The sequence below is a fragment of the Halichoerus grypus genome, chromosome 9 (genome assembly GCF_964656455.1).
Source record: "Halichoerus grypus chromosome 9, mHalGry1.hap1.1, whole genome shotgun sequence".
NCBI lineage: Eukaryota > Metazoa > Chordata > Mammalia > Carnivora > Phocidae > Halichoerus > Halichoerus grypus.
This window is the reverse complement of record NC_135720.1, coordinates 119,442,883-120,596,315: the sequence shown is the minus strand read 5'-3', so window position 1 is coordinate 120,596,315 and position 1,153,433 is coordinate 119,442,883. Positions and strand designations below refer to the sequence as shown.

At 40.3% G+C, this 1,153,433-nt stretch overlaps 3 protein-coding genes, 1 long non-coding RNA gene and 5 pseudogenes across 5 annotated transcripts; 2 read left to right on the top strand and 7 right to left on the bottom strand.

Annotated features, from left to right (window-relative positions):
• Nucleotides 1-145,071: 145,071 nt before the first annotated feature.
• On the bottom strand, nucleotides 145,072-151,618 carry LOC118549622 (protein ZAR1-like pseudogene; annotated as a pseudogene).
• A 35,685-nt stretch (nucleotides 151,619-187,303) lies between these two features.
• Nucleotides 187,304-188,232, bottom strand: LOC118544278 (proteasome subunit alpha type-6 pseudogene; annotated as a pseudogene).
• Nucleotides 188,233-217,291: 29,059 nt separating this feature from the next.
• On the top strand, nucleotides 217,292-858,798 carry GMDS (GDP-mannose 4,6-dehydratase). Of its 2 annotated transcripts, XM_036106055.2 has the most exons (11): nucleotides 217,307-217,632; nucleotides 374,583-374,627; nucleotides 383,083-383,170; nucleotides 384,909-385,018; nucleotides 524,348-524,540; nucleotides 525,388-525,492; nucleotides 555,296-555,423; nucleotides 734,818-734,936; nucleotides 763,977-764,073; nucleotides 858,003-858,071; nucleotides 858,356-858,798. In XM_036106055.2, exons 1-11 carry the CDS (start codon nucleotides 217,531-217,533, stop codon nucleotides 858,416-858,418), a joined length of 1,119 nt encoding a protein of 372 aa, XP_035961948.1. In that variant the 5' UTR covers nucleotides 217,307-217,530; the 3' UTR covers nucleotides 858,419-858,798. The 2 variants fall into 2 exon arrangements, with proteins under 2 accessions (XP_077911746.1, XP_035961948.1); XM_078055620.1 differs by lacking the exon at nucleotides 763,977-764,073 and having other exon boundaries at nucleotides 217,292-217,632.
• On the bottom strand, nucleotides 304,047-304,255 carry LOC144379000 (large ribosomal subunit protein eL38 pseudogene; annotated as a pseudogene).
• Nucleotides 858,799-869,155: 10,357 nt separating the features above from the next.
• On the bottom strand, nucleotides 869,156-873,203 carry FOXC1 (forkhead box C1). Its single transcript, XM_036106052.2, has one exon. The coding sequence runs from the start codon at nucleotides 872,650-872,652 to the stop codon at nucleotides 870,979-870,981; it is 1,674 nt and encodes a 557-aa protein (XP_035961945.2). The 5' UTR covers nucleotides 872,653-873,203; the 3' UTR covers nucleotides 869,156-870,978.
• Nucleotides 873,204-876,284: 3,081 nt separating this feature from the next.
• LOC144378999 (uncharacterized) lies at nucleotides 876,285-879,022 on the bottom strand. The gene is made up of 2 exons (XR_013440965.1): nucleotides 878,856-879,022; nucleotides 876,285-876,600 (listed from the first exon to the last, which is right to left on the bottom strand). It is a non-coding gene; the product is annotated as an uncharacterized LOC144378999 (long non-coding RNA).
• A 194,743-nt stretch (nucleotides 879,023-1,073,765) lies between these two features.
• Nucleotides 1,073,766-1,075,263, bottom strand: LOC118544272 (aspartate--tRNA ligase, cytoplasmic pseudogene; annotated as a pseudogene).
• A 13,386-nt stretch (nucleotides 1,075,264-1,088,649) lies between these two features.
• LOC118544280 (U2 spliceosomal RNA) lies at nucleotides 1,088,650-1,088,750 on the top strand (annotated as a pseudogene).
• Nucleotides 1,088,751-1,139,559: 50,809 nt separating this feature from the next.
• On the bottom strand, nucleotides 1,139,560-1,145,535 carry FOXF2 (forkhead box F2). The gene is made up of 2 exons (XM_036106051.2): nucleotides 1,143,979-1,145,535; nucleotides 1,139,560-1,140,446 (listed from the first exon to the last, which is right to left on the bottom strand). The coding sequence occupies exons 1-2, from the start codon at nucleotides 1,145,156-1,145,158 to the stop codon at nucleotides 1,140,280-1,140,282; spliced, it is 1,347 nt and encodes a 448-aa protein (XP_035961944.1). The 5' UTR covers nucleotides 1,145,159-1,145,535; the 3' UTR covers nucleotides 1,139,560-1,140,279.
• Between the last annotated feature and the right edge of the window lie 7,898 nt (nucleotides 1,145,536-1,153,433).

Below are 1,153,433 nucleotides of genomic sequence, written 5' to 3'. Positions count from 1 at the left end.
GCAAAATCAAAGAGGACATAGTGCAGGCCTTCTTGATGGGGGTGGGGGATCACTAGTCTGAGCTCCCATTATTCCCTGCCAGGGTTCCCAAATAGCTTGCCTTGATGGCTGACCTTCCCTTAGGGACATGACCCAGAATGGTATTCCTCCAAAAGGATTGCCCATGCATTTCAATGTGTCACTATGATCTGTTGTCTCAACGTTCTCCCTGCTTTTCAATAAAAATGAAAGCTACTTCACGGCTACAGAGTTTCATCTGGGAAGATGAGAAAGTTCTTGAGATGGTTGCACAACAATATAAATGTACTTAATGCTACTGAACTGTACACTTAAAAATGGTTAGAATAGTAAATTTTATGTTACATGTGTTTTACCATGAAAGAAAGAAAGAGGGGCACCTGGGTGGTTCAGTCGTTGGGCGTCTGCTTCGGTTCCGGTCATGATCCCAGGGTCCTGGGATCGAGCCCCACATCAGGCTCCCTGCTCTGCGGGAAGCCTGCTTCTCCCTCTCCCACTCCCCCTGCTTGTGTTTCCTCTCTCGCTGTGTCTCTCTCTGTCAAATAAATAAATAAAATCTTTAAAAAAAAGAAAGGAAGGAAGGAAAGAAGAAGAAAGAAAGAAAGAAGAAAGGAAGGAAGACGAAAGAAGGAAGGAAGGAAGGAAGGAAGGAAGGAAGGAAGGAAGGAAGGAAAGAGAAACAAAGAAAGAAGGAAGGAAGGAAGGCAGGCAGAAAAACTTGTTTGATTATGGTTGTCCATACGCCATTGATGTAGAACCCAAAATATCTTAGTATCAGGAAAAAAAATTAAATGACAGTCTTTCAGATCCCCCCTGTGGTACCTCTGCTACAATTTACTGGACAGTCTAGTTTAATATCAAGTGTTTTCTCTGCCATATATGCATCCATGAACATCGATCTCTCTATGGATTTCTCTCTATCTTGTTCCTATGCACGGAAACACTCACATGACTGCAGTGGACATTGTGAAATGAGAATAAGAATCATCCAAGGAGATGAAAGAAATGCGACAATAGGCATACATGTGAAGGAATGGCGGGAGCATTTTGCAGACGGATGTGAGTATCAGAGCCCAGTGAGGAATGCTGTGCTCCTGGAGATGGTAGACATACTGCTCTCGGGCGCTTTAGCACCACGTACGTCATTCAAACTTCTCAGGAGGCTGCTTAAACTTATTATATGCTGCTCAAAATCCTCCAGAAACCATTAGCTTATATTAAATGTAAAGCCACTAAATTCTTTCCTAATGACAGAGTCATTCAGAGTGGCTAGTTTGAAAGACGTACAGCTAACTTTCCACCAGGGACGTTTTATGGAGAAACTCGACCTGGGCGCTGCCTTCTTTAAGTACCCCTCTCAATCACCCCAACAGGAGTTGTCTTGGGGCCGTTGGGAGAGAAAATCACACCAGTGAAAGGCAATGCTGTGCATTTTCCCTTGGCTCTGGAACTCTTAATGGCACGCCCAGAACTCGCTGTCTTGCTTTTGAATTGTGGCCGATTGAGACTGTCAATCACCACAGACAACAACAGTCATATATTTTATTTACAAACCCCCTCACACCCCCAAGTGTTTGGCAGTCACAGAGAAACTTTATCAACAGCTTTTCCTTCGTGTGGCTTAAGAAATTCCTGAAGAAATGTTTGCTTCCTAACAGAATAGCACCAAGTGGGCAGGGAATGCAAGCCTCAGTTTTACCTATGCAATGGATCACACGTTCACAGGCAATTTTATTTAGGCTTTCCCATCTGAACTGCAGAAATAACAAGAGCAGAGCAAATTATACCTATTTGAACAATGAAAAAAATGAAGGCCCTGAAGGATGAGGATTATAACCCAAATCTTCATCTTTTAACTCAATGCTTGCTCAGATACATGCATTGAAAGGCACCCAGGGGGCTTTATTAACCTGCAATTTCTCAGGGCCGGTTGAGCTTTCCCGGACAACTCTTGATTCAGCCTCTTACACAAGAAACCATCCAACTTTGAGGTTCTGCATACGGTGAGAGGAGAAGCAGAAGGAAGAGGGCTTTGCTCTTTGAGCCAGAGACAGATGCTCACTGCCTCTCGCCTCTCTGCGAGAGTGGAAATTAGAACTGTTTCGCCAAACCACCTCCCTTCGCAAAAATAGTAACAATCACTGATTTTAACTGAGCAATCGGTATGTACCCAGTGCTGTGCTAACATGCTTCACATGCATTGACTCATTCATCCTCACGACCATCTTATGTGATGGATGTGATCAGATGGGTACTTTTGGGAACAGAAAATAGGAGCCACGGAGAGGTGAGGTGGTCCACATTGCTTGAACTTGACAGAGTCAACACTTCCAACACAGACGATGACAGAGTGTGTGTTGACCACTACTGTACCCAAGTTTCTATTCAGAGAGTTATTTCATAAGCAGTAAAAATCTCCCACACATGTAATTATCAGAGTATCTTCTACTCATCCTCCCCACTCTATCCTCATTCTTTGCACACCAAGGAAGCAAGATAAGTGTCACACACACACACACACACACACACCTATCACTGGAGTTTCCTACCCCTGGGAGGATGAAGAATGTTTTGTGCAATTCTGGGCGTGTGTGCCTGCATGCATATGAATCTCTTTAAGGAGCTGAAAATGTAAAGACCTGGTATCCACATCATTGTGTAGATTATTCTACTTTATAGGACACCTCAACTCTGATCTAGTCACAACAGAGGTAGACCTCAGCAGAGCTGAGGCAACTTTTGGAATGCTTGTTACTCATCAAACCAGTGTCCACTCCTGTCCTTTCTTTGCCTGGCTGACACCAAGTCATCCTTTAGGTCTCAACTCAAGCGTCCTTTCCTCTAGATAAGCTTCCAGACTCCCAAGGCCAAGTCAGCTGACCAGTCACAAGGAGACAGAATAACAAACTGTCTGTTACAAAGATAGTGAGAAGTATGTAGGGAGTTCGTCCAATGTGAGAAATCAAATGAGGAGACTAGAACCCATGCATCTTTGTATTCCTGGTGCCTGGCAGTCTCTAGCATTATAAATACTAAGGATGGGATGAATAATACATGCATAAATGTGAATAGAGGTGCTTGTCACATCTATAGTATGTGCATCTACAGTGAAAGTAAGGTTTGGTGGGTTTCTTTATCCTTTGTGTCAACTTTTGGCCAGAAGAATGAAGGGTGGAGATTGTGTAATTTAGGAGTCAGTTGGGCTCACCAGGTCCTCTAGGATTCAAATAGAATTGGCTAAGCCTCCTTCCCACATCCTGTGGGAAGTCCAGGGCCCTACTCAAGATTCCTACAAATTCCATGGGAGTAACATTCCCATGGTCACCTCTTGTTCCAATTTCTTGTCCTGCTGACCTCTCGACCTCATTCAGAGCTCACCTCCACTGACTGCTTCCTTCTCCCTGCCTTATGTGAACCCAAACCTGGCCACAGGTTTCACCTGTGATTTCATGGAGCACCACTCCCACAAGTCAGGGGGTACAGGGAAAGTTTTACTCAAAATTAAAGAATAGGAGGATGATAGCAAATGATTTCAGATGGAGGGTTAGGTGTCCCTCTTCCATATACCTGCTCCAGTGAACGTCTCATTGGCTGACTTTCCCCCATCGTCTGTGGTCTTCCAACCTGGTGGAAATACTCTTTCAACATTTCCCTACCTTGTCTTTGTGTAGTCTTCTTGTTGCTGTTGTTCTGCACCCATCACACTCCTGTTCTTTTTTAATTCCATGACGTTCCTCCATCTCTTTGTCATTTCTTGGCCCTTATCAGCTGTGCCTTCATCTCTATAAAAAAACATGCCCATTTCAATGTTTTCCTACATAAGTTCAGTTCTCTCCAGGAGGGGAAGTCTGAGGTCAGTTCTTAAAGTAACAATTTTCCCCCAACCTTTCCCAGTAGGAGTTATAATGACCCTGGTACCAAGAGAGAGGAAGAGGAGTAAGGAGGGGAAGGGTGGGTGTAGGGTGACATATGGCTGGCTATTTGGCTGTGGACCAACAGTAGCTTAAATGGATAGATGGCAAGACCAGACAGGGACACAGCCACCTTCAGCTGGTTCTCAAAATACCAAAAGCACTTACTGTGTAATGATCAAGGATAAGAGCTGAACCTATGACAGAACAAAGATTCTGCTCACCTCCCTGCCTGGGAGGAAGGTAGACAGGAAACACAGCCCTCTTCCACAAGTCTGAGATACCAGCTTCTCATCTGATCACTGGGAAAACATGGATGACAAAATATCAGGGCCAGCAGAGCTATGGTTTTACCCCTTTGCACTGGCCTCTTCTGTTGTACATTCTAAAAATGTACAGAGATCTCAAGATCCTAACCTCTACACTAGTATTCACCTCCATTTCCTATCTCTGCCCCACAAGCAGTCGGGCCACACTCTACCAGACTCTCAACATGCTAGACACTGTTAATTGTTTAAGTTGCATCCAAAATCCCCCCTTTCCTTCCCCATTTTATTCAGGCATCTGCCCTCTCACAATGACTTCATCTCCTGCCCTGGGGTACATCCTAACCTATCTTAACCAATCACGATTGCCCCATTCCTACCCCCAAGAGGTATTCCCCCCACCCCGAGGGAATCCTGCAGAGGGGGCATCTCTGAGTCATTTCCTTCTCCTCCGGTGGTACCTGCGTCTGCACAGGTGCCTGGACTGTGCAGCCATCCTGCAGCCAGGCCAGAGGATGGAGGGACAAGCAGGAGCAAGAACCTGGGTCCCCTGAGCCATCATTGAGCTGCTGTTCCGTGAAATAACAAATTATTGGGTTATCCAAGCCAGTTTGTGTGGGGGCAGGGGGCTTTATGTTATTTACGACCGAAAGCAGATTGACTAATACACCCAGAGCATAAGAATTCTTTCTGCAAAATATGTATTAGATGATAACAGTGTTCTTGGCAGGAGTAGAGAGAGTATTCAGGGTTTGTCACAATAATCGGAGGGGAGCACCCTGAGCATTTACTGGGCAGGAGCAGGGATGTTAGGTGTCCTGCGATGCATAGGACAGGTGCACAGAATCATCATCTCACATTCCACAAGACTGGAGGATGTTCTGTTGTACAGCCATGATCACATTGAATATGCCTAGAGTCTCACTCCACTTCTTATATAAACACAAAGTATTTTTGCACAGACTTAATATGCAGCTATTGTATAAATCTGAGAGCTTCTTTTTCTTTTGTTTGGAGCTGTAAAGATATTTGTGTGTTATTTTGGAAAATCATCTCACAGACCACAAAGCTGCTCATTGGCTCTGACACTCATATTTGTTTGCATGTATGCTGTGGCATTCCTGACGATTCCCTATATAAATATACCCATATGACTTCCTCACTATGTTTCCTGATGCAGAACTAGCTGAGCACTTAGTAATTGATCATTATATTGATTTTAAAAAATATGTTTGTAGGTGGGTTATATTTATCTATGAATTTCTTTCATAGGGTATTACAGAATAATTTACTTTTAAAAAAGGAAATGATGGTGGTGATGGTTTCACAGGTATACATATACAATCCTGATCAAAGCGTGCACTCAAAGTCTGTATCATCTAGTGTACTTCCATTATACCCCATAGAGTTGGGAAAAGAGGGGTTCTTGGGTCTGATAGAGGTGAAAGCAGCTAGATTAGATAATCTATCATGTCTTTTCCAAATTCTAAAATTTCACAAAACCACTTCATTATTGTATAAAGAATATCAAGTCATAAGTTCTTTTAAAAATTTTTTTATTGTTATGTTAATCACCATACATTACATCATTAGTTTTTGATGTAGTGTTCCATGATTCATTGTTTGTGCATAACACCCAGTGCTCCATGCAGAACGTGCCCTCTTTAATACCCATCACCAGGCTAACCCATCCTCCCACCCCCCTCCCCTCTAGAACCCTCAGTTTGTTTTTCAGAGTCCATCATCTCTCATGGTTCGTCTCCCCCTCCAATTTCCCCCCTTCATTCTTCCCCTCCTGCTATCTTCTTCTTTTTTTTTTTTTTTCTTAACATATAATGCATTATTTGTTTCAGAGGTACAGATCTGTGATTCAACAGTCTTGCACAATTCACAGCGTTCACCATAGCACATACCCTCTCAATTGTCTATCACCCAGCCGCCCCATCCCTCCCACCCACCCCTCCCAACTCCAGCAACCCTCAGTTTGTTTCCTGAGATTAAGAATTCCTCATATCAGTGAGGTCATATGATACATGTCTTTCTCTGATTGCAAGTCATAAGTTCTAAACAGGTGAGCTACTTCCAGAGTTCTATAGATTCGTAGATGGCACAGGTTGGCCCCTTTCCATTTGCTCTTTTCCTTAAATGTATCACATGAGAAGACACTCAATGGCAATTATTTGATCAGGAGACTCATTATTCTGGTGTGTGTCTCTGCTACCAGACGATCCTCTTACTTTGCCAAAGAAAATTTAGGAGAAATCTGAAGGTAAAATATCACTTTCAGATCCTCCTCACCCAGTCCCCAAATCTGATCCCAATTACTTCATAAACTCTGTTACTCTTTTGTCTCATTGATTGATACTTAGAGTCATAGTAGACTCAGAGACACCAAGTTTTGAGAGACATGTGCATCTCTTCACAACTCCATGTTGGGTACCCTTATGTTTATAGCTTGAAATCAGCCGTGGAGGGTATATTTACACTGCAGGTGTAGACAAATGCTACAGACCAGAACTTTTTAATACTGGAGAAGAAGTTATTAAATATACACCAGCATGCCACTGGCCAGAGGGTGAGCAGACACCCTCTTCACATAGATGTGCCCAAAGTTTGCATATTAAAGCATATACAGTAGAAGATTCTTGTTGTTAAAACTTCACATAAATTGTAGCTTTGTTTTGAATATTAGATTCTTCTTCTCTGTTATCAGAAGACTGAGGATATACATTAGGACTTTCACCTTTTCTAGGTGTAGGTAAAAGATCTTTAGATGGTTGGTAAAAAGGTGGGTTCGTGAATAGATGGGTAGCAGGAAAGTGAAGATGGTGCAAAATATGTGTGTGCCTGTGTGTGTGTTATGTATGAAAACTGGCTAGAAATTAAAGCTAACAAACTTTGGCTCCAACTAACAGATCTGACATAAATGGCATGAATGCTGGAAGTTCATTAGTATTCTCTTACTGAATGGGGTTTGGCAGTGGGCTTGTTTTCCATTGGCATGAGGGAGTTAAGAAAGAAACTGCCAACAAGTTTTTAGCCAACCAGATTGTAATCAGCATGCTCCACCTGAACTTGGTGCCTACACAGCCATTTCAATTAACACCTGGAAGTCTCCAGTATGTGGTGGGAAGCAGATGAAAAGATTCAGAGTTGGGAAAAATGTGTTAAGGGGCTGGACCTTGAGCTCACAGAGACCCAAACTGCAGCCTGGGGAGATGAGGCAAACCCATGTGCAATGAGATTAGAATCATGCATCCTGGGGCAGTTATTACACTGACAAATATTGACACTATATATGCTATATATTCTCTCAACCTAAGAAGAAGACTTGAGGACATTCCAAGCATCTGGGCTGTGGCCTGGGTCCCAGGGAATTGTGCTCTGTGGCTACCCTCAGGCTCCTCTCTGCACTCTTCTTTCCTTTTAGCTTGCTGTCTCTTTACCTCCCATGGGCACACATTTATTTGGGACAAATATTTCCTGCCAATCCCAAAATGCCCTCTGCTCTCTCCCAGCTCTACATTAAAACCCACTCCCAGAAGAAGGATCTAATGTCAGCCATTCCCTCCTTATCCATCTCAACCCAGCCATACCAGATCAGAGGAGTTGTATATCTAATATACCTATGCTGCAGGAACCATGACTCTGGTGAATCTCATCTCCTGAAGAGTCTAAGTTACTGTACATCAGCATGGCTGAGTTTTGCTTCCTCTGCCTAGCTGTGGAGTGGACATATTGTGAGGGATTTTCTGGTTATTTTGTGGATACAATCAATTGGCTCCAGACAAAACCAAACACTCCTGAGTCTGATTTCTGTAAATTTTGAGTTTGTTGTCTTTTTTCTGAATGGTTAGGGTTGGCAGCAAGGGGGATGGGATGGAGATGATTACTGGGGAAGTGTTTCACTCAAAAAAATATTAGAAGGTTAAAAATATAAAAATAAAATAAGAGGTATAGAATAAAAGGTATGATTTGGACCATTTCTGTTCAGAAAAATTCCTTGGTAAGAGGCTATCAGAAAGTGCCATCTTCAGACATCATGATTATGGGGACATTAAATCATGGCTCAGGGAGATCTTGGGTGGATCCACTGCTCAATACTAAAAAACTCACTTATGTTTACATTTAACCCAAAATAGTAATGGAGAGTGACAACTGGGTGGTTCTGAGAGTGTCTTCATATACCTCCAGTGTCATAGACACCTTCTCAGGCGACTTTTAGAAACATGTTTTCATCCACACAGCCATTAAGATTGAAGTTATTTAATCAGGATTTTAAGAAAAAATTTGAAGTAACGCATAATGTTATTCACCCTGGATCTTAGAGGGAAATACCATGTTATGATGGAAAAATCATAACCTCCAAACTGGCCATTTACTAGGCAAAAATAAAATCTCAATAAATTCCAAAGTAGAAATCATACAAGTAAGGTATTTTTGTCATAATATAATTACATACCAAACTTTTTAAAAGGTAAAAATCATCATGACTCTCATGCAAATATAAAATGAACACATGAGAGATTTTATTTTTATATATTGCTAACCAATGAGGGAACCAGTAAGGTTTTAATTACAACGAGTTCAAAGTACAACTCAACACACACACACACACACACACACACTTAGAGATGTTGAAATGAATTTACAAATAAATGCCATATCCACAGGACAATAATTAATCCACTAGACACAAGAATCATTTGCATTAGCATGCAACTTCCCCAACTTAGAGTTCTACAATAGCTGAAACACAGGGAAGTCCGAGATAATCTAGAACAGTAGGCTACAAAGGATACCCAGTAATTTCTGTCCATTTCACACTTTTCAAAATGTTCATGTATGTGTATATACGTAATTTTTCATTGGATTTATGTATCTATAGATGTAAACAAGTTATTGTTAGAATAAGAGTACTTCTCTTATCTTAAAAGTACTTCTTTTATTAAATGTGGTTTTAATTTTTTAAATAATTAATTTATTTATTTGAGAGAGAGAGCACTCGTGTGCACGAGAGAGAGAGAGAGTACAAACAAGAGGAGGGGCAGAGGGAGAGGGAGAGGGAGAAGCAGACTCCCCACCGAGCAGGGAGCCCGATGCAGGGCTCAATCCCAGGCTCAATCCCAGGACCTGAGCCAAAGGCAGACGCTTAACCGACTGAACACTCAGGCACCCCAATTGTGGTTTTATACATGTAGAAAAAACAGCATGTTCACATAAATAAGTAGATGTAGGCTTTGTTGAGGTGATGGCATTGAATTCTTTGAACTTCTTCTGAGTTCTATGTCATAATGATCAATAATCAAAATTCTTTTCAATGATCCATCAGCTAATAATTTAATTAGTTTTTCCTTTAACTTCCTTTAACTTCATTGAAAGCAAAGGATTAGTGATAATCTGACTTGCTACCATCATTAGAGTCATTCATGTTCTCAACACAAATATTTTGAAGGTTTCTTTGTTGCCCACGATGACTTTTACATCCTTGAGCAATGCATCATAACAAAGAATAAGAAGTATGCCTTTTGCAAAGTGGGGATGGGCAATTGAGAATTGAGAAGGCAAAAAAGGAGAAAAAGAACAGACATTACTCACTCACAGTGTTAGATTTCTCTTGATACTTCCCAATGTCTGGCACATAGTAGTTTTTTTTTTTAATTAACCAAAAAAAATGAGTGAATAAATAGATGTCAAGGCAGATTTACTATAAAACTAACAAAGCTCAAGCTTCAGAACACTTCACTGCATGGGCCCCTTCCAAGGGAAGTTGTCTAAATGAGCATGTTTCTTGAGCGGGACCCTAACAGTGTATTTACATGTTCATATATAATAAAATTTACAAGAGTAAGATACTTCAACCACAATGAATTAATGTCTTTTCCATGCTTACTTCCTGTAAATCACACTTTCCCCTCTGTAGGGTGAATTGGAGTGGCTGCAGGCCACTTGGGATCCAGTTAAGGGATAGTTGGGTTGGGGATATAATTAGTTTGGATTTAATGAGATACATTTATGTGATTTCTAGGAACTCTTCCATACTGCTATTGCTAATTATTCTAATGTAGTATGGCTTCTAAGAATATCCCTATTGCACACTCTCTGCTCACTCAGCAACAAGAGTTAAAGATGTAGGACAAGAGGTAAGACTATGTTCTACAGCATCTGGTTGTGGGTAGGGGAGGAGAAAAAAATTTGTTGTATGTAGAAAAAGAGGCTACTCTGTGGAAAATTCCTCCAATCATCATCATATAAAATTATATGCACAGGATCATAAATATCTGTCAAAACAAAAATTCACTATGCTTTCTTTTTCCTTTTTTGATGGGAGTGGAATATTTGATAAAATACGAATGCATTTTTATTGCATTTGAAAGATGAAGCATTTTAATAAAATAAATGGGAATGATGAAGCCTTGATTTGGATGTATGTGAAAGGTATCTTCTTTTGGAGTGTTTAAATTTATTAAAAAACTAAGAAAAGTTTAGATTAAGTTCAATAGAATACAAACAAAATTTAAAAAGACATGCAATGGAATCAGTAAGAATTATTCCAATATAGAGAACTGAATTTTAACAAAAAACAAAAATTCAGGTCATTCAAAAGACAGTAATTCACTAAAAGGAAGAGTAAATTCTGAGTAAAACTTATGAATAGGATTGGATCATAGGAAAAATCTAATCAACAAAGACGCAAGAACCATATAAAACACACAGGAATAAGATTTATTTTTTTAATTTATTTTTTAGAGGGTGGGGGCAGAGGGAGAGGGAAAGAGAAAGAATCCCAGGCAGGCTCCATACTCAGCAAAGAGCCAGACACGGGGCTCGATCTCACAACCCTGAGTTCATGACCTGAGCCGAAATCAAGAGTTGGATGCCTAACCAACTGAACCACCCAGATGCCCCCAGAGCGATAAGATTTAAATGTTTTCTTGATTTGAAACAAAATAGTTATATAGATGAAGATAGCATAAAACTCACAGGTTGCTATTACTAGCCATTGATGAAACTAATGAATGTATATCATCAATTCAAAAAGTATTTATGATTAGTCAGTGTAGAAGGAAGTCTGAAATGCCCTGAAATCCTACAGTTCACATATGATAATAGTTTTCCCAAATTTTGACAAAAATCCTAAACTTTACTGAATACAACCAAAAGTGAGTGGAAAATTAAAAGAAAATTTTCTAAATCTTCAATAACAAAAACTAAAATTTAATGAACCATGCTAAAATAAAGTGTGGATTATCTTTCTGTTCTCTCTTAGAAAATGGTACTACAAAACTGCCTTTTGAAGAGGTCATCAAAGAAGGTATAGCTAAAACAGGGAAAAAGTTTTTTAGAGGTATGTTGGCATGTTGTTTATAAGTAATACATGTTATTCTTCTAGATTTTGTGAGGTTTAAGGTATGTTCCAGAATTTTTACATTTGTAATTTGTTTGGAAAGATTTCAGTCATATCACTTCCAAAATTTCTTTTGTATGTTCTCTCTCCTCTTCTGCTAATTTAAACCTGATTACTCTGTCCTCTGTCTCTTACCAACCCTCTTGTATTTTTCCAGTCTGTGTCTCACCATGCTTTATTCTGAATATTATTTTCTGATCTAACTTCCAGTTTACTATATCTCTCCTCAGTTGTGATTAATCTACTATTAATTCCATCCATGAGTTCTTAATTTTGGTGACTGAATTTTTCAGTTTTGGAATTTGCTTTTCATTTTGTGGCATAATCTGGTTTCTGCCAAAATTCTTAATATTGTCTCCTATCTCCTTGAATATAGTAAGAATAGGTACGGTAAAGTGTGTATTTCTATCTAATTTTTATCTTTCTATTTTTATTAAATTTAGTTTTCCGTTGCTATTAAAATTTGTAATTCTGCTATCTGGAGTTTCTGGGGCTCTGTTGCTACTATTAGTTGTTTCAGCAGTTATTTGTACCTGCTGTCTTGTCTCCTAAGAAGCCTGGTTATTTTTTATTGTATGCCAGATACAGCAACCCAAAATTATTTGTAGAAATAATTTGTGTCTCAGGTGCTTTTCCCTGAAGGCACCTGCATGTTCCTGTCAGAAGAGCTGAGAGGCTGAGTGATGGCACTGACTGCCTCATGGGGCCAGAAGACAGCCCCATAGTACAGGCTGCCAGGGTGTGTGTGTGTGTGTGTGTGTGTGTGTGTGTGTGTGTACAACACAGCCCTTCAGGACCCCAAATCAAAGTCAGTGGGGGGTAGGGGTACCCTTAGTTTGGGTCTAATGGGTTGTATTTAAGGGGTTCACAATCACTTATTTCAAGGAACAGTTAGATTGTTGCTGCATCCTGATCTAGACATGGCTTCCAGGAATGCTCAGAGCCCATTTGGCTGATACACGCAATTGGGTGACCTGAAGGTCCAGGGTCAGAGGTCATCTGACAATCTAAATGTATCTTATAATGCCTGGCACTGGAATACATGAGGAGGGGAGGAGAAACAAGGTTTGAAAAATAGGGAGTCAGAAGCCAGTCTGTGGAAAGATTTTTCAAACCTTACAGCTCACATATGAAAAAAAGTTGATAAAAGTTACTCAAAATTTGACACCACCACCGAAATTTACATGATGATATCAATAGTGAGCTGCAAACCTGAAAGACAAATTTCTGAACTATCCATAAGAAACACATTTCAATCACTTGTGCTAGAATAAAGACTGAAATAGATCACTTGTCTCTCTACAGAACTGATACTACAAAATTGATGTCAGGGAAATGGTAGTTATATGCCAAAAATATAAGGAAAGAAGAATTACAGAAGTGGATTGGACAGTTCAAGTCATAAAGATATTATTTTCCTGGATTTTATGCTGTTGGTATTATTTTGCAAGTTTTGAAAATTTGTAAACCATTGTGATTTCTTTTCTTTCTAAATGATAACACTTTTACATTTGATTTTGTATTTATTCTTTCTGAAAGAGGACTCTCAAATTGCTTAAACTTCAGGTCCCTCTCAACCTGGGTTTGTACCACTGTGTGTGTTATAAAAGCTTCTTCCTGTGGTCATTTGAGAAGATATTCTTGGCTCTCATTGTGCCACTTAAATTCTGTGGATTTCTGCTTAGTCATCTGTAAAATGAAGAAATCTGCCCAAAACGTCTAAGGTCTTTCATAGCTCTGCAGGCAGGGGCCCTGTGATGCTGTGAATTGTAGAGGCAAGAGCTTTAGTGACAATTTGCTCACTTTGTGATCTGGTAAGATTTACATGTCCTCGTTTGACAGTTGGAGAAAAAAATGACCCAGAAAAAACAAAGCACACAGACAACCTCAGAACTCCTGGAAAGAACAACAGAGAAAAACAGGAGGGTGAGGACAGTGCCGCAGTGGCCAGTGTGTCCACATGCCAGGCAAGGTCCTGGGACACCTGGGCAGGACCTGAAGGGGACACGGCCAAGGCCAGCTTTGCAAATTTCATCCCCGCACCAGTGGTTAGCACTGAAGAAAACAGAAGGGAGAATTTATTTGGACAGAGCTTTGAAAGTCCTGCTGCGTTTTCTTTCCCCACAAACCAGAAGTTTGGCGTTACTATTTTTGCATTAATGTAAATCTTTTAATTATTAAAATTAAACTGTTTGACCAGAAATGACCAAAGGAGAATTTTTTTTTAACATAGTGTGATTAGAAAAATCACGGGATTTATCCCAGATCTTATCTGGGGTAAAGGAGAAGCCAACGTAGCTGGTTTGCAGGGGCAGTCATGAAAAAGCGTAAAATTATTATATGGTTGTCATTAAGTTCTGCTCTTTTAACTTAATGCTTTAAAAACATTAGATAGAGAAATGTTATATAAACTATACCGTGTTTTCTAAATTTTAGTTTGGGTTACATTTGGAGATAAAAAGGTCATCAGATCCTTAGATTTCACAGATAAGTAAAATTTGGAAAATTTTAAGAGACTGATATTGGGCTGCCAAATCCTTATTTTGCCAAGTAAAAACATTTTTTTAAATCCCACAATCTACCACCATGAACATTTCATGAGAGAAAGAAAAACTTTATACCGAGAAAGTATGAAAAGATATAATGATATATATTATTGGAATAAAAAACAGTACTTGAAATTTATTAATTTAACTTTATGAATATTTACCTCATAATTGTTTTTCCCAGAGATAAGTAAAGATTCTGTGACAGGCATGGGTCTAGAACCTGTGAATGCAGTGCTTATGGAGACATCGCTTTGATTCTGGCATTTGAGAAACCAGAAAAAAAAACCCAAAAAACCATGATGGTCATATCAGTATTTCAAACCTATGTAAATTGACAGGACCCACAGGCCAAAGCACAGATCCTGTCAAATCTCTCTGATTTTCTCACGTGGTAAATCAAAACATGAAATTTTAACATTGCTCTCTTAAGCATCCCCTTCCTGGAAATGCCTATAAGCTTCAAAAATGTAGGGGGTCCAAGATGGAGGGAAGACGTGAGGACTCCTCTTGCAACCGCAGCTAGAGAGAAACCCCAAGGAATCACCGCTACAGTTGTTTCCACTGCCACATGGTGGTGCTGTTGAAGCTTGGTCTTGCACAACCTGATCCCACCAGGAGCGGCCTGCCCCGGCCACAAGAGGTCTTCAAGGGAGGAAAGGCCCCTTCCTAAGTGTTACTTGCTCTAAAGTATTCTATATTTGAGCCCCAGAGTTGCAGCTCTTAAAGATAGAATCTTGCCATTCACATAGACAGGTACTTTCCAGAACACCAGCCAGCCCAGGCCCAGTTCTAATACACAGCAATTCATAGAGATCGGGCATCCTCTTTCTCCATACTGGCCAGCTTAGAAGAGGTGGGGCAGATTTTCTTTAATACCTTCCCAACACAGAGATCCTCCCTGACACCCAGATCTCCATGTTGAAGAACCTCTGAGGGCCCCAGGGTCCTCCACACCTCCCGTCACACGGAGCACAACCTCGGTGATGGCAAGGTGATTCTCCACTGAAGCTTCTACTACAGAAAGGCTGGCATCTCTCTGGCTAAAGAGAGAACTCAGATTTAATCTCTACTCAGGCAACCCTCTGCCAAACATCCCCCTTACACGTTGCCATGGAACCTCCGTGCAAACCTTAAGAACTGTGAGTGAGCCACGTGGCCATGAGCCTCCACAGAACACGGAGGGCATGAGCAATGCAAGGCTGCAGGCTGCACCGATGACCAATGAGGCAGGCAGGGGAACAGCGGCCTGAAGGACCAACCTCATCTCTGCTCAGTACTACCTGCAAAAGTCATCCTAGCCTCGGTCACTGGTGGGGAGGGGGGCAGCCTGGAGCTTCTGAAACTGCAACAGCCCAACTTCCCTCTCCACCCACCCCAGCCCCTCCCCACCACAAAAGGGATACTCTTGAGAGGATGCCCCAGTAAACACTCGGCATGCTAATCTCAAGGTCCACTTCCAAGGATGCCAAACTATGACACTGGGCCATTGCCCATAAGTTCTAGTCCTGCCAGTTGGATTCCTCAAGATCACAACAAATGACGTGAATAACTAACTTACTGCAGTGAACAGTGATTGCAAAGGAACGTGCGAATATGCAGGGGGGGTAAATGGTCCCAGCAGCCGATTCAGTGTCCTGTCCAAATTTCAGTGATTGGCAGGACAGCTGGGGTGGTAGCATTGCTATAGACAGCAAACTCACCCATCCTGTTGTTCTCCTGGGATTTAATACTTACTAAACAGAGGGATCTGGTTGCACCACTTGGCATCCTTGAGTATGGTGCGTCTCCACTCTACACCCCTTGATCATGGCCCCTCCGTAGTTACATGGAGCATGAGCAGTGGTTTATTTTGAAGACAGGTCTGATAAGCCTGATCCCTGATAAGCTTGCTGCCTGAGCCACAACACTCAACTGGGAAAAGGTCAGTGGGGACACTTTCTCCAAAGGTGGCTATATACTGGGCATCACTAAGGACTTCCTGAGTCCTTTTACATCCCATCCAGTGACCCTGCGCGGGCAGCACAGCATGGTGGTGAATTCTCCTAGAAATGCAAGTTCTCCAGCCCTGCACAGACCCACTGAATGAGCAACTTGGGTGGGGCCCAGCAATCTGCATCTTCACAAGCCCTCCAGGAGATTCTGATGCACGCTGACCTTGGAGAACCACTGGTTTGGAGCAGAGTCTGGTCAACTTTTCCTGTACAGGGTCAGGTAATAAATATTTTAGGCTTGTGGGCTATGTGGTCTCTGTCACAGATGCTCGGGTCCCCCATTAGAGCACAAAGGCTGCCACAGGCAGGACCTAATAGAATGAGTGTGGCCGTGTGCTGATAAAACTGTATTTGTGAACACCAAAAATTGAATTTCATGTAATATTCATGTGCCATGAAATCAGCCTCTTAATTTTTGACAAATAAGAACCATTCCTAGCCCACTGGTGTAGTGTAGAGTTTGGACTGGAATTGGAATCCTGGGTCTTCCCTAAACGGTGGGCAGCTTTGGGCAAATCGCTTTGTCCCCGTGCCTCAGTGTCCTCAAATGTGAAATGGGGCAATGGTGGTCCTGTCTCCTAGGGCTCCTGTTAACATTCAGGAGCTAACACATTGAAAGCACTTAGCATGGCCCTGGATAGATGGTTTCAATTATTTTTATGTCTGTGCAGAACTTAGTTCCTTCTTACTGGCAGATGTCCCTTTTGTGAGAGGTTCAACCCTCTGGCAGAGAGTCTTTTCCCAAAGCGACCCTGAGGCTCCCAGCAGTCTTGTTTCCCATGCTTCCCCACAGCACTGCACCCCAAGAAGAGGTTCACTGCTGTTCCTGCTCCCAAGGAGAAGACTTCCCGGGGCTCTAGCAGAGTTGGTAGTTATGGGAACAGACTCCTTCTTGGACCTCAGTTCTGATTCTCGGCCAGCGCTCTGCTCTGGAGGCCCTGGTTCTTCCGTGGTGTCCTCGGCGATACATGATAGCTCCAATTTAACGGTTTATCCAATCAGTCAGCCCTTTCTTCATAGCTTGGCCCGGAATGTGCCAAAAACAATGTTTTAAGCACTGTGAGGGTGGGGTGGCTTCGTGTGTAAGGGAGAGCACCACAAATGAAAAAGTGACAGGAGCAAGAAATGTCCATTCTTGTGCTAGAGAGCCAACAGGCCATCCTTGAACGACACTGCGGGGAGGGAAGACGAGCAGTATGAACAGGAACAGCGTGAGGGTGGCCTCAGCTGGGCGTCTCCATGATTCAGACCTGGAACCAGGGCTAAGTCCCAGGCACGTGAAAAGGCAGTGATGCTACAGGGTTAGGACTCAGGGCACTGGTGACCCTCACACTGTGTCCATTGTGGTCTGGGTTTTCTTTCTTCCACAGCAGTGTCTTTCCAATCTTTCCTGTTCTCTTGTGTCACCTCATGTGTCCTCTGTCCCCTGTCCCAGGCTTCTCCCCCTCCAGTTATGCTCTTTGGACAGTAGAACCGTGTTGCTTGCTTCCACCAAATAGCTTAACATTTGTGGCTGTCCATGATATAAGATATTGAAATATGCTACTGGGGAAAATGTGGAGTGTTGGCTTCTAAAAATTAAGAGTAAGAGAAAAAGAAGCACAAAATGGCCTTTCTGGGCCAGCACTTTCCTGTTTCCCTAAATAGAAAAGTAAGAGTCTGATGCAAAATGCAAAATTCAATTGTGCGTATTTTATCTAGATATCATTGCATTTATTTATTATAGGAATTCCAAGAGGTAATTAATATTCCTCTCACTCACAGATGAATCAACAGAGACTCACTGAGGCTAAATAGCTCTCCCACGGCCCCCAACCAGGCAACCAAAGAGCAAATAGTCTATTTGCAAATGACTCTGAGCCAGTGAGAAATGGCTCCAAAATGATCGGATGAGAGAGAAAATGTGGAAAGGTGCCCTGAAATAAAGGAAGCCCCAGAAGTCGGCCAGAAAGCAACTCCATGTGGGTGACATGTACATTGTCACTTCTATGTGATTTTTTTTAAAACAAAATTAATTTTTCCTTATTAAGACCAGCTTTCCAGAATAAGGCTTTCCCTACCTTTCAGTTCTCACTGTTAAGATCCCTGCTGGCGTTTTCTTCCATGGAGATAAGTATATGGGTTGAAATCTCTAACCATGTTATCATGTGAGTGCCTAAGAGGGATCCTTCAGTTCCAGTCCTCAGAGATAAACACTCCAAGCTAACACTTTTTCTTCCCCTCTTCCTCTTCCAGTGCCTGTCTCAGCTATCCCTCTAGGTTGATTCTAACTCTTGCTTAGGCCATGCTCAAGCCAAGCTCTCCAGCTAGACACCATAGACATGAGGGGTTCACAGCGGGCAGTACCCAAGGAACACCACCTTGGTTAGATTCTTTGAAAGTTGTCCAAAGGCTCTCTCTTAGTCTGGATGATGTTTAAGTGAATATGTGGTCAAATATGGAAACCTTAAGTAAACATTGATGAAGAAACCAAACTGGGAGCGATTAGCAAACATTTCTTGAAGACTAGTGCCAGACACAGACCATGAGCCAGAGAAATATGGCAGTCAATCTTGGGTGAAGTAGGTTTATCATTCGTGTTTCCCTCAGCAGAGGGAGAATCCTGTCTGACATTTAACTCTAACCCATTATGCAAATGTAACCATCTTTCTGTACTCTATGTTCTGTCTTTCAGGCTCTATAATCCGATATTCAATTTTATCCCTAATTCAAGGAAATTTCCACGATAAAGCTGTGCTTCTCCTTGCCCGTTCTTCTTCCCTTCGGCATGGGATAGTGTTCATCAATTTTGATGAGCCTTGAAATCTGAACTTATGAAAAGGTTTGCATGGGCTAATGCTCCCAACCCTCTTGAGCGAGTACAAGTATAAAACACACCACCTCCCACACAGGCACTTTCCATGTTATGAATGCTGTGAAAAGTACTTCCTCATAGAAGAGATGCCCAGCATGGCAGGTATCTGCCCTGCTTCTCCTCCTCTCTTGACCCCATTACTCTCTGCTGACTCAACCCTACCAATTCTCCTCATATATTTTGCTTCAAAGTTTGTCCAAAAGGTTGTGAGTGAAATCTTTGCCTCAGCATTTTCCTCACAGCTCAGGGAGGGAGAAAGAGACAGATGGAGGACACTGGCCCTCTGGCCCTGCCCTGGGCCTCAGACGGGCGTCCTGCTGGCTGGCAGAGGGATGATAGATGGCGCCCCTTCCCGTGTGTGTAGGGGAGGCTGCCTTTGCCTGATTCCGTCCAGTTAGCAAAACAGGGGGAGTTGCCAAGACAAACAGCCGAGGTATGAAAGTTAACAGCTAACGATCACTGCGGTGTGAAACGGACCCATGAAACGAGACATCAAGGATGCTGCTTGGAATAGCTTGAATGTCGAACATTCTTTCCCAGAGAAAGGATGGACAGCGGCACACCAGCAGTATGGGAGACCCAGGCCAGGCGGACAAACGCGCGCCCCGGGGACTGGGGAGGGTGACAGGCTTCCGATGCCATGGCCTGCTCAGGGAGGGCGGGTGGCAGTGCCCACTTCTTGGACATCCCGTGCCAACACCCCTGCCCCCTCCCCGCCCCCATCAAAAAAATAGCGTGCCTATTAATAGGTCATAGCAAAAGAGCCCTTGTAGTTGATAATCATTTTCATCTGGCTTAGGGAAAAGCAGCCATAAAATGTCTGTTGGGTGACTGTGTGGGCCGGCGAGGCAGGTTTGCTTTAGCCGGTGCTCAGAGCGTGGTAGCAACTGACAGACGAGGCAGAGCATGGTTTATGGCCTTTAATGCCTGTGCTGACATGGAGGATTGGGACAAGATTTATTCTAGGCTTGGGCCATCACCGAACACTGAAAACCAGTCATTACAAGCCAGATGACAACTGGAATGCAGCAATCACTTGGAGGAATATTTATTTGGTTTTTAAGTTTTTGGATGAATCTGGTTTTCAGAAAGTGAAGGCCCACTAGGAAGTCAGACCATGCCATTATGACATCCAAACCATTATGCATTCACTAGCCAATTATGTAATCCTATATGGAAAACATAACCAGAAGGTAGGATAAGCCCAAGACACGGAGGCTCATTATTACGGTCCTTACCACCATAACTTCATTTGTGGTTACCACACACCCTAAATATTATTAATGGACTAAAAGAATCCAATACTTGTAAAGTCTGGTCAGTATCATTAAGTCCCTGGCCCACTGCGACAGTGAATTCGATGGAGTGGCAATATATATTAGGGTACTTTTCTTCTGACTCATTGTACCAAACTTCAGGCGATAAAGTAACAAAAATAGAGCTAGACATTTTTATTAAGCCCATTGTCGGCCTCAAGATTTCAATGAAGTTTCTATAAACACATCTTCTTTTTACACTAAAGCTATCCCAAATGTTAACATCTCTGCTCTCAAGCAAGTCATGCCTTGGGATTAACAACGTTTACTCATGACATTTTTAATGGTTCTTGCTTCTTTCAGATAAGTAAAGGAAGTTGGACACAAATAACTGATACGCCGCTCTTTCTATAAAATACGGTGTGACGCTTCCTGTATAATCTTCAATTCATTCCATCCCGCTTAACTATCTTGTTTTTCTTTCCTATCCAGAACTCTAAGCACGCATCTTCCTCTGATAATTTTTCTCCTCAGGAAAATCCATAATTTTCTGAGAACACCAGAAACAAGGAGCCTGGTCTGATTTATGGCACACTCACCCTCATGGTAGCTATCATGGACCACCTCGCGCGTCCCTCAGCCTGACGTGTCAGCCGACGTTCACAAGCCTGATGTCTGCGCAGCAATGACCGTGGTATGAAAATTCAGTGAGGGATTTGCTTACATGGGCACCTCTGTAAGTAGATGTCATACCTCAGCAAAATAACTCAAGTTTTAAAGGTACATAAACCATGACCGTGGAAGGGTCCTCCCTGATGCTTCTATATTATCAAGCCTAAGGTAAGTGAAAAGCAAATAAATGAAAAGCCCTCTGGGGTGCACCACGACTCTGGAACTGTGGGTTGGGCATGTTGGGTTTGAGAGAAAGCAGCGGGTACCCTTCAGTATTTGTTCTCCCACCACCCTTCCTGAGGAGTTGCTTCTGACATGCAAAGTCTCTTGAACTAAAGTGATAGCTCTTCTCAAGGTGGCCCTCTGCACAGGACCCTATACTCACCAGCTGCCCTCACTGCTTCTGGCTGAGGAATGATGATAGTCCTAACTGTTACTATTGCCTGTCATTTCCCTGGACTCCGATTTAACATTGCAGATAGTCCCTTCATAAAATCCTCATTAAAATCTTGTAATGTGAAGATGCCATACGTTTCCCATAAAGCCCCTGACTTGATATGGGATCTAAAGGGAGCCTATGGTCAAGCACAGAAGGAGTCACCACTACATATTGTGCTGTCAGAGGCTGTTTATGGCTGCAGAAAAGCAAGAACATGCGCTCCCCACAGTGTGGTCCTCTGGAGTCCACACACCTGAGGGATTTTCCTGGGAAGTTCTTGTCAGAGTCTCTGGTGGTCTATCTCCTTGTTCTTGGTGGTCTCCACTCTACTGCTGAGCACTGCTGGCCTCCTCACTGGAAGACTGGAAGAAGGAGGGCTGACATATGATGAGTCCCCAACAAATATTGTCGAATATGCACCACTCAAAAGTGAACAGATTGATGAATTCTTAAAAAAGGAACGCACCAATATCAAGAGCACCCAGATCAAGAAACAGATGTCGCCAGCACCCTCCAGGCTCCCTCATGTTCCCGGTCACCCCACCTGCAATGGCAGCCTTCACACTGACTTTTAACACCAGAGTTCCAGCTTTTCTGTTTTTGAACTTTATGTAAATACGATCTTACAGCATATTTTTTGTGTCTAATTTTTTTTGCTTTACATTATGTTTGTGAGATTCATCTGTTTTTGCATATGGCATTCTCATTGCTGTGTAGTTTTCCATTTTATGAACACATCACAGTATATTTATCTGTTCTATTTGAGAAGAATATTTGGGTTGTTTCTGCTTTGGGGGCTATTAAAACTAGTGCCGCTATGAACATACATACACATGCCTTTTATGAACACATCACAATATATTTATCTGTTCTATTTGAGAAGAATATTTGGGTCGTTTCTGCTTTGTGGGCTATTAAAACTAGTGCCACTATGAACATACATACACATGCCATGAACATACTGCACACGTGTGTTCAGGGTCTGAGTGCTAGGATTTGTACTAGCTTCTCACCACATTTTCAACCCATGTCCTGTCCTAATTAGCGCCACTCAGGGCAGACAGAAAAAGAGGAAACTGAGGTTTGGGAAGAGAATGGGAGACAAAGCATATAGCGAAGCTGTGGTGTAAATTTCCAAGAGTGAGTCTGAGATTGATCAAAGATGCAGGGGCAGTTAATCCACACCTTAAAACTGTCCTGTTCCTCACGTGTACAGCTTTGTACGCCATGTGTGTGGGGACAGGGGGATGGGTGGGTGAGCGTTCTCCTTATCAAGTAGACCCAGAAGAAAATGCCTCTTACTTTGCATTATCTGATACAAAGAAAAATAAAGTCACAGGTATCTTATTGAAACAGCTGGAGAGGGAAATCCTGAAAAGTCTCTATCCAACAAGGAATGGTAAGCGTCAAACAATCACAAAGTTCCCAAGACTACCAATTTTGGATGCATTAAAATGCTACTGATAATCTCCCTAGCTGATGTTGTATCTCTATTTTTTCATCTGAGAGTACAGACAACCTAATAAGGGCTATTAACGATGCACTCCCAGTCCTAACTCCCTGTGTTGTGTCCTAGGGCCGCCATAACAAATGCCCTCGAGTTGAGGGGCTTAAAACCACACTGACTTATTCTCTCACAGCTCTGGAGGCTGCAAGTCTGAAATCCAGGTGTCAGCATGGTTGGTTCCTTCTGGGAACTCTGAGGCAGAATCTGTCCCATGCCTCCCCTCTGGTCTCCGGTGTTGCCGGGAATCCTTGGCAGTCCTTGGCTTCTTGACGTGTCACTCAAAGACTGCCTCCATCTTCACGTGGCCTTCTGCTTGTGCATGTCTGTGTCCAAATTTGCCCTGTCATAAGAACACTAGTCACATTGGATGTAGGGAATACCCTTCTCTTGTGTGACCTCATCTTTACTTGATTACATCTGCAAAGATCCTATGTCTAAATCAGGTCACATTCGCAGGTTCCAAGTGGACATGAATTTTGAGGGAACACTTTTCAATCCAGTACACCCCTACATGCCTACATGATTTTTTTCCCATAACCTTAAGTATGAATTTCCCTCCCACATAGACTGTTCAGGAGCATAATTCTTGCTATTGTGGAGGGAACCCAGATGTATATAATGAGCCTTGAGTTGGAGCAAGAATGTGAATTGGGAGGAGAGAAGAACCTCTTGACCCTTCTGTGATACATGAAGCTCTTTTGTCATAACTGAGGAGACAGGAGAATTGGGGGAGGAGGCACAGAGGACAGCTTCTGCTAATGTTGGCCAAGGTTTTCCAGCACAGCAAACTAGCTTATAAACAAGGAATGAGAAATGCCCAGAAAAAGGGAAAAGCAACCTACTCATAACCAGGAAGGAACAGGGATTTTCTATGTTTTAGGAGAAACAAAGAAAATATTAATTGATTAATGCTTGCCAATGGCCTAGTTCCAGACAGCCCAGAGCACCCAGCTTCCAGGAGAGTAGAGCTCCCGTGAAGATACACAGACACATATTGATTGAAATTGTGTAAGACTTTTGGCTTTAATCTGTGATGCCAAGTTTCTGTCTGTTGTGCATTTCCTCTATAAATTTCTCTTTGTTGTAGAATGCATACAGCATGGCCTCTCCTGACACAATGGCAGGGCAGCCTGTGGATGGAAAGTGGGGGAAGGCTGTCCTCTTCCATAGCATGGTGCTCCCAATGGTGCTGAGCAGGAACAGGCCAGGCCAAGGTGGCTGTGGGGAAACCTCTGGAGAGCTGGGGAGGGATCTGGCTACCATGAGGACCTCTGCCACTGTCTCTGCTCCTCCTCTGGCCTCCCTGTCAGCATGACCCTAGTACACCTGAATCGGAAAGGCCAAGTGACATTTGTGTTACTCTTCCAGTCAGCCATGAAGCAAGTGGGCCTTCCATTTTCAGGTGACTGCTGAATAATTGCCAAAAAAGAAAACACTGGTAGTCTCAAGCTATCACATATATTTGTAGTCCATAAACAGGCAACTCAGATCATTCAGCCCAAAAGAAATGCATTATCATGTGTGCTCAGAAATGCCCAAATTCACCCTATAATTTTGAATGCTCTATTTTTAACATTTAGTTCATGACTAATAAGCTGAAGAAATGCTGCAGGCAGAAAGCTCGACGGCATCACGGCTACAGCTAATGGTGACATTCACAGCCCAGCGCACTTTAGAACAGGGTGCATTTTCACGAAATAGTTCCTTTGAAAGCAGAAACAGAAAAGCGGCAGTCAGGTTAGGCAGGATGTCTGAGTAGAATGTGGCTACTCCTCAGAAACTCTTAGAATGGGGACCTTCAGGGCGCCTGGGTGGCTCAGCCAGCTAAGTGTCTGACTCTTGGTGTCGGCTCAGGTCATGATCTTCTGGTCCTCTGATCAAGCCCAACGGGCTCCGTGTTCAGCGGAGAGTCTGCTGGTCTCCCTCTCTCTCTGCCCCTCCTGCCTTCTCTCTCAAATAAATAAATAAATCTTAAATAAATCTTAAAAAAAAAAAAAAAAGGAACAGGGACCTTCCAGACAGAAGTTTCTGTGACAATTGCACACGTAAGAGAACTGAAGTATTTTTTTTTTCAAGAACAGCTTTCACTGAGGTGCTGCCCTAGAACTGTCGCGTTCTGCTGACTTCTGTTCTTTTTAACACACTAATCTCTTCACCTTGGGGTTTCTCAGCTGGTGAGGGGCACATGCTGAGTGCAAGCTGAAGTTCAGAAAAGGATCACAGGAACATCATGGAAGAAACCGTGAGAAAGAAACTAAGGAGGAAATTCAAATTGTGCTTAAAATACCGTCCATCTGTCAATGATTCTGTAGTAGAGCTGCATCTCACCCGCTGTTCACTTCTAAAATCAATACTCAAGAGAGAAACAGGTTATCACCTTGAAGGATCCTCAGAAAGTCCCACACGGGGCATCTCTTCGGGCATCTTTCCTTGTTGGACAGAGATGTTGTGCGTAGGTTTGCAGGGCATTTCCCTAGAAGTCGCACTCCGCTAGTGGGATGATGATCCCGTGAGAGACACACGTGGTCTGTCACAACTGAGGGCACGGGCACCCAGACTCGCCCACAGCATCTCACTCTGGGGTACACACGCAGTCGTGGGGGTAACTGAGCCATGGTCAATGTTTTTTTCTTTTGCTAAACTCATACTTGAATTCACTGAAGTGAGATGGAATTTTGATGCGGTATTTCAAACAGACATTCACTTCTGAGTGGTGATACAGAAAGGCCTATGTGCTTCCCGCACCCACATACGCTGAATCTGGAGGTTTCATCAAAAATGAATAAACCGATCCATTTATGGTTATTGGTTTAATAAGCTTCTTAGTGGCAGACACACGTTCAGAGTTAAAATTAACGAACTTAAATAAATCATTGATTTTGTGAGGCTCTAAATCTACAGGCTATAAACTATAAACTTTTTAAAATATGTTTTATGAAATATTACGTTACTGCAAGTTGAAGACAAGCAAGAACTAAATAAATAAGTGTCATCAGCTTAAAATAATGTAACTAAGCAAGTAATAGGGAGAGAAAGAATGAGAGGGGAGAGGTACATATTAATTTTTATTACTGGATACTGGGCTATATAATAAGCTCAGATATAATTTATTTTAACGAAGATTATTTTCATTTACCAAATAAATAATAATAAATTATAGTCAATGGAGGAAGTACAGCAAAGTTTCCTAGCACATAAAAATAAAATTAAAAGAACAGAAGGCATAGTGATAACTACATTTATTTTAAAATACTGCCATCTTAAAGCAAAATATTGTTAAATTATGTATGATTTTTAAACAAATTCCTCATGGAAGCAGTTGGAAAGATTTTAAACAAATTCCTCATGGAAACAGTTGGAAAGCCTAATGCTCTTTATAGAATTCTCTGCCCCCAAATGGCCACGGGAGAACCAAACACTTGGATGGACATTTTCTTAACCAGTTTTAGCAATCCTCACTTCCTTCTCCCAGCCAAACTCTCCCCTCACCCCTTTGTCTCCTGCAAGAGACAACAAAATAAACCTCATCAGAATTGACAGAATTTGTCTCAAAATCCAGTCAAAAAAGCTTGTGAGATCCAGTTGACCTACATGGAGAGAAAAAAAAAAAACAAATAATTAAAACTCTTCCTTGACTTTATGAGTTTTGTTCTAGAGAGAGAAAAGAAAACAAGCTTCGAATTCTAGGGAAATAATGAGCCAGCTGTCGGCAACGGCCTCACCTCTTCCCAGGGGCACCCCACTGCAAGAAGACACGAGACCTCATCTTCGGGCTGATCCATCCATGTCCAACATGGCCACAACAGGAGTCAGGTATGGGCATTTGGGCTGGGGCCGGCCTTGAAGCTGGATGCATGCAAATCTGTGGTCACTGTATTCTTTGTCCAAAGACAAAGAAATGAAATGCATTTCCCCAGGAATCGAACATTTCAGAGCGAATCTGATTTGTCATAGAAAGATTGGTGCAAGGATTCTTAGCTTGTCAGAGATACTCAACCAGCTTTTTGTGATTCATCATGAAGTCAATAATCCCTCTAAAATCAGGAGTGCCTGGGTGGCTCAGATGGTTAAGCATCTGCCTTCAGCTCGGGTCATGATCCCAGGGTCCTGTGATCGAGCCCTGCATTGGGCTCCCTGCTCAGCGGGGTGCCTGCTTCTCCCTCTCCCACTCCTCCCAACCCCTGCTCTCACTCTCTCTGTCTCTCTCTCAAATAGATAAAATAAAATCTTTAAAAAAAAAAAAATCCCTCTAAAATCACCACAGTCACATCACACACACACACACACACACACACACTTATAGGCACATATACACTCACCCATGCACACACTCATGTGCACACGCACGCACACACACATTGGCTCCTAGGCACTTAAATTGCTCTGCTTCCTCTCCATTGCCTGGATGTGGTGCTGTATATGCAGCTCACACATCCTACAGCATTTATTCTTGCCAATGTACTCGGTGTGTTTGGTTGAGGCATGGTGCTCATCAAACACAAAGGACTGATTTCTGGCTAGAGGCAAACGTGATGAAAGGATCTCCCACATAGCACTTCTCCCATTTCTGTTCTGGGACTTTCCTAGGGATGTCCACCAACTCAACAGAGTGGAATGTGTGTGTGCGTGTGTGTGTATAAGGGTTATGTGGACAGATGCCCACAGGAGTCTGGGTCAAGACCACCGGTCTTTTTTCCCTTCTGAACCAAGCCAGAACTTGAATACGGGTCTCCAGAGGGGAGAGCTTGCCAAGACATCTACTGTGATAATTGGTGCCACATCTACTACAGGCAGAAGTTCTGGGAACAGGGGAAAAAAAGCTTGGAGAAGAGAACTGGCCTTCAACATTCCCCACAATCCAAACCAGCATGGCCCCAAAACCCCAAAATAGTTCCCTTGAGGGACACTTGTTTATCCGTCTGTTTGCATCCCTTGGTTTCCTTTTACCCCAAACCAGAAAAGGGGACAAAAGATCCTAAAAGCAATGGTACATTCTTGCCATATTTCTCATCCATTCAGAACTAAGAAGCATCAGAAATCTTGTGGGAAAGCCACTTCTCAGGAGATTTCTAACTCAGTTTCTCAACTATAGTGGTCTGGAGTTTGTGCCTAAATTTTAGATAAGGTCCTAATTCCTGGCTGCTTGGCTCCTCAAATTTCAAATTCTCAGGTTCACATCAATCATTCCAAGAAACAAGCAAAACATTTCACATACAAAATTTGTTGGTTTTTAACATATCTTTGGTCTGAATTTATAAGACTTCTATGTCTTTGAGGAAAAACACATATCTCCTGACAAAGGCCTCCCTCTCTCGTAATCTGAAGCCTGCCCTCACCAGCACCGCAGACCCCAACATTGAGCTACCAAACCAAGTGTGCTCTAAACAAAATGTACAAGGAAACCACAGAAATGAAGACAATTAGGGTAAATAAGATCCAGTGATCAAATACAGCTAATTTGTATCCATAATATTTGGGAGTTACACAGTCTGCTTTAATTTGAAAGATATCTTCCAGACCACACTGTTTTTTTTTCCAAGGGGACTGCCTTTTGCTTTTAATTATTGAACCTTAAGAATTCTTGCTATAATTTGGGGTTAACTTGTAATTCTTGAAGAAGAAAAAAAAATCCAGCCCATAAATCCTTCTGTATTCCATCACTTCCAATAATAGGCTTCTGTGGCCTAATTCACCATCAATTAACTGCGTTTTTCAGAGGAGAGCGGGTAAAGCGGGAGAGGAATTGAAAAAAAAAAACAAAAAACACTAAGCTCATGGCGATCATGGCCTCAAATAGCAGTAGAGTGAATGGACACTCCTTGGCAAAGAGCCGGGGCTAAATAGAATGTAAAAGAAATGACTCGAAAATAGAATATGTAGTGAGGAAAAAATGAACTCTAAATAACGGGACTTCACCCTCCTGTTTTTTAAGAGATTTTGAGCATTCCCATGGTAAATAATAGTTAGGAGTTCAATACCATTGCTCACATTTTAAGAAATGGATTCTGAGGCTCCGTCTCATTATCACTGGTGATCCCTGTGACAGGAGGTAGGGCATTTCCCCGGTTCCACCCAGGTGCACAGTGGTGCCCAGGGGATCCTGACAAGTCGCCATTCATTCTCCAACCTGGGTCTGTAGCAGTGATGGAAACAGACCTTGCCGTCCCCGTACAGTAAAGGAGGGGGTTACAGCCTAAGCCATCCCACTTGATTCCAGATTGTTTTATACATTCAGGCAATCTGCCAACACACACTTTCTATGAATCAGTGACAGGCTATATTAGCCATGCCTTTTATTGTCTGTATGCTGATACTTTAACATCTTGGGGCCTTGCTGACTCTGGAAGGACTGGCCCTCTCAGGGTTAGCCAGTTCCTAGAGATAGGAAAGGCATGAGCCGCGCATTGCAAGCCAACCAATCCAGAACTCCCACCCTTCTCTGTGGGACTCACACTCTGGGCCACTCTCCACCCACCTAATCACTCCAGGGCCAGGTACCAGACAACAAGGGACAGTCCCCAGAACCCACTGAAATTTTTCAGCCTGGTCAATCCTGAGTCTGCTTTACCCTGTCTCATCCACTCCTTCCCCCAGAAAGCACATAAATTCTCTTGCCATGTTCCCCTCTGCCTCTTGACTGACCCTGGTGCTTTCTGGTGTGGCTCTGGGCAGTGCAGGATGACCCCCACCCCTTGGGGGACTGTGAGCAACAAACTATCTTTTCATTTTTTTTATTATGTTATGTTAGTCACCATAAAGTACCTCATTAGTTTTTGATGTAGTGTTTGGCAGTTGTCATCTAATCTGTTGACCTTGCCATACTTGAATATGAATAAAACCTATATTTTAAAGTAGCATTTCCAGCCGGAGACATCAAAGACTCAGGAATTCCTTCTTAAGAAGAGCAGGTTCATTTTTTAGCAAACCAACCATGAAAAAAGTAACAAGGAACAATAGCATTCTTAATTTTTTTAAATTTTATTTTATTATGTTGTTAATCACCATACATTACATCATTAATTTTTGATGTAGTGTTCCATGATTCATTGTTTGCGTATAACACCCAGTGCTCCATTCAATACGTGCCCTCGTTAATATTTCTTAATTTTTTAAATAAAATAATTTCTATCAAATTGGGAATTTAAAATATATATATTTGCTGGAACGTGTTATAGAAAAACAGGAAATCTCATAAATTGTGGGACTGTTAGTAAGAACAACTTTTCTGTGAGGCTATTGGCAAAAGTATTTAAAGCCTTAGAAATGTGCTTACTCTTTGACCCAGAAATTCTATTTTGATGACTATATCTTAGGGGAAAAAAAAAACACTAAAGATTTAATGAAATGATTTTCCTAGAAACATTGTTCATAATTGCAAAGAGTATGGTGGGGTTGGGGGGGTGAATCTACAACTAAATACCCAGTAACAGATGACTGATTAAATAAAGTAATAGTACATTCTACCATTCTACCATTTAAAATGATGGTGTAGGTTATCATGTATTCAAACAGAAAAATGTTCACAACAAAGGGGCACTTTGGAGGTGCAGTTGGTTAATTGTCTGACTCTTGGTTTTGGCTCAGGTCATGATCTCAGGATCGTGAGGTCCAGCCCCATGTAGGAGTACATGCTCAACGAGGAGTCTGCTTGAGATTCTCTCTCCCTCTCCTCTGCCCCTCACGCTTGTGCACTAAATAAATAAATAAATAAATCTTTTAAAGAAAATGTTCACATGATTTTAAGTAAAAAAAGAAAAGATATTACATAGTAGTATGTATAAACTGCTAAAAAATTTAAATAACTACATCTAAATACAGAATACCTCAATTAAAGATATGAAGAATTTATCAGCTTATGCATAACAAGTAGATAAACAGATATTATCCAATATTTGCTCTATTTTTTTTGCCCCTTTATGTTTTTTGTTTTTTTTATGTTCAATTAGCCAGCACATAGTACATCATTGGTTTTTGATGAGCACTGGGTGTTATATGCTCTGAATATTTTAAAATTACAAATCACCCATGTGTTATGGAAAGAAAGGTCAGTTCTATGGTATTGAAATGCTAGGGACATATCAAAGGACTGGAAGAGTATGCTCAAGGTATAAATAATAGTTGTCCCTGGATGATGAAATCATGGGTGCTTTTAAATTCTTTTCATTTTGCTTATCTGTGTATCTAATGCTTCTAAAATGAACATATCTCATTTGTACTAAGAAAAAATGTGCTTTTTAAACATTTTTAAAACCTTTCTTAGGGTATGGACAAAAGGATCAAGTTTAAAGAAGTATTGACATACCTCACTCAGCAAAATAAATTGTACCATATTTAGGACTATCAGGATTTCTTCGGGTCAGTTGGGTACAAATCAGACCACAAGTACTGACAACCTGATTTGCAGAGTGATTATATTTTCCAAGCCAAAGAACAGGGCATATAGTTTGGCAAACGTGCTTGCTTTTGGAAGACCATCCCAGAGCATGGCAATCATGTAGTTGCTAGACTAGTTCAGCCTTTGAAAACAGCAAAGACCCACAAGTTCAAGGCTTCAAGGAAAATCAAGCCAAAAACAAACAAACAAACAAACCCAAACAAAGAAGAAAAAATGAATAAGCAAACTGCCTTAAATTTTCACTCAAATCATTCCAACTCAGCAACATTATGGAGGATCTCATCTGTGCCAGGGAGGGGGTGGGTGCCGAAGGCAGAGAAGTGACTGGGACACAGACTCTGTCTGTCCAGTGCAGGACAGTTGAGCATCTTCTCGCCTGGTGAGCTGCTCTTCCCAAAACCATCTGGCAAATGCAGACACCAGGTCAGAGGGGGCGATTACAAAGGTCCCTGGTGGTGTGAATGCAGAGAGGTGGAGGCAAAACAGCCATGGAGTCAAATTCTACCCTTGTGTGTAAGTTAACTACCCTGAGCTCCAGTTTTCATATACACATAATGGGGATAATAATAAATGCTTCACAGAGATGCTGTGAAAAATCACACCTATGAGGTGGCAGGTGAGTTCTCCTCTTCCCATTCCTATGAACCATTCCTCACCATATTGAACAAATGGTTAGCACCTGTTCGAACAGTCCAACGCTCTTCTCAGCTGACTCAGCCTTCTCATCATATAACCTAAAATCATTATTTTAATCAATAACAGTTCCAAGAACACCTAGTGGATGTCCAGCAGTAGCATCTGTGCAGAGTTCTAGATGGTCTTCATGTGATCACCTGAATTTCCTAAGAATTACCCCACAATGATTTATAAAGTAGAATTGCTTGAGCTGGCTGAAAGAAAATTTTGTGACATGCTTTTCATATGTCTTCACCTGTTTTCTATTCCATTTTCTGGTGCACATTTAAAGAATTTTTAATCGTCTTATAAACTTGGTTTATCTTGTAGCTCTACAGACATTGGCCACCCATTTAAGTTCCTGTCCAAGGGTAGGATTTGCAAAGACTTTGTAGGGGAAACACCTATAAAAATGGGGAGAGCAAGATAAGTCTGGGAGCACCCTAAGAGTGTGATGCAAGACAATGCTCTCCTTGACTGAGGAAGGAGGAAGCAGAAGTTGGCGGCGGTGTCCTGGACTGCTCCTCAGTCTGAGGATGCTTCCACAAGGTCATCAAGGAGTCCTCTGGCTAATGCTGCCCATCAGAGCAGTCCTGGGTCTCCCAGGGACAGACCTGCCGCAGTCTCCCCACGGCTTAGTTTTTGGCTGGGAGGAGCCTGTGGAAGCATAGGCTTAGAGCAAAGGTATTTCAGAGCCAGCAGCTGGGCCCTGGAGCTGGAGGCCTGTGAGGCACATTCTCATGGCCACCACACCTACATTGAGGGCAACCCATCATTCTGCAAATGTTCACAAATTTGTAACTTCACCCTCGTATGTCACTAGAGTACCAGGAGATACCACAAGATTTTAACATTACTTTATCATGGCACTTCATACTATTCAATGCAAGCCCTTGTTTTCTCCTTGGCTAATTTCAGCAAATACCGGCTGGGATCCAGGCACTACACTGGTCAATCCAAAAAGTTGATGAAATGCAGCCTGAAGTGGGTCTGGTCAGCACAGCGAGGCACACGAGGCCATCTAGGAAGGGGAGAAGAGGTCAAAAGCAGCAAATGGAGAAGGAAAAACAGAGTGTTCAGAGTGTGGGCAAAATTAAACTAGGGTACGTCCATGGATGCCAAAGGGAAAGAGAATGTTGAAGGAAAAGGGGTCAACCCAACAGACAGATTGAGAGGACCTAAGAACTGTATTTCCATAATTATGTATTTCCATAATCTTGATGCTACTTGGAGACACTGTGTCTTTGTTTAAGTCATCCAGGGTCAGGACCAGCTCTCGGCTCTAGGGCCATTTAAGTATTCTTATGTGACTCTTCCCTTTCATCTGGCCAGGGCTGTAATTGCCACAGCAATTCTGTGCTCTCCTGGGGTCTCCTCACATCTCTCTCCCTTGGATTCCTCACTATGGGAGAGGAGCTACTAAGGCTCCATCCTGCTAACTACTTTGCTCCCACGAGGGAAGATGAGACACTGTTGCGCAGGTTGGGATCCTGTCTGAGTCTCCACTGGTCATGCATGGAGCTTCAGGGAAAGTACACAAGTTACACAATATAAGATAAGGAATAGGCTTTACTAGAAAACATTATTTAGCCAAGGGTCAAAAAGAGAAGAGAAGGCAGAGGTCCCCCCTGAACTTCTTTTTTATTTTAAATATTTTTATTTACTTATTTGAGAGAGAGAATGAGAGAGAGAGACCATGAGAGGGGGGAGGGTCAGAGGGAGAAGCAGACTCCCTGCCGAGCAGGGAGCCCGATGTGGGACTCGATCCCGGGACTCCAGGATCATGACCTGAGCCGAAGGCAGTTGCTTAACCAACTGAGCCACCCAGGCGTCCCTGAACTTCTGACATTTCACAGAAAGATGTGCCAGAACCAGGGCACAGCCAGATGTGCAGCATAGGTCTATAGTGGAGGACCCCTCCATGGCATGAGCCTCCCTTTTTAAAGGTCCACCATGGCAAAGCTTTCCTGTCAATGCGGGAACAGGCAGGCTGTTCAGTGCCAGAAAGTCTGGGTTTGGGTATCAGCTATTTACAGAATTAAACACCTGTTGCAGAATATCAGCCACCCAGAACCTGGAGACTTTAGGGGTCTGCAGGCAATTGAAGTCTCCCCTGCAAGGGGAAACATCACCGGTCCCAAGGGTACAAAGTTGGGGAAGATCCTCCTGCAGAAATATGGGGTTCTCCTGGTACCAGAGTTTATCAATCAGACAGCACAAAGTTAGCCTCATGAGCACTTTAAGACCAATCTGCTCTTCGCTCCACAGATCTGTTGTCAAAATAACTATATTATACAAGTGGTAGGTGGCATTAAAACTAGGCACAGGGCAAAAGTGATGGCTGTTCAAAACAAGGAAAGAGAGCTTCAGCAAGTGAGATTATGAGGCAAGACTCCATGCAAGAGAGAGACCTCAATGAGGGCCTGAAGTGATCGGTAAGGTTTGGGCACGCAGGGTGGTGGACAAGGGCAACTAAGATGTAAACGAGAACTCAGTCACAGAGAGGAGCATCTTATCAGAACACAGGTGGCTATCCACACCTGAAAGCCCCCACATTTGGACAGGAGTGAACTGAAATATCAGAAACCATATTCTGTATCTTTTTGAAAATTTATTTCAAAACAGGGGCGCCCGGGTGGCTCCGTTGGTTAAGCATCTGACTCTTGATTTCAGCTCAGGTCATGATCTCAGGGTTGTGAGATCAAATCCCGCATTGGGCTCCACATTCAGCGTGGATCCTGCTTGGGATTCTCTCTCTCCCTCTCCCTCTGCCCCTCCACCCCCCCACCCCTGCTCACATGCACTCTCTCTCTCTCTCTCTCTATATATATATATAATTAATTAATATAACAAATAAAAAATTATTTCAAAACAGTAAAATGGTGGTTCTGAAGGAATTGAGGTGTTCAAGGTACCAACTTACAACAAGTAGTCAATAAGCAATAGAGATCTCATGCACAGTATAACGAATAAAGACAATGATATTTTACTATAATTCTTAATGTGACAAGTATCATTATATCTGCAATTGCATCTGCAATCATATTATCTATAAATATATCAAAGTAACACCCTGTACACCTTAAACTTAAACAATGTTACATGTCAAATTTATTAAAAAAAATTCAGAACAGAATTCGGGAATATCATTTCAATCAGGCAGATTATAATACTGGCAATTTATACTCAGTGAGTGTTTGTTGGTGTGGGCTTTGCTTTTCTCATAGTTCGGTCTGTTGTTCTATTAGAATCCAATTTTGGTTTTTTTTTTTTATTTTTCTAGACCTCAAATTTTGCTACTTAGGGTAGAAAACCCCACAATGGAATGCTTTCTTCTTCCCAAATACGCAATACTTTTCAGTTCAATTCAGATGTTGGAGTTCTGAATGTTTTTTGACATTTTGAGGCAAACTACCTAGTCTGGAGATATTGCAGGATAAAGAACTTCTAGAACAAAACCTCAGTCTCTAAATCCTGACAAGGAATATGTAGCAAGAGCACTTTTGCACCAGGGAGAGAGCCCTGGAGGCCATGGCTGAGCAGGCCCAGCGCCCAGGTCCCTCTCCTGGCTCGGGTGCTCCTTTCTGCCTTTGTCATTCGAGCTGTGACGTATTTCCAAATGACCCCAAAATGTTTTCTCTCTTTTATATTGTTTGTCTTGAGGTAGACTGGGTGTTAAAGATAAGCCAGGTCTGGAACCGGGTTGGAACCAAGTGTGACTAATCACCAGTCACTCGTGCAAGGAATACTTTCACCCCTGCCATATGCCAGGGCACATCCCTCCCCTCATTCTCCACACTTCAGGTCAAGTTCTGCTCTCCCTGACTCTGTTCACCTCCAAGATGATACCTCCAACAGGCGGTACATTCAACTGGAGCCAGGACACCTCTCTTCGAGTCCACCATGGGCCTCTGCACAGCTGGGGCTGATTGATGATCATGCCAACAGCTGGGGCCTCTATCTGGCCCTTCCTTTCAGGTGAAAATAAGTTTTACTCCAAGCTCTGCAACTAGCTCACACTGGGACTTTTTGTAAGTCAATGAATTCTAGGAGTACGTTTCCTGATCCATAACAAAAGGAAATGGACAAATATGAGACCTTGCCACCCTTCCCCATGTCCATGACCGTGGCAGACATCAGAAATCAAAGTTGACACTAAGTTCCAACATGAACTCTGAATCCTTCTCAATCCAGGATTCCAAGCAGCCGCTACCAACCAACTAGTGTTGGCTTTGGAAATAAAAAATGATTTACCATCTTAGAGTTAAGCTTTCTTGTGATCTAGCAGTCTATTACTGCATTAATTAATGTAACAGCAATATAGCATTAAGAACAATGGGCTAGACCAACTAATTCTGACGAAAATACATCTTTCTGTAGTTGACATTTAATAAAGGCTGATCTAACTTTTTAAAACAGCACATGCCTTCACCTGAAGTAAATTATCTCTAAATTCAGTAATGAAACTTGATGCTTGTTGGGTAGGACAACAGAATTTCTTTGGTATATTTTAACCCATTCCAATCAAGAACTAGCTTTTTTAAAAAATCATTCCATAGGTCAGATGACTGATATCCAGTTATATTATCTAAATTATTTTCTTCTGCCCACTTGTACATTTTACAAAATTTAGAGCAGTCCGATAACGACAATTGACTAATGACAAATCTTTCTTCAATGAAATGAATTAAGTTGATCTCGTAGTCCACGTACATACAAGAAAGGAGAATGAAATCCCAGGTGTCAGAAAGCATCAAACCTAATGATAGGAACTTCAGGCTGAGGATCTGGGGTCCTTAGGAAGATAATGCCCTAATTGTGCTTCTGGAATGCGTCTTTTTCAGTTTACGTACATCTCTACGTGCTCGTAAGCTCCTCAAGGACAGACACCCTGCTCTATTAATCGCTAAAGCCTGGGACATCAACCAGCCAGTCATGGATGAATGGTTTTTGAGTGAATCTTCCCATTGATCAGGACTTCAGGGAGCAGACTTGAAAATGTATGTGGAGATTTTAGAAGGCAGCTAGTGCTCTCCCTGCACACATGTCCATCACCGTTAGGCAGTGGAAGGACTCCAAGAATCCTTTTTTTCTTGGAACACTGTTCCTGGAAAAGTGAGCAGGAATACTGCTTCCAGGCTTGACTATAGTTTCTATCAGGCTGATCCAATTTGCAGCCTCCCCAGCAGGCACTCAATGTCCAGAGGTGAGAAGGGGGCTTCTTTGAAGAATCAATAGCAGATGCTGAAAATGTCCCAGTCTTTGGCCCTCAGGCAAAACACATAAACTTGAAATGACAAAACCCTCTAGAAAGTTCATTAGAACATCTGGGCACCTTATCAGGGATTTATCAAGCTTTCCAGAGTTGATCCAAGTCTTGTTTTAATAAAAATTGCCTGCCCATAAACAATTTATGCCAAGCATTTTTTCCTTTTCTTCTCCTCCTTCTGCTTCTCTTTCTTCTTCTCTCCCTCCCTCACTGGCTTTTATCGCTGCAAAATGTTAATTCTGAGATAGTGAACAAGCCTCATATATTTCCAGGCCTGCTATATACACTGCTATTATCAAACATTTGTGCTTAGGTTAACCACTCTATGTCAAAATAAAATAAGTGCAGTGGACATCCATCATCACAGCTTGAACTGGGGAATTACACAAGGTTGAATTACCCTCTACTTTTGCAACTGGGTCCTTGGCCAAGACAACATAACCTTTCAATCCTAATTTGTATAAATAAGAAAGATCTTCATATGTTTTACTGATTTTTAAACTGGTAATTTTATACCAGTCACATATTTCAATTAACTAATTGTTATTCCTCTGTACTTGTGCCTTCAGATGACTTAACCCAAGACGCTGCAATCATAAAATTAAAATAAATAACAATATTCCAACAGTGTACTGCCCATCTATACAAATCATTAGTCTTTGTTCATAGCCTTGGGGGAAAAATAATGTTCTTTGAACAATCAAAATGATATTACTATAACATTATCATAAACTCCCCCTTTATTTCTCTGCTCTGATGATTTAGTTGGCATGTATTTCTTTTGAGATTCTTTTATTTACATGAACAAATTAACTGACAATGGCAATTAATGAGACAAAGGAAGGGGGTACAGTGGCAGGCTCAGAAAGGGACAACAATGGGACCTGTGGACCTGGAAATTCTCAAGGGTCTAAAGATGGAAACTCAAGAGCCCCTGTGGTCTGGAAGACATGAAAGACGCCAAACAGTGAAAAACCAAGGACCTGAAGAGCCAACTGATTGAGTAAATAAAAATGTCCATTGAATTTAGAAGATGAGAAGGGGAGTGAGGCCCAGTAGACAACTACATCTTATAAAGTCCTTCAGGGTGATAAAGAAATGTCCAGTGAAGAGAAATGGTTAGGTTCAATCTAATCCACCTTCAAGCCTGTAACAGATTCAAGGGTTAAGAGACACAGGTATGAATGAACAGATATACATATATATATTTTGGATTTGTTTTAAATTGTATTTGAAATATTATGAAGTATAGTTTTAACACTTTGAAAAATGTTGAAAATCATAGTGAATGGGATTCTTCATTTCAATTTCTGACTGATCACCACTCATACTTGATTTGAAGAAAGGTATGGTATGCTCCTCAGCTGCAACCATGTGACCAGACTGTATTTTCCTCATCTAAAAATTGAGCACCTGGAGTCCTGATGAGATGACATAATACACCAGCAGGTCCTCTGGGCGCCCCTAATTCTCAGGCTTAGAGTCCTCATCCCCCACAACCTAGAGTAGACATGTTGGGAAGCTTCACCTTAGGGAGTTACTGACCAGAATGTGCAATGGGAAGTATGTAGATCTAGATCACACAGCTGTAGATTTAATATCTCATTGTCCAGATGCAACAGAACAGTACTGGGTCTTCCATTCGAAGATGACTTGCCTTAGAAATAAGGCATTTGAATCAGATCAGAACATCCAGATTCGGGGTTTTCTACTAGCTTCCAGTGAACTTCTTTAGTACATCATTATTGATGTGCACACAAGTTCTCGTATACATTTATGTTATTCACCTTGAGGTCCCCTACCAGATCTCAATACCCGAAGGGCAGCGTTTGAACATGGCATAGACCATACACTTCTGAGTTACCCCCAAGTAACCATACGGTAGTGTAGTGTGGAGTGGAGTGTGGTGGTTGAGAGGAGGCATTTAAAAGACTTTGTTTCTCCTTTGAGTCATAGGAGAGGAGAAGACATTTCCAGTTAATCAAATGAAGTATAGAAGCTACATTTGAGGGGAACATGTATTCTTGACTCCTTAGGTTTTCCAAGCAGGAATGGAATTTCCACACATTTCACAAGAGAGTAAAATATGGGAAGACTCTCTCGGTTTCCCTCCATCTCTCACTCTCTTCTCCCCAAAGAATGGGTCTATTATGGGGATATTCGTATAATTGGTTCATTTGGGAGAAGGACAAGGGGCAAGCCAACCTCTGTCTCTTCTGGGTTCTCTAGGTTCAGATCAGGTTGGTGATGTCCTGCTCTGCAGTCTCCATCCAGGGACAGGTGGAGAGCTGTGCTTGAGGCTGGTGGGGAAATTTGGTCATTTCAAGGGTTATTTATTTTAAAAGTCCTGTGGCTCCTGGTCCAAGCTGCACTTTCCAACAGAGCTGATGATTTTTCACCTCTATGTCACTCCTATGTCTTATCTTTACAATTGCATCTAATCTCTGGTGAGAGATGGGCGCACTGGATCCTATGAAAGCACAACAGAGTGAGGTAGAGATTAAAATACATGCTCGGGGAATGGCACACCCACAGATCTGGCCAGAGGGGATGGAACAAAGAATGCCCAGGTCCTCCTCCCTGGTCCCTCTAACCCAAGGAAGAAGTGGAGGCTAATGGGGAAAACTTCTGTTTTTTTCCATTGCTTAGGGCCTCTCCATTTCTCTTATTGTGTCTTATGTTCAAATCCCTGTCTCCAACCCATGTACATCTAGTGTTTGCCAAGCTGTCTGATAGACTGTCTTCGTTTTTACCCCTTATTTATTTTTATACTCATTTTTGTGCTTCACAAATAATGTTTAAATATATTCTCATTATAAAAATTTCAAATGCTACAAAGTGGATGTCCCATCTGATTTCTCCCATCCTCCTAATTCCAACATTCTTCTCTGAGAACCATCACTCTCAAGGCCAACTTCCAAAGCCTCCACTGCAATGAGGCACACCTTTCCAGAACACTCCACATGCTGCTTCTTCCACAGAACCAAACTTGGCTTATTTGAAACCCAGCGTATCTACACCTCTGGGTTTGAGCTTCCAGATATCTTTCTACTTACAAAAGCACTGGCTGATTCAGTCACCAGTTTAACAGAGAAATATGTTAACTTTTACGATGCAATTAACAAAATTGAGGTAATGGGAAACTCTATAGGACAGTTTGGAGAAACTCAGTTTCTTCAACAAATACATTTCTAGAGGGGGAAAAAAGAGAGAGAGAGAGAGATGGGGTGGGGAAATCCACAGATTAAAAAATAAATCTTTTTTTTTTAAAAGATTTTATTTATTTATTTGACAGAGAGAGACACAGCGAGAGAGGGAACACAAGCAGGGGGAGTGGGAGAAGGAGAAGCAGGCTTCCCGCGGAGCAGGGAGCCCTGATGCAGGGCTCGATCCCAGGACCCTGGGATCATGACCTGAGCCGAAGGCAGACACTTAACGACTGAGCCACCCAGGTGCCCTTAAAAAAACATCTTGACAAAACACAATGTGTGAACTTCTTTGGATCCATGATTCAAACAAACTAATAGCAGAATAATTTAAAAACATTGATGACACAAGTGGAAATGTGACCAAGGACTGGTTATCAGATGATAATACGGATCACTATTAACATTGTTGACATGTGATAGTAGATTTTTATGAGTTCTTATCTTTTAGAAGTATCATCTGAAACCTTTATGAATGAAATTATATGAAGCCCGGAATTTGCTTCAGAATGGTGCTGGGCAGGGAACGGTGGGTGGGAGTAAAATTGAAAGAAGACTAGCCACACTTTGATAATTACTAAAGTTGGGTGATGGGTACCTGGAGGTTTTCTTTTGCATGTGCTTAGAATTTTCCATAATACAAATTTTTTTTTATAAAAGCAGAAAATCTCGCCCAAATTTCATTGGCACAGTCTTGAAGGAACCAATCTTTTCTTGCCACCCTCTGAACCAATTGAGTTGGGTATTGCTGATGGAAAGGGCTGGTGGCAGGTGTGGGCACAGACCAGGCTGAGAAAGGGCTCTCAGGGAGTTGGAGTGGCCCTGACCCTGTTCATGAAATTTGACTACTCTTTGCAGATTCCAAGTTCAGTCTTGGACTCAGATGGAAAACATGAACGGCCTCCTTCTCAATGACCCCAGCTTTGAGGTTCCTGTCATTTTATTGCAGGACTAGGTTCCCACACCCTGACTTAATTCAAAACACTCACGCACATCTCTTACCCATTATGAAGAAGTACAGAGATGAAGGTTTTAAAAGCAGCCTTCCTCTGTGATTGCATGGGTGGTGGTTTTGCCCTGGAATGTGGGCAGCCTGACACATGTGATGCTGAAAGCAGATGCTACTAAGCAGGGCTTAGGACTTTGCCCAGGAGTGAGGACATGATTGGAATATTTACTTTGAAAAGTGGCCTCCGTAAATGGGAAATGATTAATTCACCATGAGGAATGTTTTATCCTACAGGGTGATACCCTCTGGAAAGAAAGGGCCTCTTTGAGAAAACCAGATTGAGGAGGTCTCCGTTGGTGCCTTCCCCTATGACACTGGCTTGACTGTGGACCTTCACAGAGCCAAGAGGCATCACAGAGAGAGGGTGGGAAGAAGGGACAGAGTCCCTTTTACCTGCTTTGAAACAGTGAAAATCATCAAAGGACATTATTAAGAAGGTGAAAAGACAACCTACAGAATGCGAGAAAATATCTGGAAATCACCTATCTGGCAAGAGTTTAATGTCCAGAATATATAAAGAACTCCTACAACTTAACATCAAAAAGACAAACAATTCAACTTGAAACAGTTATTTCTCTAAAGAAGATATACAAATGGCCAAAAAGCACATGAAAGGATGCTTGACCTCATCAGCTATTAGGGAAATACAAACCAAAACCACAACGAGATACCACTTCACACCCCTCAGGATGACTTTAATAATAATTTCTTAAAAAACAGAAAATAAGTATTGGCAAGGGTGTGGAGGAGTTAGGACTCCCTTACATTGCTGGTGGGATTGGAAAACAGTTATGGAAAACATTTTGGTGGTTCCTCAAAAAGCTAACCATAAATTACCACATGGCCCAGCAATTCCACTGTTGGGGTATACCCCAAGGAACTGAAAGCAGAGACTCGAACAAGTACTTACACATCAATATTCATACAGCGTTCTTTACAAGAGCCCCCAAAGTGCAAACAACCCAAGTGTCTGTCGACAGGTGAATGAATAAACAGAATGTGGCATATAGGTACAATAGAATATTATTCCGCCACAAAAAAGGAAGGAAATGCTCACACTCCCTACAACATGGGTAAACCTTGAAAACATTAAGCTAAGTGAAACAAGCCAGGCATGAAAGAACAAGTATTGTATGATCCCACTGACACGAAATATCTAACATGGGCAAATTCAAAGACACAGAAATAAATTAGAGGTTACCAGGGCCTGGGGGAGGGGGCCTGCAGAGTGATTGCTTTAATAACTTCCGTGGAAGTTTCTGTTTTTCAGTGGCGCTTCTGCTTGAGGTGATGAAAAAGTTTTGGAAATAGATATGGTGATGGCTGCACGACAGTGTGAGTGTCGCCAACGTTATTGAATCGTACACTTAAAAATGGTTAACATGGCAAATTTCATGTTATATCTATCTTACCACAATTTTTAAAAATTAGTAATATACCAAAAAGCATTGAATTGTATACTTAAATGGGTGAGTAGAATGGTATATGAATTTTATCTAAATAAAAGTGCAAAAAAATAAATCGTGCACACACACACACCAAAAAATGTTGCAACTCCCCATCAGTGCCGACGTCCGCCGAAGATGTGGGTGCTGTAGAAGACAGAGCCCCCAGTGCCGTGTTAAAGCGACATGACCTCAGCCTCAAGGGTCTGTCTGCAGATGCCCTCCGCGCTCACGGCACCTCCTCACAGTCTGTGTGAGCTAGGCTTGGCCCGTGCTCATACTGCTGTTGCTAGCAGAACCTGACTGGAGGGGCAGCCTTGTGTCTTCACGTCTTCCAGGATCCCATCCAGGGGAACGTGCTCTGCCAAGGACCCGGACCAGCATGTAGAAAAGTCAGTTTGTGACCCTCCCGGTGAACTTGGACAATTAGGTCACTCGCTTGTCCTTAAACAAGATTCAGCAACTGTGGGGGACAGCGGACACCACCACGAGAAAGTGATTTTGGAGAAGGGCAAGGCCCTGGTCCTCCTCGGGCAATGCAGGCTGAGCAGGGAACACACCAGAAGCCCCCCTTCGAAAGAGAATGCCACCTCACCCTGATCAAGCAGGGCCACGCCACGTCCAAACCTCCAGCCACACCACCCTGGCTGCTTCTCTCTCATGTGGCACTGAGCCTCCTCTGCCTCAGGACTGTTTAAGAGCTTTTTTTTTTTTTTTTTAAAGATTTTATTTATTTATCTGACAGAGAGAGAGAGAACAAGTAGGCAGAGAGACAGGCAGAGGGAGAGGGAGAAGCAGGCTGCCCGCTGAGCAGGGAGCCCGATGCGGGGCTCGATCCTAGGACCCTGGGATCATGACCTGAGCCGAAGGCAGCCACTTAACCGGCTGAGCCACCCAGGCGCCCCTGTTCAAGAGCTTTTTCAGCCTGGAATCATCCTCCGCTTCCTTCTCCCATGGCTAACTCCGACTTTGTGTCTGGACCTTAGTTCACTGTTGCCTCATCTTTGAACCCTTTCAAGACCCTCCAAATCTGGGTTGGTCGGCCTTGCTCTGTGTTCCCACCTGTACCAAGAACTTAAACCATGCCTCCTTGCCTCTCTTTGAACCATGACGTCCTTGCCCACTGCCTGGCATGGTGGCTGGCACATAATAAGCTCTCACGTGCTTTCTGAATGAATAAACGAATGGCGTGGAATTGCCACAGCAATGGGCAACCCAGGGGACAACACCCACATTGAGGCGGCAGAGCGGGTGATCGAAATCCCACAGAATAAGATGTGAGTGGGCTCTGGAGCGGGGCAACAGCTTGAATGACTACCATTCCATATTCCTGGAAAGTTAGCATCTCCCCAAGTAGGCTCAAACCCCCTCAGACAGTATAGGGTGTGAGTGCCCCCAATTTTCAGACGAAGAAAGCGTTTTGCCCAAGCCCCTCAGAAATGATTGTTCATAAGTAACCACTGACCACTCTTGATCATACTGTTCCCATGTCCTACTTTGGAGACTACAGCCTGGACTCTGGGCTCCAAGATTCTCAGAAAGGACTCCCTCCCTCACTCCATGGGTGTTGAGAGGCCGGGAGGGCTGCCGGCGGGCAATGGCAGCAACATTGAGGTACTGAGGTAGAGAGTTTTTCATTCACACTTCACCTTTAATGCACTAGCCTCTTCAAATGTTGTAGTTTGTGATTTTAGTCAACACCACAAAAATAGAGGCACCTGGGTGGCTCAGTCAGCTATTCATCCAACTCTTGATCTTGGCTCAGGTCATGTTCTCAGGGTTGGTGAGATGGAGTCCCACATCGGGCTCTACGCTCAGCAGGGAGTCTGCTGGAGATTCTCTCTCTCTCCCTCTGCCCCTCCCACCGCTCACACTCCAAATAAATAAATAAATAAAATCTAAAAAAGAGACCCACAAAAATAAACTCCATCTTCTAATTTTCCACTTTCTGGAAATTATATTTTTATATGGAAAGCAATATCAGATGTTGTACTCTCATTTTTCCCCGAAATATCTAGCTGTCAGTTTAGTATGGTGTATGACGTCTATATCAAAGATTCTCCCACACATCAAAGAAGCTTAACCATAGTGGATTGTCAATGCTAATTCCTCCTGCATATTTCTACTCAAACCTGAATTTTTCCCTAAGATTTCCAAATGCACCCCAGAGTCTTTGGCTAACTCCCATGTGTCTCCCTTCAGGCTAATATGGAAACTACAATCAACGGAACATTTATTGTTTTCTTTTTAGTAAATGAGTATGTGTTGGAGATTTTTTACTGCATAATAAAACCAACATAAAATGAATTTGCTCCAGTGCTTCCTCACTCTTTAAAACTACCATGCTCCCCCCTGCTCGTGCTAGTCTTTGGTTGGCATCTTGCCCAGACCTTAACTAGGTTATCAGCCGGGTGATGGCAGGCAGCCTCAAGTCGCAGAGCTGGTGCTGAGCCTGGGTGTCCTGCTGTCTGCCCATTTGAAGGTCCCCACGGCACAGGCAGACGGTGATCCGTTTGCACCCCCGCAGGGGCTTGGCCACTGTGGATATCGCTTTTATAGACTCTAGTTGTTTCTGACCCTATGTTTTTTATTACATTCCTTTGCAATTCTAGCAGCTGTTTTTGTCAAGAGTCTTAATAAAGTTTGAACTGCTAAACGGACTTTATGGAAATTGGTCACAGAAGAAGTCTATGCGGCACCTTTTAGAAAACCAGAGGCTAAATTGCCCCGAGGATACGCTTCACAGTAACAATAGCGACAAAATAAACCCAACAATCTGGGTGAAAAAGGATGGTTTTGCAACAAATTTCTAACTAGATTTCCCGACTAGATTTCTGAGAGACTATCCTCCATACGCGATTAGTTTCTTTACCTCTATTTACCATAATTTATTTAAAATGTTTGACAGCGTGGCTGAAATTATGAAGATGCCTTAAGGACCCTTCACCTTTTAAAGAGAGTCAACTCAAGTTTGTTTTTTGTTTTGGGGGGGTTTTTTGGGCGGGTATTTTTTTCACGTTCTTCAATTTTATACACTTAAGACTCAAAAGAATGAAATTTACAGGTTTAGTAGAATTCTCTGGTCTATGAAAGAAAAATAAAGTATCTGAGATACTATTAGCTTATCTCTCCTATTGTTTAATTACACTAAAACATTGTTCCATTTTATTAAGCATGTTAATTTGGCCATGAAGTCACTTTGATTCAGTAGTACCTATACAAGCCAGTAAAGACCTCTAAACTTGTTCTAGACCCTCCTTGAGTATAATGGTTTACCTCCCACTTCACATACCAGTGTTATGGAAGAATAATTCACCAACAGACCAAAACTAACCGTTCATCTGTTTGGGCTGCAACCTCATGCATTTCCATGAATAAAGCAGACCCTGAAAGCATAATGCCAAGTGTCTCAGTAGCCTTAGCGAGGTACCTGAGTAACCACCTCCTAAGTGCCTCCACAACAATCGGTCCTTTGTTTCACATCTCTTTGAGAATTAATTTTGCCTCCAAAACCGAGAAGTTTAAAGTCAGAATAAGTTATTAGCAACACAGCAACACTACAGCTAGTTGAAATAAAATATTTAAATATAGATGACTCAGTGGCTTTAGACAGGTCACCTCAGACCTACAAAGTATAAAACAAAGAGGTGAACTAGATGCCCTTGAAAGGCATACCTTTCCTCATACCTCTAACACCGGGACATCTAAGACAAGGTGGGAATTCTAGGCTGAGAGGAGAGATGGGCCAAAGCGGTAGTGATGTGTCTAGAAGGCATTGCTCACAGGGTGCTTTCACTGGAGAACAGACGCTTCCACCTTTCCAGGTGGGCTGCGACAAGAAGCACTTGACATTAAGGTGCTGGGTCTGTCCCTCGGCTCCAAAGCAAACTGAAATTCACAAAGCCTGTGGTTACAGGGTCAGCACACAAATCCAGCTTCCTCTTTAGTCTTCTGAGAACCGCATCTGATTTTAATTTTCTTTTGTCTGTCAAAATCTATTCCAATGCAAAGGAAGGCAGCTATGCTAACCACTATACCAGCAACGCTATTCCGATGCAAAGGAGAGGGAAAACATAATCACAGTAAAGGGCTTTGCATGCTTTGTTTGCAAAGATGTCAGAGTGAAATACTCACTGTAGATGACTTAGAGTTCTGTTCTTATTTACACCTAGAGTCAGTGGACACTTCTTTATGCCGTTCTTGCTATTTCAAAACAAAAAACAAACGGCCCAATGCCCATCACTTACTTATATAAGTTCTGATACCCTAATGCCTGTGCTTCAAACAGTGACAGACTGCCTCTAATTAGAAAGACTTCCTTAGGCTTCCTGTCAACGTCACTAAAGCACACATTTCCCCGTAATCACCAGTGGAGGGCGCTGTTGTATTTGATGTGTTTCCACATACTCAGGAAATTTTTCCTTTCTGAGGGAAAAGGCCTCTTTCCCATCGTAATATGAACATGATGTACGATAATGAAAACAATAATAACCAACATATTTTCCCCAGAAGTTGAGGACTTTTTTTCAGAGTGTGAACGTAGCACTCTCAGTTATAAGATACTAAGACAAATGAATTGACTTTAGAAAAGGGTGGGAGGTATTGAAACATATTTTCAAGATGAACGTGGGCTTCCCAGACCTTGTAATTTGACGATTTTGACTACTGTATATTAGGAGTTTCATTATATGTCATTGTTCAGCATATAAAGATAATATAACGACAATAAAATGGAGCGAACAGCAAGATTAACATTTGGCCACAATCAGCCTGGTGTCATAGAATATACTCCCTGCCCAAGTTTCACGGGGCATGAGCCTGGCAAGAATGATAGAAGGACACACTTTTCAACCAAGTTGTGACAGCTGAATATTATTTTCAACCACTACACTTAAGATCTGGGCAAGGCACTTCTCCATTTCCCTCCCTGAAGCCTGAATGCCAAAGACCCTTTTTCTTTCCCACAGTAAACTTCTGCTTCTACATGGCAATATTTTTGTGTAGTTTCTCACTAATCAGATACTGCTCCGTGTCACATAAGTAACTCAATAAATCAATTTAAGAAGCATAAGCATGCTTACAGCATGCTCAAAAGACTCTAGAACCACAAGCAAGGAGATCTGACTTTTTTTTTTAAAGATTTTATTTATTTGACAGAGTGAGACACAGCGAGAGAGGGAACACAAGCAGGGGGAGTGGGAGAGGGAGAAGCAGGCTTCCCACGGAGCAGGGAGCCCGATGCGGGGCTCGATCCCAGAACCCTGGGATCATGACCTAAGCTGAAGGCAGACGCTTAACGACTGAGCCACCCAGGCGCCCCAGAAATCTGACTTTTAGTTCAAGCACATTTTCATGAACCCCCAGAAGGGTTGCCAGATAAAATATAGGACACTCGGTTAAATTTGAATTTTGGATAAACAACAGATAATTCTTTGGTATAAGTATACCCCCATGCTATATTTGGGATCTACTTATACTAAAGAAATTATTCATTGTTTATCTGAAATTCTAATTTAACTGTGCTTCCTCTACTTTTATTTGCTAAATCTGGCAACCCTTACCCTTAGATAACCAGGGCGCCTAAGCTGAGAACGACCATACTATATAGTCACTATGGAACCTCAAATTTAAAATCCTGTTTGTCTATGCTGCATGAAAACATGAATTTACAAACACTTAAAAACATGCCAGTTCTACAGCTTTTGGAGAAGATAGGAGACAGGTTTCTTTCCTCTCCTAACCTAGTGTGCTGCCAAAAGCCAGATGGAGATAACTTGGCTTGATTTAATATTCTGTTTGACAGAAAACTCAGCTTAGGAAATAATGTTTTCGTGAAACCAGGCTGACAGCTAACGACAGGATCCCGCCCAAGACACACCGAATGAGAATGGAAGGTTTAACTGCTCTTCCGCCAAACCCAGGTATAAACCTGAGGATCAGAGCGACCAGCCCACCACAGTGTAATCCCTGACTTGGCACCTGTTACTCACTAACTTTGCTTCCATCTTGGTCATCTGAGCAGCGTAGCTAGCTTGAGCTGCTTCCTGTTTTGTTTTGTTTTTTTTCCAGGGACAAAACTAAGCAGGTGTTGTGGAATACTGAGCCAACAGGGGTGCCTGCAATGGAAAGGGACAATGAGGCAGGCTGTCGTCCCCAGCAGCCAAGTGAGTTAGGCATTTCAGGATGCTCCGTAAGTAAGGCTTTCAGACAAAGGGAAACAAACAAGAGGCAATTTAAAATGCATTACACTCCCTAAGCTTCTGGCTATCTCTCCTGCCTTAGAAACCCAACTTAATGCCAGAGGAGTCGCTAAGGGAGCGGAATAAAGCCTACCTCTGAGCAATGACTCATCAGCACAAGTGAAGCAGAAGCCGAAGAAATCAAAACCCATTATGTAACGATGATTGTTGAAGTCCCTGAAATCTCACCAGGCACTAAACTGTTAATTAAGCACCAGTGAGCTGATCTGAGCCCACTGCAGTAAGAGTGCCACCACAACAGGGACAGGTCGTCTCAGAAGGCGAGGTCGGAGGGGAACTTACATAGGGCTCTGGGCCCTTTGAAGCCGGTCTTCGAGGCGGGGACCTGCAACCTGTGTGCCATACGAGTTTAGGATCGGTGGATGCAGTGAAATGAGTGTCTTGAAGCGAGTCTCGATAAGTAAACTGTTGCTTTAATAAGCGAGTTCTTTGCCCAGGTGAGCAGACTATTTGCGAGAAATCGATCACAAACAGTGAACTTAATTTTTGATTTACAGCCTATTCTTTCCTGGGTAAATTTCCCTGGAACAACCAGCCAAATAATGTTGATAAGAGCAGTCTCCGGTCTGTCCTCCCACGACAACCTTCGGTTTCAGGTGAGCCCTGAGACAGAATGACTGCGTAATGAACACCTACTAAATGCCAAGTACTTCCTACCTGCTTTTGTATGTAAACGTAGATATTGGTATCCCCATTTATCGACAAGGAAACAAGTCTAAAAGATACAAATTTGCAAAATCCTTCTGGATCAATCATTATCTGAAGAAAAAGATAGCAAAGCATTTCTTATCTGACAGAAACAGCAACTGAGGCAAGTTTAAAGGTTTTGGCCAAAGTCTACAGCCCTCTGGAATGACTCTTGGATCCTGCTGAAAATGTGAAGTTCCTTTCCTCCGACCTCTATTTAGAATCTTTTCTTCCTTTCTGATAACCCTTCCGATTAAGAAAAATGCAGTCCCCCCCCCCCCCGAGAGAAGTTCACGGTGTGATTTATTATTTTAACAAGCTAGCTCAGTGTCTACTCTCTACCTACTTCTAAGATGAATGCTACTGACTCCTTAAAACCCACCACCTCACACCCAGCTTTGTGCTCAAGAACATTTCCTTTCCCCATCGAGCACTGCATGTGAGGCGTGAGAAACAATCACGTTACTTTCCTAAGGAATTAAATGGGCTAAGCACTGTAGCAACTTTTCTTTCCAGCATAATCCATCAAAAACATGGTCTAAATCATGATAACACTAAGTCCCAAATTTTCAAAGTAGGACATGAAATTATATCTCAGTGACTTCCTTGACCCAAAAGAAAAATGCAAAGCTGGCCTTAGTTGGTTTATCTTCTTGTTAATCATGACGGAGGAGTGTGTTTAAAACACTGAGCAGAATGCCATTTTTCAACTTTTCCTCACAACGTTAGATGTCTCTTGAACTACAGTATTTATTTAAATCATCAACTCCACTGACCTTGCTCCCTATATTTATTATGCTTTGGATGAAATAATATTGTAGGAGTTCCTATTTTTCAAATTCCATGCTACTATAAAATATACACTGGATCTATCACTATTTTATCAATCCTTTCATGACTTTGAGATCATAAATGGGTTCACTTTCAAACCTTCCCTTTCTGAGAAAAATAAGATAAACTCTTTTTCATTTACCTTGGAAAGTGCTATTTTCTTTGTCTTAAATATACAGCTCAGATTCATGTTTCTTTTTAATAGAATTTTCTGTTTTCCTTATGCCTCGCCTGGACAATCCTCTCTCAAAAACAGAACTGCTTTTGGACAAATGTTGATACCACGGATTAAAAGTGGATATAATTCTCTAACCATGAAAGGGAAGATTACCCTTAATTCTTAACAATAACAGCAATAAAACCAGAAGCTTTAATAATATATTTCACCATGATATTTTTATAATAAAGATGACAACATCATTTTTAACTGATAACAAATTATATACCTATTACTGTGTTAGACCAAATATTGCCTAAAATAAATGGGGCAGGATTTACCTTTCTTTCTTTTTACAAAGATTATATTGACTGAATTCATTTTAGTGGGGCTAAACTTTATTTACATAGCTGATATATTAATGTGAACACAGGAGTGATATATATTTGTAAACTACGAATGACACTGAAGCTAGTTGAAATAAAAAGAGTTATATTTTGCCCATCAAGATTGGCAAATAATTACAACAGTTGATACACCTATAATTTCTACTGTGTCTAGCCTAGAGGATCTTTTAAAGATTTTTTATGTACTTATTTGTTTATTTGAAAGAGAGAGAGAACGCGTGCATGTGCACAAGCAGGGGGAGGGGCAGAAGGAGAGGGAGAGAGAGTCTCCAGCGCACTCCATCCGAGCCAAGTGTCAAGCCGAGGGCAGAGCCCCACTTGGGGCCCAATGTGGAGCTCCATCTCACGACCCCAAGATCATGACCTGAGCTGAAACCAAGAGTCCGACGCTTAACCGACTGAGCCACTCAGGCTCCCTATCCTAGAGGATCTCTTTAGGACTAAATGGAGTCCTAGATTTTGAGCTATGATTAGTGTTATGAATAGCAAGTTATCAAAAATGTGATGTCTTAGAACAGTGTTTCTCAAAATTTTTTCATTGTCACCCCTCTAAGGAGCCTTTGTAGACCTTTTTTCCTAATCAATACCCATGAAATTTCATACCGCAGATATAGTGTTTATGGACTAAATGTATACATCTTTGACTTATACATAAAAAGAGGAAGATTTTTTTCACAATCTCCCTCCACCCCAACTAAAGAACCAATTTTCACTCCCTTGAGGGCAATATTACTTCTGCCAATTTTGAAATTTTTTTTAAGATTTTTTTTTTTAAGTAATCTCTACACCCAATGTGGGGCTCGAACTCACGACCTGGGGATCAAGTGTCCACATGCTCTACCAACTGAGCCAGCCAGGAATTTTTTAAAGTGTAGAGAAAGATAGCAACCGCCAAATTCGCACTTGGAATGAGGTTTGTCCTACTTTTCTTGAATCAGAGCCTGAAAAATGGACCTAAAGTAGACGAAATCCAAAATCATTTTTGCGGGTGTTGGTGGGGAAAGAGAAATCTTCAATTTTAAGCTGATTATTTTCCCTGAAGAAAAAAAGTTTTTAATCTACTCAGTGAGTTTATTACTGCCTGAAAGAAATGTTGACTTTGGTGCTTAGCAGTAAATACGATCACTCCACCCATTTGCTCATTATCATTCATTAATTCACTTACTGACTTGTTTGCCCAGCAAGCTCTATCTTAGCAGTAAAAGAGGCAAAAATAAATAACACTCAGCTTGAATTTATTCACCCCACTGATGAGACCACAAGTTTTGGAAGTAGTAATTTAAAAAGTAAATAAATCTACATAGTCTGAAACACCTAGAATGTCTAAAGAAAGTGTATTACTATTTATAAGGAAGAGACAATGATTATGAATCACAGCTCAATTACACTGTGTGTATAGACAATTCCATTCTCTTGAATAAGCATGCAGAAAGCAAACCAACAACCTAATTTTGGCAATCCACAAGTGTGTTAATAAATCTGCCTTAAAACCAATTTGCCAAAGTTTAAATTACAACTTTAAAGTGCCCATAAAGGGGAAGGAGAGATGGCGTCTTGTGGTGGTCAGCTTCTGCTTTGAATTTAATTAGTTCAATCATTTTAAGTTCAAACATTGGCTTCCCAAAGAGGGACAGGCATATTTTTAGTTTTTTAAACCAGTTGCCTCCTTCATTCATTTTTCTCTGCAGCCAGCCTTAAACCTCAGACCATTTGCTTTCAGAGTTCACTTTCACATCCATGATGTAGTGGGAGTCCTTGCAGCTTTGGCAAGCATACGGTTCACTGAAAATCAACTTTGCACTAGTACACCATTTATTTCTGAAATGCTGGCAAAATTGAAAGAGGCTCTAACTCCACAAGGGGCAACATTTTTCTTCAGGAAAATTGTCAACACAGGTGAAACAGCTGTGTGCAAATTAAGAGAAATTAGCTATTGAGTCAAATTCCTCTAGTTCAGGGATGATATTCATTGACATAAACATATTCCAAAGTAATAAAAAGTAGTGTTTCCTAAATGAGATCCAGGGACACCGATGATAGTGTATCTGTGATCTATTGTCCATCTGAGAATGAAGGGGGGAAATCACATCATTTCCAACTATTTGGCTCTTCCCACTCTTGTTAACATGGGTATGGGGCTCTAGCAATTAAATGGTGGGAGGGAAGTCAACACAGATGGAGACTGGAGGCCACCAAATAGGGAACTGATGTCTAACATTTTCCCAGAAGTTTGTGTTGCCAAGCTTACAAGATAGTCTTCATCTTTTCTGTGATTTAATAGCTGCGAAGAGTATGGATATTGTGAGAGATGATTTTGAGGGTGTCCGTGTAAGTATTGTTAAATCTGGGGGAAAGCAATGGGAAAAGCCTCTTTCAGCTGACTAAGGAAGAAAGTACAGCCTTTCCAAGATTTTTACCCAGTAAGTTGAGATTTTAAACTTGGCTACTGTCTATGAAAAAGAAAAAGTAACAAGGGCTTGCTTTATGCCAAGAGAAGAGAGGTACAGGAAGAGGGCAAAGACAACAAAAAGATTAAAGGCCTAGAATTAAAGTGGATGTTAGCAGAAGGGTAGCAAGAAATTAGAATGTGATCCAAACAATAAGAGCATCTTGGGGGTAAACTGTTTAGACCAGCAGTTCCCAAAGTATATCCCTTGGACCACAAGTCAACTATGGGTAGAAATGCATATCCATCTCTCACTTGGTGTTTACAATACCTACTTCTAGAAGAAATTCTCAGCACAGGGTATTTTGCTGCTCACTGAAACAGACTGTTCATAGTAGATGTCAGTGGTGACATCTCCGGAGAGCTGATTGTTAATTTTTAAGAATTTGCAAACGGATTTTTTAAGAGAGCCATTGTTTAAAAAAATAAATTATATGCATTTACAATTAAATAAATTATCTTTAAAACAAAGGTAAAAGCCCATTTGGTGATTTTTTAAAAATTTTAGTTATATTTTTCTGTTCTAGCTTTCCATTTCAAGCACATGCACAATTTCCTTTTGGAAATTTTCATAATAGTTTCTGATACCTTTGTCATATAATTCCAACATTTGTGTCATCTCATTAGTGTCTGTTGATCGTCTTTTGCCACAAAAGTGGAGATTTTTCTTTTTTTTTAGGTTTTTTTTTTTATTTTAAGGCAAATTTTATTGGTTTATTTCTAAATAAGGCAAGTGAAATGTAGATTCAGAATTAAACATGATTTTCAGTAACTTCTGGTCATTGTATGGTGAGAGAATATGAACATCAAATTTTTGAGTATTATTGTACAAAACTGAAAACATTTATTTATTTGACAGAGAGAGAGAGCACAAGCAAGGGAAGGGGCAGGCAGAGGGAGAGGGAGAAGCGGGCTCCCCGCTGAGCAGGGAGCCTGACTTAAGGCGTGATCTCAGGACCCCGGGATCATGATCTGAGCCAAAGGCAGATGCCTAACCGACTGAGCCTCCCAGGCGCCCCAAAAGTTGAGATTTTTCAAATCCCTGTTATGCCAAGTAATTCTGAATTGTATCCTAGACATTTTGACTATTATGTTATAAGACTCTGGGTCTTGTTTCAATATATAGAGACTTGACATTTATGTTTAGCAGATAGTTAGCCTCTGTAGGTTCAGGCTGCAAGTTCCCACCTGCCGTCTTGGCTTCGTGGTTTCCATTTTCAAAGCCTTCGCAGTGTTATTTGGATCTGCCCTGCATACATACTGCAGTGACTAGTGTGCGACCTGGATGGTGGCCTATCTGCTCATTCAGTTCTCAAAGTCCTTTATGTGCTGATTAGAATCAGATTCATCCATGTGTAACTTCGAGGTGAGCCCAGGATTTCATAAGCAACTTTACAAGGGCTGCTTTCCCAAACCCCTCTCTCTTTGTGCCCTTGTGAGTACTTCCCAGTTTCCTGGCGCCTCCCTCTTTGTCCTCCATCTAGAAAGCTGGGACTTCAGTTACCCTCCCGTAGCTACACCCACATCCTGCACCAAATGGTGAGAGACCTGGAGGGAATGGGAGGGAATCTTGCTGCCAGTTCAGTGGTACTTTGAATTCTGGGCTCCGGCAACCCACCTTCTCTTACTCTTCAGAGTCCCAGAGTCGCTATTCCGCACATTCTCTCCAGGTTCTGTAGCTACACACAGTGGGAGACCCAGGCAGGAGTGAGTATCCTCCATTATATCAGAAACCTCCCCACAGCTTCTGCCAACCCACCTGCATTCTGCCCTCCACGAGAATCTTCCATCGATTCCCCTGTTTCTCTTTGGGAGAAATACCCCTGTTTTCTTTCATGAGTTCTTATAATTTATCATTGCTGGACTCTTTACCTCTCACTCACATGCTGCTGGAGTTTCCCAAAGTTGTTAATATCACTCTTAAGATGTGGTGCCCATAATATGAAACTATTACCTCCCTCGATCTGGATACTGTAAATATAATCATGCACTTTAAAGTGTGTTAGCTTTTTCAGTAACGGCATCTCATTATTGGCTTAGACTACATTTTTTTTTTTTTAAAATCCCAGGACTTATGCCTATGCATAATGTCAGGTCTTTACTATCTACTGCCATTGTTCCTTTTCAGCCAAATGCAGGAATTTAGGGCTATTAAGGTTGTATTTTACCTTATTGGGTCTAGTCAGCGGTTCTTGCCTATTGAAGTAATCTGGAATTCGGATATTATTCTATATCTATTATTTTATTAATTATTTATCCTAGTCTGGTGTAAAGAGAACAGAAGGGGGATTTTATTATGTTCTGAGGAAGCTGGTCAAGTGGAAAGACTTTCCGAAGTTACCGTCCATCTCTGCATTCTGACTTCAGGTGCTAGTTCCCCCCCTCCACCCCGACATACCCCGTCGGTTTTGTCTGAACATATCTAATCCCCAATTTTAGACAGAGATCAGATTTTTTTCCCTTGGAGTTCCTCTGCCCCATGTCAAACGGGGGCCATCTCTAGACACCTGTTTCAACGTGTTAAGCGTTTGAGTAGATCCTTAGAGCGGAGCAGGTGGACACCCCGCAGAAGCGGGTACTCTAAAGCACCTGCCCGGAAGAGCTCGGATCTGAGCAAAGCAATAGGATGGCTTTTCCACACAGGATATCGGACATAGAGTTGACCTGGTACTGAAAGAAAGGAGAAAAGAGAAAGGATGGGAAGAAGTAATAGTGAAGGGAGACAAAGAGAAGGGGAAAAGAGGGAAGAGAAGGAAGCAAAACTGGACCCGACAGGAGAAAGCTTTGGGTTCCACAGAGCCCACGCTTGCTCACCTCAGCCTGTGCTCTGGGTGCGGCTACCCTCTGCTACACCTGCTGGTAGAAGTTACAATAAGAACACACAGACACAGAGGGAGATAAACAGTGTCCTTGCAGGTTGAGATATCTTCAGACAGAGCTCCAAAAATGCCATTGTCAGAGATGCTGAACTGAGCAGAAGGACGTCCTTTCCAGAATAAACGTTCAGGGTCTAGAAGAAAAAAAAAATGTGGATCGACAAGCCAGAGTGCAGTGAAAGAGAAAAGTGAATCCTGGAGAGAACTGAGGAAAACATTTTTTTTTACAGAAAATTTCAAACGTATTCTAAATCAGAATAATGTCATAAACCTCCCTGTGCCCAACAAACAGCTTCAATAATGATTAGCTCACACCCCAGCTGGCTTCACCTAGACCCTCACCCATTTCCCTCCATCACCTCACCCCACTGGATTGTTTCGAAGCAAATCCCAGACCTCATACCGTTTCCTTAATAATACTTCAATATGTAGGGAGAAGGATTTTAAACTAGGATAAATTCGGCACAGAGAAGGTATGTATAAATTCCACGGGAAAGTAAAACCTGAACACAAACAAAAGTAAAGCCATTGAAGAAAAATTTGAAAAGCCAAGTGGGGAAGGGGAAAAAGGAATTCGTTCTTTAAAACTGTACTTAAATTTTGATAACATTTTACTTTTTAAATAAGACATAAGATTCCATTACCACTCCTTTTTTCCTAACCAAACACTACAGCAGAAACCGGACACTTAGTAGAGAAACAAGACTTATAGTGGGGAAAAAGATCTATCCATGCCATACGATCAAACATGAAAGAAACATAGCTGAGCTGCGTTGGTCCGTGGTGACAACACTTTTTAAAATATATGGGCCGTGACCATATTTTTAAAGTTTTTATTTATTTTTCTTCGTTCCACGAGAGGTAAACTGGGATATTCAGTTATAAAACAGCATTTTATTGCTTCTGGGTAATTCCCCAAGAGAGAAAAATAGAGTTTCTGCCCTCCCCCCAAAAAAGTGATAAATATTTAATGAAACATCTAGACCTTTCCCCTTAAAGGTTAGACATGGCTTTTCAGAATATTTTTATAAGCATCTGATTTCTTCCACCTGAATTTAGCTGATGAATCAGAGTCCAGGTATGAGTTTGGAAAAAGGAGAAGAAATACTTGCGGCTCTAAAAACAGGATTTACTCTTCAGTACGAGGAACTGTTCTGTCAGATGAGAGATCTGTCACTAAGAAGGACCACGGGCTGCCAAAAAACGATGCCTACTCGGAAACTATAGACAAGGGTTCAGAATGTCAGATTTCGCTCAGATTGCCAGCTACTGGAAAGAAAAAAGTATGAACATTTTCTATTTCACACACACTCTCCATAAAGTGTTTGCGGTCGCCAGTAATTTTTAATCCACTAGTTCCAGAGAAATATAAAACAAACCAGAAACAGAGGTATGAAACAAAGATTTCCAAGGGGCCCCTGGGTGGCTCAGTCGGGTGAGCGTCTGCCTTCAGCTCAGGTCGTGATCCCAGGGTCCTGAGATCAAGCTCCCTCTCCCTCGGCTGCTCCCCCTGCTTGTGCTCTCTGTCTCTTTCTCTCTGTCAAATAAATAAATAAAATCTTCAAAAAAAGATTTCCAGCCCGTTGAGGATTTCAGCAAAGGTGAAACTTTTCCCCGGGAGTTCTAGACACGGTGACCCCTGAGCACCCACCGCGCTCAAGGTTGTCACATCACCTGAATAGAGTGGGGCTGATAAAAATTGTACTTGCGAGTACCTGTGTCACAAATGTGCACTCCTTTCAAAGTGCGGCCTTTCCTCCCCCTTCTCCCCTTTTTATTTCCTGTTATGGTGTTATTTGCTGCCTCGTTTTTATACCTCTGGTTTCCATTAAATAAAAGTCAGGAGTAGAAGGTTGTAAATCTCTTCGTGTTCTCTACGTGGCTGTGGGGCAGCCAGTCCTCATCCCCTACCTAAGGACCTCTCCTGCCAAAGCCCGTGATCCCAGCCCCGAGGGACCGGGGCCCACCAGGAAGGGGAGGGAAAGGAGGCTTTCTTGCCTCGAGCCCGTTAACCCGAGTATACTTTCTCTTTCTCGGGTTTGTTTTCTCAGCTGGTGGCACATGCTCTGCTCCAGCACCACTAGGTCCTAGTGGAAAACAGCTTCCTCCAAAATCTAACGGTCCATTTTAAAGAAGTGGTTTGGAGCTGAGAAGAAGGGAGCTCAGTTATAGCTCCGTGCCCAGCTTTCTCTGTTTTTCTTAGTACATGGAAATATGAGCTGTGTAAACAGTTCATATTTCACATTCCACCTGTAGCAAAATCAGCCAAAGCAGACAAGGGAGGCTCTTTAGACCTTTCTCCACCTCAATTATTAGTGTCTTCCCATCATGCTTTTTATTCCCCGTCACCCCGCTTTTCACCAAACACACACGCACATCTTCACCACTGTCCGTATCCCAAGGGAAAATATCTTTTCCCAGAATATTTCATCCTTACAATGTCCTATGACTCACTGAATTCTCCCCCCGGGGGGCCCCAGCTCTACAGGGCAATTAGAATGCTCTTACCAAGCGACAATTTGACTCACCCTTCTTCTCTCTAACCAAACATCAGTGAAAGTTGAACCTCAAGTACCTAGCTAGCACTTTTTGGTTGGGAGCTGAGGAGGAGAGCTCCCTGAGAAGTCACCCACCTCCTTTCTATGGGTGTCCTACCGCCGGCCTTTTTCCTTTTATCTCAGCCTGAATGGTTCTAGAGCTTTGGTTGGCAAAGAGCTCCCTACCTGTCACACGGTAGACGCGCACCCCCGTCCCTCTCCTTGACTAGAGGAAGGTCAGCGTGGCGGGGAAATAAATGACACCCACAGCAGCATTCGCAAAGCCCCTCGTCACGGAAGGGACCGACCAGTCAGTTCCATCTGGCTTCAGAGTCTCCAAGCTGTAACTTATTCCCACCCAGAGGTAAGAGCTCAGGGTCCTTCCGGGATCTCTAGTAGTGAGGTCAACGCTGGCCGATTAACCAGCAGCCCTGGCCTGAGGCTAAGCCCGAAGGAAAGGTAGTTGGTATCAGCAATGCTGCATTCTCATTCCAGGTGTCCTCTTTCTGGCTGGAAATGGGAGAGAAGAGGGAAGCTTCTTGTGCCTTGTATTCTCGAGGTTCAGTGAGACATCGCAAGGAAAGACCTAAGAAGAGACAAGAATGAAGGGAGAAGGGGAAAAACAGGGAGAAAGGAAGACTGAAGACCCCTTGGGACAGTTAGACTGGTCTCACATGTGGCTGTAACACCAGCTTCTAATTTCGAGTTGTCAAGATTCATCTCCCAGAAAAGTAAGAGCCGAAAAAGAACGTGCAGTCTTCTTGAAAGAGACCCCACAGTATCTCCAGATGTTTTGGGTTATTCTGTGGGGAGGGGAAAGGCCTAGGTTGAGAGAAGCAAATGTGTTCATTCCCTGAAAGAAGGAAGGTCACCAAGTGGGAACAGTTTATTCGCCTTTGGAAGTATTACATTTCAGCAGAAGGAGCCAGGAATAAGATATCATTTGTTAACTTTGCTAATCCATTAAGTATACATTGGACAACTGAGCTATTATTTGGAACTCTGTGCTATGTGTCCTCTAACAAGGAAACAATGTCCTGCTGAGTTTAGGTGTGGTGTGTGCTAAGACTACATAAAACTTTCAGCAGCTTTATATGAAGTTGATTTTTATTTTAAGGAACAGCACATATTGAATCAGTAGGAGAGATAGAAACCACGGCCTTCCATCCCCTCGTCAGGAAATGCATTACTAGTAAATTACTGGATACTTTAAATGGTTTATGGTGATTTTTATCAAATCAACTCCAGAATATAGGATTTGTATTTGTGTGTGTGTGTGGTGGGTTTTCTCGTAAATTAAATATCCCAGAATCATAGAAACATTTTGAGTTAAAATGGGGGTTTGTGTCCCAGATTCTCGTTCTACTGATAGAAAGTTGAGGGTGAGGGAGGGGTCAATGAATGCATGAGAACACAAGTTAATTTAGTGACAGAGCCAGGACTAGAAACATGGATGAGACTCAGTGAGACCAAGCACCAACCAGTGAGAACACAGAGGCACACAGAGCCAATGTGGTCATCCCAGTGCACACTGGTCAAATACCCCAGTTACCCAGCCACACCAGTGCTCTGTAAAGGTCAGCAACTTCTCTTCGCTTTGGGTTTAGGGCAGTAGCTCTTTCTTTCCTCCAATCAGACCTTCAATTTATAGTCTGAGCAATGTTTGAGGGGTGGGTGAGCAGCAGAGGGATGGAAGCCAGAAGTCCTATGTCAGGTACTGTGGAATAAGAAAGATGCATGAGGTGCAGTTCCTGGAAATCTGACCCCTCAATATCATTGTTCTGCATGACTTACAGATGATTCACACAGACCAGCTAGAACTGGCTGGTTGCATCACCCTTCTTCATTCCCATGACCCAGGACAGGGCACGGCAGGTAGAGACAGAGGGTGAATTGAAAATACAGACTAAAAGGCTCCCTTTCTTTGATTCCTGTTCCCCTGACAGTGACCTGTCCTAGGAAGTGTGTGACTGACAGGAGAGACAAGCTGACAGATGGAGTGAATCAGAGGCTAAACCACAATCAAGAAAGAAGGGCTGGCCCAGGGGATCACAGTGTTGTTGCCAACTTAGAGCCCTCCCCTGAGCCTGCAGGGTCACCAACTCCTCCTCACAGACAAGTATTCTTTTCTTTTTTCTTTTCTTTCTTTCTTTTTTGGCCTGGCCAGCTTTTATGCCTTCTTCTGGTAACAGCACCTCCATTTTCCTATGAGGTCCCACCCTACCCCAGTCTCAACACCCAACTCCTGAGGCAGGCACGGGGCTCAGGCCTGGATCACTGGGGCATTCATCCCACACCCCGCCACCCCCAGCCTCAGTGATCAGCTCTGGGCTGAGCTCATGAGTCAAGTCAGGCCAAGGAGACTCTGTCTGGGGAAGTTTGTTGGAAAGACACAGAGAAAAGCATTCTGTTTCTGCTGGAATTGCCAATCGTCAGGGTCATGTAACTCCACAGCTTTCAATGACCCACCTGAGAGCTGAGCCAATAGGTATAAAAGCAGATCTGAGAGCCAGAGAGGAGGGGGAAGGGGAGAGACCAAATCTAAATGACACCATCGGAGCCCCTGGATGCAGTGATGTCCAAGGTCAAATCCCAGGATTTTCAGTGCATTCTCTTTTTGCTTGTCAGCAGTTGCAGTTCTGTCGCTTGATGAAGTGAATACAGGGTTCATCACACCAGCGTTCACACAGAGCTGTGGGGAAGAGCAGGCACATTGTGAAGCAACTGCAAGTCCTGTCGAAAGAATAAGGAATGTAGGCTTCATCATTTCCACTAACCATCAGTTCAGATGGGCTTCTTGGAGGTAAAAATATACCACCACAATGGCGCCTTTTTGTTTACTACTTTGACCTGAGAGTCAACCATGCTATGGTGGGAGTATATGCAAAGTATGATGGAAGCATAGAGAAAGATAATCTAACTGAGCCTGGGAGAAAAGACAAGACTGCATTCAAGGGCCATTTGCTAGATGAGGGAAAATAATAGGAGACACAGGCTGGGGAGGAGAGGGAAATGAAGAGCTCAGTTTTAGGAATATTAAATTTTGAACTGTCTGCAGGACAGCTGAGTGGTGGTGTCCAGTTGACATTCATATATGATTCTTGAGGCAAGGATGGAAATGTAGGTTGGAGACACCAAGTTTGGAGTCAACACCATGGGTGGGGAGGTAGCTAAAACCATGAGCTCAGATTAATGAGATTGCTGAGAGACAGGTATGAGAAGAGAAACATGACCATGGACAGACCTTGCAGGATGATAGCATTTAAAAGGCAAGACTAGGGAGAAGGAACCAGGAAGGAAAAGAAAAAGAATGGCCTAGAAGGAGAAAGGAAATCAGTAGGAAACATTGTCACCAAAGCTAAGCAAGAAAATGAAAGCAACTGGCAAAACCAAATGCCATAGAAAGGCCAAAAAATAGGAAAGCTGGGAAATACATGCTGGATTTGGTGATCTTGGGGGCGGTCTCCCCTAGATGTGCTTGTGCTATCCCTCTCCTGAAATGTCCCTCTGCCTTTGTCCAAGAGAACCAGTTTGTGTCTCTATCTTCTCTCCTTCCCCATGCCTCTACCCATCTTTTTCTCACTCCTCTTCCTGCACACTTCCATGGTAGCACTCAGAGGGAAATGAAGAGCTCAGTTTTAGGTAGCACATGCAAAGAAATAGCTCCTTTTTATACTTTCCTCTCTCACTAGACTATTCGCTCCTTGAGGCCAGGGATTCTGTATTAGTCATCATTTTCTTTTAAGATATTTAGTTAAGCACAATTTATATATATCAAAATATAAGCATCTTAAGTATACAACTCAACCACCAATTTTTACAATGTGTATATACTGTGTACCCCCAGCCAGATCCCACTGTACACATTTCTGGTACCCCAGACGCCTACCCCGTGGCCTTTCCCAGTCAATACCCCCAAATTAAGCACTGTTTTGACCTCTGTCACCATAGATTAGTTTTGCCTATTTTGAACTTAATATGAATGGAACTATGGAGTATGTGGTCTTGGAAGATGTCTACTTTTGCTCAGCATGTTTGCTCACCCAGCTTGTTACATACAACTGTAATCTGCTCCTTTACAGTGCTGTATATTGAATGGATATACCACAATGTATGTATTTACTCTTCTGTTATGGGACATTTGAATCGTTTCCAGGTTGTGGCTGTTAAGGACAATGCTGCTGGGAGTCCTGGGTAGCTCAGTCAGTTAAGGTTAAGCATCTGACTCTTGATCTGGGCTCAGGTCATGATCTCAGGGTTGTGAGATTGAGCCCCAGGTCAGGCTCCGCACTGGGCTTGGAGCCTGCTTAAGATTCTCTCTCCCCCTCTGCCCCTCCCTCCCCTCGCTACCACTCTTAAAAAAAAAAAAAAAAGGAACAATGTTGCTATGGACATTCTGGCACATGTCTTTGTGGACATAGTATTCATTTTTTTTTTTATTTTAAATTTTTTATTGTTATGTTAATCCCCATACATTACATCATTAGTTTTAGATATAGTGTTCCATGATTCATTGTTTGTGCATAACACCCAGTGCTCCATGCAGAACGTGCCCTCCTCAATACCCATCACCAGGCTAACCCATCCTCCCAACCCCCTCCCCTCTAGAACCCTCAGTTTGTTTTTCAGAGTCCATTGTCTCTCGTGGTTCTTCTCCCCCTCCGATTTCCCCCCCTTCATTCTTCCCCTCCTGCTACATTCTTCTTCTTCTTTTTTTCTTTCTTAACATATATTGCATTATTTGTTTCAGAGGTACAGATCTGAGATTCAACAGTCTTGCACAATTCACAGCGCTTACCAGAGCACATACCCTCCCCAGTGTCCATCACCCAGTCACCCCATCCCTCCCACCCCACCCCCCACTCCAGCAACCCTCAGTTTGTTTCCTGAGATTAAGAATTCCTCATATCAGTGAGGTCATATGATACATGTCTTTCTCTGTTTGACTTATTTCGCTCAGCATAATACCCTCCAGTTCCATCCACGTCGTTGCAAATGGCAAGATCTTATTCCTTTTGATGGCTGCATAATATTCCATTGTATATATACATAGTATTCATTTTTTGAGGCATTTGCCCAGAAGTGGAAATCCTGGGTCTGTCCTTTGATCTTTTCTCCTCAGCACCTATCGCTTCATCCTATGTGATAGGTCAATAGAGTAGACACCAAATAAGTACAAAATGCTCTTGAAATCATAAACAATTTTTCTTTTTTTTTTTTAAAGATTTTTTATTTATTTATTTGAGAGAGACAGAATGCGAGAGAGCAAGCACATGAGAGGGGGGAGGGTCAGAGGGAGAAGCAGACTCCCTGCCGAGCAGGGAGCCCGATGCGGGACTCGATCCAGGGACTCCAGGATCATGACCTGAGCCGAAGGCAGTCGCTTAACCAACTGAGCCACCCAGGCGCCCCATAAACAATTTTTCAACAAATCTCTTGTAAGAAGTTAAATTTAATGCCATTTACTATTATCTTTGTGGTATTATCACCAGATATTCTTCGATGAATTTCCGAAGAAGTGTATCAAAATCTAAAGAACTGGCCAAAAGTTCAATTAGCAGAAGACATAAGCCCCTCTCCTTAAAGAACTCATAACATAACCTCAATTTTTTAAAAACTATATCATTTCAATAAATAAATAGCCTTTGAAATAATTAAGACACTGTATGAAAAATTGGTTTCAGGAGGACTCAGGAAGATCTGCTGTTTTGCCAAGGGAAGGAATGAGATATATTCTAACTCTAGGTTGGAAGGAGCTCTAGGTCAATGCAACTGTTTTTGCACAAGAAATACGTTCAGGCAGGAACAGGGTCTCAGCGGGTGCCTCAACAAATACCCCAGGAATAACATGACAAGAGAAGAACCTCACCAATCAAGGAACCAAATTGGTGGAGTTTTTTTGCAAGTATCTGCTTCAGTTTTTACTGGTTACAAGAAGTAAATACCATGGGAAAGCCAACGAGGCATAAGAAATGGACTTTACTCACATGAGAACCATGCCCTGACAATGCCAGGAGACTGCCTGCCCCCTCCTTCTCCTCCTACTCTCTTTGATGGGCAGAATCCGACCACAAGCTTGGCCTGAGTTTGCATGAGAAGAAGTGAAGTTTTACCTTAAAGAAAAGATGAAAGGAACTGCAAGATAATGTGACTGCTGGTTTGGACTCAAGCCTTTGTCTTCATTGCATCTCACTCCCTCCTCACGGGCCCCCTGCCCAACCCACTGCCCTAAGGCATGACTCAAGTGCAAACATGAAGTCAATAGAATTTATTGGTGTTTTTCTGGGTCTCCTTCCATCCCCTTGGAAATCTTTCCAAGAGGGGGAAAAATGACCTCCTGCCTATCCAGCTTCGACTATCAATACAAAATGATTAAATAAATAATATAGGCAGAGGGTGATGATGAGGGTGAATTCAAGGTCATTAATCTTCTGTGGCTAGAAGGCACTGATAAGAAATGCAGGAAAAGTTGAAAAGGAATGAACACAAAGAGAGGATAGGCCTTTTCTGGCTGGGTCTGCCCCAGAGGTAGCAAATGAGAGTCTCCTCTCAACACCCAACTCCATTCATTCAGTCGTTGGGTTAAACACAATGATATATTCATTTGCTCTGTGGTCTCACACATTTATAATATATGAGGGCTTGAGTAGAAAAGAGCCTGAAAATAAAAACTTTATGGGAAACAATGACGTTGTTTTCACCTGTGGCACAAGGCTATGCAGAACTGGTGATACTGGAACAGACAAGGGGAGTGAGCAGTCTGCTCGCCTGTGTTGGGGATGCTAGCTCCCTGTGATGCCTGCCCCTGGACAGTTCAGAAATGCTGGTCAGTACTTCTGAGGAGCCACAGGGCCACTGTGTTTACAACTCCGGGGAAACCATTTATATTGGATGTCACTAGGGAACACAATGGAAATGAATGTTGCCACGGGGATTTATTTCTTTATTAAACACTGGCCACGTGTCATGAAATATCCAGGACACTGCTGAATTTTAAATTAGATATTTTGTTGTCTTGGCAAATTTACTCGAAAGTGCCAAGATCACAAGTCCCGTGTTCTGCAGTTTGAATATACAGTTGATCCTTGAACAACTGGGTTTGAACTTCATGGGACCTCTTATACATGGATTTTTTTTTTCAGTAAATACACATACAGTACTATAAATGTATTTTCCTTATAATTTTCTTAGCATTTTCTTTTCTCTAGCTTACTTTATTGTAAGAGTACAGAATATAATATATATAACATACAAAATATGTGTTAATCAACTGTTTATTAGTAAGGCTTCTGGTCAACAGTAGGCTATTAGTAGTTAAGCTTTTGGGAAGTCAAAAGTCATAAATGGATTTTCAACTGTGCAGGGGTTCAGCACCCCAAAGCCCCATGTTGTTCAAGAGTCACACACACACAAAATATGGACATACCAGATGGAGGGAAGGGGAAGGAGGTGGCCACAAAAGCCATGAGAACTAACCCCAAAGAAACATAACTCATAGAAGAATCACCACTAATACATTCCTTTTGCCAATGCCATCCTCCCTTCTCTATACACTGGAAATTCTAATGGTCAATACACTATGGTTTAGTTCTTGACTAGAAATTTTAGAAAATGTACATCTAACTAAATTAGACGTTTCCCAAAGGCAAGCACACAACAGCATATAAAGTAAATGATGAATAAATAATTTCATGTTTGACTTGACAGTGCCCCCCTTTCTTTTTTATTATCTCCAGTTAGATATGCCAAATGTTTGTTTTTCTGAAGAATTTGCCTATTCTTAAAGAAAACATCCTTTCTAATAGCATTAAGAACTTTGATCTCTAACCACCATCTTCTCTTTCTTGTTCAATTCCTCTAACTCAAAGCGACAATAATGCTTTCATCTCACTGGTACATTGAATCTGTTGATCCAGCCTCTTCATGGGCTTCACACTCAAGTGAGACCCTTTACGTTTATTCAGTTTAAATTCAGTAGTGAATATGCACATATACCCAACTCCTTTGCTTCTTTCTGGCTTGCTCATGCTTCCTTAAAACATAATCTCAATTATGTCCAACTCTCAAGAAATTTAATTCTACTTCACTTACTTCATATTCTGACTATGACATTCAGCAGTCATGGTTCTTGGTATTTACCTAAAGGAGATGAAAACTTATATCCACACAAATACCTACACATGGAAGTTTATAGCAGCTTTATTCGTAAGTGCCAAAACTTGGAAGCGACCAAGATGTCCTTCAGTAGGTGAATGGATAAATAAGCTGTAGTCGATCCAGACAATGGAATATTTTCAATGCTAAAATCAAATGAGTTATCAAGTCACAAAAAGAGATGGAGGAACTTAAGTGCATATTACTAAGTGAAAGCCACTCTGAAAAGGCAACATACTGTATTTTCCATCTATAGGACCTTCTGGCAAAAGTAAAACTGAAGAGATTGTAAAAAGATCAGTGGTTGCCAAGGGATGACCAAGGGAAGGATGAAAAACTGGAACAAGAGGATTTTTAAAGCAGCAAAACTACTCTGTATGATACAATAATGGTGGCTACATGCCATTATACATTTGTCCAAATGTATAGAATGTACAACACCAAGAATGAACCATAATGTAAACTGTGAACTCTGGGTGATTGTGATGTGACAATATAGGGTCATCAGTTGTAACCAAATGTACCACTGTGGTGATGGATATTGATAATGCAGTAAGCTGACATGTGTGGGAATAGGGGCATATGGGAAATCTCTGTAGCTTCCTTTCAATTTTGCTATGAACCTAAAACTGATCTTAAGAAATGTGAAGTCTTTAAATATATGTATGTATATACAGGTTTCTGAGGCCCACCAGAACCAGGAAATCAGACACTCCAGCAGTAAGAATGGGGAATCTGCACTTTTAAACAGCTCTCCAGGTAATTTATATCCACACATATCCATGACAACCATGCTCTAAATCTTTTAGTGGTTTTCAAATGTTTTAACTTTTGAACTTTTCTTCAAATATCAGCCTTCAATTTCCTAATAGATGAGACAGATGAACCCAAAGAAACTCAGACTTAAGCAGACAGAGGTGAGTCCTTGGGAACCCTGTCTCCTTGCAGGGGCCTCTGACAGGGCCAGGCGGACCTCCCCAGTTCTTCATAAAGGATGGAAAGGTCTCTGGTGTAAAGGTATAACTCAAGACCTATTTCTTCTAGGAAATTGTTATTAACGTTAACCTTATACTAACTCAACCACTTCTCATTAAACTAGACTCCACTAACGTTCAAAATGACTCTACCTTGAAGATGATAAAGTGTAGAATTTTCTCCTCTGTGAACACAACCTCCCTTCACCCGAGCAGAACTTCAGTCCCTCCTTCCCTCTCTCCTGAAGCCAACCTCTCACCACACTGACTTTCTGCTTCACTGGCCTTTGCTAATTCCAACCCTGGATTATCCTGATGATCTCTTTTCGCCATTCCTCTTCCTCAATTGCTCAAAAACTTTCTCCAAATACTGCTAAAGAAGTATTTGACTGGTTCCACTGCAAATTCATGTTTTTCAATCTCACCTGGAACCACAGTCTTGCCCAGAAATGCTCTCACTCATCTCCGGTCAGTCCCACTTCCCTTCCCTTCTCCCAGCTCTGCCTACAGTCTTCAAAATGACAACTCCTTTGCACTTCTTAGTAGATATTTGCTTCTGAGTTGACAGAGAAAACAGATGCCTTCCTGCAATTTCCCTCCACTCTTTTATTAACATTATTAATATCTTTACAGTCAGTGTTTCAGAAGAGATGTTTTCACTTCCTTTTAAGATAATACCCTCCCATCTGCTTAGTCTATCTCCACCCTTCTCCTCTGGAATGTCCATCTATTGTAACTTCTACCTCTGTCTTTCTTCTCTTTCTACTCTTTTAGCCTGAAAAAAGAAAATACACGCAAAAAAATACCGTCTTGGAGTACTTGGCTGGCTCAGTCACTGGAGTGTGTGACTCTTGATCTTGGGGTTGTGAGTTCAGCATCCATGATGGGTGTAGAGATTACTTAAAAATAAAATCTTAAAGAAAATAATTGATAGTTTTCTTTGTTGACCACTTATCCTCTCCCAAATATCCATGGAAATTCTATGTAACTGCAGCCCTTTGGCCATGAGGAGATTCCTGGCCCTTTGGTTGGACCAGGAATTCTCTCCCGGGAATTTGAAATACTCCAGTAACAAAACATGATATTAACTTTGGGCTAGGATTGTGGTGCCATTTAACTGAGATGGAGGAGGAATGGGTTGGGGGAACAAAATCAAGAATTCTGCTGTGGTCACATTTAGCTGTAGACACCTATATGGTTCCCAAGTGGAGTTGTCCCCTACAGAGTTGGAGCTTATTGGAATGGCAGAAATGATGAATGGTAGGTAGATGATAGATAAATAGATAGATAGATAGATAGATAGATAGATAGATAGATAGATAGATAAATAATTGGCCTACAGGTAGCATCTAAAACCATAAAACTGGATGAAATCACCTACATAGAAAGTAAATCTAGAGACATGGAGGACCCAGGATCAAGACCCTAGTATACTGCACCATTAGAGGACAGAATAGCAGCCAGCAAAGACTTCAGATGAGCGATCAGTAAGGGGGAAGGAAAACCAGGGAGGTATGATAGCATAATAAACAAATAAGTAAATAGAAATCATTCATGGGTAAAATATCCATCCAAAAGTACAAAATATACCAGTATATTCCAATGTAACATGATACCAAAAGTTCACTGGGAATACTTTCAGATTCTACATTACAACTAGCTTCTAAAAGTTATCATTTAATTTTATGAAGACACAGGAAGAATATTTATAACTACCCCAAAGGCTATTAAAACATTACTCCTTTTGCAACAACCTATCTATGTGAGCCCAATTTTATTCATACATTTCAACCAAAACAACATATTACAACACATCGAAAGCAAAGCACATAAGAGAAGCCAACTACCTTCCATCAAGATAGAAAGGAAAGAGATTTGCAGACACGGAAAACATGTAAAGCACTTAGGATAGTGCCTAGAATGTAGTAAACACTGTATTATTATATGACTAGGGTTAACAGAAATTGGGTATGGCTTAGGGATTAGATCACTGGAATTGGGATTGCTCCCATTATATGATTGATACTGATGAAGTACCTGTTAGCGCACAGACCACTGGGACCTGCACACCCCAACAAGGCATCACTTTGCATTTCCATACTACACACCATACGTGATTTTTTTCTGAGGTTTCCATGGCCTCTTAGTCGTGCCCTGCCCACCCCGAGGACATCCACCCGCCACCAGGGATCTTCTCTTTACAGTCTCCAAAGTCAGGAGACACTGTGAAGTTGTGTGTGTGTGTGTGTGTGTGTGTGTTTCCTTCAGCTTTAGGCATAGCTTCTTCTGAAAACGAATAGCATATATTTATGGAGGAAAAATGACAGAATGTTTTCTGTGAATAGCTGCATCATTTTTATTCCACTTCCTGTTTCCACCATTTGAAGTATTTATAAAGTTTTCCATTTGATCCTCTTTTGGGACAGACTGCTTGTCTGGAGGGGGAGAAATGGAGGGACACCGGTGAATACCGAGGCGACCGGCACGGGAGAGATGACCAGCGTCCCCGGCACCGCCCCGGCCCCCGGGCGCGAGGAGTTGGGTCTCGGGCAGCACTGGGGTGCCAGGCTCGGAAGGGGCGTGGAGGGTGGCGCGGGCGGGCCGAACCCGTACCAGGCCCGCGTGGGGCTGACGGCACGGCCAGCGGGTGGCTGCTCTGGCCTGGAACTCATTTCCAGTCATTACGTGCGTGTGCACAGAGCAAAGGCAATGGCCCAGAAAACGGAGGATGGAAAATGCGGGTTATCACGGACTGTATTAAATAGCTCCTTGGTTTCTGTCCCACAGGAATCCGGAAAGGGGAGGCTCTTGAAAAGCTGTCTCCAGAAGGTCTCTAAAGAGAACCTATTAGCTGCAATCAAGCCCTGCATAACCTGAGTAGTGACGTGCTGCAGGAGAAGGAAAGCCTGGAAAGAAGGGGGCACGGCAGATCTGGGGCGCTGTCTGGGGACTCTGCCGCCAGCCCGCTTCTCAGGGCGCAGTGGCTTGTCTGTGCCTGGAACAAATGATTCAGTGCATTTCCCAGAAGCTGACTTCTTTGCTGGATCCGGGACCCAACCCGTCTGTTTATAACATGTTAATTTCAGGGCAGAGCGAAAGCCACTGAGCCAAAGCTAGCCCAGAACCAAAATAGAATCCACTGCTCAGGGACCTGCTGGAGCTTTCCCCCAGCAAACCCCTTCTGGCTCGAAGGCATTCCCAAAAGCTTGACTCCTCAAAGGAAAATGCCTGCTTGTGTCGAAGTCCCTGTGTGTTACATCATGGGACGCAGCGTGGTTCCTTTCTTTGTTGTTGACTTGTAATCTGTCTGACCTTTAAGGAGAAAAAATACCTCTAGACTTGGCTCCCAACCCTGTCACCGCAGAAGAACCAGTGTTGGGAGCGGCCAAGCTAAGTTAGGCAACGCCGAAGCACTTGTTCATTGTCCTGTTGTTTCGTCTTAAAAAAATATATCTTCGTGGTGGAGCGTCGCACTGAGGCAGCTGCTGGAGATCCCACTGACCTGCCCAGCCAGCTCGGCCAAGGGAGTGAGTCCACCGCAGACTCACACGGGGTCAGACGGGGTTGGAGCCAGAATCGCAATGGGGTGGGGGTGGGGGGTGGGTACAGGATCAGCATCCTTATGGCTCTCCAAGAAGATCAGGAACTGTCGCAGAAAATCACCACCAGGATGCATAACTAGCAAAGATGGCTTTAGAGAGAGGACTTCCAAGTCCCCTAAGAAACAGGTATTTTGCTCAGGCTCAGGTACGCAACCAGAAAGTACATTAAAAGCACACAAATGCTCTTCTTTTTAAGATTTTATTCAAATGAGTATTATAAAAGTCATAGCAAAGTATTTAGCCCTATTAAGTAACTAGACCATTTATCATAGGAAAGGAAAGGGAATTGGGGGTTAACATACTTCTAAGCTTTTCATTCAAGGGAGAAAGATGAGGGAAAACACATAATATATCTTAGAAACAGTAATGTCCTGTTATTGTTAAAAACTGCTGGGACCTCATTAGAGCCTATGAAAACATCATCTGTAAGTACTGAAAGGCAATAAATCTTCAATAGCCAAAAAAGAAAGTGGGTAAATGAAGAGAAAGGCAAGAGGCAAGAAAAAGGAGAGGAGAAAGAGGAAAATAAAACAGAAGAAAATTACCATCTATCTGTTGGTTTTCTCACCATGCTGTGAGCCAGCAATTTCCACATTTGCCTGCCAACTGGCTTCCCAGAATGAGTGTGTGAATTCAGTGACTTGATACAGGTTGATAAGGTAGGAGACTATATTACATATTTTAAAATAATAATCGACGATTAATAAAATCTGTTTTAACATAGAATTTTTTTTTCCTTTTCAGTTTTTATACTGTGAACCTTTTAGTGCTCATAGTTCCTTTCTTGGACATGGAAATTCCTTTTCATAAACTTCATCCTGTGACTAAAGTTGAGCCAATTTTGAATAATTGAGCAGAAATTAAACAGTAAAGGTTCCAGTCGCTCATTTTGGACTGAAAGTTGTCCCTATAATCCATTGTTATTGGCACACAGCCAAGGAGCATCTTCCAGGCCAAATGCCTTTACAAGTTTCCAGGGACCATGCAGCTCATTTATTCTCTTATGGAATTGAAAAATGCTCACAGGTAATAAGTAATAATGCCCTTTTGCAAAAAGAAAAGAATTACAAATTCAGCAGTGAGCTATATCAAAAGCATAAAGGCAGAATCTGCAGAGTAATCCCAGCAATAAAACTTTGTCAAGAGAGAAAGAAATCTCTTGATAAATAAAAAGCATACTATATTCTTTATTCAATAAATAACACCCTTTTCTCTATAGAAGAAATTAATTGGCTCCTCAACTGGCCCATCTGTTCGATGCTGAAAATTCTCCTGTATCTCAGTGGCTCTTATATGTGGAAAGGAATATACTCTCATCACTGCTTGTACTTTTTTATTGTCTATCAATTATTTTTTAAACAACACTGCTCTAACTATTTTACGTACTATTTCCATAAACTAAACTACTAAATAAAAAACTGAATTATCAAATATTAAATATAAAGTTACAAATTTAACAAATTTGACTCCTCTGAACATGAACATTTAAATAAATGATTGATATCAAAAATTAATCAGAGTCTTCCAAAGATTTCATGAGTATAAGTCTTTTCAACCCTTTAAGCACATAAAAAGGGACACATTATTACAATGAATATAAAACAGATCAATGCTTTTACACCCAAAATAGTTTATCAAAGACTTAATTCCATGCAGTTATTTGCCTCTCTATTTTTATTCTTATTTGTATTCTAATTTCTTTCTAGAATACATATTTCACTCACTTAGCAAAAAAAGCTAGGGTCACCTTCTTAGAATACGTGTGATTACAAACGTGAGTTTTGAGACCAAAGACAAAATGTAGGCAGTTCCAAGGAACCCGTAGCCAAATTACCTGCCTAGATACCTTGTTATAGTTGTGCTTAGTCTATTACTTCAGAAATTCTCTGCATCATTGGCTTTGGAAATTTTTATGTGTTTTGATTTTTTGTGATCTTAATCATTTTACTGTCAATATCAAAATGGCCCTTATTTGACATGTCTTTGGCTGATTTGGGTCACTAAGATATTGTAACATTTATTTTCTTCAAACATTAAAATCCATAATATTGACAAAGAGATGCCAGCAAAAATGCATTAGCCATTCTTCATCTACCTTTGTGTGCAGGAGGCTGGGTTGGCACAATTCTGAGAGCATCCTTCACACATTTAGGGTCCCAGATCCCCTTGTTTCCGCCTTCGTTCTTTTCTTATAGACTTAAATAAATAAGTGCAACATATAAATGAGTGAGCAGAATACTTCTTCAAGAAATTGAAGGATCCAGAAAAGTGACCTTCTTTGGATAAAGTTCCTTTTTTAAACTTGCCTTTGAGGGGCACCTGGGTGGCTCGGTCAGTTAAGCATCTGACTTAGGCTCAGGTCATGATCTCAGGGTCCTGGGACTGAGCCCCAAGTCGGGCTCCCTACTCAACAGGGAGTCTACTTCTCCCTCTGCCCCTCCCCCAGCTCATGCGCTCTCTCTCAAATAAATAAATGAAATCTTAAAAAAATAAAAAATAAGCTTGCCTTTGAGTACCTGTGCTTAGGTCAAAGACAAGTACTACCTGATTATTATTGTGAAGATTTATTATCACCTGTCTCATTATTTCCCACAGTATGATCCCCAGACTAACAGCACCACCTGGAAACTTGGGAGAAATTCATATTCTCTGGCTCTGTCCCAGATCAACTGAGTAAGAAACTCTAAGAACAGGATCCAGCAGTCTGGGTTCTCATAAATCCATGCTACAGTATTATCATCGAGCATTTAGTCTTTTTGTTTCCTTACATCTGTAGTCAACAAATAGAAGGTTATTGTGGGATGTTCCCTGAATTTTAAGATTACTAATTCTTTGAGGATGAAATTAGCAGGAATGATTACTTACTGGAACAGTTTTGTCACTCAGAAATCACGCATTCTAAGAAGTGTTATGTATACGTGTTAGAGAGAAAGACTGAGAAACATGCTCCATCAAGTCACAGTACTGGAATGTAATTAAGAAAAACAAATATCTGATTGAAATAAAACTTAAATCAGAAGAATGAGTCTCAAAATCAAGAAATTGTGTAAGGAAAGAGGGAAGGGGGGGTGTGAAATAATAGAAAATATATACATTGGTCTCTGTCCCTGGTTCCTGACACAGAGTTTCTAAATCCCTTGGCATTTCCTGGGTGATAGGAGCATCTTTTGTTTTAATGAGGCAACTACTGGCAGGCTCCTGAGTAGTTTCAGGATGGGGGCTGGTCACCAGAAAGACCCAAACATGACTAGAAGCTTTCAGCCCTACCCCCTATTCTCTGGGAAAGGAAGAGGGGCTAGATACTAAGTTAACAACGGATCATGCCTACATAATGAAGCCTCCATAGAAATTCCAAAAGTACAAGGTTCTGAGAGCTTCCAGGCTGCTGAACACGCAGAGGTACTGGGAAGGTGGCATGCCTGGAGAGGGCACACCTACCCTTCCCTCTTCCCCCATACTTTGCCCTACACATCTCTTCCATCTGCGTCCTTTATCATACTTTTTATAATATGCCAGTAAATATGTGTTTTCTTGGGTTCTGTGAACCACTCTAGCAAATTATCAAACCCAATGAAGGGGTTCTGGGAGCCCCAGTTTATAGCCGGTTGGTCAGAAGTACAGGGGCCTTGAGATTGGCACCTGAAATGCTGGGGGCAGGGGGCAGTTCTATGGGACTGAGCCCTTAACCACTTGTGAGATGCAATGCTAACTCCAGGTGGATAGTGTCAGAATTAAATTGTGAGACACCCCGCTGGTATCAGGAATTGCATGATGTGTGGAAAATCCACACATTTGGTGTCGGAGGTAAAGTGTGAAAGTCATGTAATATTGTGAGTGTAGAGAAACACAAGAGTGCTTTCCTTATACAGGGAGAAAGAGCGTCTATGCTAAAGACTGAGCATTCTGGACCCTAGAAAGGGACTGTTCAGTTGCACCCTTCCTGCCCTGCATCCATGCTGGTTATGCTGTTGGAGGATATCGGGCCACGGCACAGATGAATTCCACTATAAATTCGTGATTTCCAGGCTTCATTGGGCCAGGAGTGGATTCTACCATCCTAGTTGTCCTTTCTCACACTTGCCTAAAACTCATCACCCCTTCATTCACTCTCAAAAAGCATCCCTGCCCCCACTTCAGAGAGAAAAGAAGTCATCAAATTAGAAATCCCTCAAATTTCTGCCATGGAACATACAGATTCAACTTACAAGCATATTCATCCCTCCTCTTCCTTCCTTAAAAAATTAGAAGATGACCCTCTTCTTCATCAAAGGTTAATATCTTCACCTGTGCTGTAGATCTGATCCCCATCCCTCATAATTTTCCCCCCTCCCTGCTTTCTCTTCAATACCTCCTTCTATATTGGCTCAATCCCAACAACATATATGTGCATTCAGACCCCTCTTACCTAAACAACAACAACACCTTAACCCCACTTTCCTTCCAACTACTTGGTATTCTAGGATGAATTTTAGGTAGTTTCTATTTTAAAAGAGCAGACTTACCAGGTTCTGCCAGAAAATAGCTTTATTCTCCACCCCCTTCAGTCCAACCTGTTCTGTGGAGTTTGTTCTTGTCCTTGCTTGGGTGGAATATTGGGCAAACACCATAGTTTATCTGCTCACATTGAATTGTAAGAAATAAACAAGAATAGTCACCTTTTAACAATTGTGTTTTATTTGTTCCTGTAATAATCATGGGTTTCATTTAAACTTGCCCCCCTCTCCCAGCTGTGTCCTGAGGCCTTGGGGTGAGGGGTCTCTTTTCTCTATTTCCAAGCTTAATGCTTCCACTTCTGCTCCCTCATCAAATAAACCATAGGGGGAATAGGAAAGGCAGAGCTGGGGGAGATCTTATTTAACAGATGGTGCCTTCATCTTCTCATACTACCACTGGTCTTTGGGTACATTCAAAACTATATTTCTAGAAAGCCATTTGTGGATTCTTCGGAGACATTCTTCATGACTGTGGATCTCTTGCAAATAACCTCCTACTTCCTCTGTTTAGCCACTTACAACTTCCCTTTGTTTCTGATGATCCAGTCAATGCAAACTCTCTCTGGTGGGGTCTCATTGACCCTACTGGCAGCCCTCTTATGTAAGGTCCTTTTAGAACATGACTCCAGACATTTATTTCCATCAGTATGGTGGACTAGAAATCCTAAATGACTCAGCCTCCCTGTTCAGAAAAGGAAATAAGTGAAGTCTGGGTAAATATGAAACAAAAGAAAATAACAATTTAATGAATCAGCCTCCTGGCAGTAAAGTGAGGAGTCTATCTTACTTTGAAACTTGGAACTATGAGTTTCCAGTTCCAAAGTGAAACACTGAGCCTGGAACCATGGAAAGTAAGCAAGATCCAAACCAGCCTTCACCCTGAAACTATGTACTGAACTCTGATGACCTTTCATTTCCACTGGTGAGCTACACAGTGGCATGAGAAACAGGAAATTAAGACTTCAGCCCACCCAAGGTGGAGAAATACTACATAAGGTGGGGCCTATAATGTCTACTTAGTATATGAGTAAATGGGAAACAAACCCAGCATGGAAAGAGAAAGTAAGAAACATGCCCATTTTGAACAGGCCTATTATTTAATTCATAACTGTCATTTCCACTCACATGGGTTAGCAAACAATACACACTATATTTGTGGTTTAAAAAAAACACAGACAGACAATTTAACTTAAACTGTCCCACGTTGGTCATGCCCTCGGGCAACTGATAGAAGAAATCGCATATATTCGCAAAAGGAACTTAACCTCAAAACAAATCTCAAAGAATTCCAACCGATAAAGTTTCAAGAAACATAAACACAGACGGAGACAAGGTACCATGAGTAAGAAGCAGCAGAACACACACACACACACACACACACACACACACACACACACGCACGCATTGTAGTTTGGGTTTTGTGAAAGCAGATGCCAGGTCAGAACTTCAGATACAAAATGTTTATGAAAAAGAGAGAAAGAACCCAAGATTAAGCAGAAGGAGAAAGTTGAACTGCTGTGTAGCTCTGACAAAACCTGGTCCAACCTCAGCAGAGAGCACTGGTGAGAATATTGTCCATCAGAGTCGTCCTATACTGGGCCAAAATGGCCAAACCTCGATACCCTCAGTCAGTCTCCAGACATAGGCTACTTTGGGGTAGGGCATGACCATCGGTGAGATAACTCTCTACAAATAGAGGCTGCCTACTGACCTCATTTCTTCCCACCGTGGGGCATCAACTCTTTCCTTGAAGACCAATATAAGTGGCACATCTCTGCATCAGATAGATATCAGAATAGGTCAGGTAAAGGTTTTAAATATGGAAATTATCAAACAAAATTTAGAACAGGCATTTTAATGTTTTGATAAGTGCTATATTCTTTTAGAGTTTCTAAAACGACCAAGCACATTTGTAAAGAAAATCAAATTTTAAAGTAGAACTTCTAAAAATGAAAATTCTAATAACTCAGTTTAAGAATTCAGTCAGCATGTTAAACAGCAGATTAAGCAGAACAAAACAAAAAATTACTAAATGAGGGAAAGGTATGAAGAAATTATTCAAAATGGAACTCAGAGAAACAAAGAGATGGAAGAGAGAATGAAAAGCTGTCACTTCTGGGCGCCTGGGTGACTCAGACGTCAAGCGTCTGCCTTCGGCTCAGGTCATGATCCCAGGGTCCTGAGATCGAGCCCCACATCGGGCTCCCTGTTCGGTGGGAAGCCTGCTTCTCCCTCTCCCACTCTCCCTGCTTGTGTTCCCTCTCTTGCTGTGTCTCTCTCTGTCAAATAAATAAATAAAATCTTTAAAAAAAAAAAAAAAGAAAAGCTGTCACTTCTGTTTTATTGGAGTTCTGTAGGAGATAAAAGAGAAGGAAGAAGAGATAATATCCAAAAGACAATGAATGAGAAATTTCCAGACTTGTTGAAAAACCAAACCCTCAGATTAAGGGAGCCCAATCGATTGTGGGATAAACAAAAAGAAATCCAAAGATAGACATGTCGTGGTAAAACTATGAAACAGCAGACAAAGAGAAGATTTTACATGTAAGCCAGGGAAAAAAGAAACTTTTGAAGGAAGGGGATATTGAAGCCTGACTTCTTATCAGCAATAATAAAAGCAAAAAAAGAGTGAAAATTGTTTTCACTATACTAAAAGGAAATTGCTATCATACTAAAATTCTTTACCTAGTCAAATTATTTTCTCAGGAATAAAGAGAAAATAATTACCTTTTCAGAAAAAAACCTCAGAGTTTAGCTCAACAGACCCTTAAATGAGCAGAATTTCTTAAAATTACAAAAAGTTCCAGCAATGAAAAGAAATGTAAAATATTTGATAACCTCAAATCCAAAAATTTATTTTCATCAAAGACACCTTGACAAGAGTGAGAAAATAAGGCAAAGAATGCAAAAAAATACTTGCAACACATTTAACCCACAAACTCTACTGTCCATCATATAAAAAATGATCCTACTAACAATTAATAAAAATAAGACAACCCAATAGAAAAATAGGCAACCAACTTGAACTGGCATTGCACACAGCAGGAAATCCAAATGGCCAATAAACATATTTTTAAATGCCTAAATTTACAACGAGATACCATTACAGCACATTGTCAAAAATTTTGAAGTTTGATAATATCAAGGGTTGGCTCGGATGTGAAGCAAATGGGACTTTCATACACTGCTGTTGGGAGTGTCAACCAAGAACCAGATGTTAGGGAAGAGAAAAAATCGAGGGATATTTTCAAATTGGAAGATTTGAGATGGCCTTTTTACAAACCTTTAGCTGAGATTATAGAATAAAAAGTTGGTCGGACCAACTAATTCCAGGCAAAAAGAACACTTTGTCCAAAGTCCTGAATTGGTAAAGGGCTTGGCACGGTTGAGGAACAGAAAGTCAGGCGGTGTGGCCAGGGCAGACGGAGCAAGGAGCACAGGGCCAGAAAAGCTCCAGGATTTGGCTAAACAGACAAGGCAAGACTCCTCCATGCCTTTGTGGGCCACTGTAAGGATTTTGATGGTAATCCCGAGTGATGGGAGGCCATTAAAGGGTTTAGGCAGAGGAATGATGTTCTAAGAACAGCATTTCTCAAAGGTCATGCTGCTCGATCGAGGAAATGGGTTGAGTGTATGTGTGTGCATGAGTGGAAGCAAGGAAACCACTCAGCAGCCTTTGGCAATAATCCAAGCGATTAAGAATGATAAAAGGGGCCAAGGAGAAGTAGACAGACTGGGACATTGGTGATGGCCTGGAGATGGCGATGAGGTGGTGCCACACACTCAGATAGCAAACCCTGGAAGAAGACAAGGCTGAGTGTGGGCCAGAGAGAGAGATTATTGGTTCCATTTTGCACATGTCAGTTTTGACATACTCCTTTTGCCTCCAAGTAAGTACATAAAGGATGCATTTGCTGTGTATCTTTGGATCCAGAGGAGTCCTGGAGCCACCAGCTCACACAAGCTCTCCATCGTTCAGTGATACCAAATCAGTAGCTTGGGATTGGCCCTGGTTAGAATATTTACACCATGGAAATGGGTAAATGCTATACTTCAAGGTCGGTTCCCCACCCCCCTTTGGAGAATTGGTTGTTAAACCTTTCCCAGCACACCACTCTTTGGATTACAGGGGAGTAGTCTGGTATCGAGATACAAAATGTGGGAGTCCTTGGAAGGCAGCTGGAGGTTCTCAGCTGTGCTTCACTAAGCAGCAACTTGTTTTTCACACATAGCTGAGAAGCTTAGCAGGGAATTCGTTCATGCCATCCCCATAAAACTGCGTGCTGTTGACACATGAATGGCTGCCAGACTCTTCGGACAGGTTGGGGATAATTTTATAAGAAAAGGGGTAAAAAAGGAATGTTTGTCAAAGAAACCCACTTCTCTTCCTGTTTTGGCCTTGGTAATGTGGCAAAGAATGTGAAAACGGTGTCAGAGGTTTATGTGCATGTTCCACTTGGAAGCGTCTGTCCTTGCTTCCTTAGGGGTCTCTGTGGCCCAGTGCCAGCCATGTGCACGCCGGCACTCGGTGGCGGGCCTCGGGCACACCTCGCTTCACCTGCCCTGACATCCAGGCGTGAGGAAGCAGACATGAGGACGGAGCCCCGCCCACAGCCTGGCTTCCTCCACAGAACCGTGTGCCCTTCCAGGCAGCACATGGAAGCAGAGCTTAAGAAAACACAGTGGCTAAGGTGTCTGGCAACTGGAGCAAGACGTGTGGCCAATGCTCCTCAAAGAAGGGCTCCCAGGGGCTGCAAAGCAGCAGTCGTGCGTGGTTCTGGGAGCGCCGACCCTGCCCTGTGGGGGGTCTTGGCACACTTCCAGAGATAACAGCTCAAATGTTGGTGACGGTAAGCACCTTCCCTGGTTTCTCATGTTTGTGTTCTACAACAGCTCTATGGAGTTGAAAGCACAAGGGCTGCTATCTTCCTCTGTTTTACAAATGAAGTAACTAAGGTTCTAAAAGTATGGGTTTCCAGCCCCTTTAAATTAATACAGACCACCCAGCAGCACTGTGCTGGGACTGGGCAAAATTTGCTCCAAGTATTCCCCATGTACCTGCCATCCAGCATTGTTGTTGGCATCCCTGGGCTCTTGGCTTCCTACCTTCCCCACCGCTTCCCTGATTTGAATTCCAGGTAATGGTATATATATTTGTAATTACCCTGGAATATATAAATTCTATATAAAATTGTGTCTATTAGTGACAGACTAAAAAATATTTAGTGTAATGGAAACATCATTAGGATAAATATTTAGCCTTCTAAGGTGCTGATTATCTTGAAAGTACACTCATTCGAGTATAGAAATAATGGTATTTATATATATATATATAATGAATGTTTGTGCATGTGTGTATGTGTGTGCGTGTGCGTATAGGTATACATTTTCAGGGTCTCATCCTACAGACTCCTCTCAAATGTCCACATTAGGTGGAGGCAGCTGTGGAAATATGAAACACACACTGGCTATGATAGCCAGCTTCTACGATGCCCTAGGTCCTCACCTTCTGTGTGGTCCCTGCCATACTCGGCGGGGCTGACCTGTAAAACTAATAGGATCTTCCAGAAATGAGAGTACATGATTCCAAAGGCAAGGCAACAAAAGGCATTGTGGCTTCTTCCTTTCTCTCTTTGGGTGACTCATATTGAGGGAAACCAACTACCATGTCATGAAGACACTCAAGCCACCCGACAGCAGAGCCACATGGAGAGAAACCAAGGTCTCCTGCCAGCAGTCATGTGAGGGAGCCAGCTTGGAAGCAGGCCTTCCCGCTCCAGTTAAGCTTTCAGATCATTCAGCCCCTGCTGACATCTGGACTGCAGCCTCATGGAAGACCCTGCGCCAGAAGCATCCAGCTAAGATGCTCTTGAATTTCTGATGCAGAGAAACTATGAATTAACAACCCTTTAGTGTTGACTCAAGCCAGCAAGCTTTGGAATGATTTCTTATGCAGCAATAGATAACTAAAGTACTGGCTTTAAAGCAGGCAATCTAAATTAAATCCTAGCTCTATCACTAGATAAGTAGCCTTGGGAAACTCGCTTCATCTCTTATTTACAAATTCTTTAAAATTGAAATAATAGCATCTACCTAAAAGCATTGCTTTAGAGAGTAAATGTGATCACATGACACACAAGATCTTGGCACAAAGTCAGCATTCTTGGCGGGACTAATTCATTCTGGCTTCCTCAGAACTTTCTTGATTTTAGCAGTGAACATCTGGCACCTGGAGAACTCCCTCAACCCCAGGCAAATTGAGATAGTTGGTCACCCTAGCATTCACTGAAAATTGGTTGAAGGTAAAAGGTGTCAGTGGTATATAGCAAGCAAGAAAATCTAGAAGCATCAGGTAGACTAGCCCACTCCCTATTCACATAAAGACAGATTCCAGCGATGAGATTGCATCACTCTGTAAGACCAGGACAGGGCTATAAAATCAGGCTTCATTTCTTAGAAGTTCTGCAGTGACCCCAGAGATGTCTGGTCTGCTGGGAGCTCGGCTGTCTCCATAACTCTGGTCTTACCAGGGAGCCTCTGGGTCTTCTATGGAGAAGACGACTCTTTCTGAAGAATGGAACAGGGCTGAATCCACACATCAAAAGACTAATCTAGAACATCTCACTGCTTCAGACCCTTTTGAAGTTTGGGCATAATGACAGGGAAATGCAACTCCACCAATGCTAGAAATGGTGGCTCTAGAGCCCAGGGTCAAATCTGACCACAGAGGTTCTTACCAGACAGAGTCCATATCCTGCCCTGAGTTAGCCTCTACAGAAGCCTCAAGCATCTCCCAGGCTCCTCAGAGTCTCTGTTCTGTCTGGAGTTCTCGCCTGTAAACCCCCTTGCACTATGCACATCCCCCCTCCATCCACCCCTTAGACAACCAGCTTCCTGTCATCCTTCAGGTCTATGCCAAAGTACTCCTTTTTCTTGGGAAGTTCCCCCAAATCCCAGGGAGCTATTATGGCACCCAGTGCTTACCCTGACATACTGTACTACAAGTTCTACCATAGCTTCTTCTTTGTCTATCCCTGCCCACCATCCTCACGCCCCAGTAAGGACTGTGTCTTATTCACCCTTCTCTCCTTACTGCCCACAGTATCTGGCACATAATAGATGCTCAGCAAATAATGGTTAATTAAATGCATCAATGCATGAATATATGCCCTTCATTCCACTTGGCTCAATTTTATGAAGACCAATACCTGGGACACAAAGTAAAATGCTCCTTTTGCTCCCTGAGGAGTCACAGTTTTCTCCAGCTAATCAGCCAACGAAGGGAGGAGAAGCAAACATTGCAGGGCTCATCACTTACACAGGATGCCCACAGGTGGATGTCTACTGATAACACTTTACAACAGAGAGCGCCTGTCCGAAGACAAGTCCAGGTTTGGTAATGACTCTTGAAGAACATCCTGATCTCTCTCTACACCGATCACTTAAGAAGTCAAGAATAAAAGTAAAGAGTCTTCAATGAGTTTTCTTCTTTAAAATTTTATTTAAATTCAAGTTGGTTAACATATAGCATATTATTAGTATCAGGGGTAGAGTTTAGTTATTCATCAGTTATGTATAACACCCAGTGTTCATCACATCACGTGCCCTCCTTAATGTCCATCACACAGTTACTCCATCCCCCACCCACCTCCCTTCCAGCAAGCCTCAGTTTGTTCTCTGCAGTTAAGAGTCTCTTATGGTTTGCCTCCCTCTCTGTTTTTATCTTATTTTATTTTTCTTTCCCTTCCCAAATGACACAGACCCGGGCTGGACCATTTGACAAACTCCAGTGCTTGGTAGATTCCCTATAATCAGGAACTTCTGCCCTCAGCTACTGAATTACCCACCCACAGACACAACCAAGAGAAGCCAGGTTAGTCCGGGTAGCAAGCAAAAGAATGATCAGCAGGCAGATCCTGAAGTAGCTGGCCCTCTGCACAAAGATGGGAAACGTGAGGTCAATGATGTGAATGAGCATGTGTGCCGCAGTAGGGCCTGTGGCTTCCTGCCAGAGGCCCCTACCTCATGCATCACGTGTCTCATCAGAGAAAAGAATGTCTTCCAGAAATCCCAGTCACCTCAACATCTGGTTTAGTGCTCTTTCCAGCAGCCCAAATAAAATGACTTGCTGCTTTCAAAATCAGGTCAAAGTAAATAGAGGGGCAGGATGTTTTGACAAACAGACTTCATTCCATCGGGTAAACAAGAGAAAAAAAAAAGTCAAGGCAAAACCTTGTAAAGAGAAGGAGTAATGAGTGGGAAGCCCACAATACATTTGAGGTGAGTAAGAACATTGAAATTCGGGCTCTAAGACAGCCCATCTGCTACGATGCTAAACAACTCATAAGCTTGTTTTACTAGAAATTTGCTATTATGTGGCTGCTATTTAGAAGCCAAGGGTTAGGCACACGGAGTGTCTCAGACTGAGCAGTGGCTGCCGCCCCTGGTATTAAAGGAAGGGAGCTAGCACTAATTGAACATCTTTATGCTTTTATGTTTATCCTTTAATGTAATCCTCGCAACCAAGCTGAAAGGATAGTTACCATCCTTGTTTTATAAATTAAATTAAGCAACTGAATCAGGTACATGCAACTAAGTAAATTTCAGAGCCAGGATCTGAACCCACAGCTCCAAGTCTGCTGTTCCCATGTTCTAGAGTGTACAGTAGCCCCTCTAGGCTAAGACCACTGCATTGGCATCTTCGATCACTTGCAACACAAGGGAGCTGAGTGACTTCATTTTCTGGTTAGAGGAGATTTCAGCAGATCCATAGCCAATCATAGCAGGCAATTGATCAGAGCATTCTCAGAAAGCACAAACTTCAGGCTAAGCACTGCTTGACTTTTGCAGTCCTGCCTTCTACCATATTGGGACTTAGTATATTTTCCACAAATGGAGTATCAAGGTAACTGCATACAACTCACACTGACTTGTGCTTTTTTTTTTTTTTTTCAAATTTGAAAATCCAAATTCCCCATCTGCTCACAGAGCCATGTCTGGAATTAACCAGACAGAGTGATATCCTTACATTATAGAGTGGGTGCACAGTTAAAGAAGTGAATTGAATTTACAGTGGTTACCCTTTTTTGCCAAGAAACTCATCCAACTGGGGTTGGAAAACCAATCCTCAAATGTTGGGTATTAATTGGACCCTTGGCCAAAGCAATCACACTATCAGCCAATTAAAGGCCTTGGAGCAAGAGTATACTGTCATCCAGAGCCAACACAGATGGCTTAAGTCCTGGTCACACACCATTTCTTTCCCTCTGCCGCCAAACCCGTGGCTTTGCCCCTTTGTCTCCAGTGACTTGAGTTTCCCTTCTTCAGTCTGCTGGCAAAATTAGGGGGCTTTTAAAGCACTCCAGGACCTGCCTACCCATGAGTATTAAAAAAGAAGCCACAGCTAGTTATTGAAACTTGTGGAAAGTTTGTGAATTTTCAGTAGGGGTCCTGGAGGAGTTTGTGTTCTTCTGGAAAGAGACAAAGAGAATTGGGGAGTCAAGAGGAGAGAAAATTATGGAGGCCAGTGAATGGGTCAAAATAGAATCGAAGACATGCCAGTCCCTCAGCATCTTTCTTTCCAACATGAAAAGGAATACATAGTCAGGACCTATAATTTTTCTATTGTTTCCAGCATCATATTTACTACTAATAAGCATGTTGCTCATTACTTATAGGTAAGGCAAATAGACCAGAAGCTCTAGCATCCACTGGACTTAGACCTTAGAATCCTGACTCTGTTGCTTTCTAGTTAAGAAACCCAGGGCAGGGAAGGTAAATTCTCAAACCTCCATGTTGTTCACCTTAGATCACCAAAGGTTTAAGTGAAAACTATTTCACACACTTAACACATAGTATGTACTCAGTAAGTGTGAGTAACCCTTGCTATTAGTCTCTGACCACTTTTCCAAATCTTCCATATCCTCTCCATTAAAAAAAAAAGAAGAAGAAGAAGTATGAAATTAATACCCAGCTGGATAATTGTTTTCTAACTTAGACTCATGGCATTCTTATATTAGGACACAGGTAGACCAGGTTAAGCCCTGGGAGATTTTCCCAGTGAATTGCATAGCATGTGGATGCTCAAGCCCATGTATAAGGAACACTAAGTCTCTTTGGATATGTGACCTGAAAAAGGGGAACTGAAATACAACTTTGGCCGAAGAGAGCATGTTCGTTTGAAATATTCCAATCAGTGAGGAAAAAGTGAAGGCTTTTTATGGGTTGAATTATCTGGAAAAATGCTTCAGGCTCCCAGAGTCTCCAGACAGTGGAGTGACTTTCCTACAGCATACAATCCATACGGGAGCGCACAGATGCAATCACAACCAGTTTATGAAAGACTGAACTGGTAAGACAGGAGGGAAACGTTCCCGAGTTGGCAGTTACCAGCTCACAGGGCTCACTGGAGAAAGCAGCGGTCATTTGACTGCATGGTGATGCCACAGGACAGTGCTGGTGTGGCCTGACTGGTTGGAACAAAGCCAACCGTGATGTTCAAAAACACATAAAGATATCATTTTGACCTTTCTGATATTATTCCTAATAGTTATCCAAGATGTGTGACAGTTGCCTTTGTCCAAGAAAAATTTAGTGGGCTACCACAATGAGAATTCATGGAGTAGCCTTAGAATTCTTCATTTTCAAGCCATTTTTTTTGTGTGAAAAAAAAAATCATCCCTATCCATTCACCTGTGCCCCTTGACTTCCTGCCTCCTTCATTAAATATCCTTGTTATATTCACATTTCTTGACTTTGTTCCCTTCCCTACATCTGCCCTGACCATGAAACCAATAACAAGGATCCAGGCATTTGTCCAACATGTATTTTTATTGAACTCCCTCAATATAAGTGACATAAGTGGGCCCAGGGGGACTGGATTAGGACTGCATATTGAGAAAATACATCTGTCCTGATAAGTGTCAAGGGTTTACCAGTAGGTCAGAGCCATGTGCCAAAGACTTTGAAGATCCTAACAGAAAAGATGGAAAATTTTCTTCAAGGCAAAGAGACCCATGAAAACAAGCTGCAAGTTATAAAACGAACCCCGGGGGATTTGTGGATGAACAAACATTATGCCCCCTGGGCTAAGGTGCTCCCAGTCCTCCCCATCACGTTCAGCCTGCCAGTTCCCAGTTCTGCTGTCAGACCAGCGTCTTGCCAACACCTGCTGTGCCCAGGGGGACAGTTGTGCCCTCCAGTCCTACTCTGCCCAACCATGAGATACAGCCTTTGTGGCACCTGTGGTCTACTACCCAGATACCTAGGGCAAGAGGGACTTTGGCTCCAGGCAATACTAATCTAGAGGACCTAAAACTTACAACCATAACTTCTAAACACTGTGTTTTAAAAATTTTGCTGCATTTATGGGTTAAAAACTCAGGAATTCTTTTAATGGCATGGAAACAGCAGTATTAATAAAAATATCTATTGATATAATAGAGCAGATATTACTCAGTTGTACCCACTGCTGTCAGCATCCATGAGTGAGGTGCTTCAAACACAAAATCGATAAGAAGGCCTGCTTAGTGCTACCTGTCCTGAGCACCAAGAGCTCAGGCCAAAGCTCTTCAATCCCTCCTGCTAAGATCACTGGCCTGGGTCCTAGGTGCCAGGATGGCAAAGGAGGGCAAAGGAGAATGATTATCATCTTCATAGCTACCATTACCAAACACTGGGTGCTAAGAGCTTTATATCTAGTCACTGGTTTATCCCAGCACCAACCGTATAGAGTAGATACTTCTGTGCACATTTTACAAGTGAGGATTCCAAGGCTTAAAGAGACACAGAGTAACTTACCCCAGTTAACCCAGTTACTATGTTGCAGGATTTGGGATCAAAATCAGAGCCAGGACTGTCTGACATACATTATTTTGCATATATCATAAAGCTCCCATCTTAACTACTCTATCAATGCATCTCCAACTTGAATGTGCATTCAAGTCATGTGGAGAATGTTATCAAAATGCAGATTTTGATTCTAGAGGTCAGGGGCAAACCTGAGATGCGACATTTCTAACAGGCACCCGGGTAGCGCGGGTACTGGCCCTCTCGAACACCACTTCGAGAACTGAGATTCTACACGCTACTCCCTCCTGTATGTCTGAAAGGGGTACCCACAAGTGGAAGAGGGAGAGGAAGGAAGAAGGAAGGGAGCAGAGAAGGAAGAGAGAGGAAGGGAGCAAGCTTTCCTTTTGCAAAATGTTGTCCTGTCCCATATGACAATTAAGACGCCCACAGAGTCAGTAAGTTTATTCCATGAAATCTCTTAACTAGGAACTAAATGCAGTCCCCGTGTATCTATTTCACAGATCTTTTCTGCAACACTTGGGCCCCAATTTCACATTTAAAAAAATCAGCCTGTGGGAATAACTGATGAAACTCCTTCCCCCAGGAAGAAACCTGAGGACTAGGTCCAGTTACACTTGAGTCAGCCTGAAAGCTTGCAAGTGTCCTTCCACTTGCACTGTGGGAAAGTGAAAGCTGGTTCCCTTCAGGGACACCTCAAAGTCATGCAAGTTCATAGAGACTCGCCTCTCAGCTAGAAGTGGTGCCAAGGACACTTCTCAATGACACTTCCTTCCTCATGGAGCTTTCTGGGGACACTTCATGGAAGAGAGTTTTATTTTCACTCAGAGCATCAGGGGTGATTCTTGAGAGCAAGTTGAGGACATGGAGGAACACTCCAGAGACATTGGCGAGCATCTGAAACGCCAGGCCTGCACACAGCACTGGAAGTAGCTTGGGAGCACAGGGATGTGCCCGGGCCAGACTAGGGCAAACATTGCCCCTCTGGGCTTCTGTTGTCCCATTTGTCTCCCTCTCTCACTTGTGGGCAGCCTCTGTCCTCCCCACACCCTGAGCGCAGAATCGGAAAGTGCCCAGCACAGACCTACGGCCTCATTCTTGGCAGAGCTCATCCTTCCTGGAGAAAACACGCAGTGCTGTGACCACCCCTAAAGAGTGTGGTGAGGGTTGGGCAAGAAACATGATGTGTTTCCATCCCAACTTTCATAAGTCTGTGGCTGGAAATTTCAGGGAGTGATTCTTCCATGAAATTGTCGTCCATTGATCCATTCATTCAACAACTACCCACTGAGCGTCTACTATGCACTAGGCCCTGGGGCTCCATCCCTGAGTGCAACACAGTCCCTGGGCTTGAAGAATTTAGCGTCTAGAAGGAGAGCAGACATGCAAACAAATCCTGATGATAAAGCACGAGCCCCTGACTTACTTCCCGTTCTGTGCGGGGCTGGGCTTTCAGATGCTGAAATAGAGGTTTGCTCACAAGTGGGAGGGAACAAGGGGAAAGAACACCTATACTTGTTGAGCACCTACTATGTGCCTGGTACTTGACAACATCCTTTCACTCCTTCCCAATCTTTCTACATCATCGTTCATCTGAAAAATGAGAATAGCCGGGTAACACACTCGGGTAAACTAGCAGACTACTCCTCTCTGGAGGCCATCTGTCCAGGCTCCGGCCCATGAGAGGCCGCGGGGAGCCACATCTCAGCACCACCTAGCCCTTTCTTGGGGGCCTCACAGTGCTGGAGAGCCAGGCAGGAATGCATCCAATGCATCATTGAAACCTCACAACTCTACAAGTGGGGAAAATATGGATGCATGAATTTAAGAAATTTGTTCAAAGTGTCACAGCTCATAAGAGGTGAGATTGAGATTCAGACCTAGGCCTGTTTTGTTTCAAATTCATGAGAGTTTCCCTTTGGTATGACATTGCCCCCAGCTCCGCCTTCACTGAGGGAAATACTTCACTGAGGAGTGGGCCCCAAGAAAGGGATCTTGACAAATGAGCAGCGGCTTGGGACAGAGGGGAAGAGAAGAGATTTCCAAGCAGAGCAAACAGCAGGTGCAGACACACAGGGATGTGAAATAGATTTTTCCATCCCAAGTTAAGAACCATATAACAGCATTCATTCATAAGTGATGAGAATAGAAGGAAACTAGTTATTACAGCAAGTTACTTGTAATCATTTCCCGCCTCATCTTTTAAGGAGAAAGGATACTGCTCAGGCAGGTTAGGTTTCCAGTTTTGTGCTGCCAGCTGAGTTAGGAGATGGAGGGGAGCTGTCAGATGTGGAGTGGGCTCACTCAGGCAGCTGGGAAAGATGAGGTGCGGGGCGGTGAGGTGAGCCTGCGCTGGGAGAAGGGGACAGAGACCAGAGGCAGAGTGAGAGTGGGAGCGGGTCCGGTAATGGAGAGAAAGGGAGAAGGAGCCAGAGACTTTAGAGATGACGGCGGGAGTCTTGCTGTGTGATAGGCAATCCACAGATCTTCAGCCAAAGCCTAACAAAATTCCTAGGTTTCTCTGAGCAAAGCGACCAGGTCAGGAATGGCCTGGGGCAACTCGGTACATTTGGGTTGTACAGTTCATCCACAAACTTGCTCGAGAGACCCTACCTTGTCCAGGTGCTGTGCTGAGCTATGAGAATCCGTGACGAAGAGCCCGCTGTCGGCATGTGCCCAGTGAATCGGAGCAGATGGACCGGCCCGCAGATAGATGGCGTTAGGACAGGGACGAGGCCCCGCCGAGATTCCAGCACCTGAAATCACCCTTGTCCGTCTTGTGCCTGCCTTCTGGCCATTACAAATCATGCTGCTGTGAATATTCGTGCATGAGATTTTTTTAGGCACATGTTTTTATTTCTCATGGGTATCTACCTAAGAGTAGAATTGCTGGGACACAAAGTATGATTCTGTGATTAAGTCTTTGCACATACCCGGTATCTTACTTATTAATTTTAATTATACTATTTCCTGACTTATTACTTATTAATTTTTTTTAAAGATTTTATTTATTTAATTGACAGAGAGAGAGAGAGAGACACAGCGAGAGAGGGAACACAAATAGGGGGAGTGGGAGAGGGAGAAGCAGGCTTCCGGCTGAGCAGGGAGCCCGATGCGGGACTCGATCCCAGGACCCTGGGATCATGACCTGAGCCGAAGGCAGTCCCTTAACCAACTGAGCCACCCAGGCGCCCCATTACTTATTAATTTTAATTATACTCTCCCAGGAGAACCGGGACTTGGCTGGTCTAAGTCAGGGAGGGGCCTCCAGGATCCCGTGAATGGGTGGGTAGGTGTGCACGTGTGTGCTCACATGTGGGCTGTACTTCTGTGCACATGTATGTATGTGTGCATGGGTGTGCGCGTGTGCTGACAGAAGAATGGAAAGAGCAGGAAGGCAAAAGGGGAGGCATCAGAGATGGACAAAATGATGACTTGGCCTGACCTGGCTCGGTGCACGGAAGGTGCAGAGCATATGGGTGGGGGATGTGAGAGGGGTTGGGAAGCACCTAGTGAGAGGTAGGATAAGAAACTCTTGGGGTGCTGGCCTGGGAGACTTGATGTGTCCCCATGTCATTGATTGAAAAAAGAATAATGGAACAGAAGCAGGTTTCGTGGGATGGCTTTGGTTTCCTGGTTTTGTTACTCTCTAAACACACATTCAGACTTATTTTTTTTAATTTAAATTCAATTAATTATTAGTGTATTATTAGTTTCAGAGGTCGAGTTCAGTGATTCATCAGTCTTATATAACATCCAGTGCTCATTCCATCACATGCCTTCCTTAATGCCCATCACCCAGTTACCCCATCCCTGCCCCCCACCAGCAACCCGCAGATTAAAGTCAAAAAGACATGCCTGAAAATTGTAACCAATAACAGACACTGTCATCAGGGCTGCTATAAAGGATTCTAAGGTGTATCGTTTCCTTTTCTTTGAGGCTTGAGATCTAATACAGACAACATTAAAGAACAGCCTGAGATGGCATAGACACATACAAAGTTCATTTTTAACATAGATGTATATATTTTAATACAGATGTGTATGTATGTAATAAATGTGAGTACAGAAATCAAATATTGCCTCAAATGGAGAAGAGTTAGAATGTATGATTTCATTCAGCTAATGGGTAAGCTATTTTTGGAGTTCATGGGATAACTAAATACATACCACTAAAGAAGTAAGACTAACTTGGCAAAACCAGGAATACAGTGAGGATATTAAGAGGATACCGACAGACAGACAATTAGTTTCCTGTAGCTACCATAACAAATCATCCCAGCCTGTGTGGCTTAAAATAACAAACACATTCACTCACAGTTCTGGAGGCCAAAAGTCCAAAATCAAGGTTTCAACAGGGCCAAGCTCCCCCTAGAGGCTCCAGGGGCGAATCTGTTCCTTGTCCTTTCTAGCTCCTGGTGGCTCCTGGTGTTCCTGGGCTTGTGGTTGCATCCCTCTAATCTCTCCACAGCCTTATGGCTTCTTCTTCTTCCATCTGTGTCTCCTCTAGGTATCTCTTATAAGACTAGATTTAGGATTTACCAGATAATCCAGGATTATCTCCACATCTCGAGATCCTTAACTCAAATTACATCTGCAAAGACCCTTTTCCCAACTAAGTTCACATTCCCAGGTTCTGGGAATTAAGTGGTAGACAATATATGGGGCTTCCATTTTAGAATACATTTTATTAAATTCCATCCAGGGTTCAGGCTTCTTTATCCTCTTCTCTTAGTTGCATAACTATTGCAACTTAAGCCACTGTGAGTCTCCAGCATTAGTTTTACTGTATCATTTTGGGTCACGAGCTCACAAAAGACTACATTTTTAAAAAAGATGATTGTCAAACCAGATGCCAGAAGTTCTCCTGAGACACTCTATAATTCAAACCACAGGCTCCTCAGGCTATGTTTTAAGAAGGACAGTCCTATAATAAAAATACTGTGTGTACTTCCTCTTGGCCTTCCAGAAGTTAGTGGCACAAAATCCCCATCACCTGTGAGCAGGCAAGATTCTGGAACCTGTCGGGTGAATACAGAGCAAGTACTTGCTTGAAATCTGTCTTTTAGCCAAGAAATAGTCACCATGCCCACAGCCCCAAGACCAACAGGTTCCAGGGACGGAGCCTGTTGTATAAGGCATGTCTATGGAAAAAAGATTTTTTAAAAAGAGTATCCCATTTCTTTAATCTTTCATTCGTCAGTGCTGAAAGAACTCCAAAAAAAAAAAAAAAAAAAGGTAATTTGTTTGGGCCATTGGAAGAGGAAGACTGGGGCTTATTTCTGTTTAATTTGCAAAATGCAAACAACTGAAAGAAAACTTTGATTCTCTCTGCATCCTAGATCGGTCGGGGCTGAAGTTTGTTGCACAGCTGTCAATGAAAACATATTGGCTAGTGACCCAGGTGGCATAAGGCAGCATGCCCAGAAGAGAGGGGGACTTGTAAAAAGGATTAGAAAGGCCAAAAGAAAGAAAAGAAGTGGGTTTTTTTGTTTTAAAGATTTATTTTTTTTATTTGAGAGAGAGAGTGCGTGCACCTGCACACACGTGGGAGTGGGGACAGGGACAGAGGAAGAGGGAGAGAGAGAGAATCTCAAGCAGGCTCCCCACAGAGCGTGGGCCCAACACAGAGCTCGATCCAGAACCCTGACATCATGACCTGAACTGAAATCAAGAGTCAGCCACTTAATGGACTGAGCCGCCCAGGCGCCCCAAGAAGAGAAGTTTTTAGCAAGAAAATATTTAAATATACAGTAGCTAGGTATAGTAAGTGTATTTTCTCATTTTAATGGATCAAACATCTCTGTTCATTTGTAAAGGTTTGTTTTTCTTCATTTCAGTGAAAATTCTGTGACTCAGACTATAAAAGAGCTAATAGTGTTTTTTAATGCCATAAATTAGCCATATTTCCATCAACGTGCCACAGTAAAACATAGGGGAACTATCGCTATTGTTGTTTAAAGAACTAATTGAAGCCATTGTATAACATCTCCTTAGCAAACATTAGCACAGGTTTGACCCCAAGCCCTCAGTGACAATTCTCATGTGTAGGACTAGCATCTGCTTTACATCTGTTTGGTCGGGGAGAGCTTCTGTGTCACTTTATTTTTCACGTTATGCAAATATTTTTTGGTTTTTCAAACATATTCTTCGGTATATATATACATACATATATACATGCCTCAAGTAGTCGAAGAAATAAGGAAATGTTCCAATCAAGTGAAAACCACCTTTACTTCTCTGTTTTGTTTTTTTTTTTTCCTGGATATTTCAAGCAATTTAGTCATATATGTATTCATATAAATATCTCCATATCCATATAAGTATCTCAACATTTATCTTTATTTTTTCCTTTGTGTTTCGGTTGAAAACTTCTTTACTTAATAAAAAAAATCTCGCAATACAGCACTCCCTTGGATAAAAATTCCATTAGGCCAGAATTATGTAGGAAGTAAAGTAAGCGAGGACTAGTATTATTCACTTATACTTACAGATTAATACCATATTATTAAATTTTCAGTTCCTATTATTAAAATGACATTTATATCCTGTTCAACTGGCCAGGTTTAAAAAAATATCAGCTCTTGAGAAGCATAATGCCCAAATGCAGAATAAACTATAATGTTTAGAATGAATTTCCTCCATTACTCAACAAAAATAAAACGTACAATGTAAATGGTAAAGGTTGCAGGTAAGAGCTGGAAAATACTGCCCTCTTGATAGAAGTTACCCTCATTGTGAAATCACTCCCAAGCCAGGATGCCACCATTTAAATGTGCTTTTCTGTCCCCTGGGCAATATTTCACTATTTTGTGTCTAACTAGTAAAGTTTATCTCAGTTGTCTATTGACAGTTATTGATGTCAGTTGCCAAACCAATAAAATACATAAGCTCTATTATTTATCACAAGAAACATGTGTGTTTTATAGACATTTATGGTAAAATTTTTGTGCCTTTTATAGGTTCTGTAGCCAATACTAAGTCTCTAAACATCTAAGACGGCTTCTGCCCTAAGGGCACCGTTTCCCAGCTGTTACATTAAATATAAGTACCTGTTTTGTGAGGTTTCTAAATCAATACATGGTATAACTCCACATTTAACTAGAACTCCACTCACCCAATTGGGCACCTACTAGGTGCCAGGTGCCATGTCAGGTCTGTGGGATAAATAAGATCTTACCAGTGCAGGCGGGCTCAAGTTCCCTGATCTTCTAGACGGTGTGGTCTATCAGACACTGAAACGCTGAGAAAGGGCAACGAGGATGTACCTTCCAGCTTTTTCTGAAATCATAATTTTAAACAGAACTTCTTTACCGGGGAGTTTACAAGACAATTATCAAGCAAAAAGAAGGTAATCGTTAGAAAAAAAAATAATAATATTTTAATAACATCATGGATAACCGTCCAATCTGAGGAACAGAATCAGGTGATGTCTACAATGGACCAAGTAAATAGGAGGTGGGAGGGACCATTAGGGGCCTAATCTGCATACAAAGCCAAACATCTCAGAGTGGTTTTCTTTTTTTTTTATTTTTTCTTCTTTCTTTCTTTCTTTCTTTCTTTCTTTCTTTCTTTCTTTCTTTCTTTCTTTCTTTCTTTCTTCCTTCCTTTCTTTCATTCTTCCTTCCTTCCTTTCTTTCCTTCCTTCCTTCCTTTTTTTTTTTTTTGAGAGAGAGCACATGCACGGAAGGGGCAGAAGGTGGAGAGACGCTTAAGCAGGCGCCACACCCAACACAGAGCTGACCCCGGGCTCAATCTCTCAACTCTGAGATCATGACCTGAGCAGAAAACAAGAGTCAGATGCTTAACCAACTGAGCCACGCAGGTGCCCCTCAGAGTGGTTTCCTAGGCTAAATGACAGAATCAGCTCTTTCCAGTACTACTTAGATGCAGATGGGTTATATTTATGTGCAAATATAATTGAGTTTCTTTATTGGAAGTGCCCTGAATTAGCCAATGCTAAACCAATGCTTCCAGGGGAAATCCAGGCTCTGGTTCCTTTCAAGCCTCTGGTCACCTTTTTATCAACAGATCAACACATGATCTTTTATATGCATTGCTGTTTAAAGATAGCTTCTTTAATATGTAGTGTTGGTTCATTACCACTGAACTCATCATGAAGAGCATTATAATTCTCGCCTGAATGAAGTGCATCTAAAACATGTATTTTCTCCTTGAGGCACATCACAGGCTTCTTACACTTAGGAAGACTAGACAGTAAACACTTCAGCATCTGCTTCGGGATCACTTTAAACAGAAAAATCACCAATACAAAGCACAAAAATGCAGAAACTGGGGCACTAAATAGACCGTGAAAATGACACTTGTTTACAGAGTGAGAGCTGAACCAAGGAGGCAGAGAGTCATCTTGCTCAACGTCACCTGGGACCATGTCCATTAGTTGACTCAAATTTTTTGATGCTCTGTGCATGTCCATGAATGACCACAAAAGTCCTGCATGTATTGATTTGGGGGTTACAAATAAATTTTACCAAGTAGGGGCACCTGGGTGGCTCAGTCTGTTAAGTGTCTGCCTTGGGCTCAGGTCATGATCCCGGGGTCCTGGGATCAAGCCAGGCGTTGGGCTCCTTGCCAAGCAGGGAGTCTGCTTCTGCCTCTGCCCCTCCCCTCTGGCTTGTGCTCTTTTGCATGCGCCCTCACTCTCTTTCTCTCTCAAATAAATAAATAAAATCTTAAATTTTTTTTTTTTAACCAAATAGGTGAATTCACAAGTATAGAGTAGCAAATAATGAGGATCAATTACATATGAGACTGTCGGACATTTTTAAACTTTTTAATGTGAAAACGTTCAAACATACACAAAAGTGGAGAGAACATTAACACTTATTTCTATCTGAATCTCTTTTCAACATTGCCTCTATGACTTACATATTTCAGAAGATGAAATTTGTGCTTGCCCTCTTCAGATAGCAGAAAGATTAGCGCATAACCTGTTTGGCTGATAAGTCAAAGCACGGTTGAGTTCTTTGAGAATCAGGAATGAACAGAAACCATACTGAACATACCATTACAAACAAACAGGAGTCATACTGAAGAACTGGTTGTGATATAAATACATGTAAAAAAAATAAGCCTTTTGTTTGGAAAAAAAATAGGGATTCGTGGGTGAAAAGAGAATTTATTCATCAAGGATATATAAATTATATTTATTATATTTCATGTCAGAGTCCTGCATGAGCCTGGAGTTGATGGCATCCAGCAAATGATAATGAAGCAGCAACCATCCGTATTTGAAAAGCATTTTGAGGGACTTTGGACAACTTAACATACTATGGAAAACTGATCCCAAAAAGCTGGCCCAAGCAAGTGTCCTGGTTGGAAATAGAAGATGAACCAAGTGTGGGCTACATGGGTGTGAAATTGCTACTCTGAGATATTTTATAATTTTAAACTGAAACATCTTTACCCAGGAGCTCGCAATGCCAACTGCCAAAACTACAAGAAAATTATAATAATGATGATAAAAGCCAAAGTCGTAAGAGAGAAAGAAAAAGAAATCGTTCTTCTGGGGCAAAAGAAGTTAAGGATTCTTTTTCTCTAAGTTCCACTTTCACGTATTTTTAAAAATTTCTTCCCATAAAATGTCACATTTTATGTGAAGTAAGTACTTCTACCATAAAATCGCAAAGATAATTTTTAAGCAGTTTTGTTTTCAATCTTGCATTCCTGAAATGAATACAGAAATTGAAACATCTGCCGTGTGCATGTGAATTTCAGACCCTGAGCGCATACCTTCGCAGACTTGCAGAGCCTAACACATTCTTAACCAAAGACCACTTGGATTACCTTTCCCTCCTCTGTTCGTGCCATTCTCCATAGCAGGAAAATGTATCATGTATCATATCATTTGCCCCAAACCAATTTTTCCAAGTTTCATGGTCATCATCTCCCTATTCCTGGAACAGAACAGTTTTGCAAAGTTTGCCAAAAGTAATTCAGACTTGGGCTGCTAGTCACTTCCTAGACAAGGCTGTCTTGACGACCAGTACCTGGTTTCCCGACATTCCACTCTATGTAATGAGATGTTGCTGCCCTGTCGTGTGGATAGATGTTTGAGTAGGATGCAAGAGAGAAAGGTTTCTATGCAGCCTCAATTATCTACCCCTGACTAGTCAGGACAGACAGAAGTAATTGGGATAATGGTTTTGTGGGGAAAAAAAAAAAACAACAAAATTTAAGGAAGCCAGGAACTAAATAGGAGACTGGCCACATGTTAAAATATGTCTCTCTCTTAAGGCACCAGGATGGGGGAAGGGTGGGGGGGATGTTAGGGAGAAGTAGGCCAGGATCAAATTAGGGTGGCTAGCTTTGTCCTTCATCAGCCCTCTGCTGGCTCACTTCCTGGACCGTTCAATCTATCTTCATTTTTCCGGCACTTGACATTTGCCTGCAACAAGGCATTCCCAATATGATCCAAGAATGTCTTTTATTTACGTTATGATATTCAACACAGCCCTCATTTCTTAATTCACATAAGTAAAGACATCTTAAACTTCTCATTTTAGCATAAAGCAATATTTTGCGCTCTGATCAAAGACAGTAACTCTTGGGTTCTTTATGCCTGCTTAATTTCAATACAGTATACTCCTTCAGAGAATTAGTGCTTTTATTTCTAAAAGAAAGCATAGTAGGGAACAACAGGCAATAAGCCTATACTTCAGCAAGGAATCAGATGTCAAATTTAGAATAATCATCTAAAGATTAAATGTGCCTTCTGAAAGGATCGGTAATAATTAGGTAGTGGCCACTTTACTCATCCAATTGGATTACTTTCCTTAGTGACATTTTTATCTTGGTTTTGGAAAGTGCAGAGTGTCCAAAGAATGAGTTCCTTATTCAAAACATTTTAATATCAACTTCTCCTTCAATTTGGGGAAATGTTTCCTACCAAAATTAGATAGACATATCTATTTATGTATAATTACTCAATATTGTTGATGCTGAAAAAATTTAGTGAAATTAGGAGCTTTTTCTTACCCAGAGAGAAATATCATCATGATATTACCTCCCCCGGCTCATCTCCTTCACATTTCATATTCATAATTTCCTAAATCAAGGATGATGTGTAATTCATGCATTAATCATACATGTGGGAGATCCAGTCACCACTTTTTGACTCTGTGTGTGTGTGAGTGTGAGTGTGTGTGAACCCTATTTACTCCATCAGCTATGCCCTTATTGATTCCTTAATACAACTCAACCGTTCACAGATGGAAACATACGTATGTGCAGGATATGTATATCCTCATGTATTTTTGCCATGTAGACAAAATCTAGGCTTTATCTGTTTGATTTGCCTGTCCTGAAGGTTCGTGGGCCACAGGCTGGGTTACTTTGCTCAGTCTTTCCACTGACTAAAGCTATCGGGAAAGCCATTCATATTGGCTCTGTGTTTGGAGAGGGGAACAAAATACTATAATTTGAGTTCAACAGAGCATGGCCAGAACATATGTACATTACCCAGAGTGCAGGAAGGGCACTTGGCCAGGAGAAGCATATGCATAGAGACAGGGAGCTCTTTCTACTTGCCCGGGCACTTTTTTGGGCCTATCCCTCCCTCCCTTTGGCCATAGTTTTTCCTTGATGGAGCCTGCTTGCCTTACTCCAGCTTAGCTAATTAAGAAGCATGAGAGGGTGGATTCACATGGTCACTCCATTTATTCCTTTATTCAAGTGGCATGCTTAGGGGCATACTATGTGCCAGACACAGGAGGCTCTAGGGACACCACAGTGAGCCAAACAGACATAAACCCTGCCTTCATGACTCCCATATTTCAATGGGGGAGACAAACATGAAGCAAATATTACAATCAACTCATTAATAAACTATCATTGTAAAGGCACAAGGTAAAGGTGAATAACATGTTGGGCATTCTGTGGCTCTCCCCCAGGCTAAATCCTAAAACCCTCCTGGCACCTAAGAAGCAAACTATTCAACTGGAAGTTGCTGGAGTACTGGAGAAATGACTGAGACGGTGAGCAGGACTGGGAACTGCTTCTAACTGTGTTTTCTCCTCCCCCAGTGGCTAAGTTCTATGTATTAACTTCTAGTCTTGTTGAGAATTCTGTCCTTTCCCTGGCTTGATCGGTAATAATGTTTACTGTATCTGCAGTGAGCTAGTTTCCAAGCACTCCCACATACTGAGTCAGTTGCTTTACATCCCTGTTTGTATTTTTGGCAACAAAGCAGGATATTAACCAACTAATAAATTATTCATTTGGTCTTCATAACCATCCAGTGAGGTAGATAGGGCCTTAGAGTGTCTTATAGATTATTTCATTTATATTTGATTGATTGAGAGATTGATTATTGTATAGATAAGGAAATGGAAATTTCTAGATGAGGTGACTGGCTCAGGTCTATACAGCCAGGAGGTTGGGACAAGGGGTCTTCCCACCATGGCAGTCACATTTCTACTTGATTCGTACGTTAGGCTTTAGTAGAGTGACCGACTACATGTTAGCATACTTGACCAGTAAGTGACAATCATTCTTTCTTCTTCCCTTGTTTTTAATGAGGTTGTGCAAGAAAAGACTGCCGAATAAACAAGTTGCAAACATTTAAACACAAATTTTTTACATCACCTGATGGGGCTGGGTGGGGGTGAGGTGGGGTGGAGATCGACACCTTGTCCCTTCCATGAATATACGTTCTTTATATCTATAACACTATAAGCAAGTTCACATCAATCCATTTCCCCCCACAACTCATAATAATTTAGTTAGGAGTTTAGCTGCATGAGGCAGCTTTTTGTTTTGTTACAGGGAGCACTATGGGACATGCAATTGAGTCCCCAAGATGTCTTCCTGCCTTAATTCCTAAATTCCATCTCCAATGCATGTCCTGAGGCAAAAAGTGAGATTGATATTGAATGCAATTATCTCAAATAACCCAGTCAAATTAGTGTCAGTACAATGATGTATGTCAACGAAGAGGAATAAGATGGGCTTGGACATTTGGACCCATTGGGCTCTAGTTACATGTACCTACACATCACATGTCAAAACACAGTTCAGTGTTGAGAAAATGTAGTCGGAAAAGCTATAAATCTCCTACACACACAGATTGTATAAACTGATTTTGCAATGCTCCTTTAACATACTACAGGTTCTATCCTACGTGCTTCTCATTGGAAATAACTTTGTAATGGGTCACTTGTCAAATGAGTTTACTACCTGTCCTACCTCAGAAGGTGACTGGGGAAATGAAATTACATATTTATATCTATCATTTGTCTTTAGTTATCATCATCATCATCAATAATTAAATAAGCAATGACACTTTTATCGTGGATCATTTAATGTTTTTATATGAAATTTTGTATGTCTTGGTGATACCAATTCTTTTTAGGTTGACAAAGATTTATAGTTTATTAAATTGCTGGTTAATTTGCACCCCTGTTTACAAAAATCCACTAAGACCCAGAACGCCTTTATATTTCTTTTTCGTAACTTTGCCCACTTTTCAGCACCTCCACACCCCCAAAAACTTTAGTAAGGCATATCTTCCCCAAAGCTAAGTGTTTCTTTTAGCATATGGCAGTGCTCAATAAATATTACAAGAAGGAGTGGACAATTTTACAGAACCGTCTTAGGTAGCACTGTTGTAAAGCAAAATATTCGAGGAACTAGTTACTTCAAATGTGTTAAGGCCTCTAGGATTATATGCATGTAAAAGAGGCCTTCCTGGGGCTCCCTGGTGGCTGAGTCGGTTAAGTATCTGCCTTGGGCTGGGGTCATGATCCCGGGGTCCTAGGATCCAGCCCCCCATTCAGCTCCCTGCTCAATGGGGAGTCTGCTTCTCCCTCTGCCCCTCCCCACCCTGCTCATGTGCCCTCTCCCTCTCACTCTCTCTCAAATAAATAAAATCTTAAAAATAAATAAACAAATAAAAATAAAAGAGGCCTTCCTCATGAGGGCATTGTTGAAAACCTTTGGGGACAACTCTAATATAGGACTGACAAGACCTGTTCTGGAAATAACAGATCTGGTGTCAAGTTTGGGAAATGTTGCATATGCCGAGCTCCTCTGAGAAACAGTAAGGGCTCTGAGAAGTTCCCAGTCACAACCCCGGGCAACAGCCCGGAAACCTGGAGCTGTGGGCCTTCTCTTTCTTCCTCCTTTCCTCTGTCCTCTCTCTCTCCCTCCCTCCTTCCTTCTTTCTTATCTTTATTCCCTCCCCCTTTCACTCTTTCCTTTCTTCTTTCCTTACTTTCTTCCCTCCTTCCTTTCTTCCCTCCTATTTTTCAGAGCACCTCATGAGACTAGTTGAACTCTTTATAGATCTCTGGTCTCACCGAACGACTTACAACACAAAAAGAAGAGGGCCCTCTGTCAAATGGACAGGGGCCAAGCATCTCTCAGAAAGATCATCGTGCAGGTGACTGCTTTCTCTTCCTTGAAACAGGACAGAGTTATGAGGATTCGCTGAGTTAGTACACGTACGATGCTTAGAGCAGAAGGGCCACACACCATAAATAATAAATATGAGCTATGACTATTACTATTAATTTCTGAGGTTAACCATTGGGCCAGCCCTGAGTGCACCTTCTTTGAATTAACTGAGGTATATGTTCAGAACACTCTTCTTGGTGGCAAACATTTTTGAATCAACAAATGAACTGGCTGCTCCCAGGGCTTGCTATTTTTAACCATTTTAAAAATGACCTCTCTTACTGTTACTTGGTGGGTGGGCAGCTGTTTGCAATTATAGCCGCGTATGTGGTCCACAGGTAAGCCAGGGTTGGGGAATCTGGCTTTTCGTGAAATGTTTTCAAGGAACTTTCTGCCACGTTGCACTTGGCAGCCAAACCACACCCAGTGGAAATGTGCTAAAAGAGATGGCAGAGTGAGAGCTCCCTGAAAAACAGAAAAGGGACTCACGCTCATAAATGATCATTACCCTGGTAATTCTTTAAACCTACTGCCCAACGTGGGCAGGGAGGGCAGGCGGTGGGGAGGAGCTCGGGAGGGTGGAGAACGTTGCTTTTCTCACTTGAGCTTCTTCATTCTTTATCAGTGTGGCCAGAAGACACGTTGGTCCTAGAAAGAAAGGCATTCTGAGCTGGGGAGGAAAGAAGTTCTCCTTCCTTCATTGCTACAAAGCCTGAAGCCTAAGTCTGTGCCCCACCATGGCCGTCGATAGCAGCCATCGAGCTGTGTGTGCATGGACTGGGGGGGTGGAGAGGGAGTGTGTTTTGCTTTGTTTAAAATTATGAGATCTTGAAACCAAGGAAATAGCTAAATAAAAGATTTCGGGCAAATACGCCCCTTTTCATCAGTGTAAAAGCTACCAAGCTTTAGAATATGGAAAAGGCGGATTGGGAAAACTCCATTTGGAGGGAGCTTTCCGCTCCTTAAGCCTGTGTCCCTTCCCGCTGCCCTGTCACCTCACTGTTCTTCAGCTTCTCATCCTGTCCCTGGCTGTGTCCGGCTGCAGATGCCTGGTTTCCTCCATCCAGCTCTGGGCGTGCTCACAGGGTGTATGTGTATGCGGTGTATGTGTGTGTGTGTGTGTGTTGGCTCTGGGGTGGGTGAGCACAATGTGTATGGTGTGTGTGTGTGCATTGGGTGTGAAGAGAATGTGTGTGGCGTGTGCACATGTGTACGTGCATATGGTGTGTCCGCTGGGTGCGGGGATGTGTTGTGATACGTTGGGGGGTGTAGTGTGCGTGAGGTGCGTGTGTGTGGTGGCCGGGTGAGTGTGTGCAGGTGTGTACCTGTGTGTATGTGCGTGGTATATGTGTGCAAGTGTGGGGTGTGTGTATAACAAGGGCAGATGCTCCCGGCACAAACAGGAGGGATTTCTACCCCAAACAAAGAACTGGTAACTCGTTCTTACGCCATCCTCCATGGTCACCGCCAGGGCCAAAGCCTTACACTTCTCACAGAACGTGGGCAGAAGATCCCCACCAGCCTGCGGGCACACACTTGGGACAGCAGTACAAGTATACAGATCAACTGACAGTTGCCAACTGGCTTTTCTGCATTTTATAGGATGCTGGCTACGTCAGTGACTACCAAATATTAAATGAGTACATCTTTTTTTTACTAATCTTTCTCATTTGCCCGTGTTTGTTGCCTTGGAACAAAAGAGAAAGAAGATGAGATGAAAGGAAAAGTAGGAAGTAAGGGAGACAAAATGGAAAGGTTATAAAAAAGAGACAGAAAGATTTAAGACACGCAACCAGGAGTGAGCAAAGGAGACACTTTTTGGCTGGCATTGTCCGCACGTGCCATGGAGGAGGGCCGCACTCCAAGCACCGGAAAATCCGAACAATCGCCCGAGTGTCTCTGAGGATAAACGAATTAATGGCTCCAGCCCTGTGGACACCCCCTCACTAGCACGTTCTCCCCTGGGGCATGTTGGCCAGCCCGCATTTACGGGTTCGAAGCTGGCTTTGTGTACCCATTCCCTTGTGAAATGTGCTGAATTTTCCCCACATGCACACTTTTACATAACTGTGCATGTTCTTGCACTTGAGAATAATGTGATGCTCGTGTAAAGAAGCCCCAGGTGGTCTTTCAGATAAGAGCTTTTGGGGGTGGAGAGGACACACCCGTGGGATGTCATCTGTTAGACACTGCACCCAAATTCATAAATTTCCCTCGATCCCAATTTTCCTAGAGATGAAACCAAATCAGATTATTAGTATTGCCAAACCTGTTGATTGGCATAGATGACAGTCGCAAGCAATGCAAGGGCTTTTGTGATTATGCTAGTTTCCCCATAAAATGTTGTACTAAATAAACTTCTAACCTCCATTTCCATCTATCTAGGGATTTTAAACATGTTCAATAGATTCATTCACACAATGTTCCAGCTAGAGGGGACTTCAGCAGTCATCTGGTGCGACCACCTCATTTTCAGATGAGAAACTGAGGTCCAAATGTATAAAATGACTTGCCCAAGGGGCCTTAGCAACTTTGCAGAGAGAACCAGGTTGGGAACCGAAATCATGCTCACTGCACCCAGCTCCCACATACACCCATCAAGAATATGAGTGCACATGCGATGGAGAGCAAGCTGGCTTGGGACCGTTTTTTCAAGGGAGCAGAGGCCTTTACCACAGACTTCATTTAAAGAGGTGCTTTTAAGCGAATCTGTTTGCAAACTACCCCCCACCCCCTAGCACCTTGTCATGCCAGCTCCAGGAAAGAGGTTGGGCATGGTTTGTCATGAGTGAGGACACACAGACATCAAGTAGGGTCTGTCCAAGCAGACCTCACTCATACTGCGTTTCCTTTAAAATAAATCTTTTGCAGTAGAAGATTCCCTTCCTACACTCATTTGAGGACATCTGTTATCTAATTGACCTGAATGAGGAAAGCAGAGAAAGTATCATGAAGGAACATTCTCGAAAGTGAAATGAGGCATTTTTAAACTCCTGTGAAATGTGTGTGTATGCATTTGTCTTGCTCATAGAAAGAAATATGAGAGCAAAGTTTCCTTCTTTGAGGGAAGGAGAAAGAGGCCAATATATTACAAGCTCAGAGCATAAGAGAGTTTGGCAAATAGAGACTGGTCTGTCTGTTTTATTACTTTTGAGACTATGTGGAAACTAGGTGGGTGGGAAAGTATAACTTCTTCCTGTGCTGACTTAAAAAAAAAAAAAAAAAGATGTAGAATTGAATGTCAATCGACCTCAAGCAATGAGCTATCACAAAGACAATGTCTAAATTTGACGTGGACCCCAGGCCAAAAAAGAAAAAAGCTGAAAGGCAGAGTTTGCAAATATCTCAGTGACATATGATCGTCATATCCATAGACATCTTCGTTTTTTCATTCCTCAAAAGTTTCCAATAACATACCTGGCCACAGGCTCTCTATCCTGCCTGCAAATTTCCTATCCTCTTGGCTTATCTAACTCCTACATACTTCAAGTCTCAGCTCAAGTCTGATTTCTTTCAAGATGCTTTTCCTGCCTCCTGATTTAACCTACTTTCCCCCTCCTGCAGGATCCCATGGTGCTTGGGTGTATCTCCCCACACTTGCATAAAGCTGTGTACTGTGCTAGGCTGGAAGTTATCTGAGGATAGGAAGCGTGTCTTCCTGTTCACAACTGTCTCCTCGGTGCTTAGCAGAATGCTTGGCTATAGAAAAGCTCAGCGGGTATTTGTTGGTTGGAAAGATGGATCGATACATGCCCTTTCTAGGTTCAAATGCTATATACAAAATACCTCTTTTCAAACTACAGAAGGAAAACACCTTCTTTTTCTTGATCCCTATTTTCTTGACCACTTTCCTCCAGTGAAATATGACTGACTCATGGATAATGTGGGGGCTAGGGGCACCAACCCCCAACACAGTCAAAAATCCACATATAACTTTGACTCCCCCAAAACTTAATTACTAATAATCTATTGTTGACCAGAAATCTTACCAATAACATGAACAGTCAATAAGCACATATTTTGCATGTTATATGTATTATATGCTGTGCATTTACAGTACTGTATTTATCGAAAAAAAATATACCTATAAATGAACCCACGTGGTTCAATGTTATTCAAGGATCAACTGTAGTTTTAAATAGGAACATAGGAGTGTGGAAGATAAGCCAAACTAACTGTCATTTACACTGGCCAAAAATCAAAGATTCCCACGAAAAGTTAGTTCATGGAGAGTTAGGGACACTGAATTCCAAGTGTTGAAATAAAGTAGACCTCTGAATTCTAGCTCCTCACAACTTTGAGTCAAGAATGCATCTGATTCATTTTTGGTTTCCTAGTAGATTTTCAATATAAGTTTGAATAATGAATAATGAATAATGCCCGTTTTTCACATAGACCAAGAAAACACCTTTAAGTAGCAGAGTATATTAAATAAATTGTAAATGAGTTTGCCTTAGCCGATAAATTGTTGCCTCTAATTTTATGCCAGCGCTAAACACCTAGCATCTGGTAGTGTGAAGTGGTCTAAGTTACCCCAGAAACAATAATCTGTGCATATATTCTGAATTATCTAAATACCCACCTACATAACTCAGCTTTGCCTCTTGATACAAGGCCCACTTCTGCACTGGGCTTTATGAGGGCATTATTGCCAAAAAATATTACCTTAATTTCAATGAGCTCTTAAAGTAACAGATTTATCATATAAATAAGGGGCATGCAAACTCTTTCTGTAAAGGGCCAGGGAGAAAACATGTCAGGTCTTACAGGTCTTTCCATTTCTATTGCATTTGCTCAGTTTGGTCGATGTAGTATGAAAGCAGCCATAAACAATGCATAAATACATGGGCCTGGCTGGGTTCCAATAAAACTTTATTTACAAAAACAGTTTGCAGGTTTTGTTTGTCCCACCCCGATCTAGAGCATGTTTGGAGCCAAGTGAAGGCCAGACAACATAGCAGAGTGTTACAGGGAAACTTGCCAGTGGTTTGAGCAGAGAGAAATGATGCGAGAGTAGAAGGTGATGCGGTGGTCATACCAGATTAAAAATGGAAAAAAACCTAAACCTTAGCTGTCAATACCGTATTCACATTGAAAGCCATGATTTGGTATAGAATCACTTAAAGAATTGATTAATATATAAATCATTATAAATAGAAACTTATAAAATGTTATAAGGTGTAGAATTTATAAAGTTTATACATAGTTTTACGACTGTACATACTTAAGTGTTAAAAGCAAAGATAATTTATACACTAGGAAATCCTGTGAGAAATTCTTTTTTCTCTAAAAGAAGTTTGGACATCTACCAAGGTTAAGAACCACTGGTCTAGATGAAAGTTAAACTCTTATCAACCCACAACAACAGCTTCACAATACACAGAGAGTCTCGATCCCATGTCTGGTGTCTTTTTGGCCCCATCGCTTTTGTTTCATCAGGTTTGAACACTTCAAACAGTCAACATGGAAGTGAGAAAGCACTCAGGCTTTAGGGTCTTTCTGGAGAGAAAGTGTTAAAAGTTTATGAAGCTGGTGTATACGTGGGTGTCCACCCACGTGCACGCGCACACGTGCTCAAGCACACCAGCCTTTGTGGGGACTCTGGCGCGTGTGGGCAGCCGGTTTGTTCAGGGCCTCAGCTTCCCCACAATGCTCCGTGTTTCACCGTCGAGTATGAATTTTGCTGATGTGAGGTTTTTGTAAATATTCTTAATCAGATTAGGAAAGTTTCCATTCCTAGCTTGCTGGGAGTTTTTATCGTGAAGGAGTGTTGAATTTAGTCCAGTTTTTTTTTTTTCCTTCATCCATCAAGATGGTCATATGGTTTCCCCTTTTTTCTAGTAATCTGATGAATTACATTGATTGAGTCTCAAATGTTAAAGCACTCTGATTCCTGGAATAAACCACCCTTGAACATGATGTATTATCCTTTTTATATATCGCTGGATTCAGTTTGCTAATCTTTTGTTAGAAAACTTAACATCTTATAATTTTCCGTTCTTGTGATGTCCTTTGCAGGTATTGATATTCACAGTGGACTGGCATCATAAAAAGAGAAAGTATTCCCTTTTTCCTAAGTTCTGGAAAAGTTACTGAAACATCATTATTGTTTCATCCTAAAATGTTTGGAAGAATTGACCAGTGAAACATCTGGCCCTAATTTTATCTCATATAAAAGATCCTACAAATCCTTACTTCATTTTTTCATAATAGGAAAAAGTCTATATAGAAATCGGATTATGAACCTTGGAGTACCTCCCGCGCTGTACCTCCCAACACCCACTACTCTCCCCCTCGCTCTTGTCCCCGGGATGTGTAGAATCATGGGACCCAACACCCCCACAGCTTCATTGTTGTAAATCCTCCAGCACACCTCCACTCCACAATGAGGAACCATAGGCCAGTGGGACAGTTAACCAAAATACTGTTTGACATGCTTCACTCTCAGCTTTGTACTCTAGGGATCCAAACCTTGTAAAACTAAAAGTTCCAAGGGCCCTTGAATCTGTCAAAATGAATCATATTATGCTAGGATAACAAATAACCCCAGAATCTCAGGGACTCATTCCATTGGAGATTTTTTTCACTTGATCACAGCACATGACCATTTCAGGTCACTCTAGCTGTGCTCTGGAGCCCTCGGGGAGCCAGGCTAATGGAGTAGGTTCTACCTGGAGCATGCTCTCATTGGAGCCAAGGGAAAGAGCGAGAAAACCCCGTGCCGGCTGCCAAAGCTACCCTCCAAAGTAGCAGGTGTCACTCCCAATTACATTCATTCCACTAACCAAAACAGGGCCCATCCAAACAGAGCCCAGCAGGGTAGGGATACATTTGTGAAAAAACAACAGTGCTCCGACCAGATTTAGAGCACTCATTCTCCATGGCTCTCCTGCCCCCATACTCTCCCCCTGCCCTTAGTCTCAGACAAGTTGTCTAACCTCTTGAACCAATTTCTTCTTCTTCTAAAGAAATAAATATGTTTCCCATGGGCACTCTTGACGATGTGTATTTAAGATGCACTGTACTAGGCCCATAGTAAGCACTCAACACTGTTAATATTATTTCTCCTTGTGTGCAATAATTCTTGATGAGGGTGGAGAAGGTAGGAAATGGAAAAATACTATTCTGAAGGTTTTGGAGTTTTAAGTGAAACAACACTTCCCACAATCACCAGCCCAACATATATGCACGCACACACACATGTGCAAACACATACACATGCAGAACTTGGGTGCCGCAGAAGGATTCTTCAGGCCGGATTGCCCTTCTGAATCCACCTGGTTCCAATGGGGAAACGGTTTAGGCCCAGAATTGCCTGAGGCCCCAGATCCCCCTTGTCTCAGGCTGTTTATCAGAGAACCATATTTCGGAGGTGCTAGAACAATCTGATTCCAGTGGGGAAGCATGGCTTTGACTTTCTTTAGCCATATTTCATTGCTTATGGAAAGAAAACACCCAAAATACACTTTACTGAGTACTGCATCTAAGTCCTGGTCTTTAGTCAGTAGAATCAGTAGAAGGGACATCTCACTCCCCTATTCCTACTACTATCTGTACATTCAATTTTCTTTTGATGAAACGATATGTCAGTCTCCTTCTGGGGACCTCCACCCCCGGCCAAGCTCCAGCGTCAGGCCCTGACTGAGTTAACCTGTCCACATGCCCTACTCTGCGGTTTGGCGACGGAGAGCACAACCCCCTGGGGCGGTAAAGATGGGGTGCCTGTTTCTGGGACTTGTGGGAAACAAGAACATTCTCTCCCTTCAGAGGGGCTACCAGAAGTGAATTCCTTTCTCCATCTGAAGGGTAGGCGGTGAGGGTGTGAATCCTGGAGATGCCACTGTCATTTACATCAGGGACTCTCAACCTTGGGTCTTACTGACATTTGGACTACATGATTCTTTGCGGTGGGGACCATCCTGTGCAATGAAGGGTGTTGAGCAGCATCCCTGACCTCTACTCACTAGGTACACATTCTCAGTTATGACAACCCAAAATGTCTCTAGATGTTGCCAGATGTCTCCTGTGGGGCTAAATCAGCCAAGTTGAGAACCACTGTTTTATGTTAAAGCCAGTTCCAGCAATGTTTTCTGTCATTTGCAACAAACAGAAAGCTGTTACAGCACATGTGAATGATATCCTTTGATCATCTCTTAAAAATACTTTAAATCAGGATAGTATAAATTCGATTCCACCAGTAAACCTCATGTTTGCTTGTTTTTAAACCATTTACTTAAAATTTTTTTTTATTTGTCAGAGAGAGAGAGAGAGAGAGCAGGCAGAGGGAGAAGCAGGCTCCCCTCGGAGCAAGGAGCCCGATGCGGGACTCGATCCCAGGACCCTGGGATTATGACCTGAGCCAAAGGCAGATGCTTAACCGACTGAGCCACCCAAGTATCCCTTGAACGATTTACTTTAAATAAACTTAAGGCTTACTTTCATTTATAAGGTTCTAAATGCAAGAAAAGTTTCTAGTTTGGAAGACCACCTTTAAAATACTGGCCTGGTTTAAGTATCAAATATGGTTGGAAAAAGAGCTGCCAAGTTTGAAAAATTAGTCTAAAAGCATATTTGTAATTGGGCCACAAATTGCAAGGAAATAAGTCATCCATACAGAAGGAAGAGTAAGATTAAGAAATGAGCAAAGTTATTATGTCCTCATTCTTAGCAAAAGAATTAGGTCATTTGAAGGAAAAGGACAAAAACAAACATCAGTCCCAGGAGCCAGAAGGAGGACTATGTGCCCATCCTGGACAACTAGTGATGGGATGCAGATCCCTCCCAGAGGGGGATGAGACCTTGGACCTAAGCCATTGTCCTCTGCCAAGAGCAGGACTCAAAGGGGCTCAGCTGAGGGCTGGCAGCTATCAGTACTAGTGAGTCTGCAAGTATCTGCCAGCCCCATGGGAAGCTGAGTGGCATGGGTCCACTGGTCTGAGGGGCTGATCCAAGTAGGACAGCATCCACTCCAAGGCTCAGCTGAATGTTTAACGTGAAATAGAAATCTTACATCACTAGATTATTGGCTTCAGGAGGGCCTGGATCTTGTCTTTCTACTTATCATCATATCCCTAGCACCCAGAACAGAGCCTTGCACTTGGGAAGGGCTCAGCAAAAATTTATTGGTCACTTAGCACTGAGACAAGCAAGCCTTGCCTCACAAATGCTGAGACACTGATTATAGTGAGTGTCCGTATCATTCCAGGGTTCTCTGTCGGGTTATCTGTGTAGAAATTCTCCACTACTAAAGTGTGTGTGTTCCTTATTTCTTTTAAGAGTTGTAAAATTTTACAAATGTGTGTATGAAGTCCATTTTAAGCAGCATAACCACCACTTGCAAAGGCATCTCAATGCTGGGGCCAGGCTCCTCTTAAGAGCGTGTGGGGAGGGGCAGTGGACAGCAATCCTCAACGATGGAATGAGACAGAAAACACTTCCAACATCACCCCCTCCTTGAGGGACGAGGGGCCTCCTGGCACCCAGCACAGGCCTTCCAGTCGGGCCAGCTGGGTGAGAGAAGCACACACTGAGATGGCTGGGGTTCCTCTGTGGAAAGGGGGTGGGGAGCAGTTTGGACAGCTCTTTGGAAAGCTGTAAAATAAAATGCAGTTCAGAACACATGGTATTTGATCAAACAGAGCCTCCTCCCAAGCTCCAAGACTCAGCCAAGGGACCTAACACTACTACGTAAGCATCCGTGTGTTATTTCCTTCTACTTGGGAAGAGAACCAAGTTGCCAAGATAGGAGTGTGTGTGTGTGTGTGTGTGTTTGTTTGTTTGTTTTTTGTATTTGTATTTTGTATTTATTTCCCATTTAGAGCACGAGTCAATACTTTCTCATTTTTATTGTTTTTCTTAGTTCAAGTATATGTTCTCCACAGAATTATGGTCCTTTATAATTATAATTACAATTACAAACCAAGATCAGGGGTTGCTAATTTCTTTTTTATTTGAAAGATTACTATTTTTTAAATGAGTCTTTTTTTTTTTATTTCAAAAGAGGAGTCATCAGCAGGCTGTCCGTTGGCTGACAGGAGACAAGTCATGTGCTCTGCTTGAACATAGAGTGTGGTGGCTGCCAGACCTTGTTTTTTCATTTTTAACTTAAATTTGTGTTTGAATTGTTAGTGCTTGGAAATGATACGTAATTCAAAAGCATATATAGAGGAAAAGTGAATTTCTCTCCTCTGTCCTTATCCCTGAGCTACCAAGTTTCTTCCTGCAGAGGCCTCTAGGCACTCACTGTTAGCAAATTTTTTTTGTTTTTTCCTCTTTTTATATATGTGGGAGCTTATACTATTACACGGTTCTGCACCTTGCATTTCACTTCCCAATACACCTTGGAGATCACTCCATATCAGGCAATTTCCTCCTTTTTTTTCCCACACCTACAAAGTATTAGCGTTTAAGTTATTTCCAATCATTGGCTATTATAATTTATAACTTGGTAGACATGTCATTTTGCACATGGGTGAGTAGAGTTGCATAAAAAATTGGTGGGTCAAAGTGTTTACTGTTTTTATGGATAAAAACAAATTCAGCCCTCCCCCCCAATCCTAGAGATTATAAAAGACTTATATTCCTTCCAACAATATAGGAGACTTCTTTTTCTTTTCTTACTTTTTTTCTGACAAGATCTGTTGATTGTTTTTTAAATCTCTGTCTTTCTGATAAGTAGAAAATGGTATTTCTGAGGGAAATGGATGGAGGACAAAATAAGCCTGGTCATCACAAATGTTGAAGCTTGGTGTTGGGTACAGACAGGGGGAGCTTTGTACTATTCTACCTATTTTAGCATAGGTTTGAAGTCTTCCAGTAAAAAGTTTGGTAAAAGACACACCCACTGGTATTTACTTTTTCAAGACTTACCTATTTATATCCTTTTCCCATTTTTCTATTAAATTGTTGAAAGTGCTTTTAATTGATTCATAAGGAGTATTTTCAATACTAGAAAAATTAGCCCTTGGCTTATGAAATGGTTTCTAAAGATTTTTCCTACTCTCTCCTTTTACTTTTGAACTTTCAGAATGTTTATATATGTATTTGCAATTAACAATCTTTGTTTTATGACTTCTGAGTGTTGTATCATAACTAGAAAGACCTTTCCCCTTCAGAGATTATTTTTTAAATTCATGTTCTCTTATAGTATTTTCATTGCTCCATTTGTTTAACATTTAAAGCATCAGTGGGTCTAGAATTTATAGGGAGCTAATATTTAAGACAGGGATCCAGATTTATTCAGATGTTTGTTCTGTTGTCCTAACATCATTTATTATGTGACCCATTTATTCTATGTGGATTTTATGTCCCATTTATCAAATACTGAGACCTGAAATCTCTGAAGGTTTTAGGGCCTGCCTCTTCATGGGCCTGCCTCCTGTAATTTTTCTGGTAGAGCTAAAACCTGTGATTTCTTTCTCTTATCTAATTGAATTGACTAGTACCACCAGAACAATGCTAACAAATAACGGTGATTGTGGACATCCTTGTCTTGTTCCTAACTTTAGTGAGAATATTTGTACTTCCCCATAAAGCATGATGCTGGTTTGAGATTGAAATAGGTATCTTTTATTTTAAGGAAATACCCAATTATTGCTCATTTCAAACTAAAGTATCCAACTATTACCAACTCCAACTCTAAAGTCTCAGTGGCTCAAACAAATAAAGATGGTTTTGGTTTGCTTGTTTATCACTCAAATCACAAGTCACAGTCCACCTTGGATCATGGGACATTGAGTCTGAGAGTTCTGCTCTCTGCCGTCACTTAGGAACCCATGCTCCTTCCATCTGCTGCTGCCACCATTTCTCAGAGCCTCACAGGCCTCCTTGAATTCCCTGCATCTGGATGGCAGAAAACAGGAGAGAACATGTAGGAAACTGTATGGGAGATGTCCTCTGGGTCAGGCCTAGAAATGGCTGACAGCTCTTCTTTCCACATTTCATTGACAAGAACTCCTACCTGCAAGAGAAGCTGAACAATGCTGCCTATCTTTGTGCCCACTTCACAAAGAAGGAAAGGAAACAATTTGGTGACTGCATTGCTATGTCTATTATTCCTGTTATTTACTGTTTACTTCTGCATGTTTGCCCATATATGTACTTCTATGTGTATAAATCTGTAGTTTTCTATATCAGTCAGGCCTGGCTAGGTTATGCTGCAGTAATAGACAACCTAAATATCTCAGCTTATGTCTCACTAAAAATCCATATGCCCAGCACAGGTCAGCGGAGTGGTTCTGTTCATCCCAGGTATTCAGGGACCCAGACTGATGGAGAGACCAAGTGAAACATGCTCGTATGATACTAGTGGTAGGCGAACAAAAGGCTAGAAAATCAGGCACCACATTTTGTTGACCAAAGCTAGTCACATGCCATGACTAAATGCTGGGACAAGGAAATGAAGTTCTCCTACGTACTTGGATGTAAGAGGTAAACCATATATATGTCACTTGCGGAAATGCCTGCCCCACTCAGTGTGTAGGAAACTACGGATAAGTGTTCCAAAGCCTATCTCACATATAATCTGTAAGTGTTTTCATGTGTTACCAATAGTTGGAAAACACTGAAATGCACCTCACTCCAAAGACAGGATAAAGTATTTAAGAAATCGCCAAAACCTTGGTCTACTTGGGTCTATATCAATACCATTAGCCACTAAACTCAACAGAGCCTATCTAAAAAGAGTGTATATTCATTTGTTTTGTAAAATGGGTAAATCAACTTTAATGGATTGGACTAACCCATTCCACAGTCTCCATTCCAGGGACTAACATTTTCTGTGACTAAAGCCTTTAGTTCAGTTGGAAACTGTCAAATACCATAGAAAGGCCAAAACTAAACCCTGTCAGCAAAGATTTGTGGAATTTAAATACAAAACAAAATATCTCTTAAGCTTTAAATTTTCAATTAGTTCTTCTCCTCCAAGTTTTAGAAACAAATTACACCTCTTTTCTTTATGGACAGCCAGGCAAAAAGGATAACAAGAAAGCATATATATTCCAGGGAAAGAAGTCAACCGAGAAATGTGAATTAAATTCCTACTATGTGTAAAAGCTCTTGGAATGTGAGTGATTTGCTTTTCCATTTCCAATTATTTTTCAAGTTTCTAACCTAAGCTGTACTGGTGGTTGGATAGATCAGAATAGGTCACTATGAAACCTGAGTTAAAAGTGCAATTTGGAATAGATAATCTTCCAAGGTTTTTTAAAAAGTAAGCATAGTGGGTACCTTATTGAATAATTATCACCTGTTAATCAATATCCATTCCCCACATTTTGGTTCTTTAGGAATGATATTTAGAAACAGTGACTCTACCCTGACCAAGTGTTTGAGCAAATGATCTGGGCTAAGCTGTAGGCCCTTCTGTTAAAGAGAAAGAGCAAAGGGGATAGGGAGAAATTTGGGGAACTCCCCTGAATGCCTGGGACTCCATTTGCTCCCCTCTTAGTCTGGCCTCCAGAAGGTCCTCCTGTGTTTGCAGTCTGCCTTGTCCCCTTATTTTCCCCTTCAGCTAACATATACAGAGACCCACTGTGTCCCAGATTCTGTGCCAAGTCATGGAGACACAATGCAGAATAAAAGTTGGGCTCTACTTTTGAGAAAGTCAGAATCTAATTTTTAAAATGGATATTTATTTATATTTTTTTTAAATTTCAGAAGCATTTTCCTATTTTTATGCTGGCAATATCCATTCCTATTACAAGTTGGCTTCTACAAAAATGAGTTTATTTTGATGCATCCTTTTTTAAAAATTTAATTCCAGTGTAGTTAACATACAGCTACTATATTAGTTTCAGGCATACAATATAGTGATTCAACAATTCCATATATGTGCTCATCAAGATAAGTATATTCCTGGGGTGCATGGCTGGCTCAGATCTTACTCTTGATCTCAGGGTTGTATTTTTTTTTAAAAAGTGTACTTTTAATCTCCTTCACCTATATTCATCCATCCCTCACCCACCTTCCCTCTGGTAACCATCAGTTTGTTCTCTATAGTTAAGAGTCTGTTTCTTGGTTTGTCACTCTCTTTTTTTTTTTTTTCATTTGTTCATTTATTTTGTTTCTTAAATTCCACATGTGAGTAAAATCATATGGTGTTTGTCTTTTGCTGGCTGGCTTACTTCACTTAGCATTATACTCTCTAGTTGATCCATGTTGTTGCAAATGGCAAGATTTCATTCCTTTTTATGGCTGAATAATATTCCATTATATACCACCTCTTTTTTATTCATTCATCAATTGATGGACACCTGGGCTGCTTCCATACTTTGGCTATTGTAAATAATGCTGCAATAAACATAGCGGTGCATATATCCCTTCAATTTAGTGTTTTTGTATTCTTTGGGTAAATACCCAGTAGTGCAATTACTGGATCATAGCGTAGTTCTATTTTTAATTTTTTAAGGAACCTCCATAATGTCTTCCACAGTGGCTGCACCAGTTAGCATTCCCACCAACAGTGCACAAGGGTTCCTTTTTCTCCACATTCTCACCAATACTTGTTGTTTCTTCTATTTTTTTATTTTAGCCATTCTGACAGGTGTGAGGTGGTATCTCATTGTGGTTCTGATGTGCATTTCCCTGATGATGAGTGATGTTGAGCACCTTTTCATGTGTGTTGGCCATCTGGATGTCTTCTTTGGAGAATGTCTGGTTATGTCTTCTGCCCATTTTTAATTGGATTATTTGTGGGGTTTTTGGTGTTGTATAGGTTCTTTATATATTTTGGATACTAACCCTTTATCAGATATGTCATTTGTAAATATCTTCTCCAATTCAGTAGGTTGTCTTTTAGTTTTCTTGGTTGTTTCCTTCACTGTGTAGAAGCTTCTTATTTTTATGTAGTCCCAATAATTTAATTTTGTTTTTGTTTCCCTTGCCTCAATCAAGACATATTCTAGAAAGATGCTGTTACAGCCGACGTCAGAGACATTCCAGCCTGTGCTCTCTGCTAGGATTTTTATAGTTTTGGGTCTCATGTTTAGGTCCTTAATCCATTTTGAGTGTATTTTTGTGTGTGGTGTAAGAGAGTGGTCCAGTTTCATTCTTTCGCATGTTGCTGTCCAGTAAGAAAATGGATTTTTACATGAGGGCAGCACATAGGAACTGCTCCACAACATTTGGAGGACTGCAAATACTGCCTCATTTACTTTACTTTTTCCAGATTTCATCAGAACCAGCTCAAGCCTCCACCTACAGACTGGCAGGAATTCCAGAATCACAAACATGCACTTTCCTGTCCTCTTCTGGATTATCTGGGCATCCTGGAAGGCTCCACCACAGTCTTCTTCCAAGTAAGGGAAAGCCCCGTCATCACCCAGCCCACCGCCTCCACTTCTAGCCTGGTTCTCACTGCCCTTCTGCACTGCCTCGGAGCCGGCTCCTCACTTGTCAATACTGCTGACCCCTGCTGCAGCCACCAGGTCCTTCCAGGGGAGATGCTCTGCAGCATCCTACACTCCCTCTCAGCTAAGTCCACATGGGAACCCATCATCCAGTCTCCCAGGGTTGAGGCTCCAAGTCTTCAGTCCCTCCACACATCCTTCCTGCATTCTCTTCCCAAGTCTCATGTCCAAGAGGCACAGCTTCAGGCCCTTCTAGAGTCCACAGTGACTTGAGGGTTCCCCCAGTGGCAGGGCTGCTTTCCTTTTCAGTCCTGCAAATACACTGGTTTTGTGTCTTCTCTTTTTCAGGCACCGTTGCTGGGACAGACTTAGATCTTTGGTCTACCTGGCAAGCAGGAGGACCTATTCCCAGATATTCCGGCAGCTCATTTTGTGGTCTTGAATCAGGGCCACAGCTTACGGTTGTGAAAGCGGCACATTGCACAACGCCAAGAGTGGGCTTGCTGGGTCAGAGGACAGATGCACGCTTAATTTCACAAAGGAACTGACAGTGTTCCAGAATGACTGTACCAGTTTGCACTGCTGTTAGCAACGCCCTGTCTCCCCACATCCCTGTCAAGCCTTGAGTCATCCATCCTTCTAATTGTTGCCATTCTGATGGGTCTGAAGTGGTTTCCATTACTACTATTTCTAGAGCTGGACTGTTGGTGACACTGGGCTCTCGTCATTTATCATCTGTCTTGGTCATGAACCTATGCCTTAGTAAGGAATTTGGAAATACGCTTATTCTATATGTTATACTTTAAAGATGACAAATAATAGGTTGTCAACACCCTCCCCCCCACCAATTAGTTCTTCCAAAGCGTTCTAAGTGCATCATCTCTTTGGGTCCCTAGAGCCCTAGGGAGTCCAGAGCGTTCCCACGCATGCCGTGCTGTGGGCTCCTGGAAGCATTGCAGAGAGAGGCACTGTGGAGGGATGGGACCGGGCAGGACATAAACATAAGGCTTGCACTGAAGTTCTGGAAATGGATGGAGGCAATGTTTGCACAGTAAAGTGAATGTCCATAATGCCACTGAACTGTACAGTTAAAAATGATTAAAATAACGAATCTTATGTATATTTTATTACAATTTTTAAAAATCACCCTGGTTGCCTTGTGGAGCAGACACTGGGAAGGCAGGAGTGGAAGCAGAAAGACCAGATAGGAGGTGACTGTAGTTGAGGTGAGAACCAGTGGCTTAGATCAGAATGGAGGTGGTGCAAGTGGGGGTACAGGGGTGCATTCGGGATATCCCAGCATTCCCACTTGCTCCTGAAAATCAGAAGTTCTGTGCAAAAACACTAAGAGCCTTTTTCCCACTGCTTGTAAATGGAAAAAAAGTTATACTACACTGCATGGCAACCCAAAACCCCAACCAATTTCCTAAAACATAACTGCAACAAGGTGAAATGGCTCTATAGAAGTAATCTATAATGTTAGGATGTAAAATGTTTAACACATTGTGTTCTGGTTTCCAAATGATGTGATTATTTTATGTCCTATGTTAATTTGGTTTGTAGGCAACAACATGAACAGCTTGCATGCCGTAGCATAAACATTTGTTTACTGTGAGCCATGGCCAATAACACACAGCAACGAATATATTTGCTTAAAAAAAAAAAAGCAGAGAAAAATTTGTAATAGAAAATAAGGCTATTTTTTTAAGGCTATTTCTTTTTTTTTTTTTTTAAGGGAGAGCACACACGTATGCAAGTGGAGGGGTGGGGTGGGGTGAGGGGTAAAGGAAGGGAGAGAGAGAGAATCTTAAGCAGGTTCCATGCCCAGTGCAGAGCCCTATGTGGGACTTGATCTCACAACCCTGAGATCGTGACCTGAGCCAAAATCAAGAGTGGGACGTGTAACGGACTGAGCCACCTGGGTGCCCCCTTTTTAAGGTTATTTCTTATAATGAGTGTTACTTGCCATGTTCACAAGTTCCAGGGATTAGGGTATAGATCTCTTTGGTGAGTCCAAAAGTTTAATGTCTACTACATTTCAGAAGCAGAAAAAATGGAAAGAACTCGAGTTCTTTGTGATGGCACTCAGCTGCTGAACCTGAAATCTCTTACCTCTGGATTTCTTTTTTTTTTTTTTTTTAAGATTTTCTTTATTTATTTGAGAGACAGAGAGAGATTGAAAGAGAGAGCATGAGAGGGGAGAGGGTCAGAGGGAGAAGTAGACTCCCTGCTGAGCTGGGAGCCAGATACGGGACTGGATCCCAGGACCCTGGGATCATGACCTGAGCCCAAGGCAGACGCTTAAACAACTGAGCCATCCAGGCGCCCCTCTGGATTTCTTACTATATGAAATCACACATTTCCAAATTGTTTAAGCAAAAACAAAATTTTTAAGCATTATATTAGTTTACATTGTTGTTTTCCAACTGATATTGACAACATCATCATGATACATGGTTTTATCCAGTTGATACTTCTCAACCAAATTTATACTTGTGAACGCCAAAGTAACCAGACTAAAAATTCAAGTGGGCTACAGTAAAGATTCCAGATAAACAAGGGGGAAAACACTTGCGTGTAGATAATCTACCAAATTAAAATCACTACTTGGAGCATTTTAAATTAATCTTCATTATTGAAGGATATTTTTGAGAAGGAAGAAAAATTTGCTGTATATATTTAAAAGGTTGAAGTAAAAATGCAGCTGGTCATACATGGGCTAATCCATATTAATTTAACCTGAAAATATAGTGTGCCAGCTTTTTCTAAATATGCATCTAAACTAGATATCTCAGGAGTTCTTACTAATAAAACATTATGTTGCTTCTAAACAGAAAGGAGCCCTGGGGAATGGGGCTAAAAAGAAGAAAAAGGCAAGGAAACTTAGAGTCTGGTCTGTTTGAAAAGGAGATTAAAAATATCTGCAAGAAGAAAAATGGGAAGCAGGAAAAATACAATAGCACCTTTAAAAAAATCTCTCCTTTTTTCTCATATTATTTAACACGGAGGTTGCATAATTGGCTCTCTATAAAGACAGCATATACAGGATGGATGGATGGATGGATGAATGGATGGATGGATGGATGAACAGTTGACTAGGAAGTCTCATCATTTGTGACCATTTCTATGGAGGGTAGAAAAGACAGTATGAACATGATTATTCAGGAGCATGATCATTTTCAATAATTTACCCCCTCTTCCTCAGTTAGCAGCAGCCATACATCCTCCTTATCCTTCAGTAGATCTGATGGTTGTAAGGAGTGCTAAAGTCTGTGGACTCAGCTTTTAACATAAGACTGTAATTTTGAAATTACATGGACTCTATTGGGTTTTTATGTTGTACATTTCACGCATCAACACAAAATATAAATAAAAAATATTTATAAATCCAAAAGATGGTTTTAAAATATGACGGAAACAGAGTGGACTAATTAATGTGTGAACAACAGTCAAAAAAAAAAAAAAAAAAGGTTCAGTTAGTGCTACGTAATTTCACTCATTCGATTAGGAAGTGGGGTGCAAACACCCACTCCTTATTTAAACCTACATCCTAGTCCTGACTGGGTTAGAAACATGTTTTGATACTTTAGGTGACTTAACTTGGCCATTTAAGAGCTCCATTTCCCTGACAAGAGGGTTGGATCGGGTACTGTTACTGAACCTCTCAGTTCAAAAACTGAGTTGGAAAACCATCTTTTAGTGAGTAGTAGTTTGAACTAATGTGTAAAGAAGTACAAATGCCAAGTACTCCAACTAGATTTTAACCACTAAATAAGAAACTCTGGGCTGTTCTCCAAGAATCTTAAAACTTCCTTAGAGTCCAAGGAGACAGAATTGCTGAAAACAGTTGTGTTGCCGTGTGGATACAAACCAAAATATGTTTTCAACCAAAATATTTTATTTATGTGCTCATTCAGACATACTTTAGTTATCTATGCCCAGCTTCCAATATCATAAAAGGTATTTTAAAGTCTAAACCTATAATTAATAGTTTTCCAGGTTTTATTTGTTTGTTTTTTAGCTTGCAATGCGAAAATCTTGCCTAGGAATAAAGACTTCCCTATTTGGTGCATGTGATCTGCTCTCCAATTTACATACATTGGAACACTTAAGTGTGGTATTACCATTTTGTGCAGATTTCAGTATTTTAGCTGATACGAGCTTTTATGGAGATTTCCCTAAACCAACACTGCTCCCTCCTCCTTTGTAATGTATTTGGCTCATTTTAACTGCACAAATGCTGCTTATTTGTGTTTCTCCCATGCAGCTCCTGTTGTTTGCAAGTACTCTATTCAAAAACTAACAAAAATAATGTCAAATACAGCCATATTTCAGAGATAGTAGCAAAAATGTTTGGCTAAGTTAGTTTCCAAAATCAAATCTGTGGTGTCCAACATATTTATTGGTAAGTAAATGTTTGCAGTAAAAGGGTGATACGGATATAAACATCAGGACCATTATGACAAAATCAGTGGAAAGTCATTAAAATGATAGCATTCTGTATCTGTGAAGAATGGATTTTTTTAAAGTATTTATTTATTTGAGAGAGAGAGAGAGAGAAAGCAGGACTCGGGGGCAGAGGCAGAGGGAGAGGGAGAAGCAGACTCCCTGCTGAGCAGGGAGCCAGATGTGGGGCTGGATCTCAGACCCTGAGAACATAACCTGAGCCACCCTGGGATCATGACCTGAGCCAACGGCAGACGCTTAACCTACTGAGCCACCCAGTCGCCTCTGAAGAATGGATTTAAAGTACAATGATCTAGTAACCACAGACCATCACTTTAACCAGCAATTTTAAACTTCTCCTCTACCAAATATTTAATAAATGCTGCCAACATGAGACACAACTCACTGATGTAAGTTTCACCCTCTTTTGCTTAATTTGTCTCCACTATGGATATATTTTATAAATGAAAAGACAAAATTTGGAATCAGGGATATTTACAAAAGGAATTAATAACACCACAAAGATGTATAATACCCCTGTAACTTTTATAAGTATGTTGAAAATGATTTGTAGCCAAATGTGATTCCAATACATATCCACTAAGATAAAAAAACTTGCATATAAAGGCACATTTCTGTTAAAACCATTGTCAAAGAGAAGGAAAGGGACTGAATTTTAAAATAATAGAGCTTTTCACCACGATTTATTTTTATCACATACTTTGCGAAAGAAATGCTCACACAAACAGCCTTCCTCAGTTAGGCCAGCAGGTGGCGGTATTGACCGTATGCCAGAAGAGCCTAAACCTGGCTGGAACTTGTCATTGTTTCAAAAGAGTAATTCCCAAGAAATACAAATGAGTTAATCTTATCTGTGTTTTGAAACGTTCAAAGATATTATTCCCTCCTATCAGAGACTACTGTGAACTCCCTTTGTAAAGCCTGATGATCCATCTATTTCTCTTGGCTCGGTGTTTAGCATTAAAAGAGATGGCCTTTCATTTTCCAAGTCTTAGTTAACCAATGGATATACACTTTATCTATTTCATGGTTAGAAAAGCACCGCTGTTTACCTTGCCCAGCACGGAGCTTTGGAACTACATGGGAATTTTCCTATAAACATAAAGAGCAACAATGTGCATGAGAGAAAAACAAGTTTATAATTGGAGTTAGAAACATTAAAATAGTCCAGGCTGTTTTTGGAATAATTTATATACCTACTGCACTCATTCAGACAGGATCTTCTGACAAACTTCTCTTTGATTGTATTTTTATTGTATTTTTATTTGATCTAACCTTATCTGTGTGTGTTGGGGGGGGTTATTATTTGTCTGCTAAATGCAACAATCTCTGACATCAGGACTCTGAATCACATTAACGAAATAACACTAACTGGGCATATCATCAAAGACACACTTATAAATTTAAGTACTAGTGCATTGCGTGAATAAAACGTTCTCATTGTTTTTTTACCAAAGCTTTCAGGTTTATGCTACACGCATACACCTTTCAGTGGACATTACTGAAACGCTAAATGAGTTATTTATCCCTTTCAATTAGAGCAGAGGTTGACAAACTTCTCTTAAGGGGCCAGAGAGTAAATATTTTAGTCTTTGAGGGCCAAGAGGCAAAATTGAGGATACTATGTGGGTACTTACACAACCACTTAAGAATGGAAAAGAATGCTCTTAACTCAAGAACAGTACAATACCCAGCAGCAGGCCAGATTTGCCTGCAGGCTGTAGTTTGCCAACGAGTTTCTAGGCAATAAACCCTATCAAGGGGTGTATGTATATTTTTCAAGCAAAGCCCAGAAATACTCCCAGAAAGATAGACGCTGGCCTTGCCTATTATGTTGATTTTTTTTCTATTTAAAAATGTTGCCTGCTTAGAGTTATGTAGTAGACTTTGACACTGATCTTTAACATTTTTAAGATATATTTATTTTCACTAGGAAATAGAAAATCCTGAACCTGAGATCAGAAAATTTGGCCCAAATGATGCCCGTGATGCTGCCCAGTGGGCTGGTTGTGGTGAGGGGAGTGAGTGAGGAACAGAAGTGCTGGAGGGAAAACAGGCAGAAACCATAAGTCTGTACACAAACACACACACACACACACACACACAACCACAGGGTATGCTCTGCAGTGAGGACCTTAGTTAGAATGTCTTTAAGCACTGTGTTAATGAGTTTTCATTTAAATTAAAAAAAGACTTTATGTTTAAATTTAAAAAAAATTTTTTATTGTTATGTTAATCACCATACATTACATCATTAGTGTAATGTTCCATGATTCATTGTTTGTGTATAACACCCAGTGCTCCATGCAGAACGTGCCTTCTTTAATACCCATCACCAGGCTAACCCATTATATTTAAATTTAAAATGTCTAATTTTTAAAAATCATTAGCACTGTTGGCTTTTTTAATTTAAATTCAATTAACTAGCATATAATGCATTATTGGTTTAGGGCTACAGGTCTGTGATTCATCAGTCTTATATAACACCCAGTGCTCATTATAACACATAGCACTGTTGGCTTTTAAAGAAAAGATTCCCCTTCTTGCAGACTGATCTGCACAGTGAGCTCTCCTGCAGCCAAGACCGAAGAGCATTAGGAGGTGGGCTGGTATTGGTGCTTATCCTCCGTGGAGATTTGAGGGCTAATGAACTAATCTGTAGAACTAACTTAGAATGAAACGTGAGTTTCAGATTCCAAGTTTCTCTTTCTTCCCTTTCACCAGGATCATAGGCTGTTTTGCAAAGTGGATTAGCTAGTAGGAAAGGAATAACATAAAATAACAGACTCGTTCAATAATTATTTTATCTTTGAACTTGCAGTAGAGTCAGAGGTAGTCTCAGAAGCTTGCTTTTTAGAAATTAAAAAAAAGAAACTTTAGTAAGTGTGCCTGTTTACTGGGCCGACTTAGAGCTGGGAGGGGACTTCAATTATCATTCAACCCCACCTTCTTTTTTTAGCTGAGTAAACAATGGCCAACGATGGCCCAGAGAAATTGTGCGGCTTATCCAAAGTTACAGAGCAAGGAACTGGCTGGGCATGTTATATATAGTCTGCTTAAGACAAATGGTAGAGTTCAAGGGTAGAGCTAAAAGCAAGTTATTTTTCTTTCAATTAATAGGTCTTAGACTCACAAGATAAGGGGGAAATGCAAGTTAAATTTGAATGCCTCCTAGCATTGTCCAGAGACCCAGTAAAAATGGGAAATTAAAGGGTACAACTTGACTGCTCCAGGCTGGTTCTGGTGCAAATTGTAGGGAGTTGTGGGAGCAGTAGACTTGCGTGGCCAGCCTGGACATGCCCAGGAATTGAAGTCGGCCTCCTCCAGGCGGGGACCAGCGCTACTATGCTGGAAAGTCTCCGATCATGGTACAGACCAGCAGAACGTATCATTTGCTCAGACAACTCCAGACAGAAAGGTACCGGACCCTACATTTTCTGGAATCAAAGGAAAACATCCAAAGAGACCAGGCATTTCAAGGCTGGGCTTTCTAAACACAAACAACACACCAACTCCTGAAACATAAAATAAAAAAAGACTCTCACACCTTTCCATATAAACACATCAAACTGCTCTATTATAATAAATTCACATCAGCGAGTGTTGTTTTTAGATTTAAGGCTTCTACTTTATGGGATACTCTGTGACCCATAAAATAAGTTTTTATCACAAACTAGTATTTGCTCAGGGCGGATTCCTAGTGTCTAAAGTGGATTACCATTGGGCCCCCTAACAAGATGGTCTAAACGTCTGGATTCCACATCGACTAGCACATTTTCATTCCACTAAGTCATGCCGCCTTTTAACCCATAACCTTGTTACCATTCAGCCTCTCTACTCATCTTCCCATCTATTCCAGAAAGAAATAGGAGGACAATTTTTTTTTAGGTTTTTATTTTAATTCCAGTTAGTTGACATACAGTGTTATATTAATTTCAGGTGTACAATATAGTGATTCAACACTTCCATACATCACCCGGTGCTCATCACAACAAGTACCCTCCTTAATCCCCTTCACCTGTTTCACCCATCCCCCCATCCACCTCCCCTCTGGTAACCATCACTTTGTTCTCTAGAGTTTCCCTTTCTCTCTTTTTTTCCTCTTGGCTCATATGTTTTGTTTCTTAAATTCCACATATGAGTGAAATCATATGGTATTTGCCTTTCTCTGACTAACTTTTTTCCCTTAGCATAATACTCTCTAGCTCTATCCATGTCAGTGCAAATGGAAAGATCTCATTCTTTTTTATGGCTGAATAATACTCCATGAGATATACACACACACACACACACACACATATATAAATCACATCTTCTTTATTCATTAATCAATGGACACTTGGACTGCTTTCTAATCTTGGCTATTGTAAATTATGTTGTTATAAATGTAGGGGTTCGTGTATCCTTTGAATTAGTGTTTTTTGTATTCTTTCAGTAAATACTCAGTAGTGTGATTGCTGAATGGTAAGGTAGTTCTATTTTTAGCTTTTTGAGGAAACTTCACACTGTTTCCCGGAGTTGAACACAAATTGGATGCACCAATTTGTGTTCCCACCAACAGTGCAAGAGGGTTCCTTTTCCTCACATCCTCGCCAACACTTGTAGTTTCTTGTGTTGTTGATTTCAGGCATTCTGACAGGTATGAGGTGATATCTCATAGTTTTGGTTTGCATTTCTCTGATGATGAATAATGTTGAGTATTTTTCATGTGTCTGTTGGCCATCTGGTTGTCTTCTTTGGAGAAGTGTCTGTTCCTGTCTTCTTCCCATTTTTAAATTTGATTAGTTGTGGGTTTTTAGTGTTGAATTGTACAAGTTCTTTATATATTTTGGGTACTAGCCCTTTCCAGGACATGTCATTTGCAAATATCTTCTCTCATTCAGTAGGTTGCCTTTTAGTTTTGTTGATTATTTCCTTCACTGTGCATAAGCTTTAATTTTGATGTAGTCCCAAGAGTTTATTTTTGTTTTCATTTCCCTTGCCTTGGGAAACATACCTAGAAAAAAAAGTTGCTATGCCCAATGTCAGAGACATTCCTGCTCTCTTCCAGGATTTTTATGGTTTCATGTCTCACATTAGGTCCTTAATCCATTTTGAGAGTATTATTGGGTATGGTGTAAAAAAGTGGTCCAGTTTGATTCTTCTGCATATTGCTGTCCAGTTTTCCCAACATCATTTGTTGAAGAGACTGTCTTTTTCCCATTGGATGTTCTTTCCTGCTTTGTCAAAGATTAATTGACCATATAGTTGTGGGTTTATTTCTGGGGTTTCTATTCTGTTCTATTGTTCTATGTGTCTATTTTTGTGCCAGTACCACACAGTTTTGATATCTACAGCTTTGTAATATAACTTGAAGTCTGGAATTGTGATGTCTCCAGCTTTGCTTTTCTTTTTCAAGATTGCTTTGGCTAGGGGCACCTGGGTGGCTCTGTCAGTTAAGCATCTGCCTTTGGCTCAGGCCATGATCCCAGGGTCCTGGGACCAAGCCCCACATCAGGCTCCCTGCTCAGTGGGGAGTCTGCCTCTCTCTCTCCATCTGCTGCTCCCCCAGTTCATGCTCTCTCTCTCAAATAAATAAATAAAATCTTAAAAAAAAAAAGATTGCCTTGGCTATTCAGGGTATTTGAGGTTCCATACAAATTTTAGGATGGTTTGTACTAGTTCTGTGAAAAATCCTCTTGGTATTTTGATAGGGATTACATTAAATGTGTAAATTGTTCTGGGTAGTATAGATATTTTAACAATATTTTTTTTTACAATCCATGAGCATGAAATATCTTTCCATTTCTATGTATCATCTTCAATTACTTTCTGATATGTTTTATACTTTTTTCAGAGTATAAGTCTTTCACCTTTTTGGTTAAGTTTATTCCTAGGTATCTTATTATTTGGGGTGCAATTGTAATTGGGATAGTTTTCTTAATTTCTCTTTCTGCTGCTCCAATATTGGTGTAAAGAAATGCAACAGATTTCTGTACATTGATTTTGTATCCTACGACTTTACTGAAGTTATCAGTTTAGCAGGTTTTTTTTTTTTTTTTTGAGAGAGAGAGAGAGAAAAAAAAGAGAAAGAGAGAGGGAGAACGAGAGCAGGGAAGGGGCAGAGGGAGAGGGAGAGAGAGAATCCCAAGCAGGCTCCATGCTCAGCAGCATGGAGCCCCACCCAGGGCTCAATCTCATAATCCTGAGATAATGACCTGAGCCAAAACCAAGAGTCAGATGCTTAACTGACTGAGCCACCCAGGCGCCCCAATTCTAGCAGTTTTTTGATGAAGTCTTTCAGGTTTTCCATACAGAGTATCATGTCATCTGCAAATAATGACAGTTTTACTTCTTCCTTACCAATTTGGATGCCTTTTATTTCTTTTTGTTGTCTGATTGCTGTGGCTAGGACTTCCAGTAGTATGTTGAATAAAACTAGTGAAAGGTAACATCCTTATCTTGTTCCTGTCCTTAGACTGAGAGCTTTTCCCCCTAAAGGATGATGTTAGCTGTGGGTTTTTCATGTAAGATCTTTATTATGTTGAGGTCTGTCCCCTCTAAACCCACTTAGTTGAGAGTTTTTATCTGAATGGATGTTATACGTTGTCAAATCCTTTTTTTGTGTCTATTGAAATGATCCTATAGTTTTTATCCTTTCTCTTATTGATGTGATGTATCACGTTGATTGATTTGTGAATATTGAGCCATCCTTGCATCCAAGGAATAAATTCCACTTGATTGTGGTAAATGACTTTTTAAATGTATTGTTGGATTTGGTTTGTTAGTATTTTGTTTAGGATTTTTGCATCTCTGTTAATCAGAGATATTGGCCTGTGTTCTCTTTTTTTGTGGTGTCTTTATCCGGTTTTGGTACAGGGTAATGCTGTCCTCATAGAATGAATTTGGAAGTTTTACTTCCTTTGGTTTTTTTTTGGAATAGTTTGAGAATATTCTCCTATAACTGTTTGTATTTCTGCAGTGCTGTTTGTTATTTCTCCTCTCTCATTGTGATTTTATTTGAGTCCTTTCTCTTTTTTTCTTGATAAGTCTGGTTAAAGGTTTATCAATTTTATTGATTTTTCCAAAGAATGAGCTCCTGGTTTCATTGATCTGTTCTATTGCTTTTTTGGTTTCTGAATCATTTATTTCTGCTCTAGTCTTTATTATTTCCTCCCTTCTGCTGGCTTTAGGTTTAATTTTTTGTTCTTTTTCTAACTTCTTTAGGACTAAGTTTAGGTTGTTTATTTGGGATTTTTCTTGCTTCCTGAAGTAGGTCTGTGTTGCTATAAACTTCCCTCTTAGAACCGCTTTTGTTGCATCCCAAAGGTTTTGGGCCATTGTGTTTTCATTTTCAGTTCTTTCCATATGCTTTTTTATTCCATCTTTGATTTCTTGGTTGACCCTTTCATTGTTTAATAGCATATTATTTAACTTCCATGTATTTGTATTCTTGCCAGCTTTTTTATTGTGGTTGACCTCACATTTCATAGTGTCATGTTCTGAAAAGATGTATGGTATGACTTTGATCTTTTTTAATTTGTCAGGGCTTGTTTTGTGGCCTAATATGTGATCTGTTGTGGAGAATGTTCCATATACACTTGAAAAGAATGCATATTCCGCTGTTTTAGGATGGAATGCTCTGAATATATCTCTTAAATCCATCTTTTCCAGTATGTCATTCAAAGCCATTTTTTCCTTGTTGATTTTCTGTTTAGATGATCTGTCCATTGATATAAGTGGGGTGCTAAAGCACCCTACTGTTATTGTATTATTATCAATGAGTTTCTTTATGTTTGTTATTAACTATTTTATGTATTTGGGTGCTCCCATATTGGGTGCATCAATATTTACAATTGTTCCCTTCTTGTTGGATTGTCCCCTTTGTTATTATATAGTGTCCTTCTGTATCTCTTGTTACAGTCTTTGTTTTAAAATCTATTTTGTCCAGGGGCACCTGGGTGGCTCAGATGGTTAAGCATCTGCCTTTGGCTCAGGTCATGATCCCAGGGCCCCACATCAGGCTCCTGGCTCAGCGGGGAGTCTGCTTCTCCCTCTCCCTCTGCCTCTCCCACTGCTCATGCTCTCCCTCTCTCTGTATCTCTGTGTCTCAAATGAATAAATAAAATCTTTAAAAAAATAAAATAAAATAAAATCTATTTTGTCCAATATAAATATTGCTACTCCAGCTTTCTTTTGACATCCATTTGCATGATAAATATTTCTACATTCCCTCACTTTCAAACTGCAGGTGCCTTTGGGTCTAAAATGAGTCTCTTGGAGGCAGCATATAGACGGATCTTATTTTTTTAATCTATCTGACACCCTATGTGTTGATTGGAGCATTTAGTCCATTCACATTCATAATTATACATAATTATCAATAGATATGTATTTATTATCTTTTTTTTACCTGTCTTGTGATTGTTTCTGAAGATTTTCTCAGATCCTTTCTTGTCTTTCTCTCTTTCATGATTTGCTGATTTTCTTTAGTGATATATTTGGATTTCTTTCTCTTTATTCTTTGTGTATCTATTAGTGGTTTTTGACATGATTACCTTTAGGTTTGTATATAACATCTTGTGCATATAGCAGTCTATAATAAGTTGATGGCTGTTTACATTCAAACCCATTCTTTACTCTTCTCCTACCCATGTTTTAGGTATATGGTGCCATATTTTACATCCTTTCATTTTGTGAGTTCTCTGACTGATATTTTATAAAAATGCTCATTTTCATTGCTTTTATGTTTCTTATCTTCATACTGTCACTTTTGGTCTCTCTCCACTCAAAGAGTCCCCTTTAATATTTCTTGCAGGGCTGGTTTAGTGATCACAAACTCCTTTAGCTTTTCTTTGCCTGGGAAACTCTTTATCTCTCCCTCTATTCTGAATAAAGCTTTGCTGGATAGAGTATCCTTGGCTGCAGATTTTTCCCATTCAGCACTTTGAATATATCATGCCACTGTCTTCTGGCTTGCCAAGTTTCTGCTGAAAAAATCCTTTGATAGCTTTATGGGGTTTCCCTTGCATATAACTATCTTCTTTTGTCTTGCTGCTTTTAATTTTTTTTTCTTTGTCACTATATTTTGCCATTTTAATTATAAGATGCCTTGGTGTTGATCTGCTTTTGTTGATTTTCTTGGGAGTTCTCTGTGCCTCCTGGATCTGGATATCTGTTTACTTCCCCAGATTTGGGAAATTTTCAGCCATTATTTCTTCAAATAAATTTTCTGCCCCCTTTTCTTCTTCTTCTGGGATGCCTACAATGTGAATGTTATTACATTGGTGAAGTCACTGAGTTTCTTAAGTCTATTCCCCTTTTTGCATAATTCTTTTTTCTCTCTCCTGTTCAGCTTGATTACTTTCCAATACTGTCCTCTAGGTCATTAATTCGTTCCTCTGCTTCTACCAGCCTGCTGTCAATCCATCAAGCATTTTTCTAATTTCATGCATTCAGCCCTTTATCTCTGCTATGTTATTCTTTAATCTGTGTTAAGGGTCTCACTCATGTCTTCTACATTTTTCTCAAGCCCAGTGAGTATCCTTATGATCATTGCTTTAAATACTCCATCAGGCATGTTACTTATATCTGTTTTGCTTAGATCTCTGGCCGTGGCCTTGTCCTGTTCTTTCATTTGGGATACATGTCTCTGTCCTCTCATTTTGTCTAACTCTTTGTGCCTGTTTCTATGTATTAGGAAAGTCAGCTACTTCTCTTGTTCTTGAGGGTAATGGCCTATGAAGAGGAGGTCCTGTAGTGCCCTGCAGTGTAGTGTCCCCTGTTTCCCAGGGCCTGGCACTGTAGGGGATGTCCCCAATGTGTGCTGTGTGTGCTCTTCTCTTGTGTCCTAGCTGCCTTCAGACCAGTCATCTGCAGAGGTTCTTGCCTATTGTGGGCAGTGTTTGGTCCCTGACCTGAATGTGGAGAGTTTTTACTAGCTGTTGTCTGGTCTGCTTGTGAAATGAGACATGTTGCTACTGTTGCCAGAACTGAGGCCCTGCAGAAGATGCAGTGTGAATAGGGGTTTGGGCTGGACTTCTGGGGAATGGTATTCTCTGTGCTGGGACTGAGGCAGGTATGACCGGGAGGAGCAGTACCACTGGAACATGGCGGGGGTGCGGGGGTGTGTGTAAGCAAGTTAGGTAGCAAGAGCTGATGCTGTGCTGGTTCCCCCAGGTGGCTCTATGTTTATGCTGAGGGGGCAGGGGAGGGAAATGGCCCTGCCAGTTCCTTTGTTCCCGGTGGGATTTCTCTATGTATGCTGCCTCTGTGATGCACTCCAAGATGAGCAAGTAACCCCCCAATGTGGGCCCCAGGTGCTGTTCAGATCACTGTTTCCATGTTATATGTCTGAGGGTTGTTTGCCCTGCCTTCTCTCCCAAAGCAGCCCCAATACCTCTGGGTTGTCCCTAAGCAAAGTCCACTGACCTTTAGAACTCCAGGCTTTAAGCCTGCTGGTTGCCAGAAGTCATGAAATTCAGCCTCTCTTGCTTTCCAAGCCAATTGCTATGACGATTCATCTCCCCCATGGACTCCCTTGTGTGTTATTCTGTCTCTGGCCCTTTTACTCAACCACGACTCCCTCCCCACTGCAGCAACCATGATCTGTTTCTTTCCCAAACCAAGTCTCCATACTTCCTACCTTCTTCGATGTAGCCTCTTCTCTACCATTAGTTGTGGAGATTGTTCTGCCAGGTCTCAAGTTGATTTCTGGGGTATTTAGGGTGATTTGATAGCTATCTAGTTGTATTTGTGGGACGAGGCAAGCCTAGGATCCTTCTACTCTGCCACCATCTTCCCTTCCTAGGAGGATGATATTTTAAAATTTTACCTTACTTAAAAATGTTTTTTTCCAATATAAAACAGACAAATGCCAAAATAATGCCAAATGCAATGTGCAAACTGCACAAATGCCAAATGCAATTTGCAGAATTCAAACATGGAAACCTTCCCTGGTCCTGGCCCCAGGTGATGTCCCTCCTCTCTTTTATAGGCAAGAGAAACTACTGCAGACACCATATGTGGACTGTCAGTGGTGCCCCCTAATGTGAATTTCCATTATCCTGTATGCCCAGAAAATGTCAGCTCAAAGCATATGGCCTCGAGGGGGTGCCATCACAGTACCCCAATGTACCCCTAGACATTGGCTGTCCCAGCCCATCCTAGAATTTTTTTTAGCTGTACCTGGCCTGAAAGAGCTTTTTCTTCTTTGGTCACGAAGTCTTAAAGAAGTGAGACTGAATCCCCTGTGGCCCTGGCCCTGGCTCTGTGATAAAGCCTATCTGGAGTAGAAGAGACATGTACAATCAGAGAGAAGCTGGGGGAGAGGGGAGAGTCAGGGCTAACAGCTCAACATCCCTGATTCTTTTTTTTTTTAAAGATTTATTTATTTATTTGACAGAGAGACACAGCTAAAGAGGGAACACAAGCAGGGGAAGTGGGAGAGGGAGAAGCAGGCTTCCCACTGAGCAGGGAGCCCAATGCGGGGCTCGATCTCAAGACCCTGGGATCTTGACCTGAGCCGAAGGCAGACGTTTAATGACTGAGCCACCCAGGCACCTCAACATCCCTGATTCTGATCACCTCTGGCTTTGCCTTATCCTACCCAGCTAAGTAAAATGATGAATCTCTTATTTTGCTTTAGTGAATGTGAGTTCAAATTCAGTCACTTGCAGCCAAAGAATCCTGACTGAAATAGAAACCACTACAGGAGCCAGTCCACCTACTGCTGTGATGCAGGCACGTGTTATCACGTAGTTTAAAAGACAGGAGTATTACTCTCAAACCAAATAAGAGAATGTACTTTATCTCTTTATACTTTCTATCTTAAAAAGTCATCTCAGCTACTGGCATTGGAAGGAGAGACAGGTTTGGTCACTTGCTGGTTTTTCCTTGTGGATCACTATATTGATCCACTTGGGCTGCTATTAAAAAAAAAAAAAAAAAAAAGGATAATGTAGATTGAGTGGTTTAAACACAGAAATTTATTTCACACAGATCTGGATGATGGAATGTACCAGATGAAAGTTCTGGCAGGGTTCAGTTCCTGGTGAGAGCGCTCTTCCTGGTTTGTAGATGGCCGTCCTCCTTCTTGCTGTGTCTTCACATGTGGACAAAGAGAGAGAGAGACTCCAAGCTCCCTGGTCTGTCAGAATTATACTAATCCTATTGGATCAGGGTACCACCTTTATGACCTTTATTTAACCTTAATTACCCCCATTAAGGCTTCATCTCCAAATACAGTCACATTGGGGGTTAAGTCTTCAACATATGAATTTTGGAGGGACATAAACACTCAGTCCATAACATTCCCTATCTGAGGGAAGGACACTTTCAGAAGCACATAGGCCAGAATGGTAGCAGCTGCTGGGGAAGGGGAAGCACAGAGATCAGATCAACCATTCTTGACCAGTTTTATTCAACAAACTTTCACCAGTTCGTTGCTATATACCAGGACCAGTGCTAGCACCAGGAAGTAAAAATGAGTAAGCTACATAGGCCCTGGCATGGGCAGAGTACTCCCTCTTCACAGAGGTGGAGACTGAGGGCTGTGTGGTCACCGCTGGGAAGTCACAGAGCTGGCTCGTGGATCACTGTCTGTCTAGCACCAACCATGGGACTTGGTCTCTGTCACATTGCCCTAGGTGTTTTTTGTGCTTTAAATAAAAAAAGTGAATTTCAAGATATACAAAATGCTAACAATAAGTGATGGGGAAAAAATGGATAAGTTATATTCCCTGCCCTCAAGGAGATTTCTGACGAAGGAGTAATCAGCCAGCAAATAGATAGATTTGATGTAATACAACAAATAGATTGATGAGTGTTCAAAGGTGCTACAGAACACAGGGGAGGGCCCTTTACACTTCAGGATGCACAGGTGAGATAGGCAAAGAGATGGAAATGACACTTTAGGTAGAGGGATGACATGTGATACATGGGTACCTGGGGAGCTTGCCACATAAAAATGTTAGTTAGGAAGAGGAGGTGGCCAGGAGGCAAGGTTTGGTGAGAAAGGTAGGAGGCCTATCATGAACTTGCTCCTGTTGTCATTCCAGAGGTTTTATATGGGGGAGAGATTGGTCAGGTTTATGTGTCAGTTACATCATTATGGACCCGTGTGGAGGATAAACTTACATGGGACAAGAGCAGGTGTGGGAAGACCAATGCAGAAGATGTCTGCAATTGGTCAGACAAATGATAAGCGTCCTCCCTTGAACTAAAACAGTGGTCCTAGGGATGCAGGACAGATTTGAAAAAATATTTAGGCTATAAAATGGGTAAGACTTGGTGACTGATGGTATCACGGGGAAGATGGAGGAGACTCAGAGTACTGCACAGTTTCCCCACCCCAAGGGACTGGGGAGAAGGTGGTGCTGTGAACTGGGAGCTGGTGTGGGCAGAAAGCAGATCTGGAGAGTACAGAGCAGGTCTGCGACAGAATGTTAACACAGGAAGCATGGTTATCGATAGAATGCTAACTTACATGACATGAACAGTAAGAGCAATAGGTGCCCGAACTGCAACAGGGAAGAAGAAGGAAAGGGCACCTGGGAAGATTTCCATGGTCTCCAAAAGCTTTAAATGAAGTCTAGGAAGTACCATTGCCCTATGCACAGGGTAATACACTGGAAGCCTATGGCTTGAATATTGCCTGCCCGCATTTTTTATGTTGCCTGCACAGTGTCAGTTTTTTGTTTCAATGAATCAGTTACCAGCATTTACAAATCAACCTTTTATATGTCAAACCTGGATCCTGGTCTCTCAGTGAGTGTGTGGAGGGCACAGAACTGGACCTGCCTTCTTCACTGGCAGCAAACAACTGGGCTGGGGAGTCAGTACTGAACCCATCAGATGAGGCAGGCCCAATGCTCTACCTGAATGTTTCCTGTATGTGTTAGATGTGGCCATCTTGCCCCACAGCATCATAAAGACAGGAGAAAAACCAACCTTGCTGTAATCAATCCTGGAAAAAACAAAAAACAAACAAACAAAAAAGATTGTTTTTGTAATGATCATCTAATGGAAATATAAATCTCTTTCTCAAAATTCAGGGTTAGGACATTTTCTTAAATGACTTCCCAAAGTGTTTTTGTTTTAAACTAATGATGCCAAATATTTAGAAATATTTATATTGGGAACATATACTATACTGTTGTTTAAATAACTATTATAAGTAACTTTTCTCCAGAAAGTTCAAAGTGTTCTATTAAATCCTAAAGCAAAGTTAACCCCAAGCCTACATTGTTTGTGATCTGGAGTCCACATCAAATATAATGCAAAGGACAAAGTTAGAACAGACACAACTTGATTATAATACAGGAGTCCTCTGGGAACTCAAGAAATAGTCACTCTGGTGTTCATTTAATATCAAATTTCCATCAGCGAGTAAGTCTCTAATAAATTTGCAGAGGTGGTATCATAGGGCAGAAAGGATTGTTTCAGGGCTGGGAGATAGATAGGGAAAATTCTGGGCTATTTGAAATTCCTACCACCTGTGTGGTCTGTTTACTCCAAGAAAGACATTGATCAAAGGTGGCCAGGTTTAATGTAGTAAGAGTATCTACCCACAATTGATGAGGATGACTATCTATATTTATGGATAATTCACCTTGACTGTTGAAGAGTATGTCAGGATATTTGTCCCTATTTCCTTCTTTGGAGCACCCTCATTGATCTGAATTGAGGGATTTTTCTTTGCCTTCAGTGATTGTGTGTGTGTGTGCAAGCATGTGTACATATGTGTGTGTGTGTGTGTGTGTAAGATGGGATGATTTTTCTTCCAGTCTAGGAGATCTACAAGCATCCTCATCAGTGGGTGGTTGGGGAATGGGTCAACTAGCTGTTTGATCTGCTAGGCTGCACTTTACCTTGGATCCTGTCTCACTTTTGTTCTACAGCCCTTTTCAAAATGTTCTGCCAGATAATGTAGTCTGGATAAAGGGGCTAGTTCCCACTCCAATTTCTATTTTCAAAATAGGTCTCCACTTTTAGACTCAACTTCATAAACAAAATGAGATGATGTTCCATCAGCATTTTCTTTACCTCCCAAATTTGTCCAAAGATATTTTCTAATCTATTCTGAAAATCTCCTGTAATTCTACCTCTTTTGTTTTGGGTTTTTTCTTGTTGAGGTATAATTGACATGTAGCATTATATTAGTTTCAGGCGTACAACATCATGATTCAATATTTGTATACATTGCAAAATTATCACCACATAAGTCTAGTTAACATCCGTCACCATATACATAGGTACAAAAGTTTTTTTCCTTGTGGTGAGAATTTATAAGATATACTCTCTTAGCAACTTTCAAATATGCAATACAGTGTTATTAACTGCAGTCACCATGCTGTACATTACATTCCCATAACTTAATTACTTTTTTATAACTGGAAGGTTGTACTTTTGACTCCCTTTGTCCATTTTACCCACCTCTCAACCCCCCATCTCTGGTAAACACCAATCTGTTCTCTGTATCTATGAGCTTGGTGTGTGTTTGTTTGCTTTTTAAATTCCATATACAAGTGAGATCATACAGTATTTATCTTCCTTGGTCTGACTTATTTCACTTAGCATAATGCCCGCAAGGTCAATCCATGTTGTCACAAATGACAAGATTCCATTTTTTTACGGTTGAATAATATTCCATTGTGTGTACGTGTGTGTGTGTGTATGTGTGTGTGTGTATCACATCTTCTTATTCATTCATTCACTGATGGACATTTAGGATATTTCCATGTCTTGGTTATTGTAAATAATGCTGCAATGAACATAGGGGAACATATATCTTTTCGAGTTAGTATTTTTTATTTTCTTCAAATAAATACCCAGAAGTAAAATTGCTCAATCATTTGGTTGTTCTATTTCTCATTTGTTCAGGAACTTCCATACTGTTTTCAATAGTGGTTGCACCAATTTACATTCCCACCAACAGTGCACAAGGGTTCACTTTCCTGCACATTTTTTGCTAATACTATTTCTTCTTTTTTAATAATAGGCATTCCAACATGTATAGGTGATACCTCATTTCCCCGACGATTAATGATAATGAGCACCTTCTCATGTACTTGTTGGCCATCTGTATGTCTTCTTTGGAAAGATGTTTATTCAGATCTTCTGCCCATTTTTTCATCGAACTGTGTGGGTTTTTGCTTTGTTTTTCTATTGAGTTGTCTGAGTTCTTTATATATTTTGGATATTAACTGCTTATGAAATAAATGATTTACAAATATTTTTTCCCATTCAATAAGTTCCCTTTTCATTTTGTCAGTTTCCTTTGCTGGTGTAGAAGCTTTTTAGTTTGATGTAATCCCACATGTTCATTTAGCTCTTATTGCCTTTATTTTTGGTGTCAGATTTTAAAAATCATTACCAAGACCAAGTCAAGGAGCTTACCACCTGCTTTCTTCTAGGAGTTTTATGGTTTTGGGTCTTACATTCAAGTCTTTTGACTCAATGTGTTTTGAGTTGATTTTTATATTTGGTGTAAGATAGTCCAGTTTCATTCTTTTGCATATAACTGTCCACTTTGTCCAATGCCATTTACTGGGGAGACTGTCCTTTCCCCACTATATATTCTTGTCTCTTTTGTCATAAATTAATTGATCATATTTCATGGGTTTATTTCTTGGCTTTCTATTGTTTTCTTTTTTTTCTTTTAAAGATTTTATTAATTTATTTGACACAGAGAGAGCATAAGCGGGGGGAGCTGGAGGCAGAGGGAGAGGGAGAAGCAGGCTCCCCGCCAAGCAAGGAGCCTGATGTGGGGCTCAATCCCAGGACCCTGGAATCATGACCTGAGCTGAAGGCAGACGTTTAATGACTAAGCCACCCAGGCACCCCGGCTTTCTATTGTTTTCTTGATCTATGTGTCTGTTTTTATGCCAATACCATACTGTTTTAACTACTATGGCATTGGAATATAGCTTGATATCAGGCAGTGTGATACCTCCTGCTTTGTTCTTCTTTCTCAAAATTGCTTTGGCCATGCAGGATCTCCTGTGGTTCCATACAAATTTTAGGATTTTTTTTGTTTTATTTCTGTAAAAAATTCCATTGGGATTTTGGTAGGCATTACATTGAATCTGTATATTGCTTTGGGTAGTATAGAAACTTTTTTTTTTTTTTTAAGATTTTATTTATTTATTTGAGAGAGAGAGAGAGAGAGCATGAGCATGGAGGGGGGCAGAAGGAGAGGGAGAGGGAAAAACAGACTCGCCGTTGAGCGCAGAGCCTGAGGCAGGGCTCAATCCCAGGACCCTGGGATCATGGCCTGAGCTGAAGTCAGCCACTTAACTGACTGAGCCACCCAGGCACCCCCATAGTATGGACACTTTAACAATATTAATTCTTCCAATCCAAGAGCATGGTATATCTTTCCATTTATTTGTGGCTTCTTCAATTTCTTTCATCAATGTCAGTTTTCAGTATGCAGATCTTTCACCTCCTTGGTGAAATTCAAATTAGGTATCTTATTCCTTTTGATGCAATTATAAATGGGTTTTTTTCTTAATTTCTCTTTCTGATAGTTCATTATTCATGTATAAAAACACAACAGATTTTTGTATATTGATTTTGTATCCTGCAACATTGCTGAATTTATTAGTTATAACAGTGTTATGGTGGAGTCTTCAGGGCTTGCTATATATAATATGTTATCAGCAAATAGTGAAAATTTTACTTTTTTTTTCAATTTGGATGCCCTTTATTTCTTTTTCTTGCCTAATTGTTCTGGTTAGGACTTTTAGCACTATATCGAATAAGTGGTGAAAGTGGGCATCCTTGTCCTGTTCCTGATCTTAGAGGAAATGTTTTCAGCTTTTCACCATTGAGTATGATGTTAGCTAGGGATTGTGGTCATAAAGGGTGGCCTTTATTATATTGAGGTACATCCCCTCCACACTCACTTTATTAAGAGTTTTTATCATAAATTGATGCTGACTTTTGTCAAATGCTTTTTCTGCATATATTGAGGTGATCATATGATTTTTATCCTTCATTTTGTTAATGTAGTATGTCACATTGATTGATTTGTGGATGTTGATGTTGAGTCATCCTCGAGTCTCTGAAATAAATTCCACTTGATCATAGTATATGATTCCTTTAATGCATTGATAAATTTGATTTGCTAATACTCTGTTGAGGATTTTTGCATTTATGTTCATCAAGATATTGGCTTGTAACTTTCTTTTCTTGTGACATCTTTTTCTGGTTTTGGTATCAGGGTAATGCTGGCCTCATAAAATGAGTTTGGAAACACTCTTTACACTTCTATTTTTTGGAATAATTTGAAAAGAATTGGTATTAAATCTTTGTTGCATGCTTAGTAAAATCTACCATTGAAGCCATCTGGTTGGACATTTGTTTGTTGGGAAGCTGATTCAATCTTCTTACTAGCAATCAGTCTATCAGATTTTCTATTTCTTCATAATTCAGTTTTGGTAGGTTGTATGTTTCCAGGAATTTCTCCACTTCTTCTAGTTTGTCCAAGTTGTTGGCATGTAATTGCTCATAGTAATCTCTTATGATCCTTCATATTTTTGTGGTATCAGTTGTAATGTCTCTTCTTTCATTTCTGATGTTATTTATTTGAGCCCTCTTTCTTTCTTGGTGATTCTATCTAAAGGTTTGTCAGTAACGTTTATCTTTTCAAAGAACCAGCTTAGTTTCAATATTTTCTATTCATCTTTTAGTCTCTATTTCATTTTTTCCACTCTGATCTTTGTTATTTCCTTTCTTCTACTAACTTTGGGCTTGTGTGTTGTTTTTCTAATTACTTAAGGTATATCCTTAAGTTGCTTATTTGAGATTTTTCTGGACTTCCCTTTTAGAACTGCTTTTGCTGCATCTCATAAGTTTCAGTATGTTGTATTTCCATTTCAATTTGTCTCAAGGTATTATTTTATTTCTCTTTTGATTTCTTTTTTGATCCATTAGTTGTTCAGTAGCATGGTTTTTAATCTCCACAAATTTGGAATTTCATCTTTTTTTGTTTGTTGGCATGATTAAATTATGGTCCAATAGATTTTTACTGGAAATGTTTTGGATATGACTTTTCAGAGACTTAGGCCTACATTTTTGGCCTTTTTCGACCTTCAGGTTTATTGAGAAAGGAGGGATCCTGTAGGTCCTTTTCCAGGATAATCAGCTTTTCTCATCCAAAATTCAACATCTGAGATTCTGATCAACATATGTACAAGTTGATATAGGTCAGGTCATTTTGTCATATGCCCCCAAAAGAATTCTAAATTCTTACATGGATATTTGCTGGTCTTGTTTGGGTTTAAGGAAATCTTTCATGGTAGTTCTTTTTTTTTAATTTTTATTTATTTATTTGAGAGGGGGTGCAGAGGGAGAGGGAAAGAGGAAAAAAATCTCAAGCAGACTTCCCGCTGAGTGTGGAGCCTGACATGGGGCTTGATCTCACGACCCTGAGATCATGACCTTGGCCAAAATCAAGAGTTGGAAGCTTAACCGACTGAGCCACCCAGGTGCTCCCATTATAGTTCTTAATTCAGCTCAAGTCCATGGTTTAAATTCTACAGTTGTCTGCATATCCAACTCATGGGAGGGATGGATATTTAAAGGCAACTGAAATTTTGGATGTTAGGAGAGTTGCTTGGAAAAGGTAGGGTGTTTGGACAAGGGAAAGATGAGAGAGGATTTGATAGAGGCATAAAAGGGGACATCAGAAAGGTAAAGGGAAAAAGGCAAAGCTGGATATCAAAATTAGTCTAGTTCACTCTTGCTTAAGTTTGCTGAATTGCTCATTAGCTTTGATCAAAGAATCTTTTAGTGAAGACACTTTTTACTAAGAATTTTGTTTGGAGACCTCTGCATACCAGTCGAAAAATGCTGCCCGTAGGCCAATAGGCCCTTTCTTCTTCTCAAATAAATAACTGTGCTCAAATCCAATGTTCCCCCAGAGTGGCTACTAAAGGCCCAAATCATCCTTGGTGACGTTATGTCATTTAGAAAGATAGGCACAAGAATTAGGGTTGTAAAGAGAGTACATATAAGAAGCAGGAGTTTTTCCAGGTAAAAGAGAGGATTTAGACTTAAGTGACCCTATGAGAGCTGGCAACAGTCATTGGAATGTACTGCTTATGCACCCATATCTCAGGTCCCCTGCCAGAGTTAGTCATCTCCAAAAGCAAACTCCCCAGTCTGCCCCCAGAAGGCAGAAGAAAAAAAAAAAAACATGGAGAACACTCTCTCTGGACCAAAGCTAAACTCTCATGAGGGAGTCAGCCACCATCACTGTGTTTAGCAGAGACTCAAAGGGAGGCAGAAGAGTGGGAAGGCCTTATAGTGGAATAAATGGAAGACTTCAGATGTGCTCTGTTTGGAGGTTGTTGGAATGCGAAAGCTATAGGTGGACTAACTAGGCCCAAGGCATACATGTCATTGGTTAGGGGTGCATATTTGGATTTCTCCAGTTGGTCCAAAGTTGGAAACAGGGGCGAAAATTAGGGAATCTATCAGTTATTAATTAAGTCCTGGCTGCTTTTGGCCAATTAATAGAGACGTTATTGTTTGACTTCCTGAACTGGTTGCTGCAGATAATTGTTTGACTTTCTAGACTGATTACAACAGATAATGAGTTGGTTTCCTGAGCTGGTTGCTACAGGTTATGGGTCAGAACTCTATTTTTATACAGGCAATGGTCTGGCCATTGTCCATTGGTATGTTTAGTCTCTCAGCACAGAGTCTTCAACCCAGCAATTTGTCTTACATCGATGAAATGAGCTGCGTACAAGGTTATACATGGTAACGTTGTTTTGATAGAAAAAAGAAAAGAATGAAAACAAACAAAATGTCTATCATCAGGGCACAGGACAAATTAGTGAGGGTGTAACCCTGTAACAGAATACTAAATAAGTGTCCTTTTGTGTTCCCAAAGTCCATTGTACAGGCTTTGATCACAGAGCTCATATGGTATCCATTCACATGTCAGACCACTCTAATGCATTCTTAAGGACTCAAGGCAAAATTTAACTTTATTAACCTTTGTGTCCTCTCAGTAAATATTTGTCAATTGAGAGTGAAATACAGGGTCCTATTCCTTTCCAACAAGAGGGTAGGCAGTGATAAAAAACAGTGCAGAGTTTAAATTTCACTAATAGGAAAACACAGTTCTAAATATTAAAGCATTGTTTAACAAGTTTGTTCTACCCTGACTTTGGATGTCAGAACATATTTGCAGAAGCAATTTGACTGTTTAATTCAAAGTAAATAAGATTTTGGAGAAATCTAAAAGAAGGGGTCAGCAAACCTTTTTCTCTAAAGGGTCAGATAGTAAATATTTTAGGCTTTGAGGGCCATATTGCATCTGTCACCTATTCTTGTTTTCTTTGTTTATTTATTTATATATATATTTATTTATTTAGAGAGTGCATGGTGGTGGAGGGGCAGAGGGAGAGAGAGAGAGAATCTCAAGCAGACTCCGTGCAGAGCACAGAGCTGACGCAGGGCTTGATCCCATCACCCGGAGACCATGACCTGAACTGAAATCAAGAGTTGGATGTTCAACTGACTGAGCCACCCAGATGCCCCTCTTTTTAACAATGTTTTAAAAATGTAAAACCTTCCTTATTTCAACAGCTGCATATATAAGACATAAACTGGATTTGAGGTCCACAGATCCCTGTCTAAAAACCAACGTTTACTAATTTCTTTCTATTTTTAAGAGAGCATTTTGGAGAAAGATCTAAGTATGACTATCCAAATATCAGTGGAAAGGTATAAAATGGACTTCTTCAGGCAAAGAAACAATACAAAGAAAGAGATTGAAATGACTTCTGGAACTTTAGAATCAGAATCACATGGAGGACTTGTTAAAACCCAGATTGCAGGGGTGCCTGGGTGGCTCAGTCGTTAAGTGTCTGCCTTCGGCTCAGGTCACAATCCCAGGGTCCTGGGATCAAGCCCCGCATCAGGCTCCCTGCTCCTCGGGAAGACTGCTTCTCCCTCTCCTGCTCCCCCTGCTCTTGTTCCTTCTCTCGCTGTGTCTCTCTTGGTCAAATAAGTAAATAAAATCTTAAAAAAAAAATCTAGATTGCTGTGGGCCCAAGTTGCCAAGTGACATTAATGTTTCTTGTGCAAGGCCACAATGAGAACCACTGCTACAGAGGTAGAATCACTAAATGAAAGCCTCCAAGATCCTTATTTTGTGCAATCTTTCCTTGGCTCTGTCAGTAATCTCTGCTTGTGACCGCAAATTCTTTAGGCATCGATTCTCTTAGCTGCCAGTGTATCTGGCAATTTGTAGATGTCACACTGAAATTTCAGTCCACCCAACACGGAGGACAAAAGGAAGAAAATGTTGTCAAACCAGTAACGTGCCCTAAGGAGCAGGTCCGGAACAAGAATACAGCAGGAATCCAAGAGTGTGATCCCCTTTTGAACTGAGACCCACTGTGCCCCTCCCTGAGGTGAGCCCTGGTCCCCAAGGCTGCTGACCTGCCATGGACCACAATGGAATACGGTGACAGCCTGCATAACCTGTGGGACCAGTTCAGTCAATCTTTAGGGGCCATAGGCTCCAAGACAGTTTGAGATGCAATCCTTTTTTTTTTCCCCTATTTTTCTATGCATTTATTTTATTCTGTTCACACTGTACAGCTGTTACACAACCTACAAAAAGCGCTAAAGCCTAACCATTTTCCAGTGCCAGTTCAGAGTTAAGTGGCAAGAAAGGGAAACGGTGTAGTAAGTCACAAGAAGAGTTTGGGTGCCCTGTACAAGTCACACCGTCTGTCACACGATGTATTTGGAGCTGTGAATGTTGCCACAGGAGAATCTGTTGTCTTTGCAGGGACCACGCAGCTTCTGTCAAGGGGCTTCCTTAGTTCGATGTGCCTTTTCTTTCAAGGACAGGAGCAATGAGACTTTGAATAGGTCTGATATGGATTGTTTCTACTCAATAAATGTCAAAATTCATTTGGCATTTGCAACAGAGTTGTTTGAAATAAACTTTGTTCCAGAAATGCACCACAAGTAAGCACTCTCCCATGTGGTTTTACAAATTTTACAGTGAAAATACCATATTTTGGTTTCAAAACCCAGACGTTGAGCTTTCTGAGCGGACTGGTGGCATCTCTTTGTGCGTCCTTTCCCGAGGACTTGCATCATCTGTCTACTCCCGCTCGTCGTGCTGCCGGAGCTCCTCCTGCGCGTCACCCTCGGGCTCGGATGTTGGTGGCAGTTGCTGTTGGCTGGCCTCTGCACCGTCTGAAAGAGACTTCCTTTCCTCGTCTTCTCCGTCCTTCCACAGCTGGATCAAGCCCCTGCAACCCACCGCCGTGAATAGACCACCGAAGCTGGCAAGGGGTGCCTTGTGGCCGGTGCCGCCCCAGGAGGAACGGCTCTACCAGGTGTGAGGCCCACCCACGGGCTCACCGGCTCGTCCATCTATTGGCCTTGGCCTTGCAAAGCCGCAGGCTCCTGCTGGGGTTCCTCTAGGAGAGAATGGCCTTGAGCTGGGCCCTCTTGCAAAGGTCTATGTAGGAGTTGGAGGCATTCGTGGATACCGGAAAGCCTGAAGTCTTCAAGTTCTCCCGATACTTATACCCAATCTGACTAAAAGAATGGGACTTGCCAACCGAAGAAAAACTTTGAAAACACTGGGAGCAGGGGCACCTGGGTGGCTCAGATGGTTAAGCATCTGCCTTCGGCTCAGGTCATGATCCCAGGGTCCTGGGATCGAGCCCCATTTCAGGCTCCTGGCTCAGCGGGGAGCCCTCTTCTCCCTCTCCCTCTGCCTCTCTCCCTACTCATGCTCTCTCTCTCTCTCTCTCTCTGAATCTCTGCGTCTCAAATGAATAAATAAAATCTTTAAAAAAAAAAAAACACGGGGAGCAAAAACCATTTTAAGTTATTTCATTTCTAATTTTTTAAATAATATTTTCTTGTTAATTAAAAAAAGTATATGTCCAAGACCACTGTGAGGAACTACAATAATAAGCATAGCCAAAATTCCGACTCTCAAAAACCTGAGGTAAATTTTGTTTCCTCAGGGAGCCAAAAAACTATTGAGTGTGTATATGGGTGGTACATTCAATCAAAAATAGACTCTTCTGGGGGCACCTGGGTAGCTCAGTCGTTAACTTCCTGCCTTTGGTTCAGGTCATGATCTCAGGGTCCTGGGATAGAGCCCTGCATCCTGCTCCCTGCTCAGCGGGGACTCTGCTTCTCTGCCCCTCCCTACCTGCTCACACATTCTCTCTCTCTGTCTCAAATAAAATCTTAAAAAAAAGAAAGAAAGATAAAGAAAAGAAAGAGAGAAAGAAAGGAATTAGAGGGGTGCTTAGGTGGCTCAGTCAGTTAAGCATCCAACTCTTGATTTCAGCTCAGGTCATCTCAGGGTCCTGAGATCAAACCCTGCATCGGGCTTGGTGCTGGGTATGAAGCCTGCTTAAGATTCTCTCACTTCCTCTCCCTCTGCCCCTCCCCCCACTCACACTCTCACTCCCACTCTCTGTCTCTCTCACTAAAAAAAAAAAAAAGTTTAAGAAATTAGAAAGATTCAAATGAACATTCTAACTTTATACCTCAAGAAACTAGGGGGGAAAAATTAGCCGAAAGTTAGCAGGAAGAAGAAAATAATAAAGATCAGAGCAGAGATAAATGAACTGGAGACCAGAAAAATAACAGAAAGGATAAACAAAACTAAGAGCTGATTTTTTTAAAAGATAAACACAAAATTAACAAACTTTTAGCTAGACTAAGAAAGAAAAAGAAGACTCAAACAAATTAAAAATGAAAGAAAAGACATTACAACTGATACTACAAAAATACATAGGATTGTGAGACTACTAGGAAAATTATATGCCAACACATTAGATAGCCTGGAAGGTATGGATAAATTCCTAAAGACACACAACCTACCAACACTGAATTAGAAGAAATAGAAAATCTGAACAGACCAATAATGAGTAAAGAGACCGAATCAGTAGTCAAAAACCTCCCAACATGGAAAACCCTAGGACCAGATGGTTTCACTGGTGATTTCCACCAAACATTTAAAGAAAAACTAACACCAATCCTTTGCAAACATTTCCAAAAAATTGAAGAATTGGGAAAACTTCCAAACTCATCCTACAAGGCCAGCATTACCTGATACCAAAGGCAGATAAGGCCACTACAAGAAAACTATAGACCAATATCCCTGAAGAAAATGTACGCAAACATTCTCTACAAAATATTAGCAAACCAAATTCAAAAACACGTTAAAAAGATTACACACCATGACCAAGCAGGATTGATCCCTGGGATGCAAGTACTGTTCAACATGTGCAAATCAATAAATGTAATGCATCACATTAATAGGATAAAAGATAAAAATCACATAAATATCACAAAAAATGCAGGAAAAGCATTTGACAAAATAAAACATCCTTTCATGATAAAAACCCTCAATAGTTTGGATACAGAAAGAACATACCTCAACATAATAAAGGCCATTTATGACAAACCCACAGCTAACATTATACTCAAAATTCAAAGGGTTTCCTCTAAGATCAAGAATAAGATAGAATGCCCACTCTCACCATTCTTATTCAGTATAGTGCTGGAAGTCCTAGCTAGAGAAATTAGGCAAGACAAAGAAATAAAAGGCATATAAATCAAAAAAGAAGAAAATTATTGCTATTTACAAATGATATGATTTTGTATATAGAAAACCCCAAAGACTCAGCCACAAAGCTGTTGGAACTAATCAACAATTTCAGTAAAGTTGCAGAATATAAATCAACATACAGAAATTAGTTACATTTCTGTATGCTAATAATTTAACATCTGAAAAAAATCTTGAGGACATGATGCTAAGTGAAGTGAGTCAGAGAAAGACAAATGCTATATGATACCACTTATTTGCAGAATCTAAAAAGGCCAAACTCATAAAAACAGAGTATAATAGTCATTACCAGGATGTGGGGGTAGAGATGTTCGTCAGATGTTGTTTAAAGGTATAAACTTGCAACAACTAGTAAATAAGTCCAAGAGATCTAATGCACAGTGTAGTAACTATAGACAACAATACCGTATTGTAATCACCAAACTTGCTAAGAGACTAGAACTTAATTATTCCAACCACTAGAAAGAAATAATTACGTAATGTAATTGAGGTACTAATTATTGCTACAATGGTGATCATATAATATATAAATGTACCAAATTAACATGTTGTACATCTTAATTCTACACAGTTATATCTCAAATATATTTCAATTTGAAAATGAGATGCACAATATTAATAATAGCTAACAAGAAAAAATGTCCACCAACGGATAAATGTATAAATGTAATGTGTATATACCCACAATGGAATATTATTCAACAGGAAGGAAAACCCAGTGCATTTTGCAATATGGATGAACCTTGGAAATATTATGCTAAGCAAACCAGATTAAAAGAACAAATATTGTACAATTCCACTTATATGATGTACTTAGAGTTGGCAAATTCAATATAGAAAGATCTATTAAATGTTTTTTGTTTTTGTCCTCTTAGAAATTTTTTATCACTCCATTTGCTTTCTTCTTGATTTATGTTATTGTTGTATTAACTCTATCTTGTTTTTCCAATCCCACAAGACATTGTCATTATTTGTTTATTGGTTATTTAGGCTTAACAGATGTTTACCACTGTCTTTATTCTTTCTTGCACATCAGATCTTCCATTAAGATTATTTTCTTTTGCTTGAAATGTATTCATTAAAATATTTTAGTTTTATTTCAGTGAGGACCTGTTTTCATCATCAGAAAATGCCTTTTTTTACAAACTCATTTTTGAAAAGCTATCTTTTGTTCATTACAGAGTGCGAGAAGGACAACTATAGTTTTTCAGCACTTAGTCTTCTGATTTCCACATTGCTTTTGTTGAGAAATCTGCTTTCACTCTGTATTTTGAATATATTTGCTTTTACAATTTTCCTTTTGTCTTTGTCTTTCATCAATTTAGTTAAGATTTTGTTATTTTATTGTTATTTATATGAAGCTAGATGAGGATTTCTTTTTACTTGGTAGACTTCTTGATTTGTGAATTGATCTTTTATTAGTTCTAGAAAAGCTTCAGCCATTATCTCAAATATTACCTTTCTCATTCACTCTCTGGTTTTTTGTTTTTTTTTTTCTTTTTTGAAACTCCAGTTAGACATCTGAGAGCTCACTTTCTAACTCTTCTTTCATCTTTTGTACCTTTTTGTTTCTTCATTCTACATTCTGAATCATTTATTCTGATCTATCTTTCAGTTTACTAATTTTCTCTTCAATAGAGTTGAGTCTTCTGTTAAACATATTCAACAAATTTTTAAAGTTCAGTTTTTCTGATTTCCATTTCTATTTTCTATTTGGTTCTTCTTTATATTCACCAGGTCACTTTTCGTCGTGTTCTATTCCCCACATATTTTTTTTTCTTTAAACATAGTGAACATGACTATTTTATAAGCTATGATAACCTCACTACCTAAAGTCTTTGCAAGTTTGTTTCTACAAACTTACAATTCTGCCCATGATATAGTTTATCTGTGACACTTTTTTTTTATTGTGTGCTAGGTGCTGTCCATGAAAAATTATTTGTGGTCATCTCTTTGAGGCCTAAGATGAAGATATTTCTACCCAGTACCTAGTGTCAGGTACTTAGTGTCTCTCAGTCCAGCATCACATTTAAAAAATAATTTTTTAGGGATGCCTAGGTGGCTCAGTCAGTTAAGCGTCTGCCTTAGGCTCAGGTCCCAGGGTCCTGGGATTGAGCCCTGCCCCTCCCCCTGCTTGTGCTCTCTCTCTCTCACTGTCTCTCTCTCAAGTAAATAAATAAATTAAATGGTTTTTTTAAAATAAATAAATAAATCATTTTTTAACATTTAAACAATGTTGTTGAGATATAAACTACATAAAATAAAACTTGAATAATTATATACATATCAGTGACTTTTGACAAATGTTTACAACTATGTGACCACTACCAACATCAAGATATAGAACATTTTTCCACAAAAAATTTTCCTGTGTCCCTTTGCAGTCTATCTTTCCCACTATTAACCCCAAGGAACCACTAATCTGCTTTCTGTCATTATATATTAGTTTAGCCTGTTTTAGAATTTCATATAAATAGTATATAATATGCACTCTTTTGTATCTGCCTACTCCTGTTCCACATAATATTTCTGAGACTCATCCATGTGTATCACTATTTTTTTTTAGTTTCTGACTAGTAATTCATGATATAAATTTATCATAATTTCTTTATCCATTCTCCAGTTCATGGCTATTTGAAGTGTTTCCAGATTTGAGTCATTATAAATAAGGTTGCTATGAACAGTTATTTACAAATATTTTTGTGAATACATTTTTGTTTTTCTTGGGGGTAGAGTTTCTGGATGGTATGGTAGGTACAAGAGTAACTTTCTAAGAAACTACCAAAGAGGGGCACCTCAATGGCCCAGTCAGTTAAGTGTCTGACTCTTATTTCCACCCAGGTCATCATCTCAGGTCCTGGGATCAAGCCCCAGGTCAGGCCCTGTGCTCAGCAGGGAGTCTGCTTGAAGATTTCTCTCCCTTTCCCTCTGCCCCTCCCCCTGCTTGTGCACATGTACTTGCACTCTCTATCTCAAATAAATAAATAAATCTTAAAAAAAAATAAGAAGAGGAGTGCCTGGGGGGCTCAGTCATTAAACATCTGCCTCTGGCTCAGGTCATGATCCCAGGGTCCTGGAATCGAGCCCCACATCAGGCTCCCTGCTCGGCGGGAAGCCCACTTCTCCCTCTCCCACTCCCCCTGCTTGTGTTCCTGCTCTCACTATCTCTCTCTCTGTCAAATAAATAAATATTTTTAAAAATAAAATAAATTTAAAAATAAATAAAAAGAAACTACCAAAGAGTCTTCCAAAGTGATTGTACATAATAACTTTTAAATAAACTCAAGGTTTGAATAATTTTGACCATGCAAGAGAAATGAATTTATGCTGCAAATCCATCACCATTTCTGGGATATATTTCCCTGCCCTTTATGCCCCTCTGTTCAGCTTTGGGACAACTTTTATGACAGATACTTGGTGAAAGTTCACTTCTGATTCACTTTACCTCATGATCTAGCCCTTTTCATCCCCATCATAACCTGAGGACAGTTTTCCTTTCTCAGGCTGACCACAGGATTTGCTTTTTGTTGCCTTCTGAGGCCATCAAAGCCAAAGATCCAAGTTTACCAGCCTCAGTGAATGCCCTGAGAACCCAAGAGGCCTCTGTGCTCTGCTTACCTTCCTGGGCTCCCATTTTCCTTTAGATTTTGGATAGCCAATTCCTGACATCTTGGCAAATTTTGATGATGTCAATGAAGAATCTTTTAGATTTTATCCAAAATTTTAGGTGTTTTCAGGAGAGGTTTGGTTCTGATAACCTAGTCCACATCAACAATTTTTTCTTTCTTTTTATCTCCTCTGTTATATCAGAAGACAAATCTGTTTTATATTCTACTGTTGTTTCTAAATTGAATTTTTATAATGATTATGTGTTCCATTTACAATCATAAAAATAATAAATATATTTTCAGTTTGAAAAAAAATCTAGTAGTCGTTACTATAAATTTTTCTGAAAATAAGCTATGCTTTATTTTCCTGCATGCTCATAATGGAAAATGAGAAGTATTTTCCTTATTTCTTTAGAAAAGCAAGCAAAGATTTGTGTCTTGAAATTGGAGGTGGGTGAGGGCAGAGATGGGTTACTTAGGGTAGCATACACAATACCAGACTAGTTGTTATGGGTTGAGTTGTATCCTCCAAAAGATAGGTTGATCCTAAGTCTTCATACCTCAGAATGTGAACCTATTTGGAAATAGGGTCTTGCAGATGTAATTAAGCTAAGATGAAGTCATCCTGGAGTAGGGTGGGCCCTAATTCATTACTATTGATGTCCTTATAAGAAGAGGAAATGGAGACAGAGACACACGGGGAGAGCACCATGTGAAGATGGAGGCAAAGATTGGAGTGATGCATCTACAAGCCAAGAGACACCAGATATTGCCAGCAACCACCAGAAGCTAGGTAAGATCCCACACTAGATACTCCCTTAGGTCTCTCAGAAAGAACCAATGAATCTTGATCTTGGACTTCTCACCTCCAGAACTGTCAGAGAATAAATTTCTGCTGTTTTTTTTTAAAGATTTATTTAATAATTTGAGAGAGAGCTCACAAGCGTTGGGGGGGAGAGGCAAAGGGAGAGAGCGAGAGTCCTAAGCAGACTCTGCACTGAACACGGAGCCCAATACAGGGCTCAATCTCAAGACCCTGAGATCACAACCTGAGCTAAAGCCAAGAGTCGGATGCTTAGCCTATTGCGCCACCCAGGCACCCTAAATTTCTGCTATTTTAAGCCACCTAGTTTGTGGTACTTTGTTATAGCATCCCCAGAAAGCTAACACACTAATAGGAGAAAAAGTACTTCATTGTTCTATGCAGGAATTCATTAGTTTGAAAGAATGCGGGGGAAAGCCCAAATCCCAGTGAAAGAATGTTAATTTAAGGCTAGTACAAACTGTGAGGGATAAAGATGAAAACACTGCTTCTCACAGTGCCTCCAGGAAGTATTGGGACCTCTGATGGTGTTGACACATGGGACCACTCTAAAAGTGTAACTCACAAAGCAGGTGGACACCCTGAGGAGCAGAGTTGCTGATGTTCCAACAGACAACATGGGCTTAGACAATAAACATCTTGGTTGCATCCCTGTGATAGGATTTAATGTGTTTCTCTATCACCTGTACTTGAGGTGTGATATAGATGACAATAGACCCCAGAAGACAGATTCAGAGGCCAAAGATGACAATGGAATATGGAAAATGGTGTGGCGTTTCTTCAAAAAATTAAGAATAGAACTATCATATGATCCAACACTCCCACTTCCAGTTACTTGTCCAAAAGAATTGAAAACAGGATCTCAAAAAGATACTTGCACTCCCAGGTTCATTACAGCATTATTCACAATAGCCAAGATGAGGAAACAATCTAAATGTCCATCAGTTGATGAAAGGATAAAGAAATGTGATATGGGGGGGCGGAGCAAGATGGCGGAGGAGTAGGAGACCTGGATTTCGTCTCCTCTCAGGAATTCAGCTGGATAGGGATCAAACCATTCTGAACACCTACGAACTCAACAGGAGATCGAAGAAAAGAATAGCAACAACTCTCTGAACAGAAAAACGACCACTTTCTGGAAGGTAGGACGTGCGGAGAAGTGAATCCGAGGCGATATTCGGGAGGATAGACGGCGGGGGAGGGGCCTCCATCGGCCGCTTCTGGCAAGTGATAGAGCCACGGAGCACAAAATCGGAACTTTTAGAGTTTGCTCCGCTGAGGGACGTCACTCTGGTGGCTAAGTGGGGGGTGGAACCCTCGTGGGACAGTGTGGTTTCAGGACCCTCGGGGTCACAGAAAGACCGGGGGTGCCTGAGTGCGGCAGAGCTTCCAGGTATCGGAGCAGGGAAGCCGGCTGCAGAGACGGAGCCCAGGCGCGGGCTCTCAGCTCGGGGTTGCCATAAACCGTGATCCGCGGCACAGTCGGGCCACTGCTCCTTCAGCAGGGACCCAACAAGCGGCAGATCCGGGGAAACTCACTTTCTTCCCCCGGGAGGAGAGGCGCGGAAGTGCACCGCGGGGATCTGCTGGGTTTGGAGACTCCACCCGGGGTCGGGTGCCAGATAGAAAGGCGCGGTCACAGGCTGGGTGAGCACAGAGTGCGGCCGGAGACCGGGGAGACGGTGGTGACTGACTGCTTTTCTCTGAGGGCTCACTGAGGAGCGGGGCCCCGAGTTCTCAGCTCCTCCGGGGCGGAGACTGGGAGGCCGCCATTTTCACTCTCCGCCTCCAAAGCTGTACGGAAAGCTTGCAGGGAACAAAAGCTCTGGAGAGCAAACCCGAGCAGATTACTTAGCCCGGACCAGCAAGGGCGGGGCAATTTTGCCTTCGGCAAAGACATTTGGGAACCACGGCAACAGGCCCCTCCCCCAGAAGATCGGCGAGAACAGCCAGCCAAGACCACGTTTACCGATCAGTGAGAACGGCAGAACTCCAGCGCTAGGGGAATACTGCACATAGAATTCATGGCTTTTTTACCATGATTCTTTAGTCTTTCAAAGTAAATTATTTTTTTTAACTGTCTTTTTTTCTTTTTTTTTTTTTTTTTGAATTTTTCTTTTCCCTTTTTCAACCAACATCTTATCAATCCCTTTTTTAAAAAAAAACATTTTTATTTTTCATTTTTAGAGCCATATTCTATCCCTTCATAGTAGTTACCTGTATTTTTGGCATATATATATAAGTTGTTCTCTCTTTAAAATTTTGAGATAGTTTCTTCAACAGATCAAAATATACTCTAAATCTCTAGTGTATGGTTTTTTTCTACTCCCCTGCCTGATCACATTCTCTCCCTTTTTTCTTTTTTTTTTTTAAATCCTCTTCTTTCTTTTTTCAAACAACTTATCAAATCCTTTTATAAAATTTTTTATAATTTCCATCTTTACAGTCATATTCCATCCCTTCATCATATCAACCCTTATTTTTGTACATATATAAGTTTTCCTTTCTTTAAAATTTTGGGAGGCACTTTCTTTTAACAGACCAAAATACACCCAAAATCTAGTGTGTGGCACTGATCTATGCACCGGCCTGATCATATTTGATCACATTCTGTTTTTGTTTTGTTTTGTTTTGTTCTGTTTTTGTTTGTTTTTATCTTTATCTTTATCTTTTTCTTTTTTCTTTTTTTCTTTCTTTTTCTTTTTTCTCTCTTTCCCTTTCTTTTCCCACTGCTTCAGGTCTTTTCTGATTTGTTTAGAGTATATTTTCTGGGGACGTTGTTACCCTTTTAGCATTTTGTTCTCTCATTAATCTATTCTCCTCTGGGCAAAATGACAAGACGGAAGAAATCACCTCAACAAAAAGAACAAGAGGTAGTACCGACTGCCAGGGACCTACTCAATATGGACATTAGTACGATGTCAGATCTAGAGTTCAGAATCATCACTTTAAAGATACTAGCTGGGCTTGAAAAAAGCATGGAAGTTATTAGAGAAACCCTTTCGGGAGAAGTAAAAGAACTAAAATCTAACCAGCTAGAAATCAAAAAGGCTATTAATGAGGTGCAATCAAATATGGGGGCGCTAACTGCTAGGATAAATGAGGCAGAAGAAAGAATCAGTGAGATAGAAGACCAAATGATGGAAAATAAAGAAGCTAAGAAAAAGAGAGATCAACAACTACTGGATCACGAGGGCAGAATTCGAGAGATAAATGATACCATAAGACGAAACAACATTAGAATAATTGGGATCCCAGAAGAAGAAGAAAGAGAGAGAGGGGCAGAAGGTATAATGGAGCAAATTATAGCAGAGAACTTCCCTAATTTGGGGAAGGAAACAGGCATCAAAATCCAGGAAGCACAGAGAACCCCTCTCAAAATCAATAAAAATAGGTCAACACCCCGACATCTAATAGTAAAACTTACGAGTCTCAGAGACAAAGAGAAAATCCTGAAAGCAACTCGGGAGAAGAGATATGTAACCTACAATGGTAGAAACATTAGATTGGCAACAGACTTATGCACAGAGACCTGGCAGGCCAGAAAGGACTGGCAGGACATATTCAGAGCACTAAATGAGAAAAATATGCAGCCAAGAATACTATATCCAGCTAGGCTGTCATTGAAAATTGAAGGAGAGATAAAAAGCTTCCAGGACAAACAAAAACTAAAGGAATTTGCAAACACGAAACCAGCCCTACAGGAAATCTTGAAAGGGGTCCTCTAAGCAAAGAGAGAGACTAAAAGAAACATAGACCAGAAAGGAACACAAACAATATACAGTAACAGTCACTTTACAGGCAATACAATGGCACTAAATTCCTATCTTTCAATAGTTACCCTGAATGTAAATGGGCTAAATGCCCTAATCAAAAGACACAGGCTATCACATTGGATTAAAAAACAAGACCCATCGATATGCTGTCTGCAAGAGACTCATTTTAGACCCAAAGACACCCCCAGATTGAAAGTGAGGGGGTGGAAAACCATTTACCATGCTAATGGACACCAAAAGAAAGCTGGGGGGGGGGCAATCCTTATATCAGACAAATTAGATTTTAAACCAAAGACTGTAATAAGAGATGAGGAAGGACACTATATCCTACTTAAAGGGTCTATCCAACAAGAAGATCTAACAATTGTAAATATCTATGCCCCTAACATGGGAGCAGCCAATTATATAAGCCAATTAATAACAAAAGCAAAGAAACACATCAACAACAATACAATAATAGTGGGGGACTTTAACACCCCCCTCACTGAAATGGACAGATCGTCTAAGCAAAAGATCAACAAGGAAATAAAGACTTTAAATGACACACTGGACCAAATGGACTTCACAGACATATTCAGAACATTCCATCCCAAAGCAACGGAATACACATTCTTCTCTAGTGCCCATGGAACATTCTCCAGAATAGATCACATCCTAGGTCACAAATCAGGTCTCAACCGGTACCAAAAGATTGGGATCATTCCCTGCCTATTTTCAGACCACAATGCTTTGAAACTAGAACTCAATCACAAGAGGAAAGTCGGAAAGAACTCAAATACATGGAGGCTAAAGAGCATCCTACTGAAGAATGAATGGGTCAACCAGGAAATTAAAGAAGAATTAAAAAAATTCATGGAAACCAATGAAAATGAAAACACAACTATTCAAAATCTTTGGGATACAGCAAAGGCAGTCCTAAGAGGAAAGTATAGAGCAATACAAGGCTTTCTCAAGAAACAAGAAAGGTCTCAAGTACACAACCTAACCCTACACCTAAAGGAGCTGGAGAAAGAACAGCAAATAAAGCCTAAGCCCATCAGGAGAAGAGAAATAATAAAGATCAGAGCAGAGATCAATGAAATAGAAACCAAAAGAACAGTAGAACAGATCAACGAAACTAGGAGCTGGTTCTTTGAAAGAATTAACAAGATTGATAAATCCCTGGCCAGACTTATCAAAAAGAAAAGAGAAATGACCCAAATCAACAAAATCATGAATGAAAGAGGGGAAATCACAACCAACACCAAAGAAATACAAACAATTATAAGAACATATTATGAGCAACTCTATGCCAGCAAATTAGATAACCTGGAAGAAATGGATGCATTCCTAGAGATGTATCAACTACCAAAACTGAACCAGGAAGAAATAGAAAACCTGAACAGACCTATAACCACTAAGGAAATAGAAGCAGTCATCAAAAATCTCCCAAAACACAAAAGCCCAGGGCCAGATGGCTTCCCAGGGGAATTCTACCAAACATTTCAAGAAGAATTAATACCTATCCTTCTGAAACTGTTCCAAAAAATAGAAATGGAAGGAAAACTTCCAAACTCATTTTATGAGGCCAGCATTACCTTGATCCCAAAACCAGACAAAGACCCCATCAAAAAGGAGAATTACAGACCAATATCCCTGATGAACATGGATGCAAAAATTCTCACCAAAATACTAGCCAATAGGATCCAACAGTACATTAAAAGGATTATTCACCACGACCAAGTGGGATTTATCCCTGGGCTGCGAGGTTGGTTCAACATCCGCAAATCAATCAACGTGATACAATACATTAACAAAAGAAAGAACAAGAATCATATGATCCTCTCAATAGATGCAGAAAAAGCATTTGACAAAGTACAGCATCCTTTCTTGATCAAAACTCTTCAGAGTATAGGGATAGAGGGTACATACCTCAATATCATAAAAGCCATCTATGAAAAACCTACAGCGAATATCATTCTCAATGGAGAAAAACTGAGAGCTTTCCCCCTAAGGTCAGGAACGCAGCAGGGATGTCCACTATCACCACTGCTATTCAACATAGTATTGGAAGTCCTAGCCACAGCAATCAGACAACAAAAAGAAATCAAAGGCATCCAAATTGGCAAGGAAGAAGTCAAACTCTCACTCTTTGCAGATGATATGATACTTTATGTGGAAAATCCCAAAGACTCCACCCCAAAACTGCTAGAACTCATACAGGAATTCAGTCAAGTGGCAGGATATAAAATCAATGCACAGAAGTCAGTGGCATTCCTATACACCAACAACAAGTCAGAAGAAAGAGAAATTAAGGAGTCGATCCCATTTACAATTGCACCCAAAACCATAAGATACCTAGGAATAAATCTAAACAAAGAGGCAAAGGATCTGTACTCAGAAAACTATAAAATACTCATGAAAGAAATTGAGGAAGACACAAAGAAATGGAAAAACGTTCCATGCTCATGGATTGGAAGACAAATATTGTGAAGATGTCAATGCTACCTAGAGCAATCTACACATTCAATGCAATCCCCATCAAAATGCCATCCACTTTTTTCAAAGAAATGGAACAAATAATCCTAAAATTTGTATGGAACCAGAAAAGACCCCGCATAGCCAGAGGAATGTTGAAAAAGAAAAGCAAAGCTGGCGGCATCACAATTCCGGACTTCCAGCTCTACTACAAAGCTGTCATCATCAAGACAGTATGGTACTGGCACAAAAACAGACACATAGATCAGTGGAACAGAATAGAGAGCCCAGAAATGGACCCTCAACTCTATGGTCAACTAATCTTTGACAAGCAGGAAAGAATGTCCAATGGAAAAAAGACAGTCTTTTCAACAAATGGTGTTGGGAAAATTGGACAGCCACATGCAGAAGAATGAAACTGGACCATTTCCTTACACCACACACAAAAATAGACTCCAAATGGTTGAAAGACCTCAATGTGAGACAGGAGTCCATCAAAATCCTAAAGGAGAACACAGGCAGCAACCTCTTCGACCTCAGCCGCAGCAACTTCTTCCTAGAAACATCGCCAAAGCCAAGGGAAGCAAGGGCAAAAATGAACTATTGGGACTTCATCAAGATAAAAAGCTTTTGCAAAGCAAAGGAAACAGTCAATAAAACCAAAAGACAACTGACAGAATGGGAGAAGATATTTGCAAATGACATATCAGATAAAGGGCTAGTATCCAAAATCTATAAAGAACTCACCAAACTCAACACCAAAAGAACAAAGAATCCAATCAAGAAATGGGCAGAAGACATGAACAGACATTTTTCCAAAGAAGACATCCAAACGGCCAACAGACACATGAAAAAGTGTTCAATATCGCTCGGCATCAGGGAAATCCAAATCAAAACCTCAATGAGATACCACCTCACACCAGTCAGAATGGCTAAAATTAACAAGTCAGGAAATGACAGTTGTTGGCGGGGATGCGGAGAAAGGGGAAGCCTCCTCCACTGTTGGTGGGAATGCAAGCTGGTGCAGCCACTCTGGAAAACAGTATGGAGCTTCCTCAAAAAGTTGAAAATAGAGCTACCATACGATCCAGCAATTGCACTACTGGGTATTTACCCCAAAGATACAAAAGTAGGGACCCGAAAGGGTACGTGCACCCCGATGTTTATAGCAGCAATGTCCACAATAGCCAAACTGTGGAAAGAGCCAAGATGTCCATCAACAGATGAATGGATAAAGAAGATGTGGTATATATATACAATGGAATATTATGCAGTCATCAAAAGGAATGAGATCTTGCCATTTGCAACGACGTGGATGGAACTGGAGGGTGTTATGCTGAGCGAAATAAGTCAAACAGAGAAAGACATGTATCATATGACCTCACTGATATGAGGAATTCTTAATCTCAGGAAACAAACTGAGGGTTGCTGGAGTGGGGGGTGGGGTGGGAGGGATGGGGTGACTGGGTGATGGACACTGGGGAGGGTATGGGCTCTGGTAAGCGCTGTGAATTGTGCAAGACTTTTGAATCTCAGATCTGTACCTCTGAAACAAATAATGCAATATATGTTAAGAAAGAAAAAAAGAAGAAGAAGAAGGTAGCAGGAGGGGAAGAATGAAGGGGGGGAAATCGGAGGGGGAGAAGAACCATGAGAGACAATGGACTCTGAAAAACAAACTGAGGGTTCTAGAGGGGAGGGTGGTGGGAGGATGGGTTAGCCTGGTGATGGGTATTGAGGAGGGCACGTTCTGCATGGAGCACTGGGTGTTATGCACAAACAATGAATCATGGAACACTATATCTAAAACTAATGATGTAATGTATGGGAATTAACATAGCAATAAAAAAATTAAAAAAAAAAAACAAATAAATAAATGCCCCCTAAATTAAAAAAAAAAAAAAAAATGTGATATATACTTTTAATAGAATATTATCCAGCCCTACAAAAGAAGGAAATTCTGTCATATAACATGGGTGAACGAAGAGGACATTATACTAAGAGATAAACCATTATAGCAGGACAAATACTGCATGATTTCACTTAAATAAAGTATCTAAAATAGTCACATTCATAGAAGCAGAAAGAAGAATGGGGCTGCCAGTGGGGGAAACAGGGAGGTGCTGTTCAATGGCTATTGAGTTTCAGCAGTGCAAGATGAAAAAGCTCTAGAGATCTGCTGTTACAATGTGCATATGGTTAATAATAACGTACTATACACTTAAAAATTTGTTAAGAGGGTAGATCTCGTGTGTCTTTTTACCACAATAAAAAATAATGTAGGGGTACCTGGCTGGCTCAGTCAGTAGAGCATGTGACTCTTATCTCAGGGTCGTGAGTTCAAGCCCCACAGTGGGCATGGAGCCTACTTAAAAAATATAAAGAAATAAATAAATTAATTAATTAATTAATAATTTAACTATTATAATGGCAAACATTCAAAACTACAACAACAAACTGTTGACAAGGCTATGGGGAAATAAATACTCTCATACATTGCTGATAGGAATGCAAAATTAAACAACCTTTATGGAGCTTGGCGTTATTTGACAATATTACACCTGAATGTCCTCCAGAAATCCTTTGACCTGGCAATCCTAATTCTAAGAATCTGTCCCACAGATACACTGGCAAAGATATAATAAGATAAATGCACAAAACTATTCTGTGCAAGGACACCTGGTGGCTCAGTAGTTAACCATCTGCCTTTGGCTCAGGTCATGATCCCAGGGTCCTGGGATCCAGTCCAGCATCTGGATCCCTGCTCTGCGGGAAGCCTGCTTCTCCCTCTCCCACTCCCCCCTGCTTGTGTTCCCTCTCTCGCTGTCTCTCTGTCAAATAAATGAATAAAATCTTTAAAAAAAAACTATTCTGTGTAAGGCTATTTGTAATACTAATATCAAAAACATAATAGAGTACCATGCAGCATTAAAAAGGAGTGAGAAATATCTCCATTGTTATGGACTGAATATAGACTGAATATTTGTGCCCCCCGGAATTCATAGTTGCAACAGTAAACCTCAGTATGGTATCTCTTTTGGGAGATAATTAGGTTTAGATAAGGTCAGGAGGGTGGGACCCCATGATGGGATTTACCATCCTTATAAAAAGAGGATATCTAGAGATACATACTAAAACATTTATGGAAGCAATAATAGAATATCTTGGGTTTTCCTCAAAAAATACAGAGGGGAAGGAATAAGTAAGGGTACAGATGATACAAGGTTAGCCATGGGTGATCATTGAAACTGAGTTCATTATACTAATCTACTTATCTTTGTACATAATAAGATTACCTAGCACAGTCTTCCAAAGAATAAGCAAATTCATGTATCTTGGTTCCCTGATGCTTTGGCAGAGGAAAAAAACCATTTTCTTCTACCCTTTCAAATTCAGTGGCTGGGGTTTGTGAACCAAACTGACAAAGACAGATTAGTAGAAGAAATAGGTTTATTATATATGCTTATGGGGACCCTCACAGAAATGAAATGAAAATCCCAAACAGGTGGTCAGACCCAGAGGCTTATATAGTATTTAATTTAATTTATTTTTTATTTTTTTTATTTTATGCTTATGTTAATCACCATACATTACATAATTAGTTTTTGATGCAGTGTTCCATGATTCATTGTTTGCGTATAACACCCAGTGCTCCATGCAGAACCTGCCCTCTTTAATACCCATCATCAGGCTAACCCATCCCCCCACCCTCTTCCCTCTAGAACCCTCAGTTTGTTTCTCAGAGTCCATAGTCTCTCATGGTTCGTCTCGCCCTCCGATTTCCCCCCCTTCATTTTTCCCTTCCTGTTACCTTCTTCTTTTTTTTTTTTTTTTTTAACATATAATGTATTATTTGTTTCAGAGGTACAGGTCTGTGATTCAATAGTCTTACACAATTCACAGAGCTCACCATAGCACATACCCTCCCTAATGTCTATCACCCAGCCACCCCATCCCTCTCACCCCCCACCACTCCAGCAACCCTCAGTTTGTTTCCTGAGATTAAGAATTCCTCATATCAGTGAGATCATATGATACATGTCTTTCTCTGATTGACTCATTTTGCTCAGCATAATACCCTCCAGTTCCATCCATGTCGTTGCAAATGGCAAGATCTCATTCCTTTTGATGGCTGCATAATATTCCATTGTATATATATACCACATCTTCTTTATCCATTCATCTGTCGATGGACATCTTGGCTCTTTCCACAGTTTGGCTATTGTGGACATCGCTGCTATAAACATCGGGGTGCACGTACCCCTTTGGACCCCTACATTTGTATCTTTGGGGTAAATACCCAGTAGTGCAATTGCTGGGTCGTATGGTAGCTCTATTTTCAACTTTTTGAGGAAGCTCCATACTGTTTTCCAGAGTGGCTGCACCAGCTTGCATTCCCACTAACAGTGTAGGAGGGTTCCCCTTTCTCCGCATCCCCGCCAACATCTGTCGCTTCCTGACTTGTTAATTTTAGCCAATTTAACAAAGGGTAATAAATTTTTACAGAAGGTAGAGTGTATTATGCTAAGCGAAATAAGTCAGTCAGAGAAAGACAAATACCATATGATTTCACTCCTATGTGGAATTGAACAAACAAAACAGATGAACATAGGAGAAGGGGGGAAAAAACGAGGGAGACAAACTGTAAACGACTAACTATAGAGAACAAACTGCGGGTTGCTGGAGGGGAAGTGGGCAGGGGGATGGGCTATATGGGTGATGGGTATTAAGGAGGGCATTTGTGATGAGCACTGGGTGTTATATGTAAGTGATGAATTACTAAATTCTACTCCTGAGACCAGTATTACACTGTATGTTAACTAACTAGAATTTAAATAAGAACTTGAAACAAACAAAAAAATTTGCACAGAAGTTATAAGACAAAGGAAAAGGGTTTGAGGCTTTTAGGGACAGTACATTAGGGAAGGTAAATATATGGGAGAAACTAATGGAATATAAAGATTAGTTAGTAAGGTTTGTTTATGCAGATGCAACTCAATCCTATCTCCATCTTCTGTGATAAAGACTGCTCTTCTCTTCCTGAAAAAAGAGAGAATACCTTCACAGGGGAAATGCATGTCCTGCTTTTAGGCAGACAAGGAGAGAGAGATGTGTCTGCATTTTCTCAATTGCTTTCACTTCAAAATAGTCCTTATGTCAAAATGGCATATTTTCAGGTCACATATTCTGATCCTCTTCAATGTCTTCCTCAGTATAAGAGCCACCTGGTTTAAAAAAATTGATGGGTATTAAGGAGGGCACGTACTGCATGGAGCACTGGGTGTTATATGAAAACAATGAATCATGAACCACCACATCAAAAACTAATGATGTATTGTATGGTGACTAACATAACATAATAAAAAAAAAAATTAGAAATTTCTTTCTTTCCCTCTCACTTAGTCCTGGGCTGGATTGACAGAACCGTGACCATTAAGGATCCAGAGTCCTTCCACCTTTTCACTCTGCTATCTTCAACACATGATTTTCCACCTCATCATTCCTGCTTGCTCCTTGAGTCCAGCCATGATAGCCATATTCCAGCCAACAGAGAGGAGGAAAGGATGAACAGCATACCTCTCTCTTGTCATGATAGTAACTAGCTAAATGATTTTCTGTATTAGGTGTAAAGTTCTAAAAATTCATCACGCATTTCAATAGAGCCCAGAGTCCTGGTACAAAGGATTCCTCTTACAAAGTGGGAGACTCCTCACATTTCCACCTTATGGCTACTATTTTCTGGTAGCAATAAAATAAAATATCACACTTTTTTTTTTCCAACTGTCTTTGCCAGTACACAAACAGAAATACACCATGGTATTCAAATAAAGTGACTTCTGGTATGGAAAATGGCAAGCCTTATGCCATAAAACTTCAAAACCAATATAATACTGGTATAAGAACCCCGAAGGAGCCCTTACATCATTAAAAATGGAATGGAAATATGAAAATTGAATTTTCAAAGACCAAAGATATATGATATTTTGCATAAATGTCAGTAAGATGTTTCAGTGGTACCAGCTTGGGACTGAAATAAAAGAGGGCTGATGTTTGTATGTATACTCATGTATACTTTTTCTTGAATTCTCATCATCCCTAATTTTCTGGATCCTGGGAAAGGCTTACTCAACCCTGAGGCTCTTTTTGTAATAGACCTTTCCAGAGGTCTCTGCTTCGATGGCACTCAATAAATCTTTAAAACAGTAAAATTGAAAGAAACATTTTTTAGATGCCCCAGGATGATATCCTATCTCACAAGCATTATGATTAGTACTCAAGGAAAAGAATTTCTCACAATAGTCTGGAGATCTCTAAGAGCTCACTCCCTAGTGAGTAAAACTAAAACTTTTTAAACAGGCTGATGATTAGATTATTATGGATAATCTGGTCCCTGATCCAGTAGTGATTCTCAACCATCAACAACTTGATGATGGGTAGGCTACAAGGAATTATAAAGAAAGAAGTAAAAGACATTCCAATCCTGTCTGGTGATGCATACCTCATTATTCGAGGCAAAAATGAGATATCCAGCTGTTAAAAGCTTTTATCTGAATTTCAGACAAGTAATAAAATGTATGCTTATAAAGAATGGAATATTATACTTACTTGTGGAGAATATATCCTGTTTTACTTTTTAGAGAGACATGAAATAAAATCATTTTCTTTCCTCAATAATTTGAATGTGTAGGTTGTAAGATGTGACTAAGCCACACTTACCTTACTATTGTAGGGACTCATTAAGACCCCAAAAGTTGGTATAAAGATTATTTTAAAGTGAAAATATTTGAGTTACAGAAGATGCAGAAAGAAATCTTATCTGAACTTCCCATATCTGGCTAAAGCAGAGCCTCCAAAAAATACAACTCTCACGAATCTTCCTTTGAGGGAGTTCCTGCAAATTCAGCTTTCCATGGAGACAGACTCCCCATTTCTGTGAGCATCGAAAAGCCCAACAGAACTTTCTCTACTTTGCCACCAAAGCCTTCAATGCCCTCTTGTTACGTTGGTATATAAACCTTTATTCTGGCTATTCAGTGAGTTACTCATTACTAAAAAACTATAAAATGCATGTGTACCTGAACTTTGTCTTTTTTTAATCTTCTTATTATCACCACCCCAGCCATTCAAATCTAAGATGGTAGAAGAAAAGATTTCCTCCCAACACCACCCAAGGCTCTGAGGTTATTCTACTTACAAAGACACATGTTGACCAAAAAAATGGGGACAAAAAAATGTAGACTTGCAAGTATAAAATGGATTTGTTCATGCTTACAGAGTAAGTTACATATCTGGCTAACAGCTTTGGCCTGATGTGGAAAATTTTTCCATTTTGTCCTGTGCTCCTTACCTCCCCTGCAGTGACTTGATGGGCTGGTGATCAAGGCAACTGCTGTGTAATAGTCACAAAGAGAGCTTCATCTCATCGTAAGCATTTTACGGGAAGGAGAGGAACGTGTCCACTGGAAAAAAAAAAAAAAAGCCAACTTCAAAACAGGTTAGTAAATGCTTTATCTGTTGTCTTACTGAGGACTATAGCCTGAGAGATAGTAGTTCAGATTGCTCTGAAAGAACTGCTCTAAAGCTTGTCAGTATGCAGGGGATTATATACAAAAAGGGGAAGGGGTACCCGCGTGCTAGCAAGCAGCTCTCCAAGGTATAATTGCATGCCCCAGGTAGGATTTGTTCAGTTATAAGAATCAATGTTTACTGATTTCCACATAGGCATATGAAAGATCCTTAGACCATCTTAATATGTCACGTCTCTATCCTATCTGATTGTTTAAAACTATTGCTTGCATGCTTCCACTTACCTGCTTTTTCCCATTCTTCTTATTTTTGGTTTCTCCTTGAGGTCACTTGAGACAGTCACAGGAGGCTGCCATCAGTCATCTACTGCAGTTTCAGTGCACAAATTGTCACCATGGGGGGGCCCTACCAGCATGGTTGACTCTAAGTCCTGGTGGGTGGCTACTCTCCCCAGGAGCAGCCTTGGCAGCATTCAGAGCAGTGGACTAGAGTTGTGGTGTCGCCCTTCATTCAGCCTCCCTACTACTACCTTCTGCTTAAATTTCCACTCTGTCCTAAACCGTTATCCCCATGCCCTCTGCTCTTCCCTCACAGGTAGAAATGCATTACTGTAGGGGCAGAGACTCATATTAGGGGAAACCAACCAACCATGAAAGCTTGAGCATAGGCAATGCAGTGTAAGGTCCCTGGAGAAATTTTAAGGAAAAAGGAAACAGAACTTGGTGTGAGAACTGGGCTGGGAAGAGGAGGATGTGTCCTACATTAATGAGTTCAGTTTGGGATTTTAAAGAATTCTCTTTAAGCTTGCCCCAGAAGACTCTCCTTTGCCTGGGAAAACACTTCAGTGGAGTTTGACAGACAAGCCCCAGGGTATGATTGGAGGGGCAGAGGAGTGACACAGGAAGAGCTAAATGGTCTAGTCTACATCATAAAGAATCTGGAGTTTCTGAGAAAACCTTCAGAGAAAACCTAGGATCTTGCAGCCCAGGAGGCTGGAACCCTCCTGGAGAAAGGGGGCTGGGGAGACAAGAGTCAAGTAACTGAAGAATGAGGAGTTTGAGTAACATTGACTGCAATTCCCCTCATTACCTCCACCACCCATCACCCAGAAAAGACCTGTGGTAAGAGGCTGCTCTACCCATCTGCCCTGCATCCATCATAGTTTGTGAACAGTGACAACAGCACCCAAATCGGCTGTGTTCCACATTCATGGGGAAGAAGTCTGGACACAGGAGGGAAGACGGGTGAGGTGGAGAGTTTAGGAGAGGCGCAGGGAACAAAGGGCAATGACCAGGAGACTTCCCGCAAGTGTGGAGATGGAGCTCCATCCAATCTCATGTCACATTAATGTACAGTGGGCCCACATAGACCAGGCCAGCTGGAGTCATTTGAGAGGCTTGATGTGGGAAACAAAGGCAGAAGAAAAATTATTAAATTTCCTTACTACCTACAGCCCGTTGACAAGTCCTTGAAACCGGCAGAGGGACCTTCCTCTAGGGACTCAGCTCCCTTCATGTTAATACTTTGCTAAGGGCAAAAGGCAATCTTAGCCCGACCCCCAGGACCCTGTAAGTCTACTTTCACATATAAAAATTCCTTTGGAAACTTCCTTTATCTCTGCTTCCCAAGATACATTGGCAAACATCCCCCAAGCATATGACCCACTGATATACATCTGAAGAGTCTCATGACTGAGTTTTTACTTAACAGTAATAAATGACCTTTCCTAACAATAGCTAGCCCCCTCAGGATTCTGGAAACCTTGTTTCCAAAATACCTGGCAGGCTTACATTATCCCTAACCCCCTCCCAACTTGAAAGTCTATAATGGGCCACTCCTCATGATCCTGGTGCAGCTCTTTCTGCCCATGGGTCCTGTCCCTGTGCTTTAATAAAACCACCTTTTGGCACCAAAGACGTCTCAAGAATTCTTTCTTGGCTGTCGGCTTCGAACCCTAACGTCTTTCCTACATCAAGCCTGACACTTGATTACACTAAATTGAAGTTCCTCTTCCAACCAGCTCCAAATACTGAACAGATTCCCTGAAGTAAATGACTCCTCCATTCTCACTGGTGCCCCAGGGACTCTTTCCAGGCTTCTCATCAGCTCCTCTGTTCTCTATGGTCCCAGGCCCTTGGCTGTGTTAACAAATGATTCAAGAAGATAATTTTGGTGATACAAGCAAACTTTATTTAATACTTCATGAAGTGGACAGTCTCTTTTTGGAGAATTGCAAAATGGGGCAAAGGCAATAAGTTTTTAAAGGATAAGGAATTATTGAAAAACAAAATTTGACCGAATCAATTTGAAGTTCTAATTGGCTTTGTTAGGCAGGAAGCTAGGCATGAACAACAGAAAGATGGACCTTAGACATCCTAATGGAGAGGCCCAACAGAGGACCACCTGGGGACAACCCCATGCCACCCATCTAGCAGGTGGTTTGGTTTATGGTTACAACAGAGGAAGAGTGAAGTTTATTGTGCTTGTTGTGCTCTTGCCGAAAGCAGCCCCTTGTCCTTCTTTAACCTATGTCTCTAGGATAGAAATAATATTGCAGTTTCCTACCCCAAGCCGCATTTTGAAAACATCTTGGGAAAGGATGTGCGTCGTAGGCTAATTATTGTATAAATCTAGGCTTCTCATTCAAATGTTGCCACCTTAGGACTCATGCAAAAGAAAAAATTGATATAAACCCAACCCGAGAGTTTCCAGGGCCTTTGTCTCTCGTGATTGGCCCACTCCTCCCTCAGAGCGTACTTTAATAACACTTTGCTCACTTTTCTTTCATTTTCCAATTTCTTTTTATTGTATCTATATAAATGATGGATGTTAGCTAAAACTTATTGTAATTCTTTACCGTGGCAGTGAAAAGAACCGAGGCTTCTTTCCCTTTCCATCTAATAATGAAGATGACTTGGTATTATTAAACGACTCATGAAAGGGGCGGCACCCCAGCTAGCAAGTAGAGGGACACTCTGAGGCATTCTACAAAATGGAAGGTTTTTATAGGTGGGAGGGTGGCAAGAAAGTTATTAGCAAAGAAAAGGAGTGTTCCAGAAGGGGCTGTTTGCTAGGGGGAAGAGCAGGATATCTCCTCACACAGCTTACCTCATCTTTCTTCAGTGGATGGAGAGGACCAGGTAACAGATTCATTGGTGCTGATGGATAGAAACATTTCCTGACTGATTGGTTAAGGGCAGGTTTCTGGGGGATGTTGAAACTGCACTTAGGTTAGGTATTAAACCTCAGTTTGGAAACTCAATCTAAGTGATGCCATTTGGGGCTTGTGGCTTTCTTTTTAACAGAATAAAGAACAAGGAAGAGACAAAGAAAATATCTGATTGGCTGGGGCCACGTTGTCAACCTTGTTTAGGGTGAGAATGCCCAGAGCTGTCTTGGCTTTGGGGAATGGCTGACTAAATAGACTACATTTCTAGTCAAGGGGAGCATTTTCAGGGACATGAAAATTATCTAAATTTTAGTTTGTTGACGTAGCACCCCAAGCAGAAGTAGCTCCATCTAGAGCTTTCAACAAATTTATTTCAACAGCTTTCAAAATCAGTTTTGCCCTCAGCTTTCATTTGGACTTTTCATTACATTACCTTATTGATTTTATGAATCTTTATAGCTCTTACAGTTTACAAGTCCGTTGCCAGGTATATACTCTGCAAATACCTACATCAAGTCTGTGTCTTGCCTTTCACTCTTGTATTGGTATCTTCTGAGAGACTGCAGCTCGTGCTTTTAATATAGCCCAACTTATCAATGTATCACTTTTTTCCTTTATGGTTAGTGCTTTTTTATGAAGTCTTTGCCAACCTCAATGTCAGGAAGATATTCTCACATGCTTTCTTCTAGAAGCTTTGTTAGGAAACAAAAAACACTAACTCAGGGAGATATCTGCACCGCCTTGTTTATAACAGCATTATTTACAATAGCCAAGATGCGCAAACAACCAAAGTGTGCATTGATGGATAAATGGACAGAGTAGTTTGTGATATAGGTAATATATATATTATGAATATTATTCATATTATTCAGCCATAAAAAATGAGGAAATCCAACCATTTGTGATAACATGGATGGGTTTTGAGAGCACTATGCTAAGTGAAATAAGTCAGACAGGAAAAGACAAATACCATATGACCTTACCTAGATGTGGAATATTAAAACAACAAAAAACAGAAAAAGAGGTCAGACTTTGGTTACCAGTGGCAGGAGATAAGGGGAAGTAGAATCCCAGAGGAAGGTGGTCAAAAGGTACAAACTTCCAGTTATAAATAGTAGGGGTACAGGGGTGCCTGGGTGGCTCAGTCGGTTAAGCGGCTGCCTTCGGCTCAGGTCATGATCCTGGAGTCCCGGGATCGAGTTCCGCATCGGGCTCCCTGCTCAGTGGGGAGTCTGCTTCTCCCTCTGACCCTCCCCTCTCTCATGCTCTCTGTTTCATTCTCTCTCTCAAATAAATAAATTAAAAAAAAATTTAAAAAAAAATAGTAGGGGTACAACATGATGACTATAGCAAACACTGCTATGTGAGGTATAAGAGAGTAAATCCTGAGTTCTCATTACAAGGAGAAATTTTTTTTTCCAATTTCTTTTTATTGTATCTATGTAAATGATGGATGTTAACTAAGCTTATTATGGTAGTTATTTCACAATATACATAAGCCAAACCTTTATGCTATACACCTGAAATTCATAGTGATGTATGTCAATTATATCTCAATATAAACCAGGAGGGCAAAAGCTTTGTTACTTTAAATTTTTACATTTAGATCTATAATCTTTCCTGAATTGATTTTTGCACAGAACATGAATAGGGGTTCTAGACATATTTATTTTATTTACAGATATCCAGTTGACACAGCAACATTTATTAAAAAGGCCATCTAAACCCCATTATACCATCTTTATAGTAAATCAAAGGTAGTCTGTTTCTGGACTTTCTATTCTGTTCAGTTGGTCCATTTGTCTATCCTTGTACTAATACCACATCTTAATTGCTATTACTCTAAGTCTTGGTGTCTAGTAGCAATATCCACCAACTTTGTTCTTCTTAAAGAACACCTTTGTTCTACCTTGGTCCATTTGTTCTCATATATTTTTTAGAATTAGCTTAACTATTTCTCTACCATAAACCTGGTGGGATTTTGATTGGGGTGAAGTTAAATCTATTTATCAATTTAGGGAGAACTCAAGTTATTACAATATTGAGTCTTCCAATCCATTACATGGTAAAATCACCCCCCCCCACCATTTGTTCAGAGCCACTTTAATTTCCCTCAGTAATATTTTGTAGTTTTTGATGTATAGTTCTTAGACATTTTTTGTTAGATTTATTACAAGGGTTTTTTTCCCATTTTTTTTTTGAAGTTGTGAGCCATCATCTTTTAAAATTCATTTTTTTTGTTTTGTTGCTACCATAAAAAAGTACAATTGATTTTTGTTGGCCTAATTTCAAGAACTTGTTAAATTTATTTATGAATTCTAATAGTTTTTCTTTGGAGTCTTTTGCATATTATAAGTACAACATCTTGTTGAGTGAAGATTTCTTTCACCTTTTCTCTGTTAATGTGGCAAATTATGTTGATTGATATTCAAGTGGTGAACTAACCTTGCATTCCTGAAATCAACCCCACTTGTTTATGGTATATTTGTCTTTTCTATTTGCTAAAATTTTTTAGAATTTTTTTGTAGAAATTGGCCTGTAATTTTCTTTTCTTGTATGTTTTGGAATTAGGATCATACTGACCTTAAGAAAGAGTTGGGAAGTATTCTCTCTTTCTCTATTCTTTGAAAGGGTTTGTAAAAGATTGCTGCTATTTCTTTATTAGATGATTAGAATTCATCAGTGAAACCACTGAGTTTCAATGTGATAGATTCAGATTTTAGAATAGATATATGAATTTTTAATTTCTCCTTGTATCCAATTTGGTAAACTATGCTTTCCTAGGGATTTTTAAATTTCACCAAAATTTTTAATAACATATAATTATTCACTATGCTCCTTATCGTCTTTTCAATATCTGCAGAATTTCAGGGATGTCCCATTTTTTTCTCTTCATATTGGCAATTCATGAGAGCATGCAAAAGGCTCTACCAATTATATCATTATTTTCAAATAATACTTTTTATTTTGCTTATTTTCTCTATCAAACATTTGTTTTCTGTTTTATAAATCTCTGCTCTTTGGGATGCCTGGGTGGCTCAGTCAGTTAAGCATCTGCCTTCGGCTCAGGTCATGATCCCAGGGTCCTGGGATCGAATCCCACATAGGGCTCCTTGCTCAGCAGGGAGCCTACTTCTCCCTCTGCCTGCCGCTCCCCATGCTTGTGCTCTCTCTCTCTGATAAATAAACAAATAAAAATTTAAAAATAAATAAATAAATAAATAAATAAATCTCTGCTCTTTTATTTATTTCAGCATTTTTAATTCTGCATATATTTTAATCTTTATAGGATAATAAATTATTGCTTTATATGTCCAATATTTAATTACATTTACCCTCATATTATCCTTCTCCATTTTCTTTAATTACTGTCCTGCGTTTCCATGCTTCTATATGAGCCTATTTTTCTTCTTTCTGCAGAATTCCCTTTAGTATTTCTTTTAGTGCACATCTGCTAGTGATAAATGTTTTCAGTTTTGTTTGAAAATATACTCAATTTGCCTTCATTTTTGAAGAATATTTTTGTTTGGTGAGGTTCTAGATGAGCAATTATTTTCTTTCAGGACTTTTAAATTTTTTTTTTCTTTTAGGGAGAGAGAGAGAGAGAGATTATGAGCAGGGCAGAGGGTGCAAGGGAGAAGAAGAGAAAGAATCTTAAGCAGGCTCCATTCCCAGCACAGAGCCTGATGCCTAAATCAAGAGTTGGATACTCAACTGACTGAGACACCCCAGTGCCCTGATTTCTTTCAGTACTTTTAAATGTCATCCCACAAGTCTTCCAACTTCTATCATTTCAACTGAGAAATCAGCTATCAGTCTTTTTGTTGCTCTTGCCATTATAATGCTTTTTTTTTTCATCTAGTTGCTTTAAAGATTTTCATTTGGTCTTTGGTTTTAGCAGTTTGACTATAACACGGTTAGGTGTATTTTAATTAATATTCTGCCTTGTGTTTGTAAACTTGCGTCTGAGGTTTCTTTGTTGTCTTTATCTTTCATTAATTTCAGATAATTTGCAGCCATTGTTTATTAAAATATTCTTTCTGACCCATTCTTGTACTTTTCTCTTTTGAATACTTCAAGTTCAAGAATACATAATACTCTTTTCTGTATTACCCATCCTTTGTTATTCACTATGCACATCTGCATATTTTGTTGACTTTTCTTCTAGTTCACTAAACTTTTGATCTTGTGTAGCTTATCTGCTTTAAACCTGTTTATTGAGTTCTTAATTGCAGATATTGTATGTTTTTGTTCTGGTATTTCTATTTGCTTTCTTTTTTATGAATTCAAATTTTCTTGTCAAATTCTCTATTTTTTCTTCAGTATCTTGACATATTAACTATAGCTATCTTAAATTCCCTTTCCAATAATTCCAATATCTGAGTTTCCTTGGGATTGTTTTTATTGTCCTTTTTTCCTCTTGTTTTTAATCATACGGTATGCCATACCTAGTTATTTTTTATCAAATGTTGGGCATTGTGTATGAAAATTTTTTAAAGGTTTGAAAATATGTTATCTTTCTTCAAAGAATATTTAGTCTTTCCTTTGCTGGCAAATAAAATGGGCAATTAATATTCTGTTCTAACTAGGCTCAATCTACCCAGAGTCAACAAATGCCCTGAAGAAAAAAGTGTACTGTCAGCTCAATTCTCTACACAGTTCCTCCTTCCCCAGATTTTGTCCTTTTAATTCCTATTTTCCTCAGCAGCACTTTCATGCTTTCAAATGTATTTCTAAACTACATATTTAATTGATTTTTCTAACTATTCTTAGAGGAAGTATTGTTTGATCTAATCTATTCTGTCATCCTGGAAGCTGGTTATCTTTTTTAAACACAAGTTTTATTATATTCTCCTCAGCTTGAGTTCCTTATTGCCTATAGCATAAAATCCAAACTTCTTACCAGGCTGGACAAGTTTCTTTTCACCATCTGGTGCTAGTGTATCATTCTAGCCTCATATCCTGGTGTTCCCTTTTATCCACCCTATAACTCAGTCAAATTGAGCTATTCATCAATCATCACATACATGATGCTCTTCCACCTTTTTAAACCTTTTCACGTGCTATATCTCTTGCTATAAATTTAGTTTCCCTTCATAACTCTTCCCAAGTTACTACTGATAATTAAGGCTCATCTTAAATGCCACTTCCTCTGTGAAGCCTTTGTCAGTGCTCCAAGACAAAGTTAGATGTTCCTTCCTTTATATATTCATGTTGACGCTCCCATTTAAATACTCTTTTTTAAAATAATATCTGTTAATGTATCTATCTTTTCTATCTTATCCAACGCACTTAAGAAACTTGAAGGCAAATGTGTGATATTATGATTGCTTGAATCTTCATTGACCAGAGTAGTGGTTGGCATTATAATAAACTCAGGTTTAGGAGACTTTGTTTAATATTTTTTCACCAAAAGCCCTTGATCTTTTTAATATCTATCATCCTAACCATTCTATTTACCCTCTTGCCTGTCACAGCTATACTTTCGCCACAATGGCCTACAACTCCATATTAATTACCTTAATTTCTCCATCATCCAATATTTCCTCTTCTACCAAAATCTGGAATGCTTTCACTAATTTACAGAAATAACACTCTTGAAACCCCCAATAATTTTCCCTCTTATTACATATCTTGTTTTAAAATAATTTGTGTGAGAGATATACAAATGGCTAACAGGTACCCAAAAAGTTGTCCAACGTCACTAATCATTGGAGAAATGCAAATCAAAATCACAATGAGATATCACTTCTCACCTGTAAGAATGACTATTATCAAAGAGAGAAAAATATAACAAGTGTTGACAAGGAAGGGAACACTTAGACACAGTTGGTGGGAATGTAAATTGATGCAGCCAATATGGAAAACAGTATGAAGTTTCCTCAAAAAAATTAAAAATATAACTACCATATTATCCAGCTATTCTACTTCTGGGTATTTATCCAAAGGAAAATGAAATCACTAACTCAAAAAGATATCTGTACCCCTCTCTTCATTGCAGCATCATTTACAATAGTCAAGACATATAAACAAACAAGTGTCTGTTGGTGGATGAATGGATAAAGAAGTTGTGTGTATGTGTGTGTGTGTATATTTCAAGCATATGGAAATTCTGCCATTTGTAAGAACATGGATGGACCTTGAAGGTGTTATGCTAAGTGAGATAAGTCAAACAATTAAAGACAAGTACTGTATGATCTCACTTAAATGGAAAATTTTTTTAAAAATCAAACTCATAGATACAGAGAACAGATTGATGGTTGCTAGAAGCAGGTGGGCAAAATGAGTGAAGGTGGTCAAAAGGAACACACATGGGGGTGTAATGTACAACATGGTGACTATAGTTAACAATACTGTCTTATATATTTTAAAGCTGCCAAGAGAGTAAATTTTAAAAGTTCTCATTACAAGAAAAAATTTGTAACTATGTGTAGTGACAGATGTTAGCTAAACATTGTGGTAATCATCTCATAATATATACATATATCAAATCATTATGTGATATATGTCAATGTGATATGTCAACTATATCTCAATTAAAATCAATTAATTAAAAAATCATTTGTATATAATTTCTTTCTCTGATAGACTGTTAAAAACTGCTAGTTGAAATTTTGTAGATATTTATATCGGAAGGTCTTACACTTAGTAAGACAACAAATAAAGGCCATCTTTAAAGGTCTTACTTCAGTACCGTCCTTCTATGGCTCCTTTGTATGAGCTTAGACTGCTGATCTTCATATTCTTTAAATCTCTTCCCTCTACTTGTGACAATACACCATTCTGGCACTCTTTTACCTCCACTTCCTTCACATTAAATTGTGTGGGAATGAAAGAGAATTCAAAGGGTAAATGGTCAAAATATACCTGGATGTGATCTGCTGAATGATGAGCAATGCCACTACAATTTTGACCATGAGACAGCAATGGGGATTGCATCATAGCCTAAACACAAAGATTTGCAGCTAGCTTACTTGTGGTCACAGGCAATTCTTCCCTTCCTGATGTGCACAGGCATGAGTAGGGGCTGAGGATAAGAGTACCTCAAGTTACTGAGCAAGGATCCCTGGTGTCTATTTTGGAACCCAAGTTATCAAGAAATGGGGCTAGAGAGGGAAAAAAAAAAAAAGAATGAGGGGAAGCTTCATTAGGTTATAAGCTAAAAGGTTGTTTGGTCACAAATCTGAACTGTACATTGGTCGCAATGATTTCGCATGTGTCTGGAAGGAATAGGAGGAACTGTTCAATCTCATAGTGGCCAGGCATGAAATTGCCAAATGGAGCTCCTAGTCCTACCCAATTTTTATTCCCACACCAGGATGCGTACTAGGAAAGACTTTGCCACCATGTAAACTTCTCTAGTTCCCCTTTTTTCTCCTATTCCAGCTCTGGTCATCCTCCCAAGTTCTCTATTTTTATCCCTCTCCTCACAGTTTCATTTGCCTACCCCCTTTCAGTGATCTCTCTGCAGACATCTCTGCAGGCTTCTAAGAATCTTTGAGTCTAGGAGATCTCCAAATGTATATCTCTAACATCATCCTTTCCACAAAAGCCACATATTTGTAACTTTCTACTAGATAGTACCACTTTCATGTCTTTTCATCTCACAATCAAACTCATCATCTTCCTCCTTAAACTTTTCCTGACTTCCCTATTTCTTGTATTTAACCAGACTGAGCTTTTGTTTTATCACCGCAAAATGAATACAATATTTTCCATATAGAGTTGTGAGGACAAGAAACAGACTGTGTGAAACGCCACCCTTGCTGGCATATAGTTAGGGCTCAATAAATGGTTCTTATTCATAAAAGTAGTACATTTATTCTCCTGGTATCCTGATCTTTTAAGTTCATTGTAACTCCTGATTCTCTGCATCCTCATTTCCTACCTTCAGTTATACTAAGCTCTATCATATCAAATTTTAAAATATCTGGCCTTATTCTCTGCTTCAGACCCTTTTTTCTCCCACATTTTATTATGAAAAATTTTAAACTTATAGCAAAGTTGAAAGAATTTTATAGCAAACATCCTTATGTCTACCATCTATCTTCTACTGTGAACATGTTACTATACCTGCTTTATTACATATCTCTCCATCCATCAATTTATATTAATTTTTGATACATGTCCAAATAAGTTACAGATATCAGTACACTTTCCTCTAAGTACTTCAAGTATGCATGTCATTAACCAGTTTTATATTTGTTGACAGTTTTTCTTCTGAGATAAAACTTACATATGATGTAATGTACAAATCTTATGTGTACATTCACTGAGTTTTACAAATGAATATACCTTTTTAACCCAAATCTCTATCAAGATAGAGAATACTACTATCACCCTGAAGAGTTTCCTCATGCCCCTTCCTAATCATCCCCCATTTTTCCTCCCCAAAGCAACTTTGTCATGCCACCACAGCACCCACTCATTTCATAAATTCCCCATTGCCTGTGACGTGCAAGCTGCCAATATAACACCTTCCCCGGGATGGCCCCAGCCTATTTTCAGCTTCTTCTCCACCATTCCTGAAGTATAAAACTTTTGAAACTCTCTCAAGGCATTATACATTGTCTTAGGTTTAGTTAATTGTGGAAAGTCAGACCAAAAGCATCTTGAAGATGACAGCAATGTCCCAAGCATTTTTTTTTATCACACAATATGTGAGAATATTTCCTTGCACATAATCGGCAGTTAATAGATATTCATGGGATGAACTGATGACAAATTTGAAAAAAGGAATGAATTGAATTGGAAAAAGGAATGTCTTTAACTTTCTGACACTACCCTGGTATTAATTTAGGTTAGTTATATTTACTACGTCTATCTTGTAAAAATGTGGTGAGGGAGGCATGCAAAAAAGTCCCCACGGAACCCTACAAGATTTAGAGCTGAGGAGAAAGAAACAGTGGGCAAGAAGGGGGAGCCTTTGAAAAATTTTAATTAGGATTCTAGAGTATAATCTCATGCCACTGATGTGGAGATTGAAATTTTGATTTTTCTAAGTTAGGTCCCATATTGTCAACTAAAGGACTAATTTTCTAATTTCAAACGTAGAGCTTAGAACCATGGATCTCACCGTTGGCTGTATATTAGAAGTATCAGGAGAGCTTTTAAAAAATCTCCTGATGCCCAGGCTCCACCCTGAGATATTCTAATACCGTTTGTCTGGGGTTCAGCCCAGGCACTGGTATGTTTTTAAAGTTCCCCAGGTGATTTTAGTGTGTAGTCATCACTGCTAGATGAATGGTCTTTACACAGAGAATCAGCCTCACAGCCAATGATAAATACACAAGCGAATTTACTGCCACCTCCTCTCCCTCCAGAGACTCAGTGGGAAAGGAAAGAGGAAATTCCTAAGCAAAGAGGAGAATTAGGGGTATTAGTTTTTCACCACTCCTGGCAGAGTAGGGCATGTGTGCACCATGAAGAAGAGTAGGTTTTCTCCAAGACCTACAGGTTTCCAGAAAGCCAGGCCTTTACTCTTAGAACTAGAAAAGTAGGTCAGCAGCTGCCAGGCAGGAATCACATCAATAGTAAGATTCATGCAAGCCCAATTGCTTCAGGTTGTCCCCAGGGAGAAGCCATGAGGCTGGGCAGCTCAATCACATGAGAAGTGACCAGAAGGGTAGGGACTCTATTTTGCTTACAGGCAAAAATAACCATTATGCCTTTAAAAATATGTAACCAGAAGACCTCCATATATTGTATTTCCAATTTAGAGTTGGGGCCTGGCTTTTGGAAGTGTTGGGAGCAGAATGTGCCCGTCAAGTTTCTATCTAACAACCAAAGGTCATCAGTGCTCCTCAACCCTTTCACTTCATGGCGGTAATGGAAAGTAGTATAATTATCCATACTCTGGGTAAACTGGAGGGGATGGATGAGAAGGCATTTGTGTTGGACTTAATGAAAAAATTGCTACATTTTCTTTGTATCATATGACTAAAAGAAAAATAAAATGCTAAGTATGCAAAAAATATTGAATATTCAATTTATTTAAAATTTCCAAATAAAAATCTCATTAAAGTTTTAATGAGAGAATTGAACTGGTTTCTTCAGCACAATTCATTTCTCTTTGAACCCCAGTGGGTTTTATATACCCTTCAGCTATATGATTGGCCCCCTGCAAGGCTTGTTTTTCCCTTATGCCACTCTTATACACTCTGCCCTGCTCCTCCCCTATCATAACTTTATTCTGTTTGAAGAATATTTTTCTGTGTGCTCTTATAAAATATGCTTTGTTGCTTTGTATGATGTACTTTAACTTCTGTAAATGGCATTATATTATATATAAAATGTTATTTCCTTTCTTTGTTTTCAGTAAGCACTCTTTTCTAAGCCCTATCCATATTGTTCTGTATATTTTTAACCCATTGCTTCTAATTGCTGTGCAGTGCTCCGTGGAGTGCATATACCCCTTTCACTCACCCACTTTCTCAAGGATGGATATATTGGGTTGCTTTCAACACCCTGTCACCATGGAAGAGTATTCTGTAAGAGAAGGAAATCCCTTTTCTGTCATCATCTAGAATTCAGATAATTCAGTCCCTTTAAATCATACACTTCTTCAGTCTAGCTTCTCTTCTTTTGAGTTTAAATCTATTATTAAAAATTCAAATGTTAAATCATAATGTAGTGAGTTTCCATTCCACTTAAACCTTTTTATATCAAGTTTTACAAAATAATAATGACTTTTCCTGAAGCATACTCTCTATTATATTTGCCACTGTATTACTTTCAATATTTTTCTTGAAGGATTGAAATTATAACATCACTAAGCATCATCAGTGAACTTCATTGTACTTTATTTTTTGAAGGTTGAAATTTTGCTTTGATTCCTTAAATTATATCAGTATATGGTAATATATATTTTCACACAGCCCTTATAATTTTTCTGTCTTTATAAGCCACAACTTTAAACTCCTTTTGCATCTGAATGCTTCCCATCCTTTTCTCACCTGTGACAGTCAGGCCTGTTGTAGATGGGAAGTCCACCTGGGAAAGGCAAGAGGTAGCTGGTTTCTTCTCTTCCTTTGCAGTTTGGCTTCTATTCTTCCTCTCTCATCTTGCCAACTCTGGTTTCTGAACCCTCTCTGAAATGAAGGTAGAAGAAAGAAAAGTAAGGACAGGAAAATGATACCTTGCATGCTACTGTCCAAGTTGCATTACTCTCTGGATCTGGCAGATATTTAAAGCTGGGGTTTTCTCAACTATAGTTCCCTTGTTGTGGGACATTAAGATATTACCTCAAGCCCTGAGCCTTTGGTGGTTCACTTCCAGGCTCCTTCTGCTGAGTTCCTTTTGTCCCTCTGGCAATCTTTGGGTATTACATCAGGTTCTCTATTTCACTCTTGCACAAGACCCAGACCTGGTCTGTGGAGTCCATACATGCATGCTTTGTCCTGACCAAATCTGGGAGTGCAGGCACATCCCATTGCAGTAGAAATCTTTCTTTGACTTCCTTTCCCTAAGGAGCAGCTCCCATCTCTCACATTGTCCAGACAAGAGGCAGACGCCAGTTCTCTGTGTCTTCCAAGCATCTCTTGTCCCAATGAAACCCCTTTCTGGGTTTCAGGATAATTTAAACAATATCACCACCCTGGGAATGAGATTTCCACTCAGAGAAAGGATAAGACTTTAAGACACCAGCAATTCTCTCTCAAAAATACCTCAAATTCTCTTTCAGTCTCCACTCTTAGTCCCTTTGTGCCCTTGGTATAGGGTGAGGGATTGAGAAGTCATTTAACTGGCTTTCTGTCCCCTCTTTTCTGCATGTCTTCTGCATCTGTGTGTCTCATGATCCACTCTGGGATTTAGTGTCCAGAGTCTTCGGGTCTTAGCTGAAAATGGTCTTGTCACATTCCATTGCATGGGTTATGCCACAGCCACTGATGCAGGCTGAAAAATTTTGAGGAAAATTATAGAAGCAGCAGGAAAACAAAAACACATGTACTATTTAAGACTTGTTCAGCTAGTCTGTGATTTTGCTGCTAGCATAAACTTCATCTGAGATCTTTCTCATAACAGCAAACTTAATCTCTTTGATACCAACATTAAAAATTGGGTAAATCACAGCTTCTCTTAGTAGTCATGTGTAGCTCTGTTTATTCTAAACTTAACTCATCCTTTTGGGGTCAAATTCTATTTTTTTGCCAATTTTTAGGAAGGAAGGAAGGGGCAGGGTAAGGCTCTCTGGAGCACCAGTCTGGAGCTTTACCATAACTGAGGGCAGTAGAGGCAAATATCAAAGTAGGGAAACAGGCAAAGACAAGATCCAGGCAGGAACCATGAGGTCCTAAATGTTGGGAAAAGACTTGGTCAGATTATTGGGAAATAACTGCCAGATTTGGGAGACCCTGAAGTTGACATATGAAACAAAGCAGAGAATTTGCAACCAAGAGCTTGAAATTAAGAAGAAAGAAGGAGGAAGAAGAAGAAGAAGAAAGAAGAAAAGAAGAAGAAGAAGAAGAAGAAGAAGAAGAAGAAGAAGAAGAAGAAGAAGAAGAAGAAGAAGAAGAAGGGGAAGGAGAAGAAAGAAGAAGAAGGAGAAGGAGAAGAAGGAGAAGAAGAGAAGAAGAAGAATGTATTTTCATTTGTGTGAATTATCTGTGCATAAAAATAATATAAGCAAAATATCTTGGCATAGATCTTGGTATATTTTCACACATTTTGATCAGTTTCTTAGCTATAACTGTTTCTAATACTACTGGCCAGTGATATTTCTGTGAAGAGTTTTATTTGGTATTACTATTTTTTTTTTCCACAAAAGTTGCTTGTACCCTTCTTCAAAGTGACATTTTGTGGTTAACACCTTTGAGAGCCTTTTGACTCCTTCAGTTGACCTTCTCAGTCAATCATACTACTTCTAATTGAGAAAGTGCTCTCTCCATGGGACCTAAGGTACATGGTAAGCTCCAAGCAAATTCTGCAAACGGTGGCTATTCTTAAATTCTAGTTATTTTGGTATTGAAATATCTAAGTATTTGGTGTTGAAATGTGTAACTATTTCTAGTTATTTTGGTATTAAAATGTGTACACGTTCCTAGGCATTGCCTTGTGTCTCTGCCCCCAGCTTTACAGCCTTCACCCCACCATGAGCCTTGAGATCAAGTCTAATGTCACCAGGCCCAGAACTCCCTTGGAATCTGATCTCCATCCTTCCCTACACATCTTTTCATCTGACTGCAATTCTCATTCCTTCCAGCTCCTCCAACTTTTCCCATGTTCTTTCTAGAGCAGTACTGTGCAAGAGAAAGATATTGGAGTCATATAAGTAACTTCAAATTTTCCAGTCTCCACATTAAAAAAGTAAAAAGAAACAGGTAAAATTACTTTTAATATATTTTAATTTGAGGGGCACCTGGGTGGCTTAGTCATTAAGTGTCCGCCTTCAGCTCAGGTTATGATCCCAGGGTCCTGGGATCAAGCCCCGCATCGGGCTCCCCTCTCTGCTCAGTGGGGAGCCTGCTTCTCCCTCTCTCACTCCCCCTCCTTGTGTTCCCTCTCTCACTGTCTCTCTCTATCTCTGTCAAATAAATAAATTTAAAATATATATATTTTTTAATTTGATATATCCATAATTTCATCATTTTAGTATGTAATCAACATAGAAATTCTTGAGATGTTTTATATTCTTTTTTTAATACTAAGTCCTCAAAATTTTATGTTTATTTTACTCTTACAGCACATCTCAAGTGCTCAATAGCCATATATGGTTAGTGACTACCCTAATGGACAGAACAGATTAGCCCCAAAACCTCTGTACTCAAAGTGTGGTCCACAGACCAGCAGTGGCAGTGTCACCTGAGACCTTGCTAGAAATAGAGAATCTCTGAGTCTGTTCAAGGCTTATTGAATTGAAAGCTGCATTTTAACAAGACCCCAGATGATATAGTTGCACATGAAAGTTTGAGAAACTCTGGTTTGGAAGACACAGTAAGTCCTCAGTAAAATCCCCCATACCTTCCATCTACCTAGCCTTCCTGAAAGTTAGCCTTGACCTGTGGGCACTGCTTCCCCTGTAGCTCTCTCAGGTGGTGCCTGTTTTCTCTGCCACATCCTTGTACCATGGGCCTTTAGGTGGGATGGATGTCCTCTCTCTTCCTCTTTGCCCCTTGTGGCCATTCTTCTTCCCACCTCACTAAGCTCTCATAGCTTTTGATCTCATGTCAGCAGATTCTACCATACACTTGCTCTCATTGTTGCTGTCATTGACTAAACCCCCAGGTCACTCAGATTCATTCCTGTCTATCATTCCAACATGACTTGGTGATTTCAGAATCATCTCAAACCTCTACTAGGACTAAAGGATCCACTTCCAAGGCCACTCATGTAACTATTGACAGGTTACAGTTCCTTACAAGATGCTGGACTAAGGGCCTCAGCTCCCAATCATGCCATGTGGTTCTCTCCATAGGGACCACTCCCAGCATGGAAGTTGGTTTCCTAGAGTACAAATGATTCAAGATACACACACACACACACACACACACACACACACACACACAGAATGTACAAGATGGAAGCTACAGTCTCAGAAGTCACATCCCATCACTTGTACCATTTCCTATTTGGTAGAAGCAAGTTAGTAAGTGTAGCCACTCTCAAAGGGAGCAATCACACAAAAAAGGGAACCCCAGGAGTTGGGGATTTTTGAGGCCACCTTGGAGACTGCCCACCACAGTAATATTCATGCTCCCTTTCCCCTCACCAGCTCACAGTGCTCCAGTCTCTCTGGCTTCTTTTCTGTTCTCTAGGAATCCAAGCATGTGCTCAGCTCAGAGCTTTTGCCTTTGCTTTTCCTCTGCCTTGAGCACTTCCCCTCCAGATATTCTCATGACTTACTCCCTCACTTGCTTAAGATTTCTGTTGAAATGTCACCTTCACAATGAGATCTTCCTTAGCCATACAATTTAGAATCACAGCCCTCGACCACTTTCTCTATTTTTCTGTTTTTCTTATTGTTATCTAACATGTTTTATTTATTTATTTATTTTGCTTGTTTTCTAACTCCTCTCACCACAGCAACATTTTCTTAACTGGCATTTTGGCTTTAATCATGAATTTCTTCTATAATCAAATGAGTATTCCAGTAAAAAGGCAAATCTGATAATTACTGCTTCATAGGCTAAAATTCTTCAGTGACACTTGATAGCCTGAGGCAGTTATCTTGTTGGGATAAGATTAAGCTAGGTTTGATACTGACCTCCAGAAAGACATTTAGAAATCAATGGGTTGTAGCAGATTATGTTGGTTCTCTGCCCATATATCCTTTGGGACTTAACACTTCAGTATGCCCCAGCCCTCCCAAGTCCATCTATTTTTGGATATTTTGAAGAAATATTCTACACACCCCAAATATAGCAGTAGATTTCAAACTGACAGACAGAAGTTGGAGTATAATTACCTCTGCTCCCTTGCCTGAGGAGATACTACAAAGTGCATTCTATCCTACTTCCAAGTTATCTTACATGATGATGCTCAGTCATCCACAGCAGTAGCTAGTTTAATAACACACCCTTTCTGGTTGTCCTCCATTGTTTATATCATTTTCTCATTCCCCTACTAGTATTTCCTGCACTTCCCAAATAATACTTACATTCAAATCCTGTGTCAATATTTGCTTACAAAAGAATCCTAACCCAAACAGGGTATCGGTGTCACAGCAACCAGGGATCAGGAAGCCAGGTATGCTTCATGTCTTACAATGCATGGACAGTACAACGCAATGATGAATTGTCCCTCCCAAAAATGTCAATAACACAGTCTGTTTCCTTATTATGGGAAATAAGACATATCGCTGTCTATTTTCAAATTTTCTCTCTGCTCTTATTCCCAACTTGCCTTGTTTGGTTTAATCCCTTGTTTTACTTTTGGATGTCATTTTTGTTTGTTTTTAGCTCTTAATTGTGCCATTCCAATTCAGAATGGCAGAAAGGATAAAGAATATTTATACCTACCTAGTATAATTCCTAAATCCATTCCTGAGAATGGTCCTTTATGTTCACTCTGGTGATCTACATGGGGTCTCTGAAAGAATCTAAACATCTAGAGATCCTTAAAGAAACCACTGGGTCTAGCAATGTCTCTCAATCAGACTGTCATAGTTGCTCTACAATGGATTGCACTTAATCTACATCACAGGTTTTTAAGTGGCAGAAAAGTTTCACCATTAAGTTCATTATGATTGTGGAGTTACAGCTAATTGCTGGTTCACTAAACCAAATTATGTTATTCTTCACTAAATGCTTGGTTTTATTTCACTTAATTACATTATTGGAAGGTTAGGTAACAGAATGGTTCCCATAGCTTTATTTGGCCCTATCAAATTTTATGATCTTTTAATAGCTTATAAATCAGAACTGGGGCGCCTGGGTAGCTCAGTCCATTAAGCATCCGAGTCTTGATTTCGGCTCAGGTCATGATCTCAGGGTCGTGAGATCGAGCCCAGGTGGGGATCTGCATTGGGCGTGGAGCCTCTTTTTTTTTTTTTTTAAGATTTTATTTATTTATTCATGAGAGACAGAGAGAGAGAGAGAGAGAGAAGCAGGCTCCCAAGGAGCAGGGAGCCCGATGTGGGACTCGATCCCAGGACACTGGGATCATGACCTGAGCCGAAGGCGGACGCTTAACCATCTGAGCCACCCAGGTGCCCGGGCGTGGAGCCTCTTAAGATTCTCTCTCTCCCTCTCCCTCTGCCCTTCCCTTACCTCAAAAAAAAAAAAAAAAAAAGAGAGAGAGAGAGAGAGAGATGGGGGCACCTTGAGTTTTACCTAGCTCCATTTCCTGTTTTCCTGTTAATCTTCTAGGATAGAGAGTGTATCATTTCTCATCAAAGATCTGCAATGATTCATATTATGTTACTTCCTTTACTAGCTCACTCCAGCAGCTAAGCCAGCATTAACAACTAGTTATCACAGTGCCTGGTATGCTGCATGCACTTATAAATATTTTCTGAGTGAATATTGAATAAATAAGAGGTTTAATCAAAGTTTAAATTTAGGTCTTGGACTTTAGCAAAAAGAAAACAGCTCAACATTTTTCTCAAAGCCCTTTATTGGACTTGAAGAGAACACTAAAAAAGCCTTTCCTCTTGACAAAAGGAGTTTTTAAAACTTTTAATAGGAGCACTTGTTTTTGCTTTTAATTTTTTATGATAGTTCTGGTTGCTAGTCTCTGTATTTTGTGCAGAGTGGAATACTGAATACAGTAAGCTGAAAAGGCTTCCACAAATAGGGTGAGAAAGAAGGAAGGAGAACATTCTTGACCTGGAATGTCATAATCTAAATGGATTAATTTTTAAGCTACCCCCATAAAATAGAACTAATAGTTAAAAGAACAGCATTGTCTGTTTCTCATCAAGATTCAATTCAGTAAGCATTTATTGAATATCCATTCAGTGTGTTTTGGGTGTGTTCAAAAAAGTAGAATGTGCAGTCACGCTTTTGAAGAGCTCGTAACTTCAGAGGTGCTCTACTTTCTCAACAGTTTCTTAGTTCATTAAGAACTCTGTTTTGATTTGGTATAATCCAAGAAGGCTTTTGCAGGAAACACTAATTTCTAGTGTTTACATGCCTTAGAGCTTTGAATCAAGAGGCAGAAGAAGACAGGGAGGTGTGAAATTTTTTAACTGACCAAGAGTTTCCATTCACTTTGATTCTCTCCATTTCGCTATTTCGTGTTTTTTTCCCCTCTCTTCTTTTCTAAACACTATCAAAGGTTTATGTTGGATTCCAAAGTTCATATGAACTTTGCATACAAGGAATTCCCAACATAACAGAGTGGAATGTATGCTAGTGAGAGTAAATGTTTTATAACTTTTTCCTTTTACTTATTCTCATTGCCCTTTACACCCATGAATTAGCCCTTTATGTGAATTTTTTTGCAGGGATTTTTAAAAAGACAGGCAGCAGCTTTTTACAAGTTGTAATAACCATTCTTAGATGATACTTTATTTATTTATTTATTTATTTATTTATTTATTTATTTATTTATTTCCAAAAGCACTGTTTTTATTTATACAGAGTCCTAGCCACTTCGGTGGCAGGGCAGGAGTGGGAAAGGTTCCTTTTTCAATCCAGGGGCCTCCATAATGTTGGTCTGTTGCTACCAAACACACAGGCAAGTGGCGTCATGGATTTGGTAAACTAACTACAATGTTTAGCCTCTCTCTGCTAGAGCAACAAGGTGAGCATCAATCTCTGCTTCTGAAAGAATCCTGAATTTAGGATTTTCAGCTGTAACTACTCCAACTTCTGTTTCTGAAGGTTTGAAATCAATTGATAGAACAGTAGATAGGCATGTAATTGCAGTTTCCACTGTTTGTTCAAATGTCCAATCAAATTTCTTCTTCACTTTTTTTCAAGGAAGCTGGTTGAGTCCGTTTGTTTAACTCCTGCCGCAGTGGCTTTAAACCCACAGTAGTAACCTGCAGGATCACACTTGTACACCTGAGGGCCTTGTTCTTCATCTATACCAATTAAAATCATACAACAACCAAGAGGCCTCATTTCAGCATTCTGTGTGTAGACCTGAGATCAGCAATTCTTTTGCACAGGATGCCCACAGGAATCTCATAGCCATACTTGTATTTCCAATTAGCTGCCTCATAGCGTGCCCTCTGTACCTGGGATCTGCTGTCAGCTGTCATTCCTGTCATCACACAGCCAATTTTTTCAGTTATCTTGAATAAGTGAGTCACTGTGCTGGAATCCAATAATTTGTCAGGTACTTTCTTCTGTGTGACAATTACTACACAGTCTTTCCCTCTGACAGCTACCAATGTAAGGCCACCCTGGTTAATAGCCTTAAAAGCATATTCTACTTGGTAGAGCCGGCCCTCGGGTGAAAAAATGGTAATGTGGCGGTCAAAACCAGCGCTGGAACCACGGGACATGTTGGCATACCCACTACTTCAAGCACTGTCTCTCTTAGATGATACTTTAAAAGGTCTGGACCCAATTTCAATGTGTGTGAGGTGGGCATGGGGGTGTTGGGGGGTTTCCCACACCTTTATGGAGCAACTCTTTGACACCAACTGGTGGTCCTGCAATTCAATTCAATTCTGACACTAATAACCCAGAGATAGCATCAGATTCCACAGCCTAAGGGCTCAGTCCCACAAGACTGCCCTCCACTTCAGATGCCAAATGTAACCCTTGCTTCTGACTGACTGGCTACAGATTGGAGGTTACCATGATCCCTTCCTTGGGTTTGATTAATTTGCTAGAATGGCTCACAGAACTCAGGAAACCTGTTTACTCACTGGATTAGTAAGCAATAGCAGCAGTTTTTATACCATGGGTGTTCATACCATAGGGTAACCATCCAGGGATCAAAGGTTCCTCATCCCACCACATTTTATCTTTTCTCTCAACAAACCACATGTTTCTGTGAACCAGGGCTGTTTTAGCAAATCCCATTTCTCTGACACCAACTAAAGGTTCTGGTCACCAATTCCAAAGTGTGGACATAGAGGGTTTTTCCCACACCACCAAGCAACTTGGGCACACTCTCTAAGGACTTCAGATACCAGTCACTAGTCCAAGCTGTCACTTATGCTTTTGACCAACCTGCTTTAGACTGAAGGTTCCTGCGATCCCCACCTTGGGTTTGATCAATTTGCTAGAGCAGCTCACAGAACTCAGGAAAACATTTTATTTATTAGATTACTGGTTTGTTATAAAAGGGTATACCTCAGGAACAGCCTGATGGAAGAGATGCATAGGGCAAGGTATGGGGACCTTTCATGCTCTCTTCAAGTGCATCACTCTCCGAAGTTCCATGTATTCACTAACCTGGAAGGTCTCCAGATTTGTCCTTTTGGGTTTTTATGGAGGCTTCATTACATAGGCACAATTGATTCACCATTGGTGACTGATTTAATCTCCAGCCCTGCTCCTCTCCCTGGAAATCAAGGGGTGGGACTCAAAGTTCCAACTTCTATTCAGGTTGGTTCTGCTGGCCCAGCCTTCATCCATAGGCGATTTCCAAAGTCACCTCATTAATATAAGCTCTGTTGTGGTTATGAATAACAAGACACCCATTTCATTTTTATGGCTCTGAAGTGGATTTCAACAGGTACTCCCATTGCTCTTGTTGCTCAAAAAATTCCAATGGTTTTGGGAGCTCTGTGCCAGGAAACCATGGAACCAAGACCAAATACATATGAGAAATATATTTTGGTCAATGACCAAATATGTATTTATTATTAATCACAAAATTGACACATTTAACCAGAAACATAAAGACGTTATTAAAGTATCCATTTTTCATATTTTAGATCAGATTTATTACTAGCTACTGTTATTCATTCAATAATATTGTTTATTTGAGATCCTGTTGTTTAAATACAGGATTGAGCACTGACTTGGAAGATATATAATTATCAACAAATAGTAGTAATGTTTGGTCCAATTTATGCCTTGGTTGATTTAAATTCATGCTAATGTAGGGACCACTTTGACATAAAGATTATTTTGAATTAAAAAAACATCAAAACCCAGCAGATTCAGGAAAAGCTTTTTATGTCCTCCACAACTCCCTAAAAAGAATTTAGATAGAGGACCAGCTCCAGGAAGAGAGCTATCACCAGAGATAACTAGATTATACTATATACTACATATGGTAGACAGGGAGGAACCTAGCATGGCCTGTTTGAACCAAGTCTTCTATGTCCTATTGTTTCTGCGTGGCCCTGCAAACATTTGTTTACCAAACATTTACTCTTTTACATTTCCCTGTGATTTGCATTTCTTGCCTTGGAAGTCCCAGACCCCTACCCCCTTCTCCTTAATTCAGGATGATGGATATACCTCATTTTGCCAGACTGTCTATGGAATTTCCAAGTGTGGATTCCCTCTATGTATGAAATTACATTTGATTTTCTCTGATTCACCTGTCTCATGTCAATTTGGTTCTTATTTAGACTAGAAGGACCTTGAAGGGGCCAGGAAATTCTTCCTCCCCAACACTAATTATAACTGAAAGGGAAAGCTGGCTTTATCAGGAGGTAGATCATATTTTTTAATAATCACAGATTTCAGATTTTAGAACAGACCAAAAACAGTGATTTTTCCCCAGCCCCCTAAGACTTTAGCTCCTTGAGGGAAAGGCCTGTGTCTTAGTCTCTATGTGCTTGCAAAATAAAGAGGAAGGAGTGGAAGGGGAAAGGAACTCTATTTAATTGTAAAACAATTGAGGACCAGGAAATTTCCTCAGATTCTATAACCAGGCAGGGTTGCAATCTCAGATTTTCTGCATCCTCATAAAATACATTTTGCTCTGTTAAGCTGCTTGCTACTAGGACCATGCTTTTTTCTAATAGTATTTCTTCTTAGGCAAACTAATTGTCCCATGTTTCTGCCTCTGTCCAAGGGATGAACAGAGATTTAGTCCAAGCCTCCGTCTTCTTCCTTCTTCTTCCTTGGGGAAATATTTGAAGGAACCTTTTGACTTATACCTCTACCTTTTTCTTCAGTCCATGCTAAGGGAGGAAGTGTAAGTCTGATCGTGATAGGTGATGGGTTGTTGGGTTATTGTGCCGAAAAGCAGGAACGAGGCTTCTTACTTCTTTCACTCCATGCTTGGGCTCTTCAGGGTCTTGCCTGTTTCCAGCTCCCATATGATGAGCTCACCTGGCAAAAAAGGTGATAAACCTAACTTCTCAGGGCAGCAGAGGGCTCCACCATCATTTCTTCATTCCAGCTTTGCCGCCAATCCCTGGCTGCATAAGTCGGACAGGTCTCCATTTTAGGCCAGGTGTCTCCAAATAAGGAGGAAGGCAGTAGGAAACCACTAGGTTTCAGAACTGAGCCAAGTTCTCTCACAGTTAACTGTGCTGTGCACCAATACAAATGTGATGCATGGCATTGGACTTTCAGTCAGTCGTTATCTTTGTTTGAGTGCTCTGTCAGTAGCAAAGCCTGGAAGCTCGGAGGGCAGAGATGCGCCACTCCAACATAAAAGTTCTCACCATGTCAGCAGAGTTGTTTATTGTTGTTGTTGTTTTTAACTATGTAGTGTGGAGAATTTCACCGTCTACAAAAGCAGACAGAATCGTTTTAATAAATTCCCATGTACTCATTCACCAACCGCAACAACTATGCACTCACGGTCAATAACTTCTACCTCTGTTAATCCATTGAAATCTTTTTCCTAAATGACAAGTGCTCCCTGCATGTAGCTTTTACTTTCTTAGGCCACACAGCCAGGGATGGATGGTAATTAACACTTGGGGTTAACAATAACAAGACAATAATAACATCAGTGTGACTCTTGTTCCCCTTGGCTCCCATCCAATAGCAGCAAAGAGATCCCAAGCTTTCCTTGTCACTCTCCTTGCTCTGAGAGGGTTCTGGGTGATTCATGCATTGTTTTTGGCATTCTCTATATTTTTCTTACCATGGTCAGAGATGTTCTTCTGCCACTTAGAGACCTTGAAGGATAGTTGCCATCTCTGCTGCTATTTGTATTAGTATAGGCTTTTTGTTAAAGACAATTTTTTAGGTTCACAGCGAAATTGAGAGAAAGGTATAGATTTCCCATATACTTCCTGCCCTCACATGCATAGCTTACCACATTACTAATATCCCCCACCAGAGTGGTATAGTTGTTATAATCGATGAGAACCTACATTGACATATCATAATCACCCAAGTCTGTAATTTACATTAGGGTTCACTCTTAGTGTTGTATATTCTATGGGGTTAGACAAATGTATAATGACATGTATCCACCATTACAGTATCATATAGAGTGGTTTCACTGCCCCCAAAATCTGTGTTCTGTCTATTCACCCTTTTCTTTACAACCCTTGGCAACCCTGATCTTTTTACTATCACCATAGTTTTGCTTTTCCCAGAATGTCATATGGTTGGAATGATACAAGATTATATTTTCTGTATATGCCACAGTTTATTTACCCATTCACCTACCACAGGACATTTCGGTCGCTTCTAAGCTTTGGCAATTGTGAATAAAGTTGCTGTAAACATCCATGTACAGTTTTTGTGTGGACATAAGTTTTCAACTCATTTGGGTAAACAGCAAGGAGTGTGAATTGTGGATTATACAGTAGGAGTACATATATTTTTGTAAGAAACTGCCAAACGGTCTTCCGAAGTGGTTGTACTTTTGCATTCCCATCAGCAATGAATGAGAGTTCCTGTTGCTCCACATCCTCATCAGCATTTGGTGTTGTCAGTGTTCTGAATTTGGGCTATTCTAACAGATGTGTAGTGGTACCTCACTGTTTTAATTTGCATTTCCCTAATGACCTATAATGTGGAACATATTTTCATATGTTTATTTGTGATTTGTATGTCCTTTTTGGTGACCTTTCTGTTAAGATCTTTGGCTTATTCTTTAAGTGGGTTGTTTGTTTACTTATTGCTGAAGTCTAAAGCATTCTTTGTATATTTTGGAAAACATTCCTCAATTAGATATGTCTTTTGTAAATATTTTCTACCAGTCTGTGGCTTGTCTTCTCATTCTCTTGACATTATCTTTCACAGAGCAGAAGTTTTTTTTAATATTAATGAAGTCCAGCTTATCAATTATTTCTTTCATGGATTGTGCCTTTAGTATTGTATGTAAAAAGTCATCACCATGCCCAGGGCTATCTAGGTTTTCCCTATCATCTAGGAGTTTTATAGTTTTGTATTTTAGATTTAGGGGTCTATGATCCATTCTGAGTTAATTTGGGGGAAGGGTATAAGGACTGTGTTTAGATTTAAACTGTTTTTTTTTTTTTTTTGCATGTGACTATTCCAGCACTATTTGTTGAAAAGGCAAATAGTCTTTGCTTCATTGAATTGTCTTGTCTTTGCTCCTTTGTGAAAGATGAGTTGACTCTATTAATGTCGTTGATTTCTGGGCTTTCTATTCTGTTCCATTGATCTGTTTCTTCTTTTGCCAATACCACACTGTCTTGATTACTGTAGCTTTATAGTATGTCTTGAAGTTAGGTAGTGTTAGTCTTCCAACTTTGTTTTTCTTTTTCAATATTTTGTGGGCAATTTGGGGTATTTTACCTCTCCATATAAACTTTAGGATTGATTTGTCAATATCAACAATGTAACTTGCTGGGATTTTGATTGGGATTGCATTGAATCTATGGACCAAGTTAGGGAGAACAGACATCTTGGCAATATTGAGTCTTCCAATCCATGATTATGGGATATATCTCATTTATTTAGTTCTTCCTTGACTTCTTTCATCAGAGTTATATAGTTTTCCTGTATAGTTCTTATATACATTTGGATAGATTTGTACCTAAGTATTTTATTTTAGGGGGTGCTAATGTAAATGGTATCATGTTTTAACTTCAAATTCCACTCATTCATAGATGGTATTTAGGAAAGATATTTCTATTTCCTACTATTTTGTGTATTAGTTTTGTGTTCTGTAATCTTGCTATAATTGCCTTTTTGTTTTTGCTTTTGTTTTTTTGCTTTTTGTCAATTTTTTTTTTTGGATTTTCTACGTAGTCATGTCATCTATGAATGAGGACAGTTTTATGTCTTCTTTCTCAATCTGTATACATTTTATTTCTTTTCCTTCTCCTATTGCATTAGCTTACTTTATTGCAAATGTTTTTTCTGTACCTATTGATATAATCATGTGATTTTTCTTTTTTAGCCTGCTGAGGTGATGGATTACGTTAATTGATCATGTGATTTTTCTTTTTTAGCCTGCTGAGGTGATGGATTATGTTAATTGATTTACATTAATTGAGCCAGCCTTGCATACCTAAGATAAATCATACTTGGTTGTGGCATATAATTCTTTTTATACTATTGTTAGAATAATGTTGTCCTCATAGAATGAGTTAAGAAGTATTCCTTCTGCTTCTATCCTCTGAAAGAGATTGTAGAGAATCAGTATAATTTCTTCCTTAAATGTTTGGTAGAATTCACCAACGAACCCACCTGGGCTTGGTGCTATCTGTTTTGGAAGATTATTGATTATTGATTCAATTTCTTTAATAGATAAGAAGCTATCTATCTTTTATTGTGTAACTTTTGGCAGATTTTAACTTACAAGGTATTGATCCATTTCATCTAGGTTATAGAATCTGTTGAAATAGAGTTGTATATAGTACTCCTTTATTATGCTTTTAATATCTATGGAATCTGTAGTGATGTTCTTTCTTTCATTTCCGATATTAGTAATTTGTGTCCTTTCTTTTTTTTTCTTAGTTAACCTGGCTACAGGCTTATCAATTTTATTCACCTTTTTATTTTTTTATTTTTTTATTGCTTTTTGAGGTCTTTTTTTTTTATTATGTTATGTTAATCACCATACATTACATCATTAGTTTTTGATGTAGTGTTCCATGATTCATTGTTTGCGTATAACACCCAGTGCTCCATGCAGAACGTGCCCTCTTTAATACCCATCACCAGGCTAACCCATCCTCCCACCCCCCTTCCCCCCTAGAACCCTCAGTTTGTTTTTCAGAGTCCATCATCTCTCATGGTTCGTCTACCCCTCCGATTTCCCCCCCTTCATTCTTCCCCTCCTGCTACCTTCTTCTTCTTCTTTTTTTTTTCTTAACATATATTGCATTATTTGTTTCAGAGGTACAGATCTGTGATTCAACAGTCTTACACAATTCACAGCGCTTACCAGAGCACATACCCTCCCCAGTGTCCATCACCCAGTCACCCCATCCCTCCCACCCCACCCCCACTCCAGCAACCCTCAGTTTGTTTCCTAAGATTAAGAATTCCTCATATCAGTGAGGTCATATGATACATGTCTTTCCCTGTTTGACTTATTTCGCTCAGCATAATACCCTCCAGTTCCATCCATGTCGTTGCAAATGGCAAGATCTCATTCCTTTTGATGGCTGCATAATATTCCATTGTATATATAGACCACATCTTCTTTATCCATTCATCTGTCGATGGACATCTTGGCTCTTTCCACAGTTTGGCTATTGTGGACATTGCTGCTATAAACATTGGGGTGCACGTACCCTTTCGGGTCCCTACTTTTGTATCTTTGGGGTAAATACCCAGTAGTGCAATTGCTGGATCATATGGTAGCTCTATTTTCAACTTTTTGAGGAACCTGCATACTGTTTTCCAGAGTGGCTGCACCAGCTTGCATTCCCACTAGCAGTGTAGGAGGGTTCCCCTTTCTCCGCATCCCCACCAACAACTGTCATTTCCTGACTTGTTAATTTTAGCCATTCTGGTGTGAGGTGGTATCTCATTGAGGTTTTGATTTGATTTGGATTTCCCTGATGCCAAGCGATATTGAGCACTTTTTCATGTGTCTGTTGGCCATTTGGATGTCTTCTTTGGAAAAATGTCTGTTCATGTCTTCTGCCCATTTCTTGATTGGATTCTTTGTTCTTTGGGTGTTGAGTTTGATGAGTTCTTTATAGATTTTGGATACTAGCCCTTTATCTGATATGTCATTTGCAAATATCTTCTCCCATTCTGTCAGTTGTCTTTTGGTTTTGTTGACTGTTTCCTTTGCTTTGCAAAAGCTTTTTATCTTGATGAAGTCCCAATAGTTCATTTTTGCCCTTGCTTCCCTTGCCTTTGGCGATGTTTCTAGGAAGAAGTTGCTGCGGCTGAGGTCGAAGAGGTTGCTGCCTGTGTTCTCCTTTAGGATTTTGATGGACTCCTGTCTCACATTGAGGTCTTTCAACCATTTGGAGTCTATTTTTGTGTGTGGTGTAAGGAAATGGTCCAGTTTCATTCTTCTGCATGTGGCTATCCAATTTTCCCAACACCATTTGTTGAAGAGACTGTCTTTTTTCCATTGGACATTCTTTCCTGCTTTGTCAAAGATTAGTTGGCCATAGAGTTGAGGGTCCATTTCTGGGCTCTCTATTCTGTTCCATTGATCTATGGTTCTGTTTTTGTGCCAGTACCATACTGTCTTGATGATGACAGCTTTGTAACAGAGCTGGAAGTCCGGAATTGTGATGCCGCCAGCTTTGCTTTTCTTCTTCAACATTCTTCTGGCTATTCGGGATCTTTTCTGGTTCCATACAAATTTTAGGATTATTTGTTCCATTTCTTTGAAAAAAGTGGATGGTATTTTGATGGGGATTGCATTGAATGTGTAGATTGCTCTAGGTAGCATTGACATCTTCACAATATTTGTTCTTCCAATCCATGAGCATGGAACGTTTTTCCATTTCTTTGTGTCTTCCTCAGTTTCTTTCATGAGTATTTTATAGTTTTCTGAGTACAGATCCTTTGCCTCTTTGGTTAGATTTATTCCTAGGTATCTTATGGTTTTAGGTGCAATTGTAAATGGGATCGACTCCTTAATTTCTCTTTCTTCTGTCTTGTTGTTGGTGTATAGGAATGCCACTGACTTCTGTGCATTGATTTTATATCCTGCCACTTGACTGAATTCCTGTATGAGTTCTAGCAGTTTTGGGGTGGAGTATTTGGGGTTTTCCACATAAAGTATCATATCATCTGCAAAGAGTGAGAGTTTGACTTCTTCTTTGCTGATTTGGATGCCTTTTATTTCTTTTTGTTGTCTGATTGCTGTGGCTAGGACTTCTAACACTATGTTGAATAGCAGTGGTGATAGTGGACATCCCTGCCGCGTTCCTGACCTTAGGGGGAAAGCTCTCAGTTTTTACCCATTGAGAATGATATTCGTTGTAGGTTTTTCATAGATGGCTTTTATGATATTGAGTTATGTACCCTCTATGCCTATACTCTGAAGAGTTTTGATCAAGAAAGGATGCTGTACTTTGTCAAATGCTTTTTCTGCATCTATTGAGAGGATCATATGGTTCTTGTTCTTTCTTTTATTAATGTATCACGTTGATTTGTGGATGTTAAACCAAACTTGCAGCCCAGGGATAAATCCCACTTGGTCGTGGTGAATAATCCTTTTAATGTACTGTTGGATCCTAGTGGCTAGTATTTTGGTGAGAATTTTTGCATCCATGTTCATCAGGGATATTGGTCTGTAATTCTCCTTTTTGATGGGGTCTTTGTCTGGTTTTGGGATCAAGGTAATGGTGGCCTCATAAAATGAGTTTGGAAGTTTTCCTTCCATTTCTATTTTTTTGGAACAGTTTCAGAAGAATAAGTATTAATTCTTCTTGAAATATTTGGTAGAATTCCCCTGGGAAGCCATCTGGCCCTGGGCTCTTGTTTGTTGGGAGATTTTTGATGACTGCTTCAATTTCCTTAGTGGTTATAGGTCTGTTCAGGTTTTCTATTTCTTCCTGGTTCAGTTTTGGTAGTTGATACATCTCTAGGAATGCATCCATTTCTTCCAGGTTATCTAATTTGCTGGCATAGAGTTGCTCATAATATGTTCTTATAATTGTTTGTATTTCTTTGGTGTTGGTTGTGATCTCTCCTCTTTCATTCATGATTTTGTTGATTTGGGTCATTTCTCTTTTCTTTTTGATAAGTCTGGCCAGGGGTTTATCAATCTTGTTAATTCTTTCGAAGAACCAGCTCCTACTTTCGTTGATCTGTTCTACTGTTCTCTTAGTTTCTATTTCATTGATTTCTACTCTGATCTTTATTATTTCTCTTCTCCTGCTGGGTTTAGGCTTTATTTGCTGTTCTTTCTCCAGCTCCTTTAGGTGTAGGGTTAGGTTGTGTACTTGAGACCTTTCTTGTTTCTTGAGAAAGCCTTGTATTGTTATATACTTTCCTCTTAGGACTGCCTTTGCTGCATCCCAAAGATTTTGAATAGTTGTGTTTTCATTTTCATTGGTTTCCATGAATTTTTTTAATTCTTCTTTAATTTCCTGGTTGACCCATTCGTTCTTTAGAAGGATGCTCTTTAGCCTCCATGTATTTGAGTTCTTTCCGACTTTCCTCTTGTGATTGAGTTCTAGTTTCAAAGCATTGTGGTCTGAAAATAGGCAGGGGATGATCCCAATCTTTTGGTACCAGTTGAGACCTGATTTATGACCTAGGACGTGATCGATTCTGGAGAATGTTCCATGGGCACTAGAGAAGAATGTGTATTCTGTTGCTTTGGAATGGAACGTTCTGAATATGTCTGTGAAGTCCATTTGGTCTAGTGTGTCACTTAAAGTCTTTATTTCCTTGTTGATCTTTTGCTTAGACGATCTGTCCATTTCAGTGAGGGGGGTGTTAAAGTCCCCCACTATTATTGTATTGTTGTCGATGTGTTTCTTTGCTTTTGTTATTAATTGGCTTATATAATTGGCTGCTCCCATGTTAGGGGCATAGATATTTACAATTGTTAGATCTTCTTGTTGGAGAGACCCTTTAGGTAGGATATAGTGTCCTTCCTCATCTCTTATTACAGTCTTTGGTTTAAAATCTAATTTGTCTGATATAAGGATTGCCCCCCCAGCTTTCTTTTGGTGTCCATTAGCATGGTAAATGGTTTTCCACCCCCTCACTTTAAATCTGGGGGTGTCTTTGGGTCTAAAATGAGTCTCTTGCAGACAGCATATCGATGGGTCCTGTTTTTTTATCCATTCTGATAGCCTGTGTCTTTTGATTGGGGCATTGAGCTCATTTACATTCAGGGTAACTATTGAAAGATAGGAATTTAGTGCCATTGTATTGCCTGTAAGGTGACTGTTACTGTATATTGTTTGTGTTCCTTTCTGGTCTATGCTGCTTTTAGGCTCTCTCTTTGCTTAGAGGACCCCTTTCAATATTTCTTGTAGGGCTGGTTTCATGTTTGCAAATGCCTTTAGTTTTTGTTTGTCCTGGAAGCTTTTTATCTCTCCTTCAATTTTCAATGACAGCCTAGCTGGATATAGTATTCTTGGCTGGATATTTTTCTCATTTAGTGCTCTGAATATATCCTGCCAGTCCTTTCTGGCCTGCCAGGTCTCTGTGGATAGGTCTGTTGCCAATCTAATGTTTCTACCATTGTACATTACATATCTCTCCCAAGCTGCTTTCAGGATTTTCTCTTTGTCTCTGAGACTCGTAAGTTTTACTAATAGATGTCGGGGTGTTGACCTATTTTTATTGATTTTGAGAGGCGTTCTCTGTGCCTCCTGGATTTTGATGCCTGTTTCCTTCCCCAAATTAGGGAAGTTCTCTGCTATAATTTGCTCCATTATACCTTCTGCCCCTCTCTCTCTTTCTTCTTCTTCTGGGATCCCAATTATTCTAATGTTGTTTTGTCTTATGGTATCGCTTATCTCTCGAATTCTGCCCTTGTGATCCAGTAGTTGTTTATCTCTCTTTTTCTCAGCTTCTTTATTTTCCATCATTTGGTCTTCTATCTCACTGATTCTTTCTTCTGCCTCATTTATCCTAGCAGTTAGCGCCCCCATATTTGATTGCACCTCATTAATAGCCTTTTTGATTTCTACTTGGTTAGATTTTAGTTCTTTTACTTCTCCAGAAAGGGTTTCTCTAATAACTTCCATGCTTTTTTCAAGCCCAGCTAGTATCTTTAAAGTGATGATTCTGAACTCTAGATCTGACATCGTACTAATGTCCATATTGAGTAGGTCCCTGGCAGTCGGTACTACCTCTTGTTCTTTCTGTTGAGGTGATTTTTCGGTCTTGTCATTTTGTCCAGAGGAGAATAGATTAATGAGACAACAAAATGTTAACAGGGTAACAACGTCCCCAGAAAATATACTCTAAACAAATCAGAAAAGACCTGAAGCAGTGGGAAAAGAAAGGGAAAGAGAGAAAAAAGAAAAAGAAAAAAAAAAAAGAAAAAGAAAAAGAAAAAGATAAAGATAAAAACAGACAAAAACAGAACAAAACAAAACAAAAAAATCAGAATGTGATCAAATATGATCAGGCCGGTGCATAGATCAGTGCCACACACTAGATTTTGGGTGTATTTTGGTCTGTTAGAAGAACGTGCCTCCCAAAATTTTAAAGAAAGAAAAACTTATATATGTACAAAAATAAGGGTTAATATGATGAAGGGATGGAATATGACTGTAAAGATGGAAAGTATAAAAAATTTTATAAAAGGAATTGATAAGAAGTTGTTTGAAAAAAGAAGAGGATTTAAAAAAAAAAGAAAAAAAAAGGGAGAGAATGTGATCAGGCAGGGAAGTAGAAAAAAACCATACACTAGAGATTTAGGGTATATTTTGATCTGTTAGAAGAAACTATCTCAAAATTTTAAAGAGAGAACAACTTATATATATATGCCAAAAATATGGGTAACTACTATGAAGGGATAGAATATGACTCTAAAAATGAAAAATAAAAATTTTTTTAAAAAAGGGATTGATAAGATGTTGGTTGAAAAAGGGAAAAAGAAAAATTCAAAAAAAAAAAAAGACAGTTAAAAAAAATTAACTTTGAAAGACTAAAGAATCATGGTAAAAAAGCCATGAATTCTATGTGCATTATTCCCCTAGCGCTGGAGTTCTGCCGTTCTCATTGATCGGTAAACTTGGTCTTGGCTGGCTGTTCTCACTGATCTTCTGGGGGAGGGGCCTGTTGCCGTGGTTCCCAAATGTCTTTGCCAGAGGCGGAATTGCCCCGCCCTTGCCCGGTCCGGGCTAAGTAATCTGCTCGGGTTTCCTCTCGAGAGCTTATGTTCCCTGCAAGCTTTCCGTACAGCTTTGGAGGCGGAGAGTGAAAATGGCGGCCTCCCAATCTCCGCCTCGGAGGAGCCGAGAACTCGGGCCCCGCTCCTCAGTGCGCCCCCAGAGAAAAGCAGTCAGTCACTCCCGTCTCCCCGGTCTCCGGCTGCACTCCATGCTCACCCGGCCTGTGACCGCGCGTTTCTATCTCTGGCACCCGATCCCATTTGGAGTCTCCAAAGCCAGCAGATCCCTGCGGTGAGCTCCCGTGCTGCTCCTCCCAGGGGAGGAAGGGGAGTCTCCCCGGATCTGCCACTTGTTGGGTCCCTGCTGGAGGAGCAGTGGCCCGACTGTGCCGCAGATCACGGTTTATGGCAACCCCGAGCTGAGAGCCCGCGCCTTGGCTCCGTCTCTGCAGCCGGCTTTCCCACTCCGATACCTGGGAGCTCTGCCACACTCAGGCACCCCCGGTCTTTCTGTGACCCCGAGGGTCCTGAGACCACACTGTCCCACGAGGGTTCCAGCCCCCACTTAGCCACCAGAGTGACGTCCCTCAGCGGAGCCGACTTCTAAAAGTTCCGATTTTGTGCTCCGCGGCTCTATCACTTGCCAGAAGCAGCCGATGGAGGCCCCCTCCCCCGCCATCTATCCTCCCAAATATTGCCTCAGATTCACTTCTCCGCACGTCCTACCTTCCAGAAAGTGGTCGCTTTTCTGTTCAGAGAGTTGTTGCTCTTCTTTTCTTCGACCTCCTGTTGAGTTTGTATATGTTCAGAATGGTTTGATCCCTATCCAGCTGAATTCCTGAGAGGAGACGAAATCCAGGTCTCCTACTCCTCCACCATCTTGCTCCACACCCCCTTTATTCATCTTTTAAAGAATCAGCTTTTAGTTTCATTGATTTTCTCTACTGATTTCCTGTTTCAATTTCATTCATTTCTTCTCTAATTCTCATTACTTTTTCCTCTGCTTACTTTGGATTTAATTTCTTATTCTTTTTCTAGTTTCCTAAGGAAGAAATTTAGATTTTTGATTTTTAAATCTCTTTCCTAATATATGCATTCAATGCTCTACCTTTCCTTCTAAGCACTGCTTTTGCCTCGTCTTACAAATTTTGATAAGTTGTGCTTTCATTTTCATTTAGTTGAAAATATTTAAAAATTTCCTTTAAGATTTTGTCTGTGACTCACTTGTTATTTAGAAGTGTGTTGTTTAATCTCTACATGTTTTGGGATTTTCCAGATATTTTTCTGCTTTTGATTTCTTGTTTAATTCTTTTGTGGTCTGAGAGCCCGTATTGTATAATTTCTACTCTCTCACATTTGTTAAGGTGTATTTTATGACACATGATATAGTCTATATTGGTGAATGTTTCAAGTGAACTGGAAAAGAATGTGCATTCTGCTGTTGTTGGATAAAGTAGTCTATAGATGTCAATTATATCCAGTTAATTGATGGTGTTGGTGAGGTCAACTATGTCCTTACTGATTTTCTGCCTGCTGGATCTGTCATTTCTGATAGAGGTTACCAATAATGACTTTTTGTCATTATTGTTGCTGTAATTGATGTTGCTATTGCTAATCTCACTGTGGTCACTGCTGTTCTTGTGAATGCACTATTCTAGCTTCAGTATGAGGTTCCTTTTTTAACTTGTTATTTTTATTTATTTATTTATTATTATTTTTTAGATTTATGAGGTATCTCTTTTTTTTAAGATTTTATTTATTTGGCTCTCTGGGCCTTAGCGCCATCTTCTTGGAAACCTCTGTGCCATGACAGCGCAGTGGAGGAAGACGCAAATGCACAGGCTGAAGCGTAAAAGAAGAAAGATGTGGCAGAGGTCCAAGTAAACAGATAGCTTGTGCACCCATGGAGCTACAGGAGCAGAAATAAGGAAAGCCAGAGGCCAGGGATGCTGGTACCAATTGTTGGACTGCATGCCTACTTTCTAGAGCTTGATTCAATGGATCTAGAACATCCATTGCCATCTGATCACAGCAGCCATCTTTGATAGACCCACTTTGTTCATACCAAAACAGTCCCTTTTGGTCCTTTGCCCTGGACCTGTGACTTTCAGGACTAATTCTGTTTTCATTTGTGGCTGAATGTAACATGTGTACAATAAATCATCTCTTCTGCTGCCTTAAAAAAAAAGATTTTATTTATTTATTTGAGAGAGAGAGCATGAGCAGGGGACAGGGGCAGAGGAGAGGGAGAAGCAGACCCCCCACTGAGCAGGGAGCCCCATGTGGGGCTCAATCCCAGGACCCTGAGATCCTGATCTGAGCTGAAGGCAGTTGCTTAACCAACTGAGCCACCCAGGCACCCCTATGAGGTTTTTTTTTTTTTTTTGGATCCCTTGGATTGGTATTGTCCTTTGAATTCTTATTGCCCCCTTTTTCTTTGAACCTGGGAGAGAACTGATGGGGAGGGTGGGTGAGGACGTATTTGAATAGCTTCACCAACTCTCACACTTAGAAGTGTTCCTCCTTGCCAATGATGAGCCAGTGCCAAGATGAGTAGTGGATATCTCTGCTTTTTCCCATATCACACCTCATTCACCCTACCACCTGAGGCACTTCCCTCAGAGGTAGGGGTAGTGACTGCCTTTGTGTCCCCTCTTATTTCAAGTATCTTACTTCTGATGTCCTAAATCAAACATGATCTACAATCCTAAAGCAAATCAATGTCCTATTCTTGGGGCAGACACAAGATCCTTCTGTATGTAGCCCTTGCTATGTCAGCACCCTTATCCCAATTATGGCAACGTATTAAGTCTGCAAAAGAAGAACCCAGTATCTCCTAAGACTTGGAAGAAATAGGTCCAAAATTGTGACTGTATGTGTATCTTATATTTCCTCCAGAAAAAGATATAATATATTTCACTGAGTTATGAGATAGATTTCTTTTTTTCCATTTTGGAGACATGATTTCTAGTACTACCTTCCTCCCACCTCCATATTCCACCCACCTCAATCCACCTCCCACCTCTGTACTCTTCCCATGTCTGCCCACTCCCTTCACCATCTTGAGATTCTTTTCCCTCTGGTTACTGAGCCTAGCTAAAGTTACCTCTAACAACATAGGGGGTGTTAAAAAAGAGAAAGTACAGGACTTTTGTCATCCTCCTAAAGGCTCCACTCTTATACTGCCTTGGGGGAGAGAAGTTGGCTTGAAGATTCATGAGCTAGATAAATGGTCCTACCTCCAGAGTCTTTACCATGCCTCCTCGGGTGTGGTTTTGTTCACCATTAGTTTGGCACACAGTGAGTAAGTGTTTGGCTCAGAAATATCTTGACTGACTGATAGTTTCCATCAATCCCAGTTTCAGTTCAGTGGGGACGGTTTTCTTCCTGGACCTTCTCAGGATGGTCTTATCCAAGCTCTAACCATGTTCAGACAGGTGTGAAGGGTAGGCCCTACTAGCAGATAAAGACTCTATACTTCATATTCTCTTATGCATAGATCCCATGCATGAGTGGGGGCTCTAACCTTTTCATTTGGACTCCATTTATTTATTTATTTGTTTTTATTTTATTTTAAGATTTTATTTATTCATTTGAGAGAGAGGAGAGAGAAAGAGAGCAAGCACAAGCAGGGGTAGAGGCAGAGAGAGAGGGAGAAATGGACTCCTCGCTGAGCTAAGTGTCTGATGCAGGGCTCAATCCCAGGACCTGGAGATCATGACCTGAGCCAAAGGTAGACGCTTAATCATCTGAGCCACCCAGGCGCCCTGGACTCCAATCATTTACATAAGGATTTCCAGAATCCCAAGATTCAAGCTCTTCCACCACCTTCATATCTCCCTAAAGCACACTGGTTCCTTAATCACTAGTGGGGAACCTGTCTCTTTGTTCTACCTACATATAGTCAGCTTCTTATAAGAGTGAGAACATGGCAGATATATGTACCTTACAGGCTTCATCACATGGCTGGCATGCCCCCTTTACCAAAGCTCTTAATCATAAAACTGCTTTAATATGGTAGATGTTTGTCTACATTAGCATTCAAGGCCTAATGGGGCTATTAGAGCCCAGTCCAGATAATTTGGACTTCTTCCCTTTCATGATCCCTTGACATTTGCATTTGCTCTTCTTTTTTTTTTTTTTAAAGATTTTATTTATTTATTTATTAGAGAGAGAGAGAGAAACAGTATGAGAGGGGAGAGGGTCAGAGGGAGAAAGAGGCTCCCCGATGAGCCAGGAGCCCGATGCGGGACTCGATCCCAGGACTCTGGGTTCATGACCTGAGCCGAAGGCAGTTGCTTAACCAACTGAGCCACCCAGGCACCCCGCATTTGCTCTTCTTATTTCATATAAATGTATGACTATGCAGATTATGGTGAAACCTTAAAGTATGAAGGAAAAAAATCAAGATTCAGAAATTGGTGTTGGTTTTCTATTTTCTAGCAGTATCCAATTAGGAAATATAGGGAAAAATAAACTCCCACTCCCAATATAAAGTATAAAATCTTGGTATAAATCTAACAAGAGAAGTATCTAAACTACGTGACAAAAACCATAAAACTTTAAATTTAAAGTCCTAAATTAAAGGGTGGTAAAAATTTTTATAAAGATATAAATATTTTATATTAATCTATAAATTTAATGTTATTCCCCCCAGAAGTCTCAGTGGAAAGAATCTGACAAGATAATTCTGATATTTTTCAGGAAGAGAAAATATATAGGAATAAGAAATAAATTTTGTAAATAAGGACTCATAAAGAGAAAAATATTATGTCAAATATAAAGCTATTATATTAAAAGAGTTTGGCATTGACAAAGTAATTGATGATTAAATCAATGAAACAAATGAGATTCTAGTATAAGATTCATATATAAATTGTAATTTAAGATACAATAAAGGAAAAACAGAATAATCAATAGATGGCTTTGAGATAGTTGGCTATTTGAGAAAAAATGTATTTTATTACATTTTACATAACAGTATAAACACAGAAAAAAATAGGGGAACAGGTCCATAATCTTACTGTGAAGAATACGTTTGTAAATAACTCACTGAAAACAAAGGGAAATGAAAAGCAACGTCATGAAAGTAATATATTTGTAACATGTAAAATAACAGAGTGTTAAAATCTATCATACATCAAAATCTTTCATAAATCTGTAAGAACATAAACCCAACAGAAAATGGATGGACAAGGGGCACCTGAGTGGCTTAGTCAGTTAAGCATCAGACTCTTGATTTCAGCTCAGGTCATGGTCTCAGGGTTGTGAGATTGACCTCCCGCATAGGGCTCCGTGAGCTGGGTGCGGAGCCTGCTTAAGATTCTCTCTCTCCCTCTCCCTCTGCCCTTCCTCACCCCTTGCATGCTCTCTCTCTCTCCCTCTTTCTTAAAAAAAAGGTGGGGGGGGGGGAGAAAAACAAAGAAAAAAATTTAAAAAAAGAAAATGGATGGGCAAAAGACAAAATGTGTGACAAGACAATTTAGAGAAAAATGAATAAAAATGGTAAAACAATCATTTGAAGAGATGTTCAACTTCACTAATACTCAATAACATGCCAATTAAAATAAGGTACCACTTATACTATCAAATTTTGAAGAACTCCAGATTGAATATTCCATTTGGGGAATGAACTGGAGAATCAGGTACTTTATGCACTGTGAGTGGAAATGTAAACTATGATTACTTTCATTGAAGGCAGTTTGGCAGCATTTGTTGACACGTACTCTCTGGTCCAGTATGTGGCATATGGTAGGCATGCAATAAGTATTTGTTGACTTAATGCAGGATGACTTTTGTGAATGGAAAGAGCATGGACTTGGCTGTCAAACAAAATTGAATTTTATTCCTGGCCCTGCCACTTATTTACTAAGTAAACTTTAAGCAATTTATTTAACTTCCTTATGTTCCAACTTCCTTTTCTAGAAAATGGAGATACTTCTTACTCTTTAGAGTTGTGAGAAATAATGAAACAATACATGCAGTGTTTCAGCCATGGCTTCCAAGTTGTAAGTGCTAGATAAATGAAAGACTTTATTCTCTCCCACAAAATTTTTCTGGCTACCCAAGAGAATTCTATTTCTAGAGATAACTTTATCCAGGCTCTTCTACATTCTCCTTCCTTACCATCCAATCACCTCTCTATTTAAATTCAGCCTGTCCAAATCTGCTCTTATGCTCTTATCTTTTTTGCTGCCAAGAGTTCATTAGAATCTTCCAATTAAGGATGATATTCAGTATCACATGAGTCCTTTAATACACTCATCACCAGTGCCTTTTGTGGATTGAATTGTCCCCCCCCAAAAAGACATATTCAAGGGGTCCTGTGAATGTGACCTTATTTGGAATAGGGTCTTTGCAGATATAATTGAGTTAAGAGGAGGTCGAACTGGAATAGAATGGGCCTTAAATCTGATATAACTGGTGTCCTTATAAAAAGAAGGAAATTTGGACACAGACACACATGGGAAGAACATCATGTGATCATGGAGGCGGATACTGGGGTAATGCATCTTCAAGCCAAGGACCCCCAAGGACTGCTGGTGACTACCAGAAGCTAGGGAGAAGCAAGGAAATATCCTCTTCTAGAGCCTTCAGAGTGAGCGTGGCCCTGATGACATCTTAGGTTCAGACTTCTAGCCTCTAGAACTGTGAGAAAATAAATTTGTATTAAGTCACTAAGTTTGTGGTACTTGGTTAAGGCACTAGGAGACTGATATACTGCCCCACAAAAGGTCATTTGACTTTAATTCTGGGTTTAGTAATAATCTGTGGAACAGATGGAGGCAACACCAGGTTTTTTTATAATTATGGATAAATTCCATAAAATAGAATCTTGGTTTTCCAACATGAAACCAGCCTTAGAAAAGGGGGAAGATATTTAAGGATTAGAAAGGGTTTAAAACAATCTCTAAGGAAACAAAACAACCAACTTGTTCTCTCAAGACACCTGGCCTCAGAAAGAATAGTTAAGGGGGCGATTCCCAGCCAGTAAGTCCCAAAGACCTCAACTTTCCTTGGCAGTATGCCAGATGATTATATGTTCCTAGTGGCCATTAAAGTCCCTCTGTGCCACGTTCCTTTTCTTTCCACAGCTTGGTGGTCTGGAGATATGTATCAATGAGAATACATTAAGTTGTAAGTAACAGAACACTCAGTTAAAGCAGTTTACAAAATAAGGAACTTACTATCTCACATAATAAATTTGGAGGTAAGAAGTTTCAGGATTGGTTACTATAGCTGCTCAGCAGTTTTCAGTTGCTTCTCTACAATTTTTTAAAAGATTTTATTTATTTATTTATTTATTCATTTATTCATTCATTTATTCATTTATTTGAGAGAAAGAGAGAACAGAGGGAGAGGGACAAGCAGACTCCACGCTGAGCTTGGAGCCTGACACACGGCTCAATCTTACAACCCTGAGATCATGACCTGAGCTGAAATCAAGAATTGGATGCTTAACTGGCTGAGCCACCCAGGCACCCACTTCTCTACAATTTTTGACATCCCCTCATCGTCACAAGATGATTACTGCAACTCCAGGCCTCATACCTTCACATAACAACACCAAGAAATAGAAAGATGAGTTTTTCCTTGCCTATTTGTTTCAGGGAGGAAAACCCTTTCCAGAAGTTCTCAGCAGACCGTCCTGACTTCATAGTCTTGTGTAAGGCCCTGTCAAGCTATCCGAGATAGTGGATGATGCATGCGCGTGGCTTGCCATAGTTATACAGTTTCAGGGTGACTAAGTGTGTTTGATGCCTGGTTATTAAATAACTGGTGGATAATGCACCAACATAGCATTATTTGCTTAGTCAAAATTACATCTGGAATCTGGATATGGATCTAGGTGATATGACTGTGAAATAAAGTTTTTGAAACACTATAATGTAATTATGCTGATTTTCCGGGTTGCCATATTTTAGATTTTAATAGTTAGTCTCCACAAATGGCTCCCCCACCGAGCCATGATTCTGAGTATTCATGCTCTGGTGTAATCCCTACGCCTTGAATCTGGACTGGCCTTATAACTCTTATAACTTGCTTTTCATCAATAAAATGTGACGAAAGTCACACTGCGTGACTCCTGCATGAGCCTAGGTCATACAAAACCTTGAAGCTTCTAACTGGGACTTTTGAAATGTTGATTTTTGTGAAGCCAGCTGCCATGCAATAAGTCTGACTATTCTGAGACTCCCACACTCAGAGGAAGCTCAAGCTAGCCACATAGAGAGGCTGCATGGAGAGACAGAAATGCCCAGCCAGGCTCTAGCATGCTAGTTACCCCAATGCAGGCATGAAACATGAGCGAAGAAGCATCTTGGACTTCTAGACCAGTTAGGCCTTCAGATGATTCCAGCCCCAGGTCCCATTTGACTACAACAAGAAAAGTGATCTTAAGTAAAAACTTTCCATCTGAGCCCAGTCATTTCACAAAAATATAAGCAATATAATAACTTTTTTTTGTTTAAGCCATCAAATTTGGAGACCTCCAGAGAAGAAGGGTTGTGGATAGCCCCTAGGGTCAATAATTTCTATCCCCTGATATTTATGCCTTCACGGGATTTCCTCCCCTTGAGTGAGGATGGGATCTGTGACTTGCTTCTAATCAACAGAATATGGCAAAGGTGATGAGATGTCACTACCTTGTTTAGATTATATTTAAATAAGACTCCATCTTGGCATATTGGAGTGAGAGATTTCTTCTTGCTGGCTTAATGAAGTGAGCAGTCCACACTGAGGAAGCCCACAAAGCAAGGAACTGCAGCACATCTCTAGGGCTGACAGACAGCAAAATGCCAGGGTGATGTCAGTCATTCATCCACAAGTAAATGAATTCTGCTACCCACCCAATACACTTGGAAGCAGATTCTTCCCCTCTTCTCCAGATGAGAACACAGTCCAGCTGGACTCTGCTAAAGGGGAGCAGAGGACCCCAGTCAAGCTGTCCCCAGACTCCTATGCACAGAAGCTGTGAGATGGTAAATATGTGTTGTTTTCAGCTGCTACATTTGTGGTAATTTGCTACACAGCATTAGAAAACTAACATACAGGGTGAGTATATTTTGCATGAGGAAGGGATGTGAATTGAATGGCTCAGGGATGGCCTGAGGTAGACAGTCTCCAAAGAGGGCCACCATGAATTCCTCTTTCCACATTCATGCTGCTCCTCACATCAAGAGGTGGAATCCAACTCCCTCCCCTTGACTCTGGGCTGGTCTTACTCAGTTTTTTGCTTTGACCAATAGAATGTGATGGAAGTGATGTTCTGAGACTTCAAGGCTATCATAATGAGTCTTGAGGTTTCTTCCTAGGTCTTTAGTGCCCTTATACTTGGTAGTCCTGACCCACTGTGAGGGTTGTTTACCATGCTGGAAGGACCATGTATAGAGATCACATAGAGAGACCAGATGGAGAGAGAGGGATGACCATCTGAACTCTCAGCTGAGCTCAGCCTTCCAACCTTCCCTGCTAAGGCACCAGACTGTTGGTGAAGACTTTTTGGACCCTTTAGCCCATACTAGCCATCATCTGAACACTAGAGAGTAATCCCAGATGATGTCATGAAAAGCAGAAGGACTGCCCAGAAGAGCCCTGCTCAAATTACTGACCCACAGAACCATGAGCAGTTTGTTGCACAGAGTAATCAGGCAGGATTAGGTTGGGTCTCTTCCAGGAAAGGCAGAATACCATCAATACTAAGTTGAGGATATCTCCCATGGAGGATGGGGGGAGGGGGACTCAACAGCAGAACAATTTCACCCATCACATCTCGTTGGATGGAGTTTTATCACTTGTCTGTGTCAGTCCTTCACTAACAAGGAGAATGGGATTTAGATAAGTTCAGATTAGTCAACATGCACTCCCTGGTGCTCCTTTCCCTGAACACTTGTTGGATACCTCTTGTGTTTGAAGTCAAGCCATAGTATCTGCCATGATGATAATCTGCTGTCACTGTCATCATCATGCCAGGAGCTCAGCTGATCCTGATTTTGCCTCAACTATCTCACCGCTTGCTGGCAGCTGAAGGCTCTGTCCCCACCAGTGCTTACTGATCTTCAGTGAGGTTCCTGGAGGAGCAGCTGACTTTTGGGGAGCTTAAGAACTTGGGACAAATTACCCCTGAGTTGCATCTGAGGATTATTTAATGGTTTCAGCTACTGTAACATCAAAATGAGTCTTCTCAATAATTACTAGGACACAGTGTGGGACAGAGTCCAGATATTCTTCAGCCCTCCTTCTATCCTAGAGTGAGGTATCCTTAAGGCTTGCCTCCCAGAGGTTGAAGGAATTTCTCTCTTGGTGGGAAAGAGAAGGCCATTTAAAAAATTCATTAGGATCAAAATTCTCTTTGCCATTTCTCTAAGGAGGTATAGCAAATTCTCTAATGCACAGGATTTGTGGTGCTTGCCTTTATAATCCTAGCATTCCTCTGTTACCTATATATATTAGGCATATAGCCAGGAACTTTACTAGGCATACAGGTAGTAGAAGGAAGATGAGAAGTCATTACTAGTTGAAGTGGGCTCTGCCTGAAGGAGTTTGACATTTGTAACAGCATCTTGAATATGTTAAACATGTTAGTACAAAACGGTAAAGTTTCTCTGGAATTAGAATGTTTAGAATTAAAAATCAGACCTATATCTTAACCTTGAAGTAATTTTGACATAAGGATCAGATTAGTAGCCAGGAACTAGAAATTTTCCATAGGCCAGCAAAGGTGTTTTATTAACTCATCTAATTTAAAGAATAATGTATTATTTCATCTTTAGTGTTTTGAGATTCACTTTTTATTGAGCAAGTCTTTAGGAAATATCACAAAGAGAGGAGTGAACATGTTTGCATTCTCAAATCCAGAACGGAGAATGCTGAAAATAGGAGCCAAAGAAGACTTAAAGCTTCACGTACTTTCCTCCCTGGGGTTTGATACCACTAATGGAAAAACAATGTTGTAGGCATCAAGTGGAGATTCTAATTAGACAGCACAGCAATGATCCCAACGCTCTGATCCCTGGGGTTTTGTGAATTAGGAAACTCAGATTACCAGAGTGGAAAACTTTCTCAATAAAATAGCTCTTCTAGCTTGAAAACTATTAGTCCGACTAAAAAAATTGGAAATTAAAAATCAGAGCATGGAGAGGCAACATGACTTTAGGCACACATGATCTACTAGAGATAGAGGTATATATGGGGCCCAGAACTCATACTTCTAATGCTCATTTGCCTGAAGACAGAGAACTGTCTGACGGAAAATTTCATGAATGAGGATATGAGAAATACACATCTTCAATTATTTTTAATACTTTTTCTCTTTCCTAAGAACATAGTCTAAAAACTTGCCATGGTGTGATCTCATTAGTAGAATGGGATAGCCCAAAGCTGAGGTGACAGATTTCAGGAAGTCCTTACAAGTTTCAGAGTTATCTTGTCACCTTCCAATTTTGTTTCTAAAACTCTGCTGCTTTTGCCATGAATTCTAAGAAAGGAGACTCACCCAATTTAGTATTATTCCAAAGAGAAACGTAGTAGAAAACAGGGATCTAAGTTATCCTATCTTCAATAGAGTTGGATTTTATAAGATTTGACTCACAAAGTCACTTCTTCTATCCTGCTTATTTCCTGAACTGGAAAACTGGTATAAATCCTGAAGTGAAGGTAAAGTAAAAACGAAATGGTGTCTTCTTCCCCCTTGTATGTTTTCCCTAATACAATGCTTCCTCTCAATCATACTCACACACACAAGTAACCATTTCCTTGGTCTTTCAGTTATGGTTAAAAACCCCAAGCCTGGAGTTCGTGTCTTGTCTGTACTGCTGTGTCAGCCAGAGTGTAGAGTGGGACATGGAAACTACCATAGACATTCTGAGCAGAAAAAGATTTAGTGCAAGAAATTCTGTTTACAAACTCTGCAAAAAAACAGTTTGACATCTTTTAGAAAAAGTAAACATGCAATTATCATACAGCCCAGCAATTGCACTCTTAGGCAAAATGGAAACTATATTCACACAGAAACCTGTACGTGAATGTTCACAGCAGCTTTATATGTAGCAGCCCCAAACTGGAAACAGCCCAGATATCCTTCAATAGGTAAATGGCTAAACAAGCTATGGTACACCCACACCATGAAATAACACTCCACACCATGAGATAATAAAACACTGAACCAACTATTGATCCACACAGCTCGGATGCACCTCCAGGAGACTTAAACTGAGTGAAAAAAGCCAATCCCTAATGATTACAAGATGTATGATTCCACTTATAATGTTTCTTGAAATGACAAAATTTTGGAAGTGAAGGACAGAGTAGTTTTCAGGGGTTAGGGGTGCTGTTGTAAAAGGGTAACATGAGGCATCCATGTCAGAACTACTCAGTATTTTTACTTTGGTGGTAGATGAATGAACCCTCATGTATGATAAAAGGCATTGTATAAACACACACACACTAACACACACACACACACACACACACACACAAATGAGTAGAAGTGAAATGGGGGAAATCTGAATAAGATCAGTGAATTGTCTGTCAATATCCTGCTTGTAATACTGCACTGTAATTTCTGAGGATGTGACCAAGGGGGAAATTGGGTAAAGGGTACATGGGATATCACTGTACTATTTCTTACAAATACATCTGAATTCTACAATTATCTCCATAGAAACTTCAGTTAAACATTTTTTTTAAAGGATGGAAGAAGAGAAGCCAGAGGGCCATCGCTGGGCCAGCATAGCTCTAACCCAGAATTTAGGAAATTGCTGCTGCCCCCACCCCAACTGGCTGTTGTACTCATGAAACTTGGGTGACTAGACCCAAACTTGGAGTCTAGTTGCCAAAACTCTCGGGTTAGTCTGACCAGGAGTAGAAAGGTGGCTTTTGTTTCACTTCTACCTACCAGAAGGAGGAGGGACACATCTGACTGGCAGAACTCAATTTGCTTCCAAAACATTAGCTGCAAAATGATCTGGAAAATGTGGGTTTTAGCACTTCAATTTTTACAAATAGAATATGGAATGGGAATTGAAAGAGCCAGTCATGATATCTACCATAAGTAGCCACTAGCTATGTGACCTTAGGCAAGTTTATTAACCTTTCTGGTCCCCAGTTTCTACTAAATAGAGATCATCATTATAATTACCTCATAGAATTAAATGCGATATGGCATAGTGCTTGGCACACCTTACTTGCTCACTTAATACATGCTAGTCATTATTGTTGTTTTCTTAAACTGATGTACAGTGAAAGAGTATTACAAATGTTCCATATTAAAAGCAAAGGAAAGAAAGATTAAAAAGGAAGAGAAGAGAAAATTTGGAGGGGAAAACAGAGGCATTACTCTTGAATACTTGGTATCTAATCAATGTCAAGAAATAAGGATGTGAAAAAACTTATTCAACATATTGAGTATTGTATAGAATGGTTGATGCTGTGAACTGAATTGTATCCTCCCAAAATTCATATGTTGAAGCCCTAGCCCATCATATGATGGTATGTGAAGATGGGGGCCTTTGGGAGGTAATGAGATCATGAGGGCAGAGATTATTACCCTTATTATTTTTTTAAGATTTTATTTATTTATTTGACACAGAGAGAGAGAAAGAGAGAGAGAGAGCACAAGCAGGGGGAGGAGCAGGCAGAGGGAGAGGGAGAAGCAGGCTCCCTACTGAGCAGGGAGCTCGACTTGGGGGTCTATCCCAGGACCCTGGGACCATGACCTGAGCTGAAGGCAGACACTTAACCGACTGAGCCACCCAGGTACCCAGATTATTACTCTTATGAGAAGAGATGTCTTCTCTCTTCACCATGTAAGGACACACAAGATGGCCCTTTGTGATCCAGATAGAGAGCTCTCACCAGGAACCAAATAAGCCAATGGACACTTCCTCTGAATTCAGGGATATTAGCATTGGCCAAGTAACACATCCTTCTCAGCAGCTTGTTTTGAGTTTACTGGACCTGTTATGGGTTGAATTGTGTCCCCACCCCCCAAATTCATATGTTGAAGTCAACTCCCCCACCAGTAATTTAGCATATGACTTTATTTAGAAGTAGAGTCATAGCAGAGGTAGTTAAGCCAACATGAGGTCATACTGAGTGGGCCCTAATCCAATATGAGTGGTGTCTTTATAAGAAGAGGAAATTCAGACTGAGATACAGGTAGAGGGAGAATGCTATGTGAACATGAAGATGGCCATTATAAGTCAAAAAGAGAGCCTACAGAGGAAACTAACCCTGACAACACCTTGATTTTGGATTTTCAGAACTGTGAGGAAATAAATTTCTATTGTTTGAGCCACCCAGTCTGTGGTACTTTGTTGTGGCAGCCCTAGCAAACCAATATATGGCCCTATCGCCTTTCTTCAGAGAAGTTTTCTAGAAAAATAGCCTTCCTTTTTTCTCAAACTTCCACTGTGTTTCAGAACTACCATTTCCCTCAACATTTTGTAATTATTTTATTTACAGGCCCTACAATATCATCAGTTTTCTTTTTTTTTTTTTAAACATTTTATTTATTTATTTGACAGAGCAATAGAGAGCACAAGTAGGCAGAGCAGCAGGTAGAGGGAGAGGGAGAAGCAGGCTCTCCGCTGAGCAGGGAGCCCAATACGGGGCTCAATCCCAGGACCCTGGGATCATGACCTGAGCTGAAGGCAGACGCTTAACTGACTGAGCCACCCAGGCGCCCCTCATCAATTTGCTTTCTATGGGTCTTCTACTGTCATATTTCTTACTAGGAAAGGCAAATGTCCAGTATTCAGTAGTGTGATAGGAGGTCTTACAGCTGCAGGATAAACTTGGTATGTCCTCTCTCAGTAATCAGTTTTCCCAGAATTTTTGGGAAAATGTTAAATAATGTATTTGAAATTAATTCAAGTCATATTTATGTTAAAACAAACATAAGTTTTTAATATAATCTAGTAGATTTCAAAGACATTTCTTGCTTAGAGTGAGTTCCCCTAAATAAAAGTGTTCCCACCATCCTCTGCATTAGGGCCTCTTCATTTACCATTCAGAGGCAGCCTTCTGCTACTTTAAAAAATTTTTATTTATTTATTTAAATATTATTTATTTATTTGAGAGAGAGAGAGCATGAGAGCATGAGTTGCGGGGGTGGGGGTTGGGGAGAGGAGCAGAGGCAGAGGGAGAAGCAAACTCCCCACTGAGCTGAGAGCCTGATGCCTGGCTCCATCCCAGGAAGCTGAGATCATGACCTGAGCTGAAGGCAGATGCTTCACAGACTGAGCCACCCAAGGTGCCCACAGCCTTCTGTTACTGCATGTAATACACATTTATTCAGTCATTCTCTGTATAGAATGGACAATGAGAGCCAAGGTGTGAAACCAAAGACAAGTCTATATATATATAAAGCTAAGGAGTATTCCTGAGAAGCTTAGGGGACAAAAAGATTTTTAACTTAATCCTGAGTTTTTCTGATTCGGGGATTTGAGGTCTCTAACAACTTGCATGATAGGTTGGGCACTCTCCTAGTCACTCAATTTGTGACTTGAAGTGATGATCTGAGGTGATCTACTGCAGAGAGGAAAATGTACAGATTCATAGAGCAGTGGAAATAGGGATGTTTTTGTCTCTTGCATGGATTCCGGCCAACTCCTTAGGTACACACACCTGTCATCCTCCCAGTGAGTCACCCCTGGCCTTCTCTCTGCCCAATGTGCAGCTGCCACATGGAAGCCAGCTCAGGAGACATCAGTTTAGGACCCCACCTTGCATTTGATTTACTTTTTTTGAAATTGGCCATGTCCAGGTTTATCCGACCCTGCAGTCTTTTCAACATTTCCTTAAGCTGCACGTGGGTGGGGCCAGGCTTTCTTGTACTCTGCCACTCCTCTGAACTAGGATACTTTGAATCTAGTTACTTGGAACCTTGTGCCTGGTTCCAAGCTTCAGGGAAATGTGAGAAGAGCCAGAAAGCCAGGCTGCAGGTGAGGTTAGTGATTCCCCACATCTGTGACCCCATTTAGGGGCCTTGTAACGCTAGTGCCCCTCAGGAAACATAAAACCAAACTCATCAAAAGGCACTGCGATAGGTTTCCAGGAATTATTTATCAAAGCTGATGACCCAGGCCCCGTGACGCCTAGATTTGGCATTCAAAGCTTTCTCCTAATGAAGAGGTCAGGCCATACTTCCTCTCACCATCTTCAGGTACTATTAGCAATCCTGGGAAATCCAGAAGGGCGGAGGACAGGAGACAGGGGTCCCAAGGAGGGTAAGATGGTGAAGTCCAGGCCGCCGACGGCCCGCCCCCTCCACACCAGGCCTTGCCTAAAGGACAGGCCGGGCGTAAAGACCGGGTAACATTTCCTTTCCTGAAGCTGCCTAACAGCCCGGGCCAGAGGCGGTAGAACTCGGCGACAAGCCCGCCCCTCCGGCGCTCCGCCCTACCCGCGCGGCCCGCGGCGGAGGAGGCGTGGCGTGGCGCGGCGGCCGTCGGCGGGGGGCGGGGCCTGCCGCGGGCGCCACGGGAGCGTCGCGGGCTGACGCGAATGACGCGGCGCTCGCCAGGCCGCAGCCCCGCCGCCCCGCAGTAGGGCCCGCCTCGGCCCGCCCCCGGCCCTCCCCGCCCGGCCTCCCGAGCGCCCCTGTCAGATTGTGGCGGCTGGCCGCGCGGTGCGCTCCTTCCCTGCTGCCTGGGCGAGGAGGCTTGTGTGCAGGCACACCCCCACGTCCCTTCGGCGCCGCTGCCTCTGCTCCACTGGCCTCAGCTCCGCCCAGCTCTCCGCCACACGCCGGTAGCGACATGGCACACGCGGCGGTACGCTGCCCCAGCGCTCGGGGCTCCGGGGACGGAGAGATGGGCAAGCCCAGAAAAGTGGCGCTCATCACTGGCATCACGGGCCAGGTGAGTGCCGAGGCGGGAGTTCGAGCCGGGCCTGCTGCTGCTGGGGCACGTGTGCGCCCCGCGCTGGGGGCTGCCTGCGTTACCAGGAACAGCCTTCTGGGCATCCCGGAAGGTTTCCGATGTGGCTTGTTGTATGACAAGATGTGCCTTGTGGGGAGTGTGCTGAATGCATGGAATGCTTCTAGGCTTCCCTTGGGGCGTGGGAGCGTGTGTTCTACTTGGGATGTGGTCCTCACACCTGAGTAAGACTCTCTCACCTGTCCAGCCGGCGACTGCAGTGCTTGTTTCTCCAAGCCCTCTAGGGTGCACTTCCAATTTAGTTCTTTGCAGATCCTAGTGCTGGGGGAGGGAAAAATGACTGGTTTTCTGTGAGTGAGTGAGTGTGTGTGTGTGTGTGTGTGGAGTCAACTTGCTGTATTTCCGTGTAAGGGCCAAGGCCACTTACCTGCTAATGCTTGGGAAGCAGGGGAGTTTTTGCTGTTTTGGTTCCCCTTCACCAGATTTCCAGACAGAAAAAACAAAAGAAAGTAGTGCCGAGGAGTCATAGACCAGGAAATATTTTTTTGTTTAAAAAGCACACCTCACAAAAACTTTTTAAACACACAAACTCCTGAAATTCATGTTAATACATTTGAAGTGTATCTGACAGACTGGTCCGAAGTTAGGCTAGGGTTCTATTTCCAAACAAAAGGAGTTCCTTAAGTGATATAATCATGAGGAGCTGTCCTGCATGTTGGAACCCCATGTGCAGACTGAGCATGGCTCTTTCCTGACAGTCATCTCTTAGAGACATTGCAACAGGTAGGACCTCACCACTGGATCCAACCAAGCTGTGCTGCTTTAGATTCATTGGTGATGGAATGATTTTGCTCATTATTTTTGTAGACAAAGTGTTATATGTGTGCTTCTGGAGATCTCTTGATTGTGGCTAATATTACTCTAATGGAGATGATAGCTAATAAATGTTGTGCTTATTATGTATTGGTCACTTGACTAATATTAACTCATTTAGTTTTTAGAAGTACTCTTTGAAAGGGTACTTTTTTTTTTTTTTACCTCCACTTTACAGATGTGGAAAGTGAGGCATGGGAGTTTGATTTGTCTGAAGTCAAACAACTAGAAGTGTCCAGCTGGGATTCAAACTCTGCTCTCATAGCACTCTAGCGTAAGAAAAGAAATTGGAATTGGCCAGATGTAGAGTGCAAGAATATTAGATGGTTTTAACTACTGGATATCAAATTAGTTTCTGGTTATTCATCTTACTTTGTTTAAGGTTGTTACAATAAAAAACTGTTTGAAAACTGGTGGAAGAGGTGGATAGGACAAGGATTTGAGATTGAAGAAGTGGACCATTAAATTTAGGCAAGGGCCTATATGCTTTCAGGTCATGGCCTACATACTTTTTTTTTTTTTTTCCTAATGCTGAGGACTCTTCTGTAGATGGTTTCCCTTTTTCCAGTTTCTTAGACTGGATCTGAAGCTCAGACGTTTACTAAGCTTATATGAACTCTTGAAGAGAGAGATTTTTTTAAGTAAACATTAAGAAATTAGTTAAGCTGTTAATGTAACTCTGTTGGTATGGCTTATACCAATTTAAGCGACTAGCACTATCAGTTAGCACAGATTAGACATGGGACCTTGTTTAGGGCTTTGAACACAGTCATCTGTTTGGTACTGAGTGGCAAGGAAGGTGCGGAAGTGGCCCCCATTGTAGTTTGTGCAATAGGCTGCTGCAGGGGAGTCTTCTTTAAGCACATGTTCAGCGTGCTATGCCCTAACCAGACATTTTTGGCTCACCACTTCATTTTGGCTCACCACTTCACTTCCAACTTTAAACTCCTTGAGTTTCAGTCTCCTTTTACCTTCAGCACCAATATTTTCCTCTTTCCTCCCACATTCACCCTTTGCATTGTCCCTTTCCATGTTGGGTTTTTGTGTTGGCTTCTGTACCCCTGGCAGAGTGCTAAACTCTGTAGCTGCACATAAATCCTTGCTAATGGAATTTACTGCTCTGCTATGCTTTGCATTTATCTTCTAGGACAGTGACTCCTAACCTGAGTATCAAGGATCTTCAGAGGACTGTGGAGTTAATACAAGAGATCTGAAAATCCATACATTCTTGTCCATTTTAAAAATAATATTTGGTGAGAGCTTACTGAACTACTCACTCTGCTAAACACTTTATATATCCCTACCTTAGAGGCAGGTACAATTTTTATTCCCAATTTTTACCTGGCTAAGTAAGGTTAAGTATGTTCCCTGGGAGTGCACATCCAGTGGGTGTCAGAGCTGAGATTTGAACCAAGGAGTTGCTTAGAGCAATTTTGTTAATGCTGCTTCTGTGGTAAGCTATACACATTACAGTACAGCTTTGTGTGTCTGTGTGTGTGTGTGTGTGTGAGAGAGAGAGAGTGAGAGAGAAAGAAAAAGAGAGAGCCTGTTTTACTCTAAGAAGAGACCTCAGATTCAAGAAGGTGAGGTAGACACCATTGCCCTTAGGGTATTCATGGCAATTGTGCTATGATGGGCTCTTAAATGGGTTTTCCCTAATTCCCACTTGAGAATGAGTGCAGATAGCCATGGTGCCCTGTCTGCTATGCATCTCTAGTACTTACTGTCAGGTTTCATATACTAGCTTTCTCCCTCCTGTCTATTCTTTTTTTTTTTTTTTAAGATTTTTATTTATTTGTCAGAGAGAGAGAGAGAGAGAGAGCACAAGCAGGGGGAGAAGCAGAGGGAGAGGGAGAAGCAGGCTCCTCACTGAGCAAGGAGCCCGATGTGGGACTCGATCTCAGGACCCTGGGATCATGACCTGAGCCGAAGGCAGACGCTTAACGACTGAGCCACCCAGGCGTCCCTCCCTCCTGTCTCTTCTTGATACAGTAATTGTGAATCATTTTCTAAAGTTTTTACCTTATTAAATCACCTTAAAGAAAACCACGCTCAGGCTTGGCTTTGCTGCCTCTAGGCCCTCTACCAGCCATCCCCAGAGCTCACCTCCACTGTCTTAATGTGCTTGTGGTTCTTTACTACACATATGGAACTGTTCTTGCTTTTCTTTGAATACTATCTCTTTGTACCCCCATTGGAGTCATTTTGTGGCTGGAGCCCTCACAGGTCTTAGTCCTTTTCACTCAACTAAAGCCTCTGTATACTCCAACTAATCCTGCCAAATGCAGCCATTCCAGGAACTTTCTTTGTATTTACATATATGCAGTCTCTGTTGGCTATATAGGTAATTTGCACGTCTTAGTTCTTTGGTTTGTAAACTACTTTAAGATAGAAACCTTTCAGCGTATTATCTCCCACATAGTTTTGCTTAGTGGGCTTTCAAAAATGTTGACTTTTCTCATTAACAACACAGCTTTACTCTGTTTCTGCAGGGTACAAGGCTGTTTTGATGCTGGTGGGAATATAACGATATGTAAGATGTACTCATCGCCCACTAGGATCTTACAGTCTTTGAGGAACTTAAGACCATGCACATGGAAAAAGTAGTACTGTTCAAGTATGGTAGTGAAGTAGTGAAGTAGGAAACTTGTATTGTACAAGTGATGTAGTATTGTAGTCTTGTACAAGTAGTGAAGTAGTAGTATAGTACTGTATAAGTAGTGAAGTAGTATTGTAAAAGTATGTTAGAGGCCAAATGAATGGTTTATCCAATGTCCAGGACTCTTGGATAAGTCATTGAATGCTAGAAATAGCAGGGACTATGTTGGGTTGAACAGCATGCACAAGAGTGAAGAGAGGGGACAGTTTTGGGGACAGTGAGGACACTGTAATAATAATGGAGGGAATTTAATTTATTAAATTATTTATACCTCTTGCTCATTTCCAAAAAGTTTCTGAAGTGGCATCAATAAAAAACACATCATTGGACCATCTTAAAAAGAATGAAAAACAACAACAACAACAAACCAGCCAACAACTCCAAACCAAAAAAACAGGGGTCTGCAGTGAAGGCAATAGAAAGGTGGAGGTAGTGTACCAAAACCCAAAGTTAAGGATAGCTACTGTCAAGGTGGACATAAAATTCAGCTTTGACTTTCCTGTGAGTCAAGACAAAGTGGAAAGGTGAGTCAGACTTTTTATTAGTATTACACTCTTAGAGAAATAACTTTAAACAATAAAACAACATGATGCACAATATGCTTGATAGTAGTTTTTTAAAGAAGACAGTCATCTCCTTAGGACACTTTTATTACTCCCTAATGGATGGCAAAAGCACACTTTTTGGTAGATAGAGACAGATAATTGAATGGTTAGTGTTTGTGGATTTTTTTCCTTTGTTAAACAGATATTTTTCTAATATCTGTTATTTCAGGCTGGTCACTGCCAAGAGAGTAGGCAGGTTTGAACTGTAGATTACTTTGTCAGATGTGTTGATTGTAAGGTTAATATTGGTGTTTTAAAAGTGGAAGTGTTTGACAGGGTGTGGTCCTTCTTATCTGTAAGTTGGCCTAGATTTTCCTTGGGAAGTGGTTTAGATCTGGCCAAACATTTAAGCAAGTATCAATTCAGTGCTCCAGATTTCTGCTTCATGACACATGGGAGACAAAGCATTTATCTTTAAATAGTTACAGTCAAGAAGAGTTAACTTGTCTGTGGTTGGAAGACAACAAACTTTTGGTAAGTCTTGCAAAGATGAAAGAGATGGACACTTTGGGTTATCAAGGTCAGATTCTTTAAGTCATATTATTTTGTTTCAGAATTTTGTTTTTATGGCCTTATTTTTAATTTTCACTACTTTTATTAGTTTCTGGTCTTTAAAGAAAACATGTAAAATGGATGACCTAATTCCCTAGACTCAGGTGGCTCTTGCAGGCTTCATGTTCTTCATTTAAGAGTTAATTTAGCATATTAGAAAATGGTAATTGAGAATTGGCAGGAAGTACCATTCTTCCCACAGTTTTCCTTATCCCCTTTTAAATAATGCTTCAATTGAATTATAATAGATAACTGGGACATTACCTCTTTTGGTTTTACTTTCTAATCCATATTCAGTTTCCCACAAACTTCTACATTCCAATATAGGTATAAGAATCATCACTTATGTAGATGGAGATTTAGTGAAATGTGATGTGGTCTCTTAAAACTAGCCCATTTGATTGGTAATGGCTACATGGAATCCTGGAGCCAAGGCTTTTTCCAGGTCAAGGGAGAGGCCCATGATTGGTTAGTGATGTCTGCCTGGGAAAGGGAGTGATGGCACATGTGTTATGTCTTTACAGGATTGTGACTCCATGAGGATAGGAAAAAGTGTCTTAATCATTATCTCCTATGTCTAGTATAACTGGTACAGGTTAGGTACTCAAAATGTTTGCTAAGCAAATTAATCTTCAGTTACTAATGTTTATTGTCTTGCAGCTGACTGTAGAAATGAGAATAAAATGTTATGATGCGTTCCTTTTTGGTTGGGTAGAAGTAAGACATTATCAGCAGGGTACTGGGCAGAATTGGATAGTATATACTTGACAGACAAATTGAAGTTTAAGAGATGAAATGATTTGTTATAACTTAAGATTTAAAGGATATGAATATATTCATTTCAGGGAAAAAAGGTAACATGTCCAGTTTTGTGTGATAGATTTCCTACTGTTTTTGTATTCATATTTACCACTAAATTTGAAACATATTCCTTTGGCATACATGTTGGGATTTTAGAACTGGAATTAAATTAACATTATAATGTAGAGGAGGAAAGAAGATTGAGAAAGTGTGATTTCCCCAGATCACACAGCAAATTGATGGTAGTGTTAGGAATAGAACCCCAGACTCTTCTCTTTCCATCATTGTCTTAGGACTTGTCAACACTCTTTTCCCTTAACAAGAAAGAGAGACTGCTTTAAGACAGGACAATTGGAGTAAAAACTACATGTAGTAATGTATATTGTAGTGTTCTAGAAAGTTTAATAATAATAAACATAATAAGTAATCAAATCTGTTTCAATATGTAAGGTTAAAAGTAATTTTGTGTAACATTTAACATCTTATTTTAACAAAATATTTGCACTCTGCAAAGATTGAGAGGCTTAGGGTAATTAAATAGGAATCTTTAGTATTGGATCTATAAAGGAAAATTAACAAGATTGTAGGGACTAAAGAAAGAGGTTAACTTTAGACAACACATTCTTTCAATTTTTTTATTTGAGTGTAATTGACACACAGTGTTACATTAGTTTCAGGTGTACAACTTAGTGATTAAACTTCTCTCTACTTTATGCTGTGTTCACCACAAGGGTAGCTGCCATCTGTCACTACAGAACACTGTTACAGTCCCTTTGACTATATTCCCTATGCTGTGCCTTTTATTCCTGTGACTTACTCATTTCATAACTGGAAGCCTGTATCTCCCACTCCCCTTCAACCATTTTGCTCATCCTCCCACCTCCTTCCCTCTAGCAACTATCATTTTGTTCCCTATATTTATAGGTCTGATTCTACTTTTTGTTTGTTTATTCATTTGTTCTGTTTTTCAGATTCCACATATGAGTGAAGTCATATGGAATTTGTCTTTCTCTGACTTACTTCACTTAGCATTATACCCTCTAGGTTCATTCATGTTGTCGTAAATGGTAAGCTCTCATCCTTTTTAATAGCTGCATAATATTCCTGTGTGTGTGTGTGTGTGTGTGTGTGTGTGTGTGTGTGTGTACACTACATCTTCCTTATCCATTTGTCTACTTATGGATACTAGGTTGCTTCCATATCTTGGCTATTGTAAATAATGCTGCAATAAATATAGGGTGCATATATCTTTTCAAATTAGTGTCTTTGTTTTCTTTGGTAAATACCCAGTAGTGGAATTATTGGATCATATGGTATTTCTCTTTTGAAGAACCTCCACACTGTTTTTCACAGTGGCTGTACCAATTTACATTTGCACCAACAGTGCATAAGAGTTCTTTTTTCTCCACATCCTTGCCAACACTTGCTATTTCTTGTCTTTTGATTTTAGGCATTCTCACAGGTATGAGTTGATATCTCATTGTGGTTTTGATTTGCATTTCCCCTATGATGAGAGATGCTGAGCATCTTTTCATGTTAGACAACACATTCTTTAGAGACCTTAGACATTCACTGTTCATTCAGGGTCGTATACTGTCCGGAGTTGGTAGTTTGCCTCCAGTGCCCCCAGACTTGAGTGCTACCTTATCTACTCACAACATGGGAAAAGCCAGTGCTGCATGTCTCTATGTTTGGCTTCAGGACCCCAAGGCTGAAATTGAGAGTGACTTTTGTTAGTTACTGACTTGATTTCTAGATGAACTGAAAGTACTCTTAATTGTTCTTGTGATCCTGAATGGCTCTTGGAGGTATAGAGTTCTCAATTTGCCTGTCCTTTGAAGCAGCCTCTCCTGAACTTTTGTTAAGTAAAAGTTACCACTAAACGAGAATTATTTGGCTATGAATCAGGTTTAAGGAGTGAGGCAAAATGTTTGCCTTCTGGATACTTAGTAGATAATTATATGGGGCGAGGGTACAGAAAAAAATTACTGACATTGATAGAATGATTACTGTGTGCCATGCAGTGTATCAAGCACCTTCTACAAATTATCTCATTTCGGGGCTCCTAAGTGGTACAGTTGGTTAAGTGTCTGACTGTTGGTTTTGGCTCAGGTGGTGATCTCAGGGTCAAGAGATCCAGCCCCATATTGGGCTCTGTGCTCAGCGTGAGTCTGCTTAAATTTCTCTCTCCCTCTCCCTCTGCCCCTTCCCACCTCTAAAATAAATAAATACATCTTTAAAAAAAAAAAAACACCAAATTATCTCATTTCACCCCAGGTGGTACAAATTTTTACTGTCCACCTTATATCAAACAAGGAAACTGAGACTTGGAGAATTTCAAACTTGCCTAAGAACTCTTAATGCACTAGTTTTTTTCTCAGGACCTTCTCTCCTGTCTCGTCAGACTAGCTTACTTGGGCAGTTTGTCAACAAACTGCAGAAGTTCACAGCTCTCAAGAAGTTGTTTTTAAAGGCTGTTACATATTTTGATTGGTACCTTACCATGCCCGTTAGGTGATGTTAACATGTAGGTGTGTGTGTCTTAGTAGAAGTCTGGAATAGTGGTGGGGAATGGAGGTAGAGCACTACGTTCTCTGAGACCTTTTGAAAGCTTCTGGTGGCTCCTTTCCCCACTGTTCTTTTCAGTTCTCCAAGGGATTTTTCAGTAAGAGATGAAAAGGGTTAGAGCAAAATGCTTCTCCCTGCCCATAAAGCTGCTTCTTCCAGTGGAGGGCCAAGAGCCAGTAGCCAGTTAATAGGATCCTCAGAAGTGGGTAGGTCCCTGGGCCTGCAGCTTGGGTGATGGGTTGTCTAGATGAAAATTGTGCCCGGAGAGGTTGCCCATAAGCTCTAGTCAGCACATGGATAGTCCGAGTTTTCAATGTGTTAGAGAGAGGCAGGTGAGAGGCCGAGTTGCTTGCTTGTATGGCTGTTTGTAAGGATCCTTGTTCCCAGGATCCTTCTACCTGCATGTGGATCTGAGAGTTACAGCTCCCAGTTTGCCTATTGTGCCCTTAGGTACATTTTTTTATCTTTCTCTGATGCTACTTTTCCTTTCTATATGGTGGGGTTTGTCCTTGCTATCAAGGTCCAATTAGATTTTCCTTAGGAGACTCAGAAGTCCTCTATTCTAGATTCTTGTACCCTGTAATGAACAGGGAAGCCTGGTCTAAGCCTGAAAATGTTTTGGCCTGCAAAATGATCTTACCAAGTACTTTTGACTTGACTTTTATTCTGGTGGGTTAGTTTAATCTGAGTAGATGCCTCCTTGACTTGAGAGTAGCCTCCCCTCTTCTCTCTTCTAATAGCATTGTATTTGGGCTACTAGCAATTCTCTATTTCATACCTCTTCTAAATTTCCAGGTAGCAACTTTTTTCATGCTTAATTTATCTTTTCTCCCAGAGGCAATTATATTTTGGTTGAGTCATCCTCTACTTAGTAATAGAAGTACTAGTAATCATAATGCACTTAAGAAATGTTTGAGTGCCAGTTATGTGTCAGGCACTGGGGATACAACAGTGAACATAATGACAAAAATGACCATCCTTATAATATTGATGTTCTGGTAACATCATGTTCTGGTAACATTATAACATTAATGTTCTAGGTGGTGACGATGGTGATGATAATTATGGTAGTTACAATAATTAACATGTAGTGAGCATTTACTTTGTGCTGGGCACTGTTCAAAGGGTTTATGTTCATTAATGAAGCAAAAGAGCCTCCTGTGATGCAGTTTTCTTATTATCCCCAAGGAATATGGAGGTTAAATATATTGTCATCCAAAGGTCACTCCAGTCATTGTTTGCAAAGTCAGATCTGAAATGTAAATCCCATTAATTTTATTTTCTGTAAGTTTGTAATTAGTACCAACAAATAAATTCTAAGGAGAGATAAATATATTGTTTACTAAGTTTCAAAAACAAAGCATATTCAAGAGTTTTTTGCAGTTGTGGAGAGATGGATTATAGTAGTGAAATAAGCTTGTACTAATCACTACATTAGATGCCTCTCATTTTATTAGCTGTGTTATGTGGGTCATATCTTTAATTAGTTCATTGGCGGGCCTATATTGACGACTAATCTTGCAAACTCTGAAGGCTGGGGCTCTGCGTTAGCACAAGTGGAGGAGAATGAGTTAGATTTTTAGCCCGATTTAGGTTTGAATTACTGATTAGTTACTTAGGAGCTGCATGAGCTGCATGATTTTGGGCAAGTTATTTACCTTTGCTGTCAGGTTGGAAGAGTAATTTTACCAAGTAGAAAATAATTCTGGCACATAATAGGGATGTTTGTCCCATTACTAGAATGGTCCTTCTCTTCAGTGTTAAGAAGATAATAAAAGAGTACTTGAATTCTAGGAAAGAAAGTTGAATGAGGAGGGTATTAATATTTAGCCTTGTGTTTTGCACGGAGAGTCTATTATCCAGGGGCAGAAAGTTCCATAGTACTTGGAATCAACCACAAGGCTATAAAGTACTGGGAGGCAAACAGATTTGACATCAGTAAGTCTTACAGACTGATAGTGTAAGCAGATCTGGGAGCCAGGCTTATCTTCCTGTGTAAGAGGATTGCAGACAGTGGACTGCACTCTGAATCTTCCTTACTGTGATTGCGATCCTGGTAGGAAGGGTTTGGCAAAGTTGGAAATGAGAAAGATGTTTTGAGTACTGTCCTACTTTGATCAAAGATTATTATGTGGTAGAAAGGTTTTTTATGCCTTTACATTACAGGTAACTAATTGATTAACTGAGGAAAGAGCATGGAACTGAGAATCAGAGGCTGGGTTTTAACACTAGTTAATTTTATAGCCTTAATTTTTTCTGAGTCTGTTTCATAATCCTTATTGTGAAGGGATTACTTGGTCATCTCTTAAGTCGGTTCAGAGTGTAAAGTGCTATGACTTTAGGATTGAACACATAATTACAGTTTGATTATATGTAAAGAAAATCTTATTTTTAAGCAGTTTAAAGATAAGGCCAATAGGAGAATTTTTTAAAAAACAAAATGAACTATTAACTTCAGTGAATTTATAATTGTGTAAACTAAGAAGAAATTCATATATTACTTGTATTTTGTCAGAATTTGTAAGGTTAAAGTGAAAAATCTGAACTGTCTGTCCTTTTAGGTTATACAAAATGAAGTGGTTTTTTTGATGAGGAAGGATTTTTAAATTCCCATTATTTATTATCTATATTTTGAGCTTAGGGTTTAATAGTTGAGGTTTTATTCATCCAGTAGATATTTGCTGAGATTTCTTCTGTGTTGAGGTAGGTTTTGGAGATACAGGCCCCAGGAAGATGGACACGATTTTCTTGTCAAGAGTAGATAGTCTGGTGAGCAACAAGCAATTTTACAGCATGTTAAGTGCTATGATAGTAATAAGTCACAGAATCACAAGAAGATCTTTCCTTAAAAATGCTCTGAAGTATCATTAATTCAATAGATTTATTGAGCATCGATTACCTTGGAAGTTTCTGGCTATAAATGCTGTTGTATTAACAGGGTTGGTTATGAGGCCTTCTTGTAGAAAGCAGAGCTACTTAAGGACCACCTATATACTACTTTTTCTTCTTTTTGACATAGAACTCTTTTGTATAATCTTGTATTCAGTGAAGGATGGTTAAAGATGTTACTATTTTCATGCTCATTTTTCTATCTTAGAAGCTATATTTCCAGTTTTTAACAAAAGCAGAGGTGTTTGGATTTGATGGAATAAAGCAGTGGGGAGGCAGAGACACTGTGATGTGACAGAAAGAGCTCAGCCTTGGGTAAGTCTGAAACCTGGGCTCAAATCCTGCTTTAAAAAAAGTTAATTAAAAAAAAAAGAAAAAAGTACATTTAGAAATGTCTGCCATTTACTGGCTGAGTGTCCCTAAGTGAGTTACTTAATAAACTTGAACCTTAGTTTCCTCTTTAAAATCCAATTAATTGTAGTCACATTACAAATTGATATGTGGATTACATATTATGATTATAATAATACCTCACACAATGCCCAACAAACATTTTCTGAAATGATAATGCTATTTATTATGTATAATAAATAATTCACTATATATAGTAAATTATTATGTGTAATAAGTTCTCAAGATTGGGAGGTGTGAGAGAAGGATAGAGAAGTGTTTTGAGAATGCAGTTTGGTGTAGGTAATACAGAATGAATTTGAGTAGCAAAACAACAGAGGCAGGAAGACCTGCTAGGAGCCTCTTGTAATTATGAAGACACAGATGCAAATAGTATTGGTTGTGGAGAAGGAAAGGTAATCAAAGGGACAACAGGACTTTGTGATCAGTTAGGTGTAGGGAATGTGACAAGGGCAGGAGTTAGAGATCTCAAGGCTATTTTAATTTTGGAGACTGGATGGATGGAATTACCATGGCCAGAAATGCAGTCACTGGGAAAGAAAGCCAGTTTTCTGGGGAAGATACTAAATTCAGTTTTCCTACTTTTGAATTTGAGGTGAGAGCATGACATTCAAATTCAAATAATCTGTAATCTATTTAAAATATCAGCTTGGGATGCAGGTGAAAGATCATGGCCACATAGTCTCTTGTAACAACCTGGACAGCAGCTGTGGAGTGGGAAAGCCCTAGGTGTGTCCATGCTGCTGTACGGTGCTTGTCACCAGTCCTCTTGCTCATCCCCCAGAATTTTCTGTGGCTCCTACTTATCTGGCATCAAAACTAACATTTGTCCTTTTAGTTTCATGATTGAAGTTAAGTAGGTTATCCCAGTATACTTCAGCTCTCCCTCCCTCTTTTTCTTACTATTTAAATTTTACTAATGTCATGTTATTTTTTGTTATTGTTCATTTTTTGTTTCAAGTTTTTATTTAAATTCCAGTTAGTTAACACACAGTATAATATTAGTTTCAGGAGTAGAATTTAGTGATTTATCACTTATGTACAACACCCAGTGCTCATCACAACAAGTGCTCTCCTTAATACCCATCACCTATTTAACCTGTCCCCCCACCAACCTCCCCTCCAGCAGCCCTCAGTCTGTTCTCAGTCCATTTATGGTTTGCATCTCTCTTTTATTCCCCCTATGTTCACCTGTTTCATTTCTCAAATTCTGCATGAGTGAAACTGTATGGTATTTTTCTTTCTTTGACTCATTTTGCCTAGCATAATACACTCTAGCTCTATCCATGTTGTTGAAAATGGCAAGATATCATTCTTTCTGATGGCTAAGTAATATTGCACTGTGTATATATACACCACATCTTCTTTACCCATTTATCAGTTGATGGACATTTGGGCCCTCTCCATAGTTTGGCTGTTATTGATAATGCTGCTATAAACATCAAGGTGCATGTATCTCTTCGAATCAGTATTTTTGTGTCCTTTCAGTAAATACCTAGTAGTGTAATTGCTGGATCATAGTGTAGTTCTATTTTTAACTTTTTGAGGAACCTCCACACTGTTTTCCACAGTGGCTGCACCAGTTTGCTTTCCCACCAACTGTGCATGAGGGTCCCTCTCTCCAAATCCTTGCCAACATCAGTTGTTTCTTGTGTTGTTAATTTGAGCCATTCTGACAGGTGTGAGGTGGTATCTTACCACGGTTTTGATTTGTGTTTCCCTGATGATGCGTGATGTTGAGCATCTTTTCATGTGTCTGTTGGCCATCTGTATGTCTTCTTTAGAAAAATGTCTATTTATGTCTTCTGCCCATTTCTTAGCTGGATTTTTTATTTTTTGGGTGTTGAGTTTGGTAAGTTTCTTATAGATTTTGGATACTAACCCTTTTCAGATATGACTTTTGCAAAAATCTCCTCCCACTCTGTAGGTTACCTTTTAGTTTTGTCGATTGTTTCCTTCACTGTGCAGAGCTTTTTATCTTTTTTTTTTTTTAATATATAATCTATTATTTGTTTCAGGGGTACAGGTCTGATTCATCAGTCTTATACAATTCACAGCGCTCACCATAGTACATACCCTCCCCAGTGTCATGTTCTTTTGCAAAATTCCTCCAATTTTCAGCTTGTCCCTTTATTCCTTCCATAAAGAATTTTGGGAATCCCATGCTTCCAGATGAATTGGAAACAAGGTGCTCAGTTCCATTCACCATTTCCATAGGAGCTTAGTACATGGGGAGTGACTGAGTGAAGCATACTTGGAAGATAATTATGTGGGATAGAAAGCCAGTTATCGGTAGCGTTCTTGGCAGTGGGGCACCAGTGCCAAACTTAGCTTTTGGCAAGCCAGTAAGTGGTTTTCCTGCCAAATCTTGTGACTTACCATGAGTAGTAACACAATTGTGTATAGAAATCCATTCACTGAAATGACTGCTTTTAGGATGTTGTTTTGGAGCTCAGTTCCATAGAACCGTGTTACATGGAATTGAAGTTAGATAATTTTTATATGAAGGGATTTTGCTGAAGGGTGTGTTTGCCTTTATCAGACTGTTCATGCTGTGCCTTTTAAGATTTTCACTACATGTAAATTTTAGAGGATCCTTTCTCTGACTTTCATATGACTTATTTTTAACTTCAAGGATGAAGAAAATAAAGATTTATTAAGTATTTATAGAAAGTGTTTATACTTCATAATTACACTTGAAAATTGTGCCATGAGAGCTTAGTTATATGTTATATGCTTGAATATTGGATTTGATTATAATGCTGAAGTGAATTGCTCAGTCACATATAATGGAAGCATGTTCCTCAATGCAGAGTGAAAAAGCATTGAATTTGCACCTCTAGCAGTCTTTTCTTTTTAATTATTATTTTTAAATTAACATATAATGTATTATTTGTTTCAGGGGTACAGGTCTGTGATTCATCAGTTTTATATAATATCCAGTGCTCATTACAACACATACCCTCCCCAGTGTTCATCACCCCATCTTCCTACCCCTCTCCCCTCCAGCAACCCTCAGTTTGTTTCCTAAGATTAAGAGTCTCTTATGGTTTGTTTCCTCTCTGGTTTCTTTTTGTTTCATTTATTCCTCTTACCTATGATCCTCTGCCTTGTGTCTAAGATTCCACATATCAGTGAGATCATTGTCACTTTTTAGACAATTATCAGTGAGATAATTGTCTTCCTCTGATTGAGTTATTTTGCCTAGCATAATACCCTCTAGTTCTATCCGCATTGTTGCAAATGGCAAGATTTCATTTTCTGATGGCTGTGTAATATTCCATTGTGTGTGTGTGTGTGTGTGTGTGTGTGTGTGTGTGTGTGTATACCACATCTTCTTTATCCATTAATCTGTCAGTGGACATCTGGGCTCTTTTCCATAGTTTGGCTATTGTGGTCATTGCTCTATAAGCATTGGGGTGCAGGTGCCCCTTCTGATCACTACATTTGTGTCTTTGGGGTAAATACCCAGTAGTGCATTTGCTGGGTCGTAGGATAGCTCTATTTTCAACTTTTTGAGGAACCTCCATACTGTTATCCAGAGTGGCTGCACCAGCTTACATTCCTACCAACAGTGTAGGAGGGTTCTGCTTTCTCTGCATCTTTGCTAATATCTGTCATTTCCTGACTTGTTAATTTTAGCCATTCTGACTGGTGTGAGGTGGTATCTCATTGTGTTTTTTTTTTTTTAAAGATTTTATTTATTTATTTGTCAGAGAGAGAGCACATAAGCCAGGGGAGCGTCAGGCAGAGGGAGAAACAGGCTTCCCACTGAGCAGGGAGCCTGACACGGGGCTCCATCCCAGGACCCCAGAATCATGACCTGAGCTGAAGGCAGTTGCTTAATCGACTGAGCCACCCAGGCGCCCCTCACTGTGGTTTTGATTTGTATTTCCCTGATGCTAAGTGATGTGGGGCATTTTTATTCACATCTCAGCCATTTGTATGTCTTCTTTGCAGAAATGTCTGTTCATGTCTTCTGTCCATTTCTTGATTGGATTATTTGTTCTTTGGGTGTTGAGTTTGATAAGTTCTTTATAGATTTTGGATACTAACCCTTTATCTGGTAAGTCATTTGCAAATATCTTCTCCCATTCTGTTGGTTGTCTTTTGGTTTTGTTGACTGTTTCCTTTGCTGTGCAAAAGCTTTTTATCTTGATGAAGTCCCAGTACTTCATTTTTGCCTTTGTTTCCCTTGCCTTTGGAGACATGTCTAGCAAGAAGTTGCTGCGGCTGAGGTCAAAGAGGTTGCTGTCTGTGTTCTCCTCAAGGATTTTGATGGGTTCTTGTCTTACATTTAGGTCGTTCATCCATTTTGAATCTATTTTTGTGTGTGGTATAAGGAAATGGTCCAGTTTCATTCTTCTGCATGTAGCTGTCCAATTTTCCAAACACCATTTGTTGAAGAGACTGTCTTTGTTCCATTGGATATTCTTTCCTGCTTTGTCAAAGAGTAGTAGAGGGTCCATTTCTGGGTTCTCTATTCCGTTCCATTGGACAATATGTCTGTTTTTGTGCCAGTACCATATAGTCTTGATGATCACAGCTTTGTAATAGAGCTTGAAGTCTGGAATTGTGATGCCACTGCTTTGGTTTTCTTTTTCAACTTTCCTTTGGCTATTCAGGGTCCTTGTGGTTCCATACAAATTTTAGGATTATTTGTTCCAGTTCTGTGAAAAAAGTTGATGGTATTTTGATAGGGATTGCATTGAATGTGTAGATTGCTCTAGGTAGCATGGACAATTTAACAATATTTGTTTTTCCATTCAATGAGCATGGAACGTTTTTCCATTTCTTTATGCCTTCCTCAATTTCTTTTTTTTTAATTTTATTTTATTATGTCATGTTAATCACCATACATTACATCATTAGTTTTTGATGTAGTGTTCCATGATTCATTGTTTGTGTATAACACCCAGTGCTCTATTCAATACGTGCCCTTTTTAATACCCATCACCAGGCTAACCCATTCCCCCGCCCCCCTCCCCTCTAGAACCCTCAGTTTGTTTCTCAGAGTCCATACTCTCCCATGGTTCGTCTCCCCCTCGAATTTCCCACCCTTCATTTTTTCCCTTCCTGCTATCTTCTTTTTTTTTAAATAAACATATAATGTATTATTTGTTTCAGAGGTACAGGGCTGTAATTCATTAGTCCTACACAATTCACAACGCTCACCATAGCACATACCCTCCCCAATGTCCATCACGCAGCCACCCCATCCCTCCCACCCCCCACCACTCCAGCAACCCTCAGTTTGTTTCCTGAGATTAAGAATTCCTCATATCAGTGAGATCATATGATACATGTCTTTCTCTGATTGACTTATTTCGCTTAGCATAATACCCTCTAGTTCCATCCAAGTTGTTGCAAATGGCAAGATTTCTTTTTTTTTTTTTTGATGGCTGCATAATATTCCATTGTATATATATATACCACATCTTCTTTATCCATTCATCTGTCGATGGACATCTTGGCTATTTCCATAGTTTGGCTATTGTGGACATTGCTGCTATAAACATCAGGGTGCACATACCCCTTCGGATCACTACATTTGTATCTTTCGGGTAAATACCCAGTAGTGCAATTGCTGGGTCGTATGGTAGCTCTATTTTCAACTTTTTGAGGAACCTCCGTTTTCCAGAGTGGCTGCACCAGCTTGCATTCCCACCAGCAGTGTAGGAGGGTTCCCCTTTCTCCGCATCCTCACCAATATCTGTCATTTCCTGACTTGTTAATTTTAGCCATTCTGACTGGCGTGAGGTGGTATCTCATTGATGTTTTGATTTGGATTTCCCTGATGCCGAGTGATGTTGAGCACTTTTTCGTGTGTCTGTTGGCCATTTGGATGTCTTCTTTGGAAAAATGTCTGTTCATGTCTTCTGCCCATTTCTTGATTGGATCATTTGTTCCTTGGGTGTTGAGTTTGATAAATTCTTTATAGGTTTTGGATACTAGCCCTTTATCTGATATGTCATTTGCAAATATTTTCTCCCATTCTGTCAGTTGTCTTTTGGTTTTGTTGACTGTTTCCTTTGCTTTGCAAAAGCTTTTTATCTTGATGAAGTCCCAATAGTTCATTTTTGTCTTTATTTCCCTTGCCTTTGGCGATGTTTCTAGGAAGAAGTTGCTGTGGCTGTGGTCAAAGAGGTTGCTGCCTGTGATCTCCTTTAGGATTTTGATGGACTCCTGTCTCACATTTAAGACTTTCATCCATTTGGAGTCTATTTTTGTGTGTGGTGTAAGGAAATGGTCCAGTTTCATTCTTCTGCATGTAGCTGTCCAATTTTCTGAACACCATTTGTTGAGGAGACTTTTTTCCATTGGACATTCTTTCCTGCTTTGTCGAAGATGAGTTGACCATAGAGTTGAGGGTCCATTTCTGGGCTGTCTATTCTGTTCCATTGATCTATGTGTCTGTTTTTGTGCCAGTACCATACTGTCTTGATGATGACAGCTTTGTAACAGAGATTGAAATCTGGAATTGTGATGCACCAGCTTTCCTTTTCTTTTTCAACATTCCTCTGGCTATGCGGGGTCTTTTCTGGTTCCATACAAATTTTAGGATTATTTGTTCCATTTCTTTGAAAAAAGTGGATGGTCTTTTGATAGGGATTGCATTAAATGTGTATATTGCTCTAGGTAGCATTGACATCTTCACAATATTTGTTCTTCCAATCCATGAGCATGGAACGTTTTCCATTTCTTTGTGTCTTCCTCAATTTCTTTCATGAGTATTTTATAGTTTTCTGAGTACAGATTCTTTGCCTCTTTGATTAGATTTATACCTAGGTATCTTATGGTTTTGGGTGCAATTGTAAATGGTATCAACTCCTTAATTTCTCTTTCTTCTATGTTGTTGGTGTATAGGAATGCCACTGATTTCTGTGCATTGATTTTATATCCTGCCACTTTACTGAATTCCTGTGTGAGTTCTAGCAGTTTTGGGGTGGAGTCTTTGGGGTTTTCCACATAAAGTATCATATCATCTGCAGAATGAGAGTTTGACTTCTTCTTTGCCGATTTGGATGCCTTTTATTTCTTTTTGTTGTCTGATTGCTGTGGCTAGGACTTCTAGTACTTCATTGAATAGCAGTGGTGATAGTGGACATCCCTGCTGTGTTCCTGACCTTAGGGGGGAAGCTCTCAGTTTTTCCCCATTGAGAATGATATTTGCTGTGGGTTTTTCATAGATGGCTTTTATGATACTGAGGTATGTACCCTCTATCCCTACACTCTGAAGAGTTTTAATCAAGAAAGGATGCTGTACTTTGTCAAATGCTTTTTCTGCATCTATTGAGAGGATCATATGGTTCTTGTTCTTTCTTTTATTAATGTATTGTATCACATTGATTGATTTGCAGATGTTGAACCAACCTTGCAGCCCAAGAATAAATTCCACTTTGTCGTGGTGAATAATCCTTTTAATGTACTGTTGGATCCTGTTGGCTAGTATTTTGGTGAGAATTTTTGCATCCATGTTCATCAGGGATATTTGTGTGTAATTCTCCTTTTTGATGGGGTCTTTGATTTTTGGGCTCAAGGTCATGCTGGCCTCATAAAATGAGTTTGGAAGTTTTCCTTCCATTTTGATTTTTTGGAACAGTTTCAGAAGAATAGTTGTTAATTCTTCTTTAAAATTCCCCTGGAAAGCTATCTGGCCCTGGGCTTTTGTTGGGAGATTTTTGATTACTGCTTCAGTTTCCTTAGTGGTTATAGGTCTGTTCAGGTTTTCTGTTTCTTCCTGGTTCAGTTTTGGTAGTTGATACATCTCTAGGAATACATCCATTTCTTCCAGATTATCTAATTTGCTGGCATACAGTTGCTCATAATATGTTCTTATAATTGTTTGTATTTCATTGGTGTTGGTTGTGATCTCTCCTCTTTCATTCATGATTTTATTTATTTGGGTCATTTCTCTTTTCTTTTTGATAAGTCTGGCTAGCAGTTTATTAATCTTATTCTTTCCAAGAATCAGCTCCTAGTTTTGTTGATCTGTTCTACTGTTCTTTTGGTTTCTGTTTCATTGATTTCTGCTCTGATCTTTATTATTTCTCTTCTCCTGCTGGGTTTAGGCTTTATTTGCTGTTCTTTCTCCAGCTCGTTAGGTGTAGGGTTAGGTTGTGTACTTGAGACCTTTCTTGTTTCTTGAGAAAGGCTTGTGTTGCTATATACTTTGCTCTTAGGACCTCCTTTGCGGCATCCCAAAAATTTTGAACAGTTGTGTTTTCATTTTCATTTGTTTCCATGAATTTTTTTACTTCTTTAATTTCCTGGTTGACCCATTCATTCTTTAGTAGGATGCTCTTTATCCTCCATGTATTTGAGTTCTTTCCAAAATTCCTCTTGTGATTGAGTTCTAGTTTCAAAGCACTGTAGTCCGAAAATATGCAGGGATTGATCCCAATCTTTTGGTACTGGTTGAGACCTGATTTGTGACTCAGGATGTGATCTGTTCGGGAGAATGTTCCATAGGTACTAGAGAAGAATGTGTAGTCTGTTGCTTTGGAATGGAATGTTCTGACTATATCTGTGAAGTCCATTTGGTCCAGTGTGTCATTTAAAGTCTTTATTTCCTTGTTGGTCTTTTGCTTAGATGATCTGTCCATTTCAGTGAGGGGGGTGTTAAAGTCCCCCACTATTATTGTATTGTTGTCAATGTGTTTCTTTGCTTTTGTTATTAATTGGCTTATATAATTGGCTGCTCCCATGTTAGGGGCATAGATATTTACAATTGTTAGATCTTCTTGTTGGATAGACCCTTTAAGTATGATATAGTGTCCATCCTCATCTCTTATTATAGTCTTTGGTTTAAAATCTAATTTGTCTGATATAAGGATTGCCCCCCCCCAGCTTTCTTTTGGTGTCCATTAGCATGGTAAATGGTTTTCCACCCCCTCACTTTCAATGTGGAGGTGTCTTTGGGTCTAAAATGAGTCTCTTGCAGATAGCATATCGATGGGTCCTGTTTTTTTATCCAGTCTGATACCCTGTGTCTTTTGATTGGGGCATTTAGCCCATTTACATTCAGGGTAACTATTGAAAGATATGAATTTAGTGCCATTGTATTGCCTGTAAGGTGATTGTTACTGTATATTGTCTGTGTTCCTTTCTGATCTATGTTACTTTTAGGCTCTCTCTTTGCTTAGAGGACCCCTTTCAATTTTTCTTGTAAGGCTGGTTTCGTGTTCTTCGTGTGAACTAAATTCTTTTAGTTTTTGTTTGTCCTGGAAGCTTTTTCTCTCTCCTTCTATTTTCAATGACAGCCTAGCTGGATAGATTATTCTTGGCTGCATATTTTTCTCGTTTAGTGCTCTGAATATATCCTGCCAGTCCTTTCTGGCCTGCCAGGTCTCTGTGGATAGGTCTGTTGCCAATCTACCATTGTAGGTTACATATCTCTTCTCCCGGGCTGCTTTCAGGATTTTCTCTTTATCTTTGAGACTCGTAAGTTTTACTATTAGATGTCGGGGTGTTGACTTATTTTTATTGATTTTGAGGGGGATTCTCTGTGCCTCCTGGATTTTGATGCCTGTTTCCTTCCCCAAATTAGGGAAGTTCTCTGCTATAATTGGCTCCAATATACCTTTTCTCTCTCTCTCTCTTTCTTCTTCTTCTGGGATCCCAGTTATTCTAATATTGTTTCATCTTATGGTATCACTTATCTCTCAGATTCTGCCCTTGTGATCCAGTTATTGTTTATCTCTCTTTTTCTCAGCTTTTTTATTTTCCATCTTTTGGTGTTCTATATCACTAATTCTCTCTTCTGCCTCATTTATCCTAGCAGTTAGAGCCTCCATTTTTGATTGCACCTCATTAATAGTCTTTTTGATTTCATCTTGGTCAGATTTTAGTTCTTTTATTTCTCCAGAAAGGGTTTCTCTAGTATCTTCCATGCTTTTTTCAAGCCCAGCTAGTATCTTTATAATTGTCATTCTGAACTCTAGTTCCGGCATCTTACTAAATCCTTATTGATTAGGTCCCTGGCAGTTGGTACTGCCTCTTGTTCTTTTTTTTGAGGTGAGTTTTTCCGTCTTGTCATTTTGTCCAGAGGAGAATAGATGAATGAGAGAACAAAATGCTAACAGGGTAACCACAACTCCAGAAAAATATACACTAAAGAAATCAGAAGAGACCTGAAACCAGGGGATAAGAAAGGGAAAGAAAGGAAAAAGAAAAAAAAAAAAAAGAGAGAAAAAAAAAGAAAAAAGAATATGATCAAATATGATCAGGCTTGTGCATAGATCAGTGCCACACACTAGATTTTGGGCTTATTTTGGTTTGTTAGAAGAATGTGCCTCCCAAAATTTTAAAGCAAGAAAAACTTATATATGTACAAAAATAAGGGTAAATATGAAGGGATGGAATATGAATGTAAAGATGAAAATTATAAAAGATTTTATAAAAGGAATTGATAAGAAGTTGGTTGAAAAAAAAAAGAGAAATTAAAAAAAAAAGGGAGAGAATGTGATCAGGCAGGAGACTAGAACAAAGCCATACCCTAGAGATGTAGGGTATATTTTGGTCTGTTAGAATTAACTGTATCCCAACATTTTCAAGATAGAACAACTTATATATATATACCAAAAATAAGGTTAACTACAATGAAGGGTTAGAATATGACTCTAAAAATGAAAAATAAGAAAGATTTTTAAAAAGGGGATTGATAAGATGTTGGTTTAAAAAGGGGGAAAAAAAATTCAAGAAAAAAAAGAGGAAAAAGTAAAAAAAGAAAATTAAAAAAATTAACTTTGAAAGACTAAACAATCATGGGAAAAAAAAGCAATGAATTCTATGTGCTGTATTCCCCTAGTGCTGGCGTTCTGCACTTCTCATTGATCGGTAAACTTGGTCTTGACTGGCTGTTCTAGTGGATCTTCCGGGGGAGGGGTCTGTTGCCGTGGTTCCCAAATGTCTTTGCTGGAGGCGGAATTGCCCCACCCTTGCCATCAGGGCTAAGTAATCTGCTGGAGTTTGCTTTCTGGAGCTTTTGTTCCCTGCAAGCTTTCCGTACAGCTTCGGAGGACGAGAGTGAGAATTGCGGCCTCCCAATCTCTGCCCTGGAAGAGCTGAAAACTCGGGGCCCCACTCCTCAGTTAGCCCCCAGAGAAAAGCAGTCAACCACTTCTGTTTCCCCGTCTCCGGCCGCACTCAGTGCTCACCCGGCCTGTGACCGACTGTTTCTGTCTCTGGCACCCGATCCCGTTTGGAGTCTCCAAAACCAGCAGATTTCTGTGGTGCGCTCCCGTGCCGCTCCTCCTGGGGGAGTAAGGGGAGTCTCCCCGGATCTGCCGCTTGTTGGGTCCCTGCTGGAAGAGCAGTGGCCCGACTGTGCCGCGGATCATGGTTTATGGCAACCCCGAACTGAGAGCCCACTCCTTGACTTCCTCTTTGCAGCTGGCTTCCCTGTTTTGATACCTGGGAGCTCTGCTGCACTCAGGCACCCCCAGTCTTTCTGTGACCCCAAGGGTCCTGAGACCACACTGTCCCAGCGAGGGTTCCACCCCCTGCTTAGCCACTGGAGCAATGTCCCTCAGAAGAGCAGACTTCTAAAAGTTCTGATTTTGTGCTCTGCTGGTCTATCACTTGCTGGTAGCCGGCTGATGGAAGCTCCCTCCCCCTGCAGTCTGTCTTCTCGAATATCCCCTCAGATTCGCTTCTCCACACATCCTACCTTCCAGAAAGTGGTCGCTTTTCTGTTCAGAGAGTTGCTGCTATTCTTTTCTTCAATCTCCTGTTGAGTTCAATGGGGGTTCAGAATGGTTTGATACCTATCTAGCCGAATTCCTGGGACCAGACAAAATTTAGGTCTCCTACTCCTCTGCCATCTTGCTCCTTCCTCCCTCTTCCTCAATTTCTTTCATGAGTATTGTATAGTTTCCTGAATACAGATCATTTGCCTCTTTGGTTAGGTTTATTCCTAGGTATCTTATGATTTTGGGTACAATTGTAAATGGGATTGACTCCTTGATTTCTCTTTCTTCTGTCTCATTGTTGGTGTATAGAAATGCAACTGATTTCTGTGCATTGATTTTATATCCTGCCACATTACTGAATTCCTGTATGAGTTCTAGCAATTTTTTGGCAGAGTCTTTTGTGTTTTCCACATAGAGTATCATGTCATCTGCAAAGAGTGAGAGTTTAACTTCTTCTTTGCCGATTTGGATGCCTTTTATTTCTTTTTATTGTCTGATTGCTGTGGCTAGCACTTCTAATACTATGTTGAACAGCAGTGGTGATAGTGGACATCCTGCTGTGTTCCTGACCTTAGGGGAAAAGCTCTCATTTTTTCCCCATTGAGAATGATATTCGCTGTGGGTTTTTCATAAAGGGCTTTTATGATATTGAGGTATGTACCCTCTATCCCTACACTGTGGAGAGTTTTAATCAAAAAGGATGCTGTACTTTGTCAAATGCTCTTTCTGCATCTATTGAGAGGATCATATGGTTCTTGTCCTTTTATTTATGTATTGTATCACATTGATTGATTTGCAGATATTGAACCAACCTTGCAGCCCAGGAATAAATTCCACTTTGTCGTGGTGAATAATCCTTTTAATGTACTGTTGAATCCTATTGGCTAGTATTTTGGTGAGAATTTTTGCATCCATGTTCATCAGGGATATTTGTGTGTAATTCTCCTTTTTGGTGGGATCTTTGGTTTTGGGCTCAAAGTAATGCTGGACTCATAAAGAAGATTTTGGACGTTTTCCTTCCATTTCGAGTTTTTGAAATAGCTTCAGAAGAATAGGTATTAATTCTTTTTTAAATGTTTCGTAGAATTCCCCTTGGAGCCTATCTGGGTCTGGGCTTTTGTTGGGAGATTTTCGATTACTGCTTCAATTTCCTTGCTGTTTATGGGTTTGTTCAGGTTTTCTATTTCTTCCTGGTTCAGTTTTGGTAGTTGATACATCTCTAGGAATACATCCATTTCTTCCAGATTGTCTAATTTATTGGCATATAGTTGCTCATAATATGTTCTTATAATTGTTTGTATTTCATTGGTGTTGGTTGTGATCTCTCCTCTTTTATTCATGATTTTATTTATTTGGGTCCTTTCTCTTTTCTTTTTGATAAGTCTGGCTAGGGGTTTATCAATCTTATTAATTCTTTCCAAGAACCAGCTCCTAGTTTTGTTGATCTGTTCTACTGTTCTTTGGTTTCTGTTTTATTGATTTCTGCTCTGATCTTTATTATTTCTCTTCTTCTTTTCGGTTTAGGCTTTATTTGCTTGCTGTTCTTTCTCCAGCTCCTTTAGATATAGGGTTAAGCACCTCTCTCAATCTTTAAAAAAATTTATTATAATATGATTTCCTATGCTTTTTAGAAGAGCATTGTATTTTTATAACTTTTCACAGAAATAGTTGGTTTTTCAGTATTCCTTTTCTTAAACTGTATTTTTTCATTTGTTCTTTAAAAATGATGAATTAGAATTTTACAGACATGTGTAGGCCATCATAATATTTCTTGGTGACCAATGTCAAAAAACTAAGCGTATTTATTTTAGCTTAAAGTGAAATCTCTCAAAATGTAATCTTTGATTGCAAGAGATCTGCAAGGTTGGCATATATTCCTGTTGCAGTGAACTGGGTACAGGAGAAAGAATGGGAACCACAGTTTGTCAGGAATTGAGAGAGGCCTGAGATTCACCCTGGTAATGGGCAAGCAAGTGAGCCTTCTACAGTTCCCCGGATGAGTGCCTAAAACATGATGCTCCTCAGTTGGAGACAAAGGACTTTATTGTTCATAGCATAGGAGGCAGCATGAAATTCATGTTTGCAGCAGTTCTGTTTGCATCAGATCCTCTTGCCCTCCCAAGGCCCCTGGGGGCAAAAAGGTGGTAGGTTTAGGTAGATGTTCCAAATGCAGTGGGTATGCATCACAGTTGAGAAATCCTATGGTTGCGGAACCTAATCTTTTATAAGGTGGCTGCTGGCAAATCTGCCCAACCTTTGCTTGGGAGGGAGACTTTATTTTTCTGGATAGCAAGCAAATCTTCCTTTTGCTTAAGAGAGAGAGAGAGAGATGAATGACTATGTTCATCTTAAAAGGTTGTCTTCCTTACAAATATCCTTGAAAATATAGTACTGAACAAACACTGTCAGTGGACCTGCTCATAAGACTTGCAGAAACGGGTGAGACCCATGGAGAACTGCCTCCCAAGTATTGTTTACTCTGTTAACTGAAACTCACCAGTTTGACAACTTACAGACGTTTTCTCCTTATTTCTCCATACATCTCTATGGGAACTTTGGGATCCCCACTTTCTTTTAGTGTTTTTACCTGAAGAATAAAATGATAACCTGGACTTAGGTGCTTAGCATAGAGTGGGTGAGTGCACCTTGCCCCTGAGGAATGCATTTTATATTTTGTTTTATGTATAGTAGTGGGGAGTATGGTGAAACATTGAATAAATTTAATCTGATAGTTTTGTCTCAGTTGGCCTGAAGAACCCCACCTCAGAAGAACATTTTTCCGGGGCTCCTGGCTGGCTCAGTTGAAAGAGCATGCAACTCTTGATATGGTGTCATGAGTTTGAGCCCCACATTGGGTGTTGCGATTACTTAAATAAATTAAAAAAAAAAGAAGAACATTTTTCCAACCTTGGGGAAGAGCCCACATCCATACTTCCACTGACTATGATCCCAACTGGATAATTCTAACTCTTGTTAGCTTAGAACCTTCTTTTCCTAATTGCACCCCAATGTGAACACATGCCTTTGCTCATTTTTATTTACTCACAAGTGACAGTAAACGTCTTTCATTATTTTTAATGTTTTTTCCTACTTCATTTTAAAATCATACCTAATTTAAATTTTCAGCTTCACTTCGAGATTACTCCTATCATTTATGAGAATGTTTATCTAGTGCCTATTGTGTGATAATAGGCCCTGTACTCAGGGTCAGAAATCATATGTCTTTTCAGATTTTCTTAAAGGTTCCCTAAGTCTTGTTTTGATTTTTGTGAATTTTGATGTTATCATCGGAATGTATTCTAGCAACTTGCATATTTTGTTAAAGAATCTGATTTTTGCACTCAAGGAATCCATTTTTCTATGTAAGTCAGGCCTCATATGATTGCCCAGCAAGATCAAAGGGCTTTTCGAATGAAGCAATGCAGTTTACTGTTCCAAACTGCTGATGTGTAACTTTGCTTCACTCCTATATTAGTTATAAAAACCTACATTTGTATATTAATTTGTTGTTTTCAAAGCATTTAAAAATTGTTTCCATTGTTCTTAATAGTATTCTGTGATGCAGGCAGGGCAGGTATTACTGTCATTTTACAGATGTGATGACCAAGACTAAGAGTGATCAAATGACTTGCCAGTGTCTTGGGGCTAGTGATTGTCAACCACAAGAACTCCAGGCTTTTTTTTTTTTTCTTAATTTTTTAAAAGATTTTATTTATTTACTTGAGAGTGAGAGCGAGTGAGAGAGGGCATGTGTGCATGAGCAGGGAGGAGGGGCAGAGGGAGAGGGAGAAGCAGACTCCCCACTGAGCAGGGAGCCTGACCTAGGACTCAATCTCAGGACCCTGGTATCATGACCTGTGCTGAAGGCAGACACTTAACTGAGTGAGCCACCCAGGTGCCCCTAACTGTAGGCTTTTTGGCTCTGTCTTCTGGATTTTTACAATCTACTAGATTTAATTTAATTTAACTTAATTTTCTTCCACTTACTGTCACCAGTGTTTTACTGTAGGCTGGCATTTTTCTTTAGTGTTCCATAAACAGACTATGATAGGTAGGGTACCACCCCCCACCCCCAACTGAAGATGTCCATGTCTTAATCCCTGGATCCTGTAAATATGTTACTTCTCCTGCCAAAAGGGACTTTGCAGATGTGGTTAAATTAAGGGTCTTGAGATGGGGAGATTATCCTGGGTTATCTATGTGGATCAGACATAATCATGAGGGTCCTTAAATGGGATGGAGGGGGACAGAAGTGTCAGAAACAGAAAGATGGCATTGTGAGAAATACTTGGCTGGCCACTGCTGCCTTTGAATGGGCCATAAGCCAAGAAATGTGTGTAGCCTCTGGAAACTGAGAGAAAAGAGGGAATGGATTCTCCCTAGAGCCTCCAGAAAGGAACTGAGCCTTGTTGGCATCTGGATTTTAGCCCTTTAAGATCCATGTCAGACTTCCAACTTACTGAATTGTAAGATAATGAATGTGTGTTAAGCCACTAGCTCTACAGTAATTTGTTACACCAGCAATAAGAAACGAATACACAGATCATGTATTTGTGCATCCTTTTTATTACTTGGAATTCTCTTTTCTCTCTTGCTTTTGCCTATTTATATTTGTTCTCAATTCTACCCTCCCTTCACGTTCTAGCCCTTATTCATATACATCACCTTGGATATCTTTGCATATTTTTAGCTATCTAACAAATATTTTTTTTGTTTCAAGTTTTTATTTAAATTCTAGTTAGTTAACAAATAGTATAGTATTAGTTTCAGAAGTAGACACCCAGTGCTCATCACAGGTGCCCTCCTTAATACCCATTTAGCACATCTTCCCGCCCACCTCCCTCCATCAACCCTGTTTGTTTCCTATAATTAAGAGTCTGTTTTATGGTTTCCCTCTTTCTCTCTCTCTCCCCCCCCAATGTTCATCTGTTTTGTTTCTTAGAATCCACATATGAATAAAATCATATGATATTTGTCTTTCTCTGACTGACTCATTTCACTTAGCATAATATATCCTAGCTCCATCATTGTAAATGGCAAGATTTCATTCTTTTTTATGGCTGAGTAATATTCCATTGTGTGTGTGTGTGTGTGTGTGTGTGTGTGTACACCACATCTTCTTTATCCATTCATCAACTAATGGACACTTGGGCTGTTTCCATATCTTGGGTATTGTAAATAATGCTGCTATAAACATAGGGGTGCATGTATCCCTTTGAATTAGTGTTTCTGTATTCTTTGGGTAAATACCCAGTAGTATGATTACTGGATCCTAGGATAGTTCTATTTTTACTTCTTGAAGAACATCCATACTGTTTGCCAGAGTGACACACAAGTTTGCATTCCCACCAACAGTGCAAGAGGGTTCCCGTTTCTCTACATCCTCACCAACACCTGTTGTTTCCTCTGTTGATTTTAGCCATTCTGACAGGTGTGAGGTGGTATCTCATTGTGGTTTTGATTTGTATTTCCCTGATGATGTGTGACATTGACCATCTTTTCATGTGTCTGTTAGCCATCTGTATGTCTTCTTTGGAAAAATGCCTATTCATGTCTTCTGTCCATTCCTTAACTGGATTATTTGTTTTTTGGGTGTTGAGTCTGATAAGTTCTTTATAGGTTTTGGATTCTAACCCTGTATCAGATATGTCATTTGCAAATATCTTCTCCCATTCTGTCGGTTGTCTTTTGATTTTGTCGACTGTTTCCTTTGCTGTGCAGAAGCTTTTTATCTTGATGAAGTCCCAAAAGTTCATTTTTGCTTTTGTTTCCCTTGCCTCTGGAGACATGTCTAGTTAGAAGTTGCTGTAGCTAAGGTCAAAGAGGTTGCCGCCTGTGTTCTCTAGGATTTTGATGGTTTCCTGTCTCACATCTAGGTCTTTCATCCATTTTGAATTTATTTTTGTGTATGGTATAAGAAAGTGGTCCAGTTTCATTCTTCTGCATGTAGCTGTCCAGTTTTCCCAATACCATTTGTTGAAGAGACTGTGTTTTTCCCATTGGGTATTCTTTCCTGCTTTGTCAAAGATTAGTTGACCATAGAGTTAAGGGGCTGTTTCTGGGTTCTCTATTCTGTTCCATTGGACTATGTGTCTGTTTTTGTGCCAGTACCATGCTGTCTTGATGACTACAGCTTTGTAATATAGCTTGAAGTCTGGAATTGTGATGCTTCCAGCTTTGCTTTTCTTTTTCAAGATTGCTTTGGCTGTTTGGGGTCCTTTGTGGTTCCATACAAATTTTAGGAGTGTTTGTTCTAGCTCTGCAAAAAATGCTGGTGGTATTTTGGTAGGGCTTGCATTAAATGCGTAGATTGCTTTGGGTAGTATAGGCATTTTAACAATGTTTATTCTTCCAATCCATGAGCGTGAAATATTTTTCCATTTCTTTGTGTCATCTTCAGTTTCTTTCATAAGTGTTTTATAGTTTTCAGATCACAGATCTTTTACCTCTTTGATTAGGTTTATTCCTTAGGTATCTTATGGTTTTTGGTGCAATTATAAATGGGATGGATTTCTTGATTTCTCTTTCTGCTGCTTCATTATTGGTGTATAACAATGCAACGGATTGCTGTAGGTTGATTTTGTATCCTGCCACTTTACTGAATGCGTGTATCAGTTCTAGCAATGTTTTGGTGGAGTCTTTCAGGTTTTCTACATAGATTATAATGTCTGTGAATAGTGAAAGTTTGACTTCATCCTTGCTGATTTGGATGCCTTTTATTTATTTTTGTTGTCTGATTGCTGAGGTGTTAGGACTTCCAGTACTATGTTAAATAACAATGGTGAGAGTGGATGTCCCTGTTTTGTTCCTCCAGCAAATATATTTGAGTGTCTTCTGCTGGTAAGTAAGATATTCCTTCCTTTGGTATTATGGAAAATATAAAATGTCCCTGTTTTCAAGGAACTTAATCTAACAAGGAGCATTAATGTATCATTTCAGCAAATATTTGAGCACTGCGCTTTGTGGTAAGGATGTGTATGAAATTTATACCAATATGTTCCTGATGATAAAGCTGTTCTGTCATCATCATTATTGTTATATAAAAACAGAATTGTCCTTTGTTGGCTTTGAGGATGCAAGTAGCCATGTCGTCAGGGAACTGTGGGTGACATCTAGATGAGGGGAGCCTCTGGGTGATAGCCAGCAAGAAATCTAAAGCCTTTGATCCTAGAATTCTGCCCATAATTGAATTCTGCCAGAGATGGAGCAGATCCTTAGATCCACTCAGGCTTTAGATGGGACTGAGACCTGGCTTGTAGCCTTGCAGAGGACCCAGCTAAATGTGCCAGGCTTTTTTTTTTTTTTTTTTTTAAAGATTTTATATATTTATTTGACAGAGAGAGACTCAGCGAGAGAGGGAACACAAGCAGGGGGAGTGAGAGAGGGAGAAGCAGGCTTCCCGCGGAGCAGAGAGCCCGATGTGGGGCTTGATCCCAGGACCCTGGGATCATGACCTGAGCCGAAGGCAGACGCTTAACGACTGAGCCACCCAGGCGCCCCAATGTGCCAGGCTTTAGACCCATAGAAAATGTCAGCTAATATGTGGTGCTTTAAGGCACTGAATTTTTGATAATATTGTCAAGCGGCATTAGATAACTAATATGAGAAGAACTAACATATTGGCACAGCACATGCTGAAATAGCTATAAGACAGGGTAGCGTAGGGGTACCTGGGTGGCTCAGTTGGGTAAGCGTCTGCCTTCAGCTTGGGTCATGATCCCAGAGTGCTGGGATTGAGCCCCACATCAGGCTCCCTGCTCAGTGGAGAGCCTGCTTCTCCCTCTCCTGCTGCTCGCCCTGCTTGTGTGTTCTCTCTCTCTCTCTTGAATAAATAAATAAAATCTTAAAAAAAAAAAAAGTGTAGCATAAAAGCCACATGAGCAGTGTAAATATGTGTTATGCTTATCCAGGGGGCATGACTATGGTTGGGGAAATAAAGGAGAATCTCATTGAGGAGGTGCTTCTGAACCTCTACAATATGGCAAGACTTTGAGATGATAGACTTTTCTGGGCAGAGGGGCATGGCCAAAGGTTGGGAGGAAGGCATAAACTTGTCCTAGGTATGTTGATCACATTATTTGACTGACATATAGAGGTCATGTGAAAATAGTGGATGATAGTCTACCAAGATTGGATGGACGAGATTATGGTGAACCTTGTAGGTTAAACCCTAGGGTTTGATCTTCATCCATTAAGTAGTAAGAAGCCATAAAAAGTTTTTGAATAGAGAAGTGATATTACAGAATTTGTTTTAGGATATTGATTGGGGTAGGAGGCGGTAGACAAAACAGTTGGAAAGGTAGCTAGAGGAAGAAGGACCACTTATTTCTTAGTACAGGTGTGGGAAGATAAGAATCTAAACTAAAGTAATAGTTATTCATTCACTCAAGAAATATTAACTGAGCACTTAACATGAAGCCAGCATGCAATAGTTAGGAAGGAGACAGTAAGAAAGATTGTCAGAAGAGAATCAGAGACTTAGCTACTGATTGGGTTGTTGGATTGGGGGGACCGGGGGAGAAGCAATTGTTTCTGGGGTTGGTGCCAGTGACATTCAATTAGTCTGTGTCCATAAGGAGGACTATATTTCACTGCCGTGTCCCTAGCACAGTGCCTGGAACATGATGGGCTCTCAGTAAATATTTATTAAGTGATGTCTGGAGTTAATATCTCTTTTGTAAATATGAAATATTTGGGTATGTGGGGGTTCAGTATGTCATACTATAGAGTGAGGGTTGACAAAGGACAGTCTGTGGGCCAAGGGCAGGTGCTGCCTGTTTTTGTAAATAAAGTTTCACTGGAACACAACCACATCTATTTCTTTACTTTCTGTCTGTGGCTGCTTCCACACAGAGTTGAATAGCTGCAACAGAGACTGTGCGGCTTGCAGAGCCTAAGATGTTTACTGTCTGGCTTTATTCTGAAAAAGTTTGCCAACCTTGCTGTCGTTATTTTCTTAGAGTAGACAGTTGAATTGCTATGGCTGTAGATATGGTCTCCCAAATGGGAAAATGTGGAGACAGAAGGAATGAGGGTATGGTGGAGAAATGTTTACACCTCAGGATTAGAAGAGGGGGAAGAGGCACTGAGGGAGAGAGAACAGAGAGCAGGTACAGAGTAATAGGATGAAACTGGGGGAAGGACAGAGGTGTTTGTTGGTGGTGGTAAAACATAGATATCATGAAATTTACCATTAGTGACATTCAGTACATTCACAGTGCTGTGCAACCATTACCACTGGTTCCAGAACATTTTTATCACCCCAGAAGGAAACCCAGTACCCTTTAAATATTTTCTCTCTTTCTCCAGCCCTGCATTCTGTCTCTGTGGGTTTCCTACTCTGGATATTGCATATTAATGGATCATACAACATGTGTCCTTTTGTATTTGGCTTCTTTGACTTGGCATAGTGTTTTTACAGTTCATCCATGTTGTAGCATGAATCAGAATGCCATTCCTTTTTATGGTTGGGTAATATTCCATTATATGGATACACTATATATTGTTTATCCGCTCATCTATTCTAGGACATTTGGACTGTTTTCACCTTTTGTTTTTTTTATTTTTTTTATTTTTTTATTTTTTTTATTTTTTTATTTTTTAAAGATTTTATTTATTTATTTGACAGAGAGAGACACAGCGAGAGAGGGAACACAAGCAGGGGGAGTGGGAGAGAGAGAAGCAGGCTTCCCGCAGAGCAGGGAGCCCGATGTGGGGCTCGATCCCAGGACCCTGGGATCATGACCTGAGCCGAAGGCAGACGCTTAACGACTGAGCCACCCAGGCGTCCCTGTTTTCACCTTTTGAAAACAGGTGGCTTCTGCAAATAATGCTGCACTGAACATTCATGGACAAGATCTGTTTGGACACCTGTTGTTAATTCTCTTGGGTGTATTTCGTGGAGTGAGCTTGCAGAGCTGAATTTTGAATAAGGAGGCTTAGTATTGCAAATACTTCAAGGGAGGTCAGGAAGAATTAGGGCTGAGAAAGGGCTTTTTGATTTTAGTAACAAGAAGTCATTTAGCAATTTTCAGTAGAGTTAAGAAGCCAGCAGCAATCACATTACGGGAGTTACTGCAAGGTGGGGTCGGAGGTGGGGGACTGCAGGTGTAGGTTACAAGTTTGTTAGATTTGGTTGAGAAGAACTAGACATAGTTTCTTATCTATTGAGGGCATCCAGGTCAGTGAAGGCTTTTGTTTTTTTTCTGATAGAAGGGAAACAGGTTCTTTTCAGTTAGAGTGGAGCCAGTGGAGTAAAAGAGAGTGTGGTTATGGAATAAGCTAGAGCTGCGAGGGTGACAGGCACAGACAGGCCTGAGTGGTAAGAGCAGGCGGTCATCCTGCACAGGGTGCTAGTGGCCGAGGCTGCCCTCTCTGCCTGCAGCAGTGCTGTCCTTGTGGGACCCGTTCTGCAATGTGATTTTCGGTGGTGTTTGGGTTGTGAAGCTTCTCAGCAACTTTAGTCTGTGTAGTAGCCTTAGTAAATTTCTGATTGGGTTGGCTGCCAAATGGTTTATTTGTATAGTGTCCAGTAAGATCCATAAATGATTCCGGGGTGGAAAGTGATAGTATATGATGGTGGGTGAGGGTGTGGACTGGAAAAGAACAACCAGGTTTTGAAGTCTTCTAAGAACACAAGAGTGCATGTGAGTAGATCACACCAATGAGGTCGCTGTGGTTTGATTAGGGTGGTGTAAGTACATTTCTTTGTGAGAAGTGCTGAGAAGCAGAGAGAATGTTGTGATTTGTTTCAGAAGTGGCATCAGGAATCAAGGATAAGGTGTTTTATCCTCTTTTGCATCTAGAGGAACGAGTGACTAGAGCCCTGAATGTCAGCAGCTTCCAGATTTTAAGATTTTATAGACTGATAAAAACTTGAGATTGCTATATGGTGGCCAGGTTTTTATTTTGAAGGTAAGAACCTCAAGAATAGCAAATTCCTACCTGCCACCAGTCATTTACACACTAAAATGTAAGAAGGATATGCTGTCAGAATAAAGAACAGTCATCAAATTATAGGTTATTGGCTATGTGACCTACTTTAGTATGATCATCTTGCTCATTTTGTCAAAGAAAGGGTTAAAAATGTGCCATGGATTAGCATTAGTCTATTCACTGCATTTGGGAACTACCATTGAATACTGTTTTTTTTTTCTTTTAAAGTTTTTTATTTATTTATTTGACAGAGAAACAGTGAGAGAGGGAACACAAGCAGGGGGAGGGAGAAACAGGCTTCCCGACAAGCAGAGAGCCCGATGTGGGACTCAATCCCAGGACCCTGGGCCATGACCTGAGCTGAAGGCAGACGCTTAGCGAGTGAGCCACCCAGGCGCCCTGAATACTGTTTTATTAAAAAAAAAAATTCACTTGTCTGATTCTCAACTCAAATATAAATTTCCTGGCTTGCAGTGATCATTCTTTTCTGGACTCCAGAGTAGGACACATGATCTCATGACTATATGATTTAGAGTGGGGCTGAATATTGGAAATTAGGGCTGTCTGGGAGAATATGGAGTTACTGTACTTTAATACTTTTCCTTCCTGGTACCCATTTGATATTGAGCACCATAAGAGGTGCTTGGTAAGCATTAGTTAGTTGGTTGATTGAGATTTCATTTTTTAACATTTCCTTTGGCATTCTGGGCAGACTCCTTAGGCAATTTTCCTACTTCATAAAGAATTCCAGCAGCAGCTGGCAGAGTCAGGATCCCCAGTTAACCCTCACAGCTGTTTCTGTGGCTGTCTCTAGTCTCTTTGTGCTTGGGAAGAATATTCAAATTATTGTTGTGTTGTTTCTACTTTAACTTGGGGACCTGAAACTGAAATCAAGTTTTGGGGAGCTTCTGAGTCCTTTCGACTTTGTTTTTGAGGTTGGTCAACCCCAGGTATATTGGGGAAAAAAAGTATTGAGTGAAGTTCTCAAGCGTGAATGGAAAGATTTTAGGGGTTGTTTTTGAGGGAAAATGATAATACATAATACATAATGGATTTTTCAGAGAGTTTTACTTTTCTCCATTTAAATGTAAACCTTGAAACAGAGGCATAGAAATTGGAATAAATATTGAACTGTCTCTATTGTTTCTTTTTTCTTTCAGCTTTTTGTGGCCTATTGTGGCTTTTTATTTCACCCCCATCCATTTTTCTATTTTGACTAGTTTAGAACGTTTTGAGTTATTTTAACATTTATAGTATTTTCTTTCTGTTGTCTTTTTGTTTACTGATGTTTGAACGTATACATTTTATTTTTTATTTTTTGAACATATAGATTTTTAAATATTTAAGCATAATTAAAAGTTTATACTATTGCCATACTGTTACTGTGGGAATTTTGATTTTAATTGCTAAAAACAAGGGAGTGTTTTAAAAGGAATTCTTTTGAAAGGAATTCTTTTAAAAGGCAAATCATTGGGATCCCAACAGGAAATCTTAGAAGATTCTCTGTGTAAGGCACAGAACTGCTGTGGAGGGCTTAGGGTAGGGTCCAGGAAACCTGAAATTACTACTTAGCTCTTTGAACAGTGCAGATCACTTAACCTTTATGGGCTTTGGCTTTTCTTCTCTTTAAATATACATTTCAGGAAATAGATGTAAGTATACATATAAGGACATCTAAATTTACTTTTTGCTTTTCTAAGTTAACATTTACAGCATATATAATGGAAACTAGAACTTAGTAGGACATTAATGTGGATAATTTTAATGTTTGAGTTTGGGAAGAAATTTAGGTATTAGCCCACTGCAGGACCCTATAGAGGAAGTCAGCTTTGGCTCTTCAGAGGCGTCTTGCAGTGTCACAGAGGCTGTCATGGAAGAGGCAGCCTTGGAACTTGGCCACAGTAAATGTAGTGGCAGAGGCTGTTCCTCGGGACTCTGGGAAGGAATGAGCCCTCGAGGTTTACGAGGTAGAGACATATGTAGGACCCACTGGGTTGCAGTTTTGCCTTCTTCAGATAGAACAACGAAGTATGCTTTGAAAATTTAATTTCTTTTTGTAACTCGGCAGGTGTTTTTTTTTCCCCCCCTATTTAGTTGCAGTAAGATTGTGTTAATATGCAAATATTTTTGTCAGGAATGATTTTGGCAAAGTTCCCATTTCTGGCCTTGGAATTGAGAGAAATCTGTTCCTAAAGGAAGAGGAGAGCCAGATGAGCATGGGTTTGAATCCTGACCTCAGTATTTACCGGGTGCCATGGGCAAATTTCCACATCTCTCTGTTTATCATCCTTACCTGTGCTAAGAAGTAATACACCTACCTCTGAGTGCTATGAGGATTGAATTGTAAGAAAGTGCTTTGCACAGTGGCATTCAGGAGATGGGAGCATTGTTATCCTAGAGGATCATTTTGGTTTTCCCTGTATGCCAGACAGGATTCAGGTAGTCCCTTATCTCCGGACTCTGGATTGACACTTCTCCATGCCTCCCCAGCCCCCTTCTGCTTCCCCACACCCTCTGCAGCGGAGCCCTGGGTGGGGGTGGAGCCACCCGAAGGAGAGGGGGATTGGCAGTCGGCTTCAGAGAGTCCTGCCACTGTTCTCCTTGCCTCCTCCTCCCCTAACGCACAGAGCTGTAGACTTTTCCTCAGGAGCCTCAGGTTGTTGCTGCCAAGAGCCTGGCTGCCCCCATCCAGTCCTCATTGTTGCCTGGAGCCTCATTTTTACCCCATTTCTCAGACATCATACCTGGAACCCCACATGATGAAGATGTCAACAGAGAGTGTGGGGCAGAGAGGGAGCTCTGCAACACTATCCAGTTGGAACCAAGAAAGCCATTCTGTGTAGAAAAAGCATTATTAAGGGTTACTCAATGCTATGTATTATGAGCTTGAGGAACTAAATTTGTGTTCAGCTTAGTGTTCTTCCTTTTTTTCTTTTTTTAAAAATAATTTTTAAAAAAGATTTTATTTATATGCCAGAGAGAGAGAGAGAGAGAGCAAGTGAGCACAAGCAGGGCAAGAAGCAGGCTCCCCGCTGAGCAAGGAGCCCGATGCGGGGCTTGATCCCAGGGTCATGGGATCATGACCTGAGCTGAACGATGGCAGACTGAGCCACCCAGGCGTCCCAGCTTAGTGCTCTTCCTATGGAGAACTGGGTTTTATGTTTCACATAGTAAGTGTATTTTTGTAAGGAATTGTTAAAGCACACCCTTTTGGCCAGTTAGTACTACCAGTCTAAAAGCCCACCAAACAGGTTGAAACATGACAGCTGTGGGGATGGGAAAGGCTACTTTCCTGATTGCACTCTGCAACAAGTGGTTCCTTTCTCTGTTCAAAATGGCTTTGTTTTTTCTGCTCAAGGCACACCATTTAACATGGGGGGTGGAGAGGGGTTGGACCGGACAGTGAAGAAACAGGGAGAGCTTATAAAGTAGAAGAGGAGAAGGGGAGAAGGCAGAGGGCCATAGAATTGCTGAGAAGCAAAGGAGGGTAGTAGTGGCTTTTCGCTCTGAGCCTCTCGACTTTTAAGTCATTTCCCACTGTGAGTAGATCATTTAAATCAGTGACGAGATATCATAAACATTTAATGCTGAGGGACATTCACAGTGATAAAGCCTTGCTGTTTATATCCAAGAAAAGCCAAGTATATTCCGACAGGTATCTGCTCTTGTTTCTTTTTCTTTTCATTTAAGTAAGCAAAGGTCTATTCCCACATGCTTCTACCCATACATTTACAAAAACATATATATCAGTGAAAGAATATTACTTGAACAACGGTTTGTACATAACTGTCGTTTCAATGAGTTAAGCATACAGCTATTCCCACACGCTTCTACACATATATGTGGAAACTCTTACATCTTAATGAAGGAAGATGTTATTTGAAGGATGCAACGTACATAGTGTAGTTTCTTTTTTTTTTTGCATTTATACTTATGTTTATTTTTATTTTACTTTTTTTTTTAATTTCATCTAGTGAACATACAGTGCAATATTAATTTCAGGTGTAGAATTTAGTGACTCATCACTTATAACACCCAGTGCTCATCACAAGTGCCCTCCTTAATACCCATCACCTGTTTAACCCATTCTTCCCTGCCCACCTCCCCTCCAGTAGCTATCAGTTTGTAGTTAAGAGTCTGTTTCTTGGTTTGCCTCTCTTTTTCCCCCCTCCTATGTTCATCTGTTTTGTTTCTTAAGTTCCACATATGAGTGAAATCATATAGTATGTCTTTCTCTGACTTATTTTGCTTAGTATAATACCCTCTAGTTCCATCCATATTGTTGCCAGTGGCAAGATTTCAGTCTTTTTTATTTGCCCTTGTTTCTTTAGGGAAAGTTGTTAAAGGTGAATTGTGCCTCTGCTGCTAAGTGGGGTACATTTATCCAAGTTCAGCTCTGGCAGGTTTAAGTTGCTGCTCGCTTTCCTTTTATGTTGTGCTACCCAGTGTGGGCACTGCACAAACCTAGCCCATGTGCTGGAGAGAAGGGTTTGCATGGCAATGCCTTGGCTATAGGAGTGTGTTGATTTCCCAAGTTGCCTGGAAATGCTGCCCAGAACTGAGAAGATGGAAACAGGCCCGTGTTTGGGGAGCTGCGGGCAAATTCTGAGCATCCATATACATACGGCCATGTCCAGAGGGATCAGGCCCTGCCTTTTTCTTGCTTGTGTGGCCACTGAAATCCAGCTGCCATTGTGACCCACGGTTCACCTGTGCAGAGCAGATCTTTATTATGGAATCCCAAAGAAACAAGCCCTGCGCTGTTGACTCAGTTCTTTAGCTCCAGCCATGATTAATCTATTATCTCATTCACTGTATCCATCTTGGTATTTCCTGCTGAGGTTTCGTTTTTCCCCATTCACTCTCTAGGAATTACTGAAATTCCCCCTAGAATCAGCTGTGTCTCTAGATTTGGAATTCATTCCAGAAGAATAATTTTTCTTTTTGGTGTTTTGATCCTCAATTTCAATCCTCTCCAAAGAAATTCACCTTTTGTAGATGAAGTAGGAACCATCTATAAAGCATAGTTGTTGGTGGCACAGTCGAATCACTACATAACCTTGAAAAATCTTGGCTCTTCCCCTCTTCAGTTTGGTGGGGTTAGGGTGGGACTAGAACTTGGCTATTTTAAAAGACATTCCCAGTGATTCAAAAGTGACCTTGGGCAGAGAAGCCCTCATCTAAGGTGATTATGATAGTGACTTGAAGATTAACTGATTTTTTTCTTTAACGTTTTCCCAATTATTAAAAAATGCATTTTAGTATAGAAAATTGGAAAAGTATAGGAGGGTATAAAGTGTCAGAAAAAAACCAACACCAACCAACTCCTATAATCATACTGGCCAGAAGTAATCATTGGTAGTATTATTATTATCTTTTTTTCACTGTTTTGACTAAACTGTTTCTGATTTATTTCAGTGCTTTTCAGCAAATGCTATTGACCTAGAATAGAATATGGATCTTATAGTGGATGTGGAGTCTTTCCTGAATGCTTCTTTAGGAGTCAGCAAGTACTGATTGAGTATAAGGGCCTGTAGCAGACTGTGGAGCACACCTTGGGGTTCAGGGATGAGAAAAATGCCATCTTCAGGATTTCTCATGTAATCCACATCGTACTTCCTTGGCCTCTATTACAGTTGTCACAGATATCTGCTTGTGTATTTTAGCTCAAATGTTAGTTGTTTTTATTGGTTTTATATTTTGAGTGAGATGATGTGATTTAGGGGAATAAATGCAAATAGAATCAGAGTTCATTAATTTTTGACATGGTATATGCAACAATATAAAAAAAAACCCTGCTCTGTTTATTGAAGATTACAATTGCAGATATTCATATTCCATTACTGTTGATGCTTGATAGGATGGTTATGATACCTTTGTTGTTTGGGAATATTGCTCTTGGTGTATTTTTTAGTTAATTTTTGTTAATGACATACTGTGTGAAAGCACTTTAATAATGTGACTTATTAATGTTTAAATTTATTATAACATGCAGGAATGCTACAATTTGGTTACACTTTTATTCTCATGGACAGTTATCATATATAAATCCTCCTCTTAGATCCAGATAATGATCACCATCCCATAGGCCTCCTAACTGCTCTGACATTTTCTTTCTAAGTTTGTGGACTGTGTTCTTGGCCACTACTGCAGAGGAGACTCTAACTTCACAGATTTTATATCATTTCTACCCAAGAAGCAGGATTCTGCATCCAAGGCTAGTTTTGAGAAAAGTCAAGTATGTCTTTGGTGAGTGTCCAGAACAGGGTGGGCACTGGGATGGCTCCTTATCCTAGGTCAATGGAGACAGAGTCCTCACCTGGCTAGAGGGCAAGGTACTTTTTTTTTTTCTTTAAGATTTTATTTATTTATTTGTCAGAGAGAGAGAGAGTATGAGCACAAGCAGGGGGAGCGGTGGGCAGAGGGAGAAGCAGGCGGTTCCTCATCTAAGGTGATTGTGATAGTGACTGGAGCAAGGAGCTCCATGCGGGACTGGATCCCGGGGATCATGACCTGAGCTGAAGGCAGATGCTTAACCGATTGAGCCACCCAGGCGTCCCAGAGGGCGAGGTTCTATCTGGATTTCTTAGTTGGTTTTCTTCTTGACAGTTGGTCTTGTGTTACGTAGGCATGGTGAAATGTTGTAAAATACCAGTTAAAAGCACAGTGTGTAAATCTTGACTGCTAACCTGGTGGAGTGTCATCTTTTAGAAACTGCCCTCTTGCATAATTATTTGTTTTTTCTCCTCCTATTTCTTCCTGTTTACAGTTGTTTTTTTTTCCTCTATTCTGCCCCACTCCCCCTACTTTTCCTCCCTTCTTCACATTAGGCCTTCTGGTGATAGTTTATCATGTGGGGACAGAGTTCACATGGCAGGAAGTAAAAATGGCAGGAGAGCTGTAATGGCAGCCTTTGTCCTCCTGTGGACTCAACTGATTGCCTTGTGCTTGGTAATTGTGCTCTAGGAGAGTTTTGGAAACAAACAGTAGACTCTTACTTAAATAGTTCTGGTAGGAGCATTAATGATGTTTGCAAGTCATGGTCCAGATGGAAGCTGGCACTTTTCTGAATCTACCCCTCTTGTTTTACCCTTGGAGCATTTCCTTATTCTATTCTATGTTGGGGGTTTTGCAATCACTCTCTTCTGATCCCTAGCTTGATATGAAATTACAGGTGCTTTTCTGCTTCCTTTTTGCTGTGATATTGATCATCAGTGTTGATTTATAGCAAACACAGTGATCCGGATGCCAGGCTGGAAAATCTAAGGGTTAGCAAATGAGTCATTATTCACACAGAGTGACGTGGGACAAATCAGAATGAACTGCAGAAGAGAGCGGTGGTATAGGAGCAGGACCTTCAGGAATAGGAGAAAGTATAAGTTAGAGGGGCGGTTTGCTCTACCCCTCTGTCTTTCATAAAGTCAATAGGATAAAGACTCATTGTTAACCTCAGCCAGTATCTGAAATTGTGCAGACACACCTGTGTGCAGATGGCCTCTTTCCTAATTTTTAGTTCTGTGGCTTTGAGGTAGTTATTCATTCTCTCTGCGCCTCCGTTTTCTCTTTTGTAAAATGGGGATAATAACACCACCTCCGGTGAGGGGTAGATGAGATAATGCGTGTTAAGGACACAGTGCCTGGCACATAATAAGTAGGCATGAATTTTTTACTATTAACCATCCTGAACAATAGTCTACCTTGCCCCAGAATTCTTTTCGTGAAGATAATGACAGGAATACTCCACCAACTCTTCATGACCAAATAGACATTTTTTTTTTAAGATTTTATTTATTTTATTTGAGAGACAGATTGAGAGAGAGAGTGAGAGAGTGAGAGCAAGCACACAAGCAGGGGGAGTGGGGGAGGGAGAAGTAGACTCTCCACTGAGCAGGGAGCCCAATCTGGGTCTTGATCCCAAGACCCTGGGATCATGATCTGAGCCGAAGGCAGACGTTTAACCAGCTGAGCCACCCAGGTGCCCCCAAATAAACATGTTTTTGTAAAGGTACTAGATATTAGTCAACAAATGCTGTACTCATGATTTTGTCTTTATCAGTATCATTCTGAGACATGATACCAAACTTGTACACAAAATATTTCTGTTCACTGATCACTTTTACTAAATGTATTTCTTCTATAAGAAGCATCATTGAGATCTTTGTATCAGGAAGCAATTGGTTGGAGCGCCTGGGTGGCTTAGTCGGTTAAGCATCTGTCTTCTGCTCAGGTCATGATCCCAGGGCCCTGGGATCGAGCCCACGTCAGGCTCCCTGCTCAGTGTGGAGCCTGCTTCTCCTTCTCCCTTTCCCTCTGCCTGCTTGTGCTCTCTCTGTCAAATAAATAAATAAAATTAAAAAAAAAAAAGCACAATTGGTTGCAAATTGAAAATAGTTTCCAACTTTTTGGCATTTTGCCAGGGTTTCCAACATCATACCTCAGCTGAAAATGCCTGGTTGTCTAATGGCCAGAGGTTGTTGTTGCCCTGTGGTCAGTGGTCTGCCTCAGAGACCCCTGCAGTGAGAGCTGCACGAGGATGAAATACATAATCCAGCACCTGTGTCGGCAGGAACAGACAATTTCTAGGGTTACGCAAGGGGCTGTCAGGAAAGCTACCCCTGTGATTATTCCCATAGCTCTTGTTTCATAGCTAAGTATCTTCTGTCACCTAGGTTCACTTTTGTCTCTTGTAAGTACTGTTCAACTCTCCGTATTTGGTCACTTTCCCATCATACCCCCAAACATTATTATTATGATCTAAGGTCATCAAAGACCTTTTCATTGCTAAACCAGTGTAACTTCATTCCTTGTCTTACTTGTTTTCATGGCACCTGCTGTGATTTTGAGACTCTTTCTCTTGACCTTTTCCCTTCTCCTGGCTTTCCTTTTATCTCACTTTTGGTGCCCCCTCCTCCTCCTCCTTCTCGTCTTCCCCCCACTTTTGAAGGTTGGTGCATTTTAAGATCCCATTTCTGGGTTTTCTGATCTGCCCACTTTCTGTGCCCACTTTCTTGAACTCAGATTGATTTCCTGAGTTCTAGACCCTTAATTTCAGATGCCTCAACATTTCCATGTAGGTATTTCATGGAGATACTCCATATGTCCAAAGATGAATTCATCCCCTTACTTCCTCCTACTCATTTCTCTGTTTGTTCCTATCCTAATCCAGAGCAGCACCACAGTTCATTTAGGAGTCAGTCAGAAATTGTGCATTCATCCTATTCTTTTCCTTCACTGCTCCTGTCTTTACCAGCAGGTCCTGTTGGTTTTATCCCATTAACATAACTTTTGTAGTTACTTCCTCTTACTGCCCAGGTAGGTCACCTTATCCTGCCTGGGCTATTGTCACCTCCTACCTGGTCTTTTGACCTCTGGTCTATCCCTTTTCTATTCATTGGCTGGCCGAAATGACCATCTGATCATGTCACTCCTCTGCCTAAAACCTTCTGTGGCTCTCTCTTGCCCCAAGGGGTAGTATGAACTCCCAGTGTCCAGGATTTTTGTGACCAGGACTTTCCTGCCTTTGTAACAACGCCCCTCCTCTCTGTCTGTTCACCTTGTAATCCATTTTGTATGCTGACATATGGGAACTCACTCTATCTGTATTAGTCAGGATATCCAGAAAAACAGAACTGTTTACCTGCACGTATACAGAAAGAGAGATGTATTTTAAGGAATTGGCTGGCTCATGTGATTGTGGAGTCTGGTAAATCTGAACTTTGCAGGGCAGGCAGGCTGGAGACCTAAGGGAACAGTTGTTGCAATTTGAGTCTAAAGGTTGTTTGGAAGCAGAATCCCTTCTTCCTCTTTGAGTGGATGGAGCCTGTCCACATTATGGAGGATAATTTACTTTAATAAAGTCTACTGATTTGAATGTTGATCTCATTAAAAAAATACCTTCATGGCAATATGTAGACTGGTGTTTGACTATATCTGAGTACCCTCGCCTAGCTAAGTTGACACAAAGAATTAACCATTACAGTATCTTTCTCAACTTCTCTCATGTTCTTATCTCTGTCCAGATTGCTCTCTACACCCACCGTGGTGCCCACTGACCAGCAAGAAAACTTATACTACTCATGTACTCAACTTTCTGCCTGCCCTGACTTTCCCAAGCAATACAGCATTTCCTCTTTTTGTTCCTGATTGGCTGGTAATCACCTCTATTACAGTATCATTCCCTTGCAGTGTGTCCTCTTTACTTGCTTGTCTTCCCTAACACAATGAAAATGCCTCAAGGACTAAGCCTCTGTTCTCTTCACACACTCCATGGTTTAAACTGCTGGTGTGTGTGCCTAGTAATGGTGTAATGAATCAGTGAATAAATGGAGGAAGTTTGGGCCAAAGGATCTGAGATAAGCAGTGATAATGGAAGCACTTGTCATTGGTTTTGGAACCATCTTGAAATTCAGGAATCATTAGTCACAACATTAGGGTGAGATCCATAACCCCCAGGGAGCTGTTAAAGGTGCCAAGGGAAATTAGGTCTGCAGTCAAATTAAAAGAGGATTAGAGTGAAACTCTGAGAAACTGCAAAACTCAATACCAGAGCATTACTTCAGTAATACAGACCGGACTTCAGTCAGTGCTGGTCGGATGATTTCCCGAGAATCTACAGCTCCCATACTAGGACTCTGTGACAACAGGCAAGAGCCATCCCTTATCAAACTTGAGCATATTATATGCTTCTTGCTCATCAACTCCCAGCAAGTGAGCCCCATCGGAAAAATGCCTTTGTTTTTCATTGTCTTGGAGAATAATTTAAGTGGAATTACTGTATAATGTTTTATTTTTTATATAAGAAAGCCTATCCTTTTATAGCCTTTAACTTTCATTTTCTTCTTTTTTTTCCTTCATAATGACCTGGCTGCCTCTTAAAGGGGCAGAACCAAGTTTCCTGCTTGCCCTGTTGGCAGTAGCCACTGATTGTGGTTTCTTTTTTTTTCTCTTATACTCTATGGCACATACTGATGTAATTTTTTGTTTTGTTTTTGTTTGGGACTATAATGTTGAGTACGAGTTTCCAACATTATTTTACTTGTGTTGTAAAATTCACTAAGGTCATTTTGTTAAAATAACATTTTAGGTGATGCTTTTTGAAATAATGTAATACTGTATTTAAGTGAGCCTGATGAATGTAACACGATATAATGCAATTGAAGTCAAATGGTTGGGTAATTGTGACATTAAAAGTGGGAACCGGAATTCTAAAGTGAAGCCAGACATAAAGCTGGGAGATTAACTGTGTGCCACAATTCTGTACATCTTTTCTCAGAAAGAAGGCCATGGTTTTGTCTTGAAGCATTACTGTAACCAAAACACAGAAGGAAATACAATTACTTCCATAACTTATGTTAACATATCTGAAAAAAAAAAAAAAAGAAAAGAAAGCAACTGGGCTGCTTAGGAGCAGTATTCATTGTTCAGAAATCAGACTGAATTTTTTTATAGTTTCCTGGTTAAGTCCGTGTCCAGAGGGTGTGGTCTGCCCACAGGTGTGGTCCTTGAGCTGTTAATGTGTGTGACTAAGATAAATACAGAAGATGATAGTAACTTTAGAAGCTTTTATAGCAAGTTGACATTCCTTTGACATTCACATGTATCGTCATTTTCCTCTTAATTCTCTTTGAATTGTATTTACAAAAGAACCAGTTTATGATGTACTAGAAATTTAAAACGATGGCTGGATGACAGTGTTCACTGCAGCTAGTTGAGAGGCACGGGTTCACGGGAGCCCGTGTCAGGGCTTTGCAACGCCGCCTCCTCACAGGACATACTATGCTGTTGGCATGGTTCGCATGCTCTGTAGTTGAAGCAGTTCTGTAGGGACTCAAGTTTGCAGCTCTCTGATAGTCTGGCTTTTAGTGAAATTTTGCTTTATTAAGAGTTTTTACTTTTTTTTTTCTTTGAGTAGGTAATAATTCATCTAATTTAAAATACAAAAAATGCAAATGGATTTTCAAGTGAGTCTCCTTCCACCCCTGCCCCTCACCTGGCCATTTCCTCTTCTCAGAGGAGCCACCTGTAGCCTGTGTCTCCTGTTAATTGTCTTTCAGTGTCAGAGTGGATTACTCCACTTCCTTCAGATAATCCTGTGTGAGAATTTTTAAGTTTTGGATAAATATGGCAGCAGTATAGACCCAGAGTCAGCTTTTCTATTTTGTTGATTAGGTGCAGAGCATTTTCTTTTGCTTTTAATAAACAGCTGTCTTTTAAGTAAATGATGAGAAGAAAGAAAGTACAGTCTTTTATGTTTACTGACTTACCCTTGAGGTGAGAATGGAGACCCTTAAAGATGCCAGGCTGCCAGGGGCAAGCAACAGAGTAGGAGGGCATCTCCCCTCTGCATGGAGTTGGTTTTAAGGTCAGTCCAAGGTTCTCAGGGAGGCTCCACTGTGGCAAGGGGAAAAACTGGTCTCAAAAGCCCTAAGTTTTACCTCATATAGCTATAGTAATTTTAGTCTAGAGGAGTATTAAAGTGGACGTTACATAATCTTGGCTATAAGATAATCTCAGCAAACACCCAAAGAGCATTTAATTCTGAGCAATTTAAATTTTTGTTCATCTTCTGAGATGTGTCCCAGAATGTCCCAGTATGTAGCCTGTGTACCTAAGGGCATGGACTTGTTATATAGGGGAGTTAAACCTTCTTTTAAAACAAAGTAGTTATTCTAAGAACTGTGGTGATTGGTTAACAGAAAATCTGTGCAAATGAAGAGTGTACAGATGTAGAAAATGGAATGGAAGGCAGCATGGTATGGTATAAACAGCACAGGCTTTAGATCCAAGTTTGGGACCTTGTGACCTTCAATAAACTTTACCGTCTGTGAACCTCAGTTTCTCAATCTATTGAATGAGGATAGTTAACACTTTATTGCAGGGTTATTGGCACATAGTAATAAATGGTAGGACAGTTGTAATCTGAAACACTTTAAGATATACACACATTAAAATATATAAAAGATTCAAAATTATAAATGTACATATTTAAATATACTGAAGATTATCATGTGGGAAGGATAAAAATTAAGGTAATGTTAATATCCTGTACTCTCTGAGGTGGATTAAAAAAGCCCCTATTTTTCATTCCAGGATGTGAAAGTATGGTGCGAAAGTGAATCATTAATTTCTGGCAAAGACGGACTCTTAATCTAAGAAACAGTGTATAAACTTGAATATCTTGTAATTCCTGAATGTCTGACCTAACTAGTTTGCCCTTATCCTGCACTTCCTGTGGGTGAAGACTTTTCCATCCCCTGTTTTTCCTCATTATATCTATGAGGAGAGGGAACTTATATCGATTTACAGAAAGGTGGGATTTGTTTTTTGTCATGTAACCTCCAAATTTCCTGAGGATGGGTTCTGGATATCTTGCTATTCAGATAAATTCCTTATAACCCTGTAACTTTCTCTTCTTGTTTTTCCTTGAGGGTTTTATTCCAACTCTGCAGATGTTTTTTTTTAAAAGACAAGGGGTAAGTGAGAAAATGGCTTATCAGGCTTGGGATGGTGTGATTGTAGGGCCAGTGAGAAGGGTGTTCTAGGAAAAGGTTGGTGAGGAGACTTAGGGGCATGCCCACAGGCTACATGTAAGTAAATACTGTTTTACAAACCATTTCTCAGGTCCTTTGGAACCTGAGAGCATTTGCTTTCAGTCCGCTTGTCTTTCAGATACAGCTAGACTAATTGCAGAGTCTAAATGAACTTGGTGAATATATTGCTTGGCTCTTTATTTTCTGGAATAAAGCTAATTATGTCTTCCCTCTTTTCAAAGAAGGACATGCAGAGCTCTTGTTTCTTGGTAGACTTTGGCTCCAGGTGACTCCATTCATGAAGTAAATGTTCCCCAGCAGCCTAGGTGTCCAGGCCCTGGTGGGGCTGGGGAGTTCTGAGAAGAGTTAAGAGCTACTTTGCCCTGCAGGAGCTTACTTATTTGTATTAAAATGCCCTGAAATGTCAGTTATTAACACCGAAAGCCATTTTGCTTATAATCTAACTATCATTAGGAATAATAACAGCAGCTAAAACATACTGAGTGCTTCTATGTGCCAGATCCTGCATGTGCCAGGATCCTCACATGTTTAATCCTCACTAGGGTACCATCACTGTATAAGCCGTTCGCAAAATTATTATGAGCATAGTTTGATGTTTACTATTTAAAACAGGATTGGGAGACCTTTCTCCTACCTTACCCCAGTAAAAAGGCTTAGTTCAAAAGCAAGTCAGTGAAATTATATATAGCCCCTTTAAAATTAAGAAACCACAAATACAAACCTTCACTTAATATTAAAATATTATATTACATACAATACACTATTATGTTTTATTATATGAATATTATGTTATACTATAAAAACATTACAGTATATTAGAAATGTACCACAGACCTATATTATGGGATGGCACAAGTAACAACACTTCACAGCTCTTGGTGCAGTAGAGTTTAAGGTGAGGGGGGAAAAAACCCAAAGAGGGGAAAAAGCAGGGGGGCTGGTTAAGGGCATGTTTCCTAACGGGATTGGGGTAGTTGGCAGAATGGAAGAGAAATGGGATGGAAGCAAAGGGTAGAGTCAGGTGGGAGGGGGGTGAAGCAGAGAGACTTAGAAGCCTTTTAAGCCGATTAAGAGGTGTCACAGTTTGGGCTTCAGAGAAACTGCCTTTCTAATGATCTTTAATCCCTCTCTCTGGTTGAGCTGCTTACCTACTTACTACTTACTCAGAGGTGCCCTCCAAGTGGGATAAGAGTGACAGCTCTAATCCACATCCCTCTGCAGTGGGTGGGGCACTGCCTGGCTCTCAGGACCCAGTGAACAACCAAAGACAGGTGTGTCCTTTGGGTACCCCAGTCTCGTAGGGGAGACATACTGTGTAGGTCCTTGTGCACAGTAAGATTGGTGGTGAATACCGAACTTGGGCCTTGGGCACAGTGGTAGGAAGGGCAGGCATTCTGGAGCAGGTAATAGCTGAGTTCAGTTTCTTTAAAGAGGAGTAGGAATTAGATGACCAGGAGGAGGGAATGGTTGGGGGTCATGCCAGATAGACACACCTGTATGAGGAAAGGACAGGCGAGCTAAGAAACAGCTGTGGTTTGTTCAACCAACTTAAAGCACTTTTAGTGTATTTGGAGTATGTGTTAAATACAGTGTGAAAAGGCCTCTTGTGGGAGGATATCTGTGATTTTAGTGATTCTGTTTTATTTTTAGAAATAAAATTTTTATGTATGAGCATTGACAGCAATTCTAAGTGAGCCAATTTTTTTTTTTTTAAACTCTTCTTGAGTTACAGACCTTTTTGACTGAAGCCTGGATCTTTACTCACAGAAAAGCATGAGTGTAATATGTCCATGCAGGTGCACACTTATACATAAACACGTTCAAACAAAGACGTACACACTCACATACACACATACTCATGTACCCCTTCATATAATCCTTGAGGTTCACAGTTCTCTTACTAGAGTATATGCATACTCCTCCGATTAAGTTAGAACCTGTTTTATGCTAACTTGAGCCAATGGAGATTGTTTTTCTTAAAATGTTCAAAGTAATTTATCATAAATTTAGGAATTATGAAAAGAGATTGGCTATTATTTTCTTTACAGACTTTAAAAACATTACCCACAAAAAAATTACCCACATATTTCTGAACCTTAAATCCTATAAAATTAGAAATTAAAATTATTTCATGATATGAATTCTCTAAAGTAGCATATATCGTCTTTAAAAAAGCATTTTAATAATCCTAAGTCTTTAAAATTTTTATTTATATTCTGTCTTATCCCAAAAATAATTCAAGGCAGTTTTGTATATTAGTTTAAACTTTTTATAAAGGAAGTTTTCAAATATATAGAAATCATTGTATAAGGAGTTTCTACATACTATCAGGTGCTACAATTATTAAATTGTAGCAAAATTTATTTCATGTGTAGCTCTATACTTTTCCATGATCCCCTCTCCCCAAGTTTTTTACCGTAGATTGTGGGCATCATATCATTACATATATATGTATTATATGTCTCTAAATGATTCTCTTAAATAACTGTACTGCCATTATTGTACTTAATAAGTTAATAATTAATATAATCAGATATCTACCTGTATTTAAGTTTCCTCAATTGTCTCATAATTGTTTTTGTTTGTTTGTTTGAATCAGGGTCCAAATACAATTGGCTGATGTCCCTTAAGTCTTTTAATTTCCTCTTTCCCCCACTTTTCCCTCTTCCCCCCTTCCTCCCTCCTTGTTTCCTTTCTGCCCTTTCTTCTCCTTTTCTTCCTCTCTCTCTCTTTCTCTGTTTCCCTCTTTTCCCCTCCCCCCTTCCTCTGTCCTTTTCCCATCCCTGCTCTCTCTTCTCTCTCTCTCTCTTTCTCTGCCTCTTTCTGTTTCTCTATTATAATGTATTTGTTGAAGACACTGGGCCATTTGCAGTCTTGTTTCCATAGTTTGACTCAGGCTAATTTTATTCCTGAAGTGTTTTTTCATCCCTTGTATTTCCTGTAAATTGGTATTTAGGTTTAAGGCTTGATCATGTTCAGTCTTGGTTTTTTTGAGGGGGGTGGTGAGGGTAAGAGTACCACATAATTGATCTTGTGTACTTCCACTAGGAGGCATATAATGTCTTGTAATAGCGGCCATTGAATATCGGTGGTTAGGATCCATTATTTCATTAGCTGTTGCAAAGGGGTGATAACTGAATTCTGTAATTCCTTCTGCATTGATTAGCTGAAACACTTCTAAAAGGAGAACCTTGTATTTGGTTACCTTGGGGTATAGGAAAAGCAAAATAAATGATGTCTTTTCTTTACCCATATTTGAGTTGGTCTTTACCATCCTACAATGGTGACCATTTTTTTTTTCCTTTTGGTGTCATTATAAACTCATGGAATTATATTTTGTGTTTCAGTCCATTGAAACTTGTTGATCCTCATAATTGCCTCATCCATGGCTGTGGAAACCTTTTCATTTGGCCTCTGCATCCTTTCAGTGCAGCCTTGGTAGTCTTTGCCTCATTGCTTTTTGGTTGAAGAAGTGATCCATATATTTTTCCTGCTTCAAATCTGGAATCAGTATTTTTTCAAGGACCTCAGGAGCAAGTTTATTTTAATTTTGAAAGTCTTTAAATAAAAAATAACAATACTTTGTTTATCATGCTACAGCTGATAAAGCACTAATTTTGGTTGAAGCTTTGCAGTGTAGGGAACATTATCTGTTCACCTCTTTGTCAGGACATTTAGAGCAGTGTTTTAGACGTAGTAGGAGCTTAATAAATATTTGCCAAATCATTGTATGGATTGTTTTATTTGACCAAAAATTGAGTAGTAGTAGTTTAGTCTTTCTTCCCCTTTAAGCTTGAGTTTTAGTCTCTCCCATCTTTATTCTCAGTGATGACCCACATGCCTTATCTGAGATTGCTGAGCCTATTAGAGCTCCCACATCTAGCGGCTTCTCCTTGATCTCAAAATGCTTTCATGTCTGCATTTTGTACAGCTTTTAAAACTATCCCTGATCCTGGCCTAATACTCCTTACTCCCTGTCCCAGCTGATGGGATTGCTCCCATATGTATGAAAACAAACTAGGAGATAGCCCCTTGCATTTAGTCCTCTTGTGGCCTCCAGGAAGCCTCATTCCTCTTTCCCAACACTCTCTGACCAGTAAGTAGTCTTCTGAGGTGCAGCTTCTTAGGGTTGCTTATTAAATGGTGCTTTTTCCCCTGCACTGTGACCCTGCTTGAGTGTGGCCCAGCAATCTCTGCTAGGCCTGTCATTGTTTTGCTTTGTTATTTTACTCTGCATGAGCCCCAGCCCCTGTGCTTTCAGTCAACATAATAGAACATTTTTTTGTACCTTAATGACAAAATTAATTTGTATTTTATTTGCTTTCTTTTTTCAAAGTGAGTTCACATTAAGTATCTCATTTAATTCCTACAACTGCCCTGTTAGGACTACTGAGTCTGTATTATTTTCATTTTATGAGTGAAAAAATGGAAGCCCAAATCTTGTCGGGTCTAAGATCCCACCATTAGTAAATGACAGATTAATGGGCAGCTGGAATTAGAATTTAGAGCTATAGAGGTTTTTCACTATGCTTCATGGGCTACCATAAATCAAGGGATTCCTTGCAAAATCCTTTGAGGCACTCTTGAGTTAAGATGGTCTAAAATGGCTTTCCTGAGTGATATTTGCCCCATTATGATGAACTTTTACTTTGCATTATGGTTTTATGATTTCTAAAGTAGTGAACAGAACTTTGCAGTGAAAGATCATGTTCCCTTTATTGAGTTCAAAAATGTTGAGAAATAATGGACAGTAAGGAGTATTTTTTACTTCCCTGTCCCTTAAGTCACCTGGAGAGAGAATAAACTTTGGGAAGAGACGTTAAGTAAAAAATGCCGTGAGCATACAGAAGAAATTATAAGAAGTGATACTTAAAAAAACCCTTTTAAACAGTGATTTTTTTAAAAAACAACAATTCAGAAAATAACTGCCCTTTTTTACTTTTCAAGAAGAGGACAGTGTGCTCTTATGATCTGAGATTAGAGTCCATGTCAGGCTGTATGAATACAAGATTATTTTAAGATTATTCTCAAGTGGTAAACTGCGTGTTATTTAGTTTTTCAAAAGGTTAATATAACTTCGGTATGATGAAAAAGGTGACAACTAAACAGGTAAGCAGACCCTTTCTAATGCAAAGACTACCAGCGATGTTTTTCTCTAGTGACTGTAATCTTTATAGCAATTTTATCCTTTTTATTCCCTTGCCAAGCATGAGTTTGGGGCTGTGCAATTTTCACAGACTATTATGTTTAAGTGTAAATTTTAAGTGTAATAGGGAGTATCCTATGACCTGTATTATTATCTAAAAATTGTAATGTTTTTGAAATTTTGTTCCCTTGATTTTCATTTCTTTTTCTGTTAGGCAAAACTCTTCGAAATGGTAGTCCTGCAAATACTTGGTGCTAAAGCAATATTTTGCCTAAGTTTGGGAATATTACAAATTGTGAACATGTTTATATGCTGTCCTACTAAGTCATTGAGAAAGACATTTTATTTTCAACAGTTTTTTTTAAGATTATTTATTTGAGAGAGAGGGAGAGATTGAGAGAACAAACAGGGGGAATGGAGGGAGAGGGAGAGGGAGAAGCAGGCTCCCCACAGAGCAGGGAGCCCATTGTGGGGCTGGAACCCGATGTGGGGCTCAATCCCAGGCCCCCAAGATCACGACCAGAGCCGAAGGCAGATGCCCAACCAGCTGAGCCACCCAGGCACCCCTCAGAAAGACATTCTTTTTTTTTTTTAAATTTTTTTATTGTTATGTTAATCACCATACATTACATCATTAGTTTTTGATATAGTGTTCCATGATTCATTGTTTGTGCATAACACCCAGTGCTCCATGCAGAACGTGCCCTCTTTAATACCCATCACCAGGCTAACCCATCCTCCCACCCCCCTCCCCTCTAGAACCCTCAGTTTGTTTTTCAGAGTCCACTGTCTCTCATGGTTCGTCTCCCCCTCCGATTTCCCTCCCTTCATTCTTCCCCCCCGCTATCTTTTTTTTTCTTAACATATATTACATTATTTGTTTCAGAGGTACAGATCTGTGATTCAACAGTCTTGCACAATTTACAGTGCTCACCATAGCACATACCCTCCCCAGTGTCTATCACCCAGCCACCCCATCCCTCCCACCCCACCCCCCACTCCAGCAACCCTCAGTTTGTTTCCTAAGATTAAGAATTCCTCATATCAGTGAGGTCATATGATACATGTCTTTCTCTGATTGACTTATTTCGCTCAGCATAACACCCTCCAGTTCCATCCACGTCGTTGCAAATGGCAAGATCTCATTCCTTTTGATGGCTGCATAATATTCCATTGTATATATATACCACATCTTCTTTATCCATTTATCTGTCGATGGACATCTTGGCTCTTTCCACAGTTTGGCGGTTGTGGACATTGCTGCTATAAACATCGGGGTGCACATACCCCTTCGGATCCCTACATTTGTATCTTTGGGGTAAATACCCAGTAGTGCAATTGCTGGGTCGTATGGTAGCTCTATTTTCAACTTTTTGAGGAACCTCCATACTGTTTTCCAGAGTGGTTGTACCAGCTTGCATTCCCACCAACAGTGTAGGAGGGTTCCCTGAGAAAGACATTCTTGAACTCTAACTTTCCCAAGTAGAAAATAACATTTGAACCACTTAAGGAGTTAGTTGAGGTATTGCTATTTTGTAATTGAATCCAAATGCTAAAAAAAGTTCATGTCAGAGGTAGTATAACTTTTCTTTATCACATCACAAAATGTCACATCTAGTTGGCTTTTTAATCAGTTGGATTACAGAGAAATGAAATAGGTTCTAAATGAAAACCAACATTAAAATTCCCTACACAATTCTATATTTGTTTAATTGCACAAAATATAATTCAAAAGGGATGGGTTAAATGATCAATTGTTGGAAGTTTAATTAAATTTTTAGATGATTAACCTGGAAAAAATGATAGGAAAGTTGTACTTTCAGAATGCTTCTGTATTCTATCTTATAAGAGTACTTGATTTTAGTTCCTACTTGGGCTTACTGAAAAAATTAGAAGTCAACTTGGTAGTCTTATTTTCAAAGGGAATAACTATTTAATGGGAATTTAGAATTCTGTAGCAATTTTCTGGACTCTCTTCTCATTACTGCTGATCCTGATCCTATAGGACAGATGATTTTAAGAATATTAACGTGAAACTTTTTTTGTGTGTGTGCACCTTACACGTCCTTTGGGAATTTTTTTTAATTGCCTACTGCTTTTTTGAGGAGAGGGGTTTCACTAAAAAAGCATCTTGGGACATAAGCCCTATTTAAAAAACATGTAGGACAGGTATTGCTACTGAATTGGTCTTGTCTGAAGTTTAAAATGCAAATTAGGGAATTGTAGGAGAAAGAATAATAAACAATCAGATGTTATTTGAAAAACACATACTTTGTCAAAGATACCTTGCCATGGAATAAGATTATTTTAATTACTTCTTCAACAAATATTTGTTGAACAGTCCCCACGTTCAGGGCCAGTGCTAAGGACTGGAGGTGGGAGCCAGTGGGAGACTGCTGGCTTTAATAAGTAAGTACTCTAGCAAGGGGCATTACATATGCATCCCAAAAGACAGCTTTCCTTTCACTTCTGGGATGGTGCAGGGAGGGTAGACATATAATAAACAAGTAAACAGAACTATTTTAGGTAGTCATTAAGTACCATGAAAGTGATTAACCCCATGTGGTATGAGAGGGTGCAAAGTGGTTAAAGCATTTCCAGGTGCTGTGTCTAGCGATGAAGGTTTAGAAGAAGGAGATTCCTTTGTCCCTGTCACTTTCTGTCTCTTTCTCTCTTAGGAATAAGAAGACCTTTCCCCGAAGCCCCCAGCTGACTTCCTTTTCTGTCTCATTGGTATCTACTGAACCGCACGTGTACTCCTAACCCATCCGTTCATCCGTCGGCTCACTTCTGGAGCTGAGTTGAACTGGGAAGGGATGACTAAATACTTTTGGGATTTCATTAGAAAACTTGGTAGTTAATAAACACCAACCACTACAATTTTGCTTAATAATAGTTAAAATGTATTGAGCAATTACTGTGTGCCAGGCTATATGTCCTCAATACTTTATATACATTATTTCATTTAGTTCTTTTACCAGTATGCTAAAGTAGGTGCAGAAACTGAGGTGTATGAGATAAACTTGGGCAGTGTTGCATTGTAGAACTGGGATACTAACCCAGCACCCCAGTCCCAGACCCAGCATTCTCAAAATGCCATCTGTGGAAAGTAGGAAGTATGTTTTTGAAATATTCTACACACATCTGTTAACTATAATAAAAAATAATTGGGGATCTGAATTGGTTAACCTTAAGCAGCTAGAAAACTCATTTATTTGAAGCTTTTTGTTTCTCTGCAATGTGGAACAATTACTGTTTTTTTTTTCTTCACTAACTGTGTATATAACATAATATGTCACCTTTGTGTATGTTCAGGCTATTATATTCAGGAACCCTTTCACGTACATCAGCTAGATTTTTGGGTCCTGATGGGTGAGGAGCATATATTCTGTCTGTCTGTGTGTGACTCACAGCCATAGTGCTGAGCTAGGCACTTAGCTCAGTGAGCCCTTGTTTTATTGAAACAGCTTTAGAATCTGCCTTAAGCCTCATGTTAAACATTACGATAAGTCATGTGTTAAAATTCCCAAGAGAGAGTTTGCCCTTAGTTTTAAAATTATTTTATCTTACCTTGTCTTTTTTTTTTGGACCACTTATCTGATTTCTAGAGGTTTTGGTAAATGCACATGTTTGATAATGCTAAATATAAGCAGTATAAGTTTTTTTCCACTTCTGTTCTTTGAGAGAAAGAGAGAGAGAGAAAGTGTGTGTGTGTGTGTGTGTGTGTGTGTGTGTGTGTGTGTTTGTGTGTGTTAGAGATACAGTGTACTTTAGGATTTGAGTATGGCTTTTATCTTTTTAGTTGGCAGTTGTAAAATCTCAGGCTACAGGTGTGAGGGTGCCTGCCTGTTACTGAATAGGTGTTGGCTAAGGGGAATTACACAAGTAATTGCTCCCTCTAGAGGAGGAAGAAATTCAGTAATTAGTCATTGAGCTGAGGAAATGTGAAACATTACATCTGGAAGGGAATGGTTAGCAGCATCCACCCTGCAATAAATATTATTCTGGGTTTAATATGGATCAGCCAGTGCTCTTATTTTGTCACCCAGGATATTTAAAATAAAAGCAAAAACAAAAACCCTCCCATTTACTAATACTAAATATTGACATCATTTAAAATGAAGGATATTTTGGGGCACCTGGGTGGCTCAGTCGGTTAAGCATCTGCCTTTGGCTCAGGTCATGATCCCAGGGTCCTGGGATCAAGCCCCGCATCAGGCCCCCTACTCAGCGGGGAGTCTGCTTCTCCCTCTGACCCTCCCCCCTCTCATGCTCTCTCACTCTCTCAAATAAATAAAATCTTAAAAAAAAAATAAAATAAAGGATATTTTAACATTGGAATAGTTAGGAAGTAATCTCAAGAACAGAAGATTTTATAAGAAGTTTGGATATTGAGCTGTGGGCTTGTCTGACATTATCTCATTTCTTTCTTTTCTTTCTTTCTTTCTTTCTTGCTTGCTTGCTTGCTTGCTTGCTTTGCTTTGTGATAGCTTGGTGAATCCTCAGTCAGGGATCGGCACGGTAAAGAAGGAGGTCCAAAAGTGATGGTGATCTTGAAATGATGGAAGGGTTGGTTATTACCAGTGCTATTGAGGAAGTTAGGTCACTTTGACCCAAGACACCATTATTTTTCCTTAAATGAGGATGGTGATAGTGTTCAGATGGATGTTTCACAGCTTTCTTAATGTATTTCACTCGGCAGGCCTTATAATTCAGTTAGTGATGGTTATTTAACAAACATGTACAGATATTATTTGAAGAAAATAGTAAAAGAATGGTCTTTCTAAAATTATGGGTTTTCAAATTACCATATTTTGGGCATGCTATTTTCTACAGTACTTTTACTTCCCATTAGGTATTTCAGCTACACTGAGCTCTTCTACAGTCTGGCTGCCATCAGCCTATGGGAAAATGTTTTTTTTTTAAAGATTTTATTTATTTATTTGACAGAGAGAGAGACAGCGAGAGAGGGAACACAAGCAGGGGGAGTGGGAGAGGGAGAAGCAGGCTTCCCCGCGGAGCAGGGAGCCCAATGCGGGGCTCGATCCCAGGACCCTGGGATCATGACCTGAGCTGAAGGCAGACGCTTAATGACTGAGCCACCCAGGCGCCCCTATGGGAAAATGTTTTGAATAATCATGTAGACAGTTTCCTATAAGCATCTAAGATATGTGGACTGCGATCGGTACTGCCTCTTTGTGGCCCTGTAACTCAGTGGGAAGGTAGTATGTATATCCTCTGTATGACACTCTAGGTAGTTATTCTGTGCCTGCAAGGTATATGGACTGGGGATCAGGAATAGTAGCTTCCCTTTTCAGCTTTGCTGTGAGTTTAATATTTATCCCTGGGTGAGTTGCTCAGCCTTTCTTTGTGGCAAGTTTGTCATCCGTAAAGCTGGGAATAGTGAATGCTGATAAATTAGCCACACTGGTCAGTTGTGATACAGCTGGACACAGAACAGGCCATATTTTTAAGATGATGGATGGATTTTTTCTAATCTGGGAAAGGGAATACTTGTCCACCTTTATCAGCTCATCTCCCCCTCCCTTTCCCCCAGGCTTGGAAAAATGCTACTAAATTGGTAAATATATATGTGCTTCTTGGTTCTCAAGATCTTATTTAGAGAAATGTTCTCAATTTTTTTTTTTTTTTTTTGCTACTCAGAGGAATTTACTTGTGTAATTCCCCTTAGTACTTAAGAAAATTGCTTCTGGCAATGTTAATATTGCAGTCTTCCCAGGAGAATCTTCAAAGGGGAAGGCCTTTCATCACAGAAGAGAAGGAAGGATCTAATATGAGAACCACTTTTTATTTAATTATGGGATATAAATTGCTCTTATAGATAATACTCATTCCTTCAACAAATATTTATTGTACATCTGCTAGGAGTGAAACAGTTCTAGGAACAATGCAGATAAGCTAATAGGCAACTTGAATCTGATACAAATTTTGTAACTCTGTAATTCCAAACTGTCATTATAAGTTCGATATTTCATTCTCATTGTGGCATAGGCAACCAGTTAGTTGTTTACCATTCTTTTCTTCTTCCTTATAGACACATCACTGTATTATTTGGATTCAGCTCTCTACTTAGTTAAAGGATGACATTTTCCAGCTTCCTTAGCTTCCTTAGCAGTCACTGATTCTTTGACTGAGTTCTGGCCAATGAATATAAGAGGAAGTCCTATGGGTCTTCTGGAATGGCTAATTAAAGAGAGTTGGGCCCCCTTAGCATTTACCTTCCTCTTTCCTGCTACCTGGTATGTGGATGTAATGTATGGAGCTCCGACAGCAATTTTTGGATGATGAGGTAAACTTGAGGAAAGATAGAAGGAGCCTAGGTCCCTCTTTATTGTTGACCTGATAATCAGTAGACACATCAACCCTGGACTGACAACCACCAGGCTTCTTTTAGCTGATACACATGTGTTAGGTTTAAACTTATATGCAGGTGTACCTAATCCTTATTGAGTAACTCATGTTTTCATGGTCATTTTCTACTTTAGCAGCATGATTATAATTACAACACCATCACTGAGCAGACTTCTGGGGGTTCACCAGTGTGCTTATCCTCCCTTCATGGCTGCTGCTGACAGTCATTCCGGGTTGCAAGTAAGGAAATCCTCAGATTAAGGAATATCAACTGCACTGTTCCTGAACAGATATGCCTGGAAAAATAAACAGAAGTTCTTAAAGTATGCTCTTCAGATCAGCAACACTGGTAGCAACCTGGGACTTTGTAATCTCAAGGCCACACCCTAGACTTCTGAATAGAACTCCGGGGGGTGAGACCCAACAGTCTGTATTTTAATGGGTGACTGGTGTAGGCTAAACTTTGAGAACCATTGCTTTATGATTTTATGCACCTTGTCGCTCAGACATTTCCAGATGAGGTTGGCCAGGCAACAGTGGGCTAGTTGGGTTTGAAATTGATTAAAATGACCATTTGGACTCCGCTCAAATTTGTTTTCCCTTATTAACTGTGGAACTGACAAAAGAGCACTTAAAAAGATGCATGAATTAATGCAAGAGATACGTATACTCTTTGAAGGAGTCAGCACAGCTCTAGTGCTTTCAGGTGCTTCCAGAGTCACCCCTAGAGTTTGCCAGTCAGTGTAGCCCACCTGAGGTAAGAACGTAGAGCCATCCAATAGCAGAGAGAAAGATACTTTCTTTGAGTGAGAAATCTGGTTTCAGATTTGGATATCTGTGCTTTTTATGTTCCCTATTACACCATCAAACTATTCAGTGAAAAATGGACAAATTACTTAAAAAAGACAACCTACCAAAACTGACTCAGAGGAAACCGAGACGTGCATAGTAGTATGTTTATTAAGGAAATTGGTATCATTACCAAAATCCTTCTCTCTCACACATAATGCAAAAGCCCTCCCAAACCAGAACCCTGAAAGCTTAGGCTGAATGGTGAAAAGGAGCAAGCCATGAAGTGTTCTGGGGGTGCAGTCCACAGGAGGAAGGAACAGCAAGAGCAGAGGCACCAATGTAAGAACTTCTTAGGTGAGGTTTCTGGTGTGTACAAGGACCACATCATTCAGGACCTGTAAGAACTTGACAGAGTGTTTGGGTTTTCTTCTAATTGAAATTGGGAATAAATGGAAGGTATTACCTAAAAGACTTACTATGATCTGATTTGAGATTTGATAAGTTTGTTCTGGCTGCTGCATGGAAGATAGGCTATAGAGGGCCACAGTGGAAGAAGGGAGAGCAGTTAGCATGCCGTTAGAATAACGTGGACACAAGAAAATTGTGACTTAAACTAGGGGGCATGGTGGGAAGAGGTCAGATTTGGAATACAGTCATGGTTCAGAGATATTGTAGGTTTAGTTCCAGACCACTGCAATAGAGGTATATTGTAATAAGAGTCAGATAAATTTTTTGTTTTCCCAGTGAATATAAAAGTTATGTTTATGCTGTACTATAGTCTATTAAGTACTGTACATACTTAATTTAAAAGTGCTTTATTACTGAAAAATGCTAACTATCATCTGAGCTTTCAGTGAGTTGTAATCTGGTGGAGGGTCTTGCCTTGATGTTAGTGGCCGCTGACTGATCAGGGCGGTGGCTGCTGAAGGTGGGTGGCTGTGGCAGTTTCTTAAAATAAGACAACAATGAAGTTTGCCACTTTGAGTCCTCCTTTCACAAGCAATTTTACTGTAGCATGCAATGCTGTTTGCTAGCATTTTACCCACAGTAGAACTTCTTTCAAAACTGGAGTCAGTCCTCTCCAGGCCTACTGCTGCTTTATCATCTAAGTTTATGTAACATTCTAAATCCTGTCGTGTCAATGGCATCTTCACCAGGAGTAGATTCTATCTTTAGCAAACCACTTTGCTCATCCATAAGAAACAATTGATCTATTCAGGTTTTATTATGATATTGCAGCAATTCAGTCACATCTTCAGGCTCCACTTCTAATCCTAGTTCTTTTGCTGTTTCTGCTACATCTGCAGTTACTTCCTCCACTGAAGTCTTGAACCCTTCAAAGTCATCTATGAGGGTTGGAATCAACTTTTTGCAAAGTCTGATTCATGTTGATATTTTGACTTTTCCCATGAATCATGAATGTTCTTAATGACGTCTAGATTGGTGAATCCTTTACAGAGTATTTTCAGTTTACTTTGCCCAGCTCCATCAGAAGAATCACTATGGCAGTTATAGCCTTACGAAATGTGTTTCTTAAATAGTAAGACTTGACAGTCAAAATGACTCCTGATCCATGGGCTATAGAATAGATGTTGTGTTAGCAGGCATGAAAACAACATTAATCACATTGTACCTCTCCATCAGAGCTCTTGGGTGCCCAGGTGCACTGTCAGTGAGCAGGAATATTTTGAAAGAAATCTTTTTTGCTGAGCAGTAGTTCTCAATAGTGGGCTTAAAATACTCAGTAAACCATGTTGTCAACAGATGTGCTGTCATGCAGGCCTTGTTCTATTTATAGAGTATAGGCAGAATAGATTTAGCATAATTTTTAAGGGCTCTAGGATTTTAGGAATAGTAAGTGAGCATTGGCTCCAATTTTAAGTTACCAGCAGTATTAGCCCCTGACAAGAGAGTCAGCCTGTCCTTTGAAGCTTTGAGGTCAGGCATTGACTTCTCCTCTCTAGCTGTGAGAGTCTGAGATGGCATCTTCTTCCAACAGAAGCCTGTTTCATCTACACTGAAAATCTGTTCTTTAGTGTAGCCACCTTCATTAACAATCTTTGCTAGTTCTTTTAGATAACTTGTTGCAGCTTCTACATCAGCACTTGCTTCTTCACCTTGCACTTTTGTGGCTTCTTAAACCTTATGAACCAGCATCTGCTAGCTTCACATTTTTCTTCTGCAGCATCCACACCTCTCTCAGCCATCATAGAAATAGAGAGAGTTAGGGCCTTCCCTGGATTAGGCTTTGTCTTAAGGGAATATTGTATCTGGTTTGATCTTCTATCCAATTAGAACTTTCTCCATATCAGCAGTATAAGGCTCTTTTGCTTTCTTATCATTTGTGTGATCACTGGAGTAGCACTTTTAATTTCCTTCAAGAACTTTTCCTTTGTTTTCACAGCTTGGCTCTTTGGTGCAAGAGGCCTAGCTTTTGGCCTATCTCAGCTTTTGACATGCCTTCCTCACTAAGCTTAATCATTTCTAGCTTTTGATTTAAAGTGAGAGACATGTGACTCTTCCTTTCACTTGAATTCAATATTTAGAGGCCATGTAGGGTTATTAATTGGCCTAATTTCAATATAGTTGTGTCTCAGGGAATTGGCAGGCCTGAGGAGGAGAGTAATGGGGGAATGGCTGGTCAATGGAGCAGCCAGGACTTATATAACATTTATTTATTAAGTTCACCATCTTATATGGGCATGGTTCATGGTGCCCCAAAACAATTACAATATAACATCAAAGATCACTGATCACCATAATAAATATAACAATATTGAAAAAATTTGAAATATTGCGAGAATTACCAAAATGTGACCCAGAGACAGGAAGTGAGTAAATGCTGTTGGAAAAATGGTGCTGATAGACTTGCTCAATGCAGAGTTGCCACAAACCTTCAATTTGTAAAAAACTCAATGTCTTTGAAGGCAATAAAGTGAAACACAGTAAAACAAGGTAGATCTGTATATTTTAGAGGCAGGATATATGGAATTTGCTACAGGATTGGACATTAGGAGATAAACTTTTCAATGAGGGCATTTTATATGCAACTAATGGTGACTTAGGCAGAGGATGAACAATACAGTGTTTTAGACCATCAAATATACAACTCTGAGGGCGCCTGGGTGGCTCAGTTGGTTAAGCGACTGCCTTCGGCTCAGGTCATGATCCTGGAGTCCCTGGATCGAGTCCCGCATCAGGCTCCCTGCTCGGCAAGGAGCCTGCTTCTCCCTCTGACCCTCCCCCCTCTCATGTGCTCTCTCTCTCTCTCATTCTCTCTGTCTCAAATAAATAAATAAAATCTTTATAAAAAAAAAAAAAAAAAAAAAAAAATATACAACTCTGAGTTGGTAGCTTCAGCTCTGTCACTTTTTATCAGAGTGAATTTGGTCAAGGTATGCTGTATCTTCAACTTCCTCACTTACAAAATGGAGATCCTTGGAGATCTTTGGGAGAAAAAGTATGTTAGAATATTTAGAACAATACCTGTCTCATAATAAATGGTCAATATGTAATAGTCATTATTGTTTTCCTTTGTAAAACTTTACACACAAAAATGTCAATATTAGAAAAAGCTCTTTGTCAAAACACACATACTGTAGATTGTTTTTTGTCATCAAAACAAATGGTCATGATAGTTTTAGGTCTTGTAATAACTATGTAGGAGATAACAGACAGCCCCTGACATGAGCATGAGCTAAAGAAGAGTGCTGCAGTCAAGTTGTAGAATGATCCAAGTAGTTCATCACATTTTGGCAGTAGTATAATGAGATGGATTATATGATGAACCCTGGTTTTCTAACTTGATCCCAAACCATCAATACAGAAGTTACCTGCACTTGCAGAAAGGCTAACATAAAGACAACAGGGAAATGACCTTTGTTATAGGCGAATCCACAGCTATAGTGATAGGAACTTAATACATGAAGTATGCTGGGCACTTAGAGAAAATGCTAGGAAGGATAAGCCTATTGAAAGAAAGGCAACCTAAAGTACTAATTTTGTTGCTTCCTGAAAAAACTTTAAGAATGCATGTCACCCAAATTAAGGAAGTTTGAAAGGCAAGTTGTTCAGCGATATCTCTTCACTTCAAGGGAGATTACACCACCCTCACCCTCCTCCCTTAAGAAAAATATTAAATGCTGATATGTGTTGGTCCACACTAATTTTATCTTACTGATAATTTTTATTCTTACAAAATGAATTTGTTTTCCTAAGATATTATGTAACCGTTTAAGAGTTCCATTTCTTCTACTATTGTGAAGATGTTTCCCCACCCTCCCTCTCAACCTTCCACACTTCCTCCTTCTACCTAAAAGGGCCACTACAGTGTTTTCTATCAAAATGCACCACCTAGGATGAAAAACATGGCAGAATCATTGGGATCAACCTAAACTACTTATATTTCTTTGGTATACCATTTAGATGCTATTTTAAAGACACAAAAAATTCATTCTAGAGTCCAACACTTTCTCCAAATCATTACCGAAAACATTGTAAGAGTGTTTTTAAAGTCATTAAAAAAAATATTGACACATAAAACAAAAATTGCAGCCTAAATGTCACAATAGCATTACCCAGGGCTTCCACAGTGGGCCTACTGTAGTATGTCTGAAGAAACTTGGCATTTTGTCTAAGAACAAGTCAATAACAGGAACTCAATCATAAATGCGCCGGTTTCCTGCTAATATAGGACGCTCTGCTGCTGACTTGCACTGGGCAGGAGCACACAAGTTTAAATAAGAGCTGGCAGCAAAGCCTGACAGGGAAGGCAGTATTATTTTTAAATTGGGGAATTGTTTTTCATAAATTTCTTTTCTTACATATTCTTTTCCAATTTTACCATCATTATTCATTTCAAAATTGAATAAATGTTCTCAAAGTGACAGGAAAGACTACATTGAATCAATAGACGTAACTCCCTCCAGCCCCCCAGTGGCCTCAAATAACTTCAGTACATAAGCATCAGCCTTTTATTAATTGGACAAGCCTTCAGAAATGAGGAAAAGTAATTCATGTTGGCAGTTTGATTAACAGGCTTCCTATGAACACACATTCCTATAAAGTTAACAAGTATGAACCATTCAAGACACACCAAGAAAAGTTCTTAGAAACCTTTCAAATGAAAATACAGCGGAATACTCATGGCAAAAGGGGGTGCACAGCTTCTATCAATGAGGTGCCTTTGCTACTTGACTCATGCTGACTTTCTGCAGAACTTGTCAAGTGTAAAAAGGCTTTAGGACCATGCACATGATCTGGGGGACCTTCTTTATTTCCTCCTCTGCTGCAACCATTCTATATACTGTGGTCCAGAACCAAGGGCACAGTTCATCTTTATTAGAGTAAGAGGAATTTCATGTTAGAAGTCATATACGCTCTTGAGATAAACTTGGCGCCGTGTTCAATTCAATAGCTCCTTCTGGGCCTCCCTTTCTTTGCCAGGATGTGGGTCCCAAGTCTAGTCTCTGAGCCTGTAGGCTATCACAACTGTTCCTGCCTTACCTGGTTTTCATCAGTTAACTCCATTCCCGTGCATACAACCAGGCCCCTCCTTCCAGCCAAAGGACACAGAATTAGGAGGTAGTCAAACAAACATTTGAGTTGAAACCAGACATTTAAGCACACCAGTGTCAGAGAAAATTGTATCTGTCAAAGAGAGAGAAACTGAGATTATGGCAGTAGTCTTACATGTGTGTGAAGTCCACATTTAAGTTACCCACAGCCAGCTAGGTACAACTCCCATTTTGCCATATTGTGATTATCCACTATAGGTTATATTAGTTAACAACAATAATAATGGGTGACATAAATGGCACTGGAAAATACTCCGTAATAGCTACTGAGTGAGTGCAAACAAATACTGCTATTTTTAAAAGTTTTTTTCCCTCCAAAATACTCTATAAAGCTTAATAGTTTAAAAAAATTACATCTTTTTCATACTCAGAATACTTAAGTATTTTCTGCACTAGTCTAACATTTTTTTAAAGGTTTTATTTATTTATTCATTTGAGAGAGAGAGCACGAGTGGTCAGGAGGGGCAGAGGGAGAGGGAGAAGCAGATTCCCTGCTAAGCAGGGAGCCTGACCCAGGGCTTGATCCCATGACCCCAAGATCATGACCTGAGCTGAAGGCAGACGCTTAACCGACTGAGCCACCCAGGCACCCCTGCACTAGTCTGATGTTTTTCTAGTTACAACAATGAACATCTACACAAAACCTGAAACTTAAAGAATACACAAAAAGAGCTTGGGCCCCATGTACAGACCACATGAAGCTAAGGACATCTCCTGAGAAATAGTTTTTTTTTTTTAAAGACTTTATTTATTTGACAGAGTGAGAGAGCCCACAAGCAGGGGGAGTGGCAGGCAGAGGGAGAGGGAGAGGCAGGCTCCCTGTGGAGCAGGGAGCCTGATGTGGGGCTCCCCGATGTGGGGCTTGATCCCAGGACCCTGGGATCATGACCTGAGCCGAAGGCAGACGCTTAACCGACAGAGTCACTCAGGTGCCCCTCTCCTGAGGAATAGTTATGTGAGATCAGTACTGCTAAATTGTTACACCAAACGTTAGGCTGAGTATTTGCAGGTAAAAATGAAGTCGTGACCATTGAGATGATTTATGTTGTTCTTTTCAACAAACTGGGTTAAGCCATACAAAATCACCAACATTCAACCATTCTGACCCAAAAAACAACAGTTTTGTATGGCTCAAGATAAAATTTAGTTTCAGGATTTCAGGTGGTTGCTCTTATGTTCAGTCATTTAAGAATTTGCCCAGCCTTTAATTCAGTATGCTGAGGTGTGCCATGGCCAGGCCTGCCACTGGCCTGAGAACAAGCTAAACACATAGAACACAGAAGTATTTAACTGCAGAGCCTCATGGAATCTGAATAGGGCAGCAGACCTGTGAATCTTGAAGTGGTCCCTTCCCAGCTTAGAATATAACAAGCAATAGCCTGTGCCTCTGGGTTCCTCCAAATCTGGGGTTCTTACCCCAAATAGGCTACATTGACAGACATACTCCAGGGGTGCCTTTGAGAGGAATGTTCCTATTCCCACATTGATATATCTTGCATGAATTCATGCAATTTTTTTTCTTAGTGTTTTTGAAGCCCTGTCATTGGGTTCATACTCAAAGCTTTATGAAAGATTGCTATGTTTTTTTGATGAAGTCCCTGCTTGTCATTTTGAAATATCCATCTTTATCCCTGGTAATATTCCTCGTTTTGAAGTCTACTTTGTCTAATATTAATTAGCCACTCAGTTTTCTTATGGTTAGTTAGTGTTTGTATTGTGTATCTAAGAATGTTTATTGTTGAGATTAATACACACTAATAACCTACTCTGTTTATTTAGAGGTTATACTCCTGGAAATCTTAGTTATTTGGAAAATAGCTTTTGTTTTTAAAAAAAACAAAACTTTTTGAGTCATTAAAATAAATGTCGTATGTCCCAAGCACTTGTCCACGGCAAAGACCCTTACTTCTTCTGAAGTGATTTGTTACTGGCCCCCCTGCTCCCACCCTTGCTCTCTGTAATCTGTCTTCAGTGTAGGGGTCAGTGACCCTTTAAGTCAGGCCATGTCATCCTCTCCCCAAAACCCTCCAGTGTCTTCTCATCTTACTCAGAAGAAGCCAAAGGCCTTGGTGTGGTCTGTTAAAGCTTTTTAGGAAATACTTCCTGCTACTTCTTTGACCTTATTTTCTACCACTTTTCCCCTGCAGGCCTCAGCCACACTGGCCTCCTTGCTGTTCTTTGTGTACATTAAGCACACCTCCAGCTCAGGGCCTTTGCACTTGCTGTTTGCACTCCCTCGATCATTCTACCACAGATATCCATATGGTTTGTTCTCTCTCTTTCTTAGTGCCATCTTCTCGTGAAGACGTTCCTAAATTCTATTTTAATTATCAGTCCCCCCTCCTTCCTTACTCCTTTACTTTACTTTATTTTGCTCTCTACTACTTTCCATCACCTGATGTGTGCATTTGTTGATCGTCCATCTCCCTTGTTTAGATTGTAAACTTTCTAAGTTTAGGCACTTTGATTATATTTCCTGCTGGAATCCCTACTGCCTAGAATACTGTCTGATGCATGGTAGGTGTGCAATAAATATTTGCTTAATAAATTTGAATGTATTCTAGTGCTATTTATACCTGGAGTAAGGTTTCCCAATGACAACATTCATATGTATAGGATTCAAGTGCATAATATTTCTAATCTGCTATTGAGCTGGAATAGCCTTTACTATATTGTTTGGGATTTTTTTTACCCTTTATCTTTTGGAACTCCTTAATTCTCAGACTTTCCACTTTTTTTTTTTTTCTTCCACAAATATTTCCTGAATCTGCTCTGTACTGTGTCTAGGTACTGCTGAAAAGTAGTTAACAGGCAGATAAGAGTCCTGTTGTTAAGGAGTTTATGCTTGAATGAAGCAGACTGAAATAAATGAAGATAATTTCCCCAAATGATAAATACCATGAAAACTATTTTAGGAATAGAAAATAAATTGGGCTGTGGCTGAGGTACTGCATTAGATTGTTGTAAGAAGACCTTTTGAAGAGGTATCACAGGAGCTGAAAATGGAGAGAAGGAGCCAGCAGCTTGGAGGAGGTGTTGGGGGGGGGACAGGGAGTAGGACAGGTGGAAGGGGGAGAGAGAAGGGAGCCCTGTGGAGGCAGGAAGTAAGTAGGGGATGGATTGGGTTGGATACAGTTTGTAGGCCATAGTGTCAAGTTTACATTATATTCCAGTTGAAATGGGAAGGCCAGTGGAATGATATCTGATTTACATTTTATAAAGATTTCTGGCTGCTGGTGAGTTATGTCAGGGAGTTAACTTTTTTTGGGTTCCCAGTGAGCTTTCAGTATAATTCTTTTATTTTTTTTTGCATTCATAGAACTAGAATTTTTTTTAAAGTTTTACTTATTTATTTGAGAGAGAGATAGCAAGAGAGAGAGTGAGAGAGAGCAAGAGAGAGAGTGAGAGAGAGCATGAGAGAGGAGCAGGCTCCCCGCTGAGCAGGGAGTCCGACGTGGGGCTCAATCCCAGGACCGTGGGATCACGACCTGAGCCGAAGGCAGACACTTAACCAACTGAGCAACCCGGGCACCCCTAGAACTAGAATTTTTTTATTCAATGAGTTTTAGGAAAATCTCAATTATTAAACAACCATGTATTGTGGATATGAAAGCTAAAAACACAAACTAAATTAGATTAAATATTTATACCATTACCACCAGGTAAGAAATAAACAATATTGGATTATGAAGTCTTTTATATATTATAGGAAGTTACGTTTTGAAATTGCATTTCTGAATATTTAAAATATTCAAATTAGCTTCCAAATGAGTAGATTGTTAGAAATTAGAGACTTAACTTTATGAAATAGGATACTATATTCTCACCCTAAAGTAACAGTGGCAAACGTTCGCCTCACCTGAATTATCAGCTTCATAAACAGTTCTAATCTTTGCTACTTTCACAAGGTCAATCATAATTTTCTGATTCTGTAAAATACCTTGTATCAGTAAAATAAAATTATTTTTTGTAGCTCCACTTGTTTTCATGCTCGCTTCCCTCATTCTTTGTTTCTAATCCAGTGATTTCTGGGACCTGATTAACAATTGATATAACCTTGGACCTTCTAGTCATTGAAGAGTCCTAGCATGCTTTCACATTGTAGAAAAGAAAAATAAACAGATGGAAAGCTGTGTCACCAAAGGAGAAACAAAGTGTGTTAGTTAATAGCAGGGCCCTCAAAGCCTCTCTTAGTATTTTAGACATATTTCATTTTCTAACAACTGAGTTTTCCTGTTATTAGGCAGTGATGAGACACCTGTTAACAAGACCTTTTTCAGGAAACACATAATCCCTTAGGAATTACATATATATGTGTATATGTATATTATATATGTATATTACATATACGTGTACAAATACATGTACAGATCCGGATTTCTCATCATGATGAAGGAAATTAACCCTCTCGCTCTTGGTGCAAGTTCTGCATTCTTTGTTCCTTCTTTTATCAGCCAGTTTTATTCTCAGCTTCCAGTGGCTGCTTAATTTAACAGATTCCACACACTTGCTATGGGGTGATGAGCTTGTGGGATGATGTGCATTATTTCCTTGGTGTAGATGGGGACAAGAATAATTGTGTAGCATCCCTCCGATGGTAGATGACAGCTGGGATTTGAGCCCAGGCCTTCTGACTCTAAAGCTCATGTCTTTCCACTGATACTCTTGTTGTTTCTTAATAATGATTTCTTGAGGGCGCCTGGGTGGCTCAGTTGGTTAAGCGACTGCCTTCGGCTCAGGTCATGATCCTGGAGACCCAGGATCGAGTCCCGCATCGGGCTCCCTGCTCAGCAGGGAGTCTGCTTCTCCCTCTGACCCTCCCCCCTCTCATGTGCTCTCTCTCTCTCATTCTCTCTCTCAAATAAATAAATAAAATCTTTAAAAAAAAAAATAATGATTTCTTGAAGAAATGAAAGACTGAAACAAATTTGCCTTTTGGCCCTGCAGATGGAGAAGAGACTAAGAGTAGGATTGCTGCTTCTTTTTTTTTTTTTGAAGATTTTATTTATTTATTTGCCAGAGAGATAGCACAAGCAGGCAGAGAGGCAGGCAGAGGGAGAGGGAGAAGCAGGCTCCCTGCTGAGCAGGGAGCCTGATGCGGGACTCGATCCCAGGACCCTGGGATCATGACCCGAGCTGAAGGCAGCTGCCCAACCGACTGAGCCACCCAGGTGCCCCGAGTACGATTGCTTCTTTAAGGAATATTTTTCCTTTGTCATCCCTGCTTTGCTGCAAACCTTACATCAAAGGTGCCATTTGTTTTTTGCACAATGCTGTTTATTTCATAGTAGCACCTAGAATTAGGAAGTTTTGAAAATTAAAGCCATATTATCGTGTTAGAGCATTTCAAGGAAATGAGACCCTTTGATTGGCACTGAGGAAAGTGTCCCATGACAATGTCCTGAGCGTGTGTCTCACTTTTTGATGTGCTCACAGCAGAGCCAGAGCTTCTCAAGCTGTGGTGCTCGCCCATGAAGGCGAATGGTACAGAACCAGGGAGGCCTTTTTATGGGAACCATGGTCATTTTTGTAGACCTGGCATTGACGTGGTCAGGTTTAGCAACTTAGCTCAAGACCACACAGAGAGCTGGAGAAACAGCTGGCCAAGGAGCATCTGCCTTGCAGCCAAGTGGTCTTTTCCTAAAACTATCTGCCTTCCTCAGGAAACTAGTCTTTCAATAGCAGCCTAACCTCCACCAAGAACCTGGGCTGGAAGATGAATAGAGCCATCCTTTGAGAGCTTCCTATCCAGTCAGTGTTTCCACTGGGCAAGTTGTGCGGCCTTGAATCACTGAGATGAGTCAGGAGCACAGAGCACTTTGACGAGAGGGTGCAGCTGTGCCTAGTAACCTCCCAATAAAATCAGTAATGGAGAGTAATGGTTATAATGTATGTGTGAGTTTGCTAATAGCTCTTCTTTACTGCTGAGTTTTATTGGTTCTCCATTTAAGAGATCACTGAAACTTAGAGTGGGGAAGTTGCCTCTCCAAGGAAGGGTGTGGGACTGTTGCTGTACCCAGTTCACCTCACTGACCTAATTAAAAGACTCAAATTGTCACTGTTTCCCCCTCCCCACCCTCCCACGTATCCATTTAGAGTCAAGTTTTATGTAATTCTCATCATTAGGATTGTCATGGCTATTGTCTTATGCACTCTAGCTGCTAGGCTATTATATTTTAAGATAAAGGGATACTTGGACATACTCTGCTTTTAAAAAAATTGAGCAACAGAAGAATCTCTTTGGGAATTCTTTTGGTTGACATAACTTGATGTCAAACAGAGAGCCGTAAAGATTGGCATTCTGCAACTTACCTCTTGTTGACAGAGTATACCTTGTTTAAATTTTTTCTCTGTTTTTTAAATGATGTCTCTGAGCACCTATTGCCACCTTGCTGATAGTTAAGACAGTGCCCTGTTAGAAGTTAAATTTGCTATGTTCTGAACTGCCCAGACCTGGGCAAGAGGTAAATAAACCACAGCAAGCCTGCTGTGTGATCTACAGTTACTTTGAATTTATTTTGGATTCAACACTTAGTGTAGGCGTCAAGCACTGTTGAAAAGACAAAAACAATTATAGACGCCTGCTATGGTAAATTTTTAGGTGTGGATTCTCTGCTTAGCCTTGTGAATTTTTTTAAGTGCTTCTGAGTGGAATTGTGCCTTGTGACCTACACTGTTACTAAATTTTGGTAAATGTAAATTCTTTTTGGTCTTGGCACGAAAAGTAAAACAATGTAGTATGCAATTCAAGGTTGTGTGCATAGCACAAGATGTTTATTCATGCAGTGAAGGAAATAAACCACCAGGTGGCTCAAGTAGATAGCATCTTCACTTCTTAGTCCCTGATCGTTATACTTAAGTTTTGCAGTTGCTTTGCACTTCAGAGACTGCATTTAATAAAAAACCATTGTGAGAATTGATTTTTTTTCACGCAATCTTAGAATGTTGAAGCAGAACTTTGCCTTTTTGAATTGTGTCACTGACTAGGATTTATAAGTTTTTGGACCCAAACATTATATTTTGCTTAGATTTATGGAAAAGCTTGAACGTTATTTCTTTTTGGCTCCCAAAGTAAGTGCTCCCATATTGTCATCTTAGAATGGTATGATAATTTGTTTATCTATTTATTTTTACATATACTTTCCAGAGTTGCAAATAAAATTAGTAGATATATAATTTCACTTTTGAAATTTAAACTGTTAGCAGTTTCTATTGTCTTATTTTATGCTTCCATTCTTTAGAAAATGAAGAGACACAATACCTAAGAAATCAACACTTAATTTTTGTGGATTTATTGCACAAGAAGAATTAAAGAAACCAATTTTATTACATGAGAAGTTGCTTTATAGGTTCCCACTAATATAGATGAAAAGGATTTAAAATGCCAAAATATTTGCTTAATTTTAGAATATATATACAATAAAGTTAAAGTGAAATTAACCCTTGAGATTCTGCCTTTTTTTAGCAGTCCAAGACACAGCATCTTAATTTTGGTTCTTACTACTTTTTAGATACATATTTTTAAAGATTTTATTTATTTATTTGACAGAGAGCATGCACAAGCAGGCAGAGCAGCAGGCAGAGGGAGAGGGAGAAGCAGGCTCTCCACTGAGCAGGGAGCCGGACGTGGGGCTCGATCCCAGGACCCTGGGATCATGACCTGAGCTGAAGGCAGACGCTTAACCGACTGAGCCACCCAGGCACCCCTACTTTTTATTTTTCAATCACAGATTTCCTGGAATTAGGTTTTTTTTTCTGATAAGTTTAAGGCATATTAGAAAATAAAACACTTCTTTAAAGATTTAATGTCCAGTTTCCTGTTTTATCTAGGTCTTTTACTTCAGAATTTTTGGGCAGTCATTAGACTATTACTTTATTATAAAATAGGAAAAGGGAAAAGAAGGTGAAATTCAGATCAGGTTTTTTTTTTCTTTGTACTAATTCTGGTTACAACTTTTTTTTTAAGATTTTATTTATTTGTCAGAGAGAGAGCGCGCACAAGCAGGGGGAGAAGCAGAGGGAGAGGGAGAAGCAGGCTCCCACTGAGCAAGGAGCCCGATGTGAGGCTCGACCCCAGGACCCCGGGATCATGACCTGAGCTGACGCTTAACCGACTGAGCCACCAAGGTGTCCCTCGTTACAGCTTTTGCTGGAGAAAAGATGAAATAAGTTTTTAAAAATGTGTTATAAAATTGCCATGATTTTATTTACTTTTGTTAACTCCATGTAAGTATAATTATTTCAGAAAAGAAACCAAAATTTTTATTGATATTAATAAACATAATGTTTTCGTGTCCTATTTAGTGAAGGCCAGTAATTCCAAGGATAGTTGAAGAGGTGAATGTGACTAACAAAATAGCATTTATTGGACATTGCTCTACTGTAGCTGCTCAGAGGCAGTGTTACTGTGTCTGAAACTCTTGATTTATGTTCTATTGACTATACTAATTTTCCCCTTTTATACACACTTAGCCATGTGGTAATCAAGAATCAAGAATCTTAAACAGTGCATCTTTGTTAAGGTATTAATTTGTGTCAAAGAAATTGATGTGTGTGTGTGTTTTTTTTAAAGATTTTAATTTTTTATTAGAGCGCATGTGCGCGCATGGGGTCGCTGGAGCACAAATGGGGGGCAGGGGCAGGGGGAGAGGGACTAGCAGGCTCCCTGCTGAGCAGGGACTGGGGAGGGCTGGATCCCAGGACCCTGAGATCACTACCTGAGCTGAAGGCAAACACTTAAGCGACTGAGCCAGCAGACACCCCTGATGTGGTTTTTAAAAACTGTCACTGTATGGCAACAGTGTAGAGGAAGCTGTTTGCATGTTTCCTCCTCCCCCATGATTAGGAAAATAAAACAACAAAAAAGTGTGTGTGTGTGGCACTTTTTAATCCTACTTATCTCTTATTTATGCTGGTGGCTTGGTATAAAAATGGAATCTTTTTTGTCATAATGATAAAGGAATTAGAGATGTAAAGCAAGTTGATTGATAAGGAAGTAAAATTGGTAGAAAATGCTTAAATATATAGTGTTATAATACTTCTAGACGTAATATTTATTGGGTTTAAGCAACTATATATGTGTATCCCGTGAGGAATTGATCTTTAAGAATAGTGAAGCATAATGAATGGGTGTTATATGCAACTGATGAATCACTGAACACTAGAGTTCACAGTTCATATTAAATTATGAAATAATAATAGTTTCATTATTAGTGAAACTAATAATATACTATATGTTAATTAATTGAATTTAAATAAAAATAAAAAACACAGGCAAAAAAAAAAGAATAGTGAAGCATATTTCTCGTAACTTTATTTTTCATATTTCTTTACAAGGCTTTAAAAAATTTTTGCATTTTGAATATTTTAATGCCATTCCCTCCTGGCTTAAAATTCTTTTAGTTTTACTTGTATGTTGCTTCAGAAATGACAATAAATTTAAAAATTAAGCTTCGATATGAAAGGAACTTAAGTATACAATACAAAATTGCCTTGATCAGTTGGTGCCTCTCCTCATATATACATAGTCCAAACTGCTGACAAAGCTGAGATTAAGTCAGGATTTCCTGAGGCTTGGGAACTACCTTGCTTGACTTCCATCATGTTGAATTGAGAAAGACAGGTAATATTTATATGCCATTTTTTAAATAGCACTTTTACTAAGCTTCCACTATTTCAGGGGTCCATGGGGCCATTTCATGTGTATTTGGTGCCTTTACAATCTTAAATTCATGGATAACATAACTACACACATTAAAAAAAATCTATATAATGTTTTTACTACAACTAAAAAGAGAAATGAAAGTAGTGTGTAAGGAGAATTTGTGTTTCTGTATATAAATGTGTAGATGCCGTTGCATTAGAACATTTGATGACGTGCTCAGATGTACGTACCTAGCATAGAATCCCAGATGCGATGGCTATAAATCCGAACTGTGGCACTTGTGAATGGCACTGGCAGCTCTACAAGCACTAGTGGCCGTGGCGTGATGTCCTCGTTTTTAAAAATAGTCCAATTTGGGTAAATTTGGAATAAAATAGTACTTTTCCTTTACCCATACTCTGTGTGCCCACGTAAAAACCTAGTTAGGATCTATGCTCAGATAATTAGAAAACAGTTTTTTTTTTTTTTTAAATGCACAGGACTTTTGAAAACTGTGAGGGACATAGCACGATCTTTGGCTGTGCAGGACTGTTCCAGGCATTGCAGTACCGCTAACATTCCTGGTCTCCATCCCCTAAACCAGTAGCATCCCCCAATGATTTCCAGCCCCTTCTTTCCTTTTTTTCCACACTTGAGGACAAGTTTTATTTGGGGAGAGTTTCTCATTGTTAAAGCCATAAGCAAGTTCCATTTTCTTTTTTTTTTTTTTTTAAAGATTTTATTTATTTATTTGAGAGAGAGAAAATGAGAGAGAGCACATGAGAGGGGGGAGGGTCAGAGGGAGAAGCAGACTCCCTGCCGAGCAGGGAGCCCGATGCGGGACTCGATCCAGGGACTCCAGGATCATGACCTGAGCTGAAGGCAGTCACTTAACCAACTGAGCCACCCAGGTGCCCAGCAAGTTCCATTTTCAATAACAGTTCTAGAGACCTAGTAGTTTCAGAGATCCCAGTGTTCAAAAGTGTATTTCAAAATTAATAACAAAACCCAACTCTCACCAAAAGGAAAGAGCTTTTAGATTGGTTTGGAATATACAGTCACTGATTTCAGTCCTTTAGGGCTATGGGAATGTGGGCTGTGAGAGCCAGTGGTAAAGCCCTAGCAAAGTACTTGGTCATGTTCATTCAACAACACTGTTAAGAATCTTCTTTGTCAGGCAGTGATACATGCTGGAGAGTCCAAGGTGAATGACACTTGTTTTCCTTCCTGAGAGAGCCCAGTCTTGTGTGTGAGAAAACACACATATATGTCGTGTAAGGGAAAGTGAGGTAATTTGATCACAGGTGGGATCCAGAAAAAAATCATGAATGGAGCATTTCAAAGATAAGCTGTTTTCCTCCCACTTTACATTCTCTCCTGTATTGTGGTAGGCCCTTAGGATCATAGCCAAGAGGACACTGCCATTAGGAAGCACTGGGTGGGAATTCTAGCTGAGCCCCTTAAAAGAAGTGAGACCTTGAACAGAAACAACTCGCCCAAGTGTGGCTTTCTTCTCAGAATGAGGATAATGAGATTATCTACATGAGACAACTAAGAATTATAGAAGAAATGTTGTGTAAAGGTAGCACAGTTATCGGTAATGAGTGTGTAAAAAAGATTCTCTTACTATTTTTTTAAAAAGATTTTATTTATATATTTGAGAGAGAGAGGGAGAGAGAGAGAGAGTGCAAGTGGTGGGGAGGAGCAGAGGGAGAGGGACAAGCAGACTCCATGCTGAGTGCGGAGCCAGACACAGGGCTCGATCTCACAACCCTGAGATCATGACCTGAGCCGAAATCAAGAGTCAGATGCTTAATCGACTGAGCCACCCAGGCGCCCCTTTTACTATTTTTTTTTTTTAACAAAAGGGAGAAAACAGGCAATAAATTGGGTTAGGGTTATTCTATTACTAAACTATGTTTGCTCTTTTATTACAAACATTAAAAAAAATTCCCGTGGTTGGTAATATCAGATTTTCATTCCATACTTGATCTTTTTTCCCCCTCCCTGATTATTTTTTTAGAAACAAAATATAACAAAACATTTTCTACTTTTGGTAAAAGTGGTAGGTTGAATGTTTTCAGTTGGCTGAGTTGCCTTCTTGAGCTTAGTGACCTCACTTCTGTCTTGAACCTGAGGAGAAAAGGAGATAGGAGTATTGAGAGGATTCAGAATGAGAAAGAAATCTGTTGAAATATGAAGGAAAGTTATTGAAATCTATGAACGATTTATGTTGGATTATGCAAGTTATCCTTTCGTCCATCATTTAAAGAGAGAACTGCTTGCTGTATGTGTCATTAATCTAGTGGTCATGGAATCATTAGTTATCTTGGTCACAGAAAGTTTGAGCAGAATTGATCTTTGTGTTGTAGTGGTTGGTACTTGTAGACCTAAACCATCAGTTATGTAGTAGAATATCAAAGCCATTCCCCATAACCAGTGGGATACAGATTGAGAAATAATTATTTTCAGATGTGAAAGTATGTTTCCAATCCTCCAGAGAGGTGTACTAGTTTCACATTCTGCAAATGCCATCCAAGTGAGTGTGTTCTGGACGTATATTCAGAACCATAAAGCAGGAGATTATGAACGGCAGAGTGAGCAGAGTCATGTGGAGCAATGGCTCCATTCTTGGCTTCTGAACACTGTGTATTCCTGGGCCCCATGGAGATCTGTTTAGTCAGGATTTTTTAAGGTGGGGCCTGGGGTCTTTGCTTTGAATAGGCTCCCCAGGTGATTCTGACAGATCATATAGATTTGGGAATCATCATTATGGATTGGAAAATTAACCCTCCAAAGATTAAATCAGCCTGCGTTTCTTGTCCATTTGATATCTCTACCTGGATGTTCTCCCTAAATCTCAAAGTCAACACAGGTTAAAAAAACATCTACACTTCTGACCTCCGTACCCCTCCCTTCCCCCATTCACTTCAACTCCTAGTTGTTACTAGCTTGATTTGTCTCCCCGTTACCCAGGCTCAAAATACCAGTTCCCTTTGAATGGTTTTCTGCTACTTTTTTCCCTCTCATACCACGTTATCACCATGTGTTCTCTTTTATTTTTTTCTGATCTATCCTTGTCCCTTCTCATTACCACTGTCCCTGTCTGTGTTTTCATTAACTCTCATCTGGGATTTTGCAGTCTCATTGATTGTGCTGTGTTCAGTCTTCCCTACCAGTTGTATAAATATGAGGTCCATTTTCTTCTGTACTGATACTGTGAATTAACTTAAATGCTTTAGACTAGCTTTCTAGCCTTTCCACAAATCATCACAATTTTATCTCTTATGTGTATCACAAGTTTGGCCATAATGAATGATTGACTGTTTTTTTACCCTCCCTCACCTTTCGCATGTACCCACATTATTGCTTCTGTGAATGGCATCCTCCTGTGTGGGGTCTTGCTCTGTTGCTTTCCTGCTGTTCATCATGACCCAGCTCAAGTGTCAGGTACTTGAAGAAAGCTTTCTGGTCCCTCCTTTACCAGATGTGCCCTCAGCTGCCTCTGAATCCTCTGCAGCATGTTACAGTTCATTGATTATTGGCTTATCCTTATTATTAGACATTAAGCTGCCTGAGAACTGAGGCTTACTTATCTTGATACCCCTCCAGCACTTAGTAAAGAACCTCAGTCACTGTAGATGAGGCAATAACTATTTGTTGAATTCTTTAGAATTGAAGTTACCTGGAAAATACCTCATTGCTGCAAAGAATAAGAATTAAAACCTCTTACTACCTTTTCCTACCTCAATAATGAACCCAATCTGTAACCAAATAGAGCATTTTATTTTGGAATTCAAGGGGGAGGTTGGTTATGTGACCATTACAGAGTAGTTTCAGACATTTCAGTGAGGCAGCTGGAGAGAGTAAAAGAAGGTTCTTGATACTGTTTTTATAGGCAGCTTTAAATTACCTTTGAATATGGAAGTATTAAATATGGAAAAGCTAAAATTACTTCTATTTGACCATTGATGAATTTAGCTAAGTTGGACTTTATGTCTAAGAGAATTCTGAGCATTTAGGGAAGGTAATAAAATCCATATTCCCATTGTGTGCAGTGTAGGAGCCCTTGTGCACCCTAATTACCCCCTTATTTTAAGTCCTCCCGCCTCTGTGGAAGTGGGTGTGTTTCCTCTAAGAATGTGGCCAGCTGTCAGCCTGAAGAGAAACCAGCTTGAGTGTATAGGTAGTTAATTTGTCAGTTATTAATGGGTCTGGACTAGAAGTGCTGATTGTGTCGATACTAAGCTGGAAGCTCTGCAAGGAGCCTGCTCTGCTTTCCTGGGCAAGTTACTTGTGAGTGTTGTTTTCTATGTTTTAGTGGCAAAAATTGAATTCGCTGATTCTGAAATGAGAGTGCTGTTTTAAATCTGTAATTTTGTGCTCTTTAGTAATTGACTATATTGAAAACATTTTTAAGTGACAATACCTTCGAATAAAGCAATTTCAGCTTGAAAACCATTACTTGTTCCCTCCTAATATGGATGCCATTTTATATTATCTATTATAGTGAAAGAAAGATAGACAAAAGTCACAGCTCAGCATTCACATCTTCACTGTTTTACTTGCTTGACATGTTATTTTAGGCAAAACTTCTTAACTTCGTTTTAAACCTTAATGTTCTCTTCTGAAAAATGGAAATAGTGATGGTACTGTTCTCCTAGGCTTGTGGGTGGATTAAATGAAATGATGGATCATAAGCACTTAGCACTGTGTCTCTCATGATATGAATATTTTCATCGTGAAAGACTGTGAGGCATTTTTGTGCTCCTTCCATTTTGTATTTTGTCTAAGAGCTTGGTACCTCTCCAAGGAGTAGCTTAGGTCTGCTTGGATGAAAGTCAGTCTTGTGGTTGTGACTAATGGGGCCACAGGTAAATCAAATCCAGAGAACTGTGAATGCTTGTTTGGTGATGAATAAAAGAATGAAATTTTTTCCCAGCATGTTATAGGTCTTGCTGGTCTCTGTGACTTTGTCCCAGACCAATAGGGTGGGAGCTGAAGCAGAATCTGAAGGTCCATGTACAGGTCTGTCCTTGGCCTGTGTCAGGAGTGCTTTACCAACTGGTGGCACCTTCTCTCCTGCCCCAGTGCAGAAAGGACCGGTGAAACCAACTTACTTGTTTGTTTTGTGAACTTGACTTGTGAATGAAGAACATCTCAGGTCTTAAATGATGCTGTTACAAAATCAATAAAGCAGACATGATATGTAGTAAGATATAAAGTGTGATTACCTAAAGAGCAAGAATACTTTAGGATACTCTAATCATCTGGCATGTTTTTACACATAGAGTATCAGTAATGGTTAATAGTAGACTTCACTTTTAGTTGAAAATATCAAATTTATCACAAATATAACGTTATATATATAATAAATATATACAGGTATATATATATTTATTTGTGAAATGTGGCAGATACCTAAGTAAAGACTTTTTTTAGGTGCCCATTTTCTTTAGAACACCAGCAGCTAGTGAATATCAGTACATAGCCACTAGTGATTTAAGTCCTACACCTTGATTAGTCAGATCTTGATAAGTGAATGTATGTAGGTGGTTGTGTGGTTTCTAGTCCTTGCTTGATTGAATGGATTTTTTTTTCCTTTAAATTAGTGAACAAAATTAAACAATGGTCTTCAGTGTGTAGACTGGTCTTAGAGTAAATGCTTGAAGGCAGCTGGAGGGGACACCAAATATAGAGCAGAAGTTTTTCTAGAATGTTTATTATAGGCAGGCTAGCTAGCACATTGTTTCTGCAGAAGTAACTGTTAGGGTCTGTTACAGATCCCCTCCATCCAGGTTGTTCTAGATATTCAGATGCTTTAATGGAAATCTTTAAATAGTGCCCTTGGCTTTATTTTGGAAATCAACTAAACTGAATAGGTAGACTTATGCCAGGATCCATTACTTGGCACTTTTGGTATTTTTAGGGATAAGCTCAGTCCTACATTGCAACAACATAAACAAGTGATTTTTGAATTGCTACGCAAATAATATTCTAATAACATGGTACATGAAAACATTACAACAGTCCCTTAAATATCAAGAATGAACACTTTTCATTTTCCTATATTCTTTTAAAGTTTTTGTCCCTAGGCTCTTGGTTTTTCATGGTGAAGTACATTGGTTCTCAGTGCTAATTTGGCTGTATTAGAACCACACTGGCAGCTTTGATAATGGTAGCTTTGGTGATTTGAAGCCTATGCAAGTTTGAGAATTATTTGTAAGGATATAACATTGTATTTAATAGAATAAAGTTTTAACAAATGTACAGTAATTATTTTTTGACAGATTTACTGAATATATCTAGTTCTCAGTTTTCTCATCTGAAAATTGGGAATAATAACAATATAGAGAGTTTTGGGGAGATGGTAGGTTGGTTGAACAGGAGTGGCAAGAATGTGAGCATAGGAGATACTCTTCCGTGTTTCAGGATCTGCTCATTGTATAGATATTGGCCTATGTGTTTTGGATGGACTTTATTTTTAATCGCAAGCCAATGAAGTCTAAGAAAATTGAGTTATATATTTAATAGGTATAACATCATTATGGCCCCAGTTCTCTAAAAATGGCCCTAGGGTGGCAGCTGGAATTTTCTGCTGAGGCACTGATTATGTCTTGCGAGAAATCCTAAATATCATTACTACTGATCTGGGAAGTGGGTGAAGAAACTTGCATGTAGGGTGGAAGAACACTAGCAGGACAGATAGTACAAATCTTTATAGTTAAGTCATGGAAATGACTAAAGTGATTGTTAGAGTATCATTATTGTCTCCAGACACTGATTGAAGATGTAGTTAATTCTTCTACATTGATGGGTCCTAAAGTTGATATCTGAATGGACACTTATTTAGAAGTAATGTGAAGAATATACAATTATAAGTGTAATATTTTCAAGAACAGATGATGATGCATATGAACTTGCACACTTCACTGATTAGCTGCGTGCTGAGCATTTTTCAGAATCCAGGAAAAACCTTGGAGGCAGGCCTGAGTTCAAATCAGGTTTTTGCCTTGTGGTCTTGACCAATAACCCTCCCTGGGCCTCCGCATAGAACATAAGGTCTGAGAAAGCAGGGATCTTGTCTCTTTCTTTCATTGCTGCAACTCCAGTGCTGAGAATAGTGGCCCATACAGACAGACACACAAGTAAATGGTTCTCGAGTGTGCTAAGTGGTGGGGAAGCATCATAGTCTAATCTGCTCACAGTTGTGCCAGTTCACAATGGGATAAGCACAGAAAGTGAGAGAGAGACTCATAGTAATGTGATAGAGAAAATTTTTGACCATTGACACTATTAATAATTGAAATTTTAAACTGTTTTATATGACTTTTTAAAATCACTTTTAAGAAGAAAATAATTTTTCTGTATTTTACAAAAGAATAGTTACATGATAGGGTTGCCTGGGTGGCTCAGTCGGTTAAGCCGACTGCCTTTGGCTGGGCTGCCTTCAGTTCGGGTCATGATCCCAGGGTCCTGGGATCGAGCCCTACATCTGGCTCTCTGCTCAGTGGGAGTCTGCTTCACCCTCTCCCTTTGCCTGCTGCTCCCCCTGCTTGTGCTCTCTCTCTATCTCAAATAAATAAAATCTTAAAAAAAAAAAAAAAAGAATAGTTACATGATAGATCAGAAATTTAAAAAAAAAAAGAAAGAAAGCCTCCTTTCCTCATAGTTAGTTTGAGAAGCACTGTGCTGGAGAGTTAACAAGATGGTTTAGGTCAGGGATGGTCTCTCTGAAAATGAGAATTGTGTTGAATTCTAAAGATATTGGAGAATATCCTTCTAGACAGAACAAACAGAAATGCAAAGGCCCCAAGGTGCAACAAGCCTGGTTAATATGTTTTAGGAACATAAAGAGGCCAGGAGCATAATGAGTTAGAGAGTGATGAGAGGGTAGTTAGGAGGTGGGCAAGGGTCAGATCCTCTCAGGGCTTCTTGACCTTGATAATAAGGTTGGGTTTTATTCTGAGTGCCAGTTGTCGGATGGTTTTTGTCAAGAAAGTGGTGTGAACTCATTTATGGTTCATTATCACTTTTGCAACATGGATTACAGTGGTTAAGCATGGAAAAGAATGTACCAGTTAGAAGTCTGGTATGGTAGTCTAGGCAAGAGGTGCTGGTGGGTTGGATAGGAGTACTGGCAGGGGAGATGGAGAAAAGTAGGCTCATCTGTGTGGTATTTTGAAGTTGAACTGATAGGATTTACTGATGGATTAGATTTGGGGAGTGAAAAGAAGGGGAAGAGTCAAGGATGAATCCAAAGTGTTTTTCTTGATCATTTGGATGAATAGAGAGATTCCACTTATTCAATTGAAAGACACTATTTTGAAGAGAAGTGAGGTGGGAATTAAGAACTGAGAAGTGATAGTTATCTTCCTTGTTGATATGTACCTTTTTTATGAATCCTTTTAGAAGCGGAATTTCAGAGCACCTGGGTGGCTCATTTGGTTAAGCATCTGCCTTCGGCTCAGGTCATGATCCCAGAGTCCTGGGATCGAGTCCCGCATCGGGCTCCTTGCTTAGTGGGGAGTCTGCTTCTCCCCTCTCCTCCCCCCTCCCTGCTCATGCATGCGTGCTCTCTATCTCACAGAAATAAATAAATTAAAAAAATAAAAAAAATTAAGTGGAATTTCATAGATCTGTCTTACATAGTATTGTTACACATGTCTTGGAGAGGAAATACCTAATGAAGTATGCCTGTTGGAGTCTCTAGTGGTTCTAATGGTCTAAAAACATTGGAGAAAGAAATCTTTTTGTTTATCAAATATTTTGGAAATCTCAGAAAAATTCTTAGGAATTACTGGGAGGATTTGTCCACACTGGCTTTTATTTATTCCAAAGTGGCATCCTGCTCTGTATTTATTTAATTGGCATTTGTTTATGTTTATGTTTATAAGGAACAAGTTACTCAGGTAGTGAAGTAAAGACACTGTGGACAGTCATATAGCTTTATCGCACAGTTGCCTTCTTTTAAGGCAATGAGAAAAAGGCGAAAAAATTAGACTTTCACGTTAGCTTTTGAGTCCTGAACTTTGCCAAGCCATTTTTGTGTTTGCTGATACATTTTTCTTCTTTGAAAATTTAAATGATGAAAAGATCAAGATTTATTACCAAATTTGGGTTACTGTACTGGACCTAGCCCCTGGCCAGAAGAACAACTGAGAAAACAGATTAGTTCTGCTATATACCTTTCTCTGCAGCATTAGAGTCTCGCCAGAAAGATCCAGGTGTTTTTTATTTGGTCTGGGTTCTGTAAGGTGAGATTCTGACATTATTCTTCTTTTATTTCCCTGAGAGAGTTTCTTTGATATTTTGAAATATGCCTTGACATTGCCCAACCTCTGGCATCTCTGCTTCTGCTGGTCACCAGTTTTGCCAATTCTCTGGCTTTCATTGATTCAGTCCTGCACCTTTCAGCAGTCCTGGAGTGCCATGGTTGCTGTCATTCAGACTGCAGAATGAGAAGACTTGCTTAATCTACCTGCATTTAACCCATACTTCATGACTGGCCCTTGTCAAGAAATTGTGCCACTCTTGTATTGCATCTTTCAGTATGATCAGATGGGTGTATCACCTTAAACTTCATTTTTGTTTTTAAGTAAGAATTTAATTTATTTACTTTGGTATTTAATCAATTTCAAAATAGAGAACCTTAAAATAAAAAAGAAATATATATGTCTTTTTTTTTTTTTTTCTTGGTGTAAACCTTTTATACTGTCTGTGGACTTTGATACTGCAATTTCTTGAAATCACGTTTTAAAGATACCTTTAAATTTCTTATGAAGACCGACTGCCTCTTTTTACAAATGAGTTATCTTGGACTTAAGTTCGAGTTGTTCAGTTTTCTATGTGTACTGTGGTGGTTTGCATTTCTCATCTCTGGGATTAGATGGTAGTGTTCTTGAACTCAATTTTAATCATTGTTATATTTTAAAGAGTAAATTGTCTGTTGTACAAAGTAGTTATTCAGGGAAAGAATTTGGAGATATTTCAAATTATGCTGTTATGATAATGGCATCTCTGTTTTTCTATATGTAGTCATGGTATAGATTTTTAACAAAGATTATATTTCTAAGGATACGTTTTGCCACAAAACATCATTGTCTGTCAGCGGGGTGGGGGGGATGTCAGGGCATATGGATGTTCAGACATTGGAAAGGGGAATTATAGGAAAATTCTATTAAATCTTGACTTACAGAGCCAGCTGTGCTTTTGCCCCTATCATTGTCCAGAGTTATTCTTCATAGCCAGTACTCCAAACCCATTTCCTGATCTCTCCAGGTTTTACCACAGACCCATCCCTTTTAGCAAAGTATCTTTTTCCTGCTTTATTGAGATCAAGCCCATCCTTAGGCAAATCACACTTCATCCCTTTAAAATCTTATTGTAGTTTGATGGTCCTGCTCTTCTCTGGTCTCAGAAGAGGAAGACATTCCTCTTCTTTACCAAGGCTGGTCCTACTAGCTGTCTTATTTCTACCAAATACTGTTCTCTCTGAGTCTGGCTCCACTTATTTTGTACTCTTTCCTGTTGCTCTTTTCCCCACCTGTCTACAAGCTTTCTGAGATTGTTCATCTTCTAAAATAAAATCTCTTCTTATGTTGCTTTTCTGCTCTTCTGCTTACCTTGATGGCCATACCTTTTTAAGATATCCCCTCTGTGGTTGGCCTTTCTCCTGGCCATCCCTTACTCCTGAACCCTGTATGTACTATAGCCTGTGCACAGAGCTGCATGAAGCCCTAGTGCTGGGTGGTACCAGTCCTGGGGAAGGGACTTTGGCAATTGCTTCCAGGCCATCTCCCACTTTACTCCCTGGGTTGCAGGAGGTGAACTTCTGAGGAGGGAGGGTAAGAGAAGAAGGATTTCCTTAGGATAATTCTCTTCCATCTGTCTTGCCTCCATTGGCACTCTTAATGTCCCCTCTCCCCGTCCTAAACCAGGCAGATCAGGGTTGTCTCTACACCTGGCCCTAAGGTAAGCCATTATATGGTTTCTGTGAATGTTCCCCTATTTCCTCCCTGGTCTGTTCCCTGCCACACCACACCCTCATTTCCTCTAAACTAAGTTGTTCTACCTGACACTCTTTAGGGAACTTCATGCTTTAATTTTGGCCCCACCTTCATGAAGGCCTGTACCCATTTCACAGATGAAGTATAGAAAAGTGAGATGACTTAGCTTAAGTCACACAGCTAGTAAGAGCCCAAACTTCTGACTAAAGTGTGTGTTTTTAACCATTGTTGCATTACCTTATTGTAGCTTTCTAGTGTTTAAAATTCTTTTTTATTTTTTAATTTTTAAAATTTTAATACAGTTCAAATGAGTGTGCCAGGTTCATTTCACCTCCTTTACTGCCAAACCTGGGGCAGGGACTGCTTTCAGTGTCTCTGCCTTCTCTTTGTCTGTGAAGCCCAGGGTATAAAGGTATCTGCTGCGTCGAACTTACTTCACATTATCCTTCTTTTTCTTGATCTTGATGGATTTGCATCCTTTCACCTGGCCGAGAGCAGGAAGTCCTTGATTTTGTTCATTTTGCAAGGCATGGCTACGGAGGGGCACTGGGGAGCATGTGGCTGGAAGAAGGGAGGATGGAAAAGCTAAAATTCTAGCTAACAGCTAAAATTCTTTTGATGTGAGATAAAATTGTAACCAAAAATTTGGATAATATGCTTAGGAAAACTGTCAATATGTAATTTGTGAACAAATATAGTGAATCAGAATCTACTCTGTTTTGATACTTTTTGTTAATTAGCAGAAATAGAATTTTATCCTGGGTGGCTGATGTGGGGAGGTAGTTGCTGGGGAGGCCTGTGACACTGGACTCAAAAGTTGCTAATGTCACATTCTGCCTGGAGTCCTATCTATTGCCTTCAGCTGCTTAAGGACAAATGGAAGCCTCTTTGCTTGTAAAGACACTTTTGTATGATCGTTGTGTAATCGTTATGTACACAGGCATCTTGGTGGAAACATGGCTGTTGCCTCTGTTTCCTCATCTATAAAATGGGGCAAAAACGGGACTACCCTGTTAGATGGAGAGAATAGTACTACAAACCTTGCAGGGTTGTTCATATGGACTTGTGAGCTAGTAAGTATAAAGTGCTTAGAACACATTTTAAGGACTCTGTAAGTTTTAGATAAAATGTAATCATTACTATTATTGTTAATAGAGACTGTTACTGGATATTTTGTTTATGGCCTTTTGAGGGCAGGGTGCCTGACTGTGTGTGTTAAAACAAAAGTAGGTTCAGGGTGCCTGGGTGGCTCAGTTGGTTAAGCAACTGCCTTCGGCTCAGGTCATGATCCTGGAGTCCCAGGATCGAGTCCCGCATCGGGCTCCCTGCTCAGCAGGGAGTCTGCTTCTCCCTCTGACCCTCCTCCCTCTCATGCTCTCTGTCTCTCATTCTCTCTCTCTCAAATAAATAAATAAAATCTTTAAAAAAAAAAAAAAAAAAAGTAGGTTCAATTCTCAGGAGCATCTGTTTCATTGCTCAGGAGCTCTATTCTCCAGGGTTGGGTAATTACTGTGTGAGTGTGATAGGGAGGTTGCTTTGAGTGGGCAGTTCATTGAGGGAAATGATGCAGCCGCTGTCTTCAGTTTTTCATGGAGCTGTTGCATGGTAATGCTTCCCTCTTTTTTTTCTATCCATGCTGATTCCTTCAGGAATATTTGCAGAGGAGTGGATCTTATGTCTCTTGCTTAACATTCTTTACATGGAAACCGATCTTCTTCGTCAAGGCCAAGGTGGCATGTCTCTGTGGCAAAGAATTTTCTCTTTGTGTTCAACAGTGCTTTGATTTAGTTCTCCCAAGCTCAGAAACCATGTTTTTGTTATTCTTAAATTGCTTAAATTTGCTGAGCCTTTCTAAAGGTTAATAATATTTTAGTCACCCTAAACGTGCTATACTAATACTACTTAAGATGTGATGTTCTCTTTTTGAGTTCACGCTTTTTAAATTAACTTATGTTAATAAGTAATACATCTTTTTTAAGAAGCAAAAATGCAGTTATTTTTCAGGTTCCTAAATCCGGGGGAATGCTGGGGGAGGTCTTTGAAATGATTGTATTGTGTTGTTTTTCACATTACTAGCCCCCAGGTGACTGTGATAATGAATCAGATGCTTGGGTGTGGTATGGTTGAATGGAGAGAAACTTCTCTATTTACAAAAAAGGACTTTTATGAGGTGGATAGTATATTTGTTCACAGTTTTTGAGATTTGAGAACTTTGAGCCTTCATATCTAAACACAGAAACTTGTACACAGAAGATGCCCAGTAAATATTTATTGAATAAGTGAGAGTGTCCAAGGCCACATGACTAATTAGTGTTAGCTGGGAGCCTATAATTTGTCTATAACCTGATACTAAGCCACATAGTTCTATTTAATAATTATAATGTATTGAGCTCCGGGGTTGGATTCCCGACTTGCACCTTTGCTAGTTATATGGTCTTTGGCCCTTATGGAACTCGGTTGGCTCCGAGGTAAATTGGTGATGCCAACCTGTCCCTTTTGGTGTTTAGGTTGACAGGAAGTGTTACACAGTTCCTCACACACTCAGGTGCTTGAGGAATGTAGCTATTCCTAAAAGTAATCTAATGAAATGTTAGCCTAATACTCAGCAGATGTGGAAACTGTCCATTTTATAATCAGAATACAGGGTTTATTTCCCTAATGAAAACTGTTACTGCAGTAGTTCACAAACCTAGATATTTTCCTTTATTCTTGATTATTGGAACTATTTGCAACCGCAACCTTTATAGGCAATCATGTCAGTTCATTTTCCCAACATAACTGATGTAAAATAGAACTTCCTGCTTGCACTACTTGTCTGTGTAGATTCAATTTATGTTAGAATTAAAGCACTTACATTAAGAAAAATGGATACATATTAAACTCTTTTCTGTGTCCTCAGTGTCTACTTTTTGAACCCTTCTAAACTTGTGACTCTCTCTGCCTTCCAGCTCTCTTTACCTCTATGCCCTATAAAAACATGGAAGCATCTGGTATTAGTTATATTTTATCAACCCATCAGCTGGGTGCAGGTGGCCTTAAACTGGTTCATTTTGAAGTGTGTTATCTTAAACTATGGACTTTAATTTCTTACTGTAAATGAAAAATTTCCATTCCTTCCCCCTCCCCCCCACTTTTTTGGGAAGAAACTGTAGGTATCAGTAAGTGAACAGGAAGATTTTTGTTTGTTTGTCTAATATTGAAAGGCTTTAAGGCTATACATGTTCTTTGGAGTATACCTGATTTTATTTCCTAAGTATTTATAAGTGGTAGTCCTGTTATTTTTAAACTTAACCTGTAATGGCAGATTTTTTTTTTTTTGTCCTATGTATTACTTAGTATAGTATTTTAAAATTTCTAGTATTTTTTATTGTTTAAAATTTTATTGCTTTGGAAACCGAGACTATGGCTTTGTGTCATTTATACTTAGGAATTTTCTGAGGTTTTCTTTGTGCCCTGATGCATTATCATTTTTATTTTTATTATTTTTTATTTTTTTGTTTCTTTTTTAAATTGTATTATGTTATGTTAGTCACCATACAGTACATCATTAGTTGCATTATCATTTTTTTTTTAAGATTTTATTTATTTATTTGACAGAGAGAGACACAGCGAGAGAGGGAACACAAGCAGGGGGAGCGGGAGAGGGAGAAGCAGGCTCCCCGCTGAGCAGGGAGCCTGATGTGGGGCTCAATCCCAGGACCCTGGGATCATGACCTGAGCCGAAGGCAGACGCTTAATGACTGAGCCACCCAGGCGCCCCTGCATTATCATTTTTAATAAAAGTTCCATTGATGCTTAAAAGGAAGATATATTTTTTATAGGTGAGTTACAAAGTCTGATACAAACCCATTAACTTTATCAATTACGTTATTCCAGTCCTCTGTGCTTTATAATTTTTTTCTACAGAATACATCAGATTGAGAGGCGTGTGCTCTTTTAATGGTGTTAGATTTTGTAGGCTCAACTTCCCTTGCACTTGTAATAACTTTTGCTTCTTATTCTTTTCATTCTTTCTATTTTTTTCAATGCAGTGATATTTTACACATAGAAATTCATGACTGTTGGATCTTTTTTTAAATTTTTTATTGTTATGTTAATCCCCATACATTACATCATTAGTTTTAGATATAGTGTTCCATGATTCATTGTTTGTGCATAACACCCAGTGCTCCATGCAGAACGTGCCCTCCTCAATACCCATCACCAGGCTAACCCATCCTCCCACCCCCCTCCCCTCTAGAACCCTCAGTTTGTTTTTCAGAGTCCATCGTCTCTCATGGTTCTTCTCCCCCTCCGATTTCCCCCCCTTCATTCTTCCCCTCCTGCTACATTCTTCTTCTTCTTTTTTTCTTTCTTAACATATATTGCATTATTTGTTTCAGAGGTACAGATCTGAGATTCAACAGTCTTGCACAATTCACAGTGCTTACCAGAGCACGTACCCTCCCCAGTGTCCATCACCCAGTCACCCCATCCTTCCCACCCCACCCCCCACTCCAGAAACCCGCAGTTTGTTTCCTGAGATTAAGAATTCCTCATATCAGTGAGGTCATATGATACATGTCTTTCTCTGTTTGACTTATTTCTCTCAGCATAATACCCTCCAGTTCTATCCATGTCGTTGCAAATGGCAAGATCTCATTCCTTTTGATGGCTGCATAATATTCCATTGTGTATATAGACCACATCTTCTTTATCCATTCATCTGTTGATGGACATCTTGGCTCTTTCCACAGTTTGGCTATTGTGGACATTGCTGCTATAAACATCGGGGTGCACGTACCCTTTCGGATCCCTACTTTTGTATCTTTGGGGTAAATACCCAGTAGTGCAATTGCTGGATCATATGGTAGCTCTATTTTCAACTTTATGAGGAACCTCCACACTGTTTTCCAGAGTGGCTGCACCAGCTTGCATTCCCACCAACAGTGTAGGAGGGTTCCCCTTTCTCCGCATCCCCGCCAACATCTGTCATTTCCTGACTTGTTAATTTTAGCCATTCTGACTGGTGTGAGGTGGTATCTCACTGAGGTTTTGATTTGGATTTCCCTGGTGCCGAGCGATATTGAACACTTTTTCCTGTGTCTGTTGGCCATTTGGATGTCTTCTTTGGAAAAATGTCTGTTCATGTCTTCTGCCCATTTCTTGATTGGATTCTTTGTTCTTTTGGTGTTGAGTTTGATGAGTTCTTTATAGATTTTGGATACTAGCCCTTTATCTGATATGTCATTTGCAAATATCTTCTCCCATTCTGTCGGTTGTCTTTTGGTTTTGTTGACTGTTTCCTTTGCTGTGCAAAAGTTTTTTATCTTTTATCAGTCCCAATAGTTCATTTTTGCCCTTGCTTCCCTTGGCTTTGGCGATGTTTCTAGGAAGACGTTGCTGCGGCTGAGGTCGAAGAGGTTGCTGCCTGTGTTCTCCTTTAGGATTTTGATGGACTCCTGTCTCACATTGAGGTCTTTCAACCATTTGGAGTCTATTTTTGTGTGTGGTGTAAGGAAATGGTCCAGTTTCATTCTTCTGCATGTGGCTGTCCAATTTTCCCAACACCATTTGTTGAAGAGACTTTTTTCCATTGGACATTCTTTCCTGCTTTGTCAAAAATTAGTTGACCATATAGTTGAGGGTCCATTTCTGGGCTCTCTATTCTGTTCCATTGATCTATGTGCCTGTTTTTTCATGACTGTTGGATCTTTATCACTGTTCTGCTTAGTGCTGTTGCCTTGAAATCTACTTTGTCTTATGTTAATATTGCCATTTCCTTTTTCTTCTATTTATTTTTATTTATTAAATTTTTTTTTTCTTATGTAATCTCTGCACCCAATGTGGAGCCGGAACTCATGACCCTGAGATCAAGAGTCGCATGCTCTCCTGACTGAGCCAGCCAGCTGCCCTTTTTCTTTTATTTTTATCTGCTTGATATATACCTGATCTGGTTATTTTGACAGGTAGTATCCTATTTTTTTCTCTTAATCTGAGAGACTTTATCTTTAATAGAGGGGAGTTAAATTCATTTATAATGATCATCATAACAGATAAGTTTGGACATGCTTCTGCCTTCTTGTTTTTTATTTTTAATGTATTCTTGCCTTGCATGGAGTTGGAAGACTTGTTTTTGTTATATATACCATCTTTTCTTTGGTGTCTTCTACAGTTTGGAATCTATTTTTACTTCACTTTTGCCCTTCACTGCTTTTAGTGGGGATTTAAATTCTCTTTTTGCAATTTTAGTTTCCCTCCTTATTTCATTCACCTTCCTTTTTACTTTATCCCATTTTTCACTTAGGTGCTTCTTTCATTATGGCCTTTTGTACCTTTTTCATGAAAGTCTTGTTGCATTCTAATGAGAATATTAAAGAGTTTTTCAGTACTTTCTGCTGACTCCTCTGGTAGGTTGTTTTAGATGCTATATTTCTAAGTCTTTAGGATGATGATCATATTTTCCTTTCCTGTGGTAGTCATATCCCTCCCCCCACCCATTGTGGGAGCACTGTTTCATTAGTTTTATTAATTTTTTTCATTAACCCAATGCATTTTTCGAGTGCCTGCTGGAGATGCAGAGATAAATTAGACTCTTTTAGTTAAAGCCTGGATTTTGGTTTTTCTCAATCCAGCTACTTCCATCTGTTTTCTTACATGTCTGCCATTTTCTGGCATTTGCTTGTCTGTCTGAGTAGTTGTAAGTTTTTGTCATTTTCTGTTATCTTCAGAGATCATGGAAAGCTGGGGGACTGTGTCTCTGGGACCACATTTTGTCCTTGAAGGGATGAGACACCCCTGAAAAGACAGTAGACATGTGTGGTGTGTTGTGAAAGAAAACTGGATTAATCCTTTCAGGCTAATTTCAGTGGGTTGTTGGTCAATCCAATCCTTGGTCCTTTTCCTGGAGAGGACAAAATGGATCAGTGTTGGCTGTTGTAGACTATCCTCATTGCTGTTGGGGGCCAAGGAGCCTGTGTGTGCTTTTGGTGTAAGCATTTCCTAGTACCTAGAGCCTTCTTGCTCTCAAGTGTGTAAACCTCTAGGCTGGTGTTTCTTCCACACCTGTGTTAAAATGACTAGATAAGATGGTTATCATCCACATAACTAGGCCTAAACCCACAATAAGAATCTTGGGAAGTGGGAGGGCCTATACTATGTATTCTTAACAAACACCCCAGATCTTTTTATCTTTTCATAATGGAAGTTATGGATATATAAAAGTAGAGAGAACAGCATTATGAACTCCTCATATCCATTATCTATGTAGCTTCATTAATTATCAGTATATGGCTAATCTTACTTCATCTCTATGTACTCCTGTTTCTTTATCCTGATAATTTTGAAAATAATCTCAGGCATCATGTCATTTTTTTCATTTGTAAACACTACAATATATATCTCTAAAAGATAATGGCTCTGAAAAAAAAAAACCAATATCATTTGTCATGCCTAAAAAATGAAAAGCTAAAAATTAAAAAATTAAAAAGAATAAAAATTCCTTAATATTATCAAATATCCAGTCAGTGTTTGCATTTTTCCAATTATCTCTGTCTCTGCGACAGCTTGTTTGAATTTTGTGTCTAAATAAGGTCTGTGCACTGAGATTGGTTTTCCCTCCATTTCTTTTTGTTTGTTGTTTCATTTCTTGAGGATTTTTTTGTTGTTGCAGAAATCAAATCTATTGTCTTAGAGGGTTTTCTACATCTGGATTTCACTGATTGTGGACCTACAGTGCCATCTAACATGTTCCTGTATTTCCTATACATTGGTAGTTAAATCTAGAGGCTCGATCAGATTTGGGTTCTTCCCCCCCACCCAAGAAACTTCAAAAGTAGTGTTTTATACTTCTATCAGAAAGGTACGTAATGTTTAGTCTTTTCTCTTTGTGTCATTTTTTCAGCCATTGATGTTCATTGTCTAAATCTATTCATGAAGTGTTACAAATGGTGATATTCTAGTTCTGTTATTCCATCTTGCTTGATTAGCTATAATTCTTTTATAAAAACAAAAAGGAACTTACCCTTATCAACTGTTTGGTTACTCTAAATCACAGATCATATAGGAAAGATAGAATAATGGCTTGATTCTTTACTTACCAGCTTTCAAATTAAGGAGGTGGTTTCCTAGTGCATTAGTTTGCTAGAGCTGTCATAACAAATAACACAGATTAAGATTTATTGTCTCACAGTTCTGGTGACTAGAAGTCTGAGATCAAGGTGTTGGCAGGGTTAATTTCATTCTGAGGATTCTCTCCTTGGCTTTTAGATGGCTGTCTTTGCATAGTTGTCCTTTGGTCTGTGTTTATTCCCTAATGCCTTCTTATAAGGACACAAGTCATATTGGGTTAAGACTCACCCATATGACCCCATTTAACCTTAATTACCTTTCTAAAGACGCTGTCTCCAAATACAGACACAATCCTGGGATACTGGGCTTCAACGTATGAATGCTGAGGTCTGATAAGTTTATCAGGTCTGATAAACTGATAATGCAGTTCATCCCTTTAAACCTAGCATCCTGAAAATGTGGAATTTTTTTTAAAGTATCATAATGAATATATTTTTAAAGTATTATAATGAACACATTTCATATGTTTCAATCCATTGCAGTTACCTTCAGTAATGCTCAAATTTGGCCTCTTGGAAGCCTGAGCAAGACACAGGTTGCTCCTTAGATATAATCCCAGTATTCTTGGTTAGCTTTCTGGCTTTTTTGCATTCTTCTAGAACAAAATGTGCTAGGCCTTTTTTACTGCTCCAGACTTGCAAGGATATTTCTTCTGGGAGTCCTGGTTTCTTTTAGTGGGATATAGTGCCAGATAATTCTAAGTACAGTAATCTTTGGAATCTCATGACTAGGCCTTTTTATCACCACAGTGTGGGAGGCATTATAGTATAGTGGTTAAGAGTTCAGGCTCAGAGAGTCCTATTGCTCAGATGCAACCTGGCTCCATTACTTACAAGTATTACTTACTTGACCCTAGGCAAGGTACATACTTCTCTGGGTCTTAATTTCATCATCATACTCATTTCATCATCTGTAAAGCTCCACAAAGACAATGATACTCTCTGTTTTTCACAGCTCTATCTTTAGTACCTCAAATAGTACCTGGCACATAATTGGCACTTGATCAACATTTGTTCAATGAATATATCTATGAAATGAAAATGGTAGGAATACTCTCCTTATAGGATAATGGGATACTTAGGGGATAATATTTATAAAATGCTTATGGTTGTCAAGAACTGTGAAAGGTCCTATTTGCCAGCCAACAAGTTACCCTGCCAGTTTCATGGGTACTGACAGAAGATATAAGACTCTTGGGTTGGAGACAGAGGGCTTTATTACTCATGGCAATAGCGGTAACCAAAATGTCACATTTTCTTGCTCTCATTTACTGGGCCCTAGTTTTTATGGGATGATATGAAGATGGCAAGGTGAGATCTGTATATGCAATGGGCTATGTTACAGGAGAGAAACCCTGATTTTAGGGAACCCAAATCTTTTATGATGGACAGTAAGCAAACATGTTCTGGAAGAAGACACTTTATTTTTTTAAGCTGTTCACTATACAGACATCCTTGAATTTTGTCCGCAAATTTCAGTTTGGGACAAGAGGACTTTCAAATACCTCTGCTTATAAGATGCAGAAACATGAGAGACCCATGGACAGTTGTTTTTCAACAAATAGCATTGATAGATGTAGTCAGTATAATTGATCATGATAATATTGGTGATGATTACCTTCTCTCATTTCCCAACCTGAAGATAAGGTTTTTTTCTTGCCTCCTTAACCTGATCCTTATTTAATCTTTGTTTCCCAACAAATAGCATTGCTATATGTAGTCAGTAAATACCGGTCATGATGATATTGTTGATGATTTCCTTATGCTCATTTCCCAACCTGAATATAAGGTTTCTCCTTACTACCTTAATCTAATCCTTATTTAATCTGTGTTTCCCAACAAATAGCTTTGATATAGGTAGTCAGTATATACTGACCATGATGGTATTGCTGATGATTGCCTTATGTTCATTTCCCAACCTGAACATACGGTTTCTTCTTGCTGCCTTAATCTAATCCTTACTTAATCCTTGTCTTTCATCTTTCATTGCAAGACTCCGGGAAGGGTATTGTGTGATTTCTGATACATTCACCATAATTTTATTTGTTAATTTTGATTGCTTATTTTAAGCTGTTTTTGTTTTTGTTTCTGTTTTGTTTTGTTGTTGTTGTGTTTTTAAAAATCATGGCCCTTTATAGTAATCCTCTCTTTATTATATTTTTGGTCTTGTTTGGGTATGGCTGAGCATGTCATCTTCTTTCTACATACCTACCTTTCTTTCTTACAAGGTTGTAGTGGAATTTATCTGATTGGTAGATTGTATTAGAAATGTAATTTTATCTTGCCAGAGGGGCTCCATATTGAACAAATTACTTAAGTTCTTTCTCCATCCCCTCTTTCCCTTTTGTTGTTATTATCTTTTGAATATGTATAAGAGCTCATCAGTCTTTTATTTTTTATTTAATTTAATTTTTATTGCAGTATGGTTGATACACATTGTTACATTAGTTTCAGGTTTACAACATAGTGATTTTGATAAGGAAAATCTGTGTCCTAAGATGGCTGAACGAGCCAGCGAGAGAGTCCCAGTCCTTGCCCCGGGGCTCATCCAGGTTCTCCCTGCCCTGCTTCATGCCAAAAGTGCCAAGTATGCAGAAGTAGAAGTGTATAAATTGCCCCCTTTGTGCTCAGGGCTCAGGCCTTTGGAGACCACTCTCCTCTGAGCCCACCGGTGTTAAATAAACCTCCTATCCTCCAAAATCTCCAAGTGCTGCTTGGTTCTTCGGGCGATCCAGTCCAGGTTCCGTAACATTTGGTTCCCTGACCGGGAAACCCAACCGCGCTGGCCCCATTGTTGCCACCGGTTTGGGGGCAATGGTGGAGCAGTGATGGAACGAGGGATCGTAAGGGAGAAGGTGCGCCCTGCCTAATTTTCGGCAGTCTCCTGCCCCGGTCACCTCAGGCTGGGCCCCTCTCTGCTGTTCCCTCCAGACTCGAGGAGACTTGGCAGGTGAAGACCTGGTCCCGATGTCGGATTCCGGTAAGGCCTTGGGCCCCAGGACCCAGACAGGCCCACCCCCACTGGGGTGGAAGGGGAGCCTGATCACCTTCCAGAGATCTCTTAGAGGTCTCACAGGTAGGGATTCCCAGGAAGGGAATGTAATAACTTCTGGAGTGTGAATGTGTGAGTGAATGTGCAGTCTGACTTGGCTTGCTCAAGTGGACTGATTCTGTGACTCCACGGGCGGATACCCTTAAGGTCCCCAGAAGCCTACGGAGTCTAACTGGGCCCATCTCTGATTCCATGGTGAGCGGCATACAGTCTATGGCGGCATCGGAATAGTTTCCAATCGTAAGTCACAACGCTGAGACCGCTATGGCTAAGCCTCACCTAAGCTCCTTCGGGACACGGCCAGATGGGCATCTGATTGGTCTCCTCACCTCAGGAGGCATCCCCCCTTTGTCTGTCTCTGCGCCACCACACATGGGAACATCACGACGGGGTCAGGGCAGAGTAAACCTACGGTTCTAGAGACCATGATCAAAAATTTCAGGAAGGGGTTTTCGGGAGACTATGGAGTCAGGACGAACCCAGGCAAGTTGAGAACCCTATGTGAATTGGAATGGCCCACCTTTGATGTCGGGTGGCCTTCAGAAGGGACATTGGATGTCCCAACGATTCGTCGAGTATGGTGAGTTGTAACAGGAGAACCAGGACACCCTGACCAGTTTCCGTACATTGAGTCCTGGCTAGGAATTGCTCAGACCCTCCTTCCTTGTGTGCGATTTGCTTGCAATAGGCAGGGACAGGCCAGGGTCTTAATCGCCTCATCCAAGTGACCTAAAGAAAATCAGCAAACGCCCCAGTCTCCACAAATCCTAGCTGGAGATCCCGAGGACGAACTGATCCTGCCCCCACCTACATATCCCCAAGACCACCTACACCTGGCCCTTCAGCTCCAGACATTACGCCGCCATCAGTTTCACTGGCGTCCCCAGGCCCAGAGGATCCACCAGCGCCCCCAGGCCCAAAGGGTTCACTTTCTCCAGGACCAGCAGCCAGGCTGGGCCCCAGGCCGGGCTCAAGCGCCCTCCAAATGCCGGTATGAGAGACGCGGGAACCCGAGAGGCACGATGAAGACGGGACGGTCCAACCCGGCCTTCCATGATGTATTATCAGCCCTTCTACACCACCGACCTCCTCAACTGGAAACATAACACCCCATCCTACTCTGAGAAACCACAGGCCATGGTAGACCTCATAGAATCCCTCTTCCAGACTCATTGGCCAACCTGGGAAGACTGCCAACAGTTACTCCTGTTTAACACAAGAGGAAAGGAGGAGAATAATGAAAAGTATATGGCAGTACCTGGAAGAGCGCGCACCAGCGGGAGTCATTGACCCTGCTGCCTGGGCTAATACGGCCACACCCAAAGAGCGCCCATCACCACAACTGAGGGAAAGGCCCACATCCGCTGGTACCAGGAGGCCCTCCAGGGAATCCGGGAAGGAGCTAAGAAACCCATGAACATGACTAAGGTATCTTTGGTCACTCAACAACCAGGGGAGTCCCCCGGGGACTACTACAAAAGACTATGTGAAGCCTACAGGATGTATATCTCCATTTGACCCCGAGGCACAGGAAAGCCAACAGATTGCAAACACCTCCTTAGTGGGTCAGGGCGCCCCAGACATCAGAAAAAAAACTTCAGAAACTAGAGGGTTTCGCTGGATGAACATCACCCAGCTAATAGAGATTGCCAGTAAGGTATATATGAACAGGGAGGTCGCAGCCCCAATGGGAAGCCAACAAAAAGATGAAAACGAAAGTCAGCCTCCTCGCCACCGCCCTGAAAGAAAAGGACAACACAAAGACGGGGAGACCCCAACCACCAAAAGGGGGGAAGCCCAGAACCCCCTTGGCAAGGGATCAATGTGCATACTGTAAAGAGAAAGGGCATCGGAAAAACAAATGTCCCAACCGGGGAAAGGCTCAAAAGCCCGGCCACTACAAGGAAGAACCTTGAGAGGAGACCTCATAGACCTTGCAGAAATGGACTCAGACCTGGGGGGACCAGGCTCTTTCCTCTTTGGCCCCCATGAGCTCACGGTCAGAATGAAGGTGGGGGGGCCAACTACTGACTTTTATGATTGATACTGGGGCCGAGCACGCTGTTGTTACCTCCCCAGTGGCCCCTTTCAGCAAAAGGACTGCGACCATCCTTGGGGCCACCGGGACGTGGGTGATACAACAGCCCTTTTTGCCAGGCTTGCCAGTGCGAACTCGGGGGCCACAAGGTCCTACATGAATTCCTTTATCTGCCTGATTGCCCCATCCCTCTCCTGGGCCGAAACATACTCTCCAAGCTTAGGGCTCAGATAACCTTTGAGCCCAGTGGACACACTAGCCTCTGATTGAACCCAAAGCAAGAGGAGACGGGGTCTCTAAGACTAGCAATTACCACGCCAAGGGAAGAAGAATCAAGGCTATCCTGTGCCCAGGCCCAACCGAGCAGCCCGCCAGAGTTCAGACTCACCTTCCCTTCAGTATGGGCTGAAAACAACCGACCTGGACTAGCCCAGAATCAGGCCCCTATCATTGTTGAACTGATCCCAGGAGCCCAACCTCAGAGGCAAAGGCAATACCCCCTTCCACAAGAAGCTAAGATCGGCATCCGAGAACATCTGACCAAACTGAAAGAAGCAGGTATGCTAGTCGAGTGCCAGTCGGCCTGGAATACCCGACCCCTGCCAGTCAAGAAGCCAGGAGGGGGATACCGACCAGTTCAAGACCTGTGGGCCATCAACAAGGTGACCATCTCTCTGCACCCAGTGGTCCTGAATCCATACACCCTACTCGGCCAAATCCCAGGGTCAGCCAGGTGGTTCATTTGCCTAGATTTGAAAGATGCCTTCTTCTGCCTCCACTTAGCTCCCCAGAGCCCGCCACTGTTTGCCTTTCAATGGACTGAACCTGATACAGGGCGCCAGATGCAACTGACTTGGACGTGCCTCCTGCAGGGGTTTAAAAACTCACCGACCTTCTTTGGGGAAGCGCTGGCCGCGGACCTCACCAGCTTCCCAAGAGAGGCCACACGATGTACCCTCCTCCAGTATGTGGATGACCTCCTCCTCGCCAGTGACACACAAGAAGACTGCACAAAAGGCACAAAGGCCCTCCTACAGCTCCTGTCAGACTCGGGATACCGAGCCTTATGGAAAAAGGCACAGATCTGCCAACAACAGGTCCGATACCTTGGTTTCCTCCTCACCCAAGGGAAAAGAGAACTAGGGCGGGAGAGGAATAAAGAATCCAGAGCTCACACTGTTCAGTGATGGCAGCGGTTACCTACAGGAAGATGCCCGGAAAGTGGGTTATGCAGTAACCACAACCACGAAGTCCTAGAAGCTAAGACATTACCAGCTGGATGGTCAGCTCAATGGGCTGAATTATATGCCTTAGTCCGAGCCCTCACCCTCAGTGAAGGCAAGCGAGTCAACATCTATACTGACTCTCCATACGCCTTTGCTACTGTACATATACATGGAGCCATCTACAAGGAAAGGGGCCTCCTAACCGCCACAGGAAAAGCTATCAAGAACAAAGAGGAGATGCTGAGAACAAAGAGGAGATGCAAAGGAAGTAGCAATCCTGCACTGTAAGGGACACCAGAAAGGAGACGACCCCATAGCGCAGGGAAATCATCTGGCAGATGAGGCCCAGTGAGGACATAGACAGAGCCCCTTCCCTCACCATGGCCCTAACACTCCTGGAAGAAATCCCTCCGCACAGTTACACTAAAAAGGAAAAGGAATGGGCCATGGCTGAGGGGGCCACCCTGACTGAAAAGGGATGGTGGATGATGCCAGATGGGTGCATCTTTGTTCCAGCAGCAACTGGAGGGCATCTAGTCAAGGAATACCACCAACTCACTCATCTGGGAAAACATCAGTCAGCTGCCAGCACGATGCCGAGCAAAAAATAATGCTCGGACAGCACTGCAGCCCCCACCAGGTGTCCAGAAAGTGGGAGCAACCCCCTTCGAGGATCTAGAGGTAGACTTCTCAGATGTGCAGCCGAGCAGGGGGTTCAGATATCTCCTAGTAATAGTATGCACATACTCTGGGTGGGTCGAAGCCTTCCTGACCAGGACGGAGCAAAGCTGGGAAGTAGCTAAAGTCCTCTTGCGGGAGATCGTGCCCAGGTTTGGCCTGCCATTAACAATCCATAGTGACAATGGACCCGCATTTGCGGCAGACATTGTACAGGTCTTGACTAAATCTCTCAACATCACCGGAAAACCCCACACCGCTTACCTGCCCCAAAGTTCAGGGAAAGTAGAGCGAATGAATCCCACCCTCAAAGGAACCTCAGCAAAGTTTTATCAGGAGACTAACCTCCCATGGCTGGATCTGCTACCCCTAGCTCTCCTGCGTGCTCGCTGTATGCCTGGGACATCAGGTTTCTCCCCATTTGAATTAATATATGGACGGCCACCCCCGTGTTTGGGAAGGAAACTTGCATCAGGTTGGAGATAAATGGATAAAGGAGCAGCTTCAGGCTGCTGGGGGCCACCCTAAATAAATTACAAAAGTACACCATTGAGAGGGCCCCACTCTCCTTAGGGTCTCAGGTACACTCCTTCCAGACAGGGGACTCAGTTTGGGTGAAAGATTGGAAGAAAGACCCCCTCAAACCACAGTGGACAGGGCCCAACACTGTTCTAACTGCACCTACTGCCCTCAAGGTCTCAGGTGTCACCCCGTGGGTCCACCACTCCAGAGTGAAGAAAGCTCATCATTCGGACGAGGAGCCGCGCCAGTGGAGAGTCCAGCCAGACTTCATGAACCCACTCTGGCTTCACCTTCAACGAGACCCCACCAACTGATAGACACCTGCTCACCGTGGTCCCTGGCTCTCATCGGTGTGATTTCCCTCATCTTGGGAGTCAGACTGTACACTGTTGCCCCTCCTGACTGGACTTTCCCCCAGAGGCTTACTATTGTCATTGCTTATTGGTGTCCCTAGGGTGTATTACTGCACTTACTTGTCCATGGGTTTCATCTGCTGTCGGGTTAGCCACGATGGCTCCCTCTACCTAAGATCATAGATCCCACTTTTACTGGCCCTCTGCTGTCTACTCCTGAGCGCATTTCACCATGGTTTTCCTGGCCCCAGTCAGTCCCGGTTTTCTGCTACCTGGTGTGCTGTTCCTCCGCACTGCCTCTAGCTGCCCAGCCAGGCAAGGGGGGCAAACTCTCGTATCACCGTTACTGACAAATGGACTTTCCAGCTTATCCCTCCTCAATCCTGCACCGGCACCCCCACTGACTTCTTCCACCTGGGATAGACACACACCAAAGGTTGACCTCTGTTTTGATGGATGCCAGCTTCTTGATACCTCCTGGGAACCTCATAGATGGTGTTCCTACCATGGCCCTCACTCAAGTTACCGGCTGGTAGATATCTACATCTGTGGGGGCCCTACGCCTCAACAGCCAAACACCTGCCCCCAGTTCTGCTCACAAGCCTGGGGATGCGAGTCCTGGGTGGCAGCTTGGCCGGGAATGAAACAATGGTCTAATTGGTGGTGGAGCCTCAGACAGCGCAGTGGCATCCGGATTTCCTTGTCACGCAGCACCACCCCATCCTCTTGCCCTAACAATCACTGTATACATTGCCAGTGGGAATCACTCCAGCAGACAACTTGGTAGGATACCCTTTCACAATGGTTCCCTTGGTTCGCCCCCCTCATCAGCCCCCTCCTATTGCTTAGAAGATGAAAATGATGCCCTCTATACTAGGTGTTTAAAGGAGCATCAAAGGGGGGGATGATAAGGAAAATCTGTGTCCTAAGATGGCTAACCAAGCCAGCGAGAGAGTCCCAGTCCTTGCCCCGGGGCTCATCCGGGTTCTTCTCCCTGCCCCGCTTCGCTCACACGCCTAAAGTGCCAAGTATGCAGAAGTAGAAGTGTATAAATTGCCCTCTTTGTTTGTGCTTGGGGCTCAGACCTTTGGAGACCACTCTCCTCTGAGCCCGCTGGCGTTAAATAAACCTCATATCCTCCAAGATCTCCGAGTGCTGCTTGGTTCTTCCGTCAGGAGATCTAGTCCAGGTTCCGTAACAATTTGACAGGATTATACCGTCCTTTCCACAAATGTGGCTACCATCTGTTACCATATAATGCTATTATAATACCACTGACTGTATTACCTATGCTGTCTGTGCCTTTTTTTTTTTTTAAAGATTTTATTTATTTATTTGACAGGGAGAGAGACAGCGAGAGAGGGAACACAAGCAGGGGGAGTGGGAGAAGGAGAAGCAAGCTTCCCGAGGAGCAGGGAGCCCCATGCGGGGCTTGATCCCAGGACCCTGGGCCATGACCTGAGCCGCATGCAGACGCTTAACGACTGAGCCACCCAGGCGCCCCCTGTCTGTACCTTTTATTCCTATGATTTATTTATTCCATAACTGGAAGCCTATATTTTCCACTCCCCTTCACCTATTTTGCCCAGCCCCCACTCCTGCATCTCCGTGCCCCCCCCCCAGCAATCATCAATTTATTCTCTGTATTTATGGGTCTTTTTCTGTTCTTTGTTTTGTTTTTTAGATTACACATATAAGTGAAATCACATGGTATTTGTCTTTCTCTGACCTATTTCATTTAGCATTATACCCTCTAGGTCCATTCATGTTATTGCAAATGGCAAGAGCTCATTCTTTTTTTATGGCTGAGTAATATTCCATTGTACATATGTACCACATCTTCTTTATCCATTCATCTATCCATGAACACTTGTTTTGCTTCCATATCTTGGCTATTGTAATACTGCAGTAAACATAGGGGTGCATATACATATATCTTTTTGAATTAGTGTTTTTTTTTTTTCCCCTTTGGGTAAATACCCAGTAGTGGAATTACTGGATCCTATGGTATTTCTATTTTTAACTTTTTGAGGAACCTCCATACTGTTTTCTACAGTGGCTATACCAATTTACATTCCCATCAACAGTGCACAAGGGCCCCTTTTTCGTTATATCCTTGCCAATACGTGTTATTTCTTTTTTAAAAAAAAGATGTTATTTATTTGAGAGAGAGAGAGCAGAGTGAGAGAGCCTGAGTGGTGGGGGGAGGGGCAGAGGGAGAGGGAGAAGCAGACTCCCCTCTGAGCAGGGAGCCATATGCTGGGCTCTATCCCAGGACCCTGGGATCATGACCTGAGCTGAAGGCAGACGCTTAACCCACTGAGCCACCCAGGTGTCCCAATATTCGTTATTTCTTGTTTTTTTTTTTTCTTTTTTTAAAACTCTAGCCATTCTATAAGTGTAAGGTGATATCTCATTGTGATTTTGATTTGCATTTCCCTGATGATTAGTGATATTGAGCATTTTTTCATGTGTCTGCCATCCGTATGTCTTCTTAAAAAATGGCAATTCAGGTAACTCTGCCCATGCTTTTTAAAAAAAGATTGATTGCAAGAGTGTGAGTAGGGGGAGGGGCAGAGGGAGCAGGAGACAGAAAATCCCCAGCCAACTCCACGCTGAGCACAGGGTCTGATGTGGGGCTTGATCTCACTACCGTGAGATCATGACTTGAGCCAAAATCAAGAGTGAGGCACTTAATTGACTGAGCCAACCAGGTGCCCCTACTCTGACCATTTTTTAATGATTGTTTTTTTGGTGTTGTATAAGTTTTTTTTTAAATATATTTTTGATATTAACTCCTTATTGGGTATGTCATTTGCAAATATCTTCTCCCATTCAGTAGGTTGCCTTTTTATTTTGTTGATGATTTCTTTTGCTGTGCAAAAGCTTTTTATTTTGGTGAAGTCCCAATAGTTAATATTTGCTTACCTTGCCTTAGTAGATATATAACATTAGAAAAATATTGCTATGACTTTTGTCAAATAAATTTCTGGCTATATTTTCTTCTATGAATTTTATGGATTCAGATCTCACATTTAGGTCTTTAATTTATTTTGAGTTCATTTTTGTACAAGGTGTAACAAAGTGGTTCAGCATGTGGCTGTCCAATTTCCCCAGAACCATTTATTTAAGAGACTGTCCTTTCCCTATTGTATATTGTATATTGGCTCCTTTGTTATAGATTAATTGACCATATATTTATGGGTTTATTTCTGGGTTCTCTCTTCTGTTGTATTGATCTATGTGTCTGTTTTTGTGCCCATACCATACTGTTTTGATTACTACAGCTTTGTAGTACATCTTGAAATTCGGAGTTGTGATACCTCCAGCTTTATTCTTCTTAGATTGCTTTGGCCATTTTGGGGTCTTTTGTGGTTCCATACAAATTTTAGTATTATTCTAGTTCTGTGAAAAATGCTGTTGGTATTTTGATAGGGATTGCATTGAATCTGTACATTGCTTTGGGTAACATGGACATTCTAATAATACTTGTTCCCCAGTCCATGAGCATGGAATATTTTTCTGCTTATTTGTGTCATGTTCAATTTCTTTCATCAGTGTTTTATAGTTTCCAGAGTACAGGTCTTTCACCTCCTTTGTTAAGTTTATTCCTAGGTATTTTATTCTTTTTGGTGCAATTGTAAATGGAGTTGATTTCTTTCTTTTTATTTAGTTTGTTGTTGTTTTTTTTGTTTTAGAGTGAGTGTGGGGTGAGGGAGAGGAGGGACTGAGGGAGAGGGAGAGAGAGAATGTTAAGCAGGCTCCACACCCAGCTCAGAGCCCGACACAGGGCTCTATTTCACCACCCTGAGATCATGACCTGAGCTGAAATCAAGAGTTGGATGCTTAAGGACTGAGCCACCCAGGTGCCCCTAAATGAAATTGTGTTCTTAATTTCTCTTTCTGCTACTTTGTTATTAGTGTATGGAAAAGCAAGCAGTTTCTGCAATTAATCTTGTATCCTGCAACTTCATCGCATTCATTTATTACTTCTAATAGTTTTTTGGTAGAGTCTTTAGGGTTTTCTTTTTCTTTACTTTTCTTTTATTGTTATATTAATCACCATACATTACATCATTAATTTTGGATGTAGTGTTCCATGATTCATTGTTTGCGAATAACACCCAGTGCTCCGTTCAACATGTGCCCTCTTTAATACCCATCACCAGGCTAACGCATCCTCCCAGCCCCATCCCCTCTAGAACCCTCAGTTTGTTTCTCAGAGTCCATACTCTCCCATGGTTCGTCTCCCCCCTCTGATTCCCGCCCCCCCTTCATTTTTACCTTCCTGCTCTCTACTTCTTTTTTTTAACATATAATGTATTATTTGCTTCAGAGGTACAGTTTTGTGATTCATCAGTCTTACACAATTCACAGCGCTCACCATAGCACATACCCTCCCCAGTGTCTATCACCCAACCACCCCATCCCTCCTGCCCCCCACCACTCCAGCAACCCTCAGTTTGTTTCCTGAGATTAAGAATTCCTCATATCAGTGAGATCATATGATACATGTCTTTCTCTGATTGACTTATTTCGCTCAGTATAATACCCTCCAGTTCCATCCACATCGTTGCAAATGGCAAGATTTCATTGCTTTTGATTGCTGCATAATACTCCATTGTATATATATACCACATCTTCTTTATCCATTTATCTGTCGATGGACATCTTGGCTCTTTCCATAGTTTGGCTCTTGTGGACATTGCTGCTATAAACATCAGGGTGGACGTACCCCTTCCGATCACTACATTTGAGGTTTGGATTTGGATTTCCCTGATGCCAAGCGATGTTGAGCACTTTTTCATGTGTCTGTTGGCCATTTGGATGTCTTCTTTGGAAAAATGTCTGTTCATGTCTTCTGCCCATTTCTTGATTGGATCATTTGTTCTCTGGGTGTTGAGTTTGAGAAGTTCTTTATAGATTTTGGATACTAGCCCTTTATCTGATATGTCATTTGCAAATATCTTCTCCCATTGTGTTGGTTGTCTTTTGGTTTTGTTGACTGTTTCTTTTGCTGTGCAAAAGCTTTTTATCTTGATGCAGTCCCAATAGTTCATTTTTGCCCTTGCTTCCCTTGCCTTTGGCGATGTTTCTAGGAAGAAGTTGCTGCGGCTGAGGTTGAAGAGGTTGCTGCCTGTGTTTTCCTCAAGGATTTTGAAGGATTCCTGTCTCACATTTAGGTCTTTCATCAATTTTGAGTCTATTTTTGTGTGTGGTGTAAGGAAATGGTCCAGCTTCATTCTTCTGCATGTGGCTGTCCAGTTTTCCCAACACCATTTGTTGAAGAGACTGTCTTTTTTCCATTGGACATTCCTGCTTTGTCGAAGATTAGTTGACCATAGAGTTGAGGGTCCATTTCTGGGCTCTCTATTCTGTTCCATTGATCTGTGTGTCTGTTTTTGTGCCAGTACCAGACTGTCTTGATGATGACAGCTTTGTAATAGAGCTGGAAGTCTGGAATTGTGATGCCACCAGCTTTGCTTTTCTTTTTCAACATTCCTCTGGCTATGCGGGGTCTTTTCTGGTTCCATACAAATTTTAGGATTATTTGTTCCATTTCTTTGAAAAAAGTGGATGGTATTTTGATGGGGATTGCTTTGAATGTGTAGATTGCTCTAGGTAGCATTGACATCTTCACAATATTTGTTCTTCCAATCCATGAGCATGGAACGTTTTTCCATTTCTTTGTGTCTTCCTCAATTTCTTTCATGAGTATTTTATAGTTTTCTGAGTACAGATTCTTTGCCTCTTTGGTTAGATTTATTCCTAGGTATCTTTTGGTTTTGGGTGCGATTGTAAATGGGATCGACTCCTTAATTTCTCTTTCTTCTGTCTTGTTTGTGTATAGGAATGCCACTGACTTCTGTGCATTGATTTTATATCCTGCCACTTTACTGAATTCCTGTATGAGTTCTAGCAGTTTTGGGGTGGAGTCTTTTGGGTTTTCCACATAAAGTATCATATCATCTGTAGAATGAGAGTATGATGTCTTCTTTGCCGATTTGGATGCATTTCATTCTTTCTGTTGTCTGATTGCTGTGGCTAGGACTTCTAATACTATGTGGAATAGCAGTGGTGATAGTGGACATCCCTGCCATGTTCCTGACCTTAGGGGGAAAGCTCCCAGTTTTTCCCTATTGAGAATGATATTTGCTGTGAGTTTTTCATAGATGGCTTTTATGATATTGAGGTATGTACCGTCTATCCCTATACTCTGAAGAGTTTTGATCAAGAAAGGATGCTGTACTTTGACAGAGCTTTTTCTGCATCTTTTGAGAGGATCATATGGTTCTTGTTCTTTCTTTTATTAATGTATTGTATCACATTGATTGATTTGCGGATTATGAACCAATCTTGCAGCCCAGGGATAAATCCCACTTTTTTGTGGTGAATAATCCTTTTAATGTACTGTTGGATCCTAGTGGCTAGTATTTTGGTGAGAGTATTTGCATCCATGTTCATCAAGGATATTGGTCTGTAATTCTCCTTTTTGATGGGGTCTTTGTCTGGTTTGGGGATCAAGGTAATGCTGGCCTCATAAAATGAGTTTGGAAGTTTTCCTTCCATTTCTATTTTTTGGAACAGTTTCAGAAGAATAGGTATTAATTCTTCTTTTAATGTTTGGTAGAATTCTCCTGGGAAGCCATCTGGCCCTGGGCTTTTGTGTTTTGGGAGATTTTTGATGACTGCTTCAATTTCCTTAGTGGTTATAGGTCTGTTCAGGTTTTCTATTTCTTCCTGGTTCAGTTTTGGTAGTTGATACATCTCTAGGAATGCATCCATTTCTTCCAGATTATCTAATTTGCTGGCATATAGTTGCTCATAATATGTTCTTATAATTGTTTCTATTTCTTTGGTGTTGGTTGTGATCTCTCCTCTTTCATTCATGTTTTTATTTATTTGGGTCTTCTCTTTTCTTTTTGATAAGTCTGGCCAGGGGTTTATCAATCTTATTAATTCTTTCCAAGAACCAGCTCCTAGTTTCGTTGATCTGTTCTACTGTTCTTTTGGTTTCTGTTTCATTGATTTCTGCTCTGATCTTTATTATTTCTCTTCTCCTGCTGGGTTTAGGCTTTATTTGCTGTTCTTTCTCCAGCTCCTTTAGGTGTAGGGTTAGGTTGTGTATTTGAGACCTTTCTTGTTTCTTGAGGAAGGCTTGTATTGCTATATACTTTCCTCTTAGGACCGCCTTTGTTGCATCCCAAAGATTTTGAACAGTTGTGTTTTCATTTTCATTGGTTTCCATGAATTTTTTAAATTCTTCTTTAATTTCCTGGTTGACCCATTCATTCTTTAGTAGGATGCTCTTTAGCCTCCATGTATTTGAGTTCTTTCCGACTTTCCTCTTGTGATTGAGTTCTAGTTTCAGAGCATTGTGGTCCAAAAATATGCAGGGAATGATCCCAGTCTTTTGGTACTGGTTGAGACCTGATTTGTGACCTAGGATGTGATCTATTCTGGAGAATGTTCTATGGGCCCTAGAGAAGAGTGTGTATTCTGTTGCTTTGGGATGAAATGTTCTGACTATATCTGTGAAGTCCATTTGGTCCAGTGTGTCATTTAAAGTCTTTATTTCCTTGTTGATCTATTGCTTAGATGATCTGTCCATTTCATTGGGGGGGGTCTATTATTGTATTGTTGTCGATGTGTTTCTTTGCTTTTGTTATTAATTGGCTTTTATAATTGGCTGCCCCCATGTTAGGGATATAGATATTTCCAATGTTAGATCGTCTTGTTGGATAGAACCTTTAATATATATAGTGTCCTTCCTCATCTCTTATTATAGTCTTTGGTTTAAAATCTAATTTGTCTGATATAAGGATTGCCCCCCCCCCCCAGCTTTCTTTTGTTGTCCATTAGCATGGTAAATGGTTTTCCTCCCCCTCATTTTCAATCTGGAGGTGTCTTTGGGTCTAAAATGAGTCTCTTGCAGACAGTGTATCGATGGGTCTTGTTTTTTTTATCTAGTCTGATACGCTTTGTCTTTTGATTGGGGCATTTAGCCCATTTACATTCAGGGTAACTATTGAAAGATATGAATTTAGTGCCACTTTATTGCCCGTAAGGTGACTGTTACTGTATCTTGTCTGTGTTCCTTTCTGGTCTATGTTACTTTTAGGCTCTCTCTTTGCTTAGAGGACCCCTTTCAATATTTCTTGTAGGGCTGGTTTCATGTTTGCACATTCCTTTAGTTTTTGTTTGTCCTGGAAGCGACAATTCTATTTTCAGTGAAAGCCTAGTTGGATATAGTATTCTTGGCTGCATATTTTTCTCATTTAGTGCTCTGAATATATCCTGCCAGTCCTTTCTGGCCTGCCAGGTCTCTGTGGATAGGTCTGTTGCCAATGTAATGTTTCTACCATTGTAGGTTACAGATCTCTTGTCCCGAGGTGCTTTCAGGACTTTCTCTTTGTCTCTGAGAGTCGTAAGTTTTACTATTAGATGCCGGGGTGTTGATCTATTTGTATTGATTTTGAGGGGGGTTCTCTGTGCCTCCTGGATTTTGATGCCTGTTTTCTTCCCCAAATTAGGGACATTCTATGCTATATTTTGCTCCAATATACCTTCTGCCCCTCTCTCTCTTTCTTCTTCTGTGATCCCAATTTTTCTAATATTGTTTCATCTCATGGTATCCCTTATGTCGCGAATTCTGCCCTCGTGATCCAGTAGTTGTTTATCTCTCTTTTTCTCAGCTTCTTCATTTTCCATTATTTGGTCTTCTATATCACTGATTCTTTCTTCTGCCTCATTTATCCTAGCAGTTAGAGCCTCCATTTTTGATTGCACCTCATTAATAGCCTTTTTGATTTCTACTTGGTTAGATTTTAGTTCTTTTATTTCTCCAGAAAAGGTTTCTCTAGTATCTTCCGTGTTTTTTTCAAGCCCAGTTAGTATCTTTATAATCATCATTCTGAACTCCAGTTCCGACATCTTACTAATGTCCATATTGATTAGGTCCCTGGCAGTTGGTACTGCCTCTTGTTCTTTTTTTTTTGACGTGATTTTTTCCATCTTGTCTTTAGGTCCAGAGGAGAATAGATGAATGAGGGAACAAAATACTAATAGGGTAACAACGACCCCAGAAAAATATGCACTAAACAAATCAGAAGAGACCTGAAACCGGGGGGAAAGAATGAAAAGAAAAAGAAAGAAAGAAAAAAGAAAAAGATAAAAAAAAAATGATTAAATATGATCAGGTTGGTGAGTAGATCAGTGCCACACACTAGATTTTGGGCGTATTATGGTCTGTTAGAAGAAACTGCCTTCCAAAGTTTTAATGAAAGAGATGCTTATATATGTACAAAAATAAGGGTAAATACGATGAAGGGATGGAATATGAGTATAAAGATGAAAATTATAAAAGATTTTATAAAAGGAATTGATAAGAAGTTGGTTGAAGAAAGAAAGAGAAATTAATAAAAAAAAAAAAGAGAGAATGTGATCAGGCAGGAGACTAGAACAAAGCCATACACTAGAGATTTAGGGTATATTTTGGTCTGTTTGAAGAAACTGTATCCTAAAATTTTAAAGAGAGAACAATTTTTATATATACCAAAAATAATGTTAACTACCATGAAGGGAGAGACTATGACTCTAAAAATGAAAAATAAGAAAGATTTTTTAAAAAGGGATTGATAAGATGGTGTTTGAAAAAGGGAAAAAGAAAAATTTATTTAAAAAAAAGAAAATTAAAAAAAATTAACTTTGAAAGACTAAAGAATCAGGGGGAAAAAAGCCATGAATTCTATGTGCTGTATTCCCCTTGTGCTGGCGTTCTGCCATTCTCATTGATCAGTAAACGTGGCCTTGGCTGGCTGTTATTGCTGATCTTCTGGGGGAGGGGCCTGTTGCCATGGTTCCCAAATATCTTTGCCGGAGGTGGAATTACACCCCCCTTGCCAGGGCCGGGCTAAGTAATCTGCTCGGGTTTGCTCTTGGGAGCTTTTGTTCCCTGCAAGCTTTCCATACAGCTTTGGAGGACAAGAGTGAGAATGGCGGCCTCCCAATCTCCATCCCGGAGGAGCTGAGAACTCGGGGCCCCGCTCCTCAGTGAGCCCCCAGAGAAAAGCCGTCAGTCACTCCCGTCTCCCCAGTCTCCGGTCGCACTCCATGCTCACCTGGCCTGTGACCCAGCATTTCTCTCTCTGGCACCCGATCCCATTTGGAGTCTCCAATCCTAGCAGATTCCTGCGGTGCACTCCTGTGCCACTCCTCCCAGGGGTGGAAGGGGAATCTCCCCGGATCTGCTGCTTGTTGGGTCCCTGCTGGAAGCACAGTGGCCTGACTGTGCTATGGATCATGGTTTGTGGCAACCCCGAGCTGAGAGCCCACTCCTCAGCTTCGTCTTTGCAGCCGGCTTCCTTGCTCCATTTCCTGAGAGCTCTGCTGCACTCAGGCACCCCGGGAGTCACATTCCTGTGACCCCGAGGGTCCCGAGACCACACTGTCCCCACAAGGGTTCCACCCCCCGCTTAGCCACTGGAGCAACATCCCTCAGTGGAGCCGACTTCTAAAATTTCCGATTTTGTGCTCTGCTGCTCTATCACTTGCCAGAAGCGGCCAACGGAGGCCCCCTCCCCCCACCGTCTATCCTCCTGAATATCGCCTGGGATTCACTTCTCCTCACATTCTACCTTCCAGAAAGTGGTCACTTTTTTATTCAGAGCGTTGCTGCTATTCTTTTCTTCGATCTCCTATTGAGTTCGTAGGTGTTCAGAATGGTTTGATTCCTATCTAGCTGAATTCCTGGGACCAGACGAAATTTAGGTCGCCTACTCCTCCGCCATCTTGCTCTCCCTCTCTTTATGGGTTTCTCTGTATAGTATCTTGTCACCTGCAAATAGTGACTGCTTAAATTCTTCCTTACCAAATGGGTGCCTTTTATTTCCTTTTGTTGTCTTATTACTGTGGCTGGAACTTCCAGTACTGTGTCGAATAAAAGTGGTGAGAGTGGATATCTTTGAGGAAACGCTCTCAATTTTTCCCCAATGAGTATGGTGTGAGTTATGGGTTTTTCATATAAGACCTTTGTTATATTGAGGTATGTTCCCTCTACACCTACTGTGTTGAGAGTTTTTATCATGAATGGATGTTGAATTTTGTCAAATGCTTTTTCTGGATCTATTGAGGTGGTCATGTGACTTTTATCCTTTGTTTTGTTAAAATGGTGTATCACTTCGATCGATTTGCAAGTATTGAATCATCCATGCATCCCTGAAAAAAATTCCACTTGATTGTGGTGAATGATCCTTTTAATGTATTGTTAAATGCAGCTTGCTAGTATTTTGTTGAGGATTTTTGCACCTGTGCTCATTAGAGATATTGGTCTGTGGTTCTTGTAGAACGTATTTGGAATTTTCCTTCTATTTTTTGGAATAGTTTGAAGAGAACAGGTATTAACTCTTCTTTAAATGTTTGGTAGAATTCACCTGCTCATCGCCCCTTTTTATGAAGCTCATGAGACCCTTGAAAGTTATATGACAGTTATATACTTTACTCCTCAGATTGAAAAGATAGGCTCCTTAACGCAGGTTCATGAGTTTCTGAATTTCCTTACCAATGTGTATTTGTAATTTTTAATGTTGTCATTTTGATTGATAGATACTTAATAGTAGTAATTTTTGTCAGTCTGATATGTATTGGTTTTTAGAGTTTTAAGTCTTCCCAAAAAGGTAACTGGACAAATGGTGTTTTTTTAACTTAGTTTAGAATATACAGTAACAGGATAAAGGACTTGTAGCAGGATAAAGGACTTAAAGCAGTCTAGAAATGACAAGATTTTCTTACAATTACATTGAGAAATGGGTTTTTCTATTATTCCACTAGAGAGCACATTCTAAACTAGCCGAGGACTATCCAGGCTGTAGTTGGGAGACTGTGTTGCTGACCCAAGGGCTCATGACTCAGCTCTCTCTGAGTCTGTTTCCCAAGTCTGTATTTGAGGATGATGTTCTGCTTCAGGATGGTGTAAGTTAAGAACCACAGGTCTTGGCAACTATTTCATGAAAGTAAAGGGAAAAATAAGTTACTCTTAATAGCCTCATTGAATTGCAGTTGTGATCATTACTTGGTGCCTCTGTTTTCCCAGAAGATTTAAAACTATACTGACTTTTTTTTGGCTGCCTGGTTGCTTTAAATTTTTACGTGTACTGTTATTTAATGAGCTATTTCTTGTGAGGATTTTTAAGCTGTTTTTTATATCAACTGGACTTTTGGTTAACTATTTTTATCATAATGGTAACTTCAGTTTCACTCTTCAGTTTCCTAAAGTGCCTTCCAGTTTCTTGTAGCTGATTTATGTCTGGTGATTACCTATGTTTGGCGTTGCCCCTGATATTAAGAAAGTGAATGATTTTTAGTTTTTTCTCCCTGGAAAGTTGATTGTGGAGTCTAAAATGTTATCTGCAAATTCTCTGTGAATCTTAGTATCTTTTTCAAATACTATTTCTATCTATGACTTAAAAATTAAGTATTCACATGGTATAGTCCCATTATGTCTTGCCAACATAGTATATTCATATAGAATTAAAAATTTCAATTATTATTTTTGTTCCTTTGTTGACCATAAATCCATGAAAATCAAGATTGAACATTATTCCTCTACATATTCAGCAGAGTTTCTTTCATAATTTTGATCTTGCTTACAGTGGTTACGTTACATTTATATTTAGAAATAAAGTTCTTATTTGGCATCAACTTTGTCCCATTATTTTACTTTAAAATAAGTAGTTGATGTGTTCTGGCTAATATTTGAAGAATATAACTGATAACATTCAATTTCAGAAAATACAGCAAAGAAAAAAAAAGACAAGGTGTAGTAGAAATCTAAATTTGTGATACATGAAATGAAAGCAGGGTTACGGCTTTTTCTACAGAGAATCCTCTCTGAACAACATACAAATACAACATGCTAGTTATTGAACATTTATTTGTATTTTCACAGGCTAAAAGCTGACAGCAGATGAAACATTCAAATTATGTAAAATGTTCTGGCTCCACATTCTGAGGCTCACATTTTGTTAACTAGTGAAGTGAGCCTTTGCCTCTCTCCCAATTTCTTCTACTCAGGAACCTTAGGACTTGAAATGGTACAAGTGAAGCTATCAAGTAAGAAGGTAGTTTTGATCTTAGATACTGTTATGGTAAATAACAACTTTGGTACTCTCCCATCTCTATAGTTTGCAGAACCTCAGAGAGCTGAAGTGGGGAAATGGAAAGAATTGGGTCATCAATATTGCTAATATGTCTGACCTTCTGAGGAAGGAAAGAAAGGAGGAAAAATGTAGAAAAAAAAAAGATGAAAGAGACACCTTAGAAAAGTTTGTACTTGCTCAGTGCAGAGGTGTGAAATGATGCCCAGGAAGTATAATCATGCTATAGACTTACTTCCTACATCACCATTGGCTAATATTTACCAGTTCTCAGAGGGAGAATGCCTTGGACTTAGTCATTCCAGGCTGGCTAGCTGGGAGTGGACATAGTAGGTAGAGGATCATGTAAAGATATGAAAGTGCATATTATATGTGTGTGGAGAGTACCGGAGGGAGGGTATAGCAAGAGATTAGGTGGAATAGTAAGGGTCTTGAATATCTTCCCATAGAATTACAGTTTTCTTTTGGTATAGTTGGACTGTAAATTTGAAGAGGGATTGATTCTGACTGGTTTTGAATTTTAAAAGATCATTGTAGTAGGTCACATTCTGGTGAACAATGAATCAGAGTAGGGAATGAGACTATAGGTGGAAAGATCAGTAAGAAAACTAATATTTTATTATATATATATATGTATATTTTATTATATATAATAAAATAATATATTTTATTATATATATGTATAGTTTATTTATATATATTTAGTTATAATATAGTGTTTCTTCATCTGTAAAATGAGAATATGAGTTATCTCACAGGCTGTTTTCAAGGTTAAAACTAAAAAAAATAATAATAATTGTAATTTTTTTTAGAGGGCGTGGCACAGAGTAAGAGCATAGAAATTGGCAGCTGAAACAATAATAATGTTGCTATTATTTTTACTGTTATTATTTTACTGGGAACTGTTCGGACTTTCTTTCCCTGAGAATTTGTGTATTACTTTATGGAGTTTCAGTAAGATATGTATAGGAATGGACTTGTCCTTATTTATTCTGCTTGATACGTGATCTGCGTTTTCAGTCTGAGGACTGTCTGTCTTCAATTCTGGATAATGTTATGCCAGTGTTTATTTGAATATTCATTTCCTTCTTTTCTTTACTTCTATTTCTCAGTATGCCTATTGAGTGTTTATTGGGGTTGCCCAGTCTATCATTAATGTTTCTTAATTTGTCTTACATATTTTCAGTCTATCTCTTTATAAATCATTGTGGATGCCTTCTTCCAGTTTGCTAATTATCATTATTATATTTTTACCTTTGTCAGGTCTACTGTTCTACCCATCTTTGAGTTTTTAACCTTTATGAGTATATATTTTTATTTCTGGAATTTCTGTGTTTTCCAGAGCTGTTTTTATTTCATAATGTCCTGTTCCTGCATTATAAATTTGGTTTCTTTATCTCTTAAAACATACTTATATTAAGTCTGCATTTAATGTTGTAGCCTTGGAAGTTCTAACCATTTGTTTATTTGGTTGGCTGAAATATAGATGGAAAAGTGGCCTGCAGTGAGTGAGTTCGAAATGCTGGATTGGGTTTTGTTTAGTGTAGAGGAAAGGATTAAAAAGCTTAGGGAGATTGAAATAGTAGAACAGATATTTCATTTAAGACCTGCTCACCCACCCTGGGAGGGTCCAGAAGACATACCTTTCACCATTACTGTGAGAAATAAATTTGTGAAGGGAGCCCCAGAAACCATGAAGAACTTTGCGATCTCCCTTCTCTTGTAGGCCAGACCTTATAGTGGGAACTGTGTTCATTGAACAGGGGAACCTAAGTGCAGTGGGAGTAACTGGATCCTGGGATAACAGGGGCCAAGTGGCAGCACTCAGCCACTAAAGGCAAGGTGGGCATGACTGCTGTCATGGACAGCAGAGTTAAAGCAGACCTGTGGCATTGGCTAGTTGATTGTGGTTTTCCTAGAAGTGAAATAGATAAGAAGCCTACTAAATTCTTACTTGGTCTGTATAAGCAGAAATGTTCTAGGTCAAGTGAACAGAAGTCTAACCTGAATCATAGTAATAGAGAGTCACATCCCCTTAATCAGTTACCAGACCTGAACCAGTTTACACACCCTGAACCCCTCAGATGAAAGAGAGGCTAAGTCCCCTTAAGGAAGAACCCATGTACACTGCCAAAAATTTATACTGTTAATTTTTCTCCCAGTCTTCCCCAAAGGGATCTATGGCCTTTTACTAGGGTAACTGTGTATTGGGGAAAAGAAAATAATCAGATTTTCAGGCTCTGAACTGACACTAATTCTAGGAGACCCAAAATGTCACTGTGGTCCTTTAGTCAGAGTAGGGTCTTATAGAAGTCAGATGATCAATGGAATTTTATCTTTGGTCCATCTCATAGTGGGCCCATTGGATCCCTTAACCCATCCTGTGGCTGTTTCCCCAGTTTCAGAATGCATACTTAGAGTAGATATATTCACCAGCTGGCAAAATCCCCACGTTGGTTCTTTGACCTGTGGAGTGAGGGCTATTGTGGGAAAAATCTAGTGGAAGCCACTAGAACTGTTTCTACCTAGGAAAATGGTAAGCCAAAACAAATAATGCATTCCTGGAGGGATTATATAGATTAGTGCCACTATCAAGAACTTGAAAGATGCAGAGCTAGTGATTCCAATCATATCCCCATTCAGTTTGCCTCTTTGTCATGTGCAGAAGACAGATGGATTTTGGAGAATGAAGTGGATTATTATAGGCTTAACCAGGTGGTGAGTCTAACTGCAGCTACTGTATAAGGTGTAGTTTCATTGTTTGAGCAAATCAACACATTCCCTGGTATTCTGCTATTAGTCTGGCAAATGCTTTTTCTTCAGACCTGTGAATAAGGATCACCAGAAGCATTTTGCTTTCAGCTGGCAAGGCCAGCAATACACCTTCACTGTCCTATCTCAGGGGTATATCAGCTCTCCAGTCCTATGTCACATTTTAGTTGGCAGGGATCTTGATCACCTTTCCCTTCCACAGTATATCACACTGCCCATTATGTTGAGATATTATGCTGATTGGACCTAGTGAGTAAGGAGTAGCAACTGCTTTGGACTTACTGGTACAATATTTGCTTGCCAGAGGGTAGGAATTAAATCCAATTAAAATTCAGAGGCCTTTATTACCTCAGTGAAATTTCAGAGGTGGTGTGGGGCATGTCAAGATATTCCTTCTATGGTGAAGGGTAAGTTGTTGCATCTGGTCCCTCTTACAACCTATTGGACCTCTTTGAATTTTGTAGGTAACATATTCTTCATTTGGGTGTGTTACTCTGGCCCATTTACTGAGTGAGTGGAAAAGTTGCTAGTTTTGAGTGGGGCCCAGAAAAAGAGAAGGCTCTGAAACAGGTCCAGGCTTTCATGCAGGCTGCTCTGCCAGTTGGGCCATATGATCCAGTGGATCCAATGGCACTTGAAGTATCAGTGAAATAGGGATGCTGCTTGGAGCCTTTGGCTGACATGTATAGGTAAATTGCAACATAGGCCCTTAGGATTTTGGAGCAAAGCCCTGCCATCTGATTATCCACTGATAAATACCATCCTCTTGAGAAACATGAGAAACAGCTTTTTTGGTCTGTAGAGACCATGAACACTTAACCATAAACCTTGCAGTCTGAGCTTGATATTATCTGACCCACCAAGCCATAAAGTTGGGTGTACTCAACAAAACCCTATCATCAGATGGAAGCAGCATGTATAAGATCAGCTTGAGAAGACCCAGAGGGCACAAAGAAGTTACAAGAAGAAGTAACCCTAGTGCCCATGGCCCTACTTTCATTATACTCCTTTCTCTCTCCTAGCCTGTATCTATGGTTTTGAAAGGAGTTCTCTATGATTAGTTCATAGAGGAAGAGAAGATGTGGGCCTGGTTTACAGAGAGTTCTGTAAGTCCACCTGAAAGTGGACAGCTGCAGCACTATAACCCCTTTTTGGGATATACCTGAAAGACATTGGTGAAGGGAAATCAGCCCAATGGGCAGAACTTTGAGCAGTATATCTGGTTGTTCACTTTGCTTGGAAGGAGAAATGGCCAGATGTGCGATTCATTGGGCCAGTGGTTTGGCTGGATGGTCAGGGAGTTGGAGGGAACATGATAGGAAAATTGGTGACGAAGGAATTTCAGGAAGAGCTGTGTGAGTAGATCAAAAAACGTGAAGATATTTGTGTCCCATGTGAATGGTCACCAAAGGTGACCTCAGCAGAGGAAGATTTTAATATCAAGTGGATAGGATGACCCATTCTGTGGATACCAGTCAGCCTCTTTCCCAACCACCCCTGTCATCACCCAGTGGGCTCATGAACAAAGTGGCCATGGTGGCAGCAGTGGGGTTATACATGTTCTTAGTAACATGGATTTGTATTCACCAAGACTGATCCAGGAATGGGCACTGTTGACCGCCCAAATTTGCCAGCAACAGAGACTAACATTGAGCCCTTTTATGTGGCACCACTCCTTAGGGTCATTAGCCAGCTACCAGAGACTGAGGTTGATTGAAGTTATTTACATTGGACTGCTTCCCTCTTGGTAGGGGCAGGCAGTATTTACTGGAATAGACACTCTGGATATAGATTTGCATTTCCTCTATGCAATGTTTCTTCCAAAGCTGCCCTCCATGGAGTTATAGAATGTCTTATCTACTGTCATAGTATTCCACACAACATTGCATCTGATCAAGGAACTCTCTTCACAGCAAATGAAGTGTATCATTGGGTCAATGGAATTCACCTATTTTATCATGTTTCCCAACACCCTGAAGCAGCTGGCTTGATTGAACAGTGGAATGGTCTTTTGAAAACTCAGTTACAGTGCCAGCTAGGTGCCATTACCTTGTGGGGCTGGAGCTGGGTTCCCTAGAAGGCTGTATATGTTCTGAATCAGCTGTTTCTCCCATAGCCAGGATTCATAGGTCCAGGAATCAAGACATGGAAATGGGAGTGGCACCACTCACTATTACCCCTAGTGACCTACTAGGAAAACTTTTAATTCCTCTTCCCATGATTTTATGCTCTGCAGCCTAGAAATCTTAGTTCCAGAAGGAAGAGTGTTTCCACCAGGAGACACAACAATGATCCCATTGAACTGGAAGTTAAGATTGCCACCTGCCACTTCAAGCTCTTCATGCCTCTGATTCAGCAGGCAAAGAAAGGTGTTACAGTGTTACTGGAGTGATTGATCCTGACTACCAAGAGGAAATCACACTATTGCTCCACAGTGGAGGCAAGGAAGTTTCTCTTGAATACAGGAGATCCCTCAGGGTGTTTCTTAGTATTACTATGCCCTGTATTAAGGTCATTGGAAAACTACAACAACCCAATCCAGGCAAGACTATAAATAGCCTGGACCTGCAGGAATGAAGGTTTGGGTTACCCCACCTGGTAAAAAAAAAACCATGATGAGCTAAGATGCTTGCTGAAGGCAAAAGAATACAGAATGGATAATGAAAGAAGGTAGTTATAAATACTAGCTATAGTGACATGACCCTTACAGAAACAAGGACTGTAATTGTCACAAGTAATTTCCTCTTTATTTTGTTATGCATATACATGTGTTTGTGTGCATGTGTGTATACACACACAGTATGTATATATATATATACACACACATACAGTATATATATATATAATATTGTATATACAGCAAATATCTGTTTTCTTCCCTCTTTTATTCCCTTATCATGTAACTCAAGATGTATTGACTTTATATCATAATGTTTATTTAAATATTATTTATTTTATATAACAGTAAATAACTTAAGTGGGTTATTAAGGAGAACAAACGTCATTCAAGGAGTTTACCTCCTCTTCTGGGGAAGGAGTTAATGCATTTTCAGTTGTACATAGGATAGTTGTATCATGTTAGGCTGAATTATGTATTTGTTATTATTTATTTGGAGATTTAAGGAGATATGATGAATATGGGTACCACCTTGAGAAGGAGTGCACTTGTGATGGTAAATTTTATGTGTTAAACTCACCTGGGCCACAGGAAGCTCAGACATGTGGTCAAACATTCTAGGTGCATCTGTGAGGGTATTTCTGGATGAGATTTGAATCTGTAGACTGAGTAATGTGGCCCTCCTTTATGAGGTTGGGTGGAAGTCCTGAATAGAACAAAAAGTTGACCCTCCTGTAAGTATCCTCCTGCCTGAATGCCTTGAGCTGGAGCAGCAATCTTTCCCTAACTTTGGACTCAAACTGAAACATCAGCTCTTCTTGAGTCTTAAACCTACAGGCTGTTAGACTAGAACTACACCATTGACTCTCCTGTTTCCAGCTTTCTGATTACAGATCTTGGAACTTCTCAGCCTCCATAATTATGTGAGCCAGTTTTTTTTTTTTTTTAATAAGTCTACATGTACATACACATATATCCAGTTGGTTCTGTTTCTCTGAAGAACTCGGATACAAGCTATTTAGTGTTTGCCTCTCTGGGGCTTAAGAATTCTACATTACTTGGTTAGGTTTAGAAATCTGACTTTGCACTTGTGATTCTTTTTCTACCTGAGAATCAGGGCAGAGGATATGATTTCATACCCTTCTCCTGGTGGTTTTTCTAGTTCCTGTTAATTGTTAGGATAGTTTCCTATTGTCATCTAGGCCACACACTCACCAGCATTCATTATTATAAACCTAGCCTGAATCATTCTGATTGGACATCTTAAGAACTTGCCCATACTTTCCTTCCGACAGTTTCACATCAGCATTGTAGTGTTGTGATCAGTGAGAAAGTTACAGAGTTGACTAAATCGATGGGCTTTTGTTTCTCTAATTCTTTATTCCTAGATATAGGAATTCCTAGAGAAAGATGGCTGCAGTCACACAGGATGGCAGCAGGGACCCTGGACATCAAGAGGGAACTCCATACCCCTGGAAAGCAGTGCACGTGAGGAGGACATATGCATCACCTCACTTCACATTACATATATGTTCTCCTCTCAATCCAGGGCTACTTTTTAGATGTTACTAATCTAGTGAGTCTCAAATCTGGTCACTAGCAAAGCACCAGGAAGGTGTGTGTGTGTGTGTGTGTGTGTGTGTGTTGGAACATGAAAACTTTGTGTCTTTGATTCTATCATTTGTATCAGGAATACTTTTATTAGCAATAGATATAACTGTTTTAAGTATGAAGTTCAAAATTCCAACCCCTAACACATGAGACTGGAAAACAAAAACAAATGTACTCTTTTCTGTTAGTAATCAATTTCTGCTTGCTCATAACTGACCAGTAGTTTCAAACCCCAGAAGTATAAGAAAACAATCATGAGAAAGAATGTTGCAGACAGATGCCTATTATTTTATTTTAGCTACAGAAAAACCACACTCTGAAATTGTGGAATACTGGTGTTCCATGGGAGGAAAATTTGAGAACCACTAAACTTGTCTAATCGGTTCTTTTTACCAGTGCAAAAACTGGCCTCTAAACACTGTGACTTAGTCAAGATTTCAAGGGCACATAGCTGCAGGCAGAATCATGACTAGAGCCCAGGCACCCACATTGTTAGTCAGGTGTGCTCTCCACCCTTGGAAAATGGGCCTCATTTATTATTATTATTTTTTTAATCGACACTATATATCCTGGTGTGGCTCTGGGGCCAACTTAGTCTCAAGAGATTTTGCCTCTGAGGGCAGTGACCTTATCAGGCATAGACAGTTTCCTGTGTCATTAAGATGTTCCTTGGCAGAATATTATTTTTCTTGGTGAATATATTGTGGTGTAAAACATGCTTACAGAGCCAGGTCTCTATTTTTCCTGAATGAATTAGCTGTATCATAGCTTATCTGTGGCAAATCTTGCTTTTAAGTTTATTGACAGTGACTCCTGTCATTAGTGACTTGCTTGGTTGAGGTCTTGGCTTTCTTCTTATTCTGACTTTTAGCAGCCTGAGTCACAGCCAGGAAGTTCTTTGAAACCAAACCCTTAGCCCTTCTTTGTGTTTCAGGGAGAGTTTGGGAAGTGCTAACTCTGCTTTAAAGGATACTTTGGTTTCTTCACTGAGGTCCTTCCTCTGTTTACCAGCCTGAGGTGGGTTCCTGTTCTGTCCTAGAAAAATCGGTGCTCGAGGGTCATGGTGGGGAGCAGGGGTCTTCCCGGTTGCCTCTGGCTCAGCACTTCATAGCACAACTTTGTTGATGTTGAAAATGAATTTCCAGATCCTTAGGTACACCCAAATGGAAACAAAATCCTCAAAGAAACACGTTAGTTCCCTGAGGATACTATTCCAGCCTCTGCTTTACTCATAAATTTTGTCCCAGAACTCATAATGTGCAGGATAGTGGATACAGTATGTGCTCTGTGAGCATCTGTTATCAGTCATTCATTACTATTTAAATAGCTTGTTTCAGTCCGTAAGTGAAATGAACATATACATAGAATTAAAGATTAATTATACTCTAAAATTAGCATAATACTTTTTTTTAAACGATTCGCTTTTTAAAAAGATTATTTATTTACTTATTTGAGAGGGAGAGAGAGAGAGCACGAGCAGGGGGAGGAGCAGAGGGAGAGGAAGAAGCCGACTCCCAGCTGAACAGGGAGCCCGATGTGGGACTCAATCCAAGGACCTCAAGCTCATGACCTGAGCTGAAGGCAGATGCTTAACCAACTGAGCCGCCCAGGTGCCCCTAAAATTAACATAATACTTTTAACAAAGTTTATTAAAAATGTTTCAAAGAGCATAAGGTGTAGTCTTTGTTTATTCAGGTTGTAAGAATAACTAGCAGTATATATTTAGGGAAATGATATTTATTAGAAAATTTGTAATCTGTGTTGGTTTGGTAAACTGAATTATTTTTAAAGAATTAGTCTCAAAAATATGTAAAAGAATTAATAAATTTGGAGTTTGGCATCAGACCTGGATTGAGTTCTTTCTCTCTGGCATGGTTTTCACCTCTTTAAAAGGGATCATAATAGTGCTCACTCATCTCATCTTAATTAAGATTAAATGAAAGAAGTTGTGCTTATTACATGCTCACACAGTAACTGGACAATGTCCATAAATGTCAGCTGCCATTGTCATTTTTCTTCTGGTTTAGAGTCAGTGTCCTAAATTTACTCAGAGTTCAGATGCAGCATTTTGGCATAAGTTGCAAATTATAAAGATAAAAACTACCATAAAAATCTCTTGGAAAATATACAACTACTTGTTTTTTATTGGTGGAGAGGTTTACATTTGTCTTTTAAATTTTATTTAAATATATGTTAATATTTAGGCTTAACTAGTTCATAGTTGTCTCCTAAAAGGATTTAATTATATTTGTAGTCAAAGAATTTTTTGTTGGCTTCCTTGTTCGTTTATACACTCCTATGCACAATACTAATACATCTGTGACCATAAAAGTGCATATTTGTGCATATTACTTAACAAAGATTTTTAAAATAACTTTTTGCCCTACATTTAATATGTATTCCCAAAGTTGGGCTTGGTTTAACTTAACAGGTGGTAGAGAGATTTTGTAAAGTTCTAAAATATTGAGGGAAAACTCAATCCATTTAAAAAATTTTATGGCCAAGTTACCTATGTTTGTTATTGCTTACCCAAAGCACATAATATTTGATCTTGTCCCATATGCTTATTTTTGATGATTTCTTTTCCTGCAGAGTTAGCTTTGAAGTTTCTTGATATAAGCAGCTAGAATTTTCACAAACAACTAAGGACTTGGGAAGGACCACCTCACTACCTCTGGAAGTATAGGGAATTAATTAAGATGGACACAGTGAGGAAAAGAAGCACCCATTAATGCCAGTTGGAGAAGGAAAAGCCATAGTAACCATATCTGGGTCTACTGGTTTGAATGAAAGTTAGGAGGAGTAATCAGAAGGGATTTTGCTAAGCCCTCATCCCTGCCTTTTTCCCCCAGCAGTGAAGGGAAGTCAGAACAGTGATCTTAGTACCAAATGGTCACCTGGTATCCAATGGGGATTTTTACTAAGGAGCGACCAGCTGTGATCTGTGATTCTTACCAAGGTTGGAAGTTCCTTTGTTAGGGGCCTCTGAAGTGTAATTATGTGGGAAGCACCATTTTGTTTTGGCATCTAGGTATTATATATTTGAGGTTGCTTTACACTCCTTCATTTTTCAGGAGACAAACAAACATCATAGGACATATTGATGCTTTACTTTTATATTCTGGTCTCACCATACTTTAGACAGTGTTTTCTTACTGTAAGTTGACTACCTATCGGAGGAGTTACTTGAATGTGAATGAGACAATCTTTTGGTCTGTATTTCCATTCTGTGTACATATAAGCCTTGTGTGTGTGTGTGTATGTGTGTGTGTTTTAACATTACTAGTACTATGGAGAAAAATAAAATTTGGAACCAGCAAGGTGATGAAAAGGCCACTGTGGAAGTTGAACATGAAAGAATGGTGCTTTCAAGAGGAGGGAGGGATTGATGTGGTTTGGGGGCTCAGGTTTGTTTTTGTTTCAGCTACCATCTTAGAGACAATAGTGAATCAAAACTGTATCAGGCAGGCAGGTTTTAATGCCTATTTCCAAACAGAGATGTCTCTCTTAGATACACTGGGAAAAGCTAACATAGACAGTCTATTTGTTCTGCTTCTCATTTTACCCTTGTGGAATGAAAGAATCCTGCTGAACAGTGCCAACATTAGTTTAGGCTGAAACACATAATTGTATTGGGTAATAAAGGAATTTAAAAATTCCTGTTCCCTCCACCCCTGTGGTTCTTTTTCACAGAACAGGCTAATGGTGAAATACTTTTCCAAGTGTGCCCATTCATCTCCGACTGATGCAAGATGTGTAGTGGCTTGTGGTTTGCTAATTACTGAAGCCCTAATTTCTTTGGCAAGTCTGTCCTCTGTCTGTAGATTTCCTTTTGGCAGTGAAAATATTTACTACATGACAAGATGAGCACTGGCATCTTTGGTTGAAACAACATCAGTGTGCTGAGATTCTCCATAGGATGTGTTCTTTTTTATTCAAAGCAGCAGATTAGCCGTCCTTGGTCAGTTGGGTTGAGACATACAAAGAGCTCTTACCACTTGCTTGTTTCCTAGCTCAACTTAAAATGTATCTGAGACTGGTAGCTCCCATTCCACCACAAAAATTACCATATCATAATGTCCACATTCAAAAAGAAGACAACAAATTTGAATGCACTTGACCACTTGAACAATTGTCTTAGGGGAGGTCTTTCTAGAACCTTGCTGCCCAAAGTGTGGTTCACAGATGAGCAGTTTCCCTGAGAGCCTGTTAGACATGCAGTCTCTGGCCCTGCCCCAGTTAGATGGAATCAGACCTTGCATTTTAACAAGATGTCACATTTTTTGGATGCACAGTAAAGTTTGAGAAGCTCTACTCTGGAATGTACTGAGTCTATAAAGATAATCTGTGCTGTACTGCTGTTACAAATGGAGTTGTGAGTAGTTTTATCACTCATTTTTGCACTTTCCACAAAAGTTAAATTTCTCTGAAATACAAAGAAATAAAAGTTTAATGTGTGCACAGATAGAGAAAAAATCTGAGTAAGTTCTGTTTTTTCTTTAATAATAACAACTTGGTTATAGTTTTACGTTCTCTTCTACAAGGTTAACAGCATGCTCAAAGCTGTGGTACTTGGCCCTCTTACTTAAAACCCTGGGTGCTTTTTGCTCTCTTCTCCTTTTAATAAGGACATTGAACAAAGTTTGGGGTTGATATTTGGTGTGTGCAAAGAAAATAGAAGCATATTCAAAGTAGAAATTAGAAAGCTCTCATGCACAGAGACAAAACTAGTATCTATCCTCAAACATGTTTATCTTTTTATAACAATGATGTTTTGGATCATTCTCTGTTTCTTACCTGACACTAGGCTTATAGGAAGAAAGTTATTTACTTTGTTGGTCACATTATGAAATTAAAGATTTTTTGATGAAAAAAAACCCCTAAAGTATCAGTACAATCTTATTTGAATAGTTATCAAAGGCATGTTCTAAGGCTATATTTTACTTTTTTATTTTTACTTTTTTGAGAGAGAGTGAGAAAGCGAGGGGAAGGGCAGAGGAAGAGAGAGAGAATCTTAGGCAGGCTCCATACTCAGTGCAGAGCCCGACTCAGGGCTTGATCTCAGGACCCTGAGATCATGACCTGAGCCGAGATCAAGGTCGGATGTTTGACCAACTGAGCCACCCAGGTGTTCCTCTAAGACTATATTTAAAAAAAACAAAACAAAACACACACACACACACACACACACACACACACAAACAAACCTTTTTAGTTTGTTGTGAATGTCAGTCTTTGGTTGTGTGCCTAATTCTCATTTTATTCATTTATTTCATTTATTTAATGAGCATATGCTATGGACACTACAAAGCATGGCCCTTTCCCTTCTAGGATTTAGAAGTTTTCATTAAGTTTTCTTAATTAAAAAAAAATAATTTTTTTTAGTAGGACTCTTTTTTTCTTCAGATTTATAGTAATAGGAAAATGTGTGGTGATGAGCACTGGGTGTTAGACACAACTAATGAATCGTTGAACACTACATCAAAAACTAATGATGTATTATATGTTGGCTAGTTGAACATAATAAAAAAATTAATCACAAAAAAAGGAACAGACGTCTAATTGAATTGCTTCAGAAAGATGTTTTTCAAGTGATTGAAAATTTCTCTGCCCCTAGTATTTATCCTTCATACTTTTGCCTAGAAATTATGACACACAACTTACAAATATGAGGGAACCAGTTTTTAAGGTACTAAATAATATATTTAATTTTCTAAGCCCTGGGGCTGAAAGTGGTATTGACTGAAAAGATTTAAAGGAAGAAAACACTATACCATCTATTTAGATTCTTAATCTTTAACAACTTGTAAGTATCCTATCTTCCTTGAATCTTTAAAAAAAAAAAGTAATCCTACTACTCACTTCTTTTTTTTTTTACTCCTCATAGATGCCAAAAATAATTTTAATTTTTCCTTTGTGTTTCATTTATTTCTTTATAGCTTAGTTTGATTTTGTAAGTTGGTTGGTTTAAAATATCTTTTCAGAACTTTTCTAATTATGGCCATTGTGTTTGGTTTTATATACATAAATTTCAACTCACATTTGTAAAATCTTCACAACCTGATTAAAAAACACCTTTCAGCAGAAACACTGGTTCTCACTCTCCACTACAAGAAAGAGAAAACAACTGATGGAGCTGTTGCTAAAGAGGAAATTGGCATTATGGCTTTTCTTCTCGCACTTCATTTTTCTTAAAGATATGGTATCCCTCAATGCTCCATTAATAGGGAGCTCCTATGAACATGGTGCCTGAATTTGAAAAATTTAAAACAATTATGTTCTTTTTATCTCCTGCTTGGGACACACTAATCATCTCCTGTCAGTCAGATGCAATTAGGTTGAAATGTTAAGCTGTCATATATTGGTGGTAAGGAAGTCAAATGTTTTCTTTTAAATGGGGGAAACATTTATGAGAGAGGTCCAAAATAAATTTTGAGCATTTGGTCACAAGGGTTTTGCCACAAAGACATCCACCCAAATGATAATTACCTTTCAAATCAGTCTATGAATTGGCTTAATTTTGGGGAACTGTCCAATTTTCTGATTTCTTTATTAATTTTCAAATTAGGAGAAAAAAATCATTGTCCTTTTTGTACTTTCTCATCTGTTTTTATGTTTTGTCCGTTAAATACAATTACTGGGAAATAGTAAAGATAAACTTGGTTACATGTAAACTTTTTTTTTTAAGTTTTATTTATTTATTTTGGAGAGAGAGACTGCAAGCAGGAGAGGGAGAGGGAAAGAATCTCAGACTTCCTGCTGAACACGGAGCCCAAAGTGGGCCTCAATCTCACAACCCTGAGGCCATGACCTGAGCTGAAATCAAGAGTCGGATTCCTAACCGACTGAGCCATCCAGGTGCCCTGGTTGTATGTAAACTTTTAATTGGTAATAACAAATATCCTTATGATTTGAATCATCTGCATTGTATCATATTGGACAAATAAAGTCTCAAGTAAAGATTTTTTTTTTTTAAGCTTTCAGCATTTATGAACTCATGCCAGTATTGTGGAAAGACTTAAGACTAAGCATCCCACAAGGAAGAGCCTCACTTCTGGTTTGGGAAACATATTTCAAAAATAAAGTATGCTATGTGTATTACGAGTTGAAAAAAGTAAATAAAAGCTATTAAAGAATCAGTGAAAGTAATCAGCCTCTTTAAGATTTAGTATTAGATTGAACCATATGAAATAGGTAAAAAGCTGTAGGTAATAAACTGTTGAATACATTTTATATGGTTCAACCTATTACAGTACTCTTTTAGAATTGACTGGTTTGGGCTAGCTAAAGTGTTTTTGTTTTTTGTTTTTTTTTTTAATCTCCTCAGTAAGAGGCTTTTACTGAATTTGCCTTTAGCCAGATAAAATTCAACACAGCGTTGGGTCTGGCCAGAAGTTCAGGTTCAGGTTCTTAGTGATAAGTAGTTTGAAAAATTCAGCTTTTTATTCTGATCATTCATATAATGGCATTTCAGTGCCTACATTTATTGATATGTTATAATTATTAGTCTAATACTATAAACTCAGAATTAGTCAAGAGAACAAGTTTTGGGTGGCACCAGACAATGAATGTCTAGAAGTTGAGTGGCCTATGTTTAGGTGGAAAAAATCTTTTACTGAATTTGAGTTGGAAAAAGAGTTGGTGCATACTTGTGGTCACTGACTTTCTTTCCTATTTTATGTGCCAAAATCAGAATTATAGATTCTAACCACTTCCCAGTATCTTAATTTAATTCTGAGTATGAGTGCTTTTACGTATTATTTTTGTGTATTAGTTAATGAAAATTATTAACAATCTGAACAGAAAAGAAAATTTATTTAATGTGCCATTTTGATGTTGAACAGAATTTCTGAAATAGAGGTAAAGATTTTCCAAATAGGATCATTGTATGTATTCATAAGCCATTTTTCTTTTAAGTCCAGAAAAATGTGGACTCGGCCAACTGTTCAAGAAGAAAGACTAAATATACTTCATGGCTTTTTCCATTTTTGTGTCTAAAATCTACCTTGAAATATCGAATATTTTCATTTAAATTTTCAGTAACTGGGATTGTGATGTGGGGTTGTCTGCGTCACTGGGAAGAATAGTTAGAGAATACTTACATTATAAAAACATAATAAAAGCAGCCTTAATAAATGCTTTCTTACTTTTTATACAAAAATGTTTTATGGACAAGGCGAAAAACTGTATAGAAAGTCTCTGTCATCACATTTATCCTTACTGTTCTATTCTCCCCTCAGAGAAGAGTTTTTTGTTGCATCTTTTCAGAAATATTTTTATGTACATGTCAATACGTATTCTTTTAAAATTTGCATAAATGTTATATTCTGCCTACAATTCTGCCCTTTGCTGGAATACACATTCTTATTTATGCACATAAATGTAACATAAATGTTAATATCTCATTTTGATTTATATTTATTTCATTTTAAGTAGGGGTCAATATCTTTGTATATATATATTGTCAATTTATACATACAGTATCTGCTGATTATCTGTTCATAACTATGTCTTTTTCCTACTGGACTGTTTGTTTTTCTTCTTAGGCATCTTTGTATATGCAGACATTAACTTTTTGCCGTATTGAAGATAATTTTCCCTCCAGTTTCTCATTTGCTTTTTAATTATTTGGTAGTTTTTGGTGCTACAGAAATTTTTAATCAGTCAAGTTATCAATCTGTAGTCAGTTATCAGTCTTTTTCTTCATGATCTTGAGTTTGTGTCCTGCTTTAGTATAATACCCTGGTCAAAGATTATAAATATATTTACCCATACTTTTTCTAGTACTTTTAAGATTTCATTTTTAACTTCTGTTTATTGTGTCTAAAATTTATTTTGGTCTAAGGAATGAGATAGGGCTTAACTTTATTTTTTATAAAATGCTGTTTCCCAACACCATTTATTTAATAATCCACCTTTTTTCTATTGGTTGAAATATGCTGTGTTTATCCTGTGTTACATTTCTGTATGTATTTGGGACTGTGTCTAGGTTTTGGTTGCATCTTTGCTGTCTCTCTGCTTTATCATGTTTTCATAATACATAATTTTAATGGCTAACAGGATTCCATGCCTCTGACTAGTCTTTTGCAGGATTTCTAGGTTATTCTTACATATTTATTTGACTAGCATATAACTTTGTCACCTTCTGTCTAAAACCCTGTCACTTGGCATTGAATCAAATTTAAGGTTAATTAGGGTACAATGGATTGTCTTCATAATGTTGAATCTTCTAATCCAAGAGCAAGGATTGTCTTTTAGTATTTTAAAATACTTCTGTTTTTACAGCTTTGAAGAGCTTAAAGTTTTCTTTATGTGATTTCTATTAATATTCTGTTAATCCTGTTTTTAGGTATTTAAATTTTGTTGCTAGTGTAAATAGGATTTATTCCCCTAGTGTAATTTTCTTACATACTATTATTTTTAAATTGGAAAACTCTTGATTTTGAACAATAATTTTGTAACCAGGTAGCTTAATAAATCCTTGTTTTTTAGTTATATAATTATATCATCTGCAAAATGATAATTTTTATCTTCTTTTTTCTCATTTAGTTGCATTCACTAGTAGCAGGAAGCAAATTGACCAATAAATCCCGTAATGCATTTAATTTGATTAAAAACAGCATTTTTAGGAAGGTACTCTTAAATATAGTTTTCTGTTTAATAAAGGGACTTTTAAATACCATTCTTAAAGAAATAAGGACAAATTGTAAGGAGGTAAAAATAGGAACTTAGGTATTTGTTTACAACATTAATATTTTCGTGTTAGAGAACCATCTATGTTTATGACATTGATCTGTCAGCTTGTGTATGACCCTTAAGAATGGTGGAGTTCCTATCAGAATATGTGAACTTTAATTTGGAAATCTAGCATAGATAAATGACAGTTTAGATCCGTGTTTCTCAAAACTGTTGGTAAGATAACACGAAATATTTTAAGGAGTACATTTGAAATCAATAGTTTTATATTTATCTTAGGAAAAAATTATTTACCCCATTTCTAATGTGTGATTCCATTGTTGACATTTGCTTATATCGAGGTTAAAGACATGGCAAAAAGCACAAAACAGAAAACAAAAAAGACATATCAAATGATTTACAGAAAAAAGTAAAGAACAGTACATAAATGTCATGAAGCTTTTAAAGAATTGAGAGATTGAAATTTGGAAAATTCAGTTTTAGATTAATAATATACATATATTTTCATAGATCACAAGTGGTTTTCTATGTATTTTGTTATTAGCAATTCTTATTAATAATACAGGTAATAATACTGAAGATTATTGTAAGCAAGAGATTACAATAAGAGCTTTACATATTATCTTATATATTGTTTGTAAGAATTCATCCTCCCAGTTTTATAGTCTCAAACAAATGCAGCTTACTTGCACAAGATTATATAGCCAACAAAAGGTTATCCTGCACATTTACTATAAACTCTGTTTACTCAGAATTCACTCTGACTCATTCATATTTACATGACAGAACTATTTTTGAAAGTTACACTTCTCTTTGGGGATCTTCAATAAAAATAAAATTAAATATTTTTAAGCTAAATACTCCTTATAGACAAAAACATAAAAATAAATTGTCTCAATACATCATAATGTATCACTAATAATTCAGGCATCTCTAAGGGGAATTTGCCAGTGTAAAGGTAGTCCAATTATATTCATATTCAAAACTGCTAAGTATTCAAACTAGTTGGAAGCTGTGAACTTTAACTGTGGTCTGTATAATTGTGGAGTGGAAGGAGATAACTTATATTAGGTATCACATAATAATTAAAGGCGTATTGATATACTTAGAAGTATCAGCTAAATATAGCACTTGTAAACTTACTGAGTGATTAGAACTCAAGATAATAATTGGTAGAGGCAGTTGCATGCTGGAATCCATGTCTAGAATTCTGTGGAGATCGTTTGTGTTGTTGGGAGAAGTAGACTTTAGAGCTAGAGGGATCCAACTCAGTGAAATTATTAATTTACTTCACCTTTGTGGGAAGTTTTGATTTTGTTGTCATCCTAGTACTTCCTAATACTGTTAATCTTTATATACCTGTTTCTAAAAGAAAATCATTTGAGAAGTATTTACTCTTCCTAGTGATAGTGATATGTACTAGATGGAATGGGCTTTTCTGGCAGAAATAATAAAATGCAAACTTTTAATGAGGAATACTGTGTTGCGACAGCGTGTGCCTTGAGCATCTTGTTCTTATTACTAAAAAATAAATTTCAGGGCTGAGTCTACATAGCAAACCAAGAAGAGGGTCTTCTAAGTATTTCTTCTTGTTTCCAGGATATAAGGTAATTTTAAGACACTTTAAAAAAAAAAAAGAAAAAGAAAAAGAAAACTCCCAAACCAAAAAACCTTGGGACCTAGTTAATGCACACAGCTCCAGTTGGGACCTGCCTTGTGTACTCAATCTCCCCACAGCTTGTAAAGTCAGTTAAATATAGTCACAGTTGGGTTCTGTGGAACGGCAAATAGGAAAAGAAGGGAAAGCTGGAGGCGTGTTGGTGAAAAACACTTCAAAGTAATTTATTTTGACGCTTTTTAAAGGCTTCTTTGTAAATGTACTCTTAAATAGTAGTTCTGTTTCCTTGAATCCACGCAAGAGCATAAAATAGACTGGATTCAGGAGAACTGGCGTGGGAATATTTTCAGCTCCATTTCTGCTTGTGTTGGGACAGCTGCTGTACTCTGCACTGCCTATTTTCTTTAATGGACCTAAATTCAGGTGACTGAAAAAGCCATTTTGTGGTACACACGTTACATAATCCTTATGTGCATTCATTGTGCATGCCTCTTCATCGGAGTTTTGTGGTGATTATGTCGTCCACCTATTAGATTTCCAAACAGAAGGAAACGCGTAAGTGACCCAAAACTTGGGAGCAGTTTCTTGTTCTTAATCCATTTTAATGAAGTCACCTAAACTGATTATCTCTTCAAACCAAACCACTGGCTGGCTCTTCCGTGATTTTTCCCAATTAATAAGAAAATAATTACCTCCCCTTTCTCTGTTAATTACTCCAAGATAAAATCAGGTTACCTCCTTAAACTGCCTGAGACAACCTTGGGCAACAAAAAGAACAGTATTGTTTTCTTGTTTTTTAAAGCTTTCTGTATTTTATATTATTTAGGTCCTCACTGGTGTGAAGTATTTAGATTTAATTGATCTGTAAGGCCCTCTCCAAGTCTAATTTCATGATTTGATGTTGTTTTGATGATACCGTGGGAGCCAGTGTGCCCGCAGTACCTTCCGTGTTGGATCTGTGGATTTCGGTGTAACCCACAAGAGTAATTCTTACCTTCTTTTCCACTGTATTTCTACACACCCGCTAATGTCGCTCCCAAGGATTTAGTCAGCTTTGGGTTTTTTGTGTGAAGCACAGCTCCCTAAACTCTTCCTCTTTCACAAAACTGATGCAGCATGCCAAAGTGTGACAGCAGGTCTTTGAGAAACCCTGCTTTCAACCACCAGCTCCTTAGATGTGAACACAGACCCAGAGGATGCTTTTAAGTCTTGTATTTATACTCTGCTGCCCTACTTATGACTTCGAAGTGTGTGTTGAGTCACTGAATAGATCTATTAACTGGAGGTTTTCACACTACAAATCAGAATTTACCACACTCGGCTTAGTCACACCAGCATTTAATTTATTTTGGATCAGCCCCTTTAGCAAGGAACTTAAGGTTTTATTGCTCTAAAAATGCTTTGAAACGTTATTTACCCTGTTGCTCACTCAACATCTGACAAAAATGTGCAAGTGCTTCCAGGAATAGTAAAAATGTGTTTCAAAACACTGGACCAAAACAGGGAGCTTCGTTCTATGGTATGGGTGCCCCACTTTGAGAATGTCTAATTTACAACAACCTTTACAGAGGCTTTTACACAGGATTCTTTTAAATAGGGAATACTACTAACATATTTCAAATGTGAGTCAATACATAAATATTTTGTTAAGACGTCTTGTCAGCAACACATCTATTTCATTATGCATGAAATGCAACTACTTTTAGTTTCTAAGTTGCTGAATTATCTAGTATGCTTAGGGGAATTTCTCTGAAGATTTACTAGGCTTGGATATGTCTTTATAGTTTTTGAAAATCTTAGAGGAAAGTTCTGTGTTTTGTAGCATGATCTTCTTTGTAAGCATCTCATTAGGAACTGAATGTCTGTGAAGAGTACCAGATCATTGATATTCTTCACTAGGTAGATGGTGAAAGCATGCATCTATGTGGAGAGGGGAAGGATAACTTAGAAATGTAGGTGACTCCAGAGTGATTACCTGAGAATGATGCAGAGGTTTTCACGGTTTTACCGTAAGACTAAGATAATTAATTCTAGGGTTTTACAGTTACAGCAATCTGATGTCTAGGTCTTTCCTCCTCGCTTTGGAATATTATCAAAATATCCTAATACTTTTGGACCAAGTCATTGGAAACTTTAGGTTCAGTATCTCATGCATCTCTTCTGTGCTAGCAACCAGTGTCACGTGCCACTGGAATTAGGGGATCTGAATGTGTGTGTGTGAGAGATTGGTTTTCTAATCTTGGCAGAGTCTGCTGTATCAGAGGTTAAAGGATTACTCTTTTGATTATCTTCATGATTTGTTTCAGAGCATCACTTTTGCAGTTTGGCCAACTGGTAACTTTTATTAGGTTTCATCAAATCTAAAGAATTTTTTGAGTGTCTTATTTTTCTCCTTATTCTAAAATACTGCCTTTGACTCTTTTTTAGTTCCTGAAAGATCTTTCTCTTTCCAGTACTAAATTATCTCCATCTGCACCCCATCCTTCTGCACCCAAGGAGCCATTGTCCTTCCTGTTTAGACCAGACCTTCTCTATTTGCTCTTGAGCCTGTTCCCTTCCTGGGCATGCCAGTTATTCTTCCATTCTGTTCATTCATCCGTCTCTTTCCATTAGCTCCCTGCCTTAGCCTGTTTACATGTTCTAAGCCCTTCCATCTTAAGGAATAATCTTTATAATTTCTTAAGGGCCTGTTCTATGCCATGTACTTTATTGTTATTTATTTTTAATTAGGAAATACTTATATTATGCAAAATAATATGTAATATCTCAGTAATTTATAAAGCATAGTAAGGAAATGAATCTACCACTTAACTTAGAAAAATAGTGGAATCCTAATGAAAGCTCCCTGTCTGTTCTTTTCTGTTAAGCCACAGAGGTAACCAGGATCATGACAGTTGCCTAATCTCTTGCTTTTCTTTAGGGTTTTATCATACATGAATAGTTACTAAATATTATATTGCTTAGTTTTGTGTATTTTTTAATTTATAAAGAGTATATCATGCTATATATTGTATATATTTTTCATTCAACATTGTTTATAAGATTTATCAACTTTGAGGTGAATAAATACACTTGATTCATTTCCACTACTGTGTAACATTCATTTTTCTGAGTATGCCACAATTATCAGTGTTCCTGTTACTGGTCATCTGAATTATTTCCGTATCTTGCTTTTACAAATAATGCTTCTGTGAAGATTTTTTATGTGTCATGAACAGGATTCTCTCTAGGGTGTATCCTACATCTTAGAGTATGAGCAATTTCAACATTGGAATATAATTGACTGCTCTCTTGTAAAGGGTTTTACTGATATTTATTCCCACTAGCAATGTATACAAATATGTCTTGCTAACATATCTTTGCTAATAATTGATTTTGGTAAATTTTTAAATTTTGGCTAATCTAGTAGGTGTAGAATATTATCTCATTGTGGTTTTTTTAATTTGCTTTTCCCTGATTACTAATGAAGAGTGAGCATCTTTCATGTGATTACTGGCAATTTGTGTTTCTTCTAGAATATACCAGTTCATGCATTTGCCAGTATTTTTATTGGGTTGTCTTTTCTAATATGATATTTAGGACTTATTGATATATTCTGGGCATTAAAATTTTCTGTTATATATGTGCTTAGACTATAATTGTACTTAATAAACTTTTGAGAAGTTGAACTAAAATTCAAATCTCATATTTCTTATCATTATACCCCTAATTGAAAATTGAGGATTCTTGCCCTGGTGCTAGTGGCCCTTTCAGACAGGGTCCTTGCCCTCATCTCTACCCTCTGCCTGCTGGGCTCTTCCCAGGACCCTGCTCTAGCAACAAACAGCCAGGCACTTTTAGCTGACTGGATTGGCCAGCTTGCGTTTTCATGGGTTAGTCCCTTTTATTAGAAAGCCTGTCTTCCATTTTTATCCTTTTGCAAGTTCCTTCTCCTGCTTTACTACCCACTTTAAGCACTGCCTTCTCTGTGGAGCTTTTTCTAACCTTCTAGGTATGTCATCATGTTCCTTACTAGGACCTATACTTTGTCCCTGGTCTTAGTGTCACACCATTGCTGCATTGGGAATGCAGCAGGCACAGGGGTTGGAAGTTTTGAAGTCACATAATTTGGTTAATTGTTCATGTTTGAAATTTTCTGTATGTTATAATGTTTCAGTATCTTAAAAATCTTTCTGGCTTGGGACAAGCTGCCTCTCCTGGGGCCAGCCAATAGAGATAGCAAAGGGCCCAGCTGGGAGCATGCCTTAATATCAAACTAACCAATCCAGAGCCATACCTCCTCTATCTGGGCCCTTACACCACAGGAGACAATATTCCTCTGCCTTTGTCATCCCAGGGCTAGGTGTCAGACATCTAGGGACCACTCCTATAGCTTAGAGCCTGCCCAAATTATTCAGACTACCAAATTGAAACTGCCCCGCCCTGCTGCCTTGCCTTTCCCTTGGAAACCCCAATAAAGGCTCTGACCTTGTCTTTTCCCTTGCTTTTGGTTTCTGCCTCCTTAACACCCTGAGGTTTCCGCATTATGGCTTTACATGGTATGCTGTGCCTCCTTGTTTCTAGGACTTGTGAATATAATAAACTTTTTTTTTTCTGAGCCTCTCCCATGGTTGCACCTAACTGACCATCACATAAAAGATTACAAAACATCTGATTTTTTCCCATTTTATTGAGATATAATTCATATACAGCACTGTATAAGTTTAAAGTGTACAACATAATGATTTGAGTTATATTGTGAAGTAATTACTGCAATAAGTTTAGTTAACATCCATCATCGCATATATATACAAAAATGTTTTTTTTTTTCTTTGTGATGAGAAGCCTTAGGATTTATTTTCTTAACAACTTTTATATATACCATGTGGCAGTGTTAACTATAGTCATTATATTGTACATTACATTCCTAGTACCTATTTATCTCATAACTGGAAGTTTCTACCTTTTGACCACCTTCCTCTAATCATTTCCCCTCCCCTGCCTTTGGGAACCATAAATCTCATCTCCTTCCTTCCTCCCTTTCCTTTCCTCTTTCCTCTTTCCTCTTTCCTCTTTCCTCTTTCCTCTTTCCTTTCCTTTCCTTTCCTTTCCTTTCCTTTCCTTTCCTTTCCTCTTTCCTTTCCTTTTCTTCTTTCTTTCTTTCCCTTTCTTTCTTTCTTTCTTTCTTTCTTTTATTTATTTATTTTTCAGAGAGAGAATGCAAGCAGGGGGAGTGGCAGGCAGAGGGAGAAGCAGGCTCCTCGATGAGCAAGGAGCCTGATGTGGGACTTGATCCCAGGACCCCAGGATCATGACCTGAACTAAAAGCAGATGCTTAACTGACTGAGCCACCCAGGTGTCCCTCTCATCTCTTTCTTGATGAGCCTTTTTTTTTTTTTTAAATTCCATAGATGACTGAAATCATACAGTATTTATATTTCTGTTTGAGTTATTTCACTTAGCCTGTACCCTCAAGGTCCATTCATGTTGTCACAATGGCAGGATTTCCTTCTTTTCTATGAATAATATTCATATATGTATATCACAACTTTTTATCCATTCATCTGTCCGTGGACACTTAGGTTGTTTACATGTCATGGCTGTGATAAATAATGTTGCCATGAACATGGGGGTACAGATATCCCTCTTCAACATAGTCAAAAATATCTGATTTTTAATCTACACTTTGTTTCTTTCTAGCTGTAGGACCTGACCTCACCTCCTCAAGACTCAGTTTCCTCATTCTTAAAACTGGGGTAATAATCAGACCCTACCAATAGGGTTGCTCAGAAGGCTGATGCTTATAGAATATTTCTACCAATTCTGCCCCCATGATAAATATCACATTATTTTTATTATTACTGTTACTATTATGACATGCATTGATAGACCCAACTCTCTCATATACCATATTTTCATGTCTTGAAAGGTAAGGCTGGTCTCTGTAACCTTCCTTTTGGAACATCAGTATATACTTGACGAATGAATGAATGAATGAATGAAAAAATACATATGACAAGGAAGATTGAAGCCAGGATATGAAATGCCCACATTAAAAGTGTATACTTCTATTTGGTTAGGCTTTTGGGAATGGAGGTGATAGTTAATTGAGAGCTTTGACTTCTTTATTAGAAAATTTAAGTTTAATCAGATGGACTAGTGGCTTCTAAACTGTGTTTTGAAGAGACTCAGGTTGCCTGGAGGTGCCTCAAGTTTATCTGGAGGTAGGGGGTGTGACACAGAGAGGAGTGGGAGGCAAAGTATATGGGAGGGACTCTCCTTTTCCACATCCCTCCATAACTCCCCTGATCTTGAAACCAGATAGTTTTGTGGTAATCCATTTCATGTTATGTATTGGATTTCTGCTTAGGTTTCATTGGAAAAGTTTAGTTGTGGGAGTAGCACAGCCTCTTTACCTTGGTGTGCTGGGTGTATGATGGCTTAGGTATTGGGGGCAGGAAGACCACAGCAGTGCCCAATGTGCTGGGGAGAAGTGGATGGCAGCTGAGAATCTGAGAGGTACCCTGAGGGAGGGCTCATGCAGCACTGTAGAAATAGAGTCAGTAGGGAGCTGAGAATGTATTTGTATTTCGTGTTTTAAGACAAGAAGTCCAAGCTGATGGGTAAGACAACTTTTGATATGTAAGTTGCAGACAGGGCATTGGCATTCCCTGTGAGATTAGAAACCCAAGGACATTGAATTTTACTTTATTGAGCAAATAGGTGTGTTCCAATTACCTATCAGTATCCTGGGTCATGATGAGCAAAGTGGTTGTGGTCCTGTCTTCATGGATCCTGCAGTCCAGTGGGGAAGGCACATAATCTGTTGTCACTGACATATAATGAGACATGCGACAGGAGCTATGAAGGAAAGAGCTGTGGGCTTTGAGTGTTTCTAACAGGTAGAGGTTCTGATTCAGTCAGGGTGGAGCGCATCAGGAAGGATTTTCTGAAGAAACAATGGTCAAACCAACATCTAGAATTATGGGAGTCCTAATCGGTGGACAAAGAGCAACAGGGTAGTCAGGGGAGTTGAGGAAGAGGGAGCAGTCTGTGAAGCTCAGGAAGTACAGCTTATGGAGCCCAAGGAAGTTCAGTGTGGGTGGCAGGCAGAGCACTGGGAGGGAGGACTGGGTTGGCTTCGAACCTGGTAGTTCCTGACAGTCAGCTAGAAGCACAAAGAGCAGAAACTTTCCTCTGACCTTTTCTCCCAGCCCTGCCTGACCTTTTGTGTGCACTCCTTAATACTTTTGAGTGCTGGATTAGTTTCCTAGAGCTGTTATAACAAAGTACCATAGGTCAGATGATTTAAACAACAGAAATTTATTTTTTCATAGTTCTGGAAGTTAGCCGTCCAAGATTGAGGTGTCAGCAAGGTAGTTAGTTCCTTCTGAGAGCCGTGAGGGAGAATCTATTCCAGGCCTCTCCCCTTACTTTTGGTGGTTTCTTGGTATATTTGGTATCCTTTGGCTTGTGTGAGCATCACCCCGATCCTCTGCCGTCATCTTCACATGATGTTTTCCTTGTGTGCATCTCTGTCTAAAATTCTCCTTTTTATAAAGAACACCAGTCAGATTAGGGCCCACCCTCCTCTGGTGTGACCCCGTCTTAACTAATTTCATCTGTAATGACCCTGTTTCCAAATAAAGTCACATTCTGAAGTACTGGGGGTTGAGGACTTTCATATGTGAATTTTTAGGGGGACACAATTCAACCTGTAACAAGTCCTGTTTTTATCCTGACATTGTTGTATATTTAGAAAATAATTCCTTCAAATATGAAAATGAACTTTCTCTCCCCTTTGTCATAGGGCCTAGAGACGAAAACATAAAATTGAAACTGGTTTGTAGTAAACATGCAGTAAAATTTAGATAATAAGGTCTTTGTTCAAGTGCCATAATTTACCTCCACCTTATAAGAAAATACAAGTGCCCATTGTTGGGCGTTAACCTATTAGACAGTTGCTGCTGAGTGGATATTATTAGCCTGAACCCAGTGGGACCCACATTTGTGCTGGGGGGGGTAGAGGAAAAGAAGGGAGAGGGAGACAGAGACAGAGAATGGAACCAAAACTAAACCCAGACTTCCTGGCATGGGAGGGGTGTTTGCAGAAGGTGCCAAGAGGACCCTTGAGGCTGTGGTGCCAAGAGTGTGGCCTCCGGGCCCTGAGTGCAGCTGCCGGGAGCTTGTGGCCAGGTGTCCAGGGGATAGAGAGCGGCTTCCAGCCTACCTGGTCACCTTTCCACTCCATCCTGTGGTTTGCTAAGCCTGGGCACCTATTGTCAATTCAAATTAACAGTTTTTAAGTGGTGTTAATTTTTTCCTCTTCCCTCTGTAATCCTCCCTGTTCAAAATCCATATTCAACTCTAGGGCATTTGTCAAAGTTTTATGAAGGCTAAAATTCATCTGGTGGGTACTCACTTATAGGCACATAAGCTAGCAACCATTCTGGTGGGTTAGTGCCTGTGCTGCAAGTTATGAAATATTTTGAATTTCACCCCAAGCTTAACACAGTATTTTTTTTATTCACTTATTATTCCAGCTATACATGTGGGTGTGACAAACAGGTCTTTGGCCAGTTTGGGGCATAGAATCTTAGAGTTGGAGGAAGCTTATTGACTCTGTGGGCCAACTTCCTACCCCTGTGGAATAGGGGTCCTCCTACAGCAGTCAAATAACCAGCCATCCAGTCTCTGCAAGAGTATCCAGATCAACCAGGAGCTTTTTAATGCCAGCATCCATGGAGGGCTTCGTGCTGAGCCTGATCTCACTCCTCTTGGGTATATTTGATTTTTGGCTTTTACTGACCCCTTTGTAGTTCATTTTTTTCTCGTTCATTTTAGCCCTTTAGTTACTTGAAGTTACTGCTATTTTGCTTCTCCTTTGACTGTTGTTTTCTGGGAACAACACTTCTTTTGTTCTTTAATGCCATTTCTCATTTATCACCCTCTGAAGCTACTTTAGCTTATCGGTGTCCCTCGTAAGACTTGAAACACTTCCTAGAGGTGGTGGTTTCATCTAGAGTGCAATACAGCTTACTGTATTGTTAACTGAGCTGGTTAGCTCAACTGGGTTACCTGTTCTATCTCCCAAAGCCATGTTTTCTGCCACTTTGAAGTCACCTGTAACCCAGGTTCATAATGTGCTAGATTTCCTCACCCTAAATGGTTGGCTTTTTGCAACATTTCTCAAAAACCTTTAAATTTTTGTATTGTTGCTTGACTATAGTTCATACTTACTTGCCTAGATTACATGCCTTCTAGAATGTGTCTTGGCTCAGGATTTCCTAGACCTTGTTAGTAGAATGCTAGGCCTGCCAAATGTTAACAGGTTCTCTCTTTTACCACAGTCCTCCTCTCAGAGGGAGTGGGGATTCTGTCATGAAAAAATTGGGAAACACTGCTCCTAGATTCCCTTCTTGCTGATTCATAAGGTACCTTTGCATGCTCAAGGTTTTGAGAAATCCTGAAGTAACTTCCTAGTGATTGCTGTAGCATATTGCAAACTGCGTGGCTTAAAACAACAGATTTATCCTCTCATAGTTTTGGAGGCCACAATTCCAAAATCAGGTGTGGGTAGGGCTGTGTTCTCTCCAGAGGCTACAGAGGAGAATCCATTCCTTGCTGCTATAGCTTCTGGCGGCTGCTGGCATCCCTTGACTTGTGGCTGCATCACTTCAATCCGTTCCTCTGGTCACAGGGCCTCCTCCTCTTCTGTCTGTGTAACATCTTTCTGTGCCTGCCTCTTACAGGGATGCTTGTGACTGGATTTAGGGCCCACCCAGATAATCCAAAATAATCTTCCCACCTCGAGATCCTTAATCACATTTGACATGACTTTTTTGATAGAGGGTAACTAACATTCCTAGATTGCAGTGATTAGGACAGGGCTATGCCTTTGGGAGTCATTGTTGATCTACCGCAGTTGCTCATCTTTTCTCCACTCAGGACAAGTAGCCTTATGCTCACGCTTCTCAGCCACTCCTCCTACACCAAATTGCTTTTCCTTTTTGTCAGTATGTATCTTTAAGCTCAGGTCTTTCTCCTGTTCACAATGCCTTCCTATCTGTCTTGGCTCCCTACTTCTAATTGCTAAATAGTTTCGTTTGTATTTTTAAAACACCTTGCACCTCTTGTGTCATCTCTCGTTAAATTCTGTGCCTCTGTTGGACTTTGGACAGTGTGGGATAGTGGGCAAAAGTCTCTGGAGTCTGACTGTCTGGGTCTAAATCTCAGGCTCCCTGGTTAATAGCTGTGTGACTTCGGGTAAGTTACTTAATTGCTTCTGCCTGAGTTTCATTGTCTGTAATGGGGGATAATTAGAGTAAATACTTTAGAGAGTTGTTGTGGGAATTACATAAGTTAATAAATGTAAACTGCTGAAAACACAACCTATCACTATACTGTCCAAAATTGTAGCCATAAGCCATCTGTGGCTATTGAACAATTAAGGTGTGGATAACAGGACTGAGGAAATGAATTTTTAAAACGGAAGCAATCTAAAACATATTTCTATTAAACACAACTCTCTTGTTTTGGTAGGATTACATTTCAGTTTAACTGGTGTATTTCTCACTTAAAACACATCACCGATTTTGTTGTTGTCAACTATTTTTTCACTCAGAATGATTTTTTTCCTGTGCTCTATCTAACATTGTAGTGCATTTATTGGAGTATTTTATGCAGACAACAGGACTTACAGGGATACATGTACCTCATCATTGGTAATTAAATTGAAATGTTTATAATTTTTAACTAAAATAAAATTTTTTTCCAGTTAAATTAAGTATAGGCCAATTTTAGAATTCAAAGGCACATTATTGCCACAGAATTGAATGCAGACACAGAAACTAGTACTATGATCAGAGCAATGAAGACATAAAGAGACTGGAAATTCCGTGATTAATTTGCAATATGCTCTGCTGGAGCAAAACAGAAAAACTGTTTGTTGTGTAAAAAAATTTAAAGAAAATAAGGTGGGTAATATAAAGAGATATTTAAAATAAATCCATAGAAGATTTGAAGTTTCCTCTCAAAGATCAAAAAAGAATTAATGTTGTCTGAAATCTGAATTAAATATCCAATACATTTAAAATTTTAACAGGCTGTAAACTTGTCACTTTGGATGCTTATAAAATGGCTGGGTTAATTCACAAAAAAGGAAACCAATTTTAGATGGAGAGATGACAAAATAAATTATTATGGAAGTTTTATTAGAAAATTATGAGAAAAGACAAAAAACATATATAAAACTTTAATGATATTTAATTAAATCACCAGTTGCCTATAGAGTACAAGGTCTTTCTAATAGTATGAAAGATCAATTGATTTGAAATTTGAAAAATTTCAAGTGCTTTTATCTTTAGACAAGTTGTATGATATATGAGTTACTGCCTAGTTACTACTTTAGATATCCTTTTTCTCAAAGGACTTAAAAATTTACAAAGAAATGATGTAAATTTGTGGTGAGAAATACCAAATTTGTAGCATAGATACATAGATATTTTTGAGTGTTCTGTATATCAAAGATGAATTTCAGACGGGTATGAAAAAATTTTAATTTCTATCACAATAGTTAGGACTCCAGCTATGGTAGGTGAAATATTTGCATTTATTAGAATTTTAAAATAAAAGACTGATGTTTCTTTTATTGCTTCATTCCCCTATATTCTGAAGCAGACTTAAAAGGTGTCCTACCATAGTTAAAATTTTTCAGTCTATACATTCAAATGTATGAATCATTGCCAGTTTTATAGACCTGTTGAAGGAAGTAGAAGACAATGAAGGCAGTGATCTTGTGCTTTTTGCAAGCACTTGTCGTGGAATCATGGATGAGTTTTACAAAGATTTCTATAATATTTACTCCAATATAAGTTTTTTTTTTCTTTCTTGAAACAAAAGGGATGCTTGCCAAATATTCAGTAATTATAAAGAAAACATAGTGTGATTTATGTTTTCTCAGTCTTATCACACTGCTTATAAATGAGCTAAATTTGAAGCTCTAAGGAGAGGAAAAGTTTATTTGTGACCTAGCTAGGGAGGTGTGAGAATTCACTTATACTTAAGCCAATAATAATGACTTTATACATGTATTAACATGAATCAATATGAAGCAGGTTTTAATTTTTAATAGCATTACGTAAACTGGCTATAAAAACTAGGAAAAAAATTTGAAGAACACTAGTAGAGTTGCTTTCCAGTGTATGCAAATACTCATTTGGATTCACTATTAATACTTGACGTAAGAGTGAGTTAACTTGAACATATATGGATTTTAACCTGATAACTTTTTGCTCCAAAGTCAAATCAGTTTTTCTTGAGGAAAAAAAAAAAAAAAAAGTGAACCAGTTGTGCCAATGTATATGATGAATATATTTTATTTTATTTTTTAAAAGATTTGTTTATTTATTTGAGAGAGAGAGAATGTGAGCAGGGAGAGGGGCAGAGGAAGAGGGAGAGGGAGAGAGAGTCCTCAAGCAGACTTCCCACTGAGCGAGGAGCCCAATCTGGGGCTTGATCCCAGGACCCCGAGAGATCATGACCTGAGCTGAAATCAGGAGTCAGATGCTCACCTGAGCCATCCAGGTGCCCCTATGTATGTAATGAATATTAAAGGGAAATGATTTTTTTTTTTTTTTTGGTATTCAGTTCTTGGAAGCCTTTTAAGTATATTTGATACAACCTAGATATGTAAATCTCCTTTTTTAGTTATCAATTTTATGAAATCTAAATACAGATCAAATGCTTCTGAAGAAAATTTAGGTCTGAATTGAGATGTGTTGTAAGTGTAAAATAACAGATTTTGAAGACTCTAATACAAAAAAAAATGTGCAACATCTCATAATTTTTATTAACATATTGATATAACATTTTGGATAATTCGGTTAAATAAATTTATTAAAATTAACTTTTGCCTATTTCTTTTTAACTTTTTAAAACTTGGCTACTAAAATATTTAAAATTACACATATGGCTCAAATACATTTCTATTGGCACTGGCTTAACACATCATAGGTGTACAGTGAATGAATGTTAACATTAATATGATCACTAATATGATGATGATGTATTGATTCCTTGTCCTCTCACTAGATTATAAATTCCTTAAGAGTAGGAAATACATCTTATCCTTATTTTTATTTGCCATATCACATTTTGTAGTCCTTTATATTTTAGAGGTTATCAGTGGATTGATTGTCCCAGGATCTGCTTTTAACATTCCAAGTGCAGAGCTGTGTTGTTGTTGTTGTTGTTGTTTTTAATCCTCAGGATAATGGCATAGATATCCCTTTGAGTCTGTGCACATATGTGCATGTACACACACACACACACACACACACACACGAGCATTTTGTTTAGTGTACTAGAAGGGGGGGTTATTTAAGCATTCATAATAGTGGATTATGCAAAAGTAATTGGTACTTATTTTAAAAATTATTTTTCAGTAAACTTTGAGTTTTTATATATATGTTTTTTAGGTAATTGAAAAGTTTTTTTTTTTTTTTTTTTTTAAAGATTTTATTTATTTATTTGAGACAGAGAGAATGAGAGAGAGAGAGCACATGAGAGGGGGGAGGGTCAGAGGGAGAAGCAGGCTCCTTGCTGAGCAGGGAGCCCGATGCGGGACTCGATCCAGGGACTCCAGGATCATGACCTGAGCCGAAGGCAGTCGCTTAACCAACTGAGCCACCCAGGTGCCCAGGTAATTGAAAAGTTTTAAAAACTGTGGCACTGGCATCTTGTTTTAGTTGAAACACTTTTGTTTTGATTGAAGGAGAATTATTATGGAAATAATACTACAGTTAGGATTAGATAAATTGGTTTCATACACTGCCAAGTTCTCTAACTAGCTCTATGACCTTGAACAAGGGATTTAAGCTTTCTGAACTTCAGTTTTCTAATCTGGAAAAATGGGGATAATATCAGTTACCTCACCAGGATGTTGTGAGAGATAAAAATGGGAAAAATATCTTAGAGTACATAGCAACCATAGGAATTATAGACATGTAGACTATTATTATTTTGATCAAATAGTAATATATATTTTGAAGAAAATAAGGTTGAGTTAACCATATCTATTAAAATGTGATAGCTTATGTGAATTTTAAGCATAGTGCTGTGGTATATAAAAAATGCTCTCAGTTTTTCCAAATGTATGACCTAAATCTACAAAATGTAGTCAAATATCCCAAATAAGTCATAAATATTAGTAGAGAGACTAGCTGGGAATGAAAGCAGTAGTTAGATATTTCAGTATTATAAGATTAGATTAAAAGGTACCTATGATCAGGTTAGACTGAACTAGAGACACCTGGTTTTCAGTCTAGACTCTGGAAAAATTGGGAATTTAGACTTTGGTGCTGCTATGACTAAGATGGGGAGTTGTATCCAATCCCTGTTAGGGCGGACATTATTTTCATTTGGAGAATCTCTACCCCTCCTCATCCTCGCCCCTGTGTGCCCTTACAAAACTCCGGTCTTCAGTGGAGTGCGATCTTGATAGTTTTTTGTCCTATAAGTCAAGATTTTTAAAACTGTAGGGTTGAATAAGAGCTAAGCTCCTTTGCTGTGGTGAGAGAAAACACAATGACAAGAAGTTCGAATTGTCATCTAAGTATCTCACAAATAACTCCTTTTACCCCCTCTGTTTCTATGTTAGGGCTGAGCTATCTAGAAACATACCTGGATTGTGTGGCCTAAAAAGCAGTGACACTGGAAAGAGAGTTGCTAGTATGATGGAGACACCTATTTTTAAATATGTGATTTCCCCCCACTCCAAAATGGTTTTTGAAAACTTCTCTGAGTGGTAAAACCCAAATGTACAATATAACACAGTAAGTAACTGGAGAGATTTCCTAGCCCACAAACTGAGTTTTATCAGTTGAACCTACCCACGGACAGGACACTCCAGGGGAATCAACATTGTTTGCGTTAGGGCCTCTGTGATGTACAGTCATTCCTACAACACTTTGTTCTCTGGCTCTAAAAGTTAGTTAGCTTTATTAGTTTTATGATAAGCAGCTTTCTGGGTAGATGCTTACAAATTTCTCCATTTGCACTTGTGCATATATGTTTGAGTTTTATCTGTTTCAGTGATTTCAAGTTATGTAAATCACTGTTCTTACTTTGTTTCATTCTTCAGTGATGTACAGTGTCTCCAGGGTGATGGATATTCCACATTGCAGAGCAGATTTGAAATGCATCAGGGAGTCTGTAAGTGACATTTCTGTCATAGTATGCACATATTTTAGAAACAATCTTAACTGGATTGTACCAATTACTTATCCCTGAGAGAAACTGGGTTAAAAGAACATTTGTAATAGTTAAACTCTGTTTGTTACCAACAGTGACATTTTAGTGGCAACCTGTTAAATGAATGTGGATGGGAAAAGATAGAGTCATCAATATATGTGTATTCTTTTGTTATTTATGACCTTTTTAAAGGTGTAAACAAAAGGACATTTGTTTTGTCTTCCTCCCTTAGCCAGGACACAAGTTATAAAAGAAATGTACAAGGAAGAGTTAATAAATCAGGTAAATACTAAAATTTCATAATTCTTCTCTTTTCAGTACAAAGGTTTTTTTTTTTCCTTCTAAATTTGAAGTTTTTCATTAAACATGGCCTTGAACACTGGACAAAGTGTAGCACTGTTTCAGTTTTGCGTACCTGTAAAAAATCATTTCCTGCATAAATCACTTGGATGAATAGAACTACGTAAGCATATACTTTGCAAAGAAACAGCCTTTAATTGTATGGACTATCACTTTGAGAGATAATGAGAAAGGGAAAAGGAAAGAGAGAAGAACTCTATTTTCAAAATTTGTATATATATGTATTTACCACAAAGTAATTATTATTTAAGCATGAAGTTTACTGGTAATTTATTATTAACTTCCCTACAGATCTATACAAGTCTTTATCAATGTGTCTGGAACCCTGAGTTATAAAAACTTTGAGGTAGTATATTGTTCTAAACTTGAAAGGAGTTATTCACACCAGCACTGAACTAGCCAGTTAGGCAGATATTTAAAAGGATTTTGACAGGGATATGTTTCTTGTATTTCCTCTGTTTTTTTCCACCTTGATTTCATGCTCAAGTGCGGTGATTTATTTCTCCAGGGCACTGTGCCATCCAGTATAGAAGAGGTCAATATGGTAGTATTTCATAGCTTTTCTTTTATCTACACAGCCTTGCCACCCTCTGTCCATGACTCATGCATCTACTGGTGTTCCTGATAGCAGAACATTTTGATTAGCTGGACAGGTTACCTGGTTACTATTCTCAATCTGTCCACGTGTGGGTTTGCTGATGTGTATGAAATGTGGAGGTCTGAGCCAGTGCTGGAGCATAATCCTATCTAGGCCAGGAAATGCCTGGCTTCCCAGATACTCCTCAGAGCAATAGGGCAGGGACTAAATCTCTTATTTCCTTCCTGTCCTTTATTCCATAACACCTATGGCCCAAGTGGATGTTTGATATTCACTAATCTGGGACACTTTGTATTGTTAATGAATTCTACAGAGACCAAACTTTATGTTAAAACATTGGTAGGCCCATCATTACAGAATGATTGATCCTATTAGTAAAGCAAATTGTCATATAAATAATTCGTTACAAATATATATACATAAATTGTGTGTGTGTGTGTGTGTGTGTGTGTGTGTGTGTGTGTGTGTGTGTATTTCAAATCCTTGCTCTGTTTACCATACCAACATCTTGGGCAGATTACTTGGTCTCAGTTCACGTCAGTTTGCTCATTTGTAAAATGGAGATAATAGTGTCTACTACACAGGGTTATTATGAAGATTTACAGTTAATGAATGTGAAGCATTTAGTACATGCCTGGTATACCGTAAGTGCTATATATATGCTTATTATTGTTATTAATACTATTATCATTTGTAGTAATAGTAGGTCAGATGAAGACTTTTTTTTTTTTTTTTTTAATCTCAGAAGGATAAAAGCTTCAGCCTGAGTGAAGAATGGGAGAGCGGGAGAGATAAAAACACAGACGTTCAAACTAAAGGACCTTACACGTTAAAAAAAGGAAAGCAAATCAGTGTGATACAGTATTCTTTGGGCATACTTATATTCATGAAGAAGTGAAAGGTTAGCTCACCCTTGATGTGTCTATGTAGTATGTACGCCCAGCACACTTGTAGGCTGTTAATAAATGCCTTTGGATTTCCTTTTGAGGCTTTTTAAGCATTTCTGGGGCTGTGTTGGAGTTATGTGTGTGTGTTGCCTTTCTAATTACATAATTAAAAATTGTCTCTCTATACCTTACTAATAACTGTTTCCTTTCTACCCCCTTATGTTAGCCCTTTAATCCTGTTTTCCTTAAAGCATTTGTCTAATTACAGAAATTTATTTTACTGTGTTGAGATTAACAATATTACAAATGCTGGGTTGTGCAAATGTAGCTCGAATTCAAATTTTGGTGTTTGCATTCTTCCTTGCTCATTAAACTAAGAGTGTACAATAATCATTTGCAATTTGAAAGGAACATGTATTTTAAACCAACTAATTATGGGAGTTCTGCCACTGAAAATCTGCTAAACTGTTTCAAAATATTTTTTGAGTAGCTTATATTAGAGAGAAAAATTATTCAGTTTTATTTATGTTCTAGATACTTACAAGAACAAACCAATTGGCAAAATACAGCCTACTAGAAAAATGGACAAAAAATAGAAAAGATAAAAATAAATAATTCCTAGAAGAAATAGTATATATGATCACAAACAAAAAACTCTCCAGTCTTAATACTAGCCACAAAATGAAAAAAAAAAAAACACATCATTTTTTAACCTGTAAAATTGGAAAAAAAATGTTTTTTAAAATTAACCTTTTAGGTCATTGTTTCTCTCTGATATTTTTTCATAAGTAAATCTTTTAAAAAAAATTTACCATGGACACAAAACTCAACATTATAATCATATGTAGGATGACTGGAAGTATCTGGCTTCTTTTTAAATATTTCTTTCAACCTTCCAGCTCATGATGATTTACTGGAAAGTCTTATGTTTGGGTGCGCCTGGGTGGCTCAGTCGTTAAGCGTCTGCCTTCGGCTCGGGTCATGATCCCAGGGTCCTGGGATCGAACCCTGCATCGGGCTCCCTGCTCGGCGGGAAGCCTGCTTCTCCCTCTCCCACTCCTCCTGCTTGTGTTCCCTCTGTCGTTGTGTTTCTCTCTGTCAAATAAATAAATGAAATCTTAAAAAAAAAAAAAAAAAAGAAAGTCTTATGTTTGGTGACAGAGCCCCTGTCACTTCTCGATGTATGTGTATGAGGCATATATGCAATGGCTTCCACCTGTTTGAAGGGCTTGTTCCCTGGCAAATAGAGGGAAGGGGTGGTTACAGAAAGAATATCTTAGCTGCTGGGCACAATTAATTCTTTATTATTCAGAGTTTCTTGATAACATTTCTGGATTACAGTGCTCCTCTCTACCAGGAAGTAAATCAAAGTAAGTGAAAGTCTGTTTTTCCGTGAGAGCAGCTTTTATGGGGAAATAATTGTTAACTTTAAAAGACTACAGGAATTGGAAATTATTTATGTTTTAAATATTGATGATATCTTGGTTTCCTGTCTACCACTTGGTCAGCTAGTTTTCACTCCACTGATAATTGTTGGCTGTATTCTTGTTCTTCACTTGGTATAATGCATTAGTGTGTCAACTGTAGACATTAGTCCAGTCTCTTCATCTTGGATTTTTTTTTTGCAGTATTTTATAGTGAAAAATTCTGAGGTCTGGGAGTCTGAAGACTTTTTTTGAGGGGGAGAGCAGATTCTGCTACTTCCAAACTGTGTGACTGTACACTAAACATTTAACTGTTTTGAATCTCAATTTCCTGATCTGTAAAATGAGAGGGTTGGATTAATTAATCCCTATGGTCTTTTGAATTCTGTGAGTTTAAAAAAGATTTTATGTAGTGTTTTGTGTTACAAACATGAGCCAGGTGAAAATACTTTTCAAATATATTCTGCTTCTGTATTCTTCACACTACATTGCCAGTCTTCCCATTGGAAGTTTTCATTCTAATTCAAAACTGCATTCTCTGTTAGTCATTGAGGTGTTTGCATTTCTCTCATGGGGAGGTACAGATTACTTTGATACTGTAATTGCTATTAGGTGAAAAGATGCTTATTTTAGAGTAATTAGAATTCGTAGAGTTATAGAACATAAAGGGCAGTGTAAATTGGTGCTTTCTCTCCTTACAGGAGGGACATTCTATTTCCTGATGCTTGAGATGATCTAAACAAAGAAACTCATTTATTAGTGGCATGATTTCTTTAGCCCAATACTACTTATCTTATACGGTGTTCAAAGAAGCTGCCAAATGGTGCTTAGGCAGAAACACACAGTATAATTTAGCATGCATTTCAGAGGAGCCGGGTTCTCAAATTGCATATAAGAAAGTGTCCTTTTCATTTGTCCTTCTGGGCTGTAAGTGCATCCATGTTTGAAGGGAGAAGAGAAATGCTAGTCTCCTCTGCAGGAAGGTAGACTGCCTGGCACATACGTATTTGGATGTGGGATAGAGGATCAGTCAGTGCTTAATATAGCCTTCTGTGGTCATCAGGAGAGGGGTAAACTTTCTGTACTTCCTTCAGCTTTTTATAGATGTGTAATTTTAAGTAATTTTAATACTATAGTCAAGATATGATTGAACTAATTTTTGGAATTATTCTTTATTTTTATGGGTGTTGATCTAGAACATTTCTGAGTATTCCATGGAAGGTGAAAAATAGAGATACCCAAATATAGGGACTGTAGGCATCGGCATACCTAAATTTGGCACTTTTGGTCCTTGGGTAGTGCCCTCCTTGGCTCTAGAGCCCCCAAATAATACATCCACAGTCAGTCCAAGTCTACCTTCAGACAATACTGTACTGCTTCCTGAGTAGGGCCCAAACACGACCTGAGGAATCTCAGGTGCTGTGTACTGTCTCCTTCCTCTGAGCTCTGGAGTGTTCTAAAATTACATGATGTCACTTAATTAAAACTAGAAGCACTGATTAATCCACAAAACACTCCGTAATGGGAAATGACTAAGTCAATTTGGTTTAAAAATGAAATCTGTTATGGTCTTTTATTATTTTGTTGGGTTTTGACATGTTTTGGTAGGTCCCAGGTGGAGAAGAGTGAGGAAGGAGGTTGTTTTCTAGGTCAGAATAATGTGCAACTTGGATTCCAGTTCTGGCTTTGCCCCTGTAGTGTGATACTATGCAAATTGGCGCCTGTCATGTGCCTTGTTGACCTCAGATGCCAGGGGCTCCTTGTCTTCTGGGCCGAGTTCTTGCAAGAATAAGATAGAAAATGTTACAGCCATGGTGATTCCTTAAATCTGCACAGCATTTAATATGAAATGGATACCCTTAATAACCATGTACAAGATTAAATTGAAGAGTCACAATTGGGACATTATCTCCTCAGTTAAAAGTTTTCTGTAACAAGGATTGAACCCAGGCTGGAATTTGTACCAGATTAATTGTGTTCATAGCAAATGAGTTGGAAATTTAAGTTCATTTAGTTCCTTGTTTTCCGAGGAATTAGGTATCAGAATTTTTAATGTCAGTTGTAGGTTCTCAGTTGCCATGACATTTCAGTTATTAGTCTGATTGAAGCTTTCTCCAACAACCCTGTTCTTCTAGAGGAGGCAGAAACAATGATCTTGTTGGCTTGGCTGACGCCTGTCTGCTTAGATACTGTGTCTCCCTGTGGGGTCCACTCAGGGGCTCAGGGAGAGGACAAGGGGAGGCCAGCTGGGCTCCCTAGGCCAGAGACCAGGAGCCTTCGCTCTGCTCCATTTCCCACTCATTGTGCAGCTCAGGCCCTATCACTTGAGAGACCTGGCAAGGAAGTCAGGAGGAAGTGAGTGCCCTGCTGGTTCAGAATGTTCCAGTGCGGTTGGAAAGTTTGAGAAGGGCCCTGGGTGAGAAGAACAAGACCTTATTGACAGGGTTCAGGCCTGGTCAGGTCTGTTTCACATCAGCTTTCTGAATAATCACAGCTTTCCCTGCCCCCATGGATCTCTAGCACTTTCACCTCTGCCTTTTTTTTTTTTTTTTTTTTAAACATTGTGTGCAGCCATGGTAGAACATAAAGCATTTTAACTTTTTATTCCAAGAGAAATTATGAAACATGAAAAGTATGGTGTTGCCTGCTTCAAAATGACAACACTAATACCAACAATAAAACAAAACTTGATACATTCTAGGGCTTTCCAAACTACTGTAAAATTATTCTTCTGATTGTAAATACTTTTTCTATTAAGCTGCTTTCTCACTGATTGATTTATAAGACTACCCATTATTCTCACATTTCCGATGGTCATGTAGGCTGACCTGCCCTGTCCTAGTCTGAATTGCTCAGCCCTCTTATCTGATTTAGTTTGCATGTTGGGTATTTTAAAACCTTGCAATTGTGTGTATATCATAAGATGGAGAGGAAAAGGAATATGCCAAACCATTTCTCTTCTTCTCTACATGAGTCTATAAACCAGAATATTTATGTCAAGAAGTCAGAAGAAAATCTGTTGGAGGTTTTAATGAACCACAAAATGTGTCCCTTGTATACCTTGCCTTGTCATCCTGCCTGAATTTATGTGTGACTTCTGCATTAATGTAGTAAACACTCTCTTGGCAGCCCTGTCATTTTTAGGACCCATAGGGTGTCTCCATTTCCAGCTTTAAGTAACTAGTGACAATAATAAGGCTTGTTTCATTTTTCTTTTTCCTGGAATATCTGGTAGGATCTTTTGAAACTCAGAGGGATATTTTAAACTTTTTCAAACTGAGGAAACCAAAGAAAACCCAAATACTCCCAAATAGTCCCAGCTACTTTTGAATATACAAATTTCCAGTAGTTGGAGCCTCCCATTTTTATGTTTAAGTCTGGATGGGATGGAGGGGACCGACCCGGGCTAAAAACAGGTGGGCAGTTAACAGGATTGATTGCAAAATGTCTACCCGATTCATATTTTGAGCAAGGCTGATAGCTTTTATAGTACCTCTAGAACAGTGATTTCTCACCTTTTGGCCTCTTAATAGTTTTATTAGATGACTCTCATACTTTCTTTCCGTAAAAGTGGCACATGAAATATTTTAGTTTAAATAGCATTCCCCCTTATGTAGAATTTTTTTTTTAAGATTTTATTTATTTATTTGATAGAGAGACATCGAGAGCGGGAACACAAGCAGGCTTGGGAGAGGGAGAAGCAGGCTTCCCACTGAGCAGGGAGCCCGATGTGGGGCTTGATCCCTGGACGCTGGGATCATGACCTGAACTGAAGGCAGACGCTTAACGACTGAGCCACCCAGGCACCTTAGAAATTTTTATGAGAGTTATTAAAAGCCAGTTGAGAATCTGTGTTTAGTCAGATACCTTCATCTTAATGTAGGGAATAACTGCGCGATTTAAGATGCATCCTCCTGGGGCACCTGGGTGGCTCAGTTGGTTAAGCGTCTGCCTTCGGCTCAGGTCATGATTCCGGAGTCCCATGATCGAGTCCCACATCAGGCTCCCTGCTCAGCAGGGAGTCTGCTTCTCTCTCTGCCCTTCACCCTGCTTGTGCTCTCTCTTGCTTTCAAATAAATAAAATATTTGAAAAAAAGATGCATCCTTCCTACTTTACAAAAAATAAATAACCTTCTTTTATTTAAAGTTTATGAGTGTGTGTGTGTTATGCATATATATTCAGTGATAATAATACAAATCTGATCGTGTTTAGCACCCAACCCCCAAAACTTTTTTCAGTGACTTTCCAGAACCCTTGAGTTAGAAGCCAACTCCCACCAGTGCCTAGAAGGTCTTCCCCCACAAAGGCGCTCACCTACCTCCTCTCTGCCATAGTGTCTTTTTTTTAGCAATGTTAATAACGCTCTGGTGTTCCCTGCCTCCTCCTTACACTCACCTGTGTTCTCCCCAAGTCCTCACAGCTCCCATCTCATTTCTTCACCCGCAATTCCTCTTTCACAACCACCCAGAATTAGTCTGATTCCTGTGTTTTGTTCCTGTAGTACCAGGGCCTTCTGCTTTGCTACACATATTTTGCGTATTTCACACAGCTAGTAAGTGGCCAAACCTAACTAAACCCACATCCGTCAAAATGTCATGTTCTCTCTCTTGCCCCATATTATGTCCCTGGATTTTGTTTCTTACCCAGTAAATTAATCAATGATAACACTTTGCCATGCTTCTGTGGTGCTCAAGTGAAATAGTGTCTATGAAAATGCTTAGTGAACAGTGGAAAGAGGAATACTATTCTGTTTTTACCATCATTAGCTGTATTATTTTTATTCTGGTTGCCATGATCCTTAATTTAAGTTCATGTAGCCCCTTCAGTGCATTTCTCAAAGCTCTCAGCCTTGGCTGCCTTCTACGCTAGCCGTGATGGGTCTGACAATTGTCAATTTTCCTTCTCTTCCCAGGATGGTTCATACTTGGCTGAGTTCCTGCTGGAGAAAGGCTACGAGGTGAGTGACTCAGTGAGCAAGCACAGGCTGGTGGAATCACTTGGACACAGTGGCCTCCTGCTTCCTCTGCCGCCGTCCTCCTGTGTGTGTTTTCCACTGAAACTCCGATAACAAATCAAAATCAGGGGAAGAATGTGCCGCTTGGCTTGTAACCATGCCAGCTCATTGTGCTATTTATCTGCTGGTGAGCATTGGTGGCTTCCCCCTGTTCCTTAGTGTTTAACTGCTTTGCACGCTTCCCACATTCTCAGATAAAGCAGCCTGGGTAAGCTAAAAGCTATAACATTATTAGGGTTAATTTATGATGTAATGTGTTACATAAAAAAGTCCCACTCACAGTGAAGTCACTTAATTCGGAAATTGCACAGAGCAATAAAAACTAAGCTGATCTTTGGCAAGCTTGAATGAAACATTTACACTCAGAGGTTTTTTTCATTCTAATAGGCAGCCATATATTTTATGGAAGCTGAAACTTCTGGGTTTGCTGCTGGCGTCATCATCATTGTCGTCTTCTTTTTCTCCTCTTTTGTCCTCTCCTCCAACATTTTCTGCTTTCCTTAAAGGAAATGGGTTTTACATATTAAGTTTGATGTAACTTCATGTGTACATGTTACCTTTTTTAAGAACAGTTTTCTGTATATAAGTTCATGCTGTACAAAAAACAAAAACCTATACAGTGACCCATATGCTCTGGCCTGATTTGGGAGTGTTTACATTAATAAATTTGGATTCTCTGGATTATTCTGTTTGCAGGTGTACTGTTTAAAAAAAAATGTGCACTGTGGGCAGATGGAAAAACAACAGCAAGGAATTTGGCATCTAAACGCCAACAGGATTTGAAGAAAAGGAAATAAATTTTCTTACTATAACTCATAATCTTTTCTGAGAGCCTTGACTTTTAGACTTTAAGAAGTAATAGGAGATATGTTTAGCACCTTCTGTTCCCTTACCTAACCAGCTAGTTTTATATCTTGCAAAAATATGAAAATAAGACAAATTAATTATGAAAGTATACATGTACACTTATGTTCATATACAGATTCCTATAATTGAGTGATACATTCATATTCTGCAGAGCAGAGAATTTTAGAGTAGATCATATATAGTACAGAAGAGTTGGTTTTAGATAAAGACTGATAATTTATTCAGACTACATTAATTTAGTGCTTCAATAAATCTAAAAGGGAAGGATTGGCAGATAAATTACTTTGTTTCAGGTGTTGGCACTGGCTGAGAGGTGTTTGGTAGCTAGAGAGGAGTTAGTGATTTGGCTGTGTATCAAGTGAACCTGGAGAAGGAACTTAGTAAGAACTGATGGGGTTCAGGATGTGCCACCCCAAGATGTGGTACTTTAGCATATTGGATATTTTAAGCTGAAGGAGTTTGAGAAAATAGAAGGAGTTTGAGAAAACGATAGACATTTCTCCTGTTAATCTTTGTTGGTTTAATGTGGAGGAGGAAAATAGTTTTCCTCAACCCTCTTAGGGTCCCCGGCTGGGTCTGAAAATTAAACTGAAAAGCATACAAGTTTATTTAATATAAGTTTTATGTGACTGGGAACCTTTATAAGGAAATGAAGATCCAAAGAAACCGTTAAGGCTAAGTATTTTTATGTTAGGTTCGATGGAGAATTGATGGTCTTGGAGAAATATGACAGGTCAAGGAGTATGAGGTAAGTATGGGAAACTTAACAAGATCTGTTTGTTTGGATTCTTTTTGACATCCCCTTGGCTTCAGAGATAAGGATGTTCCTTTTTTCCAGTTATGGTGGAGGGTACTTCTCACTGGAGCGTTTCATGACTATTTTAAGGGAGAAGAGCAGGGGGAAAGTTAGAGCGACTTCCCTGGTTCTATTGTTTTGTCAAATTCCTTCAGCTTAAAATATTCCATACACCAAGGTGCCATATTTTGGGGTAGCATGTCCTGAACCCCATCATGGTCATTGCAGTTTTGAAGAGTGAGGTGGTATGTCAGAAAGAGTGCTTAAACTGCATGGATGTTGAAATTTACTTCCAAGGAGGACATGGGGGACTAAGACATGAGATGAGGATTGTGGCAACAAGTATCTGCAGCTAGTCCAGAGGAAAACGGAGCAGGTATGGTGGTATGAGGTGGAGTAGTCACTGTGATAATGTGGTAGACTAGTGATAGGGCCTAGGGTTAAGGTCTATATGGTAGACAGTGAATAGTCTCAGTCAACATGATGGTGCTCTTAGTGTTACTGGAAATGGCTAGGAAGAAGGCATGCACAGAGACATTCAAAGCTCCACTTAGGTGGCTTGTTAAGGAACTAGCAGACTTCAGAAGATGGGTAGTAGTGTTCCCAAATGGATGACAGACTTAGAAATAAATGTAATGAGAACCTAGGACTGCCAGGTGAGCTACAGATGTTTTTGTTCCATTGGCATTCGAAATCATAAAAGCGGATTTGATTCTGATAAAGGCAATAGAAGGCCCACTTGGCAAATCACAGTTAATGGGAGAAATGAATCATTGAAACAATGATTGGCAAGAGAAGAGAGGTTTAGGAGTGAGATCCATAAATTGATAGAAGGAGATAATATAGACAATACAGGAGGAAGGTATAGAACTACAAAGCATAATCAGAAATAATTCCTTCTCATAGTCCAGAGGAAGTATGAGCTTTGTAGGAATAGGGGAGTGAAAAGGTGTTTATCCATATTGTATTCAATTTTAATAGGCTGCTGTCTTCCATTTTAAGAGATGGCTGTAATTGGAGGATAAGCTATTAAGGGAAATATAATGGTGGCACAGACTTCATCTTTTTTGAGCTTGGGTTGAAGTAAATTTTTTGAAGAGGCTATATTGGAAATTTTCCAGAATTATCAGCCAGCAGTCCCTGGTTGCTCAAGACCATGAGGAAGATAATAGGGTTAGTAAATTGCATTCAGTAGGGTAAGAGGAGACACCTGTCTGTACCTGAATCCAGAGGGTCAACATCAGCAACTCAGCAGGTTCTCAACCTGCAGTGTGCATCAGAGCCACCCAGAGGCCCCATAAAGGTGAGGATGGCTGGTTCTGGGGTCTGGGAATCAGCCTTTCTAATAAGCCCCCAGTTGTTGCTGATGCCACTCTCCTGGATCTTACAGTTTGAGAGCCAGTACAACTATAGGTTCAAATGAGATCATTTAATCATAAGGTGAAGATGAACAGAATTTTTTAAGGTACCTTAATTGGTGGGGTTTTCCTTCTCTGAGCTCTTACACTATTTTGGATTTAGTCTTTGTATAAGGAATATTACTAGGCTAAGAAATAACTGGAAACAATATACTTTGGGGTAGCAGAGTACAAACCAGGAATAAATAAACACTGGGAAGAAGAGCTACAGATTCTATGAATAGGCTTGATAATGAGGCTGAGTTCTTCCTAGAACAGAAAGGGGCAAACTTTAATTGTCTAGCAATGGCAAAGTCAGCCTTTCATTGTGAAGGTGGGGAGGCATGGACTCTACGGACAAGCAGTAGTCAACTGGAGGGGGGCAAATTGAAGAGCAGAGATAGGTTGGTGGGGTAGTGATGAGGTGGCCACATAGGCAAAGACAAACACTATCTACAGAATTAGCATAGCATAGTTACATATATTCCTTTACTTTTTCTTTAGTCAAAAAAGCAGAGTAAAGGTATAAAAAGCTTGGCTAACTTTAAAGCAAAAATAGACATTTGCATATTACTTGAAAAGGAATATCATATGTATGAATAGACTGATTAGTTATGGTTAAATACTTTGTATGACCTCACACTTAGATTCCTGAAGCTGTGGGGCCTTCTAATGTGGCCACTGAAATGCATGCATCTGGTTGTGTTCTGAATGATCTAGCTATCTATCTATTTATTTATTTACTTTTAAAGATTTTATTTATTTATTTGAGAGAGAGACAGAGAGCATGAGCAGTGGGGAGGGGCAGAGGGAGAGAGAGAAACAGACTCCCTGCTGAGCAGGGAGCCCGATGCGGGACTCGATCCCAGGACCCTGGGATCATGACCTGAGCTGAAGGCAGATGCTTAACCAACTGAGCCACCCACGCGTCCCTGAATGAACTATTTAATATGAGAAAGTGAAGGTTTGCTTTATTCCTGGTCCAGTTCTCACTGAGAAGAGACTCTAAAGGTTTAAAGTTACAGTTTTTAATGTTGCCTGTTTCTTGAATTTTACTTAACATTAATCATTAAGGAGAGCACAAAGAGAATGAATCTAACACTTATTATTTATAGAATATAGGTGTCATCTCATGAAGAGGAAAACTAAGAATTATCCGGTTTTATTAAAAAAGATCGCCCTTTAGGGGTGCCTGGGTGGCTCAGTCGGTTAAGCGTCTGCCTTCGGCTCAGGTCATGATCCCGGGAGCCTGAGATCAAGCCCCGCACTGGGCTCCTGGCTCAGCAGGGAGTATGCTTCTTCCTCTGCCTCTCCCCCTGCTTGTGCTCTCTGTGTCTCTCTCACGCAAATGAATAAATAAAATCTTTTTAAAAAATTGCCCTTTAAAACTTCAAATATTTAATTCTACAGTTGTTGAAGTGCAAAGGATAATTCTCCCTTAAGCACCCGTCAACCATCTTCAGAGCAATAAAAGTGAAAGAGGCCATCTAGCTCACTGTGGCAAGGAGACCCTTAGGCTTGGGTGCTGGACAGTCCGTGTTCTAATCCTCCTTTGCCACCGGCTGGCTCTGTGGCCTTGGGCAGGTCATTGGGCCTTTCTGAGACTTAGTTTCTCAGGTAAAAGGGGATGATAAATGTACCTGTTTCCTAAGGTTGTCTTGAAGATTAGGTGAGACAGTACATGGAAAACAGTCCAGAGGAGTTCTGTGGGATTTGTGGGGCTTTAGTTGATACAAGAGTGACAAGATGACCCAGTACTTGATGCTCACAAGCCTAGGGATACAGAGTTTATAGAAGGCTCCTTAGTCCAGTTTATTAATTAGCATTAGTGAAAGGCAGGCCTGTTACATTTCCTAGGATCTTAGCCCTGTGTGCATTCCTTCTGGGCATGAGGGGAAAAGGAACATTAATAGAAATGAAGCTTCTTATGAAAGTTTCGAGTGCCTTCCTAGCATCATTGTTAGCAGATAAGACAACAACACATACTTTTGTACCCATTTTGTACCCTAAAACACAGAGAAACCAGAAAAACAAAAGACAAATTTAAATCTTTTAAAAGCAAAAATATGTCTGGGAATAAATGAAAAATTTATATTAAATATTAAATAACATGGCAACAAATACAACATAGCATATTAGAATTTAAAATAAAGAATAGGTAAATTGTGGGTTTTCTTCTAAGAGAGGAATTATGACTAGGGAGTATAAGGAGAACAGAAAGGAAATGACATATAAGAATTGTCCAGTTGTTATCTCTGGGAGATTATTTGTTAGAACATGGGGTTCCCATGCATCCATTCATGATCTGTGAGAATCTGTAAGGTATTTTTTCTGGGTTGTTGAATACCCTAGAAGCCTTGGTGAAAAAAGGCAAAAGTTTTATGTATTTCATTTTGAAAACATACTGAGTGTTGGTAGGATGGACCATGTGTACAGTTTAGCTTGACCACTTCCACTGGCTGTGTGATCTCAGGCAGTGTCCTCACCTGTAGAATGGAAGTAATATAAGGAAGGGTGTTGTGAGGATAGGTGATTTAATGTCTATGAAGAGCAGTGTCTGGCATATGGTCATTGCCATGTACACGTTAGCTATTGACGTTACCTCTATAATCTGTGCTTTTCAAAAAGCAAGTGGCATTGAACATCCCTGGGGAGTTATCCTTGCTTCCAAGAGAAATCTAGACATTGAAGAATTTGAAATCTAGTGGTAATAATTTTCTTTCTTGATTGAAATAACAAACAGATACTGAAGGATATGAAGTCCAGTGGTAACAATTTTCTGTTTTAGTGATTGTAATAAGTAAACAAATAAATGAGCAAGCATTTCTCTGTTATATTGCCTAATCTGACTCTAGGTTTTGAAATCAAACTAACTTTGTTCTGATGTTGAGAGAAGTTGAAATTTTCCTTTTCATCAACTTAGTTAAATGGGACATGAAATTTGTTTGTCAAAATACTCCTTTCTGTTTAAGACTTCAGTTTTTCAGAATTATATTTTCTTTTTGAACTGCTACAACATAATAGTGATTTTGATTAAGTTTACATGGAGTCATATTCAGCTCATTTATCTTTTCGCTTTGGTTTCCTAACTCATCTCTTTTTCCCCCCAAATCCTTATAAAAACAAACAATAACCTTACATACATCCCTTCTGTAAAGAGAAAGCTGCTAATCTCAAATTCTTAACTAGATTATCCAGTTTGCACACATTTTGGCTTGTCTTAAAGTTTGTATTTCACCTGTCTCTGAGGCAGACAGACTCAGCTTTCATTAGTTCTTAGAATAATACTTGCTGTCATGGATTAAGCATTTGGCAGGTCTTTCTTTCCCTGTATACACATACCAAAAGTTGGGAGTGAGGGGAAATTAAAACACATTTTTTCATATTAAAAAAAAACCTATGGCTTAATGCTTTTCGTTATAAGTGTGACAAAAAGTCCTATGTTATTTATTTGCTGTGACTTTGTGTAGTTGTCTGATTTTAATTGAATCCATCAGTATCATTTAATATTTTTATCAGAGCCTTTAATGTTTATATGCAAGGTGTATGTATATGGAGTTTCTCTTTTTTCAGGATGTTGGAATATGTGACTTACCCAGAATCCAGCAATTAAGAGAAAAGATAGACTAAATCATATTATTATTATTATTTTCATTGTCAAAATTAAATGATCTGTTTTTAGAACATAGAGATTCCTTTATATCCAATGAAATAAAGTTCTACTTACATCTAAGAGAGCTATATTTCAGAAATAACTTGGTGGCAAACACCAATTTTGCTATATGTAAGTATGTGAACTTGGTTTTTATTAAACAAAAAATTGTTTGTTAAAATTATTGTTTGTAGAGCAGTTCAACTTTACAATTAAGTTAACAACTTAAAAAATAGGAGACCATGAAGTAGAATAAATTCTAAGCTTGATGTGTTATTTTATCCACTTCTAAATTAAGGAATGGAGACGTATACTCAAATCTCAATTTAACATTTCCTAGATTTTACAGTTTGCCTCCTAAAATTTTAGTTAACGAAGTTTGTGATGTTCCCTTCTTAAAAATATTTTCATTTTTACCACATTTTCTTGGGCTTAGTTCTTTTGGAAAATAGTGTGGATGAGTGCTTTTTTCTTTGGCTAAAGCAGCTAACCAAAAGAATTATTAATTGTGGGTGTGTTGTATCCTTTGCAGAAGTTAATTTCTCATGTATGGCATATAAAATGACGATGAGATGTCTTTCTATTTGAAAGAAAGTCTTATGTGCTTATAATTCTGCACCCCCCCCCAGCATTTGGAATATTCGAGTCATGCCAAGGATTAATTTCGGTTTGAAACAGACAGAAAACGATTGAGTTAAAATATAGAAGTGTATTCAGCTGCAAATGAAACTGCCCAACATTCGAAGGAACACTTCTAAAATAAGTGAAGGATTAAAACTGCCCCCAGTAGAACTGGAACTTGGGCAGCTGGTGACATAAGCTTGTATTAGCATTGGCAACACAAAGGGAGCAATCTTGACATAAGGAGGAAGTGAGACCAGGTCTTGAACAATTTCTCTTATGTGTCAGATACAAATAGTCTTTTCTTTGGTATCAGACAGGTATGCATTCTTGTTCCAAGGACTTTCTTCCCCCTCATACTAATAATGGTTAAGGTAAAGATAAAAATTAAAAAAAATAAAAAATCCTTTCTTCATTTGAGTTTTCTTGATATCTTAAATCTAGTAGAGTATAAGTCTTGTCCCTAATCTATGCTATTTCTTTTCTGCAAAGCTGGATAATAGCAGCTGCTGTTTGTTTATATTTGTGGATGCAGGTATATTTATATATATATGTAATAGGTGCACGATGCAAAGCTCTGAGGACACTGGAAGGATGTGGTGGCATCAGAGCCTCTCAGCCTCATGCTTTGTGTTACAGAGGCTGCAGGGCAGTTTTACCGATATGGCCTCACATGGTCTGTCTTCGGTTTCAAACTGAAGAGATATTTTGTCAGCAGCAGGGCTCTAAGTGTGTGTGTGTTTGGAAAAGGAGACATTTGAGTATCTGTAACTAAGCATTTGCTGTGAAGTCACATAATTCTCTAATTACTTTTGTTGAGATTGGCAGTGAAAACATGGCAGAGAGATGGAGGTACAATGCTGGTGGCTGGTGGGCAGTGGTGGGGGAGAAAGTAAGCAGTGTGACTATTTTTAATAATTTAAAGATAATGTTCATAAGTTATAGGCTTATAAGTTATAGTTATTTTTTCACAAGGTAAGCATTAACAAAAGAACCTCTGAGTTGCTTATTAATCCTCATTGCACATTTATAATTTCTTATCTTTCCGCATTATAAAAAATGCAGGTCCATGGAATTGTGCGGCGATCCAGTTCATTCAATACAGGTCGAATTGAACATCTGTATAAGAACCCCCAGGCTCATATTGAAGGAAGTAAGTCATTTTCTTTACTAAAATTTCTTTCTGTAGCTTCCTATATTATGATAAGTTATTTTCAGATGTCATTTTTCTCAAAGCCCATCAAGTTGCAATTATTTACCCATGAATTGCCTACATCGAATGCTATCTGCATGCTTTGAAAACCCTTCCATTGCTTGCTGCCCCTGGGCCACAGTGTCATCTTGGTTAGGCTGTTACAGGTTATTGGTCAGGTGATGCTGCTCAAGAAACCAAGAGTAGACATGCCTTTGATCACCCTTCTCCAGGTGTCCTTATCCCCTCAAGTAAGATCAGGTCCATATTCACAGAACACTCCTTTGCTTTTTATGTTTGGTCTAATGTAATCAAGCTAAGCGATCTTTGTACATTTATTTAATTTTTAAAATAATTTGTGAAGACAGGTCCAAAAACAGGTGGCAATCAAAACAATATTTAATTGCTTTACAAATCACTGTCAGTATTTGCAGTTGCATGTTATTTTTAATAAGGTTGCCTGAATGTAGCCAGATAGTCTACATAGCCCAGTCACAGTGTTTTCTCATTTGCCCTTTATAGCAGCTACTAAGCTTGTGAGTGAAACCATTTTACAGATGAGGAAATAGAGGCAGAGAGAGGTGGTAACTTTATTGAGGTCACATACCATGTAAAAGACAGAGCTAGGACCAGGACCCTGGGTTTTTAACTCCCAAGTTCAGCCTGCTTTGCTTGTCCAGTTTTTCCAGCTAGCAGGGATGATTCAGTCAGCATGTAAAGCATAAATCATTTTGTATTCATTTCAGAGCACCAAATATTTGCAGGTTAACGTAGTTGTCTCCACTAAAGGCCCTTTACCTTAATATTCAGGTTATTCAGTACATCCTTCTTGAAAATTATTATCATTTGCGTGCAAAGTGCAGAATGGTAGTGCCATTGGGTCTAGACATAGATCATTTTTATGTAAAAATAACAAAATATCAAGCTAGCAAATCACCTATCTACATGTGTCAATGTAAGGATATGCTGAGATTTAGGGTTAGAATAGGCTAGTTGTCCTAATCAGTTATGTCTCTACATCAGGCATTTCGTGGTTGGCTTAAGGATTGATGTTTATGAAGTACTTTAAAATCGCTAGATAAAAGTATCTGATTCACTATTACTGGTGTATTACAGAGTTCTTTAGACAATATATGCATTTTCGTGAGGTTTTTTTTTTTTTTTCTTTTGTCTGAATCTCACTGTTATGTAACACATCTTACAAACTACCTGGGAACCGTAAGATACATTAACTGTAGGGGCGCCTGGGTGGCTCAGTCAGTTAAGCGGCTGCCTTCGGCTCAGGTCATGATCCCAAGGTCCTGGGATCGAGCCCCGCGTCGGGCTCCCTGCTCAGTGGAGAGTCTGCTTCTCCCTCTCTCTCTGCCTGCTTGTGCACTCTCTCTATCTCTCTGTCAAATAAATAAATAAAATCTTTAAAAAAAAAAAAGATACATTAACTGTATAACATCTGTCTTGATAAGATTTAAAAAAAAAGTTCATTTGAGTTTTTACAAATCCTCTTTGTAGCATTTGTAAACAGACAGACAACAAATGTATCTTTCTACCATTTAGGTTCTTTAAAGATGACAGTTATACTCTGCTGCTCTGAAACCAGTGTGGTTTTCAGACTTTCAAAATACGCCTTTCAATTTTGATATTTTTAAAAAAATGGGCTGATGTTTTCTTCTATCTAATGGTATGCTTTTGAATTCTAAAGACATGAAGTTGCACTATGGTGACCTCACTGACAGTACCTGCCTTGTGAAGATCATTAATGAAGTAAAGCCTACAGAGATCTACAACCTTGGAGCCCAGAGCCACGTTAAAGTAAGCCATTTTTACGGTCTGATTTCTCTGGCTGTGTTCCTGAGTTGTTCCGCATTTTACTTTTTTCTGTTCCTTTTGTTGTTGTTGTTTCTTAATATAGGCACTACTCCTGGTCTTCGAGTTTAATTAATGAATCTAATAGAAATACTAATACTTTTTAAAAGTGTATTCTCTGTTACTGAGCAATATAAAATCTTACTGCTAACATTAAAATAGCAGTATTCATTTATTTTGGGTTAATCTTGTAGTCTATTTTCTGCCATTTCAAATCACATTGTGAATGAAGTGTTTTGTTAAAATGTTGGAAAATGTAACGCAATAAAACTTCTACTTTAATATTAATTTTTGGTAGTGGTTATATTATTGGCTGAGAAAATAATATATTTTGAGTTCAATAATATGTTAAAATTAACTGAATTAACTTTTTATTGTAAGTAGTAAAAATTATGGGAAGAAAAACTGTTTTTAGCTTCTTGTCTCCTCAGTATGATACAGCTAATGTTGATTTCTTTCCCTTAATTCAGATACTCTGGTAGTCTACCTACCTCTCTTTAGTTTTTCTTTCTGGAACAAATTGCAGTAAACCTGAGAAGCCCATCCCTAGCTCTAGCAATCTGCTTAATTCAAATTTCCATTTTTGTTGCTATATCCCAGTGTTCACTTGAGTGAGTGAAATCTGAAGCCAGGAATGATACAAGTTCTATTTAGACACTTACTCAATCAGAATAGTGGAGCTGAGAAATAAGAGCAAATAACTCTAAGTTAAAAGAGTCCTCCGCCATCCTGCCAAAAAAAGTCCAAAGAATCTATCGGTTTTTTGTTGTTTGTTTTTTTGTTTTTTGCTGTTTAATGAACAAATTCAGCAGTGTTATTTCAGAAATACTTAAGGTGATTTGTATTCCTCCATATCCCCAACTTTAGAAGGAATGGAATCTTTATGCCTGTTTTATATCTCTGCTAGTTTAAGGGAGAAACTATAAACTAAATAAAATGAAACCAGGTGTGGAATATAGTGAGAGAAACATAGTGGTTAACCCAGTCTTGTAATATTAAATTTAAAAATAGTGTATAAATCCTCGTAATTTACATTTTTCTCTAACATGTTATCCTTGAAGGATAGCTACATATCAATAATTATGCTTCTTATCTGTGCTGTCTCGGAAAAAAATTTTTCCCCTTTCTTAATCTGTGATGATTCTGTTCAGTATCCAGTGTTAACCTTTGGGCTGTGAAAGTTATCAAGGTCTTTCAGTTAGAGCAGAGCTGTTTTTCTAAATGATTCTGAATATCTTTTCTCATTTTATAGGGTATCTTATGCATACTATGCCAGGAGAGATTACCACCTCTTTTCTGTAGAGAAGTAGTCACTCTCTTTATTATTCCAGGTGTGAAGACTATTTATCCCGAACTGGAACAATTAGTCCATCTTCCACATTATAATTTATCTAGTCGCTTCTTGGGCTTCTTGACCAACGTGAGAGTATCTTCCAGGCAAAATTTGAATGTTTTGGTATGAATGCTCTGTTATTCAATTCCTTAATTCCTTTAGATTAAGAACTTTCCTTTGTGATTATAGATAGTTTAGTACCCCTGGAGCTATAAACTGGCATGGTGGGAAAGATGTAGGAAATTTTATGAAGATTTATTTATAGAAGGTCTCCCCTGTCATTTTAGTGTTAAATGAACCAGTCTTCGCCTTTTTCCAAAAAGTTTTTGTAGTTCAAAAAGTCTGTTGTACTTATCTTACTTGAAGTGAGCCTATTACTGTTGTGGGTATCATTCTAGGCTGGTTGCACTGTAAGTATAGAAAGCTTAGGAAATTGAGTCATTTCATTCTAAGTTGCTGTGTATGTGACGTTTGTCTGTTTTTATTGTGTTTTGCCTGCTTCTCCTGAAGGCCAGCTAATTGGCAGAAATGGTGCTTAATTGAATATGAATTTTGACTTGTAAGATCATTTAGCCCTCCAACAAATATTTGCATGTGTGGTGGAATGGAGGACACAAAGATGTATAAAACCCACTTCTGTTGTGGAGGTTCTGAACTGGTGTAGGGGTGATTTGTGGCAAGTGACAGAGGCTGGCACTAATATCTATGGGTCTTTAGAGAAGGGTGAGAGAGAACTTCAGTCTGAGGGCATTATGATGGTATCAAGGAGGAGGTTTATGGAAGAAATTTGCAGACATAGTTAGTGGGAACTGGTAGTTGAAATGGAGGTAGTGATGTAAGGCCCAGAGTCAGAAGTGAGAAAACTAGGGGTATGTCTATAACATGATGAGCGTTCTAGATTAGCTGAGCAAAAAAATTGTTGAAGAGAAATGTGACGTAAGGCTGTGTAGGAAGTTGGGCTACCTTTGGGCAGCCTCTGCATATTTTTGACTATGGGGAAAACTGATTGAGAGATGAGTTTTACAGGTAAGTCTAGTGGTAGGGCTCAGAAGACATATAGGAAGCTGTTGGAAGATGGTGGGAATGGGGTGAATGACATGGGATGCCTGGTAGGGTTGACCTCTCTGCTGATAAGATATGGGAGCCAGGGAAGAGGGAAAGCAATGCATTGCCCAGGGGACCAGACGACTAATGGTATCAATAGTAGAAGCAGGCATTCAAGGAGGGACTGTTGGAGTCAGACAGGGTAAATGAAAGATTCCCTCTTGGATATGTTCTGCTGGCAGTACTTGAAATACATTCAGGTGAAGTAGGTCATAAGGTAGTTTAAAATATGTTGTGAGGTTTGGGAGAGATTTGGGGTACAGAGGTGTAAAGTCAGCTCTGGGAATTCTTGAGATAGCAAGGAGGCAGATAGAGAAAGAGGAGTAGAGGACTGAAGCTTGAACCTAGGGGACGTGAGTGCATTTAGAATGGGAGGAGGAAGAGTAGTCACTGATGACAGGAAAGTAGGAGAGGGACAGGCAGGAGAGTGGAATTGTGTCACAGAAGTAAAAAATCAGGCCATTTCAAGGAGGAGGGAATATCAGCAGTGCTAGATACTTCTAAAAAGAGCATTTTAGCATATGATAGAGGAGTTAACCAGGGCACAGAGGATTTAGAAGTTGAGGGGTTATGAGGGAAATGCAAACTGAGTGGATTCTTTTCTAGAAATTTCCTGGTGTAGGAAGGAAGAAAGAGAATATGATAGATAAGGCTCACTTTAGCATCAGCTGCAGGTTGCAGGGCCCTTCCCCAGAATTTCTGATTCATTAGGTCTAGAGTAGGGTGAGAACTTCCATTTTAGGACATGTTCAGGTAATGCTGACTCTGATCTGGGAATTTCACTTTGAGAACCATTGCTAATGTTTCAAGTCCCTTGGTTTATCCATATTTAATATGTGCCTTAAATGCATTCTTTTTAGGCTTTTTTTTTAATGTATCAACTTTTGAATTTGATATAAAATTATCCTGCTCCTTGCCAGTTAGTGACCTTGTGGGCTTTTAAAGCCTAAAACTATACCTGTTATCAGGAGTGATGAGAATGGAAAGAGTCTTAAGGAGAATCTGATATATGTTTATACCAAAATTCTTCACATTCACAAATCTTTTTCTGTGTAGTCCATGAGAAATACTAGTATTTTAGGGGAATAGTATGAGTACAGACCACTGATAAAATGTCCCTTAAAAATCCATGTTCCATGTCACTATTTCTGCTGTGATCTAGTGTCAGATTTTTTCTTAATCATAGAAAGAGTGGGTGTGGGGCAGGGGCTGGAGTGATGGCAGCTGGGGATGACAGACTGCCATGTTGCTAGGGGAATGTTGCTCTGTTTCCTGACCACTCCAAGGCTCTGTATTGGGCTTCAGTTGTCTCCCTGTTGTCTTAGCAGCTTGCTAGGGGGTTAGGTTGGAAAATACATACAAGCATACATATATATATATATATATATATATATATATATATATATATGTACATACATATATACATATATTTTTATAATTGATTTCTCAGTGTTAATCAGCTTTGTAGGATTTATTGTATTCTTAGACAGTCGTTCTTAAACAAACGTTCTTTCTGACAGTGGAATACTTAGAGTAAGGTTAATTAAAATACATTTTTATTATTTGGTTTGGAGCTTTTTTGAAGGAAGGTTCTAATATTAGCACATTTTATATTTAATTTTGAATCCGTGACTTCTAGACTGGGCATTGTTTATGTTGGCTTCTCTTTGTGCAGGATAAAGTCTTCTATCACTCTCACTTCCAGTTAATTTGCTGTGGGCTATGGTATGCTAAAAGTAAGGAAAATAAAATAATAGGAAGTTGGTCTGGTTTCCTGTAGGAAACCAATGAAGATGAAATTGGTTCTTGGAATAAACCCACAGCAGTCTGGGAAATACTGACTGAAGACATTTTTCTGAATCATAAACAGAAAAATTATGACTCATGAAGTGTGGGTCATTGAGAGGCTGATTTGATCTTATGTGGGAGAAAGTGAGAGATGACGGAAATGTACTAGTTATTAAAAGTAGTTAAACCTAGCATGATGACATCATCCAAGTAGGAACAAATTATCCAACATTTAGTCCTGCCCATTTTGATGGGGAAAATGTTTCAAGAGCCTGCTTTATTGTTCTTTTTTTTTTTAACTGTGTAAATAATAGTTTTTCAGTAATTTGTCTTCAGCTTCTTATCTGTTCAGTGTTCATTACTGTCATGATTTTGGATTTTTCCACCATTCCTCAAACTTCTTTGGTAATCTCCTGTCATTCTTGAAACCATAGTGTTGGACGAAATCTTTCTACAGTAAATCTAGTCCAGCATTACTCCCTTTTGTCTCACGGTGTTATGTTGGAATTGCCTTTATTTTTTTTTTCCCAAAGAAATGAAAATTATGCAGTCATGGAATGTTACAGCGAAAAGGAACTTCAGAAATGACTTCATATGATTTTCATTTTATAAATGAAATTATCTACTCAAAGTCACCCACCCAATCGCTGGCCAATCCAAGATTGGAACTCAAATGTTTGTATTCTATAATTTATTTGAAAGACCATTCAAGAAAATGATTGCAATTGTAATGTAAAATAGTTCTCACCTTAAATTTTTCTTTCCCCACGTACCTAAGTTTCTTCTTAAGCTTACTTGTTTTTCCCTGTATCATCAGTGGAGATAGAAAGTTGTTTTCTCTTTTCAGTTTTGAGAACGATTTTCAGTGTTGAAGACCATTTAGTAAGTCTTTTTCTTATTTAAGAAAATTCTTTATCTTTAATTTTATCTTATTCTTTAATTTTATCTTATTCAAATTGAATAACTCCATACTTTTCATTAATTTCTAACCCTTTAATGACCTTTATTATTTTCCTTTTCAATTCTCTGTGAGCTATTTGCTTAATTTTGTTTCATGACAGCTGGGAGGCCTGAGTGCCCAGAAGGTAAACTGGGGCATGGCTGAGTGAGTGGGAGCAGGAGTGGGAGTGGAATTTCCTTGTCTGGTTGTGTGGGACCAGTTAGCAGATTGTGGACATGGAAGCACAAAAGGGCTGAATCTAAACTGTCCTTATTGTGGACTTCCAGCCCAGGAAGTTAGGCAAGAAGCAGAGTTGATTGTGAACCAAGTGGCTAGTGTAGTGGCCAGGCACCAAGTTAGAATCAGGGAGAGATGAGAGAAAAACCAGGCCTGGGAATGAAACTGGGAATTAAAAAAAAGGCATAGGAATTAGACAAGTGGCCCCTGGGAAGGGGACTGAGCAATTTAATTACCTGAGGTAAAGACTGTCATCTCCAGTGGCTTTTTCCTGGCTGGTCCTAGGAGTTGAAATTTATAGCTGGAGAGCTGACCCCCATATTTATCTCTAGGAAGCCTAAACCTCTTGTGGTTTCTCTCATTGAGGGGAGGGGGACAGGTGACTAAATGCATTGGAGAATTGCATTATGGTAGGAAAGGGCGGGTGCCTAGGTTGAACATCTGGTTACTGCCTGACTAACCCGGTTATAGAACAAAATAAAATTGCAGCAGTGTGGCCCTTTGCTGTGTAGTCATAGCAAGGGTAAGGGGTGGCCTATTAAAAACCCAGAGCAAATGGCAGAGAGCACTGTTCTTCTGTGTCCTTGATCATTCATTCCTTTTTTTGGGGGGAGGGGACCCTGGGGAGGCTGACAAGGAGGTGTGAGTACAGCAGGAAAATGAGGAGTAGGCAGGGGGGCATAACTATTGCTGTTAGGAAGGGAACAGTGAGAACATCCTTAAATGTGGGTGAGGGTCGAGCTCCATGTCCCACATAATGGCATGTTAGATTTCATTAAATCAAATTGTGTGGACTATACCTATTCAGCACCTCTTCTGGTTGCTGCCTTTTATCAGGCCCAATGCCAGCACGATGATGCAGGAGGAGGCTCACAGATGCAAACCATTGTTAGTGTTAGAACAAGTATCCCCATCCCCCACCCCCACTTTTTGAAAGATCCCATTATACCACTCTGCTTTTATGAAAGACCTATATTAGTACCTGTTATCACTAATCAAAGGAAATCTGAAGAAAATTTTCACTTTTATGAAAATAGGTGAATATCGGGGTGCCTGGGTGGCTCAGTCATTAAGTGTCTGCCTTCGGCTCAGGTCATGATCCCAGGGTCCTGGGATCAAGCCCCATGTTGGGCTCCCTGCTCCGTGGGAGGCCTGCTTCTCCCTCTACCAGTCCCCCTGTTTGTTTTCTCTCTCTCGCTATGTCTCTCTCTGTCAAATAAATAAATAAAATCTTTAAAAAAAAAAAAAAGGTAAATAGCAAAAATAGTGTTCAGCTCTTGTTTTGCAGTGAAGCAGCATGCACCCTGAGCAGCGAGAGTGGTTGCATCGTGCTTCTTCCCCAGGAACTACATTCAGTATCTCAGCATCAAGACAACATAGCTTCGAAAAGTGATTGTGAGCATCTGTGCTTTATCTCGACTTTTGTGCATCTGTTAAGCAGGATGTGTCCTAAGGAATCAGGGAAGCCTAAGAGAAGTTATTTTTTGGGTCTGGGAATGCTCAAAAATATTCCATATAAATTAATGGCAATTGTTTCTTTGCTTTATGCCATTTTGGCTTATGAAAGTTTTCCTAGATGGTCTACTTTTGGATAGTGGGGGAAATCTGTAGATGACTGTCATGGGGCAGAAGGGAGGAAGGTTTTCATGAGACACTGTGATATAGGAAAGGGTTCTCAAATCAGGGGTGCAGATAGGATTCCCAGGACACATTCTAAAACTTTAGATCCAGGTCTACCCTAGACCCTGGGCCTTAGTGTTTTCTCTGGCTTCAGACTGTGGCCATGGTACGTGTTAGGTATGTGACTTTGGCAGAGTGCTCAGCATTTTTAAGCCTCCATTTGCTCATCTATAAAATGAGCACCTACCTTAGGTTGTGGATCCTTACGACATGCTTCTACCTATGGGCCTTCGCACTTGCTTTGGATTGTGGTAGTCTTTCCTAGATACCTATCTACTCATTCCCTTAACTACTCTAAACCTTTTCTCAGATGTCAGCTTCTCAGCAAGGCCCTCCTGACCATGCTGTTTACAATAGTAACTTCTGGGAATGGTGGCACAGTCCATCCTGAGGGGGAAGGCTACCAAATAAATGTGGTAGGAACAAGGGAGAGGGGCCAGGAAAGGCAAAGTGGCTACTCTGCTTCCCTACCTCCAATCCCAGTGTGCTCTCTATCATAATTTAGGCTAACATGAGGCAAACTATTCAGAGAAATGAGTCCACTAAGGTAACACAGGGAATCTACATACCATTCATTGTTTCATCTGCTTGTGGTAGAGGCCTGCCCTTTGCCACACTGGCTGTTTGAAATTTTATGTAAGAATGTTTTCCTCACTCAAATGCCTGTAGTTCCTGCCACTGAAATGTTAACTTGTTATGCCATATTATAAAGGGGAAAGTGATGTTTTGGGCCCTTTGATTTTTATGAAATGGGCCATAGTATTTTGAGGTGGAAGAGATCTTGGCGATGAGGCAGCTCAAGCCCTTATTTTACAAAACGCAGCTTGGGACTTCCATTTGATGAGCGTCAGAGCCAACTGTCTAGGGTGGAACTCAGGACTGACGCCACTTGGTTTTCTTGTCACACAGCTAATCTAAGAAGACTGAGGTGGGGAAGGTGTCACTGAAATACCAGGGGAAGAGAACATAAGACTCTGGTGTTTCAAGTTTCACCTTTCTTCTTATTCCCACCACTTATTACAATGAAACAAAGTTTTGATGCAATAGGTTTGAGTTAAAAGCATTGTTTCTTCCTTGATGGAGGAAACTGGTTGTAATTAATACCATATGAGTAGTATTTGCATAGCGAAGAAGATCCCTAAATACAACAATGCGAGGTGAAATGTTAGCACGTAAGTAATACTAAAATAAAATTAGTATAGAAGGAAAATAGAAATCTACAGCACTAAGTCATCAGAAATAATTACGATCTTTTTGGCTAGGATAGTTCAATAAAAATTTTTATATTGAGTGCCTATACTGTGCTGATGTGTAAGTTTCCCTAAAAGCTATAGGAAGCTAATAATATTTGCTGCTTATAGAATCAGAAGAATCAATAGCTTGATAACCAAAATGAATAATTTTTTCCTATTTGGGTACTTTTTAAAAAAATAAATTGCCAACTCAGTTATTTAACTATTAGATTATCAATTAACCTGTTTTCTAAGATTTAAAAGTAAATATTTCCTTTTAAATATTGCAAATTTATTTTTGTTCATATACTCGTATACACAAATTATAACTCCTTGTTTGGTCTCTGAAGAGAACTTCTTTTGTTAGCAGATAAATAAATTGATATAGGCTTATATATTTTATGAGGCTTAAAATTAGTCTTATATTTTCATATGTAATTCTTTTTTTATATGTAATTCTTGTGTATGCTCAGAGCAGCATAAAATCACCCTAGTTGTTAGCAAGTTATTAATATTGAAATTATGAAGGTAGCTAATGGGCAGAAGGCTTTACTTCGTAAAGAGCAGTGAGTGCAACTTTGAGAATCTGAGTATTAATAAGGTGTGTTTGCAATTAGATCTAATATCCATGCATACTCCAGTGTGTCTGTTTCTGGAAAAATTAGCTCTCTTACAAGTGAAGTGAGCCAGATGAATGGAGCAACTACTGGTTGCTTTTACTCTCCGCAGATAGATAGCTTGGGTGATTATAAACCTCTATGGTCAAGTAAAGTTGCAGTTTTGCTTGTTTTTGTTCTCTAAGCCTCCATTTCTTTCTGATTGATTCTGGGTTCATCACCTGTGTGGGCACAGTCCCCATGATTTTTAATAAATTTGGTAACAACTTTAGTTTGTTACAAGGAAATTGTAGTACAAAACCTTTTCATTTTATAATTTAACGTTTATGCTTACAGTGCATTAACTCCACTAATGTAAATATGGCTCATCAGTTCCTATGGTTCTTAGGAAGAAGTTTAGCATTTTTTTAATCTTACATTCAGGAGGGTAGAGCAGGACTTTATAATGCTTGTGGGTCCCTGTATGTCATCTGGCTCAAATTCTTTTTGGAAGCCTGTTACGGATTTTAGCAATTGAATTCAAATCTAAAACCACTTAAAAAGTCCTTTATAGTCCATTAAGAATTTATATGAGAGAGAACACTCTATGAAAGTTCTCCTCTCCCTGTTCAAACAGATTGTTCTGTTTTATTAGATCTAGGTGGTATTGTAATTTTGATAACAGCTAATAACGTTTGGAATTTTGCTTATAATTAGTGGACCACACAAAGGTATGTTTGTTGGGTTTTGCACTCTTAATCCACTTACTATTAAATAAAATCTTAAGTATTATTTTAGTTTTGCAACAATTAAGCCAAAATTAATGCAAATAGCTAAATCTTAATATCAATTTCTACATGTATTTATAAACACAAATAGTAAACAATGTAGATTCTATGAGTGAAACATTTTGTTTTGGATTTTTAATGATGAAAACTTTTTGCATTCCCAATTAGATTGAAATATGTAATTTGTATAAATTAAGATGTAGACCTAGATTATGCTTTGTTTAATATCACAGTTAGATGTATCTGTAGTCACCCCTCCAAAAAAACAAAAAAACAAAAAACCACAAAACATTTGTGTGTAAATTTAAGAATTTAAACTTAACTGCTCTTTTAAACACCTCATATGGCTCGGTATCAAATATGATTCCTACTATATTCTTTTAATACAAGTGGAGTTTATAAAATTCTCTTTGTTAAAGATAGATCCTTAAAATTGGTATAATAAAATAAAATGAAACTTTTCTATTTCAGTAAGTTTAATGCATAAAATCTTTTTTGTAATTTCTACTTAAGTTATTAAGTATTAGATACCAGTGCCAAAGAGAAATAAATTCTAAGAAAATAGCCATAATTTAGATCTCCATTTTTTGAAAAATGTCTAACACGAAAGATTAGTAGACTTCATTATGTTACTCTCTTTAGTAACATTCACACAATATGTACATTATTTATGGATGTTAATAAAAAATCATCCATGATGAGCTTAAATTTGCTTTATTTACAGGTAAATATGCACAAAGGCTTGGTTTGGCTTGCTAAACTCTGTTAAGTTTGTCATTAGAATAACTTAGACCAAAAATTCTTTAAAAAATGTTGAATTTTAAACGATGAGCTCAACTTCTCTATGATACTAGTGTTGATGATTAAAATGAAATGTGTTGATGATTAAAATGAAGTGTTCTCCAGATGACAAATATTGTGTCGATAGCAGTTATGCAGTTATTGTAAATGGCAGCCTGGCTGAGGCGAGGCAGTCAGGGTCAACTTTTCATTCTGTTTGGTAAAATCAGGGTAAAACCTTTTCCTGAGTCTCCTTTCTACTCCCACCCCCATATGCTTACATATTTGTACCAGTTTTTTTTTTTTTTAACAGTAAAATGTCTTTTAGAAATCAATAGTATTGACAAACATTTAAGGGACATTGTTTAGGACTATTAACACATATCATTAGTCCTGATTGGAAGTACCAATTTTTATCTTAACTGTGTGGATTGTTAAATGATTTAGTAGAGGAAAGTTTTGCTTGTTTGTTTGTTTTGCTTACGTTTCCCATATGGCTCACACTGGAGTGATTTTGTTTGTTTTTTTGAACTGACATTTGTCAGGACAATTCAGAACCGACATAGGCACTACTGAGGGGGAGGTTGAGAGGCTCTTCAGTGTTCTGATGTATTTCTCTGTCTTCTCTAGAAAAGAATATTTGAGTGTTTGACAGCATGGTTAATTATTAGGTCACAGTATTTGATTATTGGTAGTTTAAATAATTTGAATAAATATTTTTTTATCTGGTCACTTTACATTTGCTTCATATTAAATATTGTGAAATTGTTTTGGCTAAATGATCTTTTTCATTATATTGTTTGGCAATATTATTTAGATTACACTTTTGCAAAAATTAATTCATTTTATTGTAATTATTTAAGTGACTCAGAACCTCACCTTTTCTTGTCACTGTTTCTTTTCCAAACCTAACTCTGTAGAAGTTGCCGTATTAGCTAAAATTTATCAACAGCAATAATGAAAAAAACTGTTGGCTTTGGTTTATGTTAAATAATGCATCCTCACTTACTCTTTCAGTGTTAGGAAGTTGTTTATAGAAATTCCTGGTAAGCTTCGGCATTTTTGTGGGGAGGCAAATTATTCCTGAAGCTTCACTTGTCATCTCTCTAGATTAGAGCCATGATTCTTTTTGGAACAGGGGAGGTTTCTGGTGCATGGAAGAGTGTTGTGCTCTTTTCTACACATAGATGGCAGCAAAGTGTTACAGACAGCGGAAGTCAACCTTGTTCTTATAATGAAAGATGAATGACAGTATAAACTGACTTCTATCAACGTAGCTGCCTATGTCCTGTAGTTAAACATAAAATAAGAAAGAAAGCCACTATTGATAACACAAGAATATAGGAGAATGAAGAAGGCTATGAGAAGTTATAATATACTGAATTTCTGGACAAATCCCAGGTGGGAAGGCTTAATCTTTTAAGGTATGTCATCCACTCCTGTAAGATGATAGAAATCAGCTAAGATAATATGCATGTCAAAATAAAGAGACTGCTAAGGGCTGAGGGGCGGTAGGGAAAGAGGGAAGTAAAAGAGAAACCATACACAAGTTGCAGCGGCAAGTAATGGCCTGCTGCCTGAGGGTACTGTAGAGTTTGGCCTGCATGTCTCCTTCTTAGTTAAGCAAGTTACAAAGAGGAAATGTCAGTCCACGAATCAGACAAACATTCCATGGGAACGTTTGCTCAAATGTCAGCATTTTAGAAAATAGAACTGCAGTCTGTTATGGTCTGGTCCCCACGCTGGATTTGCTATTAAACACCAAGTGCAAATATATATTTCTTCAGAATGCGTTTGCAATTAAGTCATTTTATGTCTTAATTAGCATTCCTAAATAATGACATAATCACTATAAAAGATGACAGTCATCATTATAATTAATATTTAATATGTGTCTGTTTCTGAGGACCTTTCTGTGGCTTCCCACAAATTTCCAAGGTAATTTTCAAGTTGTAGAATTGAATTTGGTAAAATCACAGACATGAGGATCTAATGAAGTAAAATCGTATTTATTAGAAACCTGAGATATGGAGGCAAGTTATAAAAAAGCAATTTGTAACATGTCCTGAACTATAGAATCATGTCAGTATCTTACTAGTTATAAACATAATAAGGGCTCCTTAATACCTTTAATGTAATGGTAATGTTGTTCGAGAAAACATTTCCGTACCCTCTAGTTTTTTCTGATCTATTCTCACGCGATTTAGTACCACAGACTAATCTCTGTGTCACAAAATTGATTCCAAAGGTGTGTATAACAACTTGCTCAAATGCAGTGTCTGGCAAGTCTCTCTTGTGACAGCAACTTATTTCTCACATAATTATTTTTTTAGTAAATTTGATATCTTAACAACCCTTCCTCTCATTTCTGGGTTCAAAAAATAACACTTAATATAATTTATTTCTCATACTTAATAAAGGCTTACTTGAGAGTATATTGCCATTCACTCTCTAGCTGCTTCAAGCAAACGAGGTTAGAAGGGAATGTGGTTTGCCAGGGTGTGCGGTGGTTTCCAGCCCCATTTGCTGTGCACTGTAATGGGCCTCAATGTTGTTTTAATGAAGCATAAAACATATTCCGGCTGCCGCTTGTTACTTATTAATGATTAAATGGTTATATTCTGTCATATCAGTAGAAAAAGAAGATACCCCGTATACATATTCTCTTTTTAAAAAAAATCTTTTTTGTTAACTTCAATTTGTATACACAGATAGGTCTGTGTTACTCTGATTTTTTTTTAGTTATGGGTTGTATAAATACAAGAACTAAAAATTTTGCATTAATCAAAATTTGATTTGATTCTAAAGGTAATTTTTTAATAATTTTGTGGGCTTTCAATTTAATTAATTAAATGGAATTTTATAAGATGAACTTTCACAGTCATACAGTTCTTAAAACCAAAGTCAGGAATATTCAAATTAATCACAATTATATGTAAATTTCTTTATAAATCATTATCAAAATATCAAATATATTTGTTTTAGATTTGGATATAAATATAATTTGTTTTAGACTGACATCTGCTGTTTGGAAACAACTTTTAACCAGAATATAATATGTTTTGCAGGTGACAGCATACTTTTTCTTTCATACTTTTTGTCCCTTTTTGGCAGTATTAGATTTACACTGTGTGCTTTTTCTTAATGGGATAGTATCATGCAGATTATTTATGTGACCTTTTCACTGCTGCAGTTTTCATAAAAAGGGCAGTATTGCAACACCACTTCCTTCAACTGCTTGGTTTCAAAGAATCATGTCTAAAGTAGGCAAATCTAACAGAAGAACATTGTTTGAAAACTTTTTTAAACCAATATATCGATTTTTTTTTTAATATTAGCATTGGCACATCAATTTTTTTATAAAATGTTATAAATATTTTACATAAATAATTAAATGTTGAATTATTAAAATTTTAAAAGTTTGCTTATAACCTTTTAAATGGATTTTAGAAAGGATGTACTTTATAAATAATTTTTGATATACTTTCTAAACTAGAAAAATAGACTTTATATGAGTTATAGAGGTCTTTCAAAATTTATGGCATCTTATAACCAATTATAATTTGTGATGGCTTTACATTTGTAAAATGACTAAATCCTATAAAATTTTAGATACTTGCAAATAATATAACAACAGCTTATGTAATACTTGAGGATTTATTTTTCTTAATTGTGTTAACTGTAATTAAGTAGGATTTAAGTTGATCAAAAAAAAGTGCACTCTATTATTTGAAATTATACAGTCAAAATATTTGTTTACAGTTCTTAGTTTTTCATTCTTATTATATCCAAATTGTGCTTTTTAAAAAAAACTGATAAAATATTTTAAAGTATATAAATATTAAAAAAAATTATTTAAATTGATAGATGAGACTGTAATCCCAAAACATATTTTCTCATGTAATCATTGTATTTTATGAAGTATTAATAATCAGTGGAAAAATTAATATAAATGCCCGAAAGTCCAATTTTGGCCCCAAATTTATCTTTTTAAAAATTCCTTTTTCTTTTTTTATAGGTTGCATCTTTATTTTTGGATTGAACACTTAAGTTCATAAATGTATTGCCCATAGTTTGTATTCTTTGAGGGATGATTTCACATTGATGTGTTGTGCTCTGTCATTTTGTGGGAAATTCTTTTATATCTCTAGTGTTCTCTCTCTCCCCTGTTTCTTTCTTTCTGTTTCTTCTTGAGGATTCTACTTATCATATTGGACATCTTTCATGATGATGAGTCTTGGTGGTGCAACTTTATTGGCATAAGATCCAGAGACTAATCCATAAAACACAGTTACAAAAGTCTCCAAAGTGTAAAATATTAACTTGTCATTTTGAGTTTTCTCTTTTGACAAGCTTCATTGATTTTTCTTTTTCTTGTTCTGTATGTTTTCTGCCGTGCTAATTCTGGAAGAATTTATAGATGTGTCATATGGGAAAAGATGTATTTTAACTGACAACATAAATATTACAGTTACACAGTTATCTGGTTGGAGATTTTAAATTGAAAACCAGTAAAAATTCATTCTTTATAGTGTAGCATAAATCACACTTTGTATTTTCAGTAAAAACTTGTTAGTGAATTTTTTTGACATTGAACACTGTTACTTTTTTAAAAAAGAAATCCCAGTGTCAGTTCATATGCTCATGAAATATTTAATAGAAACATTACAGTTTAATTTTATCTTCTTTTATAGTAAAATAGTTGCTTACAAAGAGTGACTGATCTTACTCATTTCCTTACATTCATTGAAAACTTTTAGTGAAATCAATTTTCTGGTTAGGATTTACATTTCTTTGTGTAAAACAGCAAGTTCAGAGATGTAATGCTTGCCTTTACTTTTTAGGAGCATTTAATTTTCTCTACTGTAGTAATCTTAATTCCAGATGTTAGCACATGACATTTGTTAGTGTTCTAATCACATGTTTGTTTGAGTATGTTTTTTTAATAGCTCTGTGACCTGATGCTGTAAGTGGTATCTTGATTTCTCAGTTATATAGATTTGTGGCTGTCATTTAGTTTATATTTGCAGTCTTCCATCTGTATTAGGTAAAGACATAGGTTTGTTGCCACATATCATATCCCTTACTGAATAGTCTTGTAGTTTATTTAAATTGAGTTGTGACTTCAGACCTTTACATATAGAACTTCATAAAATTAAATAAAATAGTTCTTTCATATACAGGTATCTTAATGAAACATCACTACAACGATGAAAATATTGATTGTTGGAACATTGAAGACATTAAGAAAACCCATAGTTAAACCTGACTAACGTCTGCAAATTGTCTTAGATATTTATAATAAATCTGAAAGATAATTATATGGTTGACACATGAACTAGAATTTCCCTATATTGACAATTGATATTATATATGTACCTCATTTTAATTATATAATTATTCTCTGATTTAAGCCTCATTGACCATATATGTTATTGATATATTGAAATGTAAAACATTCTAAATACTGGTACAGGGTATTTTTTCTTTATGAAGAGAAGTAAAAGGAATTAGACTTGTCAGAATGTTTTTAGTCATGTAAAAGCAAAACTTCTGAACAAGACATGTAAATTCCCTGGACCTCAATTTTCCTCATCTGTAAAAGGGGTGTGAGACTTTGGGAAGTAGGAAAGAGTTAGGTTATGTGCTCTCCAAGATGTCTTTCAGCCCTAAAATCTTATGATTATATGATTTATTTTTGCAGTGGTATTATACTTATCGATATAAATTTTATGTCTTGTTAATATAAATGTAAACGTTAATAAAAATTAAGGATGAAAAGTTCAAACAGTCTCTTTTAAAAACTAGTTTTGGGAAGAATCAATTGACAGATTTTAGTATATAATGGTTTTCTCAAGAAATATTTGACATAATTTAAAATGGGCTTACACCTTTTTAAAAATTTAATACAGAACAGTGGAAACTCTAGGATGGAAAAAGCATTATAGTCCTTTTTGTTGGAAAGTACAGACTAAAGTTGAATGCTCTGTAAGTCGTTGATCACACTTTTACCAGTGTGTATGTGTGTATGCTATCGTGAGAAAATTAGTATGTGAATATTTTCTGTGAAATAGAAATTTGAGTAAGTAAAATAAGTTAGTTTTCTGAATAACACATGCTAATTTTTCTTACGTGTAACGCGTGCATTTCCATTAATTAATTCTGAGGTATATAAATAAATTAAGGTGCCATTGTTAATTTGTTTCTATATTTTGTTTTAGTAGTTATGCTTTATTTCTTGAAATTTCTAGACAATTGCAGTAGAATCTGTTGTGCCCCAGATTTGTTCATCAGGGAAAAACCAACCAACCTATTTTCATGCCCTGACTCTATTGAATATGCAGATTATGGAAACTAAGCTTCTAAATATTATAAGTAAATTTCATTAAAGTACAACTTTCCATAAATTTCTATTTGATGAATTGTTGCTTTTGGGGGGAGGGGAAGGATTTTGGTTAGAGTAGTTAAGTTTAAAGTATGTTTGGTTTTTAGGATAATAGAGTTTGCCACTTATCAGTATTGGGGGCTCTACTAAATGTATGATAAATGGAGTTTATAATGCAAAATGTAGTGGTTAAATTTAGACAATGAATTTAGAAAACAAAAAGTGAAAGTTTAAAAAATGTATCTTTAAAAGATAACATAATTTCAGTAGCACAGTCCAAATTCATCATCTGGCAGAAAAAAAATAAAAGTTTTAATTTCCAAGGTGTCCATTATTTATTAATTTTTATTTGAATAAGGAAAGTGCTATTTATTTCTAGGGTTTATAAAATACAGAGAAAAATACTACATACTGATAAAAGCAGGTCTTCTCTTAGCCATCATCGTATTAAATACTGTCTTCCCAAGTGAAAGATGCCAACATTATAACTAGCATAGATTCAGTTATTTTTAATCATCCAGATTTGTTTTCCACTTACTGGCATTTTATGCCTTTAAGGTGGCAGACTTGTTTTTAGGTTGGTTTTTCAAGCTTTTATCAATCTTATATTAACCCCAATTAGGGCATTCCTAAAATATTTACTCTGAGCTTTTTATTAGCTTCCTTATATGACTTGTGGAAATCTTAAAAGTTTTGTGCAGTGATTGCTGTAAGTGTAACTCAAATAATCATGTAAAAATTAGATTCCCCCCCTTTCTTCTATACAATTACCATGAGGATTTAAGAATTTGTTTCTAAATGAAGTTATAAATTACATACAAATTCTTAGATTGGTCTTTTTTTGCTATTTACAATAAAAGCTTAAAAATTTTCAAGTGGGTTACTTTCTTTGTGACTAAATTTCCGTTATTTGAAGAACAATTACAAAAATGACTTCTTTGTAATTTTCTTAATGTCTTAGCTTTTTTGTTTTTACTAATATAAGGAAATATTTATCAGCTATACTGTATTTTCTCATACTTTTAGTAGCTTATTGAAGTTTTTTTGTATGTGTGCTTTTTTTTTGTTTTTTTTTTAGCTCTGGTACAAAATTTAGAAATATACTTAAAAAGTAATTATAGTTGATACTTAATGGCAACAATTTACTTATTTGACATTTCTTTTGTTGTCACTATCCTCAGCATCTAGACTGCTGACTGCCTTCTCCTAACTGGAATCCTAGTCTAATGCCTTCATTTTACGTTAGACAACGGAATCTCAGAGAAATGAAGCTCCTTGCCTTAGGTTGCCCTAGGTCAAATACAGCTAGCTTATGTGGGGCAGAACTGGGACTAGAGTTAAAGCTTTCTTACTTCTTATTCAGAGCTAAATCTTCTCTACCCATTGCCTCTCACTTGCTTTGTCAAAGTATGACATGGATGGATTGCTTGGAATTCTTTCAAAGCCTTTCCTGTGTAATAATGATGGCAAAGATTTCAAGCATTTGTCAGGGGCCACTAATACATGTTGTGACAGCAGTTTAAGGGGGAAGAGGTGGATTTATTACTAATAAAACATTAAAACTCTTATATTTAAAGCCAAACATAATTTACATTCCGTTTTACCCCTCACTGCTCTACCTGTCTATTTTTGATTTAAACTGCCACCCTCTTTCTCGTCCCAGCAACATTCATCCTCCTCCTAGCCATCCCCCACACTGCCACCCCTTCATAGATAGGTGGGAAAGCTGGGGGTTGTTAAAGTGCTTTGACTAGAACCATCTGTTTTGCTCTCTCCCAAACACAGCAGACGAGGCATTATTCCATGGGGGGTTTATGTGTATACTTATCTATAATAATACAATGTAAAATATAACAAAATTTTCAGATTCTAAAAATCTAGTGATCTGTGAACAGCCTCTTTTGGACTTCTGAATATTCTTGCAATTCTTTTGTCCATTTATGAACTGGAACTAGAGAACTTGTATGGTTTATTTTTTTATTTTCCTTTCCAATAGCATTATTTTCACACAGCATGATAGCATTAAGATGAAACTTGTTAAGTTGATCCACATTGTCTATCAGTACATACAATTATGTATCTGTCTTTAGTAACTAGCTTTTTAAAAAAAGACAAAAAACTTATTCTTTTTTTTTTAAATATATGGACATTTTAAAATATGGAATTTGCAGTCACTAATTTAAGTGGTCTCCAAATGTGTATACACACACAATTAGAATATAAAGTTGATTTTAGCTTTTTGTGGCATGTGTTCATTGTGACTTGATTGGGATTTTCATGAGATAAGTGTACTTTAGAACTGTTACCCATCTGCTTGAATTGGGAATCTAAAATAGGTTTTCACTGTTCCCAGGCTAATGAGAATTCTTTGTTTCCCTTGCTTTTGATTAGTTCTAGAATTATTGAGCAATATGTGAACTTCACAGCTAGAAAACCTATTGAAGTATATTTTAGAACTAACCATATATTGCTCTTAATGATTTTGAATTGCACTTGACCTAGTAACAGCTGTTACCTAACTTGTCTTTTTCCATAAAATGGCAAACCATTGATGTAGTGGTTTCCACTACATCAGTTAACATTAAGATTTTTATTTCTGAAACAGACACTGTGAATGTTTCCCTTACTGGGTTGTGCTGAAACTGTGCTCAAGTTTACAAGTATGTTGTGTTTTCTTAAAACGTAAGCAAATTCTAGTAATAAAAGAAAAATAAGTTAAATATATATCTTTTTTATTTGGAAATCATAAAATACACTTTATTTCTCTGTACAGATATTATGCTGCTTCAAGACAACCTGATGTGTAAAAGTCTTAATTTAGAGAACAGATTACAATTATCCTTTTTAACTATAAAATGAGTATTTACTTTACAAAATAATTTATTTCAGGGTTCTTTTTAATAAGCTGTATTACTTTACTAAATACTAAAATGTATCCTTTTAATCTATAAATGAGAGAATAATTACATAATGTCATGGCTATATCTCTGATTAATAATAGAGTCGAACTCTCTATATGGTTATTAGATATTCTGGTGTTCTTTCTGTGAAATGCCTTTTCTTGTCCATTCAGTCCATCTACCATTTTTTATTGCTGATATACAGGAATTCCTACAAATCTTTTTATCAGTTATGTATGTTGTGAATACATTCTTCCAGTTTGTCACTTCCATGCTAACTTTGTGGTTCCTTCCCTGAACATAAATCTTAAATGTTTTTGAGGTCAAATGCGGGAAGTTTTCAGCATCTTTAAAAGTTGTCATCTACTACATTAAGTATAATGTTGAAAGGATATACACTCGTTCTAAGTTTCCTTCCAACTCTACAATTCTAAAATTCATTTATATTACAGATGGATTAAAAATAAAAGGTTGTGTAGTGTAAAATACACACCAAATTTGCAAGAAACACGTTATATTTCTTTTTTTTTTTTTTTTTAAAGATTTATTTATTTAACAGAGAGAGAGACACAGTGAGAGAGGGAACACAAGCAGGGGGAGTGGGAGAGAGATAAGCAGGCTTCCCACCAAGCAGGGAGCCCAATGCGGGACTCGATCCCAGGACCCTGGGATCATGACCTGAGCCGAAGGCAGACGCTTAATGACTGAGCCACCCAGGCGCCCCGAAACACATTGTATTTCACTGAATCTAAGACACTGCTGATTTGAAATGTATCGTTATTTTATGTACCATTGGAAAAGATAAGCTTTTCTAACTAAACTGTGACACAATTCTTTCTTACCACTTAAAATTCTTTTATCTTCCACTCATTGCAAAGCTCATTCAGATGTATTGAGACAGATTTGTATCATATTTTACTCTTGTGCATGTATCAAAAATAAAATATAAGTAAAATAAATTAGTTACTTTGAAAAAACCATGGAATTGTAGACATTGCTCCACTGACAAACATCTGCTTAAGTTAGTACCAAATTTCTGTCCCACTATATGTATTTTAGTTCCTTTCTATGTATAATAACTTTTTGTTTTAATGCTGAATGATAGTGTAATTAAAGATAAGGTACGTAATCCCTGCAGTGCTCACTGTTTAACTGAGGTAACGACAGCATGAACAGCGATGACTAGCTGTGCACGGATTTAGGCACTGACAGCTACGGCTCAGCACCTGGCTGACCACAGTTGTCCCATACCCTAGATTGTAAGGTGCAGCCTGGTTGTAGAGATATTAAAATGTGAAAAATGTCCTGTGTAGGATGTATGACATTCTGTGCTGTGTTGTAAAGCTAGGTGCATGTGGTCAGTGCTTTGAGGGAGTGTGCCATCTGTTTCACAGTTTCCAAATTACTGGAGCAAATCACCATTTGTCTTATTTTTAATGAGAAAAATTCCATGTGGGATTCTCTTATTTTCAGTGTTGGTATAGTTGCGGTGCTGGTACCATACCTTCGCTGGCTTAACAAATCATGGAATCTAGCAGTTGGAGGAGATTATACAGGTAGTCTGTTGTCTCCTATAAAGTGCAGGTATCTTTTCTGTAGCTTCCCTGACTATATATGAGCTCATTTATGCTTCTGTCTGAACACTCCCATTCATGGAGCTGGCTGCCTTCACCAGCAGCCCGCTCTATGTTTGGACTACTTTCTTGTCAGAACAGTCTCTATATTAAACCCAAATGTGCTTCTTGCTGATTCTCCATGCCATTGATTCTAGTTCTTTGTGACCCCAAACAACATCAAAGTGTCTATCCCTCTTTTTATAAACTTCCACTTAAAATTTTGGATGTAGCTTTAAATCTGCCCTTTTTCTCTTAGCGTTTGGTTTATTGATGTCCCTTGTAGAATGTGGGTTTAGTAAAGTATATGGCACTCTGGGGCTACCATCTTCTCTTTTTATGCAGTCTAGAAACATATTTACTTTATTGGCAGTCATATTGTGCCCAAGTTTGTTTCAGATATTTGGCCCATTCGGTCATGTTTCCTTCTGCCTTGTTTTTATACTTTAATATTTGGACCTATTGGAGGACTTCAGATTTGTCTTTATTCAGTTCCCATCTTGTAGATCTAAGTTAAATTTATCCGGTCTGTGGTGATTAACCAAATTAAAAGCCGTATTTTGTTTTACAGTGTCCATTATAGTTGTGATCATTTCTAGCAGTCATTCTCTAATGTGCTCAGCATGTTCTCTAAGCATGTGTCCACCTCACCAACGTGTATGTTGAACAGACACGAGCAGAGAGCCCTTGCTACATCCCACTGAATCCTCCCTGTGTAGATGTATGTTGACATTGGTCTTTAGCTGCCTTCGAGAGTGCTCAGTTAGCCAGTTTAGAATCGCCCTATTTTCTCAAAGCAAAGGCCTGCTTTTCATTATCCTGTCTACTTGAGTATCATGAAGAAGTTCATCGAGCCTTGAATATTGTTGGGAATTACCACAGGATTGTTTCCTGAGAAGTCTGTCTTCTACCTTAAGTACTGTTTTTCCATTATACAGGTCTTTTAAATTTTTTTGAATGAAAAATTCTTTTTAAGTTACAAAAGTAACAGCTTTAGAGCAAATTTGGAAAACAGAAAAAGTTACCTAAAATCTTAACACTAGAACCTACATTTTGCTGTTTGTGGGTTTTTTTTTTTCTGTTTTTATTCTTAATTCACTTACATGGAATCATAATATGCATTCAATTTTGCATTTCTTTAATTTTTTTATTTTTTTAAATTATTTTTTAAGTTAATTTGCTTTTTTTTTAGTACTCTCTACACCCAAGGTGGGGCTCAAACCCATGACCCCGAGATCAAGAGCATGATCTTTTCACTAAGACTGCCAGGCACTCTGCATCTTTTTTAGAATTAAAACTTTCTAAAATGATTCTTTTTGTTTTTCACAGTAAGCATTCAGTGACTACATAAATTTACACGAGTCTTTCAGTTTAAAGAATCATGCAGAACGGTTTTTTTAACTTTATATTGAGCATTATAATTAAAATACTTTCTTGTGCATTTTTATTATTTGGATCCTATCACTGACTGTCTGTAGTAGGTACTGTTATGCTCATTAACTACTAGTTCTAGTTGTGGGATTAAGCTGAATCTGTGCTGACCATCTGAAATGCCTTGGATATTACTTTTTAAGACAAATCAATGTTTTTATTTTTTCATTGTTTTTTTTTCTGACTTACTTTACAAAAAAATAGAATATATAATGCAAAAAAACCCCATTTTTTTGGTCTGTTTATTTTTTTCCCAGTGTTTCCTTGTCTTTTTTAAATATTAAAGAATGTTTTGTGGTCTTTGTAGACTCATTTTTCTTTTAAAATAGAGATTTATAAATGCCCGGTAGGAATAGCATAGGCTAAATATGTTTGAACTTAAATTTCAGTCCATTTAGTTACATCTGGAAAGATTGGTCACTTTGGAGATAGAGTTGGTGGTGAGACTCTAGTTTTCCTGCTTTGCCTTACTTTTATAGTTTTGGCATATTATCAGTCAACAAGTTTAAGATGTAGCCTAGATATAGGATAAGAAATAAGAAATAATAATAATACAAATAATATAATTGTGTATAATTGATAAATATTGGTTTAATACACATACCTCTCTATATTTCCTGACAACCTTTCACTATCTTTCCTTATCCATCAAACATTCTGCATTATTTAGGATATCATTTATATATAAAATTTTTCTTTTTTGGGGGATGTCTAAAGTGCCAACTTCTACTTAGGAATTCTGGGTGAGCTTTTTGTTTTTACTGTCAAGAGGAATGCAGTTGGTTCTGAGTCTCTCCCTTTCATTGTTAAGGTTATGTTTACAATAGTTTTTTCTTCCGTGCTCACTGATAGGGGTATCAGTGATAGAACATCATCTGTATTACTGGTTAGAGGCCTCACATGTCTCTATGTTTCCTATAACTATAGAATCTCAGTGTCTTAAAAAGTTATCTAGCCTGACTCTATATCTGGTATTTGAATATTATCTGCATTTCAGAACATACCTATTACCTGCAACATGACAGGCTAAAACTATACCAGGTACTACATAGGTGCCAGAAAAATAAAAATAAATATGGTAGTCCTTATCTTCTATTATCACACTTCAGTATAGGCAGATATTGCAATAGAAGAACACAAAAAGTGCTGCATGATCTTGGATGAGGGAATGATTAAATCTCAGGATGGGAGGGCTTTGGTAGAAAGGGTGATATCAGGGAAAATTGCAGAACGGGGGCCACATTTGAGCTAGAATAATTAAAGTTGTATTTTGCCAGGTAGTCAAAGAAGGGAACTGGCTTAGAGAGAACAGAACAAGTTGAAGCTTAATTGTGTGATGGTGCATGCATGGGATACTCAGTAAGATTAACAAGTACTGTTGACCCTTCAACAACACAGAGGTTAGGGGTACTGACCCCCCATGCAGCCAAAAATAGACATATAACTTTTGACTTCCCCAAATCTTAACTACTAATAACCTGCTGTTGACTGGAAGCCTTACCGATAACATAAACAGTTGATTAACATGTTTGTACATCGTATGTATTATATACTGTATTCTTACAATAAAGTAAGCTAGAGAAAAAATGTTATTAAGAAAATCATAAGGAAGAATAAATACATTTACACTACTGCACTGTATTGAAAAAATTCCATGTGTAAATGGACACAAGCAGTTCAAACCTGTGTTGTTCAGCCGGAGAGAGTAGTTTTACTACTTGGCTGTTACTACTTGTCATGGCAATCCATTTCATCCTCAGACAATTCTATTTGAAAACTTCTCCTCTTGTAGCCTGTTTTACATCCATTGTTTTTAGTTTTTTCCTTAGGAATTCATGCAAAACAAATCCAATTATTTTGTTACAATTCTACTCTTAATTTGGAAAGGGTTTTTCCATGTAGACACCCTTCCCCACTATGAAGGCCCTGACCTCTTTTCATGGACATAAATACTATTTCCTGTAGTTTTTCTTCTTATGTGGGTCCAAGTTCCCATAACTGTCCTTTTTCTTGTCTGCTTAGTACATCCCATTTATCTTTATTTTTCTGAATGTATAATAATGCTCAGAATTAAGTACCTTATACCAGATTGTAGCTTGGCTGGTGTGGAAAGAAATAAGACTATAATTTTCTTTGTTCTAGTGACTAAATTTCTGTTTTTCAGACCAAGATTGGGAAAGCCTATTTTAGATTGTCCCATTGTCTAGTCATATTAAATGTACTTAAATTGTACTTGTAGCTCATTATCACTTGACATTTATAGACATCCTGATAGTAACAAACAAACAAAAGAAAAACAAAAACTGGGTAGAATTTGAATACTTCCAATGGAAAATGTACTAACTTCACTCTCACTGAAAATGTTTTAATGTGTTTTGGTCAGTTGAACTTGTTAAATGTATGAGGCTATGTGTTGTACAGCTAATGGTATTTTGGATCTCCTTTTGATATGTGTTGGTTTCACATCCATCCAAACATCTGGTGAGGATATTTCAGACCACATTGGGTTTTCTCTCAGCATACTTTAAAAGTAAGCAATTCCAGCTAAACATTATGAAGTTTTCTATACTATAAACCAAGAAGCAATTTAGTTGGCAACTCCAAAGTGGAATGTAGAATGAAAATGAAATGAGATAAATTCCCCCCAGAGGCAGTCCACATCGTACACCCTAAAGGGATGAATGCTGATATTGTACATAAAGTATGCTTTATAAAAGGTTGGAATTTCCAAATATTTATCATGGCAGTGTTTTATACTTAAATCACATAATGGATATAGTGTCATTTTCCTTTTAGTTCTATTAGGCTGATAGTTTGAACTAATAAGTGATGAGACCTTGAAACTTCAGCTAAATCCTTCTTTGATGCTCTAAAGCATATATTCCACTTTGGTTGTGGAGGAGTTGTTCAAATTATTTTATGCCATTATAAACATAGTAAGAGTTCAAATATTTTAAAATATTTGTTTTAATTTGAACTAGTATCAGTATAAATCAAAGTACCATTCCAAAACCTTTTTGTTTTTATACCTCTGTAATTAAGATTAAGAAACAAGATTTTTCAGTTTTGTTGTTCTAGCTTGTGATTGAAATCCTAGAAAGCAAAGTAAAACAGGTTATTTTATAAACTTATGATTTTTTAAAATCTATTCTTGTTTATTCAGGTTGAATGTTGCTTTGAAAATTCAAGAGATTTGTTGATATTTGGGATGTACATCATTAGGAGTATTTTCTGTGTATTTGTTGGTTGTTGGCCTATTAAAATAATTTAGTTTTTAGTGGTAAATAACTTTGTTTGTAACTATCAAATGAATATGTTAATCTCAGTTTTGCAAATACTTATTCTTTTCTACATGTAGGAATTTCATATACTTATTTCTTTCTCATTGCCAGCAGATTTGGACCAGATATTTCTTTAGTTTACTACAGTATTTTTTGTGTATAGAGATTTGAATTAATTGTTTTGTTCAATATCCAGGGATATTGTAGGCTAGATTATTTGGATCAAATCTTCTATGTAAAATATACTGAAACTATATGCTAAAATATGTCTTAAATATGCTTAAAATAATTGAAGAACAAACAAGATAGTAAGCAATTGTCAAGCTAATCCTTATGGTAAAGTAGGGTGGGTAAATCACATATTCAGGCTGTTTTAATCCTGAGCATTTGCCCATTTGGCAAATGGGAACTTAGTTTTGATAATCTTGTGTGTGATGAGAGAGATAGAAACCAAAGGACCACATCCTTAGGTTTACCATGAATTAAATATAAACCCTGCCTTTTCCACTAGGGGATTGTACAGGAAAATTGCTTTGGTGCTAAGAAGAGTAGAGGTGGGGGGAGATTGCTGAGAATCTGAAATCACATCACCTGGCTGGTTCAGAAAACTTTAAGCCTAGGATTTAGTTTTAGGAGTTCGTAAATTTGTAGAATCCTTAGGTTCCTGACAGAAGCTAACAGAATTCTTTTCTGGAAGAAGTTACCACAGATAAGCCTCGCAAATAATTTTACAAAGGCAATGAGCAGCATATAGTAAAAAATAACTAGGCACTCGAGGAAAAAAAGTAATTTCTAATGAAACCCCTCTTCTTATATGTTCTCATTTTTCTTCTGCATCATATGTTGCTTCCCTTTTTCTTTCTCCTCTTTTCTCTCTTTCTTGCTATCTACTTTCCCTTCTTCAGTTTTGTAACAGCTTAGAATATTTTCACTGAAAATTATCCTCTGCTTGGTGGATTCTCAAAGCATTAGTTTTTCATTTCTGGTGCTATTGCTCTGGTTAAATTCTTCCTCACCGTCTTACAAATAGGCCATTGTTAGAACCTTTTAGTTGACTTTAATTTCACCTTCTCTTTCCAAATCCAATAGTAAATCATTTTCAGGCTAATTAAGCCCCTTCTCACAATCCTTCAGGGGTTGCTCTGAAAATTCCATTTGATTTCCCTGTGATAATAAAGGTAGGGCAGAGGTATTGGGAACTGGAAAATGGTTGAGAGCCATTTACTCATATGATTCATTCCCATACTAGATTGCTGTATCACAAATGAAGCTGTAAGCTCTTTGAAGAATGAGGGTTCTTTTATTTTGTTTTAGTATTTGCACTGGCTCTTCATATAGAGATTTATACATCATGGTTGTTCAATAAATGATCTCTGAGTGAAGTAATGACTGGGAAAGCAGGTAACTTTGCTGAAAGTAATTGCAAGTAACTGGGCAGGTTAAGGTTGATAGAAGGAACACTGCTTTCATTGGTGCTTTATGGTTTGTAGAACATTTTCCCATGTATTATCTATCTCTTTTTATCTTTATGACAACCTTATGATACAGGCAAAGCAGATTCCTATTATTGCCATTTTACAGGAAAGTTAACTTCTAGCCAGCCTTCCCTTTTACAAATGGGTCACTTAGATTGGTCCAGAAGCATTAATGAAACACTTAGCATATTCCTCACACTCTGTTCTTGACTATGTGTTTTGTTGTTGTTTTTCAGATCTCAGCTGCATTTTTTTCCTGATCCCTGCTATCACTAATTTAGGCTTGTAGCCTTGACAAGACACTTGACGTTTTTCTTCCATAGCATTATCATTTGTAAAATTAATACTCCATATCAGAGTGTTTAATTATAACTTTCTCATTTTGACCTTTTTAATCGTCTTATTTTCTCCACTCCAGTGTATGAGTAGATTGTATTTCTTTGCAGACAAGTAGAGTAGATAAACCCTAAATTAATTGTTAAATCCATAGCTCCTTTTTCAGCCATTGTGGGATTAGGAAGAACAAAGAGCTTACTTATGTAAACAAAATATGCCAACAGAGTATATATAATAATGCCAGTAAGAATCTTAGGACACAGAACCTGGATGATATAGATGATCCACCTTGATTATAGAGACTTCACTCAACCTAAATTTTGGCAAAAATAAAAACTTTGATGTTGATAATATTTAAGAACAAAGAGTCAAACTGTATTAGGTCTTGGGATCATTAAAAGTTCAAGATACAGAACTTATTTTCAGTTCCATATGAGAGGCAGTGGCATTCAGGGAATAATGTAAAGTCACATGTGGTTAAGTGTTAATGAATAATGAATATAGTTCATTATAGTTACAGTTATAGTTAGCATAGTATTTATTGAGTTCCTATGATTTCCAGGAATTGAGGATCAGTATAGCAATGTGTGCTTAAATTTGAAAACTGAAGATGAAATGGGCCCTAAATCAAATTCAGTCTCTTCTTTTGGAGATTTCCTTAGTGAGAAGATTTCTGCTAAGTCAGTTTGGAGAGAATTTATGGATACCAAAGGATTATTTATTTTACCAATGTTGAGCTAACCTCCTCCCCTATAGGTAATTACTACTACCGGTAACTTGTTACAGTTGCAAGGCCAAATCCTTCAACTTGAGGAAATCGATCTACAATTATCTACAATTATCTGTCAATATCTATGATAGAAAGAAGGAAAAAGTGCCTACATTTTTTTTTTTTTTTAAAGATTTTATTTATTTATTTGAGAGAGAGAATGAGAGAGAACACATGAGAGGGGGGAGGGTCAGAGGCAGAAGCAGACTCCCTGCCGAGCAGGGAGCCCGATGCGGGACTCGATCCAGGGACTCCAGGATCATGACCTGAGCCCAAGGCAGTCGCTTAACCAACTGAGCCACCCAGGCGCCCAAGTGCCTACATTTTTCATACACAAAAGAAATAATTTTAATTTCTTTACGTAAAATTATCAGGGCTGGCTATTGGTTTATTAAATGTGCTTTTATTCAGGATTGAATCATATAATGCTCTTTCTTTGTCATTCTCATCTGTTCTGTCAGAACTTTTCAGGATCCCCCAAACGAAGTCATTCTGGTTGGCGGCATCAGTGTTGTATGAAGAACAATACCAAACATGTGCTTGTAGTGGGAATGGAAAAGCCTTTATGAGGCTAAGGCACTCAGATCCTCATAAATTACATCTGTGGTAATAATTCTTTAGTATTTTAGCTCAACATTTCAACAAGTTTTTTATGTTAATATTTTATTTGGAGCAATATTGTGATTTTCCAAGTGATTTCTCTTATGGAAACTCTTGAGTACATGAAGAACACAGACAAATATTTCAGAGCTTTTTTATTGCTCCAGACAGCAGCAAACACATGGCAACAATAATGTACTAAAAGGAAAACTATTATAGTCAGCCTGAACATTCTTTGTCAAAGCCCTTCTTTCATAATCTTGACCATAAAGGGCCTGGAAATGCACACTACCACCTCTTCATTGTGTTATTCTCTGCCAGCACATAGCCCAGAAGGGAAATAAAACACATTTAACTGATGTGCACCAGCAGAATGAAGTCTATCAACAACTTTCTTTAAAATGTCTATTATATGAATTGAAAAGTATGTAAATGCTGGGAAGCAGCCCTCATCACTACTGAAAAGAAGTTTCAAAGTCCCTGAGGTAGCTAAAGAACAGCAGCTTTGGGGAGGAACGACATTACTGTGGTTACTCTTGATTGGTTTTTCTCTTGTGACGTAAATGGAGGAACTACCTTGCCAGTGTGCCTTGAAAGGTCTGGCTCTTAGTAAAGAATCTCTTTAGTATGATGGGAACCCAAGACATGTGAGGCATGATTTTCTGTTGTGTGGGACCAGATGCTTCTTTGAATTGTATCTTAGAATAAAAGAAGTGTTGCTTCTAGGAGAGGGGTGCAAAGAGGAAAGGGAATGCAGGTAGGGTCTTTATAGTTTCTGCCAGCAGGCAGCAGGGTCAGTGCTCAGACAGAAAGCATTTTTGCCTCAAAATGCACAATTGCTGGGTAAATAGGCCTACACAGATAGTGTTAGACCCTTTGTCAGTAGAGTGTTCTTCTGGGTGTCAACTCTGGGAGAAAAGAAAGCATGTCTTTGGGACAACATTGGTTTTCACCTGGGTGGATCAACCAAAGCCTGTTAAGTAGGGGAGATCCCAGATTTGATTACAGGTGTCTGTTTGACTACAAAAATGTTTGAATTCCATGGTAGATTTTTTTCCTCTTCTGATGAGATTAGCATGTGAAAAAATAAGAGAAGTTAGAAGTAAGAACATATGACTGCTAAAAATCTAGATGCATAAACAGTTAATTGAAGGATGATGTTAATTCATGATGAAATGTTATGATCTCATCATGAATTAAGAACATCATCCTTTTATTTACTTAGAATACGAGCTTGATTGATTTGCTAGGTTAAGAAACTATAGATGAAAGAAAAAAAAGTGAGAGAAAAATGAAAATAGTATGATCCATGTTATGGATACCTAGGGAGATGGGTAGAAGGGAAAGAGAAAAAGATGGAGATATGGGAGTGAGCCTGGGTCATCTTAAAGATTTTTAAGGTAAGAAAAATAATTTTTGCATCTTTCAAGAAAGAGAAAATACTTTCAGAAATTTTAAGATCTCATGATGTCGGTTAAACATTGTTGTAGAAGAGGCAAACTTTTCTAAATGTGAATGTGTTAGTTCAGGGTATTTTCCTAGGCTTTATTTGCTTTGCCTCGTAAAAGCTGGTATAACCTTGAAAAATGATTGGGTTGCTAGATTTTGTACTGACTGCTGAATTTGGTTATGGTTTTATATGACTAATTGCAATGCTGGTTCTTTCACTTTAGTAGTGTTAGGGAAGGTTTTCTGATGAAGGGAATGGCCCTCTCTGGTTGGCTCAAACTATATGTAAACCAGCCCTCTTACTTCTGGAAAGTTGAATTCAAGAATTTTATTTGGATTATTTTATTATAGTTACTTGCTGTAAAATGAAGGGTAATTGACTAATCTAGGATCTGGTAGCAATTTTAGAGATTGGAAAATTGGATCTCCATCTGCCACTTGAACAAATAAGCAGCTTCTCAAATGTACATCCAACCAGCTTACTCAAATGGTGTATTTGGGGGCGCCTGGGTGGCTCAGTCGTTAAGCGTCTGCCTTCAGCTCAGGTCATGATCCCAGAGTCCTGGGATCGAGTCTTGCATCGGGCTCCCTGCTCCGCAGGAAGCCTGCTTTTCCCTCTCTCACTCCCCCTGCTGTGTTCCCTCTCTCACTGTGTCTCTCTCTCTGTCAAATAAATAAAATCTTAATAAAATAAAAAAGGTTTATTTATAGGTCTGCCTCTTGTTCACTGGTTTATTATGGTCTATATGACTTAGAAAACCTTTCCCCTCCCTCAAAACTCCCAAACCCAGAAATACTCCCAAACCTCTACATTATAGGTAGAAGTACTTGGAAATACATAGGTGTATGTGAAAAGAATCCATGAGGATGAAGGAAAATTTTAAAGTTACATGATGAAGTATAAAACTTTATCATCTGACTTGAGACTTTGGTCAGGAAAAGTGAGTTACCTGCATGTATGTCCTTGAGACATAATTTTGACTGACCTACTTCTGATTCATTATATCTTGAATACTGTTTATTTTAGTGTTAGTTGCTTCTTTCTGTGCAAGTTGAAATAATTTCTGTTAATGTGGCACATTGGAATACTTACTCCTCAATTAACTGGAATGTTTTGGTAAAAATAGAACTCCACTTGAGTATATCTGTCAGGAATCACTAAGCAAATGATAAATATACCATAATTTAAAAATTACTTGATGATGGACTTGTCCAATAAACAGTAGTTATATTTAAGGATACTCAAAATGGCCTGAAGACTTATGAGAAATCTGAGATCTTATTGTAAAATCAAGGCAAAGTTAGCTTTCAGAGGGCATAAACATGACCTTGAACTCCTAATCTAGAAGGTGTTGAGGCCAGTATTTCAAAACAGTTAAAATTAACCTAAGTGTCAGAAGAGATAAATGGTTAATACTCTGAAGTGACATTTCAGTTTGAATATATATGATTGGATTCTTACTTTCTAAATAGTTGTTTTGGATTGTGTTTTTTCTGTCCATTTCATTTAATTTTGTAGCCCATTAGAACACCTCAAGGTGTTTCTCTGGTTTTGTTTGTTTGTTTGTTTTCTTAGGGCTGTCACAGAGACTTGAAGAGTTCCAGGTTGTCTAGCAATGCCAGCTCTGGCTTTTGGGCAGTTAGTTTAGATGTCGTGGGAGATATTCTGCTGTCTTGGGTGATCTGGGCTCAGTCTAGGCTCAAACTGCAATGGAAAAGTAAAGTAGGTCTTACTAAGGAAGATATTGGCATTTGTTAAGTTCCTGACGTTGGGTTGAAGTCTTTGTATGTTAAATAGATCTAATCTTGTGTTGATTATAAACCACAGTGTCTGGTTTCTAACATCAGTCTGATGTTATCCTTGGAGTCCAGATTTGCTGAGTGATTTGGAGAAATTGTTTAAATTGTTTATGCTCAATTATCTGAAAAATTTGTGAATATCTGCATTTTAGGTTTAAGACAAGTGCTGAAGTTTAATGGGACTTAAATAATTACAGAAAATGGGATCTTTTTAAAAAGATGTGAAGGATAATTAGGTTTGAGTACTTGCTAGTAACAAGTTGTATAATTGTGGATAAGTCTTTTAACCATTTTAGGGCTCAATTTTATTATTTGTCAAATAAGGATGTTGGGTTAGATCAATGTCTCCAAACTTTTTTTTTTACTGTAACCCACAGTAAGAAATATATTTTATAAGGCATTCTAGTACATATGTGTGTATTAAAAACAAAAATGTTACATATGAAATACATATATCCTCCCAGTAGCAGTATTTTTTTTTTTTATGCCATTCATTAAACTGATTTCATGACCCACAATCATCACTTTCAGTTTGGAAGAACACTGGATTATATGCTCTTAGCCCTTTCAATTTTAGGATTCAAAATTGAATTGTAGGAATCAATTTTATGATTTTTCAACCAAAAATGAGAGTTGAGTTTTTGGCAATGACAGACTCCTCCTCATCATACTGTGGAGGGGATGTGGTGGGGAAAAATGTGTCCTGTGTTTGTGTGAGCAGAACTGGCAGATAGAAGAAGCTCTCTGGGATTTCTGTGGTACCTGTCATGCCAGGCAGCCAGGCACTGACTGGGCCAGCAGCAGTGACTTCTGCGTTCTGTCCTCTTGTGCTGGTTGTGCCTTATTGTCATCAGAGGTCGTCAGCACTTAGGAATCAAGATTTGAATAGTAGATGGATTAGACAAAATTAGAGGTGTGGAGCATTTACATTTGTGCTACCTTACTTTCCCTGATTGTGAAAAGAAAGTATCTGAAGTCCATCGGAAGAAGTGGCAAGTGAATGAATCCTATGGTCAATGCTGTTCAAGCAGTGGGTTTTTGGAACGTGTATTTTCTCTGCTAGAGTCTGTGTGTCTGCCTGTGTGTGTGTAAAGTAGGCAACACATGTATTCTGTGTCTTTTGATCTTCTTTTTTCATTTTAAATGTTATTATATTCTGAATGTTATTACTATATAATTTTTTTCATAGGTGGCATGAACAATAGAGTTTTCAATCATGTTAGAACAATGAGGTGGTTTCCTATTGTGGCTAAATCTGAAATTTGTGGCAGAGTTGAGATGGAGCTGGGTATTGGTTTAGTGGTTATACCATATTCTGCTCAGTTGTTCTTCTCCTGGGAGTCAGACACTTTTGAAGTAGGTAGTATGTTTAAGAGTTCACCTTTCTAGATATGTGGATATCATTTTGCTCTGGGGAGGGAGAGAGGAGATTTCAGGAACAAGCACATTGATTCTGGACTTCCAAAGATCTCATGAGAACAGAAGGAAATGGGAGGGTGGTCACTATCCTACCCTGAATTGTTCATGGTAAATATCTTCTAAAAAAGAGAAGAGGGCTCCACTTCCAACTTGTATACTCTTAAGAGACCTGTAAGATTGAGTGGGTACATCATGGAAGTGTGGAGGTAGTAGCCTGTGCCCTTTGAGATTGTGGTTAGTTTTATCAATGAAACACTAACATTTTTGGCCCTTGAGGACTGCCAAGGGCAGAGGGGTGAGCTGCAGAAATGATTGATAAATCCAAATGATTGGGGGTTAGGAGGGTGGGGCTGAAGGATATGGATAGACAGACAAAGAGGAGGTTGTCTAGAGGAATCCAGGGAAGGAAGTGCTGATGCCTGTGGTGGCTCTTTGTGGAGTGCTTGCTTCATAAGGTTATCTGGGCATTCAGGTAAAGGGGGCAGGGCCATTCTACTGAGCTGCAGAGAGAGGGCACCTAGCAGCGCACTGAAACTTAAGCCCTCATCAGTATGCAAACTTTGCATGTAGCCAGAGGGAGCCTTTATGTAATTTCTAGGCCACATTTCTCCTGAGTTTTTGTTTTTTTTTTTCCTTCTTCTTCTCCTCCTCTTCTTCTTCCTCCTCCTTTCCTTGACAAAGGCTTGATTTTACCATGATCTTCTTTTCTTCCTTCAGAAGTTTAAAAAAAAATGTGGGTTTCTCATTGAGAATCTGACATCTAACATTTACTAATATACTTTTAAACAAAGCTTTAGTAAAAATATTGCAATTTTTTGGTTAGCTTTCTCATACTTCCTCATATAATAATCCTATTAAATTAGGGATATTATCTCAATTTCACAGAAAATTGAGGATCCTATTAATTAGTTGAGCCATATGAACCTGCCATTTTGTCACCCCCAAATAGTTAAAAAATCAGCAGTATTGGATTATTCAACCTAATAACTTATGGAATATCAAATACCCAGGAAGCATTCTAATTCAGCTCTCATGACCTCAAAGTCCATCTTCATTTTTCTCCACTATTCTTTACTGCTATTTTATTTTCCACATTTTAAAAATTCACCAAGTAAATAGTGTAAAAAGCAGAAGATGTTGTCCCATCATGATGCAAAAGCCTGAGAGCATGTTCTGGGTTGGCACCAGAAAATGGAAAAGTGAAGATCAAAAGGGACAGGTTGTCTGCTGTTGTTTTGCATAAGTGCATAAGTGACTATTGAGGATTTTGCAGGGAAGGCCGATTTTAGGATTCCCGGTATAATTATTTCTAAGTTCATTTATTTACTGAAGGTGAGCTTATTTATAGGCTTGAAATCTGAAGCAGAATACCATTTCTTCAATACTAAATATATTCTTTTCCCATGTATCTGCTGAGTGACTTCTTCACATTCTAGAGATTGGCGTTCTGTCCTCCCAGGATGCCATGATGATGAAGAGTAACTGGATATGTTTAGAAAAGATGCCTCCCCCCAAGCCCAGAGCTATTCCCGAATGCTCTTGTGCATTCAGCACAGAAGTGGCATATGCAGAAGTTAACATGAATTGTGGCAGGTGGGAGCTGTATTAATTTTCCCTGTGCACTGACTGTCTAATCTAAACATTCCAATGTTGAAAACAAAACCGACAGTTGATATTTCTAGGGAAGGGTCATTGAGCCTCAGATGGATAAAAAGAATATATGCAAAAAGAAAACAGTATGTTAATGCAGAATATCTGAACCTGAGATAGAGAAAGGTCACACACTCATCTAATTTAAGGGGATAGAAATTCACAGATGTGTTTGTGATTTTACCAGCTATAGAGATTTCAAATATTGAAATGGCATTTGGAACAGGAAGATAGGGTTCAGATTAGAGCACAGTGAATAACAAAGTGAAAATGTTGTTATTCTAGCAGCTTACAGATACTTCATTGTATTTGCCTCTGCTAAATCCTGATGAAATGATCTTGAAAGAGTGTTGCCTGTTGTTCTTGGCTTTTATTGATTTTGTTCCATGCAGTGTGAAGGATCTGCTGCTTGTCCTAAAATAATGAAATTGAGAGAAGATTGATTTTGGATGACTTCCAGTATCTTTCCTTAAACTTCAGTTTGCAGAAATTGGTCACTCAAAAACAAAACCATAACTCCCACAATCAACTCCCCACTACTATGAAACCAAAATTTACAGCTCACATGCTTTAATAGCTTTGAGAGAATTGGAAATTCCAGCCTATTTTGGAGCAGTAACACTTCCGTGTTTGATCAGTTGTATTAAAAAAGAAAAAAAAAAAGTTTAGGTCTTTAGACGTTCCCAGACTTCCTGGATATCTTACTTTTCTTCAAATGTGTCATGGAGAACAACTGCTGGAACTTTGGAGAGTTATGGTGTTGAGGTTTAGGGATAGAGGAGGCTTTTTCCTCCTTTTAGATTTTAAACATTTTAGGGGCTCTGAATTGTGCTTTTTAAATAAATTAATACCAGCTTTGCCCTATGACATGCATTTTCTATTGTGTAAAGGAAAAGTTAAACCTGGAGAAGGTACACACACACACACCATCCACCCACCAAGACCTCCCCCACCCCCCGCACCGCACATATCCCCCTGCCTGACATGAACCCTCCGACTCACCTGTTGATTTCTTCATTAATTCAGGGTTGTTCTACAAATTGACAGAAGGCCTTACTGTCATTTTTACCCATTTTTTTTCCCCTTTGGGGCCTTAATGCTAGTGTTTGCATTTAAAGATGAAGAAAATAAGGCTTAGGTCTGTGGATTGAACTGCCCAAGATCACATTAAAAATAAGAAATACAGGCATAGAGGGGCATCTGGGTGGCCCAGTTGGTTAAGCGTCTGCCATCAGCTTAGGTCATGATCCCGGGGTTCTGGGATCGCGCCCCATGTTGGGCTCCCTGCTCAGCAGAGAGTATGCTTCTCCCTCTCCCTCTGCTTGTGTTCCCTTTACCTCTCTCTCTGTCAAATAAATAAAATCTAAAAAAAAAGAAAAAGAAAAAAAAAGAAATACAGGTATGGACAGCTTAATTGGACCATCTTGGGATTAATATTCAGCCTTTATCATATCACTTGCTGGTTTACTATCTTAGAAATTTCAAATATGGCAGTGTAGGTGGCTGAATGGGAATTTGGGGTTTGAGGGTGTAGAATTTTAGTTCCTTTATTTTAATTTTTTTTAAGGTTTTATTTATTTATTTGAGAGAGAGTTTGAGGGGTGGGGTCCAAGCAGAGGGGAAAGGCAGAGGGGGAGGGAGAAGCAGACACGCCACTGAGCAGGGAGCCAGATGCAGGGGCTTGATCCCAGGAGCCTAAGATCATGACCTGAGCTGAAGGTATACCCTTAACTGACTGAGCCACACAGGTGCCCCCCTTCTTTATTTTTAAAGTAAATTATCCCATATGTCATTGTTTTTCTCAGCTTTTTAAGTCTTCAATTTAGTTGTTAAGGAAAATGGAATGTTTATTCTTTGTTAGAAATCCAGCCCCTGGCACATCTGTAGTCTCCTGTATTTACTTCGTTCTTTTACTCATTCAACATTTACTGAGCTTCTATTATGTACAAGGCAGCTGTGTGGGATACATAAATATAAAGCATTGTTTTTGTCCTCAAGAAATTCATTATGAGGGCAGATGAATTCAGGGAAAGGAATCACAGAGTGCATCACTCAGGCTTGACTCTCCTTGTACTTATGCTAAAGGAATAAAAAGGGGCCCTTAAGATTTCTTAGTTAAGTTCAATTCATCAGCCTAAGAAATATATGTAGGGAAAGGAAAGACAGCTCATATTTGCTGTGCACTACATCTCAGAAATTTCCAATTTGGCTATTGTAGGAAGTTGAGTGGGGATTTAGGATTTGAGGTTTATAATTTTGATTTGACCCAGTTAATATCTGAGATGTGGGGTTGTTGGGGTACCCTTGCTGGAAAATCAGATTCTTAAGAGCAGCTCTGTATATGTGGACAATGAAAAGAGGAAGGCATTGGGAAAAGATGGTGAGTGACCTTTGCCTCTGCTCTCTGGGAATCTGTTATTTTGGGGCCAGTGGAGTCATTTCTGAAACAAGGGCATGGCTTCTGTGGCTAGGCAAGAGTGAGGAAGCATTACATAAGACTAACTACAGTGTATGTGGTAGTGGGAGTACCAAGAGAGCTGATTAAGAAGTTACCAAACGGTGTTCGATGAGGCACTGTTTCTATGAGCATACTCTGATAAGAAACCTTTGGACATGTCTCCGTTCAGAAGTTAGAAGATGAATTAGTGGAAGGAGCAGAGAAGAAGTACTGAGAAGGGTAGGAGGAGATACAGGTAAGTGTGGGGTGTTAGAAACCCAGGTCCAGGGAGTCCTGAAGATCCATGAGATCAAGAAAATTGGGACTAAATAAAGTGCTCAGATTAGACAGCCATTGGTGTGCTTAGTGCTGACTTTTTGAGATCATCCAAATTTTGCATATATTTTTTTCTTCCTTTTGTTAATTTATTGTAACAGATCTGTAGTATTAAAAATGTTTATAAACATATATTAAACTGTGTTGTTGGTTAGTATATTTTATTAGTTTTCCAGCCTTAACACTGTGTCTTCCTCCATCAAATTGCTATATCTTAAATAAAAGACATTACTGGGTCATAAATTTGCCTTTCAAAATGTTTTGACAATGGTATTTAATATAATTTGCTTCCTTTGTAAACCTTTGTGTTTTATTTTGTATCTTTAAAAACATTATGCTGAGAAAATGTCCATAGGCATTCTAGATTGTCAAAGCAGTCCACGGCACAAAAACAGTGCATGACACTGCCGTGGAAACTGTCTGTGCATCTTGAACTTCTGAGTCACTAGCACAGTGGCTTCATGTAGCTACGAAATAGGTATCTGATGAACAGCTAAGGAATGGTGTATGAATAAACACATAGAACCTTCTTCCTCTTCAACAGGAAAGATGTAATACAGTTAAGTTTCAACTCTCCTAGTTACAGTCTCATTCCAGTAATGACTAGACAGTTTGAGCTGGGGTCCACCTGAATCTCCCTAACTCTGTGTTCTTTTTATGCTTGAAATGCAGTGTAGGGTAGGGGAAGGAGCATGGCTCTCAAGCCAGACTGGCAGACTCAAAAACTAACTCTGTTATTGTCTAGATCAGTGTACTTGGACAAGATATTTGGATTTAAATTTTCTGTAAAATAGAATGGTAATAGAAAAGCATATAAAAATTGTAGACACATTATGATTATGGTATATGCTTATGCAAAAGTAACTAGAAGTCAATAAGATGCTTAGAGTGGCAAGAATCTGTATTAATACTTACTCTCTGTCTTCTCTATAAAATCTCTTAGTTTTATAGCATTTAAAATGTCTGTCAGATATAGAAGACTGCCTCTTGTTGAATTGTTGGCAATAGAGTTAAAACCATAACTTGAATGGATTGACTTGCTAAGATCTAACTTTATTTTGAAGAAGTGTGAGATGGTAACTTGGGAACAATTGTTCGCCACTTGTTAAAATAAGGATATACTTCATAATAATCTTTCTCTTCAGAGATTATATAATTGAAAAGGAAACATTAAAAGGACCTTACATATAATCTCATTCACCTAGTTCAAAGTGTATCTTAATATATCAGGGCCTCTATAGAAGTCTTGCTTTGAGTACCTGTAACACTTTATTCATACCATGATTATAGCAATTAAAATGTATTATGATTGTTTATAAATTATTAATTTAAAAGATAGAATGTGAGCTTCTTGTTACACATAAATTGGGGAGATAAAGTTTTATCCTCAAAGGTTCCTTCAGTGCCTGTTATATGGAGGGCATTTGTTAGCTTTTGAATGAATTATTTTTGTATGATAGAATATTTCCAGTTACATGCTTTCTACTTTGCATGCAGCCTTTGATATTATTAGGTATTTGTTATTTGGGGGGAATTTTTTACATGTTTTAAACTTAGGTGTGCCTGGGACACTTGTTCATAGTCTTAATTCTGGAGTAACACAGAATAAACTTTCTCCTTTTAACATAAATCTTTCTTCCTCCCATATATAAACATATCCCCTTCCTTCATCTGTTTCTGACCATGTTCAAGAATCTCCTCACCCAGCATGCTTCTCTTGCTTCTTGCCATGCTCATGTACTTGTGCTTAGGCAGGATGGGTTCTGAGGACACAGCAATGCCATTGCCTTCCCTAATCCAGCAAATACTCCTCTACTTGTGTGGCCTGACATCTTTTTAGCTTTTGAAATTTTTATACCACCCTGAAAAGACCGAAGTTTTCGGTCTCTAACACATTAACTCCTTAACTGTATCAAATCTCGTCTTTCTTTTCCTAGACATGGAAATTTATATAATTATGAATGTCAGATGTTATATTTTCACTTTTTTGTTTTGATCCAAAAGCATTGGAAATTGTTTGATTGATTGGTTTCCCTGCCTACTCTGAAACCCAAAGAGGTAAAACAACATCACAACCACCTTCTCCTCAAGAGCCTAGATTTTCATGCATTTATAATTTTATTTTGATTTGTTTTGCTTTTCTGTCATATATTTATTATAAGATTTGCATTATAGGGGAAGCAAAACTTTCCCTCAACCCCCTTAGGGTCTCTGGCTGGGCCTGAGAATGAAATTGACATAAGACAGATTAACATGAGAAGCATACAGATTTTTCCATGCAAACAGGAGCCCCCATAGAAAATGAAGACCCAAAGAAGTGGTTAGGCCTAAATGTTTCTATACGAGGTTGAATGGAGAGAGGCATTTGTGGAAAAAGAACTAAAATATATGGGGACACTCAAGGAAGATAAGAGTGATTTTAACAAGGTCTGTTTGTACAGATGTTCATTGGCCTCTACTCTACATCTCTGGTGATAAGAATGTTCCTTTCCTCCTAGTATAGGGAGGGCATCTTTTATATGGGAGTTTTCCTCCTGCTTTCAGGAAGGAAAGGGGAGGTCAGAGTACTCTTCTTATATCTGTTGTTTTTCAAGTGTCTCTAGCTGAAAGTAATCCTTATGCTAAGATCACATATTTTGGGGTGGTATATTCTGCCATCCCTCAGTATCAAACTAATTAAATATCATAAAAATTTTAATAGAAAATCATTTATCACCAAATTGTATTTGTTATGCTTTCTTTTTTGGTTTGCTGCTTATGTACTCTAAATAGAATTTTAGTGAAGAGGGTTTCAGGGTAATCAGGCATAGTATGTCAGAGCTCGGGGTCTGGAGCTAGACCTTGGACAAATCATTTAATCTTTCTGTGCCCCTGTTTTCTTATCTCTAACACAGAGATAATAATTGTATTTACTTCATAGGGTTATTATGAAGTTTATAGAAATATTAGTGCTTAGAATGACTCCTCACCACCCCCCCCCCGCCCCTGCAAATATTCCACTCTATAAATGGAATATTGTGGATTTCCTAAAGAATTACCTGATGTGAAACTAGCTTAGCTGTTCTGAAAGCTGGTGAGGCCAGACTACTTCTTTCTTCCCATACCAGCTTCATTGACCAGCCTAGTACCCCTCAGTTCAGTATCAGAACTTATGGTCAAAAAGTGTGAATGTGTGCAGCAAGGCTGGAGGAACCTGAACAACTTGGCCAGAGTCCTACATCAGGAGGCGGAGGGGATAATAAAGCTAGAAGAAATTGTTTGTGACGAAGGGAGGGTAGGGAGTGGGGTGGGAGGAGACCTCGGGACCATAGGAAAGGGGGGAAAAATAGGCGTCCCCCAACATGTGTACAAAATTCTCTGTCAGCTAGCCCCGGGGAGGAAAATAATGGGAAAGTATGCAGTGAAGAGTTAATCAACTTGAGGTGTGTAAGTGTAGTTGGTCAAAATATATTTTTCTTTTTCTTTCTCCATCCCTCTCTCCTTTGCCCTCTCCTCCTCTACCTCTTAGGTTGCTTTTAAACCTTCTCTTGGTCTTGGTATTTCTTCTACTCATTTTCAAAATTCTTTGACTAAATTTTTATAAACTGAAAAATAAAGTAACTACATTTATACAGTTGTGATTATTAACTAATAACAATTTGATTTTTTTAAACAGAAAACTAACGTCATTCCCTAAGATTGAATTACCTTTCAGTATCAGCTTGGTGTATGCAAACATAATTTATGACAAGGTCTACTTTTCAGGTGATGGAAAATATGAGATCTGTTTTTTGTGTTTTGAAAACCATTTCATTAGGTACCATTTGTTGATTTTTAAATTTGTGAGATATCTTTTCCACATGGACTGTAATTAATTATTCATTCTTGATATCTTTATTTGTAGGTCACCTATTTATATAACTCAGTTTGTCTATCACCTGGGCATGTAGCTGTACTAGTAACATCTGTTAACTCATGACTATTTTTGACCAGTAATGTTAGGGGCATTAACGAGTTTTATTTATTGCTGTTCTTTTTAAACTGCTCAGAGTACTTCTAACCTTCAAACAGCTTTTCCCGACTTGTTCTCTCAGCACATTTGACATGCAACAAAAGTGACTTTTGTCTTGTTATGGAAGTGGGCCAAATTGTTTGACATGACGACAGGTGGGATATTATTTAGGGCTGCTGAGACATTGGGTTCCACGGGTGCTTTGTTCCCTCTGGATTGTGTTTTGACTTGCATGTTTCTGACAGCCATTGTGGCATCAACCTCTTTTACTGAATTTGGAACATGCCTGCAAGAGCCAGCCTTATAAAGGTTTTAACTAGAATGTTAGCATTTTCTTAAATGTTTTATACATTAGTATTTATTGTAGTTTGATTTTATCCGTAGTACTAGAATTATACATAGCATTTATGGTTTGGTTTTGTTTGTTTTTACATAGTTTCCTCTTATGGGAAACACAAGCATTGTTTATGGTTGTGGATATTTGTGCTTTATTTATTATTTTTCCAATGTCTATCACCCAGCCACCCCATCCCTCCCACCCCCCCACCACTCCAGCAACCCTCACTTTGTTTCCTGAGATTAAGAATTCCTCATATCATTGAGATCATATGATACATGTCTTTCTCTGATTGACTCATTTTGCTCAGCATAATACCCTCTAGTTCCATCCATGTCATTGCAAATGGCAAGATTTCATTCCTTTTGATGGCTGCATAAAATTCCATTGTATATATATACACCACATCTTCTTTATCCATTCATCTGTCGATGGACATCTTGGCTCTTTCCATAGTTTGGCTGTGGACATTGCTACTATAAACTTCGGATCCCTACATTTGTATCTTTGGGGTAAATACCCAGTAGTGCGATTGCTGGGTCGTATGGTAGCCTTATTTTCAACTTTTTGAGGAACCTCCATACTGTTTTCCAGAGTGGCTGCACCAGCTTGCATTCCCACCAACAGTGGAGGAGGGTTCCCCTTTCTCCGCATCCCCGCCAACATCTGTCATTTCCTGACTTGTTAATTTTAGCCATTCTGACTGGTGTGAGGTGGTATCTCATTGAGGTTTTGATTTGGATTTCCCTGATGCCGAGCGATGTTGAGCACTTTTTCATGTGTCTGTTGGCCATTTGGATGTCTTCTTTGGAAAAATGTCTGTTCATGTCTTCTGCCCATTTCTTGATTGGATCATTTGTTCTTTGGGTGTTGAGTTTGAGAAGTTCTTTATAGATTTTGGATACTAGCCCTTTATCTGATATGTCATTTGCAAATATCTTCTCCCATTGTGTCGATTGTCTTTTGGTTTTGTTGACTGTTTCTTTTGCTGTGCAAAAGCTTTTTATCTTGATGCAGTCCCAATAGTTCATTTTTGCCCTTGCTTCCCTTGCTTTTAGTGATGTTTCTAGGAAGAAGTTGCTGTAGCTGAGGTCGAAGAGGTTGCTGCCTGTGTTCTTCTTTAGGATTTTGATGGACTCCTGTCTCCCATTTAGGTCTTTCAACCATTTTGAGTCTATTTTGTGTGTGTGGTGTAAGGAAACGGTCCAGTTTCATTCTTCTGCATGTGGCTGTCCAATTTTCCCAACACCGTTTGTTGAAGAGACTGTCTTTTTTCCATTGGACATTCTTTCCTGCTTTGTCGAAGATGAGTTGACCATAGAGTTGAGGGTCCATTTCTGGGTTCTCTATTCTGTTCCATTGATCTATGTGTCTGTTTTTGTGCCAGTACCATACTGACAGCTTTGTAATAGAGCTTGAAGTCCGGAATTGTGATGCCACCAGCTTTGCTTTTCTTTTTCAACATTCCTTTGGCTATTCGGGGTCTTTTCTGGTTACATACAAATTTGTGCTTTCTGATTCCTTGGTCTTTTAAGTCTTAAGTATGAAATGTCTTGACATGTGTTTATTTGCAAATTGAAAAAATACACAAGATTTCTATGACTTGAGACAAATGAATCCCTTAAGAAATTATAGCTCTTCCTTTTACTTATTGGATATCTTGAATATCAGAATTATCAAAATCTATTATTAGAGCAGGAAGTGATACAAGAGTTTAGGGGATCCCAACTCTAAGGTATATTAAAATACTCTTCCTTCTTTCTAATCAGAAAGATATATATTCAGTACCCTTTAAATTCCAGGCCCTGTGAACTATGCATGGGGGAGATAGCAGTGAATCAGACAGACAAAACCTTTATCCTGAGATTTTGGTCCTGGGCTTGTGTGTAAGAGCTTGCATCCATGGCTCATTAGGGCAAATGCTATTCCTAGGATCTGACCACAAACAAATTCTAAAACAAACCAGTAGTAATAATACAATTTATTCAGAGCTACAGATTTTGTATATTACATCTCTAATCCTTACAAGTGAGAAGGAGCTATTAGTATTTTCATATTATAGCTAAGTGAACTCATTGAAGTAAACTTCATAGGTAAGGCTCAGAAAAATTGATTGATTAATTGGCTCCACATCACAGTGTTGGTAATTTTAAAACTATAATCTGTTTGTTGCCAGATGATCCCTTCTATTACGTCTCACTATCTCTCATTATAGGTTTTAGACTAATGCTGCTAACTTGTTTTTAAGATGAAATCAATGCATCGCAATTTAAAACTTGGTGATTTAGGTCATTAACAAAGAAAATTGCTATTTTTGTAATTTGATTTTTGGTTTTTAGTTTTGGTTTTTGGTTTTCAGATGATTAGCCTTAACATTTTTACCAGCCACATAGTTTTAAATATGCTTTATGTAAATCCACCAAAGCAAAAACATATTTTTTCTTGTTTTAGTGCAGACTGATAATATGGTTATCACATAGTATGTCACATATCACATATCACAGTTCTTCTTTGGGTCTTTGTGAACATCCATGAATCCCAGTGACCCTAAGAATAAGCAATTCTTCTTCCTAATTTTTGCCCAAAACAACAAATGTTCTAGGCTAACAATGCAAGAGAACACACAGCATATTTGCCATTTTATTTTTGAATTGGACCTACTTGTATGGTCCTGTGAGATTTTCAGAAAAATGACCCAGAAGGATTTCTGTTGTATATTATCATTTGGTTCTCTCAGGCTGCCCCCCATGCTCCTGCTTCTTGCAGTGTGTGAGGCGGATGGTTCTGCAGGGCTCTGGTGATACTTCTTTCGCGCACCCTGTGCTTAAGGTGGCTGCGTTTCTAAAACTGCCTCAGGGCCAGCTGCAGGGAGTGTTGCTAGCAGAATGCTTTCTCTGGTTTCTTGTGCTGATCTAGGCATATTGTGGTCAAGAAAATATTGAGTGAATGATTAACATTGAGTTCTCAATTTTATTCAGCTGCCAAATTCTTAGCACTAGGAAATAGCCCAAGCCCACCACCTTGCGCTGGCTTAGGGTTCCAGGTGTTAAAAGTCAAAATTCATAGCTATAAAAACATTGAAAGTTTTTAATGTACTGTGAAGATAAAGAATGACTAATGATAGAGAATTTAAATCAACACATATTTCTTCCTCTATCCTCTTTTCTCCTGTTGTTGAATTTGGAGCTGCAATAAGTATCTGTAGTAAGCATTTGCAACAGAGGAAGTTTTAATAATGTGGGTTGGTAACCACCTAAGATCTGTGATATGTAATACTGATCAATAAATAACATCATTTTTATTCTCCAGAGTAACAACATAACTATAGTTGAAGATAGATTTTGGGAAACTGCCAATCCACAGAAACATTTTTTTTTCCCCTCAATTTTCAAAATGCCATGATCATTTCTTATTTGATACCCTTTAGACTGAGTTGTAAGGTTCAGGATGGGAGCTAGTAAGGTGTGAGTAGATGTGGAAGCAGTGGACAGGCAGTTGATTGGTTCTAGCAAGGTTCTACAGGACCTGGCTCCATCCTCATTTCCTGCCATTCCTCCTCAATCCTTCAGTGCCAGCTACACTGACCTTGCTGATGCTAGATAGACATGCCTGTCAAGCTTCTTCTGCTGTTCCTTCTGCTGTCAAATGCCTTCAGGGCTTGTTCCTTCTCTTGGGGCTTCCTTAGATGTCATCATCTCAGTGAGGTGTTCTCTTTCTTTGATTACAATGTACAGTCTTCCCATACCTTGCTCCCTTTGGTTTTTTCTTCACAGCACGTGCCACTTAAAACATACTGTATATATTCGACATATTTATTTTGTTTATTGTCCTTCCCTCACTAAAGTATAAGATCCACGAAGACAGAGATTTTGTCTCTGTAGCATCTTCTAGGATGGATTATACTAGAATGGAGCCTATAGTGGTGGTGGCTCGTTATGGGTGCTCAATCAATATACTTTTTAAAATAATTTTTTTAAAGATTTTATTTGACAGAGAGAGAGCACAAGTAGGCAGAGTGGCAGGCAGATGGAGAGGGAGAAGCAGGCTGTCCGCTGAGCAGGGAGCCGGATGTGGGGCTCGATCCCAGGACCCTGGGATCATGACCTGAGCCGAAGGCAGACACTTAACGACTGAGCCACCCAGGTGCCCCTAAAATAATTTTTTTAAAGATTTTATTTATCCTTGAGACAGAGTGAGAGCATGAGAGAGCACATGCGAGTGGTGGGGATGGGGCAGAGGGAGAGTGAGAGAGAGAATCTCAAGCAGGCTCCACACTGAGCAGAGTCCAATCCATGACCCAAGGTCACAACCTGAGCCAAAACCAAGAGTCGGATGCTTAACCCACTGAGGCATCCTTTAATTGATATTTTTTGAATGAATATATGAAGATTTTTTTAGAAGATTTTATTTATTCATTTGAGAGAGAGAGAGAGAGAGAGACAAAGCACAAGCAGGGGGAGATACAGAGAGAGAGGGAGAAGCAGACTCCCAGCTCAGCAGGGAGCCCCACGTGGGGCTCGATCCCAGGACCCTGGGATCATGACCTGAGCCGTAGGCAGACGCTTAACCATCTGAGCCACCCACGCACCCCTGAAGAGTTTTTATATATTCACAGAACTTAGAAACTGACTTCACTTTATTTTGCTGTTAATGTTTTACCAGTATTTATTAAGAACCTGAAAATAAGATAAAAATATTTAAGATGTGCTTTCTGTTGGCTATTTAAGGGAAAAATTTATCATTATGGAAGCCTCCTACCTAGCTTTTATGGAAAGTGAGCATAGTGGGGCAGTTGTGATGAACAGCTAAGGAACAGAGAGAGAGTTTTGGGGTCTGGGAGGTGGGATGCCAAGTGACACCCTTGCTTGGGGGGCTAGTTGGGTGACCTCGGTTTTTCATCTGTAAAATGAAAGAAAAATTGAAATCTTACCATTTGCAAGGACGTGGATGGAACTAGAGGGTATTATGCTAAGCGAAATAAGTCAATCAGAGAAAGGTAATTATATGATTTCACTCATATGTGGAATTTAAGAAACAAAGGATCATAGGGGAAGGGAGGGAAAAATAAGATGAAATCAAAAGGGAGACAAACCATAAATAGACTCTTAACTCTAGGAAACAAACTGAGAGTTGCTGGAGGGGAGGTTGGTGGGATGGAGTAACTGGGTGATGGGCATGAAGGAGGGCACGTGATGTGATGAGCACTGGGCGTTCGTTATATGCAACTGATAAATCACTAAACTCTACCTCTGAAACTAATGATACACTATATGTTAATTGAATCTAAATAAAAAAATAAAAAGAGGGTGTTTATGTTACTAAAATCACTTCTGTGGTTTATTGAGTAGAAACAACAGTTTAGAAAATCAAGAGCATAGTCTATTGAAAAAATGAGGGAGGCTTACATTTATTGATACATTATTTTGTTCTTTTATTTTGAAAATGTGGTTGTATTTATTCATTGTCATTTCAACTATAAAGCTTATTTTATAAATTTTAAAAAAATCAAGAGCCAGACTCTAATATCAATGCTGAAAATGGAGCCATTCTATTTCCATTTTTTTTTGATTCATATTTTTTACTCTACAAAAATTTTCAGGTCAGTACCTCTGAGCTTTTGTTCTATCAGAATTATATACTTGAGGTTGATGAGAAATATTCGAGGATGAAATCCAGTGTTTTTTTAGGATTTGAACAGTGGTGCATTTTAAGGTTTCATAAATACATGAATAATTTTCTAGAACATCACTTAAGAAAGGGAATAATGAACTCCATAAATAAAATTACGAAATATTTTATATCTATTAATCTGATTTTCAATCTGCCTTAAAGGAATATAGTAGCTCTATTAAATTATGTATTCTCAAAGGTAGCTCTCTATTCTCATAAAGAAACTCTGGACATGAGAACGTGTTTAATGGACATCAGCAGTTTGAGATGAAATTAAAAACTCTTAAAACAACTTTAAAATATGTGACTACCCCTCTTCTCATGGACAGAATGGATGAAGGGTTGGAAGATCTAGATCTGCTTCCAGGTGCAGAGTTATAAAAACCAGATTGTTTTCTTTTGAGTCTGTTGATCTCTACATGGACTTACAAACTTAGACTTTGGTGCTTCACTCAATATACCTCTCCCTCCTCCAGGTTTCTTTACAGTGATACTAAATGCAGTGGTTAGAGATATTTTTTAATATCATTGGTTATGTCCAATTTATTACCTTTTGAGATACTGCTTGTACTTAAGATAGCTCTATTTGAAAGCTCTTCCTATGCTCAGAATACATCTGCCTGCCTTTAATGTTTACCTGAAGAATAAGAAAAAATAAATCTCTTTTCTACTTGACTTTTTTCCAGATACGATAATCATTATTGTGGTCTATCATTATTCCAGGTTAATTATTCCTGGCCTTTTTTGACAGTTTACCTCACTCATGGTTCTGAGCCTCCCTATACCATCCTGGTCACTCTCCATGAGACCTGCTCTAGTAGGAGCAGGCCTGGCTTTTGGTGTGGCACCCTGACTTAATCCATAAACCAGACACAACTTGCCAGCCTGGAGAGGGTGGAGTGGCTGTTCTCCCTCATTCTGGAAACTGCTTCCATCTATATATAGCTATGATGACATTAGCTTCTTTGGATAGTCAGTGTCATACTGTTGAGATGGTGAGCTTCAGTTAATTAAAATCTGTTTTGTTTTCTTCTTCCTGCTTGTATACTAGTGAATCTATACCGTCATCATCCTCTCTTCATAAGGCTTTTTGTTTCTGGTTTTGGTTTGGTGTTTTAGTCTCTTAATATTCATTTGCATTAAATGTGCTAGATAGAGACACTGGTACCAGTGCTTTGATTTCTTTTCTAGGGGTATTATTCTGCCTAGCTAATTAACCTCTCTTTCCAGCTTTTTGTCACTGACATACTTGATCTGAGGGCTTAATATAAAGATTGACCAGGATAAGGCTGAAGATAATGCCAGTTCTGGGGTACTGAGGTATACCCCAGCATACCTCTCACCCTGCATTGCCTAATGTGGTAGCTATGATGACTATTTACATTTAAATTCTAGCAAATATTAAATGAAATTAGAAATTTAGTTCCAAAGCTGCACTTGCCACATATGGCTGTTGGACAGCAATGATACAGAGTATTTTTATCATCATAGAAAGTTCTCCTGGATGGTGTTTCTCTACTCTGATCTTGTTCCATTAATTAACACCATGAAACATAAATATTATTATTTTTTATGAATTATTTTTCATGAATTACGAATAATTCCATGAATCATGTTTCCGTATTTTCCCACACTGATGCCTTTAATTTTACTATTGTAGATTAATAGCACTTTATATTTGAGGGCATCAGGCAGGTTTTTTAATGAAAGATTTAATACAATTTGTGTTTTAAAGGATGAATATGATTTGGGGAGTAGATATTAGTGGAATTGTTAGTTTCTTGGGGAAACTGGGTAATACAGATAGACATGGATAGTTCAACATTCTTGGAGATTAAGATTTGTGGGGGCATGATCACATTATGTTAAAATATATAAAAAATAAATATATCTATGTGTGTATACAGTTGACCCTTAAACAATGCAGGGCTCAGGGGGGATAATATCACCCTCCCTATCACAGTTGAAAATCTACATATAACTTTCGACTCCCAAAAACTTAACTACTAATAGTGTACTGTTGACTGGAAGCCTTACTGAGAACATAAAACAGTTGATTAACACATATTTTGTATATCATATGTATGCTGGAGAAAAGAAAATATTATTAAAATCATAAAGAGAAAATACATTTACAATACTGTCCTATATTTTTGGAAAAAATCTGTAAGTGGACCTGTGCACTTCACACCCATGTTGTTCAAGGGTCTACTGCATATATCAAACACTGACCTAAGTATGAAGTATGAACTGGAGGAAAAGAATGTTTATTTGTTCACTCATTTGGTCAGCAATTGTTGAGTTCCTACTTTGTCCTGGCACTGACCTGTATAGAGAAGATACCATCATGAGGGAGGTCTCTCCCCTGTAGGGGCTCAGAGATCAATGTGGGACCACAAACAGAAGCAGGTCACTGCAATTTGCTATGTGCTGTGGTTGAGCTAGGCATGATGTCCTTAGAAAGCAAGGCCACTGGTCTGGGAATGTGTTACCCAGTGGGTAAGTTCAGCATTTGCCACTTGAGGTGGAAGCTTGACAAAGACACTGATGTCGTTTCCTTCAAAAGCACTTTGTTTCATTTTCCCAGTCATGCTAGGCACTGCTGCATTTCCATCATCTCAACACATAGTAAATGTTCTAGGTAATGCTGCCTTTATGCGGAAACGGAGATTCCTATGCTCAGTGGGTCCAAATGTACATGGAATACATTTTTCGTTTTAAAAATACAGTGAGGTTAAATTAAGATCATATTAACATCAGAATACTTTCAGTTGGTATACAGTTAATGTTTTATTACCTAGGTGTAGATCACTGGTGGTAAGAGTAATGGAGAATGTGTTGGTGGAAAAATTAAATAATCAAAAATAAGGTGGACTGGTCCTTAAGCTGGCCTACAGCAGAGTCACTTTTGGAGCAAAAGAAATGCAGATCCCTGTATTCCAATCCTGGAGATTCTGACTCAAGTCAGTCTGGGGTTATTTCTTGGCACCTATGGTTTTTTAAGGACCTGAAGTGATTCACATGGGCAGCCAGGGTTGAAAACCACTGGTCTTGTGTGGAATTTTGTAATAGTAGGTGCCACATTGTATCTTTCTGTGACATAGAATGGCCCTTTTTTTTTCCCACAGTCATAACCTGACATTCTGCCTGTGCAAATTTGAACCCTTTTGTACTGTTGAGCATCTAAAGTTAATAAAATGACAGAACCCAAGGAAAACAGGGGCATTAATATACAGTGGCTAATAGCAAGAAGTCTGAAGCTAGGTTACCAGTCTTTGAATTTTGCCTCACCATTTTCCAACTCTATGACTTTGGACAAGTGACTTAATTTTGTGGGCTTTAGTTTCTTCATCTGAAAAATGTGGATAATAGTATTTATCTGGTAGGACTTTGTAAGGTTTAAACAAGTTAATATATGTGCTTTATTTCATTGATTCTAAGATGTACATATTATCATCTCTGAAATCAGGAGACATACAAGCAATATAATGTTTTAGTTTACTTGGGAACATTACTTCTTTCTGTGTACTACATAAAATAAGAGTGTATCTTACAATTGATGATGGCTTAGATACATTTATTTTATGAAATGCAAATGACTAGATAAGTTAATTTTTGTTTTAATAAAGTACAGTATCTTGGTCTCTTCTTTACACTTGATTGTGATGATTATAATTTCAAACAATTATTGGGCATTTTCTATGTGTCAGGGATGGTGCTAATAAGCATTTGATCTGCATAACAGAGTAGTAATAGTAAGTGTTTTTTTAGGTGATGATTTCGCAGCAGCTAGAAAGTTATAAAACTAAGACTCAAACACATGTTTTACTCCAAAGTCCAGCCTATTAACTTAACCACTGTGCTATATTGACTCCTTCATACTTAATCTACAGATCTGTGTGTAATCCTCAGAGTTGGTTGGTTCTTTTTAGGTAATGGGGCAAGAAACATGTGAACTAAAGGAAATCCAAATTAATGTTCCCACTCCATCAGCTGTTTAGCGCTGCATGCTAACGTGATTATCTGTGAGGTTGAGGGATGAGATGGTTGAAAATGAGAGAAAATAATTTGACACCCTTGAGGCAAGATTCTGGACAGTGCAAATACTAGAGTCATCATACCCAGACATGACAACATGTAGGAAGACTGTGAGTGTCATAATAAACAGTGAATCAAGTGACAATTAGGGAAGTATCTTTTTATCATTGGTTTTTAATATTTAGACTGACACGCCTAGGTGTGGTTTTCTTTGTATTTATCCTGCTTGCTGTTTTCTATACTTTATGAATCTGTAAATTAATGACTTTAACCCTACTAAGGAAATTTTTCTTTTGTCCTATTCTCTCTCTCTCTCTCTCTTTTTTCTCTCCCTCTCTCTCTGGGAACCCAGTTATGGGGCTGTTTCAATATTGTCCTGCAGGTACCTGAAGTCTTTTCATTTTGTTCAATATTTTTTCACTTCATTCCTCAGATTCCATAGTTTCTTTTGCTCTACTTTCAACTTTGCCTACTTTTTCCTTTGTCCTCACCCATATGCTTGCTAAGCTCATTTGCTGCATAACAAATTCCATTTCATTTCAATATGATGCTTTTTAATTATGGAATTTTTATTTGGTTCTCTCCCTTTTTTAAATAAGTTCTGTTTTTCTGATGATATTTCTTTTCATTTATTATGCTGAGGTTTCTCTTCATTCAAAATGAGTTTATTTTCCTATATGTCTTGATAAATTAGCTGCTTGAAAATCCTAGTCTGCTAGTGTCAACATCTGGGATCATCTCAGGGGTAATCTTTGTTGATTATCTTATCTTTGAGAATAGGCCAGGTTTTCCTTTCTGGATTCTGTTATATTCTTCCTAACGGTGTTGGTTTTTGTTTGTTTGTTTTGTTTTTGTTTTTGATTTTGTTTTTGTTTTTGCAAGAATTTAATTTGGATGACTCAAACTGCAAACTGTGTCTTTGGGCTAAGTAGCTAAAATCACAGTTAATTTCTTTTAGTCTTATTCTGCATTATAGGTCAGCCAGAGATTTAGGCAAAGTGTGTACACAGAATTGTATATTTTCTTATCTGTCTCTTTACTAGGATTGCCTGTCCCTGCCAACCTCATTTCCAGTAGCTGTGGTTGCCCTAAATTTTGTCCTTTGGTTCTTCAAGTCAGTCAGGCAGTGGGTTTTGTGTAGGAGGTTTTACTGACTCTTTGTGGTGCAAATGAGAGCCTGCCCTAAGGCTAAAATTCATGAAAAATAGGAAATTCATGTGGAGTCATTCCCTTATCTTTATTTCTGGTGTCAGCTCCCCTCCAGAATATCCTTGCTCTCAAATACCTTTAAGCAGTTGTTTTTTGTTTTTTTTGTTTTGTTGATGTTGTCCACAGTTTATAGTTATAACCTGTGGGTAGTTAAAAAAAAAAAAAAAAGAGGCATTTTTTTCTTCCTTTGGAAGAGTATTCTTCTGGGTTGCTTCCTTTTTAAAACCTGCAAATGTTTCTTCTGATGGAGCTATGTGTAAAGGTTACATTTTGTGTTGAAAGATCAATGAAATTTCTGCTTCTCAGCATGTTAGAATGGAGGTTTACAGCTCATTTCATTTTTCATGAGAACTGAATGTACTCTTTTGACACTTTTGTGTCTTTTATGAGTATAATTTATTCTGAATTATGAATGAGTACATTTGATGTGTTTGTTGTAGAAATTAAAATGTTTTAATATATGGAAACATTTGATTTGCTAATAAATAAAAAGATACTAGTTTTCACAAATCAGTTGTGAAGACTTTGATTATTCAGGCAATTCCATGGAGGAGGGACATATTTATAAGTAATTTACTCTTGTGTAAATTGTATATATAATTATAGAAGAGAACTCTGATTAATTCACCTTGATAATTGCCTAACTTGATTTACATAATGTTAACATAATTAGCAATGCATATTCATCAATATTTTATTTTGACTTATTTATAATTAATTAATTATATTTATATTGAATTATTCTGTGATTATAGTTACAAAATCAAGATTTTTTTTGTTTATCATATTGGACTGAAAAAATAAATTTTCTCAGTGTGTTTAATCTCTTATTTCTTAAATTATGTGCCATGAAATTTTAGTCTGTTGAGTAAGTATGTTATTGAATTAGAAATGTGTGCCTCACTTTTCTATAATTTTCTCAAATTTGAACTATTATGATACAGGTATTTGATAGAACAAGTATAAAAAGTTAATAGGTATAAGTGAGGATGTGGAAAATTATCATGAAAAATTAAACTTAGATTTGTTTCTGTACTTGCTAATTGTTGAAAATCACAGAAAAGTCCATAAAAGCCCTAACTCTTATGAAATGCCTCATGCTAGCCTACATCATGTGTGTATGTATGTGTATGTGTTCCTGGGATTTAATTATATTCATTTTTATGTATCGTTTCTTAATTCTTTGTATTTTTACTTTATCATGACCTGATGTGGAAACTTTATTTTCAAAAAAGAATTTCCTGTTAAGACAATTACTTTTTAAAGATTATAGAGCAGTATTATGTTTTTATAATAATATTTTTAAAATTAAATTTCTTAAGGTTTTGAATGTCATAAAATAAATATGTATATCATTGTTTTGGGGAAAAGTAAAAAACATTTTCTTGCAGAGATTATTCCATTTTAGAAATTATTCTTCAGCAATCTCTTGTCTTTTAAAACTGGGGATAAAAGAAAATCAAGAAGTGGTATAACAGGATGCATCAGCTGCAAGAAGCAGAAAACCCAACTAAAAGTCCCGTAAACAATGAATAGTTTATAAACTTGCATAACAGGAAGTCTGGGCACAGGGCCAGGTCAGTGGTGTCAACATGGACAGAGGCTCCTTCCATCTTTTTGGCCTGGTAGGATTATCGTGTTAGCTTGGTTCTAGGGTTAGTTTCCTCATTATCACAAAATGGTTGCTATAGCTCCAGACATCCAGGTTTTCTTCTAGGAATGTATTATTAGAGGAGAAAACCTTTTCCTGGTGTTTCCTCATGTCTTCTTGGCCAGGGGAATAGAATTATTATAATTGGTTTGCAGCAATCATGATTTACCTTCTCAGGCTAGACCATGTGTTTCCTGATCACACAGAAGAGTGAATACCACACAGCAGAATGGCCACCAGGAAGGAAGGAGAGTAGGATGGAAACTTGTTCTTATGAACAGACTTTAGACAACAAAGATTTTTCAGTTCCTTGAAAGAGCCATATTCTCTCTTTTTTCTAGGACATTCTCATTGCTGTCTGGATTATTTTCTTCTATACCTAACAGATTCCTTCTCATCCTTTAACTCTCAGCTTAACTATAACTTAAGTCTTTCTAAATATCAGAGAAAAAGGAGACTTTAAGGCAAAAAGCACTGCTGCAGATACATTACCTTTATAATGATGAAGGTTTAATTCCCAGAAGAACTGGGCATGTGTCTGCATTTAGCAACATAGTATCAAACTATATAGAGCAGAAGTTGACCAAAATGAAAGGAGAAGTAGACAAATTATAATCATAGTAGGAGATTTTAACCCACTTTCCTTATAACTGCTAGAAGCAGACAAAAAATATCTATAAATACCAAATAATTGAACAATGTGGTTAACTTATTTGAGCTAAGTAATATGTCATGTGGCTTGATATATACTTAGGTCAAGTTCACAAGCTTACTTGTGAACTTTCATACAAAAATTTGTAAACAAAATAACTGCACGCCAAAACTGGCAATATATAATAAAGATGATACATTAGCCAATTGAGTTTATTCCAGGAATGCAAATATTTAATATTTCAATCGGTGATGTATTCACCACATTATTTAAATAAAGAAGAAAAATTATATATTTTCTTAACAAAAGCAGAAAATTATTTGATAATAGAATTTTAAAAATCTGTTTTAGTGTATATATTAGTTTCCTACCACTGCTTTAACAAATTATCATTAACTGAATGGCTTTAAACAACACAAATTTATTATCTTATAGTTCTGGAGGTCAGAAGTCCAAAATGGGTCAACAAAGCTATGTTTCTTCTGAAGGAGAGAAGTTGTAGGACAGAATTTGTTTTAATGCCTTCCAGTTTCTAGAGACGGTCTGTATTCCTTGGCTTGTGGCCCTGCATCACTGCAACCTCTGGTTCTGCTGTCACATCTCCTTCTCGGATTCTGAATTTTTTTTTTTTTAATTTTTTTATTGTTATGTTAATCCCCATACATTACATCATTAGTTTTAGATATAGTGTTCCATGATTCATTGTTTGTGCATAACACCCAGTGCTCCATGCAGAACGTGCCCTCCTCAATACCCATCACCAGGCTAACCCATCCTCCCACCCCCCTCCCCTCTAGAACCCTCAGTTTGTTTTTCAGAGTCCATCGTCTCTCATGGTTCTTCTCCCCCTCCGATTTCCCCCCCTTCATTCTTCCCCTCCTGCTACATTCTTCTTCTTCTTTTTTTCTTTCTTAACATCTATTGCATTATTTGTTTCAGAGGTACAGATCTGAGATTCAACAGTCTTGCACAATTCACAGCGCTTACCAGAACACATACCCTCCCCAGTGTCCATCACCCAGTCACCCCATCCCTCCCACCCCACCCCCCACTCCAGCAACCCTCAGTTTGTTTCCTGAGATTAAGAATTCCTCATATCAGTGAGGTCATATGATACATGTCTTTCTCTGTTTGACTTATTTCGCTCAGCATAATACCCTCCAGTTCCATCCACGTCGTTGCAAAAGCCAAGATCTCATTCCTTTTGGTGGCTGCATAATATTCCATCGTATATATATACCACATCTTCTTTATCCATTCATCTGTCGATGGACATCTTGGCTCTTTCCACAGTTTGGCTATTGTGGACATTGCTGCTATAAACATCGGGGTGCACGTACCCTTTCGGGTCCCTACTTTTGTATCTTTGGGGTAAATACCCAGGAGTGCAATTGCTGGATCATATGGTAGCTCTATTTTCAACTTTTTGAGGAACCTCCATACTGTTTTCCAGAGTGGCTGCACCAGCTTGCATTCCCACCAACAGTGTAGGAGGGTTCCCCTTTCTCCGCATCCCCGCCAACATCTGTCATTTCCTGACTTGTTAATTTTAGCCATTCTGACTGGTGTGAGGTGGTATCTCATTGAGGTTTTGATTTGGATTTCCCTGATGCCGAGCGATATTGAATACTTCTTCATGTGTCTGTTGGCCGTTTGGATGTCTTCTTTGGAAAAATGTCTGTTCATGTCTTCTGCCCATTTCTTGATTGGATTCTTTGTTCTTTTGGTGTTGAGTTTGATGAGTTCTTTATAGATTTTGGATACTAGCCCTTTATCTGATATGTCATTTGCAAATATCTTCTCCCATTCTGTCAGTTGTCTTTTAGTTTTGTTCACCGTTTCCTTTGCTATGCAAAAGCTTTTTATCTTGATGAAGTCCCAATAGTTCATTTTTGCCCTTGCTTCCCTTGCCTTTGGCGATGTTTCTAGGAAGAAGTTGCTGCGGCTGAGGTCGAAGAGGTTGCTGCCTGTGTTCTCCTTTAGGATTTTGATGGACTCCTGTCTCACATTGAGGTCTTTCAACCATTTGGAGTCTATTTCTGTGTGTGGTGTAAGGAAATGGTCCAGTTTCATTCTTCTGTATGTGGCTGTCCAATTTTCCCAACACCATTTGTTGAAGAGACTGTCTTTTTTCCATTGGACATTCTTTCCTGCTTTGTCAAAGATCAGTTGACCATAGAGTTGAGGGTCCATTTCTGGGCTCTCTGTTCTGTTCCATTGATCTATGTGTCTGTTTTTGTGCCAGTACCATACTGTCTTGATGATGACAGCTTTGTAGTAGAGCTGGAAGTCTGGAATTGTGATGCCGCCAGCTTTGCTTTTCTTTTTCAACATTCCTCTGGCTATGCGGGGTCTTTTCTGGTTCCATACAAATTTTAGGATTATTTGTTCCATTTCTTTGAAGAAAGTGGATGGTACTTTGATGGGGATGGCATTGAATGTGTAGATTGCTCTAGGTAGCATTGACATCTTCACAATATTTGTTCTTCCAATCCATGAGCATGGAACGTTTTTCCATTTCTTTGTGTCTTCCTCAATTTCTTTCATGAGTATTTTATAGTTTTCTGAGTACAGATCCTTTGCCTCTTTGGTTAGATTTATTCCTAGGTATCTTATGGTTTTGGGTGCAATTGTAAATGGGATAGACTCCTTAATTTCTCTTTCTTCTGACTTGTTGTTGGTGTATAGGAGTGCCACTGACTTCTGTGCATTGATTTTATATCCTGCCACTTTACTGAATTCCTGTATGAGTTCTAGCAGTTTTGGGGTGGAGTCTTTGGGATTTTCCACATAAAGTATCATATCATCTGCAAAGAGTGAGAGTTTGACTTCTTCTTTGCCAATTTGGATGCCTTTGATTTCTTTTTGTTGTCTGATTGCTGTGGCTAGGACTTCCAATACTATGTTGAATAGCAGTGGTGATAGTGGACATCCCTGCCGCGTTCCTGACCTTAGGGGGAGAGCTCTCAGTTTTTCCCCATTGAGAATGATATTCGCTGTAGGTTTTTCATAGATGGCTTTTATGATATTGAGGTATGTACCCTCTATCCCTATACTCTGAAGAGTTTTAATCAAGAAAGGATGCTGTACTTTGTCAAATGCTTTTTCTGCATCTATTGAGAGGATCATATGATTCTTGTTCTTTCTTTTGTTAATGTATTGTATCACGTTGATTGATTTGCGGATGTTGAACCAACCTCGCAGCCCAGGGATAAATCCCACTTGGTCGTGGTGAATAATCCTTTTAATGTACTGTTGGATCCTATTGGCTAGTATTTTGGTGAGAATTTTTGCATCCATGTTCATCAGGGATATTGGTCTGTAATTCTCTTTTTTGATGGGGTCTTTGTCTGGTTTTGGGATCAAGGTAATGCTGGCCTCATAAAATGAGTTTGGAAGTTTTCCTTCCATTTCTATTTTTTGGAACAGTTTCAGAAGGATAGGTATTAATTCTTCTTGAAATGTTTGGTAGAATTCCCCTGGGAAGCCATCTGGCCCTGGGCTTTTGTGTTTTGGGAGATTTTTTATGACTGCTTCTATTTCCTTAGTGGTTATAGGTCTGTTCAGGTTTTCTATTTCTTCCTGGTTCAGTTTTGGTAGTTGATACATCTCTAGGAATGCATCCATTACTTCCAGGTTATCTAATTTGCTGGCATAGAGTTGCTCATAATATGTTCTTATAATTGTTTGTATTTCTTTGGGGTTGGTTGTGATTTCTCCTCTTTCATTCATGATTTTGTTGATTTGGGTCATTTCTCTTTTCTTTTTGATAAGTCTGGCCAGGGGCTTATCAATCTTGTTAATTCTTTCAAAGAACCAGCTCCTAGTTTCGTTGATCTGTTCTACTGTTCTTTTGGTTTCTATTTCATTGATTTCTGCTCTGATCTTTATTATTTCTCTTCTCCTGCTGGGTTTAGGCTTTATTTGCTGTTCTTTCTCCAGCTCCTTTAGGTGTAGGGTTAGGTTGTGTACTTGAGACCTTTCTTGTTTCTTGAGAAAGGCTTGTATTGCTCTATACTTTCCTCTTAGGACTGCCTTTGCTGCATCCCAAAGATTTTGAACAGTTGTGTTTTCATTTTCATTGGTTTCCATGAATTTTTTTAATTCTTCTTTAATTTCTTGGTTGACCCATTCATTCTTCAGTAGGATGCTCTTTAGCCTCCATGTATTTGAGTTCTTTCCGACTTTCCTCTCGTGATTGAGTTCTAGTTTCAAAGCATTGTGGTCTGAAAATATGCAGGGGATGATCCCAATCTTCTGGTACCGGTTGAGACCTGATTTATGACCTAGGATATGATCTATTCTGGAGAATGTTCCATGGGCACTAGAGAAGAATGTGTATTCCGTTGCTTTGGGATGGAATGTTCTGAATATGTCTGTGAAGTCCATTTGGTCCAGTGTGTCATTTAAAGTCTTTATTTCCTTGTTGATCTTTTGCTTAGACGATCTGTCCATTTCAGTGAGGGGGGTGTTAAAGTCCCCCACTATTATTGTATTGTTGTCAATGTGTTTCTTTGCTTTTGTTATTAATTGGCTTATATAATTGGCTGCTCCCATGTTAGGGGCATAGATATTTACAATTGTTAGATCTTCTTGTTGGATAGACCCTTTAAGTATGATATAGTGTCCTTCCTCATCTCTTATTACAGTCTTTGGTTTAAAATCTAATTTGTCTGATACAAGGATTGCCACCCCAGCTTTCTTTTGGTGTCCATTAGCATGGTAAATGGTTTTCCACCCCCTCACTTTCAATCTGGGGGTGTCTTTGGGTCTAAAATGAGTGTCTTGCAGACAGCATATCGATGGGGCTTGTTTTTTAATCCAATATGATAGCCTGTGTCTTTTGATTGGGGCATTTAGCCCATTTACATTCAGGGTAACTATTGAAAGATAGGAATTTAGTGCCATTGTATTGCCTGTAAAGTGACTGTTACTGTATATTGTTTGTGTTCCTTTCTGGTCTATGTTGCTTTTAGGCTCTCTCTTTGCTTAGAGGACCCCTTTCAAGATTTCTTGTAGGGCTGGTTTCGTGTTTGCAAATTCCTTTAGTTTTTGTTTGTCCTGGAAGCTTTTTATCTCTCCTTCAATTTTCAATGACAGCCTAGCTGGATATAGTATTCTTGGCTGCATATTTTTCTCATTTAGTGCTCTGAATATGTCCTGCCAGTCCTTTCTGGCCTGCCAGGTGTCTGTGGATAAGTCTGTTGCCAATCTAATGTTTCTACCATTGTAGGTTACATATCTCTTCTCCCGAGCTGCTTTCAGGATTTTCTCTTTGTCTCTGAGACTCGTAAGTTTTACTATTAGATGTCGGGGTGTTGACCTATTTTTATTGATTTTGAGAGGGGTTCTCTGTGCTTCCTGGATTTTGATGCCTGTTTCCTTCCCCAAAGTAGGGAAGTTCTCTGCTATAATTTGCTCCATTATACCTTCTGCCCCTCTCTCTCTTTCTTCTTCTTCTGGGATCCCAATTATTCTAATGTTGTTTCGTCTTATGGTATCGTTTATCTCTCAAATTCTGCCCTCATGATCCAGTAGTTGTTTATCTCTCTTTTTCTCAGCTTCTTTATTTTCCATCATTTGGTCTTCTATCTCACTGATTCTTTCTTCTGCCTCATTTATCCTAGCAGTTAGTGCCCCCATATTTGATTGCACCTCATTAATAGTCTTTTTGATTTCTACTTGGTTAGATTTTAGTTCTTTTACTTCTCCAGAAAGGGTTTCTCTAATAACTTCCATGCTTTTTTCAAGCCCAGCTAGTATCTTTAAAGTGATGATTCTGAACTCTAGATCTGACATCGTACTAATGTCCGTATTGAGTAGGTCCCTGGCAGCCGGTACTACCTCTTGTTCTTTTTGTTGAGGTGATTTTTTCCGTCTTGTCATTTTGTGCAGAGGAGAATAGATTAATGAGAGAACAAAATGCTAGCAGGGTAACAACGTCCCCAGAAAATATACTCTAAACAAATAAGAAAAGACCTGAAGCAGTGGGAAAAGAAAGGGAAAGAGAGAAAAAAGAAAAAGAAAGAAAAAAAGAAAAAAGAAAAAGATAAAGATAAAAACAAACAAAAGCAGAACAAAACAAAACAAAACAAAAACAGAATGTGATCAAATATGATCAGGCTGGTTTATAGATCAGTGCTACACACTAGATTTTGGGTGTATTTTGGTCTGTTGAAAGAAAGTCCCTCCCAAAATTTTAAAGAAAGAAAAACTTATATATGTACAAAAATAAGGGTTGATATGATGAAGGGATGGAATATGACTGTAAAGATGGAAATTATAAAAAATTTTAAAAAAGGATTTGATAAGTTGTTTGAAAAAAGAAAGAAGAGGATTAAAAAAAAAAAAAGAAAGAAAAAAGGGAGAGAATGTGATCAGGCAGGGGAGTAGAAAAAAACCATACACTAGAGATTTAGAGTATATTTTGATCTGTTAGAAGAAACTATCTCAAGATTTTAAAGAGAGAACAACTTATATATATATGCCAAAAATACGGGTAACTACTATGAAGGGATAGAATATGACTTTAAAAATGAAAAATAAAAATGTGTTTTTTTAAAAAAGGGATTGATAAGATGGTTGAAAAAGGGAAAAAGAAAAATTCAAAAAAAAAAGAAAAAAAGAAAAAAGAAAAAAAGACAGGTAAAAAAAAATAATGAACTTTGAAAGACTAAAGAATCATGGTAAAAAAGCCATGAATTCTATGTGCAGTATTCCCCTAGCGCTGGAGTTCTGCCGTTCTCATTGATCGGTAAACTTGGTCTTGGCTGGCTGTTCTCGCTGATCTTCTGGAGGAGGGGCCTGTTGCCGTGGTTCCCAAATGTCTTTGCCGGAGGCAAAATTGCCCCGCCCTTGCCGGTCCAGGCTAAGTAATCTGCTGGGGTTTGCTCTCCGGAGCTTTTGTTCCCTGCAAGCTTTCCGTACAGCTTTGGAGGCGGAGAGTGAAAATGGCGGCCTCCCAGTCTCCGCCCCGGAGGAGCCGAGAACTCAGGGTCCGGCTCCTCAGTGAGCCCCCAGAGAAAAGCCGTCAGTCACTCCCGTCTCCCCGGTCTCCGGCCGCACACCGTGATCACCCGGCTTGTGATCTCGCCTTTCTATCTGGCACCCGACCCCGGGTGGAGTCTCCAAACCCAGCAGATCCCCGCGGTGTGCTCCCGCACCTCTCCTCCTGGGGGAAGAAGGTGAGTCTCCCCAGATCTGCCGCTTGTCGGGTCCCTGCTGGAGGAGCAGTGGCCCGACTGTGCCGCGGATCACGGTTTATGACAACCCCGAGCTGAGGGCCCGCGCCTGGGCTCCGTCTCTGCAGCCGGCTTCCCTGCTCCGATACCTGGGAGCTCTGCCGCACTCAGGCACCCCCGGTCTTTCTGTGACCCCGAGGGTCCTGAGACCACACTGTCCCGTGAGGGTTCCACCCCCCAGTTCGCCACCAGAGTGACGTCCCTCAGCGGAGCAGACTTCTAAAAGTTCCGATTTTGTGCTCCGCGGCTCTATCACTTGCCAGAAGCGGCCGACGGAGGCCCCTCCCCCGCCATCTATCCTCCCGAATATCGCCTTGGGTTCACTTCTCCGCACGTCCTATCTTCCAGAAAGTGGTTGCTTTTCTGTTCAGAGAGTTGTTGCTGTTCTTTTCTTCGATCTCCCGTTGAGTTTGTAGGTGTTCAGAATGGTTTGATCCCTATCCAGCTGAATTCCTGAGAGGAGACGAAATCCAGGTCTCCTACTCCTCCGCCATCTTGCTCCGCCCACCGGATTCTGAATTTTTTTAAAGGGCCCTAGTGATTATATTGGGCCCACCTGGATAATATTGGGTACTCTTTCCATTTTAAGATCCTTAACTTAATCGCATGCAAAATCCCTTTTGCTATAAGGTATAACATATTCACAGATTCCTAGTTCTAGGACATGGGCATCTTTAGGGGAGGGACATTAGTCTACCTAGCATACTGTAACTAAAAATGTATACAAATAACATTATACTTAATTATGAAAATCCTTCTGATACAGGAAATGAGATAAGGCTGCCACTAACACAATGTCTATTTGACATTGTAATAGAAGACATATCCAGTGCAGTTAGGCAAACAAGTAAAATAAACAAAACCAAAAACAAAGACCAAACAAGTAAAATGTAGGTTTGGAAAACAAGAGATCTCCCTTATTATTTGCAGATGAATATAATCATGGACAATGGACAATCCAAAGGAATCTATAAATTATTGGAATTTAAAAAAATTATTTAAAAAATTTTAAAAAGTAATTTAAAAAATAGCTTGGCTTCTCGTAACAAAATATCATAGTTTGGGTGGCTTTAATAAACAACAGAGATTTATTTTCTCAAAGTTCTGAAGGCTAGAAATCCAAGATTAAAGTGCTAGCTTGGTCAGTTTCTAGTGAGAGCTCTCTTCTTGGCTTGTAGGTGACTGATTTTTCACTGTGTCCTCACGTAGTAGGAAGAGAACAGTCTTTGTGTTATCTCTTCTTATAAAGGCACTAATCCCATCATGAGTGTCTCACTGTTATGACCTCATCTAACCCTAATTAACTCCCAAAAGCTTCATCTCTAAATACCATCACATTGGGGGTTAAGACTTTAATGTATGAGTTTTGGGAGGACACAAACATTTAGTCCATAACATTCTGTCCCTGATGCCCCCAAATTCATGTGCTTCTCATTGCAAAATACATTCATTCCATCTTGACAGCCTCAAAAGTACTAACTCATTTCATTGTCAGTGTTAAAGTCTAAAATCCAAAGTCTCCTCTAAATATCATTGAAATCAGACATGAATGAGCCTTGAGGAATGATTCATCCTATGGCAGATTTCCTCTCCAGCTGTGAACGAGTGAAACAAGACAAACTATGTGCTTGCAAAATACAGTGGTAGGAGAGGTATAGTATAGACATTACAGTTCCAAAAAAGAAATTGGAAGGAAGAAGGAGGTGATGGGTCCCAAGCAAGTCCAAAACCTAGCAAGGCAAATTCTATAGATCTGAAGGCTCAAGAATAATTCTTTTTTGTTTGACCCTGTGTCCTCCACGTCCACTGGGGTGGCAGTATCATCTGGAGGCTGTAGGAGGGGGTCTTGCTGTCATAGCTCTGCTTGGCCGGGTTCCCGCCCTCAAGGTTTTGGGCAGCTCCACCCCCTTGGCTCTTGAGTGGCCCTGTCCCTACAGTCTGTTGAAACCAGCGTGGTGGTCCTGATGATCTTTGAATCTCCTTCAGTATCATTTTTCCTCCTTCTTCAAGAATAGTAGACATTCACAACCAAATAGTACTATCTTCCTATTCTGTCAAATCCAAGAAGTCCCACAGCCTTCATTTTGTCCTCTCTCCATCCCCTTCAGTTCAAACTGGCAGTGTTTCTGCTTATATAATCCCATAAACTATCAGGTGTAGTCCATCTCTTCAGAACATAACTTTTTGAGTGTTTGCAATGTGGATAAGTTGAGAATTTTCCAAATCTTAAAATTCTGATTCCTTTTTGCTTAACAATTTCTTTTTCAATTCATTTCTGTCTTCTGGCATTTTATTGTAAGCAGTCAGGAAGAACCTTGTTGCTCCCTCAACACTTTGCTTCGAAATATACTGTTTTTTTTTTTTTTTTTAAGATTTTGTTTATTTATTTGACAGAGAGAGATACACAGTGAGAGAGAGAACACAAGCAGGGGGAGTGGGAGAGGGAGAAGCAGGCTTCCTGCAGAGCAGGGAGCCTGATGCGGGGCTCGATCCCAGGACCCTGGGATCATGACCTGAGCCGAAGGCAGACGCTTAATGACTGAGCCACCCAGGTGCCACCTAGGAATATACTGTTAATTATTAAATTTCATCACTAGCACATTCTACCTCCCAGAAAGCACTAGGACACTTTTATATGAATTCTTTACCATTTTAGAACAAGGATCATCTTTTCTCCAGTTTCCAATAGCATCATCCTCATTTCTGAGACTTGAGCAGATTCACCCTTAATGTCAATATTTCTGGCATGTATTTCAAAACTCTTCTAGCTCCTACCTGATAGCCTGCTTGTTACCCTACCCCTACCTGTTACCTGTAATAGCCACCTGTTACAAAGCCACTCACATATGTTTAGGGATTTGTTAGAGCAGAACTCCACTTTCAGTACCCAAACCTGTCTTATTCAGCTCATGCTGCCATCACAAAATACTATAGACTGAGTGCCTTAAACAACAGAAATACTTTTCCTCATAGTTCTAGAGGCTGGGAAGTGTAAGATCAGGGCAGACGTGGTTCTTGGTGAGGACTCTTTTCCTGGTTTGCCGATAGCTGCCTTTTTGCTGAGTTCCTCACATGGCAAGGTAACAGAGAAACCAAGCTCTGTAGTGTCTCTTCTTATAAGGATACTACTCTCATCATGAGGATCCCACATGACCTCATCTAAACCTAATTACCTCCTAAGGCTCCACTTCCAAATACCACCATATTGGTGGTTAGGGCTTTAACACGTGAATTTTGGGGGGATGCAATCAGTCCACAACTGGATATTACTTGATGGAAAGTCAATACAGTGAATGAAATCAATTTCTATACAACAGTAACAAACAGAAAACAATATTAAAAATATATTGTTTATAATAGTAGAAAAATATCAAATACAGTAAAAAATGTATAATATCATACCAGGAGAAAACATTTTTGAGAGGAAATTACAGAAGACCTAACTAATCAAAAGGAGATAATACCATACTTCCTACCATAAGTAGGACGAAGCAGTGTCATAAAAATGTAGATTGTCCCATAATTCATGTACAGATTTATAATCCCAGTAGGTGTGTGTGTGTGTGTGTGTGTGTGTGTGTGTGTGTGTGTGTATGTAAACTGGCAAATGATTCTAAAATTTATATGGAATGCAAAGGAACGGGAAGAGCCAATACTACTTGAAAGAAAACAGCATGGTGTGAGGAATTGCTTAGTTGGTTATTAAGATTTAAGTCATATCAATTTTAACACTTAGCCTGAGTGTAACAAATAGATCAGTGGAACAGAGTATTACAGAGTTTGTGCAGTGCCCCAGGGACTGACTCATCTTTTTGCTAAATGGTATGTCAATTGCCTGTCATATGGTAAAAAAACCTTACACCACATGAAACAATTGTAGATGGATTATAGATCTGAATGTGGAAGGCAAAATAAGTAATCTTCTAGAACATCATATAGTAGAAGGTTTTTATAACCTCAAGTTAGGGAAATATTTCTTATATAAGACATAAAAAGCTTACCACATTAGTTGTTTGGTCTTTGCAGTTTGAATTAGTTCTTCAATGTTGGCCATCAGAGAATGTTAGTAAGTGAGAATATGTAAACCCGAAGAATGATCACTGACCTCTTGGATACTAGTTGTAAGAGTTTTTGTACTGTACAAATTTAGTGTTGTTATTCAGTATAAACACAATGGTAGAAACATTTAGGAAACATTAATATAGTTTTAGCTAAAAGTATCTGGAATGGAAGTCCAGCTATCAAACTTGATACCTAGTTTTCTAAAACTAGATGTAGTTTGCCAGATGGAATATTCGTTACAGGAAGACAATGTGTTTTTAAAATCTTCAATATGTATAATCTTATTTTGTGTGATTTTATTCTTAAAAATTATGTGGATGACTTGGATATAATTCAGTTAAAATCATACCAGGCAGTTTGCTATTTGAGAGGAACTTCATGCTTACTTTGCTTTACAAAGGCAAAGATTCCTCTGAGACCCGAGTAATCATGCCTTCTTCCCCATTCGTACAGTTCATTGTTTTTTAAAGCTAGATTGGTTGAGTTTACAAGGATACTGCAAGATCTTTGTGCTCAAATTTTAATACAATTCACACTATGCAAGATAATCTAAAGAGGACTGCCAGATTTGTGTTCTGGTGAATTATATCAAATGTCCATTACAATAAGACGATAAGCTAGGGTATGAATTGGGTATTGGTTGTAGTATATATTCAGGCTACTTCTGATTTTTTAGTGTCTGGAATTTATCCAAACATAACTAAAAAGTAAAATTTGTGCTCAACATAGTCAGTGTTTCTAGGAATTCTTATATGTGTGTGGCGCACAAACTCATGAATATACACAATTAGAAAAATATTTTTGCTTGAATGTAAAATTAATTCCTCAACTCACCGTTTAATGTAAAGGAATATGATGGACTTTTGGGGGATACTTTTAGTATTATAATCACTGCCCATGTTTCTTTCATACTCTCCCCCAAGAAGCATGAAATAAGTCTGTCAGAAAATGAGCTGGTCTAGTTCTATTTTATTCAACTACTTTATTACATGTAATATGACAGAAGATATGGACAAATTAGTGAAATGAATTTTAGGAAAAGTATAAATTACATAAATTATTAAAATTAATTCAAGAAAATCTAAGTAGACTACTACTAACAGAAGATCTAGTAACAATGACTTACATGTATGTTTATATTTTATGAGGTATGCTTGAATACTTTTCTGTAATATTTCTTTAATTAGCTAAGATTGGTACGAGCCCTGTTAAGTCACAGAAACAGTATTTTTCAACATCAGACAGTTAGAAGGGCCTGTCCCTATGGGCCAGGTTCTCTCTGCTCCCATGGACTAATGCATTGAGTGACAACAGTAAATAAGTGCTTGCTGCAGTATCCACTTTGTCTTCAGGCCGCTCTTTTTCATCTGTGAGACTTGATCAAACCCAGAGAGCTCCAAAAATTCTATCCTCACCATAATACTATCCTTATTAGTACTTTAGTGAACCAAGGGAACTTTGGAAAGCATTATATGAGTGATTGATTTAGCAAAGTGAAGGATGATTACTATCTAAACATTTTGGGGGGTGTGTATGCATGTGTTTGTGTGTATTCCCATCATTTGTATAGTGTCTTAATGTAAGGAACACACTCCAAGTGAAAACAAATAATTAAAATTTTTCACAGGCCTTATTGCCACTAGCTTTTAAGAAAATATAATAAATTCCCTATGTTTATGAGTTGTTTTGAACATGATGAGGGATTTGAATCTCATAGGTGAGCACTTCTCAAAGTACTTCTGAGTACCACCTACTTCAGAATTATCTGGGGTTCATATTCAAAATTTAGGTTCCTATATTCTAAGCCCTAATAGAATCTAAATTGGCAAGCTGCATAAATCTGTTTTAGAACAAATTTCCCATGTAATTCTTATGCTGTAGGCTGTAGGGAAGAGATGTACATCCTGTAAAGGTAACTGGCTACCTTTGTGTGTGGCGGATGGATTGAGGGAGAGGGCAAATGTTCAGATTGTGGAGGGTAGGGAGGAAGGAGTGGATTTGAAAGATATTGGGGAGCTATAACAGAGAGGACGCGTGACAGGTCAGCTGTTCGGCATTAAGAAGAACAAAGGGGTCCAGGATGATTCCCTATCCATTGTGGGTAATTACTGACATTTTCATATTTTCTTTACTATTAAATAAAGTGTTTATTAATCAGGGTAATGATTGTTAAAGTTAAGAAGAACAGATGGGAACACTTAAATGTAAACATATGTGGCATTCAAACAAGTTAACTTTTTTGATTTTCCTTCTACTATCTCTTCTAAAATTCAAAGTCATTCTGGCATGATTTCCACTGTTACGTCTGTCAGAAAAAGATCTCAACTAGTTGATCAGGATGTTTCATCCAAATTTTCAGGAATCTCTCTTCCATTAAAGTGATTTGGTTGGGATAAAACATTCTAAGTGTCACATATGTGGATGTGCCATGTGGACAAATGATCACATTTACAGGTGACGTTATAACCTCTGCTTTTAGACACATTTTTTTTTTTTTTTTTTTTAGCCAAGATGAATGGATAGACACATTTTTTTTAAAGGTATTCTTTACTTTCTTGGTCTTCACTCTCTCCCCACTGTTAGTTGTAGCATACTTTTTACCCTTCTTACCTGAAACTTTCCTAATAGTTTCCAAATCTATATATTTTTTACAAAGTCTTATTAAGATGTAAAATGGATGTTTACAAAAATGTATTCATTACTGTGTTCAATAGATACCCCTGAGCCCCACTTGTCCTTCTGAACCCCACCTCTCCCTGCTCCCCACCTGTCCTTCAGGCCCAAGGATGGGAAGGTGAGGATCAGGGACTGGATCAACTGTCTGTAGCACATGCTAGCGGATAATGTTTTAAAAGTTGAAAGTTCAATGGTTTGTTTTCTTTAAGCCCAGTCAAAATGGCCTTGGTGTCAAAATGGCTCTGTAAAAATGTCCCAGGCAAGATAGCTTAATTAAATGGTCTGAGATAAATGTTATGGATACTGTTATTTTTACCTGTGGTCCTTTTCTTAATATATCATACTCTCCAAGTAGCTGAAATAGTCATTTTCTCTTATGCTTCATTTTTTTCATTCATGACTTTTGTGTGTGGGGGGGTATACATTGTAGCACTCTCTTAAGCATTTATTTCTCTAACTTTTTTCACCTTTTATAACAGGCTCTGCAGTTATTAGAAATTCTGTCTGTATATGCACACATGTATATATACTTTTTTATATATAAGTGTATGTGCATTTGTACCTAGTGCAGTATCCTTTTGAGCATTTGTCAGTTTTCCACCTTAGATCCAGGGAGCCAGAATTCTGAAAGTAAAGTTGCCTCCTGTTACCTTTGGTTCATGGAGTCTTCTACAGCTCTTAGGGGGATTTATTTTACTTGAAAAATTAATGTACATCTCTGGTAGTACTGAATACAAAGATAATATTATGTTTGCTATAAAGAACAGTCTTTTCTGATAGTAGGTAAGTCAAATAGATCATATAATTGTTTCCTAGTACGTGTTCTGAATGGTAACCAGTTTCTATTTTCACATCCGCACTGATTCTGTTTTTAAATAACATGCTTGTAAAATTATGTTTATTTAATAAGCTGGATTTCAGCCTAATGGACGAAATGCACATGACTTGATATTAATTAATGTTGATAAATTTCCATATTGGACTGGCATCACTATTGAGCCTTTAATTTAATCCTTCCAATGGACGTGATGGCTAGGACTTGCCATCATCTAGGTTTCTTCTTCTCTATGGAGAGAAAGAACTGTGGTCTAGTGTGTCCTCTTACTTAGGTAGAAAGAAACCATTTGACTCAGAGAATGTACATGAATGGAATTAAAGCCCTCCAGTCTACAAATTTAAATGAGGGACATATTTTTGAAGGGAATATTCATTAAGGTTAGTGTGGAATCATATCTTCCGTGCTTTCTGCGTTTAATTAACAAGTCTGTATGTCCAAAGATACTTGTAGTTGAATTACAAATTAATCCTACTTTTTAACTTTGTATTTCATTTTGATAATAAAAGTTGGAGAAAAATTTATGGCCCTGTGTTACTGAGCAGTCATTGACCTGATGAGCGCATTTCTGTGGGAATGTTTTCTTTAATGCTGTGTTTCTAATAGGAGTTTGAGTTAGGAGTTTGGATTAGGAAAAATAGTTTTGAGAAAAAGCTATATGAAGAGGTGTTTTCTTGCAGGGGTGTGTGTGTGTGTGTGTGTGTGTGTGTGTGTGTATTTGTTTTCCCTGTATGAACAGGATATTGCTCTGACATATCAAAGACTTGGTCTTGCTGCCAGCTGAAAGAACACTGTGAAGCATACCAGCCTAGTGGAGGCTGGGGACCATAAGTGAATGCTGAGGATGTGAAAGCATCAGGCGTCCACCAAACAAGCCAGCATTCATTCCTGAGAGTGGCCGTTCTGGCAGGCTTTCTAGCTTTTTGCCAATGTAGCTTGCTTATCAAAGCACTTTATCGGTGGAGAAGGGATGTGGGTTAACCACTTCACTTAGCTTTAGCTTCCCAGCTCACAGTCTGTCAGCAAACAGCTGCTTTTCAACATGTACGCCCTGAACTGCGCAGCTGATGCAGGAGTGGGGACAAAAACAGCATTGTGTCAGGAGGTGGGGGGAGGGAAGGAGGTTGATCTTCAGTGAAAAGTGGCCTCGTCCAACTTCAGGGTTTAATTTATAAGGGATTTCTTTGGTGAGCCAGTTTTTTCCCTCCTCTTTATTTCAAGGTTCAAGGTTAACTTTAAAAGTATGGTTTACCAAGGCAGGTAATCTATAGATACATTGTAGCAAGGAGTGGTTAAAACATTTATTTTTGTAAACCACTGTTGTACTGCTTATGGTAGCTTTTAACCGCCACTCTTCCCTCTTCTGTCTTTCCCATTCTCCCCTGTCTTCATTTACTTGTTATCTTTCTGTCTTCATTTCAGGCTACATTAAAAATAATGTGCAAGTTAGCAACTTTTAGATCTTGGTGGTAAGGGAGGACCAGCTTTAGTGTTTGTAAACACTAGAGAGCAGCAGAACCAAATCCCAAGACAATCAGATTCTCCTAGACAAGAAATCCAGGCACTCTGTCACCTCACAACTTAATTTCTAGAAATTTCTTAAAAATATAGTTGAACAGTGATGCTGTGACAGATGTTCAGTTTTCTCATTCTGGGTACAAGGTAGGATCCAGCCTCTCAGCCCATTTGATTTCTGACTTTTCTGAAGGCAGTTTCCTTTGCTGTCTCATCTCCCCCAGGCCCCCATTGTTATGGAAGCACTGTCAGGATGCAGGCTCTTTGTCCCTGGAAGAGCAGAGCCCCCATGGCGTGCTGACTTGTGAGGGGCATGAGGTGGGAAGGTACATATTTCAGTGGGAATGTTTTATTTGAAGGCTCCTGTTACTGCAGCATACCATAGCTTTTGACTGATTCCAGATTGTAGAAAATTAATCTGGTTTGCCTACCTTTTGGACCATTTATAAATCTCTGCTAGGATTTTCATCTCTCTCCTACCCTCTTCTTATTAAAAAAATAAAATAAAATAACACTCAGGGCACCTAGGTGAGTCAGTTAAACATCTGCCTTAGGCTTAGGTCAGGATCTCAGGGTCCTGGGTTGCAGCCCCGCATCGGCCTCCCTACTCAGCAGGGAGTCTGCTTCTCCCTCCCCCTCTGCCCTTCCTCACCACTCATGCTCTCTCTCTCAAATAAATAAAATCTTAAAAAAAAAAAATAGCACTCAGAAGATGTGTATTGCAGGGGATTGGGAGTGACACAGTTAATGTAAGAGCTCCAAGTCTATTAAGTGTTGATAAGCAGACAGTATGATTGAACCATTTTCCCAGCTCTGTAAGTGGAGATACCTTTCATTAGAGAAATGTTGTTGATAGTCATAATGCTACTGATGGTTCTTTCCTTTCATTTTATGAGTTCATATTTTTACCTCAGTATCTTTTTGCCTCCAGAAAATAATTCCAGGTAGAACAGAAGTGGAAATTAGGCATCTAGTGAGTATTTATTTTAAACCTTACTTCTGAAAGTGTAATTTATGGCTCAAGATACCATAAGGGATCTGTGGCCATACTAATTTGGGGGAACATTACTTCCTTGCAAGTTTCACAGGATACATTAGCATACTAAAGGCTCTGAAGTCTTTCCATGGTGCAGTTTTTTTAACCTACTTGAGGGTTTATTTTTCCTATAGAATATCTTCATGAGGATAACTGCTTACCCTCAGTATATCCTATATTTACTTCCTAACATATATAGGAAGATAATTATCATTGATCAGCATATATGATTCTATTGTTTAAAATTCTTGGCATTTTGCCTGGAGCCCTGCTTATTTGGAATAGACAAGTACTATAATGGATGATGCCAGGAATATCTATATGCTTAGTATGGACAGCTAAAGCCTAGAGCAGTAGAAATACTAAGGGATCCCTGAGACAGACCCTCACATGTTGAATATAGCTTTTTGGATTTCTAGATGGCAATAGCTAACCAACCTCACATCTAGCAATAAGGCACTGAAAAGCAATGATTTTGTTTCCAGTTAACAAACATATTAAAGAATCAACAAGCTAGTCCATTCCTGAGATGTGCATTTATAAAAGACAACTTTATAATCTGTTACACTGATATATTTAGATCTTTATCCAGCTAAAACCTAATTTACCAACACCTTGTTATCTTAAACACTTTACACAGAAGGGTCATAAATCCTCCTTAATAGGGCTTTATTTCACCATTTAATTAAGTCTCCCTGATTTCCTTCATTGACTTTAAAAGGGAGTTAAGGGTTGAGTTGATTTTCATTAAGCACAAAAATACTTATATTAAATTAAAGTTGGGTGAAAGGAGAACACTGTTCTTTAACTCTTAATGGCACAATAAGAGGCTGAGATGCTCCAGTAGTCCAGACTAGCCTAAGACATGAGATTACTCATGGAGAGGGGATTTTTGAATACTTTTTTGCTTTGTCCTGTGTGTTTTCTCTTTCCTAAAGAACTTGGTTAGGAGTAGTAATATTGATATAATTGACTAATTTGAGCTTTTATTTAGTGCAAAGTCCTGTGCTAATTATGACAGAAGTGGGGGTACAGAAGTGAATAGGGTGGTTTAGTGGAATTATAAGAGAAATGAATAATGTAAAGTAGAAAGTGTTAAATGCATTTGAGGCACAGGTGTGGGAGGTAAGAATAGTGGATGATTCTTTGGGAAATAAAGGAAGACTTTTTTTTTAAAGATTTATTTATTAGAGAAGGAGCAAGCTTATGTGTATGTGAGTGGGAGGAGGGGAAGAGGGAGAGAGAATTTCAGGCAGACTCCCTGCTGAGCGCAGAGCCTGACTGACCATGGAGCTGGATCCTAGGACTCTGAAATCATGTCCTGAGCCAAAATCAAGAGTTGGCTGCCCAACTGACTGAGCCACCCAGGCGCCCCAAGGAAGACCTCTTTTTGAGGAGCTGACTTGTTAGTTGGGTTTCAGCCTTGAAAAATGGATAAGCTTTAAACTTTGGAAAATGAGGAGAAGGGCATCCACACAGATCAAACAAAGCATTCAGAGCACTGGGGAAAGAAAGCATGGCATCTGAAGGCAGAAGAGTTGATTTGACCTCTTTGCTGTTTCACAGTGAGACCTGCCCTCCTCAGTGAGTGACCTGCATGAGGCCTGCTGAGGCTAGACAGTGTTCTAGATACTGACTTTTATCGAGGTATGATGCTGTATACATAAAGAATTTATTCAGCTTCACATTACAGAATCTTCGAAAATAGCTTAAATAAATTTATTTTCTCCATGTAGCAGGATGTTTTAAGAAGGTAGACTAGAGAAGATATAGCCATTGTGCAGTGCTATCAGGGTGCCATCTTTTTCTGTTTTCCTCTCAACTATCCTTAACCTGGACTTTCTTCCTCATGGTCTTCTGGTGATGACTTCACCTTGGGTATTACTATGCTTACATTCCAGGCAGGAAGAAAGATTGGTTGGATTCTCATATCTGCCTCTGCATTTGGTCTGTTTTGATACCACATGTCAGGTAGCCTCTGGAAGACTCTGATGTATACATGTGAGAATATAAGACTGAAAAGACAAATAACATCTTAGTATTTTTTGATAATATTTTTGACTTGCAGCTCCCCTTGTAATGTCTCGGGCAGTCTCAGGGGTTCCCAGACCACACTTTGAGAACTGTTGCTATAGATCAACAGTGGGCAGACTATGACCCTGTGGCCCAAATGCAGTCCTGAGATAAGAATGGTGTTACATTTTTTAATAACAGCTTTATTGAGATATAATTCACATACCATATAGTTCACTTATTTAAAGTATAAAATTCAGAGTTGTGCAACCATCATCATAATCAATTTTAGAACAATGTCATCACCCCAAATAGAGCCCCCATACCTGTTAGCTGTCACTCTTCATTTCTCTCCAAACCCTTCCAACCCCTGGCAACTACTAATGTACTTTCTGTCTCTGTAGATTTGCCTATTCTGGGCATTTCAAACAAATGGATCATGAAATATGCAGTCTTTTGTAACTGGCAGTTATTATACTTTAAAAGGTTGTAAAAGAAAAACACAAAGAATATACAACAGAGATTGGATATGGCCTACAAAGCTTAAAATATTTCCATCTGATTCTTAGCAGAAAAGTCTGCTGACTCCTATTATAGAAGATCAATGTACATTTTTTGGTACTTTTTATTTTTAAAATTTTTTCCCCAGCTTTATTGAGATACTGCCATATAACTTTGTGTAAGTTTAAGGTGTAAAAGGTGTTGTTTTGATACAATTATATATTGCAAAATCATTTCTACCAGAGCATTTGCTATCCATTCCCTCACATAAGCACCATTTCTTTTTTGTAGCAAGAACATTTAAGATCTACTCTCTTAGCAACTTCCAAGTGTATGATACAGTATTATTAACTATAATCATCATTCTTTACATTAGATTCCTAGAATTTATTCATCTTATAACTGGAAGTTTGTACCCTTAGATCAATGTACATTTTGTGTGTGTGTAGCTCTAAATACTCTTTATTATTATTACTTTTTAATTTAACAGTTAACATACAGTGTAATACTAGTTTCAGGTGTAGAGTTTAGTGATCTAACATTTATGTACAACACCTGGTGCTCATCACTACAAGTGCCCTTCTTAATCCCCATCATCTATTTCACTCATCTCCCTACCCACCTCCCCTCTGGTAACCATCAGTTTGTCCTCTGTAGTTAAGAGTCTGTTTATTTCTTTTTTTTTTTAAGATTTTATTTATTTATTTGTGTGTGTGTGTGTGTGTGAGATTGAGAGAGGGAGAGAGAGAGAGAGAGAGAGCAGGGGGAGGAGCAGAAGGAGGGGGACAAGCAGACTCTGTGCTAAGTGTAGAGCCCAACATGGGGCTTGATCTCATGACGAGCCAAAATGAAGAGTCGGGCACTTAACTGACTGAACCACCCAGATGCCCCAAGATTCTGTTTCTTGGTTTTTTTCTCTCTTCCCCCCACCCCATGTTTATTTGTTTTGTTTCTTAAATTCCACATGAGTGAAGTCATTTGGTATTTGTCTTTCTCTGACTGATTTATTTCATTCAGAGTAATACTCTTTAGCTCCATCATTGCAAATGGCAAGATTTCATTCTTTTTTTATGACTGAGTAATATTCCATTGTGTATATATACATATATATATAGTCTATATCAGGAAGATAAAAGGCAAATTAGATTTACTGTCTCCCTGACCTGGGCTGCTCTCCTTTCAAATACTTGACATATATATATATATATATATATATATATATGTACACACACACACGCACACACACATACACACCACATCTTCTTTATCCATTCATCAGTTGATGGACATTTGGGCTCTTTCCATAATTTGGCTATTGTTGATAATGCCATCATTAGGGTAAACATCAGGGTGCATGTATCTCTTCAAATCAGTATATATATTTTTGATCAGAAAGTTATTTCTGAACATGAAGCCCCTATTTATACACATATATGCATTTATATGTGCACATATATTTATAAATTGTATACTCTTAATCCTGTACTAACATATTTGTATGTTATAAATTACTCAACTCAAAAATTGAAAGAGGTAAAAATAAATATAAAAGCTTTAATATTTTTCCATATCCCTGTGGCCATTATATATCTCTTTCAAGGGGTACACATTCTGCTGAGGATAAGTGATTCGAAAATATTTATTTATAAGGAGGCTATATTAGAAGCATCTTGGCATTTATCAAAAATACAGCATCTAGACCTCCACCTCAGAGCTACTACAACAGATTCTTTAGAGGTTGAATTCAAGGATCTGCATTTTAATAAGTACACCCGGCTGATTACCTTGTGCAGCCTGGTTTAAGTACCACTGCTCTGTATCTTTAGGATCTAAGGTACCATGTACAGACATACTATGGGGCAAACAGTACAATAAAAGACAATGGCAGCCAACATCTGACAATTTAATCCCTTAAGAAATTAATTTCCAGAAACCTCCTTATATTGTGAGACCATTCTTTCAAGAAATAAATTTCTTCTTATGAATTAAATGTTGCCACTTGCTCTGTGGGAATTACTCTAAAGAAGGTTTAAGGAAAGAGAATAACATTTGGTTCAGTGATAAAGAATTTTTTTCCATGCCTGACCACTGTCAATGTACATCTTTTCTAGGAAGGCTGTAAAGGTTTCCTTGGGCCCTAGAACAAAGATAATGGAGCTCCCTTCACCCACCACTTCCCCCAACCCCACCACCTCTCATCAAACAAATTGATAATTTTTGAGGGAAATAAATATTGCTTTAGTTTATCAGTTTAAGAGCAGTATAATGTGATACTTTGAGAACATCTCACTGAGTTCTTTACTATTAATCTCATGCTTGGGTTCATGGTTTCTTTCAGCAGTTTTTCGTTGATTAATAAATCATTGACTCAATGATTATACAATTATTATTTCATGGTCATATGATTTGGCTCAAATTAAAAATGAAGAGAATATCAATTAAAAATAATCTAGTAATGGAAATGACTTGAATTGCGAAGACATGAATCTTTCTTTTCTTGCATGATTATTTATTCATCTCATTGCAAGATTTAATATATTCTTTCCTTTGAATAAATACCAGTAACTTAGTTTAACCACATGTTACATTTTTTTACTTTCATTTTTATGACTTTTAATTTAGAATTTTTAAAAATGAAATTTGAAGAACCCCAAATTTGTATAAAAATTTTCTTTGCACTCTCTTCCTCTAGGCGTCAGTGAATTATATAGCAAATCAGTAAGAGGAACTATTTCATGTCTCTCAAGATGGGTTATATTCTAAATGCTGGCACTGTTTTTACTGTGACCTTGTGGAAGACATTTTAACTAGCAGTGAATTAGCAGTTTTACAATGAAGAGTGGAAATGCTACTACTAATTATGTTGTTGGTTAAATCGGACTCTTTGTGAGCAAGTTGCTTTTTTCTTGTTTGCCTGTATATATATTTTACTTTTGTAAGCTCCCTAAGGGCAGGGATCTTTGTTTTGTTCTCTGATGTAGGCTGAGCACCCAAAATAAGATCTATCACTCAATAAATAGTTAATGAATGAATGGATTCCACATCTTATTTTGAAAAGGATTTAAGGAAACGTAAGGAGTTTGATGATACATACAATATGCCAAGAGAAAATGAATTTAATATTGGTAGGAAGAAACTGAGACAATGGGAAAGGATAGGTAACAAAGTAAGATAGTACCAAGAATCAGATTAGTGTAAAGATTACATACATGAAATTCTATAGACTTCCCAGAGAAAGGTTGTAGATTTGGCTTTGCGATTTCCAGCTGTACAGGATTCTATATCAGGAAGATAAAAGGCAAATTAGATTTACTGTCTCCCTGACCTGGGCTGCTCTCCTTTCAAATACTTGACATTGATTACAGAGAGGCTGAAGAAGAGACGGAGGTCTCCAGTACAAACCTATCACCACCACCAGAGTATCTGTCTTCTAGATGATGGAAGAGAGGCAGCAAATTCATAGATGAAGGACAACTGAATATTGTCTTTTGCTGGGATTTTATTTCACCCTTTGATCACTGAGAGATCCTAACATCTGCACTTATTCTTTGTGGATCTTTGTGTACACACATGTTGAATAATACATTCTGATTATTAAATTATATATTTTCATTATAGTTGAAGAATTTAGAAGAAATTAGGCAATAAAGTAATTCTTCATAAAGCATAGTACTAAAATGTTAATTGTATTTTCAAAGTCTTGGAATTATAGAAGCTAAGAAGTGATGGCCATTGGCTTAATGTTTTCTAGTTTTTAGCATTTAAAAATCAGAGGAGAATATGTAAAGCACTTAGGCTTTAGATGACCTCCCAGTCCTTTCCCATGCTCACTTTGCTTCTCAGCCACCTGGCTTCCATACTAGTTCAGTTTAGCACACCAGGAAAGCTCTAACCCCAGCTTTCACACCTTGGCTTTGTCTTCCGCCAGATATCCTCATAGCTTTCTTCATCTTTTTTAAGGGACTCAAATGTCATGTTTTCAGTGAGACCATTCCTGGTCACCCTGTCTAAAACTGTAACTGCCACCCCGCAAACGCACTATCCCTCTTCTGCTTCCTCTTCCACTTTATTTATTTTTCCTAAGCTGCTAGTTTGTACATTTTACTTATTTATGTTGTTGGGTGTCTCTCTCCTCCTATTATCAAGTTAACTATGAGGGCATACAGCTTTGTCTGTTTGGCTCGTTACTGTATCTTCAGTGCCTAGAATACCTGGAACACAGATGAGGTTGGCATATTTGTTGAATGAATGGATTTCTGGCTGCTTTTGAGAAATCGGTCAGCACTGAGCCTGGTTGCATTCCTGCGTGGAGACTGTCATCTGAGGCAAATTAGCAGAAAGGAAAAAGAGCCTCCTAGTTCATTGCTTCTCAAGGAGCTTATTAGAAATACAGAATCTTGGGCATCACCCCAGAACTACTACATCAGGCTATGCACTGAAACAAGGTAGGTGATTCCTTTATGCACGTTCACGTTTGAGGAATATTGCCTGAGTTTACCACAGCCTGCACCTGCCCTGCTTTGCTTATTTATATTACATGTTTGCCCCTCTAGGCATTTGAATTTGTGACCCTGCTGTAGAAAGTAATACGATCATTTTTACGTGTGAGAGAGTTGACACGGTAATAATTGATTTTGTTTATAATAAAGCAATTGGAGAAAAGCCTTTTTATTGTATTGATACTGAGTCACAAGGATAATAGTCATGTTCTAGGCTTTTCACATTTTAGTGAAACACGGGCTGTATATTACTGTTTGCAAGGAATATGTTTTGACCTGCAGCATATCCACATTTTAGTGTTAGCACTTTACAACGGTTTTACTATGTTTGCTTAATGCACACAGCCTTCTTTGGAGCCAGTACGTATTTTGGCAAGTGTGTTACTTTTTAAAAATATCTATTACTTTCCCCCATCAGAAAGTAATAGTTCCAAGGGAACTGTTATAGTGAGTCTTATAAATTCTTCTCTGCACACATGTCATTGATCCCTGGAGAGTATTAGAGCCTTTGAGACTTATTGTGGTCAAGTCTGTTGTATAAACTCTGTTCACTGCAGATCCTTGGGGAAATTTTAGATAAGAAAGCATTTTATATTGCTGTATAAAGCAAGTCTGTGTAAAATAGAAACTGGGGCAACATTTGAAGTTGTGTGTCCTCTCTTCTCCCTAGAAATTCTCAGATGCTGAAATAAGAATAGCAAAATATCATTTAGGTGCTTTCCAAACACCAAAGTAAGGTTTGCCTCAGTTATCTTTCGGCTCTCCAGCCTCACGAAACTTGACGAGCATTCCCATGCACCACCTCCACAAACATTTTAAGAAAATGTGGGTATGTATTTACTCTTGTTCACTCTCTATTTTAAAATAATCTTAAAAAGTCCTGACCAAAAGCACAAACTTTTGTGGAGGAGATGGACAGTAACCAGTCGGTAACAGAGAACTCTGGCCTGATAGACACAATGCACTGTGGAGAGTGACCTGGACTGTGTCGTGGTCCCTGTTGAGGCCCTGCATTTCCCTCCTCCTTCAACCTGTCCACCTGTCTGGACTGTACTTATGGTGCTTGTTATCTCACGGGGAGAAACACAGCTCAACAGTTAGATAAAATGTGTGCAATCTGTTTTATAATAGAGGTTTGACCAGAATCAGATTAAAATCCTGAAGGGACCCGAAGCATGGAAAATAGTATTTCATGCTGCCTCCTCCATATCCCAATATATAATTCCAGATGACACAAGACTTAAATTCATGCTTAAATTAAAATTGCTTCTTTCATTTCAAAGAAATATTTTGAAGAAGCAATTTTAATTTTTTATTTTTAATATTTCAAAGAAATATTTCAATGTTAAAATTATAGATAACTTTACTGCAGATAAACTTTTTCTCTTTAGGGGTGATATGTGGATCCACAAGCATATACTTATTCAGCCTCAGATTTTGCCAGAACACAACTCAAGAATATTTCCTAATAGAATGATGCTTGATACAGATCTTATAGTACTTATGAGCAAGTAGTTTCCCAGTCTTACAAAATTTGCCGCTTAACACCGTATGGAGAGGTTGGGCTGGATTGTCGGTGCAATTTGTAATCTGGTCTCCCTTCATCATCGAGGCAATTCTTGGAAGTCACCAATACCCTAGGCAACTTGTAATGAGTTTTGGCTAGGTAGGTAATTTATCTACCATTGCATACCTCTTAGTTGAGGTGCTGAGAAATAGGAAAATGTCCCAAGGATTACCGGTAGATGGTGAGAAGGAATATGAGGGGATCAGAGGCAGGGCAAGTTGACAAGTTGGACAGTCACCAACTGAGTAATTAAATAAGGGTTGTAACATATTTTACTGTAGTTGAAAAATGTCTGATTAGTGTGTGTGTCTCACACACATGAGAGACAGAGAAGACAGAGGCAGAGAGAGAGAGAGAAGCAAAAGTGATGGCCAAAAATTAAACTTATATTAACATTTGTTAGGATTTTGATTAGATTTACTTTGTCTTGAAGGAGAGCAAACTTTAACAATGTTTTACATTCCTTAAATATATACAATAAAGTATTTTTTTTAAGTTACGATAAAGGTCCTAAGAAATCTCTGCCTTCTTATTCCCTCTGGCTTAAAAAAAAAAAATCACCAAGCAAAGCCATCTATCTTGTATAATTATCCTCATAAACCTCTAAAGTATGCTTCTCTCCCAAAACATTATTGGCGTTGATCCTGGTATACAATCATCACACCAGTAATTACAGCTCTTAACTGGAATATAGTCATCAGTATTTACTAGCCTCTATTATGAACACATAAATCATTTAATAAATGGTGAGTGGACACATTACTTGTCATTTTGTTTATGGTAGGCATTCTCTGCAGGTATTCTACATGAAAGTTAAAGCAGTCTGAGCTCTTTTTGTAGACTGTGCTTATCATTAATAGAAAGCAGCATGTGTGCATCCTGCAAACCCATTTCCTTATTTAAAGTGGGCATCCTTCCTTTACTGAGATGTGCTTCCTCTTTTATTATAGGACTGAAGACCAAGCCTTTGTAAACCCTTAAAGGCACATCCCTTCCAAATGACCTTTTGTCCTGAGCGACTAAGATGTATTGTTTAGTCCACTCAGAATTACATGGGGTGTCCTAGGAATTTTTGTTTTGGTTAATTACATTTGGAAATGTGTCATTTTTTCCTATTATAAAGCATAAATGAAAGTCCACTAAAATTGATTTTGGAGTTCTGGTAGATGAGATAATTGCAGAGGGTAAATGATTTAGGATTTAAAAATATGTGTGCCTTTTCTCCACTCAGAAAAACTGAAACATATTTAACTTCAATTAAGTTATCTTCTTGTCTGTGCTGCTTTCAACTTGTAAGGGCGTTTTAGATCCATGTCATGTACTGAGCTAACTTATTCTTACTAATTATGCTGAACGGACTAAGACTTTGCTTTACTGAGAGTAGTCTTTTTGCATTTAAAGATATTGGTTAAAGGAAGGTAAAATGGAGATTTACTGCAGAACTTATAAAATATGTATGATATTATTTTACAAGTTAGACCTCTTTAGCTAGGCCCTTTTATAGTAGCTATCTTTAAGGGTGTTCTTTTGCCACAAATTCTTTGTTTTCCTTTAAGTATTCAAAATTTTTTTAAACCTTTGTTCAAACAACTATGGACACTAGAAATTTTTGAGTCTAAAAGTGTAGAAGAAAAGGATTCTTCAGTCGTAGTAAGTTTAATTAGATCACTATAGAAAGCCAATTTGATTATGTAGATAATTTCCTCAACTTTTCACATTTCATTTATAAATCTATTTTTTATTAAAAGGACTTCTTATAAGCTTTATGAAACATATATTTATAACTTCTTGTTAAGTCTGTATTATGTCATACCATTTTAACCTTGTTTTCCAGTAACTATCATGTACTCTGCTGGTCCTCTGATTTCCTTACCTTTGTTTCTGGAAGTATCCTTTGTCTTCTATTTGCTATTCAGACATCAGTAAATTCTGTTATTTGTTCTTACTAATATGCCCAATCTTATTGGCATTATGTCAATCTTTCTTACTCTAAACCCTAACGCTTTTCTCCTGGACATTCTTTTTCTTAAAAGAATTCCACCTCCCCCTCTATTTCTACATATTTTATATATATCCAAATAAAAATCATCTTTCTCAATCTCCCACTTTAAGAAAAATCACCAAAGCCCCCTTCTGAGCATACTGGAAATCAAAGGAGAAGAAAAAAAGAGTTAAGTCCTGTGTCTCAGAGTTCTCTACCTGTGAAACTCACCATACTGAACTGCCTTTTGTTTTTCCCTACACCTTCACTTGCTCTCCCCAGATAAACTCCTAGCACAAAATTTGCCCACTCCTGCCTCAGCCTTGCCTAGTGCCCCACATTCTCCTCATGAAAACCACTCCTCTTCATTTAATCAGAAAGCTCAAATTCAAAAGGACCAGCAAGGATCATCTCTTCACGAAGCCATTGTAGACAGAGTTCTTTTGTTTTATACTCTTATTGTATATTCTCTGGTTTCAGCTTCTAGTTTACCATATTTTTGCTTATATGCATGTTAATATGTACTCCATAGTTTCTGGAGTTTTTATTTAATTTTTGTCTCTTCTTCTTTGACCTTGTTATTGTCTTATTTCTTTTTTTTATTGTCTTATTTCTTATATGTTCTGTATATTCATTAGAAAAATTTATTGGCTCATTTCCTATTTCTCGATAACATCTCAGGATTAGTACAAAGCTCTTCCATAGGCAACACTCAATAAATTAATGAAGATATTACATTTATTTTATAAAGTAGCTTAATTTAGACTTGATTAATATATACCAACATCCCACTTAATCTGGCGGCCAGATAGTTGACGGCCTCATCCATCAACACTAGGTTCTGTGAAGTTCGCTTTGTGATGTATCTATAGTCATCATCAAAACCGGTCCTTGTGAAGAACTTCTAGGAAATAATTGAGATTGGTTGTAAGCAGTTTAGGACATGTGAATGCTAAAATTACACATTTTGCTGATAACGTGTCCAAATCTTACAAAGGAAAAAACTGACAAGGTTGTACCTGTAACCAGGGATGTTAAACTACTCTAGATGCTGGTGGTTTTGAATAGCACACTCTCATTTGCCAACAGAAATGTTCTATGCATTAATATTAAACCTTCTTTTCATGTTTCATGTATAACTTGCAAAGGTCTTTTTGCTTGACTTTGTGTTTGAAAAGTCCTTATGATCCTTATTTTCCACTTCATTAAACCCATGATGCACGCTGAAGATGTTTGTATTAGGGCTGGACAAGTGATGCCAGCGATCGGCAAAGGAACAAATGGAGCCTAGTGAATGGAGAGTGAAGTGCATGCTTGAGAACCAAGTCTGGAGCCTTCTGAGTTTGAGTTGAGAGAAGTCGGGAGGTTTTCTACACGCTGAGATAAAGAGAGCCACATGGCCAGAAAGCCCAGGGGGTCTGTGGCCCAGGACCAGGTGGTGGCCCTTTGACCTCCCTTTGCCTTTTGAGCATTGGTTTTTTATTTATTTATTTATTTATTTATTTGGCAGCTAAATGGTGCTAATTGAACTAAAGTGATTGTTCTGAGGAGGGTTAAACCTTTTACATTGAAAAATAATAGTAAAATGTGAGCATTTGAACAAAATGTTCTAAGCAATCTTAAAATTAATTTTAAAAGTTATTTTGTCATGTCAAAAAAATTCTAAGGGCCAGGTTAGTGTTTTAAAAACTTTTTTTTTTTTTAAAGATAACATCTTAGAGTAAGGGAGACTTGATAATTTAACACGTGACCAGTGAAGTCATCTTTTTTACAGAGCTGATTATTCATTTGAGCAAGAATTATTTTCTGTGTAGGTTTGTTAAGAAAGAACATGCCTAATTTTTTCATTTTGCGTTTTCCAAATACTGACTTCACCCTGAAGTGTGTTCATATTGCCAGAGAACATCTTGATCTGGCAACTAGCTGCATGGAGTACATCTTTATTCATTCTGAGTGATCATTCATTCATTCATTTTTAGATCCAAAGGTTACAGTTTAAGGTGGAAAGTACTTTGTTTTGAGCCAGCATAGTCATTATTCATGCAATATGTTAGTTGAATTTACCCGATTAATAACAGCACATATAAATTTAAGTAAATGCTTGATTTGGAAAATTCTTTAAGTACCAAAAGAAACCCTCGTTTATGTGTGTATATAGGTATACGCACACATCAAGAGTTCTAAATATTTATTTTCAGTAGGCTCTAGTATCTTTTTATGTCAGACCTTAGTTTATGGTTTCGGCAACAAGTGAACACAAATGGAAAGAAATTAGATTTCAGAATCTCAACAAAAATTTAATTTTAATATCCTCTGCTTTCTTTGGGTACATTATTCTGTTTCTTACATTGACTATTAAGCTCATTTATTTTAGTCTGTTTTTTTCCTAAATGATTACATTGAAGATTATAATATTCTCATAAAGTATTAATCTCTCACTATCATTGTGGATTTATCTGTTTTCCTTTGTTTATGATTATTATACTTCTTGGTGGATGGTTTTACCAGTATGAACAGTATACCTCATTATTCTTGTTAATACTGGGATTTAAAGCAAAATGAATTAATATTACTGAATCGACTTTTTTTCCTAAGTAGTTGCTTGGGATTTCTTTTTCTCTTCCTTATATTTTCAACCATTCAGTGTCCATTTAAGTATATGTTTATGAAAAATAATTAGGCATTTCTTTTTTGTAACTTCAATTTTATTTGTCACTTTTATGGAGTATTTAATGTGTTTACATTTATTATTACTGATGTATATATAGGTACTTATTTTTATCTTGTTAATATGTGTTTTCAACTTTTTCTTTTTCTTTTTTCATGTTTCTTCCTTGTTGTTAGTTTGATGAATTTTTTAATTTTTTTTTTCCCTCAGCTACTGGTTCAGAAGTTATACTTTTCATTTGTATTCTTTTTGCTGTTATGCTTAATTTTAACACACGTACTTTATAAAATCCAAATCTGAATAATAGTTCTCATTGTGTACTCCAAACACTTTGATCTGATGCCTTCCATATTCTAATTTTTTGCTGTCCAGTTTGCATATCTTTGAAATCAATCAGTTATTTTTCTTGTTTTTAAATATAGCTTGTAATTATTTATATTTATCCATATGTTTACCGGTTTATTTGCTCACCCTTACTTCTTCCATCCTGCTCCTGCTTCTTGAGTTTAATTTCCTTCTGGTTAAAGTGGGTTCTTTAGTGGTAGTTTTAGTGAAGGCATATGACTTATATACTCTCTGCCTTTGTCTGAAAATATCTTGATTTTGCCTGTAGTCATGAGTGTTTTGTCTTCCATTCAACCTACCCATTGATGGCTTTTGTTGCTATTTTACTAATTACATGGAGTTTCCGTTTGGTGCTTTCTTCAACTCATCTCTTCTTATTTTGTAGCTTTACTTACCAAGGCAAGTTTACTTATCTCTTTGAATATTTTAAATATGCTTACTTTGGAGAGTCTTTCATTTTCTCTTATTTTCTTCTAGGAGTGAAAATTCTTCTGGGTGTTACCTCTTTGCTTTCTGTGCAGTGTCTGTGTAACCTGGCCTGTGGAAGGGGTCCCAGAAAGAGGGGTGACACCTTTGCTTCTGCCATGCTCTACAGGTTCCATCAGTTTCAACCAAGTTTTCATGTTTGAATTCCGAAAATGATAGCAGAGAGTTTTATCCAACAAATAGTTATTATGAGGAAGAGACAGAGTCTGATCCTTTTGTTGCTTTTAACCATCTCAGTTAATGACACTTTATATAAGACAGGAGAAGCTTTATTCTGAAGTCTAAATAAAAATGAGTTTAACTTGGGGCATCTGGGTGGCTCAGTCAGTTAAAAGCATCTGCCTTCGGCTCGGGTCATGATCCCAGGGTCCTGGGACAGAGTCCCGCATCGGGCTCCCTGCTCAGCGGGGAGCCTGCTTCTCCCTCTCCCTCTGTCTGTGTGTGCTCTCTCTCTCTCTCAAATAAATAAATCTTTTAAAAAATGAGTTTAACTTGACAATGTAAGTACATATTTAGGTAGTTGCCACTACTTTAAATGTTAATGTAATTTACATATGAATGTGAGTATAATTTTCAATATAATTTAAATGAAATTCAAATTGACTATTTGAAACACCTCTGGGAATACAGTTTTACAGTCATTCGCTTAGATTCTAGGACCCCCATCAGTGTTGCCTGATGTTTGCTATGTCGACCTAGGATCCGTGTGTGTAAAGAAATAAGTGATCAAAGCCAATTATAAATAATTTTTTAAAAATCACTTAATTGTGTGTTAAGGACAAACAGTTTTTAGAAGACAAGTGCCTGGATAGGTCTGTTATTCCTCAGAAGGAAAGCTGGTTAGTTTTAGGGGGTTCTCTCAGCTACCTGCCTGGTGTGTTCTAAAAAAAAAATATTTGCCTGGGATCCTTTCTAATTGACTGGTTTCCAAACTACTTACCTATTAGCAAAATCTTATCTTTTTTTGGAACAGTGTTCCCATATATTTTCAAATGCACAGTGAAATTCAAAAACACATACTTCAGTCTAAAGTGTGTTGTACACCAGCATCAGTGGCATATAAATAACAGATACTGTGTTCCTAAGAAGCTCAGTTTTCTGTTGTGTTAAATGTGGTGGTGATTTTCATTTTGTAATCTGCATAAGTGCTAGTAAATTTAACAAGTTGTCTGATATGTGATTTTTTCCTCCTTTTAAAATTTAAATTTCAAAACTCATTTAAACTCTATTGTTTTAAGTAATGTGTAGCATCACTGTACTTCTTTTTATCTTATGAATCTCACAAATGCAAAAGAATACCAGAAAAATGCCACAGAATTATCACTTGGCTTTCAAAACATGAGTTGCTGCCCATCAGGGATCAGGGACTAGTCTTGCTGTGCATGTGTCTTCCATCCACCCATTTACATTTAGTACTTTAATGGTTTTGCCCTTCATACTCTGGCTGATCTATTTGCTTTATATTTTTCCTCCCCGCTCCCTGCCCCCCCGCCGTGCCATTAAATAAACAAAAATTGCTCCACTTTGGTTTCTTTAGACCCCATTTCCTGTCCTTTTGGCATTGCGTCTTCCTGGTTTGGGCATAACTTACATGTGTTATCTGTGTCGTCTTTCCATACCCTGTTGCCTTGGTAGGCTTAGGGAGGCTGCCAGGCCATAAAGTAGATATGAAACTCAGGTTTCCATGAAAAGCATTCCCTCATCGTCAAGTCCAGCTTTTCTCATCCTTTGGCTTAATAGGATTACACAAAGGCCATTTGATGTTAGGCCTGCTGTGTTAGCAATTTAATGATGTTGAGAAAGAGACAGTGGCCAAGTCTTAATGAGACTTTGCTATTTCACAACCTCTAAATCAAGACATACAGCTGAGGAAGTCTGGCTCCTTGCCACCCTACCAGCTGGGTGGTATATGCATTGTTAGTATCACCTTACAGCCTGACTGGAGCTTCAGCGTGCGGGCTGTATGGTGTGTGATGTGGTGGGGAGCTGTTTCCATGAATGGGTGGGGAGGTAAACTGACTTGGAACATTGTCATTTGTGGATATAGCTGCAGTGTTCTACCCCTTCAAGATGGTAGTATCTTCAGTATCTTATATCTAGGACTAGAGTTTTGGAAATTGAAGTTAAGATCTGGAGACTAAGAGTCATAAATATTTTATTTATATTAATTTTGGGCTCTTTTTCTCTTTATATCTTTAATTCTATATTTATTATTTTTAAACTCATTTAAAAATAATTTTATATTTACTGTGTTTCTAGACCAAATCCTTGAGTTTTTGGACTCAGCCTTGAAATACTCATTTTATGTCTCTTGCTTCTTAAGAAAAGGGCACCTTGGTCTCTTAGTCTGCTAGTTTAATATTTTAATTGTTTTAAGACCATGACAGCTAGCATCTCAGCTGTTGATCACTACTGTTATTATTTCAGATAGTAGGCATTTATTCATTCTTTTTTGCTGTATTCCTAAATTTTAGGTTTAGTGGATAAAGAGGGTCAGCATTTGGATCCTTGGAGTGGCTTGTTATAAATAGACCGGAAAATAGCAACAGGCTGGGCTGCTGCTTCACTAATGGCCCTTTTCAAATACTTAAAAGCAAATGATTCATCAAATAGAATCACTAAAAGCAGAAACCTGCCAATTTGTAGAATCTGACTCCTCCTAATCAGAGTAAGGCAACAGGATGTTGAGTTCCTGCTCTGCACCTGATTAAAGCCAAATGCACAAGGAACAGCTGGGCAAAGGAGGAAGCACAAGACCGTCTCAGCTGGGGGTAGGAGAGCTAAAGAAATTTAGAGGAAAAATGATTTTTCAAAAACCTCCCACATTTGTTTTATTTTTTCAGATATGCTCAGTAGATAAGCACATATTCAGTCTCAGGCTTTACTCTTTTTCAGTTAACATTCCATCTATAATTTAAGGAAAACAAATCTATCTAGGTATGGTTTAAAAAAGGTTTCTTCCTGTGCAAGATGTGTTATTTCCAGATAATTCTATTATCATCCTAACCCTATACATTTTCTCGTTAGGCATTTATTCTAGCTATGAAAACAGTCACTTTGCTTCATGTGTATTAAATATTAATGATTTTCCCCATTGAATTTCTGTTACTAAGCATTTTTCTCATTAAGGAGCTCTCTGATGATTTTGATTTTTTAAAAAATGTATACATCTGAATTCACTGTAGTATTTTCTCATGATTATGAAAGCATTGCAAAATATATTATCTGTAGTTATTTTAATGTTTTTATAAAGTTAAGGTAAAACTCTGCTTCCCAGAAAATAGATTTTAAAAAACTTGGAAGCATTCTACCTACCCTAATTTAAATAGTAGAATTGAGAAAGTATTAAAAAGGTAAGATTATTTTTATATTATTTTAAATCTTGCTATTTAATAATCTGCATCTCTGATAAGTGATATATATATGTTGTACTTTTTTACCCCTAAATTATAACCTTTAGGCATACATATTGAGTGTTGATATATATAAACACACACACACACACACACACACATACACACACACATATATGTAGTGTCTATAAAACATGACAAATCATTTTTAAGTATATATTATTCCCAATATATATTTCTCAAAATACCACTTTCTTGGGATAAATATGAATACAGCATCAGTTAGATAAAAAATTCCTAAGACTCATAGCAGTTTTCTAGACATAATGCCAGTTTAAAATTTTATGTGTACATGTACTTTAAAATATCAAGAACGAGATAAAGCCATCATAAGAAAACACATACCAATATCTCTTGAATAGGTGCAAAAATCCTGAACAAATAACTCATAGACTGAATCCAGCAATGTATAAAAAGGATTGTATATCATGACCAAGTGGGATTTATCACAGGAATGCAAAACTGGTTTAACATAAAATTTGGCTAATGTTATAAAACCTATCCAATAGAATAAAGACAAAAAAACACATAATCACCTCAAAAGACAAACAGAAAACGTGACATTTGAAAAATTCTACTCTCTTTCATTCTACTTAGGAGTAGAAGAGAACTTTCTCAACCTGAAGAAGGGCATCTACAAAAATCCCACAGCTAACATAGTATTTAATATGAAAGACTGGATGCTTTCCCTTTAAGATAAAAGATAAGAGAAGATTGTGGGCTCTCTTCACTTCTGTTCAATGTTTCACTGGAAGTTCTAGACAGAATAATTAGGCAGATAAAAGAAATAAAAGGTATCCAGATAGGAAAGAAAGAAGTAAAACTTCTCTGTTAGCAGATGATGTGATCTTATGTTGTATTTAGATAGTCCTAAGGAATACAAGAAAAAATTATTAGCACTAATAAGTGAGTTCAGGAAAGTTACAGGATATCAGATTGATATACAGAAATCATTTGTATTTCCATACATTGTTAGTGGCCAGTAAGCACATGAAAACATTAGGGAAATTCGAATCAAAACCACAGTGAAATGCCACTTTACACCCGCTAGAAAATGTCTGCAATCAGAAAGACAAATAATACCAAGTGTTAGTGAAGATGTAGAGAAATTAGAACCCTTACACAGCAACCTTTTCTGGATCTCTTGAAACAATCATGATTTTTATCATGTGTTTTGTTTTTGTTAATGTGGTGTACTGATTCATTTGCAGATGTTGGATCATTCTTTCATCTCTGGAATAAATCCCACTGATCACAGTGTATCATTCTTTTAAGCTTCTGTTAAATACTAGTGACTTTCAACACTTTAAAGATCTTTTTTCCATTATATTCTATTTTACATCTTCTGACAAGTAATCTCCAGTCATTCTTGTCTTTGCTTCCCTTCAAATCTTTTCTCCTCTGCTTTAATTTTCTCTGTATCACCAGTTTACAATAATATTATTATAATGTGCTGTATGGTTTTTCTAAGTAGTTATCCTGCTAGGGGTTCATTAGGTTTCTTGGATCTGAAAGATTCAAATTAAACTGTGATGATTTTTCAGCCATTTTATCTAGAAATATTGTTCTTGTATTTTAATAACATATATATTAGACCACTTATATTTTCCCATCTGTCACTGAGGCTCTGTTCAAAATAAGTCTAAGCCATCTCTTTTGGTGAGTACCATAACATTTATTTTTTGATTGATTCTTTGTAGAATTTTGCTGATTAAGATATGAGAACTGCTTTCTTAATTTTCTATTTCTAATTGAGATTAGTGGCTTTGATCACATTTTAATATTTATTTTTTTCTTTCCATTTGTAGTATCTTTTCTTTACCAGTTTTTATCCCCTTTATTTCTGAATTTTTTGGTACAGATTAAATTTCCATTGCTAGATTTATCCCTCTCTTAGACCTGCCTTATCCCATCTTGACCTGTCTGCTGCTCTGAATGTGTCAGTATCTTTTATAAGAACTTCGGTGTTCTTTGAATTAAATCCAAGACTTCCAGACTTAACTTCTGGTTCTTTTAAAATTCCATTAAACTGTATTTCTTCTCTCCTCTCCTACTCTTATTCCCTCCATTGCTTTTCCTTCGGATCCCTTCAGTTGGTTTAGAGTTGACACTTTTATTGAAAGAAGAGGCTTTGGGTACAGTTTTGTTTACTTATTTTTTATTTTATTTATTTATTTTTTCTGCTTTTCAAATCTTATTATACGGCCTATTTTTTTTCTTTTTTTAAGATTTCATTTATTTATTTGAGAGAGAGAGCCTGAGAGAGAGCATGAGTGGGGGGAGAGGCAGAGGGAGAAGCAGACTCCCCGCTGAGTAGGCTGCCCAACATGGGGCTTGATCCCAGGACCCTGAGATCATGACCTGAGCTAAGGCAGACGTTGAACAGATTGAGCCACCTAGGTGCCCCATATGGCCTATTTCCTTCATTGATTGTTCTTTTTTTAAGAATACAAAAATTAGAATTGCTTTTGGAATATTAGAGCCAGAAATTCCCTTGAACCCTCCATACTTGTGAGCTGTTTGTCCTTTTCTTGAATGTAAAAGGTAGAAAAATAACTTGTCATGCTGTTATTTCAAACTATAAAAGTTCCTATACTCAATGACACAGATCTCTTTTTCTAGCTGGATGTCTATGTGTTGTCATTATTTGGATATAGGCTGGCAATTACTCTGATTTGAATTGTCCTGCTCATGATTTTCTTCTACTGCAGGGTCTGACTAATATATACATTTACCTTCACCTCATTTCTTAATACAATGAAATTCCCCAATATGTTTCTTAAAATCATTCAGAACATTTGAAAACTCACTGAGGTGATGCATTCTGTTTTTCTATATCTCATTCATCCTTGGAGTCTGGTGATTACCTTTTTTCTTTAATGGTGATGTTTTGTGTTTATATATATATAGACAAGTTGACTAGAAATGCCAGTTTCTGTAGCAGAGATGATTTTAAAGTCACTATGAACTATAGAATGAAACAGTTTTATTTTTTAATTCATGAAAAAATTAAAGATGATTTTTGGAAAATCAGATGGTTGAGGGGGAAAATACCATTTATTATCTAATGTGTATATCCATACTTTGAAGCTATAAATGGATGAGATTTTTACATAGTTACTCCACCCAACAAAAACTTGCTCAAAATAATTTTAAATTTTAAAGTAATTTATTTATTTTCTATCATATTTTTAAGAGTACAAAGAATACTCTTTGTGAAACTTTCTTTTATCTTTTGTCACTTTTTATTACCCCTAGGATAAACCCCAGGAAATTATATAACAGCAGAACTTGCAGTAAGCATATTGCTCAAAACATTTGCACATTTGAAGGTACAATATTTGCAGTATGCTCTGGAAATGGCTCTCCTAACTGCTTTGAACACTCAGAAAACTTCATGTATTGTGGATTCATGTAAATGAGTTTATAGGTCAAAGTGATGTAAGTAATTTTGTGATGGTTGATTTATTTGAGGGAAAGTTAAATACCTTGCTCATTTTTTGGTTACAGAATGGAAAAGATGGTGGAAAATTATTGGTGTGTCGTCACAGTGGAATGATGTTGAAAAGTATGTTTTCAGATAATACAGAGAATATACATAAATAAAACAATAAAATGCTACATAAAATATTCATTTTTAAGTTCACCTATTAATAAATACAAATTTTATTTTGTGGCAATTGTTAAGAAATATATTGCTGTAAGCAGAAATTTAGAACCCAATTCTTCTTTTTTGCCCCTGAAGCCAGTGAATGGGTTTGATGGTTTCTACATTTCTGTCAGTATAGCTGGGTGAATGGTGGTGGAAGAAGTCCAAGCAGAGCTATTCTGATGGCAGCTTGGACATGCTTGTCTGGACCTCAGAAGATGGTTGAATCAGAGGTGAGGATTTGGAGGTTGTTAGCATATTAAGTGGTAACTGACTGTGAAGAAAGTTGGAAAAAGTGAGCTCTATGAAAAGATGGCTTCTGGGGGTACCAAGAGATAAAGGTGTCTTAGATGGTAAGAGCCTAGTTAGGAGTGATAAGAGAAGCAAGAGGAGAATTTGACCTGGTGGTTTCAGAAACCAAGGGAAGTGGTGTATTTCAAGAGGCATGGTACTGTTCCATTGAGTGAAATGCATTCAGAAAGATTGCCATGTGTTGAGGATCCAGCTGAATTTGGAAGCCATATGTTGGAAGTGTGGCTCTCTACTTTGGTTCATGGAATGGAGAAGACAAATGGTTATGTTTTAATTGGATTAATGGAAAATCAAGACGGTGAGGTATGGGTCCTGATAGAGTGAAGTGACAGGCTATGGGATTTAGGCTTTCCTCACTCTTACCGAAATTTCTGATAGATAATAAGCTGACAAAAATGAAAACTGTTAAACTCAATATCACATGTCAAAATGCCAGTTGATTTAGGATATTATCTCCTGTCGCTGTGTATTCCAAGCCATATAAATTTGTCTCTTTTCTTTCCTTTACGGTGTTAGAATCATAGAGGGCTAATTGTTTTCTGTGGGGTAAATGGCCCTGGTAGACGAAGTGACTAGAATTTTCTTACCTCTAGCTTGGACCATACTGTTGAACTCCCTGAGTCCTAACGATACTTAACATCTTGCACAGGCCTTGTGTTTTGAGGTAATTTAAAACCTTATTAATCCAGGCCCCACTGAGTCAGGATTTGAGCCATTCCAGACACAAGGCTTATTAAAACTCACTGTAACAGTCTCTGAAAAAAGTTCCACTAAGCAAACTAATCGTGCAAACAAGATTTTAGCAAGAATGTTCAAACTACTTAAAACAGGACTTTGTTTATAAGCACCTGTAAGTACTTCTTAAATACTTTAGAAGCTCTCACTTACTTATAAACTATCTATACACTCATTGCAAATCACCCTTATCTAGTTATTAAATCTATGGATTGATGCTATATAAGATTTTATTAGTTTAATTCCAGTTGCTGTATTTTATACAGTTTTCAGCAGCTAATGTCAAACATTAGCTCAATAATTTTCTAAAGAGTAGCATTAAATCTAAACACCAAAACCCATTTAAAAGTTAAGGTCTTTGTATCCTTGCTATTTTATCCCACAGTCCTATTTCCATCACTCCTGCATTTTCCCCGCACAATTTTAAGAAATGTCAATGCACAAAGTGTTCAGGATTTCTTTTCCTATTTCGTGATTGAAGTACCAGAAGTTTAGAAGTTTGATGACAGTCTTGAGGCCCAGTGATATTTCAGAAAGCTGTGGTCAATAACAATATTGGACCAACCCCAGAAAGTGAAGTCTTTATATCAATTCTTGGTTCTAGCAGCTCATGGGCTATGAGAGTTCCCTAATATAAAATCTCTTATGATTTGGAAGGACTTAAGAAAAACCTTAATTTTTAAAATTAGCTAATATCATAGTAAATTACTAAGTGTTTATGTAACATTAAAAAAAATGGCTAAATTCTGTACTAAAAGTTTGAGTTGTTTTGAAGTCATAACAGGTAGCTATTTTATGTGATGGATAATAAATAGTGGCTTCTTGATGGCCTCCATAGTTCCTGATTTCCACTATACCAAGAAAAAGTCATTTGGAAATTTTGCTGCTTTAAATCTATATCCTTTTAGGGAGTAGATGTGGTATGACTATTAAATATTTTCTTAATTGTTGATCTCATGGAAGGGGATTACCCTGTAGCCTTTTGGCAATGGACATTCTCTAAAAAGGGCTAACAAATAACTTAAAATGTAGATATATACATCCAGATTAATTTTTATTTCAGTGACCTCTGAACACTTTGTACTCTTTCAAAGAGAAGGGCCTTTTTGTTGCAAGCTGAATTGTAGCAATAGAAGATTTAATAATGTGGTATATAGTGGAGGGTATTATATGAATGTATCACTGGATCTTAATTTAACATGTGGTAGATGTCTAAATGTCAAAATATAAAAAAACCTACATTTCATCTTTACCAGAAATTTAGGGTAAAATAATCTTTTGAGGCAAACATAGCATTGGAAAAGGAGTCATAATAAACAGGATTTTAGCGTAGTAGCCACTTAAAATAATGGGCTCGGGCACTAATCTGGGGCAGTGCGTTCCCTTACCTTGAAAGGTGTCAACTTAGTCCTGAGATCATGTTATCCCTGCTTAGTGCGAGGCAGGTTTCAAAATTCAGTTAGTTGCTAAATTCTCTTGTATTCCAGTTTGACTATTCTGAGATTGTAAGGCAAGTATTTTAGATCGAGGGAAATGTTAGGTCCTAAGTAGCTCCTCATTCCTAGCAAGTCTTACTCTTAGAAGTGCTCTCGGAATTTGCTGCTGCTGCCACTTGAAAATTTTTGCTCTAATTTTTGTCACAGATTCTTTTGGGGAGTGGGTGGGGTATAAGTGATAAGTGCTTCCTAAATTTATGGCTTAATGGGCAGTTTGCTTGCTGGTCATTTAGCTTGGCAGTGCTTTGACTCCTTGGAATTTTAAGTAAACTATTTTATTTAGTTTCCCAGTTTGCAAAATTGAAATGATACGTGTTCTGTCCATATTCAGAGGGATATAAGGGGTATTCATGAGATAGCATCCTAAAACCTCAGTGGGGCCCTGATGCCACATAAATGTGTGATATCATAATTATCATCTATCAACAACATTATCACATGGCTTTCTCTGTACTTAGATTAATTATGACTAACCAGTAAGTCATCCTGTGTATGGATTCTGATTTTTATTCTTGTATTCCTTTACAGGTATGTTAACTGAGGAAACATGTGCTTTTATTATCAAATGCTAGTGTAGAAGATGATTTTTTACATATTTAGACAGGGACTCTTCATGCATTTTTATTTTTTTTTCACGACTTTTGTTAGTTATAAAGTAGGCTCAAAAGAATTCCAACTTTTCAAAATAACCTGTATACCAAGAGCTTTTCCACAACCAAGTAAGATGAATAGATTTTTCTGGAATTATTTTAAAGTATCATCTAATTTGTGAAGACAAGAAAACTGTTGAGTTTGGATTCCTTGTTTAGGTGCAGTGCTTCGAAGGTACTAACAAGTAGGTAACAAGTAGTTGTTGAGTTCAGCTGTATTAGTATTTGTGATTTCTGTTACAGTGTTTAAAAAAAATTTCCTGTGTAGACCTTGGAGTCAGAAGTCTCTAATGTTTGTTTCTAATGTACTTTGAAATTGTTATGAAATAGATCTTGATAGCCTAGAACCTTCTTTGACATTTAAGTCCCTCATATTAGTATAGGATAGGATTTCATAACAAGACATTTTCAATTTAAGGAATAAATAATAGTGAAATTGAAAGAACAGTTCATCTTCAGATTAATGCTTTTTTATTATATTCAACATCAGTTCCTAAAAAAACCCTTAAAAGTTAAAAAAAAAAGATTATGAAAAACATTGAAGTGGGAACTTTTTTTTGACAATATGTTTTTGTTTTTAATTCAATATCTATGTATATCCCTCATTCATCCTGCCTTATCTCCATAGTGTTGTCACCAACTAATATTGAATTTTTGTTGATAGTTTATCTCTCCCCAGTAGGATAGACAAGTCTGAAGGTAGGGACACTGTCTGTTTTTCATACTACTATTTAACATATGGTAGGCACTCAACAATACTTGTTGAATGAATGAACCAACCCTTGGTTCCAGAAGATGGTGAAGCAAAAAAAGTGCGATCCAAAAACTTTATATAAACCCATTTTTCCTTTCATGACTATTTTAGAAAAAACATTTAAAACAAATTTTAAACAGAATATGGGTTATACAATATCCAGGCACTTTTCTTGGAAAACCACTTGAGAATATAGTTCAGCCAACAAATTGATGAATCAAAATAAAGAAAATTGGAATGGTAAAAACATAGTAAAAGAAATTGGTGGGGGAGGCCTCGGTGTCTCAGTCGGTTAAGTGTCTGACTTCGGCTCAAGTCATGATCTCAGGGTCCTGGGACCCAGTCCTGGATCAGGCTCCCTGCTCAATGGGGAGCCTGCTTCTCTCCCTGCCCTTCCTCCCACTCATGCTTTCTCTTTCTCTCAAATAAATAGGTAAAATCTTAAAAAAAAAAAAAAAAAAGAAGAAGAAGAAGTTGGTGGTAAAGAGTGAATCAATTTAAATATAAAAATAAGGCTACTGGGCGCCTGGGTGGCTCAGATGGTTAAGCGTCTGCCTTCGGCTCAGGTCATGATCCCAGAGACCCGGGATCGAGTCCCGCATCGGGCTCCCTGCTCCTTGGGAGCCTGCTTCTCCCTCTGCCTCTCTCTCTCTCTCTCTGTCTCTCATGAATAAATAAATAAAATCTTTAAAAAAAAAAAATAAGGCTACTACATTCAGGTCTTTGATCCATTTAGAATTTTGTATATGGTATGAAATAAGGGTTCAACTTCATTCCTCTGCATGTGGTTATCTAGTTGTCCCAGTACCATTTGTTGGAAAGTTTGTTCTTTCCTCATTGAATAGTCTTGGCACCCTTTTTGAAAATCAGTTGATCATAGACCCCTGAGTTTATTTCTAGAGTCTAAATTCCATTCCATTGATTTGTATGTCTCTTTATGCCAGTACAATGTTTTCTTAATTACTATTGCTTATATAATATATTTAGGACTTGGGAAGTCTGAGTTCTCCAACTGTGTTATTTTTCAAGATTGATTTATTCTTTATTCTTTAAAGATTATTTTATTCTTCTGGATCCTTTATAATTCTGTATGAATTTTAGAATCACCTTGTCAATTCCAAACACCTAAAGGTAAGAACTAAAACTACAAAACTTTTAGAAGAAAACATAGGAATAACTCTTCATAACCTTGAATTTGTCAATGGATTTTTAGATATGACACCAAAGCACAAATAACAAGAAAAAACTGATAAATTAGACTTCATAAAAATTTACTTTTGTGCTTCAAAGGATACCTTCAGGAAGGTGAAGAGCAATCCACAGAATGGGAGAAAATATTTGCAAATCATATATCTAATAAGGCATGCATATTTAGAATATGTAAAAACTTTTACAACACAACAATAAAAACATGAATAATCCAATTAAGAAATGGGCAAAGAATCTGAATAGACATTAAAAAAAAAAACCCCAAATGGCCAATAAGCACATGGAAAGATACTGGATGTCATTAGCCATCAAGGAAATGCAAATCAAAACCATAAAAAGAAAAAACAAACAAAAAAACCATAGTGAGATACCACTTTATATTCATTAGGATGTCTGGAATCAAAAATAATGACAAATGTTGGTACAGAAATTGGAGAATTGGGAACCTTGTACTGTACTGGTGGGAACATAAAATGGTGTGGCTATTTTGGAAAACAGTATGCAATCACAAATGGTTTAACATAGTTACCATATGATCCAGCAATTCCACTCCTCAGTGTGTACCCAAGAGAAATGAAACATACACCCATGTAAAACTTGTACAATAATATTTATAGCAACCACTATTTATAGTAGCCACAACCCAAATGTCTACTCCACTGGTGAATGGATGGTAAATAAAATGTGATGTAGCCAAACAATGGAATATTATTTGTCCATAAAAAGGGATGAAGTAGTGATACATGCTATAATGGATGAACCTTGAAAACATACTAAGTGAAAAAGCAAGATCACATTTATGTGAAATGCTTAAAATAGGAAATAGAGACATTAAATAGATTAGTGGTTATTTGAAGTGGGGGAATTGTTTTATGGAGGTGACTGCTAATGGGTACAGGCTTACTGTACTCATTACTAAAATGCCCTAAAATTGACTATGGTGATGGTTACACATATCTATGACTATACTAGTACATTAAAGTGCATTCAGTGGCTATGGGAAGCCTTTGAGAGTTGTTTTTTTTTTTTAAATTTTTTTTATTGTTATGTTAATCCCCATACATTACATGATTAGTTTTAGATATAGTGTTCCATGATTCATTGTTTGTGCATAACACCCAGTGCTCCATGCAGAACATGCCCTCCTCAATACCCATCACCAGGCTAACCCATCCTCCCACCCCCCTCCCCTCTAGAACCCTCAGTTTGTTTTTCAGCGTCCATCGTCTCTCATGGTTCTTCTCCCCCTCCGATTCCCCCCCTTCATTCTTCCCCTCCTGCTACATTCTTCTTCTTCTTTTTTTCTTTCTTAACATATATTGCATTATTTGTTTCAGAGGTACAGATCTGAGATTCAACAGTCTTGCACAATTCACAGCGCTTACCAGAGCACATACCCTCCCCAGTGTCCATCACCCAGTCACCCCATCCCTCCCACCCCACCCCCCACTCCAGCAACCGCCTTTGAGGGTTTTTGAGTGAGCGAAGACATGGACCAAGCAGAGATAACCATTAGGAAGACCTGTGTTTAGACCGGAGGGAATGAGATGGCAGAGGCTGTAGGAAGCAGACCTCAAAGAGAAGTAAAACAAAAGATAATAGGAATTTAGTAACAAATATTAAACACAAATAAATTTTTCTGCTCATAAAAATATGCATATGAAAAGTGTTAGATTATTAATGCATATCTGAAAGCATTTAATTTTCATGTATAAATACAAAAACACAGTGGATTTTCCCTTCCTAGCATTGTTGTGTCCTTTAACTAAAACTGTGTGCCTTTGTGGTGGCCTTGAGATAATTTAAGACAAATGGCATGTGTATTCCTGTTACTTGATTAGGAGGCTTGAGATTTCACATTCAGTTTGTAAGCAGAAGTGAATGCCAGTGCAGAACTCGGTGTCTCATTAGTTTTGCTCTTCCTAGAATCTGGTCCTCCTGGCTTTCTGGGCAATTGCAATTGTCTCCCTACTCACCTTCCTGCCACTCTTCTGCTTTCCTACATGACTCCATTCACAGTCCCACTTTCAGAGTGTATCCAACAGAGACATCTGGGTGTGTCACATTTATTAGCAGAGACTCAAACTACCTACCCTGACATCCAAGGCTTTTTGATCTGGTCCCAACCAACTTTTAAGCTCCTTGTGTCTCATTCCACCCCATGATGTCTCTAGTCTTGATTTGCCAAGTGACACTCTATGTCCTCATCGTGCCTACTCTCCCATAGCTACATATAGTTGGCTTGCTTCTCACTTTTTTAATGCTGGTAGAACATACATACATAGTATAGGACACTGGAAAATGAAAGCCCTGAAAATACCTTCTCCAGCTCTCTCATTCCTTTCTCTGTTCCTCCTCAACTCCTTTCATTAATTTATTTTTGACTACTTAATCTTTTACATTCTAAGATTTACATAGAAATCCTGCAAATAAAACTGTATTGTCTAATTCTGCTTGAATTTCTGATTATTTTTGCTTTATACATTTGGAAACTATTATGTTGATTTGTGATCTAAAAGTTTTATTCTTTCTATATATTCTTACATACCTTTTTCATATTTTATATTTATATATAATAATATATATAAATATAAATATGTGTTATATTTAAATAGATAAAATATCTTTTCCTGATTAACGCTGTTTTCTGGAATTACACTTTATTTGATGTTAGTATTGCCACTTTTACTTTATTTTTTTAAAAGATTTTATTTATTTGAGAGAGCATGAGAGAGAGTGAGCAGGAGAGAGAGAGAGAGCGCGAGCGCGAGCAGCAGGGAGGGGCAGAGGGAGAGGGAGAAGCAGGCTCCCAGGCTGAGCAGGGAGCCCAACAAAGGGCTGGATCCCAGGACCTCAGGATCATGACCTGAGCTGAAGGCAGACACTTAAGGCACTGAGCCACCCAGGGGCCCCTACTTTATTTTATATTAGCATTTGTTTGTCCTTTTGTTTTCAGACTTTCTGCTTCATGTTTTGGGTATGTATCTTGAAAATAGCATCTAATTTTTTTAATACTCAAAGAACTTTTCAGTCTTAATAGAAGAATTCAAGACATTCACATCTATTTTGATTCTTGATCTATTTGTCCTAATTCTTGCTATTGTATTTTATGTTTTTAAAAACTTGTTATGCTTTTTATTTATTTTCTTCTGTTTCTGATTCTCGTATTTACCTAATTTTTCTTGACGCTATATTCCACCTCCAGTTATTTTGAAGTTCTACATTCCAACTATATTTTGTTGGTGGTTTCTCATAAGAATATTTGAAACTATGAATTCCAAGAATTTAATAGTATCTGCATCTCACTACATCCTTGCCAAGGATAAAAGGAAATCTTGTGCATGGTTTTTGTTTATCTACTCCTTCCTACTTGAATCCTAGGTTTGTAGAAATAATGTATATTTTAAATATTCAGATTTTTTATGTTCTATCTTTTCTATTTTAATTTTTCTGAATAATTGCAGTTAATTCCACAACAGCATTAATTATTAAGACATGGTTTGGGCTAACTGTAGTCTTTATTATCTTTATTGTTCGGCATACATTGCTTGACTTATTTATTTGGATTTTTTTTTTAGGTACTTTCTCAAGTAGTAGTTTGCCTCAAGAATGCATTGGTAGTATACTTCCCAAGACTTATCATTTTCAAAAATGGTTTTCTTTTATCTTCACATTTAGTATTATATCTTATTTCAACTCTGGGATTATAGTCCTTTCTTTCAGATTTGTGTAATTATTGCTCTACTATGTTTAGACTTTAGAATTGTCTTTCCCCTTCCTTCCTCTCTCCTCCCTTACCCACTCCTCCCTGGCCTTCCCTTCTTTTCCATTTTCTCCTTTTCCCATTCCTTCCTTATTTCTTACTAGGGAGCTCAGAATGATTTTCTCTTTATCTTTAGAAATTCCACCAAGAGTTCGGGTGTATGTGATCTGTCAATATTCTGGCCCAGCACTTAGAAGGCCCTTTATCCTCAGGGAAGTTTTCCGTTTCATGGATTATTTCTTCTCTTTCACCCATTCAATTTCATAGCAATGGAATCTCCTTGATACAACACTTAGGTTTCTTATTCTCTCATCATTCTTCCCTCTACCTTCTGGAAGATTACTGAGTTCATATTCTAAATCAAGAATTTGGTTTTCTTCAGTATTTTATTTGGTTACCTGAAGTCCCCAACAAGTATCTCACCTAAGCTGTTGTGTTTTTAATTTCCTACTATTTCTTAGTCCTTAGTTGTTCTTTAATTTTTCATAGCAGCCTTTTCCTGCTTCTGACAAGGCATTTCTTTAGATCTCCCTGAAGATAGTGATTAAGGGCTTTTTCCTCTGCTTATTCCACTTGCTCCCCCTCCCTTCTGTTTTTGGATGCTGATCCTATCCCAGTGCTGTGTGATTTTTCATTGCCTACTCATTTTGATGAAGGAAGGTGTGAACTGATCAGTGTCAGTGGTTGGCAAGCGCCCCTCAGGAGTTGTGGAAATCTCTTTTTGCTCTCTCCGAGGGGCCTCTTCCCACCAAATGGTCAGTGGGGTTGAGCTCCAGGGGGTTCACAGGCCAAAAGGTGGCCTTCCCTTCCAGGTGTGTCGCCTGGGAACGGACAAGAAGGTCACACACAGCCCCTTTTAGGAGGACATCACAGGATGTTGAGTGGGACATTTTCTGTTTCTGCACAACTGGTGATTTGTGTCTAGAGATCCTAGAGCCATGAAGTCCTCACATTTTTAAGAGAACCATCAACAGTTGGGACCTCATTCCTTTGTCAGGTCTTAAGAAGCTGCATCAGGACCAGCTTTTTTGTCTGCCAGAACTTTCTTTGTCAACCGCATAACCTCCTCCCCATCCATCAAAATAGGTTGAGTAGGAAGAGGGTAAAGAATCATTAGGTCTACTGGAGAATGCTGTGGCTGTTTCTTCCTCTGACCAAGCTAAGAGGGGGATGGGCATCAAAAGAATTACTTGGGAAAATTGGTGATACTCTAAGAAAATTACTCATATCTCATTCCTTGGTTGGAATTTTGTTTAGGTAGTATGGTAGAAGCTGTAGGTTGTCCCCCAGTTTCTTTTCTCCCCTTCTTAGTAATAGAATTCTGAATTTTTATCCTGAGTACATGTCCTATAATAACGACATTTCTACCTCCCTTTATATCTTGGTGTGCACATGTGACTACACTCCAAGAAATTGCTTTCAAGTAGAAATGACATGTAATATGCTATAATCTTGTGTGTGTGTGTGTGTGTGTGTGTGTGTGTGTGTATTTATGAGTCCATAAAGGGGAAGAGATAGAACCCTCTTGATGGGAAAGTGGATGTAATGACAGGAATTCTTGTAGCCATTTTGGCTCCAAGATTGGAAGCCATATGATGTGGATAGTGGAGCAGTATAAAGAAATTGCATCCTTAATAATTGTGGAGATACTATACTAGTTTTTTCTAACAGCTAGTGGACTTATGTTAGTAAAAGAATTAAACCTTCATCTTATATAAGCTTCTCTTTTCTGGCTTTTCTATCACTTTCATGTGAGCCCAGCCCTAACTAATAGGGGCATTCTACTTGAGCAGAGGAGAGGAGAATTGAAGAGAAATGGTAGGGCAGAAAGGAAAGAAAACAGTGGAATAGCCACCTTCTTGCTGGTCTGGAATACTGGACCTCCAGTAAGGAAACCCCAGCAAGGAAAGTCTATAGGATGTGCTCCTGGAGGCAGCTGTTAGGGGTGGAGAGCATATCAGAGAATGCTGTCCCAAAGCCAGATATATCCCTCAGGGAACTGCGTAGTGGTGCAGCTACTTCCTGCTGCAGGAATTCACTCCAGCAAATTATGCCTGAATTAGCTAGCATATGTGCACCCACCACCCAACGACCCAGCTGTATTAGGCAAAGAAGCAGAGATCACCAAAAAATGGGAAACTAACCCCAAGCAGTGACGCCAGACTGGGAAGAGGTATCCCTGCACCAGGTACTGTTCCTCTCTCCAGTCAGAGGTGCTGGATTGGAAGGGAAAGGATCAGAGCAGAGCATGGCCTTGCTAAGTCATGTGTGCTGGGCGCAAGACTGGCCTGCACTGGAGGAGCAGTTAGGAAATAGAATGATGACATTTGAGAGTAACCAGCGAGTTCTAAGATCTGCCCACATGTGGTTGAGAGTTTTGCTTAAGGAAGGGAATATTTGAAGTTGTACAGTTGGGCAGTGGTGGGAGAACAATTTTAAACATTTCATGTTTGTATTTTCCCAAGTGCAGAATCTACAATAAACCAGTTATGTAGGTACCTGTAGAAATATTAGTGGGGGTGGGAGTTGATTGATTGATTGATCTTTCTCAAGACAAAATGACAATGGAACACTTGGCAAGCCACTCTTTGGGGGTTCTGATATTCCCTTAGTCTGTTTGTTCCCACCTTCTGTTCCCTTTCCTTTCCTGTGTTGGTAGCATCTATGGATACGGTGGGGGTTACAGGCTGCCTCATCTAGAGCTGTAGGCAGTGGGGAGTCTGCCCAGAGGCATGTGGAGGTAGGTGCAGAAGGGGATTTCTGCATTCTTTCTTTGTCACTGTGGTCCCCTGTCTCTCACTGTGAACTCTGTGTGGCACAGTCCCCTATTATATAGTGAGTCGTCCTCTCCAGGAGAAACCTAGGGTCATCACAGTGGTGGCCACTCAGTTTCTGTGGCCCCATTTTTCCTAACTGTGTTGTAAGTCAGATTGCTGCTTTTATGGGCATAGAGGTTTCTCTGGTTTGTGGGGTGACTTATAAGGCTTTTGCCTCTTTCTGTCCTAGTACTTGTAACTCAACATGGATTATTTTTGCCCGATCAATTCTGATCATACCTTCTATATGGTGTTCAGCAATTCTTTAGTTTTCTTTTGTTGAATGTGCCCTTCTCTGTGTTCTAGGACTGCCATTGATATTTTTCTTAGTTTTATGTTGCTTTGGTGATTTCAATATGATATTTTCTTTAAAAGAAGAAGGGGTTTCTGGGCCTTTGAGCACTCTGTTTGCTCTCTGTGCCCTTTCCCCCAGATTGTCCAGTAAAGACCTGTAATCTCTCAAGGCCCAGACTCCCCAGGGCATATTTACTTGCTCCCTCCCTCTTCTGTGCTATTAACACTTGCCATCATTCTGATTGTGCATTAAATAGGTTTTAATATATTCTTTATTTGCATATATGTGTCCCTCCTACATTGTGGGTTCCTTAATGACAGAGTTTGTTCTTCATTCCTCTTTGTATTCCCAAACTGTACACAGTGCCTGGCCCTAGTAATATGTCACACATATTTGTTGAAGACTTATTTATGGTTTGCCTTCTTGATGCTTTGTGAAGATTAATAAGCTACAGGTTATGGAATATAGCATATTCTTTCCCTCCTGGGAAAGAAACACTAAGAATTTTAGAACTGATGTAAATTATCCTACAAGTTTAGTCTTCTGCTTTTACGTACTAACTTTATGTCATGATTGTATCCATATTTGTTTTGGTTGAGGTGTGATAGTTGGAAAGGGGTGTGTGTGTGTGTGTGTGTGTGTGTGTGTGTGTAGGGAGAATAAATCAAATGTTTTTTAGTGTATAAAGACCAAGCAAATAAAGTTGACAGTATGGGTTTATATGTCATTGGGAGCCAAAGAATATAAGTACAAATTGAATGAATAAGAAAATTATTTACATTCTAACTGTAATGTGTACCTATGAAACCAGTTATTATATTTCTTTTATATAAGATTCCCCTTATATCACTAATAGCAATTGCTATAGTGGAATATGCTAAGGTTTATTACTATCTTCATTTCCTCCAAATACAAAAAAAAAAAAAAGAGAGAGAGAGAGAAAGAAAGAGAAAAAGAAAAAAAAAAAGATTTAAGCCCAGAACTAAGGGTTACCATGACATGTATCAGGTCAGTGTGGAAAGTATGGTGTGGGTGATCAGAGGTGGGCAGAGTTTCATGGAGCAGTGATTCTTGTCACCACAACCCTGTTGGCATGGGGAAGACACAGGAAATTGGCAGCTAGAGCTAGCTTTTTAAAAAAGAATCCACTTAAATTCCAGACATGACTAACGATAAGTCTTTGTATTTAAAAAAAAATTCTTTTGAACTTATACAAACCTCTTTTCCCTTTTTGCTCTTTTCCTTTTAGAGAAGGAGCCATTAAAGATTGAGGTCTGGAGAATAAATTCAAAGAAATTTTCTAATGTTAGCTTTAACTTAAAACTGTGTAAACATTTATTAAATAGAGTTCTCTGATAACATTGGAGAATGAAGAACAAATAAATAATGAAATACAGTTCAAAAGAGATAGATACAGAAAATCTCTACTAATATATTTTTGTTTCTTTCTTGATGATAATCCTTTGCTTTGTGGTAAGATTTTCTTTTTTATTTCATCATCTGCCTACAACAAAAGTTTATTGAACATCTACTATTTGCCAGGTTCTCTGCAGAGATGCTGGAACACAAAATGGTCCCTGCCCTCAGGGAGTCAGCAAATCAGTGTGGTAGGGCCATATATTAAATTGATAATGTAATATCAAAAGTAATAGAGGAAGAAATCTCTAATTCAGTTCCTGGGATTTAGGAATTACCAAAAAAGGGATGAGATGCTCAGGAATTCATTGTATAAGTAAGGCAGCATTCTATGGAATGAAACAAACAAAAAAAAAACAGAAAAATCCTAGAAATGAGAATATCCATGGCCCGTTTGGAAAATGAAGAGTAGTTTAGTGACTAAATGTACAGTGAGTAGTGCGTGGGTCTGGGCAAGGGTAAGAAAAGAGGTCACAGTGGTAACAAGTGGAGACATCCAGGTTAAGGGCCTCTGAGTGTCCTGGGAGAGAACCTGGACTTTATTCTCCAGGAAAAGCAGTTGGATGATCTGCTTATATCTGTGGTGCTGGATTGTTTTCCTTTTAATAGTTCTTCCTTTTTTTATTCATGAACTATTTCAGATAAAGATCTTTTGAAAAATCTCTAGTTTTTATGGGTGGTATGTGGGGTCTTTGGGTGGGACAGAAGCTGAAGACTGGATGCTCTAAAGAAGCCTGTTAGTCTCCTTTAGATTAAGTCACTTAGCAAACAATTACTGAGCACCTTCTCTGTGCCAGGCACTGTTCTAGGTGTTTGGGACCCATGGGGGAACAATGTAAGCCCTAGTGAGGTGGACGTTAATGTAATACTAAACAGGAATACTAAATAAGCAGAGAGGCAAACAGATTATATGTTATTTTAGAAGGTGATCAATAAATACTGTGGGCCAAGGGAATCAGGAGTACTAGGGACAGAGGTAGAATGGAACATGGGTGATTGGGACCTCATTTAGAAGGTAACATTTGAGTAAAAACTTGAATAATGTAGAAGGGTTCAGCCATGCAGATTTCTAAAGGAAAAGTATTTTAGGTAATAAGCAATAGGCAATGCAAAGCCCTTAAGTCAGGAATTTCCATGACAGGTTCAAGGAGTAGCATGGAGGCCAATGTAGGTGAATGGTTGTGGGCTTGGCCTGGGAAAATAGCAACAGGAACCGGAAGGAGATGCCATTTTAGGCTTCAGAAAAGGAAAGCAGTGTCAATGATGGTCTTCAAGTGAGATGGAGATCTCACACCTCCCCCCCACTTAAGATATCAGTTGTGAGCTCAGCTTGTTACCTGTGCTTCCGACTGACTGTCTACAGATTGGGGGTCCCAATGACCCCCTCCTTGGACTATATAGTTGCCGGTCACAAGTCCAGTATCTGTACTTCTGACCGACTAGCTATAAATCAGTTAGTATGTAAAAGCAGATTAATCATAAATCAATTAGACCACCTTCTCCGGTTTGATTAATTTGCTAGAGCTGCTTGCAGGACTCAGAGAAACATACTACTAGATCACTGGTTTATTATAAAAGGATGTAACTCAGGAACAGCTAGGTGGAAGAGATGCATAGGGCAGGGTATGGGGAAAGGGCATAGAGCTTTTGTGCCCTCCCCTGATGTGCCACTATCCCAGAATCTCTAGGTGTTCACCAACCCAGGAAGTTCTCTGAAGCCTGTCCTTTGGTGTTTTTATGGAGGCTTCATTATAGAGGTACGATTGATTAAATCATTGACCATTAGTGACTGATTCAACCTCTAGGCTCCTTCCCACCCTCCCTGGGTAGGACTGAAAGCTCCAACCCTCTAAGAACACCATTGGCTCTCCTTAGTCCTCCCCATCCTTCATCACCTTAGTAACATAACAAAAGGCCTTTATCAGTTCCATTATCCAAAGGTCTTAGGAGCTCTGTGCCAGAAAGTAGGGTGGGGGGGTGGGGGGGTGTTGAAAACCAAATATATATATATTTTTTATTATAAACCACAGTATCAGAGGAGGGAAGACTAATGAAGTTTATCTTCTTAGAGTAAAATATTTGAAAAAACTTATTCCCCAATGACTCTTCTGTTTTCTGGGTAAAATAGAGAGCTAGTGTGCTGGAGAATGAGAGAAACAGGAAAGGTAGGACTTTTGAGAGGAGTGGTAGGGAACCTAAAAGGGACCTAATTCATAGCATGTGAATTGACTACAAGCTGCATAGAATGATTGCTCACACTGATATCCATAAGTTTACAGTGTTACTACCCTGTTCACTTATGCTGTTCTTTGGCAGCCAAGGAGTTAGAATAGAAAGAGGAAAAAAAACAAAAACAAACAAACAAACAAAAAACAAGGAGAAATTGGGAGTTGTCAGGGGTGTGTGTATTCCAGTATTAGTAAGAATATAGATTAATTAGTTGACCAATGAGGAACCAGCTAGATTTCCAAAAGGAAATAGAGACAACATGTGAGCAAAAGGTTAATCAATGGAGAATTTTCTTCACCCCAGAATGTGGCCTACAGGGGTCACAGTGGAAGGCCAAAAGGGGAAGGGGACTCAGCAGGGCAGGATGGTGAGAAGAGTGACTGACTTTTCTTGGTACTTATTGTGAATCTTCACCGTTGCCTCACAGGGTAGGTAATGTTAATATCCCTCCTTTGACAGATGAGGAAACTGAGTCACAAAAAGTTTTGGCAACATGTCTAAAATTGCACTACTGCTAAAAAGTAGAGCTGGGACTCCAGATTAGGCAATCTGGCCCCATGGGCACACCATGCATTCTCAGTCTGCCACCTCTGATCCTCTCCAGACCATGGAAGGCAGGACAGGCCTGGGCAGGGATATGAAAGGGCAACTGACCAGAAAGGTGTATCATGAGAAACTGAGGCGCTGAGGAGAAGAGTGATGTGAAGGGAATGTTCCAGTAAGATCAGAGGTGTCATGAGAAACCTAGAGCTCTGCCTAGTAGCTGGAGTCCTGCCTGGCATATCTATGGTCATGCAACTTCTGAATCCGCTTTAAATAGTTGCCCACTACTTAGGTAAACATGAGTTTTAGATACAGTTTTTATATATCCCAATTAAATTTAAGGGGGGAAGATACCTCTTAAAATCAAGAAATATACTTTTCTTTGTGTTGATTTTGCCAAGAGAGTGAAAAAAACAGACACTCATTTCTTCAGGTTTCCAGATATGAGAAGTAAGGCCTGTTTATCTGTGTACTCCTTGCCCTCCATGGACTAGTACTGGAGGAACCCCTTTGACCTCTTGTCCGTGAGGCATGGTCCCAACACTGAACAGGTAAGATTCGGCAAGTGGGATGGAGTCAAATGACAGAAAACCTTGAAATTTATGGTGAATAAAATTTATCTTGAAATCCATCTATATGAAGGTTCTAGTAGCTTTTAGACAAAAACAGTGACTTAGCAACAGTTTGTGGGTAAGGTACATTTTTAATTGGATAGGGAAAAAATGGAGTGCCAAGAGAAAACTCAAGAGACCTTTGCCTAAATTAGTCCTGAGGTAATGAATTTTAGGATGGCAGCAGTTTCACTCCTGAAAACTTGATTTGTTAACTATCATGTAACATTGTGTGAGATAAGATGTGTGTGAAAAAACTATTTCTTTTCATTCTTACTGTACTTTATATAAAAGAATCTCAAATACCTCCATAAGTCATTAGGCTCTGATACAGATTTAGAGAACAGAAAAATGCTGTTAGCCCTATTTTACAGCAGGAAAAAATGACATCAAGGTGTTAAGTCCGAGGGAGAAACGGCTCCCTCGCACTTGGTTCCAACTCCAGTGTGAAGTCACTGTGTTCAGCTAATCCTTTTATTATAGTAAGTGCATTTACAATCATTTATTCTTCCATTAGCATACAGTTTTGTAAGGGGCCCCACCTGGAACCCTAACAGTTTATGGAGGATTACTGTTGTCAGAGGAAGGAGAGCAGTGAGCAGTGCTCATGTGACCACGAAGGCCCACTTCCTCCACTTGGTGGAAAACACTGCAAGGACGAATTCCAAACACCTTTTTCCCTGCTGATATAGAACCACAGATGTGTAGAGAGTCCACCCATTGTGTCTCTACTGTACAGGGAAAACTTGAGTTCCTATTTCTGACCCGGAGCCTTCTGCGTGCACCCTCATTTACAGGCATGTACTCCATGCGCAGGACTTTGCATTCAAGCTCTTTTTATCTCGTCAGAATTTATGCATTCTTTCTAAAGGGTAACATATTTTTTAAATATTCATAACCTTAAAGCTTCTTAAGAGCTGTTAATTTATACATAATAGGAAAATAAAGAATAGTCCCAAAGGAGAAAATTTGTGAATAATAAAAAAAAAAATTACGGATGACTATTTGAATAGTATGTTGATTGGTCTCTTTGGCATTTCCTACCACTTTGGGTTTAAGACTAAACTAATTAACGGAGAGAGAGAATAAATGTATACACAGCGTGTATGGTATTTTAATTTGTATCTGGTCTGTATATTTCTTAAAAAGATAATAAACAATTTTAATTCTACGTGTTAGGTTTTTAAAGTTTCTGATTTTGCCTATTCAGGCAGTATCAGTATGGAAGGGTTAGCTTCAAATACACTGAAATGTTTGGGATTAGTATTTTGTATCTAACTTCCAAAACGGAGGCTTGCTTTGTTTCTCTGAGTAATCTTAACACCTCCATTTCTGGTTTAAAAATCAGCATAGCATCAACTTTGGACACCTTTGAATAGATTTCTAAACAGCATACTATGGGTCGTTCCATTTGTTTTTTGTTATTTCCTTTTGTTCTTTAAAACTTTATCATTCCTTCTGTAACTTTTTTTGTGGTACTTTGTCCATTGTGAACAGTCTTCTTTTTTTCTCATTCACTAAACATTTGCTGTGCCTGTAACCACGTACCACACCCAGGAGGCTCTGAGCCTGTAGTGGGTCTGAGCATTTGGCCTGTTATGTCTGTGAGGACAGGTTAGGGCAGCAGGCCAGGTGTTCAGCCCACAGGCAGAGGAACACAGGGGCTATTACTAGTTTTGTTTGTGCTTTATCCTGGTTCAGCACAGAGCATGAAGCGTACTTGGTATAGAAGAAAACATTCATAAGTGCCCTGTAGTTTTCAAGAGTCAGTTATTTATGTTTATAGTCCTAGCTTTGGCATATTAAGAACAGTTAAATTATATTCTTTCTGGTGTGTTTTAAATGGTAGAGGAGCATTTTAGAAATATAAAGAATTAAAAGATACTTACTTATATTGCTAATCTTTGGTTTTCCAGAAAAGAAACTCACTTCCTCACAAAATACGTTACTGCTGAAATAAGTGTTTCTAATTGTTGGAGAGCTAGAACTTATTTTGTGAAATCTCCCTTGTACACATATTCTAAGAGAAACAGGGAGGAAAGCCTGAGAATGAAGAGCAAACTTTCTTCATCACACATAACATGATCACCTTTGTTCTTCCTCTGTGAAAGCGGGTACCCTTGGACCTCTGTCTACCCCGTCTTCCCTCCCCAGTCTGTTGTGGCAGGGGCCACGGGAAGAAGTGAGTCATCATCCAATGCCCACAGTGCTCTGGGCACTCAGAGCATAATTTTTCAGAGACTTGACAAGGTTTCTTGGATCCTTTCAAGTTTTCAGAGTCAATTTTCTTTCTCTTTAATTTAAACTTAAATTGTCACTCTGGGTGAAAATACGTGTGAAAGCAGAGCCTTTCTTCTTTGGGAGTCTCTGGGTTCCCTGGTTAGCCCAGTGCAAGCCCTTGGTGTCTTTCTTCTTTCCCTAACCTTGTCCACATACCAGCCTGGCCATTCTGGTATAAGGCAGCACTGTTCCCTAGGGATTTGCACATGTAACTTTTTTCTCCCTCACAGCCTCTCTACCTGTTTCTGACCCCTCCCCAAACCAAGAGTATGTCCATTTCTTAGCTCCAGGATTCTAATTATTCAGCTTTATCCACTTCTTCTCTTGCCCTTTTCTGGTGATTCTGGACTGAATTCCTAAAATGTACTACATTTAACTACTAGATTATAACCTGTAGAATTTTGCTAAGATCCCATTCCCCCTTGATCCTCCAGTTCTGTCATGTGGAATAAACTCACATAAACTTTCTCCATTCCTACTCTCAGGGATGTTATTGTAAGAAAATTCTGAAGTCTGATGTAGGAAGACCACCCTTTCCATCCTCATTGCCCACTACGCCAGCATCACTCTACTTTAGGCAGGACTTGTCTGTGTAAGTGCAGCTTGCCCGAGTCTGCTTGGCAGTTTCCTGAAGCTTTGTGTTTCTCTTCATATGTATTATTTTTTCCTTTCCATGCCATTTATCTACATCCATCCCTCCTTCAAAGCTAGATCTAATTTTTTTTTATATTTAAAAATCTATTCCTCATTTTAAAACATTGGTTTTATTTTAATTTGTTTTTAAACATTGAGAATTTCATTGAATGACTATAGTCATTTTACTCTGCACATTCACTAAGTATGAGATGATTCTTTGTTGTTAAATTCATTGTTGCAGATGGCATATGTGCTCCTAAAATTCATATGAAGGGGTGCTCCACCAGTGAAGAACATGCTTTTGGGGTGAGATGGATAGGGAGCCCAAATTGGAGCATACTCTGCTCCTCGGGCTTGGAGCCCCCACAGAGGGAGTGGCTTTTGTCCCAAAGGGATAGAGCCCTAAACAGAGGTGACAAGGGTAGGTTTGGGTGGAAGAAGTGGGAAGTAGTTGCAGTGAGGACATATTAATTGCATCCTTTCTTTTTTTAAAATTGAATTTCTTTTTTAAGCTGAATCAAATAGGCTTATGTGAAAACCAGGCCACTGTTTATAAAAGTGCATCTATGGGAAAATATATTCTGAATTACGTAAAACCATCCTAGGAATGCCTGGGTGGCTCAGTCAGTTAAGCGTCTGCCTTCAGCTCAGGTCATGATCCCAGGGTCCTGGGATCGAGTCCCACATGGGGCTCCCTACTCAGTGGGGAGCCTGCCTCTCCCTCTGCCTGCCTCTCCCCCCACCCCCGACAAATAAATAAATAAATAAAATCTTTGGGAAAAAAAAAATCCTAAAAATATACTATTATAGGCATCCTGGTTGTTAGTCACAGCCACCCTGCTTTTAGAAAAGGTGAAGCATCAACTTAGTATTAAATTGCACAAAAAAGTTAGGTCACTAATTCTATGTGTCTACTTTGTGATTCTAGAAAATATTATGTATTATGGTAAATGTTAATGTAAAGAATACATGGATGTGTGTGTATGTTGATGGTGCTGTGTATGTTGGTGTGTGTGTGTGTGTGTGGTGGTGGTGGTGGTTTGGTTGTTTCCCTCATATTATTTTTTTCCCTAGTGTTAATCCCACCTCCACTACTTATTGACTGTGACTTAGGCAAGCTCGTTAATTGCTCTAAGCTTCATTTTTTCCAGATGTAAAATAGATATAATAGTAGTCCCTGACTCATATACTTGTCATGATGCCTAAATGACAGAGTGCTGGTAAGACACTTGGCTCCATGCCTGGTGCATGGCAAGTTTCAAACACTTATTACTATGACTTCTACTACAACTACTGCATTTCTCTTGTTATGTTTACCCCTTTTGCTCAGTGGAGCCTCACCTTATTTAAAAATGCAACCCAGCATTCCCTATCTCCATTCCCTGCTTTGTTTTTCTCTGTACCTCCTCTCACCACTGAATTTACTATAGATTTTACTTCTTTATATTGTCTATTTTCTTTGCCTCTTACTAGAAAGTAAGCTCTACAAAGACAGATATTTTTGCTTGTTCTGTTCACTACTGTATTCTTGGTGCTTAGAATGGTGCCAGAGGCTCATGAGTTGCTCTGTAACTATCTACTCAATGAACAAGAATATTTAAAAACGATCAAATGATAGTTTTACAAATATTATGACTCACTGTATCTGAAGCAAAAAATGAAAGTAAAATAAAATGAGAGATATTTCCACGTCAAAGAGACCCTATAACTTTAGATGGATTTTAAATTTTGAGTATATTTTAAATGTACGTCTATAAATAGAAAACAAGGAAAAATAGTTTTAAAACGGTTTTAAAAATTCCTTTCCCACATTTAGGCTCATTCTCTTTTTTCCCTTGACACAAATAAGGAAAAATGAATGCGCTATCTTTTTACATCTTCATAGTAATACTCTCTGGTGATTTCTCAAGTCCCTTGTCTGCCCCTTAACTTCTGAGTAGCAGTTAAGCCGCTAGCACAGCTGGATCTGGCTTGTGTAAGCAAACTCACAGAGCATTGCCGTGTCACTCACCATGGAGGGTACAACATTGCTTCAGACAGCAAAACTGTGGGCTCCACTGCTGGTCAGCTTTTACAGTGTGAAATAAAGAGAGTAGGGCCTAAACAATTTCCTTCACAAAAATGTGGCATATTGCTGCCCTCTTACTCTCAAACACTGTGTAGTTTAAAGCTAAAAAAGTCTTGAATAGTGGTTTTGAGATTATCTTGAAAGATCAATTGCTTTTACCAAATATCTCTGACAGCCCCCCAGATCCTTAAATAGTAGCAACAAATGGAGAGATAAGTAAAACTAATGGCAAGTTTAAAGTTTTGTGATGGTGGTTTAGAGTCATCATGATTCTTATGGTCTCATGAGGTCACTCCTTCACCGCTCATTTTGTTTTCAGATTAGTAGTCATTTATGTAAAATCTACCTTCATATAGAAGTTTGAAGGTAAACAAACTATTAATAAAACTCTGTGGTTATGTAGCACCTCATTTTTAGGAACTTCGGGCATCTTTCTTTGTTATTCAGTTCTTACTGTATTTTCGGCTCTCTGTAAGGTAGTGAAAGACTAGGTTTCCTAGGGAACACTAACACAGAGATAGTTGAAGCTCTTCACAAGTGAACGTTCTGAGCCGTTGACAGTTGTAAGTTGAGGAGTGTCACAGCAGTGACAGTGTCTGGCATAGATGGAGGTGCCCCTGTTCCAGATGGCATTTGTGCTTCCCTGGGTGCTTAAACTCGAAAGCAACCATAATAATTTCAGGTATGTAAAGTAGGTAGCAATAGCTCATTTAACTTAGAGAACTCCCAGCAAAGGTCCTTTCCTGGGATATTTTTAAGAACACAAAGAATGTTATTTACGAATTACCTGTGCTTTAAGACCTTGACTTGTTGTAATAAATCTTAAAAGAAAGTGATGTTGTTTTGACTAAAAGAAATGCTAAAACCTGAAATAATTGGCATGCCCTAGTTCTAGGTTGTCCAATTTTCAAATCATCATAAATATGCCACTGTCCCCAGCTAAGTTTTGTGCATCATGAAGTCATGAAGGAACAGAGTGGTTCTACTTATTGTATAGAAGAACACCATTTCCCAAATACCACCTCTACCATGTGCAAAATCTGACTTGCCCACATTCCTCCAAGGTAGGTTTCAAAACTGGTAAACTTCTGTTGCCTTTCCATTCTTGAAGATCCCAGTCTTGGTAATCCAACACTTCCTGTTTCATTACTGATCATCCTTCCTTACCTCTCTCTCTCGTGATGAAACTTGTATGTTTTCTGGCTACATTCCTTACCTGGTGCTGGATATTGAGGTTTGAGGAAAGCTAAGGCTTCACAAAATGTACCCATTTTTTTTGTCATCTCTTCTTGCTGTGATACTTCTGGGTGTATTTTCTAAAGATTTGTTCCTTTCTGGGGCGCCTGGGTGGCAGAGTTGGTTAAGCATCCAGTCTTGATTTCGGCTGAGGTCATGATCTCAGGGTCATGGGATTGAGCCCCGTGTCAGGGAGGGAGTCTGCTTGAGATTCTTTCTCGTACTCGCTCTCCCCCTCCCCCTGCTTGCTCTCTTCTCTCAAATAAATAAATAAATTTTTTTTTTTTAAAGACTTGTTCCTTTCTTCAATCTTCATATTTTGGGTTTTGCTGACTATATGTTTTATTTCCAGATTTGGCATCTTTTTCAAATTGTTCTTGTTTAATTTTGCTGTTTTAAAAAATTATTTCTTGTTTTTAGCTGATGTTATTTTTTTTATCATCTCTTTAAGATATATTTTAAAGTCAATGTTAAATATTAAAGAAATATATTTATTTATTTTTTAAAGATTTTATTTATTTATTTGACACAGAGAGAGGGAGAACAAGTAGGGGAAGCTGCAGCAGAGGCAGAGGGAGAAGCAGGCTCCCCGCTGAGCAGGGAGCCCAATGCGGGGCTCGATATCAGGACCCTGGGATCATGACTTGAGCTGAAGGCAGCCACTTAACTACTGAGCCACCTTGGCGCCCCTAAAGAGATGTATTTAACAATAATTTTCAGAATGTGATATTGTTTTCATTTCCTCCAGAGTTAATTCTTCCTTTAATTGTAGATCTTAGTGGTTCTTCTTTTAACATTATTATGCTGGTCCATATTAAACAGGACCTCTCTTTCTGTCCTTATCCCTTATTGTTAATGGTTTTGTGGTGGTCACCACCCAGCCTCTAGAATATTCTAGTGCAGAACCACTTCTATATTGGTGGCTTAGAGTTTCCATCCAGCTCTGATATTGGAAATTCAGTAGGTCTATTCAGTGACAAACCTATCTGGCATCTCTTGCAGGAGATGCTCACATCAAGCTTTGTGTGCTGCCATGTGCCTCTCTTTTTAGACAGTTAGCTTTATATTAAAAAAACGAAACAAAGCAAAACTTCATAGTTTCAGGCTGTCAGAAGCAAGTATTTTTCATTTTCCTTTTATGGGCCAGAAATTCTACCCCAGGCTTTGTTTTAAGCAGTGTGCTTGGCTTAAGACTCCCTTCTCAGTGTGAGGAGAGAATGAAATAGGTGAAGGGAATAAGAGTATACTTACTGTGATGAGCACAGAGTAATGTATAGAATTGTGGGCAGTATAACGTGGTGCCTGGATGGCACTGACCTTCATATCCAGCCTTGTCTCCTGATTATATTACTCCCTGGCTATTTGGAATAGAAGCTTGAACATTCTTTTCCCTTGCTTCTTCTAATCTTCATATTAGTCAAATTGATGTTTGCTGGATACATGTTGGTATCCTGAATTATATGAAAGAGAAAGGGCTAGAAAAGACTTTATTTAGGAGAAGGAAACTGAGGCTTAATGGGATTGATTTGGTTCTTGACAAAATAAGGACTAAAGCCCTAGCATTTAAATTAATTGTCATCAGTAACTTCTTGTGTCATTTTCTTCTGGTTTCTCTTGTACCGATCACTCAAACACAAGGGAATTACTGTCATCACAAATTAGTATTCCACTGCCTCTGAGAACTCACAAGTTCTAATTCTTTGATTTTGTTGTTGTTGTTGTTGTTGTTTTCATGAAACTACAAATTGAATTATGATTATTTTCCCCTTTTACTTTGTAGTCCATTTCCTTTTGTTCTCATTTCCTCTTTTTGCCTGAAGTATTGTAGGTATAGTCCTCACTCTCTTCCATTCTCTTCCATCATTCTCTCTCTCCTGCCTCAGTGTCCCTGCTGTTCTCGTATCATTTTATGGAGCTCAGTGATGTGGAGGTCCACCCACACTGCAGCCAGTGTCCTCATGGACAATATTCAGAAGCAAGTAAGACATAGATCCTATTCAGTGTGACCTTTGTTTTCCTGCAAAATCTAAATTTTGTATGGCCCAGCAATTTCAGTGTGGAAAAAACCTGAAAACACTGCACTTACTTTTTTTTTCTCATTTTGAAAGTATGTGACTAATACCTTCTTATATGCCTTTTTTGTTTTAGAAAGATGCTACTTTAAAAATAATGTTTAATACCACTAAGCAAATACTAAGAGCATTAACAATGGTAATACTGGTATTAATAATGTTTTCCTCCCAGAGAATACTTTAATACATCTTACTAAATTGCCTTAATCTTATGCTTACATCAGGTTTGTTTCATCATTTTGTTATTATGGAAATGATTCTTCATTAGAACTAACACATGAATTTAGAAAAAGGCATCTATAGAGCAAGGAATAATTTTGAAATCACTGTCTTTTCTGAGCATCTCTGCCATATTTGATGAAATGTAAATACTCTGCTCTTATTTATTCATTCCCTCAAGAAACTCACTGAAGGCCAATTATGTGCCAAGCACTAAGCTGGGCATGTATCACTGTTACTAACTTTGCCTCTAAAATCTGTGGTTTCTTTTATGCATAATATGCTTCTCAATAGAATGAGTTGCTCCAAATGAAGATTAAGTAAATTGTTCTTCAAATATCACTCAGTTGAAGACAGACTTCTATTTTGTTAATTTAGCGCTTAATCAGACTTAAGTGAAGGGTGTGCCTCATTCAAGCCTTCTGGACTCCTAATGAGCTGGTTTATGGTCTTTCTATTCATATCCTTTATTATTCTACAAAGCCTTAGTCATTGTACCCACTTCCTGGCTGAGAGTTCACAAACCAAAGAACTCAACTTTTTTTTAACCCTCTCTTCATGTGATAGCTGCTCTGTTTCCTTTAAATATTTTCCTAGTGCTCTATTCTTTGAGTTCCAGAGGACTTTCTTAAAATATGATTACCAGGACTTCATGGCCTCCCAGGGGTGCAAGAAGCATGGTCTTCAACAAAGGACACTGCTTTCTGCTGTGTTGGCTCTGCTCTTTTTTAGTGAGACTCCACACTTTATTGGCCATTTAGTGTCAAACCAAAGCCTCAGGTCTTCAGGAAATATTTAGAACTCTGGAGTACATGGGTCCAATCATTCTTTTTCTCCTTCCTGTATTAAATGCATTATCTTCATATGGTTCATTTTGAAGTGTTTTGCCATTTTTCAGCTCCTTTAGGCAGCCCCATGAAATCTTGCAATTTACTATTCCTAGTGTGACTTTCCACTTTTCTGGAAAAACAACAGAAGCTTTGGAGATTTTTATAGTGTACCTTCTCTGCCAGACTGTTTCAAAACATTAAATAAGGGCAATCCCTAAACTAGCTACTGACAAGGATCTACTTTTTGTCCTTTGCTCTTCCTGCTTGTATTTTTCTTTTTTTTTTTCCTATTTTTTTTTTTTATTAACATATAATGTATTATTTGTTTCAGGGGTACAAGTCTGTGATTCATCAGTCTTACCCAATTCACAGTGCTCACCATAGCACATACCTTCCCCAGTGTCCATCACCCAGCCACCCCATCCCTCCCACCTCCCACCACTCCAGCAACCCTCAGTTTGTTTCCTGAGATTAAGAGTCTCTTATGGTTTGTCTTCCTCTCTGGTTTCATCTTGTTTCATTTTTCCCTCCCTTCCCCTATGATTTCCTGTCTTGTTTCTCAAATTCCCCGTATCAGTGAGATCATATGATAATTTCTTTCTCTGATTGACTTATTTCGCGTATCCTCTAGGTTCCATCCACATCATTGCAAATGGCAAGATTTCATTTTTTGATGGCTGCATAATATTCCATTGTGTATATATACCACATCTTCTTTATCCATTCATCTGTCAATGGACATCTTGGCTCTTTCCATAGTTTGGCTGTCATGGCCATTGCTGCTATAAACATTGGGGTGCACATGCCCCTTTGGATCACTACATTTGTATATTTGGGGTAAATACCCAGAAGTGCAATTGCTGGGTTGTAGCGTAGCTCTATTTTTGAGGAACCTCCATACTGTTTTCCAGAGTGGCTGCACCAGCTTGCATTCCTACCAACAGTGTAGGAGGGTTCCCCTTTCTCCGCATCCTGGCCAACATCTGTCGTTTCCTGACTTGTTAATTTTAGCCATTCTGACTGGTGTGAGGTGGTATCTCATTGAGGTTTTGATTTGGATTTCCCTGATGTCAAGTGATGTTGAGCAGTTTTTCATGTGTCTGTTGGCCATTTGGATGTCTTCTTTGGAAAAATGTCTGTTCATGTCTTCTGCCCATTTCTTGATTGGATCATTTGTTCTTTGCGTGTTGAGTTTAAGAAGTTCTTTGTAGATTTTGGATACTAGCCCTTTATCTGATATGTCATTCGCAAATACCTTCTCCCATTCTGTCCATTGTCTTTTGGTTTTGTTGACTGTTTCTTTTGCTGTGCAAAAGCTTTTTATCTTGATGCAGTCTCAATAGTTCATTTTTTCCCTTGCTTCACTTGCCTTTGGCGATGTTTCTAGGAAGAAGTTGCTGCGGCTGGGGTCGAAGAGGTTGCTGCCTGTGTTCTTCTCAAGGATTTTGATGGATTCCTGTCTCACATTTAGGTCTTTCAACCATTTTGAGTCTACTTTGTGTGTGGTGTAAGGAAATGGTTCAGTTTCATTCTTCTGCATGTAGCTGTCCAATTTTCCCAACACCGTTTGTTGAAGAGACTGTCTTTTTTCCATTGGACATTCTTTCCTGCTTTGTCCAAGATTAGTTGATCATAGAGTTGAGGGTCCATTCCTGGGCTGTCTATTCTGTTCCATTGATCTATGTGTCTGTTTTTGTGCCAGTACCATACTGTCTTGATGATGACAGCTTTGTAATAGAGCTTGAAGTCCAGAATTGTGATGCCACCAGCTTTACTTTTCTTTTTCAACATTCTTCTGGCTATTCAGGGTCTTTTTTGGTTCCATATCTTTTTTTTTTTTTTTAAGATTTTATTTATTTATTTTCCAGAGAGAGAGCACAAGCAGGGGGAGTGGCAAGCAGAGGGAAAGGGAGAAGCAGGGTTCCTGCTGAACGGGAATCATGACCTGAGTCAAAGGCAGCCGCTTAACCCACTGAGCCACCCATGTGCCCCTTGCTTGTATGTTTCTGTTCTTACTTTTACTGTTCTGTTTAGAAGCTCCAGATTGTGGGTGCAGAGTACTGGGGATGGAGCAGTGAGCTCACTGTTGGTGCCTAAAAGACACTGGGATATTCTCCCAGTGGCAGAGTTATTGTGATTTCTTTGTTAAATGCACTTTGTTATGGTATTTGTCAAGGCCTTTGACAATCTAGGTGAATTGTATCCATAGGTTTTCCCCATACTCTTCCTAGCCTGTGTGGTTATTTATTCCCTTAAAGAATTTTGCAAAAGTAATGAGGCAGTATCTACTCTCACAAAGCCACTTTTATTTTCTGCTGTGACATATCTTTAACTATTCATTGATTCTGCCCATTACCATACACTTTGCTAGATATTTCACTATGAAAACGACATCCAGCAGCCTGGTGATTTGAGTTCCCCTCCAGGGTGACCATCAAGTTAACCTTTTTATGCATTAAAGTCCTATTAGAAATCTACTGGCATTTTCATCATAGTGCATGTAGTTTTATAAGATCGTTTAGGGCTTCTTGAATGACCACCAGTCTTAGTGATTTGCCGGCATTTTAGTTTGTCTCTTAGATCTAGAACAGCTCAGTATTTGGCATTGTTCCTTCCGACTGGCTTCAAACAGCAGAACCCACCCTGTGTCTCCCACAGTAATAGAGAGAAAATTTCCTCAGCTGTCTCTTCCTGGGACCCCTGCATTCCTTCCTTACCTGCATCTCCCAGCAGCCCTCTCTGTCTCCTCGTGCACCTCTTTTGACTTCTCTTTGAACCTCACCTCTTTCTTGAGCATTATTTTTATTTTATTCTAGTTTTAACAAATGCATCTTTTCCCATTTTCTCTGTTTTGTTTGCCACCCAGTTCTTGTGTGTTTTGAGTTCCTAATTCATTTTCACAGGAATTTCAATAAAATATTTTCAACAAAACCTCTAGGTCTCTTATGAGGAGTTACTTATTAAAACAAGCGTTTTGTTCATTTCTCCCATGGCTTGGATTTTTTTGTTTTATTCCTTCTAAAACTGATAAGAGTATATGCTATTCATGGGAGAGAGAATAGACAAGAGAAACGGAGACAAGGAAAGACAGAAAACAGTTTATTTACCCAAATAGCATGTTGCTTTGGTCTCTCTTGTATTGTGACTTACAAACATTGCATTTGTCAGTTGCAAGTGGGGTTAAAACCTCCTTACCTAGTTATTTGTTCTAGAAGCTTTAGCCGTACTTCTTGTCTTAATGAACTGTTCCCGTGGATATTGAGACCTCCGTTATTGCCACCTAAGGCCATGTTCTAGTTTCTCAGACTCACTTAACCACTTCAGCAAGCCCTCATTTTTTTTTTTTTTGGTTCAGGTGATCTATAAATTAAACAATGATTAGCTGTTTAGGTACAAGGGTAAATGCTTTGTTCCTACTTTAATGTTAGTAGTAGGGTCATTCCCAATGTAGTTATAGTAGTCAGAAAACAGAAGTAATGCTTTATAATAATAATGAAGACTATAAGGTGTTTGCTGTGCTTCAGTCCCCTTATACACAACGAAGTAACTATTCATTATTTTGTCTGTACGGAGAACACCCCGTTACTGTAATCTGAGTAGTAACTGCCAGCAAGCATTAAATACACTAGTCATCTCTAGATTATCTTCAACAAATATATTTAATCCCTTGGTTTAATATTTTAAGGCTCTTGGTTAAGTACCTCTGATTTAAATAATACCTCTATTCACTCCTGTGCCATCACCTTTTGTCAACAGAGAGCTTAGGGAACATTAGATCATTTTGTTTATGTGTGATCCAACTAATTCAGAAGATTAAAGTTATAAAAATTATAAAATAGATATCAATGCTAATTAGATTAGTCATTTTGATTTGCATGTACAACTCTAGTGTTGCATTAATGCCTTAGTGTACTTACATAGTTTTGATACTTTGTCATCAAGGTCAGGAATCTATTGAATATTTCAGACCATAGGATAAAAGGATGTAATAGTAATGCTTTAGGTTATATATACCCAGAATCCAGAATGGCTGATTAGAACTTATTAATGGGCTAGATAGGGGTTCTGAGAGATTTAGGGGCTTTTCTTCTTCTTGTTTTTTGAAATTCAATTTATTTAACCGAAATATGCCCAAACAATTCATCTATTTCTCCCACCCCTCAAACCTCCTCTAGCCCTCCCTATCCCCTCACCTCCCTGCCCTGTCCTCTTACAGCCACCAGTCTGTTTTCCATATCTGTGAGCTTGGTTTTTGTTGCTATTTTTATTGTTTTAGATTCCACATATAAGTGAGATCATACAGTATTTGTCTTTCTCTTTCTGTTATTTCACTTAGCATAGTGCCCTTGAGGTCCATCCATGTTGTCACAAATGGCAAGATTACATTCTTTTTTATGGCTGAATAATCCTCTATGTATGTGTATGTGTACCATAATTTCTTTATCTATTCAGTCATTGATATATACTTAGGTTGTTTCCATATCTTGGCTATTGTAAGTAATGCTACAATGACATAGGAGTGCATATATGTTTTTAAATTTGTGTTTTTGTTTTCTTTTTTCCTTTTAATTTTTTTAAAGATTTTATTTGAGAGAGAGAGAGAGAGTGAGCGAGCACATGAGGAGGCAGGAGGGGCAGAGGGAGAGGGAGAAGCAGACTCCCTGCTGAGCAAGGAGCCCTACCTGGAGCTCAATCCCAGGAACCCGGGATCATGACCAGAGCCAAAGGCAGCCGTTTAACCAGCTGAGCCACCCAGGCACCCCTATGTTTTTGTTTTCTTTGGATAAATACCCAGAGTGGAATTGTTGGATCATGTGGTAGTTCTGTTTTTAATTTTTTTTTTTTAAAGATTTTATTTATTTATTTGAGAGAGAAGGAGAGAGAGAGAGAGAGCGCATGAGAGGGGGGAGGGTCAGAGGGAGAAGCAGACTCCCTGCTGAGCAGGGAGCCCGATGCGGGACTCGATCCCGGGACTCCAGGATCATGACCTGAGCCAAAGGCAGTCGCTTAACCAACTGAGCCACCCAGGCACCCACTGTTTTTAATTTTTTGAGGACACTCCATACTGTTTTCCATAGTAGCTGCACCAGTGCCTTCCTGTATTCGCACCAACAGTGCACAAGGGTCCCCTATTTTCTACATCCTCACCAACACTTGCTCTCTCTTGACTTTTTGATGATAGCTATTCTAACAGGTGTGAGGTGATAACTCATTGTGGTTTTGGTTTGCATTTCCCTGATGGTTAATGATGTTGAGCACCTTTTTGTGTACCTCTTGGCCATGTGTATGTCTTCTTTGGAAAAATGTTTATTCAGATCTTTTACCCATGTTTAAATTAGATTGATTTGGGGTTTTTTGTTTGTTTTGCTGTTGAGTTGTATGAGTTCTTATATATTTTGGATATTAGCCCCTTGCCAGATATGTGATTTACAAATATTTTCTCCCACTGAGTAGGTTGTCTTTCCATTTTGTTGATGGTTTCCTTCGCTGTGCAGAAGCTTTTTAGTTTAATGTAGTCCCACTTGTTTATTTTTGCTCTTGTTGCCTTTGCTTTTGGTGTGAGATCCAAAAAATCATCACCAACAGCAATGTCAAGGACCTTGACACCTGTGTTTTCTTCTAGGAGTTTTATGGTTTCAGGTCTTGCATTTAAGTCTTTAATCTATTTTGAGTACATTTTTGTGTTTGGTGTAAGATAGTGGTCCAGTTTAATTCTTTTGAATCTGGCTGTCCAGTTTTCCCAATACCATTTATTGGAGAGACTGTCCTTTCGCCATTGTATATTCTTGAACCCTTTATCATAAATTAATCGATCATATGTGTGTTGATTTATTTCACCCGTCTCTGTTCTGCTCCACTGATCTGTGTCTGTTTTTATGCTGATACCATACTGTTTTGATTGCTATAGCTTTATAATACAGCTTGAAATCAGGAAGCATGATGCCTCCAGTTTTGTTCTTTCTCAAGAATTTGCTTTGTTTATTAGGGGTCTTTTGTGATTCCATACAGATTTTAGGATTGTTTGTTCTATTTCTGTGAAAAATGCCAGTGTAATTTTGATAGGGATTGTATTAGATTTGTATATTGCTTTGGGTAGTGTGGACATTTTGACAATATTAGTTCTTCCAATCCATGAACGTGGAATATCTTTCCATTTATTTGTGTCTTCTTCAATTTCTTTCATCAGTGACTAGTAATTTTCAATATATAGGTCTTTCACCTCTTTGGTCAAATTTATTTTTAGGTTTTTTTCTTCTTTTTGATGCAACTATAAATGACATTGTTTTCTTAATTACTCTTTCTAACAGTATGTTATTAGTGTACAGAAACAAAATAAATTTTTGTGTATTGATTTTATATCCTCCATCGTTAACTGAATTTATTAGTTCTAACAGGTTTTTTTTTTTTTTGGTAATACCATATCATCTGCAAATAGTGATAGTTTTACTTTTTCCTTTCCAATTTGGATGACTCTTATTTTTTTTTTTTTCTTGCCTAACTACTCTGGCTAGGACTTCTAATACTATGTTGTATAAAAGTGGTGAAAGTGGGCATCTTGTGTTGTTCCTAATATTAGAAGAAATGCTTTCAGCCTTTCACTACTGAGTATGATTTTAGCTGTAGGCTTGTTATATATGGTCTTTATTATGTTGAAGTATGTTTCCTCTTTACTCTCTTTGTTGAGTTTTTATCGTAAATGGGTGTTGAATTTTGTCAATTGATTGTCTGCATCTTTTGCGATGATCATATGATTTTTATCCTGCATTTTGTTAGTTTGATGTGTCACATTGACTGATGTGCCACTGTTGAATTATCCTTGTGTCTCTGCATCTCTGGAATAAATCCCACTTGATCATGGTGTATATGTTTTTTTAATGATCATTAAAATTCAGTTTGCTAATTTGGTTTGCTTGCATCTATGTTCATCATTAGCCTTTTATTTATTTATTTATTTTGGTGGCATCATTATCTGGTTTTGGTATGGGTAATGCTGGCCTCCTAAAATGTGTTTGGAAAAGTTTTCCCTGCTTCCTGTTTTCTGGAAGCATTTGAGAATATTGGTTTTCTCCTTTGAATGTTTGGCAGAATTAACCAGTGAAGCCATCTGGTATTGGACTTTTGTGTTTTAGGAGGTTTTTGATTACTGATTCAATTTCCTTTTATAATTAGCCTGTTCAGATTTTCTGTTTCATGATTCAGTCTTGGTGGGTTGTATGTTTTTAGGAATTTATTCATTTCTTTTAAGTTGTCTTTTTTGTTGTTGTTTAATTGGTCATAGTAGTCTCTTACAATTCTTTTTCATTTCTGTGGTTTCAGTTGTAACATCTCTTTCATTTTTTATTTTATTTATTTGAGCCCTCTCTCCAGGTAAAGGTTTCTCAATTTTGTTTATCTTTAACAAAGAATCAGCCCTTAGTTTCATTGATCTTTAACATTGTCTTCTTGACTTTTTAATCTCTATTTCATTTATTTCTACTCTAATCTTTGTTATTTCCTTTCTTCTACTGACTTTGTCCTTTGTTTGCTCTTCTTTTTCTAGTTCCTTGAGGCTGAAGTTAAGTTCTTTGAAACTTTTCGTATTTCCTAAGATAGGCATTTATCACTATGAACTTACCTTTTAGAACTGTTTTTGCTGCATCCCATAAATTTTGGTATGTTACATTTCCATTTTTGTTTGTCTCAGGTATTTTTTGTTTCTCTTTTAATATCTCCTTTTACCCAATGGTTATTTAGTAGCATGTTGTTGATTTGCCACATTTTTCAATTTTCTTAGTGTAATTAATTTCTAGTTTCATTCCTTTGTGGTCAGAAAAGGTGTTTGATATGATTTCAGTCCTCTTAAATTTGTTTTCTGGCCTAACAGAGGATCTCTCTTAGATGGAGTTTTTCTTCTTCAACCACATTCTGAAATATTAATCCTCTGTGATACCAATGGGTATACAGCAGACATTCTTAACTTTTCTTATGCCATGGCTCCTTCAATAGTCTGGTGAGGCCTATAGATACTCTCAGAGTAATGTTTTTGAAAAGTATAAAGCAAAACACTTAAGATAACAAAGGAAACTAATTGTATTCATATATTAATATTATAATATTTAAAAGCCAGGCTTGGGATGTAATAATGTGATGTGATACATTATATAACAAGACCTGAAGTCACCACTGTGACTTCAAAGCAGTGATGGGCACAAGTGATACTTTAGACCTTTGTAGCAACTATGCTGTAGTATAAAAATATCTATCATATCCATTGGTGAAAAAGTCACATGTGGTGCTATTATTACTACCAAGGATTTTTCTTATATTCAAAATTGAGAGAAATTCTAAATTTCAGATAGAATTTGATAAAAATGAAAGTGTGTATTTTTTTAATCCAAATTAATATGTGCCTCCTTGAATTCTATCCATAGACCTTGTGGACCTTGGTTAAACATCCCAATGTAATGAATTTCATGAAGTAAGCTTGCTGTTTATTTTGCTTATCTATAAAGAATCTCTGCAAGTTTTGATCTTGAAAAATTGGATAATTATTTCTGATTCTATTTTCTCATATAAAAATCATTACAGGTTTTTCTATGTTTATCACCAGCTGATACAACTCTGTAAACTAGAAAAGAAAAAGATGTCTGATATAGCTGATTTGTGATAATTGGAGTCACAAAGTATTTTTAAATTAAGATTTTCTACAAAACTAAGAGATTTGTTTAATTGTTTTCTTTATATCAAGTTGTGGCCTTTCTTAAATGAGAAATCAAGAAAAGTTTTAAGGAATGGAACCAGATATTCTTAGAGGATACAGAATATGGCAAAGCATTGTGACTGAGGTGTTATTGCTGAAGTGGGGGAAAAAAACCCATTTCGGAAATGAAGATTTTTCAAACTGAAGATATGTCCTTGGGATAGCTGAGCTTCCTTTTGGTATTAGTAAATGGGAGGATTTATAAGATTTAGTAAGGCATTACCGTGTGGTTGACCTTCCACAGCAGGAATTGTGCTCTTCAAGAAAGCAAAAACTTCAGAAAACTCCAAGTGTAGAGTACCATATATCTTTTCTACTCTGATTAGTAGAAGTTTCAATTTGCCTTTATGGGTAAAAATGTTAACTTGTGAAAAAAAATTAATGTTAGTCATTCGTTCGTTCAACAGATCTTTTCATACCCTACTTTGGTAGTAAGCAATAAGGATGACATATGGAAAACTCTGGTCCCTACAGTGTGGGAAGTGGACACAGACAAAAGCAGTGTGGTGTTGCAGTTGACTCTCATCAGAGTTGTTACAGAGCATGGTGTGTCTAGGGATTGTTCCCTTGTTCTGTATAATGAAAGTTCTGATTCCCTATGGGAGTCCTTACTCTATTTAGAGGATTTCAAAAAATTAATGGGAAGTACATATTAATTTATGTTGAGCATACAAAGGTAAACAAAGATGTCACATTTGTTTAGTCTGGCAGGAGTTTATCACTTCAGTGAAGTAATAACCTTATGATTATTTGATGCCCCAATTTGTAATTATAAAAGGTTTTGAATAAAAATATAAGTACAGTAGAATAAGGAAAAATCATATAAAATCAGGTTTATAAATGTGAGGAATAAAAGTTTCTGAGCTGGGCCTTGGCTGGGCTGGGAGCAAATAGAGCTGAGACTGGGACCGTCGTACACAGTGAGAAGCCCTGGTAGAAATGATGCTGCTCCTCTGTTCTGGAACCATTGTTGCCTCTTCAGTCCCTGCTAACCAAACTACAGACCCACATAGAAAGCCTGTTCCAGAAAGGCCTCTACTGATGTGTACAAAATTAGTACCTTCTGTTTCTTGTCCTTTTCTCCATCGAAACTGGAGACTTGTTATTTCCCAAACATGGCCAGTGCATTTTCCCTCCCTTTGCTCGTGCTGGCCCATCCATTAGAATGCTTCACATCCCTCCATCTGCACTTGCTTATCTAGGCCATCTCCTCCCTGATCCCTTCTTTGATTTGTCCTTGTCATCTCGCCTCCTTTAAGTCCCTGTCCCCCACCTGGCTGCATCCATTACCCGTAAAGCAGGTGAGGGAGACAGGGGTCTGTTTCTTTTCACCTTTTTATTTCCTATAATCAGGACATGATGCCCTGCTACTTAGGGAAGGTGCTTCTAAAAGAGGGATGCACCCTCTCTAGATCCCCTCGAGGAAGCCCTTCCTGCCCACTGACCTGCAGTTCTTCTGGATCCAACTCTTATTGTGGCTCTATTAAAACAGATGGTCTTCGAGTCCTAGCTGCTACGTAAATGCCAGCTTTGCTGGATTTCTGCTGAGAAAGACCGATTCATGGTGGAAAGTAATGTTTTATTGTTGTTCTCATTGATTAATAACTTTTGCTTGTAGATTCAAAGTCTTGAGGAACAGTAAAATAGTGCAGCTGCTTGTGTGGTCTTAGGCATTTCCAGCCTACTGATATTTTGAGCCTCCTTATGTCTTGAAAGCAAATGTTAGAGGAAGTGTTCTCGTCTCTGGTTATCTTTTCCCACATCTAGTTCTTTTTTCACACCAGTCTTTGTTCTGAGGCAACATGTTTATTCAGGAAACTTTGGCTCATTCACTGAGATTTTAAAAATTTCATATACTTCGTATGTGAAGTTCAGTCTATTTTTAATTGTACAGTAAGGTCATTGAGGAATTATATGCCCAAACTTCAGGTTTAATGCCACCTTATTCATTCAAGTAATATTTCTGAAGCAACTTCTATGTGGCAGGGACTCTTCTAAGCAATAGGAGGCATGAGGGGTTTTAGGCCGGCTAGAAAAATGAAGACACGAGCAGTCTTCATTACAGTCAAACGTGCTGAGTACTCTGAAAAGAAGCATGCAGTGAGAAGATGGAGTGAAGGGAATTATTTGTTCTAGATGGCAAGGTCAGGGAAAGCCCTGTGAGGGAAAGAAAGGAGGGGAGCGAGCCATGCAGATATCTGGGGGCAAAGTGTTCTGAGTAGAGGGGAGAGTGGGGCTTGCTGGGAGCATTGAGAGACCTGTGAAGCTGGTGTGGGGGAAGGTAGGGAGTGAGGCTGGAGAGGCCAAGTCACGTGGGACTTGGAGGCAGCATCATTGAACCATAAGGGCCTGGAAAGGCAAATGACATATGTGGTCTAGGGCAACATATATTACAAATAATTTTGTGTTTCTTTAAATTGCTCCATAAAATTTTCTTTTTGTTTCAACTGAAAAACCTGAAAGAAGTAAGGCCTTATTCATCAATTTGTTATGAAATTCTCTTCTACTATTTTTGACATATTTTTCCTTACTAGAATTGTTATTGAAATAGGTTTTTCCAATTCATTTTACTTTAGAAGATAATAGTTCTATTAGTATTTGTAGGGTAGTTAAATATATTTCATTTATTTTGTTACAAGTAAGTAGAGCTTTCCTTCAAATGGCTTTTCATTTTTAAATTTTGATGCATTTTGACCTGTGTGCCACTCTAGGGAATTTAATGGTGAACAGAAATAGTCAAGGTCCTTGCCCCTATGAAGCTTACAGTCTAGTGTATATGTGCAACGGGGACTATTTTTGTTTTTTTCATTCATCTCAGCTTTTGCTTTTAGTAGATTTCAGAATTCTAAATGTGTACGCTTTAATCCATATTTTGAGGTAAGAGAAAGTAAGAGGGAGAATCTGTGGGATAGTTTTGATAAACTATTCACTCTGGACATTCTCTGGTGACTAAAGCCATCTGCCTCACTACAGACTAAAAAAATTAAATCCTAAGCTAAGGTTTGGTGCAGGGTTATTCCCTAAGTATTCTCATTATGAAAAAGAGAAACTAGTCAGCATAAGAGAATAAGGATCAATGTAAGAATAAGTTTGAACACTGAAAAGCCCACTGAGTGAGGCAGTGGACCTCACCTAAAAAATTCCAGAATGATTCTTAATCAGCAGTCTCTCAGGAAATATCCAAGATCTCAAGTTCAGGGGCTGGAATGTTCTTGGGTAGGGAATCACAAAGTGTGGCATTTCTGACCTCAAGTATTCAATTTTGGTGATCATTTATAATAGGTAAAAATGGGAGCACTCCAATCACCACCATATGGAAACCACTCTACTAATTGGACACAGTTCATGTTCTCTTATAATAATCTAATATTAATAACATTTTAATTGTCATCAATAATACATTTTTCTTGTCCTACTGGGTTAGAATGTCCTCCTTCAGCTCTGTTCAATTCTTACATGGTTATAAAATGAACATGAACTTATAATGACTTTGAAGAGGCAAGGGGCTTTAAGAATAGTGGAATTATCATTATTATTTGCTTTATTTGATGTGAGGCCTACCACAGTGAACCCAGGCCTCCCGTGATAACAGTCTGATACAATTAAAACACTTCTAGAATTTACATTCCGATCTGCAGTCTGTGTAAAATTTCAATGCATACCTTCAGTTCCTGTCTGAGTCCCACACAGACTTTTAGGGACCATTTCTAATTTTCTTTTTGTTTCAAGAAAGGCCATGATTTACCACTCATATATGACTGAGGATAACTCTGAGGATATCTGTTTATGTCTTTGAATGTGATAAGAGCAATTTGCTTTACATTTGAACTTGAATTAACTATTTTCCTTTGACTCTAAATACTTCTGTGGTCCTATAAGGCTTTAGTACTCTTCTCTGAGACTGTCCTGATAGTGCGTTACAGATGAGTATATCCCACTACAAAGTCTTTGGCTATTTCAATAACCCATTTCTCCTACACTGACTTCATTAATTATGGTCTAAGATGGTGCTCCTTTACTTTGAATTCTACCTCTTTATATAGTGTAGTGTTTAACCATTAAACCTTTGTCATAGTTGTTATACTAAAGCGTTGAAATTTATATAGAGTTTTGTCCATCTTGCTCTTTGAAATTTTACCTGTTTTAGTACTATTAAATTATCAACCTTTTCTGTCACTCTGGTAACCTGTTTTTTTTTTCCTACTGGTTTTTGTATTTTTATTTTGGTATTTGTATATTTGGACATTTAAATTCCTCATTAGTTTACATGCTGTTTTCATTCAACAAATCCTATGTCAAGCAATTTTCAGGCATGAGGGATACTACAGAATACAAGATAAAATCCCTGCCCTCAAGGAGCTTACCGTTTGATGGAGGAGATAGATAATAAATAAGTAAACAGATAAAATATTAAAATGAAGAAGAAATGAAGCAGTGTGCAGGCCTGGACAAACATAGAGATGACAAAGCATTGGTGTTGTAGATAGAGAGGAAGGCAAAGAAGGCTTTTTTGAGGGGTGACATTTGAACAGAAATAGGGAAGGAAGAAGAGAGATGTTGAAGAAGGAAGAGCATGCAAAAATAGAGGGGACACAAATGTAAAGGCTTGAGGCAAGAGTTGGCACTAGTCTGGGGACAGCAGAATGGCCAGAGAAGTAGGGTCATTAGTGAGAGAAAAAAGTGTAGGCGATGAGATGGAAAAGTACCTGGGGGCCAGGTGGGAGGAGGACTATAGTTGAACTAGTAGTCACTAGGCTACTGCTGTAGGCCTGGTGAAAGGTGATGGCAGCTTACATAAGGATGCTGCAGATGGAAGTGGGGAGAAGGGTGATTTCTGTGAATGCTGAAGGATGGGGAGTCAGCCATAAAGCCCACGTTTTTGTTTTGAACAGTAGGTTAAATGGGGACCATTTACAGAGAAGGAGAGCTAAGGGAAGAACTTTGGTGACAACATCCAGAATTCTGTTCTCAGTATAAGTTTAGTATGTGGCTTCAACACTTGCCTGCAGCCTTCTGTGCCTTCAGTTCTAGTGCTTAATTGTTGTTAGGATTAAATAATATGTATATGCAAAATGCTTAGAATGTGTCTGCTCAATATTGAGTATTCAACATATGCTACCTTTTCTTTTCATGTAGCTGTTTAGATAGTTATGTATCTAAATGAAAAAATAGCCAAACAAAAGGAAGAAAACCCAACATTCTCTTTGCTGTTGAAACTTGACTGATTCCATCAAAAAGACTCCAAATGTGATTGGATATGAATTTATACATAAAAAAGATTTAAAATACTGGCTTGGCAGATCCTTAGTGTTAGAAAGGATCATCAGTCATCTAGTTCAAGGTTTTCTCATATGCAGCTCATGAATCCTTAGAAAATGTAGGCAACACGGCAATTCTCTGGGTGCATGTACACTTGCACATATGTGTATTTCTGTTTCTTGTCAGAGAGTCTGAGGCTTTCATGACACCCTCACAGAGTCTGAGTCTCAGAAAGGCCAAGCCCTGCTGGTGGTGAGCACCATTCCATGAACAGAACCCCAGATTTGCTGCTCCTGACTTCTAGTGTGACTTTTATCAAATCCTTCTCTCTGAACCTCAGGACTGCTTTTTATTTCTCCTAGAATTGTTATAAAGCCCCAACAAAAGCACTTTGGAATCATAAAGTGTCCTCTAAATGTACAGCTGTGGCACTGAACTGTGAGAAAACTGCAGCTAGGCAGGGTGCTTGAGTGGTCTGCTTGAGAGCTGACAGCAGAGCCCTGACACCCCCATCTCTCAAGGCCCGCTCAGTGCACTGGCCCCTCAATAAGGGGCCACAGCTTTTTTTGAGAACAAAATGGCCCCATAACAAGACCATTCAGTGGAAAAAGCATAGCCTTTTCAACAAGTGGTGCTGGGGTAACCTGACATCCATGTGCAAACAACTAATTCAGACCTCTAACCCATAACATACATAAAAATTAGCCAAAACTGGATGGAAGACCGAAACATAAGAAATAAACCTATAAAACTCTTAGAATAAAACATAGGAGTAAATCTTCATGTTCTTGAGTTCAGCAAAGCATTCTAAAATATTACACCAAAAGTACAAACAACAAACAAAAAATTAGATGAATTGGACTTTTTTACTTCATAGGACACCATTAAGAAAGTGAAAACTGTTTGTACACCTTAAATTTATACCATGTTATATGTTAGTTATATCTCAATAAAGCTGGGGGGAAAAGTAAAAAGACAACTCTCATAATGGGAGAAAATTGCAAGCCATGTATCCGGTAAGAGATTTTTATCCAGAATATACAAAGAACTTTCATAAATCAATAATAAAAAGACAACCAATCTTAAAAATGGGTAAAACATCTGCATAGACATCTTTCCAGACAAGATATACCAATGGCCAATAAGCACATGAAAAGATGCTTAACATCATTAGTCATCAGGGAAATGCAAATCAAAACCACAATGAGAAATTTGTGTGGAACCATGATAACCAAAGCAAAATCTTGAGAAAGGAACAAAACTGGAGGCATCATGCTTCTTGATTTCAGGCTGTATTATAAAGTTGTAGCAATCAAAACAGTATGGTATCAGCATAAAAACAGACACATAGATCAGATGAACAGAATAGAGACCACTGAAATAAACCCATACATAGATGATTGATAATTTATGAGTAAGGATTCAAGAATATACAATGGCAAAAGGACAGTCTCTCCAATAAATGGTATTGGGAAAACTGGACAGCCAGATGCAAAAGAATTAAACTGGACCACTATCTTACACCAAACACAAAAACTTACCCAAAATAGATTAAAGACTTAAACGCAAGAACTGAAACCATAAAACTCCTAGAAGAAAACACAGGTGTTAAGGTCCTTGACATTGCTGTTGGTGATGATTTTTTGGATCTCACACCAAAAGCAAAGGCAACAAGAGCAAAAATAAGCAAGTGGGACTACATTAAACTAAAAAGCTTCTGCACAGTGAAGGAAACTATCAACAAAATGGAAAGACAACCTACTCAGTGGGAGAAAATATTTGTAAATCACATATCTGGTAAGGGGCTAATATCCGAAATATATAAAGAATTCATACAACTCAATAGCAAAACAAACAAAAAACCCCAAATCAATCTAATTTAAACATGGGTAAAAGATCTGAATAGGCATTTTTCCAAATGTATGTTGGACATACACATGGCCAAGAGGTACACAAAAAGGTGCTCAACATCATTAACCATCAGGGAAATGCAAACCAAAACCACAACCTTACACCTGTTAGGATAGCTATTATCAAAAAGTCAAGAGAGCAAGTGTTGGTGAGGATGTAGAGAATAGGGGACCCTTGTGCACTGTTGGTGTGAATACAGGAATGCACTGGTGCAGCTACTATGGAAAACAGTATGGAGTGTCCTCAAAAAATTAAAAATGGAACTACCATAAGACCCAGCAATTCCTAAGGAAATGAGAACACTAACTGGAAAAGATAGCTGCATCCTCATGTTCATGGCAGCATTACTTATAGTAGCCAAGATACGCGAGCAAGCTAAGGGTCCATCGATGGCTGAAGGGATAAAGCAGATGTGGTATGTGTATATGTGTGTGTGTGTGTGTGTGTGTGTGTGTGTACCATTGTTTATATATATACACAATGGAATATTATTCAGTTATAGGGAAGAAAGAAGGTCTGCCATTTGCAACAACAACATGTAAGAATCTTGAGGGCATTATTATAAGTGAAAAAGGTCAGACAGAGAAAGACAGCTATTGTATGATTTTACCTATATGTGGAATCTGAAAAAGGAATGGAGAAAACAAACATGCTCATAGATACAGAGTTGCCAGAAACAAGGAAGTGGAGGTGGTGGACAGTAGGTGAAATGGGTGAAGGTAGTCAAAAGGTACAACTTGTAAAGTGATTGAGTCATGGACATGTATAGTATGGTGACTGTGGTTAATACTGTATTGTATTATTTGCAAGTTGCTAAGAGAGTAGATCTTGAAGTTATCAAAAAACTTTGTAACTGTGTAGTGATGGATGTTGACTTATTGTGGTAATTCATGATATATAGATAAATATACATGATATATACATTCATGATATATACATAAATCATTACATATACTTGAAACAAAGATAATATTATATGTCAATTATACCTTAACAAGACAAAAGAAAACCCCAGTGATATACAGTTTCACACTCCCTTGGATGTCTAAAATTAAAAAGACTACAGTAAGTATTGAGTAGGGGTGGAACAGTTAGAACACTTATTTACTGCTGGTGAGAATGTGAAATGGTCCAGCCACTTTCAAAAAGAGTGTGGCAGTTCCTCAAAATGTTACATGTTGTATGCAAATGGTACGTGTCCAAGAGAAATGAAAATATGAAATCAGTCACAAAAGGCCACATATTATGATTCCATAAATATGAAATGTCCAGAATAGGTCACTGCATAGATACAGGAAGTAGGTTGGTGGCTGAGGGGTTTGATGGGAAGATAGCAAATGATTGCTAATGGGTACTGAGTTTCTTCTGGGGATGATGATCACATTGTGGAATTAGTTGGTGGTGATGATTGCACAATGCTGTAAATATACTAAAAGCCAGTGAGTCGTAAACTTTAAAAGGGTGAATTTTATGGTATGTAGATTTTATTTGAAAAGAATAAAGTAACCCCAAATTGTGCTTTCTTGGCTTTGAAAGATAGGGCATGAAACATACTTCTACCCTGTTTTATCTCACAACTGCCATGAGTTTTACTGACAGGCTTAGATGACAAGGGTGTAGTGGTCTTGAGTCAGGTCCGTGGTCAGCTGTCACCTAAGTTCCCTAAATACCCTGTACGTAGACAAGGCTGCAGCTTGTGCACAGGTGACACTCAGGACTAGCAGCAGTGTAGGCCAGTAACCTCCTCACCCCAGAGCCGGGTTTTTCCAGGTGAGGATTGAGGTCATTCACCAGGCAGCGGGGAAGCATCTCTGCATTGTACCCACTGTATTTGGCCTGTAAATAAACCAGCAACAAAGATTTTCAGCCTTACTATTTTGGGACATTTTAATACTAGGTTAACTTGTTTATTATGTTTAGACATAATTTAAGAAAAAAACGTATCAGTCACATTTATTTTTAAGGAATATGTTAAGAAACTGCAAAATACTGAATTATTCCTTAACACCCTCTTTTTGGAAATCATTCAATTTTATACATTAGCATCTTACTATATTCAGTCTGTCTCATAATTAAACGATTATATATACATGTAATATAGTAAAAAGTAATTCTTGTATTTTAGTTAAAAATAGAAAATAAAACAATCTTTTAAAAAATCAACTGTGTCTAAAGCACATGTTCTCAAACTTCTCCGAGAGTAAAAGTCAAATGAGACTCATTATAAATGTGGATTTTCTAGGCTTCCATCCCCAAGAGATTGGTTCAATCTGAATTTTTAGAAACCCCCCAGATGATTCTAAGGAGCAGGGTTTACACTTTGAGAAACACTGCCTTAGGGACTTCAGCCTAGAATTGTTCTTCATTGGGACACGTTGGTGGCTCAGTTGGTTAAGCATCTGCTTTCGGCTTAGGTCAAGATCCTGGAGTCCCAGGATGGGGCTCTGCATCGGGCTCCTTGCTCAGCGGAATTTGCTTCTCCCTCTGCCCCTCACCCCGCTTGTGTTCTCTCTTGCTCGCTCTCTCTCTCTCTCAAATAAATAAATAAAACCTTTTTTTAAAAAAAAGAATTGTCTTCATTTTAACATAGGTAATTAATAGGTATTTCTTTAGATATTTTCAGCTATTTGATGTTAGAAATAGATGACATTCACACTCTTATTCTGCTATTAGAAAATAATATTTTGTCACAAGCATAACATTTCTAAGTATGTGAAATGTAAGATGTGTTTGTTACCACTGTCAGCATCTTTGTTGCTGCTACCCATTAATGTGGTACTGTCTTCACCTGTTATTTGCAGATTTCTTTTGACCTGGCTGAATATACTGCAGATGTTGATGGAGTTGGCACTTTACGGCTTTTGGATGCAGTTAAAACCTGTGGCCTTATCAACTCTGTGAAGTTCTATCAAGCCTCAACAAGTGAACTCTATGGGAAAGTGCAAGAAATACCCCAGAAGGAGACTACTCCTTTTTATCCTCGGTCACCGTACGGTGAGAATGCATGGGTACAACCTTGTGTATGCGCCATGTTCTCTTGGCCTGGGGCATTCATGTGCTTCTGCTTTAATTCCATTCCTGTCTCTCGTCTAAAGTCATTTGACTGCGAGATTAACATTAAGATTAGACTAAAATGACTAGACATTGGGAAGCATAACGTTATACACTGCTCACTCTATAAATATTTGCTGCCATTGCCTCCAGGGTGAAATTACCACTTCACTTCAGTGATCCATGTTCATCCAGCCCTTCCATACACATCACTTTGAAAGGAAAATGAGACCCACATGACTTTTTTTATGTAACTGTTGTGAGATTTGCTGAAGTGATAGGTTTCGTGTTTTTTATTTCCCCAATGGAAGTTTCTCTGGGTTCAAATATTTTTAAAAAAGGGGGGGTCTATTACATCTTATGTATTTGTAAAAAGAGTATTCATGAAAGACTTAAGTGATCAAATTTCTAAGCATCTAGAATATTAAGATTTCATATTTTTTTTTCACTTTCTAATTCCTTAAAACTAGGAAAAAGGAAATAAGACCTTAGGTCAACTTGATACATTGCACACGCTATCATCAAATCAGTTAGATTGTGGAAGACAGAACTGTGGGTATTACAAAAGTAAAAATAATCTTAAATATTTTCTTGTGCACATGATTAACTGGCAAAGGAACCTTTAGTCTTTGGCTTTGACTCATATTTTTCTAACTTAATATATTACACATTAATTTTTGCAAGTTGTTACTGTTTAAGATGAGTGAAAATCACTGTCTTTTATAATAAGATACCACCTTTTATAATAATAACTGTCTTTTATTTGCTTTTAAAAAAATTTTTCCAACAGGGGCTGCTAAACTCTATGCCTATTGGATTGTGGTGAACTTCCGAGAGGCATATAATCTCTTTGCAGTTAATGGCATTCTCTTCAATCATGAAAGTCCCAGAAGAGGTCAGTAAATATGTTAATGGACAAGACAATTTCAGACTTTAACAATAACTAAAAAAGTTGTATGTTACATTCTGCATATGTACTGTATAGACTGGGGAAAACATCACATCTGCTTTTAACTACAGTTGGCCCTTGAGCAACAGGGGTTTGAACTGTACAGGTTCACTTTTACACAGATTTTTTTAGTACAGTACTATAAATGTATTTTCTCTTACGATTTTTTTAATATTTTCTTTTTTCTAGCTGTTTATCGTAAGCATACAGTATATAATATATACACAAAATATGTGTTGATCAACTATGTTATTGGTAAGGCTTCTAGTCAACAGTAGGCTATTAGTAGTTAAATTTGGGGGAGTCAAAGTTATATGCATGTTTTCTACTGCATGGAGGGTCACCACTCCTTACCCATCCGTATTGTTCAAGGGTCAGCTATATTATGAATGTCAGAAGTGGTAAATGAAGAAATGTAAATCCAGATTTAATTACTTAGTATGTTTGCTAGGTTTTTTATTCAACATGAAAACTAAATACTGTTCTTATTTTACCATTTTCATTGATAGGTCTTATCAAGCACGTTTTCAACCTAAGTATTAGGAAGTTTCCAAATGAATGGAAAGGAATAAGTAGTATACTAATGCTTGTTTCCAGAAGTCACTCTTATGCATGTAGACTCAACTTGTAGAATTTATATTTTTTTTTTTACTTTAAGTCTGTTAGATATTCAGTATTCTTTCTTTATATTCCATTTAAAGAGACATCCAGAAATAACTGTGCTTCTAGAGTAAATATTAAATTAAATTTGAAATCAATGCTTATATTTAGAATCATTATCACTTTTTTTCAGAAAACCATATTTTGTTTGTATTGGCTTGTTTGCTTTTCAGAGTTGCTGTTGAGACTGTTAGCAACATGCTAGCTTTTCTGTTCCAAATATTAGGTTTTAAATAAGAAAATATATTCTTATCATTATTTCTGATTTGCTGAAGCATGAGAAATCTTTACAAAACATGTGTACTCTTCACAAAATGAAAATTATCTGTACAATCTAATTCTAAGATGTTTTATGAAATTTCACTATCATTTAGCCTTTTAGCTGGAGAATCAATAAAAAGTCCAATGTTATAAGTTGTTTCATGTCCAACAACTAGTAATGCTTATAACTTTTTCAGTGAAATTTTATGTGACTTTATAGCTACATAATTAACCTACAAGTCATGAGGAAAGAGTAAAGTGACAGATTTATAAAGGTATCTTTAATGTCAATACGTTTTTATTTTATAATTGCGTAAGTTAAAAATTCCCATGATACGCTGTTAAAGCATAAGAACCCAGTCTGTCATGCCTGTTGTCCCAAAAGAAAACAACTTTACAAACCGCCAGAGAGATTTCTTTAATTAATTTTGTGGTTCTGGGTGTCCTTAGTAGAGGGAAAAGGAAAAAGGAAGACCTTAGCTCTCCTTGCCCACAGCATTTGGTATGCAGGATGCTCAAGGCACCTGTTCAGTGAATGATAGTCTCTGCCTCTTTCCTCATAAACATGTTTATACCCATTGTTTGGGTTTCTGTGCTTTTCCCCTCTCAACTTCTCTACCTGCAAAACAAAATAAATAAGTAAAAATCAATTGTTTTGGATCAGGTTAGGATAGGGAAAAGCATTCTTAGTTGCAGAAGGAAAAGATACATTAAAATATGACCTTCCCTCAAAAAAAAAAAAATCCTCTATTTGCATATGTTGTGATGAGGACTAATTTTTGTCTTTGTCAGTGTTAAACACTTCTTTAAAAAAATTATTTTAAAATTAATACTTCTTTCTTCCCTCTCACTCCCTCTTACTCCCAGCTCTGTCCTCAGGCCCACTAAAACTCCTTCAAAAACACTCCAAGTGTCTTTATCTTAAACATACAGACAGGGTTATTCTATACACAATATTCTACATCGAGGGCTTTTGTTAAATGTTTGTTAAAAAACTTGACCTTGTAGCATACACCATTCTGTTTTGTTTTTATATCTGAAAATCAATATTTAATTTTTTATTTCATTTAATATCGAATAATGAAAAATAATAGTATATGTGGAAATGATGTAATATTTATTTGTTAAGATATCTAATACTTAATACATAGAGCATTTTTTGGAAGTTGGAAATTAATTTTCATATTAACTTAATCCTGCCATAATACTATTGTTTTGTCACAGTTATTATTTTCCAAAGAGATTCTCTGCCAGACTGAGAATTCCTTAATGATAGGTCTGTATTATATTTTTGAATCTTCAGCTTATAAAACAATACCTGTCTGCTAATAAACATTCAATAAATATTTTTAAATGAGTGAATGAATGTATATCTCATGTTTTAGTAAACGTTACTGACTTGAAAGGTAGGCAGTCTGAATTAGGAGTTATATAAAAGTTTTAAATAAATGTTTTACTGGTTTCATGAATAAGGGTGTAGCTGAAGGCAAACTATTTTGAAGTAAAGATTCACCCTGATATACTTCAATAAATAGATAAAATGCATTTCAAATTAATAATCTTAGTCTATATACCTATAATTGCTGTGGTACTTTAAGTTCGTTTATTTTCTTAAGTAGGTCGAACATTTATACATCAGTCCTCTTTTGCCCTGTTAGCACAGTGAGCAAATGCTCTTTTTAGATAGCACAGTGGTAAACCTCAATCTAGTTCTAAGGTATATTATCACAAAAGTCCAATTAGTAGAGCCCAAACTGATGCAGCCTTTTTTGGGATGTGTACTTTTTCTCTAATGAAAAATGTTTGACAAGGCCCCTTTTGACTGCAGGAATAGCATTCCATGAGAATTTCTAACTTTAAAAAGTATGGAAGAAGTATTTTTCAACATAAAGGTATTCTAGACCAGAGGTTGACAAATAATGGCTCATGGGCTAAATCCAACCCACCATCCTATTTTTGTAAATAAAATTTTATTGGAGCACAGACATATCCATCTGTTTGTATATTGTCTATGGCTGCTTTCACAGTAGAGTCCTGTGACCTGCAAAGCCTAAAATATTTTCTGTCTGGCCCTTTAAGAAAACATTTGCTAGCCTCACCTATAGAATAATTAGTTCCTCAACATCAAGAAACTTTCAGTTAGGTTTAATATTTCCCCCAAGGTAGCAAGATAGTCTTACGCAAGGGATTTCCAATAAATATTAAAGTCAAGGAGAATCGATAGTTAAGACATCCATAAACAGAATTCCTGAAGTATTTGGGTCCATTGGGGTTCTGTTATGCTCTGTTGAAGGACTGAGGTATAGGACCAAATAAACTAGGAACTGACTGAAGATCAGGAGCATGGTTCATTACAGCAACCCTACCTCCTGAGTTTGACATTTTTCATTACATTTTTGACTGGATTATATGTCTTTTCTCTATTCCAAATCCTTTATGGTTTTCTTTTTTTTTCTTTATTTATCTGGGAGAGAGAGAGATGTGCGAGCAGGGGAAGGAGCAGAGGAAAAGAGAGAGGGAGAGAGAGAATCTCAAGCAGACTCCCCACTGAGCATGGAGCCCGACTTGGGACTCGATCTCATGACCCTGAGATCATGACCTGAGCCAAAACTAAGAGTCGGACGCTCAACCGACTGTGCCACCCACGCTTCCCCTTTATGGTTTTCTTTTTAAGTGTACTTATTTTGCTTTGTAATGAGAAGATTATAATGCCTCTAAAGATAGTTGGGATCACCTGTGTTTGGCACAGAATTAACCATTGGAGATTATTGTTGTAGAGAATAAAACCAGTAATCCAAAGACTTGGGCTCTGTTTACCATTCAGCCACGCAGTCATTCTTTCAATTAAGGCAAGATGGTTGATATGCTCATGCCTTAGGTTTGCTTTTTTATAAAATGGAGGCACTTGAGTAATATTTAATACAAATTAATAATGAACAGTAGTTAAAATTCTTGACTTATTTGAATTTCCCTGATGGCTAATGATGTTGAACATTTTTTCATGTGTCGTTAGCCATTTGTATGTCTTCTTTGGAAAAGTATCTGTTCATGTCTTCTGCCCATTTTTTGACTTGATTATTTGTTTTTTGGGTGTTGAGTTTGAGAACTTCTTTATAGATCTTGGATACCAGCCCTTTGTAGTGTCATTCGCAAATATCTTCTCCCATTCCATGCGTTGCCTCTCTGTTTTGTTGACTGTTTCCTTTGCTGTGTGGAAGCTTTTTATCTTGGTGAAGTCCCAAAAGTTCATTTTCACTTTTGTTTCCCTTGCCTTTGGAGACGTGTTTTGAAAGAAGTTGCTCTGATGGGTATTAAGGAGGGCACATATTGCATGGAGCACTGGGTATTAAATGCAAACAATGAATCGTGGATCACTACATCATAAACTAATGATGTACTGTATGGTGACTAACATAACATAATAAAAAATTATTTAAAAAATAAGTAAAATAAAATTCTTGACTTATATGTCCATAAAGGGATGAAAATGTGTGATATGTATCATGTTCTGTGAATACTATGTATTATATAACAATATTCACCGATATTCCCAAGGTGCTTTTATTCATAAGCACTCAACTTTTTTAAATAAATGTACTATTTTTTAAATTAAAGTGATAGTTGCTTTATGAATAAATTGTACAAAATTGCACATGTATCTGAAAAGCTTTTTCCTTTCATATTTCAAGTTTCTTCAAACTTGAAATTTTGTATCTGTTTCATTTACGTATCTCTATAGCTATATGTACATAAATACAGTGTTCTGTTTGCCACAAATGTGGCAAATGTGGCTATAGTGACACCTTTCTTTTGGAAATACAGATTTATATATTTTCTTTTTTTTATATTTTATTTATTTGACAGGGAGAGAGAAAGAGAGCACAGCAGGGTGAGTGGCAGGTAGAGGGAGAGGGAGAAGCAGGCTTCCCGCGGAGCAGGGAGCCCGATGCAGGGCTCGATCCCAGGACCCTGAGGTCATGACCTGAGCCGAAGACAGACGCCCAAAGACTGAGCCACCCAGGCGCCCCCATTTCATCTTTTTTTTTAAAAAGAAATTTGAATACAACTTGTATTTTATTTATTTTAAAGATTTTATTTGAGAGAGAGAGTAAGAGAGAGAGCGTGAGCACAAGCAGAGGGAACAGCAGGCTCCCCATGGATCAGGGAGCCCTATGTGGGACTTGATCCCAGGACCGTGGGATCATGACCTGTGCCGAAGGCAGACACTTAATTGACTGAGCCACCCAGGCACTCCTAGATTCACATATTTTCTATTTAGGAAATAAAGGCTATGTTTATTGTCCAGAGCTATTAAATTTCTGTGAGGAAAATGTCATATATGGAAAATCTTCTAGCTTTTGTTGCTAAGTATTTTTGAAAGGGTAATCAGTTAATAAGACTGATGTCATAAAGCTATTGACTATATAAACTATGGAAAATATTGAGAAATTTTTTAATAGCTTTAAAGTATTTTGTGAGTAAAGACAGAGTTTCTTTTCAAATATATCATTTATCAGCTATAAAATCTCTTAAATTTAAGATTATTCTACAAACCAGAACATTAAAACAAGCCCATTTGTAAAGCTAACAATATTTATAGTTTTGATTGTTTATTAATTAATTAATTTTTTAAAGAGATTTTATTTATTTATTTTAGAGAGAGATACAGAGAGCATGAGAGAGAGCGAGTACAAGTAGGGGGGAAGGGCAGAGGGAGAGGGAGAAGTGGTCTCCCTGCTCAGGGGTGAGCCCGACTCGGGGTTAGATCCCAGGACCCTGGGATCATGACCTGAGCCAAAAGCAGATGCTTAACACACTGAGCCACCCAGGTGCCCCACTGATAACTTATTAATTTAGAAGGTAAAGTAACAGGAATTCCTACTATTCATCACCTGGATAATTAAACCATTTTACTAATTATATTTTATTCTTATATTAGCATGTCACAGATACAAATTTGCTGACCTTTAAGAATTATAAATAACATTAATATCTTATATAAAATAATATATTGAAAAAATCCTCATATTTTGCGTGATCATCAAGAATGAACAAAGAGAGATATCCTATCTTCTAGTTTCAGAAGATTAAAAAGTCAAACGATTAAACTTGATTTCCTGACTTTAATGACTGTAACCATGTGACTTTTCCATTTTCAGTATGATTGTAGAAATAATGTCTAATCTCCTATAGCTAAGTAATGGTGTAGGTTTCTGAGAGACTTCCCAGAGCTATGTCCTTGAGGTGAAAGCCCGCACCAGGAGTGTGTTTGGCGAAAGTTCTCTGCTGTCCGGTATCTGCAGGTGGGGCTCCAGTGTCTGCTGGTCCACAGTGGTGGGGCCTATTGATTTTTGACTCTCACTTGGATGCCACTGGTGCTACAGAAGGAGGTCAGTTTAAGAGTTCCAGTCTTTGGGGCACCTGGGTGGCTCAGTCAGTTAAGCGTCTGCCTTCAGCTCAGGTCACGATCCTAGGGTACTGGGATTGAGTTCCGCCTCGGGCTCCCTGCTTGGCGGGGAGCCTGCTTCTCCCTCTGCCTGCCGCTCTCCCCTACTTGTGCTCCCTCTCTTTCCCTCTCTGACAAATAAATAAATAAAATATTAAAAAAAAAAAGAGTTCCAGTCTTTTCATGAGGATATTTTTCACAGACTCATCTTAATACATAGGTCATTAGGTCCATCTGGACAATACAGTAACTACTACTTCCAGAATCAACTAAAGAAGTCAAGTTTGGCTATATGAACCTACCTCATCGCCATTAATTTACTAGCAATGAGTCACATGCAGTGATTGGATCCATCCCTTGGATCCCTTTAACCTGAAATCATGGTCCATGTCAACAGTACTATTTCTTCATTTTCTTCCCATTCTTTTTCTTCTTCTTCTTTTTTAAGTGTTTAAACTGGAACATTTACTCAGCTCTACAGAAGGTATTATTTTTTCTCAGTAGATTTTCTCCTTTTCTTTCTCCTTCCATGTTTGACCCCTAAATAATGCTGTCTTCCACATACAGTGTATAACGATGCTACCTTCTCTGTGACCATGGAGCCTGCTAAAGACTGCTCCCTTCAGGAGCTCTTCAGTTGCTGGACTCCTGTTTTCTCCAGAATTCCAAGAGAGCCTAATAAATACCACTAAGAAGCTGGGGTGCATTTATGTTCTTACTTTATTCTGTATTTCTTTCTTAAGAAGAACTTTTTATCATTTCCCAGCTGAGGGAATCAGAGTAGTTTGGCCGTCATCATACATCATCATCAAACATAATAACAGTGAAAAATATTATATTCATGAGCTGTTTTGTTGCATTTAACATTGTGAGTTAATACTCTAAAGGTACTTTTAGAGACATTTTGACTAACCTTGTTTAACTTACACATTTCTTTATTTGTATGTGGGAATTCATATGCCTAATTTTTTCTAATTCTTTAATTTAAAAGTGTATAATAACCATTAGATAATATTCTTTATTTTTAGGGAACAGTTGATATCCACTTGTATGTATTCTCCACCCAAAACCCTCAGAACTTATGAGCTAGAAAGGAATTTAAAGATCATTCCATCCCATTTATTTCATCAATGAAGAAACTGAAGCAGTATGATGTTGAGTTGTCCAAGGTGACAAAACTAACATGTTGTCAACACTAAAGCTAGAAATAATCCTGAAGAGAGAATGACATAAACTTTGTTCATATTTGCAGAAATAGCATGTATATGAACTGTGAGCTGGAAGTGAGCCAGTCAACCCCCATGAAGCAGAGCTGGTACTTATACTATGGAATGAAGCAAGTGAAGAAGTTGGAAATTTATCTCAATTGCTCTTATCTTTTGTAAAAGACATTAATTAATTTGGTTAAAGGCAATATTCCTTTCAGATATTTAGCAGAATAATAATAAAACATTAGTTTTATAATGTTAAAATATAAATATGATATGAAGCCAATGATTTATCTTGAGTATCACCAAGAAGTTGGCAGTGAGAGGAAATAGAACTAATGCAAAGTAATGCAAAGTTAAAAATCATGTGGCAATAAGAAGATATAAAGTACTTTAAATATACCTGTGATTAACAGTTTAAGGCTACCGCAAATAGATGGTGTACTACTACTGTTTAGATATTGAGCCATTTTTAGATGATCTAGCACATTCCTCTAAATATGGGCTTCATAAGAAATCATATATATCAGTCTAAACACAGTATTCACCTGACTGAGAGAATCTGACATTTTAAGGTTCATGAACTTGTGGTTTCAATTCTTAGACTTGAGGTTTTGTTTTTTGGTTTTTTTTTAGCTGCCAAGTGTTTTGCTTTTTAAAATGTCTAACTATATTTGTTACTATAAATTCATCTTCATATTTTAAACTATAATTCCTGTAAAAATTAACTGATTAAGTCACAGTAAAATTTTGGAAAATTTTCTCCTTCGTTTTTTCTGAAGATTGCTCTTTATTCATTGCTGGAAGATATCAAGGACTAGGTGTGAAGGAATGAAAGTGGGGAGAGTATGACTTTACCCCCCAGAGTTCTTGTGACAATGTCTGGAGGTGTTTTTGGTTGTCACAACTGGAGGTGAGGGTAGCAGCAGGGATGTTCTTAAACATCTACAATACACAAGACAGCCCCAACAGCAAAGAATTATCCAGCCCCCAAATGTCGGTAGTGCTAAGGGTGAGAAAGCCTGCTCTAGAATTTCACCCTTGAATGTTATCACCAAATCTAGATAAATGTCATCTATAAGACTGGGATCTTCTCTTTCTTTACATATCACTTTTATTTTGCAGTAAATCCTTCAAGCTTTAGCAAGCATTTGCCTAAACACAGGAGAAAGAAAACCCAAAACCCTCTGATTTAATAAGTAGCTCCATGTGAAACCATTTAGGCCTTAAGTATTCTGGTCTACTACAGGTCAAATGCCAGTCAGGGAAGCCCAGAGAACATAGTTGTTATTGCAGGGCTCTCCTAATCATTTGGGGCTCAATTCTTACTTTCGTGACCCACTGGTCTGCAGAACCACATCAAAGTAGGTCCATGACGACCTTCCTTCCACCTTCAAAATAAATGAGCATATTTATCTTTTGTTGTACGTTATAACAAGAACAAAGCTTTCCTTTGGGAATAAGCTGTAGATTCTTGTGCTGGCTTTGATATAAGACAATAAAATGGATTCGAGATAATTTCTCAATGTATAGGATTACAGTAATATTAGTGTGAGATGTTCACTTTATTTGAAAATTTTCCTTAAAAATTATTTGAATTCATAAATATTTTAGTGCTTTAGGGAATAATAGAATGCAGGATATAACTTAAATGACTGGAACTTGTTTTTATTTAATTTCAACAGGCCAAAGCCCTCATCTTTGTGTGTGTGTGTGTGTGTGTGTGTGTGTGTAAATAAAACAATCTTTAAAAATTACAAAGTTATTATTTGCCTGTCTGAGTAGCAATTTAAATCATACAATTATAGAAATATCAAGAAACAAGCAAACCAATATCCAACAGCCCAATATTTATTTGTATTTTTTTTAAAGATTTTATTTATTTATTTGAGAGAGAGAATGAGATAGAGAGCATGAGAGGGGGGAGGGTCAGAGGGAGAAGCAGACTCCCTGCTGAGCAGGGAGCCCGATGTGGGACTCGATCCCGGGACTCCAGGATCATGACCTGAGCCGAAGGCTGTCGCTTAACCAACTGAGCCACCCAGGTGCCCTATTTGTATTTCTATCTATTAAAGCTATTCTGTGGTTCTTTTAGATGAGCATCATAGCCTTAATGTATTAAAAAAAAATTTGCCCATTCTGAAATGAGTTGATGAAGTAATCTCACGCTAAAGTTCAGCAGAGCATTAATGGGTTTTACACAATACCATTTTGTCTGTGTGTAAATGGTTAGATTGTGGGCCACTCACCTTGGACCCACCATATTCTAGGTGGCCTTTCCGGTTGGGCACAAAATGGCAGCATCTGGCTTACTATTACACCTGTAGTCTGTGATACTTCACAGGTGACATCTGTACTTGGAGATCACAGAGCTGTCTGCCAATATTATTCTCTGTGGGGAGATGAAGTGTAATTGCTTAAACATGAAAGACTTTTGAAGCAATAGTTGGTCTAATTGAGGTGGTTGTTACCACTAAACAAAGTCAGGTCCTTCCCACCTACTGAGGTGAGACTTCTGAGACTGTTAAATTGATTTTTTTAATGTCTTGTAATTTCTGTGACATTTACATTGGAAACCAAACTAACAACTGTCTGATCTCACGTAGTGTATCTCCCCCAGTATAAGCAGGCAGGGTACACAGTGGTTAAGAGTGCACTAAGCCACTCAGAGCCAGACCTGGATGGAGTCTGCCTGGCTGCACTACTTACTCAGACCTCGGTTTCCTCTTCTGTACTGCTAACAGCGCCTGCCTAATCGGTGGGTGCACTGTGAGGACCAAGGGTGCCGTACTGGTTACTTACCTGTGGGTCCCATGTAAAAGTAAGATTGGAGAGCATATGTGAAAAGGATTAACACAGTGCCTGGTAGATTTTGAACATGTGTGTATTTCTTTTTCCCTCCTCTCTTCTCCCCTCTTACTGTATTTTCAGTACTGAGCCTAGAGTATCTCTTTATTCCTCCCCTTCTGAGGTGAAATACTGTGTTGGAGCCAAACTTGTTTGTGGGATTCTAGTGGCTATTGGCATAAGACTAAGACAGTAAGAAATATGAATCCCGTAGGGCCTGCAAATTAGAGACGGTTTTGAACCAAAAACAGAATATATTAATGATGTTTACAGATGAATTAGAGTAGTCACTGAGACATCCATGAATTGCAAAAAGAAAAAAAAATGTAAGTAGTATTGGAGAATTGCTGGAATCACAGGAAAGGCCATTTTCAAATGAGATTCTGGCAGTTAAAGCAGTGAACATTTAAATTGGGGAAGTCAAAAAAAGATGTTGACTATGGAAAGATTATGGTAAACATCAAACACCTATGAAAGACCCTTGAGAAAATTAGTGAAACCTTCAAGTATTTTTTAAAATGATTCAGATATTTTTATTAATGGTCCTGTGAGAATCTTAAGTGAAATACAAAATGGTGTTTTGTAAAAAAAAAAAAATTACAAACCAGGATGTTTTTTGTTTTGTTTTATTTTATTTTTTTTCCTTTTTGGCTATACTAAGAAAAAACACATAAGTATAACTATAATTTAAATTTTATCAATTATAAGAGAAATTGCAATTCTTTTCAAAATAGCATTTTCCCCCAAATTTAGTTTGAATCAAAGCTTTCTTTTTCACTATTTATTATGGAACTTTGTTTTCCCTTTTAATTGAATCAGGCTCAGGTAAGGATACAGAAGTATCCAACTGTTTCACTCCAGGTTCCATCACTTACTAAAATGAGTGACTTTTGGCAAGTTTCTAAGTCTCTCTCAGCCTCAGTTTTTTCATCCATAAGATGGGATAATAAAGTTGTCACTTAGAATTGTTGTGAGCATTAAAGGAAATAATGTAAGTAAAGTTACTAGCACATTATTATTATTTCCACCACTACTAGTAATGTTGCATCTGGAGAAGGAGGGTCAGTTTGTACCATCTCACAATCTAAAATATAATAATAATAAAAAGGAATAACAAAAAGGATATTAATAAAGTGATAGACAACTTGTCTTTCCTGAGCAAGTAAGGAAGTTAAGCTTTCAGAGCTTGGTAACTGGTAATTAAGGTAGACAAGATGTGATAAAGTAATCCACAGAATATTGAACATGAAGTTAAGAGTAAGTTCTGAACTTCTGTTGTTTATGGGATGTTTAATTCCCAGAGTTCATTTAAAGACTAAACTCTGAGCAGAAAAGATTCTTCTAGATAGAGGATTTAAAATCTATATTCCTTTCCTATGCTCACCTTTGCAGAAGAAAACTTGGGCTATAAGAAAATACTGGTTGCAAAGAAAGAGAAAGATCAGAGAAGAGACACACGGCACTCCAGATCCATAATCAGCATTCTGGGAAGCTCAGTGGAGGAACTGAAACCTCGCATAAAAACCAGTTGATAATGCTTCAGTGCTTAAAGACAATCTTTGGCCAGTGTATAAGCCAATACTAAAACATAACAATAAACTTCTGGGAACAAACCCAGCAGGACAAACCAGCCTGCAACAGGCACAATAAAGAGAATCTGCCTGGAACAGAACAGTTCCTTGGGTCAGGATCATTGTGTGTCTATGTTGGGGGGTGAGGAGGCATTGGACATTTTTACCAGAACCACTGAATATCTTCTATAGTTTGTTAGATACTTACAAATACACTTACAACAAGCGTAATCTAAACTTAGCCTGACCTAGGATTAAGAGGGGATTGGCAGTCCCTCAAAGTTGAGACATATAACTAGGTCTGAGAAAGGAGATATGGTACAAAGAGAGGGCAGCAAAGCCTTTTTTTTGTTTTGTTTTTTGAAATGAAGAAATTTGTGACCCTAGAAACATAGGAATGCCAGAAATACTCCTTTGGGGATCAGATTATGAACTGAGGCCATGAGGTAGGAAGGGGGCATCTCCCCCACTTCCATGAGAAGCACAGCTCGTTGAGGGAGATGCACTGCCCTGTGGAACCTCAGGACCTGTGCAGCTCTGGACTGTCAGAGGATCGGGAACCATGAAGCAACTAGAGTTCTCATGGAGGATGCTGGTGACTGTGATTCCTCCCTAAATTAGTTTAATGCCAGAAGGGTGAGAATGTTAAACAACTGGTTTTGAGAATATTTGAAATATCCCAGGAACTCCTAGAATTGTTGGGGATTCAGCAGGTAGGGGTACTGACTCAGCAAGAATTGGACCCTAATGCTACTCTGACCTCCTTTATAGTTACAGGCTCACGGAATCCTGGGGCATGCAGTTGCCAAAATATACTTAATAAATTGTAGTTGGATCTTATTAGCATGTGGGCTCAACCATTCTCAACAAATCCTTTTGCCATCTTTATACACTCCTGGTTTAATGAACACTTCCAGTTATTGTTATAGAGACATTCCTGCTCTGGACAGACCCTAATGATAAGTAGAATAAAAATTCCTGGAGTGAGCAAAATTTATGTTAAAGAAGGCTTATTTCTGCCAGAATAGGCAGGTCATTATAATAAAACTTTTTAAATGTCTAGTATGTTTAAGATTTCTTAAAAGGTGCTAAAGCAGGATGTACATGAGGATAAGTAGCCCATAATGCGATGCAATTAAGGAAGTGAAAATACAATCTGATCACAAAGAGACACTTCCTGGCCATGAAAAAGGTAGGCATGCAGCATAATTTTATCAATGGAATAGGGGAAGCCCCAGTGCCCACAAGATGTTAAAGAACGCTGGGTTGAAGTACACAGGAAATGTCTCAACCCTAGCCCAGGTGCCTCTTAAAATCCTAACAATGAATTTGTACAAAAGAAGCAAAACCCTTTTTTAAAGAAGAGGAAGGAATTTCTCAGAGGAGCGCTGATTAATTTTATTGGAGGAAGACAAAATGAACATTGTTAAGAACCTTAGTACTAATATATTCTCATGTAGATGGCCATTGGACTGTATACTCTCAGAAATCTATGATAAGTATTTAATCTGAAGTTCTAGGCATTTGGGGATGTTTCCTTAACCTGCAAACAAAGGGAAATATTCCTTATAGGAAGTAAATAGAAGGCAGGGGAATTAAAATATTTTAAAAAATGAATATAATCTATTCTTCTACGCCCAGCACTAAAATGAGTTAATGTACCATATATGAAAAAAATAACATGTATATGTATCTTTTAACAGATAAATAGAACTTTGTAGACACAGTTGAATACTACTGTGTTAATTACAGTTGGTGGTTATGAAAATGAATTGCTTCTCTAGAATGGATTTGGGGGTGGGGATTGCAGGAGTTGAGTGCTCCACATGAGCTGTGCTTCAGGATCTGGTACCTCTATCAGGAGGAAAGGGGTGGTTACTGTTCACTTTGAAGCCTTACCTAGTTAGCATCCAAGGTGGCTGCCCTGCCGCACACTCCTTTCCTCCAGCTGATGGGATGAACACGCTCTGTGGCCACTTCCCTCAAGGTCTCTGACGCTAGCTTGATGTGTTTAGCATATTCCCTTTTTCCTTGGCTGGATTCTAAGTGATTCTAAGACTGGAATTTTTAAGCACAAATCATTCTTGAGAACTATGGAAGGCTCCTGAGCTAATAGCTTGTATTTTCAAGAAGTTTTAACTTTGGGGACTATTAGTGATATTAATGATGATAAGGGTAACATAGCGGCTAACACTTAGCCCTTACCATGTAGACCGTACTCTGTTTTTCACTTATTTCTTTTAATCCTCATAATAAAACTATTAAGTAGGTATGTTTTTGTCCATTTTATAGGTGAAGAAACAGATTAGTTTCCTGTACTAAGCAAAGGGTCCAGGATTTGAACCCAGGCAGCCTGACTCCAGAACTCCTGCAATTATCCATTATATTATGCTGGCTCCTAAAATGGCCTGTCTCTTCAGTCATACTTCATTTCCCAAATGAGCTTTATTCTAGTCACATCAGCTCCTTTTTTTGACCCTCAAATTTTTCCTCAGAACCTTTATTCCTGTTTAATATTTTGTTTTTTCTTTACTTTCCTGGTTTTTCTTTTTCTTTTTTTAAGATTTTATTTATTTACCTATTTGACAGACAGAGACAGTGAGAGAGGGAACACAAGCAGGGGGAGTGGGAGAGGGAGAAGCAGGCTTCCTGCTGATCCCAGGACTCTGGGATCATGACCTGAGCTGAAGGCAGACACTTAACGACTAAGCCACCCAGGCGCCCCACTTTCCTGGTTTTTCTTATTTAGTTTTGCAAAATCCTAATTTTAATTAGTGAAAATGTGGAATGATGAAACAAGTTATGGAAGCAAATTATTTTTCCTGAATTTTGTCATGTAGTTGACATAAAAACTGGGGCAATATGAGACTAAGCTTAGCTATTTTGAAACTAAGTCTATTTAAACTTTCAAAAACTATGTTTCATGGGTTTTAATTTATAGTCTCTATATTAGGGAATCAATGATACTGCTAAATGATAGCCACCCTCATTTTTTAGAATTCTTTATATTGTTTATATACTGCTAAATGATTATTAAATTTGCTTTTTTGTTGATAACAATATTCTTAAAAATTGATTTGAAGAATATTGGGTTTTGTAGCTCACAGACATTGCTTTCATGCAAATCAAGCGAGGGCCTCAAGAGCAGTATGTGCAGACTTGAAAATTCAAGGCAAGACTCCATGAACCAAAAAAAAAAAAAAAATTGTGTAGCAGTTTATGTCCTTGCACATTATGGTCTAGTGTCAGCATGTGTTAAAATGTCTTAACTAACACTGATTATTAGGTTCTCCAAAGAAACAGAACAAATAGGAGATATCTGTACATATATGAGATTTATTATGTGGAATTGGCTCATGATTATGGAGGCTGAGAAGTCCCATTATCTGACATCAGCAAGTTGGAGATCCAGGCGTAGTTCCAGTCTGAGTCCAAATGCCCTTGGACTGGGACTTAGACTTGTAGTGTTCGGAGGAGAAGGCAGGAGAAGACCAATACCTCAGCTCAAGCACCCAGGCAGAGAGGAGGAATTCTCCTTTCCTCCACCTTTTTGTTCTCTTCAGGCCTCTGAGGGGTGAAATGAGACCCACCATCAGTAAAGACGGCAATGTGCTTTACTCAGTCTGTGGATTCAATCAAATGCTAATCTAAGAGGAACAGCCTTACAGACACACCCAGAAATAATGTTTAGCCAAATATCTGGGCACCCATTGGTCTGGTAAAGTTGACACATTATCATCATACTAACTGAATGCTTTTTTTTTTTTTTTTTAATCTCTGTGGTCATTCAGACACAGTTTCTGTCACTGCTCTGGTGTGCCTTAGATACGCTGCTGCCATCTGTGTGCTCATCAGACTCCCTAGGCCTTTACTCGAGAACCCCAAATACACAAGGAATATCAAGAAAGCATAGATGGTAGTAGTGGAGAGGGACTATATAACAAATAAGAAAGTCACACCCTTCCCTATGTTTTTCATTCCTTAATATTATACATTTATACCATATCAACAATTAAAGTGGCATTTATTGACTGGTAACTGATCCTTAGAACTCATCCTTTATTTCTGATTGTCTTGCCCTTGGAGTCTGACCTTTTCTGAAAAATATTTCATAAACCGAAGTCCAAACCAAGTATTAGCAACAGTTATTACAGAGGAAGAGATGTGACTAGAATAAAGCTCATTTGGGAAATGAGCTTTCCTTGGTGAGAAAATATCATTTGTACTCATTTGTTTCTAGGGCACTGCATATCTTTACTTTTCTCTGTCAGGAGAGAATAACAAACTGAATCATGAGTGCCAAGTAAGATTGTTGTGAAAGGAGACACAATTGCTTCATCTTATAGATATTTGTCTTGTCCCCATTTCCTATCAGATGAAGAATATGAATCAAAGCCCTTTTGAAGATTTTCTTAACTTTGCAGTCTCTACACTGGAATGGCTGTTAGCCAATACTGTTTTTTTAAAGCTACTTTGAACATGAAATTTATATGAAGCAGCCCTGCTTTACTTCTCAAATGTCACTACAATTCTGAGTCAAGATGGAAGCCAAAGAAGAAACTTAATCCAAGATGTTCAAGTATGAGCAATGTCAAATAGAAAGTACGAACATTGTCCTTCTGTGAAAGAGCTCTGTATATCAATTCTGAAATGCAGCTCAAACATGATATAGAATGATGTGGGATAAGTCATTTTTAATGTTAATAAGCCATTTCTATAAAAATAAGTTGATTTCAAAAAATGATATCCATGTCTATAATTCCATTCTCATATAAATTGAATGTATTCTCCTATAACATAAAATTTGATTCTTCTGCATCAATCCCATACCTCTCACCACTCCCTGCCAATTCCTGTAGATAGAGGTAAAAGTAGTCTACAACAGTTCTGACAAACATGGAGGGTGAGAAGAAGTTATGACTACAATGTGTCAGAAGAGAGATAAGTTGCCTAGTATGACCAGATAATTTCTTCATCATTTACTGATCTCTGTAATGCTATCTTTATGCTTACTGGTATACATATCCCTGTAAAACAAACATACTGGTTTAAGAGTTTAATCATTCCTGAGAATCTGGAATTGTGGCAAAAGAAATAAAAGAACTAACTTCATGATGTACTAAATTTACCGACGAAAAGAACTAACTTCATGATGTACTAAATTTACCGACGAAAAGATCTTACTCTTTAAACTGTTGAATACCCCTACTTCCTTCTTTCCCTGTTCAGAAAATGTTTATTGAACACCTATCATGTGATAAGCCCTACACTAGACTCTGGTGAAAGAGATGAACAATATAATACTTGTCTTTCAAAATCTCACAGTGGAGATAAGTAAACTTAAAATTACAATGAAGTGTAATACAAGCAGGTCGACGTATGCAAGGGGTGATTGAGGAGTGTGGAGGAGGGACGGCTCACCCCTCGGTGAGGGGAGGACTCAGGAAATCCTTTTATCGAGGTGATACTTGAAGTATGACAGTTGGGGAGCAAAATGTGGATAAAGATGTTTCTCACAGAGGAGGGGATATGCAGAGAAGAAGAAGGGACCTTGCTGAGGAACCTGTACACAGTTGGATGTTGCTGGAGAGAACGGTGAGGTGGGAGAGGGGAAGGAGGAGAAGCTGGAAGGTGACAGATGACAGATCACACAGGAATACTGCTACCACTGATGACTTTCTTCAGGGCATTTTCATCAGATTTGCATTGAGAAACTGTAGTTTTTAGACCAGATTTCTCTCAAAGTGAGAGGAGCATCTGGTAGCAGTGGCAGTAATCCAGAAGAGAAAATGATAGGGCCAGGACCCAGTGAAGTCATTCACTGAGTTGGACTTGTGCATCCGTGAGGAATCTAGGTTTAGAAATGTCAAAATTCACCCTAGGCTTCAGCAAAATAAAGTTAGAGGGCAGATTGGATGGATGTTACTCAAGTGTGAGAATGACAGAGATGTATCTGGCCTGACCAGAGTGACAACTGGAACCAGAACTCTGATATCTTGAGGGTGCTCTTTCTCTCTCTCTGTCTCTTGTCTCCATTTCCTCTTTCTGTCTTGGTATCATCTTTTTAAACCACTTTTTTTTTTTTTTTTAAGATTTTATTCGAGAGAGACAGAGATAGCAACAGAGATAGCGAGAGAGAGCACAAGCGGGGATGAGAGGGAAAGGCATACTCCCCGCTGAGCAGGGAGCCCGATGCGGGGCTTGATTCCAGGACCCTGGGATCATGACCTGAGCCGAAGGCAGATGCTTAACCAACTGAGCCACCCAGGCGCTCTGAACCGCTTTCTTATATGAAGCCAGAACTAACGTCACTAACATCTTTAAGTCTCACTGTGCTGAAGGAAAAAGGTTTTCTCCCTAGGAGAAGACCTAGGGAAGGGGTCTAACTGGCCTGCCATGATCAGGTGTCCATCCCTTAACCAATAACTGTAGCTGTGCTTCTTTGGGTCAATGTGGGTTTGGTTCCTGCTCTTGAATAAATCAGTGCAGCCAGAAAGGTAGACTCGGGCTTTTGCCATTAGGACCACGCGAAGAACGAAGGAACACAAAAATGTCCTTTGGGGGAATCTACAAAGTAGGCAGCCACCACTGTCATGGCCTAGTAGAGGCTGGATTTGGGAGTTCTGTAGGAATGTCTGAGAAGTGAAGGCAGTAGGTGTTGGACAGTTGACTTGAGGATGTGAATGAGAAAGTGTCAAAGGGGACTCCCAGGCAGCCGCGTAGATGGTAAGCCCATTCATCAAGCAGTGACATAGAAAAAGTCATGTCAGCTGAAGTAAAGGAGACATGAATAAGGTAAAGGTTATATCCCCTGGGGTGAGCAGGAGGAAAACCTGATGGGAACTTGCAGGTCATATAAAATGATTTCCAGGCAGCAGGAGCTTAGCTTGAGTTGGGGAGCCTAATTAGAATAGGTATATTCTCCCATAGCACTCAGGCCACAGCATGGGAGGAAAGACATTGATATTGATTTGAGGTTTTGCAGAGTACGTGAAGTGGAACAGCTAGGAGAGCAAAGGAATTAAGGGCATTAGCAAGAAAATGGTCAAAGTGATGGATCATAATACGAAAAGGAAGGAAATAAAGACTGGGGGATCTGCATGAGCAAGAGGCTGGGGGTTCTGTGTGCTTGGAGAATAGGTATAGTGCGGCTGTGGGGATGGACATCATGGACAGGAGGATAAATCATGTAGCAGAGGGGAGTGTTTGTGTAAGATCTGAGGGGGGAATAGAAGCCCTCAGCGGGAACATCTGCACATTTTTTTATCTGAATTTTTGTTCTCTGTACCCTCTCTCCTGTGCCCGTGGATGAGCTGTCTGGGGAGCTCAACAGTTGTCCACTAGGCCCTGTTTATAATCACCAACTCAGAGACACAACACCAGCAATTTTCACCTCTCCTGGATCATTTCTCCCTCATCACTGGATCTCTCCCTCCAGCACGCAAAGATGCTGCTTTTTCTCCCATCTTGAAATGAAATTTTCTCAGTCTCTTCTCCATTGTCTCTTGAACCCTCTCACCCATCAGACTTCTGTCTACATTCCTCTGAAGCGCTCTGATCAGGGTCGCCAGTCACCTTGATTCTGCCATACCCAGTGGTCGTTTTTCCATCTGTCCCCTGTCTTCCTCCCTGACCTACAGTCGTGGTGATTAACAACCTCCCGGGCACGCGCTTTCCAGACTTTCCGGATTCTTCCATGCTCTTGTTTTCCTTCAGCCTCACTGCTTCCTCCTCATCTGTTTGACCTCTAAACGTTGTAGTGTCAGTGGATTCGGTTCTTGGACCATTTCTGTTTTCTTGCTCACTTCCCTCTCTTGGTGGTCTCAGCCTGTTTCAGGACTTGAAATACCATCCAGACATCAATGGTTCCCAAATGTGTGCTTTCACCTACACCCTCCTCAGGAGGCCAGACTCATATATTCACTTTGACTCTAGATGAAGACTCACCCTGTCTCATCATGATTTAAATATTTCATGTTTATTAGTTCTCTGATAGTTTCGTCAGTGTATCAAATGAATAGAGAGACTTAAAATAACACAGTGTATCTGTGGGTAAGGTTAGCGTTTATATATAAATTTGTTTTAATTTTGTGGGATTTTGTCTTTGTCAGCGTTGGTTTGTTTGACTAAGGCAGTGGTTCGGGGTTGGGGGGGGCAGTTAGTTTCCCCAGGGGAAATTTGGCAATGTCTGGAGACATTTTTGGTTGCCACTGCCGTGGAGGGGGTGCTACTGGCATCTATTGGGTGATAGCCAGGGATGCTGCTAACCCTCTGCAATGCACAGGACAGCCCCAAATGTCAATAGTGCCAAAGCTGGGAAACCTTGAAATAAGGATTTGTGAATTTGAATCATCTTAACTCTCAGTAGAAAAGACATTGAGCATTGATGCAAAGAGCAAAGTAGTTTGAATCTTTCTCTTTAAACACGTATTTATGAATAATTGCCAAAAGGTGGTAGCTATCCCCGACAAATGCACATTGTGAATGGTCCTCTTGTAAGCCTGAGATTCCTTTAAGCATGCCTGTTGGATTTTGAGTACCTGCAGTTAAATAGTGTTGCTCTTGGCAGGACTTGGTGAGCAAATGAGGTATGAGCTCTCTGATCTCTGCAGTCTGCTCAGTCAGCCATGACCTTCCCAGTGTCTCTTCTTTCTACACCCTGTCTGCAGCGAGCCATGGCCCAGGCAGTTCCCAGTGGGGTGGCCAGAGACTACCACAGGGGGGGAATGCAGGGCCCCAGGGCGGAGGTTCACGTGGGGTTCAGGATAAATTGGAATGATTTCTGTTTTGCAATGAATATCATCCAAACTGGCTTTATGCTTTAACTCCCAAAAATCTTTAAATCTAAAGCTTTTGGATGAAGTACTGAGCAATGAAATAGAACTTTTCTTAGAGAAATTGTGGTTACTTCAAATACTATTTGGATGCTGACAGGGATACATTTTGCATATGTTTTATATGTATGTGTTCATGCAAACACAGTTGTGTGTACATGTACACCTACAAACAATGAAAATTACCACACTTTTAGCTACTTTGCTTCTTAGGAGTTAGTATAATGACAGGGCCATAATGAAATATATGTTGGAAAAAGAAGCAATTTTGTTTACTGTGATAAGCAGAATTGTCCCTAGTAAGACTTACTATATCTCCCCCATGTTTCTTCCACTAGTTCTACCTGATCATTATAAGATGTCCATTCTTGCATTTTGTATGTTATAAAACAAAAAGCCTCTATTGAAGGGTAATACATTGTGGTAAAGATTGTGATTTAACAGATGATCTGATTCTTTAATTTTAATAAGCGTGCTGCTATTCATTTCTTAAAGTTAAATGCTGATAATTTGCAGTGTATGTTTTACAAATTTTGTTCTTCTTTTCCTTAAATTTTTGTTTTAGAAGATATCTGACTATGGGAATATTATCTTGGTATATTTTATGATTTATACTAGAAAGTTTAACAAGGAATGTATATATATGCACACACACATTGATGTAGGATTAGATGCAAGAACAAAGCCAGGAAATTAGGAATTTGGCTGTAGTTGTTTATCTGAGCTGCCTCCTGTGTGTTGGTGCCGGAATGATCTCACAGCAGGCCGTGATCATCTGTTCTCACAGGAAGCGAGGCCCAGTGCAGAGGGGAAGAACCACAAGACAAGACGATCTTCTGGTTCAGGATTTCATAAGGAAAAAAATGTATATTTGCCTGGTATGTGAAAAAAATCATTAAAAGTAATTGTATTTGAGCCAGACAAAGAGCACAAGCAAATCAGTGAGACAAATTTCAGGTTTAGATGTTTATACACACACACACACACACACACACATATATATATGCATATATGTGCATGTGTGTGTATATATATATGTTTATGTGTGTGTGTGTATACACATACACATTGAATAGGCATATTCCATTGAAAAAACATAAAAATTGAATTTTTCTGAATGTCTAGTATGAAAATAAAAACAAATTTGTGTGGGGTGGCACAGTTATTTGCATTGCATCCAGATATGCAGAGCGAATCATTTCTTTTAATATCTTTATTTCTCTAAACCTGTCTTCATCTCCCTGGGAATTCCCTCCCACAGTAGGTGGGGACCTCTAGGGACCCCAAAGTGGTATCTAATCCTGTTTACTTAGTGTGATGCAGTGATTTTATTTATTTATTTGAGAGAGAGCACATGCATGCGCAAGAGTTGGGGGAGGGACAGAGGGAGAGAGAGAGGGAGAGAAGCAGACTCCACACTGAGTTCAGAATCCCACTTGGGGCTTGATCTCAGGACCCCAAGATCATGACCCGAGCTGAAACCAAGAGTCAGATGCTTAACCGACTGAGACACCCAGGTGCCCCTGATGCAGACCTTTAGGTAATGCCCAGCCTCTTTAATTAGAAGGCTCAGTTTTTGGCCTTAGACAGTAACAAAGTGGAAAAGCATAACAGTATTAACCTGGGGATGAAAGGTTGCAAGGGTTAGTATCTCCTGGCTTCCATCAGAAACAAATGCAGACACTCTCAGGAGGAAACAATCATTCTCAGACATGTCCTCTGGTTTCCAGCAGACTAAGATGCCTAATAGGAACTCCTAGTGTCATCAAATGCACAAGGAAACAAACTACCATCAGTCAAAGTCAGCAGGAAAAAAAATAAGAAATTGGTCCCCAAGAACTTTAAATATTGGAATTAATCAAATTCAGAATATAAAATCACTAAGACATCTTTAAGTAAATAAAATGATAAATCATAAAAAAATAAATAAGCAGCAACAGAATATAAAAATGCCCAGGAAGATTTGAAAATGAACCAAAGAGAACTTTAGATATTAAAAAAATAATTATCAAAATAATTAAATGGCTGACTTAAAAATATTAGAGTGCTGAAGGAAAATTAGATGGATCTAAGGAGGTTACCCAGAACATTGCAGAGAAGGGCAAAGAAATGAAAAAAAAAAAAAAAGGGAGGAAGGAAAGAGAGAGAAAGAAAGGAAGAAAGAAATTAAGACATTGGAAGGTGAAATGAGAAGGTCTAACGTTCCTTTCCAGAAGGAAATAGTAAGAGAAAACAAAATAGAGTGAAGAAGAGCCAGTATTGGAAGAAATGGTTACTGGGAGATTTCCAGATGTGCTGTAAGAGACACTGATAGAGAAGCACCAGGTATACCATGCAGAAAACCCTATCAGGACGCATGGAATTGAAACTCCAGGATACCAAAGACAAAGAGAGAATCTTTAAACAAACAGGAGGAAGAAAAATGACCTACCAAGGAATAACAGAATGGCCTCACACTTACCAGTAGCAAAAAATGGAAACCAGAAGACAGTGGAATAATACCTTCAGCATGCTAAGAGAAAACAATTTGCACCCTGCAGTTGTGTAATTAACAAAATTATCTTTCAAATACAAATCAATTTCTCCACATTAAAGGAATTTTTAATGAATGCATTTTCAGAAGAAAGGAAATTATGCCAGAAGACTCAAGAAGGAATGATGAAAAGGGAAAATGGTAAATACAAGTATATGCACAGAATTTCTAGTCCAAAACCATAAATACATGTGTATTATCTGAAGGAGAGATCCAGGGAGCTATTCAGATTAACTGAGGCAAACTTGCAGAGTTAAAATAGAGAGGAAACTTATTTTATCACTTTAATCTTTTACAACTGGAGACTCTTTTTTGTGCTCATGAAAGATATATCATTACCTTAAGACAATACTAAAATAATATAACAATGCTTGATTTATCATATTTTCTCAAATATTCTAATCCTTGATCCTTTTCGTGGATTGAGTGGCCCCAAAAAGATATGCCTACTTCCTCATTCTGGGATTTTGTGAATGTGACCTTATTTGGAAAAAGGGTCTTTACCGATGTAATTAAGGATCTTGAGATGAAGAGATCATCCCGGATTACCAGGGTAGACCTTAAATACATTGATAAGTGTCCTTCTAAGAAACAGAAGAGGTGAAGACACAGACACACAGAGAAGATGGTGTAAAGATGTAGGCAGAGATTGGAGTGATGCAGCGGTAAGATAAGAATCAAGAATGCCTGGAACCATCAGATGCAGAAAGAGGCGAAGGAAGGTTTCTCCCCTAGACCTCCCAGAAGGAACATGGCCCTGTTGAATTTCAGACTTGTGGTTTCCAGAACTGTGAGAGAATAAATTTCAGTTGTTTTAAGCCCCCTAGTTTGTAGTAATTTGTTATGGCAGCCACAGGAAATTCATATAGTCCCTAACGGTTAAATTTATACTTTTCTCAAAACAAAAACAAAACAAACAAACAAACAAAAACCAAATTTAATTTAAAAATGTAATGAAGTATCTGCTGTAATACCGTGTTGAAGCTGGTTTCTCTAGGCATGCCATTTTCTTCCCTTGTTTCTCTTTGAGATGGCATCGAGTTATATGTGACACAGATGTGGCGTATTTGACTTGGTGTTGGCAAGAAGGCAGCTGGTACCCTCAGACCCAGTGGTACACTCTGCGCACTGCTCATCTCAACTGCAGTGTTGCTGGTATAAGCTATTCCCTCGCCTACAGGCCAAGGGGCAGCGCTAGCTCCAGGCTTGGCTCTCTTTGGTGTCCACTGCTAATCAAATTCAGGGGTTTCTCTTTCCAGTAGCCTCCTAGGGTGAGTTAGCCTCACTCCACCCCTCCTTGGCATTACGGACTATAGACCCACTGCCTCATCCTACATGTAGTCCATGGCCTACATGGTCTTACCGCCAAGACTCAACTACAGGGCATCCTCCCTCACCACCTCAAGCCCATTCAGGGTTGCAGGACAGGTCTGTTGGCCCTCACAGCACCACTCATACCGTGTGAGACAGCTCATGCCCTGCTCAGTGTATCATGATGCAGCTGCCCCAGCTCAGATCCCAGGGGGCATCCTAAGGAGATTTCTCCAGACTCTCCAGCATGGAGTACAGTGCAGGCTCCTCCTCTCAATGATTTCTTCAGTATCCTTTACTTGTTATCCCAAGGAGCTGGGTTGGTACACCAAAGACTCACCTCTCCCGCCTCTGCTCGTATGCTTCTCCACTGCCCAGGGTGGCCTAGGAACCCCTCCTGCCACTTCTTCTGGTCCTTTCCACAAGAACCACAGTCCACATGCCTGCCCATCAGAACCTGGGAGAAACTTTGGGTTGTGACCACTCTTGGCTTTTGATACACTAAAATTATTTAGAAAATTACTTTTCCATGAAACCTTGTTTTCAAACTTAACTATCTTGGTACAGAATCCTATTTTGAATGATAGGGGTGAATATTAACTTTCTTTTTGACTATCTGAAGTAGCTCTCCTAATCTTTTCCCAGACTTGGGCTAACTGTGGAGAAGGTCACATAAAGACAAATGTGAAAGAAAAAGGCCTCACTATTTTAAAAGATTGATCACAGTAAAAATATTCAAGACAATAAACATTTGTAACTCATAGAAGTACTTTACAATGATAGAGTGTTCTACAGCCTTTGAACTATAGTATCTTATTAGGTCCTCAATATGGATTATTATCTCATTTTATAGTTAAGGCAACCGAAAAGTTAAAATGCTTATTTAAGATAATGGCACTTATAAAAGGAAGAGAATTATTAATAACTCACATAGTGTATAACCCTACTTTCAGTGTTCTACCTCCAAGGCCATATCCTTTGCCTCGGCTTCAATATTAAAGCTGAAGCCTGTTTCCAGGTCCTGAGACAGTGCTCCAGTCATGTTCTTAGCTCAGAACCCTCAGTACCCACCCAGACCTGTGCTCTGGAGCTTTCCCCTCACTTGAGTACTTCTTGGAGACTCAGCTTTGAGTTTAAATAAATAATACGAATATTTTATACAGCATATCTTGGTGTTTTTTAATGTGGCAGTTTTTCTTGTATCCTATATTGTCACAATGGAAATTCTGTTCTTTTCATTCTGTCAATGCTAGCAAAACTCGTGATCTCAGTCTTAGAACTAAGATTTGAACTAAAATTCATTGTAATTTATCTTTTTCTTATGGATATACATATATGTGGCCACTCTTTTTTTTTCTATGTTAATGAGTTTATATTGAAAAAGTAACCTGCAATGGTTTAAGAAATGTTTATTAGTGCTTTCAGTGTGTGAGTCTGTATATTTGAAATGGGCTCTTTATTTAGATCTGTTCTCAACCTCAGATTTTCAAAATCAGAGAATTAAGAGACCTAGTCATAAAAGAACTAAGAAGCCTGAACTTTTCATTGAGGCTTAATTATAGATACCATTAACATTGTAATGTAATAATTATAATAGCTAACATTTGTTGAGAACTTGCTAATCATATTACCTAGATTTTCTCACTTAAACATCAAATCTACATGGCAAGTACCTGTTATTATCATGTTTTACAAACGAGGATGTGATGATACTAATTCCTTACATTTCAGTAACGATTTATGTTCTACAGCGTTGTTTCACCTACATTAACATATCCTGTGATTTGACATGGCAAGTATTACTATACTGGTAGTTTATAGAAGAGACTGTAACTTCAGAGCTTTTAAATGGTTGGTGCAAAATACTATAGCTAGTAGCTAACAGAGCTGGCCTTTGGTCATTGGGCTAACTTTTCATTTCTAGGTCTTCTTCCTAGCTAAGGTCTTCTAGTTTAAGGCTCTTAGAAATGAAGTATGCATTTAAAATAATTGCGAGAGGTCCATTTATTGATGTGTTAATAATGCATAACCACTTAAACTTAATCTGAGGAAGGATACTTCCTGCATTGTACTGTGGCTTAGTGAAAACAGCACAGGTGGGAAAGCAAGCAAGACAGACTGGGATCAGGCTCACCTACTGGTCCTGACTGTTGGGCAGTTTTGCTGAGCCTCTCTGCCTCTCTCTCTCCACCTGCACACTTGGGATGGTTGGGCAAAGTTGCCTCTAAGTCTCACTCTAATATATAATGATTTTATATAGTTCTCTCCTAAAAACCTCAGTCTTGTGTGATAAGGCTTAAAAATGAAAGGAGCAAATTTTAAAAAATAATAATTTTAAGCCTCTCTAAAGATTAATTAGTGAAACAAATGGTAGTAGCAATAATGTTTAAAATTAATCTGAAAATGGAATTTGGAAAACAATTCCATTTATAATAACATCAAAGAGAATAAAGTACTTAGGAACAAATTTAACAAAACAAAAGCAAAACTTATTTTCTGGGAACTTCAAAACATTGCTGAAAGAAATTTCAAAAGACCTAAGTAAATGGAAAGACATCCTGTGTTCATAAACTAGAAGACAGGATATGGTTAAGATGATAGTATTCTTCATATTGTCCTACAGATTCAACACACTCCCTATCAAAATCACAGTTGGCTTTTTTGCAGAAGTTAACCAGCTGAACCTAAAAATCATACAGAAATTCGAGGGACTGAGAATAGCTAAAACAATCTTTAAAAAAGGGCAAAGTCAGACAATTCACACTTCCTGATTTTTTTTTTTTTAAGATTTTATTTATTTATTTGAGAGAGAGAATGAGACAGAGAGAGAGAGCATGAGATGGGGGAGGGTCAGAGGGAGAAGCAGACTCCCTGCTGAGCAGGGAGCCCAACGTGGGACTCGATCCTGGGATTCCAGGATCATGATCTGAGCCGAAGGCAGTCGCTCAACCAACTGAGCCACCCAGGTGTCCCTCACACTTCCTGATTTTAAAACTTACCATAAAGCTAAAGTAATCAAGAATGTGTGATACTCTCATGAGGATAGATATATAGATCAGAGGAGTAGCACTTAGCACAGTGCTAAAAGTGATAGCCATTGTCAGAGGTGTTGTGATAAAGACTTAAAGACAAAGGCCTGCTCATAAGCCCCTGCACTGCTTTTGCATGTGCCTGGAGCACCGTCCCTGTCTCACAGCTTAATTAAACCCTTCATGACCGCAGGGCAGGCTGCTTCTCTGGTGGGTGTTTCCTGACCACATCCAGCCACTGAGTTACCAGGCTTGACTGTTTCAGTTCTTGCAAATCTGTCATCTCACTTCTGGCAGCCCTGATTTATTTGTCTGTCTTACCCTCTGGGTGCTACTTGAGAGTAGGGGCTGCTGCCTCACTCCCAAGTTTCCCAGCTCAGGGCTCTGTGCTTGGTAGGTGCTCGTTAATACTGTTTGAAAGACTGAACAGTAAGGGTAGGGCCTAGATAGATTGTTTGAACATGGTCACATGCTTCCGTAGGAGCCCTAAGCATCTGCTTACCAGTAAAGAGAATAATCTGAACTGTTTTATGTTGGGAACTTCATCTAATTATATGGTATCACTCATTTATCTAGTATATTTGGAATCATAGGTTAGTCCTGTTATTAAAATAGAAAGATAGACATCAAGAAATCTACATTTAATTATAAATTTAAATTTATTTGTTACAAGTCAGTAGAGAATAAAAGATTGCTAATGGGTAGCAGATTGAGAAGGATTGCTCTTATTAAATATTTTTTCATTTCAAAAGGCTCTTTTTTGAAGGATTTCTGTGTTTTATAAACTGCCATGGAAGAAGCACAGCATACTCCATCAGCTGCTAAGAGAAACTGAAAATTTTAGATTTCCATGGAAATCCCATTGTCATTTTTAATGATGGCATTGGTATAGATGTGTATACCAAATTTTTGTAGTAAGTGATCTAGTATCTGTTTGTACTTGCCTTAGGCTGTGTTCTTGCCAAAATTTAGTAAACCTCTTTAGAAAAATTCCCCTTATCTCTGTGCCAGTTTCTCTAGAAGCCAAAAGCTTTCATCATAACTCACCTCCCTGCTTAATCTGAAAAAGAACAAAGCTAAAGTTATTGAAATGTGATAAATTATGATAGTAATCTATCTAAACTGTATGCAGCCATTATTGACTTTATGTGTGTTACTACCTTGAGAACTTGGCGTTACCTGGTGCTTGTGATAACCTTACCTAGAAACAGAGGCATGGGTAAAATCATCTCAGAAGTGTCCTTTAATTTTGTCCTTCTCTGTAATCTTTTAAAAGTAGAGGCTTTCATTAAAGACCAAAGAATATAAAACAATTTCACTTCTGTCTTCAATTTATGGTGCCTTTCATCAATTGTTTCAAAATATTTATGCACAATTCAGGAGACCATTTCTGTACATAGCGCTGAAGTGAATTTGGAAGGTGGCATTTCAGTAAGTATAGTACAGAGAAACTTTTGACTTGGAACTGTGTCATAATTTATAATTGGATAGCTTTGCAGGTTTCTAAAGAAGAAAGATCACCACTTATTGGCAACCCAAATGCATTTGTTTGTTTCCTTTAACTAGTTATACCCTGTGTGCTAAGTTACTCTCCTCTCCCTTTCCCCATGAGGCCCAAAATAGCTTTATTAATAGGAACATATGCTGTTTATGTTCTTAAAAAAAATCAGGGTGGTCTTAGATGTCTGTCTTCCATTCTGGCATTTCCCTTTATACAACCCTTTTGAATTTTCTGTTTAAAAACTGGCATTCCAATAGCTTTTCTTTGGCCTAATGCCTGGGTCACATATAGCAGCAGCAAATTAGGAATGTTAAGACGTCCCCCAAAGAAAAATGTTTGTTATGAAAGTAGAGCTGATGTGACACTTGGAATTAGAGCTTCTTAACTTATCTAAATGACAGTTAATGATGGGTTTCTTTTATTCTTATTTTAAAGAAGGGGGGATAAAAGTGAAAGAAATGCCCAGAGGCTGAGATTGGGTTTGGTTCACCAAACTGTTAAATGTCAAATATACTATGCTGATAATACACCTTTTTATCTCTTTTTAGGAGCTAATTTTGTTACTCGAAAAATTAGCCGGTCAGTGGCTAAGATTTACCTTGGACAACTGGAATGTTTCAGCTTGGGAAATCTGGATGCCAAACGAGATTGGGGCCATGCCAAGGACTATGTAGAGGTAGGAACTGACTCATTATGTTCTTAAAAATACCTGCATCAGTTGGTGTTTTCAATGCCGGGCCTCTAGTGGAAAAGCATGACCTACAAGAGGTGGTAGCATATAAAATTTTGCTAACGCAGATATGTATAAACTTACTACTTTCAATTTAAGGCTTCACAGTTCAGCTTTACTTGTAGATTACACTGAGTGTTCCTTGAATGTGGAAACCTCTCACAATTGTTCTTTTTGTTATTTAAAATGAAGGTGTAGGTCATTCTTTTGGATGATGGATGAAAAAATGTTTGAGTAGTGTTCTTTTCTTTCTAAAGCTTCTTTCTCCTTCTCGCTTCTTGCATCTTCTCCCTCCTGCCTGCCCAATATACATATAACTAACTGTGAAAGAATTTTTAGGTATAAAGGTGAAGTTCTCAGAGCTTCAAGAAATACTACCTAATTTCAATTTGTATAATCCAAGACTTTCAGATTTACATTATGCTACTAACGTACTCTAAGAGTAATATTCTTATGGAGCTTTTGGTTTCTGGTTATTACCCTACACATTTCTTAAAGTATGACTTTGCACACCAATAAATTTTGTTCATTAAAAAGAGAATTGCTAATAGTGATGCTATTGCATAATACTGGATATAGTTAAAGGGAAATTCGAATTTTCATTCTTGGGACTTAGATACACATTAAATTTTGGTTTGGGTTAGATATGTTACATGTATAAGTAGTGTGATTTTTCTTTAAGCAAATGGTTATATTTTACCTTTCCCTGATCAGTATGCTTTTAAATATCCATGGTGGTTTCTGTGGCCAGACATGAAGGAGCATGTTGGTAACATTGTCTTTTTCCCTGGAGTCTGCTTGTCCTTGTTTAGGTGCTTACAGATTTCCTGTGTTCAGGAAACTATTTCTGTCCTTAATGATTCCTCTCTGGGAAACCGGATTTGGCTTCCTTGTTCATTGATGCGATTCAAAAAGAAACTTGAACATTTACGAAAGAAAGCAAACAAGTAGTTTATTTGTTAACACAGAGGTTAGTCTCGGCAGTGTTATTATTTTTGTTTATAACAATTAAAAATGTTGTATACTTGAACACCTAATACTGATTTATATTATGGATAAAAAATTAGCTCTAATTTTAAATTTTAAACAGTGTAACATTTATATAATTTCAGTATGTTCTTCTAAGCTGTCATTACAAAGAGGCATTTATTTTACGACAGTAGACATTAGGTACATTTTAAGAACATTACATTAAAAAATATATAAGGCCACAGTTTCAGAAATTTTAAGAAGTAGGAGAAAGGAGATGTTATCAATAGATGCTGAAACTCTGTTTTGTCTAACCTATATGGCCTAACCTACTTAAAAATATGAGGTAAGTTTTATAAAAATGAATACATTACTTTTTCAAAAATATCATTCTAGTTATCTGTATATACTTAGAGCAATAGAAAGCTATATAGGTACCTTCTTTTCCAAACTCCTGTTCTCCAAATTCAGAACCAAATAGATCAAATTTCATTCCATTTAATTTTTTTTTTTTTGCACCAGGGTAAAAAATGAAGTTTTTATTAGAACTCAGAAATAGGGGTGCCTGGGTGGCTCAGTCAGCTGAGCATCCGACTTTTGGTTTCTGCTCAGGTCATGGTCTCAGGGTCATGAGATCGATCCCTGCATCAGGTTCCACGCTCAGTGGTGAGTCTCAGAAATAGATTTTGATAGTGAAACAGCATACCAAATGTTTTTTTTTTTTTTTAAGATTTTATTTATTTATTTGACAGAGAGCACACAAGCAGGGTGAGTGGGAGAGGGAGAAGCAGGCTTCCCGCGGAGCAGGGAGCCCGATGCGGGGCTCGATCCCAGGACCCTGGGACCATGACCTGAGCTGAAGGCAGACGCTTAACGACTGAGCCACCCAGGCGCCCCCAAATGTTAATAATGCTTATTACTGGTTATGTTTATTTTCCTCTTTATATTTCTATATTTTCCATATATTTGAAATGAATGTAAACTTTTTCAATCAGAAAAAAAAATTAATGACATTTTAAAAATAGGCCAGAAAAAAAATGCACAACACTATTAAATAAATACAGAGTAATGAGTAAGTCTTTTGTGAGCTCAGCGGAGCTGGAAGAAGGACTGTGCTATCATCTCACTCCCAAAATGCCAAGCCTAGCACTGGTCCTGGGTGTAGCTCAAACTTTGAAACAAAGGGGCCACAATTGTTTTCATTTAAAATAAAAGCATTTTATATACATTTTGGCTCAAAGACTTCAAAAAGGTCTTCCCAAATGCTGTTTTGAAGATTCCTTGACAGGATGGTGTCGGTACAGTGAGCCCAAGAAGCCAAACCATCCATGCAAAAGTAAAATGTTCTGACCTTTCAGTAAGAGTGTAAAATTTTCAGATTTTATGGAGAAACAGACATACAAAATTAAGTCATTCTCATTGGCATTCAAGACCTGATTTGTTCCACAATACAAATAGGTTTTGCTATGAAGGATTCCCCTGGGGTTCAGACAGTAACACATGTTGATGATGTAAGAAGCATTGTATAGTTCTCATTTATGGGTCCTGAAAGTCGTCTAAATTTCTTGATTTCTAAAAAAAAATGCCATTATTAAGTAAGAATTCATTGTTTGCTGTTTCCATTTTAAGAAATATCATCATCCTTTGCATTTCTAAATGTATTAAAATGAAGTTACTTCACAGACTTGTGACTAAAAGTAGATGTTGCCAGAATTAAAGTCAACAAGCATAAGAATGAAAAAAGAGAAGCATTGTTTGTTTAGAGTATATCTGCATCCTGGCGCTATAACCAGCTTTAGAATAAAGAAGCCTTGGCAAGTACAGATCAAGCAAGTCATAATAGCATCTTATTTACACTCATTTTAATTATATAATCTTTCTCATTTATACACAAACATATTGTACTGGTGAATCTTTAGATTAAGTGACGTCCTTTTTTAGTTATGGATGAACTTCCACAATGAAGAGTAGAGAGCATTTGACAAACAGTGTAGGGATCCTAGCTGTGTCAGTGATTTGCTTAGGGTTTTATATCTCAGTTTACCCATCTGTGAAAAGGGCATAATAACAACCCTGTAAAAAATTAGCATTAATGTGCTGTACATCCATGATTAGAATCTACCTCTGTCTTGTAAACATTTTTGCAACAGTTTATACAAAGCCATTTCCTGTTGCTGATTCAGGTTCATTAATATCCATTTATAGTCTTGTTTCCTAGATCAAAATGATTTAAAACTTAATTTGAGTGGGTAAGCAGTATTTCAACTTGAAATGAAGAATATAAAAACTAGGGGCGCCTGGGTGGCTCAGGCGTTGGGCGTCTGCCTTCGGCTCAGGTCATGATCCCGGGGTCCTGGGATCAAGCCCCGCATCGGGCTTCCTGCTCGGCGGGAAGCCTGCTTCTCCCTCTCCCACTGCCCATTTGTGTTCTCTCTCTAGCTGTGTCTCTGTCAAATAAATAAATAAAATCTTTAAAAAAAAAAAAGAATATAAAAACTATATTAAATTTTATTGTACTTCAGGATAAACAAGTTATATGCAGTTATATCTTTTCCAATATTTTATTATAAACTTACAGGATTGTTGAATTAATTTTACCATGAGCAGCCATATACCCTCCACCCAGATTCTATAATTAACAACTAACAATTATTGTTGCAATTTGAGAAAAAATATTACTGTTTAAAAACTTATGTAGTGCTTGATGGATCAGAGCTCTAAATACTCAGTTTACACAAACACAGGTTATCAAGAATTTGCACTTCTTATGGGATATAGTCAGTTGACAATTCAAACTTTTAAAATATTTTTATCTTCTTACATAATTATATGACACCATCTTGCTCTGTTTTCATGCCTGCTGCTCTCCACATACATTGAAGTAACTCCTTGTATTCATGAGAACACACTGGGGGCTGTTGTATACCACATCCAAGCAAATTCAGGTAGTCAACATTTTAACTGCATGGTCAACTGCAAAGGAGAGGACCTCTAACTTCTCTAGGGGGCATTGGTCTTTCCACATATCTTCTGTTCAGTACCTACCATGGTCATGGTTCTAGTTGCTACACGTGACAGTCTTTTAAACTTTGTATAAAGCCCAATAAGCCTGCACAGTGCTAAATTGCACAAAGGTAAGCAGATTTCTTTATTGTAGGACTGACTTCTCCAAACTTAGGATATATGAATGCACCGTGGCCTGCTAAGATTAATAAAGGTTTCTCAAACTTATTTAATTTTGCCACCCTTTTAATAAAAAATATACATTAACATCTAGCAGTGCAGAGGTAGAAAATGACACCATATGTTTAAAATTAATGGTAACAGTTTGGTTAACAAGGTCCCAGTGTGATCCTACCTTGATGAAACTAGCTAGAATACAACTATAGCCAGAAAATATTGAGAGGTGAGCTAATTGACAAGGGCTGGACTGGAAGTATCTTTAAGTTATTACCACTCACAAGAGGGTCCTTGCTCTTGGGATACATGGATAATCAAGTGACCTAAGTCTGAGCTTTTTCCAAGACTGAGCAAAAAGCCATTTTAAAAAATATCATGAGGTTTTACTGCAACAACTGACCATACAGGTGCTCTTGGAGAGTTCTGGCGCAAAGGCAATCCAGGGCACGTTCAAATTATTAGGGGAGGATTTTTGAGATTCATCTGAATTTTTAATATAATGGTCTCTCACACATACCTCTTTCTTTTCTCTCTCCGTCCCCTCCTTCTTTCTTCCTTCTTTCCCCTCCTCCTCCTCCTTTTTTTTTTTTTTTTTGGCAGGGATCATAGATTAATTTTTAAAAAGCTAGTTTTAGAAAAAAAATAATAGGGGCGCCTGGGTGGCTCAGTCATTAAGCGTCTGCCTTCGGCTCAGGTCATGATCCTGGGGTCCTGGGATCAAGCCCCGCATCAGACTCCCTGCTTGGCGGGAAGCCTGCTTCTCCCTCTCCCACTCCCCCTGCTTGTGTTCCCTCTTTCACTGTCTTTCTCTGTCAAATAAATAAATAAAATCTTTAAAAAAAATAATAAAAATTGCCAAATGTTGGACACTCATTATGTGCCAGAAACTTTACTGAGGACTTTACATACATTATTTTATATGATACGTACACCAGTCCTTTACAGATGAAGAAATTGAGGTTTAGAGAGTTCTGGGGATGATTTGCCCAAAACCATGGCCAACAGAGGTGAATGAACCCCGAACTCCAGCCCAGGCCTGATACCTCAGCCATTCTCAACCACTAATTCACTTTGACTTGAGGGGAGCAGAGACATAAGCAGTGAGGTCTAGCTAACTTTCCATTTCCCAGAGAGACAAGACATTGAGCTTCTCTCCCTTTTCTCTTTATGCCATTTGTAGTCCAAGGGGAAGAGAAGTATCTGGAGGACAGCATGTGGCTGAGGCAGTGATCAGATCTTGCTGAACCCATTATATTGACTATATTAGACAAAGATGCAGAGGATACGTTTGGGGAAAATGGGTAGTCAGGTGTCCTTCCCTAGCTGTCCATTGTCTATTGTCCAAAGTCTACATGAGTTAACTTTCCTTACAGCTTTCAGTTCTCCGTTGATACCAGAGACCTGAGGGAAAGCCGGGGAGCCTCTGGCAGGGGGGCAAGTAGACCGTTGAGAGAGCTGGGGAGAATTAACCAGTGTTTCCCCTTCTCTCTTCCTTATCTGGCAGTCTGCTGCTAGCATTTTGCATCCTGTATTAATTCACACAAATCTGGAAGAAAAGGATGCCATTTAAACTTTCTGAAATTTTATTTAAGGGAACGCTTACTTGTTGCAACAATGTCAACAAACTGTTTGTTTGCTTCTATTTTTTTTGTTCAGGAAAGTAGCTCGATTTCTTGTTGTGTTTGAATTCTCTAAAGTGTTCATGGAACCAGAATCTGTTCTTTAGGTAAGGCCTCACTTAACAGAAATGCAGGAAGTCATAGTTGCCCTATTTCCACTGACCAGGTCTTGAGTGATTGGGGATGACATCACAGGAGTGGCCAAGCCCCCAAATCCCAGGAACACTAGGCTCTGTTTAAATTGTTGTCTCAGTGAATGAAGACTATACCAGCAGAATTTCTAGGATAGATTGTTCATCAAGTTTTCATCCACAGATAGTTAAGAAACCAGGAGGTGGATGCATTTTTAGATCATATTTTCAGTTGTATTTAAAAAATTTAAAATTGAGCATCTGACATTAAGTTAGAAAAGTAGTTCTTGGCAAATGTGTATAAGTGCATTTACGTGGAGAGAAAGGATGAAAATGAATATGGAGTGGAGTTGCATATTCAGTAGATATAGTGCCCGTGGAAACGAATTATGAAACTTCGTGTAAATGCCATTTAAGTTCTAATGGGTAGCAATTAACCACATTAAGGTAGAAGCTTGTACTCCACCCTTTACTCACTCCCACTGATGCTAAGTGTCATCATACCACTGTGGATCATGAAATGACTTCTTGTACCTAAGAAAGTCATGGCTCTGTTCTTGAAAACAGTCTTAGGAAAACAGTGTAAAAAGCCTCCTGTTACTCAGATTATCACACTCATTTACCTACGTCTAAAGTGTACCGTGAGGTTCGGGAGCTTTCTCCTTCTACCCCCAGTGGGGCCTGCCCAGTGTCTGTGTGCTGTTCCTCATCCTGCCTGAGCTGCCCTTCCTCACGCTCTCCTCTGTCCTTCCTGCTTCTCTCTGTTGTCTCTCCTTTCCTTGGTGCCTCCCACTTCACATCTGCCTCTGCCCACAAATGAAAACTGGCTCTTTAACTTCAGTAACAAGACTATTCATGTGATATAGACGTAATTGCCTCTTATAAAATATGACATCACCTAAATTTAGTGATGATTTTGCCTGTAGAAGGTATATATCTTTAATATTAAATGCTTCATTTTTACATTAGTGCTCTCTGGAAAGGACAGAAAGCATTTGCAAGTATTTCCTACTTTCGTGTGTCCCATGCCTAGAAACGCCCATAAATTACTATCTCTCTCATACACACACATACCCCACTACACACACACACAGAGTCAAAACCCTCATTTTTACATTCATTCTAAAGTACTGTTTGGTTTTATCCCACTTACCTGCTTTATTCAGAGGAAATCATTTACTAAAATTACATGTTTTGTCCTCACAGAGCCCGGGCCTGTGGCCCTTTTCTGTGACTTTCTCAGACCACTTTGGGCCTCTTGCTGCCATCAGGAGCCCAGGCTCCAGGTTCCCGGGCTTAGCCTTAGGGAACCCTTTAATACAAGCGTGTTAATTTTGCCTTTACATCCAAAGCCACAAAGCAAAAAACCTCTTCCAAATAGAATGTTCTGTAAGGTAAAGACATGCATTTTATTTTCTGCTTCTGTGTATCATGCTAGAAAACATCTCTGCTTATTTTCTGCCATAGAATCATAGCAGTGAAGTCTCAAAGATTCTCATCTTTTCTTTCTAGGTAAGGAAAAAATTTTGATCCCCTCTGTGAGTGTTGAATCATTTGCATTTGTAAGATCAGTTATTTCTTTTTCTACCTATTGAGTTTAGTAAAGCTGGGATAGCTGATGGCTTTATAGAGCAATTAGATCTGAACTCAGGGGCAGTCTCTGTGATGGATACCTTGATCTGTCTCATGGATTGTTCGCCCAGGGCAGCGATTTTAAGACCAAGAGGCAGACACCTTTTTGGACTCTTTTTGGAAATAGATGCTGTGCAGGAATGAAATGTCTGCCACTTTGACTTGCCAGTTAAATAGCTTTAAAATAGGTGATTGACTTTGTTCTATGTTCTTTACTCTGTACCTTTTTGTGGTTCAAGAATATTCAAAAGCCACCACCATCCTCTTGGGGTCAGATTTCCAAAGGGTTTTCCCATGTAGCTTTTACAGTTGTTTCAGAAACTGAAGGTATCACACATGTAAGCTAACTATGCCCCAAATGGACAAATTTGGGATACCATTAAGTGAGATCCCTTTTTCATTTTAGAAAAGATAGACTGGGGCTTCCACCATGCCTAGTTAATTTACAAGGGTAGTTTTATAAAAGCAGTATTACTTAAAGGCAAAATTGAGAAACCCTTGCAAAACTGTCTATGCATTATTGATTTGAGTCTCCCATGGAAATTATTAGTCAAGCTCCTAAAGAAAGAGATGGAATTACTCCTTAGTATAGCTTCCCCAGCTTTCTCTCAAAGTCACGTAAAATATTTGAGATCACTTCTGCTATTTTTTCCTCATATTATTAGGAGAATGATTGGGTTTAACTCATTACTGTTTATTACTTTCTGAAGAATCCAAGTAGATTGAGCTCTCTGAGAACCAAACCATTCCTCCACAAACATAGGATACGAAGTGGTTAGTTGTCTAGTATCAGTCTCTCAAGGAAGCTCCTTGAAGGCAGGAACTGGATATTATTCCTCATTATTGTAATTGTGCCTCCCAATATGCTTGGTACAGAATGGCAGATGCCCAATAAATACTCTATTTGACCATTTCTTTATACAATTTATAAAAATGACTATATATAAAATGTGTTTTATTCCTTTCATTATTAAAAGATTATTTTCTAAACTTAGCAGAAGATATTCCCTACTGAATATGATCTTACCACATTTAGGTTTCAATTGTGATGGATTTACTTGACTCCAGGAAGTAGTGTTTTCAAGCAGTTTTCTCTCTTGTTGCATGCAGACCGTAAAGGAAAACTGAATAGTGCCCATATGTTCTCATACTATGGTAGATTTCCCAATTATCTGCAGATTCTACTATCATTAGACTCTATTCCTATTTGTAAAAGAAGGATATATGAGCCGATGGAAAAAGTAGAATGAAAGAATGATATACTGGTCCTGATTTACCAAACAGAATTTTAATAATCACAAAAGTGGCATTAGCTTACAAGATAAGTGCCCCTCAGCATGACTGGTAACACTGACATCTGCTCATTCAGAAACCTCTTTACTTGTGTGGTCCTCACTATATTTCTTCTCAGTTTTCAAGACTCTCATTTGATAGAGGATTCTTCTAGATAAAGCAGGATTTCCATCACAGATTCCATTGTCTTGGAAAACTTTCACTCTTCCATTCCTTCCCCCTTCCCGTCCTGCCTCCCAGTCTATTGTATCCCCCCCACCCCAAAACACACACACACACACACACACACACACACGGAGCAGGTCACTTTCTAATAATAGGACTTTGTTTTTAAATACATGTAAAAATTAAAGATTCTTATATGGAGTTCTATGATAGCAGCTGGAGAAAACCTACATAAACCGTGCAGCTAGCAGAAAAGAGAAGTATTCCACAGTATCTTTTTGGGTTCTCTGAGTGTGTAATTTCATTTCCTCCCCTGGTTTCACAGATCTCTGTTCCCAGGTCCATCCTCCAGCTTCTGACTCATGAAGTGGAGTGGTGTGCTTCCGCCCCAGGGGCAATGGTGTGTGGGTTGCCTGGGTGGAGCCTGGAGGAGGCAGGTTGCATTCCAGGAAGGTGACCGAGGCCCTTGCCTCTTGGCCATTCTGTCACCATGTCCACACAATACAAATACTCATCCTGGGTGTGGCACTGGCTTCTTGCTCCTTGCAAAGATCAGAATCCCAGAGGCTTCGCAGTTTCACATGTTTTTTCTTATAGTATCTCCTTTAGGTCAAGAATTACTTGCTGATTTTCATTGGATCTTAAATTTCAGGTTTGAAAACAAAATACAAAGAGCTTTCACCAGACTTTTTTTTTTTAACCCCCCGAAGGTTATCCTCTTGTATTTGTGTAGTGCTTTATCATTTACATCTTTGGATTCGATTCTCCCAACAAATCTCAGTCAGTGATTAGGAGAGCAGGAATTATTATTTGCATTTTCCATATGAAAAAGCTGGCTTTGAACGGAGATGCCCTGGCCTTGTGTCGTACAGTGGGTTCCAGCCTGGCCCCACCGGCTGTTCAGCGCAGCCCCTTAGGGTGAAGCAGCACAGCGTTTCTGGGTTGATTCTTGGTATATTGAGTCATTCCTGTGAGATTTTAAAACCATTTTTTTCACTAACTTCAAAAGTTGACCATCTAACAAGTATTACCTCACCAGGAATTACAAATGAACTAGAATTTTTACTACTGGCCTTCTACCCATTCTGTGAAACAAAGAGCACAAATAAGAGAAATTGAGTTAGAAAGAAACTCTAAAACACATGAAGAGCCAAAAGTTAAAGGGCCAGGTCATATATTCTAAATGGGAGACTTCCTCTGCAGTAAGTGTTAACTTAATAGTTGTACAATCATATAATTTGAAGAAGATATCAACTCTGTACAGGAAATACAGGTTTAACAGAAATCATTTCATTTGATCCTTATCTTCAAAAAAACTGAAGAAGTTTGAAGAAATGGCATAGGTGGTTTAAATTCCATTGCCTTTGTCAGTGGCAGCTGAAAGCTTCATTGTAGTTAACTACCTGCTAGAGCCTTTGGGAAACCAAAGCATCATTGACTGGCTGGGCCAAATGAGTCATCTATTAAAATTATCCCTAATGAATTACCGGTTTGCTTGTTTAATTGCGCGTGATATAGGGCTCCGGGATGTTAGAAGTCTAGTGAGACTCAAAGAAATTGTGTTGGCTTAGTTAAGCGTGTCAGTAGGATCTTTCCTAACTCACAGTGCACTGATATTCCCTCCCTCCCCCTCCCTCTCCTTCCCTCACCCCTTCCTTCTGTGCCCATCCCTCCTTTTCTCCTCCTTCCAGTCTCTCTCCTCTCCATTCTCCCACCCCTGCCTCCATCTCACGCATGCTCTCTCTCTCTCTTTTTCTCTTTGTGGGTGGGGGGAGACGGTATCAGAAACTCCTACTTCAGAGCATCTTTGATAGGGCTCATAGTTTTGAGTATTAACCACCCAGCTTTGCTCAATGAAAGCTTTCTTAAAGCGTGATAAACTACAGCTGTTACGCCCTCTTTTATTTGTGCACTGGGCACTGTGTGAACAGCATTATATTGTGAATAGGTGACTACTGGGCTTCCTCTCTTTTTCCTACAACTGTGTGTTTTCCATATAGAATAGAGTAGCAAAAACATCATGGTAATAAAAGGCTAATTACATGAAAACCATGATCATCACATGAGTTTGTATGATATCACATGAGTTTTTGTGATATCATGCTGATACCACACCAGCAAGAATTTTAAGATCTTCAAGTATAGCTTACCTCTCATTTCCATCTTTGTAGCATGTTTGAGAGGTGGTTCGCCAGTCTGCTCATTTCTTCTCAAAATTCTGCTCTACTTTGGGGGTCACTCTGAGCTGCCTCCTTTTGTTTACTCTCTTCCCCAGCTGCTTAACCACAAGGATTGACCATTTTCCCTGTAGTCCTGTCACCCTTTATTCAGAGCCCTCTGAGTCCCTGCGACCAGAGCCCTTATCCCAAGTTGGTTGGGCAGCCTTCTTACACACAAAACTCTCCACATCTCATCCCCATGCTGACCTTCTTTTGTAGACCCCAGTGCCCTTCAGAGTGTCTGAAACATAGGATGTGCTCAGTGTGTTTTTATGGAATGAATGAATACCTGAGAAGGAATAGACCTAAAACCAGATTTGCTTCATTGATTCATTTAATTTAAAGACTGAAACAACTTGCTACATCTTCTGATCCTGTGCCCTCGTCTAACAGGTGAAGTAACTCATTATTCAGAGATATTCACTGACTTGAGATAAAACAGCTGGTTCAGGGACACCTGGGTGGCTCAGTCTGTTAGGCGTCTGCCTTCCGCTCAGGTCATGATCCAAGGGTCCTGGAATCGAGCCCCGTGTCTCCTTTTGCCTGCCACTCCCCCTGCTTATGCTCTCTTTCTCTCTGACAAATAAATAAATAAAATCTTTAAAAACAAAAACAAAACACGGCTGGTTCAGAGTCTGAACATAACCGCAGTCTTTTGTGCTCTTTCCACTATAGCGTCTGTCAGATCACATGACCAACAAAAGGGCTACAGGATGCATTTTGTCATAGCTGTGGAGACTCATCATCTAGGTGGTTCATGCATCAGTTAGGAATTACACTAGTGTAATTACACTCAGTTACAAGTGGCGGCTTACTAGGGGTTACTTTACTCACCATGAAAAGTCCAGAGGGGGGTGCAAGCTGCTGCACAATTCATAGATGGCAGGGCCAAATCTCTGACCATTCTTTCTCTCATGACTCCAGGGTGGCAGCAGTCCCAGCTGTCCTGTGCAAATAAATCCCCTAGGACTATGTCAAGGAAGAGAAGGCTGCAGATCTCTGGGTGACCAGCTCTAGCATTCTGTTAGCCAGAGCCATGGCCCATGGCCAACCTGCTTGGTAAGGGAGATCATGATGCCACGTGTTTAGTCTCTCAGCCTCTCTTTCTAGTCAAAGAGGACAAGAGACTGGGTGCTGCAGGAGACACCTACCTGTGTCCAAGTGTGCATTTGCAAATGGTATGGTTCTGCACTGGCCACGGTGAGCGAGGGACAGAAGGGGACCTGAAGCACCAGGCTCTTCTCCTGGCCTCACCCCAGAAGCTTGTGTCGAGTGCTGTATCACAGTTGACCTTCATGTGATTGTGAACAACCACATTAAATTGGATGTTCAAGAAGCCAGCATGTAGACTGTAGTTACTTTAGGCTCTGTATTTAAAGGTTTATTTTTTTCAAATCATTTTTGTGATAATTCATAGGTGCTCAGTCTAACACAAATCATATGCTATTGGCTTCCAAATTTTTGCAGCAGTGCCTGTTTAAAGATTGCTAGTAGCTTTTCTCCCCATCAAGAAAACCATTCAGATCTATAGTATAGATCTACTGTTTTCCTTCCTTCCCCCGACTCCACAATATCTATTTACTGGTATGGATGGGAACATAATGCAAAACTGTACTTGTCTTATTTACATAAATCTCCCTGTTAGCTTTCCATTTTACCATATCTGCATTTGAGTTTGACCTGTTAGTGCTTTTTTGGTTTTATAAAGAAAAAAAAAGTGCTTCCCTCAGCAGAACCATCTGGCTTCGTTTCCTGTTCCTCAGCAACTCTATGTGTATTCTAACAAGGCCAGCCCTGTGGTTTTCCGAGTGGTGCTGTTACACTGGTGGTCTTAGAATTCAACAGGAGTGATGGAAAAGTTACACTATAGGCTTCTTTCAAGTCTAAAGTTTCCAAGGTGGAAAAAAATGCATATTATTGTCATTATGACATAGCATTATTTTTTTTCTGTGACTGAAATATAGTCTTTTAAAAAGAATTACACCATTCTATTCTTTGAGGAAGAAAATGCTTCTAAAATGTCTTTTAGATAGTGGGCTACCAAATTTGCATGCCAGCAAGCTGAGGTGACTGAAAATATAATTGAGACATGCTTACAATATGCAGGTTTTCTTAGAATCAGTTAACAGTAACTAGTTTTTTTTTCCTTAAATTGAGATATAATTGACATGTAACTTATAGTTGACCCTGAAACAACATAGGTTGGAACTGTGTGGATCCACTTTCACAGAGATTTTTTTTTTTTTAATAAATACAGTACAGCATCCATAAATGTGTTTTCCTTATGATTTTCTTAATAACATTTTCTTTTCTCTCGCTTACTTTATTGTAAGAATACAGTATATAATATATAGACAAAATATGTGTTAATCGACTGTGTATGTTATCGGTAAGGCTTCTAGTTAACAGTAATCTGTCAGTAGTTAGGTTTTGGGGAGTCAAAAGTTATACATGAATCTTTGTTCAGGGGTATCAGTGCCCCTAACCCCTGCATTGTTCAAGGGTCCATTGTATATTAGTGTCAGGTATACATCTCATAATTTTTCAATATTTGTATATATTGCAAATTGATCATGACAGTGAGTCTAGTTTAGTTAACATCCATTACCATATATATAGTTACAAAATTTGTTTCTTTTGGTGAGAACTTTTAAGATGTACTCCCTTAGCAACTTTGAAATATACAATATAGTGTTAAAACTATAATCACCATACCGTACATGACATCCCATGACTTACTTGTAAGTAAGTTATAATGACTTTATAATGGAACCGTTTGACCACCTTCACCCATTTCACCAGCCACCAACCCCTGCCTCTGGCAACCACCAGTCTGTTCTCTGTATCTGTGAGCTCAGTGTTTTTGTTTTTGTTTTTGTTTAGATTCCACATGTAAGTGAGATCATACAGTATTTGTCTTTCTCTGACTTATTTCATTTAGCATAGTGCCCTCAAGGTCTATTTATGTTGTCCCAAACAGCAAGATTTCCTTCTTTTTTTATTGCTAAATAATATTTGTATGTGTGTTTTTGTATAATAGCTAGTTTTTTAAAGGATCAAATAAAGGATCAAATTAGCAATAACAGCAAGCCAATTTTGTAACTGAAGGATTCTCTGTACTTTGTATTTTGTGTGACCGAAGGGAAGGTAAATCTGCTTTTGACAGGTGATTTGTAATGCTGCTTTGGCCTTTTAGTGCACTCAGAGATCATCTGGGAATTGGATATATTCCCACAGAGGTATGTGTATAAGGAGGTGAAACTCTGTATTTTTATGTTGTAACATTCCACAGATTTTGAAAAATTTCTCACCATATATGCCCTTATTTTCTCTTTTCTGAAATGCTGCTTTTTAATGTAACATGGAATCAAAAGGTTTTTATTTGTGTACGTGACTGCCTGTCTACTTTCTTTCCTTCTTTCCTTCCTTCCTTCCTTCCTTCCATCCATCCATCCACCCAATATTATGTGGAACTCAGATACATAAGCTATGGAGAGAGGAAGACCCTCATGGTATTTTTTTCTCTCTGTCTCTCTTTTTTAAATACGTTTCATGTTCATCAAGCAGTAGGCATTACCTTTGGGGACAAATTTTACTACATAAGATAATAAAATTAAAGTGCTTAATCTAACGCCTACACATAGGAAGGACTAAGAAAAAAATAAAAAGCCCTCTCCAAAATTACTTAATTATGTCACTTCTTTTTGGTGATTAGGGATGATAAATGCTAAAAGTATAGGAGTATGAAATCTCTGATTCTTCCATGAAGTTTAAAAACTGTGAGCTCAGACTTACTATTTTTTTATGATGGGAGACACTGAAAAACACTCTGCACCAGAGGATTCAGCTATTTGTGGTGTTTTTCCTCCTATATTAGTCTTTGCCCCTCCAAGACCTTGCTTAGCCTGAATGCTGCTTGAAGATGTACAAAGTTGAAGGGAATGCTCATTTTTAATTTTAAGAGGAAGAGAAAAAGTTAAAAATTGAGGCTAATAAAAGTTAATGAGGAGCATTTAAATCCTTTAATGGTTCACTTTATGTTGCAAGTCAGAATGGTTAATGCTATTATTGTATATGTGTGGCAACATCCTTTCTCTGCTATAATTCTTTTCCCTTGAAAATGAGCCAATGCGACATGGAAGGCCTATCATACTCTTGTGATTTCTGTTCATTCTTTTGACGAACTCCACACTTTTTTTTAATGGGAGAAAGAACAGGGACAAGGAAATTAAAATATAAAGTTCTGCTTTTGGGTTTTTTCTCTTTTTTTGCCATTTTCCTCTTATTTCACAGATTACTGAATAAAACATAGTTATCAGTGGAGTGACCATTTCTAACTGTCTCTTTGTACGTAAAAATTTATTTTGGGATGGGAAACATTCCCCAAACCCAGAGGGTACACTTAATATGCCAGTTTTCATTTGAGAAGAATTACTTTTCAGTTGTAGGTGTTTTGGGATGTAGCCTGACTCAACATCCAGTATTAATGGTCCAAAGATAGAACAGCTGAACTTTCTGACTGGCCTTCTTTGGGAGACATTAGCATGTCCCTGGAGACAGTTTCCCTAGCTCTGGTTACTCGAATCAGTATGTAGAGAAAGCTTATTACTTTTAGAAACATTACTCTTGGATGGCCCTGTCTATTACTCAGATCAAATATATGGTATATATTGCTGTTTTCTTTATGTTAGAAATGAACTAGATCCTCACTGTATCCTTGACTGCAGAGTCCAGACTATGGGAACCTATCCCATATCAGACCACCTTGAAAGAGGTACTTCAGTAACTAGGATGAATAAATAAGCCGGGCAGTCTTCATGCAGAAATCATTGCAACAGTCACAAATGTTGTAGAACAATTCTAAGTGATGGTTAATGCAGTGAACTTTTTGTGATAAAGTTAAATGCCCTTTCTCTCCTGAGTTAGCAGTGATTTTTCTTAAAAGCACAAAACCAACTTTTCAGTAGCAATTTTTAAGAGTTAATACTCAACTCACCCAGGGAAATTCTTTTATCATGTATTTCCTAGAGGGCATTAACCTCATGAGCTGGTTTTATTAGAATAAAATACATGTTTGTGGAACTTCTCTCCAAATAGGACATGAAATCTTGCTGGTTTGTGCCTACTGTTTTCTCGTCTTGAGAACTTTTTGTGGTGAAGACAGTTGACTACATGGCCTGACACAAGAAGGCCGTGTGCCCTGGTGAAGAGCGTGCCTCCTGCTGCTTCCGGTCCTCAGGCTCTGCTGCTTGCGGCCCACTAGCTGTGGAGCTTCAAGCAAATCACTCTATCATCCTGTATCTTAACTTTCTCCTCTTCAAAGTGAGGGAGCTAGAGTCCTACGCAGTGTAAGAGTCGTAATCTGAGAATACGATTCTAGTTTAAGAAACACTTCTTCCATAAAAGGCTTATTGACCATCTAGTATAAAATATGTTTTGTTTTCAGTGATGCAGACTACGCTTTCATGTTTTGACACTGTAAAATTCCTAAGTGAAACAAATCATTTATACAGCCCAATGTCATCTTTTTTTTTTCCAGTTTTCATCACTTATTCCTGAATAATTTAAGCTTTTGCTCTTAACAAGCTTTAACATTTATTTCCTTTTCCTTATCAGGCTAAAAAATTCTATAGAACATCACTATCCAATAGAAATATTCATTCAAGCCACATAAACGAACCATTTAATTTTATATAATCTTAAATTTCCTAGGAGACACATTTTAAAAAAATAAAATGAACCAGGTGAAATTAGTTTTAATATTATATTTTATTTAACCAAATTTATATATCTAAAATGTATGTAAAAAATATAAAATATTAAGAAGACATTTTATATTCTTTGTTTTTATCTCTTACTAAGTTTTCACAATCTATGTAACAATGTATTTTACACTTTACAGCAAATCTTAACTCAGATTAGCCACATTCCAAGTCACATTTCAAACTAGCTCCTACTATAGTAAACACTGCAGTGAAATTCTGTATATTCGTAGATTTCGAGTTTGCTTTCTTTATGTACAGAGTTGCATATTTTAACACCAGCATTCATACATGTAGTTATGGAATCCTGGAGAAGGGCATCTGCGAGAAAATGGATTCATCTGTGGATGCTTGTATGATGCCATATTTTGGATAAGCAATTTGTCATTTTTCTCTGTCGTAGTATGTGACTTGATGTCAGTGGCCTTCCCCTTGTCCCACTAGTAATGGATGGAGACCACAGCCTGGCAGTCCCTGCATGCTCAAAGGACCAGGCAGAAGACTTTCTTCCCAGTTTTTTTCCCAGACAGAGTGTTCATGGAGGTTTTGGAGGGCTGTAGCCAGCACCATGCTCAAGTGGATATCTTCGATGGTCTGGAATACAGATTACCCTTGGGGAAAAGCAGTCATACAAGAATCACTGTGATTCAGTGGATACCAGTTAAAGAAAGCAACTTAAACCTTAGAGCAAGATCCTTTTGCAATCCAGAGAATCCCAGAATTTTTAAAGTAAAGGACCTTAGAAAGCATGTAGTTGTTAACATAGGATTAAGCATGAAGAACAGGGTATGTATATATCTTTGGGTGTCTGATTTAGACTAGATAGATTCATTGTGACTGTTCTTTCAGACAGGTGATTCAGAGGTAGACAGAATCTCAGGTGTCAAGTGGAATTCTGGACTAAATTTAATTATGTGCTTTAACTTCAGACTACAAATCTATTTAATTTGGGGGAACAATTTAGCTGCATCTTTCTGTATGATTTATTCCACTCAATTTTGGAGACTGCCAAACTTCACTAGTTACAAAAACCCAAAATTCTTTGTTTAAAAGGAACTTCATCAAGTCTCATGGTGTGTTCTTTTTATTCTTACGGACAGCAAGACAAATAAATTAAACATCTATAACTTTATCGGTATGACTAATATACTAAGGTTTCGGGTGAATCCTTGTTATTCTTCCATTTACATAGCATCTTCTTTCCCAAGGATTTCAAACTATTTTTTTCTGAACAAGTTGGTGTAGCTTTCCTAACTACAGAGATGTGGATGTTTTAACACCCCTAGAGGCTAAAATGGCTTGCCTTTAGGGTCAGCCATGGGTCCGGGGCAAACCTGCCATTTTTAGCCCGGGATTCCTGATTCTTGGATTTCTGCTCTCATCGTTAGTTATTTAAAAATATGAAGGAAAAGGGTATTAGAGACCATTCCAATACTTGTCCAGTTGTGTATGAGCAAATAGCCACAACAAAGTCCATACTTCTCAGTCTCTCTTTTTAGTCTTTGAACTGAGAGTAAATAATTTATGCTTTAGATTGCCACGAGTTTGTTTGAGGATCAGAGTGATGATCAGAAGAAGTAAATGAAGAAGAGGAAAGAACTTTGGCTGAATGAAGTGATTTACTTTCCATGACCTCTTTGTTCCTTTCTGAATAGTTCTCTTAGCTGGGATGGATGACATTAAAGTGATACCATCTTTACTGAGGTTTATATCACAAACCAAATTATATGCATCTCAAAGAAAATTTTTGAGTCCAATAAATATGTTTTCCCTAAAGAAGTTCAGAACAAAACTGGTCAATACTCAAAAGCTCCTTTTCAAAGAGAAACCTGAGGTGAAGCTTTTAAGTGAAAAATGTAAGAAAAGGAATGTACAACAAATGGTATAGCTCATTTATTAATCAGGTATTATCTCTAATATATAAGCATTCACTGTCTTATTTATAACTGCACATTAACTTAAAATTTTTCTTTGTGTTTTTGTAAAACGTGTGTCCCCATGGAGGCCAAACTGACTCACAGTGAGAAAAGCTTTTATGTTTGTTCTGTGACAGCTTTGCTTTGTTACAGTGAACAAATCACTGATATTTGCGTTATGAAATTATTGGCCTACTCATCTGGGAAAATAAATACACTATGTCCTATAAGAAAAGGGTACACCTATTTCAGTTAAAAGACCCCCTTGAAGTTAGGACATTCCTAGGAGTGTTCATAGTACTTTCCTTATTTCATTGTACTGGCCCAAAGCAGGTATCTGGTCTTTGATTACTTAAACGAAACTTCTTTATAAATACTTTTAGAAAGTTACCTCTATTCATAGGTCACAATTATTGCTTTGTGCCAGGTTTTGTTTGTTTAAATTCTACTAAAGTTCTGCTCTGAAAATAGGTACACAGAACTGTGTGGCCCTTGATTTGTGAGACTCATCCACTGGTTTGTCATCTTCTTCCTCTGCATCATATGGAGTTTTAAAATATCTGAGTGTGTGTGGGGGGGAGTTAAAGTTAATGTAGATGCACACACAGACACACAAATGCACACTCACACCCATGCGTGTATGGCCATCTTCCCCTAGAAGCCAAGAATCAAATGGGAGAGAAACCACATATGTGAAAACAAGAAATGATGTTAAGGGTGAGATTGCAGGTACAAACATATGGAAATATTACCCTCAGCCTTCGTCGTCCTGTTCACAAATTGACAAAGGAAATGATGGAGCTTTTCTGTGTGCCTAAGCACTCACCCTCTGTGGTCAGGCAGACGGACAAGTGCCATCCGACTCCTGCCTCCTTGCAGCATCTGGGGCTACCCCTTCCTACTCTCTCATTGTTATTGGGCAGATGATAACTGGTGAGAAGGACCTTGCGAGCTGTGGTGTAGGTAGCCTTGGACCTGTGGAGAACAGGGAGCACTCTGCAGACCCCTTCAGCCCCGCTGGCTCACTGTGATGAGAAGGCAGCTCCCAAGGGACAGAGCCCTCCCCCTTGTCTGCAGCACAGAATGCTTTGGGAGCTGCAGGGCTGGTTTGCAGACCCAGGTCCCGTCCCCTATATTAAATAGGTTTTGTAAGTGTACAGCATTTCTCAGCCAAGGCTCTGTAACCTCCCAACTTCAAAATCTGTTTGAGAAACTAGAGAACACAGAGATGTGAAGAGTTTAATTTCCAAAATCAGTGACTAGCTATATTCAGATAACTTTCACTTTAGGTGAAAAAAAGGAAGGGCCATAGGAATTACAACACCCTGGTTTCAGTGACACAATTACCCTTCATTGTGCTGTGTTCACTTCAACCCTGGTTCTTTAACTTGTAGCGATTAGTGTGTTGGTGTAGCCTGAATAGTGCCTAAGAATCTCAGGCATTCGGTGGATTTCAATCAAAGTGCAGTGTCTCATGCCATGCTAGGCACTTACCTACTAAATCCTGGCACGCTGCGCCTCAGAGCTGGTGACTGCCCACACGCAGGAATGGCAGACCGGCCACCCATAAGATGGTTCCTCTACATATGCATGTTGTTACGAAAAGCCAGCTCTGAAACGTGATAGCTTACCTGACAGTTGTGCTTAGTAGCTTCAACCTCAAGTCTAATCACAGAGCAACAGTTCTATTAATCCTTGTCACAAGCGTCACTCATTCAGTAGTTTTAGGTAAAGATTGTATCTTTAGGAACAGCCTTTTTGGGTGGCTCTGTGAAGAAAGAGTCAATGAATACTACAGTATGGTGGGTGGCACACACTCACAGCCACCTGGGCATTCCTTCTCAGAGACTCCTACACACATGTTCCCAGACACCCTTTAGGGTCATGCTCACCCGCCAAAGCCCCTAGCTGCATGTTGGTACTGTGGACAGATACACGGGTAAACGCCAGTACCTTTTTTTCCTGTCCCTGTCATAACACAGTACCTGTGTCATCAGCTACTAGAGTGTCCATGTCGAAGGTGGTAGGAGCTTTCCAAGCCTGTCCTCTGCTCCTCACAGCTACCCTGCAGAATAGGTGTTTTTATCCCCATTTTGCCCATGAAGAAAGGAGGCTCGGCTTGGTGAAGTAACTTGCCCAGAGCATGTGTGGGTAGTAGTTCTAATGGAGTTTGAATGTGCTTTCTACTCCTAGGCCATGCCACCTCTCTCTATCTCTGATGCCCTTATTCCCTTTCCTGTACTCCACCTCTTCTTTTTTGCAATCCATTTCTCCTACCATTATCTCCCTTTGGGGAACTTGTTCACTTTGCCTGCAGTGATTTTTGACACTTTTCTTTTATCACCCATGTGTTCCTTGTGACACTAGGCAGGGACATGTGCACCAGCTTTTGCCCTCCAGGGAGGGGAGAGGGCTTGTCAGTAGTCAAAGATCCTGCGGTAGAAGCCCCCGCTGCGTCCTGGGCATCATGCTAGGCCAGGTGACGCTGTAAAGAAGCATTAGCTGGACTTCCATCTGTGGATGCTCATTTGGCACTTGGGGGTCACCATTCTGATACAGCTCTGCTCAAGTTGGCAGTGAGCTCAGCACATTGTCAAAGCTTCAGTCAGGGAAGGGTATTACGGATAGCCTTCCCACGACAGAAACAAATTCATTAGGTAACTTTACTCTTTTGTCTTTGTTTGCTCAAATAACTATGACTTCTTTTGGCTTGTTCTGTCTAAAAAAAAAAATCAGCATGGGAAATCTGACCTTATTTAATCAGCCAAAAGATGTTTGGTGTTGCTAACCAGGAAATGGGTCCTGGAGAATTTTCCCCACAGCTACGAAGGAGAGGCTTGGCAGGGCCACTGCTCGCTGCATGCAAATGAGAGCCCTGATTAATACTAATGCCCCACTGGGATTTGTCCTTTTGGAAGAGATAAGGCCAAGGTTCCTACCCTGCTGTGCAATCAGCCAGCTACATCAGGAGCCATTTTGTCTCATCCATGATTGCATTTATTTTGTTATATACAATTTTAGGTTATTTAAATCTTCAATCTTTTTTTTAAATGCCTTTCTCAGAGGCCATTCTCTTCTGAACCGTTTGTCCTGTAGCCCTCGGAAGTCTGGAGGGCCTGTGCTGACATCACGTGCTCTACATTCAACAGCACTTTTCTGTTCTGAGCTTGCCCTCCTCCCCAAAGCTGAAATAAATCAAAGTTGGTTGAGACTCAGTCGCAATAAATCAAGACCTGTCCAGAACTGGAGCCTGCCCAGTCAAAATGTCATAGCTTGGCTTTCACTGAGGATTAATTAAAGGCCTGATATAAAGCCCAGATGTGCTTTAGGAGAGTAGCAAGCTGCCTGGTGGCTGCGTCTCCCCAGGTTTCTGCCCACCCAAGAATATGCTGGAGGAGGACGGGAAAGGCATCCAGGGTTGGGAGGGCATGAAGGGGGAGGGAGGCTCCCATCAACGCATCTGAATGGACTTTATCTAGTTTGGAGGAAATAGAACAAGCTCTCCAACAAGGGAAAAATTCTATGTCAGCCTATGCATATACAGTATTTAAACGGAAGGAAAATACAATAGCTCAGAAATTGTGTTTTAATTGAGGAGACAAAATGAACCAAGTAAAGGAGTTTCCTTGTTTAAAAAAAAAAAATTGTAATAAAATTAATGCCTAATGAACTAATAAAAATTAGTTCATAGTGAACTTGTAAATTTTTTAGCCCAAAGAAGCTCTGCAGATAAAACACTTTTGAGGTGGTTTTATTCACAGAAGGCTGAATTAGACAGGGATAGCTTTTGGATTAGGATTTACTCCCAGTTTTTTCTTTAGTTCCACATGATTCCACATAACCATCCAAAAAAGGGCAGTAGATTAAATTCCCATGGAACATGTTTATATGAAAGTGACTATGCAAGATGGACTAATTCTCTGTATGTACAAACAAAATACTGCATTTGAAATAGAAAACAAAATATAACATATAATTTAAAACCTTACATAGTGGCCATGTTTTTATATAACTTTAAACTTAATATTTACCACTGTAGAAATTTGATTCTGAAGTTGGATAAAAAAAAAAAAATGGGGGGCACCATCAAAGATTAAAAATACATCAGCAATCTTTTTCTGTGGTAATATCGAATATCTGAAAATTGGCTATTTAGAAACTTTATAAATAAAACAGTTAATCTCTTGATTGCTAAACAATCTATAGTAGACAGTTGGTGCTAATAATTAGAATACTTTGATAGGAAAAAATAAGGCTATTTGTGACTAGGAGAGTTTGCTATTTTATATAGCATGTGTTTATATGAACATTAAGCTTTTATCAATGGAAACTTCAGTTTTTCCCAGAATGATATATTTTCTCACTATGTTATATTGATGTTCACATTCTAGACATGAAACTTTTCCTATGAACTTAAACAATGAAATGGCATGTAAATTCAACAGATTTCAGAAAAACACTGTGGTTTCAACTGAAGTGATCTGAATGTTTTTATATCTATTATTTGACCCAACGATTTAAATATACAACCATATCCAGTTGTAAGGACTTTTTTAAAACTACTCAACTTTTAATAGCTACATTATAAGTGATTATATATAGCTTCTTAGTATTTTTTTGTCCTATAATCTGAATATCTTGTCGTTGGAGTAGCAATTTAAATAGACTTTTAACATACCTTTGCATTTTATCAGAAATAACAATTTCAGCTGTTTTCCAGATGATCAAACTATGTATTTCTATTGAGATTACTGAAGATTGGTAGATCATTTGGGATTGTTAAGGATCTAGTGGCACGGTATTTGGCTTTCTAAGGCCTTTCTCAGGGCGCCCTCTTATTTTAGTTATCTAGAAAAAAAATTACTGCAAACTTACATTTCCATAAGTACAGATAATTGATATTTTCAGTAGTTTTGCCATTCCATGCTTTATTGCTTAGTCCATAAGTAAATTTCATATTTACAATTGCTTTTTATTCTACATTTAAATTTCACTAACACTATGTGAAGCTGAAGAGCCCAGGTCAGTGTGTCTCTAGAGTGAAGATTGGGTTTTCAGAGTCAGGAAATTTAGAGAAATAGACCTTTCCTACGGCCCACTTTAAATACTCTTGCATACTCAACTCTCAGCAAACTTTAATTTACACACTTCAAGAACTTTGAGCCAATTGGCAATTGATATATGACGTAGCCTATGGTACTGTAAAGGAACTTCCAGATTTTTCTAATCCCTTAGGCTTTTATATTTCAATTTGAAGTATTTTCACCTTTAAATAAAATTGTACCCTTTTATCTTTGGACTGTAATCTTCCCAGCCCCTACAATAGGCCTTCTCTACTGTCTAGCCTATTAGTTCATGCAGCCTCCATAGTAGTGATTTATTACTTAGTTGTTTATGTGTTTGTCTATCCAGACAGATTACAAATCCCTTGAGGGCAACAGTGCTGTTTGATTTGGTTTCTTTAGTGTCAAACTCAGTAACAAGCACATAGGATGAACGCAGTATCTGCTGATGACTGAATAGACAGGAGACTAGGAAGGGGCCCTTTGATACTTCATTGCCATGGCATGCCAGAGGGCACAGCAGATTGCTATGACAGCCCTTCAAAACTATCACCTAAAAATGTGCCAGCTCTGAGGGGGAGAACAACAGAAATCTCTTAGTACATAAAGTATTTGGAGAAGATGCAGTAACTTTTTCTATCTGAGGGACTTTTAGTTTCTAGAAACAGTAATGTATGATCCTCAACAGATCCAAGTTACTGCAATTCCCTAAAAAGTGGCCTGGCTCCTACAATAGTCTTTTCCATTATATATTTTTCCTTATGTGTTTTTAATCACACTGAGGTGAAAAGCTGACTTAATGGACCTAATGTAGTTTTGATAAGTGTGAGTGTGTGCACTGTAAAAATAACACTGCCTGTGCCAGCAAGGACATCTTATTACCAAGCCCAAGTATTAACACACTGTGTGTTAATGGTATTAACACACTATTCAGAAAAGACTGATTTTAAGAGCTTGCTGTAGTCAAAAGTCAGAATTATGTTATACAATGAGGTAGAAAATGTACCTTAATTAACACAGACTGTCCATAGCCCAAGGTATTGGGCCTGGGAGGTGACTCAGGCCTGCTTGCCCTCTGGGACTAAGACTAGGCGCAGAGGGATCAAGGAGCCTGCAGCTCTGATTCTTCAGCTCCTCCAGAAAACATGGCTCCCAGGGCCTGCTTGGGCTCTGCTGCCAGCACTCTCCCTCTCTAGTTTTGATTGTTGCTGAAGACATACATTTCTTGCTGGTTAGATGTACAAGGAATTGGCCTAGGGAGGGAAGAAAAGGTTACAGCATAACCTATCTCCCTAGTATATTAGTGTGTTAGTATAGCATATTGGGATAAATGAATTGCCTGAAACACTCTTGAAGTGATACCATCCAGAAGCACTTTTTTGAATTTAGGGTGGGCTACTTTTTCAATGTATAACTTTTTTTTTCAATGAATAACATTTTAGACTAGAAGGTACACTTAGAAGCTGTCTGTTCTGATTAGATGTGGAAACGAAGACCAAAAGAAGTCAATGATTTATTCAGTGTTGTACAGCCGAGCTGAAAAAATAAAAAAACCTCTCCGCCTTTTGGTTCTTGTTTTTTTCTCTCCACTGTTGTCTCATATTGTCACATTATTTTAAAGATTGGTGGAAGTTGACCATAAAGCTTCATGATTAGTTTCTGAAAATACATCTAGCCATATGCTCCTCATACATGTACTTTTTAATTTTATATTCTACTTCAATATGTTATCTTAAAAATGTCATCATTTATGAAATCTGACATCATACTTAGCAGCATGAGGTCTTTATGAACATATTTTTAGTGGTAATGTATGCTTAGCTCTTGAAGTTGAGGGGATAGTTATAGAGAGATGAATTTGATGGCTGCTGTGTGCTCTGTGCTAAAGTATCAGCTTTTTCCTTCGTGCATTGTTGGCAGTGTTTGCTGTAGACTCCACATGATAAAAGTATTAGATTGTTACATTTCAGCGGTTATCTGTATCTGCTCAGGAACCGCCTCCACTTGGGTGGTCATCCCCCCCATGTTAGGCCCCAAGGAGGTCACCCCCACAATTGTACTCTCTCTCCTGCTTTACCCGGTGGGAGGCCCTGACTGCTGGGGAGGGCTTCTAAGCCCCTCCTTTGGCACAAATAGGGCTTCCTGCTTCTCAAAGCTCTCCTTCCTGGAGAAGGGACAGTTCTTGTAGAAAATCAAGTGACTTAAACATTCGCTAAAAACGTGTGGGTGGCTACGTAGACCTTCGTTGGGGACTGACGACAGGGTGTCCTGCCACCGGTGACTGGGTTCTTTTTGCCCAGCTTCTTTGCAGTCAGACCCCAACTGATGCTGTCTTCCATAAAGATTAGGTCATGTTTACAAAATTGTCTGAGCTAAGGTTTTCCTGAAGCCTTAGGAGATTGTTTTTTGGCTTTGAAATTTAATATTTTTTATAGTAAACTTATTAAAAGTTCTGCTTTTTTCCATCATTTCCTGGAATGGCCTGAGGGTTTTCTCTGTCTTGGTTCTGTGCAGCCTGAGCACTGGGTTTTCCTAGTGAAGGTCTTCTCTCTTTAATGGACACTTCTCTTTAAAAATCTCTTAGATCACCTTTATCCCACTTTACCCCACAGAGTATTGTAACTGCTCTGCACTTTACCCCTTCTCCATGTAGCCATGATGCATGGAAACAGTGGTTTTAAATTTTCTCCTAGTAATAAAGTTAGTGTTCATTATTCTAGTTCATAAGTATTAGATCAAAGCATTCAGAAAAAATAACATTAGTCACATTTAAATCTGACACTTTAATTGTTATTCACACTAGTTGTCTTGCCAGCTCTATAGACAGGGAGGATGGATGGAGAAAAAAGGAATAAAGAGAAAAGAAAAGAGGGAGAGAAGAAGCTTCCCTTCTAATTTTATTCTTCTGTTGCCACTTACAGTCTTCTTAACAGAGAGGAACATTTATAAAGGATGTGATAGTTCATAAAGCACTTTTATATGCTTTATCTCAGTTCTTTCATGGCGTTTATCACAATAGTAATTAATTCATTATTTGTGTAACCTGTGATGATCTTTCTCCTCCACTGTATTGTATGCTCCATTAGGGCGTGGCCGCGTCTGTCCTGTTCACTCCTAAATCCCCAGCCACATGCCCACTTCCGGGCCCATGATAGGCTAGACGGAAGTATTGATTAAATGAATGGATTCTTAGAGCACCCTCACCTTAAGTGTGACTCCCCTAGAAGGTTATTTTGAACCCCCAGTCTAAGAATCTGTTCACAAGCTCCCAGTGCATCTTGTTCTTTATTTTGAAACCACAGAACACTTGTAGTTAGTTGTTCAGAGACTTTCTTCCATGCTAGACTGTCAGGCTCAGGAGGGCTTGGCCCGTGTGTGTGATTCTTCATTGCCGAGTCCCTAGGGCCTAGCACAGTGCTGAGCATGTGTTGATGCTTAGTCCATGTTTGTTGAATGAACAAACAATAAGCAACCCCCAGATAGGGAGGGTGGACACCATTTTTCGGGCTTTATAGAAAAGGGAGTTGGACCTGAGAGGGTGAATGGCTTGACTTGGGTCACATGGTGTGTGCTGGAACTATTACTTGCTGGTCTCCTGGCTTTATGTCTCATGTTTTTCCACTGCACCACACTGACTCATTTGTGTGAAATCCACCTCATGATGCTCTCTGAAGAAGACAGTTTCCAGGTCCTGAGAGACACAGCTGCAGCCTCGAGGAAGGGGATCTGAAAATGAAGTCTGGGAGTAATGGCTGATGCCTTCCACATCTCCTTCAGGGACCAGGTGTGAGTTTGCCTGATCAGGCTGACGTGCCTCTCCCAGTTGTCTCCAATAAGACGGAGGTGCGCCTCCCCATAGGACTTCAGGGTGGCTTGGGTTCCTTTCAGGAATTCTCTAATGAAACCCTCCTTGAGGAAATCTAAGGCAGTCTCTTCTTTTCTCCCTAAGGTGAAGCTGTTGTGCATAGACATAATATTTAGGGGTATATGCCCATACCCCAAAATCCATCCATCTCAGAAAAAGATTTCTTCCTCATAGTTCTTGGAGGGATCGTGCTCCCTGGCTGTCATAATCCCTCAGGATCAGTAAATACCACCTGCAGAAAATAGTCACAAGGTCAGGTGATTCTTCCTCGGAAAAAAAGAGACTTAATTTATTAACATGCTGTGCTTACCCATACCACAGCTACAGCTGGAACCTTCAAGCAGTAGTCATCCATTCACTCATTTATTCACCAAACACTCATAGGTGATCTACTCGGTAAAAAATAATTCCCACCTTCAGTAGCTTAGCATCTGGGAGGATAATTGTTGATGGTGTCGGCACAGAGACTGAACTAGATAGTTTCTCAAGTATCTTGCAATTCTAATTTTTTTAAAAACCCAAATAATTTAATTCAGGTTTCTTTTCTTTAGCAAGTTTTATTGTGGGCAGAAGTGAGAGGAAAGGCCTTTGGGATCTCCGGCAGCAGGGGGTTGGGAGGGAGGGGTGGGCCTGCTATCCAGTCTGAGCCCTGACAGATAAAGGAAGCAGCAGAGAGTGTAGTGTGCCCTGGGTGAGCAGGGAGTGGCCTTGATAGGAATCCAGCCTTCACAAGGTATCAGGTATCCTCAGGTTTTAAGGAGCTTCTTTTTGGTGCAAAGCTGTATGGGAATCATTCAGTATTAGACAGATGGAGAACACTGGTCCAGAGAACGGGGTATCAGTGCCAGGGTCCTTGTCTAGCTCTGGTAGTTGTGCACTTTGGGTTCATGAGTTCATCAGTGTTTTTCCAGAAGGAAGCTTGAGATTGTCATATGACAGCACTGTTCAGTCATATTAGAGTTAAAACTTCAAAACATCTTTCTTTTTAGGATGTGTGAATTATTTGTATAGATTTAGAATTGTGTCCTAGCCGGGTGGGGGACAGGGGAGGATTGCAACAAGTTGATTTACAAAAATGAGTACTTCTAAACTAGGGAAAAGTTCATTTCACAAAAGGACCCCCTACAGGCTGCTTTGAGTCATGAGATCTCCCAGTACAGTAAAAATATAAAGCCATATCTTTTTGATTTATACACATCCTTTGCCTCTCTGTGTGCCTCATATGATGTGTCAGACTTTTATGAAATGTAAAGCACCCCATTCTGGTGTAAAAACATGTAGTTGCCTAAAAAAAGAAAGCATCAGGCCATAGGAATTGCTTACCAAACATATCTTCTAATATGGTAGTTGGCAGAACACATCCCACATCAGTAATTAGGGACTTACTGCCCCGAAAAGACTCCAGTGTAGCTGTGATCAAGCCTCGGTGAACATGAAACTCCTCTGCACTTTTCAGCGCACCACGCTCTGTGCTGCGCTGGCTTCCCGTGGCAGTGGATGGCTCTGGGCCCTACCTCTGCAGCAGCACACGTGTTCTTTTCTTCTTTGCCTACGCTAGCTGAAACTCAGCTGTCTTCTTGAACCTTTGTCTCCCAAAGTTGTGCCATCTACTAGCAACCTGTTTTTGCCATTTTTGTCCTACAGCAAAAATTCATCTAAATTCTCATTCTAAAAATAATGATATGGCTAGGAAGGCAGCCTCATTCTAGCAACCTAAAGACACCTCCCAATGAATTTCTGAAAATGTATGTTTTTTTAATGCTTATCAGAAGATAAGCATTAAAGATGCAAAACTGGGACCATGAAGGAGGTCTTATTGGCATTTATGGCAAATTTTATGTTGTGTTTACATATATAGATTATACAGTAATCAGTCTAGGTTTGGTTATATACATTTTTTTAGATGAGTGATTTTGATAAATCACAATAGTTACAAAAAGTTCATACATATACACTCATGGCCTTCATTAAAGGTAATTTAGTCAGTAGCACAGGCACTTTGTACAGGCATACATCTGAGATATTACAGGTTCAGTTCCAGACTCCCACAATAAAGCAAATATTGCAATAAAGCAAATTAAATGAATTTTTTGATTTCCCAGGGTATGTAAAAATAATGCTTACACTATACTTAAATCGATGAACTGGCAATAGCATTATGTCTAAAAAATCCTCTCTCTCTCTATATATATATATAGAGAGAGAGAGAGAGAGGATTTTTATATATTTTTATATATGTATATATTACATATATATATACAAAAACCATTATGTCTAAAAAACCCTATGTGTATATATACATATATACACACACACACACACACCTTAATTAAAAAATACTTCATTGCTAAGAAAAGCTAATCATCATCTGAGATTTCAGCAAGTCATAATCTTTTTTGCTGGTGGAGGGTCTTAGCTCGATGTTGACCGCTGCTGATTGATCAGGGTAGTGGTTGCTGAATTGGGGGGGCTGTGGCAATTTCTGAAACTAAGACAACAATGAAGTTTGCTGCATCAATTAACTCTTCCTTTCAGAAAGAATTTCTCTAATAGCATGTGATGCTGTTTGATAGCATTTTACCCACAGTAGAACTTCTTTCAAAATTGAAAGTCAAACTTCTGCTGCCTTATCAGCAAAGTTTATGTAATATTCTAAATCCTTTGTTGTCATTTCAACAGTCTTCACTAGGAGTAGATTCCATCTCAAGAAACCACTTTCTTTGCTCATCCATGGCAAGCAACTCCTTATCCATTCAAGTTTTATCATGAGGTTATAGCAGTTCAGTAACATCTTCAGGCTGCACTCCTAATCCTAGTTCTTTCGTTATTTCTACCACGTCTGCAGTTACTTCCTCCACTGAAGTCCTGAACCCCTCAAGGTCATCCATGAGGTGGGAATCAACTTCTCCCAATGTCCTGTTCATGTTGATATTTTCACCTCTTTCCATGAATCACAGTGTTTTTAATGGTGTCTATGGTGAATCCTTTGCAGAATATTTTCAATTTACTTGGTCCAGATCCATCAGAGGAATCACTACATATGGCAGTCACCGCCTCACGAAATGTATTTCTTAAATACTAAGACTTAAAAGTCAAAATGACATCTTGATCTATAAGCTGCAGAATGGGTGCTGTGTTAGTAGGCATGAAGACAACATTCATCTCACTGGACATCTCCATCAGAGCTCTTAAGTGACCTGGTGCACTGTCAATAAGCAGGAATATTTTGAAAGGAATCTTTTTTTCTGAGCAGTAGGTCTCAACAGTGGGCTTCAAATATTCAGTAAACCATGTTGTCAACAGATGTGCTACCATCCAGGCTTTGTTTTTCCATTCTTAGAGCAGAGGCAGAGTGGATTCAGCATAATTTTTAAGGGCCCTGGGATTTTCAGAATGGAAAAAAGGCATTGGCTTCAACTTCAAGTCACCAGCTGCATTAGTCCCTACCAGGAGAGTCAGCCTGTCCTTTGAAACTTTGAGGTCAGACATTGACTTCTCCTCTTTAGCTATGAAAGTCCTAGATAGCATCTTCTTCCAATAGAAGGCTGGTTCCCACTACATTGAAAATGTTTAGTGCAGCCACCTTCATTAATGATCTTAGCCAGATCTTCTGGATAGTTTGCTGAAGCTTCCACATCAGCACTTGCTGCTTCACCTTGCACTTTTACGTAATGGAGATGGCTTCTTTTCTTAAACCTCATGAACCAGCCTCTGCTGGCTTCACACTTTTCTTCTGCAGTTTCTTTATCTCTCTGTCTTCTTAGAATTGAAGAGAGTTAGGGCCTTTCTCTGGATGAGGCTTTGTCTTAAGGGAATGTTGTGGTTTGATCTTCTACCCAGACCACTAAAACTTTCTAAATATCAACAATCAAGCTGTTTTGCTTTCTTATCATTCGTGTATTCACTGGAGTAGCACTTTTGATTTCCTTCAAGAATTTTTCCTTTGCATTCACAGCTTGACTAACTGTTTGGTGCAAGTGGCCTAGCCTTTTGCCTGTCTTAGCATTCAATGTGCCTTCCTCATTAAGCTTAATCATTTTTAGCTTTTGATTTAAAGTGAGAGACATGTAACTAACTCTTCCTTTCACTTGAACACCTAGAGGCCATTGTAGGGTTATTAAGTGGCCCAATTTCAATATTGTTGTGTCTCAGTGACTACAGAGGCCCAAAGAGAGGAAGAGACTGCCTGGTCAGTGGAACAGTCCAAACATACACATTTATCAATTAAGTTAGCTGTCTTAGATGGTTGCAGTTCATGGCATTTCAAACAATTACAAGAGTAACATCAAAGATCACTGATCACAGATCATCATAAGAAATATAATAGAAAATGAAAACTTTTGAAATATTGCAAGTATTACCAAAATATGACCCAGAGACACAAAGTGAGCAAATGTTGTTGGAAAAATGGCACTGATAGACTTGCTCGACTCAGAGTTGCCATAAACCTTTAATTTGTAAAAAAAAAAAAACAAAAAAAAAACGCTGCAGTATCTGCAAAGTGCAATAAATTGAGGTGTGCCTGTACATGATTCAAACAGCTTCCCATTCATGTTTGAGATTTTGGATGTTAGGTTTTTCTGAGACTTCCATTTTTAATACTGGTGTTTGGTTATATAAATATATAATATATATATTTTAACAACTTGATCATTTTTTTTCATCGTATTCTAGATACAATACAATTACCCTTGAGCCTACATATGCTTTGTTTTTAGGCACTTTAATCATACCTGTAAAGCCTCAAACATTTAATATGGATAACTATGTCTGAAGTCAAGCACATTACATTCATATTCCATTTTAAGCCACATATATTAGATGAAATGCATACAGTTTTGTGAAAATTCAGAAGTCAAGTCAAAGAGTAAGATACTTTTTACTAAATCATCTTCTATACATGTTTTTTAAAATTAAACTACTCACAACTCTTTGTAATTTTTAAGTTAATTTTTATAATACCTTTTTAATGTATACTACACGTGGCATAAATATTTTCTCTAGAGGCAAAGAAAATGTCCAAGCTCAATTTAAAAATTAAACTATGAAAACAGTTTCTCAGTTTCTTTTTGATTTTTGGTACTTGAATTCATATAAGAAAGCTTTCAAATTTCAAGTATCTCAGTAGTAGGTAAGTTATTAATGGAGGAGTAGTGAAAGTATACTTGGGTTTTTCCTGCCAGATGACTTTCATGAGCATTTTAAATGCAGCAGTATTTGAAAGAACATAATTAAAATTGACTTAAAGTTTTTACTCAACATATACTATCATCTGTCCTGTGGACAGAATTGTGGAGTGACTTTGATACAGTGTTGGGTGAACGCATTATAATTGCACACCTTTGGGCGTTTGCATTACTAGTCTTAGTCAACACTGATTGAAGAAATACTTTCTGGAGTTTCTCTCATACCCATCTCTTTCATAATGGTTCACCCCAGGAGGGTTTTTTCTCCCTCTTCGGATAATTGTCTTCTGAATTCTATGAGAAGCCAAAAAAGGCCTCCGAGCTCGGGTTCTCCTCCATGTTGCCCCCAGCTGGGTCCTAGCTCGCCTTCCTTCTCCAGAATCCAAGAAGTTGTCAACCTAAGATTTTGGAAGCTCATGTGCTTGCACAGGGCACATGTTCAAATGGACCTTGAATCCATGGCACATGTATGGTTTGTGACCAAATAATCTAAGATTTTCAGTGGGGAATTGTGAGCTTGGACCTCTGAGGTATATCAGACTGGGAAGGTGGGCTCAGGCTAGCTTTGTCAAATCAGGATTTTGCAGCCCTGGTGATGGTTCTACAACTGCAAGATGCAGACACCCACCTCAGGGCACTGGCTTCTGGTCTGTAAGATAAAGCCCACACTCCTTGGCCTGAATGTCATGGCCCTGCATGGCCTGCCCTAACTTCACTACCTAGCCTCTTCATTTCGGTTCTTGCCCAGGAGAACATCCTGATCCCTGAGGACAGGGTTTTCCTCTTCTAGGCTTATGTAACAAGTTACCATTTTCAACAAGTACTCATTTTCACTTGCTTGCTTTATCTCCTCTTGTAGGCTTTGTTCTAGAAGAACGATCATATGCCTTGATAGTGCCTACCAGGCTTTTGTACACAGTGATCCTTAGTGGAGTTTGATGAGTGGCTGCGTGTGTCCTCTTCCAGCCTTAATTAATTATCTGTTGGTGGTGAGTGATCAGAACTGCCCTGAAGTGTGTATAAAATGATAGGCAGTCCCTTCATGGTATATGTGCCAGATTCAGCAAATAGAATCCAGTTAAGTTTAATTTCAGATAAATGGCAAATAATTTTTGTTTAAATGTGTCTGAAATACTGCATGAAAATATTTATACTAAGACATTATTCATTGTTTACATGAAATTCAAATTTAACCAGACACTTTGCATTTATCTGGCACTCCTACTTTTTTCCCTTGGCCAAAGTGGCATCAGGGCTAATTCAGCTCTCCAAAAATGTCACCCCTCCATTTGGTCATAGACTTCCAATGTATGATGTTTCCTTAAGATATACATAATCATGGCAGAAGTCACACCACACCTGGTACTGAGCACTGTGCCAGTCACACGGAGAGTGTAGTAGAGGAGGTGCCTCGGCCTCTTGGTAAGAGGCCACATTCCAAGGGAAAGGTTAGTCAGTCAGACATCAGAGGCACAGTGGTGAGGTGTGGTGAGCACCTGAAGAGAAGTTACAGCTTGTCCCTGGGCAGCCTGATCTAGCCTTTTGGATCCCCCAAGGGGGTGTCTGAATTGAGATCTTCAGGCCTTATGTTTTGAGGCCTGTGGTTGTAGCTCATTTGAGGAGGTGGGAGAAACCCATTGCAGTTCACTTAAAAAGCTGGTGGTGGCCCAGGTTAAGGCAAGAGACAAAGATATGTGGATCTTTTCTGTGGGGATGAAATTAAAGCCCAGTGTCTCAAATTAGGTTTCCTTGAACCTCTGTCTCCTGCTTCTGGGTCACTCATTCTCTTTAGACTGTGTTGCTTTGAGAGCAGCCTCCACCTCCTTACCACCTTCACTGAGCATCTAATACTTCCTGACCACAGCTCAGATTAATGTCACCAGTGGAGTCTGAAGTGCCACATCCATGAACACTTCCTAGGACTCACCTTACTTATTTGCATTTGACCCCTCCTTTCATGCATTATCTTTCCTTTCTCCTCTCTCTCGCTCCCTTCCTTCTTTCCCTCCCTCCCCTCTTCCCTCCCTTCCACAAGTACATTAGAGCCCCTAGAATGTGTAAGCTCTGCTCCCAGTACTGGGGGCACTGCAGTGAAGGAGTTGCCAAGGTTGCTGCTTTCCATGAACTTAACGATTGAATGAGAGGAGACTTGTACTCAAAGACAAAGTGCTGTCCCAGCTTTGGAGGAAGCCAAGCACAGTGCTGTGAGGGGGTGGCTGGGACAGTGAAAGTGGTGCCATCTGAGCTGACAGTTGGATGATGAGACAGAGTCAGCAAAGCAAAGAGCCAGGGCAAGCACTTTGCAGAGAGGCTTGCAAGTGCAAACATCATCAAACAAGCATGGGCTTGACTCATTTGAGGAATAGGAAGCAAGCCATAGTTTCTGGGACAAAGTAAATTTGGAGGAGAATACTATAGTCCATGGAAGACACAGGGAGGAGATGGTGGTCTGGAAGTCAAGGACAGAGGCCTCACCGGAAACCAACCCTGCTGACACCTTGGTCTTGGACTTCTGGCCTCCAGAATCTTAAGAGAATAAATGTCTGTTGTTTAAGCCATCTTGTCTGTGGAACTTTGTTGTGGCGGCCTTAGCCAATTCACACAGCCTTCCTGTCCTGTCCACTCTCCTTGTACAAAGCCCAAACCCATGGCTTCATCCAGCACAGTACAGTGAGCCCTATGTCTGTCCAGATTGGTACAGGCCTTTCCCACACACCACCCTGCTCCTCCTCGTGAATCTACTGCCTTCGTTCACATGACTGCCTCCCTCCCATGTATATAGTTGTCCTTACCCCAAACCGGAAGTCATCCTAAAGATCTTCCCTCGTCCTCCTCCTCCTCCTTGCCCCCACCCCCACAGTTAGTCTAGAACTAGCTGTTCCACTTCCAGAGACATCAGTCAAATCCCTGTTTCCGTATCCATCCCTATTAGAGTCACCTATAATTTGGAACTTTATTATCGTTATTTAGAAAAAGGTTTTTAACCTGTCTGCAGTGTAGGTATTTGATGGCACTTGTCATTTGTATGTTACACTCTGATGGCACAAAGTTTTTACCACCATTCAAAATATAATCTGGATCATGTTATTCCCTTGTTCAAATGGCCTGACAATAAATTCTAAATTTGTTGCAAGTGCATACAATATACAGACACCTTTACAATCTGGCCCCGCCTCCCTATTTCCCATTGTCTCCTGTCATTCACACTCCTGTGTCCTCAGAGCACCAACCTGTTTCCCATTGTGTGCAGTTCCCGTGTTTTGTCATCCTTCTGTACTTCTAAATACATATGTTTTTAATATATTATATATTAAATTAAATATATATTTTAAATATATATATATTTTTAAAGATTTTGTTTATTTATTTGAGAGAGAGAGAGCATGAGCAGGGAGAGAGGGGAGAGGAGCAAGCAGACTCCCTGCTGAGCATGGAGCCGGATGCGGGGCTTGATCCCAGGACCCTGAGATTATGACCTGAGCTGAAGGCAGATGCTTAACCCACTGAGCCACCCCCACATTCTAAGGTGCCCCATCCTTCTGTACTTCTATACATGCAGTTTCCCCATTTGAAACTCACCCCACCTGTTCACTCTAGTTTCTACTAGACTTTAAGCTGCTTAATATAAAGATCTTGTCCTCTCATCTTATCCTCACCAATTAGTTTTCAGTAGTTGCCCAATGAATTTTGTTGGGGTGAATAGTGAATGTGTCCTAAAGGCCTTAGCTAAGTGGTTCTCAAAAAGGGGGGTGATTTTGTCCCCCCAGGGAATATTTGGTAGTGTCTGGAGATATTTTTGATTATTACCTCGGCTGGATCAAGGCCAGGGATGCTGCTAAACATCCTACCATGCATGGGGTAACAAAAAGTTATCTAGCCCAACATGTCAGTAGTGTCGATTTGAGAAACTCTGCCTTAGCTTCTGTCCCTTCGGGAGCTGTCCTTCCAGACCAAGCTCCATGCCCCCCCACCCTCTGCTTGGGGCTTTGTCATGGCTCTTAGGAAATTACTCCCTGATTGTGGCTTTACTTTTCCATATCCTCCCTAGATTGTGTTCCTTGAGGCTGGGAACCTTTTGTGCCTTCACTGCCTGACCCGTGGCTGAGGAAATAATAGCTGAGTTAGCATGAAGAGAGAAATGAATGGTAAAAGATACTAATGCCAGTTTTGCCTCTGCATTTTAAATTTATACCAGCTGTGCATCTCTGTGTCTGGTAGTTATGACTGGAAATGCAGAGAGGGGCCAGGTGGAGTGCGAATGGTGAACTATGCAGAAGCCTCCTGGCCAGGACACTAGTGCTGAAACGACTCTAGGTGATTGGCACTCATGCTCATTTTGATAGTCATTTCTACTCTGTATTAGCTAGAAGTCATATGGGAGACGGTGGAAGAAATAAAAGGGAAAGCACTGCTGCCCAATAGAAGATTCTGCAGTGTTAGAAATGTTCTCTGTCTGCAGTGTCCAGTCCAGTAGCCACCGGCCCCAGGTGTGGCGAGTGCAACTCAGGAGCTCACTTTCCAATCCTGTTCGTTTTAATTAAACTTAAATGTCACCTGTGGTCTATGCTTACTGTAATGGACAATGCGGCTCTGACATCTGTTTGAGGCTGCCCACCACACAGGGTGGTCTTGGGATCGTTTTGTTCATTGTATCCCGGTTGATCTTGGGCAGGGAAGAATGGTTAAGTGACACAAAGTTCTAAAAAATGAAAAAACAGTACAGTGGGGGAAAACAGTCCGTTTTTCTAGAGTCACTTCTTCAGTGTGTGGCCGATGGAAGCCAGCCTCAGCTGGTCAGGAGTCAAAAAACATGACAGGCAAGCCAGGCACCACCAGCCTCACACCTTCCCAGATTCAGAGCCCATGGGATAAAAGTATCCCCACTGCCAAACTGCGCCACACTGATGTGCTGGAAGGACTCCGAGAGCCTCTCTGACCTTTGTACAGGTTCAGAATGTGCCACCTTCAGATGGGGATGAATATAAATTAATTCTAGAAGAGATCAAATTTGTTAATAAATTATAGAGCCTAATGGAGAGAAAAGAATGCCTTTTGTTTGGAATTTACTTTGAGAGGATGTAATTTTTAAAATAAGTTTTTTATTAACAAATAAAATAAGTGAAATCCCATAGCCCAACCAGCAAATATATTTTGAATGTCCATTGCTGTAATCTCAAACTCCATGGAGCTCAGAATCTTTTGCATAAAAACTTGATTTCTAAAAACAGGATTTTTTGTTTGTTTCTGTACTATTTCTTTCTAATGCTTTTGGCAAAGTAGCCGAGTAGTAGTATTTTATGTATGTTTATTCCCTTACTAGATATCTCATTATGGAAATAAAACAATAGATGTAACATCTTACTTTCTATATAAGAAAGATTTAAGTGAAAATGAGATAAATGTATGTTTCAGTATAAAGAAAATGCTAAGCAGTCTTTAAGATATTTAATATCATTATTCCCTCCTGTTCTGTTAATGTTTTGATGTTATTAAATGTTTTAATATCAAAATTAGATGGTTATTTAGGGAAGGAAAATTTTTCTGCAATGAGATTATTTTCATAGGACAGTATTAATGTAAGTCTGTAAATCCTTTTGCTTGTAATGGCACCATCATTCTTCCAGTGGAATTCCCCATGGCTTTTCTCAGAGTGGCAGTCAGATCAGATTAGAAGTGTGAGTAAAATATTATTGCAAACAATTAAAGCATTAGGCTCATAAATTGATCAATAATTTTTCAAGAACATGATAGGTCATGATTTCATTTCATTGAAGAAAAATGTGATAGCTAAGATGAAAAGACAGGTTTATTTTTGTGTTAGGTATTCTGTGATTAGTTAATTAAATATTTTCATCGGTTAGAGTGACCTCTTGTCTCTCAGCTATGTATTGACTTTCACAACCGTGCCTTCCATCCTTCTGATTGCAGTCAGGAGAAATCAGATTCTGCTCAGCCACCTTCAGGCTGCGTCTTATCTAACTCAGAAGTACCTTCCTTCCAGAGGGCTTTCTTTGGAGAGGAATATCACTGAGCTCCCGTGGTCTAAACCCAAAGGTCTCAGGTTTGTAAAAAGGTTCATGGCAGGTCAGATATTTTTCAGTGTATTTTTTAAAGGGTTGCTTGAGCTAATTTAATTTCTTATATTCATTAATTCCTCTCCTTCCATCTCCACCCCCCTCTGAATAAACGGCCCTTCACATGAATCCAATTTAGCTTCAATGCACCTTATTCACACTGCCTTTTATTGCAAGCCACATTCCAGCCAGCTGTAAGATTGCCCGGCTGCCTCAGGTTTCCCGATTTAGCTCTGGAAATGATTTCAACATGGCAAAAACTTTTCACTGGCCAATTTGGAAAACAGGATTCAATTTGTGAAGAAAGCCCAAAATGGCTAATGAAAATGAAGAGGACGGAGAACATTGGGACAAGGGTAGACAGTCAGAGCAAGGAGATGAGAACCCCTTATAATCCTCTTCCTGGCGTTCCTTCCTTCTCCCCTACCCGGCCTCTGGTTCCATATTCTTCAATTGAGGTAGGAGGGGGAGGAGAGGGGGGTGGGGGGGAGCTGAAGCTGAAAATCAGTTTTGAGCCTTGCACTTTTGTCACTCTCCTTGGGGCTTCTCTTCTTGACTTTGGTTTAATTGCAGCACTGGTATAAACATGGGGCTCTCTACGGGCAGCTGGAGGGGAATGGGCAGCAGTACCCAGGATGATAGAACCCCAGGCAAAATTGCATGGTCTTATCTGGGAGCAGCCATAGGAAGGGGAAACAGTTTGCAGCTGTAAGTGAGAATGCATATCTAATCAAAGTAGGCCAAGGCATCAGATGTTCACATTTACATGGCTGGGGGTAAAAAATAGTAACACTTCCCTTTTACAAACACCGTTGAACTTAAAGCCAGCCACCCGGCTAAATTTGAATCTGTCTATTAGATCCAAAAGTTATTTTTAAGTAATTCATATGGGGTGTTAAACGGTTAATTAAAAGTGGATTTATTGTAGGCTTTGGTAAAAAGGTATGTGATTGAAATTCACGCAAGCAGATTGTAGCTTCTAAAGCCTGATTGATTTCCAAGTCTAGGAAGGATGTTCTTCTAGGTAAAAGTTGTGTGTGCGTCATTGTTTTTCTCTTTGGGTATATATACTTCCATCTCTCCCAAGAGAAAATAAATGTCGTATTTAAATATGAGCATAGTTAATAGGTGCTATTTAGATCTCTACTAATGTCGTTTCTGCTATATATAAAGAATTTGTAATATCAAAAAAATAAGCAATCACATCTTTTCCTGCAGAGTACACTAATTTTGAATAATTTCAGAAGCCTAATACCTTCAGAAGTTAACCATTGACTGTAACAATTTATACATTTAGATATATCATTTTGACATATCTACTAAATGTGGGTAGTCATTTGAATTTGTGGAAATCTTTGGTCTCACTTACCATTTCAGCATCTAGAAGAGGTATTGATGTAGTCATATAAAGCTGAAAAAAAAAAAAAGCCTGTCTGGCTAAATTAGGAGCTCAAATATTTATTAAGTTAATAACTGCTTTAAAATAGGTGAGACATTTTCTAATCATTCAGGACAACCCCTAACACTTTTCTAAATTAGCATAATCTATTCTAGAAGTTTGGGGGTTAGGCTAAGAACATGAGTAGGCCCTTGCTCTGACACAGCCATTCATAGCACCAGTTTATTCCACAACCCAGCACATTAGACTCCTCCGCTTTGACCATCAGAGGTGTGATAGCTTTGATTTGGAACAGCTCAGTTAGTATACCAGGTTAGATATGGATTTATTTCTCAACTGTCTAGAAGCCAACAGTAGTTGAACACTTGATTTAGGAATATATGAGAATGTAAAGGAAAGAATAAATAAATGAAAATGACTTGCAAAAATAGAAACTGTGGCTTGACCAAAAAAAAAAGTAAAGTCAGGAGTTTGCTTTGGGAAGGAAAGCAAGGCTTGATTTCTAGAATAATAGCCCATGCATTTATGATCAATTGGTTTTCAACAAGGGTACCAAGACAATTCATGTGGAAAGAACCTCGTACCATACACAAAAATTAACTCAAAAATGGATTGTAGACATAAATATAAGTGCAAAACTATCATATTCTTAGGAGAAAACATAGGAGAAGATCTTTCCAACCCTGAGTCAGGCAGAGCCTTCTTAAATATGGCATCTAAAGCACAAGCAACAAAAGGAAAAGTAGTTAAATTGGACCTCGTCAAAATGAAAAGCTTTTGTGTTTCATAGGACACCGTCAAGAAAGTGAAAAAGCAACCTACCAAATGGGAGAAAATACTTGCAAATCGTATGTCTGATAAGGAACCAGAATATATAAATAACTCTTATAACTCAATAATAAAGGCAAATAACCCAATTAAAAATAGATAGAGGATTTAAATAGTTCTCCAAAGAAGGTATTCACATGACCTATAAGCACATGACAGGATGCATCATTAGTCATTAAGGATATGCAAATCAAAACCACAGTGAGAAACCACTTCACACCCACTAGAATAGCTGTAATCAAAATGACAGACCCATAACAAGCATTAGTGAGGATGTAGAGAAATTGGAACCCTCATTCATCACTGGTGGGAATGTAAAATTGTTCAGCCACTTTTTTTTTTAAGATTTTATTTATTTATTTGACAGAGAGAGACACAGCGAGAGAGGGAACACAAGCAGGGGGAGTGGGAGAGGGAGAAGCAGGCTCCCCGCTGAGCAGGGAGCCCGATGCCGGGCTCGATCCCAGGACCCCGGGGTCATGACCTGAGCCGAAGGCAGATGCTTAATGACTGAACCACCCAGGTGCCCCTGTGTTTAATATTTTGAGGAACTGCCAAACTGTTTTAAAAAGTGGCTAGAGGAGTGGATGAAGCTGGGGAAGTGAATCAAGTATCCAGGGAGAAGGTGGAGTACAAATAGTGCAGTTGTGGGGATGCAGAACCCAGGGACACAGCTATTTTTTTAAGGACAGAAGTCAGAAAAATGGTCTGAGAGATAATGAGGGAGCAGTGAATAGTACAGAATAATTGGAGGCAAGGAGAGAGATGGATTCACAGAGGAAGTAGTTTACAAAGGTAAATTTGGAATGACCAGATATGCAATTGACTTTGATGTTGGGGAGATTGTAATTTTACAGTTAACTGCAGTGGAGGTGAAAGCCAGATCCAAAGTTTTAATGAATGAGTCTTAAAGAAGGTAGTATAGACTAGGTTTTCAAGGAGTTTGGGTGGAAAAAGAAAAAAGAAATTACTGAGGTTAAAGGAAGTTTCTGCTGTTGATAATGATAATGACATTGTTTAAAAAGGAAAATCTTAAGAAGATTTAGAGGTAGAGGGAAAGGAGCCAGAGAGGGGAATGACTGATAATTAGTGCAAAACAGAAGAAAACTCATTACAAAGTAAAACTCTGGATCTAAGCACTATAAACACTTAGTACCCCACCCCTACCCCCCTTGCCCCTTCTTTCCATTTTGGAGGTAGGCATAAGCTACAGTGTAAGTCTTTTTTTTTTTTTTTTAACTGAATGAAAAATATACCTCAGCTGTTGATAGCCTGTCATTTTGTAAAATGTTTCCAAAATCTGTGCTCTTTCTAACCCTGGCTGGACTCTTACCAGTTAGAGGCCGGTGGTTTGGTAAACTCAGGGTCCAGCACTGCTTCTTCAGAGCTTGGGCACAATGTTGTAGACGTCTCTAAATATGTGGTCTCAGTTCTAAAATGGTAGTAATAATGTCTGCTTGCAAGGATTTTGATAGAATTATTGGAAAAGTATTATTGAAAAATATAGCTGGTAAATAACTGGTAAAGAATAAAGCCCTAGAATAGACTGTCATGGGTTCCAATCTAGGGCAGTCTCACCATGCCTCTGTTTTTTCATCTGTGAAATGGGTAAGATAGGTCTACTTATCTCATGTGGTTGCTACAATGAGTAAATGAGAACATGCGTGTAAGTCCAGGGCCTGGGGCATCATTAAGTGCTCAATCATTTAAAGTGGGGGCAGCAGCTGCTGATATTACCACAACTCAGAGTGGAAATCTAAGAACAAACAGAAGAAAGAAGAAAAGTTTTCTCCAGTTGTTAATGAGAGCTAATAAGAATGAACTCTGCTGATTTAATCATTTATTCAAATTAAAGTCTGAAGCTGCTGTGATAAAGTTTACCATTTGCTAAAAGAGTCAAATCTCATCTTTTATTACAATAACCACACAGTACTACTTCTGACAGGCACACTTTAGTCTTCTTTTCCCCCTGTCATTGGTGTTGATAAGTGTAATAAAAAATACTGGTTTTGTTCTTGATTTTTAAAAAAACATAATTAATTGCAATGAAGTAGATAAGGCACCAATGTGAAATGGTCATTGTTCACTGTGAAATTGCTGGGTCAGAGTAAGAAGCACGGACAAGTCATCCTAACAGTACATTTTCTTACTTAGGATGCTATTAATGAAGCTCCTATCAGATTTATATGCCACTGTAAGTGAAATGTCTTAATAATACAAAGCCTATTTGTGTTCACAACAACAGGGTCTCTAACTCATGTTTACCTTTCCATCTCTGATATGTGACAAAGTTATTTGATTTATTGCAGAATAAAATCTGTGCCATTTCTGGTCATTATCCTTTTTCCATTGATATTTTAGTGCTTGTTACAGTAAAATTCCAACAGAATTACACAACCGAGAAAGAATGAATTGATAGGTCCTAAAAGTATATACCCTAATGGATTTCTGATGGAGATTGAACTTGATGGCAGTATGTTAAGTTCTTGAAGTTGGAAATTAATGTTATATTTTTAGGGGACATTCTTGGCATTGCTTTTACCTTTTGGGAGGAGGGAAGGAGGAATATCATAACTTTTCTTCTTTTCTCAGACAAATGACCAAGCAGGAAATTTTTTATAAATTACAAAAACATTCACTTTGAATAGCATGCTGTGATTCCTGGCTAAGTCACTTTGGTTCACCCTGTCCTTTGCATTTCTGCAGACAGCAGTAATCAAAGCAGCATGGGAGCCACGCACAGTCTGATTTGTCAGTGTAGCCCCAGGAGTTCAGAAGTCTCCTCTGTTTGGGGGTGTAGAACAAGAGGAGAGGGCAAAGCTGGCCCCTCTGCTTAGGGCTGGATGGCCGTGCAGTGGCCTGGCTGGCCCACCATTGGAGTGGTTTAAACAAAGTCTGTGGCCTTCCTTCTCCAGACCAAAGGACGGGTGTCTCTTAGAGAATGGCAGGTGGGCGGCAACATAGGAGGATGGAAAAGGTTGGAGAGGAAGCAGACAGCCCACAGAGTGGCAGAATGGACTCTGCTTGCCCCTTGACACCTAGGGAGCCCAGAGGCCAAGAAACAATCATGATTTTGCCTCGTCACTTTCCACTGTGATCTTTATAAACTAAAAACACAAGGTTGTTTTTAACACTATGAAAACACTGCTTTGTCCCTTTGCCTTTGTAGTCTCTAGCCAGTGTCAGTTTAGATATATTCCACCATTTCTCCTACTCTTCCTTGGTATGAGAAAGTGACATAAAGTTCAGATTAAACACTTGACTTCTTTACTTGGATTTGCAGACACATTAATTTGATATATGATGAAGATAAACAAGCAGAAAGAGAATGAGTGGGAGAATCCACTTATTCTAAGATAGCTTTCCTTTTTCAACTTCAAAATGAGAAATAATTATATTTATCTCTGTAGTGTGGAGATAACTAGGCTGTAAATTAATTTCCACGCAGGTTTCTCTAATAAATTACAGAGTTTTCCTCTTTTCCAGAATCAGAAGTCCAATATGGCGTTTCTGGGTCAAGTGCTCTGGGCCTTCTGACCCTATTTCTTTATAACAAGGGCTTTATCCCCTTAAATCCATAAATTATCTGAAACATCCTTAACTTCTCTGAGGAGAGGTGCCAGATTGCTTAAATATTTCCTGTTTTATCAGAGTTCTATATTCATTTTTCACTTGTTTCAACATAGTTTCCTCCTATAGTTAAATCAGCATTTCAGAATTTAACATTGAGTAGGGAGCTTACAGATAAATGATAGAACTTTGTAGCTTAAATAGATAAATCTTGGGCCACTGCCAGTAGGTAAATAACTAACTTCTATTCAAGCAATTTAGAAGTGATCAGCTACAAGGTCGAGCAGCTCAGGGCACTGTAGCCTAATGCACTTTTTAATGAGTAAATCATTGCTAACTGGTGCTCTCACAATTTAACTCCTTTTTAAATATACTGCCCATGAGTTATGCCCCTAAAAAGCAAGTGAGGTACCCTAAGGGCCAGAAGGGGACTGAGAACATTTACAAATGAGCGTGACACTAATGTGAACCAATGGATTATTTGCATTCCTCTGCTTCAGTTATCACTTAGTGGCTGCAGGCTCCAATGGCAAGCCTGAGGACTGCATTATGTTAGTCTCAAAAATAAATGCTAATATCTGTGATGTTTTCACATTCCCCACCATATTTGGTAAGTTGTACTAGCTTAGCCCCCTAAGGGCTGCCAAGAGTCTTGTTGGCAAAAATGCCACTTTGGTGAAGACATAACTGACTACCAGTCCTATTTGTAGGCTTTCCCTGGTTGATGCCGCTGCATCATTTCCTTCCTATTACTCTGGGATTTGTGCTTTTTATTAAATGTTGACGATTTGAGTTATATATAAATCGCCCTCCTATATCACGTTTTCCTTTGCTGGCAGTGTTCTTTTGATCTTTATAATTCTTATAAAGGAAGCTCTCAACTGGATCTGATTTTCACAAAGATATTTGATTGGGTACTTGGGACCAGTTGGTGAGAAAAGTAAAATGCAGGGGGTAGAAGGACAATGACTGAGTAATTCAAGTTTCCATGGGCAGGTTGATCATGGTATTTTCCTTAAATTGAGGCTCTAATTATAATTCCATTATATCAAAATCTTCACTAATTAAAAATTGTATGGTAAATATTACATAGGTACTCTCTCATTTAAAAATTCTAAATGAACTAGAAGTACAACTAGATTAACAGTTTTTAATAATTGAAAAATAGTTTTGACTAAATAAACATGTAATGATGTACTTGAGTATTATAAATTTTATTTGATTAATAAGGCAACAAAACATGAGATCAAAATTGCTTTTTGGTATATTTTATATATAATTAAATTAACATTAAACTTTAAATATTAATATTTTAATGATGGAACTTTTTAAATTACTTGGCTTAATATACAAAATAATTTGTACATAGTTATGTAGGAAGAAAAGTCTGTAGGTACCAGGCGTGCTGACTTTTAGTTGCATCTCTGTTCCTTAATCTGTGTGTGTGTCTATGCAAGTTAAAGACTCACCCAAATTTTTTCAGTAAGACAGGGTTTTAGAGTAGATATATGATATATCTGAGAGCCTTCCTAGCTTTCAAAATCTATTTTGTAATATATGTAGAAAGATCTTTTTTTATTTAAATTAGTCTTTAAGATATTTAATTGGTTTCATTTTTCTTCTTTTTATTACTTTTAAAAATCCATTGATCAATATACAAAAAAGAGACCAATGAAAAATTGATTAATTCCATAAAATTTTTTTAAAAAAAGGCCTAATGTGTATTTATTTTTAATCTCATAGATTGCATATGTGTAGAAAGAGTGACCTTTTCTCTTGGTAATGGCTTGTACTGCTACTGCTAGCATAACTACTATTTTATGAGCTACTGTGAACCAGGCTCAGTGACATTATCCTAATTCGTTTAATCCTCACAACTGTATGCATGATATATGTTATTAACTCTGTTTTTTACAGATCAAAAAACTGGAGCTAAGCCCAAAGGTATATAACTATAAAGACAAGGGAATTCTGAATTGGATAACCCATGCTTTTTTCTATTACATCATATTGCCTTATCCTTATAAATCCATTCTTGAATATCATCAGGTAATGAATTCAAGAGCCACAGAATTTTAAGATCCTATCTGTAGCTACATTTATAAGCCATGCTTATCAAATAATCAGCAACAAAAACTGTGTTAGGATTCTCTTGATCACTGATGCTGACTGTAGGTCACTTGCCAGGTGTTGCTAATGGCATTAAGATTGAATTTTAAAGTTTTTATTTCTTTCCTAAGTCCTTATGTGGAGTGTTTTCATTTCACTGTTTCTCTCTCTTAGTGATCCTAAGTCACGATCATTCTAATTGCAAAATATGAAACTTTTTAGTCAACTAGTCATCCTATCATAAGAGCACCAAAAGAGCACTTCTGATTACATTTTGGTTTATTTCATTCCAGCCTTTTATTAATATTTGACACACGCACACATATATGTACATCCTCATACATGCTCGAATAAATGGGGGATGATTTTATTTATTTATATTATAACCATTATTTGTATTTCTAAGTAATTTTGTATCTCTATAAAACAACAACAATAACAACAACAATTTAATAGCTCTTTGGTCAACCTCACTGAGAGAACTGTGCATGAATTTTCTCTTCCTCCAGTTTTGAGGGACCAAGAACTGTAAAGAATTCTCAGACCCCTGCTGCCTGGTAAATATGCTTTATTTAGACAGCATAAACTGTATGTTCCAGTTTGAAAATGCCACCCCGTGTTTTTAAACCAGTGCCTTCCTTGGTTGATTTAGAAAAGAAGTTCTAAAAATAAAATACTCACCATAAATAAACCTACTTATATGTGTGTTCAAAAATAATCATTTTGATTATCTTTGTGGATGAAGCTTCCTTGACATAGGACCTATCTGGGAAAAGACTATTAACTTTTTCTGTGGCTGCAAGACTTGGAATCACACTGCTCTTTCTCTGTGATTCTCGAAAGTTATGTAGGCTTCCTTCTACTTATAATCCTTGCCAGATCTCTGACTGTTGGTCGGCTTGCCAGATCTTGAGTGATGTCTTTTGCTTCATCCTGCTGTGCATCTTGCAGGAAAGCAGATGCTCTTGACCATTTGAGTAATCTGAATCCTGTTATTTCCAGTAAACTCAGTAGGATTTCTGGGATGAGAGTTGGAGCAGTCCCGCTGAAACACTGAGATGAGAGATGAGAGGTTTGCTGAAAAACAGAACAGGCATTTTTTGATAGATAAATTTGTCTCATTTATGTGGCTCTTCTTTTAATCGCATTTTTGTGTTTTTAAGTAAAACACAGCGTTTCTTCAGATTCACTTCTTTTGGCTAGTCACTGTTGCCCTTGCAAGGCTGTGTGGCAGAGATTTATGATGATGCACTTTAGGAATGTATTCAGAATTACTTAAACCTATATTCAGCATGCTTTTTGCCTAGAAAGTAAGCCATCTTAATTTCCAATCTCAGTTGTTTGGTTTTTTAAATCACTTAATGATTTTTTAAAATTTCTGGTCTTTCAAGTTTGATTTCCAAAACAGGGGCTTGGCTGCAAATAGGTTAAAATGTAGGTAGAATAGTATAGCTTCTCCTTTTTTGTTTGTTTGTTTGTTTGTTTCATCTCCATACTCATTTCTTTCATGTTTTGGATCTACGTCCCAAGTTTATTGCCTGTATCACTGGTTCTAGTTCCGCAGGAAAAGGCTGCTTCTCCAATATGTTCAGTCTACTTGATTTCTCAATGCCCTTCTTTTCCTCCTGCCTGTTTCCTTTTTAATAGATGAATGTCTTCTTTACTGAGAGGAACATCCATTTCCAAAGTTTCATCATTTTGCATCTAGGAAATATACTTCAGGAATTATTTTACCTTTGGTTCAGTCTAAAATTTTCAAGATAATAGGATGTTCTTTTTTTGTTCCTCTTTGATTTCTGCTATCATATCTCATCAACAATTTTTATCTTTCCTTACTAGTTCAGTTTTTTTAAAAGATTTTATCTATTCATTTGAGACAGAGAGAGAAAGAGAAGCATGAGCATGGGGGAAGGGCAGAGGGAGAGGGAGAAGAAGACTCCGCACTGAGCTGGGAGCCCAACGTGGGACTCAATACCAGGACCCTGGGATCATGACCCGAGCCGAAGGCAGACACTTAACCGACTGAGCCACCCAGATGCCCTAGTTCAATTTTTCTACCAAGTACTATCACTGTCTAATGGGGATATATACTTACTTTTTTAATTTCATTGTCCACCAGAATACAGACAAAGACCTTGTCATGGGGAGGCAGTGACTGAGATTTCCAACTGGATGTGGGGCATTGTTTCTGTTGCTGGAATTATCTTTGTTTCTAATGATTGTCGAAGTGTATTAATGGAATTTGGTTGTCATTGGGAAAATACTGCACCAACCATATTGCCTTCGATATTTGCTTTGAAAAATACCATGTAAATGCCTACTTTCTAGTTACCCTGGCAGAATTAACCAACCGTAGCAGCTGTTTGGACATTAACCAAAATAGCTAGGATCCAAAACAGTGTGCTTACAATACTAGGTAAAGCAAGAGTACTAAGCAGTATTGGGTAAAACAAGAATAGTAAGCCCCAACTTAGCCCAGTTAATTTTTAAAAATTTTCTTGTAACTGTAAAATACTTTTGTAAATTTTCCTTCCCTTCCTTTTCATTTTCAGGCTCTGCCTTACTACCCCTGTAATACAAGCTCTACTGAAGAAAATATATCATCACTTATTGTTGTTCACTTTCCCACATAGCAACTTAAATAATTGTTGAATGATAAAACTAATTCATTATCTCCCTCTTCATGTTTATCAAAGAGCTTTCTACATCACCGATGTGGAATGAGGTCATATGTTCGTGAAGCAAAATGAATAGTGCCTCCCAAGGCCCTTTTGTTACAGACCAGGGTCAACAGTGTTGTCTTCTAGAAGGACTATCCTGCCAGCGCCTAGAGAACTTGCCCCCTCTCGGAACACTCTTCTGTGTCTCATGCACAACATCTAGATCAGAACTCACTACATCAAGGAAGTTTTTAAGAGATGTCTTAGAAATACAGCACATCTCCAAATTGACCACCTGAACCCATCTGTCCTGTGCTTGCCCTGGCAAGTTAGTGGATCAGTCTATCAGGGTATTTTCCATAAAGTGGGTTTTCTGCTACTTAAACACAAACAAGTAAAATGAGAGAAAATCTATAGTGAAAGGAATGTTCAATATTATATTATCTCAATATATTATCTAATATAAAAAACTTGGGTAACATGATGAGAAAGAAGAATAAATTTCTGTCTTCAAGAAATATTTAGTTTTTTATTTAACATAAAAATGCCTATATTGATTCATAATTGTAAGTTCACTTGAAGTTTCCTTACCCAGCCAGCTTGCTTCCTTATTATCAGGTCAATATCCAAACTCTGCAGGTATGCATTTGAAAGATTTCTGAGAATTCTGAGAAACTCTACTTTCCTTAGTCACCTTTTTAGTGGTTAGCCCCTCTTACAGTGAAGTCGGTCCTTCCCACTTATAGCTAAATAATTTTCTATATTTGTACCTAATACCTTTGTAAATAGAAAAACCCAGTGAAATATTATCTTTTCCATGTCCATAACTAGATTTTAGAAATAATCTTTGGGGTACCCGGGTGGCACAGTTGGTTGAGCATCCGACTATTGGTTTTGGCTTAGGTCATGATACTCGGGGTCCTGGGATCGAGCCACACATCGGGCTCTGCTCTGGTTGTGGGGTCTGCTTAGGATTCTGTCTCCCTCTCCCTCTGCCCCTCCTGCTCATGCTGTCTCTCTCTCTCTCTCTCTCAAATGAATAAATAAATCTTAAAAAAAAATAACCCTTGAATTCGTTTTTCCTTTTTCTTTGTTCACAACTTTTTGTAATATTTTATTTAGCAAATGTTTACTGAATGCCACCCATTTATTGAAAATTCATTGTTTTGCCAGGGATGGGTAATGAAATGAATAGAGTGTGGCCTCTGACCTTGCGTGGTCACCGTTCATGCTCAGTGAGATCAGTTACAGTAAGCGGCGGTGAGTGTGATGACAGCCCTGGCCCTGGGGATGTTTAGAAAAAGTTAGGACTGTTTCATACCCTACTTTCTATCATTTGCACTCTTGTGTACTGATCTACTGGGAAAATATTCACTCTTTTAGAGTCTTATTAATTGTATCCTTAAATGCTATTTTCCACATATCTAAGTATTTAACCTGGTTCTCCACTAGATTCTGTGGAAAGTGCCCTGGGTTTGTTTAGACTTCAATTCACATTTCTAGGGGTTAAATCATGTCTGTTAAGAGCATTAACATGTACATTGGCCTTTTTCATCTCACCCTTCTCACACTCCTGTGAGCGTAACTTTCTTTTTTCACACGACGTTCTGTGTGGCCGGTAGAAATGTTAGAGCATAGCCCCACAGGACTGGATGTCACACGTCCGCATCTACACAAAATGGAATACCTCTGCAGAGCCAAGAATTCCCCCGTCGTTGCTGGTTACGTTCTTGAGGGTTAACACATCACAACCTCCCTCAGAACACCCATGATTGTAAAAATGGAAGGATATCCCTGAGCAATAAACTAATGTAGATTGTTTTACTAACTAAGGACTAACTGAGGACTTTTTAAAGAGATGATAATTCTGCACACAATTATGTAGTACAGATACTGGGAACAGGACATGAGCCAGTCACATGATCCAGTGAGCTGAGAGTGCAAATAGGTGTGGCTGACCTCTAAATTGCGAAAGTTTGCTTCAAAGAGCAAAAAGGTTTGTGTATAGATCGTATAGCTTGTATAATTTTACTCCCTACGGGAAGCATTACTCAAAAAAATGTGAAATTGCTCTAAAATCCACCTCCTGGGATCTACATGGTAAAGATCTGTTGTGCCAGGTGGCCAACGGAAGAGTGCACCTGCCAGCCATTTTAGTCTTTAAATCTCTCTCCGTATATTACAGAATACCCATGTTGGATGTGTCTAAAATACATCTTCCCCTCCAAAATGTGCTTTTCTATAGATATCCAAAGTCAAAAGAGGATAATGGACAACTTGACAAAAGAAGGTGTGCCTTCAATCCTTACCCTTTTTTAGTCCCCTTAATTTTTCCCATCAGTTCTGCTGAACATCTGGGAATATGCTGCAAACTGAGACCACTCTTCTGTGGATCTGACTGTGAGACTTCAGGGAAGTTATGTGAATGCAGTTCCTCCCACCACAGGGTGGACGGCATTCAGTTCCAGCAGTGGGACTTCTCTGAGGTGACCCTGACGGGAGGAGAGAAGACTTGCCCTGCTGGTCATCAGCACGTCAGAAACCAAAGCTTGAGGCTAGCTACTCTTTTCTGTTATTCTGAGGACCATGGCTCCGCTGCAGAGGGGTAGCAGAAAGTCGTATTTCTCTGGCATTTTAGCCATGGTGTTCCCCAACATGTTCATTCCTACAAGGTCTCTTTTTCCTGGTTTGTTAACCATGGGAAGGGGTAATACAGATGATTAGGGAACATCGGTACATACGCGAATTAATGAGCTAATTTTTCACTAGAAATAAAGAAGGAAGGGAAGAATTTTGACCTCATGGTATATTCTAAGTAAAAGTTTGTTGAACAAACAAACAGGAATAATAGTACTAATACCTAATGTTTATATTTTATGTCAGAGTTTTTGGAGAGCTCTCCTGTAAGTAACCTCATTTAATCAGTCCTGAAGATAGCTCCATTAGTACTATTATTCCCATGTTAAGTGAGAGAGATAAAGATCACAGAAGTTCAGGAATTGTCCAAAAGCCAGGCATTAACATAGGTCTTCTACTCCCAACCGCCTCCACTTTCTACCGCCTGACACGGCAGCCTCCCCATACCCTGGGCATGGCTTTGTTTCTTTAACAAATTATCACACTCATTTTCAGAGTCTATTTATTACATCCTGAGGATTACATCCTTAGTTTAAAGATTATATAAATCAATAAATGATCTCTTATGTTTCATTTCAAAAACCTCTTTTTTTTCCTCATCACCATCAGCTCCAGAGCATAACAGAAAACACAGTCAAACCATATCTTCAGCCTTACTAACACCACATTATCTTTATTTTTTTAAATGAAGATACAATAAAAGATTGCATAAGGTTATTTTGAGTACATATTTTAAAACATGAGATTAACAATGTGTTATTCTTATTTTGAGCAAATTTTACTTTGTCAGGTTTACTTTAGCGTATTTGGCAAATAGAAATTGTGAAAATATATGGCAATACTACAAGGAACAATACATTGAGTATCTTGTGATATAATATAGTTACTTTAAGAATAATATTAAAGAATCTATACTCTTAAAAATTCGTAAGATTTCTAATCTACCAATGTAATTCTAGTTTTTAGTTGTTTTGAGTCAGTAACGGAAGGCCATGTGTTTTATTTCGTGTGCATGAGCACACGTGTGTGTGTGTGTTGACTAAAATCTTTTTATAATGTATCTTGTGGCATTTATATACATTTAAAAATTATTTTAATTCTGACACTCAGAGATTGCGTTGGTACATATTCTTCTAGACTTTATGTATACCTATGCAAATAGAAAAAACTAAACATAGTTAAACAAAAGGTATACCAATATTTTCTGTAACTAAAATCTGAGTCACAAACATCAAAATTGATATTCTTTTAAATTATTTCAAGTTCATTAGTTTGAAATAGCTCTTTCAATTGAATTTTTTGGATATTCTTATACTATTTTATAGTTTTATATTCTTTTTATTTTGGATTATATGTGCCCAAGAATAAGGAACCTCAAATATGAGGCAATCACATATTTTCCAAAGCAAAGAAACAAAATATGTTCTAAGCCAACTGAATAATTAAACATTGAGGAATGTGGACAAATGGTCAAATGACTGTAAGTGTTTAATTTACTAGATTAAGTATCTGTACATACTTTAAATAACATTAGAATATTTAGAAATAGTGGGGGTTCTTTCTACTCATATTTTATAAAACAATTTTATTCAATATCCTTAGACACATCTTTGATACCTCCCCGAGTCATCTGTTTCTTAGAGCACATCATGTTCATCCAGGGCTTTTGAATCCATTGCTGGTGCTGCCACAGGAAGGTCTGTCCCAAGCCACAAGTCTTCAGTGCATAACTTGAGGACATCTGCTATTTCATTCATTGCATGGATATATATAGTCATGCCTTCCATCCCTAATATATTGCTTTCTAAAGTGCTTTCTAAAGTATTGTTGACATCAAACTCTTATAATTATGAGATCATACTCGCAATAATTACAGCTATTTTTTTTAACCTCTTTTTTAAAACAGATTGTTTCATGGCCCCTTGAAGCATGGCAACTAGGATTGATTGATGTTTAATTAATGTGTCTTCCCTCTCGGCCAGCCACCCCAACACAGTACTTAGTGGTTCAAAATTATATAATTGAGAGGCTGCCCCATAATAAGCAGGGTTTTGCTAACACTCAAATATGAGGTGACCCCCCCTTTTTTTTTTAAGATTTATTTATTTTAGAGAGAATTCAAGCGAGCGCGGGGAGAGGCAGAGGGAGAGAAAAACTTCAGCCGACTCCTCCCTGAGCTCGGACTTTGAGATCATGACCAGAGCCCAAATCAAGAGTTGGATGCTTAACCCAGTGAGCCACCAGGCACTCCCGAGGTGACTCCCATTTTGCTAAGGGGTATTAGCAGGAAGATTTGAAAGTTTAAACTGAAACTATGAAAGAAATGTCCACCTCTTCACTATTCTTTCTGTATCACCTCTTAAACTTCACATTTCTTCTGTTGAGTTTTTCCTATGTAACCAAAATAGCAAACTTGAACTCCCAGCAGGCCAAAGTGAACAACTAGAGTCAGGGACAGGGTGAGTCCTAGCACTGCAGGCCGGGTGGCTGTCCTGTCCCCCGTGGGGTGGCACACTTCTGTGCCCTGTGAAAGAGCATGGTGCCCCTTCCTCCTGTTGGCGCGCTCGCCTCCGGCAAGCTGTAATTAAAGCATGGCTCCAATGCAGCTGTGGCTGGTGGGGACACGAAAGCACAATCAGTGGATTGTTTCCTAGGAGTAGAGTGAGTGTATGGTGTCAAAGGATTTCATGAGTTCTCATGGGTGCCGGTACTTCCAAAGAGGTTGACACTTGCCTTTTCTTCGCACCCTGTGGCCCCTCCACAGGTACGAGAGGTTGTTGTGTTCTCCTGCTCTCACTAGCTGCCCTGATGCATTCAGCTTGTCTTCCATCAGGCTGACCTTACGGAGGTACTTGAAACCAGATAAAGAAGTAGGACCGTTATCACTTAAAAAGAAGTACACTGCTTCGGTGTTGTGGTCTCTCAGCTCTGTAGATAGTCAGCATCTTCAGCCTTTTCAGTCCTGTTTCCATCATGCTTGTTTCTTCAGTGCTGCCTGAATATTGAGAGTGGCCGTTGGTATTTCATCTCTAACTGTCTAAACTTGTTGTGGGCCCCGTTTCCAGGGAACAAGTGGCCCCAACGCAGGCGTCCCTCTGAGAAGTTGTGGCTCAAAATTCCATTCCTTTATTGAACGGGTAGTTGTGGCATTGCACTCTCCTTCCAAAGGGGGACCTGGTGATGGGGTTAAGGATGCAGATGTGGATCTAGCCCAAGTAAACACTGTCTTAAGGAAAAGGGGTGTGGGCACCTGGGTGGCTCAGTTGGTTAAGCGACTGCCTTCGGCTCAGGTCATGATCCTGGAGTCCCTGGATCGAGTCCCGCATCGGGCTCCCTGCTCGGCAGGGAGTCTGCTTCTCCCTCTGACCCTCCCCCCTCTCATGTACTCGCTCTCTCTCATTCTCTCTCTCTCAAATAAATAAATAAAATCTTTAAAAAAAAAAAAAAGGAAAAGGGGTGTGAGTGGGTCAGGATGCAGAACACCCTCTGACCCACACAGTTCACATTGCAATAGATAATAACCACCCTGACAACTGCCCTTTTCATCTTCAGAGCACCATACTAGCCTTCACTTAGTTCCTTCTCCCCACACCTCCATAAGGTAGGGTTTTATTACCTCCAGTTTTCATATGAAGACACGGGGTTGGAATAAGTGACTTGCCTAAAGTCACCAGGGCTGTCCCTCACTGTCGGTCGTGTTTCTCTGTCCTTCCTCCCCTGGAAATAACTCACCCCAGACCCATAGAAATGTGGAGATAGTAGCCGTTCCCAGAAACCTGTGTGATGCAATAATCCAATTCCACTTGCTCTTGAAAACACTGTTGCCCGATTCTGCAGCACCGTGTCTGCTTACAACAGCAAAGCGCAGACTGAAAACACGTAAACAGCTGTTGGGGGCTAGGGGCGGGCCGGCGGGGAGGCCGAGTGTAACAGAATAGGCTGCCAAATTCTTGGCTGCCATATGTGCTGTGTAATACTTGTCATCTCAAGTGAGTCATTAAAAGGTTTCCCCTTAATGGGGCTTTGAAGTGCTGGGACAGCTTGAGCGCATCTATAAATTGCCACAAACAGCCCTCTGACTGAGTTAGCTAATTGCTTGCTCTTTGACTTATTAGGATCAACTGAGTTAAATAATTTGTCACATGTGTGGCTCGTAATAAATAATGTGACTAGCCAGTTTGTGAGCTGTTTTGGTGATATATTGTATCCCTTTTGGATGCTGTCACATAGAGCTAGCAAATGCAGGCTGTTTTATTCATAGGACTATCATATCCCTGCATAAAGAGTAAGTTCTGACAGAGCAATTGGGGAAAAAAAAATTTAAGAGTCTGGTTACAAACCAGTGTGTTCATTTCATCTTCAGCCTTTCCATAAAGCATTAATCATCACTTCTGCTGGTTATTAGGCATATATATCACACATCATGCAAGTCATAGGCGAAAGAATATAAATAAAAGTATTGAATTATTATCATTTGTACGGATCGAATCTTTATAGTTAAAATATAATCTATTGCTTTTGTGAGAAGTAAGATATTCCTGCTAACAGCCTAGTGGATGTCCTCAGTAGCTCGGCACTGCATCCAGGCCAGCATTTATGCTGTGGGCAGACATTGGGCTGGATGCTGTGGGCCACACCAAGGACATTGTTGTCCACTGTTAGAAGACAGAGGGTAAGAAGTGGAAAAGATAGAACGATGGGCAAGGAAAAGATTATTTTGTAAAAGGGGATGTGGGAAGATAATTAATTGTCCAATCGTAGGGGTGGGAGTATGCTCTGCTACCTAGCAGTTAGAATTAAGTACTTCATTTGCCCAATAAATAATCTGGTATCTAAAGGTGCTCCCTGCACCACACAGACAGACTAAGTTGCCAGCACATCTGGACTGCCTGGCTGTGATAACAATATCATATATTTGTTCCCACTCAGGAAAAAAAGGGCAAGCAGCTTGCCATGTTGTTAATCTTAGTCTGGACTTTGTTCTTGTAGAAAGTATTATGTGACTAATAAGAAAAGAATTGAGCTGTTTTGTAACTATTTTTTAAAAATCTTTTCAGGAATACATCATAATTGGCTTTCCTTATTATTAGCAACAGCAGCTTAGAACAGCAATTTTGTTGTACTTAGCATAGAACAAATATATCCGAAATGAGGGAAGTTATGCTTTTCTTTTATAAAATTGGTAGGTTGGTCCTTTCCCAATTTCATGAAGAAATAATTTCTGCAACAAATAAGGATAAGAGAAGTCCAGCTTACCAAAGGTTTCTTTCAGCGTTTCATTTCATGGAATGTCATTTCTAATTTATTTGCCTGTGCTCCCCAAAGCCCTCAATTGAAATAATAATAGCCTTGACTTACACTTTTATGGCAATTTTAAAAATTAAAATATTGCATTCTCTATATGTGTTACTTCAAAATTAACGTTCTTCTGCTCTTTTCTCTAATGACCTATTCTTTTTCTCTCTTTAAATATATTTACTTAGGGTTTTAATATATCTCTATGCTTGCACATTATCACTGGGACAACAGGCAATAAAAATGCCAGAAAGTCTCAAACAGTGAGGCCAAGAAGTCACAAACAGGCCCCAGCTGGAGGATTTCCAGTTTGTTCTCCCCTTTCCCTCCACCCCTTTCCTGGCCAGCCCTTTTTTAACCCATGGTACTTGGTAACTCTCCTTCTGGATGTTCACAGTGTAATTAGATAATGGTTTAAGTATGGGGGGGTAGGGGTTAGGGTTATGAATGGCTGTGTTCAGTTTGGAGAAGATTAGGTATTTGCTCTCTCATAAGGGGAAGCCACCCAAACCTGGATTTGTTTCGTATGCAAAATAGTAAATGTCTGTGGCTGACCCTGACATTTATTATTGTAGCATATGGCATAGGTGACATTATCAATTCCCCGAGCCCTATTCATGTTTATTTTTGCTTACATAAATCCATTGGTAAATTTTATCTTGTGTGCCTTCCATGAGAAGTGATATATAGGAAAATAAAACTATCGATATGGCTTAATTTAATTGTGTACGTTTCACATTTGTTTTGAATACTATTCCTAAATGACTTCTTAAATTTCGTAGTTATGTCTTGGGTGTAACAAAAATAATGATTCTATTAAAAGGAGTATGTGTAAGGAAAGGGGTATTTAAAAATATTTATCTCAAGGTAACGCACTGGACTGTATTTCTTCCTCTTAAAAGACAAAAGGTGCTGAGGTTGTACACACACAGCCAATCTGAGGCTTCCTCTTTGACAAGCAAAGAGCCACAATGATGATTTGGCTTGGATTGCTTGGCAACTGCTGTGTACACATGGGGGTTGGGGGTGAAGATTGAGATTGTAGATTGATTAGCACTGAAAGTACAAGCTGGATGCGGTACTCATCCTTAGCTCTTCTCAGTCATGTACAATGGCAGGTATGTCTTGGCTTTATATACAAGTGTGTCATACCAGTCACAGGGTTGTCATCCGGTAATGAGGAGCAAGGAGGGGCTGAAAGAAACGAGCATTGATTTACTGCTTATTTCTAAAGAAAAACCACTGTAAAGTGGCCATTGAATTAAATCAAGTTAAGTGCCAAAGACAGCATGTTGGCAAACACAGTGGTGTCCGGCTGCTTGTCATGGCCTTGTTCTCCCCTCTACCCAGAAAAGCAAGCACCAGGTGTGATCTGCTCCTCCCCACCTGCAAGAGAGAGTAGGCACCACTTCCTCTGGAGGCAGCCCATGGTAGAGAAGCATAATCAGAGACTACCATAACCTACAGCACCTGGTTGGTAGTAGAAGGACCTCCTCCAGGGCATACAAGTGCCAGTGACTGCCATGATTTGTGGAAACACCCCAAGAAATCAATCTGCCTGTGCTTGTGACGGTAGCACACCAAGAGGAAGCAGGGGGAGGTAGTTGGGGGAAGACCCCTCTTGTCATTAGCAGGTGTCCTCCAGAGTATGAAAGGGGAAATAGCCCACTAAATGTTCCAAGAGAAGATTGTTTGTATCCCACAGTGTGGTTCTAAACATTGGGTCCTATGATTTCTTTTTCTGCAGATTCTCAGCTTTTTATTTTTCCAACATTAAAATCTATTTTCTGCCTATAAGCGTTTCAGTCAACTTTCCTGCCCTGCCAACAAACAGGGATAAGATGGTCCCAGGTTTTTCAGCATTCCTAGCCATGTCAGAAATGTTACTGCGTGAACATCTAAAAGCTATGGCTCTCACACAGATCGACAATTCAGAATACCCACATACCAGACATTCACCAGGGAGTAAGATCTTGACAGCCCTCCCCAGCTTCTGCCAAAAGCAAGTCTGAAATCATTGCTGTTAAAAGCATGACACCATGCCAACCTCTTCTTTGCTTTATAAACCCTCTATCTGCCTCAAATTAGATCACCCTAGAGAAACATACCTGAACCACATTTTCATTCTCTCCCCCCACCTGAATGGTCTGCCCTATGTTATGATGTATGGATGCCTTTGCCTTTTATTTAAGGGTGCTATTTAGAGAAACAAAAGACAAAAACTAAAGAAACAATTTGCCATCTCCAAAGACACCTTTGAAAACATTCCCTGTTGTGTTACTCAGTATCCGTGTATAAGAATTCATGCACCTCTTGCCAGAGAAAAGCATTCCTGAAGAAGTAGTATTTTATTCAAACAGTATGAACTATGTAACCCAGTGAGGCTCCCTTCTTGCTTCAGTCGCATTATCCACTTAGAGACTAAGGGAAGCTTGACGTCCTGTGTTTTCTTCCTACTGTCACAGTATGGTTTCAGATCCCTAATTTAATATTTCCTTTTCAGGTTATTATTTCAATTTAGGCATTTTAAGATGTCTGAAATATTTTTGGGAGGAAAGTAGATAAAGTCAACGAGTCGTTGATTTTAAGTGAACATTTTAAACTTAAAATTTACATAAAGAGCCTACTCCTTATTTCTTTTTTGTTTTTTTATTGAAATATAATTGACATACAGCACTGTGTAAGTTTAAGGTATACAGCATGATGACTTGAGTCATATATATTGTATATTGCAAAGTGATTACGACAAGAAATTTAATTAACATCTATTATTTCATATAGATATTAAAAGAAAAAAGAAAAAAAATGTTTTGTGGGTGTTTGTGATGAGAACTTTTAGGATTTACTTTTCTTTACAACTTTCAAATATACCAAGCAGCACTGTTACCTCTAGTCATCATGTTGTGTATTTCATCCCTATACTTATTTATCTTATAACTAGAAGGTCGTCACTTTGTACTCCTGATGTCAAGTAACATACAAATATTGCTTTTTAAGATTCTGGGTTATTCAGCTATTTTACCTGGATATTGATTATCTGGCTACTCAGTCATTTGCAATATACTCTGTCCATACTTTAGCTATGATGAAACATTTATTTGTAACCTTTGTAGCAGAGGGTACTAGAAAGAGAAGGCCTAAACTTAATTCAGAGATTTAGGAATGAATCCCAACTCTGCCACTTTTGACAACTCTGAGGTAAATTTCATCATCTAGAAAATTCTCTTATTCAAAGAATCTTTAAAATTATTAAATGAAGTAAGGACTATAAAAATGCCTATCTCAGTACTCTGCAAAATAGTGTTCTTCATTTCCTTCCATCCTTTTTTGTTCCCTGAGTTTGAGACAATCTTGCGATGAAGTATACTCAGTTTATGAAACTAATTCAACTCAAATGACTGCTGTCTCCCTTGGGTCAACTGTCTATTGGCCTCATATTTATTAATATAGAAAACTATTTCCCAGGTTACCTGATTACCCACTTAGAAGAGATGGGTGAATCAATTTATGGGTAAATATCTCCTGATTGCAGAACAACGATTGAGAGGTAGAGTTAATATTTAGGACCCTACTTTCTTTACCTCCTCAGGGGGAAGAAAATACCTACCCAGGGATGTGCAGGGATGCCTACAACAGTGGCTGATTGGTGGTAGCATGTTTCTCCCACCTCCATTCTGCCTTCCGTTATCAGTATTCCTAAAGGTGTGTTTTCTTAAAATTTTCATAAACCGATTTTAGCTTTTATTCTAATTTGTCTTCTCAGAATTCTCCTTGATTTGCTGATTTATTTTTATTAAACATCTTAAAGCCATACTTTTTTGTAATTCAAAATTACTCAAGCAGTAGAGGGAAATTTCCTCTTATCTCATTATTCTCCAAGATACGTGTCCATGTGTTTCTAGGGATCTTTATGGCAGGGTCCTTCTTGTGCAGTGCTTAGAGAAGCCTTTCAGGTTTGCATTTTTAGGCGGGGTGGGTGTCAATAAGTTGGCTAGTGTTAGAATGCACAGTGTTCTGGTGGTCTGAGTGCACAGTGTTGTAAAATCCAGATGAATGGATTCTGGGTTGGTCAAAATTATTTGTCTATATTTGCCCACACACTCCACCAAATCTGTCAGATATAATCCTATTATTACCTTTAAATCTTGCCTAATTGCTTGTATTACCCTATTATAGTATAAATAAAATGTATCTTTGTTAACATTTCAGAGGGGAGAAAACCTTTTTCTTTCATAGGAAACATATTAAGATTATTTTATGAGACTTATTTAACCACTTTTTGATGTAATCCTTATTTTGACTCTATTAATGTGCCCTTTAAGAAAATGCAATGTGTGAATATTTTAGCTTTAAAAAATTGTCACAAATTACAATTCTTTTGAGTTCGAAGTGACTTTTCCATCCATTAAAAATTCACCAGAAAATCATCAGAAGGAAACACATAGGGTCTCTATAAAGTTATTGCAAATAAATTGGGAAATGTGGCTGAGTACATCCATACAATTTGTCAGAAGCATATTTTGGCATAAACTGAAAGACAACACTGATTTTTTTTTACTAATTTTTTGGTATTAATTAAAAAGTTAACAAAAACTATCAATGTATTAAAAACTAAAAAATATATTTATGTTACCATTCCATGAGGTGGTTTGCTGGGTGCTTTTTTCTTCCTGAAAAGGACATTAGCACGCCATCCTAACCTAATGCAATATGTACTACCCAGAGGGACTTGGGGATGCCCTTGGGGCACTGGGGCCAAGGACACCAGGTTCTGCAGTCTCTGTTTATACTGGCTTCCCGCTCTTTTCGGGGGATGATGATGCTGTAGTGTGGCCCAGAGCTCTTAACCAAAACCAATTTATTGCTTTGCTCTTTCAAAATTAAGAATAAAGCCTGTATCATATAGTTAGTAATTAAAAAAAAAAAACTTAAATGTTTTCCTTGTCATGGTCTCAACAGATTTTACTTGTTGAACTTTAGTAAGCAAGTTAGAGTAGACCCATTGAATTGACAGCTGGTCGGGAATAAACTGAGGCCCACTCTTTAATAAATAGAAAACCAAACGATTAGCAGCAGAATTAGCTCATACTCACAACTAACTACCTGCTTTCTGTATGGCACTCAGTAGCTCCAACCACTTAACATTTTTAAGCCTTTTTTCCCTTCTGTAATGTAAACTCTGTGAAGCTCAGGCTTTTTTAAAGTGTATACCCTTCTCTAAGTAAGCTTGATACAAGAAAACCTTTGTTCTCTGCAGCATTGCAGATTCATATATGTATATACACACATGCACTGTCTAATATTTATCTGGTCTGGAATAAGCATTAATCTTTAATTACTGTATAAACATTTTAAACAGGTGTGGAATAACTGCACTCTCAAAAATGCAGTGTTTATCTCCTCACTGCCTGATGGCTTTCACCTCCCCGTGCTTGAGGTGGAAACGGAGAGGCAGTGGGTAAAGGGCAAAGAAATGCCCCAAATCCCACATGAATCAGAAATTTCCAGTTATAAATTATGCACCACCATAACATCCTTTACCACAGTTTGTGAGCCAGGAATTGAGTTTGAGGTAGTTTATAGGAGAAAAATGTGTTTTTCTGTATGGGTGGGGGTGGTGGTGAGGAGGTTAGGGGTTGTGTATATATCCATGCATTTTTTTTCTTCCTGTGGATTGTACACTCTCAGCCGCCTTTTCTCGGGGCTGTGCACGGAGCCTGTGGTGTGAGGAGATATAAAGCAGCATTTTTCTAACTGCCTTGGAAACAATGAGGGCTCTGTTAACAAGAGCCCAAACCTCTGCAGACGGCCTCGCTGGTTGGAATGACTGGTGAAGCCCAGGTTCAAAGCCATTGGTCTCCAAGTGCTTTAATTCAGCATTATTTTTGCTTCTCTAACCACCCTTTTTTTTTTTCTTTTTTCTTTCTTCCTTTCTTTCTTTTTTTTTCCCCCTTAGTTAAACCTTCTGAGGTCTCCTTGTTTGGTTGGGAACTGAGCAGTGACTTTTTATAATTAGATTACAGTTAATCAAATGAAGTCTTGGATATTTTTTAATGTCATTTAATCTCCTCCTCTTCCCCCATGGATTTTATCACCCTAGCTTAATTTGTTGCAAAATTTCACCTCAATTTTGCCTGGTTCCATGTTTTCCAATTTGAAAAAATAGAGGACAACAGATATTTTCAGTCATCTTTGTTTCTCCTTGAAATAAATACAAACTCAGCTGTGTACTAGACATTATACCAAATAGTTGTCATCTTCCTACTACTTTTTCTACTATTACAAATTTACCAGGTTGGAGAAGTAAGAAAGGTTCTGTAATCAAGGACAAAACAGGGAAGAAAAGGTTATAAAGAAACCCATAGTTGAGAAATATTTCTTACAGAAAGAAATTTATGCCAATGTAAGTACAGGCTGATTAAGTTAAGATATTTCGGTCAGCTTCACATGATAATACTGTGAAGAAAGAGGTACTGAAGAGTGTGGATATGGTGAGCACAGATGATGGCATTTCTGTGGTCCAGCAATAAAAATTTAAGCATTCTTTCTTGTTCAGTCAAAATTATATTCTTTATATTATGTCTTTCAAATGAAATTTGAAAACAAGGTGAAGGAAATAGTGAGTTCAGAAATATTTCTTACATACAACATTGTTGTAAACTCTAGATACCGTGTGAAGTTTGACTTTACTTAGAATCTTTCTGTGCTTTTGGTCTGGAGGGAGCAGGCAACAGAGGCATCGGGTTTGCCGCTTAGCTTCAGTTTGACAAGGGTACTTTCTACGGCGGATGAGGGGGAGATCAGGTTTCCAGTTTGTTAGGCTGAAGGCAATGGGGTTGTGTGCTGATGGGTCTGGTTCTGATTTTTAAGTAGTGTTAAAAAGGTCAAGGTTCACATTTTTTTCATTTTATCCTGAGTTCATCACCAGCAATCTGCCTTTGCCACATTTAGTACACACTACTAAATGAATGAAGACCAGGAATGGGGATCACAGATTTGTTTCCACCCCTGTTATGTGCTAACATACACCAGATAAAAAGAAAAATTCATGTCACTGCTCATTGACCCATTGCTTCATAGTTTTGACTAAGTAGTCTAGTAATTAAAATGTTCAGTTAACATTTCTCATTTATAGTAAAAATAATTTACTTCTAACCTTTAAAAATAAGAATTGAATGCTATTTTATTAATTTATTATTTTTCCTTCATCACAGTTCTTTAAATTTATACTTCTATTTTTAAAAGTGCTGAGGAACTATATTATGTAAAAATACATGGTATTGAAATTCCCTATCTTTTTTTCTAATACAGAAATTAATAATAGCTTCTCAAATCCGTGCTTTGGATCAAAGTAGCATTCCTATGTAGTAATACCAATAAATAATAAGAAAAGTTTATATAAATAACTCTGATTTCTATGTGTCTTATCTTCAGATTGTTTTTGAATTGATAATAAAGTAAAAAGCACATTTCTTATTTACATAAAAAGTGACTTAAAATTTTTATAAATAGAGGGTAATGATCTGCCCTTCTTAGATAACTTAATTTTTTATCAATTGAAAATGACCCCTTTTTCTTCTGCTGGCTTATAGGCTAATTTGTTTGAAATTGGTTAATGTCGCTTTAAAGGATACAACTAGAAAATAAGGTCTCAAACTCATTTTTAAATTTTGTGATAACTGCAAACGTTAGTGATTTGTGATGTTGTTAAAATGTGCAGATATGAAGGAATGTACATGTTGTGGGATGCTTGCATTTTACTGATAAATATATACTTTACAATAATGACAAAGATAAAGTGTATGGATATCAAGCTACTGCACAGTTTAAACATATATATTAAGATATTATGTAAGCTAAAGCAAATATGTAAACATGCCTGAAGCTTTAGAGTGAATTCAATTTATAATATTTAAAAGAAGATTTTAGGAGGTGTCAGAACCTTTAAATTACTACTAATAAAATAGCCCATTCTCATGCTGTTTAAAAGTAAAAAAAAAAAAAAGCTATCTAGATACTTTATGTAAATTTAGAGGTGTTGAATAAAATTGCCAGGAGGTTTTCCCTCCCTCCCCTGTTTATATTGGAAAACATGCACACACACACACACACTCTCACACAAAATGCTTTCCTGTGTTTAGAAGTACTAGATAAGGAATTAATATGTAGACACATTACATGATAGTTTAGAGTTGTATAGTCAAGCACTATGGGTCCTGTTTCCAGCCCACTCTCCTTATACACAAAAATCTACTAAACCAAATAGGCAAAATACTCCCTCTAAGGCAAAATCCTAAAACATTTTTTAGTTGATTTGCTAGAACTTTTCTTATCATGAGTTTTCCTCAATATGTAAAAAAAACAAAAAACAAAAACCTAACGCTTATATGTGATTCTAACACCTCATAAGAGCTCACTGATATATTCAACCCATTGTTGAGGTCTGCCCCACCTCCTTTACAATCACACAGGTAGTAAAGGTCAAGCAACAGATAACAGGAAGAAGCTTTGGAATTTAATGTCTAAAATAAGATTCCGTAAAACATTTTTCTTCCTGTTCTGCAGAGTCAATATACAAGCATCATTTCTTATATGTTAAAAAGTGGAATAACGTAATTAGTCTAGCATCTAAGCAGTTACTACTCATAATAAATTGCCTATAGCTTCAATATTTAACTTCTCTAATTTGAGAGATGTTTCCTCTTACCAGTGTTTTGTGTAAGTTGTTTATGCAGGTCTTATATTGGAAGAGAGAATGCTCCTTAGAAATACTTATTCTTAACAATGTCATAAACATTGTATATGTATGCATAAAAATTCTCTCTCTTCCCCCAGTAGATTTTATATTATGCCCATTATTGTAGCCTAAATCCAGAATTATTTATGTAGGAAAATACATATGAATAAAACATTAGATATTCTCACGTTAATTTGACGTTGTTGTCAATTGAGGATTTTGTTGGGTGCAGCTGGGAAAGATTGGCAAGAACTAATCAGCACAAGCTGTAGCAACTTGTGGAAATACATTAATCATAAACTCCTTTTATGAAAATTTTCAATATTTGTTAACCTTGTTCTAGATAATGCAAAGAACTCTTCTGAGATACCATTTGTTACAGTCAGCAAATTCTTTTTAATAGCTTGGTGTATCACACCCAGCACTCAGTGCAGCAGTGGTGTGTGTTGTTAATGCACGTCAATGACGTTTTTGCATTCAGAGCAGGACTCTGTCTTTTTCAATTGTCTTCTGTTCAAGGTGTGTTTATGTAAAGGGAGAACCACTATTTTAGTTTGAAATATTAAACAAAATAACTTTTACTTCTATTTCAATACCGATGGATCACCCACAGCCTCTAAAATAAATAAATGAGTTTAACTCATCAAACAAAACCTTTTTATCATCTGGTTTATGAAGGAGAAGTCCTAGTGTAGAAATGTCTGTTCTTTCATCATCATTATTTCCCTTCCCCTTCAAGTTATTTTCTGTAAATCCCAGTAAAATACTCAAAGGTTTAAAGTATAACTAAAACTTGAATTGTTGGGAAAGTGGTTGAAGCAAGTGTTCTCTCTGCAACTCTTATTATTTTAAGGTTTGTGTAATTTTTATGTTCTCTGTCCTTAAACTTATTCAACAATATCTGCTTTTCAGTTTGAGTTTTAACAAAAATAATTTTCGGCAGAATAGGGAAAATGTATTGTGTCCTTGTAATCTAGACTAATGTTTTCAGAAGAAAAGTCAAATGGGATCAAGGGTGTTTATAAACCCTTAGATTTACTTGTGATCAGGGACTCGACAGACAGCCTCTGTCCAGATTCTCTCACACCATTCTTTTCACAGAGGGCTATGGCAGCCAGTCAGAGGGCTAATGTAGTGCCAGACCACTCACAGCCCATTAGCCAGTTTCCCTGTGACCTATGGGTACTTCTTGATTTTTTCACTTTTGCGGGGGAGGGGAGGTTTGCAGTGATGACCTTTAGCCACTAACATTTCTGCTTCATGCCCTGAAATCAGAGGAATTGGATCAGCCTGTTTAGGGCTGGCAATCTGGCCCTGTAGGCTGCTCTTTTCACAGGAACCAGGTTCTCCTGATTTCCCTCTAACATGCACGGCCCAAGATGCTTACCCCACTGGCTATGTGGCCAAATTAAATCTCCCGGAGGTTCCCCAGGTGCACGAAACCAGAGTGGTCTTTCCTGGTTCCTATTCCCCGAGGAGTGCACATCTCTGAGATGGGACAATACCATCGCCTGGGATAACAGTCTGAGCCTTCTAGCATCTGTTTGTGAGACCATTCAACCTTTCAGCTCCTAGGGCTTTTGAATGACGCAAGGCTGTTGCTGGCCACCAGAGAGACATGGACAAAGAAGGACACTTGTGGTCAAGGAATCAGCATCATTTAGTTGGCAATTTTAAATATTGCTTGGAAACTACTTCAATATATGCTTTGGCCGAAAGTAGGAACAGAAAGCTACATTTTCACATTTGAAAGGTAGGCTGTTATTTAATAGAGAAAATAGAAATCATCTTTATTGTTCCAGAGATCAAAATAATATTGTGCATTTGTGTGTGTGTGTGTGTGTGTGTGTGTGTGTGTAAGGCAAACTCTTAACATCCGGAGTTGTTGCTAATGGCAAGGGCTAATTCAGGTGCAGGGAAAGCAGTGGCCTGGTGCGAATCTTCTAGTTCTAGAACCCTTGCATTGTCAGTCCTATTTGTTCATTATACAAACTTTTGTTTAAATATGTTTCATCTTTTCCCATTCTTATACACATGTACCTATCCTCCTAGAAAGAACATTAACTCAACACATGAATGATGAGCCCAGAACTTCAGAGATGTCAGTCTGGTTTTATGGTCCTTCACATCCTGAGGGTGTTTTCACCTTGTGTGCATTTTACCCTGCAGGTAATTCATAAAACTTCCCTCCAGCAATCCAGCTCAAAAGCAGATGTCTTATTTAGTTTAACAGTACACTAACTGGAAGGCAGAGGAAAGACAGATCTTGTTTCTGTAAATTACATTCTTGAATTGAGAGACCTGAGATTTCATTGCCCTGCTGGTGGGCTCTGAGCCAAGATGCATAAATGCCAGTGTGCTGCTAACTGACCAGCAGCTACTCCAGCAGGATGAGAAGAAGCACCTTGCCCAGGTGGTGTAATCATAATAAAAGCAGAAACATTCAGATTCTTATCTTCTTCCCATCAGTGTTTTGTTGCTGTGTAACTCAGCAAATTAAAGAGCTTAACTTTAACCTTCTGAAAGTACAGTTGGATTTTACCTTCCTAAAAATCCAACATCTTTTTTACAGCTTTACAACATAAGATCTTAGACTCTTCTTGTCCCTTTTTGGTGGGGGACAATATACATATATTAGTGAAAAATAACAGCTTTTTTTGAGTCAAGTTTGTTGAGATGTAACTTACTTATGCCCTCTTCAGTGTAATTCTGTGATTTTTGAAACTGCATATAGTCATGTAACCAGTGCCATAATCAAGATTAAAATAGTCAAGATACAGAACAGTCCATCACCTAAAAACTGTTCCTCCTCTCCTCCCATTCATAACTACTTGTAATCACGGATATGTTGTGTGCCCCATAGTCTCTCCTTTTACAGAATGCCATATAAATGTAATTCTACAGCAGATAGCCTTTGCAGTCTAGATTCTTTTATTTGGCGTATACATTTGAGATTCATCCCTGTTATTGTTTATATCCATAATTTTTCCTTTTTTATTGCTGAATAGTAGTCCATTGTATGGATCACCTATTTTTAACTGAAAAAAATTATAGAATTTCATGATAACATTTTAACTGTATTTCAGATTTATATTACATGTAGTCCCAACATTTTTAAGTATATATAATTAAATTCTGAGGCCAACAATTTGTGTTGAATTCATGTATTCCTTTTTTTTTAACCCATTGCTGGTAGATGTTTTTTTGTGCTTTTTTTTTTTTAACTTTTATTTGCTTACTTAGTCTCTCTTCTAACTAGAATATGATGTCTAGAACACCAGTGGGGAACAAGACAATCTTCTCATCAGTATAGGTCAATCCATGTTATAGGCTTCTAATCTCTTAAAATTTGTACTTAAGTAGTATTTTCTTAAAATAAAGATTGAATATATTTGAAGGCATTTAATAAATAAATTATGATGTTTGCTCTTTGGATACAACCAAGTGTTATGTTCACAATTCAAATGTGATTATTAAAAGGGCTGTAGAAATCATCTGGGCAGGCTCCCTGATTTTGCATTAGGGAATCTCAGAAGGTTCTGGGTCCACTCAGTAGGAGGCCAGGGTTGATGGACTCCAATACTCCCAACTCTCCCTCTGAGGCTTGTGGTCTTTTGACAGACCATTCAGAAAGAAGGACTTTAGGATAATTTTTCCTTACTTAAAAAGCAAAAGTTTGAAGTTCAGTATCATGGTGAGGTATGGACATATTAAGGCAGGTAGACTCATTTCATTGCACTTTTGGTGGCCATTGTAGCTAAGATGTGATTTTCAACCAAATTGAATTCATTTATTGTATTAATTTTTTTCATCCAACATACTACAGCCTAGCCCAATTTGACCTTCTGCCTAAGAAAGTTTTTGTTTTTTTTGTTCTGTGTCATGAGATTCATTTTGGTAAATAGCTTGTAAATGGCCTTTGTATAAGCAAGGGCATTTGAAGAAAGCATTTCCATCAATAGAGCTGAAGTGGCACAAGAGATCCTAGTTGGATTTCTGTTTTCTGATGAGGTATCAGTGTTTACTGTTGATCTCCTGGGTAAGTGCTGGGTCTGGATGTCAAAATCAATCAATCAATCAATCATGTGACAGTATCCTAGTCAGTTAATCACTGCCAGGGCTCAAACTGAATCACTGTTTTTTATATAGGTCTGAGTACAAAGTTCTTAAAGTATAAACCAGTAGAGCAGAATATGTCTCCTCAGACCAGAGAATATCTCCACAGTGCTTCTGATGTCATCTTAGTCCTATGTTAAAAAGAAAAATAAAAAACCCTGAAATATGGCTGACATTTTCTCCTTTAATGTAGCCTGCCAAAGCTTGTAAATGATCTAAAACCATTAAAATTCTCTTTTAAAAAGTTGAATAGATTTTAACCTCCCATGTAGACAGTAAGGAAAAAAAAGAATAAGAGTCATCATCTTTATTAAATTCTCATAAGATCAATTGATAATCCTTAATATTAATGGTCCCAGGAAGGAACAGAATTGTTACAAATGTATCTTTAAACTTGTCAGTGACAATGATTGTGAGTTAAAAAAGTATTGACTCTGGGTGTCAGAAATAAGCACTTGAATTTACTCTTCTCTCTCTGCATTGCGTTTCTTTGCCTGTTTTTATCCGTTTGGTAATATATATTACACTCCTCGGTGAAAATGACAACCAAAGAAAGTAATTGGAATAAGTAAAATCTAAACCAAATACTAGTATCAAGTAGTAGAGAAAACGAATTGGAAATCTAGTGACAAGCAAAGCATTGTTATTGAAAGGTTTTGGAAAAAAGCCTCTTTCACGCTGCTGGCCCAGTTAGGAAGTTTGGTCCCTGGTACAAAGCCATACAGCTGCACACAATATAAAGGAAGGTTAACAGCATATTTGGTGCGTTTATAACTTCCCTGGGGCATTTTAACAGTAAAAATAGTGATTGTTAACCCGGTCCATCTGAACTTAAATATGAGCTTACTTTGCAAGAAATGAGGGGTAACGTCTAAGCAATTTTCTCTAGATTTCATTATGGTTTGAAGATTTTACATTATGACTCCTTTTTGTCTGTTTTTATATGTTTTATCCAACATCCTGAGATATTTGGAGTTATAGGTTAATTAGATGTAGGACTCCCAACTCTGAGTTCTATAACTTTACTCCTATGTATATGACATAGATCTTCATAAATACAATGCACAATTTACTCTAATAAATATACACACTTTACCCTTATGGTGTGACATATGTTCATAAATACAGCCCAAGCTTGTGGCAGATGTGGCAGTGGTTTATCTTGAATTTTCCAAGATGTTTATAGACGACTGCGTCAGTGTACCTTCTCGTAATTACACAAAATGTGACTCCTAACAGTGGCAACTTCTAGATTGTCAAAATGATTGCAGCCATATTTGTGACTTAATAAGCAAAACCAAGAGTTCGGAACATGGAGCGTGGCTCAGTCCTGTTATAAAATATAATGAATAATACTTATATTCCTGGTAATATATATGAAAAAAAAAAGTAGAGACATCATCTTCTCAAGGCTTTGGGACGTTTGCATTCTGCTTGGTAGTTCTTATACACAAATGGGAAGCCAGTGCATTCAACCTTAAGAGGCTATTCCTGATAAAAAAAAAGGTTGGGATCACTTTCCAAATTAGCCCGTACTGCGACCCTAAACAACCAACTATTAGCCAGGGCCAAACCGCAATTTCCAGAGTGTGAAGACCTGGAGAGACTGGAATGGGCATCCCTCCACAGCCCGGATTCGGCATAAGCACATGGCAGAGTCGGCTACCGTGTGTGTCCCCAGGCCTTATTTATTGTTCATGGCTTTGGAAGCTGTTGTTAGTAATCCTGTGCCTCCCATGATGATGTCTGGAACCAAACTCAGCACATAGGACTGTCATGTGAGTTCTCGAAATGCAAAACAGCAAGACCCAGTCCCATTCGCTACCGTGAATGCCACGTATCTGTTTTCTCCTACTAAGACCTGGTCCTTTTCATACTTTATAACTTACTAGAGAAGTCAGTATTGTCTAAGACGAAAGCCTCAGGCATGAGTCAAGAGGATAGATTTGAGTGCTGAGCATTGCTGCTGCCAAAGTGTGTATGCTTGGCCTGGTCATTCCCTCTGAAAAGCACGGTGAACTCTGGAGAGTGTCAGATTCACTAGCATGTGGGACAACTGTATGCATTCTAGGACTGATTTCCTTTCATTTCTCAGACCATGAGTGTGATTAAAAACTCATAACTAGTATTTAATATTTTTGCTCCATCTCTCCATTGCTCACCTCCAAAATCAACATGAGGAATGAGTCTGTCCACTTCCACGTGGTCTGTCAGGAATGACGTGGTTGGTCATAAGGGTGAGATGTGTGGAAGGGCATATCAAAACTGCTGAGCCTAATAAGGAGCTCTTCTAGATGAAGCTCTTTTAGGCTAGCTGTTGGGGTGGAGCCCCCTACATGTTGAACCCTGCTGAAAATAAGAGGCTCTGCCCTGTTGCGTGTGTCCAAATGAGCTACAGCTGTCATGCTCTGGGCAGAGTGCCAGTGTAGCCTGTCTTGAGCAAAGCTGGGGCATCCCCATCATAAAGTGAGCAAGTCAGCTGCAGCTGCAGACTATTAAAATGCAAATTGTGCAGATAGGTTCGCTCTCAGCCATTTGAAGAGCTAATGTCTACATCAGTGGCAAAGTTTGGCACTCCATATGGTAGCTAATAATGTTTTTAGGGCCAGGAGGAGTTTTCTGATTTATGGAAGTAAAGGGAGAGAGTGGAGGTGCTGAGTTGTAAGTAGGCGTAGATACAGGCAGCCTCTAGCAGGTGGGTTAGAGGGTGGCTTTCTGTGACATGGCAGCAGGCCCAGGTGAGTTATCTAGAAGGTTTTCATTTTCAGCAACGTTATTCACTAGAATCAAGAGATGAAAATAGTTAAGGTATTTTAAACACACATACACCACCATTATCACTACCACCAACAACTAACATGTTTGATCCTCACTAACCATACGAAATACAAGCCTTATCCCCTGCGCCGGTCTGTGCACTTACAGGGAGGTTTGGATTTCTAGAAAGTGTTCAAGTGTTCATTGTTCAGCCGTCCAGAATTCTGGGGGATGTTGAAACTATTGTGGAGAAATTCTGGAGTTGAGAGATTGGATACTCAGACACACCTAGTGTCTATGAATATTAGTTTGTAAATCCAGTCTCACAACTCCAGACTGTCCCCACAGTGTCCACACGTGGATACGTAGGGGGTGTGCATGCGTGTTACAGTAGTAACTGTAGTAGGAGAGAGAAGGGAGAGGAATGGATGGTACCATGCCTAAAATTTGTTCAAAAGGTAAATTTAAATTCCGTTTTAAACGTTTCAAATTCTGGAATGGTGAACTTGTGTATATTTTCTCCTGAAAAATATTGGTTTCCTGTCAATCTGCTATTTGGCCTCCTGCTAGCACACTGTATTTTGGTTAACAAAGGTAATATTTTTACTGCTTGGTCCAGTTGAATATTTTGCTTAACATATTATCCCTTCAGTTCTTTTTCCTCTGCCGTTTGAGATCATTTGCCACTCCCTCATGACAACTATCAAGAGAACAGAGAAAAGAGATCATATGCAGTCCTGCCAGTGGTGTTTTGAGGGAGTGGAATCCACCATCGCTGAACTCATGAATTCTAGACGCTACCGTGGTCTGTCTCAATTCAGAAATAGAACTCTCTTCTGTTTAGTTTTAACTGCTCACTCTGCCCAGCCTCCAGCTTGTTGCTCCTTCACTCTTTCTTTAGTAAGCAGGCCCTCCTCTCAGTGGTAGAAATAAGAAAGAAAAGTAATTGAAATTTGAATTACCAGAATATATTACTTGACTGATGGTTTTAGAAATCGATGGTAACCAGAGAAGATACTGACACCAATGGCTGGAAACAGAATTGGGGATCTCCTTCAGATGTATCGGGTCCATACAGTTCCTTTAGTAGATCATCAAGGCACAGAGAGCCCCCTAATATCTTTCCTGACACAAAGTAGGGAGATTGAGTGATTGGTTAACAGATAGCTAAAATATGGGAATTAGAAAAAAAAAAAAAATGTGAGTTAGCTATGCATTTGTCATAGATAAAGTGAACAAAGGATTTTTATTTTATTTTTTAATCTGATTCTTCTTTTTTTTTTAAGTGTTTATTTAAATTCCAGTTACTTAACATACAGTGCTATATTAGTTTCAGGTGTGCAATATAGTGATTCCACACTTCCATACCTCACCCAGTGCACATCATGCCAAGCATACTCCTTACTCCCCATCACCTCTCTCACCCATCCTCTCACTCACCTCTCCTCTGATAATCATCAGTTTGTTCTCTAGAGGTAAGAGTCTGTGTCTTGGTTTGCCTCTCTCTCTCTCTTTTTTTTTTTCCTTTGTTCATTTGTTTTGTATTGAAGGATTTTTAATTACCAAGTGAGTACCTATTATAAACTAGACACTCTGGGTTTTGTTTTTGTTTTTGTTTTTGTTTCAGACAGCTACACGTGTACTCTGGCCCAACAGTACTCTTTCTCTAATGAAAATGTAAAAGATGATCATCAGTTCCTAACACATCGCTCTATTTCTCATCTTCCTTTTCTTTATTTTTTCTAATTTTCTAATTATCTCTGTGCTTTAGAAAGTCATTTCTTAGCAAGAAAAGTATGATAATAAAGGCAATAGTCCAGCATAATTAATATGAGGTTTTAAAGTGTCTCCTCCTATCAACTTAAAAAGAAAAGACACACACAGGGGCACCTGGGTGGCTCAGTTGGTTAAGCGTCTGACTCTTCATTTCAGCTCAGATCATGATCTTGGTCGGGGTGCTAGGATCGAGCCCCATGTCGGTCTCCGTGCTCAGCGAGGAGTCTGTTTGAGGATTCTTTCCCTCTGCCCCTCTTCCCACTCATGCTCTCTCTCACTCTCAAATAAATAAATAAGTCTTTAAAAAAGAAAAGAAAGAAAAGACATAAATAATCATTTCAGGACATTGGGAATAAGGTTATTTGTGAATGAAGCCTACTTCCTTATTAGATTATTGAGTTTTCTAAGAGCGGGGAATAGAGCTGTAGACAGCTTTGCACCTAATGTGCTCATATAAGTAACTTAAAGAGGATGGTTCTCCAGTAGGGTTCTCAGCAATAACTTCAGAATGGTTTCTCAGGCTTCCCACTGCCACTGGTGTTATTTCGGGCCATATAATTCAGTCTTTTGTGTTTAGCAACATCCCTGGCTTCTACCCATTAGTAGCACCCACAACCCCAATTGTGATAACCACAAGTATCTCCTGACATTGCCAAATTCCCTTTGGGGGCGAAATCTCCCCCAATTGAGAACCACTGTTCTATAAGGATGGATAGGGGTCAGATACTGCTGGAGGATGGCACTAACAGGAAATATTAGAAATCTGTCATCAGACTTAGTGTGCTTTGGTATTTGTAACAACAAAATCTGAGGGGCGCCTGGGTGGCTCAGTCAGTTAAGCGTCAGCCTTCGACTGGGGTCATGATCCCAGGGTCCTGGGATCAAGCCCTGAGTCGGGCTTCCCTGCTCAGCGGGGAGTCTGCTTCTTCCCCACCTCTGTCCCTACCCCTGCTCCTGCACTCGCTCTCTCAAATAAATAAATGAAATCTTCAAAAAAATAACAATAAAATCTGAATTTTTAGAACTGAAATCCCAGTTCAGTACATAGTATTTTTGCCCTTAATTTCAGTAAAATAAAGCCACCAACGTCGGCCTCAATGCCAGTGGCCTCATCCACACACAGAGACACATATTCATCTTTAAGTTCTCTGCTCACATATCCTTACGTGAGAATTTGGTGTGCGTTAAAAATATGACTTTGTGAGCAAGTAAATTTTCCAATTTTACAAAATGAAATTGCTTCTGCTACCAAATCTTACCTGGGTGTGAATTTTTACAACTGAGATATTAATCCTTGAAAAGAGATTTTTATAATGGAAATGCTGACACAACCTTAGGTGCCCTGCTTCGAATGGCAGCATTATATTATTCCACTCTTGACCATGTCTGTGTTCTGAAAACAGTGGTGGCATTGTCTGCCTCTGAATGGTGCTAAAGGACTACGGAGGGGAAGGATTTGGCACTGATATCAGAGTGGGGGAAATAATTTTAAAATAAAAAATACACTTTACGTGCATGACTCATTCATTCAACTCGGGGGATTTGCTAAAATGAATAACTAGGCTTGATCCACGTAGGATTTGTATGTTTCACCACCCATGGTATATCAAACTGATGATAATGCCTTCTGGTTCCATCTTTCAGGCTATCTTAACTGAGTCTTGAACCTGCTAAGATGATTGCCCAATGATAAGTATTCTGTCTAATAGACTTCACTTCTCTTTAGTCTAACCTAATATTTTAATTTCCTGGTAGACTCTGTAGCTCTAAACATAGCAGATGTGGACAGCTTGAAATAATATTTTTTGTCATGTTCCATACACGGGACTGTCAAAGTGCATGCACACACACACACACACACCCCTGTTATCTCCTTGTGTAATCTTGAGACAACTTTTTACAAAAAGACTATGCTTTGTGCTTGGTGTTGGCAATATTGCAGGTCCCGAATACTTTTCAGAAATTTCCTACGTGCACTTGGTGGGGAGGGAAGAAAAGAAATGGAAGGACTTCTGGCTAAGGCCCACCTGCATTTCTTCTTCCTCTCAACAAGGACAGAAATGAGAACATTCTCCAAGTGATAAACAGACTTCATGACTGATGGCCCCTTCCTACTGTCCTTCCATCATCCCCAGGAATGGAAAAAATAGTTGAGGGTAGTTAATAACGAAAGTCAAGAGAAAGAAGTGAGAATGGGAAAGATAAAATACAAAATTATCAAAGCATGAGTTATGAAAACATCTTTTAATGAAGGGGAAAACTTGTGGAAAATACTGAAATGTTTAAGAGCATAATGAAATAGGCTCTTAAACTGGTTTGCTGTAGAGCACAGGGCAGAAAATGTATCACTGTGTCTAGAATGGAATGGGTACTAAAGATTCAAAATATGCATGTTGCCTTCCATTTTTGAGTTGTCATTAAGCAAAAACCTTTTATTGTTATAGAAAAAGTGCTTGAAAGATTTTGACCAAAAACAAGCCCTAGTAAATTTAATTTACTGTTTGATTTTAAGTTCTTGGCTCACATACTGCACATTTGTGTCCACGCCTTCATTCACGGGTGTTTGCGACCTCTTGGGGGAGTGCAAATACCCCTGAGTTTCCATCAGCTGCTCCTGCTTCAAAGGGTAACTTGCATTCCAGTTGCCTCCAAGATCGTGGTGGTTGGAGTGACAGGGAAGAGACGTATTTCAGAGCATCCTCTGTGGCCAGGGAAGAGAAGATACTTTGCTTTCTATTGAGAAGCGTGTACTCCGTGTCGCCCTCTCACTCCTTTCTGAGAGTCCGTGTAATTTCGTGTCAGTGGAGCTTCTCTCCGTCTTTCCCATCTGCTGTCGGCAAGGGCAGGAGACACTGGTTGGGTCTGTTACAGAAACAGCACAGCGGTGTCTGCTGAAAGGGTTAATCTTGTTCTGAATAAGAAACAGAAGAGGCACTTGGGAGAGGGAGATCCCCTTGCTACAGAAATGACAGAAGAGTCACCTCAGATTGTCATTAAAAGCAGTTCATGTTTCTGTGGATAGTTCTCAATTTCAGCTTTTTTCTTTATCACTTTTTAAAAATACGGTGTTTAGTGGTAAACACCAGGGTAAGGGAAAGCTCCGTAGCACTTCACTATTGGTGATCACTTCCTTATTAGTTGGCCTGTACGTATAGCTCTACAAACACGTTCCCCATATTAAATCCACCCTTCAGTTGTGGGCTCCGCTGTGCAGTATGTATGTTCTGAAACAATTAGCGCAAGCGAGAAGCGAATTCCTGCCCTGAAGCTCCTAAGTTTAATAAAGTATGTTATTTCTAGTAAACCCCTTTAATATGAGTATAGGATTATATTATTGTTCACCAAATGCATTTAAATATTTAAATGTTTAAATGACATCAGCAAACACCTAAAACTTATTTCCTGTTGCAATAAAATATATTTTTTCAGTCTTATAGCTCTCCACATTAATGATAATTAAAAGGTTAGAAGACAGTCTTAATCACAGTAATCACTCAGCCTTTCCCCTCATTGTTTGGAACAAACAAATGTTTTCTAAATGTCTTAACTGGGCTGTCTCATATTCCATTCTTCTTTTTTTAATCTAACGTGTAAGAAAGAGTGTTTGATTGATGGAACATCCCCTTCCACAACCCCTCCAGTAAATCTCTCAAAGTCCTTAACCTTGTGCAGCCTGCTTGATAGAGCATTTGCTGTTGTTTATAGTCTGTTATCCCTGGGATTGGCTTTCTGTGTAATAAAGTACTAAAAATCTCGTAGAGTAGGATCAACTTGGGTGTTCTGCGGTTTGCATGGTGGTTGTTATGCCTAATTCCCACAGCAGAGAAGGGAATTAGAGGGAGCATCATAAAGAACAAAAGTTAGTGGGTTGCCAGCTGAGTAAAGCCCTCCCTGTGAACAGGTTTGGGTAATAGCGATATTTCTAAAAGGGAGGGCAATGACACTTACGTGAGGTTGGTCTTAGGAAGCAGTTGCAGGTCTGGATCCAATAATGTATCATTGACTGCGTCTGGAATAGATCGCCTGGATAAATTAAGTGAACTCTTACCCTGCTGGGAGCTTTTTTGCTGTGTGCTCTGTGCTTATTAGCCTCCTAGCCCCTAGTTTGACCCTGTTCCCTTTTTAAATTAATGCATCTCCAATTCCCTAATCTAGACATTTTTTTTAATCTCATGTTTCTTTGTTTCCACCCAATTTGAGGAAATAGCTGAGGAGTTTTCAACTGTTTACCCAGAGGCAAAATTAACAGGTGCATTCAGGGTTATTGTAGGACTCATCAAATACACTGAGGGCCTGGCCCAATTCCAGTTGTGATAAACAAACCAGCATTGTAAATTAATTGAAAACTGACAGAGATGAAAAGCCTTATTTAGAGGCCTAGATGAAAGTTTTACCATGTGCGTGCAGAAGAGCCTTATGACAACACGTATTTTGACACTTAGGTCCATAATAAGGAGTTTCTAATGAACAGAATTTGGGTAATAGAAACTGAAGCTGAACCAAAAGGGAGGGGGCATTTTTAACACAGTCTGGGAATGTATTTACATCCGATAGCAGCTTGGCACAAGGAAGAAACTATTAAGAAGTTTGCCACATGTTTGCTGCCAGTTTGTGCCTTTATTTGGAGATACTTTATTGGGAGCAGAAAGACCATGAAGCTGCAGGTGTATAAATGCGGAGAATTAGGAAGAAAACGCACCAGGAGAAATAGGATGTCTCTGATATTCTGCACTGGAGCACGTAAGGATCACTTACAGGGAAACAAATGGTATTTTATATGCAGCAAATGTCTTCAGGTACAAAAGCTCTTTAAGACCTAACTTCCTTATTGTGAAAAACGAACTTCATATTTGCAAAGAACACTCACTTTTTCTGAGCAATTCTGGCTCCGCGAAAAGGGTTTTGAAAAGTTCTTTGTTAGATAGAAAGAAGGGATTGCAAAACTATCATAATACTGACGGTGTTGCTGTTTTATATAATATGGCAAAGAGCTTCAATCTGAACTTCTGATTCTCTAGAGATAATAGGGTAATTCTTATGGTATATTTTTAGAATGAGGAGGTTATGATAAAGATTTAAGAAAGTCTGATTCAGGGAAACGCTACAGCAACAGCAATTCTAGGATTTGTTTTTGCAATGACAAAATTATCTTACTCGGCATAACCTGAGGACATTTATTGGGTATTCACAAGTTATTCACAAATAAGAAGCTTTCCTGTTTTGTGCTTATTTTGTGCTTATTAACAAGTTGACAAACTTTTCTGCATCTGGAGAGTAAAAGAACATCACTTGGTTCTTTACTATGTTATCTGCTTTAAGAAAAATCATATACATCAAGTCACTATATTCCTGCTTCCCTGTGTTGTCTGTTTATTAGAATATGTGGCCCATGGATGCATGAACATTAAGCCATTTGATCTACATGCTTCTGGTGGTCATATTCCTTTATGAAAATCCTTGCTAGATTTTTTTCCTGAAATGTAGCATTTTTTTCATCTATTTACTAAATATGTATCAAGCATCTAGCACAGGCTTTCAGTGCTATCACAAATGCCTTATGCATAATAGATACACAGTATTTGCTTAACAATTTAATCAAGTGACTAAATCACAGGAAGAAAGAAACATACTTAGAGCGTACACTTACAGGTCTAGGCCAGTATTTCTCAACCAGTGGTGATCCCGTCCCTAGGGGACAGCTGGCAGTGTCTGGACACAATTTTGATCATTTTAACTGGGGGGCAGTACCGCTAGCATCTAGTGGGGAGAAGCTAGGGATGCTACTGCATGTCCTGCAGTGCACAGGGCAGCCCCCCAGCAAAGAACTATCTAGCTGAAAAACTCTGTTCTAGTAGAAGAGAAAACATACACACAGCCATTCCCACCTGCCAGGCTTCTTCACCAGACTTGACACATCCTCCCTGGGTGATTCTTCCATTCCTCGGGTTTCAGCAGCCACGTGCACTCTAGTTCCAAAGTTTTGTCTCCACTCCAGATTTCTCCCTGCACCCAGCCCTGGTCAGCCTCTAGACAATTCACCATCTTCCCTCCAAACATTTGCTTACAGCACTCTGCTAAGCACATGGTTGGCACTCAAAAAAGAAAATGCTTTGTTAATTCAAACTGCAAGAGTGGCCCAAGGCAGAGAGTAGTAAGTGTCAAGAGAAGGTATCAGCAGGGGTTCAGGGTACAGATGAAGTGCTTTCCGCTTTAAGGGCAGTGAGGACTTGGAGGGGAGTTGGAGGAGCAGAGATCCATGGATATTGTACAGGGAAGGTGGCATTCTGGGTGGAGGAAATGGATGAACAAAGGTATAGAGACTAGAAAGTAGGACTGTGACCAAGGAATATGTGATGGAATGCTCTGTTTAGAGCGTTGCATACTGAAGGGAAGCACTAGATGATGAAAATAGAAAGATTAGTTGGTGCCTGATCATGGAGAATTTAAATGCAAAGCTGAGAAGTCTGCTTTACTTGGTAGGCAGCGTGGAGCCATGAAGATTGGAAATAGACATGATTTGAGGCGGATTTCAGGAAGATTAAACTAATCTCAGTGCCTGGACCACCCACGGCTTTTCACCTCTCATCCTTCAAGTTTCAGTTTCAATGTCACTTCCTCAGAGTCTTCTCTGGCTCCCAAGGCTTGGCTTAATGCCCTTGCTGTCCCACTCTCATGGTATCTTCTACTTGTCTTATATAAATCTTGTCACTCTCTTTCCTCCTCTTACGGTGCTTATTGTCCCCTTAGACTGTGAACTCTCAAGTCAGGGACCTTGTCTGTCTTGGTCTATCCAAATGCTCAGACGAGCACAGATCAGAATTTCAGCCCTGGTTGACAGAGATGTTGCATAGGCTGACCTGGTAGAATTTACCAGCTGATCAATATTGGGGTAGAGTAGAAGGATGAATCAAGGATGACTCTAGGGTTCTAAGCTCGCCTAACAGGGGGCATGTGGTGATTAATAGAGGTAGAAAACAAATGGGTTGACACATCTCCAGCAGAAAAGAAGCTGAGTTCCATGTTGCACATGCTGTGTCAGTGTTAGCGTGGAGAGATTTAGCAGGTATGGGAAATGTGGAAGAGAACTGGGCTTGCAGGTTCGGATGTGAAAGTGAGTTACATTAGTGGCATTTCAAAGCCTGAGACAGACTGAATAGGCTTCTGCTATTTTGATCTTTTGAACATTGCTCAGAATGGCAATTTCACCACTGCCCCCATTGTCTTTCTTGGCATCTTCCAGAATTCTTCAGGAACACGTACCCTCTCTCCAATAAAAGATACACAGTAGTGCTTATTAAGTACATCTGAAGGGTCAGGAATGATGTCAGCTACTCTTTTTCCCCTAGAGTCTTTTCCACTATAACCATTTGTTTTGCCAGGGTTTTTGCCTTCTTGGATCAATAGAGTCAAACTGACAAATTTGCTACATCCTGAAAAATATGGGTTGTAAAACTTCTAAATGTTAAAAAATATCTGCTCAGACACTCTCCTTGGGCTTTGTCCTGTGGCAAATGTGACCCTGCTTCTGGCCACATCTCCACCTTTCACTTACTCTTATCACCTGCTCCCTTGCCCAACCCTAGTTTTCCAGAATATAGGTTACAATATAATAATCTCCAAGGTAGGAGATAGAAGTTTGTAATGCAGTATTTCAAAAGATGTAAAGAATATCTTCTCTCTGTGTTTCCCATGCCTTCCAAACTCGGTTTCTCCATTCCAACCAGACTCTTAGTTTTCCCATCTTTCCTGCTCTCTCTGAAGAAAAACCCAGTCATTTTTTTTTTTTTTAAATAAACTGTGGTTCACTTTAACCCAGTGTTGAAGTAGTTTTGTTTCTTTTTATTGGCTTTGAGAATTTTAGAGATAAAAAGACATTAGAAGTCATGTTGTCTAGCCCCCTCCTTCAGTTCCCCACTTTATATTACCAAGGAAGCCACAGGGTGAGTGGCTTTCCCAGAGGCTCACACTGTAGGCCTGGGGTTCAAACCTGCCCCACTATGTTATCATGCATGAATATTGCTGTGAGAACTTAGAAGGGAGCCCTGTGAACAGACCAAAATAATAAAGAGCATTCTGAGAAGGTCTCAGTTAGGTTAGATACCCACTTAAAATTTGCAAGCAGTGAAGTGGCTGGCTAATAAACAAAATTATGGGCCAGCATATTATTCTGATATAATCTATGTGCATTTTATATGAGAACTATGTTTGTATATGTGTGTGTGTGGTGTGTGTACGTGTGTACATCTATGTTCATCATTGATAAATGGTGTAAAGAGAATTTAGATATACTTTTCTTCCACGAAAAGCATAAACAAAATCTTGAGCATGGTATAATAAATTGTGAATATGAGATCATCATACTTTCTGCCATTAACTCTGTCTAAGCCACTTATTTTACTTTTAATGTGTAATATAGAAATCATTAGGGAGTCAGATGATGATATTGACAAATTACCTCAATCTTAGGTTTAAAATGCCAAGCAATGTGAAAACAATTTGTCTTGCCATTATTTCAAATGTCCTACTTTTCCTCGGTAACCAGAGTCAATTTCATAATCAGTCTGAACATGAGCAAAATATTAAGAATACATGATTTAAATGCATTGAACTATAGCAGCATTTACTGAGCAGTACAATAAAACCTAAAGATTTCTTCTAAGGCCAAATTTCCATATCATTTAGAGAGAGCCATTTAATTTAGTCATTATCCATTCACATTAAAAAAAATGTTACCTTGAGATTACAAATGCAATTCTCTGTTATTAATTCCTAATTAAATGAAGTTATCTAAGAGGGAAGTCAATCAGTTTATAAAAAGTATGTATCTGGACTCGGACCAAAAGTTATTTTGAAATGTATTTTCATACAGTAATGCTACTAAAAGTTGTTGGGTATAGTATAGGCCGCATGTACATTCATTATCTTTGCCATAATTTCCAACCAAAATATTTTAAACAACAAAAAAGACACTGCTCAAATCTGATTTTTTTTTTCAGATCCCTCCAGAGAAAAGGTGTAGATTGTTATATTTCTTGATGTAAAGTTTCGAAAAATTTTCTATGATAAGGAAGACTATCAGTGATTTCAGAAAAATTCCAACTAAATGTAAAAAATATGCCAAGCATTTAAGTTTCAAGATGCAAGTTAAATGCAAAAAGGACGGTATGCCAAGAATTTTAAGTTTAATCCCGAAATAGGTAAAAACTCTTCGAAGTAGGTTTGCTGTGATGTTAACTATTTTAGAGACCAAAGTGGAACATTTATCATATGGTTCAAGTACACATAATCCATTCAGCAAGGATTCAGCCAAGGACTCACCCTAGTCTTTTGAACTGAAAAAAATTCATTCTACTTGGAGTCTCTTTTTTTTTTAAGGATGTTTTTATTTAGGCAAATTTCTACACTTGAAAAATATAAGGTTTAGAGGCAAACTTGTGTTTAAACCCCACCTCTGCCACTTAACCAGTTGTGAACATGGGGGTAATAAGCCATGTGAGTAGGATCATTGTGAGAATTAAATCTGGTGGCATATATAAAGCTACTAATATGGTGCCCAGCATGTGGTAGATATTCAATAAATATATTTGTTGCTGTTGTGATCACCTGTATATTTATGTTGAAAGTAAAACCTATGAACAAGATAAGGAAAAAGGCTCTGGAGTGGAAGTCTGAATAGAACGCTGGCATCATCACTCACCAGCATCTCAGACAGGCTGTGTGGGCATGGTGGCATCCGTCCCACCACCCATTCTTCTTTTGGAAGGGCCCAATGGTGTAGGGCATGGTAGTGTCAGGGGCTGCCCCATGCTCAGCCAGGATAGGCTTTAACAACATGGGCCTTGCATTGGAGAGAGCCACTATAGGGCCCCAGTCATTGTGGTTTGGTTGTTTTTCCACCTTAACTGTACATTGATGTCGGTTATTTTTTAAAATAGGGGTCAGGAGACCCAGAAGGATTGACAGGTGTCTCCTTTTGATCCACATGGTCATGGCCTGCTTGGGGCTTCAGTGGACCTGCCTGCCTGCTCAGCGTGGCACCTCCTGCCACTCTGAGGCCACCCACTTGGCTGGGCGGTGGCACTGGAACATCAGCATGTGACTCATAATCCATACCTTCCGTTACCTGCCACCTAGGCAGAACCCAACCACGTAGCAGAGTTCGATATTCTTTGACTAAAAATATACAATTTGAGCCTCTGTATCTCATTACAACCTTCGAAGGCAGTTTGTCTTCTTCCTCCCAGCCCCTTCTCCCAAATTAGGATACTTATAGCTTCAGAAGTAGCAGAAAAATTCGAATCAAATTGGCCTTAACTGTAAGGAAATATATTGTCACACAGCACCTGACATCCGGTGGGCTGGGCTTTACTGTTGGCTGATCCATAGTTGCCCAGGACCCAGGCTGTGTCCTCTCTGCTGTCCATAGTATAAGCTTCATCCCCAGGCTGGTCCCTGAAGATGACGGTAGGCCAGCCACCAATAGCAGTGAGGGCCACATTCTTTCCCATCTAGAGAAACAGAGATGATGTCCAATGGCTTTCCCAGAATTCCCTGGCAGACCTCTCCTATCTCATTGGCTAGTGTCTCTGAATCATATACCATTCCTGGCCCTCTGCTAGTCAAATGAGTGGGATTGCTCTGATAAATCTTAAGACTAGAGCTGTGGTCTGCTTCCCTGAGGTTCAAGGATACCCAAACTATACTGGGGTTCTCTTAGGAAGGGAGAAGGTAGGAAATCACTCAAGCCATTACAACAAAGCCACCACAGAATACTTCCTGGAGGAGGGGATCTTTGTGTTTTGAAAGATAGTGTTAGAACATAAGGAAGAAATTTTAAGTAGATGGGAAGAACACGTATAGGAAGTTCAGATGTCTGAAATAACATGGTGTTTTGGAGGGAACCATAAGTACATGACTATAGAGAATGAGAATAATGAGATATGAGCCTGAGGGAGAGGTCTTTTTATCATGGCCAAGCTTGAATGCCACTCCGAATTACAGGATATGCAGACTAGATATAGGGAAGATTCTGCATTAAGACTAAGGTTGGGGAAATGGAGAGGAAGTAATCTTTAGAGAAATACTTCAGAGGTAGGGTTGCAGGACTTCCTGGCCAGTGGGCTATAAGAGAATGAAGAGAAAGGAGCCAAGCGATGGACGGGACAAGTCCCAGGTCCTTCAGCCTCTGCAATCACCCGTGTTAGCATCATTTCTGATAGGGTCTCTTTGCGTACATGCACACACACAGACAGACACAGACACACATAGAAATTTCTATGGCAGTGACATTACAGGAGAAGTAGGGACATGCATACAAAATATTAATTTTTATGTGTTCTCCTCCCCATTGTAATAGTAATGGCTTTCCTCTTCTCAGTTTTTAGAAATCTTTTAATGGAATGATTTCATTTGTTTGAGGATACAAAAAGTAACTCTTTTAAGAAAGATTTGGTGATTTCTAATTAGCTGATTTTTAGAGAGAATCAGTCATTTCAACCCTCAGTATTTGGTTATCAGCTACTTGTGAATTTGCTGGGTTACCCGTAAGTTTCATTTTGTAGTTAGAGTTTGGGAGGAAACATACTATTTTCCAGTATCATGTTTCTTACAAATGACTGAAATATGCTTAGTCAGCCTCCTCCCTGAATAAAGTTCACCTTTGAACTAAAGACCAACTGGAAACAAGGAATGCCTTGAAATATTTGGGGATGTTCTGAAAGCAAGGGATTATAGAGAGGGCGTCCATTTTATTTTTAGCACTTCCAGCCCTTTGGCACTCCCTAAAGATAAATGCCCAAGACTTATTGGCCATATTCTTTTACTGCTTAGGATCTTTTTACATTGCTAAAGCATTAGTTAACAAAACTTGAAAACAATTTCTAGAGAATTTAAAATGTACAGCTTGTTCAGTCTCTGATACCTAAATTCTGTATACTCTTTGTCCATGTGTCAACATCGGGGAAACATGAAAGAAGCTTGACTCATAAATTTCAGTCTGTGCTATTTTTTTTTAATTTGTATTATGCATACAGTGGAGCTTGATTATGCAGCAGTCCACCCACACAAAGCTAGTGGCTGCCAGATCCGGTAAGCACCAAACTGCCACTGAGGCATTTTACCCAACCCAAACGCCGTTTACTGAGACAATACTGGAGACCACACATTATGGCTATTCTACTAGACCTTTTAAAAGTCTAGCCTGTTCACTTGCCTGTTTTGGCTCCTTACAGAAAACATTTCTTCTGGATCAGCTGGACACCAGAGCCCAGAGTCTCTACTCAGTGTTCTACTTGGAAGTACAGCTGACCCAGACTTTGGTTTCTTAACGTAGCCAAAAACTAGCATCTGGCCCTAATTTAGACTCAGCTTATGGGCTCCCCACTAGCAGCAGCAAATACTTCTCTCACTCTCTTTCCTCTCTCGCTTGGACGGGGCACCAGGTTGGGGAGAGGAGATCAGTAATACATGCTTCTATTTTTCTCGCTGAACTCTCTCTTCCAGGAATCTTCTTCTTTCTACTTGCACAAATCTATTTGGCATTTCTGGTTGTCACCTTTGCCTTGGCAAAGCTGTTGTTGTGACTGCCATCTTTATTTAATGCCCATTCCAAACCAGTTATTGAGAACCTGCTATCGAGAACCCGCCAGGCACGACGTGTGTGTTCTGGAAGTGTGTCTAAGGCAAGTGGAACATGTGAGCAGTGTTGTCATTCCTGAGGTGATGGCCTAGCTGCACCTTCCAGGTGTGAGATCGTGAAATGTCTCCATAGAACAACATCCGTTTTATCTTTTAACATTTGCTATTGCCTAATGAGGGCTTTTCCTTTCCTAGTCTTTTGGATTAAAATATGTTCCTAAAATTCTAACATCTGAAGAGCACTTGTTTTGTATATTAGATGCTGCAAGGGCTTTAAATGCGGGGAGGAAAAATGCAGTCCCTGCTTCACGGGTGCTTCCCCCAGGTGTCTGCTGCCTCGCAAACGTGGGAGGAGTTTAAAAAATAATACTTCCCAAAGCATACCTCAATAAAGTTGAGTTCAAACAAACAAACGAACGAAAACCATCCCCAAAGTATTCCTCTCATGATTGTGAGTTAAAGATGCAACTGATCCCAGAACATCCCCACAAAGGCTCAGCATTCACAAGAGCCAAAAGATGGGCCCACAGCTGCCGCCTGCTTGTCGCACTGTCAGCGTGACCAGTAGCCCACCCTGCTCCTTCCACAGGTAGCTGCTAGTGACAAGTGCTTTTGGCTTTGCCTGACAAAGCTCATTGTGGAACAACAAGATTTTATTTCCAGTTTCTGGGCGAGAATTACAGCATCAGTTGGAATAGTACATCTGACTTGGAATTGACCAGAGTGGTCAAAATGATGGATCTGAGATATACTTGAAGGGATAATTGTACACAACCAGTTTAAAAGCTGGTAAATATTTAAGGGTCAGGGGTTAAATGTCAAAGCCACAGAGCTTGGGCTCAGCTCCATAAAGTATTAAGAATGACTGCTAATTAAATCCAGGGTATATTTCACCAAAGGGAAATAAATTTGACAGCTAACAACCAATACTGGATTACCACCTTACAGAGGTTGGGGATCATGCTAGTAATTGTAGATGGTTTACAGTTTTTAACCCAATAGTAATCGGGAGGATGACTGCTTACAGTTACAGGTTACCACACTAAACAAAGTTAAGTCTTGTGAGTCAAAAATAAGTATTACCAAAAGGCAGATATATCTAGGCCCCCTGGCTTACTTTTTGTTTAAAAATAAATGCCCTGTGGCGGTTTCAGAGCAAATCCCTAAAACAAATGGAGTCAAAAGACATGCTCACTTTTTTTTTCTTTTTCTGAGCTGAAAATTTTTTTTCTGTGATTAGTAATTACCAGCCAGTACAATAGCCAGCTATGAAATTAGCAAATTTGATTTCCAAACCAGTACAGCAAATTGAAAGCAGAAAAATATCAGCCAAAGGTATAATAGTCCCTTTCCTGGTCACACACTTGTTATACTTAGATGATAAGATATTTTACTTAAATTCAGCGTTCTTAGATGGGCATATAATTTGGACGCTACTTTAGATGCCCCACCTTGGGAAAAAGCTGTTTACCTTAAGATGAGCTATACCTTGAGCACTAAGCAAACAGAGTAATTGTAATATTTTAATAGCTATGTTTACATGCAGATCTTGAGATTATTTCTGCATTAGGTGATTTATAGGGCTATATTAAGTAAATCACACTTGGAATGCTGTTCCAAAGGATGAGTCACAAAATACTGACATTTCCCCTTTCTCCTTTCAAAAGAGAGCTCCAAGGGAAAGAGACAGAAAAAGAATTCCTCCACTCCCCATACTAATCTTAATGCTAATCAAAAAATCATCCCATTTACGTTTGTATTTCAGCTATTTTCCATATTGACTTCCGTTGAAATGTCTGTTTAAAGTGAAATTATCTAATGTAAAATTTCATAGAGATAAGTTGATGTTGTAGAAGAAAATAGCCAAAGCCATTATGGAAAACCTTGTCATTCCTAATACTGCGGCTTCTGCAGGCTGAACTAATTATTGCCTAATCTTTAACTTGAGGTATTGGTTAAATCAATTAAGTCGTTAGGAGTAATTTCAATAATGCTAGTGTTTGCGAGAACTACATAGCAAACACAATTCGCCTTAATTAGACTTTTAAATTCAAAGCCCTAAGTCTGGAGCCAAGTCCTCTATTTTGAATCTCTCTATATTCACTTAGTTGTAAGGGGAAATTTTTTAATATGTCTGGCTCTAAGTAATTAGTTTGCAAATTTGTAACGTGAGATGTTGTAGGAGCTGAGTTTGGGAAGGGAAGCAGAGCCTCCTCCCTTTTCATTTTATTAGCTTTTCCTGTATCTGGAGACTTCCTGCAAGGATGGAACATTCCTTTAAGTTCAGCTTGTGGGAGGTTTTCACCCATAGCATAAAATGCCTCCAGACAGGTACCTGCCACTGACCTTCATGTACCTTTTGCCCTTTAAGAAAAAAGAAGAAGCAGTGCTTTTCTTTGTCAAGCCTCTCAGAGCCTGTGGTGGGCAGCTGAGCCATATGGGAGCGCCTGAGTTGTGTCTGTGCAGTCCTCCTGTCTCCTCCTCCCTGGGAGGCCTGGGTCTCCAGCGGCTGCCCTCCGTGCGCCTCTTCCTCTCTGAGCAGTAGATGCTGAGCTGGAGATCCTGTCCAGACCTGTGGGAAAGTGCACAGAGCACCAGCTATTCAAACTGTTCCTTTCCCACTCACTGGGAAAGGGACTCCAGACAGGAAGGTTTCATTAGCCTGAAAGAACATCGCTCCTTCGTTTTAACTCTTTGGCTCCTATGGCAGTAAATCCGTTGAGGGCAGTATTCACATTTTAGATATTGAAGTTCTTTCTTGAGAGAATTATAATGGCTTTGCTCCCACAGAGATTTTTCCTAGTTATTTCCTTTACCAGACAAGAGTTAATCATAATGCATTCCTGCCCACAGAAAGTCCAGGCTTTAGTAGTGGGGTCCGTCACACTGGTCAGCACTGTAAGCAGTGCCATTTTAGCAGCATGTATGCAAGTAACAGATTGGGAATCTAAAATTCAGATTATATTAGAATTTTAATATTCAGTAAAGTGTAATTTGTTTAGGGTTTTCCCATTCTTCAAAGGTTGCATTTGTCTAATTTTATGGCAACTTACTACATGTTTTGAAGCAATGACTGCATCCCCTGCAGTGGAGAAAAGCTCGCTCTCTCTCTCTCTCTCTCTCCCCCCTCCCCTCACCCCCTGCCGTTTTGTAAGTGCAGAAACATCACCACAATAATGACATACAATTATAGTAAACATTGAACAATCTGTGCTTTCTCAGGTTTATCTTATCATCTAAACATATGGTGAGCCCAAATAGGTTAAGTGTCTTTTCCCTAAGGTGCAATATTTCTGCACTTTTGGATGCAATTTAAATTTTATTTTTAAAGTCTTACAATCACACATTTGAACATTCTGAAAATTAAACCTTGTCTGAACATAATTGCAGGAGTTAGCGGAAATTGAACAAATGAAATATAAAGACTTCCACTTCCTGTATATGAATTTTTAGCCTTTTCCCAAACTTTCTCTATTGTAAACTTAAAACAAAGTCTTATCAGCAAGTAACATAGAGTAGCAGCTGGATATCATTAAATCCCCCTGTCTAAGCTATTCTTCTTCATTACCTTTTTCCTGACAAGCTCTTGCTCTGCACAGAAAATGTAACTTTGTGATAAAGATTTATGTAATTCAGGTGTCCTCTATTCTGAGTGAGAGCTTGGCTGCAGAAGAAAGGGATTTGCAAAAATCCATAGAATTTTATAAAAAGAAAGGGAGAACCTGACAGAATTCAGTGAAGAAACACATGTTAACATAACCAGTTCATCAACCACTTTACCCACTCTCTCTTTTATAGGTTATTTGCATAATAAGAATATTTTCCTGCAAACTGGAATAGCTGGATTTTATTCTACTAATGCAAGGACATTAGCTACTTCATCATAAAATACACAGCAGTGTTCTCCAAATGCTTTCAGATTCAGTGAAACATTAAAATGTCTTTACTTAAGCAATGTAATAGAAAATACTGACAGACATCTAACCATAAACACAAATTAGAGCAAGCAATGCCGATGCCTTTCTGAGTTTAGTGAAATGGTGTCACAGTTATTAAGTTGGTGGTGATGTGGTAACATACACACACCAATTTGTGAGCATTTAATTTGGTCTCTACTGGCTTTCATGTGTCAAAACCTGAGTTCAGGTTTAGGCGGTTTTCTTTAATGATACAACAGAGCCACTGGGAAAAGAGACTTGTATCTTGGAGATGACAAGACACTAGGGAATCAAAAAATAAATTTTAAAAAAAGCAAATGAAAAGAATCCCTAATGACTCTCTGGAACATTAAATTGATTAACCTCTTCTTTCCTTGTCACAGCAGGGATTTTTTTTTACCATGTGACCAAATTGATATCATAAAGAAATATAATCAAAAAGCACAGTCAACTATGCAGTTGATATTTATGCCCACCTACCTGCACTTACTATGTGAGTTATAAATACAAAAAAGTCTGAGAACTTATAAAATAGTTGATTTATCAAACCTAAATAGACATAAACTTAATTTAGTGATTTAAATGTGAATAATACTCAGGTGATTATTATCATTTCATTGTGACATAGCTCCCTTTTTTTCACCTTTGTTTCACATTATTTCTATAAAAGCAGGATAAAAATGCCCGAATTGGACATAACAGCTTCCCCCAAAGAATGGAACTCTACTCTCAGTTAGGAATTTCACTTGCACTGCTGCAAGGACAGAGAAGGTAGAATATTGCGCGGACCCAGAACCTGCTCCGGCATCTGCCACTTCCACCCTGTCCCCAGCAGTGTGTCCCTGTGTGCTCAGTACCGGGCTGACTCCTCATCTCCTTTAGTGTTTTAGACATCATGTCCTCAGGGAAAGCTTCTCTGACAGTCTCCCCCTAGGGAGGAGAACAAGGGTCCATGTTCCTCCTGCTCACACCTGTGTCATGTATCATCTCAGTTTAGCACTTCACACTTGTAATTCTCTCTTTCTCTCTCAATCAGTGAAAGATATATGCCAAAAAGAACTTTCATCCTTGGTGTGTAAGAGGTCATCTAACTGTCAGAGATCAGGAAGGCTCTGTGACATATTGGGGGCCCATCATCTTTTGAGAGGTTGATATTTGTGATCTCATTCACTCCCCTTAGGAAACCTGTGAAGTAGGAGGAAAATCCCCTTCACAGACTCAGAGACACTGAGGATTAGAGAAGTTGAAAAGAACCCGCCCAAGATCATGCAGATAGTAAATGGCAGAGTCTACATTTGAATTCAAAGGTTTCTGACTAAAACACCTGCTATCTTAAACAATTTCTAAAAATTATTTTTTACTGACTTACCTAGGAACATCTAAACTCATGCAGCTGTTACTTTGACACCTGATTATATAGTGCTTTGGACCCTTTTTGAGTTATCTGTATGACTTGTTTCATTAATAACATTATGAACCCCTAATGGACGCTGGATACTTTTTAAAACCATCTCCCCCTACCGCCACCTCTACCTCTACTTGCTACCTAGGGGGTATCAAGAGCTAGACATATAATAGTAGATGTTTAATAAATACTTCTTGAAAATATGAAAATTAAAGGTAAAACACTGTATTGTTTACAACAGACAGATGACAGACTTCAATTTTGGATCAAACTCTAGGACCAAAAAATTAAACCTGAGTAATCAGATGTTTTATCTTTTTCCTTTTTTTTTTTTAAGGGAAGGGGGAATCTATGTCCATTAATAGAGAACTAATTAATGCCTAAATTAAAACAGTTAAATAAATTATGATAATTCTGTAATATGATTTGCTTGCAGCCATAGAAAAGAACAAGAACATTCTTCATGAAACGGGAACACCTCTAAGATAGGATAAGATGACAAAGTAAGGTCAGAATAGCGTGTATTGTGTAGTATTAAAAAGGTGGGTGAGGGAGATCCGAATGTTACTGTGGTTGCCTGGTTGAGGGAGGCGGTGGGGGGGTGGGCACTGGGCAGGGGAGTGCTCAGGGACTGAATGGAGACAATACAGTATATCCCTTGCTAATTTTTGAGATTTTAGCCATATGAATGCAGTATCTGATTTTTAAAAATTAGATTTTCTGGAATTCTCGCATATGATGTAGCTTAATAAGAAACCTTTTTCAATCCCTTTTCTATAAGAGCAGAATAATCCTGTATTCAAATTAGAAGTATATTAAAAACCAAATGCTGGTGCTTAAATCAAACCTCACAAAAACATTGTAAATAAAGGGTTTTGCTGTGTTTTATTGTTTAATGAAAGAGGGAGTTGCTGGCTCTCCACACAGATGTCATGCACTAAGAAAAGATGGATCCCAACTGGGGACAACGGAGGGAAGATGTATCATGGTGCCTCTGACACTCAGGAACCCCCAGGAGCCCCAGGACCTCAGCACAATTGCTCAGGGAAATGCAGCATTGTAGGTCTGGGTCTGTTCTGCCAGATGGAAATTAGTATCTTAAAATAGACCAACTTTTTTTTTTCCACCACTGAGAACATTTTAAATGGAATCTCTCTTAGATTTAAATGTTTTTTAACCTTTGGTGGACCCTTAATGAAACCTTGTAAAGTATCTTTCATTTTCTTGCTACTTGATGAAATTAATGTCAGCCGGTTTAATTTCAAAGCATGCCAAACATGTTAACCTGCAAATCAATAACTTTTCCTTTTCAATCTTAACTACTTGATTTTAAAATATTAACCCTTAATAATTTCTCTAATTTTTTAAAATAAATTTTAGCCAAAACCCAAGTTCTGCCTTGATGATTCAATTATGTTTGTATATATAAGTGTTCATTTTCTAATGAACAGGAATACTAGAATTGTTCTAAGGATTTGAAGGAATGTGCACATTGTGATTTTAAGCAGAGCATATTTTCCCATTTAGACCTTGACTAGAAATAGAGAAAAGCTAATCAGCCACCTCTTAATTTACTTTATTTATTTAATGAGCAACTTGGGTTCGTGTTAATTTCTGCCTTCATAAATTACCTTACTTTTAAATAATGAAGATTTTTCAACTCACTGCCCTTCCATCTGAAAATTGTTTTTTAAACAACCTTGGTTATAGTTTTCTATTTTGCTGGGAGAACTGGGTCATCCAAAATATGTGTGGGATGTGAAGTTTTGTTTTCTGCACAAAGATTTGTCATGAGTCTAAACATTTCTCTCTCAAGTAATTTACCGTTTAATTACATTGTGTTATGTTCCCTCAGGAAGGGGAGGAGAAGGGAAAGGAAGAAAACTCAAAAAAAAGAAAAGTTTTTTAAATGTGTACTGCATTCAGGATTTAGATTTCACCTTATAAAGTTTTTATTACAGTGTCCTCCTCCTCTCCTTATGTCGTGAAACAGTGAATCACTCGTGTTTGTCTCTGAGGACAAATGTCGTTCTCATGTTTTATCCTGACACCTCTGAGATGAGCTTTCCATATGAAGAGAAGGGAGGACATCTGATGCTTCCAGTGTTATTTTGGGGCCTCCCCTTTTCTGGGAGTCGCTGACACATGTAGTTTGGGCAGTGAAGCCCAGCAGGAGGTGACATCAGGCTGATTCCCCTGCTGATTAATGTGCCTGAGGGTCCCTGCCACACTTTGCCCCCTTCCAGCATGTTGGTTTTAAAGAAGGAGCCTTTCATATGCTCCGCTGCTGGCTGAGCTGGGCAGAGGTCCAGTGGCGCCAACAATTTTCCGTCCTTTGTATGAGTGATCAGAGGCCAACCCCAAGAAACTGACAGTGGTTTCGTTCAGTGCTACTAATGATCTTCAGTAGCCGAAGACTTCCTTCCTCGTGTGGCCTGAACGTTTTGCTGGGTGAATGTGTGATTTGGAAAGTGGCCACAGAGACACAACCTGATAAAGTTCATTGTAGGCGTCACACGTTCCCTGGAGCTCTTGGGATCTGCATTAGATGAAGTTCAACTTAAAAGAGAGAAATGGAAACTTAACTCTTATGCTAAGGGTTTTTGCAGATGTGCTTTCTAAAATGCGAAGGCTCACTTTGTTAGTTCCTTTTCTTACTGAATGTTTACAGTCAAGCTAATGGTTCGCGTGGCAGACTATTTTTAAGACCCGAGTGTCTGGCTCTCTCTTACCTTGCCTTGCCTTTCCCACTTGCCGCTTTTTCTTCCAGAACGTCCAGGGAGTCATGGCCCCCAGCTTGTTGCTTGTGTTATCTGCGTGGTAAGCAGTGTTGGCATTTGTATGTCCCTCTGGACAAAAAAAAAGTCATCATTTCAACCCAAGGATCAGAATGCTACAAGTTAAAATGAACCTCTAAGGAGTTTTTCTGTTCTGCACTCCAGTCTTCGCTCAGCTCCAATCAAATCATGCAACGTAGTGGTTTAATCAAATTTATGAAATTTCTGAGGTTATTTTCAAAACCACCTTCTGGTTATGTGTTTTAGGACAGATCACCTGTGACCATAAAGAAGCTCATCCTTAGAATTATTAATTTACAAAAACTGTCATGCACAGAGATAGACATGGTGAGAGTAAGTCACCAGAACTTAACTGTAGTGCTTGCTCCCTGGCTTCATAGAGACCCAGCGACCAGTGGTTGGAATGCACCTGAACTAGGCTTTCACTTATGGTACATCTCATGTTTTAATATGCTAATTTGCCCTGGCAAATACCTCCAGAAGTGAGTTTCAACTCTTCACATAAGTAATCCTACAGGTGCTCGAAGAGCTTTCAGGATTTCATCAAAGACCTAAAAAGAGTAGGAACACCTTTGTTCAGTTGAATCCTCAGAAAGGTAGAATAAAAGACTAACTGTCCCCTAAGTGACATGCCATTCTACACTGTTTGTTTTTACTTTATTAAATCATGCTTCCCCTAAAACCTGCCTCTGGGATTCACAGTTCTCTTCAGTGTGTGCTCTTCCCTAGTCCTTCTGCTAAAAACTTTGTCACCTTTCCTAAAATACTTAAATAAAAGTGAACCTGGCATCTGTTTGGTGCTTTGCAGTTTATAAAGACATTCCCTTCCCCCAACCCCATAAAGCAGGATCACTGTGATTCATCATTTTACTAAAGAAACTGGTAACCGCCATTGGCTAAGTGGCAGGGCTAGAGTGAAGGCCTTCTTGCTCATATTGCCTGTCACAAATGGCAGCAAGGACACAGCCACTGATTTCTCCTTTGGATTCAGAATGGGAGGGATTTGACCTAATGGTAAGGAGGCCAGTGTGGCCAGGGGGAAAAAGCCATCTGACTTATTCTAATCCTGTGGTGGTGGTAGTAACCTTTGTAGCTGGTCAGGAAATAGTTTGCAAAAGGCCTTACCACAATAACTCTGCTGGTTTGTTCTGATTTCGAAACACTAAACCTATATCTATATGAGCAAAATAAAGCCAACAAGATCACTACATTCATGTTTGTGGAATTGCTGTTGAAGAATAATTTAAAAAATATAATACTTTTGGCGATTACATTTTCTGGAGTGCTTGCATAAATTTTCACATGCCAGTGTAAGACCGGGCATAGTCTCCAAGAGGCTCTAATTGTTATCTCCATTTGTTATCTTTGAGATGCCTTGCTATAGTGCAGGGGATTTAATTTTATTTCAATGTCAGGCATCATTAACATCTTTTTGATAATTATGAAGTGTAGATTTCTGAACAGATGCCAGGCATAGTTTATCATTCATTTATCTTTTAGGCAAAGATAACTATATCAAAATGTATTTATTGTTGGCTTTTTTCTTTTAAACTAGAGAAGAGTTTTACCATTGTTAAGAGTAGAAAATACTCATGTCATAGGCTTTTTCTGTCTCCCTTTTTCTCTTCATGCTTGAACATACGTTGAGGCCCTGTGGTACAGCAGGCACTGCGCTCAGTTACATGGAACACAAAGCTAAACAAACAGATTTCTTCTTGGCAAGACGTTGAGTCTAGAATACTGGTTCTCAATCAGGGGCCATGTCTGGAGACATTTTTGGTTGTCACTACTGGGGGGATGCTGTTGACACCTGCTGGGTGGAAGCTGCTAAGCATCCTATAATGCATAGGACAGACCCCCATGACAAAGCAATAGCTGACACAAATGTCAGGAGTGCTGAGGTTCAGAAACCCTGATCTAGAGCAGCTCTCTTCAGCAGAACTGCCTCGGAAGATGAAATTATTCTATATCTGCACTGTCCTGTGTGGTTGCCACTAGCCACATGTGGATTCTGAGCACTTGAAATGTGACCAGTGTGACTGAGGAACTGAATTTTAAATTTTATTTAATTTTTGTGTTTTTGAATTTAGATGCAAAAGCTGCTTGTGGCCAGTGGCTACTGTCTTGGACAGGGAAGTCTAAAAGAAGAGATTAATGCATTAACTGGTGATGACAGCTCCATGTGAGATGACTCTTAAAACCAGGTCCTGAGAGGTGTCACGGGAACACAGAAGGAAGAAATCTGAGTTAGACCTGGGCAAGAGTCACTTTCTCTTAAACTGAATGTTGAAAAATTGAAAAGTATGAAACATGCCCACATATAAAGTGACTTGAATATGAAGTAATATTCCCATCTACCTAATGAGAAGATTCACTTAAAAAATAGCTTAGGGAGATGACACGAATAACTTTTTAGGGGAAAATGTCTACTTGTAAAATCTAATGGCTTTCCATTTCATTATACAAACATTTAGAATCAGATATATATACACATACCTGTTTATACATGTGTGTTGCGAAGTATATATGCTATGTTTTTTCCAGTTTCACATTTTGTGAAGTAATGTTTTTTCCAGCTCTTCAGTTTCATCTCTGGTGTAGAGTTGCTACTCATCCCTAGAGCCACTGCATTATCTACACGTTGTCCCAGAACACACTGTCTGACTTCCATCCAAGCTGTTTGTGATAACAGCACTTGTAAAATCTGTTGTACAGGGGCGCCTGGGTGGCTCAGTCGGTTAAGCGTATACCTTCAGCTCAGGCCATGATCCTGGGGTCTTGGGATCAAGTCCCATGCCGGGCTTCCTGCTCAGTGGGGAGTCTGTTTCTCCCTCTCCCCTTCCTTCCCGCTCCTGCTCGCTCTCTCTCTCAAATAAATAAAATCTGTGTGTACAACACTTTAAAAATCTGCCCTTGGACAATTTATTTCCTATTACAGGTGCCTGCTTACATAACATTGGGTTAGTTTTTTTTTTCCTTTTATCCTTTATGTGTATATTCTTGAAATCCTCAAGATAACTACCTTCTGTACTTCTTTTTAAGCCAATCTTTAAAAGGCTTGTTTTGAACATCTAGCATTTGCAATAATGAGGCCTTATCTTCAGGAATACAGACTACATCATCATCAAATGTGCCTCCTGTGTTATTGTTTCTCTCCGTCGACCTCTGTAGTGGCATTCAGAAGTGACAGTGACTGAGCCATTTTCAAGCTGTTGAATCTTCCTGAAAGAGTATCTTGGTGTTCCAAATAAAGTGATTGAGAGAAAGCCCCATAATGTGAGAGGTAGGACTCCAGTTCAAGAAAGTGAATTGACACAAGTACTTGTTTCTTCTATTGCCTAAGGCCCCCTTAAAAAGATAGTAAAAGAATAAAAGACAGTATGCTCACATCAAAAAAGGAGCAGATGAGAGATCTCATCTAATTTCTGAACACAGAGCAGATCGGAGAATATTAATGAGCTAAGCAGAATAGAAGAAGTTAGCTTCTTCTGAATAGCACTTCTCAAACTTTAACATGCATGTGAATTGCCCTGAGCCCGTCTTAGGGGGCTCCCACCTGGGGCTGAGATTCTCTATTGCTGACAAGGCTCCCAGTGACACAGATGTTGCTGTTGTGAGGGACCACACATTGAGGACCCAGGGCCCCAAGACTAGGGGAGGGAGCCTATCTGCCCAGCAAACCCAGAAAAACTTTACAGTAGGAGTTGACACAAGTCACGGAGGGCAAAAGTCAGTTATAGGTCTGAAATCAGGGGGATTGACTAAGGGTCTGTACAGGGAGACCTTGTGTTATTGCACTTTACTTTGTTGTGCTTTGTAGACACTGTATTTTTTGTTTTGTTTTGTTTTGTTTTTCGCAAATTGGATGTATGTGGCAACCCTGTGTTGAGCAAATCTACCAGTGCCATTTTTTCAAGCATTTGTTCACTTCATGACTCTGGGTCACATTTTGGTAATATTTCAAACTTTTTCATTATTATTTTATTTGTTAGGGTGATCTGTGATCAATAATCTTTGATGTTGCTATTGTGATTGTTTTGGGACGCCACAAACTGCACCCAGATAAGACAGAAGACTTAACTGATTAGTATTTTATGTACCTCACTGGTCCACTGATTGTCCATTCACCATTCTCTCCCTCTCCTCGGGCCTGCCCAGTCCTGGAGACACGATATTATTGAAATTAGGCCAAATAATCACCCTGTAGAGATTTCTGAGTATTAAAGCGAAAGAAAGAGTCGCACATCTCTCACTATAAATAAGCTAGAAATGATTAAGCTGAGTGAGGAAGGCATGTTGAAAGCCAAGACAGGCCAAAAACACCACACAGCCAGGTTGTGATGCAAAGAAAAAGTTCCTGAATTCTTAAAAGTGCTACTCCAGTGAACACGTGAATGATACAAAAGCGAAACAGCCTGATTGTTAATATTTAGAAAGTTTTAGTGGTCTGGGTAGAAGATCAAACCACGACATTCCCTTAAGACAAAGCCAATTGCAGAGAAAGGCCCCAACTCTCTTCAATTCTATGAAGATTGAGAGAGATAAAGAAACTGCAGGAAAAATGTGTGAAGCTAGCAAAGGCTGGTTCATGAGGTTTAAGAACCCCCGTTACATCAAAGTGCAAGGTGAAGCAGCAAGTGCTGATGTGGAAGCTTCAGCAAACTATCCAGAAGATCTGGCTAAGGTCATTAATGAAGGTGGCTTCCCCTAAGAACAGATTTTTAATGTGGGGGAACCAGCCTTCTATTGGAAGAAGATGCCATCTAGGACTTTCATAGCTAGAGAGAAGTCAATGCCTGACCTCTAAGCTTCAAAGGACAGGCTGACTCTCTTAGTAGGGCCTAATGCAGCTGGTGACTTGAAGTTGAAGCCAATGCTTATTTACCGTTCCTAAAATCCCAGAGCCCTTAAGAATTATGCTAAATCTATTCTGCATGTGCTCTCCAAATAAAATAACAAAGCCTGGATGACTGCACATCTGTTTACAACATGGTTTACTGAATATTTGAAGCCCACCTTTGAGACCTACTCAGAAAAAAAGATTTCTTTCAAAATATTCCTGCTCATTGACAGTGCACCTGGTCATCCAAGAGCTCAGATCGAGGTGTACAAGATTAATGTTACTTTCATGCCTGCTAACACAACATCCATTCTGCACCCCATGGCTCAACAAGTCATTTTGACTTTCAAGTCTTATTATTTAAGAAATACATTTCATGAGGCTGTGGCTGCCATAGATAGTGATTCCTCTGATGCATTGGGGTAAACTAAATTGAAAACCTTCTGGAAAGGATTCACCATTCTAGATGCCATTAGGAACATTCGTGGAAAGATATCAAAATATCACCATCAACAGGGCTTTGAAAGAAGTTGATTCCAACCCTCATGGATGACTTTGAAGGGTTCAAGACTTCATTGGAGGAAGTAACTGAAGATGTAGTGGAAATAGCAGGAAAACTAGAATTAGAAGTGGATCCTGAACATATGACTGAATTGCTGCAATTTCTTGATCTTTGTTTTTTAATCATTTGCAAGCTTTTGTGGTATTAATGGTAACAGAGTCATCTAAGAACTAACTGCATCCCACTGGAGGCACATATCTCCTTGGTTGAAAATGGTTTTTCTAAGGTGCACTCCATTATGATATTGTTGTGCCAAAGGCTGGAACTAAGAGAAAGGTAAATTAATACTTTATCTTTTTTAAGATATATGTTCAAAGACTATTAATACTAATACATGGATATTCCTGAGTTAGTACCAGGAGATCCACACAATTAAAAATGGAGTATGTCATTTTGAATTCAGAACACCAGAATATTTTCTATTCATGGAATACTACTGTTTGTAGCATTGAGCAAAAGAGAGTAAGGCTTTCATATCATCCTCTTTTTATATGTATGAAGAGAATGGAGGAGCATGAGCATAGATATTATAGATATCAGAAATGCAGGTTCAAGTAGAACAATGTCAATTCAAATAAAGTGTATTTTCTCATCACCCAAATTCTTTATGGAAAGTTACTGTTTTCTAAGCATTTTACTTATATTAGATCACTTGGTCCTCTCTCCCTTTGTGAAATAGTCATGGCAGGTGGTATTAACCCTAATTATAAATAAGGAAACCAAGATTCCAAAAGGTTAAGTGACCAACCTTGGACTACATGGTTAGTAAATGGCAGAGCTACTACTAAATATTTATCTTTTTCCTTTTCATGTCCTTTTGTATATATTGTAGAAATATTGTAGATATTTTCTTTGTGGTTATCATGGGGATTATATTTAACATCCTAAAGTTATAACAGTCTAATTGAATTCATATCAATTTGACTTCACTACAGCTTTATCACTACCCCTTTCTATTAGTGATGTCACAGATTACATCCTTATACATTTTGTGTCCAGTAACATAGATTAATAATTATTTTTATATACTTTCCTTTTAAATAAGGTAAAAAATAAAAGTAGTGTTACATGCCAAAATTACAATACTGCTTTTATAATGACTCTGTATATACCTTTACTGGGGATCTTTTCATCTTCATATGACTTTGAGTTACTGTGTAAGCTTCCTTTTATTTCAACCTGAAGGACATTTCTTTAGCATGTCTTGCAGAACAAGTCTAGTGGTAATGAACTTTCTTAGCTTTTGTTTATCTGGAAAAGTCTTAATTTCTCTCTCATCTTTGAAGGCCAGTTTTGCTGGATATAGAATTCTTAGTTGGCAAGGTTTTTCTCTCAGCACTCTGTATATACCAACCAGTGGCCCTTCTGGCCTCCAAGATTTTGGATGAGAAATTGGCTCATAATCTTTTAATTTGGAGTTTATAACTATATCTTTACAATATCTGTAGGAAGCATATTAACAGCTTAAACAGGGTGAAAATGATGCCTACCTACAAAAAAGCTTTAAGCATTTAACATAATTTTAGGAGCCTCTATTTGCATGAAAAAAATTGCTTATATAAATCTTATATCTATATGTAAATGTAGATTTCATAGACTCTCTACTTAGAAATATTCTATGATCCACTTGTTACAGTTATTCAAACTAGTTCTTCAAATTAGACTGGCTTCATTTATTTGACATAGCTTAATTAATCAAACTTTTAATTTATTTTTCTGCTATTTTGCAAGTCTGAAATTATGTAATATATTTTGTCTAGTACATTTTTTAAAAGTTAAGAAAATGTGGGGCGCCTGGGTGGCTCAGTTGGTTAAGCAACTGCCTTCGGCTCAGGCCATGATTCTGGAGTCCTGGGATCGAGTCCCACATCAGGCTCCCTGCTCAGCAGGGAGTCTGCTTCTCCCTCTGACCCTCCCCCTCTCATGCTCTAGGTCTCCCCTTCTCTTTCTCAGATAAATAAATAAAACCTGTAAAAAAATAAATTAAAAAAAAGTTAAGAAAATGTGTGTTTTATGGAAATTTTAAGTTTTCTGTATCTCCTATGTTCTCACAACATGAGATATTTTAAAGGGCCTTATACCAGTTAAACTTCATCAGGAATAGTCTCACCTGATGCTTGTTACGTGTAAATGTCAGGCATTGTGTCCTATACGCAACTATTTTTTTTTTTTTTTAGAGAGGGAGGGGGTAGGGGCAGAGGGAGAGGTAGAGAGAGAATCTTAAGCAGGCTCCATGCCCAGCAAGGAGCCCAACCCTGGGCTCGATCTCACAACCTTGAGATCATGACTGGAGCCGAAATCAAGAGTCAGGTGCTTAACCGGCTGAGCCACCCAGGTGCCCCACCGTATGCAACTTTGAAATGGTGATTGACTCCATATTTATTTGCAAGTAAAGGATTTAGATGTTAAAAAAGAAAGTTTAAAAAAACTTTGTGTGCTTCCTCTCCCCCTTTCTCCACTTCTGTAATTTCTGGCATAGGAAAAAGTTCAGAAAAATAATGAAATATTTAGTAAGCACCTGTGATGCATAAAGCACTATGCTAGGTGCTCAAGGTGATTCAAATGTAATAATTCATGCCCTCAACATCTAAAATAATATTTAGGACCTAAGGAAATAACAAATGTGCAGTGCTAGGATCCAGGGAAGAGGATAGAAAAAAGCAAAATCACTACTTGGGAGTGAGGCTATTAAAATAATAGCTACAAAATATTGAGCACTTAAAAGGTACCAGACACATAGCATGCATTATTCCATTCCAACATCCTGCATGTTAAATAATATCTTCACTTTATTTATTTTAAGATTTTATTTATTTATTTGACAGAGAGAGAGAGCGAGAGCAGGAACAAAGCAGGGGGAGTGGGAGAGGGAGAAGCAGGCTTCCCACTGAGCAGGGATCCCGATGTGGGACTCGATCCCAGGACCCTGGGATCATGACCTGAGCTGAAGGCAGATGCTTAATGACTGAGCCACCCAGGCGCTCCAATATCTTCATTTTAGAATGAGGCTCTGAGTGTGGAGAGCTTAGGTAGTTGATAGAAGGCTACTTGGACAGCCTCTGCTGGAGCTGAGATTTGGAGATGATGTGATGCCCACACCCTTATTATTGCAAATACTATACTTTCCTGAGAGCTTCAAGAGACAGACCCACAGAAACAAGGTTGCCAGGCATTTTGAGAGGCAAAGATTTGGGTGTTTTTTTTCCCAGAACAGAGAAATCAGAGGTTGTGGCACAAAGGCTTTAAAAAAAAAATGTGGACATATTCAGAGACTGTGAATAATTAATTGTGGAAGGAAGAGCAGGTATAGTAGAACACAAGACTGCAGAGGGAAGTGAGAAAGATGGTGCGGAGGGCATAGAAATGCGTACTTGGATTCTTTGGGCTGTGTGCCCAGCTCCAGGAGGCTCCCTTCATGTTGCATGGGCATGTGTTGCCTTTACACGGATTATAACATGAGTTGCAGCCCCCAGGAGTTGTGCAACATTGGCCATCCTGGACTGGGAGACAAGAGGCAAAATCATCACATAGTTTAAGAGTCACAGACTGATGGGGTGGTGTTGCGAACAGAACATTGCAGAGAGCATGTGGACCTGTAGCTGATTGAAGTTGTTGGGCGTAGGAGAAAGAAAGGAAGTCTGAGGGTTAGGTTAGCATTTGGCAGTCCCATAGCCAAAGAAGGGACGTTGGAGAAGCAACTTGATCAGGAGCTGGCAGACGGGGAGATGGGCTTACATGTGAAGTATTGGTGATGCTGGACTACTAGAAATAGCCACGCTGGTCTGGAAAAGGCTATTTTTAGTCTTTGTTTTGTCTTGTTTTTAAATCATGAACAACTTTCAATGAAATTTTTTAAATTGTCAACAAAAATGCACATATTTACTCATACACTCTATCAGAATTTCAGTAGTCTAACAGACTCCCTGAAGTCCATCCTTGGACCTTCTGAAGCTAGGTTAAAGATTCTTATGCTAGAAACAGAGATATTTGAAGCCATATTGGTGGACAATTTTACCGGAAAACAGTATGTTAAAGGAAAAGGAAGGAAGATAAGGTCACAGCTTTAGGAAGTGCCTAAATTCAGGTGCCAGGAAGAGGAGGAGTAGGGAGGGGATGATCAGGGCGTGTGCAGGAGAGGGAGAGAAAAGTGCTTGGCTAATACGGTGTCTTAAAAACCCCAGGGAATCTCTTCAGAGAAAATGGTAGTCAGCTGTGTTGAAGATACAATTAGGAAGATAATATCCAAAAAACTTTAGACCTGATGAATAGACAGTTATTTTTCTTTAATAGTGTTATTCCCATTTTTTGAAACAACTGTGTGAGTGAGGGTGGATTTTAAACTGAGGAGTGGGTGGTGAGAAATTAGAGATAATATAGAATTTTATTAATTTGATGTCCAAATATATAATGGGTATTATTTTCAGTAATTTCTGACCCAAGAAAAAATAATCAAACATTTAGTCACTACCTGTTAATTAACACTGTTCTGTGTTAATCTGAAGAAGGCATTTAAATGTAAAAATTAGGTTATTTTGTGAATTGTTTACAAATGAGTTTGATGTTACAGAGAAAGACATGTATCATATGACCTCACTGATATGAGGAATTCTTAATCTCAGGAAACAAACTGAGGGTTGCTGGAGTGGGGGGTGGGGTGGGAGGGATGGGGTGACTGGGTGATGGACACTGGGGAGGGTATGTGTTCTGGTAAGCGCTGTGAATTGTGCAAGACTGTTGAATCTCAGATCTGTACCTCTGAAACAAATAATGCAACATATGTTAAGAAAGAAAAAAAGAAGAAGAAGAATGTAGCAGGAGGGGAAGAATGAAGGGGGGGAAATCGGAGGGGGAGAAGAACCATGAGAGACGATGGACTCTGAAAAACAAACTGAGGGTTCTAGAGGGGAGGGGGTTGGGAGGATGGGTTAGCCTGGTGATGGGTATTGAGGAGGGCACGTTCTGCATGGAGCACTGGGTGTTATGCACAAACAATGAATCATGGAACACTATATCTAAAACTAATGATGTAATGTATGGGGATTAACATAACAATAAAAAAATTTTTAAAAAAATGAGTTTGATGTTATATGTAAATGAATTTTGCCAAATACCTTACATATTTCAAGTATGCATACAAAATCTTTTTAAAGAGCTCTGAATTTGTCACTGAAATTGAGAAGATGTTTAGAAAAAAGGAAATCCTGTGGTATAAATGACCCAAATACACAGTATTTTCACGTTGGTGGAACTGGTTGAAGTACTTTGCTATCACATTTTTTGTTTTGAGGAAAAGCTTTTTTTTTTTTATGTTATGTTAATCACCATACATTACATCATTAGTTTTTGATGTAGTGTTCCATGATTCATTGTTTGCGTATAACACCCAGTGCTCCATGCAGTATGTTCCCTCTTTAATACCCATCACCAGGCTAACCCATCCTCCCACCCCCCTCCCCTCTAGAACCCTCAGTTTGTTTCTCAGAGTCCATAGTCTAACATGGTTCGTCTCCCCCCTCCGATTTCCCCCCCTTCGTTCTTCCCTTCCTATCTTCTTCTTCTTCTTTTTTTTTAACATATGATGTATTTCTTCTCTCAGACTTCTCTTTATTAGGCACTATTTAACTATAATAAAACAGAAAAATTAAAAAATACTTGTTACATTAAAAATCTTCTTAAATTATCTGTCATTACGTCAGGTCATTTTGAAAATTAACAATGTTTAAGTGGTTAAAATATTAAAGAGGCATTTTACTGAAGTAAAAGTAGATCACTGTAATCTATCTTAGCATCTAATATAAGAAAAAGTTTATACTCTGAGAGTATAAATAAGTCTCAAACTTGCATCTGTTTTTGGTTTATTTGTACACTCATCACACAGTCTTAAACCACAACAGATCATTTTATTTCTCCTTTCTTCTTCTCCACCATCTATATGAATATTAACTATTAAGTAATTATCTAAGTAATTTTGCTTATCTAGAAGCATATTAATATTTTTCTTGAATCATCTCATGACTGCATTTTTTTTTCTGTGATTCTTTTCTGCTCTTTGAATTTGTCAAATTATTACTGGTTTGGCGTTTTTATATGAAATTTTCCCCCACTTTTTAGTCTTAAGAAACTCACTTCCTATGAAAATAATCGGAGCACTGTCAAGACTACCAGGAATATGTGACCTAAAACTTACTTCTCAGAATGATGAGTTTCTTAATGTGTTTGGGCTTTGCCAAACCATCACATACTTTAAAATATAGCTATGGTTTTGAATTTCCAAATGCATTCACTTTAAATAATTTTATAAAGTTAATATTTTTAAACGGGAAAATTTGAATTGGGTCCGAATGCTTGCTTTTTCCATGTGTCCTTCAGTTCAGGTAACGTGTTGCACCATTTCATTATGCAGAATGCAATGAACAAGAAGTCACTTGTCATAGCCGTCTGTTTCCTGGTAGTTTACACACCAGAAACTGAAATCTGAGAACAGCACTTGAAGGAAAACAAAGAGCTTTACAGTATTTTTTTTTTTCTTTTCAGGAAAACACACAGAAGCTAATTTTAGCTTCTTGATCAAATTGACCCAGCCTTTAACCCTGGCAAACGTTACCACAACACACTTCCAATAGACAATAGTTTGCATACCAGCATCACACTGGAAACAGATGTGCATGCAAAATTGGCCCTTTTTCCCCCTCCAAAGACCGAGCCTGCCGCTGTAGTGAAAGCTGAAATGTGGTCCTTCCTAATTGGGGTAAAAACTGGGTCTTCATTCAAATTTCAGTCTACAAGCTTTCCTGACTTCTTAAAAATTTATTATGTCACAATTATGTTTTGACCAGAGTTTCAAAATATCATTCACTAGAGAAACATCTCTTGGCTTCAGCATGATTTTTATCCTGGGGAAAAAAAAACAGAAATTGTTAGCAGCTGCACTATTCATGAGTGATGGTTACACAGTTTATATATTAGAACGTTTGGAATGTGAACAATCACCTCTTTTACTTTCTCACCAAGTCTCCTATAGTTTATATAAATTGCATTTTTATTACCAAAGAAACGTCAGCCTCGCCCTCCTCGTCCCCAGCCATGCTGGCCTTGCCAGGCACACTCGCTGTGGCGCCCACCCGCCCGGCTGTCCACCAGCAGCAGCTTCTGGCAGCGTACTCGGCTCAGGCTGAATGGAGCCTCCAGGAAGGAACCAGGAAGGTTGCCTCAGCTTAGCAGTATTTAGCGTAGGCTCTTCTCAGAACCTCTGGGGAGACCCACTAACTTCTGAAATACTGGAGAGTTTTTCTATTTTTGCCAGGAGACAAGAAACAAATGTCCGTGTTTCCTTGAGCAATGAAAAAGAATGTTTCCTGTTTCATTTGCTATAATAATTGCCTCTCTCAAAAGATCTTTCCATTTTGGGATGGCTATAATTGGCTGTAATATATGTGTCCGTATATAGAATCCATGTATGTAAGACGCAATGAAGTGACATTCTTCAGTACTTTGTGTGACTGTTTTTGTAAATTTATGTGTGGGACATACTGGCCCTGCAGCTTCACTGAAGTCACAGAGCGGGTTAATGACAGTGGGATCTGAGCTAGAACCCCAGGGTCAGGTTCCCAGCTGAGGCCCCGACCCACATGTGCAGAGCGACCTATTGACCAGCCACGGAGGGTTCTTCAGGCTTACAGGCAGACAAATCCTAATTGATCATTTGCATTTTTAAAATATGAATTTGGGGAATGCACGATTTTTTTTAAAGCTGCACACTTTATATTATAAAGCATTATGTAAGTTATGCTTATCAGAATTTTAGAAATTAAATGGACTTATTCTTTAATTCATTATCAAGTTATCCCCTTCTTTAAAACATTCTCTCAAAAATAATCATGAATACCACTTATCCCTCTAGGTGAATTGTTTATATTAAAGTTTAAATAGAATTCTAGGAGATTATAATACATCTGTATGAAATTACTTTAAGTAAATAGATGTTGGATGCTGTAATCATAATTGCATGTTAACTATATTAAATGCAAAAAACATTCTGAGTTTTATAAGGCACGTAAGCAAGCATTGGTCAGATATCTATACCAAAGTATTAGTTCTTATATTTGCAAGTTAATAACTAATAGCTACATTTGGACTTTGTGAAGGGAATTTAAACTATTTTAAACCTAGAATTTTTGATTGACTGCCAAAGGGGGAGAATTCTCATTGGATTTTGATTGTGAAATCCAATACTTTTTATGTGTATGTTTTTATTACGAAAGATTCTTTATCCACATTTTATTTTTTTCCTAATAAATTTCATGCCTCTTCTTTCAGTGAAACATGGATAGCAGATAACTGCCTCAAGTTCTTTTTGCCCATTTACAATTTATGCTAAATGTTTTCAAGCTTATAAGTTTTATCTCATTAATGCTGAGTCAAAGGTGTACATAGCTAATAAACTATAACAACAGATTAGGAAATATGCAATTTCACCAAATAATGGTTATATTATCAGAGGGCTTTTATATTAGTACCATACAGAAGTTTTTGTATGACATATGTATTTATTATTGTGCACGTTGCCAAAATAAATACTCAAAATTGCAGCAGTAGTTTTCACTTAGCATGAGGATTCCTAATTTGTACCATACTATTTTATTTTCTTTAACATTACCCCCAAAGCTTCTACCTGTCATGTTCTTGTCTCTGTGAGAAACTTAACCCAAAGTACAGACTCTAAAATGAATATAAGGAAATATCTTTCAAGGAGCTGACATCTTCCACGAGGCAAAGGGTGAAGTGACTTACCTAAGACCATATAAGTGGTAAATAATGAATCTGAGATTCAAACCCAGGCTCCCACCTAACTCCAAAATGCAAAATGCACTTATTTTTTAGACCAGTGCGTGTGTGTATGTGTGCTACACATTATATGTGTGTTACATGTATGATATAAATGTGTGTGTGTTGTACCAGTCCCCCCCACCACCACCACTACCACACCAGGTAGCATTTTTTTTTCCCACTTGGGAGAAAACTTTCATTTAGAGAAACCTGACTTTCAGTCTTTATAACAATCTGTCCTTGATATTCCAAGTTTAAAATTCATTAGCTATGTTCTTGGCTGTTACATTTTAATTTACCAAGTTATGTTTCCCAGATATATAACAGATTCAGGAGATACATACATTTTTGGGAATTTTGATATCCATTGTCATATTTATACCATAAACATGGGTTGATGTGCATTCAGATGATATATCTATATGCTTCAATTCTGTAGTTTTATGATTTTCTGTTGGGCTCGTGATTATGAGGTAAATTATAAGACTAAGTCTACCTTTTAGAAAACTAGTGGATTCACTTTTTCTCTCTTTTGTTAGCTTTTATAACATTGTAATCTTCCTTTCTTTTGCAGTTCTCCTTAAAAAAAGAAAGAAAGAAAATACTTAATTTCATTAGCATTTCCTTTAGGGTATACTGGGCCAGGGTTGCCTTTTCTTCTCTTACCCAGGCTTTTACCTACTTGCTGAGGTGCAACTCCTTTGATGTCTTAAGAGAGTCGGGGTGAATGGCATGCAGGTTATAAGCTCCATGAGAGCCAAGGGGTGCTCCTGACCCACCTTCATCAGGAGCTGTTGGCCCCTACAGGGATAGAAGCAATTAAATTGTTTGTTCTGCTACAAAGTAAATGGGCTACTGAGAACTTGTTTGTATTTTTATATGTTTTTATGGTTAATGTTTTCAGTGACCCATGTTATAAAGTAAACCATAACTACTTCTGTAAGCATGTTACAGTAGTAAAGCAAACTGTATAGTCCTAGATATTTACATCACTTCACTCAAAGCCTTGGAGTGAAACTTCAAAAAAAAAATTTTTCTTCCCAAACATTTCAGTTAGAAACTCAATTTCAGATCCTTGGCAGTCTTATGTATAGGCTTTCTTACATGATTGTTGAATAACATGTTATTATACGTGGGGGAAGAATAGTTCTTTTGTTGGCTGCATTACATTTTGTGGTGAAATTGGAGAAAACAAATCATTAAGGAAGTCTATTTTAGTTCAAGACATTACACACTTATGACGAGTCTGTTTTTTAACCCTGCCAAGTTAAAAGAAAATGCAGACCCATTTGTATTGGAACAGGAAGGCATGTTCTAGATTGCAATCTATCAGTAGCATCATGTGTATTTATATATGAGGGAGAGCAATTTATTAAATATATGTGTGTAGACACCAGCTTATATATAGTCACACTGCTATTATGTATAGTCACTGCTAATTTACTAATGACTAATTTTCTAGATAGTGCCTGAGAAGAAAGGAAAAATATGTTTTCTTGATGAAATCTTAAACTCTGATAACTCCACCCAGACCTACTTTCCTCTAGCAGTTTCCCTGGTCTTCCGAAATTCTATCACCACCCCTCCGTTGAAATTCCCATTGAAGCAGCATCTATGATCAAAAGAGAAAAAGAAAAATTGTTACTGCTTTATAAAAAACCATGTCTGTGTTTATTTGTTGCAGTTAGCATGAGCAGAGAAAAAGGTATGAACAGAAAAATACCAAACTTTGAACATTGGTTAATTAGTTGAATTCAGCTTTGTTTGAGAGAAGAGGAGAAAGCCTGTTAACTCTTTAGACACGTCTGTGTCCTTTGATTTATTACAATGAGAATGTATTACTTTTATATTAAAGTTTATAGAAAAGTAGAAGACATAGCAACATGTTTTACAATATACCCTGAATTACCAATAGCAGTTGGGCATATTACCTCCCCAGATGATACCTATATTTCAGAAGAGGGTGCTGTTATTGTACATGAATACATCTAACAGTGGTGGTTTGTCGAATCACCACAATATGGTCATCAGCAGCTCCTGGGCTTGGAAATGAGACCAAATTGGGATGCAGTCATAACTCAGTCCTTGGTTGATGTGATTTAAGATAGCTAAATAGGCTTTTTGAACCTCAGTTTCCCCATCTAAAGTAAATCATAAAAATATTTATTTCTGTTAAGATGGTACAAAGATGAATGCAGATAAAACTGCTAGCCCAGAGCAGATCTTCCGTAAATGCCACCTAGAGCATTGCCAAGCACATGGTAGGCTCTCACAAATACTGAATACCTAGAGCAATCTACACATTCAATACAATCCCCATCAAAATACCATCCACTTTTTTCAAAGAAATGGAACAAATAATCCTAAAATTTGTATGGAACCAGAAAAGACCCCGAATAGCCAGAGGAATGTTGAAAAAGAAAAGCAAAGCTGGCGGCATCACAATTCCGGACTTCCAGGTCTACTACAAAGCTGTCATCATCAAGACAGTATGGTACTGGCACAAAAACAGACACATAGATCAATGGAACAGAATAGAGAACCCAGAAATGGACCCTCAACTCTTATGGTCAACTAATCTTTGACAAAGCAGGAAAGAATGTCCAATGGAAAAAAGACAGTCTCTTTTACAAATGGTGTTGGGAAAATTGGACAGCCACATGCAGAAGAATGAAACTGGACCATTTCCTTACACCACACACAAAATAGACGCCAAATGGTTGAAAGACCTCAATGTGAGACAGGAGTCCATCAAAATCCTAAAGGAGAACACAGGCAGCAACCTCTTTGACCTCAGCTGCAGCAACTTCTTCCTAGAAACATCTCCAAAGGCAAGGGAAGCAAGGGCAAAAATGAACTATTGGGACTGATAAAAGATAAAAAACTTTTGCACAGCAAAAGAAACAGTCAACAAAACCAAAAGGCAACCAACAGAATGGGAGAAGATATTTGCAAATGACATATCAGTTAAAGGGCTAGTATCCAAAATCTATAAAGAACGTATCAAACTCAACACCCAAAGAACAAAGAATCCAATCAAGAAATGGGCAGAAGACATGAACAGACATTTTTCCAAAGAAGACATCCAAATGGCCAACAGACACATGAAAAAGTGCTCAACATCGCTCGGCATCGGGAAATCCAAATCAAAACCTCAATGAGATACCACCTCACACCAGTCAGAATGGCTAAAATTAACAAGTCAGGAAATGATAGATGTTGGCGGGGATGCGGAGAAAGGGGAAGCCTCCTCCACTGTTGGTGGGAATGCAAGCTGGTGCAGCCACTCTGGAAAACAGTATGGAGGTTCCTCAAAAAGTTGAAAATAGAGCTACCATACGACCCAGCAGTTGCACTACTGGGTATTTACCCCAAAGATACAAATGTAGGGATCCGAAGGGGTACGTGCACCCCAATGTTTATAGCAGCAATGTCCACAACAGCCAAACTGTGGAAAGAGCCAAGATGTCCATCGACAGATGAATGGATAAAGAACATGTGGTATATATATATATAATGGAATATTATGCAGCCATCAAAAGGAATGAAATCTTGCCATTTGCAATGACTTGGATGGAACGGGAGGGTGTTATGCTGAGCGAAATAAGTCAATCAGAGAAAGACATGTATCATATGACCTCAATGATATGAGGAATTCTTAATCTCAGGAACAAACTGAGGGTTGCTGGAGTGGGGGGCAGTGGGAGGGATGGGGTGGCTGGGTGATAGACATTGGGGAGGGTATGTGCTATGGTGAGCACTGTGAATTGTGCAAGACTGTTGAATCACAGACCTGTACCTCTGAAACAAATAATGCAATACACGTTAAGAAAAAAAAAGAAGATAGCAGGAGGGGAAGAATGAAAGGGGGGAAATCGGAGGGGGAGACGAACCATGAGAGACAATGGACTCTGAAAAACAAACTGAGGGTTCTAGAGGGGAGGGGGTGGGGGGATGGTTTAGCCTGGTGATGCGTATTAAAGAGGGCAGGTTCTGCATGGAGCACTGGGTGTTATACGCAAACAATGAATCATGGAACACTACATCAAAAACTAATGATGTAATGTATGGTGATTAACATAACAATAAAAAATTTTTAAAAAATGATTACTTTTTGACCCACTCTCTCTCCTCTTGCCCACCAAGTCAATGTTAGATCAAGGCCAGGAGTGCAAGCCTCCCTCTCAGTTCTGTGCCCCCACCTGTGGGACAATAAGCACTCTTACTCATTCATTTCTCACTGCAAGTAGCTGGCATTATTAGCATGTATACTGTATTAGAGATAGGAGATGTATTTGGTGTCATGAACAAAGACTTTTTTTTTCCAGCTGAAGTTTTCATTTCCTCTTTATTTTGCAATATTCTGTCAGACTGAGTTTTTTTGTGAAAGAAATCTGGAAGAATAAAAACAAAGCTGGACATCAATGTAAGGTATAAACAGGCAGAGGGCCATCAAAAACAGTTGCACTAACTAAATGGTAAGTTATCTGTAGAACTTACCTTGGCCTTTTTACTACTCATGTACTTTTTATTTATTTATTAAAAAAAAAAAAAGGAAGGAAGGGAAGAAAGAAAGAAAGAAAAGGAGGAATTGAAAGGCTTATTCCTTGCCTTGTGTGAATGGGAATGGGTTTATTTTTAAATCTCACTTGAACAGTCTTTATTGATCCTTTTGAATAAAAGACGTTTGAAAGCATGTGGGCCATCACAAAAGAGAAAAACAAAAAATCAGACTAATTTTCTCTTACTTTTCCAAGAAACAGATTATTCCATGGCTTTATTCACCAAGGTGAATTAATGTTTCCTTTCAAGCCCATATATGTGTACAGGGCTGTTGCCTATGTCCAGGCACCTTTTCATGTGTGATCAATAAGGCCAGGACCACAAGCAGCCTTCATTTAGAATTTAATAGCAAAAACAAAGACACTGAAATTTTCTACCAAAAGTAATTAAGTTATCTAATGTTGACTTTGTGAAAATATTCCTTATTCTGTACTTGTTTGCATGTATAACTTGTTGGGTTGAAATGTATTTACAGGGCTGACTAACACTTTAAACTTGGCTCAAACCTAAGGTAAATTGCTGATTTTTCTTGTTATTAAATGAATTGCTTTTTTATTGCAGACAATTCATGCACTGAAAAAAAATTGTCTTAAATTATCTAAAGTATTCCAACATACAGAAAAGTCCCACCTTTTTATGTGAGAGATGTACTATGTACATGGGGGATTTGGCCCACAGCAGAGGGCTATTTCATAACGTAGTCATGTATGTTTTGTCTTAGAATTTATGATATTTTATTGCGTGCCTTCTGTTGTCCCCAAATGTGATGTGTTCTTCTCATACTGGATTTAAAATAAATACTTTTCTTTTCTTAGTAAAATTCAACTACGTACAGAACTGTTCATCCTATCATTTTTTTAATTGGAAACTGAAACATCAGGGAGTTTTACAGAATCATAAAATAAATGCCAGTAGTTTAATTGGTTTTGTATAAACAAGTGTAGAGACTGAATTGGAAAGCAGAGTTGTTTCATATAAGTGAACTCTGACTATATATATAAACACGTACGCACCATACACACTCATGTGTTTTTTTTATAAAAACATAAAATGCCTTCAAATTAAATCTGCTCTTCTTCCACTTGAGAGTTCTTTACAACTACAGACATTAAGTGGCTGTTTTATATTATTAAATCCTACAGTATTTAAGTCTTCATAATATCCCTCATGTTGAAATTGCTCTTTCGCCTCATATACCACATCAACAAACAGAGAATACAGCTTGGGTGGTCCTGAATGTTCCAAAGGCAGCTGCACTTTTTTTTTTCTCTGGGTACCCTTATCTTGGGTATTAATGTTGAAAACATTATAAGACTTTTCATAATGCTCTAATAGTCTTTCTAGTCCCAAAATGTACACTTCTAGAAAGGAAAAAAAAGAAAAGGCATTCTAGCCTCAGTCCTTTGAAAGCGGGATGCTTTTTCATTGTAAAAAAAAAGTTCCTGTCTCTGCTCCAGACTGTCCTGTGACTGAGGAGAATGAACACCTCCCCAGTCGTGATGCTAGCTAAAAACCTTCTGGTGGCCAAGGTAGATTTAATCAGACTCTAACGCTAAACTGGTACTCTGATTTGGTATAAAATTATGTGGTCGGTATTAGTTTTTCTCATCAATTCATGGGACCCTGCTGAAATGAAAATGGAAGCACAAAAAGGATGAATGGGTTTCAGGTTGCTGTCGAGCACGCAGCTCCCTTTGGAGTAGGGCGCGGCGTCCATTATGCTGGCTTTTCAAAACTTGCTCATGTGAAGCAGTTGTTTTATTATTCCATCTCTACATTGCTTTATATGAAGCTGAATATTACTGTCTATATTAAACAATGCATGGAATTGATTCTGTGTCTTTCCCCCTGATATTTCAGTTTCCAGTTATCAAACAATAGGATGAACAATTCTGTATTTAGTTGAATTGTGCTAAGAAAAATTTTAAAAGGACTCTTTGTTTTAAATCATACACGAAGAGCATAAGTTAGTAGAGACTTCATGACTAAAGAAAAAGTCAGTGAATTGCTTCTTCTCTCTTATTTAAGGATCTTAAGTGTCCTGTGGGAATGTTGTAATCCTTGGAAAGATGCTCTTATTAAAACCTCTGGAGCTGTCTCTGTTTTCTCAAACATACATTATTAGCTATCTAGAACTAATTACCCCCAAGGCACCTCTTTAGGGATTTTATGATTCTCTCTGTCTCTTGGGACATCATGTAAAGTTTTCAAATGAAAAAGGAAGCCATAAGAGTTCTTTATTTTTCTGAAGTCAGATGACGATAGATAGGAATTACTTAGGAATAGTGGTTCCTAAAATAACTTCATTTGGCTGTTGAGTTCTGGGTTTCTCTTATGAACTTTTGTGTAAAGAACCCTTTAAAATGATCATTTATTAAGTATGTATTAGTTTTTATTCTTTCCTGAGATTCTTGAAAACAAAAAGTGATACTTGATACCTCATTTTAGAAGTACAATGTTACAGAGAATTATCAAAGAGATAAAGCAAGGAAAGCTCCAGCCAAAAAGTTCCCTTCCCAGGGTACATTCTTTTTGCTCTGGAGTCTAAGAAGTTTATATCCAACTGGAACTTTATTTGTTTCAAAAACAGATAAAAAAAAAAAAAAAAATAGAGCCTGCCTCCCTCCCAGTGAGTCTGAGAATTCACACCAGGATCCCAAACCTGGCTGCTCACCCACATTAGAACTGCAGGACCAGGCCCTTCACCTGTAGCTTCAGGGTCAGCCCACCTGGATTTAGGGACTGGGAATCTAGTTATGCTCCCCTCTGACCTGTCTTTCCTTCTTCTCTCCTCTTCTCTTCTCTTCTCTCCTCTTCTCTTCTCTTCTCTTCTCTTCTCTTCTCTTCTCTTCTCTTCTCTTCTCTTCTCTTCTCCTCTCCTCTCCTCTCCTCTCCTCTCCTCTCCTCTCCTCTCCTCTCCTCTCCTCTCCTCTCCTCTCCTCTCCTCCCTTCCCTTCCCTTCCCTTCTCCTCCCTGTCCTCCCCTGCCTAACACTTTTGTTCCTCCTCTCACTGCTTGTCTTCCTCACGCCCCCTTCCCTTCCCTTTTCCTGTCCTCTCTTCTTTTTCTCCCTATATCCTCGTCTTGGATTTCCTGGAAGATTCTACAGCTGCTCACACTGGGAACCTCTGGTTTTCCCTACTTTTCTCAATTCACTATTAGCTTCAGAAAGTTTAAAGTCCTCGGTAAATAATCATCTGAGCCCAATTTATTGACTCAAATCTTTATTTTCATGTGCTCTTTACCTGCATCACAAGGAGCACTGAGCATTCCCTTAACTTCTCTGCGCTTTCAGTCCCTTGTACCTTTACCGTGCTGGGCAACACAGCCACTCTGGCTCATGAGCTCTTCTTCATTCTACCAGGGCCTCAGCTAAAATCTTACCTCTCTGAATTTTGCTCCAACCCACCTTTTATCCTATTTAGAATGCTTTCTTCCTCCATTGTGCTTCCATAGCATGGTATACTGACCTGTATTTTAGGATTTATCATATCTTAATTATAATTCTCTTCTCCTACTTGACTGTGATTCCCATGACAGTAGGAAGGTATCATTATTTTTGTGTATCCAGCACTGTACCTGAAACATAGGTGCTTAGTGAACATTAGTTGGATGAATAAGATGAATGAATATCAGAGCTTCTAATTAAAATTACAGAAGCAAAGCATTTTATAGTTAGGTACCTAATTTCCAGTGGGTTTGTGTTAGATACTCAAAGCAAATCCTCTAGGCATAGCCCTTAGTTTAATGGACCATCAAACTTATTCAAAGAATGGCAGATAGCAGAATAGAAATATAAACCAGTATGTCACTCTCATCAAACTTTGAGTTCCTACTATATATAGTGACAGTAGAGGATTAGCAATATTGCATCTTACAATGAGGCACAAAGATTATGCCTGTGGATGCTCCCATGCTTGTTGTAACAGGAGGCAAACACCTCTTTCCACTAAGGCCCCCAAAATATTATGGAGGTCTTTAGTTAAAAGATAATCAAAATATTGGCAATTTTATACACATAAAAATTTACATTAAAGATATATTAAAATGTAATGATCTGTAAGGAAGAGCAGTACTCATTTCCTTCATTTATTCAAGATGTTTTGAATCATCTACTATGTGTAAAATATCACCAGAAGTTGTAAGAAACAAAATGTGAATAAAACTTAGCTGATATTACTTACATGACCTTCATAGCATCATGCTGAATATTAGAGAAGACCTCAAGACTATATGCTTAGATGGCTCCTATGAAATAGGACATGTTTCTCTTTGACAAGGGTGGCAGTTTTTAAATAATTACTTCATCATTTCAACCTCAGTGGAGCATGAGAGTTTACCCAGCAGAACAATGTCTTTGTAGCCAAAGTAATCAAGAGACCAAAAAAAGGTTTTAAAACTATATCTTCTTAACACAAGACAAACTATGCAGCATGATTCTACTTCATGTGTCAGAATCCTCCTAAAACCATTACAAATCATTCTGTATTATACTGAGAGAGATAAAAAAAGGTAAAAAACATAATGAAAGGAGAGGGAGCAATCAAGACATGTAAAAAGCAACACATCTCTGTGGGTGCCTAAGCTATCATTGTGAAACAGACACCTTCCATTTCCACAGAAAATCACTGGACTCCTCCTACATATGTGTTCAGTACATATAAGAAGAATATAATCAAATCTGTTCTGTTCTGGTTTTCACAATTAATTTTCACAAAGATGAATTTTTAGTTTCCAAGATTGTTCTGTTTAAAAGCTAAAAATGCTTGACTGATTAAATGGTGTTATAATGAAATTACCTATGGTGCTGAAAGAATAATCTTTCTAGATGCTGATCTGCTTGCCTGCAGGATAATGCCAGCCCTCCTCTTTGGCAGAGGAAACCCCATCGTGATTGCCCCCTTACCTTCCCCACCCCTCACTTCTCCCTGTCTGTTCCCTGGACAGGCTCTTCATGCCTCTTTATTCACCCTGTTCCATCTGCCAAGAAAACTGTTTCTCTGTCCTTATCCCCCCAACTTCCTCACACAACCTTCTCCCGAGCCTGCCTTCCCCATCTCCAGCCCAGTTAGGTTAGGTGCCCTTAGTCTACACCATCCCGTGCAGGGGCCTCCCCTGTGACAGCTCAGGGCTTGTATGTGTGATTGCTGATTTAACCATCTCCCTCTTACCCCGACCACTAGCTTTTCCAGGGGGCGGCAGGGATGTGCCTTGTTAATTTCAATACCTGAGCCACTGTCCTCGCGGGGAGAACACACAGCAACTGTTCAGTACGTGGTAGATGCCTAAATGAAGGAACTACTAACCACATTTGAAAATTGATATTAGTTATTAAAAATAATCTTCCAAGATTGATCTGTGTGGCATCTGTTAGATATCACTATCTACCCTTGATATATTCACATAAGACTGCAAATATAAAATATATTTCAAGGTAAACCCGTTGAAGTCACCAGGTGACAGTTCAATTATTTTAATGCATTGCCCCGAACCGTTAGCACAAATGTTCCATGAGTGGTTTTTGCATCACTTTCCTTCCATTCTCCTCTTCTCTTTTCATAGTTAATCCTGATCTATTCTTAGGATTTCAGAATTCTTTCACTAGCCCTCTTCTTTGTCACTAGTTCTTTAATTTACACATTTGGTTGGCTGGTTCCTGTTACTCGGCCTACAAATCTGTCCTATGTCATCTCCTTTGAGTAATTTATAACCTCCATAAAATGCCATGCAGAGGCACTTTTTTACATTTTTGAGTAATGGCGAGAAAGAATTGCCCTGGGAATCAAAAATCCAGTGAGTCATAGATTATTTTGTTATTTATGACCAGAGAGTGGTCATTGACAATATTTGGCAATTTTACAGCTATGAACCTAGGCTATTGTGCTTTAGAATGTAATTTATTAAGCAAATAAAACTCTTACTGGTAATGGGTCCTGTTAAATCTGGGGAACCATGTGAGCTCCAGGTCGGTACAGCTGTGGAAGGTTCATAGTAGCCACATACATCTCAGATGTCTGGACACTAATATTTTACACTTACTTCATGGTTTTATTTACTCAGTTGCCGTTATATTCTCGATTGGATTCTGACCAACCATTTTGGTTTAAGAAATCATTAGCTTTGAGTAGAGAGGGAGGAGCCTAGAGAAAATAAAATGAATTTATGTTTTAAAAGCATAAATCCTTCCTTCATGAGATATAACATTTAGTAAATTTAGGCTGTAAAGAAACACCAGATGTGTTCATAGAAATTACTGATGTACAATCATCTTGGAAAAAGAAAAAAGACAAAGACCTAAACTTAACTAAATATACTTAAAGGAGAGACACAGACATAGATACAGAGATAGGTAGACATGCATATGTATGTGTACAGATGCACAGAGACACACATCGACAGGGAGAGAGTGTGCCCTAACACAAACAAGTGTGAGTGAGCACGATTAGGGTTTATTTTTTGAAATTATTCATTTATATCAGTAGTTATTTTGTAATGTTGGCCTCAGTGTAATTCCTGCCACCCTTGCCTTTAAATACATTTGGAGAAAAGGATAATCTTGAAAGCCTCAATAAAGTAAGTTGATCTTTTTCTAAATAGTGACATTCAGCAATACTTACTTTCTATTGTTTTTTTTTTTTTTTTTAAGCTGGAAATGTATTTCCTTTAGTGTAATTGTTAGACATGTATATCCAACCACATCTAGGATTAGAGAGATTCAGCTATATACTTAACGGCATGAAACACTCTCAAGAAGTTGGGTCTAAAGCCACACACCCAACAGTGATCAACAAGAAAATTCCAAGAGTGTCCCTCCATTTGAAATCTTGCATCTGTCTTTCCATTCTGCAAGTAATTAATTAAACCTCACCATGGTCATTGCCTCATATCTCGGTATAAAATAGAGATGGACAAGTGAGACTTAAGTATGTATGGTAGAAGAGGCACTAATGAAAATGGGAATACAAGGAAATGAAACCAGTCATGTGACCTTCAGGGCTGCCCTTGAATTTAGCCACGCACCATCTAGGCTTTCACTGCCATTTCACACTGTGTTATAATTTCCCATTCACTTTTCTGCGTCCCTGATTAAACTGAAAGCTTCTTGCCATTTATTTTATCAACTGTGTGTGTGCAGAATTTCTAACACAGGATCAAGTAGCAGGAACATGCTTGAATGAATACACAAGTTACCTCCCTACTGGTTGTTTTGATCCTTCTTCCCCAGACAAATGATGGTGTTCATTTGGAAAATTATTGGGCTCTTGGCTTTTCTTTATTAATTTGTGGGAGTTCCTTATAGACTCTAGAACTAAAGTCCTCTGTCAGTTATGTACAATATGAATATTTTTTCCCACTCTATGGGTTGCCTTTTCACTTTCTTAGTGATTTCTTTTGAATCAAGTCCAGTTTATCATTTTTTTTCTTTTATGGATAGTGCTTTTGTGTCTTTCTTAAGAAATCTTTGCTTCTCTCCATGGTCATGAAGATATTTTATGATTCCTCAAGAAGCTTTGCAGTTCTAGCTTTCATATTTAGGCAATGTTCCCCTAATTTTGTATATGGTGTGAGGTAGGGGTACAGATTCATTCTTTTAGAGATGGATATCTGGTTGCTCTGGAACTCTGTTGAAAACACTTCCCTTCTCCCATTGAATTGTTTGGGTGCCTTTGCTAAAAATTTGCTTTGGTGTCTTTGTTAAAAAATAGAATAATTTTTAAATATTCATTCTTTCATCCATAGATTCTTTCAGTGAATTTAAATGAATTCATGTTATGGCCATTGTCATGACAGGAGTGAAAAACAGACATGGTTCCTACTCTCACAGGGTTCACAGTCCATTGTTCTACCCTTTGCTTTACATTGCAGAGGGAAAGGATTGTATAGGAGATTTAAAAATCTGTCATTGTCAGCACAAGAGCCTTGTCAATAAATCCCATTTCCTCTAATCTGTTCTTTGAATTTTAAAAATATTGTGACTAAAACGAAACAATTACAATGCTAAAAATACTTTCCCACAGCACACAAATTGCCTCTGCTCCCCTCTACCCTCACCCAGTATTGAGATTCACTGGTCTAAATGAAGACCAAATATGCCGATTATATGTATAACATCATGACTGAATACATCAGTAATTGACAAAATTCAAGGAGCTGAACAATGAGCTATCTTTTGTCCTGAGCCTGACAGATACATAGAGACTGAACATTGGCTGTCAACTCCAGTGGAGAATCATGAGCTGATTTGTGAATCTCAGCAGTATTTATGGTTCTATTTTTGAAAGATCACTATTGCTTAAATAAAACCCTGTGCTTCAATTATAGATAACAGTGTGTGAAAATATCAACAGAGACTCTTCCTGTTTTAAAATGTAAGAATACTTAAATTTTCACCAAGACAAATTCAAATCCATTATATATCAGTAACAAATTAATGGCTATAATAGAAGAAGGCTTTCGTACCAAAAAATAAAATTGATAGCATTAGAAATAGTGTTTCCAAAGGCTTAATATGTTAAGTTACAATTGGGCCTACCAGACTCAGGTCTTAATAAGATAGTAAATGCATTTGTAGTTTTTTTTAACAATGGATGGAGTGCCCATGCCCAAATTCAAAGCCTTTCTCTGACTTGGATTACATTGACAACATACACTCTAATCCAAAGGAATCTGCCTCTCGAATCCGAACCTGAAGTTACAATTTATAAGAACAGAGTTCTAAATTTCTAAGGACTTTTAGTCATATTCGGTATTTTAAGTAGGCATAATAAACAAATCCAGGACCTATTTTATAAGTGGGAATAACTCTCTTCCAGTTTCTAAAGTTGATTTTTGAATAGTTAAATACATCTTCAAAAGAAGGGACTAATTTGGACTTGGAACGAGGTTGGTTATCTAAACACATTTTTACCTACAGACCACAATTATATGTGTATATCCATATTTCCATATAAATTAAAGCTCCATAATAGAGTAGCCCCAAATTGGAAACAATCTAAATACCCTATATCAGTTTATCGAACTTATTTTGTCTCAGAATCTCACCTGCCTTCTTTACAGTCTTAAAAATTATTGAGGACCTCAAGCTGTTTTTGCTTAGGTGGGTTACATCTACCAACATTTACCATATTAGAAAATAAAATTGTGATAGTTAAGAGATATTTATTAATTCTTTAAAAAATAACATGGTAATATAAATAATAGAAATAAATAATAAAATGTCTTTGTATTATTAGAAAAATAATTTTGCCCTTAAGAACAAACGAAAAGGTCCCAGGGACCTGGAGGGGTCCCCAGGCCCTACTTTGAGAACTGTGAGGCCCTGTGCAATCGGAATGTTCATGCAGCTACAGTAGAGCAGTACATCAGGCTACCATAGAGCCTTATAAAATGGCATGCATGTGGATGCTTTAAATCCACTTTTAGTGATACGTTTTTAATAATATGTACTCCCCCACTTAGAAAACAAAATGTATTTTTTTTAAAGATTTATTTATTTATTTATTGAGAGAGATAGTGATAGCATGAGAGGGGGAGAGTCAGAGGGAGAAGCAGACTCCCCGCCGAGCAGGGAGCCCGATGCGGGACTCGATCCAGGGACTCCAGGATCATGACCTGAGCCGAAGGCAGTCGCTTAAACAACTGGGCCACCCAGGCGCCCCAAAACAAAATGTATTTTATAATATTTAAATGCATATAGAACACAACAGGAAAAATAAAGAGAAAACATACAGTTTAGACCACTTCTTGTATCAGCACAGTTGATCCTGGAACAACAGAGGTTGGGGTGGCAACCCGTCACATAGTCAAAAATTGCATATAATTTTTGACTACCCAGAACCTTACTAATAGCCTACTGATGACTGGAAACCTTACCAATAACATAAATAGTCGATTAACACCTATTTTATATGTTATATGTATTATATACAGTATTCTTATAATGAAGTAAGCCAGAGAAAAGAAAATGTTGTTAAGAAAATCGTAAGAAAGAGAAAATACAATTCGAGTACTATACTGTATTTATTGGAAAAAATCCACATATAAGTGGACCTGCATAGTTCAAACCTTTGTTGTTCAAGGGTCAATTGTACTTAATAAAATCAAACAGCTTAACATTGAATCATCTCAAAAAAACGAGTAAGTTACCTTACAGAAATCTAAGGATAGACAGCTAGAACTACAAGTTCTGTGTGACAGAAGAGAGACCCATCAGTTCCAAAAATGAGATAAAACAGGCAGGAAAGCTGACACTGTTAATAGACAGTAAGATTCTGTCTTAATTTCTCTTTGAAACAGAAAGCCACTCCACTTCTTTAGAAGGATGGATACAGGATACTTGGAGGCCAATTTTTTTTCTGAAACAAAAGCTTTAATTTTGTTGAAGCACTTAGAAAAATATTCCATTGATATCCTAGTTCTATACCTTAAGGTTTGGCAGAGATGACTTTTGCCTAGAAAATATTAATAGCCGTATATTTCAGCTACCAATGAAAATGAACATATGATGTTGAAGTGTTTTAGAAAAACACGAAATAGAATAAACACATTTCTGCCATGTAAAAGTGTCTATTGATAAGGATTAGAGGTAAATTTCTAGTAGGTTTTCAGAATTTTCTGTTAATGGCTTCTTTTGGGGGGCAAAGTGTAGCGTATTATGAATTTCTATAATTTCAAATGAAAGTATGTACAATTCATGATAAATAAGAGGTATAAGTGTTCTCTGGTAGCAGGGCAACTAGTCAGCATAGTGTGGTCAATGGAAAGGACCGGCAAGCACGGGAGTTCTGATTCACTGGCAGTTAGCAAAAGCAGCACTTTGGGCACAAAATCCCAGAAGTGACAGAGAAAAGCAGAGTGGCAGTGGAAGTCTACGTGGCAGAGGCCACGATTATTGGTGGTGGCTAAGGTGGCCCCGGGTGCGCCAGGCCAGGGGCCCTCCCTGGGCACAGTTGACTTAAGCCTTGTGGATGTCATGGCCCCACTGAAGGGAAGGCCGTGCGGTTGGAATGGCTTCTGTTAGAACCAAGTTGGTGTGTGAAAGTCAGCTCTCCACGTAGCCAGCTTGCACTGGCAAACTGAACAAAAGGTTCTTATTGTTCCTGCTTCTTTAGAGAAAACAAATTTATGAATCAAACTGACCTTTTAAAGCATGAAGACAGTAAAGGAAGCAACTGACAATGGTTTTTCGTCTCGAACTTGAGGAGTGGCCTTATCTTTGTCATCTGTTCTGTTCTGGTAAAAGGCAAGATACACCTTTCCTTTTATTGAAACCGCTAGGATTGTAGCAACTCTTTAAAAATACGTACTAAAAATCAGACACTAAATTACACCTGTGAGCGTAAAGCAGCACAAATAATTTAGTGGCCTTATTCACCCCTCCAAATGCAGCAAGCTCTACTGTATACTTCCTGTACCTCAAGTGTGGAGAGTTCATTTTTTTACTTCTGAACCTCTCCTCCACTCTCTCCCACCTCATTTTCCCTCAGTGTAACCGAATACTTTCAGCAACTGGAGGCCCAAACAATCTTGTTAACTTGAAAGTTTTCCTTCAGATTTATTGACCCAGCAGAGTTAAACAGGGTAAGTGTTGATCAACACCTCTCAGGTATTTCTTTAATTATTGGGCTGGCATCTCTAGAGCCTCATAAAAATTTGCAATGTGAGTTAGTAATAAAGTAACTATTTTATTTATTCATTCATTCATTCATTCATTCATTTAGGGGGTGAATTTTGGATTTTCTAAGGGGAGCCTCTACCTTTTGCCATGAATTGTAGCCGTAGCCTCGATAATATTGTGGTTGAACAACAGGGTCTCCAGAGCTCCTCACTGAAAGAGATTAAACTGTAATTAAACTGCACTATGAGTAAGGAGGGACGGAAAAAAGAAAAAAAAAAAAAAAAACCTGTGGTTTTCATAAAGCAGAAAAGAAATACATTGACTGGTGTTTACAGCCCAGAGACGTTTTTTGCCTTTGCGACTACAAAACAGTCTTATTTTTAGCCAGCCAAGGTTTTGCAAGAATGCCGTATCAATCCCACAGTTCTGTTCTTTGAAATAATTGCACCAAGCTGGTCCCAAATCAGCAGTAACTAACTGAAAAGCAGGAGGGAAACATTTCTCAAACATACAGTGCCGATGAAATTTGCCATAACACTATGAATTATGTCGGCTGCCTGCATGAAGTTCCACATAATGGGAAAAAAGAATTTAACTAGATCTTAATTGAACATACAGCTACATAATATCCTTTTGTTTAGGCTCAAAAATGGATTTTTTTAAACCTCCTTATCAGTGCCGCTATTAAATATTGTGGCTCTCCAGCTATCAGTCTCCGATCAGCACAGTTAGTGCATTTTACCTTCCAAGGAAGTGCACTTTGAGCCAGCTGGAGCACAAGCGAGGTAGGAGCTGGAGAAAGTCGTAATTGAAACAGGCGACTGCTTCAGTACAGACAGGAAATAAAAGGAAGACTGGCCCTCCAACGGATTAAATTAGATGTTTCAAATTCAGACAGTATCAGGAAAAAGAAGACTTATGTTAGGGGGGGAGAAAGGTAACAGTAAGTTCATTCAGCTTAGTACCCCCCTCCTCCCCTCATAACACATGTTTTTGCTGGAATCTTACTGTGCCGCCCGGTAGGGCAGAATGGCCCAGGCCTCTCCCTGCCAAACAACAGAGTAGCAGGTCCCTGTGTTAATGTCACACTATCCTCTCCCTCCTGCCTGCTCTCTCCCTTCCAGAGCCCTTTGGTATTCTGTTTCCATAAATTAGGCGTGAAATTACGTTGGGCTGAGGATACATGATTTCAGCTGTTTTATAGTTGGAAAGGAAAATCTTTTAGACCTAAAGCAAAAACATTTTTTTAAATATACTTCCTGCCTATTAGTTTGAGATATGCCTATTATAGAAAATGCTGGCTTTGTAGAAACTTTCTTTTTTCTTTTTAATCGCTCACACAGAATTCTGTCTTGTCCTTCAGTTCAAGTCAAGTAACATTAATTGAGTACCGACTGTATGCAAGGCCCTGAGCTAACTGGTGTCTCTGATACTTACACATTCATTAAGGTGATACTAACGTAGGCACCTTTCAGATTCTCAAATGAAGACTTGTACTTTTGTTACAATATTTTGGGAAGTAGATTTTATTTTACGTTGGAATAATGAAGTGAAATCGTTGCGATTTTTTTTTCACTTACCTCACATCTCAGTTTTTCTGTTCAAGCAAATATGGGCCTTTGATTTAACACAGTTGGGTAGATGTCCATATCTAAAGTTTGTTACCAGCAGCGCTTGAGACATTGCTTTTTAAGTTCACTGCCTATTTCAGCATTAGAGTATCCTGTGTCGTTTATATGCGGGGAGGAGGTATAGCATTAGATGGGGTGTTTTCTCTGCGATATATTTAAACACGCTGAAAAATTCAACAAGCTAAAAATACTGTAGCCCTCCACTGTCCCCTCTGGAAAGCTGGTAAATTAAACATTACTACAGCAAGTGGCTAGAATTCCAACCTTACACATTGAAAATGCCTTTGTTTTTCCTACTCTGTGGCTCTCTGTGTTTGTAAACCATAGTCTTAGAGAAATGTGGGGCTACGGCCCAGGGCTACCTGCCGGACTCAGGCCTCATTTGGTCAGGTGTGCTCACTGTTTTAGCTTCTTGAATTAAGCCCTGGGAAAATTCCGGTGCAAACATCTGCTTCATCTGCCCCGCGTCTCCAACAGGAGCAAGATGAGGTGGGGAATGCATCATGTGAGTGGGTTTTGCATGGAAAATGTTGTGGGTTGCTTCCACTCCAGCTGGACAGCTTTATATAGCTATAAACCTTTACTGCTGTATTAAGGTTCTATTCAAAGGGTATGAATCTCTGATATTCATGGTCCAACAAAACTGTTACTAATTACTTATCTACTCAATAGCTACTAGGATTGGCAACTTGAACAACAACAACAATAATCTACGTACTTACTATTCTCCCAACAAGGGAACATTCTCCTTCCCATAAATAGCATGGCTTGCATTTTTAAAACTCAAAAGAACAAACCAGAAATGGAGACTTGTGCCCTCCATAAAGGCCATCATGCTTAGCTTTTTAAACAGAAAGTGTATTTCTTCCTTCTGAAAGGTAATTTTAACATAGGTCTTGAAGAATGGGGAAATTTGTACAGAGAACTTTGGTTTCTAAACTTAGGGCAGGCAGTACTGACTGCGGGATGTCGTGGTCGGGACTGTGTTCTAAAGAGTGCCTGGAAGTAGACTGTGTCCCAGGAGCGTACCTTTTCAGGAGCAGGGATCAGCTGGTGGCTGCCTGCTGCCCAGATCTGTCAGATCCACGGCCCTAAACCAGGACATACCCTTTCAGGAATTACCAGTCTCCAGAGCTCCCTCCTGCAGAAGTTCTCCCCAAAAGTTTGCTCCCATGCTTCAACATGTTCTGGTGTGACTCCTGCTCTTGGAGGCCCAAGCCCATGTCTGTGCGTTCAGATGCAAAGTAACATCCATCTAGGGCAGCTCTGTGACAAGGCTGTGTCTGCTTTACCCAGGTCCCCAGGACTTGATGATTATTGTGCAGTACTAGAAAGAAATGAACTTTATGGGAGCTGTTAGCACACTGTGCTAACCCTTTACAGATGCCATAGCCATTTGGCCTCACAGTGGCCCCTCTAAGATAGACTGGACAGATTATCTGCTTTTTACAAACGCATAAACCAAAACTCTATCAATATCAGTACAACCGGTATGTGGAGTTGCTAGGATTCACTCCCAGAGTTCTCAGAATCAGAAGTTTCTTTATTTCCATATATCGTATTACTTAAACTACACCTTATTTACTTTGAAAACCTAGTTAGGAGACTATGTTGTTCAGAAGGAATGGTTTCCAGAAGTCAGCCACCATATGGGTGTCATCAAGCAGCCTCGTTAAGATGGAAGGGAGGGAGGGCCACATAGCCAGGGGGAGAGAGGTGAAGGCTCTGAGCAGGTGAATATGTGACCATTTCTACTGCATTCTCCTGACCTCCTGCTCCTTCCACACAGCGAAGCTCTGAATTGCTGAGACTATCTTACCTCACTGTGATTTTAATTATGAAAGAAAAATCAACACTAAAGTGTGAATGATCTATTAGCTTAACCCTTGCAGAGTTTGTTAATTCAAATAAATCTCTAAATGATATCAATGTGTGGGAGGTATTTGAAGTAGTGGGTGGATTTTCTTCTCTATTCAAAGAGGGAGTCCCCCAACTATTGTATCTAGGAATGAAGTCCATGGGGTTTGTTTGGTAGAATGTAACTCTGAAGTCAGTTGTATGGTAACGATAAGGTCCAACACTGAGTGAAGAGCAGATGCGTGTATCTGTGAGTTGTCTTCTCCAGAGTCTCTCTCTGATTTTAATTCTCCCTCACTCCCCAGCCCCTTAGCCAGTTTCTCTTGACTTTCCTCCTTCGTGATCCTTTTCATTTCCATGTTAGGGTCATGTGACATCTCTTTATTCTAAAATGTGAGCAAGTATGGAAGGTGAACCTGAGCTCTATTTTCTTGCTCTCCTCAGCCTCCTTTGACAATAATGAAGAACTTCAGACTTAAAATGAAAGTTATCTTGATCATAGTTTTCCTGTATACCCATCAGAGAGATCACAATTTGAAAATGAAAACAAGAACAAAGATACTTAATTTAAGTGCATCTGGACTGACAGACACGTCATGCTTTGTTAAAAGACACCACCTTGCTAAAGCTTTGGCCTTATCAGTATATGCCGTCTGATCCAACACATCAAGATCACTCACTTGTATCATTGGAAATTAAATCCTGAGCAATTTGATATTTGAAAGAGAACCTGTTTTTTATTATCTGAATTTGAGGGCAAGAAGGAGGGGATGGCTGACTCTTCTGCCAGTGGGAAGCTCTGGAGGTGGACCGAACATAAGGAGCCCACCCTCCCTTGCTTCCATGTGCCCATTCATTCTCCTCCTTGGCTCCAGCTCCCCGGCTCCGAGGCCTTTCCCTCACTCATCTTTGAGCTAAATGATATCCTGGGGATTGTTAGGAGTAAAGGTTTAGAAAGTTTGTATTAAAAATAAGTAGTGGTGATTGAAATGCCTCTTTACTGGCTCGTGAAGACTGAGCCTAGACCACCATACATGAGACAGAAGTAAAATTGGGGGTTTCTGTGTTATTTGTGTCCAGCTTCCTGCCTTCCTAAATTTATTTGGCTACTTCCCATAAGGAAGAAGCATGTTTTGAAGCAAGCAGAATGCAGGTTTGTGCTGCCATCGATGTGTCATAGCCTGCAGTTCACACCCCCAGTGTAGGTGTCAACAAAGCTGCCTCTTACTCTCCAAGGTACGTGGTGCCAAAACCAAAAAGTGGGATCTGGTTGCAAGGAAGGCGCTGGCAAAACAGAACTTTATAGTGCCTGGTTCTGTTTGACATTTAAGGGACATTCACTTGGAGGACTCCCAAACACGTAAGGCGCCAAGAGGAGGAATGCTTTCTCTTGAAGATTCGGTGGGTTGCTGGCTGCAGGGAGAATTATAAAGCCCTTCTGATCAAAAAGAGACTCTCATTACTACCCACCACATGCTCCTCACTCACACACCAGCTTCCAGAAAGCCTGGTGCTATTCCCGAGCCTCCCACACAAAGGGTTTGCACAAGACTCCGTGGTTCTACAGGTTCTGCTCTTACCTGAGAAGAACTGAGTACAGGAAGGTTTACTGAATACATCCTTTAAAATCCACTTTCTTTCAAAATGATCTAGTACAGTCACTTACTTGAAAGTTGTAACATGGTTGTATGGAGTTGCCTTTTCAATAGTAGCTTTTGAAATCCTTAAAACTTTTCCCTTAAGGTGTGTGTATGTGTGTTTGTCTCATTGCTGTGTCTCTTAGATCAGAATTTAGGCAAGATTGGCCTCCTTCAGTATGCCATCATAGTTGATGAAATTTCTAGAACTATGGAATGGAATGAGTGCTTTTCTGAAGTGGCATAAATTGAGATCGAAACCAAAACTGGAAAAATGTGAAAACTTTGTGTCCTTTGACTTCTTTGTGAAAGACTTGCAGGACGGCGTTTTCCAGGAGAACTTGATGAGTGTATAAAACCAGGAAATAACTGTGTGACATTCCTGGCATCAATACCCCAAAATGAGCCAGAGATGAAGTTGAAACAGAAAACTAAAAACAGTGCCCTGCCTGTCATCAAAGAACATGCGTTTTGACATGTTCCCAAGCCTGTCCTGGTAGACCCCCAAAGTCCTGGGGTCTGATAATTATGGACAGGTCCTGGAGACAGCACTGACTGGGAGCTCCAAGTGCACAACTTATCCTACGTTCTGTGTGAACGGAGTCCCATGGAGCCTAATTCCACGGCATCGGTTCAGAGCCAGAGCTCCTGGGTTCGGGTACCGGCTTTGTCACTGCCTAGCTGTGAGATGTTGGGTGCATCTCTTAAGTTCTGTGTGCTTCAGTTTTTCCATTGTAAAAGGAACATAATAATAGTCCTTCCTTCATAGGACTCTGATAGGGGATTAAATACAGTGTAAAGTCCATGAAACTGAGTATTTTAAAATGTTAATAACTATGATGTTGATAGTGATGATGGTATTGACATGCACTTGCCACTGTGTTCTGCATCACACAAATCAGGATATCAAAAATGTTTCTTGAGGAGGAATTTTCCATCTCATAGAAAGTGGGCATAGATAGAAACAGGTCTAGGGGCGCCTGGGTGGCTCAGTCGGTTAGGCATCCGACTCTTGATTTTGGCTCAGGTCTCAGTCTCGGGGTTGTGAGATTGAGCCCCACGTTGGGCTCCGTGCTCAGCAGGGTGTCTGCTTGAGACTCTTTCTCTCCCTCTGCCTCTCCCCTTGCTCACACACTCTCTCTCTCTCAAATAAATAAATAAATAATAAAATCTTTAAAAGATAGAAACAAGTCTGTTATATATTTATTATCTAAAGAGGAAAGTGAGAGAATTTTTTTTACGAGGCACAACTGTGCTTTTATCACGCCAGCTATAAAATGTAAATTATCCTCAGCACAAAAAAAATTATCATCTAGTGGTCATGTGATGTGGGTATAGTAACACCATTCTGTTCACTTTCTTGAGCCATTTGAATAAACATGTCTCATCAGAAGCAAAATAACTTTTCTCTGACTGATTATTAGTGAATGGGAAAAGAACCCCTATGAACATGTTAAATGAGTAAAAATCATTAGAGTTTGAGGAATGAGCTGTTTAGTAAGTACTGAGGGAGGGAAAATCTTATTCTCCGCTTCCTCAAGTTTTTTGCTACTCAAACAATGGAAAATACAGCAAATTAATATTTTGTGGTTGTTATTTTTAATTGAAATGAGGACATAAATCGGTGAATTTTTATGTTGCTAAAGGAGCAGATATATATAGTAGTTCAGTATTCCAAATTTACGTAAAATTTGAGGGTTATGATTTGATAAGTTAATATCCCAAGGAAAATTTCCAAAACAGCATCAAATTTGAGATTCCAAACATGGCTTAATTGTTAAGAGCACTTGGGGAGCTTTATAAAATTAGAATTCCCAGGCCCCTCACCAACTTACCTAATTGCAATCTGCAGGAGTGAAGCCTGAGAATTTGTATTTTTTTAAAGCACCCCAAGTGATTTGAAATACACATGGTAAGAGCGTAGTTTATAACCTTGAACCAGCTTTGTTTTTTCATCCTAGTTTTTGGAGTACTATCTTAGTGAAAAACAACAAATTTTATATATATTTTTTCTACATATCTTCCTAAATTAAGATAGAAGGACCCCAGTTCACTGTAAGCCTCAAGGAGAAAATTTGAAGGTGGGCTGATTTCTGGAACTAACATTGCAGGGATCTCTCCCCAGGGCCCTGTCCATGGTTCCTGGCTGCAGAGCCCTCTTGGGACCTATGGGGCTTAATGGAGAGGTATACACACATCCCTGTGCATATACTCAGAAAGGAACTCAGCCTGAGGTCATAGCTCTGGTTACCACTTTCTCTTTGGCTATAGGCATCTTGCTGATGTGGCATAGAAAAAAGTGAACTGGCCAGGCCCTACCTTCTTCCCACCCCTTCACTCCACTGGCTATTGGAAAGAGGGTCACTGTAAATATGGATTATGCATACTTATGATAAATTATCAAAACTCCTTCAAGTGCTTCTGTAGGGTCAAGTTGCAAATGTTTCTTGCATATTTTTAAATCAAAGAGCTGTTTAACTTGAGTGTCATAAAATGTGAATGACTGTTTTAATGTGAATGAACTGTTTTCAGAAAAGAACATCTATTTACATGTTCTTTATATTGCAAAGGCCATTCTACTATTGATGGATTTCATGTGGACTTCAAGTTTAGAAGTAATTGATCTCCAAATTTTATTTGAATTCAAAGCATAATTTCTACTAATTTGTCCACTTGTCACCATGTGGTTATTATTTTTAAATCTGAAAGTTTTCTTTCAGCTTTTAATTGTTCTCTCTGAGGAGCTATATTACCTAGATTGTCTTTCTAATAGCTGATTTAAAAGATATACATATGGAAAAAGAGATTGGAATATTTGGAAGGAAAATCAGTTCAATTCCACAGGATCATTTAAGCAGTTAGACTGGCATTGTATGCATTTGTGTAAGTTTGATACCTCGTGGATTTTAGGTATAGCTGATAGTTCCTTAAAAAAAAAAAGTCAGGGGAGCCTGGGTGGCTCAGTCGGTTAGGCATTCAACTCTTGATTTTTGCTCAGGTCATGATTTTGTGGGTCGTGGGATCAAGCCCCACATCATGCTTTGCGCTCAGAGGGGAGTCTGCTTCTCTCTTTCTCCCTCTCCCTCTGCCCCTCTGTGCACTCTCTCTAACGTAGATGAATAAATCTTAAAAGTCACTACCTCAGAGTCTTTGACTGCATATAGAAATTTTTATATAAAAATACATTCACTAATAACATTTAGGATATTATTAACATCTAAATACATTTGGTCTGGAATGGGACATTTCTATCTTCTTTTCAAAGTTTCCAAATGGATTTCATATCCCTAGGGTAAGAATGACAAGTATGTCCTATATAATACACATATGAAAGTCCTTTCACTAAATACACATAACTTTTAGTCAATCTGTAAAATTATTTGGGTACTATTGTTAATATTCAGAGTTGATAGGAAGCTTTGAAAATGATATTTAATCTTTCCTTTATCCTGAGACAACAATACTAACTCTACTTTTTCATGAAGTCAAGCTGAGGACAAGCTCTCTCAAGGCTAGTATATTTCCAGTAGCTTAACTCTCACCCTGACCTTAGGCATAAAACCTCGTAACTGGTGATTCCATGGTTTCAACCACCGAACACCAAGCTCTCCATAAAATGCCGCAATTTCCTTTCCCTGTGATTTTTGCTGATATACATGTATCTGTGTTTATCCACATGTTTGCACTACCAGAGTGATGCTACAGTTTTCCACGTTTTTTTCTCAATATTTTTTAGGGAATATTTTAGATTGAGAAACCCATAGAGTAGAGACAAAGAAATAGGATTTGGAGTGTAGTTATTTAACTATGGGAATCTCCATGGGTTTATCATAAAAGAAGAAAGAACTCACGAGTGTTGGTTATAGCATTGGAAAAGTGACTTGGAGATTCACTTCAGAAGGTTAGAATAAACTTGTCATATAAATCTAAACACCATTCTTTGTTGGTTTTGTTGTTGTTTTGTTTCATTTTCTTTCTTATTAAAACATGCCCTCCTGGGGAACATCATTTCCCCATCCTTTGTTTTGCAGTATTTTTCTCCATTTGTCCATTTAAAACATAAGTCATTCCCATATAAGCATACAAAGACCTTTCCATCACTTCTCTTTCTGCCATCCTGGTGGATTCCTTGTCCTGCAAGGCCCAGGCATACTGTACTTTAAGCTGAGTACAAACATCTCTTCATTTTTGGCCCTGAACTGTCAAACTTTCTGTTAAGTCTTGAACATTTGGGAAAAGCTCTCAGCCTTGAGGCGGAGAATTTGTGTACATTTAGGAATACTAAGCAAAATGAGTACCCACAATTCCAGGTGACCATAAAATTGCAGTGCAGGATGGGAAAGGATAGTAATTATCCCCCAAAGGGCTTTTAACTTCCTTTGGCATTTTAAGGGAGGAAGATAGCGGCCTTCACAATATACTATATCACCTCTGCATGTGAAGTACCCTCAGCCTTCACTTGGGGTAGATTAGAAGCATCCAGGTTTCCTGGAATTGACTACATTCACGTAACACAAGGACAGACTCATCAAGTAAATGGACATCTTAAGGGCATACATGAGGCTTTCATTTCTTGAATTTCTGGAAAGAGATCATTTATGATTTTGCATGCTGATTTCAGACCTACTTTAAAGGAACATAGGAATTTATCAATTAAATTGAGATGTATTCTATAAAGAGTTGAAGGGTATGAGAAAATTCATAGGAATTTCTTGTAACTGTTCTGAAAGCAGCTGGAGCTCTTAGGCTTACTCACCTTAACCCATATGTATACCCCTACAACAACCCCATAGATTCCTAAACTCATTCTAGAGTAGGGAAGTGAATCATAAATTCATAGTCATTTTACCATGGGTTCTGAGACTACCAAAGAAGATGGGGCATCTGGGAATTTATAATGGCCCAAGAAAATACCCCATAGTGCCCCAAGGAAACCTCAAGAAGTCATTTGTTGAGACTGGAAGAGATCACTATTAGAGTGAGTATAGAGAGAGGGACCAAGAACCAAGCCCTGGAACATACCCACATGAAGATTAAACGTATGAGAACTAAAGGATATATTGAAAAGTGAAAGCATCTAGTAAGAATTTCAAGCTGACAGGGGTACCTGAGTGGTTCAGTGGGTTAGGCGCCTGCCTTCGGCTCAGGTCATGATCTCTGGGTCCTGGATTGAGACCCGGGTTGGGCTCCCTGCGGGGAGTCTGCTTCTCTCTCTCCCTCTGCCCCTCCCCCTTCCCCACTTGTACTCTCTCTCTCTCTCTCTCAAATAAATAAAATCTTAAGGAAAAAAAAGAACTTCAAGCTGAGAGAAGATGGAAAATAGAAGGAAATTATCAAATGACTATTTGAAGAAAATTTCCCAGAAATGAAGAATGTGAATTTTGAGATTGCAAAAACTTAATGAATGAAGAAAGATCCCACACCAAAGACCATTACTGTGAACGTTCAACATTGGGATCAAAGAGAAGATCCTAAAGCTTCCAGCAGTACAAACAGGTTTCATACAAATGATCAAGGATAAAATCAGGAGTAAAAATGGCACTGAATGTATGTTCCAACATTGAAATGAGAAGTCAATGAAGCAAAGCCTTTTAAATTTTGGAGATGATTTTTAATCTGAAATTCTAAATCTGGGGGCGCCTGGGTGGCTCAGTTGGTTAAGCGACTGCCTTCGGCTCAGGTCATGATCCTGGAGTCCCTGGATCGAGTCCCGCATCGGGCTCCCTGCTCGGCAGGGAGTCTGCTTCTCCCTCTGACCCTCCCCCGTCTCATGTGCTCTCTCTCATTCTCTCTCAAATAAATAAATAAAATCTTAAAAAAAAAAAAAAAAAAAGATGAAATTCTAAATCTGGTCAAAATAGTATAGACATTTTCAAATATGCAACATTTTTAAAGATTTATCCTCTGTGCACTTTTTTGAGACTACTGGAGGATATACTCCACTGAAATAAGGAATTAAACCAAGAGAGAGAGGGGCACAGAATTCAGGAGGTAGGGGATCTAACACAAAGAGGAGAGTAGGGAATTCTCAAGATGACAACAAAGGAAGTCCGAGGAAGACAACAGCAGCGGGTCTAGAGCAAACAATTAGTAATTGAAGGTGGAGGGCACAAGAAAGTATGTCTCTAGGAAAAAAATTAAAAAGTACTCCGATGGGTTTGAGGGCATGGAAAATTAAATTGAGATGTATTTTATAGAAAGTTGAAGGGTATGAGAAAACTCAGCGATCAAAGTAAACCAATCAAATAAAAAAAAAAAAAAAACAGCTGTAAGTATGGTAGAGAGAGGGAAGGGATTTTTTAAGAAAGGAGTTGAAATCATAATCCACTGGGTCATTCAGAAGTGAGTAACATCTATTTAGAAATCAATAATGGCTATGTGGATACAGACTTAACAAAAAAATGACAATTAATTATAGATGGAAAGTAAGGTGGAAAAGTGTGTGAATATATTAAAATCTCCTGCAGCTATAATAGGAAGTCAAAAGTTAATGCCTTAAATGAATTAATCAGGAAATAACAGAACAGACACATTATTGGCAAACTATTACAAGTGTTAAAAGGGGCTGTGGAGGGTCTGACAAGTTGGGAGAAGCAGGAAATAAGGGAATTCTGCTTTTTAATGTAAGTCTTTTAGCACTATTTATTTTTTTAATATTGTTTACATGTAATATTTTGATTCATTTAAAAATTGATTTTAAAAAAGTACAATTTGGCTCTATGTTATACACAGTATTAAAATTAAAGAATATGTTCAGTTTCCATCTTTACTAAATATACCAAAATACACACAATATTCTAAAAACAGGAATTGAGATATAATGGATATATACCATTACATTAGTTTCAGGTGTCCATCACTCAGTATTTGTATATATTTTGAAATGATCACAGAATGTCTAGTTAACATCCATGACCGCACAGACTCACAAATTTTTTTCTTGTGATGAGAACTTTTAAGCAATTTTCAAATATACAATTAACTACAGTTAATTGTAATTAATAATGTAAAATTATAACTAATAAAGTAAAATGTTCATTTATCTCAAAAAAGAAGGAAAAGGAGTGTATTAATGTCTTATTGCTATTGTTACATGTTACCACACTTAGTAGCTTAGAACAACTCTACTATGGACTGATGTGTGTCCTCCAAAAATTCATGTGCTCAAGGAGCTAACCCCAATGTAATGACATTTGGAGATGGGGCTTTGGGGAGATAATTAGACTTAGATAAAGTCATGAGGGTGGGCCCCTCATGATAGGATTAGTGCCCTGTTAAGAAGAGGAAGAGACACCAGGGTTCACTCGAGCTCTCTCCACCATGTGAAGGCACAGTGAGAAGGCTACCAGCTACAAGCCAAGAAGAGAACTGAACCAGGAACTGAACATGCCACGCTGATCTCAGACTTCTCACTTCCAGACCTGGGCGAAAAGAAAATAACTGTCTATCATTTAAGCCACTGAATCTATGGTGTTTTGCTGGGGCAGCCTGAGCCAACTAAGACAAAACACACATTTATTATCTTACAGTTCTAGAGGTCAGAAGTCTGGATGGGTCTGACGGACTAAAATCAAAGTATCAGCAGAGCTGTGTGCTTTCTGGAGGCTCTGGGGAGATTCTGTTCCTTGCCTCTTGGAGCTTCTGCAGGCTGCCTGTATTCCTTGGCTTGTGCTCCCTTCCTTCGTCTTCACAGCATATCACATCCACCTCTGCTTCATCCTCACAGCACCCTCTCTGCCTTTTCCCAGCCTCTTGTCTACCTTATTAAGGACCTTGTGATTACATTGGGCTCACCCAGATAACCAGGATAATCTCCCAGACTCAGGATCCTAATCACATATTCAAATCACTTTTGCCATGTAAAGTAACCTATTCACAAGTTAGGGGCCTTAGGTATGGACATCTTTGGGGAACTAGCATTCAACCTAACACAAGAGGTAAAGGGAGCCAGCAGGTATGAGCAAACAGAACTTCCTTACACTTAATCCCCAAAAGGCATGATTGTTATTAGTGAATTGAAATTTGTTAAGAACTACATGTTCCTTTTTATATTCAGGTATAGATGAAAATTCAAATTTAATTTCAGTTATAACTGCAACTATTGAAAACCTTGCTATTTTGACAAATTTGGGAATTTGCCTTGTGGAATTATCAAATTGTGTCCATTAAAACAAGATATATAGGGGCACCTGGGTGGCTCAGTCGTTAAGCGTCTGCCTTCGGCTCAGGTCATGATCCCAGCGTCCTGGGATCGAACCCCCATCAGGCTCCTTGCTCCGCAGGAAGCCTGCTTCTCTCTCTCCCACTCCCCCTGCTTGTGTTTCCTCTCTCGCTGTGTCTCTCTCTGTCAAATAAATAAATAAAATCTTTAAAAAAAAAACAAAACAAGATATATAATCAGTTAGATGCTTGAGTCAAACAACTGAGTTTAAACCCAGCCCTATCACTTTCTGTATGAGTCTTGACAAAGTCTGTGCCTAACACACTGAAGACATTCAATTTCAATAAATATGAGTTCTTGTTAAGTCTCATTATTAATCATTGGTTTATCTTCTTCTTCACAAAAGGGGCTTGTCTAACTAATAAACCCTAAACCCTGAAAGTTTATTCCTGAGCTGTCATACTGGAGTGATCCTGTTTGTGTCGGGATTGATCAACAAATGAATAGGATTAATAAGATTGTTAGCAGAAAGTGTGAGGTTTTCAGGGTGGCCTTGAAAATGGGACAAGCATTTCATGAAAATAATAAGAACTTCAAAAGCAATAAATGTAACACCATATATTTAAGAACAAAAAAATGTATCTTTATGGATACAAGAAGGAGAAAAATAATAAAATATATAAGAGTGATTACAAAGGATTTTATTTATAGAAGCTAATAAATGTAAGTATTATATTATTAAAACAGGAGTGAGATTAGATGCCATTCTTTTGAATATTAGTATAATATTTAGCTATGGTGCCAACAGTAAGATAAAATAAGATGTGTTGTATGAAGGGGGGGAAATCGGAGGGGTAGACGAACCATGAGAGACGATGGACTCTGAAAAACAAACTGAGGGTTCTAGAAGGGAGGGGGGTGGGGGGATGGGTTAGCCCGGTGATGGGTATTAAAGAGGGCACGTTCTGCATGGAGCACTGGGTGTTATGCACAAACAATGAATCATGGAACACTACATCAAAAACTAATGATGTGATGTATGGTGATTAACATAACAATAAAAAATTTTAAAAAATAGCACTAGATGAAGTAACGTTAAGAATACAATAAAGCAAAAAATAAAAATAAAAAAGAAAATAAAAAAGAAAAAATAAATAAAAAAAAATAAGATGTGTTGTTCAGTTATATCTAACTTGGATATTTAAGAATTTGACTGGCCTTTTCCCCCTCATTCCTGGAAGGAAGACTAAATCCTTAGACTTTCTGGAGTGATAAGAGTATCTTTGTTGTTCATATGGGCCCCTTGAACCATCTGAGTTTATGCTAATGAGATGACTTGTGGTGGGCCCTCAGATAGCTTGAGGACAGGGCCTGACCAAGGCCAACCACATGATTGATAGAAGCTTTGGGCCATGTGAGGTCAGCCCAGCCTCCAGGCCTCTGGGAAGAAGGGGGCTAGAGATTAAGTTCAACCACATAGCCAGTAATTCGATCAATCAATTGGGTGCACTTAATGAACACCCAATAAAAACTCTGGACTCAAGGCTCAGTGGAGCTTCCTGGTTGGTGATGTGCTGGCAGGGTTTCATGTCCTGAGGACACAGAAGCTTCAAGTTTGGGACTCTCCTGGACCATGCCCTGTGTCTCTTTATTTGGCTGGTTTCGATTTGTATCCTTTACATACTTGTATCAGAGTAGCACTTTGCTGAGTTCTGTGAGTCATTCTAACAAAGTATCGAACCTAAAGGGAGTCATGGAAACACCTTGAATTTATAGCCAGCTAGTGAGAAGTACAGTGGCTTGGGGACCCCCACACTGTGGCTGTCTTCAGAAGTGAGGGCATTCTTGTTGGGGGCTACACCCTTTGATCTGTGGAGTCTGACTCCGAGTGCTTAGTGTCAACATTGTGTTGCAATATTGCACCAACAGATTGAGGGAGAATGAAAGGAAACCCAGAAATCCAAGACAGTTAATTAAATCAAACATGTGGCTTTTGAAAGAGTTAAAATTATTTGACCTAAAATATAGAGTGCTAAGTTACATCAGCAGCATTTGAGCCAAATGGAGCTTTGATATTTCTTAACTAGCTGAAGTGAAGTTTGACCTAAAATGAGAGGTCTGTAGAATTCTGACAGAAGCTCTTACTCTCTTCCCTAAAGTCATGATGTCATCACCTGCAGCCCTTATCATTCTTTCTCCATTGCTGTTGGTTAAGTATCACAGATGGTCCCTTTCTTTCCTCTACTGTTCCCATGAAACCTTCTCTGGTACTTCTGCCAAGAGATCCCAACACCGTCACCCCATGCTCCTGGGTTAACAGATCCATGCCTCTTAGAAACCACCACAAAAGCCCCCAAATAAATCCATTTGTGTGCTCTAGCCCCCCCCCCCCCCACACACACACACTCTCCTTTTTAATTTTGAGGACAAGGAGTACACTGTGAAAGGCATTCTTTACCTATACGATTTCTCCCTGGATCCTGTGAGTCTCCCTCTCGTCCCCTCCGTTCCTTCACCCCCTGGGCTGAACTCTGGCTTGCCCTTCTGACTGCCGTGCTGTGGTAGTAGTCTCCTGGTCCCTGCCTCATGACTCATGGTTTCCTCTCCATGCCTGCTTCTGGCTGGTTTGCCAAGCCTTTCCTCATTGCCTGCTCTAACCTCTGGGTATTAATATTCCGATTTGACATCTGGGCGACTGAGACAGAAAGGGTAGGTCACCTGCCAAGGCTGCACGGTGAGCACGTGGCAGGGCTGGGCTTGCAGCCTGTCTGCCTGAGGGCTGTGTTCTCCATTCTCCCGCGCTGGTCCCCACCAGCTGAGCCTCCGTTACCAGGCATGTGCCCCCATGTCCTGCAGGCACTCCACTTTGAAAACAGTGGGTCAGCCCCCGAAACCTTAGCGTCAAGAAGGTGACAGAAGTATGCATGTCCTACAAAAAAAATTCCAAACCGGTTCCTCTCTTTTCTCTATCCACTCATTATCGGAAGCTTATGAAATTTAGTTAGGCTTTATTTCTACTTTACAGTCTAAATTCTCTCTTGGGTAATCCAGGAAAATGTCTTTATACCTTCTTCACGTTAAAAATATTTCAAGTATCCAGAGCCTGCTCTCTTGCTTTTTTCATGTGTTTGGATCAAGAGACTTTACGTATTAATTTTGTTGCAGAAAAAAAAAAAATGGTGTCAAACCAATTAATGTTTAAATGTTTAAAAAGAAAAAAAAAAACACCTACACAAATCCAAAGGAGCATTTCAAGATCTGTTTTTTCCCTTATTGTAAGTGAAATTCCCATTAGTGGCAGCCAGGACTGAACACCGATAGAGAATGGGGTCTCTTGTTTGCAGAGATGGACTTATCACATGGTTAGCAGCTGGGATTTATGTGGAGACTCATTAAATAAAACAGCAGTGGCAGCTACCTCCTGCTGGAATACACTTGGAGGTACAGTACCTGAATTTTTCCAATCCTAGCTAGTCTTTTATGCTTTGTTTTATGTCTCTCTCATTTTTCTGACTGTTCTTGACATTTTCTGACCTCACAGTACTTTTATTATTATTTTTATTGCTACTATAACAATGATAACTTAAGGGCCTGATTTATATGATGGCAACTTAGCCAAGGGGGAGATTAAGGCATACCCAAAAAACATGCAGTAAATGTTCAAGTCTATTAGCCTTTCATTTTTATTAAGTGGGAAACTTTAGTTTTGTTTTGACACAAATGAATTTGGAGAGTCATGAATAACTGCAGGATTGTTATTTGCTGGGGGGGCACATTGCTGTGGGTCCTTGAGCAGATGAAATAATTTAATCTTAATGTATCTATAATTGATACATCATAACAAGACACTCAGCTGACTCAATTTATTATTTTTTAGTAATCAGTAGTGGTTTTTCATTCTTTCCAAAATAATCATAATTTTCAGAATTACAAACATGCCACAAATTATTGATAAATTGCCTTAATTGTAATAATTTATATGTGTAACTGTTTTATTTGGGAGATGCCAGACCTCTTGTGCTTCCAACAAAAACCGATCTCTCGTGAGGGTGAGTAGCATTGCTCTGAGTGCCTTTCAGCCTCAGTGTGCTCAGTGTGTAGGCACAGGACTGCGCAGTCGCAATCCCAGCAACACCTAAGCAATTTGCACGCTCACTAGCAGGCTAGGACTCGGTTTGCTGAAGCCCAGTGCATGGACCATGAGCCTGGGATGCTAAGGTCTCCCTCCTGCCCTTGAACCCATAGTCTTCCTCTAGACTCTGCTGTGCTTGCCCAGGCTGTGTGATGGAGCCTCTGTCTTGGGTCTTTGCATTCTACTTCCCAGAGCCCAGCGCCCTGCTCTTTACCCTAGCCTGCTGGCCTAGGGTTCTTACTGGTGCCTGCCTGCAGTGGACTCCTCTCCCTATACTCCTCACCCTCAGCTGAGGTTCTATACCAACTGCATGCTACTCATCATTTCCATCTTTCTGAATTATAGTTATCAACCTTATTGATGGCTGTGATTTAATGAATTCTGGTGAACTGAATTTAACGTACTATTGCTTCATTGTTTCACCATTTCCGTGGAGTTACTGAAATAACATCATTCTGTATGGGATAAATAGTTTGACCTTGAACATCACTAGACAGACTTTCCAAGACCTTCACAGGCTCCAAATCCTCAGACAACATATAACTTCATTCTGAAATAGCACACATGTTTTGGGTGGATTTTTTTCCCTTAACCACTGTTCTATTTAACATCTCACTCTTTTATCTAATATTTCAACTTTCTGGCTGAGAACCATCTCTGCGGTACCTCTTCATTTCCTTCACCAGCACCAGCATTTAGTTTTATTTCTAAGAACATATCTCACAAGGGAAGTTTTCACCTCTTCATGGGAGTAACTCAGTATTGAATGGTAAGCAGAGGCCAGAGCCCTTCTGAAACTCACAGAGCTGCTCAGCATGGTCACTCAGTGTGGCCAATTATATTTCTAGAAATGGCCATAGCAATATTTGCAGTCCCACATGTTCTTCCAGAACCTCACCTCTCCCCTATCAAGAAGTGGAGCCTCAGTTTTCTCTCCTGGAAATTGGGTGGGCCTTTGTGATTGCCTCAGTGAATAGAATGGAAGCACAGGTCCCACCTGACATGCTGTTATGGGATGCTTGCTCTTGGGATCCAGTCATCATCCTATGAGAAAGTCCAAGTCAGTCCACATGGAGAAGCAACAGTCAGCACTAACCTCCAGACACAGGAGGGAACCATCATTCAAACATGGGCGTCTTCTGCCTAGGCCCCAGACAACAACTCTGTCCAAATTGCTGGCCCAAAGAATTCATAAGCATAATAAATCATTGTTTTAGGACACTAAGTTTTGGGAAAATTTGTTATTCAACCATAGTGACCATAACATTCACTAGAGGACTAGTTCAGACAGACCAGCCTCAGAGAGTATAGTTCAGATTCATACCTTGGCACACCTCCATGGTCATCACATCATGGCCCCGCAGCTCCTCACCAATAGTGGAAGTGCTCGCCTCTGTAACCACCCAGACTGTTGACCCTGCACCGTGTGAACACTAAGCCAGAGTGTGATCTCCTCCTTTCTGATAAAGCCAGCCAGTCTCGGTGTTAGGAACATAAAGAAACTTCAAAATGAGCATGCAGTTTGCTCTGCTTGAGAGAAAAAAAAAACCAAAATGGAGGTTTAGACTTTGTCAGTTTTCTGTAGATCCATGTTCCCTCTCTTGAGTTCTTGCTGGAAAGCAGCCACTCAGCCCAAAATGGCGTCTCCTAATGCCCCCTTGCACCCAGGTGGGTCAGGTGACTATTTCAGAGCAGAATGCCATGTCACTCCTGGGCCTTCTTCCTCTCTTTTCCTGATACCGACTAGAAGTGAAGCTCTCTGAGCCCCAAGGGGATGGAGACGTCCACAAGATGGAAGGACACTGGTCCCTGAATCAATATACAGAAGACTATCATTAAATACCCAAATGAATCAAAGGCAGCATGGATGGGAGGGGATTCTCTTGTGTTAAAACTTTGCCATCCAGTACTATAGCTTCTAGCCACATGTTCCTGTTAAGCCCTTGAAACAAGGCTAGTCTGAACTAAGATTGTTGTACATGTAAACTAGATACTAGATTTCCAAAGAACAAAAAAAAAAAAAAAGTAAAATATCTCAATTTTTATATGAATTACAAGTTGAAATGACAATATTTTGGATATATTAGATTAACATATTAAAATTCTACCTCTGTGTGTGCTCTCTCTTTCTCTCTCTCTCTCAAGCAAATAAATAAATCTTTAAAAAAAAAAGAGAGAAATTGGTTTCTCCAGAGTGAGATGTTATCCACATTCTTAAAACTTAAAACTAAGTATTTTTTAACTTCTTAAGACTTTGAGAATCTTGTTTTTCTGTCCTGTCATTTAGAAATAAGAGAGTTCTACAAAATACCATCATGGCATTCGTTGCCATAGTCATGGTTAAATTACTATCGTTAGGGAAATGAGGCCTAATAATATAACATATGAAAATTGTATATAACATTATGACTTTCATCTGATAAAACTATTTTTTTCTTGCTAATTGTTAGAATTTTTCTTATTTTTTATACTTCATTCCAAAGATTTATTAAGAGTACACATAAAAACATGTTTTTAATCCTGTTTTTCAATTATAAGCCATCTGGATTTGTTATGGCCAAAGAACTTCATGAATTATACTCCTAATCCTGTTTAGCTAATACAAGTCTCTACTAGAAAATAATGGGTCAACTTCTTAGGACTTTGAGGTATTATTGCAGCTTTATCTAGCACATTTTTATTTTACTTGTCTCATCAGACTAAGTCATCCTAAGTATGCTTTTTTAGAGAAAAATTTATGCTATAACATAGATTACTTCTCTATCAAAACTACTCTGGGAAACTCTCTTTTTCTCTCTGCATGCTTTCTGAATTATAATGTTTGAAATATAGTTGCACAATTTTAATTTGTGTTGGTATGTTGCAGTGATTGATTATTCAGATCTGCAAAGGCACATCTCTGATAAATCCAATGCAAAAAAAAAAAAAATAGGCTGCTGTATGTTCAGTCACATCCAAAAGAAGCAAAAATCCAACTCTGTAGAAGCATTGAAAAGTGTTCTTATTCTTTTCTGCAAAGCAGTGAGTCTAAAGTTCCTCTTCACCCATCCACCCAAATGTGCCCGGTTTCTACCCTATCTCTGCCCCAAACTCTCTGCTCTAAAATTCCATGTAATCTGACTCTCCTCTTTCCTTCTGTCTCTCGCCTCTTTATTGTCCTCTTTAGCCAGTATTCCTTTGAGCACCAGATAGTCCTAGGATCAGACAAACACTGAACATCCTCAGGCAGGAATAGAGGAAGAAGTTTTGTGAAAACTTACAAATGAACTTTTCTGGTCTTTGTCACATACCATTACACTCAGAATTTTTCTTTTTAATTGGCAATCAAAAATAGCCTACCTATAACATCCAAAATGTAACTTTTGTTACAGCAGATTTAACTTCTTAATATTTTACTGGTATCAACTAAAGTTGAAAAGTTTTTATGTTTTTATTTTTTTTAAGACCAGCCCATCTATCATGACCACCTATGCAATTATCACATATCCTGGGCCAGCCATAGACCCAGGGTGAAGGGGCAGGACTTTATAAGTCACCCACACTAACCTTAACATGTTAACATCTTTTCTGTGACTAAGTACCGGAATGCCTCCTGTCCTTGTCGTGTGCATATTTGAAGTTCATTAATATGAATGAATAAGCTGCATTATCAGAGAGCTGGTACTGATGTTTTCACATTTCTCCCTTTTAAGTATATGCAGTAGTAATTCAATTGCCACTTCTGAAGATAGCAAAGCTGTATTTATTCCAACAGCATTATCATTACCTGTGTAAAACATCACAGTTCTTCTTAAGGAGAAAAGAAAAGTTAACTTTATGCAATATGCATTTCATTATTTCAGTTCACAACTTTATTCAGATTTTATATTCCAAAGACTAAGAGAACTATGCCCCTCCTTTGGATTCTTTGGACGTTTGGATTCTGAGCAATACTTAAGATTCATCTGACATTTATTAAGTCAGGTCCCAGGGATACAGTAGTGAGAGAAGCATCCTCGGGACATGTATCGTTTTGTGAGGAACACACAAGCACACAGTTAAAATATCAGAGTCCAGAAAGACTCTACACCCCATGTGCCAGCACCCCATCCGACCTCAGCAGGACTTTCCAACAGAAGGGATGTCAGGAGTGTCTGAGCTAATAACATGCTTTGAGTTGAGTGATCAAGTCCCCAGTTTTTCCCCAGTAAAGCCCCAGAAAGTTCTGAACCTTTCTGATCCTCGGTTTTTGACAGGGAAATAGTCGTGCCTCCTTCTCAGTGTTGTTCTGAGAATTCGCCAAGTTAAAACATGGCTATGCATGGTGCCTGGTACATTGTAGGCATTTAGGAATATTACCATTTAACCCTTACTCATGCCTTCCTAGCAATTCCTAATATTTCTCTTTGCCAAGACTGAGTTAAAATCAGTAAGCTTTAAGAATGAGGTATTTAGCCATGAGGCATTTTTATCCAAAGCCCTTAGTACAGAGCATTGATCCTTCTGTGCATTTGATGATGGTCCTGGTTGCTCTAAATTCAGGTTTTTGTTTGTTTGTTTTTTCTAAATTCGGGTTTTTATTCATCCTAACAAAGTTGTCTTAAGGCTTGGACTGGAAAGATATTATTAGAAGATTAAGGTTTTGGAGCATTTTGTGGCCTCTGGTGAGATTTTTTTTAAGTTATCTAATTGCCCTTACTCAAGATAACTAAGAAAAATGAATGCTCACAAAGCTTGAATTGAAGATTATTGTGTTTGGTTATGTGTATCTAGAAAGAGTGACTCTCAGAACACACCTAGGTTTGGGTGGGTTGGTTTGGATGTTTTGTTTTTCCCTCTTGCTTTTTAAGTACATGTAACTAGGTCTTTTGCTAGGAATTTCTTTGGGGCTAAGCTGGAGTAAGGAAATAAATGAAAGATTTGGACCAAATTCTGTGAGTCTGGACTAAACCAGGCCAAATTCTCTTTCCCCCCATGCAGTTTCAATAGAATTCCATTGAATTAATTTTACTCGTAATAAAATCAGTTGTATTTCAAGCCTGCCTCCAGACTCTCAGATCCTTTTGATCCAAGCACAACAGCCTGTTGCTGTGCAGTCTGTTGAACTTGGCTGTGAGGGTGGGACAGGGGTTTGTGTTTGAAGTTAGCCCATTCTACCCCTGCTCATCAATATTTCAGGACAGCTGGGATTCTCTGAAAATCAACTTTTGCCAAAAAGGGGGGAGGGGGAGTTGGTTTGAGAGGATTGTGCTACTTCTAAGTTATTATTCCTACAATACTATAAAATTATAAAAGGCTCCACAACCATTAAGAATATTGGAACCTGGTGACTCATCTTTAAGTATGAAGTTGAAAGGAAAGGAAGTTATGACCAGCAGGGTTCATTCCAGAGGATATTCACGGTGGGACATTATTCTCCAAACTGACAATGCAGTAAGGCTCAAGTCCACGTGGTAGAGCTGCCACTGTCCCTCACTCGAGGTGGCCCAGCCTGGGAATAAAGGTGGCAGAGGACAGCAGAGGGAACCAGGCCCAAGAGCTTGACCTCCACACTTGGGAGCTGAAGTCCACCTGAGGTTGGTTCGGAGTGAGGCCATCAAGGAAGCAGTCAAAAGGCTCCAGAGTCAGCTTGAGCAGCAAGGGGCTGGGAGCTCACACCACAGCTCAGAGAAACACAGTATCAGAAACCCACACCAGAGAGAACGAGCAACAAGACAGCAGCAGGAGTTGAGCTCCCTCACAGCTTCGGTCCCTCAGTGGGGACCCGGAGTCAGCAGCAGGGACACCTGGAAGACCAGGAAGGCGGGGGCTTCCTTTGTGGGGGGTCCTGCCTCATATCCCTTAAACAAACGTCATTTTCTCACTGTGCTTAGTTAGCAAAGAGCTTTCTCTAACTGGCTTTTTGTCCTGGGCCTCCAGTGATTTCTGCATCTTCATGGATCAGGGACTTCCCACTAAGTCCATGCCTATGACCTTGGTGATCATATAGCACAGATGGGTTTTCGTCTGACTTCAACAATTGTAACAGTTGCAGAGAGAAATTTACTTCCCGCAGGTAATTCTTCAAACTCAAATTGTGTGCGTCATGGGATATGACAGAAAAAAAAATCTGGCTCTAGTTTTTAAAATTTAAAGTTGGGTTCTTTGATATGACGGTTTTAAATTTATACGTGAAAAAAATGATGTGGCGAGAGGATGCTGCATCATAAGGCCTACAGCAGGTCACATCTCTCCATGGATTTTGCGCTTGTAAATCTCTGGTTGCAATTCAGTCTCTCTGGTTAAAAAGAAAAATCACCGTCAAGTATAATAATGCAAAACAGGACGGCAAGGTCTTTCTCTAAGTCACATCCCAAAAGGCGCTTGAGCTACTGTCATAACAGGAGTGAGACGTATGGCTTGGGAAGTGACAGAGAGCTGGACAATGTTGATCCTCATGGAAGAGCAAACAGAGCAGAGAAGCTCCTGACTCCGTGGGCCTGGCGGCCCGGCATCACCGGCTCTTGCCAGGCAGGCAGCGGGGGAGGCCTCCCTAACCGGGACATCCAGCCCCACAGGCTGGGGAACAGGGAGGAAAAGGAGGTGGTTTATGTCTGATGGCTACAGGCTCCTCGTGCCATGGAGGGACTACTCAGGGAGCTTTGACACACAGGTGTGCAGACCTTTCTGTCCCTCCCCTCTCACGGGCCAATGGGGACAACCCTCAGGAAGCCTCAGGGCCACCTTTGCCACGGTACAAGCTCTTCAAAGAATAGTCATTGTTTCCATTTGTGGAATATATTCCATGTGTCTTCCACCATGCTAAGTCCTATAATTTAGTCCTCATAAGAACCTCTGTGTTACTACATATTATCTCCATCATTGTGCAGGTGAGGAACTGGGACTTAGAGAAGTAAGTTTGCCCAAAAGATGAGAAATAGTTATTTAGAAATGAAACTTTTAGTCCTATTTCCTCAAATGCAGTTACCAAAATGTATTTTTTTTTTCATATCTGTGAACAGTAGGCTGCAGGTGGAAAGCCTGGATTAAATATGTTTCTCTTTTTATACTTGGAGTCCCTCACCAGCTCTTTGGAAAGCTTGGTTATTTGTGTGTGGCCTGAGGGAGCTCTGTGGTAGGAGGTGTCCTCAAAAGACTAAACTCAGAACTGGACTCAGCAATGGAGGCAGGACTGAGGAAGAAATGATTCTGTCAGGGGGGTTCCATAATTGCCTGCTTGTGCCTGTTGTTCACTAAAACGTACCTGATCCTGCAGCTATAGGGCTCGTTCCCTCTTAGAGTCCTGAGCAATTAAAGACAGATGCTTTGTTTAATTCATCCATGACCCTCAATAAGTGGAAAAAGAAATTGGATTGATCCACTGATCAATCGTTTTTCTTTGACCTCTATTGATTAGAGGGACTGATAAACACACAATATTGAATTCTGCTTTCCAGCTGCTTATATACTATTCTTCAGGGAGGTGGGGGAGAGCAACAAAAGAGCATTTTCAGGACATTTCCTGTCAAAGGACATTCCTATTTACACAGACATGTACTCATCAAGAAGAAGACGGATGTCTCCACTGGGGTCAGATGCACGGTCTCTCACTGGAAAATCGGAGGCTGGGTCAGAAGTTTCCTTCCACAGTCATAATCTCTAGAAGCTTCTCAAGTCACTCATGGTTCTTTGGTCACTTTTGAAGAGGATTTGGAGGAAGAAAGCCTGGGTAGAATTCCAGGCTGTTAACTCACCAGATATATGACTTTGGGCCTCAGTGAATTCATCTAGAAGCCAAGGGAATACATCCAGCTCTAAAAGCATTGGTCAAGAGACTGTCATTGGGGCTGTGTCAGAAGGGACAGACCTGGGCCTAGAGGTCAGAGGGGAGCACTGAGGGGAATGAGAGAGGCCCATCTTTGAAGTTTCCCAGCAAGTGGCATCTTGGGTCTGGGCAGAAAAGCACCCGGCATTGACCGCAAGAGAGACCTGCCAGAGAAGGGCCACCCCTGCGTCCGGAGGAGGCCTGCGGACTGTGGCAACCCCCCTCAGGCCTAACTTGTAAACAGAGTGGAGGGTTTTTCTGTAGCCAGGCCTGACCCAGGGAGCAGCCGGGAGGGCATGCGGCTCCTGCAAGGTGACAGGACAAGCCCTTGGAAGGAGCAGGCACAGCAATAAGAAACCTGAACCAGGAGGGCAGCGGGGCTGTTGGGGTTGGAAAAACATTTTCAGGCATACTTCTGCCTTAAAGGAAAAGAAAAAAAAAAAAAAAAAGGAAGAAAGAAAGAAAATCCAAGGGGCCGGGCTCTGACGGTGGAGCTGGTACAGCCCTGGCCCACACTGGTCAGGCCGCTGCTGTCGACGCGCTTTGAGGTCTGAACTGCAAACGTCAGCAGGCTTTTTCCTGGCTGGCAGGAAGGGAAAGTTCCCTCCAGTGACAGACAAAAATAATGGATTTGGGGCAAATCGAGGCCTTCCGAGGTTACAGTGAAAATTAATGGAGGGCCCCGTTAGCTAATGTTGCTCTAATCCTGCAGTTTGGGGCATTGGGCTAAATTTCTGTTTTATGGCATGTTTTACAAACTAACCCATTTTAGATGTTGGAACACTCCAGGCTGGAGTGAGTTCCAGGTCAGGAAACTTGCCCCTCCCCTCGAATTCCACAGCTCCTCGGCCACTCCTCGTGCAGGGCCTGCTGTTCCACTTTGCTATCTCCACTGAACCTTTCACATCAGCTCATTTATCTTTCAGGTGTTATAATCATTGACTTCAATCAGTATTCCATTATCCTAAACAGGCAATTATCTACATTGTCACTTTTGCCTTTGCTCTTTTGACCTAGGGGTCACAGGGGCCCAAGTGTAACTGAATCCAGCAAAATTATTCCCTTACCTGTCATATAAATAGTCATCCCAGCAAAATGAGACCCAAGGGGGCTTTTCGAGAGGTGTTGAGAAGGCCAGTCTAACTCGATCCTTTATTCAGCTCTTTAAGGAATGCAGTACTGTTTTGGCACTCTATCAAAATAAAACAAAGTTCCATTTTTCAGCTTCTTTTTTTAAAGCGTGCACCCCTGAGCTTACAAATGCTTCTTTGTGGCCTTCTTTATTGAAATTTCCATTCAGCTCTTCCATCTGTTAGCTGTGTTTACCACTATTTCTAGGGAAAGAATTCAGCATTTCACCTTTATTTGGGGTGTAAGGTCATAAAACTGCCTGGATTATTTCAGCTATATTTATACCAAACTTAATATTGCTTCTTTAACAGGTTTAAAGCTTTTAATTCCCTGGTTCATTATTCATGGTGAGTAGTCTGAAGAGAACTGTTTGTGTTTTAAAATGAGGAAGGCATTTTATACCTTCTTGCTGTCCCTTCTTCACCCACTAAAGAAAATGTGTTCTACAAATGTGAATTTCATCCAAAAAAACATCTAATTAAACTCCAGTTCTATCCTGTACACATAGCAGCTGACTGCATATGATTGCATTTCAGGAGCAGAGACTTGCTCAACATCCCCCTTTTTCCTAGAAATATTAATATTACTATGATCTTAGCAAACTCTTTTTTTTTTTTTTAAAGATTTTATTTATTTATTTGACAGAGAGAGATAGCGAGAGCAGGAACACAAGCAGGGGGAGTGGGAGAGGGAGAAGCAGGCTTCCCGCCGAACAGGGAGCCCGATGCGGGGCTCGATCCCAGGACCCTGGGATCATGACCTGAGCCGAAGGCAGACGCTTAACGACTGAGCCACCCAGGCGCCCTGATCTTAGCAAACTCTTATAAGACTGATGGTGTAACACCCACTGTCAGAGCCAGGTCTCCCAGATTGAGCGGACATATGTGTGTGCATGTATATATTTATAGGTAGATATGCATGTGTGTGCGCAGGTTTGTATACACGACATGTATGTGTGCATAGCTGTGTGTGTTTGTACATGTATGTATGTGTGTGTCTGTATCTGTTTTTAAATTTCTCAAAACAAGATGACTCAGCCTTCAACAGTACATTTGAACTACATTGTTTTGAACTACATCAAAATATAAAAATGCAAACAGACTTCTTTTTCTTATTAGAATTGCCACATCAAAAAAAATTTTTTTTTAAGTTTCACACATTTCCCATGAACTTTAAGGAAACAGTGTAGAGTAGTGAAAAAGAACATCACCTTTGAAGCGGGCAGACAGTAGACAAAGTCTCAGACTAATTAGGAGTTTTATGAAGTGAGCACAATAATACATCTGACCTCCGTTTCTTCTGCCATCAAATAGGGGCAACACACCCTAATTAAAAGGCGCTGTGAGGATCGGGGCGTATGTTGTCACTTTTGCCTTTGTATGGTGCCTGGCACATGGAAGGTGGTCCTCATGGGCTTCATTATTATGCCCAATTATCCAGAGTAAGAGGTGACTAGAATTTGTGTCTAAACCATTTGTTTTCACACTAGTGACTGTCTGACACCTATCATCTGTGACCCTTTGTCCGATGGCCACCTACAAATGTTCCGTGTTGTTGTTTCCTTGGTTGATGAGCCTCGGGCCACGTCCCCCATGACTTTGCAGATGTTGATGGAGTAGAGTGTTGATCTTCACCCTTATATTTGATGATTTCCTGTGTTAACAGGCTTTCCAGGGTAGGCAGTTGAGTGCCCAGATAGAAAAGAGCTAAAGCAGGCTTCGGGGATTTGGTTAAATGTGGGTTTCGATCCAGTAAGTCTGGGGTATCCACTGAGACTCCATATATGTGACTCTCAGGTGATGCCAGTTGCTGCTAAAGCCACAGACTATTCTCTGAGTATCAAGGATCTAAGATTCCTCAAATGCTGTGTGGTATGTAAGGCTTTGTAACAACAGCTACCTTAGATTTAAATGTAAATCTGCATAATTTAACATAATCGGTTTAAAAGAAAGGCAACGCTCTCCCATGACTCCAAACTCAAAGGAAATAGAGAAATGATATTTATTCACTGTCCTCCCGTGACTGGTTAAGAAAAGTCAGTATCTTCTTAATCATGTTGTGTTGTCAATTCCAGATTATGCATGGTTTTCAGTGCACAGACTGATGGAGGTACTGAGTCTCTGAACCTAGCAGATTTACTTCTCTGGCTGCCCACATGATTCCAGGCTTGTGGCAATGCAAATGCCTGTCCACACTTAGCAAAGGGGGTGACAAAACATGCACTAGATTGCATGTGTGTGCGCAGGTTTGTATACACGACATGTATGTGTGCATAGCTGGCCATAAACCCCCACATACATCCTGGGTCCCATTTTTTATTTCTTAAAAACAAACTGTTCTTTTCGTTATAAAGACAGAAAAGAAGAAGCATCCATTTTAGAAAATTTAGAAAATTTAAGGAAAAAAACACCTGACACTTAGAAACAACCACCTATCACTCATTTTTTTTAAAATTATAGGATAATTTCTCTGTATTCTGGAGAACAATATTTTGAGTTGTAAGCAACATAAGTTTTTAGAGGGAAAAAAAAAAAATGGGCCAGTCACCTTCATCTCACTTGATGGCAATAGGAAGAATATTTGACAAGGCTCTGCCTCACCCATCCCTGGATTTCTGGAGCAGGGCATCAGTCTGGTCCGTGAATTTCTCTCCATATGCTCAAGAAAACGGAAACACAAAGAGGAGCCATGGGGTCTTCCTGGGTCTTACTGCGATTGCCTGTCAAACTCCTTACTTTCAGCTGGGGCATTAGCTTGCTAGCAGAATTCAGCTCTTCTCTCTAAGACTCGGTATTTCTCCTCACTCCTGAATCCCTGAGTTTTATTTACTTATTTTTAATAATCACATTAGGTGTTATGGATTTCAAATAAGTGGTTTACTCTAACAGAGGTATTCCTTTGGAGGAAGCCAAAGACAAGGGGCCATCAAGTGGCCTCATCTTGGAAATCCCCAGTACCCTCCCCTGCCCTTGCCCCTGGAATGGGCAATTATTTGCTGGGTCCAAAAGAAATTTCTCCTTAGTCTGTCCTGGCTCCACCTTCAACTCTCTGAAGCTCAGTTCCCTTTTCTTAATCTAAGGTCATCTGAGGTCTTGTGATACTCTAACGTTATATACATCTATGATTCAATCAGAGTGGCTGGTAAGGATTACTGCAATAATTAAATATGAAAATTTGTTTATAAGCACAAAAGAAAACTTTGGAAGCTATTCCTTTTTTAGTCTGGGTCGAATAATTTCTACCCTGACATGAGTTACCATGCTTTTCTGAGCTGTAACTTGCACACATATGTTTTCAATGTGAGCCATAGCTTGAAACATCTTTCCTCGATTTTTGGTGAGACAGGACAGAGTGTGTGTTTATGCCTGTGTTTGTCTGTGTCTGCACATTTACACACGGTCATCATTTGGGGATGCTGATGGGCCCTAATCCACTTTAATAGCCTAGTGAGAGATTGCATCATGTTTTGTTTTAGAAAATATGAAAACTATCTGCAGCTGTGAAGGAATAACCCTCATAATTCATCTGAGAGCCTGCCTCTCTTACTTGTGGGATCTACTCCATATCTCATATCAACTCATTACTCTGTGTATCCTCCATGTATGCAGAAAGACCACATGATAGATGCTGTACAAGGATGTTATTTCCACAAGAGGGGGAGGCTAAACCCTGTGACACAGGAGTGATGAGGCACAAGTGAATTAAGAAGACAGTATATCTCTCCACACCAGATAATATACTGTCCTTTATTCTGCAGCTATATTTGTATTAACAATGTAGCTAAGAGGAGAGATGAGGGAAATAGACTTCTTATGTTTTTAATTCATTTATTTGTAAGGCCTTGTCGCCAGCGTATTCAGTGCTCTTTGGGAATTTTGCGAGAAAAAATAATGGTCAAGGCCTTCCTCTTTCATGACTTTCTTTAATTTTTAAATGGTATTGTATTGTTGATTTTAAAGATTTTTTTTTATTTATTTGAGAGAGAATGAGAGAGAGAGAGAGAGCACATGAGAGGGGGGAGGGTCAGAGGGAGAAGCAGACTCCCTGCCGAGCAGGGAGCCCGATGCGGGACTCAATCCAGGGACTCCAGGATCATGACCTGAGCCGAAGGCAGTCACTTAACCAACTGAGCCACGCAGGCACCCTATATTGTTGATTTTAAATAGTTGTAGTCATTTCTGTGCTTTGAGTTTAAGCTACTATTCAAAAATTCAATCTAATCTATTTTCAAAAATGTATCATGTATAGTGGTTTGAACTTTTGACCCCAGTAATAAATATTTGAACTCAAAGATACTCATAAACTGTTAATGGATTTGATATTTTTTTAAAAACAAGCTGCACCCTTTTATGTTAAAATCTCCTCCATCCTTTCCAAGGAAACTAAAGTCTTGATTAACTCATTCTTGGAATAAGATATGACTCCTTCAATAGAGTTTCTTCTCCACATTCTCTCAAGAGGAATTGACCATGTAGAACTCATATGTTAGCTAGACATTACTAATTGAGAACTGAGCCAGCCCATCCAGTAGCAGTTGGAACTGCTTCCTGTGAGTTCTTAGCTGATAGTTGATCTCTTTCAAAGTGAATTACTTTCTTCTGTTGCCCATGCTGTGAAGCAGTCATACCACGGACACTCGGATTTTCCTCTGATGCCGCACATGCCTGTCCCAGTGGCAGCCCTCTTTTCTCATTTGCACAGCTCTAATTATTGTGGTCCTCCAACACCCAGAACCCTTTCATGAAATGGCTTAGTGCAAATTAGCACACTTGACCCTTGAGCAACATAAATTTGAACTGTGTGGGTCCACTTACACACGGACTTTTTTCGATACAGTACCATACTGTAAATGTATTTTCCTTGTGCTTTTCTTAACATTTTCTTTAGCTTACTTTATTATAAGAATACAGTGTATAATATATATAGCATATGGAATATGTGTTAATTGTTTATGTTATCAGTAAGGCTTCTGCTGGACAATAGGCTATTCGTAGTTAAATTCTCGAGGAGTCAAAAGTTATATGCAGATTCTTACCTGCATGATTGGTCAAAACCCCTAACCCCTGCATTGTTCAAGGATGAACTGTACAGGTGCTTCCCAGTTATAAAGAATATGTCTCCCTTTTTCCTTAGGATATTCCTTCCTTGCCCCAGCCTCAGGAATTTAAAAGAGAGAGAGAGAGCATTGGGTTTTGATTTTGGTCTTCATTGTCTCCTTCTGCTTTATTTTCCTTGTAGCAGTAACTGAAAATAGCATGAGATTCTAGAGATTACAAAAGGGCAGTGTGTACTTCCACACATAGTTGTGCTGTTTTCGTAAATATCATTCTTCTAGCCCATCAAAATGTAAACCTCAGTAAGTGCAGGTTTCTGCTTGCAAGGCTGTTCTTTCTGTTGCTCTTGGAAGCCAGCAAAAGCCTCTTTGCCTGATCTCCCTTTTCTTTCCTACACTCTTAAGTTTCTCTTAAGACTGATTGTCTCCATATTATTTGTTCACACTTCCCAGAGAGCTCCTCTCTTTTTCCTTCTGTTGAATATTTATAATAGTAATAGAGCTGGGCTCAATATACTGTACCAATAGATGCTGGTGACCTAGGATGTTCTCCTGGCTGGACATATCAGATGTTATAAAACTGTCAGTTTTCAATCGGACCACTTCTTGCTTCTACCACTGTGGGACTTTGCAAATCAATTAACAGCTCTCATCCATGGTTTTCTCATGGGTAAAAGAGAAACAGTAATGCCTCCTTATTTAATTCCAAGTTTGCTGTGAGGATCAAATTACGTACTCTGAGGGTGTTTTATAAAACATGTAGTGCCGTATAACTGTAGGATTATAACTGTGCTAATTAATGGTAGTGGCCATTTTATTGATCTACTACTGTGTACCGGCCATTGTTATAAGCACTTTACACTCATTTTCCGATTTATTTTTTTTTAAACCTGCCCAAAAGGTATTGCTACCCTTATTTTAGAGTTGCAGTGACTTGCCCAGCCTCCTAGACATTAAGTAACAGAGCTGGGATTCTAACTAGGGTCTGTCCAATGCCCAGGCTTTCCTCATGGTTTCTCTCTGAATCCTAAGTTAGGAGGAAGGGGAGACAAAAAAAGTCACCATCAAAGCTATCCTCAGTGGGACACAATTGAACGTGAATATGATTTGTTTGACTGTCTTGCAGCTGACATGCTCCAGGTTAATCATACTTTCAAGCTTAGGTATCTTAGCTCCAAAAGAATATAATGTTTGAGTGCCAGAAGAGGTGTAGGTGTTTTGGCATATAATGTATGAGAAATAAGTGAATTTCAAAAGTGAGTCTGTCTTATACACCTTTTATTTATTATATTTATTTAATTTTAGTTTAATTTATCTAATTTATGTATCTTATGAACCAAATGAAGAATGCATTAAGTAAGTCAGAGCCCTTTGCTACTATACACACTCTAGCAGATGCTTCTTTATTTATTATGTTGGCAGCTTTCTTTTTTAAAGAATCATCATTTTAAAAATCCTTTCAAAGTGGTTGACTGGATGCTTTTGGTTAAATGATCTTCTGCCCTCATTAGGAAGACCATTATGGATGCTTCTGACAAATTCTCCTCCTCCTCACTTCTACTTTCCTGGTATAAATTTTTGCTTTACTATTCAGTGGTTGGCTCTCAGAACAGGAAGGCAAATTTGACTTCATAAAACCAACAACTAACATTTGCACAGTGGTTTACCATTTACAAAGAAAGCACTGTTCACTCCTTTTGTCTCACTCCCAGTGCTGGGGATCACAGTCATAGGACTCCAAATCACAAATGAGGAAACTGCCATCTTAGGAATGCTTTTGAGCAGTTGTATTGACAATGTCTACAGTTTCATCCCATATCTGGTTCATGGTCCTATTCTCTACTGCAAGGACTGTATGCTAAATTTCTTTGTGTCCCACACAGCTTTAGTGCAGTGCCTTAAACCTAACCTTCAGTAAATGTGTACTAGGTGGAAGCATGAATGAGCAAACAATCAGTGGAAATTGTAGTGTTTTCTAAACTAGGGTCCAGAGATGGTCTTCAGGGAAAATCTGTGAATCCCCTAAAAGCTTAGGCAAAAATGTGCTCATTCGTAGGCTCACATATATACATGTTTTTCGGTGAAGAAAGAATCCATCTTATTTTTCAATTCTCAGAGGATTCCATGACCCAAATAATGAGTCATGTTAATAATTACTGTTTTAAAAAATTAAACAGATAGCCACAAAATATCTTAAGATTTTATTTAGCATTTGTAACAAAAGATTGAAATCACCAGAAAGTTAGATTTAACCTTTGTGTGACTTAAAGGCTATCAACATTTTATGTCTGAGTTAATTGATTTTGGTTTGTTACAGCTTAAAACAAGTGAGGTTAAAGCTTGGGCTTCAGTCTTCCTATATCCTAATTAACAGCACAGTTCTATGGCCACGGATTTCACTGAGTCACATCAGCCATCTTGAAAATGCCCATGGTGGATTTAAAAAAGGGCAGGAAGTGTGCCAGTCAATCCCATCCCTGTTTCCTGTATTCATATGTGCATTGCTTCAGTCCGAATTTAGCTTGGTACTTCAGCTAGAAGTGACTAAACACAAGCTTAAAAAAAAAATAAAATTACCCCCAGCTTTGAGAGAGTTTCCTAACCCAACTTTTGACACTCAAGAACATTATTTTCTCATAAGACATTATATACCTTCTGTTACCGTGGGTGCTTCTTAAGGGTAGAGTCCATTTCCTTTTTATCTCCATAAATATAAGATGCATTGGCCATCGTATGCTATGTATTCAGTTAGCATCAGTCATTGTTGTGAGGCTTTAGTGAAACAATTAGGGGCATATTACACAGAATCACTAGGTCAAAACAGAGGACTTTTCTAGGAACAAATTACAGCAGTAGATAACCTAATGTAAAGTATAATATACTAGCAAATAATTTTTATCACTGAGTACTTTGCTGTCTGTAGTAGAAAGTAGTATAATCAGACAAAGTAAGCCATTATCCCTCATCCAGGGCCATATTATTCTATACCTTTTATCTCTTACAATGGTCAAGGAACATTAAAAGGAATCCAAAGTTAAAAATGTCTAAAAGTGTGTGCACAAAATGTTTAAAAGCGTACAGCATCACTTTTAGTCTGCAAAATGTCAATAGATGAATAAATTATGAATATTCAGAAGACATGAAAGATTTTTTTAAATCAAAGCAAAACAATAACATGATGGTGTAGTAGCTAACAAGAAACATTTATTCATCAAAGAATTAGTAAACATAGTATTTCCTTGATTGAAGCAGAAGAGCTCCAAGATATATATCCAAGTCTGAATTCTTTAATAGTGTGTTGGTCCTATTTCATAGACAGGCTGCACTGATAGCTCTTTTTAGAGCTACTCTCCTAATTAAATTTTTTAGAAGCAAATGATAAAATGGCTATCCTTGCACTTTTTGAACAGATCTTATTAATTATACTATCATTCTAAATATTTACAATGTGTCTCTCAAATATTTGTAGATAGAATAGAAAGCATGTCCCTATGACATTATATGCCTTACTGAATTGACATTAGATATTCCCATGTTTACACACCTACATATGGTTAATGACTCATGTTACCTATTAAAGTTTCCTGTTTCCTAATTTAAAAGATATTTAAAGACCGAAGTACTGAAATGTTTATTTTTGACCTTGGGATCTTACTGCTTCATATAGTAACCCATAAACAGGCTAAATACTCATTTTAACACCAGCAAACCCACGTTTTACCTTTAGTATGAAACTAAGATTTGGTCAGTTGAGGTCAAGTTGGACACTTAGCATCACTGACATTATAGTTGGTGAACTCTGTCACAGAGAGGAGAGTCAAACATAAACACTGAGCATTTCTACAGCAGCTTAGAGCTGGGATTAACTTGGATCACCTAGTCTTCTGCTTTTAATGAAATTCTCTCCCTTGTATTTTCATGTTTGGAAGAGAGTCCAAAGTTATCTCATGCTAATTTAGTCAGGCAGTGCCCTCCGGGGATGTCACAGGCTTCCCTGACCTCTCCAGAGAGAGATTCGGTGAAGGGATGAGGAGAATTAAACATTCCTGAGAAATTGGAAAACAGCAACCCCCAGAGAATTTGCAGAGAAACTCGCTCCAGACTCAGCTGCCAGATACTCAAGTCACCTTTTCAGCACTTGCTTGACGTCTCTCTCAGTCCCATCTGGCTTGACTCAGAGGTCAGTCTGGGGACCGGGAGAGGTGGCAGCTCTGAGAAGAATTCAAGGGAGGTCTAGCAATAGCACTTTGTGTCTTTGTCATTTGTTGTTATCTGAAGTACATTCAAAAAGGTGCACAGAGCAGGGGATGGAACTGGTGCTGAATTTTGCTTTGCTCTTTTTTTTTGTCTTTTTTCTTAACCCCAAATTTACTTTAGGTAAACTGGTATTTTTGATGAATGCAGTTTAATTTAAGGGTTGTTGTTGTTTTTGTTATATAGGACCTCTGCAACTGATTATTTTGTAATTATATTAGCTATTTTACAAAGGATGTTTTCTCTTGTGCATTTAATGAAATTTGGGGTGAAGGGGGACTGGAAAATATGTTTCCAGTTTTAAAATCATATTCTCTTTGTGGTTTATATTTCCTATATGAAGAGTTTCAGAAAAGTAGGAAAACAAGAGTATTCTTAAATGTGGTATCTATATTATAAACAAACTAAGGAGCTACAACTTATAGTTTATTTTCTGGGATAGTTTTATTTTCTAATAAATTGAATAAAGTTCAGTGTGCCCTGCAGTAATGGTGTGAGAAGAAGGTTTGGAGATCCTTGCTCGATTTCACACTCAAGTCAGATTCTCAATGAAAAAAAAAACAAAAACAAACAAAAACCTTATTGGGGTACTCCTTTAGGCCAGATTACTCAACAGGCAGACCTCAGATCTGGCTTCACTGGTATGCCTTGTTTAGTCCAGGTAATGTATTAAATTTTTTAAGCTAACAGAATTTGAGAGGGTTTGTTTTTTTTTTAACATAACTCTCAGTTTTTAGCATTTCAGATTTGCAACTTCTTTTATGTAACCAGAAGATCTGGCAAGACTGGTTCTACATCCCTTTATGGGAACTGTCTGCTGGAGTGAAGTTATTGTCCCTTCTTGAAGGAAGGCACTACTCTCCAGAACACCAAGGATGACCCAGCTAGGGGGACTTGAAGGCATTGGAGTTGGGGACCCTGTCTTAGACCCCTTTTCCAGGGCCCCATCAAAAAGAGAAATTATTTTTCAAAGTAAAATATTTTGTTCACTAGAAAGTTATTCCTAATTTTTGGATAAATGCTGATATATAAATATACTCATTTCCTCACTGGCTCACAATATGATTCTCATATGCTTTTATCTCCTACACGGTGACCTAAAAAGAGGGTTGGAAGATGGAAGGTGTGGGTTCCAGGGCTAGGCCTGTCTCTGGGCATCTGCAGTACCTCATTGGACCCCAGTTTTCTTATCTCTAAAACCCAAACGAACCTGCCGACTCTCCAGGTCTCTGTGATCTTTGCCACTGTTCGGTTTCCAGTGATTCAGCACACATTAGCATAGGTTTCCTAATTTCCTTACTTTTTCTGTCAAAAAAATCATGATAATAATATACCGTCCACTCAAACATGTCGGGGCACTGAGGGAGTATTATGTACAACAGACTGTGCAGAGAATCCCTTCGTAAAGATAAGAATCATTCCAATAATCCCCCTCCCATTTTACCTCTCTAGTTTTCTGAAAGTGCAGTCAGTCAGTCTGTGGGGCCAGTCTGAGGACGCTTGCCCTAGTTATCTGAAGTAGAGTTCTTAATAAGGGGACTCGGGGATGTTCAAAGAACCCAGGCTGAAGGTTTCAAAATCCTTTGGCGTTAAGGCTGAAAAGTGGAGAAGGGAGGAGGGTCCTGTGTTGGGTCTTGGAAATGCCTACCCCAGGCCCCATCACCGTCTTGCCATTTCCTAAGCCAGGGTGTGCCGAAAGAGTTAAAGGGCCTCGAGCCTTAACCCACCATCGGGGAGTGTCTTGGGCACTGGAGAGGATCTGGCACGGGACGTGTTTTCATGGAACTGCTTATCAAAACTAAGCTTCTGCCGTTTCATTTAGACGGGGTGGATTGGGTGGAAAACTGGCACGGGGATCAGGAAATCTGCCTTCTGTTCCTCATTCTGCCGCCGCGTGACCCATTTACAGGTCATTCCCCCAGCATGTCTCAGTTTCTCCATCTGTAAAATAAGACGATGACACGAATGTTCTTTGTCAGGAATGTTAGGAAGCCCTTCTGATGATTTTCATTGAAACTACGGGCAAAGGAAGCTTTTCATGGAGGCCCTGCCTTCGTCCATCCTTTAATTCACTCTTCTCTAGTGCTCTCTGATCCATTTGGAGGAATTTTTCAGACCACAGCCTTCTTGCTACCTATTAATGGGTTGTGTTCCCAGCTAACCTTCATGTTGACACCTTCTCCCGCTCTAGGAAGAGAGCCAGTGGAGGTAGAAGCACTTGATGCCAAAACAAACAATAAAGTTTGGAAACACTTAGACCAAGATAATTAGGGAAATGATGTTGAATAAAAGATGGCATTAGACCTATTATTATGCTTAAGTTAGAATCCAGTTCCAGAAAGTACAATCTCCAGTTAACTGATCTCTTTTAAAAGGTCTTATTTTGTTTCTTTAAAGATTTCATTTGTTTAAATCATCTGATCACTCCTCCCTTTAGGCTCTACTAATGGGTTTTCTTCTTCATTGAGAATTATATTGGAAAAAACTTCAATCAACAGCTATTTACTATTTAGGAACACTTAAACACTGTCTAACAACAATTAATGAAGCTAACTATTCAGGAAAAAAAAAAAAAAAGACTTACAGCCCCTCTGAAACATCTACCTGTGTAACACAAATCCACTTTCCTGAAATAGCAGAAACCCACATATAAGACAAATATATAAGTGGCCAGGATTTTTGTGCTCTTTCAAAACTTGAATATAACTGACCTATTTTGGGCAAGGAATCAGAAATTCTTAAGAATGGAAATGTTGAAACCCCAGATTCCGTTCTAAAACACATTTTTAAAAAAGAATTAGTGCACTGAAAAATGCTGTGTTTTAAGTATAATAACAGTCTATGGAATTATCACATCATATCTCAGTGATCGTTATGGAACACTGATCTCTTAGGCATTAACCCAGGAATTTTCTCCAATAATATTATCGTTTGTAATAGCAATAACATTGGGTAGATCACGAAGTGCTTTCAATAGATTATCTAATAGGATACCCAAAACCCTGTAACCTGTGTAAGAAAATCGAGAGTGAAATAAGTGGCTTACCTAAAGTGACAAGCCCAGAGTCTTAGGACTTCTGTCCGAGTTCTTTTCACTACATAACATTAAGACTGTCCTTTATGACTGCCTGTTTTCCTGTAAAAACACTTCATTTGCAAAGACGAATAAACATAAGGCCTTCATCCCTTGCCCCTGCGATTCTCTCAGCTCTCACATTCAGGTTCAGAGCTTCATTTGGAGTGTGTGTTTTTTGTATTCAGTCTCACACCACAGGCCCAACTTTCAATAATTGTCTCCTATTTTGTATGAAAGTACACAAGTGCTCAGAGAAAGAGTTCCTAAGATCCCAGCACTGTTTAGTGCTGTGAATAAGATTATTTTTAAAAAAAACAAAACCTTTTTTTTTTTCACTCCTTCAGCCTTAACCTCCACCTCTAGTAGCACTATGAGGAGCTAAGTCAGATGAGAAGCAGGCAGTTCTGTGATGCCTGGTTCAGTTCTCCTAAGACCCTCCAAACTGGCAGGTGGGGTGCTGAGGAAGAGCGGATGTCTCAGCTAAAGTAGATTGGAATTTCAGCAGGTGGCGCTGTTTCCTCCAAGCGAGCAGGACATGTATGCCCCCCGCCCCCACCCCAGGCGAGGGGCACTGTTCCCGGTTACTAGCAAACATCCAATACTTGTCCTTTTTTCTCAATGGTCCTAGCAAAGTTTTGAACCAATCTGATACTGAGTTGGAGACAAAAGTGAGTCATGCAAACTGACAAACTGGTTCTCATTGCTTTGTAGGTCATCATGCCAGCAGGATGGCTGGGATGTTCCTTCTAGGGTAAACCTGCAGTCCATTTCACTGTTGGAAATACAATGCTTGATTTTTTTTTTTTCCATCCCTGTTTTTTCTGGAGTCAGTCACACATAGGCAATCTATTTGAAAGAAAAAGGAAAGGCAGGAACAATTGTGTAACTGTCATTACAGCCAAGCATGTTCATTCTCTCACTGACCAAGCTCTTTAATGTCTGTGGACACATGCTTCTGGAGGCCTAACCAGATAGTGATGCTAGTGCACTGGGACTAGAGGATTTATCACTTGGCAGCCGGTTTACTTGTAGGGAGACACTGGGAATTTATCTCCATGCCCTTGGAGAACTGCTTTACTAAATGTCTCTCTTAAAGACTTCATTCACTGATTCTTCAGCCCACTTATTACATAGTCTTCTCACTAGACTTTGTACTTTGTTCTTTTTTAATTTTGTTCAAGAGGATTTATTCTAGAAGACACCCCCTGAATGATGGAGCTGGCCTAATGGGAAAGGACTCTTATTTTATCATCTGGTCTGTGGATGACCCAATGGCCCACCATTAGCAACGTCTTAGAATATGTCCTAAAGCTCTGATGGCACAAATCACCCTCACCCACTTAGTTTTTCCCTCTATGATTTTAGAAAGAATTTAGTAGAAATGGGAACTGAAGATTTGCTCATTTTCAAGAGCAGTCAAAATTTACTGCAAAATATTCTGCCTGCACACATCTTAGTCCTTTAAGATTACCAGCTTCTTAAATTAATGTTCAATAGTTGTTCTCTAAATCAATAACATTGCTTTTAAAACAAAATTCCCAATATTACCTAGTGTCTCCCGGTGAAGAAAAAAGACTTCCGGGAACACATTTAAAATTTAGTTTTGAAATGTTATCAGTTTGAGGTTTTCTAAATACCGTTTGACTCTTCATAAGTGCAACAAAATGGAAACACTATCATGTTCTTTGAAAAAGCGTAATAGGAATGTGAATGTGAGGGGTTTTGGTACATTCCATTTTGAAGACCCGGTACGTTGCACATCTTCCTAGGAAGGTTCAAATCGTGAAGTTAGCATCTGTCTTTTGTAAACACCGCTCCCAAAGTGCTCTCTCTCTCTGAAAGTTGGAGACTGAAAGAATGAAGCACAGATCCTCTCCAGGCCAAAAGTTGCGTCATAAGCCCTTCGTGATCAATAAGAACATTGTGGTGGTTATTTCATAGCTGATTAACTTATATGTCTACAAGCCAACACTTGACTTGAAAGGCTGGTCTGGTTTCTCGCGGTGCGAGCGTGGCCTTTACTAGCCTGTCCTGGCACCGAGTTCTGGGACTGCTCTTTCCTGACCGCAACCAGGGTACAGCCCTGCAGTTTCGTAGTGAGTAACCCATCAGCTGGAACCTGCACTTCTGTGAAAGGGCATTTTGTCTTTTAGGGCAGTACCACGAAGACAAGATAATTAGTGTGAGGGAGGGAAAAAACAGAATCGAAAACCGCATCAGATACCTGGTTGTGGACTCTCCACCTTTGAAGAGACAGAAAATGTGGTGGCTTTATTTTTCTTAATAACTAGGATAAATGCAAACCATTATAGGTAATTGAGCATTTAATGATGAGATGGTGCAGAAAGACATAACTTAATAAAAATTATCCATCTGTTTCTCAGTTCCTTGTTGAAATACACTGTGTCTCTTGGCTTTTCTGTAATTGGTTTATATGGTATTGTATTTTAATTCATGTCAGGATCTTAGAACTTCCTCTTAAGGGTTTTTGTATTCTTCCTTGCAAACTTTCTGTTTCATTTTTAGGGAACTGGAATCCTTACGTCTTGTAGTTGAAGTATAGTTTTATTGTGCTCAACATTACTTTTAATTTCACCAGTTGTGGGGTAAATAAACCATTGTGTACTTGGGAAAAAAAATTGGCAGAAAAGCAGAATATGTTAAAGACTCTTGCTTTTCATTGCTAGTGAGATTTCTCAACTGGAGCTTCTCTGTTTTATTTTGCCCCTGGCTAACATCTAAAGATCAGTAATAAAGCTCTATGCAAATACTTTCATGTATTTAAAGAACAATATTTTGACACTCATTGACACAAGCAAAAAAATACAACACTAAATTAGTGTTCAGGAAAACAATGAAGACATTGTTCATTCATATGAAATGAATGTGAAAAATGTTGTGTTATATTAACAGAAAAGATTGCTCCTCAGCTCTTGACCTTTAGTGTTTGCTAAATGACATTACTTATGGTGTTGTGTAGTAATAGACAATTTTTTATTGTTAATAACGGATCTCGAGCAGTCACTGATACTTGTCAGACTACTGGAAATTTTAGTCACCAAAAATAAATGTTTATTCTCCAGGGTGGTAATTTGAGGTAAGCTTTGCTAAAGATTTTTAAAAAATGTTTTTTGGACAGTTTGGAATTTCCAAATACTTGATAAGTTAAATATTTTGAAAATGTTAATTCAACGTATTAAAGGCTTATTTTTCTAGATTTCATCTAGATTTATAAATACTCCCCAAAAAAACTCCTGTCACCATCTATGTGTTTTCAAAATAATTGAACTTTTAGGAGCTCTCTTGATTTTTTTTTTTTTTAAATTTGGAGAACACAAAGAGGCTTTTTGTTCAGTTTTCAGTAGTGTGGAGGGGACCTTATTGGAGGGGAAGTTGTCCCTAAATTATTGCTTCTTATACATAATGGAATTTCTTTCCTCCTGTATCACTAGCCTCCAATATTGCTGCTACAATAAATGTTGTCTTAAATAGAATGCTTCCCTTTTCTTCTCTTTCAATCAAGGACAGTACAGAGTCAGCATCGAGGAAATAATTATGATAACAGAAACGTTATGCTCATGGATAAAACCAAGTCCGTAAGGGTAATTTGACCTCCCAGAAGAACAGCATTGTTGATGTTGGGATATTTTTATATTTAGCAACCAAAAATTAAAGGCATAATGATTAAGTCTAAATCCATTCAAATATAGTTTTAAGAGTATTGAGTGGGAGAGTGACTTTTAATTTGAAATCCTGATTTTTGTGAATGAGAACACTGTGGGGAAACACATTTGAAATGAGTTCAAATGAACAAGTTAAATGGGACACTAATTCCCAGTTAGAAAGATGGTACATCCGTCCTAGCCTGCAGTCTTTAGAGGAGCTCAAGACTGGGCAGTGAACAGGGTTCGCTGGGATTAAAAAACAGACTAAGAATTCTCTGGATCTCTCCTACTCCTCTCCTGTGCAGTAATTGTCTCCTCTTTGTGCTCCCATACCTCCTTTCCTGCTAGCATTTATCTCATTGGCCTTTTGTTATTTTGGTTGCCGTCGGGCACTTGGCAGTCTTCTATGTGGATTCTAAGGTCTCTAATGGTGCCTTATCGCCTTTGGAACTGCCTTCTCACACTGAGTACAGAGCCTGATACATGATTGGTCCCACGCACTCAGACTCAGCAAAGTTCTGAAAGTCTTGTTCCATCTGCAGCTGTCATCATCTGAATTTATTGGCACAAGGAGCAGAAACCAACTCAGAGAAATTCAAGTAAAAAGGGATTTATCATGAAGAGTGTCGGGATGCTTTACAGGAACTGGGAAGTGAAATCTGCTTTCTTGTTTGTCTGTGCATCTCTCCCCTCACTGCCCCCTCAAGCCTTGTAGGCTGTCTTTTCCCACTCCTCTACCCAAATATATCTCGGTGCTCAGCTCGGCTCTGCTTCTTCTGCGGGCCTCCCCTTGGCTTCAGCGGGGCTGGCTGACTCTGTGTGGCGGTCATCCAGCCCCAGTGTCCAGTGCTGTACTGCTCATTCAGTCTCTGGGTCTCTTACACAGACTCTTTTGAGACTGATTGACCCAGAATATGTCAGGTCTCCATCCATGATAAGGGAGTTGGGAAGGAGGGCAGGTATAGAGACCGGTCACCTGGCTTAAAAATGGCTGCCTGATTCACTCCCTCAACAAGAGCTGTGGGTAAGGATAGTCTTGCTTAGGAGAAAGGTTTTAGAAAGCTTCCATGCCTAGTGTCTTCTGACTACTACCTGGAGTTTATGTCTCAGAATTTCTTTCTTAAATCAAATGTTGAACTTTTAAAACACTTTTCGTATATAAATGTTGGTGATCCATAAGCCAGGCACAGCATCTACCTTGTTTATCCCTCCCTGATATACTGTCAGAGTCTAGCAGAGTGCCTGGCATCTGGCACCCAAATTTTCCATGAATATTGACTAACAGTATGAGGTTAGCCCACAGAAGTCCATGCAGCTATTCCTAACAACCATTTCTAATAAAATTTTTCATGAAAATGCATGTTCACCCAATGCACTAAAAAGAATACTTAAAGAGGAACTGAGGGTCTACTCCCAGCTCTGGCACTAACTAGGTATGTGACTTTAAGCAAGTCACATAGTCTCCCTGGTTTCAGTTGCTTCACCTCTAAAATGAATTGAATTGGATGAGAACATCTCTGCAGCCCCTTCCAGCTATAAAATTCTATGGCTCTGACTAACAGAATCAGGATTAAGTTCACTCCACCCTTTCAGTCTTCCCTCCCCATGCCATATATGGGTGTAAGAATTTGATCATGGAGAGAAACTAGATCCTCCCAGGCACCAATAACCCTCACAGGCTACATAATTATCATTGTCATCATCATCGTCATGATAAATAATAGTCTTTAAACACTCACTGTATCTCAGGCACTGTTCCAGGCACTTTACCTATATTAACCTATTTAATCCTAAAAACGGCCCTATGAGGTAAGTACTCTTATTGTTCTCATTTGTCTGAGGAACGGGAAGATTAAGGAACTTGCCAGAAGTTACCAGGTGAGTCCTGGAGCTGGGGTTTAAACACAGGTGGTCCGATTCCAAGTTTGAGCTCCAGCCACAACATGCAGTGTTTCTCAGTGTGGTCCCCAGATAAGCAGCCTCAGCTTAGCCCTGGACCTTCTTAGAAATACAAATCTTCAGGTCCCACCCCAGGGCTATTGAATGAGAAGTTCTTGGGCTGGAGGAAGCCAGCAATCTGTGTTTTAATCTTATGCATGATTCTAATGCACACTAAAATTTGAGAGTTCCTGCTTCTTTTCAACACTGCCTTCCAACATACCTGTAAGTGGTTCTCTAAGTATTTACTCCCCAGGTATGCTAATTGGGGAATAAATACCTAGAAACGTGGTATTGTTGCCCATTTGTACGTGGACAAGGCAAACATTCAAATATAGGTGATCATAAGTTAGGAGCTAGTTATACTGCTTTCCAAGTTCTCTGTCTCCTAGTTGCCATGACTGATGAAATCAGTACAGAAAAAGTCGGGCAGTGGAGACAATTACAAAGGAGGGAGGAGAGGAGGATTATTCCTCCATCTCTGCTGCAGAGATGAGGAGGCCTCCTCCATGAAGCCCTAATAGAATCTTTGACAGGTTGAGCAAACAGAATTAGGGCAGTGCATCACATAGTATGTGGACTCTCCTTCCCTACAAGAGGGTGACTGACTCTTCAGCCCTGACCCATCCCATGCAGGGTCCACTAGCTGCATGTGCTTACTGAGCACTCACAAGGTGCTCAGTCTGAACTGAGATGGGCTATAAATGCAAAATACACGCTGGACTTCAAAGACTTAGTACACAGAAAAATAATGTAGACTATCTTGATGACATTTTATATTGAAATGATACCGTACTTTATATATTGGGTTAAATAAAACATTGAAATTAGTTTTACCTTTTTACTTTTTTAATGTGGCTAATTGAAATTTTTAAATTCAGTAGGTGGCTTGCATTGTATTTCTATTGGGCAGCATTGTTTTAGACTAAGCTTGTAAAGTCCTATCTACATCTCCCTTAATGCACGTAATATGGTGTGTCTATAGTTTTGATTTACTGGTAACCATGATTATCAAACCTGGAACTGAGAGAGAGCTATGGCAATGCTAGGACCTGTTATTCAGGGAGCCCGGAACCAGCCCAGAAGTGGGATTCCAAAGGTCAGAGTCAGACTGAGAGGCAGAACCAGGTGGTCAGGATGGGCTTGAAGGATAAGGTCACAGAAAAGTCAGAGCTGGCTTCCCAAGAACATGTTTAGTCCAGGAACCATGAGCAGGGAGATGGACGATCAGGTGGTCATGAGTATAAAGTAACTTCCTGCTGCATGCCCACAGCTTTTATATTGTTCCTGCCAAGCCAGGAACTAATTCTAGAATGGCTTACCTGGGTATACGAGTGGGAACAGGTAATTGGAAACACCTGGTTGAGGTAGGTGGCTGGGCACGCTCCAGGAAACAACCACTTCTGGGAAGTATGTTGTGACAGTAATGGTATGAGGGCCAAGTTAGAGCATTTGTTAAATTACAGTGACCTGAAAGTGAGTTTCCATATTCCAGGTGTTAGTCTGCGAATTACTGTTGCCCTCATATAAACCTAATGCTGCACGATGTTAACGATAGAGCTCTCTATATAGAAACTACAGGCTGAGGCAGTAATGCTTATATCAAAGGCAAACATAGTCATTTCATTACTATATTGAAACAATCAGCTTATGTTACAGTCATCACAAGATAGCCCTTTGCAATAGATTTTTTCTAGAGATGGCTGCAATAATCCCTCCCATTCGGCAGGCCCGTTTGCTCTGTGACTCTACCACTCTTCTCATAAAGGGGGAGGTCTCTTTCCCCTTTGTTGAAATTTGGGCTGACCCTATAACCAGCAGTATGTAGAGGAAGTGACTCTGGCCTTTCAGCTTCTATAAAAAAGCTTGAGCTGGATGATGAGAGACTGCAGGGTTGGGGGACATGTGAAGGAGAACTGAGGTACATTTAGCACCAAGGGACCCAGACCTGTGAGGGGGGCCATTCAGATTACCTCAGCCACAGGGAGCAGAGATGAGCCATCTGCCCCGAGCCCTCCTAAATTCCTAGCTCCCAGAATCCTAAGCAATAAAAAGGTTTAAACCACTAAGTTTTAGGATGGCTTATTAAGCAGCATTAGACGAGTGGATTTATTTATATGTGGATTTTTCATTAAAGTCTTTTCATATATTATATGGTCACATAATTTTGGGATGTACATAATTGCTTAAAATAATTCCTTATGCACTCACTCAGAATATGTTATGCTAAACATACATACAAGCTGTAGATTTTGCTCAAATTAATTTTCAGCCCTAAACGGCCACAAAATGGTATTACAGAGGAAGGGAGACCATCTTGATGGACACCCGCGTCGATACTGCCGAGTGGCAGGGAGACGCTGCTGACGCAGGAGCCGGTTTTACCATCTGTGCCATGGCCTCCTAGCTGAGAGTCCATGCGGGCTGTGATCCGGGGGAGGGGCAGAGAGGAGGCAGTACTGCGCGCAGCTCCACAGCAGCCTGGTGATTGACAGACTATTCTGTGAGCCGCACGAACCACGCAACGGCTGATAAAGGAAGGCAGCCTTGTCCTGGGGCAGAAAATGTACGGGGTTCATGAGAGGGTTTTGAGAGAAGTTTGAAATGCAGCAGCAGGCCACCCTCGGTGTGCTTTCCTGTGCCTCCTCATACGATTCTTCAGCAAATATCCCACCTTGTTCAAATAGTATTAATAATCGGAAGGGCACTACCCCAGGATCTATACCGGAGGTGAGAGTGAAGAAAGGATTGCAAGGAGAAGAAAAGGAGCAAAACAGGTGAATAGCCCATATCCTAAGGAATATTATTCAAAGAAAAATACATTGCCGGAGCTCGGTTCATTGTCCTCCATAGATTTCAGAAAATTATAGGCAACATGTTTGTGTTCAGTTTGCTAAAAACTATTACAGCAGTCCATGGGCCAGTTGACTGTGTTTGTAAATAATGTTTTATTGAAACACAGCCGTGCCCATTTGTTTGTGCTCTGTCTGTGGCTGTTCTTGCACCACACAGCAGTGTTGAGTACTTGTGTTAGGTACTAGATGGCTCAGAAGCCTAAAATATTTACTACCTTGCCCTTTAAGAAAAAGTTAGCTGACCCCTGACTTAAAGAAAATAAATGAAAGAGTGAAGCTGGAAGTAATCAGGAAAGATATGGAAGAGAAAAAGAAAATCGGTCCAGAAACTGAAGCCACCTTAGCAGTGGAATTTAAAATAAATGTTACTGAAAACAATCAGTGGCAGGAAGAAACCACATAAAATAATATGGAAAAGACCAAGCGTAAAAATGATTAGATAGGGTATAATAGGCATAGAAGACAGAAGAAAAGAGATACAACGTGAGCATAATTGGTGCGCCTGAAAAAGAAATGGAACAAATATAAGAGTGAAATATACTCAAAGATTCATAGAAGGAATAAATACATAACTTGAATCTGCATATGGTATCCCAGAAAAATTGATTTCAGAATGATTAACGCAAGACTAGGAGCTTTTAGGTTTTCAGTTCTCATCCAGAGATGAGAAAAACTAACCCTCAGCCTTGGAATTTGTAGATCGGTGTACATGGCTGGAATGAAAGCAGGGCAAGGCAGATTTTGACCCAGCCTTTTTCTTGTGGTGCGTTATTTTTCTTGTGGTGCATCAACCTAGAATAATAGGTTAACAGCAAAAGTAAGAAGAGCTCTGTTGCTTTCTAAATTGTGTTCTGTTGTTTTCGTTGTTTTTATTTATTATCTAATGATTCTTTTCCTCTTCAGTAACTTAGTATCTTAAAAATGTCTGAAGGCCTCTTTATCAAAGGAATCCACAAACCACAGTATTTTTGCCCATGAAGAAAACGAATAGATTGAGAAGTCCTTAAGGCCAGCCTCTGGTTTTATGCTAGATGATTTTCTTGATATCAATTTTATTTATATAATCATGTAGTACCTGTTTCCCAACTATGTCATAGTAGGGGGGAGTCTCCCATGCTAACCCTCAGAACTGCTGATGTGAGTACCGCAAAGCATAAGGCCTGACCTAGCACAAGACTACTTGAAGTCCTGACCCAAACTGTGAATACCAGGCTGTTATCATGAAAACAGCTACTGAACAAAGTTTAAAGACAAAATGTAAGTGAATGGAGCCCCAGTTGGCATTTTTTAATTGGGAATTTAAATATCCATTTGTTCAAATTCCTATGGTTTTTATTAGAATTATTTCATAGACTTTCTCCACCGAAATATATATATATATGTATATATATATATTTAGTTCTGTTTTAAGATTATTTTTATGACAGTAGCACATAAAGCACAAAGCACAGGACTAAAAAAGCAGCAGTCAAATAAATATAGTTAAACATAACCTTGATTAACAAATCTTGTTATTCATGGATGACAGCTCAGTTAATAAGTGTTTGTGGCTTGGATACTGAACCGGAGGTTAATGGCGAGGTGGAAGCAATTGTAGAATCCAGATTTTTAAGACAAACACACATCACACCCCAAAAGGCATGCATGGAATCAGGTATAGTTAGTCGGCTGTGGTGATGTACTTTGGGTGTTCTCCTTCACTGGTCCAGCTGTGAACAGCCTCCAGAGCTACCAAATCAAGGAAGGAGGAATGATCCTTCAGTGCCTACTTCCGCGTTCATGACTTGAATGGCCAAAGAGTAGATTGTAGGAGGCAGTGTTTTCACTCGAATTTTCTAGTTTTATTTTGACTTCTCTAAATTAGATTTACAGAACTGATAGCTTCTATCTATAATTATACAGCTACAAGAGAACGCATGTCCAAATTTAACTAATGCTTATAACCATCTACACTCTGCCTTCAGATGTCAATGGTATGGCGTCAGATTTCTACTTCACGTACCTTAAAAGCAAAATGAATGTGAGACATGATTTGAAGACCGCACTCTTCATTTGCTGTTAAGGGACATTTTTATGTCGAAGAATCTGAAGCCTTGGTACATTCCTTAACTGATTGTCTTTCCTCCCTGTGGGATGGATTAAAAAGCAGGAGATTTTTTTTGTTTGCACTGGTGATCAGGTCACAGCTGAAAGTAAATAAGTATCTGAGGAAGTGGATAAGTCAGTCATATCCTTAAAGGGCACTGAAAGAATGTGGGAAGACTCTCTTTTTTCTCCTTCATTCCTTGAGAGACAAAGAGAGAGGATTGACATCTAAAACATGTAACCTCAAAATTGTTTCTATAGTCGGAAGCCAAAGCCGAGTGGCGATTTGATCACAGATTGTGGCCTGGCAGTGTCATGGGTCATATGTTCAGCATGTGAACAGGAAGGTGAGAAGTGGTGAGCTTTTGCCTCCGTTGTGCTGTCCATCAGAGAATAAATGGACCAAATCAACGTGTGCAGCTGTATAAGGAGGGGAATGGCTGAGTACTTCTCACACAGGGGCCTTTGTGTCCTGGACATGATCTAGCATTATGATGGGATGCACTGGGCCTCGGCTTTGTGGCAAATTACTAACCCATTATCACATCAGAACACAAGATCATTTATCTTCTAATCCAGAATGTCACCTGTTCTTCATTTACCAGTCAATAACCATTAATTATGCTCAGTGGAAATTTAAACAAAGCCCTTTCCCTCTGTTAAAACCAGTAAACTATTCAGTAATAACAAATAAATCTGGAGTTGTATATCCTTTCCCTTCCCATTCCCAGACTGGAGTCTGGTACAATATGAACTTTAGAGGAAATGCCTAGAAATTGATAGGTCAAAGGCCGCAGATAGTCTGATGGAAAAGAAAAGAGCAGATTCTTGGCACTCACTTTAGTGAAAGTGAGAGGCTCCTACTGATCCCAAGATTCCTGTTGGGGAACAAAACAACTACCAGGGAACTTGCCCAGTGTTTAAAGTAATCCACCATTAACCAGTAATCATATTTTCTCCTTTTATTTTTAGCAAGCCCTTGCTTTCTTTCACATGACTAAAAATATAATTTTTTTCAAAACCATTCTAGCACAACATAGTGTTTCAAAAGAAATAAAATAAGCTGAGCAGTCCTGAAAGACCTATTTTAAATGTTATTTTTAGAATGGAAATTTGAGTAAAACACATGTAAGTGTATACACAAATCCCTCAGAAAAATGTTCAAATAGAAATTCTAGCCAGAAGCATAATTTAGTTTTTCCTAAAAACTTTGAAAGTATTTTTGAAGAAAGCCAAAACAAGTGTGTAGGTGTGCATGTGTGTGCATGTATGCGCTCAGGGGAGGTGGGAGAGTCAGCTTAGCTGGGGAAGGGTGGCCAAAGGGCAGTCTCAGTCCCAGTGAAGTCAACCATACTGTGTGCCATTGGTCACAGGGAAACTCAGTGAGATAATATGAATTCATTCCAAGGACTAGACCTGGGGCTCTTGTGTGGGATCTGGAAGGAAAGGTCAGAGTTTCCAGACAGAGGAGAGAAGAGGGCATTCTAGGCCACGGGAACTGCACGTGCAAGACACAGAGACACAAGGAGCTAGCCCCCCACCAGGCCACCGATAATGCACATGAGCCTCAGTGCCCATAACAAAAGACACCTCTGTGGGGACCTTAACAACAGAGGGTGCTGGGCACAGACCCCACTCCTCCTCAGCCCAGAGCATTTTTAATAGTGTGAAATGGCCCTGAGGTCTCAGAGGTACAAGGATTTTGGAGACTCTGTGCTGCATGGACTATCCCAATAAAGAGAACATCTTGTGTTTTGTGCCTTTTAAAAATGGATCAAGTTTTATTATTAATACTAATCTAACTAGTGTGAATTTTTAAAGTGTTGTGACTAAATTCATCATCTGTGATCTCTTAATGCAAAATGACACTTGGAGGTATTTCATGAATGCCAGCAAAACTGTCTCCTAGCCAAGACACTTTCATTGGTTACTTCTCAGTGTGTCAATGACCTGAATCTATTGCCATTGTCCCACCCAGTGTGCCCACCTCCAAGGCGCATAAAACCTCCAAAAGTCTCATCCTCCATAGAACAAAAATAGGATTGAAAAGTCTTACAATAGACCAAAAATACAAAATAGTCACAAGAAATAACTTCAAGTAAAAGATAAATATCTATTTTTTTTTTTAGAAGGATGCCACAAATTCAAATGAATAAAGAGGAATTAAACTTTTTTGGGTTGTATCCTCTGAGAAAAAAGAAGCTGCTCCATTGGCTTCAGCAACTTATTTTTCAGCTTATCCAATAGCAACGAGGGAGACACCAACCAGCACAGTTTTCTTTAAATGTTAGAACCAGAGTGTAATACACATAATATTGGGGACTGTGTTCTAATGAAGTGTCTATTATTTTTACCTATTTTATTTTGAAAAGTGGGTGAGAATGATGAAAAAAACAGTTGTTGTCATTGTTGTTGGCTTTGATTTTCTTAAAGAGGCATGCTGCAGTCACACACGAGCTATACTTTTGTGTTTTTTAATCTGCGTCTTCAATCTGTGTAACAAAATCATTAAAATTAATGTACAGTTCCAAACTGTAGAAACGATAGGCCTGTGTGTGGCTGATAAAAGTTGTTATAACCAAGTGGAGCAGGGCTGTGACCGTTGCTACCAGTTTGTGTCTGAGACACGCAGCTGCACTGTTGCCCAACTAGACTTCTTGTTCCTGTTGAAAAAGTACACCGTATGATGCACGCACTGAGCACTTGACCTTGAAACGCTGCCTGACGAATCCTGAACTCTGGTGCATTCTTATTGCCACTCAAATAACTTTTTAGAAGTGGCAGTGCTGTTCGTTACATAATTGTTTTCCCTTTAATGATTCTTGACTTACTTGGATTTTTTATGTCAACACGCTGGAAAATTTCCAACTTTATTGTTAGGAAATTTGGTTCCACCTTTGAGGAAGATCATCTGTCTTTAAATGACTTTTTCTTACCTTCCGTCCATGATATTAAGGAAAATTGGGCAATTCTTTTTAAACTCTTCTTTTCTTAAATATACTATGGAAAGTTTCTTTGCCACAGATACTCTTGAACATCTTGTTCCTTTAAATTGTAGCCCAAGGACCTGCTGTGTGAGAATCAGGATGCCTAAAACATGCCTTCCAGTCTACTGAGTCTGAACTGCTGTGTCCCAGACATCTGTGCTGAGATGTTCCCTTGATGATTCTGATGCACATTAAAGTTTGAGAACCACTACTGTGATGTTGAGAATAGTGTAGTAAATTCATTGTCATTTTCTAGCTGTACATGTCAAAGTATTAAAATAAGGTGGCCTTAGATTGAGGTGACTTTTAATGCCTTAACAGCCTATGTAGGTGAACCAAAACCTAAGCCAGAGTCAGTGCACTCAAATCCAACAAAATGAACCTTAAGAACAACGAGTCACAAACAGCTACCTCTGCTTTTTCAAATAAGGCAACTCTGTAAACTATAGTCAGTCACAAAATTTGTTTACTTTGCTTCAGTGTCTACTCTATGAAAACGCTGCTCCGAGTTTCTGTTGGTATAGTGCTCCTAATCACCTTTGGTTTAGTGCTGCCTTATTCGAATTGATGTATGCTCCAATAAACTCTTGGCAAAAAAAAATTTAATGTGCCTCAGTTTACCTTTTAGCAATGTCCATCTCCAATTATTTTTTTTTTTTATAGATTTATTTATTCATTTTGGAGAGAGAGAGTGCGCATGTGGTGGGGCGGGGGAGGACGCACGAGGGAGAGGGAGAGAGAATTTAAGCAGACTGCACTCTGAGAGCAGAGCCCCGACATGGGACTTGATCTCAAGACCCTGCGATCATGACCTGAGCCAAAACCAAGAGTTGGTCGCTTAACTGACCATGCCACCCAAGCGCCCCTCCAATTACATGTTTCTGATACCATTATATTTCTCAAGTGACAGCTGGATGCACTTTGACTTGGATTTGCCTCTCTCTCTTTCTAGGCTATGTGGCTGATGTTGCAGAATGATGAGCCAGAGGATTTTGTCATAGCTACTGGGGAAGTCCATAGTGTTCGGGAATTTGTGGAGAAATCATTTTTGCATATTGGAAAAACCATCGTGTAAGTATGAATTGGTTTCTGGCCATTTATCAGACATTTGCTGGCAAGTTTGTATATGTGCTTGCTAGTCCTCCTTGGTTTTGTCTTTTTCCCCTTTTACTCTCTTATAAAACAATACATGGAGTTTCAGTATGAAACAGGGACTTTGTTCTTCACTGAATCCAATCCCAGTTATATTTTACCTTTTTTTATTTTTTAAAGGTTTTTAATTGTTTTTATTTATTTTTATTTTTTTTAATTGTTTTAATTTTAAACTTTTTACTATGGCTAACACATGGTTTACTGTGATTTTACTGTAGGTAATTCTGCTCTTACCAGATCAATGTGATAATATTATACAATTGCTTTTAATATTTTCGTCTATGTTTTAAAAATTTGAAACCGCAAAAAACTTAGAGAAAAATTTCAAATCCATTACAAACAATCTTCTTTTCTTTGAACCAATGAGAGTAGGTTGCCAACCTGATGCCCCATCATCCTGGACTTTTGTGCGTATTTCCTATAAATATTCTCCTTCATAAACACAGTACAATCATCAAAATCAGGAATTCACAATGATAAGTTACTACTGTCTAATCCTCAGATCTCTTTTGAGTTTTGCCAGTTGGGCAATGCTGTACTTTATACCAAAATGATCTAGTTTATAATCATGCGTTGCATTTATGTGTTGTGTTGGAGTCAGATTTTTATTGGAATGTTTGAAAGATTTGTCAGAAATCCTTTATTGTAGATGGAAAATTTTTCTTTTTTGGTAATTTTTTTATTGTGGTTATATATATATATATATATATATGTGTGTGTGTGTGTATACATATATATACACGCAATTTGCTATCTTAACCATTTTTAAGTATACATTTCAGTGACATTAAGTATAGTCACAATGTTATGTAATCATCACCACCATCCATCTCCAGAACTTTTTAATCTTCCCCAACTAAAACTCTGTACTCATTAAATAGTAACTTGCCATCCACCCCTTCCCCCAGCCTTTACTTTACGTCTCAAAGAATTTGCCTACTCTTGGTACCTCATACAAATTGAATCATACAGTATCTGTCCTTAGTGTTTGGCTTATTTCACAAAACTTAATATCTTCAAGATTGATCCATGTTGTAGCCTGTATCAGCATTTCATTCCTTTTTAAGGTTGAATAATACTTCGTTATATGTATTTGCTACATTTTGTTTATCCATTCATCTTTTGTTGAACACTGGGTCCCTTCCAAAGTTTGGCTATTGCAAATCATGCTACTGTGAATATGGATATACAAATATTCATTTGAGTCCTTCCTTTCAATTCTTTTGAATATATACTTAGTAGTAGAATTCCTGGGTCATATGATTATGTTTAACTTTTTGAGGAGCTGCCAAACTATTTTCCAAGATTCATTTTTGAAATATAAGAAAGGACTTCTACTTTGAGCTATGATAAAATGACAGAAATCAGATTAAACCTTCTATCTTAAAAAAAAATTAAACTACATAAAATATATGAAATAATTGTTTTAGACATTGGACAACAGGTAGTGCAGGTCTGTGATCCCTGATAGAAAAGAAACAAATGAGGTGAGCCCTGCAATCACTCTGGGCCTCTTCCTAGAGGCACAGTCTCAACCATGGAACATGAAAGAGGCACTCCAATAGAGAACAACTGTTTTTGCTGAGTTGAGGAGGTGAGGTAGAGGTCAGAATTTAGAGAGTCTGAGGCACCTAACGTTAAGGGGCAGAGTTCTAGAAAGGTGGGCTCTACAAAGAAAAAAGAACTCCAGAAATCTGCATAAGGACCCCATTCAGTTTGTATTGAATAATAAGATGTAGAAGTATTAGAAGAAATTCCATAAGTTTAGATGAAGAAATATCTGGGAACTGGGAACTGGACATTCCTCAGAGCTTACTCAAGTCTGGGAGTCATTTGCATTTCAGCCAGCCTCAATGGAGAGATGTTATTCATCACTCAGAGAAGTAATACAGATTCTAGAGGGCTATGTCTCAGTAATGTGGCTAATCCTGAAAGTAAAGGCTACTCCAGACTTAGGCTAACAAAGTTTAAGTACGAACTTCAAAAGGATCAAACTGGACACAAGGAACAAATCCCTACCATAACAAAGCCCAATGTTCTTCAAAAGAAGACAGTAAAATCTAGACCCAACAACATAAAATTCTTAACATTCAGCATTCAATAAAAAATTAGTAAGAGTGTCAAGAAGCAGGAAAATATGACCTATAACCAAGAGAAAAATCAATTAGTAAAAACAGTCTGAGGAATAATAGAGATGTTATAAGCACTCAAGGATATTAAAAAACTATTATAACTATGCTCAACTATTGAAAAAAAAACATAGGTTTAGTGAGAAGACAGGGAAAATATATATTTAAAAATAGCTAGATGGAGTTTCTAGAGATGGAAAATTAAATATCTGAAATGAAAAATTCACTGTTGGCATCAAGAACAGATTAGATACTGCAGAAGAAAGGATTGTTGAACTATAAGTATATAGAAGTATAATAATAGAAATGATCCAAGATGAAACATAGAAAAAAAAAAAGACTGAAGAAGGAAAAAAAAGACCGAAAAACAGAGTCTCAGTGACCTGTGGAACAATATCAAACAACATAACATGTGTAATTGGAGTCCCAGGAGAAAGAGGGAATAGGGCACAGAGAAAGAATTAAATATTGGCCAAAATTTCCCCAAATTTGGTGAAAACAATAAAATCACAGATCCTTAAGAGACTTAATATATCCCAAACAGGATTAACACAAAGAAAATTTCACCAGGATACATCATAATCAAATTACTGAAAATAAGTGCTAAAGAGAAAATCTTAAAGGCAGCCAGAGAAAAAAGAGAATTATTTACAGAGGAACAAATTAAAAGAAAGTTTTGTTATCAAAAACTATGTAAGACAAAAGACAATGGAGTAACATCTTTAAACTGCTGAAGGAAACCTACAACCTAGAATTCTATACCCAGAGAAACTTTTTCAAAAATGGAGGTGAATTACAGAGGGAGGAACATCAGAATAACGTCAGACCTATCCACAGAGACCTGGCAAGCCAGAAAGGCCTGGCAAGACATATTCAGGGTACTAAATGAGAAGAACATGCAGCCAAGAATACTTTATCTGGCAAGGCTTTCATTTAGAATGGATGGAGAGATGCAGAACTTCCAAGACAGGCAGAAGTTGAAAGAATATGTGACCACTAAGCCGGCCCTGCAAGAAAGGGGGGTTCTATAAAAGGAGAAAGATCCCAAGAGTGATATACAACAGAAATTTACAGGGACAATCTATAAAAACAATGTCTTCACAGGCAACATGATGACAATTAATTCATATCTTTCAATAATCACTCAGCGTGAATGGCCTAAACGCTCCCATAAAACAGCACAGGGTTGCAGATTGGATAAAAAGACAGGACCCATTCATATGCTGTCTACAAGAGACTCATTTTGAACCTAAAGTTACTTCCAGACTGAAAGTGAAGGGATGGAGATCCATCTTCCATGCCAGCGGACCTCAAAAGAAAGCTGGGGTAGCAATTCTTATATCAGACAAATTAGATTTTAAACTAAAGTCTGTAATAAGAGATACAGAAGGACACTATATCATTCTTAAAGGCTCTATCCAACAAGAAGATCTAACAATTGTAAATATCTATGCCGCCAACATGGGAGCAGCCATCTACATAAGCCAACTGTTAACCAATATAAAGAGTCATATTGATAACAATACGTTAATTTTAGGAGACCTCAGTACTCCACTTTCAGCAATGGACAGATCATCTAAGCAGAAAATCAACAAGGAAACAAGAGCTTTGAATGATACATTGGACCAGATGGACCTCATAGATATTTACAGAACATTCCACCCTAAAACAACAGAATACTCATTCTTCTCGAGCTCACATGGAACTTTCTCCAAAATAGACCACATACTGGGTCACAAATCAGGTCTCAAGCAATACCAAAAGATTGAGATTATTCCCTGCATATTCTCAGACCACAATGCTCTAAAACTGGAACTCAATCACAAGAAAAAATTTGGCAGAAATTCAAACACTTGGAAGCTAAAGACCACTCTGCTCAAGAATGTTTGGGTCAACCAGGAAATCAAAGAAGAACTTAAACAATTCATGGAAATCAATGAGAACGAAAACACATCGGTCCAAAACCTATGGGATACTGCAAAGGCGGTCCTAAGGGGGAAATACATAGCCATCCAAGCCTCACTCAAAAAAACAGAAAAATCCCGAATTCACCAACTAACTCTACACCTTAAAGAACTAGAGAAAAAGCAACAAACGATGCCTAAGCCACGCATCAGAAGAGAAATAATTAAAATTAGAGCAGAAATCAATGAATTAGAAACCAGAAACACAGTAGATCAGATCAACAAAACTAGTAGTTGGTTCTTTGAAAGAATTAATAATATCGATAAACCACTGGCCAGAATTATCCAAAAGAAAAGAGAAAGGACCTAAATTAATAAAATTATGAATGAAAGGGGAGAGATCATGACTAACACCAAGGAAATAGAAACAATTATTAGAAATTATTATCAACAACTATATGCCAATAAACTGAGCAATCTGGATGAAATGGAGGCCTTCCTGGAAACCTATAAGCTGCCAAGACTGAAACAGGAAGAAATTGACAACCTGAATAGGCCGATAACCAGTAATGAGATTGAAGCAGTGATCAAAAACCTCCCAAAAACAAGAGTCCAGGGCCTGATGGATCCCCTGGGGAATTCTACCAAACATTCAAAGAAGAAATAATACCTATTCTACTGAAGCTGTTTCAAAAAATAGAAACAGAAGGAAAACTTCCAAACTCATTCTATGAGGCCAGCATTACCTTAATCCCGAAACCAGGCAAAGACCCCATCAAAAAGGAGAATTTCAGACCAATATCCCTGATGAATATGGATTCCAAAATCCTCAACAAAATCCTAACTAATAGGATCCAACAATACATTAAAAGGATCATCCACCATGACCAAGTGGGATTTTTCCCCGGGATGCAAGCGTGGTTCAACATTCGCAAATCAATTAATGTGATAGAACACATTAATAAGAGAAGGGAGAAGAACCATATGGTCCTCTCAATTGATGCAGAAAAAGCATTTGACAAAATACAACATCCTTTCCTGATTAAAACTCTTCAGAGTATAGGGATAGAGGGACCATTCCTTAAGTTCATAAAATCCATCTATGAAAAACCCACAGCGAATATCATCCTCAATGGGGAAAAGCTGAGAGTCTTTCCCTTAAGATCAGGAACACGTCAAGGATGCCCACTCTCGCCACTATTGTTCAACATAGTACTAGAAGTCTTAGCAACAGCAATCAGACAACAAAAAGAAATAAAAGGTATTCAAATCGGCAAAGAAGTCAAACTCTCTCTTTTCGCAGACGACATGATACTTTATGTGGAAAACCCAAAAGACTCCACCCCCAAATTACTAGAACTCATCCAGCAATTCAGTAATGTGGCAGGATACAAAATCAATGCACAGAAATCAGTTGCTTTCTTATACACTAACAATGCAACTGTAGAAAGAGAAATTAGACAAACGATTCCATTTACAATAGCACCAAAAACCATAAGATACCTCAGAATAAACCTAACCAAAGAGATAAAGGATCTATACTCTAGGAACTACAAAACACTCATGAAAGAAATTGAAGAAGACACAAAAAGATGGAAAAATATTCCATGCTCATGGATCGGAAGAATAAACATTGTTAAAATGTCTATGCTACCCAGAGCAATGCCATCCTGATCAAAATTCCAATGACATTTTTCAAAGTGCTGGAACAAACAATCCTAAAATTTGTATGGAATCAGAAAAGACCCCGAATCACCAAGGAAATGTTGAAAAAGAAAAACAAAGCTGGGGGCATCACGTTGCCCAATTTCAAGCTATATTACAAAGCTGTGATCACCAAGACAGCATGGTACTGGCACAAAAACAGACATATAGACCAATGGAACAGAATAGAGAGCGCAGATATGGACCCTCAACTCTATGGTCAAATAATCTTTGACAAAGCAGGAAAAAACATGCAATGGAAAAAAGACAGTCTCTTCAATAAATGGTGCTGGGAAAATTGGACAGCCACATGCAGAAGAATGAAACTGGACCATTCTCTAACACCATTCACAAAGATAAACTCAAAGTGGATGAAAGACCTCAATGTGAGACAGGAATCCATCAAAATCCTAGAGGAGAACATAGGCAGTAACCTCTTTGACATCGCCCACAGCAGATTCTTTCAAGATACATCTCCAAAAGCTAGTGAAACAAAAGCAAAAATGAACTTTTGGGACTTCATCAAGATAAAAAGCTTCTGAACAGCAAAGGAAACAGTCAACAAAACAAAGAGGCAACCCACAGAATGGGAGAAGATATTTGCAAATGACACTACAGATAAAGGGCTGGTATCCAAGATCTATAAAGAACTTCTCAAACTCAACACCCAAAAAAAACAAATAATCAAGTCGAAAAGTGGGCAGAAGATATGAAAAGACACTTCTCTGAAGAAGACATACAAATGGCTAACAGACACATGAAAAAATGTTCATCATCATTAGCCATCAGGGAAATCCAAATCAAAACCACACTGAGATACCACCTTACACCAGTTAGAATGGCAAAAATGGACAGGGAAAGAAACAACAAATGTTGGAGAGGTTGTGGAGAAAGGGGAACCCTCTTACACTGTTGGTGGGAATGCAAGTTGGTACAGCCACTTTGGAAAACAGTGTGGAGGTGCCTCAAAAATTTAAAAATAGAACTACCCTATGACCCAGCAATTGCACTCCTGGGTATTTATCCCAAAGACACAGATGTAGTGAAAAGAAGGGCCATATGCACCCCAATGTTCATAGCAGCAATGTCCGCAATAGCCAAACTGTGGAAAGAGCCGAGATGCCCTTCCAACAGAGGAATGGATAAAGAAGATGTGGTCCATATATACAATGGAATATTACTCAGCCATCAGAAAAGATGAATACCCAACTTTTACATCAACATGGATGGGACTGGAGGAGATTATGCTAAGTGAAATAAGTCAAGCAGAGAAAGTCAATTATCATATGGTTTCACTTATTTGTGGAACATAAGGAATAGCATGGAGGACATTAGGAGAAGGAAGGGAAAAATGGGGGGAGGGAATTGGAGGGAGAGATGAATCATGAGAGACTATGGACTCTGAGAAACAAACAGGGTTTTAGAGGGGAGGGGGAGAGAGGATTGGTTAGCCCGGTGGTGGGTATTAAGGAGGGCAGGTACTGCATGGAGCACTGGGTGTTATACGAAAACAATGGATGGTAGATCACCACATCAAAAACCAATGATGTATTGTATGGTGACTAACATAACATAATAAAATTAAAAAAAAAGTGGAGGTGAAATAAAGACTATTTTCAGACAAACAAAGGCTGAAATAGTATATTGTTAGCAGACATTTAGACAAAAGGAAAATGATACTAATTCAAAGCGTGGATCCCTAGGGGGGAGTGAAGATCAAAGAAACAGTAAAAATATGGGAAAACATAAAAGGTTTTTTCCCTCATTTTAAAATCTCTTTAAAAAGCAATTGGTTGAAAGTAAAAATCATAACAATATATTATGAAATTTCTAATATGCATAAATAAATTGTATGACAACAGTAGCATAAAGTATGGGGTAGGATGGAAGCATTTCATTATTATATTGTTTTTAAGATTCTTACACTAGATGCAAATTGATATAAAATTATTCAGAGAGAGTTTGCAGTAAGTTGAGGTGCATACTACAAACTCCAGAGAAACTACTACAAACAAAATAAAAAATAGCAATAAGGCAATGGTGAAGTTAAAATGGAATCCTAAAAAGTGTTTAGTCTAAAATAAAGAAGGAGAAGAGACAATGGGAACAAATAACAGTTGGGACAAATACAAAACAAATAGTAACTGTATTGATGACTACATCCATTAAATGCTCTAAAGGGAGATTTGTTGTACTTGATAAAAAAGCAATATGCCATCTACAAGACACACGCATTAAATATAAACATATAGGTTAAAAGTAAAAAGATGAAAAGAGAAAAAATACAAACACTGATCATAAAAGACCTGGAGTGGCTATATTTATATGTGACAAATTAGACTTCATTTCATTAGAAGGAATGAGTCATTTCATAATTTTAAAAGGATCAATTCATCATGAAGACATAACAATTTTAAATATATATATATATACCCCATTACCATTAGTTCAAAATACTGACAGAACTGAGGAAAAATAGACAAAACTTATATTTGAGTACTTCAACACTCTTCTCACCATAATTGACAGAACAAGTAAACAGAAAATCTTTGAGGATAGAAAAGACCAGAACAACATAATAAATCTACTTGACCAAATGACATTTGTAGAACATACCACCCACCTAGCCCAGAGCAGCAGAATACATATATATGCAAATGCACTTGTAACGTTCACCAAAATAGACCATATTCAGTGCCATAAAGAAGTTTATAAATTTTAAAGTATTAAAATTGCAAGAATATGTTTTCTGACCAAAATGAAATTTAATTAGAAATTAATAACAAAAAAATATTAAAGATCCCCAAACATTTGGAAACTAAACAACACACTTCTAAATAAGTCACAGGCTAAAGAAATCACAAGGAAAATTAGAATATATTTTAAACTAAATGAAAATGGGAACAGCATGCCAAAATTTGTGGGATCCAGCTAAAGCAATGCTTAAAGAGAAGTTTGTGGCTTTGAACACTAATATTAAAAAAAAGAAGAAGAAAGATCCCAAACTAGTTATCCATCATAAGAAGAAGCTTCCACTGTAAGAAGCCGGAAGAAGAGCAAATTAAACCCAAAGCAAACAGAAAGAAGAAATCATAAATGTAAGATTTCTTCTTACGTGAACAGAGATTGATGAAATAGAAAGCAGAAAAACAGTGGAGAAAATCAGTGCAACCCCAACCTGGATAAACCTTTATCCAGACTGATCAGGGAAAAAAGAGAAGACACAAATTGTATATATTAGAAATAAAGGAAGGAACATCACTACAGATCCTGCAGATATTAGCAGAATAATAAGGATATATTATGAACAACTTTTGCCAGTGACCTTTTCAAACTAGAGGAAATGGACAAATTCTGTAAAAGACACCTTGCCAAAACTGACTCAAGAAAAAATAGAAATCTTGGTTCTATCTCTGTTAGAGAACTTAAGTTTGAGCATTTAAGGAAGAAAATAATACCCTTCCTATAAACACTTAGAAGAGAGAATACTTCCTAACTCATTTTATGAGGCCAACATTACCCTAATACTAAAAACAGAAACTGTTTACAAGAAAAGAAGTGTACAGACTAGTATTCCACATGAACATCGAAACAAAAAATCATTAAGAAAATATTAGCAAATTGAATCTAACAATATATAAAAAGTTGACCAAGTGGGACTTATCCTAGGAATGCAAAATGAGTTTAACATTTAAATCTTTTTTAAATGTTAAAATTTAACATTTAAAAATCAATGTAATTCACTGTATTTTAAAAAACAGAAAAGAGAAACCATGTGATTTGTTTCAATAGTTGCAGAAAAAGCATTTGAAAAAGATTCAATGACTATTTATTATTAAAGAAAAAAAACTTTCAACACACCAGGAACTGAAGGAAATTTCCTCAAGTTGATAAATAGCCTCTGAGAAAACCCAACAACTAACATCATACTTAATGTTGACAGACTGAATGCTTTTCCCCTAAAAATCAGGATCAAGGAAAGGATGTCTCCTTTTATTATTCCTTTTCAAAATTGTCTTGAAGATCCTAGCCAAAAATAAAACAAGAAAAATAAATGAAAGGAAGAAGTATATCTGTCTTTATTCACTGATAGCATGTTGGAGTACATATAAAACTTTAAGTATTCTGCCATTGAAACAACTACTAAAACTAACAGGTGTATTTAGCACTGTCATAAGGTACAAAATCTATACATAAAAATCAATTTTATTTCTATGTACTGCCAATGAACAATTGGAAACTGAAATTTTTTAAAAAGCACAATAACACTTATAATAGAATCAGAAAAATATGAAATACTTAGAGATGAATTTAATAAAATATATGAAAGATTTGTACACTACAACCTGAAGAAAAACATTGATGAGAGAAACCAAAATAGCCCTAAATAAATAGAGGGATATACCGTGTTCTTGGATTAGAGGACTGAATGGTGATAAAATGTAGATTCTCCTCAAATGAATCTATAGATTCAGTGCAGTCCCAATCAAAATCACAGTCTTTTTTGATAAATATTGACAGGCTGATTCTAAAATTTATATGGAACTGCAAAGGATCTAGAATCATTTTGAAAAAGAAGATCAAACTTCTTTAAACACTTAATCTGCATGATATTGACATAAGGATAGATTTATAGATCAATGAAACAGAATATAAAGCCCAGAAATAGACTAACACTTGTGCCACCAATTGAATTTTTACGAAGATGTCAAGGTAATTAATTGGGGAAGGATAGTCTTTTTAACAAATCGTGCTGGAATCATGAATAGCCATCCCATATGGGGTGGGGAGTGAAACTCAATCCATAAATCACACCACACAGAAATTAATTGAAAAAGGATCATAGCTAAAAATGTAAGAGTTAAAACTAAAAAACCATTAGATGTAAACATAGGGGAAAGGCTTTGCAACTTCGAGGTAGGCAAAGATATCTTAAGTCGTTTTTCTACTAGGTTGAGTTATAAGAGTTTTTACGTTTTGCAAATATATTCTCTCAATCCCCGACTGCCTTTTCAGTTTCTCAACAGTGCCTTTCAAGTAGCAAAAATTTTACAGATTCGTGTAATGCAATTTATTATTCTTTATGGCTTTTTGGTTTCTGTGTGTGTTTGCAGTGAATGTTTATATCAATTTTGGGTGAAGCCAAGGATTTCTTAGGACACCAAAAGCAAGAGCCATAAAAGGAAAAAATTGACAAACTGAATATCACAATTAAAAACCTCGGCTCTTTGAAAGCGACCATTAAGAAAATGAAAAGGCAAGCATGGTCTGGGAGAAAATAAGTGTAATATTTATATCGGAAAAAGGACTTCTATCTGGACATGGAAAGATCACCTATAACTCAAAAATAAGAAGATAAATGACTCAATTAAAAAAATGGGTTCAGTATCTGAACAAATAACTTCACACAAGAAAATATACAAATAGCTTATTTAGCACATGAAAAGATGCTCAACAAGACTAGTCAACTGGGAAATGCTCATTAAAAGCACAAAGTAATACCACTACACCCCCAGTAGAATGACCACAATGCCACACTGCCCAAGTATTGATGAGGATGTTGAAATCGCTAGAGCTCTCATACATTAGTGATGAAAGTATAAATGGTACAACCACTTTGAAAAATAGTTTGGCTTTCTTATAAAATCAAATCTATATTTTTCATATGACCAGCAATTTTCCTAGACATTTACCAAAGAAAAATGAAAATGTGTATCCACATAGAGACTTATACATGAATATGTACAATGGCTTTATTCCTAATAAAGCATCGCCTTCCCTAACATTCAATCAATGAGTAAATGAATAAACAAATGTTATGTATCTGTACAGTGGAATACTGTTTAGTTACAGAAAGGAGTGTACTAGGATTAATCTTAAAATCTAATGAGTTTAAAATCTAAGCATAATTGCTTGGTGAAAGAAGTCAGCCACAAAAGAGTACATACTGTATAATTCTATTTATGTGATATTCTAGGAAAGAATAATGTGTCGGACTGATAGAAAGCCAATCAGTGGTTGCTTGAGCATGACGGGCTGAGTTTGGGGTGGTGACTGGGAAAAAGAACAGGGAAACTTTTGAGGTGGTAGAAATGTCTCATATCTTGACTGTAGTGATGGCTGCATGAATGTGTGCATTTTTCAAACCTCATCAAACTATACACTTGTTAGACGTTTTAGTATTTGTAAATTATATCTCAATATAGTTGATTTTTTAATAAAAGGAATAGAAAACAAGGAACTTTAAGAGCCCATCATCAAAAAATATTTAAGTGAATTTAATCAAGTGTTATCACACTATTAAAAATAATGCTTAAGAGGCCTTTGAATAACGTGAAGTATGATTATGACAATGTTAAGTTAAAAAAAAAGGATACAAGTTTAGATCTGTTGTGTGACCTAAACTCCCTAAAACTATGCCTACAAAAGATTAGAAGAAAACACGCCAAAAATTTAACAATGGCAGTTTTTACATTGTGGAATTATGGGCAACTTTGGAATTCTACTGTATATATTGCTCTGTATCCAAATTGTCTGTGAGGAACTTGTATCCTTTTTTAGTGAGAAGTCACCTTACACCTTTTTTTTTTTTTTAATTAAGGGTAGTATTACAAATGAATCCCCAAAGAAGACTCTCTTTTGAAAAGTGGATGAGACTTGGCCATTCTCCCATCTTGGAGATAATGTTGTTTTCGTCACCAGGCCATTCTTTGACCTGTACTCCCATGAGCTGAATGCCTATTTTCTGACCTAGCATGGTCTCTCACAAAGTAGGATGCTGTTCCAGGAGATGTTGATGAAAGCATTCCATGTCTAGTTCATTTAGAAAATACTGACTATTATAACCCCCCCGTGGAGAATTGCCAGTAAAGAAACTGTTTAACTTTGTTTAACCCAACATTTTCCAAGCTTAATTTTTAAGTTTATATTAAAAGCTTACACAAACAAGAGTTCTGTGGATCACCCGCTGGGAAATGTTCTTCTGTCATTCAAACCTGAACAACAGATACCTGTTACGTCTGACTCCTTCCCCGTCTTCAGAAGTAGTGCTTGCCATTGGCAGTTTCTCTGAGAAGGCCCAGTAAAGTGGTTGAGTCGCTTTCACTAAAATCGATTTCAAATTTCAGGCAGTGGCCTTCATTTTGTTTCAAAAGGCAGACTAACCACAAATCAAGCTTTTAGTGGTTGTTAAAAATTGCCTGAGTGGTATATAACGTTTTAGTAAAATAAAAAGCTTTTTCCAAATTCTTCCAGAAAAGAGAGATTAATGTGAGGTGCTAATCACTCTGTCGCTTTCACGAGTCTTCTGGGTGGCTGTGCATCACACTGGCCACACCTGCCTGCCCAGCGCCCAGGACCTGCTCCACCTCTTTCTGTGTCATACCACTGGAGTTGTGGGAACAGAATGCTTACAGTGCATATTCTTCATAGTTTGTCTGAAAATATAAAATTCCTTCTCAGGGCTAGATAATAAAATCATGATGGCTTTGTGAATGCTGTCTGCAAGTTATGTTCTATTGTTTGTTTTTTTTCAATTTCCTTCCTCTGGATCTTCTTTGGCCCCATGCATCGGCATACCGATCTCAGCTGGAAGAAGAGCAGGGAAGCCACAGGCAATTTCATGTGCTAGGGCCAAGGCTGCTCCTTGGGCTTCAGAGTCCCCGTGCAGCTGTGAGCTTCGACGGGCCAGCAAGTCCTTCTTGGGAACGGTGTCCACACTGTCAGAAACCAGGCAGAAAGGAGCCAAGAAAACACACTGAGATCTGAACAAAGCTGGGAAGGCCAGGGAGAGTATTGTACCTTAGTAACTCATAGTTTTATTATAATTTGGGGAAACGTGCTTTTCTAGACCCTTCGGAAGTACAGACCTCTTTCTCCCGAGGATGCTGTTTTAATTTCTTTATTTCAGACTTGCTCGCTTTCATTCCTAAGACGTTTGTCCTTAATGTGTACGCAGCATGGCGTACTACTGTGTTGTAAAGGCACAGGACAGGTGCCATATTGCCTGAGCTTGAATCCCGGCCCCACAACTTCCAAAGAGAGTCATTTATCATCCCTGTGTCTCCATTTCCCAACTGTAAAGTGGGGGAAATAAGAATACCTACCTCACAGGGATGGCGTAAAGAGTAAATGGGTTAAATATATGTGAAGCCCCTAAAACAGTGCTTGATGCTTTGAAGCTCTATATAAGTATTTGCGATTAATAAATGGGTAATTCATTGAAAACATTTGTCAACAGTGAAAACAAGGGATAAATAAAATGTGGAAACAGTAACATTAGACAACTGATTGTATGTTGGAGACAAGAAATGTTTCATGTTGGTGTGGCCAGACAGAACTGAGCACACTCAGCAGAGAAAGGCCACTGCAGGGGGAAGAACACGCTTGCCCACTTGTAGGTGGATAGAGGTTAGGGATGTAATGAGACATCTCTTCGTCTCTAACTCCTGACCCCTTCTGAGAAGTAATCGGCCATTTATCAGAATTAGGACACCTTTTTGCTGAATCTGTCTCCTGTAGAGCAGATTCTCAAAATTTAACATTCTATGAATCCCTTGGAGTTCTTTTAAAATGCAAATTTGGAATCAGTAGGTCTGGGCAGGGCCTGAGATTCTGAATCTCTAACAAGATCCCAAGTGATGCCCGTGCTGCTGGTCCACGGAACACACTTTGAGTAGCAAAGCCTGAGAGAATTATGGAATATTGGGTTTGACATGAACCTTGACAATCATTGAGTCTAATCCCTTATCACTTTCTACCTTGTTTTAGTCATCTGCGACTCTGCCTACCTAGACGGTAGGCTCCTTCAGGGCAGAATCTAATTCTAGTTCCCTTCTGTATATTTCATTCTGCCCAGCATACTGTCAAGCATTTGGTAAATAAATCAACATTTTAATGAGTCAATTATGGAAAAATAATTTTTGGAAATTGGGGGATTTGACTTTAGGGTTTTTTGGAGGTGGGAAGGAGTACTTGCTTAAAAATGAAAGACTTAAAAATTCTAAGGCTTTCCATGAGAACAGTTCAGTGAGCACCTGCAACTGGTTTGTTCCTTCTTTTTCCATCCTGTCCCTCACATCTCCAGTATTCATAAGATCGCTTAAGTGCCAGTTGAATTTAATTGCAATTGGATTGAATTTATCATCTGATAAATTAAGGTAAAAAGAGTTCTCTGGACTTTCCATTTCTGCCATTAATAAATTCAGGAATGCGCTAAGATGAGATGAAGAAATCTAAAACCCAAGAGTCATACACACCTCTTTTTCTTCATATGGCTTGAAAGAGGTAGACCAAGAGATGACAGGAACCTCCAAAGAATAAAGCCAAAGTTTCTGGAAATTGCTTCTGGTCCTACCCTGACTAAACCAATCCCTAATATGAGATGAGATGCTACGCTTTTGTAATACAAGTTACCTCAGAGCCTAAGGAACTTTGGTTTATTTATTAATCATTAGGTACCCAATCCCACCAGTTCTTGATGAATCAAGTTCTTACAAATGAACTAATCATTTACTTTATAAAGTAATTTGCTTACTTCAAAAATATTATAATAGCAATCTGTCAAAAATAACCTGAAAATTGGAGAATGTCCAAGAGCTTATCTTTCTGGAAAAATGTAACATGCTTTCCTATAACATTTTACATTTTAAAGCATTTGACAGTGCTTAAATCCCAAGACTATGTGGAAGTCCTTAAACACATGACCAACATCCTTGTTTCTAGTGTTCTTTTTTTTTTTTAAAGATTTTATTTATTTATTTGACAGAGAGATAGAGAGAGAGAACAAGTAGGCAGAGAGGCAGGCAGAGGGAGAGGGAGAAGCAGGCTCCCCGCCGATCAGGGAGCCCGATGCGGGGCTCGATCCCAGGACCCTGGGATCATGACCTGAGCCGAAGGCAGCTGCTTGACCAACTGAGCCACCCAGGCGCCCCGTTTCTAGTGTTCTTAAGGTAATTTTGTTTCTGAATTGTAATATATAGAGCAAAAAATTTTAATTCGAATTACTTTGGATAAATCATTTTTCATTCACTTGCATTTCCTTCCTTACTTGCCAGCTGACTTATAAATTTGTTTTCCATAAAAAATATTTTGCAGGAAACTAATTAACATTAGTTAGAGAAATTAAAGAAGGTGAAGGCAAAGATACAGCCATTTTTGTTTTAAATTCAATGTTGCAAGTTGAAAATTTAAACAAAAATTAGAAGTGTACCTTTGCAATGTAATTTTGTCATATGGATTATCTTTATGCCCTCAATTTCCTATTTTACAGAAGATATTTCATGTTCAAGAAGATTTTCCATATTCTTTTGTGGACTTAACAATTTATTGTGGATTACTTATGTTGGGATTGAGGGGTTTTTTTTACACCTTTTAAATATAGAATTCATGTTGCTTTTAAACAACCCTCTGAAGGCTTTATTAAAAATGTATACTTTAGAAGAAATCAATATCCTCCACTGTACAGTGGAGGCAAGTTAACATCTTAGTCTGTAAAAAAATGTGCACTTTGTGTTTTCTTAAGGAATCACACATGACATTTTTAGGGGTGTTCTACTGAGCTCTAAAAGTTATGAAGGATGATATAAAATAAATTCTTTTTTTTTTTGGTGTGTTAAATATCCATGCTAATAAAGCTTTAAACATAATGAAAGTATTTATACTAGGAAGGAGAGACAAGTGAATGAGCACTTTTAGTAGTCAGAATTTTTTTTGTTTTTAAGGAAGTGAAACCGAACTCAAAATATCCTTGGAGACAGTTGGGTCTAGGACTTGGTAGTCTATCAGGGCTCTCTCTGCTTCTTTGAATGCTTCCTTCATTCCCTCAGCATGTCCCTAGGGCAGAGGACATCATTGATAGCATGTCTGGGGACATAGACTAACACAGTGAATGATGAATAGAACCTTTTCGATAGTTATCCAGGTAGAAAACTCCTGAGGAAGGATTCTGCCTGGCCCCAATGGGCCCATGGTAATCTCTAGACCATTCGCGGAAGCCAGAGTATGGGGCCAGTTCCTAGTTCCCGTCCTGTTGTTAGGGAGAGAGAATTCTGTGCTTGGCAGCCCCATAGAAGTCCCTGGTCTAACCGGGAGAGGATCAAGGTCCTTCCCCAACAGGGGGATGTTATTTCTAGAAGAAAGGCAGAAAATGGTGCTAAGCAGACAAAAACAACATGTTCACATAGCATTTAATGATCATTTAGTATAAGCCCAAAAGTGTGCTATGAGCTGCCCACTTATTCAGTTTAATTCCAGGGCTGGGGGCACTGTTTTCACTGAGAAGGAAACTGAGGCACAGTGAGGTTAAGTATCCTCCAAAGGTTATTCAGCTAAGTGAGGGGTAGAACCACGGTATAAACTGAGCATTTTCTGACTCAAAACGCCCTTTCTTTATATTGTATTTTTCCTCCTACTCATTTCCATGCTTCAAAAATACTCTGAAATGTGATGGTTGCATGCTAACAGTGGAGTCACATCATAAGCAAAGAGCTTGAAAAACCAGATCCAGGCCCACATGCCTCTATGAAAGGGAAGCCCCGAACAGAATGCCAAGGGAGCCAAAGAAGTTAAATTTTGGCTTTTGAGCCCTCAAGAGCCCAAGTTCTGATGAAAAAAGCAAGATTTGAAGGCTCTTCCAAGCATAATCTTCGCTCTCTGCAGTTTTGTTTCTAAGCTCTGTCACTAGAAGCAAATCCCCCCTAACCTGTAGCACCACTCGTAGTTCCTTGAGCACCTCCTGTCCTTTGAGATCTGCAGTTGTAAGCGAATGAGACAGGCCGGGCATCTGTCTCAGTCACCATTGTCCTCAGTGCTTACAACAGCTGGCCTATAGTAGGTTACTCTATGGTACCTTCTTACTTGAGCCCAAATGGATATCCAAAAGCCAGCTTGTCCAGAAAAACCTTCCAAGAATGCTCCTTATCACCCTGACTTCTCCAAGTTAGGTTCATCATGGGTCAGTTGCTCATGGTGGTGACAGCTCTAGAAAAGCCACTATGCTTCTTACCCCTGGGAGCTACTAAGGAGGGATGATAAGGACCTTACTTTACACAAGGGTGTGGAGATGGAGCATGTGGGCTGACCTGAGAAAGACTTAGCATCAGTAGGGTTTGGTGAACAACTGGCTATAGAAGGTGAGGGAGAGCTTCATTAGTGGTGCCATCAGTTGAGATAAAAAGCTTTCTGCCTGCTCACAGTTTTTACCTGCTGTGCTTTATGTGCTTAAAGAAAAGTTACAGATATTTTCTCTAAACTGAAATTTTTCTTTATCCTCATTATTACAAGACTGTCATATCAGACACACCAATCGGCATCTGGAGTGTTCTCATTTTAGCTGTTTTAAGATCTGTTATCACTCTCCAATTCTGTTATTGTTTTTGAAATTATCTTGTAATTTTCACTGAAAAAGCTTGGAAAATGTGTTGCCATCTGTATTTTAGACTTGGTACCAATATTTACTGTTGTGTTTTTGATATCATTTTGAGTGAGTTTTGCTTTGAATTTATTAGAAAATAGCACATCCATTTCAGTGTGGGTGAGTAGAAGATGCTCGGGAACAGATCGGTACCAAGTGCAATCCTGATAAAATTTAAGGTAATGCGTTGGGCAATTAAGTTCCCATTTGGTCACTTGTATTGACAAGGCACCCTTATGACAACAAATGTGTTCTTCCAAGAACATTACAGGGTGTTTGTTTATTTGAAGGAGGGTGCGTTGTTGGGGTTGTTTTTAGTGTGATGTTTTGCTTTTCACTTTCCCATCAACTTATTACTAAGTAATGTGAAAAGGAAGCACTTTTCTCCTACAATTAAAGTGATAGTAGTGTAAGCCAAACACACAAATCCTTGTCTTGACTAATTTTCTGTCATTAATCTTGTTAAATTTTGAGAAGAGGGTTGTAAGAATAGCCTACAACCTTGTGAGCGACCACCATCTGTGCTGGGGGACAAAAAGATGTTTCGGCCAATGGAAATATTTATCATAGTTTGTGGCACTCTGTCTACATTTTGAGTAAAAACAGAAAGGGGCAAAAATTACCATATGTTTAAAAAGAAACCCATTTCCAAAATCCTCCTGGCTGAGATAACAAGTCATTTTGTGCTCATGCATATTCTTCCCCTAATTGGGACTTGTTCCCTGGTAGGTGGGATTTCTGGCCCCTGGGCCTTGAGAATGAGGGTGAGGAGGCCTGTAAAAAGTGGAAGGCCTGTGGATGGAGGGTAGGGTGTGAATCTTTTACCCCTGTGACTGGTTTGTCTACTATAAGCGCTCCTTAAAATCACTGCTTCCTCTGTAAGTTACTTAAGTGGCCAGCATAGTTCCTAAGACATAGTAGATACTCAATAAATGTGCTCATTTCTTCTACTTTATTTTTCTCTCAAAGTGAAACTCACCTCAGAGAATCAGAAGACATTTCGTTGCCTTTGAGTAGTGTAGGCTCTAATTGCCTGACAATAAGAATATGTTATTTCCAAATATACACAAATAGATGTTGGTATTGTGCAAATTTAGAGTATCAGTACTGAAGTAATATCACCATGATCACAATTGGAGCAATGTCTGCAGAAAGGTGGATTTAAGCGGGCTCTTGGCCCAAGTGGGAGATATGGATGGTAGTTAAGAAGAGGGAAAGCATTCCAAGTGGGTGGAATGGCATGAGAAAAGGCACGAAGGCAGGAGTTAGTAAATTGTGTGTGGGCGATGGGCAAGTTGATAAACTGGGTTGGACCAGCCTGACTACATTGGGGCATATTGAGAGATACTCACACCTACTACTCCCTCTGCTTTACTGCACTTCCCCCTCATTCTCTAGGTCTTAGCTTAGACATCCTCCCTAGCCCAGCATCCTACACTCAACCAAGTCTTGCTAGGTGCCCTCCCGGTCCTCTAATAGCACTCTCTACCTTCTACCATCATTCAGACACTATATTATGGTGGCCACGAGACTTTAAGCCCCTTCATGACAAAGACCATCTAGCTTACTCTTACCTGTGTCTTTCGCACCTGGCTTAGCTTAGTAAGTGCTCTTCGTAGGCACTTAATAGGTGTTCAGCGAAGATTGTTAGGAGGTGGGAGGAGAGGAGATGGATGGATAAGGTTGGGCGAATAGAGGAGGTACAGATGACGGAGGCCCTAAGCTATGGCTGAGATTCATACAGAACTCAAGCTGCCGTCCTTAGATTGCACCTTCCCACCACAGCCCCTTAGTAAGACCTCCATTAATTTTGCTTACTCCTGTAAAACAGAAGAAACTCCACCTACATTCTTTGGGGGTAGACAGGATGCCCCAGCTGAGTTAAAATAAATAAAAATAAAGTAGGTGGTTTAGAGCCTGGTTAGCAATCCATGCAAAGATAGCATAGAAACACCAAGGCTCACTTAAAAACTAGCTGCGCATTTGAACTTCCCTTCACTGCCATTTTTACAGCTGAGAAGAACAATCTCTGGGCTTTTTCCTATTTGATCTCTTGAGCTACCTTCATTAGACATGATGACCACACAAAGCTTTTTTTCATTGAGTTAATCATACCAACGTGATTTCTTAAAGATAAAGCATAAGGAAAGACACTTTGAAAGTACAATTTAAGTCTTTCAGTAATCCTGATAAAAAGAAGAAAGCAAGAAAAACATTGACCAATCAACAACTCTTACTGGTAATAATGTCTGGGAGGGGCATCCCCAGGAAAATGACAGTGACCTTTTAAGAGGGCACCACACCCGTTCTGCTTATTCCAACTGTGTGAGATAGAGGTGTCGTCTGATGGCCTTCCTGAAATTGTTCAGCTCCCTAAACTCCTTTCTCTCCACATGTAAACTGCAGATTATACTGTCTGCCTGACTCCCGGTGTGGGGATTCATCTGTTGGCATTCACAAGAGGCCCATGATATGGAAAGCACAAAATAAAGGTAGTCATTACTCTAACAAGTAACAGGAACAGCTGTGTAATGGATTTAAATTTTACACTTTTTGGTATAGTTGATTATTCATTAATGGCATGTAATAGCTGGAACCTCCTTGTTTAATAACAATTACCATTATTAATATAAATAAAATGGAATAAGACTGAGCATGAATGGAGTCTACATTTCAATAGCAATATCATCTTTCTGTGCACAACTTAAGTTCTCATACATGGTACAACCTTTACACTAGTGTTGTCTTTTAGAAATTAGAGTAGACTTTGTGATTAAAACAATGTTCCCCTGAACACAAAAATTATACTCTGTCTTCCTCTCCTGTTCCAGTAACTAGTCGCCCCTTACTCCTTTCCGGGAACAGTCCCTCCCCCTGGCCTGGGGCTTCAGCCGTCTTGCCTCCTCAAGAAACTATCAGTTATCTCTCCCTTCAGCTGTTCTTCATGGCTCCTTCCCATCAACATCTTGACATTCTCAAATACTTACATCTTTAAAAAATGCACCCCTGCAAACACGCATTCCCTTCAGACACTGCTCTTCCTTTCTTTTCCCTGCTCCATCAAAAGGTACCAAAGAGTTGCCTCTTCTTACCACCTCTTTCCCTCCCTCCCTTCCCTCTACTGCACCTCAGTCCACCTTCTGCCCCATCACACCATCAGAGCAGCTCTTTTTACCATCCCCAGGGACCTGCATGGTACTAAATCCAACGGACCTGTTTCAGTTCTCCAATTCTTGACATCTACTAAGAATAGTGCATGGAAAGCAAATATTTTTGACCAAGTATATCTGAAAATACCTTTTTTCTGTCTTTAGAATTAAGAAGGTAGCTGATCTATATTTGTTGGTTGGAAATACTTTTCCCTCAGAATTTTGAAGGCTTGCCCTCTTACCTTTTAATTTTCAGTATTACTGTGGGAGGCTGAGGGCCATTCTGACTCCCTGTCCCTGTGTGTTCTCTCTCGAAGTCTGTCAGTCTTTCTCTTTGTCCTGATCTTCTGAAATTTCATGTGACGTGGGTCCCATCCATTATTTGGGACACTCTGTCGGGCCCTTTCAGTCTGGAAATGCATGTTCTTCTGCTCTGATCAATTTTCTTGGTTTAACTTAATTATCTGCTCTGCTCTGCTTCATTTTTTTTCTGCACTTTTCTGGAAATCCTATTATACTGACCTCTTGAGGCCATCTTCTGATTTTCTTATCTTCCTTCTAGGTTTTCATATTCCCTCTTTTTGCTCTACTTTCTGGGAGATTTCCTCAATTTATCTCTAAAATCTTCTCTTGAATTTTTAACTTTTCAATTTCTTTCAACTTCTCAAATCTCTTTTCTTTTTTTCAGATCGCCCTCTGTTATATAGTATCCTATTTTTGTTTCTTTGGTATCTTTTCTTATCTCTGAAGATATTAATGGTGGAATATATGAGTTTTTGTCTGTTTTGTTTTATTTTTTAATTACCTTTCCTGTTTGTTCTATTTCCCCCAAGTTGCTGTTTTTCAATTCATTTGTTATGATTTCTCTTTCAAAAATGTGGTTTTCCTCACACATCTATCTGGTAGTCCTTCGTTTTCTGCTCATGTTTAAAAGTGGGGGCCTACACTCTCACCACTGTTGTTCAACATAGTACTGGAAGTCCTAGCCTCAGCAGTCAGACAATAAAAAGAAATAAAAGGCATCCAAATCAGCAAAGAAGAAGTCAAACTTGCGCTCTTTGCAGACGACATGACACTCTGTGGAGAAAACCCAAAAGACTCCACCAAAAAATTGCTAGAACTGATACAGAAATTCAGCAAAGTCGCAGGATATAAAATCAATGCCAGAAATCAGTTGCATTTCTATATATTAACAGTGAAGCAGAAGAAAGAGAAATCAAGGAATTGATCCAGCCATAAGATACCTAGGAATAAACCTAACCAAAGAGGTGTAAGATCTGTACTCTGAAAACTATACAACACTTATGAAAGAAATTCAGGATGACACAAAGAAATGGAAAAACATTCCATGCCCATGGATTGGAAGAACAAATATTGTTAAAATGTCTATGCTACCCAAAATAATCTACACATTCAGTGCAATCCCTATCAAAATTTCATTAGCATTTTTCACAGAGCTGGAGCAAACAACTCTAAAATTTGCATGGAACCGAAAAAGACCCCAAATAGCCAAAATAATGTTGAAAAAGAAAACCAAAGCCAGAGACATCACAATTCTGGACGTCAAGCTGTATTACAAAGCTGTCATCATCAAGACAGTATGGGACTGGCACAAAAACAGACACACAGATCAATGGAACAGAATAGAGAGCCCAGAAATGGACCCTCAACTCTATAGTCAACTACTCTTCGACAAAGCAGGAAAGAATGTCCAATGGAAAAAAGACAGTCTCTTCAACAAATGGTGTTGGTAAAACTGGACAGCCACATGCAGAAGAATGAAACTGGACCACTTTCTTACACCATACACAAAAATAAACTCAAAATGGATGAAAGACCTAATGTGAGACAGGAATCCATCAGAATCCTAGAGGAGAACACAGGCAGCAACCTCTGTGACCTGTGCTGTAGCAACAGCTTGCTAGACACAATTCCAGAGGCAAGAGAAACAAAAGCAAAAATGAACTATTGGGACTTCATCAAGATAAAAACTTTTGGGGGCTCCTGGGTGGCTCAGTCGTTAAGTGTCTACCTTCAGCTCAGGTCATGATCCCAGGGTTCTGGGATGGAGCCCCGTATCAGGCTCCCTGCTCACAGGAGGCCTGCTTCTCCCTCTCCCTCTCCCCCTGCTTGTGTTCCCTCTCTCGCTGTCTCTCTCTGTCAAATAAATAAAAATAAAATCTTTTTTTAATTTTTATTAAATCTTTATTTAAAAAAAAGATAAAAAGCTTTTGCATGGCAAAGGAAACAGTCAACAAAACTAAAAGGCAACCTACGGAATGGGAGAAGAAATTTGCGAATGTCTTATCAGATAAAGGGCTAGTATCTAAAATCTATAAAAACTTAACAAACTCAACACCCAAAGAAAAAATTATCCAGTCAAGAAATGGGCAGAAGTCATGAACAGACATTTCTCCAAAGAAGTTATAGAAATGGCCAACAGACACATGAAAAAATGCTCCACGTCACTCGGCATCAGGGAAATACAAATCAAAACCACAATGAGATGCCACCTCATATGGGTCAGAATGGCTAAAATTAACAACACAGGAAACAACAGATGTTGGCAAGGATGCAGAGAAAGGGGAACCCTTCTACACTGTTGATGGGAATGCAAACTAGTGTAGTCACTCTAGAAAACGGTATGGAGGTTCCTCAAAAAGTTAAAAATAAAGCTACCCTATAACCCAGCAATTACACTGATAGGTATTTATCCAAAGGATACAAACATAGTGATTTGAAGGGGCACATGCACCCCAATGTTTATAGCAACAATGTCCACAATTGCCAAAATATCGAAAGAGCCTAGATGTCATTGACAGATGAATGGATAAAGAAGAGGTGGTGTATGTATGTATGTGTGTATACACACACACACACACACACACACACACACACACACACACAATGGAATATTACTCAGCCATCAAAAAGAATGAAATCTTACCATTTGCAACAATGTGGGTAGAACAGAAAGACAAACATCATATGATTTCACTCATATGTGGAACAGAACAGATGATCATAGGAGAAGGGAAAGAAAAAGATAAGAAGATGAAAATAGAGAAGGAGGTAAACCATAAGAGACTCTTAACTAGAAAACAAACTGAGGGTTGCTAGAGGGGAGGTGGGAGGGGGTTGGGGTAATTGGGTGATGGGCATTAAGGAGGGCATTTAATGTAATGAGCACTGGTGTTATTTGCAACATGAGTTGCAACATCACTGAATTCTACCCCTGAAACTAAATAAATAGACAGATAGATAAATAAATAAATAAATTGTTAACTCTTCAAATTAAAAAAGTAAAATAATTTTTTTTTTGAAGTGGGAGCCTAAGAGGCTAATTGGGAGTTTTTGAGAACATGGTTAGGGCTTGCTGACTGTGTCACGATAGGGAGACGTAACAGGACCATTTAGTTGGAGACTCTCTGATGCCCAGAGGAGAGTCTTCTGCCTGGAAGGAGATATGCCTGACTGCCAGAGCCCTGGGGAGTCTCCGCATTCAGCACACAGACTTCCCTGAATTTTTCCTTCTTTTCAGCATGGTGACCCCACCCTTTGCAAGCCCAGTGACCTTCAGTCCTGGGACCTTGTTCTCCAGGGAGGGCGAGGCAGTTGCCAAGTGATGTGGAATCTGGGAGGGGACTGGGCAACACACTGCTTCTCAGGGAGAGTCGTAAGTAATCCGCCCTCACTTCCTGACATCTGAGGGCTTCTGCAAGTGTAAATTGGGTTCATTCTCAGCTTCCCCACTGCTGGCTTAGGAGTCTGTTTTCTAGGGCTTCTGCTAAGTCCTTTAACACTCATCCATCTGGCTTTCTAGCTTCCAGAATTTGGTTTCTCTTGTCTCTTTCTTGTTCTTTTAGCCCTTGTGAGTTCATTCCCCTTTTGAAAGGGGTCTGGGGAAGGAGCAAAAGTGTACAAACCACCACCTTTATCCAGAACCTAATAATTCTTCTAGGACGAATTTATGTCATTTTCTAAATTGTAGCCTGTGGCAGCCTCCTATTTCAATATCTGTGTCCGAATAAAATAGTAGTTTTAAAAATAATTCCTGAGCGCTTTGGTGATATTCAGGTTGCTATAAGGAGTGCATCGTCCCCTCCCTTACTTTAGCTCTGTCTCCTAAACCTAATACAGCTGACTTTGCTTTTATTGTTCATTAAAGGAATTCCTAGTTGAGTAGATTTTAAAAGCACCTCATCTTGCCTTATTGTGCTTGATTCTGTTATTCTTGAATGCTTTCTATTGCCATTTAATGCTTATTAGGAACCAACAATGTATTTTTAAAATTGAATTATACAGGGCCTCTGCTCAGAGAGCTGCTGATCTAAATTGGAGGGTAACAATTCCTGTTAATTAGCTGAATCCTTGACTCCTGTCAAGCCACCTTCCTTTCTTAACATCCCAGCTCTGCTTTGAGTCACAACATTGCTTGTTAGGACAAGTTAGCTGTTACCTTTTACTTGTTAATACAAGTGTTTTGTGTATTGTTGTAACTGAAAGTTTTTTGGCCCTTGGCCGAAACTTTTGCTTACTGCCCTCATGCAGACCTAGTGCAAATTGCAAAGTGTTTTTTGCCAACTCTGTTCTGCTTTGAGCCATTTCCTGGTTACAGCTGATTATTCAATGCAACTAGATTAATTGTAGGGGCAATGCCGTGCCCCTAGAGATGGTTTGGACTGTAGACAGCATTTGCAAGATGGCCGCCCAGCAGGCAGTATTCAGACAGAGACCAAGAAGGCCTGTGTGCCCGCAGCTCATACCCACAGGTGCCCAAGTGGCATCAAACTCAAATCTAACTTACAGATTCCTTCCATCAGTCTTTTCCCATTTCAACTATCTTTACCAATCCCAGATGTTAGCATATGGCTGCAGAGCAGTCAAAGGGAATCAGTGGTAAACAGGAAAATTCAAGCTGGTCCAGCAATGCAGCCGGTTGGTATGAACGGGAATTAAATGTTTTCTTTTAGTTGAGGGTGAGGATATACCATTAACTCATCCCCTAAAGCAGGGGTGAGCAACCCATGGCCTACAGGCCAAAACCCCACCTGTTTTCTACTGTCCTGTAAGGATGTTTTTACAGTTTTAAAGGGTAGTTTAAAAAAAAAAAAAAATGATGAGGAGGAAAAGGAGGAGGAAGAAAACAAGGGGGAGGAGAAAAGGGAGGAATATGTAACAGAGACTGTATGTGATCTGTAAAGCCTAAAATATTTACTTTCTGGTTCTTCACAGCAACAGTTTGTCAGCCCCTGCTCTAGAGACAGCTGGCTCTGCCTCATTCCTTTCCTGCCCCACGTGCTCCCTCCCCAGTCAGGCAAAGCTCTCCAGGTCTTTCCCAGGCCTTCAGCAACTTAAATATGTGTGTGTTCATGTGTGGTTTCAAGAAAACAATTAAAAATAGATTTGAATCTCCAGTTCTCAAGTTTGTGACATCTGAGCAGATTTATCAATAAGAAGGACAGTGTTACCAATATGTATGTGTGCACACGAGTCAGCATGACCCGTGATAGATTACATGCCTAGCTGCCTTGGGGGAAAACAGCAAAACTATGAGCAGTAATTTTGTTAACCCTTTTGGCTTAGTGGGAGATAACTGTCAGGAAGACATATGCTGAACTGGTTTCTCTTGGATGAGTATAAAATAGGAACAAAAATACAAACATGCTTATGAGGTACAAATATCCTTTCACTTACTGAAAGCCTAACCAAAGAGAAGCCTCCACTTAAACTATTAACTTTGGAATTAGATAGGTAATTTTTAAAAAAATAATGATTTTACCAGTTATTTTCCCTTACTGTAGATATTTGCCAAGATTTGGTCTTTTCCTTAAGAGATGTACAAGGATGGGGCGCCTGGGTGGCTCAGTCGGTTGAGTGTCTGACTCTTGATTTTGGCTCAGGTCATGATCTCAGGGTCGTGAGATCGAGTCGTGAGATTGAGCCCCCTGTGGGTCTCCATGCTCAGCGGGGAGTCTGCTGGAGATTCTCTCTCTCCCTCTGCCCCTCCCCACACCCCTCCCCTGCTCTTACGTGCTCGGGCCCTCTTGCTCTCTCTCTCTTTCTCTAAAAATAAATAAATCTTTTTAAAAAAGAGATGTACAGGGTTTATCACCATTTAGGTTTTCTAATTTTACAGTATTTTTAGTCTGTGTGCTCTAAAGCATCCACATACCATTTCCAGGTGATTTTTCCAAAAACATAGCTCTGATCCTGCCAAATTAGTCTAATCAGTAGTAAGAAATTAAACCAAATAAGTAAATTACCAAACACCCCTTTTTGAGGCAACTAATTAATATAAAAGTCATAGAAAAATGCCAGTTGTACAGTTTTCCATTGTTCAGTGTACACAATTAATTCTTTGTGTGTTATGGGATGTTTTCGTATTTGCCTTGAGTCCATTGACCAATTCAGTGTACTTCTAAACTGATTTTTTCCAACAATGAAATATTATCCCTCTGCTATAAAAGAGTAAACTGAGGATAGAACATTCAGATGATTTTTGGGGAATAAAGCTTGTAAGGGTAGTTTATATCTCTAATACCCAACCTATGTCCAAAGTATAACCATGATCAACAGTTAATGTTCATCTTCAATAACACATGTGAATGACATAGCCAAGTAACTAATTTAATGCTCTATTCTTTCCTTTGATCCCCACTATGACTCTGATCCAGGGAACACACAAAATTGTCCTGTTGTCATAGGATTCATCTCCAACTGATAAAGCAAACTAGTTCTGAAAATAAGCATTGAAGTCAAACATTACTTTGTAATTTCTTTTCTTTCTTTCCTGAAAAGTTTCATTTGTAAAAATAATTTTAATTGTGTATCATCTGTTGCTTGGATATTAGATTGTAGAAATCCAGAGGTTAACAGTACCTTCATGTCTTTAAAAATGAGAACATAAAATGGAATCCCAGCAAGCTGGTCTTGAAGCTTATGAGCATATGCTGCACAATTCACCATATAGACTTGAGGGGGGTACTCTTTCCAACAGTGGATGTTTAAGGAAGAAAAACCTAAGTCCAAAGAACATTGTAGCTGAATCAGAGATGCTAATACACACTCTCTTAGCAGGCATAAACCACTTGTATACTTTTTGGAGGTTTAATCATCTGAGATTTATTAATGAGGCCTACTGCTGACTGGGTAGAGCAAGGGAACTTATATATAATACAAAGATGAGATGAATGGTTAATTTAGGGTGTGAAACTTATTCCAAACTGGAATGCATTGAAGTTACAATAAATATCCCTAAAACATAACTACAAAATTAAAAAAAAATAAAGGGGACACAGAAGACATTAATTAATTCATAATAATTGATAGTTATCAAGAGTAGTCTAAAGGAGTACAGATCTTTGAACTCCCTGAAAGTTGTCGAATTCCTTATTCTGGCTATTCTGTTCATCATGAACAGAACCCGTCATGATTTTCTTAAAAAGAAAGAAAATAAAACCTGCCCTTTCGAAACAGATCTGGAAAGGCTTTGAAAGTCACTGTTGCCCGGATAACGTGGTTACACTTCAGCTTGTATTCCTGTAGTTAATGAGCTTATACACTCCTGCAGGGAGAAGGCTGAGCCGTCCCAAGGGACTACAATGTGACAAATGCCCCCAAGCAATTAGAGGCTGATTAAGTATTTATCTCCTTTACAGGTGGGAAGGAAAGAATGAAAATGAAGTGGGCAGATGTAAGGAGACCGGCAAAGTTCACGTGACTGTGGATCTCAAATATTACCGACCAACCGAAGTGGTAAGGACTCCCTGGCCACCCAGGGCATGGCCACATTTGGCCGGCTGGCTGGCTGGGAGGATGTTCTCACTGAATATCCACAGCCAGCTTTCAAAGCTTTCCACTGGGTTCTCTGACATCCTTCAGTGAGCAGTTCCCAAACCAGAATACAGTGAATTGAATTTGAGATGTTATCCTCACCACATAATCCATTGCTTTATAAAGGAAGACAAATATTGCCTGATGAGTGGATGAATACAAAAGTTTTCTGTATTAAGAAATGACATATAGATCGTTAGAACATAACGTCCTCCTTTCCTAAGCCAAGGAAATAGTTGATTTAAGAAATGGAGACTTCTATCAAAGGCAGGTCTCCTCACATTATTAGCTTTGATAGCTGATCCCTGATACCTACAGGACAGGATGTCTGATTTACAAGGCCCTCCATGACCTGCAGGACCTCGAGATCAGGAGGGCGGTTTGCCTTTCCTTACACACATGCACTCACACATGTACACACACTCATAGGCACCCACACACACTCACACAAACCTAAGCCATAAAGGATCCCCCTGTACATTTTTTAAGATTTCGATCACATACTGTCCTGTCTATGAATCCTTTTCTGGTCAATATACTGCTACCACTAAAATTTCTCCTCCTTCATTTGTATCTATATTATACACTATACATAATTATGCTATAACACCTATTATAATTTATTGTACTCATTTGTTTACATGACCTTCTCTTTACCAAACTGCAAAGTCTTTGACGATAAGGACTTTTATTTTAATATCTTAGGCTATAAAAAGTAGGTGCTTCATAAACATTGACAGATGAGCGGATGAATACAAAAGTTTTCTGTATTAAGAAATGACCTATAGGTTGTTAGGATATAACATCCTCCTTTCCTAAATTTATAAAAATTTCTAGCTTGGTGTTAATCACTTTCATGTGGTCTACTTTCACACTGTGGTGACAAAACCCAACATGTTAAATATATCTAAAGATAAGAGAAAGCAGCATCTTCAGAGAGAAATGTTCAGATGTTACCTAATGAAATATACATTTGCTGTGAAAATAGAACCCATTTTATCTGTGCTTTGAACCAAATTCCTATCTGTTGTACAACATTGCAGAGACTAGGAAAACCCCAGTGAAGAGAGACTGAAAGTGAGTGTGTCATCAGTAACCCACCCTTTAAAATGTCCTGTTTTAAACAAAAGAAAAAACTTCATTTTGTGGACTCTTCCACACAGGGGGAATAAAAAGGAAAGGAAATCAGCAGTGCTCAGAGACTAGGGCTGTAGAGTCCGAGCATTGTCCTGGCCCAGGGCGTGGCCGGGTCTTTGACACACAGTGAACAATGGCTCCCTGTGCTACCGGCAAGTGGGTGTGCGAGGGAGAGGATGTGCTCCGTCTCTGGGGGAGGAAGATACCAGCACAGCCAGGGATGCCTGTCTGTGGAGCCCCCTAGCCACCCTGCCTTCGCTCCCCTGCCCCAAAGAGGTGCCACAAGGGTGTCATTTTTCTGGAACATGGCACAGATTACATAAATGGACAAATTTGTTTCCATCCGCACTGACAAACATTGTCATCTCAGAGTGGAAAATTTACTGAGCCAACAGAAACCTCAATCCTTGTAACAATTTAAACATGATTCTTTCTCTCTCCAACACCAAAATAGTTTCAAAAGCTAGGAAGTCATTAAGAATGGCTTGTCTGTCTTTCTTACTTAGGCAAGGTGTGGGATTGATAAGGACACAGAACAAAAGAATTTGCTGAACAGGAAAAGGACCCTTAGACTAACAAGACGGTTCTTGGAGTTTGTATCGACCCCTCTTTCCTGCCCTAACACTGCATCCCTCCTCTCATTTCTTTTATTCATGCAAATGTCATCATCATACCTGTTCTGCAATTCTGTTTACACTGATGTTGTTTGAACAGAAGCGCGGCATCTTATTGCATATGCTTGCTTTAGTTTTTCACTGCTGGAGCTCTCACCCCAGATTCCCTTTTGATTTGGAATTCCTGGCTTGATTTGGGATTTCTAACTGCATTTCATCTTTCTAAGCCTTTAGGCTGCGTTATTTTTGTTCATCCTACTTCAACTTAGTATTCTGTTGGACAAGCTTTTCTTGTATGGTGAGACTAAACTTTTAACCTCATTGCTCAGAACAACGAGTTTTCCCAAAACTTGGACCAGCTTGACAGACTTATGTTGAATTGCCTTAGGGGTGATAGTACTCTCCCAGTTGAAAGGTGACCAGAACTGGAGACCGACTTGTAAATGAGCTTTCACTTAGGTGTGGGGCTCTAACAGCCAACACATCTAGAGTCATGGAGCATGAGTCCTGAAAAGCGCCCAGCTTCTCTGAGTTTTGTCAGTACTCAGTGTAGGATGGACATGGAATTCTCCCATGTCTTAATTAGATCCTTCCCATTTCAGTGTCTTAAATCTATCTTGCAAGTGACAGAGGCTTTTTTCTTTCTTTCTTGAATTCTTTTAAAAGTCTGATCTCCTGATCAGCTTGAATCATGTACCCTCCAAGATTTTCAGCACACAAGGCACTTCAAAGCCAAAAGGCATAAACGAAATCTTAGAGTGTAATGGTTCCAGAATGATTGATAAGGGAAAAAAAATACCATCAAGTAATAAGAATATATCGGGTCTCAGAACATCAATATCCTAATGCAATTAAAGGAACATAGACCTTTATGTTGTTTTTTTTTTAAGTAAGATTCACGCTAGTTTTTAAAAAGGCTCTTTACCCAGCATAGGGCGGCACTAACCCAAAAGAGGCCACCAATGATTCCATAGAGAACATATTTCCACACACACCAGTAATTTTTGTCCTCATTGATTTAGCCACCACAAAACCTTAAATCTTGCTTCTGTTACCAACATGGAAAGTCTTGAAAGTTTTTGTTCTGAGCTAAGGACTTTAGCATCCAGTTAGAGCTGAATGGAGTCACATTCTTTTGGTTCTTTACCTATAAATCTCTGTGTCTCCTTTAAATGTTTAGGAGTTTTGCTTCTGTGAAGATCTTGATCCTGGAAATTAGACTTTAAATCTCCCATTGCCCCCTGAATTCCAGTATTTGATGATGGCGACATTAACACTTGAGTTCCATGCCTCTTAAAACTCCCATCTTGTATGTAATTTCCTATATATGCAGCCGTTTATACACGGACGCATTGCGATCGCAGAGAAGAAGTAGTGGTGTAGTGCTTACGTGCAGGCCCCAGGGTCAGACTGCCTGAGTTCAAGAACAGTCAATGAGTAGCTGCGTGACCTTAGGCAAGTTACTCAACTTCTCAGTGCCTCTGTTGCCTTGTCTTTAAAAATGGGATTAACAGAAGGGCAAGAAGTTTATAGAAGTGTTGAAGAATTAACAGTCAATTATACAAAACGCTTATTAAAACAGTATCTGGCACACAGTGAAATACCCAGTATCGATGCTGTCATTGTTATTTATTCATTCATTCATTCACCAAATATTTACCACACACTTTGAGGCCCCGGGAATACAGTATGAACAAAACAGACACATCCCCCCTCCCCTCGTGGAGACTGTACGGACAGAGGTATGCATCAGTTACTTAAATCTAGGACCTTTCGAAAAGTAGAATGACACATCGTGAATTGTACAGATTAACCAGTAAAAAATAGATAAGAAGGTATAATAAAGGCTTCAGGCAAACATTAATAAGTACTTTGATATTTTTATTCTTGCTTTAACCTGATTTTCATTCTTTCTGATTCTCTTTCTGAAGATTCAGTAGTTATTCAGTGATATGAAAATATGCAAATATGAGAAAATTTATATTGATTTATTACTTAATTTAAAATAACCATGAAGATTTCTTCGTTTTGTTTGAGAATTTTGCACTTGCAAAATGTGCAAAGGTTGGATTAATGAGAAATTCATCCTAATGTGACAAATTTTTAACCACACCAAAAGGTCAGCCCACTTAAGGGAAAAAAAAAAAAAAGCTAAGTTTTGTGTGTGTGTGTGTGAAACTAACAAAAATCATTTTTTTCTGCAGAGCATTTTAGGAAATGGCATAGGAGATACATTCACAGACCAGAATTCAAATCACATATCTTTCATGAGAAATATCTTGACTTAAACACTACTAGAGGATGTGAATTCAAGTTTTTCCTTGCTATATTATTTGTCTTAACATTCATTTTGCTTACCATTGTATTTCTAGTGTCCTCGATTGTGATTGTTTTTTGTTCTATTTACTTAGATACTTTATGTTCATTCCCATTCTTTATAGATATTAGAAAAATCATGAGTTAAAATCCAGATTTGAGAAAGCAATAACTTCAAAGAAGTCCAACAAGCTAGTTAAAACAACACCTTCCTTCAGGAAAAACATGTGGCCTGTTTCTAATCAAATTACCATATGCTTGTCGAGTTGTCCCCTCTGCAAACTTTTCCTAATATTTTTCTGTAAATGATGTTAAGTTAAATGGCCCGTAATTGCTTGCTCTATCTCATAGCCCTGTTTAGAATAATGCTACGTAACACTTTCCAGACCTCAGGAATCTGATCTCTCACCAGAGGATGTGGTGCCTCCCCCAGCCCCATCTCTGGGTACTGGGGGTCTTGAAACTGTCCCCTTCTCACCCTTCCCCTCCCAGAGCAGGAGATTAGACCCTCCCAACTCCAGCCCTTCATTTTGTCCACCGCTGTTAGCGCCAGCTGATCTTTCCCTGTCCTGATCCGCTGACCTCCAAAGCTCTAATCCTGCCCCTCCACTCCTCCTTTTCTTTGTTCCTTGTTTTGACTGGCGGGAGCCAGGGTAAGAAGATGCAGAGAGAGCAAATTAAGGGCGAGTCCCTTTCTGCGTCCCTGGACCTGTAAAAGGAAAGACTGTTCTGTAGGATCCCTTCCAATTTTCATGTCCTAGCATTCTCTGCTTCTACAACTATTACAGTGGAGTGGGATGCTAGCAGTAATGTCCCATCATAACGCTTCCTCTGAACTTCTTACTACTTGTACTTTATAAATAGTTTATATCTCTAAATCACTGTTTATATATTTTAAGCCTCCCTCTTAGGCTCCTCATACTAATCTTTATATCCTTCCTTAATCACATTGACCTTTCCTGCCCTTTTCCTTCCTTGGACTTAACCAAAGGAGCTTTAAGTTTCAGTCTCTTCGGTTGATTCTCAAATATTCCACTGTATGTTTTCCATACTTCATAGGATCCCATACAGAACCCCCAGGGGCATATAACATTCCTCTTAAAGCCTGTGTTCTTTCCTTAGTTGCTACCCCACTCAAGAGCATTTCATATCTAATGAAATAGTAATTGTGTACTTACTTATAATGCCCCCAACACCCTATCTTTCCTTGAAAGTTCTCATGCTTAGATCCTAATTAGAGCAATGTAATTAAAGATGCATAAAATCTATATGAATATACATGACCATATACTTTCTCTTATTGAAAAATATTTTTTGTATTTGTCCTGAAAACTCTCATATCCTTACATAGATGGTTTTATTCTCTGCACCAATAAGGAATTCCTATAAAATCTGTACTTTTTTTTTCTAAAAAAGCTGTCCAGCTAATGACTACCCCCATTTATAATTACATTGTTGATCTCTTGACATCTACAAAAGAAATTCCAAAATCTCAGAAATTCTCTTTAGCCTCTGCAGTTCCTTGTCTTTTTTTTTTTTTTTTTTTGCAGTTCCTTGTCTTAGGAAGAACAATTAGTACTTGAGTTCTGCTGGTACAGCTCACTCAAAGTATAGAATTACTTATGCGAGGCCCATCCATCACTGATGCGATCACCTGTTCCCTCCTTATTTTCATCTAGCCAGTAAGATCTAGATTCTGGAATTTTAGAAATCCCCATTTGTTTTTTGTTTATTTTTTAAACAAATTGACACTGTTCTTCCTGTTCTTTCAAGCCCTATTTATCTTCTAAAATAACTATAATTCAAAAATCTTTATTCATGGAGATTTCATAGATATCACTATCTATGATTTCATTCCTCCGCCCTATTCTGCTTTATCCTCCCAATAAGGTTAATTATTCCTTATCAAGTTTGATTTTTTTTTTCCCCCAGTACTTTGTTCACTGGCGGACACCAAATACTCCAGGTCTACCAAAATTTAGTCTGTGTACATCTACTTTGGGCTCCTATCTATCTTTATGTTACCCTAGAGGCATCCTGTTGCCTCACTCCCCATACCCTTGGCTCGTGGCAGACTGGTTTCTTCACTCACTGTCACATCTGTTAGCAAAGTTGAGCGCTCATTTGACTGCTTTGGTCAGAAACCTCCAAGCTGATATCCACAGCTGATGGTCTAACTCAGTAGCTCTGCTCTACCTCCTAGACAATTATACTTAATGTGGTTGGCCTGCTGGTAGATACCTAGTTCCATTCAGCGCTGTTCAGTATAGGCACTGTGCTTAGTAGCAAAATCCAGTTTGTACCTTTCGTACTACGTGATAAATTTGCTAGTTCCCTGGGTAAGTCAGATGTGCACTGCTTCATGAAGAGAGGAGTGAAGAATCTCTAAAAGAAAGGTGTAAGAATCTCTAAACTTAGAAATAGATAGGATTCTAGGTACTAAACGATTCCCTAATTTTAGGATTTATCAGGAATTCTTTAAAAATAGTATGCTCATCATGTACATTTAAAATACAACTCTTATTTACCTTTAACGTCTCCAAAATACATCAGTATATACAAAATAAAATATCCTTATAGGATTGAGGTCTTAGAGATTCAATTCAAGAAGAATGTTTATTGAATTCCTACCGTGGAGGTGAGTCCTAGCAGCACTATGAGAAATATGAAGACGGATGAGATAAGGTGCCTGTCCAATGGTAATGCTCAGACAGATGAGGGGGAGCAGCTAGGAAGCTACTGGGACAGAGGTGAGAAAAGCAGTGACAGATGCCAGGACATTGCAGAGATGGTGACCACAGGGCTAGGTATGGATTGAACGGTGACATGTGGACAATAGACAGGAACTGAGGGTGGCTCCCTGGCATAGAGGCTGAGCAGTGAAAGCAGGTGGGAGACCATGATGCCGGAACCCACATCAGAGACATAGCCAGAGGACTGAGTGTGCAGGGGGAGGTGTTGAGGAGTTCTGTTACATTCATGCTGCCCTGGGGACACCCCCATGGCCATATCAAGCGGAAGCTGGAGCCAGAGGCCTGGTGGAAAGCAAAGAGGTCAGGTTTAGGGCTAGCTGTGCAAAAGTCAGAGTTAAAGCCCTGAGATGAGCTCCCCGAAAGAGAGCACGGCAGGTGGCAGGCGAGAAGAGCATGAACAGGGAGCTAGTCACAAAGCCAGGCAAGTTTGAATTCCAGGAGATAAGTCTCAGAAGCATATTTTGAAACAGTGGGTTAAGAATTCACAGAATTCACAAATCAAGCGTTTGTATCCAAGAGCCTCAGAGCCAGACTAAAGTGTCTCCCACCCTAGATAAGCATCCCCTGCCTTTGAGGCTCCCTACGGATTTAAAGGGCTAATACCAACAAGTTTACAGTAGCTGGCAGATGATTACTACATCTCAATCCAGGCAAAACTGAATTTCAGGTGTAAGCAGATGTAAGTCAGATATAATTTCAAATTGATATGTCCTAGAAGTCAGGTTGCAAAGCCTTTTAGAATTCTTAAAGATGAAAGAGCTCGTGTAAGTATAAGGTACTTTGTGCTGCATATTACCAGTTTTATTACTGTCATCATCATTAATTATGATCATCTTCCACTGTTGTGAAGTCATTAGTTATCGAGAGACATCTGAAAGGACACTTTGAGCTCCTCGACTCCAGAGATTCTCTTTTATTTAAATATTTATTTTGTTTTGTATCTATAACTTCATGCAGAAAAGGTTATTTGCTACTTCCAGCGCTGTACTTCTTGATCCAATGGCAGAAACGATGATCATGGTGAGAGTAAGGAAGTTGAGTTAGTGACCTCGCTTCTGACTCCACCTAAATTGTGAATTCCTAGAAGCCATAACAGCCCCTCAGATCCCTAACATGCTAGAGAGCAGCCACCAAAGAGAACACATTAGGCCATCATTCATGTTCATATTTACCTGCCAACCAGACCCTTCACTCCTTCCAGGAAATCTTCCTGCAAAAACCTATCTTTGTACTTGCTTCTTAGAACCAGCTAGATGTCACTTTTATGGTCTAGAATCTGTGTTGGTTTCCTATTACTGCTCTAACAAATTATCACAAACTTAGCAGCTTAAAACTACACATGTTTATTATCTTATAGTTCTCAATATCAGAAGTCTAAATTGAGTTTCACTGAGTTAAAATCAAGGTGTTGACAGAGCTGTGTCCCTTCTGGAGGCTCAAGGGTTCTCGGGCTGTGGGGTATTCTATGGGCAGAGAATACTTAATCACTTTGAACCAATGCTAGATCACTGTGCTTTCTGTTGTTTGGAAAGCACATTATTAAGCACTTCGAGGAGAAAGAAGAAATGGAGGACTCTGGCTCATTGTCAGTTTGAAGTTTCATAATGTACACACTCAAAAAAACCCACTAACATGTACTTGAACAGCTGTAAATGAGGACACACCATCCTTAAATCTGAGGGAACACCAGGCAAAGGAACAAGAAAGGAATGGGAGCTTTAGACTAAGGTTTTGGAAAGACTCGTGGTTTAAGAGAGAGAGAGTGCATTCCAGGTTGGGGCAGGAGGTGTCCTGGGAATGAACCAGTGGGGCCTACAGAGACAAAAGGCCAGGAGCCCGTCCCATGGATCGAGTCTGTCCAGCAGGGCTGTAATGACTTTCCTTCCCAGCTTCCTCTTGTCCCCCAGCGCATCCTCTGGTCCCTGGCACTGGGTCTCCGGCCTGTCTTGTTTCTTCCTGTATTTTTACCTTCCTGTATTTTTCTTCCTGTACTTCACCTTCTCTTTTCTTGCTATCATGAGTCTTTTTTTTTTTTTTTAAGATTTTATTTATTTGGGAGAGAGAGAGAGAGAACACAAACAGGCAGAGGGAGAGGGAGACACAGGCTCCCCACTGAGCAGGGAGCCCCATGCGGGGCTCGATCCCAGGACCCCAGGACCATGACCTGAGCCAAAGGCAGATGCTTAACCAACTGAGCCACCCAGGCACCCTGAGAATGAAATTAATTCTATGTGGAAGTGGTATTAGACACTACATTTTAGATTCAAGTTGTTTCTATTATTTCTGGAAAAAAAAGTTAGCAGAGAAAATGCACCTAAATGATTATCTAAAATCACGTGTTGAAATTTTGGGAACATGTCAACTGTTCTCTAAGTCAAGATATTGAAGAGAAATAATCTGTTTCTGATTAGTTTTAGCTTGGGAAGATTAGAGAGTGCTATATTACCTTATTGATATTCTAAAATTTAAAAGAAAGTATAGTGGTAATTTGAACATGTTCTACTGGCCAGCATTATAAATTTAAAAAGTGTAAGTCTCAACACTTTTTATTCCCAACTCTGACTTTTATAAACCTTAAAGCTTCTAACTTCTCTGTACTTCTGTTTTTTTTTCCACTGTAACATAACAATGAATATTTTCCCGCAGTCTCAAAGGGCATATTGAAAAACTGATGAATTATTAGTTTCAAGGCCCTGCACAAATGTCAGCCCATTGGTGAAGCCTTCTTTGATTCCCTCAGGCAGTTAGCACTTACCTCTTTTGAAGCACTTGTCCCATTGTTTTGTGATGTGTCATTTCCACCTGGGACCTTGGGGGCAGGAATGACATCTGATGGCCTTGGAGAGTACATGATATATAGTAGGGGATCAATTAATGAATGCGTGTATGCCACATCAAAGAATCATTCTTGTGCTTTACAGCCAGCTCTGGCGTAAACAAAACTACTCAAACCACTCTAATAAACTGTAGCAAAGAAGGAAAAAAATATATATTTTCCTCTTTTTCTTTCTTTTTGAAATTCTATTGCAAGCTGAGTATTGAGTTTATTCACAACTTAATCTGTACATCCAACCTTTAAACAAAATTCATATTCCATTCATATCCCTCTGTCTCTGTACATCCCCTTTTCAGGAGTTCTTTTTTTCTTTTCTGTCCCTTTCTTGTCTTCTCATGTTTTTGTTGATATTCTCTTCTTTTTTTCTTCGTCTTTTCTGAAATTCTTTTGTCCGTAGGTTCCGATTGTTTCCCCATTCCCCTCCGTGCAACTCTTCTTTTTTTTTTTTTTTTTAAATTTTTTTATTGTTATGTTAATCCCCATACATTACATCATTAGTTTTAGATTTAGTGTTCCATGATTCATTGCCGTGCAACTCTTCTTTAAGCGATTCCGACCATCTCAAATAAGCTTTTAGTCAATAACGACACACCAGAGTCGTTTACTGGTGCCTCCGTATAGGAAGAGCTGGTAACGGGGATATTACATCCTGACTCTAGAGCAAGGTGCCTTTGGCATCCACATGATGTATAATGGGTACACTGTTGTGCGCTGCCCATGTGAGAATCCTTATGTTGTCTCTGAAGTCTTGGAAGGAGTGCACGGTTAGCATCGCATATGCAAAAAGCCTGCTAGGTTGCTTCTGTCTAAGAAAAGTACACCTGCCAAACGGAGGCATTTTCAACTTTGAGCTGCTAATAAGAAATGCCCCAGTGGCAGCTACCATCTTTCTTTTACCTACCCTAAGACTGTATTTGTGGAGCGAAGTATCATACAGCATAAGAGACACTTAATTGTTCTTTTGCTTTGTCCATTGTACATGTTCCTCTGCTACTTCATCTCCAAAACTCTGAATAAAAAGGTGAGGGGTATAGATCCGTGAATAGCTACAATGACTGGTATTTTTACTGCAGAGCCAAAGTCTACCAGAAACCTAATGGCATGGTATCGCTTCCTTTCCTCACTCAGAATCTTCAGTGTTTTTCTTGTTTTTTATAAGTACAGATTAAAATGTAAATGTATGATTATGTAAGAAAAGTGATAGTCATTTAGGACAATATTTTTTTTTAATTTCTGAAATAAGCGTTAGACTTGGAGAAAATATTTTCCTAGTAAGGCTTGTAATGTCTTCCTCTTTGTGCAGCTATTTTGGTGAAAAATACAGTCAAATGCACTGGAATAAGCTTTGGACCTACTTTCTAAAACACAGTTTTGGGGGCGCCTGGGTGACTCAGTTGGTTAAGCATCCGACTCTTGATTTCAGCTCAGGTCATGATCTCAGGGTTGTGAGATGGAGCCCGGGGTCAGGCTCCACGCTGGGGGTGGAACCTGCTTAAGATTCTCCCTCTCCCTCTGCCCTTCCCCCCCCCAAAAATAAAATAAAATATAGGTTTTTTTAAATTTTTATTTAAATTCTAGTTAGTTAACATACAGTCTTATATTGGTTTCAGGAGTAGAATTTAGTGATTCATCACTTATATACAATACCCAGTGCTCATCATAACAAGTGCCCTCTTTCATGCCTATCCCCCACCCACCTCCCTCCATCAACCCTCAGTTCATTCTCTATTGTTAAGAGTCTCTTATACTTTGTTTCCCTCTTTCTTTTTCCCCCTTCCCATATGTTCATCTGTTTTGTTTCTTCAATTCCACATATGAGTGAAATCATATGGTATTTGTCTTTCTCTGACTGATTTACTTCACTTAGCATAATACATTCTAGCTCCATCCATGTCACTGCATATGGCAAGATTTCCTTCTTTTTTTCTTTTTTCTTTTTAAAGAATTTATTTATTTATTTGACAGAGAGAGACACAGCGAGAGAGGGAACACAAGCAGGGGGAGCGGGAGAGGGAGAAACAGGCTTCCCGCTGAGCAGGGAGCCCAATGCGGGGCTCGATCCCAGGACCCTGGGATCATGACCTGAGCTGAAGGCAGATGCTTAACGACTGAGCCACCCAGGTGCCCCTGATTTCGTTCTTTTTGATGGCTGAGTAATATTCCATTCCGCGCGCGTGCGTTTGTGTGTGTGTGTACAAATACATGCCCCATATAGTTTTCTTAATATTGTGTTTCCCAAATGAAGAGAAGTAGCCTGATTGAGTATGGCTCTCTTACTAAAAATATTAAGTTATACTGAGAATGTGAAGAAATAATTCTAATGGATCCATGAATCAGATGAATAGGAAAAAGAAAAGAGGGAGAATGTGGATCAAAACATTTGCTTTTTTTTTTTTTTTTTGAGGACTTTGTTTTGTGTGGCCAAACTGAGATGAGAGAGAAGCCATTTGTACAGTTTGGCACATCTGTAAAATGTAGTGTGAGGGTGGGGGGAAGGGAAGTCCATGGATCTAAAGCCTGTTTGTCTATGGGTGATATGAAATACTCTCTTCATGAATCAGCACCTCCCACTTGCCCTAAAGGTGGGATGGCTGTTGATACCAATGCGTTGTCTCCTCTTTCAGCTAGTGAGGGAGGGCAGTGGGAAGCAGTGCAGCCAAAGGGAGGAGACACTGGACAAATAATGCCCACGCATCCGATCCTCGTGTGGGCGAGTGGTAGGGGCCCAGGAGCGGCAAGGACTTGCACCCCAGCATCACATGTGCTGCTGAGCAACCACCAACTGATCCAGCAAGGAAACAAAAAGATAAAATGCTGGAGTCCATTAGTAAAACTAGGACATTTCTTATCCCATAAGGATAGTGGTGGGTAAGGGAATGGTTTTAATCATGGTTTTCCGTAGCATATTTATGAAAAGGTTGGCACTTAACCTCCTGTCATTTGGGTCTGTCTGGCAAAATATAAAACAAAATTTAGGTGGTTGTCCATTTAGGGCATCCACTATGGGCATATGTCTTCTTATTTATCAGTTTTACATTTGTGACTTGGTTCTACATAGTCTTGTGTTTACTGTTTCATCACTTTGGGGTAAGCATGGATACAATATGGTCATTGCTTTCTACAACAGAAAGAACTTTACACATCTGCAACATTGTCCCCATATGTAGATGTACGTCTCTCAGTCTGTTTGATTCAGATCATTCTCTCCTCAACCCTCCCCCAGCTAAATGTTTGTATCGTTCTGCTACCAACCAATATTGAAATCCAAACTAAATAACCTATCGCTTCCTAGAAATACTCTCCTCTCTTTTTCTACATTTTCATGATGTTGCTCTTTTTTAAAAAATAATTCAACCTCTTTTCTTTTTTTCCTTCCTTCATCTTTATAATTTTTCCAGGCAGCAGAACTTCATTTCTGATTCCCTTATACTTTGTGATCTACATCACAGATTTAAAGGAAAGCGTGTATTTGTTTTTAAACATGAGTTGATAAGTCATTATTTCTTCTGCACCTTCTATTTGTGTGGGTGACATTTTGTGCTTCCACTTTCTAGAATGTGGTTTTTGCAGTTATTGTCATTTGTGGAGACCACTGGCAATGATATTAGTTTATTCGTCCAAAGGAAAGAACAAGGAAAAACACTTCCGTTAGATAATTAGGAGTTAAGATAGAATGCAGCATTAGAAGGTTGTACGTTTAGCTATCTACATCTTCTACTTGACACATCGTCTCGGTTTCCCTGTCTCTTAAATGAAGGGTGATTGTGCTAATCTGCATAGAGGTACTGGGAGGCTAAGTTAATGTTTGTGAAACATGTTGAGATTTTATGACCAAAGATACCATCTTAGGGTAAATTGATGTGGTTTTCATCAAAGAACACTCCTCAAACAAGGAGTCTGGATTTGTTTAGCTGAATTAATCAACATTTTCTGTATCTGCTGCAAAGTCCCAAACCTCTGATCTCTTGGAGCTTTCTCTCTTGATCCTGGAGTCTGTTTCTAGGTGTAGGAGAGGATTGGAGACTAGGTCATGGTCACGGAATTGTAAACAGAGGAAATGTGTCAGGTATTAGTAAACACTCAGGTGAAGGACTGGACGAGGTTTGCAAGGAACCTTCTGCTGGTGACTATCCAGCCCAGCCACCCGTCAGGTGCTTGCTGGCTACCACATCACGTCAGCTTTGAATGCTCATGGTGGCCTTTGTCATGCCAGGTTAACAGTCCCTCTACAACTCAACCCATGTGGCCAACAGGGGTCTATACTGGCAGAATCGGACCGACTTTTTAATCGATTTTCTTTAGCAAGTTGATGAATATATCTACGGTATTCTCAGCCATAATGTGGATCAGCTTCTCAGGAGTATGCACATATACAAATGCTTCTCCCTGTATGGTGGAGGGTGGGAATATAAAGTGGAGTATTTAGAAACAAAGTCAGTTTGACAGGCATGGTGGAGGTAAACAGCCTGACTTCTGCAGGAACGGTATTGACAAGCAGTGAGTCTTTTTTTTTTTTTTTAAGACTTTATTTATTTAACAGAGAGAGAGATAGCGAGAGCAGGAACACAGCAGGGGGAGTGGGAGAGGGAGAAGCAGGCTTCCCACGGAGCAGGGAGCCCGATGCGGGGCTCGATCCCAGGACCCTGGGATCATGACCTGAGCTGAAGGCAGACGCTTAACGACTGAGCCACTCAGGTGCCCCGACAAGCAGTGAGTCTTGGGAAGCTTCCAGCTACATCGTGGGCTCAGACTTCAGGGATTTAGGCAATTATAAAAACAATTTTTTAAGATCTGAAATCATTTACATTAAGCTCACTTAATGTAATTGGGTGATGCACCCTTATGTGGGTTGGGGTTTTATCGTTTTACATATATGTAATTTTTATTGACTATTTCCAGAAATAATTCCACAGTTAAGCCACAAGCTGTTGCTTGGGATGCAAACTCTTCATTCTTGGGTGCTCTGACCCAGTTGAACTAAAAGACGATTTTTCATTGAGAGAAGAGACATTTTCCTTCCCCCTAAACTTCAAGTTCTGGTTTTGAAACATAACTCTCAGTCCCAACTTTAAATCCTAGTTAGAGCATAAATTCCTGATAAATTCCTCTCTTTCCCATTCTTGTCTGACATAAGTGGTGTCTCAAAGCCATGTAAGGGCAGCTCAGAGAATCAAGTTCTCACCTTAGGAAACAGAGAGGAGTCACATCACTCATTCATTTCTGTCTGCTTTTGTGAAAATCAGCTAAAAACCGCAGGTCCTGGGGTGGGGGGAGGGGGTGGTGGTTGGGAAGCAGGCAGCAAATCGCCTTGCCTTGGTGTTGGCCTTTGCTGCCATTTTGAAGGTGTGGCAGATCTCTGCTGCCTTGCATCTCTGTGATTTCTCCAGCACAGAACCTCATTGTTATTTCTTCCAGGTGCCTGGGGAAGCGTTATCTTCTCCATCATCATTTCAGATGGGGAAACTGGGGCACCACGAGGCTGAGTGACTTGCCTAAGGTCATGCCGTGTGGTACTGGCCCAGCCAGTTTCCAGGCTGTGGTTCCCCATTAAGCCTCCCTCCCTTTCCTCCAGGGTCATGTGTTCCAGGTCACCCGAAAACTTTGCATTCTGCCCCTTGGCCTCCAGGGACACCTGCTCTCGACCCGTTTCCAGCCAAGGTGCCATCAGCTGTGGCACCAGGAGGGCTGGCCGGCACTGTGACTCTGTGAGGGTCTTCCCTGGCCTTTTCTCAGCACAGCTTTTCTTTGTTGCAGTGAGTGTGTTTGCACCTACTTAATGGTCTGAAACTATAAACCCAGCAGGCAGAGTCTGGTGATGTGTTCGGAGCACATAAACCTGTCCTGTCTACCTACAGAGTTGAGCACTGTGAACGGCTCACAGGCCATCAGAGGATATGATTCATTGGCCGCTTGCCCCCATGGTCCTGAAGAGTCATTGACAAGTGGGAGGGGCCATGGCCCAGCTCGAGTGCATCACCACATCACCTGACAATGGCTCTTTGTCCTTTCAGCGTGTGACCGGCTGGCATTTTACTTAGCACGGAAAAAAAGTCTTTTTGAGGAGCACTTCTGGTTTAGGTTGAAAAGAAAAATCAAAGCCAGCAAGCTACAGCATAATAAGATGTGACCCTGGTGGCTTTTTGCTTTTTCAGGTAACAAGTACTCTTCCCCTGGGGCTGCAGGGGATGTTAGTAAGGCCCAGAGGCCTACCTGGCAGGCACTGTTCTTTCTTTCATGTGCCCTTGGAATCCTTAAAGTAGACTACTAGATTTTAACTGACAAGGAATATTCTACCAAAGCATTTATGATAGGCACAGGTTGGGGTGTGAGGGGAACCAAGCCTGCTTTTACCAATATCCAAACCATTTTCTTTAAAGATTTTACTTATTTATTTGAGAGAGAGAGAGCAGAGCAGGAGGGAGCGGCAGAGAGAGAAGCAGGCTCTCCGCTGAGCAGGGAGCCCGATGTGGGACCTGAGCCGAAGGTAGCCGCTTAACCGACTGAGCCACCAGGCGTCCCTATCCAAACCATTTTATGGACCACTTATCAGATGCAGGGGGACTCTCTCCCCAACACCTTCTTCATATCGGAACTGTATTATTGTGAATATCATACTTTGTTGCACAGCTACTTGTTTATTCCTGAGCAGTCCAGATTTGGACCCACCGCATGTGGCATGTTTGTCCTTGTGGCTGTCACCGTACTGACAATGCCCCCAGAGGGGTTCTGACTGTAAGCCCACTCTTCAGGCCCCCTCCCCCTTCCTCCGCCTTTCTGCTTCTCTGAACATGCCTCACAGCTTGCTAGGAATGCAAAGGAGTGACATTTCCAGCATCTACAGAGTTACGGCCTTCTAGTTGTTTCCTTCCTACCAGTGAGATATATAAAGATGCCATGTTGTGTTTCACACACTTTCTGTGAATGGTGAACAAATGGCTCCCTCTTTATGGCCCTTCAAGCCTTAGGAGGGTATGGATGGGCACCTTTTCCACTTGGTGCTCCTGGTTGTTCCCTCTCTCTGCCATTAAAATGGGATGGACAATATGTTTCTTTATTCTTATTTCACTTATTTATACTTTATCTTATTCCAGAAAATGTTTAAGAAAATATAATTACCTGTGTGAGTACTAAGGGCATAGCCTATTTTATGAAAGCTTCAGTGTAATAGCAAAGTTCGTCCTCAAAAGCATTTTTCTCCCATAAAGCCTGTTTTAAATGATATTAGGGCCCCAGCCCTGCCCAACAAGACCTATTTTCCCAATAATGTATCTAAAATACTAATAAAAATATTTGAATCATGCCTAGTTACCATATATAACATTGTCTCTTCTGTGGAGGCACATGTTCTGAATTCCAAACATGGGTGCTAATGACAGGAATCTTTCAGGAAGATTGGGGTGGGTAGGGAAGGACGATGCCCAGCAGAGGTTCTCTAGCCAGAGCTTGCTGTGGTCACTCTGTTTGAGGGCTGCCTTGGGGGACACAAAGGCCCCTTCCATCCAGTGCCTCCCTCGTGGATGAGGTAAGAGCACTCTGGAACTGAGCCTTTGAGAAAGTTGTCCTCTCCTTACTTTTCTCAACCGAATGGCTGTTCAGTCTATCCTTAAAGCTTTTTCTCCCCCTTCTACCAGACCCAGAGTATTTTTCAGCAGTAGATAGATAGATGGATGGAAAGATAGATATTTTTAAAAATCACAATCTTTTTGGCCCGTGTTTTGACCTCGAAACCTTATGGGTTGGTTTTGCTTTCTTAAAGTCACATAAAAAGTATGGTTAGCAGAGACGTGGTTCTGGTGGGCACAATGGAGATGTAATTTTAATTCCTTCTATTCCCAACCAATAATAATATTGAAATTTTGGGTAAACAACATTTGAGAGGTACTGAAACTTGAGATTCACTTAACTGCTAAAATACTACTCTGTTATCCACAAACCACCAGTTATAAATGTTTCCATGCCCTGTTCAGCTGACAGCAAGAGAATTTGGAAAGTTAGAAGCTAGGACCTAGTAAGAGATGCCAAATGCTTCCTCACCTTCCCTAAAATATTGTCTTGAGAGTTTGCCTTTAAAATAGTTTCCTTAGGGCTTAGAGATCTGTTGGACAGCATAATGTTCAATCATAAAATGTGATTGTGCAGGATACTTCACGTTGACATAATGCACCAAAGCCTTTAAAAGTTGTATTCATTCAGACCATGGAGTAACTCAGGAAAATGTTTGACATAAAATGTTAAGTAAGAAAAGCTGTATTAAAAAATGTACAAAGAGTATGATCACAACCGTATAGGAAAACCTGCATACACATAAGAAAAAGTTAGAAGGAAATGATCATTCAGCCACATTCTATAGACATCTCTTGTGTTCAGGCCTCATTCCACCACAAATGTTAACATTGATTTTGTTTTGATGATGGACCTATAAGGGGGCTTTCCCCCTAATGTTCTATATTTTCCAAGTATTTGCTGATGAACATATATTACCTTACAATGGACAGGAAAAAAATATGTTAGTCACAGATCTCAGATTTGTTCTCATCAGTTAACGTGAAGAAAAGCATGAGGAAAGAGACAAGTATTTTTCATAGGCCTCAGCTTAGAACAGTGGATAGAAAAACCTGGATGTTTCCCTGGGCTTCACCCTTTTCTTCATGGCCCCCTACCTCTAGTCAGTGTGCCTTCGATTCTGCTTCCTGAATGTTCCTGCAGGTATCACCCCCTGCAGTGCAGTCAGCCCTACCTCCCACTTGCATCCCTTCCCTTGACCCCCTCCTCAGAGTCATCAACTTCTTTTGAAAGTGCAAATCTGACCGTGTTCCTCCCAGCCTCAGGCCCTCCAGATGCACCCCTTTGCTCACAGTGGCCATCCTGCCTCACTGCCCACCCTTCTGTTGCTGTCTGGCCCCAGCTGTGGGGTGACTGGGGATGCCTTGCCACCTCCCAGGACTCTGACATGACATTTGCTCCTTCCACCAGCCAATGTATTTGTTTATTCTTATTCTTAATTCCCAAACTCTCCTTCAGCTAACTCTCCTCCTCCCTCGGCTCTCGGGTCCACTGGAAGTTCTTCTGAGAAGCTCCCCCAAATTCCCAAGACTGAGCAAAGTGTTCCCTCTTCCAGTCTCCTGTAACACCTATACTCAGGTGCTGCCTACCACCCTAAGCAGTCCACAGCCTCTTACCCAGGATTTCAAAATCCAGGAAGTTCTGGAAGAATCAGATGTTTCTCCTAACTCACCTGGCAGCACAGTCTGGCCTGAAAGGACACAGACTATTTACAGTCTGTGTTCATGTCATTTGGTGTGAATATTCATAATTTCACACCTTTTTTGCTGAAGAAATTTTAATTTTGCTGAAGAAACATGAGTATATTTGATTATGGGATGCTGCCCAGACATTGCTGGCGGGCGTTTAGAAGGGTGGGATTGGGGTAACCACATTCACCATCCAACTCCTGGGAGTAAGAAAGGGGCACTGGCCAGATGCGACACCGGGACAGCTATAAAGGGGGCTGGCCCAGACTGACCGGGGCAGATATTCACCTGTGCGTGGTACAGTCTGTCACATTGTCTTTCTGGAAGCCGAACACTCTCAATTCCACAGTGCTCCCCAAGGCTTTCGCTGAAGGGATTGCACACCTGGGTCCTAATTGCTGGTTTCTGCGTCTCTTTCCGCCACAGTATTTTGAGCTCTGTAAGTATAGGGAAGGTGTTTTGTTCCATTTGTATCCCCAGTGCCTTGCCAGACACATAATAAGCTACCAAGACTTATTGGTTGAATGGGATTTAAATATTCATCACTTTGCCTTTTAGTGGTATTTGATAATTGTAGAACTAGCATCTCATTATCAAGTCATTGAGCTATTGCTGTAGAAAACTTCTGCATGGGCTTTGTTCAGCATTTTAACCATGAGTTTTATCATTAAGTGTTTTAATACCAGAGCCATTTAATAATGTAGGGTTTTTTTTTAAGATTTTATTTATTTATTTGAGAGAGAGAGCATGAGAGGGGGGAGGGGCAGAGGAAGAAGCAGACTCCCTGCTGAGCAAGGAGCCCCATGTGGGACTTGATCCTGGGACTCCAGGATCATGAACTGAGCCAAAGGCAGTCGCTTAACTAACTGAACCACCCAGGCACCCCTAATAATGCAGTTTTAAAGATAATTTTTAGGCAGAACAAATGTGTGTATCAACCGCTCTCAAACAATAGAAGAATGGTTCTTATAGCCAGAGAGCCCTAATATTAGGGCACAAAGCATGCGGGCAGGGCTGGGTTTTATTTATTCACTTTCTGTTTGTTTATTTCTCTTCTTACACGTGGAAGTAATAACAGAAACGATAGCTCTAGCGTAGCATTTGCTGGGCACATATTACGTAGTAGGCACTGTGCCCAGCACACCTAGTGCATTTTCTCATTGAATCTTTTCAGTAACATCATGAACATCATGGAGCACATATTTTTATCCTCCCCATTCATCTGTCCAGGCCCTTTTCCCCTCTGGGGTGTTCCTGTGATTTCCTGAGTTTCTTTCTAGCTGGTCTCACTGCCTCACCCTCTTCCTTCAGCAAACCATCTTGATTAGAAGCACCACGTCGACGTTCCTTCTTCACAAGCACATTCTTACCTGTCACCTGCAGTGGTTCCCAACCTGTCTCACGGAACCTGTGCTGTTCTGGCCCCCGTCAGAGTGCCCTGTTAGCACACATATCCTCTGTGCCAGGCAGGGCGGTCCCTTCACTCCCCACACGTGTCCCCTCCTGGAATCTTTCTGTGCCTTGGCTCAGGCTCATCCTATCCCCTGCAATGCTCATTCTCCTTTTGATGGAGAGGCACAGAATTTAATCCTTGTAGACAACCTTGTGTTGTTGGCTGATTATATCATCAGTGTTGATCTTGTCCCCTTAGCAAAAATGTTAACTTGTTAGAGTCAAGAACCATGTCTTGTCTTGCTATTGTATCTTCCACAGCACCTGCCACTGTGACAGACAAACGATGGTGATTAATACTGTGAGGGATGAGCCTTAGAAAGTCGGGGTGCGCCGACATCCAGAAACATTTCTCACGTGGGAGAACCACATTCTTCTTTTTTTTTTTTTTTAAGATTTTATTTATTTATTTGACAGAGAGAGAGAGAGAACACAAATGGGCAGAGGGAGAGGGAGAACCAGACTCCCTGCTGGGCAGGGAGCCATATTTGGGGCTCAATCCCAGGACCCTGAGATCATGACCTGAGCCAAAGGCAGACGCTGAACCGACTCAGCCACCCAGGCGCCCCGAGAACCACGTTCTTAAACTCGTTTTTACAAGAAGCCTATATCAGAGGTGAAAAGAAAAGGAGAAGAGGGTCCTGGGATCGAGTCCCACCTCAGGCTCCCTGCTCAGAGGGGAGCCTGCTTCTCCCGTCCCCTCTGTCTCTTCCCCGGTTTGTGTGTGCTCTCTCTCTCTCTTGCTCACTCTGTCTCTCAAATAAATAAAATATTTTTTAAAAAAGGAGAAGAGAAATGTGATACCTCAAGTCCTAAACCTGGATCTGAATATCAAATTATGGAAGAGTCACGACGGAATGGCACCACAAATGAAAAAAGCCTTGGCCTTGTAGCTGTCCATGCACTCAGTGTGAACCAAGGGAGTGTTATGGGATCTTCAAAACTGCAGCTGTGTCTTGGGCCACTTCAGTGGTGGTGTGATGCTCAGGAGGAGCCTCGGTGTCCCCTGTTCTTCTCCCTGCTGGGGCAGAGCATGGCCACCGAGGTGCTGACAGACACACCCAGGGAGCCTGGCTGGCATGCTGCCCACTGATTTACTGGTTGTGGGAGAGGGGGTTGTGTGTCTTTATACAGAACAGCTTTTTATGGACTTCTACCCAGTACAGAAAAAGTCACATACAAAAGCAACTTTCAAGAAAATTTTGAATGAAAGCTCCTAAATACTTGAGCTGCAGTCTCCTTTTTGGTATGACCAGACATGTTTGGATATGTTACGTTATCACTTTAGGGTGGAACTGGAGATAAGAAAGGTGAACTCAGGTAGCAACTGCCTGCCTTAAGTCTATTTACAAACTCAGTTAAAACATCTGCTCTCCCCAAGGAAGAGAGAGGGATGGAGGGAAGGAGGGAGAGAGCAGAGTGAGGGAGAGTGGGAAAGAGACAGAGAGAGAGGGGGAGGGAGGGAGGGGAAGAGGCAGGGAGGGAGACGGAGCGAAGTAAACAGGACTCTGTGCTTGCTTGCACTTCCCCTACCATGCCCTGCGCGTGCACCAGCTCTGTCGTTCAAGAGGAGTTATCACAGAAGGAACCCAGGACACATGCATTATCCTTGCTGTGCTTAGGAAAGATTCCAGCTTTCTCAACCAGAATACGCTGCTGCAGCTGTAATTTGGGGCATGCATTTTGTTCATCAGCTCAACTTGTCTTTGCATATGTGGGCTCCTGTCCAACTGCATTAGGAAATCCTCCGTGGATAGTGATCTCGAACACAAAAACCAGCAGTCATAAGTCAACACAATTGATCTTTTCTCAGTGTGGATCGGGCTGGTGTTGTCACAGAGAAGAAATTATCTTTCATAGAGAAGTGATTTCCCCCAGCTTCACCAGCGGGACAGTGAGGCTGCGTGGTTATCTGCAGCTCGGTGTTCTTGAGCTCTAAGACCCTCAGTGCTTACGGCTTAAAGGCATCAGCCTGGAAACCTGCAGAAACTTACCCCTGGAAGCTCTTATGTCATTCCCCACACCACAGGCTGATGCCAACTTGGCTGACAGTGCCCTTAGTAACACCGTGGCTCGGGGACCAGGAGAGGGGACAGGGAATGACAGTGAACGCACAGATGTGTGTCTTCATTGGGGCTTCTCTCGGAGGCACTTTTGTCTTCTTCCCTAAGGAGCAAGATTCAGTACATCCTGTGTTGTTACCCTTTCTAGTGCTCCTGACTACTGGCCCACCCCCCACATACAATTTTAAAACATCACCAGGGCCAATGTTGTTAGGAAAGGGGTCAAGCTTTTAATCAAGCTTTTGGGAAAAGAGTGGAAAGTATATAATGTTTTAGTCCTGGCTCTGCTACCAGCGAAGCGTGTGTTTTTCTAACTTTGCTCTGCCTCAGTGTCATCTGTCAAACCAAGGAGCCAGACCAGGAGTTCCTACTGCCCTACGTGGCTTTGATTCTATCCAAGATCCTCCAGCAGTACCTGCCTTAACCTATCCCTTTACAGAGAGTCAGGCCCACTACTCTGGTTAAAACACGAGGTTTTGTCAGGCATTGCTGAGGAAACAGCTCTGACCATGTCACGTTGTGGTCCTTTTCTTCAGTATCTATCTGGTCTTCAAGGGGAGAGTCCAATTTCAAGTTCAGTAATACCCCAGAGAGCTATGTGTCATTTAAAAAGAATCTCTCACACCCCCATATCAAAAGTCTTGGATATCTGACATTTCGTAACATCGTGTCTCCCTATAAAAGTCAAACTCCTACGTTGTGAATCCGCTTTTAGCCACTCTGGAAAAACTGTTTCTCTTTGAATCAGAACAGGTTTTGCTCAAATAAAATTATTTGTCCTATCCATCATAGGTAAGTAAAACTAATTCATTTTAAGGAATTGCTTTAAGCTTATAGAAATATTTATAGAGGTGTGGAAAGGAAGAAACTTATTTATAAGTATTTGTATAAATTTACATATAATGTAGACGTAATAAAACTTCTACCCCAGTGACCTTAAATTTGTTGGCCTAATGTAAGAAAATGGAATGGAAATAAATTATTTTATTTTTAATTTTGTCATCACAAAGAGCATAAGAGAAAGTAAGATTAATTTCTCATAAATTTGCATATATATCCTTTAAATTGTACAGACTTGTATTTAATTCAAAAAATTGCCTTAGTTAAGGGAGGAAGTTGCTCTGTCAATGAAGGAAAGACTGTCAAAGTAGATGTGGGTTTTATACCTGAAAGCCCATCAGCAGGGAGTATTTAATCAAGCAGGGAAGGAGTGCTTCATTGAGAAGTCGGGATTGAAAGACAGGACTGTTGTCATTTTTATTTCATTTTCCATGGGAAGAAAATACCTGAAACATTCACAATGAAAGAAAGGTTCCCTGTGTTTTTGAATAATAAATACAATTTCTGTAAAGAATTGGGGTCACTTAGTTCATTATAACCCAAAGCTGAGCAAACATAGTTCACCCCTTTGGACAGAATGATGTACTCCACTATGAGGGATGGAGGGAGGGAGAAAAGGAGGAGGGAAAATGGACCGGCAATGTGTGGAGGGGCATCTCTAGTCATGGCAGACTTGATCAGCTGAAGCTTCCTGAAGCTAGACATCACTCCTCCTTTTCACGGGCTGCCATCGGTTTCCCTGCAGTGAGTGTCACCAGAGTCCACCCCAGACCCTGCCCTTTGCTATTCTGATTTATGAATAGGATAAGTTACAGCTGACCCCTCTCCTTGACTCCTGCCGCTGTTTGTCAATTATCTTTTAAAATACAGTAATAGTCTCAGATTTCCAGAACTGAGGGGCTGGGTGGATGCTTGCGTCCAGGGCACGTGTGTGCCTGGAGTCCAGTGACAGACAGTGACTCCTGCAGGACGCTGCCCACAGGTGGAGAGGAGTGGCCTCGGCGAGTTCCGTGCTAGCACCTCCGTCTGTCCTATAGAACATGCATCAGACAAAAGAGCTCAAGTCTGCGAAACCCCGAAAACAGACACTGTTGTCCTATGATGTCGCTGTCTTTCTCCTCAAATCAACATCCCTGATATCCAGTCTTTAATTCATCCTTTTTCAGCCACTGATTGGAATTTAAAATGTGATGTAGAATCTTTCCTGTACAGCTTCTGACTCTGTTCAGAGTACTAGGAGCCAAAAAACTATAAACAGGCTTTTTTCTTCCCCTACCCGCAGGGAAAAATGAATAATTAGAGTTAATGAAACTTACTCCAGGCTCTCCCTTCCCCTCCTGCTTTGAGAAGTACTAGGGAGCTCCATTTCATTTGATCTAAACATCAGATTTTCAGTTTTCAATTTTCTTTTGATGACTCTTGTGACTATATGAAAATGAAACAAAGGAATTGCTGATGTTCTTCCAGCAAGCGTAATAATTAAATTCAGAAATAAAAATAAAAACTTTCCAAGAGTAGTTGAGAATAAAAGTGAGAAGTTTCCTTAAATAATAAAAAAAATTATACTCAGATAAATTAGTAGGAGCATGAGGACTTTTCCTTAAAGAAATATTTCTTTTCCTGAATTTCTGTACATTCTAAAATTTCTGCCACATTATTAAATACACGGTACAGTTGACCCTTGAACAACATGGGTTTGAACTGCGCGGGTCCACTTATGCACAGATCTTTTTGTATGAATAGAGCCCAATATTGTCAATGTACTTTCTCTTCCTTATGACTTTCTTAACAACATTTTCTCTTGTCTAGCTTACTTTATTGTAAGAATACAGTTTATAATACATATAACATACAATATAGGTGTTAATCGACTATTTATATTATTGGTAAGACCCCCAGTCAACAGTAGGCTATTAGTAGGTAAGTTAGGGCAGAGTCAAAAGTTACATTTAGATTTTCCACTGCGTGGGGGGTTGGCATCCCTAACCCCTGCGTGGTTCAAGGGTCAGCCGTATTTCAAATTAAACAGCTTCCTACTGAGAGTCTTCGAATAGATGGACAAAATAGACAAATGGGGGCAGATCCATTTTTTTGTGGCAGTTTATACATTTGGGGACCTCCCTTGTAGAAAAGAATGCAAAAATAACTAACTGTTGGAAGTTGTCTGCAGATGTGTAGGACCACATCTGTACTGTTCTGGACCCCACCCGGGCCTCGTTCGTTGCCTTGGGCCGGCCTGGTTCTGTGCCTAAAGCAGGTGTGTTTGCTCCTCAGCTGCCGCGGGGAGGGCAGGAGACACAGCTAATGCACACTGTGCCGAGGTCTGTGTGGTTCCCAGAGTCATGCCTTCCAAAGGTCCCTGTCCTCATCCTGGAACCTGTGACCGTACCACCTTACATGGCACATGCAGCCGTGATCCAGTTAAGGGTCGTGAGCGGGGGAGCGTATCCTGGATTATCCAGGTGTGCTCACTGTAATCACAAAGTCCTTATAAGAGGGAAGATGGGGGATCAGAGCAGGGAAGGAGCTATGACGATAGAAGCAGGGCTCAGAGCGACGTGAGGAAGGGGCCGCGGCCCAAGGAATGCGGGGGGCCTCCGGGAGCCAGAAGAGGCCAGGGAACCAATTCTCCTCTGAAACCTCCAGAAGGAACCAGCCCTGCCCACACCCAGAACTGGAAGAGGATGTGTGTTTCAAGCCCCTGCTCTGGGGGAATTTGTTAGGCAGCCCTGGGAAGCTCATAGCACTTCCCTGGCTGCAGTATTTCCTTTCTGGGTCCCCCAGCACACCTCCCAGGGTCCGGCTCTTTCTGAATGCCCCCCCACACTGCCCGGGGCCCTGTCTCCTGTGAGTCCCTCCGCAGCCCCTCGCCGCTGACTTCTTTTACTTTTCCCAGCTCCCATTTTCTTCATTGGTCTTTCCATTCTCAAAATACAAACCCTCAGGCTTATTTTTCTAGCCTGATGTGGAATCTTTCTTTTCTCTTTTCTGTTTCTTCCTTGACTAGCTTCTTAATAGAAGAGCAGCAGAGCATGTTACACTTCTCTAACACTTAGGGTAACTTCTCTTAACATACCCTGGATGTGTGCTTTTCAGTAATACATAGAGATAAAGGCAGAACGGATAGTGCCTATGGAGCACATGGGGTTGAAGGTTTTTAAAGGTCCTAACTCTGAGCTCTCAGTTAGTTTTGCATAAAAATGGGGATTGAGCACTTTTGTCACTCCGGGATTATAGGCTGTTATCAATGTATGCCCAGGAATCCTAGTGGCGCTGTCTACTCAGAATACTTTTGGAATTTCCATTTGGCCAGGTGACAAAAAAGCATTCACAATCCTAAGGAGTAATTTATCTGCTCCTTCCTGAGGAAATATGCACCCCTACCACAAAAAAAGGAAACCAGGCCCCAGGCTGCCACAGAGGCCGCACCTCCACCAGCTCACTTCCCCGTGTCCCCAGGTCGTGCACACGGGGACAGAGCAGGCCTGCAAGGCGCCAGCATCCTGCCCTTCTCCGAGCTAGGCGCTCTTGTGCTAATTGCTTTTCCAATTCCGCCCCACTTTGTGGACCTGACTTAAAGCAGCAGTCCTGAGTCAGCTCATCTCCTGACCATCTCATTTCCTTCGTCAGGAGATGGGTGATTCCGTGTATTTGTCTAATAAGCAAAATCCCCAGAGATAAAAGAGGCCCCCACAAAATACTCAACTCCTTCTGGAAACAGAAGAAAGACTCTGCTGAACTTGTTTGCAGGGAGGAGGATGTTCTTCCTGATACAGACGCATGTGTGTATTTACCACCCAGGGGCAGAGGGCAGCTCGGGGAAACCGAGTTTGCATGGAAAAGATCTCGGTCCTAACTTCATAGGTGTTGCCCACCCATCCCCCGCCTCATCTCCAGTAATCTTTCACATGTATATCGTCTATAAATACTGCAGCGTATGTATCTGCACATATATACACAAAGCTAAAGTATACATTAACCAAGATAAGCTGTGGCTGCCAGGGCTTTAATCTCCCCAGGAGGCTGTTATTCCTGGAGTCAGGCCCTGGAGCACCAGCTGAGGAGAGGAAACTAGATTCTAGTGTACAGGGCCTGGGAGGAGTATCTCTTTGTCTCCCCTTTTCTTTTTAGAACACATGCATAAATAGCGTTCACATGTGGCCACGGATGATGTCATAGGTATGACTTGTCCCTAAAGATGCCTTTCTTGTCAGTGTGTGACTTTGTGGAGATACTTTCCACTTGATAATCTCCAAGTAACGCTAGATTATTATGGAACGAGGAAGCGGGAGGTGCTTTCCCAGTATTTTCCCCATTCAATTTGAATAATCAAAGATGGAAATAATGATAACGTGCAAAGGAAAAAAGTTGTCTCTCGTGAGCTTCCATCGATTCCATTTTTCATAGCATCTAGTTGCACTCCTGCTTAAGGTCTAGACCGGTGGTTGTTTTCAAACTTGAACGACCATCAGAATCACCCAGAAGGCGTGTTAAAACGCCTGGGCCTCATCCCCAAACCTTGTGACACATTAGCTCTGACAGGGTGCCCCAGAAATTGTTCTTCTAACATGCTCTTGGGCGATACTGATGTTGGTCTGGGGACCACACTTTGGGAACCACTGGTTTAGAACATGGGGTCACAGAGGTCCGTGGTTTTTGCACTGTTCTCTGTTTAGAAATGTCTTATAAGAAGTAGGTTTTAGGTTTTTTTTTTTTAATTTTATTAATAGTTCAGTCTCCATGATTGATAAGGTGACTATCTACCGCAGTTTGCGCAGGACTGAGGGGGTTCTTGTGACACAGGACTTGTAATGCTGAAACTGGGAAAGTTCTGGGCAAACTGGGAGGGGTTGGCCATCTCAGTGACTGATCAGCTTCCCAAAATGCTTCCCAGAACGCCTCGGCTAGGGTACTTACACAGAGAGGTCCATTTCCTATGGGTCGCTCCTCCCACTGAGAGGGCTTTGAGTGTGCCACCCAGGCGTCTCACGGGCAAGGTGGCAGAAGTTAATGACAGAGAACTTGAGTGACACCTGCCATCGTAAAGCACAGTGATGTTCTTTAGCGATGTTCATTAAACCTCACGGGGAATATGCAGAAATGGCAGACACTTTAAATATGTTGGCTTGCAGCTTGTAGGCTCACATAGCAAAACAGCCGTTATGGTCGTGAATAACACCTGTGCCGCTGGGCACCTACTAGTAGTGTGACAGACACAATACCGCGCGTCTCCTCCGTGCTGCTTGTTCCATTCTCACTGCGGCCCCAGCAGGGAACTATCATTATTTCCGTCTTCCAAAAGTGGATACTTAAAGGGGCCATTTTTACCCCAGGGTCACAGATCTCGTAAGAGGCCAAGCCACAGGTCAACACTTGTTCTTTTACCTCATGACCTTAAAGAGCATTAAATCCAAGTCTTTTTATAGTAACCGCTGTCCTTCCAACCACTCACATTCTTTTACTTTATTGGCGATGAACCCATTCTGCCGTTGGAGTTAGCATCAGGATGCCTGGACTTTTGTCCAGCTTCTTCTACTACTGGCTGTATAACTTGAACCAAGTCACTTTTTTAACCCCTCTGAGCCCCACTTTCCTTATCTGTGAAATGGGGATAATAATGCCTGCCTTGCCTTCCATCTTAACTTGCCTTGAAAAGCCATAGAAATAGTTTGGGAAGCTGTTGGTAACCCAACAAAGTGCTAAACAAATGTGTGTATACTTCTTAAACCTTCTGTTGTTCTTAAAGATTTAGTGCAACAACTTGAGGAATATTTACTTAAGTGAAAAAGAAACAAAGCAAATTAAAGTAGCCATCGTTAGCAAAGAACAGAAGAAAATTCTTAAGGGGAACATAGTTCTTCAGCTGGTTTTACAAGGATTAGCAACTCATATGACCCATTCCAGAGCAGCCATTCGGGGACACCCTGTCCAGTGGGGGGACGCCAGAAGGGGCACAGTGAGAGGGGCAGACTGCTCTCTTTGTGAAATATTCTTTTGAAGATGCAGATTACAGGTGTACAGAAGTAGGCCAGGCATGAGCTGTCGTCACTCCTTCAGGGTTAAAGGGTCTCATTACATTTCACTGTGGTTATTTTCTTTTTTGCTTAAAACATAAAGAACTCTAGAGCACTGAACCAAGATCGTGGAAAAGGATCATCCTTTCGTGAGTGTGTCTGTTTCTGCCTCTCCTACTTTTCTGTTCTCTTTCCTGGTTCTCTGTGCGTAGACGTGGCTGCCTATCACTTCATTATCTGAGTTGATACACCTGGGTTAAACTGTGTGCTCTCATTTCCTCCAGCATTGGTGGTGGTGGTGGTGGTGTCTTTTTCCAGAAAAAAACAAAAAAAGGTGCATGATTGTTTCTCGGTCAGGTTCAGCTTGCCTACAGAGTCATGGGCTTCTCCTCAGCACTCTTGGGTCACTGGGTGCCAGGTACTGGATTTGAACCCGGAGAGGAGCACATGGGACCCGGAGGGGAGGCATGGGAATCTCAGAGTGACAGGGCAGGTTCCCTAGCACAGGGACCTTCCAGGGAAAAGCACACATCTACTGCTCATAACCCTGGGAGTACCGTTGAGCTACTTCCACACTCCATCTGTCATGGCCAAACGTGTGGATGTAGACTTTGAGGAAAGACGGACATCTTGGACATTGTCCACTACTTCATGAGAGGACCCTCCGTGATTACTAGTATCTAGCATTTAGAACATCTGTTTCCTGTATGTCACTGTCACCCCTTACTCTTCTGAAATAGGAAACATAATTAAACTGTTCATATTTAAAGTATTGCATTGCTAGGCCAGGACCATAGCCGGCTTTGCATTAACATAGCTAGAATTTCATAGAAAATATTACTGATATGAAGTCTCAAAGGGAGTTACATTTTGTTCTACTATTTCAAAACCATTCATTGGTTCAGCATTTTTTTAGAAGACTTATTTATTTATTTATTTGAGAGAGAGAGAACAGAAGTGCATGAGCTAGGGGAGGGGCAGAGGGCGAGAGAGAATCCCAAGCAAACTCCCCGCTGAGCTCAGACTTTGAGCCAGGAGAGGAGCACTGTCTCGTTCTCACAGGGCTTGATTCCACAACCCCAAGATCATGACCTGAGCCGAAACCAAGAGTTAGACGTTCAACCAACTGAGCCACTGAGGTGCCCCTGGTCCCACACTTTTACTGAAGGCTTGGACATCCATTTATTTCTAATATTAACTCACTGTGGAGATTTATAACCCATATCAGCAATGACAATTCCAAACAGCAGCCTAGCTTTTTAGCATTCTCCACATTGCATATTGTATTAGTGATGACATGGAAATTAGCTGTCTTTGGACGTTTCATTGTGGGCTATGTTTGTCAGTAACAGTAAATGACCCACCTGAGGGGTCACTCTTACCTTCAGGAAAGCTTGTTTTCTTTCTTTGAATGTGTTCATAGAAAGATGAATGAATCTGTTTTCTGACTGTAACACTAGACAGGGACAGGAGTAACGAGGAAACAAAAGGAAGTTCTACTTGGAGCTGAATCTTCCTTGTGTAGCATGATAAAGAGGCAGTCCTTAACCTAAGAGCTTTAGACAGACTCACCAGACAGAGTTTGTCTTGAGGCTGTAATGTACCACTATAGAGTAGGCATCTATAAAAGCAATTGATATTTTTCATTTGAACAGATGTATATTTTAATTTACAAACTGATTTATGGCATGATTGTTCAATCACTAGATTGTGGGCAGAAGAGAAATTTCATTCTGCCAACATTCACTGATCCTATTTCCACCTCTCACCATCTGCTACAGCAGATCTAATTGCCAGGATGCTCTCAGGAACACACACGTATGCAGACACATGTATACACAGATACACAGGATTAACATGCCATTATAAAACATGTAATGCAATAAGGTTGATTTAAAAAAAAAATGAGCATATAAGAAATAGCAAAAGCCCAGCACCACCACTAACTAGCTATGTGACCTTGGACATATTACTGACTTATCTGAGCCTCAGTTTCTACTTCTATGAAATGCCGAGTGTAATGTCTACCTTTAAATGTTGTTAAATCAAATACAATAATTGTTCAAAGGAGGTACCAGTAAATGATAACTATACTATTGTATGGATTTTAACATACATATTTTTTTTCAGTTCAACAGCTCTCAAATTGAGATCCATATGACTGTACAAATGACCCTTAAAAACATTAAATCTAAGGGTGCCTGGGTGGCTCAGTCATTAAGCATCTGACTTCGGCTCAGGTTATGATCCCAGGGTCCTGGGATCGAGCCCCACATTGGGCTCCCTGCTCAGTGGGAAGCCTGCTTCTCCCTCTCCCACTCCCCCTGCTTGTGTTCCCTCTCTCACTGTGTCTCTCTCTGTCAAATAAATAAATAAAATCTTAAAAAAAAAAAAAACATTAAATCTGAGTCTAAATTTTATTTAAATGTAATTTTTAAATTTTCATTTTGGAATCCTAAAATTAATGGCATTTAAAACACTATGTTTTAAATATGTTTAAACACTATGGTTTAATGGGCAGATTTTCCTCTCTCGGGGGTAGATAAAATAACGGTACCTCTTACAGTTAGTTGCATCTTAGAGCCAATGAAACAGAGTAATTGTTATCATTATGCTTTTTCAAGTCATCAGGGAAGGTGCTGTACACTTACATGTGTTAAGAATGCTATCCTTGTTCCATATTGTGGTGGCCTAGGATCTTCCCTTTAATGTGTTCAGAAGTGCAGTGAATAAGAGCACAGACTTTGGAATCAGACAAACTTGGTTTCAGCTCTCAGCCTGTCACTAGCTCTGTAACCTTGGACAAGTTATTTACCTTCCAAGTCTCAGTTTCCTCATATTTAAAATGGGAACAATAGTATTTACTTTATGAAGTTGTTTTAAAGATTGAAATGAGATAATGTACATAAAACACAGCATACTTGGGGGTATGTAGTACATGCTCAGTGAATGATGAAGGGGAAAACAAACTAGTAACCATGCTTGCTGGTGACAGACCTTTATCCTTTGCAGTTTTATTTGATTTTTTTCTGAAGTAGGCAAAAGTCATCCAAAGTCAACCCTTGTCAAGTTGATGGCCATGTCAAGTGACAGCAAAAATTAAGCATGGGGGACATCCACTTCCAACCAAGATGGAGTGACAGGGACCATATTTACCCTCCTGTCCAGAACAAGACAAAACAAAAATGACAAAATATATGGGGAAATGATTTTCAGTTCTCTGGATATCAGGCAGCAGAGGATAGAGATCCCTGAAAATGGGAAACAAATGAAATGAGCCCTTGAAAGAGTTTCCAAGGTCTAGCCTGGGGACAAGAGTTAGCCAGAGCCCAGCAGACTCCCTAAGTTGAAAGGACAGAGATGAGAGTTCGGGGAGGCCAGCCTGGCAAGAGTCCATAGGACAGAGTACCACAGAGGAGAGAACTGCATAGATTACTGCAGAGTGCAGGGGGCCCCTGGAGAAATTAGGAAAGTACCCATCAGCACATGCATATGAGGAAACTAAGTCTGGGGAAGAACCACCTGGAAGGATTACAGGGAACAGTACTAAGCGTTCACACAGGCTGGCCTGTTCCCACCGGCCAGACTGGAAAAGTTCACAATCCAGAAGCATTAGTTGGAGTGTTTAGAAGGGTCTTGCCTCTGTAGTGGGGATTCATTAGCCTTAGATTGGGCACTGCTCTAGACCTGCCTAACAAAGTTTAAAAGGAAGACCCAAAAGGACCATACTCTTTCCAAGTTAACTGTGTCCCAGAACAGAGTTAAAGATTATTTATAAGAATACAAAAATATCTACCACCCACAAGGTAAATTTCACAATGTATGGCATCTAATCAAAAATTACCAAGTTTGCAAAGAAGCAGGAAAATATGTCCCAGAATGAAGAAAAAAAAGAATCAATCAAAACCAACCTAGATGTTTCAATTGGTGGCAGAGACATTAAGCCAATGTTTAGAATGCTACTCACATAGTTTAAAAAGTTAGGCAGAAGGAAGATAGAAAGAAGACACCCAAATTGAACTTGTAGAGATGAAATCTATACTGTCTGACATGAAAATTATATTGGATGGAATTAATGGTATATTAGACACTGCAAAAGAAAAGATTGGTGACCTTAAAGACATAGCAATAAAGAACTATCCAAAATGAAACACAGAAAAAAATAATTTCCAGAAGATGAGCAGAGTATCAGTTCCAGAGGACAACTTCAAGTGCCCTCATGTACGTGTCACTGGAGTCCCTGGAAAGAGGGGAGAACAGAAGAGGTATTTGAAGAAATAATGACTAAAATTTTTTCCAGATTTCATGAAAACTATAAACACAGAGATCCAAGAAGCTCAACCAACCCCAAGCACAAGGAACAGGAAGAAACGGGCACTGAGGTGCCTCAGAATCAAATTACACAAAGCCAGTGACAAAGAGAAAATGTCCAAAAGAGGACACAGGACACATATGGGAACAAAGACAAGGATGGCAGCTCTTCAGTACATGCTAATTATGAACCGTAAAGCTGTGAAAGCAAAATAAATTTGAAATACTGTAACTATACCATATGAAACTGGTTCTCTAATGTGACTTGTAGACTCACTGTTAAGGCAGTTCCCAAAGAAACACTCCAGAAATATTTTGAACCAAGACTGATACAAGTAGTATTAGACTTCCAAGATGCCTTCTTTAGAAGAAGCAATGCTCAGTTCATTTGTATATGTAAATGTACAACAGTTTCATTTTGCTTAACAAAAGCAATCTGATTACTTGGTCATGTTTTGTATATAATTCCATATATTTCAATCTGCTTTCTATACTGTTGAAAGCCAATTTGAATGTTTACTTAAGATTAGGCTAGGTGGGGTCCACTTGACTTAAGGAAATCATGGCTCTTCTTGAACATTATTGTAATTTTTCAGAAGCATTCAGGAAGTCCTCATTTGCATGACACTATATATGTTCCAGGAGCTTACAGTCTGAGATGGCCCTCAAATTAGTCTTATAGTCAATGGAAAGGCAATTTAGACAGAATCTCTGGGAATGTTAAATTGTTTGGGGACACAAAAGAAAAGGATGATTTCTGTGTCAGTGAGTGATGGAATCTACACCGGAGTTACAAGTTTACCTGCACAGGGTTGCCAGGAACATGTTTACTCCTAATATACAGTATCTATATCAGAAGATACAAATGTATCTGATTCAAAAATGTGGGTGTAGTTTGTTAAATTATACCTCTATTCAGTTCTACACTAGCTGTGACTCAGGGGGAGTGTCCCGAGATTGCTACATTGCTAGATGACATTAGTCATGAGACATTTCATTCAGAGAATAAAAAGTTACTTTATAATAGCTAGTGAAAGCTTTTAAGTACTCATTGCAAAGTACTTTTAAAAGCCTACACTTAAAGTAATTTTATGGGCTCTCTTGGCTAATGTTTGCAGTCTTGGGTGTGGGGCGAAGTCAAATGAAGAGAAAGAGGGAGGTGGTAAGATGAATCGTTCCATGATTACCCGGAAATATGGGATCCTACACAAGTCATTCGTCCTGTATCTCTTCAGTGGTTAAATGGATGGATGGATGGATGGATATAAATATAAATAAGTAAAAACCGAGTGTTTGTTTGCCTGTGTAACAGGCTACTAGTACCGGTGATAGAGAAGTTATAGTTTCAGCGCATCATTTTTCAACACAACCCTCATAACAAGACCATTTTATAAGAAAGTAATCTTTACAACAATGACCATACAAATACATATTTTCTAACTTTGGTTTTAGGTGATCTCCAGTGCAAATGACATTATGTTAAAGTCCTATCATTTATTTCCCTTCCAAAGCTTACGTGTGTATATGGAAAGCTGACGCCCCCCCCCCAATAAACGCATGTTCCTTGATAAATGCCAAAAGTTGGAAGAAGCACTACCCCCAAAAACCTGCCTATACCTCAAAAAAAGTTAATTAGCTATCTTTATAGAATTGCTGCTTTATTTGATAACTATGTCCCTAATGAAGACTATTACGGCCATATCTTAAAAATAAACTAAACTGTACACAGGAGTATGAAGTCCTCAGATAAATTCTCTCATTTTGGCTAGTATTTACAATGGAGACCTTATAAGAGCTGTGGTAGATTTGTGACTCAGCAACTAAAGATGGGCATGAATATCGTAGACAGGTTTCAGGAAATAATCGCGGAGAGGATTTAAAGTGGAAACACATATAATTTTAGAAGGTAGAGGGAACTGGAATTGCTTGATTGCTGTAGGCGGATTTAAGTGGGAGAAAGAAAAAGAGCTTTGGAGTCAGACCTATATTCCATTCAGCACGCCCCACCTGTGTGACCTTAGCAAGCTACTGAATTTCTATAAGCCTTTTTTCCCCATCTGTATGGGGGGAGAATACCCACCTTTCAGAGTTTCTGAGACTAGTAGAGATGATATGCCATACACATAGTAGGTACTCAACAAATACAGTGGTTATTTTTACTGATTCCCAAAGCCTCTGAGTCACCTGTGACTCCTGTCTTTCTCCTACGCGCTCCCACCTCCCCTACCTCCCACCCCCCTCTTATCCTTCAGCAAACTGTGACCTCTCCTTTGGAAATGCACATCCAGAACCCAGCCACATCTCACCACCTCCTTCAACTAAGCCACCACGCTCTCCACCATGAATTCTTCCAGGAGCAGCCTCACAACTTCCACCGTGTCTCCCTACAGCTTATTCTCATGACAACCGCCAGCCTGATACTTTTACAATGAAGGCAGATCATGTTACTTCTCCCTCAAAACCCTTCCTGTGGCTTTCCATCTCACTCAGAATGAAGTCCTGGGGTGCCTGGGTGGCTCAGTAGTTAAGCGTCTGCCTTCAGCTCAGGTCATGATCCCAGGGTCCTGGGATCGAGCCCCACATCGGGCTCCCTGCTCAGCAGGAAGCCTGCTTCTCCCTCTCCCACTCCCCCCTGCTGTGTTCCCTCTCTCGCTGTGTCTCTCTCTGTCAAACAAACAAATAAAATCTTTAAAAAAAAAAAAAAAATGAAGTCCTAACTCCTCCCTCAACCTACCAGGCTCTCTCTGATCTACCCTTCCCCCCACCTCACTGGGCTTAGCTCCTGCCCTCACCACCACTTAGCTCTCTTCAACCACAGTGACCCTTCACCTCAGGGTGCACAGACCTGCTCTTCCTCCAGAAAGCTGGAGAGCACAGGGGCTCCCTCCCTCCCTCTATCTCTGTATAAATGCCACTCAGAGGAGCCTCTATAAAACAGCAACCCCCATCACAGCCTACCCTCTACCTTCTCGAATCTCTCCTCCCATTAGAATGTCCTGTGAGACCGAGACCCCACTCCTTGTGCTCATGGCTGTCTGCCCAGTGCCTACGACAGTGCATGGAACACAGCTGCTCCATGACTACTCGTTGGATGGATGAGTTAATACTGGCCCCTAAGCCAATAGAGGAATGCAATAGCAAGCGTTCTGGGCTGAAATTCAGAACACCGGGGGCCTGAATTCAGGTCCTGACCTTGATACTCACCACCTATCTGACCTTGGACGAGACCTAGATCTGGAACATGGGACTTGTTCTCCTTCCCAGGAAAATGGAAGCCTGGGCCTCTTGCAGATCTGAGCCCCAGTTATCCTGTGACGTGTCAGAGAGATTGTGTGTAATGTATGCTGTGCTGCCCAACTGTTCCCATCGTCTCATCTTGCCTGTTGGGAACGCCTCCGGAAATGCATGGGAGCCGAAGCATGAGCTATTTAGCTTTGTGTTCTGGGAGAAAATCTGTGAGGAGGTTAGTAAACGCCGGGGAGGTTACTGAGGTAGGTCAGGGCTTTGCAAATAGCTCTTTCCCTCTTGTCTTGGAAAGTGTCACAGTTGTGATTTTGCCTAAAACTGGGGGTGGACTAAAAGTCCATAAATTTCCAGTTCTACCTGTGATACCAAATACTTTTGTCTTCCTTTGCTTAAAGCGAGTATTATTTGGGGTAGAGGAAATGAAGTTTTACAACGTTTCAACAGATGGCGCTGCTGATAGCTGTTATTGGACTATAAAAAATAGATTTCAGCTTTACTAACTTAAATAATCTCATTTTTTTAAAAATTTTATTGCATCCTGGGATGATACATTAATTTGTTAAGCCTTTTATCTCACCAATACTTCAGAAAAACGAGTAGTTTTAACCGTTTTGTATAGTGAAGTGGGCCCCGACACATGGAATAGTTCAGTCCCCAAAGTTGCCCTACATTAATATATCATGCACTTTTACTCCGTGGTGTCATAGAAAATATGACAAAATGCCTTACTTGGAGCAAGAGAGAAGATCATTTGCACAGAAGTGCAGTCCATTTTGGCTTATGACATAAATACAAACCAATCAGGGGGATCTATTTAGAGATTTTAAATAGATACAAATATTGTCTTAAATGATGACACACGTACAGAGAATATACTGTGATGAATCAGTGGGCATAGAGAAAGATCCGTGTCTACTAGAGCCCAAGGAGAAAATGTTTTTCACAGAACCATAGTCAACATGTTAGAGATGTCGTTTACACTCATTCATCAGCTTCTTCCACCCCTGACCAATGTTTCCATCTGGTCTTCAAGCAAGATCATTTTAATTACGCAGCCATGCACTTGCTTCTGGGTGTGGTTTCCCTGATTGCATACTTCAGCGCAGATTACAAATATTTGGCAGGATTCCTCCTTCTGTGGGAACCAGACAAGTCATAACACCACTGAACGCTCCACGCTGTTGTGCAGGAAAGAACCGCGTCATCTCGGGTTTCAGAGTGCAGAGTATGAGAAACTCGCTTTGGTTCTGCTCTCCCCTTATAGCCATGTGCCTCCAGCCAGGAAAGGGCTCGTAATTAGAGTTGCAGGCTCCTATTCTGCTGCCACCTCCAGACAAGACCCACAGTCATTGAGAACCATCGAGAAGTCCCCAACCTGGAGTGACATTTGTCTCCAAGAATAGCTCTTTTTCCTCTGCTTTATGGCATGATTACCCAGAATGGGCAGGGGAAGTTAAGATTCGGGTATGTGCCAAAAGAAGCCTTCAATATGTGATATTTAAGAACTTACTGCTAAGATTAAGAAGGTTGTCACAAATTGTTAGCTTTTAAAAACCTAACAACATTATTAATTAGTAAAGTCAAGAAATGTTGAGTGAAACAGCCATGATTTTTCCTTCAACCCAAGCCTAAAATTTCCATTCTGTGCCCTTCTGGACCCTTTTCACCTTCCTTACTCTTCCTGTTGAATGTTCCTACTACGTACGTGCCCAGCCCAAGAGCTCAGTGAGATTGAGCTGTGGGTGAAGGTGAGTGGGCCCCTGCAAGGCCTCCCCCACTCTCAGAATTCAGGAGCCTGTCAGCATAAGTCTGACAACATGAACGTAGTGATCTGTCACCATAGGAGGAGATGAGGAATATATCACCAACTGACCTTTTAATTACCTTTTAAGGTTAAACAAGTATGTGGTTTTTTGTTCTTACTTTATTAATAAGACCACTTAGCAAACAAAGAACTTTACTATCTGTATAGTTGAAAACAGAAGAGTAATAACAACACTTGGCACTCCGATACCACTTTTTATCCAGATGTCCCAAGGTGCTTTGCAAACATCAAGCTTGGTCTCCTCCCTACCTTCTTCTTTGTAAGGTAGGTTAAGAAAGAAAAAGAGAAAGAGAGAGAGAGAGAAAGAGAGAAAGAGAGAGAAAAAAAGAAAGAAAGAAAGAAAGAAAAAGAGAAAGAAAGAAAAAGAAAGAAATGGAAGGGAGAGAGAAAAGGCAGTTTTGTGTCAGAAGTACTTGAAGGGGAAAAGCAACACTTAAGCCTAAGATCAGCATGGCTTTGGTGACAGGCAGCATTAACACGACGGACTCAGGGTTATCATTCTAAATGACAACTAAACAGGAAGAGGATTAACAATTTGCTCGGGGTATTTACTTGGTGTCGGGCACCAGGCTTGGCTTTTCCTTCTCCCACACCAGCTTTAATGAGGTATAATTTGTTTAAAATAAAAATTACTCACTTTCAATGTACAATTTGATGAGTTTTGACAATATATACAGTTGTGTAACCATCACCACAGCCAAGATAGAGAACCTTTCCCCAGAAAGTCCTCTCCTGCTCCTTTGCAGCTAGTCCCTCACTCCACTTTTTGTCACTGTAGTTTTTCTTCTTTAGGATGTCATGTAAGGGGAACCATTCATTTGGAGTCTTTTGTTTGACTTCTTTCACCTAATCTAATGGCTATGAGATTCGCCCACGTTCTTAGTACGTCAGTAGTCCATTCCTTGATATTGCTGAGTAGTATCCCACAGTATGGCTACGTACCGTTTACCCATTCAGCCGCTGAGGGCCATTGGGTTGTTTTCTTTTGGAATGATAGGAATGTTGCTGCTAAGAACATTCACATACAAGGTTTGTGTAGACATGTTTTTATTTCTCTTGGGTAAATACTTGTGAATGGGACTGCTGGTTCATATGGGAAGTATATTTTTAACTTTATGGGATACTACCAAACTGTTTTCCAAAGTTGCTCTGCCTTTTGCCTTCCCACCAGCAATGTCTGAGAGTTCCAGTTGCTCCACATCCTCGTATTTATAGATTATTTCAGTTACTCCCCAGAACAACACTAGAAGTTAAGTATTATTGTTGTTATTCCCATTTTACAAATGAGGAAACTGAGACCTAAAGAGCCCAAGGGACTTGCGTAAGGGACATACATAGCTAAGAGATGGCAGAGCCCGTGCGTGTGAAGCCAGGTCTGTTGATGCCAAAAACCAACTCTCTTTGAATTACGAAATGTACTTTACTTAATGTCAGAAAAACTTCTGTTGGTAATCGACAGGATTTTAGGACAGATGAAATATGGTTAGTTACATGTCAAAAGTCAAGAGCCTACTACTTCATCTCATGAGTCCTAAATACAAAGTTAAGTGTGTGCAAAGAATTTTTAACTATTTGAGAAACAAATTTAGGGAAAACACAAGTGAGATGAAAACACCTCTCATGTCTAAAGCTTTTATTCCCCCAAATCGGCATATCCTGTCATTTCTAAATGATACCCACCCACCCACTCCTTGGAACCCATGGGGGTAAATGCTCACATCCTATTTGCTGAAATTAAGAGAAAAGCCAGCACTGAAGCCAGGCTTTCTGGGTCTCCAACATCAGCCTTTCAGCCAGTTTTGGGGGTTAAAATAATTTGTCCTTTGTGACAGGGCTTAAAGCTGATATCCTAAAACCTTTAAAACTAGAGCCATCAGTGGGGTAAAATGCATATTATAGGAACCAATCCCAAACAGCAAAGAAGTTAGTGAACTCAGCCGAGTGAGGTTCCTATGTACTCGTCACACATGTGTTTTCTTTCCCTCCTCTACATTGCCCATGCAGAGAACATCTCAGGAAGAACGGGACCAATAGCGGTACTTTCTTTTTTTTTAAGATTGATTGATTGATTTATCAGTGAGAGAGAGCAGAAGCAGGGAAAGTGGCAGGCAGAGAGAGAAGCAGGCTCCCCGATGAGCAAGGAGCCCGATGCAGGACTTGATCCCAGGACCCTGGGATCATGACCTGAGCCGAAGGCAGAGGCTTAACCGACTGAGCCACCCAGGTGTCCCATAGTGCTTTCTTTATTTGAATTTAAATGTCAGAAGATTTTGCAGGAAAATTCAGATTCCTCTCTCTGAGAAATCAGAAGACTTTGAACCCTGGGTGCACTGTCCCTCGCTGATGTTGTCTGCCTGCTGGCTGGGCCTAGTGGGCATGTTGCAACCCTGGTCCACACAAGTGGCAAAAATACCAGCATAGTCAAGGAACAAAAACCTGAATCCCTTTAGTTGGGGAGTCTTTGTGAAGCTGATGAGAAATGCTAACAGTTTGCCTAATGTTGGTTGTCACTTTGGTGGGGGTAGAGGGCTGGAGAGGGGAGCCCCAGGAGAACTTCTTTGGGCTTAAGACAATACTGGCTTTTTCCTATCTAAAAGTGTGACATGTTTAAAGTGTGCTAAAACTTTGGGGGCAAGGATGTAGACTCCTTTTTCTCTTTTCTTTGTATTTGTCCTAGAATAAGTTACAGAACATAGTAAATAAATCTCACTCACAATTTCTGAAGTACTGTAAAATCACTCAAATCACTCACAGTTACATCTGCAATTGGGAAGGTAAAATGTTGGTGTTCAGAAAACATCCACATTTTGGAAGAAAAGAGCATTGCACAAACCTAGAACATTATCAAATACTGAAGGCTGAAAGACTTGTTAAGTGAAGGGTCCATAATTTGGAGCCAGATCTTCTAAGTCTAAATCCCATCATCTTTCCATTAAAAAAAGGGAGATCAGGTGCCTGGCTGGCTTCTTTCGGAAGAGCATGCAACTCTTGATCTTGGGGTTGTAAGTTCGAGTCCCACATTGGGTGTAGAGATTGCTTAAAAATAAAATCTTAAAGAAAAAAAAAAAACGGAGAAATTTCCATATGAATATCTAAATGGAGGTCCACAGCATTCTTTTTATGCAACTTCCAGCACTTTATTAGGGTGTTCAAGGAGACCAGAGGGCTGGTGGGATTTGATTGGTGACCGCCTTTGGTGAAAGCCCTTTTTGCCAGTCAGGCAGCCCGTGCTGTGCACCTAGGTCTTCCACACTCCGTGCTGCTCAGGGAGTCTTTTATAATTTCCCAAACTTCAGATTCTGAACACTATAGGGCTACTTTTTTCTGTGCCATTTTGGAACGTTCCCATGCGTGCTAGAACACAGCCAGCTGAAAAATAAGTGACTTCTCCAACAATGTGACAGAATTTGCAATGCGATGTCATACATGTCAGTCAAGCAGAAGCTTTTGCCACATTCGGACAAGTGCCACCACATCCAAGTGGCAGGATACCACCAAGAGGCAAGTGAGCAGACACGTCCGTCTCCCTGCCCTGACACACACCCTGTGCCCATCACCTCTCTGGGACGTGTGTGTGTGTGTGTGTGTGTGTGTGTGTGTGTGTGTGTGTGTGGCTTCTTTCTTTTTAGTCACCCTCCTAGGGAGGTAGCAGTAAGTGTAAACTGTCAGGAGGAAAAGACCAAGAATTAAGTTATATTATCTCTGGCCCACTTATGTGCCTCTTCTTTAGGAAACATCTTCCAGAGTGATTTGTCATGAAAAGCAGCCTTTTAGGTCACTTTCATCAGTTTGAGAAATGACAAGCACTCTTGAGCACTCACCCTGGTTAGACGTCCTCACAGACTTAGTTCTGTAGTTTGCCTGGTTGGGAACACTCTGAGCAAAGTATAGGGGAAGCTGCTCTGTGATTCTTATAGCTCAGATGTTGCATCTAGAATATATGCCATCAATGACGTTTTGCCTTTATAATTCCCTTTAACATGAGGATCTCAAAGAACATTATCAATGTGACATTACACATTCTGATACAGCTCCCAAGGGAAGGAAGCCAAAGACAGGCACCATTCCTAATGTAAAAGATTGAACCACAGTAAAGAATTAGAGCTAAAATCTGAGCTGAGCTTTATGTGGTGCACTATTTCAGAAGACAGAAGATTTAAGAAGAGAAATCAGTATCATAGGCAAAGGGAGTCTGATTGGAGCCCCAAAACATTTCAGTCCTTATTTGGGGCAGACCCCCATTTATTCACTGTAACTCACCTCCTACCTGTCCTGCTCACTAACCCAGTTACCCAGAACCATGTCTTGTCACTCTGGAGGATTCTAGAAGAAGTCAGGTTGGTGAAGGGCCCACATGTTAGAAATTTGTGTTAGTTACAGAGAAAGGCTTCGTGAGTGACGGTCACCTCTGAGACTTGGTGACAATGATGATGGTCTGTTGAACATCTGGATGTTAAATACGATCGATTCTCTTAGGAAGTAGAATCTCCTCTCTGTGGCCAACTGAAAATATAATCTACAAAGCAAGTATAATTTCGGTTTACAACACCTAGCCTAATGTGTAAAATTACAGACTAGTTGAAATTAATGATCAATTTGGCAGGTATTTGTGCAATATGACTATAGTTTATCCATGGTACAACATCCAAGAACAATATATGCCATTGTCAACCTTTTATTTTGTTTTCTTTCCTTTTTTTCCCCTTGTCTCCAGGAGACCAATTAATTGTTCAAAGGTAATATATAGAGGAGATTTCAAGAGCATTTCCTTTGGCACGGTCTCTGCCCTTTTGTGGTCTGGCTAACAATAAAGCTAAAATTTGTTTTGTAATAGTGGTTCCAGTTGGACTGGAATCCCTTTGAAGGTCCTATATTTTGCTGTTGTGAGAGCTGAAGATATTATTTGATTGCAATAAAACACTCTGTACATTATCAAAATACGGCGCACACTGAATCGTAGCAACTTGCAGTAGCCAAACTCTCCTTGCAAGTGTTCTGCATGAGTGGAGCACATAGCAAATAAAGGTATGCCTTCTTCTACATCCATTTAGTGCTCAGTCATTACTCCACAGGCCATTCATGGACCTTAAACTCCCTGCAAGGTCAATATCAGCAAGTATGGGGAGCACTCATTTAGACTATGTGTTACTTTGCTATCAGCCTCATATTGTAGGTCGTAGAATGTGCTGTGGTGGGTGTTTGTTTTAAAAAAATAATGAAATCCCTGCAGTGTTGAGTGACTTTGCTGACTGGGCTGTGTTCCATCGCTTGTGTAAATGAAAATATTTAAAATGATTTTTATGATAATTTTAAATAATCAAAAGAAACGCCTGGAAATATATTTTGGCACAGAGAAATCCCTCTTTACAGGAACTTTTAAAAATGTCACATGGAAAAATAATTATAAAATCTATTTTAATCTGTTACCTCTGACTGAGTCTTAAGTTAAAATGTTCTACCTGTCTGGTTTTTACCACTGCCCCTGCCTTATGTGTTGCCTTTTCACATTTGATCTGAGTTGCATTTAGTTGGGGAGAAAAAGAAAAGTCCATTGAATTCACTTCTGGTTTCCACTCCAACATATAAGAAGTGGAGAAGTCATCATTCCTGTCCTCACAACAAGAAGAAAACTGAACAAACTGAAAATCAACAATTCTTCTTAGATCCTGCAGAGAATTGAGGTCACAGGGCAAAGTGCTGCCCCAAAATTGGAGAGAGAGGTGAATACAGAGAATCAAAGCTCATCAGGAGCAGGAACTTCCATTGGGCCAGCATCAGATAGGAACACACCAAGGGTGATTAACTAATTGTTGGAGGTTGAGTATGGACTAGCTTGAGAGATCAAAACTCTTGGGGGCCCAGTATTAGGGAGACCCCACACTTTCATGAGTTTTACCTCATGAGTTTTACTGGTTCTCAGAGTGAAGATCAGAGAATTGGAAAAAGATTGGAGGAAAAATCCCTTGTGCTTTTGTCAGGAGGAGGAGAAAAGTAACCATTTTGAAATATGCTCAGAGAGATCGGTTCTCCTTAACAAAGGCTTTCCCTCAAGGGAAAGTATTTTACCAGAGCCTAGTTGATGTGAGGAAAGGCAAATACTCACCTCCAGCCCCCTCTAGCCCTCTTGCATCACTTAAGATGGAGAGGAGGAAAACTGAGAAGAACTTATGAAGGTCATAGCCCAGGGACACAGACCCAGCAAAGGAATGAGAACTAACCATAGGATTATAGGATGTTTCCTCTTCTCCCACATTTTAACACCACATCACCAGGCTCCTGTATAATAATGGGGGATTACAACTGAAAGAACTGCAAGGGTCAGACTCCATTTAAGACGGAGTCTCTAGGGAAACCCAAAGACAGAAGAGGAAACCAAAACAAGGACGCTGGAGGAAATTTTAGCTTCTGACACAGCTACAGCAAATAATAAACACAGCCTAACTCGTATCCAGATAAACACAAACCACACACCAGTGGCTTGTTGACCTTAGTTTCTTTTATCCAATACATCAAATCTGCCTTTCACCTATAAGATATGCTAAAAGGCAAAAGACGTAGCCTGAAGGGGAGAGAGAGAGAGGGAAAAGAGGTGGGGTACAGGGATTCTTTAAACCAGCAAAATTCTTCTGTACCACACTGTGATGCTAGGCAGATACATGCCATTTTATGTTCATCAGCACCCAGAGACTATACGATACAAAGAGGGAACCTAGTGCAGACTATGGACTTTAGTCGATGCATCGATATTGGTTCATCAGTTGTAATAAATATACCACTCTAATGCAGTATATTAATAATAGGGGAAATGGTGCAGGAAATGGAGGAGGAGAGGGTAGATGGGAACTCTCTATACTTTCTGTGTACTTTTTCTATAAAGCTAAAACTGCTCTAAAAAATAAAGACTATTAAAAAAAGAAGGAAGCCCCTTTGACAACTTAACTGAAGAGAGGTCATAGTGAGAAACTTGTAGGCTAATCATGCCAAAAAAGTGGTGGGAGGGAAGATGGGATATGGCGATGCACTGATCACTTGGCCCTATAATTTCTGGTAACCAGGCAGCCTGTGGATTTGCGCAGGCATCATTCTGCTGAGGGTGAGCAGACCAGACAGCCTGCGATGTTAGAGAGAAAATAGTCGGTATTAGGGATGGCCTGAAACTGGAGAAGTCCTCTGAAATCCCAAACCTCATTTGTTTTCACGAAAGTTCAAACCACGGTGGGCCTGCTTGATCCTCTGCCCGCTGCTGTTGGCTGATCGATGGTTTGTTTCATGCTGTGTTTAAAAATACGGAATTAGGAATTGGATGGTACGTTCTGAATCCCTGCTGAAATGTCTGGCTGGGCGTGGTGGGGAGTGCAGAGCCAGCAATAAGTTGTCTTTCCCGACATGCCCAGAAAGGACACTAGGGAACGGAGTTCTCTGCAGCCCAGTGATGTCTCTGGCTTCTGACCAGCAGGGCTCAGAAAGCCTCCTAAGACAGGGTCAGAAGAATACAGCATGAGACAGGCCACATAACCCATAAGCCCCCCCACCCCCCAGAAATTTGCATCACCACAGTTCCATTGCCTCGTGAGGTGTTTAGATCCTCTTGAGGCTCTTTTCACTTTCTGGAAGATTTTCAGTCCAGTGGCAAAATAGGTCTTCTCTCTACACTGCTTGGGAAACCTCTGCAGTCTGTCATTTCTTGGGATCCTCTTAACCAATCTCAGAATTACCGCTCAGCATCTGATTTGCTTATTAAGGAGACCAGGCGTTCTGAAATGCCTCTTTTTACACTAATCTTAAAGACTTAAATAATGACAGAGAATGTTTGACATAAAACTGGAAATTCCAGAGAGATTTCTGTTTCTAAGAATTATCATTCTGCTGCAGGAATTAAAACTCTAGGTCTCTTTATATTTATGCATGCCTACACACACACACACACACACACACACACAAGCCACCTAATGAATTCCTCACGTTCTATCACATCACCCTGCTTTGCCACTGATCTCTCCCTCTCTTCCATTTTTATCCTAACCACCCACCATCCCTGCCCCCCAGTGCTCTCCCATTCTCTCGCCATTCCATCTACTGTCATCCTTTCATCATGATGTAGGCACCAGACCACCTTCATCATTTTGGAAAACACAACATAGCAATGGCCTCAAATTTGCCAGGACCTCTCAAATTAACCCCCACCCATCACCCGTGAAGCCAGACCCAAGTGTGGTTTTACTGGGTGACTACTAGGCATTGTCCAATCCAGGACAGAACACTCTTTTGTAGAAATACAACAAGGAAGTATGAGTGGTGTTGGATCTGTGATTTGGCCTTTTTAAATTTATCTTATACATAGGAAAGCACAAAATGCTTACCTCTTAAATCATCAGAATGAGGTCATTCATTCAGTGTCTCTATTTACTCAGTGGTTGACGTGTCTATACACTGGTGACTATGAGCCTAGAAAATAATAATGCCCTTTATCAGCAGTCTTTGTGGTGGTGTGGAGTGTTGGTGGTGTTGCTTTTGGCCTGATCCCAGGGGTAAGCCATCCACCTCGTCACTGTGGCGCTTCACAGAAGAGCAGCCTAACAGAAAAGCTGTTTTCAGTTGCTTACTTACTCTGCACAGGGCAGAGTGGAGAGACAGCCTTTTAAACACATGTACCAACATGAATGTGTCTGAAAACTCATAAACGAGAGTGATAAGCCTGCCACCAGGCTCCGACAGGCTGGCATCTTTGTAGGTCACGGGTTGCTTAGAAAGGGTGAGTTTCGTGAGGCTGATTAACACCTTGGGCAAGTTTTATGTGCTGGGGACTCTGTGGGTTACTGTGGTGTGCAGGACACTGCCATCAGATCTTTGTCCCCCCCCCCCCCCCGCCACCACCACCATCCTTAGACTCTCGGCTTCGGGAGGCCCTCATAGCTGCTAGGAGATGAGCAACATGGGAATGAGCGTCATTGCCTCGAATTTCGAAAAGCCCTGCAGCGATGTGGTGACAGCAAAACTGAACAAAAGTGCGCCTGGCTGAGCGAGGAAAGATGAACAACTTGTAAGAGGCGTGGTTCATTGAATCCAGCCTCAGAGCAAGAGTTTTCATGTTTTCAGAAAGAAGATGCATTTTTTTAAGAAGTACTAGGTACTCACCCCAGGCCATGGTTTGACCTGCAGCTGACTTCAGCTTTTGGAATCATGGAATGCAGAATGAAAACTAAAAATATAGCTGAAGACCAAAGACACAAGAGATGATTATCTCTCTTACTACTGAACTGTTACCTGAGGAAGATTATGTTTAGAGAATAGAAGTCTATTTAATTTTCCTCATTTTAAATGTCCTTTTTAATTACAAACCAACTTAGAAAATATTCTAGCTTTTCATGTTAATGTACTTTTTTCTCTGTCTTATCCCCCTATGGATAAACCAATGCCATTTAAATATCTGACCTGCTCATTAATTAAGAAAAACTAAGCATCAGTCACCAGTCATGATGCCTGAGAAACTTATAAATCCCTCATTCCAGCCCGTGATACATTAAGTGGGAAAGGCTCGCTAATGACCAGAAAGTTTCCCCAGGCATTGTCCTTTCACTTTTAGTTCAGGGGAAGAAAGCAAACCAACAGAAACCCTTCGCACTGCAATGGCCCTTTCAAATCAAAGCAAAAGAAGTGTTGCATCTGAAAGTTGTGTACAACCCCTGTGCACAGGCATCCCTTCCTGCCTCTGGTCCTCGTTTCAAACATTTCACACCCTCTCCTTTCCAAGACGTCACCCTTTCGCCCTACAGCCGCAGAAGGCTGCCCAACACCACAGCGAGGCTCCCTCATTCTCATCCCAGCTCAGCTGGGGCTGAAATCGTGCTTTGGATTCTTCCTGAAGATTTGATGGGTCTAAAAACACTATTCAATCTTTCCGCTCCTTTGTAAAGCTGAGGGGATGTTCCTGAGAAGCCCACCAAGCCTTCCTTGGGGGGGGCTTCTGTGGTCTCTGCAATCACCTGGCCGGCATTGGACAGGTCGTGACAGCTCTTGATGGCAATCCTCTGCTTCTAAGCAGAGGCCTCATGCATTCACTGTGGAGTGCTCTGGAAGGTGATGACATCATTTTTCAACACCCCCATTTAAATAGCAAAACACACAATGCATATTGTTTCTTTTTATTTAAGTGAGGAGGAAGGTGTTATTCACGAAGCCCATTTTTCTTTCTAAACAAACGTTTCGTACATTTGCTGAATCCTAAAGATGAGAACAGTCCTAAAGATCATAGAATTCTAGGACACCTGGGTGGTTCAGTCGGTTAAGCATCTGCCTTCAGCTCAAGTTATGATCCCGGGGTCCTGGGATCGAGCCCCACGTCGGGCTCCTTGCTCAGTGGGGAGTCTGCTTCTCCCTCTGTCTGCCACTCCCCCTGCTTGTGCTCTCTCTCTCTCTCTCATATCTTTCTGTCAAATAAATAAATAAAATCTTTAAAAAAAAAAAAGATCATAGAATTCTGAATTGTGTCCCAGAGAAACATGTACCTGGGAAGCATAGAATTGAAGAGCCTGGAGAAAGACAAGATGCCATCTCCTCTGAAGTGCACACTCTCAGATGAGCAGGTGAGGCCCTGAAGAGGCTCATGAAATTTCCAAAAACTGCCTGTGACAGCACCAAGCCTAGATCCCAACCCTCCCAAGGCCGACTTCAGTGCTTCATCCCTTTATCCCATGAAATAAAGGCCTCTTCTGTCTTCTCCTTCTGAAGAAAATAATTATAATGACTCTTTCAATCAAGCTAGCAAGACATTTGACAAAGTTTTCTTTGCCCTCTGTATTAGTTGAAGGTTACGGAGAGTTCTTCCTTCACTATTTGATCTCTTCATAGTATGGATTTGAGTTAGACATATGTTCCCTTCCAATCTGGGACTCTTCTCTAATTCCAGTGGATAGGAGGTCCACATGACAATCCCTTTTCATAACTCACTGGCTTTGTTGTCCTGAGCCGATGCCCTGCTGCTTGTTTGATTTAGCAAGAATCACATGATGTGTTGTTCAAAGCAACACCTATTCCAAAACACCTTATTTCTAAGGTGTTAGTATTTTTTCCCCTTAAATGAGAATGTTCTGTTTTGATGTTTAGGTTCCTTTTTTCCCCTGTGTCTTTGAAAATATTTACGTTTCTTGCCTATTTTTTAAAACTTACAATTTATAATTCCAAGATTTTTTATCTTATCGATAAAACATTTTTTAAGGTAATTTCCATTAGTGTTTATAATAAATCTTAGAATCATGCATGTATTTGTTCATCAGTGTACAATTTTAGCATTTTAACAGAAAGTGATAGTATTCTATTTATTTGGAAGCCAAGCCACAAAGTGACCAGATGCTCTTTTTATACCAAAAAAAAAAAATTAAACACTGCCAAGGTTGATCTTTTTTGAAATAGCCTTGAGTATTTATTTACAAATAATAAATATATTCTTTATTTACAAATTTTATTTATTTACAAATCATATTCTTATATTTTATAGAACATCTAAGTTTCATTCATTTGAGATATTAGTAAATAAATAACAATGTAATAATGGTCACTACCTTCATTCTTCCAGGGCATCTATTTGGGTGTGACTTGACTAGAATGTCGGCTGCATGCAGATTTGGGGAAAACTATGATCTCATGACCTAAGAGGCTTGCATGGAAAGAGGGTCCCAATCTTCATTAGAAGGAAACTTAACCAGGACAATAAATATGTTCAGTGTCTCTTAAAATGTCCAGGTTACTGATAACTGGGACACACTTTTTCATTTTTTATTGGAATGGTCACCTTAGAGTAAACCTTTGGGAAAGAAGAAAAACTCATAAAAATATGTCACTTAAAAAAATGCAGAGGTATTTCAGACCAACTCTCTACCCATTCCTATGCTGCCATTATACCAACTGGTCTTCAGAAAGGACTGTCACCATCAATTTTTCATTTTTAAAGGACTTTAATTCTTTCAGCATGTTCATATGGTTTTATAAAGCCCCAGATACCCAGCAAATCCCCTTGGTGTTGTAAGACAAGATTGCTGTTAAAAAATGTTTAGGCTTAGTCAGCTTCTTCTCACCGCTGACTTCATGAGGGGCTCTGGGAAATGGTGTTTATACTAAGCTTAAATTGATAGGGCAAGTTTAATGCAGCAGGGTCAAAGGTACAACTGCTTAGCTGGTCTCATCAACCACTCAAGTTTCAGCATCGGTTTATAAAGAAAGGTCTGTAATGATAACATCTGGCTGCTTGAGCGTGACTGCGTTTTGCCTACTATGATTGAATGGAATTTAATGGTGGGGAGGAGAAAACCTAGGGCAATTTCATTCTTGAATTATGGTTCCAGATGGACAAGGGAAAATGGCAGGCTTTGATCAATCTGAGTCCAGCCATCTAGCAGTTTGTTGAGCAGACTTGCTTCTCCCATCTCTACCCCGCCTCTGGCCCCCTGTAGGACAACCATCCTTGTTGAGTCAATGGCAGAGGCCCAGTGTGCGCACTGCTGCGAATAGGCTCATGATAGTCTGTGATCAAGGTTGACTCTTTGGTGTCGCTCATCTAGCCAGGCTTTGACTTGTTGTTCTGTGAGGACTCTAAGGGTACTTGTGCCTCAACAGAAAACACGGCACCCTCCCGCTAGACGGTGCTCCATAAATGGCTGCTACCCAGCTAGGAGATTCGGTTGCTAGACAGAAGGGGCCTAGCCGAGTTCATGTTATCAAAGAAGACGTGAAGTTAGGTCCATATCTCCACCATCGTTCCAGTTAGCTGCTTCGTGCTTAGGTTACAAAGACACCGTGACACTGGGGACCAAAAATGTAAATGTGTCATAAATCAGCTATAGATGTTATAGGAGATGCCTACTACATAAGTCCTCCAGCAAGGGACTGATTCAGATTGTACCCCAGTACCCCAAGGGTCTTGTGTGTTCTGAGGATACCCAATTCACTCTGTTATCAATCACAACCCCATAACATAAAAGCTTATTGTATAAGTATAAATTCATGTTGCTTAAGGTCTTTTAAAGTCTTCTCGACTGTACCTTTGGATTATTGGGTGTATAACTTTTCAAATTTGCAAGAACTTTTTTAATGTAAACAAGTATTTAGACAAAAACTTAAGTAAATGATGGCAGAGATTTACCTCTGTAGTACAATAAGGCTGTGAAAGTGGGAAGAGCTATTCCCTGATGCTTCGCATTTACCATGTGTGCTCCACAAATGTGCAATGTTCTTGGTGTTGATGCATCTTCAGGACCACTAGGAGAGGAGACCTAGCCCACCAGACACACAGCATGAAATGAAGAGGGTAGCAAAGGAGATGCATACCTGTGATGCAGGTGAGAAGACCTTGGCCAGGATGTGATTCCCACTTGTAGGACCTCATAGCTGTCTGACCTTAGGGGGGGTTCACGCAGCCTTTGGTTTTTTTATCCATAATATGGGACAGATGCCTAATCTACTTAACCTACAACATACTTACCCCTGTGGCTTTATGAGAATCAAAAGTGATATACACAAAAGCCCTTCTGGGGACTCCAAGTCCTACCTGAATGGAAGTGTCATTATCATTTCCTCCCAAATGGCTGATTCCTGTTAATGTGACCAGAGGTCAAGTTTAACTCCTCTGGGCCACATTAGAAATTAGAAATAAGGTCCCTAGAAGAAAATATTCTACCTATTACATGACTCAACTTGATACAACAAATCCAAAATTACCAAATAAATTAAGGATGATATTTAGAAAACAGTTTTCATTTTAGCTCAGTGGCATCTTTTTCAGAGAGCAACCTTCCTCATTACATTTAAGACATGAGTATATGGGGGCGCCTGGGTGGCTCAGATGGTTAAGCGTCTGCCTTCGGCTCAGGTCATGATCCCAGGGTCCTGGGATCGAGTCCCACATCAGGCTCCTGACTCAGCGGGGAGTCTGCTTCTTCCTCTCCCTCTGCCTCTCCCACTGCTCATGCTCTCTCTCTCTCTCTCTGTATCTCTGTGTCTCAAATGAATAAATAAAATCTTTAAAAAAAAATTAAAAAAATAAATAAATAAATAAAAAAAGACATGAGTATATGTACAGAAGTTCTATTTTTCTAGTGCTGTAGCCATTGTGTGAAACAAGACGCATGTATATTCTTCTCTCCCTTCTCCATCATCCTGTCATTGCCTTCTTTATTTTGCTCTATTCCAGTTGAAACTCAATAACCATTGACAAAGCACATCTGCAGACGAAATGCTAGACCGGACTATATGGCCACCAAAGAGGAAGGGAGGCCTGCTCTAGTTCCAGGAAAAGAGGAAAACCCAGACTGAAAGCAACAGCAAAACCATACTTATCCCTATCAGATACTCATTTCTGCCCTAGAAAAATGGGAGAAAGTAATGTATAGATCACAGCCTGAGATAAGTCTCTATCTTCTTTGCACTAACAAGCCAAGGGTCTACCTCCCTTTCCCTTTTATATTAATATTTCATTATCACTTTCAATTTCTAGGCCGGCCCATTACCTCTCTCACACACGGAATTGAAACCCTTTAAAGTAATTGTGATTATACACTCTGTGCCCTTAAAAGCATAAGCCACCTTTGAATACAGAGGAAAAAGATAAACTCCCAACTGCCAATTCCATGAATCATGCTCTGTCCAAGGGAGTTCTACATGTGGAAAGCCACAACTGTATATGTAGAAGGATATATATATTTACACAGCACATATGTCATGTGTAAGTGAGCCTGATGAACACTATTGAACTAAAACATGTTAATTCTGCAGTTAGGACCATTTTAACTTCAATTTCAAAATGTTTTTACTGCCCTGTACCTTCGATATCAATGAGGTAAAGAAAACTCTACCCATATGTGCAGTCTCTTTACTGCTGTACTGGGATTTTCCAAATTAAATATTATGTTTAAATATTAAATATTAACATTTTTCCTCTTAATTATTAGACCAGAACTGCAGCTAATCAGGGAATAGTTTACATGAGGCTCAAACCCTTCAATACTGGCAGAATCACACATTGAATCCCTTTTTATTTGTCTGGCTTACACTCAAAAGAGCATCACTTCCAGCTTTATGTGGTTGTCTGTGTTGTAAATGCAAAAGTAGGGCCAGACATAGCGGAGTGAGAATTCTAAGGGGAATGGGACCCTCATTCATCTAAGGCCCCTCTAAGGAGAAATGATGCCTCTCCACCAGGGGAGAAAACTCTCAGTCTTACATATGAGTGAACTGTGAAGTCATAAGAGCTTACCTCAACATTACTCTGGATGGCACAGAGCAATGGGATTTGATGGGCGAGCTGACAGGTGAGGCGTGGGTCGGAGGGATAAAGGAGATGCATGCATGGCTCAGAAATCTCTGCAGTCAGAGGTGGCCCAGACTTTTGTTGGTTTTGACTAAAGGCTGATACAAGATTCAAGAAACAAAGAGCAGATTCTTGGTCTCAAAAATCAATTATTAAGATCCAAAGTTGGTTTTTTGGAGTAGGAGTAACATTTTAGAATCAGTTTGACAAAAAGAATCACCAAAGTAAAAAACAAAACAAAAAAGAAAACCCAAAACTTTATGGATTATTTTTTTATTTGTAAGCAACTTTTAGTCTAATTATTGCAAAGAAACTATAATAGGTGATATATACAGATATTAAACACTCATCCAACAAATTCTTACTGGGTGCCAAGCATTGCTGTAGGCCCTGTGGGTGCAAGGTACCTACTCATAGGATGTTTACATACTAATGGGAGGGCACAGACCAAAAATCATTGAATATGTCAGGGGAGATATGTGCTATGAAGAAAATAAAGCAGGGTAAACGGTGATCAAAGAAGGCCTCCCTAAAAATAAGACATTTGAGCAGAGCCATAAAGGAAGTGAGGGAGCAAGCCACACAGATCTTCAGAGGAAGGGTGCTCTGTGAGTGCAAAGGCCCTGTGGCAGGTGTGTGTTTTGGCAGTTGAAGGAACAGCAGGGGGGCCAGTGTGCCTGAGAGACTGAGCAAGGGCTGGAGGAGGAGAGGAGGTTAGGGAAATAACCAAGAGCCAGTCACACAAGGCAACACAGGCCAGTGTTAGCATTTGGGGTTCTAGTGTCTAGTCATGGGGTCGTTTTGGCAGGAGGAATGCCTCAGTGCGGCTTACGTTCATGAAAACATCTAGTTGCTGTGGGAAGAACTCTGTAGGAGGCACTAGGGGAAGCAGGGAGAAAGTGACTTCATTTTACTGCTCTAGGAAACTTGGGGGGGTTCAATAGGTCAGAACGAGGGAATGTGAGGGTGCTTTGGCGGAGGGCGTTCCATAGTTTGGGCTGCGTTCATAAAAGGAAGCAGTGGCCAGCTTTTCTGAGCTAACACCCTCAACTCTACTTTGGTGTGTTCTGCCTGCACAGTTTCCACACCCTTGATTCCCATCATTTCCCAGTAGCTCTCACGAAGATTTCAAAGACATCTCAAGTTGAATTCCTCTCTCTTTCCTTTTCCAGTGCACGCTCTAGAAATGCTGTAAGATGCTAAGAAAAGCTACAATCTGGTCTTCAATACCATATTTGAGCAGTGAGCTCTATGAAAATAAGAAATTTTACATCTCCATGAAAGGGTTCATAGAAGGAAATGTCATTTTTGAGAGGAAAGTGCCAGACTTCTCACGATATCCAGAAAGGGGGGAAGTAGGAAGCTTTTAGTAAAATAAATAAATGCAAACCCCTGTCCTCATTCTGACAGTCTCCTTGTGAGGATTTGTAGACTATGAAAGTTTTGCTTCTGAGTCCTCGTTCATTCATTCAACAAACATCCACTCATCCCCAAAGTAGCATTCCACAGTGCCCTGAGCACCTTGGTAGGAGACAGCACAAAATGTTATTCCGGAGTAATCCCCAAATTTACATTTTCATCAAATAACCAGAGAAACATTGGGATGACTTCATTCACTTAAAAAGGCAAGGCATCTTCCTTGGCCTTCATGACAGTGTGTGTAAGTTAACATAAGCCAGCCCATGTGACATCCACTTGAATGAGTCTCTGGATATGGTGGCGAGTTACCCCGAAAGAGCTTACCCCGGCCCTCCCCACTTCCCTCAAACTGTTCTCAAGTCACCCCCAGCTGCAGGATTGCAGAATTCAAAGTCGGGGCCCCCAGCGCCATGCCACGGTGGCCTCTACAGCCGCTCCCCAGGCTCCACCGTCCCCCAGTTCGGGGAGGCGGCCGGCCCTTGCATGCATTGAGTGCCCAGAGTCCGTCCTTGTCTGGGACGGTGCAGGGTCATCACTGTTATCGAGACCCGGTTTGAATTCCAACTCCGCCGGAAAACTGACTGTCGGTACCTCCATCTCCCATTCCTAAACTGGGGCTAAAAATCAAGTGCTGTTTTCACGTGGTGGCGTTGATTTGAGGATTAAGTAAGTGAACGTAATTCCTGGCACACAGAAGCCACGCCGGAAGTGCTGGTCCTCTCTCCTCCTTCCCCAGCCCCCTCCTCCCCCCTCCTCCGCCTTCGGCCGGGGCACCGGCCACTCACGATTCACGATTCCCCCTGCTGCAGTATTTCGCTGGGTGCGCGGTCCCCTCCGCCACGTCCCCAGTGTCGGTTTGTGTTGTTGTTGTTGTCTCGGGTGACCGTGAGATGACAGGCTCCTCCTGCCCCTGCTTTCTCTTTATCTCCGGTTTTTCCTCCCTCGGTCGCCCACCCTCAGGATAGCACAGCTCCCTTCCGCAGCTAGCTGGCCTGCGTGCGCCTTCCCCAGCCAGAGCCGCTCCGGGAGGGGGTGCGAAAGCCAAGGGCCCCGGTCTCCCCCCCAACCCCCACCCCCGCCGGCTGCCCCTGGACAAAGCAGTGGATCAGCCAGAGCGTGGCTGTCGCTCCCTTGGCCCGCTCTCTCGGGCAAACTCTAGTCTGGGTCGGAAAGTGATCAAGAGGTGGCATCAGCTTGTGGAGACGGCAGGGTCCCACAGACAGCCTGCGGGCTTGCCTCCTCTGCCGGCCTGTCAGCAGCTCTGCGGCAAGCGCCCGCCCTCGGCCAGAGGCGCTTCTCTGCTCCCGGGCAGGAAGGGCTCAGGCGCGCGGTGAGCCGGCTGACTACACCACCAGCACACCTGGGTGCGAGTGTGGATCAGGTGCTTCTAATTTACGTTCCCAGACCCACTCTGGGCTTGTTGTGTGGCCTCAAGCAAGCCACTTAACCTGTTTCCTTATATGTCAAACGGAGATAATAATACTTAACTACATCACAGGGGTGGATAGTGTATATTAATTAATTAATGTTTGTAAAGTGCTTTGAAGATGCAAAGCTGGTTAAGTGTTTAAGTATTCTGATGATAGTCCTTGCTTATTATTAGAACCTTCCCAGGTTCCTGGACCATCACTCACTGATTACGACTAGGTTCTAATAGCACCTGCTGTGCAATCCACTCGGGGATCTAAGGCACAACCCATGAGAATTTAGCCCAAATGGATTTATAATTTGAAAAAGATGTCAGTGAGGCCTATGCCCAAATGTTGGGCTAGTTACCGGGCTCCCTAGCAATTTTCCAGAAGCCGAGAGGACTGCATCGTGGTATTTTGCTGCAAATGGTGCTTGTTGTAATTGCTTTCATCTTTTATGTGGTGCTGCTCAGATATAGATTGAAAACTCCTTGCTGGGACTTGCGGTCTCCTCAGGCCATATCTCAAGGTCAAGATGGGAGAAAATGGAGGCCATATGGTGTGGCCAGCAGTGATTTATTTACAAATCCATGGAACTGTGCTGGAAAGAATGAGGGTTCCTAATATACTTGTCTTCCAGGCAGCTCTCTGAAAGTTTCCAGGTGCTGTGCGTGAATATTTTGTGCACCCCTCTTTTGTGGTCATGTCTATTTTTAAAAAATTTTATAGTGGGATTTGGATTTTAGATTTGCCACTATCTTCTGTAATGCCACATTGCTTATATCTCACAAACCAATTAGGTAGGTTGAATTCAGGTACTAGGCTACTAATAATCAGAATAATCTATCCCCAGCCTTGTTAGAGATGTGGCTCTTACTCATCTGATCGAAGACATGAACAGAACAGACTATGTCCCACAACTTACAGCTTTGATCACGCTCTGTGCCTGATGACTCTAACAAAAAATGTAATTCCTGCATATTTTTCATTAATTAACATTCATCTTCATTTTCTTCTGCTAGAAGTACCACTCATGACCCCTTACATTCTTTTCCGCATCATCCTTTCCAGACCAATACATGCTATGTGTGCAGTATTTTCAAAATTTCCAAGAGCTGAAATGGCTTTCTTGGTTTTTCTGGATAGTCGGTGTTCTTTTCTTTTCTCTATCTCTCTCTCTCTTTTTTCTTTTTTTTTTTAGATGTTGGGCGCTATAAGTTTAAAGATACTATAAGCCCCACTCTTCCAAGTTTTGTATGAAGAATTAACTCGCAAGACCTTCAAAACTCCTAAAGCTGAAATCCTAGGCTTTACCTTAAAAAAAAATTATCCCCTTGAATTTTAATTGCACATGGATTAGTGGCTTTACCTTGCCCTTCTCATGATTGCTCCAGATATGATTATCAGGGCCTTTCCACACACGCTTAAGCAAGGAAATGTGAGCATGTACATAAAACAGCATGCATGTTATTTTCTTCAAGGTGCTACTTAAGTACCTGCTTTAAGAAGCCAAGCGGGTCCTTTGGGATGGAGGAGCAATGTGACACACAGTTAAGGCATGGAGCCAAGCACACTCTGCTCTCACAGAATGTCTGTGTCCAAGCTGTTGATACTTTGTGGGGGGGGCGGTGCACCACAAGGAGCCTGAGTTTAAAGAGGACTCCCTTTTTCTGATGAACATATGTTAACTTGTTAGGGATATAAAGTGAGTTGAAAATAGATGTTGCTGTTTAAAAAAATAGACATTACAATTATGATCATCTTGCTAGCAGCTAGCTTCAGTTTCCTGAATAAGTCTTTTTCAAGTATTCTTTTTTTTTTTAAGATTTTATTTATTTATTTGACAGAGAGAGACACAGCGAGAGAGGGAACACAAGCAGGGGGAGTGGGAGAGGGAGAAGCAGGCTTCCCGCTGAGCAGGGAGCCCGACGCAGGGCTTGATCCCAGGACCCTGGGATCGGGAACTGAGCCGAAGGCAGACGCCTAACGACTGAGCCACCCAGGCGCCCCTCAAGTAATTATTCTTGAAGGTCCTCTAAAGTTTGCTATGGTAAACTGTCAGAGTGTCCACTACTTTAAACAGATTTATTATAATGAGGATCTTAGAAGGGGTTGAGAACCAGTGGAAAAGGAACATGCTCTTATCTTGTTGCCACCTCACAACACTAGCCCTTTGGTTCACCCATGAGCTGACATTGACCTCCCCAGGGCTCTCACCTGCCTGCCAATCTCCTCCTCACCTTCCAGCCCTTCCTTCCTGCCTTTGTTCTTTGATGCAACATCTGATCCACCCACAGCAAGATGCTCAGATTGCGATGCACACCACCACGATTTGGTGTGGATGAGGCGGCCGCTCACTAGATAGCCTTGCCCCAAGAAATGGCACTTTAGTTAAAACAGCTGTCCCTGTGAGATCTTCTTTTTGGGGTAACAATGTTCTAATACTGATGTATGGTAATGGTTGCTTAATTTGTTCGGGTAACAAAGATCAGTAAGTTGTACAATTGAAATGGGTGAATTACATGATATGTAAAATATGTGACAATAAAGTTGTAAAAAAAAAAAAGCCTGCCCTGAAGTTACTCCCAGCATGCAATCTCCCATGTTCCTAGCCAACCAGCAGTAGGATTTTCCATTCTGCCACCCGATGCACAAATCCTCACATATCCCTACAGATGCCAGGCAGGGTCTGTTTTGCTCAGTGCTGAAGAGTGGGTCACTAGCTCACGAGGTGGCCCTTTCTACTGTCAGAAAGCTGTTATTTTTTTTTCCATTAAAGCTATGTTTTCGCTATTAAACTAAAACCTGCCTCTATATAACTTCTATATTTATCTACCCCAAATAATGCCAATCCCTCACCCATGTGAGTCTTTCAGATATTAGAGGACAACTCTCAGGCCTTCCTCACTCCCAGCCGAAGTTCTCGTCTCTAAGCAAACCTTAATTGCACCTCACCTTCCTCGTTCCTTGGACATTTTTAACAACAGGCATGGCTAGGTAACACCACCATGCTGCCAAGGTGACTTTGGTCAAGACATTGACCTCCCCCTGGGGGGGTGCCTCAGTTGCTGTTCTATCAGAGGGAAGTTGAGCTAAGTAATCTCTCAGGTGCTTTAAGTGTTCCAGATTCTATGGTTTTGAGATGAAGGATTATGAACATATAGGCTAGATTTTTAAATCTTGCTCTTCTAGTCTTTAAAAAATTAATCTCTTTTATTCTTTAAAAAATTAATCAAAGAAATTACTTTTTTCTTCATGATCAGTGGACTTGATATGATTATTTCATAAAGTACATGAAGCATGGAATAAAAATAAGTGAAATCAGAGAAAGACAAATACCATATGATTTCACTCATGTGTGGAATTTAAAAAACAAAACAGATGAACATGGGGGAGGGAAGGAAAAATAAAATAAGGTGAAAACAGAGAGGGAGGCAAACCATAAGAGATGCTGAACTCTAGGAAACAGACTGAGGGTTGCTGGAGGGGAGGTGGGGGGGATGGGGTAACTGCATGATGGGCATTAAGGAGGGTATGTGAGGTAATGAGCACTGGGTGTTACATGCAACTGATGAATCACTAAATTCTACCCCTGAAACCAATAATACAGTATATGTTAACTACATTGAATTTAAATAAAGAATTTAAAAAAATGGAAAGCAAGTCTTCTACCTGACCCATGATGCCTATGACAGAGTCCCACCTTCACACAAGGTGATTATATCTCTGGGCTCTGCCAGGGGGCTGAGGGTGTCCTGGCCAGCAGTCAGCAGAACTATGCTCTTCAGTCCAGGTGGAAAAACTCTAAATAAAACGAGATTTCACAAATTGTGACTTCAGCTTTGAAACAGTGAGCAAGCTGAAATGTGCTTATTAGAGAAACAACTGTTGGCTAATAATTGATATTTTCCCCTAAACCCCCGTAAAGAGATAGGGTCACATAAATCTTCGTTATGAAGCATAGCAATACTGATAAAGTCAGTTCATGACGAACCACCCCATTTGAAGAGAAGACAACCTTCAAAATAATGTCTTTCAGGTTAGAATTCAGGGCCACGTTTTCTAGATCATCATTTGGATATCTATTTGCCAACACATACCCTCCCCACTCCCAGCCTTGAATCGTTCCATAAGAACACTCCAGAAGTGTTGGACCCCAGTGCTGTGCAAGGCACAATTGAAAAAAGGAGCCCAGTTTCCAGGCTCAGGCCAGCATGACACCGTCCACAGAGCTCATCTCATACTTGGGAGCAGGGGGCGGACTTTACTTATAACTATTATGCAGGTTTTTCACTTGAGTTCTTTGTTACAGGAATCTTTTTAAGGAGTAAAGAATAAAATTAATGAAAGAGAATTTTGCTTAACTCTCAAGGGAGACAGAAAGTGAGTGGGTAGGAACGAGGAGCCAAGGGTGCCTGTCCTGGACTATCACTTTTGATGGAAACATTTTACAGCGCCTAAATGGTTGCTGCTCCTGAAGGACTACTCAGCGCAGGAAATCGGGTCTTGCTTCACAAACTCAGTAGTGAAAGAGCCGTGTGAATACCAGTTAATAAATGCCTAGGTCTGTTTTTAACAATGGAGGGTATCAGTGTCCTGCTTGAAAGCATTCCTAAGCGAGTCAGTGTTGTAAAATAATACAGAAAACTGACATTTTCATTGTGACACAAGTTACCATATAGCAGTTATCTGCTGGCTCATCTGGTTTTTATGATCCGCGGTGTAGCTGTCATATCGAGACTTGAGCAGCATCTCCAGGCTCAGGCTCTCGTTTCAGCACCTGCCTAAGTGCATGAGCACCACTTCCAGCACGGAGCTTAATGGACTCTGTCTGTAGGGCTGTGCCAGACAAGCTCAGTCCTAGCTCCGTCTCCCTTCCCACCTCACTCTCAGCTCTGTCGGAGAAAACAGCCATGAGACAGAGATACCACCGTGCTCACGGCTGCATCGTCTGGCCTACATCTCATCAGGAATCTGATGGCATCCTGCTCAGATGTCAGATGTCTGCGAGTCAGGCTCCCGATTCCCCTCCTGTGGCAAGGCAAACCCTCTCGAGTCCTCTTCACCAAAGGAGTGCGGTGTGGCTGGATGACTCACATCACCATTGATGAGCCGCTTTGCCAGGACCTAATTGGGTAGATGAGGGGCTCAACGGCCACTCCCTGCAGGCTGAAACACTTCTCACATGCTCCGTGAGAGAGATGGCGATGCTGCCGTATCCACCATCTTACTGTGACAAAACATCATGGCATGAAAGAATTAATTCAGCATTTTCAATCATTCAGATCTCTTGCAATGTCATGATCATGACCATAGGCTATAATAGATCAGGGTCTTTCATAACCCCCAGCAGAACAAGTTTCTTCTCTGTGATCGGCCTGGCGTAGAACGGAAGTTTAACTTCAGTGAGATGGGGTGCTGGCTTGAGCAGAGGGTCCTGGTGAAATGTGTCTGGCCACACACACCTGCCCCTATTTCTCCCTTGAGAAAGCCTCCAGCATGGTCTTCTGGGAGGCCAGACCTCAGTCTTTCCTTGTGCCTTGTGAACATAATTGTAGATTATTTCCTGGTGAGGGACCACTGGAAGGAACGCTCGGCCCTTCTCCAACACAGAGTACTGTATGTTACAGACCTTCAGTCCTTCGTTCAGCTCAGTTATACAGAGGGAAAAGGCCACGGTGTGCAGCCAGGAGCCAAACCTGCATCGGAGAATATAAAGTTACATTTTCTAACAGTCAAGTCAGTCTACCTTACTGTGTGTACTGATTCACCACTTACAAAGCTCTTTGCAGATGCTACCTCATTTGAGCCTGAATTTGTGATTCATGGTGGTAAATCTGCCTGGGGAACAGGGGAAAAGAAAAGAGTAGGGCAAAAAACATTTTTCTGAAATGAATAAATTGCTTCCTCATTGACGAAAAAAGGATAAATCTGGGTCTAATTTAGCAACTTAAGTAGTAACTGACTGTGGAGGTAGTAACTTTCTCTCCCGAATTGCGCAGCCGTGACGCCCTGTTGCCATCGGACCCCATGGGTCTAAGCACGTGCTTCCAACAGTCAGGGCTCAAGAAGCAAAACTGAGCACTTAGAGAGAGTGGTGAGGACATTTCCAAAACTCAAATACCAGTGACAAGAGAACACTGACATTTGTTTCTTTTTAAGAAAATTTTAATTCACCATATCTGAAAAATTGGCCAAGTCATGTTGGAAAATTAATCTTATTAGTTAAGATAATTCACTTAGCATAAATAAGTGAAAATAAAGAGATTCAACCTAATGGGTTTGGCAGATGTTGTCGTATACCTGGGGTTATGGAGTTAGACGTCCTACGTCCACCATTTACCATCTGTGTGATCTTGGACAGTCACTTCACTTTTCTATCTCCGTCTCCTCACATGTACACTGGGCACTGGGATGTACTTGACAAAAAGATGTGACCTTGACTCTGAGGACATTATCGTTTACCATAGTAACATATATCATTGCCAAAAACAAAGCTCTGAATTGTGGATTCTGGGTGATATTTGCAAACATCCATTATATGCTTCTTTCTAGTTTTGTGTTAAAAATGTTAAAGGCTTTTGACTTTTAAAAAAACCTAATATAAATATTTTATATAAATGGAAAATTCTTCACCTAAAAAAAGAAATATACATGATATATATCAACTTCTATATATTATATAATATATATATATATGTCAGTTGAACATGAAATAGTTCAGTGAGCATCTTTAGAAATTTAAGAAAGGTTGGGTGATATATGGAATTGTTGAATCACTATATTGTACACCTGAAACTAATATAACACTGTATGTTAAAATAACTAAATAATTTTGTAAAGAGAAATTTAGGAAAGGAATTATCAGAGTCCATGTATTCACCCCTGTACTTTTTTTAAACCAGTGTATTGAGTTCCCATGATGTAACTAGAACTGTGCTAAGTGCTAATGATACAAAAATTAAAGCTCCGATACCACCTAAAGGAGTAGTTCTGGTGTAACACTTTTTGAAAGATAAAGGAGAGTTAGAGATTTGGTATAGTAATGACTATTTTTCACTTGAGTATTTTTTAATTGTGATAAATGTACATAACAAAATTTACTACGATAATCATTTTCCAGTATACAGATCAGTGGTATTGCCTACATTCACATTATTGTGAAACCATCACCACCATCCATAACCAGAGTTCTTTCATCTCTCAGCACTGAAACTCTGTCCCCATTAAATAATAATTCCCCATTCTCGCCGCCCCCCAGTCCCTGGCAGGCACCATTCTACTTTCTGTCTCTAGGAATCTTACTACTACTCTGGGTACCTCATATAAGTGGAATCTTATATTTGTCTTTTTGTTTCCAGTTTATTTCACTCAGCGTAATATCTTCAAGGTTCATCCATGTAGCATGTGTCAGAATTTCCTTTCTTTTTAAAGCTAAATAATATTCCACTGTATGCATCTACCACATTTTGTTTATCCATTCATACGTTAATGGACACTTCCGTTGATTCCAACTTTTTAGGAGTTGTGAATAATGCTGTTAAGCACATGGATGTACAAATATCTCTTTGAATGGCTAAAATTAGTAAGTCAGGAAACGACAGATGTTGGCGAGGATGCAGAGAAGGGGGAACCCTCTTACACTGTTGGTGGGAATGCAAGCTGGTGCAGCCACTCTGGAAAACAGTATGGAGGTTCCTCAAAAAGTTGCAAATAGAGCTACCATATGATCCAGCAATTGCACTACTGGGTATTTACCCCAAAGATACAAGTGTAGTGATCCAAAGGGGCACCTGCACCCCAATGTTTATAGCAGCAATGTCCACAATAGCCAAATTATGGAAAGAGCCCAGATGTCCATCGACAGATGAATGGATAGAGAAGATGTGGTATATATGTACAATGGAATACTACTCAGCCATCAAAAAAATGAAATCTTGCCGTTTGCAACAATGTGGATGGAATTAGAGAGTATTATGCTAAGTGAAATACATCATCAGAGAAAGAATTATCATATGATCTCATTTATATGTGAAATCTAAGAAACAAAACAGGATCATGGGGGAAGTAAGGGAAAAATAAAACAAGGTAGAAACAGAGAGGGAGACAAAACAAGAGACTCTTAACCATAGGAAACAAGGAGGGTTTCTGGAAGGGAGGTCAGTGGAGGGATGGGGTAACTGGGTGATGGACATTGGGAAGGGCACGTGATGTGATGAGCACTGGGTGTTATATGCAACTGATGAATCACTAAACTCTACCTCTGAAACTAATAATACACTGTATGTTAATTAATGGAATTTAAATTTAAAACAAAAACAAATATCTCTTAGAGACTCTGCTTTTAATTCTTTTGGATAGATACCTAGAAGCAGAATTGATGAATCTTCTATTAATTCTATTTTTAAGTGCTCGCTTTGGCAACACATGTACTAATTCTATTTTAAATTTTTGAGGAACCTCCCTTCTATTTTCCATAGCAGCTGCACCATTTGACATTACCACCAGCAGTGCTCAAGGATTCCAGTTTCTCCACATCCTTACCAACAGTTATTTTCTGGGTTTTTTTGTTGTTTTTTTTTTCTTAAGTAGTATCCATCCTAAATGGGTGTGAGGTAGTATCTTATTATGGTTTTGATTGCGTTTCCGTAACGATTAGCAGTGTTGAGTATCTTTTCATAGCTTATTGGCTATTTGTATATCTTTGTTGAAGAAATGTCTATTCGTCTTTTGCCCATTTTTTTTAACTGGGTTATTTTGTTGTTGAGTTGTAGGAGTTCTTCATACATTCTGAATATTATCCCCCTATCAGATATATGATTTACAAATATTTTCTCCCATTCTGTAAGTTGCCTTTGTTTACTGTGTCCTTGGATGCACAAAATTCTTAAATTTTGATGTAGTCCAGTTTATCTATTTTTATTTTTATTGCCTATGCTTTTGGTGTCCTAGTCAAGAAATTATTACCAGATCCGATGTCTAAAACTTTTCCCCTGTTTTCTTCTGACAGTTTTATAATCTTAGCTCTTAAGTTTAGGTCTTCATCCATTTTGAGTCGATTTTTGTACATGGTGTAACTTCATTCTTTTGCATGTGGATATCCAGCTTTCCCAACATCATTTGTTTAAGACCATCCTTTCCCCTATTGAATGGTCTTGGTACTCTTGTCAAAAATCATTTGACCATATATGTGAAGGTTTCTTTCTGGGATCTCTATTCTATTCCCTTGGTCTGTTCATGTGTCTTTATGCCAATACCACACTGTTTTGATTACCATAGCTTAGTAGTAAGTTTTGAAGTCAGGAAGTGTGAGACCTCCAGCTTTGTTCCTCTTTTTAAAGATTCTTTTATCTATTCTCAATCCCTTGAGATTCTATGTGAATTTTAGTATGGATTTCCGTTTCTGAAAAAAAAATCCATTGGGATTTTAATAAGGATTGCATTAAATGTATAGATTTCTTTGGCTACTGTTGTCATCTTAACAATATTAAGACTTCCAGTCCATGAACACGGGATGTCTTTCCATTTATTTATGTCTTTTGCACTTGTTTTTGAAGCCCCATTATAAGCACAGCACCATCTTTAATCATGGGAAAAGGAAAAATTTAATATTTTTCCTAGAGCAGCTTACAGTCCAATTTGAATAACACAAATGATGGAATAAGTCAAGAGCACCGAAATCAGAGAGGGAGACAAACTGTAAGAGACTCTTAACTCTAGGAAACAAACTGAGGGTTGCTAGAGGGGAGGTGGGTAGAGGGAATGGGTAACTGGGTGATGGGCATTAAGGGGGGCATGTGATGTGATGAACACTGGAGGTTATATGCAACTGATGAATCAGTGACTCTACCTCTGAAATTAATAATACACTCACTGTATGTTGATTAATTGAATTTAAATAAATTTTTTTAAAAAAGTAAGTTAAGAGCATAGATGAGAAATGACACCAGTTGAGTGCATCAAGGTGATGCCATGAGGGTCAGAGGAGGAAAGCCTGTCTGACCAGCACTGGGACCTCTGGGCAACTGACAGGAGTGGCACAAACTGAGGAAAGAAGCAGTAAAGCCAGGGATCCAATGGGTTGGTGATCTGAATGACCAAAAGTGGACTGGAAAGCTAAAATAAAAAGAAGCAAGCCTGAGAGATCAAGGGGAAGCTTAAGCAGAAATGGATAACCTGGCAGAGATGGGGCAGAAGGCCAAAGCAGCACCCTGTGTGTGTGTATGTGTGGGAAGCAGCCTTTGCACATCAGGACGAACAGCAAAATAGAGACAGAAGGAGACCGTAAACCGTTTCTGAGCTGGCAAACAAACAAACAAACAAAAACCAGTTTCTTAGGAAACTTACTACTGATCTCAGATCTGCCAGTTCGACCAAGAATATGCTCAGATTAATGTCTCGGAGTTCTGTATCACTATTAGTAAAAAGAACATAAAACAAGGAACTTTTGGTTCCGGGCATGTACAGTGCAAAGGATAGCCAGTTGAGCATGTGATGTTGAAGTTCACGGGGTTTTTGTGCCAATGCAGGCTTGGAAAAAAGGCATCTGTGCAGTTGTTTGTTCAGGACAGGAAGGAGGAATGATTCTGTCCTGATGATGATTATGAAGCGCCCGGCTCTACAGATTTTCTCTTCTGTTATCTCATCTAGTCCTCCTTACAGCTCTGTGGGGCAGAGATCATGGCTTCATTCTAAAGACGATCAGAGATTGGGGCGCCTGGGGGGCTCAGTCAGTTAAGCGTCTGACTCTTGGTTTGGGCTCAGGTCACCATCTCAGGGTTGTGAGATCCAGCCCCACGACGAGACCCCCCTAGTCAGGCTCTGCACTCAGTGGGGAGTCTGCTTGAGATTCCCTCTCTCTCCGTCTCTCTCTCTCCTCTAAAATAAATAAATAGAATCTTTTAAACAAATAAAGACGAACAGGGAGGTGCAGAGAGACTGTCCCAGAAACACGGAGCGCTGAGCAGTCACACCTCTCTAACACTACCTGTCTAACACTACCTAAGGGCCACAGCCACATCCACTTTCTCCGAGGTCAGAAATGGGGCAGGAGTAACAAGTCTGGCCTCCGCAGAACCCAGGCTTCAGATCTCCTGGGCAAGAGACCCACGTGTGTTCTAATACCCGATCACAGACTTGCACAGCTGCTGTTTAACTTAAAGGAGGCTGTGCACACAGCATAGTCAGAGCCTTGGTGACATAAGGCCCAGAAATTGAGGCTCATGGAGCATCCTGGAAGGGAGTTAGTTCCAGGAGAATGTCTTCTTCCCCGAAGATCAGAAATGCAAATCGAAGAACGTGAGCGTAAGGACAGCGTAAGACAGCCCATGAGAAGAGTGCACCAGGCCTTAGCAGTTGGCTCCAGAGCACTCCCTTAGATCAGCCTGACTCTTTGAACTCATCACTGAGTGCTCCTAACTCGCATGACAGGAGTGAGCTAGGACAGGATGAGAACAAGCCATGGGGGTGAGTGTGGACTGCTGCCTACGTGCCACAGCAGGCCCAAGTCTGCCAGCCCCAAAGTGGCTCCTTGCCTGATTAGATCTAAGGGGAGTATGCACACTGTTAATGGTGGTGAAACCCAGCATGGCCGTAATTATTGAGATAAGGTGCTCAGAGGGAAACATGTACCTGTTGAATGCCAAGCCTTGTTTTCATCCCAGGAAGGGTCCAGGAAAGCCACTCACCAATTTTCAAGGTCAATCTGGTTCTGTCACAGGCAGTGGAGCTGGTCCTGCCTCCCCAGGGGGGCCTGGCAAGGTGACCAGCTGCTTTTCTGTTTCATTTGTTCATTTTGTTCCCAATCTAACAAGACTGCCATCATTCTCTAAAACATGTAATCAATAGGCAGTGAGTTCAGAGGGGTTTTCCCCTCTGTCCTTGTATTTTATCCTACTTGGTGATTAAAATGAAATAAGAATTGACAGGCTCCTTGGAGCCTTTCTGGTTCTACCTGGTTACTAATGGATATCTCACATATTCTTTTTCTTTTTTTAAAGATTTTATTTATTTATTTGAGAGAGAGAGCACGGAAAAGAGCACAAGTGGAGGGAGAGGGGCAGATGGCGAGGGAGAAGCAGGCTTCCCGCTGAGCAGGGAGCCCGATGCAGGACTCGATCCCAGGACCCCGACATCATGACCTGAGCCGAAGGCAATGCTTGACCGACTGAGCCCCCCGGGCACCCCTCACATGTTCTTAGATAGATGCCACCGTACCCAGCCATCACGGCCCACGGGGGGAGTGTGACAGCACTTCAAGGAGCCTCTTCCCATCTGTAAAGAAAGAAATTAACGTAGAGTTACTAGTTGTTTTTTCCTGGCATGGAGCTTGGTCATTAAGAATGCTGTCAGAAGGCAGGTGTTAGAGGCGAGTGCGGAAGTTCATCCTTCCCGTCTTTGCGGGCTCACAGCTGCCCTGATGGTTAAAACTCTTTGGGCTCCGAGTGCAGTCGTCAGCCGTCTCCACACACTGAGGCAAGGGAAGGAAGAGGCTGCAGTCTTGGAGCTGGAGAGCCAAGAGAGGCTGCAGGCTCCAGCTCCAGCCCCTGCCCCCTCACAGCTGAAGACCCTGAGCCACACACAAGTGCTTCGTTACTCACACCCGTCAGACCACAGGCAGTTACTTACTTAGGACCTTTTTCATAAGGTGAGGTTCAGATTTGCTGGCCAGGAGGCGTGCCGGAAATTTCATTGTGTTCTTTTTAGGGCTCTCTGAAAGATGAATTTGGGGAACGATGAAGCCAGGAACTGGTCACCCACATAAAGAGATAAAACATGTTAGAACTATTTTCTTAAAGAGGCATTAGGACCATAATATCTAAGAGGTACCTTTGAAGCACAGTAAAAATGTCTTTATTAGAGAAGGATGCAATAAACTTTCCCTTAGGAATAAAGAAGAGATGGTTTGGAAAGAAGAACCTACTATGGTAACTGGCCTTTTGTTTGAGAATGAGTTGGAATGTAGCAAAAGAGAAAAAAAAATGCCCTTTGGCCTGCACATAAACAAGATGTAGTAATTAGGGCAAGAACATTTGGATCTCTTGCGTTTGTACCTTGTGTAACACCCTTTCATCTTACAAGGTGCAATAATAGAGGATTTCAGTTCCTCTAGGAATCTTAGTTTAATGAATGCATTATTAGGAAAATTAAAATGTATTGTTACTTGTGATCTACAAGAAGCTAGGTACACTGTTAACAAACATTTTTAATGTTGGCACGTGAGTATAATGTGTTAAACTGAGGCTGAGAAATTATCAGATAGTCTGATCTCCCAAATTGACCTCTGAGACTGAGTTTTCTCATCTGTTAAGAAGTGAATGATGCATACTTGAAACATGGGTTAAGGTTAGTCATAGAAAGACTGTACACAAACCCCACTGTGCGATAGTGTCATTTCTTCCTAGTACCCAGGTTTATTTGCTGAGAGCTGCATCACAAAATTCCAAAACAGGACCCTAAAGGCCAGAAAGGTTAGTGCACACCTGTGCCGGTGAAGTCCAATTTTATGGCAAGTGATTTTTAGCATAATCTGAAACCTAGCATGTGAATAGTATTTTGCAGCAATATTCTAAGTTAACACTTCTTTTAAAAATAAGAATTGTAATTACATTTGTGTATTTTAAAAGCCTGTCTTAAAAAAAGCTCACGTTCCCTCCAGTTCTGATTCTGTATAGTGTTTTCTTTATAGCCATTATATCTGGAAATGTAGAGCAATAAATTCCAAGAAGAGCTCTAGGGAGAAGACCGTCTATGTTTTAGATCCTTTATCGGCAAGGACTCTGCCCCAGCCAGCAGAAATATTAAACCGGGAGGCAGCAGCCAGCGATCGCCACAATATTTTTACACTTAGACCAATAAAATGCAGCTATGTTACAACAATGATTTCATTTAAAATTGTTCAGGGTTGCAGTGTTTCATTATTTGGGAGTGGTAATTAGCTAAGCTACCTGTGCATTAAAGGATTATGAAACTAAAAGATCTGACAATTCTCTATGCAAAACAGCTTTGCATTTTTGTTGAGGAAGCAGGAATCATACTTTTCCTTGTATAGAGGAAATTTTAACTGTATATTTTTAACATTTGTTCAAAACTTTCTTAACTAGAATAGCAAGGAATAAGAGTTTAGCAGAAGTGATGCTTTTTGTATGTTTTTCTCACATATATTCAGTAACATTGTGTTGCTAGTTACAAAATTGAGCCGTTCCTTATGGAGCAGCCCTCAATAGTGATATAAAAACAAGCCGTAGAGCCTCCCGTGTTACTGAATGCAGCTCCGTAGACAGTTTCAAATAAGTAAGGAACTCGGAAAGCGTGGCATTGGAGAGAAAGGTTTTCTTCAGATCAAACTAGATGTTGAGATGTGCAGGTATGTTAGGAGATGGGACTTCCTGTGATATCCTTTCACACAGAATGACCACACTGCTTACATCGTCACTTTGAAAGAATAATAGTAGGAAAATCCTGAGAAGAGAGGATACCATTGCCCAAATTATCGAGCTCCAGGCCCGTTCTCATCAAATCAGTCTTTCCTTCCTTAAAACAAGGAATCTGATCCCTCTTTCAGGGAATAGATCTTGAGCACTCACTGTAGGCAGAATATGTGGCATTCACGTGCAGTATGGATAGTGGGGCAATGAGCCCCCCGCGCATCAGGGATGCAGGGGATGGAGACGTGTCGGGGGAAGAGCATAGAGCTGCCCGAGGTCGAGGGAAGACCAGGTCACTTCGGATCAGCATGCTCTGGGAAGAGGTGGCATCTAAGCTGGTTCCTGAGGAATGGGTATGATGTGAGTAGGTCCAGATGGAGAGAAGGACATCCCAAGAAGAAGGAATGGCTTGTCCTTCCCACCCTGGCCTGAGAAGGTTTCCATGACTCTGCAGGACTTAGCCCAGACACCCTCTCCTCTGCAAAGCCTGTCTGTCCCATGACATGAAAGAGTGGGTACCCACCCCCCTCCCTTTTTTCCTCCACTGTCCCCACTAACAACCCCGGTCACTGAGCTACTGTGATTGGCTTACAGGTCTATCTCCCCAGCCATTCTGTGTGCAGCTAAAGGCACTGCGGTTTGTCTCAGTAACCGGAGTCTCAGCCACATGGATGCTTCCAAACCCTTCAGCCTACTGGGGACTGTTTTTTAAAATTAAAAAAAAAAAAAAAAAAAAAAAACCCTGCTCAAATTCCTGTCCCTGCATGCCGAGGGCATCTTGGTGTTTCTCCCAGCAGTTGTGTGAATTACCTGGCTTCAGGGAATCTCATGTTTCCGTGGGGCTCTCCATCCTTGTCTGGATCTCCTGCATCTGCCATTTCCCACATCTATAGCAAATAAGACATCTGTAATTTCGAGGATGTGGCAGACAGGCTCTATCTTAATGAATAAGACAGTTTAAAATCATATCTTGGACAGGCTGGTTCTCCCAAGTCCCTTGTCATTGCTCCCTGTGGAACACTAGTTCTCTCGGGAGAGGGATCAAGCTTCTGTCCCTCTGGCACCTGCTCAGCGACCTCACCAGGTCTTGTTATCTTTATGCAAAGTCTTTTTTTAAAAAAAGATTTTATTGGGGCGCCTGGGTGGCTCAGTTGGTTAAGCGACTGCCTTTGACTCAGGTCATGATCCTGGAGTCCCTGGATCGAGTCCCGCATCGGGCTCCCTGCTCGGCCGGGAGTCTGCTTCTCCCTCTGACCCTCCCCCCTCTCATGTGCTTGCTCTTTCTCATTCTCTCTCTCTCAAATAAATAAATAAAATCTTTAAAAATAAATAAATAAATAAAGATTTTATTTATTTGAGAGCGTGGGTGAGAGGCAGAGGGAGAGAGAAACTGAAGCAGACCCCGCACTGAGCACAAAGCCCAACTCGGGGCTCGATCCCACAACTGGGAAATCATGACCTGAGCCGAAACCAAGAGTCGGATGCTCAACCGACTAAGCCACCCAGGTGCCCCTGCAAAGCCCTTTCCTACTCAACTCCCACCTAGCCAGGCCAGGGAAGGGGCAGGAGGCCTGACCTCCCCTGCCCACGGGAACCATCAAGGTGATCTGCTTGGGAGGCAGGCTGATTGAGACCCACAGGCTCTCGCTGACCTAGCTCATGAAGTAACCTCCCCACTCCAGCCTCATGGTGTTTAGCTGTGTACATTCAGCGTGCAGTACATGGAATGTGGTGGGCATGCAATTAATGCTTCTTCATTAGATTTCTAGATTCGGGAAGGTGGTGGAGTCCTGAGTATGTGTGTGCTTCCTGGTCGGTCCAACCTCTCCTGAATGCAGGGAATAAACCTGGAAAAGTAGGTTGGAATCGAACTGTCAAAGATACTGGAAGTCAGAGGAAGAATTTGGATTTTATTTGGCAACTAATAGAATTCTCTAACTGAGGGAATGTCACAAAGAGCTTCTGAAAGAATGAGTAGCATCCCAGGGAAAGAAGGGACACTGGAGCCAGGGAGACATTGGTCTTTGAAGGAGGAGGGGACTGTCGTCATCCAAGTACATGGGATCTGAAGGCCGTGGAAGGAAAATCTGAGAGCAAAAGATTTGAAAATGAATGATGTGGGCAAAATATAGAAGAAAGAACTAAAGTTGACCAGAATTTTAAGGGAGGGAGAGGCCAGTAATGGTTCCAGTGCAAGAGGAAAGGGAACAGGTGTATTTAGTAGGGGGCATATATTGACTTCATTTTAAGCATTCCTGTATCCATTCAGCAGCTGCCAAGCACAGTGCTAGATCCTGAAGATAGAGACGACTGAGAAAGGCACACTTCTGCCCTTCATGGAGCTTACATTTTAGGGAGGCTGACAGTAGAACAAGAAACTAATTGACAAAGTAAGTACAGACTGTGAAAAAGCTGTGAAGAGGGACATGAAGAGGGGATGCTGGGACGGCGAGAAGCAGGGGACGACTTCTGGGGTGGTGGGCTGTGCTCAGGAGGCCATCCTCACAGTGCACGGGTCCCCACAAACAGGCAAGGAACACTTTCTGCCCGCGTGCAGCTTTCTCTCATTCCACTGGGGGAAAGAAGCTCAATGGTTAAAAGCAAAGGGCTTAGGAGTAAAGCAGGCCAGAAGTTGAAGCTCATCGCCCTCCACCCCCACTCACCCCTCTGTGACTTTAGGCCACTTACTGACTCCCAGTTTCCTCATCTGCAAAATGGAGAGCATATCTAGCCCCTGAAGTGACAGGAAGAATGAGCCACTGTAATGGATGGAGACCACAGAGTGAGTGTGCAGAGTGGTAGCTGCAGAGAGCGTGGGGGCCCGGGGCGCGGAGGCACCTGGCGAGCAGAGCGGTGCGGGGGGGCCGTGCCCACGCGTGGGTGCAGCGTCCCGGAGGCTTGCACCGACGCAGCAGTGGTGCCATGAAAACACACTGAGCGCGGGACAATGAAGTACAAGGCAGTGAGAAAAGCAGGAGCGAAGGGCAGTCAGGGACAGGTCTTGAGCTGATCGGGGAGTTCAGCTTAGCTGCTCTTTGGCCCTTTTCTGGAAATTGAGAGGAGAAGCAGGAAGCTTGGGGGGCCATGTTGACGGGAGAGTTGGAAGCCGGGCAGGGGGTCTCACGGTGGTAATTTACCAGTGCCGCTGACAGGCCCCCAGTCACAGCCATAGTGGGGGCACCCGGGGCTGAAGGGTATCCACATGCATGCTGTAACTCACATGTTGCCTCAAGGTGGGACCGGGGGTCCCAGCTGGCAGGTGAAGGTCTTTCTGGAGTTGGTCCCTGGGGGAAAGGCAGCATATCATCAGCCTAGAGGCTGCAGGCTAAGTGTTGGTGCTGTGGGCGTGAGCCTGCCAGGCCTGGCCTGCACAGCTGGAGGGAGTCCAGGGAGGAGCTCGAGGTTGCCAGGGGAGCAGGCAGGAAATACGGAGTCAGGACCCAGCAGGATGCCTGCCATGGGGCTGGGCCTCAGGGCTGGGAGGATAGGCCTCCGAGGAAGCTGGGGGCTCGAGGGGGGCTGTGAGCCCTGGGAGCAGGATTCTGCTGAGGCAGAATCCGGACGTGGTCTTCAGGGAGTGCTCACCTTCAGGGGGTTCTCCTTTGTGCTCGTTGGGGTTTTAAAAGGACTTTTGCAGGCTCCACTTGCCTCCTTTAAACAGCTTGGGAGCCACTTGGTGATGGGAGTAATTGAAGCAAGAGAACCTCAAGGGAAGGGCAGACCTGGAAGTGTCCAGCTAAACTGTGGACAGGCAGGGCTGCATTTTAAGGAGAGGGGCCATTTTTCCTTATAATATCTATTGTGTACCCAGAAGTGAGCTGGGTCCCAGTGACACCAAACTAAGACCTCAAAATGCATATGGGTCTGAGGGAGTGATTCTAGGACAGCTTTTCTGAGGAGCCCCCTCAGAAATTCTGATTCCTTCGGCCTAGCTAAGGATCCCGCCAACTCCACTTCTAACAAAATCCACAAATTTGCTGAGGAACACTTGATTTCTCTGAGGAGACAAAGATCAAGAAAGGTAACCAGATAAGAAAAGGAAAGAAATTACCGACTTGATCTGCCTGATGCCACCTCCTCAGCAGACACCCCGAGGATGTAGCTGTGTCCACTCTTTCAGGGCCAGAGGTGGTGGTTAAAAGCCCCTGAAGAGTCCCCATAAGCAGCTATTCCAAAACAGGAAAAAAAAAAAAAATAACAAAAAGAGAAGAAAAAGCTCAGAGTGAGGAGGGGGTGTTACGTGAGGAACAAAGGTGAGGGGTTGTGTGTGGCTGGCTGTTCCTGGTGTGCATTAGGATCGGAGTCATCCCGCCCCGAGCACCACTGAGTCCCACTGACTTCCTGTGGGGCTCTAGGGACAGCCCCTGCTGGGCCCCCGCTCACCCACCTCCTGACGGGACTGGCACAGCCACTCTACCAGCAGGTCATGAAGGCCAAGTCTATAAAATCGAAATATCACACTGTGTTTCTCCTCATAAGGACGAATAAACACACTTCGTTTATAACTCGAGAGTATGGTCGCCAGGAAACCCAGTTCTGCAGCCCAGAGCACAAGGCCAGCTTGGCCTTAACCTGAGGAGAGGGGAGTATTTTGAAGGTATAAAAGGAGAAAGTTATTTCCTCCGCCCACAAAGCCAAGCATTTCAGACAGGCCAGAAGAACAGTTACGGAACTGATGACAAGGAAATAAGCTGAAATGAGCCAGATTCAGAGACATGCAGCCTGCCGCTGTCCGCCGGTATCTAGAGAACATGACTTCCACGCAGAGAGCCGTGTGGGGTGCAGAGCGCCAGGGGCAGCCCTCCTTAGCGGGTAACCAGACAGAAAGGACAGGAAATCCCAAAGGGGTAGGCGGGGTCAGGGCCTCTTGTGGGCGCTGAGGAACTTTCTAACGCGTTTCGCATCGTTTGGGGGAAAAAGATGTGTTGGGTTGTTGGCAGCATTTCTATTTCCCCTTCATGAAGGTAAGCCAGAGAAATGCAAGGAGCCCCCACGACATATATAAAATATTAAACAGAAGGTTGGCCAATATTTTAAAGCCTCTGCTGCGAGTGGCTCCTTCAGAGGGAAAGGAGAGAGAAGCTGTTCGGGAGAAATGAGCTGTGAGCACCGGGCCACCGGAGCGTGATGCTCTGAGTCTTCAGGCCTGAGCTCATCTGCCAGGACGGCTAATGCGTCTTTTCCTCCTCTACCCTCTGTGCCTCCTTGGATGCTCCGCCCTTGCCAGGGCTCCAGTCAGAGGGATGGTGGCGCAAGAAGCACTGAGTCAACCTGATAAAGATCAAAGTGGCCCTTCAGGTTCTGCCACAGGCTCGAGTCAGGCAGGCACTCACTGGGCTGTGAGGTGCCCTGACCCTGGTTGAAGTATCTCGCTCCTCTGAGAGAGAGAAGGTAAATCTTCTCTCCTAAAAGACCTCCTCTGTTCCATGCCCCTGCGGCACTTGCTGCGTGCCATTAGTTGGCCTCCATTTATTTTTGCTAACTTGGTGACAGTGACTTAGGTTATCCCACGGGAACTTACCGTATCCGGTCCCACTCTCGTCCTCCAGAAACTCCGGGGTGACTACAAGTGGATGAGGATCCGAGTGAGCCCAGGGGTTCCTTCTGGGCCTCTGGGCTCCGGAACTGCTGACAGAGGCTGTCTGTGCTGCTCTGGAGTCCAGCCCTTTCCCAGGATGCCTTAAAATGAGTCCAATCTGATCACCAGCCCCTAGGTGGTCAACACGCTCCCCAAGTGGATCCCTGAGGCCACCCCCAGGCAGAGGGTCTGACGAGTACCCAGAGGAAGAAATGTATCCAGGGATCTTTCTTGACAAAGCTATAAATCCTTACATCCCGGATTCACTGCCACGTGTAGCAGTTTCCCTCACCCCACCCTCAGGGTTCTCTGACCAGCCAGCTCCCTACCACCACAGGGCCCTAGCCCAAGCTGCTTCCCCCACTTGGATTGCTTGCCCGGGGTCTCCCGGAGCTGGCTCCTCCTTGTCAGTCAGCACTCTGCTGGAACGTCACCTGGTCAGCATCTCTGAACCCCCTTACTCAACATTATTTTCATCCTGGTCCTACTTTCCTCCCTGCTGGTTTGCTTCCAGCCAGCACCCCCGTGGTGGAGCCCGAGCTGCCAGCCGTCTCGTCGGCTGCTGTGTGAGGTGCAGTGGGGACACAAAGGTGGATTCGGGCTAACAAGGAAGAAGGTGGGAATGATTTCGGGGCGTAGGGAGACAGCCAGGACTTGAAGAGGGGAGGAGAATGAGCATGTGTGGAGGGCCTTATGTGACAAGCACTCAAGCCCTCACATCCTTACCGCAGCTCCAGGGTGTGGTACAAGTGAGGAGACGGAGACTCATCTAGCGAATGGTGAATCTAGGTTTTCAGCCTAAGTCTCTCTGCCCCCAAGTCCCATGAGCTTTTACAGGGGTATGGTTTAAATAAATGAAGAGGAAGAGCGAGAATATGACAGGCTATGGGGAACTAACCATATGATGAAAGGGGGCAGCCCATCGCTCCAGTCAGAGGTTTCAGTGGGGGCTTTAAAGAACCAGCCCCGAGGCCTGGAATGGCCTCCAATGCATCTTGCTAAGCCTCTAGGCCCCGATGGAGCCTTCGAGTTATACCCTGACAGTAGCCGCGATTTGTGGAGGGCCTGCGCAACATCAGGCACAGTTCTAAGCACTTACAGTATCTCTAATCTTTATTACTGGCAGATAGAATATAACAGGTTTATAAATTATAAAACTGAGGCTCGGGTAGTGGGTGACAGCGCTGGGATTCAGCTGAGGCCAGCTCCGCACGTCACGCTAAACCAGCCCCGACGACCGTGCGCCTGGGGTCCCCAGCCAGCACGAGGTGGGACTTCCATCCCACGCTGCCCCCAGCCATCCCAAACTGCAAGTCGCAGAAGATTCTGTAACACCGTTGCGCCCTTCAGCTCCTGATCCGACACCTACACTGTCTTTACCTTTGCCCTTTGCCGTCCTCCCTCCCACTCATTGTTCACAACCCAGCTCAGGGAGCGTTTACTCTGTTTACTCTTGGTCCCCGCAGGGCTGTGGTCCCCTCTAGCCCACTGGGAAGGTAGCTCATCCTGGTTCCAGAGGGACAACGCTAAGACCAGCCCTCCCATTATTGATTTGTGCAGGTGCCTTGGTGACAGGCTTACCCCAGGGCAATTTTAAGGCCACCACAATGCTCATTGTCCTCCCCTTTCTCGTCCCTCTTCAGGTCTCAAGCCTGTCCCTACTCCCTGCACTCATGTGGCCTCCCTCTCTGTTCACCTGCTCCGTCGCCCTCTCTGGGCTGTAGCACACATCAGATGATACGCCATGAGCTCGCTGGTCTCTACCGCAGGACCTTGAGCTTCTCGAAGGCCGGGTGATTATGGCTACTGAGTGCATGGATGGCTGTTGCCAGGATTACATGAGAAAATAGGCCAAAAGGTCCTAGTAAAGCGCTACACAGCTGTTGTTTTGTGAGAAATATTACTGTTGTTATTACTATTACCAAGATGGCGATAATTAGACGTCCCCCTTTCCTTCTGAGCTTTCACTGTCCAAACTCCAGAACTAAGTCAATTTGGATAAAGTCTTTAGATACACGTGTTCTCCAGACCCGCTCTCGCCTTCGCTACCCAGACCCTGAAAGAAAAGGTATGCACCCTGAGGAACAGTTGTATTTCTGTTAGTCACGGTCATGGTGGTGGCATAAATAAGACCAGACAACTCTTTTGAATTCTGTGAGTTGAAGTCTTTTCATAGAAAAGGGTATTCTGAGGGGGTCAGATACTGAGCAAAGGCCATTTGGAAGTTTCCCAAACTCACAGAGTTCCCATGTCAGGCGTCTCTTACTATTCCTTGTGGTCCTAGAAAGCCAACAGTTCCTAGAAGATTCCACCCCAAAGCCTTGTTCTGCCGGGGGACGTCCACCGGGAGTCTCACAGCCTAGTAATGTCAGGGGGGCACAGACTGGAAAGAATTCTTCCACAGGCAAATTGCCCACTGGTCTGTGTTTCAGCTGCTTGCAAAGTCCATGATCATGACCATTCCTGATGGTGCTTGATGGAGCCGAGAGTTGTGTTTTTTAGAAAATGACATTTTTTCATAGGAACCAAAACAAGATACTTTATCTTCAAACCTCTTATAAAACCTTTCACCCCCAGCTAGAGAAGAACAATGAATTCACTTTTGCTGTAAAATCCATGGCTGCATCAAACTTTTTCACAGTGTGCTGTTTTGACATCAAGTGCCATGTGCTTATGCCGGTGTGGTATCTCCTGATACGCCCCCTTTTTGTTCTGACCCACGTTTCTGCTCCCGAATCTGCTCCAGTGTACAACCTACACAGGCAGGCTAACCGACAGTTTTAGTGTTTCTGGACCTCTACTGAGTGCACGTATAGTCCCCTTCCACTATGTCTTCAACAAGTTCTCCAGGGTGGGACTTCATCCCCGTCAAGGGCCTCTGCTTGATGGGAACGCGTGACTCGTGGTACACGTCAGCTGTCAGCCCACTTACTAAATGGAGAAGAAGGGAGGGAGTCTAGAGAAATGAGCTAATTACCTGGTCCGGAGTCGGAGACACGGGGCTTTGAATCCAGGCTCTAACACGAATGGACGCTGGGCACATCACTTCACCTACCAGAGCCTCCCTTCCCTCACGGAGCTCACAGGACTCTTAGAAGGTTTAACAGTACGAGGTATGTAAAGTGCTTAGCGCATAGCTCGGATGAGGGGTTACTGTCAGCTCAGAGGGTTCCCCAAGTCCCCCAGCCCTAAACTAGTCATTGGGCCCAGAGCCATTCTGGAGGGAATGGCAGCCAGAAGTGCTCCACATCTGAGTCCCGAATGGCCGGGGCTGGGGAGCGGGGGCGGCTCCCTGGCCCACTGAAGAGGGGACCTTCCTTGAGAGCCCCCTGAGTAGAGGCTTCCTGACCCGGCAACACTGCATACATTTGATGATGATTTGCGTCCGTGGGAAATGTATTCCCGTACTTTCCCCACTATTTATTTACCCTGCAGGTGCCGCAGTGACATGCACAGCTCCGGGCAGTAAGATACTGCAAGTGTCCACTTCACAGCCACAAGAGAGCTGAGAGCATTCAGGCTGGCAAGGTTATATGGAAAGCTCCCCAAAAGTCCACAGATGCTTTCCTGAGGAGAGTTTGAAGCCCTAGTTCCCTCTGGGCCTCGTGCCGCACACCACCACCCAAACTCACGCCTCCACCCTCGGGTCACTTGCCTCCTAACCAGCGCCCTCTGCGCGGAGCCTTCCAGCCTCCCTGGACCGCAGAGGCCCCTACCGCCTGACTATGCACCAAGTCACCAGCTCCCCCCCCACGTCCTGGCTTTACCGGGAGTAGAATGCGAAGTGCAGTGCTGAGGCTAAGCCAGCCCCAGCCCCGCTGGAGCAGAACTCGCGAGCCACTGCTTCTGCCGCCATGGCCGTTGTGCATCAGTGAGCCATCGTTAGGCAAGGAGATGCCACACAGCGTCCCTAAGGATTGATGCAAGGAACGCAGCGCTGGGCAGGCACCAGCAATCCGAGCCCAGGAGCAAGCAGGAGCTTAGAAAAGGGACCTTGAAAATTCTTCCAGTCCCTCCCTTCCCTCATTGACATTTGAGGAAAGCTCGAGTGACGGAATTCATGTGGCTGGGCCAGGGCTAGGCCTCACCGCTCTGCTCGCTCCCACATCATCCTGCTTCCCCATACAAAATCCTGGGACGATCAGGTTTGGGCAGGCCTTTCCAGTTCCGAAATCAAACTCCGAAGGAATTGACAGTGGTGCGGTGAGGGCTGCCTGATGCGGCAGTCGGAAGCCCATTCTCAGGGTGATAGTGTTGAGGCCCGGGCTCTGAGCTCCTCCAAACTGGGGGCTCTTCCCTCCACCAAGCACCAACCTTCTAGGAACCTTCACGGGGCTCTGTCTACTTACGTGAGTCTTTGATCCTATGAAGTCTCCGTACGACACAATGGAGGTGTCACAGTAAAACAAAGTGAACGTAACTTTGAAGTGGGTCCCAGTCTTCATTTTTGCCAGCCTTCCAACCCTGACTAGCCCCTTATCAGTTCTGGCCCAATCTTTAGAACACCTCTCTTCCCCACAGCTCAGGAGTCCCGGGACCTTCTAAGTTGGTGTCAATCTGCAAAGATAGGCCTACTTTCAATGCCAATGAGCTTTTGTAGACTTGATGTGGCCAGAATTCTAGAACCATCCAATACTCTAGTCTTTGTCCCTCTTTCCTGTGTTTATTTGCAGAGTACATCATGCACACCAAAGAAAATGAGGTTCCTGCTTGGTGCTTTTATCAACTTACTGAGCAGGAGAAACAACACAGAGATGTAAACATGCCTGGGACCAATTCCTTGTGGCTTGAGGAATTCACCCCTTGATTTCCTCTGACGTTTTGGAAGGTGTCATCTCTGTCATCGTGTAGCCCCCTTAGTTATTAAGGATGACACCACAGTGGACACTGCTCTGGAAATACTACATAGGCGAAGATTCTAACTGCAGAGTCGTGTCCTAAAGACAGTCCTAGGAAAGGAGAGAAGAGCAAATCAACAGAAGCAGCAGAGGAAGCAGCATCGTTTGGCATTGCTGCCATGGCAGCGGGTTTGGGGAAGGGGTAGGATCTTCATATTTCTATAACCAAGAATTCCTCATATCTGGATAGGGCTGTTATTTCCAAAGCATTTTCACATACACTCAAGTGTTATTTTAGGCAAGCTGGCAGAGTGCGAACCAAACTCTTCTTTTATCTGTGGACATTAAAGCCCCGCTCCGCTGTGGGCAGCCGTGCAGCTCAGACTCTGGGCTTTGTCGTGAAGGCCGCTCAGACTGCAAACAGAGCACCTGCCAAGGGTTACTGTGCAGAATGTCACACTTGGAGTCCCCACCAAAGCTTTCATCAAAGCCAACCTGATTATTTTCCACTGCATTTTCCTGAAAGGATGTTATGATTTTCTAGATGTTTGGTGGCTGGCGATAAATCAGGCTTTTATGATGTCATGTGAAAGGCCACCTCTCGGACTTCCTCCTGCCACAAGCCATAGATTAAAAGCAGGGCCGTGTTGGTAGGGCAGAGTGGACGCAGGGTGGCTTAACCCTTTCCTTGCACGTCCTAAGGCATGGCTGAAGCTGTCCGCTAGCTAGGGGTCATGGAAGAAGGTGAGCTGCCTTCCCCTCTCCTTCCTTTCACACGAACCCAGCTGGGGCCTGTGGAAACCAAGCTCCTTTCTCGGAGTTAACCAGACTTCCTCAGCTGAGAGGCTTTGGCATCGAATCAAGATCCAAAACAAGACAGTGTGTTCCATGGAATGATATAAGAGAACACAGGTAATTTTACAAAAGGAATCTTTTTAAAGAGTCTCTGTTTCATAATCACGAAAATGAGAGGTTTCCTTGAAAAGGAGATAAAATCTAATGCCGGCGGGGTCGTGATAAAAAGTTACACTCATACTTTGCTGGTAGCATTTGTAAATTCATATAATGTCTTTGAAAGCCATGGAAAGGTCTTCATTCAAGCCCAAATCCTAGGAGTTCCCTATGAATCCTCTTTCCTCCAAATCCAGTCCTTCGGTGAGTCTTCCCTCGGCTCGTCTCCGCGTGCTCGCCTCTCTCGCGGCCTCTCCTCCTGCCCGCTCCCGTCTAGCATGGCGCCCATGAAAACATCCCACAGGGCAGGTGCCCCCAGCGCCCGGAGCCTCTGGCGGCTCAGAAAACAACCCAAACTCCGTATCGCGGGTAGCAGGCTGCTTAAAGGACTACGCATTTTAAAGCGAAGCCAGGTTCTTTCTCTGTAGAGGAGTGAACCTTTACATACACAGAATTTGGTAAAAAATTGAAAATTCCCGCAAGTTTCAGCGCTGTGTCCCATTCGCTCGAGAACTAGTAGCGAAGAAGAAGGCAGCTTCCAACGAGGGGAGTCAGTAGTGACAGTTTCACTCTGACCAGGATTCTGCTCACACAGGAGGAAGTGAAGGGTGGGGCACCGTCTCCGCCGCCCTCGGGAGCTTGAACGTGTCCTCCTTCGGCCAGAAGAGGTCCGGCCCTTCTACCGCACACCCCCAGGTGCCAGCACAGCAGGCCAGGCTCCTGCCCCCTGGCCCCAGGAGGTTCCTTGGGCCTTGTGTCCTACAGGGCCAGGGGGCAGAGTCCTGACTCCTAACTGCAGTAGCCTGGACCTAATCCCTTCAAGGGTGGCCAGATGTTTCTAGGCTGGGTGGCACAAACATGTCAAAGAGTGGCAGCTTTCTTAGGAGGGAAAGGGGTTGGAGCATGCCGGGCAAAAGTCCTTCAGCCACCCTTTTAAACATTTAGCTAAAAGTCCCATACTCACTTTGAAAAATTACACTGCCATCTGAAAATCAGACTTCTGAACTAGTTGAGTTAGCGAGCTATACGGTTGTGGCCGGCGGGCTGCAGATACTCTAAGACTAGAGAGTAAAGTCTTGCAAAAACATGACTTTGCTGGGAAAGGCCTGGGCCCCATGGGAGGAATTACCCAGCAGGCCAGGCATGGTCTGGCCTTTTTTACCTCTCCAACTTCGTCTTGGGCTCTGATCCCCCTCATTCATTTTGTCCATACTCAGTGACCTTCTCTCTGCCCCTCAGACCAGAGGGTTGCTCCCTAAGTTCCATGTACCTGTGGTGTCCCCAAGAGACCCTCCTGCCTCAGAACTTCTGTTACTGGCTTTTTCTTGTCATTCAAATCTTGGATCATATGTCACCTCTTTGGGAAGGCCTTCCCCACCCAGCCTCCCCACTCTTTATCCAGCTGGCTTCCTCTTAGGTCTCTGTCTCGCACTCTCAGTAGTGGACATGGTCTTACTCACATCTCCTGTATTCTAGACCGTCTCTCCCGACTGGAACATAAGCTCATGACAACAGCTTGTCCACAGCTACTTCCCTAGCTCTAACACTATAAACATTCGGCAACAAACAACCAAGAGCATATGAAACGTTTACAATAATTGGGGAAAAGTAGAATACAAAATCCTGTATACTCTGGTTACAAATATTCAAAAAATGATGCTCTAAAAATAGGAGAAGTCAGGTTACATGCAAGGTTAAAGTAACATAAAAGCATGAAAGAAAAACTATAAGACAACCCACTTAAAAAGATTACATTTTCGGGGCACCTGGGTGGCTCAGTCAGTTGAGCGTCAGACTCTTGATTTGGGCTCAGGTCATGATCTCAGGGTCATGAGATCGAGCCCTGCATTGGGCTCCACGCTCAGCACAGTGTCTGCTTGGGATTCTCTCTCTCCATCTCCCTCTGCCCCTCCCCCAATGCACTCTAAATTAACTAATTAATTAATTAAATCTTTTAAAAGAAGATTACATTTTCATCTATGATGTGACTATAACAAATTAAAAGGATAAGGGCGCCTGGGTGGCTCAGTCGTTAAGCCTCTGCCTCAGGTCATGATCCCGGGGTCCTGGGATTGAGCCCCGCATCGGGCTCCCTGTGGGTTCCCTGCTCAGCGGGGAGCCTGCTTCTCCCTCTCCCACTCCCCCTGTTTGTGTTCCCTCTCTCGCTGTATCTTTCTCTGTCAAATAAATAAATAAAAATCTTTAAAAAAAAAAAAGAAATTAAAAGGATAGTGTTCCGTATACCTTAGTGATAAAAGCAACAATAGTTAGCCTTAACAGTGTAAAATAAATTAGAAATAGAACTAGCTACATTCCACGTGTCATCTTGAATTCTCACAACCCTGCAAGATGGGTGATGTTTTCCCCATTTCATACCTAATTTAAAACCTGAGGCTCAGAAACACTGAGAAACTTGCCCCCAAGGTCACACAGCTATGTGGTTGAGCTATGGTATGAAGCCAGGTCTCTCCAGGGATATCTGTGTGTTGTTGGGTGCCTGAGAATCTTTTGTTAGTGAGATATAAGTTATATACAGTGAAATGCACAGATCTTCAGTATATATATTGGTCCACTTTGACAAATGCATGCACTCATGTGTGCTACGCTCCCATCAGTAAAGAGAATATCCCCCAAGAGTTTCTTCACACACCTTCCCTGTTGATCCTTTTCCCCTATAACCACTGATCTAGTATCTATCACCGTCGATTACATTGCTGGTACCGGCACTTCATACGCATTGAATCATGCTGTATCTACTCTTCTCTGTTCATCTCTTTCATCGAGCATTGGAGTATGTTGATATTTCCATATGTTGATAGAGTATTTATTCTTCAGGGACCTTTGTGCCACTCAAATTAATGCAGCATAAAGTATACTGCTCATAGTACTTTTTAGGGAAAGTTTGTGCTACTGAGCATTGTGAGTGCTGGACTAAGAATCAGAAATCCTGGCTTTTAGTCCAAAACCCTACCACTAGATGGCTTTGTGAATTAATCAAGTTATTTGTTTAAATATCTCTATAGATGTGTTCAGGTATAGGATTCTGTTGCTCTTATAAAAATACGAAAGAAAGACTGCCAGGTAACATACAGTATAGATACCCAGCAGCCTGGTAAACTCTCTATTAACCATGATAATAGGAAACCAAATGAATGGATAGATAAAAATCATAGAAAAGTTAAATATCTGTCTTAATACTCTTCTTTTCTCCATGCCTCTCAAAAACATTACTAACAAATGTCCTCGTAGTTGTCTTAATTTCTCCTCAAATATGAAAGTCCCCAGAGAAACAACCAAAAAACAAGAATTTGGATGTAGTCCGCTGCCTGGTTAGTCCTAGAGTTTCTTAACAAGTTACTGAGGGAATGAATGTTTGAAGGAATCTAGCGGTGTACATTTGAATGTCCCTGTCATATAATTTTTATTTTGGTTGAGAGAAGGATGAATGGATGGATGAATTGAAAGAAGGAAGGAAGGATTACTGAAGTGAGTTTCTTGAATTTGAGTGACCTGTGGTACAATATAAATTGAGAAAAATCCCAAAGGAAAAACTATCTATATTATGGAGGCATTCGTATTACTTACCATATTCTTTAGTACTAATATTCCAAGGGAGGGCAGAGCCCTTTCTATGGGGTGGGGCATATTTCCTAACATACTGGAAGGGAACAAGCTGATGGAAAATCACCTTCCCCTGGTGCTATCAGGGGTCTCCTGCGGCCCTAGTCAGCCTTCCCCGAGTGACAAGGTGCCTCCTCTCCACATGCAGGCTGAAGATAAGCTGCAGGGCAGAGTTGGGCTTTAACCCCCACAGACACTTTGTATGGTGCTTTCATCCCTAGGAAATAGCCACCTGAAACAGATACAAGATCTCTTGAGTTGCATTTTGAATGTGATTGTCTGGAGATTTAATTAGCCGATGTGTGTAAAGTGCTTTGAGGGTAAAAAGTACGAAGTGGCCAAAGCAAGGCAGCCTGCTTCTCGTGCTCCAGAGTGCTACTTGCCAATTAGGTTACAACAATCTTTAATCGGTCCACTTAAAGGTGCTTTATCTCCTTTCCTCAGGGTTTGTGTCACCTCCTACCAGCATGGGTAAATCTTTACACCCTAGATCCAGTTATTAACAGTAACCAGTAATTTCCAGGGAAGATGGTGCTGGCTTTGAAGCCTGGAATGCTGAGGTCACTAACAATCTTATCTCCCTTTCATTAACTGGCTCTGCATCACAACTGTGAGTCAGCCCCCCATATCAGCTGCTTAGAGCGAAAATCAGTGAAGAAATCGGAACCAAGATGGCTCCAGTTACAGTTCTTAATCTAGCTTTCCCTAGCTTGATACTCCTGTAAGCACCAGGGATCAAGAAATAAAGCTAACAACAACAACAAAAATGAACTCTGAGATTACGATTATAGATGTAGAACGGGTACAAAAAGCCAGAGTACCTCACCAATGCGTGTGATGCAAGACTACATTCCCAAAATCATAGTGCTTGTTTTATTTAAAGCAACCTATTAAACACCGACCTATGAGTAGACAGCTCCCGCAAAACTACAAGGCACAGCTTCTAAGAAATGCTTTCCTTTGCTCAGCTCACTCAGAGCCTGACTGAACAGGACAGGCCACACAGGCCCCCAGGGCCAGAGGGTCCCGATGGCTGGACGGTGCTTGGGACCCCGTCAGAGGCGGCAGGAGAAGCTGGGCCTCAGCGTGGTGTGAATTGTAGGGATCTGTGTGTCCATTCCGTGAAGGAGAATGGACCACTGTCCTCGTCTCTACACGTCTCAAGCATGTCTGCCTGAAGGGACTTTCTCCACAGCCTTTTTTAAAAGTATTTAAAAGGAAATTGGTGTGTTTAAGTCCTGTATTTCCCCCACACGATTGTGTTGTCAGTGTTTCTTATAGAACCCTTTCTGCCTCACAACGTTTCTCTTTTTACGCTAACCATATTTTTAGAGTACATGTAGAAAAGATGCATCTATACATGTCGGCTGCACTATAAATGCCATCAATTGGGTTCTCCCTTAATAAAGTGAATACTTTCTTTACTGACATACAAGAGGACGCCTAAGGAAGACAGTATCCTCATTCACTTGCCATGCTAGGTAGGCTTTTTCAGTAGTGTCTGGGGCATACACGTGGACAGATGTATTTCTTTCCCTTTGTTTGGTAGCTCCTAATAGCTCCTGATTCCGAATGCCAAATGCCATTGATTGAAAATAAGGGGCCCCCAACCCAGAAAAATGGGATCAGTGAGGGGTCACAGGATCCTAGAGACGCCCGCAGGCCCCATCCAGGAGGTCGCTCTAGCACATCCTGAGCCATAACTAACAGGCAGGGCTCACATGCCAGGCCACCAGTGGAGGTGACAGCGGTGATGATGTGAGGGCTTCCAGTCCAGGGTACGTACGTGTCGCCCTGTGCCAAGTGCCTCCCAGCAGCCTCCGCCCGGGTAACTGAGGACAGGGACACAATGCAGGGCCTGCTCACACTGTTTTGCTCCCTTTGCCACTTTATCTCCACTGTCAGGACGCTTGTCGGAGCCGGTGCTGACTGACTCAATTTCCCCGAGGTTGAGCCCGAGCATTGTTTGGGGTCTGACGGCATTCTGTCAACCCCTGCTGATGGACAGTCCCACTGAGTCCAGCTTCCTGCGCAGACGAGACAGCCTGCTGTTTTCTTCTTGTCTCTTATCACCCCTGTCATTAAAGGAGAGGCCTGGCTTCAACTTCAATTTGTGCTGATACACAGCAGTAAAAGGGAAGAGGGGGAAATGCTCATTGCCTTTCTTACTGCCCTGAGATTCACTCCCTGTCCGGGAAGGTTTCAACCAAATGATGTATTTGTGAGCACGCAAGAGTTTAAACTGCCCGGGAGAGACATCCTCTATTGCAAACTTTCTGGAGGAACTCTTTGGTTTCTGTTTTTTCCCATTCCTACCGACTCCCAGCTGCTCGTCTTGAGTCTTGACCGGGATATTCTGTGCAACTTTAAAGCTTTTCCATTTTACTGAAGTTTGGTTTGTTTTGGTTTGGTTTTTTGTTTTGTTTTGTTTTTAGCATTTCTTTCTCTCTAAAAAGAAGCCTTTCCCCAAGAGTAAAGTTTTCCTGCTCACTCCACATTAGCATAAAGTTAGATCAAGAACCAAATTTGTTTCATTCTTTTATTCCCTTGGAACCTGAGCTATTCCTCAATTTTGCTTTTTTTTTTTTTTTGAAAAGTAGAAGGAAAGAAATGAATACCCAGTGTTACTCACAGTTCCATATTTTAAATTCTTGAAGATGTTTAACCAGGGCTTTCACCCATCTTAGTTTTCCTTATTAACATCCCCTGTCCATACATCTTCTCCTTATTTATAGCACTCAAGAATCAGTTTATTTCAATATGCACATTAGAAATTTAACATCCTGCCAAAAGAGCTCACACTTTCAAAATGTTTCTCCACCTAAACAGATGTCCTCTGCAAACGTCAAAACTGACCTGTTGGGAAACATGGTATCCAACACATAATCTGAAATAAATATTAAAATTTTCCCAACACAACCACAATGAAAAAGGGGAGAGAAAGAACATGATTCTATGACCTTTGAAAAGTTATCCTATGCGATCAATATATTTAATAGCATTCCCCATGGTGATTTTAGGGAAGGTGGGTGGGTGTTAAAGGCATTTAATGTGTTAAATAATGACCAAAATTAAATAAAGATTGGGGTGCGGGGAGGGGAGGAAAGAAGACTAAGCGGTATAATTTAAAGATGTGTTGTTATCTTGATCGAGATAAAAAAAAAAGGGGGCACCCAGGAGATTTGAGGAAAGGGAACTATAGTTAGAGTAACAGATAATGGCACAGCATGGTCTCTACTTTTCTGGATTTTATGTTAACTACTGTGGGCTCAGGAACTGGCTTAATGACTTTTCCAGGATTTGGTCTGGCCCTTTATCAGTTCACTATAACAAGAACATAAGCCAGGAAAGCCTGAAAAATTGCTGCAGCGAAACATGCCCTCCTACCGTGCTGCTGTTTGCAACCCTGGCCATTGGCACTGGGCCTGTAGGGTTTATGCCCGGACAGAGCCGCCGTCAGAGAACAGCTCTGAAAGGTCCGACCAGTCAACGGTAGTCACGGAGTCCGAGAAAAATTAAGGGGGCTCTAGGCATCCGGACATGCACGTTTTCTCTTTGCTCATGCTGTTTTGCTGCTGTAAAATGCTCAGCTAAACCTAATTGAATTTGACAATAATAAATCACATGTCGAAACTGTATAGCTCACCTAAGGAATAGCAATGGAAACAGTGAAGACACCAGAAGCCAGAGTTCAGGAAATGTCATATTCACATAGAAATGCTTTAAATTTTTCCCAGAGCTTTATTGTCTCTTTTTTTAAAGGAAAGCTCCAGACCACCCAGTGCACAAAGTCCATTTTGGAAACTGTACATAAAATCTTCTCTTTAATCAGTTCTTGCCCCTGTTGTCATACTATGACTTTAAGCCTATAAATAAAGAAGGAACTGAACGGTCAAAAAGGAAGAAAAGAACAAAATAGATGAATCATTCTTCTCTCTCGTCCTTAGGAGCTGATCACGCCTTAGTGGAGAGGATTTGTGAAATGTAAAAGGAAACTATAATGTGACCTTATCTGCCCCCTTCCATTGCTCCACACGGTCCTGTGAGCAGAGCACTTAATTCCTGATGTCCTTGTAAGAATCCAGCTTCCACAGTCCCATTTCTCTTCATGCTGGCGGAAGCTTTATTTAAAGAAGGGTTCCCATGTCCTTGCTGTCATTCCAGAGTCCTGTGTAGTCCCGTATCACACTTTCCCCACACCACCCTCGAGGTCTGTCCGCCCTGTGCCCCTCAAACCCTGCAGCCTAAACCATTTACTGTCTCTTTCCTCGAAAGGACACAACAGAAAGAAGTAAGAAAGTCCTTCAGGAGAAGTGAAGTGTAAACCAAGCTGGGATGTCCCTAATCTTTCCCCCAGAGTTGCTTGGGGCACAGGCACACGGACTAGTCTAGAGGTTAGCTCACTAGCAGCTGACGTAGAGAGCAGCTGCTTTGTTTTGATGGAACCTCATCCTTTTCCTTCACAAGGTCTCTTGGTCTAATTAAATTTCAGGGAGACAGAGCCTTGGCAGAAGGTTAAAGTAAGCTGCTAGACTGGAATGTAGGAGTTGGGCTCAAAACTAAATTGGGAAGTTTAACTGGGTGCGTCTCTGGTTTCAATGAAATACTTTTACAGTGTATGGTAGCAATGTCTGTTTCTAAGCTTTTGAAAACCATTTTTCTTTTTCCTTAATTGTAGTTCCCTAGTTGTTTTTATATTATGAGCTACTTGTAGAAAAATACAGGAAACATAATTACAATACAAAGCTCCCTTTCCCAAGCCTACTGAGATCACTTGAAGCCAAACTGGGTTTTAGGGTTTTGCTAACTATAAGTTCAGAGCCATGAATTGCATCCTATGCAATGCTGGTTGATTTACAGCAAGTGTTGTGTGATTAAACAATAACCACGTTTCTTTGAGCTATGCAACTGCTATAGAATTGAGGGAGGGCTGTGTTGCTTCATGACGCCACATTTCACAGCTCTCTGGGGAAAAAGAACGAATTACAGTAAAATGGAGAAGTATTGTGGAAGTATATACAAGTTTATTTAGGGAAAGGAAAGAAGTAAATTAATTTGTTTTTCCACTTCTATTTCCAGCTCCGTGCAATGTTGAATTGCTAGTTATTAATTTTTGTATCCTACTTTTCCTGAAGAATCTGTATATGGACTGTTCGGACCAGCAGAAATAACTTGTTTTACTATTATTAACACCCTGGAGAGGAAATCAGTACTTCGGTGTATTGTGAAATGCAAAGCCTTTGGGAGTTTGATTTAGTCAAGCCTAAAATGTAATGATGGATGATGGAGAATGAGGGCCGTTGAATGTACCCTGTTAGAGAATGACTCCAAGCATACAGTACAGGAGCCCCCCTCAATTCGAGGCGGGTCCATTCCAAGCCCCACCTCCAGCAAATGCCTGAAACTACCATAGCACCCAACCCTATATATACTATGTTTCTTCCTGTATGTACATACCTGTGATAAAGTTTGATTTATAAATTGGGCACATAAGAGATTAACAACAATAACTAGTAATAAAATAGAACAATTATAACAACATACCGTAATAAGTTATGTGGTGTCGCTCTCTCAAAATATCTTACTGTACTGTACTCACCCTTTTCCTTGTGAGGATGTGAGATGATAAAATGCCTAGTGACGAGAGGAAGTGAGGTGCGAGAGGTAGGCCTAGGGTTAGGCTACTGCTGACCTTCTGACCAGTTGCCTGCTCTGGACTCAGCGGAACACCCGTAACTGAAACCTCGGGAAGTGACACTGAGGATAAGGCAGGACTACTGGACGTTCATTCAGAAGTAGCACCCAGACACCCTTTGATATGGGAGTGACGGTGAGCACCCGGTCCTGTCCAGCCCCTGATGGCCTTTCCCAGCATGAACCCCTACGCCTGCCACCTTTCAGGGAATCTGAAGAAAATCACTGAGGCAGGCTTTCAGCTGTAGCTTCATTATCTGTTCCTTTCACTTGATGTAACTGGTTTTAGGTTGTTCTTTAATATTGCATGTAATGCGAATAGCTTCTCAATGGGGTATTTATCGTGTTTAAAGTTCAGCTGTCTGTCACACTGCCTTCACATTCTTCTGTTTTAAGGACTCATCTTATGCACTATTTGATGAATACATTTGTACAGGGAAAAGCTAAATGTTTATCTCACCCCCCCAAATGGTCTGTTTCAAAGTATGTGTCTTTCCTTTTTCTTCCTTCCTTTCTTCTTTCTTTTCTTCCTCCCTCTCTCCCTCCTTTCCTTCCTCCCTTTCTTTCTTCAAATCATCTTGAAATTCTCATCTCAATTCTAAATCAGTCTTCAGAGATCTGTTATAAGAAATGGGTGAGTGAGGGTTGAGGTGCAGGGTTAATATTCTCCTGTAGTTTTTCTTTTAGACAGTTTCCTTCTTAAGGAAGTCTCTTAAAATGGATGGAAACTCTCCTGAAGCAGTTCCATGCCTGTACTGGTGAAGCTGAGCAGAGCAGACTCTCCCTGAATCATTGGCGTCTTATATGTATATATATATACATATATATATATATATTTTATTATTTATATTTATTTTTGACAAAGGCCCTGTCAAATGGGATGAGAAACTCAAGGATCAAGCAAATGACAGCTTGAGCTTCCTGTACAGGAGCTGGAGGTTCGTTTAAAAATTAACTTGATCTTCCATCAGAGCGGTTAGGGAACACTGGGCAGACGAGGAGTGCTACCAAGCTGAAGAAGCTGCAGGGTGCTTGCTCTTTGGAGCTGTATTTTCAAACTGCTGGTTGCAACGGATTAGTGGATCGTGAGGTGGAGTAAGTGGGTCGAGATCATTATTTTCTAAGGAATGGGATAGAACAACAGAATAGAAAATACGGTATGTCGTGGCCCTGGACAGTAAGGGGAGGATCGCTTCGTGAAAGTTCAGTTTCGTTTTACGCGCATGTGGGTGTGCTGGCTGGCAGGGTGAGCCGCCCGTCTTTACCGCGGGTCAGGAAAGCTCGAGGCCACCGCCCGGAAAGAACTGCTCTGCGGGCCCCGAGTTAGCCAGGGCCCCGTTAGGGGGCACCCAGCTCCCCGCCGCGGAGGACCGGGTCCGCCAGCCCCGCGCGCCTGCACGCTGAGGGCCGGGCACCCCCGCGTCGCGGAGCCTCCGGGGAGAGTCGGAGCGCGCCAGCGTCGGGCACCGGGCCGTCCGCCCCGCGGCGGGAGAGCGACGCGGCGGCGGCGCGGAGCGCGGGGGCGGCCAGGGGGCGTCTGCTCATTTACTCCTCTCCTTGCCCGAGAAGTGCAGTAACTCGAAACAGTTCTCACAGTAGCGTCCCTGACAACTTAATATTTAAAAAAAAAAAAAAGTCATTAAGCGTCAATGGGACGCGGTGGAGGGGAGGGGTGGACAGGAGGAGGTGGCTGGGTGAGCAGGGGACGGCACCGCTGTCACCGTCCTCACTGGTCTGTGCAGCGCATTCTTAAACGCGACCTTCTCAAGATTTACTGCTCGGGGAGCCGCGACTGAGCGTGCCTGGCGGGTTCCAAAAGGAGGGAAACGGGAGCCTTGTGCCTCGAGAGTTCGCCCGCCGACCGCAGCGGTGTGTGGGGGGGGGAGGGTCCCTGCGACTCGGGCCCCCGCCGCCCCCGACCCACGTCTCCTTTATCTTTCCCTCCACCCCCCCTGGCAGGACTTTCTGCAAGGAGATTGCACCAAAGCGAAACAGAAGCTGAGCTGGAAACCCCGGGTCGCTTTTGATGTAAGTGCCTTTCTCTACGGGTGGAATCCGCTGGCCCGCTCGCTGCGGGAGGGGTGGCCGGCCCGGCGAGGCAGCGAGCCGCCCGGAGCGGCAGCGCTCGGGCCCGGCTTGGCGCCCGAGGTGCCCCAGGCCTGGAGGGCAAGGAGGGCGCGGGTGGGGGCGGGTGGGGTGGAGGGAGGGTGGCGGAGGCCTCTCCGGGCGCGCCACAGGGGGTGGGGGTGTCACCCGGAGAGAGTGGCAGAGACTCCTCCCTCACCGCCCACCCCCTGTGTCTCGGGTCCCAGGAGCTGGTGAGGGAGATGGTGGACGCCGACGTGGAGCTCATGAGAAACAACCCCAACGCGTGAAAGCGGCCGCGGAGGCCCGCGCCGCCCCTGCCGGCCTGTGGTCCCCGCTTGGAATCAGCTGGTGCGGGGTCGCAGGTGTGATCCCGGTAGGGGCGCGAGAATCCGGCGGGTTCCCTGCGGACCCTCGCTGCCTCTGCGCTTTGTCCCCGCCGTTAGGATCTGGGGCCGCTGAGGTTTGTAGCAGCCGGGACGTGGAACTCCGGGGTTCGGCCCAATTTCCTTTTGTCGAGGCCTCTTCTGAACGGTTTTGTGAAATCAACAAGATGTTTTAATCACATGTTCACTGTACTTGAAATTATGTCATTAGACAACTGAAATTGTGGGGCTTTCAAATTGTTTTCCTCTTTTCTTATTAAAAATGGCCTTTCTATGAACTAGCATTAACAGAGTCCATGTCGGTGTTTTTCCTGAGGTATAAAAGCAGCTATAAGGGCCCCCAAACAAAAACACCCAAATTCTTGCCTTGGAGTGAAATAGCTTCCTTTAGGCCTTCCTCCCTTTTGAGAGAGCCCCTGCAGGTAGACCCCTGCTGGGCCTGAGCCTGGCTTTTGCCGAGCCTTCTCCTAAGTCTCTGCCTGGGACATTTCTTTCCCCCTTCCGGTGACAATAAGCCACTCTATCCAGCCGATCTGGAAACCCAGTTCCTGAAGAAAGGAGGCATTCACACCCCCTCCGGTCTCTGCTGACTATAATTAGAACCCACGGGGCTCCCACCATCTCAAAAGAAGTCTTGAGAAATAGAGGGGGGCCAGAAGAAGAAACCTGAAGGTAAGTAAATATTGTTGGAACATTCCATGCCAAAGCCCCTGAGTTACCCAGAGGTCTCTGAGCCCATGCCTTTCCTTGTGGTCTAGAATCTTTCACACAATACTTACTTCCAACCACTTCTCGGTACTAGATCACTTTTTTAAATCTAATTTTGATTTAATCATTCAACCAATTTATATGAAGTGCTTAATATATGTCAGACATTGTACACTTGCACTTATATCGGTGTTAATTAAAAATTATAATAAAGAGGTTTAACCTGGGCCTCAGATCACTGAATCCATTTTCACTGAGTGCATCATTTAGGTGGCCTGGCTTTCACTGCAGGTATGTGCTCCTGAGCCGTGGACTCATGGCTGTACTAAGTGTATTAAGGCAGGCTAAGGCAGGTGGACACACAAATGTATGGAACCCACAAGCAGCAAGCAAAGATTTGGGTACAGGTGTATACTTCTGCATGAAATACAGTATTTTGCTCTAGAATAAATTAGGTCAGGACTCTTCTTTTCCCCCTCACTCCCCCTCCAAGGAAAATAAAATAAAACTTTATAGCGAATGGAATTCCAGCCTTTACACATGCTCACGTGAATGCGGGTGAACTATTTCTGAATGTCTTCACCGGCAGGTTTATGATCTGGGGGAGGACCCAGGCTCCAAGGGCTGGCGGCAGGAGAGAGGGCTCTTTGTGTGGCTGCCTGAGTTGCTACAAGAGTATGCTGGCCAGGGGCAGCCTCGGCTTCGATGGAGCAGAACTGGGGCGGCTTGAGCTGGCCCACCCGGTTCTCAGAAGCTGCCCCAGGACAGGCCTTCTCCCAATCGGGATGCTGCTAATTGGAAACAGATGGCTCTGGAAGGCTGGGCTCCAGGACTGAGATGGCTGGTGGGCACACACGCACTCACAAGTACACAATCACACATGTTGCCACACATCCAAACCCACACATGCACACAAATACAGATACACACCTGAAACAGTCCCACAAACACGCATTCACTCACAAACACTTGAAAACACAACACAAACCTGCTATCACCAACACACGGCCACACACATACTCTCACAAATCTCACAAATAAACACATTAGCACACATTCCCCTTAGCCTTGACCCTGATGGGCAGGCGCCCCCCTCTTCTCCTCCTCTGACCCCCTGAACCTTCACCTCCTCCCACACCCAGGCATAGAGGCCATTCCTTCCGGCTTACAGTGGCCCTATATAATTCAGTATTTTGAGGCTTGTTAGCCCAAAACCATAATAAACTCCTTAATAAAGGATCACGAGAGATTCTAGGCAGGGGCTTAATGGGACTGCGGTAGAGTTATAATGTTAAATTATTCTTCTCAAAATGGCCTGGAGCATCAGTTTTTGAAGAACACAAGAGTATTTTTGGTCGCAATCTTCTCTCTATTCCTGAATCCTCAGTTGGGGGGACGGAATTTGCTCATTTGGCTTCCTGGTCTCCTGCTGTTTAAAAGGTGCACAAGAGAACAGATTTGCTTGAGTATCTCTGTTCTTTCTGTGCTCTGAATTTCACTTGGACATCCTTCAAGACAATCATTAAAAAGTGTCTTCCATCTTAAATCTCAACTCAATTTCACTGAACTTATTTTCCTCCCCTTTTTCCTGCTCTGCCAGCTTTGGCTTTTCAGTTTAAGTGTGATAAAGTATCTTCCACCTTGATTTTTTTTTCTTTTAGTAAAAACTAAGAAAGTCAAACTTTCAGTACATTCAAACATAATACGAACGCAAACACCACATTTGTGCCCCAGATGAACAGCAAGGTGCATGGATACCTGGGCCAGCCAGGACCTCTCTTGCCATCGGACCAGCCTGCCAGGCTCTCCCGGGGGCTGTGTCGGCTGCCCTTGGTCTTTAAGGAATTAGGAGGTAGCCGGGCCCCCGCATATTAACCTGACACACCCCTCCAGCTCTTTAGGGGTGAAGGCCTGCAGTGCCGGCTGTGGGACCTCTAAGGGAAGTGCTGAAACGCTTGGGAAGATAAAGTTCCCCGCAAGATGGCTCCTCAGGAAGCTCGATTTCAGGTTTACCATTGTGCGCCAGTAAACCAGCGCAAAAATGCACCAGGCTCCTCTTGGTCTTTAATCGCCTTACCAACACCAACCACCAGATTCCATAGAACGCCTGCTCGCCGGTTGGTCGACTGCTGGCAAATGAAACTTTCCTTGGCGTTCTTAAAGCTCCCAGCTGGAAGCAACACTTTAAATTTTCATTTCAAATTAACCTTAAACGCACGGTTTACAAACAACTTTCTAAACCCCAAGAAAGCGTCTTGTTTGTATTTGGGAATTCCAACCGGGTACTCTCAGTTTTAACATGGATCCCCATAAATCCAAGCTCACTGTCATCTATTTTTCACAACCTGTGCTGCAGCCTTGCGCGATCGATCTGTGTATGCTATGCGGGAAAGGGGTGTGGAGAACTCCCACCCGGCTTTTACAAAAAGATCGTATGTGCGCGCGCGCGCGCGCGCCTTACAAACAGATCAACAAGTCCCAACATGCCACCTACACCTCTCCAAAAATCGTGGGCTTTAATAACTGGTGGTGCCGCGAAGCTTCACAAACGGGAGGGACAACTGGGACACAAAGCTGCTCTGGGTGCTGGCCCACCCTCCGCAGTCGGGGGGTTTCCCACCATCCACTGCGTCCCTTTGGAGCTCACGGGGTCTGGGCCTGATTTCTTCGGGGAGACACAGGGGGCGCTGCTGCCCTGCCCCAAGCAGGCCCCAGGCCAGGGCTCCCAGCGACCTCCCAGCCTCGCTCTCTGCCCCGCGAACACCCCGGGAGTGTCGAGCACATTTTCAGGGGCTGTGTCGTCAGTGTTATTACTCGTCACTGGGTCTCTAGTCACGTCGCTTTCCCCGGCCTGTGAGGCTGCCACTGCCTCCCCCAGGCCCGACCTACGGTGCTTCCCGCCGGCCGCCTGGGGCTCACCCTCGCCCCCGCCTGGCCCGCCCGGAGTGCGCTCTGTCCCCAGAGACCTTTCCGAGGCCTCCGTTACGAATACGACGGCACGGCCCCACCCCACCCTCACCCGTTTCCTCGGCTAGAGTGTCTCTCTCTGCTGGGAGGCCGACGACCGCGGCCTGACCCCGGCCCCGCCGCCTACTCCCCAGCTCCCGCCCTTCCTCCAGGGTCAGGGATCACACACAGCGGACGCCCCGTCTCAGCTGCCCCCTTTGATCTCTGAATTCGGGGCCGATGTGCCCGTCTGTGTGCGCACTCTGTATGCAAGGTACTGAAGGGCCCCGACGGCAGATGCTGAGGCCTAGGCTGGCCCGCGTACCCCGCTCACTAGCTCTGCAACCTCGGGAGACGCTCTAACTCCGGACCTCCAAGCTTCGGCCAGGACACAGTCGGGTGGGTTGCTGGAGTGGCGGACCGCGGGACCGAATGGCGCCGCGCGCGTGCGCATGCGCCCGCCGCCTCCCTCCGCCCAGGCCCCGGCGGGCTCGGCCCCGCGCACGTGTCCGGGGGCCCGCGGCCTCGCGCTCCCCAACGCGCGAGCACCGGTGGGAGCTGAGGAGGTGATGGAGAACTGTCCTTAGAAGAGAACCCTCCCCGCCGCAGCCCTGGCTTCGCTAATGCGCCAGTGTGCACGCGGAGACGGGCGCTCGGAAGCCTAAAACCCAAAGCGCGAGAGCACGCGGGTTGGTGAACTGGGGAAGGCAACTGAAATTGGGGCTCCACTGACCCCCGCCACTCTGAGGCGAGGAGCTGGGCGCGGGCCAGCCTGTGAGGAAGCCGCGCAGCCCGAGGCCTGGGCCGGAGTGGCGGGCCGAGGGCAAGGGAATGTATATTTGGAAGGGGTCAGGACCTCGGCTGGAGTCTGGCTTTTTATGGCGAGGAAGCCGCCTGGGAAGGGCCTTCTGGCGAGGCTTTCCTGTTGTGCCACTTTCCCCCACCACCACCACCACCACACACACACACACACACACCACCACCACCCCCCCCCCCCCGCATAGCCCGGGAGGGAGGGAGGGAGAGGGGAGGCCTAATCCTGGCGGCACCCCGGGGCCCCTGGCTCCACGGACCCTTTCCTGGGGACTGAGCCGGTGGGTAGGCCGGCCCGGGAGGCGGCCCGCAAATGCAGAGCAATGGCACATTGTTTCTCGGTCGGCAAATGCACTGTAAACAACTGCCCTGCACCTCCTGGATATTCCGTGGAATCAGAGTGGGAGTGGGCACGCAGGAAGCCCCCGTAAGGACGCGGGACAGGTGACCTAGGACATCAGCCCCTCGAGTTCTCTCAGGGAATTTCTAGCACCTAGGCAGCCCTTGGCTCTGGGAACAACGACGGGGCCTCCATCCCCTCCCAGCCCCCCTCCGGGCTCTCCCCGGGACACTTCCGGCAGAGGCTCGGGCGGCACCCTTCCACCCCGGGTTAGCCCACCACACTCCCCGAGCGGCCAGCTGCGAAGCCCATTGTCCACTGTCCGTGTGAGTCCTCCGTGGGTGACAGTAGACATCCTCTTTGGAACGGCAAGGAAGCCCCCCCTCTGTTGTCGGGGGTGCCCGTGCTGCAGAGAGGCCCCGGTGGCCGGCCCGACCGGAACGCGAACCCTGGCGCTGCAGACCCAGCCCGACTTGGGGGACAATGGCACCCCTCAACACGGTCCTAGCGCACCGGGCTCCGAGGACAGGGGCTGCCCTGAACACCTTCCAGGATTCAGGGTTTGCTCAGTTCAGAGGACAGTTTTCGTTTTTCCTCCAATGGCAGGTTTTTAAGAATCCCATTGCCACCTAAACACTTGCTCCTCAACTCTGTCCTGTTTGCACATCTGTACCCATTAACAAGACCCTGGTACACCTCAGGGACCAATGACCTGATTTTATACCGAAGGAAATGCGGAGTCCTTAAGAGTTAATGGCGCTAAATGTGTTGGTTTTCCTGCTCTTTCCCTAGGGTAGGTAATGGGGGAGGGAGGGTGCCTGTCTTCCCTTTCTTATTCTCTCCCTCTCCCCTCTCCTTCCATCTGTCTATGTCTCTGTCTCTCATCTCTCAATCTAAATCAACCTCAAAGTTCTACCTCGGACCTCTTCATTCCCCAACCTCGAGTTCTGAGACCCCTCCAAGCCCTGTCCCTAGGCCCTGCCTGGGGTCCCACCACCCAGGTCAATGGAGAGGCCCCACCACCTGGCCCTGGCTGCCAGCCCGCTGCTCACTCCATGGGCTCACAAATTGCACTTCCATGCCCACCCAAGTAGCACTGAGCTGTGTTGACTTAGGGGGTAAATGAGAAGCCCACCCAGTCTCCTTCTTGGGAACAGGGACAGCTAAGGGAAGAAGATGGGCAGTTTAGTACAAGTGACCAGCAGTGCTGACCAGTGGGCTTGGAGGAACCCAAGGGCAGACCAGTGAAAAGAGAAGATGCTCTTTGGGAGAATAGAGGCAGGTGCCATCTGGAAGAGCAAAGAGGCCTATGGAAGAGCCCCTCAGGTTTTCGGAGTCACCCTCCAGACTCCAGGTGGGTAGACTCTGAGCAGGAAGCAATGTCAGGCCCTCTCTGAGGACCACTCAGACCAGCCTCTCTTCTCAGGCTGCCTCGCTATGGGTGCTCCACCCCTCTCTCCTGTCTTGAAGACAGACTCAGGCCTATATGCAAGGGAATTCCAGATCCTACTGCATCTCCTATAATACGCTCAATATGCCACAAATTTAAAATCAGTGAGGGAAAAAATCAAGTAAACAATAAAAAAAATAATATAAAACAGAGGGTTTCTTTGGAGCCACGGTAAGATGGGAAAGGAGCACAACAAAGGTCTTAAGTCAGGCCTTATGCTCTCTGTGCCGTATTTTGGTTTCCAATAAGGCGGACATGGTACATTTTGCTCAATTTTCCACTCCTAATCACGTTGAGAATGTCGTGGAGAAGGGGCTTTCATTCTTCTGAATGGATTTTGGAGCTGGAATTCATTTAATTAAGTATTGCTCCTTTTCCAACTGGACTCAGACCTGGAACCTGCCAGTCCTGCTCACACGTGGCCCCAGCTCTGTCTGAGGCCTGAGTGTACCCTCCAGGTCAGGACCCCATGTGGCCCATCACCCAGAGGGCTCAGAGCCTGAGCATACTTGCCACTGGGTAGGTAGCTTAAGCTGCGAGACATCCGGGAGAAACTTTGGGGCCCCCAGGACTTTTAAAACGGCCTGGGAGGAAGGGGGGGGAAGAAAGTGACAAAGAGTGGGATAGAGGGATAGAGGTACAAAGACATATAGAACGTAATGACTACATTGGAATCACACTCAAAAAGGGAGAGACAGAGTAAAGGAGGTATCAGGTCACAAAAGTCCAGCTATGAATGTAGAACCCAAATAGTAAAGGAAGACTTTCTGTTTAAGTGCGAGTGAAAATGCCATTAATAAAAGCTCATTTCAAGGAACCTCTTAACCTCCTTATAAATTGAAATAGGAGCTTTCAGAAAAGTAGGTGTCTGAAGATGACATTTAGGGCCCCATAGCAAATCTCAGCAGTTTTTTTTTTTCCCCCATGCCGTTGTGACCACTGTCTGAATAAACTAGGTCTTGCTTTTTGGGAGCTCTCCTGAGCTTAAGGCTTCTCCACTCTCTGCTCCCCCACACCCCAAAACTTGGTGGGGTGAGGACTATGACATAGTCTCTTGGTCCCTTTTCTCCCTGCCTCCCTCCAAAGCTCCCTGCTTAGCTAAAGAATGTCCGCACAGAATCTAACCTGCCTGGCCAGCTTTATTACATGGCCACTATCAATCTTGCCCTTAACGCGACATTTGTTTATGACCCGATGGGAAGGGCTAATGGCTTCATGAACCCACTCTGAAATGAGCTGAGAGGAGTCTAAAGAGAAGGCCCTGGAGAGCAGGCAGGATCCAGTAGTGAGAACTGGGCTCAGAAGCAAACGGGGCCTCTCTCCAGGAGCTGTAAGATGTGGAGTGCGGGTAGAAAGAAAGGGTTGCCCCACCACTGTTGTTTCCAGTACCACGAACAGCTGGGGAGAACACGGATGTGGGTGTCCGGGACCTGGCTCCCCAATGGATGCCTCCTCTCCCTCCTGGGCAGCCTGGCCAAGCAGCCTGGACCTGTGGAGGGTTCAGGGCCTCTCTGGAATTTTGGACCATGAAGAACAAAACTAACGGCCCTCCATCTTAAAACTGAGACCCCCTCCCTAGAGAACAGGGTGGGAGAGAAAAGGTCCACTATGTCTCTTCTTTACCTATTGAAGTTCAGGGGAGCCTGATAGGGCTATAAGGCACTCTTGTTTCCTGACCCTTATTTCTGACCCCCGCAGGAAATAGCCAAGAGCTTACAGACCACCAGCACAATTGAGCCTTATTCCTCTGCAAACATCGATTATTAATGACACAAACTGTGTAGAATGATAAATTGTAAAATGCATGCTTGTTTGCATGCAGTCTGGTGAAAAAAGCTCTGCTAACTATGTAGCCCTGGAAAACAGCACGCGTTCCTACCACACGTGCAATATGCCAAAATGCAAGTTTTTATATGGCATGTAACATGCTGGCATTTACTTGCTCACTGTATAAATTGCTAAGCAAATAAATGCACCCACTGCTACATAAAGGACAAAATACTTACTATCCCAAAGTTTTCTACAGAAGCTCACTTCAAAATTAGCCAAGTCCCGACCACTAGATCCTGCCTTGTGTCCAAGGCTAATTTCAAAATGTACTGTCTGTTAGTTAAAATAGCAAGAAGTTTCTCTTAGAATATTTTACAGAAAAAATATCCTTATTGCTGAAAAAGTGCATATCAAATGTGCAAACCACCAAGGAATAAGTAGTTCTCCCAGATTCAATAAGGTCAACAGTAGTTGTTTTTTTCTTAAATTGGATGAGAGTCCAAAAGCACATGTATTGAGAGTAGAAAACGTTACCTATATGGTTTAAAAAATCAGAAAAATGAGCAGAACTTCTGACCTTCCACTCAAACATAGCTTCTGAACTATTACTTAGGCAACTCATGTAGAAATCAGTATATATGAATAACACAAACACCTTCCTAGACTCATGTCTTCCATGCCTAAACTTTCAAACGTTGCAACAGAAGAGGGCAAGAATGATTGCTAAGAAGCTTGTCCCGGGCAAGTGTGTAAACACTCCCAGGAGTTTAGGAGAGGAGCTCTTCGCGGGCCCGCAGAAGCCCAAGCACAGCACTCATGCAGGGTGCCTTCTCTAGCCTCAGGAACTCGGGCCCCAAGGAAGGAAGAGCGAGGGGTGCCCGCTGCCCACACCGCATTCTGGCGTGGGCGGGAAGGGTCCCCAGCCGGGAGCGAGCGGGTTCTTTCCCCCGCCGCGCTCACCCCCGCAAGGCCGCTCCAGCGCAGGCCGCGTGCGCTCCCTCGGGGCGCGAGGGCAGAGGCAGCCCCGGACCGCGCCTCCGGCCCACATCGCCTGCCTCACCGTCCCGCAGCCCACCCCTCGGAGCGGCGCGGTCGAGCTCTCGAGAGCCAGGCTGGGGTAGGCCCGGGGCTGGCAGCGGCCGCGACGTGCTCCGGCTGCAAAGCCCAGGCCCAAGGAGAGGCAGAGGGGTACGAGCACGTGGACCCCGACCACGCCGAACCCCCTGCCCGCTTTGCATATCTCTCGCGTCCCTTAGGCCGAGCGACTCCCCGCGCCGGCCACCGCCAAGTGATTTGTGGCCTCTGGAAACCGACCCCACACGCCGCGCGAGGACGCAGCCCAGCCAGGGAGGCCGCCTGGGGCCCACGCGCTGGCCCAGGCAGGTCCGGCGCGACCAGGCCCCGGCGGGGCGGGCTGGGGGTTGTCCTGCAAATCGTGCAGCTGCGGAGGCTGCGGGCTGGAGCGGGTCGCGTTGTCACCCGAGAGCAATGGAGTGCCTGTGACCTTTCCACCCCGGCTGAGCACCTAAACACGCTTGTGTCTTCAAAACAAAGGCGGCCAGCGAGGAGTATAAAAAGGGAGTACCGTGGACCAGGTGGCGCGAGGCGGAGGTGCGGGATAGGAGCTGGGCAAGCTACTTTTCCCGCGGCTCCCCCCGGCCCAGGCGGCGAAGGCCCCAAAGCGCTCCTCCTGGCTCCGCGACCCTCGTCCCTCCACACACAGCCCTGCTCTTTGCCGTTTTCTGCTCAGCCTGGTCTTCCCGGCACCCACGACCCAACCTGCGATTAATCCATCTCACCTAACAAGAGGTCTCCTCGGACTCTTTTCTCCCCGAAACAACTGATTTCGTTGGGGGGGGGGGTAGGCAGCGGCGAGGAAAGCGAGAACCCGGGGAGGGGAGGCGTTGGGGCGGGGGGGGGAGGGCAAGCGTGGCGGGGGGGTGGTGGTAGAGGAAGGAGCTCTAAACACAAACAGAAGCCGGGCCCAGGCCGCGGCGGGTAATTACAGCTAATTAGCTGCAGAGCGTTCCCGTCCGGGAGCGGCGTCCCGGAGGCCGGAGTCGGGCCAGGAGCGACCCGCAGGACCCGGGCCGCAGAGAAACGCCCCAGCAGGAAAGCCCCGAGTGGGCCACAGGTCTAGCCTCGCCAAGTCCCCATCCCAAAACGTTGCATCAGGCAAGTCGAGAAAGGTACGGTCTCTGGCTGCCGGAGCTGCCCGGCCTTGGGATAGGTCACCCGTCCCAGCGGACGGGGCCATTCCGTTGGTCACCTGCTGCCGCTTCCCATCCGGGCCTAGACAACCCAGCTCCAGCCACCGGACCCTTTGTCCGCAAGTCCTGGCTCCAGGGTCGGCTCCCAAAAGTGGACCAACGCACAAACTAGGAGGTCTGGCAATGGATTCTTTCCCTTCACCGCCCACCCCAAGGGGATAACCCGAGGCAGCTCCAGGGCCATGGGCTGAGAACAGCCAAGAGGTTTTAAACGCGGCAGTCAGGCGAGTCCCAGCCAGCCTGACCCGGAGAGATACCCGCGCCCTGGGCCGCTGCGATCTTCCCTAGCTATTAGGTTACGACTCAGGGAGGAGACCCAGCAAATCAGAGGCCACGTAAAGCAGTTTTTGACTGAAATTAGAGTGTATTTATTTGCAGCAATCCTTTAACAATGATCAAATTTTGACAACAAGCAATAGCAATTACTGCTAAGTGTTGCCTCTAGATAGGAGCGGCAGATAGCAGGAAACTGTATTATCTCGAAAACAAACTGAAAGGCCCTGAATGTCTGTAATCAAATCGCCATCTCTCCAAAGTCTGATTGACAGGGCAGATCACCCTAAGATAATGAATTTATTACATTTCCTGGGTTATTTACAAAGGGGGAGGGCCAATCTGGGTTGCCCCCTAGGTTTAACTGTAAATTAACAAGAAAAAATGGATTGAAAAGAAACCACCCTAGACTAAAATGTTCTGCTCTTCTCTCCTTCCTTCTTATTGCTTTAAATCTTTTTTTTAAAAATAATTGTTCTACAAACATATCTTCTAAAATAGTTTCCCAGAGATTAAATATCCCTTTCCAACCCACAGTATATATATATATATATATATTTTTTTTTTTAAATCAACCCTTCTATGTAATACATGAAGGATTGTAAATGTGGATGAGTTATATACATACATTTAAAAACTGGTTTATTTTTCCTCTTACAAAGGAGTGAAATTAATAGGCAAAATATCTATCCAGCATTTGGCTCACGGGGATGTATGTATAACAGACATCACGATTTTTAATGTGATACACAAGCCAAATATTCATCTGTGTATATCTGGAGGAACATTCACATATCTCTACACACAGGTAGCACTGTGGTAACACTGCTGCTGATTCATGGGCTTAGAATTTCCAGATCATGTTCTGTCCTTACTGAAAAAAATATATTAGTGTATATGCCAACTCAGATCTGTTTAGGAAAATATCTTTTGACTAGCCACAAAGCAAGCTGACTATATAGTACATTTTGCAGAAGATGCTGCAGGAAAAAAAATAAATCTAAACAAAAAGAGACTTTTATTTGACAAGGAATAGTCAGAGGGTTTCTCCATTTTTCAGCTATTTAGGAGAATAGGTCATTTCTCATGTTTTAATCTGAAATCTTTTTTTCTTATAATAATTAAGGTTGTATTAAAGTATCCAGACATATAGATCTCATTCAAACTGAATGGTAATTTATTAATAAACAAAACAATGAATATGTTCAACAAAAAGAAAAAAAGATGATAGAATAAGATTAATACAGTTTCCCTTTTTATAATGAAAAAAAGCACAATTTAAAGTTTCAGGCAATTTAACGTCAGGTTTTGGAAACACTTTCTGGCGTTTGGTCCACGACATCCAACTACAAATTAAAAATAAATTACTATATTGCAATTTACATTTTAAAACAAGTCCATGAATAAAAAGAGAGCGATTTTCATATACGGGGACTTTCCCCCCTCCTTTCAACATAGGATAAAATATCTTACAGGTGAGAGGTGGAGGAAAGAGAAGGGCAGGGGAATGGGAGAGAAAGGAGGAAAGCGTGATCTCTGAAAAGCAAGAAGAAACTTACGTGTTATCTGGAGTAACACTGTCCTTTAATAAACCATGATTTTGCTGTCTCTGTACAAAATAGTTTACCGTTTTGTTTATTTAGATAAGGCAAAGTGAAGGTGGCTCTGAATCTTTTAAGAAAATAGTTTTCTTTGTGCTGGTGAGTTGAATTTTTGGAGGGATTCTGTTCGCTGGTTTGGTGAATGTTTTTCGAGGTTTTCTTTTTTTTTTAAATTGGATTTCTTTTTCTTTCTTTCTTTCTTTTATTTTTTTGGTTTCGATTTTGCATTGATGGTTCTTTTCTGTTCCTGCTTTAGGGTTCGATTCAGTACGACTTTGGGGGGGGCGGGGGTGTCAAAACTTGCTACAGTCGTAGACGAAAGCCCCGGACGTGCGGTACAGAGACTGGCTGGAAGGGAAGGCCATCTGACAGCTACTATTCCCGTTCACCGGAGAGTTGTTCAAGCCGATCCTCTGCGACTCGAACATCTCCCGCACAGAGTGGAAGTTCTGCTGCTGGCCCGGGTAGCCCGCGGCCGCCGCCGCCGCCGCCGCGCTCGCCAAGTGGCCCAGGTCTCCGCCCGCCTGGTTCAGGTACCACGAGGTGAGGCGGCCTTGGTGGGCCGCAGGGTGGTGGCCGGTCTCCTGGCCGCCGCCACCGTGACTCAGGGACGAGGAGCTGCTGCTGGTGACTGGGGGCAGAGAGTAGTCGGGCAGGGGGTCGTCCACCGCCGAGCCGCCCGCGCCCCCCGGCGCGCCCTGCAAGTGGCCGCCGCGCTCTCCGGCAGCGTACAGACTCATGGCCTGCAGGTTGCAGTGGTAGGTCCCGGCTCCCGCCGCGCCGCCGCCGCCGCCGCCGCCGCCGCCGCCCCCTCCGCCGCTGCCCCCGCCCGAGCTGCCGGCGCTGGAGCTCTGGCTGCAGGGGGAGCTGTAGAGAGAGCTCTGGCCAGGCGAGTAGGCGCCGAGCGCCAGCGGGGGTGCGATGCCCGAGCGCGAGGACCCGGCCGCCGAGGCTAGGAGGCCTGAGCTGAGCTCCGCGGCCGCGCCCTGCGGCGACCCCCGAAGCGACGTCATGATGTTGTCCACGCTGAAGCCCTGGCTGTGGTGCGGCGGCGGCGGCGCGGGCTGGGCGGTCGGCGGCGGCGGCTGCGCGGGCTCCGCGCCGTCCAGGCTCAGCGGCCGCGCGGAAGGCAGGCTGCCCGGGGGGCTGCTCCCACTCGACAGGCTGCTGCTACTGCTGTCGGGGCTTTCGATTTTAGGCACCGCGGCGGCGCTGCCGCTGCCCAGGGCGGCGGCCGGGGACAGGGGCTGGGGCGGCGAGGGGCACGTACCGTTCTCGGTTTTGATGTCCTGGATGCGCACTGGCGGCGGCTGCGGTCCGGGCGCGGCGCCGTCGGCCTGCTCGGGCGGCGCAGGCGGGGGTTGGCGGCCGGGCGGCGGCGGCGGCGGCTCCTTGAGGTGCAGCCGGTCCTTCTCCTCCTTGTCCTTCACCGCGTCCTTCTTCTTGAAGCGCCGCCGCCGCCGCAGGAAGCTGCCGTTCTCGAACATGTTGTACGAGTCCGGGTCCAGCGTCCAGTAGCTGCCCTTGCCCGGTTTCTTGTCGTCGCGGGGCACCTTGACGAAGCACTCGTTCAGCGAGAGGTTGTGGCGGATGCTGTTCTGCCAGCCTTGTTTATTGTCCCGATAGAAAGGGAAACGGTCCATGATGAACTGGTAGATGCCGTTGAGGGTGATCTTCTTGTCCGGGGCGTTCTGGATGGCCATGGTGATGAGCGCGATGTAGCTGTAGGGAGGCTTCACCATGTCCTTGGGCTGCGGCTGCGGCGTGTAGGGCCCGTAGGCGCGGGCCATGCCGCCCGGGTACTGCTCGGCGTGCGCCGGGTGCGAGTACACGCTCATGGGGGCCGGCATGGCGGTGTAGCCGCCCCCGGCCGCCGCCGCCGCCGCGCGGTAGTAGCTCTGCTCTCCGCCGAGGTAGGGCACCACTCCCAGGGAGTTGGGGCTGGACACGGAGTAGCGCGCCTGCATGGCCCCCGCTCGCCGCCGCCGCCCCGCGCCTCCCGCCGCCCCCCACCCTCCCTAGGCCGGCCACGCCGCGCCGGCTGCCCAGTCCGAGTCCGGGCCCCACAGAGCTGGTGCCGGGCCGCCGCGCTGAGTCCGGCTCGGCCGCCGCCGCCGCCTCCCGAAACCGCCGGCCGCGCGCGGCCTCTCCCTGCGCTCGCTCGGGCTCTTGGGACGCCTCGGGCCACTTCGGGGTCGGTGCTAGGGGAGAGGGCCGGACGAGGACGCGGCAAACGGCCTTGAAGGAACCCGCGGAGCAACTTCCAGGCGAGAACGGCAGAACAGAGCCAAAACTAAAAAACAAGAAGGCGCCCTTCTCGCCACACTGCCTGCGCCTTCCAGGAGACTCTGCCCTGAGCCGCCGGCGAAGGCGGCCAAATAACCAGGGGCGGGGGGCAGCGCGCCGGCCGCCTTGCCGGGCCCCGCGTCACCTTTTTTTCAGTCTCTCGCGCGCCGGCCGCTTAAGGAAGCATTGGGAAAACTTCTGAACTTTTGAGCATCCGTCACCCAGGCGAGGACTTTTTTACGCAGTTACATTTTTTTCCGGGCAGCGGAGCCCCGCCCCACCACAGCAGCAGCAGCCAATGGTAGGCGAGAACCGCCTCTGAATGAGCCGGAGGCCGAGCCCAGGCTGCCCGCGCCCAGCTGCGGGAGGACCGCGGGGCTGACCACACGCGCGCCGGCGGCTCGGAGCCGGCGCCCCTACCCCTGCCCCTGGCCGTGCCAGGCCTGCACCCACAGCAAGATCGGCCCCCGAGCTCCAGCCGCCCGCCGCAGCCGCCCGCAGTCTCCCACCCCCGGCCCTCCGCACAGACGTCCATTGTTCTCGCAGACTTCCTGGGTCCTCCTGGGCCCCACGCAGACCCTTCCTCGGTCCACCGCTCCCAGATGTCACCGAGTCCTCGAGCCCCAACTCGGGCTGGCTCTCTCCCATTCCCTGGTCGATCTGGCTGACTCCAGTGCCGGGATTTCCTGGGCCTCTCTTCCCCTCCTTTTCCCCTCACCTTTCCTCTCTTTCCACCTCTTCCTTCCCTCTCGTCGCCAGTCTCACTTGGTTCACAGATGTGTTCATTGGCCCCCCCACCCCCCACCTGGAGATCCTCTTGCCCGGAGCTGGGTTACAAAGGACAGGGTTTTAAAGGCTCAGTCACAGCCATGCTTTTCCCGGTGGGGCAGGAGTTGTCGCCCCCACCTCGGCTTCCTCGTGACCCCTACCCAGTAGAAATAAGGGAGAGGGGATATGGGGCCTTGCCGGGATCGCTGCCCAGGTAGGCTCCGCCCCCCCCATTTCCGGCCACCCTTGCTCCTCGTCCCCCCCAGGGCACTTGGCGCCCTGAGGGTGCTTGAGGCGCTAGCTGCAGGGCCAGGAGGCTTCCCTGCGCTCCCCCGTGGCGGGGAGGGTGAGGGGCATACGTGATCCCTCAAGTTCCCCACACGCCGCCGGGTCTTTGCCTGGTCAGGCATGTTTCGGCTCAGAGGAGGGGTCACGCTTCGGGCTCAGTGACATTAGCAGGTGTGATGACAAGAAGCAAATAAACACGTCCAAGAACTTAACGCGCCTCAGTTCAACCTCCATCTCCACACGCGCGGGGCTGCCTGCTTGCAGATAACGGGTGTGTTGGGCGGGGTGGGGGGGGGGGGGATGTTCAGAATCGCACCTGCAGAACTGCTCAAGGATTCTGGGGGGATAAGCGCAGAAGGCGTATCCTTGTGCACGCCTGAAACGTAGTTTCTGAACGACTGGAATGGGATGGGAAGAGGAGAGAGGGAAAGAAACGAAGAAGCAGGAAAAAAATCGGCCACCCTCCGCCTGCAGCGCAATTCTGCATCTTGGCAATTCTAGAAAAGACCCTCCTGAAGACTGAACACTAGATCCTTTACCAGAAGCCGGGGGAGGGGGGGGCACTGGCAAGCTTAGGAAACTGTGAGGAAGAGTAGTGTGACGCATTTAACACCTCCACTCCCCCAATTTCTGACAATCTTTAACTGCAAGGACGTGTCGGGAGCCCCTTTTGGCTTCCCAGCTGGAATCCGGCTTCTTCACTGCACAAAAATTTTCATTGTCGCTTTAGTTGTTAGATATCAAAGGCGCTGACTTGTGTAGGAGGCTCAGCTCCGTGTCACTTGAACATTTAAAAAACAGCGTGTTTCAGAATGGACATTTACACGGAGAGAAGAGGACCTGCTACTTCTAGAACTAGCCTGGGGGTGGGGGGGTTGCCCGGAAGTTCCGATTCCTGAGGCAGCTGCCTCTTGGCCTGCTGTGCTCTTGGGGCACTTGAAACTCCTTTTCCAGGGTGTTTGCAAGGCCAGGGGCTCGGATTGAAAGAAACACTTGATTTATCAGCAGGAGGGTCAGTACTTGATGGTTCCTAAACACTTACAGAGGGAGGAAGTGGGGAGAAGACCCCCGACTTGAAAAATGAATTCATGTCCAGAACCCATCCCTGTACCCTGACATAATCAGCCCCTTTGGCTGAGGCTTTATGGGGCGCTCTGGCTTCAGCCTGGAGGCCAATTAAGTGGTCTCCCTAAACACCCCAGCATTTGGTGAATTTGAACTTTAAACTGCATCTCCACTGTTCGCACGCGGTGCATGGACAGGAAAGCAGCAATAGCGACTCGTTTGTTTTCCTAATGTGAGAAACGCCAGCGGGCCCCCGGGTTTTGCAATGGACAGTTGTGCTCGCCGTCTCTTCCCAGCACACCGTCTCCTGCCCTCCCCTCGCTCTCTTCCTCCGCCAGCCCAGAGAAGGGTAAACAGCTTGTTATGTAAATTGCAAATAGAATGGCGGTGGTGTTCTGGGCTCCCCGCTTTGGATATAAAAGTTACCGTTGTGAAATTAGTATCTGGCATGCGAGAAAAAATGGAGGGATGCAGTTTTATAGAGATCAACTTTCCACTGGTTTAGTTCTGGATATTCGCCAGGAAAAGATATTTGCATTTGTGTTTTATAAGCTTATTCGGAAGCAAACCTTCAGTAAACGGCTTGATTATATTTCAAGTACTTTGCTTATTTTATTATTGTTGTTAGTGGCGTTATTTTAACGTTAAGGCACAGAAATGAAGTCTTTTGGGGGAATAGGCTAAAGTTTTTATTTTCAGTTTAAAGTTTTTGATGCCCCTTTTCCCTGCTCCTTGGGGTGGTTCAATCGTCAGTCTCTCGAAAAACCCTTGACTCAATTGGCAGAAATGCCCTCGCGGGAAACCTTGGGCTTCTTTTCTGACACCTCCCGTCCTTGCAGCCTGAAAGTCCTGCAGGCAACAGCGGTAATGGATGTTTGGTGGAACTGTCGCTTGGCCCGCCCCGCAATCCCCAGCCCATCCTTGACCTGCCAGGTGGGGTTACAATTCCCAGGGCGCACTGAGGGGTTCTTAGCTCTGAGGAGGGGGCGTGACGTCACAGCGATATTTAAAACAAGGCCTCCCCAGGACCCCTACTGTAGAAAAGCACCGGGGAGATGTGGCAAGCACTCCAGGAAATGCCTAGATTCGGGAACGTGGTGACACCACAGGAATGTGTGTGTTGGGGGTAGTGGGGGGGTGGGGGAGGGAGGGAGGAGATGGTGCCCTAACGCAGGTCACCAGGAGCCAGAAAGAGCTCTTTCTCTTTTCTTTTTATTCAAGTCAAGTAGAGGGAATAAGGGTCGGGGCGAGCCCCGAGTTCAAGAAATGACTCTCCAGCAGTTTGAGCCCAGCCCAGGAGACACAGATTGTCCTCTGCGTCAGAGACCCCTCTGGAACTTTCCAGCCCCGGCAGCACAGTCGTCCCTAGGACCTGCCCAGACTCCCTCCCAGTCCGCAGTTCCGGCGTATCCAGCTTTTGGCTCTCGGTTATGCCCAGGAAGCTGGCCCGTCGGGGGTCTAGGCCGCCTTCCTGTGGGTTCCCGGGGGGCCCCCACTTGGTCCAGGAGCTGCGGAAAACAGGAAAGGCAGGCTTAGAAGATGAGGGAAGGGACTTCTGCTCTAGACCATGCGTCGAATCCAGAGGGTTCTGCAAACCCAGGAGGGAGGCTGCACGTCTACAGTCGTCCTACCATCTCCCTCTCCGCTGCCAGGAGACAAATTGGAAGATTAAGGCAATTATCCCGCCAGTGAGATTTGGAAACTCCCCACTAGACCGAAATCACAAACAACCGCAGCAAAGTCCGTGTGTGTGTGTGTGTGTGTGTGTGGGCGGGGGGTGCCTTTGAGCCATTTAAGTAAATGCCTGTAGTTCTACATATGGCCTCGTTTGGGTAGACCAGGAACCCAGAGGTAGGGGAGGGTATTTCGGTGTCAATAACCGTTATTCGTTATCAAACTGTCAGCCCGGAAGGTAGAGTTTGTCTTCAGTGTGACTTGTCAGAGGAGGGAGGAGGCGGGGACCCAACATTTGGGTGGCCAAGACTCAGAGGACTGCTTTCTTCTTTCTTCTTAGTTGGGGGGTTTCTGAGTAGAGGTTCTGTTAACGCAGTTCCTGTAATTCAGTCCTCTCCTCAGCAGAAAAATAATTCCTACAATAAATAAAAAGAGCGTTTGTTTTTCGATTATGTTTTAAAGACAAAGTGATCCACATTGCCTGTCTACAAGATTGAACTGATTGGATAGTTGCCCTCGTAGGAGCAGATCTCCCCAGGAAGTTTATGTGATGGGATAATTTAATGTCATACCCCAAGTCCCCAAGATGGGCCATCCCACTAATTACTTACACAGGAGAATTCGTGCCACACCTGCTCTTGGTTACCCCGTCGGGTCGGCCCACCTGTCACCTCAGAGCCGAGTTGAATAGCAAGGAAGAGGCATGGGGCATGCGGGAAGTGAATCTTTAACTTTATTGCCTGGCTCCGAAAGACTGAGGGCTTCCTTTGTCCAGGCAGAGGTAGATGGACACCCGAACTGTCGTCTTTCATTAACAATCCAGGACGAGAATAAAATCTGTGACGGGGTGGATGATCGGAAAGGACTAGAGGCACGCGTGTGCATGCGCGCACCTGCGTGGCCTCGCATCCTGGTCCACAGCAGACTCAGGACGGCTGCCGCAAGCCAGGTCCTGAAAGGGTAGAGGCCCCGCTTCCTCGCAGCTTCGTGACACCGGTACATTTGGGGCGCGCGCAGCGCAGGGCCCAGCGGTCCTCCAGCCCCAGAGGCGGTAGCGCAGCGCCGGGATTGCAGGGTGCGGGCGGGCGCGGCGATCAGAGAATCGCTGGGCGAAGGCGCCTTCCGGGGGGCTGGAGTGAAAAGCGCGCGCTCCTGCACGGCGGCGCCCTGGCTGCGGATCCGCGGACAGACCCACAGACCCACAGAGCCGCAGGCTGGGGGAGGTCGGTTGTACCTTGCTGGCGGCTGGGCCTGTGTCCCGCGGGCGGCGGGTGCTTCCCGGGTCTCCAGCACCGCCCCGCGGCGGACCTCGAGCCGTGGTTGCCACCCTTCCTCCCGCCGGAAAGCGACCGTCGCAGAGCCTGAGCCTCGACGCCCCGGGGCCTTGGCTTGCCTGGCGGGCCTGCGCTCTGGGACGATCCTTCCGACGTCCCTCACCCTACCCCCGGGGCGTCCCACTGCGCGGACGCAAGGCTGGGCCTGGTGTGCGAAAAGCGCGGACAGCTTCGCACCCCAGACCTTGCGGGGAGCAGCCGCGGGGCCCTCGACCTGAGCCGGCTGTTTGCACCGCTCAGGGCCGGGACACGGCCGACACCTGGCTGGGTGCAACAGGCCTCTCCCGGAGGGCAGCTGTCCTCGCGAGCGCCTGCGGCTGGAAGCGGTGGCCCGGTGGTCGGGGTCCCCTCCCGCCCTCCACAGGCTTCCCGCCTTTCCCCCGCGAATGCAGAGCAGGGAAGAAGAGGTGTGGGAAGTCCCAAGGCCGCTCGGCCGCACTGGGCTGGGGCTCCCCGGCTGGCGGCGCAGGTCCCCAGCCAAGTCCCACAGCCTGGGGCCCGGGACTCGCCGGCCGCTCTGGGCTCCCTCACCCGGGCACTGCGCGTGCTCCGAGCGCCCCCTGCGGTCCGCAGCTTTGTCTCCGCGGCGCTTTGGCCGCGCGGGCGTGAGGCTCCACTGCCCCGCTCGGACCCATCACTTCCGGAGCCTTTCCTGGGGAAAGGGTCTCCTGAGGAAGGGGTCCCTGGGAGTGGCCACGCTGCTGGAGTGGGACCGCGAGGTGTCGGGCTCCTTGTTTTCTCACCCTGAGACCTACCCAGGGTCCAGGCGAGAGTAGTCTGAAGTCCCATGAGGAGAACATCTCAGACTCCAAGGCACGGACCAGGGACGTTTTTGTTCCTGGAGCCCGAGGTGACCTGGTCCTGGGGCTTGCAGCCACCAGCTGCATTCCTTCCAGGCGGCCGCTTTTAATTGATGTGCACGTTACAGAAAAAAGCAAGACCGCTCCATCAAATGAATTACATTCTGGGAGATGCCAAGGAATGTATTTACTGGCAGGCAGGTTTGCCAATAAAAGTTGCAAATGAAGACTGCTGGTTTCCAGGAAAATGTACTCCTGTTTTCTAACCACACCTTCGTCTTAATTATGAAAAACTGAACCTCCAAAGAACCTGTTTAGAGAACAGGACTAGTGAGTGGCAGTGACAGTGGCTATAGTGCGGTCTCACACCCCCACACACATTTACACACCCCAGAGACACCGTATGACAACACAGACCATGCACACTGCAGCTTTGCCCACGGAGAGACTTGCCAATATTTACATACACAGTAGACACAGACACAAGGCTAGACGCTGGCCCGCAGAGAAGTATGCATTCGGATTAGTGCTATTTAGTTTGGAAGCAAAGATATAAGAAAAGATAAACTAGGGCAAATAAAGAGGCAAATTTCCACAGAATATTAAATAAAAATAAATGTATGAAAGGAAAAGAGGCACTTGCCCCAAGTATTTAGCTACTCCTAAATTTGCCCTACTATTTTTTAAGGCCAGTAGTTGACTAGGGTTACACTCTAAGTTAGGGGCAACAGAAAAAGAAATCCGGAATTCGCTTTTACTGAGGTCCCTTTTGGCTTGGGGTCACAACAACCCCAGTCAGAATTGGAAAAAATGGGACAGCTCTTCATTTTCTCCAACGTTTGACTGCTCCTTTAGACACTTGGTTTGGGGCAGAGGGGGTAGATACTATTGAAGGGTAAATTTGTTTGCTATGACACTTCTCTAGTCTCAACCACAGACCCTTAGACAACGATAATAAGATGCACAGAGCATTTCTTACGTTGTCATTCTGCTGAGGGCTTCAAGTAATCCTTTCTTTTAATCTTCACAAGGATGTGGACACTATTATCTGCATCTTATATGGGAGGGAACTGAGTCTCAGAGAGAGTAAGTTACCTGGCTGAAGTTACAACGCCCTCACAATTTTACTTTGTGTGTCTCCTTGGGTCTAACACACCATTTCGGATAAGGTACATCATTTTATGTGCTACTGAGAGAAGAAAAATTAAACCAGTGACCATCACCAATGGATTAAGTCTCATCTCTATTTCGGATGTTAAAATGTGCATTTCAGATCAAGGATATATTGACTGATCCATTTAATTAGCAAATATATGGAGGCTTTCTTTGTGTTCAGCATGATTCTGGCAGCTCATGTATAACACAATACCCTTTGCCAGACACCCTTGTGAAGGTAAATAGTAATAACTGTAGAGAAATGTTGATCCACACCCATGCTTGAATCTGTTGTATGTGTGTAAGCTTACTTGACTTGCACAGAGGTAGCATGTCTGCACACAGATGTTCTAGAGATGCTTCTCAAGTGGGTGAGGCAGGGGTCCCACCCAGCATTTGCAAAGTCCAGGGCAGCCTTCCCTCAGCCGGTCACCCCAGCCTTAAGTTGCACCAGGCCCTGGAGTCTAATACAGTGGAGGCCTTTGGCCAGGTGGGGCTTCAGGGGGCAGGGTGGGGATAGCAGCAGGGAAAGCCTGAGAGGTGGGCGGGGGAGAGAAGAATAGGCAAGAGGGCCTTTTTACCCTTTCTGGGAAAGAATCCCTCTCCTGCCCAACTTGGACCTCGCCTGGGCCTGGAAGATTGATCCAAAGGCCAATAGTGAGGGTAGGAAGAGGTTCACCCCGTAGCAGAGCCTGAGGAGGCCCCAAGACCTCTGCTAGGCTTTCGGGGGAGAGCACTGCCTCTCGCATCTCATCTCGGGAGCGTCTGGGAATGAGGGGCTCTGCTCTCCCAGGGAGCGAGGCCGACTGTGTGCTGGACCTAGCGGTGCCCAAGGGCCCCTCTGCGCCAGGATTTCCCGTGTCTTCCCAGGAAGAGCGGGGCATGCCCAGCCCCGGCAGCCGGTGTGTCCAGCCCTGCTGGGTGAGTCCCATCAGCTGGTGGCCGCAGCAGGCCGTGGGCACCAGGGCCAGACTCCCCGGGGACCGCCCCAGCCCCCGCCAGCTGCTGCGACAGTCTGCGACTGCCCTGCTTCTCTTCAAGGCCAGCCAGTGTGGGCGTCTGGTCTCCCTTTGTCTGTCCCTGCAGTGAGCGGAGGAAGGTTCTTTTAAAGGCCAGGCTGTTGTGTTCACACAGGCGCGCGCACGTAATCCCGAACCAGGGCCTGTGTTTAGTCTATCTCGCTGACGTCCTTCCTGAACAGATGGGAAGAGGAAACGATTCTCTTGGCCATTTTTGCCTTCACGGTACCCCGGCCCATCCGTCATTTTCTCGCCTAGCGTCTCCAGGACGCCGTGGGCACTGGCGGCTCCGAGAGTCCCCACCGGCAGGCTGTCACAGGCGACGCTGACCGCCACCCACCCCACATGTGCTTTTCCTCCTTCCTTTCGCACAAAGCTTTACATTATTGGCTCTCCTTATGATGAAACAGGCTCCAGATTAGATAAGGTTAAATTACACTTTTATAAGGTGCCAGTACGGTCTTGGGAGACATTCTCCTTTTATTCGTGAGCGTGCACTTATAATACCAGTTTGTTTTCATACTTATCTCTATTCCCAAGTAGACAACATATATACACACACTGTGACTTATTAGGGTGAGGACCACTCACTGCCCCAAGGGGGGAAAATTAGCTCCTTGCCAAGAGAGAGCAAGCTGCTCCCGTTGCTGACTTCTGGGAACTGGCCCAGTCAGCAAGGCAGGATTGTTTTGCTTTTGTGTGTGGTAATTCTTCACAGTGCTCAGTGCCATCTTAAGAAACACCCCATAGTAGTTTTCATTGTTTGCCTTTATGAGTATTTGCTATCAAAGATTATTTGTTAGGTGTATTTGTTTTAGTAAGGAACACGTCCAAATGCAGGCAGACGTGTCACTGGGAAAATGTTTTGGCAGGAGTCGCGCAGGGGTTTTACATAATAGGAAAACAAACGGGGCCCCGCCCTCCTCACATCAAGGCAGTCACATATTTTGTTTAATATCAGTCACACTGTCTACTATCTGCTGGAAGTAGGTTAGTTTTCTAGTAAACATCACTATCATTGATGTCAACTTTTTTTTTTTTTTCCTGGAACAGTCTGACTTACTCAGATCATGATGCTTTGTCCGTTCTAGTTCATTTGTGGATATTTTAAAAGAGAGGGCTAATGCACGACAATAACATTTCCTTTTATTTTCAAATGAATTTTGAAAAATCTGTGTTTCAGATTTCTCCTTAGGTTGGCAAATTTTGAATTTCCCTCGATTATGAATTAAATGGAGTAACATAAACAAGTTTTTCTTACTTTTTCCCTTCTCTTGCTGGTTTGTACATCAGCGGTTCCTGATGATATCTATATAGCTTTGCTGATTTCAAGGAGATTCAATTATCAGATGGTGTTGACAGTCTGTTGTAAATCTCATAAAAGGAGAGTTGTACTTTATTTTCTGACTGTGCTAAACTTTTTCCAAGTAGATATTTAGAACCCAGAAAGCATCCCCTAGCAGATCGAAGTAATATTAAATACAGGTCAAGTGCTGGATTCAAAGTTCTTGGCAATGTCCTTTTAAAAACAAATTTCTCTGATATGCCTAGATCTGCTTTTCCAATATTAGCATAACTTTCAGTTTTATCCACCAGACAAATATTTTAAGTGTGTACATTTGGTGGAAAAAGAAAATGATGGATGCATAATTTGTTCTTTCTCTTAGGACGACTTTGAATTTTTAATAGCTCTCTCCAATGTATGTCTTGAGAAATTCAATTCATTTCCCCTCCCCGCTGTGCTTCATTTCTGGCCATTTAATATTATACTTAAAATTTGAAGTCAGCCAGGTGTGGGGGCGTGGGAGGAGAGAGTAGAGGGGAGGTCAGAAGAGAAATCAAAACAAGAAGCAAAATTTTGAAGAAAAAGTTCGATGGGTATTTTATTGATACCACCTTCTCTTAGGAAGCATAATGACTGTGCTTATGAATTCTCTCAAATTCTGAAGGGCTTGTTAATCATCATATGGGGTCATGTGGGTGCTGTAGGGGAGCCCTCCTGTCTGGTGATTCAGTCTGAGACCCCACTGGGAGCCCCTAGCCTAGGAAGACATAGGGTCCCCTGTCTGCTGACTGGGTTTTGCTTTGTATTTTATTATTATTATTATTATTATTATTATTATTTGCAGGAGGAGGGTAATTTTCGTTCAAGCATGGCTCCTTTTTTTCTCTTTAAGGTACATGAACTCTCTAACAGTTCAGTGCAAACTGCTTCTATATCATCAATTTTTCTCCATTGTGTCCCTGAGGAGGGAAAGGGAAATGGGGGGGCGGTGGTGGCAAAGAGAAGGAACAGATGGAGAGAGGAGGAGTACTGGAGAGATCCTCCCTTCTCCCCCTTTTCCTACTGCAGTCCCAGCCCAGAGGGGCCCCTGAGAGATCAGTGCCCTGGCGGTGGACACCCCTGGAAGTGTTACAAGAAGTTGAAAGCAGTGAGAAACCGAACTTCTTGTGAGGAGCAGAAGAGAATCACAGGACAGGAGGTGCGTGCACCTAGCTGCCCTGCGAAACAGGCTCACAGAGCAAATGCTTACACCTGACAGGAAGCTGTGTTTGTATTTGTATTTGTATCAACGTTAGGAAACTCTGGGGGCCTTCTTACTGTGGCCCCCAAAGGGAGGGGGAAAAGCAGTGGTCCTGGCAGGGAGACGCCAGGCGGGGCCAGGAGCCTGGAGCCCTCCTGCCTGGCCTACCTTGCCCTCCCCTTCCTGGTGGGGTGGGGTCTATCTGGAAGCTGCTGGAAGCAGGGGGAGAGGTCTCTTGTGCATTCTGTTTGCTGGGCCCAGTGGTGCTGCCCGCTGCCCTCACCCACTCTCTGCGCGGAGTGTGGGTGTTCTCCGTGAATATTTTCCATCTCTATGTGGAGTTCTATGTCTGCCTGGTCCAATTTCTGCCCACATTCGGTAGACACCATGAAAGGCCATTTTTCTTTTTGAAGCGGATCCAAAATAATACACATGATGAAGTGCAGGCAGGACGCCTATGGAAAAAAATAACTTCTCCCAATTATTTCAATGGAACGGAATGGTCGGGCCATGGCAAGCAAAATCTGACAGAGAAATGAAACCTTGCCCCATTCAGGTCCAGGCACTAGCCGCAGGGTGGAGGCCGGAGGGGCAGGGTGGGGGCTCAGCTGCCACAGCATTTGGCTACACCTCGCAAGGCCCAGCTGCTCCAAGCAGGCGCGGGGCATCTAGCATGAGGTGCTGAGTGGTGCCTCAGTTTACCTTGTTTCAAAGGAGAGAATAATCTCTGTCTCTTTTAACTGAAAAGTTTTAACTGAAAAAGTTTTAGCTTGCAAGTTAAAAAGAGGGATTTTTTTTTTTTTAAAGATTTTATTTATTTATTTGAGAGAGAGAATGAGAGACAGAGAGCATGAGAGGGAGGAGGGTCAGAGGGAGAAGCAGACTCCCCGCCGAGCAGGGAGCCCGATGCGGGACTCGATCCCGGGACTCCAGGATCATGACCTGAGCCGAAGGCAGTCGCTTAACCAACTGAGCCACCCAGGCGCCCAAAAAAAGGGATTTTTATGACATGATCTCGGTGGAGAACCTTTGGAATGGCTTTGGAAAAAGAAACTGTAAATACAGGAAATTAAAGAACGCTGATTGTACATAGTGAATGTAAGAGTGTACTCGCGCTCTGAAGCTCCAGTTACTGTCACTGGAGTCATGTTTCTACCCTGATTGGTGCACGCTGACGGGAGCTGTGTGTTCAAGTCTGACTGCGCTGAGAAAGAAAGCTGCAAATAAGGAAGTCACAGCATCAGGGAGAGCAGTCCGGATCAGAGGGGCCCAAGCAGAGGCTTATCCTCAGAGGCCCTGCCCAGACTTTATTGCTAGCAATGGTTTGTGTATGAACCGCCATACCGAGCTGCAGAAGAAAGTGTGTTACAGCGCCAGACAAAGGGGACCATGTGAGGTTCAGGGGGAAAGTCATGTATGCATTGCAACAGATATTTTTATTTGTAAATACACATAAATGGCACAGTCTATGCCAGGGTGAATTGGGGGTTAAACAGTGAAGTTTTTGATAGTGCAAACTTTGAAGGAAAACCTTTTTGAAGAAATTTTTTGAATCAAACTAGATGTCCGTTAATGAGAACATCAACTCGGTGAGCTCACACACAATGGTAATTATGAGGACCTTGCAAAGTGTGAAAGCGGACCCGGGATGGATTCCTTTGGATAATAGAATATCAAAGACAATGCCAAGTGAAAATGATCGATAGGGTAGAAGGATGATGCTTTCTCCCATCTAAACATTTCTTTAATGTATGGTTATATGGGTTTTTATATTACAAAGTGGAAAATGGATTTGAAAAAGCACCTTTTGCGATTGGAGATACACAACACATCAAGAGAAGCTTCTCTGGAAAGTCCTCCAGCTGGCGGCTGGGCCTGGAAATTCCCCGGTGAACAAGTATGGGACAGGCAGAGGGCCTCCTGGGGAGGTGTGGGAAGAGAAAGAAGTGGGGGAAGAAGAGGTGTAAATGGCCCCAAGTAATTTGGTGAGAGGAAGAGATAAACAAGGGGTCTAAAGCCTCTGGGAAGGCAAAGAAGGAAAGCCAGCAGCTACTCCCAATACCGTGGGCATTGAGTTTCACATAAAGCTCTTTATCTTCCTCTGCTCTGATGTTATCTCACCTTTAAAATGGTAAATCGTTTATATAAGGATTGCTGATTCACAAAATGAAGGTGCTACAAATTAACATGAAGACAGAGGAGGGCAGTTCAGGGGGAACGAAGCTTTGGGGAGCACTGATTTCCCTCTTGTTTTGCACAAATCTTATCTGGGGGAAGGGAAAGGGGAGAAGTCTGGGTGTTGTGGAAGATGAGGGGGCTGCTGGGGGAGAGACTGATGGCTTGTGGGCTGTTCTTCTGGTTTTTCTGGGTGGGGTGTGTGTGTGTGTATGCACAAGCGTGCTGCTCCGGTGTGCGTGCCTGGGGGGCTCCAGGGCAAATGGCTCTAGCTTCCCATGAGAGAAAAATTTTCACAAGAACTCAGTCTCTGGGCAAGCCAACGATTGGAGCTTCACCCTGTGTGCTGCAACCAGGGGAGAAAAAGCCCAAGTTCTTACGTGATGTCAGCCTTAAACAGAAGAGAGGTAAAACTAGAGGTAAGTTCCATATTTTGCACTTATTTGTTGCAAATTTAGTTGCTATGGGTTTTTATGTTTTGATGTTAAGTGTTCTCTTGTGTGTGAATCTCAATAAATTAGAATGGGACTTCAGCTTTGAAGACTGGAACCAATGTTTTTAGTTATTTCTTGACTCCGTAAGAATGTACTAAAAAAAAAAAAAGATATTTCCCACCCCACCCCCAGGCCCTTTCTTTTCCTTTTCTTTTCTTTTTTCCCCTGGAATCCAGGCTGTGGGTCTTTTAACGTGCGGGTCTGCAGGGAGTGTGATGGAGCTCTACCGCCATCTAGTGCCAGTAATGAAGAAGTGCACTTCAGAGCCTCAAAAGCCACGGAAGAGCAGATGAGTTTACCAAGAAAAGTCCTTGAGGTTTATGGGTAAATATTTGCAAGACAAGAGCCTTTACAATGGATTTGGGATGGCAATATATCACATGCGCTTTAAGTAAGCTCCATTCAGCTCATTAGGGAGAAGGAGCGACTGAATTTCATGGTGTCAAATTGGGGTCTGTTTTGGTGGCTATTCCCCTACGGTGGGCAAAAAAAAGCCACAGATGAACTGGAATTCATTTGCTTTCTACTTTGGTCCATCCATCTCCAAATCCAAATGTACCCACGAGAGGTAAACTGAGGCCCAGAAAGGTTCAAAATGAGTGCTTGGTCACACAGCTCTGCTGACAGAGCTGAGGGCCTCCTGCTCTCCAGCTCACATTATTTCCTAAACTGATTTTGAAAGCATTGCAGCCCCTCCTTAATAAGACTCCCTAAACCAGGCTATCCCTGTGTTGTATGTGTAGGGGAAAGGGAGGGCAGGAGAGGAGGTGAGGGAGGAGGAGAGCTGGGGCTCTGAGGAGTGGTCCCAGACAGATTCGTTTAAGGGAAGAATATATATGGAGGTGAGGGAGCCAGATGTTGTGTTTCCTAAAACTCTCCATCCCGAGGCATCTGCTGGAAAGTCTTTGGAGAACAAACCCTCACCACATCGAGCTGTCAGAGAGGGTATCTGAGAGGGGTCACGGCCATTAGCATCTCACCTTTCCGAATTCAAAGCCGACCTGGGGCAGGAGGCTCTGCTGTGGAGGGGGCAGGCCTGAGACCCGACCACCCCAGCAAGGGCGGCCCCAAGCCCTCCTGGGAATGAGCCACAGGCTGATGGGTGCTCCTTGGGCATCCCCCCAACACAGCTGACTGAAAGTTTCTGACCATCTTGGCAGCTGATGTGCCAACTAAAAATCTAACCCTTGGGGCACCTGGGTGGCTCAGTCGGTTAAGCATCTGCCTTCAGCTCAGGTCATGATCCCAGGGTCCTGGGATCGAGCCCCGCATCGGGCTCCCTGCTCAGCAGGGAAACCAAAAAAAAAAAAAAAAAAAAATCTAGCCCTTGGGAAAACCTTAACTGTGGTCCACATGATGGGCCCTGATGGCCAGGTTGGTTGATATAAATATTTAATATAATGAATAATATTTGATAATAATAAATGATTAATGTTAATATAGTCATAAAATATGATTAATTTAAATAAAACATGACATTTGTAACTGTCTTGAATGATCCCCTGGGATTATCTAGAGCTCACCCTCATCTATGAGGTGGCCATTGGTTCGTGCAACACGTCATCCTCATGATGCTTCTCAAGCTTCCACACTAATGTGCTGGCTTGGTGGGTCACCACCGTGCATGGCACCATCCTTCCTTTTCTCCTCTGCTTTGCCAAATGCAGAAACACTGTAGGGGAGAGAGAAGAGAGACTTTCTGCCTCATGATTCAGCCAGTGACCAGGAAGGGCTCGCAGGGGGCGGTAGTAACGGTGAAGAAAATCTCTGCATTGACCGAGGATAGAACGTGACTAATTTATCTCTCCGAGGACAAAGCTGGACTTCCAGTGGAAGGTTTTCAGGGTACACATTTTGAATTTTAATTTCTAAGTGCCAAAGCTTGCTTCAGCCCTTATAGTTGGCTATGCTGCTGGCACAGTGACCGAATTATCCTAGTCACAAAAGCACTTGTGGGTTATTAAACTGCGTTGTGTGAGGAAGCCTCTCGTGGGCTTAGTGGGCTCGCAGACTGTCTTCCATCGGGCCGAGGTATCTGGGTGCTGCCCCTCTCTCCTCACTCCGCCTGTGGCCCTGATGGACCCCAGTGGCATTAAGGTCTGATTCCCAGATGGGGAAGAGCGGCTGGAGGCGAGGCTGGTGGGAAGGAGCCTGTGGGACGAGAGAAGCGGCTGCCGAGGTGTGGCCGTGTCAGGCTGAGACATTCCTGGGTATTGTGAGCGGTGTGAACCAGCTCCAAGGGCATCTGCCGCCCCAGGGACGTGGTTATCTCCCTGCAGACTCTCCCTGCCCAGGTATTGCCTGACTGAAGTTATATAAAAAGGCTTTATGAGCTGGGAAAGTGTGTAATTTGTTCTGGAAGAACATAAAGTTCATTGTTTTCCTTCAGCTGTGGCTTACTCTCCCCTCAATTTGTCTGTTAAGAATGCTCACTACTTTGTCTCATTTCCATGGGCAAATTTTCCACGGGCTTCAGTGAGTGAGGCAGTTTTCAGAAAACAGAATTCTAGTCCTTTAGCAGTGAGAGAGAAAATAGGGCTTTCTCTCATTCCCACGATTTTTAAAAAGGGGTTTTCTTAAGGATTAACTCTTGACAAGTTTCCTTGTTTCCTTGGCATTTCGAATCACACAGAATTCATAACACAACCCGAAAATCTATTTTCAGATCAGAAGTGTTCAGTCGTGTTTGAACAGAGACCGTAAATGTGGGCACTTTGTCAACCCCGTTCTCGTGGCTTTCACCTTGAGACTTGTAACTTGCAGGGTCACCTGACATCTTAGCAGGGAGAGTCCTCAGCCGGAGGGCTAGCTCTTCTTGTGGACTAGCTAAGTGTTCTGCAGCAAGTTAAGCAGCTGCGAGAAAGCTAGTAGCTGGGTTAACCTACACTTGCCAGCAATTTCTTTCTTGGCCAGACAGTCATTTTTTGTGCCTTTGTCTGGCTTTTTTCTTTTTTTGAAGACAGCAAAACGAAAACTTTAAAAAAAAAATATTACACACACACACACTGGATTCACCTATGGAAACCACACACACTTTGTGGCCCTCAGCTACCAAGCAGGATCAAGTGATGGCAAAATGAAGACCAATCAACTCAGGGGATGCTTTTTTCCCCTACCACTGTACCCCAGTACCCAGGAATCTGCTTTTGTTAAAACTCCAAAGGAAGAAAGAAAACCTTATTTGCTTCTTCCTCAAAGGAAAGACTTTTCAGTTTCTTTGCCATTGTCCCCTTTTCGTCCTCTGGAGAAAAAGCCAGGACGGCGTTCCTGGCCAGCAAGTGGGCAGACAGGGAGGGTTGACAGGGACGGTGATGCACCTACCTGGGGCGACCTTCCTGGGAAGCAGGAGTCGGGCTCCTCCGTGCTCTCAGAGACCAGCTCCTCTGGACAAAGTTGACAGGATTAGCTTCCTTTGGTTTGGTGACAAGGTGTATGGGAACACAGCAGCTTACCACAGGTACCCGATTCATTGGATGTGTTCATAAGGTGGGAGCAACCTCATCAGGCTTCTAGAAAACGCATCCAAGAAGGAAAGGCTCCTCCTGAGACTGATGAAGCTGAGGAGACAGATTTTGTCCCTGTTTTCCTGGCGCCCACTGTGTGCTTGCACAAGCCGGGCAAAACCCCTTGTGAATCGCTTTGCTGCTCACAAACCCTCGGCGTAGATCTCAAAATCGCCCAAGGATCTTTTCATCAGTTCAAAGGAAAAATGTGCTATTTCAGTCCACGAGCATATCTCCTTATAGTAAGCACTCTGCACCTGGGGGTGGGGGTGCGGTGTCTGATCATTAAGGGCTTTTTTTTTTTTTTTTGGTAGCATATTTTCCACCAAATATACTTTAAAATGAGATTTATTTAGCTTTAACCTTCCATTCATAGGCTGAGTCTAGAAGCATGTATTTTTTTTTTTTTTGAGATTGAACAAAATTAATCTTGCTGAGGGTTTTGTGTGTGTGTCGGTGCAGAGGGGGCACAGAGAGCGTGTTAGAAGGTAGCAGGAGCATGGATTTTGAACTTTTCTTCCTTTATCATTTTTTTAAAGATTTTATTTATTTATCTGACAGAGAGACACAGTGAGAGAGGGAACACAAGCAGGGGGAGTGGGAGAGGGAGAAGCGGGCTTCCCGCGGAGCAGGGAGCCCAATGCGGGGCTCGATCCCAGGACCCTGGGATCATGACCTGAGCCGAAGGCAGACGCTTAACGACTGAGCCACCCAGGCGCCCCAATCTTCTAGATTCTTTAGAGAAAAAGTGAAGTTACAATGTCTGAAAAAAAATGTTTGATGATGTCAGCTCAGCAGATCTTTATGAGATTGTTTGAGATTACAGTTGTACTTGATTGTCATGATGTTTCCTTTTTTAATTTTTTAAAAGATTTTATGTATTTATTTATTTGATGGGGTGGAGCGGGGAGAGAGAGAGAGAAAACACAAGCAGGGGGAGTAGCAGAGGGAGAGGGAGAAGCAGGATCTCCATTGAGCCAGGAGCCCAATGCGGGACTTGATCCCGGGACCCTGGGATCATGACCTGAGCTGAAGGCAGACAGTTAACCGACTGAGCCACCCAGGAGCCCCTGTCAAGATCTCAACTTAAAATGAGCCCAGATAGGGCGCCTGGGTGGCTCAGTTGGTTAAGCGACTGCCTTCGGCTCAGGTCATGATCCTGGAGACCCAGGATTGAGTCCCGCATCGGGCTCCCTGCTCAGCAGGGAGTCTGCTTCTCCCTCTGACCCTCCCCCCTCTCATGTGCTCTCTCTCTCTCAAATAAATAAATAAAATCTTTAAAAAAAAAAAATGAGCCCAGATAAGCACAGCAGACTTGAGACATGACTAAAGTTATGCCTTCTAGGGCATCATTCGGTGGTTTTAACCAGGAGTTGAAAGAAAATTTTGCTTAAGGTTGGAGTAGAAGAGATTCACACATAGGACCGAGTCAACAAACTGGCTGCAGATTTCATTTAAACAGCACAATATCTGTATACTCCATCAACAAGGACCGCGAACACCCGGTTGCTGACTGAGTGGTTCTAGTTTCACCCAAAGTTTTAGCATCTGCAGTGTCTACACTCACTGGCAGCTTGTTCACCTTCCTGAAGCAATCTCCAACTTCTGCAAGACTTTTTCTTGAAGGGAGCTGTGCATTGCTGCCCAAATATAATATACAGTCAATTCTCATGACTCTCAGTTGTTAAGCTCTATAACATCACCGTGTGCTCTGAATTAATGAATACTGGACCATTGCTCCTGGGGGAAACGCAGGGATGGGTTCCTCTGGAGTTACAGCACTTTTGTCAACTGGTCAAGACATAACCTTGTTTTATGTGTGCTTCTGTTCGAAGACATTCTTATTTAACATACAGATGGTCCCCAACTTACAATGGTTCGAATTATTTTTCAACTTTCTGATTCAGTAGAAATTGTACTTTGAATTTTGATCTTTTTCTGGTCTAGCAATATGGAGAATGATGGTCTCTTGTGATGCCGGGCAGCCATAGCAGCAAGACTCAGCCCCCAGACCGCCACACAATCGCAAGGTTCAACAACCTATACACTTAAAACCACTCTATACCCATACAGCCATTCTGTCTTCACTTTCAGTATGGCATTCGATAGATTACGAGATATTCAAACTTTATTATAAACTAGGCTTTCTGTTAGATGATTTTGTCTAATGGTAGGCTAATGCAAGTGTTCTGAGCATGTTTACAGTAAGCTGGGCTAAGCTGTGATGTTCATTTTCGACTGACAATATTTTCAACTTATGATGGGTTTATTGGGGTGAAACCCCATTGTAAGTTGATGAAGGTCTGTATATTGTTGATTCATTGCCACTGGACCTCTGGCCCACAGCACTGTAACTCAAGTCTGAAGGAAGCCCATCTATCACAGGGGCTTCCTCCTTGAGGCACATCATAGCGTCCTTGCCCATAGAGACACTAGACTGCACTTCAGCACTCTGCTTGGGGACCGTGTTAAACAGCAAAATCACCAATGAAAGCTACAAAAATGTGAAAGTGGGAGCACTAAATAGACTGGGAAAAGAACACTTCTTTACAGTGTGAGAGCTGAACCAAGGAGATGGAGAGTCAACTGTTTGACCTCAGCTGGGAATGTGTAGGGCAACTCAATTTTTTTACTGTTCTGTGCATGTCCGTGAATGACCACGAAAACACTGAGAGCATTGATTCTGGGGTTACAAATAAATGTTAGTGAGTAGGAGAATTTACAAATACAGAATCTGTGAATAATAGGGTCAACTGTATGTTGATAAAGCCAACATGCATTTTTAAGATCTGTTGATTCTGGGTAATGATTATTATCTGGTAAGTTAATTTTTGGTCTTATTTAATGTCAAAGCAAATATAACTCACATTTTAAAAATTAACTGCATTTATACAGCGTTTTGTTAATAAAGACATGATTTTGAAAATAGCTCTTTACCCTTTTCTCCCCTTGAAGTCAACAATCCTTCTGTCTCATCTTTCCACACCCATCAAAAATTGCTCATCAAACACCCTCTGCATTTCTGGGTTGCTATTAGCCTCATTTGCCAGTCATCAATGATAGAACTTGGAGATGTCTTAAAGACCAGAATTTCATCATTGTTGAAATATTGTATGAGAGCGTGTCAGTGTACCAGAAGGAGTAAATTCTTTCATTTGGAGATGATGCTTTTGCCTTTTGGGGCTATATTGGGAAAAATATTTCAAGTGAAAGATCTCTTTCAGGTGTCCTTCCCATATTTTCATGACAAGGAAGGCTTATCAGTTTTCGGATAGTTTCAGATTACGAAGCTATCCCTGAAGTATGTTCCATGAAGCATTAGTAATGTGGATTATGCAATTGGACAAATTTGAGAAATTCTGAGCAAAGTCAAACTTGTTTTTCTATTGCAGGCCTTCTCAGAACATTCAGCTGCTAATGTGCATTTTGAAATTCCAGTGAGATACGTAGTGTGTCTCACCCAGTGTCGACCATGGAATTCTCTCCCAGACCATTGCTCCCTGGGTTCCCTCTTGGGAAATATGTAGAGGCCGGATGGTGCACATGGACAGAGCAGATCTGCAGTGGTGGAGCTGCTGCTCGTGTGTGGGTTTAGGTGCAGCTTCCAGGGGACAGATGGCAGCATGTGGGAAGTAGACCACGATGGGGGGCGAACACAGTCTCTCCCATTTTCCTGGGTAAATGAAGTGATGCTCTCCCTCCTTTTCCTTTCACTATTGGGGAGACTGTTTCCTGGTTCTTAGGTACCCAAGTGGACACAGTCCTCTCTCTAGGTGATTTTGCGAGAAGCATCTATTGACCACCAACTATGAACAAGCACTGTGCTAAGTGCGGGTAATGCGAAGATGAATGGGACGATAGAGTTGCCCCAAAGAGAGAAACTATGGTGATTTGCCTTTGATTTTGTTTTTCATGCTCAATCAATAATGATCTCAACCTCAGTTACCAAATACAAGTATCTCAGGAGGAGGATCAGGCATTCCTGCTCTTTGAACCCCACTGAACGCAGTGGAACTGATACTAGCCTTGTAATGACTATGGTTGAAATACTGTGGCTTTTCTTTCTCCTTTTGCATTTCTTATGTAGATAGCATGACATGCAGAACAACTGGATAATGGCAATATCCTTAAAAAATCATCCCAAAGTGTGCTTTTGAAGGAGAGTCAATAGAGGAGTCACATGGGTTCTCAATGTTCCCCTTTTGTGTAATTTGAAGCTTGATATTAGTCATCTCTGTGTGTAAGAAAAGCACAAAAGCATTATTACTGAATAATATGTGACAAGTGTTGTGCTAGGTACTAGGCAACAGGATAAATGAGATTTAGTTCCTGTCCTTATTGAAAGAAGGTCTTGCCTTTATAATTAAATTGTAACAATTACAGCTACCAGTTCTCAAATCCCCAGTCTGTGGCCAATGCTGGAATTTTCCACGTTTGCTCTGAACAATACCTGTGATATTGTTAGGGGTGTTTGGGACAGAGTTTTTAAATCGAATGGACTATCGATCGTTGTTGGGGATTAATTGGAAGCGACGGCAAAGCATCGAGGACACTGGCTGGAGCGGGAAGTATAGGAAAAGTTGCCTCTGTTGCGCACTGTAATTGTCAGGACAGCAGCTGCTTCTTATTTACCTTTGTCCCCTCGGTGCCTGGCTCGTAACTGATGCTCTGTAGATGTTTGTTAAACAAATAGTGATGACAATTTCAAGATGAAATGACAATTGGCTACTTAGCAAAACAGGGTAGATATTGGGTCACTTTGTACTCTTAGTTTTAGAAGAATTTTCCTTTTTGATCATTCAGAGAACTAAATTGTCATGGAGAATTGAGTTGATTCATCAGATTAATAGAGCCAGTAGCATGTATTTCTGTGCTTTATCTAGATAATTCAGGAGCAAGTATTTTGGGATTGCGCGGTATCTGAAAAATGGCCTCACCTCTCCATTTCACACTGGGTATTGGCAGACATTCTGGAACATTACACACTCTTACCACGAATTTAATGACAAAAGCTCTCTCATATGTGTGGTGGTGTTTTATAGGAAGGATTATCATGGTATTCTGAGCATGTAAGAATCTATATAAAGGAGATGGCTTTAGGATATGTACGTAGATTTTTCTGCGGAGTCTACAGTGTTTGCTCTTTCCATAAGGGTCGCGCTTTACATGAGCTCACAAATACCTTCATGGGACTTAATTCTGCAGCTGCCAAGCCAGGTGAGCCAAGCGGGGCTGCCCCAGGGACTGGGCCTGGATAAAGGCTGCCAGGTGCCTTCCTGGTGTTAACAGGAGCGAGCAGGCTGGTTACAGGGAGGGTGGAGTCACATTTCTCAGCTCCTTTATTCACTTGCTCATAACTTTCTGCCAAATTCTTTGGGGCTGAAACCTCTTGCCTGGTGCTGGGCCATGTCTGCCCAAAGGTAAATTTTTGGAGAGTTTCTGCCAGAGCTATTAAGCCTTTCTTGAGTCAATGAAGAAAGAAATTCTTCATTTGAATTGGTTGGCTTCAGTTCACCAGTAATTCGAAGTTTAACCCAGTCACACAAGAGATGTCCTCCCTCTCCTTCTCACCCGCATACACCCACACACACCCAACATACACTCACACCCATACACCACATACCCACACATACTGACTCACACGCACACTCACCCACCCAACACACACATTTACTCCACACACGCACCCAAAGCACACTCGGGCACCACACACACACACACACACACACCACACTCAGTCTAGCTGACACAAACCCTGAACCAAGGGGTCGTTTTTCCCTTGGGGGAAACAAAGACCCTGGCTCACTCTGCCTGGTTATATGTAACAGGAAAGGGAGACTGAGCCGCAGACGGACTCACCAGACCTTGGCAGTTTACAAGCACAAACAAATGCATTCACTTGCCTGCCGCATCAGAATTAGGAGCGTGAACTACGAATCAGGCATTGCTAATGTAGGAGCAGCAGTGAGGCTAAATCCTCAGTCCTGTTAATGCTACATTTTTGTGACAACGGGCTGGTGGAGGGGAGAAGCGTATACCCCTTGACTCACCAGGGTTTGCTCCTTTATCATGAATGATGTCCTTCCCGTGTCTCCCTGATCCTGACCTTTCTAGACACAAAGAACCAGTGTTTATGTACACTGGGGGAAAGCCATCCCTCCGGGGAACAAAAGGAAGGAGGCAGATAGCTGTGGCCACACCAAATCGCAAAGGGGAGCGACACCCCGCCTGGGTACTGCTCTCAGTTTTCTGCACACATCCAATATTCCATTGATTTAACACTGCTTGTCAACAGCTATAGTCGTAGCAATTGTAATCTCCAGTTTTTGGGGAAAAAAATGATTGGCTTTGATGCAGTAAGTGAACACCAGTCAGTGAGAGCTCTAGCTCTGGGAGAGCTAGGATCAGAAGTAACAACTGCCATACTGGCAGTTTTAGGGGCGCCCGGGGTGGCTCAGTCGGTTAAGCATCTGCCTTCAGCTCAGGTCATGATCCTGGGGTCCTGGGATCGAGCCCCGCGCTCAGCGGGGAGCCTGCTTCTCCCTCTCCCACTGCCCCTCCCACTGCTGGTGCTCCCTTGCTCGCTCTCTTGTGCACTCTCTCTCTCTCCAATAAATAAATAAAATCTTAAAAAAAAAAACCTAACAACTTTTTTTTTTTTATCAGCCTTTTTACTACCCGTAGCTCTCTTCAGAAAGGCTCTGAGTGATAATTTGACATTATCTGATTTGGAAAAACTGAAGTCTCTAATTTTACGTATTTGAATATTTTATTGCCCTCTGTGATTTTGTTTTGCAAAAGGAAAACAGAAAAACCTAAAGCCACAGGAGGGAAAATGCCAAAGGATGTAGGAGGTAAGCTGGAGATTGTTCCAGGGGACACGTGGCTGTTAAGAGCAGGGGCTCACCCTCAGGGAGCCTGTGCCTTTCTGGCCCCTGGCTGGGAACTGACTGCAGAGGATGGCTTTCCCCAAGCTGGCCAGGGGGCTGACAAATCAGGCTTCTGGCCCAGAATCATGTGCTTGGAAGGCCCTCTTCTGTGGGCACTGGGCAGAAGCCCAAGGTCATTTTCAGTGTTGACTTGCTTTGGCAGCTATGAAATCCTATAAATAGCCTATGAACCCACTGTGTCCCCAAGGAAATGTACGCCCTCCTTTCTACTCACGCTTCAGGCGGCATGTGCTTTTCAGTGAATGTTTATTTCTCTTCCAAGCTAATTTAACCTGCACAAGAGCACACAGTAGGGTGTCAGGATGCAGGGAGGCTGAGAGATACTTGCAAAATTGCCTGAGCCTCTGTCCCACGGCATCACCGCTCTGGGCAGTGTGGCAGACCAGGAACATCCTCTCAACAGACACTACGTTCTGCAACATATTCTTTCATGCCGAGCCACTGGTTCTTCGGGAAGGGGGTGGGCTTCAAAGGATCCTGGAGCTCCCTGCACAACGTACAGGCGGTTCAAACACTCGGGCTATTTGGTCTAAAGAATAGACTAGAATGAAAAGAGTCAGTATGTGCGGCCTTTGGGCATCTGGGTGGCTCAGAAGGGTGGGGATGTGTTTTGGGTTGGTTTTTTGGATGAGACCCATGAGGAGCAGTACTTCTCACCCTCCTTGAGCAGCAACCAACTGCCTTACACATTGCTGATTTTCTCACCTCCATATTTGTTTATTAATTATCTGGAAAGAGGATTGTTTGAGTTTATTGAGATGGATAGTACCTAGAGACACCTGGGAGAAAGTCTGTGTCTAAACAAGCAGAGCCCTGTGAGACAGCTCATGGGATAATTGAGAGCAAATCCCATGTTTCTAGTTACTGAAGAAAAGAATTTTTTTTGTTGTTCTGAACTGTTGAGGTTAGTTATCTATAGGAACCAAACTCACCAGGTAAGCAGTTGGATCTTTATTTTGCACAATTTAAAAGAGATGACAGAGGTTATAGAGAATGTTGGAATCAAAGTGCTGACTAGAAAGCTCGTAGAATAATCTTCAAAGTAAGTATCACCAACATTTAAGAAATTTTTATTTAAAAATCAGAAGAAGTGTTTGAGGACTTTTTCCTTTTTCTTTTAAATTTTAATGTTTTAACAGGCAGTACAAGAACATGTTTTTTTTTTTGTTTTTTTTTTTTTAAAGATTTTATTTATTTGAGACAGAGAGAATGAGAGAGAGAGAGCACATGAGAAGGGGGAGGGTCAGAGGGAGAAGCAGGCTCCTTGCTGAGCAGGGAGCCCGATGCAGGACTCGATCCAGGGACTCCAGGATCATGACCTGAGCCGAAGCCAGTCGCTTAACCAACTGAGCCACCCAGGCGCCCAAGAACATGGTTTAAACAGAAAAAGGATATAGAAAGGTAGGAATTGACAAGTCTTTCTTTCATCCAGGTGGCTGTTTCCAAACCCCAGCTCCCAGTGTAACTACTTTTATTAGTTGTGTGTGTGTGTGTGTGTGTGTGTGTGTGTGTAGGGGGGAAGCATGTATATGCTGTGTCCTTTTAGTATTTTATTGTGGAAATATAAATATATTAAAAATATGTGTACTTATTTTTCTTCTTTTTGTTCTTTCCACGTAACACTGGATACTGCAGATCTGTCCTTAGTACATAGGGAAGCTTCTCTCTTAGAGCCGCCTGGTGTTCTTTGGGGTGGATGTGCCAAGATTTACTTACGCAGCCCCACATAAATGGATGCTTGTGTTGGTGTCAGTCTTTTACTATAACAAAAAATGATTCAAAGAGTCAACTTGGAAATCTGTCATTTTATATGTATGCAGGAGTATCCATAGGGAAATTCCCAGAGGTCAGATTGCTGGGTGAAAAGAAAATGCATTTATAATGTTAATAGATATGAAATCCTTACCCACTGTCATTTTGGCATTTTGCCCTCCTACCAGCAAAGTCTGAGAGCATCATTTCCTTGAAGCCTCACGTGTTGTCAAATGTTGGAATTTTTGCCAATCTGATAAAGTGAGACATGTGACCTCAGTATAGTTTTGATCTGAATTTATTTTGAAGGAGATCAAGCACGTTTTCATGTTTCATATCTCCTTTCCTGTGACCTATTTCTTCCTTTACCCCCTTTTCTATTGGGTTATTGGATTTTTTCTTCTTGACTTATAGAATTTCTTTATGTATTAGGAAGATTAACCCTTCTTTATGATGTGTGTTACAAATAGTTTGTCATTTGTCTTTTGACTTTGTTTAGGATGTATGTTTTTCAACTTTCTATTATGAATAAATAAATCATCAAAAGAACAGTGTAACAATCCCCTGTATGTCTACCCTCTAAATTCAACAATTGATAGCAGTTACCACCTTTGCCTTACTGTGTGTTTGAACGTGTGCCTGTGTGAATGCATGTGTGTGGGCACATGCAGACATGAGTGTACAAATGTGTGAGTTGTGCATATAAACATAAGGTGCATGCAGCACGTCTCTTTAAAGCCAAGCCCTTCAGCAAGCACCTCATAAAAGAAGAACATTTTCTTACACAAGTATACCATTATTACATCTAAGAAAATTAACCATAATTCCCTAATATCATCTAATATCTGTATTGCATATGATATCTTTGCCATATAAATGTTTTTGACTTTGATATCTTTAGATGAACTAATCTCTCAACTTTTTTATGGCTACTGAATTTTTGAGTCTTAAAAAAACTTTTGAGTCAGAAAGATCTTCCTATTCAATGTTATAAAAGCCTTGGATTTTTTTCTGTTCTTGAATTTTTCTATTATTTTTGATGGTTTCATTTTCTTACACTTAAATCTCTGACACATTTGGAGGTTATTCTGGTATTTTCTGTGAGGGATGGATCCAGTTTATCTTTTTCCAAATGGTTGGTTGCACTAACCTCCTTTATTATAAAGTCCATCTTTGTTGCCACAGATTTAAGATGTAGCTTTAGTCACATATTTGTTTCACATATACATTTGACTCTATTTCTGGGTTTTCTAACCCTTTTCCACTAGTGTGTCTTCCATTCAGTTTTAATTTTTGGATGTCTAAGTATTGGATCTTTAGAGTACACTTAATACCTCTTAAAGTTGGCCCTTCCTCATTCTTCTTTCTTTTCATAATTTCTTGGTTCTTCCTGTTTTTCATATAGACTTTAGAATTATTTCTCCAGAAAAATCTCCTCTTTTAAATTGAGATGGTATTCATCTTTAATTAAATGAACTTAAAGAGAGTTGACATCTTTTGATGTTGAGTCTTCCTGTCAAGAACACGCTATGTCCTTCCATTTAAAAAAGTCTACCATTGTATTCTTCAGGAGCATCTTGAAGTTTTATTCTGAAGGTTTACACATTTCTTCTTAAGTTCTTCCTAGATGCTTTGTCTTTTTTATTGCTTCTATAACTGATGTTGCCTTCCCTGCTATCTGTTAAGTGAGAGTTGAACTCAGCTTGCCCTTTCCTGGTCAGGCAGCATGCTCATGGGGCTATGACCACCAGAAAGAGGTGCCTTTTCTAAACATCTTTCCGGATGGGACATATTTTCCTTAGCTGAACAAGGCATGGAAAAGTCTAATGTCAATCTTGCTTCTACCTTTCTGAACTATTGTTTGTAGTAGCAGTTTTCGTTGATTCTCTCATGATTTCCTGGTTGCAGTGATACCATCCATTATCAGTGATAGTCTCACCTCTCTCTCAATTTTTATATATCTGATTTCTTTTCCATATCTAATTGCTTTGGCTAACATCACCAGTATAAATGGTTGTGATGATGGTGGACATCTTTGTTTTGTTACTGATGTTAGTAAGAATACCTCTAGTGTCTCCCCAGGTTCACTGAAAAAAAAAAAAAACTATCTTGCCATTTAAAAAATGATAGTATCCAGAAACCAATATTTCACTGCATATTAACTGAGTAAAATTTAAATAAAAATAAAAAAATATGGTAAACTACACATAACATAAAATTTACCATTTTAACCACTTTTAAAAAGATTTATTTATTTATTTTAGAGAGAGTGGTGGGGGGAGAGAGAGCATGAGAGCATGAATGGGAGGGGCAGAGAGAATCTCAAGCAGACTCTGTGCTGAGCGTGGAGCCTGACATGGGGCTTGATCGCATGACCCTGAGATCATAACCTGAACCAAAACCAAGAGTCAGACTCTTAAACGACTGTGCTACCCAGGCACGCCCCCATTTTAACCATTTTTAAGTGTACAATTTAGTAACATTAAGTACATGAATGTACAATTGTTGTGCAACCATCACCACCATATCTCTCTCTGGAACTTTTTTCATCTAGCAAATCTGAAACTCTGTACCCATTAAATATTAACTCCTCATTTTTTCTCTCCCCTAGCCTCTGGAAACCACCATTGTACTCTCTGTCTCTATGAATCTGAGTACTCTAGTAACCTCATGTGAGTGGATCCATGCAGTCAGTATTTGTCCTTTGTGACTGGCTTATTTCACTCAGTGTAATGTCCCTAAGGTACATCCATGTCATAGCATGTGTCAGAGCTCCCTTCCTTGTATGGCTCAGTCATATCCCATTGTATGGATATACCACATTTTCTTTAGCTATTCATTCTTAAAGGAACCCCAGTTTTACTTTTGAATATTGATGCAAATGTCCTCAATGAAATGTCTGCTCTTGCTACCTGCAGTTTGCACAGCACCTAGCACAGTGCCAGGTGCCTAGCAAGCACAAAATAGATGTTTACTGAGTGAATAGATAGCAAATCAATATCCAGCTATAGGTAAAATTACAAAATGGGAATTTATAAAAGTTACTTCTTCTATGTGCATGCTGCTTTTTGAGATTTAAAGCATTTAAAAAAATATACTCATTTTATTTATTTATTTATTTATTTATTTATTTATTTATTTATTTATTATGTTATGTTAGTCACCATGCAGTACATCATTAGTTTTTGATGTAGGATTCCATGATTCATTGTTTGCATATAATACCCGGTGCTCCATGCAATACGTGACCTCCTTAATACCCGTCACCAGGCTAACCCATCCCCCCACCCTCTCCCCTCTAAAACCCTCAGTTTGTTTCTTGGAGTCCATAGTCTCTCATGGTTCATCTCCCCCTCCGATTCCCCCCCTTCATTTTTCCGTTCCTTCTCCTAATGTCCTCCATGCTATTCTTTATGTTCCACAAATAAGTGAAGCCATATGATAATTGACTTTCTCTGATTAACTTATTTCACTTAGCATAATCTCCTCCAGTCCCCCATGATGTAAAAGTTGAGTATTCATCCTTTCTGATGGCTGAGTAATATTCCATTGTATATATGGACCACATCTTCTTTATCCATTCCTCTGTTGAAGGGCATCTCGACTCTTTCCACAGTTTGGCTATTGTGGACATTGCTGCTATGAACATTGGGGTGCATATGGCCCTTCTTTTCACTACATCTGTCTCTTTGGGGTAATACCCAGTAGTGCAATTGCTGGGTCACAGGGTAGCTCTATTTTTAATTTTTTGTGGCACCTCCACATTGTTTTCCAAAGTGGCTGTACCAATTTGCATTCCTACCAACAGTGTAAGAGGGTTCCCCTTTCTCCACAACCCTCCAACATTTGTTGTTTCTTGTCTTGTCAATTTTTGCCATTCTAACTGGTGTAAGGTGGTATCTCAGTGTGGTTTTGATTTGAATTTCCCTGATGGTTAATGATGATGAACATTTTTTCATGTGTCTGTTAGCCATTTGTATGTCTTCTTCAGAGAAGTGTCTGTTCATGTCTTCTGTCCATTTTTTGACTTGATTATTTGTTTTTTGGGTGTTGAGTTTGAGAAGATCTTTATAGATCTTGGATATCAGCCCTTTATCTGTAGTGTCATTTGCAAAAATCTTCTCCCATTCCGTGGGTTGCCTCTTTGTTTTGTTGATTGTTTCCTTTCCTGTGCAAAAGTTTTTATCTTGATGAAGTCCCAAAAGTTCATTTTCACTTTTGTTTCTCTTGCCTTTGGAGATGTATCTTGAAGTTGCTGTGGCCGGTTGAAGAGGTTACTGCCTATGTTCTCCTCTAGGATTTTGATGGATTCCTGTCTCACATTGAGGTCTTTCATCCATTTTGAATTTATCTTTGTGTATGGTGTAAGAGAATGGTCGAGTTTCATTCTTCTGTATATAGCTGTCCAATTTTCCCAACACCATTTATTGAAGAGACTGTCTTTTTTCCATTGGATCTTTTTTCCTGCTTTGTTGAAGATTATTTGACCATAGAGTTGAAGGTCCATATCTGAGCTCTCTATTCTGTTCCACTGGTCTGTTTTTGTGCCAGTGTCATGCTGTCTTGGTGATCACAGCTTTGTAATATAGCTTGAAATCAGGCAACAAGATGCCCCCAGCTTTGTTTGTTTGTTTGTTTGTTTTTCCAACATTTCCCTGGCAATTCGGGGTCCTTTCTGGTTCCATACAAATTTTAGGATTGTTTGTTCCAGCACTTTGAAAAATGTCATTGGTATTTTGATTGGGATGGCACTGAAGGTATAGATTGCTCTGGGCAGCACAGACATTTTAACCATGTTTATTGTTCTGATCCATGAGCATGGAATGCTTTTCCATCTTTTTGTGGCTTCAATTTCTTTCACGAGTGTTCTGTAGTTCCTAGAGTATAGACCCTTTACCTCTTTGGTTAGGTTTATTCCAAGATATCTTATGGTTTTTGTGCTATTGTAAATGGAATCGATTCTCTAATTTCTCTTTCTACAGTTACATTGTTAGTGTATAAGAAAGCAACTGATTTCTGTGCATTGATTTTGTATCCTGCCACATTACTGAATTGCTGTATGAGTTCTAGTAGTTTGGGGGTGGAGTCTTTTGGGTTTTCCACATAAAGTATAATGTCATGTGCCGAGAGAGAGTTTGACTTCTTCTTTGCCAATTTGAATACCTTTTATTTCTTTTTTTGTCTGATTGCTGTTGCTAGGACTTCTAGTAGTATGTTGAACAATAGCAGTGAGAGTGGGCATCTTTGTAGTTTTCCTGATCTTAAGGGAAAGGCTCTCAGCTTTTCCCGATTGAGAATGATATTCACTGTAGGTTTTTCATAGATGAATTTTATGAACTTGAGGAATGTTCCCTCTATCCCTACACTCTGAAGAGTTTTAATCAGGAAAGGATGCTGTATTTTGTCAAAAGCTTTTTCTGCATCAACTGAGAGGACCATATGGTTCTTCTCCCTCCTCTTATTAATGTGTTCTATCACATTGATTGATTTACGAATGTTGAACGACCCTTGCATCCCGGGGATAAATCCTACTTGGTCGTGGTGGATGATCCTTTTAATGTATTGTTGGATCCTATTAGCTAGGATTTTGTTGAGGATTTTGGAATCCATATTCATCAGGGATATCGGTCTGAAATTCTCCTTTTTGATGGGGTCTTTGCCTGGTTTGGGGATTAAGGTAATGCTGGCCTCATAGAATGAGTCTGGAAGCTTTCCTTCTATTTCTATTTTTTGAAACAGCTTCAGAAGAATAGGTATTATTTCTTCTTTGAATGTTTGGTAGAATTTCCCAGGGAATCCATCAGGCCCTGGACTCTTGTTTTTTGGAAGGTTTTTGATCACTGGTTCAATCTCTATTGGCCTATTCAGGTTGTCAATTTCTTCCTGTTTCAGTCTTGGTAGTTTATATGTTTCCAGGAAGGCATCCATTTCTTCCACATTGCTTAATTTATTGGCATATAGTTGTTGATACTAATTTCTAATAATTGTTTCTATTTCCTTGGTGTTAGTCGTGATCTCTCCCCTTTCATTCATAATTTTATTAATTTGGGTCCTTTCTCTTTTCTTTTGGATAAGTCTGGCCAGTGGTTTATCAATCTTATTAATTCTTTCAAAGAACCAACTTCTAGTTTTGTTGATCTGATCTACTGTGTTTCTGGTTTCTAATTCATTGATTTCTGCTCTAATTTTTATTATTTCTCTTCTGATGCGTGGCTTAGGCATCGTTTGTTGCTTTTTCTCTAGTTCTTTAAGGTGTAGAGTTAGTTGGTGAATTTGGGATTTTTCTGTTTTTTTGAGTGAGGCTTGGATGGCTATGTATTTCCCCCTTAGGACCGCCTTTGCAGTATCCCATAGGTTTTGGACCGATGTGTTTTCGTTCTCATTGATTTCCATGAATTGTTTAAGTTCTTCTTTGATTTCTTGGTTGACCCATACATTCTTGAGCAGAGTGGTCTTTAGCTTCCAAGTGTTTGAATTTCTGCCAAATTTTTTCTTGTGATTGAGTTCCAGTTTTAGAGCATTGTGGTCTGAGAATATGCAGGGAATAATCTCAGTCTTTTGGTATCGGTTGAGACCTGATTTGTGCCCTGGTATGTGGTCTATTCTGGAGAAAGTTCCATGTGCGCTCGAGAAGAATGAGTATTCTGTTGTTTTAGGGTGGAATGTTCTGTAAATATCTGTGAGGTCCATCTGGTCTAAAGTGTCATTCAAAGCTCTTGTTTCCTTGTTGATTTTCTGCTTAGATGATCTGTCCATTGCTGAGAGTGGAGTATTGAGGTCTCCTACAATTAACATATTGTTATCAATATGACTCTTTATTTTGGTTAACAGTTGGCTTATGTAGGTGGCTGCTCCCATGTTGGGGGCATAGATATTTACAATTGTTAGATCTTCTTGTTGGATAGAGCCTTTAAGAATGATATAGTGTCCTTCTGTGTCTCTAATTACAGACTTTAGTTTAAAATCTAATTTGGCTGATATAAGAATTGCTACCCCAGCTTTCTTTTGAGGTCCACTGGCATGGAAGATGGATCTCCATGCCTTCACTTTCAGTCTGGATGTATCTTTAGGTTAAAATGAGTCTCTTGTAGACAGCATATGGATGGGTCCTGTCTTTTTATCCAATCTGCAACCCTGTGCCGTTTTATGAGAGTGTTTAGGCTGTTCACGTTGAGAGTGATTATTGAAAGATATGAATTTATTATCGTCATGTTGCCTGTGAAGACCTTGTTTCTATAGATTGTCTCTGTAAATTTCTGTTCTATATCACTCTTGGGGTCTTTCTCCTTTCATCGAATCCCCCTTAATATTTCTTGCAGGACCGGCTTAGTGGTCACATATTCTTTCAGTTTCTGCTGGTCCTGGAAGCTCTGCATCTCTCCATCCATTCTAAATGAAAGCCTTGCTGGATAAAGTATTCTTGGCTGCATGTTCTTCTCCTTCAGTACCCTGAATATATCTTGCCAGCCCTTTCTGGTTTGCCAGGTCTCTGTGGATAGGTCTGACGTTATTCTGACGTTCCTCCCTCTGTAGGTAAGGAATCTCTTCCCCCTAACTGCCCTTAAGATGGTTTCCTTGCTTCTAAGATTTGCGAGTTTTATTATTACATGCCGTGGCATTGGCCTGTTTTCTTTGATCTTGGGAGGGGTCTTCTCTGCCTCTACGACACAAATATTTGTTTAATTCCCCAGATTAGGGAAGTTCTCAGCTACAATTTGCTCAAATATATCTTCTAGTCCTCTCTCTCTTTCCACCCCCTCAGGGATCCCAATAATTCTGACATTGGAACGTTTCATGGCGTCACTTATTTCTCTAATTCTGTTTTCATGGATTTTAAGTTGTTTGTTCCAGGCATCCCACTTTTACTTCTTTTCTATCAGTTTGTCTTCTAGATCACTAATTCGTTCTTCTGCCTCGTTTACCCTAGGTGTTAGAGTATCTAGATTAGATTGGATCTCATTGATAGCATTTTTAAATCCTGCCAGATCATCTCTCATTTCTGCCCTTAGAGACTCTATGTTGCCATTAATTGATTTTTCCATTCTAGCTATTGTCTTCATAATTGTTACTCTGAAGTCTATTTCCAACATCTTGCTTATATCTATATCTGTTTGTAAATCTGTGGCGGAAGTCACAGTCTCTGCGTCTTTCCTATTTTGTGGGTTCCTCCTCTTAGTCATTCTGTTGAGGGGTGGTTAAGGGAATCTACAGAGTCCGAATTATTGACCACAACCCAAGCAAGTTGTACCTGTTTTATAGGGACCTTAGGGTTGTGGCCTCTTGTTCTTCCAGCCTGTCTTCTGGGGGGAGGGGCCTGCTGCACTGTTACTCAGGCAACCCTGTTTGGGCAGAGTTGCCCTGCCCCCTGTGGGGGGGGATGGACTCAATGAAAACCGTTTTTTGGGGGCTTTTGTTCTCTAGCGGCTTTCCCTGGCAGCTTTCCGCATCTCTTCTGAAAGTCAGAGCAGAAGAGACCATTTCCAACCCTCTGCCTCAGAGCAGAGAGATTGTAGTCTGTTCTTCAGTGAGCTCTCCAGGCCATACTATCTCCATTTCTGTCTATGCTGCTGTAAACTGCAGCGTCCTCGGTTGTGCGCCCCTCCGCAGCGCTCCCAGTCCTCGCCTCCAGGTCGGGTCTCATCTCTGCCCTTTGTGCTTCTAAAACTGCCAGCCACCCCCAGTTTCCATGCCCGGCCCCACCCCTCTGGGTTTCCATCCAGGGGCTGCCCTAAAGTCCTTTCCCTGCCACTACTGGTCTGTGAATTTGTGCCCCGTCCCCAGCACAGGAGGTTATCACTCACAGTGTAGGATCCCCACAGCCAGGCTCCCTCCCGCTGCCATTTATCCTCCGATATCTGCCTGCAGAATCACGGCTCCCCACTTCGTACCTCGAAACCAACCACCTGTGATATTCTGTTTGTAGAGATTCTGATCTATCTTCTTACATCTCAGGCTGATTTCATGGGTGTTCAGAGTGGTCTGGTAGATAGCTCAATTCTGGGGACTGGTTGGAATAGGGTCCCCTACTCCTCCGCCATCTTTTCTCTTTCCTCAAAAATATACTCATTTTAGCTACACAATAGCCCTTTGAGGTAAGAGTTATAGCCCATATTTTACCATTTATATATTGTATAGGTAAGAAAATAGAGGCTTAGGAAGATTATATGACCAGCTTAAGGGTTTAATAAGTGAGAAGTGGGAAGAAAATCCATGGATTTGTCTCTAAGTTCAATAATGTTTCTTCCCTCCCCACTTCTTTTACAATGAAGTAGAACATAAATTCAGAAAATGCCTTCCCTGTGTGTGTATAGTTTAGTGAAACCACTCCCAAGATCAGAAATGAAACATTCCAACACCCCAGAACCCTGGGAGAGGGTACTATGGGCTCTTCCACTTACATCTTTGTCCCACTTCTCTGGAGATTTTTCTTTTTCTTTTCATAGTTTTACCACCTGGATATAACCCCTAAACAATATAGATTGTGTGTGGTTTTTGGCCTGTGTTTGAATTTTATATAAATGCAGTTATATTGCCTATTTCCTTTGGTCACACTTCTCCAACATTATGTTCGTGAGATTGATGCTTCTTATATGTTGTAGTTTGTTGTTCTCATTGCCCATAATACTCCTTTATGCTCACTATTAATTCATTTTATTACTGCTGGATGTCTAGGTTGTTTCCACTTGGTGAATCTTAGGACCAGTATTCTGTGAAATTCCTGTGTGTGAATCCCGATGTCCATGTGCATGAATTTCTGTTAAATTACCCCTAGGTATGGAGTTATTGAGTCCTAGTGGCCTATGACCCCTGGCAGTGTGGGAGAGCTCCTGATGGCCCAAATCCTTCTCAAGTGACAGCTCTGTTTCCCTGGACTCAAAGTGGGTCCCAGCTCCCATCTCCTGGATCCTTTCTCCTTCTTTGGATGACCGCTCTTCTGGTTTGGGGTGCTAAACACCCTCATGCTTTCCATCAGCCAAAAAGCTACATCCTCAGGGAGGCAGCAGCACTTTAGTCATTGGCCTAGGCATGAGGCACCATTTGAAGAATGTGGTCACTGAGGTGGGATATGTCTAAGAAGACCAGGGCAGGAAAGATGCCTGTGGAGACCTTCAGTGAACTTGGAGACTGAGCCAGGCTGGGGCAATGCTTGCTTTTCTTTATTGTTTGTTTATTTGTTTTAAAGTATTTTCCATGTCAGGCTTGGCCACCCCTCCCTGCCCCCATGTGGCTGTATCATGGAATGGATTAGCCCCTGATTGAGGGATCACTCTGGAGGCTTTCTGCCCATAGTCTTCTGCTTGGAGTCTTTAGTCTATCTGAGCTTTGCCTCCTCAGGTGTCCTGGCACCTCCAGACAGGTAGTGCCCTCTCTAGGTCCTTGGGGGTCCTTTATCTCCTTTCCATTATCTCATAGGACACTAGCCCTGAATTTCACACTCTGTGCCTGAATTTCTCCAAAAAATTCTCCAATATTGTCTGCCAAGCTGCTTCTTTAACACAAGGGTGAGTGGGAGGCCCTGGTGAAGACTCACATTACAGCCCCAGAGCCTACACGATTAAGAGGCTCGGGTAACAAAAGGAGGACAGGAACTCTGCGGATTTTGGGGGGAGCTTCAGGACAGAAGAAAGCAAAGAAGTAGAGGCAGCTCAAATTTTGCTAAAGCAGACTCACACACAGTCCAACTAAATATTGAATTGTGCTTGATCTTTCACTTATCTCCATTTCATGACTGAGATTCAGCAGATATTTTGTCCTGTGTCTTTCATCCTTACATCACAGATGAGCACAAATCACAGATGGACATTCAACCCTAACCAAATCTGAATTATCAAACAATTATCATGTTTATGAAGATTTCTTTCTAAGGCAGAAAAGTGGACATTGGCTAGCAAGATTCTGGTAGAATATTAGCTTACCAGGGTGAGATTCCTGTAATGGTCCCTGGTTTTATCAACAAAGCATGGCAGTGCTTACAGGGCACACTTCAAGCCAGGCAGAACTCCATGTCACCAAAGCCTCTTCTTCCAAGTATGCTGGATAAAGGAGTTCTCTCTTCACTGGTTTCATCACCTAATATAAAACTGTAGCTTGTTGTTCTCAGTCAACATAGTACTTAAAAAAAAAAAAAAGGAGACTCAGGAGAGCTTTTCCCAGCTGAAACACGAGTAACCCATTTCTAAGTTGCTCCAAGTAATGGTCATATTAGTATACCTAAAAATCATTTTTTTCCTCAGATCATTGATTTGAAAGATAGAACATGGCAAGTAACTTCCCCATATATTCTTGCATCTTTTTTTAAAATTTAGAATAAGAGGTTATGTGTTTCAGGGAAGGATAGGTTCAGGCTGGTTGAGTAGAAGAGGAGAAGAGACATACCATGCCTGAAGAGTACAGCCCTTGACTCTGACTGCAATGCTCTTAGAACTTGAGGCTGGGTGAGAAGCTTGCAGTGGGGCAACACCAAGAGAGAGGAGAGCTTCAGGGACCCCCCTGGTGTCATCCATGACCCCTTTGTTCTGCTGTACTCTCTATCTTTGCAGATCCTCTTGTCTTCGAGACTAATCTGCAGAATCACTCACACCTCAAGAGGGTTTGTTCAGCCATCTCATTTTCTTCCTGGACTGGAGAAGCTAATCTAGCAAAAGGTCACTAAGGATCACTGCAGTGGGGAACAGAGGGTGAAGGAAGGTGCAAGGAAGATGAAAAAGAGGAGTAAGAGAGGAAAAGAGCTCAGAGAGGAGAGATGGAGAGAGCACACCCACATTAGTGGGAACTCTTGCACACTGCTCCTGGGGCTACTTCTGCTTGAGTTTGTCACCCTCTGTGGGACCATCTCCCTGATAGCTGACTTTGCTAATCCCAGTCCAGGCAGGCCAGCAACCACAGTCCCTGGAAGCTGCAGGTTATAAATATATTGCTGGCTCATTGGCCAAGAGCCCGGGTGTGGTCTGCAGCTGCCCATGTCCCACTCCTGGGGAGAATGGAAACCTTCTTCATGGGGGAGGCCTCGTGATTATTTTTAGGTTGTTCCTGCCCTGGTTGACTTATAGCCGCTGCACTTACTCAATGTTGCATGCTATTGACCCTCCCTGCATTGCTCAACCCTTAGCAGCCTGTAACTCAACTTTGTGGCTCTTTTCTGGAAGACTTCCAATGTCTCAATGCTCTTCTGAACTTGGGGTGCTCCAAACTGTCTGCGGTCTTCTTAAAGGCTGAGCTAAGGTTGGGATCTGCAGAATAAAGAAAGCCTTGTTACATCTCAGGCACACAGTGTCTGGCCTCTTTGTATACACCCAGTGTATCATAAGTTGTTTTTTTTTTTTTTTGAAGTCCTTTTTGTGACTATATTACATCATATATTTATAAGTACTTCGCTATTCATTGATACACCTAGACCTTTCCTGGAATCTTTGCTTTTCCCACATCATCTTTCTATTGTTTCTCTATAGTATCTGTCACAAGAGCAGAAATTAACTAATAATAATGTGGTCACTCTTCTTTCCAAGGACCTTTAATGTGGTGATAAGATACACTCTTCTCAGGCAAGGGCATGTCTAACATGGGCTCTCTTTTCAGCGTGGGGATGGATGCACTTCAGACCAAGTCTTCTTTGCCTAGAGGTGCTGCTAAATTCAGGCTGCAACATCTCTCTAGAAGTTAGAAAAACTGAATTCTGATTTCAAAGCAAAGAGGGATCCCTCTCCCTCCAGTTATGGGAGATAGGGCTGTATGCTACCCTTATTATTAATTCTTCCTCTGTCTATTTTGCCCACTTCTTCCAATATATTATCTGAGGCTTATCCCCTGCCTCTTGCAGATTACAAGGTAAAATCATGGAGTCTCAGAGCAGGAAGCCTATAGGGATTAATTTTAGGGAGCAGACACCTAAGCCCCAGAAGAGTTGCAACTCAACCACAATCATGGTTAATTATAAGCAGAATGACCAGAGCCCAGGAAGGGTGAGCTTTCCTTGCTGTTTATCCAACTAGTGAATAAATGGTCAATGAGTCTGGATGTCAGCAGCAGGAGCTCTCTGGGTATTTTCCCCAAGTCTCATTCTCAATTTATGGGGAGGGAATTTGTATGATTTTTCCTGTGCATGGCTACTAGGCTTGAATTCATCATACCTTGCCTAGCCTTTGTGGAAAGAACTGTGGTCAAAATCTGACTAATTCATCAATGGATTTACGGTCTGTTCAAAGCCCATGTAAGAAATGGAAAGAATCGTGGCCATGAACAGCAGGATTTATTTGGTACGAGGTGGTTACCATAGAGGGACTCTACAATTTGTTGGCTATGAGGTTTTTGAAATGGTGGAATTTTGGACATGTGGCATTATTGTTTTTGGAGAGATGATGGAATACCCCACTCAATTATCTGTTGTGCTTGGATGAGTAATAAATTCCAGCAAAGAAATGCAGAAAACAGAATGGTAGGTTTTCTTCTTGAAAATGTTGGATGGTGCTTTAATCCCTCCTGCCCTCCTCCTGTCCCACCCATTTTTTCCTTGTGGTTCCTTGAGTTGTGATTTTTCTACATAAAATAATAAAACATAAATGTAAAAATAAATCCCACCAATGGCTTTTAAAGTTAGGTTGTTCTGTGCCCAAGTGCTGGATTCCCTTCTAAAAGCTGGACATCATTGCTGGGTGCTGAGCATCTAGACTTGTCTGGGTCTAGAATCTTGGAGTGTTCTTTCCTGCATTTGCCCTTGGGACTCACTGCTCCTATTTTCCAGAGACATCTTGACACAAATGGTATCCAAGATTCTCTTTGTCCTTTCTAGTACAATTGTTTCTTAACTTTAAAGACCACAATTTGAAAAACTGTTAGATTTTGGGGTGTTTCCAAATGCTTTGACAGCTATACTCAATTTTATACCCTTTTATTTCTCTCCCTCTGGTGCCCATTTTAAAATATTCTTCCTTATTTGACACATTTCCCCCCTGATCCAGGGGGGATCCTTGCAAACACTGCATGCAGTTGGTAAGGCTCCAGACCCAGGAGAAGGAAGTGAGTGTGTGGCAGCTCCCGGTTGCAATGGTGTCTGGGGCAGGGCACTAGCTGCCTCAGATTGCTGTCACCCTGTGAGTCTGCTTGATGGTCCATGATTAATGGCACACAACTAGCCAAAGGGCTCAACTTCATTTCCAGGGCACAAATTTCCACATCACAAATCTTTCCCAAATTTGGCCTGCAGTAGTAAGGGGTTCCTGCAGTCCAGGAGTGGACAAATGGGCACTCTGATATCATACACTGTCCCCATTCAGGGCCCTGGCTGTGGGCCTGGGGAGGCCAGGATGGCGGGTGTCCTGGGAGGAGTCGAGTGACCCTTCATCCCTTCAGGAGATGTTCCATAGCACTGAGTACTTGGTGGAAACTGGTAGAACAGCTGGTTCAGAGCAGCGCTAGAGGGAATGTTGGGCCAAAGCAGTAAAGTAGAGTGCCGCTGAATGGGGGTGGGGGGTCATCAAGTGTATCCCCATCACTGGACCCTGTCTTTTCTGTTTGCCATTTGCCTAATTTGTTTGTTAAGCATGGCTAAAAATGCATTTTTAAAAAGATTTGATTTATTTGTTTGACAGGGAGAGACACAGAGAGAGAGGGAACATAAGCAGGGTGAGTGGGAGAGGGAGAAGCAGGCTTCCCGCGGAGCAGGGAGCCTGATGTGGGGCTCAATCCCAGGACCCTGGGATCATGACATGAGCGAAGGCAGACGCTTAATGACTGAGGCACCCAGGCGTCCCCTAAAAATGCATTTTAAAGGATTTTCTCAAAGGCTCTCAAGTATATTTAACACTTTTGCATCTTTTTTTAAAAAAAGATTTTATTTCTTTATTTGAGAGAGAGAGAGAGAGCAAGTGTGAGTGGAGGGGAGGAGCAGAGGGAGAGGGGGAAGCAGACTCCCCACTAAGCAGGGAGCCCAATGCAGGACTTGATCCCAGGACCCTGGGATCATGACCTGCGTTGAAGGCAGATGCTTAACTGACTGAGCCACCCAGGTGCCCAATACTTTTGCATCTTAATTGCTCTGGAAAACTGTGTAGTGTATGTTCCATTGTCTCCAGCATGGGTTTCCCAAACCCCAGAGCTTCTGGAGGCCTGGCATGGCAGCTGTGGAGACCATACAGCTTACCTAAGAGGGAGCTGCACTCAGCCTAACAGGCCACTGCCATGCTGGATGGCGGGCCCAGTGTAGCTTCATCTTCCAGTTATGGGAGAAGAGAAACTGAGATTTGTAAGTGTGATGTCTTGACTTTTGAATGTTGGCAACTAGTTCAACTCCTTTTAAAAATTTTATTCTCATTTTTTTTTATTGGGGCAAAATATACGTAACATAAGGTCTACCATCTTAACTATTTTTAAGGGTACAGTTCAGGAGTGTTATGTGTATTCATAGTTGTACAACAGATGTCCAGAACTCTTCACCTTGGAAAACTGCAACTTTGTACCACTAAACAACTCCCCATTTCCCCTTTCCTCCCAGGCCCTGGAAACCACCACTCTGTTGTCACTATGAATTTGGCTACCTCATATAGGTGGTAACTCAAATTAAAAAAAAAAAAAAAAGCTCGAGAGTCAAACAAGACCATTTGGGATCTGTTTGGTTTTTTGCCAGTTCTCTCTAGAATCCCTCCATGGTGCCAATGAGACACAGTAGATGTTTATTCCTGAAGAGGTTTGTTTTTTTTTTAAGTTACTACTAGTTAAGTTACCCATCGAGAAATGGTTGATTCTGAGCCTGGCTCTCTGTTTCTCCAACTACCCCTCTTTCATTTATTGTCAGGACTGGTTGTTCTGCATATATTTCATAAACTGACCTCAAAGAAATACACAGCAAAGCACCAGGCTTGCTCTTAAGGCAATAGCATGGAAGAATTTAAGAGATGGAAGTTCATCAGGTCAGGACTTAAATGTCCAGGTGTGAAAGTGTTGTACAAATCATTAGGTAATTGATATAAACACATGACTTTAGGGGTGTTTAACAGGATTTTCCTAACTGTATGATGCTGCTATGATATAGAATAATTTTGCCATCCCCGGATTATGCCTTTGGTGCGTTTGCTGTAGAAGGAATCATAGGCTGGTAGACTGACTTTGAACATAGCATTTCCTATCTTTTTCACATCTAGGGTTCCTAAACCCCAGGCTGTAACCCTTCAGCATTGCGGATCATAACTAAAAATTAAAAATGAAGTTTTAATTTCCTTTCCCACTGGGGCCAGAAGTACAGAGAATATGAAGCTGGCAGATGGTTCACTGGCAGCCTCCTCTCAGGCCTCGCCCAGAAACATCTTTCACAAAGCCTGTTGAAATGCACACGTTAATCATCAGAACTGCATTTTCCAACTGTGGGGAGCCACAGCCTGAACAGGCTTTCCCACCAGAACAAGGCTACCATTTTATTCCCAATTGCGAGCTGGACTCAGACAGTGCTGTCTTCTCCCCACGGGCTGAGGTCTGGGTGTGAGGAAAGGTTTCAAAATAGGGTATCCGGGTTTGCCATTTTTGGAAAGAGAACTTTTGGTGCTCCTGGAATCCCTTTCTTTTTGAAAGCAGGAATACGAAGGCTGAAACCCTGAGACTGTGGCCTCTGAGGGCCTGTGGGGGAGTCAGTGTTATGACTGGGCTGAGGTCCCAACTTTGGGATGCTGTGGGGATTTTGGCTCCCTTCCTGATAGAGCAAAATTATTGCCTGAATCTTCTAGTTTCCCAGGTAAAAATGATATCTCCTGTGAGAATGTCACTCAAGGGGCTCTTTTCCCGTTTTTCCTTTCTCTTTGCTGCTCACAGCTTTAAACTGTGGGGGAACTGACAGCTTCTTGTGTTTTCTAAAAACCAGACTTGTACTTTTAAACATTTCCCAGGGGAATGCTGGGCCACAGTCTGCATTAGCTGTGAGGTGACATGGCGTGGTGGGTTGACAAAGAGCCTGGGAACTCGGAGGTTGTGAGTTTTATAGTCCCAGTTCTGCTCCTTCCCCGAAACCCTCGGGGTCTATTAAGGGCCCGGGTTCCCACACCTACAGTGAGGGGGCAGACAAGGGGAGGGGGCTCAGAGAGGGGGTGTGCAGTCCCAGAGAGGACTCCAGGCTCCTCGGTGTGGGTGGGTGGTTGTCACCCTGACGCCACAGGGCAAGCTCAGGGCCTTAACACAAGCTCTGCCCTGAGTGAGTAGTGGGGGTTCATGTTGAGACAAAAATCTGGTGATGGGGATTAGGAGGAAGGGAACTCATGTTTATTGGAGTTCCTAACCAGAGACCATGATTAACACATCAAGGTACAGGGAGAAGAGACCTAGCAAGCTCAAATGCTAAGTCATCCTTCCTGGCATTTTCCAGAAACTTAAAAGACCCTGGGAAGAGATTGCTCTATCTTTTCCACAGATGAGAAACCTGAGACTCAAGAGAAGTGCAGGACACAGAGCTGGTAAAAGTTGGGACTTGGCCCAGGTCTGTGGGCCACATTTTCTGCCTCAGGAACTGCCTTTCTTTCTTTCTTTCTTTCTTTCTTTCTTTCTTTCTTTCTTTCTTTCTTTCTTTCTTTCTCTCTCTCTCTCTCTCTTTCTTTCTTTCTTTCTTTCTTTCTTTCTTTCTTTCTTTCTTTTTCTTTCTTTCTTTCTTTTTCTTTCTTTCTTTCTTTCTTTCTTTCTTTCTTTCTTTCTTTCTTTCTTCTTTCTTTCTTTCTTTCTTTCTTTTTTTTTTAATGTTATGTTAATTACCATACATTACATCATTAGTTTTTGATGTAGTGTTCCATGATTCATTGTTTGCATATAACACCCAGTGCTCCATTCAGTACGTGCCCTCTTTAATACCCATCACCAGGCTAACCATCCCCCCACCCCCCTCCCCTCTAGAACCCTCAGTTTGTTTCTCAGAGTCCATAGTCTCTCATGGTTCATCTCCCCCTCCAACTTCACCCCCTTCATTTTTCCCTTCCTGCTATCTTTTTCTTTTTCTTTCTTTTTTTTTTCACATATAATGTATGATTTGTTTCAGAGGTACAGGTCTGAGACTCAACAGTCTTACACAATTCACAGTGCTCACCATAGCACATAACCTCCCCAATGTCTATCACCCAGCCACCCCATCCCTCCCACCCCTCACTCCAGCAACCCTCAGTTTGTTTCCTGAGATTAAGAATTCCTCATATCAGTGAGGTCATATGATACATGTCTTTCTCTGATTGACTTATTTCACTCAGCATAATACCCTCCAGTTCCATCCATGTCATTGCACATGACAAGATTTCATTCCTTTTGATGGCTGCATAATATTCCATTGTACATATATACCACAACTTCTTTATCCATTCATCTGTCGATGGACATCTTGGCTCTTTCCATAGTTTGGCTATTGTGGACATTGCTGCTATAAGCATGAGGGTGCACATACCCCTTTGGATCCCTACATTTGTATCTTTGGGGTAGATACTTAGTAGTGCAATTGCTGGATCGTAGGGTAGCTCTATTTTCAACTTTTTGAGGAACCTCCATACTGTTTTCCAGAGTGGCTGCACCAGCTTGCATTCCCACCAACAGTGGAGGAGGGTTCTCCTTTCTTCGCAACCCCGCCAACATCTGTCGTTTCCTGACTTGTTAATTTTAGCCATTCTGACTGGTGTGAGGTGGTATCTCATTGAGGTTTTGATTTGGATTTCCCTGATGCCGAGCGATGTTGAGCACTTTTTCATGTGTCTGTTGGATATTTGGATGTCTTCTTTGGAAAAATGTCTGTTCATGTCTTCTGCCCATTTCTCGATTGGATCATTTGTTCTTTGGGTGTTGAGTTTAAGAAGTTCTTTATAGATTTTGGATACTAGCCCTTTATCTGATATGTCATTTGCAAATATCTTCTCCCATTGTGTCAGTTGTCTTTTGGTTTTGTTGACTGTTTCTTTTGCTGTGCAAAAGCTTTTTATCTTGATGAAGTCCCAATAGTTCATTTTTGCCCTTGCTTCCCTTGCTTTTGGTGATGTTTCTAGGAAGAAGTTGCTGTGGCTGAGGTCAAAAAGTTTGCTGCCTGTGTTCTCCTTTAGGATTTTGATGGACTCCTGTCTCCCATTTAGGTCTTTCAACCATTTTGAGTCTATTTTTGTGTGCGGTATAAGGAAATGGTCCAGTTTCATTCTTCTGCATGTGGCTGTCCAGTTTTCCCAACACCATTTGTTGAAGAGACTGTCTTTTTTCCATTGGACATTCTTCCCTGCTTTGTCGAAGATGAGTTGACCATAGAGTTGAGGGTCCATTTCTGGGCTCTCTATTCTGTTCCTTTGATCTATGTGTCTGTTTTTGTGCCAGTACCATATGTCTTGATGATGATAGCTTTGTAATAGAGCTTGAAGTCTGGAATTGTGATGCCACCAGCTTTGCTTTTCTTTTTCAACATTCCTCTGGCTATTCGGGGTCTTTTCTGGTTCCATACAAATTTTAGGATTATTTGTTCCATTTCTTTGAAAAAAGTGGGTGGTATTTTGATGGGGATTGCATTAAATGTGTAGATTGCTCTAGGTAGCATTGACATCTTCACAATATTTGTTCTTCCAATCCATGAGCATGGAACGTTTTTCTATTTCTTTGTGTCTTCCTCAATTTCTTTCATGAGTATTTTATAGTTTTCTGAGTACAGATTCTTTGCCAATTTGATTAGATTTATACTTAGTATCTTATGGTTTTGGGTGCAATTGTAAATGGGATCGACTCCTTAGTTTCTCTTTCTTCTGTCTTGTTGTTGGTATATAGAAATGCCACTGACTTCTGTGCATTGATTTTATATCCTGCCACTTTACTGAATTCCTGTATGAGTTCTAGCAGTTTTGGGGTGGAGTCTTTGGGGTTGTCCACATAAAGTATCATATCATCCTCAAAGAGTGAGAGTTTGACTTCTTCTTTGCTGATTTGGATGCCTTTATTTCTTTTTGTTGTCTGATTGCTGTGGCTAGGACTTCTAATACTATGTTGAATAGCAGTGGTGATAGTGGACATCCCTGCCGTGTTCCTGACCTTAAGGGAAAAGCTCTCAGTTTTTCCCCCTTGAGAATGATATTCGCTGTGGGTTTTTCATAGATGGCTTTTATGATACTGAGGTATGTACCCTCTATCCCTATACTCTGAAGAGTTTTGATCAAGAAAGGATGCTGTACTTTGTCAAATGCTTTTTCTGCATCTATTGACAGGATCATATGGTTCTTGTTCTTTCTTTTATTAATGTGTTGTATCACATTGGTTGATTTGCGGATGTTGAACCAGCCTTGCAGCACAGGAACAAATCCCACTTGGTCGTGGTGATTAATCCTTTTAATGTGCTGTTGGATCCTATTGGCTAGTATTTTGGTGAGAATTTTTGCATCCGTGTTCATCAAGGATATTGGTCTGTAATTCTCCTTTTTGATAGGGTCTTTGTCTGGTTCGTGGATCAAGGTAATGGTGGCCTCATAAAACGAGTTTGGAAGTTTTCCTTCCATTTCTATTTTTTGGAACAGTTTCAGAAGAATAGGTATTAATTCTTCTTTAAATGTTTGGTAGAATTCCCCTGGAGAGCCATCTGGCCCTGGGCTTTTGTTTGTTGGGAGATTTTTGATGACTGCTTCAATTTCCTTAGTGGTTATAGGTCTGTTCAGGTTTTCTATTTCTTCCTGGTTCAGTTTTGGTAGTTGATACATCTCTAGGAATGCATCCATTTCTTCCAGATTATCTAATTTGCTGGCATATAGTTGCTCATAATATGTTCTTAGAATTGTTTGTATTTCTTTGGGGTTGGTTGTGATCTCTCCTCTTTCATTCATGATTTTGTTGATTTGGGTCATTTCTCTTTTCTTTTTGATAAGTCTGGCCAGGGGTTTATCAATCCTGTTAATTCTTTCAAAGAACCAGCTCCTAGTTTTGTTGATCTGTTCTACTGTTCTTTTGGTTTCTACTTCATTGATTTCTGCTCTGATCTTTATTATTTCTCTTCTCCTGCTGGGTTTAGGCTTTATTTGCTGTTCTTTCTCCAGCTCGTTAGGTGTAGGGTTAGGTTGTGTATTTGAGACCTTTCTTGTTTCTTGAGAAAGGCTTGTATTGCTCTATACTTTCCTCTTGCCTTTGCTGTATCCCAAAGATTTTTAACAGTTGTGTTTTCATTTTCATTTGGTTCCATGAATTCTTTTAATTCTTCTTTAATTTCCTGGTTGACCCATTCATTCTTTAGTAGGATGCTCTTTAGCCTCCATGTATTTGAGTTCTTTCCGACTTTCTTCTTGTGATTGAGTTCTAGTTTCGAAGCATTGTGGTCTGAAAATAGGCAAGGGATGATCCCAATCTTTTGGTACTTGTTGAGACCTGATTTGTGACCTAGGATGTGATCTATTCTGGAGAATGGTCCATGGGCACTAGAGAAGAATGTGTATTCTGTTGCTTTGGGTTGGAATGTTCTGAATATATCTGTGAAGTCCATTTGGTCCAGTGTGTCATTTAAAGTCTTTATTTCCTTGTTGATCTTTTGCTTAGATGGTCTGTCCATTTCAGTGAGGGGGGTGTTAAAGTCCCCTACTATTATTGTATTGTTGTCGATGTGTTTCTTTGCTTTTGTTATTTACTGCCTTATATAATTGGCTGCTCCCATGTTAGGGGCATAGATATTTACAATTGTTAGATCTTCTTGTTGGATAGACCCTTTAAGTAGGATATAGTGTCCTTCCTCCTCTCTTATTACAGTCTTTGGTTTAAAATCTAATTTGTCTGATATAAGGATTGCCACCCCAGCTTTCTTTTGGTGTCCATTAGCATGGTAAGTGGTTTTCCACCCCCTCACTTTAAATCTGGGGGTGTCTTTGGGTCTAAAATGAGTCTCTTGCAGACAGCATATCGATGGGTCTTGTTTTTTTATCCAATCTGATAGCCCATGTCTTTTGTTTGGGGCATTGAGCCCATTTACATTCAGGGTAACTATTGAAAGATAGGAATTTAGTGCCATTGTATTGCCTGTAAGGTGACTGTTACTGTATATTGTCTGTGTTCCTTTCTGGTCTATGTTACTTTTAGGCTCTCTCTTTGCTTAGAGGACCCCTTTCAAGATTTCTTTTAAGGCTGGTTTTGTGTTTGCAAATTCCTTTAGTTTTTGTTTGTCCTGGAAGCTTTTTATCTCTCCTTCTATTTTCAATGACAGCCTAGCTGGATAGAGTATTCTTGGCTGCATATTTTTCTCGTTTAGTGCTCTGAATATATCCTGCCAGTCCTTTCTGGCCTGCCAGGTCTCTGTGGATAGGTCTGTTGCCAATCTAATGTTTCTACCATTGCAGGTTACATATCTCTTCTCCCGAGCTGCTTTCAGGATTTTCTCTTTGTCTCTGAGATTCGTGAGTTTTACTATTAGATGTCGGGGTTTTGACCTATTTTTATTGATTTTGAGAGGGGTTCTCTGTGTCTCCTGGATTTTGATGCCTGTTTCCTTCCCCAAATTAGGGAAGTTCTCTGGTATAATTTGCTCCAATATACCTTCTGCCCCTCTCTCTCTTTCTTCTTCTGGGATCCCAATTATTCTAATATTGTTTCATCTTATGGTATCACTTCTCTCTCAAATTCTGCCCTCGTGATCCAGTAGTTGTTTATCTCTCCCTTTCTCAGCTTCTTTATTTTCCATCATTTGGTGTTCTATATCACTGATTCTCTCTTCTGCCTCATTTATCCTATCAGTTAGAGTCTCTATTTTTGATTGCACCTCATTAATAGCCTTTTTGATTTCGACTTGGTTAGATTTTAGTTCTTTTATTTCTCCAGAATGGGTTTCTCTAATATCTTCCATGCTTTTTTCAAGCCCAGCTACTATCTTTAAAATCACCATTCTGAACTCTAGTTCCGACATCTTACTAATGTCCGTATTGATTAGGTCCCTGGCAATCGGTACTGCCTCTTATTCTTTTTTCTGAGGTGATTTTTTTCCATCTTGTCATTTTGTCCAGAGGAGAATAGATGAATGAGAGAACAAAATGCTAACAGGGTAACAATGACCCCAGAAAAATATACACTAAACAAATCAGAAGAGATCTGAAACCAGGGGAAAAGAAAGGGAAAGAAAGAAAAAAGAAAAAAGAAAAAGAAAAAGAAAAAGATACAAACAAACAAACAAACAAACAACCAGAATATGATCAAATATGATCAGGCTGGTGCATAGATCAGTGCCACACACTAGATTTTGGGCATATTTTGGTCTGTTAGAAGAAAGTGTCTCCCAAAATTGTAAAGAAAGAAAAACTTATATATGTATAAAAATAAGGGTAAATATGATGAAGGGATGGAAAATGACTGTAAAGATGAAAATTATAATAGATTTTATAAAACAAATGGATAAGAAGTAGGTTGAAAAAAGAAAGAAGAGGATTTATTTATTTATTTTTTTAAAAAAATTTTATTATGTTATGTTAGTCACCATTTACATCATTGGTTTTTGATGTGGTGATCCACGATCCATTGTTTTTGTATAACACCCAGTGCTCCATGCAGTATGTGCCCTCCTTAATACCCATCACCAGGCTAACCAATCCCCCCTCCCCTCTAAAACCCTGTTTGTTTCTCAGAGTCCATAGTCCCTCATGGTTCATCTCTCCCTCCAATTCCCCCCTCCATTTTCCCCTTCCTTCTCCTAATGTCCTCCATGCTATTCCTTATGTTCCACAAATAAGTGAAACCATATGATAATTGACTTTCTCTGCTTGACTTATTTCACTTAGCATAATCTCCTCCAGTCCCATCCATGTTAATGTAAAAGTTGGGTATTCACCCTTTCTGATGGCTGAGTAATATTCCATTGTATATATGGACCACATCTTCTTTATCCATTCATCTGTTGAAGGGCATCTCGGCTCTTTCCACAGTTTGGCTATTGCAGACATTGCTGCTATGAACATTGGGGTGCATATGGCCCTTCTTTTCACTACATCTGTGTCTTTGGGGTAAATACCCAGGAGTTCAATTGCTGGGTCATAGAGTAGTTCTATTTTAAAATTTTTGAGGAACCTCCACACTGTTTTCCAGAGTGGCTGTACCAACTTGCATTCCCACCAACAGTGTAAGCGGGTTCCCCTTTTTCCACAACCTCTCCAACATTGGTTGTTTCTTTCCCTGTCCATTTTTGCCATTCTAACTGGCGTAAGGTGGTATCTCAATGTGGTTTTGATTTGGATTTCCATGATGGCTAATGATGATGGACATTTTTTCATGTGTCTGTTAGCCATTTGTATGTCTTCTTCAGAGAAGTGTCTTTTCATATCTTCTGCCCACTTTTTGACTTGATTATTTGTTTTTTGGGTGTTGAGTTTGAGAAGTTCTTTAGAGATCTTGGATACCAGCCCTTTATCTGTAGTGTCATTTGCAAATGTCTTCTCCCATTCTGTGGGTTACCTCTTTGTTTTGTTGACTGTTTCCTTTGCTGTACAGAAGCTTTTTATCTTGATGAAGTCCCAAAAGTTCATTTTCGCTTTTGTTTCACTAGCTTTTGGAGATGTATCTTGAAAGAAGTTGCTGTGGGCGATGTCAAAGAGGTTACTGCCTATGTTCTCCTCTGGGATTTTGATGGATTCCTGTCTCACATTGAGGTCTTTCATCCACTTTGAGTTTATCTTTGTGAATGGTGTTAGAGAATGGTCGAGTTTCATTCTTCTGCATGTGGCTGTCCAATTTTCCCAACACCATTTATTGAAGAGACTGTCTTTTTTCCATTGCATGTTTTTTCCTGCTTTGTCAAAGATTATTTGACCATAGAGTTGAGGGTCCATATCTGGGCTCTCTATTCTGTTCCATTGGTCCATATGTCTGTTTTTGTGCCAGTACCATGCTGTCTTGGTGATCACAGCTTTGTAATATATCTTGAAATCAGGCAATGTGATGCCCCCAGCTTTGTTTTTCTTTTTCAACATTTCCTTGGCGATTCGGGGTCCTTTCTGATTCCATACAAATTTTAGGATTATTTGTTCCAGCACTTTGAAAAATGACATTGGAATTTTGATCAGGATGGCATTGAAGGTATAGATTTCTCTGGGTAGCATAGACATTTTAACAATGTTTATTCTTCTGATCCATGAGCATGGAATATTTTTCCATTTTTTGTGTCTTCTTCAATTTCTTTCATGAGTGTTTTGTAGTTCCTAGAGTATAGATCCTTTACCTCTTTGGTTAGGTTTATTCCGAGGTATCTTATGGTTTTTGGTGCTACTGTAAATGGAATCATTTGTCTAATTTCTCTTTCTACAGTTGTGTTGTTAGTGTATAAGAAAGCTACTGATTTCTGTGCATTGATTTTGTATCCTGCCACATTACTGAATTGCTCTATGAGTTCTAGTAGTTTGGGGGTGGAGTCTTTTGGGTTGTCCACATAAAGTATCATGTCGTCTGTGAAAAGAGAGAGTTTGACTTCTTCTTTGCCAATTTGAATACCTTTTATTTCTTTTTGTTGTCTGGTTGCTGTTGCTAGGACTTCTAGTACTATTTTGAACAATAGTGGCGAGAGTGGGCATCATTGACGTGTTCCTGATCTTAAGGGAAAGACTCTCAGTTTTCCCCATTGAGGATGATATTCGCTGTGGGTTTTTCATAGATGGATTTTATGAATTTGAGGAATGTTCCCTCTATCCCTATACTCTGAAGACTTTTAATCAGGAAAGGATGTTATATTTTGTCAAATGCTTTTTCTGCATCAAGTGAGAGGACCATATGGTTCTTCTCCCTCCTCTTATTAACGTGTTCTATCACATTGACTGAGTTATGAATGTTGAACCACCCTTGCATCCCGGGGATAAATCCCACTTGGTCGTGGTGGTTGATCCCTTTAATGTATTGTTGGATCCTATTAGCTAGGATTTTGTTGAGGATTTTGGAATCCATATTCATCAGGGATATCGGTCTGAAATTCTCCTTTTTGATGGGGTCTTTGCCTGGTTTGGGGATTAAGGTAATGCTGGCCTCATAGAATGAGTTTGGAAGTTTTCCTTCTGTTTCTATTTTTTGAAACAGCTTCAGTAGAATAGGTATTATTTCTTCTTTGAATGTTTGGTAGAATTCCCCAGGGAATCCATCAGGCCCTGGACTCTTGTTTTTTGGGAGGTTTTTGATCAGTGCTTCAATCTCATTACTGGTTATTGGCCTATTCAGGTTGTCAATTTCTTCCTGTTTCAGTCTTGGCAGCTTATAGATTTCCAGCAAGGCCTCCATTTCATCCAGATTGCTCAGTTTATTGGCATATAGTTGTTGATACTAATTTCTAATAATTGTTTCTATTTCCTTGGTGTTAGTCGTGATCTCTCCCCTTTCATTCATAATTTTATTAATTTGGGTCCTTTCTCTTTTCTTTTGGATAAGTCTGGCCAGTGGTTTATCGATCTTATTAATTCTTTCAAAGAACCAACTTCTAGTTTCGTTGATCTGATCTACTGTGTTTCTGGTTTCTAATTCATTGATTTCTGCTCTAATTTTTATTATTTCTCTTCTGATGCGTGGCTTAGGCATCGTTTGTTGCTTTTTCTCTAGTTCTTTAAGGTGTAGAGTTAGTTGGTGAATTTGGGATTTTTCTGTTTTTTTGAGTGAGGCTTGGATGGCTATATATTTCCCCCTTAGGACCGCCTTTGCAGTATCCCATAGGTTTTGGACCGATGTGTTTTCGTTCTCATTGATTTCCATGAATTGTTTAAGTTCTTTGATTTCCTGGTTGACCCAAACATTCTTGAGCAGAGTGGTCTTTAGCTTCCAAGTGTTTGAATTTCTGCCAAATTTTTTCTTGTGATTGAGTTCCAGTTTTAAAGCACTGTGGTCTGAGAATATGCAGGGAATAATCTCAGTCTTTTGGTATCGTTTGAGACCTGATTTGTGACCCAGTATATGGTCTATTCTGGAGAAAGTTCCATGTGCGCTCGAGAAGAATGAGTATTCTGTTGTTTTAGGGTGGAATGTTCTGTAAATATCTATGAGGTCCATCTGGTCCAATGTATCATTCAAAGCTCTTGTTTCCTTGTTGATTTTCTGCTTAGATGATCTGTCCATTGCTGAGAGTGGAGTATTGAGGTCTCCTACAATTAACGTATTGTTATCAATATGACTCTTTATTTTGGTTAACAGTTGGCTTATGTAGATGGCTGCTCCCATGTTGGGGGCATAGATATTTACAGTTGTTAGATCTTCTTGTTGGATAGAGCCTTTAAGAATGATATAGTGTCCTTCTGTGTCTCTAATTACAGACTTTAGTTTAAAATCTAATTTGGCTGATATAAGAATTGCTACCCCAGCTTTCTTTTGAGGTCCACTGGCATGGAAGATGGATCTCCATGCCTTCACTTTCAGTCTGGATGTATCTTTAGGTTCAAAATGAGTCTCTTGTAGACAGCATATGGATGGGTCCTGTCTTTTTATCCAATCTGCAACCCTGTGCCGTTTTATGGGAGCATTTAGGTCATTCACTTTGAGAGTGATTATTGAAAGATATGAATTAATTGTCATCATGTTGCCTGTGAAAACGTTGTTTTTACAGATTGTCCCTGTAAATTTCTGTTGTATATCACTCTTGGGGTCTTTCTCCTTTCATCGAATCCCCCTTAATATTTCTTGCAGGGCCGGCTTAGTGGTCACATATTCTTTCAGTTTCTGCCGGTTGTGGAAGCTCTGCATCTCTCCATCCATTCTAAATGAAAGCCTTGCCAGAAAAAGTATTCTTTCAGTTTCTGCTGGTCATGGAAGCTCTGCATCTCTCCATCCATTCTAAATGAAAGCCTTGCCAGAAAAAGTATTCTTTCAGTTTCTGCTGGTCGTGGAAGCTCTGCATCTCTCCATCCATTCTAAATGAAAGCCTTGCCAGAAAAAGTATTCTTGGCTGCATGTTCTTCTCATTTAGTACCCTGAATATGTCTTGCCAGGCCTTTCTGGCTTGCCGGGTCTCTGTGGATAGGTCTGACGTTATTGTGATGTTCCTCCCTCTGTAGGTAAGGAATCTCTTCCCCCTAACTGCCCTTAAGATGGTTTCCTTGGTTCTAAGATTTGCAAGTTTTACTATTACATGCCGGGGTGTTGGCCTGTTATCCTTGATCTTAGGAGGGGTCCTCTCTGCCTCTAGGACTCGAATGTTTGTTTCATTCCCCAGATTAGGGAAGTTCTCAGCTATGGTTTGCTCAAATACATCTTCTAATCCTCTCTCTCTCTCCACTCCCTCTGGGATTCCAATTATTCTGACATTGGAACACTTCATGGTGTCACTTATTTCTCTGATTCTATTTTCATGGATTCTGAGTTGTTTTTCCCTGGCCTCCTCTTTTCCCTTTTTATCTATTATATTGTCTTCCAGGTCGCTTATTCTCTCTTCTGCTTCAGTTACCCTAGCTGTTAGATTATCTAGATTGGATTGGATCTCACTGATAGCATTTTTAAGTTAGGCCAATTCAACTTTTATTTCTGCCCTTAGAGACTCTATGTTGCCATTAATTGATTTCTCCATTCTGGCTATTGTCTTCACAATTGCTACCCTGAATTCTGTCTCCAACATCTTGGTTATATCTGCATCCATTTGTAAATCTGCAGCATAAGTCATAATCTCTGAGTCTTTTCTGTTTTGGGGGCTCCTCCTCCTAGTCATTTTGTTGATGGGTGTTTGAGGGAATGTATAGAGTCCAAATTATTGACCAGAACCCAAGCAAGATGCACCTGTTTTCTTGGGTCCTTAGGGTTGTTGGCCTCTTGTTTTCCCAGCCTGTCTTCTGCGGGAGGAGCCTGCCACGCTGTTACTCAAGCAACCCTGTTTGGGCAGTGTTGCCCTGCCCCCCTGTGGCGGGGGATGGGCTCAGCGGGAATCAGTTTTGGGGGCTTTTGTTCTCTGGCGGCTTTCCCTGGCGGCTTGCCGCGTCTCTTCCGCGAGTCAGAGCAGAAGAGACCATTTCCAACCCTCTGCCTCAGAGCAGAGAGACCGCAGTCTGTTCTTTAGTGAGCTCTCCAGGCCACACCGTCTCCGTTTCTGTCCGTGCTGCTATAAACTGCAGCGTCCTGGGTTGTGCGTCCCTCCGCAGCACTCCCAGTCCTGCCTGGAGGTCGGGGCACATGTCTGCCGTTTGTGCTTCTAAAACCGCCAGCCGCTCCCAGTTCCCGTGAGTGACCCCGCCGCTCAGGGTTTCCACCCCGGGGGTTGCAGTTCGCAGGCGCAACCCCCCCTCTCTGGGTTTCCGTCCCGGGGGCTGCCCTAAAGTCCTTTCCCCACCGCTACCGTTCTGCAAGTCTGTGCCCATCCCCAGCGCGCGAGGCTGTCACTCACCGGCGGTGTAGGATCCCCACGGCCAGGCACCCTCCCGTTGCCGTTTATCCCCCGATATCTGCCCGTGGAATCACGGCTCCCCGCTTCGTACCTCAAAACCAACCGCCTGCGATATTCTGTTTGTAGAGATCCAGACCTTCTTACATCTCAGGCTGGTTTCATGGGTGCTCAGAGTGGTCTGGTAGATATCCAGCTCAATTCCGGGGACCAACTGAAATAGGGTCCCCTACTCCTCCACCATCTTTCCCCTGGTTGTCAATAAATGAAATCTTGGCTGTGGATTATTGTGGTGTTGTTGGTGGGTGATGGAGATGGTGGTGGTGGGGAGGAGGAAGAGGAAGTGGAGGAGGAGGAGGAGAGGGGTAGTTGTTGATGGGTAACAGCTGCCAGGACGACGGTGATATGGCGCTTGATTCACAAGGCAATGGTTGCTATAACTCACAAAAGAGAGAGTGGGAGAGAGAGGGAGCGAGAGGTAGAGGGAGACACTCGCACGGGGAGGGGTAGGGAGGGAAGAGGCGAAAGAAGAGGATTTAAAAAAATGAAGGGAGAGAATGTGATCAGGCAGGAGACTAGAACAAAGCCATACACTAGACATTTAGGGTATATTTTGGTCTGTTAGAAGAAACTGTGTCCCAAAATTTTCAAGAGAGAACAACGTATATATATATACCCAAAATAAGGTTAACTACTATGAAGGGATAGAATATGTCTCTAAAAATGAAAAATAAAAATGTTTTTTTAAAAAAGGGATTGATAAGATGTTGGTTGAAAAAGGGAAAAAAAATTAAAAAAAAAAGAAAAAGAAAGTTAAAAAAAATTAACTTTAAAAGACTAAAGAATCATGGTAAAAAAGCCATGAATTCTATGTGCAGTATTCCCCTAGCGCTGGAGTTCTGCCTTTCTCATTGATCAGTAAACTTGTTCATGGCTGGGGGTTCTTGCTGATCTTCTGGGGGAAGGGCCTGTTGCCGTGGTTCCCAAATGTCTTTGCCGGAGGTGGAATTGCCCTGCCCCTGCCATTCCGGGCTAAGTAATCTGCTCGGGTTTGCTCTTGGGAGATTTTGTTCCCTGCAAGCTTTCCGTACAGCTTTGGAGGACTAGAGTGAAATGGTGGCCTCCCAATCTCTGCCCCGGAGGAGCCGAGAACTCAGGGCCCCACTCCTCAGTGCACCCCCAGAGAAAAGCAGTCAATCATTCCCGTTTCCTCGGTCTCTGGCCTCACTCCCTGCTCACCCGGCCTGTGACCGAGAGTTTCTATCTCTGGCACCTGACTCAGTGTGGAGTCTCCAATCCCAGCAGATCCCTGTGGTGCACTCCCGTGCCACTCCTCCTGGGGGAGGAAGGGGGGTCTCCCTGGATCTGCCGCTTGTTGAGTCCCTGCTGGAGGAGCAGTGGCCCAACTGTGCCATGGATCCCGGTTTATGGCAAACCCAAGCTGAGAGCCCGCTCCTCGGCTCTATCTCTGCAGCTGGCTTCCCTGCTCCGATACCTGGGAGCTCTGCCGCACTTAGGCACCCCCAGTCTTTCTGTGCCCCCAAGGGTCCTGAAACCACACTGTCCCACGAGGGTTCCACCCCACTTAGCCACTGGAGCGACGTCCCTCAGCGGAGCAGACTTCTAAAAGTTCCGATTTTGTGCTCTGCGGCTCTATCACTTGCAAGAAGTGGCGGATGGAGGCCCCCTCCCCCGCCATCTATCCTCCTGAATATCACCTTGGATTCACTTCTCTGCACATCCTACCTTCCAGAAAGTGGTCACTTTTCTGTTCGGAGAGTTGCTGCTATTCTTTTCTTTGATCTCCTGTTGAGTTTGTAGGTGTTCAGAATGGTTTGATCCCTATCTAGCTGAATTCCTGGGACCAGACGAAATTTAGGTCTCCTACTCCTCCGCCATCTTGCTCCTCCCCCCAGGAACTGCCTTTCTACAGCTAGTGATGAAACTTTTGGAATAGGGAAATCTATCACGATCTGATGAAGGAAATATCATTCATAATTGAGGCAGCTCCAGAAAACCAAGGCTGTGGTCATTAGCTGATTATGGTAAAGTAGAGGGCCCCCTATGTGTGCAAGGCCCACGGTGGGTCATGTTGGGAGTAGGCCACTCTGGGCCACAGTGATGGGCCTTTGATGGGAGGTAAACAGTCAGAATGAGGATTATGCCAAATCGCTTTCTTCTGTTCCAGGCTGTGAAATTTGGCTTAGGTTTGAGGATGAGCCAGATTTGAGACTAGGACTTAGTTAGTCCAAGTTTGCTTTACTCTGGTTTCCTCTCAAAGGAGGAAATAAACAATGGAAAGAATATAAACAAGACTGGGATGCAGGCAGTGGCTGTGTTTCTCCCTGGCCCCTGCATATCTCTCAGCACGGAGTTCCCTGACCTTGGCAGACTTCTTGGTGTGGGTTATCTGCCAGTTTGGGGGAACAATGATCTGTGTGCTCACTGCCTTTTATATTCCCAGCCTCATGAGCACCAGAAACAGCAAGTATGACCACGAGAGGCAACAATTCAGCTCTTCAGTGGGCATGCCTCCTAAGCCTGGTAGGAGGGGTGCTGAGATGTTTGCATGCCAGGGCTAGGCCTGTCTCCCTTTATCTGGGCCCAGGGGTTCTCCTCTGATGTCTACAAGAGGCTTTCCATGAGCAGGCCTGGCCATGCCCCCGTGCCGTAAGGAGACTTGACTTTTCCACCCAGAGGTTGTAACCTGGCAGCCAACAGGTCAGATTCATTCTGCAGATGTGTTGTTGGATCCATATGGTGTTTCCAAATATTCTGAGTCATTATTTTAAGAAGTCAGGAATTAAAAAAAATAAAATCTGGATTTCTTGCTTCTCTTCCAAAAGGTAGAAGATCTGGTAAAACTGTGCCTGCATTTCCAAAGAGTCAGTGGTGGGAAGCCCCTATTACCTAATGAAGGGTGTTAACGCATCTAAAGATTATGTGTCCATCAGAAAGCGGGCAGCACATAGAAATTCCTGTCTGTACTCTGCTCACCTTTACCTCTGTGTGAAGTGGATCTGCCAGCCTATTTGAATCTAATCCCAGCTAAATATTTGTATTATTTAATAATACACTTTGCTTTGATCCTTTGGTTACCAAACAAACCTCTAATTACTTTTCAGCTTCAACATCACGCCATCTAGAATGAAAGAAGGCATACAGTGATGTTTTTCATTTTAAGTCAATAAATGGCCCTTTGGTCATTGATCTATCTCAATGGGCTTGGTGAGTGTTGACAAGTCAGGTTTGTGAACCTGCTGAGCTGGGCACCAAATTCTTGGACTGTGGTACACTCAACCAGATAAACTCTACCTGTTGGAACTCTTCAGCCCTCTACTTCATTGTATCCCTGCTTTATGGGGTCCACAACTCTAGGAGCTGGTGACTGTCCAGGGATTCAGGGGCCTAGCTTGAGGCCATTGGAAAGAACTGCTGTAACTTGGGTGATCTCACTGGGTCAGGAGAGTCCCCAGTATGATGGCAAGTGGTCCCAGTTCTTACCTATATCTTAAAATGCTCTTGTTAATTTCTACCTGCTGATCAAGATGTATAAGAAAAAGAAATAAATCCGAGTACAGAACTATTGTTGGAACACACCCTGATTGTTTTTCTTTTGTTCCAGTTATTTATCACTGTGTGATAAACTACCCCAAAAGTTAGTAGTGTACAACAGTCATTTTATTATGCTGTCAGATTCCATGTGTCAGATTTTTTTTTCAGGTTCCATGTGTCAGATTTTGAACAGGGCACAGCAAGGACAGCTTGTATATGTTGCACAATATCTGGTGCCTTGGTTGGGAAGATTTGAATAGCTGGGGATGACATGAATGTTTGAAGCTGGCACCTGGACTGAGATAACTTGATGGCTGAGTTCACCAGCATCTCTCCTTGTAGCTTGGGCTTCCTCACAGCATGGCAGCCTTGGAATAGTTAAGGCTATAAGATGGCATAGGGCTCCTAGAGCAAGTATTTAGTGAACAAGGCAGAATCTGCATAGTCTCTGATGATCCAGCTTTGAAATTGCTTATTTTTATTGTTTATTTTTAAAGAAAAATAACATATTCCAATACAGATTGGTATTAAATGAAAGTAATTTTATATTTCCCTTTACCGTTTTACACACAATTTCTTCAATATTCTTCCCTAGCAGTAACTATGCTTACATGACCACATACAATTGAGTCACATCTGGAAAGGTGGTGTGAGAAACTCTGAGGACCTGTTTCTCAGCATAAAAGCCATAATTGGTGAAAATTATTTTTAAAACTCCTAACTCTTTAAACTCTCTGGAAATTGTCCTAAGAGCATACAGTCAATGAAGAAATATTAATTCAAGAAATTCTACTAAATCTTGGTAAGAAAAGGAAAATTCTGGGGCATTCAAGCCACAACCTGCTCACTCTATCAGCTCAGCATGGTGGAAGCTACAATTCATGTGCGTGTGCCCAAGAACATGAGCTTTCCTGTCCCACCAGCTTTCAATCAAGAGCTATTTTGTGTTTCTAGGCAGGGAGGATGGCCAGCAGTTCTCATTTATCCTGGTTCTATGTTAAATAGGCTGAATTCCAGATTAAGTGTGGCTGAGGTTGATGATTGAAGTTGAGGGTTGAGGGAAAAGACTCTAGTCATAGAATGGAAACTCTATTCTAAGGGGCAGGCCAAGAGTACTGGGGCTCCAATTATCCTCATTTCAGCTTATTCATAGGTGGAGGTTTCATGCTGGGAGGGGCAAGGTGAGAAGACCAGAGGCTACTGTCCCTGCCCTCCATGCTGCTCAGAGAGAAGCAAGTCATTATCCTTGCTGCCAGCTTTGGAGCATTTTGAGAGATTTTGGCTGACAGGAGAGGTGGGCCTTAAGAACAGAGAGTTCTAAAGTTCTCCCCAAATGAATTGGCTTTATTTATGACAGAGTGTGGGAAGTTCAATTCTAAGAGAGTTCTCAAAAACAATGGAAATTCTGGTGGTAAGCAATTAACAGAAGGCTGGTAGCTCCATAAGAGTGACTTAAACTGTGGGACAGCTAGTTTAGCAGAGACAACCAGGGAAAGAAACAGCTCAGAAGAGCCCTCTGGGGGAGTAAAACAAATCTTGAAGGCTAGACTCAAAAACTTCTCCTGGAAAGAGGTCTGTATTTCATTGAAACTATGGAGCAATTTATGCACAATAGAGCAATCAGCAGGCAATTAGTAGAGCCTAAAGCTGGATGTGGTATTAACAGAGACAGATAGCCTAACAGATAGATCAGGGAGAGAAACAGTAAAAGAAAGACCTACTGAAACCACTGACATCCCGGGGTGACTATTCAAATGCCCAAGGCTGTGCTTTCTGAGGAGCAATATCACAGACTGCACAGGGGAAATTGACTTTCCTGTTTTAGACCTGCCAAATCACTAAAGGAATGCACAAGCAAATGACAACAACAAAAACAACAATAAACCCCAGAGGGAGGGGGTAATCAGTATCCTGAATTGCTATATTATCTAAAATGTCCAGTTTTTAATGAAAAAAAAAAAAAGCCATTCAAAAAAATGGGACAGTGAGACTTTTACATGGGGAAAAAGCAGGAAAAAACAGAAACTGCTTGTGAGAGAGCCTAGATATTAGATTTAATAAAGACTTCAACACAGCCATTGCAAATGTATTCCTAGACCTAGAGGGAGCCATGCTAAAGGAAGTAAAAGAGTGTGATGATAATCTCATCAAATAAAGAATATTAATAAAGAGATGGAAATTGTAAAAAAGATCCAAATGGAAATTCTGGAGTTGAAAATTATGATAACTAAAATGAAAAATTCACTAGAAGGGCTCAATCGTAGATTTGAACTGCCAGAAAAAAGAATCTGAAAACTTGAAGATAAAGATTATGCAATCTGAAAAACAGACAAAAAATGTACAAAAATGAACAGAGCATCAGAGAAACAGAGGACACCATGAAGTGCACTAACACACATGTAATGATTGTACAAGTAGGAGAGGAGAGAGAGGAGCAGAAAAAATATTCAAAGAAATAATGGCTGAAATTCCCCAAAGGTGATAGAAAACATTAATCTATACATCCAAGAACCTTGATAAATTCCAAGTAGAGCAAATACAAACAGATTCACACCTAGATATATCATATTAAAAGTGCTGAACCCTAAAAGGATTAATAATTGACTTCTCACTAGTAACAGTGGAGGCCAGAAGGCAATGGGATGTCACATTCAAAGTGCTAAAAGAAAAGAGTAAAAAAATCTTATATCCAGCAAAACTATCTCTCAAAAAAGAAGATAAGATAAAAATACAGATTAAAAAAAATTAAGAGATCTTATTGCTAGCAGACCTGCTTCACAAAAAAATACTAAAAGGAAATTTTTTAGGTAGACAACAAGTGACCCACATAGGGTTTTGAATTCACCTGAGAAATCAAAGAGCACTTGTAAAGGTAATTAAGTAATCATAAAAGACACTAACAATGCATATTTTTCTTTTTATTATTTAAAAACAAATTTTATAAAACAATATGTATATACAGTTGACCCTTGAACAACATATAGGTTAGGGTTGCTGACTCTCCACACAGTAAAAATTTCACGTATAACTTTTGACTTCACCAAAACTTAACTACTAATAGCTCACTGTTGACCTGAAGACTTACCAATAACATAAACAGTTGATTAACACATATTTTGTATGTGATATGTATTATATACTGTATTCTTAAAATAAAGTAAGCTAGAGAAAAGATGTTTTTAAGAAAATTATAAGGGAAAATTTACAGTATTTATAGTACCATATTGCATTTATTACAGAAAATGTATAAGTGGACCTGTGCAGTTCAAACCCACATTATTCTAGGGTCAGCTGTAATTGTATTACTAAGCTAATGACATATAAAGATGTGATATATCTGACAAGAACACACAAAGGAGGTGATTGTGAGAAAAGCTACATTAGTGTAAGGAAATTATGCCAGACGGTAACTGGAATCCATAGGAACACATGAAGAGAGCCATAAATGGTAAATAAGAAGTTACTATAACAGACTCTACAAATAAAAACTTGCTTTCCTTTCCACTCAACTTCTTTAAAAGACATAAATTTATATAACCTGATAATTATAACAATGTATTCTTTGGTTTGATATATATATCTCAACCTTGCAGAAATAAAAGGGATTATAAGGGAATACTATGAACAATTGTATGCCAACAAATTTGATAACCTAGATGAAATGGACAAATTTCTAGGAGGCTCAAACTACTAAAACATACTCAAAAGAAATAAAAATTTGAACAGACCTATAAAAAGCAAAAAGATTGAATTAGTAATTTAGAAATTCCCCACGAAGAAAAGCCCAGGTCCAGACTTTACTCCTGAACTGTCTAAACATTTAAAATAGAGTTAATAAAGGCAAGAATATGCAATGGGATAAAGACAGTCTCTTCAACAAATGGTGCTGGGAAAACTGGATAGCAACATGTAAGAGAGTGAAATTTTACCACCTTCTTACACCACATACAAAAACAACTTAAAATGGATTAAGGACTTAAATATGCCACATGAAATCATAGAAAACCTAGAAAAGAGCACAGCCAGTAATTTCTCTGACATCAGCCATAGCAACATTTTTCTAGATATGTCTCCTGAGGCAAGGGAAAAAAAGCAAAAATAAACTATTGGAATTACATCAAAATAAAAAGCTTTGCACAACAAAGGAAACAATCAAGAAAACTAGAAGACAACCTACTGAATGAGACAAGGTATTTCCAAATGACATATCCAACAAAGGGTTAGTATTGCAAATATATAAAGAACTCATAAAACTAAAAAACCAAAAAAAAAAAAAAAACCCCACCAAAAACTAAGTAGTCCAATTAAAAAATGGCAGAAGACATGAACAGATATTTCTCCAAAGAAGACACACAGATGGACAACAGACACATGACAAGATGTTCAACGTCACTCATCATCAGGGAAATGCAAATCAAAACTTGACATCTCTGAATGGCTAATATAAAAAACACAAGAAACAACAAGCGTTGGTGAGGATGGAAAAAAAAAGAACTTTTGTGCACTGTTGGTAGGAATACAAACTGGTGCAGCCACTGTGGAAAACAATACGGAGGTTCCTCAAAAAGTTAAAAATAGAACTATCTTAGGATCCAGTCATTGCACTAATGGGTATTTATCCCCAAAATACAAAACACCAGTTCAAAGGGGTACGTGTGTCTCTGTGTTTATTGCAGCATTATTTACAGTAGCCAAATTATGGAAGCAACCCAAGCATCCACCTACAGATGAATGGATAAAGAAGATATGGTATACACACACACACGCACACACACACACACACACACACACACACACACACACAAGAATATTATTCAACCATAAAAAATAATGAAATCTTGCCATTTGCAGCGACATGGGTGGATCTAGAGAATATAATGCTAAGTGAAATAAGTCAGTCAGAGAAAGAAAAATACCATATGATTTCATTCATATGTGAAATTTAAGAACCAAAACAAATGAACAAAATAAAAAGAGACAAACCAAGAAATAGACTCTTAACTATAGAGAACAAACATTGGTTACCAGAGGGGAGGTGGGGGGGGATGGGTGAAATAGGTGGAGAGAATTAAGAGGACACTTATCATGATGAGCACTGAGTAATGTATAGAATTGTTGAATCAGTATATTGTACACCTGACACTAATATAACACTGTATGTTAACTATACTGGAGTTAAAATGAATAAAATAAAATAGAGTTAATATAAATTTTTCCAAAAAAAAGGAACAGTTACCAACCCATTGTATGAGGTCTTTATCACCCTGAAACCAAAACTTGACAGTCATCACACACACACACACACACACACACACACACACACACAAAAGAAAACATCTCTTATGAATATAGATACGAAAATCCTTAACAAATACTCGGAAATTGAATTCAGCAACATATAAAAAAGATTGCACAGCATGACACGTGGATTTATCCAAAAAATTTTGGTTTAACATAAAAAAATCTATTAATATGGTATACCATATCAACGCAATGAGGACAAAAACCACATCATCATCTCAATAAATTTAGAAAAAGCATTTGATAAAATCTAAAACCCCTTCATGATAAAAATACTCAAAAATTAGTAATGGAAGGGAACTTCCTCAATTTGATAAAGGAGATCTATAAAAAAACCCACAGGCCACATCATAGTTAATGGTGAAAGACTCAGTGTCTTTTCCCTAAGATCAGGAATAAGGCAAAGATGTTTGTTGTTGCCACTTCTATTCAAAATTATGCTAGAAATTCTAATCTGGAAAATTAAACAAGAAAAAAAGGTATCCATATTGAAAAGAAAAAAGTGAAACTATGCCTATTTGGGGGTGATATGATCTTATATATAAAAAATCTTAAGGACTCCACTAAAAAACTACTCGAACTAATAAACTAGTTCAGCAAGTTGCCAAATACAAGATCAATATAAAAAATCAATTGTATCAATTGTATTTCTGTACACCAGAAACAGTCCCAAAATGTTGAATCACTATATTGTACACCTGAAACTAGTATTACATTGTATGTTAACTAACTGGAATTTAAATAAAAATGTAAAAAAAAAAAACAATTCCACATACAATAGCTTCAAAAAGAATAAATATTTAGGAATAAATTTAACAAAAGAAGTGAAAAACTTACACGATGAAACTATAAAACACTGTTGAAAAAAAATTAAAGAAGGGGTACCTTGGTGGCTCAGTTGGTTGAGCATCCAACTCTTGATTTTGGCTCAGGTCATGATCTTGGGGTCATGAGATCTAGCCCCATTGGGCTTGGTGCTCAGTGGGGAGTCTGCTTGAGTTTCCCTCCCTTCTCCCCTCCCCCTGCTCATGTTCTTTCTCTCTCTCTCTCTAAAAATAAATAAATAAATGTTTAAAAAAAAAAAGAAAGAAATTTAAAAAGACCTGAATAAATGGAAAGACATTCCATGTTTATGGATTGGAAGGCTTAATATTGTTCAAATGGGAGCATCCCCCCAACAGAGTCAAAGCAATTTATATCATAACACCAGCTGACTTGTTTGAAGAAACTGATGATTTGATTCTCAAATTCATATGGAAATTCCGAATAACCAAACCATTCTTCAAAAGAACAAAGTTGGAAGGCTCTCACTTTTTGATTTCAAAACTTACTACAACACTATAGTAATCAAAACAGTGTGACGTTGGCATTCAGCTAGACCTATAGATCAATAGAATAGGATTGAGAATCCAGAAATAAACCATCACATTTACAGTGAATTGATTTTCAACAAGTGTCAAGACAATTCAAGGGAGGAAAGAATAGTCTTTTGAACAAATGGTGCTGGGATAATACTGGATATCCACAAGCAGAAGGATGAAGTCGGGCCCCTTATTCACCTAACACACATTAAAATGGCTACTCTTAAAAAAACAACAACAACAACAACAGAAAATGACAAGTGTTGGTGAGGATGAGGAGAAATTGGAATCTTTATGAACTCTTGGTGGGAATGTAAAATGGTGCAGCCTCTCTGGAAAACTGTATGGCAGTTCTTCAAAAAAATTAAAAATCAAGACCACATGATCCAGTAATTCCACTTCTGGATATATGTCTGAAAGAACTGAAAGCAGGTCTGAAAGAGATATTAGTACATCTATGTGCGTAGCAGCATTATTCACAATAGCCAAAAGGTGAAAATAACCCAAGTGTCCATCAACAGATAGATGAATACTTAATGGAATATTATTCAGGTTTAAAAAAGAAGAAAGAAAATTCTGACACATACTATAATGTGCATGGACCTTGAGGACATTATACTAAGTGACACAAACCAATCACAAAAAAATGAATACTGTGTGACTACACTTATATGAGGTATCCAGAATAGTCAGATTCATAGAAACAAGAAGTAGAATGGTGGTTACTAAGGGCTAGCAAAGGGCAATGCGGAGATGTTGTATCATGGATGTAGAGTTTCAGTATTGCAAGATGAAAAGGTTCTGGAGATTGATTGCAAAGCAATACTCTACCTAACTGTACATTGCAAAATGATTAGCATTGTAAATTTTATGTTATATGTATTTTACCACAATTAAAAAAATACTATTGGTACATGATACAATATGGATGTACCCTGAAAACATTATGCTAAATGTAAGAAGCCAGTCATGAAATAACACCTATTGTACAATTCCCTTTATATGAAATGTCCATTAGAGGTAAATCTATGGAGACAGAAAGCAGATTGGTAGTGGTGCTTAGGCTGGATATAGGAAGTACAGCAGGAAAATAAGCAGTGACTGCTAATCGGCTGTTGAGTTTCCTTTTGGAGTGATGAAATGCTCTAAAATTTATTTTGGTGATGTTTTTAGAACTGTTAATAAACTGAAACTTTTGAATTGTACACTTTAAATGAATGAATTATGTGGCATATGAATTATACCTCAATGAAGCTACCATATTAAATTTTAAGAAATAAACTTAAAAAAATGAGCATGCACTTAGGAATCTTAAAGTGATTTTTTTTCCTCAAGAAAATAATCTGGTACATTGGATAAAGTTCCTGGGACAATGTTGGCAGGGTTCCTGAGGCCTGTGATGGAAAGAAAGGTCTGATTCTGCTTTTGCTCAAGGTTCTGGAATGCAGAGGGGTTGAGGGGTGGGAGGAAACAATCACCGTTTTCCTGAGAGGTTAGTTCAGTTCATCAGCAGTGAAGTGCCTCTTCATGCTTATAGCTTGTACCCCAGGCTTATTCCATCAAAGCTGGTCTCCCGCAGATAGATCTCATCCTGTAGTGCTCACTCTGCAGTTTCATATTTCCATCTATGACAATTTTCCTTCAACCCAAGAACTTCCTTTAGTATTTCTTATAGTGTCAGTATGCTGGTGATGAATTCCCCCAGCTTTTCTTCTTTTTTGTGGTGTCTTTATTCCATTAATTTTCAAAGAACAGTTTTACTGAGTATAGAATTCTAGGTTGGTTTTCAGCATTTTAAAGATGTAATTTTTCTGGTTTCCTAAGTTTCTGTCAAAAAGTCAGCCATTGGTTTTTATTGTTGCTTCTTTGTTTTTTTTTTTTTTTTTTTTAATATTTTATTTATTTGACAGAGAGAGAGGGAACACAAGCAGGGGGAGTGGGAGAGGGAGAAGCAGGCTTCCCGCCGAGCAGGGAGCCTGATGTGGGGCTCGATCCCAGGACCCTGGGATCATGACCTGAGCCGAAGGCAGACACTTAACGACTGAGCCACCCAGGCGCCCTTCTTTGAAGAGAGTGTCTTTTCCTGTGGCTATTTCTCAGATTTTTAGGTTTTCTCTGGTTCCTCAGTAGTTTGACTATAATATGGTTAGGTATGGTTGTCTTTGATTTATCCTGTTTGGGGTTTTTGAGATTTCCAAAACAGTGGTTTGATGTCTTTCACCAATTTTGGAACATTCTTGGCTATTATTTCCTCTGCCCCATATATTGCTCCAATCTCTCTCTCCTCTCCATCTAAGACTTTGGTCACTATATGTTTTTTGACTATGTGCCCTACTGTCTCTTATACTATTCTTTTTTCTCACTATGCTTCTGTTTATATATTTTCTACTGACTTGTCTTTAATTTCACTTTTCTTGTTTCCAGCCTGCTTTTATATCTCTCCAATGGAGTCTTAATTTTTACATTGTGTATTTCAGTTTTATAATGTCCATTTGATTGTTTTGTATTCTATGTTGAATTAACCATTTTTTCATTGATTTTTGTCCAACTTTTTCTCTATTTTCTTTAATGTATTAATTAATTAATTTAATTCTTCTCTGCTATTTCCAAAATCTGGATCTTCTGTCAGTCTGTTTTTATTATTTGTTTTTATTTTGATTATTGGACACATCTTCCTGCCTCTCTGTTGTTATATGCCTGCCTGACATTGTGTAAAAAAAGAACTATAGCACTGCAAATAATATCCTTCCTCAGCAAGGGTCTTCATTTTCTTCTAGTAGCATATAGAGTAAAGGGATGATTTCTTCAATGAAAGCAAGGATCAGGCTGAACAGGGTCTTGGTTCCAGTGTCTGTGAAATTTGGCTCGGTTCTGGTTTATCCCTGTCCCCAGGGTGTGGCCCTTCTTGGCTTTGAATTCTCGGTCTCTTCAGTCTTGGATGTTTTGTTACTCTGCGGTGTTAGCTTAGTTCTTTAAATCAGCTGCTACACAGCAGCTGCAAAATCTAACAATTATCTTGAGGTGGAGACTTGTTGTTCATTTTAGGCTCCTTCCTAGCTGGACTTTATCTTCAGAGCACTGTGAGACTGGGGGTGGGGTGGTGAATTTTACTCTAGCTTTCTGGCCAAGTTCCCCAACCTTCTACACCATCTTAGCACTAGCCAGTGACTAGTGGGTTTCCAGTCTATATGGCTTCCAGTCTCAATGGCTTTTGTTTTTAATTGCAACTCTCTTTGTTTTTTTATTTTTTCCTGTGCAGTGCTTGAACATGAGGAGCTGCTTGAAGACAAAACCTGTGCATCACTTAGAGATCATAGATTTGGAGTTGGAGTGAATATATTTCATGTAGGCATCAGTGTCTTTCACGGCAAGAGGAATGTGGGTGGATATTGGGAAGTTAAAGGGGTGGACTGTTGCTGACACTGTTGGTTGTCTACTCAGGATTTATTTCCTGCTTCTTTCTTCTTAACAGGACCTTAAGTTCATTCAGGCATCTACCTTCCTGTGTGCAACTCATGCCTCAGGGAAGCTAATTCCATCGTCAGCTCCAGGGAGTGGATCTAATTGGTCTAGAGGTAATCATATCTCTATTGCCAGTGATTTGATTAAGGAAGAAATAGGTAGTTGCACGGTTTGGATAGATAGATCCTTGACATTGCCTTTGCATGTGGTATGTTTATAGCTGGGAAATTTGGAAAATGAGAGAGTTACATGAGGTTTTCTAATATAGTCTCCAAAGTAGTATCAGAAGCTGAATAGTGGGTTTTCTCTCCCTCAAAGAACATCAATTATCAAGCTCTTTAAACAGTTCAGTGATTCTGATGTTGGCTTCTAGCATGTGACAGAATGTGACCCAAGTAGTCTCTTAGGGGTAAAGTGCATCTATTTATACTCCGACCCAGTGTTTGATCATTCCCATGAAAGTGAATAAGGCCTCGTTGTGATGTGGGGTGTTAGATTCTTTTGCAACTCATGGTGCCATAAATCAGAACCCTGTGGTTGCCTTGGCTTTTCAGTTTTGTCCATGGTAAAAACTGAAGCTCTGTCCTTAAAACTGAACTGAATACATAGCTAATGTCAATCCAGGGAATGACTGATTTTCTCTGGCATTATGTTTTCATTTCCCCTGTAATTCACTTGAACCAGAATTTCTGTGGCTTAAGCCAAGTAATAGCAGCCCATTCACATTTATAAAGCCTCCTGGATAACTTCATATCTTTAATAACTGGGCCCTAGGGATAGCTTGGTTTTATGCCCATCAGCATTTCATTTTTGAATGAATGAAAAATGTCATATTTTCTTCCTTTTCTTCAATAGACACTGATTGAGCACTTAATATTTCAGGCACTATTTTAGGATTTGGGACATCTTACATGTGCTCCCCCACCCAAGAAACACTCACATGTGAGCACAAGGACAAATGTTTCTGGTTGTCCATTGGAACACTGTAATAACAAAAGGGTGGAACCAGCCCAACTATTTCTCAGTAAGAAAATAGTTAAATAAATTTTAATTCATTCATACAATGGAATACTATACAGTAATTAAAATTAATGAAAAATGGTACATATTATACTATGGATAAACCTCAAAAGTGTAACAATCAGTAAGCAAAAAGCATACATACAGCTTGATCCTACTTATAACAAACCTTACAGACCCAATGTATGCAATAGTATATCTTGTACATATGAAATCAATGTATAAAAATATCCTTCAGATGGGCATTTCCTTTGGGAAGGAAAGAATAGAGGTATAAGGGTGAGACTTTACTGACCAATAATGGTCAGTAAGACCATTATTATTTTTTAAAGAGAGATATATGAAACCAATTAGATAAAACATTAACCCTTGCTTAATTTTAGTAGAAGGTAAATAATTGTCAATTATATGTTTTGTCTGTATTTTATGGTATGACATGTTTTATAATTAAAACAACATTTAAATAAAAAACACAGAGGCATTATCTATAGTAGCTCACATTTTAGTGAGGAAGCAAAACAAGAAACTAATAGTGGTTTGATAAATGCTCATAACCTAAGAGACAGTGGGGATATAAAGGAGCAGCTGATAGCTCAGACCAGGGGTTTGGGAGCACCTCCTGGAAAGGTAATGGTTGATTGGAGTGTTGAAAAGCAATATAGGGGTAGGGGGTATGGTGGGAAAGAACATTCCAGGCAGAGAGCAGAGACATCCTCAAGACCTCTAGACTGTTAGGGTAATAACACCTACAATTAAAAACTTATGATGTGCTTGATGCTTTATATGTGTTGCTCTCTCTAATCTTTACAACAGCCTTTTAAGGAAGTCGTTATTGTTCTTATTTTACAAATGAAATAGCTGAAATTTAAAGAGCTTGCTCAAGACCACGTAACATGTAGATGGTGGGTCCTCCACTACGGTCTGTTGGGCTCTAGAGTTTGTTTCTTTTCATTAGACCATGCAAGACATTATGTATCCTCCCCACCAAAGAATTTCACAGGAAAAAAAAGAATGCCACAGAGAAAAGTCCTCATCTACAATAGTTATGATCTGTATAAAATTGAAGTCATGATATACATTTTTGTTGAGGGGAAGAGGAAATTCCAAAGCAGAACAATCCCAGAAGAGGCAACACTAAATCTCAAGGATCTAGATCTAATTACCAATTTACAAAAAGTATAAGGGACATGTAAATAACACACCAGTATGCAATCAGCAAATTCAGAACATGGAAAATGCTCAAATGCTGTAGGACAAATGACCTGGTTTCTTTAACAAATATATTTCAGGGAAAAAGAGAGGAAAACTATAGATTAAAAAGGACCAGGGGCACCTGGGTGGCTCAGTTGGTTAAGCTTCTGCCTTCGGCTCAGGTCATGATCCCAGGGTTCTGGGATTGAGCCCTGTGTCGGGCTCCCTGCTCAGCAAGGAGTCTGCTTCTCCCTCTGCCTGCCACTCCCCCTGCTTGTACACTCTCTCTCTGTCAAATAAATAAATTAAAAAAAATAAATAAATAGATTTAAAAGGACCTGAAAGATATATCAGCCAAGTACGATGCATTGACTTTCGATCTGATTTGAATAGATAATAAAAAAAAATCATGAAATTGTTACAGAAATGTGAACTCTGACTGGATATTTGATGATATTAAAGAATTGCTGTTACACTTTTTTATGTGTGATAATTATAGTGTATTTTTTCCCCAAAACAGTAGTTTTATTTTGAAATGCCTATGTAAATATTTTTAAATGAAACAATATATCTAGTATTACTTCAAAGTAATTGGAGGAAATGGGTATTAGGTGTGGGTATATATAAATAAGATATGTATTGATAATTATTGAATTGAAAGGATACAGAAAGGGTCATTACAATATTCTCTCTACTTTTATGTGTCTATTTAAAATACTTTTCAACAAACCTAGAAAAAGTGGGGAATCAACAAAGATGATCTCACCCAATTTTCTCATTGATGCTTGAAACCTCTCTGTGTAATGTCTTCCCCTTTTTTTAAACTTTTTTTTTCTTCAGAATTTAGTGGGTTTTTTTTTTTTTTTAAGTAAATACTTATGGTGGAAAAAGGAAAGCCTAATTTTCCTGGCAATACTGTCTTGGCCTGGGAGATTTTTTATTATATGGCATATGCTTAAATATTTCAAGTGTAAAATTAAGTACCTCAATTTTTGTCATTTGTAGGGGAAGCTTAAATATTTCATGACACATTTAGACTTAATTTAACCTGAAATAAATTGTTGAAATGTTTATTAGATAAGTTGATAGATAGTCTTAATTCATAAGTTAATTATAGAGCTTTTTAGAGGTAAAACGCTATAGAAGTCTTGAGTATGAACTAAATGTTAAAAACTCTTTTATTTTAGCATGTTGGTATTACTTGTCTTTGTAGCCATCCTTATTTTGCATCTTTCAAATGCTGACTGCATATAGGTCTAATGGAAGAATAATGTGGCTGATTAAGTAAAGGCAGTTATGAGAAAGTAACAATATGATGCTTAAGTACAAGGTGCTGGCACCAGACAGACCTGGGTTGGACCCTGGGCTCTTTTACCTTGGACATGTTAATAATTATCTTTAAGTCTTAGTATGCTCAGGCAAAAAATGAAGGTGTGAGATTTCCATGTGATAATGCATGCCTGGCACATAGAATATGCCCTGCAAATACTAGCTCTTACAGTTCATTCCTGGGATCCCTATGGGTATAGTAAATATAATACAGGCACCAGAAACAGTTACAGAAACTATGCAAGACATGAGCCACTGTCCTCTGGTTTATCATCTGGTTGAGAAGCAAGTGATTACTATGCATGGAGATGCTGTGTCTGGTCTCCCTCTTGTGATGAGAGAAACCACGTCCTGGATGTTCTCTAGCACTGAACAGCCACACCAAACTTGAACACCCATCAAAGCAGACTTCTGCTTAAAATGATATTCCACATGTTTCGGAGCAGGAAATTAAAAGTTTGTCTCTGACAATGATGAAAAGGAAGGTTTTCAAACATGTATGTGCTCACACATTTTTGGAAGCAGTTAAGACACTTTTAGTAATATACGCTTGTGTTTGTTACCAAATTTTCTTTTTAATAAAGAGGACTTAACCTTTTTAAAAAGAGAATACAAAAAAAATATATCTGGATCATTGCCTTTAAGTAAACCTAATCAAGAGCACTGCTCCCTAATCCCATGTGACATTTATATAGAATTATGCATATCTTTTAAAGAGTTTTCAGGAACTGAAAACTTTTTAAAGATGAAGTTACAGATACCTCAGAGGGTCAATTTCTATGATGTTCCAACTTTTTAGGGCTCATCAGCTTTTCCATGTAGTTGGAGACTTGGGAATTCACAAAGGTGCCCTAGAGCCTTTCTGTTCTTCAATGTTTATAACATGACAGGTGGCAAATAATAAAAATGTTCAGAATGTCCCTAAATGAGACTTATGGCCAGGATAGTTTTAAATTCTTTTAATAACTGGTTGATTCATGGTGAGACAAGCATTTTATATATGTGTAAACAAAAAGGCATGTAACATAACCCATTCATTAAAGGAAAGAATAATTAAAATAGGAACAGGCCAATGTCTTTAGCAAGGAAGCCAACTTTCCAATGAAGGAATCTCTTTGACTTAAGTTTTAGTTCTAAACCCTAAATGTTGATTCAGTGACATTTCACAACTTTGCCTCTTGAGTTGCTAGAGGAAGTGTTGACTTTATTATTCAAAGAATATTGAGTTTTGGAAATGACACAGAAACACATAGGATTGACTAATCAGCTTTCCTTGCATTTTTTAGTTTTGTAAAATACATCAAAATGTAGATGACACTGTTAACTGCCAATTGCTATCTCTTTTGATTTTCTAAATTGTTTGGTGCTGTTGCCAAAGTCTGATAGTATGGGTAATTGAAGATTCATGATACCACTTCTGAATGAGGCATTTACAGGTTAAAAAAACAAAACAAAACAAAAAACCCCAAAAGTAGTGACTTCAGGAATCACAGTTAATGAGAAATACAATTTATGCATTTTCTAATGGTTTCTCACATATTTGAGCCATCACACATTATATTAGTGGAAATGACCTCTCCTCATTTAATTTTCCTTTGGTGTTTGTCTTTAAAACTTACAGGGAGTTTATTTCTGTGTCTTTCTCTGCCACTTCTCTGGGCCAACTGAAAAGTCTACAGCTGAGAAGTGGAACAGAGATGTGGTGGGAAAGCAGGAAGCGGTGCCAGGATGCGTCTCCAGGAGGTGGTGTGTGTCCTCCACTCAGCACTTCAGCAAATTCAAGCACACGGGAGGATGGATCTAGGTTCCAGGGCCTCCTGAAAGGTGACGATGTTTTGCTGACAGATTTGGACTGTTTCTGGAAAGAATGTTGTTATTGGCATGATTAACTGCCATCTAGTTTTGCTGGCAGCTCCCAGGTGTGGTGGGAAGGGGAAAGATAAGGAAAGTGGAAGAGAAATAGCTTGAACAACTAGAGGAGTTAAGTTTTCACATCTTTCACCATCCCAGCCTTAAAACTATAGCTTTTCTTTTAAGTCTTCATCTACCTTGCTAGGTCAAAGTACTTTTTACTTTATGTGAAAAATGTTTCCCAGGAGAAGTACTCTGACTCTGTGTCTGAATCTGATTAATGCTCTTAGTGTCCCCAAAGAGCCATTCCTAAGTGTCTAAGTTACAGTTTCAGAGGAAATGGGATGTGTTTTTGAACCCATCTAAAATGGCTTCATGGAGGGTAAATCTCAAGTTGCATTTTAAAAAAGGGAAAGCCTGTGGTTTGGCCAAAAAGAATGGATTATATATTCTAGATCCATGTGTGGTGACTTGGTTTGGGGGGGAAAAAAAAAGGATACATAAGGAATGGAATAGCAAGGAGAGTGTATTGCCCATGTTTGCTTACAGGCAATAGAGTTCTAGTTAGTTTAAGCAGAAGGGATTTATTACAGGATGCTTGTTGGGAAGACTGAAGAAACAGCTTGCAGATTGGTCTTTTAAGAGCACTGCCTACAGCCATCCTGCAGAACAAGAGAAGCTGTCGCCTCTCCTCTAATTCAGCCGACATCGACCACATTGGGAAATGGTGGCCACAGCTTCTAGCTCCAAAGCCATACCATCCACCACGATCAGGAAAGCTATCTTGACAGGTAGTTGGCATAGAAAGCAGCTGGCTCCAAAACCATGCTGAGCCTTATGGAATACACGCTAGCAGAATAGTTACTGTGGGCAGTGCTTTTAATTACCCCATGAAGCCAGTAAATAGACACTGCTTTCACAGAGAAACAGATGCCTCCATTATGGTGCTTCTCAGCAGAAATATTAGAAAGATACCTTCCAACCCTTGCATTTATCTTTCTAAATAGTGGAACCTAAATCATTATAGAACTCTAGATGCAAGAGAATTGAGAAACTGCTGTAAAAACCCTAGTTTTCTAGTTTCTGAAATACATAAAAGCACACTGGAAGGATTTTGGCATAGATGCTGGTTGGATCAATTCACAGTGCATGTCGCAGTTCTCCCCTTTGGAGAGAACTCTCATTCATGCTCTTTTCCCCATATTTAAACTTCAACACTTCAATAATTCCTTGTGAAATAAACTTTAGAACTCATTTTGGGCTCACCAAGATGGTGACAGAGAAGACTCTTGAATTCCCCTACTCCAATGGGTACCTTGAATGGGCAGCTATTCACCAAGCAATTTCTTCTGAAAGAAATCCAGAAACTAGTTGAGTGACTCCTACAAATTGGGAAAATGAGAAAATACCCACATGGAAATGGATAGGAAATGCTGAGACACACTCTTGCTATAAACCCCACCCCTGGCACAGGGCTATACAATTGGGATGGAACTGCTAACTCCCAGCTTCTGCCTGAGAAGTGAAAGATTTGGACCCAACATCTAGCACCCTACCTTTTAAAACTCCCACCTAAGAGATGGGCCCCCAAAACATCTAACTCTGAAAGCCAATGGGCCTTGTATCCACAAGACCCACAAGACTATATAGCAAACAAAGAAACAGTTCTTAACAGGCTCTCAAGGACTCCGCATGGCTCTTGCCCCAAGGCTCAGTACAAAAGGAACAGACACAATGCCCACCTTCCAGTCTTCCCCTAAAAAGGGTCTTTTTGCATACATTAAGAGCTGCCATCTTAGGATCAGGCTTCTAATTTAGCACGCATTTAGGGGATCCTGCCATCTTCCCCTGAGATACTTCCTTAATCTTTTCCCTCTAGGTCATGCCAAATAATTGGTATCTTCCTGGAAGGAGCTTATTATACACATATTAGCACCCCGGCTTTGGTTGCTGCCACCTAAGAGACAGGTCCCTGGATTACATGGCTCTAATAGCCTATGAACCTTATGTTCATGAGTCCCACAGCATTGTAGCAAACAAAGAAGCAGTTACTTACTGAGTATACTCCCAGGACTCAGAGCAGAGGGAACAAAAGGAAACACCCATCTCCCAGTCTTTCCCTGAAAGAAGCCTATTTGCATGCTGCAAAGCTGCTGCCTGAGAGTTAAGCTTCTACTTTGGCATGCAAGTAGAGGCTGACTGAGGTCCTCCCTGGAGATCAGGGAAGCCTGTGGACACCTCCACTGACTTTTTCCTATAGCCTGCTGCAAATGGTCAATATCTTCCTAGAAGGAGCTTATAGATACATCTGGCATCCGAGCTTTTGCAGCTGCCACCCAGGGGATGGCTCCCTGGGTCTCCTGGCTCTTAGTCATGGGGCTTGCATTCATGAGTCCCACAAGAGTGTAGCAAACAAAGAAAAAGTTTTTAGTGGGTACAGGATTCCCCTCTCCCCAAAACTTGACACCTAAACCAAATGCAGAAGGAGCAGGAAAAAACCCATCTCCCAGTTTCTCCCTAGAAAGGGCCTAATTACATACTTTCCCAGCTGCTGTCTGAGGGCATGACTTCTTTTTTAAACTTTTTTTTCTAGTTTTATTAAGATATAATTGACATATAGCACTGTATAGGTTTAATGATTTGACTTATATATATTGTGAAATGATTACAATAAGTTTAGTTAACATCCATCATCTCATACAGATACACAAAAAAAGAAAAAAAAAGTTTTTTCCTTGTGATGAAAACTCTAAGGATCTATTCTCTTAATAACTTTCAGATACACCATAGAGCAGTGTTAACAATAGTAATTATGTTATACATTACATCCCCACTACTTATCTATTTTTTTTATTTGAGTATATTTGATATACAAGTAACAGTTTCAGGTGTACACCCTAGTGATTCAACGAGTATATAATTTATGCTATGCTCACCAGAATTATAGCTACCATCTGTCACCACTACTTATTTATCTGATTACTGGAAGTTTGTACCTTCTGACCATCTTTATCCAGTTCCCCCTCTTCCTTACCCCTGCCTCTGGTAGTCACAAATTTGATCCCCTTCTCTATAAGTTTTATTTTATTTGTTTGTTTAGATTTTGCATATAAATAAATGATATCATACGGTATTTGTCTTTTTCTGTCTAACTTTTTCATTTAGGATAATGTCCTCAAGGTCCATCCATGTTATTGCTAGTGTTCACATGTGTATAGTTTCCTTTCCTTTTGCTACTTTAGTTGTACAAGGAAGATAGTTCAAAGCTGTTTTAATCCACATGTGTTGATTATCCTGGGCCCTGGGCTGAAGGAACCTGTGACAAAGTTCCCCTGAATCCTGACGTTGAAGCATTTTCTCCTCTGGAAGCTGTGGGCTGAGTGCTGGGCAATCCCATGCAGCCTCACCATTTCCCTCCCCTGTGGCATTCCCTGCTTGGCTAACTGGGAGGTTAAACCCATGAGCCTGCTTTCAGTTAAAGGGACCTTTATTTATAGAGAACAGAAAGAAGCATGTTGTGAAAATACTTTTGTCTCATGGCCTTTACTAAATCCTGGGAAGTGGAGACATTGTAGGACTACAGAATATAAGGTTTATTTGAGAGACATGCTTGCCCTTCCCATAGGCATCTGTATGTCCCTGAAGCTGCCCAGTTAAGATTGTCATGTGGTAGAATCACAAATTAGTTCTGGAACCATCTTATTATCTGATTCCTTTGGCTTAGGGATGTTCCCCATTCTAACGCTGAACTGAGGGCATGACTTCTAATCAACCTACATCTAGCTGCTGATTGTGATCTTCCCCTTTGTCATACCCTCAGCTACTGGGAGGCACCAAGGTGAAAGAAAGAAGCTTGGACAATCACAGAGATTTGAGAGACAACCAAGAGCTCAAGCCAGGCTGATTGATAAGGTTCATTTCCTACCTGAAACCAGTCTGACAAGACTGGGAGAGGTGGCTGTTATATCTAATGCACAGAAACCAACACAGAGAAGCAAGGAGAATGAAGAAATAGAGGAATACATACTACAAACAAAAGAACAAGATAAAACTAGAAACAGACCTTAATAGAAAGGATATGGTGATTTACCTGATAGAGTCCAATATAATGATTATGAAGATACTCAACAAATTCAGGAGAACAATGCATGAGTGAGAATTTCAACAATGAGAAAGAAAATATTAAAAAGTATCAAATAAATCATAGAGATGAAAAATCCAATAATTGAACTGAAAAACTCAATAGTGAGTTCAACAGCACCCCAGATCAAGTGGAAGAAAGGATCCATGAACTTGAAGACAAGGCAATGGAATTTACTGAATCAGAGGAGCAAAAAGCAAAAGGCAAAAAAGTGAAGATAGCTTAGAGGACTTATGAGACACCACAAATAGACCAACATACAGATCATAGGGATCCTACAAGGAGAACAGAGAGAGAAAGGGGCAGAAAGCTTTTTGAAGAAGTAATGGCTAAAAATTTTCTGCCCTGAAGAAAGAAACAGAAATCTAGATATAGGAAGCCCATAAGGTTCCAAACAAGATAAATCTAAAAAGACCTATGCTGAGATATGTTATAATTAAATTACCAAAAAATTAAAGAAAAAGAATGTTAAAAGCAACAAGAGAAAAGCAACTAAATTCCCCAATCAAAACATGTAGAGTGGGTGAATGGATAAAAAAAAATAAGGCCCAACCATATATTGTTAAGGACACACAAAGACTGAAAATGAAGGGATGGAAAAAGATATTCTATTCAAATGGAAACCAAAAGAAAGCAGGGGTAGCTATATTTATAGGAGACAAAATAGACTTTATTTATTTTTTATTTTTTATTTTTTTAAGATTTTATTTATTTATTTGACAGAGAGAGACACAGCGAGAGAGGGAACACAAGCAGGGGGAGTGGGAGAGGGAGAAGCAGGCTTCCTGCCAAGCAGGGAGCCCGATGCGGGGCTTGATCCCAGGACCCTGGGATCATGACCTGAGCTGAAGGCAGACGCCCAACCGACTGAGCCACCCAGGCGCCCCGACAAAATAGACTTTAAACCAAAGACTGACACAAGAGACAAAGAAGGTTATTATATAATGATAAAGGGGTCAATTAATCAAGAGGATATAACATTTGTAATGTTTTTTTAGTATAGCTGACACACAATGTTACATTAGTTTCATGTGTACAACATAATTATTTGACAATTCTATACATCATGTGATGCTCACCAAAAGTGTAGCTACCATCTGTCCTCATACATCATTATTACAATATCATCGACTGTATTCCTCATGCTGTGCCTTTTATTCCTGTGACTTATTCATTCCATAACTGAAGTCTGCATCTCCCACTCCTCTTCACCCATTTTGCCCAACCCTCCACTCCATTCTTCCTCTCTGGCAACCATCAGTTTGTTCTCTGTATTTATAAGTCTGATTCTGCCTTTTGTTAGTTCATTTATTTTTTTTAGAGTCCACATATGAAGTCAATGGTATTTGTCATCTCAGTCAGACTTATCTCACTTAACATAATACCCTGTAGGTCCATCTGTATTATCTCAAATGACACAATCTCATCATTTTTTATGGCTGTATAATATTCCTGTGTGTTTGTGTTTGTGTGTGTGTGTGTGTGTGTGTGTGTGTGTACATTTCACATTTTCTTTATTCATTTGTCTATCAATGGACATTTGGGTTGCTTCCATATCTTGGCTATTATAAATAATGCTGCAATAAGCATAGGGATGCATCTATCTTTCATATCTTTTCATATTCTTTGGGTAAATACCCAATAGTGGAATTATTAAATCATATGGTATTTCTGTTTTTATTTTTTTGAGGAACCCCCACACTGTTTTCTAACATTTGTAAATATTTATACACTCAACATAGGAGCACTGAAATATATAAAATGAATACTAATAGAACTGATGAGAGAAATAGACAGCAATACATTAGTAGTAGGGAAATTCAATACCCCACTTTCAATAATGGATAGATCATCCAGACAGAAAATTAAGAAGGAAACAGTGGACTTAAACATAGCATTGTACCAGATGGATTTGACAAACATTTACAGAACATTCTATCCAACAGCAGCACAAGATAGATATCAATATGTACATTGTTCTCAAGTGCACATGGAACATTCTCCAAGATAAATCACATGTTGGGCCACAAAACAAATTTTAATCAATTTAAAAAGACTGAAATTATATCAAGCATCTTTTCTGACAATAATGGTTTGAAACTAGAAATCAGTTACAGGAAGAAAACTGAAAAATTCACAAATATGCTGAGATTAAGAACATACTCCTGAACAACCAATGGTCAAAGAAGAAATCAAAGGGAAAATTAAAGACTATTCTGAGACAATTAGAAAACACACATGCCAAAACTTAGAGGATGCCACAGAAGCAATTCTAAAAGAGAAGTTTATTTTTTTAAAGTTTTTATTTAGATTCCAGTTAGTTAACAACAGTGTAATATTAGTTTCAGGTGTACAATATAGTGATTCAACATTTCCATATAACACCTGTTCCACTCATCACAACAAGTGCATTTCTTAATCCCCATCACCTATTTAACCCATCCCCCACTCTGGTAACTGTCAGTTTGGTCTCTATAGTTAAGAGTCTGTTTCTTGGTTTGCCTCTCTTTCTCACTTTTTTCCCTTTGTTTATTTGTTTTATTTCTTAAATTCCACATATGAGTGAAATCATATGGTATTTGTCTTTTTCTGACGGACTTATTTCACTTAGCATCCATGTCCTTGCAAATGACAAGATCTCATTCTTTTTTATGGCTGAGTAATATTCCTCTGTATATGTACGTGTGTGTATATATGTACACATATATATGTATGTTATTTTGTGTTTTTTGGGTAAATACCTGGTAGTGTAATTGCTGGATTGTGGGTAGTTGTATTTTTAACTTTTTAAGGAACCTCCATACTGCTTTCTAGAGTGGCTTCACCAGTTTGCAGTCTCACCAACAGTGCACCAGTGTTCCTTGTTCTCCATATCCTCACCAACAATTTTAGCCTTCTGACAGGAATGAGGTGATTTCTCATTGTGGTTCTGATTTGAATTTCCCTGATGATGAGTAATGTTGAGCATCTTTTCATGTATCTGTTGACCATCTGGATATCTTCTTTGGAAAAATGTCTAGTCATGTCTTCTGTCCATCTTTTAATTGGATTATTCATTTTTTGGGTGTTGAGTTATATAAGTTCTTTATATGTTTTGGGTACTAACTCTTTATTAGATATGTCATTTGCAAATATCTTCTGGTCAGAAAAGGTGCATGGTATGACTTCAATCTTTCTGCATTTGTTGAGGCCTATTTTGTGACCTAATATGTGATCTATTCTAGAGAATGTCCCATGTGCCCTTGAAAAGGAGTATTTTGCTTTTTTTATGTTCTGAATATATCTGTTAAATCCATCTGGTCCAGTGCGTCATTCAAAGCCCTATTGTTTCCTTGTTTAATTTCTGTTTAGATGATCTGTCCATTGATATAAGTGGGATATTAAAGACCCTACTATTGTTGTATTATTAGTTCCTTTATGTTTGTTATTAATTTTTCATTTTTCTTACATTTGGTGTATAAATATTTACAATTGTTACATCTTCTTGTTGGATTGTCCCCCCCTTTTTTAAAAAAAGATTTTATTTTTTTATTTTAGAGAGAGAGAGGGTGGAAGAAGGACAAGCAGACTCTGCACTAAGCATGGAGCCCCATATGGGGCTTGATCTCATGACCCCAAAATCATGACCTGAGCCTAAACCAAGACAGCTGCTCAACTGACTGAGCCACCTAAGCCCCTGGATTGTCCCCTTTTTCATTATATAGTGTCCTTCCTTTATTTATTTATTTATTTATTTATTATTTATCAAGTTTTTGTTTAAATTCTGGTTAGTTAACATATAATATAATATTGATTTCAGTAGTAGAATTTAGTGATTCATCACTTATATATAACACCCAGTGCTCATCACAACAAGTGCCCTCCTTAATACCATCACCCATTTAGTCCATCCCCCCACCCAACTCCCTTCTAGCAACCCTCAGTTTGTTCCCTATAGTTAAGAATCTTCTATAGCTTGCTTCCCTCCCTCTCTTTTTTTGCTCTTCCCCTATGTTCATCTCTTTTGTTTCTTAAATTCCACATATGAGTGAAATCATATAGTATTTGTCTTTCTCTGACTACTTATTTGCTTAGCATAATACACTCTAGCTCCATCCATGTCATTGCAAATGGCAAGATTTCATTATTTTTTATGGCTGATTAATATTCCATTGTGTGTGTGTGTGTGTGTGTGTGTGTGTGTGTATGTATATATATACCACTTCTTCTTTATCCTTCTTTATCCATTCATCAGTCGATGGACATTTGGGCTCTTTCCATAATTTGGCTTTTTTAGATAATGCTGCTATAAACATCAGAGTGCATGTGCCCCTTTGAATCAATATTTTTGTACCCTTTGGGTAAATACCTAATAGTGCAATTGCTGGATCATAGGGAAGTTCTATTTTTAACTTTTTGGGGAACCTCCGTACTGTTTTCTAGAGTGGCTGCATCAGTTTGCATTCCCACCAACAGTGTAAGAGGGTTCCCCTTTCTCTGCATTCTCGCCAACACCTGTTGTTCCTGTGTTCTTGTTACAGTCTTTGTTTTAAAGTCTAATTTGTCTGATGTAAGTATTGCTACTCCCACTTTCTTTTGACATCCATTGGTATGATAAATGTTTCTCCATCCCCTCACTTTAAACCTGCAGGTGTCTTTAGGTCTAAAATGAGTCTCTTGCAGGCAGCATATAGATGGGTGTTGTTTTCTTATCCATTCTGACACCTTTGGTCTTTTGATTGGAGCATTTAGTTCATTTACATTCCAAGTAGTTATTGATAGATACATATTTATAGTCATTTTATTACTTGTTTTGCCATTTTTTCTGGAGATTTTCTCTGATCCTTTCTTGTCTTTATCACTTTTGGTCTATCCTTTCAATTCAAAGAGTCTCCTTTAATATTTTTTGCTGGGCTGGTTTAGTGGCCACTAACTCCTTTAGTTTTTGTTTCTCTGGAAAACTCTTTATCTCTCCTTCTATTCTGACTGATAACCTTGCTGGTTAGAGTATTTTTGGCTGCATATTTTTCCCATTCAGCACTTTGAATATATCATGCCATTTTCTTCTGGCTTACAAAATTTCTGTTGAGAAATCTCCAGATAGCCTTACGGGTTTTGCCTTGAAAATTCAGGACTCCTTTTGTCTGGCTGCTTTTATGATTTTTTTCTTTATTGGTATATTTTGCACATTTAATTACAATATGTCTTGGTGTTGGCCTGCTTTTGTTGATTTTGATGGGAGTTCTCTGTGCTTCCTGGATCTGAATGTCTGTTTCCTTCCCCAGCTTAGGGAGGTTTTCATTTTTTTTTTTCAGCTATTAGTTCTTCAAATATATTTTCTGCCCCCTTTTCTCTCTCTTCTTCTTTTGGGACTCCTAAAATACAAATGTTATTAGAGTTGATGGAGTCACTGACTTCCCTAAGTATATTCTTGTGTTGCATAATTCTTCTTTCTCTCTTTTGTTCAGATTCATTATTTTCCATTATTTTGTCTTCTTGGTCACTAATTCATTCCTCCACTTCTTCCAGCCTACTGTTCATTGCATAAATATGTTTCTTTCTTTCTTTCCTTTTTTTTTTTTAGATTTTATTTATTTATTTGAGAAAGAGAGAGAGAGAACACACACACACATACACAAGACCATGGCTCCCTCCCCTTTGCTGCAATCATGATCTGTTTTCCCCCTAAACAATGTCTCTGTACTTCTTACTTTCTTCAGTGTGGCCTCTTCTCTCCCTTTAGTTGTGGAGTTTATGTCAGTCTTCAGGTCAATTTCTGGTGTGTTTAGGATGACTTGATAGTTATCTAGTTGTGTTTGTGGGATAAGGTGAGCCTAGGGTCCTCTTATTCCACTGCCATCTTCCTCACCCTATGCCTAAAATATAAATGGGAAATTTATAGGAATAAATGTCTATATTAAGAAAAAGAAAAGTCTCAAATAAATGACCTAACTTTACACCTTGAGGAATTTGGAAAGGAAGAACAAGCTAAGCCCCAAATTAGCAGAAGGACAGAAATAACAAAGATAAAAGCAGAAATAAATGAAATAGAGACTAAAAAGGCAATAGAAAAGACCAATGAAACTATGAGCTGTTTTTTTTTTAAAGGTAAACAAAATAAACACAACTTTAGTTGGACTCACCAAGAAAAAAAGATAGAGGACTCAAAATTATAAACAAAAGAGAAGATATTACAATTGATACCACAAAAATACAAAGTTCATAAAAGACTACTATCAACAATTATATACCAACAAGTTGTATGACAGAAGAAGTGGATAAATTCCTAGAAACATACAACCAGCCAAAACTGAATCATGAAGAAATAGAACATCTGAACAGACTGAATACTAGTAAAAAAGTTGAATCATTAATCAGAAACTTCCCAACAAGCAAAAGTTCAGGGCCAGATGATTTCACTGGTGAATTCTACCAAACATTTAAAGAAAAATTAATACCACTACTTCTCAAACTATTCCAAAAAATAGAAGAGGAAGGAACACTTCCAAAATCACTTTATGAGGCCAGCATTCCTCTTCTATCAAAACCAGAAAAGGACATTACAAGAAAAAAAATTATAGGCCAATATCCCAGATGGACTTAGATGCAGATATCCTCAACAAAATATTAGCAAAGCAAATTCAACAGTACATTAAAGGGATCATACACCATGATCAAGTGGGATTTATCCCTGGGATGCAAAGATGGTTTAACACTTGCAAATCAATGTGATATACCACATTAACAAAAGGAAGGATAAAAATCATATGATTTTTTTCTAAAGATGCAGGAAAGCATTTGACAAAATTCAAATCTTTTATGATAAAACTCTCAACAAACTGCGCATACAGTGAATGTAGCTCAACATAATAAAGGCTGTATATGACAAACCCCCAGCCAGCATCATACTTAATGGTGAAAAACTGAAAGCTTTTCCTCTAAGAACAGGAGCAAGACAAGGATGCCCACTCTCACCACTTAAGTCATAGACAGAGGAATTAGCTGGAAGGAAGGAAGGATGGAAGGAAGAAAAGAAAGAAGGAAGGAAGAAAGACCAAACATCCAAATCAGAAAGGAAGAAAAAAAATGGTCTCCATTTGCAGATGACATGATATTATATTTAGAATTCCCTAAAGATTCTACAAAAACAAACAGTTAGAACTAATAAACAAATTCATTAACATTGCAAGATACAAAATCAATAAACAAAAATCAGTTGTGTTTCCATACACTAAAGATGAACTATCAAGAAAGAAAAAATAGTAAAATGGTCTTATTTACACTAGCATCAAAAAGAATAAAATACTTAGGAATAAATTTAACCAAGGAGGTGAAAGATCAATACACAAAAAGCTATGACATTGATGAAAGAAATTGAAGAAGCCACAAATAAATGAAAAAATATTCCATGTTTGTGGATTATAAGAATTAATATTATTAAAACCCCCAAACTACCCCAAATGATCTACAGATTCAATGCAAACCCTATCAAAATTCCAATGGTATTTTCCACAGGAAAAAAAGATTCTAAAATTTGTATGGATCCACAAAAGATGCAAAGAGCCAAATTGATGTTAAGAAATAAGAACAAAATTGTATGCATCACATTTCCTGTTTTCAAACTATCTTACTAATCAAAACAGTATGGTATTGGTATAAAAGCAGACACATAGAATAGAGAATAGAGAACCTAGAAACAAATCCATGCATTTTCAGTAATTGACTTAGCACAAAGTACTAGTCTTGTATAGCTGAAAACTAGATAGCCACATGCAAGTAAATAAATAAATAAATAAATAAATAAATAAATAAGTAGACTCTTACACCATACACAAAAGTCAACTCAAAATGGTCTGAAGACGAACATAAGAACTGAAACCATAAGACTTCTAGAAGAAAACATAGTAAATAAACTTCTTGACATTGGTCTTGGCAATGATTTTTTGGATTCAGCACCAAAGGCAAAAGCAACAAAAGCAAAATAAACAAATGGGATTACATGAAACAAAAAGCTTCTGCACAAAAAAGGAAACCATTGACCAAATGAAAAGACAACTTATAGGGTGGAGAAAATATTTGCAAATCACATGTCTGATAAGGGGTTAATACCAAAATATATAAAGAACTCATACAAGTCAACAGAAAAAAAGAAAACCCACCAGGACCATCACCAAAAAAACCCAAACAAACAAAACAAAACAAGCAATCTGATTGAAAAAAGGAAAGAAGAACTGAATAGATATTTTTCCAAAAAAGATGTACATATGGCCAACAGGTACAAGAAAAGGTGCTCAACATCACTAATGATCAAGGAAATGCAAATCAAAATCACAATGGGATATCACCTCATCCTGTTAGAACAGTTAACATGAAAAACACAGGAGATAAATGTTGGTGAGGATGTGGAGAAAAGGGAACCCTGTGCTCTGTTGGTGGGAGTGCAAGCTGATTCAACCATTATGGAAAACAAGTAAGGAGAGTCTCAAAAAATTAAAGTTAGAACTACCATTCGATCCAGCAACCTCACTTCTGGGTATATATCTAAAGAAAATGAATATAAGGTCTTAGTGAGATATCTGCACTCCCATGTTCACTGTAACATTATTCACAAGTCAAGATATGGGAACAAATTAAATGTTCATCAACAGATAAATGGAAAAGAGGATTTTATATATATGTGTGTATATATATATATATATATATATATATATATATATACAGTAATCTGCAGAGTGATAGGATATTTCTCTGCAAAGCAAAAGGCAACTTGCCCTACCTTGCATACCTACTGCTATTAAATAGCCACAGAACTTGATGGGACTCTGGATTTGGGAATTAATATTTACTAAATATGAGAACAGTTCTGACTCATTTTCTGAATAACCTATTAGACCACCAATTTTGAGAGGAATCCAGGGAAAATTATTCAGGCCAAGAGCAAGAAGCTCTACCACTTGGGCCTACAACAAGTCTAATAGTATTTGAAGTGTCAATAGTAGATCAAGATACTAATGGTGCTCGCAGAAGCACAAGGAAAATCACAGCTGAGTGTGTCTGTCCAATCATGCAAGTTAGTGGAAGATGACGACATCTCAGTACAAGAAAGAACACCCAGAGGGACGCCTGGGTGGCTCAGTCGTTAAGCGTCTGCCTTCGGCTCAGGTCATGATCCCAGGGTCCTGGGATCGAGCCCCGCATCGGGCTCCCTGCTCGGCAGGAAGCCTGCTTCTCCCTCTCCCACTCCCCCTGCTTGTGTTCTCTCTCTCGCTGTGTCTCTCTCTGTCAAATAAATAAATAAAATCTTTAAAAAAAAAAAAAAAAAAAAAAAAAAAAAAGAACACCCAGAAATAGACCACATGTGCAATGGGATAGTTTTGTATACATATACATTGTGGAAAGATGGTACCAAGATCAACATAATTAACATATCCATCACTTCAGATAGTTAACTTTTTTTTTCTTTTTGTGGTGAGAATGCTTAAGATCTATCCTCTGCATCAATTCTTTTGCCACTTTTTGTGTTTATAGATGTAACTGCTAGAAACCCCTGATCACAAAATAATGCTGATAGGAATGGAGAAGGGTTTGTGATAGTTCTATCAATCAGTTTTTCCAATTCCTTCCTAGTAGTATTTCCAAAATCACATAGTATTTCTTACCCAAGTTCTCTTTCCTTTCTCTCACAGGACTCTCCCTCAATAATGATGCGTTCTTTGACAGTAGTTGAAAGATGTAAGAGGTAAGTTATTAAACAAAACTTGTCATTACTCTCACAGCTTCACTTCATCACACACCTGAATTCCAAATGTTCCAGCACAGGTCAAAATACTCAGTTACCAAATCCAAGCCTCACCCTTAACAGAAGATAACATAAGACAGGGGAAGATGGAAAGGCAGGAGGGTTTTGGTGCCTTGGCGAGTTATCAGGGAAGGCTTTCCTTGTGTTTGGTTGCTAAGCCCAGGACAATCACCTGATTAAGTCTGGGAGAGCTGAGGGCTATTATTTTTTGTCATAAATTGGGTGAAGGATGATAGTGCATTTAACATGTCCTTGGGGCAAGTGTATATATGAAAGATGAGGATATGGAAATAGAGTCCTTTAAAATGATCTGTGTACCAGTTGGACCCAGGGATTGGAAAACCACTGAGATAAGGGATCTTTGATTTCCATTCCTAAGGGTCCCAATAGTTTCTGCAACCCCTCCTGGTACCAATCATTGTTAGGGTTAGGGTTTGGTTACAGAACAGAATCTACCCTCAGTAGTTTGAGCAGAAAGGGATTTCTTACAGGATATTAAATGGCTCATAAAATCACTAGGGAAGGTGAACAAACTGGCTCTAGACTAAGCTCTCGGAAATGACTCCCACGGTCCCATGTAGCAAGGAGGCTTGTGGCTCTTTCACAGAGCATGAACAGTCAGTCTGACACTTCGGGAAGCTGCTGCATTAGCTGCTGCTCCAACAACATGGCCATTGCCATGAACCAAGTGGGGTTTAGATTTCTAGCCATTGAATAAAGGAAGGCATGCTCAAGAAAAGGATGAAAGATGGAGCACCAGAGTGCATACGCACAATAACAAAGTGGTGATAACACGGAGTTGGTGGGGAAGGTTGCCTAGTGGAGAAGGAAAGGAAAAGGCATCAGGACCGTAACCAAGAGATCCAATCTGGGCAACAGACAGCCACTACTTGCTGAGTCCTCTGAGAAGGTGCCAAGATTTATTACTTTGATAACATTTATTAGATTTATCACATTAAGTGAATGTGGTAAGTAGGATGGACTAAGAGAAAAGGGTAAGTGTCTTGAGGCTTGCTTGGTTTGTGGAAGAAACACAATCAGAGGAGGGAGGGAGTGAGGTTTCCTAAGGGCTTTGGGCAGTTAACTGCCACCCCAGGACCCAGGATACTCATTGTTACCCATAGAGATGACTCAAATTCAATGTGCCCAAAGCTGTGTGTATGGATACAGACTATGGTGGCAGTGTGTGCCTGACAGCCTCCAATTCCCTTCACATGTAAGGGTATTGTCTCTCCCTATGTATTTCCAAAGACCCTGTGGGGTAACTTTATGTTTCTTCAAAGACTATAAGCACTGGGGGGCAGGACTTTTGTTTTTTTCCACCACTGTATTCCTGGCACATAGATAAAAGAGTACCTTGTGAAGAGGATGTGCTTGATAGAATTTTACTGAATTAATGGATAAAGTAATGAGTTCAGAAAAAACCCACACTCATTAGTAGGTTTGTGAAAAGGTTTTTCTCAGTGTCTGAGTAACAAATTGCCAATTTTAATAAAAGTTTGTATTGGAGGGTCATTTTAACCAAGTCTGAGATCTAGAGAGCAAAGTAAGGTGTCTGGATTACCTGGCCAACACCATCTGATACTGATATCAAAGTAAAAGGCACACCCATATCATATGGCTTTAAAACTACAACCTCAACAGCAACAATTTAATGAGTGCTTACTACGAGCTAGATGCTCTACCAGGTACTTAATATTCATTATCTCATGCAGTCCTCATATATACACCCTCGAGATAAAGCTTATTATTCCTATTTATAAATGAGCAAACTGAGTCTCAGATAAAGCAACTGAGCCAAAGTCATTGGCTTAGAATCTAATTTTTACCTGAAGCCATTTACTCTGCTTTCTGAATAGGAACACTGAAAGGAAACTCACACGACTTGCTTCCAGACCCAACTCTGCTGCTGAGTACCTTGGTTTGGTGGACATCACACCCTCATGCTTGTCCTGCACACTCACAGATCTATCCTTCCCAGCCATTGTTGGTGAGATTGGGCCCTGTGGCCAACCCTACCAATGAGCAGTGGGTGGAAATGACTTGTGTCAGTTGCTGGTGGAAGCATTTTGATCTTTGGTTTCTCTCTCCTGCCATTGTGACTAAAGAGGATGTGTGTTCCCAGTCCTGCAGCTGCAAGGTGGCGGGGCTTCCACCACCCTTGAGTCCAGTGATTTTATAGAGCAGAGCCCCCTGACCACCCATGTTGGACACACCCTGTGAGTGAGAACACACATGGGATTTTAAGGATGTTTGTTATCATGGGATAACCCAGCTCATTCTGACCATTACTCTCGGTCAACAATCCTTCATCCCGAGTGTTAGTTTTTTTTTTTTAAGATTTAAAAAAAATTTATTTATTTGAGAGAGTGAGAGAGAGTATGAGCAGGGGAAGGAGCAGAGGAAGAGGGACAAGCAGACTCCCCGCTGAGCAGGGAGCCTGACATGGGGCTTGATCCCAGGCTCTTGGGATCATGACCTGAGCCAAAGACAGATGCTTAACAACTGAGCCACCCAGGCACCCCCCGCATCTCAGTTTTATCATCTGCAAAAGAGTAATAATAATATCTACAAGACAGCTGTGTGGGGAGAGTTAAAGGAGCCAACAGTTCCATCCATGCCTAACATTCTCCAAAGAACATTTAGCTTAGCAAAATAGCATGCTTTAAAAACAGTTTTCTTCATGGCCACCATATTGTGTGCTTAAGGCCTTAAAATCTTCATTTCCCTGTTCTCAGATTTGGAGATAGCCAGAATTTGAGACACAAAGCATTCCTCATGTCTTTGGGTTGTAATTTTCCATGCTGCCACCAGAGGTCAATTCTGTCACCTTGAAAAAGATTTGGCAGGTTAAACTTGCCTTTGTCCCCCTGTCCCCCAGCCTGGCCTTTGTAAAACACAGCAAGGCAAGTATAGACCATTCCCCAACCTCCACAAGACTTGCTCTGGTAATGAAATGTGAGGGAGAGTGACCCAGGGCACTTCTAGATGGAGCTGGGAAGGGCTGGTGTGAGACCCTCCATGTTGTCTTTCCTTGAAGCAGTGAACTTGAACACTGCTAAAAAGGCTGTGACCTAGGATGGTGGAACTCTGTCAGCCCATGGCCAGACTAAGATGAGTAGAGCCATCCCGCAGACCAGCTGCAGACATGCGGTATGAGAGAAATCAACCTTTGTTGTTTCAAGCCATGGAGATTTGAGGGTTGCTTCTTTTTTTTTTAAATTTTATTTATTTATTTGAGAGAGAGAGAGACAGATAGCGAGAGAGAGCCTGAGAGGGGTTGGGGGGAGGGGCAGAAGGAGAGGGAGAAGCAGACTCACCACTGAGCAGGGAGCCCGATGGTGCGGGGCTCCATCCCAGGACCCTGGGATCATGACCTGATCCTAAGGTAGACACTTAACCAACTGAGCCACCCAGGTGCCCCTTGAGGGTTACTTCTTATTGTAGTGTAACTTAAACTGACTAATTCCACTGTGAATGAGGCAACATAGCAGTAATAGACCTCTAGACTGGGAGTCAGGGATCTTGGATTATAGGTGTCCCTGGGGAAACCATGGGCTCAGGTTCTCTGGGATTTAGTTTCCTCATCAATAGACAAAGCAAATTGAACTAGATCTCTAAGTCATCTTCTGATTGTAATTGTCCTCTCTCTCTCCTACTTTTCCCCTCTCTTCCCATCCATCTATCCTTATTCTAGAGCCTAAAGTTAATGATTTAGTAAACCATGATATTTTTGCTCTGAACATTTGTGTCCCTCCAAAATTCATATGTTGAAAACCTAATGCCCAAGGTAATGGTAATGACGCTTTGGGAGGTGATTAGGTCATGAAGGTGGAGCCCACATGAATGGGATTAGTGTTCTTTATTTTTTTAAGATTTTATTTATTTATTTGACAGAGAGAAAGAGATAGCAAGAGCAGGAATACCAGCAGAAGGTGTGGGAGAGGGAGAAGCAGGTTTCCCACTGAGCAGGGAGCCCAATGTGGGGCTTGATGTGGGGCTCGATCCCAGGACCTTGGGATCATGACCTGCGCTGAAGGCAAACGCTTAATGACTGAGCCACCCAGGCGCCCCAAGTGTTCTTATAAAAGAGACCCATGCATGCTGGCACCCAATCTTGGACTTCTAACCTCCAGAACTGAGGGAAATAAATTTCTATTACTTATAAGACACCAAGTTTGTGGTATTTTGTTATAGCAGCTCAAAGGACTAAGATAATTTTCACAAAATCCAACTCTTATATTCCACTTACCATTCTATGTAAAAGTTAATTTAAACCTTGTCACTGACTTTTCCTTAGATGACATGATTTCTGAGATGAAGAAGAAAAACATTTTCACTCTGAAAAGGCTTTTGTTTCTTTGCAGGGCCTTGCATCATTTTTGTTTTGTACACAGAATTAAATAAGGAACCCTTGAATTTGGATTAGACAGCTGGAAAAGGTATCTAAGCAAGCATATTCTAATCAAAATAGTTTTGCTCCTCTTTTTACATCAATTTACTTAATCAAGAAGAAACTTCCTCTTACTGGAAACTCAATTCCTGACAGATGGAGGAAAAGAGGTAAAAACCTGGAGAAAATATCACAACCAAGTGACATGGCAACCTTGTGGTGAGAAGCTCCATCCAAAAGGGAGATGCACTCAAGAAAATGAGAATAAGATTTACAGGAGAAATTTACATTGTGAAAAGCAACCGTCAGTGAAAAATCCCATGTTGTGTAACTCTGTAAGGAATCTGGAAAGGAAAATATGACTCCTAATCTGCAGAAAGGACATAGGGCCACAGGCTAAGATTCTAGGGTGAAGAGGGATCCCTAGATGGAAGGAGAATTTTACTGTTGGTTATCAGGTAATAGATCATGCTTTGCTTGGAATAACAGCTGGGAATGTGGAAGTTTATTGGAAGGTTGGCCAATAAACGCCTGCACCAGAAGTATCAATAAACTCTTTCAAATAGTTACTCTCTCTTTTTTTAATTTAAGATTATTTATTTATTTATTTATTTGAGAGAGAGAGAGAGAGAGAGAGAGAAAGCACAGGCAGGGGGGCAGAAGAGCAGAGGGAGAGGGAGAAGCAGACTCCCTGCTGAGCAGGAAGCCCAACGTGGGGCTCGATCTCAGGACCCTAAGGTCATGACCTGAGCCGAAGGCAGATGCTGAACCGACTGAGCCACCCAGGCACCCCAAATAGTCACTCTCTTTTCTTTGGTTGAGATTTGGTTCCATTGTTTATAAAAGAAAACCTCAAATAACAGTGATTTAAACATATAAGTGTTTATTTTGTCATGTAAAGCAGGTCCAGATAAAGGCATTTGGGGGCTGATGTGGTAGCTTCACAATGTCAGCAGGGACACAGGCCTCTTCTGCCTTTCCACTTTCAAAATCCTCGGTGCTTAGCTCCCATTTTCAGGGTAACCTCGTTGTCCAAAATGGCAGATAGAGCTCCTGCAATTACATCTGCTTTCCAGCCAGCAGGGAAAAAGAGCCATGAATGGGCAAACTAGTTTTACTACCCGAGTTAGTTCTTTTTAAAAGTCTTTCCAGAAGTCCCACCATCATGGCCTCATTGACAGTAGTTACTTGGCAATCCCTAACTGTAAGGGAGGCTGGGAAAGACAGTCTGTCAGTTGGGCATGTTGCTACTCCCAAATAAAAACAGGGTTCTGTGACTAAATAAGGGGAGAAGGGCTATTATGAGGCAACTAATGGTTTCTGTCACATTATTTATCCATCTTTTGTCTGTGAGATAGAAGGTTATTGAGACCAGTTATAGATTCAGAAATAGTAAAACATACTAAATTATCAATTGAGAAATTTTTGTATTGGCCCTAAATTCTGAAATTTCTCATATAACTTAAATAAGGAACAGTTCTTAAGTAATTGTTCATTATAAACTGGGCCATCGATAGTTGCCAATAGTTGTCATAAATACAATTTGAAAAAAAGTTTCAGCAACAAATACATTTTAAACTGATTTCCCCAAGACTTTAATATGCCAGTGTGCATTGTGACTCTCCAGAAAGAATGGTTCCCCAAATCATTTGACAACTGAGATTTCCTCCTCCCCCACCCCCCCACCCGAGCATTCTTTGGATTACACTTCCATGGAATACACTTTCTGAAATGCCCTTGTAGATTACAATGCCCTGGGGAGGACATCTCAATGTTCCTCTTCTAATGACATGATTAGAAATGATGAGATGGTAAGCTTCTATGGACTGAGACTAGGTCTTCTATTTCTTTTTACCCTACGTATTGCTTAGAATATTGCTTGTATGCTGCAAGCAATCTCAATATATTTGCTAATTGGTGCTTAATTAATTGGGTGGTTATAATCATTTAATTGGGGACCCAGAAATAGAGAATTTTTGCCCTATGATCAAAGATGGATTGGATTCCATGTGTTTTAAAATGTAAGTTTTATTATGGTTTAGGTATGGTGAAGCCAACAGATCAGGAGATAATTGCCATGGAGAAAATAGTATATTAGTCACAAATCCTAAGAGGAGGGCATGACATGCCATGCAGGGCCATAAGGGGAAACACCAACATTGGTCAGAAGGCAGGCGGAGTTCAAGGAAGGCACAGGTCAGGGCCTTTCTTGTGGTTTCAACAGGAAGGAATGGGCAAGGCAGAGTAAGCAGGCTTAGGATTGGCTATTTTGAATAATGTCAGTGGGCTCTGGGGCACAGGGGCTGCCCCTGAAGATTTAGTACCTGGCCTTGAAGTGATTAGGGTAGGGGGATTAGGGCTGGAGTATGAGAGCTCCACATCCAAGGGCTCTGGATTAGTTGGCTTGTTTGAAAGGCAGGCTCACAGGTAAGTCTTTTGCCATCTCCTAAAGACTGGCTAACCCTGGGAGGGACAATCTCTCTCTTTCAGTGAAGCCCCAGATGTCAGATCATCAGAAATACAGAAAATAAGAAAATATGGTGAATCCACCACATGATGGAATAGGGCTTCCTGCCACTTGTTTTCTCCTCCTTTCCCATCTCAGATTGACCTATCCTGGGAGCTTGGGTCCCAGAACCCTTCCGCTTGTCAGTGATACATTGTCGACACTAGTTGCAGAATGTAAGAAGTCGTTATTAAACAAAAATTCTCACCCCTCTCTATCACATATCTGGATATGGAACCTTCCTACACAGGCCAAACACTCTGTTTGTCAAACCCCCAGCATCACCTTCATGGACAGAACATCAGGTGGGAAGTCCTGGGAAAGATAAAAACTCCTATGCCTGTTTTATTGTTAATGAAGACTCCAGTGCTTTGTCTCCCTGGAGTCCTGTGGGAAGGGTGAGGAGGATGTTCTCATTTGTGAAGTGAAAGAGGGTGGTTGCGAACTCTCAACTCTGGGATGCTCTTGGGGAAAACATGTGTGGGCTGAGGATCTGGAAATGGATTTCTTCCTTGTCACCATCGTCCACCTGTGTTTCTCGCTCCTTCTGGATCACTGGAACAGAATGTGACCGCTCAACTTCTCCCTGCCCTCCAAACTGGAGTGGTGTCACAAACTCACATTATTTTAGGAGCCAGTAGGGGAAAGCCAATTAGTGAGTCAGCTGGGTGGGGAGAACAGGACATAGAAGGATTTGTGCTTAACTGAAGAGAACATCCCCTGTCTATTTCATTCAGATTAAAGAATTTTAAGGCACTGTGTTGGTCAAATTAAATACATTCTTGCTAAATTGGCCAAGAGGCCTTGTGTTTGTGGCCTCCTACTCCACCTATACTATTTTATTTTCTTAACAACCTTCCAAAGATAGCATTATTCCCCTGTTATTGATGAGGAAATAGGTTCAGAGAGAGGAAGGCAGAGTGGGTTTTGGAGTGGGGCAAACTTTTCTTTCCAATTCCCACTCTTGTCCATTATCAGATGTGTGACCCAAGGCCAGTAACCTGACCTTCTGACTTCAGTTTTGTCTCCATAAAATGGTATGTGACCTCCTTAATCCATAAGATTGCATAAGGAAAGGACAAGTGAAATGGAGGCAATCATGTTTGCCTTACAAGGTTGTTGTAAAGATTAAAAATAATACTTAAGCCAACCACCTAGTATAGTTCTTAGAATTTAGTAGGTCCTCAACAGATAGTACCTGAAACCATTAAAACATTTTGTAAGTTCTATTTTCAATACTATATTTTCAATACAGTAAAACATCTGGATATGGAGAGTACACTGTGTTGACATAATTTAAGTCTTTATGTTTGGGAATATTTGGAGAGTTTGACACTGTGTAGACTGACCTTCAGAGAAGTTAAAGGAATTCTTTAGGGTTGATCCTATAATAGTAGGGGAGCTCTGAACAACATGTGGCCTTGAGGACTTTGAGCAACATTTCTTACTCCAGTATGACAAGTAGGGAAATATCTTTACCTTTTGGTGTGGCTGTGGTGTATTGGTCTGCACCTGGGATCACTCCTGTGTGCATGCACACATCAACAGATGCACACAGTGATGAGAATGTGTCTTTTATTTAGGTGTCTAGAAGCTCTTCAAACCTTCAAATGCAGGTGGTTTCAACATTGGGGAAATGAAAGAAACCGAAGCAGTCTTGCGTTCTCCATGGACTGATCAGAGCTCTTGGTTGGCCGTCTTTCTGGTTCAATGGACATCAGCCAGGAAACTGAGACACAGCAGGCTGCCTGTTCTGGGCTTGTTACCTGTCCTCATTATAGCCCAGCCTATCATTCTGGAAAAGGGACCATGGTTGGGCCTTCCAACTACTTGGTTCTGAGTGTGTGGATCCAGCAAGGATCTTATCCAGAGGCCCTAAAACACTGAGGACAAAAATAAGTGCATCAGGACAAAAACTTCCCCAGGCTGGCCCAGATGCCTGTGCTCAGAGCCTGCATCCACATGGCTCCTAGGTTGGAGCACAGCTGAGAGCAGCACTTCCCATAGCAGATCCTCACAGCACCAACTGCATGGAAATTAGCCATCCCTATCAGAAAAATTAAAGGTCCCAGTGGTGGTGGAAGTTTGGAAAAGGAAGCTTTAAGCCCACATTACTTTGGGAGATGCTGTCCAGTGGGATTGTTGATGCCATGGGATGGATCTGGCCCATGGAGGCTCTGAGGACATCATCCTGGGCATTTGCTTCAAAGTGTTTCACCAGCAAAGGGAAACTCATCTTAGAAATTAGTCCCTGATGTCTACTAAGGTCCTGCTAAGAGCCCCATCTGGTATCAGACACAACATGCATACTGCAGCAGTCTCTGCCCTCAGGCGATTGAGACTGCATTTATAGTCAGAGGCCAGATCAACACGTGAAAAACAAGGCAGGCAGGACAACAGAGGTGAGGGCAGGGTGCAAGGTGCATTCCCCATCATGGCCCTTGATTTTCCTTTATTCTTTGTTTATTCATTGCTTTTGCAAATTAAGGCAATTGCTAAGGTGCGTTATTATTATTAGGTTTAAAAATTACTCTTGCTCTGTCATGGAGCAGACACACACATGCACACGCAATTTTCCAAAGTCATGATCACTGAGCATAAAGGAAAAACCAAAAGAAAACAAAATAAAACTTGGCAGAGATCACCATTTTTGATCCATAATTTTGATCCATTAGACCACAAATAGATTTTGTTCAAGTGAACAGTCTTATAGCTACAGACTAATTGAGTAAAACAGATAATTATCAAACCTACTCTGTGCTTTTGCAGACAATAGGAAAATTTGTTACTTCTACTGTAAAATGGGCCCAAAAACATTTACTTGCTTCATATACAAGCTCATGATCTTTGGAGTATACTTGAACTCCCCTAGAAACATGCCCTGGTTTAAATGCAACCTATTATCACCATGTAACCCCTAATAATGTTCCCAAATAGTACTCCCTTGGTCTGGATGAAGTACTTCCTCTCATGATTTCCCTTGGTTTCCTTCACTCCTCTTCATGGGTTTCTGACCACCCAAGTGTCTGGAATCCTGCCTCTGTGGCTTAGAGGAATGAACTCGGAACAATTTCGAGGTTTCTGTTGTTTTTACAAATGGCACAGTTGGTACTGAGAGGAGAGCCAAATTATATCATTTCTTTCTTTTTTAAGGCAAGCTTTCATTCCTTTCAGACCACTAAAAGTTATTCTTTAAAAAAGGGTTATTTATTTGGCAGTATCTACTATTTCTTGGTTTATTTTTTTAAGTGTTGTATAAGTGGCTTATATAGGCTGATTTCCCCTACCTGGAAGGATTAGGCTCCCTCTAGGTCATAAGGCAGTTCTGGGACTTGATCTTGACACCACTGTTACTAAAACAAACCGGACACAATCTATTTGAGGTGTCTTTGGGGAGTAGGGTCCACACTATGTAATAAAAGCAGCTGCAGGAAATAAATCTAAGAGCCCTTACTTACAGCTTGCATGTGCAAGGAATGTTGAAGCTGGAAAGAGAGTTGGTTTCTCTGAAAGCAAGGCATCTGAAAAGTTGGAGAGTTCTTTGGTCAATTATTTATGATGATTGCAATGGCACTTCAAGGGAAGGTCAAATGTCCTTGTGCCTACCTATTTTACAGCTTTCAAAGTAATAGGGTATGTGTGCATATTTCTGCATGCGTGTGGACAGTGTTAGCACAGGAATATTTTGGAAACTTTGGGCAACAAGTAGCAGGCATGGAGCCCCAGGAGGTGAACAGTGTTGAGGAGAGATCCTGTGGGAACATCAGCCTTGTCCATAGAGGCAGTCCTGGGCTGCTGGCCTCTGGAGAAACGAGTCATACATGAAGAGATGGTGAAAGCTAATGGGGTTTCTGATCCTGGCTCATCTCAAGCTTCCTAGATAGTTTTCCTTTTTATTTTTAAAAGAGTCATGATCAGATCACAGGGTAAGCAGTAAGAATAAAATTAGAAAATACTGGTAATATGGGAAAATATCTGGGTCTAATACTGAATAAAACTAAAAAATAACACAATGAGATGATAGCACACTTTTTACTGATACGTATGTATTAAAGGCCAACTGATTATATTTTTGGAAACTTTAGTAAACAGGATAAAATTCTAATGCAAGAGGATTAGCTATAGTCTTTCAACTGCCTGTGGGAAACCACTATGTTAATTAATTATTTATTGCAGATACATTTATTTTTATTTTAATTTCTTTTTCTCTTTTCCCCCAAGTTTTTATTTAAATATTTTTTGAGAGAGAGAGAAGGAGAGAGAGAGAGAGAAAGCATGGGCAGGGGGAGGGACAGAGGGGGAGAGAGAGAGAATCCTAAGAAGGCTCCATGCTCAGCTTAGAGCCTGATGTGGGGCTTGATCTCAGGATCCTGAGATCATGACCTGAGCCAAAATCAAGAGTTGGATGTTTAACCGACTGAGCCACCCAAGTTCCCCCCAAGTTTTTATTTAAATTCAAGTTAGTTAACATATAGTGTAGTATTGGTTTTAGAAGTAGAATTTAGTGATTCATCACTTACATATAACACCCAGTGCTCATCACAACAAGTACCCTCCTTAATACCCATCACCCAGTCACCCCATCCCCCTACCCACCTCCCCTCTAGTAACCAGTTTGTTTTCTATAGTTAAGAGTCTCTTATGGTTTTGGGCACCTGGGTGGCTCAGTCATTAAGCATCTGCCTTCGGCTCAGGTCATGATCCCAGGGTCCTGGGATCGAGTCCCGCATTGGGCTCCCTGCCCCGTGGGAAGCCTGCTTATCCTTCTCCCACTCCCCCTGCTTGTATTCCCTCTCTCGCTATCTCTCTCTCTGTCAAACAAATAAATAAAATCTTAAAAAAAAAAAAAAAGAGTCTCTTATGGTTTGCCTCACTCTCTGTTTTTATCTTATTTTATTTTTCCTTCCCTTCCCCTTCGTTCATTTGTTTCCTAAATTCCACATATGAGTGAAATCGTGTGGTATTTGTGTTTCTCTGACTGACTTATTTCACTTAGCATAATACACTCTAGCTCCATCCATGCTGTTGTAAATGGCAAGATTTCACTCTTTTTAATGGCTGAGTAATAGTCCATACCACATCTTCTTTATCCATTCATCAGTCGATGGACACTTAGGCTCTTTCCATAGTTTTGCTATTGTTGATAATGCTGTTATAAACAGCAGAGTGCTTGTATTTATTTAAATCTCTATTTTTGTATCTTTTGGGTAAATACCTAGTAGTGCAATTGCTGAGTGGTAGGGTAGTTCTATTTTTAACTTTTTGAGGAACCTCCATACTGTTTTCCGGAATGGCTGCATCAGTTTGCATTCCCAACAGTGCATGAAGGTTCACCTTTCTCTGCATCCTCCCCAACATCTGTTATTTCCTGTGTTGTTAGTTTTAGACATTCTGACTGGTGTGAGGTGGTATCTCAGTCTAGCCTTTTTTTTCTTTTCTCTTCTTTTTTAGGTTCAGGGTAGAGTTTAGTGACTCATCAGTTGCATATAACACCCAGTGTTCATTACATCAAATACTGTTCTTAATGCCCATCACCCAGTTACCCCATCCCCCCACCCACCTCCCCTCCAGCAACCCTGTTTGTTTCCTATAGTTAAGATTCTCTTATGGTTTGCCTCTCTATTTTTATCTTATTTTAGTTTCCTTCCTTTCCCCTGTGTTCATTAGTTTTCTTGCTTAAATTCCCCATATAAGTGAAATCATATGGTATTTGCCTTTCTCTGACCTATTTTGCTTAGCATAATACCCTCTAGTCCCACCCATGTCATTGCAAATGGCAAGATTCCATTCTTTTTGATGCCTGAGCAGTATTCCACTATATACATATATATTCCTATATATATATGTATACATATATATACTACTTTATCCATTCATCCATCAATGGATATCTGAGCTCCTTCCATATTTTGGCAATTGTAGATATTGCTACTATAAACATTGGGGTGCGTGTGCCCCTTTGAAGCACTATGTTTGGATAAATACCTAATAGTGCAATTGTTGGGTTGTAGGGTAGTTCTATTTTTAATCTTTTTAAAAAAAGATTTATTCATTTATTTGACAGAGAGAGCACAAGCAGGGGGAGCAACAGGCAGTGGGAGAGGGAGAAGGTCGATCCCAGGACCTGAGATCATGTGTATCTTTAAGGTAAATACCAAGGAGTGCAATTGCTGGGTCATAGGGTGCTCTATTTTCAACTTTTTGAGGAACCTCCATACTGTTTTCCAGAGTGGCTGCACCAGATTGCATTCCCACCAACAGTGTGGGAGGGTTCCCCTTTCTCTGCATCCCCGCCAACATGTGTCATTTCCTGAGTTGTTCGTTTTAGCCATTCTGACAGGTGTGAGGTGGTATCTCATTGTGGTTTTGATCTGTATTTCTCTGATGTTGATGTTGAACATTTTTCATGTCTGTCAGACATCTGTATGTCTTCTTTAGAAAACTGTCTTTCATGCCTTCTGCCCATTTCTTAACTGGATTATTTATTTTTTTGGGTGTTGAGTCTGATAAATTCTTTACAGATTTTGGATACTAGCCTTTTATTGATATGTCATTTGCAAATATCTTCTCCCATTCTGTAGGTTGCCTTTTAGATTTGTTGATTGTTTCCTTTGCTGTGCGAAAGGTTTTATCTTCTTTAAAAAAAAGATTTTATTTATTTATTTGTCAGAGAGAGAGAGAGAGAACACAAACAGGGGGAGTGGCAGGTGGAGGGAGAAGCAGGCTCCCAAATGAGCAAGGAGCCCAATACAGGACTCGATCCCAGGACCCTGGGATCAAGACCTGAGCCGAAGGCAGACTCTCAATGAACTGAGCCACCCAGGTGTCCCCAGAAGCTTTTATCTTGATGAAGTACCAATAGTTCATTTTTGCTTTTGTTTCCCTCGCCTCTGGAGACATGTCTAAGGAAGACGTTGCTGCAGCCAAGGTCAAAGAGGTTGCTGCTTGTGTTCTTCTATAGGATTTTGTTTTCCTATTTCACATTTAGGTCTTTCATCCATTTTGAGTTTATTTTTGTGTATGGTGTAACAAAGTGGTCCAGTTTCATTCTTCTGTATGTGGCTGTCCAATTTTCCCAACACCATTTGTTAAAGAGACTGTCTTTTTTCCATTGGATATTCTTTCTTGCTTTGCAGATTAGTTGACCACGTAGTAGTGGGTCCATTTCTGGGTTCACTATTCTGTTCCATTGATCTGTGTGTCTGTTTTTATACCAGTACACCACTATCTTTTTTTTAAATTTTATTTTATTGTGTTATGTTAACCACCAATGGGGAAAAACTGAGAGCTTTCCTCCTAAGGTCAGGAACGCGGCAGGGATGTCCACTATCACCACTGCCATTCAACATAGTATTAGAAGTCCTAGCCACAGCAATCAGACAACAAAAAGAAATAAAAGGCATCCGAATCGGCAAAGAAGAAGTCAAACTTTCACTCTTTGAGGATGATATGGTACTCTGTGGAAAACCCAAAAGACTCCACCCCAAAACTGCTAGAACTCATACAGGAATTCAGTGAAGTGGCAGGATATAAAATCAATGCACAGAAACCAGTAGCATTCCTATACACCAACAACAAGACAGAAGAAAGAGAAACTAAGGAGTCGATCCCATTTACAATTGCACCCAAAACCATAAGATATCTAGGAATAAATCTAACCAAAGAGGCAAAGAATCTGTACTCAGAAAACTACAAAATACTCATGAAAGAAATTGAGGAAGACAGAAAGAAATGGAAAAACGTTCCATGCTCATGGATTGGAAGAACAAATATTGTGAAGATGTCAATGCTACCTAGAGCAATCTACACATTTAAGGCAATCCCTATCAAAAGACCATCCACTTTTTTCAAAGAAATGGAACAAATCATCCTAAAATTTGTATGGAACAAGAAAAGACCCCGAATAGCCAGAGGAATATTGAAAAAGAAAAGCAAAGCTGGCGGCATCACAATTCCGGACTTCAAGCTCTATTACAAAGCTGTCATCATCAAGACAGTATGGTACTGGCACAGAAACAGACACATAGATCAAAGGAACAGAATAGAGAGCCCAGAAATGGACCCTCAACTCTATGGTCAACTCATCTTCGACAAAGCAGGAAAGAATGTCCAATGGAAAAAAGACAGTCTCTTCAACAAATGGTGTTGGGAAAATTGGACAGCCACATGCAGAAGAATGAAACAGTACACTACTATCTTGATGATTACATTTTTGTAATACAGCTTGAAGTCCAGAATTGTGATGCCTCCGGCTTTTCTTTTCTTTTTCAACATTATTTTGGCTATTCAGGGTCTTTTCTCGTTCCATACAAATTTTAGGATTGTTTGTTCCAGCTCTGTGAAAAATGCTGTTGTTATTTTGATGGGTTTGCATTGAAAATGTAGATTGCTTTGGGTAGTATAGATATTTTAACAGCATTTGCTCTTCTAATCCATGAGTATAGAATGTTTTTCCATTTCTTTGTGTCGTCCTCAATTTCTTTCATAAGCGTTGTATAGTTTTCAGAGTACAGATCTTTCACCTCTTTGGTTAGGTTTATTCCTAGGTATCTTATGGTTTTTGGTGCAATTGTAAATGGGATTGATTCCTTGATTTCTCTTTCTTCTGCTTCATTGTTAGTGTATAGAAATGCAACTGATTTCTGTGCATTGATTTTTTTTTGTTTTGCCTTTTTTAATTTTTATTTTATTTTTTAAATTTTATTATGTTATGTTAATCACCATACATTATATCATTGGTTTTTGATGTAGTGTTCCATGATTCATTGTTTGCGTATAACACCCAGTGCTCCATTCAGTACATGCCCTCTTTAATACCCATCACCAGGCTAACCCATTCCCCCACCCCCCTCCCCTCTAGAACTGTGCATTGATTTTATATCCTGCCACGTTGCTGAATTCGTGTATCAGTTCTAGCAATTCTTTTGTGGAGTCTTTCAGGTTTTCTACATAGAATATCATATCATCTGTGAAGAGTGTATGTTTGACTTCTTTGCCAATTTGGATACCTTTCATTTCTTTTTGTTGTCTGATTGCTGAGACTAGGACTTCCAGTACTATGTTGAAATACAGTCATGAGAGTGGACATCCCTGTATGTTCCTTACCTTAGAGGAAAAGCTCTCCATTTTTTTCCCATTGAAGATGAGATTAGCTATGGGTATTTCCTATATGGCCTTTATGATGTTGAGGCATATTACCTCTATCCCTACTTTGTTGAGGGTTTTTATCAAGAAACAATGCAGTATTTTGTCAAATGCTTTTTCTGCATCTATTGAGAGGATCGTACAGTTCTTATCCTTTCTTTTATTAACGTGGTTTATTGTGCTGATTGATTTGCAGATGTTGATTTGCAGATGTTGATTTGCAGATGAATAATCCTTTTAATGTACTGTTGGATCCGATTAGCTAGTATCTTGTTGAGAATTTTTGCATCCATGTTCATCAGGGATATTGATCTCCTTTTTAGTGGGGTCTCTGTCAGGTATTGGGATCAAGGTAATGCTGGCCTCAAAGAATGAGTTTGTTTCCTTGTTGATCTTCTGCTTAGATGATCTGTCCATTGCTGTGAGTGGGGTGTTAAAGTCCCCTACAATTATAGTATTATTATCAATGGGTTTCTTTAAGTTTGTTACTAATTGATTTATGTATTTGGCTACTCTCAAGTTAGGGACATAAATATTTACAATTATTAGATCTTCTTGTTGGATAGACCCCTTTATTATGATAAAATGTCCTTCTTTTTTTTTTAAATGGAAGTTTTCCTTCCATTTCTATTTTTTGAAACAACTTCAGAATGGGTATTAATTCTTCTTTAAATGTTTGGTAGAAACATTTTTGGGAGATTTTTTATTACTGATTCAATTTCTTTGCTGGTTATGGGTCTATTCAGATCTTCTGGTTTCAATTTTGGTAGTTTATATGTTTCTAGGACTGTGTCCATTTTTTCCAGATTGCCTAATTTGTTGGCATGTAATTGTTCATAATATTCCCTCATAATTGTTTGTATTTCTTTGGTGTTGGTTGTGATCTCTCCTCTTTCATTCATGATTTTATTTATTTGAGTCCTTTCTCTTTTCTTTTTGATAAATCTGGCTACAGGTTTATCAATCTTGTTAATTCTTTTAAAGAACTGTCTCCTAGTTTCCTCGATCTGTTTCTGTTGGTTTTTTTATTTCTATATCATTTATACCTGCTCTGATCTTTATTATTCTCCTTCTTCTGCTGGATTTAGGCTTAATTTGCTGTTCTTTTTCCAGCTCATTTAGGTGTAAGGTTAGGTTGTATATTTGAGACTTTTCTTGCTTCTTGAGGAAGGCCTGTATTGCTATATGCTTTCCTCTTATGACCATCTTTGCTGAATCCCAAAAGTTTCCAAGTGTCATGTTTTCATTTTCATTTGCTTCCATGTATTTTTAAAAATTCTTCTTTAATTTCTTGGTTAACCCATTCATTCTTTAGTAGAATGTTCTTTAACCTTCACGTATCTGTGGTTCTTCCAAATTTTTTCTTGTGGTTGACTTCAAGTTTCATAGCCTTGTGGTCTGAAAATATGCATGGTAGGATCTCAATCTTTTTGTACCAGTTGAATCCTGAGTTGTGGCCCAGTATGTGATCTAGCCTGGAGAATGTTCCATGTGCACTTGAAAAGAATGTGTGTTCTACTGCTTTAGGATGAAATGCTCTGAGTATATCTGTTAAATCATCTGGTCCAGTGTTTCATTCAAAGCACCTGTTTCCTTGTTGATCTTCTGCTTAGATGATCTGTCCATTGCTGTGAGTGGGGTGTTAAAGTCCCCTACAATTATAGTATTATTATCAATGAGTTTCTTTAAGTTTGTTACTAATTGATTTATGTATTTGGCTACTCCCAAGTTAGGGACATAAATATTTACAATTATTAGATCTTCTTGTTGGATAGGCCCCTTTATTATAACAAAATGTCCTTCTTTATCTTTTATTATAGTCTTTGTTTTAAAATCTGCTTTGATATAAATATGGCTACTCCAGGTTTCTTTTGATGTCCATTAGCATGATAAGTAGTTCTCCACCCCCTCACTTTCAATCTGGAGGTGTCTTTGGGTCTAAAATGAGTCTCTTGTAGGCGGCATATCGATGGATCTTGTTTTTTTTTTTTTTTTTAATCCATTCTGATACCCATTGTCTTTTGATTGGAGCATTTAGTCCATTTATATTCAGAGTAATTGTTGAAAGATATGAATTTAGTGCCATTATATTACCCGTAAGTCATTGTTTCTGTAGATTGTCTTTTTTCTTTTGTAGTCTTTGTTACTTTTGGTCTCTTTTCCACTTAAAGTGTTCCCTTTAATCTTTCTTGCAGGGCTGGTTTAGTGTTCATGAACTCCTTTAGTTTTAGTTTGTCTTGGGAACTCGTTATCTGTCCTTCTATTCTGAATGACAGCCTTGCTAGATAAAGTATTCTTGGCTGCATATTTTTCCCATTTAGCATATTGAATATATCATGCCAGTCCTTCCTGCCCTGCCAGGTCTCTGTGGACAGGTCTGCTGCCAGCCTTATGTGTCTACCTTTGTAGGTTAAGGACCTTTTCTCCCAAGCTGCTTTCAGAATTCTATCTTTACCTTTGTATTTTGCAAATTTCACTATGATATATTGTGGTTTTGACCTGTTTTTATTGATTTTGAGGGGAGTTCTCTGTGCTTCTTGGGCTTGAATGTCTGTTTCCTTACCCTGATTAGGTAAATTATAAGCTATAATTCATTCAAATACACCTTCTGCCCCCTTTCCCCCCTCTTCTTCTTCTTCTTTTTTAAAAAAATTTTTTTTTTATTCATGTGACAGAGAGAGAGATAGAGAGAGAGGGAATATGAGCAGGGGAGAGAGGCAGAGGGAGAGGGAGAAGCAAACTCCCTGCTGAGCCAGGACCCTGATATGGGGCTCAATCCCAGGACCCCGAGATCATGCCCTGAGCTGAAAGACGCTCAACCATCTGAGCCACCCAGGTGCCCCCCCTTCTTCTTCTGGGACTCCTATGATACAGATATTATTGTGCTATATGAAATTGCTGAGTTCCCTATATTTGTGATCTAATAGTTTTCTTTCCCTCTTCTTTTCAGCTTCATTCATTTCCATAATTTTATCTTTTATTTTACCTATTTGTTCCTCTGCTTCTTCCATCCTTGTTGGGATTACATCCAGTCACTTTTGCACCTCAATTATAGCATTTTTTTAAAATTTCAGCCTGACTAGTTTTTAGGTCTATCTCTGCAGCAAGATTTTCTCTGGTGTCTTCTATGCTTTTTTCAAGACCAGCTCATAGTCTTATAACTGTTGATCTAAATTCTTGTTTGGATATATTGCTTATAGCTGTTTTGAGCAAATCCCTAGCTGTGGTTTCTTCTTGATATTTCTTGCGGGGAGAATTCCTCCATCTTGTCATTTTGTCTAGGTTTCTGTCTTTTGTGTGTTATGAAAGCTTCTTATGTTTCCTGCTCCTGAGAGTGATACTATATTAAGAAGGGGTCATACACTGTCCAAGGCATGTGCTTCAGGAAGGGTTTCTGGTGTATGCTATGTGCACTCTGCTGCTGCATTTTGGTTGCTCTTTCCCACAGGCCAGTCATCTGCAGAGTTCCTCCTTGGTTGCAGTAGGGGATGTTTGGACCTTTACTAAGTGTTCCTCTATTTGTTTGTGAAAATAAGCCTGGAGAAAAAAAAGCCTGATCCAAAAAAGAGAAAAGGAAAGGGAACAAAAGAAACAAACAGATAAAGAAAAAACTACAATACTGATTCCAAAGTAAAAAAAGAAAAAGCCTGGTCCTATTTCCACCAGAACTGAAGCTGACGCTTTGGAGCACTCTATGATCAGTAGACTTGAAACATGTGGGGGGCCTCTTCTGGTCCTCTGGAGGAGAGGTCCCCTGCACTGGTTCACAGTCAGACCTGCCATATTAAAGATGCTCTTGCCAGGCATAGTGGGGAAGGGTTTGGTGTAAGGGACTCCAGCCTCCAGTGGGGCACTGTGTTGCTTACTGAAGTCCAACTGTGCTAGTTGGGGGGGGGGGGGAGATGGCATTGTTCCGCTCTCTCATCCCTAGGGAGGGGAGCTTGCACCTGCCGCTGTTCAGGAAGCCTTCACAGAAAAGTAATCATCTCCCCCCGTTGTGTCCCAGGCTTCCATCATCTCCTTGCCCTCAACCTGTCTGTGCCTGGGTGTCCACATGCCTGGCATCACCTTTCTCCTGTGTTTTATCTCTGGCACATGACTGGGATTCAAAACTCCAAATCTTAAAGGACCTGGCAAGGAATGGACCTGCTTTCCTCCTCTGGAGCCTCACAGCTCTGTGTCTGGTGCCATTTTGTCCCATAAAAGCAGTCTCAGGGCCACACTGGTGGTTGGAGTTTATGGTAAAGCACAGGGAAAAGCTGAAACCAGGTTATCTGTCCTTTGAGTGCACTTCTGTCACTTGCTCATGAATGGCCACTCAATGGCGCCTGTGGGTCTTTTGTCCTTAGAGAGGCAATATACCCTCTTCCAAATGTACTCCAGGAAGGGGAACATTCTCTCCCAGTGAGACCTAGGGGATTCTTACAGCATGCTGCCCCACTGCTCCTGGGCCTCTGCCCTCCTCCCCAAGAGCACTCTTCCCACCCAGCTTGACTCCAGCAAATGGTGCAGACTTCTAAAACCTCAGAGCTTGATCTCCACTGTTCATAAAAACTTGCAGTAGTCAGTTCCTCTCAATTCCCCAGTCAATGGTTTTGGGGAGTGTTTCCTGTACAAACCTGACATGCTGCTCTGTCTTCCTATCTCTTTTCCTCTCTCTGTCCTCTCTTCATGAAGAGGCCTCCAACCCCTCCATGGCACCATGACTTTTCTCTCCCCCAATTCGTGTCTCCATACTTCATCCTGCCATGTTTTCTCCCTCTAATTGTGTAGATTTTTCTTTTCATTCTCTGGTCAATTTCCTAGGTGTTCAAAATGATTTGATGTTGATCTAGCTGTGTTCGAGGGACAAAGCAAGCCCAGGGTTGCCCTACTACTCCACCATCCCTCTATGTTATTTTAAATAACCGTTTAAAAAAATTGGGATTTATCTATTGAAAATATTGGCAAAATAAACAAACAAACAAAAAATCATTCATAATCTGCCATTCAGGTATAACTACTATTAAAGTTTTGGTATTTTTCCTTCTAGTCTTCTCTTTTTTTGTATATACACATGTATTACAAAGTTGAAATTTTACTGCATATATTGTTGTTTTTAAATTTTTAACCTACTTGTTTTCATTCAATGTCAAATCAAGAGCATCCTTCCCCTATAGTCAGTATGTTATGTTTATGTAAATTGAATCTAGGAAACATCAGATGCTATTTTTCATGCAACAACTCCTGTGCCAGGAAATGGAACTTTGATTTCCACACACATTTCATTGTTGAAGGATTCTCAAGATATTCTAAGGGGCCATTTCCAACTTTCCTAAAATGATGATGGTGAGGCAGGATATGGCCAAGGAAAAGAACATCATGGAGCAATTCCTGTCCTGATTGAGGTCACTCTTTGGCAAAGGGCTCACATCAGGACTGGAGGGTCACTAGCCTTGTGACTCTAGGACTAGAAGAATGTGCAGGGCATCCACCAGTTCTATTTGGTGGCTGCAGGAGTGGTACAGACTCCAGGGCAGTGCAGCCCAGTAGGTCATGTGTCACTGCGCCCTTTGTTTTCTTCCTCCAGTGCTCTTGGGGTCCATTCTTCTTAATTGTGAGATGAAGGGCAGGGCCAGCTAAGAAGTCTAGTTCTCAGTACCATGATGGGTAATCAGTATTTACTGCTGTTATTATATTTCAAGGGCCTCAAGGTGTCTTCCCATCCTTTGATCTACTTGGAAACTAAGGTCTTCACTCATCTCACTTTAGAATAATGATTTAACAGTCTTCATCCAGATTACAGCAAAGAGAACTAGCAGCTCATTAAGAGGATAATGGAACATGACTGAGTGGCATTTTTTTCTGGGAAAGCAAGGAAATTGACTACTCATATGCAACATCTTCACAGAACACAAGAGAAACATAATTTAGTCTTCTTAGAGATTCTATGAAGACATTTGTAAAAGGCATCATTCTTTTTTTAAACTTTGTATAAAGAAGAATTTCAAACAAATACAAAAGTAAACAGAATAGTATAATAAGCCCCTATGTTTCCACTGCACAGTTTCACCTATGGCCACTCTTTTCTTTCTTTCAAGCTTTACTGAGATCTAATTAACAAATAAAAATTGTGTATACTTAAGGTGCACCTAGTATGGCCACTCTTGTTATATCTGTACCTCCATCTACTCCCTCTCTTTTATATTGTTTTGAACCAAACCTCAGACATCATATCATTCATCCATTAATATTTTTGTACATATCTCTTGAAGAGGAGGATTGAAAAACAACCTTAAGGCCATTATCACACCAAGCAAATTAACAATTCTTCCTTAATGTCATCAGATATCCAGGAAATGCTCTAATTTCTCATTGTCTCATGAATGTTATAATTTTTTTTAATAACTTGTTTGTTTGAATCAGGATCCAAAAAATTCCACACATTGGAGTTGATTGTTGTCTTTTAAGTCTTTTTAATGTAGAGGTGTCTCCCTCATGCCTTCTCTTTTTTCTACCCCCTTAGAATTTATTTATTGAAGAACCTGAGCTGTGTGTCCTGGAGAATTTCCCATAGTCTATAAATTTTGCTGATTGCTGCCCTATGTCATAGTGTAGACTGTTCCTCTGTCCTCTGTATTTCCATAATTTAGTAGTTGGATCTAGAAGCTTAATCAGATTCAGCCTTGCTGATTTCAGATTCAAAAAAGATTTTTGGGACAAAATTACTTCACAGGTGGTATGTGTGTGTCCATGAGGAGGTACATTATGCTTAGTTGACTCTTGGAGATGTTAGCAGCTATGTTTTCTCAGTGCTTAGCTAGCTGGCTAGATATTTCCTTAATATGATATAAAAACATATTTCAATTCCAACAGCAATATCATGCTTAAAACACAGAAACACTTGAAGCATTTGCATCCAGGAGGAAGACAAGACTATATACTTTCACAAATGTTATGTAACACTTTTCTAGAGATCAGTTAATAAATTACAGGAGAAAGAAATGTGATATATACAAATTAAAAAGAAGGAGGTAAACTAATCATTAATTGCAGGTTATGTGATAGTTATTTATTACAGCAGATTTTCTTGGGTTTTCCAGGAAATTACAAATAGTTAAATATTTTAATAAGGTGGCTAGATTCAAAATTTATATTCTATAGACAATGGCTTTCATATAGACGAATGAAAACTAGTTAGTCTAAATACAAAACAAAACTAGATAGTCTAAAACTAGTTTAATAAATATTCCATATACAAAAGCAACAACCACAAAAAAGCCCACCTATGAATAAACTTAATTAGAAATGTGCAAAAAATCTATATAAAAGCTCATCAAGATGCTACTGAAGGAATCCAAATAGGACTTAGCCAAAACAAAAACCAAAGAAACACATAAAACACTTAAAATAACAGCAAAAAAACCAAACCAAACCAAAACAAAACAAAACAAAAAACCCAAACAAGCAAACAACCCTCCCCAACCCCCCCCCCATGACCTTGTATAAGACTCAGTATCACTAAGAGGTCAATTCTTCATAGGTTAAAAATTTCAAAATGATGGATTTTTGGAACTAGACAGTTTATGCTAAAGCTCATATGGAAAAGTGAATAAGCAAGTACAAGCAGGAAGGTTCTGGAAAAAAGGAATAATGGGGAGAAGGAACTATCTATACCAAATATTGAACACGTTATAAAGCTACAGTAATGAAAACTATGGGTTTCTGATATATTATTATTTACAGATCAATGGAGTGGGCTAAAGTTTAGAAACATTCAAATATGGATAAGAATTTAGCATCTATATTAAAAGTGGTATTTCAAGTAAGTGAAGAAAATGTGGTTTCTGGAAAAAATGAAGCTAGATATTACATTACATAGTAATTATACATTATATAAAAATAAATTTTAGATTGATCAAAGATTTAAACATGAAAAAAAGAACTATTAAACTATTTTTGTAATGTTAAATATGGGAGAATTATAAAAGCAATATGAAATTGGGAAGGCTTTTCTAATATGAGAAAATTCAGGAAAAATAAAAGAAAAACAAGTATGCAAAAGAAAAAAAATACTTCTGTGTAGTGGAAAACAAACAAACAACAGCACTCTCTAAATAACTAAAAGTAAAGGTAGAAGATATGTAGGGTAAAAAATAATGCTTGACCTTGCACTATACAGATATCTAAAGCTCTTGATATATACAGAGAGCTTTTATGAATTAATAAGAAATGTACCTGGTAGAACCCCAGGCAAAGAAGGTGAAATGATAATTTAAAGACAAGGGAAAATGGATGAAGCCTATGAAGAGAAGCCTAATCTCATTTATAATATAAGAAATACAAAACAAGAGGGCTACAAGATGGTGTAGGAGTAGGAGACCTAAATTTCATCTGGTCCCAAGAATTCAGCTAGTTATCAAACCATTCTGAACACCTACAAACTCAACAGGAGATCAAAGAAAAAATAGCAGCACTCTATGAACAGAAAAGCGATCACTTTCTGGAAGGTAGGATGTGCAGAGAAGTGAATCAGAGGTGAAATACTGGAATATAGACTGTGATAGAAGGGAGTTTCCATCAGCCAGCTACCAGCAAGTGATAGACCCAGGGAGCACAAAATCAGAACTTTAAGAAGTCTGCTCCGCTGAGGGACATCGCTCCAGTAGCTAAGGGGTGGGTGGTGGAACCCTTGCTGGGACAGTGTGGTCTCAGGACCCTCGGGGTCACAGAAAGACCAGGGGTGCCTGAGTGCAGCAGAGCTCCCAGGTATCAGAGCAGGGAAGCCAGCTGCAAAGACGGAGCTGAGAAGTGGGCTCTCAGCTTGGGGTTGCCATAAACTGTGATCCGTGGCACAGTCAGGCCACTACTCTTCGAGCAGGGACTCAACAAGCAGCAGATCCAGGGAGACTCCTGTTCCTCCCCTGGGAGGAGTGGCACAGGAGCTCATTGCACGAATCTGCTGGGTTTGGAGACTCCAAATGGGGTCATGTGCCAGAGACAGAAATGCTCCGTCACAGGCCAGGTGACCATGGAGTGCAACCGGATACCAGGGAGAGAGGAGTGATTGACTGCTTTTCTCTGGGGGCTTGCTGAGGATTGGGGCCCCAAGTTCTTGGCTCCTCTGGGACCAGAGATTGGGAGGCAGCCATTTTCATTCTCATCCTCTAAAGCTGTGTGCAAAGCCTTCAGGGAACAAAAGCTACAGAGAGCAAACCCAAGCAGATTACTTAGCCTGGCCCCTGGCAAGGGTGGGGCAATTCCGCCTCGGGCAAAGACATTTGAGAATCACTGCAACAAGCCCCTCCCCCAGAAGATCAGCAAGAACATCCAGTCAAGACCAACTTTACTGATCAATGAGAACGGCAGAACTCCAGCGCTAGGGGAATACAGCACATAGAATTCATGGCTTTTTTCCCCAATGATTCTTTAGTTTTTCAAAGTTAATTTTTAAAATTTTCTTTATTTTTTTTCTTTTTCTAATTTTTTGAATTTTTCTTCTTTCCTTTTTCAACCAACTTCTTATGTTATCAATTCCTTTTTTAAAATCATTTTTAAGGGTGCCTGGGTGGCTCAGTTGGTTAAGCGACTGCCTTCGGCTCGGGTCATGATCTTGGAGTCCTGGGATCGAGTCCCGCATCGGGCTCCCTGCTCAATGCAGAGTCTGCTTCACCATCTGACCGTCTCCCCTCTCATGCTCTTTCTCACTCTCTCTCCCTAAAATAAATAAATAAATTCTTTTAAAAAAATAAAATAAATAAATAAAATCATTTTTAATTTTCATTTTTACATTCATGTTCTATACTTTCACTGTATTTAAACTTATTTTTTGTATATATATATGTATATAATATATAAGTTTTTCTTTCTTTAAAATTTTGGGATGCAGTTTCTTCCAACAGACCAATATATACCCTAAATCTACTGTATGGCTTTGTTCTATTCACTCACCTGATCACATTCTCTCCTCTTTTTTTTTTTTTTAATTTTTCTTCTTTCTTTTTTCAACCAACTTCTTATCAATTCCTTTTTTAAAATCTTTTTTAATTTTCATTTTTACAGTCATATTCCATCCCTTCATTGTATTTACCCTTATTTTTGTACATATATAAGTTTCTTTCTCTAAAATTTTGGGAGAGAGTTTCTTCTAACAGACCAAAATAAACCCAAAATCTAATGTGTGGCTCTTTTCTATTCACCAGCATGATCGTATTCTTTTTTTGTTTGTTTCTTTGTTTGTTGGTTTTCCCCTTGGTTTCGGGTCTCTCCTGATTTCTTTAGTGTATATTTTTCTGCGGTCATTTTACCCTTTTAGCATTTTGTTCTCTCATTCATCTATTCTTCTCTGGATGAAATGACAAAACGGAAAAACTCACCTCAAAAAAAGAACAAGAGACAGTACCTACTGCCAGGGACCTAATCAACATGGACATTAGTAAGATGTCAGAACTATAGTTCAGAATGACGATTATAAAGATACTAGCTGGGTTTGAAAAGAGCATAGAAGATACTAGAGAATCCCTTTCTGGAGAAATAAAATCTAACCAAGTTGATATCAAAAAGGCTATTAATGAGGTACAATAAAAAATAGAGGCTCTAACTGCTAGAATAAATAGGGCAGAAGAGAGAATCAGTGATATAGAAGACCAAATGATGGAGAATAAAGAAGCCGAGGAAAAGAGAGATAAACAACTATTGGATCACGAGGGGGAGAATTTGAGAGATAAGTGATACCATAAGGTGAAATAATATTAGAATAATTGGGATCCCAGAAAAAAAAAAGAAAGAGGGGGGCAGAAGGTATATTGGAACAAATTATAGTGGAGTACTTCCCTAATTTGGGGAAGGAAACAGGCATCAAAATCCAGGAGGCATAAAGAACCCCCCTCAAAATCAATAAAAATAGGTCAACACCCCAACATCTAATAGTAAAACTTACAAATCTCAGAGACAAAGAGAAAATCCTCAAAGCAGCTCGGGACAAGAGGTCTGTGACCTGCAATGGTAGAAACATTGGATTGGTAGCAGACCTATCCACAGAGACCTGGCAGGCCAGACAGGACTGGCATGATATATTCAGGGCACTAAATGAGAAAAATATGCAGCCAAGAATCCTATATTGAACTAGGCTGTCATTGAAAATAGAAGGAGAGGTAAAAAGCTTCCAGGACAAACAAAAACTAAAATAACTTGCAATCACCAAACCAGGCCTACAAGAAATATTAAGAGGCATCCTCTAAGCAAAGAGAGAGCCTAAAAGTCACATAGACCAGAAAGGAATAGAGACAATATACAGTAACAATCACCTTACAGGCAATACAATGGCACTAAATTCGTATCTTTCAATAGTTACCCTGAATGTAAATGGGCTCAATGCCCCAATCAAAAGACAAAGCGTATCAGATTGGATAAAAAAAACAAGACCCATTGATATGCTGTCTGCAAGAGACTCATTTTAGACTCAGAGACACCTCCAGATTGAAAGTGAGGGGGTGGAAAACCATTAGCATGCTAATGGACATCAAAAGAAAGCTGGGGTCCATCATCTCTCATGGTTCGTCTCCTCCTCCAATTCCCCCCCTTCATTCTTCCCCTCCTGCTATCTTCTTCTTCTTCTTTTTTTTTCCTTAACATATATTGCATTATTTGTTTCAGAGGTACAGATCTGTGATTCAACAGTCTTACGCAATTCACAGTGCTCACCATAGCATATACTGTCCCCAATGTCTATCACCCAGCCACCCCATCCCTCCCACCCCCCACCACTCCAGCAACCCTCAGTTTGTTTCCTGAGATTAAGAATTCCTCATATCAGTGAGGTCATATGATACATGTCTTTCTCTGATTGACTTATTTCGCTCAGCATAATACCAGGAGGGACTTAATTCTTAACCTGGAGTTGGTGGATGTTGCAGGAGCTCTGAGACTGCTGATATGGTAGTATGTGTCATGAATTTGTGAGGCTGTAGTCCGTGTTTCTGTCAGATTCACAAAGTGGCCTGTGTGTAAAAAAGCAGTGCTCCTAGCTGCTAATTTGGCTTAACCCCGGGAATCTTCAGTCCATGGTCCTGAGGAAAAAAGACTTTCCAAAGAAGAAGACATATAAATTGTTAGCAGGCACATGAAAAGGTGCTCAGCATCATTAATCATCAGGGAAATGCAAATCATAACCATGAAGAGATAACACCACACACCTGTAAGAGTAGCTATTATCAAAAAGACAAGATAGAACAAATGCTGGTGAGGATATGGAGAAAAGGGAGCCCTTGTGCACTGTTGGTGGGAATGTAAATTGATTCAGTCACTATGGAAAACAGTACGGAGGTTCCTCAAAAAATTAAAAATAGAACTACCATATGATTTAGCAATCCCACTTCTGAGTATATATCCAGAGGAAATGAAAACAGGATCTTGAAACTATATGTGCACTTCCATGTTTATGACAGCATTATTCATAATAGCCAAGATATGGAAATAATCTAAGTGCCTTCCAATGGATGAATGTATAAGGATGTGGTATACATTAAGAATGAAATAGGGGGCTCCTGGGTGGCTCAGCCAGTTAAGCGGCTGCCTTCCACTCAGGACATGATTCTGGGGTCCTGGGATCAAGCCCCATATCAGGCTTCCTGCTCAGTGGAGAGTCTGCTTCTTCCTCTGTCCCTCCCCCGTTTGTGCTCTCTCTCACTCTCAAATAAATAAATAAAATATTTTATTTCATTTAAATTCTATTAATTAACATATAGTGTATTATTAGTTTCAGAGGTAGAGTTCAGTGATTCATCAGTTGCATATAACACCCAGTGCTCATTACATCACAAGCCCTCTTTAATGCCCATCACCCAGTTACCCCATCCCTCCACCCAACTCCCTTCCAGCAACACTCAGTTTGTTTCCTATAGTTAAGGGTCTCTTATGGTTTGTCTCCCTCTCTGATTTTGTCTTATTTTATTTTTCCCTCCCTTCCCCTATGATCCTCTGTTTGGTTTCTTAAATTCCACATATGAGTGAAATTATATGATAATTGTCTTTCTCTGATTGACTTATTTTGCTTAGCATAATACCCTCTAGTTCCATCCGTGTCATTGTAAATGATAAGATTTCACTTTTTGATGGCTGACTAATATTCCATTGTACATATATACCACCTCTTCTTTATCCATTCACCTGTCAATGGGCTTCTGGGCTCTTTCCATAGTTTGGCTATTGTGGACATTGCTGCTATAAACATTAGGGTGCAGGTGCCCCTTCAGATCACTATGTTTGAATCCTTTTGGTAAATACCTAGTAGTGCAATTGCTGGGTCGTAGGGTAGCTCTATTTTTAACTTTTTGAGGAACCTCCCTACTGTTTTCCAGAGTGGCTGTACCAGCTTGCAATGTAAGAGGGTTCCCCTTTCTCTGCAATCATGCCTACATTTGTCATTTCCTGACTTGTTAATTTTAGATATTCTGACAGGTGTGAGGTGGTATCTCACTGTGGTTTTGATCTGTATTTCCCTGATGCCAAGTGATGTTGAGCATTTTTTCATGTGTCTGTTGGCCATTTGTATGTCTTCTTTGGATATACAAATGTCTTCCTGCCCATTTCTTTACTGGATTATTTGTTATTTGGATTATTTTGTTTTTGGGTATTGAGCTTGATAAGTTCATTATAGATCTTGGACACTAGCCCTTTATCTGACAAGGCATTTGCAAATATCTTCTCCCATTCTGTCAGTTGTCTTTTGGTTTTGTTGACTGTTTCCTTTGCTATGCACAATTTTTTATCTTGACGAAGTCCCAATAGTTCATTTTTGCGCTTGTTTGCCATGCCTTTGGAGTTGTGTCTAGCAAGAAAATAAATAAAATCTTTTAAAAAAAGAGTAAAATAGTATTCAGCCATGAGAAAGAAGGAAATCTTGCCATTGACAGTGTGGATGGACCTTGAGGGCATTTTCCTAAGTGAGATAAATCACAGAGAAAGACAAATACTGTATGATCTCATATATGGAACTAAAAAAGCTGAACTTATAGAAACAGAGAGTAGAACTGTGGTTACTAGGTATGGGACGTGGGGGAAATGAGCAGATATTGGTCAAAGAGTAAAACCTCCAGTTATCAGATGAATAGATCCTGGGGATCTAATACACAGCATTATGAATATAGCTGAACTATATACCTGTACTATATACCTGAAAATTGCTAAGGCAGTAGATTTTAAATGTTCTCACCACAAAAAAGAAATGGTATAATGTGATGGAGGTATTATCTAATGCTATGGTGGCCATCATACTGCAATGTATAACAGTTTCAAATCAACACGTTGTCCATCTGAACTTACACAATATTATATGTTAATTATATCTCAGTAAACCCTGGGAAAAGAAGACTTTGCATGCCTATCACCGCTACTGGAAAAACACTGCAGAGTGTGTGCTAGAAGTATTGTCTTTGAGGACCAAAGAGCTGTGTAGAGCGAGCTTATGTTCTGGGTCATGCAGTTAGGAAAGGTAACTAAGCTGAGGGCACCTTCAGAGCCCCATAGAAGAGAGCAGGCCTCAGGGAGGCAGCAGATGTCAACAGGGAAGTCCATCATCACCCAGGAAAGGGAGGGTAATGACCCATAACTGTCCCTCTCCCTGGAAATCTTTTCTTTGCATTCCTGTCTCCTAGCTCAATCTCCCATTCTCTTCTAGTTGGCAAGATCTAAGTGTGTACTTTGTACTGGAAAGTCAATATACAAGCCATCCTAATGATCTCTGCTCCCTTTCCCCCTTTGGGCCTCATTTGCATCCTCTCCTTTGAAGGGAGTCTAGAGAAGAATGAATGTGTAGCTTTAGGCTATTTTAAAAATGCATGGAGTTTGGGGGGGGGAACTTCACTAATCATCAAAGAAATGTGAATTAAAATCACCTTTAGAGTTTATAAATTTTTAGCTAAGTCAGCAAAAACTAATTTACTACCTGGCAAAGTTGCAGTTAAAAAAAAGTTATACTTGCTCTAACTGACTTCTAAGTTGTTAAGAGCTTTTCAGGAAACAAGTTGGAATACACTGAGTCCTGGAAATGATTATAACAGTGGATACACTCATGTTTCACTCATGGAAATTCATCCTAAGGAAATAATTTAATGGAAGAAACAACTGGTCTACACCATTGTGCACCTACATGTCCAGGAATAGGGGAATGGCAGACTAAACCCCAGTGTTCACTGAATGGAAAAGTATCCAAGCAGGAGAAATTATAATTGTGTAGACTATATCACAAATGTAAGTGGCTTTAAATAATACATTAATTGGGAAGTCATCATAGAGGGAGAAAAGCCATGAGAGGCTCTTAACTATAGGGAACAAACTGAGGGTTGCTGGAGGGGAGATGGTTGGGGGGATGGGGTAATTGGGTGATAGGCATTAAGGAGGGCACGTGATGTGATGAGCACTGGGTGTTATATGCAACTGATAAATTATTGAACACTACATCTGAAATTAATGATGTTCTATATGTTGGCTAATTGAATTTAAATAGTAAAAAAATAAAAAAACCCAAAAAATATACTAAATGAAAACGTGGGATGTCTGGTTGAAACTCGAAAAAATATTCATATGGTCAGGATTGAAAAGTATATAAACAGATGAAAATCACAGCACTGACAAAGTTGTATTTTGGGTTATATATGATGCTAAATTGTTTTACAGTGAAAATGAATGATTGAAAAAGTGTATTTTAGGAAATACAGCCCATGGAGAAGATAGAGGACAGACCCATCTACCAAAGAGATATCTCCAGCTTAGGATCACAGTGGTGAGAACCATGAAAAATTCTGGGTGCCTTCAGGGATGGCTCTTCAAGCAAGAGAACGTGTGCTGTGGCCCTCCCCCTTACTGGAATCCTCAAATCAGAATGATCATCAGACTGAAAACATGAATGGAGGACAGATCATGTTCTTCAAAGCTGAAGAGAGACTTCTGGAGGGGAAAACCACAGATCTAGGAACTCTTTGACATGATTGGTTGGTCTGAACACTAGCTTTGCACCCAGAGACGGGCCTGGCCTTGTGGTCATTAATAAGCGGGCTGTTGACAAACAGTTTCCCACCCTGGGACTTGGGTTCACAGTTCAAGAATCACGTGGGTCTGCTTGAGCCACAGGGCTTGGCCTCTGAGCTGAGCACAGGCTTCTAGAAGAAGCTGGGCTGGCTGAGCCTTACGGGAAAGGAAATGCTCAGGTTTCACTGGAAGGAGGGTGTGTGAGGACGGAGGCCAGGGCTGGGAGCTTGAAGGAAAGAATGGTCCCTTTCAATGTAGACAGATGCAGTCTGGCTCAGAGTCAGCCTGGTTTCAAAAAAAAAAAAAAAAACCAACAACAAAACCCGAGTGGTCCAATAACATTTAAAAATCTGCACACATTCAAAGTTGTATTTTAAATACCGCACAAGGGCAGACAATAAATGTGATGGTTTTTCCATCCTGTGAGTCAGGAGAGCCCACCACCTCCCAAAGCCTTAGCAGGTAGCACAGATGAATGTGTGTGCATGCCCATTTGGGGTATATATAAATACCTACATACAAGTACGGGTACACATGCAGTGCTACTCACAGCACACATATCTCCGTTCTCTCCTCAGAAAGCTATGAGTCTGCAGTTGATCTAAGTTTGGCATGGGCTAAAGGCTGTACTTGGAATGGCTGCTTGGACTGGTTCTGAGCAGGGCAACAGGCTTGAAGCTTCTAAGAAAACAAATTACCTTTTTTATTCTGTTGGTAAATGAAGACCGCTATCATTCGTCTAGAAACCACGGTGAATTTTGGGCCCAGCCGTGACAAAGCCCTTAAAGTTTCCAACAGAATTAGTCTGCTCACAGGTTTCCAGTTTCTAAAGGTTCATTCCATGATGGGTAAAATGGCATGGAGAATTAGAGTCCTGGGCCTTCCAGGTGCCCGTTTGCTTGCTTCTTGTTCTCTCCTCCTCCTTGTGAGCTAATTCAGGTGTTCATCACACCAGTCTCAGCCCAGAGAGGCAGGGCAGGCTAGAAAAGGCCTTGGGGCTCCTGTCTCCCGGGTTGGGGGCACCCCTGGGAGAGCCAGCTGGGCCTGGGTCAGAGGGAGGGCTCCATAAATCTGGCACTCACATCCACCTCATAAAATTGCTGCTTAATGAAAGGCAGAGCAGTTCCGGGGTAGGCGGCCCTGCAGGCTGGAGGCCTGCACGGTTCGACAGCTGCCCTGATGGTCAAGCTGAGGAGGTAGGCAAAGATAGTGCAAGCAAAGTCCCCATGGGCCTGCTCCTTCACCTACCAAGCCACCAGGAAAAGAGGGGAGGGCTGGGCCCAGATGACGCCCGCAGTGTTGCAGGCGGGACTGGCTGGGATTGGCCATCCCCAGGCCGATGGGAGCTGCTAGAATCCTGTTAGGAGCTGAGGAAGCAGGCCAGGTCTGGAGTATTTAGCTACTTCCTAAGTATTCTTCCTGGGGAGAGTAAGATGTTTTATGAGAGTGCAGGAGTTGCAGAACTCTGTGCCCTTTTTGCATTTCAGAAAGTCATGGGGCCCCTTGCCATTGACTGTATCCTTTTCTAAGAATTGTGTCCTGGGCCAGCTTTCCTCCTCCCTCGGAGAGTCCTCTCTGGTTTCGTGTGTCCTAATAGTGGCAGGCTGTGCCAGGCCTTTTCTCAGAAGGCTGGTTTCTTAGAGGGCTCTTGGGGATTCTCTTGTCCTACGCCCTCACTTTACCAACGAGGAAACTGAGGTTCAGAGAGGCTGTGGGACTTGCCTAGGGCGACACAGGGACCTGAGAGCTGGGCCAGGGAGCTCTTTCTACCCCTCCTCCCTGCAGGTCCTGGAGCTCAGGGCTGTCCTCAAGACTGAGGAGTTGGGTGAAGTGCTCTACAGAATGTGAATATTAAACACTGTGTGCAAACACACTGCGTACTGTAGGTAAGGGAGATAAACTGGAGGAAAATGGAGAAAGGGCAGGGCATCATGCTGTGTGCTGCGTTCTCCTGCCCATGTGCTGGCTCTCCCCACAACCGTTTCCCCCTGTGGCAGTCCACATGGGCCCAGAGACGGGCCTGTGAATTGTGGCTAGAAAGAGCTCTGGTATCCAAGCTCTGGAAGGCAGGAGGGCCAAGGCAGGGCAGAGAGCGGCCCCTCCCTTGTCTTGGCCTCTCTCTTTCTCTGAAATGGGGCAGGCGAGATTGGGAATCAGCCACCTTCAAATTTTGTTATTGTGGTAAAATACTCATAACATAAAATTTACCATTTTAACCATTGTTAAGGGCACAGTTCAGTGACAAGTACAGTCTTCACACCATCCATCTCCAGAACTCTTCTCATTAAAACTGGGGCTCTGTACCCCTTTAACAATAACTCCCCATAACCCCCTCCTCCCAGGTGCTGGAAACCACCTTTCTGCTTTCTTTCTACTTGCCTGGCGCTGGGTTTCTGAAGCTCTTTGCCCTTGACTGCAGTCTTGCGCTGGGTTGGTTAGCCAGAGATCCCTCAGCGGTTTTCTTCTTTTACTGTATTGGGGCAGGAAGGAGAACACAGCCTCCGGGAAAGGAAAAAGCTACCGAGGGTAGGGATTTTCACACCCTCCTCTAAGATTTAGAAATCTGGTGTGGCTTTAAACATATTTTCTGTGTTTTTCATAAGTTAACATTAAACATTTTAGAGAAAATAGCTTTATATGGTCACCTAAGGCCAGGATTTGACAATGCTTGTCTGTCTGCTGGACTTCGCTGGTGCAGCCCGGCACAAGGATGGCTGCACGGTAAAGGGCCCTGCAGAAAGGCAGTGTGTGTGGTACTGGCAGCTTCCAGTGCTGGCCTGGGAGCACCCTGGCCTGGGCATTCAGAAGATTCCTTTTTTCTTTTTCACATGAGACACACTGCGTGTGTCTGGAGATTCCCAGAAATAACTGAGTGAAACTGGCAGAGAAACGGGCCTGGGTGGGAGCAGGGGGAAGGAGGGTTCCCAGTCCTAAATTAGCTGCAAGACAGGTCAAAAGCAAGAGAAATGGGGTAACCAGGACCATTTCCCTATCTGCACTCACAGACCCGTAAAGCCTGAAGGTGCAATTCCTGATATGGAAGATACTGGGGGAAGAGGAGTGAGGTCTCCTCCTAGAGCCTATAATCTTGGGAAAGAACACTTTCATTTGTTCCTGAAGAACAGGCAGGAAGCTGGTGCTTGGAAATGCATGCAGTATGAGCACTCTGCTGAGAGGGCCATGCTCCTGTAGGGGCGCAGTGTGGCCTGAGCGCACATGGCTGAGCCTCCGTGCCCCTGGGAAGGGACTCTCTGACAGGGCCCTGCATGGGGACCAGTTAGGTCCTTTAGGCCTCAAATTTGAAGGACCCAACAGAAGTGGCCTGTTCTGCTCCTGGCTCAGACCCTGAAATCATGACAGGCAGGAAGGGAAACATCTCGGCCAACTGGGCCCTGCTCCACCGAGGAAAGTTTTTATCTTTGTTTTATTTTATTATTTTATTTTATTTATTATTTTTAGTATATATATCTTTTGCGTGGTAAAATTTACCATTTTAACCGCTTTTAGGTGTATGGTTCACTGGCATTAAGGACATTCCCATTGTCATGCACCCTCACCACCATCTGTCTCAGAACTCATTTTTCCTTGCAAAACTGAAACCCTGTCCCCATTAAACTCTAATTCTCCATTCCCTCCACCCTGGCAACAGCCATTCTATTTTCCATCTCTATGAATTTGACTACTGTGGGTGGCTCATATAAGTGGAATCATCCAGTGTTTGTCCTTTTTGTAACTGGCTTATTTCACTGAACAAAATGTCTTCAAGGCTCATCCATGTTGTGACACACATCAGAATTTCCTTCCTTTTTAAAGCGGAATAGTATCCCATTGTAAAGATATCACTGAGGAAGTTTTAGCATATTGTGGATCTGTTAGAGAAGTTAGCCAGGCAAATCTTGTCTGATACTTCTGCTTTTTAGTCTCTGCTTGGCTTTGCACTTCTCCGCTTTTCAGGACCATAATCTAGGCAGGGGAACGAAACTCACCTATGTGGCAAGTAGGCAGGATGAGATGATGCCAGGCAAGCAGGACAGGCCATTAGGGCATCAGGGTCTCCAAGAAGGGATAAAGCACCATGGGCTGAAGGCAAGGCCATGAGCCAGGCGGGCTTCCTGGAGGAGGCAGCAGGGCTCAAGCTGGAGGGAGAGGATCTGAAGAATAGTTGGGGAGAGGACAGCCATGAGGGAGGCACCAAGCTGTCCTCGCAGGCAAGAGTATTTATTTCTCAGACCTTTCTGAAATAAGCAGTTTCAAAGTGATCTTTCTGCTACCTCACTTTTACATGGAATGGCAGAAAGGCAATTTTTTTTTTTAAGATTTTTATTTATTTATTTGACAGAGACAGAGATAGTGAGAGCAGGAACACAAGCAGTGGGAGTGGAAGAGGGAGAAGCAGGCTTCCCGCTGAGCAGGGAGCCCAATGCGGGGCTCGATCCCAGGACCCTGGGATCATGACCTGAGCCGAAGGCAGATGCTTAACGACTGAGCCACCCAGGCGCCCCAGAAAGGCAGTTTTAACTGTGGTATCAAGAAATGTCATGAGCTCTGAAGTTGTGAAGATCTGCATTGTGGTTCCAGGTCTACTACTTTATACTTTGTAAGCTTGGACACATTTCTTACTAACTTGAGACACAAATTTCTGTCCTATGCAATGGGTATAGTAATACCTGATTTTCAGATTTTTGAGAGTATTAATGTATTTAAAGTATACAGCACAGTGCTGGCATATAGTAGATTCTCAATAAATAGTAGAAATGGTAGAAGTAGAAATAGAGGTAATACTAGCAAGAGAGTAATGGAAGATTTATTTATCTAACAACTACTTACTGTTGCTTGCTGTGAACCTGGCTCCAGCCTAGGTGTTAAGGATATTGTAGGCACCATGGATGAGATCCATGCATTGGGAAGCTATGTGAAGGAGGAGATATATGGAAAATCAAAATGAATAAGCAAGATAACGTCAGGTTGTAATGAACAAGATGATGCATTGAGAATAACCCAAAGCAGTTACCTCAGGTGAGGCAGTCAGGGAAGGCTTCTCTGAACTGAGATGAGAAGACGTCAAGGAGAGTTTGGTGTATTTGAGAACAGAAAAAAGGCCTCAGGGTTTCAGTTCAGTGAGCCAGCAGGTAAGTGGTCCGAGATGGTTTGGAAGTAATCAGCAACCAGAGGAGTCTCGATTTTATTCTAAATGCAGTGAAAACTTGTTACAAGGGATTGAAGTAGGAGAGGACATGGTCTATGTTTTATTTTTAATTTTTTAAATTTTATTATTTTTTTTTTTTAAAGATTTTTATTTATTTGACAGAGAGATACATAGCAAGAGGGGAACACAAGCAGGAGAGTGGGAGAGGGAGAAGCAGGCTTCCCGCCAAGCAGGGAGCCCGATGTGGGGCTTGATCCCACTGGGATCAGGACCTGAGCCGAAAGCAGACGCTTAACGACTGAGCCACCCAGGCGCCCCATGATCTATGTTTTAAAAGGTGGCCTAAAACTCAATAAGCAAACAAACAAAAAAAACCCCAAAAGTTATCAATTAAAAAATGGGCAAAGAACGTGAATAAACATTTCTCCAAAGAAGATATATAGATAGCCATCAAGCATATGAAAGATACTCACTATCACTAATCATTAGGGAAATGGAAATCAAAACCATGATGAAATGCTACTTCATAGCTATTAGAATGGCTATTACCAAAAAAAAAGAAAAGAAAAGAAAAAATAGAAAATAACAAGTATTGGCAAGGATGTGCAGAAATTGGAATTCTTGTGCACTGCTGATGGGAATGTAAAATGGTGCAACCACTGTGGAAAACAGTATGGAGGGTCCTCGACAAATTAAACACTGAATTACCATTTGATTCCACAATTCCACTTCTAAGTATTTACATCCAAAATAATTGAAAGAAGTCACTCCAACAGATATTTGCACACCCATGTGCATAGAAGCAACATTATTCACAATAGCTAAAAGGTAGAAACAACTCCAGTGTCTGTTAACAGGTGAATGGATAAATAAAATGTGGCATTATACCATAATCTATCAGTCAACCTTAAAAAGAGAGAGGAAATCCTGTGTCATGTTATAATATGGATGAATGTTGAACATTATCTTAAGTAAAATAAGCCAGGCACAAAAGGAAAAATACTGTGATTGCACTTGTATGAGGTACATAGAGCAATCAAATTCATAGAGACAGATAGAAGAATGGAAGTTGTCAGGGCCTGCAGTGAAGAGGGCAGTTATTGTTTACTGGGTACAGGGTTTCAGTTTGGGAAGATAACAATTTTCTTGAGATGGATGGTGGTGATGGGAGCACAGTAATGTGAATGTACTTAATGCCAATGGACAGCACATTAAAAACAGTCAAAATGGTAAATTTTATGTATTATATTTTTGACCACACCTATACGAGCAAGATAAGATTATAGAGCTGCAGGAGTGGAGAATGGGAACCAACGGGCAGGCTGCTGCTGGCACATGATGATGGCTCAGTGCACGGATAGATTTGAGACACAGAATTGGGAGGATTACATGTGGGGGTGAGGAAGGGACAAGACTCATTGTCTAAGTTTTTGATTTGGGCAACTATGTGGTACCATTTGCTAAAATGGTGGCAACTGGGGAAGGAACATATTCAGGAAAAAAGCAAGTGTTTCTTTTGGTACACATAGACATTATTAAAAAAAAAAACCACTTCATAAGGGATAATTGACACACAATGAATGACATATATATAAAATGTATGATTTGATATATGTATATACCAAATTTGAGACGAGTGATGTTGTGATTTATAATAAGAATATATATTTGGACTTTGTCCCCTGGCTTCCTGGCACAGAGCTCCTAAAACCCTTGGAATTTCCCAAAGAAAGAGTGATAAAGGTTTTTTTTTTTTTTTTTTTTTTTTAATGTTGGTGAGGTGACTTTTGGAAGACACCTTAGGATGGGTGATGGTTGCCTGGGGAACCAAACCATGTGATAGAGGATTGGAACTGTCAGTATCTTTCCTCAATCTCTGGAGGGCTGAATTAATCACCAATGCTCAATGATTTAATCAGCCATGCCTATGTAATGAAGCATCCATTAAACCACAAAAGGACAGAGTTTGGAGAGCTTCCAGGTTAGTGAACATGTGGAAATTCAGCGAGAGAGATGCACCTGGAGAGGGCATGGACGCTCTGCACCATTTTTCCATACCTTGACCTATGCATCTCTACCATCAGGCTGTTCCTGACTTATATACTTTGTAATAAATGGGTAATCTTGTAAGTAAAATGTTTCTCTGAGTTCTGTGAGCTGCTTTAGCAAATTAATCAAACCCAAGGAAGGGTTTGACAATGTGGACTTGTAATGGGCATCTAAAGTGGGGAGAGAGGCAGTCTGTGGGACTGAGCCCTTAACCTGTGGGATCTGAAACTATCTCCGGGTAGATAGTGTTAGAATTGAGTTGAATGGTAGGACACCCAGCTGGTATTGGAGAATTGCTTGGTTTTGGGGAAAAATATTGGTGTCAGAATCATAAGATGTCTATCAAGTATACAAGTGGATATGACAAAAGGTCAGTTGGATATTTGGATCTGGAATTCAGGGGAGATTTTGGAGCTAGTAATTTTGGAAATTACTAGCATATAGATGCTATTTACAGATGTAAGATCAGACAAGAGCATAATAGAAGTAGGAATAACCCCCATTTCTTGAATATTGGCAAGTACTGGGCACATTTAATCTAACTTACTTGTAGCAACAACCCTAAGGAGGTAGTATTACCATATTACCATTGAGATGGAAAATGCTAGTCACAAGCCAAAATCCATGCTTCCCTTCATTCATAGAAATAAATTTTAGTTGGGGTTTATATACCAGCCAGGTGCTACCTCTCCCAGCCCTCCTTGCAGTACATGGGTCAAGATAATTAAGGGCTTCCCACAGAGTGTTAATAGAAATGATGTGGGTCACTTTCAGACTGGGGCACATGAGACAATGGTATGTATCAGCCATGCTCTCTAACTCCTCTCTACTGACAAAAATGATGATAAGCACAGTTGCCTTGGAAACCATGGGCTAAAGATGGCAGAGATGTTCTCAGCCTGGGTTCCTGGATAACTGCATAGGACTGAGCCACCTGCCAAACTAGAATACTCACTTTGGACTATTATGTAGGAGCAATCAACTCCTTTGTTCTTTAAGCTCCTGAATTTTTTGCTCTGTTACAGCAGTTTATTTTGTCATCTAATATGATCATTTTATGAATATTTGGAGAAATTAAGATACCCAAGGGCACAGAGCTAGGACCCTAATACTGTTCCATCTAATTCCAATACCTTGAGCCATTCATTACCTCAGGCCAATAAAGACTGAGAAGTAGACTAGAGCTTGGGGATATATGAGTCTCCAGTTCAGAGCCAGCCTTACGGTAGGTCAGTGAGCACAGCCAGCAGCAAATATTGCCATTTGGTAGAGAAAATGGAAGAGTATGTGGTTTGTACAACTCATATTCCAGAGAAACTTTGTGGAAAAGATGGAGGTTTTTCTCATAACCACAAAGGAAATGTGGGAAATGTGTTGCTTGGTGCCTACATTACATATAGAAGGGAGACCCGGTAAGTGTCATAGCCAGTGAGCTCTTTCATCTTCCATATGAGTCATACTTAGTTCTTCAGAATTTCTGGGGAAATTGATTCCCAAAATCTCTCTTCAAGATGTCTGAAATGTTATGAAATCCCAATGAGAAAGAAGATCTTTGGCTTTGGTTTCCATGACAACTAAATAGAGAGGCAAAGAACTGTCATGAATTTAAAAAGGACTCCTTGCCTGGGCTGGAAAGAGCATCTTGACATTCTCTGTGAACCAGACTAACGCCATCTTGGACAAATCTGCCAATATGACTGCACTGTGACCTAAAGCCTTCTTGAGCACAGCTCCCTGCCCCCCAACCCACTTTTTTTCTTTTCGTTTAACCACACCCTTAAGTATACCCTTGAAGCATAAGGATCTTGATTTGCTCTGGAGATATGACTATGATTTTCAAACATTTCCTTCTAAGTGGTCTCTAGGGCTATAAAAGCAGGTCTTACCATGTATCATATGACCTCACTGATATGAGGAATTCTTAATCTCAGGAAACAAACTGAGGGTTGCTGGAGTGGGGGGTGGGGTGGGAGGGATGGGGTGACTGGGTGATGGACACTGGGGAGAGTATGTGTTCTGGTAAGCGCTGTGAATTGTGCAAGACTGTTGAATCTCAGATCTGTACCTCTGAAACAAATAATGCAATATATGTTAAGAAAGAAAAAAAGAAGAAGAAGAATGTAGCAGGAGGGGAAGAATGAAGGGGGGGAAATCGGAGGGGGAGAAGAACCATGAGAGACGATGGACTCTGAAAAACAAACTGAGGGTTCTAGAGGGGAGGGGGGTGGGAGGATGGGTTAGCCTGGTGATGGGTATTGAGGAGGGCACGTTCTGCATGGAGCACTGGGTGTTATGCACAAACAATGAATCATGGAACACTATATCTAAAACTAATGATGTAATGTATGGGGATTAACATAACAATAAAAAAATTAAAATAAAATAAAATAAAATAAAAAGCTGAAGAAAAAAAAAAAAAAGCAGGTCTTACGGGAGGTGGGGTTGAGAGATCTACTCATCTTGAGGTGGCCTAAGACATGATTCTGTCTGTATGTCCCCTCAATAAACCATTTCTTGTCAAGCTGGACTTGTCAGCCTTTTTCATTGATCTTAAAGTTTCTTCCACTTTTAGAGATCGTTTTGCATACACTTCTCCTTTCATGGACTTTCATGGACAACTTCATACCACAAAGCTGGAGAAATGCTTCCTGCTGTCAGTATGATGCCATCAACCTAGAACTGGGCCTGGGGCAGATGAGACAAGGCGAAGCATGGCTATCAGTGCAGGAGCAAACTGGCTACTCCAGGGGAGCACTGACTTCTGGTCTTAGGTGTGCCTTATTGATCACCACTGCCCACTTTGGAACGAAGGCCAGTAGGACACAAGTTCTGTAGTAGTTATGGGAATTTTCACCTGAAGGATGAGAAGCTGTCAGAGCTCTAGGATTGATTCTCAGTTCCAGGTCACTGCATAGTTTATTGTCCAAACTGGTATGACTTTCAGAATGAAGGGGGGACAATATTAATGATTATCCTGGGGCAACAGGATACAATCAAACTGCCTTGGGAAAACTGGGTCAGATGGTCAGCCTACTCTATACTACTGTTCCCAGAATGGCCTTGAGAATATCTGCCCTGATACATGGGCTTAACTGTGTGAGCTTCTCTAAGGATTTTTCCTTACATACTGGCCCCATGGTTTTTACAAGGTTGCTTCGAATCAGGTTGCATTGTTATGGGTTAATAAAAAGAACATACAAAATCTTGTTTTAACAAATGTTCCAAGAAAACAAATGCTTACCTCAAGTTTACCCTTGCTTCCTGTGGTCTTGCAGGCTACTCAGGGCAATGGCATGTAAGATGAAGTACAAAATCTCAAAAGGCAGATGCTCCCCAAAACTAATGTACTCGCTGACTCATTTATGGGCTAAAACATGTGAACTTATAAGTCTACAGTGTGTTTCTTTTGATTTTCAGCAGAGTATTTTGAGTGTCTCAAAATCCACACTCAGAAACTTTCCTCAAAGCTAGACATGGATGATCCTGAGGTGAGAGGCCCCTCTTCAGTTGACTGCATTACACATTCCTGATTTCTTCTGTTTATGCTGCCAATGGAGGGGTAAAGTTGCAATGATACTTTGGAATAGGCGACTGACTCTGGTCCTCTTATCATACCCATTTGGCCTGTCTTATCCCTAGAAAATAGTTGAATTATAATTCCATTGCTCTTAGTGTTCCTGATGAAAGGAGCCCAACCTTTCAGAACTCTGCTACCTGTTGCCTTTGATCTTTGGGCAGGCCCTAACCATGCTTTTGGGTCACAGCTCCCCCCATCTTCGGCATGGGTGTGGGTGTGCACCCTAAGCTCCTGCTAGAAGTGCTGGTGTCATGGAGAAGTGACCCCGACTACAGAATGGATACCTTGCTTTTTGCCTCTAAAGAGTTCTCTTGCAACATTAACTTTCTTGTAATATAGGCTCTGTCATGTGCATGCTGGGGGCTGTCAGTTTGCAGTTAGAGCTCAATAAATCCCGTGGCCTTGAGTTGGCCCCTGGGGTATTGCCGTCCACCTCATAAAACTCCTACTTAATTAAGTATGGTACATACAGTTAGCAGCCTCTGCTTCTGGCCAAAGCACCAGACCTGAGCATATAAATGTGCTCTTGCCACATCTGTGCCATGAGGCTGGTGGGCCCCTTGTATGGCTGCAGAAGGAGTTAACTTTCTTCCCTGAGCTGAAGGGATGCTCCTAGGATCATAGAAAACATACCAAATTGTTAAAATCTCCTCTTGCTCAGTTGGAACTCAGCACTCAGAAGCTTCTGAGAAGCTTGTTTTTGGCAAAATATGTTTCATAGATGTTGAAATAATTAAAAACTACAAAACCATTTTTGACTAGAGGGATTGCCAGGTCAATGGTCATTTAGAAATACCTTCATTTCAACAGAGTTTTGAGCAAAAGGGGATCTGACATTTAGATCCTAATCATCTGAATTAAAAAGAACAGCTTCCAACTTTTGTACTGTTAGTACTAAATGATAATAATGAATTTCAGCTGCTTCTGATGAAGGCTTTTGCACATCAGTCATAGGAGAGACTACACAATTAACATTTGTAAAAAGAAGTTCATGAGATAGCTATAGAGCCATATGATGATTAGAGGTGCTCTGGGGTTGAGAGAGGGGCTGCAAAGGGCTGCTGCTGAGCCCAGCAAGATGCAAGCACCACCATGACCATCTTGGATCATACAATGGATCATTTTGTTCAGTCAACACAATACAGCCTTAATTCAGTTAAAATTAAGACTTTATATAATCGAATGCAAAAAGACAGAGGTTTCTTCTGGATTACCCATCAGTCCCTTTCCAGCTATGAAGACCTTTTAGGACACTTTATTTAACATTTTTTTACTGGAAGATATAGTATATGTAGTAGAATAGGAGCTTTGCAGTCAGATATACCTGGATTCCAATCCTGGGTCTGTCACTTGCTGGTCATATGACATTAAAATTATTTCCCCCCTAAGTTCATTTCCTTGTCTCAAAAATGGTCTGATATTCCTTATTTTATGTGGTAGCAGTGAGGCTTAAATGAACTTACACATAAAGAGCCCTTCCACAGTTCACCCAATGCATGTGACACAAAATATATTTCCCAATGATTATTTTTAAGAACACGGTGGACATGTTCATGTCCTCTTGTCTCCTGGGATGAAAGCAGAAGTCTCCACCTACCTTTTCTCCTCTTAGAGGTGGGGCACTAAGGTAACGGTGGCAGAGGGATGAGGAAGCATCTTTCTCAAGCAGCAGCTCTGCCAGATTTTGGTGACATATGTAGCTACAGCTCTAGTACTCAGTCCAACTTGCCCAGGGGTTAGGTGGAAGCCATCTTAGGCTGCAGCTGGGGGTTATGATGGATGATGGGATCAGAGAGTGAGCTGAACAGCTATGTCTCTGGAAGTTCAAGATACTCTTTTTTTTTTTTAAATTTAAATTCAATTAGCCATGGTATAGTACATCATTAGTTTTTGATATAATGTTCAATGATTCATTAGTTGAGTATAACACCCAGTGTTCACCATATCACGTGAGTTCAAGATACTCTTGAAGAATCCTGGCCTTATCACCATCTTGTCCCAAACACAGCTGGATGGTGGCCATAAACTGCATCCAGTCAATAGGTGTCTTGCAATGGGTGTAAGAGGCACTGTTTTAGGGTGTGGGGATATAGCCCTGGATAAGATAAACAAAAATCCCTGCCCTCTTCGTCCTCACATTCTGGTGGATAGTAACAAATACTTCATGGGAACTGTAATGTAAGAACTCTATCAGTAAATATTTCTTGTCTTGAACTGAATTACCCCCATCACTCCAGCAAGAGCTCTGCACCTACATTCCTCCCTATTCTCCACTGGCTCTTCTTTGAGTCAGGCCTGAAAGATTTTAGATTGCAGGGATCCCATTCTCTGGGTACCAGCTGAAAGGTAGCAGGATGGTCCCATGCACATGAGCCTTTGAATTTCATAAAGCTACCTTCCTAGATGAAGGTCTTGGTGTGGATTACACAAAGGGTCCAGAGGCAGGACATCCAGAATGGCAGTGTGAGGAACTAGGAAATCTCTGTCCTCAGCAACCATTTAACTGGTGAAAATTATTTAAAAAAATAAAACACAACCCAATAACCATTTAAGGCCTCTAGTTATTATTCGAAGGGCACACAGCAAAGGAAGAATCATTTGAAAAGATCTACTAAATCTTGACAAGAATAGCAAGAGTCTGTGGCATTTGAACCATGGCTTGGTCCCCTAACCCCCATCCCTAGCTCTGTGTGATGTCAGCTCTACTGTGTGATGGCAGGTGAAGCAAAGAGGATGGGACAGGTCATCTGCATTTCTCATTCCCTTTAGCCTATGTTGTACACATGCTACTCTAAGTTGGCATGGCTGGAGGACTGGGTTCCCTTCCCTACACAGCCCTTGCTTGTAGGGTGAGGGTATTATCCAGGTGTAACAGGCAAGAATACTGGAGCCTCATTGTCCAGCTTCTTTGAGGAGTGGAGCTTCCATACAGGAAGAAGTAAGCTGAGAAGACCAGGGGCCAACATCCCTCTCAAGAGCCTGCTCATAGTGTGGAGGTGTCCCTCTGGGCTGTGGGATGAACCTAAAAACATTCCCCACACCACAAACAGACCCCCTAAAAACATTCCCCACACCACAAATTAGCAAGGGGCTTAAGCACAACATCTGACCAGACCCTGGCTTAACAAAGGTAGTGACTTCTAGGAAGACAGATGTAAAAATACAATCACATTTATTCCCAAGCCACATACAGAACGAATGGTAAAGGATAAAAATCTAAGTGGCTAATGGCCTTAAGCACAACTTTTGACCAGTAAGTGGTTTAGACAGACCCAGGTGACCCCTAGGAAATCAACCTAAAAGACATAAGCAAGGAAAAATATCTGAGGAGGGACATGAGTCTGCACCCTGCAAGGGAAATAAATTCCACAGATTTAGCCCAGCCAAATAAACAATTAACAAACAAATTAACGAGAAAATCAAGCCCCCAAATGGGGGACTGGTATCCAGAGTTACTACGATATACTATCTAAATATACAATTTTCAACAAAAAATTCTGAGCTACACAAAGCAACCAGAAAGTGTGGCTGATACATAGAAAATAAAAAAGGCAATAGAAAATCCTTGGAGAAGGCCCAGATTTTGGACTAGGTAGGTAAATACTTCAAAGCAGGGATTATAAATATGTTCAAAGAACTAAGGAAACCATATTTAAAGAATTAAAGGAGGGTATGATAAAATGACTCATAAACAGAGAATATCACTAAAGAGATAGAGATTATAAAAAAGAATCAAATGGGAATTTTGGACTTGAAAAGTGCAAAAATAAAAATGAAAGTTCGCTAGAGAGATTCAAGAGTAGATTTGTGTTGACAGAAGAAAGAACCAGCAAACTCTGAAGATTGATGGAAATTATGCAACCTGAAGAACACAGAGAAAAAGAGTAGAGAAAATGAATAGAGCCTCAGAAGAATGTTGGACACATCAACATGCATGTAATGGGAGCTTCAAAAAGGCTGTAGAAGATCTTTCTCTGTATAACTGATAAAACAGGATTAATTTAGTCCCTTAGGGGGTGTTATCTGTAACAGGGTTTTCAAACTTATTTGACTGAGAATTATGATGAATAATACATTTTACATTGCAATAATCTAGCACATATGCACACACAGGCATTGGAAACTTAAAGTTCATAAAATAATACTTATTGTTATTTTATGTAACTTGCACTAATTTAAAACATTTCATTTTATTTCTCAAAACACTTTTTTAAAGATTTATTTCTTTTATTTGGGGGGGCAGAGAGAGTCTTAAGCAGACTCTACATTGAGTGCAGAGCCCAACATGGGGCTTGACCTCACAACACTGAGAGCACAACGTGAGCTGAAACCAAGAGTCCAAGCCGTAACCAACTGCACCACCAAGGTGCCCCTCAAAAAAAATTTTTTATATTGATGGTCACAGCCCACTGAGGTGATCCCATGACGGTCAAATGGGTGAAAAACACTGTGTTCAGGGACTCCACCCTTAACCAAGAGATTAAGAAATAGCATGCCTGCTCAGTTAGCCAGCATATAGTTCATCATTAGTTTTTGATGTAGTGTTCAACTGAACATAATAATAAAAAAATAAATGAAATTAAATTAAAAAAAGAGAAAGAAATAGCATGCCTGGGCGCACCTGGGTGGCTCAGTCGGTTAGCGTCTGACTCTTGATCTCAGCTCAGGTCTTGATCTCAGGGTTCGTGAGTTCAAGTCCTGCATTGGGCTCCACCCTCCGTGGGGCGCCTGGGGGGCTCAGTTGGTTAAGTGTCTGCCTTTGGCTTTGGCGATGATCTCAGGGTCCTGGGATTGAGCTCCGCTTTAGGCTCCCTGCTCAGAAGGGAGTCTGCTTCTCCTTCTCCTTCTGCATGTCCCCCTGCTTGTGCTCTCTCTCTCTCCACTCTCTCTCTCAAATAAGTAAATAAAATCTAAAAACAATATATATATAGCATGCCTGGCACAAATAGTGGCTTCTTATTATCTCTTACTCCTCTTTTAGTATTCTTCTATCCTGCCTGGTCTGTTCAATATTCATTCTTCCCACCAGTGAATGTATCCGTGATTTGTTGACCACCAACTGTGCAGTAGACAAGTTCTAGGCTCTGAAGATACATCGTGGAACAAAATAAACAAAAAAATCTCTGACTTCTGGGTTCTCACATTCTGGTTGGGGAAACAGATAGTAAACAGGTTAGATAAATGAAATATGTAGCATGTTAGATGGTGACAAATGCTATGAAGTAAAATAAAGTCGGGGAATGAGTGTAAGGAGGGTTTGTGGGGGCACCTGACTAAGATCTGAAAGAGGTGAGGAATAAGCCATGAAAATATGTTGGGGAAGAACCTTATAGGTAGAAGGAACAGCAAGTGCAAAGGCCCTGAGGTGAGACCATACATGGAAAGTTCAAGGAGTAGCAAGGATAGAAGGGCTGGGGTGGACTGAGCAAAAGAGACAACAATAAAAGGGGAAGTCAGAGAGACAACAAGATCAGATTATATAAAGCCTTGTAAGACTTTGTTTGGCTTTTACTCAGAGTAATAGGAGAAGCCATTAGTGAATTTTGAGCAGTGGGTGACATGATCTGGCACGCATTTTAACAGGATCATTGTGACTGCTGTGTGGATTAGACTGAAGGGGGCAAGAAAGGATCCAGGGAGACGAATCAGAAAGCTTTTGAAGTAGTTCAGGAGAGAGAGGACGGTGGTGCCACACCAGGGCAGTAGCAGGGGCTCTGGTGAGTGGTGGCTGCATTGGGATATTTTGAAGGCAGAACTGACAAGATTTGCTGATGGATTCGATGAGGCGTGCAAAAAACAGGAGTCATGGATGGGACCTTCCTCAAACATGAAGGCGCTTGTCTTGTGTCCCATCCCATTAAATATAATTTTAGCTGGTAGAGGCTGAGGGAGACATTTAATTAAAACGGATAATATCTGGAAGACCAGGATTCCAGATCCCTTAAAAAAAAAAAAAAAGTAGGGAGAAAAGCTATGATTCTGGCAGGCAAGGGAACAGATGCGTGGGGTGGATGTCCTCCTTTGTCCCTAAATCTCACGTTACTGACCACTCTGATGGTATCTATGCGTGACCTTGGACTGCTGAGTGACCTGCATCTGTCCTAGATAACTGTGACTTCTTTCTTCTTTGTTTAATCTGAGCAAAAGCAAACTGATAGGGGGAAATAGAATATGTCCTCATTTGTTCCCTGCTTCGTGTCTGAACAGAAGGGAAACTCCCCTGCCCTTTCAGGACACTATCTGTACCCAGTTTCTGTTCTAGTCATTCTGTCTGCTCATTTCCAGGTCATGGGGGCTGCAGAGGATCAGAAAACTCCCTTAGCAGCCTGCAGGTGGCTGGGGGAGTTCACCAGCACGAGCTAATATCGCCCCCTGCTGTCCCAGCACTGCCCGGGACCTTTTGGGCTCTCTTGTGCCCCAAGTCTGATCCAAAGGAGCCAGGTAACATTGCTCTTCCACACCTAGAGAGGCTGGATGTCTGGGAGGGGATATGATGAAGTTAGTGCCCTATTTTTCCATTTCTGACAGTGTAATTAGTTTAAATTATTTTTGACAAATGCAACACACTTGTATTCTAAAGGGGCTGTCTTTATAAAGCTAGCAGAACTAAATTCTTTCAGGAACTCAAATATGAATTACTGGCTTTAATAGCTTCTCCATGACATGCTTAAACACAATTCCATCTTTCAGTTTCTAACACTTTCTTCATTGATGCTTTTCCCCTACGATCCTGAAGTACTTTACCTGTACGCGGAGGGATGCCATGCTGTTAAAAATGGTCTTGTTGAGAACGTTTCTCTCCTCTTAGTCTCAGTGAAAGATAAACTCCATGTTTTTGGTGAATGGGCGGGATTAGCCCACCCTGCGCACCCTGGAAAATATGCAGCATGGACACTTTCTGCTAAGTAGAAAACTGAGAATTCAGCAGCGGAAAGCCTTGTAAAGAAAACCACATGTTATAGTTTACAGGTCAGTTGATATTCTCCGTGGAGGCCGTCTTCATTTCTGGCTTGGACATGCTGATACATCAATGCCCCCATGCGTCAGCACTAACGGGGGTTCCAATGGAAGGCGTGGTCTCCCAGCAGCAGTGCTATAGCGTTCGGCACATTCGTAGTCCCAGAAGACACAGTCCTCTCTTTTACTTCATTAGTGTTTTGAATGGAACAGTCCTTCATTGGTGGGTTCTTTGGGCAAATTTCCCTTTAGATGGATGGGTCAGTGCTTATTTAATGAAACCGTTCTTGTTAAATCAAAGCCACTCTGAATAATGCTTTTTCCCGTGGAATTCATTCTACTGTATCTAAATGAGATGTTGAAGTGTATTATGCACTGACCAACTGCATTTACATTAAGAGAGATTAGATAAAAGGGCCTCCCTGCTGCTGAGGGGCTCCACTGTTGCTCCTGGAATCTCCAGACATCAAGTTTCACACAGATCCTCTGTGGTTATCATTCAAGTTCTGAGTTGGGAAAGAGATGTAAGGATCCAGCCAGAAAAGATTTTCAGAGCCAAACATCCAAGCTTTTTTTTTTTTTTTTAAGCTAACTTTGCTGATTTTGGCAAACTCCTCCACTTATAACACTTAGTGCATTTACAAATAATAGAGTGAATTGGGACAGAAGAGCAAGTGTTTCCTGATGATATCGTCAGATTTCATTGTTTAAGATACCACCACAATAAGAGATAATCCAATGTTTTGCACACTGTGCATTGTTTCAATAACATGTTTTTGCCAAGTGAATTAGTAGCACATGGGGATGGGTGTTACATGGGTGTGGGTCTCTGCATTTATAAATGCTTTGTGAATTAAGATGGTTTATACACTAAACTGGACCATTTGAAAGTTGATAGAAAGAAAGTGGTTAAATGCAGAGAATAGTTTGATAAAGATATTAAAAAACAAGCATACAAAAATATTGTATTGGATTAATAGGCATTACATTTAAAATAATAAAATTAAAAAAAGATAGATTCACATTTTTTCAGGAACAATTGAAGCTGTTTTGCTTGCCGTTATAAGCTTCTGTGTGGAGTCCCGTTGTTTTCTAGAGTGGTGGGTCTAATTAAGGTGATTTGTTATGCTTTGGTGCAGAAAAACTTGAAGAAACAAAAGTCAATTAAAGTGTCAAAATATTTCAAAGACTTCAACGCTTATGTCATAGATGTGAAGTTATTCTAACCTAAGCTTATCACAAGAACCAAAACAAAGAAAATCTATTAGACAACAGTTACAAGAAATTCAGACTCCAAAACCTGCTTTGAGGATTCAAAGAGAGTCTCACGTAATAAGGGTTTTACTGAATGGTTTTAAATATTTGTTTGAATTTGAGCAGAAGCTGCTCATTTTGAAATAATTTTAGACTTAGAGTAAAATTACAGGAAAAAAAGTAAAGAGAATTCCTGTATACCTTTCATTCAGCTTCCCCTAATGTTGACATCTGGCACATCCATATTCTAATGATCAAAACCAGGGACTTAACATCAATCCAATACTGTTAGCTAAAGTACAGACTTAATTGTTTTTCTATTAATGTCCTTTTTCCTTTTTGTTCCAGGATGCAATCCAGGCTCCCCCACATTGCATTTTGTTGCCATTTCTCAATGACAGTAATGACACTTTCCATTTTCACAGTGCTTCAGTGGGTCGTCTCAGAAGTCAAAGCTCTGGGAGGTAAACTTTCTGGCATGAAGCTTTTGATAACTTCCCTATATTAGTGAGGCTTGCCAACCATCAGGAGAGAGTGGAATTTCTCCAATTTGTGAAGTTATTCAATATCAGAAAAGCACCAATTGCATTCTGTACATCTTCATATGGAGATTAGCAAATAAACACATCAACAAATAAATATCTACCGTTTACTAGGAATGCCAAGAAACATGCATCTACTTTATTTTTTAGTTTCCTCTTTTTCATATTTTCTATTTTTTATGTGTTATTTGTGGTAAAGCCCTTGTCCTGTTTCTAATCTCTGAAATGGAGATAATTCTGGATGGTGACACTTTGAATTTTTGCTTCTGTGGTTCCTGGCATTTGCCTTTGACATTACTGTTATAATGATGATGACAACTAATATTTTATAAGCAATTTTGCATCCTAGAAGTCATAGGGCCTTTATGTCTATTCCTTTGCTCATTCTAAGAGCATATGTGGGGAGTAAGAGAGTAGAGCACCAGTGCCCAGCAGGAGACATCTCTGTCATTTCAATTTGATTTGCATTGACTCTGACCCTCATATCCTCCTCTTTGCAACTCTTCCTTTAGGGCAGAAAATACTATTAGTTTTTCTGTGTTTGGTCTGTTCTGCCAACTACTCTACTCTTCTTGTATTTCAGTCTTAGATGTTGAAGTTCTAAACCCATTCATCTTACTTAAAATCCTTACTCTCAGCAAATGTATCCACTCCCATGGCTTAAAATTTCATTTAGATGGCAATTGCTCTAAGTTCTAAGTGATAATGTCTGTTTAGTAATTAAGGTCTAAAACGTCATGTATGGCACCTGGTACATGGTAGGAGCTCAAGAAATCTCTACTGAATAAATGTCTGAATCAATCTTTATTTCTAGTGCTGACCTATCTCTTAATCCTCATACCCATGTCTCCAATCACTTACTCAACATCTCCAAGTTGATGTCCTGCAGAAACTTCAAACTTGACATTTCCCAGAGGGAGCCTCATTCCCCAGGTCAATGTGCTTCCTCTCCATGGTTCCCTTTTGTAGAAAATAGCCCCACTGTACAAGCCGTTATTCAGGCCATAATTCTGGGAGATAAACTCCACTCATCCCATTACCTCACTTTGCACATTTAACCTCTCACCAAATCTTAGTGTTTCTCTTTCCTAAATATTTCTCAGATTTGTCTACTTCTCTCCATCTCTGTTGGCACTACCCAGATCTATGGCAACAATAACTCTCTCAAATGCAGTTGCCTCCCCCCTTGCTTCTAGTCTTACTCCTCACTAGTCAGTTTTCTTCTCTGCAGCCAGGGTGGAACTTCTAAAATGTAATCTGGTCATATCATTGTGACTAAAAGCCTTCAGTGATTTCCCAGTGTACTGATGACATAGTACTATTTTCCACATTTTTTTTTTTTTTTGGCTAAGATGAATGGTAAGAAATACTTGTTACATCTAGACCCAGTAAACATACTCACTCATGCATGTGTGCATGTGCATGCATAACACACTCATACATACACACACACTTTAGTGGGTTATGGCACTAAGATCAAGAATAAAGATAGGTAAGATAAAGATAAGTAAAATACAGAATAATGCTCCACATCTATAACATAGCTTGTGAGACCCCTGGGGATCTGGTTCCTGTCTTCCTTCCTGGACCCCTCCCCAGCTCTGGCCTCCCACTAGGCAGATCTGGGTAGTTTTCAGATTCCTCAACCTGTTATGTTCTTACACAAGTATGTAATGTTTCTTCCCCCTAGAAAAACACCCATCCCCTTCACCACCTGCTTGTTTCTTGCCCCCAACCTTGAGGGCTCAGCCTAAATGTCCCTTCATCAATGAGGCCTTGCCTGACATGCATTCCCTCACAGGCCTTAGGGCAGGTTACCCCACACCCCCATGAACTTTCGGAGTATTGTGTGCCACTTATATAATGAAATGTGATTTCTTTACTCTGTGAAGGCAGCGGCCATATATGTCTTTCTCACCAATGTATTCAGAGTGCTTGGCAAAAGACAAATAATAAATATTTGTTAAATTACCAGATTGATGAGTCAGACCTTTTCTATGTCATGGTCATGCTCATAACTTACATCGGTGAACATAAAAGTATTGCTTCTTGATTGAGAAATAATGATGAAACTAGGTTTGAATTTCTCAGCAAGGTTTCCAGGAGAACTATATCTTATATAGTTCAAGAGGGCATTATAGAACCATAAATTCATGTGCACTTAATGCTGACTATTTAAATAGTCTCACAGTAACTTTAGTACATCATAAATGTCTAAGTTAAACAGCCCTTGGGTACCTAAGATAAAAAAAAAAAAACAGCAAATGAGATTTTATGATCAAATTGAAATTTAAAATTATAGAACTCAACAATATATATGTGTGTGTATATATATACATATATATATATTTATACATATATATATGCTGGCAATACTATTTTTACCTTAGTTGAAGATGTATTTTGCTCATATCATTAAATATATTTAGAGTTTCAACATAACTATGTTTTTGGTGCTATTATTGATACATTGCCTTTATCTATCTAGATAGATGTGTCATAACAAAATATTAAAAACTGGCAAGAAACTTTTTTTAAATGACCTTATTAGTTACAACCATGTTAGAATGACATGGAGACCCAGGTTTTAAGTCAAAGATACCTAATTTTATTATTTAGCTTTTTCTTATTGTTTTCTTTACAATGCTCTGCTCTACATTTTATTTGTTAAAATCTCTCAGAAATTGTTGGAAATCCTCTCCATTGTACCCCAAACCCCTCTTAATGCCTCCGCAAGTGACTGTCCAGCTTATACCTCCCTCATTCAGCACATGTACTATGGTAGACTCAGGACTTGTGGGAGCAGTGCATTTCATGTCTAAACAGCTAGTGCGATTAAAAGGTTCTTACTTATGTTGAGTTGGAATCTGTCTCCACTCTACTCCCAGAGGCCTCCCTGTTGGTACTGTCTCTATCTGACTTCTGGGCCCAACAGAACAAATCCCATGTCTATTTTCACAGCCAGCTCATCAGGCATTTGAAGGCAGCAAATCACATTGACCAACATTTCCTTCCACTGCCCTTGACTTTACATGATTAACCCTAATATGGCATGATTTCCACATTCTTAACTAGCTTGGTCTGCCTCCTCTGGAGAAAGCCAATGTGGTTTTTCAGGGGACAAAAGATAGCTGCTTAGACAATGTATCAGCCAGGATCCAATCAGGAGACAGAAACCACTTAGTAATTTGAACAGGGAATGTTTAATATAAGGAATTATTAACTATAACAGTGGATTGGAGTCATGAAGGATTAGCTAGTTAGAAGTAAAGAGAATTCTAAAGAATGAAGACATAACAGATTTCTAAGGAGCGGCCACCACCCCTAGGGCTGAGATAGAACACCTGTGAAAGGGCTCCTAGTCCCTGACCTGAGGGCTAGACCCTGTTAGGAAGGTCACGGACATGGCTCCCTGAATGGCAGAAACCACACATATAGAACATCCTGGAAATCTACCCTTCAGAACTTACTGGAGATCTGCCCTCTAGCAGCCCTCTAGAGGTTCTCTGTCAAAATGGGGGCTGGCAGGGAGCTCCTAGCCATGGGGGGCTGCCAGACCTGTGTTATAGGAACTATGTGTGTTGCAGGAGCCTAACAAGAGAGCATCCTGAAACCAGGAAGGAAGATCCTTCTTGCAGTGTTTCTTTAGTGCCCTTTACTGAGGAAGCTTGACTTATGTGAGCTGATAAGGAGACCTTTAATAGGCCCACCTCACTAAAGCCTCACATAGGCAATTCATGAAGAGTGAATTTGGAGCTGTTGATAAATTGACAGTGATCACAGGTAGCTTGATTTACAGGTGACTTGTTATGCCACGATGACATCCCTGCTGTTGCCCCTACCTCTGCTTTCTGCTAAGCCCAAGTCATATTGAGTTGTGCATAGTCTGGGAAGCAGGGAAGCATATGGGGTGGGCAGACATCCACAGGAAAGAACATGAGGCATAGTTGCCCCAGCGTGGCAGGCGGTGAGAGTCATGTGACTTACAGTCCTCTGGGGGCATGCGTTAGGGAAAGAATACTGGATTATGTACTCTCCCTTGCTTCATGCTGGCTACCTCATATCCAGCTTGATGACTTTGGAGTAGCCAAATACTTGACCTCTGTAAAATGAGGAGAACTTCTGTTCTGCCTAAGTCCCATGTAACCATAAGGGTCACATGAGATAGCAAGAATATGCAGGTATGAGCTGCTCCTTTGATTGTTTACCACTCGTATACTAATGCCTTCTTTTGAGGGTGGCTGGTGTTGATGAATGGCTTCCTGCTTCTGAGGAAAAGCCTATTTAGAGAAAAACCCTTAATGTATTAAATAAAGTAATTTCATTTTATTAGTTTCAGAAGTAGAATTTAGTGATTCATCAATTGTATACAACACCCAGTGCTCATTATATCACGTGCCCTCCTTAATGCCCATCACCCAGTTACCCCATTCCCCCACCCACCTCCCCTCCAGCAACCCTTAGTTTGTTTGCTATAGTTAAGAGTCTTTTATGGTTTGCCCCCTTCTCAATTTTCATCTTATTTTATTTTTTCTTCCCTTCCCCTATGTTCATCTGTTTTGTTTCTTATATTCCACATATGAGTGAAATCACATATGAGTGAAATCATATGGTATTTGTCTTTCTCTGACTGTCTTTCTCTGAATGACTTATTTCATTTAGTATAATACCCTCCAAACTGTTGCAAATGGCAAGATTTCATTCTTTTTGATAACTGAGTAATATTCCATTATGTATATATACATATATAATATTCCATATATATACGTATATAAATCACACATCTTCTTTATTCATTCATCTGTCAATGGATGTCTGAGCTCTTTCCATGTTAAATAAAGTAATTTTAAAGGGAGTTAAATCTATTTGTCCATTTGCTGATGCCAATGCCCCTTTCTTTTCATAAGGCACACATTATGACTCGAACTCTCCCAGGTACACCAAAGTATTCCTGCTCTGTGCCTAACAAATTCCTGGCAGCGATGCAGTCCTCGAGAAGAGTAGAGACTGGGAATCAGGATCTTGCCTACTTTGAATGAGGCAGCCTTGGAGTCCTTGACAGTAAGTAAAGTACAATCCAAACCACAGCTATGACAAGGAAGTCTCCAGGCCCTCATGGTGGGACTAGCAATATGGCAGGAGGAGCCTGAGGCCATGGCATGGAAAATGGAGTTGAGAATAGATTCAACAAGTTCACTTCTTTTTGAAGAGTTTGGTAGCATGGTGAAGGCATGGCAGAAAGCTCAGAGGCAAAGGAGCCACCTGGGGAGGGTTGATTATTGAAAACAACCAGGTGGGGGGGCGGAGCAAGATGGCAGAGGAGTAGGAGACCTGGATTTCGTCTGGTCCCAGGAATTCAGTTGGGTAGGGATCAAACCATTCTGAACACCTACAAACTCAACAGGAGATCAAAGAAAAGAATAGCAACAACTCTCTGACAGAAAAGCAACCACTTTCTGGAAGGTAGGACGTGTGGAGAAGTGAAACCGGTGATATTCGGGAGGATAGATGGCAGGGGAGGGGGCCTCCATCAGCCACTTCTGGCAAGTGATAGAGCAGCAGAGCACAAAATTGGAACTTTTAGAAGTCAGCTCCACTGAGGGAAGTTGCTCCAGTGGCTAAGGGGGTGTGGAACCCTCGCTGGGACAGTGTGGTCTCAGGACCCTTGGGGTCACAGAAAGACCCGGGGTGCCTGAGTGTGGCAGAGCTCACAGGTATTGGAACAGGGAAGCTGGCTGCAGAGATGGAGCCGAGGAGTGGGCTGTCAGCTCGGGGTTGCCATATACCGTGATCCGCGGCACAGTTGGGCCACTGCACTTCCAGCAGGGACCCAACAAGCAGCAGATCTGGGGAGACTCCCCTTCCTCCCCCAGGAGGAGTGGCGGGGGAGCTCACCACAGGGATCTGCTGGGTTGGGAGACTCCACACGGGGTCAGGTGCCAGAGATAGAAACTCTCGGTCACAGGCTGGGTGAGCACGGACTGCGGCCAAGACCGGGGAGATGGGAGTGACTGATTGCTTTTCTCTGGGGGCCACTGAGGAGCGGGGCCCGAAGTTCTCGGCTCCTCAGGGGCAGAGATTGGGAGGCCGCCAGTTTCACTCTCATCCTCCAAAGCCAAACGGAAAGCGTGCAGGGAATAAAAGCTCCTGAGAGCAAACTGGAGCAGATTACTTAGCCCAGACGGGCAAGGGCGGGGCAATTCCACCTCTGGCAAAGACATTTGGGAACCACGGCAACGGGCCCCTCCCCCAGAAGATCAGCAAGAACCCCCAGCCTTGACCAAGTTTACCGATCAATGAGAAAGGCAGAACTCCAGCACTAGGAGAATACTGCACATAGAATTCATGACTTTTTTACCATGATTCTTTAGTCTTTCAAAGTTAATTTTTTTTAACTGCATTTTTTTTTAATTTTTCTTTTTCCCTTTTTCAACCAACATCTTATCAATCCCTTTTTTAAAAAACATTTTTATTTTTCATTTTTAGAGTCATATTCTATCCCTTCATAGTAGTTACCCTTATTTTTGGCATATATATATATATATAAGTTGTTCTTTCTTTAAAATTTTGAGATACAGTTTCTTCTAACAGATCAAAATACACCCGAAATCTCTAGTGTATGGCTTTGTTCTAGTCTCCTGCCTGATCACATTCTCCCCCTTTTTTTCTTTTTTTTTAAATCCTCTTCTTTCTTCTTTCAAACAACTTCTTATCTTAAATTCCTTTTATAAAATCCTTTATAATTTTCATCTTTACACTCATATTCCATCCCTTCATCGTATTAACCCTTATTTTCATACATATATAAATTTTTCTTTCTTCAAAATTTTGGGAGGCACTTTCTTCTAACAGACCAAAATACACCCAAAATCTAGTGTGTGGCACTGATCTATGCACCAGCCTGATCATATTTGATCATATTCTGTTTTTTTTTTTTGTTTTCTTCTGTTTTTGTTTGTTTTTATCTTTTTCTTTTTCTTTTTTTTTCTTTGTCTTTTTTCTTTCTTTCCCTTTCTTTTCTCCCAGTTTCAGGTCTTTTCTGATTTGTTTAGAGTATATTTTCTGGGGACCTTGTTACCCTGTTAGCATTTTGTTCTCTCATTCATCTATTCTCCTCTGGACAAAATGACAAGATGGAAAAAATCACCTCAACAAAAAGAACAAGAGACAGTACTGACTGCCAGGGACCTACTCAATATGGACATTAGTACGATGTCAGAACTAGAGTTCAAAATGGTGATTTTAAAGATACTAGCTGGGCTTGAAAAAAGCATGGAAGTTATTAGAGAAACCCTTTCTGGAGAAATAAAAGAACTAAAATCTAACCAAGTCGAAATCAAAAAGGCTATTAATGAAGTGCAATAAAAAATGGGGGCTCTAACTGCTAGGATAAATGAGGCAGAAGAGAGAATTAGTGATACTGAAGACCAAAAGATGGAAAATAAAGAAGCTGAGAAAAAGAGAGATAAACAACTACTGGATCACAAGGGCAGAATTCGAGAGATAAGCGATACCATAAGACGAAACAACATTAGAATAATTGGGATCCCAGAAGAAGAAGAAGGAGAGAGAGAGACAGAAGGTATATTGGAGCAAATTCTAGCAGAGAACTTCCCTAATTTGGGGAAGGAAACAGGCATCAAAATCCAGGAGACACAGAGAACCCCTCTCAAAATCAATAAAAATAGGTCAACACCCTGACATCTAATAGTAAAACTTACGAGTCTCAGAGACAAAGAGAAAATCCTGAAAACAGCTTGGGAGAAGAGATCTGTAACCTACAATGGTAGAAACATTAGATTGGCAACAGACCTATCCACAGAGACCTGGCAGGCCAGAAAGGACTGGCAGGATATATTCAGAGCACTAAATGAGAAAAATAGGCAGCCAAGAATACTATATCCAGCTAGGCTGTCATTGAAAATAGAAGGAGAGATAAAAAGCTTCCAGGACAAACGAAAACTAAAGGAATTTGCAAACACGAAACCAGCCCTACAAGAAATATTGAAAGGGGTCCTCTAAGCAAAGAGAGAGCCTAAAAGCAACATAGACCAGAAAGGAACACAGACAATATACAGTAACAGTCACCTTACAGGCAATACAATGGCACTAAATTCCTATCTTTCAATAGTTACCCTGAATGTAAATGGGCTCAATGCCCCAATCAAAAGACACAGGCTATCAGATTGGATAAAAAAACAAGACCCATTGATATGCTGTCTGCAAGAGACTCATTTTAGACCCAAAGGCACCCCCAGATTTAAAGTGAGGGGGTGGAAAACCATTTACCATGCTAATGGACACCAAAAGAAAGCTGGGGTGGCAATCCTTATATCAGACAAATTAGATTTTAAACCAAAGACTGTAATAAGAGAGGAAGAAGGACACTATATCCTACCTAAGGTGTCTATCCAACTAGAAGACCTAACAATTGTAAATATCTATGCCCCTAACATGGGAGCAGCCAATTATATAAGGCAATTAATAACAAAAGCAAAGAAACACATCAACAAAAATACAATAATAGCGGGGGACTTTAACACCCCCCTCAGTGAAATGGACAGATCATCTAAGCAAAAGATCAACAAGGAAATAAAGACTAAAGGACACACTGGACCAAATGGACTTCACAGATATATTCAGAACATTCCATCCCAAAGCAACAGAATACACATTCTTCTTGAGTGCCCATGGAACATTCTCCAGAATAGATCACATCCTAGGTCACAAATCAGGTCTCAACTGGTACCAAAAGATTTAGATCATACCCTGCTTATTTTCAGGCCACAGTGTTTTGAACCTAGAACTCAATCACAAGAAGAAAGTTGGAAAGAACTCAAATACATGGAAGTTAAAGGACATCCACTAAAGAATGAATGGGTCAACCAGGAAATTAAAGAAGAATTAAAAAAATTCATGGAAACAAATGAAAATGAAAACACAGCTGTTCAAAATCTTTGGGATACAGCAAAGGCAGTCCTAAGAGGAAAGTATAGAGCAATACAAGCCTTTCTCAAGAAACAAGAAAGGTCTCAAATACACAACCTAACCCTACACCTAAAGGAGCTGGAGAAAGAACAGCAAATAAAGCCTAAACCCAGCAGGAGAAGAGAAATCATAAAGATCAGAGCAGAAATCAATGAAATAGAAACCAAAAGAACAGTAGGACAGATGAACGAAACAAGGAGATGGTTCTTTGAAAAAATTAACAAGACTGATAAACCCCTAGCCAGACTTATCAAAAAGAAAAGAGAAATGACCCAAATCAACAAAATCATGAATGAAAGAGGAGAGATCACAACCAACACCAAAGAAATACAAACAATTCTAAGAACATATTATGAGCAACTCTATGCCAGCAAATTAGATAACCTGGAAGAAATGGATGCATTCCTAGAGATGTATCAACTACCAAAACTGAACCAGGAAGAAATAGAAAACCTGAACAGACCTATAGCCACTAAGGAAATTGAAGCAGTCATCAAAAATCTCCCAACAAACAAGAGCCCAGGGCCAAATGGCTTCCCAGGGGAATTCTACCAAACAGTTAAAGAAGAATTAATACCTATTCTTCTGAAACTGTTCCAAAAAATAGAAATGGAAGGAAAACCAAACTCATTTTATGAGGCCACCATTACTTTGATCCCCAAACCAGACAAAGACCCCATCAAAAAGGAGAATTACAGACCAATATCCTTGATGAACACGGATGCAAAAATTCTCACGAAAATACTAGCCAGTAGGATCCAACAGTGCATTAAAAGGATTATTCACCAGGACCAAGTGGGATTTATCCCTGGGCTGCAAGGTTGGTTCAACATCCATAAATCAATCGATGTGATACAATACATTAATGAAAGAAAGAACAAGAACCACATGATCCTGTCAATAGATGCAGAAAAAGCATTTGACAAAGTACAGCATCCTTTCTTGATCAAAACTCTTCAGAGTATAGGCATAGAGGGTACATAACTCAATATCATAAAAGCCATCTATGAAAAACCTACAGCGAATATCATTCTCTATGGGGAAAAACTGAGAGCTTTCCCCCTAAGGTTAGGCACACGGCAGGGATGTTCACTATCACCACTGCTATTCAAAATAGCATTAGAAGTCCTAGCCACAGCAATCAGAAAACAAAAAGAAATAAAAGGCATCTGAATCAGCAAAGAAGAAGTCAAACTCTCACTGTTTGCAGATGATATGATACTTTATGTGGAAAACCCAAAAGACCCCACCCCAAAACTGCTAGAACTCATACAGGAATTCAGTAAAGTGGCAGGATATAAAATCAATGCACAGAAGTCAGTGGGATTCCTATACACCAACAACAAGACAGAAGAAAGAGAAATTAAGGAGTCGATCCCATTTACAATTGCACCCAAAACCATAAGATACCTAGGCATAAATCTAACCAAAGAGGCAAAGAATCTGTACTCAGAAAACTATAAAATACTCATGAAAGAAATTATGGAAGACACAAAGAAATGGAAAAACATTCCATGCTCATGGACTGGAAGAACAAATATTGTGAAGATGTCAATGCTACCTAGAGCAATCTACACATTCAATGCAAACCCCATCAAAATACCATCCACTTTTTTCAAAGAAATGGAACTAATAATCTTAAAATTTGTATGGAACCAGAAAAGACCCCAAATAGCCAGAGGAATGTTGAAAAAGAAAAGCAAAGCTGGCGGCATCACAATCCGGACTTCAAGCTCTATTACAAAGCTGTCATCATCAAGACAGTATGGTACGGGCACAAAAACAGACACATAGATCAATGGAAAAGAATAGAGAGCCCAGAAATGGACCCTCAACTCTATGGTCAACTCATCTTCGACAAAGCAGGAAAGAATGTCCAATGGAAAAGAGACAGTCTCTTTAACAAATGGTGTTGGGAAAATTGGACAGCCACATGCAGAAGAATGAAACTGGACCATTTCCTTACACCACACACAAAAATAGACTCCAAATGGTTGAAAGACCTCAATGTGAGACAGGAGTCCATCAAAATCCTAAAGAAGAACAGAGGCAGCAACCTCTTTGACCTCAGCCGCAGCAACTTCTTCCTAGAAACATTGCCAAAGGCAAGGGAAACAAGGGCAAAAATGAACTATTGGGACTTCATCAAGATAAAATGCTTTTGCACAGGAAAAGAAACAGTCAACAAAACCAAAAGACAACTGACAGAATAGGAGAAGATATTTGCAAATGACATATCAGATAAAGGGCTAGTATCCAAAATCTATAAAGAACTTCTTCAACTCAACACCCAAAGAACAAATGATCCAATCGAGAAATGGGCAGAAGACATGAACAGACATTTTTCCAAAGAAGACATCCAAATGGCCAACAGACACATCAAAAAGTGCTCAACATCGCTCGGCATCAGGGAAATCCAAATCAAAACCTCAATGAGATACCACCTCACACCAGTCAGAATGGCTAAAATTAACAAGTTATGAAACGACAGATGTTGGCGAGGATGCAGAGAAAGGGGAACCCTCCTACACTGTTGGTGGGAATACAAGCTGGTGTAGCCACTCTGGAAAACAGTATGGAGGTTCCTCAAAAAGTTGAAAATACAGCTACCGTATGATCCAGCAATTGCACTACTGGGTATTCACCCCAAAGATACAAATGTAAGGATCCGAAGTGCACCCCAATGTTTATAGCAGCAATGTCCACAATAGCCAAACTCTGGAAAGAGCCAAGATGTCCATCGACAGATGAATGGATAAAGAAGATGTGCTATATTTATACAATGGAATATTATGCATCCATCAAAAAGAATGAAATCTTGCCATTTGCAATGATGTGGATAGAACTGGAGGGTATTATGCTGAGCGAAATAAGTCAATCAGAGAAAGACATGTATCATATGACCTCACTGATATGAGGAATTCTTAATCTCAGGAAACAAACTGAGGGTTGCTAGAGTGATGGGGGTGGGAGGGATGGGGTGTCTGGGTGATAGACATTGGGGAGGGAATGTGCTATGGTGAGCACTGTGAATTGTGTAAGACTGTTGAATCACAGGGGAAAGATGGCGGAGGAGTAGGGGACCCTATTTCAACTGGTCCCCGGAATTCAGCTGGATATCTACCAGACCACTCTGAACACGCATGAAACCAGCCTGAGATGTAAGAAGATCTGGATCTCTACAAACAGAATATTGCAGGTGGTTGGTTTCGAGGTACAAAGCGGGGAGCCATGATTCCGCGGGCAGATTTCGGAGGATAAATGGCAGCGGGAGGGAGGCTGGCCATGGGGATCCTACACCGCCGGTGAGCGACAGCCTCACGTGCTGCAGACGGGGCACAGACTCGCAGACCGGTAGCGGCGGGGAAAGGACTCTAGGGTAGCCCCCAGGGCAGAAACCAGAGCGGTGGGGTGCTGCGGGGGAACTGGGAGCGGCTGGCGGGTTCAGAAGCACAAAGGGCAGAGATGTGCCCCCACCTGGAGGCAGGATGGGAGCGCTGCGGAGGGGCGCACAACCCAGGACGCTGCAGTTTATAGCAGCATGGACAGAAACGGAGACGGTGTGGCCTGGAGAGCTCACTGAAGAACAGACTGCGATCTCTCTGCTCTGAGGCAGACAGTTGGAAACAGTCTCTTCTGCTCTGACTCGCGGAAAAGATGTGGAAAGCCGCCAGGGAAAGCCGCCAGAGAACAAAAGCCCCCAAAACTGATTCCCGCTGAGCCCATCCCCTGCCACAGTGGGGCAGGGCAACTCCGCCCAAACAGGGTTGCCTGAAAACAACGCGGCAGGCCCCTCCTGCAGAAGACAGGCTGGGAAAACAAGAGGCCAACAACCCTAAGGTCCCAAGAAAACAGGTGTATCTTGCTTAGGTTCTGGTCAGTAATTTGGACTCTATACATTCCCTCAAACACCCAACAACAGAATGACTAGTAGGAGGCACCCCCAAAATAGAAAAGACTCAGAGAGTATGACTTATGCTGCAGATTTACAAATGGATGCAGATATAACCAAGATGTCGGAGATGGAATTCAGGCTAGCAATTGTGAAGACAATGGCTAGAATGGAGAAATCAACTAATGGCAACATAGAGTCTCTAAGGGCAGAAATGAAAGGTGAATCGGCAGAACTTAAAAATGCTATCAGTGAGATCCAATCCAATCTAGATAATCTAACAGCTAGGGTAACTGAGGCAGAAGAGCGAATAAGCAACCTGGAAGACAATATAATAGATAAAAAGGGAAAAGAGGAGGCCATGGAAAAACAACTCAGAACCCATGAAAATAGAATCAGAGAAATAAGTGACACCATGATGTGTTCCAATGTCAGAATAATTGGAATCCCGGGGAGGAACATCAGAATAATGTCAGACCTATCCACAGAGACCTGGCAAACCAGAAAGACCTGGCAAGACATATTCAGGGCACTAAATGAGAAGAACATGCAGCCAAGAATACTTTATCCGGCAAGGCTTTCATTTAGAATGGATGGAGAGATGCAGAGTTTCCAGGACCAGCAGAAACTGAAAGAATATATGACCACGAAGCCGGCCCTGCAAGAAATATTAAGGGGGGTTCTATAAAAGGAGAAAGACCCCAAGAGTGATATACAACAGAAATTTACAGGGACAATTTATAAAAACAACGTTTTCACAGGCAACATGATGACAATTAATTCATATCTTTCAATAATCACTCTCAACGTGAATGGCCTAAACGCTCCCATAAAATGGCACAGGGTTGCAGATTGGTTAAAAAGACAGGACCCATCCATATGATGCCTACAAGAGACTCATTTTGAACCTAAAGATACATCCAGACTGAAAGAGGAGGGATGGAGAGCCATCTTCCATGCCAGTGGACCTCAAAAGAAAGCTGGGGTAGCAATTCTTTATCAGACAAATTAGATTTTAAACTAAAGTCTGTAATTAGAGACACAGAAGGACACTATATCATTCTTAAAGGGTCTATCCAACAAGAAGATCTAACAACTGTAAATATCTATGCCCCCAACATGGGAGCAGCCATCTACATAAGCCAACTGTTAACCAAAATAAAGAGTCATATTGATAACAATACGTTAATTGTAGGAGACCTCAATACTCCACTCTCAGCAATGGACAGATCATCTAAGCAGAAAAACAACAAGGAAACAAGAGCTTTGAATGATACATTGGACCAGATGGACCTCATAGATATTTACAGAACATTCCACCCTAAAACAACAGAACACTCATCCTTCTCCAGCACACATGGAACTTTCTCCAGAATAGACCACATACTGGGTCACAAATCAGATCTCAACTACCAAAAGATTTATTCCCTGCATATTCTCAGACCACAGTGCTTTAAAACTGGAACTCAATCACAAGAAAAAAATTGGCAGAAATTCAAACACTTGGAAACTAAAGACCACTCTGCTCAAGAATGTTTGGGTCAACCAGGAAATCAAAGAAGAACTTAAACAATTCATGGAAATCAATGAGAACGAAAACACATCGGTCCAAAACCTATGGGATACTGCAAAGGCGGTCCTAAGGGGGAAATACATAGCCATCCAAGCCTCACTCAAAAAAATAGAAATATCCCGAATTCACCAACTAACTCTACACCTTAAAGAACTAGAGAAAAAGCAACAAACGATGTCTAAGCCATGAATTAGAAGAAAAATAATTAAAATTAGAGCAGAAATCAATGAATTAGAAACCAGAAACACAGTAGATCAGATCAACGAAACTAGAAGTTGGTTCTTTGAAAGAATTAATAAGATCGATAAACCACTGGCCAGACTTATCCAAAAGAAAAGAGAAAGGACCCAAATTAATAAAATTATGAATGAAAGGGAAGAGATCACGACTAACACTAAGGAAATAGAAACAATTATTAGAAATTATTATCAACAACTACATGCCAATAAACTGAGCAATCTGGATGAAATGGAGGCCTTCCTGGAAACCTATAAGCTGCCAAGACTGAAACAGGAAGAAATTGACAACCTGAATAGGCCAATAACCAGTAACAAGATTGAAGCAGTGATCAAAAACCTCCCAAAAAACAAGAGTCCAGGGCCTGATGGATTCCCTGGGGAATTCTACCAAACGTTCAGAGGAGAAATAATACCTATTCTACTGAAGCTGTTTCAAAAAATAGAAACAGAAGGAAAACCTCCAAACTCATTCTATGAGGCCAGCATTACCTTAATCCCCAAACCAGGCAAAGACCCCATCAAAAAGGAGAATTTCAGACAGATATCCCTGATGAATATGGATTCCAAAATCCTCAACAAAGTCCTAGCTAATAGGATCCAACAATACATTAAAAGGATCATCCACCATGACCAAGTAGGATTTATCCCCGGGATGCAAGGGTGGTTCAACATTCGTAAATCAATTGATGTGATAGAACACATTAATAAGAGGAGGGAGAAGAACCATATGGTCCTCTCAATTGATGCAGAAAAAGCATTTGACAAAATATAACATCCTTTCCGGATTAAAACTCTTCAGAGTATAGGGATAGAGGGAACATTCCTCAAGTTCATAAAATCCATCTATGAAAAACCCACAGCGAATATCATCCTCAATGGGGAAAAGCTGAGAGCCTTTCCCTTAAGGTCAGGAACACGTCAAGGATGCCCATTCTCGCCACTATTGTTCAACATAGTATTAGAAGTCCTAGCAACAGCAATCAGACAACAAAAAACAGTAAAAGTATTCAAATTGGCAAAGAAGAAGTCAAACTCTCTCTTTTCACAGATAACATAATACTTTATGTGGAAAACCCAAAAGACTCCACCCCCAAACTACTAGAACTCATACAGCAATTCAGTAATGCGGCAGAATACAAAATCAATGCACAGAAATCAGTTGCTTTCTTATACACTAACAATGCAACTGTAGAAAGAGAAATTAAAGAAACGATTCCATTTACAATAGCACCAAAAACCATAAGATACCTCGGAATAAACCTAACCAAAGAGGTAAAGGATCTATACTCTAGGAACTACAAAACACTCATGAAAGAAATTGAAGACACAAAAAATTGAAAAATATTCCATGCTCATGGATCGAAAGAATAAACATTGTTAAAATGTCTATGCTACCCAGAGCAATCTATATCTTCAATGCCATCCCGATCAAAATTCCAATGTCATTTTTCAAAGTGCTGGAACAAACAATCCTAAAATTTGTATGGAATCAGAAAGGACCCCGAATCGCCAAGGAAATGTTGAAAAAGAAAAACAAACCTGGGGGTATCACGTTGCCCGATTTCAAGCTATATTACAAAGCTGTGATCACCAAGACAGCATGGTACTGGCACAAAAACAGACATATAGACCAATGGAACAGAATAGAGAACCCAGATATGGACCCTCAACTCTATGGTCAAATAATCTTTGACAAAGCAGGAAAAAACATGCAATGGAAAAAAGACAGTCTCTTCAATAAATGGTGCTGGGAAAATTGGACAGCCACATGCAGAAGAATGAAACTCGACCATTCTCTAACACCATTCACAAAGATAAACTCAAAGTGGATGAAAGACCTCAGTGTGAGACAGGAATCCATCAAAATCCTAGAGGAGAACATAGGCAGTAACCTCTTTGACATCGGCCACAGCAACTTCTTTCAAGATACATCTCCAAAAGCTAGTGAAACAAAAGCAAAAATGAACTTTTGGGACTTCATCAAGATAAAAAGCTTCTGCACAGCAAAGGAAACAGTCGACAAAACAAAGAGGCAACCCACAGAATGGGAGAAGATATTTGCAAATGACACTACAGATAAAGGGCTGGTATCCAAGATCTATAAAGAACTTCTCAAACTCAACACCCAAAAAACAAATAATCAAGTCAAAAAGTGGGCAGAAGATATGAACAGACACTTCTCTGAAGAAGACATACAAATGGCTAACAGACACATGAAAAAATGTTCATCATCATTAGCCATCATGGAAATTCAAATCAAAACCACATTGAGATACCACCTTACACCAGTTAGAATGGCAAAAATGGACAGGGAAAGAAACAACAAATGTTGGAGAGGTTGTGGAGAAAGGGGAACCCTCTTACACTGTTGGTGGGAATGCAAGTTGGTACAGCCACTTTGGAAAACAGTGTGGAGGTGCCTCAAAAATTTAAAAATAGAGCTACCCTATGACCCAGCAATTGCACTCCTGGGTATTTACCCCAAAGACACAGATGTAGTGAAAAGAAGGGCCATATGCACCCCAATGTTCATAGCAGCAATGTCCGCAATAGCCAAACTGTGGAAAGAGCTGAGATGCCCTTCAACAGAGGAATGGATAAAGAAGATGTGGTCCATATATACAATGGAATATTACTCAGCCATCAGAAAAGATGAATACCCAACTTTTACATCAACATGGATGGGACTGGAGGAGATTATGCTAAGTGAAATAAGTAAAGCAGAGAAAGCCAATTATCATATGGTTTCACTTATTTGTGGAACATAAGGAATAGCATGGAGGACATTAGGAGAAGGAAGGGAAAAGGGGAGGGGGATTGGAGGGAGAGATGAACCATGAGAGACTATGGACTCTGAGAAACAAACAGGGTTTTAGATGGGAGGGGGGTGGGGATTGGTTAGCCCGGTGATGGGTATTAAGGAGGGCACGTACTGCATGGAGCACTGGGTGTTATACGAAAACAATGGATCGTGGATCACCACATCAAAAACCAATGATGTATTGTATGGTGACTAACATAACATAGTAAAATTAAAAAAAAAAAAAAGACTGTTGAATAACAGATCTGTACCTCTGAAGCAAATAATACATTATATGTTAAAAAAAAGAAGAAGAAGAAGAAGAAGAGAGCAGGAGGGGAAGAATGAAGGGAGGGAAATCAGAGGGGGAGACGAACCATGAGAGACGATGGACTCTGAAAAACAAACTGAGGGTTCCAGAGGGGAGGGGAGTGGGAGGATGGGTTAGCCTGGTGATGGGTATTAAAGAGGGCATGTTCTGCATGGAGCACTGGATGTTATATGCAAACAATGAATCATGGAACACTACATCAAAAACTAATGATGTAATGTATGGTGATTAACATAATATAATGAAAAAAAAAAACTACTCATAGCAAAAAAAAAAAAAAAAAAGAAAACAACCAGGTAGGTAGGGAGAATGCTGTTAGGTGGTCTGACAGAGGAAGCAGAGCTTTTGTAGAAAAAGATGAGCCAGGGAAGGGAGGAATTCAGTTCTGTTGACATGAACACTGGTCTGCATTCCTATTCCAAGGAAAGGCTCTCTTCCTGCAGGCTGCTGTAGAATCCCTCATGGCTAATCCTGGACACCCCTGCAATCTGGGCCTGGGCTGTGTCCTGAAGCCTGGGCCAAGAGAGCTGCTTGCCAGTGGTGTCCTTGCTCTACATAAACCAGACTCGGGTTCTACTTGCCAAGTCCATATTTGCATGTGAAGTTGGGAGCTAGGGCCTGAATCCACACTCTGGAGAGGTGAAAGGTTAGCATACCAATCTGCTACCCACCCCACTCCCAGGCACAGCATCACACATAATTAATGACAAGAGCTTGTAGAGCGGTGAATAAAATATGAGTTCCTTAATGGAACACTGAGTGTCCTATTTGTCTGTGTTTGCAGCAGGTAGGACTCATGCCTAACCTAACAGCCTGATTGCTGGAGCCAGGCTCACAGGGGAATTATTTGTGTTGATGCCTGAAAAAACCCCAGTAGACTCAGCTCTCTCCCATAGTACTCTGCTGAAGTGGCCTGGCTTTCAATCTCACCGGCCCTGGGACCACAAAGCACAGATGTGACCAAGGACTCCAGCTTTCTTGACCAGTTGTTATCATGGTACTGAGGCTTTTCCTATTCTCACCATCATAGGAGGCAGGCTCTGGTTTTCCCACTGTACAAAGGAAAGAGCTCACATAATCATAGCTGATTTTCCTTCTTGTCTGTGTATATTATTTCAACATCAGTTTAGGACATATTATTACTGTGTGATCTAGGCAAGAATATGTAGTATGTTGATGTTCCTATTAGAGCAGCGAGAACTGAGTGCTTGAGGTGCAAATTGTATACAGACCATTCTTCCTTTCAAGGAGGTTATGATATTGTGATTTATAATAAGAAATATATATTTGATCTTTGTCCATGGTTCCTGGCTCACAGCTCCTAAAACCCTCGGAATTTCCTGAATAATAAGAGCAATCTTTTGTCATAATATTTGGCCTCTTATCCTCAGTTCCTGAAGTCACTTTAGAGTCATCAAAGTCAAATGGGGGTCTTGTTATTCATAACAAGCCCCTTTCCAACACAACTTGGGTTTATGTGAATGAAATGATTTTGGAAAGCACCTAAGGATGCGGGTTGCTTGCCAGGGGAACTAACCATGAGTAGAGGGTTGGAACTTTCAGTCCCACCCCCTGATATATGAGGAGGGGAGAGGGGCTGGAGGTTGAATCAGTACCAATGGCCAATGACTTAATCAGCCATACCCATGAAATGAAGCCTCCATAACACCCCCAAAGGACAGGGTTTGGAGAACTTTTGTGTTGGTGAATATGTGGAAATGGGGTGGGGGGAGAGTGGTGTGCTAGGAGAGCATGGAAGCCCCATGCCCTTTGCCCATACCTTGTCCATTTCTTCCATCTGGCTGGTCCTGAGTTGTATACAAGGTTCAGAGAGCTTCCAGGATGGGAAACCAGAATGCTTCCATTTACCACCATGGCAGGCCCCAAAGTCCATGAGGACAGAAACTCTGTTCAGGATCTTGCCCTATGTATCTTTTTATCTGGCTATTGATTTGTATTTTCTAATATCTTTTTAAATAAACTGGTAATTTGGTGAGTAACAGGTTTCCTGAGTTCAGTGAGCTGCTGTAACATTAGAACCTCGGACTTATAGCCAGTTAGTCAAAAGCACAGGTGACAACCTAGGCTTGACTATGTCTGAACTGAATAGAAGGAGGGAGGTCTTCGGACTTCTAGTCTGTAGCTGGTAGGTCAGAAGCACAGGTAACAACCTGGGCTTGCAACTGGCATACGTAGTGGGGGGTGGGGTGCAGTCTTTTGGGACTGAAACCTTAACCTGTAGAATCTAATGCTATCTCTCTGGGTAGATACTATCAGAATTGAGATGAATTGTAGGACACCCAGCTAGTGTCCATAGAATTCTTGGAGGAATGGGGAAAAGACCCTATGTCAGAACTGGTGACCAGAATACTTTTAGAGGTGTTATGGTTTGAATTGTTCCCCCCCTATTCATACGTTGAAGTTCAACTTCCAGTACCTCAGATTGTGAACTTATTTGGAGACAGGGTCTTTAAAGAGTTAATTAAGATTAAATAGGTTATGAGGTAGATCCTAATCCAAAGTGACTGATGTCTTTATAAGAAGAGGAGATTAAGACACAGACACAGAGGGAAGACCATGTGAGGACACGGGGAGAAGATGGCCATCTACAAGCCAAGGAGAGAGGCCTCAGAAGAAACCAACCCTGCTGACTGGCCTCATCTCTTGATAGGAGAGGGGATGAAGAATTTGTGGTCATATTTTACAACTGCCCCAGGTGGAAAGTACATCAGGAAGATTGTGAGACAACATGTCAATGCTGAGGGTGTACTAGCCTTTGTCATTTCAGTAATAAGCTGAACAGTTTATAGGACAATCACTTAGACTTTAGTTCTCACCTTGTAAAAAGATAATATTGGATCAAAGGACCTCTGAGATCTTTCCAACACTAAGATTCTAGGAATAGTAGCTACATCTAGGAAATGTGTAACAAATGATTTGCCAAGAGATAAAAAGTATCTCACAGGAAGTCAGTGGCAGAATATGCTTTGTGTTGTGTTTGTTGCTGGATGAATAACTAAAACTGTATTTTAAGCAGGTTCTGCTATTTGGTTCTTTCTGGGTCTGGTGGTTGATATGCTGTTGAAAAGGGAGTAGGGAGGACTCCATGTGGAAAAAGAGAACAGCCAGTCTTTGCCACCATGAGAACGTCTGGGTCACAACACAGGGGGTTCAGTTGAGTCCCAGAATAAGTAGTTGGGGTGATCTGATGACCTTTAGGCTGGTGGGGTTGGACTGAGGGAGATGCTGGAGTAGTCTCTAGTTTCTAGGGACACCTGAGTGAGTGTTGGTGACATCTGAGTAAGGAAAGGTGTGATTATTTGCTGTCCCTGGTGTTTACTAATTTATCTCTATTTAGGAAAATAACTGAGTGCCTAATGGAGTCCCTCAGAGTGGGCATAGGAACTCAAGCAGTGTTTTTTTTTTTTTTTTAACCTGGAAAAAGCAATCTTCTGCTTTCTACAGGGGATTGACATGGAGTGGCAGGGTTGTTGGGGGCAATACTGGGATCCCTAGGTTATCAGTGTGATAAGACCCAGATCCTGTTTGGCTAAGGCTCACAGAAGAGCAAACCTTACTAGTGAGAAAGGGAGGAGAAGTGGGTCAGGGGCTAGGATGGGAAACCCTGGAGCCCAGGGTGGAATCCTCAAGGCTATAAGGCAGGTGCTTTCCTTACTTAGGATTCTAGCAGAGGCTAGAGTACATGGCTCCCATCTCAGAGAGAAGGGTCCCAGCCAGGCCTGAGAACTCTGAGACTCCATGGTGCCAACAGCAATGCCTCAAGTTTATTTCTTTTTTGTTCTTGTGCAGTGGGGGTGACTTTCTTGTAAACTCCAGTACATTTTAGCTGTACTCAGAGCATCCAAGGAAAGAACGTTTTGAACATGTGTTAGTAATGGAGGAGGGGTGCCTGTCTGGAGACCAGAGGGAGTTTCTTTTTTTTTTTTTTTTAAAGATTTTATTTATTTATTTGAGAGAGAGAGAGCACAAGAGGGGGGAGCGGGAGAGGGAGAAGCAGACTCCCTGCTGAGCAGGGAGCCCGATGCGGGACTCGATCCCGGGACTCCAGGATCATGACCTGAGCCGAAGGCAGTCACTTAACCAACTGAGCCACCCAGGCGCCCCAGAGGGAGTTTCTACAGCAGAAATCAACATGGAGCCCACAAAGGGAAAGGGGACACTCATCTGGGGCCAGTCTGCTAGCTCCCCTCCCTACCTGGAGATATGTTCTCTTCTTAAAGCCCTTCTCTGCTCAGGTTTCAGAATTTCAAGTCTTCATAAGGGAGACTGAGGCTGGATGTTGCTAATACTGATAAAATTCCTCTTAAAGGGTATTTGGTTTCCTTACATTCATATAATAGCTTGACTTTGTGACTATTTTGTTTTATGTAAAATCAAACCAATGACAAAGATAGCCTGGGCTAAAGGAGAACTTGACTTATAATCAAGCCCTTCAAGATGATTTGAGTTGGGTGGAATTTAGAGAGTTGTACAAGTGGTTACTTGGCTATCAAACTTTTTTAGTCAGTAAGTTTTTTAGAATTAGTCAATTGAGGGACTTTATAGGGGAGGAGAATTCTTTTCTCTTTGGCTTTTAGGACCAATAATTAAAAATGACAGAAGAGTGGTTTTATATTGGATAAAAGAACATTTGGTGAAACACTGAGAGCTTTTCTCTAAGATCAAGATCAAGACAAGGATGTCCATTCTCACCACTTTTATTCAACATAGCACTGAAAGTCCTAGCCATAGCAATCAGACAAGAAATGAAAATACAAGGTATTCATTTGGAAAGGAAGAAGTAAAACTTTCACTATCAGCAGATGGCATGCTACTCTATGTAGAAAACCCCAAAGACTACCAAAAAACTACTAGAACTGATAAATGAATTCAGTAAAATCACAGGATACAGAATTAATATACAGAAATATGTTGCATTTCTATATACTCTTAATGAAGTAGCAGAAAGAGAAATTAAGAAAAAATAATTTCATTTACAATTGCATCAAAAAGAATAAAATATCTAGGAATAAACTTAACCAAAGAGGTGAAAGACCAGTACTTTGAAAACTAAAACATTGATGAAAGAAATTGAAGATGACACAAATAAATGGAAAGATATTCTATGTTCATGGATTGGGAGAACAAATATCATTAAAATGTCTATACTATTCAAAGCAATCTACAGATTTAATGCAATCTCTATCAAAATGTCAACAGCATTTTTTACAAAACTAGAACAAATAATACTAAAAGTTGTATGGAACCAGAAAAGACCCCAAATAGTCAAAGTAATCTTGAAAAAGAAGAACAAACCTGGAGGTATCACTATCCCAGATTTCAAGATATACTATATATCTGGTAGTAATCAAAATAGTATGGTACTGGCACAACAACAGACACAGATATCAATGGAAAAAATAGAGAGTCCAGAAATCAACCTACACCTTTATGGTCAATTAATCTATGACAAAGGAGGCAAGAATGGGAAAAAGACAGTCTCTTCCACAAATGGTGTTGGAAAAATTGGTCAGCTACATGCAAAAGAATGAAAATGGACCACTTATTATACCATACACAAAAATAAATTTAAAATGGATTAAAGACCTAAATGTGAGACCTGAAACCATAATATTCTTAGAAGAAAAGATAGGTAATAATCTCTTTGACATCAGCTGTACAGATATTTTTCTAGATGTGTCTCCTTTGGCAAGGGAAACAAAAACAAAATTAAACTATTAGGACTATGCCAAAATAAAAAGCTTCTGCATAGGGAAGAAAACCATCAACAAAACAAAAAGATAACCTACTGAATGGGAGAAGATATTTGCAAATGATGTATTTGATAAGGAGTTAATATCCAAAATATATGAAGAACTTATACAACTCAAAACCAAAAAACCAAATAATCTGATTAAAAAATGGGCAGAGGACCTGAATAGACATTTATCCAAAGAAGACATACAGATGATCAATAGACATTCAGATGAGCAACATGAGCAACATCACTAATCATCAAAGAAATGTAAACCAAAACCACAGTGAGATATCACTCTATACCTATCAGAATGACTGAAATAAAATTAAAAAAATAACAAGTGTTGGTAAGGATGTGGAGAAAAAGGAACACTTGTGCACTGTTGGTGGGATGCAAGCTGGTATAGCCACTGTGGAAAACAGTGTGAAGTTTCTTCAAAAAATTAAAAATAAAATAACCATCTGATCCAGCAATTCCACTACTAGGTATTTACCCAAAGAAAACAAAAACACTAATTCAAAAAGGTATATGCACCCCTATGTTTATTGCAGTATTATTTATAATAGCCAAGATATGGAAGCAACCTGAGTGTCCATCCATAGATGAATGGATAAAAAAATGTAGCTTTATATCTATCATATACCTATCTATCATCTATCTATCTATCTATCATCTATCTATCTATCTATCTATCTATCTATCTATCTATCATCATCTATCTATCATCTATCTATCTATATTATATTTATCTCTCTATATATTTATCTCTAATATCTCTATATATTTATCTAGATAAATAGATACCCCCCTCTCCATATATATATGTATAGACACACACACAATGCAATATTACTCAGTCATAAAAAGGAGATCTTACCATTTGCAACAACATGGGCAGACCTAGAAGGTATATTTCTAAGTGAAATAAGTCAGTCAGAGAAAGACAAACACCATATGATTTCACTCATATGTAGAATTTAAGAAACAAATAAACAAAGAAAAAGACAAATCAGACTCTTAAATATAAATAACAAACTAGTGGTTACCAGAGGGGATGTGGGTGGAGGGATGGGTGAAACAGGTGAAGGGGATTAAGAGTGCACTTATCCTGTCAGAGAAAAACAAATACCATGTGATTTCATTCATATGTGGAATTTAAGAAACAAAATAAATGAACATGGGGGGGGGACAAAAGAGAGGAAAACCAAAAAACAGACTTTTAAAAAAAATTTATTATTATGTTATGTTAATCACCATACATTACATCATTAGTTTTTGATGTAGTGTTCCAAGAAACAGCCTTTTTTAAGATTGTATTTTTAAGTAATCTCTGTACCCAATGTGGGGCTCAAACCCACAACCCTGAGATCAAGAGTTGCATGCTTTACCAACTGAGCCAGCCAGGTGCCCCAAAGAACAGACTCTTAACTATAGAGAACAATGGTTACCAAAGGGGAAGTAGGTGGGGGAAGGGGATGGGTGAAATAGGTTAGGTGATGGGGGTTAAGGAATGCACTTTTTGTGATGAGCACTGGGTGTTGTATGTAAGTGTTGAATCACTAAATTCTACATCTGAAACTAATATTACACTATATGTTCACTAACTGGAATTTAAATAAAAACATGGAAAAAAATTAAAATGCACACACCCAGAAAACAACAAAAACAAAACAAAACAAACAAACAAAAAAAACAGTACACTTACCCTGATGAGCACTGAGTAATGTATAGAATTGTTGAATCATTTTATTGTATACCTGAAACTAATATAACACTGTATGATAATCATACTTGAATAAAGAAGTAAATAAGTAAGTAAATAAATACATAAAATAAATGAATAAATAAAATAATAAGGTGAATAGAAAGGGATAATATGTGCACAGTTAGAGTTGGTCAGAATGGAATGGGCAGAACGGAACGGGCTTCCCTGAGAGGAAGCAAGAACCCCCTCTCTGGAAGTGACCCGGCCAAGAGGACTCACGGACTGGGCTGGTCAGTTGACTTCTAAGGTACTTTCTTAGTCCAAGGGTTCATGATTCTCTAATTCTAAGCGTCAGCTTTTCTCTTCCTAAAATAAGTCTTTGGATCCAAGACTTTACAGGGCAACTACAGACCCTGCCTAAAATTCTTTCTAAAACGTTCTGGAGCATGTGTTTATGCGTCCCTTGAGAAAAGATCAATTTAGTCCTAATTGTGATTTTGTTACCTTCAAATAACAAATGTCAGACTTGCATGGGTCTAGGCTTTTCACTCAGAAACTTGTTCTCTAGGCAAAACCTTTGCAACGTGATAAAGTAAATGCATCCCAGAGGGTGTTGCAACACAACCACAGGCACTCAATGGACCGGGGAAAGACGCACTGCTTGCTACACCAGGGGTGAAACTGGGCTGCACGAACCAATGTGGGCTACCTATTCCATCCTCTATCAGAGCTGCCAGCTGAGCCTGCTTGGGTACAGTGACTTTTTTTTTTTTTTTTAAGATTTTATTTATTTGACAGAGAGAGACACAGCGGGAGAGGGAACACAAGCAGGGGTAGTGGGAGAGGGAGAAGCAGGCTTCCCGCCTAGCAGGGAGCAGGATGCGGGGCTCGATCCCAGGACCCTGAGATCATGACCTGAGCTGAAGGCAGACGCCTAACGACTGAGCCACCCAGGCGCCCCTGTGTACAGTGACTTTTAAACATCTTGTACCACAATGTACATCAGGAAATACATTCTATATTCTAAGTCAGTATCCACCTAAATACATAACTGACAGAAAAGTTTCACAAAATAATACTTGTTTTTCCTCCTTATGAACCAACTCTGATATTCTCAATCATATTTTCTGTTATGTCTATTTATTTTCTACCTCTACATTGCTATAAAATAATGCTGGTCACAGCCCACTGAATTGATTTTGTGACCCACAAATGGGGTGAGGTCCTTGTTTGAAAAACATAGTTCTTGTAGATTAAATTCTGAAGTCAATCCCTAAATTAAGGTATGTTTTAGGCCCATTTTATGAGAAAATCAAGGCTTTGGTGTTAATCAGCCTGCCAAAAGCTATCAAGGCTGTCAATATTACTGAGAGAAATGAGATCCAATAAGCTGAGATTTATGTATGTTTGTATGTATTTATGCATTTTATTCAACAAACATTTTTTTCCCACTGTCACCGTTACTGTGGTTACTATGTGCCAGACACTGCTAGACTCTATGGCTACATTTGTATCCCAAAATCTCTCTCTTGAAGGAGCTTACAGACTGGGAGATGAGAACCAATTCAAGATTAAACTCTTTTCCTAGGGTTCTATTGGAAAGGAAATTTTTTTCTTTACACTTCAAAAGTTTCTTCTGGTTGGTCTAAGAATTAAATTGACATAAGACAGATTAACAGGAGAAAATCAAATCTAATTTTTTATGTAAAGGAACCCCACCTATATGAGAAGTTCCAAGACAGAAAGGTAAAATGAAATATATATGTCATCCTGAGCTAAGGAATGGGATAGGGAACCGGGGTTTCAGAGGGGAGGAGGACAATTTACAGGACAATAAGAAGAACAGATGTTTGATAATTAGATGTTTGACCTGCCATACAGATGGGTCAGTCAGATAAAATTTATCTCTGGTAATAACTCTCATTCTTGGAAAGAACCCCAATTAGATTTTTCTAGGCAGTTAAGGGAGGGACAAAAGTTTTTCTTGAGCCCAGAGGTTCTCGATGGCCTTTAGCCCCAAATAGTCCACATGCCAAAGTGGTACATTCTGGGGATACTTGCTCTGACCGCCCCCCCCCCCCGCCTCAGTTTCCAGAACATCACTTTGGGAAAGCTGACTTTCATTTGTAGAACAAGTTAGTGTTCTATTGGCATTGGCTGAGTTTCCACAAAATAAATGAAAAATCTCCAATTCTGGGGCCACCAATTTAGAACTCCCACCCTCCTCTCTGGGATACAAGCATGGTGCAGGAAGATTCCTCCCTCTCTTTTTGCCAAAATGCTCCTCTTTTGTGATTCCTGTGTTCAGACAGAGGTCAGTGGCCATGTAAGATGCACTGGGAAGGAGGCAAGAGGGCCTCTGGGCACTCTTTTCTGAGGCATGGCCATCAGGGCAGTGCCCTCAGGTGGGCCAGGTTCTTAAGGCCATTCAGGGATAGACAAGATGAGTTTGCTCTTCAAGGCATTTGCTTTTCTTTTCCAATGAGCTTATCACAAGAAGAGCAGTACCTCAGCCTCAGAAAGTGCAATAATAAGAATTCTACACCTCAGGCTCTTTTAGTACTTTATGTAATCTACACAACAATGCTGGGAGGAAGTTCTGATGAGTCCAGTTTTAAAGATGAAGAAAGTGAATATATTGCATGCTGTCCAAGATCCCACAGCTAGTAAATGGCAGAGTTAGTATTTGAGTTCAGGTCTAGAGGATTCTGAAGTTGCCTGTGGTTAGGGGGCTGTGGCTAATCCCAAGGAAGGGAGGAACACGATAGGAAAATAATACCTGGCTAGAAGGTTCTGAGGAGGTGGGAAGGTCAAGGCTTCCTCACCCCAGTCTTTGACCTCTTAGCCTGCACTCCACTGCCTTCTGTCCCTTCTCCCAAATTGTGGCTATCTGACAAAGACTCTATCCAGGGTCCAGATGAACAGGCTAGGAGGCCTGGGCATCTTTGTGGTTGTTGACATGGCCCCTCATAAGGCATCGTTCAACCTGCAAACAAAAGACACTTACTCAATCTTGGCCCTTGGCCTGAATAGATTTTCTGTCCTTTCCTCAAGGTCCCACCTTAATTCACAGAAACGCATTAGAATGGACCCAGAGAAAGCTCAGGCCTACAGTTCACAGGAAAGATATCCTTCCTGTTTTCCTGGAGATTATGCCTCAGGCTCTGCTCTCACAATGCCTCTTGGTGGAATGATGGCCTAAGGAGTTCTATATTTAGTGAGACTTTGCTGCAAAAGTCCTCTGGACTGATGTGGTGGGCTCCGTATGTACAGGCCATGGGAGAAAGGTTAGATTCCTGCCCAGGAATTCCTTGACTGTGTCAGCCATTTTCTTCTTGACTTGTAACAGCATCAAAGTTTGGGAATACCTGGGCAGATGTTCCCTATAAAATGTTCATGCTAAAGCATCAATGATATATAAGGACTCTTTTACTTCCACATCAAAGTATACATGAAAGAAATGTTTGTTCCTTGGGGAGAACACAAAAATGGAAGCCAAGGCCCTTTCCCATCTCCCACAGACAGTTGGCTTTGCCAGGGCCTTGCTTAGAGAATGGGTCATTTCAGATTCTTGAGTCTGCACTTTTTGGCCTTTTATCAAACTAATAAGTTTAACGTGAGAATCAAATCATTATTGCCAGGCAAGAACAAGTGGTCTAGGTTTCAGACAAAGCCATATAGAATTTCACAGACTAGAGCCAGTGTTATTCAAAGTTGAATACCCCCACCTCTAATTCAATTTATTTATTCAGCCAGGGACTTGGGGAATATACAATTTAAGCTGCAAAACAAGACTATAAAGGGTATTATATATCAATCTGGTTACCAAAAGAGAAGGCTACAGTCCAGCTTCTCCTTGACACCATGTGGCTTTCTCAAGAGTCCTGTATGTAAATCCAGAGGGCTTTGTGCTGACAAAGCCTTTTGATAAGATCAGCCTTAGAACTATAAAAATTTCACTGGGAAAACTAGAAAGAGTTTTGTTTTGAATATGCCATAAGTTTTGAAGATTTCCCTCCATTGTGCAGAAGTCTGGGGAGTAAGTTCAGAAGGCTAAAATTTGAAAGCCTTAGCTGGTATGGGGGGTTTTGATATGATTAGATCTGTATTTATGTGGAGTGACAGACTTTAAGGATCATGGATAACGTGACCCCTTTCTTTGTGTTATGGGCTAAATTGTGGACTTCCCCCCTCCTCCCTTCCATTTGTGGAAGTCTCAACCCCCAGTACTTCAGATGTGACTGCATTTGAGATAGGATCTTTATAGCGGTAATTAAGTTAAAATGAGATCTTTAGGGTAGACCCTAATCCAATATGACTGGTGTCCTTATAAGATAAGGAGATTAGGACACAGATACACAGAGGAAAGACACAAGGAGATGTTCACCTATAAGACAAGGAGAGAGGCCTCAGTAGGAACCAACCTATCAACACCTTGATCTCAAACTTCTAGATTCCAGAACTGCGAAACAATTAATTTCTGCTGTTTAAGCCACCCAGTTTGTGGTATTTTGTTATAGCAGCCCTAGTAAACTAATATACTTTGTAAAAAGAATGACCTTTATTACAGTTTCAGTAATGACTTGGGAACATAGTGGGGTGACCTAGAAAACAAATCATTAAGCTATCAGCTTCACAAAGACTTTACATTTAATGAATGAACAAGATATCCTTCTACCCTCCCTGCCTCTTATGCCAACGTGCCCCACCCCTAGGGAGTGGAGATGAGAGTGGGTTCAGACCAGGTACCCCTGGAGGAGTACAAGGTCAGGGGTACAAGATCAGGAATGTCTATTGGGAGCTTTATTTTTGTATGAACTAACAATATAAGTATGAACTAACAATATAAATGCAGCTAGTAAAATGTTACTTTTATTTATTCCTTTCAAATTGAAAAAATATGACCTTAGGCCCTTATTCTGCTTAACTGGTGGAAAATCCATCTCAGTCATTAACAGGACTACCACCAAGGATTTTGCAAAGGTGACAGGATTTTTACAGAGCCTCAAAGCATCAGAGAGACTGTTCTGGTCAGCACCAGAGGGCCATGGGTTCTGGGAGTCCAGTGGCCTTATTGCCATCAAAACATGGGAATATATCCAAGGACTGGAAGCATGGGGCCTCTTTAGGTATATCATGAAGCCATCCCAGAAGGTCTGCTATCATCCTGAAGCATGGCCCTGTAGAGAACCTGGTCCCTTTTTGGTGTTGGGGACTCTCCCTTGCTCTTCTTGGACATGGCACATAATTTCTTCAATGAGTCCAGGCCAGAGGTCACAAACTGGGCTCTGGGACTGGATGCAGTTAACCAACATGTTTGGTTGGCTCACATGGAATTTAGCTCTTGTTTTAATTAAAATCTCTCTACAGTAAAAGGTAAACCATGAACCAGAAGCTAGATGAAGGGACAGCTGAGCATCCTGCATTGTCTTCTTTGCTGATGAGCCCTAGTTGGCTGGTTGGTACTAGGTAGCTTCTGCACCCTATGGACCAGGGCTTCTAGTTGCTTCCTTTTTTTTCTTTCTTTTATTACAGGTCACCCCTGTAATTCTTTGTGTGTTTTTTTTTAAAATTTATTTTATTATGTTATGTTAGTCACCATACAATACATCATTAGTTTTTGATGTAGTGATCCATGATTCATTGTTTTCTTATAACACCCAGTGCTCCATGCAGTATGTGCCCTCCTTAATGCCAACACCCCCGTAATTTTTTGAATTGACCATCCAGAGTAGGTTTACACAAGGCAAGAAGAGAAGTTGTCTTCAGGAAACCTCATTCAGCTTCTGATACGGACCTCTCCCAGGCAAGGAAGCACATGGCCTTGGTGACCTGCTTGCAGTGGAGTCTTGATAAAAATACAGGGAGAACAAAACCTAAATTCTATTATATTATATTGCCATATAATATTTCATACACAAACAAGAAAGCAAAATAATATAATTTAACATTTTCTTGTCAATAGCTGTCTTAATGCCATTATTCCAAAGTGGCTGTACTTCTTCTGCCTTCTGCCAATCTAACTGGCAAGGAGAATGAAAGGTCTGTTTTGGGATCCAGGAGGAATTCTGAGCATGGATGTGGGGGAACAAATATATCAGTGGTGGGCTACTTGTAGGTCTAGTAATTTCTTGAATTCTAACGATGATATACAGGCTTGAGGTTGCCCGTGCATCTGTGGGGTAGGCTGATGTTGCATGCAGTGAGCAAAGAAGTCAGTGAAGACTAATCACAAATAATAGTAACCATGGTCACCGTCATTGAGCACCTGCTTTTGCAGGTTAGATCAAGAGAATGATCTCACACTATTCTGGTGACTACCATTCAGGAGCAAAACGACAGCCCCAGGATGTTGGTATTTCTTCCACCTATCAATTCTGCTCTTTCCTTTTATTAAAAAGTTTTTAATATACTTTATTTTTTAGAGTAGTTTAGTAGTAGTTTTTAGAGTAGTTTTACTCATTTTTACTTATAACAAAATTGAGAAGGAAGTACAAAAATTTCCTATATTCCCCTTGCCCTTGCCTATATACAGCATCCTCACTATCAACATCCCCTACCATGTGGTGCATTTGATATAATTGATGAACCTACATTGACATATCATGATCACCCAAAATGGATAGTTCACAGTAGAGTTCACTCTTGGTATTGTACCTTCTATGGGTTTGGACAAATGTATCATGACATGTATCCTTCATTATAATATCATACAGAGCAGTTTCACTGCCTTGAAAATCCTCTGTGCTCCACCTATTCATCCCACCCTCCCCCAACCCTGGCAACCACTGATCTTTTTACTGTCTCCATAGTTTTGCCTTTTCCAAAATGCCATATAGCTGGAAACATACAGTCTGCTATTTTATTTTAAAAGTGATATATGGGCACTAACAATTTTTCTTTGTCCTTAGATACTTGTTCCATTTGACAGAAGGTGAAGGATTCAACTGAAGTCCCTCTGTCAGTCATCCTTGAGTGTCTCTAAGTACGATGACTGAGGAGAAGATTCTGGGTAAAAAAATAAATTTCCCAGGGAAAGGTAATAGCCACACCCCAGAAAAAGGGCTGGGAGCTGGGCTTGGGAATTTCCCTGCCTGCTTCCTGCCTTTTCCTTGCCCTGCACTGCATCCTCCTGCTTTCCTGAATGCCCACCATCTAGAGGAAGCTTCATCAGTTTCCTCTGCAATTAGACTGGACCCCAGACTGGCTGAGCAAGAAATAAAAATGAATAACAAGCATAAAAAAAACACACCAAATACACTAGTAATGCAGAAATCTGGGAAATGGAAATAAATGCAAAGAGGAAGGAAAAGCAACATATTTGAAGCCATCTGTTTCTGATGATGGCTGAAGGACTCTAAAACCATAAAGAAGGAAAACAGACTTGGTGGCTCTCACTTCTTTCATCCTCTCTGGAATCTGAGAAGTCAAGATGAAGTTAAAACCATTTTAAGGTGGCACTAGACGGTGATTGGGATATTTTTTTTAAAACTCTATAGGATTTAACAACTATTAAAATGTAAAAAAGTTTTTAATGTCCTCTTTATATCTAACTTAAATTCTTTTGGTTGCTAAATTCACCTTAAATTGATACACTTAAAAATTTGTTTTCTGAAATCATAACATCCCATATCATCCTCATTATTATTGCTACAATTCACATCTGGCTTAAAACTTCACAGTGCACTTTTCACATGGCCTATCTCATGAAATTTCATGTACCTATTGCTCAGAGTTTCTTTTTTTTTTCCTTGTTATCATTATTTTTTCCTATTTAAAAATAGCATTATTGACCCAATTATTCACCCAACTCAATGTTTTGTTTTGTTTTATTTTTGTAAAGTTATAAAGTTGTGCAGCTGTCACTATAATCCAGTTTTGGAATGTTTCCATCACTCCACAAAGTCCTCTTGTGCCCATCTACAGTCAGTGCTGGCTCCCGCCCCAGCCCTGGACGATGGATAATCTTTCTGACTCTATAGGTTTGCCATTTCTAGACATTTCACACCAATAGCACCACTCCGTCTGGACTTTTCTTTCACTTAACATAAGTTTCTGAGATTCATCTAAGTTGTATTATGGACCTATGGTATTGGCTCTCCTTTTAAAATTATGGACATTTTAGTGGGTGTGTAGGTCTTTTCACGGGTTTATTATCTACTTATATTTCTTCTTCAGTAAAATATCAACTGAAGTATGTTACCTATTTTAAAATTGTGTTTTGTTTTCTTACTATTGAGTTGTAAGAATTCTTTATATATTCTAGATAGAAGTCTTTTATTATATATATGATTTGTAATTCTCACCTCCCAGTCCGTGTCTTATATTTTCATTTTCTTGATGCTGTCTTTTGAAAGCAAAAGTTATTAATTTTTATAAAGTTTAATATATGAAATAAATTGTGATCATACTTTTGATGTCATATCTAAGTAGTCTTTGTCTAACTCAAGGTCACAAAGATTTCCTCCTATGTTTTTCTCTAGAAGTTTTATACTTTTAACTTTTACATTTAGGTCAGTATTCCATTTTGAGTTGATGTTTGTGCATGGTGTAAGGGTTTAATTTCATTTTTTGGCATAGACGTATCTAACTGTCCCAGCAATATTTGTTGAAAAAGTATCCTTTCATCATTGAATTACTTTGGCAACTTTGCCCAAAAATGTAAGAGTTTATTTCTTGACTTTCCATTCTGTTTTATTGATGCATGTGAATCCTTACATTAATTTTACACTGTCTTGATCACTGTATTAATTGTAGCTTTATATTTTGAAAACACGCAGAGGCTCTGTTTGATGAGATACATCTGTTCATGCTCCTTGGCTCACCTCTGGAACTGAGTCTAGCTACAGGTTACTTATGGACTTACTTTCTTCAAGCTTAAACTTCCTTATAAGAATCATTAACCTTAGATAAACTCATATATAGAAGAGGAAACTTGCCAGGAAAAAATGGCAAGGATCTTCCAAACCGTGTATTTTAGTCATTTCTGGGGGAATCAGTGTCCACCACAGTTTCCTTTACAAAGGATGGCACAGGCCTGATCTGATTCTAGTGTGGTTTAAATAAATAAGACCCATGGGTGCCTGAGTGGCTCAGTTGGTTGAGTGTCTGACTCGATTCTGGCTCAAGTCATGATCTCAGGGTTGTGAGATCAAACCCCACTTTGGGCTCTGTGCTCAAAGGCTGCTTAGGTTTCTCTCTTTCCCTCCTCTTCTGCCCCTCCCCTTGCTCTCTATCTTTCTCTCTTTAAAAATAAATAAATAAATAAATCTTAAAAAAAAAAAGTAAAACCCAGAAGGCTCATCCCTCAACTCTCTAATAGTTTTGTGTCTTCCCTGATTACCTGCTCGAAACACTGGGGGGTATTTCCCTGAGATATATACCACATTGACTTATTGCAATGCCTAGATTTCACTATCACAAATTATTATATGGTGTTCTGTCTTCTTGTATGAATATGGTTTCCTTTACTAAGTTGCAAGCTCTATGCTTTCTCCTTTTTGTGCTCTATGTAGAAACCATCACATACTTGGCAACAGATAGATTACTGCTAGCTAATGGACCAATTCATTTGTATAGATAAAGCCCTCATTCTGATTCTCCTTAGGAAAAAAAAAGTGACCAGATCTGTATTTAGTTCTTAAAATCTTAGCTTTGTTACATTTAAAATTAATTTCTTTACTTCCTTTATCAATTATTTATCAGAAATATAATAAACTACCCCAAAATTTAGTAGCTTAGAATAATCACTATTTGTTTACTTACAATTCTGAAATATGGTCCTGGCTAAGATGGACAGTACTTTTTTTGGTCTCACCTGGGGTTATTCATAAGTAACGGTCATCTGGAGGGTTGACTGGGTTGGATGATCCAAGTTAGTCTCACCTCCATGGCTAGTACCTCTGGTGGGACAGCTAGAACAGCTGGGGGCTGGCTGGGACTTTGTCTCTCTATGTGGTCTCTCCAGCAGTTTTGTCAGACTTCTTAACACAATAGCTCAGAAATCCAGGAAAGTAAGGTCTCTGAAGGTCTAGGCTTCAGAACTCATGTGCCATTTCTGCTACATTTTATTGGTCATAACAAGTTATAATGCCAGAGGACAGGAAATAGACTACCCCTCTTGATGGGAGTAATGGCATGTACAAGCAGAGGTAGGGGGAATTTGGGCCACAGTCTTTGCAGATATTGTGCCATATCTCCCAATTTGAGATACTGGTGTTGTATGGTAAGTTCTCTTTTATAAGCTGACACTGAATAAATGCTCAAAAAATAGTAATTGGCTGGTTATATAGGTGCTTCCTGGGAATGCCACAAAACAGGAAAAGGACATTAAAGACATTGGAAGTTAAATTTCACAATTTTGTCAAGAGTTTTGTCCCCAGTCCCATGATGTTAAGGTCAACTCTGCCAGTCATGATGTAATCTTTTATTGAGCACAAACTCAAACAAATGCTTTTAGTTCATCTTATTAGAATAAAAAATATAGTTAAAATAAAATCCCACTACTTTTTTTTGGTGAAACCTCTGCTTCCCACATCAGGTAGCTCTAGGCCATTTTAACTTCATTGGCCATTAAGTTCTGTTGATTCTACCCACTAGATACCCTTCAACTGTCCACACCTCTTTACTCACATACTTCACCCCCCACCTCCTTCCTGGGCTGTTGGGAGGGCTTCCTCACTGACCACCCATCCTTCAGGCTCACTCCTATTCCACATGACTACCAGTTGAGTTTTCTAAAATACCCATTCAACATGGCACTCTCATTCCCATAGAATGAAGTCCAAACTCTTTAGCAGAGTGATCTAGCCCCTGCCTACCTATCTAGCCGTATCTACCTCTGCTCTCTGCTTGCATTCTTTACTGCAGGCATACTAAATTATAGTACTTGAAATTCCCTGAACATGCTTTTCTGTTTTAAATCTCTGTGCCTTTACACACACTGTCCACTGTCCTGGATCCTTCTTTCTCCACCCCTAACATCCACCTAATAAAAATCCCTTCTTAATGCACACATCAACTTCTTAAAGCCCTATGACACACCATCCAATACAATTACATAAAATACTTTAAAGGTAACATTTCTGAGCTGTTTCAGCCTGGTGCAATATTTAATGGTATCATACAGAGTAGCAGATATTGTTGGTTTCTACCCAAAATTTGGTCCTCCTCTTCTTCCTCACTAAAAGACTGATCTGGTTTAGTTTTCCCACATTCTCTGTGCTTGCAAGGAGCTAGGCCCTAGCTCCATGGGGAAAACCAAGATTGGTCCAAGTCATGATTTAAGCATGGACTTTGATGCAATTCTGGCCAATGCAGAATAAATAGAAATCTGCAGAGGTGTTTCTAGGAAAGATTTCTTCAATTCTTAAAGGGAAACACACAAGGAAGAAATGGGATAGGCAGACTCCCCACTGAATGTAGAGCCTGATAGGGTCTTGATCCCAGGATCGAGATCATGAACTGAGCTGAAGTCAGATGCTTAACCCACTGAGCCACCCAGGCACTCCAGTACTTGATTCTTATCCTGTGTGGCAATCTGTGCCTTTTAATCAGGATGCATAGTCCATTTATATTTAATAAAATTATTGATATGTTTGGGTTTAATTCTACCATGTTACTATTTGTTTTCTATTTATCTCCTGTGTTCTTTTCTGTTCCTCTTTTTTCCCCCTTTGAGTTGAGTATTTTTTAGTATTTTGTTCTACCTCCTTTATTAGCTTTGTAGCTCTATATTTTTGGTTATTTATGGATTATAGTATGGATTTTTACCTTTTCACAGTCTAGTTTCAAATAATATATACTACTTCAAGTATAAAATAAGAAGAACCATATAACAGAATAATTTCACTTAATTTCTTTGTGCTATTATTGTCATGTATTTTACTGCCATATTATGTTATAAACCCCACAATACATTGTTATTATTTTTTGCTTTAAATAATCAGTTATGGGGGGGGAGGAGCAAGATAGCGGAGGAGTAGGAGACCTGGATTTCGTCTGGTCTCAGGAATTCAGCTGGATAGGGATCAAACCATTCTGATCACCTACAAACTCAACAGGAGATCAAAGAAAAGAATAGCAACAACTCTCTGAACAGAAAAGCGACCACTTTCTGGAAGGTAGGACGTGCGGAGAAGTGAATCCGAGGCAATATTCGGGAGGATAGATGGCGGGGCAGGGGGCCTCCATCCGCCGCTTCTGGCAAGTGATAGAGCAGTGGAGCACAAAATTGGAACTTTTAGAAGTCAGCTCTGCTGAGGTAAGTCGCTCCAGTGGCTAAGTAGGGGGTGGAACCCTCGCTGGGACAGTGTGGTCTCAAGACCCTCGGGGTCACAGAGAGACTGGGGGTGCCTGAGTGTGTCAGAGTTCCCAGGGATCAGAGCAGGGAAGCCGGCTGCAGAGACAGAGCAGAGGAGTGGGCTGTCAGCTCGGGGTTGCCATAAACTGTGATCTGCGGCACAGTCGGGCCACTGTTCCTCCAGCAGGGACCCAACAAGCGGCAGATCCGGGGAGACTCCCCTGCCTCCCCCTGGGAGGAGTGGCGTGGGAGTGCACCGCAGAGATCTGCTGGGTTTGGAGACTCCACGTGGGGTCAGGTGCCAGAGATAGAAACGCTCAGTCACAGGCCGGGTGAGCACGGAGTGTGGCTGGTGACTGGGCAGATGGGAGTGATTGACTGCTTTTCTCTGGGGGTCACTGAGGAATGGGGCCCTGAGTTCTCAGCTCCTCCGGGGTGGAGATTGGGAGGCAACCATTTCACTCCTGTCCTCCAAAGCTGTACGGAAAGCTTGCAGGGAACAAAAGCTCCCGAGAGCAAACCCAAGCGGATTACTTAGCCTGGCCAGGCAAGGGCGGGGCAATTCCACCTCCGGCAAAGACATTTGGAAACCACGGCAACAGGCCCCTCCCCCAGAAGATCAGCAAGAACCCCCAGCCATGACCAAGTTTACTGATCAATGAGAAAGGCAGAACTCCAGCGGTAGGGTAATACAGCACATAGAATTCATGGCTTTTTCCCCATGATTCTTTAGTCTTTAAAAGTTAAATTTTTTTAACTGTCTTTTTTTTTTTAATTTTTCTTTTTCCCTTTTTCAACCAACATCTAATCAATCCCTTTTTTAAAAAATCTTTTTTATTTTTCATTTTTTGAGTCATATTCTATCCCTTCATAGTAGTTAACCTTATTTTTGGCACATATATATAAGTTGTTCTCTCTTTAGAATTTTGAGACACAGTTCCTTCCAGCAGATCAAAATATACCCTAAATCTCTAGTGTATGGCTTTGTTCTAGTCTCCTGCCTGATCACATTCTCTCCCCCCCACTTTTTTAATCCTCTTCTTTCTTTTTTCAACCAACTTTATCTTATCAATTCCTTTTATAAAATCTTTTATAATTTTCATCTTTACAGTCATATTCCATCCCTTCATCATATTAACCCTTATTTTTGTACATATATAAGTTTTTCTTTCTTTAAAATTTTGGGAGGAACTTTCTTCTAACAGACCAAAATATGTCCAAAATCTAGTGTGTGGCACTGATCTATGCAGCAGCCTGATCATATTTGATCATAATTTGTTTTTTTTTTGTTTGTTTTTACCTTTTACTTTTTCTTTTTTCTTTCTTTCACTTTCTTTTCCCAGTTTTAGCTCTTTTCTGATTTGTTTAGTGTATATTTTCTGGGGACATTGTTACCCTGTTAGCATTTTGTTTTCTCATTCATCTATTCTCCTCTGGACAAAATGACAAGACAGGAAAAATCACCTCAACAAAAAGAACAAGAGGCAGTACCGACTACCAGGGACCTAATCAATGTGGATATTAGTAAGATGTCAAAACTAGAGTTCAGAATGGTGATTTTAAAGATACTAGCTGGGCTTGAAAAAAGCATGGAAGTTATTAGAGAAACCCTTTCTGGAGAAATAAAAGAACTAAAATCTAACCAAGTCGAAATCAAAAAGGCTATTAATGAGGTGCAATCAAAAATGGGGACGCTAACTGCTAGGATAAATGAGGCAAAAGAAAGAATCAGTGAGATAGAAGACCAAATGATGGAAAATAAAGAAGCTGAGAAAAAGAGAGATAAACAACTACTGGATCAGGAGGGCAGAATTTGAGAGATAAGTGATACCATAAGACGAAACAAGAGATTAGAATAATTGGGATCCCAGAAGAAGAAGAGAGAGGGGCTGAAGGTATACTGGAGCAAATTATAGCAGAGAACTTCCCTAATTTGGGGAAGGAAACAGGCATCAAAATCCAGGAGGCACAGAGAACCCCTCTCAAAATCAATAAAAATAGGTCAACACCCCAACTTCTAATAGTAAAACTTACAAGTCTCAGAGACAAAGAGAAAAACCTGAAAGCAGCTCGGGAGAAGAGATCTGTAACCTACAATGGTAGAAACATTAGATTGGCAACAGACCTATCCACAGAGACCTGGCAGGCCAGAAAGAGAAAAATGTGCAGTCAAGAATACTATATCCAGTTAGGCTGTCATTGAAAATAGAAGGAGAGATAAAAAGCTTCCAGGACAAACAAAAACTAAGGAATTTGCAAACATGAAACCAGCCCTACAAGAAATATTGAAAGGGGTCCTCTAAGCAAAGAGAGAGCCTAAAAGCAACATAGACCAGAAGGAACACACACAATATACAGTAACAGTCACCTTACAGGCAATACAATGGCACTAAATTCCTATCTTTCAATAGTTACCCTGAATGTAAATGGGCTCAATGCCCCAATCAAAAGACACAGGCTATCAGATTGGATAAAAAAACAAGACCCATCGATATGCTGTCAGCAAGAGACTCATTTTAGACCCAAAGACACCCCCAGATTGAAAGTGAAGGGGTGGAAAACCATTTACCATGCTAATGGACATCAAAAGAAAGCTGGGGTGGCAATCCTTATATCAGACAAATTAGATTTTAAACCAAAGACTGTAATAAGAGATGAGGAAGGACACTATATCCTACTTAAAGGGTCTGTCCAACAGGAAGATCCAACAATTGTAAATATCTATGCCCCTAACATGGGAGCAGCCAATTATATAAGGCAGTTAATAAGAAAAGCAAAGAAACACATTGACAACACTACAATAATAGTGGGGGACTTTAACACCCCCCTCACTGAAATGGACAGATCATCTAAGCAAAAGATCAACAAGGAAATAAAGACTTTAAAGGACACACTGGACCAAATGGACTTCACAGACATATTCAGAACATTCCATCCCAAAGCAACAGAATACACATTCTTCTTGAGTGCCCATGGAACATTCTCCAGAATAGATCACATCCTAGGTCACAAATCAGGTCTCAAACAGTACCAAAAGACTGGGATCATTCCCTGCCTATTTTCAGACCACAAGGCTTTGAAACTAGAACTCAATCACAAGAGGAAAGTCAGAAATAACTTAAATACATGGAGGCTAAAGAGCATCCTACTAAAGAATGAATGGGTCAACCAGGAAATTAAAGAAGAATTTAAAAAATTCATGGAAACAAATGAAAATGAAAACACAACTGTTCAAAATCTTTGGGATACAGCAAAGGCAGTCCTAAGAGGAAAGTATAGAGCAATACAAGCCTTTCTCAAGAAACAAGAAAGGTCTCAAATACGCAACCTAACCCTACACCTAAAGGAGCTGGAGAAAGAACAGCAAATAAAGCCTAAACCCAGCAGGAGAAGAGAAATAATAAAGATCAGAGCAGAAATCAATGAAGTAGAAACCAAAAGAACAGTAGAACAGATCAACGAAACTAGGAGCTGATTCTTTGAAAGAATTAACAAGACTGATAAACGCCTAGCCAGACTTATCAAAAAGAAAAGAGAAATGACCCAAATCAACAATATCATGAATGAAAGAGGAGAGATCACAGCCAACACCAAAGAAATACAAACAATTCTAAGAACATATTATGAGCAACTCTATGCCGGCAAATTAGATAACCTGGAAGAAATGGATGCATTCCTAGAGATGTATCAACTACCAAAACTGAACCAGGAAGAAATAGAAAACCTGAACAGACCTATAGCCACTAAGGAAATTGAAGCAGTCATCAAAAATCTCCCAAAAAACAAAAGCCCAGGGCCAGATGGCTTCCCAGGGGAATTCTACCAAACATTTAAAGAAGCATTAATACCTATTCTTCTGAAACTGTTCCAAAAAATAGAAATGGAAGGAAAACTTCCAAACTCGTTTTATGAGGCCACCATTACTTTGATCCCAAAACCAGACAAAGACCCCATCAAAAAGGAGAATTACAGACCAATATCCTTGTTGAACATGGATGCAAAAATTCTCACCAAAATACTAGCCAATAGGATCCAACAGTACATTAAAAGGATTATTCACCATGACCAAGTGGGATTTATCCCTGGGCTGCAAGGTTGGTTCAACATCCGCAAATCAATCAATATGATACAATACATTAATGAAAGAAAGAACAAGAAACATACGATCCTCTCAATAGATGCAGAAAAAGCATTTGACAAAGTACAGCATCCTTTCTTGATCAAAACTTTTCAGAGTATAGGCATAGAGGGTACATACCTCAATATCATAAAAGCCATCTATGAAAAACCTACAGTGAATATCATTCTCAATGGGGAAAAACTGAGGGTTTCCCACTAAGGTCAGGAACACGGCAGGGATGTCCACTATCATCACTGCTATTCAAAATAGTGTTAGAAGTCCTAGCCACAGCAATCAGACAACAAAGGAAATAAAAGGCATCCAAATTGGCAAAGAAGAAGTCAAACTCTCACTGTTTGCAGATGATATGATACTTTATGTGGAAAACCCCAAAGACTCCACCCCAAAACTGCTAGAACTCATACAGGAATTCAGTAAAGTGGCAGGATATAAAATCAATGCACAGAAGTCAGTGGCATTCCTATACACCAACAACAAGACAGAAGAAAGAGAAATTAAGGAGTCGATCCCATTTACAATTGCACCCAAAACCATAAGATACCTAGGCATAAATCTAACCAAAGAGGCAAAGAATCTGTACTCAGAAAACTATAAAATACTCATGAAAGAAATTATGGAAGACACAAAGAAATGGAAAAACGTTCCATGCTCATGGATTGGAAGAACAAATATTGTGAAGATGTCAATGCTACCTAGAGCAATCTACACATTCAATGCATTCCCTATCAAAATACCATCCACTTTTTTCAAAGAAATGGAACAAATAATCCTAAAATTTGTATGGAACCAGAAAAGACCCCGAATAGCCAGAGGAATGTTGAAAAAGAAAAGCAAAGCTGGCGGCATCACAATTCCGGACTTCAAGCTCTATTACAAAGCTGTCATCATTAAGACAATATGGTACTGGCACAAAAACAGACACATCAATCAATGGAACAGAATAGAGAGACCAGAAATGGACCCTCAACTCTATGGTCAACTAATCTTTGACAAAGCAGGAAAGAATGTCCAATGGAAAAGAGACAGTCTCTTCAATAAATGGTGTTGGGAAAATTGGATAGCCACATGCAGAAGAATGAAACTGGACCATTTCCTTACACCACACACAAAAATAGACTCCAAATGGTTGAAAGACCTCAATGTGAGACAGGAGGCCATCAAAATCCTAAAGGAGAACACAGGCCACAACCTCTTCGACCTCAGCCGCAGCAACTTCTTCCTAGGAACATCGCCAAAGGCAAGGGAAGCAAGGGCAAAAATGAACTATTGGGACTTCATCAAGATAAAAAGCTTTTGCACAGCAAAAGAAACAGTCAACAAAACCAAAAGACAACCGACAGAATGGGAGAAGATATTTGCAAATGACATATCAGATAAAGGGCTAGTATCCAAAATCCATAAAGAACTTAAATTCAACACCCAAAGAACAAATGATCCAATCGAGAAATGGGCAGAAGACATGAACAGACATTTTTCCAAAGAAGACATCCAAATGGCCAACAGACACATGAAAAAGTGCTCAACATCACTCAGCATCAGGGAAATCCAAATCAAAACCTCAATGAGATACCACCTTACACCAGTCAGAATGGCTAAAACTAACAAGTCAGATGTTGGCAGGGATGTGGAGAAAGGGGAATCCTCCGACACTGTTGGTGGGAATGCAAGCTGGTGTAGCCACTCTGGAAAACAGTATGGAGGTTCCTCAAAAAGTTGAAAATAGAGCTACCATGTGATCCAGCAATTGCACTACTGGGTATTTACCCCAAAGGTACAAATGTAGGGATCCAAATGGGTATGTGCACCCCGATGTTTATAGCGGCAATGTCCACAATAGCCAAACTATGGAAAGAGCCAAGATGTCCATCGACAGATGAATGGGTAATGAAGATGTGGTATACATATACAATGGAATATTATGCATCCATCAAAAGCAATGAAATCTTGCCATGTGCAATGACGTGGATGGAACTGGAGAGTATTATGCTGAGCGAAATAAGTCAATCAGAGAAAGACATGAATCATATGACCTCACTGATATGAGGAATTCTTAATCTCAGGAAACAAACTGAGGGTTGCTGGAGTGGTGGGGGGTGGGAGGGATGGGGTGCCTGGGTGATAGACATTAGGGAGGGCGTGTGCTATGGTGAGCGCTGTGAATCATGTAAGACTGTTGAATCACAGACCTGTATCTCTGAAACAAATAATACATTATATGTTAAAAGAAGAAGAAGAAGAAGAAGAAGAAAAGAAGAAGAAGAAGAAGAAGAAGAAGAAGAAGAAGAAGAAGAAGAAGAAGAAGATAGCAGGAAGGGAAGAATGAAGGGGGGCATATCGGAGGGGGAGACGAACCATGAGAAACTATGGACGCTGATAAACAAACTGAGGGTTCTAGAGGGGAGGGTGTAGGGGGATGGGTTAGCCTGGTGATGGGTATTAAAGAGGGCATGTACTTCATGGAGCACTGGCTGTTATATGCAAACAATGAATCATGGAACACTACATCAAAAACTAATGATGTAATATATGGTGATTAACATAACATAATAATAAAAAATAAATAGAACAGCCTGAGTTTGCAGTACCAAAATAGAGCTGTCCAGTAATCATCTCAGGACTAGACCTGAGAGCAGACAAGAGCTTAGCAGTAAGCAGAACCAGGCCCACAAAGAAAAGGACCTCTCTATCCTGAGCACCTAGTCTTTGGCCTGGAACATAGGAGCCATTCAAGAGTCATATATATATATATTTTTTAAAGATTTTATTTATTTATTTGAGAGAGAGAATGAGAGACAGAGAGCACGAGAGGGAAGAGGGTCAGAGGGAGAAGCAGACCCCCCGCTGAGCAGGGAGCCTGATGTGGGACTCGATCCCGGGACTCCAGGATCATGACCTGAGCTGAAGGCAGTCGCTTAACCAACTGAGCCACCCAGGCGCCCTCAAGAGTCATATATTAAATGAATCAATGAGGATTGATTTGCTACACAGCAGTAGACTTTTGTTTTCATGTTTGAAGATTTTTGTGATTCCTGGTGGTTCTTGTTCTGAGCAGCAGCTCTCTTTATAAAGCTCTGTGAATAGAACAGTAGAAGGTACAAGAGATTGGGCTATCATGTATGGACGATAGAAAATTCCCTGAAAGCGTATTTTTTTCTTCTTAATTCCCCTTACAAAATCCCAGCAATTACATAATTTTCCTCTGGGTTTTTTGTTTATTTGTTTTGTCTTTCCTAAAAGTGGAGAGGGAAAAGCAGTTGTAATTCAAAGTTTCTTTCAAGCATTTGATATGTAAACCTCAGTGTACTTGCACCCTGTACTGATGGAATGCATTTTTTTTTTTTTTTTTTTTGAGAATTAACACTGGTAAATTAAACCCCAGCTCAGGAATAAAGCTCATTTGAATTATTTTTTAAGCTTCTCAATGAAATTTTTTTTTTCTCTCAATGAATTTCTAAGACTTGCTTGCTTTCCAGGTGTTTTCTCTTTGGGCTAAAGGGTTTAAAATGTAACTTAAAAAACAAATTGGGAAGCAGATACTTGCTAACAGAGTTAGTTGGAATCAGAGATTTAAGATGTATCCAGACATTTGAGACCCAACAACTATGCTGAAGGAAAAGCTGAGGAAGAAGATTAAAAGACCAAATTATGGAAGTAACTGATTTGGAAAAGACTCCCATGGAACATTGAAAACCTAGTGGTCACACTAGGGATTAAGAAATATAAGTGATTTGGGCCATTTTATTTGCTTTGAAAACCACAAAAAAAATTAGTTTTTCCATTTTACTTAAGGCTTAGAACTTCTATATGCAAAATGAATTCAAACAGATGTATTTGATTTCAAATGTTCTCCCAAAAAACCATGTCTGTACCTCCACAGAATAAAGTGACATGGGGCAAAGTGGAAAATGGGGGTCCTTATGTAATTATGCATTTATCTTATTTCCCTCCAGATGGAGAAACAGTCAGGCCCAAGTCAAGGTGGCTGCAGATGGCCTTTGAAAACATATGTTGAGTTTCATAAAAACTATAATGCAAAATTAAACTTGGGAATCCAAAGATTTCATTGAACTCCAGGGAAGAAGATGAAAGAGGTAGGGGAAGGGATAGAACATTTGAAGAAGACCTTCTTGAAACTCTCTGAATTTTGTCTGTTTACATTGGTATTTTGTAGTTGTCTATTGGGGTCCTTTTTAATGAGAGTTAAGCATGTCATTTGTCTCAATGTAAGGTGCTGGTTATAACTAATACACACACACACACACAGAGGCCACTATCATCACCACCACCATCACCATCACCATCACCTTCACCAACACACCACCACCCCTCAATGTTTGAAGACACACCCCAGCCCCCAGGCTAAAAGCAAGGACAAAACATTAGCATGCAGAAGCCAGCATACCCTGGATTCATATTTACCAAGTCTGAGGAGGATTAAAATCCTAAATTAACAGCCATCTGTTACAAAACTCCTCCAAATCAGCCCTCCTCCTATGTCACAGATCATGCATCAGCATCAGACCTTATTTGGCATTTTACTCCATGATTCAGCCAAATCTTTATTTAAGTAATTTAACTTATTTCAGGTCTACATCTCACTGATGTTCCTTGCATTTTTACTTAACTATATTCTTTGTATTTACTTTGACTGATACATCATTGCATAGTTAGATGAAAGGGAATAGCTCTGTATTTTCTAATTTGCTAACACTAAGGGAACCACTTTCTCTTTTGAGTATCTTAAGGAGAGATCCAACTTTAATACATGTGCCAGAAAACACATGGATTCTTTGTGCTGAAATTTTCAGGGATCATGACTAATGTCCAGTGCAGAGCACACTTAATGACTTTCGGTGTTAGTTGGGCTTGTTTCACCATTTGAAAATCAGCATTTGAAAATCTATTTTCAGAGATTGTACTAATCTCAAATGAGATGTGTTCTTCCTTTTTCATCTTGGCTACTGTAATAATAGAGATAATATTTAAGTGCAGAGTTTATCAATTGTTTTCTTGATATGTGTATTCTGCCAGGCAGTTTAAGATTTATAACCTCATTTAAATTATTCAAGAAAGTTATAAGGGGGTACCTGGGTGGCTCAGTCAGTTAAGCATCTGCCTTCGGCTCAGATCATGATCCCAGGGTCCCTGGAGCGAGGCTTGCACCCTGCATATGGCTCCCTGCTCAGTGGGTAGCCTGCTCTTCCCTCTCCCTCCGCAGCTCCCCATGCTTGTGCTCTCTCTCTGTGTCAAATAAATAAATAAAATCTTAAAAAAAAACAAGAAAGTTATGAGGTAGATGCGTGCTTTGCCTAGAGGCTTACATATAGAAAGTGTTAAAAAAAATATGAACTGATTTTAACTAGTAGAATGTTCTGGCCCAGAGAAGTTAAATCAAGTGCTCCTGGCCTCCTAGTGAGCATTAAGGCCAGAATTCAAGTCTAGTCCTATATGACTCAGAAATCCAATTTTCCATCTTACCAGGAATGTTCCCCTGTGATAGTAGGTCACATACCTATATTGTGGGTTATCAAAGGACTAGTATGGATCCACTCTAATTCTATTCCCAGCTCCCTTTGGATCCAGTGGGGTGAGAGAATATTCATAGCTTTGGAACAAAACTAAGTCAGCTCCAAGGGACTGAATTTGTAATCTCGGATCAGTCCAGCTATTATCTATCTGGAGCCAACTCTGAGGAAAATAAGTAACTGGTAACTTCTTTCTCAGCAACTCCCTCCCCCATAATCTCCACAGATTCATGCATGAACACACACACATGTACATACACTTACACAGCCACATCCCCATCCACACATCTCCAGGTCCTGACTTTCTCTTCTAGCCTCTCAAGGCCTATTGTCAATGACTCTTACCAATACTAGGATTGGTAGGTAGGAAGTTCCTACTTCCAGGAGGAGGACTTTGGACCAACTCAGAAGGCATTGTTTCAGCAGAAACTGATGGAGTTTACATGAAGAGCAATCTTTTCTCTGGAGTTTCAGAGAAGATATCACTTCTTCATGAGATATTCCTTGATTAAAAGGATCTTGGTACACTTTATAGATTCTTGATTATCTAGTAATTAGCTTCTAGATTTTCTTTCAAAAAATTTTATTTTGGGGATGCCTGGCTGGCTCAGTAAAGCATGCAACTCTTGATCTTAAGTTTGTGTGGAGTGTAGAGATTACTTAGAAATAAAATCATTAAAAAGAGAAAACTTTATTTTGAAATAATTATAGACTCACAGAAAGTTGCAAAAATCATACAGAGTCCTAGTACTCTTCTATCTTCCCCCAATAGAAACATCTTGCATGACTACAGTGTGATAACAAAGCCAGGAGATTGACATTATATGGTTAACTAGACTAGAGATCTTAGCAGATGTCACCAATTTTCACCTGTACTCATTTATGTATGTTCGTGTGTGTGTGTGTGTGTGTGTGTGTGTATAATTCTATGCATTTTTATCTCATGTATAGATTCGTGTAACCACTACCATAAGCACATTCTGAACTGTTTTATCCCCACAAAGCAACTCTCTCATCCTACCTCTTTATAGTCATATTACCTGCATATCCTCCCTATCCCTGTTCCCTAGAAACCACTATATATATATATATATATATATATATATATATATATATATATATATTTATATCTATATACTTTGGTCATCTCCTTAAGGTTATATAAATGGAATCATGCAGTATGTAATGTAATCTTCTTTTTTAATTGTTATGTTAATCACTATACATTACATCATTAGTTTTAGATGTAGTGTCCATGATTCATTGTGCATAACACCCAGTGCTCCATGCAGAACATGCCCTCCTCAATACCCATCACCAGGCTAACCCATCCTCCCACCCCCCTCCCCTCTAGAACCCTCAGTTTGTTTTTCAGAGTCCATCATCTCTCATGGTTCTTCTCCCCCTCCGATTTCCCCCCCTTCATTCTTCCCCTCCTGCTATCTTCTTCTTCTTCTTCTTTTTTTTTTCCTTAACATATATTGCATTATTTGTTTCAGAGGTACAGATCTGAGATTCAACAGTCTTGCACAATTCACAGCGCTTACCAGAGCACATACCCTCCTCAGTGTCTATCATCCAGTCACCCCATCCCTCCCACCCCACCCCCCACTCCAGCAACCCTCAGTTTGTTTCCTGAGATTAAGAATTCCTCATATCAGTGAGGTCATATGATATATGTCTTTCTCTGTTTGACTTATTTCGCTCAGCATAATACCCTCCAGTTCCATCCATGTCGTTGCAAATGGCAAGATCTCATTCCTTTTGATGGCTGCATAATATTCCATTCTATGTATATACCACCTCTTCTTTATCCATTCATCTGTCGATGGACATCTTGGCTCTTTCCATAGTTTGGCTATTGTGGACATTGCTGCTATAAACATCAGGGTGCACGTACCCTTTCAGATCCCTACTTTTGTATCTTTGGGGTAAATACCCAGGACTGCAATTGCTGGATCATATGGTAGCTCTATTTTCAACTTTTTGAAGAACCTCCATACTGTTTTCCAGAGTGGCTGCACCAGCTTGTATTCCCACCAATAGTGGAGGAGGGTTCCCCTTTCTCCGCATCCCCGCCAACATCTGTCATTTCCTGACTTGTTAATTTTAGTCATTCTGACTGGTGTGAGGTGGTATCTCATTGAGGTTTTGATTTGGATTTCCCTGATGCCGAGTGATGTTGAGCTCTTTTTCATGTGTCTGTTGGCCATTTGGATGTCTTCTTTGGAAAAATGTCTGTTCATGTCTTCTGCCCATTTCTCGATTGGATTCTTTGTTCTTTGGGTGTTGAGTTTGATAAGTTCTTTATAGATTTTGGATACTAGCCCTTTATCTGATATGTCATTTGCAAATATCTTCTCCCATTCTGTCAGTTGTCTTTTGGTTTTGTTGACTGTTTCCTTTGCTTTGCAAAAGCTTTTTATCTTGATGAAGTCCCAATAGTTCATTTTTGCCCTTGCTTCCCTTGCCTTTGGCGATGTTTCTAGGAAGAAGTTGCTGTGGCTGATGTCAAAGACCTTGCTGCCTGTGTTCTCCTTTAGGATTTTGACGGACTCTTGTCTCACATTGAGGTCTTTCAACCATTTGGAGTCTATTTTTGTGTGTGGTGTAAGGAAATGGTCCAGTTTCATTCTTCTGCATGTGGCTGTCCAATTTTCCCAACACCATTTATTGAAGAGACTGTCTCTTTTCCATTGGACATTCTTTCCTGCTTTGTCAAAGATTAGTTGACCATAGAGTTGAGGGTCCATTTCTGGTCTCTCTATTCTGTTCCATTGATCTATGTGTCTGTTTTTGTGCCAGTACCATATTGTCTTAATGATGACAGCTTTGTAATAGAGCTTGAAGTCCGGAATTGTGATGTCGCCAGCTTTGCTTTTCTTTTTCAACATTCCTCTGGCTATTCGGGGTCTTTTCTGGTTCCATACAAATTTTAGGATTATTTGTTCCATTTCTTTGAAAAAAGTGGATGGTATTTTGATGGGGATGGCATTGAATGTGTAGATTGCTCTAGGTAGCATTGACATCTTCACAATATTTGTTCTTCCAATCCATGAGCATGGAACGTTTTTCCATTTCTTTGTGTGTTCCTCAATTTCTTTCATGAGTATTTTATAGTTTTCTGAGTACAGATCCTTTGCCTCTTTGGTTAGATTTATGCCTAGGTATCTTATGGTTTTGGGTGCAATTGTAAATGGGATCGACTCCTTAATTTCTCTTTCTTCTGTCTTGTTGGTGTATAGGAATGCTACTGACTTCTGTGCATTGATTTTATATCCTGCCACTTTACTGAATTCCTGTATGAGTTCTAGCAGTTTTGGGGTGGAGTCTTTGGGGTTTTCCACATAAAGTATCATATCATCTGCAAACAGTGAGAGTTTGACTTCTTCTTTGCCAATTTGGATGCCTTTTATTTCCTTTGTTGTCTGATTGCTGTGGCTAGGACTTCTAACACTATTTTGAATAGCAGTGGTGATAGTGGACATCCCTGCCGCGTTCCTGACCTTAGGGGGAAAGCTCTCAGTTTTTCCCCATTGAGAATGATATTTGCTGTAGGTTGTTCATAGATGGCTTTTATGATATTGAGGTATGTACCCTCTATGCCTATACTCTGAAAAGTTTTGATCAAGAAAGGATGCTGTACTTTGTCAAATGCTTTTTCTGCATCCATTGAGAGGATCATATGATTCTTGTTCTTTCTTTTGTTAATGTGTTGTATCACGTTGATTGATTTGCGGATGTTGAACCAACCTTGCAGCCCAGGGATAAATCCCACTTGGTCCTGGTGAATAATCCTTTTAATGTACTGTTGGATCCTATTGGCTAGTATTTTGGTGAGAATTTTTGCATCCATGTTCATCAGGGATATTGGTCTGTAATTCTCCTTTTTGATGGGGTCTTTGTCTGGTTTGGGGATCAAAGTAATGGTGGCCTCATAAAACGAGTTTGGAAGTTTTCCTTCCATTTCTATTTTTTGGAACAGTTTCAGAAGAATAGGTATTAATTCTTCTTTAAATGTTTGGTAGAATTCCCCTGGGAAGCCATCTGGCCCTGGGCTTTTGTTTGTTGGGAGATTTTTGATGACTGCTTCAATTTCCTTAGTGGCTATAGGTCTGTTCAGGTTTTCTATTTCTTCCTGGTTCAGTTTTGGTAGTTGATACATCTCTAGGAATGCATCCATTTCTTCCAGGTTATCTAATTTGCCGGCATAGAGTTGCTCATAATATGTTCTTAGAATTGTTTGTATTTCTTTGGTGTTGGTTGTGATCTCTCCTCTTTCATTCACGATTTTATTGATTTGGGTCATTTCTCTTTTCTTTTTGATAAGTCTGGCCAGAGGTTTATCAATCTTGTTAATTCTTTCAAAGAACCAGCTCCTAGTTTCATTGATCTGTTCTACTGTTCTTTTGGTTTCTATTTCATTGACTTCTGCTCTGATCTTTATTATTTCTCTTCTCCTGCTGGGTTTAGGCTTTATTTGCTGTTCTTTCTCCAGCTCCTTTAGGTGTAGGGTTAGATTGTGTACTTGAGATCTTTCTTGTTTCTTGAGAAAGGCTTGTATTGCTCTATACTTTCCTCTTAGGACTGCCTTTGCTGCATCCCAAAGATTTTGAATAGTTGTGTTTTCATTTTCATTTGTTTCCATGAATTTTTTAAATTCTTCTTTAATTTCCTGGTTGACCCATTCATTCTTTAGTAGGATGCTCTTTAGCCTCCATGTATTTGAGTTCTTTCTGACTTTCCTCTTGTGATTGAGTTCTAGTTTCAAAGCCTTGTGGTCTGAAAATAGGCAGGGAATGATCCCAATCTTTTGGTACAGGTTGAGACCTGATTTATGACCTAGGATGTGATCGATTCTGGAGAATGTTCCATGGGCACTAGAGAAGAATGTGTATTCCGTTGCTTTGGGATGGAATGTTCTGAATATGTCTGTGAAGTCCATTTGGTCCAGTGTGTCATTTAAAGTCTTTATTTCCTTGTTGATCTTTTGCTTAGACGATCTGTCCATTTCAGTGAGGGGGGTGTTAAAGTCCCCCACTATTATTGTAGTGTTGTTGATGTGTTTCTTTGCTTTTGTTATTAATTGCCTTATATAATTGGCTGCTCCCATGTTAGGGGCATAGATATTTACAATTGTTAGACCTTCTTGTTGGATAGACCCTTTAAGTAGGATATAGTGTCCTTCCTCATCTCTTATTACAGTCTTTGGTTTAAAATCTAATTTGTCTGATATAAGCATTGCCACCCCAGCTTTCTTTTGGTGTCCATTAGCATGGTAAATGGTTTTCCACCCCCTCACTTTAAATCTGGGGGGTGTCTTTGGGTCTAAAATGAGTCTCTTGCAGACAGCATATCGATGGGTCTTGTTTTTTAATCCAATCTGATAGCCTGTGTCTTTTGATTAGGGCATTTAGCCCATTTACATTCAGGGTAACTATTGAAAGATAGGAATTTAGTGCCATTGTATTGCCTGCAAGGTGACTGTTACTGTATATTGTCTGTGTTCCTTTTGGTCTATGTTGCTTTCAGGCTCTCTCTTTGCTTAGAGGACCCCTTTCAAGATTTCTTGTAGGGCTGGTTTCGTGTTTGCAAATTCCTTTAGTTTTCGTTTGTCCTGGAAGCTTTTTATCTCTCCTTCTATTTTCAATGACAGCCTAGCTGGATATAGTATTCTTGGCTGCCTATTTTTCTCATTTAGTGCTCTGAATATATCCTGCCAGTCCTTTCTGGCCTGCCAGGTCTCTGTGGATAGGTCTGTTGCCAATCTAATGTTTCTACCATTGTAGGTTACATATCTCTTCTCCTGAGCTGCTTTCAGGATATTCTCTTTGTCTCTGAGACTCGTAAGTTTTACTATTAGATGTTGGGGTGTTGACCTATTTTTATTGATTTTGAGAGGGGTTCTCTGTGCTTCCTGGATTTTGATGCCTGTTTCCTTCCCCAAATTAGGGAAGTTCTTTGCTATAATTTGCTCCATTATACCTTCTGCCCCTCTCTCTCTTTCTTCTTCTTCTGGGATCCCAATTATTCTAATGTTGTTTCATCTTATGGTATCGCTTATCTCCCGAATTCTGCCCTCGTGATCCAGCAGTTGTTTATCTCGCTTTTTCTCACCTTCTTTATTTTCCATCATTTGGTCTTCTATATCACTGATTCTCTCTTCTGCCTCATTTATTCTAGCAGTTAGTGCCCCCATATTTGATTGCACCTCATTAATAGCCTTTTTGATTTCTACTTGGTTAGATTTTAGTTCTTTTACTTCTCCAGAAAGGGTTTCTCTAATAACTTCCATGCTTTTTTCAAGCCCAGCTAGTATCTTTAAAGTGATGATTCTGAACTCTAGATCTGACATCGTACTAATGTCCATATTGAGTAGGTCCCTGGCAGTCGGTACTACCTCTTGTTCTTTTTGTTGAGGTGATTTTTTCCATCTTGTCTTTTTGTCCAGAGGAGAATAGACGAATGAGAGAACAAAATGCTAACAGGGTAACAACGTTCCCAGAAAAAATACTCTAAACAAATCAGAAAAGACCTGAAGCAGTGGGAAAAGAAAGGGAAAGAGAGAAAAAAGAAAAAGAAAAAAAAGAAAAGGAAAAGAAAAAGATAAAGATAAAAACAAACAAAAACACAAAAACACAAAAAAAAACCAGAATGTGATCAAATATGATCAGGCTGGTATAGATCAGTGCCACACACTAGATTTTGGGTGTATTTGGTCTGTTAGAAGAAAGTGCCTCCCAAAATTTTAAAGAAAGAAAAACTTATATATGTACAAAAATAAGGGTTGGTATGATGAAGGGATGGAATATGACTGTAAAGATGAAAATTATAAAAAATTGTATAAAAGGAATTGATAAGAAGTTGTTTGAAAAAAGAAAGAAGAGGATTTACAAAAAAAGAGAAAAAAAAAAGGGAGAGAATGTGATCAGGGAGGGGAGTAGAAAAAAACCATACAATAGAGATTTAGGGTATATTTTGATCTGTTAGAAGAAACTATCTCAAAATTTTAAAGAGAGAACAACATATATATATATGCCAAAAATACGGGTAACTACTATGAAGGGATAGAATCTGACTCTAAAAATGAAAAATACAAATGAAAAATAAAAATGTTTTCTTTAAAAAGGGGATGATAAGATGTTGGTTGAAAAAGGGAAAAAGAAAAATTCAAAAAAAAAAGAAAAAGACAGTTAAAAAAAAAATTAACTTTGAAAGACTAAAGAATCATGGTAAAAAAAGCCATGAATTCTATGTGCATTATTCCCCTAACGCTGGAGTTCTGTCATTCCCATTGATCGGTAAACTTGGTCTTGGCTGGCTGTTCTTGCTGCTCTTCTGGGGGAGGGGCCTGTTGCCATGGTTTCCAAAAGTCTTTGCCGGAGGCGGAATTGCCCCGCCCTTGCCCGGTCCGGGCTAAGTAATCTGCTCGGGTTTGCTCTCGGGAGCTTTTGTTCCCTTCAAGCTTTCCCTACAGCTTTGGAGGCGGAGAGTGAAAATGGCGGCCTCCCAATCTCCACCCCGGAGGAGCCGAGAACTCGGGCCCCGCTCCTCAGTGAGCCCCCAGATAAAAGCCGTCAGTCACTCCCCTCTCCCCCGTCTCCGGCCGCACTCCGTGTTCACCCGGCCTGTGACCGAGTGTTTCTATCTCTGGCACCCGACCCCGTGTGGAGTCTCCAAACCCAGCAGATCCCTGCGGTGCGCTCCCACACCTCTCCTCCCGGGGGAAGAAAGTGAGTCTCCCCGTATCTGCTGCTTGTTGGGTCCCTGCTGGAGGAGCAGTGGCCCGACTGTGCCGCGGATCACGGTCTATGGCAACCCCGAGCTGAGAGCCCACGCCTGGGCTCTGTCTCTGCAGCCAGCTTCCCCACTCCGATACCTGGGAGCTCTGCTGCACTCAGGCACCCCCGGTCTTTCTGTGACCCCGACGGTCCTGAGACCACACTGTCCCACGAGGGTTCCACCCCCCGCTTAGCCACTGGAGTGATGACCCTCAGTGGAGCAGACTTCTAAAAGTTCCGATTTTATGCTCCGTGGTTCTATCACTTGCCAGAAGCGGCCGACGGAGGCCCCCTCCCCCGCCGTCTATCCTCCCAAATATCGCCTCGGATTCACTTCTCCGCATGTCCTACCTTCCAGAAAGTGGTCGCTTTTCTGTTCAGAGAGTTGTTGCTCTTCTTTTCTTCGATCTCCTGTTGAGTTCGTAGGTGTTCAGATTGGTTTGATCCCTATCCAGCTGACTTCCTGAGAGGAGACGAAATCCAGGTCTCCTACTCCTCCGCCATCTTGCTCCGCCCCCTGTAATGTAATCTTCTAAGATTGGCTTTTTTCATTTAGCATAAAGCCTATGTGATTCATTCAAGCTGTAGTATGTATCAATTGCTCATTCCTTTTTATTGCCAAATAATGTCCCAGTGTACAGATGTACTTTAGTCTAGCTATTCATGCTTCCAAGGACATTTGGGTTGTTTCCAAGTTTGGTTATCAAAAATAAGGTTACTGTGAACATTTGTGTTCAGGTTTGTGTGTGGGCATGTTTTCATTGCTCTGGGATAAATGCTGATGAGGGCAGTTGCTGAACCCTATGGTAAGTGTAAGTTTTATTTTATAAGAAAGTGCAAAGCTGTTTTCCAGAGAGGCTTCACCATTCTACATTTCTACCAGAAATGTCTGAGAGATCCAGTATCTCCACCTCCTTGCCAGCATTTTGTATTTTCATTATTTTTTAAATTTTAGCTGTTTTAATTAATGTATAGTATTATCTCAAATATCTCATTATGGTTTTATTTTGCATTTCCCTAATGACTAATAATGTTGAACAACTTTTCACATACTTATTTGTCATCTATATACATCTATATATCTTCTTTGGTGAAATGTCTGTTCAAGTCTTTCCTATTTTCTAATTGAATTATTTGTTTATTTACTGCTGGTTCCTTTTTCTTTTTTTCATAAATTTTGTTGGGGCACCTGGGTGGCTCAGTTGGTTAAGTGTCTGATTCTTGATTTCACTCAGGTCATGATCTCAGGATCATGAGATCAAGCCCCACATCGTGCTCCAGGCTGAGAGTGTAGCATGCTTAAGATTCTGTCTCTCCCTGCTCCTCTCCTCAGCTCTCTCTCTCTAAAAAAAGAAAAGAAAGAAAAATTTTTTTTGTTTTATTGTGAAATGATTGCCACAAAAGTCTAGTTAACATCTGCTGCCATATATAGTTGCAAATTTCTTTTTCTTTCTTTTTTTTTTTAAAGATTTTATTTATTTGACAGAGAGAGACACAGCGAGAGAGGGAACACAAGCAGGGGGAGTGGGAGAGAGAGAGAAGCAGGCTTCCCGCGGAGCAGGGAGCCCGATGTGGGGCTCGATCCCAGGACCCTGGGATCATGACCTGAGCCGAAGGCAGACGCTTAACGACTGAGCCACCCAGGCGCCCCGCAAATTTATTTTTCTTGTGGTGAGGGCTTTTAAATCTATTCTTTTAGCAATTTCCAAATGTGTAGGACATTATTATTAATTATAGTTACATTCTGTACATTACATCCTGTGACTTATTTATTTTATAACTGGAAGTTTGTAACTTTTGATCCCCTTCATCTATTTCACCCACTTCCACCTGTCACCTCTGATAATCACCAATCTAGTCTTGGTATCTATGAGCTCATTTTCATCTTTTTTAAAAAATTCTACATATAAGAGAGATCATACAGTATTTGCCTTTCTCTGTTTGACTTGTTTCATTTATCTCACTTCAGAAATTTGATTAAGCCAATACCCATGAAAATATTCCTTCCTCTACTCACCCTTAATTAGGGTTTAATAGTTTCTATCTCCTTGCCTTTGATCTGCTAGGTTCTCCTCTAACAAATGCTTTCCCCTCTATCCTTAGTTTATCCTGAGTTATCCATCCTGAATGGCTAGCTCAAATCCTTTCTCCTCCAAGAAACCTTCCCCAGTGGGTCAAAACCTTCATGGTCTCTCTTTTCTTGACCTTTGGTTACATTTATATAGTCATTACTGTATAACATAATGAAGGAAAGCAAAAGTTATCCATGTTTAGGGTAATTTCTGTTTTCATCTATCTGGTGCTGTATTTGGAGCCTAAGGATCCACCATTTGTAAGAAGAATGCACTGTTCTTTTATGTCCCACTAAGGGAAAAATGTTACCATTAAAATATGGTATACCACCAAATATAACACATGCTGATTTTAGAGATGCTGAAATGTGAGGGCAATATGAATCTTGGAATGGAAAAAAGAATATTTTATATGGACTGCACTTGTAATGATGGGTTCATGTTTAAGGTATGTGCTCAAGATCACCCCTGTGGTAGAGTCAGGGTTTGCATGGCTACTAGGTTCTGGGACCAATTAGAAAGCTCTTTCTGCTATTTAGTTTTTGTTGTTGTTGTTGTTGTTTAATTTAGTTTATTTTATTATGTTATGTTAGTCACCATACAATACATCATTAGTTTTTGATGACTGCTATTTAGTTCTGAAGGTTTCATACATGCTGGTTCTGTCTCCTTGGGTACTTAGAGGATTCTTGACCTCAAAAAAACTAATTGTAGTATTAACATAGGATCCAGCAATTGTACTTCTAAGAATTGAAAGCAGGGACTCTAACAGATATTTGTACATATTCGTAGCAGCATTACTCACAATAAGACAATGGAGAAAGAATCCCATGTCCACTGGTGATGAATGGAAAATGAAATGTATTTCCATGCATTGGGACATTATTTGTCCTTTTAAGGAAGAAAAATTCTGACACAGGTTACAACATGGATGAACCTTGAGGACATTATCCTAAATGAAATAAGCCAGTCACAAAAGGACAAGTGTTGTATGACTCCACTTACATAAGGTACCTAGCCAAATTCATAGAGACAGAAAATAGAATGAGGAAGAAGGGGTGCAGAATTTTTGCTTGATAGGTATAGAGTTTCAGTTTGGAAAGATGAATAAGTTCTGGAGATAGATAGTGGTGAATTACTTAATGCCACAGAAATGTGCACTTAAAAATGACTAAAAGGGTAAATTTTGTTTTGTAGATTGTATCACAATAATTTTATTAAAAGTTCCTTGAGTACTGAGCCATGGTCATGTTTTTTTGGGTTCCCCAGAGTGAGCCATATGCAAACCTTCAATGAGTGGGTATTGGCAGATTATTCAGGAATAAATCTTTGCCCTCAGCAAGCTTACACTCTTACTGTAGTGTTTTCTCGTACACACAGATATGCGTGGAACCTGTAAATCCAAGATGAGACAGAAGCAAGTGTGTGATAGTGTAAAAGAGGCTCTGCATGAAGGCTAAGGTAATTAATTCTAAGTAAGGGGAAGTCACTTTTCAAGGTGGAACAGTTTAGGAGGGTGTCATGGAATAAATGTCTTAAACTGAGCCTTAAAGACTATGTTAGTAATTAGAGTAGAATGTGTTTGGCTTCAAGGTGGATGGAAGAGCAGAAGAAAAGGCTTGGAGGCCCACAGGTTCAGAGGGGAGGCCAGGGACAAGAGGGCCACTGTGAGCAAGTGGTAAGGAATGGCACAGGATAGGAAGGGGCTGGTTGAGAAAGGATGTAGAAAGCAAGGATTAACATTTGTTTGTTTGTTTATAAACTGTGTAAAATATACATAACATAAAATTTATCATTTTAACTCTTTTTAAATGTATAGTTCAATGCATTAAGTACATTCATATTGTTGTGAAACCATTACTACCATCCATCTCCAGGACTTTTTTATCTTCCCATACTGAAACTCTGTGCCTATTAAACAATATCCCCCCATTTCTCCTTACCCCATCAAGAGAGGTTTAGTCAAGAGAGGTTTAGTTTTGAGCTAACAATTAAGCATGAGTCTTCTTTCTGGGTGTTGAGAGACCTGGAGTAGGTGTTTATTCCCCCTTGAGCTGGTTCAAATGAAGGGGTTTCATGGGGAAGAGGAGCAAAGAGCATTCTCAATGCAGTCTCAGAATGGAGCCATAATGGGGAGGACAGGGGTCCCAGATCTGAATTTACATTGGCCCTGGAAGCTTGAGCAAGCATTTACAGATTCCACCTCTAGTGCTCTCAGAATGATTTAGCTCCCCTTAGTTTGTCTGGTCAACTAACAATTACTCTATCCAGGTTCTGGAATGGTTCCTGGTCAAAGGCTGTGGGTGGTTGAGGCATAAAACATGTCCCAGAGAAGCCAGGCAGGAAGGAGTGGTAGCTCTGGAGGCAGACAGAGCAAGCATGTTGGACAGGATGGAAAAGGAATCCAAATGGTATTCAGAGAAGATTCTTTGGTCCAGCTGGGTTTTAAAAGGACCTCAAGGCCAAGGAAACCTTTTCATGGCTGTCATAGTAACCCATGTATGAGAGAGAGGGCCTAGGCTAGTGGGGAGGTGACAAAGAGAGGCTGATCCCAGAGATGTGGCAGAAGTTGAAGAACTGAGAGGTACAGCCATGAAGGATGAAGAGAGGACCAAAGAAGGAGGGTGGAGCAAAGTTGAAGCCAATGTTTGGACGTGGAGGATCTTACATGTCACTTGTGACTGTATTCCTAAAGAGCCCTGGCCATAGACTTACTTCAGTTATCCTTATTAATAACTGTTTTCAATAAGACAACACCATACAAGGGAACTTTGGTGGAGAATGAATGTAATTTGAACCCTGGTGTTCTTATCGTAGCATGACCTTGGGAAGTCATCAAATCCTCTGAATCCCAATTTCCTCATTTGTAAAATGGGACTAATAACAGGACCTGCCCCATAGGGTTGTTCTAGAGATCAGCATAATGAGGGTTGGGTGCTTGGTAAGATACTCAGGATGGAGCAGAGGTATCATCAGTTTATTAAATCAGTGTCTTCCAAACCTCTCAATCCTTCTTTGTTCTAGGCAGAGTTCTAATAAGGCCCTGCAAAATTCCACCCCCTGGTGCACACACCCTCATAGTTCCTTCCTGTGAGTGTAGGTGGAACTGTGCATATGGTGGGATTTCACTTCTGTGATTGGGTCACTAATCAATTGATTTCGAATTAATTAACAGGTAAGATTATTCAGGGTGGGTCTGGGCCAATAAGAGCAGTCTGTAAAGGAGGACTGGGCCTTTCCTGAAGTCAGAGATTCAAAGCCAGAATCTTCTGCTGGACTAGAAGGAGCACAGTCCATGTTGTGGAGAATGCAACATGGTAGGGAACAGCGGTCAGCCTCTAGGAGCTGAGTCTCAGACCTACAATTGCAAGGAATGCAATTCTACTTACAAGCATTGAGTTTGGAAGAGGAGCTAAGCTCTGGATGAGGTTACAGCCCTGGCTGACATCTGAATGCAGCTTGGTGAGACACTGGGCAGAAAACACGGCCAGCCTGTACCCAGACTCCTAAACCATGGAAACTGTGAGATAATAAATGTGCATTGTTTTAAGGATCAATTTGTGGCAATGTGTTACACAGCAAGAAATAACTAATACACTCCAATTCATCTTCTGCCTCCACCACTCTGCTGAGCCTGCACCTGTCAAGGTGTGCAATGTTCTCCAATTTGTCCTCCAGTTACAAGTCACTTCTCTTTCCTTATCTGAATCCATCTTTGGGTGACAGTTTTGCTTCCTAAAATTCTTTCCCCTTTCGACTTCTATGTCCCACACTTCTTTCATTTTCTTTCTGCAATAATACCTGCTGTTTCTTTATCTTTCTCTGGCTCCCTCTCCTCCTTTCCTCTATCTCAGAATGTTGGAGTCCTGGGGCTTAGTTCTGGGTCATCCTTACTATCTTTCTTTCCTTACATGATCCCATCCAGTCCCACAGCTTTCAAAATCATCTGTATGTCAATGACTTGCAGTACTGTATCTAGAAACTTGATCTCCTCTGTGGACTCCAAACACACATCCATACTTGATATTTCTTCTGGGTTATAACATGTCCAAGAGAGAGTTTTTTCTTTCTTTTTTTTTTTTTTTGAACTGTTTAAAATTGTTAACATTTATTGTATAATGCAATATGAATTTTTAACATAACCATATGAATTTTTCATTAAAATGTTCAACCATTTCCTACTGAAACATGTCCAAAGTTATAAAAATCCTCTCTTTTAAAGTAACCTATAGTGAATTAATCCAAAGTAATTGTGGCACTTTAGATAAAACATTTACTACACTGCATATTTTAAGTAGCTAAGGGATAGCCTGGTCAATAGCAGGTTACTGGAAAGAATTGAAAAAGCATGGCTTTCTTTAAGGAGGGAGTCATTTGGGATCACCGGGGAACATTGAGGTCTCATGAACATTGTGCAATCCCCAAAAAAACATTGTCACTCATTCCAACCCAATGCCTCTGCTGGCATGAGAAGGGGCTCCAAAGCGGAAGGAATCAACGTATGCCTTAATTTTCTCCAAATCAATTCCATGATGTAAGGCTCGCTCTGTTAGCAGCTGAGGATCATGTATTCTTTGAGTTCCTGATAGTATTTCTTCTCTTCTCATGAACATATCCTAAGAGTTGTACTGTTTAGGATTTCTTGGGTCAAGCATGGTATAGAAAGGTCTTACAGCCTTACAGGATATTTATCAAGAATATAAAAGTCTGTATCATACTTTTCTTTTACCAAACGACCCAACAGTTTTCATTGTGTGTACTCAGATCTTCTTAATCTCCCATTTGGATTCCAGCTTCCCTAAGCATAGCCAATACTTCACAATACTCAAGTCTTAAATTTGGCTCCAAAAATTTGAATGGCTCACACAGGAATTGTTTATTCACTGTCTGAATTTCAGTTGAAACCTTTCTTGGAGTCCTTTGAATATTTGTACTAAGGTGCCAGCAATTTCTTCCACAACGTCATGGTAATGGTAATTAAAAGCCATTTCAATGTCCAAACCAACAAATTCAGTTAGATGTCTGTGGGTATTCGAGTCTTCAGCTCTGAATACTGGTCCAATACAGAAAACCTTCTCAAAATCAGCACAAATACACATTCGCTTGTACAGCTGTGGGGACTGGGCCAGGTATGCATTATTTTTAAAATATGACACAGTAAATACATTGGCTCCTCCTTCACTGGCAACTGAGATAATTTTAGGAGTTTGGATCTCCACAAAATCCTTGTTAATTAAACTCTCTCAGAAAAGATGCCGGATGTCAGACTGGAGACGGAAGACTGCCTGACTAGTTGATGTCCTAAGATCAATGACTCTGTTGTCTAATCCTGTATTCTGGTTAACAGTAGCTCTTCCTTCCTCTTCTCCTTCCGCTTCAGGCTGAACAGCATCATCCAGCGGCCGGGGCAGGAGGGGTTCAGTCAAACTGATCATATAAATCTTTTGAACATGTAACTCTGTGTCTTGCTGTGTACAGCTTCCAATTTTCTGATTCACTTTTGTCACTACACCTTCTACATCTACGATGCTCTTTGTTAATGTTGGCAGCAAATTTAACCATCTGCTTGCTTGCATGGTCTCCCACCGCCACGAGCACCTGGACATTAAACTGTTGCTAACGTAGGACTAAGAAACACTACTTACCTTTAGCTGTACTTGTATGAACCCTTGCACGCACCCAAACAAATTCTTCAGCTTTGTGTACTGTCAAGTCACTAACCCGAACCAAAACACGATCTGGTTTTTCTTGTGATGGTATCATTGAAGATACTCCATATCTTTCTTTAGCATAATCTTCTGCCGCATCCATGATCTCCTGCGGCTTCTTCTGACTCTTGCAGCTGGTGCTGGCGCTGGGCATCGGGACAATGGGACCAGGCAACCGTCACCACCCTCCCTCGCAGGCTTTGGTAGGGCAGGCCTCAAGAGAGAATCCTTAATTCCATTCCAACTTCTGTCTAGACTTGTGCCTCCTGTGGTAAATGACACCGGTTTTCACCCAATGGCTGAAGCCAAACATCAGAGTCTATATTAGCTAGGATCAATCACCCCAGCAAGCACAAGTAACTACTTTCTTTTCCTGCTGAATCAGAGACATAAGAAGCTCACAGTGGCTGGGTGGCAGTCTTAACTTCCATTTCAGTGGGATCGTTGTTGTGTCTCCTGGTGGAAGCATTTCTCCCTATGTAATTAAGATCTCTAGGCCAGCAGGACATAAGGTCACAGAAACAGGAAGCAAAAATTTTGCTGGTGAGTCACTAGATGTAATAGCGAACAATGATACTCCAATTGCCACCCCTTAATTCCTGGATCCATGAATCCTGGTTATGGGAGAAACAGTACTATATATTGGACACTGATTCAGAGCATATATAGTCAGAATTCTGGAAAACCTGGCCCCAGCCCTGCATGTACTGCTACCCAGCTAACATGGTAACTGAGTCTTCAAAAGGTCACTTTACCTTTCTAGTAAGCCAGCTGCTTCAGGCTGGTAGAGAACAGGGTGAGACCAGTGAATTCCATGAGGACTGGCCTACTGACACACTTCATTTCCTGTGAGAATTCTTTGATCAGAAGCAATATTATGTGGAATACCATGACATTAGATAAGTTATTTGGACAGATGCATTTCATGCAAGGAAGGCAAATCTATATCAGAGTGAGTGTTTATTCCAATAAATATTGCCCCTTCCACCAGAGGAGCAATCTAATGTGATTAACCTACCAGCAGGCAGTTAGCAGATTACCCCGGGGAATCGTGCCATACCAGGGACTCAGTGTTAGTCTCTTTTGTTAGAAGATTGGGTGCTCAGCAGTGGCCATAGCCAGATCAGCCTTGGCGAGTACAGGTCCATGTTGCTGAGACCATGCATAACTTCCATCCCTGCCCCAATGGCCACTTTGTTCATGAGCCCATTGTGCAATAACAGGGTGACTGGGGAAAGTGATTTGGCAGCTTGGTGGTGATGAGTTCCAGCTAAACCCATTGTAAATGGGCAGGGAAGACCACTCTGCATTGAGGGAAATACTGCCCCCTCCCCGGAGAAAGAAGGGCTCTTGTGAAGGCATTCCCCATTTTTCATGTGGAAAGGAGACAGATGAACTAAGGAACATACTTTTATGTTGGTTGTTCTTGGGTGTCCATTCTCAATTAAGAGCATTTTCAAATTGTACATGTTGTCTTTGCCCCTCCTCCACCCAAGATTTTGATGAATCCCCTACCCTTTCCTCAAGGGTCAGTTTTGTGAAAAATACAAACTTTCCAAGAGTCCCACAATTTCATTTCAGAATTACTGTTCCAGATGCTTTTTGGAATGCAACAATTTTATTAGAATTCAATAATGGAAATCTTTGGGATCAGAGAAGTTAAAATGAATTTTATTTGGGAAGCTTAGAGCTTGACAAACTTGAAGACATTCAAAGGAAAGGGCAGCCCTCCCCCCCACACCAAAAAAACCCCAAAACAACAGTGATGGCTCAGGATATAATATGGATGGTTGGAGTATTATAGTCCAAGAGGACACAACATTTACAGCATTTGAGGGAATCCTTGGGTAGAAATGTAATGCCCTAAAATAAGGAAAATGTTCGTGTAGCAAGATGAAATCTCTGCCTGCTTTGTTACATTTACAAATACAATATATGCATTTGAATATATTGTATAACTTCCAAAAGTCTCCATTTATTAGCTGTTAGCTTGAATAGGAGCTTGTAGGTATCTGAGGCCTATCAACTGATAGTTAAGCTGTGATTCATCAGGATGGATCTTGACATCAGCTAGTGTTGTATAGACATCTGGAAAGTCAGAATTCTGTGAGGGAATGACATTTTTGAGGGGTTGGAATATAAGGATTAGGATTATGACAGGCACCTGAAACATTCTTGCACTGACTGTGGATTATGGATGGTCTTTTTCAGCATCCCTAGCTCTCCCAGCTCTCTCTCCCTTTAAGCTACACCATTTACTCTTTTTGGATGATGGCAGTGAGGATAGTAATTACTATCTCAGTGTGTAACTAAGAATTTAAAAAGTCTAATCTGCATTAGGTATGCAATGCAAAAAACTGTCATCTTCATCACATGACATAAGTGTAGAAGTGCATGCAGTGAACTGACTGACTTTAGCATTCTATGAGAATCCTCTGGAGCTTTGGTTCCCTGTGCTGGACAATCTGAATATGATATTTGGGGCAGTTAGGAGAAAGAGACCCCCAGGAGAGCATTCCTGCTGTGGCAGAGCTGGCTAGTGGTGCACCTATGACTCATGCTTCCTGGGCCATCGTGGAGAGCGGTTGCTGGGAAGCACCATCAGGCACACAGTGCACTTGCCCACTGCCCTTCCTTCCAGGTGGGGCTCTGTGATTGGCTTTGGTCAGTTACTTTGACCAAGACCATTTCTTAGTCTAATGTGATTCATAATATGTTATGAACTGAACTGTCTCCCTCCAAAATTCTTCTGTTGAAGTCTTAATGCCCAGTACCTCAGAATGTAACTGTATTTAGAGATAAGAGTCTTTTGGAAGGTAATTAAGGTTAAATGAGGTGAGAGGCTAGGCTTTAATCAAAAATGACTGCTGTCCTTATAAGAGGGAAAAAGTAGGACACAGACACATAGAGAGAAGACCATGTGAAGGTACAGGGAGAACATGGCTGCCTCCAAGCCAAGGAAAGAAGCCTCAGAAGAAATCAACCCTGCTAACACCTTGATCTTGGATTTCCAGTCTCCAGAGCTATTAGAAAAAAACTGTTGTTGTTTAAGCCACCCAGCCTGTGGTACTTAGTTATGACATCCCTAGAAGACTAATACAGAGGGGATGTGTTTTCTCTGATTTCTTTTTCTGTCTTCACTGGGTGGGATGTGGGTGCCTAGGGCAAACTTGGAAGCCTTGTTGAAGATGGTGAGCTCTCTATTAGTCTGGTCTCCAAATACCTCTGTGGGTTGGAATCTGCTATTGGTGACGATCAGGAATATCCAGTTGAGATTTTAAGTAAATGAGAAATAAACTAGTATTATAGGAAACCATGGAGATTTTGAGATTTATTTATTACAACAGCTAGAATTACCTTCCCCAAATGGAGAAAGAATCATAGTGGATGAAGGGAGACAGATGGTCACATCTAGAAAAAGAGCAGGAGCATTATCAATGTGCAGGTATTGTTCTCTTTAGCCACAGAGCACTCTGGGGTAGCCTGGAAAAGGTGATGTAAAGTAACCCAAATACCTCATTAATTACCATATGATTCTAGGGGTGGGAGGAAGCTCATGCTAAAGCCACATAATGCCACAAGAAAGATACATGATCTGGGACCAGAAAACGGGTAAATGATTCTCATTTAGAAAAACTATGGGTCCCATTCTCATAAACAACAGCTGTTGTAGAAAATACAGAAATTTCATGTTTATGTTGGCTTCCACTGTTTGGACTTTTCATGTTAAATGTATTGTGTGTAATGTTTTCTGACTAAGTTACTTAATAAGTCACCAGAGCACCCGAGTAATTAAGAGGTGGGTGGTCTATGTTGACAAGTAAACAATATAATTTATCTGTGGTCCTTTTAGTTCCTGCTGTTGGAATGAGTTCCAAGTTCACAAGTTCATTCAGAGCTAAAACTGAAAACTGTTCTTGGCTGTAAATGAGTTAATGTTCTGTCATCCAAACATGGGATCCCACTGGCACAGAGGGGCAGGCTGGGATGGGAGCCCAAGTCTGTAGCCATCAGCAGGCACCAAACTGTCCCTCGGCCTCTCTAGGACTGGTCTCTTGCACAATGGCTAACTTGAAGCCCCTCAAGATATCATAGAGTTTTGCTTACCATTCTTTTGGTTCTCTTCTCCTTCCAAGTTCATAGGGGCATTGTGCTTTCCTGCCCCTTTGAAGTTAGGTGTGGTCATGACTTCTGCTGGCCAGTGAAATCTGAGCAGACATGCTCATACTGAGCACTCCGGGTGGAAGCATTTAGGAGCCAGTGCCTGTTCATCCTGCTGTCTCTTCCCCTGGTAATGAAATGATGAAGTACACGTGGGTGTAAGTGAAGTAACCTAGAATACGGAGTTGCCCCCAGGGAGGCTGTTGTCTGAGGACATGCCCTAGCCTGCAATGGACTTTGTAAGAGCTCATCTTTTGTTTAGTTAGTCGCAGAGATTTTGAGGTTCTTATGTTACTGCCTAACCTTGCCCATTCTGACTGAAGGTCATGAAGCCCTGTAAAATGTCTCTTAATGCTTATGGGGGCAGAGGCTGCTACTTATTCCTCAATATCTTTTCCTCTTCTCAGATTAATAGAGAATTTTTAGCTGGGAATACAGGTGCATAAAATAGAAGTAAAATTTCTTGACCTTCTTCATAGCTAGGATGTGACTGAGTAACTGAGTCCTGGCTGTGGTGGTCTGCTGTGTCCTAGATAACAAAGGTTTCTATCTTTCTTCTTCTTCATTGTTTTATTGAGCAAAAAGCAAACTGATTAGGGGAAACTGGGCTGTCCCCATTTGTACTCTGCTTGTGTTAGAATAGAAAGGAACTCTAACTTCCAAGTTTAGGTTATAAAAAGACAGTGTCTTCCATGCTGGGTGCCCTCTTTTGTTCTCTCACTTACTTGCTCCAAGGGAAGCCAGCTTCCATATTGTGAGCTGCTGTCTGGAGAGGTCAATGTGGGAAGGAACTGGGGGCATACGTCCAACAGCCCACAAGGAACTGAGTACTGCCCACAACCATGTGAGTGAGCTGGAAGAGGGTTCTCCCCCAGTCAGAGCTTTAGAGGATACCACAACCCCTGCTGACAGCTTAACTTCACGAGAACCCTTGAGCTAGAGGCACCCAGTGAAGCCATATCTAGATTCCTAACCCATAGAAACCATGAAATAATAAATGTTTGATGTTTTAACCACTACATTTTGGGGGCAATTTATTAATGCAACAACAGATAACTAATACACTGGCCAAAGGGATATGCATGGAAGTTGCATGTGCAATCTCCATATTTATGTCATTAAAGGGAAGGGACACACCTCCTTTTCCCCTTATTTGTTTGCCTAATGGCTAGAATGTTATTGTGGAATGTCACGGGACCATGTACATAACAGGCATACCCGAACCATGACAGAGCAGTAAGGCAGGAGCCCAGACCCCTGACAATTTCATGAAGATGAATGGTCACACTAGATCATACTTTTACATAAGAGAGAAATAAACAAGCTTCTTTCTCATTGAAACCATTGCAATTTGGGATCTCTTGTAGGGAAGCTAAGCCTTTATCATAACTAAAATATTTACTTGAATTCTGTAAAATGGGAAAGCTCCAGGAAGCAAAATGTTTTGGGACCAAACTTGTTTATAGAAGCTGGGAACAGTCATATTATTACAAGTTTATTAAGAGACTTGAAGTCAGCTACCCTACAACCCAGCAATTGCACTACTAGGTATTTGCCTCAAAGATACAGATGTAGTGAAAAGAAGGGGCACATGCACCCCAATATTCATAGCAGCAATGTCCACAATAGCCAAACTGTGGAAGGAGCTGAGGTGCCCTTCAACAGACGAATGGATAAAGAAGATGTGGGTCATATATACAATGGAATATTACTCAGCCATCAGAAAGGATGAATACCCACCATTCACATCGACATGGATGGAACTGGAGGGGATTATACTGAGTGAAGTAAGTGAGGCAGAGAAAGACAATTATCATATGGTTTCACTCATACGTGGAACATAAAGAATAGCATGGAAGACCATAGGGGAAGGGAGGGAAAACTGAAGGGGAGGAAATCAGAGAGGGAGACAAACCATGAGAGACTGGACTCTGGGAAACAAACTAGGGGTTGCAGAGGGGAGGGGGTGGGGGGATGGGGTAGCTGAGTGATGGGTATTTTTTTTTTTTTAGATTTTATTTATTTATTTGAGAGAGAGAGAGAGACAGATAGTGACAGAGATAGCGAGAGAGAGCACAAGCGGGAAGGAGAGGGAGAAGCAGGCTCCCGCTGAGCAGGGAGCCTGACGAGGGGCTTGATCCCAGGACCCTGGATCATGACCGGAGCCGAAGGCAGACGCTTAGCCCACTGAGTCACCAGGTGCCCCTTGGTGATAGGTATTAAGGAGGGCACATGTTGTGATGAGCACTTGGTGTTATACGCAACTAATGAATTATTGAACACTACACCAAAAATTAATGATGTACTATATGGTGGCTAACTGAACATAATAAAAAGAAACTTGAAGTCAGATATAAAACAGCCATTTTCTTTTTTCAGAATTATAGATTATAGAAACTGGTCTCTTGAAAATGAAGCAAAGGTTAGATGTAGTAATGTCAGCAAGAGGAAGCTGGGAATGGAATTGACCACTTTGATCAATTGATTACTAAGAGGGAGAGTTCAGGCAGCTTGGCAGGCAGGCCAATGTTTTGCATTCTTATTTACAAGAATTCTTTTTTGAGTGGGGGAGGGGCGGAGAGATAGGGAGAGGGACAGAGAATTTTTTTTTTAAGACTTTTAAAATTTGATAGAGAGAGAGTGAGAGCACAAATAGGCAGAGCGGCAGGCAGAGGGAGAGGGAGAAGCAGGCTCCCCGCTCAGCAGAGAGCCTGATGTGTGGCTTGATCCCAGGACCCCAGCATCACAACCTGAGCCGAAAGCAGATGCTTAATGACTGAGGCACCTAGGCATTCCAGAATCTTTTTTTTTTTTTAAAGATTTATTTGTTTTACAGAGTGGGGGTAGGGACAAAGTGAGAGGGAGAGACAGAATCTTAAGCAGGCCTCGCCCAGTGTGGAACCTGATGTGGGGCTCGATCTCACAACCCTGAGATCACGACCTGAGCCGAAATCAAGAGTCATGCTTAAACAACTGAGCCACCCAGGCGCCCCTACAAGAATTCTTTTGTACATCAGGTAAATAGCTCTTTTCAAAAGAAAATTAAAAAGTGTTCACATGGGATTATGTTTATACTAAAAAGTAGGAAAGTGGCATTTTTAATGTCACAAATGTGTAGCTACATATGAGTTGCTGCAATCCACAGTGGCAATGTAGATTCCTTCTGGAATGTCTCAGTAAAAGGTCAGCTCTCCCTTGGGTGAAAAAAGAACTGAGTTTTCATTCACTGAAAAGAGTTATGGGCTGCATAAAGAGGTGGCGTCTTAACTGTAACTGGGGTTATTTGCTTTTCTAATCCTCAAATTTAATGCTCTAAGTTTTACAAATAGCTAAAATAGGACAGATGTAAAAAACATCATTGTCATGGTCCAGACTCAAGCCTGTCCGGTTTGGGACTGAACCAGAGCTCTGCCAAAAAGTGTCCTGTGTCCTGTTTTCATTTCTGATTTTATTCCTGACTGTGCATGATGAATATGAAAGCAGACTAAATACAAATATCTGAAAAAAATCAACCCATCAGGCACAAATAAAGATTTTAATAAAGGAAAAGATCTGTCTTTTCTTGGATTAGAAGATAGTGCTATAAAGGGTTATTTTTCCTAAATTATTTTATTTTATTCAATATCATCTCAGGTAAACATCTCAACAGAATTTGGGGAGAACTCGGACAAAATTATTCTAAAGTTAATCTGGTAATGAATATTTTGAAAATAGCTGAGAATATTTTGAAAAAAATAATAAAGCAGGACTTGTCTTATATGAATGAAATACATTCTTACAGTAATAAAACAGTTACAGTAATAAAAAATGTGGTCCTGGCCCAGGAACAGACAGGTAGATTAATGGACTGGAATAGAGGGTCCAGAAATAGACTTACATAGATATGAAAAGGCAGTGCATAAGAAAGTTACCATGTCAACTCAAAAATAAGAAAATAAACAACCTAATAAAAAACTTGGCACAAGATTCAAGAAAGCATTTCACCAAAGAAGATAAACAAATGGCAAACACATGAAAAAGATGCTCAACATCGTTAACATTAGAAAAATGTAAAATAAAATCACAAGGAGATTGCCATTATACGCCTATTAGAACGGATTAAAAAATAAAACTGAAAGTGCTGATGAGGATGCGGAACCACTAGGACTCTCCCACACTGTTAGTGAAGGCAAAATGGCACAAAAGCCACTTTGGAAAACAGGGAGGCAGTCTCTTATAAAGTTAAGGAACATTAACCACGTGATCTAGTAATCCCATTGCTAGGTATTTACCTAAGAGAAATGAAAATGTATGTTTTCAGAAAAACCTGTGGGTAAAGTTTCATAACGACTGTCTTTGTCCATCTGGGCTACTGTAACAGAATACTATGGGCTGGGGGACTGGCACAACAGATATTTACTTCTCACTGTTCTGGAGCCTCGGGAGTCCGAGATCAAAGCGCCGGCAGGTTCACTGTCGAGGGAGGGCCCACTTCCTCACAAACAGCCATCTCCTGCCTGTGTCCTCACATGATGGAAGCATTGAGAAAACTCTCTGAGGTCCCTTTTATGAGGCACTAATCCCATTCACGAGGGCTCTACCCTCATGACCCAATCATTTCCCAAACACCCCACCTCCTTATACCATCACATTGGGAGTTAGAATTTTAATATATAAGTTTGGGGGGTGGGTATGAGCATTCAGTCCGTAACAACTTTATTCATAATCACAAAAAATGGAAAACATCCCAAATGTCCTTCAACTGGTAAATGGATAAACAAACTGGTACTACAGAATACTACTCTGTAATAAAAAGCAATGAATTATTGATAAGCACACGACAAGTGGGTGGAACGTCAATGCATTATGCTAAATAAAAGAAGCCATAGAGGCTGGTAAAATCCCTTTTTTATAAAATCCCTTTTATATGGCCTTCTGGAAAAAGCAAAGCTATAGGGATTCGGAAAAGATCAGTGTGTCACCAAGAGTTAGAGATGGGGTGGGGTTTCTCTACAAAGGGTCAGTGAGAGGGAATTTTGCTGGGTGTTGGAACTGTTCTGTATCTTGTGTGTGATAGTGATTATGTAACTCTATACATTTGTCAAAACTCATGCAACTACACTTGAAAAGTGAATGCTACTGAATGTAGAATATAAAATAAATTTAGATTTTATTTATTTATGTGTCAGAGAGAGCGAGTGCACACACACAAGCAGGGGGAGCAGCAGAGGGAGAGGGAGAAGCAGGTTTCCCACTGAGCAGGGAGGCCTATGCAGGACTGGATCCCAGGGCCCTGGGATCATGACCTGGGCCAAAGACAAACACTCAACCAACTGAGCCACCCAGGCATCCCATATTTATACAATAAATTTAAAAAGACAGTGCACAGTGTGGGGAATATAAACAACAATATTATATTATAATCATCATACTTGCCAAGAGACTAGATTTTTTTTTTTTGCTAAGAGACTAGATGTTGATAATACCAACTATAAAAAAGACACGATAATTAAGTGATGTGAGGTGCTCTCTCTATAATGACAATCATGTTACAATATATCATCTTACGATATATAAATGTGTTAAATTAACATGTACACCTTAAATTTATACAGTATTATATGTCAAATACAATTAAATAAAAAAATCATCTATGAGTAAATATCTAATATCTGGGAAGTGGTAATAGGCTAGTGATTTAGAGAAAATTGGGGTAGATCCTTTCCTTAGTGCTCACATAAGAATAAAGTCCAGGTGGATTGAGAGTTGCATTTTGAATATAGAAATTATAAAATGTTACAAGAAAACATGGTGAATATTTTTACAATCTTGATTGGTGGAGGTCTTTTAAATAATCATGTCAGAAATTCCCCAAACCTATGTATGTGATGGTATACAAATTTAAAACTACATAAATTTTAAAAAAATGAAATAAAATAAGCATGTTTAAAACTAAACTGGTGAAAATACTTGCAACTCACATATTAACAGATTATTTTTTTATTAAAGAACTCAAAAAAGGAAAAATAAAATAAAAGAAACCCAAATAAAAATTTGAAAGAACAGGAACAAGCAATTTATAAAGTAACTAATGAACATAAGAAAAGGTGTTCAACCTCCTTAATGATCAAAGAAAGAAACAAAAACAATTAATTTTGTCTGTGTATCAGATTAATGAAGGCCAAAGGGGTTGAAAAAATCTATCAGCAGTAGCGTTTAGAAAATGGGGCTCTCATGAACAATTTGTGAGAGTGTAAATTCCTGTAGCCTTTGGGTAGGGCAATATGAATACCTTGTTTCCCTAAGAAAACACTAACACTATTAAAAAAAAAAAAACCAAACATATAATTTCAAAATACTTGTTGCAGCATTGTTTATAATGTCAATTTTTTTCACTGCCAGTTTTATGAGCTTTTAAAATGCTAATGTTCTCTGTGACCTTCAGGTGGAGATTATAATATACAGACAGTTCTCAAAATTATTTGACCAAAGAAAACCTCCCCCCTTTTGCTTTTAGCTCAAATGGTTCATCCTTGAGGAAAAGTTGGGGTGCCTGAGTGGCTCAGTCTGTTAAGCATCCCGCTTTTGATTTTGGCTCAGGTTGTGATCTCAGGGTGATGAGATCAAGCCCCGGTCAGACTCTGTGCTCAGTGGGGAGTCTGCTTGAGATTCTGTCTCTCTCACTCACTCTCTCTCTCCCCCACACTCTCTCTCTCAAATAAATAAATCTTAAAAAAAAAAAAAAAGAATTTTAGGAAAAGTTACCTTGGGTACCTTGAAGAATTTGAGGCTCGGAGAGATGAAGTAACTCTCTCCTGGATCACTCAGTCACTAAATGATGGAGCAACATATAAACTGGACGAACTAACCCTCCTCTGTCCATAGGTCTATTTTTGAGCTTTGCTACTCAAAGTGTGGTCTGCTGACCAGCAGCATCGCAACCACCTGAGAGATGCTGAGTCTGGGCCTGACCTACTGAAATGGGACTTGTACTTAAACAAGATATCCCAAGTGAATCACTGCATATCAATGTTTGAGAAGCATTATTTTATGGGACGGAGTCTAATCTACAGTGTGTACAAATCTGTGTAATAATGAATAGAACTTTGCGATTGGCCGTAAGAAGACTAAATATGAGTTTCTGATTTAAACGGTTGCTACAAGTTGTCCTGCAGAGCAGAAAGTTATTACTTTAATTCAATTTCCTAAATCATTCCTTTTTCACAACACGAATTAACACAAATTAACTGATGGTCTGTGGTGCATACTTAGAGGTAGGCCCCCAGCTATGTAATTTGTGGTGTGGAGCGCAAAATAAAAATTTGCATGTTCAAAATATATTAAGAATTTGGAGACATGACAGTAGAGCTTGGAATGGAGCATGAGGTGGAGGTGCTGGGCACTGTGGAGTTCCCTGGGGGACCTGCCCATGAAACTGCTGGTCCTGCTTTGGGGAATGTTTAAGATTACAGAGAGCTGTGCCCGGAGTAAATCCACCCCTGAAGGACTGTAGAGCAGGGATTTTCATCCTCAAAACCTTAATAAAATTTTGATAACTTCAGATTCTCCCCAGTAGTTAGAAACTTGAACTCTGCTGCTCACTTCCCAAAAGCTTGGTTGCTGAAGTTACCATTGGTTAAGGATTGCCTCAGTGAACAGAGATGCAGCCAGGCTCTAAGTGGGGAGGGGAGGTGACTGTAGCCTGGGGCAGGTCCAAGTGGGCAAGGCTTACTTCATTGGTGAGTTAGGGCTGGCTCTTGGAAGAACAGCATGCTTGGATTCCTTCTGCATGAATCTCCCAGTCTAGCCTTCATGAGGCTTCCTCAGAGATCTTCAAATGCTGGTTTAAATAACCGTCCTGACACATTTTACCTTAAATTTGTTGAAGCACTGCCATTTATGGGATGAGGGTTCCAGTCAGCCACCACCATGCCACCATTGCACATCCCTTCTTCCACTAACTGGTCACCCTTGAAGGAGCTTGGCAATCTGAAGGGGCACCTCTGTGCTACATCTATTAGACCTCTCAAAGATGTGTGGATGCTGGACTGCACTGTGTTCCCACATTCTGATGTCTCTGAGCAATGATGTAAGAAAGAGGAGCTTGGGAGGTGAATGTTAATGTTACCAAGGCTGTTGCTCATAATATGATAGAATTCTCCCCGAGGACCTGTAGGGCAATTCTCTGAAAGCTTTCTTAGAACCTCAGAAAAGTGGTATTTTAAAGCAATTAGCATGATTTTATTTTCTAAGCCTAGAACATCATGTTTTCTTCTTTGCTTTTGCTGCTAGAAACCTCAGAGTTAAATTTTTGAGCTATAGTTGCTAGTGTATAGGACAATATGATACACATTTTAAAATTTTCTTACTTATTTTTTCACCTACATTTTATTAATTTACTATTACTATTTTAACAGCTTTATTGAGGTATAGTCAACATACAATAAACTGCATATGTTTAAAGTGTAAAATTGAGCATTTCTGACCCATGCATATACCAGTGAAACCATCACCACAATCTAGGTGATAAACGAGCATCCGCCAGGGCTCCCTTGTGATCTCTAATCCTTCCTTTCCAGCCCCTCACTCTCCTCCCAATACCAGGGAACCACTGATCTGCTTTCTTTCACTGTGGATTAGTTTGCATTTTCTAAAATTTTGTATTAATGGAAACAAATAGTATGTACTCTTTTTATTTTTGTCTGGCTTTTTTCACTTATTGTAATTATTTGGAGACTTACCTATGTTATAGCAAGTATCGATAGTTCATTCCTTTTTATTGCCAAGTAGTATCCTACTGGATGAATAAGTGATGGTTTGTTTATCCATCTACCCACTGACGGACATTTACATTGCTTTTGCAGTTTGGGGCTCTTCCAAAGAAAGCTGTTATGAACATTCACATATAAGTCTTTGTGTGGATATATGCTTTCATTTCTTTTGGATAAAAAGCTAGGAGCGGAACATCTGGGTCATATGATAGGGTTCTGTTTGCATATTTAAGACCTCTTTTCCAAAGTGACTGCACTATTTTTCATCCCTGTTGGCAGTGCATGAGTGTTCTAGTGTCTCCACATCCCCATTTTGTATGTGACCAGTCTATTTAGCAAATAGGTTGTGCTGCTACGGTATTGTGGTTTTAAATTTACATTTCTCTAATGAAAAATGCTGTTGAACATCTTTTCATTGCATATTTGCCATTCTTATATCTTCTTTGGTGAAATGTCTGCTTAAATATTTTGCCCATTTAAAAAAAATGGGTTGTTTATTGAGTTTGAGAATTGTTTATATATGCTAGATACAAGTCCTTTATCAGATAGATAATTCACAAGCATTTTCTCCCTGTGTGCAGCTTGCCTTTTCATTCTCATAGCAATCTGTTTTTTTAGAGAAGGGAAGTTTTTTAATTGCTTCTCGGCCTTTTGGCTAAGATCAAGTGTAGAGAAGGGAAGTTTTTAATTTTGATGAAATCCATTTATTAATTTGCTCTTTCATGGACCACGCTTTTGGTGTTGTATCTTAGAAATTTTTGACATAAAAGTCAAACTCGAGGCTCAAACCCATAACTTAGCCCTAAAAGCCACAGTGTGCCCATTATTTTATCGGCAGATATGATTGATTCTCCACCACAAGCCAGGCTCCATTTTAGGTACTGGGGACACAGCACTGAATAAGACAAACCAAAGTCTCTGCCTTGAGCGAGCATAATGCATTTAGTGGCGAGAAGGCCACTAAAGTCAAAACTTGGCACAGAATACCTGCTGTGGGAGAGGGTCAAGCAGAGGAACGTAGGAAGAACATAGTCAGGGAAGGGCCTCAAGGCAGTCAGGGAGTGAGCCAGACACTCCCTGGGGTAGGGTGTGCCTAAGGAGTAGCAGGGCAGCAAGTGTAGCTGGGGGAGCAGATGGAGGGAGAACAGAGGGGAATAAGGTCAGAGAGGTGATGTGGGGATAACAAAATGGGGGTGTTTGAAGGCATCTCATGTCAGACCTCATAGGTAATGCAAGGACTCTGGATTTTCCTGGGTGAAAGGGGGAACCATTTGAGGGAGGAGCAGGGAGAAGATAGGCTCTGGCTGCCATATGGAGAATAGAATGGTAAAAAATTGGGCGACCAGGAGGAAGGTCTTGGTGGTAATCCAGGTGAGGGATCACAGTGCTTGGGCCAGGGTGGTGGTGGTGAAAAGTGGTTGGATTTAGATCTATTTTGAAGGTAAAATCAAAAGAATTTTCTGCTGGATTAGATGTGGCATGTGAAAGAAAAAACAGTTGAGGTCAACTCCAAGGCATTTGGCCTGGGCAAGTGGGAGTGTGGAGTTGCTGTACTCTGAGTAGGGGTTGTGGGGGAGACCAGAAGTTTAGTTTTGGGCAAGCTACACTATGGGTTGTCTATTAGGCAGATGAATAGAGGTACATGGAGGCAGCTGGTGTTTAGGAGGGATTGTCTGGGCAAGAGGTACAAGTTTGGGTGTCATTAGCATGTAGCTTGTATTTAAAGACCTAGGTCTAAGTGAGATAGGGGAGAAGCCTGCTCCCTGGTGTTCTCCACTCCAACACTTCAGTTAGGAGGATGAAAAGCAAAGAAAGTCCTGAAGAAGGAGCCAGTGAGGTGGGAAGGAAACCAAGCAAGAAGGCTGAATCCTGGAGGCCAGTGAGGAAAGGGTTTTAGAAAGGGAGTGACTGATGGTTGTGTCAGGTGCTGCTGAGAAGGGGAAGTTGCTGAGAACTGGGAAGGCAGGGGGACTTCACAGGAGCTGTCCCAGGGGGTGGTGAAGGACTTCAAAAGAGGAAGTAGGGACAAAGATTATAAACAGCTGGGCTGAGAATTCTGCAGAGATGAACAGATAATTGTGACAGGTGATGAGGAAAATGGGGTCAAGAGAGAGCCGACTTTTTTTTTTTAATGAGACAAATTACAGCATGTTTGTATGTTGATGGGAATGATCCCCAAAAGAGGAGGGATTGATGATCCTGAAGGGAGCCCTGATGCTTCACTATTTCAGCCACCGGAGTGGCAGAAATGATAAGGTTCTTTCCAACCTGTACTCACTTCTCTAGGTCCAAGAAGTCATGGGGTGAGAGACTGGATACAAACCCAGTTAGAATATGAGAAACACTGAAGTAATTCAAAGACATTAAGTTATCCCCCAGTAGCTCAGATAATTTTGCCCTGTCCACCTGGACCCAGCATATCTGAGGTTCTGTAAGACCAGATCTTTACAGGACACTACATTTCCAGCTTGGACGTGTCTTTTAAGAAGAAAATTATTATGGGGTGGATTTAGTTTATAGAGCAAATCTTCCACATTCTTGTTCCTAATGGCAAGAGTGAGGTCTGTGTTTATCGCTCACATTTGTATCTCTAGTAGCTTACAGTGTGCTGTCTGTGATAGGAATTCAACAATCTTTGCTGAATGAATGCCAAGACTGAATTGGTGCAATCATTCTGGAAAAGAGTGTAGAAGTTCCTCAAAAAATTTAAAATATAACTACCTTATGATCCAGCAATCCCACTTCTGGGTATATATCCAAAGGAAGTGAAATCAGTACCTTGAAAAGAGACTTGTGGTTCCATGTTTATTGGCAGCATTATTCACAATAGCCAAGACATGGAAACAACCTAAGTGTCCACAAAAGATAAAAAAAAGTGATGTGAGATATACATATATACATATATATAACTATATTTATATAATAAATGAATATTTAATAAATATTTAATTAAAATGTTTATTTTAATAAAAATAAATTTATATAATAAATTACATAATATTCCATTATATATATTTCCTTATATATATTAATACTCCATTATATATATGCAGATATACATGTAACAGAAGATTACTTAGCTTAAAATAAAAGGAAATCCTACCATATGTGACAACATGGATGAATCTGGAGGACATTATGGTAAATGAAATAAGCCAGACACAGAAAGACAACTACTCCATGAGCAGAGAGTAGAACAGTGGTTACAAGGGTTGGGGAGGTGGGGGAAATGAGAAGATGTTGTTCAAAAAGTACAAAGTTGGAGAGGTTGTGGAGAAAGGGGAATGCTCTTACACTGTTGGTGGGAATGCAAGTTGGTACAGCCACTTTGGAAAACAGTGTGGAAGTTCCTCAAAAATTTAAAAATACAGCTACCCTATGACCCAGCAATTGCACTCCTGGGTATTTACCCCAAAGACACAGATGTAGTGAAAAGAAGGGCCATATGCACCCCAATGTTCATAGCAGCAATGTCCGCAATAGCCAAACTGTGGAAAGAGCCGAGATGCCCTTCAACAGGTGAATGGATAAAGAAGATGTGGTCCATATATACAATAGAATATTACTCAGCCATCAGAAAGGATGAATACCTAACTTTTACATCAACATGGATGGGACTGGAGGAGATTATGCTAAGTGAAATAAGTCAAGCAGAGAAAGTCAATTATCGTATGGTTTCACTTATTTGTGGAACATAAGGAATAGCATGGAGGACATTAGGAGAAGGAAGGGAAAAATGAAGGGAGGGAAATCGGAGGGAGAGATGAACCATGAGAGACTATGGACTCTGAGAAACAAACAGGGTTTTAGAGGGGAGGGGGAGGGGGGATTGGTTAGCCCAGTGATGGGTATTAAGGAGGACAGGTACTGCATGGAGCACTGGGTGTTATACGAAAACAATGGATCGTGGATCACCACATCAAAAAATGATGTATGGTGATTAACATACAATAAAAAAATTTAAAAAAAGATATCTGCAAAAAAAAAAACACCTAATGATGTATTGTATGGTGACAAACATAACATAATAAAATTTAAAAAAATAAATAAATTTTTAAAAAGTACAAAGTTGCAGTTTTGTAGGATAAATATGTGTAGAGATCTACTGTACAGCATCATGACTACAGTTAATAATATTGTATTGAATTTTGGAAATCTGCTAAGAGGGTTGATTTCAGGGACTCTCACCACACACAAAAAGGATAGCTATGTGAGGAAAAGGATATGTTAATTAGCTTGACTGTAGTAATCATTTTACAATGTTATGTATGTCAAATCATTATGTTGTACACCTTAAATATATATAATTTTTATTACAAAAATACCTTTTCCATTTAAGCTTTGATTTGGACAAATACAACCAGGATATCACACACTTTCAAAATAAGTTTTCTCAGTTATTTAAAAATAAAGTGCAGAACAACAACAGCATGGTGACACACCAGAGACTATTGGAAACCTAAAAAAAATTAAATTGGAAAATGAGAGAACTCATATTTGATGTATAAGGGTGATGGGGACTGAAGGAGCATTTTTTCTTCACTGTGTTGCATCTTGCTGGCTGTGGTACAGGTTACTTTGCTTTTTCCTATAAATAACAGGATTGCTTGTTTCTGTGGAGGATACTTCAGTGGGAATTTTCAATGTGAAACTAAAGCTAGGCATTGACCCTCATCTGAAATTCAAATGCCAAAAAAAGATTTTATTTTATTACAGTATAGTTAACATAGAGTATTAAATTAGTTTCAGGTGTACAATATAGTGATTCAACAATTTGATATATTACTCAATGCTCATCAAGATAAGGGTACTCTTAATCCCCTTCACCTATTTCCCCCACCCCCCATCCACCTCCCCTCTAGTAACCATATGTTTGTTCTCTATAGTTAAGAGTCAGTTTTTTGGTTTGTCTTTTTCTTTTTCCTTTGCTCTTTTGTTTCTTAAATTCCACATATGAGTGAAATCATATGGTATTGTCTTTCTCTGAATGACTTATTTCACTTAGCATTATACTCTCTATTGCAAATGATGAAAGATTTCATTCTTTTTTTGGCTGAAATATATGTATTTATATATATCACTTCTTCTTTACCCACTCATCTATTGATTGACACTTGGGCTGCTTCCATAATTTAACTGTTGTAAATAATGCCTCAATAAATGTAGGGGTGCATATATCATTTCAAATTAGTGTTTTTCTATTCTTTGGGTATATATCCAAAGATTACTAGATCATATGGTAGTTCTATTTTTAATTTTTTGAGAAACTTCCATACTCTTTTCCACAGTGGCTGCAGCAGTTTGCGTTCCTACCAACTGTGCATAAGGGTTCCTTTTTCTCCACATCCTTGCCAACATTTATTGTTTCTTGTGTTTTTTATTTTAGTCATTTGACAGGTGTGTGGTGATACCTCATTATGGTTTTGATTTGCATTTCCCTGATGATTAGTGAGTTGATAACTTTTCATTTGTCTGTTGGTCATCTGGATGTCTTCTTTGGAGAAATATCTGCTAATGTTTTCTGCCCATTTTAATTGGATTATTTGTTTAGTGTTTAAGTTCTTTATATATTCTGGATACTAATCCTTTATCATATACATCATTTGTAAATATCTTCTCCCATTCAGTAGGTTGTCTTAGTTTTGTTGATAGTTTCCTTCACTGTGCAGAAACTTTTTATTTTTATGTAGTTCCAATAGTTTATTTTTGCTTTTATTTCCCTTGCCTCAGGAGATATATTTAGAAAAATGTTGCTATGGCCCATGTCAGAGAAATTACTGCCTGTACTCTCTTCTAGGATTTTTACAGTTTCAAGTCTCACATTTAGGTTCTTAATCCACTTTGAATTTATTTTTGTGTGTGGTGTAAGAAAGTGGTCCAGTTTCATTCTTTTGCATGTAGCTGTCGAATTTACCCAACACCATTTGTTGGAAAGACTGTCTTTTTCCCACTGCATATTCTTGCCTTCTTTTTCATAGATTAATTAATCATACAACTGTGCATTTATTTCTGGGATCTCTATTCCATTCCATTGATTTATGTGTTCATTTTTGTGCCAGTACCATACTATTTTGTAACAGCTCTGTAGTATGCCTTGAAACCTGGAATTGTGATACCTCTAGCTTTGTTTTTCTTTTTCAAGATTGCTTTGGCTATTTGGAGTCTTTTGGAGTTCCATACAAATTTTAGGATTGTTTGTTCTAGTTCTGTGAAAAACCCTGTTGGTATTCTGATAAGGGTTGCATTAAATCTGTAAATCATTTTGAGTAGTATGGACATTTTAACAATATTTGTTCTTCTAATCCATGAGCATAGAATGTCTTTTCATTTCTTTGTGTCATCTTCAATTTCTTTCATCAGTGTTTTATTGTTTTCAGAGTACAGGGCTTTCACTTTTTTAAATTAAGTTTATTCCTAGGTATTTTATTGTTTTTGATGCAATTGTAAATGGGATTGTTTTCCTATTTTCTCTTTCTGCTGCTTAATTTTTAGTGTACATAAATGCAACAGATTTCCATATATTGATTTTGTATCTGTGACCTTACTGAATTCATTTATCAGTTCTAGTAGCTTTTTGGTGAAGTCTTTTGGGTGGTCTATATATAGTATCATGTCATCCGTAAATAGTGAAAGTTTTACTTCTTCCCTTACCAATTTGGATGCCTTTCATTTCTTTTTGTTATCTGATTGCTGTGGGTAGAACTTTCAGTACTATGTTGAATAAAAGCCGTGAGAGTGGACATCCTTGTCTTCTTCCTGACCTTAGGGGAAAATCTCCAAGCTTTTCCCCATTGAGTATGATATTTGCTGTGGGTTTTTTACATATGGCCTTTATTATGTTGTGGTATGGTCCCTCTAAACCTACTTCATTGAGGATTTTTATCATGATGCTTTGTCAAATGTTTTTTTGCATCTATTGAAATTATCATATGGTTTTTATCCTTTGTTTTATTGATGTGATCTATCACAGTGACTGATTTGTGAATATAAATCACCCTTGTATCCTGGGAGTAGATCCCACTTGATCACAGTGAATAATTTTTTTAATGTATTGTTGAATTCTGTTTGCTAGTATTGTGTTGAGGATTTTTGCATCTACGTTCATCAGAGATATTGGTCTGTATTTCTCTTTTTTAGTGGTGTCCTTAACTGGAGTGAGTATCAGGGTAATGCTGTCCTCATAGAATGAATTAGGAAGTTTACTTTCTTCTTCTATTCTTTGGAATAGCTTGAGAAGAATAGCTATTAACTCTTCTTTATATATTTGGTAGAATTCACCTGTGAAGCCATTTGGTCCTGGACTTTTGCTTATTGAGAGTTTTTTGATTACTGATTCAATTTCATTGTTGGAAATCTATCTGTTCAAATTTTCTATTTCTTCCTGATTCAGTTTTGGTAGGTTATATCTTTCTAGGAATTTATCCATTTTTCTAGGTTGTCCAATTTGTTGGCATATATTTTTCATAATACTCTCTTACAATCCTTTGTATTTCTGTGGTGCTTGTTGTTATTTTTCCTCTTTCATTTCTGATTTTGTTTATTTGGGTTCTCTCTCTTTCATTCCCTCTCTCTCCTTTTTAAATAATTCTGGCTAAAGGTTCATCAATTTTATTGATCTTTTCAAAGAACCAGTTCCTAGCTTCATTGATCTGTTCTATTGTTTTTTAGTTTCTGTTTTGTTTATTTTTGCTCTGATATTTATTATTTTCTTCCTTCTACTGGTTTTGGGTTTTGTTTTTTGTTCTTTTTCTAGCTCCTTTAGGTGTAAGGTTAGGTTGTTTACTTGAGATTTTTCTTGCTTCTTGAGGTAGGCCTGTATTGATATGAAATTCCCTCTGAGAACAGCTTTTGCTGCATCTCTAAGATTTTGGACTATTGTATTTTCATTTTCACTAGTCTCCATGTATTTTTTCATTTCCTCCTTGATTTCTTGATTGACCCATTCATTGTTTAGTAGCATGTTATTGAACCTCCATGTATTTATAGTCTTCCCAGATTTTTTTCTTGTGGTTGATTTCTCGTTTCATGGTGTTGTGGTCAGAAAAGATGCATGGTATGACTCTGATCTTTTTGAATCTGTTGAGATTTGTTTTGTGGCTTAAAATGTGATCTATTCTGGATAATGTTCCTTATGTACTTGAAAAGAATGTGTTCTACTGTTTTAGGATGGGATATTCTGAATACGTTTGTTAAATCCATCTGGTACAATGTGTCATTCAAAGCCACTCTTTCTTTGTTGATTTTCTGTTTGGATCATCTGTCCATCATATAAGTGAGGTGTTAAAGACCCCTACTGTTATTGTATTACTATTGATCAGTTCCTTTATGTTTGTGATTAACTGTTTTATGTATTTGGGTGCTCTCATGGTGGGTGCATAAATATTTACAATTGTTATATCTTCTTGTTGGATTGTTCCCTTTGTTATTATTTAGTGATCTTCTTTGTCTCGTGTTACAATCTTTAAAGTCTGGTTGCTACCCTGGCTTTCTTTTGACGTCCATTTGCATGACAAATGCTTCTCCATCGTCTACTTTCAATCTACAGGTGTCTTTAGGTCTAAAACAAGTCTCTTGTAGGCAACATATACATGGGTCTTTTTTTTTTTTAATCGCTTCTGTGATTTTATGTCTTTTAATTAGAGCATTTAGTCCATTCACATTCAAAGTAATTATTGATAGGTATGTATTTATTGCCTTTTTGTTACTTGTTTTGTGGTTGTTTTTGTATTTCTTCTCTGTTCCTTTCTTCCCTTGCTCTCTTTTGTCATGATTAGTTGGCTGTCTGTAGTGATATACTTGGATTCCTTCTCTTTCTTTTTTGCATATCTATTACTGGTTTTTGATTTGTGGTTACAATTAGGTTTGTACTTAACTTCTTCTGCATGTAGCAGTCTATATATTAAGTTGATAGTTGCTTATGTTTGAACCTATTTTTTTTAAAGATTTTATTTATTTATTTGACAGAGAGAGACACAGCGAGAGAGAGAACACGAGCACAGGGAGTCGGAGAGGGAGAAGCAGGCTTCCTGCAGAGCAGGGAGCCCGATGCGGGGCTTGATCCCAGGACCCTGGGATCAGGACCTGAGCCGAAGGCAGACGCTTAACAACTGAGCCACCCAGGGGCCACTGAACCCATTCTTTATTCCTCTCCCCACCATGTTTCAGGTATATGTTATCATACTTTACATCCTTATATTTTGTGAGTACCTTGATGGATTTTTACAAATATGCTTATTTTTACTGCTTTTGTGCTTCCTACTTTTCTCACTCTTACTTATGGTCTTTCATTTCTACTCAAAAAGTCCTTTGTAAAGCTGGTTTAGTGGTCATGAATTTCATGAATTCCCTTAACTTTTCTTTTTCTTTTTTTTTTTGTCTGGGAAACTAAATCTCTCTTTCTATTCTGAATGATAGCCTTGCTGCATGGAGTATTCTTGGCTGCAGATTTTTCCCTTTCAGCACTTTTATTATATCCTACCTCTCCCTTCTGGCCTGCAAAGTTTCTACTGAAAAATCCCCTGATAGACTTATGGGGTTTTCCTTGTATGTGACTGTTTTCTTTTCTCTTGCTGCTTTTAAAATTCTCTTTTTATCACTACTTTTTGCCATTTTAATTACTCTGTGTCTTGGTGTGGACCTCCTTTGGTTGATTTTGTTGGGGGATCTCTGTGCCTCCTGGATCTGGTTTTCTGTTTCCTTCCCCAGATTTGGGAAGTTTTTAGCTATTATTTCTTCAAATAAATTTCCACCCTCCCCCTTTACTCTCTCTTCTCCTTCTGGGGTTCTTATAATGCAAATGTTATTATGCTTCATGATGTCACTGGGTTCCCTAAATCTATTCTCATTTTGCTTTTTTTTTTTTTCTCTCACCTGCTCAACTTGGTTACTTTCCATTACTTTGTCCTCCAGGTCACTGAATCCTTCTTCTTCTTCCTCAAGTCTATTTATTTCATGTAGTGTATTTTTTACTTCACTTATTGTGTTCTTTCTCTCTGATTGGTTCTTTTTTATCTCTTTGTTAAGTGTTTCATTGATGTTCTTCACTCTTTTCTCAAGTCCAATGAGTATCTTTATGATTATTACTTTAAATTCTCTATCAGGCAAATAACTTATCTCCATTTCACTTAGGTCTCTTGCTTTGGTTTTGTCCTGTTCTTTTATTTGGGACATATTCCTCTGTCTCCTCAATTTGTCTCACTCTCTGTGTCTGTTTCTCTGTGTTGGGAAAGTCGACTATATCTCCTGCTCTTGAAAGAAGTGGATTTATGAGGAAGAGGTCCTGAATACTCTGCAGTGCAGTGTCCCCTCTTCACCAGAACCTGGCATTTCAGGAGTGTCTCCTGTGTGTTTTGCATATTCCCTGCTATTGTGGCTGTGCTGCTTTTTCCTTCAGTCCAGTCATCTGCCATGGTTCTCTTTACCTCTTGTGGGCAGTGTTTGGTTCCCATGGTGTTAGTGGGCCAGTATAGGGCTGTCTTGGGCTTAAGTTGAGTCAGACCAGGCATTTGCCAGAGATGCAGTAGTACCCAACAGCAGCATGCTTTCCCTGTGTTGTGCTATGAGAAGCTTTCATTGATGGCTGGGGCCTATAGTCAGACAAGTTGTCTGCCCCCAGCCCACTGCTAGGGCCACAGTCAGACTCATATATGTGGTTATCTTTCTCTGTCTGTGGGGTAAGAGTCACTTTGAAGTGGTGCTGGCTCCTGTTGGGGCTGCTTGCACACTGCCAGGACTGTGGCACTGCTTTGGATGGGCTTTGGCTAAAAGCATATTGGAGGGGGCAGATCTGCAATGTGAGTGGGGGTGGGATGCACAGTGTTTACAAAGGTTTGTGCCCTGGTCCTCTGGGGGAGCAGACCTGCAGCACGGGGACTGAGGCAGGCCTGGCTTGAAGGGGTGGGTCTGCCAAAGCACAGTCCTGGGGGAGGGTGATGGTGTTAGCAAGTTAGGTAGCAAGTGTTGGCACCAAGCTGGTCCCTGCAGGTGTCCATGTGTCCTGCAGGTGTCCAAGCTGGTTCCTGCAGGTGTCCATGTGTCCAGGGATAGGGGAAGGGAAATAGCACCTGCCATCTCCTTTGTTCCTAGATCTTTTGTCCCTCTGAGACATGCTCTGAGATTGTTAAACAACTTTCCCTCCTATATGTCCCAAATGTTTTTCAAACTGCTGCTTCTAAACTGTATCTCCTTGGGCTGTTCATTGTGCTGTCTCTTTAAAAGCAGGGACTGTTTCCTCTAGCCCTCCTAGCTCTCCCAGAGCTGAGTCCATTTATTTTTAAAATTCTAGGTTTTAAGCCCCACTTACTGTAAGAACTCATGAAATTTGGCCCCTCTGGTTTTGAAAGCAAATGGTATGAGGATTCATCTTCCCTGGGCAGGCTCCCAGGTGTGGTAGTCTGTTTCTCCCGCCTTTCCATGCCTGTGGGCCTCTCCCTCCTGTGGGCAGTCCCTGTGGGTCTGTTTAGCTCTCTACCACATTTCCACCCTTCCTACCCTCTTCAATGTGGCCTCTTTTCTACATTTAGTTGTGGAGTTTGTTCTGTCAGTCTTTGGATTATCTTTTGGGTTATTTACAGTGATGTGAGTGTTGTGTAGTTGTATCTGTGGGACAAGGTAAGCTTAGGATCCTCTTACTCTTCCATCTTCCTGGTTTACTCCCCAGAAAAGATTTTTTTTTTAAGATTTTTAATCTTAAAAGCAAAGAGGAGACAATATGAGATTCTTATTTTTGCCTCAAATACTTGCCTTGAAAAACTGAAACCATCCTCTCTGGACTTCCTCTGAAAATACTAGAGAGTTGAACTGTTTGGATCAATGCAAGAAGCTCCTGGCAGAGACTTTTAGGAAATGTTCCCTTGAAGAGTAGAGAAACTTTGCGTCATATAAGTTTTGTCCATGAGATGGCGCTGTTGTGCTGCGAAAGGAAACTTCCCTTTTTCCTATAGCTCTGAAAACCCTAAGAACACTTCTGAAAAAAGAGAAATGCCAGTAAGATGACTAGGTTCTGGGGATCTAATGCACGGCGTGGTGATTATAGTTAACAATACTGTATTATATACTTGGAAGTTGCTGAAAGAGTAGATCTTAAATGTTTTCACCACAAAAAAGAAATGGTATGTATGTCATGTGATAGAGGTATTAGCTCACACTACTATGGCAATCATTTCACAATATATAAGTGTATCAAATCAACACATTGTACACCTTAAACTTACACAATGTTATACGTCAATTATATCTCAATAAAGCTGGAGAAAAAAGAGAGGTCACCTTTCCCCCTCCCACAACACACTTATTTTTCCATAAAATCAGGAGACTGCTTCTTTTGTCTTCTATGTTTTGAGCAGGCAAATGGCTTTCTTCCAACGTTTATACTGCGCACATTCCCTTGAATCCAGTTGTTTGCAAAGTGTGTGTTCCTACCATTTTCTCAATGTCTTATCTGGGGCTGTTTTGTTTTTGAGGCTAATCTTGTCTATCTGCCCTCATGAAAATAATTCTGGAATGATGGGGAGGGGACAGGGGTGTTGCCACAGTATCTAGAGCTGCAAACTTCCATTGCACCTCAGTGCCCATTTGGCTGACAACAGAGAGGGTTGTCCTCTTGGCCAAGGCAGGAGCAAGAAGAACTAGTTCTCGCACGGCAGGGCTCTGAGAAGGAGGGGCATTCCCTCTGGGCTCCACAGATCAATTTCTTTCTTTCTTTTTTTCTTTCTTTCTTTCTTTCTTTCTTTCTTTCTTTCTTTCTTTCTTTCTTTCTTTCTTTCTTCTTTCTTTCTTTTCTTTCTGATTGTGGTAAAATATATTTGGCATAAAATTTACCATTTTAACCATTTTTAAGTGTACCATTCAGAGACTTTAACTACAGTCACGTTGCTATGCAACCATCACCTCCATCCACCTCCAGAACTTTTTCATCTTCACAAACTGAAACCCTGTCCCCAATGAACCCTAATTCTTCATACTCCCTTCTCCTAACCCTTAAAACCGTCATTCTACTTTCTGTGTCTATGAATTTGACTACTCTATTTACCTCATTATAAATGAAATCGTACAATATATGGCCTTTTGTGGCTGGCTTATTTCACTTCGGCGTAATGTCTTCAAGATTCATCCATGTTGTAGCACGTGTCCAAATTTCCTTCTTTTTTAAGGCTGAGTAAATATTCCATTGTATGTGCATGCCACATTTTGTTTAGACATTCATCTGTCATGGACACTCAGGTTGTTCCCACCTTTTTTTTTTTTTAAATTTTTTATTGTTATGTTAATCCCCATACATTACATCATTAGTTTTAGATATAGTGTTCCATGATTCATTGTTTGTGCATAACACCCAGTGCTCCATGCAGAACGTGCCCTCCTCAATACCCATCACCAGGCTAACCCATCCTCCCAACCCCCTCCCCTCTAGAACCCTCAGTTTGTTTTTCAGAGTCCATCGTCTCTCATGGTTCTTCTCCCCCTCCGATTTCCCCCCCTTCATTCTTCCCCTCCTGCTACATTCTTCTTCTTCTTTTTTTCTTTCTTAACATATATTGCATTATTTGTTTCAGAGGTACAGATCTGAGATTCAACAGTCCTGTACAATTCACAGCGCTTACCAGAACACATACCCTCCCCAGTGTCCATCACCCAGTCACCCCATCCCTCCCACCCCACCCCCCACTCCAGCAACCCTCAGTTTGTTTCCTGAGATTAAGAATTCCTCATATCAGTGAGGTCATATGATACATGTCTTTCTCTGTTTGACTTATTTCGCTCAGCATAATACCCTCCAGTTCCATCCACGTCGTTGCAAATGGCAAGATCTTATTCCTTTTGATGGCTGCATAATATTCCATTGTATATATATACCACATCTTCTTTATCCATTCATCTGTTGATGGACATCTTGGCTCTTTCCACAGTTTGGCTATTGTGGACATTGCTGCTATAAACATCGGGGTGCACGTAGACTTTCGGGTCCCTACTTTTGTATCTTTGGGGTAAATACCCAGTAGTGCAATTGCTGGATCATATGGTAGCTCTATTTTCAACTTTTTGAGGAACCTCCATACTGTTTTCCAGAGTGGCTGCACCAGCTTGCATTCCCACCAACAGTGTAGGAGGGTTCCCCTTTCTCCGCATCCCCGCCAACATCTGTCATTTCCTGACTTGTTAATTTTAGCCATTCTGACTGGTGTGAGGTGGTATCTCATTGAGGTTTTGATTTGGATTTCCCTGATGCCGAGCGATATTGAACACTTTTTCATGTGTCTGTTGGCCATTTGGATGTCTTCTTTGGAGAAATGTCTGTTCATGTCTTCTGCCCATTTCTTGATTGGATTCTTTGTTCTTTTGGTGTTGAGTTTGATGAGTTCTTTATAGATTTTGGATACTAGCCCTTTATCTGATATGTCATTTGCAAATATCTTCTCCCATTCTGTCGGTTGTCTTTTGGTTTTGTTGACTGTTTCCTTTGCTTTGCAAAAGCTTTTTATCTTGATGAAGTCCCAATAGTTCATTTTTGCCCTTGCTTCCCTTGCCTTTGGCGATGTTTCTAGGAAGAAGTTGCTGCGGCTGAGGTCGAAGAGGTTGCTGCCTGTGTTCTCCTTTAGGATTTTGATGGACTCCTGTCTCACATTGAGGTCTTTCAACCATTTGGAGTCTATTTTTGTGTGTGGTGTAAGGAAATGGTCCAGTTTCATTCTTCTGCATGTGGCTGTCCAATTTTCCCAACACCATTTGTTGAAGAGACTGTCTTTTTTCCATTGGACATTCTTTCCTGCTTTGTCGAAGATTAGTTGACCATAGAGTTGAGGGTCCATTTCTGGGCTCTCTATTCTGTTCCACTGATCTATGTGCCTGTTTTTGTGCCAGTACCATACTGTCTTGATGATGACAGCTTTGTAGTAGAGCTGGAAGTCTGGAATTGTGATGCCGCCAGCTTTGCTTTTCTTTTTCAACATTCCTCTGGCTATGCGGGGTCTTTTCTGGTTCCATACAAATTTTAGGATTATTTGTTCCATTTCTTTGAAGAAAGTGGATGGTATTTTGATGGGGATTGCATTGAATGTGTAGATTGCTCTAGGTAGGATTGACATCTTCACAATATTTGTTCTTCCAATCCATGAGCATGGAACGTTTTTCCATTTCTTTGTGTCTTCCTCAATTTCTTTCATGAGTATTTTATAGTTTTCTGAGTACAGATCCTTTGCCTCTTTGGTTAGATTTATTCCTAGGTATCTTATGGTTTTGGGTGCAATTGTAAATGGGATCGACTCCTTAATTTCTCTTTCTTCTGACTTGTTGTTGGTGTATAGGAATGCCACTGACTTCTGTGCATTGATTTTATATCCTGCCACTTGACTGAATTCCTGTATGAGTTCTAGCAGTTTTGGGGTGGAGTCTTTGGGATTTTCCACATAAAGTATCATATCATCTGCAAAGAGTGAGAGTTTGACTTCTTCTTTGCCAATTTGGATGCCTTTGATTTCTTTTTCTTGTCTGATTGCTGTGGCTAGGACTTCCAATACTATGTTGAATAGCAGTGGTGATAGTGGACATCCCTGCCGCGTTCCTGACCTTAGGGGGAAAGCTCTCAGTTTTTCTCCATTGAGAATGATATTCGCTGTAGGTTTTTCATAGATGGCTTTTATGATATTGAGGTATGTACCCTCTATGCCTATACTCTGAAGAGTTTTGATCAAGAAAGGATGCTGTACTTTGTCAAATGCTTTTTCTGCATCTATTGAGAGGATCATGTGATTCTTGTTTTTTCTTTTGTTAATGTATTGTATCATGTTGATTGATTTGCGGATGTTGAACCAACCTTACAGCCCAGGGATAAATCCGACTTGGTCGTGGTGAATAATCCTTTTAATGTACTGTTGGATCCTATTGGCTAGTATTTTGGTGAGAATTTTTGCATCCATGTTCATCAGGGATATTGGTGGGGTCTCCTTTTTGATGGGGTCTTTGTCTGGTTTTGGGATCAAGGTAATGCTGGCCTCATAAAATGAGTTTGGAAGTTTTCCTTCCATTTCTATTTTTTGGAACAGTTTCAGAAGGATAGGTATTAATTCTTCTTGAAATGTTTGGTAGAATTCCCCTGGGAAGCCATCTGGCCCTGGGCTTTTGTGTTTTGGGAGATTTTTGATGACTGCTTCTATTTCCTAGTGGTTATAGGTCTGTTCAGGTGTTCTATTTCTTCCTGGTTCAGTTTTGGTAGTTGATACATCTCTAGGAAATCATCCATTTCTTCCAGGTTATCTAATTTGTTGGCATAGAGTTGCTCATAATATGTTCTTATAATTGTTTGTATTTCCTTGGTGTTGGTTGTGATTTCTCCTCTTTCATTCATGATTTTGTTGATTTGGGTCATTTCTCTTTTCTTTTTGATAAGTCTGGCCAGGGGCTTATCAATCTTGTTAATTCTTTCAAAGAACCAGCTCCTAGTTTCGTTGATCTGTTCTACTGTTCTTTTGGTTTCTATTTCATTGATTTCTGCTCTGATCTTTATTATTTCTCTTCTCCTGCTGGGTTTAGGCTTTATTTGCTGTTCTTTCTCCAGCTCCTTTAGGTGTAGGGTTAGGTGGTGTACTTGAGACCTTTCTTGTTTCTTGAGAAAGGCTTGTATTGCTATATACTTTCCTCTTAGGACTGCCTTTGCTGTATCCCAAAGATTTTGAATAGTTGTGTTTTCATTTTCATTGGTTTCCATGAATTTTTTTAATTCTTCTTTAATTTCCTGGTTGACCCATTCATTCTTCAGTAGGATGCTCTTTAGCCTCCATGTATTTGAGTTCTTTCTGACTTTCCTCTTGTGATTGAGTTCTAGTTTCAAAGCATTGTGGTCTGAAAATAGGCAGGGGATGATCCCAATCTTCTGGTACCAGTTGAGACCTGATTTATGACCTAGGATGTGATCTATTCTGGAGAATGTTCCATGGGCACTAGAGAAGAATGTGTATTCTGTTGCTTTGGGATGGAATGTTCTGAATATGTCTGTGAAGTCCATTTGGTCCAGTGTGTCATTTAAAGTCTTTATTTCCTTGTTGATCTTTTGCTTAGACGATCTGTCCATTTCAGTGAGGGGGGTGTTAAAGTCCCCCACTATTATTGTATTGTTGTCGATGTGTTTCTTTGCTTTTGTTATTAATTGCCTTATATAATTGGCTGCTCCCATGTTAGGGGCATAGATATTTACAATTGTTAGATCTTCTTGTTGGATAGACCCTTTAAGTAGGATATAGTGTCCTTCCTCATCTCTTATTACAGTCTTTGGTTTAAAATCTAATTTGTCTGATATAAGGATTGCCACCCCAGCTTTCTTTTGGTGTCCATTAGCATGGTAAATGGTTTTCCACCCCCTCACTTTCAATCTGGGGGTGTCTTTGGGTCTAAAATGAGTCTCTTGCAGACAGCATATCGATGGGTCTTGTTTTTTAATCCAATCTGATAGCCTGTGTCTTTTGATTGGGGCATTTAGTCCATTTATATTCAGGGTAACTATTGAAAGATAGGAGTTCAGTGCCATTGTATTGCCTGTAAAGTGACTGTTACTGTATATTGTTTGTGTTCCTTTCTGGTCTATGTTGCTTTTAGGCTCTCTCTTTGCTTAGAGGACCCCTTTCAAGATCTCTTGTAGGGCTGGTTTCGTGTTTGCAAATTCCTTTAGTTTTTGTTTGTCCTGGAAGCTTTTTATCTCTCCTTCAATTTTCAATGACAGCCTAGCTGGATATAGTATTCTTGGCTGCATATTTTTCTCATTTAGTGCTCTGAATATGTCCTGCCAGTCCTTTCTGGCCTGCCAGGTCTCTGTGGATAAGTCTGTTGCCAATCTAATGTTTCTACCATTGTAGGTTACATATCTCTTCTCCCGAGCTGCTTTCAGGATTTTCTCTTTGTCTCTGAGACTCGTAAGTTTTACTATTAGATGTCGGGGTGTTGACCTATTTTTATTGATTTTGAGAGGGGTTCTCTGTGCTTCCTGGATTTTGATGCCTGTTTCCTTCCCCAAATTAGGGAAGTTCTCTGCTATAATTTGCTCCATTATACCTTCTGCACCTCTCTCTCTTTCTTCTTCTTCTGGGATCCCAATTATTCTAATGTTGTTTCGTCTTATGGTATCGTTTATTTCTCGAATTCTGCCCTCGTGATCCAGTAGTTGTTTATCTCTCTTTTTCTCAGCTTCTTTATTTTCCATCATTTGGTCTTCTATCTCACTGATTCTTTCTTCTGCCTCATTTATCCTAGCAGTTAGTGCCCCCATATTTGATTGCACCTCATTAATAGCCTTTTTGATTTCTACTTGGTTCGATTTTAGTTCTTTTACTTCTCCAGAAAGGGTTTCTCTAATAACTTCCATGTTTTTTTCAAGCCCAGCTAGTATCTTTAAAGTGATGATTCTGAACTCTAGATCTGACATCGTACTAATGTCCGTATTGAGTAGGTCCCTGGCAGTCGGTACTACCTCTTGTTCTTTTTGTTGAGGTGATTTTTTCTGTCTTGTCATTTTGTGCAGAGGAGAATAGATTAATGAGAGAACAAAATGCTAGCAGGGTAACAACGTCCCCAGAAAATATACTCTAAACAAATCAGAAAAGACCTGAAGCAGTGGGAAAAGAAAGGGAAAGAGAGAAAAAAGAAAAGGAAAGAAAAAAAGAAAAAAGAAAAAGATAAAGATAAAAACAAACAAAAGCAGAACAAAACAAAACAAAACAAAAACAGAATGTGATCAAATATGATCAGGCTGGATTATAGATCAGTGCCACACACTAGATTTTGGGTGTATTTTGGTCTGTTAAAAGAAAGTCCCTCCCAAAATTTTAAAGAAAGAAAAACTTATATATGTACAAAAATAAGGGTTGATATGATGAAGGGATGGAATATGACTGTAAAGACGGAAATTATAAAAAATTTTAAAAAAGGATTTGATAAGTTGTTTGAAAAAAGAAAGAAGAGGATTAAAAAAAAGAAAAAGAAAAAAAAAGGGAGAGAATGTGATCAGGCAGGGGAGTAGAAAAAAACCATACACTAGAGATTTAGAGTATATTTTGATCTGTTAGAGGAAACTATCTCAAGATTTTAAAGAGAGAACAACTTATATATATATGCCAAAAATACAGGTAACTACTATGAAGGGATAGAATATGACTTTAAAAATGAAAAATAAAAATGTTTTTTTTTTAAAAAAGGGATTGATAAGATGTTGGTTGAAAAAGGGAAAAAGAAAAATTCAAAAAAAAAGAAAAAAGGAAAAAAGAAAAAAAGACAGTTAAAAAAAATAATTAACTTTGAAAGACTACAGAATCATGGTAAAAAAGCCATGAATTCTATGTGCAGTATTCCCCTAGCGCTGGAGTTCTGCCGTTCTCATTGATCGGTAAACTTGGTCTTGGCTGGCTGTTCTTGCTGATCTTCTGGGGGAGGGGCCTGTTGCCGTGGTTCCCAAATGTCTTTGCCGGAGGCAAAATTGCCCCGCCCTTGCCCGGTCCGGGCTAAGTAATCTGCTCGGGTTTGCTCTCCGGAGCTTTTGTTCCCTGCAAGCTTTCCGTACAGCTTTGGAGGCGGAGAGTGAAAATGGCGGCCTCCCAGTCTCCGCCCCGGCGGAGCCGAGAACTCGGGGTCCTGCTCCTCAGCGAGCCCCCAGAGAAAAGCAGTCAGTCACTCCCGTCTCCCCGGTCTCCGGCCGCACTCCGCGCTCACCCGGCCTGTGACCGCGCCTTTCTATCTGGCACCCGACCCCGGGTGGAGTCTCCAAACCCAGCAGATCCCCGCGGTGCACTCCCGCACCTCTCCTCCCGGGGGAAGAAGGTGAGTCTCCCCAGATCTGCCGCTTGTTGGGTCCCTGCTGGAGGAGCAGTGGCCCAACTGTGCCGCGGATCACGGTTTATAGCAACCCCGAGCTGAGAGCCCGCGCCTGGGCTCCGTCTCTGCAGCCGGCTTCCCTGCTCCGATACCTGGGAGCTCTGCCGCACTCAGGCACCCCCGGTCTTTCTGTGACCCCGAGGGTCCTGAGACCACACTGTCCCGCGAGGGTTCCACCCCCCACTTCGCCACCAGAGTGACGTCCCTCAGCGGAGCAGACTTTTAAAAGTTCCGATTTTGTGCTCCGTGGCTCTATCACTTGCCAGAAGCGGCCGTCGGAGGCCCCTCCCCCGCCGTCTATCCTCCCGAATATCGCCTCGGATTCACTTCTCCGCACGTCCTACCTTCCAGAAAGTGGTCGCTTTTCTGTTCAGAGAGTTGTTGCTATTCTTTTCTTCGATCTCCTGTTGAGTTTGTGGGTGTTCAGAATGGTTTGATCCCTATCCAGCTGAATTCCTGAGAGGAGACGAAATCCAGGTCTCCTACTCCTCCGCCATCTTGCTCCGCCCCCCAGGTTGTTCCCACCTTTTGACTGTTGTGACTAATGTTGCTATGGACTCCGGTGGAATTGATGGTAGTATGGTAATTCTATTTTTAAAGTTTTGAGTGATCACCATGCAGTTTTCCACAGCTCCCGCACCATTTTACACTCCCACAGGCAATACCTGACGGTACCAATTTCTCCACATCCTCACCAATACTCATTCAGATCATTCTTTTAAGCACTGCTGTGCTTTTTTTTTTTTAAAAAAAAACCTAACCTAACATGGAAGAATTGGTTACCTAACAGTTCTTTACTCAGAATTAGTGATGTATATTTCTTATTTTTTTTTAAGATTTTTAATTTATTTATTGAGAGAGAGAGAGAGAACAAGCATGAGCACGGGGGAGGAGCAGAGGGACAGGGAGAAACAGGCTCCCTGCTGAGCAAGGAGCCCAACGAGGGACTCGATCCCAGGACCCCGAGATCATGACCTGAGCCGAAGGCAGATGCTTAACCGACTGAGCCACCCAGCCTGCCCGTGATGTGCATTTCTTAATAGAATACATGCAGACACTTGTATTTTCCAGACATCTTGCAGATTATTTCTCTTAATCAGTTCTCCTTTCACTTCCCTCCTTGCAAGATAGTCATATTAAAGATTTATTTCTTTATTTTAGAGAAAGAGAGAGCATATAAGCACACAAGCACATGGAGGGAAGGGGCAGAGGGAGCAGGAGAGAGAAACTTAAGTAACTCTGCGCTGAGCGGGGAGCTGGATGTGGGCTCAATCTCACAACCCTGAGATCACAACCTGAACCAAAACCAAGAGTTGGACAGTCTACTGACTGCGCCACCCACACGCCCCACAAGTCATTTTAAATAAAATTACACTAAACTTTTTCTTCTCAGGAAAACACTGTAGAGCTGTTTAGATTTATTCTTGAAAGCAAATGAAGTATATGAAGGAATAACTTCAAAATGTTATCTTACTGCTTCTCTAGCTAAATGGTGAGGTCAGTTTCACAGTTCCAGTTTTTCTGACAAAGAGAAGGAAGTCCAGAGAGGTTAAGGCACGTGGTCTCACAGGTAGAGGAAGCAGAGATGGGGTTTGAACTCATGCTGGCTGACCCCAAGGTCCCAACCCAGTATTCATAGTTGACATTTAAGATGCAGATATTTATCCCAAACTTCCATTTCTTAAATTTTAGTAAGTACCAAATATGAATCACAGAAGATTGACATAGACAGTGTTTCATCTATGATATTAAAAAAAAAAACCATGCTCTGAATTTTTACTTTACTTTTGTTTTTTTCCCCCATTACAAGAATTCTATGGGGGAGAAACAGCATTTCTGAAATAATGTTTTGTGCGGTGTCAACTGTAGAGTTGGCCAGCTGCTCACTTTAAGATTCATGAGGCCTCCTCACATGGGTGGCTTCTAGTCTAGAGCAAGCATTTCGCCAGCGTGCTTGGCTGGGCCCACCTTCCTGTGCACATGCTCAAGGCACAGCCACTTGCTCTCCACAAACTCTATCTTTTGACATCTGGTTCTCTATATACAAGCACCCAGAGATGGCATCAAGTGACACATTATTTAAAAATAAGACGCATGTTGGCATAAACTCTTCCTGTTTTGTCCATAAGAATAGAATGCTAAGTCCTGGGTCTTATAAAACACTTTTTTAAAGCCCTAAGTTACAATAACCAAACTGTGGAAGGAGCTGAGATGCCCTTCAACAGATGAATGGATAAAGAGGATGTGGTCCATATATACAATGGAATATTACTCAGCTATCAGAAAGGATGAATACCTACCATTTGCATCGACACAGATGGAACTGGAGGGGATTACGCTAAGTGAAATAAGTCAATCAGAGAAAGACAATTATCATATGGTTTCACTCAAATGTGGAACATAAGAAATAGCACAGAGGAGTGAAAACTGAATGGGAAGAAATCAGAGAGGGAGACAAACTATGAAAGACTCTTGAGTCTGGGAAACAAATTGAGGGCTACAGAAGGGGAGGTGGGTGGGGGGATGGGGTAACTGGGTGATGGGTATTGAGGAGGGCATGCGATGTGAGGAGCACTGGGTGTTATACGCAACTGATGAATCATTGAACACTACATCAAAAACTAATGATGTACTTACTGTATGTTGGCTAATTGAATTTAAATTAAAAAAGCCCTAAGTTAAAATCTGTAATTTTAAAGAACATCTTCTTTTATCTGTGCATATATATTTACATGATATATACACACATATAGGCAGCATGTATAAAAGATGTTTCAGTGAATTGTGTGTGACTATGTGCAGGTTAATAGGAATTTTTTATTCAGGTAAATGGTCCTGGCCCTCAGTTTCTCCATATCTCACTCCTGAAATGCTGTGTGTCCACAGTCAAGACTCCATGCTCTGGTAAAGACATGCTGAGAAAGGCATGGCCAACAGGAGTATAAGTACCTTTCTACACTCACTAAATGATACGCGATAGAAAAAGGAATATTTTCAGGTAACAGACCCTCCCTTTACCTGGAAGGAACACCTGAGCTACTTTTCCTCAAAATTTTCTTTAGAGACTTTTCTTAAATGGTGAAAAGCTTGGAATTCTGGCTGTTCCATTCACCAACTGTGCAACTTTACATTTGCCTATACTTTCTGGGATTTAAGTCAAGAGATGTGAGGTGAAGATTATGTGAAATAATGTGTGCAAAGTCTTTGATGATAGAGTGTATTTATATTCTACCTGGAGGGCAAGGGTATTACTATCCTGAGGGAGTGGGCCATAGCAGTAGAGTGTGATTGTCCATGATCATCAGGCAGAGCTGGATTCCTTAATTCCTGAAGTGTTATTACTCAGGTGGGAAAGAAATGGAGAGATTCTCTTGTGTCCCTACCATTGGTAGTTTCTAGAAGGGTCCTTGCTGAAGAGTTTGTGGGGGTCTGTCTCTTAGCGTGTTCTGAAGAAAGAGCTACATAAGGCAGGTAGGGGTCTGAGACATTCTCCTCACTGTTCACAAGCAATGAATCCGTTTTTGGGTGGGTTCCATGCAAAGAAAACATTCAATCTTATGTACTGTGATTGATGCAAGCAAGGGCCTTTTGTTCTTGGCCAAATGGGCAGTGAACACTTCTTTGTAGTGATCTCTAGCAAACATTTGTAGCAATAGATGTGAATGATTCAAGACAGTTTTTCTACAGATTTATTCCATAGACATTTAAAAGGTAGAGACAAATTAAACAATTAAATCTAAGATAGACAGGTGCTTCAGATGAAAATGCTTTAAAGAGTGAGGCTGGCAGGGTGCCTGGGGGGCTCAGTTGGTTGAGCATCTGACTCCTGACTTCAGCTCAGGTCATGATCTCAGGGTTGTGAGATCAAGCCCTGCATTGGGCTCTGCGCTAGGCATGGAACGTGCTTAAGATTCTGTCTCTCCTTCTTCCTCTGTCCCTCCCCACCCCGCCTCTCTCTCCCTCTCTAAAAAAAAAAAAAAAAGTAAAATTAAAAAACATTTTAAAAAAGAGTGGATCTGGCTAGTGGAGACACAATGGAGGTATCTTATTTCTATATTAAAGAACTCTATTTTGCTTTAATTGTGTAGTAGAACTAGTGTTCTGGCCAAAAAGAGAAAAGCCAATCTTATATCTACAACCATTTGAAGAAACATAATCCCCAAAACCATAACAACAACTACTCATATACAATTAAAACTGTGTTTTTTCATTTGTTTACAAAAAGTAGACGTTTGAGCAGGTAAGGAAAAGGGGGGAATCAGATGCGTTAACAGATGTCACTCTGCTTAGTTTCAAGGATTCAGGATTATACATCATCTGGTCTTCCCTGGGAACACAAGGGTCCATGGCCACACAGGATCTCTAACACCATGATTTACTCCCACATTCGTTACAATTGACAAATACATTAGCTCACATACAACAGTCTTATAAGGAAGGGAAGACACTCAGGAAAATGACATCCCTTCAACTCAGATCTGCCTTAGTCAAAAGCCATTTTTCTTTTTCCCCCCTTCACTAATGGTGATAATGTACATAAAACGGTTATTCAAGACCATAAACATAAAAATACGGCTTTTACTCTTCCTATGTGATTCTAATGTCTTTGTTTCTCTCCTTGCCTCCCCAGATTTGTTGGATCTAACTCCAGCTATTATGCACTGAAATGCCTTCCATGTGCACCACACCTTGATTGACGATCTCTGGAATATGACTGTCAAAGTTTTGTATTTTACCCAGAAGCTCTTTCTGGACTTTCAAGACCATTAACAATAATTGCCAACACTTGCATAGCATTTTGTGCCAACAGGGTCATAAGTGCTTTAATGTGTATTAAGTTACTAATCTGCACAGCTACCCATGAAGCAGGTACTCTTACCAACCCACTTCATAGATGAGGATACTGAGGCACAGTGAGGTTAAGTTATATAGCTGTTAAGTTCCAGAGCTGGGACTCAAACCAGTACTCAGACTCTAGAGCCCAGGTTCTCAACCACTATTCTTTAAAAAAAAATTTTTTTTTATTTAAATTCAATTTAATTAACCTAAAGTGTATTATTAGTTTCAGAGGTAGAATTTAGTGATTCATCAGTTGCATGTAACACCCAATGCTCATTACATCAAGTGCCCTCCTTAATGCTCATCACCCATTTACCCTGTCTCCCCACTCGCCTCCCCTCCAGCAACCCTCAGTTTGTTTCCTCTAGTTAAGAGTCTCTTATGTTTGTCTCCCTCTCTGTTTTCATCTCATTTTATTTTTCCTTCCCTTCCCCTATGTTCATCTGTTTTGTTTCTTAAATTCCACATATGAAAAAAAATTGCACATATGAGTGAGATCATATGATATTTGTCTTTCTCTGACTGACTTATTTTGCTTAGCATAGTACCCTCTAATTCTATCCACATTGTTGCAAATGGAAAGATTTCATTCTTTTTGATGGCTGAGTAATATTCCATTGTATATATGTATATATACATATATATAGACCCCACATCTTCTTTATCCATTCATCTGTCTATGGGCATCTGGGCTCTTTCCATATTTTGACAGTTGTTCAACCACTATTCTTTACCACTTCTAAATTAAAACTAAATTAAAATTCTAAACCCCATTTCCATATTCTAATTTGGATTATACCAATCTAAATTTAATCCCACCATCTATGGGCACAACCACTAGATGGCAGTCAAGACACCAGGTCTGTTCTCCTTGTAGGCTCTGTTAAAGCAGATCAAAGAGAAGTATCAGCGAGTCCTGTCCATTAGGAAGTAGCCAGAAGCCTTCCAGAAATCACACAACCCGGATGTCTGTCTTAGCAGTGAGGATGTCTCTAGACTTCCAACTCAAACATTCAGAATTATTTCTGTGTCACAATTTAGGCCACCACACTCAGGGGAAAAATAGCAAAATGCAAGATGTCAAAACCTGAAGAGTAGATTTAGGAAAACAGCAGTTCTTCAAGGAGAACCAAAGAGTGCCTTTTTAATCCATGAAAGGCTAAAAAAAAAAAAGTCCTGGGTAGAATTTGCCATAAGAAGACACATGGTAATGATTGACCCCTAGGTGAAAATATAGCCTGAATTCAGATCACACTGGTACATTTAATCTACCCCCAGATTGCTCTTAAAGATCTCTAGAACAGTAATTCTATCACTTCCAATTGGGGATTGTCCAATGTCTGACACACCTCCTATGGTAGATTGCAGCCCCTCCTGTTCTCCCACCTCCTGAATCTGGGCTGGCCCTGAGGCCTGCTTTGATGATGGATTGTAGCACGAGTGATGTGTAAGCTTTAAAGCCTAGGCAACTGGGGGCCCTGCACTTCCCTCCCAGAATTCTCCTGCCACCATAGAGGAAGCCCTGGCTTAGACAGAGTCATGAGAGCCCTTGTGGAGAAGGGGTCCAACGCAAGGCCCTAGGCCAGGAAGTAAGGTCAGTAGACCTGCCTTGGCCATGGTGAATAATAGGTTTTTGGTGTAAGCCACTTCATTTACTGTGGTTTATCTATCAAGATAGCTGACCCACTTTCCCTAATAAGAATCTCTGCTTAGTGTATATAAAAGGTAAAGTTCTTTCCCTGCCCCGCAAGTCCAACATGGCTTTAAGTAGGGCCGCCTCTTTGCCTCACTCCTTCACCCTTCAGTTCCCCTGGCCCTACATCTGTTCTTAGAATACATAAGCCCCCACCCCTGACCCAAGGCAAGTGTGCCCTTGTTCAGGGCTTTGCACTGTCTGCTCTGGAATGTCCTGCCCTTGGGCTGGCTCCCTCACCCTTCCCACTTCCCTGATCTCAGTCACTTTGCCTAAGAAGCCTAACCTGCCTCCACCTGAAATGACTGGACCCCCTTCCCCTATGGACTCCCTTGTCTCTTCCTCTTCCTCCGCTTTATTTTTTTCCATAGTATTCATCACCACTTGACATCTTTATTGCTTTATTTCTCTCTCTGTTTCCCCTCTTGCTCACCCTTCCCAGCCATTAAAATGTAAGCTCCATGAGTGCAGGACTTTTGTCTTTGTTGACTTTAATGTCCAGTGTCTGGTCACAATAAAAATAATAGCTGAGACCTACAAAGTCCTTATACTCACTAGGCACTATTTAAGGGCTTCACTTACTCCTTAGAAAAAACTTATGAAATAGGTGCTATTCTACCCATCTTATAGCTGAGGGAATGGAGTCATGGCAGGTTCAGTAACTCTGCCCAGTGACAGAACTGGAAATTAAACCTAGGCAGATTGGCTCATAGATGGTACTCTTTAATAAATGAATGAATGAATGAATTTCCTAATTATCCTGCTGCAGCAGGGCTCCCTCAGTGCAGGCCACCTCAGTGCTAGTAGCCCTTCTTTCTTCATTTATAAAAATGAAATTATGGGACACCTGGGTGGCTCAGTCAGTTAAGCGTCTGCCCTCGGCTCAAGTCATGATCCTACGGAACTGGGATCAAGTCCTGCATCAGGCTCCTTGCTCAGAGGGGAGCCTGCTTCTCCTTCTGCCTGCCACTCTCCCTGCTTGTGTTCCCTCTCTCCCTGACAAATACATAAATAAAATCTTTAAAAAAAATGAAATTGCTCCTAGCCTTCTGGTATGACAATCATCCCCCCCACCCTTTGGCTTTTTTTTTTTTTTTTTAACTAAATTTCAAACAATATTGTAGGGTACAAGAGCAGTATGCAAAAGTCAATTGTATTTCTATGGACTAGCAATTACTCTGAAAATGAAATTAATAAAAGTTTCATTTACAAGAGCATCCAAATAATATGATACTTAGAAATAAATTTAACAAAAGAAATGCAAGATTTGTATCTGAAAACTACAATGCGTTGTTGAAAGAAATTTAAAAAGATCTAAATCTGGAAATTCACCCCATATTCATGGGTTGAAAGACTTAATATTGTTAAGGTGAAAATACTCTCCTTAAATGTAATCTGTATCAAAATACCACTGGTTTTGTTACAGAAATTGACAAGCTGATCCTAAAATTCATATGGAAATACAAGAACTGACTTTGGATGGTCAAACATTCTTGAAAAATAAGAACAAAGTTGGAGGATTCACATTTCCTGATTTCAAAACTTAGTAGAAAGCTACAATAATCAGAGCAATGTGGTACTGGTAGGAAGACAAACATGTAGATCAATGGAACAGAGCTGAGAATCCAGAAACCAATCCTTACATTTGTGGCAACTGATTTTCAACAAGGGCACCAAGACAGTTCAATGAGGGAAAGAATAGCCTTTGCATTAAATGTGCAGAAGATTGAAGTTAGACCCCCTACTTAACACCATATACAAAAATAAAGTCAAAATGGATCAAAGAGCTAAATGTAAGAATTAGAATTATAAAATCCTTAGGAGACTTTCATTTTGGGGTTAGGCAAACCCTTTTTAGACATGACACCAAAAGCACAAGTGAGAAAAGGTAAAATAATTAGACTTCATTAAAATGTAAAACTTTTGTGCTGCAAATGATAACCTCAAGAAAGTAAAAAGACAATCCACAGAATAAGAGAAAATATCTTCAAACCATGTACCTAATAAGGATCTTATAACCAGAAAATATAAAAAACAACTTAATAATAAGATTACTCAGCTGAAGAAGATAGCAGGAAGGGAAAAATGAAGGGGGTAAATCAGAGGGGGAGACAAACCATGAGAGGCTATGGACTCTGAGAAACAAACTGAGGGTTCTAGAGGGGAAGGGGGTGGGGGGATGGGCTAGCCTGGTGATGGGTATTAAAGAGGGCACATACTGCATGGAGCACTGGGTGTTATATGCAAACAATGAATCATGGAACACTACATCAAAAACTAGTGATGTAATGTATGGTGATTAACATAACATAATAATAAAGAAAAAGATTACTCAGTTGAAAATACACAGAAGACCTGAATAGGTACTTGCTAAAGAAGATATGCCAATATCCAACAAGCACATGCTCCACATCATTAGCCATTAGGGAAATGCAAGTCAAAAGCACAATGAGATAATACTTCACACCCAGTAGGATGGCTGTAAATCAAGATATACGTGACAACAAGTGTTGACAAGGATGTGGAGAAATCGGAGCCTCATACATTGCTGGTGAGAATGTAACATGGTGTGGCCTCTTCTGAAAACCTTTGGCAGTTCCCTAAAAGGTTAAACACAGAATAACCACATGATCCAGAAATTCCACTCCTGGGCATATACCCAAGAGAAATAAAAATGTATGCCCACAAAAAATCCTGTGCATGAATATTCATAGCAGCATTGTTCATATTAGCCAATAAAGTGGAAATAACCCAAATGTCCAACTGATGAATAGGTAAATTAATATAGTATTAACACACATAATAAAATATTATTCAGCAATAAAAGAAATGAAGTACTGATACAGGTTGCAACATAGATGAGTCTTGAAAATATTATGTTAACTAAGAGAAGGCAGACACAAAATTCTTTATATTGTATGATTCCATTTAAGTGAAATGGTCTAGAATAGACAAGTCCATAGAGACAGAAAGTATATGAGTGGTTGCCCAGGGCTGTTGTGGGGGTATTGGGGTAGAATAAGGAGTGACTGCTAATGGGTACAAGGCTTCTATTTGGGGTGATGACAATGTTCTAAAATTGATTATAGTGATGGTTGCACAACTCTGTGAATATACTAAAAGCCATTGAGTTTCATACTTTGTGTGGCAGGTAAATTATATCTCAATAAAGCTCTTAATTTCATTTCAATTAGGTTGTACTTTGCACCAGCTGCCTGGCTCCGTAATGGACATTTTCACATATATTATATAATAGACTCAAAAGCCAGGGGATGCCTGGATGGCTCAGTTGGTTAAGCGTCTGATTTGGCTCAGGTCATGAACCCCGGGGTCCTGGGATGGAGCCCCATAGCAGGCTCTCTGCTCAGTAGGGAGCTTCTTTCTCCCTCTCCCTCTGCTGCTCCCCGTGCTTGTGCTCTCTCTCTCTGTCAAATAAATAAATAAAATCTTTAAAAATATATACTCAAAAGTCCCCCAAAGGAGCAATGATCATCCCAATTTTGAAGATAAGGAAACTGAGGCTCAGTGTGCTGTGCCCAGAGTCACACAGCTGCTGTGTGGCGAGACAGAGAGTCAGGTCTTTAATCTGTCATTTGGATGCAGCCTAAGTGTGGGTTCTGGAGCCCATCTGTCCAATGTGACCCCTCTTATAACCCTGGGTTAGTAAGTTGTCCCCTCTTCAGCTTCAGCTTTCTCATCCCAAAAATAGGAGTAACAATAGTAGTGCTTATTTTAGATGGTTCTTGTGTGGCTTAAAACAACAAATACTCTAAAGTGCTCTCCCTAGCATATGACAAATGCTCAATAGATGTTAGCTTTTAATAGCCTAAGTATTGTCATACTGTTATATCCTTAATATACTTCACTATGTTGTAAGATGTGTATGTACACCTGAAAACTATGTCTGATGGACTGTGAGTTAACATTGCAAGTGTCCTGATCAGCAATCCACATTTGAAGGATCCCAATCAAGGATCTATACCCCTGAGCAGAGGTGGGAGAACTACAGCTCACTTTTGTAAATAAAGTTTTATTGGAACACAGCCATGCCATTCATTTACATATTATATAAGCCTGCTTTTCTTTTCCAGTAGCAGAGTTGGGTAGTTGTGACAGAGACCATATGTCTAGCAAAGCTAAAATACTTACTATTGGGCCCTTTACACAAAAAGTTTGCCAACCCTTGTTCTAGAAGCAGACAAGCCCTTCAAATGATACCATTTAAATTTGTGCTCAAAAGTTTGTATTTAGGGGGGAAAAAAGCTAAAATTAAGGTTCTTGAATAAATGAATGGTGGTCAAGATATGTGTTAACTGGAAGGACTAGAAGGCATGCAGCGAAGGACTATGAATATAAGGTGAACCCAGAGGCTGACACCTTTGCTCTAGCCTCTGGGTGGCCCTGTGTCCCCATAACTCCACACCCATGGAGGATTCTGTTTTCTGATACCACCAGAAAGTGAGCTGACCTGTAAACAGGGTGTTGTCTTGGTCTCAGAGCACACCTTCCATTTGGTGTGCTTACTAGGTATCCCAAAGGACAGACAGTGGGAACCTCACCAAGCTTAGAGCAAACTCAAAGAGACTTGCTAATAAATGCTGTGTTGGGGAGAGAATTTGGTAGAAGTTGGTTTAAAGTAGTTTGATGCAATGACTTGAGTAGTTACTAGGCACTGAGTGCTATAGGGGAGCATCTTTAAAATGTAAGATATGTTTTCTGCAATCAACTTGCTTACCAGGCTAGCTGAGACCAAATTGTCATAGGAGAAACCATTAGGGATGATTCACACACTAACCTGTGTGATGCATGGCACATAGACAATGAAACTTAACTGCCACATGGATGCTTGGGGCTCATGAAGGAAATATCCAAGGGGAAGTATCCATGTGAGGATGGAGGTGGAGAGGAGCATGAGGAAAGAGAGGAGCTGGTTAGCAAAGAGTGAGAAATGACAATAATAAAATAAAGCAGGGGTGCAGAGAGTGAAACTATGGAGACCCCCATAGAAGGCAGAGGTGCTGGATCCTTCAACCTTGGAGGACATTGCTGGGAGTGGACAGGGTAGGCAGTATTGGAAGGAGCCCTAGAAGGCTGTCCACAGGACCAAGGGGGATAAGAAAGAACAAAGAGCAGATGAAGTCCCCTTTTCTGAAAAGCAAACCCTTGAAATGACCCTACTGCCACCCTAGTCCCCAAATCCCATCTGATACTGGGTGCTTAGCCTCATGGGCATTTCAGAGAAGCACTGGGTTAGGCGTTCAGCATATCTTTACTTTTGGATTCTTTTTTTGTTTGTTTGTTTAGCTTTATACGTGTTTGTATCTGTTCTCCCTTGGTATAAAAGTGAGACAGCAGAACATGACCTGGAAGCCTAATCCTACCACGGACTTGCTCTGTGGCCATGTGCAGATTAGTTACTTCTCTGAATGTCACTTAGGTTATCTGTAAAAACCAGCTGTTAACACCAGCCTCTGTGTGGAAGCAGTGTCAGCTACAGACTTGGTGCTCTCTAATGGTTGTTTAGGTGTTTATAGAAGAGTTGACTGATGACCCTGGGCTGGGAGAATGAGTAATGGTGGTGCAGAGCTGGAAGCTGAGGGTTTGAGAAGGAAAGCTGTATTTTGAGTGGAGAGAAGACATCATGCTTCGTGTCTTGGGTGGAGGTTCCCTGAGTGCAGCCAGGGTGAGACCCGGGTGGAATGCCCTCAGACAGCCCTCTCCCTGCTTGAGTGGTTGACTTGGGCTTTGCGTAGAGGGGAGGTTTGGAAGGCATTTCACGGTGGTGACTTTCTCATTGAGATGCACCCCATCCTCCTCAGTGCTGGGAAGCCTGATCCTGATTAGAGTTCTCACGGGTGGTCCATCTTCCCAGGCCTCGGGGCTCCTTTCTCTTTGGTGGTGGATGATATTGGCAGGCTTGGTTTTTTCCAACCATGAGAAGCCACATGGGGTAGAAATTTGAGAGTGGCTTTTCTTCACTGTACAGTCAGTCAGCATCAACAGCCTTCCTGTTTACTGCCATGGACAATAACTACCCCCAAAACTGCCGTGTCCCTGCTGACCCCGGCTGCCTCTCTGACCTGGTCCAGGGAGACTGTGCAGCTCATGCTGTTCCTGCAGCATCCTCTCGCCCACACGCACTCCCAAGGTCGGCCAATGAACGTGCCGGAGTACTGTTGTTTCACGCACGCTAATGAAAGTCCCTCCTGTAAAAACATTCAACAATGACTTGGGGCGCATAACATGGTGAAAAGAGAGTGGGCTTCGAAGCCTCATACACTTGGGTGCAATTCCAGGTTGCCTCACTGAGAATGGAGTTAATAGCTCTGTGTCCTTGAGCAGGTTACTTGACCATTCTGAGACTTATTTTTCTTACTTATAAAAATCTACCTGATGGGGTCAATGGGAAGATCAAAGAAAATGTATATAAAACACCTACTATGGGACCTAGCACATATAAATATTGGATCATAGTATCTATTATAGAGACAAAAAATATTATCTATATAAATGTGACAACTTGTGAATTGTTCATTTTTTCTTCCCTCGTGAATGTAGGATGAGTAGACACTTTTTGTCACCTCCATCAGCCAAGACACTTTATGATCCCACAGGAGTCTGGGGTTGTACACATCTTGGCGTTCACATGAGGCTTTTGAACCACACTCTCCCTTTTTATTCTGGAACTTGAGATCCTTTCTTGGGATTTCAAGAGATTTCTGTTCTGAAAACCATTGAAATAAGCTCTTGTTTTCCAATATTACTGAGTTTTAAAGCCAGGAAGAAATTTAGGTCACCTGGCCCAATTTCTATTTTTGAGGAGGAAGGGGTAAATGACTAGCCAGTGGAAGGTGAACAGGAAATGATACTCACAGCTAAATTTATTTAGCATTTACTATGTGCCAAGATCTGTTTGAAACATTTGACCTGAATGATCTTATTTAATCTTCACAAAGCATGTCTTACCCCCATTGTACTGATGAGAAATAAGGACACTCGAGTCTTTGGTTTCTAACACCCACCTCCATGCAGCTTCGTGGAAAGGACCTACACACTGTAGATGTTCAAGACATGCATGCAAATCAAAGGCAACTGTCAGTGTTTTACTCTTACGCTCAGCCCTCTTGCTCCATCGGCTGGACTGTGGGTCTTGAGAAGGGGCACCAAGAAGTGGTAATTTGCATGTGTTTTCTGGCAGCCTTGCTAGAACCATATTGTGATTGGCAATCAAACAGCGGAGGGAGGAAGCATAGCCAGATTCTTATTTAAGATCCGTGTTGCCTGTGAAAACCACACAGTCTGATTCTCACCTCCATTCATAAAGTAGATGGAAGGGAATTATAGAAATAAGTTTGAGTTTTAGTCCTTCTCATGACTGGAGTTAGCCTTAGGACTCTTTGCTGGTCCCACGCTGCAGCACCTCATTGGCAATCTCTTCCTCAAAGCTTGTACAGCAGGAAACAAAAATAAATCTTTATTTGGCGATGCTCCTGTCTTACTGTCGAGGGTTGGTTGTCTGTATGTCCTCAATAGCAAATCATTTTTGGTGATGGTGGGTCATAAGCTCAAGAGGAAATTGCTTCAGAAAAGCAGATACTTAATAAATTGTCTGGGGGTTGGATCGAGGTTTCCTCATCCTGGAGTGAGTCTGGGGGTGGGGGATGGTCTCCACGGTCTCCTTCAAGGACTAGCGGTAAAATCCCAGTCTACATTTGGGTTTACCCAATGTAAGAGTGACTCTGCCTCCAGCCTTCGATGTGCAAGCTTATTGCTATGAAAAATGATTGTCCTTGATATGATCTGGTTAGGGTACCCTAGTTCTGTGTCTCTGTGGTAATGAGTTACTTCTTTCAAAGGCATAATGTTGTGAGTTTAATGACAGCATCTAAGCAATTCAAATAATACTTTTCACCTCCATACTTTCAAGGTTTGCTCCCTGAAGAACCTTTATGCCTTTAACAGCTTCTGGCGAGAATTCTGGGCTGTGGATTGGGTGCCGATCACAGCCCCGATAGGTGGTTGTCTTGCCCCCCCACCCATTGATTTTCAGATTGCTTACACAAGACAAGACACATGGGCATTTCGGCAGAGGCTGTTTAATGCCTTCATTGCACTTGCCACTTTTTTTACAATTATATGAGCATTTGGATACTTGTGTTTGTTTTTTGTCCCCTCCATCAGACCATGTGCTCTATGAGGGCGGGGATGATATCAACTTTGTTTATCTCTATATTCCCAGGGTCTAGAATGCTCCAAGAGTGATCAGTAGATAAACATTAGCACCTGAGTGAACTTGACTTATGAATAAATAAACTCTAATTCCAAGTTATGGCAGATACGCTCTGATGTCTGTGCTTGAAATGGCCAACATTCCCCTCCCACCCCGTAAAGATGGAAATCTCTTTGCAGAAGTGGGTGTGCAATGCTCCACACTTACATCCATTATGATACTGGCTACAAATTAATTCATTTGGATTGGGCATTGAGAAGGAACTTTTTCATATTCTTAATAATTTAATAATCTTTCAAAGGTGTTCCTTCCAGTTGTGCGGGGCACCAGGATCCCTGGCCGTATGGTCTCAGAGCAACTTCATTGCTTGTCCTAGAATCTTCTCGGTTCCATCCTCAATTGCTACACATTCGTATTACTAGTAGATTTGTCTCAGTAAAGATGAGTTCTAAGTTATATGCATGCAACTATGGTGGACCAAGACATGTTTTCCCGATAAAAATCAGAAGTTTCGCCAACATCTTTCTTTTGCTACATTAGTATTTCAATATTTTCTCAAGTTCAGAGGCCTAAAGCCCATTAATATTATTGAGAATATACTTCCATGTACGTTTAATAATATGATTATTAAAATTGTAAAAATATATAAACTCACACTAATTTCTTCTGTTCACCCTTGTTTGGATACAAAATTATATACCCAAGATTTCAAACTGATGGCCTGTCTTTGAATTTTAACTTGTATATGTGTTTTGTTTAGCTGGCACAGTGTTTAAAAAAATATGAGTCAATATTTAAAAATTGAGAGATTTTACATAATAATCTGGGTTTGTGGGAAATCAACATACCCTCTCTGTCCACAACTGGCTACAGTTACGTATGGCTTTTCATACGTTGTGCCTACTGCAGTTTGTGGGTCCACTTCTGCCTTCCTTGCTCCCTCTGTGTCTATTGCTTAAATTTCTGGAAGTGTGGGACTATAGATGATTTGTTTCCTTTTTTTCAAATTTTAGTTAAAGTTGTTTCAATTTTTTTGTTACAACAATGAATAAAAAACAATAGCTTTTGAGGAACTTGTGTTATTGGTTTAAGAATTGATCTGTATATGTGTATTCTTTCTAGTCAAATGGTGCTTCCAGAATTACTAAAAATTTTAGAACGGAAAAGGAAGAATAGAAGCGAAATGATAGCAATTGAGATTGCCAAGGGCTTTCTTGATCATCTCTTTGTTAGCTAGTTGAGTTATTCTGTGTTTGACTTGTGGTTTCTAGTCCTGCCAGATGTAAGAATGCCCTGGAGTGAAGAGGCGGGGAAGCAGCCACGTTACAAACATCTCCTTTTTCATCTGGGGGAGGATGAGCCGTCACTGTGCTGGGACTCCTCTTGCGTCCTCTGTTGGGTTGTTTTGCTGGCGCTGCATCTGTGTCTGAGATAGATGTGGAATGACGATAAACTAGCTGCCATGGAAGTGATGTTAAAATCCACGGTAGACTCAGGGAACTCTGGGAAAATCATTTCATCAAGAGTCCCTAACAACTGCTATCATTTGAGCTTTTGATGTATTCGAAGTCAATATGCTTCCTGCACAAGAAGTGCCCTGACTAAAAAGCTTCTGAACAGTGAAGGAAATCATCAACAGAACAGAAAGGCAACCAACTGAATGGTAGAAGATATTGCAATATGGTAGAAGATATCAGATATAATATATCTGATAAAGGGTTAACATTCAAAACCTATAAAAAAAATCACATGACCCACTATTAAAAAACCCAAATAAGGAGAGGACCAAATGAAAACCACAAGGAGATGTCACCTCACACCTGTCAGAATGGCTATTATCAAAAAAGACAAAAAATAGCAAATGTTGGTAAGGATGTGGAGAAAAGGGAACATTGGGGCACTGTTGGTGGGAATGTAAATTGGTGCAGCCACTATGGAAAATGGTATGGAGATTCCTTTAAAACTTAAAATGGAACTACCATATGATCTAGCAATTCCATTTCTGGGTATGTATCCAAAGAAAATGAAAACACGAATTTGAAAAGATACATGTACCCCTATGTTCATTGCAGCATCATTTACAATAGCCAAGATATGGAAGCAACCTAGGTGTTCATCTATAGATGAATGGATAAAGAAGATGTGACACACACACACACACACACACACACACACACACACACACACAGGAATATTACTCAGCCATAAAAAAGAATGAAATCTTGCCATTTGTGACAACATGGATAGACCTAAAGAGTATAATGCTGACTGAAATAAGTCTGACAGAGAAAGAGAAATAACCATATGATTTCACTTATATGTAGAATCTAAAAAGCAAAATGAATGAACAAAAAACCCTAAATAGAAAGACTCACAAATACTGAAAACAGGGTGGGTGGTTTCCAGAATGGAGGGGATGGGCAAAATTCGTGAAGGGGACTAAGAGGTACAATCTTCCAGTTATAAAATAAATAAGATATGGGGATGTAAAGTACAGCATAGGGAATATAGTCAATAATATTGCAAAAATTTTCTATGGTGATAGACGGTAGCTAGACTTATAGTGGTGATCATTTCATAAGGTATGTAAATATCAAATCATTATGTTGTATACTTGAAACTAATATAATATTACATGTCAATTATACTTTTAAAAAGTGCCCTGTTGTCTTGCGTTAAGTATCCCATCCTTTCTCTTGCTGTATAGTGTGGATCCCGTCCTATTGGCATCCAGATTAATGTGAAGCCTCACCTTCATTGTATTGTATAAATCTGTAGCAAAATGGAATGTTTCTTTAGGTAGATTTTATTGGGAATACACTTATTGGGCAATAAGATCTTCAACGATAGGAGCTAACACTATTCAATGATAGGAGCTAAAGACACAAAAAATTTAATTAGGGGGATACAATGTGGCTACAGAGAAGCATGCTCTCCTTAAAGATCTATAACACTTCTTAAAAAGTGTTGAGTCAGTTACAAGGTTTGACTCTTTTATGCCAATAGACCAGCGTTTCTCAGTTTCTGTCAATCTGTATGATATCTTGGGGCAAATAATTCCTTGCTGTGGGGCTGGCCTGCGTACACAGGATATTTTGGAGCATCCCTGGCCTCTACCTCCTAGACAACAGTAGCAACTACCCTCCCCTGCATGGTGACAACCAAACTTTCTTTTTTTAAAGATTTTATTTATTTGTCAGAGAGAGAGAATGAACACAAGCAAGGAGAGCGGCAGGCAAAGGGAGAAGCAGGCTCCCCGCTGAGCAAGGAGCCCGACTTGGGACTCAACCCCAAGACCCCGGGATCATGACCTGAGCTGAAGGCAGACCCTTAACCGACTAAGCCATCCAGGCGTCCTGACAACCAAAACCATCTTCAAAGATGGCCAACTGTGCCCTGGGGCCTCAAATTGTCCCTGGTTGAGAACCACTGCTGTAGACCTCCCAAGATCTCTGAATTTTGCCAGAGGGTTCAGATTTTGTCTTCAAAGATCTCAGAAGGGACTCGTAAGTCAGGAAAAGTGTGTTCCCTTTCTGGATGCCTGAAGGGCAATGGGCAACTTTCAAAATCCAAGCACAGAGCCTGGTTTCCTCTTCTGTTCCTCTAGTGTCCTGCCCTATGGCCTTGGATGGGTCACTTTATCCGTGTTAGCCTCATGTCCTTTTATTAAAATAGCAGGAGGCCTGTCTCTGAAGGCTAACTGAGGACCAAATGAGATAATCTATGTGAACTGACTACTATATCGTAGGGACTTGGGCTCTTGTCATATTGCCCTTACACAACCCCCGGTCATCCCCTGCACAGGATCGTCTGTTTTACCTAAAGCACAACAGTTAGAACAACAGTGTACTGTCTCCACTTGGAGGCAGTCAACTTGCCTAGGACCTTGGCTTACTTGGTTGGCCCTGGGGCTCTTCTCTCCTCAAGCCTGGGAGGATTTGTTTGTTATTCTCTAAAAGGGTAGAGAGGTTCCTCAAAATGTTGAAAATAGAGCTACCATACGACCCAGCAATTGCACTACTGGGTATTTACCCCAAAGATACAAACGTAGGGATCCGAAGGGGTACGTGCACCCTGATGTTTATAGCAGCAATGTCCACAATAGCCAAACTATGGAAAGAGCCAAGCTGTCCATTGACAGATGAATGGATAAAGAAGATGTGGTATATATATACAATGGAATATTATGCAGCCATCAAAAGGAATGAAATCTTGCCATTTGCAACAATGTGGATAGAACTGGAGGGTGTTATGCTGAGCGAAATAAGTCAATCAGAGAAAGACATGTATCATATCATCTCACTGATATGAGGAATTCTTAATCTCAGGAAACAAACTGAGGGTTGCTGGAGTGGTGGGGGGTGGGAGGGATGGGGTGGTTGGGTGATAGACATTGGGGAGGGTGTGTGCTATGGTGAGTGCTGTGAATTGTGTAAGACTGTTGAATCACAGACCTGTACCTCTGAAATAAATCATACATTATGTGTTAAAAAAAAGAAGAAGAAGATAGCAGGAAGGGAAAAACGAAGGGGGGGATATCGGAGGGGGAGACGAACCATGAGAAACTATGGACTCTGAGAAACAAACTGAGGGTTCTAGAGGGGAGGGGGTGGGGGCATGGGTTAGCCTGGTGATGGGTATTAAAGAGGGCACATACTGAATGGAGCACTGGGTGTTATACGCAAACAATGAATCATGGAACACTACATCAAAAACTAATGATGTAATATATGGTGATTAACATAACATAATAAAATAAAAAATAAAAAATAAATAAAAAATAAGGGTAGAGAGAGGACTGCTGCCTGGGCTCACCTGAATGGTCACCGTGATGACTCAGCTCAGCCCCAGTGGTGGCTCGGCACAGAAAGGATGCTTGTTGTTACCCCCCAACACACACACACCCTCCCAAGATTGCCATTTTATAATGCAGTTCGATGGTTTCTGCATCTACATATAAATAAAGTGTATTTACTTTTCTGATTCTTGTAAGAAAACCCAAAGCCACAAGATTGTGTTTGAAGTTCCAAAACGAATGACTTGAGGTTTCCCTCCCATAGCGCATTCCCCTTGGACCACATGGATGCAGGCAGCTACACGGACAGATCACTGCACTGTTCTCGGTGGGTCCCTGAGGATGCGAGCCGGCAGCCCGAGGGGACACACCAGGCTGCAGAGGTCCTTGTACTTCCTCTGCCAGGACTGGAAACCTCACTAAGCCTTCTGAGATAGAATTGCTTTTGTGATCTGCCTTCACTTGCAGTAGCCTACACCGGCCGTTGGGATTCCCTGGCTTCATGGTCCACCTCCTCTCCTTCTAGATTTTGAATCTTGCTTGGTAACAGTTCAGGGAGAAATTTTTTTTTACCCATTTCTACACACTAAAAAAGCAATTTGTGTGCACGTGTGTGTGTTTTTAAGGAAATTTGCAGCTTTTTTCAGCAAGACCTCTAAGATCTTATCAGGAAGTGCTTATACAACCAATAAAAAGGAAATAACCAACTGGGAAGTTAAAGAAAATTTTGCTTAGTTTCAGTACATATCAAAATTATAATGAAGATGTTAAATTCATTCACTGGGTTTTATACGCAAACAATGAATCATGGAACACTACATCAAAAACTAGTGATGTAATGTATGGTGATTAACATAACATAATAAAATAAAATTAAAAAAAAAAACCTAAAAAAATTTCCATGGCTAAAAAAAAAAAATTCATTCACACATTCATGCTTGTATATGTGTAGTCTAACTCTGAGACACACAGAGACTGAAGACAGACTGCTTCTGCCACGGAAGGGCAGTGGAAGGAGGGAGGTTAGTTTTCTGTCTCTAGACTAGTGGCCCTATTGCACGTCTGAAATGTGCATGTGGTCGTTAAAAAATAGAGTAAAATTTAAAATATAAAATAACAAATCAAAAAACTAAAAATTGAATCAAAAGCATTCCAAGATAAGGAGGGAAAAAAAGAAAGGTTGAGGCAGCTTGCAGAGATATATTTAACAGAAGAGAGGAAGTCGGGGGCGAGGGAAGGCATGCAGGGCCAGCATGCAAGAAGCGTACCAAGGAGAGGTCTAGAGTCATGGTGGGGTGAGGGGGTGGGGGCTGAGTTCAGAAAGTTTTCTGTGACCAGAGCCAAGAGTGAGATATGATCACTTATGTGATTGGAAGTTCATAGGTTAGAAGCAAATGGGTGTTTACGGGATGCCCAGAAGGAACAGAACGTGTCCTTAACAACCCACCCCGTAAATACAGCAGTGAGAATCAAATCACCATTTGCTCTAACATCCCCTGTTGTGGGCTTCAGGCTAACACCCAAGTGCTACTCACGGGGGCAACTCGATGGGGGTCCCATGTTCTTTCCTAAATCCTTAGCTCTCTGCTGGGCTGGTGCACTTAGGATGGAATGTAGATCAGATGGACTGCATATCTTTGGGTAATCTCTCATGAATGTTATTTCTTAAAAAAGAGCTTTCGATAAGACTTGAACAGCAGAGATTAAGGTTAGATTCTCTGGCAAGAACCTTGGTGCAGCCTACATTGCCCACGCGGGGCAGACCCATCTACCTGGACAATCAGCCACAGGCCACATCAAATCCCTGCACAGAGCCACGTGAAATGATTGGATTTTCCCTCATGTGGAGTGGTACAAAGTAAAAAGTGTTCAGTTTTTTTAACCTGTCAAAGGCAGGCCTCGGTAGACTCCTGACAACATGAAAAAAACCATGCTGTGCTTTTTATCCCTGAAAGGCAGGCAATGCGCCTAATGCAGGGAGCCTTGATGGTGAGCTGTGTGTTTACACAATCAAATCTCCTTTTACCACAAGTCCTTGCCTCCATCAATATTTTGACTGAGCAAAGCCCACTCCATATCAGTTAATCAGTATCATATCCTGCTTTCCCACGTTCCTCTGTCAATCTAGCTGTGTTCAGAGATGGGCGTTCGTATGAATCTCAGATGGACCACTACTGTGCTCCCAGAACCGCAAAAGGCAGGCATGTTTCTGGAAGTTCACCCCCCAGAGGCTGTAAAGACAGCCCTGCCTTCACAGCACACGGGGTTCCACCAGCTTTGAGGGTGCTTACGTGCCAAAGGGAAGCTGAAGAATTTAATCAATCTTCGTAGCCATTTACTGCTTCATATATTACAAAGCAGAATAGATTATGTCTTCATTACACGCTCTTCATTCTAAAAGGCTCTGTTCATCTGCGGTGGCCACTAGCAGTTAAATCTATGGAAAACATGTGTCTCATTGCGGAGGTTAATAATGTGTTGGCGATTTTTCCAGGAGCCGAGAAGGTTTCTGTAATCATGGACAATTGCTACATTGGCTTGAAAAGAGTGACGGGCTGAGTCACTTGACTGTAAACAGGTTGTGGGGGATGTCTGGATGGTCTTGAGTTTCTCATGGTGCTCAGGGTGGGAGCGTAGGGAGGGGGGGCCCCCGCGGTTTCAGTCCCAGGTCAGGGGCAGAGGAGCTGGGGTCCCTGCAGGGCTGCGGCCAGAGTGCAGGGCTCTCCCACAGGCCCTGACTTTTCCCCTCTCTGAGGAAATGCAGCAGACATTTAAATATTTCCAAACCAAACAAGACACCCTGAAGGATTCTCCTCCTGTGGCCCCATCATCTGCCTCAGGCCGGATTTGAAAATATCAAACAAGGCAGTGACAGAGGCAGCTCCGTGGCTCGGAAGAGGACTGGCAGGAAGACAGGACAACAAAGCTTGCCCCGTGCTGAGCTTCTGCCCTGAGATGCAGGGGCTGCTTTTAAAAACTGCAGAGGTAAGAATGCAGGGTGGTCTTCAAGTCACAGTCGGATGAGGGTCCCGATCTCCTACCCTTCCTCCAGGGTCCAAAATAACAAGCCAGGGTGGCCTTGAGGGTTTGAACAAGCCTATCAGGTTCTCCCCCCCACACACACAGACACACACACTTGCTTTCAGGTTTTCTATGCCTTTTTTGCAGAGAGTATCCCTGTGCCCCAGTTCCTTCTAAAAAGCCTCCTCCTGCTCTCTCCTGCCCCCAAGAGTTAAATCAAATTTCACATTTTCATCTGGGCTTTGACGTTAAAGGAAATAAAAGTCGTAGAACCAAACCTTCTGCTCCTCTTGCAGTCACTTCTTGTTCCATGAGAATTGAGCCTGCTTTGAAATTCTGAAAAGCCTCATCTAATGTCAGCACTGAATTTGGAGGGAAAAAAAATGAAAGTTGTAACTTTGGTCTTGTTCTGCACATAATTGTTAATAGAATCGTGGTTTCTTTCTTTCTTTTGTAATCTTGTTTTCCAAATTAAAATCCCTCAGTGACTCAGCCTCCGCTATGGTCTGAGAAACAAAGAACCATCAGGAGAGCTAGCTTGAGAGAGTATCTGGGCTTCAGAAGGCAGATGGGAGGACAGGAAACTGCCATCCCCACAAGCACTGGGCTATGCTCCCTTTCCCAGGGCTCCCTCTGAGGGCAGGTCTTGTGTCCCCCAAACCTTTAGGGGACCTTTCATTTCGCTGGAGGAGATGTTGGTGGCAATGAGCCCATGGGAATAGACTTTGAATCCTTATGTCAGAGTCTGGCTCAGACTCATCCTAGACATTGAAGGCTGGCTCTCCTCTTCTCCATGCTTCCCTGAAGTCCCTTTTCAGACTGGGACACATCTCCCAACTCATCTCTCGCCAGGACTGGGAATCCTACTTTCTTCTGGGCAGAACCAGCTTATACCCCCAGGGTGGGAAGTTGGTCCGAGGGCAGATCAGACTGCTCAGTGTGGGATCCCAGAGAACCATGCTTCTGCCAATGGTGTGAGCTCTGGGGGCTGTCTCCGTGTGGTGGGTTCTCACCTGGCCCTAAGGGAAAGGGTAGGAGTCCTAGAAGTCCTGCTGCCTTTGCCTGGCCTCCTCAGGGGTCTGTTTCTTCATGTGGGATGAGGATGGGGGATGTCCACTCTGGTGTGGGCTGTGCCTCATGCGATTTATGAGCTTCCTGGACAAATGCCCTGACATCTCATGAATGGCTAGGGTAGACATTGTGGGACACCCTGGAATGCTAGGCATCCCTATCTTTCAGCAAAGCCTCCCCCACTGTAGCTGCCATCCTATCCTTTCCCAATCACCCAATTCAGACGTGTGTAGTCAGATGGATTTCGGTTGGGGTATCAGCCCTCCCAGTTGCTAGCTGTGTACTGGTGAATGAGTTTGCTCATCTAGGAAATGGGCTTAGCAATAATGCAAATACTATAAGACTATTTTAAGGATTTATAGATTATGCATGCTAGTTAGCAGAGAACCTGAGTATCCAGTAACCCCACAGAAAGCTGCTTCTCTTAACACTCAGTGTTCATCATACTGTGTTAATAATACTAGCTCTTCCCTGGTTCACAAAGGGAGAAAAAAATCTTTTTGCTCGTCTTCTTTCTCTGTTGGGAGGTGTAATCCTTGAAGGGCCCATGTCTAATACAGTTTCAGGGACAACCCCAGCCCCTCCCAGGGAATTGTGGAGTAGTACTTTGCAGGCTTTGCCCAAAAGAATGTAGACTAGCCAGGGGCTAAGGCTCTCCTACATGCCCACTTTAGAGTGTTTTCTAGCTGAAAGAAACAAAATCTAGCTTCCAGGTCACTCAATGCTCAAGGGGGCTAGATGGAGGGAAAAGGCCCTGCTTCAATGGCCCAGCTATCATTCTTCAGAGAGCTCGCTTATTCTAAATTGTCTTGGACAGTGGAGAAGGCCCTGGGTTGGGGACCTTAATAAATCAAGTGTATTCTGTCCAGCTGTGAGCTTGGTTTATAATTGTTATGGGTTGAATTGTGTTCCCTCCAAAAAGACGTGTTAGAGCCCTAACTCCCAGTAGCTTATATGGAGATAGGGTCTTTACAGAGGTCATTAAGTTAAAGTGAGGTCATTAGGGTGGGTGCAAATCCAATATGGCTGGTGTCCTTATATAAAGGGGAAATTTGGGCACAGAGACAGACACACACACAGAAAAGATGACAAAAGACACAGGGAGGAGATGGCTATCTAGCCAAGGAGAGAGGCTGCAAAAGAAACCAACCCTGCCAACACCTTGATTTTGGGCTTTTGGCTTCTGAGGCAGAGGGAAAACAAAAACAAAACAAAAAACAAAGCAAAACAAAACAAAAAAACTCCTGTTGTTTAGATCACCCAATTTGCGGTATTTTGTTACGGCAGCCCTAGCAAAATTATACTTCTAGCTCTGCTGTGCCTCAATTCCTTCATCTGCATACTCTGATAACAGCAACCTTTCTCCTCCCTCTGCCTAGGACTTAGTTGGGACTTGGTTTATACATAAAATGACATCAGGCTTTTTGCAGCTTTACTACGCCTTGCTTCTATGTTTGTAGAAAACTGAGGAACTATATCTTGACCACCTGCATTGTGCCAGGAACTAACTACTTTGTAGCCCTTAATCATCCCATTAAATATTTAAGGTTGGTGTCAGTAACCCCGTTGGCCAGTTTAGGAAACTGAGGCTCCACCAACTGAAGGAATGCAGTGAGTGGCAGGACTAAGATTTCAGAAAAGCCAGCTCTGCCTGCCTCTGACATATCTCTGCTCTCCATACCTCCCGATGCTCAGTGAATTCGATGTGCTGCTTGAAAGAGACTCATGGGAGTAAAGGGGGGGAGACATTTTCTTTAGCATGTGTACTCTCTGCAGGAGGTATTTTCAGGGCACGATAAAGGACAGGGTTTCACCCCTACGGCTTGGAGTGGACTGTTCACGGACATTCGTTTGCTTTTTCTCCGCTAGTGAAGACGCAAAGCTGGTGCATCATCCTTAATGTGTTCCTGGCTCCAACATCCATTGGTTGATTCACATCTAGATTGAGGATATCCTGCTGGTCACCTGTCTGATTCCTTTAGGGACTTGGGACTTGCCTGTAAAGGAGGGATGATCCAGAAGGAAGAGGATAGGTCTTTTGCCCACCACACCTGTTACCATTGCAAGGGGACATCCAGTGTTCAGAGGCTGACAGAAGCAGAGCCCACTGGGACCTCACCACTTGGAGAAGCAGCAAAAGCACACTCCAAGCTCCATGCCATAAGTAGCCACACGTTGTCGTGGTGCTGCTCTGGGAAGCACTGTGCATATCTTGGACAACCTTGCACTATGCCCTGGTTCCAGCCAGTAGTCTTGTCTATGGCGTGGGTGGGGCTCAGTTTGGTCTGAAAACAAAAGCGACCATTTAATTTAAAACCGGCTGCTCTTTACATTTCTGGAATTAGAGGAGGGGAAAGTCCCACCATTAGAAAAACAACCTCAGAAGGGGAATATTACACAGTTGCAGTGAATTTAGAGATTTGGAAAGATGGTAGGTGTGATAAAATGTCAGCCTTTCCTTACTTGGAGCTGAAGCACAACTGAATAGAACATTGTGTGTCTGAGTGTGTTGGTGTGTGTGTGTGCCTCTGTGTTTGTGTGCATGTCTGCCCATGTGTTTTTTCTTTAAGCAATGGCTCTGATGCACTTGGCCTCCTCCCCTGTCAGGAGAGGGTGTCTCCTACCTGACACTGTTGCTGGGGCTGGGGCTGGGGCCCCTGCATCATTACTAACTCTACCATCCAATTAGAATGTTGACAACTGCCCTGTGGGAAGTCCTGGGCAGGTGAGACCCAGGTTCCTGGGTTTATCACCCAGATGTCCTAAGCACCGTGACATGTTGCAGTGATGCTATGATTCTGCACAGCCCCAATTGGCCAGTCCCAGGAGGCCTGCAAGAGGGGTGAGGGCCTCAGCATTTCTTGTTTGTCCTTTCTGGTGTCTCCTCCCCAACCAATGCCCATGTCCTCATACTCTGTGCCTTCCCTCAACTCTTCTCCTGGAAAGAACCTTGGTAAGTTACACCTGGTGGCCTTGCTGGGCTGTACCTTCCTTCCCTTTAGGTCTGTCCTGAACACAAAGAAGACTCTGAGGATAGACCTGCCATTCAGCCCGGCATGCAGGAAGATAGGGCTGGGGCTTCACCTGGGGAGCTTCTAGGCTCCTGATGTTTCAGTCCCCCCCAGAGATTCTTTGTGACTATGTGGGGCAAGGTTGGGTATCTGATTTGCCAAAGCTGTCCAGGTGGCATGATATATGCCAAGGTGTAGGACATGTGCTTTACTGACAGAAAAACTAGCATGGACACCAGCTAAACAGCTGCAGTAGCCTCTTCTCATCTGCAAACCAGCAAGCTCTTGTCGATAACTCAAAAGATTTCTGTAGAACATAAACAAGGTAATGTTCAATCATGGTTTTCAGTCCTGGTCTGAGTGGTAGAAGCACTTAGGGAACTTTTAAGAACCCTGAGGCCTAGGACCTCCTCCAAGGAGCCAACTCAGCTGGCTGGGTGGGCAGTGGGATGGCCATGGGTGGTTTTCAAAGCTCCCTGTGTCCCTCTACCATGCACTTGGGCAGTGACCCACTGTAGTGTGTGCAAATGCCTCTTCAAGTAACTGTGGACCCTCAAAGTGGGAGCATGTTAGCTGATTTGATATCTTTGGAATCCCTATTCAGAAACCAAGTACTAGCCTAGTCACCTTGTATTTCAATCTAGTAAAGCGATTCTCTCCTAAGGAGTTTCTTGCCTTCACCTTGAAGACTAGCCATTGGCATGGACCATCCTGTGGCTCATCCACTCCCACTCCCTCTGCCCCATGATTTACTGTTGCCTCAGTCTGCTTAGTGCTGAGGTGAACAGATTAAGGGGAGCCTGGATGACATGAGGTCGTGGAGACAGAGCCAAGTGTGAGGCCCTGCACACGGACAGGGCCTCCCAGCGGAGGGGATGCGCACCAGCTGCCCCATGAGCCCACTGCCAGACGCTGTTCCTGGGCCTCACCTCCATCTCCTCTACAATAAAACAAAATGAGGGTGACAAAGACAGCCTCCCGGGCCATAGGAGGGGCACCATGGGGAAATGCATAGGAAGTGGGAGTGGGAGGCCCCAAATAAAGTCCAAATGATGGTAGCCAGAGCCCCCAGTGATGAGGGATTAATTATTTTCTCTGTAGATGAGGGATTGCTTTCAGGGAGTGGGAGATGAAATGGCAGCCCCAGTGATGACCAGGAGAGGGAGAGGGAGGAGGGCTTCCTCTCCCCACACACAATGGAGCCCAACTCAACCTAGTTCAAAGCAGTCTGTGATGCTGGAGGTGGTCTGTCAGTTCTTGGAGGTGACATGGTTGGTGTGGGGGGGCCCCCAAGCTGCTGCCTGGCTCTGGCAGAGGCTCCCTGGCTCTCTTTCCATCTGTAAGACAGCAGGAAAAATAGGATGTGATCCTTCTGGAGGGAACGTTGTTGGGGACACGGCCTCCACGCTGCCCCCAGACCTCCCCTCTCTCTTTCCTGCACACACTTATATCAAGAGGACTGACGAAGTGGCACTGGGACGGACATGGTCCCCAGGAACTGGAGAGCTGAATAATTTATCACTCGGGCACTCTGAACTCCGAAAGAACTTCCAGGACTTTCATTTTTTCCCAAATGATCTTGACACCCATGCGCTGTGGCCCTCTCTGGCCCAATGTCTACATCTGTGGTGTTTTTCCTTGCTCAGATAGTGTTTCATAGAGGCAGGTTTGGTAAAATGTATTTCCGTTCCGATAAAATATATTAAAATATATTTCCATTTTAAATAAGTTGGTGCCTGTTTTGAATTAATCGCCATGATGCACAGTAATTAGGTATATATGAATCCACCAGACAGTTCTTCCTTTGGGACGGATGTGCTAATTCCATTTCGTACCATACAGTGGCATATCTATACTGTGCACCTGAACATTTTTCCCAGAAATCAGACTTCCACTTTCTAAAATGTAACTCGAGATTATTCTCTTTAAATTCTCTAGAAGTTGCGGCAGCAGCTCAGAAAACTTGAGTGTGCACAACTAGAGAATTCACTTACTTCCCCAGAATCCAGGCGGAAGCCAAGTAAAACAAGTACGAGGGCCCTTCAGTCAGTGTCTTGGCATTGCAGACTTGGACAGATAATAGTTGCCTCCAAGGATGGGAGTCCAGCTTCAAAGCCTGCTTTGCTAGCTTTGGGATGGGGATTCATGAACTATTTTTCAGAGACTCCTGCTCTCCAGATCTCTCTCTCTCTCTCTCCTGTCCCGTCTCCTTCCCTCCCTCCCTCTCTCCTCACCCCCTTCTCACCTTCCTATTTCCTCCCTCTCCCTCCAGCTCTCTGTCTCTCTCCCTGTCTCTCTTCTCTCTGCTCACCCCTCATGGTTCTGCCTGACCCATTTATATTTAAGAATCACTATTTCTATACGTGGAGATCACAGCTTCCTTTCTTTGCCTTCTCTATGTTCCACCCTTAAAAGATTTTATAACTAATAAAGGATTTCTTTTCCTGCTTGCTCCAATCACCACCTCCTTCCATCTGGAGAATTCCAATATCCTGCTGTGTTTAACTACCTAGACTTACTGCTCTACTGAGGCAGGTAGACCTTAGTGATCCCACCTAACTTGTCTTTGCCAAGTTTACTAGAATAAAACAAGAGGCCTCATCACTTCGGATAAAAATGGGCAGATTCTATTTTCAGGCGCAGGGCTTAAAATTAGGCGTTGTATTTTCCCAGTAAGAGTTACAGAGGTATTTGGGTGAACAAACTATTTAAAAAAAAAAAACAAACCAACCTTTCAGATCTTTCCTTAACTAATCAATGGGCTAGCCTCAACACCCACCCATCTGAACCTATATCTGTAATTCAGACTGCCTTTCTAAACTTGTGGTTTTCAAAGTGTGGTCCCTGGACCAACCTGCGAATTTATTAGGAATAGAACCTTTTGAGCCCTTCCCCAGACAGAGTCAAAACCTGGGGATGGGCCCAGCAGCCTGTTTATGAACCCCTCCAAGTGATTCTGATTCAGAGTGAAGATTGCCGTTGTACCTATGTCTACAATGTTGATGGAAGTTTTTATATGCGATGTTGGCTTTAGAAGAAGTGAAATGGGGGCAGCCTAGCTGGCTCAGTAGGTAGAGCTTGGGACTCTTGATCTCAGGGTCATGAGTTCAAGCCCCACGTTGGGCACAGAGCTCATTTAAAAAAAAGAAAGATGTGAAATGAACCAAAATCAGAAAGCGTGGGTTGAGCCCCTGATAGTCATAACCTACTACACCTCTGTAAATAGGATCAACATCCCCACATTATACGGATGTGGAAAAGCACCGTAAAATGGGTCAAGCTCTTACACAGCTTCAACCAACCATGAATTACTGCGTGCCGGCGTCTCCCTGCGCCACTAGGGGGCGCGCTAGCCTCTCCAAAGCGGTCACCCCGAGAGACTCAGCGTTTTTGTCTTTGAGGTCCTGTCATTCTCTGTATAAACAAGTTACGTTCAAGTGTTTAGGATATAAATTACGACCATGCCGGCTGCCTCGGAAGGAATGTAAACACAGCACTGTGGTCGGAGCAAACTCTGAAACTGACTTCATAATTTATAGCAGGCCCTTGTGTAGCTCAGTATAAAAGGGGAAAAAAGCCCTATTTAACTGCAAATATGATAATGGAGACACAAAAAGCATGTTTAAATCACTGCTTAATTTTGGAAAATATAGAAAGGAAACCTGAGGATTAGGAAGATGGTTAAGACTTTTGAAAACAAGATGTTTTACTAATGAGACGTCTTTGGACTTAAATTTGCTTGGAATACAAAAACCTTCTGTGTGAGATATCTACTGAGTGGTATTAAGTGCCTGGCAACTGATGGGAGGGAAGGGGGTGGAAGACCTTTTAGGGAATGAGAAACAAAGGTGAGTTTTCAAAAGCAAAAGCAAAAACAACAAAATACCAGCCCTCAGTTGGGAAAGAAAACCCGCAGCTTGATCATGGGTTGAGAACTTTCCTGTTCCTGCTCAGATCGACTGTTGCCAAGGCTGCCCATTATTTTGAAGGACTGGTCAAAAAAAAAAGGCTAGTAAAAAAAAAAAGAAAGAAAGAAAGAAAAAAAGAAAAAAAGAAAAAACAGTCCTGCTGCCTGGTTGGCTTATTTTCTCTCTTTTGAACCCAGAGCTTTACCAGCCCTGCCTGTAGCATTTGCAATTGGGGAAGCTTGGGATATCAGGCAAGGAAAAGGGGCTCAGAGGGAATCCCTGAAGGGGATCCTTTGTTAAAAGGAAGGAAGGAGCAAGGGAGACAAGGGTGGCAGAGATGGGTGGGGGTTGAAGTGCTCCTGCTAAGCAGGGTTGGTCAGGCTCTGAATTGGGGGGTGGGGACAGCCACAGAACATCTTTTGAGGACGAGTTCCTGCTTCTGTTACCCTCCAAGGAAGTTAAAAGATCCGAATGGTCACAGACTGCCCATTACTGCTCCACAGCCATCCTGCTCTGGACTCTTTAGGATCTGACCACCACCCACAAAAAATGTGATCAGCACTCATACAAAACTGTGACTTGCAAAGGGAAGCTGGTCCTGTTCTTTGAACACCTACCCCTTGACTGCCACTCAGCCACTCAGCCCAGCCCTAGGTGGTGACTTTCCACTCTGCCCATCACTCCCTGCCAGTGGGGAAGAGGAAGGAGCAAAAGGCAAAACTCTCCTTGGCCACAGGAAAGAGAACAAAAGGGGCACAAAACTTGGTTTCCTCAAATCAGACTCTTGCCTTCATTACCTTGCCTGGTTTTCTTTTAAGTTCCTTTCACCTTCTGGTTTTTGTTTAGCCAGAAGGAGCTAGGGTGAAGGTAAGAAAGAACAGAAAAAGTTCCTTCTTCTCTTTCTCTCCTGAGAAGACCCACAATCAGAACCTGGCCTGTGTTACTCAAGGCACAGACCCCACACCACGTCAATTATACAACTTGGGGAAAAAAACCCCAACAGTGTAGGGTTGCATTGCTAGCTGGTGGAGAAGAGAGACTGGTGACCCCAGGATGCCCATGGACGAAACAGATCCCTAAAACGGCTATTTGTTATATATATTTTATTGAAAAAATTTTACATCAAAATAGTTTGGCAAACTGTAAAAGTATACATAAGTGCAAATATATCCTCCTTTTAAAATACAAGCAAAGTGTGAGTATACACGAAAATCATAAAAATATCTTTAAAATATGGTGGTAGAAAACAACCTTGTAAAAAAACGTTGTATTGTCACAATACTGAAAACCACTTTCTTAAACTAGACACACTGTTTCTAAATACTTTCTTAATAATGTTCTTTGGCACCTGTGTCCAAACTTAGTGTTTGGCGAAACAGAACTCTCTTACTTGGCTAGGCAACAAGATGAGGCTTTCTTGAAGTCTTGTGCTTAGCACTGCCTTTTTGAAAAGCACAAAAATTTTCATAGACAAAGAAAAACACACACACACAACTTGCGTTTTTCAGACCCTGATGACTGAAGGTAATGAAGATCCCAGAGTTACATGTTTATGTTTTTCATATGGTAACTTTTTACCATCTCTGCTAAAAAGCTGAGTTCTCAGTTGGCTCTCTCCCTTATGGGGGGCCTGCACATATTCGTATTAGGGCCATTACTTTGCCAGGGGTTGTCCTTCTACCAATGGTAGACAAGTATCAGTGAACAGCGCTGGCCTGGGGATTCTGGCTAAGTGACTCGTGTGCTGCTGCTAGCGCTGTGCATAGTGGGGGAGTCCACCTCAGTTCATTCTGCCCTGCAGAAGAGAGAGCAGAGAGCGGCCTTGGCATGGCCTCCCTCCCTCCATTCACATGACACAGGGCTTAATATCCTGGCAGACACTCTGGTGGTGGTGATGGTGATAATATGGTCCGCTTGCAGAGGGATGGAAAGAAGAAATGCCATTAAAGTTGAGGACAAAATCTTTTCTGTCACACACCGGGGTAGAGTGATGCTGGTATCGAGGCAGTCCCACTGAAAGAAGGAAGAAAAGAAAAACTCTTCAGAAACACAGTCATCCAGCTGATGATGAGGCATATTACTTTTTAAATTTTAATTTAACTCATGCCTTATTTTGACTCAGGGTAAGAAAGTGTCTTTTGTCTATTGTTATAAAACTGGTAGAGCAAAGCCACCTCTAGAAATTTCTCAAAGTTTCAAACTGGGTCGTGGGGGGGGGGGAGGGGGTCTCCGCAATCACTATGTTTTGTTTTGATGTACCTGCACACACAGAGCACGATCCTCCTCTAAACCGGGTTCTAGTGTGCCTGAGTTCCCCTTTTATTCCTGGAGCCTCAGGAACGCTTCAATCGCGGGGGTAGATTCCGCGCGGGACCCTTTGACCCACGCTCTCTGTCGGGTGCCCTAAGCGCAGGGCTCCCGGCCCTTGCAGCCAGAGCTCCGGTTGCAGAGGCCAAGTCCCCTGCCCCAGAAACACCACTGTCGCCCTCACTTCTTGTTTTGAGCCTTCTGCCTATTTCTCAACTAACTGGCCCAGTCAGAGTAGCAGGTCACAGCAGGGATATTCATTGTGCCAAAAAGAGGTGACAGAAAACAATCCCTTTGCAAGACAAAGGGCCTGGAAAGAAAGTACTGGTCGCTCTAAATTCCGAAAGTCTCAGGCTTCCCTTAGAAAGCCCGGCCTCCAGGGAGCAGATAATGCTCTTCGATAAGCGCTCAGCTGCAGACCCTTCCGCACATCTAGGTGTCAGGCAGCGCGGGGAGCCCCTTAGAGAGCTTTGGGATGGCAGAGGGCGGAGAAGGCTCTCACTCCTCTCCGGGGCCGCTCCTCTGCGGAGGCCCAGAGCCGGACCGCTGGGCGCCAACCCGCTGCCGACTTTTGCTTTTGCTTTCTCGGCGCCTCCCGGCCCCCGGGCGCAACTGGCCGGCGGCGTCCAGAGCGCGCTGGGGCCCGGACTTCTCCCCGCTCGAGTCTCTTTCCGCGCCGGGCTCTGTGAGGCCTCTTCGCCTGCGTCTTTTCTAGGTACCCGCGCCTCGTGGGACCGTAAATTGCACATTGGGGGCCGGGCCGGATTCGATTTTTGAGTGCATGAAAACCGTACTCGCCCGCCCGCGGCGCTCGCGCCCGGCTCTCACCGCCTTGGCCTGGCAGCATCCCAGGGCTTACGGAGCGACCAGGCTGCGAGCGGTCGCTGCCTTGGGCCAAGTTTGTTGCCCGGTAGCACCTATTGTCGCCAAAGGCGCGCCGCATTGCTCTCAGAAGGCAGCAACAGGTCCACGCGCCCCAGGTGTGTGCTTGTTGCTCTGCACACAGGTGCCTTCGCCCATCACGTTACAGCACGTCTCAGTGCCAGTTCTACGAGCTCAAAAAAGCGGGCCCAGGCAGGACCCAGAGCCAGAGCTCATAAGCTACGACCGACCGAAGGCCGCCGTCAGCTCTTTGATGTGACCAGAGAGAGATAAAAGCTCTAGCTCCTTCTTGAAAGGCTCACTGTACTAAATGAGGGGTGCGGGACCTCCCTGGGCACGCGGCCCTCGGCCGCCCCATCCCAAGTGAGACCGCGCAGCCCGCGGGGTGTGTTGTGTGTGTGCGTGCGTGTATGCTGCGGGGAACCTTCTCGGACCACAGCCTCGGCCTGCTCGGCCTCCCAGCTCCTCGCTGGGCCACAGGCTCTCGGAGGGCCGCGGTCCACCAGCGGCGCACTCCTAAACAGGCCCCGCCGCGCGTGCACCCAGCCTGCTCCTGCTGAGCCCCCACCTCTCATCCGCCTGGGGGATGCCAACTAGGACAGGGGGTAAGAGAGGGATGGGAGCCAGAGGACGAGGGAAGAAGGGGCAGAGCGTCCTGGTCGGGCCTCGCCCCCCATCATGACCTTCCCAGCATTCCCAGGCTCTGCCCAAAGGTCGTGCGAGGCTCCCCGGGAAGGCCGCTGCGGGAGGCCGGCCTGCTCCGGCTCCGCCGTTTTCGTTCTCCAAGTGTTGTGTTTCTGGATCCTCGAATTTCTGGGACTTGTGCGTGAGCTCGGGTGTGTTGGGTGGGGCGAGGGCGGCCTCAAAGAACAATCATAAGTCTCTTTCTTTCTTGCGAGTTCTTTTGTTTTTAATTTTTCGGTACTGTTTCAGGGCAGCTGCAAAACCTCGAAGTCTGGGTTCAAATTGAGTAGAGCCTGCTTGGAGAAGGGGAATGGGGAACACTAGGAGGTCAGCGGGCAGAGCGGGGAGAGGAGCCTGGGCAGGAGAGTGGGGGAGTGGGCATGGCCTGGGGTGAGCGGTGATTGACAGCCAGTCCCAGGGGATTAAAAAAAAATGAGAGGGAAAGGTCGTCTGTATTGGTTACTTGTTGAAATTCCCATAAAAATTGAACAAGACTCTGCTCTCAGTGGGTTAAGTCAGGCTAAAATCCTCTCCGGTGTGGTCCTGCCGAGACTGTCTTTGTTTAGTTAACCTCTGAGACCCGCATTTAAAAGGCCTATTTGGGAAATTTCACCGTCCAGGGAACCAACATCTTTTGCCCATTTCTGGGCTTCCCGCCTCCGCTGCGGCTCTTGTCGCACACTGATTCACGAACATATAACGTGTGCATCATCCTCTGAGCCTTTTTCTAATTGGGGTGGAATGTAAGTGTGAGCTAGAACATCATTTGATAGGCAGATTAGCCTGATTTTAATTTGCAGCCTGTGGGTGCTTCAGAGAGGTTAATATGAGAGAATTTATCTGTCCCATAAACCTGGTTAAATATTCAAATTCCCTCTTCCACCCATATCTGTCCCCTCCCACCTTTCATCGCCTTTGGCAAGCCAATAAATTTTCATAATCTTCAACCATCAAAATTTACACCAGCAACACAAGTGAAGTCCAAGAGTCAAGTATTTCTCAGGGGATCACAACGTGGGCCTCAGGTCCTCCTGGGCTAGGACAGACTCATGTCATCAACATAGGTCCACTGTGTTGGGAGGCAAGGGACTCCTCAAAAGGCTGGTGCCCCTCTCCACTAGTGACACCTCCCTCCTGTGAAAGATCCTGGGTCCCCGCTCTGCTTTCTGCTCTGCCCCTCCCTCATTTCCCCTCCTCTCAACTCTTGCCCAGTTGCAAACCCTCCCCACCCACACCCTCAGCATACAGAACATCTTTTCTGACGTTTACTTTGGGAGGAAAGTAACAGCAAACAAACTAAACACACACACACACACACAAAGGGAAGCAGACACAGCTCCTTTGCCAGGCACCCCAAAGACCACATGCCTTCTCTCTAAGCTAAGTCGGGCCTGAGACTTGAGACCTGCCGTCCATAGGGACACCCTGGGACCCTAGGAAGGCAGGCGACTTTGCACCATCCTCCTGGCAGTGCAAATTCTGGAGGCCCAGCTCTTGGCTGAGGGTATGAGAGAGGGCAGTATGACCTCAATCCTCTCCCCTCCATGAATAAGATTCCCGCTTCCCCCAGCACCCACTCCTCCCAGTGCCCTCAGACTCCCAGGCTGCGGCGACCCTGTGGAAGTTGCAGTAGCCATGGAGCCTGGAAGCCTAGAGGCGCGCACTGCGTTACCTGAGAGGTCCTCGCGGGCGTTCTGGTGCAGGTAGCTCTGCTCCAGCGAGTAGGAGGACATGCTCGAATGCAGGCCTGCCGAGGCCGCGGGGTTGCTGCTTGGCGTCAGGGAGGGCGGCTGCTTGAGGTAAGGCGAGGCGCCGGGCGAGCTCCAGTGCGCCGCGGGGCTCGTGTAGGGAGAGTGGCACTCGATGGCGCTCGCCATGGCTGGGGACGAGGGCACTGGGCTGCTGCTGCTGTCCGGGCCGTAGTCCCCTCCGCCGCCGCCCCCAGCCGCGCCGACACCCCCAGGCCCGGCGGGCACGGGGCAACTGGCCATGTAGGTGGAGCCCGGGTTGGGCGACATATGCGGGACGTGGTGGTGATGGTGGTGGTGCGGATGCGCGTGGCCCGGGGCGCCGGTGCTGGCGTCGTAGCCCGCGGGCATCATGTCAAGGCCGCCGTAGCCGCCCTGCCCGTGGCAACCGAGCGGCGCCGATGGGGGCGCCTGGAAGTCGAAGCCCTGTGGCAGCAGCGAGGCGCCGAAGCCCAAGCCGCTCACTACGCGGTGGTACATGGGCTTGAGCGCCTGGCATTTCCGCCTGAAGCCGCGCGGCCGGCGGCGGAACGAGCCCTCCTCGAACATGAACTCACTGGCCGGGTCGATGGTCCAGTAGTGACCCTTGCCGGGTCGCCCGAGGCCCTTGGGCAGCTTGATGAAACACTCGTTGAGCGAGAGGTTGTGGCGCACGGAGTTCTTCCAGCCCTGGTAGGCGCCGCGGAAGAAGGGGAAGCGCGCCTGCAGGAACTGGTAGATCTCGCTGAGCGTCAGGCGCTTGCTGGGCGAGCTCTGTATGGCCATGACGATGAGCGCAATGTACGAGTAGGGTGGCTTCTCCGGCCGCCGCAGCCCCGAGCTCGCCTTCTTGGCGCCCCCGCTCCCGGCGCCCGCGCCGCCGCCGCCGCCCGCGCTCTTGCAGGCGGCCGAGGAGGCGCTGGCCGAGTTGGAGGAGGAGGAGGACGAGGAGGCACAGGAGGCGGAGGAAGACGACGACGACGAGGTGGTCTCCAGGGCGGCGGCGGCGGGCGGCGGGCTCATCAAGGCGGCCTGGAGTGCGCCGGGGGCCGGGCTGCACGCGCGGCGGAGCGGGGCTGGCGGCGGGCGCGGCGGGGGCGGCGGCGGCCCGCCCTCGGTGGTCATCTGGGACCCGGGAGCGAGGCCGGGCCGCGGGGGCGGGCCCGGGAGCGGAGGCGCCGGAACGGGGTCGGCCCAGAAGCCCGGCGAGCGCCCTAGTCCGCCGCCCGGGCTGCAGCGGTGGCCACTCCGAGCCAGCGCTTCGGCGTCGCCTCCCTCAGCTCCGCTGGGGCTTCTGGCGGCGGCGGCGGCGGCGGGCCGGAGGCAACGCCCGGCGCATCCCTCCCCTGAGCCTCGGGCCCCTGTCTTGCGCAACGGCCTACGGGCCTGTGGAACCAAACCGGCCGGGTGCGGGGCAGCTGCGTCCGCGAGCTGGGACCACGGCAGGGACCCCGGGGACGAGCCCGACGTCTCTCTTCAGGAGCGCTCCTCGCTCTGTCTCTCAGACTTCCTCCCTCCCGCGCCCTCCCCCCGGCCGCCCTCCCTCCCTCCCTCGCTCCCTCCCTCCACCCCCTCCCCGCCCTGCCCCCTCCAAGCTCCGCGCCGCCTTGGGGAGGGCGCGCTCGGCCTCAGCGCTCACTCCTCCCCCCTCCCAACCTGGCGGCAGGCTTCGTCTCTTATCTTGCTCCTCTCTCTCCAGGGTTCTCCTCGGCCTTTTAATTCCTCTCTCGGCCACTTTCCCTCTCACCTACCCACCCTCTTTCAAACGGAGGGACCACAGACTAACTCACATTTTGCTAGGACGAACCCCATCCCCAGCAAAACTCGACCACCTATATAACTTTATGAGATCTTCTTTCTCGTTGCCCCTTACAGCACCCCTGCCTCCCATCCCAGAAACCAGCCACCCCCTTCGGAGCAGACCCACCCATTCTTCTCCTCTCCGCTCTCCTCCCCCTTCTCCCTCTCCTCCTCCTACCCCCTCCTCCCTCAACCCACCCCCACCCCGTCTCCGTCCTCCACCCCGTCTCCGTCCTCCTCCTCCTCCTCCTCCTGGCTCATCCTGGGCCGAGTGGTGCTGCCGCTGGTGCTGGGGCTGCCGCCGCCGCCGGGAGCCTCCTTAGCTGCCTTCCCCCGTGCCCGCACTGACACCATCTGTCAACTTCATTTAGACATTACAGCCCTCAGCCACACGCCAGGGTGCCACACGCCCAAAGGTAAAGTGCCAATGCTCTCTCTTTCTGACAGGGCCTGTAAGCTCCGCAACAGTTGCTAGTAGAGGGCAAGAAGCCGAGGCGCTGCAGAGCACCCCTCTTCTCCCCCGCCCCCCGCCCCCGTGCTGCCGGAGCGATCGTGAACAGTTTGGGAACTTTGAGAAGAGGGGCATAGATAGAGAAAATTCAACCAAGGTTTAGAGACTCTGGAAACACAGTCGAATAGAATTCATGTTTGCGTTGGTTTCCACTTCCTTTCCGTTTTCCACTTGATGTTTTGAAAGAAAGAAAGAAAGAAAGAAAGAAAGAAAGAAAGAAAGAAAGAAAGAAAGAAAGAAAGAAGAAAGAAAGAAAGAAGCAGGAAGAAGGCTGACACTGAGATAAGTGAGATAGCTTTATTTATATTCAGTCCTGAAGGGGTGTGTCTGTCACTAGATTTACCTCCTTAGTCTCATGTTGTCCACCAAAAATGCTGTGCCATCTCCAAGCTGCCTTATGTAGGAGAACACCACCCAGTGTGGCTAATTCCTCTCTAAGTAAGAGTGAGCCTGGGAGAGAGGATGTGCCCTCGGGAGGAATCACTTCCAATGAGACCCGACAGTTAGTTATTGGATTACACGTGCAAGGAAATGTAGTCTGACCAGGGACAGGGGCTGGAAGTGGGAGGAGGAGAGCCTGAGGCCTGGGAGCTGGCTGGGCCACACAAGGGCTAATGCAGGAGGCCCAGAAGGGGAGGTGCTGCAGACCCGAGGACCAAACGGGAGGCTGGGCTGGGCACACCTCTGTGTCTACTCTGAAGGGACTAAGGTGCAAGTATGTGTGCTGGGGAGCCTGGGGAGAGGGGTAGGACGAGAGAATCTGAGATCAGTCCGGGATCCAGAGAAAGGCCAGCTGCAAAGAGCCTTGGAACAGAACGGAGGCAGATTTTGGGGGGATGGCACTAGCTATCTGTGCCCCTGGAAATACCATATAGAGTATCTGCTCCTGGCTGAGTGTGCTGGTGGGGCTGTAGAAGCAGAGGAGAGGGAGGGGTGAGAAGGGGGAAGCTGGGGGCTGGGCTGGGGCTGGCCCCAGACAGTGACCTGAAGTTGAGTGGAAGCAGGCTTTTTCCATCAAACCCTGCCTGGATACCACACACAGAGACCGAGTGTCAGTTTACTGCCCTGAGCCGGGCTCCTTTTCCCTAAGCTCCACAGTAATTAGACAAAGAAAACCTAAATTAGCTGAACAGGCGTCGACAGCTTCCTCCAGAGCACCCCTGGTACCTACATGGGAATGTGTCCGAAAATGGCTTGATTGTAGCTGAGAGTCAGCTAAGAAAACACGGCTAAAATGAACTCAGTTTACCGCTCATTTCCAATAGAAAAAAGAAACAAGTCAGTCTTTTCCGGATGGGATGTTTTGATTGAGTTGGGGTAGGGGGGTTTGCAGTTGCTTCTACTTCTAAGAATTTCTTTCTGAGTGACTTAGGAGCATATTTTGGGGATGGGTCCCCATTTATTTCAGGTTTGTTTTCTCTTACCCCTTTTTGTCATTTTTACATGGGATAATTTAAATGTAAGTAACTAAATATAGAAGTATATATGGTGGGCTCACTAAATCAGTGCTTTGAGTGTCAGAAAAATAAATACAATAGAAGCTGGAGTGAGGAGGACAGATAGTAACTAAAAGGAGCCCCACTGACATAGTCGTCAGTGTGTGTGTGTTTAGTGGGAATAGAATTGGCCCAGGTAGAAGCATAAGGAAAAGGAAGGCAATCATCTCATTTGTAGGAGTGGGTGATGGACAATGGATTTTGGGAAAATTCAGCAAGCAAGAAAATATCACTGTCACTGAACCCTGATTATCCACACCTAGGAATTCTATGTACATTGGATTTCAGGCCCTACAAGGTTTTAGGACCCAGAGACTGAAAAATAAAAAGCACCAACCCTAAAATTCAAGCAGGTTAAAATATCAGGGAGTTTTAGAGGCTCCCTTCCCTATCCAATCCAAGTGACAATGGTAATCATTTTCCCTAAACTCTTCAAACTTGCAAGAAATACCACCGATAGTTTGCTGTGTGTTCCAGGAGGCTAGACAGGTCCTGAAAAGGCAGTAGGCATTGGAGTTACAGTTCCAGCCAGGAGCAGTTCTGCTGACTTGAAACCTTTTTCTCTCTCCAGGGGTCTAAATACTACCCTGCACTCAACAAAAATATGGAGGTTAATGACCTTAGTTATCTGAGCAGGAAGAGGCTCTTCTCTAAAATTCTTTCTTGCAGACCCCATTTTTGCCTATGGAAATTCCCCGACAGAGACCCCTATGTCTAGAAATACAAAACCTCTGTATTTGTTCCTTATAGACTTCACAGGCACAAGGCTTTCCACTCACATCATGTCACCACCACGTGGTCTAAATACAGTTATCTCCCCTTTAGCCATAAGGAAACAGGGGCTCAGAGAGATCAGATGACCCGCTCCAAGTCACACCTGGGGAAGTGACAAAACTGGACTGTAGTGGGGGGCCCGGGATCCCAATTCAGTGCTGCTTCCACTACCTTGCAGCAAAACCTCTCAACTATGATTTAATTACTGATTTATACAGGTCTCCTGGGTAAGAATGCATGCGGTAACAAATCGTGTCAAATTCTTTATCCCTGGCAAGAATATTTGAATTTCTGTTTAGAAGACAGTTTAAAAGGAAAGTTGTCTCTGATACATAGCCTTGGTTAGGACCGTTCCCTCTCCACGAAGTCCTTTCTTATGGTGGTGAGCTCTTCCTGACTGACTTTCATTGCCTTATAAACAACAAAAATCTTGATTTATTTTTTCTTACTGGAAGGAAAGGTATGGTTCGTTAAAATAAATATAGATGAGCCCAGGCTGCTCCTCGCTTAACCAGAAATACGCAGCGTCGGGTGCAACCAACCTCTGTCCATCCCCGGTGCTCTGTCCCTCTTTGGTTGACTGTCTCCGTCTGGGCTGCGGGTTCCTTTCCCGCTCCAAACCCCAAGGCCCCGCCCCTGCTCCAGCGCAGGGGAATGTAAACTTCGGGGAGCTTCGGTTTCTCCGATTTTGTTTTGTAATCGGCGTTTTATTCTAGGAAATCTCTTCATTATTGCGGTTTAAATTTTATGTTCTCAGCATACTTCCTCTGCTTCGTGGGTTTTACATGAAATGGCTTAGACTAAACCAGTTACCCACGGGAGAGACGCATCCGCACCGACACTGTTTACCGCCATCCAAGACCTCTCCTCCGGGCACTTCTCGCTCTGCTTGCCCCTCCCTTCTTCCGCCAGCCTGGCTGGAGCAAAGCCTCTTCCCAAATCAGTCTGAAACTGACCACTGTATTCACCCTGTGTTTTGGCACACAATTAACCTGTGTAGAGGATTCTCCAGCTCCCGCGAGGCCTTTCTAGATGGGGACGATGGGCTCGGTGCTGAGGCCCAGGGAGTGTCGGCTTGTTTGAGGAAACCAAGAAAGACCACGAGCCTACGCGCCACAGAGGCCCCTCTAGAAACTTTAATTTATAATAGAATATCCGGCCAGGACGAGAAGGGGTAACGGTGGGGATTTTACACCCTTCTCGGCGTCTGCTCTTCTTCCTCGGCCCCAAAACCCCCAGACCTCCGGGTTTGAACACCAGCCACCCAATTCCAAGTGTTTATTTGGATAGATTTTTTTCCGCTCTCCAAACGCCTGTACCCGGCAGAGCTCTTTTTATAGCCACCTTCCTGAGAGATCCGCGGATAGCCCCCACCTCCTGGGCCTCGTGGTAGGCATGACTTGATACCTCGATTGACCTGGTCTGAGGTGCTTTGGAGAGGAAGGAAAAAGGGATCCAATCTACCAGAGCCCCATGTGGAGACTTGCGCCTCTACCTATTTCTGCACTTCTCAGATTTCAAGGCCCTGGTGCCCTTCGGTTGGGAGAAGTGACTTTGGGGTGCTCCCAGGAGCAGGGCCCATCTGCCCGCAGGCCCTGACCCGGGTGCGGGCGTAGCGGTACCAGGCCGGGCACCCTGAGGGCTCCGGTGGACCGTCCTTTTGTCATCCACAGGCTGCTGCGTTTATGGGTGGGGCTTGAGAAGAGGGATTCCGTGGCAGGGATCGCCATTCCTCCTAAAAGGCCGCCCTGATGCCTGCAAGGAGAAGAGAAAAGGGGCAGAGCTGGAAAAGACACAGTCTGTGCGTTCCCCAAGGGGGCAGGAATGAGTGGGTTTCCAGCAGCGAAGGAAAATTAGAGAAGCCTGTACCACACATTCCCAGTCTTGGGAGAAAAAAGGCGGAAGTAAGTGTGGATGCTCATGCCCCTCAGCACGTTAATTTTCCACTCGTGCAGCTGGGAGGGAAGTCCCCCTTGATGAGACTGAAACCGGAGGAACCAGGGCGTGTCTCAGGAGCGGGACCCTTAAGGATATTTTGAGCTCGGCATCTCTTCCCCTGAGCCCATCCTGCTGTGCCTCTGGCCGGCGCCCGCGCACCCCCTCCTCAGCCGCCCCACGCCTTGGGAGGCCTCGCGCCCACTGCTTCGGCTTAGCTACCCAGGTTCTGGAGGAAGGTGGCTGGGCCTCGCGAGCGCCGGGCAGGGCCGGCGGGAGGGCCGGGCCCACCTGGGAGGCGCCCATGGGCTGGAAGGGGTTAGCCTCGGGCACTGAACGAAGGACAGTGAGCGCCCAGGGCTGCGGAACGCGCTAGCCAGGCGCGCCCCGAGGTCGCAAGGCGGTGCCTCGAACGCCCCCCGACGGAGGAAGGAGACCGGCCCGCTGTGGGTCCGCGAGCCGGGAGGCGCCCTGGAGGTCCCAACCCAGCCGTGGTCGGGTTTTTTCGCGTGTCTGATTCGTCTCCTCTCCCCACGCCCTCCCTCTCTCCCCAAATAAATAAATATCTCCGAGGGCAGCGAACTCCGCAGGGCGTCGGGCCCTGCGCGCCGCGCCGCGATGGATGAACTTCCTGGAGCATCAAAACTCCCCTCCTGTCCTCCCTGCTGAGCTCAGGATATGGGGCGCGCTTGCTTCTCTTCAGAAAAGGAAACGTAGCTCTTCCAAAAATATAAATCAGCGCTGACGTCCAAATATTTCTTTTGTCCTCCAGCATCCTCTGTGGGGATAAATAAAACGTGCTCGGCGCCCAGAGCCCGACTCAGGACCTCGGGAGCCCAGACGCCGCTTTGGAGGAGCTGTTTTTCGGGAGCCCTCCCTCTCAGCCATCCCCCATTACTCTCCTCCCTGCCCCTCCTCCAGTCTGGCAGTCGATCTCTGTTTTGGGATGCGGCCTGACCGCTGGTCGCGGAAGAGGACAGCTCTGGGCCGCAGAGGGCGAAAGGCCCGCGAGGCCGGTACAAGGGGGAAGCGAGCGCTCACCAGTGCTAGGACAGAAGAAGAGACCGGGAAAGCACCGGAGACCGTGGCTCTCTGGGAAACTGAGGCTGCCCATCCTAGACGAGGCCCAAAAGCTGCCTCTCCAAGCTGGCCTTGCTTTGGAGATTTCGAGTCTTCCCAAGGAACTGGCAGCCTCCCTGTTCCCCGTCGGGGTTCCCAACCCCAGGCAGCCTCCTCTTAGAGAAGAGTCTGGAGGAGTCCATGTATGGGGGCCTACACGACCCGGCATGGGGCATCTCTGAAGGCCCATGAGAAGAAATGGGGCTTTTCAGTGTTAGAGGCTGTGGCCTGTCCTTGTCCTGGTTCTAGCTGTTGAGCCATGAAACCCAAGGGATGGCTTGAGCCCGGTGATCTCTCTCCTCCTCCCCGCCAATCTCCATCCTCCAATTTGGGAGAGGTGGATTGATTTTCGGTTGGGGCTTTGAAAAGAATTCTATAGCAGAATACCCCTAGTGCATCAAGATGGCCTGATGGTGCCTCTGGCGCCTCCACTTCCCTTCTGGCTCCCCTGATACCCTGGTGTTGGGAGCCCACCAGCCTTTTTTCTGTCACCACTCCCTACCCCCAATGAATCATCCTGCCGCATCCACGCGGTGAAGCATACAAGGCTCCCGTGGCTGAGGGATCCAGGCAAGGAGAAGTCTTCACCTGCCGGGGCCCACTTACCCTGTTCTCATTCCCTCATGCCCTTCCCCCTTGGCTGCAAGTGTTCCTTTCCAGGCCTGGTTCTTCCAGGCTGCGCGGCGGGGGCTGTTCTCCAGCCACCCCCTCCTCTCTCCAGGGGGGTCTTTATTGATGAGCTGCCTCAAAAACCCCTGCCCAATATGTCCCAGAAGGGTTTAGACAATCCATCACCCACCACTTCAAGAATGCTTCCTCCCTTTCAAACACAATCCTCGCACACCAGGCGGGCTGCGGTGGGGAGGGGCGCACACTTGAAAAGAAAGCAGCTATATAATCAACGTCAAACCATCCCGCAACCTTTCGGAAACAGGGACTCGGGCCAAAAATCTCTCCAAATGATTTACGCGGCCCTCGTCGCCCTCTCCTCCACCCTCCACTTTGACTCTCGCCTGTGCCTGCAGTCGCGCGGCCGGCACGGCAAACGCACATCCCTGCTTTGCATTGAAGGTCAACGCTAAAAGCTTCTCCGTGGGCGTAGTTTGCATTTTAGGAGAAAGCGTTTTTCGTCTTGGGGTTCAAGGAGGACATGCTTTCGGGGTCTGGTCACAGTGCCTTTGTTAGTGGAGAGGGGTGAACTGGGAAGGCTGGACATGGACCTGTGGAGTCGCCAAATGAGCGTCTCCTTCCCTCCCTCCGAAAGTCCTCAGATTTTGCGGTGTTGTGGGCTGCGCCTCCCCTTTTCCTTGGGTGCCAGCGCAGGAGAAGCAAGAGTTCTTCTCGCTTCCGCGGGGTGGCGCCAGGCTCTTGGGAATCGCGGTCTACGGGGCTGCCCAGCGCGCCTCCAAAGACGCAGCTCCCTCTTCTTCACCTGTCCAGGGCTCCTGACGCCGCCGTCCCGGGTCCCCGCAGCCCCGCAGCCCAGATCCCAGATTCCTTCAAAACTTATCGCTTACCTCGTACTCGGTTGGCCACCTTAGGGCACATTCTGCTTTTCCTACTCCTTCACCCCGTTAACATTTAAAGAAGAACATAAGTCACAAACTAGGTACTCCTTTACTGAAGCGCGCTCTCTCCGTTGCAAACATGCTTACGCCATGCTGAAGAAATTCAGGGTTCAGTTCAGTTATTTTGGTTTCTCTAAGCAAGGGGCAGAGGGCTGTGTCTTCATTTGTAAGTTACCCACCCTGGAGCTCCTGGCGCT

Bases quoted from the DNA above. Each gene is read 5' to 3' on its own strand.
- FOXC1 (XM_036106052.2), bottom strand. From the start codon at position 872,652: ATGCAGGCGCGCTACTCCGTGTCCAGCCCCAACTCCCTGGGAGTGGTG.
- GMDS (XM_036106055.2), top strand. From the start codon at position 217,531: ATGGCACACGCGGCGGTACGCTGCCCCAGCGCTCGGGGCTCCGGGGAC. The intron at 217,633-374,582 runs GTGAGTGCCGAG...TTCTCTTCCCAG, and splicing joins TCACTGGCATCACGGGCCAG to GATGGTTCATACTTGGCTGA. The intron at 385,019-524,347 runs GTAAGCCATTTT...TGTTATTTGCAG, and splicing joins GAGCCCAGAGCCACGTTAAA to ATTTCTTTTGACCTGGCTGA.
- FOXF2 (XM_036106051.2), bottom strand. From the start codon at position 1,145,158: ATGACCACCGAGGGCGGGCCGCCGCCGCCCCCGCCGCGCCCGCCGCCA. The intron at 1,140,447-1,143,978 runs GTAACGCAGTGC...TCCTTCTTTCAG, and splicing joins CGCCCGCGAGGACCTCTCAG to TGGGACTGCCTCGATACCAG.